The sequence below is a fragment of the Castor canadensis genome, chromosome 2 (assembly GCF_047511655.1).
Source record: "Castor canadensis chromosome 2, mCasCan1.hap1v2, whole genome shotgun sequence".
NCBI lineage: Eukaryota > Metazoa > Chordata > Mammalia > Rodentia > Castoridae > Castor > Castor canadensis.
In genome coordinates, this window is record NC_133387.1 from 95,376,660 (window position 1) to 96,265,352 (window position 888,693).

General features: G+C 38.7%; 4 protein-coding genes, 1 long non-coding RNA gene, 2 other non-coding genes and 1 pseudogene across 28 annotated transcripts; 4 read left to right on the top strand and 4 right to left on the bottom strand.

The window, feature by feature from the left end:
- Positions 1-35,995: 35,995 nt before the first annotated feature.
- Positions 35,996-70,744, bottom strand: LOC109675852 (uncharacterized). 3 transcript variants are annotated; one of them, XR_012445280.1, is made up of 10 exons: positions 70,450-70,744; positions 50,480-50,579; positions 49,623-49,771; positions 49,345-49,467; positions 47,690-47,734; positions 46,975-47,018; positions 45,494-45,583; positions 40,973-41,106; positions 39,991-40,048; positions 35,996-38,623 (listed from the first exon to the last, which is right to left on the bottom strand). It is a non-coding gene; the product is annotated as an uncharacterized lncRNA (long non-coding RNA). The 3 variants fall into 3 exon arrangements; XR_012445278.1 differs by having other exon boundaries at positions 49,623-50,579; XR_012445279.1 differs by lacking the exon at positions 39,991-40,048 and having other exon boundaries at positions 49,623-50,579.
- A 147,765-nt stretch (positions 70,745-218,509) lies between these two features.
- Positions 218,510-699,648, bottom strand: Bbs9 (Bardet-Biedl syndrome 9). 15 transcript variants are annotated; one of them, XM_074065326.1, is made up of 24 exons: positions 698,989-699,029; positions 679,638-679,733; positions 676,177-676,261; positions 672,132-672,196; positions 654,470-654,583; positions 587,708-587,882; positions 571,497-571,581; positions 570,465-570,648; positions 569,673-569,802; positions 500,638-500,816; positions 491,675-491,751; positions 488,592-488,645; positions 483,453-483,555; positions 481,845-481,949; positions 470,142-470,156; positions 465,679-465,819; positions 460,368-460,442; positions 458,069-458,164; positions 444,607-444,779; positions 439,169-439,321; positions 320,363-320,545; positions 300,269-300,491; positions 219,403-219,513; positions 218,510-219,200 (listed from the first exon to the last, which is right to left on the bottom strand). In XM_074065326.1, exons 4-24 carry the CDS (start codon positions 672,184-672,186, stop codon positions 219,169-219,171), a joined length of 2,463 nt encoding a protein of 820 aa, XP_073921427.1. In that variant the 5' UTR covers positions 672,187-672,196; positions 676,177-676,261; positions 679,638-679,733; positions 698,989-699,029; the 3' UTR covers positions 218,510-219,168. The 15 variants fall into 15 exon arrangements, with proteins under 15 accessions (XP_073921427.1, XP_073921424.1, XP_073921425.1 ...); XM_074065314.1 differs by having other exon boundaries at positions 218,512-219,200; positions 679,638-679,760; positions 698,989-699,595; XM_074065312.1 differs by lacking the exon at positions 698,989-699,029 and adding an exon at positions 699,624-699,648 and having other exon boundaries at positions 218,514-219,200; positions 676,177-676,327; positions 679,638-679,760.
- LOC141416851 (nascent polypeptide-associated complex subunit alpha-like) lies at positions 658,543-661,621 on the top strand (annotated as a pseudogene).
- On the top strand, positions 689,182-689,288 carry LOC141420972 (U6 spliceosomal RNA). The gene has a single exon (XR_012445681.1). It is a non-coding gene; the product is annotated as a U6 spliceosomal RNA (small nuclear RNA).
- Positions 699,649-716,189: 16,541 nt separating the features above from the next.
- Rp9 (RP9 pre-mRNA splicing factor) lies at positions 716,190-730,227 on the top strand. Of its 3 annotated transcripts, XM_074065337.1 has the most exons (7): positions 716,190-716,448; positions 721,922-721,952; positions 723,833-723,962; positions 726,181-726,196; positions 727,817-727,871; positions 728,753-728,814; positions 729,582-730,227. In XM_074065337.1, exons 1-7 carry the CDS (start codon positions 716,297-716,299, stop codon positions 729,778-729,780), a joined length of 645 nt encoding a protein of 214 aa, XP_073921438.1. In that variant the 5' UTR covers positions 716,190-716,296; the 3' UTR covers positions 729,781-730,227. The 3 variants fall into 3 exon arrangements, with proteins under 3 accessions (XP_073921438.1, XP_073921439.1, XP_073921437.1); XM_074065336.1 differs by lacking the exon at positions 727,817-727,871 and having other exon boundaries at positions 716,198-716,448; positions 726,181-726,272; XM_074065338.1 differs by lacking the exons at positions 721,922-721,952; positions 726,181-726,196; positions 727,817-727,871 and having other exon boundaries at positions 716,191-716,448.
- Positions 730,228-766,566: 36,339 nt separating this feature from the next.
- On the top strand, positions 766,567-823,786 carry Nt5c3a (5'-nucleotidase, cytosolic IIIA). Of its 4 annotated transcripts, none has more exons than XM_074065329.1 (10): positions 766,703-766,823; positions 807,098-807,146; positions 814,420-814,518; positions 815,696-815,765; positions 817,204-817,250; positions 817,952-818,037; positions 819,840-819,929; positions 821,359-821,521; positions 822,434-822,634; positions 823,115-823,786. In XM_074065329.1, exons 2-10 carry the CDS (start codon positions 807,117-807,119, stop codon positions 823,214-823,216), a joined length of 888 nt encoding a protein of 295 aa, XP_073921430.1. In that variant the 5' UTR covers positions 766,703-766,823; positions 807,098-807,116; the 3' UTR covers positions 823,217-823,786. The 4 variants fall into 4 exon arrangements, with proteins under 4 accessions (XP_073921431.1, XP_073921430.1, XP_073921429.1 ...); XM_074065328.1 differs by lacking the exon at positions 766,703-766,823 and adding an exon at positions 803,675-803,765; XM_074065330.1 differs by lacking the exon at positions 807,098-807,146 and having other exon boundaries at positions 766,567-766,823.
- Positions 815,874-815,946, bottom strand: Trnav-cac (transfer RNA valine (anticodon CAC)). The gene has a single exon. It is a non-coding gene; the product is annotated as a tRNA-Val (tRNA).
- Positions 823,787-827,188: 3,402 nt separating the features above from the next.
- Positions 827,189-872,147, bottom strand: Fkbp9 (FKBP prolyl isomerase 9). The gene is made up of 10 exons (XM_074065327.1): positions 871,795-872,147; positions 858,522-858,667; positions 857,938-858,127; positions 856,895-857,040; positions 852,908-853,097; positions 846,486-846,631; positions 840,968-841,154; positions 833,139-833,284; positions 830,629-830,792; positions 827,189-828,519 (listed from the first exon to the last, which is right to left on the bottom strand). The coding sequence occupies exons 1-10, from the start codon at positions 872,019-872,021 to the stop codon at positions 828,343-828,345; spliced, it is 1,719 nt and encodes a 572-aa protein (XP_073921428.1). The 5' UTR covers positions 872,022-872,147; the 3' UTR covers positions 827,189-828,342.
- Positions 872,148-888,693: the final 16,546 nt, after the last annotated feature.

Sequence of the window (888,693 nt, forward strand, 5' to 3'; positions counted from 1 at the left end):
AGGGTCCTGTCAAACCTAGAGGTCACACATGAGAAGACAGTCCTGTCTTCATTTAGAAATGGCCTGAAAACACCCTATGGTATGTTCTGAAGAACCACCAAGACACCCCTAAAGAAGGCTATGCACTCAGTCCTTTAATAAGCTCAGAACATTTTCTGCAAGTCCATAAGTAGCAGGAGTAGGGAAAGAGCTGTGCCATTATTGGCTGCGTAGGAAAGAAGTGCTTTACAGACAAGTTAGTTGATTTAAGCAGAGGCAAGGAATAGCCTTAGAGATACTAAATAGAAAGCACTTTTCAGTGACAACTGTGACTACTGTGTGGCCAGCCCAGTGAAAGACGCTCCTCTTGCTAATTCTCTTTAAAACTCCACAGGCAGGTAAAGACTAGCACCACCAAGGAATTAATGTGATTTTTAAGTCAAGATGGGGTGGTACTCACAGCATAGCTTAGGAAGATAAAAGAGTTCTACCTTTGATATAATTGCAAACTAACTAGCTCAATTTTCCCATTTCAAGAAATGGATTGACGGAGTGCTGGAGTACACCGTAATCTCAGCTACTCGGAATAGAGTGCTGGAGGATTTCAGCTCAAGGCCAGCCTGGACAAAAAGTCAGTGACATCCCTATCTCAACTGACAATCTGGGCATGGTGGCATGACCTGTGATCCCAGTTATGTGGGAGGACTAGGTAAGAGGATCACAATCTGAGGCTGGCCCTGGACAAAAATTTAAGACCTTATCTGAAGCAAAAAAGGTTGAAGGTGTGCCTAAAGTGGAAGAACTCCTGCCTAGCAAGTGCAAGGCCCTAAGTTCAAATCCCAGTACTTCCCTCCAAAAGAAAAAGAAATGAGTATGTACCAAGCCCACCACTTACCTCTCTTCAGATACATCCCACATTCCTGATAGTTATACTTACAACTTAACAAAAAGTAAAGATTAACAATAATGGCATAACAAACTATTATGTCAAAGAATAAACTATTTTGTCAAACTTAAAAAGGCTTTTACTCTCCTTCGAAGGAATTCTCTTAAACATACTGTTCACTATGTGCTAAGCAGAGACTTGCAATCCAAGGTGAGATGTAAGGAATGGGTAAACACCTCACAGCTCTGTCCTCTTACCTTGCAGCGTGGAGGCTGAAGTCACACTAGACTCCCAAAGACAGACTGGTGCCAGGAGAACTGGTGGTAATAATTCCAGTTCAATGCTGGTTGGCCGTTTCACCTATGCTAGACAGCATGTTAAACTTGTAAACATGTTAACGCAAGTAAAACAATTGCTAAGGTATAATCCTCACCTTAAGAACTTCTGGTCATCTCTGGTCATCTTTCACCATAATTCACACGACTAATGACTTTGACATCCCTGATCACAATACTCAGTTATTCCTAATTCACATTCTGAAACTGTGCCTCCACTGCTTTCTCTCTCTCTCTCTCTCTCTCTCTCTTTTGCTCTCATGTATTTAATGTTTAAATGAGGAGAGTAAAGCAAATGTATCTCACTCATTAAAAGCAACTTAGCAATGATTTTAGATTTCTTTAACTCTGAATAAAGATATTTGAAAATCTTTGTTCATTATTATTAGTAAAGAGTGACTTGCAATCCCTTCTTATGTTGATACCAGTGTGATAGTCATCACAGGAGTCTGAGAGTCTCTGGTCTTGTGGCAACTGAGGCTCAAGTTCAGGTTCTATATCCCACATGATTCCAGAAGGCACCATTTATAAAGTCTGGGATGTGAATAAAGTCCCTGGAGTTGTGAAATGCGAGGCTCTTGCCTAGGCTGGACTTTACAAGCAGTTTAGACCCTCCTGCAAACCTACATTGACCGGGCTAGGCTCCACCCACAGCCTTCCCTCTTGCCAAACTAGATGAACCATTTTCTATGACAGGGTTCCTAACCTGATGTCTCTCTCTGTGGGAAGAGGAGAAAAGCTGGCAAGCTGGTCTTCACGAACCTGGGATCTTTAGTATAGAGGATGATCCATGGAGCAGACAGGTTAACTAATTGTGAGAGATGTGTCCTATAGGACGTATCCTGTAATGAACATAAAACAGGTTCTCCAAATCAGAAATGACTCTACTGCAGAATGCTTGCAAAATCCTAATGGTTTTTGGAGCCCTGGAAGCCTTGAGGTGGGGTCAGTTCCAGAGGACTGAAGTAGCTCCATCCCTGCTTTAGTGACTGTAAGTAACCTGGGCAAAACCTGGCTCTGTGAGGATACCACCAACTCCCTCCATAAATACACCCAGATGTTTTGGCCCCACTCCTTGACATGCCCTCAGCGGTGTTTCCATAAGGAAAAAGGGCTGTTTGAAGTTCATGCTCCTCCCTGCCTGAGAAATCATCCCAGCCATCATGGCTGCTTCCATTTTTCCTGATAAGCTGCTCCAAAGTTATTTCAGGATGGAAGAGGCAGAAAGATGGATTAGCTCTGTCAACGGGCAGTCCTGAAGTCCTGCCATTCAGTGAGCAAAGAAACATGTGCCTGCCATGGGCGGCTGATAAGGGAAGTGGCCACAGGATAAACTTCAGATCAGCCAGCTGACAAAGCTCAAACGCAGCCTTTGAAAAAACCCAACCACCCCCAAGTCTCTGCTTGGTGAAGGCAAAGACTGTGGGCTTTGTTCTGTTACCAGGTTGTTGCCATCAGCAGGAAGCTTGCAACTCTGAGCTGTTGCTGCCTTTTGCAGAGACAAGGGACCCCAAAGTGTGTCTTATCAGATGTTTGCTTGTAGGAAACCAGAAGCACGATTGCCACAAAATGGTCTTTCACCTCTAATGCTGCCCCTCTCTATCCCTGGTCCCCATTCACTCATTTTAAGAAACAGGCCAGGATCATTAAGTTAGGGACTTCCTAATACATACTTCAAAACTGGATAACAACTAGCACCTGTTGGAGAGTTTAGTGTGCACTTCATAAGAATAGTAAATTTTACATGCATTGCCTCATTGAATGTTCACAACAGTGATGTGATAGGCACGACATTTTATGGTACAGCAGCTGAGATGCAGTGAGGAAAAGCACCTTGCCTAAGGTCATGAAGCAGGTAGGTGACAGTTCTGGGGGCTGATGGCCAGCCAGGTGGTTTTGATTCCAAGGTTATCCCTCTACTATATGTGCACTACTGTCTCCTTGCCCTTTCTTTGGGAAAGAGGTCATATTGAGCAAAGCTTCCTAGATTGTGAAGACTTTGGAATTCCTTGCCTGGATTATGAGCTTAGAGAGTGCAATCAAATTATAACCATGACACTAACAATAACCATGACTCCCTTCAGAAGTCCCTTGGGTCTGGTGCTTGTCCCCTTTCAAAGGATTGTCCACTTTGCTCCTTGCTATCTTATCTTGGCTCATCGAGCCATATTTTACTTTTCTCTGGCTTCTGCAAAGATCCCCTTGCAGCTCTCCCCAGCTAGATAAGCCTTCAAGGGTTCTTTCTTCTTGCCATTAGTCACAATTTCCTAATGTTGAGCCACTGCCAGGAAGACAGAGGAAACAGCTCCAAGTGCAAATGATTAGCTTGTGTGTGGGGTTTTGACGGGCTTCTAGTTACTTACAAAGGCAAACATGCAGCTGGCTCAAGGGCAGCGCCATGTCAATTTCCATCACTGAAAAAATGTCTCGGTAACAAGTTGCTTCAAAACAATTAGTCCTTTAACTTCTGTGGGGATAACCAGGCAGATATCTGAAGCCAGAGAACAAGGGTTCACAGCCTGTGGCCCACTGGGGCTCCCATAGTGTGGAGTGCTGTTTTCTACAAAGTACTGATGCTCTTTAATCAATTATCCACCATACAGAGACTTACAAATGAAACAGGCTGCTCTAGTACCACTTCGCTAACAAATATTCCTCTCCTTATAATGCAAGGTCCAGAGCCAGAAGGCAAAACTGCACTGAAAAACCTAATGAAACTATTATCAAAAAGAACAGTTTTGAATCATTTAAGTACATTTCTCTAGTGGCTGTTATTTTTAACAGGCATGGAAACACTATAGTTTTAAGAGCTTTCTCTTTATCTCTCTGATAATAGATGCATTATTTCTGTATGCAATCATTCAATGAAAATTTCACTGAACCCCCACCATGCACATGTACAATAGGGATGCTAAATGAGCCTGGCTGAGGAGTTCACTGTCCCAAGAGAGTTTCACACATTGTATCAAGAAGGACTAGCTGGGGTCTGGTGCAGTAAAAAACAATACCAACATCTCATTGATCAAAACTAGCAAGGATTCTTACTCACCAAGTAGTGACATCTTTAACATTGCCAATCACCATGCTAGAAGAAAAAAAGTACCTCAAGAGTCTTGCATAGGAAATTAAATGTTCCATCCTAGAAATGACACTCGTGTCTTCCGCTCTCAGTGGATTGTCCAGAACTAGTCATGGCTCCAGTCAACTGTAAAGAGACTAAGACTCTACTTTATATCCAATTTGGGGAAGATCCAGAAGCACCCTGCTGAATGTCACACACATGTTAGCAGATAATGATGACACAATTTGAAAAGTGCTATAATAGAGACATGGAAAGAAGAGAAAGGGATAAACTAACAAATGTTGTGGAGTAATTACAAATGGTTCACATCAAAGGTGGTACTTGAGTTTAGTCTTGAAGGATGAAAAGGTGTTTTTTTCCTGGGGAGCAAGGATACGAATGAAGGCAGGAAACAGAAACACAACTTTCATTTGAAGGAATGGAGGAAAACCCAGCTAAGCTGAAATACCAAGTCTGGGAGGGTCAGCCTGACAGGGGACCAATTGTGAAGAGTGTTTGACTTTCTTAGGGAGTTTGACTTCGCTCTGTAGATAACACAGAGAAAAGAGGTTGTGCTCCAAGGGAGAGTCTCACAGAGAACATCAGGAGGGTGGATGTTTTCCAGGAAGATAACATGGTGGAGGAGCTGGAATAGAGAGGGAGACCAGTTTAGGAGCTGCGGCTGTAATCCAGAAAGATAGTGAGCCCAACTCAGGTGCTGCAAGGAGTCTGAGATTTAAGAGGCATTTCTGAGGAAGAAGTGGTAAGCTCTAACATGGAAGCTGATGACAAGGGAAACCCTCAAGACCACTTCAAGGCTGTTGGTTTAAGAAAGGAGGTAAGTGTTCAAGCTGTCCAAAAGACAGGGATTACAGTGAGAGGATGCAGAGATTTCAGACAGGAAGAATATGCGCTCAGGTGTGGACTTGCTGAATTTCAGATGCCCATGGAGATTCAGCAGGAGATACCCCTGGGAAGACAGAGCTCAGGAGACTAAATTCTTTAGTGATATGATTTGAGGATTGATGTAATTTGGGTTAAGTATACATACTTAGCTGCTAAATCCTATTCATAGTTACATTACTTCATAGAGGAAGTTGAAGGGACAAATGAAAACATAGAATAGTGTTCTGAAGCAAAACTTTGTTAGTCTCAACATTTAAAAAGCAAAGAATTGAGGAAGATCTCATCCATCCAAATGCCTTGGGAAAATTACCTACAAAATGTAAGTTATTATCTAACCCCCATTGAATCAAAGAGTTCTTGCCTATGGAAATGTTGGTTATTAGGAGAAGCAGATGTATATATTTCAGTCAGAACTGATTTACTGTTTAACCCAAGGAAAGAATTTTGTAACTGAACTTTTAATGACAATTACAAGTAATCAATGCTATTTTTAAGTGACTAATCAAGTGTTCAGGGTTTCAGCAAATTTGGGTGGCCATCCATAGGAATTTTCATTAAGCTGGGATTTTTTTCCTTTAATTTTTAATTAAATTGGCCTAAGTCAGCAATCAAGGTTTCCACATTACTATGTAATGTATAGGGCAGTGAGTAGAGTGGGCTTCCAGCTCTAAAAAACATCATTCAGAAGACTGGAGGGAGAAATCTGAACGCTCATTGTCAGCCTTCCAAGAGATAAACAAAGCATTATAAGTCATTCTGAGGCACCAGGATCAGGGCTTTTAAATAAATCATATTAATATGTGAATAAGACAAGCATTATTCTCGTCTTTCAAAATTTAATAGATCTCTTGTTTCTGCCAAGTACGAAGGTGACTCCTCGGCTGTGCAGCAGGGGAATACATCCCAGACATTCTGGTCTTGCCTTTCACGTGCATGTTCGAAGTCACTAACCCTGACTCATGGGGCCATTCTTCTTCTGTCCAGAAAGATGAGGCAGTTTCTGAGGCAAGTTCTATCCTACAGCAAAAGAGACAACCACCACCACAACAAAACAATTTCTTCTGGGATATAGCCAATCCAGGGATTGGAAACAATCTACCTGACATTTCTAGAAATTGAGAGCAGACAACAAACAGCTTAGAGTCTGAGAGGCTGATTCTAAATCTGATTTTTTTCCCCTAAACCCAGAGGACTGAGAAGGGGTTTAAGTTTGCAACCTGACACAAAATTATACTGTATTCTTTGCATTTAAAAAATTAGACATATTTTGCTCTTGTTTGCTAGTCTAAGTTCTGAAAAGCAATGGTTTTGAAACTTTTGAGGCCTGAGACTTATTAAGAAATATCACGTAAACAGGAGTTTCATGAAACAATGTTTGACCTCACAACAAGTAACCCAACCTCATATTTCCAGTGTGTTCTATTTTATTTCACTTAAAAATGTATGCTTGTATCCTAAATGATTCCTAACAACTAATAGATTTTGACCCACAGTCTTACAAATACTATGATAGAATATTTCTTCCCAAAATATACATTTTAAATCTACATTGAAAAAAGCAAATGACATTGGTAACACTTGATGTTCTCACAAGGCGGTGGTACTATTGAGATCTGGGCTAGTCCATTCAGGACTGAATGAATCTGCTGGGCAGATTCCAATGGGCCTCAACTCTGAAGCCATCTGATGCTTTTTATTGAGACAGGGTCTCACTATGTAGCTCATGCTGGCCTTGAACCACAATCCTCCTGCTTTAGTCTCTCAAGTGCCATAACAACTCAACCAAATTATTATCACCAGCATTTTTACCAACTGACCTTTACCTTCCCAAACAAGTTCCCTCTCTTATTTGAGTTAACTTTACGCTACAAGCTCTTGACTTTGATGATTGTACATCAGTATTATCCAGTGAACCTTGGAGGAGGATGAGAATGTTCTGATTCTACATTTTTCAATATGGTGGCCACTAGCCACATGTAACTAGTGACCACTTGAAATATGGCTAGTACACTAAGGGATTGAATTTTGTTTCGTTCATTGTTTAAACTTAAATTGCCACATGTGGTTAGTAGTTCCCATACTGAACAGTGCCAACTCTGGATAAACTATTAACATTTTTTTTTTCATTTCTTCAGCATATACCTTTCTTCTTACTGCTTGTGATTAATTGTATTGGCATTGCACTCTTTATACTTGGTCTGATTTATTCCTTTTGTTTTCATTGCTAGGGGTTGAATCCAGATCCTCCCACATGCCAGGCAAGTGCCCCACCTCTGACCTATACCCCTAGCCCTGACTCATTCCTTAAAATCATGTGTACTGATAAAGATTTGACTCATGCATACATACAACACTTCATTTTCTTGCCACTTTCATTTTTTAAATGACTTGTCCCTTTTTTTGGTAATGATTTCATCTTCCTGGGCCTTTCAACATCTCCATTTCTGTATGATGCTTCTTTTAATTAAAAAAAAAACAAAGAATTAATGATAGACTCAGTAAGCATGCTATAGACAGTTGAACAAGAGGTGGCCATGGCTGGAGTGGACAATTCCAATGCCATTTGTTGGTGTTGAGCAGAGTAGAATTGCTTTAGCTCTGCATTGCAGCCTTTTTGCATTTGTAAATTATAAGTGTACATATTTTGCACCTGAAATTAGAGAATGTATAAGTAGACTAACTCCTCTACTTGAACAGAGAAATATGTTAGGAAATAGAAAAGATTTTGAAGAAAGTCACTTTCTGCCTTCTAAGGAGCTTTTTGTTGAGAAAGGAAAAAAAAAGCAGAGTCAGAAGCAACCTCCCTGTGAGGCAGACTCATAGATGACACTGTGGAGAAGGCATGCTATTACTTAAGCAAGTATTAGAGAAAGAAGAGTTAGGAGTTGGGAATGGAGACAGAGAGGCCTTCATAGAAGAGATACTCCATATGTTAGATCTTCCAGATTGGCAGATGTAAATATTTAGGGACATGAAAGGACAATACATGCTAGAGAAGAGTTACAGAAGGTTACAGAACATGGAAATGAGACATATTCAAAAACAGTTTCTAGAGTCTCAATTTCTGATGTGTCTAATGGGATCTACAAAGATGTACTCATGAACAAATACTTAATTTGGACACCAAGATGAAAACAATTGGTTAGAAGAAAGTAAGACTAGAGCAGGGAGACTGGCTCTTGGAAGGATATGGTAATCCAATGGTTTAAGTGATAGGATGGAAAACTATGGCCCACAGGCTAAACCAGACCAGAAACTCATGTTATAAATAGGTTTGATTGGAACACAGACATGTCTCCTCATTTATATATTGTTTAGGGTTACTTTCATGCTACAGAGGCAGAGTTGAAGAATTACAACAAAGACAGTGTGACATGCCAAACCTAAAAATATTTGTTATCTGGCTCTTTCAAGAAAAAAAAAATTGCTGACTTCTGGCATAAGTGACAGTGGTGAGAGTGGTGAGAGTGGAAAGGTGAAAGTATACTGTGGACCATGGTGGTACAATGCACAATTCAGAGGCAGATGGTTCCTTGTAATGGCAGGTTGGAGTCAAGGTATTTTTAGGATATTTAGCCTGGAAGACCCAAAGGAAAGCAATTCTGTTAACCAGAATAGGGGTGAGAGGGTGACAGGCTAGGAAACAAGGTAAAGAGCCATGTGTTGGACATGTTGTGCTTGGGGCACCTGTGGTACAACATGTGAAGATGGATGTGCCCAGCTCTAGAGCAAAGGAGAGAGGACTGTCAAGGAGACAGGTGGTTTGGGAGCTAAATGCTTAGAATTAAGAGATGACAAGCAGATGGCCCAATGAGAGAGGAGAGGAAAGAACAGGAGCTCTGGAAGGAATGTCAATTAAAGCATCAGATTAGAAAACAAAAGCAGTGATGAGTTCAGCAGAACGTAGAGTGATACTGTGGCATCACAGAAATAACGGATATCGAAACTCCTAAGGGACAGAAGATGGGCAGCAGAGTGCAAGGTCACCCTAACAGTCAAACAAAATGAGGGAAGTTTCAAGTTGGCTGAGTATGATCCGAGTATAATTGTTGAGTTTTGGGACAGATTCCATGGAACAAACAGGAGGAGAAGACATTGTGTCAGCAAGTAAAGACTCATCTTTTGGGCTCTTTAGCTATTGAAGAAATGTAAGGACCAGCTGGTAGCTGGAAAGGGAGGCAGGTTGAAGGAGGGTTTTCCTGAGGAGCAGGGAGCTGTGGGTAGGCTTATTTTATACACTTATCAATAGACTCTGGCATGAGGATAGTTCTCAGACTTTAGACAATTTAGAAATTGTTCAGATGATTTTATTTTCTTCTTTCAAAGCAGATCTCATAACCACACTCTGAAAAGTGATGCTCCTGGCACACAAAGGTAAGCCCAGTGGAATGCTCCCTCCAACTCAGCCTTTAAATCTTAAGTCTTTTAAAAGAAAGCTAGTGCTTTTTAAGGTCTAAGTTTACAAACAAGCTTCATATTCTTTGAATTCCATACACATAAAAAAGCCCTGATAAATCTGAAATTTTAAGGAAAGAGTCAAAGCTGGAGTCTTCGGTTTCCTCAAGCAGATTCTCCCTCTCTGCAGCCCAGAAAGTTTGCCCTATATTCAATTTTTGGTGCCCATAGTTCCAGCCTTCAGGAGCATGCCTCTTGTTCTGGTGTTGCCTACAAACCCTCAATTTAATACTCAATTAGTTTAAGAGGCAGTGGAATAGAAATTTAGGGTTCTAGTCCAGGTTTGGAGTCAAGTCGTAGTTTTAAAACAATGGTTCTCCACCAAGGCCTATTTTGCTTCCAGGGGCCATTTGGCAGTGTCTGGAGACATTTTGGTGATCACAGTTATTTGTGTGTGAGGGGAGAGATACTGGCACCTAGCAGACAGAAGTCAAGGGTGATGCTAACCACCCAGTAATATACAGAACACCCCCCAACAAAGATTTATCTGGCCGCAGATGTCAATACTTCTATCCAGTCTGCTCTGAGCCATCTGCTCTATTGGAAAAGGTATTATGGTTAATTCACATTAAAATAGTAAATGTTGATATTAGATTAACTCATCTGTTTTGCTGGTGGAGATGAGTGACCTTCACAATTGCAGGCAAATTTCATTCTCCACTTTCTTTTTTCAAAAAAAAAATCTATTTAATTAGAAAAGAAGGGAGTGGGAATCCTCTACTTAGTTCAGAAAATCACCCATTGCCAACCACAAAGGGTAATTAATGTATGGCATATTGGTTTAAGGTTAAGTATATAACTACATTAGCCTAATCATACTAAGGATTTGGGGGGGACTGTCCAAATCCCCCCAAAATTGTATTCTTATATATAAATGGAATGTACAGAATCCAATATACAAATAAAACAAAATATACAATGTTCTTTTAATATAAATTATGCCCAACCAACTGACTTTTCACAAAATACTTTCATTGGTTTTTGCTATTCATTTATCCATAGACTGCCCATGACAGTAACTGACAAATGAGTATGATATTGACATGAATATTGGCTGATTTTGTTCATGTTAGCAAGCAAAACCATGAAAACATACATCAGAATTTCACTCACTTGAACAGGAGGGAGGAACAGATCCTGTCTGAGGGAAGGTTGATACCATTGGGAGGGGGAAGGAGGTGGGGCATGGAAGGGTGAATATGGTGCAAATACTGTGTACAAATGTATGTAGATGGAAAAATGATACCTATTGAAACTATTCTAGGAATGGGTGAGAGGGAGATAAAGGACAATGATGGAGGGGATGAATTCAAATATATTTGACATATTGTAAAAACATTTGTAAATGCCACAATGTACGCCTATCCAGCACATCAACACAAAAAAATCACAGAAAAAAAATAATGTGAGTTTGTTGAATTAGATAATACTGAAAGGATATGTCCTCAATTTTTACACTATTTACAATGTATCAGTCTCATAACAACACTTTTTAGAGTTTAATCTGCAGTGTATATGTTCTTCTATCACTTCCTCATGTCCAGACAGTAAAAAATATCAAGACATCATTTATAACGATTGCCCACTTCCGTGGCAAACACTTTCATCACCGCTGATTTCAAGCCACCAGTATGATATCACTGAACGTGGAATTGGGGAGAGAGGAGCAGTGGAATACCATTAAATAGCATCACTGTCTTATAAATATAATATTTGTGAATCATGTCAAAAACATAGAGAGTAGGAAAACAAACCTGCAAGTGATGAGTTTTGTGTAAGTTTTATCTTTGTTTTCAGTGTAATTCATTTCATGGTAAGCTCACTTAATTTAATTTTTAATAACAGCTATGTTTAACAAGCAGCCTGTAAAATTCCTGATAATTTGACAATCGGCTCCCACAAGCCAGTACAAGCCAACTCCAGCACGTTGTTGATTGGGAGAGAGGTTTCCTCATTCTCTCTTAAAGTGTGAATAAGTAAGTCTATAGGTCCAGTTTCCACCGGCAGCCATCACAAACAGAAAAAGATCCAGCCTTTGGCCAAGGCCAGAGATAAAAAAGAAAATGAAGAGGAAAAGCTTCAGTCCTGAGACATCTCTCAGTTAGTGATCAAACTGCCAGAACCCACTGACTTGCACAGACAAAATAACACACTCCCATCCCTCAAACCAGCCTAAGCCACAGCTTATGGTATTTGTAACCAAAAGCATTCCAATAAATATAACTTTTTAAAGGAAAAAAACGGCTTCATGGAGCAATCACCTCTAGTTGTATAAGTTTAGTCCTTTGAAATAGGGAAGAATGGTTTTAGATCTAACCATTAGGAACCCAAGAGACACTCGGCTTATTTCAATTAAAATGTTAGTGACTGAATTGTGGTCCCTCCGCCCAAAATTTGTGTATTGAAGCCCTAACACCCAATATGACTATATTCATAGGTAGGGTGTTTAAAAAGAAATTAAGGTTAAATTAGGTCATAAGGATGGGACCCTAGTCCAATGTGAATGACGTCCTTCATCAGAAGAGATGTCAGAGGAAAGGTCATGTGAGGAAGGCTGCCATTTCTAAGCCCAGGAGAAGGGTCTCAGGAGAAACCAACCTTCGCTGACTCCTTGATTGTAGACTTCCAGCTTTCTGCACTGAAAAAATAAATTTCTGTTCTTTAAGTCACTTAGGGCCTGGTGTTTTGTTATGGTGACTGGAATAGACCAATACAAAAGGAGTGTTGAACAAATAGATGAGTATCCTTAAAATAAGATAGTCCACACATGTACATTAATCTTCTATTATTCAGCATTTATTTACTTTCGTGATTCTAGGAATATGATTTCACTGAAACTCTGACAATTCAATTTAAATTTTGTTAAGGAAAAGAAGAAAACAGAAAAACAACATCTCTGCCATGAAAAACATAAAGAAAAATATCTTCTTCTTAAGTCCTTCCATATTTCTAATTTCTGATTTGTTTTTGGTTTGTTTTAAACGCAGAGTGATGAACCCAGAGGAGACCTGGGAACTATACACAAAACAGGAAATATGGCCAAAGAAAGGGGTGGCTTTCGTCTCCTGTGAAAGTAAAGCTATGTTTGTTGATACATATGGGAAAAATCAGGCCCAATTATACATTCTGATTCTGCACTGAGGCTGCAGCCTTCCCACAGGGCTTTTCTTTCTTTCTATAGACATACCATTACTGTCTACTGGAGTGCTGAGCTCTGTCACCCACAAGACCACTCTCAAGGAGACGGGCCTCTCCAGAGGTACCTCCACCACTGTCAGCACAGGGAAGCTGGAATCCCAAGGAAGAAGACCTTGATAGGGCCAGAGAAGCCCTGAGTAAAGCTGGTAGTAGAAAGAGTCACACCCAGCTTCTAGCAGGTGTGAACACCACCATCTGCACCCTCTGTAGCCTGTGGCGAGCCCTTGAAATTGGGGATGTCCTGATAGCACACTAGCTGCTTACTTCACATGGACTTTAGGTTGACAATAGCCTTCTTTGCTCATCTCCTGCTCAAAATCAGGGACAGCTGAATTTGGAGGGTGGACCCTATCGGGGTGTTAGAAGATCTGCCTCTGGACCTGCTGTCTGCTAACTTACCATATGTCCTCAGACAAATTTATACCCCACTAAGACCTCAGTCCTCTCATTTGTGGGACCAAAAAACTAAGGGGCTCTCAGGGTGCCCTCCAGCTGAGACCATCTCCTGTGTTCCACTATGGTAGGGACTAGCCACATGTGGCTGCTTAAATTTAAGTGAATAAAATAAAATTTAAATTTTAGCTCTTCAGTCTCACTAATCATAGGTCAAGATCTATATGTGATCCAGGCAAGGTGGCTCACAGCTACCCTGCCAGCTACTCGGAAGGTGGAGATCAGGGGGCTCATGGTTTGAGGCCAGCCTGGGCAAAAAGCTCGCAATCAACAATGCTGGGAGTGGTGAGCACACTTGTCATCCCAGCTTTGTGGAAGCATAAACAGAGGATTGCAGGGCATAAATGTGAGATCCTGTCTCAAAAAATAACCAAAACCAGCAGGGCTAGGGCCATGGCTCAAGTGGCTATACCTACCTAGCAAATGCCCTGAGTTCAAACCCCAGTACTGAAAAAATAAAGGGAGGATATATGTGGCCAGTGGCTACCTTGCTGGATGACCCAGACAAGGTATACCTCTATCACTGCACTAAGACCTGCTGAACAGTGTGAGGCTCGTGCTCTGAGTCTGTCTGTAAGCATGAATGGCCTCATAACAAAGGCCTCCAGATGAAGAACACACTTTCAGATTTCTAATGCACTCAATACAATCTCACATTCAACCATCCCCAGTAGATTAAAGAATTCAAGTATGTTATATTTGATATATTGTAAGAACTTTTGTAAATAGCACAATGTACCCCCAACGCAACAATAAAAAATTAAATTAAATAAAAAATAGATATTTTTATGTCTCCTTTATCAGATGAAGATATTAAGTCAAAGAGTAGACGACTTGCTTTAAGGTCATGCTACTAAAGACTACATGTAGTTTCCACACCCAGAGCTCTCTCTAACACACAGCACTCGAACACGCAGTTATGTATGGCCTGGCCAAAGCCATCAACCTGTGGCAGTATAGGAACTCAGACCCAGAGATTAAGAGTTGACCTGGAGACCCTGTGTCTTGCTTTAGGTCTTAGCTTGGTACACCCTAGCTTTGTGATCATGGATAAGTTACTTAATGTCTCTGGTCTCCGTTCCCCTTGTATATCAAATGGGGGTGACACAGCCTCCACTGCTTTTGAGAATTGCTCAAGTAAATGCAAGTGTTGTGTGTGCATCACACATAACAACTGGTCACTAAACTATCATGATCATTGAACTCTATTCTACCCCAGGCCTTTGCATTTCTCTCTTCCCAAATGGACTCACTGTCAGCCCTGTGGCCTTGCCTCCAGCTTGCTAAGGAGCACAGCTCTCTTACAGATGGACCACAACTCCCTTTTGGAAACCTACTGAGTCATTTGTCCTCATAATCTCCTGGGCCCATGAGATCCCTGGATTAATGACAAGTTGTTCAGGAAGAGCTCTCCCAGGGCCGTGTTAACTGCTTGGCACTGTGCCATGAGAAAATGGCTTTCCTCCCTATAATTTTTCTACACCTTTTTGGTGCTGGGAACCTCCTGTGCCTACCCCCGGGAAGGCCTGACCCAGGTACCTTCACTGCACGTGGGGGACGGGGGCGAGATCTGGCAGCCTAACTGCAAGGCTCTCTGCCCAAGCTGTATCTCTCTTCTGTAAAAAGGCCCAGCAGACACATGCGGCCCCCTGTTAGGTTTTTCCTTCCCTGTCCCCCACAGTGGAAGAGCAATATTTATACTTCAGCACAGGGCCCAGGTCAAGCTGAAGCTGGTTCACAAGAGAGTGACAGGATGCTGTCCCAGAGAAGAGCAGAGCTGAGCAGAGCTGACTGAGGTGTTCACATCCTGCCATTGGCTCAGAAACCGTGGGAATCTCCTGGCCCTCTTCACTTCTCCAAGGGCCAGGAACAGGACTGGGGTCAGACCCTAAGTCTGAAGTGTTTTAGCTCTTGCCCATAGCTGTTGAACATCCATGGCATCCAAGGTGCCCCATGAATCATTTACAGGCCCCATGTGTGGATCCTCACTTCCATGAAACCCCAACCAGAGTCAAATCACACCCATGGAGCAGAGGTAGCCAGCCACTCACACACTCAGTTGTTCACTCATTCATTCAATAATGCTTTACTGAGCATATGGTCTCGGGAATGATTCCAAGACAAGTAAAACCCAGTTCTTTTATGCAACAACCTGAGAGTCCAGTGGCAGGACCCAATCAGGACAAAAGACAAATCAGATGATCTTAAAGTAAGTGTAGACACTGAGGCCCAAACGAGGGTTAAGGGCTGCACAGAGGACCGGAGTCCTTTTCCAGGGGGTGACATCTGAGCTGGGTCCCAGTTGCTAAATGAGAACTTAGAGGTGCTGGGGTGTAGGCAGTGTTGTGATCTAATCAGAGCACACATTTTCAAGCGATTTTGCTGTTGCTTCTTGAATAATTCAGAGTATGTACTTGGGGAGAAGGATGGGAGCAAGATGGTTAGTTAGAGGACTGTTGCAAAGTTCAAGGCAACAATGAAAGGCTTGTTGCCTCAAGCCCTGGGCAGTGTCTGGAATATAGTAGACTACACCTAGGGATGGAAGGAAACTCTCTTCTCTGGAATCAAAGGGAAAGTGCTTTGGAGAATAATACAGGATCAAGCCACACCTGAATAAAGGGGGTACCTGAAAAATGATCCCATACCCAAGCCTTGCTCTGAGGACTCAGCACAAGAGATACAGAAAGACAGGTATGGAAAAGCTGGGCCAGCACAATAGATGTCATTCTTCCCCAGAGGTCATCAAGAAATGCTGTTGTCTTACAGAAGACCCTCTTTTGTCTCAACCCTCTTCTGTATGTGATGAGCAGTGTCCTTTTAGAGGAAACCATCTCTGCAGGCCTGATTCCTTTCTTTGAAAGCATAATAATACTCAAGAATGATAGCAATGTAAATCACTGGCATCATTAGGCAGAATCTCAGTGAATTAAAATCACTTACATCAGGGTAAGATTAGGTCAGCTGCTTGAAGGGAGCCAGCATGCTGGGGTGTGCTGACTTTCAGCCTTCAAAAGCAAATATTGTCAGAGCCTCAGGAGGCAGGCTCAGCAGCAAGGATAGTCAGGCCCCCCTGATAAGATTGTCCTGGTCTGCAAAGGACTAAATTACCTTGCTGCTTAGTACCTTTCATTATCCATCTCACAGAGACAAATTACCCTGGAATCATTGATAGAAAGGCAAGGTCTGCCCCATGAGTCAAGGCTGCTTCTGCTCACAACACAAGTGGGAAAGAGGTAACAGCACAGAAAGTCCAAGAAGTTGCCTTGTGAGGAAAATTGCATTCAAATCACCAAGTGACACCAGGAAGGTCTAAATCCTAAAAGCAAAACAGAGCCATTAAGTCTTAAGTCTAGGGGAAAGCCTGAGAGATTCTGGTGCTTGACACAAATAACAGGAAAAATATGACAGATGTGCAGTCGTGGCATAAATCATGAACAAAAACACAATTATAAGACTCCAGAGGAACAGGAGGAGGGGTGACTTGAGTATGAATATTGATAAGTACTGAGTACAATTTTCCCTGCTGAGAGGCAAGCAATTTGTAACCAAGTTTGTTTTAGGATGTCAGGAGTGACTTGCCCTGAGAAACTATAACAGGTTCTATTTTTTTTTGCACTTAAAATATAGTAAAAATTTCTCCTGGAGAAACTGGGAGTTGGTTCCTTCTGAAGATAGAGTGTCCTCCAGTCTCAGTGACCATGAGAGTCAGAAGAGGAATGAGCTAGATGAGAAACTAAAGACCCCCATTTGCATCTAAACCACTTGTTCCATTTCCCCTTTTGCCCCCTTCATTCCTGAGGAAGTCTTTTGATTTGTCTGACTTGTGTATCACCACTTTGGCCATTTTTTATGCCATCTCTCCTAAGGGAGTAAAGGAACACCTGATAGGTGAAGTAACATTCCTCAATGCTCTGGGTTCAAATCCTACTTCCAATATTTATTAACTGGATAATCTCAGAAAAGTTGTTTAATAATTCTGTTCCCTCTTTCTTTCTGAGTAAACCAGAAATAATGGTAAAGTAGTAGAGAAAATTGGATCATCTGTATAAACCACTTGGCTATCAATATTTGCAGAATTAATTTAAGAATGGAGTAAAGCCTGGTGCCAGTCTTGTCTCATGCCTGTAATCCTAGCTACTCAAGAGGCAGAGATCAGAAGGATCATGGTTTGAAGCCAGCCCCAGGCAAATAGTTCTTGAGACCCTATCTCAAAAAATACCCAACCAAAACAGGGCTGGCACGGTGCCTCAAGTGGTAGAGTGCCTGCCTAGCAAGCGTGACTCCTTGAGTTCAAACCCCAGGACTGCCAAAAAAAAAAAAAAAAGGAATGAAGATGGGGAAATGGAAAGCAAGGAACAAAGGTTTTGCTATAATTTGGATCTGGAATGTCCTCCAAAGCCCATGTGTTAAAGGGTTGGTGCATAATTTGACACTATTGAAAGTTGGTGGGAACATTAAGAGATGGGGTTGAGTGGGAGGTCTTCAGGTCATTGGGTGCATGACCTTGAAGAAAATAGCTGGACCTTGGCCTCTTCGTCTTTCTCTTTTGCATCCCAGTCATGGAGTAAATGGTTTTCTTTGTCATAAGCTCCCTCCATGATGTGCTGACCTCAACCATGAGCCTAAAAGTAATAGGTCCTCCTGATCATGGACTGAAATCCCCAAAACTGTGTGCCAAAATAAACCTTTTTCTTTATAAATTGATCATCTCAGAAATTTGTTACGGTAATGGGAAGCTGACCACCACATGTCTGTGTCTGACATAATATATAAGCTCGAACACCTGGATGATCATGTGTCAACCTAATAAATAATAGCAACCATCCTATGGCAACACATTTTCCTTTGGGGAAAAATATTTTCATATTTAAAAAATTAACTTGAGAAAATGCCTTAAGGTGAATGCAAAAATAGTGACCAAGAGGGTTAGCTATCACAATTGCCAAAATTGAGGCAGGTGACCCAAAGTGGTCTGGAGAAAAGGCAGAAGAATCTAGAAATCTACACTTGCAGCCTTGGAGTGTGTTTGTTTCCTACAACATGGTGAGGAAAACTCTTGGCCCCGCATATGGAGCTTAAAAGTAAGAATTTTGAAGCACAGAGGCCTTCTCAGGAAAACAGAGGTCCAGAATAGAAAGAAAAGGGCTAAAGAGTCACTTTATTATGTTACTATACTACATAATTCCCAAATGTTTTTCATATCACAACAGCTTAATGAAGTAGGCATCCCCATTGTGCAGATGAAGGGGTTGAGGAGCCGAAACGGGCCAAACATCATGCCACCAGCAGAGTGGAAAAGCTGATTTATGTTCCCAGTTGTCTGACTTCTAACCAGAGAATCCAAGCATCCGTGGTCAATGGTGGAGGCACACAGTGGGAGAGAGATACCAGATAATCTGCTGGGCCCATTAACAAGCCATTCTTTCATTCATGACAGACAGGAATGATGACAGTGAAGGGCCTTTATTCTTTCCCTTACCGGGTCTTCCCTGCCCCCATGTTGCACAGCTCCGCTCAGGCACGTTTCTGGGAGGAAATTTGAGGTATCACTGCCCCATAATGTCAAGCTGCCAGGCAGGAAAGGAAAGCCAGTTTTAACAATGCATCTCGTTTTTCACCTAATTAGTACCAACACACTTAAGGATGTTAAGAGGAAAGTCTAAATTGTCAGCTGCTGGCAAGCACAGACCCTTCAGTGTAAATCCATCCTGAATGGGGGCAGGGGTATTCCCCAGTGGAAGGCTGTTGTTCTTGGCTGGTTGATTGACAAAATACGGTCCCTTCTCTTTTACATCTATGGTTTTGGAAGAGTCTGGCACCGTTGTACATAGGCTGACCTCCCTTCCAGCACCCAAGGAACCTGGCTCTGAAGTATTGAAGCGACAGGGCCACCCCTTCTTCTGCCCAGGGAATAGAAGCTGCCTTATATCAACTGTCCACCACTATGGACTCTCCCTTCTCTCTATTTACAAAATGAAAACAGATGAATTCAATCAAACATAAGCCCCCCGAATTACAGCTTCCTTTATACCTTGTGGTAAAGGAGTTTATACATAATTGGCACATGATTTTCTCCAGTGGTTTCAAGTTGTTCCCAAACGTAAAAAGGAACCTTTCAGTTTGGGAAGGGGATGGTTTTGTTTCAAACCAATCCATCATGCCTCTGAAGGCAGAGGCGGGTTGGCTGAGAGAAACCAGGAAAGCAGCCGGCGGGTCATGACCTCAGCAGCTGTCCCTGGGCCCACATGGGCAAGCAACAGGTCAGCAAGAAGAGAGGCCAGAACCCTGTTTCAGCAGTCATCGGGGTTCTAAGGAGTGATACTGTACCTCAGTTGGTATTGAAAGCTATGGATTATTTGAAGTATTCCCTCATTCTTAGTAGTACAGGCTGTTATTGCACCAGGAGATGATGAGAGGTGAGTCCTTCCTTCTTTCAGGTCAAGGTCAACCAACACCCAAAGACTGCCATTTACAGACTTTGCAAATCAAAAGCACCAACAAATGCCAATTTCCATAATTGTCTGGCACCAAAAAGCAACCTAGTCACTGTTCAGCTATGCTTCCGCAAATCTTTAATGAAATCCAACATAGAAAACGAGGAAAGACCACTTTATATTTGGCTTTTAAAAACTGGATTTGGAGCCTGAGAGGTTTTCCTAAATTCCTATTAGCAAAGGTGATAGGTTAATATGTTTTCAAGGCTTCATCCAAATGGGGTGCCTAGATAATGATCCTATTACATTAAGGTAAACAAAAAGGCAATTGTGCTCACTCCTGGATTAGAAGGCGTCTTAAAATTTCTTTCAAATTTATTTTCCACTATTCAGCAAGCCCAAAAGGGAAATGTTCAACTTCAGCTTTGTTAGAGAGGATTATTTACATGTTGTAGAAACAAACATTCACTAGGGCATTAAAGATTCATTTAGGAATTTTGCTCAGATCATTGGCCTTGCTGTGGCTCATCCTGCAAACCCTTCTAAGACAAGACAGATACTGTGAGGGTGGAGAGATGTGATACCTTTATCGCCATTGTAGGGGTCATGGCCAGCACTCCTATAACAGAAGACCAGTTAACAAAAGAAAATGCACAACACATTTATTTAATCAAAGTCTTACATGATGGAGAAGGCTTCAGGAATAAAGACACAGAGATTCAGGAAAACTGTCTATTTTTATGTGTAGGTTCAGTGAAAATGGGCAGTCATGCAGAAATGAATCTAGACCACAGGAGCTGCCTTAATGGTAATAAGTAAGGGGAAAATCCAACAAGACCTATCCATTTCAGATTCTTCTTGTCCTCTCCATGTAGTATTCTTTCTTCCATGGTATAGAACAGAACTCCTTCTGGGATGAAGATCTTCTGATGTCCATTGTCAGACAAGGTAGGTCAGAGAATTTCTTTATGACCACCTCCTATACAAAAAAGCACTGAGAGGTCAGTGTAATATAGCTAGCCATCTTTAGGGAGAAGGGTTCTAGTTTCGATAACACACAGTGGGGAGACAGCTCTTGTCTCTGACTAGTTTTACAGGAGAACAAAGGTTGGGAGATGGAAAAGGGGAGAAGGTCAGGCAGATCTTGTTTCTGAGGCTGCTTCTGAGGCTTCCAGTTTATCCTTTCACAGTACTCAGCATGCTGAATTGCTATACTTTGGGGTATCATTTTTCTGGACCCCGACAACACAGATTTGGGGCAATAGAATATCTGCCACATTCCATTATTTCTATTTTGGAACGAAGGGATCCTTGTTAGCCAGAAAGTCTGAACGGATTGTGACCCAGGATCAAGACCTCAAACGTGACCCTTAAGGTACTTCACTAGTTTGGTTCCTATCTTATCTTCCTCCCAGACAGTGGGAGCTGGGAGCTTAGGTGCCCAGAGGAGATCACATGGAGGGAACCCAGGACCAAGTGTAGATTAGGTGGTAGAAGCTAAAGAATGCGGGGTCTGGGTCTTGGCATATCTCAGGGGAAGATCACTGAAATCAAAGCCTAGACCATCCACTCAATGGGTTGGTGAGAAGGGATCACTGGTGGCACAGCAACGGCTTGGAGAATGTGAGGTGTCCTCTAAGAAGGGCTGCTGAGACCACTATTCCTGGGACCTATGGAACCCAGCCTCTAAGAAGATCCCAAACCCCCTGCCTTCTGGTATCCCACCCTCATGCAATCCCTCACTGTGAGCATAGACTGAACTTAGTGACTGGCTTTTAGCCAGTACACTATGGTAAAAATGATGGGATGCTATTTCCCAGAAGTTGTTTCTGTCAAAGAAAAAACAGCCAAATAGAAATGAGAGCAGTGAAGGAAGATTTTATTCAGGAACTCTTTCAACGGGGGAAGAGAGACCTCAGCATAGAACTAGACTCCACTCAACTACAATAAGGAGAGTGAGGGTTTCTAAGCAGGGAGTGGGTGGGGTTAGGCATAGGAAATTACTGAGAGGAAACAAGGGATAAGGGGGTCTGGCTAACAGACTCAGAGGAATTCTTCTTCAAACTAGAATAAACAGGCCAAGTTTCTAGCCCAAGGTCAGTGCCTTGAGTGTTTTAAGGAGCCTGAATAGAGTAAGGTCAAAGAGAAAGTCTTGTCGTTACAGAGAGATGAGGCTTTCTGTCTTGTATACTCTTTCTTATGCTACGATCTGCTTGCTCTGATAGAATTCAGGTCCCATGCTATTAAGAGAGGTCCCTATAGAGAGGAACCAGAAAGCAAAAGATTGAGGAAGGCCCCCAGATAAGAGGAAGCAAGGAACTGCATTCTGCCAACAACCATGTGACAAAGCTGGACAGTGAACCCTCTTTCAGCCTTTGAATGAGAACACCACCCAGATGACATCTTCATAGCACCTTGTGAAACACCTCCAGACAGAAACATCCATCTAGGCCACTCCTACTCTCACAGAACCTGTGAGGCAATAAATGCTTTTGTTTTGTTTTGTTTTTAACTGCTAAATTTTTTGAGTACTTTATTACACAGTATATCTTAAAAAAAAAAAGCTAATACAAAACTTTTGTAATGCCAGGTGAGAGACAGTCATGAAAGATACTCATGGTCCCTTGACTTGATCTTTATAGCCTCTGAGGCACCCAGGGTGCTGCCTTAGTAGTCCTGGAGGGGCCGCGGAATCTAACAAAAAAGAATGCAGCTGTAACTCATGGTTAGCAACACAGCAAACTCTAGCTGCCACAATGATGATGGCATCTTTATGAGACAAAAGGCACAGACTCCACTTTAGAGAAAGGAAAGACTACCACAGAATTCTCTCCAGATAAGTTTTATGACTAAAGAGAACAGAATCCGTGTCCAGGATAATAGCAACCAAATGGAAGAAAGCCTTAGAGTTTACAAAGTGTTTTATGTCTGTGATGTCATCTAAGCCTCACAAATACCCTGCAGGTTTCTTTTTGGACTTTGAGATATCACTGAAAGGATTTGTAGAAGAACACACTCTCCTACACACCCAACTCAGGCAGATGGTCCTGCTCTACTTGGGAAGGAAACTGATGCTTTGTCTAGATATAAGACTTCAGGTGAGGAAGTCAGGGGCTACATTCCTGGCCAACCAGATCAGTCAAGTTAAGCCTGGCCAGCACAGAGAAATGTTGCAGGTAGATCAACCACATGTGTGCCACAGAGTAGAGACTATCTCCAATCTGCAAAGATTAAATTTGCAGAGCTAGTCCAAGTTGGCACAGCCAGGACATGGTACATATGGAAATTGGGAGCCAGTTCTACATCACATCCTATGGAATTCCATGTCCCAAGTCGGGTCGTTGACTATTTAGTATGCACATCTAACTTTGGACCTGTCTCAGGCTGCCCTAGTCATTTTCTTTAGGCTTCTGCAGGGAAAAAATGAACAGAGAAAATATAAGAATATAGCAAAGAGGCTTCACAGTCAGAATTACCTTACACCCTCTGATACAAAAGATCAAAATGAACAGCAAAACCTCACTCCCAGTCAATGCTGTAGCTTCCCCATTTTGTCCCTCAAACCCAATCAGTTCCAATCACCATTTGTTCTTATATATAGGAGACGATCTGTACTTTCCCCTGATCTCTGCTCTGCCTTCATATAGGTGACAGCCTTTTTCACCTTGACTAACCAGTAACCTCATCCTAGGAACTGTGCATAAAGGTGGGTTTGTGCTTTGTTCTGAGTCAACTTGTCAAACCCCAGATCTGACCCCAAACTCTGCTTCTTTCAAACTACTCAGTGCCATCCATATGTTGCAGGATGAATCTCATTTCTCAAATAGCATAAAGGTCCTCCACGGGTGGCCTATTAAATAATTAATAGTCATAAATTTCACTTTCTTTCTCAAATATGGGGACATAACCAAACTTTGCTCAAACTGACTGATTGCTATTTCCAAATAAAAATTCCTTTTGTGCTATGGAAATCAGAAGACTATGGCACAGACATGAAAGCAGGATGTCCTGGAGCCCATGAGACAGACACTCAGGGACAAATTAGGCCCCAGCTTACAGGATCAGGGCCACGGCCACCAGGGTACTATTCAGAACATACAGCAGACACAAGCTTCATTTTCTCTTCCTTGAATAAAAATGTGCCTGATGCTTCACCTATAATGAAAATATTCTACAAGCTGTAAAAAACAAAAGTAACGGCACACTTCATAGGCATGCATAACCATGAAATAATTGTACTTCTCAGTTGGTTGATGTCACCCACCCCCCAAACCAAGTGTTATAATGTGTGCTTTGTTGTGTGGTGGTTCCCCAAAATATTATTCATGGAAGGTTTACAATAACAAAGCATTACCATAATAAATATTGGTCACAGAGTCTTCTTTGGAAGACAAGCCTGAAAGCCTTACTTTTATCCCCTACCCTTGATTTAAGATTAAATTTCACTGTTTTAATCTGAGATTTGAAATCCCAACAACTTTAAACTTTGAAACTAATACCCTTTTTTGGAAAGAAGAATGAGATCAGAATTGTAAGAAGGAGTGATCAAAATGACATGAAGCAAATCAGATGACTTGTGGGTAAGAGGCTTTCTTCAGTTCAGCTGTCGAGGTAACACTGAAGTGTCTTATCTCCCTCAAAGCCAGTGTCCCAGGCCTAGCAAGCCAAAATTGTTTAAAGAAAAAACAAAGGCACAAATGTCTTCTTAGGAAATTCACATTTTAAGTGCTACTTAAGCCCCAGCTGGGACCAGTCAGAAATGGAAAATCCAGGGTGGTGGGAGGCAAATGAAAGAAGTAATTATTTATAGGAAGGATCAAATCTTACATGTAAAAAGAAAGAACTCTAAAGAGACTGGGGCTGTTTAATTATTCAACCCTATTACTCTATCAAATATTCCTTGAAGTAATTGGATCAGGATTTAGATCTTAGAAATTTAGTTATTACACATAATTTTGTTGGAAGAGCATTAGAATACCTTGATTGAAAAGAGAGCCTAGTTTTTAAAAAATCCCTTTATAATGAAGTAATGGTAAGCCTCTTGAGGGGTCACTCAGGATCATTTAAAATGGGTCATGCAGCAGAGGAAAATCTCAGTTCACCACCTTGGTAGCTAAACTAAAGTTGCTGGGCACGGAAAGTGAGCTGGAACTCCACGTGTCCCTTACAAAAAAGTGTTCAGAGAGCATTTGCCCACCATTACCTCTCTTCATAAGGACAATATTATGTCCCTACATAGTGAGTTCCTAACCCCAGTTCTTCATCCTTCCTTTGCTCTGGCTTCATCTTGACAGTGTACACTTCTCCACCTCCTTCAACAATGGTCCAATCAGAGAAGCAGAATCATACTGAGGGACAGAGTGAGTTTCTTACAGGGATTAGACCTCATGTGACCTTGAAGTAGGTAAAGCAGTTCATTTAAAGGAGTTATTCTTGAAGCTAACAGAAGTGATGTATAAAAGCTAGATGTGAAGTGGGGAAGAGGATGCCAAACTGGAGCCCACAAGGCCATGCTGGATCCCGTATGGATGCTAAGTGCCACCAAGCCTCCAACATTCATGCAACTAGCTGCAAGAAAAGCTGGTGCGGCTCTCCTTGGAGCAGCCCACAGATCCATGCATGATTGGGAGAGGCTGAAGAAGGACATTTCATGAGAGCTAGATGAACTAAAAGTGGTTCTGCCCCACACCAGTAAAGTGAGCCAGCAGTGAACTCCAGCAATCACAGACAGGAACATGGATCCACTTCCACATTGCAAATCTTGTGCAAATTTCTCTTGTGGCCAAACCTACTCCACACCCATGCCGGGAAGGGCATTCTTAAAAACATGGTCCCGGCTTAGCTGAGCCTCCACACTGCATCCTGACTGAGTTCAGCCATGTGACTTGCCATGGCCAATGGCGTGTGGGCAGAGGTGACAGTGCACCAATTCTATGTCCAGAAATTAAGAGATCTTAACCACCTCTATCATCTTGGGCAGAACAGAAGTGAGAAAGAAAGGCCATCCCAATCTCAGCAGCTACAGCTTAAAGCAAAGAACCCCAGCCAAGCCCAGAATAGATGGGTTAAACCATGGCCACTGCAGACTACTGAGCAACAATAAACAGTTGTTGGGGGTCACTGAGTTTGAGGAAGTAACTGATACAGACTGACCTTCATTTTGATGATTAAGGACCCATCTACCTACCAATCACTTTCATGACCCCCATTTCCTACAACGTACCTGGCGCCTACCGCCCACAAGTACACAGCCATGGAGCAAGACAGACTGAAACTCTCTAACAGTAATTCAACCCACTCTCCTAATTCTAGGACACCCCTTTTTAATAACAGTTGGAGTGCACGTGCATAAATTCAACATGAAATGCCATCCACAGGGGCAATAATACAAAACTTTGAGGGAAACAGTTGAAGAAACACACAAGTTCTTCATAAAATCTTATTGAAGATCATGAGTACATGGAAAGATGCAGTGTTCCTACGTGGGAAAACGGCATTGACAAAAGGCCAGTACTCCACATTAAATTACAAATGTCATGTAATTCCACTGAAAATCCCAGTGGGAGTTTTAGGTGGACCAAGCTTGGTAACATTATTAAGAAAAAGAAATTGCTTGAGAATAGTCAAGAAATAGCTTTCAGAGATAACTGAAGCTTTGTTAGAATCTGATGGTTAAAGGCCTTCTGGCCCAAAGGATACCATGAAGTCTTCACCTTTGGAAGCTTCAGGGACCTCCACATCTTTGCCAAGAAATTTTGCATAGAGACCCAATGAAAGCTAATGAGATAAACACACACACACACACACACACACATGCACAGTAAAATAAATGTCTCTGTCTTTTTTCATGTGTGTGTGTGTGTGTGTGTGTGTGTGTGTGTGTGTCCATTCAGATTTCTTATTTTAGCCATGCTTTTCCATTCTTTGAGCTACTTCAAAAGTCTGGGAGTTGGATTTGTCCCTGAGCAACAAAGAACAAAAAGAGGCAACCAGAGGCTTCCAAATTTCACCCCCTCCATACCCCTTTCCCATGGTGCTGTCAACCCTTTGCTTGTGATTTAGACTTAAAACAGCCTGCTGCCCAGACCGGCAGGGAATGAGTGATGTCAAAAGTTTCAAGTTTTATGATGAACAGAGCTGAGATTAGTTAGGTTGGTGTTTAAGACAAAGGCTCCACCAGCACTCAAAAGCCTTCTGTTTTCAACCACAAAAGCCCTAAGTGTCAAAGAACTCACATGCAGTCACTAACACTGAGCTGTGGGTTTTCCTGACTGCTGGACTGTTCTTTATGAAGTAGCATCAACCACAGCCTCTTGAGTCAAAGGCTTACTATGATAAAATTCTAAGATTCGGGAGAGAGCTCAAGCAGCAAATTCAGCTTAGCCAACAACTCATCCACACTGCTTCTGTGGCTCAGAGGACATTCTGGCAAAGAGTTGGCCCAGAAGGTCTGTAGCCAGGGTGGGCTGGACATAGAGCTAGATCTACAGGCAGGCTGTGTAGGGTGGAATGCATCTTGGCCAGGGAAAGGGAGAGGGTTCCTTAGTAAACACCTTGAGTTTAAAATTCCTCCTGTACACAGCATGTCACTGAGCAAGTGGCTTGGTCTGTCACAGACTCGACTTTCCATCTGTAGAATGATAGTGGCTCTTGCCATGATGAAGACAGAACAGAACATGTGCAAATGTGGGAGAGGGAAAGAGGTATGGAAGGTCTGAGGAGGAAGGGAAGGAGGGAGGAGACTAGGTAGCTGGGCCCAGCTTTTGGGTGATATGCTGTGTGCCACCATGAAAAGTGGGGACTTCATCAACTTAAGAGGGGATTTCTACCATGGAAGGTTATAAAGTAGGGGCAATCCTCAGTCAGATAACATCAATTTCTTATGCCACATTTCCCTCCTTAATTTGAAACTTTCAAATTTAGGGAAAGCAAAGGAAGGAGGGCTAAGAAGCAGACAGACCTCAGATTCCCCTTGACCACTATGCCACAGATCCTGTGCTGTGTGCAACTTGACCTTCCCACTACAGCCTGGCCATGCCATGTCTGGTGGTCAGGCTGTTTCATCAAGGACTCCTATCCGTTTTCCCGGAGCTCTTTCCAGCATCATAAGAAAATATTTTCCCCTGGGATTCTACTAAATATCATGTCTAATTTAACACTAAATACATTTCCATAGGAAAAGGAGTCAAATGAGCAAGCCTCTCCTATATCACTAATTCCTCTCTCTCTCCCTCTCAGTAGAAGTGCACAGGGAGGTGAGGAAAAAGACTTCATCATTACTAATTTTTTTTCCATCATCAACCCTGAATTTCTTTCTGTCTCTCTGGGTCAGAACAGATGAGATTGTGCCCAAAGAAGACTAACTTATTTATCTTGAAAGTATGAATTAGCTCCAATCATCACAATGCCAGTTATATCCAAGTACCTCTGCTTTTCCTTAACATTTTAGTTTTTTCAGCTGCTCATTTAAATTTTAGTGGGGAATGGGAGTTTAAAAGTTAAGGAGAGATTTAGTTTTGTTGTTGATCTGGACCCTCACCTCCTCTTCTGACTTCTTCCTTATTGGGGGACCTGAAGTGACTCTGGATAGAATCAGATGGTGGGAAGATGCCTGGTTAGGGACCAAGACCTGGCCTCTGCAGCAGCTTGCCACCACACTCCCATATGGAACCAAAATCTCTCATAGGAGAATTCCCACATCAATAGGATCTGGAAACAGCTTCCACATCTGTAGGATAAAGGAATGAAGAGATTATCACAAGGTCACTTCCCTCTCTGACTGCAATGATTGCAAGATTCTAACTCAGACTTGCCTTTTGTTTTGGAATCATGTAAGTTTGATTTAAAATTATTTATAGAAACCTCCTGTGTTATATGCACTAGCACAATGCTACTCAAAGTATGATCAGAGATCCAGGCAGGTCTGAAAAGTGTTACCAGTCTCGGTGGAGATAAGTAGGTTAAGTTGACAGTAAGCATTTAGATATGTGACATGACTACAGCATCCAAGCAGTGAGTAGTGATCTCATTTGGTTGCATGTGGCAAAATCTGTGTCCTGTGATGGGCAATGAGACCACATATGAGATGGAAATTTTTGAAAGAATCAAGTGCTCCAACCAGGTAATAAAGGTCAACATGAACAATCATGTTGATAGTTTTTTCCCTGATATGATGGGATGAGAATGGATTCTTCTTCCCAGGAACCTATAACCCCAGCCTTACCATCAGAAATACATTATGTAAGTTCTAACAATGGGGCATTCTACAAGATGCTTGACCAGCTTTCCTCCAAATTTCAAAGTCATCAAAAATGAGTGTGAGAAATGGTCACAGCCAAGAGAAGCTAGGGAGTAAATGTACTTAAAAATTAAAAGAAAAATAAACAAACAAATAAATATACTGGTCCTTACCACAGTTAATTTAAGAACTATCTATCATATACTCATGTATCTAATTCTCACAAAATTCCTGGGAGGTATGGAGAGTAAGCAGTATGGTAGCATTTTTTGGATTTTATAAATAAGGAAAACAAATCAAATGGTATTTGGTGAGTTATGAAAGAATAAGATCCAAGTTCAGTTTCTTAACTTCTGTTCTTTCTCTTACTTTTCCAAGAAAAGAGGCATTCATCCAAGCTTATACTATTTTTCTGATTATAAAAATAAAATATTCTTAGTTTAAAAATAGAAATTATACACAAAAAAGATTCTTCTTTTAAAAAATTTCCCAATGTAGAATAGTTATTAACCGCCATATCTTCTTTTTTTTTCCCTGAGCACTTACCATTCTTAAGAATAAAGAGTGGGGGCTGGGGAAGGCAGAAGGGGAGATGGAGCTGGGAGAAGAGGGCCACCCAACAGAAGATCAAGAGAAGGGGCCATGGTGGAGGGATGCATCTGGAAAGGCGAGGAGAGGAAGAATGGGAGCTTTAAGGGTGGAACAGATGATGAAGCTTTGCCTAGACCCAAGCATGATCTGTTTGTAGACAAATAAGACGGTACTAATTGAGCTGGAGGGACTGAAAATGCTGGATGGCAACCAAGAATCTGGAGAAGAGTGCAGCCTTAGAACAAAGAAAGGACTGGACTCTTCACAATCAAAATGAAACAAAGAGGAAGAGTGGAACTACAAAAGACACAGCTTATGTCAAATGACCTCAATGGGTTTTGGTTAAGTAGGATTTGAGATCGTTTGTGCCTGAGATGAGGACAAGAATATAAGATTTGCAAGAATATAATCAGAGGTATACTAAGTATGAAACAACGACTATAGGAATTTAGCCAGAGAATATATAAGAACTGATAAGAGAAGTTTCTAGAAAAATCAAGGCTAGAGATATATCCTTTCTCAGCAGGTCAGTGAAACAATGGCTACCCTTGAACAAACTGAACTTGGAGTTGGTACACTTTCAACCACAGGATAGTAACACAATAGAGAAAGCCCAGTAGTCACCAGTCTGTTCTCCCAAGCCTGGAACTATCTCCTTCACCTGAAAAGGATGGATTCAACATTCCCCACACCCAGACTGAGTGGCACCTGCTGTCATTAGCCATGGCAGAGAAGTGCCTACCACCCAAACTCTTGTGGTGTAATATGCCAATGAGGGTCCTGAGGTCACAAAGGAAAGCAGAGCCCATTACAAAAAGAAGAAGAAAATCACAGTAAGAGCTAAGTATTGTCTTCTCTTGGAATCTACAGGGCACTGGAACCAGGACTCCCACAGATGCTAAAGTCTGGGCTCGAGCCCCTTATATAAGATGATACAGAATTCACATATAACCACACATCCTCCTGCACACTTTGACTCATCTCTAGATTACTCATAATGCCTTATACAATGTAAATGCCATGTAAATAGTTGCTATACTCTATTTTTCAGAGATCAATGATGAGAAAAGGTATTTATACATGCTCAGTATAGACATAATTTTTTTAAAAATTTTTTTGCCCTGTATAGCTATCCTTATCTCAACCAGCAAAACCCCTTGTTCCTTCCTATTATTGCTTATACTCTCTCTACAACAAAATTAGAGATAAGGGCAAAATAGTTTCTGCTGGGTATTGAGGGGGGGGGAGAGGGAGAGGGTGGAGTGGGTGGTAAGGGAGGGGGTGGGGGCAGGGGGGAGAAATGAACCAAGCCTTGTATGCACATATGAATAATAAAAGAAAAATGAAAAAAAAATTTTTTTTGATCATAATTGGTTGAATGTTCTGATGCAGAACCTATGGACATGGAGGGCTGAACTGTACATCCGAAGACAGAGTAGAGCAGGTCAGCAGGCTTTATGGCTGTATCCTCAAGTGCCAGGAGGAGGGGAAGGAAGGAGGGCAAAAGAAGAGGGAGGTGGGGAGGAAGAAGATGATGAAAGTACATTATATTTTTAAAAGAAGAGCTAGGCGGAGGGAATATCCTGATAGGTCTAGTAGTCTGCTAGTTTTCAGATTGGCATACTTTCCTCCCTTCCTTAGAAACAAGCCTCAATTTTGCTGGGGACAACAACATGCCTAGTTAAAAGTTTATACTTGCAAGCCTCCTTTGCAGATGGAATGGCATGTGACATTATTCGAGTTAAATTACGTAAGCTGAAGTTGTTGAATGATGTTTCCAGAAGAAGACCCTTAAAATGTAGGGATGGGAGTAAGGGAGAATGGGGTCACTGCCTGCTCCTTCTTTTAGTGACCTAGAACATCAAGGAGATTCCAGAGAGTTGGTCCATGGTTCAGAAAGCCAAGAGATTAGGCCAGGAATCTGGGTCCTGACATCCTTAGCCCCAGCCCCATGATCACTGCTATGTGCCTCCTCACCTAGGAAAAATAGAACCAGTGATTTGTTTGGGACTCTGCTTTGGGGAGCTCTTTCTCCCAGCTGATTATAATTCCTAATTCATATAATAGATGACATTCCATTTGAATCATTACTTTAGAGGTAAGGGGTCAGATATTTGCTTGAACGAGAGCCTCATGTAGCAACTATCCCTTGAAAGAAATTATTGTGTAGGACCCAGGTTTTTGTTTGTTTGGGGGTGTCTGTCTTTACCATAAAGCCAGCTGACTTCCATGCCCCATGTATGAGTTGAGAAGCATGAAGCAGTCCAACTGGTTTTATTAGTTTGCCTTGGGCTTTAGTCTAAAAAGGTTTCTTGCTGAGTTGATTTCACCCCCGATAACTTCCTTTACACTCCACTTCCTAATCGAAAAAGGCCCACATCAGGGGTAGAGGAACAGAGCCTGATCCTTTCCCAGCCCTCTCCTGGGGCTCCTTAGCTCTTTACTACACCGCTGGGCTGGCTTAGCAAAAGCAATTTGATGTCCAGAATTTCCTGGCAGCCTGCCACAGCTCTGTCTGCCTCATCAGAAAACTCCAATCAGGGAGTCTGTGGCTAAGGGGAGTCAGCTCACTGGTGGTGTTACCACGCTTTGTTCTTGTGTTGATGTGCTCTGTGCTCAGAATGGTTTTGTTCTTTTTGAGAACTGAAAGCTGACATGATATGGGAAAGTGAAACGTGCTCCCCAAATTCTAGTATATGCCCGCCCTCCCAGGTGAAACTCTCTAAGTCATTAACCTTTCGGTAAATCTCCTCAGAGAAGGGCTTTTTGTATTGGATTCCAAGAGCTACCATTCCCAAAGCCTTGATTTAAAACTGTTGTTCCCTGCAATGTAACTGCTCCCAACTAAACCAAATGAGGAAAGCCAATACGTAAAATCAATAAAACAGTTACTCTGATTAAAGTAGAGGCATAGTGGGGTTGGAGATTATGAAGGGGAGACAGTTGAGAGCATCTCTAGATTAGCCATAACTGACTCCCAAAGGAGTCCCCATAGAGACCCCTGGGATTCTAAGGAACACAGTGTGGAAACCACTTTGCAGTAAGCCTAGAGTGTCAAGAAAATATTCCATCATTAAGACAAGCAAGCTAAAGAGAACTCTAATCCAGAATGCTGGGGACTCTTGATGAAAACAGTCTATTTGAAAACCTTTCTATTTAAAAAAAGTTTTAATTGACAGATAAAATCATATTGATCAGATACAATAAGATGTTATAAAATATATATACATTATGATCCATTCCCAAATAATACTGATTGTGTTCAAGTCTCTTGCATTTTGTTTATATTTATTTTCTTTCTTTTTTCTCCATCATTATTAAGGTATAATTGACAAATGAAAATTGTATGTATTTATGCTGTACGAAATGATTTTTGAAATATGTACATATTGTGGAATGATTGTCAAGCCAATTAACATCTCCATCACCTCACAGTTACCTTTGTAAATATGGAAGTATGTTAAAAAAATAATTGAAGACCTATTCTTGTAGCAAATTTCAGGTGCCTATCTGATACAGTATTATTTTCTACAGTCACCGTGATGTGCATTAGATCTCTAAAGTGTATTCATCCTGTGTAACTAAAATTTTGTACTTTTTGATAGAGATCTCATGTCCTTCAACTCCTAGTCCCCAGCAACCACCCTACCACTCTCTGCTTCCATGAGTTTGACTTACTTCGATTTCACATATAAGTGAGTTCATGCATTTTATTTTATATAAATGGTTTACTTCCCTTAGAATAATGTCCTTCAAGTCCATCCACATTGTTGCAAATAATAGAATTTTCTTCTTTTTTCCTTCCTTTTAACACTGAATGAATAGTATTCCCTTATGCATACATAGCATATTTTCTATATCCATGAATCTAGTGATAGACACCTGGGCTAATTCCTTATCTTGACTATCATGAATAGTACTGCAACAAGCACAAGAGTGCAGATATCTGTGAGATACTGATCTCATGTCCTTTGGAAATATATGCAGAAATGGGACTGCTAGATCATATAGTACTGTATTTTTTACCTTCATACTGTTTTCCATAATGACTGCCACCAATCTACATTCTAACCATCAGTGAACAAGAATTCCCTTTTCTCCACATCCTCATCAACACTTGTTATCTTTTGTTGGTTGGGCTTATTTTAAATGACCTTGAAAGTGTATATATTTGCCCAGCCTAAATGGACTTGCATCATTACCTTGGCTCTCTAGCATTTTCTAAGTTGCAAAGTAATGCGCCCAGTAGATGGACAAGTGACCATATTACCTGACCAACACACAGTGATTCAGAGCTAAGGACTGAGTTAGGGAACACATTCCTATCCTGTGATGTCTAGGCATAATCACTGATATCCCCCCCACCCATGCTAAATTACATTTTCTTTATGTGTTCTAATGTTTTGCTTTTCTACAATATCTGTGTATGGACAATTTTCTCAGATCTCTTTATGTCAACTTGACTGGACTGAGCGATGATGAGGAAATAGTAAAGAATATTTCTGGGTGTGTCTGTGAGGGTATCTCCAGAGACTTTTGACATATGGGACAGCAGCTGGGGGGTTAAGACCTGTCGTTAATGTGTGCAGCACAATCCAATAGGAAAAAGGGGAAGCCAGTTGTATGCAAGCTTCATTCTTACTGAGTGTGTGTGTCTGTTGCTGCTGCCATCACCTGTGGATGACAGACTCCAGCTTCTTCAACCTTTCAACACAAAGTCAGTCCAGTGATTCTCTACAGAGCTTCTAGGCCTTCATCCACAGACTGGGGCTGCATCAGTGGTCCCCTTTGTTCTGACACTTCCACTTTCCTGGGCTGAGCAGCCAACAGGTTCCCTGGCTTTCCAGACTGCAGACAGACATTGTGGGACTCCAGCCTCCAAATGTGTAAACCAATCTAAATAAATACCATTTATGACATAATATCTATATGCTATTGGTTCCATTCCTGTCAACCTGTTGAAACCTAACTAATAAAGTAACTCTTTTCCACATACTACAAGCCTTCACAGGCAGACACACCTAATCAGGCAAAAATCTCAGCTTCAACAGAAACTCAGTTTTCTAATCAGAAAAATGGAAGAATAATACCATGTATTTCCAAGAGTAGCCCTGAAGATCAACTGAAATTACTTCCCATGCAAGCACTTGGCACAGTGCCCAACACATCCTGGAATTCTACTTAAGATGTTATTTTCCTCTGTCCTTCCACTTGTTTTCCAAGAGAGCATAGATGAAAGTGCTCTGAATAATTTAGAAAACTCAAAGCAGGTGCTTAGCACTTATAGGCTCAAGACCATCGGTGACGCTCTACATTGTGACACTCTGGAACTTCTGAGATCAGCCTACTTGGTTCCCTTCATTTTAACATGTGTTAGCATTTCTCCTTTGGTTTGTCTTTTATCAATTGCCAGGCCTGTGAGAGGGGACCTTCCACACCTACAATGTGTGCATCTTTGTTCTGACTCTACACTACAGTCTTCCATTTTATTCTGGGAGAGCTGCCTCCTTAAAAAGGGTTTCCTTTGAATGCTGGATGAAGAGGGCACAAGCTTGCAATCCTAGTTACTGGGGAGGCTGAGATGGAGAAAACCATGGATTGGGGTCAACCAAGGTAGAAGAGTTTGTAAGACCCCATCTCAACTCATGGCTGGGTGTGGTGGTATGCACGTGTCATCCTAGCCAAGTGGGGAAGCACAAATAGGAGGATAAATCAAGACCTTATCTCCAAAACAACCAACTCAAAAAGAGCCACTGGCAAAGTGTCTCAGGTGGCAGAATACCTACCTGCATGAGGCCCCGAGTTCACCTCCCAGTACTGAAAAAAACCAATTAATTAATTTTTAAAATGGGGGAGCAAGGAAACCTTAATTTCATACTGTGATTTGAATCCATTTTATGACAGAGAGGTAGAGATGGGGATCCCAAGTGCATCATATTTAACATGAAGCCATTTCCACTCAGGCTATACCTTAGCCATTGTGAAATTGCATCACAAATCTTCAAATCACTCTAATAGTTAGAAGCTATATTGTACTCAGTTTTCTATTTTAATTGACTAAATGGGTGTGTGTGCACATATATGTATGTGTGTGTAGGTATAGGTACACACACACTTATGTGAGTTCACCAAAACTTTGGTGATATCTGGTAGAAGGAAACTCCCAACCACTGCCTTCCCTCCAGTTCCATCTTACTTTTCACTGTTCTTCATCTGCCTCTTGCCAAAAACCAGAGGTACCAGTGAGAAGAGAATTAAGGTATTTTGATTCCTCTTATAAGCCAGGCTCAGTGCTAGACACTTGATCCTACTTGAACCCACCCAATTGCCCTTAAGGTCAAGTATTATTGTTGCCATTTTAAGGTAAAGACACCAGAGTCAAGTACTACAAAGGCCACCATCGGAGCCCTCAGAATATGGAACAATGGGACTCACTTTTGTCTCCAGACCACAGTTCCTCACCCATTCTGGGGACTAGCTCAGGAAGGTTCTGCTCAGTAGGCACAGTGAGATACTAGTGTATGGTGCTGATGAGTGAGTCCAGGCTGAAGAGAGAAAGGCCTTTGTCATGAGGGCAAAGCCATTGTCTGGGTTTCCTAAGTGATAGGTTGCAGAGAAAGATGGGAAGAGAAAGACCTGGGCTTGAATTCCTACCCTGCCAGTTACAAGTTATGTCATTTTGAGCATCTTATGAGCACTTTGCACCTCCATTTTCCATCTGAAACAAATGGAGGTAACAGCATTTATCTCAGACCATCACAAGTATTAAATGAAAGAACACATGTGAAACTTCCCAGCACAGATCTTGGCATACAACGGATGCTCCATAAATGTTTGTTTCTTTATTCCCTTCCCCCAATTCCAATGCATGCACAGACTCCCTTTATAAGGTGATAGGTTTGTATTAAGTATCACTTCCCTCCCCCCACCATGTTCACAATCTCAATGACTTGATGAAATGGAGCAGTATCTAGAAATGACAATTCTTAAGAATTTAGAATAATGAAATAAGAATATGATACAGTGGAATTACTGTCTTCATTTCACATTTTTTTCTTCCTTGTAATTGAAACCATTTTCAAGTTTTATTTAGTACAAAATTAATTTCACATTTTCATCAAGGAGCTCGTGTGGATCTCAGGGTGATTCAGATTTTCCGATACAGAAATTCATAGCATTCATTACTGGTGTTTTTCAAGACAAAAGAGTTTATGCCAGAAGAGACCATTTCAGTCCTGCTGTATGAGCAAAATAAAAAACTTTTCATGGCACTGTTAAATTCAGGACTACAGTAACGTTTTGTAAGAGAGCTGATTAAAAAAAAATTTTTTTTCAAACCTAGATGAGTTACTCAGGCCCAACTTTCAAGTTTCCTAAATAAAAAACACAACTTGATTTACTTTAGGAACAAACTAGTTTCCTCTTGAACTGAGCTTAGAGCTGACTCTGGACTCACTTGTCAAGGAGAAATGCACATTAAGTCAACATGTGTGGGTGAAGTTCTGGCCACGGACTCCAGGAAAGTTGGCATCTCAAGCCTCAGACTGGCACAGGCCACATGGGGCCATTCCATGGCTGGCACAAAGGAAGAGCCATGCTGTATGGCGTGGGAATGAGGACCCCTCGAGGCTGGGCTCTATCCCAGGCAAAGAGAAGCAGAAGGATTGCTTTGGGGACCTGGCCTACCAATTTAGAGGGCAACTCAGGCTTTGAATCTCCAGAACACCACCAGCCGCACTGGGGCGGTGAGCCGGGTACAGCGGCCACAGAAAGGCAAAGGGGTGCCTTCTAGAATGCCCTGCAAGTACATTGCACCAGAGTCCACCAGATCTGACCTTGAGACTTTTTGTGTGACCCTCTTGATGCTGAAATCAAACCGTCATCTTCCCTGGCTCTGCCCTAAGCCCAGAGAGCCCCTTATCCAGGATGCAGTCAATCTCCTATTCCCTTGCTCTTGGGAGAGGTGACATTACTTTCCTGGCTTAGTGCTCCTAGTTCATGGTTCTCCTTTTTTCTCCCCCTATAGTTCAGGAGTTTTCACTACATTCACAGTAGTAGCCATCACCACTATCTAATTCTAGAACATTTTCATCACCCCATAAGAAACCCTGTACCCAGTAAGCACTCTCTCCACATTCCCTGCTGCCCCCACCCCCTACTCCCAGCCCTTGAAGCCACTATCCTGCTTCTTTCTCTGTGTATCTGCTAATGTTGGATGAATGGTGCCCCTTACAGAGCACTTTTGTCCTTGGTCAATATCTGAGAAATGATGGTCAAAGGATGGTACAAGTCATTTCAAAATCCCCACGTGTCCTCAGCAAAGTGTTAAATAGCCCTCAGATAGCTGGGTTTTGCTCTGTTACTTCATTTCCTAAAATCTATCCATTACATTGCAACAAACCCAAACTCTTGACTAATCAGAACATACATGCATGTGACTAAGTATGTCCCTCAAATGTATGGATGTTCTGGTTTCACAGCAGGGAAATTCTCCTTGACTCACTATTACAAGGCCTTGCTACTGTCAAGTAAGAGGAAATACGCCAATACTAGTTTCCAGGCAGAAGGAAGAACTCTTGATTGTAGCCTGGCACAGCAGAAGAAGCACCACTTGATTTGGGCCAAGTTGCCCCTGCCTCTGGGTCTCATGGAATTTGTTCCCCTCTGGATCTAATATCTGAGCTTACAGAAGTACAGGATGGGGGTTGTCATCCATCGATCTGTCTGAGGCCTCCTGGCAACACTTGGGGAGCACAGTACAGTTTTGTAGAATTATGTTCAAAGGTCAACTCTACTTGTTAAGATTCTTAAGGTGTCTGTTTCATTTAAATCAAGTTTTGTGTTTGTACATGTGTGTTTTTTAAGGGAAAATGGAATCTACTGAGAGAACAATTCCACATAAATTAGAAACACGTGCAGGTGTTCAGTAGGTCAGCTTTGTAAAGACGTGTTATTATATCTTGTGTTTATAGGAACTGTATTCACAGACAAGGCCGCCATATGCATTTTATGATTCTCTGATGCCCAGGTTCACCAATCCTCCTCAATCCTGATGTATTGTTTAAATGCAAAAACTCTTTTTTCACTCTGTGAGATAGAATAAAGAAAGAAAAACATCATATTATAATTTAAAGAGCTCTAGCTTAGCTAAACAATGAGTACACTCATGAAACAGTTCATTGTGTTGTCACATTTGACAACAAAAAGTGGAACAGACATTGGTGAAGACCACATTACTTTAAAGTAGCTTTGGCCTGTTTTGCTTAGATTTTAATAGCGCTGCCCACAGAGGGGCCAATTTCCTGTGTGAATATGAGAAAGATTTAGAGACAAGATTAATACTGTTCATAGGACTTTCTGCATTTAAAATTAAATGCATAAAACCGCATTTCATGTGCTGTTTACAATTATTGCTTCCTCTTCTTGCTTCCCAAAACTGCTAAATCTTTAATACCAATATATGACAGAGGAAAGTAAGAATAAGATAGAAAACCAACACTTATTGACTGTCTTATCATCTCTAAAGGTTTTGATCTATTTGATTTTATCTTAATGCTTTACGACGATCAGGTCAGGCAGATATTATCTCCATCTTACAGATGGGAAAGCTGAGGGCACATAGATTTAATAACTTATATTGAAGTCTGACATAACCATATAACATTTGGTATTAGACTAGAAGTTTCCAAACAGGGTGGGAGGAGCCCTCAGTGGGGGGCCTGGCAATCCTGCTTTTATTACAAACTTTGCCACTTTCTTGTAGTGTAGTGGGAGTGCCAAGAATTCCCTGGGCTTCTCTTTGCTCCTGCCCCATTTGCCTCTTGTGGGTATCATCACCATCAAATAAGGGAGTAAATGCCGGGAACTGGGGAAGACTATGAAATTCAAAAGTAAAGTGTTTGGGACTGGAGGTGTAGCTCAAGCAGTAGAGCACCTGCTTAGCTAGCAAGCACAAAACCCTGAGTTCAAACCCCAGTCCCACCAAAACAAAAAAATCTAACTCCCTCAAAGATAAAGTATTTGTATCATATGATTTAATGATCTCTAGACATCTTCAAATGGCATTCTAATCCACTGAACTGTGAGAAGAATTTACTCAACCTAAACATTTCATTTGACCTTAAAATTAGGAAAATACATAGACATATTGATAATAGAAGGTGCATAATTTTTCAATAAATTTACAGATATTAGGCATGGATACCCTCATTTTTTTCAACATGATCAGAAAAGTTTGAAGAGCACAAAAAAACAATAGAGCACACAATAAACAATAGAAATCCAAAACATGAATTATTATAAGCAGGTGGCTACAGGTGCAAAATGAAACTACTACTGGGCACTGGTAGCTCACACCTGCAATCCCAGCTACTCAGTGGCAGAGATCAGGAGGATCGAGGTTCAAAGCCAGCCCAGGTAAATAGTTTGCGAGACCCTATCTTGAAAATACCCACCACAAAAAAGGGCTGGCGGTGTGGCTCCAGGTGTAGGCCCTGAGTTCAAGCCCCAGTACTGCAATAAAAAAGAAACTACCAATTGAGTAATTAATTCAGTGCTACTACACTAATAACTTGTCAAATAGTTGTTTTCCTTCCTCAAACATCCCAGCATAATGAAAAGACCATATAAGTCACTTCTTTTTTCTTCAAATGGAGTTCAATTGCATAGTTGAAGTATTCACTATCTCCAGTTCATAACACTTTGCTATCATTAGTCCAAGTAGGGTGGAATTTAATTTCATTCAAACATTTGCATATTGTGTGATTCATTCATTCATTCAGTTATAACACCATGAATACCTCAGGACCAAGGTCTCTGCTCGAGAACTTGAATGGCATTTACCCATGTTTACGTCTTATTACCCTCTACTATCCTTTCTCTTATCCCCACCAAGAAGTCATCAGCATCCAGAGTTCATGATTATCTCTCCTTTGCTTTAAAAAGTTTAACTCTCTGTATATATGCTTAAATAATACAGTTCAGTTTTTGCTTGTTTCTGAACTTTATAATTGAAGTATAACATTCTAGAAAGTTTTGGGACTTCTTTTCACTTAATATTCAGTTGAATACCATTCACGTTGTTGTACACCAACACACTGCTGTGTAATATTCTATTGTGTGGTTGCACAATAAGCTCATTGTTTTCCTGAGGATGACATTTGGACTATTTCTTTGCAATTAAGCCCAATACTGTCTTGAACATTCTTATGCATATATGACTCTTGGTATTCCTTATAAGAATTGTCTGAGAAAACACAGAGAACTGGAAAATTTGGGTAAGGAGATCCATTTAAGATAGGGAAAGAGGCTTGTGGAGGTTCAGTAAGCTCTCCATAGCCCATGTAGGGTTGGGTTTGGGCACAAATCTGACTTCAGAGACCATGTTCTTTCTACTGAACCATAAAGACCATACCAGGAAGTACAGAAGGAACCCACCAGTGCTGTACGGCCTTTTGAATTGCCAGGACAGAGTTTCCATGGGAATTTCTCATTTTCTGTGCAATCTTGGAATAGTTAGTCTTACAGCATTGCACAACACAGTGATGGAAAATGTCACCTGACTTCTTTATCTGTTAAACGAACATTAAGAATAGTTATTTGACCAAACTCTGCTATTGTTCCTTCATCTATCATACAACAGCATTACTTACCAATGGAAAAGCATGTCCCCAAATGCCACAGCAGGACTGTCAAAGTTACAGTTGTAAATTATTCTTCTAAAAGCAGCAAAGCTGACCTCTTTCTTAACACTCAGCTATTTTAATCTACAAATTGTTTAGCTCACAGCATTTCTTTTTCCCAAGACTTCAACAGTATAGCAGCTATTTCATTTCCTTTTGCATTTCCCCAGGTGATCAGAAAGTAGCACTCTTCTGAAGCAGGCCACATTTATATTTTCAATAAATGGATTAAGAGAGTAAGTTTCATAAACCCACTAGACATATTCTCTCACTTAAGGGACCCAAACACTGAAGCAAAATTGTAGGAATATAAGTAATTTCAAGAGTTTACATAACAAAGACAGTTGTACCTCTGTGGTCTATCATTTTGAAAAAACAAAAACCAAAAAAGTCCGAGAGCAATATACCTGCCAACCACAAGCAGGATTTCCTTCAAGACCTAAGTAAAGATTGTGTCCCCAACAAACTATCCCTGATAGTCCTTATTTGTGTTGCTCAATCCCATTCTCAACACTGGCAGATGACACTCAGACTATATTATTAATTTCCAGGTTAGGCACTGTCTGTTTTTTTAAGTTGTTTATACATTTATTCATATGTGTGTACATCATTTCGGCCATCTCTCCCCCTGCATTAGAAGAAATTAGGATTTCTCCTATTCTTTTGTGAATGCCTGCATTCATCCTTCTATCCCGCCATCCATGCAGCAGACCTCTTCAGAGCAACATGAAGACTCCCAACACCTTGCTCGATGCCCCCGAGAAGGCAAAGCTGAGAGATATACTTATAATTTGAACTCAAAATGAACAGGAGCTGACTCAGTAGAGATAAGAAAAAAAAATGCAGCAGAATGTTCACGGTGGTTGTCTTAATTATGTAATAAGTTCTTCTGTTTCTTTTACTCAGTTTTGTATAGCTTTAATAAGAGTTATGTATTTCGTTTATATCAGAGAGGAAAGCTATTTTAAACAAACTCTTATCACTAAATTGAAAGGCCAAAGTCAAATTTACAGAACAAAGAACAGATAGGAAAGTAGTAAACAAGCCCTCAGATAGGACTCAAAAGCCTGAATTTGAGCTGAGACTTTGCCCTTTGCTATGTGAACTCTGCGAAGTTTGGTGGCCTTGGCTATAAATTGAAGATGAGAATATTTCCTCCATAGGGTAGTTCTGAGGACTGTAGGAGACAATGTGACTGAAAATGCTTTCTGGGGGTTAAGTAATGAAAGGTGTTACTCTTGATATGAATTGGGTCTGATTTCAAATTGAAGGTGCTGGATAGTCAGGTCTATTGTAGACACCACTCAGGATTTTATAGGCTTATACCCACACAAGTGGTTTAAAAATTTGCTTCTCCCCACCCTGCAGTTGTCACAATTTGCTCAAGATGAGTGAGTGCTTAAAAAAACATCTTGCCAATTCAAGTACTCTTTCTATTCACAATTAAGATGCAGGCATTGGGGACCACAGGGGCAGTGGCTTGGCAAATCCCCTGGGCTCATGTTTCTTTCATCTTCTTCTGGGCTAGAATGAAATTACAAAGATCTATTTGATTGTATTTTCTCAAGTCAGGGAAACTACAGGAAGCAAGCTGATTTATTTATCTTACTCTGTCTATGCCGAAGGTAAGAAGAGATGGTAAACTTTGGTTTAGAGGCAAAAAAATTAACCTCTACTATGATCAAGCCTGGACTTCCTAATACTCTACATTATCCTTCTTCAATTTCCTTCATACTTTTGGGATTCACTGTGCCTCTAACAAAATACTGAGTGGAATATTCACTCTACTCATCACTCACCTAGCAGTGGAACAGACCCTTCTCAGAATATCCTGACACAGCATTTCCCCTGGTTCTAAATTTCTCTGTACCAAGCAAAAGAAACAGTTTTTCAAAATGTATTGACAAAGGTTGCTTAAAGTTAAAACTGGTCCAAGAAGTCTCAGTAAATCACAAGGCACAGGGCATCTCCACCTCTTCTGAACCTCAAGACTCCAGTCTCCCCCTCCCCTCCCCACTTCATTAAATGGAAAGATAGCAGCTGTTGGAGGTCAGATTACTCTGGGCCGAAATCCTGGCTCCCCTGCTTATGAGGTTTATGGGCTTAGGTAAGGCAGTTGGCTTCTTGAAGGCCCAGTTTCTATGTAGAAGAACACCTAACCTGCAAGGGCTATTGTGAGGATTAAAGAGAAAGCAGGAAAGCACCAAGCACCATGCCTGGCACGTAATCAGGCTCAATAAATACTTGTTTCTGCCCCAACCCCAACCCCCACCCCCCTTCCTGGCCTATTTAGTGCCATGTCTTGATCGTACATTCATCACAAATTCCTGGACCAGTGGCACATCGGATGTTCCAAGCATTCAGACGTAATAAATAAATCCTGGCCCCTTTAGCAGACCACCTACAGCTGCCTGACACAGACACCCTAGGAGGAGAGCAGCTGCCAGACAAAGGGACAAGGGACAGGCCTCCATCTGCACCTCTACCCTCTTGCCTCCAGTACCGAGGGCAGCCATGGTCATCCCCCCACACCAAGGGGACTCCAGGGAGGGATTTCAGTGTTCAGATGACAGATCAGCCGTGCTCTCTGACCCAGATTAGAGTTCACCCACTTGTGTCACCAGCAAACGATGTTAATTCACTCCCAGGAGACCGTAAGAAACACTTGGGTCAGTAACATGCGTAATCTGGCTGAGTTTTGCACCAAGCCTTCGTAAGGCTGTAGGTTCCACTAATATTTCACTGGCCTATCCATCTCACTCTGTCTGTGGGAGCCAGGCTGCAAATTCAGCACTCTTGTGTCCCTCAGACAGTTGGGGGAGGGAGAGGTGAGGAGGATGCAGAAGACTCCAGGGACGAGAAGAAAGGAAAATACACAGAGAACCTAACTCAGGGCTTTTCGGAGTGTGGCTCCCAGTCCACCAGCCTACGCATTACCCCAGAGCTTGCTAAGAATACAAATTGCCAGGGCCAATGGGGTCCCAGTGAGTCAGCCCTGTGGTGGGGTCGCATGCTGTTTTCACAAGCCCTCATGCAAATCCCAGCCATGCTATGGTTTGAGAACCACTGACCTGGCTGAACAATGTTTTTGTAAACAGAAAGTCTAAATTTGATGGGAAAAGCAAAGGCCAAAGGAAGGATGCTTGTGTTAGGAACCTTCAGTGTCAATTCCAACTCCAATGAAAACTTTTCTAAGCCTCAATTTCCTTGTGTGTGAAATAGGGGCAGTTTGTCCTCTCCCTCAGAGCTAGGGATGACTTATACACTCTCTGGATAGCCTACGTTTATAAGCTTGGACTTTTCTCCATTACACCACACAGCTCATTCCCCATGTAGACATTATTTAGGCTCTCCTCACATTAGAGCCATATAATTCTTTGGGAGGACTGACTGTCCTGTACATTTTAGGAGACTTAGCAGCATCTCTGGCCTCTACCCACTAGTGATCTATACCTGCTCCTGGCTGTGACAACCAAAAATGTCTCTAGACATTGCCAAACTTCCCTGCAGGGCTAGGAAGCCAAAGCATCAGATTCAGTTAGACATAAGAGTCATATGCCAGACTCCCCACCAACCAGATCTCTGACCTCAGGCATGCCTAGTGACCTAGCTGACTTCAGTTTCCTCACCTGCAGAATGGTGAATACACCATCTACCTCCCAGGAGTGAGGTAAGATTAAAGAGCTAGCATAAGTAAGACACTCAATAAATTTATACTCCATGGTGAAAATCTGATCTTTCTGTGCTTCTGATTGACTGCTAAGAGGCAGAGGGAAGGCTGACTGCTCTTAAATTACAAGGTAAGGGACAGCCAGAGTCATGAAATAAAATAAAGGCAAGCAGAGGTCACAGAGAGAGGCTGAGTCTTCACACCCTGCTGAGCTCGTCATATAGCACCCCCCCCAAATAAGGAAAAGGACACGAACAGACAACCTTTTTGACAAGTCATGTGACATGTGACCGTCCATGTTCCCATTATGAAGCTTGAAGCCAGTCACTAACGGAGCATCATGTGTTGCTCACATCAGCATGGCCAACTGGAGCACAGTGAAGAAAAAGGAATGGCTAAGAGCTTCTGGTTCTCATAGACCTGAGTTCACATCCTAGCTCTGCACACATTGGCTCTGTGAGCTTGGCCAAAGAGCTTAAGCTCTCTCAGCCTCAATTTTCATATTGATAAAATGAGGAGACAAATGGCAGCTACCTCTTAGGACCTTTGCAAAGCTTGACATGAGATCATATGTGTGCAACACTTAGCATAGTGCTGGAAACTTACCATAATATTGCTGTGCTGCGGTCTTTTCAATGCCATCATATTTGGCTAGGCTTGAGTCAGCAGGCATGATAAAACTGGAAACATCGTCTCCTGAACATGATCACAAAAATTGCATCAGTATGAAAAACTGATTCAGCATTTCACACGCCATGATTTGGTCCTTTAAATACCATTATGAATTTAGGAGCCACCCAGAGAGGACAATTTCCACCTAGCCCTAAAAGATTAATCACAATACAGCTTTAAAGGAACAAACTTCTCAATAACCCCAGGACATATGTTTGAGGATATAGTCTTCTTAAACTCAACAATAGGCTAGAATCTCTCTAGGACAAGAAGGAGGCTCCTCTATCCATACTATCATTTACTGGCCATTTAAAATAATGTAGCTCAGTGTTACCTATACTGCTCACTTTATCCAAACGACCACCATTTGAGGAAGGTTCTACTATAGCTCCATGTTACATGTGAAGCAACTGAGGCATAGAGAACTACTTGTATCTATTCTACCTCAGGCAGACAGGACTGATACAATTCCGGTTTTAAATTTTATAACCAATTATGTCGCCTACTTCACCATCTAATATTTTCCACAGTCAGAATTATCTTCCTCTATACATTAAGCTCCTAGTTGCTCTGAAACCTAATTTAGGGAGGTGAAAGGAAGTGGCCTAAAGTCAGGGTCGTGGACTGGATTTATCATCTTCTCCAAACATCTTTGCATCCAGGACAGACACAGCTCCGGGGAAGGAAAAGAAAGTTTCAAGGATGTAGAGGTGTCCCTATTCTCTCTACCAGGATGGAGCTCCCATCCTGGATGTGGCTGAATAGCGGTTACATCCCACCTTCAATCAGCGCCCTTCTGGGGAACCAAATGAAGTCCTTCCTTCCTTTTTGAAGGTCACCCAATTTTACTCATTTCCACATTCTTTGGTTTCTGAATATCAACTGATCATAAATTTAATGCCTCTGGACTCTGTCCATTTATTTTGGATCTGCGGAGATTGTGCCGTCAACCTCTGGACCGTTTGATGGTTCTCCAGATAGAATTGTACTTAGAACTCCTCTCAGATTCTCTAAAAGCTAGAAAGAGTTAGAGGCACATCATTAGGAAGCTGTATAGACAAGGACAGAGTGTGGGGGGTGATTAGGTGACTGCTGGATTGGTTTATATGCAAAGGCGGACTGGAAATTGCTTTTGCCATAAAACTTTCACTTCTAAGCTTAATCCAGTAGGAAAATTCTTCCCTGTGTCAGAGGAAGAAACCAAACAATAAGCATGCTTTGCGACCGGACTCACAAATTTTCATTTTTAAGATGTTCTGCGCCATTGGCCCTTGAGTCATAGTGCTTGCTCGGCAGTGGGAATTAATGTAGAGGAATTGAGAGTCATGACCTATATTAATCCTCAGTCTAGTAATGCTCCAATTCATGTTGGAACTGACTTTGTCTCTAAGGCCTGAAACAGCATTTGATCTCACCATTTTTCCCTCTGTTGGACACATCTGCACGTCTGAGTTCCAGGCTAAATGGAAATGAACAAAAGTCAAATCTTACAGCCGGAAAACCTGTTTATTTTAATTGATGGTCTTAAAGTTTGCATCTGGGAGGAAGTGTGTTCTAATTGCTAAAATTGTGAGTGATTCCTAACGTCGTGGGTTCTAGTCGTTTTTCCTCTTGCCAATTAATCATATAAGGTCTTTGGTGATTTCATTTAAACTAAAAGTGACCTATTTTCCCAGTGAACACCAAGACCCTAGAACTATTCATGTGCAAGTAAACATCTAAAACGAAGAATTAAATTCTGGGCAAGGAGTTTGAGTTATGATCAAACCTGATGAAGAAAGAGACTCAAGTAGGGATTGCTTTTAGAAAGGTAGCATCACCAGCCTGGTATTTGCAAGGTGCTGGTTAAAAAAATTAATGATTTGATTCTCAAACTTGGTTTGCAGTTGCACATATCTCCACACAAAAGGCCAGAATGCATACTGGCAAACAACTTACATTCCTTCAAAAACCCAAAAGAATCTATGTATTTATCCTGGATAAGAGTCTACAGGTAGGCTGGGGGCATAGCTGAAGTGATAGAGCACTTGCCTAGCAAGCGTGAGGCCCTTAGTTCAAACCCCAGTATGGCCAATAAATATGGCATATTATGTAAAACACAAAATTCCTTCAGTGAGAAACACAACTCACCTGGCAACACTTATATCCTGAGCAGAAGTTCTGATAGGTCATCTTCTATTAAATGAAAAGGCAAAAATGAATTTTTAGTATTAATTGGAATTTGTTTGTCAGGCCAAAGCATTTAAAATATGGGGACTATGAGGAAAAAGCATAATAAAGTGGGTTCTTGATGGAGGTGTTTGTTAAACTATTGGTGATTGGTTTGTTTTGAGGAGGGTCAGAGAAGTGGGGTAAAGATCTGAAGTGGGGTAAAGACCTAAATTGGGGGTGAAAAGAGTACATAATTTCAATCAGGAAGAAATGACTCAAGGGCCCTATTATGCAACATGGTGACTATCATTTATAATGACATACGGTATTCTCTTTTTTGTTGTTTGTTTGTTTTTTGCTTTTTAAGACAGGGTGTGGCTGTGTAGCTCAAACCGGCTTTAAACACTCACTCCTCCTGCATCGGCCACCTGAATGCTGGGATTACAAGTAGGCCCTACCATGCTGGATTCAGTATATTGGATTCTTGAAAATTACTAAGAGTAGATTTTAAATGCTCCTACCACCAAGACAGGAAAAGTCAGCAATGTAATGCATATGTTAATCAACTCAGTTTAGTTATTCCAGATGTATACACGTTTCAAAACATTATACAGTTTCATTTTGTCAACTACAAGCAACTTAAAAAGGAAAAAAAAAATTAAAGTAAGACTGAAAAAAGGAAATAGAGTCACCAGGAAGTAACCCTCAAAGGTTTTACACACTGAGTGCAGTAATAGGTCACAGCCTAGTGCCTACAAATGTTTTTGTTTTGATCATTTTTTTAGGCTTTGCTCACTTTCACTTCTCCAACAAAGAAAATGGAAAATAATTGTTCTCTAACTAGGAGGCGTTTGGGTGAGGTGCACCAGGTACTACCAAGGTAAAGTGCGTTTGACTGATAAGAATATGAGCGCCGACGTGCTGGTTGACCACAACGAGGATGTGTCCAGAGTAGCAACTGGGAGCTATTCTTTTGAACAAAATGCGAATAATACACACAAGCACAGTTCTGCCTGCAGATGGACTATTTCTCCTAGAAACTTGAGGAGGAGCCAAGCAAACACACAGCCAGTGTCCTGCCAGCCTCCCCAGTAGCACACCTGGCAGACATCATTAATCAAGCGGAGACTCTTGCCCAATAAGAGAGCTTGGCCCATGTGCTGCCATCCTCCCCACAGCACACATGGCAGACACCATCAATCAGCTAGCCATCTTGCCCAATAAGAGTCTTTCTCAACCTTGCGTTCCAGGCATTGCTACTAATCAGCCGAGTTTGGCAGAAATCCTGTTTGCCTACCCAGCCTTAAGACAAAGGTGTCACATAAATTTAAGACAATCAGTCTTAGAAACAGTGAGGCAAAGGAGAAAGAGCACAGTACAGAGTCACATAAAGTGTAAATCTCAACTCTGTCACTCAACTAGCTATGTGTGTTTGGCCAAGTGACTTAGCCTCTCTGGGTCTTGGTTTTGCTGTCTCTTAAACAAGGATTATATAAGCCAATAAGATTTCTAAGGATTAAGTAAAGTAACATATCCACACTAGGCAGCACTGTGCCTGGAATTTAGTATATGTTTAACAAATGTTAATTCTTACTCCCTCCCGTATTAGTCATAAAAGGAGTTGTGTATCTTACCTGAAACTCCAAATTCTCTCTTCTGTACCTCCTCCCAGTCTCCCCAGTTGTGGCTCTTCAGTTGGTGTGTGTACTGAATTCCTCAGATAAGTCAAATTGTAAGAAGAAGTGTTGGTGAACTCTCTTGTGAATTTTAGGACAAGTGGAGAAGTTAATTACAGACTGAGAAATGCCTCATCCATGCACACAAACAGTCCCCAACTTAGGATGGTTTCATTTATAAGTTTTCAACCTTACCATGGTGCAAACAAATGGCAATAAGTAGAAACCATACTTACAATTTTGAATTTGGACTGTTCCAGGGCTACAGAGATGTGGCAGATCCTCCCTCAGGTGCAGCAGTGAACCTCAGCTCCCAGGCAGCCCCAAGAGCTCAAGAGAGACATCTGACATGGTACGGGGTACTGTGTTGCTGACTGGGTGTTCCCTGGGTTAGGTGGATTAAATGCATTTTTGACTTATAACATTTTCAATTTGCCATGGGTTTATCAGGCTGTAATTCCATGGTAAGTCAAAGAGAATGTTTGACACTATATAACCTGTGCCACCAATTGGACAGTTAAACCTATGGAAACCTATTCACATATCACCAAAGCAAAGTGAAGAAAGACAATTAGGGGGCAGCGCTGAGTAGATCCACCATACCCCAGGACACTTCTTGCCAAATGCTTCACTCCAGGTCCTGTGACAATAGGATCATTTGCTCAGCAATCAGCTGCAACCCACAATCTTTCTGTGCTTCCTTCCTCTGGAACAAATAGGGCTTGATCTCTGCACTCCCTGTGACCCGATTCCAGTGCAGATACCAGCTCACGCTGAATCTGCAAGTTTAAAAAACTAGAGAATTGACAAAAAGAGATGGCTACTACCTTGATTTCTTTCCAAACAGCAACCCAGCTATTTCTAGTGGGCAGTCACAAGCCTCGAGTGTCATTCTGACCAATGCTGAGATTAAGCCCATGAGTGATTTGACTGGAGCCTTTGTGGGAGATGAGAATCATGCAGCATAGCAGTGTTTACAGGTTTACAGATCTGCCTGGGGCACCCGACGCCCTTGACTATGATTTATTGTTACAGGACAGAGATTATCTCAGACTGGGCTGGAAATGGATCCTGGCTGAGTTATTTTACTCACCGGATGCGATGTGTGAGAGTCGATGGCCTTGTTTCTCAATTTGTCAGTTGTAAAGGGAGTCCCTGAGGCTCAATTTCAGACCCAGTGTTGTTTATATAGTCTGGCAAAAATACATCACATGTGGCAAAATATTACAAATTCATTTTTATGCTGATGATATGGCTCACGCATAAGAGCAGCTAGTTAATGTGCTTGTCTTTGTATTTGAAATTGCAGCTAAGTTTGTCATGGCACAAAGGGCCTTTTGTGTTTTGAACCAGAAAGAAGAGAAAGTATATGACAGTTTTCAGAAGGGCTAATGAAGGGTTTGATCTGGCTCGGCTGCCATCTGTGAAAGAGTCCTATTATAGCAGTTATGGTCATTATAAAAACATGACATCTGAAGGTATCTGGCAGGATTTTTCATATTATTAGTAGTATTATTATTAGTATTATTATTTGGAACACTATGGGAAATGGCTTCCCATTTTCTTGCTTGCCTTTAGGTGGTGGGAAAAGAATAAATGGAACGATGGCTTCCATCTGGTATTTTATTCAAATGCCCTGCGCCAGTCACACGGGATGACGATTTAGCACATATATTAAATACAAAGGGTACACTATGTTTAAAATGTGGAGCTTGTTTTCAACAATCTCTGTATAAATCAACTCACCATAAGTCACAACAAATTGCTTTACACTCTCTCTTTGAAGAATCTTGAGCAGGAAAACCCTCAACATACTTTAAGGAATGTAGAAATACCCCCATAGGGGCAGAAGCTGCATTTCTGAACACAGAACTTGAGAGTGCATATTTGTCAAGAAAGAGCAGTGCCTTTTAAATAAGATGTCATGCTCTATGACACTACAAAAGTTCAAAGAAAAAAAAAGCAAACAAAATCGCAACTTGCTCAGGAATTTAGTGTATTTAAAATGAACATTTACCAAAAGGGAAAGGAAAAGGATGGAGTTGTTTCATACTTATTTCAGATTTTTTCTTACAATATCCCATCTTCCCCCACACCAAAAGATAACCAGTGGCTGCCTGGCCACGGGTAATTTGGATTTAATTGTGTTTGCTTAAGCTATACATTCCATTCCCAAACCATAAAAATGAACCCTAGAAATTGCAAGTTTGAAAACTCTAGAGTCTGTGTCCTCAGAAGAAGATTCCCAGGAAAGTTTTATTGCAACCTGTGTTTACCTTTGGGATCTTTCTCATACACACTGCCTGATTTAGAAGGAGGCATAAAAAAATGCAAGGATGTAAACATGGGCCTTCAAGGAGCAGCATCAAAGCAAGGACTAGCAGAGGCCTATACGAGAAAGCAGAAGGGATCCCAAAAGCCTTTACTTTCATTGTTTCCATGTGTTTGCTTTACAAACATTTACTGAGCACCTACTGTATACTGAGGAGGGAAAGCATAGTGACAAGGACACAGGCTCAAATCAAATAAGCCTGTGTTCCATAGATGACTTCATAACTTTCTAAATGGTGGATGACTTGGGCAATTATTCGACCCTTTGTGCCAGGCACAGAGTAGGTGGCTGCTATGATTTGGTTGTGTCTTCCAAAGCTCACCTGTCAGTAACAACTCCCAATGATATCCTATCTGTCTTGTAAAGGCAAGTCTGCCTCTTTTGCACTTTTACTCCACCCTCCACCTTCCCTTTCTGCCTTCCACCATGGGGTGATGAAGCATGAAGGCTCTTGCCACGTGCACAGCCATATTCTCGGAATTCCCAACCTTCACAACCATATGCCAAACAAGATTTCCCCAGAGGAAGGCTGTCATCAAAAAAATGAACTGAGACAGAGGTCAATGAAGAGTTTTCAAAGAAATATATGGCTAAGTTTTTGTTTCTTGATCTAAAATGTGGCTGTTGGGACATACCCGGCAGAGTTGTTGAGGACATGAATAGGAAACAAGTGGATAGTGTTTTGTTGTTGTTACTGTTTCTCCATTGGTAGTCAGTGGGTTCCCGACCTTTGGTCTCAGGGAGACAGCAGACAAGCAAATCAAGTATTCTGCACTTGAAAAACAAACCAAATCAGGTATGGAAAGCATATGGTGGCAAGATTGAAAAAAAAAGATTCCCAGAAGAAATAACTCTTTAGCTAAGTCTTATAGGTCTGGTAAAACCTAGTCAGGCCAAAGAAGAGAGGCAAAGGGATTAGAAAGGTACAAATGCAAAGAGGTTCAACTACGCTGTATTGAAGAACTTTTGTAACCCCCAGTACAATAAGAAGAAGAAGAAGAAGAAGAAGGAGGTATGAAGCAAGGGTTACTCTGACAGGTGGCCCTGGGGACAGGGATAGAGAATGGGCTGGCAGAGATGAGACACAGTCATTCATCCTGCATCTCTTGGCTATGCCCCGAAGCCTGCAGCATGCCCTGACAGCTGTGAGCTGGGCAGAGCATGCCAGACCACTTAGGTTTTTAAATCCAAACCAGATGCCAATGATGGAGACACAAGTAAGGAGGACTTTTAAACAGGAGCACTTGCTACCACCATCCATGCTGGGCAGTGGGGAGGTACCAGGCTCCAGCCTTCACAGAAGCCACCAGGAAATCTTCAAGAGCCACCAAGAAACTTATTATTGTCCTAAAGGACACAACTCCAGAGGCCTCCTCAAGTCTTAGAGTTGTAATATTTTCAGTGTAAGTCTTAGTTCTGAATTCTTGAGCTTAATAGCTAATCCTATTGATTTTACACTTTAGCTTTCCATCTCTGAACCTTTTATATTTCACCTCTTCCATTTTGTGCTTTAACCTTTTATCTTACTAGCACCATGCTTTTTATCTTTTATTTCAAATACCACTCATTTTATCTCATGTACCTTATCATACAAAGATTTAAAATTTTATTTTTAACTAACACTTTATTCCTTTCCTTTGATATTTTTTTTTCGTGGTCTTACTGGCAATGTTTGGTTTTAGTCTCCTTACAACTTGCTAGTTTCCTTTTATTTTAAAATAATTTCTTCTTCTTTTTCTCTCATTTTTCCTCCACATTTTCCCCCTGCTTTTTCTCCTATTTGATTCTGTTTAGGTTTGTTTTTTTAATGTCCAGGAAGACAAATGCTGATAGAGAAGGAGGCATGGTGAGAGGACACCTCACAGACAGAGACTGTGAACAGACAAACAGGCATCCTCCCCCATTCCCTCCCCCCAGCCCCCACCCCGTGGCTCTGCAGAGTCCTCAGCCCTTCCTACCCCTGCTGTCTCTGAAGCCACCCCTAAAGCACAACCTAAAGGCCCTTCCCCCACCTACCACCTTATGCCCACCAGCTCCACCAAGAAATGGCTTGGATAGTCCTTTCAGAACAGATGCAAGAAGAGAGAGACTTGTCTGCAGGGAATAATGGGTTCACTTTTTCCTCCGGGGCTGCAGCTCTGTAACATAGTACACAAAAGTTATATGCATTAAGTTGTTTTCTTTCTGATATCATATCTACCAGGCCTTATAGGAATTTTGCATGTTTAGAGTCCAATGAGTGTGTGTATGTGTGTGTGTGTGTGTGAGAGAGACAGAGAGAGAGAGAGATATTGAGAGAGACTTACCAGAGACTGCTGTGCCTCTGGTGGAAGGTTTTACACATTGTTGGATCTTGCACAGACTCTCACAGAACCTCAAACACTGAAACCCACGCAGCTGGGTTTCCCTAGTAAATGTTCTCAGGAAGAAAGAAGTAGGTAAGACTGAGCCTCTCCACTCTTTGTTGTCTTACAAATGAGAATAGAATGTGATTCCAAGAAGAATGGAGTCTCTGAACATCATTTCATCAGTTCTCAAGATTAGGCCACTAGGTATGAGAGTGCTGTAGATAGCTGTTTAAAAGGCAGATTTCACAAACAAACCCCAGAGATTCTAAGTCTATGTGATGAAGTCCAGGACTAAACGCTTAGACCTTATATCCAGGAGACTTTGATGGAGGTGGTCCATGGACTGAGCCCACATGGACAAGATCTTTGTATATGTTTCTTCCTTCAGAGGTCTGATGGCTCCCTTTGAGGAATCCCACTAATCTTCCCGAAAATGGCTCTTGTCTCACTATTGTACAACCTAAACACAGCCCCAACCCAGCCCAAGAAAGATACTTCTGACTCTTTTCTAAGAAGACTTCCAACAGCCTCACCTTGCCAATGCCACACTCAGCAGAGTGCTGAAATGCTCCCCGTGAGCCCCACTCACCAGGAAGCACTGCCCTGGCAAGGAAGTAGTCAAGCTCCACCTTTGATTCTGGTTTGTCAAACCTGGGGTGAGCTGCTCCACCTGGCAAAACTGCAGCAATGACAGCGAGACACATGAGAACACAGTGCTGCAGACAGAGGGAGGCTTTTCTGGAGATCAGCCAGTTCCTGGGTGAGGGCCTGTGATGTTGGATGCTTTTGTTTGATTGCTGATTTCTCTGTTGTTGTTCTGGTTGATTTTAAAGACTTGAGAGACTAGGGTGTGCTTGAGCCCTGAGGGGGATACATGAGAGGAAAGACTAAGATGAAGGAGAATGAAGACTACCCTGAAAAAGGCCCCAAAAGAACAGTGGAGGTGGATGCGAGCCCATGTCCTCCATTGTGGAAGGAAGAAAGAAATGGAGGATGAGGGTGAGAGTTTGGGATCAGCAGCAGGTTCCAACTAGTAACTCAACTTGGAGACTGAAATTGAGGATAAGTTACAGTGGAACCAAGGTTGCATGGGGGAGTAGTCCCCCCCATTCAAGGTTTCACTTTCTGTAGTTTTTGTGGTCTGAAAACATTAAATAGAAAATCCAGAAATACACAATTCACGAGTTTTAAATTGCATACCATTCTGAGTAACCCAAGGAGATCATGCCTCATCCTGTCCGGTCCTGCCCAGGATGTGAGTCATCAGTTTGTTCACTGTATCCATGCTGCATATGCTACTCACCCATTTTAGTCTCTTAATAGCCATCTCTGTTATCATACTGTCACAGTACCATAGTACCTGCATGTAGGTTTCTGTATTATCTGTGGTTTCAGACATCCACTGGGGGCCTTGGAATGCAACTCTGTGGATAATAAGTGACTGCCATCTAAGGACAATGCAATTGCAATAGTGGAATAAAGAAAAGTGTGTGCTCTAGGAAATGAAGAAAGTTTACTGCACCCCATTGAGATCCCAGTTAACACCATTATTCCAGAATGTATAATGCTAGAAATTCACACAACTGTGCAAACTTACTCTGGTGATTCTCAGACTCCAGGAGGAGGCGAATGTTTGGCTAATTCAGAGTTAGTTTTACTAATTCCATTTTGCAAAGCTAAGAAAGCATATGAACTTATTGTATATGGGAAGGAGTAGTTTCATGAATTCCAGACCTAACAATAAGGAAATAAAGGGCCATAATCGATGCTGAGGAAATATGCATGCAAGGGAGCTGGTCAAAGACCCAGTCAACTCTAAGAATAACTGGAAAAGGGAGGACTGCAAAGCATACAAGGCCAAGTTAGACAGTGAGATACTTGTATTCTAGGGAGAGGTTCTTGGAGATGACAAGTAAGAAGTGACCATGGGAGTCAGCTGCTGAGGGAAAGATAATGTTGAAGAACCTTGAAAGACATTCAATGAGTAAGCAGATAGAGTAACCTACATGGAAATGTCTACCACAAACTGTTATGGAGGTGGTGGCATTGAATTATAATACGAGCCATCCTTCTGGGGAGTGTTCACAGGGTGGCACAATGCCTGTCTCCTTTGATAGGTGAACCACAATTTGTTGGTTCCCTATTTTCTCATTTTTTGGATATTAGAACAAATACAGCAGACACCTTTGTAGCTACATCTTTGGACACACCCATGATTACTTCCTTCAGTGAATTTCCTAGAGAGAGTCTTCCTCAAGGCAGTGCATGTCTTGATGTGTTTTTATTTTGCCAAGCTGCCATGCAAGGAGGCTACGTCAACTCAGTAATGTAAGAAGCGCCAGTTTCTACACACCCTCTCATGCATGAAGTGTTAATGATTCTTTGGAATTAAGTCTTTACAATCTTTGCCAATCTGATAACTGGAAAGTGCTCAAAATGTTCTCATTTGCATGTGTGGACCTCTGTGATGTCAAACATCTTCTTGCTCAGATGTACTCCTGGCCCCCTTCACCTCTTCCCAAACTGCTTTTCTCAACCTGAACTTTGGAGTTTTGCCCTGAACACACAAAGAAAAGTCCACCAGGTGCACTGGCTCCAGGCCTGTAATGCCAGAACGCAGGAGGCTGAGTTAGGAGGATGACGTGTTCTAGGCCAACATGGGCTAAATAGAGAGACCCTATCTCAAAAGGAAAAAGATAAAGAAGAGTCCCATAAAAATGTGTGCCTATACTCATAGTCGCTGTAAGAATGTTGTGGAAGGTTTGGGTCATGACAAAAAATAATGTCTTTTTCCCAGGTCCCATTTTGGCTCTAGCAGTGCTATTTCTGAATATGCAACCTATCTTTATCTTCTTTGCACTGTGGAGTGTGTAATTGATGGATATCCTCTTCACTGTGACTTTTTGTGCATAGCCCTTCATCTTGGCTCCTCCATATCTTTCCAGCACTTACTTTTCTCTTTGTTATATTTTCTTTAACTATTTCTAATTCAATTCCACATTGCTTTAGGCATTTGTACAATGCAAGGTGTAAATGAATACAATATGGCAGGTGATGGGTTGATTGTGGCTTGTTATGGTGGATGTGACCCAGTGTGGAGCAGTTGCTTCTGCTGGGCCAGGTGGGGCTCTCCAGAGTGTCTCATGTCAGTCACATTATGCCACACAGTGAAAATGATGACAGCATTCTGAGTCATTCAGATAAATAGAGGATCTTCCTCAGAGCCAGAAGAGACTGCTGAAAACCTCCAAGCCCATTATCTCAGAACACCCATAATCCACTGGTGATACCTAAGTTGAAAAACACTGCTGTGTTAGTCCATTTTGTGCTGCTGCATCAAAATGCCTGAGTCTGGGTAAACCTACTTACTTATAAAGTAAGTAGGTTTATTTGACCCACAGTTCTGGTGGCTGTCAGGTACAAACAGCATGGCACCAGCCATGAGCAATAACAGAAGTATATAGGGTAGGCTTGCTTTATAACAACTCACCCTCATGAGAACTAAGGCCTGACAGACTCAACTCACACCACAAAACCATCATTAATTCACTCAGGAGGTATAGTCCCCTTGCTAATGACCTCCCACTAGGCCTCACCTCTTAAAGGTTCCACCACTAAAGCTCCCAGCCCATGAATCTTTGCTGGAAAAAAACACATCCAGACCATTGCAACTGAGCTAGTAGAACAAAAATACTTTATAAAAAGCGCCAGGAGCAGGCTCACACTTGCAACTCCAGGTACTTAGGAAGTAGAGATCAGGGGATCACAATTTGAGGCTGGGCAAAAATTTAGTGAGACCCCATCTCAACCAATTAAAGCTGAGCATGGTGGCATGCACCTGTCATCCCAGCCATTTGGGAAGTATAAATAGGAGCTTCATGGTCCAGGCCAGCATGGGGGAAAAAAACAAAACATAAGACCCTATGCGAAAAATAACTAAAGCAAAAATTGCTGACAACATGGCTCAAGTACTAGAACACCTGCCTAGCAGGCATGAAGCCCTGAGTTCAAATCCCCATACCACCAAAGAAAGGAACTCTTTCCTGGCTTATGCTGTCATTTTCCCTTGAAGAAATGTGTGATGTTTGTCCATATATATTGCAAGGGAAGTGAGAACTATTTTCCAATACAGAAGCAATATACAGCACTGTTCCTCTGGTCCTTCCTGGAAAGTGTGTCTCCTACATACCTCTTCCCACTTTGTGGTCAGACTTCTTTAAGTAGTCACAACTGCAGAGCCTGAAGTTGCTCGTGGAGACCCGGATTCTCTGGGTCTTTGTATCCTGGGACAGCTCCTGGGTGTCCCCTCCTCTCTGCTGCAGGTTCCATGGACTCCACTTGCCTCCCTCTGTTTCTTCTCAGGAGTATCTGCCACCTTCAGCAAGTCTCATGTCTCTTCCCTCTGCTTTCCCACCAAGACTAGGATCTGAAGAAGACTCAAGCCCCTCAACTCAGTGTTTGTCCTCTCTCGTGGTGGCAGAGATGACTGCAATGTCCTGCACACACTGCACATGCCTTTCCCAGCATGGAGGTGAGACACAGGGCCAGGGCTCACCTCTGGAGTCACTTCTGGGCCCAAGGAGCTCAGAACATGTGTGTCTTCCTCACTTTCTCTCTTCCCTTGTCTGCCAGCTAATCACACCAGAGTGACCTTGAAATCCTGTCCAGAAGATGGCAAGGTCACTCAGAGGAAGATAAAGCTGGCAACTCCCCACCTCCAGCTCTAAATTGTGATGTAGTAGAGAAATACATCTTCATAGCTTGAGATTGCCAAGATGTAGGGGGCTGTTTGTTAATGCAGCTTGCATATACTAGCTAATTCATTCATTATTCTTTCTGTGTACAAAGAAAAAGCAGGCCCTTCTAGCTTTTCCATTTTAAGCTTATTACCAACACCAGGTTAACACAGATATGGGGTTTTAGGGCAGTGGAGTCAGGGTCTTGCTGTCTAGCCCAGGCAAACTTGAGATCTACCTGCCTCAGCCTTCTGATACCGGGATTATAGTCCTAAACCACCATGTCAGGCCTACAAATTTTTGTTTTTTTAAAGGGCAGGGGAGGATTAGAAATTATCAAATTCTCCCAACAATGTTTCTGAAATGATAGTTTATGGAACAGTAGTTCCCCAGGAAGCACATAGTAAAATGTAGAAAAGGGGGTTTTGTATCTTCCTAACAAAGAGTGCAGAGTTAATGGAAACAGGCTTCCTCACTGCAGGACTTCTCAGAGCCTTTAATGTATAGTTGTACATTGTCACTCTCCACAAGGGGGCTCTGTTGAACAGATTTGTCTCAGCCCCTGAAAGAGAAGAGCAAATTGAACAGAATCTGAACTGGCTCCTTTCTAATGTGGGATTTGGACCTCTGAGTACCTTGAAATGCAGAAATCTTATTCTCCTGGGATCCTATCCTAGCAATCCCTCCTGAGGCCCCCACCCAGCAAAGGCCCCAGGGCAGGGCTGACTTTCGTACCATCTTCACCATCACACTACGTGCAACCCCCGAGGGTTTGGCAGTGCCACCTCCTCCAGTGAAAGCAACAGGCCCTCCCACTTGGGAACCATGATGGCCTCTGCCCAACAGGGCAGCAAAGGAGATCCATCCCCTGCTTCACCTAGCCAGCCAAAAAATAGCAAGATGCACCCATGTGTGGTGCTAAGGGAAAGACAAAGGAAGGACCATACGGAGCTAGAATGACAGAATGGGGGAAGCCACACCAGCGAGGCAAGTGTTGGGGGGGGTGTGCATGAAAGTCCAGATGGGGCCAAGAGGCATGGTTATCCTAATTCCGTGCAAAGCTGTTGCTGCCTGCAAAGCCTCCTGGCAGATGCAGTCAGTTTTGCATCGACTTCTGAAGGGAAGTTGTCTAAATTTGCTGCGAATCACATCCGGCTGAAGGTGGTAAAGCTATGGTCTTCATGCCTCCGCCCCAGCTCCAAAGTGCTTCCCTGCCCTACCTAAAACTTCAGATCTGCTTCCTGAGGACCGCGTCCCAGCACAGGATGCTGTGTCCCAGCGCACAGGGCTGCTGGTCAGACGCTTCAAGATGAACTGAGAGGAGGCTGAGGCTGTAGCTCTGGGGTAGAGCACGTGCTTAACGTGTGAGGCCCTGGGTTCAGTCCTTAGCACTGTAGTAAATAAAAGCAGGAAATGTGCCTTTAAGTTTAAATCTCTTTTTGGAAGACTGCTAGTGCTGAAGCAGAAGGAGCCAATGTCATCGTAAGAAAGGAAGCAGACTAAGGCCTGGCCTGATTGTCACTCACCTGTGAGTGACACCTTTCCCTAAAAATATTGACTCCGTGGAACACGACAACCCCTGAGGGGGAAAAAAATGAACGGAACCCTGTTCTCCTCTTTTAGGACATTAATGGAGTGAAAATACCAGCTGATTGCAGGAACTACCCACAGCCAGCACCCTGGACTTCTAAGTCCTTGTCTTTGTGTACTAAATGTCTAGCTGAAACCACAGTCCTTGTCTCTATGGACACCAAAGCCCAGGCATTCCTGCCCCCCACACTCCCTGAATGCAAGCAGCCCTCAGTATCAGCACCAGTCATGAGCACCGTCTCTGCCCAGTCTAACCAGGCCCAGAGCTGCTCTGGCCTGCAATAGGTGAGAAAACTCACCTATTCCCTGTTTCCCACAGTACTGGACACTTGGAGCTCAACAGACACCTGTGCAATGAGTGAAAAGAAATTGAAATGCATGAGGCCACACCCTGGTGAGCTCTGACACGAACCACACAGTCCACCTGCACTCTTGGGCTTACCTTTGGTTCCCTCACTGTATCTTCTAGTTGTTGAATTAAGGGACTGGACACAGTGACTCATGCCTATAATCCTAGTTACCCAGAAGGCAGAGACTGAGAGGATCATAGTCCAGCCTGGCCTAGGCATAAATTGAGAGCTTATCTCAAAAATAACCAGAGAAAGAAAGGGAAAGGGACATGGTTCTAATGGTAGAGCAACCAAGTGTGAGGCCCTGAGTTCAAACCCCAGTACCACTCACACACACACACACACACACACACACACACACACACACACGGGATGGTAAAGGGAATTCAAAGGGGAGGTTGCCATTCATACAATGCTTTCAATCACATTTTGTGGTTTGAACACTGTAACCCTCTGAAGAAAGTACGCACGCAGTATCTCAGAGATTCCCACACTTCTGTCCAAGTCCTTGCTCCACCTCCTAAATTCTGTCATATCCTTTGGAGTTATTCTTTATGTTTTTCTTAAACTGACTCACATGTTTTAACAAATTTATTTTGAAAGAAAAACCTATATAATTCTCATCAATAGAGAACTGACATCATTGGTCTTTACAAGAGGCACCCCTGTAAGAAAATTCACTGAAAATCAAACAATGTTAAATTTCAAAGCCAAAGAGTCTGGCCTGTGGCCTGTGGCTGAAGGTAGGCTCTTTTGTCCCTTGGAAAGTGGGCTCTCTTGTTCCCACTCCTCCCACCTTGAGAGTGAGAGGGCTTGGCCCACACACTCAGGCTTTCCAAAGTTCCCAAGGGCTTAGTTCACTCACAAGGGATCAGTATCAACCCTTCTCCCTCTCCAAATGTCAGCCTCTTCCCAGGCCCTGGTCCCAAACACTGCTCTCCAACTATCGTCCAGTCACCAGTCACCAATCACCGGGGAGGAAACTCCACATCAGTCCTTCTTCACAGGTCTCAGCAGAGCCCAGGCCTCACTTACACACAAGCGCTTATGAGTTCCTGCTACTATACATAGAAAAGGCAAGAAACTGGGGCATTGGGAAGACATGGGGCCACATTTCCAACATTTCCTCTGTAATTCTAGCTAGAAACTACTGCCTGACAAGGTTTGGAGCCTTCAGTCCATTCACATTTTGTTTAAAAATGAGATCGTCACATCCATTGGAATGACTATTTCATATATATTTAAAACCCAACAGAAAACAACAAGTGTTGGTGTAGACATAGAGAAATTGCCCTGGGAATGTAAAATGGTCTAGCTGCCATGAAAAACAGTGTAGAGGATCCTCAAAAATTTAGACAAAGAATTACCATTCGATCCACCAATTTCATTTCTGGGCATATACACAAAGCAATTAAAATCAGGATCTCAAAATGATATTTGTGCACCCATGATCAGACCATCATTCATAATAGCCAAAAGGTGTAAAACAACTCAAATGCCCCTAGATAAGAAAATTATCATATACTCATACAATGGACTATCATTCAGATTTAAACAGGAATAAAATTCTGATACGTTCTATATCTTGGATGAACCTTGAAGACATTATGAAAAGTGAAAGAAGCCAGACACAAAATAGCAAGCATTGTATGATTCCATTTACATGAGATACTTGGAGTAGTCAAACTTATAAAGACAAAAAGTAGATTGGCTGTGGTAGGGGAAAATGAGAAATGATTATTTGGTAGCATATAGTTTAAGTTTGGGTTGATTTAAAAAAGTCTAGAGATGGATAGCTATGATAGTTGTGCAATAATGTGACTATATTTAATGGACAAAATAGTGAGTTTTGTGTTATATACATATATACTTATAAATATATAATATACCTATACACATAATATATTAATATATAACATATGTATTTATATAAATATAAGGTGTATATTTTTGTCACCAAGATCAGCAATTAAGCATTAGAAAGGCATTAAAGTCATTTTTTACAAATTGAGGCTTTCTATTTGGCCAAATTAGAATTGACATTGAACTGGTAAGCAGGCAAATTTCTTAGTACGGGATTCAATATTCTGGAAGGTCACATTCCAATATCTCCAAAGCCACCACTAATATGTTTATCAAATTTTGGGGAAACTCTAATTTCTTATATACTTACTGCACAGATGAAGACAATGAATCCCAGACATAACAGCAGTAATAAATGGTCCCTAAGTCCCATATGGCAGATAGCTTGACATGTGTCATTCTGCTTCTTGACTTGGTGTGGGTCTCATTAACTGAGGCTATTCCTCTGCCTCCTCCCTCTTTCTTCTCCACTGGTATCCTAGAAACTGAACTTTTTATTTTTCTTTCTCACTGCTTTTATTTTTTTTAGAGCAGTTTTAGGTTCTACAGAGAAATTGAGCAGAAAGTACCAAGATTTTTCTCCCTCAAAATAAATTTGTTAACATATGTGAGTCAAGACCAGGGTGTCAGTGGCTCACACCTAGAATCCTATCTACTCAGGAGGCAGAGATCAGGAGGATCTTGGTTTGAAACCAACCTGGGCAAATAGTTCTCCAGACCCTATTCTGAAAAAAACCTTCACAAAAAAGGGCTGGTGGAGTGACTCAAAGTGTAGGCCCTGAGTTCAAGCCCAAGTACTGAAAAAAAATGTGAGTCAATTTAAGATAAACACTAAGAATAACTCAAAAGATATGGTAGAAAATGGGTACTTTCTCCTTGGGCCTGGATGTGCTACCCATATAACCTCCCCTCCCTCAAGTTCCCCATTTTTAGTGTCTTGCATTAGTGTGGTGCATTTGCAGCACGTGGTGACTGAATCTGATACAATATGATGATACCCCTAGTTTGTGCTCCTTGTGTTTTACAACTCTTGCTGTGGTTTTGATAAATGACTTGTACCCACGACTGCTGAATCATCCAGGATACTTCTATCACCCTCAAAATCTCATTTGCTTCTTTTTCCACCCACGTTTACAAATTTCCTAAGTTCTGACCATGCGCTTTTTCTCTTCTTACTCTCTTCTCTGCCCTGGGCTACCACTTCCATCCCCACTTTATCAGAGATTATTTCCATCCTGACAACTCTCCAAGATAAATCCCTGCCAGCCCACAGCACAGCTCCACTCGGCTGGTGGAAGAAAGCCCACTGTGTTCCTTGCACACTGGCCCTGGCCACCTATTTCTCTCAATGACAGTCATTCTCCTAGTTACACTGTTACCCTGGAGTCAACTTTGACTCTTCTCTCCTTATCCTTTGAGGCAGAGGCCTTGAAAGGGGGGAGGAGAGCAGTGACAAGTTGGAGCCATCCTTGCAAAGAGCTCAGACTCTCTGGCTGCAGGGATCTATCTTCAAGTCCTCTGACCCATGCAAGGTGAATGGCAAAAATAATGACCTGGTGAGCCATCAGCCACTTTCACAGAAGAAGTGCTTCTTTGTAGTCAACCCAAGAAAGCTCTCTCTCTCTCTTTTTTCACATCAAACAGGTCTTCCCCTCCTGCCCGCTCTGCTGCCTTTGATGTTTCTCTTCTCTGACCTAGGTCTTGGCGCTGGTGGGAAGAAAGTCAGGATGAGACCAGATTTGCTCATCTCCAAGAGAATGACGGAGTTTATTCTCTGAGGTCAAAGCTCAAAGAATTCATTATAGGTCTCTTGTGAATGCAAAATAATGATTGTAATAAAAAATGTACAAAGCTAAGTAAGGACCCATTGTTTGTCCTCAACTAGCTCACCGAAGAGTTGGGAGAAGCCCTCCTAATGAAAATTCAGTGTGGTGTCTTAAAATAGAAGGTGGAGAAGATAATGGAGTGTCTGGGATTAGGATTGTGTCCAAGTGTATGTACAGGAAACTGACAACAGTGACATTGCCAAATGGGACTCATTTTCTCTCAAATAGCAAGAAGTGCAGACCTACAAACACTCCAGGGAGCCCCCAGACCCACCCTCCTTCTACCATTCCCCTCTGCCATTCCTTGCTGGTGGATCTCATCTTCATGCCTATGAGATGATTGCTTAGACATCCAAATGCCAAATTTGAGTCCAATACACGAAAAGCAGAGAGGGATGGAAGGTAGAAGGCGTGTACCAAGTGAGGCTGTTCCTTTTAACCAGGAAAATAAAAGTGCTCCTGGAAGCTCACACGGTAGACTTACCCTTACATCTCACAGTTAGAATGGTATCTTGGGGACTCCCTGAGTGAGCCTTTCTGAAGTGGCCACGTTGCTGTTCTGAACAAAATTTGAGATCAGTAAGGAAGCACATTTGGGACAGAACAGCCACCATGTCTCTATCAGCTCTACAGAGAGGCCTGCCTGGAAAGGCACTGAAGCAGCACCAACAACTAGCTCTGACGTGCCAACCACTGTAAAAGCCAAGCCACCTGCCCATACCAGCCTTCAGACTGCTGAGCTCCTCATCTGTCACCTGATTGTAGCCTGGTGAGAAAGTCTCAGCAAGAGCCACCTGGAGTTTTTAGTCTATCCAACCTGGCAGAAAGTACAAGAGAACTCTTCAGAGTTTCTTCTTTTAGGGCACTAGCCCTGTTCACGTGGGCTCCAACCTTATGACTCACCTCCCAAAGACTTCACCTCCTAATTCTGTCACACTGAGGGTTAGGATTTCGATGTATGAATTTTAGGGGAACACAAATATTTAGACAACAGTAAACCCTAACTTTAACAGTGTGAGATTTACAAATGATTATTGGTGTTTTAATTAAGTTTGGAGGTCATTTGTTATACAGCAATGGATAACTAATACAGAAAATGAGAAAAAAGACCTGGAAGGAATCTGGATTGGGCAATGAGCTCTGCCTACCACAATGAGGAACACTTAATCTTCTTTCAGAGGTAGAGAGCAGATCAATCTTTGCAGAGTAAATAACTCCTTATAAGGTGTTCAGGAATAAGTGGTTTGCCAGGCCTAGGAGGAAGGCAGGTGGAGAAATTCTTCCAGATAGGAGAATTCATTCACAGCTCACTGATTGACTGGCAGGGAAACAGGAAGAAACACTACTTGTTTTAGCCTTTTGGTGACATCAGCAGAGGTTGGAGGAAGAGAAGAAATTGGAGGTCTATAAGAGCTAGTACACAGGGGCCTAAAGAACTCTTTCAATTTTTTGTTGTTTGTTTGTTTTTGCTTTGGTGATACTGGGGTTTGAACTCAGGGCCTTGCACTTGCTAAGAAAGCACTCCACCACTTAAGCCACTCTACCAGACCTTTTTGTTTCAGTTATTTTTCACATAAAGATGCACTCTTTTGCCCTGACTGATCTCAGACCATGATCCTCCTAACTCTGCCTCTGTAAAGTAGCTGGGATTACAGGCATGACCCATTTTGCCTGACCAAGCCCTTGACATTCTTGATAAGAATGTTGATGTCAAAAACAAAAAAAGAATGAAGAGCCATCAAAGGTTTTCAAGAGGAAGAGTCATGATCAGACATGTTTTTAAAAGATCTCATTGGCAGTAACGAGGAACATAAGCTAGACAGAGAAAAGATCACTTATACAATTAGAGGCACGGCATTTGGCAGCCTTTTTCAGCAATCGTAGAGCTTTCTTCAAGGCCTGAAAACAACAGGGTATGTCCTTATATGCAACATACAAATGGTGTATCATGGGCAGAGCATTCCTGCCTGGCTGGGGACATGGGGCTCGGCCTAAGTCATACTCTGCTACTTGGGCAGTGCCTTACCATGAGGGTCCCTCTGATCCCCAGAGCCCCACCTGCAAAACGCCAGTGTTAATAAAGTCTACACAGAGCCATGGTGAACCCCAAAAGTAGCCTATGTAAAGACCTTACACCACACAAGGCAGCCAATAGAGGATGGGCGTGCGTTTCTTTGAATAATCTACTTCTACCTTCGTAACCATTCAGTGAGTAGGACGCATGTTTTGTCACGTTATGAGTACATTATTATAATCCAGAAGAAACTGAGGATCTGACATGTGCGGATTATTGCATGCATCGAGGTGAATAAGTCACTTCAGTCCCCGAAGGGTCTATGTTTAGTGGGGAAACAGATCCTGACCAGATGATAAGCCTACCTTCGAGGGTCAGCAGCCTTCCCTAAGGAACACTGACAAGGAAATAGTCTGTCACAGACTGACAGGAAGGAGGATGGAAGGCCCCAAAGTTATAATGAGGGCACCCTTGAATCAGGTTTTGAAGGATGAGTAGAAGCTCACCAGAAAGAAAGGACACAGAGCCCAAGGGGATTCACATGAGCAAAGCCAAGGAGCACAGATAAATAGGCTGTTTGAGGAAGCTAGAGAATTTTGGCATTGCAAGGGTGCATAGTAAAGGAATGACAAGGTAAACTGAAGCCTTGATGTCTTGCAGCAGAGGGAGAGTGGCTTCATTTTGTAGGCATTGGGTAGCACCAGAGACGTTTTCAAGCACCGAGCTCACCACTAGGCTTTGGAAGAGGTGCCTGCTGTGGGCTACTCTCTGCCACCTCAGATCTTGTCTTACTGCAGTCCTGGGGTCATTCACACTGAGCTCCCACGGGAAATGCAGACTGTCCATTTTACTGGGGATGGAGTCTGTCCCTTGGTGAGCCCATTGGAGTCACATATCAGACATAATACGAGTAAATTACATGATCAGGAGACATTTAATCTGGACCAAATCCATTTGGTCATGAGGATGATTTATCAGAAAACAAACCCACTGCCAAGATAAGGGAAGGGACGGCTCCTGGAGGTGATTTACACAACCAGCAGAGCATTTCCGTCATCCTGTCTCTCGCTTGAGCCAGCACTGCTCGCTGTCCACTTCCCTGCCCCCTCCTCCATCCCTAGGACTATCTGGAAGAGGAACCTCATCTTTCAGACAACAGCACCACAGGAACTGCACCAATCAACAAGAAAGGTATTGGGGGATCACAGAAGTTGCCACGAGTCCCCCAGCAGGTACCAATGTGATTTGCAGCCTGCACAGTGGCCACATCTAGGAGCCAGCCCGGGTGCTCCATGGGGACCCTGGGCGCCACTAGGACTGAAGAAATTGTTTATCACCTGCAGCTTTCAGGCCTAGAAAACATGGCTCCCATGGTTCAAGGAACACCCTGACTAACTATTATTGTGCCCCAGCATTTACTGCCCTTCTTGGCAGCCTCTGGGTTCTGACTCTAGGCCACAACCATGCCCTGGAGGAGGAAGTACCTGCCACCCATCTCCACATCCCATCCAGCCTCTCAGGTGACATTGCCTCTGGTCAAGGGGCACACCAATCACCCTGGCAACAGACAGATCGCCCCACTGCCCAGGAGACACAAGACTCTTGGGGCAAGACCTCATGTTGTTTTGTAACATAAGCACTTCCCACCCAGGCCACATAAGTCAAGGAGGGTTTGATTGTGAAGGCCAGAGTCTCTATCAAACTGTTATTGTAGCCTCCCGTTCTTCCTCCTGATTACTCCATGGGACATGATCTACAGAGCTCAGTGATAAACCTTCTGGCACCCAATTTATAGGCAAACAATTCCCGTCTCTTTTCAGGCACTTATCTTCTCTGGCCGTCAAAGAAAAACTATATATAGTGTCTCTCTGGCGTCTAATCCTTTTTTTTTTTTTTTTTTTGACACAAGGGAGGCATCACAGTTTTATGTTGGGGAAAGAAGCAAAGTTTAGCTTCTTCCTGTACCCTAACAAATGGCCATGTGCCAAGGTGAAGCAGGCTAGCCAGGCAGGGCTGCTTGGAGAAGGAAAAGGCAGGAGGAAAGTGTGGGAAAGACTGGGGACAATGTCCTTACGTGACCTGTTGGTGATGGTCCTGACCCATAAACCAGACATGAGGAAAGCAGCATTGGTGGTGAGAAGTCAAATGGCACCAAGAAGAGTCACCAGCAGGAGTCCTTTACAAACTCTTCTTCCCAGGACTCAGTGCCGTAGTAATGCCACAGGAAGTCTGTGCAGGGTTTTATCTACACAGCATTTTCAAAACATTTAGTGGCATTCCCGTCATAATCCCAGAAGGCAGTTGAGATAAGAGCAGCTCTTGTTTCTGGATGAGAAAATAGACATTATATGCTCTTGCATGGGTAAGAAAGGCAGGCATAGAAAGCCCAGGTTTTCTGATGGCAGTGTTTATTCACCTGAGGTCAACTCAGTTGCACCCCCCAACATAGTCACCCTCACTCATGCACACACACCTAACACTACGTGTACTCAAGTAGGAGGAAACAGAAAAAAGTGGCCAATCTTTCTTTACAGCATTCTTTGTCATATTGTCTATGTGTCAATGCAATTAACTATCAGTAGGAAAATACTCATTGCACTTTTGAAGCAAAGCCAAAGTTAATTAGAAGTTAGTAAAAGAAGCTTTCCCTTAATTGATTTAATTGTTTTCTATGCTACACTTTTGGAGGAAAAAGAAAGAAAGAAAATCCCCAAATCACAAGTTGATAAAAGGGCTTTATTAAGGTTATGTCAGAGTACTCAGCTCAAAGCCCAAACCTCTTTTCTGGGCTTTCTTGCATTTTCTGTAATGCAAGACCTGAGAAAACATGTCCCATTTGCTGCATTTTGCCTACTGAAAAAGAAAAGATATGCACTTGAGGCAAAACTGCATCAAGAATTAAATACAAGCCAGGTGCCAGTAGCTCATGCCTGTAATCCTAAACTACTCAGGAGGCAGAGATCAGGAGGATTGAGGTTCAAAGCCAGCCCTAGGCAAATAGTTCTGTGAAACCCTATCTCAAAAATACCCAACCCAAAAAAGGGCTGGTGGAGTGGTTCAAGTGGTAAGAGTGCCTACCTAGCAAGTGTGAGGCCCTGAGTTCAAACACCAATACTGTCAAAAAACAAATAAATAAATAAAAGGGGTTTTGGTGACCACAAACTTTAAAAAACAGAGCCCCCCCCTCCCCATTTCCAAAGTGTTCTAGTTAACTAAGGGATTTCTCTACAAGACTTTAGGAAGCTTTGAAAATACTTCTAGAACAGAGTGGATGGTTGCTCACTGTAAAATAGCACCTGCTTTAGCTTTAAATGAATTTTTAAGGATGAGACCCATTTTTTAATCCCAAATCATAGATCAAATTCTTCTACCAGAAATGCTATGACAACAAAATGCTCCACTCAAACTTCTCATCTTGGCCTTATTCCTTTCTAACAGGGCTTCTTTAAGGGTGGCACTTCTTGAATAAGAACTGTTTTAGAAAGCTGTGTGTGGAGTAGGTCCAGGAGAGAGAGGTTTTCCAAGCAAAGAAAACTGGAGGCAAATTGCAGTTCCTTTTGTCAGATGGAAGGCAAAGCCACATGAGGCTCAGGAGTGTGTAAAGAAAACTGCTTCACTCAAAACAGGAAGAGAGGACAAAGCCTTGACCCTCACAAGCAAGGGAGTTGGAGGTGAGGTTGGCCCTCGGAGCAGAGGACACAGGCCACATTCTGCTGTTGGTAGCTTGTGGTCTCAGAGGACCAGCCTATCTGCACACAACGAAGACTACAGAGCCCAGAAGTTATTGCACGTCTGTCTGACAGTGTGGTTCAGGCAGGAGTTCAAAGTGAAAGTGACACCTGAAGGGAGACTTGATGGGGTTTTCCAGGTGGAGAAGGGTTGGGGACACTCCAGTTTGAAGGAATAACTTGAGTAAAATTAAGGCGATTGGAATGGATAGAATGATGGCCCCCAAAACAGTGTGCCTATATCCTAGCCCCTAGAACCTATGAATATGGCCTTACCTGGAAAAGGTGTCTTTGAAGATGTCACTGAGTTATGGATCTTGAGATAAGATCATCCTGGATAAATCCAATGACAAATGTCACATGGAGAACAGGCGAGGGCCATGTAAAGATGGAGGAGCCAGCAGAGCCTGAACAATTCAAGGAAGGCTCCTCCCCTAGAGCCTTTAATGGGAATGTGGCCTCACCACATAAATTTCTGTTGTTTTAGGCCTCCCACTTTGTAATAATTCATTGTAGCAGACACAAGACACTAACAGAGCCACAAAAGGAGCACCATTCCTGGGTCCGTTATCCCCAGATCCATTCCCCTACCCTTTCCTGTCTGGTCTGTGACAGGGGTAGATAATGTAGGCTGTGCTTCCCAGATTCCCCTGGGCTCCAGCTGGGCTCAGCCAATGAGAGGCTGTGCAGGGAGACTAAGGGTGGGAGGAAGGGAGCAGCTAGGCATTTCTTTGCTCCTGCAGTGGCATTGCTGACCATATCTGTGTCTCCCTCATGGATCATTGTAATTCCAAGTTCCCCTGGGTCATCCCAGCACCACCACTACCTCTACATTCAAGTGCAAAGTTCCCCACTTCTGGGAATGGTGACAAATATGATTATAGCACAGCATGATAGGGGAAGGAAGGGAGACAAGTCTAGAGAAGGAGGTGATGAGCGATTGGGATGGACTGTTCCCCCAAACACTGAAGGACACCTGGGCAAGGTTTGGGGGTTCCTGTAGCATTGCAGAACATCAACAGAAACCATAAGCTCTTGTCCCAGACTTGACATTGACTGGTATCCAGTTTGATCACCATGAAAGCTTATAGGGACTATATTAGTTTTTTATGTCTGTATAACAAAGACTAACTCCAAACTGTTTGGTTAAAACCGTTGAAATTTATTTTCTCACAGTTTTGGAGGTCAGAAGTCTGAGCTCAGGGTGCAGACGTCTTGCAAGGTAGAGCTGTTTTCTTCCAAGGCCTCACTCCTTGGCTTGTAGATGGATATCTTCTCCCTGTGTCTTCCCATGGTCTCTTCTCTGTGCCTGCCTTTGTCTCAATTTCCTCTCCTTGTAAGAACACTAGTTATATTGGATTAAAGCCCATCCTAATGAAATTGGTTAACCTTAATTACCACCTCTAAAACTCTGTCTCCAAATACAGTCATATTCCAAGGTATTAGGAATTAGGACTTCACAACCAAATTCTGAAGAACACAATTTAGTGAATAACAGGAACTCGAGGGTCAAGGGTAGACTGAGGGATAGTGAAAATCATGACATGTCCGATGGGAATCAGATATACCCAGCAGGTGTTCAGTAACCACTGATGGTGCCCAATGAACTCAGGAGACCTGATCAAGGTTACAAAGTGCTGTGTGGAAGCAAAATACACGGCAGAGCAAGGGAAAATGGAAAGGAAAGGAAGATGTCTATGAGCCAAATGGATGGACTAGACTAGCTTCTGAGAACACATGAGACACCCTCAGGACTTGCAGAAGACTGGAGCTGAGGATCCAGTTTCTGGGAAAGAAGAATAGGCAAAAGAAAGGTTTGCATTGTTCATGTGACTGTGTGTGCCTGCAAACTGAAGAAATCTATAAGGCAAAAGTCTGCACATTTTGGAAAGAATGTGCACCCCTTTTTTTGGAAAGAACCCTCCCCATCACAACACAAACATACGGAGATGATGTCTGGTCTCCTTTACACTGTATCCCTGTGGAGGTAAAAGCAAAAAATTTGGGCATGCAGACAGCCATTGCAATAAAGGGCAAATCCAAGGGAGGTGGCTGGAACCTGACTGGGACTTGCTTCAGGCAACTGTTCTGTTGCTTGCAGGCCACATGCAGCCAGCAGAAGCTTGAGGGCTGTACGCCTGTATCCCAGGGAGCCATATACACGTGCTTCTGCAGATGAGCCACGATTTATTAATGTGAGGCTTGGTGGGGTGCACCGCAATAAACTGTACTTCGTGAAATTTATAAACTGAGATAGCACTAGTGAGTGGTCCTGTGAATTGTAATTCTCTGGACCTGACAAATGAACTGCTTTGAGCAGCGACAGCTTCAGCAGAGTGAGAGAAATAAATCAGCCAGCAGAGCTGCGATAATAGAGCAAGCAGTTTTATTGGCCTACGGATCTGGAGAAATGTTGATTAAGTCAGATTTGGAACCCACCCCCTAACAGTTGTTTTACAAGTTGCTTTATCCCAGAGACCTCCAAGGCCTCCCTGTATGACCACAGTCTCCCAGGAAAAATGGGGAGTGAGGTACACTGTGTTTGGGTAAGAAACAAACAAACAAAAAAAAACCCAAGTTTTTTAAGGTCCTGGAAAAAGGTGTGTTTGACCATTCAAGGAGGTTCGTATGTGCCAAGGTATGTATTAGAGGAACATTTTATGGAAGGCTTTCTACAACGTTGATAACCTCTTAGTTTCCTTGGAGCAAAGAGCTGAAAATACATTGATTCGGGACCCATTATATAAGACTATACCTAGAATAAATGGGACCAATCAGAGGTCAGCTTCTGAACTCACCAAATTTTGGTTTGCTTGGCAAGCTAAGAGTAAAACCAAGAATGCAGTGGGTAACCTCTAAACAGCAGACACCAGAACAAACTGCTTTTAATTATATTTATTTGCTATCATATAACTAGTGCCCTAATTACACTGTTCGTTGAAGCAGGTCCCCAAATGACTTCATTTTCAGAAACAAGTTTCAGCAAGTAGTTAGATATTTTTAAATGTAGCTTTCAAATTCAGGACTTACCTTCCAATTGATCCAGATTTCCAGGCAGGAGCTATTAAATTCAGGTTTCTTTGCAAGAACCCAGAAGGGATAGCAACTTCAGGGAAGGGACCAGTAAGGAAACTAACACACAAGAACCCAGAAGGGATAGCAACTTCAGGGAAGGGACCAGTAAGGAAACTAACACTGGTTAGCCTTCCCTGCACCAGGTAGAACACTCAGGGTCTCACAACAATCCAGAAGCTAGGATTATCTCATTTTAACAAAGAGACTAAGCTCAGAGAGGTTGGTTACCCTGCTAAAGTCACAAAGTAGTGTCTGGAAAAGGCAGGCATTAAGTAACCATTCAAGTCATGTCCTTTTCAGTATATCATGTAACCTTCTAAAATTGAAGGCCCTAGAATCTTCCAGTAGAAAGAAATGTCTGCATGGTCCTAGCTTCTCTCTTTCTACCTGAAGATACAAGGCTAATCAGGTCCGAACTAGCTCACTCACTGCCTGCTTTATTCCTCTCCATTTCTATGGAAGAAACCCCCACCTCCTTCTCTAGTCAGGAGGCACAAGAAACCCAGTTTGTCCTACTCATTGGCCAGAGCCACCATACTTCATCAGGAATTGCAGACATTTGCAGTCCTCCTCATGCCCCCTTGAAGCAGAGCTTGTGGGGGTCCAAGGGGGAGTTTCCAGTTTCAGGAGCTGGCTGCCCTGAGATGGAGAAAGGCAAGTCACAGCAGTGCTGCAGTGCAGACCCGAGCAATTTGTTGCAGCCACAGGAAACTTCTGAAATGTCTTTCCCAGAAGTTCTGGCTCCACCAGGAGCTGGAGCGTGTTTGTGTGGCAGCAGCGCTCAGTGCTATTTAGGCTCCCTGCAGCCACCAGAGCAAGAACTTGGGGGTGGGGGTCAGGCATGTAAACCACAGCAAGGAAATCTGACTTCAAAAAAACACAGATCCCAATGTCCATTTCCCAAGCACAAGCACACTATGTCTAGGCTGATCACCAAGATTCCTGTCTCCTGAGGTAGAGGCTGGTGGCGTTGCTTGTGTTTTGGGGGATGGGGGGATCCTAGCTCTCCAATCTGCGACTCACTCTCACAACTCACCTGAGCTGTCACCATGGGCTCCTGAGTGTTCACTAATCAGTCCAGGGCTTTTTGCCAAATTTCCCCCATCACGTTACTCCAACTCAGAAATCTTCCTTCCTTCTTCCTAGTCTAGAGCATCATATGATTCACAACACGAATCTTCACTTGGGGGAGCCAATAAAGTATGGATTGTGAATCAGTCAGTCGGGGATGGGTGCATGCTTCTGCACTTCCAACAAGTTCTCAGCTCCAAGAATGCTAGTTGTCCTCGGATCACAGTGAGAATGGCAAAGGCAAATAGTTATATTTCAGAGTCCTAAGGCCAGCATTGAAAACTCTGGGATCCATCCCCAGATGACCTTTCTAAGGTCCCTTGTCTCCTCCCTCCCTGGGCTGGTTCTTGGCAGACTTGCTCCACCAGTCAGCCCCAGGTACACCTGAACCCTAACTCACCACACAGTTTCCCTTCCTGCAAGCCTTGCACTCTTTCCCAACCTTCAAATCCCTCCTCCATGCCAGTCCCAGGCTTCCCAGAAAATCCATTGTCTTCTTCATGGGAAAAGCTGCATCCAAAGTGTGGCACACAAAGGGGACAAACCCTGCATTCTCAGGAAGTGTCAAATCCAAGGAGTGTTTGGGAGACAAAGACAGACCTGGACCACCTTCATGAAGTGAGCCTGGGAGCTGCCTGCACTGGCCAGGACCACTGCTCTCCAACTGGAAGCCCTGCTCTGTGATGGAAAGGCATTTGGTAGCCTTTAGGGGACCCAGTGCTCATGCAGTGAATACCTGTCTGAGAGCAGCTGGCTGGTGCAGGTAGAGTTTCAGTTTCCTGCTTCACCTGATGAAGACAAATGCCAGCTAATGAAAAGTGGATCCTGTACTTGATACTTTATATACAGTCCTGATGCTTAACTGCAAAATGACTGAATGGCTCTCAGTCATCCTTTGTTTCCATTTAAATATTCAGAAGCTCCCATCCTGACAAAGCTCTCTAGGATAGGCTCTCCTTAACTTTCCTGTTTTATTCCAGACAATGAAACTCTGGTCAAGGAGCCTCTCTGAGCCTGGTATCTCACCAGCTGTGGCAATCATTGGAAATGGGATAAAAAAAAATTCCCAGCTTATCTGCCCCTCTGTTGTTTTGCAAAGGAGGGTGTGGCGTTATCAGTTGCAGTGGGGTTTGGGGGAGGTGTGGGCTTTGCAGAGTTCCCTGGATTTTCTCTTCCCCAGCTTTGCAGGAAATGGGTAACCGGATCTTAGAATTCCTGGATGTGAAGAGATAACATTGACTATAGGCAACTCTGTTTACTGATAAAAAATAATATATAGTTTTCAAATAGTCCTGCAATGAGTCATTTCTAAGTAGTCAGAAATCCATTTCCTGCAATTATTCTTTGAGACTTGAATTAATTTTATAAAATCACTCCCGCCAGTAAGGTAGTCAGTCCTGTTGAATGCACATAGAATTAGCATCATGTCTAAAATGTCACAACCTAGTCTTCGGGGACCCATCAGATATGAATTCAAGTCCAGAGCATATTCTCTCATAAGAAATGTGTTTTGCTTCGAGCTTCTCATCCTGAAAGTAGCAAAACTCAGCTGATGCTGTGCAAAGGTTAGACAAAAATCTATCAGCAAGTTTCCAGGATGCCAGAGCACTAGCTGTTAATCCATCCTCCTCTTTAGCAAAAAGCAAACATCACAGGTCACTGATGAGTGGCGCCAACCCCTAATGTAAACACCCATCAAAGCTGAAGGGTCATGAAGAAAAAAAAAAATCAAGAGACCTGGATGCTAGTCTTGTTACTCTGCCACTCCTCAGCTTTGTAACTGAGCAGATCTTGTAAACAATCTGAACCTCAGCTTCCTTATCTGTAAAAGGGGGATAAGGGCTGCCCCACCCACCTTGCAGGATGACAGTCAAATCAGATCATCCTTCAGCACAAAGAGATCAGCACCTTGTGATTGGCAGATGGTGGTTTCTGCTGCTTCTGAGGCTCAACAAAGCAGTTCTGCCTCTGCTTATCCATTTACCTTGCAAAGCTAAAAGTGGGAGGAAGGAAGGCAATGGCATTTTATAAGTACCAGACTCTTGTCCACCTTTGCATGCGATTATTTATATCCCTCCCCTGGGCTTCCCTCATTCAGTACCCAAATTCTCCACTGCTATCTCTTCATCCCTCTGGGTAACAGAATTGGTTCATTCTAGTTAATTTAGATAATTTATCTTCCCCACCCTCAGGAGGCCATCTTTGTGTTTCTAAGGGTAGATTACTGTTTATCTTCTCCAAAAGATGGAGAAAGAGACAAAAGTGTTGGAGAAGGGAGCCTGCAAAGGATTCTAGAGCCTTCTTCAGGACTGGAGGGGGATGTAGAAGTTTTACCACCCTGGCAACCCTTTGGGGAGGTGCCAGGTCACAGCTGTGACAAAGCTTTGCCAAGACATGGTAGCGCACACTAGTAGTGACCATATGACAAGAGACCTAAAGAGCCCTACCTGAATCATCTGGATGGATGTTCCCAGAAAGTGGGAGAAAGAGGGTATTTGGGGAGGGGGCGGTTCTGAGTCTGAATTTCCCACCACCCTGGCAGGATGACTATAATAACATATCAAATTTAATTTAAAGTAATAAAAGAAATGTGACATTTCTTATGCCCTACCATGTGGTGTAGAATTCACATGCCTGATATCTTTCTGGGACATTCTGCCAGATAACTCTGCTTTCTTTGGATGCTTCAGAGTTTGGAAGAAACATTTCTAAAGATCAGCACAAGCTCTTTCTGAAATTACCTTCCGTTCCCACCCCCAGTGAGAATTTACCCCAGGAAATACCAACCCAGCAAATATTTCCTCTATAACCCAAAACTCCAGCCACGACACCCCTCCACACAGCACCCTCAGCACTTCTCAGCAAACCTTGAATAGAAAAAAATGTTTTATCTTTCTGATATCCCAAAAGGGGCATACCATAAACACACTAAAACGTAAATACAAAACTTTATGATTTGCAAATGCAGTCCATGGTTACCAGGCAAGCACTAATGTTGAGCCACTCTACCAAAGAATTCTCACAATTTTGGAAATAGAGGTGGTGTTGTAAAATAACCTGAAAAAATTAAAAGCCAGAAGTGATAACTAACATGTAAAAGATATCAAGCCATTAAATGGCAGAGCTACAATTAGAATCCAACTCAGCTCAGTGGCCTACTGTGTGCTTGCCTAGTATGTGTGGAAGCCCTGGGTTTCATCTCCAGTCCCAGGAAAAAAATTGCATCCAATTTTGTGTTGTATTTTACTGCACTACAAAATCTTAACTACCTGGTGTTCTTTAGCAGCCTTCTCTCTGTGTGTGTGTGTGTAATGAAAGGCTCGGCTGCTGAATGAAGAACAGAGAGCACAGATTTAAGAATGTAACCACTGCTGTATTTTCTTAACTCTAGAAGGAGAAACGGTAAGTTCCAGTGGCTGAACTGTGCCCACTGGCTGACTTAATGTGATAATCAGGGTGGGGGCCCTGGTGACAGGCTATGATGTATTGACTGTTGTTCTGAACTTCGATGTTCCTTGGAATTTGTCAAAACTTCACTTCAACACTTCAAAAAGTGCCATGGCATCATCTGTCCCGCTCTCTGTCTTTAGGCGCAAATGGCAGGGGAGTAGCTGCCACCATCTTAAGGTCAACACTGGGTCAGAAAGTGGCAGGCCTTTTCCGAGGACTGCAGGAGCTGTTTGAGCTTACCACCTCACCATTAGCTGTCTGTCACTGAGTGAAAGGGGACTGCATAGCCCTTGCCTCTCAGCTCAGTGTCAGGTTTCTGAACAAAGGAACCCTCTCCCACTGCCCTTACCATGAGGCTAACCTCAGGCAGGAAAGGGGAGCAGGGGTCCTATGGGAGGAGGGACAGCTGAGCTCATCGCCTCAGGCATGCTCCTTCTTGGGGTTGTTGGGCACCAGCAGCCACTGGGTCAGGAACCCGTCTCTGCCATCATGCAGCCATGGCACACAAGGCAGCAGCGCAGGAAGGCATGCTGACGCTTAGGCTCCATGGCCTGATGAGTCACCCAGGGGCTGGCCAGCTGGAAGGCAGCACTGTTTCCCAAGCTGGTCTGGGCAGCCTGAAGATTTTGGAACAATACTGGCCCCCAGCACTGGGAATCTAGAGGCTTCTCAGAGCAGCTAATCTCTCAAGAGTCACAATGTCTTAAGGCAAGGAATGCCGACCTTGAGAGCAACAGGGTAGAGGTTGGGAGTAGTTTGCCCAGAGCCCACCATGCTTTTGTGCTATTGAGTTGCCTTAGGGTGACCTCTAGATGGGACTGGATCTATCAAACAAGGTCTCAAATGGGTCCCTGTGACATTGGCAGCATTGTTTTCATCCTTCCAGCACAAGATGGCAATCCCCTCTATGAAGATGCCAACTCCCAATCAAACAAACAAACAAAAAGCCACATGACTTAGCCTATTCCAGTGGCTATAACAAAATACCATAAACCAAGTAGATTATAAACAGCAGAAACTTACTTCTCACAGTTCTGGAAGCTGGGAAGTTCAATAACAAAGCTCCAGCAGATTCTGTGCCTGGTGAGGGCACCTTTTTGCTGCATCAGCACTTGGTAGGAGGGGTGAGCTAGTCCTCTGAGAGTTTTACCAGGGCAGTAATCCCATTCATGAAGGCTTTGTCTTTGCTACATAAACACTTTCCCTCAACCCTAGCTCCTATGCCATCACTTTGGGTGTTAAGATTTCAACAGAAGAATTTTTGCAAAAAACAAATTTGCAAAGACACTTTGCACTATATAGTCCCCAAATCTTACCATGAGATTTGCAATGTCCTAGCTTACAGAGTGTTTTCAAGAGTTAACGTTATCATGTGTGTTGAAATGTTTAAGTACATAGTAAGTACTCAACAGATGTTAATTCCTCCCCTTTTTCCCTGGACCCACTATCGTTTCCTCCAAAATAGTGAACACTATTTTGCAAAAATGAAAGCTTAGGAAAGATGACATTGTTAACCCTAGCAAAGGTGTTCTAGAGAAAGCAGGCAGCTGCTCAGACTACTGTTGGGGCAGACCACTTCCAGTCCTTGAGCAGGGGACAGAAAAGGGTGCTGGCCCTCTATGGAGGGTAACAGTCACTACAACTTGTGGAGACAAAGATTTCAACTGTGAGGCTTGGAGGGTCCCAGTGAAGGTCTACAGAGGAGGCAGGATCAGGCTAGAGAAGGCATCAATTTCCCTTCGATTTCAGTTTGAAGAAGCAGCTTCTTTGGCCCAGAAATAGGCACATTTTACTGCAAACCAACAATTTCTGACAGAGAAGTGGCTTGAAGGGTCACTTGGGCTTAACTACTGGGAAATAATTCCAGAAAGGGGCCACAGACATCGAGACAGTTTGGCTCCCTGTGCTGAAAAGGTGACGTCAGCCATGCAGATAAATTCCAAAGAATCTATCACCCCTCAAACAATGTTTTACTAGCTTGTAAAATGTTCCTGAGCTCATTCCATCCTGACAACTTCTGGGGGCTGTCCAGGGCATCCTGGAAAATTACAGCAAGAGGGTATCTGTCCAATTTTTCCTCACCCAGTGCCTAATTTCTTTTAAACTTAGACTAATTTCTTTCTAGTCTATGAATCACTGTTACGTGGGAAAAGTTGCTTCAGTACTAATGTTGAAGGCTGTGCAGAAGAGCATGGAAAAATGACCAGACTCTAGGTTTTGATTGGAAAACCTGCCAGAGTTGGATAATGACCATAGCATTGAAATGCTTACAGTCTTCCCTTCTGTGTTCTCACTAAGTCATTTGTCAAGATCTGGTATGGGTACCTTTGTATCCATGAATTTAAAAGCTGAGATACAAGTATAATCTGCTTATGGGTATTCAGTAAAACAGCTGTTGAATTAGTACCAAAGGTAGACCTTGTCACCATCATTGCAAGAGACAAAGTAAGATTCACGAGGTCAAACAAAAGCGGAAACAGAAGGGTCCAAAGAAAGCAGAAGTTAACTTATCTACGAAGTCCACCCCAACCCTCCCATGTCCTTTGGGGGGGGTAGTTCTTTGAGAGAACAAAGATTTCCATTGGGCAGAGAGAGCCAATCAAACTCAAGAGAACACATGCTATCAGTCACGATTCGTTTATAGAGAATTCAATCTACTTTGACAAAAAGCACTTGAAAACATAAAACGTCTCACTCGTTGCCGACAACAAAGCTGAGTGCAGTCTTATTATTGCCATTTTCCAGACAAGGAACCAGATGCTTGGAGAAGGTAGCTTGCCCGATGTCATACAGCTAATAAGTAGTAAAACCAGACCACCCAGCAACCCTACTCTTTGCATCCAAGTCCAGTGCTCTTTGCCCTAAGTTTCAGAAGCTCTTACATAGATGAGTTAACCAGAGCTTGTATCATTGGACAACAAAGGAAATATTTGTCAAAAGGACCCTAAACATGCACCAAAAGGGGAACTGAGTTTAAAGGAATGTTTGCTCAAAACCTCCCCAAACTACTCACGCAAGATGCAAATGGCAGAGGGTAGGAATGGCCCAAGTGCCAGCTCTGGCCAGTCTCATGTTCACATCAGTGTGGGCTCAGGTGTCCCTTAGAACCTTGCATCCCAAAGCCTCCCAGGGAAGCCCTGGTTACTTCAGGCCTCCTAGATATGGGGATCTGGTTCAAAGGGGTACAAACATGGGCCCCACATTCTCCCGGGAGCATTCAGTGCGACCCAGACTCCTACTGTCTGTCACTCACAGAGCTGGGCCTCAGGAGGTGAAATGGGGACAAGAGAACACCCCCAGGTGTTGACTCCAGCTTAGGCACAGCCCTCGGAGCCCCAGCCACAGCAAAATGACTTGTTCTGGCCAACACAATCATAAGCCCAGAAGATCACACCCCAGGCTAAAAGGCGGAAAACCAGTAGGCAAGGAAACCATGTTGTCATCCAAGGACAATAAAGTTTATGTATTCCCAGATGTGGATCCTCCCACTTAATCAAAGCTGGGGCCCATTCCAGTGAAAAGAGCTTTTCTCCAGCATAATGGGAAGTCAGCTTCTTAAGGGCTAAATTTAGACTTCACCCACAGGGGAAGGGCCCAGTTCTCTGGGGTTGTCGGTAGAATAAGCAAAGAGCTCAGTGTCCTTGGCTGTGGCCAGCCCCACAGCCAAGCCAGCAGGAATCTGAAATGTTCCTAGGGCAGGAGTATGGACCATGCAGTCCAAGGGCTGGTCTGTACCCCAAGCTTGATCGTGTCTTGGAGGATATGCAGCTTTGATCTCTCTGCTGGTGTGTCTGCTCTATCCTCTGACTCCAGCAGGGAGCAGCTACTCAATACCCACTACTCCAAAGAGCAGGGTTCAAAGTCACAGAAGATACAAAGTACGCTGAAGGCCTCTGTTTCCAAGAGTACACTAGGGAGACCTGGGGGGTACATCATAGAGAGCACATGCTTGGCAAAATGACCCAATTTATATAATGCATAGGATGATATGGTTCCAAAGAAGGTGAAATAAATTTTCTACAGTTGCATAGGGCTTCAGTGGGAAAGTTGGGGGCTCTTCTGGGGTTGGCACCTTTCTTTCTTCTAGAGTCTACAGTGTCCTCTATGTCAACACTTTTTCTAAGTGGCCCAAAGGCCAGAGTGACCAAATATTGAGAGGTTTGTACTGTCTTAGGAGAAAATAAGTGTGGTCCCTACCAAAGGGACTTGGGCTACAAGGCACGACATTGAACAAGAATACTAGGAGACGGCTGATCAGAAGTAGACAAAGGGTGGCTTCCTGTGTTTCCTTCCAGAATAAATAAATACAAGTGTTTGTAAGTTGCCGTGTGTATTTCATCTTAATGATTAAAGAAAATTGGACCCAGCAGGTAGGAACTGTTGCCCTCTACTGGATGGAATGTCACAAGAACACCATTACTGCATACCCGGCAGTGGCTTAGAATGCTTTTTATCCTTCCAAGGTGCAGATGATCATTATGGTAGTGGGATGAGATGGTAGATGGAGAAGGGAGAGGGAAAGGAAGAAAAAGAAGATAACTAGAACAAGGAGGGAACTTCTTTACATTTATATAGATAATGACTTAGGGTCTTACAAAGTGCAATCACACAAATTGAATCACTTGAGTTTTCTAATTATCTGCAAGAGAGGTGCTATTGCAAATGAGATGACTTTGACAAAGAAGTTAAAACACTTGTCTACAGATTCAGAGCAAGTGAGGGACACAAATGAGATTCTGACTCTGGCTCTCTAAATTCAGACCCTGGAATCACTTCTCTCTACTTTCGCTCTCTACTTATTTGGGTTGCCCAAGCCTTTGGGAAGAGCTTTTAGAGTCTCTAATGTATTGAAGACCTAATTCACTCATGCATTCATTCGCAAATATCTATGATGCACCTGTTCCACATCTGGCCCTCAAATTATAAACAAGGGACTAGAAGAGAGCAAGGCGATGTCCAGCTCCTTACAGAGCTCTCTTGGGGCAGTGACAAGCAAGAGAGCAAGTGAAGAAGATCATGTTTTTCTACAGTGATACGTGATTGGAAGACAATAAAATAAGGTAAAGATGTATAATGGCCCCCAAATAAGAGTGAATTTGGCAAGTGATAAATTATTATGGTTAGAATTTTCAGAAAGGTGACCTCTAAAGAAAACACCAGCCTTGATTTTCCATGCAAATCTGAAAATCATTGGTAGATCTCAGAAGGGTGACCTGGGAGAGGTCATTTGCCTAGACACTCCTTTGGGAAGCCTCTGAAGTCTACCAGTCAGAAAGGGGTCCCCTAGTGACAAAGACAACAACGATTACATCTCAAAGATTAAGAGAGCTCATTTCCAAGACATCTGTGTGACTGTTAGTCCTTTAAACTTATTCAACCTGTTATGTGATTTGAGCAACTTTATTGATAAGGCCCCAAACCTGAAAACCACCGAGTGTCCTTCAATAGCTGAATGGTAATACAAATTGTGAATTGCTACCGAGCTACAAAAAGGAACAGACTATTGATTCAGGCAGCAACTTGGGAGGGTACCAAGGACATTACACTGTGTTTTACAAAAGGCCATTCTCAAGAGCTATACACTGCACAATTCCATTGTTATAACATTTTTGAAAGGATAGCATTGTAGAGATGGAGGTCATGGAACTTGTTGCCTGTGGATAGAAAAGAAGAGGAGGATGTGGCAACTACAAGGTGACTCCCTCGTGGGGATAGAACAGTTCTGGAATTTGGTGGCACTTACATGAATCTATGCACATGATAAGACATAATAGAATTACATACAAAAGAACACAAAAATGAGTGCATACAAAAACTGGTGAAATATGAATGTGTTCTGTAATTACTTGATGGTTTTGAGCCAATCAATGTTCTTACTTCCTAGATAAAGGATCACAGTGATGGACTCACAAGACCTCTCTATATTATTGTTACAACTTACCGATATATTGTAACTTATCATTACAACTAGAGTTATTTCTAAATAAAAAGAAAGGAGACAAAGATGAAGGAAGAGGAAAAGAAGGGGAAAAAAAGAAGGTGACACTCTTGGAACTACCAAGCTAACTCACCACTTAGCAGGCTCTGCCATTGACCTTAAAGAGGAGAACTCTGGGATCCTGGGCTTTAGAGGCTTGTATTAGAGACAAATAATTTAACAATGACAAGGACATTATATGAGTATAAAGCAGTTGCTATATAGTTGTAAGAAATAAAGAAGGAAGACACTAGGATCCTGGTAAATACGGAGTTTTCAGATCAGATACAATGTTCTGCATGGAAAACTCACTCCACCAGCACAAGACCTAGCAGCCCCATGGGGGGCCAGGGTGAACACCAGGCAAGGGTCAATCTATCACCTTTATTTTTGTCAGTTTGTAGTGTACAGAGCCAGGCAGCAACAACCCCCTCCCAAGCAATCAGGACTCTGGTGCTGATGTTGCTGGGATGCAAAAGGATTCTTGTGGCTGGAGTAGCAGCTGCTTCCAGAGCTGGGGACACAGCAGAAAGAGCCTAGGAAGGGCATGGCTTCTGCACTTTGGAGAGCACCTCAGAAAGCACTTGGAAGGGCTGGACTGCTGCTGCACATGTGGGCAGGCCATTGTTATAGGAACTCAGTCAACTCTGAAGATAAGCATTTCTGTTCTAAAGGGAGGAATGGATATGAGGTGTGTCCCCGGTCTATTCCAGCTCTCATATCCTGTATTTCCATGAGTCATCTAAACTAATCTGTTTGCAGTGATTCAACATCCACTGTGATCTTTGCTCTCAGTTTCCTGACAGCCAAAGTGAAATCACCTATTTTTTGTGCCAAGGATTTGACACTCATCATGGACAGCTTGCATTATTGACAATAGTTTTATCTGAGTCTCTTGTCCTACCACTAAATTTCAAGTTTCTCCTGAAGCGATAATTAATTGTTATTGGTAACCCATGGTGCCTTTCACATGACAGGTAGAATTGCAGGGTTGAATTGACCAGAAGTTAATGGTTAAAAAAAAGTTCCAGTTGAAAATATTGATAGATTTCACTATTTGACTATATAAAAAGTTAAAAGTTCTGCATGGCAAAAAAATCACCACAAAACCAAAAACTTAATGGCACATTGGGAAACATATATGCAAAATATGTAGAAGAAAAAGACAATAGAGCAAGCATGAATAAGCAATGAAAAAGACCAAACAACAAATGCCTAATGAGTATAAAGAAAGATATTCAGTCCTATTACTCAGCAAACACAAGATGAAATGTTAGGTTTTGGTTTGTATTTTGTTTCAATCAGCAAACATGAAAATGAATAAGAGTATTCAATGCTGGTGATGATGTAGAGAAATGGACATTCTCAGACCCTGCTAGAGGGACCATAGATGATGATGGTGGAGATGCAGTAACACTTGATAGTACTTAACAAAGGCCTTTAAAATGTGCCCGGGTAGTGCATCTCTTAAGTATTTGTTTTAAAAAGGACAATAATCAAGGAACAGGAAAACATACACAGAATAGTCATTGCAGAGTGTATATTTGGAAGCAGGCTAAATTGTCCTGTCAATAAAGAGGAATAGATAAACAGCAGTGTGGAGTTTTGGTTTTGTTTTGTGGTTCTGGGGATGGAACCCAGGACCTCACACACACAAGGCAAGTGCTCTACTGCTGATCTACACCCCCACTTCAACAGCAGTGTTTTTATTCCAATCTCTAAAGTTCACCAAAGTCGAAAGACCAAATTAGAAAAGGGCGTGCATAATACAATAGCATTTGTGTGAACTTGAAAATCACAAACACTATTACCTTGTCCACTCTGTATTGTTCATAGTCATGCACCCGGAATTTTTTTTTAATGACCATAAATGACCCTTGTCAGTTTAAAAATTCTGTAAACTGTTTGAGCAAGAGAGATGAGATTGGACAGGAGTACAAATGGGGCTTTGACTGGGTCTATATTTTGTTTCTTTAAAAAAAATGGATTAAATGAGAAAATGCATGTAAGGGTCTTGCCATAGTATCTGGCTTAATCAATGGAAATACCAATTAGCTACACAATGTAGCTAAGTATAGTGTAAAAGGAGGTCTTTGAATTTCATGGAGAAAAATCCAGAGTAAACACAAGACTTGAGAGTGAGCACAGATAAAAGGAAGAATGTATGCAGAGATGTTTCCAAGTGCCAGGAATTGCAGTGGCTTTACATTTGAAATTATTTTATTGGGTCCATTTCCCTAACTGGGAAACTGAAGATCAACTGGATTATGTAATTTGGACAAAACTGTGTCTCTAAGTAGAAGACCTAGGACAGGAATCTCTGCTCGTTCAATGTCAAGTCTCAGGTTCTTTACATTGGATCACCCTGAGTCTAGAAGTGAAGAAATAAAGGAAGTTTCTGCACAGATGGTGACAAGGTTTGCAAAGGAAGTCAAGGTGACAAGAGCCTGGAATGGATTTGCCAATGGATTTCCTGCTTGCCTATTCTCAGAAGCTATCCCATGACTGGGGACCAGACCATTGACTTGTAAAACAAATGGTGCTGCTCACCAAAGTGAAGGTGAGTGAGTAGGAAATCGATAGCCAATCCCAGCACCCACTGCAGAATCAGCAAGATTTCCAGCAGCACTCTCAGTCCCACAGTGTCAGGGGGCGCCCTGGTTTCTTGGATGGATGACAAATAGATAACAACCACATAGCATGCAAAAACAAAGCCCAGACTTGGGACTTTTGGGGGAACGTGTGATTTGTGAAGTTTTCATTTTTCCTTACTAACACGATTGCCAAGACAGTAAGTATGAGTGCTGGGAAAGGGAGAGACAGTGCTATTGCTCTTGTAGATAAAACAATCGTTTAGCTAGAAACCGCCAGAGAAACAAGTGAAGAGCCAGGAGAGTGGAGCGTTACATATGTTGTAATGATCAACTAAACAGCTCCAGGCCAACTAAACTGAGAGGAGACTGTGTCTAACACCCAAGTGAAATAAGCCCTCTTAGGGAAGAGATGAACATAACACTGCGACGTGCCCTTGAACTTGTAGTCCTTAGTGTATGAACAGGAGTCCTAGGGATGAGCCCGAGGGAGCCTTACAGCTGTCTAGCATCAAGGATGAGCAGGAACGAAGGAGGCTTGGGTTAATAGAGGGGGGATAAAGAAGTAAGAAGGAACCCAGGCATTAGCAGGATCCTAGAATCAACAAGAAAGAATTCACAATGCTAAAAATCCTCCAAGGCTGGAACAATCTTCAAAGTTCAAAAAAAAAAAAAATCCAATAACTGTAGTAGGTTGAATAATGCCCCCTCCTCAAAGAAGAACTGTTTTTTAACAAAAGAGTTCTGAGCCCCAATCCAGAACCTAATCCTAATACAGGAAAGAGACAGAGAGAGAAATAGGAGCATGCAAATGTGATTAAATTAAAGATCTTGAGATGGGAAAATTATCCCAGATCATTGCCTATATCCTAATAAGAGGGAGGCAGAGGGAAGTTTGACCATAGCAGAGAAAGGGGCAAAGTGATCAGAGAGGAAGAGACTGGAGAGTGCAGCCACAAGTTATGGGATGCCAGAAGCCACCCAAGCTTGTGGGGAGAGGCCAGAGGCTCGAGAAGGAGGGTGGCCCTGCTGCTACCTTGACTTCCATCCAGTCCTGCTGATTTTGAATCTCTGGTCTCCAGAGTCTTGAGAGAATAAACTTCTGTTGTTTGGAGCTGCCAAGTTTATGGTAATTTGTTATAGAAAAGATAAAAAATGAATATAATAACCAATAATTAATTTTGAGAAACTTCTGGTAAGTAATTCCGAAACTGTGAAATTATAGTTTAAGCTGCCTTTATAAGTAAAAAGTTGTAAACCTCCTGGAATGTCCATCAGGAGCAGTTTAAACAAATTATGATTTTTTTTTATTAACTGGACACTATGCAAGGATTAAGAAGGAAAAGGTAGCAAATGTACTGGTATGGCCAGTAATACCATATGTCTATAATGTACCTCCATTAAGGAAAAAAACAACAAGGGCTGGTGGAGTGGCTCAAGTGGTACAGTACCTACCTAGCAAGCATGAGTTCAAAAAAAAAAAAAAAAGCCATATAATAATATTTTTAGATTTAAATTTTGACCCATTTGAAATTCAACCTGGTGTATGGCATGAGGTATAAATCTCTCTCTTTCCGCTAGTCTACCAGTTTTATGATCTGTTCTGACACCTTCATTGAGTGGGGCATTTTTCTTCTACTGATTTCACATATACTAAATTCCCATGTATTTAGGTTTATTTTTGTACTTTTCATTTCGTTCCATTGGTTTGTCTGCTTATGCATACATCAGTACCATATTATCGCTGTTATTAATTACTTAAAATATAATTCAATGTCTCATAAGACACATATCCCATTTGTTTTTTCTAGGATTTTCCTGATATTCTGTTTGACAGTTACCTCACTATTTTGTTTAAAGTCCTGCTGGCTATTTTTGTTGTAATCGTGGTAGCTTTATAGTTTGTGAATATTGCCATTTTTGTGATACTTTCTTCCTAACCAAAAATTGGTATGAGTCCTCTTTGTTCAAGAGTGTGTGTTTTCATATGAATAATAAAAGAAAAAGGAAAAAAAAAAAGAGTGTGTGTGTTGCAGTGGGGGAGGGGGTGTACAAGCTCTCTTCAGAAGTTATTGTAAAATTTTGCATACCTACTATGGTTTGGATAAGTGTTCTCCAAAGGCTTGGTCTGCATTCTGTATGGCTACTGGGGGGTGGTAGAAGCTGTAGGAAGTGAGACATCATGAAAAGAACTTAGGTGGTTGAAGGGAATATTGAGACCCTGGCCCCTTCCTTTCTGCTTCCCAGCCACCCTGAGGGAAGCAGCTTTGAACTACCACCTGCTCCTGCCATAATGTACAACTGCATTACCACAGGCCCAAAGACAATGGCCAAGCAGCCAGGGACCAGAGCCTCTCAAACTGTGGGCAAAAATAAACCTTTCCTCCAAGCGAGTTGATTATCTCTGGCTTCTTAACACAGTGATAGAAAGCTGACTGACACAACACCTTAATGAAGTTTACTTCTAAGTATTTTCTCTCTTTTATTGCTATTAAATATACGATTTTTCCCCATTACACTTTCTGATTATGACTTTAAATATTTTTACTCTTTGCACTCTGATATATTACTGAATTTTCTCATTTTTTAACTGTTTTTCAGGGGATGCTAGAGGATTTGCAGGCATACAATAGCAATAGGTGTATTTCCTCTTCCAATTTTGTAGCTATAAATTTTCTCTTATTTGATGCCATTAGTTTGTACCTCCAGTAAAATAATAAAAAAAATAGTGGCATCTATAAAATATTCTTTACTCTGGAAGGAATGCTTTTAGCTTTAAGTATGACTTATATGGTATTTGAGCTTGAGATAGATGGCAATGATATATCTGACTATTATTAGCATTTTGAGTATTTTAGCAAGAATGGACATGAGATTATGTCAAATGATCTTTCATTATCTATGAAAATAAAGTTTTATTAAATTAATATAAGTTAATTTATCAGTTTCTTAATGTTGAACCAACTTGCATGCCTAGGATACTTGTGTACATTATTATTGTTTCAATGTGCTGCTGAATCATGTTCGAATTGAGGATTTTAAGATAAATATTCATAAGGAGGATAGCTGATTGTTTTTGCAATCTTAAGATTTTGGCATTAATGTAGTGCACTTTCTAAAATTATAAGTTCTAATTGTAAAAATTGGAAGTTTTCCCTCTTTCTCTACTTTCTGTGTTTTTCTGTGCGATGGAATTGCTTTATTATTTAATGTGCTAGAATTCCCTGCGAAATCCCTTGGGACTGGTGTTTTGGGGGAGATATCTCTTTGACAACTCTATTTCTTCTGTAGAAATATATTGGTCTGAATCTTCTTTCTTTTCTGGGGTCAATTTTGGAAAGTTACATTTTCCTGAAAGATTGTCCATTTCATCCAAACGTGAAATTTATTTGCATAGCATTGAATAAAACTGACTTTTGTAATTTTTTTTTAATTTCTTCTATTTCCCTTATCATCCTTTAGCATTTCACATTTTTATAGAAAAATAGGACCATTCTTTTCTTTAACTTCAGACTGGAAAATGTAAGCTTTTCTAACTATGGCACAGCATCTGAAGCCATAAAAAGAAACCGATAAATTTTACCATATTTTAAAAAAAAGCTCTGAAAAGCTTGATTATAAGCAAAGTCAAAGGTTAGATAACAAGTGGGAGAAATACTTTCAAGTCACATAATAAATCAAGACTAATATTCTTGCATATGTATTACAAAAGCATTTGTCAATAAATTAAAAAAAAAAACCTAATCCAGTGGAGAAGTTAGCAAAGTATATGCTTATGTACTTCAGAAAAAAAGAAACACATGACGCTGGGACTTAGGTGCTCACCTCATTCACAGGAGGTATGAACATTAAAACAAAGCTGAGACCATTTTTAAACACACACAGCCACCTCTCTGTGGGGGACTGGTTCCATGGAACCAAATCCGAGGATGGTCTGTTCTCTTAGGTAAGTGGGGTGGTGTGTGGGTATAACCCACATAATCCTCCAGATTCTTGAAATCATCTCTAGCTTACTTATAATATCCATCTAGTACAATGCAAATGCTATGGAAATAGATGTTATTCTGTAGTGTTTAAGAAATCATGAGAAGAAGAAAGTCTGTAAGCTTTCAGATGCAACCACTGTAGGTCTAACTATACACAGTACAGGATTGGTTGTGCCCATGGATATGGGACCCTCAGATACAGAAGGTGACTGTATGAACAAAAATGTTCATGTTCGATCATGTGCTCTTTGTGAGATGGGCTGGGGAAAACGGTCTTCTATATTGCAGGTGGAAGCAAAATTTCATATAATATCTGCGGAGGGAAACTTGAGACTATCCATCAAAGAGGAAAGCACTTTGACCTTCCACCTGCAGAAACATAAGCTACATTTCTGGCCAGCTGGGACTGACAGCCAAATGCAGCTTCTCACACCAGCTCTGCTTACAGAGAGCTCCATAAACTCTCACCGGATGGGGACAGTTTGCACACAATGGAGGACAGGAGCTGCAACATGACGGACAAAATCACACTTGCTGATATTGGCCAGAATATTTCTCACAGCTGTTTCTCTTTCCTGGCTTTGACAAGGAAGGATCTCGTGTGGTTCAACAGACCTGGCCATATGATGTCAACAATACAACACCTTGGGGTCTTCAAACAATGAAAAGCCACAAATGAGAAGTGTATTCCCACCACTAATTACTTTAAGATGTGACAGGAATTCAAGTCGTTCTCTCCCTTCCCCACTTTTTACTTCAGGCCACACTGTTCATATTGTTACCCAGAAGTGATACCCTAATTTTTTAAAATTTTGTTGTTGACACCTTTCCCTTCACTTCAAATTTATGCACAATGCAAGAGAAGGCCTTTGGTCAAAGGAGCCTTACCTGCCTTAGGGCACTTGGCTAACCTGCACATACTGTGTTCTTCACCTTTCCGTAATTCTGTGATCTCAGAAGCAATATGAACAGGGTCACGAACTTTCTTTACCAAAACTAGTCACAATCCTAACATTAGATATCTTGTTCCTCATCCTACCATCCTCCCCACCCCACCAAAATCAGTGCTGCCTTCCCTCTCCTCTCTCTGCTATGGGAATAAGGGATAACCAAGGCAGGCAGTGTTCCGAGGGTTAACTCTTTCTCCCACGTAGTGGAGCATTTTGCTGACCTAGTGTGAGATGGGTTGGACCAAATTTGACTAACAGGAAAGAAGGAAGGAGAACAGGACTTAACAAACAAAGCATTAAAAAGGAAAGGAGAGAGAGGAGTGCACAGCAGGAAATAATTATTTGGGCAGTCGTTCACTTTGTTTAGGGGCTGGCCTGGATGAACATTCACCAGGTTGCTGTGCTGTGTCTCTGGTTTCTCCTCAGCACCCTGTCTGGTCTAATTAGTGACAAGCCTGGTTCTGTGGACTGGAGAAATCCGCACTTGGGTTGTATGTCAGAGGAATGCACACAAATGTCACTGTGTGGAGCTGGCATCAGCATCTTCTGGTGCAACCTGGAGTGGTCGACTAGAGTGAAACCAATAGCCTAAATACCAACAGAAGTGGTTTACAAAAATAACTTGCTGACCATCCCATCTGCCTCTGATTAAGCATGTTAAATGGTTCCATTCAAGTTAACGTTTCTAATATATAGATACACACAAATACACAAAACCACATATTTTTATCAAATGTTTGCATTTGAAACATTCCCTTCCCCACGGAACTCAGGCTCTTTCTTCTCACCCTCCACTTCTTCCTCAGCACATTTACACTGAATATGCGGATTCTGAATGAAAACTCAGATCGCCCAATTAGAGAAAAGTAAACCCCTTTAATCTGTAAAAGTTTTATAGTGTGGTCTCAGGAAAGTCAGCCAAGGATGGAATTGTGCAACAGAGGGGGTCTTGGGGAGTCACGGCTTACCAGATTCCTTTATTCACCATGAGAAGATCCACTGAACTCACTTTAAAGTCACATAAATTAGAATCTAAGAAGGTGACATGTCACAGATAAATAAATATGAAAGTAAAATATGTCAACACATGTTGAATTCTTATGAAGCTAAATACTTCTCAATAAATCGCTGCAATTACCCCCCCAAGAGGTAGATATTTTATTACTACCCTTATTTAACAAATGTGGAAAGTGAAACAGAGTGGTTGAGTAACTTGCCCAAAGTCACCCAGCCAGGAAGTACAGGAAGCCTGGGTTGGGATCTGGATCAAAACGACTCCAGGTTATGCTCCTCCCTCATACACAGTACAAACAAGAGCAGGATCCAATAGGAGCCCAGAGCAAGGAACAAGTCCTGGAGCAGACAGGGTAGGATTCACCCACTTTGAGGGAGTCCTTTGCCTTGCCTTCCCCTGGCTCCTGACACACAGCAGGTTCCTGGCCTGGCTGTCCCACACCACCCGCCCTCACCTGTGGGCTGCCTCTGTGGCCCCTGGGGAGGGACAAGAAGCAGCTTGGGATGCAAGCTCTGCGAATGAATGTATCCTACAGGGCAAGGCCCGCAGTGCCTTGCTCCCCGCGCAGGGTCCGCGGTCCCTGGTGATGGGGAAGGCAGGGAAGGTGGCACAGGACCAAGGCCAGTGCTCCCTGGGCTTGCTGCTGATGAGTTGAAGCTCGCCGGTGTGAGCGGCTTGCCCGGGGCAGGAGGCAGCGCCAGGCGACACGAGGACGTGAGCCGGACCCTGCCTCCCAAGCCCTCGCTCGCCAGCCCGGCCAGCAGCCCCAAAGGCCACTCGGTATGGATTTTAAGGGTGCATTCGCTCGAGACCCTGCGCTACCGATTGCCAGGAAGTTGTCGTCATAGTTACAACGCGTGGCCCCTGGAGGGGAAGGGGTGGAGGCTAGGGACCCGCGGGACAGAGAAAGCCCAGTGCAAGCCGCCAGGTGTGAGCTCCGGGTCTGCCATCGGGGCTGAGCGACAGACGAGAGCTTCCAGAGCCTGAGGTGCGGGACGGGAAATGGGAGCAAAGCAGCTGAAAGCCGTGTCTAATATTTCCGTCTACCTGCTTTACTGAATAAGTGTCATTAACTCAAGCGTCTAGGAATGGGACTGATGATGTGTGAGCGGAAGCCCCCGCAGTGCCACCCCCCACACCCCCCATCCTTGCAGACTGTCTCTGCTGAGAGCCATCAATGGAAGCCACTAGTGCTTGTCACTTCCCGAGGCCGTTCCTGCCTCCCAGGCCCAGCCTCCCTCAGCCCCTGCTTGGACCTCATTAGGGAGAAGAAGAGATGAGGGGGCCTGGGGGGGGGGCGGTCATCTCCTCTCTAGGAAAATACCCCCAAATCAACCACTTCACTCACTCGTCGCTGCTGATGCTTCCCTTAGAGTTCTTCCTGAAATAATAGCTCCATACCACTGTGAGCTCTGCAGCCAGAAGCAACGCGCAGCCCTTGCTACAAGCGAGAGAAAAGTCTGAAAACTCAGTGATACACGACTTTAGTGTTTTGGTTGACGGATGTGCCATGGGCTCCGAGTATTTTCCACTTCCTCTTTCTCCTTTTTCCAGGGATTTCAAAGGACTTTATTAAACCTATCAATATCTAAATAAGAGTTGTGGGTTTAAAAAAAAAAGGTGAATTTTTTTAACAAGTACACTAGAAAGTATATGCATCCAAATGAGAACTGTTCTCTTCAAAGTAGACTCTGGTATAGGAGTTAGACTTATTCCAATAAAGTGTGTGTTTGCACACACACTGCAAACATGCACAGACGCACAGCCAGTTATCTGTCTGCGCGTGAAGAGCTTTTGTGATGGCACCCAGCAGAAGACTGTCACTGTATCTCTCATGGCGGCATACTATGATTTGTGGGAAAAGAGGTTGAGTGCCCTTTCTGATATCTTTTTTTTCCACATAGGCCAATTGGAGAAGTAATGCACATGGTCTCTAACTTAGGATGATCTGGTTATAATTTTTGACTTTATGATGGTGGAAAAATTAGCCATGCATCCTTCCACTTTTCACTTTCCAGAGACTACCAAACAAATTAGGTAAGATGTATAATGCTTTATTATAAAACAGGCTTTGTGCTAGATGATTTTGTCCCACTATGGGCTAATGGCATATGCGTTTTAAGGTAGACTAAGTTAAGCTATGATGTTTGGTGGAATGTATATTAAATGCATTTTGGACTTCATGATTTTCAACTTGCAATGATGGGATGTAACCCATTGTAAGTGGGGGAGGAGCACTGGTATTTGAGGGCCCAAGTGAGATTGCTCTCAATGTTCATTTTCCTGGCATGTCAGTGGACTCTACAGGCTGACCACAGCTGGGCAGCAATAGACAATTAGTTTAGACTAGAACCAGGCAGCACTGCTAAGTGGATACTAGGAACATCTTAGAACCTCAGAAGACGTTTTCTCATGGGCCAACGAGGTCAATTAGCAGCTATCCCACCTACCTCACAAAGCCATCTAAAGTGAACTTCATAAGGTAGCTTCCAAATGTGTCTTCAGAAGTCACTTGTTCTGGAGTCCCATGTCCAAAACAGATCAAAGCAGAGCTGTCCCAGCTTGAGGGTCCAGGAAGGAAGCAGCCCTGAATGCAAACCCAGGAGCTTGGGCCCTTTCCACCCTCAGCAGTGCCTGAAGCACCTTTGAGTCCCTTTCCTCCCCCTACACAGAGCCCAGCATTCAGACATCTAAGCCAGCTCTAGAAAAGCTCTTTGTAAACTGTAGAGCCCAGAATAAACACCAGTCTGTTCTCCCTAGATTTGCTCTAACAGCCACAGGGCCTGTCACTTGCAGACATCTATGGCTACTGCTAAGATAATATCATTTCCAAACACTCATCTACTGAAGTTAACCCTGGCCCTGACCTCTAGCAATTTACTGTCCACAAGGGGATTCCTTATTCTGATAATCACTACTAGTAGGCAGAATTCTAAAGATGTTCCCAAGATTCTTATCTCCTTGTCTAACACTAATCCAGGTACTGCCATGAGAAGACTTTGCAGATGGAATTAAGGTTAGTAGTCAGCAGGCTTTAAAATAGGGAGATTATCTTGGATTATCCAGGTAGCCTGATGTGATCAATTGGGCCCTGTAATGCAGAAGAGGAAGGGGGAGTTAGGGAGATAGGGCCAGAACGTCAAGCAAAGGACCAATGAGCTAAAGAGGACCTCAGAGAGATTTGAAACATGAGAAGGATTCAGCCCACCATAGCTGGCTTTGGATGGTGGGGCACAAATTAAGGAACGCTGGTGTGACCTCTAGAAACTGAACATGACCCTCATTGTCAGTCAGGAAGAAAATGGGGACCTTAGTCCTACAATTACACAGATCTGAATTTTGAATGAGTTTAGAAGCAAATTCTTCCCCACGCCTCCAGTAAAGCATGCGGCCCTGTGCATACCTTGATTTTAGCTTGGGACTAGCAACAGATTTCTGACCTACAGAGCTTTGAGGTAATAGATGGGTACAATTTGAAATTACTAATTGGTAGTAGTTCATTATGGCAGCAATAGAAACCTAATATAACCACCGCACTGTTTCTCTGCAATCTTCAGCCTTCCAGAGAAACCAGGTCATTGCTCCATTTTAAAATATCTTGTTTCAGTCCATCTCATTTGGCAACCACATGGGGCACATGGGTGCATGTGCCAGCATGGACTTGAGGGGAGGAAGCACCCAGGATGGGAGTGGAAAAGACATTCCCAGGAACTGGCTTGGTTACAGCTTGTCATTAGAATCATGTGAGGAGCTCTGACAAATCCCCATTCTCAGGTCCCACCTTAGGCCAATTACACAGAAATCTCAGAAGAATGTATCTTAATGTATTTTAAACCTCCCCAGGTGATTCTGGGAAAGCCAAGCTTGGGAACAACTGGTCTCTGAGATAGTTAAACCTGGAGAGAGAGGAAACTTTGACTAGTTGGCAGAAGATTTTATCTGCCAGTCAAACTTGTAGAAAATACTCAAGAACAAAAACTTCTGCTCGTGCGTTGGTAGGTTGGTCTGTTGGAGTTTGTTGTTGATGAGGATTACTCAACACAGAAAGATACAGACATTATATGTCTTGAAAATTGTCTTACCTCCCAGAACTTAGCAGAAGACCTGGCTCATGGTGAGCCTATGTAGTTGGTGCTCAGTGTGTTTAGTGAACGATCTTGACTTTGCACTGATGCTCAGTTCTCCTTAGAGGAGTGTGAATACCTTGTGTTTCCTGATGAGAAAGAGCCTGGCATCTGTACTGGGCAAAGACCTCCTGCTCACCTTTGCAGGGAGCCCTTTTTAAATTTTATTTCAACATTTTTACATTTACTCACATATGTATACATGTGGTTTGGGCCACCTTCCACCACCCCACCCCACCCCACTTCTGAGCGGAACCTGTTCCTCCCTCTTGCTCTCAGGGAGCCCTTTAGAAGTACATGGAAGGACTTGTTCAGAGAGGAGGAGGAGGGTGGAGTGGAAAGGCTGTCTTCTGTCACAACACTTTTCCTTAATCCAAAGTATGAATGCCAACAGGGTTAGAACCCTTATAGAGGGTTTCTTTCCAGTGGGCAGCAGTGCTACAGTCACAATGGACTTGATAGTCCTACAATTTGGGCTAATGGCTCATTTTCTGACATTTGGTAAATTTTCAGAGAGGGCTTTAGAATCTTCAGTGGTTTTATGCTTATTTATTTATTTATTTATGGCACTGAGGAAGTGCTGTACCACTTGAGCCATATCTCCAGCCCTTTTATTTTGTATTTTGAGACAGGAGCTCACTAACTTTACCCAGGAGTGACCTCAAACTCAGGATCCTCTTGCCTCCATCTCCCAAGAGTCTGGGATCACAGGTGTGAACCACCATGCCCAGCTGGTTTTGTGCATTCTTAACATGCAAAGACAGTGTGTCAGGGAGGGAGGCTTGTCTTTCTGGTGGTATAATCTGTTGTCTAAGTCCTATAGGATACACTTACCACCTAAGGTGTGAGGGCTTGGATGCTAGGTGGTTTCAGGGTGACTGATCACTTCCTAGGTTCTTCACTCCATCCTTGGGTCTTTTCAACTCCTCACAAGTTGACACATTGACCTGCATTCTCCATTGACTAGAAAGCTTTTCCCACATTCCAAACACCTGGGAATCATTTTTCCTGTGTGGCTTCTTCAGTAGTGACACTAGTCAAAAGCTCTGACATGAGATTTTTCCCTCATTGCAGCCTTGCAAGGTTTCCCTCTCAGATGGATTCATTTGCAATCAATTTACAGCTGAAGCTTTTCTCCCCACAGCAGCCCAGTAGCTCTCACTGTCTTGTGAGCTCACACACTGACTGCATTTTGAGATGATTTGAAAGTGTTCATTATTATCTCAAGTGCCCTGCTGCCTATGTCTGAATCTGCTTTTTTTGACCCACAGCTTGGGAAAGCACCATTAGCATTTTGACCACAGGTTGGCACAACAGCCTTCTCCATGAAACATTTTCTGAATGCACAAATGGTACTTTGTCCAGACCTTTCCTTGCTGCTGTTCCCTGGCCAAGGAAGCTTGAGCTAAAATTATTCAGCTGCTGCTGTTGAGAACCTGTACCTTTGCAGATTCTCAGCAAATCCCTTCTAAGAGCCAGTGAGCTGAAAGGGAGATGCAGACACGAGAAAGCAGTGTCTAGGGAAGGGAGGCTGAATATCAAAATTGTGCAACTAAAAGGTTTTTACAGTTAATGCGGCTCTTTCCCACTATGAAAGGCTACCTTTAAAAGCCGCCATTTCCTTTGCATTAACTAAAAATGGACACATCTGTTGAAAGAAATGGGGTGGGAGAAGACGCTAGCTATTATGATGGTCAGGGGAAGTGTGTGTGTGCATAAACCACTGAAGAAAGTGCAAAGAGAGGCGAGTCTGGTGGAAATACTGCCAGGGAGTTACTGTCAATTATTACTTATACAGCACCATAAATGCTCAGCCGTCAAAGTCAATGGCCATCCGACTTAGCTGCTACCTAAGTGCTTCCAACGCAAGACCTCAAGACGATGACTCCCCTACTTAATATTTAACCAGATGCCTCCGTTTTTGAAAGTGTAGTTTGCTCTTTATGAAGGAGGCTGACTTGCAACTTCAGTGATAAATGAGCTGATGGGGATAGAAAATCCTCTTTTGTTCTTTCGACTTCACTGTCTGTTTCCACCATGTTGGCCAACAGCCTTTTCCTACACATTTGACTTGCCCCTTATATTGCTGTTATTTGTTAACATCCTGACAAAAAAAGCAAAGGTGACTGCTGTGATCTGTGTAATGGAGATGTGCCAATCCAGGCAGGAAGGTGTCACACACTCAGCCCCAAGTCATGCAAACCAGAGGAAGGGACCAACCAGAACTTGGCTATTTTGGTTGTTTTGTTTTGTTTTGAATTGTACATTTATTTTTTTTCTTTTATTCATATGTGCATACAATGTTTGGGTCATTTCTTCCCCCTTCCCCCAGCCCCCTCCCTTGCATACCCCTCCCCCTCCCTCTCTCCCCCTACTACCCCCTCGCTACCAGGCAGAAACTATTTTGCCCTTATCTCTAATTTTGTTGAAGAGAGAGTATAAGCAATAATAGGAAGGACCAAGGGTTTTTGCTAGTTGAGATAAGGATAGCTATACAGGGATTTGACTCGCATTGCTTTCCTGTACATGTGTGTTACCTTCTAAATTAATTCTTCTCGAACTAACCTTTTCTCTAATTCCCGGTCCCCTTCTCCTATTGGCCTCTGTCACTTTAAAGTATCTGCTTTAGTTTCTCTGTGTTGAGGGCAACAAATGCTAGCTAGTTTTTTGGGTGTCTTACCTATCCTCATACCTCCCTTGTGTGCTCTCGCTTTATCATGTGATCAAAGTCCAATCCCATTGTTGTGTTTACCCTTGATCTAATGTCTGCATATGAGGGAGAACAAATTATTTTTGGTCTTTTGGGAACCTGGCTATTTTGTTTAGGTCTTCATTTTGTGATGGAGTGGAAAGGCCATGATATTTGAACTGCTGATGTCCTTGAGAAAGTGCCAGGTGCCAGTGGCTCACGGCTGTAATCTTTCAGGAGGCAGAGATCAGGAGGATTGTGTTTCAAAGCCAGCCCAGGCAAATAGTTCATGAGACCCTATCTCAAAAAAACCCTTCACAAAAAAGTGTTGGTGGAGTGGCACAAGGTAGGCCCTGAGTTTAAACCCCAGTACCACAAAAAAAAAAAAAGAAATACCCAGTTGGCCAAGTTGCCAATTCTACTCAATGCACTAGGAGGTGCTAGGTGCAGGTACCTATTTACCCTAGGACACCTGACTTTCCTCCTCTCTGCCTTGAGTGCACCCCTCTCTGCTATGAGTGTCTCAGGTACTTCCCTTGCTAGCTGTGTCTTTCACCTCTGGGCCTCCTCCAGCCCCTGGAAGTCTTCTGTCAGCTGTCCCAGCTGCTGCTAACCACACTCATGTGTTCCATAGCATCTTCTCAGAGCTGGCTGAAACGGCCATAGATCAATCAGCACAGTGACCAACAGGCACACAGTAAGGGATCACCATGAGCCTCTGGAGCTCACTTGCCAGACACCCGTATCCCCCTCTGTGACATGAAGAATTTGCCCTCCTCATGCCTTTATTGTGGCTTCCATCTATGTGGGTGGCAAGTCTCTGAACAGCTCTGTGCTACTGCCCCTGGAGGGGGATGCCTGGAAGTAGCCAGTCCCCAATCCCCAAAAGGCCCAATATTATTCCAGTTCTGTTATTGTTTCAGCCTGACTGTCGAGATCTTTCTCCCATGTCTCTCACACATCATTTCCTCCCATGCCAATATATCTGAAATGAAAAAAACTTAAGGACATAAGACAGCCTTAGAACAAGACAGCAATATCCCCAAGAAGGAAGACTATGTGTCCTGTTGTTCTTGGTTTACTTTAATCTCTCCTTTGGGTCTCCTTAATACATCCCAAGCTCCTAAAGGGAAAATAAGAGAGACAGAGAAGGCTTGAACAATGAAGCATTTCTCTGTTGCGCTCCCCCCCTCTCCAACTCCGCCTCCCTAGACCCTATAAGGCCAAGAATGACTCCCAAGCTTCATGAAATTTCATATATAATATTGAGGGCGATATCAGAACAACTTCATGGGCCATACAGATAGCATCTGCACAGGCTCCTGAGGGAGACAGGACCACAGAGCAGCCCCTTGTGCTGGGGACTGTATCAGAGGGTCCCATTATCTGCAGGAGAGACGTGGATTGAAACAACTCCAGTCGAGAATGCAGAAAGCCACACCATTTACGTGAAATATATGGTGTTGGGCCCACCACACAGCCGACTGGCTTTGATCTTGGTGAACTCTTGAATCATGTGTGACTAAAGAATTCTTTACAAAGAATTATTTCAGCTCTCTGAGTTAACAAAAAGCCAACCTACACAATTTATGGGAGCAAGAGACCAGCATTAGAGGGGGGCGGGGAAAAGTCATAAAAATAATCCCCAGGAGCTTTTAATGTGACAGTCCTCATGGTCTGTGTGGATCTCTAACCCCACATTTTTCAGTCAGATTTATTGAATTTTATTGCAATTCATTCTTCTCAGCACTGGCGTTTGTGAGGACAATTGTAAGGAGGAAAAAAAAATGTGTTTGAGACAAAATGAGCCAAATTGCCAAGATAAAATCAAGGGAGCAAGTCCCCTAATTATTGGGTAGTGATCAGCCTCATTTGTGTCACATCACGAAGTCAGCATCCCTTCAGCACTGCCATGGTCACATTGTGGAAAGATCAATGGATTATGACCCATCCAGCAAGACTCCACAGTCAACTTGCCATCTTTATGGCGTGGGATGTTCTGTCTCTCCACCTACTTCATAGTGGATGGACAATACATTCTCAGAGGGAAAGAACTGTGAGGAACATGGCAGAAGGAGGGGGGAGAAGAATGACCACTTCAAAGCAGAAAGTGTGGCTCTCCAAAAGTAGATGCTGTCCACACATGTTGGTGTGGTATTTATTACAGAGCCATCTCCCAGAGAGTGTGTCAGAGGATACATAGGAAGACAGAAATGCACCAAATAGGTGATGAAATGAGTCCTCTCAGATGTGGGAAGCCATTTCTCTCCCAAGCTAGGCATCATTCACTCTCATTTATTCTTCTCTTTCAAGAAGAGATTAAATGCTCAATGATCTCTGAGCATTCTTCATTCTTTTCACTGTGGTAACAATAAATCTAAATCCTTTTGCTGGTCATCTCTCTCAATAGGAAACACTTCATCCACAGATTACCCTCTGGGTAGTGAGAGGGATAGTGGTATTTAGATAACTTTTCTATGGCAGAGAGGCACCCAGTGCAAAGCTTGGAAACTTGGTCTCAGTGTTGTGCCACTTTGGTTGAAGTCCTCTTCCTTGTCAGCTTTCCCCCTTCTGGCTGGGAACTAACTGGGAACTGTGCACTTGGATTTATCCTCTAAGCTTCAAGTTCATTGTGAGAATAATGCTAGCATCTCTCTCTCTTGCGTTTGATAAGAACCAAATGATAAATTTCCTAATATGACTTCCGTAAGCACGGTGCCTTAGAAAAGAGATTGCAGGTTAGGTCTTTTCAACTTGATTTTAAGAGGCTTTCAAGTTTGAGGAGGAACAAGCTATTTAAAAACAAAACAACTGGAGTGCCAAGACTAGGGTGCAGTCCAATGGTAGAGCACTTGCCTAGCCTGTGTGAGGTCCTGAGTGCCATCTCTAGCACCACAGAAAAACAAAACCAATGACATCCACTTATTGCTCCCACAGAGTTTTCAATTTAACAGATTCCCAATAGCTATTATTTTGTATGTACCTATGTGTGGACACTATGTCAGAGAACTTAGTATACATTACTGAATTTTCATTCTCAGAAGAAACAGATGGAGACCACCATCTTGTAGCTTTGAACAGTGTTCAGTGATATCATGTAATTAGCTCATAGTTTCAGAGAAAGGAAGTGTCAGACCTTGCACTTAAAGTCCTTTTTTTCTTATTCCAAGCCCAATACTCATTCTAGAAATCACATTCATTTTCAGCTTGCTTCTTATTAGGTCATATACAAAGTTCAAATTATGAAACCAGAGTTTTAAACCCCAGGCCCAACTACAGGGGTTCCACATGTCAGATTTGGCCTCTCACCCCAACACGTCAAATAGAAAGACAGTGATGGTAAAAGGCAGAGAAAGGAGGTTTATTACACGGCCTGGGCAACCAGCCACAAGAAGAGACAAAGTAGCCATCTTTAAGCACAGACATGAGTTTTTTGTTTAAATAGGAAAAGAATTAGGGCAGGGGGTGAGAGAGATGCATAGTCAAACTGTCCCTGTCACAGGCATGACCTGCTTATCCTATCTTAGTCTTGGTTTGGGGAGGGGTTCTGGACAACTGGTTATGCTGTCATCACTTGACTGGAGCACCCTGGTCAGCAAGTCATTGCTGCCTGGTAGGTGGTCTGTTCTGAGGAGGCTCTCCTGTTCCTTTCCTTAGGTGAAGTTTCCTTTGACCCTCCTTATAAAGGTGTCATCATGGCTCCGTCCTGTCCTTCCTGGATTCCAAAGTGGCTAAAAGAAGGAGAAAAGCCTGGCATCTTTCTCTCCACTTTTTGTATCTGTTTTCAGAATGCTTTTAGTTAATTTGAGGGCCTAATTTGAGTGCTTTTCAGCAAAATCAGTTTCAATATGTTACAATTATAGGATGTATAGTCTTTATTAATACAAATAGCTTATCACATTATAAAACAAAAAGTAGAATCAGTAAAGTCTGTCCCTTAGATAAATACACATTCCTTTGTCAATGAGGGAAAGTAAATCATCCACTTTTGGGTAACCAGAAATAATTAAGCGTGGAAGTAAATAATACTGATCTTTAAGGGTTGAAATTCAGAGAAAAACTAAAAAAAAATAAGTAAGGGAGTTAAGATCAGACCATGATTTTAAACTTGCAAGAAAATAAAGTGAGGGTTTGGGGTTTATTTGAGTTTTTTGGGACATTTGAAAAGGAAATCCACAAAAATACCTTCTCGCCTTAAAAATAACCCATCAATAACTTTCAAATTCTTTTCACTGCTGGTTAAAAGTAAGTACAATTAAGGTGCCTTGAGGGCTGTTTCTTTTTCTTCCCTGTCCAACATTCCACAAAATAAAAGAAAGTTAATCTGTGAGTTCTTACCCTCCTCAATTGCCATTTTTAGAAGACAAAGGGTCCCATGTTGGGCCACATTGATGTGTTTGGGGAAAGTCTCAAGTTCCCTCCACAGCACAGCACAGAAGACAGTGAACAGTTGTGATAGAATGGAAGACATTTTAACAAGCTTGGTTCCTCTACTTGAAGCCTGATAGCAGAGTTTGGCAGTGTATTAGTTTACTAAGGCTGCTGTAATGGAAGACCCCAGCAGCTGAAGCACCCCAGAAATGTGTTGTCTCACCATTCTGGAGGCTGGAAATCTGAGATCAAGGTATCAGTAGGGTTGACATCTTCTGAGGACTCTCAGAGAAGATTATGTTCCAGGCCTCTCTCCTGGACAGATAGGTTGCTTTCCTTTCTCTGTGTCTCTTATGTTAACTTCCCTCTATGACTATCTGTGCCCAAATTTCACCTTTTATGAGGATAACAGACATGTTGGATTAGGAGCCCATCCTACATCATTGTGACCTCAACTAATTACATCTGCAACAGCCCTATTTCCAAATAAATTCATTTTTGGAGTAAGGATTTCAACATACAATTTGGAGGAAGGAGAGAAATAATTCACCCCATAAGAGGGGGTTATGGATCTGAAATTTTGCCTGGAAAAGGCTGGGCTAGCCCCTGAAAGGATGAGTATTAGCCAAATAATATCCTGTCCATTAGCACAATCCCTAAAAGCATTATGTAAACGTAGGAGTATGTGTCATCTCTGTAATCTCCCTGCAAATTATTTACCCCAAGTAAAAAGATTCCCAAACCAGTGAGTGAGTCATGAGTTACAAAATGGTACTCTGACACCAAAGATGCCTAACTTGTTCTTATTGAGACTCTAACACTCCAAACTAAAAGGAGGAAGAAACAAGAGCGGAGATGAGAAATCAGTAAAATATCATTCAAATGCACTGTTCTGTTTGAGTCACAATCCCCCACTCAATAAGAAAGACAAATGTTTCCCACTTCGGGCTTAGTCTATCAAATCCATTCAAAGCATTTGCATCAGCTCTGCTGTGGATACATCCCACTCCTCCTACTAAAGATGAATTGTCATCCTGCCCGTGGCCTCCTCAGCATCCTGTGTTCCTTTAGTATAGTTATTTCCCATTTGCTAATGTGTACCCTTCAAGAGACTAAAATTCTTGAGGAAAGAGATAATGTTTAATTGTGAAAGCCATGGTACAAGGAAGAGTACAGTAAACATTTGTTAAAAGAAAAGAGTTCTGTAAGCATTTGTTCAATAAAAATTGGCCAAATTTACAAGGTAAAATCTCTTAATGCAAGTGTCTGTGAACACGGAGCTCTCTCTACTGAACAGAGAAGCACAGCCATCCTCTCTTTTTTCTGAGGAGACCATAGTGGCTCAGAAACGATCTGGAGCTACTGTGAGAATGCTGCTCACTGTGCAGTCCACTGTGGCTATTTACACAGGTCCTTTGCTGAGACGTGCGCAAGTGACTTCTCAGAGATCACAAACCAGAGCTGTACCTTTGTGAAGATGGAAAGATTACTGCAAATAATTCTGAGCCTCTTTTGATCAAAGGTATTAAGTCTTGATTTTTGTCTTCCTTTATCTTGAACTATCTTTGCTTAGTCTCTGCATAAAACTGTTAGTAAAACAGTATGTCTTTTTGCAATAGTTTATCTGCCATGAGAATTTCTCTGTGGCATTTACTGCTATTTTATTTGGGCACATTTCATTTCTCCCAAAAGGACTACATTAGCAGGCATCAGGAAATCTTAGAAATGTGTTTACGCTAAAACACTCTTGAAATTGAATCTTCAAGATGGCCCAGGTCTAATGGGACTGTGAGTTTATTAATGCAATCTTTTTTCCTCTGAATTTGCTTTTGTGAAACTAAACTCTCTCCCAAACTGAGATTGGGTTGGGAAGCAGCAAACAAACTTAGGTTAAGGCCTTATCAACTCCTCTAAAAGATGCCAAGACTCCACTTGGGCTCTTATCTCTGAGCTAGCTCAGCATATGACCGAACTTTTGGCAGCTCCAAATGAACTGCCTTCCAAAATGCCGTCTTCCACATCTTCCTGAACTACCTATGCATTCAAGTTCAAGCACTCAATAAGAAGTACAGGGAGGTTTCCCAGGACCCCAAGATGACATGATTCGGCTACATAGTCCAAGTTAGTCCTGGTTTGACAACATCCTTCAGACTACACAAGAAAAGAAACATTGCTTTCTTTTTCCATAGCATTTTTGTTCAAAAAACTTGAAGCATCTAAAAATATTTCGAACACCTCATCTACTTGATTCTGTGTTTGCATTGTCCTGGAACTGTGCTATTTAGCCTTTACCTTGGGAGAAGAAAAGTCAGCTATTAACATACTGGTCTATTGCAACACAGATAAACACCAACTCCTGAAACTATTCTGAGCCCTTAAGAAGATAGGAAAGCTGCCTATTTGTTTATAATAAATGCACAAAGAAATGGAATGAATCTACCGGTCTGTAGTTGTAAATAATCCTTGATTGGAGGATAGACCTGATTTTTATCAGCTCTCTGTGGACAATGGAGGACAGACTATGTCAAGAGTAGATGATGAAGAGCAGAGCCCTCGGCACTGTCACCACCCCACCTGCCCATGGAGCCCTAACTTTTAGTACCACTACTATGAGCTCTACAAACCACTCTTCCTGAGCCAGGATCTACCCAGGGAGAAGAGCTGTTCTGTTGTTTCTCTTTCTGAGCAAAACAGTTCACCCTGAAAGGATATCGAGATAGCGGTGAGATTGCAGTTGCAACGTGGCTCCTCCATGGGCTATGAGGAAGGTGACTCATGCTCCTTTACACATTGTAACCCAGAGACAGATGAAAAAATTCTCCCTTGTGAGACAAAGTTGTGGGTACCTTCAGCCAAATGCAACACAATGGATAAAAACTGCAAAATCTTTCCATGGCTTTCCTTGCTCTGTAGGGGAGGTAAGCCTTGCCCTGATTTCAGCATTCTGGAGTCCTGTCCATCTGTCCATCACAGCCTTATCCTTTGCCCCTAGCCACTCCATTTCCCCTAAGCTTTGTGCTGTCAGATGCACTTCCCCTCACCCCATCCCTGCTCTCCCCAACCTTGCTACTCATCGTTATACGTTACCCCTTCATCACTGCCACCTCCTCAAACACTATACTTCATTCTCTCTTTTTAAAACCTGGCTCATATTGAAAGACTTTCATTCCATCTATTTTCTTTTTGCACATTAGAAATTGGACTCAGAGACCTTATTACCATCACTCGCAGCCTGAATCATTACAGCTGAGGTCAATTGTGTTGAGTGTGTTCGTGAATTCCCTCCTTTAACATTTTCCTTCCCAATAAGTAACACCAGGGCCAACTTTTTCCCAGATAAGATCCTCCCTGATGGGCTTCTGTATTTGCTCTAACCTTTTGAAGCTAGAAAGAACAGCTGGAAATGCATTGGGTCTAAGGAATTTTGATGAGTGTCAGTAAGTGGAGTTATCAGTTCTTCTCAGCCTCTGGGCTATAAGCAGTGATCAAAGAATCTAGGGGTGAGAGACTGTGTGAGGACCACACTCTGTATACTCAGCTGAGTAGGGGCTGACTGAGGAAGAAGATTGGGAATTTCATGATAGAAAAAAAAGTCTTCAAAAAAATGGGTTGGTGGAAACTTAGTACCTTCTAATTCAATAAACTCTAAAATAAATCAAAACTTAAAAGTAATCAATTAATGGGTACTGATCAAAGCACAAGCATCTCAAACTATTCCGGCCCCTTGGGAAGACAGGGAAACTATCATTCATTTTGTATCTATAGCATAAAGAAGGGACTCCAGATAGATGCTCAAAGAGAGATGGAATGAATGAACATACGTATCTATTGTTATAGATAATAGATCTTTTAATCCTTGATTTTGACAGACATGATTTCTATCAATTCACTAACAATTTCAAAAATAAAGGAAACTTCCATTATTGGTTTTCTGTTGCTGTGATAACAAGTTATTACAAATTTAGTAGCTTAAAACACTTCAGTTTATTATCATCCAATTCTGGAGGTCAGAAGTCCAAAATTAGTTTCACCAGGTTAAAAACCAACTTATCCATAGAACTATGTTCTTTGTGGAGGTTTTGGGAGACAATTTCCCTGCCTTCTCCAGCTTCTAGAGGCTGCTCACATTCCTTGGCTCATGGTCCCTTCCTTCATATTCAAATCTCATCACTCCAACCTCTGCTTCCATTCTTACATCTTCTGTCTCTGACTCTGACCCTCCTGTTTCTTTCTTATGACTGCATTGGGCCCACTTAGGAAATCCAAATTCATCTCCCATCTCAACACCCTTGGGGTACCATGTTCACAGATCTGGGGATTAGGATGTAGTCATCTTTGAGGAGGGGTACATTATTCAGGCTACCACTTCCATGTAAAACATAAGTTCATTCTCTCACAGCTCTGCTGAAAAAATTTCCAACTCTGTCCATATGCTTCAGGAGAAAGTTCAAGAACACACAGAAACCTTCAAGAACTCACTCTGCCTACTTCTCTAGTAGTTCAAAGCTGCTGTTAAGAGCACAGACTCAAAGTCCAGAAACTTTGAGTTTTTAAGAACTATGAAATCTTGGACAGGTTATTTTGCTTTTCAACATTTTTGCTTTCTCATCTCAAAATGGGAAAAATGATCATATATCTCAAAGAATTATTGATGAAAACTAAATGAGATTAAAAACATATAAATATGGCCTAAGTTCCTAGAACCTTTGAGTTCCTATCACCTAAAAATATTGTAAAGAAATATTTTTATTTCTATTACTTTATTTAGGTCAGCAACTGTTTGTCAGGCACTCTTCTACTATATGCCACGTACTCTTCTACTCTGGAGATACATCAGTGAAAAAGTGAATGGATTTCCACTCTGTGGAGTTCACATTGAGATTGGAGATACATATGCAAGAAATGAATAAAAAGAATAGTAATTGGTAGGTCAAATTAAAGGGTGATGCACATTCTAGAAAAATATACAAGAGCAAGGTAAGGGATCTTGGGATGCCAGGTGGGAGGACATGGTGCAATTTCCAATAGTGGAGAAGGAATTCAGTATAGTCCTCACTCAGTAGGTGACCAGGAGTGGGGTCTGAAAGAAGTAAGCTGGTCAACATTCTAGGAAGAGAGGAGAGTGAGTGCAAAGCCCCTAAGGCAGGACCATGGTGTGTCAAAGGAATAGCAAGAGGGCCTGTGTCTTGATGACCAAGGAGGAGTGTAGGTCAGTCCAGGTAGGGAATGATATTTACATCAGCTCTTTGGAAAGTTGTACGAATCCCAAAGCCCATGTGTGACACAGTAGAGAGATTTTGGCTTTGGCTTTGTTTGGAATGGGGAACCACAACAGGGTTTTGAGCAAAGGAGTAACACAATTTGACTGAGTTCTGAAAGCATCTCTTGACAGCTGGGTGGGGAATACACACACACACTCTCTCTCTCACACACACACACACACACTCAATGCTAGAGGTGGGGAGACAATGCTAAAGGTGCATGGCCATAATGCAGAGAGGCATCATAATACCTCACTCCAGGGTGGTAGCAGGGAAGAAATTGAGAAGGGCTCAGGTTGCAGATATATTTTGAAGATGGAGCTAATGGAATTGTGTTATGGAGTGGGTCTGAGGTGTGAGGGAACACAGTAGTTAGTCACAAACACTCTTATTCTACAGTGTGTAAATCTCAAAGACATCATGCAAAGTGAGGAAGTTACATATCTTGTAATTCTATTTATAGGTAATGCCCACAACAGGACACAGCTACAGAAAGTAGACTGCTCTTCCTGGGAGCTGGAAAGACAAAGGGACCAGGGAATGACTGCTCTTGAGAACAGGGATGATTACTGTTGGGGTGATGAGAATGTTCTAGAGAGAATGGTGACATTCACACAGCATTGTGAATTTACCAAATGCCACTGAATTATACAACTTAAAATGGTTAAGTGACCAATTTCATCTCAATAACTCATCTTCTGACTGAGCAACTGGAAGAATAGAGTGGTTACCCACTGATGCGGGGGAGGCTGTGGTTGGGGAAGGTTGGCAAGGGAAGCTAACACTTTAGTTTTGAACATTTTGAGTCTGAAGGGCCCATTCGGTACCCAAATAGGAATGTTGAGAAGACAGTTTGGTTTTGGAAGAGTATTTAGGTTAGAATGTCTACATTTAAGAGTTATTAGCATAACCAATAGGAATTGTCTCAGTCCAATTTCTAACTTAGTCCATTTTGTGCTGCTATAACAAAATACCTGAGACTGGGAAATTTATTGAGCAGAAATTATTTTCTCACAGATCTGGAGGTTTGGAATACATGATCGAGGCACTCTCAGCTTCAGTTGTCTGATAAGGGCTGCTCTCTGCTTCAAAAATGGCACCTTGTTGTGGCTTCTTCCTGTGGAGAGAACACTGTTTCTTCACATGGTGGAAGGCCATAAGACTGAATGAAATCACCGAGGCGTGACAGTAGATAGAGAGGACCCAGAATTAGCCTTTGGAAGCTCTGAAGTTAAAAACTTAAGGAGAAAAATAGGAAAAAGCCAAGGAGATGGAACAGGAATAAAATCAAGAGAAACTATTGGTATTTTCACTCATTCTCTCAAGTTCACCTTCTTGATCATATCACTGTCATGATATATCATATGAGGATTCCTACATGCTGTTCTCTGTAACTAGAATGTTCTTTCTCCTTTCTCAACTGGTTAAACTGATGGATATCCTTCAAAACTAAGCTCAAATGCCCCCACCACTTTTAAGAAGTCTACCCTTCTCCTCTAGTCTGATGTTGTTGGCTAACTTTAATGTTGCTCTGATGAAGAACCTGATAAGAACAACTCAAAGAAGGAAGAATTAATTTTGGCTCATGGTTTTGAGGATCTAGTCCATGGATGCTTGGCCCCATGAGTTTGGAAAGAACATCATGGCGGTGCGAGCATGTGGAAGAGGAGGTTGATCACCTCATGGTGGACAGGAAGCAGAGTCAGGAAGGGACCCAGGACCAGGTACAATCTTTACAGGCATGTCCCCTAGAACTTACTTTTTCTAGCTAGTCCCCTCCTCCCTAAGTTTCCACCACTTCCCCAAATAGTGCCACCAGCTGGAGACCAAGCATTCAATACATGATGTGGGAGATGTTTTGTAATTCAGACCTTAAGAACTGCCCCTCCTGTGTATTCCATCAGCCAAAATATGGCTTACTTGCCACATCTCTTACCCTGCTGAACAGTAAATCCAGCTTACATGCCAGCTGCTCCAGAAAGACTCAAAAACAAGGGAATGCTCTAAAATCAGGAACCAGACAAGGATGCCCACTATCTCCACTCCTATTCAACATAGTACTGGAATTCCTAGCCAGAGCAATTAGGCAAGAAGAAGGAATAAAAGGAATACAAATAGGTAAAGAAACTGTCAAAATATCCCTATTTGCAGACGACATGATCCTATACCTTAAAGACCCAAAAAACTCTACTCAGAAGCTTCTAGACATCATCAATAGCTATAGCAAGGTAGCAGGATACAAAATCAACATAGAAAAATCATTAGCATTTCTATACACTAACAATGAGCAAACTGAAAGAGAATGTATGAAAACAATTCCATTTACAATAGCTTCAAAAAAAATCAAATACCTAGGTGTAAACCTAACAAAAGATGTGAAAGACCTCTACAAGGAAAACTATACACTTCTGAAGAAAGAGATTGAGGAAGACTATAGAAAGTGGAGAGATCTCCCATGCTCATGGATTGGTAGAATCAACATAGTAAAAATGTCGATACTCCCAAAAGTAATCTACATGTTTAATGCAATTCCCATCAAAATTCCAATGACATTCATTCATTAAAGAGATTGAAAAATCTACTGTGAAATTTATATGGAAACACAAGAGGCCACAAATAGCCAAGGCAATACTCAGTCAAAAGAACAATGCAGGAGGTATCACAATACCTGACTTCAAACTATATTACAAAGCAATAACAATAAAAACAGCATGGTACTGGCACAAAAACAGACATGAAGACCAGTGGAACAGAATAGAGGACCCAGATATGAAGCCACACAACTATAACCAACTTGTCTTTGACAAAGGAGCTAAAAATATACGATGGAGAAATAGCAGCCTCTTCAACAAAAACTACTGGGAAAACTGGTTAGCAGTCTGCAAAAAACTGAAACTAGATCCATGTATATCACCCTGTACCAAGATTAACTCAAAATAGATCAAGGATCTTAATATCAGACCACAAACTCTTAAGTTGAAACAGGAAAGAGTAGGAAATACTCTGGAGTTAGTAGGTATAGGGAAGAACTTTCTCAATGAAACCCCAGCAGCACAGCAACTAAGAGATAGCATAGATAAATGGGACCTCATAAAGCTAAAAAGCTTCTGTTCATCAAAAGAAATGGTCTCTAAACTGAAGAGAACACCCACAGAGTGGGAGAAAATATTTGCCAGCTACACATCAGACAAAGGACTGATAACCAGAATATATAGGGAACTTAAAAAACTAAATTCTCCCTAAACTAATGAACCAATAAAGAAATGGGCAAGTGAACTAAACAGAACTTTCTCAAAAGAAGAAATTCAAATGGCCAGAAAACACATGAAAAAATGCTCACCATCTCTAGCAATAAAGGAAATGCAAATTAAAACCACGCTAAGATTCCACCTCACCCCTGTTAGAATAGCCATCATCAGCAACACCACCAACAACAGGTGTTGGCGAGGATGCGGGGAAAAAGGAATCCTCTTACACTGTTGGTGGGAATGTAGACTAGTACAACCACTCTGGAAAAAAATTTGGAGGCTACTTAAAAAGCTAGACATGGATCTACCATTTGATCCAGCAATACCACTCTTGGGGATATACCCAAAAGACTGTGACACAGGTTACTCCAGAGGCACCTGCACACCCATGTTTATTGCGGCACTATTCACAATAGCCAAGTTATGGAAACAGCCAAGATGCCCCACCACTGACGAATGGATTAAGAAAATGTGGTATCTATACACAATGGAATTCTATGCAGCCATGAAGAAGAACGTAATGTTATCATTCGCTGGTAAATGGATGGAATTGGAGAACATCATTCTGAGTGAGGTTAGCCTGGCCCAAAAGACCAAAAATCGTATGTTCTCCCTCATATGTGGACATTAGATCAAGGGCAAACACAACAAGGGGATTGGATTATGAGCACATGATAAAAGCGAGAGCACACAAGGAAGGGGTGAGGATAGGTAAGACACCTAAAAAACTAGCTAGCATTTGTTGCCCTTAACGCAGAGAAACTAAAGCAGATACCTTAAAGCAACTGAGGCCAATAGGAAAAGGGGAACAGGTACTAGAGAAAAAGTGAGATCAAAAAGAATTAACCTAGAAGGTAACACCCACGCACAGGAAATCAATGTGAGTCAATGCCCTGTATAGCTATCCTTATCTCAACCAGCAAAAACCCTTGTTCCTTCCTGTTATTGCTTATACTCTCTCTACAACAAAATTAGAAATAAGGGCAAAATAGTTTCTGCTGGTTATTGAGGGAGGGGAGAGGGAGGGGGCGGAGTGGGTGGTAAGGGAGGAGGTGGGGGCAGGGGGGAGAAATGAACCAAGCCTTGTATGCACATATGAATAATAAAAGAAAAATAAAAAAAATAGAAAAACAAGGGAATGTCATAATGGCATGCTTACACAAAGTCCAGCCTTTGACACTTACAGAGTGCCTGAAGAATATTCACTGAGTGAAAGACAGATACAGAAATGCCTTACTTCACTCAGTAGAAATGTCCCAAAGTTAAATGTACATCAAAGTGCTTAGGAATTTTTTATATTCATAATCCTGTGTTAAATGAACTGGGTGGGAATGCTACTTAAATCAACTCAGTGGAAAGTTATTTTATAAAGAAAAGAATTCTATTATACCACACCAAAAAAATAAAAAAAAACCCTCCACGTCAACTGTAATTGCAAGCTTAGCTTTTAATACACACATACCATTCTAGTAAGATGAATTCGGGGATCTGTTTTGATATTACATTTTTACATATATTTTTAAGTATACTGATAAATGTCTATTTTCAGATGTCTGGGGTAAGATTTAAATTTTAAACAATCACCAGAACATTTACAAAGTTTCCCATCTTTAAAATGAGGAAATGGGACCAGCACACGTTGTAATGTTTCCAATGGATGTAAACTATCAAACAAAGAATAGTTAAAATTGTACACATGCATTTTAATGAGAATGAAAATATCCGTGTTAAAGTCTTTGAGTTAAAAAAAAGAAGAAGAGGAACACCTTTCAGGAATTTTTTATCAGGTGAGGAAAATTCTCTCTCAACTTTAAGAAGTTTTGTAATCTTATTAAGAGAAATATAAACTCTGACTCCACCATGATGCTTAGAAAAAGTAATTCCATATACTTATTAAATTAGAACAGGTAATTATGTCAGCGGCCAAACATGCAGAAAATAAAGACAAACTAAAACAAAGTCACCTCCTGATCTCTCCTTTTCCCTTCAGGTTAATCTTTGACCATGAGAGAAGATTCCACACCAGGAAAAGTGAGTGACTTTCATAACCAGGCAGGGATTCTGCTATGGGAGGGAAAATAAAACAACAGTGGAAAATTGACACCAAATCCTTTTAAGCAGTGCCCTGGCAACACCTAGGACTTCTCTCATGTCTCACACAGTCCCTACCTTTCAGGCCTGGACTCCTTTCTTATTTTTCTACCTTTCACGACTGACCAGTGCTTGACAAAGGAAAAGCAATTTAGCCACTCAAGGTCTTTCACATATGTGGGCTACCAGCAGAGTTCAGTTCCATGCAGAATTTGAGAATATTCTGAACTTCTCTCAGTCTCTTGAGATTTACCAAATGTCTTTCAGTGTGGAAAGGGAAGTCAAGTCCAAGGCCTTGGCGAAATGTTAAAGTACTACTTCACTGCTTACTGAGTAGCATTCAGGCTAGTTTTTCTCAATATCAACTCCATCATCCTGCCAGGCTATAAGAAAGAGGTTTAATGGGAACAAAGGCGGAACGCCTTGTCAGACCAAACTCATCCCTTCCCACCCCTGAACACTTGCTCAGGTTCTGGATCACATGCACCACACACAGCAGCTGGAGTGCCCAGTTGCACTGCCACTACAGGAACAATTTGTCCATGTCAATCTCAGGACTAAATGCAGAAAACTGCTGTAGCCAGCCCACTCACAAACACACTTCTCCCGAGCACCAACATGCGACATGATGTCATCCTCTCAGAACAACTATTGCCCAGGACTTGCAAAGAATGTCAACTTCACGTATTGTGGTGATCTGTGAGAGACCGGCTTGTGCACCTCAGGACACACCTGAGGAATTTTCCCCTTAATGTTGAAAACTGGCTTGGTTAATTCTTCATGACCAACACGTTTTATTGGATTTCAGGCTCTAAGTCTGATGGTTATTCTTAACATCAACAACGATTAATTTTCTTGTCAGGAATATTTCTTTTTCCTATACAACATGCATAGAAACAATGAGCAAAATATACAGCATTCAGGAAAACGTCATTTTAATCACTCACTTCTTAGGCCAGAACATAGGCTCTGAGATGTGCTAACATGTCAGGATGGGACTCCAACGCTGTGTAGTCACACATGTTTGTAGCATGTAAATCGAGCTGTCCCATTTTGGGAGATTTCCAGAGTTAAACTAGCCATCCTGATGAATTGAGTCTAATTTTAGGACTTCAAGATACTATTCTTACTTTCTCCTGCAGCCCCTGCAGGAGAAAAAAAAAAATCACTCTTTTCTAAAACTGAGTTTTCAGTGCATGTAACTTCCTCAGCAAGAAGCAGAACAGAAACATCTTATAAAATTATTCCTTCAACTTATTAGCATGTGAGATTAACTCAGTGTCTGGCAAAGGTTAGGCCATACTTTTTAGTTAATAAATTAATACCATACTGACTTCAGTCAGCCTGGAAAGCCTAAGAGCTTATGTATGAGGCGTCACAGGAATGCAGCTATACAGCAAATTTCTCATTCAATTGTGGAGATTGAAGGAAGGATCTAGGTTTTGTGTGTCTTTTCAATCCCCACCAGACCTCCACTAGCTGCAAACGATTCTGGTATTGGGCAGGAGGCAATGTCTTATCTCCAACATGTTATGACCAATGAATTAGCTAAGAATCTCACTACATTTATTTTAAGTCGGTGTGACATTTATTTCCGTATACAAAAGTTGTGGAGAAAAAAAGCAAAACAATAAAAACAAGAGCAACAGAAATAAATAACAAATAGAAATAAATACCAAATTCGTATATATACATATGTATGTACACATACATGCGTGTGTGTGTGTATGTATTCATATACAGTGAGAGAGTGTGAGTGTGAATGTGTGTGTGAGTGTGTATACCGTGGGTTGAACCAGGGCCCGCTTAAGCCTCAGCCCCAGCCCTTTTACTTTTTAGTTAGTTTTTTTTATAGGGCCTCTCACTTTTGCCTAGGCTGGCCTCGGACCACAGTCCTTCTACCTCCACCTTCTGAGTAGTGGGGATCACAGACATGTACCACCTTGTCTACCCTATATATAATAATTTTTACTTAACTCTTTTTCATTTTGCTCCAAAATAATAAAATAGCATTTCCCTCAAAATTTTGTTCATTTCTACTGCTGTTTCTTCCCTTTAGCCTCAAACTTATTGCAAGAGAAAAAAATAGCTTCAGGGTTCAGCCACTTTGATAACTTCATGTTCAGGAGCTGAATTAAAGCAGTAAGAGGCACAGGTCAGAAAAAAACAATTGCAACACTTCTTTGAGCAATCCAAAAATGATTGTCGTGTTCATGGCTGGTTGTCTTAGAGAAATAACCACAGCAGATACTATTTCTAAAATAAAGGGAGTAGATGATGGCTGGGGATATAGCTCGGTGACACAGCACTTGTCTAGCAGGTGCAGGCACAAAAGACAAAGAAAAGAAAAGGATAGGAAGGAAGTAGTCTTTTTCTAATTTTTCCAGAAATTTTTTTTCTTTCAGCATACCACTCGAAATTCAAAATCCAATACAAATTATGTCAATGTAAATGCAACTGTAAAGTCATTATTCTTTTTATAACTACAAAACACAAGTGCACTACACAGTTCAGTTATCCAGTGGTGTGGGCTCTGGAGATCCTCCCTGCAGCTCCCCTAGCAGCCCGGGACCTGGTCACTATTGAACATCGAATATATGATGTAAGAATAAATCAGATACATAGTAATTATCATGCTTTATTTCATGCATTTCTTCTATGTCTAAATCCATTTCCCACCTAGTGTGAATTGTATTGTACACTCATCACAGACCAGAGCAGACTGCACCTCACTCTCATTTTTGTTCCTAGTACCTAATATAGTGTCATAATAATAATAATAATAGGCCCTTGATAAATATGTGATAAATAATATCTGATATGTTGATAAATGAGTAAATTTAAAAAGTAATTCAATTAATGCTAAATAAAACAATTCCTGAAACTCCTTTCTAGACTACCTTCAGAACCATTTTTGAAAGGCATCCAAGACAATGTTTCCCATTGCCTCACCATGACACCTCGTGTAGAAATTAAAATGACAGCCCATGTCTTTTTTCACAAAACATGATTGTAAGATTTCTACAATAGGACACATCATAAAAGGTTGAAAATACCCAAAAGACCATGCCCAGGATCTGAGCACAGCCTGACACTAGAATCCACCTTCCCAAGGGAAGAACCATGACAGAGGCCACATTAATTTCATTGATTTTTATCATCATTTTATAGATACACTTCATGGAAGACAACATTTGCCATTATTCTGACATAAGCTAAACTTGACAATGGCCAAGTCACACTATCCTCTTCATGGAAAATATAAGCAAAGCCACAAACGCTAATGCAGCAACTCATGTGACACTCAGGTCAGCCTGCCTCAGATTCTAAGGTAAGACAAAGAACTTACTGGTGACTTGTCCATCCCCTTTTGTGAACAATCTAGTTAGGAAATCACATTGACCTTAGCAGCAGAGTTTTAATGTTAAGCTAGCATTCCCTGTATGCCTCAAACCAGGGGTTATGTCTCAATTCCATCGCAGCCCTTGGCAGAAACACCTTCTCAGGGAATTCAGGAATAGACAAACCTAGCTCACAGCTAAGAAAAAAGTCCCCTTTGTGGTACCAGTCTAAGCATAGGATTTTCATAGAACATGACAGCTGTTTTCATAGAGAATTATACAGAGAGGTCATAGAGAAGCATAGTGGAATGTAACCTAATAGACCACATTAATGTATATTTTGTGTGTATAATATATACAAGCATATTAGATTAGCGTATAATCTAATATGCTAATGGCAGAGGTCAGACTGAAACTGCTAAGAGAAAGAAACTGGCTTCCTAGGAAAATCCAATGTAAAATCAGTCAAAGATGGCAGAATGTAAGCACCCCTCTCCCACACACACACACCATGTGCAAGTATGAAGACCCACACTTAACACACATTCTGAGAAGGCTGTACCTGACTCATGTGGAAGATACCTTTACATCTTCATGAAGTGAGTACCCTTTGAATATTTTTTTTGATGGTACTGGGGTTTAAACCCAGGGCCAGGGCCCTGTACTTGCTAGGCAGGTGCTCTACCACTTGAGCCATACCTCCAGCATTTGTTTCTCTGGTTATTTTTGAGAGACAGTCTCACTTTTTGCCTAGGCTGGCCTGGACCAAGATCCTCTTATTTTATACTACCCACCCTAGCTGGGAGGACAGCATCCACCACGATACCCACCATTTTTCCATTGAGATGGAGTCTCAGGCTAGCCTAGAACCTCAGTCCTCCCAATCTCAGCATCCCAAGTAGCTCAGAATGACAAGGGCACAGCACTGTACCCAGCAGTTGGTTGAGATGAGTTATGAACTTTTTTGCCTGGGTTAGTCTTGAACCTCAATCCTTCTGATCTCACTCTCCCAAGTAGCTAAAATTACAGGCATGAGCTACTGATGCCCGGCTAACCCCTTGACTTATTATTATTATTTTTACTTTTAGTGGGACCGGTGTTTGAACTCAGGGCTTCACATTTGCGAAGCAAGCACTCTACCACTTGTGTCACACCTCTCGTTCATTTTACTCTGGTTATTTTGAAGATAGGATCTTGTGAACTATTTGCCCAGGGTAGCCTCGAATCACAATTCTGATCTCACCAATCCCATGACTTTTTAAGAAGTTCCTATCTAGGGGTTGAAAGAACTGTGACTCACATTTCTGGAGTGTCAGAGTCTTTACTGGGCAGTCCATGAATACTCCATCATTTTCACTTTCTATACACTATTTCCTGCCTCTGTAATCTTTGCTTATGCGAAGAATAACATTGAATAGTCTTTTACTTCCTCTTCACAAAAGTAGCTCCTATTCTTTCAATATCTGGTACTCAAATCACAGGCATCTCCCTTGGGAGAACATTTCCCAACATACTTTTCTCCCCAGGGCTGGACTGGCTGCTTACCATTGCATTCCCATAATGAGTCTCTCTCCCTTCCCATAATGCATCTCTCTGTCCCAGCATGGAGCCACTGTAGACCCCAATGACCCCAATGATCTACTCTGTCTTGCCACCCTGCTTAGATGTTATCGTGAATTCTTGCTTAGCCACCTTTGCATCAACAAGTGTCATGCCTGACACTTCAAAAAAGTTCAAGAAATATTTGCTCAATAAATGAATGAATGAATGAATGAATGAATGAACTTCTTCATTCTTAAGTGAATCACCAACCATTTTATCAACACCTCTTAGATTATTTTCCCCATCTGATGAGAGAGGACACCGAGATTGCAAGACTGTTTCACTTGCCCAAGTTCACATGGTTAATAAGACACAGAGTCTTATTAACCTGTCTGGAATAATTTGAAAGCCAATTATTTTTTTTTGCACCAGATAAAGAGATTGGAAGCCACACTAAAGAGAGTTAACCCTTCTAAATTATCATAGGAGCATGAAGTGCTGACCTCCAACAAGAGAGAGACGCCTTCAGTGAAAGGCCCTTGAACCAGGAGGCTCTGCTGACCTCATCACCATTTCTCCTCCCAGAAATATGTGGTGTCTTTGGCTAACATTTGATGCTTATAATATAAGTCAGTAGCACAATTTCAAAATCCCATGAAGATCAAAACCAACCATTGTGAAAAGAAGAAAGAGGGTTCCTTTAATGTTCAGGTGTTCATTTGTATAGCCACAGAGACAAAGGTTCCATTGCTGGTGCATTCTGATGTAAAAGTCACCCACTGTTCATGTTTTAAGATGGAGTAGCTAAAGGCATTTCTATCTCATTTTCCTCTCAAAGACCATCCCCAACAGTAAGTAGAAGGAAAACAGTACCATGGATTCCATCTTCACTAGCATTATGAGACATCTTTAACCTCAAAATCTAATGTATAAACATGGAAAGAGAATGGCCCCAACAGGTGCAGGAGCGTTGGTCAAGCAAGTGTCTCTAGATGGCGCTATGGTAACTCACAGTTGACTTCCCCTGTGGAACTCCAGAAACTTTTAGACATTGGAAACCCCAAGAGGGTGAGAGTGAGGATGGAGGCTAAAAACAGAGATGACTGAAACATAGGTTAGAATTGGTTATAGGTCTAGGCACTCCCATTACCTACAATGACCCTTTCCCCCTGGAGACAAGCAGTATGGTCTCTGGAGAAAGGGAACTTGAAAGGTCCCTGAAACAAGGTCCAAACTCAATAGGACATTAGAATAAATACTGGACAGAGGAACCCCAGGGTTCCCTTTCATACCTGCCTCCAAGTATCAGCAGCCCTCATGCAGGAAACTGGGGGATTCTACCATCAAACTGAAAAGATCTGTGGATACTGGCAAGCCAGTCATCAATGCAAAGGCCAGTTTACAACTGGGTCCCACAACAGGAAAGCAACACCCATTCACATTTACCCTGGGCTTTTTAGTAGCCTAATTTTTACATATAAAAAGGTAGCCAATGATCACTGGGCATTTAAGAAAAGCCTTTAAGAGGAACAAACAAAAGGGAACTCAAAGATTCTCTTACAGATCTGCTGAAGGAAAGGGCTTTTAAGGAAATTATGAAACAAGAACAGTTTGTTATGAAAGGGAACAGGAGAAGAAGAAAAAGTTCTTGAATATTAAAAAGATTTTTAGTCACCAAAAAGTTAAAATATCAAGTCAAAGAAATAAGAGTAGAAAAAAATCAAAAGGCTACATAATAGGAATGAAAAGATAATATTAAGAATTTACTCAGGAAGTTTAATTTCCGAAGTCGGTAATTTCAGAGAAAGAGAGAGAAGGGAGGGGAAGAAAAGAGAGGAAGAGAGGAGAAGAAAGGAAGGGAGGGGAAGGGAGGGGAGGAGGAGGAGAGGAGAGGAGAAAGGAAGAAAAGAGATTCTGACAGAAAATTGTTGGCAATAATGGCGCCGATAGGTTTTGGTTCTTACTGCACCCTTAAGCTTCTGTTTTCCTGGGTCACAGTCCTGCCTCCCAGGGTCACAGTCCTGCCTCAGGTCTAGCTTGAATCCTCCTTCTGCCCCAACCTCCAATCAGCATGAACCATAAGATCCTAACCAATCAGATCATGCCGAGTCTCACTGAGGGGTATTTAAGCCCCTGCCCCTCTCTCCCTCTCTCTCTTGGCTCTCTCTGCTCTCTCTCTCTCCCACCTGGCAATAAAGAATCTCTTGGCCAGAACACTCCTCTCCACGTGGTCACTTTGGGGTCCACATTTCCTTACAAAAATTACCAAAGAATAAAGTAAAAAAAAATTTCTGAGACTCCAGATCAGACGGGAAAGGTGCAACAAGTGTCCATCACAATAAATAAAGAAATATTATCATGAATTTTCTAGGACACTAACAAAGAGAAGATTTTTAAAGCTTCCAGAAAAGAAAAAGATTAGGTATAAAGGACTATCAAGTGATAGTAGAGTGGCTCAAGCAGTAAGAGCACTTGCCTACCAAGCATGAGGCCCTGAGTTAAACTCTGGTGTCACCAAAAACAGAAAGAAAAAATATAAGAAAGAACTGGAAAACAGAATGACTATAGACATACTAATACTAGAGGCAATTCCAAGCATGAAGATGCTGAGTGAGACAATTTCTCAAGAATTTTTTTTATCTAGAAAAACCTTTAATCAAGTGTAAGAAAAAAAATACAGATAATTTAAGACATGCAAAGTCTCAAAAATGTTGTACCCATTTTTTTGTCAAGATGTTGCCAGAGGATGCATTTTAGCAAGATAAGGGAATACCTTAAGAGTGAGAGAATTGGAATCCAGAAAAGAGATGATAGGACAACAGTCAGGAGTGGGGCAGAGACACCCCAGGATAACAGCCAGGCACTGGGTCCAGAAGTGACAGTCTTCTTTGGAGCAGAAAAGAAAATAGTTATTAACAGCAGAAAAAGCAACAAGAACCATGACTTGGCTCAGCTGATATGGGTGTCTGTGTATCATTACATATGATTTAACCAAAGTTCTGATATCTTTGCACCCAGTGCCAGGTTCTGTAGGATGAAACATGAGTACCAGTCACCAGGAGCCCACAGTGAGATGCCTAGGGAGAATGTAAGCTGTAACCTTGATCTTCCTTGGCTTGATTATACTTCCTCTAACTAGGCTCACCAACCATCCTTTGCTAAGTTCACAAGGAAATCAATGACTTTTAGAACTCAATTGGCTGTATACGTGGATTATTTCTGCCAACACAAATAGTTTCATTAAGTATAAAAATATCAGACATGCTGAACAGAAGACAATTTGTAAGAATTATGCCCTACCAATCCTCAAATCTTAAGGTTTATTTCAATTTGCTATGCTTTTTTGTTACACTTTTTTGGCATGCTATCAAACTCTTTGAGCTTCTAAAAATATTGAGAGCAATGCTTTGTCCATTTTGATCTAGTCACTTCACAAACATCTACTTTCATCCTCATTCACCATCTTGCGAAACAGGAGATTATAACTACCCCTGAACTAATGTTTTAAAAGCATTTTTATTAGCATTTAATTAGTTGTACAGGGTTTTCATTGTGACATTTACACATGTGGCTTACGATGTACCTTGCTTAGATTCACTCCTCCATCATTCTCTCATCCTCTCTCCCCCCTTCCTGAAACAATTTCACTGGATTTCATTGATCTTTTTTCATGCAGGTGAAAGTGCATCATCCATAGTTACCCTTCTTCACCCTCTCAGATGACCCTCCCCACCCCACATACACACTGGTACCCATCGTCCATCAGGACCTGTTTCACTTCATTTTTAAAGTGTATTCTCACTGTTCAAAAGGGTACCGCTGTGGTATTGCACACATGAAAATATTGTACTTAAATCAGATTAACCCCTTTGTTACTCTCTTTCCCTTCCCCTCATCTCCTGTCATTCAACAGCTTTCAGTGCATTTCCTTATTCCATCTTCCTACACAAATGCAATGAGTTTTGATATTATTCACTCTCTGTCATTCTCTTTTCCTCTTCCTCCTCCTAGTCCCATCAAACAGTACCACTATTCAAACATGTAGTGTATATATATACATATATAAAATCATGAATGATATATATATATCATATATATATATATATATATATATATATATATATATATATATGTTTATCTTTTAGGTCTTTTAGGTCTACCTTCCACATATGGGAGAAAACATGGGACCTTTGTCGGGCTGGTGAATGGCTCAAGTGTAGAGTACTTGCCCTAGTAAGTGTGAGGCCCTGGGTTCATAGCCCAGCATTGCTACCTCCCCCTTTAAAAAAAAAATTCTCATCTGCCTCATCAACTTCCTCTAAGAAAGTGTGGATTAGTACTCAAAAACAAACAAACAAACAAAAAAAAAAACGCATGGGACCTTTGTATTTCTAAGCCTGGTTAACTTCACTTACTATGATGACCTCCATTTCCATCCATTTTCCTGCAAAGGACATAATTTCATTCTTTATGACTGAATAACACTTCATTGTATTTATATACAACATTTTCTTAATTCATTAATCCCTGAATTAATTTTTTTAAGTTGGTTGAAATAACAAATTGGTCAAATGATTAAGTAAAAACGAACATTTCCAGACACAATATTTTATATGCATTAGGTGTTTCTGTACACCATTAAGCAGTATTGGTAGGTCTTAGGAGTATGTATATATTTTTGCAGGTTTTTAATTTAGAGAACAACTCAAAATTTTATGTGTGTTCTCGCATTTTGTCCATTTGGGGTTTTATATATTTTATTTAGTTTTAGTTTCTGACTGTTATGTCTAGCAAAAACTTTTATGAGTTTTTAATTTTTATCTCCAGTATTAAGTGAATTGATTGAAAGTAAAGTAGCCAAAATTTTCTTGATTTTGATCAGTAATTAGTATATCAATGATGATTCTGCATCCCAGAAGTATTTATGTGTAGTTATAATTTTTAACTTCAATTCATTTTTCTTTAGGTAACTCACCATTTTCTAAGTACTTTGACTTTTTAGAAAACTTAATGCATCTTCCAGCTTAACACATGCCAACTTTATATAGAAAGAACTGCACTACCTACGTGAACATTAATGAACTTGGGAGGAGGCATACCAATGTCCCCTGTATGCTCAAATAATGAAAAACTGTCTAGACAAATACTGGCAGCTTTTAATTATGAATCCCCCTTTTTATTTCTATTTTCATGCACCTTCTTTAAGAGTAGGATTCATTATTAAATACAATATTTTGCTAAGTGTTTTTGAGGTGCTAATAAAACATAATTAACACTGGGGTTTGAACTCAGGGCCTCATGCTTGCTAGGGAGGTGCTCTACCACTTGAGCAATTCAATCAGCCTTTCTTGTGTTGGGCATTTTCAAGACAGGGTCTCATGAACTATTTCCCTGGGCTGGCTTTGAACCGCGATCCTCCTGATCTCTACCTCCTCAGTAACTAGGATTACAATTGTAAGCCACCAGTACAAATGTGAGCCACCAGCACCCAGCTCTACACTGAGGTTTTAAAAATAACCTATTAGTGACCGTCTCAGGAATATGCCACAAAAATTGTGCACAAAAATAAAAGCTACAAACTTTGCAAGAAATAATGACAAAAGAGGCAAATATAGGCTCTACTTTTGCTGATTTTTCTAGAGTTCTTCTGGCTTTATTTTACCTTTCATTCTAATATCATTGTCACAAATGGCTAAACATAAAATAGAAATAATAATAATTTTTTTAAATAATTATTATTTAAATAATAATAATTTTTTCAAAAGCTGAGTGCCTGTGGCTCACACCTACAATCCTAACTACTTGGGAGGCTGAGGTTGGGAGGATCTGTGGCTCAAGGCCAGTCAGGCAGGGAGTTTGAGAGACCTCATCTCAACCAGTAGCTGGAAATGATGAGACATGCCTGTCATCTCACTTGAGAGGTTGAGATTGGAAGGATCCTGGTTCTAACCCAGTCCAAGCAAAGAAGTTTGTAAGACCCCCATATGAATGGAAAAAAGCAACTACGTGTGGTGGCGCACAATGGGAATGAAGCACAAATAGGAGAGTCGTGGCCCAGGCTGGCCTGAGCAGAGAGCAAGACCCTATCTTCAAAACCACAGCAAAAAGAGCTGGAGATGTGGCTCAAACAGTAGAGCGCCTGCCTCAAAAGCACGAATCCCTGAGTTCAAACTCCAGTACCACCAAAACAAAAAAACCTCAAAAGCTAAACCCAACCAGTCAAGGTGGCTCACCCCTCTAATCTTCACTACTGAGAAGGTAGAAAACGGATGTTTGTAGTTCAAGACCAGCCCAGGTAAGTTAGCGAGATCCTGTCCCTGTCTCAACCCATAGCTGGATATGGTGGTGTGTACCTGTGGTTCCAGTTATGCAGTTAATAGGTGGATCCTGTTCCAGACATGCCCCTGGCAAAAATGCAAGACCCCATCTGAAAAATAACTAAAGCAAAATAGGGCTGGGGGTGTAGCTCAAGTTGTGGAGTGAAATTGTGGAGTGTCTGTCTAGCAAACATGAGGCCCTGAGTTCAAACTCTAGTACTGCTACCACACACAGAAAAATGTTGGTAAACCAGCTGGACTTGTAGCTCAGTGGTAGTGTTGCAGGACTCTCAAGCTCAGGTACGGGACACTGAGGCAATTAGCAGGAAGCAATGTTTATTCTGCCGACACAGACTCAGCGGACTTGTGTCCAAAGGTTGAGCCCCGAAAACAAAGGGGTCTCACCTTACATACCCCTGCAAGCAGGTCACAGAAGCAAAAGGCAAAGCTCAACCCACATATGGCTGCATGTGACTTCATTGGCTATTTCATTCCCCCAGTGATAGGTGACCTTCATGTTTTGGTTCTTTAAGTTTTATCTCTCTGCTTTGCCATCTCTTCCCCTTGCCTCACTATCAGAACACAGCCTGCCTGTTTCTTTTCTGGCCCTCCTCCTTGCTACAGTAAAGCACTTGCCTATATGCAGAAGGCCTGGGGTTCCATCCCCAGTACTGAGAAAAGACCAAAAAAATGCAAAACCATCCTAGAAGTCTCAAAGTAAAGATATCTTTAAAACAAGTGCTCTTTTTTTTAAAAGAAAAAAAAACAAGCATTTTTTAAGGAACATTAAAAGTTGCAAATAGCTAATAAGAACAACTGGAATTTGCAGGAGAAAAATTGGTTTCTGTTAGCGCTGAGGAAGCAGATGGGAGAGGTTGAGGGGCCTGCCAGACATCACACACAGCCAGTGTGGGGCAAAACTGGCCAGTGCACCCCGTTGCCATGGCTCTCCCAGACAGCCTTTGTCTCTAGCCCTGTTTTGTCTGGCTTTGTCCTCTTTACAGCTGATTACCAAGGGTTGTCAACTGAAAGTAAAGGGGAAATCTCCTGGCTAGGTATTTCATTTTCCTTTAGCACATTTAAAAGTTGTTTGCTATGAGGGAGGAAATCTAGATGAATTAAGATTAATCATTAAGGTTTAACTATTCTGGCAAATATGACCCTAAAAAGCACACTGGATTCTCAATAATGCCCTTCTTTGAGGCAAAGATGAGACACAAGACAGGAGCCAGTGGGACAATTATCTTTGTGTATACATGGTTCAAAACTGGAAAGGGAGTATCTTTATCAAAAACCTCCAGGCTGCTTCCAAGTTTCTTGGACTGTTTTTTTGTGTTGTTTTGTTTTTGGTGGTACTGACTGGGATTTGAACTCAGGACTTCTTACTTGCTAGGCAGGCCCTCCACCAGCCCTGTCTTATGTTGGGTATTTTCAAGATAGGGTCTTTGGAACAATTTTCCTGGGCTGGCTTAGAACCTTGATCCTCCTGATCTCTCACTCTCTAGTAGCAAAGATTACAAGTGTGAGCCACTGGCAGCTGGCCAAATTTCTTGGACTTCTTGATCCATTAAATCAGAAAGATCTTCAAACCGATCATGTATTTTAATCTGAACTTGTTTATTTCCCTAATATTCTAGCTATCTAAAGGATGTGAATACAAAATAGAATATTCAGTGCATGCTTTTCAGAGAGATGAAACCCTGAACTAAAATGGATGTGGCCAGATTAGCTAGTTAAATAAAAATTGAAATATTTTCTGTATCAGTCGGTTTTTGGACACTCTGACAAAATACCTGAGATAATCAACTTAATAAGTAGGAAAGGTTTATTTTGGCTCATGGTTTCAGTCCATGGCCACTGGGCCCTGTTGCTTTGGGCCTGTGGAGGTCCAGAACATCATGGCAGGGAGTGCGTGCTAGAGGGGACCTGTTCACCTTATGTCAGTCAAGAAGCAAGGAGAGACTAGAAGGGGCCAGGATTCCAATATCCCCTTTAAGGGGCTGTCCCCAGTGATGTAACTTCCTTCCTCTAGTCCTAACTTCTTAAAGTTTTCTCTTCCCAATATTGCTACAGGCAAGGAACCAGGTCTTCAACATACAGGCCTTTGGGGGCATTTAAGATATATACTATATCAATTTCTTTCATTCTTCCTTTTTCTCCTTTAACAAAAAAAACTGAAAAACTAAGTTTGTTTCTAAAACTAGTGAAAAAAAAAAAACCCACTTGGAAACTCACTATTACCTGATCAGTGAGATCATCCTTAAGTTATCACTAATAAACATTTAAAGGAGAGGGAGGTATACGGGAGTGAATTCATATCAACCTCATTGTACTCCTTGCAACCATCCTGTGTAAAGGGCATTCTCTACGCATTTTATAGATGAGATGGGGAAACTGAGGATCAAGGAAATTAAATAATTTGTTCAAGGTCACACAGGTAGTAAATGTCTACTTCAAAGTCCTGTGACACCTCCCCTTTCTGTTCAGCACAAAGCACAGCCTCCCCAGAAGGGAAAGTTTCTCAAACGTCTTCTTAAGGTTTCTGGAAAACGATTAGGGCTGGGATGAGGCACGTTAAAAGCAGTGAATGAAGATTCAGCGATCTCAACAACTCAGCAGGGTTTGTTTGAGGTGACCCACTAAGTGGGAGGAAACTGAGGAGCCAGGCCTACTTCCCACCTGAAACCCATCTCAGGTGATGGATTGCTGCATTACCTCTGGGCAGCTTTCAACATTAAACAAACTCAGCCATCTCCCACAAATCACCTGCCTTCTCCCCTGCACCAGAGAAAAAGCCTTCAGTGTGGATTTTCTTACTGCTTTGCTTTGCCTGATTCTGGAAGCTTCCTTCCTCTAGTCTTAACTCTCCATAGTGAAAACTTACTGCCCCAGATGTTAGGGCACTCCGACTGAGGTTTAGGAATTGTCCTTGGGCCTCCAGTTCCTTGTTTGCTGCATGTTTTGAAACAGACAGGCACAAGGCATTTCGTTTGTGCCAAAAAACTTAATGAAAAACTTGTTTCTTGTTTAATCTGTGGGCAATTTGTGGAGTCATTCTTAAGATGATCATAAAACAACTGGAAAGGGTCATTTATTCTAACGGAAAAGGAGAGAATAGGACAGACAGAAAAACCAGCAGATGGAAGGGTTGTACTATCTTATTAACAGTATTACGATTACTTTCCCCTCAAGGAGGTAGAATAAAGAATGACAGAAACTGTTGAGGAGGTGACAGGAGTTTAAGAAGCCAGTTACCTTTCATCTTTCTTTCAGCCATGGTGGTACTTCTCACCCTTCTGTTTTTAACTGGCAGAGTGTGCAGGGGAAACCCACCCCTGTCACTGGCATTGTCCTTGGGGAACTCCCATTCCAAGCCTCCAGGCATCAGATGGCTCTGTCTTGTGAGTCCTCCCACCCTCAGGGAATATCGTTCACTTGGGTCAGTCTGTGCTCTTACGTTTTGCAGAATTAAGAGTCCCCTGCAGCATGAAAAGTGCACATTTGTGTCCTGGTCCTCTTCGTAAAATCGATCAGATTTAGCTCTGAAAATATAATTCAAGGGCAGTTAACTTCAACAAGACAGAGGAACTGAATACGATATTCCAGGATCAAAGAACAATTCTTATGTCCCCTGAAATGAATTACAGACTATATTCCTATGGCTGTGTATTTGTGACGTGCAGGGCATTTTGCCTTACCATGCTGCACTGTCCAAAATCACTGCATCACTGTTTCTTATAAAATCAGTCTAAGTCCCAATATAGCAAATTAATGGATAATTTTTAAACCCACACATGTGTCAAAGACACAGAGATTCACGTGGAATCTCCCAGAGACTCTGACTCAATGACTCTCCCAGGGTGGCGAAGGGGCATAGGTGCACCTGCCCAGGAGGAAGACTTCTGCTGCCCTCTGGCACAGCAGACTCAGAGAGGAGTTTGACTGCTCCCAACACAGAGAAATGGTAAAGGTTTAATGTGATAATTGCACATTGAATATACGCACTGAAACCTCACATTGTACCCCACAAATATGTACAATTATCCTGTGTCAGTTCATTGTTTTTATTTTTTTTAAGAGAAAAGATAAGGCTAAGAGGGGTGGCTCATACCTGAAATCCCAGATATTCAGAGAGGGCGAATGGGAGGATTGCAGATAGAGGCCAGCCCAGGCAAAAAGTTAGCAAGTTCCTATCTCAACCAATAAGCCCAGGCACAGTGGTTCATGCGTATAACCTTAGCTAAGAAGGGGAGGCATAGAGTCTGAGGCCAACCCTGGGTGAAAACTTAAGATTCTATCTGAAAAATAGCTAAAACAAAAAAGGGCTGACAGTGTGACTCAAGTGGTAGAGCACCTGTCTAGCAAACATGAGGCCCTGAGTTCAAACCCCAGTACCACCAAAAAATAAATAAATAAAAATAAGTAAAGATAAAGAACCCTCTTCCAATGTAGTAAACTATGGTTCAATCAATTTGGGGATCAGAAAATGCAGCCATTCCATCCAGAATGCCAGCTGAAACTCTACACTTCTATAGGACCTTGGTAGCTCAAGCACAAACTGCTAAGATGATCCCAACAGGAACAGAGCAGCTGTTTCTACTTCTCTGCCAACAGGAAGCGCAGAACTCAGTGCTCGTCCCTGCCCCTGGAGACCACCAGGCCTCGAGTGGATGTCCAGCTCGAAGGTCAGGCATAAGGCTTGGTTCAGAGCAACAGATACAGCAAAGAGATCACATGCTTGGCTGTTACCCCTTCAGAGTGGGTTCAGGCACGCAGTGGGCATGGGTAGAAAGAGCTATGTCTATTGATGCAAAGATGTGAGTCTGTAGAAAGACAGCCAGCTCCTCACTCATGCAACCTTTTGTTCACCTGGCCTGGGACCCCCAGCTGAGAAAGACTCCCAGAGCCACTGCTCCATAGCAGTAGACGCTCAGCGCTCTCTCCTCTCTCCTCTCTCCTTTCTCTCCCTCTCCCTCTTTCCTTTGATATAATAGGCAAAAGAAAGGAGACCCAACACATATGTCATCAATCAAGTAACATCAAACAGGGAAGTCTCGTTTCCTACTCACCTTGCTTTGTCACAGTTAAAAGTCTGTAATGCATTTCAAATCTGTAACAAACATGTTCTACATAAACTAAACATGTTTACCATTAATCCAGAATAGTAAATAACTAGTCACTAGGAAGTAGTGGGAAAGAGGCAGACCCTTTGAATTCTGGCTGTGGATGTAAGCAAGAATTCACAGGTATCTCCAGACACCTGCTTCCTCTGCCTCGTCCACTGTCTTTCCAGCTCTCCAGCATGTCCACTTGCTCTACAAAAACTTGGGAGACATTTTCCAGACTCCGAGAAGTCCTTGGCAATCAACTTGATGTTCTGATTCGGGAGAGAGTGAGGAGTGATAACGAATACTTCTAAGCCAGAAAAGAGAGTTCCCAAAGAGGTCTGTGAAGGACTTTTGGAAACAATGAGGTCAAATGAAGACTCCGTCCCCTGTGGGATTCCAGCAATCCAGCTAGGGAACTGCTTGTTCCCACCTGACTCTGCAGGGCACTGGAAGTATCTGATACTTCACTTTAACATTTTGTTCTAATTGGAGTTTTTAAAAATACTTACATTAAAATATTATTTATCTTTTTTTTTTCAGTGTTGGAGATTAAACCCAAAACCTTGTGCATTGCGTACTAGGTAAGCTCTCTACCTCTTGAGCTAAACTCCAGTCTTTTTTTGAAATTTTGTTTTTGAAACAGCAAGACCTTTGCCACTGCTGACCTTGACCTCCAATCCTCCTGCCTCCTTTTCCTGAGTAGCTGGGATTATAGACATGAACCACCACGCTCAATCCTAATATATTATTTATCTTGATTATTGAGTTTTGTGATGTCCTCCATATATCTTGCTTCCAAGGCAAGTGCCTCACTTAGTCTTGGTCTTATGGCCTTTCGTTGAATATTTGTCAATCCCTGATGAGGACACAGAGGGGGCGGAGAGATTATCCTTTTAGTGAGAAATAAAATCAGTAGCCACTAAGAATAAGTGTGAAGGGAAGGCAAATCAAAAAGGAAATGTAGCATGTGCCTTGACATCAGCACAATGTCATGGTTAAGAGTGTTAGCTGAGCCAAAGAGGAATGAGGAGGAGTCTCTCCCATTACTTCTGAGGTAGTCAGCTTGGTTTTAACCACATTGAAAAAGCAGCAGTCCGTGTGCAGCGAGGACTCATGGCAACTGGAGCAGCCTGTAGCCGAGTCAAGTGTGGCACAATTGCAGGTGACTGCTGCTTTGTCATGTGAGCCCAGTGTGCTACCCTACAGAAGATCTAACTATGCACTCCATCTGATTTCCATGAGTTCTACAGGCTCTAGAGTCAGGGACATGACTCTTTGCCATATTCCTGAAAATAAATGCTTGCTTTATGAATGAATGAATGAATGAATGAATGCATGTGTTAGTGGATGGATGAGTAGATGGGTAGGGGGTGAATGGGTGGATGGATGGATGGATTAATGAGTGAGTGATTAGGATGCACAGACAGTGTAGACAGAGGCTGTGGGCACTAATCTCACCTTGAGTGACCTTGAGGAACCCTTTGAAGCCCAGTTTCTTCATCTATAAAATGGAGAGGAGAATGATAACTATTTCACAAGGTTTATGAAAGGGATCAAATGACAAAACATTCCTGAAAGCATCTCATAAAGTGTAAGAATGTAGTTTAACAAAAGATTGCATTAGTTTAAGCAATTCTGAGAAAAATGTTATATGGTCTTGAGGGTATTTTTGGAGAAGGAAAAACTCTTTGGAGCCAAAATAAAAACAGCAAGGGAAGGTCATGAATGATTAAGGGAGGTGAGTGTCTGCTACTGTCTATGAAAAACAGAAATCAAAACATAATTCCCTGAAAACAGAAAAATGGAGCTTTTAAGTATTGAAAAAATGATGGCAACAGACCAGGGTCATCATTCCTGCATAATGCTGAGTATGTTTCAGATTATGGACCTCGTTTACTCAGGGCATAGTCAGAATCCCCCAAAGCCGTCATTTTCTATTTTGAATGCTTTTCCAAATATGTAATATTCAAAATAAATGGTTAGATGCCACACACAAGAAAAGAGAGCACTCGTGTTTTTAATAGCTTATGAAATGCAGCCAGGGGTCTGCTGGTTGGGGTTGAAAGGAAGCAGCCCATAAACAACTCCATCAAGCGTGACAGAGCATGCTGGAGCTAAGTTCACACAAAGAAAATTCTTCCAGAGCTCCAAAAGCCTGGGTTCCTCAAACAAGATCACATGCTACTGGTACCATGGAAGGCAGGTCCTTCGAGAAAGCCACAACGATACCTTGAGGCCCTAGTCTGAGGATCGAGAGGTGTGAGGTTTAAGATTTATAAGCAATGTGGGATATATTTAATGCCTGTCTCTAAAATTGTTTGATAAAAATCTCTCTGACAGTTTCATAAAGTTAAGGTTTCAATGGAAGCTAACTATGGAGGGAGATAACATCGATGTGATTTTATTTGGCCCAGTTGAGTGCACATAGGAAAGAAATATGTATCCTTTAGGGAAGGGAGGAGGAGCAGTTCTTTTAGGTTCCTTCTAGTGCTTGGAATTCTCTCTCATAGTGGTATAGAAATGTCTGGGGATGTAACCCTGTGGAAGAGCACTTGCCTAGTATGCACAGGGCCCTTGGTTCGATTCCCCACCACACCCCCAAGAAAAGTGGCTGTAACATCTACTCAAATAAGTTATTAGATTTCCTAATCAGAGCTAATGTAGTACATTCAGGTCGGTAAAGAGAACATAAAACTAAGATCTGTATTCGACTCTTAATCCATTCCATCACTGCCTATATGTGTCCAAGTCCTTCACCAGCTGTCTACCTTAGCCTTCAACTTGGATAAACAGGAGCCATTGTTCTTATCCCCTGGAATGACTTCACCTGACTTACTAATGGTTTCTGGCTCTTCTCTATCCTCAGAGTCACATGGAAGCTGCCTTATCTCTCTTACATGATCCCACCCTGGGACTGCAGTTAGTTGGTACAATGGGACTGAAGCTGGAGGAATGAGTCCCTGCAAACTGTGAATCAGATATAAGAAAGATCTATTTCCTGCCACTTGAACAGGAAGCAGGGAAGATATTCTGTAAGAAAGAGCAGACAAGTGCCCAGGAGGAGGCAGAGAGGGCAAAGATACAAGCATTCTTTGTGTCCCAATTGCAGATTCCCCTCCTGGAGGCCAAAGGCTTCCCAGTTGTTGGAACTCATGATGTTCCCCAGACATGAAATCAATAAATCCACCAGTTTGAACATAGCTGTTTGGTTCAGGTTGGGTTTTTATAATTGTAGCCTACAGTGTCCAACTAACATGCCCTTGTAAAATAAACCCAAAGTGAATTAGACACTGCTTAAAAAGCCTATCCCCCTGTTCCCACCACCACCACCACCACCTCTCTTCTTTTGTTTCCTGAGTAAATTAGATTTACAGATTGGAAGACTGGACAAAACCATAGAGAACATTGGATCCCATCCTTCAGCTCACAGAGATAGAGCCAGAGCAGTCAAATAGCTCACTGGAAACCACCTTGTTTACTGGGGCAGGGTCACAAATGCTTTCTGTCAGAGCCTCAGCATCTTAGGCATGAGTCTTAGAGGTTTGCTATTCTCTCTACCTCTTTCTTCCTCTTTGGATAACTCTTGCTTCAGTGTGGCCTGAAAGTGTACTGGAAGAAATCAGATCTAGGAATTTAAGAGATTGGGATATAAATCTTGTGCTGCAAGTCCAGACACCAGACACCACAGAAAATATGTCTGCTTTAGTGTGATGGTATCAGACTGCCTGAGTTCAAACTCTGCTGGATCACTTACTAGCTAAGTGACCTTAGAAAGTTAGTCAAACTCCTTTAACTACAGTTTCTTCATCCTCCACCTATCTCATGGGGTTTATTCCTGGCACACCACCACATAGATTCGGCTGTTACTTTCACTAAAGGACAGACAAAGAGAAAGGAGCCACTTAGCAGACCCCTCAGCCTCATTGGCTGAACTTCATCAACAATATCTACTGTCAAGTGTGAGAGGAGCCGAAGCCACTGCTGCCCTAGAAGAAAAGAGACTCACTGGAGATTAGGGAAGACTTAAATAGCCACCTGTGCGACAGTCACAACACTTCCAACTGCCCCAAACAGACATATGCTATTATGGGCTTTGTCCCACTTTCTGACTTCTTGTTCTGATGTCCCCCCTCCAGGTGACTGTCGTACCTGTTCACACCCTGGAGTCAAATACTTTTCTGTGGGTGTTCAGAAATATTTCCCTTACTTCACAGCATTGATATTTGAACTATGTAAGAAATTTTGCTACCTTTTCACCCATCCCTCACGTCTTCATTTCTAGCCTCAAACGAAAGCTCCCAGCCACTTCTTTTCTCACTGACATTGACAGAGAAAGCAATTTAGCCAAGCGGATATTTATTTAAGTGACTGGGCGTTGATTTAAATGCCAGTGATAAATTTGTCGCTCTTGCTCTCAGGACTGTTATTCTTGGTAATGTAATTGTCATGGATCATAACGACAAGACAAAGCTCAGCTTCAGCCACTGCCTGTTGCAAGAGGATGGAATGTGGAGGGCTGCTTTGACTCAGGAGCATTTCCTGAAGGACAGAGGACAATAGACCCCTCTCAATATGAAAACACGTCTTGGAGTCTGGTGGAAGCATGGGTCTGTTAAGGAGTCATAAGACTGTGCATCTTTCTTTTGTGGCACTAGGTGACATTTAATTAATGATATTTGATGGCACCCCACCATCTCTAGAACAACTTTGCACAAACCCACCACTTTCTCACCTGTGGCTTTGCATAAGCTCTTTCCTCTCGCTAAAATCTTTTTCTTTTCTCATTTACTGTACTAAGACTCAACTTAACATTCTTCAAGAGTCAAACTCTTACCTTTTGGAAAGTTCCCCAAGGAGGGGATCCCTGCACAGTGTTCACAAGCCCATGCCAGGGGTCCCCCACTGTTACTGGTGGGAGAACATCCCAGTGTCTGTTGTCTTTATTAATTCAGGGACCACAAACGATTCACCACTGCATACCAGATGGTCAATGGATATGACAGAATGAATGATTGTATCCATTTGTGAATCAGTGCATGAATCATTGCTTATGAAAAAAAAGATAATATCTTATCACCAGACAAGCTGGGCATTCTGTCATGTGCCAGCTCAGATGAAAGTCCCCACTGGATTTGTGCAGGCCAGAGCAATTACACAGGAGGAAAAATCATCTCCACTTTTTTTTGGCAGTACTGGGTGTTGAACTCAGGGCCTTGTCCTTGGAAGGTAGGTGCTCTACCACGTAAGCCACTCTGCCAGCCCACCTCATCTCTACTTTTGCAAAGCATTTGTCCTACAAACAATCTGAGATAACACATTTTCTATATTGTCTTTTTCTTGTTTCTTGTTCCCAAACAATGTGCAAAAAACCAGTATGCTACTTACCTCAGGTTCACTTACTTCTGCTCACTCACCTACCCATAAAAATCTTTGATCCTTACCTAGTAGGCACTAAAGAAAATTATAGAGCCCCACTCCCTAGAAAATACAACATCACATGGGGAATAAGCCATAGGAGCAAAGAGGAAAAATTAAACTACCATTGTGAAGGTCATATTTCTTTATTAATCAATTAACTATTTTAAAATTAAAAAGCCCAGCATGCATAATTGTCTACATTCTATGAAGGCACAAATAAAAGCCAGGTACTGTGGCACATGCCTGTAATCCCAGCACTCAGGAGGTAGCAATAGAAGGATAGGTAGGCTACATAGCAAAACCCTGTTTAATAAAACAAAAAACAACAAATGAACTAACTTTTCCAAGACCTGGCATCCAGTAAGCTGCAAAGCCAAGATGCTAAAGTAATTGACCTGATAGCCCTGTCTCTCCTTGCAATCCATGCTACACCTCCATAGTCGGAGGTCTAGACTTCATTGCATCCCAGGTCTTTGCAGTCCATCTTTAGTTACAGAAAATAGTGCTGCACCCTCCACCCTGCTCAGGGCATGACTGAGAGAGAATGAACCTGCATTTGTGGAATGCAGACCTAGTAATAATAATAATAACAATAATAATATAACATGATCATACAAAGGAGACTGCTGGGGGGAATCAATGGGGGGAGAAAAGGAGACTGTGATGAGAGAAGTAAGAGCAAAGTACATATTATGTATTTATGAAAACAGCATAATAAAACCCAATAAAAAGTGTTAGATGGGGGAGAGGGAGGGAAGTTAAGAAAGAGTAATTGAGGGCGTGAACTTGATCAACATACATTATGCAAGTATGGAAATGTCACAGTGAAAACTCTTTCACAATTAATATATGCTAATTAAAAAGAGAGAGCGAGGGAGAAAGAATGAGCCCGCATACCAGCACATAGCAGCTCTTTAAACTACAGTCCCCACAGTGGATGTCACATTTACATCTTCCTGCACTACACAAGACCCTCGTCACTTCAGTTGTGACACCAAGGGGTGTCATAGAAGGACTTCTGCTTGAAGGAATCAAACAGGGGACACTACAGAACAGCAAGTGGAGAGAGTTCTTTGGAAGGTCTTTCAGAATGCTGTACGAATTTTCCTACACTCTTCCTGATTTCAAAGTGCTGGGCAGACAAATTTCTGCTCAATTTCCAGAAGACACCCTGCAGGCACTATGAAAGAGTTAAGTGGTCTTGGGCACAGCTTCCCTCCAAAATTTCCCTTTGAAAGGGAGGTAAAATAATGAACTGAGTTGAAAGGGGTGGAAGGAGGCAAGTGAGTAAAGTGTTTTGAAGCAAAATATGTAAAGTGCATAATTTTATCTATCATGCACAATTTTATGAGAAGCTATTCCAACTGTATTATTATTTATTAGATTAACTTTCAGTGGGCTGGTGGTGATGGGGAACTAGGGAAGAGCTTAGAGCTGCCTTCCTTTTCTTTCTTCTTCTTCTTTTTTTCTTTATGTCAGTACTGGGGTTTGAACTCAGGACCTCACACTTGCTACACAGGCACTATACCACTCAAGCCATACCTCCAGCTCAGCGCTATCTTCCTTACCCAAAAGACGAGAGCTTACTATGCCTGGAGAAAGAAATGTCTGCCTCATCTTCATCATAGAACTCTGTGAGGATTCAATGACTTTGCACACACAGGCTGAGACACAGTAAGTGCTCAATTATTTTTTTTAATTTTTTTTTTATTACTCATATGTGCATACAATGCTTGGGTCACTTCTCCCCCCTCCCCCACCCCCTCCCTTACCACCCACTCCACCCCCACTGTCTCTCCCCCACCCCCTCAATACCCAGCAGAAACTATTTGCCCTTATCTCTAATTTTGTTGTAGAGAGAGTATAAGCAATAATAGGAAGGAAGAAGGGTTTTTGCTGGTTAGATAAGGATAGCTATGCAGGGAGGTGACTCGCATTAATTTCCTATGTGTGTGTGTTACCTACTAGGTTAATTCTTTTTGATCTAACCTTTTCTCTAGTTCCTGGTCCCCTTCTCCTATTGGCCTCAGTTGCTTTTAAGGTATCTGCTTTAGTTTCTCTGTGTTGAGGGCAACAAATGCTATCTAATTTTTTAGGTGTCTTACCTATCCTCATATCTCCCTTGTGTGCTCTCACTTTTATCATGTGATCAAAGTCCAATCACCTTGTTGTGTTTGCCCTTGATCTAATGTCCGCATATGAGGGAGGACTTACAATTTTTGGTCTTTTGTGTCAGGCTAACCTCACTCAGAATGATGTTCTCCAGTTCCATGCATTTACCAGCGAATGATAACATTTCATTCTTTTTTCATGGCTGCATAAAATTCCATTTTGTATAGATACCACATTTTCTTAATCAATTCATCAGTGCTGGGGCATCTTGGCTATTTCCATAACTTGGCTATTGTGAATAGTGCCACAATAAACATGGGTGTGCAGGTGCCTCTGGAGTAACCTGTGTCACAGTCTTTTGGGTATATCCCCAAGAGTGGTATTGCTGGATCAAATGGTAGATCAATGTTTAGCATTTTAAGTAGCCTCCAAGTTTTTTTCCAGAGTGGTTGTACTAGTCTACATTCCCACCAACAGTGTAAGAGGGTTCCTTTCTCCCCCGGCATCCTCGCCAACACCTGTTGTTGGTGGTGTTGCTGATGATGGCTATTCTAACAGGGGTGAGGTGGAATCTTAGCGTGGTTTTAATTTGCATTTCCTTTATTGCTAGAGATGGTGAGCATTTTTTCATGTGTTTTTTGGCCATTTGAATTTCTTCTTTTGAGAAACTTCTATTTAGCTCACTTGCCCATTTCTTTATTGGTTCATTAGTTTAGGGAGAATTTAGTTTTTTAAGTTCCCTATATATTCTGGTTATCAGTCCTTTGTCTGATGTATAGTTGGCAAATATTTTCTCCCACTCTGTGGGTGTTCTCTTTAGTTTAGAGACCATTTCTTTTGATGAACAGAAGCTTTTTAGCTTTATGAGGTCCCATTTATCTATGCTATCTCATAGTTGCTGTGCTGCTGGGGTTCCATTGAGAAAGTTCTTACCTATACCTACTAACTCCAGAGTATTTCCTATTCTTTCTTGTATCAACTTAAGAGTTTGGGGTCTGATATTAAGATCCTTGATCCATTTTGAGTTAATCTTGGTATAGGGTGATATACATGGATCTAGTTGCAGTTTTTTGCAGACGGCTAACCAGTTTTCCCACCAGTTTTTGTTGAAGAGGCTGCTCTTTCTCCATCGTATATTTTTAGCTCCTTTGTCAAAGACAAGTTGCTTATAGTTGTGTGGCTTCATATCTGGGTCCTCTATTCTGTTCCACTGGTCTTCATGTCTGTTTTTGTGCCAGTACCATTGCTTTGTAATATAGTTTGAAGTCAGGTATTGTGATACCTCCTGCATTGTTCTTTTGACTGAGTATTGCCTTGGCTATTCGTGGCCTCTTGTGTTTCCATATAAATTTCACGGTAGATTTTTCAATCTCTTTTAATGAATGTCATTGGAATTTTGATGGGAATTGCATTAAACATGTAGATTACTTTTGGGAGTATAGACATTTTTACTATGTTGATTCTACCAATCCATGAGCATGGGAGATCTCTCCACTTTCTATAGTCTTCCCAATCTCTTTCTTCAGGAGTTTATAGTTTTCCTTATAGAGGTTGTTCACATCTTTTGTTAGGTTACACCTAGGTATTTGATTTTTTTTGAGGCTATTGTAAATGGAATTGTTTTCATGTATTCTTTTTCAGCTTGCTCATTGTTAGTGTATAGAAATGCTAATGATTTTTCTATGTTGATTTTATATCCTGCTACCTTGCTATAGCTATTGATGATGTCTAGAAGCTTCTGAGTAGAGGTTTTTGGGTCTTTAAGGTATAGGATCATGTCGTCTGCAAATAGGGATATTTTGACAGTTTCTTTACCTATTTGTATTCCTTTTATTCCTTCTTCTTGCCTAATTGCTCTGGCTAGGAATTCCAGTACTATGTTGAATAGGAGTGGAGATAGTGGGCATCCTTGTCTGGTTCCTGATTTTAGAGGGAATGGTTTCAGTTTTTCTCCATTAAGTATAATGCTGGCTGTAGGTTTGTCATATATAGCTTTTATAATGTTGAGGTACTTTCCTTCTATTCCTAGTTTTCTTAGAGCTTTTATCATGAAATGGTGTTGGATCTTATCAAAGGCTTTTTCTGCATCTATTGAGATGATCAAGTGATTCTTGTCTTTGCTTCTGTTAATGTGGTTTATGACGCTTATTGATTTTCATATGTTGAACCACCCCTGCATCCCTGGAATGAAGCCTACCTGGTTGTGGTGAATAATCTCTTTGTTGTGTTGTTGAATTTTGTTTGCCATTATTTTGTTGAGGACTTTTGCACCAATGCTCACTAAGGAGATCAGCCTATAGTTCCTCTTTTTGCCTTGTTTGGGGATAAGTGTAATACTGGCTTCATAAAATGTGTTAGGCAGTTTTCCTTCCCTTTCTATTTTGTGGAACAGTTTAAGGCGATTTGGTAGCAGTTCTACTTTAAAGGTCTGATAGAATTTAGCAGAGAATCCATCAGGTCCTGGACTTTAATTTTTTGGGAGACTCTTGATTGCTGCTTCAATTTCATTTTGTGTTATAGGTCTATTCAGGTGATTAATTTCCTCTTGGTTCAGTTTTAGATGATCATATGTGTCTAGAAATCTGTCCATCTCTTTAAGATTTTCAAATTTATTTGAATATAGGTTCTCAAAGTAGTCTCTGATGATTTCCTGGACTTCCATGGTGTTTGTTTTATCTACCCTTTTGCATTCCTGATTCTACTAATTTGGGTTTTTTCTCTCCTCATTTTAGTTAGGTTTGCCTGGGATCTGTCAATCTTGTTTACTTTTTCAAAGAACCAACTTTTTGTTTCATTAATTCTTTTTATGGTTTTTTTGGTTTCTATTTCGTTGATTTCAGCTCTTATTTTTATTATTTCTCTCCTTTTATTTGTTTTGGGATTTGCTTGTTCTTGTTTTTCTAGGAGTTTGAGATGTATCATTAGGTCATTGATTTGGGATCTTTCAGTCTTTTTATATATGCACTCATGGCTGTAAACTTTCCTCTCAGGACTGCCTTTGCTGTGTCTCATAGGTTCCGGTAGGTTGTGTTTTCATTTTCATTGACTTCCAGGAACTTTTTAATTTCCTCTTTTATTTCATCAATGACCTATTGTTCCTAAAGTAATGAGTTATTCAGTTTCCAGGTGTTTGCATGTTTTTTGTCTTTACTTTTGTTGTTGAGTTCCAGTTTTTTTGGATTGTGATCAGACAGTATGCATGGTATAAATTCTATTTTCTTATATTTGCTGAGGCTTGCTTTGTGCCTAGGATATGATCTATCTTGGAGAAGGTTCCATGGGCTGCTGAGAAGAATGTATATTGTGTAGAAGTTGGATGAAATGTTCTGTAGACATCCACTAGGTCCATTTGATCTATTGCATATTTTAGATCTTGGATTTCTTTATTGATTTTTTGTTTGGATGACCCATCTATTGATGATAATGGGGTGTTAAAGTCTTCCACAACCACTGTGTTGGAGTTAATATATGCTTTTAGGTCTTTCAGGGTATGTTTGATGAAATTGGGTGCGTTGACATTGGGTGCATATAGTTGATAATTGTTATTTCCTTTTGGTCTATTTCCCCTTCAGTATGGAATGTCCTTCTTTATCTCATTTGATCAATGTAGGTTTGAAGTCTACTTTGTCAGAGATAAGTATTGCTACTCCTGCCTTTTTTCGGGGGCCATTGGCTTGGTAAATCTTCTTCCAGCCTTTCATCCTAAGCCTATGTTTATTTCTGTCAGTGAGATGGGTTTCCCGTAAGCAACAAATTGTTGGATCTTCCTTTTTTATTTTTTTTAATTTTTATTGTTTTATTATTCATATGTGCATACAATGCTTGGGTCATTTCTCCCCCCTGCCCCCACCTCCTCCCTTACCACCCACTCTGCCCCCTGTTCCCCCCCACCCCCTCCATAACCAGTTGAAACTATTTTGCCCTTATCTCTAATTTTGTTGAAGAGAGAGTATAAGCAATAATAGAAAGGAACCAGGGTTTTTGCTAGTTGAGGTAAGGATAGCTATACAGGGAGTTGACTCGCATTGATTTCCTATGCATGTGTGTTACCTTCTAAATTAATTCTTCTCAAACTAACCTTTTCTCTAGTTCCTGGTCCCCTTCTCCTATTGGCCTCAGTTGCTTTTAATTTATCTGCTTTAGTTTCTCTGCGTTGAGGGCAACAAATGCTAGCTAATGTTTTAGGTGTCTTACCTATCCTCATCCCTCCCTTGTGTGCTCTTGCTTTTATCATGTGATCAAAGTCCAATCCCCTTGTTGTGTTTGCCCTTGATCTAATGTCCACATATGAGGGAGAACATACTATTTTTGGTCTTTTGGGCCAGGCTAACCTCACTCAGAATGATGTTCTCCAATTCCATCCATTTACCAGCGAATGATAACATTTCATTCTTCATGGCTGCATAGAATTCCATTGTGTACAGATACCACATTTTCTTAATCCATTCATCAGTGCTGGGGCATCTTGGCTGTTTCCATAACTTGGCTATTGTGAATAGTGCCACAATAAACATGGGTGTGCAGGCGCCTCTGGAGTAACCTGTGTCACAGTATTTTGGGTATATCCCCAAGAGTGGTATTGCTGGATCAAATGGTAGATCAATGTTTAGCTTTTTAAGTAGCCTCCAAATTTTTTCCAGAGTGGTTGTACTAGTTTATATTCCCACCAGCAGTGTAAGAGGGTTCCTTTTTCCCCGAATCCTCTGGATTTTCCTTTTGAATCCATTTCATCACACAGTGCCTTTTGATGGGTGAATTAAGTCTGATAACATTAAGTGTTAGTACTGATAGGTATGTGGTGATTCCTGTCATTTAGTTGTCTTAGTTGTTTGAAGGTTTGATTGTGAGTACCTAAGTTGAGGTTACTCTCTACTGTCTTGCTTTTTCTTTTCCTGTGGTTTGGTGCTGCCTGTCTTTTCATGGTTAAGTTGGGTTTCACTTTCTGTGTGCAGAATCCCTTGAAGAATCTTTTGTAGTGGTGGCTTTGTGGTCACATATTGTTTTAGTTTCTGCTTATCATGGAAGACTTGTATTGCTCCATCTATTTTGAATGATAATTTTGCTGGGTAGAGTATCCTGGGGTTGAAGTTATTTTCATTCAGTGCCCGGAAGATCTCACCCCATGCTCTTCTTGCTTTTAATGTTTCTGTTGAGAAGTCTACTGTGATTTTGATGGGTTTACCTTTGTATGTTATTTGTTTTTTCTCTCTTACAGCCTTCAATATTCTTTCCCTAGTTTCTGAACTTGTTGTTTTAATGATGATATGTCGTGGGGTAGTTCTATTTTGATCTGGTCTGTTTTGTGTCCTGGAGGCCTCTTGCATCTGAATGGGAATAGCTTTGTCTATTTTGGGAAATTTTCTGTTATTATTTTGTTGAATATATTGTGCATTCCCTTCGCTTGTACCTCTTCTCCGTCTTCGATGCCCATGATTCTCAGGTTTGGTCTTTTGATGGAGTCGGTGAATTGTTGCATTGTCTTTTCACAGGTCTTGAGTTGTTTAACTAATAGTTCTTTGGTTTTTTCCTTTAATTCCCATTTCATCTTCGAGTTCTGAGATTCTGCCTTCTGTTTGTTCTATTCTGCTGGATTGGCCTTTCGTTTTGTTTTGCAATTCTGTTTCGTTCTTTTTTCTGAGATTTTCTATATCCTGGGTTGTTTCCTCTTTAATGTTGTCTATTTTTGTCCTGAGTTCATTTATCTCTTTATTAATCTGTACTTTGTTTCACCTTGGTGTTTATACAGTGCTTCTATGGTTTCCTATATTTCTTCTTTTGCTTTTTCAAATTCTCTATTTTTGTTGTCTTGGAATTTCTTGAGTGTCTCCTGTACATTTTGGTTGACCATACCCAGTATCATCTCTATAAAATTCTTATTGATTACCTGTAGTATGTCTTCTTTTAGATTGTTCTTGTGGGCTTCATTGGGTTCTTTGGCATAGTTTATCTTCATTTTGTTGGATCTGGATCTGAGTATCTGTTTTCTTCATTTCCCTCTGGTTCCTGTACTAATTTTTTGCTGTGGGGAAACTGGTTTCCCTGTTTTTTCTGTCTTCCTGTCATTGCCCTCAGAGTTGTTATTGTCCCTGTACTGTGTGCAATTAAGTATTTTCTAGCTTGTAATAATAGCACTGGAGATATTTAGAATGGAAGGGTAAGAGGAGATGGAAAGCAAAGAAGTTAAAGGAAAAGGGAAAAACAAATAAACAAGTAGAAAAAAACAAAACAAAGAAACAAACAAAAAAGTTTCAAAGATATAAACATGGAGAGACACTGTACTAATCAACTGTAAGCTTGTGGTCTGCATCTTCCCAAGCTGTCTGGGTGCTGTCATCTGGCAGCATTGCGGGAGCCCTCATGGTTTCTCCATTTAATGTGAAGTGGAGATGCTCTGCACAGGGTGGAGTTGTGGAGGAGTCAAAGTTTTGGCTCTTCCCAGTGGTTTTTCCTGTAAGGTGTATCTCCAGCGTCTCTCCAAGATTTTACTTTAGGAGGCGCGCTTTCTGCTTCCTCCCTCTAGCTACCATCTTGGAATCTAAGTGCTCAATTAGTGGTGGCTACCTATTCACACTAAATTCAGTTGAAACTACTTACTACTCCCCTTTCTCTATCACAGAGTTGTTTCAAAAGCTTTTTCTCTAACACCTATGAAAAGGATAGATTACCAAGCCTTAGTTTGAAGTTCAGCTGACATTTTATATTTACTAAATATTTATACCTTACAAAGGATCAAAAAGAATTTGAGGTGGTTCTCAATAAAAGACAAAAGTATAAATAGATCCACGAAGCCCTTATACAAGCCCTGTCACAAGGGTGACAGGAAAAGGAAAGAGGGACAATAACACAGCCTTGGAGCAGCACTTCTCATACTAGGCAGGACTCACTTGGGATCTTATTAAGATGCAGTTTTCTCCTTATGAGGTACCAGAGTGGAGCCTGAGATTCTGTCTTTCTAACAAGACCCCTCTCCTCTCCTCCCACCAGTGAAGCAATTACTGTGATCAAGAGTACTTTGTGTAGCAGAGTTGGGGAAAGCTAATGAAAGAGAGCTCAGAGCTATTAATTTATACACCAGATAAATCTTTCTATAAAATGCATTATGGATTCTAATACAGAAATTCATTCTAATACCTTTTTGGGAGGGGGGAGTTGAGTATCGAACCCAGGCCCTCACACAGGGTAGGTAAGCACTCTACCCCTGAGCTACCCCCCCACACTCCCAGCCCCTCTAATTAAACTTTTTAATTAGCAGAAAACTCTTACTCTATTGGTGTGGGTATCACATGGTCCTCCCTTCTGGACCGATGCTTGCTACTTCTCGGCTTCTCCCTCCTCCTCTGGGGTCTTTTGGACCTGACACTGTGAACAAGAAATTCAACTAGCCCTTCAAGCCTCTTTCTAAATGATTTCAAGGAAGAAGTGCAGGCGGCACAGATACTGGAAATGCATGATGTAACCTTTTACATTCAGAGAAAGGGCCGTCCCCATCTCAAGCCATATTTCACCTAGTGACGTAGACATATTTGAAACTGGAAAACATCCAAAGAAAATATGGAATCCAATAGATTTCTGAAGTCATGGCCTTTGCCTTCTGTGGTTCACATTACCTGCCTGTGCCTAACTGGGCCCTTCCTTTCTCAAGTCCAATACTTGCCAGTGTGAACTCCTCCTTGGGCTCTCAAGGAAGGCCTGGGTTGTGGGAAATCTATAAAGCACTTAACGGTTGCCGAGAGCTTCCCGGGAGTCGGGCTGTATGCTAAAAGCTGTACCAGATCGCCTCATTAAGTCACCATGAGGACTTACAGATGAGGAAGTTCAAAAAGATGAAGTGTGTTACGAGGTCACACATCTAGTAGATGTTTTAACAGGGATTCAAATCAAAGTCTGTCTAACCCAGGGTTTCTCAACCTCTGGCAAAATGCCACTGGGCATTTTAGACCAGATAATTCTTTGTTATTGCTGGAAAGAGCTATGTCTTGTGCTCTGTGGATATCAAAATGCATCCCTACTCTCTATCCACTGGACAACCTGAGTAATCTCTCATGATAGTTGTGACAATCAAAATGTCTCCAGATGTTACAAAATGTCCCCTCAGGGACAAAATTATCCCTGAGACTGTTCCAACCCAAAGCCTGAGCTCCAAATAAGCAAAGCTAGGCATTCTTTTTTATACTTTTCAAAGATCAGAACTGTTACAGGCTGAATTTTGTGTCTTTCCCAATTCATGTGGTGACACCCTAGCTGTTCCCATTGCCTCAAAATGGGACTGTATTTGGAGATAGGGCTTTGAAAAAGGTAGGCAGTAAAAATGAAGTCACTGATCTGACAGGTGTTCCTATAAAAGTGAAGAAATTTGGACAGAGACACTAAGGAATTTGAACAGTTTGCATACACAGAGGAAAAGCACAGGAGGACAGCGAGGAAGCCCAGGAGAGGGGCCTTGGGCCTTGGAAGAAACCTTTCCGGCTGACACTGTGATCTGACTTGAGTTTGCCAGAGCTGTTGGACAAACTTGTGTGGTTTAAGCTACCAAGTCTGCAGTGTTTTGTTGCGGGAGCCCTAGAGAACTAAAGCAGCTCCCCCAAAAAAGCCACACTGAGTTGCCTCTGCCTTGACTCTCCCATTTGATTAGAAAGTATCAGAATCAATTCACTCCCTAACATTAAATCTTATTTGTGCCCTTATCTTTTCTGTGCTTTTATTATTTTTTAATTTATTTTTTGGCAGCACTGGGGTTTGAACTCAAGACCTCATGCTTGTTAGGCAGGTATTCTTAACGTTTGAACCACTCCACCAGCTTTACGTGTCTTTAATGAGAAGCAATGGATTCTCTATTTTCTCAAGTCTTCTCACTTGAAAACTCAGCAGAGTGGGCTGGAGGTGTGGCTCAAGTGGTAGAGAGCCTGTCTAGAAAGTGCAAGGCCCTGAGTTCAAACCCTAGTAACACAAAAAAAGAGGGGGGCATTGTGACCTTTTCTTGCTTATTTTATATAATTGCTGTGTTCAAATCAGGTAAGTGGAAAACCACACAAAACAAACAGTATGATCCATTTTAAAACGGAGTAATATGCTGACCACTGATTCTTATCTCATCCCTTCGCCCATCTAATGTGCAACCTCAAGTGAGTAATGTGCCCTCAGGAGGCCTCAGTGTAGACCCACACATGAGGCGGGGTCTGAACCCACCTGTGGGTGAAACATGTTCCTGGCGGGATGGTTTAATAATGGCTATTTATTTCACTTGAGATCTGATCCTCTCATTAAACCAGAATGTTGAGGGTTTAAATCCTTACTCTTAACCATCATGATGACATCAAGAATCAAATTTAAATTGCACTGTGGCATAGATGGTAATTTGGTAATCTGGATCAAGTAACTTAAATGGTCATTTTTGGGGGGCCAGTTAGCTCAATTCTGGGAATCCACTTTTTAAGAAAATAATCAAGAGATACTCAAGGATTTGTGTAAAAGACTGTTTATTACAGCATTATTATAGAAGTAGAAACACTAGGGAGTGTGAATATAATCCCTAGTAAGAAAAATGCTCCTATAAATTATTATACCACCAAAAGATAGGATATCACATAGTCATGAGAAAACATATTTTTCAAAAAATACTTAATGACAGAGAAAGTATCATGCTATGGTCTGGATCTCAAGTGCCCCTTAAAGACAGATGTGTTGAAGATTTGTTCCCTGGAGTGGCACTGTTGGGAGGCTGTGGAAATTCTAAAGAGGTGGAGTCCAGCGGAAGGTCTCAAATGGGACTGAAGGACCCTGGCATCTTCCTTCTGTTTTGCTTCTTGGCCAGGAAGTGAGTGGTTTTGCTACAGTACATGTTCCCTACCAAAAGCCTAAAAGCAATGATTCTGCTTGATCATGAGTTAAAGCCTCTAAAATCCTAAGCCAAAATAAACCTTTTCTCCTTACTAATCCCAAGTATCTGTTACAGTAACATGAAGCTGACCAACACATATCATGATCTATGTTAAATAAAAGAATACATAGAGAAGGATAGAAACTTTATACCAGGCAGACACAGGCACACACACTAGAAAATGATCACAACAAACTTGGATCAGTTCTAACAATTATGACCATTTATAGCACATTTTGGTATTTTTTATATTATCCATACTAAGGTTTTCTGCCACATACAAAGATTGATTTTATCATCCAATGGGGAAAAGCATTATTGTAAGGAACTACTGAGGACAGAAAGACAATACATTTGGGGAAAAGACAATACATTTGGGGAAAAGCATCTTGCCTGTGGGACACCAACAAGGGGTCATCAGGGCTTCAGGAGAGGGCTGGAGACAGTTGCAGGTGTCTCCTGTCATCAACAAACCACTCTTCAATGAGAAAAAGAACCAATCTCCCCCGTTCAGTATCTGATGGGCTTTCCCTATCTTATCTGCAAAACTCACATTCTGCATTTGGAGGATACAGGAGTAGAAGAAACATAAATGACAGAAGTGGTGGAATGAAACCAAACCTTTGGGTGCCTCACTCCACCAGCCTCTTCCAAAGCCCAGGAATGAGCTCCATGGCTGTGTGTCTCTGTCCAAATGGTCACTACCTCTCCAAATTGGCAGAAGTGAAGAATTTTAACCCCAATCAGTTATGACCACAGGGGTTTCCACTCTGACTTCCATCCATCACACTTCTCACAGGTGGCAATGCAGTGGCTGTGATGTTTGGGGGACCCATCTAGACACTGGCACTATCCATATTTTGGACTAGACATGGCTTTGTATTCGAGCAATCCTGTGGATTGTAAGGTGTTTAAGCAACACCCTGAGATCTGCACACTGGATTCCAGAAGTACACCACCAACACTACTCAGTCACAATAACCAAAAATGTTTCCAGACCTTTCCAAAAAATCATGGGGAGGAAGAGAAGAAAATCTCCCCTGGTTGAAAAGCATTGGCCTCAGGGAATTTGAGCTCAGGGGAAATTGAGCTGGGATACAGTACATTCAGTGTGAGGCCAGTGGAGCACAGTTTATGGTCCACAGTAACATCCATGCATGGAAAGTATCCAGCTGTCCTGGTAGGAATGGCTGCCAGGAAAACTTCCACAGGTCTCTGCTGATTCATCCCTTGCAATATGATGGCTAGAGGGGTTGAAGTAAGTGGATAGTGGAGGAGAAACAAGGTTTAAAATGTGTGAAGCCAGAAGCTACCCTGCACAAAGTTTAGCGGGTTTCAGTCCTTATCAACACTGATCAAAATAAAAGTTCTAATATGCAGCACGTAAAGTGTAAATACACTCAACAGGGATATTTCATTTGTTTTTGTGTGGACTCAATAGAAACTATTCTGATATTCCAGTTGTAACCAAAACTTGTGTGTGTGTGTGTGTGTGTGTGTGTGTGTATGGTTCTGGCAATTGTGCTCTGCCACTTGAGCCACACCCCCAAACCTTTTGCTTTTAGTGTTTTCTTGGGTTTTTTGTTTGGTTTTTTCTTTTGAGGTAAGGTCTCATGTTTTACCCAGGCAGCCTTAGGTTGTGATACTCCTACCTTCAACTCCTGAGTAAGGACCATTACAGGCATGAGCCACCATGATCAGCAAAGCATTTTCAAAGCATAGGAAAATCAGCATTTCATTTGGTACATACTGACTAGAAGTCATGAACAGACTCTGATTTCTTCATACCCCATGCAATGAGAAACTTGACTCATATGAACACAAAAAGGGATTTTACATTTTCTTCCCTTTTTGATGATTGACATGAAATTACTGGGAGGGAAGAAGTTAACATAAAACTTATGATGCTGGAGTAAAACAAGGAGAGTCATGACAAGCTGTTTGACAAGTGCCATCAGTACAAAGAACAGTTAAGATTCCTCACAAGAACACTTGGGGAGCCCTGAAACAATTTTTTTTTTTTTGGCAGTACTGGGGTTTAAACTCAGGGTCTCATGCTTACTAGGCAGGCGCTCTACCACTCATGCCATGCCGCCAGCCCTTTTATGTGTTGGATGTTTTCGAGATAAGGTCTTATGAACTATTTGCTGGGTCTGATTTGGGGTCCTCCTGATCTCTGCCTCCTGAGTCACCTCCTAGGATTACAGGCATGAGCCACCAGCACCCAGCTAACCCTGAAACAAATTTGATAGAGTTAAGTTTAACGATTCTAAAATAATTACTTATAGTAACTAGGAAACTTTTTTAAAAAAAATCAATAACAAAAACAAAGTTCAACTGGTCAATCATACCACAAAAACCAAAATATCTTATTCTCTCCATGAGTGGTATTACACAAATGGTCAGATGAAGTGGCAAAGATATAGCTCAAAAGCATAGGGTAAAACTGCTAATGAGGTCAGGTATGTAGCTGTTAATAAAAATATTTCATTATTCTAGAGGTTGTAGTGTTGTGACACTTGTTGGGATTTTCCCCTAATATATTTTTAATTCATAATTTTGGGTCTTTTCTGTCTTATGGGAGCTCCCCAAATTGCATAAGCTCCAGGCCTCATCATCCTCGGGACTGCCCCTAAAGGGTGCTCACCCCAGCGAGGCTCTGGGTCACGACCCTCTGGGTATGCTCGTAATCTTCTAGTGAAGTGTAGCCCAATATTATCCCTTTACAATAAGTCTAATTTATTGGAACATGTAATCTTTCTCCAAAACAGATCAAGAGCTCTGAGATTCAATTTAGAGATGCCCAAGTCTGCATCATGTAGGAAAGCCCTGCTATGCTCCAATAAACACAAAGAAGTGCTCAACAGCCTCAGTCATCAGGGGAATGCAAATCCAAACTTCACTGAGATTCCATCTTACCCCAGTGAGCATCAAGAAAATGAACAACAAATATTGGTGAGGATGTGGGGAAAAGGAACCCTCATACACTGTTGGTGGGAATGTAAGCTAGTGCAGCCACTGTGGAAATCAGTTTGGAGGTTCCTCAAAAAACTAAAAATAGAACTGCCATGGGATTCTACTGTACCACTCCTGGGCATATTCCCAAAGGAATGTAAGTCAGCACACAATAGAGACTCCTGCACACCCATGCTCATTGTAGCACTATTGACAATAGCCAAGCTATAGATTTAGCATAGGTGCCCATCAACAGATGAATGTATAGAGAAAGTGTAATACACACACACACACACACACACACACACACACACATAGTGGAATGTTATTCAGCCATAAAAAAGAATGCAATTATGTTGTTTTCAAGGAAATAGATGGAACTGGAAATCATCACATTAAGCAAAGCAAACCAGATTCAGAAAGGCAAATACCACATGTTCTGTCTCATATGTGGAATCTTGATCTAAAAAATAATCCCCAAAGGACATGAACATAAAAGGGGGAGTATTTGTAGAGTGGATCAGCAGGAGATGGGAGGAGGAAAGGGGGGAGAATATGATTGAGGTATATTGTATGCACCTATGAAAAGGTCATAATGAAACTTGTTTAAAATTTTTTCAAGAAAATTACAAAAGGAGGAATTGGAGAGGGAGGATAAGAAAGCGTAATGGGATGAATACGATCAAAATATATTAGATGCATGTCAGGAGATATCATAATAAAACCCCTTACTTTTACAATTAATATGTGCTAGCAAAATAATTCTATAAAGAAGAAGCCTCTGCCAACTTTTTTGACAGGACCGCAGAGTCCATGTATTAGCGACATGGTACCAGAGGGCAGAAGCCACGCCCACCTCAGTGCCCTGCAGCGGGGTCAGGGCTCTCAGGAAAAGCAGCTAACATGTCTGAGCACCTAGCCAATCAGCCTGAACTCAGCAGATCCATCCCATTAGCTTCTGTTTTCTCAGTGTAAAAGATCTGTTAGGCAAATTATCCAATGAATAGGACAAAATAAATACATTCAGTTTAGAAGCGGCCCACTGAGCAAACAACAACTCAGACCATTCACACTGATAGAAGAGTACATTTGTACCGACACACACACACACATATGTATATAGCGTCCATTTGTAACAGGACACATATAGGGACACATATAGGGAGGAGATCTTTAGCTTTGGAAGCTTTCAGAGAGAGCCCACCAGCCTGCTGTATTTTCCAAAAAGTACCAGGACTGTGTGCACACGCATAGTGCCTGTGAGTGCTCAAGGAGTAACTGAGTGAAGGGACTGTACCACACTTCCTTGCTTTCTGGAAGTGAAGAGTAATTATGAATAGCCATATGCCTTGTTCAGCAACTCCCGCTTCAAAAGGGAAGCCTATTGCTCAGAAATCTATAAGGGCACAGAAATGAGTAGGCTATTGAAAGGAACCAATGGTGTATCCCAGTGGCTAGTATGCACGCACCTCATAGCACCAACAGAGCACAAGGTGAATCCTCTTAGAACCAAAAGGCAATAAAAAGCTAGTGAGCCCCACCAGGGCCTATTTCTTTATCTTAAAGACTAAAGATCAGGCCATCCAAAGATTCAGCCTGTAGAGGTTGTAGTCAGTTCTAAGGATTTCCCGTTTCTCCTCGGTGCCTGCATTTCTACACAGCTGACTGTTAAGACCATTAGCAAAGTAGAGTAGCTGTCCTACACAGTGCGATTTATAAAAGTCACTTCAATCTCAACTCTGATTTTTATTGCATAGCGGGACCATTTCCTTCCTTCTCTTTTGAAAATGTACACCTCTAACACCATATTCCACAGGAAAAAGTTTCCTACAGCCAACTTTACAGAAACATTTATTAAAAAGAATTCTAGAGAGCACGCCAAGATCCTTTCCTCACCAACGACTGGTTTTGTATTAGGTAGATCTGAATCGAGATGCGGCATTGCTAGATTCTCTCCTCTTACCCTCTATGAGTTTTTGTTTACATGTTAATTCCCATCTTTAAATATGTATTTTCTGACCCTTGACGAGGAATCAAGGGCAAGAAGACGTTCTTTAAGGAGACAGGGTGACACAGGCTGAGGATCTGCGATGTTTGATTTCTGTCCTTGAAGTAGCTAAAACTCAGGGTACATCTTACCCCCGTATTCCTTCCACCTACTGACCAAAAGGCAGTTAGACTATTTACTGATTAATTACCTGTCACTTAAAATAACAATGGTTTTCCTACTAAGTCATCAGACTACTAACCCTAATTTGTGTTCTATTGGAATAGGATTACAGGATTTTGCTTCTTTCATATATATGTGTCAAGATCATATATAGGTGATAGCAACCTAGTTTTCCAAGTAAATTAAATTTGAAACCAGACCACTGGTAGGGGGGAGGAATAGCACTGAGCTTCAATTATATTTTAATGACTTCCACAACAAACCTCAGTGTCTGTTTTGGCAAAGACTGTCTCATAACTTTATTGAGAAAAACAAGTTCGAGATGCCAAAACATTTTTAGCAAGATCTTTATTGCTTTGTAATTTAAAATAATAGGGAAAAATACCCCAAATAAGAGTCTGCAATGAAGCTGAATTCAAATTCAAATTCTTCTAGCAGATTCTAGAATCTGTTAGAAGAAAAGTAATTAAATGGTGTTGACTCAAATTCCAAGTTCTTACACTGGCGTGCATTTTCTTATGATGGGAAACCCTACTCCATGTTGAGTGTTTGTAGTAAGGAGACACATCTGGACTCTGACAGGAAGACTGCCCATACTGGAGCCTCGAATGAACTGGTATCAGATCTGAAGAACACTAGATCCAAGTTAGGAGAGTTGCTGGTACCACCAGCATTTCTTGGCCACAAGCTATCAGCCCATGACTTTAACCCTTAATGTTGTCAGACCTAACACTTCAGTCATGTCCCCATGAGCTTTCCTGAGGTAAAGCAAAACTGGGGAGAAGATAAAATTTGAGGCTGAATTGGTTACACTGCCCCACAACAGTTGCAGGCTCTGCAGCCAGAAGTGGATACACCACCTTACCAAGTGTCACATCCTGAGGCCTAGGGCAGCAGGGAGCGACCAGCTCTGCCTGTCTGTGGCAGAGCTGGAATTGCGATGCAGGACTCTGTAACTCACATCTTCCATGAAGCTTTGCCATATCGTTCCACCTTGAAATTCACCAGTCCTACCATGTAACCCTTATGCCTGACCACTATTCACACCTGCAGCTTTGGTTTACATTGAAACTCTGCTTGCCTTCCACAGTGACTCTCAGCAGCCAGACCTATTCCTTCTATCCATCCCTAAGCTTGCTAGTCTTTAAAGTGAGTGCCAAAGGAGGGAGATAATGATGTTAATTGAGTCTCCTAATTTCTCCCCATGAAGTTATGAAGTGGCTTGATGGAGCTAATTTATCAAAAAGTCTGTGTTGGTGGGCGGGGGTGGGGCACTGCTCCATTGAAGCTCCTGAATCTTCTGCTGATGAGGCCTTTGAACTTCTGCCTACACAGAGCCTGTAAATCAGTGTCATTTACCATGTGCATCGAGATAATTGGAACAATAAAGATGAAGTGGATGCAAAATATCTGCATTTCATGAACAGCAGCTCTTTTTATGAGTGTACCAACAGGAAAGAAAATTAGACCACCTACACTCCTGCCCCATAAAACCATCCTGTCCTCTTCTCACCACCATTTCATTTTCTTCACCAAAAGGCGCGCACCCCCACACACTCACACACGTGCACGCTTCCAATCAAAATCACCATTCTGAATGGAAATGATGAGGAAGTTATACTAATGATAATACACAGGAAGAAAATTGAACACAAATGTTTCTATTTTCCTATTTCCTTGGGGTTATAAAAGTTTAAGCACACAAAAATTGGAAGTTTTTAAAACTCCGATTACTGTAAAGCTAGGCTGTGCTGAAGGAAAGAACAAAAGTGTTCATATTTAAAGCCACTTAACCTGTTATATAGCCAGGAAAGAATGTCATTCTTAAAAATTAAATACCCCTAAAACAAATGAGTTAGGAAGGTACTCATGTTCAAAAACACAGTTTTATTAATTTTGAACATCATTTTGAATGTCCAAGGCTGGTCTCAACTCCAGTTATGGCTATGGTTTGAACTCTCCTGCAGGATCTCATACTGCATTTAACTGCCACCATTGTCATATGGGGAAGAGTAGGACTTTAAGAGGACTAGGACTCAGACCTCCTGGCATGCCTGTAGTCTAGCACTCTGGAGGATGATGCAGGAGGATCGTGAGTTCTGTCTTAATGACCAAACAAAAACCAGTTGACTATGTCTGCCCACATGAACAGATTACTACCATTTCTTTGGAAGTAGGTTAGTTATCTCAGAAGTGGCTTTGTTACAAAAGTGATTCATATTCATTCTCTCTCTCTCTTTCTCTCTCTGTTCTCTTTCATCATGTAATGTCCTCTGCCATGGGATGACAGAGCAAGAAAGCCCTTGCCTCAAACCTCAGTTCTATCAAAAAAAAAAAAAAAAAGAAAAGAAAGAATGAAGGAAAGAAAGGAAGCCTCCAAAAACTTCAAGAAATAAATTTCTTTTCTTCCTAAATTTCCATGTCTGTGGTACTCTGTTATGGCAGCAGAAAACCCACTAAGACAGTCATCCTGTGCAGCCACAGGGCCCCAGGAATCATTCTCCCTGAGGTAAGCCTTCGTCAGGGGGTAAAACAGTGTTGGGCACTACTCAAAAGCATTTCTGAATTAATTAAAAACACTCCCACATCAACCACCAGGTCTCTCTTACATTTAACCTTAGCAACTAACTGTTGGGGCTCAGACCCCAATACCTCAATGTAATTTACCTTGGATGCTGAGTACTTTAAACTGAAGAACACCAGAAAGGCATCAGAAGCAAGGTCTTTCTTTCTCCTGCCCTCTGGTCTCCCACTCCTCTTTCTCCCCATTAGGGTTTGAATATGAAGTGTCCCCCAAAAGGCTCATGTGTTGAAGGTTTGGTCCCCAGGTGGTGCATTATAATTATTGACAGGTGATCAAATCATGAGGGTGATAACTTTATCAATATATTAATCCACTCATGAACTCAGCTGTGCGGGCTATTGGGAGGTGAGGCCAAGTTGGAGAAATTAGGTCACTGAGGGTGTACTTTTGAAGGGTGTAACTGTCCCTGGCCCCTTCCTGTCACTCTTCTGCTACCTGGCCACCAGAAGGAAAGCAGTTCTGCTTCCCTATACCCTCTCCACCACAATGTTCTGTCACAACAGGCCCACAGTGAGGGGCTAAGTGACCATGGTTTGAAACTGAAAACATGACCTAAAATAAATCTGTTCCTCTCAGGTATTTGTCACAGCAACATGAGGCTGACTTACCCCTTCCACAAGGTGATTCATAGAAAGCAGAAGTCTCTCTGCTCCAAGGCAGGTCGTAGAAACTAGAACACCTTCCCCTCCAAACCAGAGAAAACTCTCTCTCCCTATCCCTTCTTCCTTGAATATCCTCATTCCTCAGGGCTCCTGCCCCAGACCCGCAGTAAAGAATGCTATAGGAAGAGGCCCAGAAGAATCTGAACACAAGGCCTTGCTAGGTTTCCTCTCCTGTCATCTATTACTACTAAATCAGGTCCCCTGTTCCCTCACATTTCTACATGGCTGTCCATGCTTTGTCAGATCTGAGTGTGAAAGTCCACAGCCTTCCCTGGGTGTTTGTTTGTTTTCTGGAGGCTCCTATGTCATGTAACACTTCAATTAAATAAACTTGTTAATGATTTTTCTTGTTGATCTGTCTTTGGCTGCAGTGCCTGGCACCACCTTTATTGCAGGGAGGAAAGATATGACCCCTATCCACCCCTGCACGACTCACTAGGAGAACGTTCATCTGGCCAGAACCTCTGGAGTCTTCTGCTCAAACTGCCTAGGTATCGAGATGCCTCCTCGTCTAGGCTCTCAAACTTGGTCTTCCCACAGAGGGGCACACTAAGCAACCTTTGCACAGATGACCAGTTTAAGTCAATAATAAAGTAGAAGAAAAATCAAAAAGCAAGAAAATCACAAACTTTCTCTTCTCTCTCCTATTAAATATTCGAACAAAACTAGCAACTCTAGCAACCTTGGGTATCAGTTTTCCATCAAAGCATGAATGCTAGCATATCAGATTGCGGTGGTTTTTATTAAGAAACTTGAGATTTTAAAAGTATTCAAACAACACCCAGAGGTAGGCTTCAGGGATCAGAAGACCCTTCTGTCTTTAGGGATCTTTATAAAATAGGAACGTTATAAAATGTTGAGAACACAGTGGTCCTCAGCATGAATTTGCCAATTCAAACATGGACCAGATCACCAAAAGAAATTCATAATTCAGTTCAATTTCATGATCATCTCATGGAGCATAGTGACAGACATTATGCTAGAGAAAAGGGAATCAAAAAATGACTGAGACATGAGACAACCCAGCACAGCAAAGTGATGGGACACACAGTCAGATAGGGAGGGCTGGGGTCTGCCCCAGAGGCTTCCTTGGTGCCTACCTGGCACCTCTCAGGGCCCATACCTTGCCACAGCCTATAAGCAAAGCACCAAAATGAAGTCATATTAGCAAAGTGGAGCCACCAAGCTGAGGAAGACTTGATGACATGTTTATCAGTGGTAAACATGAGGAAAAGAGGCATCTTTTCCAAAGGGGGCATCTTGATGTAGCTCTAGAGACCAGTCTATGAGACCAAGCACAGCCCCTGCTCCACACACCCAACCACTATTTAAAGAGGAGCAGGGGTGGAAATTAGGGAGGCCAAGCAATCATCTCCTCAGAGGTCTATCTCAAGGGGGTTTTCAAATCATTATTGAGGCTAAGATTGAAAGTAAACTGCACATTTAGCTGTTTTCTTCTCTCCTACTCCTTACAAGAATAGAGACCCCAAGACAGATAGAGATCAAAAGATAGCTGAAGACAGAAACTATTTTCTCTGGTGCAGCAGAGTGGTAGCAGCCCACCCCCCAACAAAGAGAGAATGGCAGTGATGATCCTGCATTGCTGACCCCAGGTTCATGTCCAGGTAAAGCCGAAGATTGACAATGCCAGATGTCTTTTCAATAAACCTTGCGTTTGCTTTCCTCTTAACTCCTGGTCCAGCATCTTCAGTTATTGACTTCGCCTGGACCTGAACTCAGGCTCAGTGATTCAGTATTAGAGAGGATATGTCAGGCTTGGACAACAAAAGGAACCATGACATGGAGCTGGAAATATGAACATCCCCTTCGGAAATTTATGAGATTTTTGACAGGCCTGCATAGGTGAGTTTAAGAAGAACCTCAAAGATCAGATCATTTTGGAGACTTAGAATTCTCTGGATATGGAGTTTAAACCTCATTTTTATAGCTTTAAATTTAAATCTGATTTCACTAGCAGTGTTTTTTTTTCTAAATTAAATTAAATTAAAAAATAATCAAAGGCCAGGCATGGTGATACATTCCTTTAACCCCAGTTACACAGGTTACACAGGAAGTATAGGTAAGAGGATTGCAGTCCAGGCCAACCCCAGGGCAAAAATGCAAGACCCTATACAAAAAATAAAACAAGAGGGCTGGATGTGTGGCTCAAGAGGCAGAGCAGCTGCCTAGCAAGCCCAAGGCCCTAAGTTCAACACCACTGCAGGGGGGAAAGGTCAAAATTTCAAATCATAATTACATAAATGTCAGCATTCAGTTTTGGGATCTCGCTCTTTATTGAGAAATGCACTAACAATTTCATTACTGACAGAGGGAAGAGAGATCCAGGGAAAAAATAAATCTTGTGGACAAGAAGAACGGAATTCATTCTGTGCATGTTCATGTGAAAAAGGATGAAAATGAGCAAAATCATAAAAAGAAACACACATTATGGCTGTGCCACGCCAAGGATGGCAGGCTCCTACTTTCCACTGGACTGTAAACTGTCTGAGAGAAACCAAAAATAAAAACAAATACATGTCTGCGTTGAATTTCAGCACCTCCAGTTTCACAACTGGCCTTTCTGCTTGGGATATTTATGACTTTGAATTTTTTTACACTGAGTTAGCAGGGTTTCCCTCTTTTTATCTTGGTACAAAAGCAGCCATGTCTTTCCCCATTGTATAGCATGGAGGTCCTCATGACCTCATTGGGAAAGGGGGCTGTGGTCACAAAGTCCCTGTTGTCCCTCTACTCAACAGAGGTCAATAGGGTGCTCCCCTTCCCCACCTGCCCTTCCTCCACAGAGGATGAGGTGACATCAGCATTGAGTGGTATCAGCTGTGAGGCAATTGAGTCCACCAAGTCATCCCTCGGTGTCCTTGGGGGTTGGTGCCAGGACCCCTTAAATAGCAAATCTGAGAGTGCTCAGTTCTTCATAGAAACTGCAGCAGTATTTGCACAGAACTGAGGCACACACCGTCCTATCACCATCTCCAGATGACTTGTAACTCCTGATATGAGGTGAATGCCCTGTCCTTAGCTGTTTTCTTTAAGGAATCGTGACAATGAAAAAAATCTGCATATGTTCAGAACAGATGCAATCTTTTTACAATGTTTTAATCTGTGGTTGACTCCACACATGCACAGCCGAGGATGCCGAGGGCCCTCTGTGTTTCCATCGTCGAGGTCTACCATGTTGGGCTATGCAACATGGGAAAGGGACTTTGTCCTCCAGGATAATGGGCAGGTACAGCTAATCCTCCCTCACTCAAAACTACAGGAAATTCCAATTTAAACTGGGATTTTGGCAGTTGAGTCTGGCTTTGTTTGCAAGGCAGAGGTGTGGTGCTACCACCACACGGTCAGCGTGGGCTTTTGTGTCATGAGGGCTTGTGGACATGCAGAGTGACCTGCATGCCACAGTGTTTTATGTCCTTTTTCCTCTGCCTGAAATGACCCACCCACTTACCTCCCACAAAATTCCTGCACAGTCTTCAAAAGCCAGCCCACCACTACCGGCCAGCTTCCTCTGACTTCACAAGGAGGCACCATGACCACTCCCACCCAGGCACACATCACAGCTCGTTGAACCCATCTGTTAGGAAGTTGCACTGGGGTTCGTGACAACCTTGAGGACAAAAGGTAGATTCTAGGACATCTTTTGCAAATAGTCAGTACTCAATAAATGCCAGCTGAGTGTGACAGATCCTAACAGAAGGCCAATAAGACAGTGGGTGGAGCTCTCTTAGGAGACAAGCAAACTGTCTCAAAGGATCTGCTTTGCAGTGAGCTTTGTTAAGTAGTAGGACAAACGCCTACGTGAAATTCAGGTCAATGATTATTAACTGATAGGTGCTAATGAGTGGCTAGTGGTGGGGGAGAATATTAATGAAACAATACTCAGAAATTAATAAATAGGGTCCCCAAATTAACTCAGTAACTGATCAACCCTGCCACAATAAGTTATGCCTGGAAGGCATGAATGAGGCAGAAGATTCAGTCTGCTTATCTTAGACTGGTCCTGAGTGATGCTCCGGTCCCCAGAGCATGGCTCAAACCCACAGGTATAAGAGCTCCCTGCAGTGAACCAAAGGCACTAGGGCCGCCTGAGCATCTGTGTGTCAACCCACTCCACGTTGACTCCCACACTCATGGTCTGAAAGCCTCCTCAAGAGAAGAAAGCGACCTCCCTGCTGTGAACTTGAACCTTGAGCTTGTTGCAAATGTGCATTTCAATGGCAAAAGTGTGATCTTTCCAACAAATGGTGTTGGAGAAACTGCTAATCTGTATAGAAAAATAGTGTGTACATTGACCCCTTAACTGAAGCCACACACAAAAAATCAATTCCAAATGGTGTTTAGATCCAAATACAGAACATAAAGCAATTGCTCTTTCGGAAGAAAACACAGAACAGTAGTTTGATAACTTGAAGTAAGAAAATGGTTTCTTAACAGAGCACAAGCATTAATTTTTCCCTTAGGCAATCTGTGTGCATTAATGTGTAACTAAATACACATAAATGGTTTATATATAAATGTATATATGTACACACATATGTATAGGAATATGTTAAAAATAACAACTTGTGTTTCAAAAGACACTATCAAGAAAATGAAACTCAAGTCATAGAATGAATAAAGATATTATGACAAAGATATTATGATATATCTGATAAAGGACTCACAAGAATAAAGAACTCTCATAAACCAATAAAAACATGACAACTTGACAATAATACGGATGAAGGACTTGAACAGATACTTCATAAAAGGGAGGGAAAATACAATAATAAACGTGTAAAGGTGTGCAGTGGCATTAGTTACTGGTGTGTGCGTGTGTGTGTGTGTGTGTGTGTGTGTGTGAAAACTAAAACCACAGGAGATACCACTGTGTATCTGGTAGGGTTCAGATCACACAATCCCAAAATAGGATATTTCGGCATTTGAGAAAACAACAAAAGCAGGAAATTCTCTCTGACTGTGTCCCTGGTCTCCCTTGAGGCAGGCCATAAAAGAATTCTCTCACCTTCTTTTAACCTATGACCAGAGACCTCTTTCCTGTGCCCATGGGAAAAGAGCGAAGACAGAGAGGCAGAAGCATCTGAACCAACAGCCCCTGGTGACACCGCACACAGTTTACTGCCAGTACCCTACCCTTTGGTCCTCCAGGCACACTTCCACATGACTCTCCATAAACACACACACATTTTCCTGTTGGGTTTTTTGTTTGTTTGTTTTAATCTTTATTCTGAGGGCTCCCGTGCCACACAAAACTTCTTTTTACAAAAATTTTCCTGCCAAGCATGGTGGCTCACTCCTGTAATCGTAGCTACTCAGGAGGTAGAGATCAAAGTTTGAGGCCAGCCCAAGGAAAAAGTTTACAAGATTCCACCTCAACAAATGAAAAGCTGGGCATGGTTGAATACACCTGTCATCCCAGCCACACAGGATGCATAAAGAGGAGGATTGTGGTCCAGATCATCCTGGGCACAAATGTGAGACCCTATTTGAAAAATAACGGAAGCAAACAGGACTAGGGACATGGCTCAAGTGGTAGAGTGCCTGCTTAGCAAGCCCACTGCCCTGGGCTCAAATCCCAGTCCCACCAAACACAACTAACCAACTAACGAAGTTTGCCATGCTTCTCCCTTGTTGTGCATTGTTACAGGGGTCTCAGCCATATGAACTTTTTCTCCTCCCCCAGGTGCATGTGAATGCTAGTGATTTAGGGAGAAAGAAAGATCTTCCACCCGGCTTCGATTCTCCAGCTGGGCCCTGCACGTGAGAGCACACAGGCAGATTAGCCGAGAAAAGCTGGTACTGAGCTTGCCCTGGGAGCAGCCAGCGAGAGGCACCCAGGGGGCCAGAGATAAAGCAAAGAGGGTTGGGAGACTGGCCAGGAGGAGTGTGGTGAACAAATGCTGTTTACGAAGTGTGCTGGTTGTGCTTTCTCAGTCAACGAGAGCTGTTCAGAGCGCTCCTCTTCCTGGCATAGGGGAGGGAGACAACTCTACAGTGGAAATTTCCTTCATAACAGGAATCATTTTCCTTAGCAACTGGAAAACTGCTGTGCTCTTTTGAGAGTTTTCCTGCATCTTCTGATTCTCAATAATAATCCATGTGCCGAAGAGGCCTATGGGGGGGCATAACTGGCATCCCTCAGGAAGGAAGTGGAACAACCTGAGCTCTGACACTCCACCAATGGGACCAAAACTTGGTACAGGCGATTTGGAAAACTGGCAACATCTGATGACGCCTAGCACGTGCATATCCACCTTGTGACCCCGGAATGCCACTCCTCTGCACCCCAGCGTGCGTACACACAAATGCTCACCACAAGACATCCACGAGAAGGTTAGTGGCACAGAATGTCCTAGCCAAGAACCGGAAACTATTCCAATGTCTCTCAGTGGCGGAGTAGGTAAGCGTATCACATTTGGGCTATCAAATCCCACATGGCAAACAGGATCCGGGTAGGACAAATCTCACTAACCTGTGCTGGGAATGAAAAGCCAGGCCTGGAAGAGTCAATTCTGTGTGATTCGATGCATACGAGGTTCAAAATCGAGTGAAAGTGATCTACGGTGGTAGAAGTCAGAAGGTCAGAGGCCTTGCAGGGTGTGGGGAGTGGGAGGGAGATGCGGAAGTCGTAGGTTCTGCTTCTCATCTGAGTGCTGGATTCGTGTGTGTCCCCGTAGGTTGCAATTCATCCAGGTGACTGCGTGTGATTCGCGCACCTTTTGTGTGTGTAGTTTACTTCAATAAAAAGCATACTTGAAAAAGAAATGTCTTTAAGCAAACCCACCTATCTGACAGACACTCAGGCCTTAGCATTCCACAGCTAACACTCTTCCATTCCAACTGTGTCGCCAGGCTGGACTTCTCCCATAAAGCCACTCTGCTGTATGATTATAATGGACTTCTGCATTTATGTGGCGCCTTTCCTCTGTTGAGATCAAAGGACTTCTGCATAATAAAAGATAGCATATCGAATACCGCATATCAAACGCAGTTAGGTCCGAGGGAATAAAGGAGAAACGTTGAACTCAGGGACATTTAATCTAGGAAGCTTAGAGACGTAAAAGAAGTCATAAAAACCGTACGTTAAAAACAATCATAAACATCACCTATTAAGCATTCATTTGTGTGAAGTAAAAAGCCCGCTTTTCCTGAGGTTGCTTTCTTATTCTTGACAAGGGAAGGACAGAGAGCAGCCGAGGTTTTCAATTTAGGACTGAGACTCCTAGGCACCACATGGTAAGCTCTCTCTGGAGCCAGCTTGGCACCTCACCGCAGTAAAACAGAACAACTAAATAAACTCTCTGTGCTGCTGTTTAAAGCACTTTCATATGTGCTTTAAGACATAAACTCACTAGCCCTGACAACTAATTAAATGGGCCTTTTTCATATTTGTGAAATAAATATTCCATTGATCTATCTCTCCCAGGCATACAGAATTATATACACTGCTTTTTATGTCTTATGTTGACATGCACTAAATGTATTTTTCCTAAAATCACTCGGAGAATGTGTGTACAATGAGGAATTTTTCACTGACCTAAGGTCACTTTCCAAACTTGTATGTGGTAACATTTTGGCTTGGCCAGTGACCCCAAGAGATATTTCTATTAGCCTAACAAGGGACGCCCTTAGCTTGGTGCATTGCAGCACAGCTGTCCAGACATCTCTGTAATCTCCACACATGTGGAGGGAAGAAAAGGAAAACAGTTTGCCTTGAGTCATTGAAATAATCCATGTTCAGTGAATGGAGGGCGTGAGTAGAGAGTCACATAAAAATAAAAGCAAGCGGTGTTTTAATTTCGTGTCTGCATTCCTTGTGAAGGATGAAGATGGTCAATGATAATGCAAGGGGGAGGGGAAAACTGGCCATAAACATTTGGCAAGAACTTGAAATGGATAACCTCATTAAAGTCTCACAACCCTATTAACTTAGTAGTTTATTATCTCCATTTTATAGATTCAAAAGTGGAGGCTTTTTTTTTTTTAATGGTTCACTAAGTTGTGTGAGGTCACATTACAGAATAAGTGATGAAGCCAGGATGTATTCCCAGGCAATGGGATTCCAGAGGTTGTGCCACAAATCATGGAAATAGGTGGAAGGGAAGCCAGGGGTAAGGTTTCGTGTTCAGAGAGTACCTTGCCATTCTCTGTGGATCCATGTTTTCCAAGGATTTCTCTGGCAGAAGCTCCTCTTGTAACCTGCAACAAGAGACAAAGACCTGCTAGCCTAAGTCAAAATGGGCCACAAGTCCCATGTTCCCACATTGAGCCTGAAAGGGTCACCAGGAATCACGGCACACTTGCGGTTATGCTTTGACACAGCACGTGTAAGCTGTGCATTCCTGCTCTTTTGTAGGTTTCTGACATATTTTTTAGCCTAACAGCATTTACAAAGGATTCCCTGGAAGGTAAACTCGCACTCCTTGAAATCTTATGGGAGAATTCTGATTTCCTTCCTAGGCAGAAGCAAATGATTCATGTCTAACAAGGGTGTTGCTAACTTGTTCAATAGGGGACCAGTCTTTGGGGGAAAAAAAACAAGAGCTAGGAGATTTTCATCTGAACAGAAGGTCATTTTAAAATTCAATTTAGTGACACCCTTGTGGGCTTTCCCTGGCACCTAAAATATATAGACTAACAATTAGGAACAGCTGGTTGTCTTGACTGGAACCGCTCTATTTAAATAGCTCCAAGATTACACCCTTGGCCTTTGCTTCTTTATGTTCCTTGGAAATAAACTACTGTGGGTGCCCAGATGCATCCAGACAATGGAAGGAGTGATTTATGTGTCAGACCTGACCACATCCGAAGCTGCGAGCCTCAGCCATGTCTCTGGCTCAATCATCACCACCCAGGCAACAGGGAGAGAACTGACTGATAAACCCTGGGAGTCACCTGCACAGAAATTACCACAAGATGGGAGCTCTTTTTCATGCCCTGGGATTCTGAGACACACTGAACACCTAACTTAATTATCAAGTTTTTTTCAATCTGATAATCCTGTGTGTTTATTTTTGGTATGTTCCAAGTGAAGTCCAAAACAGTTAATGACATTCCTTTAGAATATGGGATTGATGTGTTTGAACTGGGCATTTAAAAAAACATTTCAGTTTTTTTCACATTTGGGAAATTTTACCCAGTTTTATTTTTCTTTGGAATCATTGTTCTACAAAGATTTAATATGTGTCTATTCTCGGCCAAGTACTCATTCCTCGAGGTGGCCTGGGCCACTTTGGCATAAATTTGTTCATGGCTTTCCTTTTCCAGTGTAAATCTGCAATAGCAAAAAAGTAATAAAAATACAGCACAGCACATCCAGCACTGGCAAAAGATTATGGCCCCATTGACAAATCCTGATCACATCTACAGGACAATAAAGGAAATGGGGAAATTAAAGTGATATTAAGTTAACAAGAAACAAAACTGAATAGGCCTGTGATGACAAATTAGGCACAACGAAAGATGGAAAGGAAATAAAACTCAGAAGGAAAAGTGCTCTGTGTTCTGATTCTTGCCCTGAATATTCCAGAACACCTACAGAGCAAAAGATGAGCAAACGATACCACTCCTACATGGAGCAAAACTAGGGGATGCAGGATAAGTCAAACTTCGAAAAATGACCAAATTTGGAAGTGGTTCAGAGAAGAGGAAAGGTAAGAGGAGGGCTAGGTGTGGGAAACAGAAAATAACTCCAGAAAGAGAGTGGGAAATACTCAACATAGGGGTGGGGCAGCAGGTTTGTACTCTGGTTACTGAGGACCAGAGAGGAAAGAGCACCAGATTAGCAGGATATATACATGTATATTGGGATTGAACTGGACATTTAAAGATATTATATATATTTTATATATCTTGAAACAGGGTCTCACTAGGTAGCCCATGCTGGCCTCAAACCTATGATCCTTTTGCATCTGCCTCTCAAGTGCTAGGATTATAGGTGTGTGCCACCGTGCCTGGCACTCCTGCAAGGATCGTGAAAGTCTGGGAATGTTGGGAAGGTATCTGCTTTGCAGGGGGCAGGGGTGACCTGGAAAGGACAGCCTTGTGAGACTTAATGGTGAAGAAAAACAGGGAAGAACTGCAAATTAAGAGGACTGCAAAAACAAGAGAATCACAAAATCACTAGCTCCAAAGGGGGCAATTTTTAAAGAACCTGAACTTGATAAACGGTAGAAAAAGAAGGTCTTGAGTTAAGAAACCTCCTCTAGTATCCTAACCTTGCCCCTCTGTCTTCATATGACAGTCATTGCTGGTCCAGGGAAAGAAGCCATCTCCAAATGAAAAGTAAACAGCACACCGTCCATACGACTGTAAGAAGAAACAGAAGCCAGCGTGGGGTGCACACCCTTAATCCCAGCTCTCAAAAGGCGAGGCCAGCCCGGGCTACATAGCCAGACCCTGTCTAAAAACATGAAAGAAGGAAACAGTTTGCAAAAACTGACATGTCTTATTAGAAGAATATTCTTCCTCCCCAAACAATAATAATGTTGGTGCCAACGTCAATAACCCAACCTTAATTAAATAAGAAGCATTTGGAGGTATGACGGGGGCATACCACGACACCATGATTCAGAACTGTAACACATCATGTGATAGTTTTGCCAAAAATATTTCATCTGAATTGAACCATTCAGACAGAGACAAATTCAAGTCAAGGACCATTTTACACAAATAGGTTGAACACAAAGAAAAGTCAGTATCTTTTTCTGTTGTTTTGTAAAATGAGGATAGAAAGACTATTCCAGATTAAAGTAAATAAAAGAGGTAAGATGATCAAATACCGTAGACGGTTATTGATTATGCATGGATTTTTAAAATTATAAAATTATTGGAACTGTTGAGGAAGTCTGAGTTTGATTATAATTAGATCACATTCCTTCATTGGTGTTTAATTTTGTGAGGAGAATAATGGTTTGGGGTTCCACAGGAGAATATCTTCATTTTTTAGGTAGTACGTGACGAATTAATTACTTTGAGGTGAAATAAGATGCCTATAACTTTCAGTGATTCTGGGAGGTAAGAAATGTGGCAAAATGTTAGCAATCAGTGTTCATCTTGGCACTTTTCAAATGGAAACTCCACAGCATGTCTGTGTACACCTCATGACACTGCTGTATGGAGTAAGTGACCATTATTTTGTGGGGACTAAACAATAGATTATTGAAAAAATATTTTGAATATTTGGCCCAAGAGATTAATTATTGAATCTGAGTCCATGCTTTCCCACAATCTCTCTGCCCTCTTGTCAGATTAGTGTGGCCACTCCAGACCCTTGAATCTAGGGACAAAGGAACAAGAACATCACTGCATTGGACCCACTGTGCCTCTTCCAAACTCTGAAAATTATTTGTAATACTAGAATAATCAAATCTGAGTAGTTAACATGTCCTTATGCTTCTCTTCCCCTATTTCAGACCTGACCACAGAATGCCACGCTACAGATTTTGTCACTGACATGTTCATGTACCTTCAGGAAGAAGTGAGAATCAATAGGCTGTGGTGTGGCTCAAGTGGTAGAGAACCTGCCTAGAAAGTACAAGACCCTGGGCTCAAACCCCAGTAACACCAAAAAGAAAAAAAGAAGAAACTAACAAAAACAGTACATCTCTATACAAGTACATCTGTCAAGAGAAGGGTGCCAACAATTTTTTAAAGAGAAGAAATGTCAGTTTTTAAAAAAAGATTCTGACATACACACTGATTTAACCTATTTGACAATTAAAACAGATAGTCAAGTGCTTCTGAAATGGATCAGGGTGCCCCCAACAGGCAGTGTCTTGTATTGCAGAAGTGAGTAATGAGTCAGACTCCATTGCCAGTCCCAATGACCTCTAGAAAGTTCCCCTAGTGTTCTTCTTACCTCTCTGACCACCATTTTTAAAATTATAAACTTACCGATTTTTCAAAACTTTTAAAAATTAAAATAATTTTAATCTCTCAAGGAATGAAACAAAAAACATGTATGAGAATAATCCATCTCAGTATAATTTAAAACCTTGGCAGTCTCTGTCTGTTGGTACTGGGGTTTGAACTCAGAGCCTCATGCTTGCTAGGCAGGTGCTCTATCACTTAAGCCATATCCCCAGCCCGTTTTTGCTTTAGTTATTTTTCACATAGGGTCTCATATTTTTTTGTCTGGATCTGACCTCACACAGAGGTCTTCCTACCTATACCCATCTGCATAGCTGAGATTAGAGGCATGCCCACCACCACACACAGTTTGTTGATTGAGATGAGGTTTCACTAACTTTTTCCACAGACTGGTCTGGAACCATGATCCTCTCTAGTCTCTACTTCCTAAATAGTTGGGATTACAGGCACGAGCCACCATGCTCAGCCCTGTGGTAGTCTCTTTTCACGTAGCGGTTCTGAGCTCAGTGAGTCATAGGTGGAGCCAAGCAATATACACAAACTCCAAAGAGAATACAGGTCTTTTCTACCACAGGGCCTGTTAAGCCAAGCATGGCAGGGTTCCTGAAGGCAGCATTAAACCTGGGCACAGTCTTAGTCTCCATTCCTCCATGGGCACAAGTCTCAAGCACTTCAAACACATCACTAGTTTCCCAGTGACTTCCAAGTCTCCAGAGAGTGGGGAAATATTAAATTAGAGGATAACAGAGGTGAGGACATGGGAGAGAAGTTCCAGAATTCACCTCAGGAAAGACTCCAGCTGGAGTGAAAACTGCTCGTCTCTAGCCCCACCCATTGCAAGGAGAAGCAGCACACCCAGAAGCAAAGACTTCGTCTCTGAGACACTGGCCTCTGAGGGATAGAGGTAAATCAGACAGTCGCCCCCCTATGCCAGCAAGATATCTTTTCCCACAGAACACAACATGGATCCTCCATGCAAGCTGACCCTTCCCTATGCTCCCAAATATGGGAAAAGAAAGGAAAGTCTCCTGAAAACGTCACATTATCCATTCCTTGCCTCTGGCACAGACAGAACTAAAGCCGTCTTGGAATTAGCACATGTACTCTAAACTCGAAAAAGTCCATCGAAGGAAAAGGATCCCTCCTAGCCACGAAAATCCTAAAGACAGACACAGAGTTTTTATCAGTTCTTGATAGAAATGAATGACACTTCTCATGGGGTTCCTCCCTGTCAGCCTGCATCCACTGGAGCCAGCCATCATTCCCAACGCAGAGGGCTTTGTTCAAGTGGGCACTCACCATTCCTTCATCGTTTCCTCATGGGCAGGGCAGTCATCATGCAGACACCTGTTCCTAAGTGAATCAGGCAGGCATGACCAAGTATTCACACACAGCAGATGCCATATGAAATTGATTCTAATATCCCTGTCACCAGTGTAGGACTCAGAATGGGGCTGCCCTGAGGATGGGTGACTGGAAGGGAACATGACATTGTTCTCCATCTTGACCTGGACTCTGATGACCCACATGTGTTTGCTTTGTGATGATTCACTGAGCTATAATGGCTGTGATGTTTTATACTTCTTTATATGAGAATTATTACAGTTAATGAACTGTTAATAAAATCTTTGCAAAACGCAAATCATGCCACCTACTGCCTAGTGGCTTAACAGTCACAGGCTCCTTACCACCCTCACCATCAGATTGAAAAAATTATCTTGGCAGTACTGGGGTTTGAACTCAGGGCCTTGTGCTTGCCAAGCAGGCACTGAACCACTTGAGCCAAGCCCCCAGCCCAGATAACACCCTTTACCTGTCCTATTGCTCAGGATCACTGTGGAAAAGAATGAAGACAGCACTGGAACGTGAAGTCATAGACAGCTGGAGGGAAAGTCTTTCAACCAAAGAGCTTTGTCCACCATTTTGCAAACCTGCCTGTATCCACGTGTTGCACTCACAGTCATAAATGGAGACAAAGCAGGAGGAATACATGATTTGCACACCGTTACACCACACTTGGAACCTCCTATTGCCCAACCCTACTCTATCTAGCCCATGATCCCACGATAGATTATTTTGCAACTAATTACTTGCAGATGTGAAATCGTTGAGTGTTATGAAAATAGCAGAATGAGCCCTGGAATGGCCAGTGCTGAGCCTGAAGTGGACAATATAACAAAATCACTGCTATTCTCGGCTCAGTGCCTTGTTTTGTGGCTCTCAGTTCTGTCTCCTGGTATTCTTCTGGGAGAGAAGTAAAAACTATATTGAGCTCATTAGCAAATCCAGACCATCTTCTCCTTTTTAACTGCTCACACCCTCCATACCAGAAACTGAAGATACAACTTCGGCCCCTCCGTTATTTTCAAGCCGGTTTCAGTTTCAGTCAATTGGAAAAAGGAAAAATTCTTCAAGAAAAGTGAGGCAAGGAGGCATTGAGTCTCAAGTTCTCTCAAAATAGAAGGGAACAGAAGGAAAATAATGAAGCTGTTTGAAGTAGTAAGTCAGAGGATGGAAACCCAATGGGAGCTGATGGGATGGGTTCTCTCTCTGTCTTTCTGTCTGTCTTCCTCTTTCTGTCTCTCTCTCCATCTCTCACTGTCCCAGCAACATATTTACTCAACGTTAGCAGTTGCTACCACAGAACGGTACCGTTACTGCTTTAAGTAATCATTAAAGAGAAGAGATTTCTGTAAAATTTCAGGGATATTGCACAGAGCTGAAAAACACATGCCTCACAGTTGGAAAAGGACTCAAGATCCCCCCCAGGGTGGAATCCATGGGACAACTACTAACCCATGTGCAGACCTGGTTTAGAGAAGTCAAAACTCAGTGACAGAAATCTATAGATCATGAATTCCCTAGTTCTGAACTGGCAAGTAAGGCCCCAGTTGGCAGATATATGTCTATAAGTAATATTTAAAGCCAAATACATTGGTACAATACATTTCTGAGAACAGCTCTGTCACCTTAACACATTACAAACCATATGACTTGCAAATAAGTACCCTACAATGGAAAAGTGACCCCAGAAACAAGAGCATGACAAGAAATGACTCCAGATTAACAGGAAACAATTATTTGTAACTTGGATTTTATTTACAGGGAAAACATTATTCATTGAAAATTACTAACCAAGAACACTCTCTATAAGATTAGTCAGAAGATAGCTTCTAGAAAAACTCCAAATCCCATACCCAAAAGAGGAAAATATGGGTACAAGAAAAAACAGTAAATAAATGGATAAACTCACAGGTAAATCTAAAAAGGTACTGATAATATATCTATCCTTTAGGCTTTTGTCAGGAAATTATACCCAATTAGAAGGATACATTTAAAAATACTTTTAGATTTTTTTTCCAATAAAATATTTTATCATTTTTTTTCCTTTTATTCATATGTGCATAAAATGTTTGGGTCATTTCTCTCCCCTTCCCCCCACCCCCTTCTTTTCTCCCCCACCCCCTCACTACCAGGCAGAAACTATTTTGCCCTTATCTCTAATTTTGTTGAAGAGAGAATATAAGCAATAATAGGAAGGAACAAGTGTTTTTGCTAGTTGAGCAGAGGATAGCTATACAGGGAGTTGACTCACATTGATTTCCTGTGCGTGTGTGTTACCTTCTAGGTTAATTCTTTTTGATCTAACCTTTTCTCTAGTTCCTGGTTCCCGTCTCCTATTGGCCTCAGTTGCTTTAAACTATCTGCTTTAGTTTCTCTGCGTTAAGGGCAAAAAATGCTATCTAGTTTTTTGAGTGTCTTACCTATCCTCATATCTCCCTTGTGTGCTCTCACATTATCATGTGCTCAAAGTCCAATCCCCTTGTTGTGTTTCCCTTGATCTAATGTCCGCATATGAGGGAGAACATACGAGTTTTGGTCTTTTGGGCCAGGATAACCTCACTCAGAATGATGTTCTCCAATTCCATCCATTTACCAGCGAATGATAACATTTCGTTCTTCTTCCTGGCTGCATAAAATTCCATTGTGTATAAATACCACATTTTCTTAATCCATTCATCAGTGGTGGGGCATCTTGGTTGTTTCCATAACTTGGCTATTGTGAATAGTGCTGTAATAAACATGGGTGTGCAGGTGCCTCTGGAGTAACCTGTGTCACATTCTTTTGGGTATATCCCCAAGAGTAGTATTGCTGAACCATATAGTAGATCTATGTTTAGATTTTTAAGGAGCCTCCAAATTTTTTTTCAGAGTGGTTGTACTAGTTTACATTCCCACCATCAGTGTAAGAAGGTTCATTTTTCCCGCATCCTCGGCAACACCTGTTGTTAGTGGTGTTGCTAATGATGGCTATTCAAACAGGGGTGAGGTGGAATCTTAGCGTGGTTTTAATTTGCATTTCCTTTATTGCTAGAGATGGTGAGCATTTTTTCATGTGTTTTTTGGCCATTTGAATTTCTTCTTTTGAGAAAGTTCTGTTTAGTTCACTTGCCCGTTTCTTTATTGATTCATTAATTTTGGAAGAATTTAGTTTTTTGAGTTCCTGATATATTCTCGTTATCAGTCCTTTGATGTGTAGCTGGCAAATATTTTCTCCCACTCTGTGGGTGTTCTCTTCAGTTTACAGGCCATTTCTTTTGTTCAGCAGAAGCTTTTTAGTTTTATGAAGTCCCATTTATCTATGCTATCTCTTAGTTGCTGTGCTGCTGGGGTTCCATTAAGAAAGTACTTGCCTATAAATATTAATTCCAAAGTATTTCCTACTCTTTCCTGTACCAACTTTAGAGTTTGGGGTCTGATATTAAGATCCTTGATCCATTTTGAGTTAATATTGGCATAGGGTGATATACATGCATCTAGTTTCAGTTTTTTGCAGACTGCTAACCAGTTTTCCCAGCAGTTTTTGTTGAAGAGGCTGTCTTTTCTCCATAGTATATTTTTAGCATCTTTGTCAAAGATAAGTTGGTTATAGTTGTGTGGATTCATATCCAGGTCCTCTACTCTGTTCCACTTGTCTTCATGTCTGTTTTTGTGCCAGTACCATGCTGTTTTTATTATTATTGCTTTGTAATATAGTTTGAAGTCAGGTATTGTGATACCTCCAGCATTGTTCTTTTGACTGAGTATTGCCTTGGCTATTCGTGGCCTCTTGTGTTTCCATATAAATTTAACAGTAGATTTTTCAATCTCTTTAATGAATGTCATTGGAATTTTGATGGGAATTGCATTAAACATGTAGATTACTTTTGGGAGTATCGACATTTTTACTATGTTGATTCTACCAACCCATGAGCATGGGAGATCTCTCCACTTTCTATAGTCTTCCTCAATCTCTTTCTTCAGAAGTGTATAGTTTTCCTTGTAGAGGTCTTTCACATCTTTTGTTAGGTTTACACCTAGGTATTTGATTTTTTTTGAGGCTATTGTAAATGGAATTGTTTTCATACATTCTTTTTCAGTTTGCTCATTGTTAGTGTATAGAAATGCTAATGATTTTTCTATATTGATTTTATATACTGCTACCTTGCTATAGCTATTGATGATGTCTAGAAGCTTCTGAGTAGAGTTTTTTGGGTCTTTAAGGTATAGGATCATGTCGTCTGCAAATAGGGATATTTTGACAGTTTCTTTACCTATTTGTATTCCTTTTATTCCTTCTTCTTGCCTAATTGCTCTGGCTAGGAATTCCAGTACTATGTTGAATAGGAGTGCAGATAGTGGGCATCCTTGTCTGGTTCCTGATTTTAGAGGGAATGGTTTTAGTTTTTCTCCATTAAGTATAATGCTGGCTGTAGGTTTGTCATATATAGCTTTTATAATGTTGAGGAACTTTCCTTCTATTTCTAGTTTTCTTAGAGCTTTTATCATGAAATGATGTTGGATCTTATCAAAGGCTTTTTCTGCATCTATTGAGATGATCAAGTGGTTTTTGTCTTTGTTTCTGTTAATGTGGTTTATTACGTTTATTGATTTTCATATGTTGAACCACCCCTGCATCCCTGGGATGAAGCCTACTTGGTCGTGGTGAATAATCTTTTTGATGTGTTGCTGAATTCGGTTTGCCATTATTTTGTCGAGGATTTTTGCATCAATGTTCATTAAGGAGATCGGCCTATAGTTCTCCTTTTTGGAGGTGTCTTTGCCTGGTTTTGGGATAAGTGTAATACTGGCTTCATAAAATGTGTTTGGCAGTTTTCCTTCCCTTTCTATTTTGTGGAACAGCTTAAGGAGGGTTGGTGTCAGTTCTTCTTTAAAGGTCTGATAGAATTCAGCAGAGAATCCATCAGGTCCTGGACTTTTCTTTTTTGAGAGACTTGATTGTTGCTTCAATTTCATTTTGTGTTATAGATCTATTCAGGTGATTAATGTCCTCTTGGTTCAGTTTTGAATGATCATAAGTATCTAGAAATCTGTCCATTTCTTCAAGATTTTCAAATTTATTTGAATATAGGTTCTCAAAGTAGTCTCTGATGATTTCCTGGACTTCCATGATGTTTGTTGTTATCTCCCCTTTTGCATTCCTGATTCTACTAATTTGGGTTTTTTCTCTCCTCATTTTAGTCAGGTTTGCCAGGGGTATATCGATCTTGTTTATTTTTTCAAAGAACCAACTTTTTGTTTCATTAATTCTGTGTGTGGTTTTTTTCGTTTCTATTTCATTGATTTCAGCTCTTATTTTTATTATTTCTCTCCTATTTGTTTTAGGATTTGCTTGTTCTTGTTTTTCTAGGAGTTTGAGATGTATCATTAGGTCATTGATTTGAGATCTTTCAGTCTTTTTAATATATGCAGTCATGGCTATAAACTTTCTTCTCAGGACTGCCTTTGCTGTGTCCCATAGGTTCCTGGTAGGTTGGGTTTTCATTTTCATTGACTTCCAGGAACCTTTTAATTTCCTCTTTTGTTTCATCAATGACTTATTGTTCATTAAGCAATGAGTTATTCAGTTTCCAGCTGTTTGCATGTTTTTTTGTCTTTAGTTTTGTTGTTGAGTTCTAGTTTTATTGCATTGTGATCAGATAGGATGCATGGTATTATTTCTATTTTCTTATATTTGCTGAGGCTTGCTTTGTGCCCTAGGATATGATCTATTTTGGAGAAGGTTCTGTGAGCTGCTGAGGAGAATATATATTGTGTAGAAGTTGGATGAAATGTTCTGTAGACAGCAGCTAGATCCATATGATCTATGGTATGTTCTAGATCTTGGATATCTTTATTGATTTTTTGTTTGGATGACCTATTTATTTATGATAGTGGGGTGTTAAAGTCTCCCACTACCACTGTGTTGGTGTTAATATATGCTTTTAGGTCTTTCAGGGTATGTTTGATGAAATTGGGAGCATTGACATTGGGTGCATACAGATTGATGATTATTATTTCCTTTTGGTCTATTTCCCCTTTTATTAGTATGGAATGTCCTTCTTTATCTCGTTTGATCAATGTAGGTTTGAAGTCTACTTTGTCAGAGATAAGTATTGCTACTCCTGCCTGTTTTGGGGGGCCATTGGCTTGGTAAATCTTCTTCAAGTCTTTCATCCTAAGCCTATGTTTATTTCTATCAATGAAATGGGTCTCCTGTAAGCAACAAATTGTTGAATCTTCCTTCTTAATCCATTTTATCAAATGGTGACTTTTGATGGGGGAATTAAGTCTGGTAACATTATTTGTTAGTATTGACAGGTATGTGGTGATTCCTGTCATTTAGTTGTCTTAGTTGTTTGAAGGTTTGATTTTTGTGTACTAAGTTGAGGTTACTCTCTACTTTCTTACTTTTTCTTTTCCTGTAGTTTGGTGCTGCCTGCCCTTTCATGGTTATGTTGGGTTTCACTTTCTGTGTACAGAATCCCTTGAAGAATCTTTTATAGTGGCTTTGTGGTCATATATTGTTTTAGCTTCTGCTTATCATAGAAGACTTTTCTTGTGTCATCTATTTTGAATGATAGTTTTGCTGGGTAGAGTATCCTGGGGTTGAAGTTATTTTCATTCTGTGCCTGGAAGACCTCACCCCAAGCTCTTCTTGCTTTTAATGTTTCTGTTGAGAAGTCTGCTGTGATTTACCTTTGTATGTTATTTGTTTTTTCTCTCTTACAGCCTTCAATATTCTTTCTCTAGTCTCTGTACTTGTTGTTTTAATGATAATATGTCATGGGGTAGTTCTATTTTGGTCAGGTCTGTTTGGAGTTCTGGAGGTTTGTTGTACCTGTATGGGCATAGTTTTCTCTAGATTTGGGAAATTTTCTGTAATTATTTTGTTGAATATGTTACGCATTCCTTTTTCTTGCTCCTCTTTTTCTTCTTCAATGCCCATGATTTTCAGGTTTGGTCTTTTGATGGAGTCAGTAAATTCTTGCATTTTCTTTTCACAGGTCTTGAGTCATTTAACTAATAGTTCTTCAGTTTTTCCTTTTATTACCATTTCAACTTCGAGTTGAGATTCTGTCTTCTGCTTGTTCTAGTCTGCTGGATTGGCCTTCCATTTTGTTTTTCAAAAAAACACTTTTAGATTGAGTGCAGTAGCAATAGCCTATAATCTCTAGAGGCAGAGACCATGATGAGTACAGTTTAACCCAGTAGAGGCAAAAAGTTCAGGAGACCCCCATCTTTACAATGGCTGGGCACAGCTGAGCACACCTGTCACCCCAACTATGTGCAGAAGCACAAATAGGAAGACCATGGTCCAGGCTGGCCTGGGCATAAAGCAAGATCCTATCTGAAAAATAACCCATCTAAGAAAGGCTGACAGAGTGGCTCAAATGGTACAGCACCTGCCTCCAAGCATGAGGCCTTGAGTTCAATCCCCAGTACTGCCACAAAGAAAAGATACTTTTAGTATCAGCATCAAGCTTTCCTTTGTTTTTGATTACCATCTGAAAAAATTTTATCAATCACCCAAATTTTATAAAATTTTGCTATAAAATAATCCAAATTAGTGACCTGATCACTCTTGAGGCAGATTGACATTTGTTATTCTCTTATATATGGCTGAAATTTTCCATAGTAAAAATATTACAAATCATCTATTGAAAGACATACAGACTTGTGGGAAATGCCCATGTCAATATTTAAAAGAAGTATTGTAAAACAAAATATTCAGAAAGACTAAAAATGAACAGCTAGGCAATAGTATATCAGGTAAAAGCTTTCAAAACAGAAGTAGGTATAACAATTTTAGTGTCACAAAAAGCAAACATATTAAACAAGATGAGGTACAAAACCTTTCTATAAATCTTTATATACCTAAACAGTGACATGTGAAAAATATTTAGAATAATAATGAAATATTAACAGCCCCAATGTCATAGTCTAATCTCTCACAAATCAACAGATCATGCTGGGACAACATAAGTTAGAATCTACAAAGTATCTACAATAAATGATGATGTAATGGTCCTCAAGGAAAAAATATCCATAAATTATAAAATTAAAAAAAATCATACAGGGCTCATTCCTTGATTATAGTGTAATGAGCCAGAAAGTAACTTGCAAAAGATTTCTTTTCAAAAATCCCTTTCATTTAGAAAATATTTAATACTTGCTTTTAAATGACTTGGATACAAGAGGAAAACAAACCTGTAACTCCTAACTTCTTTCATTGCAGCATATTAAAAAGTTGTAGAACCAAACAAATTAGTAGTCAAGAAAATTTGATCTTCTTAACTATATATGTTAGAAATTAAGATATACTGAAGTGGTGGGGCACTTGCTTCACAAGTGCGAAGACCTGACTTCAAACCCCAGTACTGCCCAAAAAATCAAAATACACTGAATATAAAGTAAGAAATCATTCATTCAGCTCAAAGAAGGTAGAAAAAGTTAAAAATAAACCTAAAGATAAGAAATAAATGTCATCTTATTCCAGTATCTCTTTATTTCAGCATGCTCTCTCTTTTGAGTGCTTTATTTTGGAAACCATGTTTTTGTTTTGTTTCTTTGTTTTTAACCAATTATTGGTGTCTTCTACTTTTTCTAAAAATTTCTTTCAGAATCTATATTAGAGAATTATTTTAATCTTCAAGTTACTGTTCTCTTTCCCTCGTGTAGCAGGGAGGTTTCCTCATCAGGTTACATTGGAGTTTTTAAATTTGTTTCTACCCTATCTAGGGAGAAGTATATCAAAACTCAATATTTTCCAGCTCTTAGCAATATGGCCACATTTGCAGATTGCCCTCTTGGGTTCTAGTCACATCTGTTGACAAGAGGATATGAATGTCTCCTGCCCAATTAAATGTGAGCACTCACCAAGTATGGCTGTGCTGTGATGAGGTAGAACTAGGGACTCCCTCTACTGCTGAGACTCTGACCTGGAGATGGAATACTTGATGTGTGGCATCTCCAGAATCTACTCCTGGCCTCAATGTGGGCATCACGACAAGCAATTGTGACGAGCCAGCACTCAACCAGACACAGTTGTCCAAGAAGTGCATGGTGTGTTCAGAATTGTCACAGAAGATGGAACCTAATTTTCTGCCCTGCTCCAAGACAGCAGAATGTCTGAAAGCTCCTGTCTTTGGCCCCTCCCCAGCCAGGACTCTGGCATTGCTTCTGCCTCAGTTTCTGTAGCAACCTTTCCTCCCTAGAGCCCCTTCTCTTCAGAAAAATTCCCCTTGAGGAGATTCCAAGATGGCGGCTAGAGGGAGGAAGCAGAAAGCGAGCCTCCTATAGTGAAATCTTGGAGAGATGCTGGAGACACACCTTGCAGGCAAAGCTACCGAGAAGAGGCAAAACTTTGACCCCTCCACACCTCCTGCCGGGGCAGAGCATCTCCACTTCACGTTAAACAGAGAAATCAGGAGGGCCCCCAGGCCACCAGTTGCCCGCACCCAGATGGCTTGGGAAGACACGGACAAGGTGAGCTTAGCGGTACCGCGGTACTCCCACAGACAACCCTGGGCCAGAGCAGCATAGTCCCCTGGACAGACTGACCTCCACCCAGGGAAAAAAGAGAAACTAAGTAATAAGCAGGAAAGAGGGTGGGGCACACTAAGCGCCAAAGATTGGGGGAAGGGAATCCTTCCCAGGACTGTAAATAAACAAGCCGGGTGGGCAGGAGAGGCTCCAGCGGGAGCAGGGGTGCATGCCCAGCAACCAGGAGCGGGAAAGCTTGTGAGAGTGGCGGAGGGAGGAAAAACTCCACAGGATGGGGGGGAAGAACCACTTCCCATGTGAACTGTAAATAAACATGCAGGCCTGAGAAAGTGGGTACAGTGTCACCTCCCCAGTGTTCTTGGAAAGGGGAAAGCTAGTAGCAGTGGCTCTACACAGGAGAACTATAAGTAAACAAAGCCTGCAGGGCCAGGTGAGTGCTAAGCTCACCCCTGAGATCTGCATAAATAATGCCTCCAGCAACAGCAGGCTGACAGCAGCAGGCAGGCAAGCCACAGCTGCAGATAGCCATATCCAGAACTGTCTCCAGACTCTTTTTTTTTTTTCTCTCGCCCTACCTTTGATGAGAAAACAACCGAACTACACCTGCATGCTGAAAAACTTACTAAAACTATATTGCATTTGAACTTGGGACACTCTGTGGGGTTTTTTTTTGTGTGCAGTTTTGTTCTACTTTATGTGTCCCCTTTGATGAGACAAGTACAGAACAACATCTGAGGCACCATCTCCAGGATTGGAGACTGAGACAGACACCCAAATTATTAAGACTGAAACTTCATTGCATTTGAACTTGGTTTTTTTTTTCCTATTTTTCATTTTGTTTTATTTTATTTATATATATCTATATATTTCTTTCATTTACTTATTTTTTATTTTTATTCTTATCTTTATTCTTTTTATTTTTTATTTTCTTTTTTTTTTTTTTCATTTTTCTTTTATTATTCATATGTGCATACAAGGCTTGGTTTATTTCTCCCCCCTGCCCCCACCCCCTCCCTTACCACCCACTCCACCCCCTCCCGCTCCCCCCCTCAATACCCAGCAGAAACTATTTTGCCCTTATCTCTAATTTTGTTGAAGAGAGAGTATAAGCAATAATAGGAAGGAACAAGGGGTTTTGCTGGTTGAGATAAGGATAGCTATACAGGGCATTGACTCACATTGATTTCCTGTACGTGGGTGTTACCTTCTAGGTTAATTCTTTTTCATCTAACCTTTTCTCCAGTTCCTGGTCCCCTTTTCCTATTGGCCTCAGTTGCTTTAAGGTATCTGCTTTAGTTTCTCTGCATTAAGGGCAACAAATGCTAGCTAGTTTTTTAGGTGTCTTACCTATCCTCACCCCTCCCTTGTGTGCTCTCAATTTTATCATGTGCTCATAGTCCATTCCCCTTGTTGTGTTTGCCCTTGATCTAATGTCCACATATGAGGGAGAACATACGATTTTTGGTCTTTTGAGCCAGGCTAACCTCACTCAGAATGATGTTCTCCAATTCCATCCATTTACCAGCGAATGATAACATTTCGTTCTTCTTCATGGCTGCATAAAATTCCATTGTGTATAGATACCACATTTTCTTAATCCATTCGTCAGTGCTGGGGCATCTTGGCTGTTTCCATAACTTGGCTATTGTGAATAGTGCCGCAATAAACATGGATGTGCAGGTGCCTCTGGAGTAACAGTCTTTTGGGTATATCCCCAAGAGTGGTATTGCTGGATCAAATGGTAGATCGATGTCCAGCTTTTTAAGTAGCCTCCAAATTTTTTTCCAGAGTGGTTGTACTAGTCTACATTCCCACCAACACTGTAAAAGGGTTCCTTTTTCCCCGCATCCTCGCCAACACCTGTTGGTGGTGGTGTTGCTGATGATGGCTATTCTAACAGGGGTGAGGTGGAATCTTAGTGTGGTTTTAATTTGCATTTCCTTTATTGCTAGAGATGGTGAGCATTTTTTCATGTGTTTTCTGGCCATTTGAATTTCTTCTTTTGAGAAAGTTCTGTTTAGTTCACATGCCCATTTCTTTATTGGTTCATTAGTTTTGGGAGAATTTAGTTTTTTAAGTTCCCTGTATATTCTGGTTATCAGTCCTTTGTCTGATGTATAGTTGGCAAATATTTTCTCCCACTCTGTGGGTGTTCTCTTCAGTTTACAGACCATTTCTTTTGATGAACAGAAGCTTTTTAGTTTTATGAGGTCCCATTTATCTATGCTATCTCTTAGTTGCTGTGCTGCTGGGGTTTCATTGAGAAAGTTCTTACCTATACCTACTAACTCCAGAGTATTTCCTACTCTTTCTTGTATCAACTTAAGAGTTTGGGGTCTGATATTAAGATCCTTGATACATTTTGAGTTAATCTTGGTATAGGGTGATATACATGGATCTAGTTTCAGTTTTTTGCAGACTGCTAACCAGTTTTCCCAGCAGTTTTTGTTGAAGAGGCTGCTATTTCTCCATCGTATATTTTTAGCTCCTTTGTCAAAGATAAGTTGCTTATAGTTGTGTGGCTTCATATCTGGATCCTCTATTCTGTTCCACTGGTCTTCATGTCTGTTTTTGTGCCAGTACCATGCTGTTTTTATTATTATTGCTTTGTAATATAGTTTGAAGTCAGGTATTGTGATACCTCCTGCATTGTTCTTTTGACTGAGTATTGCCTTGGCTATTCGTGGCCTCTTGTGTTTCCATATAAATTTCACAGTAGATTTTTCAATCTCTTTGATGAATGTCATTGGAATTTTGATGGGAATTGCATTAAACATGTAGATTACTTTTGGGAGTATCGACATTTTTACTATGTTGATTCTACCAATCCATGAGCATGGGAGATCTCTCCACTTTCTATAGTCTTCCTCAATCTCTTTCTTCAGAAGTGTATAGTTTTCCTTGTAGAGGTCTTTCACGTCTTTTGTTAGGTTTACACCTAGGTATTTGATTTTTTTTGAGGCTATTGTAAATGGAATTGTTTTCATACATTCTTTTTCCATTTGCTCATTGTTAGTGTATAGAAATGCTAATGATTTTTCTATGTTGATTTTATATCCTGCTACCTTGCTATAGCTATTGATGATGGCTAGAAGCTTCTGAGTAGAGTTTTTTGGGTCTTTAAGGTATAGGATCATGTCGTCTGCAAATAGGGATATTTTGACAGTTTCTTTACCTATTTGTATTCCTTTTATTCCTTCTTCTTGCCTAATTGCTCTGGCTAGGAATTCCAGTACTATGTTGAATAGGAGTGGAGATAGTGGGCATCCTTGTCTGGTTCCTGATTTTAGAGGGAATGGTTTTAATTTTTCTCCGTTAAGTATAATGCTGGCTGTAGGTTTGTCATATATAGCTTTTATAATGTTGAGGAACTTTCCTTCTATTCCTAGTTTTCTTAGAGCTTTTATCATGAAATGATGTTGGATCTTATCAAAGGCTTTTTCTGCATCTATTGAGATGATCAAGTGGTTTTTGTCTTTGCTTCTGTTAATGTGGTTTATTACGTTTATTGATTTTCATATGTTGAACCACCCCTGCATCCCTGGGATGAAGCCTACCTGGTCGTGGTGAATAATCTTTTTGATGTGTTGCTGAATTCGATTTGCCATTATTTTGTTGAGGATTTTTGCATCAATGTTCATTAAGGAGATTGGCCTATAGTTCTCCTTTTTGGAGGTGTCTTTGCCTGGTTTTGGGATCAGTGTAATAGTGGCTTCATAAAATGTGTTTGGCAGTTTTCCTTCCCTTTCTATTTCGTGGAACAGTTTAAGGAGGGTTGGTATCAGTTCTTCTTTAAAGGTCTGATAGAATTCAGCAGAGAATCCATCAGGTCCTGGACTTTTCTTTTTGGGGAGACTCTTGATTGCTGCTTCAATTTCATTTTGTGTTATAGGTCTATTCAGGTGATTAATTTCCTCTTGGTTCAGTTTTGGATGATCATATGTATCTAGAAATCTGTCCATTTCTTTTAGATTTTCAAATTTATTTGAATATAGGTTCTCAAAGTAGTCTCTGATGATTTCCTGGACTTCCATGGTGTTTGTTGTTATCTCCCCTTTTGCATTCCTGATTCTACTAATTTGGGTTTTTTCTCTCCTCATTTTAGTCAGGTTTGCCAGGGGTCTATCGATCTTGTTTATTTTTTCAAAGAACCAACTTTTTGTTTCATTAATTCTTTGTATGGTTTTTTTGGTTTCTATTTCATTGATTTCAGCTCTTATTTTTATTATTTCTCTCCTTCTATTTGTTTTGGGATTTGCTTGTTCTTGTTTTTCTAGGAGTTTGAGATGTATCATTAGGTCATTGATTTGGGATCTTTCAATCTTTTTAATATATGCACTCATGGCTATAAACTTTCCTCTCAAGACTGCCTTAGCTGTGTCCCATAGGTTCTGGTAGGTTGTGTTTTCATTTTCATTGACTTCTAGGAACTTTTAAATTTCCTCTTTTATTGCATCGATGATCCATTCTTCATTAAGTAATGAGTTATTTAGTTTCCAGCTGTTTGCATGTTTTTTGTCTTTACTTTTGTTGTTGAGTTCTACTTTTACTGCATTGTGGTCAGATAGTATGCATGGTATTATTTCTATTTTCTTATATTTGCTGAGGCTTGCTTTGTGCCGTAGGATATGATCTATTTTGGAGAAGGTTCCATGGGCTGCTGAGAAGAATGTATATTGTGTAGAGGTTGGATGAAATGTTCTGTAGACATCTACTAGGTCCACTTGATCTATTGCATATTTTAGATCTTGGATTTCTTTATTGAGTTTTTGTTTGGATGACCTATCTATTGATGATAATGGAGTGTTAAAGTCTCCCACAACCACTGTGTTGGCGTTTATATATGCTTTTTTATTTTTATTCTTATCTTTATTCTTTTTATTTTTTATTTTCAATCCTCTCTCTGTCTCTCTAAGGCCTGTTCAGCTTACTGTCAATTAGTACACTAACACTCCTTGTTTATACCTTTGAAACTTTCTTGTCTAAAACCTTGTTCTGTTTTCTCCCTCTTGTCTGTGTATTTGTTTTCCCCATTTCTTTAACTTCTTGCTTTCCATCTCAGCTCACCCTTCCTTTCTAAATATCACCATTGTTATTATTACAAGCTAGAATTGCACACAGTACAGGGACAGTAACAACACCAAGGACAATGATGGGAAGACAGAAAAAACAGGGAAACCAGTTTCCCCACAGCAAAAAATTAGTACAGGAACCAGAGGGGAATGAAGAAAACAGATACTCAGATCCAGACTCCAACAAAATGAAGATAAACTATGCCAAAGAACCCAATGAAGCCCACAAGAACAATCTAAAAGAAGACATACTACAGGTAATCAATGAGAATTTTATAGAGATGATACTGGGTATGGTCAACCAAAATGTACAGGAGACACTCAAGAAATTCTAGGACAACAAAAATAGAGAATTTGAAGAAGCAAAAGAAGAAATAAAGGAAACCATAGAAGCACTGTATAAACACCAAAGTGAAACACAGAACACAATTAATAAACAGATAAATGAACTCAGGACAAAAATAGACAACGTTAAAGAGGAAACCACCCAGGATATGGAAAACCTCAGAAAAAACATCAAAACAGAACTGCAAAACAACACAGAAGGCCAATCCAGCAGAATAGAACAAACAGAAGACAGAATCTCAGAACTTGAAAATGAAATGGCAATTAAAGGAAAAACTGAAGAACTATTAGTTAAACAACTCAAGACCTGTGAAAAGACAATGCAAGAACTCACCGACTCCATCAAAAGACCAAACTTGAAAATCATGGGCATCGAAGAAGGAGAAGAGGTGCAAGCGAAGGGAATGTGTAATATATTAAACAAAATAATAACGGAAAATTTCCCAAATCTAAAGAAAGATATTCCCATACAGATGCAAGAGGCCTCCAGGACATCAAACAGACCAGTTCAAAATAGAACTACCCCACGATATATCATCACTAAAACAACAAGTTCAGAAACTAGGGAAAGAATTTTGAAGGCTGTAAGAGAGAAAAAAACAAGTAACATACAAAGGTAAACCCATCAAAATCACAGCAGACTTCTCAACACAAACATTAAAAGCAAGAAGAGCGTGGGGTGAGATCTTCCAGCTACTGAATGAAAATAACTTCAACCCCAGGATACTCTACCCAGCAAAACTATCATTCAAAATAGATGGAGCAATACAAGTCTTCCATGATAAGCAGAAACTAAAACAATATGTGACCACAAAGCCACCATTACAAAAGATTCTTCAAGGGATTCTGCACACAGAAAGCGAAACCCAACTTAACCATGAAAAGACATGCAGCACCAAACCACAGGAAAAGAAAAAAGCAAGGCAGTAGAGAGTAATCTCAACTTAGATACACACAATGAAACCTTCAAACAACTAAGACAACTAAATGACAGGAATCACCACATACCTTTCAGTACTAACGCTTACTGTTAACGGACTTATTCACCCATCAAAAGGCACCGCTTGACGAAATGGATTAAAAAGGAAGATCCAACAATTTGTTGCTTACAGGAGACCCATTGACCGACAGAAATAAGCATAGGCTTAGGATGAAAGGCTAGAAGAAGATTTACCAAGCCAATGGCCCCCAGAAACAAGCAGGAGTAGCAATACTTATCTCTGATAAAGTAGACTTCAAACCTACATTGATCAAATGAGATAAAGAAGGACATTCCATACTAATAAAAGGGGAAATAGACCAAAAGGAAATAATAATCATCAATCTGTATGCACCCAATGTCAATGCACCCAATTTCATCAAACATACCCTGAAAGACCTAAAAGCATATATAAACGCCAACACAGTGGTTGTGGGAGACTTTAACACCCCATTATCATCAATAGATAGGTCATCCAAACAAAAAATCAATAAAGATATCCAAGTTCTAAAATATACAATAGATCAAATGGTCCTACTTGGTGTCTACAGAACATTTCATCCAACTTCAACACAATATACATTCTTCTCAGCAGCCCATGGAACCTTCTCCAAAATAGATCATATCCTAGGGTACAAAGTAAGCCTCAGCAAATATAAGAAAATAGAAATTATGCTGTACATACTGTCTGATCACAATCCAAAAAAACTGGAACTCAACAACAAAAGTAAAGACAAAAAACATGCAAACAGCTGGAAACTAAATAACTCATTACTTAATGAACAATGGATCATCAATGAAATAAAAGAGGAAATTAAAAAGTTCTTGGAAGTCAATAAAAATGAAAACACAAACTACCAGACCTATGGAACACAGCAAACGCAGTCCTGAGAGGAAAGTTTATAGCCATGAGTGCAATATATTATAAAGACTGAAAGATCCTAAATCAATGACCTGATGATACATCTCAAACTCCTAGAAAAACAAGAACAAACAAATCCCAAAATAAATAGAAGGAGAGAAATAATAAAAATAAGAGCTGAAATCAATGAAATAGAAACCAAAAAAACCATACAAACAATTAATTAAACAAAAAGTTGGTTCTTTGAAAAAATAAACAAGATCAATAGACCCCTGGCAAACCTGACTAAAATGAGGAGAGAAAAAACCCAAATTAGTAGAATCAGGACTACAAAAGGGGAGATAACAACAAACACCATGGAAGTCCAGGAAATCATCAGAGACTACTTCAAGAGCCTATATTCAAGTAAATTTGAAAATCTTAAAGAAATGGAAAGATTTCTAGATACATATGATCATCCAAAACTGAACCAAGAGGAAATTAATCACCTGAATAGATCTATAACACAAAATGAAATTGAAAGAGCAATAAAGAGTCTCCCCAAAAATTAAAGTCCAGGACCTGATGGATTCTCTGCTGAATTCTATCAGACCTTTAAAGAAGAACCGATACCAACCCTCCTTAAACTGTTCCACGAAATAGAAAGGGAAGGAAAACTGCCAAACACCTTTTATGAAGCCAGTATTACACTTATCCCAAAACCAGGCAAAGACACCTCCAAAAAGGAGAACTATAGGCCAATCTCCTTAATGAACATTGATGCAAAAATCCTCAACAAAATAATGGCAAATCGAATTCAGCAACACATCAAAAAGATTATTCACCACGACCAGGTAGGCTTCATCCCAGGGATGCAGGGGTAGTTCAACATATGAAAATCAATAAACGTAATAAACCACATTAACAGAAGCAAAGACAAAAACCACTTGATCATCTCAATAGATGCAGAAAAAGCCTTTGATAAGATCCAACACCACTTCAAGACAAAAACTCTACGAAAACTAGAAATAGAAGGAAAGTACCTCAACATTATAAAAGCTATATATGAGAAACCTACAGCCAGCATTATTCTTAACAGTGAAAAACTGAAAGCATTCCCTCTAAAATCAGGAACTAGACAAGGATGCCCACTATCTCCACTCCTATTCAACATAGTACTGGAATTCCTAGCCAGAGCAATTAGGCAAGAAGAAGGAATAAAAGGAATACAAATAGGTAAAGAAACTGTCAAAATATCCCTATTTGCAGGCGACATGATCCTATACCTTAAAGACCCAAAAAACTCTACTCAGAAGCTTCTAGACATCATCAATAGCTACAGCAAGGTAGCAGGATATAAAATCAACATAGAAAAATCATTAGCATTTCTGTACACTAACAATGAACAAACTGAAAAAGAATATATGAAAACAATTCCATTTACAATGGCCTCAAAAAAATCAAATACCTAGGTGTAAACCTAACAAAAGATGTGAAAGACCTCTACAAGGAAAACTATAAACTTCTGAAGAAAGATTGAGGAAGACTATAGAAAGTGAAGAGATCTCCCATGCTCATGGGTTGGTAGAATCAACATAGTAAAAATGTCTATACTCCCAAAAGTAATCTACATGTTTAATGCAATTCCCATCAAAATTCCAATGACATTCATTAAAGAGATTGAAAAATCTACTGTGAAATTTATATGGAAACACAAGAGGCCACGAATAGCCAAGGCAATACTCAGTCAAAAGAACAATGCAGGAGATATCACCATACCTGACTTCAAACTATATTACAAAGCAATAATGATAAAAACAGCATGGTACTGGCACAAAAACAGACATGAAGACCAGTGGAACAGAATAGAGGACCCAGATATGAAGCCACACAACTATAACCAACTTGTCTTTGACAAAGGAGCTAAAAATATACAATGGAGAAAGAGCAGCCTCTTCAACAAAAACTGAAGGGAAAACTGGTTAGCAGTCTGCAAAAAACTGAAACTAGATCCATGTATATCACCCTATACCAATATTAACTCAAAATGGATCAAGGATCTTAATATCAGACTACAAACTCTGAAGTTGATTCAGGAAAGAGTAGGAAATATTCTGGAGTTAGTAGGTACAGGTAAGAACTTTCTCAATGAAACCCCAGCAGCACAGCAACTAAGAGATAGCATAGATAAATGGGACCTCATAAAACTAAAAAGCTTCTGTTCATCAAAAGAAATGGTCTCTAAACTGAAGAGAACACCCACAGAGTGGGAGAAAATATTTGCCAGCTACACATCAGACAAAGGACTGATAACCAGAATATATAGGGAACTTAAAAAACTAAATTCTCCCAAAACTAATGAACCAATAAAGAAATGAGCAAGTGAACTAAACAGAACTTTCTCAAAAGAAGAAAATCAAATGGCCAAAAAACACATGGAAAAAATGCTCACCATCTCTAGCAATAAAGGAAATGCAAATTAAAACCACACTAAGATTCCACCTCACCCCTGTTAGAATAGCCATCATTAGCAACACCACCAACAACAGGTGCTGGCGAGGATGCGGGGGGAAAAAGGAACCCTCTTACACTTTTGGTGGGAATGTAAACTAGTACAACCACTCTGGAAAAAAATTTGGAGGCTACTTAAAACGCTAAACATTGATCTACCATTTGATCCAGCAATACCACTCTTGGGGATATACCCAAAAGACTGTGACACAGGTTACTCCAGAGGCACCTGCACACTCATGTTTATTGCAGCAGTATTCACAATATCCAAGTTATGGAAACAGCCAAGATGCCCCACCACTGATGAATGGATTAAGAAAATGTAGTATCTATACACAATGGAATTTTATGCAGCCATGAAGAAGAACGAAATGTTATCATTTGCTGGTAAATGGATGGAATTGGAGAACATCATTCTGAGTGAGGTTATCCTGGCCCAAAAGACCAAAACTCGTATGTTCTCCCTCATAGGTGGACATTAGATCAAGGGCAAACACAACAAGGGGATTGGACTTTGAGCACATGATAAAAGCGAGAGCACACAAGGGAGGGGTGAGGATAGGTAAGACACCTAAAACATTAGCTAGCATTTGTTGCTCTCAACGCAGAGAAACTAAAGCAGATACCTTAAAAGCAACTGAGGCCAATAGGAAAAGGGGACCAGGAACTACAGAAAAGAGATCAAAAAGAATTAACCTAGAAGGTAACACGTACGCACAGGAAATTAATGTGAGTCAACTCCCTGTATAGCTATCCTTATCTCAACCAGCAAAGACCCTTGTTCCTTCCTATTATTTCTTATACTCTCTCTTCAACAAAATTAGAGATAAGGGCAAAATAGTTTCTGCTGGGTATTGAGGGGGTGGGGGGAGAAGGAGGGGCGGAGTGGGTGGTAAGGGAGGGGGTGTGGGCAGGGGGAAGAAATGACCCAAGCCTTGTATGTGCATATGAATAATAAAACAATTAAAAAGAAAGAAAAAGAAAAAAAAATTCCCCTTCCCCCAGCTTAGAGGAGGAGATAACATATTTTGTGGACTTTTAAATTATTATTGCAACCTTCCAGACCTTTTGGATACCCTCAGTGACCCAAGCTGGGTCATAACCTGCAATGGAGGGCTAATAATCAACCTTTAATTTCTGGCAGGTTTCTAGTTATCCTTATGTTGACTTGAACTCTATCTCACATGATCTAAAATTAAATTACCATTGTCTTTGCTCATTAAAAAACAAAGTGTCTTTATCATAGTTGCCCACTACTTACACTTTGAGCATTGAACACCAAAAACTGCATGCTGAACAATAATCTTACAATGAATTTAATTTCCTGCTTATTTCCTGAGCGTCATTTGTTAAAGTAGATCCTTCAAAGAAAAACACCCTTTTAGACTCTCCTGTATTTGGATTCTTAGTAGTGACTTGAAGAAATCCATCTCAGGAAAAGAAGGCATTAGAGTCAGGCAGAGCAAACAGGAATTTTCCAGAAAGAGGTAATAGAAATGCAACACAGCTCTTAAAGCAAAGTGAGGGGGACCTGTTGGAGGGGCTCACAGAACAGAGGCTCTGGCTGTCTGGACAGAGCTGGCTCTTGGGACTTGGGAGATGGAATACGGTGTCCAGGCCTAGCAGAACTCTCGCCAGGCCCCAAGTTGACTTGGCTCAGCCCTGACCTTGTCAGCATACAAATTTTCTCCACACAGCAGGATGAGGCCCCCATGATATTTCTAACTTCACAAACCAAAGTCATCTCATGGAACTTGACTTTGGGGCCCATATATGGCTGAGATATTATGAGGTCCCATGCTGGGAATCTCTTCTCATCCCAGTGTCTAGACTCAAGGCCTGTGAGCAGGGAGGGACAGAGTGGGAGTAAAGGCAAACAGAGGATCCAGCTTCACAGCTGCCACACATCAGTATGACATTGTTCATAGGTAAGTCACCCTTCAGAATCCACAGGGCATTGGTTTTAAGGACTCTCTTGATACCAAATCCAAGAATGCTCAACTGCCTGATATAAAATTGTACTTTCATGCAATTTCATGCTGAACGTGTACAGCCTTCTGTATACTTTAAATCATCCTAAGTTACTCATAATACCTAACACAGTGTAAATAGTGTAGATAGTTATTATATAGTATTGTTTTGGAAATAATCACAAGAAAAAGTCTGTCCGTGACACAGTTTTTTTCAGATAGTTTTGATCCATTGTTGGTTGAATTCATGAATGTGAAATCCACAGAAACAGAAGGCTGACATCATTGCAGCCTCTAATTCTGGGCGCAGGATCAAATTGGGGGTGAGGAGAGGACACTGGGTATCTGATGACTTGGAAGAAAGAGTCATAAGTGAGAAGACAGTAATGATGAGGGACCCAAGGACCCCAAAGGAGAATTTGACCATCTCTACACTTTCCTGTGGAGCAACTCTGTCCCCTAAATCCAAAAGGCAGGAGTAGCCATTGAACACATTTGTAACTGTTTCTGGCATGCACAGTGGGTATGGGAGGGGAGGACCTACCCACCCCCAACACTGAAGACTGAACTCATGTCACAGCCTTTGCTTCAAGTGATCATTGAGCCCAAGTATGGAGCCATGTCAACTTAGCCTGACAGGCTTTGAATTCTGATTGGGTCCTGCCAAGCTTCTCTGAACATCCTAAGTATAATGGATTAACTGCAGCTATTTCCTACAAGTGTGCACTGGGCAGAGCTCCCACCCTGGGTAACAGGACCAGTGGAAGACTTAGGGAGCACCAGATAGGGCATCAGGGAAAATTTGGAACTGCTCACTATTGACTGGCAAATATGCAAAGTACTTCACAATTACTCTTCTTTTCAATCCTCAAAATACCACAAGCAAGGCAAGAGTCTGTGCTCAGAGAGATTGGTATTGTGGCCTACAGAGTGGCTCTATGCAGAGACAGAGCTGTTGGCCACTCGCCCTTGCACTGCACATGCCTAGACAGCACTCTCAAGTATGGTGGGGTCTTGTCCTCTGATTGGCAGTCCTCCAGCACAAGTTCTTCAGCTCCCTGCATGTGCTCACCATCCCACTGACACTACAGCACTTTGGGGCCAGGCGGGCAATGTTCTGTTCTTGGATCGCCACCTAAGTGAGACTAAAACCACTGGGAACCCAGGAAAGGCTGAGTCTAGCCTGTTTCTGCTACTGATTCCCCCCAAAAGTTTTTGATGTTGATTCTGAACCTGTGGAGCTGGACAAACCCCTGTTTTCATAGTCAGAGGGGGCTGGCAGAGTAGACAGAGCAGGGAGGCAAACAGTTTCCAGAACCAAGTGACAAACCTCACCTCACACACAGGAAGGTGGTCTCTAGGCAGTAAGTCCTCCTGTCATTGACCTCAAAGCTGCATTTCCAAAGATAATTATATGAACACAGTTCTTACATGACTTTTCCTCAGAACTTATGGAGGGATCCAGAAAGGAACTACAAGTATTCAGTTACTACTTCAAGAGGAAGCTATTCCAGAGATTAAGGAAAGGTACTAGTAAAACACATAAAGATAGTATTTTGATATTTACCCAGTAGACATCTCCTCTCTTAGTCCCATCCCAGTGCTTTTTCAAACCTAACAAAATAATAACTTCACAATACAAATGAATTGTTCCTGAGAAATAAGCCTTCAAAATCTGTCAGCTGAGTAATAAAAAATGTGCCTCCCCCCAAAAAATATGTGTCAGGTTTCTTGAAAGAAAAGATGGTTGTGCGCTTTTAAAAAGTTTTAAGTCTCCTCTTCGAATCCTTTTCAAAACAAAATAAAAGCAAACTATGTAGAACTGGTTTCTAGTAAAACCAGAGACTACATTCGCGCTTCACCTTATGGGAAAAACCAATGAAATCAGAAGTGACAGGTGAAAAGAGGAATCTCACATAAGGACAACACCTCCATGAGAGGCACAGGACTGGCTTTCAAGGATTAAACGTGAGCAAGTGGCTTCCTCAGTACAAACTGTTTTACTCCACAGGCCTTTTTTGGTTGGTTTAATCCTGCTTTGGACCAGCTGATTGGGTTCCACAAAGCTTTAGAACAGGTTAGACTGCCCACCACTCACCCGGCCAGAGGGTTTTCCTGATCCCTTGTCATAGACCAAAGAATTCTTCCTTAAGGCTAAAATATTGTCAGAACAGCCTCCGGGCAGCCCTCTCATTCAGATTCATCCCAAAGAGAACACAGAGAAGCCCAACATGTGCTTTGACATGCGTCTGCACTTCCTTCCAGTTTCACTTTCTAATAAACAGTGGTAGAGTATAGACGTGTGTCCTCCTTAAAAGCTGTATCCACTAAGCCAGCACACCTAAATAATTAGCTCCCTTTATCTTCATGAACCAATGGTGGGATGGAAGGGGAAGGGGGTTTGGAGTAGGGATTGAGCAGTGGTCATTTTGAAGTCAAATACTGAAACTCAGTGCACCATTGTGAGAAGCGACAAGAGATGAACATATGTCACTGGGAGGGTATTTGAAAAAGAGAGAATTTCCTAGTAGAAGAGCAGAACTTTCTACTAAATAGTCAAAGCCCAAGAACTTGGACTAATGAATAATAAGATGAATTTCAAAATAATCCATGGAGGAAGTAGACATATGTAGGCCGGCAGAGATGCATTTAGTGTAGGAAGACAAAGTAGGAAGAATGGAAAGAGGGAGAGTAGGCAGCACCTTCTGACCAGCAGTCAAGTGCTGGGAGCTAAAAGCTCAGTGGATGATCTTCAACCCAGGGATACTGATGTCTCCTAACTGGGCTAGAGGTTTCCAGTTCAGAACTGGTCACCTAGACGTATGGTCAACCAGCAACTTTCCAACCACCCAAGATGGAGCAAAGGGTCAGAGTTGGTCTTACAATCAAAGGGTCTTGTGTCTCTCCCCTTCTCCTCCTCCTCCTTCTCCACCCCTCTTCCTCCACATCTCTTCCTCTACCCCTCTTCCTTTTCTTCTCCCCCTTCCACTTCTCCTCCTCCTCCTTCTTTTTCTCCTCCTCTTCCTCCTTCTTCATGGTACTTCATTACTAAGCAGACACTTTTTCACTTGGGCCACACTGCCAGTCCTCTTCAGCCTTTTTGCTTTAGTTATTTTTTTAATAGGGTCTCACATTTATACCTGGCTCTGCCTGTATTTCCATCTTCCTACTTATACTTCCTTCATAGCAGGGGTGATAGGTGCATATAACCATGCCCAGCTTTTATCGGTTGAAATGGGGGTCTCACTATCTTTTTGTCCAAGCTGTGTTTGAACCACCACCTTTCCAGTCTCTACTCTGAGTAGCTAGAATTACAGGCAGGTGCTACCTTGCCCAGTAAGGGTCTGTTCTTTGTGGACTTTTTGAAGGTATTCTTCCTGGCTATAGATTTACAAAAACCAGGCACTTTCTATTCTTGGACTCAATTAATGGGGCAGTATATCTCATTTAACAGCTAAAAGAGAAGGGAGGGTGATGGAAGGAAGTCAGATCTGTTCAATCTTGAAGTGTTAATTCAATTCCTTGCTCTTCTAGTGATTTTTTTTAGCCTTAGTTCCTGTTCCTATGTCAGTTCCTGGACCCAGCATATTCTTACATGTCTTCTACTTTCCCTGTCACCTTACCCTAGCTGTCCTACCACTCACGAACCCAGAGGCAAGTCAAGCTGAATTGGAAGAACAAGCCACCATGGGCAGCCACATGCAGGAATGGTCCCTTTGAGGAGGCAGGGCTGATGCCCACTGAATGAAAAGGAGAAATTCTGCCAACAAGGCTCTTCTCAAAGGTAGCCCTTGGGCCTGCCGGTGGGTGAAGAAGACCAGGGGCTCTGCATGTCATAGTTGCTAACCTTGCTCATTTCACAAAGCAAAACTAATGTCAAAAACATTCGCTTTATGCTTCTGAAATAAGTGGAAAGTAGCTTTTGCCATCTTCTCCATAGATCAGCAGAACCTTCAATATGAACGGTTCTCAAGAATGTTCCTGTTGCTTCTTGGGAGTAACGGCTGAGGAAAGGCATTACTGGTTACCCAAACGAGGACCATTCACTAAGTGCCAAGAGACACCAACAACAGGATGGAGCCAGCCCTCAACGGGACAGTAAAGGAAATACTAAAGAAAACCCACTTACTTACTGAGCCCCTTACCCCTTCTCCTATGCCATATTTCATTACACTCCTGGCACACCAGTCTGGCCAGCAAACAATTTTTTCTCTACAGTTTCCAGCCTAATTTGTAGGCAAATCTCTCCTTTCCCTCAACATGAAACGCAATACCTTTCTGTGATGAGAGGGAATTTGTTCCATTCTATGCACCAATTAGGGGCTGTGATTCTTCATCCTGGTTCCCATGCTGCTCACTGAAACATCCCCAGAAGGGAACAGCCTCCTGCTCCAGCATCCTTTTAAATAATCCCCATCATCGGAGCACCAAGCTGGGAAGGGTGACGAGAATCAGGTTGGCACCCGTAGTGTGGAGTAAGTCATGGTTGAATTCTTCTGTACAAACCACATGCTCCCACACCGCGTCCAGTGTTTCCTTACCATCTGAAATTACACCATGCTGGGATTTGGTTTGAATTAAAAGGGAAGGGTCTTTTGGAGGAAAAGGGCCCCTGACTTGGTGCTGGATGAGTTGGGGCCACCCGCTGGGAAAGTCTCTGAAAATTAGCCTCTTGCATGTGGCCAAGTTGCTTCCATTCATGCTCAGCAAACCAAGCTGCACAACCAGGCCCGACCTCTCTGCCCCAGATCGCCGTCTCTCTACTTGATGTCAGAGCCTCAGGATGCAAAAACCAACAAGGCATGGGTTCAGAGGGAGGGGCCTCCACTCTGGGAGAGGGGAGGCTGCCACAGGGATCACTGTGGCTGCCTTGAGGGATGAGGAGCTGGGAGAGGGTGGCAGAGAGAAGGAAGAGCACAGGGCATTGATTGTTACTGGGGCGACAATTGCCACAGTCTTTCACAGGATGGCCTGGCTGCCTCTCTCTCTTACTTTAGCCTGACCTTACCATGGTTGCCTCCCTCCCTGTGGAACAGCTACATGCCTTCTCTCCTGTCTGGTAAGCTACTACCCCATCACTCTCGTTCCAACTCTTCCTGTATGGCTTGGGTCATGGTCACTTACTTCCTCCATGAAGCATTCCAACAAGATAAAGGCCTCACATTTTGGCAGGGGGGCTAAGCCACCCCCCATGATTTGCCTCTATGCACTCATCAGAGCAGGCATGTTGCAGCTGTCTGTGGAATTCTTTGAATAAAGTCTTTTCCCTTCACTTGGTAGTCACTAAGTGAGCACAGGACAGGGTTTCTTTTGGACTTACTATCTGTATTAGTCAGCCTTGCTGTGACCAAATACCTGACAGAACAACTTAAAAAAGGAAAGATTTGTTTGGCTCATGGTTTCAAGGGTTCAGTCCATGATTGCTTGACCCCACGTGCTTGGGCTGAACATCATGGCGGCAGAAGCATATGTAGAAGGAGGCTGTTCACCTCGTGCCAGCCAGGAAGCAGAGATGGAGAGACAGGAAGAGGTCAAGGACAAGATAAGTAACTAACACATCACTACACATAATACCTGGTACACAGCAGACGATAAATGTTTGTGGGTGAATGACTGGATGACTGGAAGATGGTGGAAGACAGGAGACCACACATATGGGAAGTGTGGCTGGAGAAAAGGGTGTGAGGGTGGCGTGTGCCTGGAGAAGTCAGAAGAAGAGATCTCTCAAAGGAACTTGGGTCCACTGAGGATGAGAACGTGAATTTCATGATGAAATCTGTGGGCTCTGCTGAAAAGTCTTGAGCAGGGCACTGACAACCTGACAGACCTAACTTACAGAAGACTCCAAGTATTTAGGGCCTTGGAGAACTAGCAAAGAGCTGATCCCTATGTGACACAGGGATGAAAGCCACAATGGTTGAGTAATGCAATTGAGTTTCCTCAGCAGGCAGTAAATACAATTTGCTGTGAACCATAATTAGATATGAGTTTGCTTTTTTACTCCAAAAAATCTCCCCAGAAGAATCAATTATGCTGATTAAAAAAAAACAGCAGTTGAGTTGGTATACTTTACAGTTCTCTTACCTACCTTGCTCACCCCATTTGTCTTTTGCTCTGTTTCAATTTGAATGAAATCCTCCATCTATGTGCAAAGTAGATGGCTTTACTTAGTTACACGGCTTGAAGCAATTTGCCCATAGATGTGTTTGGCTGTATCACTCCTGTGCATTTTAATCATTATTTGGAAAGAGGTTTTGAGATATAATTAAAAGCAGCTAATCGCATCAAAAATTCAAATGGAAAGTTTTATAAACCTGTAGCACATTGTAGGAAAAAATGTAAATAGCAATAATGTGTGAGCTACGCTGGTTTCTACAAACAAGGATCTGAAGAGCATAAATTGATTGAAATATAAACTGTAGAAGAGAGAATGCTCAAACCTGCAGTGAGCCCTGTAAAGTCTTCCAAATATTTACACAGCAATAAATACAGAAGAGTTTTTAGACTTGTAACCACAGTAGCAAGTGTAATTGTCAAAGTTTAATTTGTTGATAATGTAAGAAAGATTGTATTTATTTAAGGGTGACTCATTGAATACACGGTTTCACAGAAACGTAATTTTAACATTAAGTAAGGACAAGTCACTGTGATGGCTTGGCATGTGAAGTAGAAGTACCTTGTTTCTGATAAAGTTTCATGACTGAGTTTTAAAATCTGTGAAGAGAAAAGAAGCACATCAACACTATTTGATCTTTGGCTGTGTGGAGCATTGGACCAAAACCTTTCTGGTTTTTATTTTAGTTAAGACCCATAAGCACAAATGGCATTTTACATCTGCTGAGCAAGGAGGTTCAGAAAGGGCCAGGCACTGCCTGAGGTCACACAGCAAACAAGGGGCAGTGTCAACTTTGCCACCTAAGTCTCTCCTTAAGTCCCTGTACCTTTTTAAATTTTACTCAGAATTTTTTTAAAAAATTACAAAGTATATACAGCTTGATTCCGGAGTCAATTCCTAAATGATCACTTACCCATGTGTATTTTAGCACAAGCCAACCAAGGGCCCACAGCAGGATTTAAGAGTAATTATGTAAATGACACCCTGGGTTCGAAAACCAACTCCTTCATGCACCCAAAATGTGCATTCTTGCTTGTGGTTGTGCCCCTGTGCAGCCTCTGATACACTTAGACCAAAGGTCAGTGCTTATTTTACTCTTTGTGTACAGGTTCTGTGCAACAGGATGCACAACCAAGCAGTGGATGGGAACCTGGGTCAGGACAATAGCTTAATTCAACCGGAGCTTGCCTTCCCTGCCTCCCGGCCTTCTTCCCAGCCCCAAGCACAGGGGGGCTCGTCCCTGACCCCGCACGCTGGGGACACCATCGGGAGCGCCTCTTTGCTACATTTACTTATTTTAATAGCTGTGTTGGAGATTCTGTTGTCTTTGAATAAGGACGTTTTTCCTATTCCCTTATAATTCCTGTGCCTCCCCCTGACCCCCCGCCCTTGGGCCTTACTGTATGTACTGGGCAGGCTCTGCAGTGCTGTGCAGAATAGAAATGGTGAGAGAAGACACATTTTTGCCTGATGCTCAGTCTTCCGGTCTTACTGAGCACATTGAGGACGACTTCTCTATTCGTAGTTTGCTGAGAGTTTTCATTTTTATTTTTTGAGACAGTCTCCCTGTGCAGTCCAGGCTAGCCTTGAACTCTCGATGCTCCAACTGCACCATCTCAAGTGCTGGGACAATAAGCATGTACCACCATACCTAGCTGAGAATTTTTGTTGTTGCTGTTTTTTTTTTTTTAATTTTATTTTTATTTTTTGCAGTAGTAGGCTTTAAATTCAAGGCCTCGAGCTCGCTAGGCAGGTGTTCTAGCACTTGAGCATTGCCTTAATGCTTTTAGGTTATTTGGATTGCAATCCTCCTACCTACACTCCAGGCAGAGCTGAGATCACAGGTATGCACTACTGCACATGGCTTGTTTGTTAAGACGGGGTCTAACTAACTTTTTGTCTGGGCTGGCCTCAAACCATGATCCTCCTAATCTCTACCTGCTGAGTTGCTGGGATTACAGGCATGAGCCGACATGCCTGGCCTTGCTGAAAGTTTTTAACCAATAATGAACACTAAATTTTATCAAATGTTAATGGCTACATCTCTTGATAATTGATAATTATATTGTTTTCTCCTACAAACTTGCATTCTAGGGCTATACCAACTTCTTTGTGATGTATTATCTTTTATATATTGCTGGATTCTATTTGGTAATGTCTTGGTCAAGATTCCACATCTATATTCATGAGAAGTACTGGTCTCTAGTAGTCTTTAATGTTTTTTTTTTTTCTGTTCTTGTTTTGTGTGCTTGTTTTAAATAATATTTTTGTCTGCTTTGGTTCAAGATGATATTGTCTTAAAGAAACAGATGGGCTAAATGGCTCATTGCCTATGTTCCCAGCTACCCAGGAGATGGCGATCAAGAGATCAAGGTTCAAGGCCAGCTCAGGCAAAAAGTGAGACCCGCCATCTCAACCAATAAAGCTGCTATGTGAAAGGAATAAATAATGGGATCAAAGTCCAGGCTGCCTGGGCAAAAACACAAGACCCTACTCAAAAAATAACTACAGCGGCCTGAGACCCTCTCTCCAAAGTAATCAGAGCAAACTTGACTAGAGATGTGGTTCAAGTGTTAGAGCACCTGCTTTGCAAGTGTGAAGCCAGTTCAAACCCAATCCCACACAAAATAAATAAATTAATAAAAAAAAAAGGGCTAGGGTCATGGCTCAAGTGATAGAGGGTGTGCCTAGCAAGCACAGGCCAGCTCAAAACACAGTGCTACCAGGAAAAGGAAAAAGTTGGAAATGATTTCCACCACCTGTTTTCTGAGTTTGATAGAATTTACCAGTGAATTCACCATTTGAGAAGGTTTTTAATTATAAGCTCATTTCAAAATAGATATTGGGCTGTTCAGATTTTCCTGTTACTCTTCTGTCAAATTTTGAAATTTATAACTGTCAAGGAATTTGTCTATATACTTAGACTATAAGATGTATTGGCATAGGCTGTTCACCATTTTTCCTCAGTACCTCTATACCTCTATAGACACTATCTATAGAGTAGTCAAGACTCTCCTTTTATTCTTGAAATTGACAGTTTGTATCTGTTGTCCTTTTTCTTTTTTAATTATTTTTTATTTCTTATTTTTTGAGACAGGGTCTTATTACTTAGCCAGCACTGGCCTTGAACTCATGGTGATCCTCCTGCCCCGGCATCCCCAATGCTGGGATTATAGACATGTGCCACCATGCCAGGGTCTCCTTTTTTTTTGATTAGTCATTTTTCATCTTATTTAACTTTTCAAAAAGAATAGCTTTGGTTTCAGTGGCTTCTTTATAATTTTCCATTACTTTATGTCATCAATTTTTATGCATCATTACTGTCTTCCTTTTTTTCCACTTTATGTTTAACTTACTTTTCTTCCTCTAGTTATTTAAGTGGAAGTTTAGATTGCTGAGTTTTAGACCTTTCTACTTTTCTAATATGAGCACTTCAAGCTATAATTTTCTCTGTATGCACGGTATTAGACTTACTTCAAAATTATGGTGCCATGTTTTCATTATCATTGAACTTGTGATTTCTTCTTTGGCCCAAGTGCTATTTAGAAATATGTTGTCTAGGTTCTAAATACAAAGGCTTATCTTTTTATTACTGATTTCTGATTTACTTTGGTTGTCATGAGAGAACATATTCTGTATTCTTAATACTGCAACATTTCCTGGGACTTATTTTATAGCCAAGCATATGGTCTAACCAGTGAATGTCCATGGCCACTTTAAAATAATGTATATCGTATCATGCTAGATGTGTTCCATAGTTGTTACTTGGGCTGATGGGATGTCTGTGTCTTCTGTATCCTTATAAATATTCTGTCTGTTCTCTCAATCCATTACTGACAGTGATCTGATAAAATTTCTAAGTGTGGTTACAGATTTGCCTATGTTTCTTTTAGTACTGTTGGGTTTTTTTCTTCATAAATTTTGACATTCTGTTTAGATATCTCCTCAAAGAAGATTGTTAGGTCTTTTTTTTTTCCTTTCAGTGCTGGGGATTTGAACCCAGGGCCTCATGCAAGTTAGGCAAGTGTTCTACCAATGAGCTCTAGCCCTTGCTATGTACTCTTAATCAGATCCCTTTCTGGCATTAAATGTCCCTCTTTAGCTCTTGCCGCAGTCCAGCTGCAGCAGGGACGCCAACGCTGGCCTTGAGTGCTTGAGCGGGGAATAATGACATGAACTCGGGGTTGTGCCAGGCAGTAATGGTGTAGTTTATTTTCTCAAGAGTGTATTTAAGCAGTGTAGACAAACAGGAAGGAGTACATGGCAGTCCCCAGGTTTCCCTTGACCTCTGTACTGTGATTAGCTATCATGTTGTTATGGCTACAAGCCCAAGTGCAGAACATCATGTTCTCGGGATGGATCTTCCTGGTCCCATGCAGAGAGAGAACAGGGGAGTTCAGCAACTATCCTTTTGGACTGTTGCAATCTCTCTTAGGGCTGTTGCACAAAAGCTACTGTGACTCTGCTCTTTTCCAAGAGGCTTTGGGGGTCCTGAGGGTTTCCCACATCTCCCCCTTTTTTATTTTTTATGAAAAAAGCATTTAGAAATTTTTCTTTTTTGCAGTGGTTAGTTTCTCGAGTGATTAGTTTTTTTAGCCATATAATACTAAGTAGACCCAAAAGCATGAGTCCACCTATACTTATTAGTCCTTTAAGTCCAAAATTAAACCAATGACTAGGATTAAGTTTGTCTAGCTAACTCTGCATAGAGTCTAGGGAGATAGAAGAGAGATGGGCAGCTTGTAGGTCAAGAATATCTTTAGTCTGGATGTGTATGGTTGAATTTTGAGTCCAAGCTCCCTGAATATAATGTTGTATCAAAGTCCAGTTGTGGTAAGTGCCTTTCCATTGAGCAGTGGTAATGCAGATGTGACGATACTGGGAATCACAGGTGATCTGTATGTATTGGACTACTCCAACGAGCATTTCTTCCATAAGGTTCAATTCTCCCTGTAGTTTGACGATCCCTTTTTGAAGGTCCCTGTTAAGGTCATTTTGAGAATGCAATATGGTAGAAACGTTTTTGGTGAGAGTATTTACATAATGAGCTGTTTGAACTTGCTGGGTTAATGCCACTGAAGCAGTGTTTGTGCTGGCCGTGAGAGTTGTAAGAGAGAAAATTCCAAAGATGAGAGCACCTAAAAATCTCTTGGGGCAATGAATCTGTTCCAGGGCTAGATGTAGTAATGCCAACCCATTGTCACCAGTCCAAGTATGGTTTAAGGTAACTGGTAACCAAGCAAAGGGAGGATGGTGCATGATCAAAAAGGAGAGGTAACTGAGGAATCAATGCAAGCACATAAGGTACAGTTTTTACATTGTATATGTCCTAGCATCTGGCTTGCAGTAACAGAAAAATTTAGATTACCAATAAGAAAGGTCTGACACAATTGGTAGAAAAGTTGAGTGGATGGTTAGAATTAGAGGAATCCAAGAGAAGGTTAGATTATTAGGAAAAACAGTGACCTTGCAGGAGGAGAGGTTCTAAGGTTTCAAAGAACCGAGGAGTGTATCCAAGGTGGCGTACACTTGAGAGTGATATTGAATAACAGCGTGGCAGAGGGTGGGACCATGCCACATTTTGGGTCTAGATCCAGAGTTAATATCAGAGAACTGTTGAGGGTAAACTGATTTAGAGGGATTAGATTCATTCTAAGTAGGGAGAAGGGTCCAAGACATAAAAGGCACCCGAGGATGTATAGGTGAAGGGTAAAGTCCTATGCAAGTTGTCCAAGGCACATGATCAATACCGAGGCCTTGTGCATAAGTCTGCACCTTAGGGCAGTGGGGGAGAAATGGAGGTGGTGTAGGGGGTCTAGTCCACAGGGACGACTGTGGAGAGTAGGAGCCCTACTCCAGTAGAATTGTCCCAAGTACATCTATAATTTAATTGAGCCTGCAGACAAGGTATGGGGCAAGTCAAATTAATATCTCTAGGGGGACAGAAGCACATAGGGTGTCCTACAAAGGAACCACCACATTGAGATAAGTGTAGCTGTTCAGAGATGTTATAACCATCAGGCAAAGATCTGCCTCCTAAGGCGTGAGAAGCATTGTTCCAAAATACAGGCAATGGTTCTCCCCAAACTTTGGGACAAAAGATTGGAGGATGAGGCACAAATGACTAGTGTGTATAATTTTCCCCGCTTTGGCCCCTGGGAATTAATGGTAAGGACAGCCAACAGACAGACAAGAAGCATCTCAGGCTTAGTAATATCATGTCCAGTAGCCACACACCAGCATTTAGCTTGGGTGACCAATCCTTTAAGGGCCCCCCAGGTCACTGGAGGGGGTGGGTCCTTATTCTTCTTTTTCATGGTCAGTCATCTAGCTGAAGTCTTTTTGTGGGTCCTGTCAATGGCTGTGACTGGTTTGATGCATCAAAAAGGCAGCCATCTTGGTCATTGTTCATGCTCTGGAAAGACACATGCATACCCTTGACCTGTAGTTAGTAAAGGGTCAGGTCCCTGCCATATGTTTGTCTCTAAATTCTTCCAAAGAACACGCACAGGTGGGCAGGTGTTCCATACATGGAAGTACTTTTCCATAGATGTAATGCCTTGATCGTCAGGTGAGAAAAAAATGTAAAGTTAATAGGATGAGATGTAATTGGCTATGTGGAGACCTGGGGGTGAATGCCCCCTTTTTTATTTTAAAAAGTTGGTTTTTGATCCTTTGATGTTGGCGTTCTACAATGGCTTCACCTTGAGGATTGTAAGAAATCCCAGTATTGTGACTAATGTCCCATAATTTACAGAATTCTTGCAATTTTTTACTTGTATAGGTGGCACTGTTGTCTGTCTTTATGGACTTTGGAATTCCAAAAGTTGCAAAAGCACCAAGCAGGTGACCAAGGGCATGTTTGGCAGTTTCCCCTGTGTGGGCTGAGGCAAAGAGGACACCAGAGTATGTGTCCACTGTCACAGGAACATATTTTAAGGTGCCAAATTGGGGAATATGAGTTTGCCAGATATGATTTGCTTTAAGACCATGAGGGCTGATGCCAGTATTAGGGCCCAAAGGTAGAAGAGTACTGCAGGTGGGGCAGGCCCTAGTAATATGTTTGCACTGGTCTCGAGTCAAGGTTGGGAATTGTTTGTGTAACATGTTAGCACTCTGGTGTAGTAAAGAGTGGCTTTGTAAGGCCTGTTGAAAAATGGAAGAAGGATTTTGAGAGTTCTCAACAGCAGTGAAGGAGATGAGCTGGTCTACTGCTTGATTTCCTTTGGCCATAGGGCCAGGCAGGCCTGTATGTGAACAGATATGAGTAACAAAGAATGGAGAAGTACAAGCCTGAATGACCAATTGAGCCCATGTGAGTAACTGAAAAATGGTAGAATTAGGATCTTCTTTTAGTCTAGCTGTTTTAGTAGAGTTAATGGCTTTAACTACATATTGGGAGTCTGAAACTATATTGACTGGACCAGGGAGAGCTCGCAGTGCCACAAGAACCACTAAGATTTCAGCAGGTGGTGCAGTTGCTCCTGGAATTGCAATGTTTATTTGTTCTGTACATGTCCCTGAGGGGGAGTAAATGATATAACTGGCTCTCCCTTTACTGGTGCCATCAGTGTATACCATGATTGTATTGGCTAGGGGTTTGGTGGCTGACATATGAGGCAGAATCCAGGCCTGAGAAATTAAAAATTTTATGGTCAGGTCTTTGGGATAGTGATTGTCAAATTCTCCTGAGTAAATACTAATTGCAATTTGCCATAAATAGTTTTGTTGATAAAGATCATCTATCTGAATAATGGTGAAGGGAGTGACTATGAGTGATGAATCATTGCCAGACAATTGTTTGCATCTTTGCCTTTCCTTCATAATTAGATATATTACCTCTTGTATATAGGGAGTAATAGTCCTAGGGGGTGTGTTAAGGATAAAGAGCATCTCTATCATTTTATTTGGCCACTGTATAATAGCCCCTGTTGGAGTAGTTGGAGTACCCCATATGAGTAGCTGGAGGGGCTGACTGGGGTCTATCCTGTTGATGAAACTATGTTGAAGTGTGGTTTCAACAAGTTGTATAGCTCTTGTGCTTCTGAAGTTGATTTTGTTAATGAATTTAATTGTGAGTCACCTTTTAATAGTTCAAACACAGGTTTTAAAGAGTCTGAGGGGATCTTAAGAAAAGGCCGAATCCAATTAATGTTTCCTAATAGTGTCTGTAATTCATTTAATGTCATAACCTCTTTTATGTCTAATTTTAGTTTAGGAGGTTTGACTATATTATCAGCTATAGTGTGTCCCAGATATTTGAATGGTGGACAGAGCTGTGTTTTGTCAGGAGCTATACTTAAACCTTCCTTGGCTAGGCATCTTTCTAAGTCTCTGAGGGCCTGTTGTAATAGTGTAAATGAGGGATGAACCATTAAAAGATCATCCACATAATGAAAACATTTAATTTGTGGCCATTTTTTAAAGAAGGGTATAAGAGTGGCATGGACATAGGCCTGACATATGGTGGGACTGTTTTTCATGCCTTGAGGTAATACTTTCCATTATTGTTGAGCTGGTTTTTCATTATTAGTGGATGACAATGTAAAGGAAAATTTTTCCTTATCAATGTCGTGTAAAAGGATAGTAAAAAAAACAATCTTTTAAATCTATAATTCTAATTGTAAATCCTGCAGCAATCATGGTGGGATAAGGGAGGCCAGGTTGTAAAACTCCATGGTGGACTGGAGGTGTGGCTCAAGTGGTAGAGTGCCTGCTTTGTACTTGCAATGTGCAAACCCCTGAGTTCAAACCCCAAGCCCACCAAAAAAAAAAGGAAAAAAAAAAAAAAACTCCATGGTTTGCATGGCTTTATTAATGGCTTGAAGGTCATGGATTAATCTATATTTTCCTTTGGTCTTTTTTTCTATTACAAAAATAGAACTATTCCATGGACCATTGGAAGGCTCCACATGTCCAGCTTTTACTTGTTGTTGTACCAAAATATGAGCCTGTTGTAATTTTTGTTCCAAAAGTGGCCACTGATTAACCCATAGAGGTTCATTGATCAACCATTTAAATGGTATAGCTATGGGTTGGGACTTCATATCAGTGGTCCCTAGGAGGGGGGGTGATTACAGGAATAACCAAGGCCACAGTGACAGGAGAACATTGGGAAAGGGCCTCCCCCAAGGCCTCGTGACTGTCCTATCTTCTTGAGCCTGGGAAAGAGCCTCCTCCCAAGGCTGAGCTTTGTGCATGGTAAGAGTCATGAGCAATTGTTGCATGATGTCTCTCCCCCATGAGCACAATTGTTGCCCTGTAATTAGGAAAGGTTGAAAAGTCCCTGAATTGCCTTCTTCATCCTCCCATTGGAGTACCTCTGCACTTGGCTAATTGTGGTCCCCTTACTCCTTGTATTGTGGTTCCTCTTTTTTTTTCCCCCAATGTTTAGGCCATAATGATTGAGGGATAACACTCTGATCTGCTCCTGTGTCTAAAAGACCTCAAAAAGCTATTCCCCAAATATAGATAGTAGCTAAGGGCCTTTGCTCCAAAATGGGTTGAGTCCAATATATTTGAGGAGAGGTCTCAGATGGTAAAGGCAAAAATATTGCAATCTTGGCATCCTTCTCTAATCCTAACCATTGCCTAGAGCTAGAAACATAGACTATTGTTGGAGACTTGGATTGCAACATAGTATAATAAGGATGCACAGTTAGTCCTTGAAGAAGATACTTTTCATTCCCCATGATTATTCCTGTTAATTCTTTTACAGAGTTATAGAAATGACATGTCACTGGGACTGGTATATTACCTGGAGAGATGGTTAATGCCTCTAAGACCAGGAGATTAAATCCTGAACTCCAGGAGTTTTCCCATTGGATATAGGAAATTGTTAATACCCAAGGCTAACACAAGCTTGGGCTAACTGCTTGTAGTCCCATGGTGTACAAATTTTTTGACTCAGATTTTCCAATAGAGTAAGAGTATAGGGACCATTAGATCTATTCTCCCTGACTGAATCTCTAAATCTTCTAAGTACCTCAAGAGACATGGGCTCATGCTGTCATTGTCCCTGAGGCCCCAGGATGACTGGAAGGACCAGAGGGTCCTCAGAAGATGAAAGAGCCAGAGGCAGAGGAGAAGGGTCATTATTCCCATCCTCCAATAAGAGTTGCCTGAAAGCTGTTTCTAGGGAAATGTCTTCATTTTCCTCTCTCCTTTTTGTCCTTGCCTTAGGAATGTCACGGGTCTGAGGATCAATCTGAAATGGGGCCAATGATGGGTAAAGGCCAGCATAAGATGATGCAGAACCTCCATAGAGGAAAACTTAAATTTTACATGTTTTTGTTGGGGAGGCTTTTCCTCCTCATTATCCTTCTTATTGTTTTCCGGAAGACTTGATTCATGAGCCTCTTTAGAAGGATCTGCTAGAGGTCCCAACCAATAATGAAGAGAGGACCACATGCCAAAAAGTGAATAGGAATATTTTCCCCTCTTTGGTGAGCTCTTTTTACATTTTCTCCTATGTGCTTCCAGCTATTAGGATCCAAAGTTCCATGTTCAGGAAACCAAGGATTAAATTGGGTAACTGTCGCTAGAAAATCTTAAATTTGTCCCTGGGTGTAAGATAAACCCTTGCTTTTTTAGCAAACAGCATAGTAGCTGTAAGAAATGCCTATGTTCTGAGCTCAGTGAGTTCCCCATTCTGTCCCCCAACTTACAGTTCATGACACTTTGGGTTGGGGTTCCACAGCAAGCCGGTCCCTCCTTGAATTACACTGCCAAGATGTTCAGAGCAGATCTGAGTCATGGCACCACTTGCTGCAGTCCAGCTGCTGCAGAGGCACCAACTCTGGCCTTGGGTGCTCGAGCAGCGAATGACACAAACTCGGGGTTGTGCCGGGCAGCAATGGCGTACTTTATTTTCTGAAGAGTGTATTTAAGCAGTGCAGAAAAGCAGGAAGGAGTACATGGCAGTCTCCAGGTTTCCCTTGATCTCTATACTAGGATTGGCTGTCATGTTGCTATGGCTACAAGCCCAAGTGCAGAACATCATGTTCTTGGGACTGGGTCTTCCTGGTCCCACACAAAGAGAGAACAGGGGAGTTCAGCAACTGTCCTCTTGGACTGTTGCAATCTGTCTTAGGGCTGTTGCACAAAAGCTACAGTGACTCCGCTCTTTTCTAAGAGGATTTGGGGGTCCTGAGAGTTTCCCACAAGCTCTGGTAATATTTGCTTTGAAGTCTATTATTTTTAATCTTTTCCTGCCTTTTGGAGTAGTTGAAAATTTCTTACCATTCTATTTTATACACTATACCTATTGGTTTGGTTTTCTAGTGGTTGTTTTGGGTTTTACAATATAATACCTTAAGTACATCACAGTCTACCTTAAAATGTTATAATGTCACTTTATATATAATGTAAGAAGCTTACATTAGTGTGTTTTTAATTTCCTTTCTATCCTTCGTACTATTATATGTTTTATTTCTACATTTGCAACAAATTCCAAACATGTTTTTCCTACAAACAACCCAGTTCCTTTTAAATAAATAAATGAGGAATAAGCCTATATATTTATCATTTCTGGTATTTTTCATTCCTTTGCATAGATCTGGGCTTCCATAAGGAATAATTTTCCCTCCACCCAAAGAACTTTTTAAGTATTTATTTTAATGCAGATATGCTAGCAATACACAAACTTTCTTAGTTTTTTGGCCTGAAATTTTCTTATCTGAATTTTGTTTCTGAGGGATATCTTCAGTGGACATTGTATTCTTGAGTGTGTGTGTGTGTGTGTATGTGTGTGTGTGTGTGTGTGTGTGTGTGTGATTTTTTTTTTTTTTTTTAGATAGGGTCTCACAAACTATTTGCCTGGGCTGGCTTCGAATCACGATACTCCTGATCTCTGCCTTCTCAGTAGCTAGGATTATAGGCATGAGCCACCAGGTGGATATAGAATTCTTGGTTGACAGTTTATCCTTCCAGCACATTAAAGATGCTGTTCAATTGTCTTCTGTCTTGCATTGTTTCTAATGGAAAGTCAGCAGTTCTCCTGTCTTTGTTTTCTTATACTAAATGTGTCTTTTAAACTGGTTGATTTGTTAAAGATTTCCTCTTCATCAGTGTTTTTTTTTTTTAAAGCAAATGGACTCTTTCTCTATGAAAGAAGATATATATGATCTTTTCTCTTGGCATTTGTTGAACTTCTTGGATTCATGAGCATTATAGTTTTCATAAAAATTTGAAATATTTTGTACACTATTCTAATGTTTTTTCAACTCACATCTCTGTCCTAACATCCACCCTTTACAGCTCCTTCCTTCTAGAACTTAAATTACATGAACAGAGTCCTGGATATTTTCACCCAGGTCATGAAGCTCTGTTTATTATTCAGACCTTTCTTTTTTAAAGTTCATTACTCTTGTTTTTTGCAGTGTCTGATTGGCTGATAAGCCCACCCAGTGTGTTCTATCTCATATATTCTCTTTCTACTGTCTTCCCTTTCATCATTCTGTGTTTCATCTAAACCCTTGAGATCATTTATGATACTTAAAGATCTTGTTTGCTAATTTCATTATCTGTTATTTCTGGATCTGCTTCTATTGGCTGATTTTTTTCTTCTAGTTCTGGAACACAATTTTTCTGCTACTGCTATGTGATTTTGTTACACATCTAATATTTAGGAAATTGAATGCTTGTTATTGTGATTGTTACTTTTTAGAATGTCTGGATTGTGTCAGCACCTTTGAAGTGTTGAGTTTTGTTTTGTAAGTCAGTTAAAGTACTTGAAGATAAACTAGATTCTTTTGAGGCTTGTTCTAATCTTCCTTAAGGTTTGAATAAGATAGCTTTTAACCATAGTTTAGAGACTTTGCTGAATCTTCTGAGTGATCAACAAGGTCTCCTCACTCTGGTAGGTTGATACTTAAATACACCTCTCAGGTCCATTTTAGCTCTGGGAACTGAGAAGCTTATAACTCTCTTTTAGTTGTTCTCTCCTCTGTAGTTTTGTTGGCCTGTGGTGTTTCATCTTAAGAAAGTACTGTTAACTGAAACACACCTATGTGTATTTCTAAACCTCTTTTCTGTGTTGCATTTGCTCTTTCTCTCATCTCTCTCAGCAGTTATAGGGCTCAACTCATGTTTCCCATCACTCAGGTATCACAGTCCTAAACTTACTATTGCCAAGTGTCTGATAACTGTTGTTTAATATATTTTGCAAACTTTTCAAGTTGTTTATAATGGCAGATCAGTCTGATAATTAGTGTGTAATGACCACAGCTTAAGAAACAAAATAGATGTCTATTTCTTCCTTCTCAATCTAATGTTTTGAGTAGTGTTAGCAACTTCTGATCAATATGTTTCTTTACATTTAAAGTGGATTTCTTGTAGGCATCACATAGTTAGGTCTTGCTTTTAGATCCACTCTAACAATCTCAGCCTTCAATTTTCTGTTTGGGAAGTTTCTATTGACAAATCCTCAAGCTCAGAGATTCTTTTCTCAGTCACATTTAGCCCATCAAAATCATCTTCATTTTTGTGTTTTTTGATCATTAACATTTTTTATTCTTTTTTAGAATTTCCTCACTGTTTACATTCACCATCTGTTCATGCATTCTGTATAATTTATCTGTTAGCCTTCAGCATATTAATCATAGTTCGTTTGTCAGAAGATAAGTCCCAATATCTGTGCTATATCTGAGCCTGGTTCTGACGCTTGCTCTGTTTCTTCATGCTGTTTTTCACATTTTAGTATGCCTTGAAATTTTTTTGATAACCAGATATGATATGCTGTATAAAAGAACTAAGCAAAATAGGCCTTTAGTAACATGTTTATTGAGGGGGCCATGCAGGAAGCATTGCATGGTCCTAGATAGGTTCCCTATGTTCTAGTGAACCTGAGGCTCTTCACTTGAACTTCACAGGTGCTTCTCTGATTCCCATCTCCACCCTCTTAGGTGGAGATAGGATGTCCACCCTCTTAGGTGGGATAGGTTGGCTGTGTAGGCTGATACTGAGTATTCCCCTTCTGGAGATGGAAGGTTAAAGGAAGCCGAGGTTAGACTTCTCCTTTCCCCATGCGGAACACTAGAGTGGGTTGGAGTTGGGTATTTCCTTTCCTCCAGATTGCTTAGACACTGATAAAATGCCAGTAGGTTAGACTGTAGAAAAGTTTCTATTTAGGACAGGCCTTTTTAAAAAAGAACAGAATGTTCTGGTATGTTTTAAAATGATTCCTCCCCTTGACCTCCATTGAAAGCATGTGGGATTTTTCTCCAATATTCATTGTGAGAATCTGGTGGAGCTCCTGGATGTAAAACTCACAAGTGTGGGGGTTCCCTTATAAATAGCTTCCCTAAAGTTTTTTTAAACACTTAGACTTGTCCACGGTGAGCCTCCAGCAATTTGTCAATTTCATTTAAGGTCTTCCTGCCCTGTTGCTAGTTTCTATGGAGGTTTCTGCTACAGGATGCTATGAGTCTCTATATTTGCCTGTTTGTCCAATTCAGGGGCAGCCATTTGCCCTGTGACTTTACTTACATGATGATTTAAGAAGCATTGTTGCTTTTTCAGCTTGTTTTGCTTTTCACTTATTTAGACAGTGATGTCCAAGGTTCTTTTATGTGGGGCTGGACACTGAAAGTACAGATGGATAATATAAACAGGATGGGTAACAGGAACTAGGATGAATGTTGGTAAGTTTCACCTGTAAAGACACGTGACTCTAATGAGTTTTCTAATCACAAGGTTTTAACTTCTGATAAAATTACTTTAAAGATTACAGGATTATTCGACTTTTTTGCTTCTTTTTGGGTGTGTTTAAGTTGCATTTTAAAGGAATTGAACATTTCATTGAAGTTTTCCACATTTATTGGCATAAAGTTGTTCAACCAAGAATTTGCAAAAACCATCAACGTGAAAGCTGGCTTTGGCACCTCTTGGGACTTCAGCTTTCATCCTCCTTATGATAGCTTGACATATCCTAAGAAGGTACATTATTTCATTTTTCTAGCAGTTTAGTTGTGTTGGCCAGTAGAGTTTTTCTTTGTAGCCATAGTGCCTACTACAAAACACTTAATTTTGCAGTTGAATGAATAAATGGGTAAGTAAATCTCCATTCTATGCAAAAGGAAAAAAATGACTGAGTGACTGATCCAGATCAGAGAGTACATTTTCAGGACTAGAACTGAGGCCACCTGACTCTTACTCACAAGATCTTTTCTCTACAGCATTATTTCTGTTTTAATAAATGAGTAGCTGTCTGGACCAGATGGAGATGAGAAGTAATTCCAAGCATAGAAAAAGCTTGGAAAAATATCTAGAGGAGGAGTTACCTTAATAATGAAGCAAACAAGTTTCTTAGCAAGTGAGCTTTGACAGGATGAAGGAATGGACTATATGACAGAAGATAAGGGAGATGACTTGAGTTAATGTCACTGTGAGGATCAATTCTTACATGCAAATGATGAGAGGGACTCAAATGTAGTACTAAGACAACCAGACATGAGAGGAGGTGATGAAACTGGAGGACAGCCTGGGGAAAAGTACATCACTGTTACTGGGATGGAAAAGGAGGACTAGATCCAGATGGCACTGATTTTAGAAGCAGACAATTGAAGTACATGTATGTGTTTTATTATTTGTTATTGACATTTTGGAGAAAAGTTGAAAATAATTCCCAATTCTCTCATCCTCTATCCATCCAATGTGTGAATAAAGCGTAGAGACTATTTAATGCTTTCTTTCAGAATTATTTGTTGATTAGTGCTTTTTTCTTTTGTAAACTTTTGTAAGCTGCTAAGTGTAAAAGATGAGTATTATACTTTCCCCAAGGAATGAGTAACTACTTAATTTTTATCCCAAATGACAGTAAAATAAGAGCTTCAGTTTTCTCACTTGTGACTAAAGAACTAAAAAGATTCCCTAATTTTAGTCCTTAAATAAATAAATTTACCTAAGTGCAGAAAATACATTACAGACCTGTTTCACCAAATGGCAAGTGACTTGAGTCTAGGTTCAACTAATAATGTTTTGAGAAGATAATGTTTCTAGAGGTTTTTTTTTTCACATGAAAGGATTTGGTTCCAGTGGCTTCTCATATTTAGATGATCTCAATATTCCTTTGGGGTACCTGGCACATAGAAATGACTTTGTAGGTGACACCATGAGCATCTCTCTAGAACTGGTACCATATAGGATAAGTATGACTATTATGGCCAGTTAAACAGAAATTAAACAAATTAATACCACTTTAAAACCTCTTCACTCTCACCAATCTGATGATGCTGGAGCAGGCTGGGCCCTCTTAAATTTTAGTCTGCTGTGTACTTCTCTATCTAAAATAGACCCTCTAGTTTAGATCAAAAACTGACTCAATTCTTTTTGGGACAACTCATGAATAGTTTCTAAGAAGCAAGAATTAGTAGTACTGTCCCTGAATCTACAGGGAAAAAACATCTCTTCACAGAATAAGAACAATAAATGAGAGAGTTGTTGCTCTCCTGGTCCATAAAGATTTAATGAAATCTCTAAAGGAATAATTACAACAAGTGAAAAGTGAAAGTGAACTTTCATTTAAGTCCAAAGCTATGTTAAGGCTCACACTAGAATTACTTGGAGGTACTTAGAGTATAAAGGAATTTTGAATACTTCCTTACAAAATGAGTCCTTTTCACCTATTTCTCACCCCATATTCCAAAAAAGGAGAATTTAAAAAAAAAAAAAAACTTCTTTAATGTGTATCTCTCAATCTCTCTCTTTCTCACATACATGGTCATATGTTTTTATAATTTTAATCAAAGGTGAAGACTACTGTTTCTTCTGCTGTTTTCCCCTTGTATTGGGCATGAGAGGGACTATGGACCTGGGGACCTGGACAAATATTCATTGAGTTAGGGATGCATTTAATTTGGGTTAATAGGATTATATTTATGTGGCTTGAACCAGCTCTGAATATGGTTAAATTATTGCTGGCTGTTCTGCTGTAGGAAGGAATTCCAGAAATTCCACTACTGCCCATTCCTTTTCCTCACTTAGTGTCATGAAAGAAAGTACAAGGCAAAAAGCTGTCTCACTAGATGGGCATGTTCTGTGGTACTTGGTACCAGAAATGTAAGCATGGTGGAGATAAAACATGGTTTGAAACATATAAAATCTGATGTTTTTTACATCAGATGTGAAAAGAATAAGCAAAAGAGTCTAGTTTCATGGATACCAAGTCAAAGCAAAGTTTTTGCATAGCAGCAGTGCAGTTGATAATTCAGAGTATATAATGATAAACCCATATGAAATCAGTAAAATTTATTTTACCAATATGCAAAATTTCAAAACAATTTTGATTCACAGCAATCTTAATTCATAAAGATGAGATGATAAATTTCAAATAGAAATAATAAATAGACTCTTAGCCTAGTAATCCAGCTAATATAAAGAGTGAACCATGTGAACACATGGGAAAAAATATTTTGATGTCATGCTGCTTTGACAGAAAATACTGGTTGTGGTAAAGATAACTTCAATGAGGACTTTGATAACCAAACTAGCTAATCAGAGTTGTCAATTCCATGACTATTTAAAACTTGCCACTGCACAACAAAAATTGAATAGCACTGAAATCTTAACAGTATAGGTAAGAAAGAAGTTTAGTAGGGGATTTCCTAAATCTGACAATAATCCTAAAAACCTACATGATATTACTAATAGTGAGTTGCAAAGCAGAAAGAAATGCTGCAAATTATCATTAATTTAAAAAAATGTTTGGTCAGTAATGCCAGAGAAAAATTAAACTATCTTTTAATTCACTATATAGGAAATGAAATTACAAAATTGTTGATATTAAAAGGATGAATAAGAAATATGTAATAAAACAATGTCGACATAGTAAAAGGTGTATTAGGTAATATAAATATATTTTTATGTGGGTTTTGTGAGAATTATAGCAATTGTCAGTTTTTACAAATGTGTAGTTTATTATTATTTTCTGGTTCTAAATAAATATTCAGTTTTGAATGAATATTCAATGCTGTATTAGATTTTTTTATACTTATTCTTTAAAGTTTGAGCCCTATATTCAAATCAGTAAGTCACCAAAGTACTCTTGAAAAAAAAACATAAAATGTTTAATTTTTAAGAATCAGATTTTCCTTTAAGATGAAATTTAAGTAAATATAGTAGGATAGTTCTACTCAGAGCAGTCTCTTCTCAGCATAACCTGCAAAGCTACATTGCGAAGGTTAGATCTCAGCTGATTTCTAAGTTTCTCTGTTTTTCTACAAACAAGTTTTCTACTTGTTGACCTCTTCTAGGAGGTAACTTGTAAAATTGATCTGTTGATACCATGAATATTTACTAAATAGTGGAAATAACAGGTGTGTCCAAGGAGCTTAAAAACCTCAAGGAAAAGAAAATACAACTTCTGAACTATAACAAGTGACAGGTAAAACCTGAGTGAACTCCTGTGGCTAGAGGTACATTTGACCCCAAAACGGCCTCCCCTTTTCACAAGCCAGTGCCTTGAGAGGCTGGGATCAAAACACTCTGAGAACTGGAGAAACAGGATGCAGACTCCACTGACATACTTCCACTGAGTTGGGTTAGAACCCTGGGATGGGAACATGTTCAGCCACGATTAAAGGGCTGGTAAGGGAGTGGCCCAGGATATTTACAGCAATGCTAAGGAGCCTTCTGGGAAAAGCCAATCATACTAAAGTAGAATCACAAGGGTGTCCCAAGCATCACAGTGAAGGAGATTTGGGATGCTGTGTTTGTCACGTGGGTAGTTCTTCCTTTGGGGAAGGAGTGATAATAAAGAACAGGTAAACCTAGGAGGCATTTCACATAAAACTATGAGAGACAGGAATGCAGAAGGGAACACAGCTTCATGGCAAATGTAACCCAATGCATCACCATGGAGGACAAGAGCAAAGCTTGCCACAGCATAGAACCCAACAGCCTTGACAGGACCTTGGACCAGCATGGAGAAGCAGAAAAGGCCCTTAGAACCTCTTAGGCTTGGATTGGAGGCAGAAACCACAAAGAAAAAGGTAAATAGATCTGACTACTTAAAATTTAGAAGACTTCTATTTAAAAACAACAGAAATAAAATGAAAAGACAAGTGAAAAACAGAAAATGTCTACATTATATTTGATTAGCCAAAGATTAATAACATTTCTACATAAAAAGCTATGGTAAATCAAGAGATAATTGTCACCAGTAAAAAAAAAAGACAAAAAAACCTTGAACATACAATGCACTAGAAAAGATATAAAAGGCCAATAAACATTTTTAAAATGTACAACACACTAGAAATCAAAGAAATGCAGTTATCTCGTATTAAAGGCCTCAGCTTTAAAATGTACTTTTAAAAAATAGTTTTAGTAATAATCCGTCTGTACTAAAATCCTTGTCCTCCTATACACTAAGTGTGGGTTGTAGATAAATAATTTCCTCTGTAATTTGCTCTCATTTGTAAAAAGAGATGTGCTTTACATAGTGCTGTTGTGAAGAGTGAACAGAATGCTGCATACAAAGTGCCGTACCCAGCACCGTGCCCAGTAAGAATTTAATGAATGTTTTCCATTTTATTAACAGTTATTCTGACAGATTGAGTAAAAATAGGATTCTTTGGCTAATCAGAAACCTGGATCATCTTACTTCCAGTTTTGTGGGTTAGTCCAAGATTATGTATACACACACACACACACACACACACACACACACAAAAGAGGCAGTGGACAGCTGTCATTAAACACTGAAATACTAGTGTCAAAATAATGTGAACAGTTTCAATAATTATGTCACTCCAAAGTATAACATCATCTTAGCTCCGTTATTTGTCTGATAGTGGAAAGATTTTATGTGTGTTTTTGAAATCATGAGGCTAAAATCAGGGGTCAAAGAGGGTTATGAAACTTAAATCCAGGAACTCCTTTATCAAAAGATACCTTTATGTATGAGTTGAATTATTTCTTCCTTTTTAGAAATTTTATTTTAAATTAGATAATGTTAGCACATGCAGAGTCTCGCACCTGTAATCCAGCTACTTGGCAGGCTGAGATTGGGAAAATTGTAAATTGAGGTCAGCCTGAACCAAAAAAGTTTGCAAGACTCCATCTCAGTGGAAAAAAGCTAGGTGTGATGGTACATGCTGTCATCCCAGAGACAAGTGGAAGCTTAAAATAGGAGGATCACAGTCCTGGCCAGCCTGGGCAAACAGCAGGACCTTATCTCAAAAATAACCAGAGCAAAAAAAAAAAGGGGTTGGGGGTGGCTGTTGGCATGGCTCAAGAGGTAGGTATACCATCTGCCTAGCAAGAATGAAGTCCTGGGTCCAAACTCCAGTACAGCCAAAAAAAAGTCAGAAAGGTCAATTAGTAACTTCTTTGAGCTGTCAGTTAAAAATATGAAAGGTAAGAAATTACATTTTTCCTATATTTTAAAAATTAAATTAAAAAATTTAACTGATACACAGAAACACAAAAATTGTACACATTCAGCCCCTGATCAGCTGACTCCATGGCTTTTGGGACTGTGTCAAGGCAGCACACCATGGCAAGGAGCACATGCAAGGGAAGCTTGTTTACCTCACTGCTGGGAAGAGAAAGAAGGAGGAAAAAAGAAAGGGGCTTGGGTCTCAGTATCTCTTTCAAGGGTATGCTCCCAATGACCTAACTTCCTCTCACTAGGCCCCACCTCTTAAAGGTTCTATCACTTCCCAATAGCACCACAGGCCTTTAACACATGAATGGGTCTTTCGGGGACATTTAAAATCCAAACCATGACATCAAGTAAGTGTGTTAATAGGCTTACAGTGCTGGTAATGATGTCCACAAAAACACTTCCTTCCTTATTGTATATTTACACATATACTTGTCAACACAAAAACTCTTGGTACTAATCATCACAACAAAAGCCACTTTAAACTCCCCATGGAGAGATAGGAAGCCTTTTGAATTTACATTGGTAGTTATGGATAGTATTTTAAAAAGGAAAATAATGGAGAAGGACTGAAAGATAGAAATCACTCCAATCACGCACATGTAAAGTAATCTTTACACATCAAACCATATGCTTCAGTTTTCTATCATGAGAAATAGAATCAAAAGTGAAGGGAAAGAATTGGGGAAATAGATGAAGAGAAAGATTGGTCAAAGCAGATGAACAGAGAAAGGGAGAAAGTGAGTTAAAGAAAGACAATTAGAAGGACAGTGGACAAGACACAAAAAAAGACAAGAAGAGGAAGGAGAATAGAGATGCGCACATGGTTACATGAATAGTATAAAAAGCATCTTTGGGAACCAAATAATAATAAAAAAAGACATAACACAGAAACACATTTGTAAGACCAAGCATGGTGGCTCACACCTGTAATGCCAGCACTCAGGAGGCTGAGGCAGGAGGATCTGGAGTTTGAGGCCAGCCTGGGCTATACAGAGAGACTCCTAAATGGAGATGTTAAAGATGATCAGAAGTGTGGTGACACACAAACAATGTGATCTTTGTACTGGTCCTCACATGCTGGGTGAAACCCACCCACAGGCTAGAATTAGCTCTACCCCTATGCTTGACAATTATAACTGTTACATCTTCTGCTGTATCTCCTAAAAAGGGGGTGCTAGAAATAATAAATAATAAAAATACTGCTGCAGGTTTTTGACACTTCACATATGGAAAACCCCCAAACCACCTTCCCCTGAGAGGCATTCTTTAACACACATATTTTTATTTAAATCAATCAGTTTTGCAGTTGCTATTTTTGCTTAGGCAAAAAGCTCTAGTTATTTAAATGTATTCAATTTTTATGGTAATAAAGTATCTTTTTATAATCTGAATTTTAAAAATATATTATCCATTAGGAAATAAAAAGGGTGTTATACTATCTGCCTTGAAAATATTTGAACATTTTCATATTATACTAGGAAACTTGTCCTCTTGCACTTTTAGCATAATAGAACAAATTAAATGAAAGTTCTCCAGTGGATGTTTATTTATAAAATAACCACATTCAAGTCTTACTGTGAAGTAGCAACTTTTCAATTCCTTTCAAAAATAATGTAAAGAAATCACTTATGGAGCCCTCTGATTATAAATCAAGTACAAGTCATTGATGACAATGTGATGCTTTATTAAACTCGACACATTGACTATACAAGAATTCTGTGAAAAAAATGGCGAATCAAATTGTTTTGAATCTGGATCTGTGCATTGTAAACTCTGTCCCCAATCTATGTCATCTCATTGTATCCTGTGACTATGAGCATACAGATGACCAAAGGTAGCAATATCCTTTCCCAGCAAGAAAAGACAAATCTTGTCTTTCAGCTGACTTGTCTGTGGTATTCCAAGTCCTCCTAGCAAAATAGAAAGCCAATTCCCATCGCCACATTGTGTGACCTCCAGGGGTGAGCTTTACGCAGCACCTGGGCCAGCCCTACATCTGTGCTGGACATGAGGTCCACACATGCCGGCCTCTGGAAAGGCATCTTCTTCTCAAGCAGAGAACTCTCCTCAGACTATTCCAAGACTCCTTGGAGGGCCAAAACGTCTGTAAAAAAGAAAGGGGGCGGGGTTAATCTAAATAAGGACAGAAATCCACAAATGATCCAATAGGCCATGCCAATGCTAAGGGGAAGAATAAAGAAGTTGTAAAATGAGTAGTTTTGCAAAACGCTCTCCAGTGTAGCAAAAACTGACCAGTGTGTCAATGTTCCCAACATATTACTTGTAAAGCCCATCCGTTCTCTTACCAGGCCTGGCTGACTCTTCCATGAAGAACCTGTGCTTGGTGAACAGTTCTGAGGAGTCTTGTTCTACTGATCGTTCCTCTAGGTCTGATTCTGGGATTGGAGCACAGCCACCTATGTTAAAAAACAAACAATATTTTAAGTAATGTATAAGAAAATCTCTCTCTTATGCAGCAACCACAGAGTAGGAACATACCAAACATAAGGATAATAAAATGGTATGACAACAGTCTTCAAGAGTGGACCAAGGGCAGGAGTAATGGCTCAAGTGTAGAGTGCCTGCCTACCAAGTGTGAGGCCCTGAGTTCAAACTCCAGCACCACCACCAAAAAAAAAGAATGGACCAAAAAGAATTATCTTAAACATTTCTCTTTGGCAAAAATACTGGGAATGAGTTATTGCCCCAAAGACATGTTAGAGTGATTAGAAAGTGGAAGCAACAGCAATATTGTTATCTTTAAAATTATCTTTTTTTTTTTTGGTGGTATGGAAGTTTGAACTCAGGGTCTCACACTTGCTAGGCAAGCACTCTTCCACTCTAGCCATGCTTCTAGTGCTAAAATTACCATTTTTGAAAATCAGAAAGGCCAAAACCTAGACCCTGTGTCATGTCCATAATGTAATGACCTCTAGGCATGAATTTCCTTTAATGCAAAGCATTGGATTGGATACCATGAGAGAAAACAAGTACATGGTACCAGGCAGAAAGCACTTCCTTGGGCAGAGGGGGACTGCTGGTGTTTGGAGGTGGTGCGTAGGGTAGGTTTCCCTGGAATTCTGTCCTCTCCCCAAGTCCCACACCACACAGCAGACACCAGCACTTTATAACTCAACAGCAAAGCCGCCAACTGCACTGTGGGACATTTCAACCCTAAGTGACTTGCGGATGAGTTGGCAGGGCACTTTTGAAAGATCTTATTCACCAAAATCTTATATGGGAAACTCAAAATCAGGTGAGAGTTTCCTGACAACATCTGCAACTTGATCTGACTAATTGGCCATCATGTCCTGGAAACGTACAACATGTTGTCTACCATACGTGTTTTTTCCAAAGCCATTCTTTCTGTTAATGAAGTGTGATTTCTTTTCTGAGGCTTCACACACACCATATCCAAAGCGTCAATGCTCAACTTTGGCTTTATGTGTGAGAAGGTTTCCGAAGCTAATGGCATTCTGAGGAAAGGCAGGGTGTCAGCAGCACTAACTGGAAACCACATCATTCAGATGAGAGGGAAGTGGCCAGATCTCAGGGCTGAAGGAAACTGCACTTTACCACCCATCCCTCTATATCTCTGAGAAAGAAATCTATAACGAAGGAAACTGGAGAGAAAGGCATCTCCACACTCATAAAACAAGAATCAGAGATCTCCAAGAGGAAGTGTTGGAATTATCCATCAATGTGATAGCACTGGCCCAAATGGCAAGGGCCCCACCTGGAAGTTCTGAAAACCAGGCTTATTTCCAAAGTCTGTAGATCATGGCAAAAAGAAGTACCATCATGCACTTTACAAGTGCTAAAACTGTCTGCATTATCTGCCCACAGTTAATTCCCACACACCACGCCGTGAAACAGACATTATCATTATCATTTTAAGGGCAGGAAAACTAAGGCCTTGTGAGGTACAGTAACTTGCCAAGGTCACACTGGTCTGTGGGGCTGGGACTTTTGGAGAAACCCAAGAAATAGCCCCTTTCTTCTGCCTTACTCTCATCCAACTGAGAAAAAAAAGGAAAGATGGTGGTAAGTACGGGTGAGGTTCAAGAGTGCCTGTAAGACCAACGATAGGAAGAGTAGAAAGAAGGGACATGTTCCCTGCTGAACAGAGCCCTACCCCAGGGAAAAAGGCAGAAGAAGATCTGGTTTCTCATTCTAGACTCACAAATCATATCAAGTGACATCTCCATTCCTGAGACACAATGGGGCAGGAAGAGAGAGAGTTCAGGAGTGCTGCAGTCATATAGCTAACCTTCATGTACAAGCAAACTTCAGGAGTGCGGCAGAGATATCGCCTGCCAATATATGGGAAAGAGTGCCCATGTCTGCCACCTATGTGGGGGAGAGGCAGGTCTCCAATGATGAATTACTGTTAACCTTGGATTCCAGGTGGACCAGTATGGGGCAAGACAAAAGAAGACTTAAAGGGCACTTCCTAGTTCTTTATTACGTAGACACAGGGGAAAAGTCAGTTGCTTCAGGCAGTCAACAGCTAATACAATTTTTTCTCTTTGGCATGGCCTGAGTATAGGGGGATGACAAACTACTGTGCCCCCTATCTATCTCCAGGTGCTGTTCTGGGCTGCGATTGTGTGTACCTCCTCAGGCTCCAGCAGAGCCTCCCACTTGCAGTCCATATCTACCACATGGATGACCAGTCATTTGCCTCAGCAATGAACTCCCTGTACCTACACACAGTGAGACTGCCAACAACAGGCCCAGAGTCCCTGCCACTTCCAGGCTGACAGGGACAGTGGGGTGTGGGCTCTGGCCTCCTGTCCAAGGGGAAATGAGAGAAAGGAAGATGCTGGGTAGAGAATTCCCCTCCTGCCTCTCCCCAGGACAACCTCTGCATGACAGTTTCTCTCTACAGATCTCCAGAAGTACTGTGCACCAAGTGGATATGGCTTCCAAGTCTCTTAATGGCTCTTTGAGAGAAGTGGTCATCTGTGTAAGTCTGTAAACTCTGCATTATCGCACACATTCCCTTGCTTGCTTCCTTTTGTACTTATTCCCCATACTTGGGTTTGTGCTTTCCAAATAAATCACCATCACTTTAATCCTTGCAAAAACTGATTGGTACAGAAGTAGTTTTACAAAACAAGGCTTCCAGATGAAAATCTGAAGTTAGACTGGCCATCTGTTTCTAAGAACAAGGGGCTCCACGGCCAGTGCTAAGGGAGGTAGTAACAAGCCCTAGAATGCACTTGCTTAAGCCTTTGTCCAAGGTTAACTGGGATGATGTGTCTGTAGAGGTGAACATGTTGGGAGATACAGTTGCTGAGACATAGAAGTATTTATAACTACAAGGATTCCAGACCAGTGTGGCTGCTCCTGATGACTAGATACTTTGCAAAAAAGAAAATGGCAGGCTCAGCGAAGTTGACAGGCAACAGAAGGCAAACTCCATGACCAAGGTCATGGTACAAGCAGCATGGGGATCACCTGTGAAGTACTTAGAAACACAGAATGTCAGGTCCTACTGTACACCTACTGAATTCAAATCTGCCAAGGATAAATGAGTATCTGGTGAGATTTTTGCTAGGAAAAATATATGTGCACACACACATATTTGTTAAAAAATATAAGAGCAAGCAATAAAAAAAAAAAAAAAAAAAGAAAAAGAAAACATAAAACTTCCAAACTAACAGAGATGCTCTGAAGCCTATCTGTGGAAGTGGAGTCTGGGTCCCATGGACGCCAGATGAAGTACCCTTGGCTTAGAGCCCATCCTGTAAAAGGAGAAGGGGAAAAACACCAGCAGCTGGATGGACTCATCCAAACACAAATGGTGTGTGCAATACACAGGAGCCAAGAGTCAGGCACGAGCAGGAACTTGGGGGGCTTACTGACCTAGAAATCAGGCAAGAGCCTCTCGGAGGGCAGGGGCTAAAAGTAGACCTACTGAGTACTAGTATTTTCCATGTTCACTCACTCGGCTCTCAAACAGCCATGCTAATGAGGGCTCCTGATCATTTCACAATTGTGAACGTGGTGAAAGTAATTTCTTTTTCTTCTGCTGTCCTTCCTCCTATAATTTCTTCTCCAAAGTTTCCCCAGGCCATTTTGTGCTTTCTTACCTCAGGGAAGTTTAGAATGGGGCTCAATCAAAAGTAGCCTGGAAAAAAAAGACACTCTGACTTATGATGGTTTGGCTCTATGGTGGTACCTAAGCAGCAGGGATTCAGTAGAACCCATACTTAGAATTTTGAGTTTGCATCTTTTCCCAGACTAGCAATGTGAGTATGATCCACTCCCTGGCATGGGCAGAGGAAAGTGCTGCAGCTTCTAGTCAGCCACATGATCGCCAAGGAAAGAACCAACGCTGCACATTGAGCCATGTTACTAAACGGCGAGCTCTTGGAGGTTAGATGGATTAAATGCATTCTCCATTCATATTTTCAACTTACAGTGGGCTCACTGGGCTGTAACTCAATCACAAGTCATCTCAATTTTCCTTCCTAGCCTTGGTTTTCCATAGCCAGGACTCTTTGGAGAGATGGGACTGAGTGTCATTTGGGATAGGGGCCGAGTATAGCTCAGAGGGTGAGAGACGACTGGGCTCTGGGGAGCAGAGGCAGCAGGCCAAGGCAATTGAGGATGTAGCCACGGGGCACTGGGAAGCTTAGCACCAGGAGACCCAGCTTCAGCCACAAACATCCATGGAGGTGTCTGCTGTGGGCTTAGGCAATGAGGCTACTGGCAGTCACTGTGTCCCATTTCCTGAGTCCGACATACAAGCGTCCAGGGTGGGGACTGGGGTGGGGCAGGTGGGCAATAATAACCAAGATTCAACTTTCCACCTTCTTGCTATTAAAGAAAATATTATTTTGACATTTCTTGCATCCCTGACTTTACTTTACAGACTGTCAGCCCTGCCTGAATGTCTCAATTTATTAAATGAACCTGAAAGATGATGTCATTTGCCTAAGGTCATACAGCAAATCTATACGCCCCTGCAGTCCAGCTCTCTGAACTATAGCAACGTTTCTCAAAAGGACCCACTTTTCAAGTTTCCTATCTATCTAAAGCAATATTTTTATAAAATATAATAAAAGTGAATAAAAGGAATTACTGGAAAATGAAATGAATAAGATATTGGCTCTTGTCTTTTCGTATTAGATTCAATAGTTGTAACATCTTTTGCATTTCAACATTTTACTTTCAATTTCAGGTGACAAAAAAAATATTGCAACCAGATGCTGGTCTTTGGGGCATACTGTAAGAAGTGTTAACTACAAAACATGGTCTACCTTAATTAACGCAATATATAGAATTGGGATTAAAGAGAATAACATACCAAACTCTTAGTAACCTAAGGTTCAAACAGCCAGTGAACTCCTTTTGGCAAAACTTGGACTTCTCACAACTCACTTCTACTCTTCTACTCCAATCTCTAGCTCTCCTGTTGCCATCCTGTCAGAACAGTCCCTCCCTGACCAGCACAGGAGTCCAGACTCCCCCTCTGCTGCTCATGCTGCAGCCAGAGGGGACCCACCTCTGCCTCCCACTTCTGGTTCTCTAATAAGGTGAACTCTTCCTGAAGAAATCTGGCATCCCAGTCAGACGCACTTTCACAGGGGAATGATGTTTTAACTGCTAGTTTTATTAGAGAGTCCTATTATATGTAGGTCATTGCTTAAAAAACTTTTCTGGACTAATCTGGAAACCTAACCCTCTAAAAATTTTAAAACATGAAAACTTAAAACATGAAGCATGTATTATGAGTTGTAAACAATCAGCATAAAAGCATTTGGAGCAAAACTATAAACTGAAATCTATACCAGTAACATTAAAAAGAATGTCTCTGAGGTACTTCACTGCACTGCCTGTAACAAATTCTGTACATGACCATGGGTATTAATTAAACCTTATTGTAAAAGTCTGCCATTTGCAATTGCTAACAGATTAATACATATAGAAAGCTACCATCTAGTCAGAAAAATTAATAGAAAATTTTACCTAAAATTCTGAACAAACAGGAGTTCCCCCTATGTTTATAAAGATAATACAACTCTACAATTTTTGTTAAGGGATTCCAGGCTATTCTCAAACCTGTTCCAAAGGAAATTATAAAAGGTTTGCACTTTCTTCTCACTAAGTGGAACATATTTTATCAACAAGAGAATTACACTAAGGAATTTCTATCCATTGTCAGAAAAAGAAAAAAACAAAAAAACAACAATAAATTGAACTCAAGCTCTCTCTGAAGTTTGCTATTGTAGAGTTAACTGAAAGAGGTACAGAGTTGAAAGGTTAAGATTGGAGGTCAGGCAGAAACTAATGTGACTGTCATCTAGAATACTGGAGATCAAAACCCGAATGCAAGGTAAGCAGTGTTATGCTGGTAAATGTGTAACAGCTAGCTTTCCAAGAAAAAAAAAAGTAAAGCCCTAATCTATAGTGTTTGCCCATTTCCGTGGCACAAATACTCCCATCGTGGCCAACTTCAAGGACCAACATGACATCACCAAATATGAAGCTTGGTGGAGTTACACAGTAGCACGGTATTATATAGTATTTTCACTGTAGAGTCCACAGATATAAATAATCTCAAGCACACAGATCATAGTAAAACAGTAAAATAATTAGGAAGCAAGAGCTTTGCATGTATATTATCTTTGCTTTTAAGATAATTTATTGGGTAAGCTTACATAATCTATTTTTTAATACTGGCAGTATTTAACAACTAAGTCACAAAATCCCTAAAAAATTCAACAATTACCACTCATTAGCCAGTGCAAACCAGCTGCAACACTCAAGGTGGAGAGGGTGTAAGGGGCTGAAAGTTATGCTTTGAAGCCTGGATTCAAACCATGGTTCCCACCTACTAGCTAAGTGACCCTCTTGAACGAATCATTTCAATGAAATCAGTCTCAGTTTCCTTACCTATAAAACAGAGTTGTTGGCAACCCTACTTCACAAGGGAGAACCAGACGAATGGGTATAGTGCCTGGCACATGGAAACATACTGCGTTCTGTTTATTTTCAGGTCAAAATCAGGAATACCAGAATACCAGAAGATGAAGTCCCTTGGGTGGAGGTCTAGAAAGGCAGGGGTCACACAAACTGACAGAATCAGGGCCTACAACACAGCTATGGGCAAAGAGGGGAATGTCTGCAAACCTTACCATGTGGCCACCAGGGAGCTGGCTGCTATACCTCACTCAAACTCTGCATGCTTTCTCTCCTGACACTTTACCTGCCTAATTCTGTTAGGTTCTACCCCAGATGAATCCAGGTAGCCAACCTGCCTCACTACTTACTTTGTAACTTAGCCTAAACTAGATGCTGGTCAGATAGTAAATATTTTTTAGGCTCTGTAGGCCATCTGGTCTCTGGTGCCACTACTCAATTTTGCCACTGTTGTGAAAAGCAGACACAGTCAATGGTAAATGTGAATGAGTGTTGGCTGTGTTCCAATAAAACTTTATTTACCAAAACAGGTGGTGAGCCAGACTTGGACCATGGGCATTAGTTCGCCAATTCTGGCCTAACAAGGCCAAGGGAAAGCTGTTCTGCATACTCTAATTCAGGGTTCTCAGAGGCACTGAACACTGCCAAATATCTTATCTTACCACTAGAATATCTTAGAGTGTAACTGCAAGAAGTTTAAAAATATTATTGTTTGCCCTACTGCAACAAATATTCTTTTTAGTTTGGGCAGTGATTAACTTTTTTTCCCATAATGGGTATTACTTTTTAGAACACCTTTATTGTACAGAAAAATTTAACAGACAGTACAGAGAATTCTCATATATCCTCTGCAATTTCCTTACTGACACCTTTCATTAGTGTGGTAAATTCATTACATTAATGAGCTAATGTTAATGCATTATTATTAACTAAATCCACAGTTCATTCAGATTTCCTTCATTTCTACCTAACCTCCATTTTCTACTTCAGGATGTGTTCCAGAATACCACATGACATTGGCTGTCTGCCTTCTTTGTCTTCTCTTAGTTGTGTGACCATTTCTCAGACTTTTCTTGTTTCTGATGGCCTTGGCAGTTTTGAGGAGTACTGGTCAAGATGGTCAAGATGCTGAAGGATGTCCTTTTATTGGAATTTGTCTGATAGTTTTCTTATAATTATATGGGGGAAATATTTCTTAAAGGGGGTTTCTTTTCATAATCTCTTAAGGTTTTCAATATTTTAGGATGGTTTCCAGGTGTTTCTTTCTTCCTCTATCAAAAGTGAAACCAAGCAGGCAATAAACAAAGAGGCTACTGATGGGAAAGGAGGCAAAGTACAAGGCTAGAGGATAGACTGTAAAGTTCAAGTTATCACAGGGACAGAGCTGGCTGGATCCAACTATAGGACTTGGTGCAGGCAATCAGTTGTCCCTGTAAAAAGGGGTCACCATGAGACAAACTCAGAAGACAGGCAAACTATTCTTGGGGTGTATTTGAAGACTGCTGGTTTGTTTACTTGCAACAGTGACTTCACAATCAACTGGATGTATAAGTAAGAGTGTGAGAAGAAAACCTTTTTTTCCTTCTTTATTTAAAAGGAATCATGCTGAGCACAATGGCTCACACCTGTAATTCCAGTTACTCAGGATGAAGACTGGGGTTTGTAGCCAGCCAAAGCAAAAAGTTAGAAAGACCCTGACTTCAATAAACAAGCCAGGCACCACAGTACAAGCCTGTAATCCCAGCTACATGGGAGGCCATAGATAGGAAGAGTATAGTCCAGACCACTCCCAGGCAAAAACATGAGACCCTATCTGAAAAATAACTAAAGCGAGAAAAGGGCTGGGGGTGTGGCTCAAGTGGTAGAGTGCCTGTCTAGTAAATACAAGGCCTTGAGCTCAACTCCCAGTATTGTCCAAGGGGGTTAAATAAAAAGAATCAGGCAAGGAGATACTTTTAGAGAATTGCAAATGACCACAGAACCTGTTTGGACTTGCCAGCCAAAGAATTTTCATGGCCTGAATTAAAAATAGCAGAAACCTCAGTAATAAACACCAATAAAATTTTTTTTAAATCAGGGTTTACTTGGTGGATAAACTATTTTTTGAGGTTAACATTCAGATTTCATTTCAAAGCTTTATAATCATGTTAAGGATGGGGAACGGGAGCTTTGCAAAGAACACCACAGTCCTGAATATGGAGGGCTTCCCTCAGAGACTCTTGGTCACTCATTTGGAAAATATTCATTTTCTCTCTGTGTGAGTGTTCATACATGTACATTCAAGTACTTTAGAGCGCCCCCCATCCATGGTTTCACTTGTGTGACTTCAGTTACCTGAGGTCAATCACAGTCCAAAAATACTAAATGGAAAATTCCAAAAATAAATCATTCAAATTTTAAATTGTGCACCATTCTGAATAGCATGATAAAAATCTCACATCATCCTGCTCCAACCTGAATCATCCCTTTGTCCACTGTATCTATGCTGTATATGGTACCCACTAGTTAGTCACTCAAGAGCCTTCTTAGATATCAGATTGACTATGGCAGTATTGCAGAATTTGTGTTCAAGTAACACTTTTTATACTTAATAATGGCCCCAAAACTCAAGAGGAATGATGCTGGCGATTTGAATATGGCAAAGAGAAGGCATAAAGTGCTTCCTAAAAAAAGAAAGATGAAACTGTCAACTTAATAAGGAAAGAAAAAACTTATGCTGAGGTTGCTATGATCTATAACAAGAACTAACCTTCTACTCATGACATTGTGAAGAAAAAGCAATTGATGCTAGCTTTCCTATTGTTCTTTAAATTGCAAAAACCACGCCACATAGTAAATGCTTAGTTACAGTGTTTAGTACTGTATGTGCTTTAAGGTATCCACAGGGGCCTTGGAATGGAGGGAATTACTGTGTGTAGACATATTTTCTTGATAGTTTTCTACTCTGTTCATTTTTCTAGTTGTTCCCAATATATTTTTCCTAAATCTTGGAGAATGTAAGTTATAAAAAGCCAGGCATCCTACTGCATACTCATGTAGCAATTTTAGCTGAGTATTTAGGAAACTTTTTGGAAAAATGGAAGAATGGAAAGAAGGGAGTAGGTAGGAGAAAGAGGAAGACAGAGGTGAAAAGAGGAAGGGAAAAGAGGAATCACCAGTTTATTTTATTTTTCTGTATATATACTCCTACATAAGACATGTGAGGTGACTTACTGAAGGTGTAGATGACAAAATGTTAAACCACTCAAAACATATTAGCTGCTAGAAAAATGCAAACCAGCATAGGAGGAATAGCTAGGAAGAATTATGGATAAACACAGATAAGAACTTATGCATGGGCTACAGTAGAGAGAAAATGCAGAAGGCTCTGGAGAGAACATTGTCTGTGCATCCTTGGATCCACTCTCCAAAACCTCTCTTCTGCAGGCCAAAGGGCCCACTCTGTCCCTTACTTGGACTTAACATTTTCTTAAGAGCACAGCATAATTGATAAAGCTCTGCTTGCTGGAATATTTTTGAGTAACGATGTGTGTGTGTGTGTGCACATATGCATGCATGATGACTGTGTTCTGTGCTTGAGGGCCAGTTTGGGGGGCCAACATTTCTATGAATTTGGGTTTTCAAAGGTACTCACTGAGCAGATGCTTTCCAGAAAAACTCACATACAAGAGATGGTTAATAAACACAGCAGGCATAGACCTCATCAAACATACCTTAGAAGTAATGTCCTTGGAAATATACTATTTTGTTTCATTTCTTTTTACCATGGCAAGGTCAATCAGGTTGCTATCATAGGATGCCACTATTCATTTTTGTTTTTTGAGACAGGGTCTCGCTGTGTAGTCCAAGCTGGCTAGAACTTGCTGTATAGTGTGGGCTACCACCAAACTTGCAATCCTCCTGCCTCAGCCTCTCAAGTGCCAAGATCACAGGTGTGTGACACTGTACCCAACTTGACACTGCTACTTTTAATGTGAAGCTTGAGGACACACATCCATCTCTTTCTCATCTCCATTTCCATTCTACCCTTCACTGTGTATAATATGGAAACACACCACCCTTAACCTGGCATTTAAACTCAGGAAAGCAGAAGAAAATGCTTTTCTATATAGTCTCTGGTCTGTAGCTCTATGATATATTTGATTTTCTGTGTTCTTATTACATATATCCTATAACTTTTCTTTCTCCCTGTATTTGCAGAAACCATACTGATCATCACTGGCAGCAGCAACAATCATGGTTAGACACAGAGAGGTGGTGAAGGTCACCCTAGTGTGTGCCCAATATGAACCCTGTGGAATGTACGGAGACCAATTCTGCTACCTAATAACCTACTTTGATCCCCCCCACACAGTGAGAACTTAAGACATGTTCAAGACTAAGCATGTACCCTATGTTTGAAAATATTTCCATTTCACACCTCACAGCAGAGACTAAGTAAGTGAATAAAAGAGAGTCTAATACATTTTAAGAGGTCTAGCATATGTCTCAACAAGTTTTAAAATCCCTATAAAGGCTGAACACTCAGTCCCTCAGGGTGAAAGGGCTCCAGTCAGAGAGTCTGGATTTAAGAGAGCAGGGTGCTCCTGGAATAAAGATGTTTCCACAACTTGAATAACAATAGGTATCCAAGGATTCTGCTAGCTTGACCACTGGTTAGAATTCAGGTTCACTTGGTAGAACAGCTTCAGAAGTTGCAGGAAAATAGCCATTTTCATCCATCGATAATTATGTAAACAGAATGTACCAAGCAGAAAAAGAGTCCTATTTACAAAAAAAGCAAGCACAGTCCATAAATCCTAGAGATTGGAAGAGATCCAGGTTAAGAATTTCTCCAGATGTCAGTCTGTAAACAGGGCTTCATAAAGTGAATTCCCCGATTAATTGTTGGCAGGAGTGGTCTCTACACTGTGTTGGTGTATCATGACCCCCTACCATATGTAGGTGCATGGCTGTCTGGCCCTATAGATTGTTGATCAGTTTTGATACAACAGGATTCAAGGAAAATAAGCTGGGGTCAACACAAGTTCTGATATGGCAAGAAGGTGCTGTAAAATTATTGCTCAGGAACTTGGAGCTCTGTTCACTGAAGGAAATGAGAACTTGCCCATTTATTTGCGTTACATCTGTTTTTCTAACACATTTAGTTCTTAACCTGGAGCACTTGGAAAGACACACACCCAGTAAGAACATAAACATGGAAACTTAAAAAAAACCTGTCTACTATTTTTTTAAAGTCTCCAATCACAATGTTTTCACACATGTTAAAAGGCCATTAGATTCTCCAAACAGGAATACAAAAGTATTGTCCAGCCATTGTGAGAAAGGGGGCAAGAACAGAAAGTTAGTATTTGCTTTTTCTTGCCAGCCATCAATTTCTGGAGCACTCTGCCAGGAAATACAAGATCTACTGACTTTCAGCTAGATCTTTTCTGAACTGATAAGTACAGTGCTTTCTAGTTCGAAAAGAAGGCAGTTATGGGTTTCAATTTCCATTTTGTTTCTAAATCCCAAGGAAACCCAATGTACAACTGGAAAGAGACATAATTTTAAGACATTTCCATTTCAAATACTTTCCTAACTCCCTCTTCAGAGACCAGCGTTCTCTCAAAGTACACATGCACAAATAAAACATTATAGCCACAGTTTAGAAAGAAAGGAAGCCAATAGTTCTGCAATAATAATTTCTTAAAAAAAATGAAATGAAATAGTAAAAGCATAACTCTACTTTGCCTGGACACCACATAATAAGAGAGCTAGTGTTCTTCACAGCTTCCCTCTTGCATCAAGTGGCTATTAATTCCCCAGTGATCCTGGCAACATTTCTTCAACTCGAGTTTCTTTCCACAACCCAATTAAAAGTCATAATCTTGACTAAATTATGTTGTTTTTAATAACGGCAAAGTTTAGGTGGTGATTATGAAACCGAGAGTTCAGCTGGGTCACTGGCTTGCAAACAGGTTGAGGGAAAAGAGAAAAGAACACAAGAGCTCTGGAGAGTGAGCATTGCATCATTATCTTTCACATATGATGAGGAAACTGAATAAACACTCAGGACTCATTCCAAGGCAACTCCATTATTAGTGATACATTAGTATGATAGCCCATCAAACAGTGTCATGTTTTACAGAAAAGGGAAATGTACACAGGGTGACAAACTGGATCAGTGACCATAGAAAGGGACATTCTGAAAGGGGGTATGGCATGAGTCTGGGCCTTGCTTTATTTTTTTCTTTATTTATCTGTCTACAGGGTCTTTCTATGTAGCCTAGACTGCCTCAAACTCACAATCCTCCTGCCTTAGCCTCCAAGTGCTGGTATTACAGGCAAGTGCCACCATGTCTGAGTCCCTTTCTTTAAGATACATATGTCATTTACTTTCTGAGAAATAAGGATTAAAGTAGTTAATGCTTGTAAGGGGTTTATCACAGTACTTGGCATAGAGCAGACTCCCTGATAAATGTTAACTATTGTTTTCAGTATTAACTCGAGCTTACGTTACTCATTTCCACTAAAGCAAACTGCATGTTAAACTGCAAGCCAGAGGACAGCATGCATTGTATGTGACTTTCTAAAAAGTGCTCAGGCAAAAGTTGAGGTCAGAGCAAGCAGACTAGTAGCAGAAGGCTTATGGTTAGACCCAGTGGCCAACAGCAAAATTGTCAATGAGGCATTAAAAATAATTCAAATTACTTTTAAGAGGAAATCACTGATATTCTATTACCATTGACAACCATTCTTCTGAGATTGCAATTTGAATTTTAAATGATGACCACAACAACAGTGATGGTGGTGGTGGTGGTGGTGGTGATGGTCAGGGAACACAATGGCATTTGGAGTTCCTATTTTCCAGCAGCACCATTACTACTGAGAAATGCAGCCACAAGATACCATGACATAAATGGATGAAACACTAAGATAGGAGGGCAAAACAGTGGTAGGTTTGCTTTCTCATGGGAAACTGAAATGGCCAGCAGATGAACCTTAAAAGAGGAAGTCTGCTGACCTAGTGTTACTAAACATAGGAGGCAGCCAAGGAACAGAGAAATAGAGCAATGCATTTAAATGTATGCCTTGAAGGAAGCAAACACCAATTATTTTTATATGACTTTAATTCTCCCAGTGAATATTTTATGGGTGTTGGCAAGTCCTTCTGGAAAAGGAAGGGATTATTAATGAGGGATTCAGTAGCAACTGCTCACTAGTGCTCTAAGAAATAATACTTAACAAAGAATAATTTAGTTCACACCTCATCTCTAGATATATAGGAATTTTAAGAATCCTTTCAAAAAACAGTAAAATATTATATCTACACATGTGATCCTTTCTATTTGAGTTTCCAGATGATTCTATAGCCTGTATGATAAACAAATACACTTCCCACAGGAAAATAAGCACATTGAGCAAAGGAGTTACTTTTTCCCTCTCTTATGTAAAGAGTGGGCACTTAATCCATTCTTGTTGACTTCAAAAGGAATGCATGCAACTTGAGGAAATATAGTCCTAAGAAAAAGTCATCACTGAAGAATGTTCCACCACATCATTCCAGGACTGTGGGCTGGGCACAGCCGCTAATGTAAGGCTAGTAAATCTGAAAAATGGCCAACCATCTTTGTATTCTCTTATTTCTCAAAAAAACTACGTCATTTGCTCTAGCGTATTCTTATACTGTATAAAATAGTCTCTCCAGCTAACAGCTGGCTCTGGAGCTAACAGAATTTTAATCCCAGCTCTGCCACTATTAGTTTTTTCTTTTTTTTTTTTTTAAAGCAATTTAAGCTTTCTCTACCTTAATTTCCTTGTTTGTAAAGTGCAGGTAATTGTTCCTAGCAATTGTACAGATTAAATGAGTTAACTGGTGAGCACTTCTAGTAGTAACCGGGCTCATAATGATATAGAAGTGTTCTAACTTAAAAAACAAAACAAAAACAAGTATTCTAACTTTATCATCATCACTATAATCTTTGCCTAGGTTCCCAAATTTTCCTAACCTAAGCCTGAGATTCTCATGTAAGATGAGGTGGGGAGCCAAAGGGAGGAAGGACTGTCAGTTTTAGAAAGATGGAAAGCAACTGTTAAAGCCATCTGACATCCAGGAAATCAAACTGCAGCCCGGGCCGGCTGTGAACTCCTGATCCTCCTGCTTCTGCCTCCTAAGTGCTAAGATTACAGCTGTGCACCACCACACCTGACTAATTTACCAATAAAAGCTGGGTGTGATAGCGCAAATTTGTCATCTGAGCTACATGGGAAGTGTAAATAGGAGGATCAAAAATAATCTCTTCAAAAATAACCAAAGCAGAAAGGGCTAAGAGTATGGCTTAGATGGTAGAGCACCTATCTACCAAGCATGAGGCCATGAGTTCAAACCCCAGTACTGCTAAAAATATAAAGATCACAATGACCTCCACATTTCACATCTCCACATTGCTAAATCTACTGTACCGTCTCAGCTCTCAACTTCCTTGGCTTATTAGCATTTGGCATGGCTGATCATTTTGTTGTACTTAAAAACTCTTTTTTGTGTGTGCATCATTTCTAGGATAGTATATTTTACTGATTCTCCTCCTACCCCGCCCCATGCTCTTTTGCTGGTTCCTTCGTTTTTTTTCCAAACCCCCAGAGAGTATTCAACATTCAGTCTTTTGTCTCATCTCATTCGTAGACTTATTCCCTTGGTGACCTTATTCACTCTCATCGCTTTCAATAATATCTTCATGGTGGAAACTCTTAATTTTATGATTCCAAACCAGATTTCTAAAATTGCAGGCTTTTATAGTCAACTACCTACTCAATATCTCTACTTGGATATCTAACAACATCTCAAACTCAACATGTCCCAAACTTTACTCTTGATCTCCCTCACAAACCTGTCCACCCCAAAGCTTTTCCCATCTCAACTCTATCTTTCTAGTTGCTCAAGCCAAAACTCTTAAAGTCATTCTGGTCTCCCTGCTTCTCACACATCATGTCCACTCAGTTATGAAATCTACTGTCTATACATATTAAATATATTCAGAATCAGACCCTTTTCCCACACCTACTTCCACTTTGGTACAATTCACTACCATCTTTTATCTGAATTACTGCTAAATTAGTTATCTGAATAACCCTTAAACTGGACTGTCTATTTCTATGGCTGACCACCTCCACTCCCAGTCTATTGTCAAAACAGCAGCCAGGTATACTTTGAAAATTAAGGTCATGTTATTCCTCTATTCAAAATGATCTCCACATTTCATTCAGAGAAAAAGCAAATGTCTGCTACAGGCTGAGTTTGATCTGACCCCTCTAACCTTATCACCTACCATGCTGCCTTGTTGGTCTTAGAACATGCCAGGCACATTCCTGCCTTAGGGATGGCATGCTGGCCATTCCTTTACCCAGAATAGTGACCACTCTGATCACTACATGGATAAAACACTAACCTTCTTCAAAGTTGTTGTTCAAAAGTTGCCTTCCAAACACAGCCTAACTTGACCACTCAATTTAAAATTTTAACTGAATAAGCTCCCACTTTCTGACACACATTTTCTTTTTGTAGCACTTTCTACTTTTTAATAGTAACACATTACTTTCTGACATACTATGTGCTTTAGTTATTTATCATGATTCTCAGTTATTGTTTTCTCCTGCAAGAATAAGAACTCCAAAATGTCAGAGTTCTTGGCTTATTTTGCTTACTTCTATAACCCAAGCCTGAGAATAGTATTTGGCACACAACAGACACACAATAATTACTGATTGACTTGAGTGAAAAATGAATGAATTTAGCCTAAAAGAGGAAGCAATGGAAACCAAGACTAATTTTGTTTTTGTATATTATCTGAAATTTCCACTGGGGGGTTAGAAGCAATTACAACAAGATATATTATAGAACCTCTTATTCCTACTGCCAAGCCTACCTGGTTGCTCTGTAAACCAAGAAAGATGCTCAAGAAGTTATTTGCTTTAGCAGAAACATCTTTAAGAAACAAATCTTTCTGGGTAACAACACATGGAGAATTCATGAGACTGAGTAGGTGAGATAACCAAATGTCCAGCTTAGAAAAGAAATAAGATCCCAGCAGTAATTTTTACAGGAGTTAAAGTTAAAAAGAACTAACAGAGCACTTGTAATTCTAGTTCTTGATAATAGTTATTTGTGGATAAAGGCACTACAAAGAAAGATACAAAGACATCTGTCTGTGCCTGGGAAATTTCTCAAAATGAATGAAAAAGGATCCATCTTATTTCCACTGGGGCATCAAGTTATGGCCTGGAACAGTTTATTTTTCCCAGGCTCCTTCAAATCTCAACGTGTTTTTAAAAGCAAGCCCAATGAAAGATTAGATAAACAACTGGACAATATTTTTTACACTCTGGTAACATAAACATTTCAAATTCCTCCCTAACTCCTTACCACCATAAATCTCTAATTCCAGAGAAGGTGAAATATCCTCAAAGTTTAAACATTACTCGAATTATTCACATTTACCTCCATTTCCATCGTACACTTTTTTGGCAATAAAAAGCCAGGTTTCATCCAAACTATGGTACTATGACTCCTTTCCAATTGTAAAACAACTTGGACTTACCCCAGTTCTACTTCCTTTGAAGAAGGAACATAGCAGCCCTTCTCAACAGTTTCATTTCTCTTCTTTCTTACCTTCTATACATCCTGCACTGCCCTTTTTCAAACCAACCTTTAAACACACAGAAAAGAAACATGGAGCTGTCTGCCTACAATTTAACTATGAAAACAACTTCAAAGTGGTGTCAAACACAAAAGAGATAGGTTGAAATAGTTGGTAAAGCAAGAAAACATCAGGAGAGGAGAGCTCTCTGACTGAGGGAAGGAAATACAGAATAAGAGCTCCCTGGAGAAGCACCTATATGGGAAAGTGTTCCCATACAGGAGGAAGAAAAAAAAAAAGAAAGAAAATGGAGGTAATGGGGATCATCAGTCAGATCCCCATACAACCCACATGTTGGTAAGTTTCACAGTGAAAGGATGGTGGCCAGGAGAGAAGAAAAAATACTGTGTTATATGGAGCCATTCAGTTTTTATTATATTCCATAGTTTATGAAACAATTTCCTTTGACCTTGGTCCTTACAAATTTGAGTGGTAGAGTTAGGTAAGAATGTACACTCTGACTCCTTAGAAAATTCACACACCCAAGCTAGCTCCTGGGCATGTTACTTTAATACCTTTAAGTCTCCACTTCTTCACTTGAAAAATGGAAATATCTTCCTAACAAATGATTTTGAAAAGCAAATGAGATGTTATAGAAAGCATCAAAGACAAAGTCATGCTCAGTAACTGACAATTATAATAACAAATGATAACATTGTTTAAACCAAGGTTAGACCTAATGACCCTGTTGAGAAAAGAAGCTGGGTCTCCCATGCAGTGAGTATTTTCCACCAAAGTACAGGTGAGTGGATTAAACACAGAAAGCATAACTGAGGGATCCCAAAAGAAGTACAGATAGATAAGGTGAAAATGTACATACAGTATAAATAATATAGACAACTACAGATCCTGACAACAGGTCATGAGGGGTCAAAAACGGGGTATGTATTACAACATAAAAAGAAAGAACCTAACAACTTACATGTGATAGTTGAATAATAATTACATTAGTACCAGTAGTTATGTGCTAGGCATAGTGCTACATACATGTTTCCTCATTTAACAGTGACCCCAAATGGTAGCTATTAGTCTCATTTTACAGAGGAATAAAACTAGGCTCTACCATAATCAAATGACTGCTCAAAGTCACACACAGAGTGTGTGGGAGAATTTGAATTAAAATCTGGTACATGATGATTCCAAAATTCAAATCCTAAACTATTCAACAATCTTACTTTTCCTTGTTAGAAAGAAAAGATACTAGCAATGGAATTATGAATTACTGCTCAATAAATAAGAGTTTTAAACTGGTAAAAATAAGATAATTGTGTATGCCCCAAATCCTTAACACCTACTCCATCTCTAGTTTAAAAAAAATTTACTGAGGTTAGGAAAATGATCAAGGTTTCATTTCAGTATAAAAAAAAAAAAAGCAATTAGCACAGGAACAACTTAAAGAGAAGCCAGTGAATATAAAGCTTTAGACCATCTAAAACACTGTTTTATAAGAATAATTTAGATGTGATGAATGCTTCTACACAAATAAATTACAAAGGTGAGGAAGTGGCTCATTGAAGTAGATAGGATTTATAATTAAAGCTAAGTGAAATAATACAATAGAAGCTAACACATTTAATCATTACATTACATTAAGACAAACTCCATCTTCTAAAAGTTCAGAAATTTTAAAGGTGTTCATAGAAGATAAAATTTAATTACAACAAAAAATAAAAGAAAATTTATTTAAAGGATGATCATAGGAGGGTGTCCATGGACATAGGAGGATGGCAATTAGAAGTTTCCCATGTGACTCCAAGAATGCAAAGAGTCAGGGTAACAAAGTAGAGACTATGCTCCAAGGACAGAAAGAGCACTGGAAATCAAGAAAGAGGTAACAGGGAAGCTAAAAAGCATGGAGAACAGAAAGGTAATGCAGAGAAAAGTAGAAAACAGTCCACATAACCAACATTGGTACCCTAAGGGGAGGGAAACCAAAAGTTACAACCACAAGTACTGGGGATTGAGCTCTCAAGAAAAGGCTCTTTGTCAGGCTCCAGTGGCTCAGACCTGTAATCCTAACTACACAGGAGGCAGAGATCAGGAAGATTGCAGTTTGAAGCCAGCCTAGGCAAATAGTTTGTGAGACCCTTTCTTGAAAAAAAAAACTCAAAAAAGGGCTGGTGGAGTGGCTTAAGGTGAAGGCCCTGAGTTTAAGCCCCAGTACTGCAAAAAAAAAAAAAAAAGAAAAGAAAAGAAAAAGAAAGAAAAGGCTCCTTACTAGGACGACCACTCTATATAAAATTAGAAGACATATCCATTCTAATGCACATGCAAATCACACCACAGAAACACAAGAAATATCAAAAAGCAAAGCAACATAACTCCTCCAAAAGTCCATATTCTTTTAACAACTGACTCCAAAGATACTAAAATGGGTTGAAATCCAGACAAAGAACTCAGAAGTCTAGTTTTTCAAATGATTGATGACTTCAAAGAGGATTTAAATAAACAGATAAATGAAGGAAGTTAATTCAAGATTTGGATGAGAAATTCAACAACTTGGATAAGAAACTTGGCAAAGAGTTTCTGAAAAAAAATCAGAAATATTGGAAATGAAGGAAGAATAACCAGGGGTTGAAGACAAAGTTGAGGAATGATTTCATTCAGATAGCAATAGAGAAAAAAAATGCACTTATGACCATAACTTGCAAGAATTCTGGAACACAATTAAGAGACCAAACCTACAAACTTGTGGTACAGAAGAGGGAACTGAGATACACAAAAAAAGCACACAAAATGTATTCAGCAAAATTTTAACAGAAAATTTAGCAAATCAAGGGAAAGAATGAACAACCAAGTATGGGATGAACTCCAACTCGACTTGACCAGAAAAGAAACTGTCCACATCATATTATAGTTTAAAATGGTAAGAGTGTAGAACAAAGAATACTGAAAGCTGCAAGAGAGAAGTACCAAGTTACTTAAAAAGGCAAACCTTTTAAGAATAACAGTATATCTCTCAGCAGAAAACCTAAAGGCCAGGAGAACATGTGTTTCAAGCCTTGAAACAAAATAACTGCCAACCAAGATTACTATATCCACCAAAATTAGCCTTTAAAATCAGAGGAGAAATAAACATTTTTCATGATAAGCATAAAACAAAGCAATTTATGACAACTAAGTCATCAGTGCAGAAGATACTTAGAAGAGGAAGTAAGATATTCACAAGCACAGGATCACAGGAAAGAGTAAATATCACTAAAAGAATGCACAACTGAAAATGAGCAAAGAACCAGACATTATTAACTTAGTAAGTCAGCATGCTGTCTGCATGAAACTCACCTCATTGATCGGGATGGAAAGTGAAAGGATGGAAAATGAAATTCTAAGCAAATGGAACCCAAAAGCAAGCAGAAGTAGCTATATTCAGATCTTTCAAATCAGACTTCAAGCCACAGTTAGTCAGAAGAGATAAAGACAGTTAATACATATTACTAAAGAGAACAATCCAACTAAAAGATATAATGATTGTAAATATGCACCAAAAGTTGGTACGCCCAATTTCATAAAATAGACTACTGGACATAAAGGTACAGATAGGTACAGATACAATAATAGTGAATGATTTTAATACCTCTCTCCCCTCAATAGATAAGATGATCCAGAACCCCACCAAAAAAATCGACAAAGAAACTTCAGAGTTAAACTGCACCATCAAATAGACATATGCAGAATATTCCTCTGACAGCAAAATGCACATTCTTCTCAGCAGCTTATGTAACGTTCTCCAAAACAGATCACATTTAGGCCATAAAGCAAGTCATTACAAATACCAAAAAAATTGAAATTTTTTTTATATCTTATCAAATCATAAAAGAATAAAATTAGAAATCAATAGCAAAAGATATTACATGAACTACTCAAAATCATGGAGATTGAACAATACACTTTTGAATGATTAGTGGGTCACTGAAGCAATCAGGGGGAAATTAAAAAATTCCTAGAATGCTGGGCCCAAGTGGCTCATACCTGTAATCCTAGCTACTCACATGATAAAGCGAGAGCACACAAGGGAGGTATGAGGATAGGTAAGACACCCAAAAAACTAGATAGCATTTGTTGCCCTCAATGCAGAGAAACTAATGCAGATACTTTAGAGTGACAGAGGCCAATAGGAGAAGGGGACCAGGAACTAGAGAACAGGTTAGTTCGAGAAGAGTTAACTCAGAAGGTAACACACATGTACAGGAAAGCAATGCAAGTCAACTCCCTGTATAGCTATCCTTATCTCAACTAACAAAAACCCTTGGTCCTTCCTACTATTGCTTATATTCTCTCTTCAACAAAATTAGAGATAAGGGCAAAATAGTTTCTGCCTGGTAGCGAGGGGTTAGGGAGGGAGAAGAAGGTGGGGGGAGGGCTAAGGGAGGGGGTAGGGGGCAGAGGGGAGAAATGACCCAAATATTGTATGCACATATGAATAAAATTTTAAAAAAAGGAGGCAGAGATCAGGAGGATTGTGGTTCGAAGCCAGACCAAGACAAATAGTTGACAAGAGCCTATCTCGAAAAACCTCTTCACAAAAAAAGGGCTGGTGGAGTGGCTCAAGGTGTAGGGTCTGAATTCAAGCCCCAGTACTGCAAAAAAAAAAATTCCTAGAATGAAAAAAATTTAAAACATCATTTACAAAAACCTTTAGGATACAACGAAGACAGTTTTAAGAGGGACATTTATAATGAAGGCCATGAATGTCTACATTAAAAAAAATCAGAAAGCTGGAGGTATGGCTCAAATGGTAGAGCTCATGCCTCACAAGTGTTGAGCCCCAAGTTTAAATACCAGTACTCCCAAAAGAATGAGAAATCTCAAATCATGACCTAATGATACACCTCAAGGTCTTAAAAAAAAAAAAAAACCAAGAAGCCAAACCCTCAAATTATAAGACATAAAGAAATTATAATAAAGATCAGGAAAGACGTCAATGAAATGGAGAATAAAAGAAAAATAGAATTAATTCTTTGTAAAGTTAAACAAAATTTACAAACCCTTAGCTAAACTAACCAAAAGAAAAAAACAGAAGGCTCCAGTTACCAAAATTAGCAATGAAAAAGACAATATTACAATAATATCACTGAAGTCCAGAGGATCATTAGGAATATTTTGGAAACTTAAATTACAATGAATTGGAAAATCTAGAAGAAATTTATGCGTTTCTAAACACAGATGACCGACCAAAATTAAACCAAGAGAATATAAACAGTCTAAACCAATCTATAACAATGAAATTAAGACAGTAATAAAAATGTCTACCAGAATTAGGAATGCAAAAGGGGAGATAACAACAAACACCATGGAAGTCCAGGAAATCATCAGAACTACTTTGAGAACCTATATTCAAATAAATTTGAAAATCTAAAAGAAATGGACAGATTTCTAGATACATATGATCATCCAAAACTGAACCAAGAGGAAATTAATCACCTGAATAGACCTATAACACAAAATGAAATTGAAGCAGCAATCAAGAGTCTCCCCAAAAAGAAAAGTCCAGGACCTGATGGATTCTCTGCTGAATTCTATCAGACCTTTAAAGAAGAACTGATACCAACCCTCCTTAAACTGTTCCATGAAATAGAAAGGGAAGGAAAACTGCCAAACACATTTTATGAAGCCACTATTACACTTATCCCAAAACCAGGCAAAGACACCTCCAAAAAGGAGAACTATAGGCCAATCTCCCTAATGAACATTGATGCAAAAATCCTCAACAAAATAATGGCAAATCGAATTCAGCAACACATCAAAAAGATTATTCACCACGACCAGGTAGGCTTCATCCCAGGGATGCAGGGGTGGTTCAACATACGAAAATCAATAAACATAATAAACCACATTAACAGAAGCAAAGACAAAAACCACTTGATCATCTCAATACATGCAGAAAAAGCCTTTGATAAGATCCAAAATCATTTCATGATAAAAGCTCTAAGAAAATTAGGAATAGAAGGAAAGTAACTCAACATTATAAAAGCTATATATGACAAACATACAGCCAGCATTATTCTTAATGGAGAAAAACTGAAACCATTCCCTCTAAAATCAGGAACCAGACAAGGATGCCCACCATCTCCACTCCTATTCAACATAGTACTGGAATTCCTAGCCAGAGCAATTAGGCAAGAAGAAGGAATAAAAGGAATACAAATAGGTAAAGAAACTGTCAAAATATCCCTATTTCCAGACGACATGATCCTATACCTTAAAGACCCAAAAAACTCAACTCAGAAGCTTCTAGACATCATCAATAGCTACAGCAAGGTAGCAGGATATAAAATCAACATAGAAAAAACATTAGCATTTCTACACACTAACAATGAGCAAACTGAAAAAAAAATAAGAAAACAATTCCATTTACAATAGCCTCAAAAAAAATCAAATACCTAGGTGTAACCTAACAAAAGATGTGAACAACCTCTACAAGGAAAACTATAAACTTCTGAAGAAAGAGATTGAGGAAGACTATTGAAAGTGGAGAGATCTCCCATGCTCATGGATTGGTAGAATCAACATAGTAAAAATGTCTATGCTCCCAAAAGTAATCTACATGTTTAATGCAATTCCCATCAAAATTCCAATGACATCATTAAAGAGATTGAAACATCTATCGTGAAATTTATATGGAAACACAAGAGGCCATGAATAGCCAAGGCAATACTCAGTCAAAAGAACAATGCAGGAGGTATCACAATACCTGACTTCAAACTATATTACAAAGCAATAACAATAAAAACAGCATGGTACTGGCACAAAAACAGACATGAAGACCAGTGGAACAGAATAGAGGATCCAGATATGAAGCCACACAACTATGAGCAACTTATCTTTGATAAAGGAGCTAAAAATATACGATGGAGAAATAGCAGCCTCTTCAACAAAAACTGCTGGGAAAACTGGTTAGCAGTCTGCAAAAAACTGAAACTAGATCCATGTATATCACCCTATACCAAGATTAACTCAAAATGGATCAAGGATCTTAATATCAGACCCCAAACTCTTAAGTTGATACAAGAAAGAATAGGAAATACTCTGGAGTTAGTAGGTATAGGTAAGAACTTTCTCAATGAAACCCCAGCAGCACAGCAACTAAGAGATAGCATAGATAAATGGGACCTCATAAAACTAAAAAGCTTCTGTTCATCAAAAGAAATGGTCTGTAAACTGAAGAGAACACCCACAGAGTGGGAGAAAATATTTGCCAACTATACATCAGACAAAGGACTGATAACCAGAATATACAGGGAACTTAAAAAACTAAATTCTCCCAAAACTAATGAACCAATAAAGAAATGGGCATGTGAACTAAACAGAACTTTCTCAAAAGAAGAAATTCAAATGGCCAGAAAACACATGAAAAAATGCTCACCATCTCTAGCAATAAAGGAAATGCAAATTAAAACCACACTAAGATTCCACCTCACCCCTGTTAGAATAGCCATCATCAGCAACACCACCAACAACAGGTGTTGGCGAGGATGCGGGGAAAAAGGAACCCTCTTACACTGTTGGTGGGAATGTAAACTAGTACAACCACTCTGGAAAAAAATTTGGAGGCTACTTAAAAAGCTGGACATCGATCTACCATTTGATCCAGCAATACCACTCTTGGGGATATACCCAAAAGACTGTTACTCCAGAGGCACCTGCACATCCATGTTTATTGCGGCACTATTCACAATAGCCAAGTTATGGAAACAGCCAAGATGCCCCACCACTGACGAATGGATTAAGAAAATGTGGTATCTATACACAATGGAATTCTATGCAGCCATGAAGAAGAACGAAATGTTATCATTCGCTGGTAAATGGATGGAACTGGAGAACATCATTCTGAGTGAGGTTAGCCTGGCCCAAAAGACCAAAAATCGTATGTTCTCCCTCATATGTGGACATTAGATTAAGGGCAAACACAACAAGGGGACTGGACTATGAGCACATGATAAACGCGAGAGCACACAAGGGAGGGGTGAGGATAGGTAAGACACCTAAAAAACTAGCTAGCATTTGTTGCCCTTAATGCAGAGAAACTAAAGCAGATACCTTAAAAGCAACTGAGGCCAATAGGAAAAGGGGAACGGGTACTAGAGAAAAGGTTAGATCAAAAAGAATTAACCTAGAAGGTAACACCCATGCACAGGAAATCAATGTGAGTCAATGCCCTGTATAGCTATCCTTATCTCAACCAGCAAAACCCCTTGTTCCTTCCTATTAATGCTTATACTGTCTCTACAACAAAATTAGAGATAAGGGGAAAATAGTTTCTGCTGGGTATTGGGGGGGGGAGCGGGAGGGGGTGGAGTGGGTGGTAAGGGAGGGGGTGGGGGCAGGGGGGAGAAATGAACCAAGCCTTGTATGCACATATGAATAATAAAAGAAAAAAAAATGTCTACCAACAAAAAGTCAGGATTAATACATTCACTGCTGAATTCTATCAGACCTTTAAAGAAGAACTAACACCAATGCTCCTCAAATTGTTCCATAAAATACAAAGGGAAGGAATGCATCCAAATTCATTCAATAAAATCAGTATTACCATGATACCAAAAACCAGATACAGACACAACAACACAAAAGAAAACTACAGACCAATTTCCTAGATGAACATAAATACAGAAATCCTCAGTAAAATATTTGCAAACCAAATTCAGTAAGTTTAATACACCATGATCAAGTGGTTTTACCATTCCAGGGATGCAGGGATGGTTCAATGCAAATCAATGAATATAATAGAATCAAAGACAAAGGTCACATGATCATCCCAATAGATGCAGAAAAAGTCTTTAACAAAACTCAACATCCCTTCATGACAAAATCCCTAATGCAACTAGGAACAGAATGACTATACCTCAACATTATAAAGGCTATATATGACAAACCTATAGCCAACATTATACTGAATGGGGGAAACAGAAAGCATTTCTCTACAATCAGTAATGAGACAAAGGTGTCTACTTTCTTCATTTTCAATACAGTGCTTGAAATCTAAGAGCAAGAAAGTGAGAGATAGAATAAAAGTGATCCACCAGGAAAGAAAGAAGTCAAATTTACCTAACAACATGATTTTACATTTTTATACTCCTGTTTTTTTAAAATTTGTATATAGTAAGGGAGCTATGTATAATATTTCCATACACGCATACAATGAACTTTGATCATATTCATTCCTCCATTACTCCCTCTTATCCCCCTTCACTTAAAAGACCCTAAATATTTCAGCAGAAAACTCTTAGATCTCATAAACACTTTCAGCAAACATAATAGGATACAAAGTTAACATTAAAAAATCAGTAGTTTCTCTATACACTAATAATGAACATGATGAAAAAGAAATCAGGAAACAATCCCACTCGCAATAGCCTAAAAAAATACCTACAAATAAACCTAACCACGGAAGTGAAAGAACAATATGAAAACTATAAGACACTAAAGAAAGGCAATAAAGAGGACATTTGAAGATGGAAAGACCTTTTGTGTTCATGGGTCAGCAGAATTAATATTGTGAAAAATGGAGAAATTACCAAAAGCAATCTACAGATTCATTACAATCCTCATAAAAATTCTAATGACATTCTTCACAGAAATACACAAAATAATCCTAATATCCATATGAAAGCACAAAAGACTCTGAGTAGTCAAAGCAATTTTGAGCAAAACCAGCTGGAGGTATCACAATACCAGACTCTAAATTACTACAGAGAAATAGACAAAAACAGCATGGTACTGGCACTAAATAAAACAAACATGTAAACCAATGTAATGAAAGAGAACCCAGAAATAAGCCCACACAGTTATAGGCACCGGATTCCAAAAACATAAATCAGAAAAAGATAGCCTCTTCAATCAATGGTACTGGAAAAACTGGATATCACATGTAGAAGACTAAAACTAGATCCCTATTTCTCACCCTGGGCAAAAATCAATTAAAAATGTATCAAAGACCTTAACGTAACACCTGAAATTTTGAAGCCACTAGAGGAAAACATGGGAAATCACTTCAAAATACCAGTATAAGCAAAGACTTTCTGAATAGGACTCTTAATAGTTCAGGAAACAATAGCAAGAATCTATAAATGTGATTACATCAACTTAAAAGTCTCTGCACAGTAAAGTAAACAAGAGACAGCCTACAGAACAGGAGAAAATATTTGCCAGCTTTTATCCGACAGAGTTCCAATATCCAGAGTATATGAAGAACTCAAAAACTAAACACCAAAAGAACGAACGTAATCAATAAATAGGCAAGTAAACTGAACAGATAGTTCTTGAAAGAAGTACAAACGGCCAATAAATACATGAAAAAGTGTTCAACATCTATAGCTATCAGGGAAATGCAAATCAAAAATACACTGAGCCAGGTACTGGTGGGTCACGCCTGTAATCATAGCTACTCAGGAGGCAGAGATCAGGAGGATCGCAGTTTGAAGCCAACCTGGGCAAACAGTTCCACGAGACCCTATCTTGAAAAGAAGCCCATCACAAAAAAGGGCTGATGGAGTGGCTCAAAGTGTAGGCCCTGAGTTCAAACCCCAGTACTGAAAAAACAAACAAAAAAACCAAACTACATTGAGATTCCATCTCACCTCAGCCAGACTGACTACAATCAAGATTTTAAAAATGCTAGTGAGGATGTGGGGGAAAAACAACTCTTATACACTGTTGGTGGAAATGTAGCTTAGTTTGACAAGTATGGAAATCAGTATGGAGGTTCCTCAAAAAACTAAAAATATAATTCTCATGTGATGCAGAGACACTCTTGGACATATACCCAAAGAATCAAAGGTAGCATACAGTAAGACACACCTACACATGCATGTTTATTGTAGCACTACTCATAACAGCTAAGTTATTTAATCAGCCTCCATGCCCTTCATCTGGTAAATGGATAAAGAAAAAATATATATACAACCGAGTATTATCTAACCATAGAGAAGAATGAAATTATGTCATTTGCAGGAAAATGGGAGGAACTGGATATTATCATGTGAAACAAAACAAGTCAGACTGAGAAAGCCAAACATTGCATGCTTTCTCTCATATGCAGAATTTAGATAGACAGCTAGAAAGAAAGAAAGAGAGAGAGCAATAAAGATAGAAAGAAAAAGAGAAAGATAGAAAGAGAGAAATAAAGAAACAGACAAGGAAGGACTTGTTAAGGGGAACTATTTGGGAAGAGGAAGGGGACTAGGTGGAAGGAGGGACAAGAGAGGTTAATAAGGATGGTGAATATGATCAAAATACATTTTATACATACATGAAAAAGTCACAATGAAATCCATTATTTTACTCAATTAATATATGCTAATAAGAAAAGACAACTGAAAGCAAAAAATGATGATAGGGAAGGAAACTTAGGTACCTTTCTCAAGATGCTGGAAAGTGGTAGGATATTTAACAATTATATGAAGGTCTGTTTTCCAAAGTTAGCATAATGTCTATGAGTGTACTCAAGGGCAATTACATATAAGGAAATATATTTATGGATATAGATAGATAGAGATAGATATATACACACACATATATATGCATATATCTGCAAATATCCACATGAAGACATTAGTAAGTCAATTTCAGTATTATACTTTTAAAAGTATAATGTATAATAAAATAGGAATGCAAAATAATTCAATTAGTCTAATTCCTTAAATAAATATTTCCAAAGGAAATTTCAATACAGCATAATATTCATCACCCAATTGTGATTAAAAAAAACCTAGTGAACTAGGAATAACTATCTGAAATAGGCAACATAAACACTGTTAGTAAAACATATGAGAATACTCAGTCAAGTTAAAGATGATATTAGACAGCTATCACTACTAGCTGTCTAAACATTGTTCTAGAAATTCAAGGCAGTGTAATAAGAAAAAAAGGGAGAAAGGTATACAATAGAAAGAAGGTAAAGTGATAATAATTTCTAGATTGTCTGATTGCATGTCTAAAAATTTCCTTAGAACATGTAGGAGGTTACAATTTGTACATAAAATATATGGCATTGAGGGTGGAGCTCAGTGGTACAGTGCATGCTTAGCCTGTGCAAGGCCCTTGGATTGATCCTCAGCACCACACACATCACACACAAATACATAAATATGTATGTATATAATGAATATTTACCTCTGTATTAAAAAGATATACCTACAAAACATTATGGGGCATTATTATATTGAAAAAGATACCCATCAGTTGCAGGCATGGGTGGTTCATGCCTTTAATTTTGGCACTTAGGAGACTGAAGCAGGAGGATCTTGAGTTTGAGACATTGTGGATTACATAGAAAGTCCCTGTCTCAAACAAACAAAAAAGATACCCATAAATTTTTGTAGAAACAATAAATTAACGAGGGGAAAGAAAACTAAAAAAGAAATGCTGGTGCCTGCAGGATGAAAATTAAAGTTTGTAGACAGCTATAAAAGATTTGAATAAATGGAAAAACATACTAAGACTCAATTAACTTCAAATTTTAATACAATTCCATAAATCCCCCTGAAGGATGCTTTACACTTGATGGTATTAGCTCCTAGAAAACAGTAAGTATTTGAGAAGAACCAAGAAGTAGTAAATAAAATAATAAGGGTAGGTGATTTCTACCACTTATTTTAAAAGATATTATGCAATTACGATAATTATAACAGCACTGGTATTGGTGGCAGAACAGATGACTATAGAGAGAAGTGGAATAGCACAGAAATACTAGTAGGAGGCTCATTTATCTAAAAAATATTTAGTATATTCTAAAAGTATAGTTCAAATTAATGGGGAAATTGTATGTTATGCAGTAAATTGTGCTGAATTTTTTTGTAAAATATTTGAAAAAGAAAACTAGATACGTTAAGTTAATTTCATTTGTCTTAAATAGTTCATTATAAAAATATAAGAAGTAAGGAAAATCCCCCAAATATTTGGAATCAGTGGGAGAAAAGATGAATGCACCAAAAAATCCAAACAAATTGCCTTAAGCAAAATTTAAAGCAAAACCAAAACCTCACAAAATACACTTGTAATACATATTAAAGATTAAGGATTGTTTCTTATAGGTACACAGTACAATAATACAAGCTGATATTCTGATTTTTTTAAAAATGGGAAAGCATGACAAAGTAATTCACAGAAGGAAAAGTATAAAAGCTTAATAAAGAATAGGAATAATGTAAATTATAACAAATTGCCCAAAAAAAGACCAAAAAGCTTTTTTTTTTTTTTTTTTTAATTTAACCCTACTAGTAACCACAGATGCACAATTAAAATTCTGGTTCCTGCTTTTGGTATTAACAAAGATGAAGACAAAGATGACAAAGATGAAGACTAATGTCAAAGAGGTCACAAAACAGTCCCTGGTGAACTTCTGAATCAAGAACTTCCTGGAGGAAAAGCCAGAGCAGAAGCAGGTTGTTTGATTCCATGCATTGCTCTCAGGCAACAAGCAAAGTGGGTAGAATATCCTCATACAGATATTGGACATAGCAGTGTTCTGAATAAAACAAAATGAAACTACCCAATTAGGGTTACAATATCCACACATTTAGATCTTGCAGTTGGTCTCTTGAACAAATTCTGTTTTTTTTTATTGTTTTTATATTTATTCATATGTGTATACATTGTTTGGGTCACCTCTCCCCCCTTGCCCCTTCCCCTCTGCCTCCACTCCCCTCGCTTGGTTTTGTACACTCCTTTGCTCTTTTTTAAATTGTGTCCTCTGCCAGGAATGTTCTCCCCTCCACTAATGCATGTTCTTTAAGAATTATTTTAAAGAATAATAAGAATTATGATAAATAATTATAGAAATAATAATATTGTCAACAAAGGCTAACATTTATCAAGTGCTTTTAAAAGGTAAGTGCTATTCTAAATGAGATACATATGATAACATTTAATTCTGGTAACAATCCTACAAGATGTTATTATTATCTGCCACAGATGAGAAAACTGAGGCACAGAGACATTAAATAACTCACCCCAGGTCACAAAGCCAGTTAGTCCTATAGTTAATGATACAATCCCAACTATGGCCCCAAGTCCACATTCATAGCATTTGACCTCTCTAGGTCACCTCCTCTGTAAAGTTTCCTTCAGCCCAAAGGCCTAAGTTAGGCTCTAGTTCCTGATAAGAGTACATTACACCTGCTTGGCATCTTTAGTTGTAAATCTCCTGGTCCAGAATTTCCTATGCTGAGGATTTTTATCATACTCTGGTTCGTAGCTCCAATAATTAAGCATAATCATTGGGAGAAAATGGCTTTTAGTACATGCTAATCCAATAAATAAAAAAAAAAACTATATGCATGAGAAAATTAGAGATCAAATGAGAAGTCTAGACATAGGGAGAGCCAAATACAAAGGAAAGACAGATGATAAATAGACTTTTTTGTCTATAAATTATCTATCTATCTATCTATCTATCTATCTATCTATCTATCTAATGGATATGAGCTGATGTCACAGTATCATCCAAAAGACCAAAAAAGCAACACAAAATACAAACAAACAAAAAGAAGAAGAAAGGAAGACAGGAAAAACACTAAGCAACCCCCACTTGTTAGTTGCTTTACTAAGTGCTTTCATGTTAAGATCTGTCACATAAGTAGGCAAAAAAGAGATTCCCTACTGGGATGTCTGAAGGACCCTCTGAATTCCATAAAACTAGTTTGAGGAAAAAATAGATCTCTGTTTTCAATGACATGCAAGCCAAACAGGAGATAACAGTGTAATGAGACCGGATGGTACACCTAAGATGGTTGAAAAAAAAAGAGAAAGAGAGAGAGAGAGAGAGAGAGAGAGAGAGAGAGAGAGAGAGAGAAATAAAGGAGAGTAGATGGTCAGGCTACTGCATTACTTAGTTCTTGTCCAATAGTCCTGTTTCAAAGGCTGATACCTCTGGCAGGAGGCAGGAAAAGATGTGATATGGAGCTCCCGCCAACTGAACAGGCAGCACCATGGCAATCATAATGGGACCTGTTTAACAAGGCAGCATGAGGATGAGAAGAATGTTTGCCAAGTTTAAATTAAGAAAAGTCTTTAATCACTCAAACCTTTATATTTTCTTTAAGTCCACATAAATACACATTATACCAGGTCAGCTCTTTAAGGGCTCTAAAATGTTCCTTACTAAATGTTTATGAATTGAATGCAATTAAAATGGGCAGCAGGTCAGGTGAATAGCAAAAGAACCTAAAGGATAAAGGTACATAGAAATGGTGACCATAAAACCTGATCTTTTCATATTATATTCACACACACACATACACACATGTACAAACACAAGTCATGTGTCATATAATGACATTTCTGTCAATGGCAAACCACATATACAATGGTGGTCCTATAAGATGTGGCCTTGTGACATCACAGCCATGTTAGTTTGTGTAAGTCCACTGTGTGATATCTGCACAATGACAAAATCACCTGACACATTCTCAGAACATACCCTCATTGTTAAGTAACACATGACTATGTGTGTATACAAACATACATATATATATGTATACACACATATATAAAGTTTTATAGAAATAAGGTATAACTAAGAAAAGGGGACAGTGACCACATCACTCTTCTACTTAAAAGTCTTCAATGGCTCCACTTAGCATTTCACAATAAAGACTACAGTTCCCACAATCCATCAGCCTTCATGCCAGGCTCCTCTCAGGGGCCCCAGCCACTCACTGCAGTCCCACTGGTCTGCTCATGTTCCTGGGATTCACTCCACAGTCCCATACTCCTGTGCCTTGCACACTTGTATGCACTCTGCCTGGAATCCCTTGCACTTTCTTGATTTGACTACTCTTCCTCTTCCCAAATCCATTCAAATATCCATAGACTTTCCCTAACTCCTGGCCCTTCCAAGTGCTTGAATCAAAGACTTTGGAACAATATTTCTCAAAGCGAAAAAGAGCTGGTGGCCGGTGCAAAACCCCCAAATTAAAAAAGACAAGCCATGATTTCACATTAAGTCTTATGAAAAAAAGAAAATAAAAAGAACAAGCACATATTCTACAAAGGCTTTCTGGAAGGCTCCAGGTGAGGAACAATGGGGAGGAGAAAATGAAGAGCAAAAGGGAATGAAACTACAAAAGAAGCCAGAAGAGTGCCTTAATCTATTAAGAAACTGACAGTGAATTACTCTGGAAATTGTGTGCATTTAAGTTTATGTGACTGAGAAACAAACTGAGGCAGTATATGCTGTATGTCTTATGACTTTTACTTTCTAAACCCCCTGTAAAGATGAAATGAGATCATATAAATGACTTGGGAAAGGTTAGAATATCATGTAAATATTAGTGGTTGTCATCATTCTGGAAGCAGTAAAGGCTTTTGCCACTAACCTCCAAGATAAACCCTCTTGGCAGGTGATACTTCTAACCTGCATGAAAACAAAATGGGCCATTTATCAGCTGGGCCCTGTTTGTTACTACTGATGGCTGTTCAGGTAAGGAGAGCTGCATAAGTAACTGCAGGCCTTCCCACACAACAATCGCTTCTTTATTTGATGTCTATTTGTCAGGCAGAGATACAGCTAGACAAGCCATAAAACAAACCTCTGTTTTTACAGGAATAAGTTTAGGTTGAGGTAAAGTGGCTTTTTATGTACAAGAAAATGGGCTTAATGTGCCAGGGCCATAATGTTTATAGACACAAATTAAAAACTGGGGACATACAGTGACCTTCCATTTTGCCAGTGAGAAGAACTTACTCTGCTATCATTTAATTCTACTAGAAAAACTAGTTATTTTTCAACTAATGTGTTTTTACAGTCTTTTTCCCAAAATGAATACAAAATGTGTTGGCTCAAAATGGTCACTTCAGAACTAAAGGAATGGTTCTTTTGTTTTTCTCCCTCTCTCTCCTTCTCTCCTTCTCTCTCTCATACACACACACACACACAAACTTTCAGCAAATGGTGGCAAACATTTTCTCTGGAGGCCATAACACAACTTGGTATAGCTACTCACCAAAGTTAAAAACAATCCTTACTTTCCCCAAAGTATAAGGACCGAACACTGTGGTTCACAATGCAGACAGGGTTAAACCTTTAGCTCTCCAAGTTACTGAATCATGGGTCTCAGTGATATTCATGGGAACCCACGTATATAAAACTGAAAAAGTCCAAAATTATTTTAGCATCCCAGATGAATCCATCACCCTATATATGTTCAAACTGGAATGATTTCTGTTGTATCCCCTTCAGCTATTTCTGGAAGAGACAAATGAATAACTCCCATCTGCCAGTTTGATCTGTACAAATTTTCCCCTCAGTGAAATTATCCTTTAACAACCTCCCAGGACACTCTCTGATTCAGCCTCTTGTAGGATTCTTTGATGTTTTCCCTGGTCTCTTATGAGCAGCATATGGGTAGCCATCACTTAAAAAAGAAAAACAAAGTCTCATAAGGGAACATAAGAAATAGCAATCATTTTGCATAAAAATAAGCAATCTTACTTCTTGATTGCTACCTAGCTCTTTTGACCCAACTTCCATAAACTTACTTCTAAAGTGGCTACAATCATATTATATAAAATAAGCACACATGTTAGAAACATGTCCATTTCTTCCACTGTCTCTGCTAGACAATGCCTCATGGTTATCTATCTGCACTGAAGTGATCATCCAGTAGACCTGCTGACATCTAGCAGGATGGATGGACTGAGCTTCATAACTGAGGTTGCCAGTTCCATCATGGAGTCAGAGTCCCAGCTCTAGATCCAGCCCCACAACCGAATGGCCTTAGGCAAATTATCCAATCAGTGGAAGCCTTGTTTAATCATCTACAAAGTGCAGAGAAGAGAGTCCCTGTCTTGTAAGATTTTTGAAATCTGTTTAAGGATATGCTACGCATACAAAAAGTGTCAGTAAGTGACACTTTTAGTAGCAGAAATTTTTAGTAACAAAAGATTGATAAAAACATATCATAATTAAATAAAGCTCTGTTTCTGGTGTTCCAGTTATGAGTACTCACAAACAAAAGGCTGTTTTTATTAAAAATGCGCTAGTCATGAATCTAACTCCATAGATTTCCTCTTTGGTGTTGTTCTGTCCCTACTGAATCTAGCTCATCCAGCTGGATATAAACTGATTAGTTTTAAATTTTTAGAGAAATATTTGCCTTAGACTTAAAGAGGCGGAGGGAATTGAGTAATCCTCTAATCTGTCTTGAAAAGCTTGGCTGACATTTCATTTTTTCACCATCATCAAGGGTACTGGGCAGCTCACTAACACTCTATTGAAATGGATTCTGAAGTCTGGTTGTTGTCAGGTCATCTCATAATTTAACTTCTCTTCATCTGATCATTAAAATGACAGGTAATATCCCAGTCACTGTTGAAACTCTTTTATGTTTGAGACTCAAATTGATGGAAAACAAACCTCAGTGCCTCAAGACAGGCTGTGATACACACTGAGGCTAATCCTTCCAAAGAGTGAAAAAAATATGCTCAAACTTTTAAACAAATTTTCCTTTGCATGACACAAATAAATAAGACCAACTTGAGATGGTAAATGGCTTGATTACCTTAAGAACTGGAAATACTGGGAAACGAGACAAACACATTGTCCTGCTCCATCTCAGACAGAAGAGGGTCTTTTGTACTGGCTCTTTTTCAGCTCATAATGAAGTGTTCAGAGGAGGCCCCCAAAGGACAAGCTAAGTTCCAACTTAAACACTGGAAAGGATGGCCTCTAAAAAAATTTCCCACTTTTATAAGGGATTTCAAAGAGGAATGCCCAATATTGAGATTTTTAAGCTGTCAGGACTTAGGGCCAAAGAGCAAGCTTTAGTCTTCTGAATGTAGAGAAATAGAAAGCCCTGCAGACTTGTGGGAAAGTGAAGCCTGGAAAAGGCAGCAGCCCAAAGCTGGGCTGGATCTCTCCTTGGCACATTGAGGATTTTCAAGTTCCGGCACTTTTAATGTATACTACCTGCAGGCTCTGGTGCTTCATCTACTGTCCTTACATAGGCTTTGCTTTGTTAAATATATTCTGTGACCAGATAGAAGACTACATTCACCATTTCCCTTTGTCCTAGAGATATAGGAACTATGAAAGCCTGTGTACTGATAAGGGGTGGATATTAAGAGCTCACCAGTCTCAGAAAGGGCTGTGACCATGACTGCTTTCTAAAAGGTATTACAACCTGAAAGCAAATGTTCCAACCTGAAACCTGTTAATGTTTTGTGCAGGCTATGACACAGAGATTGTGCAAGGTCAGTGGTAACACATTCTATTTCCTATGTCTTTTCTGGTCTGTCTTCCAGAACTTGCCAAAACTAGACTTTAATTATTTAGTAAAGTTCTCCACTAAGATAAAAGAAACACACAGAGATGTGCACAAATGGTCGTAAAGAGCCTGCAAAAGCAGATGACTCCTATAAAAGAAAGAGGCAATCCTGACATTGCCCTGCTCCTCCTTAAGGCACAGCTGTGCAATCCTTGCTATTTCTGAGATCTGGAAGTCTTACCACATGAGAGCTGTCCTGCCTACAGGGTTCTGCTCTGCAACCTTGAGCAGGTTGCTTATAACTTCCATGCCTCACTTTTCTCTATGCAGTGGTGGTTATCACTTCCCTCCTTATTTCAGAGCTGATGTGAAAATCAGATTGATTAACTCTGGGGAAGGCACTATACTATAACACAAAATTATTGCAAATAATAAAAATTAAACCAAAATGATCAGGGCAAAGATATGCCAGAATCTTAGCAAAAGGACACATCTTTAAGACTTTGTAAATATGGAAGAATTACTTCATGCAAAGGTGACTGAATTCAGGACAGTCACTCTCATTTTCCCTCTAAAAAGTTGAAAAGAATACAGGGCCAACCAACAGTTATAGCATCAATTCTTCTCTGTCCTTCTTCCTTGGGAGAAATTGGAATATGTATTTTTTTAAATCGTTTCATTTTTAAGAATGACAAATATTTACCAGCCTGATGTTCTGAAGTTCAGAGTGGTTAATCATTCTATCACCAGTCCTGTTCAAGTCAGATAAGACTGCATAATGGCAGAAGCCAGATAAGAATCCAACTCGTGAATAAAGAGGTCATTTCTTTTTATACTAAAGAACTCAAGCTATAACTTTGAGAAATGTTGAGGCATTTAAAGTGTGAATATTTTAAATTTGAAAATAATGAACTGCCAAAAGAAAAAAAAGTTTAAAAATGTCATTTCAAACTTTCTTTTAAAAGTCTTTCCATTCCTCCAAAGCATAACCTCTTTATGACTCTCTCTCTCTCTATATATATATATACACACACACATATATATACATATGCATATATACAAATGTACATATATACATATGTATAGTTATATAGAGTTATAAAACTATATGTAACAAATATATAATATATATTTAGCAAATACATATATATATATATATATATATATATATATATACATATAAAACATATACATGTACATATGACTTCCAGTACAATTGTTGTATTCATTCTTCCCTATATCAGAAATTAACAGGATAATCTACATGGTCCCAGAGGATCTCTGGCCTTGCCACAAGAAATGGCAGGAGAAAAAAAACCCATAAGCCATCAAACACCTTCCTGCCTGTGTTGCCAACACAGGCAACACAGGCAACACAGGACCTCTAAACAAGCATGTGGCCTTAACAGGTTACATAGCATCTCTGAGCATTATTTTCTTCATCTGGAATTGCATCTACCTCATTGGGTGGTTGTAAGGCATAAATGCTTTGCATGTGTTGTGCGTAGAAAAGTGGCTGGCATATAGAAAGCACTTAACAAGAACATGCTTCACGCATCGACATGAGGTTAGTAAGCTATGAAGGTCCAAGGTTGCAGCAAAAATTGGAGCTAAAAGGTAAAATTTGAAATAAGTTCTTTTACTTCTTCTTTGTATAATTAGTGTTTGAGGAGAGTTTTTTCTAACTCCATGGCAAATTTGGACACTTATAAAAGAAAAGCTGATGGGAAAAAGTGGGACAAGCATGTGACAGGTACTTGGTGATCTGGGTCTAGGAGCAGCGCCCTGCTGACAGCTCTGTGTTACCAGGCAGGCCTCTGGGCCCAGGGCCTCAGCTACACAATGGGGGAGTTGAAACAGATGGTCTTCAAGGTCCCACTCTACTTCAGTGTTCTACCAGAGAACCACAGGAAGGCAAGGCATCACCCACTAGCAAATGCTACTAACTGAAAGCCTCCAGTTAGGGGCAGAAAGCCCTGTACCTGTGAAGTGGGAGCAGCCACATTGCCACCCTCCGGTACTTAGCAGTTAATGTTCCAGAGTTGACTTTCTTCTATTCCTTAGCTAGCTGCATCTTGACTATTTATCAACTCTACCAGAGGGCAGATGGGTAAGGAAGAACAAATCAATCACTAATGCCATTACTAAGAATCTTTGATAATATCTCACTGAATAAATAGACAAAATCAAGTTTTAGAAAATAATTATCAGTATCTCCAAATATATATATACACAAAAGTAATAAATAGCACTATTTACAAGTGCAAGATAGTGAAACCTACTTAAATATCCAAAATAGGAGAGTGGTTGAATAAACTGTGGTATATTCACAGATTGGAGAATTATAAAGCTAAGAAAAGAACAAAAAAACATTCTATGAACTGCTAGGGAATAATTTCCATGTAACAATATTACATGAAAAATCAAAATGCAAAACAGTGTATTTGGTTTGGTATAATTTTTAAAATACTACGTAACCTAGAGAATAAAGGAGCTGCAAAACAGACCTTGAGTTCTTTGTAATATATGTTTCTGACCACTGAAAGGACTGAGGAAGCAATAATTCCTCAATAGCTATGATCACATTTACTTAATACTCAAATTTTTTTTTTATGGCACTGGGGTTTGAACTCAGGGCTTTCCATTGTTACACAAGACCTATACCACACCTCTAGCCCTTTCTGCTTCAGTTATTTTCTAGGTAGGGTCTCATGTTTTTGCCCAGGCTGGCCTGGACCACAATCCTCCTACCTCTGCCTCCCACTTATCTGGGATTACAGTGTGAAACCACCATACCTGGCTTATTGGCTGAGATGGGGGTCTTGCTAACTTTTTGCCTTGGCTGGCATCCAACTGCAATCCTCCCAATCTCTGCTTCTTGAGTAGTTAGAATTACAGGTATGAGCTACTATATCCTGCCTATTTCTTAATAATATTCTCCATTAAAAGCAATCAGGGAATATAAAATGGTACAATTACTTTGGAAAATTGTTTGACAATTTCTTATAAAATTAAAAATATTCCTACTTAGTGAGCTAACATTTTCAGTTCTAGAGATTTACAGAAGATGAAAACATATTTCCACAAGTCTTAAATGTGAGGGTCATTGCAGGTTTATTTATACTAGCCCCAAACTAGGAACAAGTCAAATGCCCAACAGCAGGAGAATGGATGAACAAATTGTGGTACATTTTTACAATGAAACACTACTGAGCAATAAGAAGGAATGAATGACTGATATACCCAAGAATATGGATGAGTCTCAAAAGCATTGTAGTGAGAAGAAAAAAGGCCCGGCACAAAAAAGAATATAGTATGTGGTTCATTTACAAAGTACAAAACAGTAGTCAACACTAATATGAAACCTGAATCATGCCTACTCAAGTATGGGAGGCAGGAGCCTGGAAAGGGCAAGAGGGGATTTTTAAGTTGAGTGAAATGTTCTAGACCATGATTGACAGTTGTCACAGAAGTGAAAGCTACTGTCAAAGTTCAGCACACTACTTGTAAGATCTGGGCAACCTATTGTCCATAACATATCTTAACACAGGAGGTGACATGTGTGATGATTATGAAACATGACTGAAATGTACGACGTAGTCCTGAGCAAATGGAGAGCATACCATGCTCTTGGATACACAGTTTCGATGTCATAAACATGTCATTTCTCCCTATGTTAATTTATCAAATACCTATATTCCCCCCCCATAAAATCATATCAGGGGTTCTCTCTCCCCAATCTGGAGCTTATGAGGTTGGTCATAAAGTTTATTAAGAATAGTAAACAAGCAATAATATAAATAAGTAAACTTTAACTCTGGAAAGGCCATAGGGGAAGGGACTAGCCCTACAAGATGTAAAAACATAAGATTAGAAGTGTAATATTGGCACCCAAACAGATGGACTAATGTAACAAAATAGAAGAAAAAGAAATATGCCAAAGTGCAGGTGGAAGCGGAGTGTACTTTAGTGGCATCTCAAATTACAAAGTGATCAGAGTTATGTAACAACGAGACTATGTAAGTATTGAAGAAAATATAAAATATAACTTCCTCTATAATCTTGAATTTAGGACATTTTTCTAGTTATAACTCAAAATTTAAAAATTAATATGGCAAACATTAAATAATCATTTCAGATACAGAAGATTCACTTAATATGTTTAACCATCTGTTCGTGAAAAAACTTTTAGCAAAGTTGGAATAAAAGGGCTTTTCCCTAATCTGTCCTTCCATTTTCTTCTTTTTCTCTTGCCTCTTTTAAAATTAGTTTTCTCTCTCTGTTTATCTCTTTCTATTCTATTCTCCCATTTTATTCTCTTAGTAGTTTCCTTAAAAATTACAAAACGTGCTGGGTGCTGGTGGCTCACGCTTACTTAGGAGGCTGAGAATAGGAGGATCACGGTTGGAGGCCAGGCAAATTATTTGCAAGATCCCTATCTCCAAAATAACCAGAGCAAAATGGACTGGAGGTATGGCTCAAATAGTAGAGTGCCTGCTTAGCAGTGTAAAGTGCTGTGTTTAAACCCCAGTCCCACAAAAAAAAAAAAAACCCTCAACACACACACACACAAAAGGGCTGGCAAAGTGCCTCAAGTAGTTGAGCACCCCCTCCAGCAAGTGTGAGGCCCTGAGTTCAAACCCTCAACCAAAACCCACAAAACGTATCCAGCACTTATAAAAATTAAAATTTAACCAATATTCCAATGGCCTTACCCTAGTATTTAAATTTGTTTTAAACAGGAGATCCCACAGTAAGTATATTACTCTTTTTTATAATATTGATTTTATTTGAAGCAATTTTAGACTCAGAAAGCTGAAAAAAATAGTACAATGGGTTCCTACATACCCTTTTCCTATATAGTGTCTTATAAAATCTCAGAACTGTGATCAAAACCAGGAAAATAGCCTTTGCATAATATGAGGGTATAATGCAAGTCAATCTGCAGACTGTTAAAACTTTACCAGTTTTCCCATTAAAGTTACTTCTCTGCTCTAGAATCTGATCTGGAATTCCACATTGCACTTAGTTGTTCCTCACAGTCTTTCACAGACCTTGACGCATTTGAAGCACACTGATGTGCTAGTTTCTGGAAAGTTTTCCAATTTGGTTTTGTCTGATGCTTCCTCATGATTAGATTGAGGTTGTGTGTTCTTGTCAGTGCCACAGAAGTGATGTGTGTGCACTTCTTACTACATCATATCTGGTGGTATATGATGTTACAATGTTTTATTACTAGTACTGTCAACTGTGATTATTTAGTCAAGGAAATGCCTACCAGGTTTCTCTTCTGCAAGGCAGTATTTTCCCCTTTATAATAAACAACTAGGCTAGGGGAATACTTTGAAATATAGACGTATCTTGTTTCTCCTCAAACTTTCTCCATCTGATTTTAGCATCTACTGCTGGGTTTTGCTTGCAATAATTACTATTGTGAGGTTTGCCTAATAGTGATTTTGTATTTCTCTTATTCCTTCTTTATTTACTATAAGGAAAAGCTGTCTCTTCTCTTCTGTTTATTTATAGCAGCATGGATTCATGGATATTTATTTATTCTATAGGTTATAATCCAATACCATCAATGCTTTTTTTGGTACTCAAATTCTTCCAGCTTTGCCTGCTGGGGACTCCTGGTGACTGGCTTCTATGTCCTTTGAACATGCTTGCAGCCTTCTGGAGCTACTAGCTATGCCAGGCTCATCTTGTGTTTTCCCACCTCTGCTCTGGCATCAACCACTTCTCAAGGAGTCCTGGCTCATATATTTTAAGTACTTAGATGTTGTAAGTTTGTCTTGTAATGGAAGTGCTGTTAATGTTAATCTTTAATGTAAAAATCCCTTGCATTTGGATGTCCTTTGACTCTTAAAAAGGTTTTTTTTTTCACACATAGGACAATATTTATGACAGAGAAAGAAAAGCAGAACATAGAACCCAAACGTGTATTACCTATATAAGTAGCCTAATTCCCTTTATGAGAGATGGTAATTAGAAATCAAAATCTGGGCACTAGGTAGGCTCATTATTGCTAGTATGTCTTTGCTCCCAGGCCCTATAAGAGAGAGAAAATACCTATATATCTGTATAGATACCTACAGATATGGAGTTACAAAGACATCTAAACAGATACAGAGATTAAAAACCATGAGTTCATACTAATGCCTCTGATTTCTAGTTTCCCCTTCCATAATTCTAACTTCTTGCATCAGTTTCTGAGAATGTTGAACTTAGGCACTTAGGCAAGCATAAAGCAGTTTCAGAACTGTTCACCCAAACCCATAAGTATACATGAACTTGAATGCTCTATTTGTGTATACTTCTTTTTTTCCGCAGCCTCACAATATCCAGTTAAAAGACTCAGGTTAGTGCTTTTCTCCCCACTTCCTTCAGTGTGGATGTTATTAATTCACGATAGTTAGGCTCAACTGTTAGTTTTGTATTCTAGTTTGGGCTCCCCTTCATCCTGGTTTTGTTTATCAATTTATTTTGGAGAGTAGACATGCAAAACAATACTGTAGTTTTAGGAATCAAAGCAATACACAAAAAGTTTTTCAGAAAGGGCTGCTCCCTTCTAATTCCTGCTATCCTGTTCCTATCTTCTCTCTTCTTTCCATGCCTTTGTCACTCACTCCCTGTAGGTAACTGATCTCTTCAGTTTCTGACTTATCCTCCCAGTACTTCTTTTGTACAAACGGGTAGACACACATTTATTTTCTTATATTCTTTCCTTCTTACTCAAAGGGATGCATACCATAATACTATTCTGCATTTTCCTATTTCACTCAGCAGTACATATGGCTAACATGTTTTGAAGTTAAGCTATCTTATGAAATTAGGACAGAGACTCTGAAACTAGGGGGAAATATAATATGTGACAAACCACTATGATCACAGTCATTCAGACCTCCAATTCAAGAAGTCTTTTTTTTTTTCAATACTGGGGTTTGAACTAAGGGCTTCATACCTGCTAAGGCAGGTGCTCTACCACTTGAGCCACACCCTGAGCCCCCAAGGAATAATTTTCAAGGCCTTATATTCCACTATATTCCTGGAACTACTAAATAAGTTTCAGCAATGGATAGATCCATCTCTAAACTTAAACAGCTTATAATCAAGAGGGGAAAGTTGAGAGTCAAAAGATAAATCTAAACACTGGGGTAAGTCTACGATAAGGGTAAATGACAGGGATCCATAGAAACACAGATTTTGATTGGTGGGTGTAAGGAAGTGGGAATGTCAGCAAGAGCTTCCCTCTGGTGGAGGGATCATGTAAACTGAGAAATGAAGTCAATAAGGGATTAGCTAGACAAAAGTACTAAGGCAGGAAGAAGCAGGAACTTCAGAAAGAGAACCATCTACAAGTGTTTAAAGAGAAAATTCAGGCAAGGCATGGTGGTGCATGCCTATAATCCTAGCTACTCAGGAGGCAGAAATAAAGAGGATCAAGGTTTGAGGCCACCCTGGGCTAAATCTCTCAAGGCCCCATCTCAACCAATAAAAGTTGGGTGTGATAATTCACCTCTGTCATTCTAGCTACACAGGAAGCAAAAATAGAAGGATCATGATCCAGGATCAGCCCAGGCATAAATGTAAGACCCTATCTCAAAATAACCAAAGCAAAAGATGCTGGGTGTGACTCAAGTGGTAGAGCACCTGCTTAGCAAGCACAAGACCTTGAGTTCAAACCATAGTACTGCCAAAATATTAAATAAATAAATAGAAAATTCAGCTTGTTCAAGTCATGGAATAATGAGAGACAAGGCTACAAAAGAAAGCCATGATGATTTCATGACGTTATGAAAGGCCTCTTACCATAGTAGGAAATTGGGACAGTCCTCGAGAAAATGGGAACCACTGAAGAAAGATTTTAAGTCATGGGGGTTCTTTCTACATGTTGTAAAATACAGAAAATGTATCAATGAAGAAATACTAGAGAAAGAGAAAACAGGCTACTTAAACAAAGCCAATGTAGCAACACTGGTGATCTGGACTAGGCCAGTGGCAGTGGGCCTAGAGGGAGACATTGAAGATAGGAGATTTTATGGGGCAATCTGATTCTAGCCTGAACACCTAATTAGAGTTCAGCACTAATCCTGAGATAAAAAATACAAAGAGACGTAGGCTCAAGTAGGGTAGGATGTGGCAGATGGTGGTATCAGTTTCTGAAAATGTTGAACTTACGGCGCTTATGTCCCAGCTAAGGGGAGAGAGCAAATAAGAGGTTGGATATATGGATCTAGAGTTTGGGAGTGACAGATATGGTGAAGATCCAAGTCTGGAAGCTGTCAACATAAAGAAAGTTACTAATGACAGGAATTAAAATCACTCAGCAAGTAAGAAGAGAGCCCAGGTCAGAAACTGAAGGAATACCAGCTTATCAAGCTAAGCAGAAAAGAGAGGCCCAACAAGAAGCTGAGGAAGATCAGCCAAAGAGATGAGCCACAGAACCAGGGAAAAAGAACATTCAGGGAGGTGGGAATGGTGGGCAGGACCAGTGCTGCGCCGAGGTTAAGAAAGATAACAAGGTAGGTGAATTCACAAAGTCTTGATTCTGAAAGAAGAAAGAAATGGCAGCAGCTATGAAATAGGAGCATTAAAAGAGGGAGAGACGCAGCCAAGTGTGAATGCTGCTGGGAGAACAAACGTGTTTACATCTCAGCTCAAATAAAGAGCACAGTATCACCAGATGGAATAAAAAAGCATTAAGTTAGAGCCTCAGGTAGGTTCACCCAGTATTTAATAGAGAGCGGACTGGATGTGATTTGGGGATTCCTTAAGTAATGCTCATCTAATTAGATCTACTTCCACATGACATCAGGCTTCCACTCTGAAGGAGAACAGAATCCAAGTACCCTTCCTGTCTCCTTTTCCTTTTATGGGCCTCATTATCTCACTGAACCACCACAGGAAAGGAACTTACAACCTGGGGAAATTTAGTTCCTCATTATACAGTTATTTTTCTTATGTTTTTACACTGTGGCTGTTTATACTCTTAACATAAAGGATCTAATATTTGTTCTTATAATTTTCTTTGGAAAAATGTATCTAATTTGTTGAATGCACATTCTTGTTCAATGAATCTTAAGCCAATCTAGAGTCTTTTATTGAAGGTTTTATCGTTATATTAATAACACATGTGTCTTATAACTTTTGGGCAAAAATATACTGTTTACATAGAGTAATGGCTCACTAATTCTCCTCATTAAAAAAAAGCACTCTGATAATAACCAGAACTATAAAAATAGCAAACAAGTGTTTAAATTTGAAAGGTAGTAATTCCCTTATCTCCACCTTCCAAATCATAGACACTACTTTGAAACAAACAACAAATTTTCAGGCCAGATGGTCCTTACTATATATGTTTGGTTCTCTTCATTAAAAGGAAATTTTAGGCTGTTAAAATTTACTATCTTCCAAGAAATAAACAACTCACAATCAGAATTTTAAAATATATGTATCATATATACATATATGATACATATATTATACATTATGCAATATATAGTTTGAAGGATCTCACATTGTAATAAATACATGTAAGTTTAAACTTAGCAAAAGTGCAGACATCTTTTTTTAAAAATCATATTACTGATTGTCTCTAGCACTTCTTGATCACCAACCAAACACTATGCCAAATCCTGATAATGAGAAACATTCCTTCCCATCTGTACATACCAACATTGAGTCTATGAATATGTGAATGTGTGAAGCATGGGGTAGGGTCTGTGACCCATAAGGCAGAAATCAACAGGATCTATGTCTAATGGAAACAAAGCTAAATAGACATTTGGAGATAAAACTGATCCAGATGTTATCTGCAGACCACATTCCCTCTGTTTTTTATCCAACAGTAAATAAGTAATTTGAATCAGACCCTGGGACATAGCCCTTCCACTTCCGACTTTATACCTGTATAAAATAAGTGTTCTGTTACTGTTGTCTAAGAGGTGTCCTGATTGATTTATAGCCATATTTTATAGTCACACTTATAACAAGTACTTTCTTCTGAGGAGCTAACAGATTTCATGTTCTATATTGATCTGGGCTTTGCTTTTGACTCACTTGGATGTTGGCTATTATGCAAGTCTCCGAGTCAGACCTGAAGATAGGCTGTTCAAATTTGAGTGATGATATGTATGTCTTCTCCTTCACTGGCAAAAGAAAACCCACAATCTGGCAGCTCTGAACTAAATAGAGAATTTAAAACAAGCTCTGTGCCTATAATCCTAGCAACTTGGAAGGCTAAAATTGGATGATCAAAGTTCAAAGTCAGCCTGGGTTAAAAAAAGTTTGTGAGACCCTATCTCAATGGGAAAAACTCTGGGTGATGCAGTGTATGCCTCTCATCCCAGTCACAGCAGGAAGCATAAGGCAGGAGCATTATGGTGTAGGCCAAGTGAGACCCTGTCTCAAAATAACCAGAGCAAAATAAAGGGCTGGAAATAAGGTTCAAGCAGTAAAGCACCTGCCTAGCAAACTTGAAGCCCTGAGTTTAAACCCTAGTACTGCCAAAAAAATTAATTCTGTGCTGTCTTCATGCATTATTTTTTAAAAAGGGGGGAAAGGCCAGGAAACTCAGAGAAATAAATTCTTAAATAACATTATTTTGTTTATTTCAACAAACTTAGTGAGGAGGAAGTCACTACCTGGCACCAATATATTTTCTGCCAACTCACAAATGTTCTAGCTGGTATTCAGCACCTTATTTCTCTGAAAGCCATATCTTCCTGAAATTCCACTAAGCAACTTATGCGACAGGATTAGCCTCCCTCATACCAAGTAGACAAATACAGAAATGGCTCAGAAACAAGGGCTTAAGGTAAAAAAGTGTAGAAAGCAGGGCAAGTCAGTAAAAAAAGAAGGCATTATACATGGAAACATGTCAAACACTGTAAAAGAAGGGCATATGACAATTATGGTTTACTGAGCACATACTCTGCACCAGATACTGGCTCAAAGTATGTTGTATGTTATCTTTCTTAATATTTCAATGTCCTTATGAAGAAGGCATTATGATCACTGGAGAAATTACACTGGAGCAAATGATACCTAGTAAGTAAGTAGTCTATATTTAAATAGGTTCACCCAATACCAATCCTTCAGCTATATTTTCACTTCCCCATCTATGTTATCTCATTTACTACATTTATACAAATATTTCCTTTTGATGCTATATGTATATCATAGTTCTGTAGGCAGGGATTCTTAAGTGTTAGTTCCAAAAAATTAGAACATATCATTCTGTACCTCAAAAAGAGAGATTATCTCCCAGCAATGAGTTCAGTTTTTGGAGGAACAGGCTGGATCTGCTTTCAATCTCAAATGCTTGGTAAGGCAACACAGAAATATTTGTGAGATTGTTATTCTCATCATAGAATGAGAACGTGTAACATTTTCACCTCTTTTCCAGAAGAAATTGATCAGGGCTTTAAAGTAACAGCCAAGAATTTCTTTTATGTAATCTTCCATGGCAGTTTCAGAACATCTGACGCAAAAAGGAATAAATCACTTTCCTTCATAATGATCACAATAAAAGAAAAAGCCATCGTGTATTGAGCATTTCCCACAGGCCATGTTCTGTATAATGTCTTCTGTGCATTGTGTCAATCAACCCTCACAACACTTCCATATTATTAGATCAGGAGGCTAAGGCTTAGACTTGCTCTAAGTCACAGGGCAAGTCAAGTGGTAGGCTAGGATACCAATCCAGGTAAGTTTGCCTCCAACATTCATGTTCCTAAAACACAACATATTTTCTCCATCTCCAACTAATTATTTATTATATTTAGATGCCTTCCAATGTCAGACGTGCAAGAGAAATCATAGGTGAGAGTTATAAATACGGCTTTAGTGGGGGCCATGGGTGAGTAGTGTAAGAATACATCTATAATGGACAAATTGTATTAGTCAGTTATGTAACCTAGATCAAAAAAGTAGCAAAAAAGTAGCTCTCTCTCTTTCACACACACACACACACACACACACACACACACACAGTACATTGGTCAATAAACAGGCATAGGAGATGGCTCAAAAGAAGACAATCTTCACCTCTAAAGCAAGAGTCAAAAAAAAAAATGAAATATTTTTAATTGATGAATTCCAGACAAGATTTTTTAATCTTCCAAAGTTAAGATGAATAAAGCATAAGTTTCAGTAAGTATTTGGTCTTATTGGCACCAACAATCCAAGATTTGAAGTTTAAGCTAACTGCTTCTCAGATACTGCAGTCCTGCAAGAAGGCCCACAGTAAACACTATTCACACAAGTTCTCACTCCCCATCTCATGACTCTGCTTTAGCACCAAATGAAGATTGGCACAGATATTTTGTTGCACTCCTATTCAGACATTCCTTCCCATCACCATCACTTAGTACGTACTGTGGCTAAACTGACCTATGCCTGCAACTCAACAGGCATGGAGGACTGGGATAATCACATAAGAATCAATTTTATATTCACAGAATAAAAAAGTTGCTTTTAAAGTACCAGAAAAGAGGCCAAAAATACATACCATTTCTTTGTCAGGAAAAGCACCACACTGTCTCCATTTTAAGAGAGAGAAAATAGTTATATAGTAGGTCATAAAAATGTTATCTAAATTCAATCTCCTAATCAAATGTCTTGATTTCAGATCAGAATGGGTTAAGAAGTGGCTCCAATAGAATGGTTATTTTCAATGTAAATTTTACTTTTTGTGTTTGTGGGGATTGCAAACTCTTTTAAAAGCAGTCTCTTAGAGTGATGGCCCTGGGGTGACAATGAACTGAATGAAATAACTGTTACAAATCTCAACAATAAACCCATTTGCAAATTGCAGATTCCAGTGGTCTTGATCTTATTTTAAAGTTGAAGTGAAATGCATAGAGGTCTTATTAAACTCGGGCATAAATCTAGGTGAGTACCTACACAGATTCTTACAAATTCTTTATCTGATTATTATACAGACTTACCATTTGGACTCAAGAGATGACTCAGCAAATCTGGAGTACCGTTTTGAGAGCATTTTTGAGTAACATGGCTAGATGCATTGCAAATTGCCTAGGCTTTAGTAATATAAATTTTAAAATATACTCTATAATAATAATTACACTTATACTGGTATGGTTATCACTTGTACTTTTCATTGCATCAATACGTCATCAAAATGGGTATTTCTTAGCTTTGTAGAAAAATACTAAGAATGATCTTTTCCTTTTCTATGCCTTCTGTCAGTACATTTTTAGGACATTAGCTTTTTAGGTTCTTGTACATTAGATGTTTCAAGGTAAATCTAGGTCTGGGGCTATATCACACCATAGGTACTTGACTTAGTGAAAGTCAGTTAATTTAATTTGGGGGAATTCAGAATTGTGCCCTGTGTGCAGATTAAAACTTTGGTCAAATGGTACATTTTCTGAGAAGCAGGCAAAATGAATATTTCATTTTCTTTTGAGTAGCTATTTTAATACAGACTAGGTTTAGGACTGTGTCTGATATACACTAATGAGAACCAATCTTTCAATAGTATGTCTGAAGTGTATGGTCCCTGATACTTGCTGCATTAAGGGCAAAGAAAGCTTTAAAATGCAGTCTCAAGGAAATAGCAGTCTCGAGGGGTAAAAGGAAAAACGAGGCCACTTAGCACTAGAAAACAAAAGCTGCTGGGGGAAGTCAGGCATTCTCCATCACAAATAGTAGTGGGTAGGCACTGCCATGTGAATATTTGTCTTTTATTTCCACTGAAGTCAGGACAAGAGGAAATGAGTTTAAGTGCAACAAGAGGAATTAAAGAAACATTTAGGGGGAGAAAAACCTTCCTGATGAGAAGGCTGGTGATAATAGAACTTGTAATTGAGAGGCCATGGATACCTATTCCTAGAGATGTTTAAGAATAAATATCTATCTTTCTAGGGTGGTTTTAGAGAATGGGCTACGGTATTAGAATGTAGACTTCGAGACTTACCTTCCAGTGCTAAAACACTACTGCTTTATTAACAGTTTCCTTGGTGCAGCTGCTGAAGCTTAGATTCAGGGCAGAGGGTGGAGGGGGGCAGGCAGCAAGCAGCAGCATTATCTTATTTTGACCTTCCTTGGATAAAAGCAATTCTCTCCTGAACCACAGCCTACATCCAGGTGTGGCTAATCTTATAATAGTTAATGACTGCATCTCATGAGAATTTCACAAAGTTACAGCAAGTTTGAACCATGCTCCTTCATTAAATAAAAGGATTATAAAAATGTTTTCATTTAGAAAGGGAAGCAGTCAAATTGTTTGTAATGTGATGGGAAAACTGAAGTAAGTTTCATTGTTTGTTCCTACCTGGAATCATCCAGTATGATACCTAGGCTTGTTTGCAGAAGATCTCCTTGTTTGACATAATGCTAGAACCAGGAAAGAGATACACGACACCACATACACCCAACCATTTAACGCCAAGCATCTTCTTCCATGGGCAGACGCTGTGCTAAGAACTAGTGGCACCAACGGCAAGAAACATAATCCTAAATCCTCAAGGAGCTCACAGCAGTGTGGGGTTATGAGAAATTGATCTCTGTAATACAATGCAATCCTAGAAACAGTGTGCTGGGGAAACAGGAGCAAATCTATGACTCAGGCAGAGAGGGATGCTGGGAGTTGAGGAGAGGCAGGAATGGCCTTAGAAAACAGTGGAGTTGCAAAGGACTGTGGGAGTCAGCCAGCTATAGTAGGAAGATGGGATTCCTAGGGAGAAGAGCAATATGCCTAGGGACAAGGGAGACCTGAGGACAAGTGGAGAACATGGTTCCTTCTGGAAGTTGCAGATAGATGAGACTGAGAACAGCATGAGTTGCTGGTGTCAAGTGAAGTAAAGGGATTCATATGACATGGCAGATAACCGGGAGTTAGTTGGGGGGCAATGAAGGACTTTTAGTTCTGGAGGGACATGATCAGACCTCCTGAGTCTCTACCGGTCACACAAAATAAGGAAACTAAGCTGGCAGCATACTTGGCTGAGATTTCTCAGTACCTGGTTAGTGGCTGGGTCAGGTGAGCATCTGAGTAATTACGAAGCTGTTCAATCTCATCTGCTCAAGCCACAATCCTATTTGTATTGGGCTAAGTGGATGTCTAAAACTGCAGCCAGGCAAACCTGCTGGCTTATCTTGCCTCTGTGCCTGAAGCTAAATGATGAGATCAAAACAATGTGGGCAACTCTGGGCATTTATTTCTTAAAGAAGAAGAAGAAGAAGATTTAAAAAAAAAAATCCTCATGGTTGATTAACTTTATTCTTGAAGGGCAGCTTGTATCCCAACATCAAGAATTGAAAAACACAATGTCAGGAGTTACTGAGTTCTACTTTATCATCATCAAATTTCCTGTGGTTTCAGAGCAATTATCACAGTGCTTTACCCATCAGCTGTGCAGTGTTTATTCCTGATCTCCTACAGACACAAAAATGTTTAGGAAATTGACTACAAAGATTAGTGTGGCCATTGGGGACAATTCCTCTTGCTGACGATCATTTTCACCAAAAGCAGGAGTAGCATTATGAATCATCTGTGACCACTTATGCTTAAGCTGAATACATTAAAATTTAATGGTTTCAACACAAGAAGCCAGTCATAAGTCTGTACATCAAAGTACTAATGTGTTGGGCCTAATTGTACTTAGACGAAGTCAGTCAGGAATTCATGGCAGCTCTAAATATATTTTGCTGTGAAATGAAAATTATAAACCTCTAATCACAAGCGAGGTTTCTTTTTCAAAATTCATTATTCATGCTTTCATTCTCTTTAAATTATTCATTTTCTCAAATGTTATTGCTGCAGCCTTTTAAACTTTTTGACTTCTCCACTTTCAAGTGATAAATGCCTGAGGATTGAAGCCCATGTTACAGGCCTCTGTAAATAATAAAATGCTTTTCAACATACTGCTGGCTCCTGCTCACAATTATTCTGGACCATGAATGCAGACTGGCTATTAAAGGTTAAGACTGTCACCTTTCATTTGGTGTGAGAGATAAAAAGTTTGTAACAACAACAACAGAAAGACTTGTTTTAAGAAGTTTCATTTCTAATTAGACCTATACAGACCTACATTTTGAAACAAGGCCCCTGCCCACCTTCCAATGCCATCTCATGTCACTGTCCCCAAACACATCATCTTCCTTTTCTACTTTCTTTGAATCCTTTGCCTAGCCTGTTCCCTCTCTCTGGAATGTCCCTCTCTCCCTCCACTCTCATCCCTAACTTCACCAAGTATATCTTCCCATTTTTCCAGCCTCACCTCACATGTGCCCTTTCCCCCAAGAATGGGTTCTTAAAGTACCTCCTCCCCCTGCCATTTACTCTTTATACCCCCACCTCAGCTCACGGTCTTCATATCACTTATCACAATTAATAATGATCTTTTTTTGTTATTTGTGTACTGTTGCCCTTCCCCACTAGGATGGATACCTTCTTATGGAAGAGCCTTTGTCTACTTGTTCACCATTGCACACACTGGTTCTAGTATGGTAAATAGCACACAGTACTCAATAAGCATTTGTATAACCAATGAAATTTTAATACCAAGAGATAATGATTAAAATGTATTTTAGCCCTGAGTCACCTCTTCAGTTATCTAAGTTCAATTTGCCCCCAGCTGACTCCAGTTCTTTCCATGAATTGGCTTCATGAGCCACCAAAGGGTTCTACCCCAGCAACTTACAAAGCCACAGGCCATAACCTGGAACATGGGATATTGAGGATAGAGGGATATAGATCACATATTCTCAATAATATAAAGATTCTGAGATCCTAACAGTTAGAGGTAAAGAAAAAAATTGAGGTTCAGAGAGGTCAAGTGTAAAACCACCCGCTTCTCTTTCAGCATCCTGCAATCTATGGAAAATGTCTCCTGCTATCTGTAGGTTTGCTGGAGAGCAGAGAGCCTAAAGCAGCCTGGAGCATTACCAACTGTGTGGACTCAGAAATGCCACAAATCCCCGTGTGGCCTAGATTCAGACTGAGCCCTACTCTTGGGTAAGAGGACCCACTTTGCACAGGATCACCCCTTTGTTGTCATGGTCCACCATCAATTACTGTCTTAGTCACTTAAGCCTCTGACCACAAATCACTAACCAGACCATTTTGTCCAAAGGACTGAAGCTAAATGCAAAAGGAATGGAACTAAATGGCTCAAGTTAATAGAGGATATGACTATGAGTTACTGAAATACACTTTCTCAATAAAAATCAAAGTCTGGTACCTTTGAGCATTTTACTTTCTCAAATTAAGTGATGGTTCTGGCTGGCACACAATGTATTACTACAATGAGGAAACCTTAGATTCAGATATTAAATATGAATTAATGATGATGGACTTTTAAGTAATTCAAAAAGCTACTTAAATGGAAACTGAGCACATAATTACTAGATACTCTTGGCAAATAAAAATGAAAAACAGCAAAAGATCTTCAGATAAGCGGTTCAATTAAGCACCTAGGGATTATTGAAAGATGATTTTATAGGTATTCAAGACAGGGTTATCATAGTATTTTTTGGAGTAGTAATAAGTTCTTCACAACATTTCTTTGAAATGTTATTATTGGCATTTGTAGGAGACCTACAGCCAGGGAACGGAAAGGTAACTAGTCTTGTTATAAAATCCATGCCTAAAATGACAAGGGTTCAGAAAAACAGTATTTAAGTAAATACTTGCTGAATAAATGATGAGCCAGATAAAGACTAGAGAAACTGAAAAGCTTAAATTTCAACTCCCAGTCCCACATACAATCCTTAAGGCCTTCTTGTGGACTGGCTGTACTGCTCATTACTCATTAAAATAAGATTTTGGAAAGCCTCCTGAAGTCGTTCAAACTGCCCTTTTGTACCTTAGGTGGCTAATGTGGCAATATAATTTACAGAGGATACATTATGTCAGACCTTACAGCAGTTGTCATGTTCTCAAATGCCCACCAAAGACTCCAGCAAATTGACACCTCTAAAGTCATTTTCCTGGCACCTTAAGATGAATTCAGTGCCAGGTCTTCAAATGTGAATAGCTCATATGTCATCCCATTATGCCACCTGGATTCTGACCAGCACACCTTTAAAATAGATTTATTTAGGCTATAAACTTACAGGACAGTGCCTCTGTCTTCAAATATATTACATTTAAACAGCTGGGAAAATAAAATTCTGATTTTCCAATGCTGAAATCTCTGAGGCTAATTTGAGAAACTGTATAAAGAGGGCTATCAAAAGACTCAAACTTAGATGATGTTTTATACTGTACTAAGGAAAAAACTCACAAGAAGCAAAATTTTAGAATGGGAAAACTCTGAAGAGTCCATCATCCTTGTTTCACTTGAGGTCCACTTCACACAATGAGCAGTAGGGGTTTCATGATTTTTGATTAGAAAATAGAGATAGAGGACATATTCTGCTAAGATACTGGGTTATTAATTTGCTTTCTGTTAATAAACTTGCTCAATCCTGATGGTCCTCAAAGATACTTGTTGCTAATGAATTTTTGTAGATTATGAATTAACCCCAAATTAAGCTGTTCTCAAGGAAATCACTTAGTGATACTGGTAATCCAAATAATGTACTACTACAGAGTATTGTGCTCTGCCAGGTGTTGTCAGGTGTATAAACAAAAATAGTAATCATGTATTTTGTATGTGCATAGATTTTATGTCCTTACTTAGAGCACACAGCAATTAGAGAGATAGATAGTGTAATGCTGTCAAAGGGAAGTGGTGACAGTAAGTATTAGGTTGAAGCATATGAAAGTACTAGCATTATTTGATCTCTAGGAGTTAGAATGGTCAGCAAAGACCTGAATATTCAGGGATGACTTCTTGCAGGAAAAGTAGACATGACATAAGTAATCAAATTCAGCATGGACAAAATTGAACTCATTATCTATCTCCTTCAAACTTTGTCTTCTATCATAACACCTTCTTGATGACTAACAGACCAGCCAACTGGAACCAGCAATCCAGGAGCTCTCCAGGAGCTCTCCTCTACACCTCTCCCCCCTCAATCCTATCTCCAATCAACTACCAAACCTGATTTATCTCCTGAAAAAGCTCCCACACTAATCTTCTTCTCTTAATCTTCATCACTGCTTCCCAAGTCCGAGCCTCCATCATCTTTACTCTACAGTATTTACCTTATTCTGTAACTGAATATCTATATGATTATTTAATGAACTGAAAAAAAAATAGGCTCCAGGATGGCAGAGATCATATCTCTATTGCTCACCATTATCTTTCCATTGTCTGCTACAGTATCTGGAATGTAGGGAAGGAATAAGTAAGAAAGGTGGTCTAACTGGAACTAAGAGCTTAAGATACAGGCATGCATGAGGTCCTGGATTTGATTACCAGCACCACAACAATAAATAAATGAGTAAAAAGGAATGGGAGAAGGCACAAGTAAACCAGATTATAAAGAGCCTGGACTTAAAAATGAGAAGCTGAGGATTGTTCTGGTTAGGAAGTTTGGGATAATTCCATTTGTGTCCCTCTGAAGATATCATGCTTCTATTTGCTATTTCTGTACAATAAAAAAAAAGTTTAGCAATACGCACATGAAACTTTACTTCCATTAAGGATAAGGAATGAATATATAAAAGAAGAAATGTTGCAAAATGTACAAGAAGCTCAGGGAGAAGTATGTCACTACTTTCTCTGTCTCCATCTGCTGATCTGGGAAATCCTCCCTTCTTTTCACTTCCATTTGGCTACTTTCTCACAGTTTTCCCCTTATTCATTCCTTGGCTATTTCTCCTCAACTTCAGCTGTAGGTTCTTGCCCTTCTACTTGATCTCTAGAAGCTGGGCTGACCCTTAGCTTAGATTAAATCCCTTTTCTTTCCTCTCCCCATATAATTGAATCCATTCAGTTTCAAGTAACATAAATAGGCTGCCATCTCCTTAGAGTCTGTCTGAAACCCAGGCTTTTACAGTGCATCCGATCTACTTGACATCTACAAGTAGGTGCTGCCTAGGCCTTTCAGATGAAAGACAGCCAAAATGAGCCTTTGATTCTGCAGTTCCTCTCATCCTACGTAGACACACACTGTTCTTCCCTCAGATCTCCCCATTTTGCCAACAGCACTGCTGTCCAATCTGAAACTGCACTGCAGGTAGTATGCCAGGAGTCATCTCTGCTTCCTCCAATGATCTCACCCTTAAATGCAATCCATTGCCAAGTTCCATTTGTTTTAGCCTCAAAATCATGCTTTAGATCTTTCTATCTCTAATGCTACAATCCCAGTCTCTCATCCACACCTCTGCAATACTCTCTGTAGTTGTCCCTGTTTTCACTCTACCTTTTTTTCGCAAAACATTTCCCACATAGCAGCCATAGTAATTTTTTAAAGCATCGGTCAGATCATGTAATTTTCCTACTTGAAACTAATTGGTGGGTTCAATGGATAACTGTTCAATGGATAACTCTCATTTAAACTTCTTATTGTGGAATCTAAGGAGTAGTACATGATCTAACTCTTCCCAAGAACTCTCTTCCTAATTAAGAAATATTAATTTCTTAATGTGAGGTGAAGGGTGAAAAGTTAAAAAGTAAGGGGATGGTATTACAAGCTGAAGGACCAGAATTTAAAGGTTTGGAAGGGAGAAAGGGCTTGGAGTATTCAAAAGGTATGTGGCCTCTCTGGCTTGACCTTAATGAGGAAGAGTTGCTAAGCAGTTAGATCATGTGTATTCTTACATTGCATGGTAGTCTCTACTGTGACATCTGCCAACTCTGTTTATTTCACTGCACGTAAAACAAGCTGCAGTTCTCTTGTTTAGTTGTATGATTGTTTATTATCTAACTCCTCTGTGAGAATGTAAACTTCGTGAGGATAGAAATACTCTCCCTTGTTAATCATCATATCCCAATGCCTAGCACACACAGTGGCATTTAAAAAATAACTATCAAATGAAAAAAAAAACTATTCTATTTATGACTAAATCTTCTCCCCTTTTAAAGACCTTATATGTGTTAATTTTGTTTTTAATATTGTCCCCTGGGCCAAAAGAGGAATTGTTTACAGATGCTGTTATTTAACTTCATCCCAAATTTCTGTTTAAGAGGCCACAGTATAATTGGTACAATTTGTAAGTCTGGTGGGGAATAAAAAGAAGACAGTTACTATGATAACATTAAGAGTCAGGGAGCATTAAAGAAGCAGAGGAGAACTGAGCAAAGTTTAGACATGGGAAAGAGACAGCAGAAAACAACTGTTTGGCAGGTCAAGTGAGATGAATATGAAGCTGCAAAGTCCCTGAGAACACATAAAATCAAACGGTGCGATTCACTGACCAATTGTCTTTGGGATATCCATTACACGGCAGACAATGAGCTGGGCTTAAGGCAGCAAGAGATACAAGGATGGTACCCCTCCTCATAAAATTTAGAGTGTAATGGGAAATATCTGATAACACACAGTGAAGATACAATTATGAATTATACTTTAGCTACAAAGAAGAAGTTCAAGAGACCACGAGAGAAATTAAAAGGGGTTACAGAAGGTTTTTTTAATAGGAAAGTGGCCTATCAACAGAGCTCTGAGAATAGCTATATTAGCTACTGGGTGCATGTGTGTGGGTGTGGTAGAGGTGGGGTAGGATGCTGTTTGGGAGTGGATAGAAGACAATATTTAATCACATGCAAAGACCAAAGGCAGAAGAAAGCCTGGTGGGTGGAAATGGAGACTTGTGCAGTTAAAGCACAGGGGACAGAGGGACAGAGGAGGAATTACTGAAGAAGTGGAAGGGGAGATTCAGGAGAGCAGAGACCTGTAGGCCAAAGTAGTAAGTCTAAATGTGAGCCTAATACTAAGTGTGTCTTCTGAGAAAGAACAGAAATGAACTGATAGGAAGTGAAATTTGCTCTGGACAATCTTGAGTTTCATGGTACAGGGCAAGTGAGGTCTTTTGTAGAAGTTGGGTACAGATTTGATGTTAAGCAAAATGACAGGGATTAACTCCGCTGGAAATGAGATAGAAAATCACTAACAAACAAGTAAGTAAAACTATAAGTAGGAGAACGCATGACAAGAGGCAGGGCCATGTGGGTCAGTTTAATGATTAATTTTAGCAACAATTTCATGCTGCAGGTAAATTCAAGAAAAGCCAAAGATTTGGCTAGGAATTGGTAGAACAGAGGGGAGAAACCCACGGATTCCAAAAATACAGCATAACAGGCTGGTTGGGAGGCAGATAAGAGGTGGAAGGGGTGTATTGGAAGGTGAGTAGGGAAGAGTAGAGAACTGAGAAACTGGAAGGGAGGAGACAATGGTCAGGTAAGTGACTCAATTCAAGTCCATTCCACAGGATCCATTGGGTGTCTTCTGTGTTTCATGTGCATTCAATTCTAGAGATGTAGATGGCAAAGTCTCTGCCCTCAGAGATGTCACACTCTAGTAAGATGATATCAAGAGACAGTAGACACATGTAATAGTGGCTGACGACAAGATACAAAACTCAAAGATATGATAAAATAATATGAAAACTGTTTTGTGGCACAAAATATTTTAATACACTGAAGATATTTTATCTAAATTATTTATTAGGCAAACTCAAGAATTTCTTTGGTTTCTCTTCTGAAAACTCAAATATATTCCTTGACCAGAAAACCTGAAAAACTACAGTGCCCCGACAATAGTAATAAACTAATCTAAAGATTATATAGTCAAACGTAAAAATATTTTAATGTTTGACATAAGGAACCTGTCTCAAATAATAAAATATGCCACTCTCTCATTTCACTAAATAAAGAAAAAGAGAAAGATGCTTCCTAAGAAAGGTGTAGGCACAAATGGTTCATACCCAGAAACGGTTACCCTCCTCTTGATTTATTTTTCTGCATTTCACTGTCAGAAAATTGTTTGCATATATATCGAGCCCCCACCCCTGCCAGAATGCAGGCAGCATGAGGGCAGGAGTTGTGTTTGGTTCACCAGTGTGCCCCTATACCTAGAACCATGTCTATGACACAGTAAGCACTCACTGAATTTCACCCTGGGGTCTCAGTCTTGGCTTGGAATATGATATGATTTTCAATGGAAATAAGGAATAACATATATAACTTATAGCTTTTTGTATGACTAAACACATTAAGTTTAAAAAATTATCACAGGCTGGTATTTATATTATGTTGAAGTGAAAGCTTTATCTCTTAAAAAAGGCTAAAACATCAGGCAAGTTATTTGTACAAGTACACAGTCACTTAACTGACTAAAGGCTCTGTGTTTTGTAAGCACTGAAACCCTGTCAGACTTCTGCACCTGAGCCTTTACAACCTGCTACTGCCTTTGCTTAGAACTATAGTGGTAGTATTGGGGAGCTTGGCATGCCTTGCCATGGTGCTCATGAGGACAGTATACTTGCTTATTTACAATTGTAGTCACATCCAAGATTATTTTTAACAAATGCCGAAAATAGCTTAGTGCAACCAACATGTAAGCACCTGTACTAAATAAAAACCATTCTACTGGTATTAGCATAAATCATGGCTTCTGAAAGCTAGAGAATGACATCACTGTTTCTTGGTAACATTTTCCACATGACCTTGTCGGATGGCTCAGAAAACAGACTTAAAAGGGATACAAAAATTCTGGCTAACCAAAATGTTTTTAAATAAAAATTAAACATTAAAAATAAAAAGCTAAATAAAAAAGATATATTGTAGAGAGGAACACAACAAAAGATGTTTGCTTCTTAGAACAGGGTATTTATATGCACTGAGAACCACCCAAAATGAGAATAATTGTTATCCACACTGTACATAGTTCATAAGGGTATGACTAGTCCAACAACGTATTGAAATAAACAAATTACAATGTTATTTTAAGTGTATTAAGAAAAGGCATTGTAAGAGTGCAGCATGGACCTGGCTTCTTTCAACATGAAAGACAGTCATCTTTGTTCATGATTGAGCAGGGTTACAAGTAGAATAACCAGTTGTATTGACCAGAATTAAATGTGACCATAGGAATGGCCACATTGTTTGGTCTACCCCATATTGATTATGTATACCCCATCAATAACTTTTCCTATTTCACATATTTAACATGTGTAAGTGAAAATAGAAAATAAGTCTAATGACTGTGTCACATAAGTAACTAGTTGATGAACTGCTTTTAAGCAATAAAAATACATTATCCAGTCATCCTAAAAGTCTAAAGGAAAATGAAAAATATAGTACAACTTTAATAATATTCATGAATTTACAGTGAAGGTGGAGAGACAGATTCACCTTATTGTTGAAAGTCAAATTCCTCAGAGAGATTAAAGAAATTGTGAGAATAAGGTAAAGGGAAGAAAACAGTAAGTCTATTTATTGTAAGTTTGAGGTGAACCTACATCCTTGACTATCAAAGATAGATCCTCTGATGTAGCAAAAGTTGGAGTTAAGAGTTAAGGAGACATGACCAAGTAGGCTTCATCCCAGGGATGCAGGGGTGGTTCAACATACGAAAATCAATAAACATAATAAACCACATTAACAGAAGCAAAGACAAAAACCACTTGATCATCTCAATACATGCAGAAAAAGCCTTTGATAAGATCCAACATCATTTCATGATAAAAGCTCTAAGAAAATTAGGAATAGAAGGAAAGTAACTCAACATTATAAAAGCTATATATGACAAACTTACAGCCAGTATTATTCTTAATGGAGAAAAACTGAAACCATTCCCTCTAAAATCAGGAACCAGACAAGGATGCCCACCATCTCCACTCCTATTCAACATAGTACTGGAATTCCTAGCCAGAGCAATTAGGCAAGAAGAAGGAATAAAAGGAATACAAATAGGTAAAGAAACTGTCAAAATATCCCTATTTCCAGACGACATGATCCTATACCTTAAAGACCCAAAAAACTCAACTCAGAAGCTTCTAGACATCATCAATAGCTACAGCAAGGTAGCAGGATATAAAATCAACATAGAAAAAACATTAGCATTTCTATACACTAACAATGAGCAAACTGAAAAAGAATATATGAAAACAATTCCATTTACAATAGCCTCAAAAAAAATCAAATACCTAGGTGTAACCTAACAAAAGATGTGAACAACCTCTACAAGGAAAACTATAAACTTCTGAAGAAAGAGATTGAGGAAGACTATTGAAAGTGGAGAGATCTCCCATGCTCATGGATTGGTAGAATCAACATAGTAAAAATGTCTATACTCCCAAAAGTAATCTACATGTTTAATGCAATTCCCATCAAAATTCCAATGACATCATTAAAGAGATTGAAACATCTATCGTGAAATTTATATGGAAACACAAGAGGCCACGAATAGCCAAGGCAATACTCAGTCAAAAGAACAATGCTGGAGGTATCACGATACCTGACTTCAAACTATATAACAAAGCAATAACAATAAAAACAGCATGGTACTGGCACAAAAACAGACATGAAGACCAGTGGAACAGAACAGAGGACCCAGATATATGAAGCCGCACAACTATAACCAACTTGTCTTTGACAAAGGAGCTAAAAATATACAATGGAGAAATAGCAGCCTCTTCAACAAAAACTGCTGGGAAAACTGGTTAGCCGTCTGCAAAAAACTGAAACTAGATCCATGTATATCACCATATACCAAATTTAACTCAAAATGGATCAAGGATCTTAATATCAGACCACAAACTCTAAAGTTGATACAGGAAAGAGTAGGAAATACTCTGGAGTTAGTAGGTATAGGGAAGAACTTTCTCAGTGGAACCCCAGCAGCACTGCAACTAAGAGATAGCATAGATAAATGGGACCTCATAAAACTAAAAAGCTTCTGTTCATCAAAAGAAGTGGTCTCTAAACTGAAGAGAACACCCACAGAGTGGGAGAAAATATTTGCCAATTATACATCAGACAAAGGACTGATAACCAGAATATACAGGGAACTTAAAAAACTAAATTCTCCCAAAACTAATGAACCAATAAAGAAATGGGCAAATGAACTAAACAGAACAACTTTCTCAAAAGAAGAAATTCAAATGGCCAGAAAACACATGAAAAAATTCTCACCATCTCTAGCAATAAAGGAAATGCAAAATAAAACCATACTAAGATTCCACCTCATCCCTGTTAGAATAGCCATCATTAGCAACACCACCAACAACAGGTGTTGGCGAGGATGCGGGGGAAAAAGGAACCCTCTTACACTGTTGGTGGGAATGTAAACTAGTACAACCACTCTGGAAAAAAATTTGGAGGCTACTTAAAACGCTAAACATTGATCTACCATTTGATCTAGCAATACCACTCTTGGGGATATACCCAAAAGACTGTGACACAGGTTACTCCAGAGGCACCTGCACACCCATGTTTATTGCAGCACTATTCACAATAGCCAAGTTATGGAAACAGCCAAGATGCCCCACCACTGACGAATGGATTAAGAAAATGTGGTATCTATACACAATGGAATTTTATGCAGCCATGAAGAAGAACGAAATGTTATCATTCGCTGGTAAATGGATAGCATTGGAGAACATCATTCTGAGTGAGGTTAGCCTGGCCCAAAAGACCAAAAATCGTATGTTCTCCCTCATATGCGGAGATTAGATCAAGGGCAAACACAACAATGGGATTGGACTTTGAGCACATGATAAAAGCCAGAGCACACAAGGGAGGGGTGAGGATAGATAAGACACCTAAAAAATTAGCTAGCATTTGTTGCCCTTAACACAGAGAAACTAAAGCAGATACCTTAAAAGCAACTGAGGCCAATAGGAAAAGGGGACAAGGAACTAGAGAAAAGGTTAGTTAAAAAAGAATTAACCTAGAAGGTAATACACATGCAAAGGAAATTAATGTGAGTCAACACCCTGTATAGCTATCCTTATCTTAACCAGGAACACTTGTTCCTTCCTATTATTGCTTATACTCTCTCTTCAACAAAATTAGAGATAAGGGCAAAATAGTTTATGCTGGGTATTGATGGGGTGGGGTGAAGAGGGAGGGGGCAGAGTGGGTGGTAAGGGAGGGGGTGGGGGCAGGGGGGGAGAAATGACCCAAGCCTTGTATGTACATATGAATAATAAAACAATAAAAAAAGAGTTAAGGAGAAGAAAATAAGAAAAAAAGTTACATGCTTATAGTTAATCAGTAGAAATCCCTTCATAATTTTGCTTATATTGCCAGCAACTGTTGGAATAAATGTCAAATATTTTATTTCCATATTTGAAAACAAAGAAGCCCAAAAGTAAGTAGAAATGTGAGGAAAGTTATTTTTGATATGTTACAAAGCCTTAAAGATAACTATCTTCCTGAGGGATACTCCAGTGTGATCAAGGTACTCTTTTTTTTGTCTAAGTTATACAATTTTAAGAACACTGAAAATTGCACAGAGCTAGGGTTGCCATTGTAATATTTCATATGAGAGTAGGCCAAAAAAAAAGATAACTTACATTTATAGCTGGGTGAGAGTAAAACTGGGCATTTTACAGATTTGTCCATATGACCCTATAGGATCATATGACATGAGTAAATAAATAGGAATGGTGCTGTTCTTTAAAACTCATTTAATTTATCCCCCTGTTTTTAGGCAGGGTTTTTCCCAAATTTTCTTTAGACTGTTGAGTAGTCACATTAGTATAAACAGCTGTGGGAAGGAAATTCCTTAAACTCCCCTGGTATTCTATTCCTGTATTAATAACCTTACTTCCAAGAAGCTGGTCTTTGGACATCACGTTGTAATTAGTTACTGGCCAATGTGTCTATCAACAAGTATTTGCTAAGTACACACAGAAAGAATGTTATTCTATTAGGTCTTTGATGGTAGACCTTCTCCTACAGTTCCTCCTAATTGCTTCTCCTGTCAAATCCAGCTCTAATCCTAGATTCTAAATATTCTTTCACTAATCTTCGGTTCATCTCAAGATGCACTCCATTACAATGGGTAAGAATGTGCATCCTATTCATAAGTGAATACTTCCTTTACTTAGTTGATTTAATTTGATTTTTGAAATAATGGTCTTTCAAAACAAGGAGGTATTATCTCATTTTTTTAAGTGATAAAGCTGTGCTTCCAAAACAATAAGCAGCTTGTCCTTTCTACAGTGGTTATTTAAATCAACTTTAACTTATCACCTCACAATTCACTCCTTCTTGTTCTTTCACAAATTATTATAAAACTTTACTTCTCTAATGCCTGTGTCTGGATTTCATTACACTTTCCTCTTTTTAAACATCCACATATCCCCAACATATATCAGGTTCTCACTTTTTCTCTTTTCAAACGCCTGCCTATTTTCTTGATTATTCCTTCTGCTTCCCCAAGACTTCCCATGTCACATAAACACTGGATTTTAGCACTCTTACCTTGCTATACCACCTGACCTTAAAATGTCTCAAATGTGTTTTGTAAAGCGAAGAAATCAAAACTCCCAACAATAGCTTACTTTCTCATCCACTAGCCTTCCTATACTGTTTCTTCCCCTTTCAGATAGATTCTTCCTCCCCAGTGGAGTGGCTCAAGTGGTAGAGCACCTGTCTAATAAGCATGAGGCCCTGAGTTCAAATCCCAGTTACCCCTCCCCCCAAAAAACCCAAAAAACCAACAGCTAACAGACAGATTCTTCCTGACCTTCTATGGTCTTCAATAGTACTGACACCCTTGAAATTCACCTCTCTGTAGTGTCTTCTTGTCCCCAAAGATAGCTCTGTAGCTAAATCTCAAATTCTAGGCTCCTCACAGTCCATGGTTTCATTTCCTCATAGAGTTCTGTCAGTTGCAAGGTAGAAATGATAACCTCTGACCTGAGGATATCAGAATCTAGTTGCCTAGCTACAATCTCACCCTTGGCTAAAGTGATCTCAGATACAGATGTTGATAGAGATCCTTTCTTGGATGCATCTTTATGATCTCAAACCCATTGTGATTGAAATGAAGCACATTATCCATACAAACAAAATTCACTCACCACCTCAGCCCATTCCATTAGCAGTTCTAAAACATTGGGTGGACTATCCACATTATTCCTTATTTTTCATACTTCCCTCCATCCTGAATATCCCCATCACATTAGTATTTCTAAAACACTGCTTCTGCAGGTCACTTAAACTCACAGACTTACTGTAGCTCCTACTACAACACACATCATTCTGTACCTCTATTGTCCAGTCTCTTAAGGTTTGTATATCCTCTGCTGCTTACTGACCTGCCAACTGACCTTCTAATCGGAACTGTGACCAGCTTACCTACAGACTCGGATCTTGTTCAGACCACTAACTCCATCTACAGTATCTGCCACCATCCTTTCCAGAAAGCTAAAACTTTCTTCAGGGTTTATCCTCTTTCTAAAAACCTTCACTGATTCATTCCAAAAATATATGGTAGACCCAGTATTGACACCGTACTATAGTTATATAAGATGTAACCATTACAGGAAATAGATAAAGGACACACAGGACTCTGTGTAGTATTTTTATATCTCCCTATGACACTATAATTATTTCAAAATAAAAAGTTTAAAAATGTACGGTAAGAGCCAGGCACTGGTGGTTCACACCTACAATCCTAACTGCTCTAGAGGTCGAGATCAGGAGGATCACCGTTTGAGGCCAGCCTGCGCAGAGAATCTCCACTTCATGTTAAACGGAGAAACCAGGAGGGCCCCCAGGCCACCAGTTGCCCGCGCCCAGATGGCTTGGGAAGACACTGACAAGGTGAGCTAAGCGGTACGCAATACTTCCACAGACAACCCTGGACCAGAGCAGCATAGCCCCCTGGACACACCAACCCCCACCCGGGGGAAAAAAAGAGAAACTGAGTAATAAGCAATAAGAACAATAAAGACACATGGTAAATAGGGTGGGGCACCCTGAGCTCTGAAGAGGCGCGGAGGGAGTCCTTCCCGGAACTGTAAACAAACCGGGCCTGGCTGGAGAGGCTCCAGTGGGATCCGGGCGGGTGCCAAGCAACCAGGAGCGAGAAAGCTTGTGAGAGTGGTGGAGGGAGGAAAACTCCACAGGAGAGGGGGGAAGACCCACCTCCCACGTGAGCTGTAAACAAACATGCCGGCCAGAAGGAGCAGCAGCACCACCCAGCAATCAGGAGCAGGAAAGCTTGTAAAAGCAGCGGTGGGAGGTAAACTACACAGGAGAGGGGAGAAGACCCACTTCCCACGTGAACTGTAAAAAAACAGGCAGGCCTGAGAAAGCAGGTGCAGTGTCACCTCCACCAGTGTGCTTGGAAAGGAGAAAGCTTGTAGCAGCAGCTTGCACACAGGACTCTGAGTAAACAAAGCCTGTGGGGCCAGTGAGTGCTAAGCTCACCCCAGAGATCTGCATAAATAACGCCTCCAGCAACAGCAGGATGACAGCAGCGGACAGGAAAGCCACAGCTGCAGATAGCCACTCACAGACCTGTCTCCAGACTCTTTTTTTTTTCTCTCTCCCTGCCTTTCATGAAAAAACAACTGAACTAAACCTGCATGCTGAAAAACTTACTAAAACTGTATGGTGTTTGAACTTGGGACACATGGTGGGCTATTTTTTTTTTATGTGTGCAGTTTTGTTCTACTTTACGTGTCCCCTTTGATGAGAAAACTACAGAACAACATCTGAGGCACTATCTCCAGGATTGCAGGCTGAGGGACGAACACCAAAATTATTAAGGCTGAAATTTCATTGCATTTGAACTTGGAGGTTTTTATTTTTTATTTTATTTTGTTTTATTTTATTTAATATATATATATATTTTTTCTTTCATTCACTTATTTTTTAAATTTTTATTCTTATCTTTACCCTTTCTATTTTTTATTTTAAATCCTCTGTCTCTCTAATGCCTTTTCAGCTTACAGTTGATTAGTAAACTGTCTCTCCCTGTTTATATCTTTGAAACTTTTTTCTTTGTTTCTTTGTTTTGTTTTTTTTCTACTTGATTATTTGTTTTTTCCTTTTCCTTTAACTTCTTAGCTTTCCATCCCCTCTCCCCTTTCCATTCTAAATATCACTAGTGCTATTATTACAAGTCAGGAAATACTTAATTGCACACAGTACAGGGACAATAACAACACCAAGGGTAATGAGGGGAAGACAGAAAAAACAGAGAAATCAGTTTCCCCACAGCAAAAAATTAGTACAGGAACCAGAGGGAAATGAAGAAAACAGATACTCAGATCTAGACTCCAACAAAATGAAGATAAACTATGCCAAAGAACGCAAGAATAATTTAAAAGAAGACATACTACAGGTACTCAATGAGAACTTTAGAGATGATGCTGGATATGGTCAACCAAAATGTACAGGAGACATTCAAGAAATTCTAAGACAACAAAAATAGAAAATTTGAAAAAGCAAAAGAAGAAATAAAAGAAACCATAGAAGCACTGTATAAACACCAAAGTGAAACAGAGAACATGATTAATAAGGAGATAAATGAACTCAGGACAAATAGACAACATTAAAGAGGAAACAACCCAGGATATGGAAAACCTCAGAAAAAAGAACGAAACAGAACTGCAAAACAAAACGGAAGGCCAATCCAGCAGAATAGAAGAAACAGAAGACAAAATCTCAGAACAAGAAAATGAAATGGTAATTAAAGGAAAAACTGAAGAACTATTAGTTCAACAACTCAAGACCTGTGAAAACAAAATGCAAGAACTCACCAACTCCCATCAAAAGACCAAACTTGAGAATCATGGACATCGAAGAAGGAGAAGAGGTGCAAGCGAAGGGAATGTGTAATACATTCAACAAAATAACAGAAAATTTCCCAAATCTAGAGAAAGTTATTCCCATACAGATGCAAGAGGCCTCCAGGACATCAAATAGACCAGATCAAAATAGAACTACCCCATGACATATCATCATTAAAACAACAAGTACAGAAAATAGGGAAAGAATATCGAAGGCTGTAAGAGAGAAAAAACAAATAACATACAAAGGTAAACCCATCAAAATCACAGTAGACTTCTCAACAGAAACATTAAAAGCAAGAAAAGCGTGGGGTGAGATCTTCCAGCCACTGAATGAAAATAACTTCAACCCAAGGATACTCTACCCAGCAAAACTATCATTCAAAATAGATGGAGCAATACAAGTCTTCCATGATAAGCAGAAACTAAAACAATACGTGACCACAAAGCCACCATTCAAAAAGATTCTTCAAGGGATTCTGCACAAAGAAAGTGAAACCCAATATAACCATGAAAGGACAGGCAGCACCAAACTACAGGAAAAGAAAAAGCAAGAAAGTAGAGAGTAAGGTCAACTTAGGTACACACAATCAAACCTTCAAACAACTAAGATAACTAAATGACAGAAATCACCACATACCCATCAGTACTAACACTTAATGTTAACGGACTTAATTCACCCATCAAAAGGCACCGCTTGACAAAATGGATTAAAAAGGAAGATCCAACAATTTGTTGCTTACAGGAGACCCATCTTACCGACAGAAATAAGCATAGGCTTAGGATGAAAGGCTGAAGAAGATTTACAAAGCCATGGCCCCCGAAAACAGGCAGGAGTAGCAATACTTATCTCTGACAAAGTAGACGTCAAACCTACATTGATCAAAAGAGATAAAGAAGGACATTCCATACTAATGAAAGGGGAAATAGACCAAAAGGATATAATAATCAACCTGTATGCACCCAATGTCAACGCACCCAATTTCATCAAACATACCCTGAAAGACCTAAAAGCATATATTAACTCCAACACAGTGGTTGTGGGAGACGTTAACACCCCATTATCATTAATAGATAGGTCATTCAAACAAAAAGTCAATAAAGAAATCCAAAACCTAAAATATACAATAGATCCAATGGGCCTACTTAATGTCTACAGAACATTTCATCCAAGTTCTACACAATATACATTCTTCTCAACAGCCCATGGAACCTTCTCCAAGATAGATCATATCCTAGGGCGCAAAGCAAGCCTCAGCAAATATGAGAAAATAGAAATTATACTGTGCATACTATCTGATCACAGTGCAATAAAACTAGAACTCAACAACAAAAGTAAAGACAAAAAACATGCAAACAGCTGGAAACTAAATAACCCATTACTTAATGAACAATGGATCACTGATGAAATAAAAGAGGGAATTAAAAAGTTCTGGAAGTCAATGAAAATGAAAACACAACCTACCAGAACCTATGGGACAAAGCAAAGGCAGTCCTGAGAGGAAAGTTTACAGATATGAGCACATATATTAAAAAGACTGAACGATCCCAAATCAATGACCTAATGATACATCTCAAACTCCTAGAAAAACAAGAACAAGCAAATCCCAAAATAAATAGAAGAGAAATAATAAAAATAAGAGCTGAAATCAATGAAATAGAAAGCAAAAAAAACCATACAAAGAATTAATGAAACAAAAAGTTGGTTCTTTGAAAAAATAAACAAGATCGATAGATCCCTGGCAAACCTGACTAAAATGAGGAGAGAAAAAACCCAAATCAGTAAAATCAGGAATGCAAAAGGGGAGATAACAACAAACACCATGGAAGTCCAGGAAATCATCAGAGACTACTTCGAGAACCTATATTCAAGTAAATTAGAAAATCTTAAAGAAATGGACAGATTTCTAGACACATATGATCATCCAAAGTGAACCAAGAGGAAATTGATCACCTAATAGATCTATAACACAAAATGAAATTGAACCAGCAATCAAGAGTCTCCCAAAAAAGAAAAGTCCAGGGCCTGATGGATTCTCTGCTGAATTCTATCAGACCTTTAAAGAGGAACTGATACCAACTCTCCGTAAACTGTTCCACGAAACATAAAGGGAAGGAAAACTGCCTAACACATTTTATGAAGCCACTATTACACTTATCCCAAAACCAGGCAAAGACACCTCCAAAAAGGAGAACTTTAGGCCAATCTCTTTAATGAACATTGATGCAAAAATCCTCAACAAAATAAAGGCAAACTGAATTCAACAACACATCAAAAAGATTATTCACCACGACCAAGTAGGCTTCATCCCAGGAATCCAGGGGTGGTTCAACATACGAAAATCAATAAACATAATAAACCACATTAACAGAAACAAAGACAAAAACCACTTGATCATCTCAATACATGCAGAAAAAGCCTTTGATAAGATCCAACACCATTTCATGATTAAAAGTTCTAAGAAAACTAGGAATAGAAGGAAATTACCTCAACATTATAAAAGCTATACATGACAAACCTACAGCCAGCATTATACCTAATGAAGAAAAACTGAAACCATTCCCTCTAAAATCAGGAACCAGACAAGGATGCCCACTATCTCCACTCCTATTCAACATAGTGCTGGAATTCCTAGCCAGAGCAATTAGGCAAGAAGAAGGAATAATAGGAATACAAATAGGTAAAGAAACTGTCAAAATATCCCTATTTGCAGACGACATGAACCTATACCTTAAAGATCCAAAAAACGCTACTCATCCAAAAAACGCTACTCAGAAGCTCCTAGACACCATCAATAGCTATAGCGAGGTAGCAGGATATAAAATCCACATAGAAAAATCATTAGCATTTCTATACACTAATAATGAACAAACTGAAAAAGAATATATGAAAACAATTCCATTTACAATAACCTCAAAAAAAATCAAATACCTAGGTGTAAACCTAACAAAAGATGTGAACAACCTCTACAAGGAAAACTATAACTTCTGAAGAAAGAGATTGAGGAAGACTATAGAGAGTGGAGAGATCTCCCATGCTCATGGATTGGTAGAATCAACATAGTAAAAATGTCTATACTCCCAAAAGTAATCTACATGTTTAATGCAATTCCCATCAAAATTCCAATGACATTCATTAAAGAGATTGAAAAAGCTACTGTTAAATTTGTGTGGAAACATAAGCAGCCTCTTCAACAAAAACTGCTGGGAAAACTGGTTAGCCGTCTGCAAAAAACTGAAACTAGATCCATGTATATCACTGTATACCAAATTTAACTCAAAATGGATCAAGGATCTTAATATCAGACCACAAACTCTAAAGTTGATACAGGAAAGAGTAGGACATACTCTGGAATAAGTAGGTATAGGGAAGAACTTTCTCAGTGGAACCCCAGCAGCACAGCAACTAAGAGATAGCATAGATAAATGGGACTTCATAAAACTAAAAAGCTTCTGTTCATCAAAATAAATGGTCTCTAAACTAAAGAGACCACACACGGAGTGGGAGAAAATACTTGCCAGCTATGCATCAAAGGACTGATAACCAGAATATATAGGGAACTTAAAAAACTAAATTCTCCTAAAAGTAATGAACCTATAAAGAAATGGGCAAGTGAACTAAACAGAACTTTCTCAAAAGAAATTCAAATGGCCAAAAAACACATGAAAAAATGCTCACCATCTCTAGCAATAAGGAAATGCAAATTAAAACCACACTATGATTCCACCTCACCCCTGTTAGAATAGCCATCACTAGCAACACCATGAACAACAGGTGTTGGCAAGGATGCGGGGAAAAAGGAACCCTCATACACTGTTGGTGGGAATGTAAACTAGTACAACCACTCTGGAAAAAAATTTGGAGGCTACTTAAAACGCTAAACATTGATCTTCCAATGATCCAGCAATACCACTCTTGGGGATATACCCAAAAGACTGTGACACAGGTTACTCCAGAGGCACCTGCACACCCATGTTTATTGCAGCACTATGCACAATAGCCAAGTTATGGAAACAGCCCAGATGCCCCACTACTGATGAATGGATCAAGAAAATGTGGTATTTATACACAATGGAATTTTATGCAGCCATGAAGAAGAACGAAATGTTATCATTCACTGGTAAATGGATGGAATTGAAGAACATCATTCTGAGTGAGGTTAGCCTGGCTCAAAAGACCAAAAATCGCATGTTCTCCCTCATATGCGGAGATTAGATCAAGGGCAAACATAACAAGTGGAATGGACTTTGAGCACATGATAAAAGCAAGAGCATACAAGGGAGAGGTGAGGATAGGTAAGACACCTAAAAATTAGCTAGCATTTGTTGCCCTCAACGCAGAGAAACTAAAGCAGATACCTTAAAAGCAACTGAGGCCAACAGGAGAAGGGGACCAGGAACTAGAGAAAAGGTTAGTTAAAAAAGAATTAACCTAGAAGGTAACACGTACGCACAGGAAATTAATGTGAGTCAACTCCCTGTATAGCTATCCTTATCTCAACTAGCAAAAACCATTGTTCCTTCCTATTATTGCTTATACTCTCTCTTCAACAAAATTAGAGACAAGGGCAAATAGTTTCTGCCTGGCATCGAGGGGGTAGGGGGGAGAGGGAGGGGGTGGTGTGGGTGGTAAGGGAGGGGGTGGGGGCATGGGGGAGAAATGACCCAAGCATTGTATGCACATATGAATAATAAAACAATAAAAATTTTAAAAAAAGAAAACATTATGGAGCCTCTTCAAAAAGTAAAAATAGAACTGCCATATTATCCAGCAATACCACTCCTAGGGATGTACCCAAAGGAATTTAAGTCAGGTTACAACAAAGACACCTGTACATATACATGTTTATTGTACACACAATAGCCAAGTTACAGAAACAGTCAAGATGCCTCATAACTGATGAATGGATTAAGAAAATGTGGTATTTATACACAATGGAATTTTTTTCAGCCATAAAGAAGAATGAAATTTTGTCATTTCCAGATAAATGGATAGAACTGAGAACGTCATCTTAAGTAAAGTTAGCCAGGTTCAGAAAGTCAAAGTCCACATGTTTTTCCTCATATGTGGAATACAGGCCCAATACAAATACAGGCAATAATATATATATTTATATATATACACAAATATATAGAGTATGTACCCTAAAGTGGGACTGGTAGCGGAGACCAAGGGAAGAAAAGAAAGAAAGAAAAACAGGTCACACTAAGGAGAGGGCACTAAAAAGGGGAAGTAAAAGAAGGAAGTAAAGAAGATGAACATGGTTGATGTACTTTCTATAGAAGAATGAATACAGAATATTTAAACCTGTTGAAATCACCTTAAGAAGGAGACTAAGGTAGAAAGAAGACAAATGAGGAGATGAACCAATTCAGGATTATAACACATACATACATGGAAATGTCATAATGCAATTTCCTGTAAATCTATCTTAAACAGGAAGGTAAAACAGGTCCTGTCTGGGGTTTGGAACCAGTGAGAAGGGAGAGGATGTAAGAAAAGGGTGAAGGAGGGTGAACGTGGTGGAAATATTGTGTACTCAGGTATGAAAAATGGAAAAAGGAGACCTGTTGAAACTATTCTAAGAAGGGGGAAAGGGGATAAAGGAGAACAATGGAGGGACTAAATCTAATTAAGATATATTGTAAGCACTTTTGTAAATTTTACAATGTACACCCAGTACAACAATAATATGATAATAAAAATAAAATTAAAATTTGAAAACAGAAGCCACAAAGATTAAAAACCATGGGACAGGAACAGTTATCAATATTAAAGAAAGAAGCCAGGGAATGAGAATGCTCTAAGGAAGCAATGGTCTCCTTGTGAAATGCCTAGAAGTCATAAAGTGGTCTTAGGCAAAGGGTTTGCCAGATTGACGGGTAAAACATTGCTCAGAGATGAGCAACGTGCATGCCTTGCCCATGCTCAGAGATGCAGAGAAGGGAAGGAGGCAGGATCCATAACAAGCTGACAAGCCTGTGAAACCTTGTGTTAGTTTATCAGAACTGAGAAACAAAGAAGCCACACAAACACATTGCCATTGCCCTTTAATACTCATTTCCTTTTGAGAAAAAAATTAATTTTCCTCATTTGTGAAAACTGGCTCTTGATGTCTCCTTACCACCATTTCTGATATAATTTTCTTATTGGTATTTTCTATCACTATGTCTTCTTACAAAATATACACAATATTTGTAGAAAATATGCACAAAATGTATAAAAGTAAGAGAAGGGATCCACAGTATACCTGTAACTCCACCTCCCAGGGGTAACTGCCACTAATAGAAACCTTGGTTTTTACCCTTCTGGACCAGATTTTGAGAAGTATATGACTGAAGCTCAGATTTTTTGTTTGTCTTTGTTGACTTATTCAGAAAAACCTATCCTGCTTCTGTATGTGTGTAGCTACCTCTATTTCTTCTGTGCTTTTGTGATTTTTCCCTTTTTCTTTTTTTTTTTTTTAGTTACTGGGGTTTGAACTCAGGGACAACACCCTGAGCCACTCTCCCAGCCCTTCTTTTGATGAGTTTTTTTTTCAAGATAAGGGCTCGTGAACTATTTGCCCGGGCTGGCTTCAAACCACGATCCTCCTGATCTCTGCCTCCTGAGTTACAGAAACAATCTTTTTGGCTGAAATGTATGAACATGCAGTATGAGCTAGAATGTATTTCTTTTCTCCAAATGGTTGGCCAGTTCCCAACACCATTTTATACTAATTCATCTTGCCCTCTCTCCATTTCTCTGAAATGCTATTTAGTGCTGTGGTCAGAGTTAGGGTTCTCATACTCTCAATTCTTACATATATAATTGGGGGAAGGGAGACAGATCCTTCTACTTAACGAAGTTTTAATTATAACAGCTGCTGTAGTCAAAGAAGCAAAAGCATAATACAAAAGCATAACACTCAAAGACTAATCGACCACTTATAAAAATTAGTCTCTATGCAAATATCCTTCTGCATTTAACACTAGATAACCTCTGCATGCTATCAACATTTTACTAGTTAGTCCCTCACTGACTATTAGAAATTGCTGCCAATACAACATAAGTTGGCTGTTGAGGGAAACTACAAATGCAGATAAAGTATTAATGGGAACTGTTCCTGTCACATAGTAGGCAGTGACTGGTGAAAATGTGGCAGTCAATCCTGGTAATAATGCAAAAAGAAAACTGCATAACAGATGTTTCTAAAGAAAATGAATGCAAAACAAAGGATTAAGAGAGATCCCTAGGAAAATGAGAACATGGAACTTTTTTTTGTCCTAAAGAGTACCCTGCTTATAAAGGTGATTGTAAAGTCAAATTTGAGCCCCAAACAAAATAGAAATTTCACTCAATCCTTCCTTTGTTGTCTCCCAAAATAGTACATGCCTATTATAATAGGCATAACCTAAAATTTGGCAAATATAACATAAAATAGACTTACCGTTAATTTTATTTTTACTACCTTCTTAAACATTTCATGGTCGATTTCATTTTCCCAATACCATGAAACGTTGGTGTCAGTTTCAGGTAGTCTTTTTCTGATAGGGATTAGAGTCAAACCTGACACACTTTAATAAATTCTGAAGATTCTAATTTGGTTTAAGCTTTTCTTATGATTGTAACAATGCCATTCACTGCTGTTTTATAATAAAATTCTTAAAAGAAAATTTTATATTCTTTTTATAAGTTTCCTGTCTAATCAAATATCTTCTAGTTGAACTCTAGAATCTTTTGATAAATTCTCCTTTGTACCTTTGGGATTTTACGTTAGTATTTCTTATTAATGTAAGCTCACATTTAGTAAGAATTTGTTGTATCAGGCACTTGCTAAGCATTTTCTGTGTGCTACTATATTTAATTTGGCCAATTCCATTATAAACTACCATCATTATTCCTATTTATAGCTGAGGAAAAAAAGAATTAGATAGGCTAAAAAACGTGTTCCATATCATAAAACAGGTAAAAGGCCAAGCTAGCCTTGGAACATGTGTACTTCAGATGTCAAAGTTCACTTCACATTAGTATTTCCCCATTTTGGAACTCATTTTTTTCCCTTATTTTAAATGTACAGTTAAAGTGTTGTATTCTCTGTAGGAAAAACAGGTTCAGAAGTTACTTAGTAATTTTCCCAAAGTCTTCCCTATGTGGAATTTATCTAAATTCCCTTCACAAAAAATTTTCAAACTTATAAAAATTCATAGTGTCAGTCCAACAGTTAAATCAGACAAATATAAACACAAACACCAAGTGTTGTATCAAGCATCTCAGTGAGACCATGGAGAATTTAATCTAAATTCCATTGAAATGGGTCATTTGGAAGTACCTTAAAACAACATCAAATCCTAAAAGCAAAAAGGTCATTAACTCAAGTGTAAATTACTAAAAAGTGAGAGATTTAAATATATCCAAGAGGATAGAATTAAATACCTTATTCAGATTTGTACTCTGAATTCAGATTTATACTCTATATTTTCTCCCATTCATTTAATATAATACAGATGCATTGAAATATTAATTCCTAGGTGGTCCATATCACATCTCAAAATAATACAGTTTCTGATCCATATCCATGAAAAGGCTCATCTTACTTATCAAACTTTCTTTGCTTCCTCCACCATCGCCCAGATTCCTTTTGGACCAAATATCTGGCAGTGCCAAAGAAAACACAGCTGAGGCTGTGACCCATTGTAACTTCTGACTCATGTGATCACATGAAGGAAATATTCACTATAGCACCCAATCAAGCCGTCTTTTAAGCCCTCTCTCTTTGCCCAGCTTGCTCTGCCTGCTCTGCAAGTTGAGAAGGCATCACTTACCCATACCACTTCTTCGTGGGCAAAACATCACCTAGATACAATTAAGTTGAAAACAAAAAACATAAAGAGATGACTTAAAAAGTTCCCATGATGAGGTTAAAATGATTAACCTTCAAACATCATGAATTAGGCCCACCTATGCATGCATTAAGTGGTACATGTGTACTTGAGAGATTTGAGTCTTTGTTATAACTGGAATTATCAGAATATTGCCCTAGACATTGAAGTCATAAAAGGAATCCTCCAACAAACCAAGGCAAACCTCTTGGCCTCAATCACCTGAAGGGACAAAGCAAATATATCACGTGTATGAGAAGACCAGCTATACCACTAAAGCATTCACATTACATTTTCTTAAAAAACACCACTCTGGAGTAGGGGAAAGAGGGAGGGGGCGGGGGAGAAATGGCCCAAACAATGTATGCACATATGAATAAGTGAGTTAAAAAAAAAGGAAAGTAAAAAAACCAAAAAAAAACCTACTCTGGTGGCCCTCTGACTCTCTAGGACTAAAATGGATAGAGCTGAGGTTAGAAAAACAAAACAAAACAAAACAAAACAAAAAACAGTATTAATGAAAGAGAGTTCTCTATAAGCCATAATCCTCAAGCAGAAAGATATGAATAGCAGAAGTTTGATGGTTCTGCAATAAAAAAATTTGCCCAGAAAAGGTTAAGAGAAAGCTTGATAAGACAGTTAAAAAAGGCAAGCAGGATGAATGTGGAGGAGACTTTCAAACTCTGGACCCCAGGGAAGATGTTGTCATCATGGCCTTCACTGAAGCAAAGAGAGGGCACATCCAAGGTGCCGGGCTTGTAAAGTCACAGGCTAGAAAAGACCAAGGGGTTCTTATTCAGAGATGTGTATTCATCTGCAATTCAATAGGGAACATGTAAAATTACACAATTTAACACTAACCACTTAGTCACTTCACCTTCTCAGACCTTCATTACCTCAGCTGTTAAGTGAGGGAGGTGGACCAGATGATTTCTAAGTTCTCATCCAGATCCTAAAAAAAGATCAGGTCTGTGGAAAATGCCTGAACGCTTATGTGGTCAGTAATCCACTTCTTTCTAATATGCCACCATATCTTCACATATTCAGATACAACTATTACAACTAAACTAGCATTGTAAATTTTACAATTACAGAATGGAAGCAGAAGTAACTCCTGATATTTCTTATTATTTCTGTGATAATGGTATTGTGTCAACTAGGGAAAAAATAAAAATTAAGCACAAAGCAAATATATGATGAACCTTTCATTTTTAATAGAAAATAGACTATATGAAGCTATTTCTTGGCCTTTTCCACTGACACTGCTAGGCCACTTTAAGTGAAAAGAAGGCTAGATCAAGAATAGCTTACATAGGAGGAGGCTCTGGTAGAACTACATTTGTGTCATCGTGGTCTGTGTGGTCTAGAGGGAAGCACAGTGGGCTAGGAAATTTGGATTCTAGGCCTAACCCTTCCAGTAACCATGTAATTCTGGGCAAGATATTTCACTTTTCCTGCCCATTTTCTATTTGTAAAATAGCAATAATTCTACATGTGTCTTCTACCTCAAAAATGCACTAAGTACAAGGATAAAGTATGTGAAATTTTTGAGTTCTAAGGAGGAAAAGTATTATAGGCAGCATGGCAATGATAAAGACACACTGATACAATTTATAAAACTTACAATCTTAATCAGGTGAAGGCAAGGGGGAGGGATAGTCACTGGACCTCAGAGTTGCAAAGTAGATCATCAATAGGTAAAAGCAAACAGGATGACTATGACAGTGAGATATAAACACACAGCCTCAATGTCCCACTGAAAAGAATTCAACTAGACAGGCAGGAAAGGCACATGCCTCATTCACAGAGCTATGAACAAACACATTTTCCATTTTCTTCCTTTTAATTATTTCTCCCTCCCTTCCTTCTTCTCTTCCCCTTTCTCTGACCCTTCCTTCCACACATTCAAAATTTTTGCATTGAAGGCTTAAATTTTCTGAGTCCTAGATACGAACAAAGTCTTTGAGCTGCTCAGTCATTTAAATGAAAACTACTTAAGTTCCATAATCAATATTTGTGATTAAGGGAGCATAGGCCCACAGCATGCAAAGGACCAATGGACCCCTAATGGCTGCTCCCAAAGAGGCAGAGAGATGCCCTGGCTGTCATAGCCTGAAGTGACAGGGGACCAGCCACTGAGGTAGGCCTTGTCCACCTCTCTTCAGAGTTTCTCTTTCATATACTTGTCCTTTCCCCTCAAGCCTCCTTTGTTTTTCCTGTGGGCAGGCAGTGGGGAGAGAGCCATACACTAAGTGCCAATTATAGTGAAGCCTTTTCATTCACTATCTTATTAAGCCTTACTATCTATTTCTTAGGAAAATATTCCTGTAACAGTGGACAGAAGACAGACTTGTGGAGGACTTGTTAGGAGGATGTTACCAGGACAAGATGAAGAGGGACTACATAAAGGCAAACAATATCAGCACTGTCAGTTGGTGGAAAAGTATTTCTATTCTAAAGGGCCAGATAAGTATTCTTCTGGAGTAAAGCTGAGTTCTGCATGTAGTTAAGGTAAAAAATATTTCCAATCGTAGAATATAGACTCCCTGGACTCCAAAACAGCTACTTTCATACTCCTAAATTTAGAGGCTGAATTATATGTGTGTGTCTGTGTGTATAATTTGCAGTAGAAATTATTTTAAATTATAAGTAAGTTATATCATAAATTATAAACTTACATACATAATTATAGATAGGTAAACAGACAGGCATATAACAATACTAACACCTATAGTTTTGTCAGTGTGGCTCTATTCCAAGCATTGTGCTAGGTGCTTTACAAACATATAAGGCCCTGGCAACAAGGCAAACATTATCTTTCCATTCTGGAGGGAGAAGCTGGGTCTAGAAAGTTAAGTAACATACCCGGGGTCATATAAGTAGTAAGGGATAGAGGCAGGATCCAAACACTGGTCTGTCTGCCTCTGGAGTCTGTGCTTATTAGATTATGCTATGCTGTCTCCATGTTTATCATTTTAAGATTTAGCTTGCATTCCACTTTGCTTCTAGGAATGCTGACTGAGGGAAAAAGGAAGGCAACAACAAGAGCATTAACATGAGGGCAGGGAGTAGACAGAGGCATATTAGAAGAAAGAAGAGAAAACCACACCACTTCTCTAACATTGGCCCTAGCTTTAGGAGGAAACAGATGCTACAACTGCCATATTTCACAAGTTCACTTGTATCATACTCCTTGATGCTGCCACAGAGAGGTTAAGAATAGGAAAGTAGGACTTCCGCTTCTAAGGTACCCAAGTGCAATGCATTGACTGTTCAGACCCCTAACCGTGGGAAGGGCAGACCTAGATGCCACGACTCTCACTGACAACCCATTTGTGGGCAAGGTTGGATCTCATTCTCCATTGTGGCTAATAGGTGCCTTAGCTCTAAAGCCTGCTCACAGCTCTTGATCCTGGGTCTTCCCCTTTGTTTCATCCCCTTATTCCAATGACCACAGTCCAAGCAAACAGCAGCAGTGACCTGACTCATCTGGATTACATTAGTTCTTTGCATCATGCTATTTACATTCATGAAATATGGTATCGCAAAATCACATTTAGTAAAACTTTTCCTTAAAAACAAATTTATTTTCTAATCCTCTTTTTATTGGTTAGAAGCAAAACAAAATGGATCATATATTTGAAAGAAGAGAGAAGAAAAAAGACATACCTCTCTAGACATGTCTAGCAAGCAAATACCCCAAGAATACTTATCAAGTGTTTACCCTGGGATATCAGAGGGGAAATGTGAAAGTTATTTTCTTGGCTACCATCACTTTAATATGAAACTTAAACTCAAAATACAACCACAGGCACATTCCTTTAATTTAGAGAAAGTAAAATTGTGCTTAGGGAGGGAGCATAGACAGAGCTCTTACCTGGCATAACTATGGTCTGTGGGGCTGCTGCATCAGTACTCAAGCAGAGACGGACACCTTTGGCTAATCTATCACAGAGCAGAGTGATGTGTTTCTTCAGTCGACTCGTGTCTTTGGGCATGTTCAGTTGGCTGCTAAGGTTCAAAGCCTGCTCCTTTGAACTCTTCGACAGGCATGTCTTCAATAGGTGAGCAATGGCAGCATCCACAGTTTCTTCCCAGCCCTATATGAAAAAGCCAATTAGGAATTTATGCAATGATGACAACGAGCAAAGTGGGCACTTTACTTCAACCAGGTTATGCAGAAGATTGAGTGTTCATGTTCAAGCATCGGAAAAGAACATGGTGTCTTCCATACTCCAAACCAAGATGGTTTTGAATTCTATCTCTGTCAGCTGTTTGACCTTGACCAAGTTAACTAATTCCTCTTGGCTTATCCTCCAATGGTTGGGATGATTAAACGAGATGGTTTATGAGAAGCATTTAGCTCTGTGGCAGGTACCGAGTAAAAGGTAAAATTAAGGTTATTAATCTCTGGTGCAAGTCTGTTTGGTGATCTGGTGGTGAACCTGCTGGATCATAATTTGTTCTGCTTGTACCTCTGCTGAGGAGGAACTGGCCCACATAGGGAGGACCACTGGATACCTCAGGGACAACTGCAGTAGAGGGAAGATCCTGGTGTCTCCATGGCTGGTGGCTGGGGCCATTGCCTTGGAGCTGTAGGCAAAATCAAAGGAGCTGATTCAAAAAGGATTTTGGAGATGTAAGGGATGATCTAGTCCCAATTCACTATCAAGTGACAATAAGTGACACAAAGCAAAGAAATGGGCCATTTTCCCCACTTCTGTTGAGAACAGTGTGGCACTAGGAGCCTTCACTAAGTGCTATTCTATCCTCAATCTTGCACTTGAGTCACCTTGCAAATATTCAAATTAGATGTTGTTACTCTTAAGCCTCAAAACCTGAATCTAAATATTTAGTTTAGCATATAAAGCACTTTGCTTCAGCTCCTGTTCTATGGTACTCTCTTCCCATCCCCCCCACCCACATTCTCCCTCTGGCTCAGGCCTCTGCATCTGCTCAGCTCTCCTGCTACAGTGCTCTACCTCTACTGTTTACCTGGCCAACAGTGACTTTTGACAACTGAGGAACTGCCTTCCAAGGATGGCATTCATAGGCCCTCTCTGGAGCCCTTAGAGCTACTGCTACTCAGTTCCATCACAGCACTCTTTACCCTGAGTTGTGGTTGCTGTTTGCAGGTCCAGTTCCCCACTGGAGTTTCGAAAGTTCTCCACATCCCTGCACTGTGCTTAGTAAGCTGCCAAGAAATGCATTTGCTGGACAGAGACATGAGCTATAGAGCCAGGATCCTAGAGTTAAGAGGTCTTTGGAGATCTTTAAGGGATTTTCCCAAGATCCTTTATACAATAGCAATCATCTGCCTAGACATGGTAGCCTTCAAGATCCAAAATTATAAACTTTTTGAGGCAGTTCAGTTCCAGCAGAAAGCTATTCCTTTTCCAAATCAAATTTGCACCAGTGGCCCTTCTCTTCTACATGACATCCCTCTATATCGTGAAGACAGTAATTCTGTACCTTCTCCAGAATAAACATCCCAATTCCTCAAGTTCTTCCTTATACAAATATGATTTCAAGTTTTCTCTCCATCCTAACCACTTTTCTTTGAATGGGCTCCAATTCCAAAAATTTAGGCAGCTAAGTAGAGAGCCCCAAACTGACCTTAGTATACAAGGTTAGGGCTGGAAGTATAGGGTAGGACACTGCCCACCCTCCCATTTTCTAGGAATTCTGTCCTCGGTAGCCTCTGCTCTCTTGGCAGCTGCACCGTCCCCTTGATTCTCAATGAGTGCAGATACCTACTGCCCAGGTCCCTTCTAGGCTTCCCTTCTAGGCTTATGCAGTTGTTTCTTTAGACCAAAGTACAGACTATATATATCCACTAGAGAATGTCCCACTGATTTCCATGATTGGTTAATCAGGAATTTTGACTCTATTGACCCATAATAGATGTCACTAGGCAAATTAGGAAAGAAATAAATGGTTTTTCAATAAACTTGAAAATTCAAACTGTTAAAACAGCTTCTTGCCTCAAACCACTAAAACATAATAAATCACTGTTTGCTACAAAGATCTCTCTGTTATAAAAAATCTAGACAAATGTCTAAAACTTGACTTTGTATTTCAATAATAATGGGAAGAGGTAAAAAAAAAAATCCAGTGTCACCAGAAAAAAAACAAATTTCCAAGTTGCTTTTAGAGCCTTTGATGAAGACCTCTGGAATGGAGGAAGCAAAGATCCCTTGAGTATAAGTTGGCGTTTGTATGCTCTGGTCATTTCAGCATTAAAAGTTTTTACTCTTTTATAGACTATTCATCTAAGCAAGCTACTGTGTTCATAAATAGATTACAGTAGCTTATTAGATAATTTAAGTAGGTATGGCATTTTATCAACACAGAAGTACCATGTCATATTTAGGTATTTGGCAGGGATAGTTCTTTAATATAATGAGGCATCATGCCAATACGTCAGAAAGATTACTACTAAAATACAGTAAATATTTGGAGGGTCTGAATTGCTACAAAATTCAAACACGATAATAAAAGGGAATGTTTATGAGACAAAAGAAGAGCCTGTAAGATGAGAGTTTTGCTACACAAAAAAGCAATGCCATTATTCACTGATCACACATACAGCATTTGTAACCTAATCAAATGTGAAACAAAACTATGTGGAAACTGGAATCTCAAGTGTGAGAAGTACCTTAAAGGTAAGCTATTTTAATCATCTTTTTGGTGTTTGAGTGCATCACCTTTAATAAAAGCCCTATAACTAAGCATGCACATGTGCCCACGTGCATGCACGCACACCTAATCTTTATTCTTTAAGGCTGCATATCTATCATATTAATACTCTGCCTCATGCTGCAAGAGTGAAAGAAAATTTTAATGCGGGGAACATATCAATCACATGTCTGGAAGGGAACTATGTGCCCTTCAATGAGAATGAGTGTTTGTTTTAGTTTTATCCCACTCAGCCCTGTGTATTGATTTTAGAAAACAATAGTGAGTGTGAAGTAAAAAGATGGAAGGAAGAAAGGGAGGGAAGGAAGAAGGGAGGAGAGAACTTAAATGTCCATGTTATTCTAGTTTACCTTCTTTATAGCCCTTGTCAGTATTAGAAATTAACTTATTCACTGGGTTTGGGGGAGTGAGGTTATTTTGTGTAGTTTAGTTTTGATAATTGGGTTTTTCTTTTGTTCCCAAATCCTTGGCTCTACCCCACTGTGAAAATGCTGTTTTTGTCATAGTTTTCTATCTGAACTCCTGCCTTCCGAGCCTGCTTACAGTGTCACTGTGCCTGACTGGGCTTTCTGGATCCTGCCAGATGTCCTCCAAGGAACTGGACTCTGTGGCCATGGCCTGCCATCTGACTTCTCCAATGCCAAGCTGCCTTACATGCCTATTCCTCAACATAGCTACCTGGGTTCTGGCTCCTAGGTTTTACCTGCCTGTGCAAAAGTTTCTGCACTCTGCGCAGGTCCTAAATGCATTTGAATATCAGCATGATGTTGAGATGCCCTGATTCATGAGCCAGCTCTTTAATTCCAAAGCCCTATCTTTGCCTAGTCTAGCTGTCCTGAATGAAGTCATCTGAGCTATGCTCTTTGTTATTCAAAAATTAGAGAGCCATGGCTGAGTTTCTGATTGCTTCTGATGACTCTGCTAGTCTCTACTGGTCACTATGCCTACTACCAGTACCAAATAAGTGGCTTATCAGAAACAGAAGCAGAGGGTCTGACCAAGTTTGTAAAGTTAATTCCTTAGGATATCAACCAAAACAAGCAAAGAAAAAAAATAAAAGAACTCCCATGCCACCTGTGAATTAAAATAGATGAATTGAAGAGGGTTGCCCCAGGAATTCTGGGTTCTGATTTAATCTCATTCAACTCCATTGCCCCTTCATTTTGTGTTCTTGGACAACTCACTTAACCTTTCTGGGGTATATGTGAGGTCTCCATAAAGTAGGAGTAACACTATAAATTTACTATGCCAATCTTTCATGATGGGAGAGGGAGTAACATACTCTGAAATCTTAAGTGGAAGACAATACAGAATAAGCAAATGTAGTTAATCCTATTTTTTAAAAAAAATCAGAAAATAGAAGTAAACACTGAAATCCATTGTGCAAAGCAACATCCTTAAACTCTTTTCAAATAAATTACAAACTACTGCAAGCTTGTATCTGTAATAGAAACGCTACCACATCCTTAACTGTAACAGTGTAGGGGAACCACAAAATACCACTATAGCATTTATTGCTAAGTGTGCACAGTTAACTCTAAGGCACAGAGAAAGAAAAGGAGATCCATCTCAAGAAACACATGGCCATTATGTGACTGTGGCCTAGGTTTCAGCTGAGGAGAACAGACACATATAATGCCCGACTTGCTTTATAAATGGGAAGCAAAACAACCTTTATATCATATTCACGTATTTTAAAAATATTTTATTATAGGAAAATAAATTTCCTCTTGAATAGATGTAAAGGATTCATAATGAAAGGTTTTTGGTATTTATAAGTGATCCAAAGAACCTGATGGTTATTATTTTGTATCATATTATATTGTATCAGGCTGTACTTGGCCAAGATAGCAAAGAATAATTGAATGAAGGGACATTCTGAACCTAAGTTCAAATAAAAACTTGTACCTTAGTTGTAAATTACGTATCTTTAAAGGTATGAGACTTTCCAGGATTTACCTAGGTTTAGATTATTTCCAAAGAAATAGATTGCATTTAGTGACTCTTCTTGTCATGAAAAGAGGGCTCAGAATATTGAGCTCATCATCCTTAAAAAATAAAACAGCTCTTTGAACCTAAAACATATAATAAAAATGAAACCAAGTTATATGGTCTATGGCATCTCAATGAGTTTGAAATCATATTCATTGGTTTTTATAAAAATAAAACTTGAAAAAACGAGCTTTAACTGTTTAAACTCATCAGTAATAAAATGAAGCTGATTCCACATGTAAACCACTCACTCTATTCTACCCCCCAAGGTCATTTCTTTTTTATTTTAAATTGACCTATTTGGCTTTTGAAGCTCTGGTTTTGCTATGATACAAAAGCTTTAAAACTCTAAGCTTTCAACCAAAAGTAGACCAAAGTGCAGGCTTACCTACCCTGCTTTGTGAAAACTCAAGCACACTGTTTCCTATTGGATAAGAATCTAAAATCTCTTTGTTTTGGTTTTGATTTCCATTTTTGAGACAGGATCTCACTATATAGTCCAGGGTGCCATCAAACTCACTATGTAGCCCAGGCTGGCCTCCAATCAGTGACCCTCTTGCCTCAGCCTACCAGATGCTGGGATTATAGACCTATGCCAACACACTGAACTTCTAAAACTGCTTTAACAAACAAAAGCTTAATAATCTTTATAGAGTTAAACTGCAGTACAAGCAGATAGCACAAGGTTGCCTCAAACCAATCTACTGTGAATCCTTTTGTCCTTTAGCTTATAGTTTTCAAGAAATTTGCATTTGACCTATACCCCTACCCTTACCCCAAGGCTTTAGATAGAGGTATACAAAGTAAACACCTGATCTTGGATGGCCATAATCAGTTTTAAAAAATAAGACAAACTGTAATGCTGTCAGATGGAGCCAATCACATGGACTAAAGCATTAAAGTTTGCTTCAGGCAAAACTTTCCAGTCACATGTACTATTCAAATGCAATGTGGAGAACACACATAAGATTGCTGTTGTATTGATGGACTGTATTGTGTTAAAGTATGAAAAATTGTTGTAATAAGAATTATTAGCTAATGTGTGTTAGGACTAAGAAACCAAGCCAGAGAATGACAGGCCGAGATGCAAATGAGTCAACCCCCAAGGCGGCTGGCTCGATATGCAAATAAGCCAACCCTAAGGTGGTCAGGCCGATAACACTAACTATGAGGTCACCACCAAGCATAAAAACCCAAGCCTCACTACCACTCATCACTCGCCTCCCTAACGCCGAAGACCATGCTGTCAGTGCCCGCCTCAAAGCTCTGACATAGAGGCAGCCGCCGCTTGAGAGCACCGCCCCTTCTCCCGAGGACCAGGTGTCACCTGCGGACCCGAGATCGACCTGCAATTAAGATCGGCTGTAAGGATTCCCCAGAGCTCAGCTGGACACCCCTTATCAGCTAAGAAGGTGTCACACGGTGAGTGAGGCTTGGAGAAGGCCTGAGTAAGTTCTTGGTGGGCTAGGGTAGAAGAGGACAGGACATTAGGATCCGTGTGAGAGTGCTGTGTGTATTTGTTTGAATTAAATCCTGTTCTCTGAGGTAAGAGTCTCCTGAGTACTGCTTACTCGTACTCAACTGGCAATGAACCATAAGTGCTTGCAACACACAATTTAAAAAAATTAAGACTAGAAAAATCAAGATTCCAGAGTAAAGCTGTGTCTGGTGATGGTAGATTGCATCATTTGGGACAATTTTCCCCCTGAAAACAACTAGAAATATAAAAATCACTTCTTCAAAGACACAGGAAGCCAATAAGGTAGTAAAACATTTGCAGGTCAACATTCAAGGGATGATGGAGGCCAGAAGGGTGATCCCAGAGACTGAGGCTGCTGCTCCTCCGAGGTCATGGCTGTGTGCTGTGACACACCACACAGAGCCTTCATATTTGCACCAATGTATGCTATCCCTACTTATATAGACTTGTACTTGCTTGTATATATCCAAGAATGAGGCAGCACAGGCATCAGAAAGTACATTGGATTGGAGAGCAGATCTAGGCTTCCAACTTAAGTTTGATTTCTCTAGGGAAGTTATTTTAATTCTTTGGGTCTCAGTAGCCTCGTCAGTAAAAATAAAAACAAGAAATTCAGATAATATATTTCCCTTGCCAGGTTCTTGTTAATATTTAATAAGACATATTTAGCAATTATAGGTAGTTAATTCCATGGTGTGATTCTTGTGAGGGTCTTTGTTGAAAGCTTATCCTTTCTGTGCAGGTTCACTTGATTCACAACAGTAGCAGAAATAAATGCAATTAAGAATAAAAAAGCACTAGTTGCTTTGTGTACTACAAAATGTGCTAAGATTTTACAAATAGCATTTCAGTTAATTCTATCTACTCCCCTATGAGGTAGGTATTAATGTCCAAATGAGGCACTAGATGTTAGTTATTAAGTACTAGTTATTAAGAGGAGATGCTATAGGTTAGGAGTGGTGGCACTCACTTATAATCATGGCTGTTTGGGAGATGGAGACAGGAGATACTGGTTCAAGGCCAGTCCAGGCAAAGTTAGTGTGAAAAACAATCTAAAAGCGAAAAGAACAGAGGTGTAGCTTAAGTGGTAGAGCACTTGTGCCTAGCCTGTGTGAGACACTGAGTTAAATCCCCAATACTACAAAAAAAAAAAAAAAGGAAAAGAAAGAGGAACTGTAATGGGATTCAGGGCTTTAAGTCCCATGTCCTTGACCATTGCTACTGAGCTCTTCAATCCCATTTCTCTACGTGTGTCTTGCAATCTTCTGTCTCTTTAGGCTCCTTTAATTATACTATACTATACTACACTACACTATAGTATATCATACTATACTCCTGCTAGAAAATTTATAGCCAGAATTAACATAATTAACAACATGTAGGATCAAAATTTCAATCAGCTTCTTTATCCATGTATATAACTTACATATGATTAAGTGAGACCTACTGCATGGTCAAAAGGCCAGTGATCGGTGCCAGTTTGTTGAGTCAAATTTTAGGAGTTCACCAAAGCTGTAAATGGCCTTAGACACCAAGGCTCCTGAAAACTAACAACAGTCAGACTCAACTCTGGTAAGTCTCAATTATCAATGCTCACCACAGGAACTCATTATTGAAAATACTTACTTGGAGCAATCAAATCACAGGAAGCATGGGTTCGCAGACTCAAGTCCCCACATACCTAACAGGCTCCTAGGAAACTCAGTGACATCTAGAACAAGAGAAGAACCCTGGGAGAAAATCCCAATGCTGCATTCTAAAAAATGTCAACAAACAAGGAATGACAAACTGAAAAAGAAATTCCAAAAATACATGAGACCACAGATTTAAGAGTAAAGCAAGAAGTGATCCTTTTCCTTTTGTTTTTCTCTCCTCCCTTTAATTAGCTTGGATTTTTCAGGACCACCCAGAAGCTTCACTATTTTAAGATGTGGCTACCTACTTTTTTTTTTTAAATCAGAGTTACCAACGGATTCAAAACAACTACAGGAAGCTCTACATACTAGACTTCTATTTCTATTTTCTTCAAATAGAATTCAAATCTGGAGGAAAAGTATCTGGAATAGTAACCAAAATGACTGAGCTCATATCATTCAATGTTAGTGTCATTTCTCATGGCAACCAAGCTAAAATGAGGATAAAGTAACAGTTTAAATCTCAAGTGATATGTTTATTTGTATATTGATCCTAATTTTAAATGTCTTTTTCCATTAACTAAGGCACCAATTTGAGCCTAAATAGTCATTAATTTATTTAAAAGGTAATTATTTAGAGCCAACTAGTATAAGACATTACACTAAATACTGTGTAGTTAAAAAAAAAGAAAGGTGACTCAGATATGGATCCTACTCTCAAGTACCTTACATTCATTGATAATATAAAAACCTTAATAATATAATGATATAGAAAATAAAATGTATCACGATACATTTGTATCTCGATTAATGTGTCAAGATACATTTATCTGTGGTACAGATAAAGTGCTTTAGGAATGATTTTTTTTAAGCTCTCATACCCTAGGTCTCTTTGTAGAATAACATCAAGAACTATTTGTCAGTTAAAAGTCATTCAAGACAGAAAGGTCTTTACTAGGTCTAACCCAATAAGGTACCATCTATCAGTTTTGTGCAAAAATCAATTACATAGTTTGAGTTTGTTTGTTATATGAAGCAAACCACAGTTGATTAAATTTGTCAGCATTTTCTAACATAGAATCCAGCTCAGATATACATAAATACAAAATACAAAGCTATACTTATCTTTGTTAAAGTGGTCAAATTGGAAAAGATTAAAATTCCATATAATTATCTGGGCCAAAGCTTCTCTAGAGAGTTGGAGCATTCATTTTTGTGAGGTCCCTGAGTTTGAGTTCCAATCTTGCCTCTATTATTTTCTAGATGTGTGACTTTGGGCATCTTTCTCCATCTGAAAATTGGAACTAATAGTCCTGGCACAAGAAATATGAGCACCAATAGTTTACTTGAGAATGGATCTAAGAAGTGCCAATAGAAAATGGGGAGGTGAAGTGGGGACAGGAGAGAACTCACTAAAGGCGGTTGAGCAGGTACCACTGTAGGTACCTGGTATTCAATCCTGCTGGACAACTCTGGGAAATGGCATCTATCTCAAACCTTTTTTGCCACAAGGCTGAAGGAGTGGGTTATTACTCTACCTAATCTTATCAGCTCAGCAGAGCATGGTGGCTACACAGCCTCTGCCCAATGGGAAAAGTCCTCAGGCAAAGAACCTCTTGCTGGTGTTCAGCCAGAAGAAGCTTTCAGGAGTGGTGAGAAGTGAAGAGATAAGGGTGGGGCATGCATAGCACTGCTACATTCTCCTACTACAAAGGGACCTAGTGAGGATTAAACAAGGTAACATATGAAAAGTCACTGGTTGCTGTCTAGTACATATTAATGCTTAATAAAAGTTAATATTCTTATATTCCTTTAAATCATGTGAGGCAAGCTATCTTGTGTAGGTATATGTTTTATTCCTTTCCTTTTTTTTTTTATAAAACAGGAAAACATTCTAATTATAGAAGCACATCAGACTTGAATCAGAGGTTGCTAAAACCTATATAGAAGTGTTTATGACCCTGAATTTAGAACCAATGGGTTAGAAAGCAACTAACCATCACCAGTAAACCACAGAAATTAGATTTTGTGTCCTAGGAAGTTGGCAAGTCTTACCACTCCAAATGCAAAAAGTGAGGAGCTCTAAATTTAGAGTCCATAACTATGTTATATAATCTACTAGATTAAAAATGATAGCAACAGAGACTAAACCTTCATTACTTCTCACAGTTTACTTGTGGCTTTCTCTTCAAAAATCAACAACTGGTAAGATTTTTCCTATTTATATGAAATGTGCTTCTGGTCAAAGATGCCTGCTCCAAGATGGAAAATCAAGACCTTGTCTTGTTCTATAATTTCTTGCTCCAAAATCAAACCACTCACAAATTCCCTCTTAATAAAACACTATAATTATAGCTCTTTTACTCTGTGCTTATGTTTCATCAATTCTAGGACTCCCCCTACCCCCACAAGACACACACATTTCCACATTTTAACATCTCTGAAGTAGGAATGTATCTGATTCTTAGGGCATCTAAAAGCTCCTGGTTTTCAGTCTCCACTCATGCCACAGTTGTCGTTGCCTTTGTATACACAGCCTTTATCTTAGCTGTATATGTTATGTCACTTCCAGTGGCATATGTGCAATGTTCATGCTACCCTGTTGAATTAACTGCCACTTAAAAATCTTTAAAATTACACTATGACTTGTCATTGATCCAAAAATTTATTATGTGCACAGAAAGGTATGAAAATAGAGCAGCTGGAAGTATGAACTTGAAATTAATGAAGTAAGCATTCATGAGTAAAGAATGACAGCAATTCTTTATTTTCTTGGAAAGCAAAAGCTAAGTACCTCCCAGGATGTAAAACAAGAAGATATCCATACACAGAAGAAACTGTGTTGTATATGGCTTGTTACTATGATACACTGCATATATTACCATGCTATGACAAGTGATATGTCCTAAGTTAGCAAAATTGCCCAATTTCTGGAATAGATGTGATTCATTAATGTACCATGCAGGACTACTAATAGAACAATAAATGTCAATTTGCCTAGAATGTTCTGCTGACTTTGGACAGGAGCTGCCTAACTTTCAGCAACAAATGATTCAAGTGAGGTTAAATCAAAAAGGAAAATTGTCAGGACTGGATACCAGAGATTCAGAAAACAAGTCATGTAGGCAACAGTCAGTGGCACAGACTTTTCTTAAGACTCAGCAACACTCCATGGTACACAGGACAATGCTATGTAGAAAAACACAGAGCACAATGACTACGATTTAGAGAATCAAACCTCAAATGTGAAGAAGTTTCAGGAATACCTGAATCAATGTATGTTGCTTATATGTTTCTTCTTATTTAGGTACAAGCATATTGTATGATAAAATTTATGTCTAAATAAGTCTCAATGAGCTCTTTCAAAGTTATTTAATATTTTTAAGTGATAAAAAACATTACACTGCTACTTTAATTGGTAGGGGTTTGTTTCTGTTTTTTCTAACTGGTCAATAAATTAATGCCCAGAACTTAAGTATTGACATCTTATTGTTGAAATATAGTAGTAATTATCACTACCAACTCTTGGGTGCCTGTCATGTGCCAGGAACCACACTTGGCATTTTGTGTACATTATCTCAATTAGTGCTCCCCAAACCACAACAGGTATATATAAAGGGTGTCCTCATGAAACCCACACACTTTTGAAAAGCTTCCAAATGGGGGTCACGGTTGTTTTTGTTGTATTGTTTTGTGGGAGTTTGTGATATTGAGGCTGGAACCCAGGGCAACCCACTTGCTAATAAACACATATTCCACCACCTCCAGCTCTGGTTAATATTTGATATAGCTTTCAAAACAAGGAGCATACAAAATGGAGGTAGGATGCTTCCTTTCCAAAAAATGATTTAAAAAAACTGTATAGTTATTGGAAGAGCATATGTAATTATGTGAGACGCTATGAAAATAAGAGGAGTGTCAAGCAATCCCTAGATGATTACTTAGCTAAAACTGTGGGCTTACTTGCTTTAATTCTGTGGGAATGTAAAAGACTCTGCCCTTATAATTTATTAGAAATATAAAACAGGAACACATGACAATTTTAATGTCTATAATGAGAGCTAAATTGTGTCATACCCCCAGGTGAAATTCACAAGAGAATGAAAGCCAGAATAAAAGGCAGGAAATGAAAATTGATCTGCCTCTTAAAGAGGAGGGGCAAACAGGGAACACTATTTGAAGTGAAGCAAAAAGAACTACTAGCCCTGGTTGGATAGAAGTTGCATATCCATGGAAACTCTGCTTTCTCCGAATGATGGAGAGAAGCTGAGGAATCAGAGAAAAGGAGTTTTAGAAATGAGATATGGTAGAGCCAAGTTACTAAAGGTCCTACATGGCTGACATCAGAGTTCAAACTATACACAGGGATCAAAAAATCCATGGGAAGTGTGAAAGCAGATGCAAGACAGTCTTGCAGAAATGCTTACCACTATAGAAACATGGGCAGAAAGGCTGTTTTGGATGCTACCACAGGAACCCAGGTGGAAAAACAAGGGCCTGAGCCAAGGGGGTTTCCCAGAAACATTTCCAAATGAGCACAGAGAGGCCAGGGTGATGAATAAACATGGAGCTGCAGAGACATGGAACTGTGTGGAAACAAGGCACAGAGGACATTTAGCTTACAGGAAAGGTACCTATTTCCATATATATTCTAAAAGAATGAATTCCCTCATAAATGTCAAAATCATTTCTTTGTAATATTTAAGCTCAAACTAGGTTAGGCAGAGAAATCTTAAGGAAAACAATTTAATATAAACACATTCCTAGCTAGGAATCAAATTGGCAAGCATTAAGAGGAGGAGGATCACTATCTTCCTCAGAATGGTTGCTTGAGTTTTACTTATTTAGTTACTTATATTTAAATCTCTTATTTCAGCAAAGATTTGAAAGGACAAAACAGGGAGAGTGATGCTTCATTCATTTATTTAGTCTTATTTTTAAATGTACAAATAATATCAAATGTGTACACTGAAGCAATATTTCATATTTTATATATATGAGGAAAGTTCTAAAATTATGCATCAGAACTTGTGCATTGTATTCTGCTTGGCTCCTATTTTCTGGTGGATTTCAATTATTTCAGTTTTTAAAACAACAAGACTGTCATCAGAAATGCCCTAAGATATGATATATTCAACTCCGGTGAGGAAAAATATTATATAATTACAATGATACTAGTTGCATCTAACTAGCAACAACACAGGTCATATGGCCATGATGAACATAAAACAAATTATTCCATATTTATCTTGCTGGCCAAGATCATGGGAATTACCAAAATATTTACTTTCTACACTATGTTCCCATAGACAGTTGTAATTGTGATGATACTTGAACCATCTTAAAGGCAGACTTAATACTGACACCAGACTTCCTCCTCTTGTTTGCCTTTTAAGATGTGGTCATGAATAATGGAAATGATTAGCCATCTCGGTCATTACTCAATCCAGACAGCAGGCACAATGGCCCTTACATCAAATGTGATCTGTGACGTAGAAGCCTTTAAACCTTGTAAGTGAGCCTTGATAAGTCCCTCTGCACAATAGAATTTCCTATTATAAACATCTGCTTTCTCACATGAACCATGCTGAACATGTTAAAAATAAGTTTCTCTTTCCATATCGGTTTGTAAAAGGAATAATTAATCAAAACATAAGGCTGACAGTCCAAATATACTTCCCCAACTGATGTAAATTTCCATCTTAGCTTTCCCAGGGAGTTTTAAAGTTCAGTTCTAGGGAAGGTAACTATTAAGACCTTAAGAACACAATAAAGCTTTTCTTTTTCAAGTGATAGATAATATCTACTGAAGATATTGAATGCACTTTGAAAGAAAAGAAAAAGTCAAGTAAAATGCTATGCATTGTGCCAATATTCCTTGCATCTCCAGGATTCTGTGTAATCAGGTCCCTGAAACAGTGCATGATTGCTATTTTCATTGTAGTCCTCTGGATTCAAGTAAATACAAACGAACATTAGAACAGAAGTCTGACACAGCCCACTTGGAAATACAGATACTGTTTCTCCTTGCTTTCTTGCCATCCACTGGATGAACAATCTTAGTCATCTAAGCTGTTTCCTAGGCTAATGAGAAGCAGATCTGAACAGAGGTCAGGAAGGACAAAGAGGATTCATTCACACACCTACCCTAAATGAAATGACTACCTAGAATGCTATAATCAAAAGGATTCAGAGGCCATGTGCAAGTTCAACGGGAAAGAATTCATGATGATTACAATGTTAAGCAAGGCCATATGAAGGGTATATTAGTCAGCTTTCTGTCACTGTGACAAAATAATCAACTGAGATAATCAATTTATAAAGAAAGGTTTATTTTGGCTCACAGTTTCAGAGATTTCAGCTCATGATCACTTGATCCTGTTGCCTTTGGGCCTGTAGAGAGGTAGTACATCATGATGAGAACACATGGTAAAGGAAATACTCACCTCCTAACAGCCAGAAAGAGAAAAAAAAAAAAAAAGAGGACAGAGCTGGGGATCTCAATATCCCATTCAAGGACCACCCCCCATCCCCAGTGACCTAACTTCTTTCTATTAGGCCCTGCCTCCTAAAGGTTCCACCATTTTCCAATAGTGTCACAGGTTAGCAACCACGCCTTCAACACATGGACCTTTGGAGGACATTAATTCAAACCATAGCAAAGGAGGAATAGCAACTTCTGTGCCAGTTTCTTGCCTCCCCATTACATAAGTGCATAAATATCACTAGAGAAATTTCTTGTTCCTGAGTGTCTGAGTATTGCACACATGACCAAGTTGATCCTAGGATACCAGAAATAAGGCATGCCATTGCAAACACCATGGCAGAATTTGTTGTCAGAATCCTGCCCTACTTTCATTGATTAATTAGAATGTGCTAATGTTAACCCAACTGATAAAACTCCTTTTCTTTTGCTGACAAATAGCGCTATTCAATAGAACTTTCTGCAGTGACAGAAATGTTCTATCTGGGTTGGCCAACGTGGTAACTACTCATCATACATGGCTTCTGAGAAGGTGAAGTACAACCAATAAAGTTCCGCTTTTAATCTTATTTAACTTCATTTAAATTTTATATGGTAAGTAGCTACTTTATTGGACGGAACAGAATCAGAATGCTTGCTTGCCATGTTGAAGTAAAACCACAAAGGGTAAAGCTCTTAAGTCTGTTGAGTTTATGAAAGTATGACTAAAATACTACCTACAAGTAGTGTGTGTGCCTAAAATACTGCCTACAAGTAGTAGATGATCAATAAATATTCATTGAATGAATAAATGACTACATTAGAGATTTATCTTACTAGGCCAATTCTGAAGAGTGTAAGGTTTTGTAGTGTTTGGCTTCTGTGCAACATTATGGGTGAAAGATGTGTGAAATACCACAATTAAACCAGCTCAGACTCAAACCGTTAACACAGCCCTCACATGTCCTAGTAGATACACTATCTCTTATAAAACTTCAAATAGATAATGGGTCAGGAGAGGTTTTTAAATTGTGAACTGGGAATTCAAATACTCTGAAAATCCCTCAGCTCTTAAGCCTGAAAGGTATGAAAATAACTCACTTAAAAATTGTCCTATCATGGGCTAGGAGTATAGCTCAGTTGGTAGAGTGTGTACTTAGCATTTATGAGGACCTGGGTTCAATACTTAGTAACCCCCCCACCCCCACAAAAAAAAAAAGAGGGAGAAATGCTCTATCAGATATTGTAATAAAACATTATTTGGGGCTGAACAGCATCATCATGGGAAGATGGTAGTGACAACTTTAAATTGCCAAATCCACTGATGGAACTGAGTTTAAGAGCTCTTTTAGGAGATAGCAAGGTAATGTTTTTTCTTAGAGTGAAAAGAAAGTCCTACAAAAGCACATCTGGTATATATAAGTTTCATCACCTTAAAAAATACATATAATAGTCTATAATATCAGCATGTATTTGCCCAAATAAAGTACCAAGAAGTGACAAAAATGAAAAAGAATTATTAAAGAGATAGATCAAAGAAAACAATGATGAATTCTGTTCCAAATGCAGTGGTATTTTAAACAAAATACTGATGGTATAGTGCAAAGAGCATTATATTTCATTAGCAATATTAAATTCTAAATATTTTTACTTTGTGAACCTGATGCTATTAGGGAGACAATATTCCAGAGTTTACTGTTGCATTTAGCCTGCCCTTTGACACATGCCATATAAGTAACAACGCAGCAAATCATTATGCAGAGTGATTTGAAATGCAAATAAAGTAATTTCTGAGCATTTTCTTTGACCTCTCAATACTTGTGGGGACAAGTAACCTTGAGCTGAGAGCATCTTCTGAAAATGTTGTCCACATGTCTCAAGTTCTCTCCCTCACACATATAACTCTGCCATGTACCCTCGACCAAACCATCTAAATTACATTCAGATTTTTGTGGTATCATAATAACTTCAATATGGGATATATTTTTGACATTCTGGTAAGAGACTCCTTTCTTCACTGCCTCACCCTCCTTCCAAGTTATTTCAGGTTTGCATATTTCATTTTCGCATCTCAGTGGGATACACATCACATAGCATTTATTTGTGAGGTCCAAACGCATAATGTGGGGGACTGTGAACTAGCATGTCAAAACCACATACTGTATGCGTATGTCTTAAAGAATGAAGAAAGATTCCTTTTTTCTCAGGACATATAAGCTGTCTCAACAGAATAAGTCCAAAGTGAATACCACAACCTAATTAAAGATGAAGAGCATAACAAGCAGTATTAAAATGTCTTTTTTGATTCATTCTTTTCCAAGTTATGTTTTTATCAAATGTCTTGTCTCATTAATGACTCCAGTAGACATAACAAGTATGCACACCTTCTAATCTCACCAAATTCAGAAAAGGATTGAAAGAATTTTCTTTTGCATGCTTTGGGAGATATGACAACATTGTATGCTGACACAGGCAGGGTGGAAAGGGCTCTGAGGAGAAACCAAGTCCATTCTCCTGCCTACAGGGACAGACTTACATAGTCCCAGACAACGCTCTACAGAGGAAATACAAAGTCTCTCTCGGGAGTCATTTCCTGCATTTAGGACTTTTACTTCCACAAAGTTCTTCCAGGTTTCAGGCAGGCAGCTTCCTTAGCAAAGGAGTTGAGCAGTCACACAGGTCCCCATGTTCAGGAGGGCCTCCTGCCGGGTTTAATGTTTTGTTGTCAACATCTTGAAAATTTAACAATTTTACCTTTGAACTTATGTTTTGTAAGTGAAGTCTGACGAGGCAGTGAAGCTCTTGTATGAGAGGGTACAGTATGCATGCCCTTCTCTCTTTCTGCCCCATTCATACACAGCCCAGTAAGCACTGACGTGCCATGACCACAGAATGACAGGGAAGGTCTGTTAGGTTTGGAGTGAGTGGGGATACTGACAGGCCTGAGAGGCTTTCCTTTCCAATTAGAATGTGTTTCAAATGAAGAAGACAGCAGAATTCAAAGACACACTAATGACTGAGAAAGTCCACTATCTTTCTTATTCCTGTTACTTCCGGTAGTATCTCCACCACTTACACTGAAAATAACCCAGACGGAAAGGGAAAGACAGAGCAGCTCAGAGTTCCTTTTCCTTTCAGTTCTTCCTCATCAATAAGCTGAAAGTAGATAGCGCTGGTGGAGGGGCACATAGCAAGAAGTGAAATGAGATGGGAAGCCTCATGCAGCAATTCCACAGGTCAGTAAGAACAAAATATATTTGCATATACAAACTACAAAATACAAACTGAGAATTTCCTTGATTCTGCATGAGTTTAATGCCCTCATAATTGCATTTCAATATGGCACTACACATTATAAAGATCAGTGGTAAAATTCATACTTACAACTTAAATTTTTAAGTTTTCTTTACTTAGGAGGGCATTAGATAGCAAAAACAAACAAACAAAACCCATGACCAGTCAAGAGAGAAACTACAGAAAGAAAAAAGCTTTATTTTTAGTACTGTAGATCTCCCCCCTTATCCATGTTCGAAAACCTTGAGTGGGTGTCTTTTCTATATACACACATGATGATAAAGTACAATTTATGAATGGGCATAGTAAGAGATCAACAATAATAATGAAAAAGAGAACAATTATAATACATTATAATAAAACTTATGTGAATATGGTCTCTCTCTCTCTCTCAAGACAAATAATATTTTTGCATTGCGGTTGACCAGAGGTAACAGAAATTGCAGAAAGTGAAACCAAGGGTAGGGTTTTAATCCCACTTCAGCAGTTTTCCCCCCTGACTTTTGGATAAGGGGTCTACACTATTCTTTGCAGCATGCCCCACAAATTATGAAACTGGTCCTGCCCTGTTTCCACCATCTACATCTGTTCTGCCAGGTCACTTGGTTAGCCCTCACCATTTTCTCCATTCACCTACCCAACACCCAACAAATACTGACTATGCTGAACTCAGTCCTTGTACCATATACTGTGGATATGAACAGGAGTAAGGTATTATTCTTCTCCTCATGTGTATCAGAGAGATAGACAAATAACCTTAAAAAGGTAGAAATACCCACCCACCTTGCATTTTTAGTGAGGGCTGAAAATAATACTCATAAAATGTACAGATCACTTCCAATAATGCTTGCTAACCTTCAGCACTTAATTAAGACATCTCACTTAATTCTGATCACAACTTCTTGGGTAGGACCTATTACTATTGCCATCTTATAGCTGCACAAGGAGAGATTTAGAACAGCTAAGGAACTGGGCCATGGTGATTTTTTTTCATCTAGTGGTGGAACCAGGAACTAAGATCATATAAGCCTTTCTGACTATAAGATCTGAGTTTAAAAATAACAGCTATTATTCTTATAAACATAATCCCAATCATTACACTCTTTATTTTCCATTGTTGCAATGTAAATGTCTTCATTTTTAGTTTCTCAAAGATCAATTTTAGTTGTAATTGTATGTTATTAGTATCGTTTGCCATTAAAATGTGTATTCAAGTTTTTTCTAATTTATTAGTATTTTATTTTATAGGTCATAAATGATATCTTTTTCTGTTTTAAAAAATATTTGGTTCAGCTGACAAACCTGTGATTTTCAAAATCACATTCATGACTTTGTTCATTAAAATATGGCATACTATTTTAAAACATGCTTTGGAAGCAGACAGACCAGAGTCCAAATCCTGGCTCTTCTGCCACTACTTTTGGAAGAATAGTTAACTCAGCGCCTAAATTTTCCCATATGTAAAATGGGATGTAAACAGTACCTTAACTATCTCACAGGGCCATGTCTAAGTGTGAGATCATTCTTAGGAAATAATTAAAACAGTGCCTTGTAAGCCCTTGAAAAATGTTGTTTTAGTACTATTAATTTTTTGTGCCATGTTTCCATATTTAGGTTTGAAAATGATTTTGAAACAATTTTTCCCTTGCAATGATTTCCTCCAGTCCAAAACACTAAATTCAAAGGTCTCTAATATCCCAGATGTACATTATTTTTTGTAAATAAAAGCATACAAAAGGTCACCCAGAATGGCACCTGCTGGTCATATATACCTTTCTGAATCAAGTAATCTGAGATGTTTTTATTGAAATAATCCTCCAGTGAAAAATCAAAAATACCACCCCACTTTTCCACCTTTTTATTATAAACTGTCTGTTCCAGGGTCAGAGGTAAAAAAGTTTATGAGCTATTATTTAAAAACTCTATCAATGAACTATTACTGTCATTTTTAGCAAGACTATCTCACTTTCCTCTAACCTTTGAAGTGACACTTAAATTTAAGAATGCTGAGCAAAATAAAATGGCTGAACTGCTTTCTCTGGCAGAAAAGGAAAGGATTAGCTAATCTGAAGGCTTACTGCCATCACTCAGGTCATCAAATGACTGTTTCCCTGGCTTCTAAGTGATTGAAGAGCACATTAAAAAATGGGCTGGATAAAACATAAAAATGGACTGTATGTCTATTTTTAAAACAGCTTTAGAATGAAAGGCCTTCAAATAACACTTCTATTGCGGATTAAAGAAAAGGAAAGCAGCATTTTCGTAAAAAAAAAAAAAAAAAACCCAAGAAACAAAATCAAGCATCCATCTGATGCCTTAGAAAACATAGACATCCATGTGCTACATTCCCAAAACCAGTCTCTTTCCAATAAGGCTGGTTGTTCCCACTACAGGCTTATGTGTCCTTACCAATTCTTGTGTGTCTTCCTGTAGTGGCAAAAATGCTGCTTCCAGAATAGCAATCTGGTCAACACTCAGCTTCTGCCACAGCCCGATCAGCAGAATCACCAGATGGGTGGCACTTTTCAGCCTGGTGAATGACTGGAACAGATTGTCTTGGTTTTCCTCAATTGCATCTGCTAGAGCGATTACCTGTAGAAATTAGAAACTTCAGTTAGGGATAATTTCACAATGCTTGAGCCCTCAACAAGTTACATTTGGCACACTTTTGTTTTTATTTAAAACACTTCATGAGCTTTGTCCTCCACAAACACAAGCTATGTTGAGTAATAAAAGAGTTATCATTCATCTGCTTACTTCCTTCATAAAGGAATGTCCAAAGTAATTTGAAATCCATATGGCCAGGGGATGAAAATATCCACGAAATCAACTAAATGGGGACATTGTTCAATATCTGTTTCACTGCTGGTTAACCCTCTTCAATATATGGTATTATAAATAACCTCTAATAAAGCTATTATAGTCTTTATTAATGGCTATGGAGACTGATCAATGAAAATAATCTTATCAGAATCAACTGGATTTGCTTCATAGTTCAAAATAACTTCATCACACCTTTTTCAGAAAATAACTATTGATCTCTGATATTAGCCTTCATATAATATGGTGTTAGAATAGCCAATATTTCTTTACTATATTAAAAAGGCAGATAAAACTCAAACATTTGATCAAGCACCACCTGTCAGGGTCCTGAAAGAGGAAAAAAAAAAAAAAACTGAGGATGTGTTAGTTTTACAATGCCAAATCTACTTAAGATAAAAATTGGCAGGACTGAGTAGAATTTATTTTTTACCCTTCTGAATAATCTTATGGAAAAAGGAACTAAAGCAAAATTTTGATGGAACATCCAAAGCTGCCCATTGATATTTTCTTTTATTATTTTATATTATGTCTTGGTGAATTTTGTGCTCATTAAAAGTAATAAACTGACTGCTCCAGAGGCTCAAGGCATCTGAGAGTCCCCAGAACAGGAATAGTAAAACCCAGGGCAAGGAGCTCCTTTCTAGTAAAGTTCAGCTTGAGGGACTAGAGCTCAGATGAGATTCAGAAACCTGGTGCAGACTGTCCATTTGGTGATATTTCATGGTTATTGACACTGGCCCAAAGGACTTGTTAAAAAAATCATCATTCTAAGCAGTAGAGGCTACAGCTGTGTGGTCTCTCAAATTCCATGTGGGGAGAGAGAACTGTAAAGAGATAGTCCTCAGAGTGTCTGGTAGACACTGAAAAAGACATGTGAATTAGAGAAAGGCAGTGCAATGGAGATCCTTCCCCAAACACGGTACAGACCAGGATTCTTTGCCCCTTGGCTGAGGGCTTGCGGGAGTTATAAAAGGCAATTGCAGTTCACATTCAGCTTTCTAGAGAACCATGAGAGTTTGAACCAAGACCAGAACCACATAAAGAGCATGACTTATTATGTGCCTAGTACTGTGCTTTCCATCAGCATTCAAAAGAAACACATGAGCTCTTGAAGCCCACAAGGATCTTAGAATTTGTTGGAAAGAACACATACATACACAACCAATTAGTGGGAAGAAACATTACTATAATAATGTCCTAATTGCACAGAACAGAAAGTAAGTGTGAAAGAAGTTAGCAAAAGGATGAATTACCATGGGCCAGAGTTAATATCCCCAGGGCCTCTTTTACTCAAATGGGGCTTGGAACTCATCCCTTCCCCATTACTTCAAGAAACCCCCTTGAAGAGATGGGGAAAGGCCACTTTCCTTAAACCAAAACACCTGGACTCATGTTTCCTCCACTCCTACCATGATTACAACTGACTCCTGTTCAAGTCTAAGTTTATACTCTTTTTTCTTCCTGTGAATGTTAACAATTAAGCCTCAGTGGTGGTGGGGACCCATCATATTGACACAGATGCTTAGTGTCAAAAGTCTAACTCATACAAAGATCAAGGTCATAAATACCTACTGAGTGCCAGGCATATGCAAGAATTTTTGGGAAGCACTAGTGAATTCAATAGTGTGACAAGACCTAATCGCTACCTTTAAAGAGTTCATAATAGAAAAAAGAAAATAGGTCAAGGAGGCTAATACTGACCATATAAGGAAGACCCTTTACACTGTAAAGGAGAATTCCATTAATATTATGACTATTACCTTAATGACAATCCCTCCAATTAGTTGAACATAGCTGGTATGCCACACATTCTGCTCTGTGCCATGCAGGTATCAGTGTCTTCAGTCTTCATACTGCTATAGCCACTTAATTGGTACCATGTCTCTTTTACATGTGAGGTGAGGACTCTGAGACTCAGCTAATATAAGGAATTTGTCCAGTACTGTCTGTAAACAAGGCATGCAAGTTATGCCCACACTAAGCAGGGCTTATGCTTGCTTTAATGCTCTGTTGCCTCTGTGTTGGAAGTGTTAATAATTTTATTTTTGAACTTATGTTTTGTAATTGAAGTCGATGGGTCAAATGAAAAGAGCAGAGGAGATATGTGCACTCACTGTATGAGTTAAATGCTCTTATTCTTGCATTTAAAACTGCCATTGACAATATAAAGGTTAATGGTAAAATTCGTGTTAAATAAAATTTAAATTTTTCCTCATTTGGAATGATATTAAATGAAAAATTTTAAAAGATCATTGGAAATTGTAAAACAGAGACCACTGAAGAAAGGAAGGAGCTTTTTATTTTAGTGGCTATTTGAACAGCCTGTTCTTCTTGCCTTATAACAAGAACTCCTCATTTTCATTTTGTACTAGGATATGAAAATCATCTAGCCCAACAGTACACCTAGTAAATGAATGACTAGGATTCACTCTCTGGAATCTGTCTTACTCCAGGCCTCCTTGAGACTGTAAACATTGAACCATGGGCATACTAAGAACTGGGCATGAAGGCTTTAGGAAGGAGAAGATAGAGGGAGAAGCAGTGGCATGCTAGAGGATGTGATTAGTTCCTCCTAGCTCAGGAGAAAGAACCAACAGTGCAATTTTCAGGAATTTTGTGAGTCAGTTGTTAAACATGACCACTACTAAAAATTAGATTACATATACTAAAAAAAGAAAAAGTAACACCTACTCAAAACTCACTACTTCCTGTTATTATGTAGTCTTGAGGTTATTTATGCCTATTGTGTCTGTGTTTTATGAACACTTTACAATGGTGGGCTATTGCTCATTTTCTTCCTAACTCTGCATGAAGAGGCCTCACATTGGCAGCCTGAAATCAGCCAACAGAAATATTATAACATAGAAATCAACAAATGTTAGAGTCAGGCTCCTCACCCTACCCCACCAGAGAGATTGCTGTCAAATATTTACCTCTAAAAAGGTACCTGAAAAATGCCTACTTACTGAGTAAGGTGGCATTAAAGGGAAGGGCAGAACTTAAACAAAGCAGAAAAATAGATGCTGGTTGTTTGGGGAAGAGCAAACATTCAGATTAGGGAAGGCTTTGAAGACACTAAAAAGGTAAGCTGGGCAACTGCCAGCTTAAGTGAAGGCACTTAGCTCTGCAGGTCCTGGGGAGCCAGAGTATTTTGAGTATCGGTGTTACCTGATGGAGGGTGCACTTCAAGTGACTATGGAATAACAACAAATGTTTGGAGCATTTGCTGGGACTTCAGTGAAGCTTCTACGCACATTCCTCCCTATCAAGGGAAAAGTCTTAATGAGTGTAACAGCATGTCAGTTTGTGGACCCACTCAACTTGCTAAACACAGCTGGGATAGAAGAATGACTTCTCAGTGAGGCAACAGCCCGAGCCACAGGATCTTTCCTGAGCAAGGCCCCAAATACATCAATCCGGGAGAAGCATTGTCTCTCTTAAGTTTCAGTCTTACTGGATATATTTCTGTGCCATTGTGGAAACACAGTCTGCTATCCCCAAATGGTCACAGGAATTGGAATGAAAGGGAATAAACAACAACCGATGTAAATTGCCCCCAAGGAAAATCTTCCTGACCTACTGGCCAGCATGAAATACTAAACAGATCTCCATGTTCTCAATTTAGTTTTACACATAACAGCCAAGTTTACTTTGCTCTCCACAAGAGCCAAATGAATTCAGCAGAATTAGCATAGTAAAAAGAGATGGAAAAATTAGACCCATCGAGATCCAGATCTGTGTGAGCAAGGCCTTGAAGATCTCACAGCTCACCTGGAACTGAGAAATGAGGCCAACCAGCTGCTAGGACTTAAATTGGAGGGAGAGTGACTTTTTCATGGCTCATCACTGGCTGAGCAAGTTGCGTGCTTCCTGGTATTCAACAGAACTGCAGAAAGGAAAGGCTGTAGGAAACAATACATGCTAACAATTTCAAGCACAATGTGTTGATGGCCTTTGTTTTGCTTTTTCAAATTGAAGGTTTCCAAATAAAATGGAGACCCCAAAGGACATCTCTGTCCAACTGCCATATCAGTTGATGCCAAAGTAATGAGGCAGAGGCCAGGGAGCTGCTTATAAGAAAACGCTCAACTCATAAAGTGAGTGTGAAATTAATCCCAAATACTTCCAGCTGCCAAGATATGCTCTAAAATTGGTTACAGGAAAGCAGCAGCAGAAAAGTGAGTAGACATGAATCAGACTATGTGAGCACGGACATGTACCACTTCTTCACCTAAAGTTACTGTCCAACCTGCCTCTGAAGCTCATGGGTGGCATACAGAATCCCATTGCATTGCTTTTTAGGTGCCATTTTCTGAAGACTGACTGTGAGCCAGCATTGTGCTTGTACTATTACATTCAGATTATCATCCAGTCCTCTTGAAAACTCTCTGAGGTAGGAATTATTAACTCCCTCCACCCCCACTTCCGGACAAGAAAACAGAAGCATAGACCATCTAAACACACTGGCTATGGTCATGAGCAGGGCAGAGAAGTGCCAGAATTCCAATCTTATCTTCTGATTTCCCACTGAGGTCTTTTTCTTCTGTACAGATATGCAAATGTACAGTGATTCCTATACAATCGTTCAGTGGATTTAATATCTTGATAATCAAACAATGATACTAAGGAAAAACACTACTCATATATTACATCCATAGACATGTACTTTAAGTTTTCCCATACTGGGGCTTTTAACAAGTGTCAAGCCAAGCTGGCTGGTTTCCATCCAAAGGTGATTGGTATTACCCAAAGTCACAGTATAAAGGACATTAGTTAATGCTTTCTAAGGATGGGAAGTTTTTTTCTCTTAACAAAGAGAATTTTATTACCTTCTACATAGTTCAAAAGATGAAGACTTCAGATAAAGTAGCTCTTTTCTAGGCCTGCTCCTTTAGTGAGGCTGCTTTTTTTCTTTTTTTTTAGGGGACGATTCACTTATTTTTCTATAAATCTCACATTATAATCTTTTCAATGATCTGAGCAAGTTGGTGTTCTTTAACAACTGTCATCATTTATTGAGGCATTTCTAGGAACCAGGCACTGTGCTAAACTCTTACAAGGATTATCCCACTTAATTCTCTAAATAATCCTAACGGGCAGATACTATTATTGTCCCCACCTTAAAAATAAGAAAGAGAACTATAGAAAGGGCCAAACAGTAAGCAGCAGAGCCTGAATTCATACTCAGGCAATTTGACCCAAAAAACATCACCAAGAAACACTGCCTTCATTAATTTTTGCCTGCGTATCAGCCTCATCACAGGCAATATGTAGAACAAATTCTGTCAGGAGCTCCCCAGTGAGAGGTTTCAGTGTTGCTGACCTTCCAATAGCCCATACAAATTAGGAGGGATTTACTTTAATAAAGGCTGGCATGGATGAACAAGTTGAGTAAATGGAGCTCCTACAACATGCGTGCATTTACAAATCCCCTAGGGAAAAATGCAATATGCCATGCTGGAAAAGGCAATGGCCTTAGAGCCAAGGAGACAGGGTTTCTCATGCTGTTTTGCTAGCAAACAACTTGATGCCAGTGTTTAACTTACTTCCCTATTCTGACAACACTTTCATCGTCTTTAGATGTCAGAAACATGATCTTGACCATCCAACATAGCAGTAAGTATGTGATTCAAAACATTGTAGATTAGTTTTGGATGATATGTTGTTCTGACCTATCCATGCCACTTCTTCCCCTCTATTTGCACATGTTAGGTTTCTCATTTTATGTTTGTTGACTTGGAGTTTTTAAGCTATATAATTTATAGCAAGAATATTTTTTCTTTGGTTAATTCATAGGATCATGAGAATTAGATGAGGGGTTAAAAATAGATAATGGCAAGTGTTGACAAGGATGTAGAAAAATTGCTGGTAGGAATGTAGTAAGGTACAGTCATTTTGGGAATAGCCTGGCAGTTTCTCAAAACATTAAGTTACTACATGAGCCAGCAATCCTGTTTCTAGGTATCTGCCCCCCCAAAATAAAAATATATATCCACTCAGAAATTCATTCGTGAATTGTTAGTCAGCTTGCCACTACTATAACAACTGCCGAGATAATCACCTTATAAAGAGAAAAGATTTTGACTTACAGTGTTGGAAGTGTCAATCTATGGTCAGGTGGTCTTATTTCTTTCAGTTGGTGGTGGTACATTAGGGCAGGAACTCTTGGTAGAGTAAAACCATTCACCTCATATCCAGGAAGCCAAAAAGATAAAGAGGAAGGGGCCAGAGTCCTATTATACTCTTCAAGGACACACCCCCAATGACCTGAAGACCAGCCTTCAAAAGTTTCTACCACCTTCCAATGGCAACAAGTCAGAGACCAAGCACATGGGTCTTTGAGGAACACTCCAGATCCAAACTACAGTATGACTGTTTACAGAAGCATTTAAAATAGAAAGTATAAACAACTCAATGCTTACCAACTGATGCAAGAATAAACAGAACATGGTATATCCATACAATGGAAAACTGTTCAACTATAAAAAGAAATAAGGTATTTATATGCTAAACAGGGATGAATCTTGAAAACACTGTGCTAAGTGAAAGAAGATCATCACAAACAACCACAGGTTGCATGACTGCATTTATATGAAATGTCCAGAAGAGGCAAATCTATAAACACAAAAGCAGTTTAGTAGTTGCTTAAGGCTAGGGGTAGGTGGTAGAAGGATAGGGAATGGGAAGTGACACCTAATAACTATGGGTTTTGTTGTATTTTTTTAGGGAGGATGAGATGTTCAAACCTAAACAATAGGGAGAGTGGCACAACCTTATGAACACAGCAAGAATTCTCAAATTTATGTACTTTGAATGAATTTTATGTACTTTGAATTTAAGACTGTTAAAATAAGAGACAAAAAGTACTTTGAAAGTATATTTCATGGAAGATAGATAAAATAACATAAGTAAAGCACTTTTACTTAGGCAACAATTTTGATATATAAATGGCTATCCCATATTATAACTAGGGCTTAATGACATTGACAATGACACAATAATCATGTGACTTTCTGTCAGCTCTAAGCAGAATACCACAATGCTACACACTAGCTATATGACCTTTGGCTAGTTACTTTACCTCCATCAGACTTAGTTTTCTCACCTATAAAGTTATAATAGGATTTACTTAGTTCTAATTCATTTGGTTCCTGGTTACTATTTAATATTCCCCCTATAATTAAGGATTCATTTCAAATTAGTTAGAACAGGTAAACTCTTCTTTTTATTTGAAAAAGGAGGTCCTACTTGAGGCACACTACCAAGTGGGGCAGGACAGCTGATTACCCTTCCTGTTCCATGTTCTGCCTCTGCTCACTCACTAGGACAGTGTTCATTTTATAGCTAAATTTAGTAAGTTTCAAAGTAAAAAGTCATGAGACCCTGTATCAAATATATTACTAAAAGCTATGTAAATTACACATGTTCAATTCCTTCATTCTACTCCTTTAGCACTTCCATTAAAACATGCTCACATACACGCATGCCTTTGCCTGGCATGGCCTGTTCTCTAGGAATCCTCTGAGTCTTGTTACTCAGAGAACTCTTTTTTATATTATCGAAAAGCTAGGAAATTGGGTGATTTAAATGTTTCTACAGTGAACTATGCAAAAGCAGAGGTAAAATAACATTCATGCTCAAAAAGCTCCACAATATCAGCATAATAAGAGTGACTGATGCTCCCAACATGCTACAGTTGTCCGGTACCAGGTACACAGAAATGTCCTACAAATTCTAGATGAACTGATGAGCCTCAACTCAACTAAAAATCCACACAACTCGGAGCCCTAAGGCCAAACTGCCTTTCTAATCCTAGACACACTGAATCAATGTCAGGCTCCCAATTTGAGTGGAACCCAAGTGATGTCACATGGAAACAACAGACCTACCTCAATATATCTGTCATCTACTTAAAAACAACTGCTCCATTTCACCTTTAGTCAGAACTGCCTAACACCAAACTTTAGACAGCTCTAATGGCTGCTGAAATGGATTTATTATTCAGATGGTAGCCCTCTGGTTAGAAAGATACACTTTCAGTCTAGGAGAGATTTGGAAGCCAGCAGGAAATAGTGCATACTTCCCTTTCAATGCTGTTATTTGTGATGGCATTTGCTCCAGACTCCAACATGGCAAAGACCTCGCAATAAGGAAAAAGAAAAAGGTTACTAGATCTAATCCTTTACTTTGGCTGAAAAGAACCAATTTGCATCCAAAAGAATTGTTCTTTTACCAGAAGAAAAATGAAAGAAGTCTCAAAAGGAAAAAAGAAAGGGCATGGAGGTGGTTTAAATGCCAGACAAGCATATTAGAAGTGTTTTGGTAGCAAGCTTATAACTAACTCTCCACCTATATGGATTGTACCTATATGCTGAGCTTCTACTTAGATAAAAGAGAACCCTGTGGCTTTTATTTTGAAGGCATTGCAAAAATCTAATTTTTAGCACATTTGGTACTATGTTAATTTATATAAACAGGATAGGGCCTGGATTGCCTTCTAGTATACCTCAATGGAAATAAACCTTGAAATTTCCCCCATTAACATGCATTTAGCTTAAATCTTTAAAAAAAAAATCTGGGGTCAGAATACATTTTTCACTCTGGTACTCTTTCAGGTAGCTAATAAGACATTTTTCACAAAAGCAAAAAGTAGAAACAAATGTCTAACAACTGATGAATGGATAAATAGAATGTGGTATATCTATACAATGAAACACTAATTGGCAATAAAAAGCAATGGAATATTTATATATGTATATCTATAAAACATTGATGAATCTTGAAAACAATATGCTAAGTGAAAGGATACAGTCAAAAAGATCACATATGCTATGTTTCCATTGATATGAAATGTCCAAAACACGCTATTCCACACACAGAAAGTAGATTGGTGGCTGCTGGGGAGGTTTGGGGAAGTGGGGAGGAGCTACTAGTGGATATGAGATTTCTCTTTTAAGGGTACATAAATGTTCTAAAATTGATAGTGGTGATAGTCACACAATTGTGAATATAATTAAAAAATCCACTGAATTGTATGTATGCTCTAAGGGTATGAACTGTATGGTGCCTGGATTATATCTTAATAATGCACATAGAGTGTTTTAAGGTGGAGTGGAAAGCAAAAGTTTGAAAATAATGATACTAATAACAATAAATAAATTCACCTGTCTAAAAAAAATAAGACAACAGAAAAATGTTTGCATTCAGTAAAAAGCTTTGGGCACACAACTTACATCTTCATAATAAAAGACCTGCTCCTGGCTAAAACCACCTGATGCTCTGAAATATCCAGGTATCATCATTGTGACTCTTGGAAGTCATGATGGTTTTTCTAGTCTACAATTTTCCCTGTCACGAATCTACACTTGCCAAACGCCTTGAGAATTCACATAAAACTAGTTTTAGAAAAACAAATTATTCTTGAGAAATTTCTTTATACTATATACTATAGAACCCTTTTTTCTTTTCCAATGTTCTGCCCAGAAGAATGTAAAAGGTAGGTAGTGCTGGGATATAAACTCTGGCCGGGACTTTTAAAATATGTACCATTGATACATAAAAATGTTAAATGGGAGAAACAATAAATCATTTACAAGTGACATTGAGACAAATTTTTCTATTTCTGCAAAGTTTATTCACTAAATAGACATGTAACTTTATCAGCTGAAAGGAAACTAACTTTAGTGCTTGGCTAATATAAAGCTAAAAATACAACTGATCTCAAGCCTGATTACTATTTTTACCTCCCCCCAGCCCCCTGGCTGACCAAATTTTTACCCCTTCTCATAAAATTATCTACCTATAGCCAAGTGAAACCCAAATTTAAAAAAATAATTAATGGAATCAAGTTGTAAAAAGAAGGAATGTTCTCTGGACTGTGGTTGTTCATTGAAGAGGCTGCTATTAAGGCTGGAATCTACAGTTGGCAATGTCAGAGATCATTTTACAAGCCCTAGAGAATGCCACAGTGATCATTCTCCAAAAACAACATCCACAAGGTCTGGTCTGAGCAGTTTCTAACTTTAGAGTGTTTCAGTCCACATTCCTAATCGGCAGACATGTCAGTGATTATGAGCCACCCACACAGCCTGAGGTGCCATCTCCAGTGAAGTGAAACGGTAGACAGAAGGACAGTTGTCCCTAAAGCATTCTTTTACCTGAGGCAGTCCAGGTGGAGACACATGATTACATGTGGTCAATTGTGGCACACTGGTGATCCCCCTTATAACAGCAAAAAAGAGAACCTGGAGACCCAACAGGGCTGGAGATACTACTGATCACTTCCTTGCTTCCAGAGTTGAAAGTGACATTGTCATAATAAAGTGAAACTGTTGTTTTCTTCTATAAATCTTCTTTTACAACATCTAGTTTTTCATAGGGTCTATTTCTCTTGAATATTTGTGGGGTTTATGCTTTTGCTTTTTTAGGTAAATGACATTGCAATACTCCTACTATCTGGTATTACTTTGAAAAGACATGTACAGGTCTATATTGCTAGACCACATGGAAATAAACAAAAGGCAATTGAGTGGGGCTGCCTGGTCTTACATAGAGTGTAACTAGGATAAACTGTGGTATTTCTGTAGTCATAGGCTGTTGGAACATTAGAATTGGAAGAGGCCTTGCTGAAGATATGTTGTGCTTGGTTTCTACTGAACTATAAACTCCTCCAGGCCAGATACTGCCTTACTATTTTCTGTTCCCACCCACAGTCTCTGGCTCACAGCAGGCTTTCAATGTTTGTTATATTGGGGTAAATTAAAAATTCTGATGACTCAGTAGCATAAGAGTATCCACAAAAATAGTAATTTATAGGAGCCCTATGTGGGAAAGGGAAGTCCATTCCTACATTCCAGGAGAGCAAGACCAAGACATACCATTTTCAAAAAGTTTTTGTAGGGCTGGAGGTGTGGCTCAAGTGGTAGAGCACCTGCTTTGTAATCATGAAGTCCTGAGTTCAAACCCCAGTCCCAACAAAAAAAAATTGTATAGTATCAAAAAGTTTTTGTAGGTTCTGCTATTTTTTAGGGTTACAATAGGTTATAAATACCTAAGCTCTACATTCTTACCTTCTACATGTATTGCATTATAACAGGTTCCCAAATTCATTCAAGTCTACTGCTAAGTTAATGTGACAAGTGTTATGATATCTACAATTAACTTTAAAATACCTCCTCATAGGTAGAGTAACATGAGGTGAGAATATGAGTTAATTTAGGCTACATTCAACAGAAAAATTGCTCAGCTTCCTCATTGATGACATTTGGGGCCAGATAATTCTTTGTTGTGGGTCTATCCCAGTACTGCAGGACATTTAGCAGCATCCCTGGACCCTACATATTACATGTCACTAGCATTCTCTACATTAGTTGTGACAACCAAAAATGTTTCTAGACACTGTCAAATGTCTCTTTGGGAACTAAACTACTGGTGGTTTAATCCTGAGAGGGTCCCTTTACTTCTTCAACTATCATTTTTCTCCTAGGTAAAAGAGAAGTACTTGGCATGAAGATCAAATGAGATACAACAGAAAGTGTGCTTATCACAATATCTAGCACATTAATATTATTATTCACAAGTCCTTGGCCAACCACCCAATCAACACGTTCTTTATTAAAAGAAAAAATTTTTTTAAAATCACATACCCAAAGACAATAATAACATCTCCCTTTGATATTTTCAGTATCTCCTCAAGGGATTCATTTTACACATAAAATATATACATTACTTATAAAAGTATGTAGCATAATCCCCATATACTCCCTGTATGTCCTTTTGTATTGTGTATATCGTATTTAGAATTATTTAATACTTTTAAACTCTGTGAAGGCCAGAACTAGATTTTGTCATGTCTACTAGTATGCCCCCAGCATACTACTAGTATAAAGCCTCAGACATAGTAGGGCTCAACAAGTACCTGTTCAACTGAACTGAATTAAATTTTTTCTGGTAATTCTGGAAGAGTAGTATACTGGCTTCATATTACCACCAGAATCTCTCAGAAGTGGAGTTAAAGGGCTAGTGGAGTGGCTCAAGTGGTAGAGTGCATGCCTAGCAAGCATGAGGCCTTGAGTTCAAACCCTAGTACAGAAAATCCAGAATAACAGTTGTAAGATACCAGCAAAAAGCTCATTTCCTTGATTCTACAATGTATTTTGTTTGTCAGGTATTCCCACAACATACATGTTAGGTGTGTATTGTTACCTCTTTGCTCATTTGATGTGGTACTTTTATCTTTTAAAGAGATTGAAAAATCAATAATGTATCTAACATTAACTTAAAAAGTTAACATTAGAACCCATTAAATATATTTTTGCTTGAAATTTTGTTTGGAGTTATACCACCCAAGGCCAAGCTCTTCATCCAGTTTCCAGGAGAAACTGTTCTAAGAGCACTCCCTGGATATTCCCTAAGGGGCAATCTCTCTATTTTCATAGAGGTCCCCCCAAACTCCTCCATACTTCCCATGGGGACATAGAATACTCATGCTTGCCTTCACTTCCGCTGAAGAGGAAGATAGCCTTGAAACAGGGCCATAAAACACGGTAAACTATCAACCAAAAGCTGTAACCTTGGACAAAACTGTGAGAGAGCCATGCAAAAGTTCAGGACTGAGATGAAAGGCACCATGCAGAGATAAGCACCCATTCCTGCCTTTCTTTGTCTCCACTTGTAAATAAACTTTCCTAAGCAGGTCTCCCCTGCTGTTCTTATCTAAACAACACTAGGTCCCTAGCTCACTACCAGCCCAATTAACCTAAACGATCTAACTCACTGGTTAGGACACCATAACCTGAGCACATCTTTGTAACCTGATGCCCTGCACTACCTTTTCAATATCTTGTGAATAATTTGTTCAGGGCTCAGACACAGGTACACGTCTGAGCCCATTGGCGTAAAAATAAAATCTGAGTTCTCCACTCCTGAGTGTCACTTGTTTCTCCTCTGACTACACTGTCACATCACCGCAAAGATTTTGCTTACTTTTAAAATTTAATTCTGGCTTCTTATTATTTCCATGAAAGAAAAACTATGAGTTTAGGAAGGTAATTAAATCCATTTCCTATTACTAGAGGCCAAAATTGATTTACCCTAGGAAAAATAAAATATATGTTTATTCAATGTATTCAAGAAATATCAACTGAGCAACTACTAGTGTGATGTGCTCTGCAGATTCTAACGGAGGAATAAAACACTCAGAGGGAACCTAAACGAGTGAAATGAATATCAGTAGAGTAAATAAATCAATAAATATCCACGAGATAGCAACATTTTTTACAGTTATGAAATATTTTAAGGACTATCTTCAATGTGATCTTGAACTAAAAAACTAGCCAAAAAAATAGAGATCTACATGTTTCTCTTTTTTTATTAGGGTATATTAATTATATAAAAGGGTTTCATTATGGTATTTCCATGCTATATATAATGTAGTTTGATCAAATTCACTCTGTTAAAAATTGTTCTAGAAAGAGTAATACATATATTTCTAATATAAACTAGAATTAATTTTTTTTAAAAAGGGACCCAAGATAGTTTTGGTGTTGGCATCAATAGTCTAATTTACAGTTTCTCCGTTAAAACAAAACACACAAAACCAAAAACAAAACAGGCAGAAAAACAAAAAGGGAAAAGAAAAAAGAATCAGATTGATCTGTTTATTCCTCAGCAAAGAAAAAAGACCTAGCATCCCAAGAAAGTAAATGTGGTACATATAAAACTGAGATCTTTTCTTGAAATGTCTAAACTTGAATTTCACTGGATGAGAGGGCCCCTCCAAGCCAAGTTTTCCTTTAAACAGCTGAAATATACCACATGATAATGAGAACGTCTAATAAGAGACATGAGTTACAAGATAATTTTGAAAACAACTCACTTTCTACCTAACTAAATCAACTGTCAATTCAAATCAGAATCCTCTAATAAAATCCATCTATGAGAAATCAGAATTCATTTTCATACACAAACAAAAGAAAGGTTATCCTCACACCAGTGACTGATTCACATAGCAACAAATGCTTGAATTTTTGGTATTAATACCCGAAACTGAGGTAAAGGGTTGAATTTGGATAAAAGAATAGCTATCACACCATGTGTCCAGGGAAGTTTTTAGTCTAGGGAGAGAATGCCATCTTGGTACTTCAGGAGTTCATGTCTAATTACGGCTTCACCAGTGAACCCTGAGGAAGTAGTCATTGCTTCAGCTCTCTAGAGTCTTATCCTGTAGCCATAATTTTAATTCCACTAAGAACACCTTAGAAAGCAGTGTTTAGCAATCTTCAGAAAGTTATGATTTTATGACTAAAAAAACAAGATGGGGAAAAATTATACAGGTCATTGGGGACTGACTTCCAGGATGTCAGAAATCCATTCTGGCAGGAATTTCAGAATGATAGCTGAGCAGTCATACTGAGTTATAGAGGCTCAAGATATTTGTATTGCTTCTCTAGTTTTAGAATAGTCATTTGACTAAACAGAGAATAGGAAGGTCTTGGTCATTAATGCAACTTAGATATGTTTTTTTAAATATCTAAGTTTTTTTTTAAATATCTAAGTTTCCCTTGTACTTACTGGAGAAAACTCAGAACCAATTTTAGCAACAAGAAGTTAACATCAGATTCAGTAAGAAAAAAAAAAAAAAAAAGCAAATTCTCTAGACCAGTTTTCTACTAGTTGACTCTTTTCTCAATTTAATTTAATTTCCTCTAAGAAGAAAACTCTTATTAGGAATAGCCACCAAAAATATTTTCCATAAAGTTTTAGATTAATGGTTTTTAAACACTATCAGTATAGAAATTCCAAGTGGTTCTTTTGATTTTAAGATATTTATTATGGGATCACAGACACAAATCTGTTATCAATCACTGCTAAGGTTCTACTAAAAACTAAGCAAACTCTAATTCTTGTTATGAAAACCACTTTTCTAGTGGTTTGGAGAATTCTTTTCCTCTGGAGAAAAATAAACTCTAAAATTAATGAGACTAAGAGAAGATGAGTTTGGCAATCACAGAATACAAATTTCAGAGCTAGATCATAAGACATTTCCTACATCACACACGGTTATTTATTTACACCTGTCTCCATTCCCTGGGTTCTTTGAAAACAAGGAAAATGTCCTCACTTACAGCAAGCAATACTCTGGAATTCAGTACAGTGGCCTGAATTCAACTGACTGAATTTGAAAAGATCTTCAAAATCATCTAATCCAAGTCTTTTATTTTTTATGCAAAAAAAAATTCTAAGACCCAGAGAGGTTTGGTCACTTGCCCAAAATCACAAAGGAGTTTAGTACAAGATCCAGGTTAATCCCTCCCATCCACATTTTCCTTTCTCTCGTCACTTATTCACAACTTCATTTTAGGAGGAAAAAACACAAAATGCTAAGGTAGGGGTGGGCCAGTTAAAAAAGGAATTACATTCAGAACATCAGGCCTGAGCTTTTGTTCCTATGTCACAAAGAATTTAAAAAATGATACTCCGTACTTACAAGGCACAAACAAGGAGAGTAGAGTGAACCTATTCCAAGGGTACCGGGAGATGATGGCACAGAAAGGGAAAAAAGATGCAGCATAAAAAGATTGGTATGAGGAGCCTATTGAAGATGGCTGAAGAGGAGAATATGCAGCTGGTAGGGGAAGGTCTCTCTGTAAGGCAGAATCACTATCTGCCATTGTTCAGATTTTGCATTTGCTCTGAAACTTAATATCTTCATATCATAGTTTTATAATTTGCAAAGCTGATTTCATAAATACTTTGATGATTATTTTCCCCATGATCACCATATGGGGAGGATAGGATGTTATCCTTCCATTAAAAGAGACAAGAATGGCTCAACTCTTACCATGTCTCAGGTTGAGCGTGACGGCTGACAACAACTCAGTTGAGGAAGGGCAGAGAGCCAGACATGTATCCTGGCCATTCACACTAGACTCACTGGGATGAGGCTCAGGGAATGAAAGGGAAAATAAACGACCCAGACCTTTTCTCCAGTAGCAGAAACCTGCCTAAAAGTTGCCTGTACAGTGTAAAGTACACAGGCATCAACATGTGAGTCTATGTTCTGATGTTTTACTTCAGGCAAATCATTGTACTTATAGATAACTTTTTTTCTAATGTAAAAAGTAGCAAAGTAACACCAACTTGTCTCACAGCATTATTGTGAGGGCCAATTAAAATAATATATAGGGTAAATTTTAGTGAACTATGAGATACAATATAAGTGTTATCATTGCACTGAAATAGTAAGAGATTTAACATATCTAAATATTCTCCATTAATATTCTCCAAACTGAGGCTTAATGTTCAACTAATTTATAGGAAAAAACTATAAAATCAGTAGCTTATCTGAAAAAAATAGCATCTGGAAAAAATTACAGTTTAAGAAATGGGGAAACCAATGAATTACAATGAGTCTATCTTTAAAACAAGGAATGATATTTAAGAGTAAGATTTGTTACAGTATATGGGGTATAAAGACATTCAATAGTCACAAATTAAGGATCAAAGGATTTTCAATATCAAAATATTTTATAGGGAGAACTTTTGTTGTCTGTAACACTGGCATTGAATTTCATTTTACAAAATAAAATATCATCACTGGCTCAGGACAACACATGGTGAAGACATAGAGTAAGACACTACCTAACAAATCACCATCTCAATTTGTGCTGAATAGAGACATTAGTGGCTAGAACAATGAAGCACATGTCCTTTGCTGGTGACAGCACCAGTGAGTATCGCTTGTCTCCAGCAGCTGGAAAGAATTAGTGGAAAAGGCTTCTCCTGAAAATTCCCCTTTCACCTGAATAGCCAACAGGGCCACTGTTGAACAGGCTTGCTGCTCAAAGAATCTTGGGAGTTTTCAGCATCTATCAAAATGACAATAGCAATATGAAGAAGAAGATGACTTCTAATTTGAATCAGGGAAGAACAGGATCTTGCCTTTGGCCCCCAAACTTTGGCTGAATTAACCGATGCTTTCAAATCCACAGGCAAAAGTTAGGTGGGATCTCTGAATATGTAAAAACATGAAATGACCCTAGAGTGATTCTCAATGGGATCCCCAAAGGCAATGAAAACAGAATTAGACTTAAACAAATCTCACTTCTCTCTGGCTTTTTCTCTGAATCACAACTGACATGAGCCGATAGATTCTCCAACTGCTGGCTTCCTCACTTGCAGCACTGCCTCTCTCCCAGGGGCTTCCTCTGGGGCTGCTGCTGACTGCTACATCCACCAAAGGCTGGAGGCCATTAATGGCCCACTTGAATATTGTGAATTTGAAAAGCTGTGACAGTACCTTTATTCCAAGACAGCTCCTGACTGTAAACTGAAAAACAAATTAAGTCTACCGGGTTTAGACTGAGGAAAAAAATCCGTGTCAGACTGAACTTTGGCAGGGAGTCTTGCACAATAAGGTTAAATTATGTCCCTGAATTTTGGAAAAGACAGAGACTGCTTTAGTTGTTCCCCCTACTCCCACTCCCTGAAAGAACATAAAAAAGATTAATTTCTGAAGTTAGGAAATCAGGCTTCAACCCACCATTGTGTGGTCATAAGAATTACACCCAACTACTCATGAGTCATCAGACACTGGATTGAATCAGTCAATGAATTCATCTTTTTCCTCTTTGACAGAGGTGACTGGCTATCTACATTGAGAAAAGAACTGGCAAAATGAATAATTTGGGTAAAGTGAGCAGATGGCCTTCACACCTAATCAACTATTTAATTTTGGATCTGACTGTATCAGATAATTTGACTGTATGTTCCCACTCCTGGCAACATTATTCACTAATCACACAATGTCTACCTTATAAAGACCCAGGAGAAAAATTCTTCTTGGACCTCAGTATTAGGAAAAGTCAATCTGTTACCAAAAACCAAACAACAGTAACAAAAAACATAAAAGCAAACAACAACAAAAAAAGAAAAAAAAAATCATGTGTCTTCTGTATCTTAAGAACATTAAGAATTTTTTAAATGGTTGTAATTCCAAGTTTGTACTAATTGGAAATTCCTATCTGTGGCTCATGTCCAGTAATGTAGAAATATTATATATGAAATTTTTTTTCTTTTATTTGGACTTTTAAAACCAAGCTTGTCAAGAAACATATTTTAAGGTTTTTTTGTAGTTTTTCCCCTGGTTACTACTGCACTGACTGTACAGATTAACAAGTATAACTTCTTGCAAAATTTAAGTGGCTCATGACAGGCTGATCACAATATAAAGGACCTCAATTTAGTTGAATTTATATTAGCAAGTATTTTGGTCTCAACTCATTAAGTCACATTGCAAACTTTTTCTCTTCATCACCTTAATACTAATGACAAATACTCCTTGACCATTAACTACTTTTCTGACACTTTACCTCAAAAAGAAAATTCTTATCTTTGAAAATTTTTTTTGGCAGCCCTAGAGTTTGAACTCAGGGCCTCACATTTGCTAAGTAGGCACGCTTACCACTTGAGCCATTCCACCAGCCCCCTATCTTTGAAATTTTAAGGGTAACATTTAGTAAAAGTGTCAAGATAAAACTGGTGGCCAGGCACAGTTGCTCATGCCTATAATCCCAGTTACTCAGAAGGTGCAAATCAGGAGGATCGTGGTTTCAAGCCAGCCCTTGCAAAAAGTTAGCAAGACCCTATCTCAACCAACAAGCTGAGTAATCTGTAATCCCAGCTATAAGGCTAGTAGAAGAATCGTGTTCTAAGAGCAGCCCTGGACAAAAATAATAAGACCCTATCCAAAAAATAACTAAAGCAAAAATGAGTTGGGGGTGTGGCTCAACTGGAAGAGTGCTTGCCTAACAAGCACAAGACCCTGAGTTCAAATCCCAGTTCTTCTCCCCTCCCCCCCAAAAAAAACCCAACAAAAATGATTAAACTATCATCTGTTGAAGAAAGGCAAATATTACATGATACTGAATTCAGTGGTAAACTTCACACTCTTTCCCATACATAATCTTGACGGGATTAATAAATGAAGGCTGGAGTTATTAGAAAAGACTCACTGAAAGTTGGAAAATCTGAATCCATTCTATTGAAGGAACAGAGTAATTCCAGGCAAGGTGCATATGCCAGTGAAGGCACTGAGGTAATAATGACTGCGTGGCCAATGAAAAAATGCAAAAGTCATAGAACAGAAAGTTCTGGAAAATTTATTTATGGCAGGACTTAATGAAAAGCACAAGACTTCAGTTTAAAGATTCCTCTTTTCCATCATGGGCCAGGTCAAGTGGAGGGTAGTAAGCCAATATGGAGGGTAACTGCTTCTTTTTAAAGAAGATGTAAGTTAGATGTCCTGTTGCTGTGACAGAACGCCTGAGAGAAAATACTTATTTTGGCTCACGGTATCATAGAGCTCAGTCCATGGTTGCTTGACTTCCTGAGCTTGGGCAGGACATCATCATGGTTCAAGAGTGGTAGAGGAGGTTCTGTATCTCATGGTGGGGGTGAGTAGGAGGAAAGGAGAGACAGACAGAGAGAGAGAGAGCAAGAACCAGATATGACCATCAAAGGAACCCTCAGTTAGGCCCCATCTTTTAAAATTCCCACCATCTCTCAAAATAGCTCTGCCAGCTACAGACCAAATATTCACCACATGATCCTAGGGGTAGGGTGGATTTCATATTCAAATCACGGCATACAATATAAAATTTTTCTGCTCAGGTCAAGGACCAAATTATTGTAAGACAGGCTACCAATTATCAAATATGTCAGTCTATTTTTAAGCTATTTTCTGGAAGAAAATAAATGTGTTTATTCTTTATTTAAAATTTGTTTAAAGTTTATGACCTATTCAAGCTATGAAATTAAAATGTAAAAGTGCTCTCCTTTTTATTTCTAGCCTAGATCTGGTTTACTAATCTATTCCTAAAATAGGAATAACTAATATACTTTCATTCAAAGGAATTAAGTAAATACCATTTATATTCCAGAATAGTTCGGGAAGAAAGTGGTAAGGTATGCATGGCCCAAACAGGAGGCCCTGACCCTCTGAAAATCACAGACCCACCAGTCCTTTTCTGCCAAAATCTACAGAACCTGGGAAGACACAGGTTTAATACCATATCATTTCAGTTGAGCTGGAAATAGGTGGTTGCTAGCATAGTTTCAGCAGACAAATTTAAGGCTGACTAACTCTTAAACTGAAAGAAATGTTGTCTAAAATTAGTAATTAGGGTAGGGAAAAGACCAACATAATTAGAAGTTCTGAAACTTACTACTAAACATAATATTTTCAGGATATCCCTTTTTGTCTAGATTATACAACTGTATTTCCTCTTTTGAGCCATCCTTCATGGCATCTCACCTATGTTAGTAGTTAAGCTTAAAAAGCAGGCAACCACAGCATTAGGAAACAGAGACTTTTAAAATCTGGATTAAAAAAGAAGTACCAATCACAGTGGGATACATGATCAAGCATGATGGGTGTTTTCTTTATCCATGGCAACACAGTTGTCGACAAACAGGGAAACCTTCCCTCTGCCACTCAGAAAGCACCTGAACTTGACTGAAATTTCTATAGCTCTTGCTTTCTCAGTCTCTAAATAAATGAAAGCAAATCACATATGCATGCTAGCTTTCTTCGAGATAGGGGAAAATTAAGTAGACATTTCACTTTTTAAAGACTGTTGAATTCTGTGATAGAAAAAAAAATCACAGTTTAGTATCAGCTTCTGCTTACCTCAATCTTTGCTTTACCTGACCTGGCTCACAATTAATGACTAGTTCAGCTGCTACTTTACATATTTACCTAATTAGTTGAAGAGGTTGGTCAATTTTCCCATGAAAAAAAATGTCCCAAACTACATGGTACATGTTTCTCCCAACTTTGCTATCAACAGTGCCAACTAGATGCTAAACCCTAACATAACTTAACTCACAATTACACTTTTGTCCCTTTCATTAAGTAAGACTTCCAGTCCTTTCAATTCTGCCTTCGACATTATCTGCCCATATTTATTTTTTCCTCTCCATTCCAACCAACACTGTCCCCACAAGCCATCTCTAGGTTACTAAAATGGACTTCAGTTGAATCAAAAAAGATAAGAGAAAGTCATTTAGATTATATGCTACCTTGCCAGTATTAATATTTTGGGAAACATCTTCTCAGACAATTCTCTCTAGACTAGCCATATAGACAGAGATAGATATGGAAATATGTTTCTATGAATGCAATGGTATTTTAGATGCTTTGCAGGCTGCTAATTTCACACAACATTGTACAGTAAATACCATACCACACAATTTAATTCTAAAAAGTATACTTCTACCCTATTTTACAGAGAAATACATGCTGAAATTATGTCTGACCTATGCCATAGTAATTAATAATTTAGGAATTTAACAACAATATTCTAAGTCATACCAATCTTTCCTATCTCACCCTCTTCATCAAAACTAATTTGGCCCACTCACCATCTTATCAGACTCCACAAGTTGTCCCATTCCATATGTTAACTCGTATTCCTAGCTCCTCTCTAACCTGTACCCTTCCTTCAAGACTAAATACAAGTCCTGCCTCTCCATTCATGCATGCACTATTCATTATTTCAACACATATTTCCTATCAACCCACCTACACACCAGTGATAAAGATTCAGAGTTGAACAGTACATACACAGCCCTGCCCCAAGCAACATACCAACTAATGGTCAAGAATGACAACTAAGTAACTGATAACACAAGAATATGATGAACGTTAGGTCAAGATCTATGAAAGAGACGCATGTGGTACCTACCCATAAGGAGAACTTTCTCTGTGAAGTTTTGACAAGACACAGTGGCTCATGGTGCCAACTTCCAGAGCACAATTCCTCTGCCATTTTTCCTAACTCTGCTACTCATCCCAAACTTTGTCTGCACTCTCTGATGCTGCAATTTATTTTGGAGTACATATGCTTTCTCCCCATTGAAATGGTTAACTTCCTTACCAATGAAGACCTTGCTTTATCCTTTTTTTGTGTTCCTAGAAATTAGTACAGAGCCTTGTACAACACAAGTAACAGTTTACTGTTACTGCTACGAGTCTTGCTAACACTGGGAAAAAGGATGTTGGCTACAACTAGTAAATACATGCTTCTAATAAGAACTCAGAAACTTTAAGAAAAAATCATTTACAGTTATTCTTCATATTTCTAAGTTATTCCCACTTACTGGAAGTCTCAATGAGACTCCCCTCTCTCCTGAACACTGCTATATGGAACAATACTGTGATTCCTCCTGTTGAGGTTAGCAGTGTTCAGCTAATAGTCAACAAGCTTGATCCTCAAAGATCTGCAATCCCTCAAAAAAGACACAACTGCCTGTTGCATTCTAAAGCCCGACAGGTTTGCTTGCTAATATTGACTTCAAGAATGTCAGTTATTCGTAGGAAAAGGATGGGAAAGAATCATTATCAAATAGAAATATGTTTGAGAAAACAAGAATACTGTATATAGATAGCTCCAAAAAACACCAATGTAAACTTTACTTCTCGTCTATTTGAAAGAACAAATTATACTGACCTCTTTGAAAACATATCAAGAAATGTAAATGAAGGTTCACAAGTAGTCACTAAACAAAATATCTGGCTCTAATGAACTATGTTGTGATTTATGTAGAACGAAAGGAAATAAAACCTGGGACCACCTCTCAAATAAAATAAAAAATTCATATAAATTGCTAACAAATGTTCCTGAATGTTTTGACGAGGCCAAAGCTTCTGATAAAAAAAAAAATCTTTCATTCTGACATAAAATTATATCTAGTGGAATTCTTTGTGCTCCCCTTGATGAATATCTGAAATTTCTTTTTTTCTAGTTGGTGTCTACTCCACTGCACCTTGCATGGCAAGAGAGGTACTCCACACACAGTGTAAAAAGTACCAGCACCATGCCAATCACACAGTCAGAAAACTAGAGTGCCCCCAACTGCTTCCCAAGTTAATAATAAAAGTACAAATATTGGAGTGTTCTAAAAACCCAAGCTTTTCTTTTAGCTTAGAGCTTTGTAACCTGGACCCCAGAATGGGCTTCAGGGGTTGCTAAACCTGCCCCCGCAACTGAAACTGACATTTTGCATGTTTCTATGAACTTTTCAGAGGAAAGAGCCCAAAGTTTTCAGAGTCCCACTAGAGTGTCTGACATCAAGGAAGGTTCATAGTTATAGTTTAATATTCCCCTTTCATCACCTCCATCATATTTAATGGCCCACATCCATTATTATTTCACAGATCTGGAATTCCTACCTACTGACTTGAAGCAAGGGTGCAAGACTCTCTTCATTTCTGATGTCCCAACCCTCACAAAGCTCCCCTTGAGCCCTGCTTCACGGCCCCATCCCACCCAGCCTCATCCTTAAGTAGTACCAGGTGAGGACCCCGGGCCAGTCCCCCCGGCTGGCTTGGTTCTTTCTGTGACACATTCCCCCAGAAAGTGTTGCAAGCACTCTCACAGCCCTGGGAGCTGGAGTGTCAGGGCATTTAAGGCAGCTGAGTTCCCTGCCACACTCTACCTCACGCTGCTTATGGGATGCTCCTAGGCTGTAAAGTGGATTCTAACACTAATCTCTCTTTAAACTTACACAATGGTAATTAATGTTAAAATTCACAAAATGTGAGCACAATCTTAAGTGAATAAAGTAAACGTTGTTCTTCCTCCCTTTTATCATTTCAACTTTAATTTGGGACAATTTATTTGACCAACTTAACAGATAACTGAAAACATTTTTAGGAACTGAACAGAACATAGTGACCAAACAAAATTACACATCTCACACTAAATGATTCCATGTTCTTGGATCCCTTAGAAGAAATTTAAGACTAGTGAATGAATGACTAGTAATACAAATAAGAAAAAAAGTCACAGTGTTGAGTAGAAGACATTTTACTTTTTACAACCGTTTTTACAATTAACAATTCATGCTTAATATTTCCTGTTTGTGTTTCCAGTTTTCTATGAAGACTTCTTTAAAAAAAAAAACTCAACAAACAAAAACAAAACAGAAGAAAATATAACCTGTGACATTTCAAGTGATACTTCCTCCTCATCCATGACATCTGTGTTATAGGCACCTGAGTTTATTTACCTCAGGTCACACAGCTTTGGTGAATTAGTGGGCATTATTATGGAAGCCCACTGCTTCCATTCCAGGTTACAATGCTCGTGGAACAATGTCCTGAAGGTGAAAAACCTAATACTATAGTACTTGCTTATTCACATTGTTTCAGACACTGCCTGAATAACACAGCAAGTATGCTGAGCCCGTACCTGCCACTAGCCAATTAAATCTGTGTAATTGGGAGAATCTTTCTAACTTTTTCTTAAAATTGAAGTCTTCATATTCAGAAAAGATTTTGGAAAAAATAACAGCCTCTTCGGTTGTGGTGGTGCACACCTAGAATCCCAGCTACTTGGGAGGTGGAAAGGGACTGAAGCAACGTTTGAAGCCAGCCCGTGCAAAAAATTAGCAAGAACACCATCTCAATCAATAAACTGGGCATGATGGTACTCTTCTGCAATTCCAGCTACTTCGGAGGAATAGGTAGGAGGATTGTGGTCTGAGGCTGGCCCCAGGCAAAAATATAAGATCCTATTCAAGAAAAAAAATAACAGCCTGTATTTGTGATATTAAACTGTGCATGTGTGTATTAATTTATATGCCTTTAAAGCAATCAGATGCATGATGTTAAATAAAATTTATAGGAGGCCATTGGTTTGGACAGTGCTCCTGAACTAGCTCTAATAGCTCAAACCAAAATGGAGTAACTAATACTAAAGGTTCATGCGAACAAGCTAATCATTTATCTGATCTTCAAAAACATTGAGAGGGAGGGAGGAAGAGAGAGGGAGGGAGGAAGAGAGGGAGGGAGGAAGAGAGGGAGGGAGGGAAAGAGAAAGAGAGAGAGGTTTGAATCGGATTTGAGTAATATCCAAACAGAACAGTTTTAGCAGCTGGATAAAATTCCTTCTGCTTTAACCTTCAACTTTGAAAAAACCTGTGTGCTTTTTGTTTGGTTGTTTTCCTCTTCTGTCTACATAGCCACCCTCCTTGGCTCAGTTGATGTATCTTATAGAATGAGGCATTTCCCAATTCTAGTATTGCATAAAAGCTAATTAAGAGCTCTTAAACCAATTTGTTATACTTCTGTCTTTGACAATGGTAAACAAATTAGAAGGAAAAAAAAGCATTTCAGGGAGCATATATTCAAATGGGTTTTTTTTTTCCCCTTTGATGTACTTTCATCTGTATTCCATATAGAAATCCATTCTTAGGGCCTATCATTCTTCAAAGTGATGGCCTGACTCAATCAGTTGTTGTAAGGACATACATAATGACAACGGAATGGCAGCTTATATATTGGGTGCTCTTTACATATCAAGCCCTCTTCAAAGCGCTTTAGTGCATTACTCATTTAATCCTCCTATCGATCCCTTTAAGATCTAACAGGTACTATTAGTACCACCATCCTCTGGATGAAAAAAATGGAGGCACTGAGAAGTTAGTTATTTGCTCAAGGCCACAAAGCTGGCAAGTAGAAGGGCTTGAAACTGGGCAGCTCAACAGAGACTTAGTGCCTTTTGTCACTGGGCTGTATAGCCCTTTAGGCTCTTGTGGCTAATTATGGAAACTATTATTCTTGCCAGTTATTAGTTCAGGAAACCATAAGGCTACTGGGATCTACATGATGGAAGACAAATGTTGTTGGAGATGAAGAGGGGCATTAAGGGAAACACTACTTATCTTTAAGGAACATAAACACAAAAGGATATACTCTATTTTTTCCTCTGCATATTTTACTGTCTGGATGTGATATTGGAACTACAGCAGCCATTTTGCAAGCATGAGGAAAGCCTGATAAAGAGCTCCAAAGATAAGGGACCCTAAGACATGGAAAGAATCTGGTATCCATATGTTAATGTTTTCACAATGAGGCTATATTACTTGAGTAATTAGGAAAAAAAAGTAAAATTAAGATTCAAAAGACTAGATAAAAAACAGGAGGGGGGGAGGCCAAACTCAAATAACCACAGGAGGTTTTAATTACCTTAAGTCTATGTTTTAGTACATGTATGTTTGGATCCATAATCCATACAAACTCTAAAGTAAAACAATTCTGGTTTGAAGCAAATTAAATTTTTCCTCCACCAATTGCAAAGACTAACTATTTCCTTTTCCATTGCAAGTGGAGCAACTTAAACTAACAGGCCACATTTGCAGAAATATAATCAAAGTTTTACCACAGGGAGTGCTCGGCACAAGCTCACTACACTTGCAGTCACTTTCACTAAGAAATCATCGCAACTACAGGGACCACAACTTGGATTTTAATCAATTTGAATTTATGATGTACCAAATGCAAATGGATATTTAAAATCTTCAATGTGTGAACAACCTCATTTCCCACAGAAAATAGTGCAGCTCAGCATTTATTTACATAATACATAATGCAGCTGGCATTGTGCTTGGTTCTAGAGACAAAACCAAATAGGTCATGAGTCCCTATCTTTGAATAGCATCTGTCTGGTGGGGAAAATGATAAATGTACACAGAGAATTTTAAGAAAAGGAATCATAGTACAGAAGTTTGCAGTGTTATGGAAACACCAAGAAAGGACAGATAATCTAGTTAGGATCAAAGTCATGAATAAGAAAATATTATGGAAATTATAATTTACCATACAAATACAAAGAGTTTAGAAGCTACACTTGGAAAAACTGGTATCTAAAAATGTTGCAAACAAAGGACCACAAAGCTTGTGTGTCTAATTAATTTGGATAAAATTATTTAAAATACATCAGTCTGTGGCAACATACTTGGTTTATAAATCACTATCTTTCCTAAGAGTTCACTGCACTTGGAGATTTATCTTCATAAAATTCTAAATATACATTTGGTAGGGAAGACTCTAACATTCAAGACTAACATTCTAAGGCTGGCCCAACTTTTGTGAATGACAAAAGTCTTCCCAAATGCAAAGAAGGAACCATCCCTGAGCTAGAGCTCAGCAGGGCCACCCTGGGTCTACATGGCCAGTTTAGGGAATGACACAAGATAGGGTCCAAAACCCTACAGAACCAATACCCAACCAAGTCACCATGAAGAACAGTTCTGGGATGAATCATTTCATTACATGCTTGGCCAAGTGGAAAAGCAGTTTGCTGTGTGGTTGTGGTCAATGACACTATGACAATGTTTATTATGTGTTAAGTTCCACAAACATAAAGTTTATATGTCCTCTACAAGAGAAAAGCAAGGATGGTTTAGAGAATGGGGCTAATGCTACTGTACATTAGGACTGAGGAACTACAGGACAAGATACCATTGGGTCCAAATGGCTCACACAATTAAGTATGCCGTTATCTTTTAGTACAGAATCTGTTGATGTATCCTGCAGTTACCTCTTTGCTAAGGAATCTCTTAAGCAGTTAACCAACACCAGACCTGCTGGGAACAGTTTGTTCATAGAATCTACCTAACCTCCACATTATCTAATATCATGCCTTCATCTGATTAGATCTGAGAGGTCACCCAGCTTCAAGTTTACTTATTACATTTGGCTCATTTACTAGAATTAGATCCAGAATCTTCTTTGGGAGATATTTTCTCAAGTATTGCACAAGAAATCATTTTTTTTTCTGGAAAATGATCCTACTTATGAATTTTTGTCTTGCTATTATCTACTATAATATCAAAAAATAAATAAAATCCTCCATGATCAAGGCCTAGGCCTTTATCCAAGATTCTCATCTGCTCCTGTCTATTTCTTTTCCCTCAAAACTTAATAAACTCACCTGGACATCTTTACAGTGCTTTAGATATACTTATTGTCTCTGAAGGAATAAAAACATCATTTCTCTAAAAGATTCATTATTTAACACTGAGCAATCACTCCTAACTCTTTTGCCTACTTCCCTCATTCTCAGCTGGAGCCTAAAGAGAGATGAATAAATGTCCCTGTAGAAGTCGCTCTGTGAGTCAAAAGACCCTAGAGGGAAAATGGGTTTTGCCCTAAGAAATAACTAGGAGAACAATCCCTAGTGGGTAATTTTAGGCACTTGTGGTCAGAGGCAATGTGGCCTGGTGGAAGTCCTCAGTCTGAGCCACCATCACCAGTCTGCTCTACCAGCTGTGCAAAACCCTAACTTCCCATAAAATCAGCTTCACTGACCTGGTGGTAGATCATGGTTTTGAAAATTCCACTTTAACTGGAAATTTTTCTAAAATGGTTCTGTAGTTCTGGTTTGCTGACAACCAAAATGTCCAAATTTGGCAAGAAACCCTGTCGCCCAGCTGCCTCTGATTTATTGTCCCTGGGCACAGTCTCCAGCTTGGCTGCTGGGCTTCCCAGCCAGCATGGCCATTGCCTCCATGGGATGTGGCATGGTGGGAAGCAGTGTGGAGAAGGAAGGAGATCTGGGGCCAGTTCTGCTTCTGTCACTAATGAGAATACCCTTAAACTTCCAGGCCTTGGCTTTTGCATCTCTAACACCCTTTTAGCTCTAGTCAGTTATTCCACCAGCAGTTACCGAACACCATCTGTGTAACAAGGGATGTAAGTACAAACCCCACTCTCAGGGATTTCATAGTCCAACAATTCTCTGATCCTATACACAGCCAACTTGCCATCTTTTATGCTAAGAAAAGAAATGCAGCTGATAAATCCAAATTCTAACATCTCTTTGGCCAACTTTTTAAAAACTTCTTTTCCACCAACTTCTATACAAGCCAATAGGTAGAACAAATGAAAGGTCATCATTTCTAGCTTTCTTCCTTGTCCCACTTCCTTATCCATTTAAAAATTAAGTAAAAGAGGACAAAATGGGAGAAACACGAAACTTGAATAAGTCAATAATTAGGTAGTCACTGGAACAAGAAAAAGATGTCCAAATTGATGCCGGAAGAAAAACACACTTTTTTGTAAAACCAGCTAAAATGTTTGATTATTCCACATGTGAAGATGTCACAGTGAAAAATGGTTAATGAATGATCCACAAGATAATGACAATCTTTGTGACATGATGACATTATAGAATCTTCTAAGAATCATAGTGATGAGTCACTATCATGGTGATATCAATAGTTATGGATTGATATCTGCCAACTCTTGAAAAGCCTACTCAAAACTCACCATCACCATCTCCTCACTTGAGGACACTAGACCTGATTGGTGTCTTTCTGTATGCCCATTAATTAGCTGTTCAGATCTCCAAAGAATACAGCTGGTCCAAGGATTCTCTTGCATTATTCATACATTGTGTGGCACTTCTTTTCTACAGCAGACTCTAAATCTTTGCAAAGCAGGAGCTTATCCAGGCCAGTGGTGAATACACACTCATTACTATTTTGTATCTCCCTTGGCTTCATGCCTTCCAAAGTCTCTTAAACTAAGACAGAATCCCATACATTTCAATTCGCAAAGATGGAATTTGCCATTTAGCACCAGAATCACATATATCCATAGGGGAAAAGTGCTTGCTTTTTCCATGGAAAATGAGAAAACATGATTATATGAGAGCAATAAATAGTTGTATACAAGAGAAAAAGTAGATTTTAGGGAGAGAGTCTAAATATCAATGGAATGGGAATGTCATAGAAAATTTAGAAGTGATTTTTTAAGAAAAAAAAAAAACCTAGGTCCTAATTTCCCATGATAGAAACAATCAGTTGAGTGACTTGTATCAAATCATTTATCCAGGAATATAAAAAAAAAAAGATGCTGGTATTCACTCTACACAAAAATCAAGGAAGCTACCATTAAAATAACTGTGAAGTTCTGAGAAAAACGAAGTTCATGTAATTCTAATTATTATGATAGAGCAAGGTAGTATCACCACTGGGTTCATGAGGACCTGCTGGTCGGGGCATGGATTGGGGGGCTGAGCTAGGTCCTCAGTTTCATGATGCATAAGACATAGCTCTTTGCTCACAATTTATATTCCAGTACCAAGTTCAGCAAAGGCTTTCTCAGAACAAATCCAATCCAGTACACCATGTCTGCTACGTAAAAATACAGGGGCTTTAAATGTGCTTATTAGTGTATACTCTTAAGAAAAAAGAAGTTATTATTGTAAGAAATTCAAGACAATAGCCTGCAGGTTTGAGTTACAAACCTTGGTTACACGCTTTCAGGAACAAAGAGCCAAGAAGCTTTTCTTTATTTCTCTTCGTTAGAAGCTGGGAAAACTGTGAAGTGAAGTGTCTGGTCCAAAAATGTTATTCTTTTGGCTTTGCTTAGTTTTGCAAAAACAAAGAATTTCAAATAAACTACATTATCTTTTTGAGTTCACTTAACCCTCTGAATGTTCTCCCAGTTTGTCAATCATTTCAAGTTTGCATTTTAGTTAAAAACTCTCACCCCTTATTAATTTTTCTACTATTTCCCATTTAATTCGGTAATGACATTCCTTCTGTTTATAACGAAATAGGATCTTTATAACTAGCCAAATAAAAATTGATATAGACTGTAAAAATGGATGGAAAAGTACAATCCAAGACTTTATCCAAAAAAATTCAGAATACCTGCATATACTGTATGTACTAATGGGCCTCTTAGCTAAGGGAGTAAAAAACACAAATTAGTTTTCACATCCTAGATAAGGGCAGTCAATCTTTTATCACATTCCACTTGGTACAGATAAAATTCTCATCCATTCCATATTATGGTAGTTTTGAAAATGATGCATTCCCCAGTCCCTCTATGCTATCTTAGATTCCATCTATGAATCTATGGATGGGGTGAAAAGCCATGCTGATACTACTTATCAATACACAGTCAATCCAGTCTACTGTGACAGTGGTTATTAATACAACCACCACAAAAACACATGGCTTCTCAAAAAAGTATGGTGCAAATATTGTGTATACATGTATGAAAATGTAAAAATGGTGCCTGTTGAAACTATTCCAGGAATGGGGGTAGAGGGATAAATGAGAATGGTGGAGGAAGTGAATTCAAATATGATATATTTGATACATTTTAAGAACTTTTATAAATGCCACAATGTACTCCCAGCACAACAATAAATAAATTCATTAATAGATAAAGAGTGGTCTCTGGATGCAGATCAGAAATTAAGAACTCAAGTGTTAATCACTTTGTAATGGGGTCAGCCTTCATTGTAAATTACAAAATGAATGTATTAACAGTTTTCAGAATACTGAAAAATATTTGGACTTGAGACAACTTGATTCAACTCATTATGTCCATTAATGCTAACAGCCTTTCCCCTTCCTTTATCTACCCACTTTATGTACTCCCTGACCTCCATTTCATCTTCTTACTCCCACTATTTTCTATCATATCAGAGTGCATCTTCCTTTGTTACATTTTCCTTTAAAAATGAGTAATGAACAGGTAGATCACAGAGCATTTAACTGAGGTTTCACAATTATCAGCAAAGTGACAGACAAAATCTTCTTCAAGGTAACCATGCATTCTTCTGCTAGGAGTTAAGACAACTTAGGGAGTTATTACAAATTCAGAGTTCAGGCTCAAGACTGGGTTGATTATCTATCACTTGCTTCTTCCCCATTAATAGAAACTGTTTCATTTTCTCTTCACCATTGTTTCATCTAGATACTCTGACTGCTAGAATCTTAGAATTTCTGCACATCACAAGATTCACCTCATTTATTATTTTTCAGCACAAGAAATGTCTTCTTATTCACTGCTGACTCTAGTAGTAATTTAATTACTACCATCTACGGGTATTATGCATTTGCATATAAACAAAAGAACCCCCACCCTGAAGTCTAGCTTAATATAGTAAACAGATTAACTTCAACATGTCCTAGATTTTATTTATTGATTGAATTGCCTAAATACTGGAAAATAGAGCAAGTTTCTCAGCAGCTAGGAGTTAAGATCTATAAGAGATGAGTAGGTTTGGGTTTGAGAGCAACACTTGGTTTTAGACATGGTGAATTTAGTCTAGGATGTAATTTTCACTATGATTAAAAGACCGGACTAATCATGACAGTGATTTGGAATAGGGAACTTGCTATATCAAAAAAGTCACAGCTATTGCTCTGTGTCAACAGAAGTCAGAAATCTCAAAATGGCTTAAGATTACATTAAATTCCTATGAACATGGTGATATAACTTGATGCAAATTAGATGTCATCCCTGTGACCTATAACTCAAAAAGAAATCTATAAAATGACTACAGTCACTACAATAAAGGATCAATATTTTAAACAATGACAAATAGTCATGCTTTAAAAAGAGAAGTGGGAATGAAGGGAAAATACTGAATTCTGCATGAACAATGTGGCATTCTAAGCTACTACTCAACAAGAACTTTTATATATGTAGGAAAATTCTATGATAAATCCTAATTCAGGACAGTAGCCTACACATTATATCAACAGAGGAATTAAAAGGCAATTACAATAGTGCAGGTGGGGTGGCCCATTTGCTCCACAGCACAGATGGATTATTCATTAAAGAGGGCATGGGAGAGAAAAGGCCACACAATTAGGTTCAAGAAATATACAGATGAAATAGTATGCTCATTTGTTTAAACTAGGAATAGGAAAGCACAAATGAAGTTAATGATCTTGTCCAGTCCTGTAGAAATTACAAAGGAAATATAACACAGGGCCTATAATGACTTTTAAGTAGAGCAGGAAGGTGATATAAACAAAGGAGAAAGCATACCACTCTGACTCTAGTAAACAAACTAAAATGAAAGGAGGTGTTTTGCTGACTTAAGTAATTAGGTAAGCAGACAATCTACAGATACTATATGGAATGCTTCTAGAAAACCATCTAATCAGAATCAAGCAGGAGGCATACAGCAAATGTCTTTAAAGACATCTTCAATCACAGCCTCTACTCTCACTGAAAAAGTAACCCCTATTCTCTTAAGAATCATCATCCCTTGAATGGTTGTCATTCAACGGTTGTTATAACGAGGAGTTTGATTGTTATAGTAGAAGTGAGTGAGTATGTGGGGAGGAGGGGCTTATAAGGGATAAGGGTCTTGATACCTGGGAAGCTGTACGAGAGTTGTTTTTAACCTTAACCTCTGCTAGCACAGCCCACCCATGCTCTCCACTGAGGCAGGTCACCTGACAGGTCCACATTCAGGACACGTTGCCTGGGTCAAGTTTGTGCCCACTGGGCTTCCCCTTGGTCTCTAATTATATTTGATCAGCATTTGGCATTGTCTCATTTCTTCCTGGTTATGAAATTACTCTTTAACTGCCATTTATCCTTCTATTTCTTTTTAGTACTTTTGTGACTTTTAGGAAACTAACACATGATGCCATATCTTACTCTCATTATGTAATCAACTAGTGCGTTCAATTAGTGTGTTTCACGATTACTCCATTTAGTAATGGAGTAATGTTGGAAACAACCTAAATGTCTGAAAATGGATGAATAAAGAAAATGTGATGTGCATACACATTACCTCCCTCCCCCCCACACACACACTGGAATATTATTCAACTTTAAAAAAAAAAAAGAAGGAAGTCCATCCATTTGCAATAGTGTGGATGAAACTGGAAGACATTATGCTAAGTGAAACAAGCCAGACACTGAAAGACAGATACAGATACATACACATGGAATCTAAAAACAGAGTAAAATGGTGGGTGCCAAGGGCTAGCAGGAGGGAGAAATGGGGAAATGTTAGTCAAGGGTACAAAGGTTTAGTTATATGAAATGAATAAGGTCTGAAGATTTAGGTACAGACAATGGCTGCAGTTAATAATGCTGTATTGTATACTTGAAATTTGCTAAGAAAAGCTGAGCATGTTGTACACACCTGCAATCCCAGCACTCAGGAGGCTGAAACAGGAGGATTCCGAGTTTGAAGTCAACCTGAGCTACATAAAGAGAGTTCTAGGCAAATGAAGAGAAGGGAAGTGAAGGAAGGAGGAAAGAAGAAAGAAAGAAATTTGCTAAAAGATGATCTTAAGTGTTCTCACAACATATAAAAAATCTTAACTGTGAGGTGATAGATATGTTAAATAGCTTATTGAAATAATCCCTTAAAAACATATACACATACTAAAATACCATGTTGAAACTTTAATATTTACTATTTTTAGATGTCAAGTATACCTCATAAAAGCTGAAAGAAAAAGACTGCCATTATTCCTAATTAAATGATCTTCCTTAATATATGTCAACTTGATTTACTTTTACAGTTTATGCAATAAAGTAAGAAATGAAGTCATTATTGTCATGGCCAGAGAGGGTGATTTTTAGGTCACTAGTCCAGTCAACAGTGAGCAGGATGGCAAGAATATATTAATAGTGATAGTGACTAACATTCATTGAACATTTTTAATGTGCTATGCACTATGCAAAGTACTTTATGCATAGCAACTAGATTAATCCTCACCACAACCTATAAGTCTACAGATGAGAAAACTGAAGGACAGACAGTAAAGAACAAGAACACACAGAAAGTGAAAATCAGGATTCAAATTCAGACAGGTCTTAAAAAGGGATTCATAACTGAAAACTAATCATTTTGGATAGAATAAAAATGTCATGGAATTAACATTTGTGGAGGGTTTATTTTATCTTTTAGGTACAAAACACATTAAGAGAAGGCAGGATCCTTCACTTTATTTATGGAAGTACATTGGGCACAATAACATTCCTATTCTCCCAGCTGTTCCTCTAAAAGTGCACAAGTCACAGAGGCTTCCCCACCCCACCTCACGCCACTCCACCTCAGGGAGAGAATCACATTGGGGAGGGTTTTCATAATGATCATACAATGATATGCCTCCTGGAAACATTAATGGAAAACATCTCAATAAAGAAGAAACAATGAAATTTATTTTTTTCCACCAGATTTGTGCTTTCTGGCACTAAATACATGATGTCTGAAGCAGAATTACATGAGTAACCACAGGTCCCATCTCTATATCGAGTTGCCACTAAACAACTGGAAGCCACACAGAAACTTTGGTTTTTATACAAGAACTGAAAAAAACTATAAAAGAACATCATAATTAGCAAATTGTAAAGTCTGGTTAACTGGCACATGCCAGGAGTGACACCTGGGGTAGTAAGGAAAGCAAAAAATAGATGAAGAATGAGTTTCTAAGCTCAGTTTTCTCATCTGTAAAGTGTGAGTAATAAAGGCTATATAATGGACTCATTATAAGAATTTGATAAAATTAAGCAAAATTTGGTTATTGTGCTTTCTAATATCAAATGTAAATTAAATATACAATAAAAAAACTGAGAATGAAATCACTAGCATTCCACATTTATAACCTGTGTGAGAAAACACCAATGTAATCTCCTATTTTTAATATGGAAAAAATTGTCAAACAGATGTTATTATTTTGCAATTGGATTATCTAAATGGAAGTCTTTAAAAATTCTGAGGAAAAATTATGGTTCAAAGAAAATTATTCCTCACACCTCCCAAAGAATCATCTATGTAACTATGAAGAAGTTTTTCAATTTCATGTCCATTTCATATTTATCATTCTCATTCCATGTACTTTGAAGAAAGCAGGTAAATCATCATCATCATCATCATCATCATTATTATTGTTATTATTATTTAACAGAAGAGGAAGCCTAATCTGGGGATAAAATGGAAAAGGAGAGAATAAATCTCAAAACTTCTGGTCCATATTCCTTACTGTTTTACATTATCCCCATCACTAAGAAATAATTCCCTTATTTTCTTGAGGATACTTGTTGATTTAGTTTGACCTAGATTTTCTGATAATGATAGCTACCTGTACATCATCTTATCAAGTATTTTGACCTTTTAAACGATCCTATTAGCCAAAGCATTTGCCAAATTTATGACTTCTATGAAACATGTCACAAATTTGAATATATTAAAAATGGAGTGACTTTAATTTAACAAAACAACAAGAACTGTCACTTAAAAGCATAACATACATTTAAAGATTAGTAATCTAAAAATAGCATGTACAAGATTTGTCAACTTCACTGAAAAAACAAGCAACATAATCTAGAAAAACACATTATGTAAAAGTTTTCATATACCCACATATAACATAAATGTCAACTCACAGAATTTCAGAGGGCTAGGTTTATAGATCAAATTTTAGGGTTTTTTTTTATGATATTAGGGATCAAACCCTGGGCCTTGGAGATGCTAAGCAAGTGCTCCACCCACGAGCCACCTCCATAGCCCCCAAATTTAAAATTTTGAACTTAAATCTTTCTGTAAATTAATTGGCATCTTTCATTGGTAATATTTCATGGTTCTCCTATAAATTAGGCTTTTCTACATTGGTACACAGAATAACTTAAAAGCCTAAAATGCTTTAAAAACATTTTAACTTTGTTTATATCTGGTTGTAATAGTCCTATTGTACTAACTGAAGCTTGTTCCAGCATAGAGGAATTTGATTAACTTTATTTCAAACAAAAATAAGAGCTTTAGGGCAGTGGTAAAAGTATGTCATGGCCCACAGAGATACTGTATAAGTTCAGTTTAGAAACACAGAATTTCTAGAATTAAAAAGCATTATTGTAACATGGAAATTCTTTGGAATCCATTTCTTCCCCTGATCTGAACAACAGCTCATGCAGCCTATGAGGTGGGAAGAAATGGGCTACATTTTCTAGTCTTAAGAAAGTTTTATGGAAACTCTATGAAACCTAAGAGAGTAAGGAGCAATTAGCAGTAAATTATACCTAAAGAACTTAATTGAACTGAGCAATGAAGCACACACAGGCAAGTATTTTTTGCTTTCACAAAGTTTCTAACTAGAAGTGGAACTACAGAGCAAGGTGCAGGCATCCCCATGTTGGGCAGCAAATGCACCAACTCTCTTTGCTATTTCATTTCTGAACACATAATGGTAGCATAATCTGTTGCAAAGGGAAAAATCTAAGCAATTGCAAGCTTATGTTTTGGTCTACATGATGTCAAGCAACCAGTTTGGTTTTGTCGATTAACTGATCACTGATCAGCTAAACAATGTAACCTCAATCCTCTGGCCAGTGTCACACCAGGAAAACCTGGGCACACTACTCCCTTTAAGAAATCTTGGGAGCCTTGAAGTGGCAAGTGCCTGTAATCCCAGCTACTCAGGAGGCGGAGGTAGGAAGATCCTGATGCAAGGCCAGCCTAAGCAAATTTAGAGAACCTGAAAAAAATAATAATTAAGAAAATAAAAAGCAAAAGGACTGAAGTGTGGCTCAAGTGGTACTGCACTTGCCTGGCAAACGCAAGGCTCTGAGTTCAATATCCAGTACCCCCGCACACCCCATGCACACACACAAACCATGAAAGAAATCTTGGGAAATCCTAACAAACTACAAATCCACTACTCTTTACCCAGGCTCTCCAGGTCTCCTTATTTTTGCCTATCACACACAAGCCCATACCCTTCTATCACCATTTATTTAATCCTGGCTTGTCCCTACAGTCTGAAGTCTTAAAGGTTAAAATGATTTTGTAGTTGAATACTTACTTGGACTTTCTTTAAAATTTCCTAATAAAGAACATTTTAAAGTAAGTGGACAGAGCCTGGACTTCCTGAGTGTTTCTTGAACCAAACCCAGAAAAGAGCAATGCTACTGTGTAAGAAGAGCTGCCCATTTAATATGTGTCCCTTCGCTCTTCATGGAGAAGCTCATTCTGACTTTTCTGAGTAATATCTTTCATTTGTGTGCCACAGGTTTTGAAGAACCCACGCAGAATCTTTAAATGTTTTTCCTGAGTATGTGCCTAAGCACAGATTTTTTTAAAAAGTTAATCTGAAAGCAAGCAGAAGCTCATCACCACTTTTTTGTCAGTGTCAGAAAGAATGTGAACAGTTTCAAGTTGAACTACTGAATTTTCCAAGTCAATCTACTGTAATAATTTTTACTGTCAGCCCATAGTATTTTCAGATAAGGGTAGCCAGCTATGGGAGAATATTTCTCACAGCTAATATTTGTGGCAACCTAGTGCTAAATTTACTATGTGCCATCTTCCAGCACCAAGCTTCAATAGGACTTTGCTTATATGGCTTCATTTCCACACTGACATGATATTTCTCAGCAAAAACCTTTATAGAGTTCCTTAATCAAGAAATGATTGCAAGAAAATCCTAAATGACTTTAAATGCAATTGTAAAACATAAAAGACAATTACAACCAAAGATCCAAATTGGGAATATTTTATATATTTGATAGATTGAAGACAGTTCACAATAGGAGAAGGTACACAGCCAAGTATTATCCCAATAAAATGTCCTCATGTGATCAAACTAAAGATTTTCAAATTTTTATTTATATTATTTACAATTAACCTAGCATACCTACCTCTAAGGAAAAAATTATGTTTTCATGTCCGAATACCCTAAACATAAAAAACAGAGAAATTAAAATGGCTTTTGATATGGAAAGAATTAGCTCTAACAGCACTTAGAAAATATTTATGTTCTATTATTGCCCATTCATTCAATAAATTTATATATGGAAGAGACAGCATCAGGTGCTAGGGATATTCCTATGAACCAGACAAATTTGCTTCCTGCACTCATGAAGGTTCCTGTCAGTATGGAGAATTTACTACCAATTCAGTTCAACAAGTATTTATTAAGAATCTGTAATAAACAAGCACTGTGTTGACTTATTTGAGGATAGGAAAAAGCTAACACAGGATCCCTGTCTCCCTTTCTGTTTTTGGAAATAAAGTTTACATAAATGAAGTACTTAGAAAACAACACAAACTGTTGGTTGCTCAAAATAAAAAACCACCGAATTCGCACACTATTTCTCAGTCTAACTGGTAATGAGATAGGCTGTGTGATGTTACAAGAGAAGAGAGCAACCTAAAAGACTATCTTTTTAGGCAAACCTTCAAAACTCCAGCAACATGGCAAGGAAGAAAAAAATTATCTTTCTATATCATGGGAACATTTTCAAATGCATATCTCTATTTTTCCCCTATTCAGAACAAATAAATTATTTATTACCTCCTTAACTAAATCAAGGGCTATTGAGCACACAGTATAAGTTTTGGTTTGATTTTCTTTTGTTTTGTTTAAGTCATGTAGCAAGTACATAACTGTGTCTGAACATTTAAATTGGCATTTGCTGAATTCAGGGGATAGCTAGCTAATTGTTTTAGAGCAGAAGAGTAGAAATTAAAAGCAAAGAATCTTTTTTCACAGTCTTACAAACTCTCCTCAGAGGAACATGGGAATTAATCCAAAGACTTTTTTAAAGCAGTTTCAGGAACAAAATGGTAGATATGTTAAAGAATAATTTTATTTTTAATAGCAAAATCAAAGCATCTAGGAAAGTATATTTCCAAATCAAGTATTTTGATTTAGATAACAGACATAAAGTTAGAAATAATTTTTAAAAAATTGTTCCACTTCTGTGGAAAACAGTTTGGCTATTTCTCAAAAAGTTAAACAGAGCTGTCATACGACCTTACAACACTGCTCCAAGACATATGTCCAAAATAACTGAAAATGGGTACTCAGATACATGCACATACATGTTCATAGCACCACTATTCACCAAAAGGCAAAAGGTGAAAGCAGCCTAAATATCTGTCAATGGATGAATTAAGCAAAATGTGGAAATGTCACACAATGGGACATTATTCAGCCTCAAAACTGACAAAGTATTCATACATGCTACAAAGTGAATGAACCTCCTGCACATTATGTTAAGTAGAAGAAATCAAACACAAAGGTCATATATTGTATAATAACATTTATATGAAATATATAGAACAGACAAATCTATGAAGACAGGACACAGATAGGTGGTTGTCAGGATCTGAGAGAAAAGTTTTACTTTAAAAGGATGGAAATGTTTGGAACTAGACAAACGTGGTGATCACACAACACTGTAGAATATACTAAAATGCCAATGCATTCTTCACTTCAAAATGGTTAATTTTATATTATATGAATTTTACTTCAATAAATCAATTTTTAAATGTTATATGACCAAAAGTTGTAATGACACCTAGGACAGTGATGTTCACAAAAATGCAGGTATTAGCCAGGCGCTGGTGGCTCACACCTGTAGTTCTAGCTACTTGGGAGACTAAAATAGGGAGGATCACGGTTCCAGACCACTTGTGGCAAAAAAGTTCACATGACCCCATCTCACCCAATGGCTGAGTGTGGTGGTTCGCATTCATCATCCCAGCTACCTGAAAGGCTGAGATCAGAAGGACTGCAGCCAACCCCAGGACAGGAGAAAAGAAAAAGATACTGACAACTCTAAGTTTAAAAGTGATCCCAAACAGACCCTGAATATGAAAAAATTTTAAGGGCTGGTGGAGTGTTAAGGGTGCCTGCCTAGCAAGTGTGAGGCCCTGAGTTCAAAGTCCAGGACCATCAAAAAAAAAAAAAAAACCTTGAAATTTTTGTTTTGTTTGTATGTTTTCATTACATGTATTTTCAGTGCTTAAGGAGATCTCTTAGTACAAAAATAAATATTTAAATTATAAGAAAAAAAACTTGTCTTAAAACAAAAAATTATATTTACTTATTCCTGAGATGTTTTAAAAATCAACGATGTGCCAGGTACCATTGGTTCACACCTATAATCCTAGCTACTTGAGAGGCTGAGATTGGGAGGCTCATGTTTGAGGCTAGCCCAGGCAAATAATTCTTGAGACTCCATCTCCAAAATAACCAGAGAAAAATGGATTGGAGGTGTGAGCTCCTGCTTGTCAAGCTCAAAGCTCTGAGTTCAAATCCCAGTCCTCCCCTCAAAAAAAATCAATGATGCCACATAAAGAGAAAATCTTGACAGTTTATACAGATCAATCATGGGTATAGAAGACAATTTTTGAAATAAACAAACCAGTTACAGACAAAAGTAAAAAAATTTTCTAGAAATCATTATGAATTAAAACATTTAGAAGAATTTAAACTTTAAATTTCTATGACGTGAACATTGATTAATTAAAGACTATACAATAAACTCAATCCCAGTAAAACTCTGCCAGCAAAGTTCACCATTACACAGATTTTTACACACTTCAGATCATCTGTCTATAAACAAGGCATAACTAAGTGCCTTTCAGCTGTAAGGACGTTATCGAATAAAAACAAATAAAATCCTGTCTGATAAAAGTGTTCAATAACAAGGTTCCCTTAAAGCAACAGTAGCTGCAAACACCATCAGCATGTTATAAAAGAAAGATATTTCAGAAATCACATTATTACAGATTGCACTTAGCTTATAAGATGCCACTTTCAAATATTACTACTATTGGAGTAAATGTGAATGTCCCACATAAACTCAACTACAGAAAAATCATTTTTTAAAAGTACATTTATTTATATGACAAAGACTAAGACTTAAAAATAAAGCAAGTTTAGGTTTTGGGGTTTTAAAAAACTAAGTGCCGATAAGCTCACTTAATGCACATCTAATACTGCTCTTTAATGAAAGGAACTGCGGCTCTTTGGAAAACCGGCTGAGGCAAGAAATACACAAGATGACCTCAAAGCACCTGTTACTGCCAAAAAGCAAGGAAGTGTCAAAACCAAAACACAAGCATTTCAGTACTTTCACTGCCTTGAGTGGGATAGTCTAGAGTATCTGCTGTCTGTTTGCAGACAGGCCAGTTTTTCTAAAGCCTTTTAATTTCCCCATCTAGAGCAGAGTTTCTCAACACTTCGGACATTTTGGGCCTGACTGTCCTGTGCATTGGAGGAAATTTTGCAGCAGCCCTGGCCTCACCCACCATCTTCTCCCTCTTCCCCAGTTGTGATGATGAAAAATGTCTTCAGATACTGTTGTATGTCTTGGAGTGAAGGTCCTAAACTACCTACTCCCAATTCAGAACCATTTTTCCAGAGAAACTTCCAAAATAAGGGAAAGGACTTGGTTTTGTCTTCCTGTTCATCTCTTCTCTTTTCCCTCAACAATCAACAAGACCCTCTTAATAGCTATTTTAACACTGTTCTCCTGACCCAACTTCATTATTTCCATTGTGCTAATGAGCAAGAAGAGCTGCAGTGTATGACACACTTCACAAAAGCTGTCTTTCAAGGATACTGGGTTGAAAAGCAATTTAATTAAAGACAGGGACAGTGGCCTGCCAGTTAAACAGAGAAGCACGAAATGAGGGTGCTACAGTGCCTAGAATCCATCTCCCTGCTGCAAGTGAAAAAGCTCACTGAGCCAGAGTCCTGAAAGAACTGCCATTGTGTATTGGGTTATGAACGTGAGAAATGGTCACCTGTTTCAGTGAATCACTCTCCTGTAACATTTGAAAGGAAGTGCAAGTAGCTGCCCCCTGGGGAAACACCTGTGTAGGAACAAGGACATTTGATTAACAGAGACCAGCTTCTTTACAGCCTGTGCCAAATTGAGCATCACTCACTTGGCTTCTGCCATAACTTGATTCTAATCCTGTGTTCTAGACAATGAGCTCCAATCTTCAGTTTCTTTATTTTAGCTAAAAGCTGAGAGGTATTTTCCACAAAGAAATGGGCACAGAACCATCAATATAAACACTCTGAAAGATGGTAAGGTAATTCCAAGAATTATTAAACCGGACTAGAACGTGAAGTGCAAGTCTAATTCTATATACTGATATCATCTCTCAAGGAAGAATCTTATGGATAAATGAACAAATAGCTACACTGAACCATGTTCCAAGGGCCATGTTCTTAAAATAGTAAAAGAAACCAGTTCTCTCTTTTTACTATTTTTTCTCATCCACAGAAATCATCTTCAAACATGTGTTCCCTTCACCTTTTCCTCAGCTGAATTTTACATTTCTTCTTTGGTAAAGAGAGACACAGTTTAGCCAAGAGATTCTCTGGAATGAGTACTCCTCAAAACAACAACAATGAAAACAGTTCAGGTTTATCCAGGCCAGACAATTGTCTCTTTTACAAGCATACCTGAAACCTCCATTTAGATTGACTTGCACTGGCCTCACAACAGAACTAGCTAAGTCAGAGCAAAAGAGAAGAAATGGAAAGCCTGGACTCCTTTTCTCTCATTCTGCCACTGGCTGTGTTATTTTGACATGTCACTTAACCTCTATGGACTTTTACTGATCTATAAATGGCAACTATTTGGCAAACAATAGGGGAATTTATGGAAAGGACATTTAAGAGCATTGACTAAAAGTCATTAAATAAAATTAAATCATATCTCTAAATAGAGATATTGGGGTCTTTAACACTCCTTTCAGGCACAATTTTACTACATTTTTCCAGAGATAAATACTTCAGGCTTCCAGACAAATTAATGTGAAGTTCAAAATTACCAATTAGCTATGGAAAATGCAAAAGACTGTTTACCCTCAGATACATGCTTTCTGTGAATTCAGTGAAACATTTTAAGCACAAAAAATTCTATCTTATTTCATCAACAAATTTCAGAAGGCGTCTGATCTTTAAATGTACGGGAATGAATATGGCGACATCTCTCATGGAGTAACTGTCATGGAAGTGTTTCCTAAAACATAATGTCAGCCAAGCCTTTTTCTTTGGCTCCCATAAAGTCTTAAAATCTTGCCTGATGGCCCTGACACTAGCCCATCGGTTTCTCAAAGTATATCAATATTAAAAGACTAGTTTTGTGGAGGCAAAGCTTTGCATCAGCATAAGCTAATTTGTTTTATTCTAGACATTCCTCTTGTACCTGAGGAAACTATGTGGCCTCTTTCCACTAATGCTCAGTATTATAAAGCTAATTGCTTCTGTGATTCATTAATCAGTGTGCCCTGCATTTTCCAGAAAGATGATCCTCTCTATAAACAATGTCTGAAGAGTTTCACAGAAGCCATGGAAGAGAGCAAAAGGAAAAAATCCTAATCTCTCTCCCAAAGCACTGGCTTTAGAATAGTCTGGAGTGCACGGATGGCTCCCTGGTAGGAGGTGCAAACACATTCTCTTCCCTGCACCATGGAAACAAGAGTCTTAGGCCTACTCACTGCTCATCCCACTTAATTAAGAGCATGACTGTTTATTCTACAGACATACTCTATTTAGGAAATCTATCTTGTAATCAGAATCAGTTAGAAAAAGTTAACCAGTAATCCTTCTATTTAGGGCTTTTCTGTCTGTTCTATTTTAAATTGTAAACTTTTTGGAGCTTACATTTTCCCACTTTTTAATCAAAGCTCTACCTGACACTCCACCAGGAGATATGAGACATTATTAAGTAGAATCCAACATTTATGCTTTTGTCACCCATGATGGCAAACCTAAACATTCCACTTTATCTGGAAGAGCTATTTATTTACCCATATCCAAGATACAGAAAACAAATACTTCAGGGAAGAAAGGAAAAAAACAAACAAACAAATAAAAAAACCAAGGGAAATTGTGGTTTGGATTCAGATTTTGTTTTTTAAACTCAAAAACAAAGAACCATCAAACCTACCTAGAACATAGTAAAACAGTCTTCTAATTACCATATACCATACATATCAGAATAATCTAGATTAGTACAGATACAAGTTTAAGAGGAAAGACTCCGAAACAAAGAAACCATCTAATTTATCATGTATCATTCCTGCATTCATAATTACAGTGACACAACTGAATTTTGTAAATAGTACTTTTTAAGTTAAATGCATATTTTCCTTTGATATGAAATAAACTTCAGTGCCTATGTTCAAATTGAAGCCTATGGAAAATGTAAAAATTACAGGATTTCAAATTAGCACTTTAAAGATTTACTACTCCCAATCACTCCAAGATACCTTATCCCTGTGTATTACAATGAAAGATATTTGCTATATCTCTGATTTAAAAAAATATTGTTTTCCAAAGTATGAGAGAGAGAGAGAAAAAAGTTTCATCCATCACTTGCTTCTGCTTTGATGGTAAGTTTTTCCCCAGTACAATAATTTCATTATCCCTACATATTCCAAATATTTCTGAAATTGTTATTATATATAAATGGCAGACATGTTGACTTGGTACTAATTAAATAAACAATTTCCTCTTTTTAAAATATTGTAGCAAAATATGTAGACCCAAATAAGCAACCATTTGTGATTAACAGCTCTGTTAAAATAGAACACAAAAGAGGCCAACACAGATTTTGTTCACAATACTCTGTGGCTTTAATCGCAGGTTGTTTGGAGCACCAATTCAGACAAGGACAAGAAAGAAAGGGGGGAGGGGGAGAGGGGGAGAGGGGGAGAGAGAGAGAGAGAGAGAGAGAGAGAGAGAGAGAGAAACCCCTCAAGCCCCTAATCATCTCAATGCATGGGGGTGCTTTCATGATGGTTTTCAACAATCTCTAATGCCATGGTAGCCTATCAATTATTGCTCTAAGGATCATTTTGGCAAAATATAGCCTAGGAAAAAGAAGATTAATGAGATAGGACATGAAGGTAATACTTAAGGTAGAAAAAAAATTTTTTTAAATAGTGGGGATAACTTGACAAGAATTTCTTTCCGGTTTAACAAACCGACTTTTTTTAAGGTATGGTTAGATTATCTGGTCAGAGGCAGATTTCACCTGGAGAAATTTATCAAGAAAATTATGGAGGGCGACAGAGGGCCAGGATCTCTCTCTGGTGTGATCAGAAATTAGAAGGCCTCCTGATAGTTGAGGCAGCTACAGAGGCTGTGCATGTGTTTTCCACATACTGTATACATGAAGAACAGGTGTCTGAGGAAGTCAAGTCACTGGCCGAGGCCCTGTAATTAGGGAGTGTCACAGCCAGGGACATTTGTGCACCTGGACACTTAAAGTCAATAAAGGCAGCTGGCATTTAGTGAATTCTTGGCTTACATCATCTCAATAAACCTGCCTAATTTGATCACCTGGATCTATTTCTCTTATCTTCCCTTTATGGAAGAAAAGTGTGCCATAGGGGAATTGCCATTTGCAGGTGGTCTTACATCCAATCAGTACTGCCCTTCCACCAGGAAGAAGAGGCTTTGCCTCCAGCCCCACGCTTCCAAAGGCCAGAGAGGGGACTTTCTCTGGCCAAACCCCTCCCCATGGGGAGAGCAATCCATAAACCCCCAACTATGTACCTTCCTCATCTAAACATGATCTGATTAGCTCAGAATTCTTTGCCTAAATTGCCCCAAGCCCACTTCCAAGTCCTCTTCCTCAAATCTTTCTGGGATGACTCTACTCTAAAATTCATATGAAATCTCAAAGAACCCAAAAGAGAGAAAGCCATCCTGAAAAAAGAAGAACAAAGTTGGAAACCTCACACTTCATGATTTCAAAACACATTACAAATCTATACTAACCAAAACAGTAATGGTACTGGCATAAAGTCAGACAAAGAGAGCAATAGAACAGAATTAAAGACACTAGAAATAAACTCATATATACATGGTGAAATGACTTTGGCAAGGGTACCAAGACTGAACGTGGAAGAAAGGATGGACTCTTCAGAAAATGGTGTTGGGGAAACTGAATATCCACATGCAAAAGAAAAAAACTGGACCCTTATCTTACACCACATACAAGGATCAACTCAAAACAAATGGAAGACTTAGACATAAGACCTAAAACTATAAAACTCCTAGAAGAAAATGTATAGGAAACACATCAGAACATTGGCCTTGGCAATGACTTCCTGGACATGACACCAAAGACACAGACAACAGAAGCAAAAATGGTCAAGAGGACTACAGCCAACCAAACAGGTTCTACACAACAAAGGAAACAACCCAGAGAGTGAAAAGATAACTCCCCAGACTGGGAGGAAAATACCTCCACATCATGTATATGATAACTCAATAACAAAAATAATAAATAACCCAATTAAAAAATGGACAAAGGATTTGAGTAGACATTTCTCCAAAGAAGAACCTAAACAGCCAGAAATCATATGAAAAGATGCTCAACATCAAAGAAATGAAAATCAAATACATGCCCATAAATCCCAGCTATTCAGGAGGTGATGCTCAGGAAGATGGTTGTTTGAGGCAAAAAATTAGTGAGACCCCCAAAATGATGTATCTACTATAACTGGGACAAATGCCATCAAAAGTCAGTATCTGCGTGATTAAAAATCACAGACAGTCTCTAACACACACACAACCCATAGCAGCTTTCTTAGATCACTAACCTAACTATTCCACAGACAGCAAGGAAATACTTAACAACTCAATGGTAAATTTCTCTAAAACACTAAATATTTCTAAGAGAAAATTAAGAAGATATTTACAGTAAAAGTCTTTTGGGAAACATATAACTAAATTTCTAACAAGCATTTAAATCAGGTCTATAATTTCTACATGCAAATGTCAGGATAATATTCAAAGTCACCTCAAGCCATGACTAGTGACAACACAGATTATTGTTAGTATGTCATTAGTACTGCAAATGCTGATGGTAGTGTGATGTGTTTTCTGAAACCCAGGACTGTCTTCTAGAGTGTGCTGCCTTGTGAGGCACCCACTGTGATTGTTTCCCTGTCACATCAATAATTAATTGGGGGTCAGCCTCTTCTTGCAATATCAGTCTGTGGCCATCTGGCCTAGAAGTGAGGGGAGAACACTGTCAACCAGGAAGAAAATGGAACATTCTGGTTTGTCTCTTCTTGCACATCTTTAGCAATCTTTGTTTTTGTATTGCTTCCTCCATGATAATGTGTAAGAAATACAGTTCTGAAAACATTTGCATGGTCTCTGGATGGATGCTTCTATGGCTTTTTGGTCTTTCATAATGTGACATGCTTCTTTGCTCATGTTACAAACTCATTGGTTTCTTTCCTGCCTATGGTTGCCCCTGCCCCAACCATTAAACCTCTTGGAAGCAGGGCTTGCCACCTTCAGCCAATCTAGGCAGAGATGAGCCAAGCAGTCAACTCAGCCTGAATCTGTTCTCCACATGTGCAGACTTTGTCCAGATACCAGCTGAAGGCCTCTGAGGGACTCAACACTAGATCCAGGCTGGGGACTAGTACGTTTCAGACCCAGGGAGTAGAAGGGCAAACACCCTTAGTCATATCACTAGTGCTGCTCATACACTGAACAGCAGGAGAGGAAGAGGCTCAACCTGGAAAATGGGATCTCATCTTTGAATGAATAAGAGGAACACATACAAGACAATGAAGAAAGTAGGAATTAAGCCCCTTTTTCATTTAATCACTTTCTGTCTTTCCCAACTTTAAATAAAGCTTAAATGAAGGCCTGAATACTCTTTGCAATAATCTCATTATCAACTATGATCATGGCCCTGAGCAAATATCCAGTCAATACCTCATGTTTACCTGGATTTACATTTGGCAAGATGACATTTATGGTACCTTACATTGTAAGGAAACATCAAACTCTTTCAAGAAAACAGATTCAATATTTAATCTTATTCTTAATTATTGTTAATTAACAATTAAAAATCAATTTATTATTTTCTATCACAATGTTAATCAAATGGTAGTACTATAGACTCAGAAGTGTCCCTCACACAGGTTACTCCAGAGGCACCTGCACACCCATGTTTATTGCGGCACTATTCACAATAGCCAAGTTATGGAAACAGCCAAGATGCCCCACCACTGACAAATGGATTAAGAAAATGTGGTATCTATACACAATGGAATTTTATGCAGCCATGAAGAAGAACGAAATGTTATCATTTGCTGGTAAATGGATGGAATTGGAGAACATCATTCTGAGTGAGGTTAGCCTGGCCCAAAAGACCAAAAATCGTATGTTCTCCCTCATACGTGGACATTAGATCAAGGGCAAACACAACAATGGGATTGGACTTTGAGCACATGATAAAAGCGAGAGCACACAAGGGAGGGGTGAGGATAGGTAAGACACTTAGAAAATTAGCTAGCATTTGTTGCCCTTAATGCAGAGAAACTAAAGCAGATACCTTAAAAGCAACTGAGGCCAACAGGAAAAGGGGACCAGGAACTAGAGAAAAGGTGAGATCAAAAAGAATTAACCTAGAAGGTAACACACATGCACAGGAAATTAATGTGAGTCAACTCCCTGTATAGCTATCCTTATCTCAACCAGCAAAAACCCTTGTTCCTTCCTATTATTGCTTATACTCTCTCTACAACAAAATTAGAAATAAGGGCAAAATAGTTTCTGCTGGGTATTGAGGGGTTGGGGGGGAGGGAGGGGGCAGAGTGGGTGGTAAGGGAGGGGGTGGGGGCAGGGGGGAGAAATGACCCAAGCCTTGTATGCACATATGAATAATAAAATTTTAAAAATAATAAAAATAAAATTAAACATAAAAAAAAAGAAGTGTCCCTCATGTTAGAAACAGAAGCACAGGAACTATTGGCACATGAAAGTTACTCTTTGCTTAACAGAACTGCATTCTCTGGTCTCCTTTATTCACAAGTATTGTGAATACATCTCTATGATAACAAGGGGCTGTAGCTGTTGCTGCTGTATTCAAGAAGTCTAGCTCTCATACAAAATTAATTTAAATTTTCACTTTTCATTCTTAATTTATTACTTGAAAGAGTGATAATAATTATACATGAATGGCCCCAAAATATATTAATACCATTTAGAGGGTATTAATAGCTTCAACAAAATGATGAATAATTTAGTAAATACAGAACATTCCAACTGTATGAGAACAATACAAATTTTTTATCCCTTGATATTTCAATCTGGTCACTGAAGCCTTTTTACCAAACTAGACATCAACAAACAAGTAGTTTGCTAAGTATACACTTAACATGTTATACCAACATTTCTAATATGAATGTAATACATACATTCCCAAAGAACTTTACAGTCTGCAAATCTAAAAATTACAGGATTGGGGCAGTCCATTCAAAATGTATATGATTCCTTAATTAGAGCAGTAACTAAAATGCTAAATTCTAATAGGAATATTAGCCTAGTTTAGTCTCTACTGGCTTTGAACCCAGTGGTCAATCAGTCAATGCTTAAAACCCTGAAAACCCAGGTTCATCCTTCCAGCTACAAGACATAGGTCCTTCTATGAATTCATTCCCAGCAGACATCACTTCTATCAAAATTAATAATCTGACCTAGAGATCTTCTTTCATATAGCCTTGTTCCTATTCTCCTTCTCCTTCCTCCCACTTCTTACTAACACAAACATACACATAATTTTTGTAAACACCAGGACAGATGCACTCTGCACTCTCAGTTTCCCCAGATAGATACACACTGTGGGAAATACAGCCATTTTGGAAGCATCTAAACCAGTCAATAATGGTCCTAAAGTAGGACTTTCTGCAAGATTTTCAATTTATCTCTTACAGTCTTCACAGATTGGTAAGCTTGGACTCTAGTTGTGAGAAAGCTTGAAGCATGTTGTAGAGGAGTACTGTACTGGGCTTCTACTCTCCATCAGTGAGGCTCCAAGGCCTGGCCTAGAGCTCCTGGGAGAAAAGGCAGTTAGCTTGACCTCCCATCATGAGATGTTCTGGGCTCTTAACATCACTAAGCCTTAACCCTGGCATAAAACCAAGCCAGCACTCATTTAATACATGTGCTCTTGGAGCCAAGACATCTGTGAGTTATAATGACAAGCAAGTACAAAGGACTGTTTACATCTCACTTTAGTGTAATGTGAACATTTCTGTGGCAAATCAAGTTTCTATAATGACTAATCCTTGCTTAAGGATTTATTGTATTTCCAATTAAAGCCTTTAGTAATGTACAACAAATTTATATGAACTGATTATGCTATTCACCACAGCAATTCCAGAAGTGTTCTGAAGACAGTAGCTAGACATGTTGAAAATAGGAGAAATTTAAAATAACCTGTATCATGTAAAATAATTCCACCATATTTGACTACTTTCAAATAACTTATTTTATTTTTAGCTCTCTAAATATAGTATTTTCCAAAAAATGACGATGAAGAAAACAGTTTTAGGCTAAAACAGAATGATCCTCCTCTCTTAAGATCTATGATGCAGAATGATTTGGATTTGAGGAAGCGCTTCTCTCAGTTCCCATCTAAAGGCAGCAGCAGAAGTGGCTATCTCTACTTGGTGGTCCTAGTGAGACACAGATGTGCAAGGTCATAAGGCTGACCCAATGCATTATACCATGAGTACCACCCTTCAAATGGAAAAGCTGAAATTTTGGTCAGGGTTGCCTTAGGGGGAAAGAAGAGGAAGGCAATTATCTTTCAAACCTGAGGAGGTAATGGCGCAGGTCATTCCAGAGGTCAGAGGACCAATTCAAACAGCTCATCAATTCAAACACCTTCTCTGGTTTTTTAAAAACACTCTACTTATAGTGAGCACAGTTGGGGCTCTTTGTTTCTATAACTCATAAACCGCTGCTGATGACTTCTTTTCTCAGCATTCTTGTTATTGTTTAAATTCATCTCAAATAAAGTCACTTTTACAAAGTTATAATCCATGGTCACACAAAAAGGGGTCTGGTGTAACATGTGACTGCTTTTGGCTTGATTATAGGTTCATGCTAACAGGACTTTGAGCCAGCCTAGACTACTTATAGGCCAAAATGGAAAATCAATAAATTGTTTTCATCATTTTTTAAATGATGAAAAGTATATGTTTTTGTGTAATATGGCTCCCAAAGTCAAGTAAAATGTCAAATCTGTTTGTAGAAATAGATTCCTTTACATTGAACATTACTCTTACCTATAGTTCTATATTGTGTTAATAAAAGAATGTAAAAATTGGTATATTATTTTTGGAAGACAAATAATTTTTAAATCATACAGTCCACAGGGAGGAATAATAGAGGGGTTTCCAGGGTGGGAGTGAAGGGCATGGAAGACAGGATATGTGGATTGTGAAGAATCCCAGTGACAAAACTACACAAGCCAAGGCATGGCATATGCAGGAAGACATTTTCCATATTTCTCCTTGAGAACCAGCAGACATAATGACAAGCTCCATCTCTCTTTCGATTAAGGCCAAATTAAGAAATTCTGGTGATTGGTTCTTTGAAAAAATAAACAAGATCGATAGACCCCTGGCAAACCTGACTAAAATGAGGAGAGAAAAAACCCAAATTAGTAGAATCAGGAATGCAAAAGGGGAGATAACAACAAACACCATGGAAGTCCAGGAAATCATCAGAGACTACTTTGAGAACCTATATTCAAATAAATTTGAAAATCTAAAAGAAATGGACAGATTTCTAGATACATATGATCATCCAAAACTGAACCAAGAGGAAATTAATCACCTGAATAGACCTATAACACAAAATGAAATTGAAGCAGCAATCAAGAGTCTCCCCAAAAAGAAAAGTCCAGGACCTGATGGATTCTCTGCTGAATTCTATCAGACCTTTAAAGAAGAACTGATACCAACCCTCCTTAAACTGTTCCATGAAATAGAAAGGGAAGGAAAACTGCCAAACACATTTTATGAAGCCACTATTACACTTATCCCAAAACCAGGCAAAGACACCTCCAAAAAGGAGAACTATAGGCCAATCTCCTTAATGAACATTGATGCAAAAATCCTCAACAAAATAATGGCAAATCGAATTCAGCAACACATCAAAAAGATTATTCACCACGACCAGGTAGGCTTCATCCCAGGGATGCAGGGGTGGTTCAACATACGAAAATCAATAAACGTAATAAACCACATTAACAGAAGCAAAGACAAAAAACACTTGATCATCTCAATAGATGCAGAAAAAGCCTTTGATAAGATCCAACATCATTTCATGATAAAAGCTCTAAGAAAACTAGGAATAGAAGGAAAGTTCCTCAACATTATAAAAGCTATATATGACAAACCTACAGCCAGCATTATACTTAACGGAGAAAAATTAAAACCATTCCCTCTAAAATCAGGAACCAGACAAGGATGCCCACTATCTCCACTCCTATTCAACATAATACTGGAATTCCTAGCCAGAGCAATTAGGCAAGAAGAAGGAATAAAAGGAATACAAATAGGTAAAGAAACTGTCAAAATATCCCTATTTGCAGATGACATGATCCTATACCTTAAAGACCCAAAAAACTCTACTCAGAAGCTTCTAGACATCATCAATAGCTATAGCAAGGTAGCAGGATATAAAATCAACATAGAAAATTCATTAGCATTTCTATACACTAACAATGAGCAAACGGAAAAAGAATGTATGAAAACAATTCCATTTACAATAGCCTCAAACAAAATCAAATACCTAGGTGTAAACCTAACAAAAGATGTGAAAGACCTCTACAAGGAAAACTATACACTTCTGAAGAAAGAGATTGAGGAAGACTATAGAAAGTGGAGAGATCTCCCATGCTCATGGATTGGTAGAATCAACATAGTAAAAATGTCTATACTCCCAAAAGTAATCTACATGTTTAATGCAATTCCCATCAAAATTCCAATGACATTCATCAAAGAGATTGAAAAATCTACTGTTAAATTTATATGGAAACACAAGAGGCCACGAATAGCCAAGGCAATACTCAGTCAAAAGAACAATGCAGGAGGTATCACAATACCTGACTTCAAACTATATTACAAAGCAATAATAATAAAAACAGCATGGTACTGGCACAAAAACAGACATGAAGACCAGTGGAACAGAATAGAGGATCCAGATATGAAGCCACACAACTATAAGCAACTTATCTTTGACAAAGGAGCTAAAAATATACGATGGAGAAATAGCAGCCTCTTCAACAAAAACTGCTGGGAAAACTGGTTAGCAGTCTGCAAAAAACTGAAACTAGATCCATGTATATCACCCTATACCAAGATTAACTCAAAATGGATCAAGGATCTTAATATCAGACCCCAAACTCTTAAGTTGATACAAGAAAGAGTAGGAAATACTCTGGAGTTAGTAGGTATAGGTAAGAACTTTCTCAATGAAACCCCAGCAGCACAGCAACTAAGAGATAGCATAGATAAATGGGACCTCATAAAACTAAAAAGCTTCTGTTCATCAAAAGAAATGGTCTCTAAACTGAAGAGAACACCCACAGAGTGGGAGAAAATATTTGCCAACTATACATCAGACAAAGGACTGATAACCAGAATATACAGGGAACTTAAAAAACTAAATTCTCCCAAAACTAATGAACCAATAAAGAAATGGGCATGTGAACTAAACAGAACTTTCTCAAAAGAAGAAATTCAAATGGCCAGAAAACACATGAAAAAATGCTCACCATCTCTAGCAATAAAGGAAATGCAAATTAAAACCACACTAAGATTCCACCTCACCCCTGTTAGAATAGCCATCATCAGCAACACCACCAACAACAGGTGTTGGCGAGGATGCGGGGAAAAAGGAACCCTCTTACACTGTTGGTGGGAATGTAGACTAGTACAACCACTCTGGAAAAAAATTTGGAGGCTACTTAAAAAGCTGGACATCGATCTACCACTTGATCCAGCAATACCACTCTTGGGGATATACCCAAAAGACTGTTACTCCAGAGGCACCTGCACATCCATGTTTATTGCGGCACTATTCACAATAGCCAAGTTATGGAAACAGCCAAGATGCCCCACCACTGACGAATGGATTAAGAAAATGTGGTATCTATACACAATGGAATTTTATGCAGCCATGAAGAAGAACGAAATGTTATCATTCGCTGGTAAATGGATGGAACTGGAGAACATCATTCTGAGTGAGGTTAGCCTGGCTCAAAAGACCAAAAATCGTATGTTCTCCCTCATATGTGGACATTAGATCAAGGGCAAACACAACAAGGGGAATGGACTATGAGCACATGATAAAAGCGAGAGCACACAAGGGAGGGGTGAGGATAGATAAGACACCTAAAAAACTAGCTAGCATTTGTTGCCCTTAATGCAGAGAAACTAAAGCAGATACCTTAAAGCAACTGAGGCCAATAGGAAAAGGGGACCAGGAACTAGAGAAAAGGTTAGATTAAAAAGAATTAACCTAGAAGGTAACACCCATGCACAGGAAATCAATGTGAGTCAATGCCCTGTATAGCTATCCTTATCTCAACCAGCAAAACCCCTTGTTCCTTCCTATTATTGCTTATACTCTCTCTACAACAAAATTAGAGATAAGGGCAAAATAGTTTCTGCTGGGTATTGAGGGGGGGAGCGGGAGGGGGTGGAGTGGGTGGTAAGGGAGGGGGTGGGGGCAGGGGGGAGAAATAAACCAAGCCTTGTATGCACATATGAATAATAAAAGAAAAATGAAAAAAAAAAAAAAAGAAATTCTGGTGAACCATTACAGATGGAGGGGTTTGTTTATTATGGTATTTGGTTTAAAACAAGTTCCATTTTTACCAAAATAAATCTCTAATTCATAAATTCTTAATATTGTCAGTTCTACCACAAAGTAATCACAATTTTTCACAGAAGTTAGTACATGATATACCCATTTATCCATACACAGGTGTAACTGGAGAATACGAGACCAATTCCATAAGCCAGTCATTAAAAAAATTCGATTAATTTTTCATATATGACATAGAAGAAGCCAAACATACTTTATGTTTCCAAGAGACTTCCTTAGTCTTCAAAAGCTATTTCTTAGGAATACTTTTTTTTAATTCTGAGTGTGAGGCAGATTAAGATGGGGAGAGACTAGGACTGTTATAACTTAACCTATTTTAGATGGAACATTTTTTTCTCTCTTTCCCTGAATCTCTCAATTCCCCCCAAAAATTTAATAGTTGTCAAGGCACCTTTCAATATAATACATTCATGTGTTTTGCCTGGATTCTCCCACAAGGTAAACAAAGACTCTGGGTGTCTTCTGACCAAGGACCACACGAGACCACAACAAATGTATTGACACAGTGTGAAAACTGGACAGGGGCCAATCCAGGTAAAAGCAGCTTATAACTCTAACCAGACCTGGGTTAACTAAAGAAATCCGATAAATAGAAAGTTAATGAGACAAGCATAAATGATGACATTATCCTTAATGTATATCCTTTGAGAGATAACAATTCTCAAACTCAGTGTATTTACAGTACAGCTTCCCATCATCACTTGATTTGTGAGGTGCTACTTTTTCCTTCCCAAGAAAAAGTAATAATTTATCAGACAAAAATAGACTCACTTCCATTTTAATCAATGGTAATATTTTAGTTTGCTAAAGTTTCCTAGACTACAAATTAAATAATTTGATAAAATGTGCCCAAAGTATTTAAAAAAATACATGCCTCTGATACTTTCTTGAGAATTTGTTTTAAAAGTTTATAGTTGTATTCCACATATAGCTTAAATATCAAACACCACACTGCTCTTTTCCTATGTTTTATATTACAGACTGAATTATGCAAACTATCCTTATCTTAATCTCTTTCTGTTCTTTGAGGAACATAATACAATAATTAGTATCAAGGGCTTTTATACCAAGAGTTCATGGATTCAATTGTCAAACTGACTGAATACAGAAATTTCTTAGAAGTATATGCCAGGATGGTGGAAAACATTCTTGCAATCTTTGAGTTGAGATAGCCTAAAAAAAAATTCTTTTAACACATTAAAAACTTTCTGTGTCCTACAAAAGATGAGTTAAACTCTTCATAATGGATTCTTAGGAAATAAATCAAAAGGATAATGAGTAAAATAAAAGTCATCAAAGTGCACATTAGTTCCAATTAAGTGGACTAATAACCATGTGAACATTAACCATCTGGTGTAACAGAGATATTAGCAATATAAGTGCAAGTTTTCACACTTCAGGCTGTATGAGCCAGAATTCAAGCTCTCAAAAAGAACACTCTAAAGAAATACATGTAATTTATATACCAGTAATCCAAAATACAATTAAATGACTAATTATTAAGTTTCCACAAGCTATTATTGCAATTTTCATTTGGTGAGTAGGCCCATCAAACCACTGTTTCCCTATCATGAACTTTTTGAAACCAATCTGGTATCCTGCCTCAGTTTGCACCTTGCTCCCTCTGAGTCCTATGCATATGGTTTCCAGAATTTATAAGGTTTTTCCTTCTTTTTGCCAATTTGCAGACCATCTTTGTTTCAAAACAAATTTCAAGCACTCACCTATAGGGGACATTCTTGGATTAGCTCCATTCTAGCTATTTTTTTAAGGTGTTTTTTTTTGGGGGGGGTCTTTTTTTTTTTTTTGGCTTTTCTTTTTTGGTGCTGGGATCAAACCCAGGGCCTCGTGCAGCTAGGTAAGTGCTCTACCACCGAGCTGCACACCAGCTCCATTCTACATATTTTAACGATGCTTTTCCCTCTGTTCACAACAATGGAATGTTCTACTTGTACTATGATAATCTATGTCTACTTGATTATTGTTTTCAGACCTAGTATTTTTCCATTTAAACATTGTTCTGCCTTTATTATTTTTGTTGAAATATGAAGTACAGATTCTAAATGTTTAATTCAGTAAGCTTTGACAAATGTAGACACTTACGTAACTAATAGTGACTCAAGACAAGGAATGTTCCCATCACCCTAGAAAAGTTCCTTCCTTATTTTTTCCAGTTACTCTCCCTCCCCCTCTAAAAGCAACCATTCTTTTGACTTTGATTCCTACAGACCATGTCCATTTATTAAATTATAAATGATATCACAGTCATATTATAAATACCTTGCACTACGTAATTAATACTTTAAATGTATTTTTATTTTCAAATTTCATCTACTTCTCTGCTCCCAAATTCTTATCCATTATAGTTCAGTCTATTAGTTGATCTAATGGTCTAAGAAATAGCCCATTGGACCAATAGATGTGCTAACACAAAAGATCACATTTCTTGACTATGTAACACAGATAACCTGGTCTTTGAAAATACTACTAACTATTCTAAACTCTGTAACAAGTCCTAAAGTCTTAACTCATATTTCCATGGCAAATAACCTATATCATCACAATCAATCCTCAATAGACTTTTGAAGCACACAGTAATATTCTTCATTTACAAATGAAGAAAAGATTCAAATAGTAATTGAATTGCTCAAAACCACCCTACAGATTAAGTAGTGGTATGAGCATTTGATTTTTTTTTGTTGTTTTGTTTTCATTCCACTATCCCGGGTTGCATGGATACAAATAGATGACTTGTGATGAATTCAAGTTCCTTGCTTATTCTCTGAAAATTTGTATGGGCACTGTTAAAGTCCAAAGTTACTGCTGTGTCAAAGCCTTCCAGTTTCTCACTGCAGCTAGATAAGAAAACACTAACTGTCAGATTTGAGTGATTTTACTTTATTGTACTTCCCTCAAATCTCTTGGGTTCATATGACCCTGACCTACATCATTCAATGGTATGATGGGTCCTGGGGTTTTTCCATATTCAAGAATTTTCCTTGTCTCTCTGACATCATTTTAAATAATGTTTTGTAATTCAGTAGGTTTTTAGGTGCTTTTTTTTTTTTTTGGTGATACTAGGGTTTGAATCTTTAACATCTAATGTTTGTTGGGCAGGCGCTGTACCATTTAAACTACTCCACCAGCTATTTTTGCATTGGCTATTTTTGGAATAGGGTCTCACTTTATGTCCAGGCTGGCCTGGACCTTGATCCTCCTATCTGTTCCTCCCTACATAGCTGGAATGGCAGGTGCCTATCACTATTCTCACCTTTTATTCATTGAGATGGAGGTCTCACAAATTTTTTGCCTGGGCTAGCCTCAAACTGCAATCCTCACAATCTCTACCTCCCAAGTAGCTAGGATTCCAGGTGTGAGTCACCTGGACACTAATATCTAATGACACTAATATCTAATATGCATATGGCACTGTATAGTTTACAGTGTACTGTCAAATACATTAAATTGCACAATGCTATGAGATCTTTTATTATTGCCATCCTTCAATGGTTTACAACTTTTATGAGTCTTTTCCAAGTTCAAGAACTTTTACGTGTTTTGACAAGATCACATAGCTAGAAATCTAGTTAAACCTTCTTTTGTGATGCCACCAGAAAACATTACCAAATGTCCCCTGGTATACCATGTACTATTATAGATAAACACCTCATGCAAAATCTAAATGCCTTGCTTACCTCACAACCAATTCCTTGTGCCTTACTTCAAGTACCAGAAAAAAAAAATTAGAGAGGAAGCTCCTTAAAGAAAGAAGTTAAGTGAGTATGGGCACAGTCTTATAAAGACTGAAACAGCCTGAAATAGTGAAACCAGGAGAGAATATGTGGAAATGTACAAGATTATGAACAGCAGGGATAAGAACAAGCATTTCCCTCAAAATAATGTAAGAAAATGGAGTTCTGTGAAACTAAGACAAATACATTTGATACAAGCAAAAACTGGTAAGAGCTCACACAGATAATCACTCAAAAGTCAAAACACCACACTCTAGACCACTCAAGAGAAAATTCTTTTTTATGTTCATTTCTTGGTTTTTTGTAGTACTGAGTTTTAAAATCAGGCCTTGCACATATTAGGTTAAGTAAGTGCTCCACCAATTGAGCCATGCCCCCAGCATTTTGTTATTGTTGTTTTAGTTATTTTTCAGGTAGGGTCTCACACTTTTTGCCTGGACTGGTCTTAGACCACAGTCCTCCTACCACTTCTCATAGCTGGAATTACAGACACATGCCACCACGCCCAGCTTGTTTTTGAGATGGGGGGTTCATTACATTTTTTCCCAAACTGGCCTAGAACCATGATCTTCCCAATCTCTGCCTCCCAAGTGGCTGGGATTACAGGTGTGAATCACCATGTCCTACCCAAGAAAAAATTCTTATAAGAAAAATGGATTCAAAGTATGTGAACAGCAGGGTTATGTGAGTGTCAGTAAGAGGTGAAATGTTCCTTCCCAGCTGGTCCGGGGGGAAACTAAGGCCAGGCCTAGCATGTCCTGAGCTGGCCCTAATCCTTAGGGCTGGATGAACCACAAAGATGACTTACGGGTACAAGTATTTTGGTTCTTTGTACATAAAGACAAAATTTGAAAGGTCTGTTTTCATTCTTGGTGACTTATCTACCAAGTACCAATAGCGTGATCAAAATCCTGTGGGCACCTACCAAATGTTATGAGCTAGGGTCATAAGAAACTGACCATAACTTAATGAACTGACTGTTTCAATGGAAGTAGGAAACAGCAGTGTGGTAGAAAATGTACCCATTTGAGACATGAATAATATCCTCCGTGCATTTTTTTCTGCCACATAGCATTTTTTGAGATCGCTTTAAATGTTGACACATGTAGCCCTCCCTGGCTTGTTCATTTTCACTGCTCTCCAAGTATCACCTCCGTTGGTATTCCTACCAGTCACGTATAGGTAGCTTTCATTGCTCCATATACATGCCAGCACTTCACCTTATCAGACCTCTTCTTCTTTTCTTTCATTTTAATATGTATAAAATGGAATTTCAATGTGGATTTTTAAGTTTACATTTCTTTTATTTCTACTATGTTTTGGATGCTTATGTTTTCTCTTTGGGGATTTTCTACACAAACCCATTTGCCTCATTTTTCCACTAGATTTTTCTTACTTATGTAGGGTTCTTTGCATACTCTTTTGTTGGTAGAATGAGTAAAAATATCTTCTCTTAATTTTGTTTATAGTTTCCTCCAATGTACAAAAATTATATTTTGATTTAATCAAATTTATCAAATTCTTATTTTAAGACTTAGCTATGTTTTCTGAAACTGGTTTAGAAAGGCCCTGAGGTTATAAACATATGCTTGATTCTTTGCTTAGAAAAGCTATGCCTTTTCCATTTAGGTATTTAATTCACTTAGAATTTATTTTTATTTATGGTGTGAGATAAGGATCCAATTGTTATTTTTATTTGAAGATAACTGATTGGTGTACTTCTGTGGTGTTTTAAAATAAAAACAACATAATATATTTAGTGTGGTACTAAAGAACCATAATGAGTTTTTGTATTTTATTGCCAGTAGATTAGAATTGTTAAAGAGAGCCTGTGTCTTTCTTATTTCTGTATTTCAGAACCTAACCCTACATCCAAAAAAATATTTACTGGATAATTTATTTGCTAAAGTATAAAAGTTGTTTCTGAAGATACACTGAAAACACACGAACACTGTTCTCTAAGAAGGTCTCGTTTCTTGTAATATTCAATGTAGATCAATCTGTGTTTCCTGCTAAAGAATTTATTTGAAATGAAAAGTAATTTTCCCAAAGAACCTGGAAGTAATTCTGACAGGTACCATTCTGATGTTTCCCTGAATATCCACTAAAAATACCTTAAAGCTAACCTGATATATCACTTTCCTTTTTCAATGAATAATCTCAAGTCACTGTTTGGAAAGAAGACAGGCCTGGGAGGGGAGGTCAGCTGGATGGTCTTTTACAAAGAGCAAACCTCACTCTGTTTCTAGCGAGGTTAATGCCAAGGCAAGTGTCAGTTTGTAAGTCAATTTACCTCCACAGAAATAACCTTGAATTGGATGGTTTCTAATTATCCTTCTAGACAAGGCTTAAACGTTTGAGATCAGCCTAAAGCAGAAACAAGATTGTAATGGACAGAGATTTCAGAAGGCAGGTCAAAAGCTACAGGCTGTTTCGTTTTCCTTTGTTTGATCCCTGAATCAAATGTTGAATTTCCTCACACATGTACAAATCTTACCACCAAAGTGCATGTTAAATAAATCATGTCATAGTTACAAGTCAAATTACACAGAAATAATCTCAGACCACTAATGTTTTATAATTGAATGCTTTATATAATATTCCATGATTAATTAAGAGAGTTCAAGATAATCTGGAAAACATTTATCTTGTATTTATTCACAATGAGGATACCTCCCCTAGTAAAGAAGACAGGTCCCTTCCCCATAAGCAGCTCCCAACTTTGTCAACAGTACAGGTGTCTAATGAAATGATGGCAATACAATGTCATAAATTCTATATGGTCAGGATGGATGGAGCTAAAAGGCTGTGATGGCAAAGAGAATTGCCACCTTCACTGGGAGTTAAGCCATGGAGTAGAAAGAGTCTTGACAAATAAATACATCTTAAATAAGGTTTGGACTTGGAAAAACAAGTTTTTATTTATTATAATGGCAAATCTTAATTATACAATCTTTAGAAAAGTAACATTCTGAGCAATGCTCATATGGAGTTAGAAGATTTAAAATTGGGACACTGATCAATCAAAGGACTATTACATCAATCATTAATAATAACAAAGTAAAATTTTTAACCTATGGGTATCTTTCTTCAAGTATACTATAGTATACTTACTCCATAGTACAAAATATATGATCTAAACTCACATCAATAGCAATATCAAGGGCCTATGTTTTTGCCAGATGGTTTCCACAGCTATAGGACCCAGGGAATAGATGGTAGATAATGGCAAACTAACAATTCTGGCTTAATTGAGCTAGTCCAAACTGTGATGACTCCAGCTTCAGTGTAGAATCTCTCAGAACCTCTCAGTCAGCTGAGGCTGACTTATCTAGAAACTGTATTTGCATAGCACTTTATATAAACTCTATGTATCAGAGAATAGGGGAGGGCTGCTGAAGGTCATGGAAGAACTAAAGCCACTACCCTCAAATGAACACTTGGTACTACCTCTGGCCTAAAGAATGCATCAATAACTCTTCAAAGTACCTTGCCTCACTGTGATAAGTAGCTAAACCATAAATTCTGAGCACTCAAGTTTTCACACATCAGAAGGGACCAGACACTCAATGTCATAAGAAAACACACCAAATCCTCTTAGGAACAACTTAATAACTTTTATGGAAAACATGTCCCCATAATGAACATGCTCTGCTATTTTCATAACTATGATTCACCTGGAAGTGGATCAAACTGGTTCCAACAGTTGCAAACAGGTTTTTGCCACTCCACATACTAAGCTTTGTGTTTAATTCAATATCTATTGGTGTGTCTGCATTGCAAGGAAAGGACAAAAACATTTTTGAAGGCAATTACTTTTGAATGCTGCATGCTTAATGGATTTGGTTCCTTTCAAGAGTCTTCAGTCTACCCTAACCTTCCACATATTTTACATAATGGATTTGGTTCCTTTCAAGAGTCTTCAGTCTACCCTAACCTTCCACATATTTTACATAAAGGGACAAGAAAGGAACCAACTTTTATTAAGGATCTTCTAAAAATGTAGTATTTCATTTACCATTAAATCTTGAGGCAATATCATCTGTCATTAACAGATGAAAAACTTAGAAAGTATCAGAAACCTGAAAGAATCACACTGCCAGTAAATTTCATAGAATTTTTAGTGACTTCAAGTATTGTGTGCTTCCTTCCCTTCACCATCAGGAACCTATTGATGCAGTACCTAAAGAGAGGTGCTCAAGAAGGAAGAGAATCAATCATATGATCTCAAAATGCAATTTTGATTATGCCTAAGATTTAAGGGTATTTTATAATGCAGCTAAGATATGGACTGATCCCATCAGCTTGAACAGAGAATAAAAATCACTATTTGTTTCATGGAGTCTTTAAAGAGGAGGTGAGATTTCCTAATATTCCTTACAATGTCTGTGACAGATGGCTAAGATAAATTAATGAAGTCACAACATTAAAATCATTAGTTGTTTCACATAGTCTTTTAAGAGGAGGTGAAATTTCATAATATTTCTTAAAATGTCCTGTGATAGAATGCTAAAATGAAGTAATGGAGTCACAGCACTGCAATTAAAACACTCCCTTTGAATATAGTACTTTTTGCGTATTTTACAAAGTCAAAGGTTCAAAATTACATTAAATTCAAATCATATTATGTCATGGCCATCATTTTAAACTCCATTACTTAAGATTCAATAAGTTAAAAAGCAGGTATGTTATTTCAAATGTAACTTGTTTTGATTAGATTACCTGGACTTTCTACTAATTTTGCCATAATTATAAATTTTAAAACTAGGTCACTAAAGGGTTTTGTGAATAAGGTAAAAACATGGGTACGGCTCAATAAAATCTCAGTTATATTTATGAAGCAGCAGACAGCAACTCTCACTCTCCCACAGCAGACTTACAGAGCTCCTGTTACCTGTCTGAATGCTCAGACCCACACCATTCCCCCACTTATACACTTAGATTCAGGATCTAGCAATTTAAGTCATCAAAAATAACATGCTAACAAAAGTGGGTCCACCAAAATGTCAGGCAGTTTTTAGCATTACGAACCTATCCAATGAGTTGCTTTGCTTATTTTAACAATCTAATGAATCTATTTGAATGAATACAACTAAAATGATAGCTACACAAAAATGACTAGAGCAACACAAGCCAAAACAGGAAGATAATATTTTTTACAACCAAACAGAAGATAATGGTATGGTGTTTTTGTAAAGCTGTATGGTAATGTGTATTTTTTAAATGTTTCCATTCTTTGGCCCAATAATTTTATTTCTGGAAATCTATCCTAAGGAAATAGAGTTGTCACTAAAAATGTGTAAACATGGGTGCACATTATTATTGATAAACAGCCTCAGAAAAATGTGAAAACTAAGAATGGCTGAAAATGATAAAATATTATGAACAATTATATATATATATATAAACAAGATTTTAGAAATGTAATATAGTGACATGTGTATGATATAATGTAAGAAATCAGTATTCAAAGCTGTATGTGCAACATAAACTTTATTTTCTAAGAAAAAAATATTTAAAACACCAGAAGACATTACAGGTGGTTTATTTTCCTCCTTATACACTTCCACTTTTTCTGCATTCCAAATTTCTCAAATTTGAACAATAATTATTTGTAAGATACAGAATTATTTTAAAGATAATGCTTACATAGACCTCAGATCAATTTATTTCATTACAGTTGACATCAACAAAATAAAAGGATCTACTCTACAAAAGAAGCCTTTCCTACAAACGTGAAACAAATGCAAAACAGAAGAAGCTGCTCTAGAGAGCTTTTGACATAATTGTATCTCTTTAGGCTGAATACTAATGCTGCTTGCACTAATGGAATGAAACCAGAATGGCATGAATAATACATTACTTGCCCCAATCAATGGTCAAATGTTACAAGCTGATGGAAAACAAATACTCAGAGTAAAAACAGAGAGAGAAATTTCAAATGCAAGTACAAAACAGCAATCCATCTACTATCTATTGGATCAGGGTGTGGGAGGATTGCTGCAACTGTGCCAAAAGAATGCAAAATCAGGAACAACTGTTGAGTTCTCACTGCCAAACTATTCTATTAACAATGTGTTGGAGGAAGGGCATACTGCCGACGACTGTGGTTGAGGGTAAATTATTGATAAATATACATGTGTTTTCATGTGACTCTGCATACCCATCAAAAGAATGAGATGCTAGGAAATGCAAAATTTTGGTCCCCACCATCTTTGCAATCAGTACAAAATTATATGTATTATGTTAAAACTCAAAACAGAAATAAAGCAGATATAAAAGAGTTAATTAAAGCCCACATTATCCATAGCCCTAAATCAAGGTTCTGTTAGAATATGGCACTGGAGGAAATGATTCACAGTTTTTAGCCTCTAGGTAAAGTGGCTAGGTGATTGATGAAACATGCCTCAAGAAATACATAAACCCTCTTATTCACATATATGTCAGTTCCTTTTCAACTGAAGTCCTGAATTACAGAACAGATCAGAGCCTCAGAAGAGAATGAGAGAGAGAGGATACTTACTAGCACGTAAAAGGCTCCTTGACCTGAAAATCCTACAGGGGAAAACTCATAGGGCATAATGTTTCATATATGATAAAACATGGAAAAATATCTTAGAAAAAGGAAAAGCATGCTTTCTTAAAACCTTGCTTAGGGATGCTCATAGTAACTCTCCAATAGGCTTAATCTTAAAAATATATAATATACATACTATATATGTATATAAAATATAATTTTTAGTTTATCATCTTCTCTTTTGAGTAATAACATATGTAAATTTATTTCTCTGGACCACTTCATCTGTTAAATTCTTCTTATAAAACAACAAAGAAAAGACAGAGTTGGCAGAGTGGCTTAAGCCAGTAAGAGTGCCTGCCTTGCAAGCATGAGGCCCTGAGTTCAAAACACAATGCTGCCCAAAAAAAAAAAGAAAAAAGTTATAATGATTTAATACTTTAGTAAAATGGTCAAAAAAGAACACCTGGAGTTGGTAATATCATCTACTTTTCTATGGCCTCTTTTAAGTTTATCATAAAAGATGATTTATAAAATCACATTATACTGAAATTTTACTGCAAAGTAAGGATTTCTGAGAGTAATTTGAGAAAATTCTGACACAAGTGTTTGATAACTAGAATGAGTTTTGGGGACAACTGTAAAATACTTTTCTTTGATCTTTCCAAGAGCAAAAGTAAAAGGCTCTTGACTACCAAGTGGTGCTTGATTTGCTCTTCTCTTTTACAGGACTAATTCCTTAAAAACACACAAAAAGACCAGTTACAAAGCATCACAGAATATTTGCCAATTGTCCACCATACATCAGGAGTAATTTATACTAAACATAGAGCTCTGCTCCTATCTTAGTCCATTTGGGCTTCTATGGTATTGCTCACCCAGGTACCAAGAACTTGCACATTGTACCATTTTTTTAATCAACTTGACATTTTGCAGGAAAGGCACCTTCCTGCTGGGTCACAAGCTAACAGAGACTCTGAACAAGTTTCCTTTCTCATGGAGAAACTGGTCTCAGAAAGCAAAGCTCTCAAGTAGAGAAATACCATGGGGAGAACAGAGTATGTAAGATTCCTTGCAGCATTACAGATCCTAGATCCAGCCCTCATTCCTTGCCTATGTGGGTTCACCTATGTGAAAATTTAGTGACGGCACCTGTTGATCAACTTGCAAAATAATGAAAAGTTTAAAAAGCTATGTGTTTGTAAATCTTCCTAGTTAACAGGTAAAATCACTCTCCTCAACCGCCACTGCAAAACTACTGTGTCAAAAGTAAATCAAAATTGAAATTGTAGCTGGCAGTGTAGCCCAGTGGTTGAGCAATTGCCTAGCATGTACAAAGCCCTGGGTTTGACCTCTAGCACCATTATGGAAAAAAAAAAGATGATGATGATGAAGTCTTTTGGATTGACTGCTCTACTGCAGTTATGTAACCACCTAAAACTGAAATTATAAACCAGGTGTGGAGATGCACACCTGTAATCCCAGAACTTGGAAAGTGAAGGTAAGAAGATTGTGAGTTTGAGGTCCGCCTGGGCTACAAAGTGAGTTCCAGGACAGGCTGGGCTATAGAACCTGTCTCAAAAACAATCAAGTATTTGTAATATCATTAAAATAATAACGATAGGCACTAATCAGCCATCTGCCTTCAAGGTATTATGCTATTTAATCTTACAGATAAAACTTAAATTTTTTTGAAAAACCTGAAAAGTGTGTGTAGATAGCCCCACTTTAAAATAGCAGAAATGGAGGCTCAAGAGAGAGAAATAAAAGGTGGACTCCTAGTGAAGGTTTAATTATCTCCAAGCCTATGTTATTTCTACCAAGCCACACCACACTTACACGTGGCAAAGCTGTGCTCTAATACAAATTCATAGCCTTAAATGGTTTCAGCAGTTCTAGAAGGTTAAACATAAATGATACAAACTTTCAAAGACTGAGAAAGAAACAGAGCAAATCATAGCAAGCAGACAAAAACTACTCAAACAAAGGGATGGAGAGGCAATATAAGATAAGGAAAGAAAAGGATCTATCATCAAGAAGAGTGCCATTTAAAGTGTATATGCCCGTGTGTTACTGTGTGCTTCTAGGCATCTTTAGAAAGCTAACAGTTGCTCCACAAAGAAAAAAAGTACTCAGAGTTAAGTTTGGGCAATATGGGGCTAACAGGTTGTCTCCAGCATTTCTCACAGTCTTTGGTATGCTGTCAGTGTACTGTTAGTGTCAAAAAGATGCACTATTTGACCACAGAATCATTTCACAGAGTATACTCTTTAAAATGCATCAATGTGGAAAAAGGCACAAAGCTAACACCTATGTCAAAAAGTCTCTAACAAGCAGCACAATGAAAAAAATCAACTGAAACCCACTATAATACTCTGTAGAGACTAAACAACTCTGTATGAACCACAAGAAAACTACCAGTTTTTAGAAATCAGTATATTAAGTACTATTCTTTGTTAGAACTCCCACTGAAATGGTACCAAGGAAAGCAAAGTGTATTTCATTGTTTTTCACTTGATATTGGGAGGACAAGATAGTGTTGTAATTTTCCATCCCCAGCTGGATTTCATTTAGATGAGGAATGTGGACTGTACAAAGCCAAGTCAATCATGTTCTTCAGTTTGTAAGGGTAGAAGAAGAGAAGAATAATTCTCTCCTGGTTATTTTTAAAATGTCATAAATATCCCTTTACTTTGGACTACATTAAATTCTGGAAACCCTTAAAACTCTGAGGTGTGAAAAAAGGATATGTGGTAATCAATTTTATCTGTATTGGAACTATCAATAAGGGAGGGACTACCCTGGCAACAAAACACTTTTAAAAGCACAATGAAATATTTAAAACTATTTGAGCTCAACATATTGACTCAATGGGCGAGAACAGCCTAGAATCACACCTGTCAAAAATCAGAAGAACAAATATGACTGAACTCTACCCTACTATCTACTTCAGTATTTCACTTGTACACAGTAGGCTGACTACACATCCTGCCTTTCTTTGATAGTCTGGGATCATATTCATTGTCCTGGTGCAATTATGAATACTGTCCCCCTATCCCCCTCCAAAAACATCTCATTTAGACGGTTAACTACATAGTCACCCTAAGCTCAAGCCAAACAATATTATCTTCATAAACCTTCAATTTTAGGAAAGGGAGTAGAAGGAATCCAATATTAAAGTCATTATTCATACTTGTATTTAAATCATTACTCTGCTAATTATGTGATCTGGAGAGATCCCTTCCTCTCTGATCATCAATTACCTCAGGCATAAAATATTGATATTAATAGTAATTAGTTCAAGATTGATATAAAGATTAAATAAGAAAATATTCTATGCTTAGCATAGTAAAACTGATGCTTAGTAGCACTCTGCAAACACCAGCAAGGAATAATATAAAACCGTATCTCAGAGCCCCAGTTTCTTCACAGATAAATTTGAGAGTAGTAATATCAAAATGCTGAGTAACATGGATGATTACATTAGAAAACCCCTGTGAGAAGTCTAGCAGAGTACTAGTTATACAATATATACTCAATAATAAATAATTCCTTCCTTTCCCTAAATCTATAAGAGTTTTAATAATAATGATCTACCACCATTTGGTGTTCCATTATATAATGAAATTCTACACCAGGAAAAATAAAGTTTGGAAAAGAACAACAGGAAAATATAATTAGTGTCTAGAGAATAAAACCTAAAAGGAAAACTATAAGAACTGAGATTAACTGACTCACAGGCATAAACTTGTAAAGAGATTCAAAATTTCAGAATGTTTAGAAGGTGCCTGAATTTGCAACCATGTGTTGTTGACTCTGAATTATTTTCCATTCTTCATAGCTTTTCCCCAGTCACTCCACCATTATACCTCCCTAGTCTATCTGACCTGAAGTAGATCTATCTAAAAAATTTGAAGAAATAAACCTGTATCTCCAAAGACAGATTTTAGTATTTCCCAATTACAAGAATTATGAAAGGATTGGAGGTGTGACTCAAATGATAAGAGCTCCTGCCTAGCAAGTGTGAAGCCCTGAGTTCAAACTCCAGTACCATCATCAACAAATAAGCAAACAAAAATTATGAAGGTCTTAAGATTTTAGTTTACTTGCAAGCTAACAAGTTAATCTACCGTAGTTTGGTGGATGTTTGCACAAGATTCAAGAGTCCTGGATCAAAGGCAAAAAAATTTTTACTATTCATAGCAACAACAATAGCCAGAACATTAGCATTTGTGCTAGTTTCCTGAGGTCACAGCCCAACAGTGATCTAAAAAAGGGCTACATAGGCACATGCAGTGAGTTATGTTATAGGAGTAGAACCCTGAGCTCAGGGAACCTGTACTTTTTATAACAGTCAGCAACAAAGCTTGAACTTTGTTCTAGAAGGAATGATTTTGTGTCTATAATATTAGACAGTAAACAACCTACCCTCTACTTTTGCATTGGAGAATTATCACTATCATCCAATGCAAGAATGCTGTAACGTATCATTGGAAAAGAGCGTCTAGAACAAAGACAGCCAGTGCCTCTGCTCACAAGATCCACAGAAACAACTGATAACAACCATGCAGAACTGTCTTCCAATACTAACACCTGTCAGATGTGCTCCCATCCTTGCACCCCACCCCATTCCTCCATACACAAAGTATTCTGTGTTTAGATAAATTAGCAAAATAGTAAGTACAGGGTTTTTTGTTTTGTTTTTTTAATTTCTTTAGAACAGAACTTCTCAGAGCCTTTAATAACCAATGTGACTTAGTGACTCTCCAACAGGATGATATAGAATGCAGTGTTTCAAAACCCATTTTTCACAAAACACCTATTCATATCTCCCACAGGAATATTCTTTGGATCACAGTTTGGGAAATCTGGGGAGAGTTTATACCATGTGCCCAGCACCATTACTCTCCCTTGTACAAGGTTAGCTAATATTTTCCCATTCGTTTCCTAAGCTCCAAATTCCACAGGGAAGTGTTTACATAAAGAAGTGCTTTAATTATTAATGCAAAAAAACCTTAGTGTCTCTCTGTGCAAAAGAACCCTTAAAAATAATTGAGATAATGTAGGTAACAAACAGCACTGGCTGGCACATAGTAAGTGCTCAAAAATAGCAGTTATATAAGTATTAGCCACTTTTATTATGGTGCATTTACAGGACCCTCTTTGTTGTAACACACTGAATTCCTATTATAAGTATGCTGGTGTAGCTGTAGTAACATCGGTCATGACTGGTGATGTTTCCTTCTTGAATTCTCTCGTACATTTTCCTACATGCGATGTTTCCATTCTCCTAATGCCAATATTTTACTCCACAAACTGGACCTTGTAAACCTCTACATTTATTTTAGTCTAAATTTGATAAATGTTACTCAAAGCCACTCTTCCTTTCAATTTCTTTTACCATAAAAAATTAGACCTGCACTTGTTTAGAAGAATTAGTTCAAAGTTTCTATGATTGTGCTTTCTTCAGTTTCTCCCCCTTAGCAGAGCTGCCATTGAAAGGTCAACTTGGATCTCACAAGCAAGTGACAAAAGACACTGGCATGGTTATCTGAGGCTTGACACTAAAATAAAATTCAGTGAGACCCAGTTGATACTTCAACATGAAGGCAATGTCAAGTTAGCTTGATAAGGTCCCAAAAGAGTTTTCTTAATCCTTCACTTCCTCTAACCCCTTCCTGACAGTGCCCTCAGTTTCTGAGCCTTTGGAAGAGGGGAGACCTGGCAGGCAAGCTGGCATTGATTTCTATAAGACATCTACCACCTGTCCAGGCTGTCTCTCAAAAGTATGTCTCTTTGTATTATCATCATTCTTTGAATTAATTAACAATAACGCAGTGGAAAAAGTGAGGTTAGATAGAGAGAAAACAACTGAATTTATAACCAGACTCTTAAGTTTAGACAGAGATAGGGAAGGGAGGAGAACTTCTCCAATTATTCTAAAAGGTAGATAACAGAATGGTATGGAAATCAAGACAATCTAGTACTCTTCTATGTGTTTACCACATGGCAGAATGTCCTTGAATATGTGCTTTTCATCCTCATCACTCAGTTTACTGTCTGTGAACTGGGATGTAGTATCTTCTCCTTTATTTCATAGGTTAGAGGAGAGATCAATGAACAGATAAAATATTAACTTTTATCCGATAACACACTATTTTTTTATTTTTTCTATAAAATGATGGTGAATATTCGCTTGCATATCTGCTACTCTCAAAGTGATCAAATCTCTTACGTCAAGTTATAAACTGGAACTTCTATTACCCTGGTGTTCTAGATCTTTCTTAAGTAGCAACTGAGCAAGAATGTACAATCAGATTTCCAAAATTTTAAAAAATAAATGTTATAATTATATGGGCATCAGTGAGAAGGAAAATAAGGAGAAGAAACTTCCAAGTAAGAAACTTTAGTACTATGTAGTCTCTATAAAAAATTTTTTATAAAGTCATGTTAAAACCTCTGCCTAAAACCTTATTATGTGTACCATTTGTTTTTAAATAACTATTTCTGATAACGGAAACTTAACAAAAAAACAGTTCTAAGACGTTCTCTTACTAGTATAGTTTTGATAAGTTACAGAGAGAAAGTTGCCAGGCATTTTCCTGGACCTCTCATCAGAATCACCAGTGAACCTTTTAAAAAAAAAAATCCCTTCTCCCTTTAAATTCACTGAATCCAGGGTGGAGTTCTTAAGTGCTCCCCTCTAGGTTGAACCCAAAGCGAATGTTAGAACTACTAAACATTAAGTGTATGCATTTCAAGCAGCATCTAAGCTGGCAGCAGAAAACTTCTCTGAGAGAGAGACAGAAATCCATTCTTTTGAAATGATAAGCCAAGGAGTCTTCCTGTACAACTCCATATATAGCCTTGCTGAACCTACTTCAAGCACAGAAATGAAAAGACAGAATTTGCAAAAATAAAATAAAATAAAGGGATATACATATGCATAAAGCATGTGTGTACTTATAGCTAGAAAATGATGAGAAAATCAAAATCATCACTAGTTAATGTCAAGTCTAAGAAAGACTGCTGCTGGTGGCTGTAGCAAAAAAAAATATGCCACTGAATAGCTGAAAATTCAAAAACCATGGCCTTTATACCAAGTCAAGAAATAAATTCTAAGTTTTATAAATTTTGCTGAACTTTTCCGTTATTTTATTTGCTTTACTTCAAAGAGTGATCCTTTTTCACTTCGCCCAAGAAAGAGCCTATTTACACTTGTGCTTGCCCCCTGGTGGCTTCTTACCCCAATTACAAGGTTTAGAGGAAAGTTTACATTAAAGCCTGAAAGATTTCAAGTTTCATTTCTGAAGTGTAAACAGAAAAAAATTTGGTCTGTGAAGGAGTTGGTAGATTCATTCTTGTAAAGTCAACCATTTCCGGGCCTTTAATTTATTTTCTAGGACATCTGCAAATTTTGAAGTTTATCAAATTTGAACTGTATTGCTAAAACAATACAAGATATTTTTATGCTTTTTTTCCCCTATACTTGTATATTCTTTATTCACTGTATAAAAATTACTAATCTTAGGTTCCTGTCAGAAGCAGGGTATGCCCAGCCATGGGCTGTTACTCTGCATCCCTCATCCCTACATACACACACACACACACACACACACACACACAATGCTCCATAGGCCAAGGTTCCTCCTGCCCCCAGTAGTGGAGGCAGATGTCTTATGAAGCAAAATCAGGTCCACACTTACACTTCTGTTGCCAATCTCATGGCACAGAAAGACCTCCTAAAGCCTCAACCCCTTGAAGGTAGGTTCAGTAATCTAACATGGCTACAACTTCCTGCTTTATTGACCTCCTAGCTCCTGAATCAACAAACATGTGAATCCAGGCACTCACTCTCTGTTATCCTGTCCCAGCCCAGCTGAGAAATGGGCTCTCTTCTGACTGGAGGGTCTTTGACTTGGTCAGCCCAAGTGATCTACCAGTCAGGATTCCTTCAGGGACATTCATGTGCCACACACAATCCAAAAAGATATGCTCAAATACAAATGGAGTACTTAGAATTTATTAATTATATATATTTTAAAACCTAATAGTACTGTTTCTCTGGCAATCAGCTGTTGAAAGCCAAATACAATATCTTATGCTTCTTTTCTTAAATAATCATATTATAAATATAACAGATTATTATTCTTTTAAAGCAGGGAGTTGACCAGCCGCTGGTGGCTCACATCTACAATCCTGTCTACTTGGGAAGTTGGGATTGGTAATATCACAGTTCAAGGCCTGTCAGGGAAAATAGTTCACAAGACCCTATCTCCAAAATAACCAAAACAAAATGGACTGGAGGTATGGCTCAAGCAGTAGAGCTACTGCGTTGCAAGTGCAAAGCCCTGAGTTCAAACCTTAGTCACATACACACATACACACACACAAAGCAGGAATTTACATAGGCTAATCAAAAGTAATCAAATTTTGTTATATAGAAAGTAAGAAAAGTTGAACAACTATTTTTCTATTTAGCCAATCTTTTTAAAAACACCAAGCATATTTTAGGTATGAAATATCACTCTATCACTCTCTAAAAATGGGCTAGGAGTTAGAAAGAGATGCTTGTTAAAGTAAATCACCAACAGAAAGAAAAATCAGCTAATCTGCAATGGTAAATGTTTATTCCTTGTGGTACACATCAAATATACAGTGGTCTGCATCAGAATAATATTTATTCACAAAGTGAAATGAATTACTTACATGTCACTGTGAAGCAGTAGGCCACATTTTTTTTTCAAAAGGCGGAAACACAGCTTACAAACATTATTGAAACTAGCAGCAAAAGTATATTTATTAAAACCTATACTTACTAAAACCTTATATATGATTTATATTAATAAGAAAAATGCTTTCTAAACACTATGCAACATATGATCACATTTAAAAATATTTCTGTTTCTTACTTATATTTATATACAATACCACAGATTCTCAAATCTGGTAGGATATATATTAAGCTTAAATATAAATGTGGAGGTATGATTCAAGCAGTTATGAGGCCCTGAGTTCAGACCCCAATACTATATATATATGATTTCTTTCAAGGTGTTGGGATTTAAGTAAGTTTTATTTCCTCTCATTATTCATCTGTATTTTCTAATAAAGAATTCTGACATTTAGTACTTGATTTTAAGAGGTATTTAAAACAAAAGAAAGTACAGACATGCGATGCTAAATTTCACATGCTATCTGGAGCTACTACCAAGTTCCTTTTTAAAGAAAACTGTGTGCTGTGTGAGAGATAGCTTATTTGAGGTCTTCCTGAAAGAGCGCAATGGCTCACAGAACATTCTTCCAGATCTCTAAAGTTTTCATCAATTTTTAAATCTGAAATTCCTTTCTGTCTCCACATTCTAGTCTCAGGGAAGACAAGAGTACGCTTTCCAATAACTAGCTTTTGCTGCACTCTGCTGGAACATTCCCTCAGGCTCTGCATGAAATGATCAATAAAATCTGCCTATTCTTTGCTACATCTGGCAAAAATGCTCTCATGGAGGTTTATGCATTTCTATGGATAATTAAAAATATGTTTATCTAATAAAAGAGATCAAGTTTCCACATATATACACTAAGTATCATCATGCTCACATATCAATAAATAACAATACATGCAATCACTGATTATGATATAGTACAGAAAGTATTCTTAAATGTTGTAGGTTTTCTATAATGCTCTCAGAGCTAAAGTTCTTCTCATCTCTTCTAAACAATTTCAAAGATCTTTAACCATGTACAAGTTGCTATAAATTCCCTGCATGCACCTAACTGGACTCACTTAAGGAGAATCATTTTAAAAAAAAATCCTCACCAAATTAGAGCAGGTTATTTTGCAGTTCCTTGGGAAATAGCCATATGACTTACACCTGTTTTATCTAACTACCAATTAGTCAGTTTTTACTCTTTTACTTCCTCCCTCCCAAACACACCTGCAGTCAACATTCAGTACGACGCTTTCGGTGAAAAGTAAATCAATTTGCATTGACCCAAGATTCCACAAAACAGACTCTGGAGAGACCTCAGTAACACAGATGCAATGGAAAAGAATCACACCAGCTTGTTTCAAAAAATCTTCCAAGGGCAGTCAGGAAAAACTTTCACCTTAGCCCTGTCTTGGGAGTTAGAAACACAGATGTTGGCAAGGATCCCAGCATACACAAAATACTTCTCAATTTTTACTAATACCTGCTAAAATTATGTTTTGGCCTCTTTGCCTGGAAAGAAAAGTCTGGAATGACCCCTTCTTTTGACTTTATAATCTGCATAAATCTCTCAAAGAGAGTTCACAGTGAAGCTTTTGGAACATTTCTTTCGTAAAAAGGAAAAAGAAAAGCAGCAGCCTCCTCACAACATCTCCCTCTCTATGGATTTCTCTGCCACATATCAAACTAGATAGGGGTCTACAGGCCACAGAACAAAAGCAATTTCAGTGGTCTCAGCATGGATCCCTCCTCAAATCTTCCACCTACATTGTCATAAGCCAACTGCATACTAGCGACTCCATGTGTCTGCTGCTGGGCCAGCAGCAAGCCCAAACCTCATTGCCAAAACAGCCAGGGTCTTGTTTTGCATAAATGCCTTTCTTCAAGACAACAGAGTACATTGTACAAAAGACACTGACCTAGCAAAGAGAAAAGAATCATACTGATTAAGCACTTAGAAGCACCAGCCCTTCAAACACATTTTCTCAGGCAATTATTCAATGCCCCTAAGATGGTAAACCATCCTGTTGTACAGAAGAGTAACTGAGGCCCTGAGAGCTTCAATAATCTGCCCCAATGTCACAAAGGTGGGCAGCAGTGAAGTCAGAGTCGAAACCTACATTTATCTGACCCCCAAATCCCTGTCAAGCCCATCTACCTGCCACAGAAACACTGGTTCTTGTCCCATTTCAGCTGTGAATTGACGGAGGATTTGGGGCAGTTCCCTGACTATTTGAGGCTCCTTTTCATTCTTCCATTAAGTGAGGTAACTGAGGTCATTAAATGAGGTCATTTCCAAGACTTCTTTAAACACAAAAATCTACTATTCTCAGGATCTGCTCAAACCTTTCTTCCACATGCTCTCCAATTTTTTTCTTTGATATGACAAAAGGGTATAAATTCTCTAAGTTAAACTAATTCCAAGGTAATCAGAAGCTTTGTGTGTCAGTCTCTAGTACTGAGAATAAAGTTTGCAACTGTCTGTAATACTCTCACTGAATCTGATGATTTTTAATGGAATAGACCAGTTATCAAATAAAAAATAGACTAAATAAAGCATCAAATGCTATTAAAGTGCTTGGCATGTTTCAGAAAATTTTATTCCCTAAAGTTATTTATTATCTATTCACAAGTTTGAAAAAACTTTAAAAATTAATATATTTGGAATCAAATAAGGAGAGAGGGTTTTGCCATACTGACACCATTAGGACATGGTTGTACAACATTTTGTTTATACTTATCATAATCTATAAGCATATCTATATAAGTGTAAAAATATATAATTAGATAAGAATCTAATTAGAAAATTACTACCTTTCAAAAGAAAATGGTTTAATACTTTTAAACAAGCTCCTCATTTCCATCAATTACTTGGTTGGCCTTCACCAAAGCATAGTTATTTCAAAAAAAAGAAAATAACCCCTTTTAAATATGCTCCTCAATCAAAGGTACATTTCATTTCATTATTGATGTACTATTTTAATTAAAACTCCAAGTTCACATTTTATTTTTTAAGTAACAGATATTTCCATTAACTAGCACAGTTAACCCACTGTCACAATTCTCCTGAAATAACGTGTATGATGCAGAATAATTAAGGTAGCAAGGGCAAAAGGTTACTTAAGACTTTACCACTGTGTGAGCTTAAATTATAAGCTTTAAATAAGATGTAAGACCAATGCACATGAAAAAAAGTGCAACTGTAATGGAATGCAGAACAAATTAACTTTTTAACATTTAATGCTACCCAATGCATAATGGGATTTTGCTAAATGCTACAGGGGCAAAAAATACATGTAAGTAACACTGCAAAGTATGCTTGTTAACTACTTTAGATTGAAGGTATTATTGGCCTACTAAATGCTGAGAGAATGGACACACTGTAACATGAAAGACTCTGGGTTTGGTCATCTGATTTGCATGTTTAGTTTGCTGATCCTTCTTAGGAGGGGAAAAGATCAAAAACCTTCAAAATGTTTTGTCAGCCTGTTACCAGAAATTTGGCTCCGCACTTCTCTAGGCTATGAAAGGCTTCTCCTGAAGGCTTACCATCTCCCCTCTTACCTTCTTCCTTAAATCTATGAAGTCAGCCATAAAGGTGCTTTCTGGATGTTTTCAAACTCAGCTCTCTCCATTAGCGCAGAGCTGCCACCCCATGTCCTGCTGACCTAGGGAGCCTGCAATTCAATCTGGGCCCCATGCTTGTAAAGCAATAACCATAGGGAATGGGGCCAGCCTTTGTTTTCATCCAATTAATTGAGTGAAATGGTTTCCACTGTGAAAAGACCCTCATGACCTAACTCTAAAACTTGGCAAAAAAAGGGACTGGAACATCAGTCTAAACTTCAGAATTGCATTGCAAAAAGCCACCATGCCAGACACTGGCCACACACCCAGTGTCCCAAGACAGACAGCTCTTTGATAGTCACTTCTTGTTTCTCATCACCAGGGGTGAAAATATATCTATCAATCTTCTGTTGACTAAAAGCCTTTTCAAAGAAAAAGCACACTCTGTCCTGACCACAGTGTCAAAATCTCAAAGGCCATATTAGAATCAGCAAGGAATGAACACATGTCCATTAACACAAGTTTATAAACCAAGACCTGCTTAAGCATACAGAGGAACCAATCTCATGCTACTTTCAAAAGCACTAAAAACTAATCTAAATTTCCTCCAAAGATGTCAGGGGCTATATTCATTCATACATTTCTGTAAATTTTCATGTACCTGCCATGTGCTAGGCACTGTGCTTGGTCAAGTGAACCCTGAGTAAAGGAAAGAGTCCAAACTGAAAAGGTGAACACAGCAGATCAGCAGAAACCTTATTGTTTTCATCTCTCTTCATTACGTGCTCTATTTTCTGTTCTTCAATAGTTTGGTAAACTCTTCAAAGAAAGTGGCTGAAGGAAAGACTGGTCATTAGAAAGAGAAATATCACTAAGACTTTTCTTTCCAGAAGTTGAATAGCCAGGAAAAAAAATTCTGCTTTTTTACAGTTAACATTCTGATAAACAGGGTAACTTTTGCCTTAAGAGTCTATATAGAACCTTAGAATCTTTCTCAACTCAGTACTTCTAGCCAGTCACCACCAATTGTTCAGAATTGACATAGAAGATGAAAATTATTTGCCGGTGTAATCTTAAATTGCATATAATGAAAGAGATTCTATGCCCAAGAAAAGACTGGACTACATCCCTAAGGTCTGTTGCAATGCCATGAATCTAGAAATATGAAATCCTAAAAAGAGGAAGTATCTGACTTGAATTACAACATTCCCAAAGTGTTTATTAGTAGGGTATTTAAGTCCATAGATGGAATTTCTCCCAGAGAGACAATGCTATAAATTGTGTTTATTTCACAAATCATTCCTCAAAAGACTCTTTTAGTCCATAATGTGCCAAAATGAAACTGAAGTAGTATACGTTTGAAATGAGAAACTAGTAGAAAATAATAGACTTTGGGGGGGTTAGTATATTATTCACAATAAAAGTTTAAAACAGCTTTGTGGACTAGACCCAAAACCTAACAACTACTGTTAAAAGGTTGTATCTCTTGTAGCTCTTGGAGTGCATATCTCATTTCCCTGACTAGACTTGAAATTCTTGGCAGAGAGCAATCACTTCAAGCATATTTTGTACCCCTCTCTGACTCCTCTGCACAATATAACTAGTAAATATTCATTGAGCAAGTGTAGATACATCAAATATTTTCCTAAAAGAAATCCAGAAGCATCAGAGAAGCAAATGTCTATACTATTTTCTATCCATATAAAAGGAAAAAAGAACAACAGCGCTTCAGTGTCATTTTTTGATCCCTAAAAGAACACCACTGGCTACCTCTTTTACCACCTCCATCTGACAGGACATAGCAATCTACAACTGTGAGTGCTTCCAAACAATAGATCGGAATAACTTGAACAACTCCATTAGATTGTAAACTCCGTAATGATGAGGACTATGCCTGCCTTGTGCATTGTTGAGGCCTCAATGATCTGGCAGAGTAGCCATCATTATGCATCACGGATAAGCAGTCTTGAAAAGAGCAGGCTTTCAAATAACATTTGTTGAACTGGGTGTGGGGCACACACCTATAATTCAACCACGTGGGAGACTGAGGCAAGAGGAACATGAGTTTAAAGCCAGCCTGTGCTACATAGCAAGAACCTATCTCAAAAAAAATTTTTTTAAAAATAACATTTGTTGGATGAATGAATGAATGAATAATTGTATTATAATCTTTAGATGATTACTCTTAACAGGCCTCTGATCTGTATCAGTCAGTGTAGTGTCCTGAACCTGAAAATATAATATATAACTTTTCAGTCTACAATTATATTTTTAAATTTTTATAAATATAGATAAAAGAACAATTTGCCTTTCCTTATAGCTAAGTAATAAGAGAGAAAAGGACAGCAAAAAAACTTGATGATAGAAGGTAACTGACTCTCAGGGTCAAGAGACAATAACACTGGTACAGACTACCAAGCAGAAGTCAGGACCCATGTGAGGGGCAATAGGATATCACCATGACAGAATGCAGGATATGTGTTGCCAGGACCTCTGGTTTTTCAAAAGAAAAATTATTAAGTCTTCTGGTTTTCAGTTTTGTCAAACTAATAAATATTTTAATTAAAAAAACACTGTATGAGCCAGTTCTAATAATTTTGTTTTGTTTTGGGCAGTGATAAGGATCAAACCAAGAGGGCCTTGCACATCTAAGCAAGCACTCTACTACTGAGTTACATCCCCAGGTCCCAATTCTAATGCTAGATCAAGAACATGCCATGTTCCAACTTGGCAGGACACGGTAGCACCCAACAAGCTGTGACCCCAGCACTTGGGAGGCTGAAGCAAGAACTTGATCACAAGCTCAAGGCTAGACTGGGCTACATAGTAAGACCCTCAAAAAATAAAAATAAAAGAAGGGAGGGGAGGAAGGAAAGGAAGGAAGGAAGGAAGGAGGGAGGGAGGGAGGGAGGGATGGAGGAAGGAAGGAGAATAACAAGGAAGAAGAGGAAGAGGAGGAAGAAGAAGAGGAAGAAGAGGAGAAGGGTTACAACAGGAGTCTGAGCTAGAGAGACTCAAAAAGCAAAATTGCAAACATTAGGATAACTAGGGCAGCGGTTTTCAAACTTTCTAAAAATTTAAATCATAAATTATACCCAGTACTTACAATTAAAAAAAAATACTGAGTACTCAGGTTAAAGGCTGGCCTCTCACCCTTTATCCTGATGGCCCAAGAGGCTCCTCAAGAGTTCCTGAATTCCACTGAGGCCCATTTTGGAAAACCAGTAACTTCAGTGGCAGACTTCTTGGGATAGGAGGAAAGAGGCAGAGTCTGGGGCAAATCTAATATTGAGATGTACTTAGAGTCACAATCTGAAGTAAAAACATGTCTTATAAAATTTTCCACCATAATGTGCTATGATTAAGAGCCAAAGGCAGGAAGGAAATAAGTAACAATACAAGCTGAAAACTATAGTTTTCTCCATATTCCTTGAGTTCCCGAAAGCATGTGTAGAGAATATTTCACTACAAAGCCTCAAGACAAGCTAGAGGAAAGTTCTTAAAAACTGGGAGTTGAACTAAGCACATCATGTCCACATTAAACATTACACCTGAAAGAGGAGCTAGTGTCAACAACGAACAAGACCAAGGCCTAACCACACTACAAATTCACATTCAAAGTACAAGATACCAATTTCATCCATAAAACCAGCAAAGTTTTTTTTGTTTTTTTAATAATAATCCCCAATGTTGCCAGAGAGTTGAGCAATAGATTTTCTTATGTGCTGCCAGAGGGAGGGGAAGCTGACATAGCCTTTCTGAAAGGAAGCATGTATTACAAGCCTTTACACATGGCCTTTAGGCCAACGAGTCTACATCTGGAAATTTATTCTAGGGAAACGGTCGTGAATGTACTAAGTTTTACCCCTAAAGATGCTCACTGCAGCATCATTTATAGTAAAAAGGTTGTCAAGGCTATCAAATTATCCAACACTAGAAAACTAATTAAATCAATTTTGACATAGCTGCACTACATAGCATTAAATAAGATGGCATACAATATTTAAAATGACATGAAAATATAACTGAGATGAAATTAAAAGAAAAATAGGTTTCCAGACACATTTTATATGATGATCTCAATTTTAATGTAATGCATATATATGTAAATATATAAATATACATATATGTAAATATACATAAAGAGATAAAGAATGTTCACAAGAGATTATGGCTATTTACACTTTGTGTTTTGCATTTGTCTGAATTCTACAAGTTTTACACATTGATAATATTTAATATAATTCTTTAAATTTTTTCCAAAAAGTTACATAAAATAAAATATCTGTGATTGTCTTAAAAGGGGTCTTTTTAAAAAATTTTGCCTGGTGGGTTGTACTTACACACATTTTACCACATAATTAAGTCAAAAGTCAATTACTGCTTATCCCTGAAGAAAAGCAATGGAGATATTTGTAGGATGGAAGCAGTCAGGAAAATTTCCACTAATTGATCTAAATTTCCAGAGATGACAGGCTGCAAGGCACACATGTGCTGCTTCCATCCCAGTCCACTCTAGGAAGGTGGATATTGTATTTAGTTTTTAATTTATAGAAAGCCAATGACCAGCTCGTCTGTGGTGACTTGTGCCAGTGTTCCACACAGAACTGTCACTCTTTCAACTGCTCTGAATGGTCCTCCAAGACAGAAAAATATTCTTTTGGCAATTCCTGGAAAGTGCTCTGAAGACTGATGTTGTACTTAGTAATGAAGATACTGTCATGGAATGATTAAAGAATCACCCTTGAATTTTCAATGCTGCTTGATGGCAATAATGACTCATAAAATTGCAACAATCAAGAATAAAACCTTAAAAATATTCTTATTCTTCAATTTTGTCATTATTATAGAAAATAATCTATTATTTAAAGAAAATAGTCTTTTAATGTTAGAAAATGAAAAACATTGAAACAGCCCATCTATATATGAACACAATATAATGTAGTGTACTGTAAGCTATTGAATATTAGGGGAGCATGGTGATAGAGAATGCATAAGTAATAGGGGAAGTCATGATATATACAGGCCCAAAGTACTAAGGTCAAACCTCCTTGTACCATCAATATAAACTTAAAAAAAAATGACAGGTAGGATGATAAAACAGATCTTTTCCTGGGGTAGACACCAGTGGAAGAGTGTGGGCATATGGAAAGGGTGAATAAGGGAGAATATGGTGGATGTACTTTGTATTCACACATGAAAACAGAACAATGAAACCTGCTGAAATGGTTCTAGGAAGGTGGGGAGGGAGGAGAGGGAGAATGGTGGAGAGGGTATATCTAAGATATATTATAAGCACATATATAAATATCATAATGTATCCCCTATACAACTATTACATGCTAATAAAATTTTTTAAAAATAAAAAAGAATTTTTTATTAAGAACAAAACAAAGTATGACAAAGGATGGCCAAAACAAAGAAGAAAAAAGTTTTAAGTCTTTTCTTTTCCCCCCTTTTCTGGTTTTTTGAGACAGTGTCTTACTATGTCGCCCAAGCTAGTCTAGAACTGCCAATCCTCCTGTCTCAGCTTCCTGAATGCTGATATTACAGGCATGTGCCAGCTTTCAATTTAAGTCTTAATAAGAGAATGGTTAAGTATGATCCTTCATGGTCCCAACAGATTCACCACTTAACAATGATGAATGTTAAAATGGTTGAATAGAAGTTTTTTGGGCACCAAGAGTTTTAGGAATGCCTGGCTCTCTACATCTTTATTATTGAAACTACATTTTATGACAAGTAATTGATTGGGAGCTAACTGAACTATCTTTTAACTCATCACCTAGTGTTGACTATGAGGTCCTCCAAAATACTAATTTATAGTAAAAAACAAGTTGACTATTTTTCTAGGTTGAGTATCCAATTATTATATAGCACTAACCATTAAATTATAACAAGCATTATAATCAACAACTTTCAAAATCTTATGGAAAATAACTTTATTTGAGAAAGATGAAATATTTATAAAATTGTTTCTGGTCCAGTGATTCAAGTTCCTGAAAAATATGCTTTTAAAAAGAACTGTAAACCTAATTGAGATATAGCAAGTAAGTTACACCTCAAATGATATAAAGCATACATTTTGTAAATGCTTGTGACTAAACACAAGCACAAAGGATCACAAAAACAGAGTCCTGAAAAAAACCTGACAGTTAAAACACAATGACAGTGATGGGGCTCAACTCCAGTAGAAATACTAAAGCAGGCATGCAAAGTAAGGTATGCATCTCATTAGCAAAATAATATCCTGGTCCCAGTGAAAACTACTGGCAGAAATAGAAGCATAGCTCCAAAGTTCCCAGGAATCATCAACTGTACCTTAAAACATGCATTGAACACCACACCAGGCTCTGCTAGGCACTGGGACATAACAGTGAGCAATGCCTAGGTCTGGCAGTTAATCCTACCCTGGAGACAGAATTAAAACCCACTTCAACTAAAATGCACAGCGCTTACCTGCTAAACAGTTTGGGGCCTAGGAAGAAAAATGACATGAAAGCATGGCTGTGAGTGTTTTCTAACAAAACAGGTACTAGTACAAAAATAAAATACATTCAAATAATCTATTGCTGAACTACAGAGCTCCTATTAGTCACTGTTAATATTAATCAAAATGATTTTCAGACATTTTAATTCAAAAATTATATTATCTATGTATATGTTCATATTTTGCTTAAGAAGCACCATTTAATTTTCAAATATTTAAGTGATTATTCTCAATGGCAAAAGACTACAGTAACTTTTCTTTACAATTATTGTCTATATAAGAAAGCCATGCTCCTTGAGGCTGAAACCATATTATAAACACCTTTACACTCCTTCCAACTCTACATGTACTAATTACTCAACAAATAATTAATAAAGCAATCACTTAAATCTCTTATTCACTGAATATAAATGATCAAATGACTACTGTTTCTAAGAGACTTTTTCCCTACTAACCTCAAGTACATTTTGACATATCACATTGAAAAATCTGTAGATTGAGTAACACTATCAAGACTCAAAAACCACTCAAAAAAATCTTCATGAAATACATTTCCTAAAATGAATCCAAAGAAGTTAAATTAAATACACAAATAAAATTATATCAAAAGAAATGAGAAATATACTATTTTTGTGTTGTTTCTAGAAATGTAACCAAAATTTCAGTTTAAATTTAAGTCGAAAGGAAAAATAATGTGGCTTATCTCAAGAAAACACTTTCATAAAGTTTTTACACTAGTTCTGCAAAACATGAAAGTTGCATCAGTCTTTAGTGAGCCTGACAATATGGTCTGTGAACAAGCAACAGCATTGAAATCTTGTCAGGAAATATTTAAAATATTAAAAACTATGTCAACCCTTGTTCTGCTCATGACTAAACTTGATACAATCAAGAAAAATTAGTTTCGGATGTGGGATACTTCAGGGATTTGAAGTAGTTGGCTAAATAGGAAGCTAAATCCAATTACTTTTCTCAAGATTTGGCATCTTTAACTGAAAACCAATATTCCAATTAACATTAGACAAATATCCAAGCTTATCCACATGTTCCAGGCATCCTTTCTGGCTAACAAGTAGACTACGTTTCAGTATTTAATTATTCCCATATGCATATATAGGGTCTGTATTATACAAGAGGTATACACACACACACAAACACATACAGGAAAATTTAAAGTTCTTTTGTGGTCAACTTCTGCATATGCACAGCCCAAATTTAACGTCTATATAATTTTACCTTTTTTTTCAAAATTAAAAAACATGCCAACACAAATCTTCTTTTTTAATATGTGATGTTTCAAACTACACAAATGGTATTAATGTCAAAGGCTCTCATTAAATCACCCCACCTCTACCCCTAAATTACAAACAACAAAAACCCATCATCAAATATTGCCCTTAGCTTGCCTGAAGCTTAACGGCAATCCAGATATTCTAAGCCAAATTATTTATCTACATGGCACCCTTAACTTCAAAGGAAAGTTTTGAAGCAAGAGTCGTATCAATGAGAAAAGACTTAACTTACTGACAATCAACAGAAGCTCTTCAGAAAGGCAAGAAATCCTCAAGAGTGGGAGATGTGGTGAGCACAACATATACGCCTATGGTTCTGGGTTGTTAAGCCTTACGTATCTTGTGTCACCTAAATCAGTATTGAATTTTCTATGACTGGTGTGTAATTTAACACAGCATATAATTTTTCTTACCAGGACTTTTGGAATAAGTGATATTTATTTATTCTGAACCAGAAAAGAACATGGTTACAGTGTTGTGCATAGTATTTAGGTTTGGAAATTACTCTGTCTATTTTCTGAGGGAGACTTTTGTAATTAAAGGTATGTATGTATATATATGGATGTTTGTGAAGGTAGTTACATTCAGTAAAATATCAGTTATATAGATCTCCATTCTTGGGTAATGTCATTCATCCAAAATAATAAGAATTATGGGGGAATATTAGAGCGAATAAGGAAAAAACAAGACTGAACTTATTTATGAACAGATTCATAAATAAAGTCCATACCCTAAAACCAATTCATATAAAGCACTAATAAGAAATGTAGGCCCCTGCTCAGTACTCTCTATTCTTCATCTGCATGTTTTTGTATTTGTTTGTTTATTTTGACAGTACTGGGGTTTGAACTTAGGGCCTCATGCTTGCGAGACAGGTGCTCTACCACTTGAGCCATCAACCAGCAGCACTCACTATTCTCAAGGGTAATCTTGGAGGGATAGAGACAAAGGCCAATATTAAAACTGAATAAAAAAGAAAGAAAGAAATGGAACTATGTCCCATGTTTATGGATTCAAAGACTTAATATTGAACTCAGTGCTTTATAGTTGCAAAGCAAGTGCTCTATCACTTGAGCCACACCTCCAGTCCATTTTGCTCTAGTTATTTTTGAGATAGAGTTTCATGAACTATTGATTTGGCTGGCCTTGAACCACATCTTCCTGATATCACCCACCCCGGTAGCTAGAATTATAGGTAAGAGCCACTGGCACCCAGATTTTTAACTATAAATTATATAAAACTGGATAGAGAAATGAAGAAAGCAGAGAAAAGTGTATAAAAGGAAGTACACACTTTTCAAAGTGTTCAAGAGAAGGGTTAATATTTAAGAGGAATAATAAACCTCATCCTTTCAGATAAGGAAAGCAGGAGAGCTGGAAATGGAGGTAGATAAGTTTCTAAAAATGCTAGTAAGACACAATGAGGGAGACTATCTGAAAGTTTCAATCTTCCTGACAAGGTAAGATAACGTTCTCTCCTGGGAGTGAGAGGGAGGAGTTGAGTAGTGGACTTGAAGTTTTTACTAACAAATGAGAGAAATCAAAAAGATGACTGACCAAGGACCAACTAGGATATTAAGCAAATGAGCCTAGAGGCATGAATTTCAAGTGGCAGCTAGCAGAGACAGCATTGCGATAAGGCTGAGCTTCCTAAAGTAGAGGAAGGCACAGAACAAGGGGCTCAAGACTGCAGGTATGAAATGATCATTACTAGACTGGTATGTAATGGGACCCTGCAATTCCACTCCTAACCATCTGCCAAATGGAAACAAAACCTATATCCATAAAAAGACATGTGCATGAACATTATTCATGTATTGGTCTAAAATGGAAACAATCCAGTTGCTATGACTGTGTGGGATGATAAAAGCAAGCTAATGAATATACTCATCGCCTAGATTTAACATTTTTGTAATCAGAACACTTGGAAGTGGACAAATTTAAATGAACTACTAAATTACAATGCTCACCATGCTTGTGTAATTTATCTCAAAAAAAGAGAAAATTAAAACACATCCCTCCTTTCTGAGGCTTTGTACCCTTTGATTATCATCACCTCATTCCCCTGCCCTTCTCCCAGTCTCTGATAACTGCTCTTCTTACTTGGCTTTGAGGAGTTCCATTGTTTTCAATTCCACATAAAGTGAGAATATGCAGTATTTGTCTTTCTGTGTCTCGCTTATTTCATTAAGCACTAATAATGTTCTCCAGTTCTATCCATATTGTCACAAATGACAGAATTTTTTCCTTTTTAAAGTCTAAGGGGTATTCCACTGTATACCATATTTTTTCAATCCCTTCATCCCTTGGTGGACAATTAGCTTGATCTATCAAGAGAAAAGGCTAATTTGACTGGCACATAGTTTCTGTAAAAATAAGAGTTAAGATTAGAAGGAGCTCAGTAGTCATGCACCAATGGCTCATGTTTGTAATCCTAGCTACTTGTGAGGCTGAAATTGGGAAGAATCCAGGCATAGTTCATGAAACACCATCTCGAAAATTACCAGAGAAAAACTGACTCAAGGTTTGGCTCAAGTAGTAAAGCACCTGCTTTGCAAGCTTAAAGCAAGTACAAAGCCCTGAGGTCAAACCCTAATCCCACAAAAAAAAAAAAAAATTAGAAGGAACTGGGCATGATTCTTTCAAACCTTTAAATATCATAGTGAGAAGTCTCCAATTACTCTTATAGACAACAGGGATCCTATGACCGTCTTGGGATAGGAGGATATAAAAACTAGAGGTAAGTAATTCATAAGATTAATGTGTCAACAAGCAGTTGACACATTTGACAACACAGACCAGGACTTGTGGGACTCCTTTAGACGATGGCTTCTACTTATCAAGGATGAATCCTCTTATAAACTTTCACCATGAATCACAAAGATGGGATGAAAGATGGAAGAATATGGCCCATGAAAAATATATCACTTCCACAGAGTATGACTCTAGTCCATCATTCTAAATGGGGAATTAACAAAAAATATTAACTGACATCCAGAAGCCAAAGGGCAGGGAGGCAGAGTCAATAACTGGGTAGAAGGAAGTTGGCTTTCCCTAAAAATCTAATATCCTTCTATAACAGATTTGGAAATTGGCCGGGTTCACCTGGCTCACATCTGTAATCCTAGCTACTTGGGAGGCTCAGTTCGAGAGGACTGCAATTCAAGGCCAACCTGGCAAATACTTCACAAGACCCCATCTCCAAAGTAAGCAGAGAAAAATAGACTGGAGTGTGGCATGGATCAAGTGGTAGAATGCCTACTTTGCAAGCATGAAGCCCTGAGTTTAATTCCATTCTCACCAAAAAAAAAAAAAAAAAAGGAAATCATATAAAAGGGAACTTAAAAACAAAAATGCAGGTGTCATGACAGGGAGCCCACTAAAGTTGGACATTGGATAGCCGCTGACTTCACCATATAACATTTTATTAATGATTCTCAGATGGTATGAAAATATACTTAAGTCAATTTAAAATCTAATGTCCAAAGTGGAATTCTTTTAATTACATTAAATCGCTTTTGCCTCCTACTACCTTGTTCCTGTATATGTATACTGGCCCTAATGAAATATCTTTTTTAAAATGCATCATCTCAATTTATCCTCGGTTACTTTTTGGTACTTTCAGACAACACACTGAGCACTGTTAGAACTCCATATATTAACATACAGAGAAAACATATCAGGACTGATACAACTTTTCGGTTGTACAAAGATATTATAAAGACAGCACATTTTTTTGTTGTTCCAAAAGACAACAAAATAATCTCACTAGGAAACTGGTTTTGTGTTTCTGTATTTAAAGGGAGGGGAAAAAATGTGAGAAAGGAAAGGAGGAGGAGGGGAAGGCTGTGAAAGTTTTAAGGGTACAACCCTTATAAATAATCATTAACTACAATTCAAACTATTCAGAACTTCATTTTCAGAAAACTGATACAAAAGGAATAATTGTGCTAGATGGGATTAACCAGGGAGATAGATAACATAAATGAAAGAAAGCCTCATACAATTACAGATAATTGGAGGCCACTTTTATATTTTTCTCTCATCACTGACACAAAAAAGATAAGATTTTCATTTCCTTATAATGGGCCCATTAATAGTTTAATTGTAATAGCAGAAACATCTAGCTTCTGAGTGTATCTCAAAGAACTAAATTTTTTTTAAAAAGATCAAACAAGTGGAAGGAAATTTTAGCAGAATAGGGTATCCCTGATTACTGCTGGCTTAGAATGCTTTATTTTAGACAGAAATTTATCAAATTTCTGAATCTGATAAGCTTATCAAGATAAACTCCTAATATTAAATTTACAATCTAGGCTAACATTACTAGAAAGCGGAAAACTCAAATACTAATTTAACAACATGAAGATAAAGAAACATGTATTCAATTTATAAAAAGCATTCATGCCCCAGGGAAATAAAACATACCAGATGGTTATTAAAAATAGAAGGTTTTTATATATGCTAATAGGTCTGTTCTCCCCTTGATGTATGTATCACCCCCATTAACATCAATTAGCATTACAAATACCTAAATCTACTTTGGACTAACATATATTGTCTGAAACTAATTCAATCTCACAAAATCCTGTAACTTAGATCACTATCATTATAGACTACCCACCAAATAAATGCCCACTGGCCAGCAACCACAACCCTGTCAAGGGTTTGCAATTAGATCACCCTAAATTCATTTTCATTTATTTATTTATTTATTGGTGGTACTGGGGTTCGTGGTTTTATTTATTTATTTATTTATTTACTGGTGGTACTGGGGTTTCAACTCAGGGCTTCACAGTTGGTAGGCAGGCATTCTACTACTTGAGCTATTCTGCCAGCCCAAGGATTGGTTTTTATTTTATTATTACTTTTTTTATTTTATTTATATATTTTTTTATTTTTATTATTATTTTTTAATGACCTTGAATTGATGACAAGAAAAGATCCAAGTCCCTTGCCATAACCATTATGCAGGTATAATAAATACTTATTGAGAATTTGACTAAATAAACACTTTGCATGATGCTGCTTGGACAGGTCCTAAGGGCCCAAAGACAACTTGAAAAGGGTAAGTTCAGAGACGTGGAGTGACACATCCAAAGTCAAAGAAACAGAAAGAGGTTGGACCAGGCCCAAATCTACTGACACAAAATTTGACAACTTTTTCTAACAAGTAACACCTGAGGGCATGGTTTATATGAACAATGGTTATTGGTGATTTACTGACTACTCAAGAGAGCTATCCAACTGTCTGCTATTCACATCTAGTGAGTGAAAATCACTAGGGCAGTTATAGTCTGTTTGTGAACAAGAATTTAAAAGGAATAAAGGTACAACACTGATGAAAAGAGACATCACAATATAAAATGGTGAGTTGGCAAGTCTCTGTGCTTAGCACATCACTGTCCAATAGAGCACACAGTAGCCACACAAGGCTACTCAGCAACTGACATACATGACAAGTATAAAATAAACCAGGTTTTGAAGACTTACTATGAAATGTAAGATAATTTCATTAATGATGTTTATTTCATTGTATGTTGAAATATTTTGAATATATAGGGTTAGATAAAACACATTGTTAAAATTACACTTATTTCATTCTACTTTTGATGTGGCATCTAGAATATTAAAAATTACTTAAGTGGCTCACATTTGTGCCACTTAAATTTCAATTGGGTAGCACTGGCCTAAAACCTATAGCCACACAGATATTGAATACATCAGTTACATAACAAACACACTCTAGAAACTACAACCCAGGTTGTATTCTGACCCTGATGAAGAATAATTTAAATTATCATGAAGGAGCTTATACTTCCCTACTTTGACTGAGAGACTAGTGAGGGTCAGAAACAGCAGGGAAACACCCATTCTTATTGATATGTTCATTCTAAGACCATTCAGTTATCGACTTGTTCACTTCTGAGTAAATGGGGATAAGCTAACTGTGACATGAAATAATAAGCAAAAGCTCTAAACATTATGAGACCAAAGAAATATGCTTAACATTATACACAGCAAGAGGAAATCGCTCCCTCAGAAAATACCAATGGAGAGATTCCAAGATGGTGGCTAGAGGTAGGAAGCAGAAAGCGACCCTCCTATAGTGAAATCTTGGAGAGATGCTGAAGACACACTTTGCAGGCATAATCAAGGAGAAAAGGCATAACTTTGACCCCTCCACACCTCCAGCCGGTGCAGAGAATCTCCACTTCACATTAAACGGAGAAACGAGGAGGGCCCCCGGGGCCGCCAGTGGCCGGCGCCCATGCGGCTTGGGAAGACGCGGACCAGGTGAGCTTCGCGGTACCACAGTATCCCCACAGACAAGCCTGGGCCAGAGCAGCATAGCCCCCTGGACAGACTGACCTCCACCAGGGAAAAAAGAGAAACTTATTTTTTATTTTTTTTATCTTTGATTTTCAATCCTCTCTCTCTCTAATGTCTGTTCAGCTTACTGTCTATTAGTACACTAACACTCCCTGTTTATACCTTTGAAACTCTCTTGTCTGATACCTTGTTCTGCTTTCTCCCTCTTGACATTATTTGTTTTCCCCTTTTCTTTAACTTCTTGCTTTCCCTCTCAGCTCACTCTTCCATTCTCAATATTACCATTGTTATTATTACAAGCTAAAAAATACTTAATTGCACACAGTACAGGGACAGTAACAACACCAAGGACAATGACGGGAAGACAGAAAAAACAGGGAAACCAGTTTCCCCACAGCAAAAAATTAGTACAGGAACCAGAGGGGAATGAAGAAAACAGAAACTCAGATCCAGACTCCAACAAAATGAAGATAAACTATGACAAAGGACCCAATGAAGCCTACAAGAATAATTTAAAAGAAGACATACCACAAGTACTCAATGAGAATTTTATAGAGATGACACTGGATAGGGTCAACCAAAATGTACAGGAGACACTCAAGAAATTCCAAGACAATAAAAATAGAGAATTTGAAAAAGCAAAAGAAGAAATAAAGGAAACTATAGAAGCACTGTATAAACACCAAAGTGAAAGACAGAACACAATGAATAAATGGATAAATGAACAGAGGACAAAAATAGACAACATTAAAGAAGAAAACTGCCAGGATATGGAAAACCTCAGAAAAAAGAACAAAACAGAACTGCAAAACAAAACAGAAGGCCAATCCAGCAGAATAAAACAAACAGAAGACAGAATCTCAGAACTTGAAGATGAAATGGTAATTAAAGGAAAAACCGAAGAACTATTAATTAAACAACTCAAGACCTGTGAAAAGAAAATGCAAGAACTCACTGACTCCATCAAAAGACCAAACTTGAGAATCATGGGCATCGAAGGAGGAGAAGAGGTGCAAGCGAAGGGAATGCGTAATATATTCAACAAAATAATAACGGAAAATTTCCCAAATCTAGAGAAAGATATTCCCATACAGATGCAAGAGGCCTCCAGGACACCAAACAGACCAGATCAAAATAGAACTACTCCACGACATATCATCATTAAAACAACAAGTTCAGAAACTAAGGAAAGAATATTGAAGGCTGTAAGAGAGAAAAAACAAGTAACATACAAAGGTAAACCCATCAAAATCACAGCAGACTTCTCAACAGAACATTAAAAGCAAGAAGAGCGTGGGGTGAGATCTTCCGGGCACTGAATGAAAATAACTTCAACCCCAGGATATTCTACCCAGCAAAACTATCATTCAAAATAGATGGAGCAATAAAAGTCTTCCATGATAAGCAGAAACTAAAACAATATGTGACCACAAAGCCACCATTACAAAAGATTCTGCAAAGGATCCTGCACACAGAAAGTGACACAAAACTTAACCATGAAAAGGCAGGCAGCACAAAACCACTGGATAAGAAAAAGCAAGACAGTAGAGAGTAACATCAAGTTAGGTACACACAATCAAACCTTCAAACAACTAAGACAACTAAATGACAGGAATCACCACATACCTATCAGTACTAATGCTTAATGTTAATGGACTTAATTCACCCATCAAAAGACACCGTTTGACAAAATGGATTAAAAAAGAAGATCCAACAATTTGTTGCTTACAGGAGACTCATCTCACCGACAGAAATAAGCATATGCTTAGGATGAAAGGCTGGAAGAAGATTTACCAAGCCAATGGCCCCCGAAACAAGCAGGAGTAGCAATACTTATCTCTGACAAAGTAGACTTCAAACCTACATCGATCAAACGAGATACAGAAGGACATTACATACTAATAAAAGGGGAAATAGACCAAAAGGAAATAATAATCATCAATCTGTACGCACCCAATGTCAACACACCCAATTTCATCAAACATACCCTGAAAAACCTAAAAGCATATATAAACATCAACACAGTGGTTGTGGGAGACTTTAACACTCCATTATCATCAATAGATAGGTCATCCAAACAAAAACTCAATAAAGAAATCCAAGATCTAAAATATGCAATAGATCAAGTGGACCTAGTAGATGTCTACAGAACATTTCATCCAACCTCTACACAATATACATTCTTCTCAGCAGCCCATGGAACCTTCTCCAAAATAGATCATATCCTAGGGCACAAAGCAAGCCTCAGCAAATATAAGAAAAAAGAAATAATACCGTGCATACTATCTGACCACAATGCAGTAAAAAGTAGAACTCAACAACAAAAGTAAAGACAAAAAACATACAAACAGCTGGAAACTAAATAACTCATTACTTAATGAAGAATGGATCATCGATGCAATAAAAGAGGAAATTAAAAAGCTCCTAGAAGTCAATGAAAATGAAAACACAACCTACCGGAACCTATGGGACACAGCTAAGGCAGTCTTGAGAGGAAAGTTTATAGCCATGAGTGCATATATTAAAAAGATTGAAAGATCCCAAATCAATGACCTAATGATACATCTCAAACTCCTAGAAAAACAAAAACAAGCAAATCCCAAAACAAATAGAAGGAGAGAAATAATAAAAATAAGAGCTGAAATCAACGAAATAGAAACCAAAAAAACCATACGAAGAATTAATGAAACAAAAAGTTGGTTCTTTGAAAAAATAAACAAGATCGATAGACCCCTGGCAAACCTGACTAAAATGAGGAGAGAAAAAACCCAAATTCGTAGAATTAGAAATGCAAAAGGGGAGGTAACAACACACACCATGGAAGTCCAGGAAATCATCAGACACTACTTTGAGAACCTATATTCAAATAAATTTGAAAATCTAAAAGAAATGGAAAGATTTCTAGATACATATGATCACCGAAAACTGAACCAACAGGAAATTAATCACCTGCATAGATCTATAACACAAAATGAAATTGAAGCAGCAATCAAGAGTCTCCCCAAAAAGAAAAGTCCAGGACCAGATGGATTCTCTGCTGAATTCTATCAGACCTTTAAAGAAGAACTGATACCAACCCTCCTTAAACTGTTCCATGAAATAGAAAGGGAAGGAAAACTACCAAACACATTTTATGAAGCCAGTATTACACTTATCCCAAAACCAGGCAAAGACACCTCCAAAAAGGAGAACTATAGGCCAATCTCCTTAATGAACATTGATGCAAAAATCCTCAACAAAATAATGGCAAACCGAATTCAACAACACATCAAAAAGATTATTCACCACGACCAAGTAGGCTTCATCCCAGTGATGCAGGGGTGGTTCAATATACGAAAATCAATAAACGTAATAAACCACATTAACAGAAGCAAAGACAAAAAACACTTGATCATCTCAATAGATGCAGAAAAAGCCTTTGATAAGATCCAACATCATTTCATGATGAAAGCTCTAAGAAAACTAGGAATAGAAGGAAAGTTCTTCAACATTATAAAAGCTATATATGACAAACCTACAGCCAGCATTATACTTAACGGAGAAAAACTGAAACCATTCCCTCTAAAATCAGGAACCAGACAAGGATGCCCACTATCTCCACTCCTATTCAACATAGTACTGGAATTCCTAGCCAGAGCAATTAGGCAAGAAGAAGGAATAAAAGGAATACAAATAGGTAAAGAAACTGTCAAAATATCCCTATTTGCAGACGACATGATCCTATACCTTAAAGACCCAAAAAACACCACTCAGAAGCTTCTAGACATCATCAATAGCTATAGCAAGGTAGCAGGATATAAAATCAACATAGAAAAATCATTAGCATTTCTATACACTAACAATGAGCAAACAGAAGAAGAATGAATGAAAACAATCCCATTTACAATAGCCTCAAACAAAATCAAATACCTAGGTGTAAACCTAACAAAAGATGTGAAAGACCTCTACAAGGAAAACTATACACTTCTGAAGAAAGAGATTGAGGAAGACTATAGAAAGTGGAGAGATCTCCCATGCTCATGGATTGGTAGAATCAACATAGTAAAAATGTCAATACTCCCCAAAGTAATCTACATGTTTAATGCAATTCTCATCAAAATTCCAATGACATTCACTAAAGAGATTGAAAAATCTACTGTTAAATTTATATGGAAACACAAGAGGCCACGAATAGCCAAGGCAATACTCAGTCAAAAGAACAATGCAGGAGGTATCACAATACCTGACTTCAAACTATATTACAAAGCAATAACAATAAAAACAGCATGGTACTGGCACAAAAACAGACAGGAAGACCAGTGGAACAGAATAGAGGATCCAGATATGAAGCCACACAACTATAAGCAACTTATCATTGACAAAGGAGCTAAAAATATACGATGGAGAAATAGCAGCCTCTTCAACAAAAACTGCTGGGAAAACTGGTTAGCAGTCTGCAAAAAACTGAAACTAGATCCATGTATATCACCCTATACCAAGATTAACTCAAAATGGATCAAGGATCTTAATATAAGACCACAAACTCTTAATTTGATACAAGAAAGAGTAGGAAATACTCTGGAGTTAGTAGGTATAGGTAAGAACTTTCTCAATAAAACCCCAGAAGCACAGCAACTAAGAGATAGCATAGATAAATGGGACCTCATAAAACTAAAAAGCTTCTGTTCATCAAAAGAAATGGTCTCTAAACTGAAAAGAACACCCACAGAGTGGGAGAAAATATTTGCCAACTATACATCAGACAAAGGACTGATAACCAGAATATACAGGGAACTTAAAAACTAAATTCTCCCAAAACTAATGAACCAATAAAGAAATGGGCATGTGAACTAAACAGAACTTTCTCAAAAGAAGAAATTCAAATGGCCAGAAAACACATGAAAAAATGCTCACCATCTCTAGCAATAAAGGAAATGCAAATTAAAAACCACGCTAAGATTCCACCTCACCCCTGTTAGAATAGCCATCATCAGCAACACCACCAACAACAGGTGTTGGCGAGGATGCAGGGAAAAAGGAACCCTCTTACACTGTTGGTGGGAATGTAGACTAGTACAACCACTCTGGAAAAAAATTTGGAGGCTACTTAAAAAGCTGGACATCGGTCTACCATTTGATCCAGCAATACCACTCTTGGGGATATACCCAAAAGACTGTTACTCCAGAGGCACCTGCACATCCATGTTTATTGCGGCACTATTCACAATAGCCAAGTTATGGAAACAGCCAAGATGCCCCAGCACTGACAAATGGATTAAGAAAATGTGGTATCTATACACAATGGAATTTTATGCAGCCATGAAGAAGAACGTAATGTTATCATTCGCTGGTAAATGGATGGAATTGGAGAACATCATTCTGAGTGAGGTTAGCCTGGCCCAAAAGACCAAAAATCGTATGTTCTCCCTCATATGTGGACATTAGATCAAGGGCAAACACAACAAGGGGATTGGACTTTGAGCACATGATAAAAGCGAGAGCACACAAGGGAGGGGGGAGGATAGGTAAGACACCTAAAAAACTAGCTAGCATTTGTTGCCCTTAACGCAGAGAAACTAAAGCAGATACCTTAAAAGCAACTGAGGCCAATAGGAAAAGTGGAATCAGTACTAGAGAAAAGGTGAGATCAAAAAGAATTAACCTAGAAGGTAACACACACACACAGGAAATCAATGTGAGTCAATGCCCTGTATAGCTATCCTTTTCTCAACCAGCAAAAACCCTTCTTCCTTCCTATTATTGCTTATACTCTCTCTACAACAAAATTAGAAATAAGGGCAAAATAGTTCCTGCTGGGTATTGAGGGGGGGGAGAGGGAGGGGGCGGAGTGGGTGGTAAGGTTGGGGTTGGGGGCAGGGGGGAGAAATGACCCAAGCCTTGTATGCACATATGAATAATAAAAGAAAAATGAAAAAAAAAAAGGAATTACCAATGAATAGTAGGAGTCTGTGACCACATCCCCCTTTTCAAAAAGTTATTATTTGTGATATTATGTGTGGTAAAATATATCTAATAGGCCAGGTGCATTGGTACATACCTGTAATCCTTAGCACTTGGGAAGCTGAAGTAGGAAAATCATGAGTTCAAGGTCAGTCTTGGTTACAGAGTGAGTTTAAGGCCAGCCTAGGGTACAGTGAGACTTGACCTCAAAAAAACACACATTATATAAAATTTGCCATCTCAACTATTTTATTTGGCAGTACTGGAGTTTGAACTCAGGTCTTCATGCTTGTGAAGCAGTTACTCAGCCACTTGACACTTTCAGCCCACCATGTTAACTACTTCTAAGTGTAAAGTACAATGGTACTTTACTACAACAATGTGAAAATACTAATTTCACATTTTTGTGGAAAACTTACTTCTATGCCCATAAAACTATGATCAAGTAACTGTTTAAGAATTTTAAGTCATCTAAAACAAACATATACCATTTCCAATTTTTTATTCCTTCCAAGTACTTGCATATATATCTACTATAGGCATATCTATTTCATCATTTGTAACTTACCATATATTATTTAATAGTTTACACTAGTTTTTATTGTGTATTTAATTTTTATTCATGTATTCACATGTGCATACATTGTTTTACACTAGTTTTTAAAGTAATGAAATAACATGATATGAAATGATATTATATCAAATAATAGCATTAGGGGCTAAAGGAATAGCTCAGTGGTAGAGTGCTTGCCTAGCATGCTTGAGGCCCTGTGTTCAATTCCCAGCACAGAAAAATTACTTTAAAAAGTGAACAGCTATCCCTTCTCTCTATTTACTAATGTTCACTTCTCCTTTTGACCTGAATTCCTCTCTCTCACTGCCTCTTCTACCCATGTTCAAATGATCATCAAATAGTAGCACTAAACTATGCCTAATCATTTCCAAGGTAACACTGGTAATCAATACTGAAATTTCTTGCAAAAGAAATTAATATTGCAAATGAACTTGGTGAATGTAGTTTTCCTTTGTGAACTATTTTTATAACTAAATATCTAAGAATAAAACTATAGGGTTAAAACATAAAGCTCAATTTTTATTGCCATCTGATTCTTTCTCTTTTTTTCTTTTTTTTTTTTTCACTTAACATTCCCATTCATCCCCAAATGTATGGTCACAAATTCCTGTTCCTTCCTTTCTCACCTGTCTATTCTATTACCATTAGAGGGAGAACGTCCTTCAGCTCATAAGTAATCACACAGAAAATAAGCCTAGCAACAGCATCAAACCCCCAATAGCTATGCTTGAGTCTATCAGAAGGTTGCTCACTTTCCTTGCCAATGGCAATGAGAGAAGTGGGTCTCAGAATGTTTCATCATGTATCCCCTTGTGTTATCAGCCACAATCAGGCTCATTTAAAAAGTCATGGACCAAAAAGCTCTTAGACTTCTATGTGACTTAAAATGATCATTCACATCAATGCCATACAAATAATCAGAGTAGAAGGAAGTTCTAAGTACAGAAAAAGAAACAAATAGCAAACCCCCAAAACCACAGGATCTGTTTAAAATTATACCTAATACAATCTGTTTCACAGAAGAGAAAAACTAGCCATGTGCCTTTCTAAAACATTAATGACTATCAGTCATTACATCACACATATGTCATCTGACACAAACTTTTAGATCAGGAAACATTTCCCCTTTGCTGCAACAGAGAGTTTAGTGTTCAAATGGGAAAAAAAAATCTCAGCACACATAAAAGCACCAAAACATAAGCCAAACCATAATTTCCCCTATTTCAATTTACTCAACCAGTCTTGCTTTGACTAACAAGTGTATGTGAAAATTTTATAACATGAAAGAGAACTTATTTTCCAAAGTGCAACTCTTACTGCCAAGTGCAATAAGAATTAGCATTCAATAGCAAAGAAACTGAACTGTAGGAGTTAACACATTAATAAAATACCCTCCTCCTCTGATACTCAAGTTTCACTTAGATCAGGCTTTGGGGAACTATCCAGAAGATTTCTGTTACTGATATGTCTATACACAATTAATATTTTAGTTCATCATGCTTACATACATATGTGCAGCATGAATATGTACAAACAATTTACACACATCTCCTTTTTCTTTAGCCTGACCGTATTTTTTTCTAAAGAAAACCTAGGATGTCTACATCCCACATGGCAGTGATTAAAATAAAAATGTCACATGATGTATTAAAGCATGGACTTTAGAGTACATTGCCTGATATTTGTATCCCACTGAGAAACTTTCTTAACCCTGCTCAGAGCCTTGGGTTCTTCATCCATAAACCAGCAATACTAATGCCACATTCACGACATATCTGTAATAAAGGAAATTTACTTCAGACTGAAAATATGCTGAATAAGCATGAATGTTACCTCTTTTCCCTCCCTTTGTCTCTTAGCACCTCCAAAAATACATTCAGGTGAGTGAGAAGGCAATATTCCAGTATTACAAATGAGGAAATTTAGGTTTCTAGAAAAAAAAATCTCAATATGCTTATTCTCTTTCAACATTATGCCTCTAAAGTTAGAAGCTAAGGTAGAACTTCTTTCAAAAAGGAAGATTTTCCTTCAAATTCTCAATACAACCTACGGAAATTATGCTTAGAAATTGGAAATCTTTATTCACTGGGAGTCAGAGCCTTTCCCCTGTGGGTATCATGACATACTTTTCTCAGAGTGATATTCCTGGGCCCTGTCCTTCGTTCAGCCATAGACCAACCTCAATAAGAGGTGCTTTGTAGATGCACCAGTGGAGAGTGAGGTGCTAATACCTACTATGTAGGAAAGGAATGATAATAAAAGATTGGAATATGGGTTTGGAGGTTCCTGTTACAGGATGTAAGAAAAGACTTGCAAATGAAAAATAGGAGAAAAAACTGATTGGCTGACTCCCTTTGTGCATCAAAACTCTTCAACTATTGATGGTATTTGTTGAAGACAGTATCCATCCATTGAAAAGCTACAGGGCCAGAGAGCATCAACTGAAGGATGCTATTTCTAAGTGAGATTACCATTCATGGGTGGTTACTTCACTGCGGTTAACCAGAATGCACATCTCAAAAAGAAGCATAAGCTACCCAGTGAATGTATCACTGATGTCCACTGCAGCTCCTTTCTTCACCTTGCTGGAAAGCCACAGGTGAGTTGGAGTTCGGGTAAAAATACCTGTTTTGCATTTCAACCCTACACTGTATTGGACTCCCAGTTGTCTTACTCTACTAATCAGAAATCAGTATCCTAATGGGGCCAGAACTACATTATTTGAGGTGACCAATGCAAAATAAAAATACAGGGTCCTTTGTTAAATACACATTAAGTATTTCAGGATGGCTACTGCAGAGCATTAAACCAAGCACAAGGCTTGGTATAACTATGTATGTCACACACACATGAAAACTGCCCTATATACAGGTAGGATGAGAACTTACAAGGAGATTGAACAATACATGACATCAAAAAGAAGCACATTGCTGTAAGACAACATGCAAGCACATGGCAAGGATTTAACAGTCTACCAGCCTGAAAACAGCACAGACACAGTTCACTGAGAACAACTCCCAACAAAGCCTAATTATTTTTATGATAAAGCATCTTCAGAGTCCTTAAGACCATGACTGTAAAACTTTAATGATAAGAAACAGGTTCTGGTAGGGGGTAGGTATTGATGAAAAGGGGAGGGTGAATGCGGGGGGTAAAAACGGGTTAATAAAATCAACATATTTATATACTTGTATGAAAATAAAACAAGGAAACTTGTTGAAATCATTTTAAGTAGGAAAGAGGGGAATGAGGGAGGTACAGGTAACCTAACCAAAGCACACTGAAGCATGTATGGGAATGTCATACTGAAATACCCTTGTATAATTAATATACGCCAATAAAATGTTTTTTTAAAAAAAATACATAATTTTTTAAGACTTTAATTACAAGAAACATAAGTTTCAAGGGCTTCAGGTATAACTCAGTGGTACAATGCTAGCCTAGTATGCATGAAGTCTTGGGTATAACCTCCAGCAGTGCAAGAAAATCACATGTAGTAAAACTGCTAAATGGTACAGGTAGCATTTCAGGTCAGTGGAACAGACTACACAATAAACAGGGGCTAAGACATCCTAGACCACCATTTTTGGAAAGAAGATTAGATTCCCACTAAATTACATAATAAATTCCTGATGGACCTAGAAAGTATATAGAAAGAATGACAGTACAGCCAGACACAGTGGTTCATACCTGTGATCCCAGCACTAGGAAGGCAGAGGCAGGAGGATCACAAGTTCTAAGCAGCCTAAGATATATAATGAGAACCTGTCTCAAAACAAGTGATAATATAAAATATTACAATACATCTTGGGGTGTAGTTCAAGTGGTAGAGTGCTTGCCTAGCAAGCATAAGGCCCTGAGTTTAAACCCCAGTATCAACAAAAACAAAATAAAATAAATTATAAATTGATATCCATATACTCTTGAGAAGGAGGTCCTAGACAGAGAAATCTAAAGGAAAAAAGATGAACTGAGTTTACTATACAAATTTTTTTTTAGATTATACATGTCAAAAATACATTACACCAGGCACCAGTATAATCCTAGATACTCAGGAGGCAGAGATTGGAGAATCTCAGTTCAAAGTCATCCTGGGCAAATAGTTCAAGAGGCCCTATTAAAAAACAACCCATCGAGAATTCCAAGATGGCGGCTAGAGGCAGGAAGCAGAAAGCGACCCTCCTATAGTGAAATCTTGTAGAGATGCCAGAGACACACTTTGCAGGCCTAATCACTGAGAAAAGGCATAACTTTGACCCCTCCACACCTTCTGCCGGCACAGAGAATCTCCAGTTCACGTTAAACGGAGAACCGAGGAGGCCTCCGGGCCGCCAGTGGCCGGCGCCCATACGGCTTGGGAAGACGCGGACCAGGTGAGCTTCGAGGTACCGCGGTTCCCCCACAGACAAGCCTGGGCCAGAGCAGCATAGCCCCCTGGACAGATTGACCTCCACCCGGGAAAAAAAGAGAAACTGAGTACTAAGCAATAAGAACAGTTAAGACACGCTGGAAAGAGGGTGGGGCGCCCTGAGCGCTGAAAATTGGGGGAAAGGACTCCTTCCCGGGACTGTAAATAAACAAGCCAGGCAGGCCGGAGAGACTCTGGCGGGAGCGGGGCGCGCCAGCAACCAGGAGCAGGGACGCTTGTGAGGGGAGGGAAGACCCACTTCCCACGTGAACTGTAAATAAACACGCAGGCCTGACAACGCGGGGCAGTGTCACCTTTCCCAGTGCTTGGAAAGGGGAAAGCCTGTAGCAGAGGCCCCCGCACAGGAGAACTCTGAGCAAACAAAGCCTGTGGGACCAGGTGAGTGCTAGCTCACCCCAGAGATCTGCATAAATAACACCGCCAGCTACAGGCTGAGAGCAGCAGGCAGGCAAGCCACAGTTGCAGATACCACTCTCAGAACTGCCTCCAGATGCTTTTTTTTCTTTTTCTCCCTACCTTTGATGAGAGAACAACCGAATTACACCTGCAGGCCGAAAAACTTACTGAAACTGTATTGCATTTGAACCGGGGACACTTGGTGGGGCTTTTTTTTTTTTTTCTTCTGTGTGTGTGTGAGTGTAGTTTTGTTCTACTTTATGCATCCCCTTTGATGAGACAACTACAGAACAACATCTGAGGCACCAACTCCAGGACTGGACATTGAGACGGACATCCAAATTATTAAGACTGAAATTGCATTGCATATAAACTTGGAAGTTTTTTGGGTTTTTTTTTTTTAATTTTATATTTTCCATTTTATTTTAATTCATTTTTATATATAGATATTACTTTCATATACTTATTTTTTATTTTTTTATCTTTGATTTTCAATCCTCTGTCTCTCTATTGTCTGTTCAGCTTACTGTCGATTAGTACACTAACACTCCCTGTTTATACCTTTGAAACTCTCTTGTCTGATACCTTGTTCTGCTTTCTCCCTCTTGTCTGTATATTTGTTTTCCCCTTTTCTTTAACTTCTTGCTTTCCATCTCAGCTCACTCTTCCATTCTCAATATTACCATTGCTATTATTACAAGCTAGAAAATACTTAATTACACACAGTACAGGGACAGTAACAACACCAAGGACAATGACAGGAAGACAGAAAAAACAAGGAAACCAGTTTCACCACAGCAAAAAATTAGTACAGGAACCAGAGAGGAATGAAGAGAACAGAAACTCAGATCCAGACTCCAACAAAATGAAGATAAACTGTGCCAAAGGACCCAGTGAAGCCCACAAGAATAATTTAAAAGAAGATATACTACAAGTACTCAATGAGAATTTTATAGAGATGATACTGGATAGGGTCAACCAAAATGTACAGGAGACACTCAAGAAATTCCAAGACAATAAAAATAGAGAATTTGAAAAAGCAAAAGAAGAAATAAAGGAAACTATAGAAGCACTGTATAAACACCAAAGTGAAAGAGAGAACACAATGAATAAACGGATAAATGAACTGAGGACAAAAATAGACAACAATAAAGAAGAAAACAGCCAGGATATGGAAAACCTCAGAAAAAAGAATGAAACAGAACTGCAAAACAAAACAGAAGGCCAATCCAGCAGAATAGAACAAACAGAAGACAGAATCTCAGAACTTGAAGATAAAATGGTAATTAAAGGAAAAACTGAAGAACTATTAATTAAACAACTCAAGACCTGTGAAAAGAAAATGCAAGAACTCACTGACTCCATCAAAAGACCAAACTTGAGAATCATGGGCATCGAAGAAGGAGAAGAGGTGCAAGCGAAGGGAATGCGTAATATATTCAACAAAATAATAACGGAAAATTTCCCAAATCTAAAGAAAGATATTCCCATACAAATGCAAGAGGCCTCCAGGACACCAAACAGACCAGATCAAAATAGAACTACTCCACGACATATCATCATTAAAACAACAAGTTCAGAAACTAGGGAAAGAATATTGAAGGCTGTAAGAGAGAAAAAACAAGTAACATACAAAGGTAAACCCATCAAAATCGCAGCAGACTTCTCAACAGAAACATTAAAAGCAAGAAGAGCGTGGGGTGAGATCTTCCGGGCACTGAATGAAAATAACTTCAACCCCAGGATACTCTACCCAGCAAAGCTATCATTCAAAATAGATGGAGCAATAAAAGTCTTCCATGATAAGCAGAAACTAAAACAATATGTGACGACAAAGCCACCATTACAAAAGATTCTGCAAGTGATCCTGCACACAGAAAGTGACACCCAACTTAACCATGAAAAGGCAGGCAGCACCAAACCACAGGATAAGAAAAAGCAAGACAGTAGAGAGTAACATCAAGTTAGGTACACACAAACCTTCAAACAACTAAGATAACTAAATGGCAGGAATCACCACATACCTATCAGTACTAACACTTAATGTTAATGGACTTAATTCACCCATCAAAAGACACCGTTTGACAAAATGGATTAAAAAAGAAGATCCAACAATTTGTTGCTTACAGGAGACTCATCTCACCGACAGAAATAAGCATATGCTTAGGATGAAAGGCTGGAAGAAGATTTACCAAGCCAATGGCTCCCGAAAACAAGCAGGAGTAGCAATACTTATATCTTACAAAGTAGACTTCAAACCTACGTTGATCAAACGAGATACAGAAGGACATTACATACTAATAAAAGGGGAAATAGACCAAAAGGAAATAATAATCATCAATCTGTACGCACCCAATGTCAACGCACCCAATTTCATCAAACATACCCTGAAAGACCTAAAAGCATATATAAACATCAACACAGTGGTTGTGGGAGACTTTAACACTCCATTATCATCAATAGATAGGTCATCCAAACAAAAACTCAATAAAGAAATCCAAGATCTAAAATATGCAATAGATCAAGTGGACCTAGTAGATGTCTACAGAACATTTCATCCAACCTCTACACAATATACATTCTTCTCAGCAGCCCATGGAACCTTCTCCAAAATAGATCATATCCTAGGGCACAAAGCAAGCCTCAGCAAATATAAGAAAAAAGAAATAATACCATGCATACTATCTGACCACAATGCAGTAAAAGTAGAACTCAACAACAAAAGTAAAGACAAAAAACATACAAACAGCTGGAAACTAAATAACTCATTACTTAATGAAGAATGGATCATTGATGCAATAAAAGAGGAAATTAAAAAGTTCCTAGAAGTCAATGAAAATGAAAACACAACCTACCGGAACCTATGGGACACAGCTAAGGCAGTCTTGAGAGGAAAGTTTATAGCCATGAGTGCATATATTAAAAAGATTGAAAGATCCCAAATCAATGACCTAATGATACATCTCAAACTCCTAGAAAAACAAGAACAAGCACATCCCAAAACAAATAGAAGGAGAGAAATAATAAAAATAAGAGCTGAAATCAACGAAATAGAAACCAAAAAAACCATACAAAGAATTAATGAAACAAAAAGTTGGTTCTTTGAAAAAATAAACAAGATCGATAGACCCCTGGCAAACCTGACTAAAATGAGGAGAGAAAAAACCCAAATTAGTAGAATTAGGAATACAAAAGGGGAGATAACAACAAACACCATGGAAGTCCAGGAAATCATCAGAGACTACTTTGAGAACCTATATTCAAATAAATTTGAAAATCTAAAAGAAATGGACAGATTTCTAGATACATATGACCATCCAAAACTGAACCAAGAGGAAATTAATCACCTGAATAGACCTATAACACAAAATGAAATTGAAGCAGCAATCAAGAGTCTCCCCAAAAAGAAAAGTCCAGGACCTGATGGATTCTCTGCTGAATTCTATCAGACCTTTAAAGAAGAACTGATACCAACCCTCCTTAAACTGTTCCACGAAATAGAAAGGGAAGGAAAACTGCCAAACACATTTTATGAAGCCAGTATTACACTTATCCCAAAACCAGGCAAAGACACCTCCAAAAAGGAGAACTATAGGCCAATCTCCTTAATGAACATTGATGCAGAAATCCTCAACAAAATAATGGCAAATCGAATTCAGCAACACATCAAAAAGATTATTCACCACGACCAGGTAGGCTTCATCCCAGGGATGCAGGGGTGGTTCAACATATGAAAATCAATAAACGTAATAAACCACATTAACAGAAGCAAAGACAAAAAACACTTGATCATCTCAATAGATGCAGAAAAAGCCTTTGATAAGATCCAACATCATTTCATGATAAAAGCTCTAAGAAAACAAGGAATAGAAGGAAAGTTCCTCAACATTATAAAAGCTATATATGACAAACCTACAGCCAGCATTATACTTAACGGAGAAAAATTAAAACCATTCCCTCTAAAATCAGGAACCAGACAAGGATGCCCACTATCTCCACTCCTATTCAACATAGTACTGGAATTCCTAGCCAGAGCAATTAGGCAAGAAGAAGGAATAAAAGGAATACAAATAGGTAAAGAAACTGTCAAAATATCCCTATTTGCAGACGACATGATCCTATACCTTAAAGACCCAAAAAACTCTACTCAGAAGCTTCTAGACATCATCAATAGCTATAGCAAGGTAGCATGATATAAAATCAACACAGAAAAATCATTAGCATTTCTATACACTAACAATGAGCAAACAGAAAAAGAATGTATGAAAACAATTCCATTTACAATAGCCTCAAAAAAAATCAAATACCTAGGTGTAAACCTAACAAAACATGTGAAAGACCTCTACAAGGAAAACTATAAACTTCTGAAGAAAGACATTGAGGACGATTATACAAAGTGAAGAGATCTCCCAGGCTCATGGATTGGTAGAATCAACATAGTAAAAATGTCAATACTTCCCAAAGTAATCTACATGTTTAATGCAATTCCCATCAAAATTCCAATGACATTCATTAAAGAGACTGAAAAATCTACTGTGAAATTTATATGGAAACACAAGAGGTCACGAATAGCCAAGGCAATACTCAGTCAAAAGAACAATGCTGGAGGTATCACAATACCTGACTTCAAACTATATTACAAAGCAATAACAATAAAAACAGCATGGTACTGGCACAAAAACAGACAGGAAGGCGAGTGGAACAGAATAGAGGATCCAGATATGAAGCCACACAACTATGAGCAACTTAACTTTGACAAAGGAGCTAAAAATATACGATGGAGAAATAGCAGCCTCTTCAACAAAAACTGCTAGGAAAACTGGTTAGCAGTCTGCAAAAAACTGAAACTAGATCCATGTATATCACCCTATACCAAGATTAACTCAAAATGGATCAAGGATCTTAATATCAGACCCCAAACTCTTAAGTTGATACAAGAAAGAGTAGGAAATACTCTGGAGTTAGTAGGTATAGGTAAGAACTTTCTCAATGAAACCCCAGCAGCACAGCAACTAAGGGATAGCATAGATAAATGGGACCTCATAAAACTAAAAAGCTTCTGTTCATCAAAAGAAATGGTCTCTAAACTAAAGAGAACACCCACAGAGTGGGAGAAAATATTTGCCAATTATACATCAGACAAAGGACTGATAACCAGAATATACAGGGAACTTAAAAAACTAAATTCTCCCCAAACTAATGAACCAATAAAGAAATGGGCATGTGAACTAAACAGAACTTTCTCAAAAGAAGAAATTCAAATGGCCAGAAAACACATGAAAAAATGCTCACCATCTCTAGCAATAAAGGAAATGCAAATTAAAACCACACTAAGATTCCACCTCACCCCTGTTAGAATAGCCATTATCAGCAACACCACCAACAACAGGTGTTGGCGAGGATGCGGGGAAAAAGGAACCCTCTTACACTGTTGGTGGGAATGTAGACTAGTACAACCACTCTGGAAAAAAATTTGGAGGCTACTTAAAAAGCTGGACATCGATCTACCATTTGATCCAGCAATACCACTCTTGGGGATATACCCAAAAGACTGTTACTCCAGAGGCACCTGCACATCCATGTTTATTGCGGCACTATTCACAATAGCCAAGTTATGGAAACAGTCAAGATGCCCCAGCACTGACGAATGGATTAAGAAAATGTGGTATCTGTACACAATGGAATTTTATGCAGCCATGAAGAAGAACGTAATGTTATCATTCGCTGGTAAATGGATGGAATTGGAGAACATCATTCTGAGTGAGGTTAGCCTGGCCCAAAAGACCAAAAATCGTATGTTCTCCCTCATATGTGGACATTAGATCAAGGGCAAACACAACAATGGGATTGGACTATGAGCACATGATAAAAGCAAGAGCACACAAGGGGCGGGGTGAGGATAGGTAAGACACCTACAAAACTAGCTAGCATTTGTTGCCCTTAATGCAGAGAAACTAAAGCAGATACCTTAAAGCAACTGAGGCCAATAGGAAAAGGGGACCAGGAACTAGAGAAAAGGTTAGATCAAAAAGAATTAACCTAGAAGGTAACACCCACGCACAGGAAATCAATGTGAGTCAATGCCCTGTATAGCTATCCTTATCTCAACCAGCAAAACCCCTTGTTCCTTCCTATTATTGCTTATACTCTCTCTACAACAAAATTAGAGATAAGGGCAAAATAGTTTCTGCTGGGTATTGGGGGGGGGGGCGGGAGGGGGTGGAGTGGGTGGTAAGGGAGGGGGTGCGGGCAGTGGGGAGAAATGAACCAAGCCTTGTATGCACATATGAATAATAAAAGAAAAAGGAAAAAAAAAAACAACCCATCATTATACTTAATGGAAAAAAACTGAAACCATTCCCTCTAAAATCAGGAACCAGACAAGGTTGCCCACTATCTCCACTCCTATTCAACATAGTACTGGAATTCCTAGCCAGAGCAATAAGGCAAGAAGAAGGAATAAATGAAATAAAAACAAAATATCCCTACTTGCAGACAACATGATCCTACAACTTAAAGATCCAAGAAACTCTACTCAGCAGCTTCTAGACATCATCAATAGCTACAGCAAGATAGCAGGATATAAAGTCAACATAAAAAATTCATTAGCATTTCTATACATTAATAATGAACAAACTGAAAAAGAATATATGAAAACAATTCCATTTGCAATAGCTTCAAAGAAAATCAAATACCTAGGTGTAAACCTAACAAAAGATGTGAATGACCTCTACAAGGAAAACTATAAACTTCTGAAGAAAGACATTGAGGACGATTATACAAAGTGGAGAGATCTCCAATGCTCATGGATTGGTAGAATCAACATAGTAAAAATGTCTGTACTCCGAAAAGTAATCTACATGTTTAATGCAATTCCCGTCAAAATTCCAATGACATTCATTAAAGAGACTGAAAAATCTACCATTAAATTTATATGGAAACACAAGAGGCCATGAATAGCCAAGGCAATACTCAGTCAAAAGAATAACGCTGGAGGTATCACGATACCCGACTTCAAACTATCTTACAAAGCAATAACAATAAAAACAGAATGGTACAGGCACAAAAACAGACATGAAAACCAATGGAACAGAATAGAGGACCCAGATATGAAGCCACAAAACTATAACCAACTTGTCTTTGACAAAGTCCCTAAAAATATACAATAGAAAAAGCAGCCTCTTCAACAAAAACTGCTGGGAAAACTGGTTAGCAGTCTGCAAAAAACTGAAACTAGATCCATGTATATCACCCTATACCAATATTAACTCAAAATGGATCAAGGATCTTAATATCAGACCACAAACTCTAAAGTTGATACAGGAAAGAGTAGGAAATACTCTGGAATTAGTAGGTATAGGGAAGAACTTTCTCAATGGAACCCCAGCAGCTCAGCAACTAAGAGATAGCATACATAAATGAGACCTCATAAAACTAAAAACCTTCTGCTCAACAAAAGAAATGGTCTCTAAACTGAAGAGAACACCCACAGAGTGGGAGAAAATATTTGCCAGCTACACATCAGACAAAGGACTGATAACCAGAATATACAGGGAACTTAAAAAACTAAATTCTCCTAAAACTAATGAACCAATAAAGAAATGGGCAAGTGAACTAAACAGAACTCTCTCAAAAGAAGAACTTCAAATGGCCAGAAAACACATGAAAAAATGCTCACCATCTCTTGCAATAAAGGAAATGCAAATTAAAACCACACTAAGATTCCACCTCACCCCTGTTAGAATAGCCATCATTAGCAACACCACCAACAACAGGTGTTGGCGAGGATGCGGGAAAAAAGGAACCCTCTTACACTGTTGGTGGGAATGTAAACTAGTACAACCACTCTGGAAAAAAAATTTGAAGGCTACTTAAAAAGCTAAACATTGATCTACCATTTGACCCAGCAATACCACTCTTGGAGATATACCCAAAAGATTGTGACACAGGTTACTCCAGAGGCACCTGCACACCCATGTTTATTGCAGCACTATTCACAATAGCCAAGTTATGGAAACATCCAAGATGCCCCATCACTGACGAATGGATTAAGAAAATGTGCTATCTATACACAATGGAATTTTATGCAGCCATGAAGAAGAACGAAATGTTATCATTCGCTGGTAAATGGATGGAATTGGAGAACATCATTCTGAGTGAGGTTAGCCTGGCCCAAAAGACCAAAAATCGTATGTTCTCCCTCATATGTGGACATTAGATCAAGGGCAAACACAACAATGGGATTGGACTTTCAGCACATGATAAAAGCGAGAGCACACAAGGGAGGGGGGAGGATAGGTAAGACACCTTAAAAAATTAGCTAGCATTTGTTGCCCTTAACGCAGAGAAACTAAAGCAGATACCTTAAAAGCAACTGAGGCCAATAGGAAAAGGGGACCAGGAACTAGAGAAAAGGTTAGATCAAAAAGAATTAACTTAGAAGGTAACACACACGCACAGGAAATTAATGTGAGTCAATGCCCTGTATAGCTATTCTTATCTCAACCAGCAAAAACCCTTGTTCCTTTCTATTATTGCTTATACTCTCTCTACAACAAAATTAGAAATAAGGGCAAAATAGTTTCTTCTGGGTATTGAGGGGGTGGGGGAGAGAGGGAGGGGGCGGAGTGAGTGGTAAGGGAGGGGTGGGGGCAGGGGGGAGAAATGACCCAAGCCTTGTATGCACGTATGAATAATAAAATAAAAAAAAATGTACAGCACATTAATAGAAGCAAAGACAAAGACCACTTGATCATCTCAATTGATGCAGAAAAAGCTTTTGATAAGATCCAATACCACTTCAAGATAAAAGCTCTAAGAAAACTAGGAATAGAAGGAAAGTACTTCAACATTGTAAAGGCTATATATGACAAACCTACAGACAACATCATATTAATGATGAAAAACTAAAACCATGTCACCTAAAATCAAGAAGGAGACAAGGGTGCCCACTGGATCCCCACTCCTATTCTGCTGGAATTCCTAGGCAGACTAATTAGGCAAGAAGAAGAAATAAAAGGAATACAAATGTGTAAAGAAACTGTCAAAACATCCCTATTTGCATACGATATGATCCTATACCTTAAAGACCCCAAAAATTCTACTGAAAAGCTCCTAGTCACCATCAACAGCAAAAGCAAGGTAGTAGGATATAAAATCAACATAGAAAAATCATTAGCATTTCTATACGCAATAATGAACAAACTGAGAAAGAATATATGGAAACAATTCCATTTACAATAGCCTCAAAAAAATCAAATACCTAGGTGTAAACCTAACAAAGATGTGAATGACCTCTACAAGGAAAACTATAAACTTCTGAAGAAAGAGATTGAGGAAGACTATAGAAAGTGGAGAGATCTCCCATGCTCATGGATTGGTAGAATCAACATAGTAAAAATGGCTATACTCCCCAAAGTAATCTACATGTTTAATGCAATTCCCATCAAAATCCCAATGACATTCATCACAGAGATTGAATAATCTACCCTAAAGTTCATTTGGAAACACAAGGGACCATGAGTAGCCAGGGTAATACTCAGCAAAAAGAGCAATGCTGGAGGTATCACAATACTGACTTCAAACTATATTACAAAGCAATAGCAATAAAAACAGCATGGTACAGGCACAAAAACAGACATGAAGACCAGTGGAACAGAATAGAGGACCTGGATATGAAGCCACACAGCCATGCCCACCTTATTTTTGACAAAGGTGCCAAAAACATATGATGGAGAAAAGACAGCCCCTTCAACAAATGCTGCTGGGAGAAGTGGTAATCTTCCTGCAAAAAACTGAAACTAAATCTATGTTTATCACCTTGTACTAGTATCAACTCAAAGTAAATTAAGAATCTTAATAGAAGACCCAAAACCTTGCAGTTAGTACAGGAAAGAGCAGGGAATATTCTGGAAGCAAGAGGTACAGGCAAGGACTTCCTCAACAGATCCCTAACAGCCCAGCAACTAAGAGAAAGGATGGACAAATGGGATTTCATAAAATTAAAAAGCTTCTGCACAACAAAAGAAATGGTTTCTAAACTGAAGAAATCACCCACAGAGTGGGAGAAAATATTTGATAGCAATATATCAGGCAAACGATTGATAACCAGAATGTAGGAAGTTCAAAAAGCTAAACTCCCCCAAAATTAATGAACCAATAAAGAAGTTGGAAACTTAACTAGACAGAACTTTTTCAAGGGATGAATTCCAAATGGCAAAAAACAACATGAAAAAATGCTCACCATCTCTGGCCATAAAGGAAATGCAAATCAAAACCACACTAAGATTCTACCTCACCCCTGTTAGAACACCACCAACAACAGCTGTTGGTAAGGATATGGGGAAAAAGGAACCCTTGTACACTGCTGGTGGGAATGCAAGCTAGTGCAACCACTCTGGAAAACAATATGGAGGCTTCTTAAAAATCTAAACATAGATCTGCCATATGAGATCTATGAGTCATGAGTGCCAGCAATCCCACTCTTGGGCATATACCCAAAAGACTGTGACACAGGTTACTCCAGAGGCACCTGCACCCCCATGTTTATTGCAGCACTATTCACAAAAGCCAAGTTATGGAAACAGCCAAGATGCCCCACTACTGACAAATGGATCGAGAAAATGTGTTATTTATACACAATGGAAAATTACTCCGACATGAAGAAGAATGAAATCTTATTATTTGCAAATAAATGGATGGAATTGGAAAACATCATCTTGAGCGAGATTAGCCAGTCTCAGAAGACCAAAAATCATATGTTCTACCTCATGTGCAGACTTTAGATTTAGGGCAAATGCAGTAGTGCTGTTGGACTTGGGTCACATGCTAAGGGGAGAGCACATACAGGAGGAATGGGAATAGGCAGGAAACACAAAACTTGAAAGTGTTTGATGTCCCCACTGCAGAGGAGCTAATATAGTAACCTTAATCAATATGGGAAGGTGACTGGGAAGTAGTGAAGAGGTCAGATAGAGATGAATCAATTTGGGTTGCAATACACTTGCACATGTAAGCAATGATAAGAATCTCTCTATCGCTACCCTATCTCAGCTAGCAAAAATGTTTTGTCTTTTTTATTATTGTTTGTGTCTACTCTTCAATAAAATTGGAGAAAAGGGCAGAACAGGTTCTGCCTGGAAGCGAGGGGAGTGCGGGGGACAGCAAAGGGGCAGGGGGAAGGCGGGGTGAAATGGTCCCAACAATGTATGCACATATGAATAAATGAATAAAGAAAAAAATTTTTTCATGCTTCTAGACATATATTTATACTGAAAAAGGCCCAATTAATTCTCATCCTACATAGAATATGGAGTTCAAACTCAAAACAAGGTCCCACCTGCACAGAGGCATTTCAACAAATGATTTTTTCACATTTAACTACAGCATGCAGAGTCCCATAAGAAAGAAGAAATTTTCTCAGCCAAGAATTTGCAGCTATAAAACCTTGCTGACTATGTCAGTTTTCTGAGTCCTCCAATTAGGTTATTTAGGAATAAAGAAATTTCCGCTTTTTAGTGGCTCTGAACATTTTAGAATAATCAATGATTCATGAGTCTGGACTGAAAGAATGCTCTGTTGCTTTATTCTTTGTAGGGACACCCTTATAAAGACAAGAGTTTCAAGAAATTATCTTCATGAGTGACAACAAAGCATTAAATCAGAGAACAAACATATGCCAAGACATGAATCATACTAAGAACACAGTGGCGGATACGACAAAATAAGTCCATCCTTTAGGGAGTTTACACTCTAGCTCTGCTTTTATTTTCAAATAAGTAAGCAAGCTTCTTTAGATGCCTGGTAATAAATGAAGAGAATGTGAATGTTTCCCAGCAAGCTCAGAGTGCTTTCCTGACACTCCTGATACAGTCAACAAGGCACTGAGATGAACAGAAGGGCTCAGAGAAAAGCTGAACACTCCTTGTGCATGAGAAAAAAAGGGCTCCAAACAGGTAACAGGCTGAATTTTAAACTAATATATCAGGGGTAATACTTTTTCAATCTAGTAACAGGGCTGGGACTTTAGCTCAAGCAGTAGAGCACTTGCCTAGAAAGCATGAGGACCTAGGTTCAATCCCCTGTACAAAAAAAAAAAAAAAAACTAGTAATGATCATGCAAAGGAGTCCTGCCATGGAGAGTAAAACGGGGCCCTAGCCTAACTTGTTATTTCATGGACTTGTCTAATTCACCAAGCAAATCATGTTCCATATCCAGACACAGTACAAAGATAAGACACAGTGTGTCCCACCTATAATCACAGCTACTAAGGAGGCAAAATCATAAAGATCATAGTTCAAAGGCAGCTGACACAAAAAGTTAGCAAGACTCCCATCTCAACTAACAAGTCGGCATAGTGGTGCATGCCTGTTATTCCAGGAGGGGGTGCAGATAGATAGGAAGATAAAAATTTGAGGCCTGCCCCAAGCAAACATAAGACCCTATCCAAAAAATATCTGAAGTATAAAAAGGCTGACTGAAGTGGTAGAGCAGTTGCCTAGGAAGTATGAAGCCCTGAGTTCATATCTGAGTGCAAACAACAACAACAAAAAGAAACAGAAGATACTGATAATGACATTTGTGATTTGCCTGTGTGACAGTAAATTTATGTAAAAGAGAGTCTTCCTCAGAATTAGACTACCATTCAGATTTTCCTTTCATAAACTGGTTTATCCATACTACAGAATGTCTATCATATAGAATACCATGTAACCAATACAAATATAGAAGTAGATCTATGAGTTAGTATGGAAAGATCTCTGGTACAGATCTTAGGAAAAGAAGAGAGGTACACTAATGCGAGAGAGGTAGTCTTCATGGGTTGCTTAACGTCACAAAACAACATTTCACTGCTACCTACATTTTAAAGAGAAAATGCCTGAGAAGACACAAAACAGATCAGCGTGGTTACATTTCTTGGAAGACAAGGGAACATGGAGAATTTAGCACTATGTATAATGTCATTTTCTTTGGGAAATTAAAAATTAACTGAAAAATAATTAAAATACACTTCTATGCTCAAGAAACTACCTGAACAACCAACACCTCACTATAATTTAACATAAATATATAATAAAATTTAAAGGCAAAGTGTATTAAAATTGAGTCAAATTCCTTAAGTATTTATATTTTTCCTTCAAAAGCTTGTTCTTTTTGTTAATCTATAAAGAATGAGGACTTAAAAATGTACATTCAAGTGAAAATCAATGGTTTTAGTCATCTTGTGTCTAATATTGCAAATCATAGAAAACCCCAATATTGAGGTTAAGCAGAAAAAATTAAAAACTTAGCACTTAAGGAATAAAAAGAGAACAGAAGTCTTCCTATATAAAAAATTGGGAAAGAATTACATTAAACTCTCATTGATCCCTTAAATGTACCTATACAAATGTATCTACAAAATGATAGAGTACAGCTAAAAATAAGGCTGAGCATATTTTTACCTCCAAATAGGGCAGGTATGGCAGGAGGCTTAAGAATGAGATAGACAAGTGATCAAAGAAACATGAGAAAGGAGGAGGGGGGAAAAAAGGAAATGAAAAGCAAACCAAAGTAGTGTACTAAAGAGAGCAGAGCTGTGGAACAGAAAAGGGTATTAGTGCCTTCTGCCCAAAGAGTTAAATAATTACTCAAGCATGACGGAAATTGGCGTCTGTATTTGTAGAATAATTTTATAAACCATTGGTACATATGTTATGGGATAAAATCTTTGTAACACCTTAGTATCAAACCCAATTTCTAGAAAGAAATGAAAGTTCTGAGAGGTTGAGGAATTTGGGAAAAGGCACAGCTCATAACAGAAGTAAGGTCTTTTACTTCCAAGTCCAGTGTTCTTTCCAGGATCCCACTGCTGCTATAGACGGCTCTGAAATTTGCTACTAATTTTCAAACAACTATGAAAATTGCCAAAAAGCAAATGTGTTATCAATATAATAATACATAAACATACTAAGTTCATGTATTATTTTACGAGTTTATGTGTTATATAGCAGTAAGTTCCTCCTCTTACTTAAAAGGAGGAAAATACCTGGACAATACCTGATTTGTCCTTTCAAAATCAGGGGGAGGGAAGTAGGGAGAAGCAGCACAAGGGAGTCTTGTGGTGAAGCGGCTGTTTGGTATCTGCAGTATGCTGGTGGATATATTACCTAAGTGTATAATAAAGTTATAGAGAACTTAATACATACATTCATGCAAATGAGTACAAATAGGTCTGTGTTTGAACAATGTAAATAACCTGCTAACGACATTATGCTATAGTTTTATAAAATGCTACCACTGGTGGAAAGGTGGCATGGGATATTTCTACAGTGCCTATTATAACAGCATAGGAATATCTGGTTATGGAAATTTTTAAAAATTCAGTCTTAAAAATCAAAATATTTATGCCAGGAGCAATGATTTTAAAACAAGATAATGGTGTTGTATAGAAATGTGGGAAGACACAATGTACTCAAAGTCTTCAATAAAATCATGAAAGACTTGATTAGAGTGGAACCCCTACAGGCCTTATTCGTGAAATTAAAATTTTAAAACATCATTATTCCAAGTGAGAGATGATTACTTTGAAAAGTTTTGGGAGATACAATGCCTTAAGAGTGAGAGCATTTCACTTTAGCCATGTAAATGATAAACCACAGGTAGAAGGAAAGGAAGAGGAAGCAGAAAAAAAGAGGACAAAAGAAAATCTTTTTGAATTAGAACTCTGAACTAGGCTGCTTAAGAATTCCATCTCAAAATACCAACTGAGTCATGGCTCACATCTGTAATCCCAACTACTCAGAAGGCAGAGATTTGGAGGATCAAGATTGTAGGCCAGCCAGAACAAAAAGTTAGCAAGACCCCATCTCTATCTGTGAACAGGACATGGTCAACAAGCTGATGGTGCACATTTGCAAAATCAGCTACATGGGCTGCCATAGGTAGGAGGATCGTGGTTTGACATCTGCTCCAGGTAAAAACATGAAATCCTACCTGAAAAATAACTTAAGCATAAAAGGGCTGTGTGCCTAGCTCAAGTGGTAGAGAACCTGGTACAAGCACAAGGCCCTGAGTTCAAACCCCAATACCACCACCAAAAAAAAAAAAAAAATCAACCAATATAATACTGGAAGAATAATGCAGATGCTTGGGAAAATTACTATAGAATTATGGTGACAGTGATGAAATGCACCAAGAATGTTCTAATAATAAACCCAATCACAATAAGCAGGAAAGAAATGGCCTATCATGGTATTCTGGTACTTCAGTCTAACGCAAGGGAGTACCGGGAAACTATCACTAACATCATACTGACCTGCTTGTAAGTTCCATCTAGCAAGGTGTCCAGGTGTTGAAGAGGGGCAGGTGTTTTATCTTTGAATCTTGTTAATAGCCGGCGTTGGATGGCTCGGAATTGTACAGCTCTTTCAGATAAGAGTTCTTCTAATTTTTCACCATTTATCCTCAGCTACAATGAAGAATTTCTTAAAGTGAGGTTATACAGGAACAACAAAACATGGCAGGCAATGGCAATAAAAGTTTGAAAAGTACTAATGAACAAATTTAAACAATTTTCAGTTATGAGAATTAAAACAATGTGGCATTTGGTACAAGAACACATAAGTAATAGTGTGGAATAGATCAAATAGAAATTTAGTAAAGGTGACCCAGTATCACTGGTGGAAAGATTGATTTGATAAATGTTTTGTTATAACAAATTACATAGGAAAAATTACATTCCTTACAGCAAACTCAATTACAGAGGGAACAAAAGTTTATAGATATAAAAGCACTAGAAAAAATATAATCCTTTTCTATAATCTCAGCCTATGAAAGGTCTTTATTTTGAGTCAAAAGCCAAAAGCCACATACACACAAAACTGATAAATTGCTAACTTAGAAATTTAATTCTACATACGTAAAAATTTATAAGCAAAGTGAGAAGACAAACAGCAAACTACAAGAGGTAAATGCAATAATCACAGGGATGACAAAAAGTTAGGTCCATAATCTCTAGAAAGAATTTTTCAATCACTATGACCAGGACCACAACTTAACAGAAATCAGTAAGAAAAAGAGCAGTAATACAGTAGGAAAATGGGCAACGTTTTACATAAAGTATTAAACATACAGTCTTTAATTAGCAATCCCACATCTATGAATTTATCCTAGAAATAATGCTTGGTAAAAATAATGTACATATAAGCATGTTCATAACATGACTGTTCTACTGTTACTATACTGAGATATTAACGATCAAATTCCCCTCAATAAGAAAATTGGTTAAATAAACAAGACTACTCTGAAAGGTAGGGCTGATATGCAAGCTACCCAAAGGTACATTAAATGAAACAAAATAAAAGATACAGAATAATCTGTATCATGTGATACTATCCATGTATACATGTTTCTTCCATAAAGTTCTATGTTAGCATAGTTGTGACTATGTAGAATAGTTCTAGAAAGGTCCACAATAAAATAGACACCAAAAGTTTTCTCAAGGGTCTGGTGGAGTGGCTCAAGTGGTAAGAGCACCTCAAAAGAGGAGGGGGAGCCTAAGACTGAGAATGAAAAATTACTCTCCATTGTAGCCCATCTCATAACTATTAAATTTAATATTAATAAAACGAAAGCTAGCCAAAGTCAGAGCAGAATGAACACCCATGAGATCAGAAGAGATCTCATGGCTGCGCCATCTTTCCCCAGACAGCCTAACAGTTCAAGCCTGCCATGAGCTCTCTTTGTGAACGGCATTTTTCCTAACATTTTGGTGCAGTGACTCAGATAGGGTGCGCTCCCAGCACTGACCTTGCTCTCCCAGCTCCCCCATCCTGCCGTCACTCTCTCTCTCTAAACTCCCATTCCCTTCCTCTGGGATTTGAGCTGCCTTGCTGGAACCCCCATCCTAGAAGATGCCCTCATCGCTCACAGGAAATTTCCTCCACGCCAGTGCACCTCCAATCACCATCCACCACCACCGGTCAATCCTCCCTCAAGGTCCTCTCTCAGTGAGTCCTCCTCGCACACAGAGCCATGATCTCACCTTCTCATTTCCTCAAAATCCTAGCACTAGGTCTTGGCTCACTCTCATCCCTGGGGACCAGGTCCCCTAGGACTGTGGGCCTCCAGTGACGGAGACAGGAGACGCCCCTTCCAGGAGTCCCAACTCTACTCTCTCCTGAAGAAGCGATATCTTTGGGACGCCCATCATATCCTCTCCTCAGTTCAGGCCTCACCATGGGAGCTGTACCGTCCCAAATTCCCTCAGACTCCCCATCAGAATGTCTCCTGGCCAAGCTTTGCCCCTTCGCCTCACACCTGATCTTAAGCCCTAAAAGCTCATTTTTCTCTGTAATCAGGCCTGGCCCCAATATCCATTAGACAATGCCTCCAAAAGGCCACTTTATGGTACTTTGGACCCCAATATTTTAAGGGATTTATACAATTTCTGTGAGCATGCTAGTAAATGGAAGGAAATAACCTACATCCAATCCTTTTCCTATCTCCGCACCAATCCCTCCCTCTGTACTTCCTGTTCCCCTGCACAGGTTCTATTAGCCTCTAAACCAGCCTCTAAACCGACCAAATCCTCTCCCAAACCTCCTCCTTCCCCATGTAAGCAGACTTCTTGCGCTGCTTGCCCTGCCTGTCTCTTCCTGAGGGACTTTCCCGTCATGGTGTCAAGCCAGCCACTCCTTGCCAACTCTGGCATCAATGTGATTCCGGCTCTGGGGGAGCTCATGTTCCTTCCCTGTGGGCTGAGACCAAGCCTGGGGTTTATTCAGTTACGCCTCATGCTACATTGAGGTAGTCCTGATTGATATGGCACCTAATGACTGCTTCTCTTTTCCCCCCATCTAATACCCCTTCGGCCTGAGACAGTGACCCGAGATTGGAGGTTTCATGTTACTGAAAGTGTTCCAGTACCAGTCAATGGGAGCGACCTAGAGGCACAGGTGATCACTAATCCCTCAGACGTGTGTCATGCCTCCATGCTCTGCCTTCCCCTCCCTTACCTAAGATGTCAGGACACCTTTTCTGCTCCCTCCATGGTCTTACCATGGGTCCTTTGTCTCTGCCTTCCCCTCCCTGGGCTTCCTGGGACTCTGGCCTCCCATGAAAAACTTGTAGCATGGTACCTTATGACTTAAGTTATTCCCACTAGTTTGTCAGCACCATCAGTCTAAAGCAACTTTAAATCAACTGTTAGGCACCAGTGAAGGCAGAAGGGCTTGCAAAAAAAAAAAAATATGTGGCTACCACACTCACACCCTAACTCCACTCCCACAAGAGGAGGAGGGAAAACAAACAGGCACACTCCAGCTCCTGGGCACAGCGGAATGCCAGCCATATCTACGAGAATCCATAGAGAGGACCCAACACACATCCTAGGCCACCAGCTGCACATGGTGGTGGCTGCAGACCACTGCCACTTCCCCTAGAATAAATGCGCGCAGGCACAAGTACACAGGAAGGTGGGAGGGGCAACAGGCCGCAGGATCCGTCCTAGCAGACAGGGTTGCTTGTCCCAGGTGTATGTGTGTGGGGGGAGGAGGTGAGGTGCCTTGCACAAGCCCAGCTCCCAGCCCTACCTCATGCCTCAGGCCCCCGGATCCACCCCTTGTAAGCCAATTGTTAGCTCAAGGTTATAGTCCCAGAAAAAAAAGAGAGATCTCATGTGAACTGCTAATTCAGCCTTATAAACCTATAAGCTAGTTCTGAAACAAATACCCTAATCAAAATGTCCAGAAATCAAACATATTATATGATACATTTCTGGCATCAAACTAAGCTTCTTATCTTTACAATGCATATATTCCCCAGATACTTTATAAGAATTATATATAATATAAAACTTGGAATTTTATTAACTTCTTTTAATTAATCCTAATTTTAGAAGCATCAAGTAGCTAACTAAACCTAGTAATACTCTCTTGAGGGGATAAAAAAACCTTTCATTACCAAAAATTAATCAATAAAATGGATTTTGATAACTAAAAGTTTAAAATTCAATAGCCTAATTATCAATAACTCACTTAACTGAAACAAATAAAGAAAAAAGATAGACATTCTCAACACTCAGATACCAAGTAGGTTGTTCTTTCCATGAATGTGTAACCAAGTTACAGTGATTCAAATGTCTCCCATGTCAGAATTTAACATTAAACAAACACTTATGGATCCCAGGGCCAAGAATTGTTCGAGACATTAGGAATTATAGCAATGAATAAAACAGACAAAGCTGCATGCCTTGCTTCAATGTTCAAAATCTTCTTAATGGCTGAAAACTAACAGTGGGGACAGAGAGCAAAGGAACAATGATCATACCCAATTTAATATGTGTGACAAATGAAAGGGCTTGTACTTCATCTTATTCCCTAAGTCCCTCCCTAGAAAGGAAACAGTCCTGATGTAGAAACTCCAAGGAGTTCCTAGCCAGCAAATAAGAAGGGAAAACTATGTCAAACTTATTAGTCAAGAGTTTAAAATATTCTCTATTTTAAATATTACAAACATGTAATTAATGTAGTCTTTCATAAACCATTAGACCCCAATTTGGCACAGTGAAGCAATAATAACTTAAAATATATCCTAGAGGAATGCAAAGATTCTCAATCCTTAAAATACCTAAATACACTCCTTTGAACTGTCAATTTTGGTGCCATGCCTGTCAAATACATACTGACTTAGAAAATTCTATCATCATCGATGAAGGAAAACCCAAATAAATTCAAGTTACTTGATAATGACATGGTTATTCATAATTGGATTGCATACACCTAAAATTTGCTTTACATTCACACTGTGCTAAAAGAACTTTTGATATGTGAAGTTAATGATCATACCCTTTGAATACACAAAGGGTAACTGATGAGTTACATGACTGATCACCTCATCTTCTCTCTGTCTTTCTTTGTGTGTGTGTGTGTGTGTCTTGATTCCTTAAAAATTAGTCACTTCAGCAACCAGTTCTTACTTGAATGATGCTCAAAATTATTTCAAAATTCCCCTTTTGTGTTGCCTCTTAGAGACTCTATAAGTAAATGGAGCCTGGTGGTGACTTTAATATATCTAATTTTTAAAGTAATGACTGTCATTCTCTAATCTATTCACAAAACATGACTATTTCCAAATATCGAATTAATCTTCAAAGGATGAGATTCTCAAGAGAACCTAATACAGATTCTGAAGGACCTGACAAAGAAGAAATGTAAAAATATTCAGAGCAACAAAGTCACGGTCAGATCTCATTGATTTAGACATTTAATTATTCAGCATTTACTAAACACTCATTAAGGCAGGTAGCAGAGAATATTTTTAGTTAATGCTCATTTAGGTGCATAAGCTATGGTCTGCTTGTTAAAAAAAAAAAAAAGAAAAATCACTTTATAATCACACCTCATTTATGGCCTGCTAGGATTAGTTAGCCAAATGGCTGCCGATAAACTCAAATAGTTTTAACACTAGGTTATTGGGGTCAAGGGTTAAATCCTCATATGGGAGAATTAAATCAGCTCTGCTTCAAGGCCAGACCACATGCTTAGCTACAGGCAACCACTCTGTATATGTCTGCAACTGATCACAATTGGGCAAGAGGGCAAGAACAAATTCACAAAATCCACATCCATGTAAGAATTACAATTCAAGAGCATATGATCTACAACACCTACACTAGAATTCACACTTCTAAAGCATATATTGCTCTTTCATACTTTAATGACTATAGGTGATGTGGATCACAATTATACACACCTCAAAATGATGATCAATCAGCTCAAAATATTCTTGAAGGGGCATACATCCAGAAAAAGAACATGAGAAATCTTTGATTCCCTGTTTTCCAAAATATTCCTTAAGGCGGAGAATAAGCTCATTTGTTATGAGCCAAAGATCTTCAAACTGTTCACTCTGAATGCGATAACGTTCTAAAGGCGAAAAATAATTGAGAAAAAAAATGCTCATTAATATATAATTATTAGTTTAAAGATAAAGATTCCCTTTTAGTAATACAGATACGATTTCTACTCACTTTACATAAAATGCTTCTGCTTTGTTGCTATTTTCTGAATTAACCATTTTAAAATTTGAAATCTAATCCCCTTTTTTCTTTTTTTTTTCTTTTTGACAGTATTGAGGTTTGAACTCAGAGCCTAGTGCCTGCCAAGCAGGTGCTCTACCATTTGAGCCACTCCCTAGCCTCAAATCTAATTCCAAAGGTACATGGTCATAGCTGTAAGCTCAGAATGGTTCTTTTTACCATGTGGCCAACACTTAGTACAAGAAGAACACCCGAATTGTGGTCCTTTAAAAAAAATCTTTACTTAAAAGGTAAGACAAGGGACCATTGGAAAAAGCACAATCTAGCATTATTAAATTCAGAATATTGATGTGAAATAAAATTTATTCTATAGAAGGTCCCATATTATAGCTACTATAGACATAAATCCCTTTAAGCATAAAGTATAGTATTTTTCTAATAGTTCTCTAACTGGAAAAGAGATTTTACAGTCAGATGCTTCCCTAGACATAAATCTTATTTCCTTCTATTGCCTGCAACCCCAACACCAAAAGAACAAGGTTCCTGTGTATTCTTCACAATGATGATGATAGCAACAGTGGTGGCGACAAAAGCATATATAATAAGAGCTATTGTTTGTTGGGCACTAACTGTGCACCAAGCACCATGGCTACAACAGCCCTTTTTATAAAAAGGAAAACAAAAGCACAGAGGATTTTAGTGACTTGCCAAGGATCACAAAGCAAATTAAATGTCAGAGCTACAATTCAGTCTATATTCTTCCTACTTGTGTAAATCCCACCTATACTTCAGGACAAAATGTTAATCTCAACTATCCCCAAGAAAGCTTGATTTACCACCTATAGAAGCCTAATAAGCACTACGCTCTGTTTTATGTTCTCTCTCATTTAAACTTCAACCATCTTGTGGGGGAAATAATATTATGCCTATTTTACAGAAAAATAAATCTAGTCACATAAGAGTTTAACCAATTTGCAAGGTCATCTATCTAGTTACAGAGTAGGATTTGGAATTCTAATAATTTAAAAAATTAGCCATTAATCTTAACCACCTCACAACATTACAGCTCTCTGAATTTATATAGAGACTCAATATATCTAACCATTCACTAGGAATTAACTACATATGCATTCTTGTTCCGCTTTCAAGATGATTATATTCAGTGCCTTCAAAGGGATTACACACTTTTTGAGATCAATCCCCTATTCTATTTCACCATTCATTGAGCATTTATATTATGCATGATATCATAAAGAAATAATATTGGGAATACAAAGATGAACTCAGTCTTTTTGTTTACAAAGTCTAAGGACAAGCTCGGGTAACAAGATACACAGACATGTCAAATATTTCTTTATGTTCCCCCTTGGTATCCTGGCTAGGACTTTACCATCAAATTCAAGAAGATATGTCCTCTGATTTCACAAGTCATTCTTTTTGTCAAGTATATATGGAATAAAATATACTGGGTGTGCCTGCCACAGTTCATGAAAACACTCTAGTCTTCTCTATTGCCATCCCATCATCTTTCCTTAACTTCCACCACATTGCCTTCACCCTAATCTTATTCTAGATACTGGATTATGCTCATAATACTAATCATAGTTCTTCCTCATTTCTCCCCATCAAAAATATGAGGACCAAGGTCACACATAACAGCTTTTATTTTTCTTTGTAAATGTTATTAATGCTTTAGAGACCGCAGAGTTGTGGAGGCATAGGGACAGAAAGGTAGAAGGGAGAATGATGATAATAAAGCATAGTATCAGAATCCTCTATATCTACTTTTATCAGAGTTAATTCTGGGATCCAACAGAGTAAACCCAGACTAGCATTTATTCATTCTTTCACTCATTTACATAACTCTATGCAAGATGCTGGGGATAAAATCAAGACAATGTCTTCATCCTTCAAGAGTTCCCAAGAGAGTTGGAAAGATGGCATGATGACCTAGGAGGAAACACTGCTTCTGCTACAGTGATGCCAGGACTTCCCCCAGAGGAAAGACTATCATTTTCAAGTATGGGAAATCCTGTCACAGAGAAGAAGATTTAGATAATAGCAACGGTAGAACTCAAAATAAGAAGTGTATAGTCACAGATGCTCAAAGAGTTAGCTGCCTCAGGAGAAATGGGAACTTTTTCATGCTGTTTCTAGGTAGCTTTAAAATTCTGATCTCCTTGGTTTTAGCACATTCTTGAATGTCTCCCTGTTAATTGTAGAAGAAAGAATGGAAGGAAGAAGGGGTAAATCATGAAGTACAGAAGGAGTCTGTCCCTCCATCTACCCTGGGACAGATATCTGGTTCTGGCTCAGTGCTGCCTCCACATCCTAGGCATTTGTCCTGCCCAGGGCAAATGTTTGGCCTCTGGCCCAGGGATGGGCCCAAGATCCTGTCTTTCTGGGTACCTATTCATCCTGTGGCAGGTATATTCCCCAACCTGAGGCCCTCTCTGGACCCAGTCAATGCCCTAGGCTTCCCTAGGGAAGAATCTTAGCTTGGCCAGTTACATCTCTTTTTGCAGCTTTGTGATCCCCAGAACACTGGCTCATGCCCTGGCCTGAGAGGACAGCAAGATATGTAGTGGCTCTCAGAGTCACACAGCCAGATGTGGAGGTGGCAGGCCGGGGTCTGCCTGCTCAAGGACATTATTGCACTGCCACCACAATCATCCTCACTACAAATAGTATGATGATGAGCATACTGTTCTCCAAAGTGGCCCACACCAACACCACAGGGTCACTCAATGTGAAGTCCAGGCAGGGGCCCATGTCCTCCTGGTACACTTTCTCAGGAAGGAACAGGTCTGACCCAGGGTGGGTAATTGCTTCCCAGTCTGGAACGCTACCAATAGGGTCATGTCTACGTCCTCATTCTGGGTGATGGCAGACACCATCACCCAGGGGGACACACAGTCAGGGAGAAGACAGTATAATGCTCTTATGCTAGGAAGGGCCCTTGGTAAGGACCAGCCTTGATGGAGCTTGCAGCTGGGAGAGGTCAGTATAATAATGATGATGAGTGTCTTCAAGCCTGATGCCTCCAATTGCAGCATATCCAGCTTACTCATGTCTTAGCTGCTTTTCTGATGCCACCTACTTCATATTGGCATCTTACATCTTGTGAGCTTCCTCAGACAGGTTTGCCATCAGCTACTCTAGTTCCTACCCCAGCTGCTCTTGCACCTCAAACAGTCCTGCACAGTCCTTATTCTTCAGATACAGCTCTTTCTGGGCTTTGTGCAGCTCCTTCAAGAGACCAAGCCTTCTTTCAACTCTCCATGGAGGTCCTATCAAGAGCATTGCAGAAGAGCTGTCCCAGGATTCAAAGGGCTAAACAAAATCCTTCACTATTCTCAAAGTCTAACATTTCTGCTTAATGTGCTCCTTTCCTTTTACATACATTACCTTTAATAAAATACTTAAAATGGTGCCTGACAAATTAAGCATTCAGTAAAGGTTACTTATTAGCACAATTGTTGCCATTATTTTCCCTAGTATATTATAAACAGAAAGCACAGGAGTTTCATTATAAATTTCTTTAGACTCACATAGCATTTAGCTAATCAAGTAACTCTCATACAGCAGACAATATGAAACAAAGTTTCTTTAGTAGAATGTATTTTCATTAGCAGAATTTGCTGGTATTTCAAATATCACTATAAATTATTACAGAAACAGTACAGTGCAAATATTTAAAAATAATTTCAATATTCACACCCTAAAACAAATTTAAATAAGCTTCCACATGCAAGTAGAAAAAACTGTTACATATTAAGTGAAATAAAAGTACATAGGAAGTTACTGTATTAAACTATAATTTTTCAATAAAAATTTGTCAGAATATCTTAAAAGATACACATAAACAACTGGGATTATTATGGCATACTTAAAAGAGCAATATTATCTGGTCCCAGATATTAAAAAAAAAATGTGTATTTAAATTTCAAGGTACCTGAGTGAAGAGAAGAGAAAACCAGAAGGGTATATGTGAGAAAAGCATCCTAGCCAGTGGAACTTGAGGTACAAAGGCCAGGAGGCAGGAATGCACTTTTAGGAACACTAAGGACAGCATGCCCAAAACTAGATATTATACCAGTTTCTGCTAAATTGCAAGAAAATATGGGAACAAGGCACATTCATTTATGTTCAGGCAAGCCTGTCAACCAAAAATTAGTTTGAAAATTTATCCGTTTATCACTGGAGAAAACATAGGCAGGATTTCAGCAAAACAACAATAGTACTTGCAAGCCTAGTATGATAGGGGCTGAACTGTTAATGGATAAACCCAATTAGCACCTACCCTGATGTCTAATCAGAAGTGCTGGCCTCAGTCCCTAAGCACAGATTACACTGAGCATGTATGTCTATGCAGGAAGGCAGCAGTGTTGAGGACTGGCCAAGAGAGGCAGCAGTGCCCCATGCTCCTCCCAGAAGAAGTCAAACCTCTTACCTCAGCTGCCTACTCCCGGAAGACAACAAAATCTAATCTGACAAAAGGAAAATTGGGAAAAATGTAAACTTTTCTCTTCTTTCATAAAGAACTGAGTATCTGAACAGAGGGCTACAGATGCATCTTCATTTCCCATATTGAGCAAAGAATTCCCCTATTTGAAACATAAAAATAACAGAAAAGTCATGTGTAGTCCAATCAAAAGAGACAAACCAGAGGAATGAAATTCCTGTTATGAAAGAGAAGTAACAAAAGACTATCTTTAGTTTACTACTTCAATAAGATCCAAGTTAATACTACCAAAACATTATTAGATGATGAGTGGTAGGAACACGGTGGTGAACAATATATACATGGTTTTGGTTCTCCTCTTTGTGAAAAGAGCAGAAATAAACAAGTAAAAAACAATGGAGAAGCTATGACAGGACAATGATACAAGTAAAAAGGATGTTGTGATAAAGACTCATGGGTATTCTTTCTCAAGATTCTGTGGTCAGGGAAGGCCTCACGGAGAGGACCACATCTAGAGTAGTACTAAGAGCAATAATGATGAAATACTACCAGCAGCTAAAATTTACTCACCACTTAAGTATGCCAGGAAATTATTACGATTCATACATAATATTACTGTATGATTTTATTGCCATTTTATAGATAGTTAAGAAATTTTTACAAAGTCATTCAGATAAACTGTAAGCTAGAGTTAGGTTCCAGAGTTCACATTCTTAACCATTCTATACAGAAAGCTTGATCCTTAAGATAAGGAATGGAATAAATCAAGTCCTCATGGCAGAAAATGTCAAACACATACCAAGAACTGAAAGATCTCCAGGGTGAAGAAGAGAGTAGCCCAAGATGACAATGGATAGTAGGCGAGGGGCCAAACATACATGGAGATCTATAAGGCTTGGGAAAGAGTTTGGATATTAAGCCAGACATGATGGTGCATGCCTTTAATCCCAGCACTCGGGAGGCTGAGGCAGAAGGGATACAAGTTGGAGGCCAGCATGGGATATATAATGAGACCCTGTCTAAAAAAAAACCTCTGAAAAATAAAATAAATAAATAAATAAACAGGGTGGATATTATTATAACTGCAGAGGATTTTAAGTGGGAGGGTAGCATGATTAGGATTTGTGAGTGCCTGTTTTCTTTGTTTGTTTTTATTACAAGGGCTGCCAGATAAAAAATTATTTAGCAAGTACAAGAATGAGTTTACAATTAGGATTTTAAAACATGGTCCAAGTGACAGTGGTGCCACACAGGATAATTAAGTGCATCATGCTAAGAAGGACACCGTACTTTCTCAAGTCTTATTCTCGGAGTAAACCTTAATGTCCAGTAAAATTTTAAATCAGTACCTTTAGTAAAAATAAATTATCCTCAATTTCTTCATCTACACAAAGGGCAAAATAAAATGCCCCATAAGGTTGTTACAGAGATTAAATATAGTACCACATAGCAAAGAATCACCCAAATGCAATTTATCTTTATACCATTAAATTTTAGAGCAAGCAAAATTATATGCTCAAAAATGCTGTTGAAATATAAAACTATTTAATACAAAATGTGTAGAGTAAAACAGTGAAAAATTAAAAATCAATGAAAAACCTAAACATAAGTAAAATTCTAGCTACTTAATAAGTAGTCTAGTGTGACCAACTATAATATATTCATACCACCAAATAATACAAATGAAAAATCATAATAAACATTTAAGCAGATTTGACATGTTCTGTAACTTTACTGTTTGGGATTTTTTTTTTTCTTATCTGTATCAACATAAGCAGGGGAAAAAAGAAAATTAAATTTTTTTGCAATGAAAAATTAGAATAGAGATTCAAAAAGATAAATAATACTAAGTTCTTTTTTCAGATTACCAAAAATCAACACAAATCGATGAGTTAAAGATTTATAAGGCATTATTTTGATTATTAAACCTTTTCTCAGTGTTAGTACTCCAAGATGGTTAACATTTTCCCTTGGAGACTTTCCAGATTACATGTTTCATGGAAAGGAGAAATGAAAATTTCTATTTATAATAAAACATAAAAGGCTATATTTTTAAATACATCCTTAAAATGCTAGTAATCAAAAGAGCTGCCAAAATGAACATTCAAATTGTTTATCTCTTTTTCCTTTGCATCTTATAATAGCAGCCCAGTGGAAATTGAAAGTTCCAAATAAATAAATTTGGATGATCAGAGACCAGTCCATTGCCATTCTACACATGGAGAAAATAATATATTTAATTAAGCGGGGTACAATAATGCATCATGTCAGTCTCTACTCATATCAAAACATGAAGATCATCAACATAAACAATGTCTATATTCATGTCATAAACAATGCATCTATATAATTTATGCTACCTGGAAATTTTAAGATGTAAGATGGAAAAGTAAATGAATGCTTTTTATTTTTTTTTTTTTTTTTTTTTTCATTTTTCTTTTATTATTCATATGTGCATACAAGGCTTGGTTCATTTCTCCCCCCTGCCCCCACCCCCTCCCTTACCACCCACTCCACCCCCTCCCGCTCCCCCCCTCAATACCCAGCAGAAACTATTTTGCCCTTATCTCTAATTTTGTTGTAGAGAGAGTATAAGCAATAATAGGAAGGAACAAGGGGTTTTGCTGGTTGAGATAAGGATAGCTATACAGGGCATTGACTCACATTGATTTCCTGTGTGTGGGTGTTACCTTCTAGGTTAATTCTTTTTGATCTAACCTTTTCTCTAGTTCCTGGTCCCCTTTTCCTATTGGCCTCAGTTGCTTTAGGGTATCTGCTTTAGTTTCTCTGCGTTAAGGGCAACAAATGCTAGCTAGTTTTTTAGGTGTCTTACCTATCCTCACCCCTCCCTTGTGTGCTCTCGCTTTTATCATGTGCTCATAGTCCAATCCCCTTGTTGTGTTTGCCCTTGATCTAATGTCCACATATGAGGGAGAACAAATGAATGCTTTTTAAACCCAGAAGTTGGAGGAAATAATACAAATAGTTTCAGTAGATAAAAATTTAGTATTCTAAATAATAATCTCTTCACTTTTAGCAGAAACTATGGAGATTTATCTGCACTTACATTTCAAAAGCTAGAGTTCCTTTTTTAAAGCTAGATTTTTATATAATTACATTATCCCTTGATAATACTGCTAAGAAATTACTACAATAAATATCCACATTAATATACTGATGAATCACCAGATACTTTGAATTGTTCACAGAAGCATGAGGTAGGCATCAGGTGATTTTAAACTGGATCATCACAAACATTAAATGTCTCTAAACTTCCTGGCTTTATTAAAGGAGTATCATAGAGCAAGGCACTGAAAATTCACTGATCTCTAAAAACTCCATGCTTTATCAAACATTTGGAGAACCCTTTTCCTCCTCCTGGAATGCCCTTCATCTAAGCCTCCTAATTCATTCCTCAAGTTGCTTTACAAATAAAATCTCCTATGGAGACTCCTTTTGGGATCCAACAGTACTTAAAGCTTGCTTCTGTAATATCAAATATTCTATTATTGGTTCTCTTTACCTCTTTGTCTCTCCCATTATCAGTCCAGAAGGTCACAAGAGTCACAGTAGTCTTTCTTTATCTAATAGATCTGCTGGGTAACAAAAGAACAAAGATATACCCCACCAAAATGAAGTAAAACAAGACCCTCCTGTCCCTTGTTCTGAAGAAATTTTGACTAACACAGTTCAAGATTACAAATCTTGAAAAAACATCTTAAAGGGCAAAAAGAAAGCTTTTTGCTAAATTCAACCATTCTTCACATATATGACTATAATTCTTCCACTAAACCTGAAAGCAAAACCATTAAAAGGATAAGGACATTTAAATTTGATCTTATTCAATTTATTCACTCTCTAACATGTTAAAAAAAATTCCAGGATATTAAAAAGTCCAATGTATTAGTTCTCTTTTCTATTTTTCAAATGCCTATCTGAGACAATGCAACTTTGCTATTTATAATTGAAGGATAATATTTTGTAGCAGTGAGAATATAGATCTAATCAGCATTTTTTTGTTGTTGTTGTTGATTAACAATCTAGAAGGATACAGAATTCTAAGCTGAAAATCATTCACCTTCCATCTTGGAGGAAATTTTCCCATTGTCCTACAGCAATCAGTGATTTTTGTTTTTCTTTGAGACTATGTCGCCCAAGGTTAGCCTGAATTCATGATCCTCATGCCTCCTGTCTCCACACTCAGCACAACTAGAGATTTTGATGACAAGGTAAATGCTATTGTGATTATTTCTCTTGAGTAGTTTGTTTCTTCCTTTCTAATCTTTAAAGATATATTCCTGATGCTTAGTGCTCTAAAATTTCACAGTGATCTATGTAGGAGTGTTTCTTTTTCCCATTCATTGGGCTAAACATCAAATAGACCTTTTCAATATCCACAGCTGTGATATCTGATTTCCTTGCCTCTATCTTGGAAACCCATTTCCCCAGGGTTACACCTTGTTTTATAAATCTGTCATTATAAGAATCTGTAGTCTGTCTAAACTTTTGATGTGAACAACCAATCCATTCTCTGGCCACACATTTTGTTTGTCTAATTGATTGCTCTATATCTCCTACTGCAAACTTATCAAGATTTTTCTTTCATTCAGTCCATTAATTTTTCACCACATATCAATTTTCTCTAATCTTTACATCTTTCTTTATCAGCTTAGATTTTAAAGTCAGTCATTTTAGTCAGTCTCATAAAAGGATTATATCTGAAATTCTGTTTAAAAACTGAAACCTACTTTAGATACTTCTATGCCAATAAACAAATCACTTCCAGGAAAAAACAAATCACTTCCAGGGAAAATCACCTAATATGGATGACCAGTTTCACTTCAAAATTCACAATCTAAACTTCAAAGGAAAAGTCAACAGTGCCTGTTCTCATCATAAATCTCTTGCTTGTTCTCCAAGACAGCAATGTCATACCATTTTTTTTTTCAAATTTAGACATCAACAAAGCTCACTTATCTTTTCACCAACACATATGCAAAATCTCCCTAGATATACATCCAATCCCTCCTCTCACAGAGGAGTTGTCAAAGTGTATCCCTTGGCCTGGATGCAACTCAGTGGTAGAACATACCCTTGGCATGTGCAAGGCACCGGGTTCAGTCTCTAAAATAAGAAAAAAAAGTGCATCCCCTCAATCCCTCCTCCTGGGCGCTGCCTCATCCTTTCTCTCTTTAATGATTTGATTGCTTTATGATTTACATCTTTTTCCTGATCAACCTCTAACAATAAACTCAATCATTTCAACTAAATGTTCTCATTTCAAGATTTCTCATTTCAAGACAAACCTTCCAACTCATTTATCTTCTGGATTATGAATGCCTGAATTTGGTTGCCTAATCTTTACTGAAAATACTAGATACTGAAAATTTGCAGCACTAGATCCTCTAAATTGTATCCTTGGTAGTTGTAGTTTAGACTGCACTGATCTGGTCTCACACAGAATGGTGTTTAGTAAACTGAGTTTTATCATTATGCTTTAAAGCTCTATGAAATTTTTCCAATAAATTATGATGATATAAATATACTCACTATAATTATAAAATACAAACTATGCAGACATTATTGAAGGCATTTTCTTCATGAATATTTATAGATTTCATCAGAGAATGAGCAACAGTGAAAGCCGCACAATTCTTAAACAAATCATTTCATTTGATATTCTGAACACACAAAAAATTGGAACTAAAATGTTTTCTTAGTCTTTATAGCTGCTAGCATCTTCTTAATTACACAATGTGCATTTCTGTTATTCTTACCTTTATTAATTTCCTGCCTTTATTTCCTCTATTGCCATCAATTATTTATTTTTATCTTTTTATATTTTGCATATTTTTAAAACTCTTTTAAGTCCTTTAAAACATAAAAGGAACAATGCAAGGCACAAATAGAGATAAGGATAAAAATAGAAATATAGAGGAAAGATCAAGAAAAGTCAAAGATAGAAAGGAACAGGAAAGGTGAGTTAGCAAAGTGGTAGTGTTTGCTGTCCACAGGAACAAGTCACTAAGTGACTCTAGCTGACTCTAGCTCTTAGGAAAGCCACATAGGAAGGACTTATACATATTTAGGCAATATCACATTTCTTCTGAAATTCCACTATGCTGAATCACTCAAAATTATACACTTCCATGTAAAAATATTTATAATAATGATTATAAAAATAACTGACTCATAAATGTAAGACTGAAAATAATTTTCAGAAATTTTGCTAGTGTAAAACATTTTCCCAAATATTTTTATCCTAAGTGCTTTGTTTTTTCAAAATTCACATAAAATAAACTTTAATTACACTGACGTACTACTCTACTTTCTGAAAACAAAAACCTATTCAATTCCCAGAGACTATGATTTGATATCTGAGATAATGAGCTACCCTCACTTTTCTCTTGTCTGCTTTGATTGATCTACAATGAATCAGGAAATTGAACAAAGATTACCATACAGCACAGTTGAAGTCTTCATTGATCATCAAGCAGGTTACAAAAGGAAATGAATATGTGGAACCTATAGAAAATACTAAGAGTCAAGGACAACTCTATATGGCTTATGAATCACTCAACTGTTTAATGTGGAAGAAATATGGGGTTCTTTCCATGTGTAGGATTTTTCTGTCTGTCCAAATTTCATGACTAGAACTAACACTGTATGCTTCTCACAAAAAGGAAAAAATATCAGACACAAGTTGGGCACATGTTACTTCATTCCTTTCTGATACATCATAGAGAACACCAGCATCTGCCTTAGCCCTAGAAGACTGTTTCATACGTGCCCTCTTCATTACTAAAGGCATTTCCTTGATAGGAGTCTATGCTATTAAAGCTAAAAAACACAAAGGAATCAAGTGGCTGCTCCTCAGGTTTCAGTTTATTTAGCTCACTTGATCCCTTGCTTAGAAGGAGCCTCCTGTTCCATTAATTTATCTATCCACACAGTGGCTCTGTCAAGGCACTGCCATAAGCTCAGCTAAACTGAACAATTCAGTTATATACCCAAATACCTGATGAAATATAAATAATAGTAAGCAGCCTTGGACAACATCACTGCTGTAAGAGCTACTTTTACTAAAAAATAAATAAACAAAAAGTATAATGCTTTAGGATATGAATATCCTCATTTGCACAAACAAGAAATCTTTGTGTTAGTAAATGGCCACAATGGCATCATTCCCTGAAGTCAAAAAGATGTGTACATTTTCCCAAAGAAATAGTGGGGACAACTTTTTAATTTAACTAAGGAAAATAGTTTAAATAAGAGAAATGCATCAAAATAAATCCACCATCCAAATAAAGAGCAAAGCTAACCAAAGCAAAATGGTGCCATATACCTCTAATTAACAATGCTATATTGTCCACTTAAAATTTTTTTAAGAGGGTAGAACTCATATTAAGTGACTTTTTTTCTTTTAGTGGTACTAGGGATTTGACTCAGGGCCTCCTGCTTGCTAGTCAGGTACTCTACCATTTGAGCCACAATGTTCTTACCACAATAAAATAATTTTTAAATGGTGCCAATGTAAAGAAGACTCCAATCATAACAGAGCATAAAAACCATGAACAGTATGGAATCTTATTATTGTTCTCAGAATTAATTGCTTATTTTTGTGCCTTATTCTAGAATATTTACTAGTATCCAGGTTTATTTCATTAGTTACCAACCTACATATTCTACAAGTTGTTATGATCTAAGCCACAGAAACATAGTTATAGTTTTATAACAGAAAGTATGTTCCTATTAATGACTCTCTGTCAAAAACAGATGTCCTTATTTCTTATTATTATAAATAACCAATGATAATTGCAAATGTGTACAGTAGAAAGCATAAATAGCATTGCAAAACCTACAAATTAGTTTTTGGTTTGTTCACTTGTTTTTGTTTTTTGCAGTGATGGAGATTAAAAGGAAGGCTTCACAAATGCTAGGCAAACACCATACCTGTAAGCCACACCCCCAACCACAAAACGGCAGATTATTTTTAAAAATCAGCACACAGACACACACACACACACACACACACACTTTCCCAATTTGAATATGTCAAACACTTCTTAATGTCTTATTTTATTTCCATGAACTGAGTTCAATAGCTTCAGTATACTACATACATCAGACATCAGTTTTATACTTACTTTCAACCATTATTCTCATGTAAAATAACTAAGAAAATAAAACATTTAAATTTGAAATTCAAATTTGACTACCTATGAAGATTAGTCTCAGCAAAAGTTATTAACGTCCATCTTATCTTTGCCAATGTCCAATGAGAGATATAAAAATAAGTACAAAAAGAAAAGGTTGGGCTTGGTGGTACATTTCTATAATCCCAGCACTTGGGAGGCTAAAACAGGGCTATGTAGTGGAGACCCTGTCTCAAAACAACAACAAAACAATATATACAAAAAGATAACCAATACTATTTTCTGAGCTGTTCTAAAAAGCATAGTTCATCTTGTACCTATCTGAACAGCTTGATTCTTTCCATTCTTGTTTCAAACCTCCCTCATCTCCAAAACCAAAGGTACATATCTCTAACAAACGTAAGCCTATCTTCATCTCTGTTGCATCCTACACACCTAATGCGGTGACTCAACATCACCTCACCCTCTGCAGGAATCCTTGACGGAAGAGTGCTTCGTGCTGCAGTGTCATCAGTAGAAAATTTCAAAAACAGAAATAACATAGTTTTAACTTACGAGAGGTTTTGGAAGCAAGAAGAGTAACTTGGGAACCTCCTATGAATCGAAAACCCATTACATTCACCTGGTCATCATCTGACTGATTGGCAAAACCTAAAAAGAACAGAAAAAAAATCATATTACACAATCACAAAGAAAAATTAACACTTGCTGTTTAAAACAGAAAGCTTAGTTGATGAGTTTTTCTGGCCCTAATCATTTTTAAAGTCCATGTGGGATGTGGAATAATTTCATTTCCTTTCTTCTGTGGTTCTTTCCAGGTCTGAAGCATAACATGCACAAGATGAACCTCAAATACAATGTCACACCCAAGAGCAAGGAAGCTATCAGTGACCACCATGGTTCTGTGAGAAGGGCTTGAGAGCAAACTTAAAAGATCTGATTATCATTATTGTCCAAAAATGAACAAAAATATTTGGTAGCAAAATAGGTAATAAATGCAGTGAAACATCAAATATATGTAAGAGACTGTACTTACATAGATATTAAACGTAAATGAAAACAAACAGTCACTATTGGAAGATCCTAGAAAATCAACTCCGTTAATTTTAAATACAGATTTTCCTTGAATTATAATGGGATTACATCCCAATCAACCCCAAATGTAATTGAAATTATCATAAATCAAAAATGTAATTTAATACATCTAACTTACCAAACATCACTGCCTTACCTACCTTTAGTGTGCTCAGAATACATACACTAGACTATGGCTTGGAAAAATTCTAACACAGAACCAATTTTATAACAAAGTGTTGATTATCTCATGTAATTTGCTGAATATCTGTATCCAAAAAATCTCAGAAACACAATGCACTGGAGTGTATTGGTTGTTTGCCCTCATGAGTACATGGTTGAGTAGCAGATAGCAAGTAAACTTGCTATCTGCCCAACAAAACAAGAGAGTATCAGATGACAAATCCCTAGGCATGGAAAAGATCAAAATTCAAAGTATGTTTTCTTACTGAATGTATATCACTTTACCACCATCATGAAATAAAAAAAAATCATAGATCAATCCATCATAAGTTAGGACCATCTGTATTTTAAAAATTATTAATAAAGAAAAATAACCAAGCAATTTTTTCTGACAACCCTACTCACCCTGCACAATTTTAAAAAAATACTTGTTAAAAGTTTTTTTTTCTGTAGAGAAATATGCTACATAAAAATTGAAGAAAACATGAAAGAAATAGGATATTATAATTTTTAGCCTCTAAGGAACTAATGGATCAAAGCATCATATGAAAACAGACATATATTACCACTGATAATAAGTATATATTACCACCGATAAGGAATGACGGCCAAAATAATCAAGCCTGTCTCTACTAGATACAGATCCAACTAGAAGTTATAGGAAATATGGCAAACAGAAGAAAATACTAAGTACCATCACAGGCATTAAAGGACTATCACCAAGATGTTGGAGTAGGAAATGCCAGCCTTTATACCGCTACAAAAAAAAAACATTGATAGGTAGGTAGGTAAGTAGGTAGATGATAGATAGATAGATAAATAAAAAGATAGACAGATAGTCATAAGCCAAAATAACCCTAAAAGAGCTCAAGAGCCCATTTAAGAATCTGCAGCAACATAGAAAGAATAGCTAGTGAAAAATCAACATATGCGATGCCTATATATAGCTAGGAAAAAAGAAGAAACGTGAGGAGTTATTGCTGTCAGTCATTCAGTTTGAATTTGGTACCAAGTGGCCTACTGCAGAAGATAATGACATCTTTTGCCACTAAGATAACGAACAACTATTCCTGTGGCAGAAATCCAGAGAGGGAGACATGGCTATCCACTCCTCTATTCAAGATGCAATCATTGTCACCCCTAGCTAGGACCAGAGCTGCCATCTCTTACAACCCACAGGTCACTCCTGAACCCCTGAGCTACAGTCACTCTACAAGTATGCATACTCCAGACACATGTTCTGTGGCTGGACTATGGCTGCCTATGTCTTAGACACCTGGAGCCACTGCCTTGAGGAGTTCCAGGTCCAGGAGCCAAGGTCCAAGTGCCCACATTCCAGGCACCACCTCAGTCACTACAGAGTGCTTGTACCCTGGAGTCTCAGTAATCTCAGTAACTCTGTATATACCCATGATCTAATACCTGACTGTCCAGCTGCTTCACAAACACTAGAAATTCACATACCATAACCAATGTGGCAGTGGGGGCACTGACACCAAGGCTAACATTGTCACTGCAACCCTGGGCACCAGTGCCACAATCTACCCTACTCATGCTTTGGACATGACTTTGTGGTCACTGTAAGGGCGCCACTCACCAGACACCAAGCCACTGTGAGTGGATCCACAAGCCAGACCTAGTGCTGAGAAGGATTCTCTCAGCCATGATTTCCCTGGTGGAAGAAAAAAAGGATTAGCAGGCATCTAGAAGCTATTGACACCAAAGACTCTCAACAACCTTCAACACTGCTGACAATATTTGCAATAACACTCACCAACACCAACCTCAAGTGACAGAGCTGCACAGAGACTATATTACATTGATATGTCCTTACCAGAGCCAATAGCACTATACTCTCCCATATGGGAAAGTATTTCTCTACCAAAACCAACACATAGTCAGAAAGATAAGATTGCTCCACAAAACGTAGAGACATTAACATGAGGCAACAAGGAACATAAAAGACAAAGGAAATGTCGTTGTCAAAAGAATATAATAATTTCCAAGAAGCTGATCCCCAGGAAATTGAGCTCTACAAGTTGCCTAACAAATAATTTGAAATTATTTTCATGACACTAAGTGAGTGTCAAGAAAATGAAGAGAAAAAATTGATCAAAGCCAAGAAAATAAATGAACAAAATGACAAATTTAACAGAGATACTGAAATTTTAAAAAAGATTTGGAGTTAAAATACAATGAATAAAATGAAAAATTCAACAAAGAGCATCAAAATCAGAAATGATCAAGAAGAATCTGTAAACTTCAAAAGTTTATTTGAAAATGTACAGTAAGACCAAAAAGAATGAAAAGAAATAAAGAAATCCTATATAATTTAGGGGACAGCACCAAGAAAGCTAATATAAACAGTATAGGAATTAAAGAGAGAAACAAATAGAAAGTTAATTTAAAGAAAGACTAGCAGAAAACATGAAGAAAGGTATAAATATCCAAATACGAGAAGTTTATAACATCTGAAGCAGAAAAAGTGGGGGTTATGAAATAAAAGCACATACTCTTATTTGCAATGAAAGTTAACTTGTTAATTTAAAATATGATTTTTTTGTACATCTCATAAAAACCACAAGGCAAAAACTTGTGGTAAGCACACAAAAGATAGAAAGTATCTATCTTTTTCAAGCATACCACTTGAAAAAAAACTTAACTAATCACAAAGGGATATACCAATAGAGGAAGAAAGGAACAAAGGATCTACAAAACAATCAGAAAGCAATTGGGAAATGGCAGTAGTAAGTCCTTAACACTAGCCAAAAGATTGACTATGGATTAAATTGTCCAAGTAAAAGACACTAATTAAAAGACCAAACAATAAATAGATAGATAGATAGATAGATAGATAGATAGATAGATAGAGTTGGATACATCAAAATGAAAGTGGGAAAAGATATATTCCATGCAAATGAAAACAAAAACAAACAGGCTTAATGATATGTATCAGGTAAAAACATTAAAAAGAGACAAAGAACATCAGTATGTAATGATAACAGGGTCAAATCATTGGAGGATATAATAATGTAAATATATATGTATTCAACACTGGAAAAACCTAGTGATAAATAACAAATTTTAATAGAAATAAAAAAAGGAAATAGACTGCAACACAATAGTAGGCAACTTTAATGCACCACTTTTAACAAAGACAGATCAAGCAGGCAGAAAAATCAAAGGAAATATTGGACTTGAACTATGCATTAGACCAAATGGACCAAATGCACACATAAAAGACATTCCACTAAACTGAAGTAGAATACATAATCTTCTAAAGGGCACATGGAGGGCTAGGATGTAGCTCGGTGGTACAGTGCTTGCCTAGCATGCGTGAGGCCCTGGGTTCAATCCCAGCACCAAAAAAAAAGAAAAGACAAAAAAAAAAAATAAAGGGCACATGGAATATTCTCTAGGATAAATCATGTTAAATCACAAAACAAGCCTTAATAAATATAAGATTAAATTATATCCAATATACTTTCCAACTGCAATGCTATAAAACTACAAATATTTAATAGTAGGAGTTCTTGGACTACTTGCAAATACACAGAAATTAAACATGATTCTGAATAACAAATGGGTCAAAGGAGAATATAAAAGGGAAAATTTAAAATATCCTAAGATAAACAAAAATTAAACACAGTATAACAAAACTTATGTGATTCAACAAAAGCAGTCCTAAGAATATTTATAGCAATAAGTGTTTACATCAAAAAAGAAGAAAGAAAAATCTAAATAAACAGCCTAACTTTATACCACAAGGCATTAAGAGAGAAGAATAAACTAAGCACAAAGTTAGTAGAAAGAAGGAAATAATAAAGATCAAAGGAATATGGGAAATAGAGACTAAAAACAACAGAAGATCCATGAAATTGAGGTGATTTCCTCATAAGATAAACAAAATTGACAAACTCTTAACTAGACTAAGAAAAAAAGGGGGAGAGGGAAGAGCCAAATAAATAAGAGGAGAAATTAAAACTGATAAAACAGAAATACAAAGGATCACAAGAGATGACTATAAATAATTATACAACAATTTGGATATCCTAGAAGAAATGGTTACAATTCTAAAACTTGTAACCTATCAAGAGTTAATCACAGAGAAATAGAAAGTCTAAATGACCAAGACAAGTGAGGAAACTGAATGAGTACTTAAAAGTGCCCTACCAAAAAAAACTCCAGGACCTAATGGTTTCACTTCTTAATTCTACCAAACATTTGAAGAACAATAAATATCAACCCTCCTCAAACCCTTCCAAAAAAATTAAAGAGGAAGGAACAGTTCTAAACTTTTTACAGGAGACAGCTTTACTTTGATACCAAAGCCAAACTAGCAAACTATACTAAAACAAAAATACAGCACAATATCCCTGCTGAACAGAGATGTAAAAAATCTCAACAAAACACTAGCAAACAGTATTGAGCAGTATATTAAAAGGATCCTTCACAATGATCAAGTGAAATTTATCCTGGGTATGCACATCAATAGATATAACACACCAAATTAATAAATGAAGGATAAAAATTATATGATCATCTCAACAGATGCCAAAAATATTCCACAAAATTCAACATTCTGTCATGATAAAAAAAAAAAAACTTTCAACAAATTCTGTGCAGAAGGAATATCCTTCAACCCAACAAAAGCCATCTATCAAAAGCCCACAGATAATAACATCCTCACTGCTAAAAAGCTGAAAGTTTTTTCTCTAAGAGCAGGAATACGATAAGGATGCCCACGCTCACCACAACCATTCAGCAATACTAGAACCCTTAGCCAGAGCAGTTAGGCAATACAAAGAAAGAAATGGCACCTACACTGGAAAGAAGGAAGTACAGCTATCTCTATTTGTAGATGACATGATGATCATATATACACAAAACACTAACCCCTCTACGAAAAAAAATTGCTAGAACTAATAAATTCAGTAAGTTGCAGGATGTCAGCTCAACAAACAAAATCAGTACACTAAAAATGAACTATTTGAAAAGTATACAATCTTTTGGGGACAGATAAATGTTTTGAAAACATAAATTTAACAAGATTAGGAAAAAGTAATCAAACAGAAGTAAATATTGCTGGATGGCAGAATGACTAATAGCTACCTTTCTGAAAGTTATCCATACTTCCTAAATTTCACATTTCTTTTGTAGTAAGTAAAATTTAAATCATTTTAAATGTACTTATATTTGCTCACAAAAAAGAATTGGAATAAATAGAAAGAGATGTAAATTAAAAGTTATTTTATCTCTTCTCTAAGAAGCTCATTAATTTGCTTCTTTCAGTTAAAAAATAGAAGATTTACAACAGTAAATATCTGATATCAACATATTAAAGCTTTATTTATATACATATAAATATAAAAGTGATGTGATACTTATTTTTTAAACAATTACATGATAAAAACAGGTTCAATATAAACACAAATAGAGGAATTCAAAAAGTGATATATCATATATATTGAGTTTAGGGGAAATGTCTTTCAAATTTTTGTCACTGAATCCTAAAGCAAGTAGGAAGCCACTGAGAATGTATCTATGATACCAAACCAACCAAGGCTAAATCAGTAGGAAAATGGATGAGTTACCTAAGCTATTCTTAGTATGGCCTGTCCAATTCATATCTTAAGAGAGCACCTACCTGGTCAAAGGCATGCATTTTATTCAATTTCTAATTTGGTTTCCTCTATCTACAACAAAGACCAACTTCTCAGAAGGCAACTGCTTAAACATTTTCAAATATACCAATGAATTAGTTGTTCAACATAACAGGGTAGTATATGCCATCCAAGAAACTAAGAAATTAATGTAAAATGCTGTAAAAGTACTAATTTCTTCCTTTTTATAATCCAAATTTGTTAAGCAAGAAGGGAAATGAAGAAGAAGGAAGAGGAGAAAAAGAAGGGAGAGAAGGGGAAAGAAAAGAAAACTGCAAACAACATACACAAATTCAATTCAAATTAAGACTTGAATAATGGTAATAAAGAGCATTTAATTTTGGAGACTTTTCAGATTACATATAAATAAGCATGTCAAATTAATGAAAATTAAATTTAAAGCACATTGAGTAATAAAATAAAAGTTGACTTACCATAAATCTCTAAACCTTGTGGGAAATATTCCTTGTATTCTAAATCCTATCCACAATTGCAAGGGTGAAGGTGTATCTGATAGACAACAGTGCTGATTTTTAATGAAGGCCTTGAAAAGGTGACCTAATCCTCGGATTTTTGTCTCTAATTTCACCCATTACCAAGAAAGTTGATGGATATAGCAAATTAGAGGAAACTTGATTACTAAAAATGTTTTAATCCAGTCAAAACCTCTGTTTTTCTAAGCAACTCAGAAAGAAAACTGACACCTGGAGAAAACCTCATCTTCACAAATTACCCCAAATGGACACTGTGATACTCAGAGCCATAGAACGAACATCTGCTTCTTCCAACCACGGTCGACGGCAGAGCCACAAAAAATACCTACTTAGGAAACTACTGTTCAGAGGTATAAGAATATACCTTTAAAAGGTATATATGCAAAAGTCTATGGTAAAGATGAATGATATCCTTAGAAAAGGGAATTATATCCAAAAATGATTAATAAATATTTTCATTCGAGTCAAAAAAAAACTGACCTAAAAAAGAATCATTTGATGTTTTAATTTCTGAATACTAAAACAAAATAATGATTATAATTTTAATCAAACTTAAAAGGTATACCTTAGTACCCTGTTGATATAAGCTACTCACCTTTGAACAAGCAATCAGGAGGGAAAAATACTTGAGGCATTTTAATAGCCTCACTTAACAATTATCTGATAATTACCCCATCATTACCTACGATGAAGGATTCCATTTGAAATTTTTGATTTCTGATATTAAAGCATGTTACTTCAAAAGTCCTACCTGGAAAGAGACTGAGTAGACTGACTGGAGATTTATTGGTATCAATAGTTAATTTGTGGACTGCAGATTTTGAAGGCTGATCTGGTAGGCAGATTAATGTCAGGGGAAGTCTAAATTTACACTGGATAACTCGAGGAATTCCTAAAATAAAAGAGAGAAATGTAGATCCATAGTATGACAAATAATTTGGCAAAGAATAATCTGTAGTTTGAATAGTGACATAGACTTATTTATAAGCTTGTTGCTTACCCTTTTTCATATTTTTTATTGGGTCAAAAAATAAACTCTTAAAAGAATATAAGTAATGAAGTCTGTCTTTCAGTAGTATCATGTTTAAATTAGGACATTTGAACACTATTAAAATCATTATAATTTCTTACTGTTAATTACTGAAGCAAGTCTTTAAAATTTTTCTGAACTAGCCTTAATCCAAGACTATCAGTGAAAATGAGCAAAGAATAGGCAGTTTGTATCAATAAGACTCTACATGATCATATCCCCAAATTTACCAACTGAAACCATTCTTTTTTACTCATGGGAGATTCAAATTATATTAATAATTTTCAATAAACTATGAGCTTGAGAACAGAATTTGGTATTAACTAACTGCATCCAACTATGTGTTAAAATTACTATGCTATGGTAAAGTAAGTACAAGAAATACAAGACAACCTTAGGAAAATTGGTTAGGGTAAGTCACATATTCACAATAAAGAAGGAAAATCCTGATTCCCTCAGAAACAGAGAAATGGACAGAAATACAAGTTTATTTAGGACTAAAAAAACCAGAATTTGCTCTACTGAAGTTCTAAGCACATCATGTCCATTTTCCAGACTGATATTATGAATATTACTTTCATATATGAATTAAATTTTTCTGAAACCATCTGCCATCACATATCACTGTGACATTTTGAAAAGTTTACATAGTCATTCAGTTGTCACATATTTTCAATACTCATCCATACACGCTAAAATAGGTAACTGAATAAAATAACAAAGAAGAGTTTCAATCAGAATTTAAATTTTTCAAAGGATTCTTTTCCATATTTATAGAAAAAGAAACTGAAACCAAATTGGGCTCTGTACTTACAAATCTAGATAAGATAAAAGATAAAATATACAACTCTGTATCTTAACATACTGCTTAGTACCATACAGAAATGGAAAACTCAAAATGTTCTACTCTACTTTGTAGACTTGTGCATCAATTTATTTATTTCTGTATAGTGGAGTCGGTCACAAACTTAAAAACAGCAAGAGCAGAAGCAGTTAAAATATAGAGTCATGATTCCAAAGCAGGATCCCTGGAATTAGAAATACATTTTGTTAATGATAATGGGAATTGTGTGGCTTACTACACATTCAGGCCAGAAGTGCACTTTTCGGCACTACTTATTCACAAGTATACTAGTGAGAGATCATCAACAATTGTGAGCATTTTGATATATGAGGTAATTAAATGCTTTTACAGAGCATGTGGAGAATATCTGTCATTCTCTTCAACATAATCTATTATCCATAAAATTTTACCTAGATCATTTTCTGCTCATAACCAACAGATGTTAAAATCACTTCTAGAATCCTAGATTCAAATTATAACTGGTGTTTCCTAGGAAAAATCCCAGGGTATTATTTCCTGACATTCTCTAAGGTTTCTATAGGCATATGTATTTGTACTTTATAGTGATGACATGTTTTGAATGAAAATATTTGGGTAACATGATCTAAGATAACAATGACAACTATCAATTTTATCACATGCAAAAAAAATACACTTTTCCAACTTTAAGGAAATTTCCATATATGAAATATAACTCTAAATTACAAAAATGAGCCCATTGAATATACTTTGGCTACAGTAAAAAATATATATAGTATTGATTAATAAATACAGTCCAGCAAAAACAAGGAACAAAACCCTGCTTCCATGTCTTTAATTTTAAATGAACAGTACAACAAAAATATGCTTCAACTTCTGACAATTCTATTTACACACAAGGAAAGCTATCTCCTACATACTTTCAAACCAAACTCTGAGCTAATTTGTTCAAAAAAATAGCCACAAATATGCCTCTAAAACTATATCTTAGCTTCTAATCACTTAGACCAGGTACTGACTAAACTCACGATAAAAATAAATTAAATATGATCACCAACATTGGCTTTATACTACTAGGTCTATATATTTGAACATAATTACTCTAAATCCCTAAGAACCAAGAGTTAAATAAACTGGTGATAGATGAAGTTTTCAGAAATGAAAACAAAGAGATTACAAACACTAATAAACCTAAGAAGGGAAATACATTATAACTCAATTCACAGTTCAGTGAGGTCAGTTAATGACAATATCACACAGTTGTTAAGATTTGCAGAACCTCTCCAGAATTTCTTTTCACCCTTGGAACTGTAAACCTGTTTCACAGGACATTTGGAAAACATTACTTTGAAAAATGATGAGACTCATACTTAATAAAATGATTATGGCTATTTTTTAAAATTATGGCAGCTTGAAAAGTTTACCATAAGGGAAAAAAAGAAAATGAAACCCTTTAGAAATCAAATTAAGAAAACCATGCCTTTAGGAGAAAAATTAGAATGTCACTGTTGTAATACTTCTCATCAAATTAAATCCAAACATTTCAAAACACAATCTCTATTGTTTAGACATAGGGCTTATCAAAGGCAAATTTCTATCAGAATTTATACTTTCTTGAGGAACTTGAAGTATAAATTTGACTTCTAATTACTCTTTATGCTATAACTGAATCAAAGAACCAGAAGCCAAAGAATCATAAAGGAAAATATGGGTGTGTGGGTGGATGGGTGGGTGGATAGGCATGTGACTGTAATAAAGGAGGAAAGAATTACAAGCATTTAAAGACTTTTCAAAGGTTGCTCATATAACAGCTTTCAATCTAGTTGAAAGAGTCTAATTAGGCCTAACTTGACCTACTATTCATGATATGTAGCTTATATACTTGGCAAAAAGTGTCTATATCTGGCTTATTCTACTGATAGCTAAGCTTAGAGAAGAGAAACCTTTTTATTTTATTCTGATATTGGCCTAGACATTCACCAGTCTGGCTTTGTTCTTCGGGGTTTTGTCTACCAAATATAATCACCTCTCCCTTAAACACTTCCTGTAACCTACTAGAGGAAATGGATAGTTGCAACTACTGTGGTACAATTAATCATAAAATTATTTAACACTCAAAAGAAAAAATTCACATCAAATCCTCTCTTGACATAACAATTTTCCAGGAGGAAAATTTTAATTACATCTGGCATACCCAAGAACACAGTATCACTATCAAACAGGAAGCCAAAATATGCATTAAAAAGAAAAAAGAACATATATATCCGTGTGTGTATATACATATATGTGTATATACATATGTATGTGTGCTTTTCAGAGTGGGAAAGTTACATAATCTATATAATACCTTAGAACTCTTTCCAGTGGCCCATTAGAGTAATTTCTTACTGAAAACAAGGAACCCCAAAGCAGTAGCAATGTCTGGTAGCCAGAACTTCCTTGATCCCTTCCTGTTATGTCTGGCTACATACTGTGCTTCATCTGCAGTCATGTTTTACACTGCCATGTCATGCAACTTTAATGCAGAAATAATGGAGACTAACTCTTATGGGACAACATAAAACCTAGTTTGCTTCTCTTTTTCCATATATAAAGCAGAACTACTTATCTGCAATACAGACTGAACAGATCAGGATAATAAAATGGATCAGTCTTTGAAATATGAAGCCTTGTGTGTAAGTAAGATCTAAGTGACAACATATTATTTTCTTACCTACTATATGCAGTCTAATATTTCAACCCTACTCCCTAAAACTTAATCACAATTTTAAAACATATCAGAAGAAACTACTAAAAACAGCTTTACCTGGGAAATAAAACATTAACTCTTCAATTAATTGTGACTTTTTTCTTATTGTTTATGCAGAATTCATACATAGAGAAAAATCTATACTTCAATAACCTTTACTGATTCTTTTAAACTTACATAAATCACTTAAATAATTTTATAGTATTTATAGAATTGAATCCAAAATCTTATCCATTAAATATAATCTTGAGAATGTAAATATTCATTATTAGTACCAGGTTATTTTGATGACCTAAATTCTACTTTGACAAGTAAATTTTGTGCTAAGCTAAATATGTACTTCTCTTAAGACATCCCTCATATATACATTATCCTTCAGATATTATGATGACATATGCTAAAACTGTTGGCATCACCAAAACTGTAAATAAATATTGCTATAGATATTATTTCTTAAGTGCTTTATAGTCTTCTAATCATCCTACAGAAAACTGCATACTTAAATCAGAAGTTTATGCAAAAGATGATTCATAGTATAATACACATTTAATTCACCAACCAAACATCAGAATTGAAATTCATTTTTTTTTCTAAATCATCTTTTTCACTTACCATCAGGATTTCGATCTATCAGAAGCAAAAAACAAAAGGATAAGGGAAAGAATGCAATGATTATCCGTGGAAAATTAAACACAAATTTAATGCAGTTACTTAAAATATGATTTAAATTTTGAAAGTTATCACAAATAGCATAAATGCACTCCAATCAAATACAGATCTCCATATTTGTAGAGTACAACATGAAAAAGTAAAATCCAACAATGTATTCACACTTACATTCTGAGACATCCACAAGAGTATGTTACTTCAGTGTAAATGTGGTAAAGAGGAAAAGATATATGATCTAACCAAACAGGAAAAAAAAAAACTCCATATATAAATGACATGCAAAGTATTAAATAAAAATAAAAACTGAGTGAAAGGCCAAAAACAGAATTCTAGTTACTCTTCATTAAAATAATTTTAATAGATACTACTATGAAGTATAATGTTCATGGGTTTTGGGACTAACCTTGATATTCTTTTGTTTTACATAGATTTTTACATATTTTGATTTATTAGCTTGTAATAGTTGTACAAGAGGAGTTCATTGTGACATTTACATATGTGCTTACAATATGTCTTAATTAAATTCACTCCTTCCATCATTCTCCCTCATCCCCCCTCCACCCATTCTTGGAACAATTTCAACAAGTTTCATTGTTCTGTTTTCATTCATAAGTATTCATAATATGATCTTCTGAATTTCATTGGTGTCTGTTGTAATAAAATCATCTCTGATTTTATTAATTTGGGTCTTCTTTCTTCTTTTGGTTAATTTCACTAAAGATGTATTGATCTTGTTCATTTTTTTAATTTTTTGTCTGGATGTTCTGTCCACTGATGAAAATGAGATACGCTACTATTATGTCTGGACCTATCTGTTCCTTTATGCTCAAAAGTGTCTTATGAACTTGGGGCCACCAATGTTCAGAGCATATATACTCATAATTATTATATCATTTTGCTGGCTGGTTCCCTTTATTAGTACATGGTGATCATTTTTAATTTTTGCATAAAATTTCTGTCTAAGAAATAGCTAACTCCTGTTTGCTTTCAATTTCCATATGCCAGTTACACCTTTTTCCAACCTTTCACTTTTAGTTTGTGTCTATGGTTGTGACATGTGTTTCTAGTAGACAACAGATTGTTGGATCTTGTTGGATCTTTTTGATACAATCATTAGATCTGTGTCTTTTGATTGCAGAGTTTAATCCATTATGATTGAGAGGTATTTCTAATTCCTGTGTTTCTATTGCTTTTTTTTCAGGTTGAGTATCATTTTGATTGATCTTTACTTTACTTTTGGCATTGTTTGTCTTCAGGTTTTGCTGGCTTACTGAGTTGTTCATGCTTGCTATTTTCCAATCTCACATGGGTTCATCAATTCCCCTTTGGAGTTTTATTCTTTACTGACCTCTTGTGTTTGTAATTATTTTTCTTCCTCTTCTGTGTGAATTATTCCATTGAATATATTTTCTAATGCAGGCTTGGTGGATATGAACTACTTTAGCTTAACTGTATCCTAGAAGGTACTTATTTGTCCATTTAGATTGAAGAACAGCTTTGCTGACTACAGAATTATTGGATGGCAGTTATTTTCTCTCAGAGCTTGAATTATGTTGCTTCCTGTTTTCCTGGATTTTAGGGTTTGTGCTGAGAGATCTGAGGTGATATTCATGTGTTTACTTTATATAAAGCTGAAATTTGTCTATTGTAGTTTAAAGTATCTTTTATTTGTTCACTAGTTTTGGCATTTTAATTACATGGGTTTGTTCTTTTCTGGTTATGTCTACTTGGAGTTCAAAATGGCTCTCCAACATGTGTGTCTATATCATTACAAAGAGTTGTGACATACGCTAGTATGATTTCATTGACTAGGTTTCTCATGTCTTTAATTTGTATTTCAGCTCCTTCTTCCACTCCATGAATTCTTAGGATTGGTCTTTCAATCATATCCCAGAGTTCTTATATGTTGTAATCATAAGTATTTATTTTTTGTGATAGTTTCCAAGCAATACCTCCTCAATCTTATCCTCTATCTCTGATAGTATTTCTTCTGTTTGATCTTGTCTACTGATAATACTATCCAAGGTGGTTTTTATCGTATTTGCAGTTTTCACTTCTAACATTTCTACTTGATTATTTTTCATAATTTCTATTAACTTCCTGAATTTCTCTTCCATGTTGCTGACTTCCTTGTCAAGATCTTGGATTGATTTCCAAACTTCATTTATCTACTTATTTGAATTCTCTTTGATGTTACTGATCATTTTTAGCAGTACACTTCTGAATTCTCTCTCTCTCAGACATTTTGACCAATTCATTATCTTTGGTTTAAGATGTTGAGTTGTGGTGGGGTTTCAGAGAGAAGACATTGCATTGGTTTTTCATATTTAAATTTCTATGCTGTGATTTGTACATCTGTTCATCTAAGTTTCTCTTTACCATCCTTGTAAAAGTGACAACATACTGTAGTAACATGGTTAACAATTCAGCAATAAATCAAGTATTTGAACAAAAAAGAAACAATTGGAATACTTATATGTCTCCCCACTAATGTTTTACTGGAGCAACACTCTTGTTGCTAGAGGGATGATATGGGAGCTTAACACTGGCTGAAAGAATTGGAAACTGAGTATGAAGGGGAGGGGAGTAGGAAGATAGAAATAGGGGCATCTTATTCACTGGATCTGATGTACAGTTTCTACTTCTCTGCCATTTTGCCACTCCATACCTACCTACATTAATTTTTAAGGATAGTTTTTATGTTTGTAAATACTAATCATACAAAGGTATTTCATTGAATGTGTCCATACATGCATATAATGTCCTTGAAGAAAATTTACCACATTACTCTTTCTTATCCATCCTCCCATTTTTTTAACATTAATTTTTAATCTACATTCAGCAGACTACCATATAACCTTTCCAGTTTAGCAATAATTTATAAATTTTAAATTCTATCTATTGAAAAGCGCAATAGCCAAAAATGGTATACTGGTATATGCAACCATAAGCTGACAGGCTGATTTTAAGGCTTTTTTTCTTTTTATCATTAGTGCATATTAATTGTACAAAGTACTTTCATTTTGATAATTCCCTATGTACACATAATATACTTTGATCAAACTCGCCCCTCTATTACTTCCTTATATTCTTTCCTCATCTTTTAAAAGCAACCATTAACAGATTTCATTATTCTTTTTTCATAGAACATAAAGTTCTTTGATTATACTCACCCACCTTTACCCTCTCTTTACATCCTCCTCCCTGCCACGGGTCTCCCTCTTCCCCGACACACACACAAAAAATTCTCATTTTATATCATGCCTTTCATGGGGGAATTTTTAGGTGTAGATACCACACATGTCAAAGAACAGGTAATACTTGTCTTTCTCAGCCTTGCTTATTTCACTTAATAAGATGATCTACCCATTTTTGTGCAAATAACATCATTTATATTTGCAACAATAGTGTATAAAAGTTCCTCCCTCCTTCCTTTTCCCCACCTCCTGCATCATTGCCAGCATTTGTTGTTGTTTGTTTTCTTGATATCAACCACTCTAACTGGGGTGAGATGGAATCTCAGCGATACTTTGGTTTGTATTTCCTTTATGGCTCAAGATGTTGACCATTTGTTCATGTATTTATAAGTCATTTATAATTCTTTTGAAAATTATCTGTTCACTTAATTTGCCTATTTGTGAATTGTATTATGTATTCTTTCTGTTTGAACTCTTTGTATATTCTGGACATTAATCCCTAATCTGAAAAATCACTGGTAAAGATTTTTCTCAATTCTGTGGATTCTGTTTTCATTCTGGTAATTGTTTATTAGCATACATTACAAATAGGGGAATTACATGGTGATAATTCCAAACACATACACAGTGTACCTTGAACTTGCTCACTTTCTCCATTATATTTCCATTCTCACCCTCGACTCTCCTCCCTTTTTCACACGGTGTTTGATGGGTTTCATTATGTTATGTTCTTATGTATATATGTAGCCTACTTCAATCCTCTTTGCCATTCAATAGCCTTTTACTTCCTTCTCCCCTCAATAGTTCCCCAACAATTCTGATAATTGCTTACTTTGATATGTGGAAGCCTTTTAATTTGATAAAAATCCCATTTGTCAATTCTTGCTCTTATTTCCTAAACAACTAGAAACCTATTCAGAAAGACATTACCTATGCCTATATCTTCCAGTGTTTTCCTGTAGTAATTTCAAAGTTTCAAATATTACATTAAGATATTTGATACATTTTGAATTGGTTTTTATACAGGGTGAGATATAGGGACATAGTTTCAGTCTTCTACATAGGCTATCCAGTTTTTGCAATGCCATTTGCTGAAGGGACTTTTTCCCAGTATGTATTTTGGTACCTTTGTTGAAATATCACATGAATGTAGCTATATGGGCTTGTTTCTTGATCTTCTATTCTATTCCATCGGTCTACATGTCTGTTTTTATGCCATCACTATGCTTTTTTGATACTATATTTTGAAGTCAGGTATTGTATTACCACCATCATTTTTCGCTTTGCTAAGGATCACTTTAGCTATTTGGGATTGATAGCAATTCCATATGAACTGCATTGACTATAACTGCTTTAGGTACTATAACAATTTTCACAATATTAATTCTGCCAATCCATGAACATGGAAGTTGTTTCCCTCTTCCAGTGTCTTCTTCAAATATTTATTGACTGTACAGGTATTAACCTCCTTGGTTATATTTACTTATATGTATTTAATTTTTCAAGGTTATTCCAAGTAGGATTCTTTATCTGATTTCTTTCTCAAATTGTTTGTTATTGTTATTGTTATTATTGTTATTTTTGCATATCAATTTGCTATCTCTATTTTCCCAAAAGTGTTTATCAGATCTAAGAGCTTTTTGATAGAGTCTTTGGGGACTTCTAAGTATGATAACTTACCTGTGAATATGGGTAATTTGACTGCTTCCTTTCCTATTTGTATCCCTTTTATTATTTCTCTTGCCTTACTGCTCTTGCTAAGAATTCTGGCAATATATTGAATATGAATGGAGACAGAAAACATACTTGTCTCGTTTCTGACTTTAGAGGAACTAGTTTCAGGTTTTCCTAATTTGTGTTGGCCATAAGTTTATCACCTATAGCCTGTTATCATTTTGAGGTACATTCCTTCTATCCGTAGTTTGTTCAGGACTTTCATCATAAAGGGATGTTTCATTTTGTAAAATGATTTTTCTGTATCTACTGAGACAATTGTGTGATTTTTGTACTTTATTTTGTTTATGTGCTGCAAAATGTTTATTGATTTATCTATATTAAACCATCCTTGCATTCCTGGAATTACAGCAACTTGATTATAGTGTATGATCTCTTAGGTGGGTTGTTGAACTTAGTTACTGAAGTTTCTTTGCCTCTGTTTTCATCAAGGAAACTGGTATACAATTTTCTTTTTCTATTGTGTCCTTAACTGGTTTTGGACATACTGGCTTCATACAATATGTTTGGTAGCATCCCTTCTTTTTCTATTTTTTAGGAATAGTTTCAGGAGCACTGGGGTTATTCTCCTTTAAAGGCCAGTAAAATTCAGCAGTGACTCCATCCAGTCCTGGGCTTCTCTTTTTTTGGGAGACACTTTATTACTGATTCATTTTCATTGCTACTTAAGGATTTGTTTAGGTACTTTATATCCTCCTGGTTCAAATTTTGCAGGTCATACACATCAAGGAATTTTTCCATATCTTCTAGATTTTTCCCATTTATTGGAATATAGGCTTTTGAAATATTTCTAATGATTGTGATTTTACAATTTTTTTTTTGGCAGTACTGGGTTTGAACACAGGTCCTCGTCTTGCTAGACAAGCACTCTACATTGGAGCCATAGCCACCTGCCCTGTTTTGCTTTAGGCATTTCTTAGGTAGGGTCTTATATTTTTGCTCAAGCCAGCCTCAGACCAAGACCTTCCTATGACTTCCTGTGCAGCTGGATGAGCTACATGCACCACCAACAGCTATCTTATTTATTCAGATGACATCTTGCTGAGTTTTGCCTAGGCTGGTCTCAAGCTAAAATCCTCTCAGGACCTGCCTCGAGTCACTAGGATGGCAGGAGTGTTCCCACATACCCAGTCGCTAATTATATAAATTTTTACTGTATTTAAAGCATACTTTCTATTTTGTTTTAGAAATTTCCCCATTTTAAATTTATCTCCAAACAATATCACTACTTTTCCTTGAAAAATTCATGAAAGAATTCTTTAAAATCAAGCAGTAGTTTCTATGACTGTATATTTAATAGTGTAACAATTAATGTGTAATAATGTCTATGATTAATGATAAATCATCTAGAGATCTTGATCAAATATTTCTCACATCTTTATTTCACAACTCAAAATGGAAATACCATTGAAAACCTCAATATTCTTCTCAGAATTTGCCAACCAGAAGATTCATCATTCTTTAATCACTCAAGAAGTTTTCATTTCTTTATAAAATCAACCTTATCAAAGCTATTTAAATGCAAAAATATGTACAGAACCTCAAATTTTGAAAACAGGGTAAATGGTTAAAGTGGTCGCTTCTGGTGAAAATAAAATTTTCAACTAACTTAGAGAAGAAATACATCATAAATCACATGAAATAAATTTCTAAAAATTACACTTAAGTTATAAAAACGATACCTGAGTATAAAGAATTATCAATGAATAAACAATAAAATTCAACTAGACAAAGAAATATTACAATTATGAGAAACACTACCAAATAAATAAATGTGTATAAATAGCAACAAAGATGAAGAAGCCATTTTTTAGAACTTTTAAACCTACAAAAACTATACAGAAATATTTTTAAAACACAAATATAATGTTGCTACACTACCCTATTACTAGTTATACCATGTCAAAGGTCTTTCTTATTATCTCTTATGTCTTATCTTCAACAAAATTGGAGAAGTGCACCCAATTTCAGTGCACTCATTGCATCAAACATACACTAATGGACTTAAAAGCACATACAGACAACAAGTGGTACTGGGAGAATTTAATACCCCTCTATCACCAATACATAGGTCATATAAACAAAAAAATCAACAAAGAAATCCAAGAACTAAATGACACCATAGATCAAATGCACCTAATAGATATCTACAAAATATTTCATCCAACAACAGCATTCTTCTCAGCATCCCATGGAACTTTCTCCAAAATTGATATCTTAGAGCACAAAGCAAGACTTGGCAAGTATAAGGACATAGAAATAACCCCCTGCATTCTGTCTGATCACAATGCAATAAAACTAAAATTCAACAACAAAAAAACAGCAGGAAATATACAAATAACACATTGCTCAATATCAATGGGTCATAGAAGAACTAAGAGAGGAAATCAAAAGGTTCCTGGAAGTTAATGAAAATGAAAACACCACTAAGCATACATTATGAGACATAGTAAAGGCAGCCCTAAGAGTAAAGTTTAAAGCCATGAGTGCTATAAACTTAAAAGGACAGAAAAAATCTCAAATAAATGACCTGATGTTACATCTCAAACTCCTAGAAAAACAAGAATAAGCTAAACCAAAATCAAGCAGAAGGACAGAAATAATAAAAATAAGACCAAAATTAATGAAATCGAGAACAAAAAAAACAAACAAAGAACCAATGAAACAAAAAGCTGCTTCTTTGAAGAAATAAATAAGATCGACAATCTCCTGGCAAATCTGACTAAATTGAGGAGGGAAAAAAAAAAAAAACCCACGTAAACAGACCTATAGCATATAATGAAATTGAAGCAGCAATAAAGATTCTGCCAAAATAAAAAACTTGAGGACGTGACAGATTTTCTACTGAATTCTACCAGACTTTTAAAGAACTAATACCAACATTCCTTAAACTTTTCCATGAAATAGAAAGGGAAAAAACACTCTCTAACTCATTTTATGAAGCCAGTATTACACTCACCCCAAAACCTGACAAAGACACATCCAAAAAGAAGAACTACAGCCAATCTCCTTAATAACATTAATACAAAAATCCTCAATAAAATAATGGCAAACTGAATCCAACAACATATCAGAATGATCACTCACCATGACCAAGTCAGTTTCATACCAGGGATGCAGGGATGTATCAATATACACAAATCAAAAATGTAATACAGCACATTAATAGAAGCAAAGACAAAAACCACATGGTTATCTCAATAGATGCACAAAAAGCCTTTGATAAGATTCAACACCATTTCATGATAAAAACTCTAAGAAAACTAGGAATAGAAGGAATGTACCTCAAAATTATAGAGGCTATATATGATAAACCTATATGACAAATGGGGAAAAACTGAAACCATTTTGCTTCAAGTCAGGAACAAGACAAGGATGCCCACTCTCCTCACTTCTATTCATCATAGTCCTGGAATCCATAGCCAGAGCAATTAGGCAAGAAGAAGAAATAAAAGGAATACAAATAGGTAAAGAAATAGTCAAAGTATCTCTATCTGCACACAACATGACCCTATACCTCAAAGACCCAAAACACACCACCCAAAAACTCCTAGACACCATAAACAGTTTCAGCAATGTAGCAGGATACAAAATTAACTTACAAAGTAGCCTTTCTGTACGTCACTGATGAACAAATTAAGAAAGAATATAGGAAAACAATTCTATTTACAAGCCTCAAAAAAAAAAAAATCAAATGCCTAGGAATAAACTTAACAAAGGATGGAAATGACCTTTACAGGAGAACTAGAAAACACTGAAGAACAACACTGAAGAAGACAGAAGGAGGAAAGATCTCCCATGCTCATGGATTGGCAGAATCAACACAGTAAAAATGGCTATACTACCAAAAACAATCTACCTGTTCAACACAATTCCAACCAAAATCCCAATGACATTCATCACAGAGATTGAAACATCTACCCTAAAGTTCATTTGGAAACACAAAAGACCTTGAATAGCCAAGGAAATACTAAGCAAAAAGAGCAATGCTGGAGGTATCACAATACCCGACTTCAAACTATATTACAAAGCAGTAGCTATAAAAAACAGCATGGTACTGCAACAAAAACAGACATGAAGAAAATGCTATCATTCGCTGGTAAATGGATGGAATTGGAGAACATCATTCTGAGTGAGGTTAGCCTGGCCCAAAAGACCAAAAATCGTATGTTCTCCCTCATATGTGGACATTAGATCAAGGGCAAACACAACAATGGGATTGGACTTTGAGCACATGATAAAAGCGAGAGCGCACAAGAGAGGGGTGAGGATAGGTAAGACACCTAAAAAACTACCTAGCATTTGTTGCTCTTAACGCAGAGAAACTAAAGCAGATACCTTAAAAGCAACTGAGGCCAATAGGAAAAGGGGACCAGGAACTAGAGAAAAGGGCAGATCAAAAAGAATTAACCTAGAAGGTAACACACACACACAGGAAATCAATGTGAGTCAATGCCCTGTATAGCTATCCTTATCTCAACCAACAAAAACCCTTGTTCCTTCCTATTATTGCTTATACTCTCTCTACAACAAAATTAGAAATAAGGGCAAAATAGTTTCTGCTGGGTATTGAGGGGGTGGGGGGAGAGGGAGGGGGCGGAGTGGATGGTAAGAGAGGGGGTGGGGCCAGGGGGGAGAAATGACCCAAGCCTTGTATGCACATATGAATAATAAAAAAAAAAAATAGAAAAAAAAAAAAGACCAGTGGGAACAGAATAGAGAACCAGATATGAACAAACACGGGTATGCCGACCTGATTTTTGACAAACACACCAAAAACATATGATGTAGAAAAGACAGCCTCTTCAACAAATGTTGCTGGGAAAAGTGGTTATCTGCCTACAGAAAACTGAAACTAGATCCATGTCTATCACCCTGTACTAGTATCAGCTCAAAGTAGATTAAGAACCTTAATAAAAGACCCAAAACCTTGCAGTTAGTACACGAAAGAGCAGGGAATACTCCAGAAGCAATAGGTATAGGCAAGGACTTTCTCAGTAGAACTCCAGCAGCCCAGCAACTAAGAGAAAGGATGGACAAATGGGATTAATGAAATTAAAAGCCTCTGCACAATTAAAAAAAAAAAAAACTGGTCCCTAAATTGAAGAGACCACCCACAGACTGGGAGAAAATATTTCCTAGCTATACATCAGATAAAGGACTGATAACCAGAATATACAGAGAGCACAAAAAACTAAACTCCCCAAAAATCAATGAACCATAAATAAGTGGGCAACTGAACTAAACAGAACTTTTTCAAAGAAGTCCAAATGGCCAAAAAACACATGAAAAAATGCTCACCATCTCTGGTCATCAAGGAAATGCAAATCAAAACCACACTAAGATTCCACCTCATTCCTGTTAGAATAGTTATCATCAAAAACAACAAACGTTGGCGAGGATGTGGGGAAAAAGGAATCCTCATACACTGCTAGTGGGAGTGTAAGCTAGTACAACCACTTTGGAAAACAATATGGAGGCTTCTTAGAAAACTGCCATATGATCCAGCAATACCACTCCTAAGGATATACCCAAAGGAATGTGACTCAGGTTATTCCAAATGCAACTGCACACCCATGTTTATTGCAGCACTATTCACAATAGCGAAGTTATGTTAACAGCAAAGATACCCCACTGTTGATGAATGGATTAAGAAAATGTGGTATTTATATTCAATGGAATTTTATTCAGCCACAAAGAAGAATGAAATTTTGTCATTTGCAAGTAAGTGGATGGAACTGGAGAACATCATCTTAAGCAAAGTTAGCCAGGCTAAGAAGGCCAAAAATCGCATGTTCTCCCTCATATGTGCATTACAGACCTAAAACAAATGCAGTGATATTATTGGACATAGGTCACACACTAAGGGAAGAACATGCCTGGGAAGAATAGGGAAAGGGAAGGAAATCTAAAGCTTTAATGTGATTGATGTGCTCATGTAGAGGAGTGAATATAGTAATCTTAAACTGGCAGAGGCCACCATGGGAAGGGGACTAGGAAGTAGTGAAGAGGTCTGGTAGAGATGAACCCATGTGGATTTCAATACACGTGTGCATGGAAGCAATGCTAGGAATCTCTCTGTATAGCTATCTTTATCTCAAACTAGCGAAAATGCTATGTCTTTCTTATTATCTCTTATGTCTTATCTTCAACAAAATTGGAGAACAAGAGAGCGGAACTGTTTCTGCCCAGAAGCGGGGGAGGGGAGGGAGTTGGCCCAAACAATGTATACACACGTGAGTAAATGTAAAAACAATAAAATAAAAATAAATAAAAAAGATACTATGGAGTTTTTAGTCATTAAAACAGTATCTAAACTTGCATAGAGCCTTAGTGTTAGAATAACCAATAATGTACCTTCATTTTATTTTTTTACTAATTCATACTGACCTCTTCTTTTGTACAAATGATTGAAGCCTTACCTAAATAGCATTTTTCCAGTAGGAATAAAAATATATAAGGTATCCGATAAACTGAAGAGAGAGAACCACACATCCTATATGGAAATCAGCTAAATAGACTTACCATTAACTACCCATGATGCATTAAAGTAACTAGAATATATAATTTTATTTAACAGTAGAAAAGAACATTTGCATTTAATTATATTTCACAATGTATTTTCCCATCTTAAACACATCATCCTTTAATGCTTAACTCTAATTATTTAAAGGAATAATTAGGCTTTTACATTTATGAGCCACTGAATGTTTACCTGTTGATTTGGAATAAGAAACAACAGCATTTCCTTCCAATTCAGATGGTGTGTAATTTCTTTTCAGATAAACAGAAAAGGCTACTGTGCTGGTCATCTCTGGTTCTATAAGAAATATAAAAGTAACAAATTACACAATGGGAGGCAATTGTTATTAACAGCTAAAATGTATTAAGCACTCCCTACATGCCAGGTACTGTCATAAGCACTTTAATTGGAGTAACTCATATAATCTTCCTACAACCCTACAAGGTAGGTACCATTATTGTCTTTATTTTGTATGTGTGAGAAAACTAAAATATAGAGAGATTAAGAAGACTGTTGTGCAAGGTCACACAAGCTAACATTAGATGTAGGCACTGATTCTGGAATGTGGTATCTAGCATTCTACACCATTGCTCCTCTTTACCCAGAACAGGAAGAGAAATGGATACACAAAAGGGCACGAGAGTTTAGAGTCAAAATAATACTTTGTCATATCTAGAACAGTCTGCAGGAGAGAAATTCAGAAGCGGATTGGATATGGATACAAGAGTAGCAACTTCATAGACTGTGCACGCCCTTCTATGTAATATCTTTTTCCTCTAACCTATTTTAAAATAGATTAGAGATTTTTAACTAGAAAAATAAATTTTTCAGAATGTGATAAAAAGACAAATTGGAAGTATTATAAAAATAATTAGAAAAGAAACTGAGAATCCAGGGTTGGGCATCACCTACAAGGTTAATTCACTCAATCATTCACTTACTTATACAATCGATGAATATTTACTGAGTTTCCACTAGCTGCCAGGCACTCAGTAAATAGTTGGTTAAACAGAAGCAAAAAAGAGAAAAATGTTCTTGACCTCTTGAACAAGATAGAAAAGCCTTGACTGAAGAGCTACCATACAAAAAGACTTAACGGTAACTCAGAGGTCATTTTAACAAAAATAATGGTAACTTGGATGTAAGTGATTGGGAGTGACAGATTCTATATAAACAAATCTTACTAACCATTACCATTTATGACAATTCTTCTAGACATTATTATAGATAATTTATATAGATTCATTTGCAATTCAATCCTCAAAACAACCATGAAATATATGCAGAAATAATCTCGTTTTGCAATTAAAATAATTGAGCCTCCACATGATTACGATATTAGTTTGCCACTCAAACTCAAGTCAAACTCCAAAGCCAATATTCTTTCTTCAAATGTTACTGATTCAATAAATGGGAAAACACTAATAAAGAAAGCTTTCCAGAACTTGAGAACCTGAGCCAGGAGGATTGCAAATTCAAGGCCAGCCTAGGCTACATAGTAGGACCCTGTCTCAAAAAACATAAAAAAAGAAAGCTTTGCAAATTAAAATATTTACTTATAATAATAGGCCCAACTACTTGAAAAAACTTAAATATCTGTAATCTGAAAAAATAACTGATTGAATGTCCATGCTTGATACTTGGTGGGAAAACTAAGCAAAACAACACAATTATTGATTTCAGACAGATCTGTCTCACTATTTAAATAGATAAAAAACATGGAATGAAACAAGAACTAATACTGTTTTTTAAAAAAAACCTTACACCATGATAGACTATAAGCTAAAACAAAAACCTTACCAATAAATTCAAAGATGAACTGATCACAAGTCAACACTAAGGGTGGTTGCACATAGACTGATAATTTGGCTTTCTGCAATACCACTCGATTCTTCAGTGTAACCTAAGGGAACAGGAATTGGTATTAATATAAAGTCACATTTTATCCAAATTGACAGTATCACAACCACTTAAAATCACTAGCACATAATTGGGAAAACTGGGAACAATGAGTAATTGCAAAACAGAACATGGAACATAAGTATTAGATTAAAATGTTCTATCCAACAGAAACTAAGCAAAGGAGTTGGACAGATTTTTCTCCCAAGAAGATAAAAAGATGAGCAATATACAGATGAAAAAGCAAATACAAACCAAACCCACAAATATATATTACTAAGCACACATTAAAATGGTTACAATCAAATGGACAGCAGTTGTTAGTATGATGTGGAGGAACTGGAACTCTCATATACTGCAAGTAGGAATGAAAAGTGGTACATGAAAAGTGGCACTGAAGAAATGTTTGGCAATTCTTAAAAAGTTAAACATAAATGTACCATACTACCTCATAATTCCACACCAAAAGAAATGAAAACAAATGCCCACTCAAAGCCTTGAACAAATGTTTGTAGTAATGTTATTCATAACAGCCAAAGTGTAGAAACAATCCAAATGTGCATCATGATGAGTAGATAAACAAAATGTGGTATATGTATACAATGGAAAAAAAAGAAATAAAGTATTGGCTTATGCTAGACTACAGATGAACCTTGACAATCATTATGCTAAGTGAAAGAAGCCAGTCACAAAGAATCACATATTATATAATTCTATTTACATGAAATGTACAGAATAAGCAACTCTACAGAAAAACAAGATAGATTAGCAGTTGCTTCAAAATGAGAGGGATGAGAAATGACAACTAATTGATGTTTCTTTGAAGGGGAAAAATGTTCTAAAATTAAATTGTAGGGTGGTTGCCCGATTCTGTAAAGAATCATTGAGGTGAGTGAGTTGTCTAGTATGGAAATGATATCTCAATAAAGGTGTTTAAAATGTCCTATCAAAGAAAAGGGAAATCTTTCCTCATGGCTATTAAATAACTATATCATGAAATTAAGTGTGTTAATTCTTTTTTCACATGTAGTTATACTATCATTAATTATTCATCTTATCTAGTATTTTTTTACAGAAGTCAGTTATCCTCCTATGATTTCCTTAATTAGGTGGATTTACACTAGTCTAGATATTAGTGAAAAGCACTGCATTTTCATCCAGGGCTTATCATAAAAATGTATAATGTAACTAATTATAGGAAATATCAAAAAATACCAAAATTAACTACTGCATTTCTAACGTGGCTATATTTCCAAACTGGTGCTCTTGGTTGGTGATGCTAAGAAAATCCTTTACTCCAATAAGAATGAATTTCTAAGAACTGGGATAACATCTGCCTGGGATACAGTGTGGGTTTAAGTACAGAAAGCCACAATTTCTCTCACTCTTCCTGAGGAGAAAGATCAGTAAAAACCATCAGACCAAAGAATCTTTACTAAAAGTATCTTTTCAAGCTACCAAAGAGAAGTTTAAAGGCCTGGCTTCCACTAGCATGTTCTCTCTTTGGATTTGGTCTATTAAAAGTTCCAGCCTCTTTGAAAAGTCTCTGTTAGATGATTTCATAGCACTTGGCAGACACACAGTCACCAGTCTAAGTAGGGTAACTACATAAACTGAGTCAGAACCTCGATGGACAGGACCAAGTATTGGTATTTTTAGAGCTCCCAAATTATTCTTACCAGGAATCACTAGTCAATTGAGAGCCACTATTCTATGTGCTACCTTTGTTATGGAGAAGTTAAGTCTACTTATTAGACTGTATTATACAAGTCTGACACATTATTATTTATTGATGTAATGCAAGGATATTCTTATTTTTAAGAAAGGTAGTTGTGAATTTTTTCTTAAGTAAAAGGCATGTATTATCTATCACTTAATTATACATACATATTAATATAATACATAAAAAATATACAATTGACTTACAAACATTACATACATATAATTAAAGCCAGTAAATGTCTTGTGTTAATTTTAAGGGATGTGAGTATTATATACAGCTTAAAAATAAATTACACAACATTTTGACCTGTAAAATAAAAATTTTAAAAGAGAATTACTGATGCAAACAAATATGGTAAAGATAGCAAGTGAACAATGAGTTCTTGATGTTTACTTTATAAGCCCTGTTAATACATAAGGGAATTGGCATACCACAAACAAAACATCCTCAATGATGCCTGAACATTGTAAACAACAAAATACCTTTCTAATAAAACCCTGATGGTAATTCTTACAAGAAGAAACTACAAGTGCCACAGACAACCTTCTTTCAAGTAGATAGCTAGTCCATTAAATAAAAAGGACCAACTTAAGAACTTTTCTATTAATAATAATATAATAATAACAATGTTAGTCTATATAGATGTACACACACATATATATATAAACAGCCATAGCAGTTTTCTATATTCATGAAACCATGCTAATAAATTATTATGTGCATTATCTCATTCAATCTTCACAACAGCGTGAAGTAAGTACTATCACACACATTCGACAAAAGACAAAACTGTAGTTCAAAGCTCAGTCACTTGTTCAAGGCCACTTTTACAGAAGTAAAAGAATAACAATATAATTCCAGTTTGTCAGAATCCAGAGTCCATGCCTTTAACCAGTAGCAGCTAAATCACAAAATAACTTCACAAATGAAAAAAGGTTCTTCGTTTTATAGTTCGAAAACAAGGTTCAGAGAAGGTTAAAAAAAAAAAATGCCCAAAGTCACTGAGAGCTGGAGAGTTGAAAACTATAATCTGGAACATTTTCTGAGAGTCAGTTTTTTTAAGTGAAAATGAAAACTCCTCAGAGTAAGAATAAATTTGGGAAAAAAAAAACAAAAAACAGACATTCTGACCCTGCCTGGCATAATGATGTCTACTTAGACAATAATCACACAATTTTACATTGTTACAAGAAGGGTGTGCATTTGCTTTAGGTGCACAATCATGATAGCTCCCATATATAGATTTACTGACTTCAAAACAATGGGCTAAGTACTTTAAAAAACACAAATCAAAGAGATGTGAGAAAAATAACTTACAGTATAAAAGAATAGTTGTGTCTGAGCCAAAGAGAGTTAAAGACTTGGCTAAATCATAAACTTCATATTTAAAGACTAAAATAATTATAGAATATTAAGGAAAAATATAAAATGTTAGTACAAGAATTTTTCATGCTATATTCTGCTTCTAATGAAATGAAATATAATACTTAGGAAATATAATAATAAATTTTTATCCTAGATGTACAAATATGATTCCAAAGGCCAGGTATGAACAACTACTCTGCCTTGGTGCCTGGAATAGCTGGTTACACATCATGCACACATACTCAAGGAAGCCATATCTTCATTCATTTGGAACAGATGGAAAATTTTTCTCAATTAACAGGATTTATTATGATGGAAATTTCCATGGTTATATGTCTTGGCTGCTGTTATTATAAAGGGCCAAAAGGAGAGATTTATAGCAGAAACTTGTAAAGAAACTGTCAGAAAGGATCAGGAACTCATTGTGTCTGCTGTGTGAGTTCAACCTATTGTGTACAACTCTTGTATGTTACATTGCTTCTGGTGCTTTTATAATGACAATGAGAAACAGAGTTGGGACACAGGCATTCTCAAGTATAGGAAATAAATTTCACTAATGGTGGAGAATACTCCTGGAATGTCATGCCATCATTTTAAGGTGGCTAGTAAACATTAAAGGCAAAGAACTGCGAGAGAGACAAAGGCAACTTACATCAACAACTCCTGGTGACTGGATTGGGAAAAAGAGAATGGCAAAAGCAATGTTATCTGGTTTCGGTATAAGACTTCTTTTTGCAATTTACAGTGTGCTCCTGAATTACTACATGTATGAGTCTGAACAACATAATGGCATAGGTATAAAACAGGTTTCCCCACACAAAAGTACAGATCATTCCTGGAACTCTGCAGTTATTTTTATTTTTCTTAAATGTTTGACTTCTTACCACTAATGCCCTTTCAGACCCAGAAGTGTTAATGAGATGCAGCCTTTGATTGGGTGGGGGAAGGGAAACTGGGGAAAGACCACCCTTGTTCCCAGTGGCAAGAATCCAAAAAAAATTAGCTTAGGAAACCATTATAAGATTGGGCTCCCCTTCAACACTGACCAAAGATATCCACACTTGGGCCACCCGCTGGTCCAGGGTAAGCGAACACAATTAGTAAAGCCTAGTACCCTGTTAAGTTCCTCCAAGGACAGCAACCCATAATCTAAAAAAACATAAAGACTTCTCCAAATTTTGACTAAGTGAATTGCCAAAATCTACAACTTTTCCTGGCTTCCAAAGGTCTAGGCAGTGATAAATATTTTCAGCTTAATAATGTGCTGACTGATTACCACACTTTAATCTGAATGCTTTAAGAGAGCTCTACATTTCAGCTTCAGCTCTAAAATTCAACAATGAGAGGACTAAAAATCTTAACCAAAACCACATCCTTCATATTCTGTTTTTCCAAGACTATCAATTTGTCACTGCTCTACTTTGTGGCTTCTTCATTTAATATTTTCATGCTATAAATATAACCATTTAAAGCTAATGTTATGGCAGATAAATGACTACGAATTCTTTTAAAACACATACAATCACACATAAAAGAAAGATATTGTTACCATTCACGTACTTTTCCAATATCATGCCACAGTTTACTTATAAATAATTGCTATAGTCACCTAGTTGCTCTATTATGAATGGTGATGACATAATTCCTTTAGCAGATTTAAAATTCCAGTTTTATTACTAGAAAAAACCTGGATCATGCTACACATGTAAATAAGGGTAGAAAGAAGTCATAATAACTGTTTAGGTTATATACATATTTCTAGAAATGGAATTATCAGTTTTATATTTGTAGGTAACAAGAAAGGTTTCTAGTCACTACCCACGGCTAAAACTTACAAATTTGAAATGTTTATTTTATATTTCTATAAGCTACTTACAGGAAAACAATAGTGACAGATGTAATGAAATATGTAATATTATATGCACATTAAAGTCTAAAAACTGGTACAATACCTTCACGGTGATGGAAGGGACAAGGTCACTTCCAACTTCAACATCAGTGGCTTGCTGTAAGCACAGAATTGAGAAGAGAAAGAAGAACGATTTCAATATTACCTGGCATGAGTAAATACAATGAGTATAATATATACTTGTCACCATCAAATAGGAAACTAACTATAAAGAATTTATCACTCTAACAACAGACTAAAAGAGTTGATGTGACTTTTTGGACTTCTTCATGTGGAAAGTCATGAGGTAATATTCAAAAACCCATCACTCAGAAAAAGAAAGAGAGGTCACATATTCTATCAAATCATTCTATTTCCAAATTTATTTAAATGTTTTAAGTACTGATTCCATTAACTTGTCCCTTATATATTGGAAGAATTCCTGTATCTTCCAAAAAGGTATGCCTTATTCAGATTAGTAACATGTATGTAAGACATGTGTCTAAAGATATAATAAGTAGCCTTAAACCGAGAAAGTAAAAAAATGGAATTTTATTTTTTTACTAGTGCATATCATAAAACTAATTCAATAGGCCTCTCATCAGCTTGAGATACCTTGTCCTACCTCTTAAAGAAATTATAGAATAATACAATAAGGCAACTATTTCCTTGTAATTTGGCATACTGAGAGTAGTATATCATGGGAAAAAATGTGCAATCTATGATAGAATAAGATCAATAGGTAACATATTTTCTAGTAATACCCACAATTAAGATTATGATGTCGGTATCCAACAAATCAATCAGATTCACCACTTTTTCCATTGAAACATTTGTAACTAAGAAAAACTAAGCCACTTCTAAGCAATGGAGACAACTATGGTGCCATAGGCATCAGCAGAATCAAGAGTTGAGAGACTCCTATTCTAGTTACAGCTCTATAGGGAATCATATTTGAACTATGATCCACTCAGTCAGAAAGATGACTGAGATAGCAATATTTGTCTCCTTTACAAAAGACTCCATTCCAACATAAATTACATTTCTATTTTTAAGATGTGTGCTTTCATAATACTGATGCAAAATTAAATACTAATTCAGACTTTGGCTCCAGTACTATACCACCCAAAATCCAGGAAATGTTTCACATTTAGCTATCCACAGACCTAGAAGAGTAACCAACATCTGTTTCCTGCCTTATTTAATCCACATCTACACACCTAGATATTTCAAGGATAGTAGCCCTTTAGAAATATAAGATTATAGTCAGAGAAAAATGGCTATAAGAAGATACCATGGCCTTATAGCCACATAAATTATCAGGCTAATGTTTTCCAGTGGAATGAATATGATACTTTTAAGAAATCTCTGAAGAAGGAAAAAAATAGTAGCACAGGGAAAACAAAGCTGGAAAGAGACACCTAGTTAAAAAGAAACAGCACTCAAGGTTGCCCATAGGGAAATATATATTACATTATAATACTACTACACTGTCTGTAGACCTTTTCCTACAAGGATCAAAAGGTCCCAAAGAACAGAAAGGGAATCCTTCACTCCAAATAGCCTATGCTTAAGAGAATAGAGAAAAAATTATATAAGTTGTCCAAAGGAAAAAAAGAGTCATTTCCAGCAAGAAAATGTATAAGCAGAAATGTTCCATTCAGGTTACACCCTTCAGATAGAGTGAGAAATGGTGTGTGCCAAATGACCAATGTTGAAAACAGTGCGACTACTATGTATCTCAGCTCAGTGAATGTTTTTTTCATATATGGTCCTGCTCTTTTTTTAAGTATACCCAGTTTGCTATATCACAGCAATGTTAACAGGATTTTTAGCACAAGTTGAGTTGGCTGTTTATACCAAGATTAATCTTTGAAGACTCATGACAACTACTGATTAGATTAATGCTCTGGTACTTAAATATCAAAGACATTTCCCAGGAGGTCTTATACAATGATAGCAACTACAAATATGATAAAGTGAAGAAAGTCCAATCACTTCTCTAAATTGATCATCTTTTGGCAGAGGCACAGATAAACTTAACAGATTTTACCCCAACCTCATGCAATGGGAAATAATCCATTACACCCAAACAAGTATTTACAGAACACTAAACAGAGATGGAGTAATATAACCAAGCCCTTTCATCCTTCCTGTTTCTCAGTTTTATTGATTCAGAATAAACAGATATTGAGTAGCCATTAGAAGGTAAGCCCTAAGGATACAGCAATGGTGGTGATGATGATGCCGGAAGAAGCAAAATGTAATTTAATAATGACTATCATAACAATTCAACAGAATACATTTTATTATCTCTATTTTATAGATGAGAAAACAGACTAGAAAATTAAGTGCCTTGTGTGGGTCACCCAAATATAACTGAAGGGAAAAATAATTTCTAGACCAACTATCTGTATTTTTTGGTGTGTGCAAGGTGGTACTGGAGTTTGAACTCAGGGACTCACACTTGCCAGGCAAGCACTATAACACTTGAGCCACACACAACCCTTTCTTGCTTTCATTATTTTTAAGGTACGGTCTCTCATAGGACTGATCTCAGACCACGATCCTCCTTTTCCCTCACATGCAGCTGGGATCACAGACATGTACCACCATGCCTGGCTTAGGTTGAAATGGGATCTCAGTAACTTTTTGTACAGACTGGCCTACAACTGGGATTCTCCCAATATCTACCTCCCAAGTAGTTGGGATTATAGCCGGGACACTCAGCATAAAATATCTGTCCTCTTAATCTACTACCATAATGTATTAAAGACTGTAAGTCATCAAACTCTGTCTGAGCTAGGCCATTCACAAATGTTATCTCATTGAACCGTCAACAAAACTCTTGTGGGGTAGATATGATTCATCTGAATTAGAATTATTTCACTACTTTGGTACTGAGAAAGTTGTTTTTAAAAATAAAGTAGATTCAGAACAAGGGCAAGAACCTTTTCTACTATTCCTCCTCACTCTGCTCACATTTTTTAAAAAATATAATCCTACCTAAGAAGCTGCTTACTAGCACTAAGACAGGAATGTTTTTATTCAGATGGTAACAGAGCCTAAAATTTGTTATTTTCCCTGAAGTTTCTAGTGGAAGACCTAGAGCTTCGATCCCAATTCGAAATATGTAAATACACCTACAGACACTGAATCAAAGTTAGGAGACACTATAGCAGAAACTTCCAAGTCATCTTCTTTCTCAGTCATGGGCCAAATACCTGTAATTTAAAAAAGAGAGAGAGAGAGAGATTTAATTATAAAATAAAATCTGCTATATATAGTTTTATTTAAAGTTTGTCTACAACACATTAAAAGTCCCCATGAGTTAAAAAAAATTAATGCCTTACATTATTAGAAACCCAATGCTAATTATTGCCACTATAATACTGGAAAGAAAAATAATTTTTCTCTATAAAGCTATCAAGTAAGATCTGAACCACTAACTAACTAGTACTAGGAATTTTAAGGTCCTCTCCTTGACTATTAGTGAAAGCCCCAATTAGTACAAGGGCAAGTCGGTCATAACTATCAACATACAAAATGTATAGATCCTGTGATTTAATAATTTCACTCCCATGAATTTACCAAATACTCAGACATGCTGTTAGCAGTCACTTAAAATATTAATAATGACTGAAGTATCTACATATCTATTAATAGGGAAATGGTTAAATAAAACATGGTATATTCATACTATACAGTGGTCCAACAAATAAGAGTGCCAGAAATCTTTAAACACTGATATAAAAAGAAATCAAAGACATACCCACTAATTTTCAAGAAGATGTAGTAATCTAATATGCATAAATCTGTGTAACAACAAGTACATAATCCTGAATATTTTCCAGAAGAATACACAAAACTCTTCATAAGGACTGCCTTCAAAAAATGAAGCTAGGACTTGAGGTCAAAGGGAGAGCTACCTCTGATTGTTTATCTTTTTGTACCATCTGAAATATTTTTACCATATACACTGCTATGGTTTAGATGGGGTTTGAGTGTGTTCCCCAAAGGTTCAGAGGGGAAGCTGGGACTCCAGTGTTGTGATGTTAAGGAGCAGGGGGAACGTTAAGAGGCAGAGTCTAGTAGGAAGCTGTTAAGTCATTGAAAGCACTGCTCTTTAAAGGAATTGATATAGTTCTCATGGAATGCTGATTAGTTCTTACAAGAGGGATGTTATTAAAAGGGCAAGAAAGAGGGGTACCAGTGGCTCATTCCTATAATCCTAGCTACTTGGGAGGCTGAGATTGGAAGGATTGCAGTTTGACGCAGCCTGAACAAACAGTTTGCAAGACCCCCATCTCCAAAATAACCAGAGAAAAATGGACTAGAGATGTGGCACAATCTGTAGAGCATCTGCTTTGCAATGTGAAGTCCTAAGTTCAAACCCCAGTCCCACCCAAACAAAACTAGGGGGACAGGCTTCTCCCTTCTCTCTGACTTCCTGTCTTACTCTCTCTTGCACTCTTGCCCCCGTATATCCTCCTGTCACCTGCTATAAGGTCCTTACTAGAAGCAAGCCAGTGCTGACCTCATGCCCTTGGACCTCTAGAACTGTGACCTAAATAAACCTCTTTTCTTTATAAAGAAACTAGCTTCAGGTATTTTCCTACAGAAACACAAAATGGACTAACATATACATGTTATTTTCATAATTTTAAATCACAGAGATCTTAAATAACAAATAAAATTATATTTACTCTCACATACTTGTATACACACATTTTATGTATGTATAAAAACATCTTTTTAACAATAAATGAGTGATGCTATGGAAACAGCCAAGATGCCCCACTACTGATAAATGGATTAAGAAAATGTGGTATTTATATACAATGGAATTTTATTCAGCCACAACGAAAAATAAAATTTTGTCATTTGCAGGCAAATGGATGGAACTAGAGAACACCATCTTAAGCCATGATCAGAAAGCCAAAGGTTGCTTGTTTTCTCTCATATGAGGAATATAGACCTACACAAATATAAGCAATATTTTGAAAGAGAGGTCATACTAACGGGAAGTCCCATATGAGAGAGGTAGAATAAAAGAAGGAAGTTAAGAAGGTGAATATGGTTGATATACTTTCTATACAAGAATGAATGGAGAATTTTTAAGCCTGTTGAAATCACCATAAGAAGGGGACTAAGGTAGAAAGGAGAAAAACAGAGGAGATGAACCGGTTTCGGTTGTAATCTGTCTGTCTGTCTGTCTATCTATCTATATATCTATATCTATCTAAATCTAGCTATCTATTTCCTTCTCTGTGTATATAGATGGAAATGTCATCTATCTATCTATCTATCTATCTATCTATATCTAAATCTAGCTGTCTATTTCCTTCTCTGTGTATATAGATGGAAATGTCAAAACGAAACACCCTGTAAAGCTATCTTAAACAAATAAAAATGTCTTTTAAAAAAAAAATGGAGAACAAGAAGGTAAAACAGGTCCTGTCTGGGGGTTAGAACAAGTAGGAGGGAGAGGATATAAGGAAAGGATGCAGGAGGATGAGTAAGATAGAAGCATTATGTACTCATGTATGAGAATAGATAAAGGAGACTTGTTAAAGCTATTCCAGGAATGGGGGAAGGAAGATAAAGGAGAATAATGGAGGGGGTGAATTCAACTATGATCAATTGTAGGAAGTTTTGTAAATATCACAATGTACCCCAGTATGATAATAATGATATTAAAAGAAAATTAAAAGAAAACAAAATTTAAAAAACTCATTTGCTTCCCTCCTCCCCCCCAAAAAACAATAAATGAGTCATGTACATACATGCATGCATGCACGCGTGCACATGCGCGTGGATACACACACACATCTAATAAATGCCTACTCAACATTTATTCTTCCCTCCTCCATCTTTGTGACAAACCCCTATTTTTGTTGAGGTATTCAGTTACATCTTAGAGAACTCTCCTCTCCTGGGCTCCAGAGCTGAATCTAATCATGGTGATTCCACTCCACTGACCATTTGTTGTTTTAGGCATGAACATGGCTCTTTATTCTGGCAAATGGGAGGCAAGGGAAATTGGAGTCGGGGAGTGCATGCATATGCTTTCTCCCCAATAAAAGACAGACTTTGGAGAAATCATCCTCTTCTTCACTGGAAACCATATCTGCACACACTACCTAGAACGTCTGAGGTCACCCTGTACCCCTGAGAAAATCATCCCCACACATGAGGACAGATAACTGAAAACATGGAAAGCACTTGGAAGATGTCTCTCAAAAAAAGGAATTATCCCCAACTGCTGCCCACCAATACTGCAAAATTTGGAAAGGGAATTTCTAAGCCTAGTGACAATACAAAAGGCTATTTATTACCCATCTAATAACTATTCTTCAAATCTGTACTAAAAGGAGCCCAATTTTATTCTGAGCAACAAAGCACTCAGTAAAAAGACTTAATTCCCCATCCTGTTCTGCAGTTCAGGGTGTGGCTTCCAGGAAAGCACATACAGGGAGCTGACTCAGCTGCAGATACAAAGGCAGAAGTTCCAACAGATGACTCTGGGACAGACGAAATCATGATTACTGATGACAATGGAACTGCCAAGCCAACCCCAGGACTGCCCACGACTGGGCAGGCTTCTTTTATATGAGAAAAAAAAAAATGAAGCTCTACCTTGTTTAAGCTGCCTTATTTGGGAATTCTGTTATATGCAGACAGACACAACCCTATGTTAACAAATCACCAAGTTCAAATGTTTCCAGTACTTCTAGTAGCATCAACTTTAGTGACACCAAACATTTCACATAGGGCGCAGGCTCCTTTATGTGCCCACATCTTCTGCTATCTCCTTCCAGAAAACACAGCTGTGTGGGGGCCTAGTGTAAGCACCTGGTGCTTTGCGCTCACTCCAGAATCAGATCATAATCAACTGTTTAAATTATGAGGAAATTCTAGCTCTGAAATCCCCTACTATCAGACATTGTTGACTACTGATAACAAAAATGCTTGGCAAGATTCATACTAATGAGTTAAATACGAATAGCTTCAGAATCCATGAGCCATACAAAAATTATTACTATAATTTCATGTTTACAACATACATTCCTCATATTACTTAAACACATAAAGTCAGCTTCAAACACACTTTTATTATAGTAGATAATATATACCATGTGTACAAAAAAATCTCTTTAAATTGGCTTTAAGTTTTGCTGCAACTCTTCCTTTGAAAACTTTTTAAAGCTTTAAGTATGGAATGTAACCCACAAGATTCTGAACTTTCTTTTGCAAGTTGAAGCCACTGTACTAAAATGAGTGGCATTAAAATGAATAATGAGGTCATCAAAAAGTTCAGAGTTTTAACTTTCCATACTGTACAATGAAATAATTTGGTACATTTATAGAACTACAAATATTTCAATAAACAAACATACAAAAGTTTTATAAGGGTACAGAATACTAATCTTTCTTCCATATCTAAAAATAAAATATTTTAAAAGATTTTCTTCTCAAAAAGTTTCTCTTTTGCTAATAAAACCAAATAATGGTCACATAAATAGAACAGGAAACTTCAAACACTGAGTAAAATTTGAGATTATGTAAATATTGAATTTTGCTCTCACGTCGGTGGATACATTCCTAGCTTAATTAGCAGTTATTTCAAGATATACAAAAGGTCACAGGTAATGACAAGCAAAAAAGCCTAATTCTCACTCAAGGGCATCACTATGACCACCAACAAATAACTCAGCTGTGAGGAATCGTCTAAGAAATTTCATACATAATTAATGTTCATCAAATTTCCATTAGCATATTGCTTATGAAAAGAACAAAATCAAAAGATGCAAACTTTGGAGTGAAAACAACATTATTCAATGGTCTTTAGAAATTTCTTACTTCATAAATACTCCACTCTTCCCCAACTAAATCTTTAGTGAAAATGAAACTTGTAATTCCATTAAGACCGATGATACTGGTATCTAATATTGAAAAATATATAGTGCAGTATGACACATCCAATTTTAATCTTTTTCTACGTGAAATAAATCACGTAGAAAAGTGCTGACAACAACTCAGTTTTAAAGTAATTGGAGGGTGAGATTCCAAAATGGTGGCTAGAGGGAAGAAGCTGAAAGCACGCCTCCTAAAGTAAAATCTTGGAGAGACGCTGGAGATACACCTTACAAGAAAAACCACGAGAAGAGGCAAAATTTTAACCCCTCCACACCTCCAGCCTGCGCATAGCATCCCCACTTCACATTAAATGGAGAAACCAGGAGGGCTCCAGCGTCGCAGCCAGACACCAGTGCCCAGACTGCTTGGGAAGAAGCAGACCACAAGGTGAGCTAAGCAGCACGCAGTACTCCCAGACAACCCTGGGCCAGATCAGCATAGCCCTCCTGGAGAGACTGACCCGCACCCAGGGAAAAAAGAAAAGAAACTGAATAATAAGCAGTAACAACAAAAAAGACACATAGCAAAGAGGGCGGGGGGGGGGCCCAAGCGCCGAAGAAGGGAGGAGGGGCAATCCCTCACAGAACTGTAATGAGGAGAGAAAAAACCCAAATAAGTCAAATCAGGAATGCAAAAGGGGAGATAACAACAAAAACCATGGAAGTCCAGGAAATCATCAGAGAGCACTTTGAGAATGTATATTCAAACAAATTCGAAAATCTTAAAGAAATAGACAGATTTCTACATACATATGATCATCCAAAATTGAACCAAGAGAATATTAATCACCTGAATAGATCTATAACACAAAATGAAATTGAAGCAGCAACAAGAGTCTCCCAAAAAAGAAAAGTCCAGGACCTGATGGATTCTCTCAATAGACGCAGAAAAACCCTTTGATAAGATCCAACACTATTTCATGATAAAAGCTCTAAGAAAATTAGGAATAGAAGGAAAGTACCTCAACATTATAAAAGCTATATATGACAAACCTACAGCCAGCATTATACTTAACAGAGATTGGTACAATCAACATAGTAAAAATGTCTGTACTCCCAAAAGTAATCTACATGTTTAATGCAATTCCCATCAAAATTTCAATGACATTCATTAAAGAGATCAAAAAATCTACCATTAAATTTATATGGAAACACAAGAGGCCATGAATAGCCAAGGCAATACTCAGTCATAAGAACAATGTGGCAGGTATCACAATACCCAACTTCAAACCATATTACAAAGCAATAACAATAAAAACAGCATGGTACTGGCACAAAAACAGACATGAAGACAAGTAGAAAAGAATAGAGGAACCAGATATGAAGCCACACAACTATAACCAACTTGTCTTTGACAAAGGCGCTAAAAATATATGATGGAGAAAAGACAGCCTCTTCAACAAAAACTATTGGGAAAACTGGTTAGCAGTCTGCAAAAAACTGAAACTAGATCCATGTATATCACCCTCTACCAATATTAACTCAAAATGGATCAAGGATCTTAATATCAGACCCCAAACTCTAAACTTGGTACAGGAAAGAGTAGGAAATACTCTGGAATTAATAGGTATAGGCAAGAACTTTCTCAACGAAACCCCAGCAGCACAGCAACTAAGAGATAGCATAGATAAATGGGACTTCATAAAACTAAAAAGCTTCTGCTCAACAAAAGAAATGGTCTCTAAACTGAAGAGAACACCCACAGAGTGGGAGAAAATATTTGCCAGCTACACATCAGACAAAGGACTTATAACCAGAATATATCAGGAATTCAAAAAAGTAAATTCTCCCAAAATTAATGAACCAATAAAGAATGGGCAAGTGAACTAAACAGAACTTTCTCAAAAGAAGAAATTCAAATGGCCAAAAAACACATGGAAAAATGCTCACCATCTCTAGCAATAAAGGAAATGCAAATTAAAACCACACTAAGATTCCACCTCAACCCTGTTAGAACAGCCATCATTAGCAACACCAGGAACAACAGGTGTTGGTGAGGATGTGGGGAAAAAAGAACCCTCTTATACTGCTGGTGGGAATGTAAACTAGTACAACCACTCTGGAAAAAAATTTGGAGGCTACTTAAAAAGCTAAACATTGATCTACCATATGATCCAGCAATACCACTCTTGGGGATATACCCAAAAGACTATGACACAGATTACTCCAGAGGCACCTGCACACCCATGTTTATTGCAGCACTATTCACAATAGCCAAGTTATGGAAACAACCAAGATGCCCTATCACTGAGGAATGGATTAAGAAAATGTGGTATTTATACACAATGGAATTTTATGCAGCCATGAAGAAGAACGAAATGTTATCCCTCGTTGGTAAATGGATGGACTTGGAGAACATCATTCTGAGTGAGGCTAGCCTGGCACAAAAGACCAAAAATCGTATGTTCTCCCTCATATGCGGACATTAGATCAAGGGCAAACACAACAATGGGATTGGACTTTGATCACATGATAAAGCGAGAGCACACAAGGGAGGGGTGAGGATAGGTAAGACACCTAAAAACTTAGCTAGCATTTGTTGCCCTCAACGCAAAGAAACTAAAGCAGATACTTTAAAGCAACTGAAGCCAATAGGAGAAGGGGACCAGGAACTAGAGAAAAGGTTAGTTTGAGAAGAATTAACCTAGAAGGTAACACACATGCACAGGAAATCAATGTGAGTCAACTCCCTGTATAGCTATCCTTATCTCAACTAGCAAAAACCCTTGTTCCTTCCTATTATTGCTTATACTCTCTCTTCAACAAAATTAGAGATAAGGGCAAAATAGTTTCTGCCGGGTAGTGAGGGGGTAGGGGGGGAGAGGGAGGGGGCGGTGGGATATGGGAGGGGTGGGGGAAGGGGGGAGAAATGACCCAAACATTGTATGCACATATGAATAAAATAAAAATTTAAAAAGAATTAAGTAAAAATAAAAAAATTAAGTAATTGGAGGTACTTTTAAAGACCTGAGTTTCACTGGTTTACTTTCAAAACTTTCTAAATGAAAGTGTGAAGCCAAAACATAACAACTCCATTTTTAATACTCATATTTTTAAATATATAATCTCAATTTCTTAGAACCAGAGGAATATAATCTTGGTAATACAGACTCAAAAGTACACAAATCTAGGAAGTGATTTGACCAGGGCTAAGATCAGCTCTGTGGTTTTGGTGGCTTTAATGCTGCGCTTCTTTTATTATTCCTACTTGTTTCAACATTTCTTTTATGTGAACATAGTCCACATTTTTTCTCATTAAAAAAATACTTGTACCTGACTCTGAAAGGGAAACTTAAAGTAATGCTTTTCACATGTCCAACTCAAACTGCAAGGTTGGTATTTTGTTTCTTTTTTTAATTTAAAAAAATTATACCCTTGTGAATCCCAAAGTAAGATAATACTGAGTTATTCAAAACTTAGGAAATGAAAATATCACCATTCTCTGAACCATTAGAAATCAGCATAGCACAGGCTACACTCCATTTGAATGGCAAATTAACTCAAACTATAAAGTATATCACCAAGCTGCAAATTACTACATTTTAGTAACAAAGTGGTAAGTCATGTACTAATTTGGTTTCTTTTAAAAGAAGCAACAAATATTTTTTCAGGGATATTATACATAAATAAATGACCACCCTGTCATGTAAATACTGTGTACACATGTACGTAGTAAATGGAAAAATGATACCTGATGAAAATATTCCAGGAATAGGAGGGGGAATGATGAAAGGAGAATGATGGAGGGGATGAATTCAACTATGATACAGATGGAATACTGTAAGAACTTTTGTAAATGCCACAATGTACCCCCAGCACAACAAAATAAATAAGTAAATAAATAATCACTCTAATGTTCTTCTCGAGGCCTAAAACCACTAACCCAAAGAAGGACTGCTTGTTTCACTGGAGCTAAAAACACAAAACCAATAACAAAGACCTTTAGTAGCACTATCCCTGAAGCACATTAACAAAAGCATTACCTTAAATAAGGCATAGTTTTCAGAAGCTATAACATACAAAATGAGCACAAAGACCTTGTATGCTAAAGAGCCACATTGCCTTACAATGTCTTTAATAAAGTATGGGGAAGAAAATTAACTAATATATACAAAACAATATCAAAAGACAAGAAAACATGAATTTTATAATGCAATACTAAAATTAAATAAAAAGTTGCAAATGAAATACCTTGTGATTTAAAATCTTTTATGACTTTCTGAAGTTCTTTCAATTCAACATCAAGTTCATCATAGTTTAGTTCTCTAGATTCAATTATTGGTGCTTGGAACAGAGAAGGGTCTGTCCCCAGGTATGAACACTGTAAGTGGCCATCATCACTGAGAGTGACTATCACTCCCTTTAAATCACTACAAGAAAGAAGACAGAATGAGACACAGTTATATTTCAGTACAGTCTGTCTTGACACACTATAGCTGTACTCAATAAAGCTTCTACATGCCATTAATAACCATCTGTTTGCAAAGCTTTACTTCAAAGACGCAATGCAAACGTATCAAACACCATTTATACTTACAGACATCCTCCAATGACAACATTCATTACAGGAGGGAGGGGAAAACCTTTTAAATTATCATAATAGCCACATGGTGACCTAACTATATGGCAAATCCTGCTCTCTAGTACAGATTTTAAGCCTCACTCCAGGTGCCACTTGGTGGATACACACTCAGCATGTGAACTGTACTTTTGAAGTACAAACGGTCAAGAGATGGAGCTTGGCTTCTAACTGGATGAAGATAAGGAATGAGGCACAGGAGCAGGTCAGGACATTCAAGGGGCTAGAAGAGCAAAGATGGTTGGAGAACTCATAGGAGATCTTGAGCGAAAATGTGCACCCTGCCCTTTTCCCACCCTTTTCCCTTTTATTACCCTTGGGACTAACATTTACCCTCTCACCTATCATAGCTTCCTTCACACATACTCCTATTCAAGTACCTCTGACCCTTGATCCTGGACTTCCCACCTCCAGAACCATAAGCCAAACAATTTTCTCTTCTTTATAAATACCTAGTCTCTGGTATTCTGTTATAGCAGCATAAAATAGATGAAGACACTCTTGGTGTACTTCACTCCACCTTTTCTTAGGCTGCCTTATCTGTCTTTTACTCTAGAAACTAGATATAATATATAAATTATGGGTAATTTTGACATGTCATTTTACAAAATAAAAGCTGCAACTTTTCTCAGTTTACTATGAAAAGTAACTGAGAGAAATACTATGCTTGCCTCCTTAGTTTACACAAACACACAAAAAATTCAACATTTGTCATAAGTCATTTGGAGTTAATAAATAATGCCTTTGTTTGGTTTTTGCTATGTATTCTATAGTGGGTTTTGACTTAAAAAATTTTTTTTGACCCTGTTCTTAAGGTTATTGCCAAACATGATAAAAACTGAGAGAGAAAAAAATGGAAAAATGTCAATATTCATTTGAAGAAGAGAAAAGTAAATGAAGAATGTAAAAATCTAGGCTTGTTCAGAATAAATCAAACAATTTCAAGTTCTCCAACTCTGGATCATCTCAAGGGGTCATCTTGTTAACATTAGAGCTCAGCTGAGTTGAGAATACATATTGCCATTGTTCAATGTGTTCTATAATGTGACCACCAGCATCCACTTCACCACCTGGTTTCAACACAACATTGTTGTTCACACCTTCTCTAGGGCCCAGGTATAGTCAGTGCCATGGAACCCTGTGATGTGGTTTCAGAGAAATAAAACCTAGATTCTTGTCACTGATTCAACAGCTAAAGAACTAGACTAAGATCAGAGGACCTGAGCTTTAGCTCTATCAAGCCAAGTCAATTTGGGAAGTCCTCCTAAACATCTTTTCTCTCTAAAATTAAATGACACTTGATAATCCTCAAAACTCTGCAAGCTGAAGAACTGCTTCTATCTCTGCCTCAGGAATTAAATTTGTTTCCTAAAATAAAGTGTGAAAACCCCTTGGTGCCTCTGGGCTTGCAAGTTTCTTTGCAGGCAAGTAAAGCCACCAAGTGGCCAAAGACATCCAAACTTCCAGCTCTGAGCAGCTCATTCCCAGAGGGCAAAGTCTCCACTCCTCTGGGCTGTGACATAGTCTGTTCCCCACTCCACCCAGCCCCATACAGGTCTAGGAACCCAATGAGTTCTCAACAACCTCTAGGATGTTAAAAGGCACATCTCTGGCTGTCTTCTCAGAGAACATAGGAAATGGTCATTATTTAAATTCAAACTCACTTTTCCATTTTTATTCTCATCCTTTAAGTAGCCTACAAAGTAGGAAAGCTGGTATGACCCAAAACAAGTATCCTTCCATATCCAAATTTATTAGGTCTTTAAATTGGACAGTTTATTACTAATCAGTTTTATTCCACTGGTTTAGACAGTAAATAATAATTTAGATATGAGGGATTAATCTATAAAATTACCTGAACCTATGCAGTTTCTGAGTTCAGACAAGCAGAGTTTGGGTAACAAGGGATATGCATTTTTTTTTAATACTCCTGAATGGTGTTTGAGGTGTCCAAATCAAGGAAAGAGGATCTAGGGTCTTCTATCACTAAAAGAACTTACCTAAATGTCATCAGTATATCTTGAGAGTTAAAGTAATTATAGAACTTAAGCAATTTACTTTTCTCTTATCAATGGTATCTGAACCACTGGATATAATTTAAATCAAATAACAGAAATCTACGCTGTAGATGAATTCATGTGACATGATATTTTTTGTTTCCAAGTAATGTTAAATCATGCTCTAAAACCTCTGGCATAAATCAGTGGAATGTCTACATACTTAATCTTTGGTGGGAAGGAAGGACTGGGGTTTAAACTCAGGGCTTCAAGTGAATTTCTGTATAAAACACCTGTAATAGACAAAGACTTTGACTCAGGACTGTAGAACTAATAAATAAATAATCTTATCACTTGACATCTTTATGCAAAGGACAAGTTTTTAATATATATGTTGTTCCTAAAGGTGAGCCCAATTTCAAGAGAAAAAAAAATCAACCAAGATGTTTAAAACAATTTCTACTTAATAAAAATTTTATTTAACAATATCGTCCATGTAGATTGCTAGGTAATAGTCTCTGAATGATAGAATTTTATGATGGAAGGAGCCATCAATTAAATGTAGAATAGTGTACCCATTACTTCCACCTTAAGAGCAGACTTAAAATTGACAAAATTATTTCTGGTTCTTGAAGCGTATCAGCTAACCCAACACACCAGAAAAATGGATATGAAAAATTAAGGTCAGAAATGTGATATTCCTGGGATACATCAATACTTGGTGATTTTAGCAACGGGGCATAAAATTAAACAACAGAGTTTGCTCAGGAATCTGAAAGTAATTGTTTCATCGTTCAGTAAACAGATCATTGCCTTAACAATACATTAAAACAAAATTCCAGATGAATTTTAAAACTGAAATTTAAAAATATGAAACTACAACAATATTTATCTTCCTTTGGGATGGGAAGAACTTTTGCTGGAAGAAAGCAGTAGAGGATACTACAAAGGAAAAGATCTCTAAATGAAACCACATAAAAATTTTTAACTTGTTATATGCTTAAGAAAACAATAGTAAGAAAAACAAAAGACAAGCTTGGAAATCATTGGAAACTCATATAAATTGAAACATAAGACGTTGTTGAAATTCCACTATTTTTGACCTAATAAAATAAGTTTATATGTTGAAAATAATATGCAAAAAAAACTCTTAAAAGTCAATAAAAATAAGATTATATCCCAACAGAAAAAGGTCGAGCAACACATACAGACTATTCACATATAAGAATAAGACAATTAAGGGCCAAGCGTGACGTAGCATGCCTGTAATCACAGCCACAGAAAGGTAGGAATGGGAGAACCAAAGTTCAAGACTGGCTCAGGCAAAAGACCATATATCAAAAAATAAGCCATTGTGGTGATGCACGCTTGAAATCCTAGCTTTGTGGGAGCTAGAGGTAGGGAGAACATGGTCAAGGCTGACTCCTCAGCAAAAATGCAAAACAATGTCAAAAAAATACAGCAAAAAGGGCTGGGATGTAGCTCAAGTGGTAGAGTACTTCCTTAGCAAGCACCAGGCCCTGAGTTCAAACCCCAGTACTACCAAAACATAAAGACAATATAGTCAATAAATAGATGGAGAAAATTCAAAAAAAATGTACTTTTAGATTATTTTTAAAGCTGTTTTACAAGGATCTGGTGGCTCATACTTGTAATTCTAGCTACTTAGGAGGCAGAGATCAAGAGGATCACAGTTCAACACCAGACCAGGCAAATAGTTAGCTAGACCCTATCTTGATAATAACCAACACAAAAAAAGGGCTGGCAAAGCCTCTGCCTAGCAAGCATGAGGCCCTGAGTTCAAACCCCAGTATTGCCACAGGGGGGGGAAAATACTATTTCTTATTAATACCTCGAAAATACCCAAAAATACCTAGCAAAAAATTGTATTTACTAATGAATCCTAGCTCTTAGAGAAGGTGCATGAAGATAGAAACTTTCATATACTTTAGTGGGAATGCAACTTTGTTAAAATCCTGTTAGAGAACATTTTAGAAATATATACCAAAAGTCTTTAAAATGTCCATATCATTTTACAGAGTATTTTATTACTGTAGTTGATTGGGAAAATCAGAAAAAAACTCAAATGATAAGGGAAAAATACATTTAAAACCATGGTTATATCAACAAGAGAATATTACCTAGCCATTAAAAAGCATGTTTGGGGCTGGGGATATAGCTCCATCGTGGAGCTACTTGCCTAGAATGTGGGAGGCTCTGGGCTCAATCCTTGGCACTAGAAAAAAAAACCAAGCCTGTGTGAAGTATTTGCTGTATGAAAAGTAGCAAAAAAGAAATCCAGAGTATAAAACCTATTAATACTGAACATGTGTTTAATTCTAAGTTTATAAAACGTGTATAAAACACAGGTTAGGGAATAAAACCTAACAGCTAAAAGAATGGCAATTATATCTAGCCAGTGAAATCATGAGCTAATTTTTTTTGTCTCACATTTACAAAATAAATTTAGAGAAAAACTATTTCTTTTAAGGAAAATGTTCCATTGCCAGAGACAGAGTCTGATTCAGCCAAGAGATTAAATATCTGTGGAATTCAAAACATTTATCTAATCTCTTTTTCTGACAAGGCCAATCTACAAAAGAACAACCTGAAAGTACATGAAGAATTATTCACAATAGATTAAAAAAAAATGAACACTTTCATTTGCTACTACAATGAAAAAAATGACTAATCATTTGTAAAACAAAATGAATATGCACCAAATCCATTTCTTTTCCTGTCATTTTATGCAGTCAGACAGGGTCAGGACATGTAGACTTTCTCAGCCCGAAAGGACTGCACACAGTCACTTGAACAGATTTTGATTTGGTCCGTCATCATTCAAGCCATGTTTATTGAGCATCTCCTATACAACAGAAGGTACAAAGCAAATTAGACATGGTACTAGCCATAAAAAACAACTTCGGTCTAACCACGTGTGGCAGTGCAACCTTTAATCACAGCACTTGGGAAGGTGAGGCAGATGGATGGTGAGTTTAAGACTTGCCTGGCCTACATAGTGAGTTAGAAGTAAAACTCTGTCTCAAAAAAAATTTTTTTTAATTTAAACTTTGGTTTAATTGGAAAGGAAAAAGTTTTTGAATTTTACATAGCAATTGCAACAAAATTGTGGCAGATGCTATCACATGGTAGCAAGAAAGTGTGGTGCCCTTGCATGAAAGAGCTCTTCACCTAATAGAGAACACAAAGCTGAACTACAAGTGGATTCTCAAAGATGATAAAGAATGGAGAGTCTAAAGGCAGATGATAGTCCTGGTGAAATCAATTGGTCTCATGACTTCAAATGTCTCTTTGTGCCAGCTCTCACATTTATACCTCCAACCAGACCTCTATCCCAAAGTCCAGACACATGCACGAGCCTTTGGGGGCCAAACCATATCCAAACCAAAGCCCATTCCATCAGCAAATATTGCCAGTCCTACTTTTAAAATATGTCCAGATTCCAAACACTATACACCAAGTCCACTAGGGCATGCCTAGAACAAACAGCCTTCTATCTTCCCCCAAATAACTGCCACTAACCAGTCTCTCTGCTTCTATCCTAGCACCTACTATGGTAATTTTGAACATGTCAGAATGTTCATTTTGGTTTGCATCAGTCCAGAGGTTCCACTGGCACTCATGATAAAGCTCAAGCCCCTACAAGAATCCTAAGGCCCCACACAATATGCCCCCACCTCACTAACATTTCCTATTGTTTCCCACCACACTCACTCTTCTCCAGCTATAGCTACATAGAAGTTGTCCAAGCCTTCGGTGCAGCACTGAAAAAGAGAAACACGGAAAGTGTTTAGAACCATCAGTAGGGATCCGGCACTGCTGCAACACTCCAGCATGTGATCAGTGAAATTCATTGCATTGACAGGGTATGGGCTGGTCCAGATATTGTTGAGTCAAGTGTGGGAAGGGACATATGTCATATACTGCCTACTAACTGTACACAGGAGGAACATCTATGGGTCTACAGAGGACTGGTAAAGTCAAAAACTAAACCCTTCACATCAGATTCTCAAGACTGCTACTCAGCTCACTCTCACACTGGTGCTCAACACCTAGTAGGAAGTTGGGGCATTTCTTTTGGCTCCTTTCTCTGCCTGTCACTCATATTCTTTTACCAGGTGACTTAATGAATAGCTCCCTCTCTTACTTCAGGTCATAGCTTCAAAGTAACTTACTCAGTGAGGTCTTATCTGCCATACTATCTAAAAAGAACACCATTCCCACACCCCCTCTACCCTATCACTTTCTTCTCCTCTAATTCTTCATGTTTTTCCATAGCACTAGTACAATATACTACATTATTTGTTTGCTGGTTATTTATTTCTCATAGCATTAGAATATAAGCCCTATAAGGGCAGGGGATTTATTCACTTTTGAATGCCTAGAATAGTGCCTAGAATCTAGTTGGAATTCAGTAAACATTTGTTAATTGAATGAATAAGTGGCTGAAGGAGACAGTTCACCAACAGTAGTATTCTTTTTCATAGCACAATTTCAAAAACACCAGGTACAATAATGGGGCACAAATGCAAAAGAGAGACAGTTCGGGGGAGGATTAGCTAGAAGGGGTAAACAAAAAGTAAGGATACTGAGGAATGATGAGGATTGAAGTATCACACACAGACACACACACACAGACAGCATAACGAAATCCAGCAAACACTGTTTGAAGAGGAGGTTAGAAGGGAGGAGGGATAAGTAAATATAAGAGAGAGATAGATTGTTCAAAGTACACTATACATATCTATGGAATTATCACAATGTATCCCCTCATACTATCAATGTATGCTAATTAAAAGTACAATAATTTTTTTAAATGTTTTTTAAAAAACCAGGTACACCATGGTCTCCAGATAGCTATGCTTTTGGTTAAAGGGAGACCACAGCTTGCCTTAACCTCAAAGAACACTTATGAAGCACCTACTAAGTCCAGACTAACAGGCTGAAGGCAAAACAATTGTGATACCTGTCACTGTGAGAAAACAGGTTGAGTTCAGTTGACCTATCTGTCCAAGCAGGTATCCTCCATTAGGAATAAGTCCATATGCTTGCCTCTCAAAATTTGACATTAGGTCAGATAAGCTGACACTTCTAAGTCTTTATTCAATATTTCTTAAATGCCTATAATAACCAAGTATTGTGCTAAGCAATGAAGATTTATATAGTTGAACAAAACATGTACTGAATCCCTGCCCATTGTAGACCTAAACACTAATTGTACAACTATTTTTCTTTATTTTATCATTAAAAACATTTATTTACAGGTGTATACATTGTTTGTGCTACCTCCCCTATCCTCTTGCCCCACCGCCCCCCTCACCCTGCTTCTGGGCAAAACCTGTACCACCCTCTTGTTCTCAGATTCTGTTGAAGAGAAAACATAGGAGATAATAAAAAAAGACATAGCATTTTTGCTAGTTTGAGATAAAGATAGCTATACAGACAGATTCCTAGCATGGCTTCCATGCACTTGTGTATTGAAACCCACATTAGTTCATCTCTGCCAGACCTCTTCACTACTTCCTGGTCCCCTTCCGACAGTGATTCCTGCCAGTTTAAAATTACTACATTTGCTCCTCTATAGTGAGCACATCAACCACATTCAAGTTTTAGGTTTCCTTCCCTTTCCCTATTCCTACCATGTACATTTGTTTTAGGTCTATAATCCTCAGAGGAGGGAGAACATACAAGTTTTGGCATTCTGAGCCTAGCTAACTTCGCTTAAGATGTCCTCCAGTTCCATCCATTTACCTGCAAATGACAAAACTTCATTCTTCGTTGTGGCTGAGCAACATTCCACTATGTATAAATACCACATTTTCTTGATCATTCAATGGTAGAGGGGCATCCTGGCTGTTACCATAACTTGGCTATTGTGAATAGTGATGCAATAAACATGTGTGTACAAGTGCCTTTGTAATGATCTGAGTTGCATTCCTTTGGGTATATCCCTAGGAGTGGTATTGCTGGATCATATAGCAGATCTGTTTATTTCTGAAGAAGCCTCCATATTGTCTTCCAAAGTGATTGTACTGTTTTACATTCTCACCAGTACTGTATGAGGGTTCCTTTTTCCCAGTATCCTCACCAACATTTGTTTTTGGTGGTGTTCTTGATGCTATTCTACAGGAATGAAGTGAAATCTTAGCATGGTTTTGATTTGCATTTCCTTTACGGCCAGAGATGGTGAGCATTTTTTCATGTTGTTTTGGCCATTTGGACTTCTTCCTTTGAAAAAGTTGTTTAGTTCAGTTGCCTACTTCTTTATTGGTTCATTAATTTTGGGGGAGTTTAGTTTTTTTGAGCTTCCTATATTCTGGTTATCAGTCCTTCATCTGATGTATAGCTATCAAATATTTTCTCTCACTCTGTGGGTGGTCTCTTCAGTTTAGAGACCATTTCTTTTGTTATGTAGAAGCTTTTAAATTTAATGGAGTCCCATTTGTCCATCCTTTCTCTTAGTTACTGGGCTGCTGGAGTTCTACTGAGGAAGTCCTTGCCTATACCTATTGCTTCCAGGGTATTCCCTGCTCTTTCGTGCACTAACTGCAAGGTTTTGCGTCTTTTGTTAAGGTTCTTAATCTACTTTGAGCTGATACTAGTACAGGGTGAAAGGCATGGATCTAGTTTCAGTTTTCTACAGGCAGATAACCATTTTTCCCAGCAACATTTGTTGAAGAGGCTGTCTTTTCTCCATCATATGTTTTTGGCACCTTTATCAGAAATAAGGTGGGCATAGCTGTGTGGATTCATATCCAGGTCCTCTATTCTGTTCCATTGATCTTCATGTCTGTTTTTGTGCCAGAACCATGCTGTTTTTATTGCTATTGCTTTATAATATAGTTTGAAGTCAGGTATTGTGATACCTCCAGCATTGCTCTTTTTACTGAGTGTTGCCTTGGCTATTTGCAGACTCTTGTGTTTCCAAATGAACTTTAGGGTAGATGTTTCAATCTCTGTGATGAATGTCATTGGGATTTTGATGAGAATTGCATTGAACATGTGGATTGTTTTTGGTAGTATAGCCATTTTTACTATGTTGATTCTGCCAATCTATGAGCATGGGAGATCTTTCCACCTTCTGTAGCCTTCTTTGATCTCTTTCTTCAGTGGTTCGTAGTTCTCCTTGTAGGGGATATTTACATCCTTCATTAAGAGACCATTAACATCCTTTGTTAAGTTTATTACTAGGAATTTGATTTTTTTTGAGACTATTGTAAATGGAATTGTTTTCCTGTATTCTTTCTCAGTTTGCTCATTATTGGTATGTACAAAGGCTACTGAATATTTTAAGTTGATTTTGTATACTGCTATATTGCTGAAGCTGTACATGACGCATAGAAGTTTTGGGGTGGAGTTTTTTGGGGTCATTGAGGTATAGGATCATGGGGTTTGCAAATAGAAATACTTTGAGTATTTCCTTACCTATTTGCATTCCTTTTACTTATTCTTGTTGCCTATTGCTCGGTCTGGGAATTCCAGGACTATGTTGAATAGGAGTGGAGAGAGTAGGCACCCTTGTCTCATTCCTTAATTAATTCATGTCTTAATTACTCTTTAAATCATATCTCTTTTTTTTTTAATTTTATTATTAGTATGTGCATACAAGGCTTGGGTCATTTCTCCCCACAGCCCCTCCTTTACCACCCACTACGCCCCCTACCTCACCCCTCCCACCCCCCAGAATACCCAGCAGAAACTATTTTGCCCTTATTTCTAATTTTGTTGAAGAGACAATATAAGCAATAATAGGAAGGAACAAGGGTTTTCGCTGCTTGAGATAAGGATAGCTATACAGGGCATTGACTCACATTGATTTCCTGTGCGTGGGTGTTACCTTCTAGGTTAATTCTTTTTGATCTGACCTTTTCTCTAGTTCCTGGTCCCCTTTTCCTATTGGCCTCAGTTGCTTTTAAGGTATCTGCTTTAGTTTCTCTGCGTTAAGGGCAACAAATACTAACTAGTTTTTTAGATGTCTTACCTATCCTCACCCCTCCCTTGTGTGCTCTCGCTTTTATCATGTGCTCAAAGTCCAATCCCATTGTTGTGTTTGCCCTTGATCTAATGTCCACATATGAGGGAGAACATACGATTTTTGGTCTTTTGGGCCAGGCTAACCTCACTCAGAATGATGTTCTCCAAGTCTATCCATTTACCAGCAAATGATAACATTTCGTTCTTCTTCATGGCTGCATAAAATACCATTGTGTATAGATAGCACATTTTCTTCATCCATTCCTCAGTGCTGGGGAATCGTGGCTGTTTCCATAACTTGGCTATTGTGAATAGTGCCGCAATAAACATGGGTGTGCAGGTGCCTCTGGAGTAACTTGTATCACAGTCTTTTGGGTATATCCCCAAGAGTGGTATTGAAGGATCAAATGGTAGATCAATGTCTAGCTTTTTAAGTAGCCTCCAAATTTTTTTCCAGAGTGGTTGTACTAGTTTACATTCCCACCAACAGTGTAAGAGGGTTCCTTTTTCCCTGCATCCTCGCCAACACCTGTTGTTGGTGGTGTTGCTGATGATGGCTATTCTAACAGGGGTGAGGTGGAATCTTAGCGTGGTTTTAATTTGCATTTCCTTTATTGCTAGAGATGGTGAGCATTTTTTCATGTGTTTTCTGGCCATTTGAATTTCTTCTTTTGAGAAAGTTCTGTTTAGTTCACTTGCCCATTTCTTTATTGGTTCATTAGTTTTGGGAGAATTTAGTTTTTTAAGTTCCCTATATATTCTGGTTATCACTCCTTTGTCTGATGTATAGTTGGCAAATATTTTCTCCCACTCTGTGGGTGTTCTCTTCAGTTTAGACACCATTTCTTTTGATGAACAGAAGCTTTTTAGTTTTATGAGGTCCCATTTATCTATGCTATCTCTTAGTTGCTGTGCTGCTGGGGTTTTGTTGAGAAAGTTCTTGCCTATACCTATTAATTCCAGAGTATTTCCTACTCTTTCCTGTACCAAGTTTAGAGTTTGTGGTCTGATATTAAGATCCTTGATCCATTTTGAGTTAATATTGGTATAGGGTGATATACATGGATCTAGTTTCAGTTTTTCACAGGATGCTAACCAGTTTTCCCAGCAGATTTGTTGAAGAGGCTGCTAGTTCTCCATTGTATATTTTTAGCTCCTTTGTCAAAGACAAGTTGGTTATAGTTGTGTGGCTTCATATCTGGGTCCTCTATTCTGTTCCACTGGTCTTCATGTCTGTTTTTGTGCCAGTACCATGCTGTTTTTATTGCTACTGCTTTGTAATATAGTTTGAAGTCAGTTATCGTGAAACCTCCTGCATTATTCTTTTGACTGAGTATTGCCTTGGCTATTCGTGGCTTCCTGTGTTTCCATATAAATTTCACGGTAGATTTTTCGATCTCTTTAATGAATGTCATTGGAATTTTGATGGGAATTGCATTAAACATGTAGATTACTTTAGGGATTATCGACATTTTTACTATGTTGATTCTACCAATCCATGAGCATAGGAGATCTCTCCATTTTCTATAGTCTTCCTCAATCTCTTTCTTCAGAAGTGTATAGTTTTCCTTGTAGAGGTCTTTCACATGTTTTGTTAGGTTTACATCTAGGTATTTGTTTTTTTTTTTTTAGGCTATTGTAAATGGAATTGTTTTCATATATTATTTTTCAGTTTGCTCATTGTTAGTGTATAGAAATGCTAATGATTTTTCTATGTTGATTTTATATCCTGCTACCTTGCTATAGCTATTGATGATGTCTAGAAGCTTCTGAGTAGAGTTTTTTGGGTCTTTAAGGAATAGGATCATGTCGTCTGCAAATAGGGACATTTTGACAGTTTCTTTACCTATTTGTATTCCTTTTATTCCTTCTTCTTGCCTAATTGCTCTGGCTAGGAATTCCAGTATTATGTTGAATAGGAGTGGAGATAGTGGGCATCCTTGTCTGGGTCCTGATTTTAGACGGAATGGTTTCAGTTTTTCTCCGTTAAGTATAATGCTGGCTGTAGGTTTCTCATATATAGCTTTTATAATGTTGAGGTACTTTCCTTCTATTCCTAGTTTTCTTAGAGCTTTTATCATGAAATGATGTTGGATCTTATCAAAGGCTGTTTCTGCATCTATTGAGATGAACAAGTGGTTTTTGTCTTTGCTTCTGTTAATGTGGTTTATTACGTTTATTGATTTTCGTATGTTGAACCACCCCTGCATCCCTGGGATGAAGCCTACTTGATCGTGGTGAATAATCGTTTTGATGTGTTGTTGAAATCGGTTTGCCATTACTTTGTTGAAGATTTTTGCGTCAATGTTCCTTAAGAAGATTGGCCTATAGTTCTCCTTTTTGGAGGTGTCTTTGCCTGGTTTTTGGATAAGTGTAATATTGGCTTCATAAAATGTGTTTGGCAGTTTTCCTTCCCTTTCTATTTCATGGAACAGAAATAGAGGGTTGGTGTCAGTTCTTCTTTAAAGGTCTGATAGAATTCAGCAGAGAATCCATCAGGTCCTGGACTTTTCTTTTTGGGGAGACTCTTGATTGCTGCTTCAATTTCATTTTGTGTTACAGATCTATTCAGGTGACTAATTTCGTCTTGGTTCAGTTTTGGATGATCATATGTATCTAAAAATCTGTCCATTTCATTAAAATTTTCAAATTTATTTGAATAAAGGTTCTCAAAGTAGTCTCTGACAATTTCCTGGACTTCCATGGTGTTTGTTGTTATCTCCCCTTTTGCATTCCTGATTCTACTAATTTGGGTTTTTTCTCTCCTCATTTTAGTCAGGTTTGCCAGGGGTCTATCTATCTTGTTTATTTTTTCAAAGAACCAACTTGCATTTTCTTTTCACAGGTCTTGAGTTGTTTAATTAATAGTTCTTCGGTTTTTCCTGTAATTACCATTTCATCTTCAAGTTCTGAGATTCTGTCTTCTGTTTGTTCTGTTCTGCTGGACTGGCCTTCCGTTTTGTTTTGCAGTTCTGTTTCGTTCTTTTTTCTGAGGTTTTCCATATCCTGGCTGTTTTCCTCTTTATGTTGTCTATTTTTGACCTGAGGTCATTTTTCTGTTTATCCATCGTGTTCTCTCTTTCACTTTGATGTTTATACAGTGCTTCTATGGTTTCCTTTATTTCTTCTTTTGTTTTTTCAAATTCTCTATTTTTGTTGTCTTGGAATTTCTTGAGTGTCTCCTGTACATTTTGGTTGTCCCTATGCAGTATCATCTCTATAAAATTCTCATTGAGTACCTGTAGTATGTCTTCTTTTAAATGATTCTTGTGGGCTTCATTGGGTCCTTTGGCATAGTTTATCTTCATTTTGTTGGAGTCTGGATCTGAGTACCTGTTTTCTTCATTCCCCTCTGGTTCCTGTACTAATTTTTTGCTGTGGGGAAACTGGTTTCCCTGTTTTTTCTGTCTTCCCATCATTGTCTTTGGTGTTGTTACTGTCCCTGTACTGTGTGCAATTAAGTATTTTTTAGCTTGTAATAATAACAATGGTAATATTTAGAATGGAAGGATGAGCTGAGATGGAAAGCAAGAAGTTAAAGAAATGGGAAAAACAAATACACAGACTGGAGGGAGAAAACAGAACAATGTGTCAGACAAGAAGATTTCAAAGGTATAAACAGGGAGCTTTAGTGTACTAATCGACAGTAAGCTGAACAGACATTAGAGAGACAGAGAGAGGATTGAAAATCAAAAATAAAAAAAAAGGTAAGAATAAAAATAAAAATAAGTAAATGAAAGAAAAATCTATTTATAAAAATGTATTAAAATAAAATGAAACAATAGAAAATTTAAAAAAAACAAAAAACCTCCAAGTTCAAATGCAGTGAAGTCACAGTCTCCAGTCCTGGAGATGGTGCCTCAGATGTTGTTCTGTAGTTGTCTCATCAAAGGGGACGCATAAAGAAGAACAAAACTACACACACACACACACACGCACAAAAATAACCCCACCAAGTGTCCCAAGTTCAAATGCAATACAGTTTCAGTAAGTTTTTCAGCTTGCAGGTGTAATTCGGTTGTTCTCTCATCAAAGGTAGGGAGACAAAGAAAAAAAAAAAAAAAAGAAGTTCTGAGAATGGTTTCTGCAACTGTGGCTTGCCTGCCTGCTGTTGTCAGCCTGCTGTTGCTGAAGGCATTATTTATGCAGATCTCTGGGGTGAGCTTAGCACTCACCTGGACCCACAGGCTTTGTTGCTCAGATTTCTCCTGTGCGTGAGCCTCTGATACAAGCTTTCCCCTTTCCAAGCACTGGGAAAGGTGACACTGCACCCGCGTTCTCAGACCTGCGTGTTTATTTACAGTTCATGTGGGAGGTGGGTCTTTCCCCATCTCCTGTGCAGTACTCCTCCCACTGCAACTTTCACAAGCTTTCCTGCTCCTGGTTACTGGGAGGTGCTGCTGCTCCTGTCGGCCGCCATGTTTATATACAGTTTACGTGGGAAGTGGGTCTTCCCTCCTCTCCTGTGGAGTTTTCCTCCCTCCGCCACTCTCACAAGCTTTCCCGCTCCTGATTGCTGGGCACGCGCCCCCGCTCCCGCCAGAGGCTCTCCGTCCCACCCAGCTTTTTTATTTACAGTCCCGGGAAGGATTCCCTTCCCCCAATCTTCAGCGCTCAGGGCACCCCACCCTCTTTACTGTGTGTCTTTATTGTTCTTATTGCTTATTACTCAGTTTCTCTTTTTTCCTGGGGTGGAGGTCAGTCTGTCCAGGGGGCTATGCTGCTCTGGCCCAGGCTTGTCTGTGGGAGTACCACAGTATCATGAAGCTCACTTGGTCCGCATCTTCCCAAGCCGTCTGGGCACCGGCGACTGGTGGCCCAGGGGCCCTCCTTGTTTCTCCGTTTAACGTGAACTGGAGATTCTCTGTGCTGGCAGAAGGTGTGGAGGGGTCAAAGTTATGCCTTTTCTCAGTGATTAGGCCTGCAAAGTGTGTCTCCGGCATCTCTACAAGATTTCACTATAGGAGGCTCGCTTTCTGCTTCCTCCCTCTAGCCGCCATCTTGGAATCCTATATCTCTCTTTTATTGGTGTCCTTTGTTTCATTATATTTGTTCAAGTTCTCTCTGAGTTCCTTTGTTTCTGTGTCATCTCATATTCTTTATTTTTGGTGTCTTGAAATTTCTTGACTGTATCTTGTACATTCTAGTTAACCATGTCTAGCATCTTCTCCATGAATTTCTCAGAGATTTCTTCCAAGATTTCTTCTTCAAGGGTTTTTTTGTGGGCATACAAGCAGTAGCTGTGATGTGGTCTCACCAGGTGATTGGCTTATGAATAGTATTTGGTCCTTCTGTCCACAAGGTTATTTGAAATTGGGAGGTGAGATAAAACTGCCAGCTCCTGCAGGGTAGTCAGAGCTGTTGTTTTCACCAGGTGGCAGCTGCGATGCCCTTTAGCTGCAGCTCTTTTTGGTCAGCTCCTCCCCCTGCAAGGTGGGCAATTCAGTTCTGAATGCTCCACTCTGTCCCAGAGATCTACTCTGGCATCCACCACCTGCCCTGCTTTGGGAGCTTGGCCTATCACCCTGCCCCTGCACTCAGCATTTGCGCATTTACCCACATTAGTTCACTGAGCATTCAGTGCTGAGAGTTCGGCTCCTTGCCCCACCCCTGTTTTCCTGGGGTAGGTTCAGTGTTCCACCACCACCTACACTGTCAGTGTTCGATTACAGTTAGCTGTTTATGGTTTTCAGTTTTCCTGGGGGGGTTGGTGTTCAGTCTTCCCAGGGGCTGTACTGGGTTATGTTTCTGGGAGAGTGGGTAGGGGAGTTGCATGTGGTGCATGATGCTTACCTCTTTTTTCTGCAGTTTCACACAAGCATCTTTGGAGCCAGCTAGCCAGGAGAAATGGCTCCATTTTCAGTGCAGCACAGGGTAGGAATGCTTTCCATGGGCTGGGGTCCACGATGTCACAGAGTTTGATTCTGACTGATGCTCTGTCTTCTGTCAAGTGTAGGACCAATGTCTCAAGGAGGTTTCTCATGTTACAGAGCTTAGGATTTCTGATTCACTACTCTAGCCACCATTTTGGGTCTCTCCCTTTTTGTACTTTTCACTGTACAGTTATTTAATGTCATTTAGTAGGTTCTGCATAAGAATAGACAGATTAAATACATTAAATATGGATCTTGAAGGAACTTGACATGGATGGTGGGAAGAGGGCATTAAAGGACAAGCACTATGATTAGAAAAGACCTCATTGTCTGACAGACTGATATTTAAGCCAAAATATAAAGAGTGAATAGAGAGTTGAGGGGAAGAAGAGAAGAGTGACAAGAAGTCAAAATACTACCAAAAGCTGTACAACAGAAAAGATCTACATAATGTAAAGGTTTCAAGGCAAGACGTACATGAAACATCCAGGGAACTAAAAAGCACAGACTGTCTGGACCTAAGAAATTAAATCATGCAGACTCTTGAGTCTCCAGTAAATTTTAAATTTTATCCTCAAGCAATGGGAAATACCCATGGGTTTTAGATATAGAAATCAGGAATGACATAAACAGTCTCATTTTTAACTATGTGAAGACTACAATGTGAAACGACCACTGTGGGGGTCAAGAGGATATCTCAGGGGTAGACTGAGTACACAGTCCTGGGTTCAATCCCCAACACTAAAAAGGGGAGTCTTTTAGTGACCACCTTGAGTGAATTAATACAGTATATCCAGGAAAAGAAAGATGGAGGCCCAGGCAAGGGCCCAGGTCTCTGAAAGTGCCTTTCCATATCAGTATTACTATTCTTAATATACTTTGCACCCAAAGCTCATCCTGGCAGCAAGGGACCATTAAAGCCAAGCCACAGGAGTGGTTAATTAGTAGCTATCTGCAGAGAAAACTGTTCAGAGACAAACAGCTTAAAGAAAAATCACTCAAAAAACAAAGTGGAGGTTGCCATAGTCCAAATGAAGTCCCTGTGCTAATCCTTCCAAAGGTGTCTGGAAGGTTGTGAAGAAATGGTTCAAAAACATGGTTATCTGATGCTAAAGCCCATGCATGTCTACCTTCCAACTAGGCAAGAACTTGCACCCTTGCCTTTCTATCACCTATTATTTTTATAGCTTCCTTCTTCTTATTGGACTTTATATTATTAATGTTTTAACAGAGTTTGTTTCCTCTCATCTCCAGGCTGTAAAATGATACAACTCAAGGGCTGGCTCTACTAAAGTCTGAGTGTAGTTCCTCCTCCTCCTCAAACAAAACTACCTCAGGTTACAATCTTCTGCAAGGGTTCCGTGGATCATCTGTGACTTGAGATCTCAGCTGTTCCCACTAACAGATAGAAAGGACAAGAAACTCCTCACTCAGGCCTACGAAGAAAGAAGCAAAGGTTGACTTTGACTTCCCATTCCGTAACATATTTTAGGGTCTTCAGTCCATGAGGGGGTATTATAGGTAGCAGTTAAACATAAGTAATGGGAGCCAGACACCAGTGGCTCATGCCTATAATCCTAACTAATTGGTATGTTGAGATTAAGAAGATTACAGTTCCAGGCCAGCCTGGGCAAATAGTTCTTAAGACCCCCTTCTCCAAAATACCAGAGAGAAATGGACTGGAGGTGTGGCTTAAGCCATAGAGCACCTGCCTTGCAAACACAAAGCCCTTAGTTCAAATCCCAGTCCTAACAAACAAACAAACAAACAAATCCACAAGCAATGGGGATATACAAAGAGAACCTTAAATCCAAAAATCACTTGCTGAGTGCATATTTCCTAAGAGCCCTCTTCTCTCTCTCATAGCCTACTTGCTCACATGCTACAAAGCTAAGCTTTGCTAGGCTTCTGGCTCCAATTCCTTGTGAAACACATGGAAAACCAACAATATGACTGACAAGAAAAAAAACTGGTGAGAACCAGTCAAAAATAGTTGCAGTATGGCCAGATTTTCCTGAAGATTAACCATTTTCTGGAATACATGTGCATCATTTATGGCCCCATGAATCTGATCCAAAGTACAGAAAAAAAGCTCTGCCTAATAGGCTCCTTTGATCAAGATGTCTTTTGTCCATTATCATGTCATTATAATCTCACTACACTTTTAAATTTTTTCTATGGGAATTAGGAATGTTAGTGGTGTAAATAAAAGCTTAACTTGAATGCTAAGAACAGTCTGTTCTTTAGTGGTTACTTCTGAAACCTGAATTAACGCATGTGACTCATGCACAAGGATATGATGTCAATGCAACTCTGAAGGTGATTCACACTCAAGTTTTCAACTCTCTAATGCACAGATGTTTTGAACCTCCATACTGCAGCAGGAAAACACAATACATAACTGAACACAGTGCACCATTCTCCCCCTCATCTTCCTTGTGTCTCAGCTGGCATGTGCATGGACTACACATTCTTCTTGCACAGACCTCATGATCAGTGTGAATTCTGCTCATCTCCTCAACCATGCCTTCATCTTCTATTAAAAGTAAAGTCATATTTTATTATGATTATTATTGGGGTTTTGTTCATTTGATGTTTTCTGTTTTGTCTTGTTTAGTGTTTTGGTACTCTTGTTATAAACTTGTATAAATTGTAAGTTATTTGACTCAAGACAGTCTATTTTTAAAAACCCTCTTATTCCTAATATGCAATTTACCACATTATAACATTTATGCTTATTAATATTTGTGCCTATGAATTTGTAGAGTAGATACAAAGAAGATCAAGACTAGAGAACATGAGAGAACAAAAGCACAAAATGAGAAAAGTTGAGATTATGTAGGAGAAAGAACAAGAAGCCTAGATGCAACATGAGGAGGATTAAAAGAAGAATGAGATTATTGGGAGAAAAGCTATCAAAGATCTTAAACTTTATATAATTGTGGAATCAACAGAGGTATTGAGATAGTGAGTGGTGTTGAGTAGTAATATGCTTTAAAACCATGTACCCTTAAAAACTCAACATGGTAAAAAAAAAAAAAATGTCCTTTCCTCACCAAAGTCATCTGTAGAAACAAATACAATCCAAATCACAATCCCAGCAGGCCTTTTTTTTTTTTTTCATAACAACTGACATGCTGATTCCCACAATTTCTATGGAAATGCAAAAAAAAAAAAAAAATACTAGTATAGCAACCAAAAGAATAACAGAGGTGAAGGGCTTTCAAAGTTGTCCTCAAGACACACTGTAAACCCACAGTGATCAAGATAGTGTGGTGTTGAGATGAGGAGAAAGAGATCATCAAACTAGAATAGGAACAAGTGCACACTACTATGGCCAAGTGATTTTCAACAAAGATGCCAAAGCAATTCAAAAGGAAAAGGAATAACTGATATCCACATGGAAAAAAACAAAGTTCACAGTACATACAAAAACTAATTTGAAGAGGATCATTGGCCTAAACATAAGAGCAAAATCTACAAAACCTTTTAATGAAAACATGATACAATATCTTTATAACCTAAAATAAAGAAAGATTTCTTAGGATATTGAAAGAAAAAAGCCATAAAAGAAAAATGATAAATTAGAACTTTATCAAGTTTCACAACTTCTACCTATCAAAAGACATAAATAAAATGGGCAAGCCAAAGACTTGGAGAAATAGTTGCAAAAGAAATGTTTGACAAAGGACTTGTGTCATTTGTATAGAAAGAACTACAGTAACTTAAAAATACTTTTTTAACCTAACAAAAGACATGAATTCACATTTCATAAAATAACATATAAAAATAGCCAATAAGCCATGAAAAAAAAAGCTTAACATCTTTTGTCATGAGAAAAATGGCAAATGAAAATCGTACCTAACTACAATACACTAGGGTATACAAATTAAAAGGCTCAGCAGCACTAAATGCTGGAGAGGATGTAGAGCAACTGGAGCACTCATGCATCACTGCTAAACATGTAATATTATTTAGCTAATTTGCAAAGGATTTGGCAGCTTCTTATAAAATATATCAACTCTTTAACCCAACAAATCAGCTATTTATTTATGCAAGATAAATGCAATCATATGTCCACAAAAACATTTATATAGAAGAGATTTAAGATTAAAGAGACTGAAGAGATTTAGTATAATCATTAAATGAAACACTACTTAGCAATAAAAAATCATAAGACACTATTACATACAAAAACACAGATGAATGTTAAAAATCTTATGCTTAAGAACTGGGCACAGTGGCTCATGCCTGCAATCCCAGCTACTGAGGAGGCAAAAGCAAAGGAGGATCATGGTTTGAGACCAACCTGGGGAGAAAGTTAGGGAGACTCCCATCTCAACCAACAAGCTGGGCATGTTGGCTAATACATGTAATCCCAGCTATTCAGGAGACCCTAGATAGGCCAGTCCTAGGCAAAAACATGAAATCCTATCCAAATAATAACTAAAGTAAAAAGGACTGGAGGTAAGGTTCAAATGGGATAGCAACTGCCTAGCAAGTGCAAGGCTCTGACTTCAAATCCAACTAGGTAGATAGGTAGGTAGATAATAGACATTTTTATTATTTTATATACATTTACTTATATATATATATAATGGTAAGCAAAATGAGACAGTAAAACACCTATGTCATGATTTAATTTATATGAAGATCTGAATAGACAACATAGATTTACTATAGAAAAAATATGAATAGTAGTTACCTAGGAGCAGGGTAAAGGGAGATTATTAACTGGAAAAGGACAAAAGGAAACATTCTATAGAAATGTTCTAAAACTTGAGCGAGGTGATGCTAACAAATTCACCCATTTGTGAAACTGCATGGTTAAGGTTTGTAACTTTCAAGGTATGTAAATCTCACCTCATCAAAAAGCAATTTTAAAAAGTAGGATAGGCACATCCGATTGTTGATGATTATCAAATCCAGTACTATGTACTTGAAAGTTCATTATACACTCTACTTACTGCATTGTGACTGCCATCTACCAAGCCAGACTGCCAAACAGCACTTTCTCCTTTTATTTTTTTGTCTTTTTTCTTTTTCCTTTTTTCCCTTCTCTCCCCAAAGAGAAAAACCTCAACAAAAATATTGAAGAAGAGTTTTGAAAGTGCCTAGGTTACCCTGGACCCACCAAGATTCATGGATGTGGAACCTTTGACTGCTACCTACAAACTGGGCTGCCAACCCCCAAAACTACTGAGAGAAACTACAATCCATTCAGGTAGACAGCCACACCATCCACCCTGGAGGAAACCTCTTAGTCCCGTGAAACTTTGCGGGCACTGATTGCACCCCTCCCAGACAAAGCTGTTGACCTAATAAACAGAGAGGAATCATCTGCCTTGCCAGGAGGGGGCAGGACAGTTCACCCCCACAACTCTCTTTACAAAGTGCTGAGCTGTACAAAGACAAAGGCCACATGTTTTCTCTCATAGATGGAAGATAGATCCAAAAGATAAAGATATACACAAAAACAAGCATGATCATATACAAACTCATATGTGGAAAATGTTTGTAATAGTGAAACTACTCTATGGAACTCAGGGAAAGAGGGAAAGGAAAAGGGAATGATAAAGCATCAGTAATATTGTAAAACACAACATCTGTGAACATAAAGGATATAAGAATGTATACTGAAGGCTACTGAAAAATGTGGGAGTGGAAGGTAGAGGGGAAAGGGACAGTAATGGAAGAGGTTTAACAGACCTAAACAAAATCTACCCACAGGAGGGATTCATTGAGAAATCCCTTTGAACATCAACTTAAATATTAATAACAAAAGATAGGACTATAAAATAGGTACAGTGTATGGGAGGGAGGGTGAATGAAGGAGATTAAGGTGATAATTTCATATTTTTTATTATAATTTATTATATAATTTACATAAATTATATAAGTTATTATATAACTCATTATATAATTTCAAATATAATTTCATCAAATGGCTGATGAGATTCATATACCTATATGAAACAGAGCAAAGAAACCTCTTGCATTGCTTTATAGGGTGGGGAAGGGGTTAACAGGGAGAGATTATGAGGGTGATTTAACTAATGTGTAATATAAGCCTAATCAGAATTGTCACTATGAATCTCCTTCCTATAACAAATATATTATTCTAATTAAAAAAAAAAAGTGCTGAGCTGATTGAACCTGTGAGACCTGAGGTGCCTCAGTCTGCACAGCATGGGGAAAATAACAACACATTACATCACCTTGGAGAAACAGGTAGCAAGCTGAAACTAACAACTTTCTCAAAGAAGAGCATTCAATCAAACACCTCAACTCTAGCTCCCAGGCTTCCCTGTGAGCAGAGGGGCTGGCCATTGATCACACATCAGCTCCTCAGGGGAGCACGTCAGAAAACTTGCTTACTCAAACAAGTTGACCCTGACTGCCCACCCACCCCCCAAGAAGAGCCTGAGCTTAAATATATTGTGTGGAATCACCCAAAACCTATCCAGTAGAGAGGGGCATCATCAATTGCCTCAGGCCAGCACCCAGATGAGAAATTGGAGGGAAGCACCCAGTGTACTCATTGAACTTAAAGGAAACCCAGTCCTCTTCAAAGACTAAGGAAGAAATTTGGACAATAAATATATATTTTTTTAATTTTTAACTTTTCTCCTTTTCCCATCCTGTTGAAATTTTAATATGCTTAGCCCTCTCTTATTCCATTTTTTTCTCTCCCTCCACTTTTTTTACTTCTTTTGCCTTCCATCCCTCTCCTAATCCTTCTCTCCTCCCCCTCCTTTTCATCCCACTGTCCCTATCTCCTCCACACTAACAACTCACCAACTAGTCTATCATACCAACTTTACATATTATTGCCATCTTTTTTATCTCTCTGTGTTCCTGACAATAGCACCCTCCTCCACATGACTGAACTACACGTTTACATACATTAGGACTTTATTACTCTGTAGCCCCCACAACACATACTTCTCCCCTTCTCTCCACACTCTTTTATCCTAATCATTTTTATTACTTAAATATTAACCTCTATGCAAACAGGTGTAATTTCCCCAATACCCACTGTTTATTGATAATACAGCTAAGAGTATTATATATTATGTAAATAAATGGCTTGGCATTGAATCTGTTAAGTTGTTATTGTTACATTATACCTCCAAGTCAGTGAACACAAACATTACAATAACATAGCTAACAAATAAGGTAGCTAGAGCACAGAAATTAAGTAAAAGGAGATAACAAATAGGTCATTAAAACCCCCAAACAAGTAATCAGCAATACATGAGGAAACCTGAAAATAGAAACAAGGGGCATAAAAGAAGACAGGGAAATATGACTTCTCAAAAAGTTAACAATCATACAATAGAGGATTTAATAAACAGTAAAGAGGAAGAATCCTCAGTTGATGAGGTCAGAAAAATGATAAGAATATTTAAGGAGTTTAAAGGGCACATAGAAATACAACTCAATGAATCCCAAATGAATGTGGATAAAAAGCTTGAAAAAAATCACAGAAACAACGAAATGAACTCAAAGAGGATTTAAACAAGCATGAACAAGACGAAGGGAAGGGAATGGAAGGGGAGGGGAGAGGAGGGGAGGGAGAGGAGGGAGAGAGACGAGAGAGAGAGAGAGAGAGAGAGAGAGAGAGAGACGAGAGAGAGAGAGAGAGAGAAGAGGAGAGGAGAGAGAGAGAGAGAAATGAAATAAAGATGGTAATACAAGATGTGAAAGAAGAGCTTAACAAAGACATGGAAATTCTCAAGAAAAAAAATCAAACAGAAACTCTGGAAATAAAAATTTCCTTTAGTGAAATAAAAAATACAGTTGAAAGCCACTCCAGCAGACTGGAACAAGTGGAAGAAAGAATTTCAGGGTTTGAAGACAAAATAGATATGCAAGAAAAAAATAAATAAATAAGAATACTTAGGCAAAAGACTGGAGAGTTATGAAAGGAACATGCAAGAACTCTGAAACTTCATCAAAACACCAAATCCATGCTTCATGGGCATTGATGAAGGAGAAGAGGCTCAAACTAAAGATATAGGAAACAAAATCAACAAAGGAATAGCAGAAAACATCCCAAATCTCAAGAAAGAAATATCCATCCAGGTGCAGGAAGTCTTAGGATACCAAACAGACATGACCAAAACAGAATTTGTCCACAGCATATTAAAGTTAAAACAATTAGCACAGAGAACATGAAAAGAATATTGAAGGCTATAAGAGAGAAAAATCAAATAACATTTAAAGATGAACCCATCAAAATAATAGCAGATTTTTCAACAAAAACCTTAAAAGCAAGAAGGGCATGGAGTGAGGTATTTCTTTTTTTTTCCAAGGAAGAGATAGATATTTATTTTATGATAATATTGGGAAAGGGAAAGTTGGACTCAAAATGACTTTCACTGTGAGTGAGGTATTTCAAGCACTGAAAGAAAACAATTTCAATCATAGAATATTCTACCCACCAAAGTTATCATTCAAAACTGAAGTAAAATTAAAACCTTCCATGATAAACAGAAACTAAAACAATATGTGACCACTAAACCAGCACTTCCACATGATACTCTAAGGAATCTTACACACAGAAGATGAAAATTCTCTTGCTTTAAGCCAACAAGTTCACTGTAATTTGTTAAAGCAGTGCCAAGAAAACAATAATAAGCCATCCAAGAGCAGAATCAGAAATTAAATCCAGCCTGAAGTTAACAATCCACAGAATCATAACCTAGTAAGTAGCTGGTATAAGCTACTACTTAAGTGTCAGGATGATTTCTTACACAGTAAGAAATCATTGTAATGGACACAATCTGGCAAATGCCCACTCCTCTTAAAAATACTTCTCACAAAGACAATGTCATTACCTTAAGATAAAAGAGACCACCTCTATATTTTATGAACATGATAAAACCAAACATAATGTTTCCATAATACACTTATATCAGTGCAATGTTGTGCATGTTTGTCACTTTTCTGCAGGCTGTGTCAATCAATACCTGTAGACTAACAAGTAAATATTTAGTTGCCCATAACAGTTAAAAAGGAACGCCTGAGATTAATATAGAGTATAACCAATTTAATTTACAGTTATCTAATATCCCTTTCTTATTCCTTCAGATCATCAAATAAGACAATGGCAAAAGCAATGAATTTCAATAGAGTATGCAGGGGGTAGTTCTAATCAGACACTAAGCCTTAAATGTTTTATAAATGCCAAGAAAGCAAGTATACAAAGATACCTTCTCCCAAGGAAAAGAATGATGACTGTTTTAAAGTGTTAATTCAAGGTAAGGGATCTTTCTAAGAGACAACTAGATGTTGAAGTTCCTGATTCATACAAGAAGATATGCCTCCAGGCCAAACTTCCAATGTATTAACCCCTTTCTGGAAATAAGTCAGTCATTAAGCAAATTACTCATGTATTTTTTAGCAGGTATATGCTGAAGAGTTACTTTATAGTTCTTAGAAACAACTACCCTTTGTTGCTCCTTTCCTGCATAACCATCTCTCAGGCAAAGCTTACTATGAGTATATTTTGATATACACAGCTCATACACAATAGAAAAGTTTTGGATCCAGGAAGAACCAAGCCTAGAATCTAAGTTTCCTGATTCACAGTGAGGTATTTTTCTAATGCTGACTTCCCAGGAATAGAAATATTAAATGATTTTAAAGTACGATTTAAGGTTTGTGTAAAAGGCATTCAGTTACTATTACTCTCCACCCTTATCCTGAATAACCAAGAGCTGTATTACTTAAAGGGAAAGACACGGTAATTAGAATGTTCAGGAAATGGGCAAGCAAAAATGAGGGAGCAATGGCCAGCTTCCAAACATATCAAAGTAGCACAAGCTCTACAAAAGTAAGTTGTCCGGGCAAATTGCCGAAATTACAGAGGTTACTGGAGGGAAACTGAACAAAATATCTTTTGGAGTAAAGAAATTCCTTTGCATCAAGAATTTAAGGTTTGGCCAACTCTTTTAAATCTCTTATTAGACTTACTAGAAAATCAACACAAGCACTATTAAATCTGATGAATTATATTTACAGAATAAACAAGTAAATTTCTAACTAGAAAAAGAAAATGATGTAACTTTTAGAAATGGTTATTTTGTACTCTAGAAACAAAATGTATTTAAGAAGATTTTATTCAACTATACCTTCTTTCATTATGGAAAAATGCTATGTTGAAGCACCATGCTAAAGATGAAGACAGGCAAGCTGCACTGTATATTTCTCTCAAGAATTTATGGTAAGAGATGCGGAATGTTAGCAAGGGGGACTACAGAAACAAACATGAAGCCAGGCATAATCCCAAAATTTGGAAGGACTGGAAGTTCAAGGCCAGCCTAGTCTACACAATGAGACACTTTGTGAAAAAAAGTGTTGAACATCAAAATCAAATAGTGACATTCATCAAAGAGATTGAAAAATCTACTGTTAAATTTATATGGAAACACAAGAGGCCACGAATAGCCAAGGCAATACTCAGTCAAAAGAACAATGCAGGAGGTATCACCATACCTGACTTCAAACTATATTACAAAGCAATAACAATAAAAACAGCATGGTACTGGCACAAAAACAGACATGAAGACGAGTAGAACAGAATAGAGGACCCACAACTATAACCAACTTGACTTTGACAAAGTTGCTAAAAATATACGATGGAGAAAAGACAGCCTCTTCAACAAAAACTGCCAAGAAAACTGCTTAGCAGTCTGCAAAAAACTAAAACTAGATCCATGTATATCACTCTATACCAATATTAACTCAAAATGGATTAAGGATCTTAATATCAGACCACAAACTCTAAACTTGGTACAGGAAAGAGTAGGAAATACTCTGGAATTAATAGGTATAGGCAAGAACTTTCTCAATGGAACCCCAGCAGCACAGCAACTAAGAGATAGCATAGATAAATGGGACTTCATAAAACTAAAAAGCTTCAGCTCAACAAAAGAAATGGTCTCTAAACTGAAGAGAACATCCACAGAGTGGGAGAAAATATTCACCAGCTACACATTAGACAAAGGACTGATAACCAGAATATATAGGGAACTTAAAAAACTAAATTCTCCCAAAATTAATGAACCAATAAAGAAATGGGCAAGTGAACTAAACAGAACTTTCTCAAAAGAAGAAATTCAAATGGCCAAAAAACACATGGAAAAATGCTCACCATCTCTAGCAATAAAGGAAATGCAAATTAAAACCACACTAAGATTCCACCTCACCCCTGTACAGCTATCCTTATCTCAACTAGCAAAAACCCTTTGTCCTTCCTGTTATTGCTTATACTCTCTTTTCAACAAAATTAGAGATAAGGGCAAAATAGTTTCTGCCTGGTAGCAAGGGGGTAGGGGAGAGAGGAAGGGGGTAGGGATAAGGGAGGGGGTGGGAGAGAGGGGAAATAATGACCCAAACATTGTACGCACATATAAATAAAAGAAAATAAATAAATAAATAAAAATAAATCTACCACAAAAAAAAAATCAGATCGTGACAGAAGGAAGCACATCATAGAGAAGGCAAACAGAAACTGAATGAAAGCAAGAGTAGAGCATTTAAGAAAGAGTTCTCCATGAAATACACACACACACACACACACACACACACACACATACACACACACCCCCCCCACAGAGTGCTGAACATTCAAAGAAAGTATTTTTACTAAAGCCAGAACACATTCATTCAATAAATATCTACTGAATATGAAGGATGAGCCAGACACAGTTCTAGAGTAAGAAGATCAATGAAGAAATCACACAAAAATCTCTGTTCTCCCAACCTAAGAAGGAGAGGGTACAGAGTGAGAGATAGGGATATAGTTTCAGTTCTCTTTATGTAGATAACCAGTTTTCCCAGCAAAAGAAATAAGTATATAGTATATTCGAAGGCAACGGGTTCTATGGAGAAAAAATAAACAGGAGAGGTAAGAAGAAAGAGTAACAAGTAGGCTGAATGTGATCAAAGTATACTATATTCATTTATGGAAATATCACAATGAAACTCCAACATTATACAATTAAAATGTGGCAATAAAAATGTAGGGTTAGGGTTGGGGCTATGGCTCAAATGGTAGAGTACCCGCCTAGCAAGCTGGAGGCCCTGAGTTCAAACCATGGTGCATATATTGTTTTTTTCTTTTTCTCCATACATATTAAGCATTTAAATCAAAATTCAAATTGGGCTAGACATGGTGGTGAACATCTATAATCCCAGAACTAGGAAGGCTGAGGCAAAAGGACCACGATGTTGCAACCAGCTTGGGCTAAACAATAAGATCCTATCTAAAAAACAAAAGAAAATTGAATATAGGAGGACAGGTACAATTTGCATGGGTGTTAAGGCTGGGGAATTTACCCTGGAAAACTGTAATAGCACAAACATAAGCATTAAAACAAATGTATCTCTATCAGCAAGAAGTATAAAGTTTCTCCCAAGAGGAGGAGATAGAAAACTGGTTAGTGATGAAAAATCCAGAGGATACAATAAAAGGCTTTAAATGTCCAAAAAAACAATGGGAAAATCACTGAAAGACCACAATGAAGAAAAAAGCATCTTAATCCTCCTCAATTTCTTTCTTTAAGAGGCAGTAACTCAATACTTTTAATGTTCTTCTTAACATACATTAATAGTACAAGGGAGTTTCATTGCAATTATTCCACAGATTCACACAGTGTATTTTGAACAACTTTACTCTATTATTCTTTTACTCTCCCTCTTTCCAACCCCGCTTTCAAACAGTATTTGGTGAGTTTCACGATGCTACCTTCATATGTGTAACATACTCTGATCCTCATCACCTCGAAATACCTTCTCCTTTCCTTCACCCCTGCGACTATTACTCCCAGAAAGTCATCTCTTTACACTCATGTCATATCATCATAATTATCATGATTGTAATCATCATAGTTATCAGCAGAGGCAGCAGTATTTTAGGTCTATATTTCACCTATGAGCAAAAACATGATATTGGGCTTTTTGAGCTTGGCTTCTCTCACTTAACATGATGATCTCCAAATGGCATAATTTCATTCTTCTTCATGGCTATATAAAACTTCATTATGCATATATAGTGCTTTTACACTATTTTCCAGCTGTTGGGCAACTAGGTTGATTCCACCACTTAGCAATTGAGAATAGTGCTATGATAAAGACTGGAATACAAAGATCTCTTCTATGCTTTGGATATATGCCCAAGAGTGGGATAGTAGGGTTATGACCCTACTAGTAGTTCTATTTTTAGTTTTTTGATGAACCTCCACATTGATTTCTATAGTGACTGCACTAGTTTACATTCCCACCAACAGTGTATGACAACTCATTTTTCCCTCACATCCTTGCCACCATTTGTTGTTCTTGTTTTTTAATGATTGACAATGTGACTGGGGTGAGATGGAATCTCAGTATAGTTTTGATTTGCATTTCCTTTATGGCTAAATATGTTGAACATTTTTTTCATGCATTTAATTAGCATTTGTACGTCTTCTGAAATGTCTGGTCCAATTCATTTGCCCACTTATTAACTGGATTCTTTCTTCTTTTACTGTTTAATTTTTGGAGTTCTTTACAAATTCTGGATATTAATACTTTGTCTATTGAACGACTGACAAAGGTTTTCTCTCATTGTGGGCTGCCTCTTCACTCTAGTAATTGTTTTCTTTGATGTATAGAAGCTTTTTAATTTGATGCAATCACATTTACCAATTTTAACTCATTTCCTGGGCAATGGGAGTCATATTCAGAAAACAGTTGCTTATGTCATTATCTTCCAGTAGTTTCCCTATGTCTTCCTATAGTAGTTTCACACTTTCAGAGGTTACATTAAGATCTTTGTTTTTTTTTTTTTTTTTTTTTTTTTTTTTTTTTTTTTTTTTTCATTTTTCTTTTATTATTCATATGTGCATACAAGGCTTGGTTCATTTCTCCCCCCTGCCCCCACCCCCTCCCTTACCACCCACTCCACCCCCTCCCGCTCCCCCCCTCAATACCCAGCAGAAACTATTTTGCCCTTATCTCTAATTTTGTTGTAGAGAGAGTATAAGCAATAATAGGAAGGAACAAGGGGTTTTGCTGGTTGAGATAAGGATAGCTATACAGGGCATTGACTCACATTGATTTCCTGTGTGTGGGTGTTACCTTCTAGGTTAATTCTTTTTGATCTAACCTTTTCTCTAGTTCCTGGTCCCCTTTTCCTATTGGCCTCAGTTGCTTTAAGGTATCTGCTTTAGTTTCTCTGCGTTAAGGGCAACAAATGCTAGCTAGTTTTTTAGGTGTCTTACCTATCCTCACCCCTCCCTTGTGTGCTCTCGCTTTTATCATGTGCTCATAGTCCAATCCCCTTGTTGTGTTTGCCCTTGATCTAATGTCCACATATGAGGGAGAACATACGATTTTTGGTCTTTTGAGCCAGGCTAACCTCACTCAGAATGATGTTCTCCAATTCCATCCATTTACCAGCGAATGATAACATTTCGTTCTTCTTCATGGCTGCATAAAATTCCATTGTGTATAGATACCACATTTTCTTAATCCATTCGTCAGTGCTGGGACATCTTGGCTGTTTCCATAACTTGGCTATTGTGAATAGTGCTGCAATAAACATGGATGTGCAGGTGCCTCTGGAGTAACAGTCTTTTGGGTATATCCCCAAGAGTGGTATTGCTGGATCAAATGGTAGATCGATGTCCATCTTTTTAAGTAGCCTCCAAATTTTTTTCCAGAGTGGTTGTACTAGTCTACATTCCCACCAACAGTGTAAAAGGGTTCCTTTTTCCCCACATCCTCGCCAACACCTGTTGTTGGTGGTGTTGCTGATGATGGCTATTCTAACAGGGGTGAGGTGGAATCTTAGTGTGGTTTTAATTTGCATTTCCTTTATTGCTAGAGATGGTGAGCATTTTTTCATGTGTTTTCTGGCCATTTGAATTTCTTCTTTTGAGAAAGTTCTGTTTAGTTCACATGCCCATTTCTTTATTGGTTCATTAGTTTTGGGAGAATTTAGTTTTTTAAGTTCCCTGTATATTCTGGTTATCAGTCCTTTGTCTGATGTATAATTGGCAAATATTTTCTCCCACTCTGTGGGTGTTCTCTTCAGTTTAGAGACCATTTCTTTTGATGAACAGAAGCTTTTTAGTTTTATGAGGTCCCATTTATCTATGCTATCTCTTAGTTGCTGTGCTGCTGGGGTTTCATTGAGAAAGTTTTTACCTATACCTACTAACTCCAGAGTATTTCCTACTCTTTCTTGTATCAACTTAAGAGTTTGGGGTCTGATATTAAGATCCTTGATCCATTTTGAGTTAATCTTGGTATAGGGTGATATACATGGATCTAGTTTCAGTTTTTTGCAGACTGCTAACCAGTTTTCCCAGCAGTTTTTGTTGAAGAGGCTGCTATTTCTCCATCGTATATTTTTAGCTCCTTTGTCAAAGATAAGTTGCTCATAGTTGTGTGGCTTCATATCTGGATCCTCTATTCTGTTCCACTGGTCTTCATGTCTGTTTTTGTGCCAGTACCATGCTGTTTTTATTGTTATTGCTTTGTAATATAGTTTGAAGTCAGGTATTGTGATACCTCCTGCATTGTTCTTTTGACTGAGTATTGCCTTGGCTATTCGTGGCCTCTTGTGTTTCCATATAAATTTCACAGTAGATTTTTCAATCTCTTTAATGAATGTCATTGGAATTTTGATGGGAATTGCATTAAACATGTAGATTACTTTGGGGAGTATCGACATTTTTACTATGTTGATTCTACCAATCCATGAGCATGGGAGATCTCTCCACTTTCTATAGTCTTCCTCAATCTCTTTCTTCAGAAGTGTATAGTTTTCCTTGTAGAGGTCTTTCACATCTTTTGTTAGGTTTACACCTAGGTATTTGATTTTTTTTGAGGCTATTGTAAATGGAATTGTTTTCATACATTCTTTTTCCGTTTGCTCATTGTTAGTGTATAGAAATGCTAATGATTTTTCTATGTTGATTTTATATCCTGCTACTTTGCTATAGCTATTGATGATGTCTAGAAGCTTCTGAGTAGAGTTTTTTGGGTCTTTAAGGTATAGGATCATGTCGTCTGCAAATAGGGATATTTTGACAGTTTCTTTACCTATTTGTATTCCTTTTATTCCTTCTTCTTGCCTAATTGCTCTGGCTAGGAATTCCAGTACTATGTTGAATAGGAGTGGAGATAGTGGGCATCCTTGTCTGGTTCCTGATTTTAGAGGGAACGGTTTTAATTTTTCTCCGTTAAGTATAATACTGGCTGTAGGTTTGTCATATATAGCTTTTATAATGTTGAGGAACTTTCCTTCTATTCCTAGTTTTCTTAGAGCTTTTATCATGAAATGATGTTGGATCTTATCAAAGGCTTTTTCTGCGTCTATTGAGATGATCAAGTGGTTTTTGTCTTTGCTTCTGTTAATGTGGTTTATTACGTTTATTGATTTTCGTATGTTGAACCACCCCTGCATCCCTGGGATGAAGCCTACCTGGTCGTGGTGGATAATCTTTTTGATGTGTTGCTGAATTCGGTTTGCCATTATTTTGTTGAGGATTTTTGCATCAATGTTCATTAAGGAGATTGGCCTATAGTTCTCCTTTTTGGAGGTGTCTTTGCCTGGTTTTGGGATAAGTGTAATAGTGGCTTCATAAAATGTGTTTGGCAGTTTTCCTTCCCTTTCTATTTCATGGAACAGTTTAAGGAGGGTTGGTATCAGTTCTTCTTTAAAGGTCTGATAGAATTCAGCAGAGAATCCATCAGGTCCTGGACTTTTCTTTTTGGGGAGACTCTTGATTGCTGCTTCAATTTCATTTTGTGTTATAGGTCTATTCAGGTGATTAATTTCCTCTTGGTTCAGTTTTGGATGATCATATGTATCTAGAAATCTGTCCATTTCTTTTAGATTTTCAAATTTATTTGAATATAGGTTCTCAAAGTAGTCTCTGATGATTTCCTGGATTTCCATGGTGTTTGTTGTTATCTCCCCTTTTGCATTCCTGATTCTACTAATTTGGGTTTTTTCTCTCCTCATTTTAGTCAGGTTTGCCAGGGGTCTATCGATCTTGTTTATTTTTTCAAAGAACCAACTTTTTGTTTCATTAATTCTTTGTATGGTTTTTTTGGTTTCTATTTCGTTGATTTCAGCTCTTATTTTTATTATTTCTCTCCTTCTATTTGTTTTGGGATTTGCTTGTTCTTGTTTTTCTAGGAGTTTGAGATGTATCATTAGGTCATTGATTTGGGATCTTTCAATCTTTTTAATATATGCACTCATGGCTATAAACTTTCCTCTCAAGACTGCCTTAGCTGTGTCCCATAGGTTCCGGTAGGTTGTGTTTTCATTTTCATTGACTTCTAGGAACTTTTTAATTTCCTCTTTTATTGCATCGATGATCCATTCTTCATTAAGTAATGAGTTATTTAGTTTCCAGCTGTTTGCATGTTTTTTGTCTTTACTTTTGTTGTTGAGTTCTACTTTTACTGCATTGTGGTCAGATAGTATGCACGGTATTATTTCTATTTTCTTATATTTGCTGAGGCTTGCTTTGTGCCCTAAGATATGATCTATTTTGGAGAAGGTTCCATGGGCTGCTGAGAAGAATGTATATTGTGTAGAGGTTGGATGAAATGTTCTATAGACATCTACTAGGTCCACTTGATCTATTGCATATTTTAGATCTTGGATTTCTTTATTGAGTTTTTGTTTGGATGACCTATCTATTGATGATAATGGAGTGTTAAAGTCTCCCACAACCACTGTGTTGGCGTTTATATATGCTTTTAGGTCTTTTAGGGTATGTTTGATGAAATTGGGTGCGTTGACATTGGGTACGTACAGATTGATGATTATTATTTCCTTTTGGTCTATTTCCCCTTTTATTAGTATGGAATGTCCTTCTTTGTCTCGTTTGATCAATGTAGGTTTGAAGTCTACTTTGTCAGAGATAAGTATTGCTACTCCTGCTTGTTTTCGGGGGCCATTAGCTTGGTAAATCTTCTTCCAGCCTTTCATCCTAAGCATATGCTTATTTCTGTCGGTGAGATGAGTCTCCTGTAAGCAACAAATTGTTGGATCTTCTTTTTTAATCCATTTTGTCAAACGGTGTCTTTTGATGGGTGAATTAAGTCCATTGACATTAAGTGTTAGTACTGATAGGTATGTGGTGATTCCTGCCATTTAGTTATCTTAGTTGTTTGAAGGTTTGATTGTGTGTACCTAACTTGATGTTACTCTCTACTGTCTTGCTTTTTCTTATCCTGTGGTTTGGTGCTGCCTGCCTTTTCATGGTTAAGTTGGGTGTCACTTTCTGTGTGCAGGATCCCTTGCAGAATCTTTTGTAATGGTGGCTTTGTGGTCACATATTGTTTTAGTTTCTGCTTATCATGGAAGACTTTTATTGCTCCATCTATTTTGAATGATAGCTTTGCTGGGTAGAGTATCCTGGGGTTGAAGTTATTTTCATTCAGTGCCCGGAAGATCTCACCCCACGCTCTTCTTGCTTTTAATGTTTCTGTTGAGAAGTCTGCTGTGATTTTGATGGGTTTACCTTTGTATGTTACTTGTTTTTTCTCTCTTGCAGCCTTCAATATTCTTTCCTTAGTTTCTGAACTTGTTGTTTTAATGATGATATGTCGTGGAGTAGTTCTATTTTGATCTGGTCTGTTTGGTGTCCTGGAGGCCTCTTGCATTTGTATGGGAATATCTTTCTCTAGATTTGGGAAATTTTCCGTTATTATTTTGTTGAATATATTACGCATTCCCTTCGCTTGCACCTCTTCTCCTTCTTCGATGCCCATGATTCTCAAGTTTGGTCTTTTGATGGAGTCGGTGAGTTCTTGCATTTTCTTTTCACAGGTCTTGAGTTGTTTAATTAATAGTTCTTCGGTTTTTCCTTTAATTACCATTTCATCTTCAAGTTCTGAGATTCTGTCTTCTGTTTGTTCTATTCTGCTGGATTGGCTTTCCGTTTTGTTTTGCAGTTCTGTTTCGTTCTTTTTTCTGAGGTTTTCCATATCCTGGCTGTTTTCTTCTTTATTGTTGTCTATTTTTGTCCTGAGTTCATTTATCCATTTATTCATTGTGTTCTCTCTTTCACTTTGGTGTTTATACAGTGCTTCTATGGTTTCCTTTATTTCTTCTTTTGCTTTTTCAAATTCTCTATTTTTATTGTCTTGGAATTTCTTGAGTGTCTCCTGTACATTTTGGTTGACCCTATCCAGTATCATCTCTATAAAATTCTCATTGAGTACTTGTAGTATGTCTTCTTTTAAATTATTCTTGTAGGCTTCATTGGGTCCTTTGGCATAGTTTATCTTCATTTTGTTGGAGTCTGGCTCTGAGTTTCTGTTCTCTTCATTCCCCTCTGGTTCCTGTACTAATTTTTTGCTGTGGGGAAACTGGTTTCCTTGTTTTTTCTGTCTTCCTGTCATTGTCCTTGGTGTTGTTACTGTCCCTGTACTGTGTGTAATTAAGTATTTTCTAGCTTGTAATAATAACAATGGTAATATTGAGAACGGAAGAGTGAGCTGAGATGGAAAGCAAGAAGTTAAAGAAAAGGGGAAAACAAATATACAGACAAGAGGGAGAAAGCAGAACAAGGTATCAGACAAGAGAGTTTCAAAGGTATAAACAGGGAGTGTTAGTGTACTAATCGACAGTAAGCTGAACAGACAATAGAGAGACAGAGAGAGGATTGAAAATCAAAGATAAAAAAATAAAAAATAAGTATATGAAAGTAATATCTATTTATAAAAATGAATTAAAATAAAATGGAAAATAGGAAATTAAAAAAAAAAAAAACCAAAAAACTTCCAAGTTTATATGCAATGCAATTTCAGTCTTAATAATTTGGATGTCCGTCTTAATCTCCAGTCCTGGAGTTGGTGCCTCAGATGTTGTTCTGTAGTTGTCTCATCAAAGGGGATGCATAAAGTAGAACAAAACTACACTCACACACACACAGAAGAAAAAATAAAAAAGCCCCACCAAGTGTCCCCAGTTCAAATGCAATAGTTTCAGTAAGTTTTTCGGCTTGCAGGTGTAATTCGGTTGTTCTCTCATCAAAGGTAGGGAGAAAAAGAAAAAAAAGCGTCTGGAGGCAGTTCTGAGAGTGGTATCTGCAACTGTGGCTTGCCTGCCTGCTGCTCTCAGCCTGTAGCTGGTGGCGTTATTTATGCAGATCTCTGGGGTGAGCTTAGCACTCACCTGGTCCCACAGGCTTTGTTTGCTCAGAGTTCTCCTGTGCGGGGGAGGGGGGCCTCTGCTACAGGCTTTTCCCTTTCCAAGCACTGGGAAAGGCGACACTGCCCCGCGTTGTCAGGCCTGCGTGTTTATTTACAGTTCACGTGGGAAGTGGGTCTTCCCTCCTCTCACAAGCGTCCCCGCTCCTGGTTGCTGGCGCGCCCCGCTCCCGCCAGAGCCTCTCCGGCCCGCCCGGCTCGTTTATTTACAGTCCCGGGAAGGATTCCCTTCCCCCAATCTTCAGCGCTCAGGGCGCCCCACCCTCTTTCCAGCGTGTCTTAACTGTTCTTATTGCTTAGTACTCAGTTTCTCTTTTTTTCCCGGGTGGAGGTCAGTCTGTCCAGGGGGCTATGCTGCTCTGGCCCAGGCTTGTCTGTGGGGGAACCGCGGTACCGCAAAGCTCACCTGGTCCGCGTCTTCCCAAGCCGTATGGGCGCCGGCCACTGGCGGCCCCGGGGGCCTCCTCGGTTCTCCGTTTAACGTGAAGTGGAGATTCTCTGCACCGGCTGGAGATGTGGAGGAGTCAAAGTTATGCCTTTTCTCGGTGATTATGCCTGCAAAGTGTGTCTCCAGCGTCTCTCCAAGATTTCACTATAGGAGGCTCGCTTTCTGCTTCCTACCTCTAGCCGCCATCTTGGAATCTCTCTTCACATTAAGATCTTTGATCTATTTGAGTTGATTTGTTTTACAGGGTGAGAGATAGGGGTTTAGTTTCAGTCTTCTACATGCAGATAACCAATTTTCCCAAAACTGATTGTTGAAGAGGCTATTTTTTCTCTAAGTAATGTTTTTGGCTCCTTTATCAAAAAGCAGATGGCTGTAGCTGTGTGGGGTTCCCTCACATGCCCAGGTTTTCTCTTCTGTTCTATTAGTCTGTTCTGATGCCAGTACTATGCTGTTTTTGCTACCTTTGGCTCTATAGAATAATTTGAAGTCCAGTATTAGGATATTTCCAGCATTGCTCTTTTTTATCAGGATTACTTTTGTGATTCAGGGTTTCTAATGTTTCCATATGGATTTTAGGATTGATTTTTCTATTTCTGTAAAATAATGACAATGTGATTATGATGAGAATTACACTGAATCTGTAGATTGCTATCACTAGTATGTCCATTTTCACAATATTAATTCAGCCAATCCATGAACTTGTTTTCCAGTGTCTTCTTCAATATTTTTCTTCAAAATTTTATAATTTTCATTGTGGAGGTATTTCATATCCGAAGTTTATTCCTAAGCATTTTATTTTTTAGAGGCTATTGTGAATGGAATTGTTTTCCTAATTTCTTCTCAGAGAGTTCATTGCTGTTATATAAAAAAGCTACTGGCTTCTGTAAGTTAATTTTACATCCTGATACATTGCCAAAAGTGTTTATCAGATCTAAGAGGCTTTTTGGTGGAATATTTAGGGTCTTCTAAGGATAGGATCATGTCATTCACAAACATTGATAATTTGACTTCTTCCTTCCCAAGTAGAACCCTTTTTTTCTCTTTCTGCATTGCTCTGGCTAGCAAAATTCCAGTACTATATTAAATAAGAATGGGGAGAAGGGACACCCTTGTCTCTTTCCCAACTTTAGAAGAAATTATTTCAGTTTTTCCCCATTTAGTATGAATTTGGCTACAGGGTTGTCATATATAGCATTTATTATTTTAAGGTACATTACTTCTATTCCTAGTTTCTTCAGAGCTTTTATCCTAAAGCTCTGAAGCTTTAGGATATACTGAATTATGTCAAAGGATTTTTCAGTATCAGTTGAGGTTGATCATGTGACTTTTGTCCTTGATTCTGTTTATGTGCTGTATTATATGTATTGATTTATGTATGTTGAGCTATCCATGCATCCCTGTAGTGAAGCCAACTTGATCATGTTGTATGATCTTTTTAATGTTATTGAATTTGGTTTGTAAATATTTTATTGAGACTTTTTGCTTCTATGTTCATTAAAGAGTCTATAGTTCTCTTTTGATTTTGGAATGAATGTGATATTGACTTCACAAAATGAGATTGGTAGGATTCCTTCCTTTCAATGTCATGGAAAAGTCTGAGGAGTATGGGTATTAGTTCTTTCATGGCCTAGTAGAATTCAGTAGTGAATCCATCAGGTTCTGGTCTTTTCTTTTTTGGGAGATTCCTCAATATTGTTTCAATTTCATTGCTTATTACAGATTTATTGAAGTAGTTTATAACCTATTGGTTCAATTTTGGTAGGTCAAATGCATCTAGAAATTTACCCATTTCTTCTAGCTTTTTCAGTTTATTTGAATGTAGATTTTCAAAGTATTCCCTTACAATTAAGCTGGATTTCATTGCAATTTGTCATGACAACACTTTTCATCTCTAATTTTATTAATTTGGGTCTTTTTCCTTCTCCGGTTAGTCAGATTGGATAAGAGTTTATCAGTCTTATTTATCTTTTCAAAGAGAAACACTGGTGTTCATTGGCTTCTTTTTTTTTTTTTTTTCAAGTACTGGGGTTTGAACTGAAGGTTTCATGCTTGCTCGGCAGGCATTCTATCACTTGAGTCAAGCCTCCAGCCCCATTTCAGTGATCCTTTGTATGGTTTGTTGTTGTTGTTGTTGTTGTTGTTGTTTGGGGGGGTTGTCTCTATTTCATTAAATCTGCCCTAATCCCTATTATTTCTTTCTGCCTGGTAATTTGGGGTTTGTCTTCTTACTTTTCTAGGAGCTTGAGGTACATCACTAGGCTATTTTTTTTTAGATCAATCTAGTTTCTCTGTTTGTTTTGTTTGTTTTGTTTTTTTATGTAAGAACTCATAGCTATTACACCTTTCTTCTTAGCACCTCCTTTGTTGTATCCCAAAGATGCAGGTAAGCTGTGTTTTCATTTTCATTACATTCTAGGAACATTTAGTTTTCCCTACATATTTCATCAATGACCCTCTGGTCATTCAACATGTGTTGCTCAGTCTCGATGATCTCTAATTCTATTCCATTTTGGTCTGATAGGATTCAGTGAGTTATTTAAATTTTCTAATCTTTGCTAATACTTACTTCGTGTCCTAAAATATGATCTATTTAAGAGAACATTCCATGGACTGTTTAAAAGAATGTGTATTGTGCAGTTGCTGTATGAATACTCTATAGATGTCTGTTAAGTTCATTTGGTCTATAAGGTCATTTAATTCTTAAGTTTCTTTGTTGATTTTTTTGGAGTGGAGATCTACTGGTAAAAGTGGGGTACTGAAGTCTCCCAGCATCATTGTGTTGGGGTCTATCTATACCAACATTTAGTGCATGTATGTCAACAACTGTCATTTCCTCTTGATAGATTGATCCTTTATTAATATGAAGTCACCTTCTTTGTCTCTTATGACTAATTTTGGCTTGAAGCATACTTTATCAGATATAAGTAAAGCTACTCCTGCCTGCTTTCAGGGTCCATTTGCTTGGAAGATCTTTTCCCAATTTTCACCCTAAGCCAATGTTTGTTTCGGTCAGTGAGATACACATGTTGTAGGCAACAAATGGTCAGATCTTGCTTTTTAGTTCAGCCCACCATTCTGTATCTTTTGACTGGAGAATTGAAACCATTAACATTCAGTGTTAATATTGAAAGGGGTGTAATACTTTCTGTTATTTGGTCTGGATATTTTTGGAGATGAGTTTTTATGAACTATTTGCCCAGGCTGGACTAAGACCACATCCTCCTGATCTCAGCCTCTAAAGAAGCTAGGATTATAGGAGTGAGCCATCGCTTTGCTTCTGCCTGAGCCTCAGGCAATGGGACACACTCCTGGCCAGGGAAAGTGGGGCCTCTGACTAGGGAATTCCACATAGCTTGAACTTCTCTGCAGGACTGCATCACACCTTCACCAACTTCTCAACTACCTCTAATGGTTATCTCCTATCCGACACCATTGCAGGGTATCCCAAGACTCCTGAGTTGTGAGTGTTCCTTGTTTTTAGGCCTCCTGAGTATCTTGGTCTCAAACAATAGGCACTTTCTCAAGATGGTGTCTTGCTACCACCTCTGAGGTAAGGAGAGCAACAGAATGGCTTTCTTCACTAAGCTAGATTTCTATACTAGAGCAGCCATTGCCTCACAAACCCCACACTGGAATTAATGCTTGTAGAAGGGGGTGAGCATATTTTGTAGCTCAATTGCCAGTCTGTCACCAGGACTGTCTGTCTTAACTTGTTGATGGCATCATCAGTTTCCCTTCCCCTTCCTGGGAAGCCAAGAACAGGATTGTTTGCTGCTTTTTTCTGATGCCTCAGTTTCTCCATGCTTGTCCAATATCCTGCCACTGCTTTCATGATTCCCAAAGCCTTTTCTCTCTTCAAAAAATAGTCTCTGCTATGTTACCTGACTATTCTCATTCACAGATTCAAAAAACACAGACACTTCTAATCCACCATTTGCCCCTGCCTCTCCAGTTCTCCTCAATTTCTACATGGTATTGAAAGTATTGATCATGCCCCTATCATTTATTTTTCAATAAGCATTCACTGTCGCTACATGGCACTGTGTTAAAATGGTATTTTTAAAATAACACTGTATCATATAATAATGCCATAAAGGTAGGTATGGCTCATCTCCACTCCTAAGGAAGAAAAATGCCTATATCCCCCCTCATTTTAAGACAAGACCTCACTATTTAGCCCAGGCTGGCCTCAAATTCATAATCCTCCTGGCATCCAGAGTTCTGAGATTGCCTACCTCCCATTCTACCAACACAATACACTATATGCTAACTAATATAATGAATGAACCAAGTACAGTGATAACATTAAAAAGGCCATTATAAAATGTTAGTCTTGTGAAACTAAGAAAGACTCCATGGAGGATTTGAAAAAGAAATAAAATTTAAACAAAGAAAGATATTTCAGGTAGGGAATGAGCAAGAAAGGAGGCTTAAAATAACACAACTGTCTGTCACTGCAAATGCATTATGGCTAAAACACTGTCAAGAAAACTCTTTTTGCATAATCCTTAATTCAACAAAAATGTAAATGTCTCTCAGCCACTTTATTCTTTTTTTCAAAATTAAAAGTTTTTAATATGCCATATGTGGGAAAGTATATCTCATAAAATTTAGTTATATTTATTGAGATGAGGAATATCAGTGAGAAAAAATAATAGCCAACTATTTTTCAGCCACTGAAATGTTTATACACATCTTTAAGGAGAACAATCAAGGCAGCTTTCTAAAAGTAAGCGAAGTAGGTATGTAAGGAGAATGTAGAGTAAGAAATAAGGCTACAAATACCAAAGGACCAGACCATGACAGATCTTAAACACTGTAGGGACCCTCTTTAGGCAAGGCAGTAATAGGTACTATTTTAGAAATGCAACCTTCTTTAAAATGAAAATCTGATCACATCTCTCCCTGGATGAGAAACCAATGGTTTCCCACTTGAACACCAAAATCATTTAAACAAGGCTGGGATCAGCCCCAAGTTCATCTTACCATATCATCTAGGCATCTCTCCCATCCCACTCCTCGCCCCCAACATCCTTATCCTCCCAACCACATTGGTCCTCTTCCAACAGTTCTTTTAAATAGTCATTCTGTGTGCCCATCTGGTACCTGGCATGTTCTTCATACCTCTTTATCTCTAGTTCAGCCTGCTCATCCCTCAGATTTCAACTCGAATATCAAAAATGTTCCCCTAACTTCATATTCTAGGTCAGATGCACATTATGTGCTCCCAAAGTGCCAAGTACTATTCTTTCATAGTATTCTTCACTTTGAGTAATGACATATTTGTGCAATGTTGTATTTAATCTCAGCCTCCCCCACTGCAAGTTCCATGAATTCAGTTACCGTAACTTCTTTGCTCATAAATACATCCCCAAGATCTAGCGCAGTGCCAGGCATAAAGATATGAAAAAGCACTTTCTAGATTAATTAGATGAAAAAAGTCAAGTAAGACCTTGTTGTGGGGGCTGTCCCATGCATTTGGTGTGTTTAGCAGCATCTGTCAGTAACAACGATCCCTCCCCTAGTTCTGACAACCAAACTGTCCCCAACACTGCCAAATGTCCCTCAGGGAAAAGGGGTTGAACTCAGAGCCTCACTCTTGAGCCACTCTGTCGAGTTCCATTTTAAATAGGAATTTTCAACCCCCTGTGCTTGTCTAATGTTGCTCTAAACAATTTAAGATCCTGTTACTGTTTAAAAAATGCACATTAAAATGAACCCATGATCCAAGAAGAGAAATGAAACTCAAAAGCTTTGTTTTAAAAAAACAAAAACTCATTTATTTTCCCCCATATGTGTGTAGCTGGTATCTCCAAACAGATCATGAGTCAGGCACAAAGTCTTATGTCTCTCACAGAAATCCTATCAGGATTAAAAACACAATAAATAGTCTACTTTTAAAACATATCTCATAAAGTAGTAATTTGGACTTGCATTTTCAAGATTCCATGAGAGATCTTCTATCTCTTAAAACTGCCACAATAATTTAAGAATATTGTCAACTGATTGAGCTAGAGAATCATTATAACACAAAGCTCAGAGTAGAATTGGGATGGGAGATGCTTTCCTATAGCTTTATATACATAAAATACCAAGTATCAGATTTTAGTATTTAATCTTTTGATTAGATACCTTAGGAATGATAATTCTTCAGCACAATCCAGTTAAAATAAAGAATTTCAGAAATTCACTGGTGTCAATCTTCTCATCTATTTCACCCTTCTCTGAAAATTTAGGCTAATCTTGAAAAATGAACCTACAAATTTTCTTTCCCAATGCCCTTTGGGGCAGTCTGCCCATTAATTCTGGTCTTACTTTTTCTTTGTAGAGCAGAAGGACCAAAAACCATCCTTCCTAACTTAATTCCATGTTTCTCAGGGGATTCTGAGGACCCTTTCTTGCTGTGTTCCCAACTATGTGGCCTCTGGGAGAAACACAGTTGCCCAACTGCCTACAGGGCTGAAAACACCAATCCAACATCATCTTGCCTACTTACCTTTTACCAGGCAGAATGTATTCACTTGTGCATCTTCAATATCCACCTACCTCTATACACATACACTCCAATGGGCATGTTGCCACTTCATTTCCACCTGACTTTTGACTTATTTCTCATTCAGCAACCAAGGCTACTTTACAGACATGCTAACAGTAGCTTTCAAACTGTTTTATGACTTTTCATTTTTGGAAAATAAGAAGTGCCAATATTGCAACAAAATACAAAACAATTTGAACAGGACCAGAAGGCTTCATTATAATCACCAGGCACTGGTAATTCATACCTACAACCCTGCCTACTAGGGAAGCTGAAATCAGGAGGATGGTGGTTCGAGGCCAGTCCAGGCAAATAGTTCATGAGACCCCCATCGCCAAAACAACCAGAGAAAAATGGACTGGAGATGGAACTCAAGTGGTAGAGTGCCTGCTATGCAAGCATGAAGCTTACAAAGCTGAATTCAAACTGCAGTCCTACCAAAAAAAAAAAAAAAACTGATGGAAAGGCTCAATTGGTAGAGTGCCTGAGTTTAAACCCTACTACTTCTGTAAATAAATAAATAAATAAATAAATAATGCAATGTAATAAAATAAAACTTCTATGGAAATAAAAATGAGTTAGAATAGCCAAAATAATTTTGGGGCAGGCAGAGTGGCTCAAGTAGTACAGCACCTGCCTACCAAGCATGAGACCCTGAGTTCAAACCCCAGTACTGAAAAAAAAGGGGGGGACTACCAAAACAAAAAAAGGCTTTATTATAGCATAATTCTGTCTGCCTTTTCTAGACTGCTATAAAACTTACTTATTTGTGATCAGATTTAGCAATAAACAAATCATCTAGACTTACTTGAACTTGGTCTGGGAAAGTAATACTTTGAGTTATAGAACACTTTCAATGTATATCAGTCCCTAAAACTGAGGAATCACTAAAAACAAAAAAAGTACTACCTAAGACTAAGATTGTGCTCCTACATAGAACAGTCAATTTTTAAAATACATTTCTTTACTAATAAGAATTTTTTGATTCTAGATGGCTTGATGTAAGCCACAAGTAGTAATAGACCACATTAGGCAACAATCTTCTAAGCAGAGAATGAGAATAGCCTATTTTGTGGTTATTGATGTTGCCATCACTTAAAATCAAATAAATATAAACTAAAAAAAGGGGAAAAAATCCTAATTTTGTTACTATATGCACACAGCTAAGTGATATTTTAAAGGCGAATAAAGATTACAAGTTGAAAGATGAAAATTATACTTCACTGCATTTACTAATGAACTGTTTGTCATTCTATCATATTGTTGTATAGTTTTGCTTTTTTTAATTGTGACGTATAAGACAACAATCTTGCATTTAATAGCTTTTAGGAAAGTGTCCTCACAGATACTGCATGCATACGTTGTTCCTGAAAATATCATTATTTCACTCAATAAATTACTTGTAAATTTGCCATCTCAATTACTTGCCAATATATTTTATTCTATGCAATTTCTATAATATCTCATAGAGTCATAGGAATATGGAATTTGAGGGGGCATTTCCATGCTTAAAATATGAAACAAATTACTCTGGTATCTAAAATAACCTAACTGTGAAAGCAATTCATACACACATGTGGTAATAATTTGCAAAAGCTATCTTTTATTGGATTCTAGGTAATAATAATGGCATATGCTTTTCTTACAAAACAAATTTTTCACAACATACCTTTTAAGAAGTCAAAATGCCTCGGATACTTTCCATCACACAATATCAATCTAATAACTCAAATATCTGCCTTACAGAATTTAGTATACAAAGTTTTTCAGATTATTATCAAAAGAAAACAGTACATTATTTTTACTCCAATACAGTTCAGTGATTATAAAATTACATATTTTAATTCACATAATTTTTCTTTTTTCTTGTGTTCTTTTTCTATGCTTTTTTTCCTGAATAAGAGGACTAACTATGAAAGACTGCAGTGATGCTAATATAAAATAAATTTGGTGAACAAAAGGAAAATGCTTCAGTAGCATGATAGGCTTCACAATAAATTGATTAGATATTCATTAGATAAAATAATGTCTTTTACAATAACAATCTTTTACCATTTTCAAGATCCTTAACTTTGTAGAATGTTTTCCAAATTGATATAATGCCTTCCATTAAAATCTATTTCCTAGTTGGGCATGATTGTACACACCTGTAATCCCAGCATTCAGGAGGCTAAGAAAGGAAAATCAGAAATTCAAGGCCAACCTGAGTTACATGGCCCTTTTTTAAGACCTTGTCTTTAAAAAATTATCACTTTAAAATGCATTATGTCAAACACAAGAGAATGTCAACAAATTTATATATTATACTATAATACGCAATAAATCTCTTAACAATATCCTTCTTTTTACATTTTTTATTTTTGTGCTGGGTGGGGGTACACTGTAGCATTTACAAAAGTTCTTGCAATATATCAAATATATCATACTTGAATTCACCCCCACCACTCTGCTTTATCCACCCCTGTCCGCATCCCTGGAAGTTTCAAGAGGTTTCATAAACAGAGAAAAGTCTACCTTTTCCTTCTTTCCCATACCTGGCACAGATAAGAGATTCTTGTTAGATTCTCTTTAAGCTTTCCTTACTGACTTCCTCCTGCATTACTGTCACTCTTCTATTAAGAATCAATATCACTAATGAATATGTAAAAGTACCTTGCTCTCATTACCTATTATGGTTTTTTATCATTTTCTTTAAAAAAATTTAGCACTCCAATTGTTTTGATCTCCTTTTTCAAGTTCTTTAGGAAGAAGTAAGTTGTGAATAAATTCATAACCTTAAGCCTATCATAGTAAAACTGCTGGAAATCAAAGTTACAAAAATGCTTGACAGCAGCCAGAAAAGGACAGTCTATGTTGAAAGAAGTAGCAATTAGAATAAAATACTAATTTCTCAATAGTATCAATAGAAGCCAGATGACCTGACTTTGATAGTTGCAAAGTGCTGAAAGAATATACTTGCAAATCTGGAATTCTATACCCAGCAAAAATAGCCTTCAAAAATGAACACAAGTTAAAGAAATAATTTCAAACAAAGAAAAACTGAAATATTTACTTACCTGTGGATCCATACTGAAAAAAACAGCTAAGGGTGAGGCAGGAGGATTGCAGAGTTCAAGGCCAGCCTGGGCAACTTATGAGACCCTGTCTCTGAAAAAAAAAAGGGGGGGGGGGGAATAGCTCAGTGGTAGAACTCCTGTCTAGCATGCATATGGGTTAAATCCTCAATTCTCGGGGGAAAGAAAGAGAAAGAGATAGAAACAGAGACACAGAAAGAGAACAAAAGGAAGGAAAAAGAAAAGAAAGAAAATGCAGTTTTTAGGGATCTCAAGTAGAAGCTTAAAGATTTAGGAAGAAGAATAATGAGAAAGGTAAAAATGTAGATATATCTACATGTTATTAAATGTTCCAATCTCATTACTATTTCATGAACAGCTACCTAGGATAGGAGTAGTATTGACAGTTATTTATATTTTAAAGAAGAAAAAAAACAGGAAAGGTTTATCCAAAGTTAATTTGTTCAAAATCTTAAATGCAATCCTAGCAACTGCAAAGAAAATTCTTAGTCTATATTCTCTCTACGATAATTAGGAAGACAAAGTAAAAAATTAAGAATAAAAAGAAGCAGATCAAATGATTAAAGACAAAAGTAGAAAATCCTGGCTTTGCTGATGCTTTGACATTAAGAAAATATTTTCTCACTAATACGGCTGTGAACTGGATATTTTGTTTTTCCTGCAAACCTTCCATCTGTTTCCAATTAGCTCTAGGCCAGAAAAGTCTGACCACTATATCCAAAGGTCTCTTTTCCTCTAGCTTCCAGTTGAGTATAGACAATGAGGATTATTGGCAAGGCACTAGAGAAAAAGAGGAAAGTGGGGTCCAGGTATTCATTTGCTCAGCCTGCTTCCTGCTGTGACCAAGGCTCCTTGTGTCCCTCAACCTAAGGCAATGGCTCCTGTCAGACAGCCCTTTCCTAAAGCTACAGCTATTCTCTTAGGATCCAATAACAAACCACTTCTCTTGCTCCTTCAGATAGAAATGATAACAGATCCCACTGTTGTTACATCAAGATGATTTACCATCCCTCTGTAGTGTCTCTTACCCTTGTCCATACCAGTCTTAATTAACCCCATTTGAATGTGCCATCTACTTGCAACCAAGACCCTGCATGCCAATTTATGACATGAATGGCAATAAAAAATACGAATAGAAACTAATAACTCAGATGCTAAAGTAGAAACAACTAGACCTGCTAATAAAACTGTGACCTTGAAAAGTTTGCTAACATCTCTAAGCCTTTCTTAGCTCATACATAAAATTAAAAAAAAAAATAGCAGCACCTGCTTCAAAAATTGTTTAGTATTTTCAGTACATATTTTTATTAAGTGACACAATAATTGTACATATTTATGTGGTACAAAATGATGTTTTAATACATGCATACAGTATGTAATGATAATTGGTTAACTGGCATATCCATCACCTCAAACATTTATTACTTCTTTGTTTTAGGACTATTCAAAATTCTACAAGCTATTTTGAAACATAATAATTACTGCCAACAACAGTTACCCTACTGTGCTATACAAAACATTAAAGCTTATTCCTCCTATCCATAGTGAATTATTTAATATAAAAATCTTAGCCCAGTGCCTGGTAAAAAGTAAAGGCTTAATAAATACCGAATTATTATTATCATCTTCATTGTTATTGATTAATACTATGTACTTCATGGGTATAGTAGAAAATTAACCACATAACTGTGATCAAAATATTTAAATAAATATGTCCATCCCACTCCAGCTTTTTATTTTGGCTGCTACTTAACAAATCAAGTTTCATACCAGAAAACCTTATCAAAAGGCAAACTATGTCTTTTACAATACTTTACTTTGCCTACCACAAGATTAAAATGCAACTAGTGTGCTTAATTTTTCTGCCTATGTAAGTAAGCATCTCATGTTTTAGAAGAGAGCATTAACACAGTAAGTAGTTCTGCGCCAGTTCAACGTTACTGGAAAACATAGCAGCGTAAATTAGCTCAATCTTATTTCAGCTGGCTGAGGGCTAAAGTAAATTCTAACTGGGTCAAGTCAAAGTAAATCATCTCAGTACATCCTATACTTAAGTTAATTGCCCTAAGCCTCCACCCACAAAAGGGATACATTAGCTAGAAATCAAACATGCACTTCTGATCAGAAATACTCAAAACTATGAGTAGTAATTTGAAAACTAAAACCAAGAACAGATGAAAGAGAAGACAGACCATCAAAACACAGTATCCATCCTTCAATTTTAATGTTATGGCTAAAAGACTTAGTATGCATGCGACTGTGAGTTAAAAGACCAAGTATAGCCAGCAATAGTAAAGCTGAGTGTACGACGGCTAGATTGGTTGCATGTCCTCTGAAAACAACTGCAGCTGCTGCCTGTAGGGTCTGCATAATAACAACATTTGGCAGCACCAAACAGATAACCATCTTCCAAATTTTCTCTGAGTGAAAAATAGTATTAACAAAATAAAAGACTGCTGACTGCTATTTAAACAATCAACCAAAATATGTTTCCCAGATTGGTTGTGGTATTGATTCAATGGGTGGAAAGAGAAAAGCATGAGGTGTTCCTTTGTACCACATCAATGTACCAGTATAGCCTGGCCTCCATGTGGATTGCAGTCCAGGTTCTTGATCTTAAAGGCTGCCTTCCTGAATCAAATCCCTCTAAGAAACACAATTTCCAACTCCCCCTGATTTGAACTGTTTGAACTTGATGCAATCCAGTAAACAAAGGAAGTTGAAATAGAACTCTACACACGTGAGCTATAAATGATGTCGCTAATTAAATGACCCATTGCATAAGTTTTACCAGGAAATACCTAACTCTTTATTTGGTTCTCCTACTTGGGCCCAGTCTTCTTAAGAACAATATCATATATGTATTTGTGTAAGGTATTTGATTCCATAACTGTAGTTAAAGGCTCTCAAAGGAAAATAATTATCGAAAAGCAAACCAATTGGCAAATGCACTGAAATTAGTTATAATGATAGCTAAAATGTGTGTAAGTACTAGTTGCCAGATACTCTTAGGTGCGTGCCTTGACTTATTCAATTCCATAACAACACCATGAGGTAGCCAACTGTTATTAGACCCATTTTACAAAAATTGGAGGTGGAGGCACAGACACCTTAAATACCCTGCCCACAGTCTCACAGTTAATGAGTACCTAGTGAGCCTATGGGTCATAATCCTCTTTAACCATTAATGATATTCTCACATGGCTTTTAAAAATATTCCTGAACCATGGTATCACTGAAGTGACTAAGGCACGTCTATAGCTTTGTCTCTTCTATTACTTCTACTTATTCTTAAGTTAATAATTCAAAGTCTAGATTTACAAGCCAATAATAGAACTGAGCATATATATGCTAGAAGGTTGCAATAAAATTTCTACCCAGTGAAATTTCAAAAGGTTCATTAGGTAAAACTCTAGAGAACTGAGAAACTGTCTTTAATAACTATTTATAAGGCTCATAACAACTTAAGAAGCTTTCAAAAAGATGATGGTATTTATAGCTAAAAAAATTAATTATGTCCTATGTTCACTTTTTAAAGAGAAATATCCTTTCATAATTCTTAATACACAGTTTTATCAGCCCAACTTGAATTATCAAAAGCTGCTTTGTAGCTTTTTCTATTCTAAACAATATACTCAACTAACTTCTAGAAGTCAGTTGAATCATTAAATACAATTTTATACATGTGTGTACATATATACATATATGTATAATAATTATTTATTCTACAAAAAGGTAGAAAGTACATATCTAAGAATGGATCTACTCCTCCTCCTATTCTTGAATCTGCTATTGCTCTCAGATTACCATATTTCCCACCTATAACTGGCAAAATGCATCCACCAGCTATAGATTCTAAATCCTATAAGCCATCCACTGCTAAAGACTGATCAATAGTTACAATTTCTCAGAGAAATTTTTCTTTATATTCTTTAGTCATAGAGAAACTGGCATTTTGTTCTTCAAACCACATTCCCGACAGCATGTTCTACCTGTCTTCAGAACACAGCTATTTATTCATTAAATAGATTTTCACACTAAAACGAAGCTGATGCCTACTCAGTAAGGGAAGTAAGTTCATAAGAGCAAATGTGTAGAGAAAAATCAACCATGTGAGATACCCGTGAAATTTAAGATAATTCACAACAGGTCATCTCCCGAAGTCATAGTTTCATTTCTACATGTTCTTTTACTCTGGCTTGTTTTCTAAGGCTTACATCCCAGAAAATCAGAATGTTTTTGCTTTCATGTCCACAATCACTCTTTTAAAGGTCTTTTCTATATGAGAGACAGAACTGTATTTCCACTGAATTTTTCCTTTTTACTCTGCAACTCTTGAAGACAACCAGGCACAGAAAGACAAAAACTCTCCTTTGAAGAGTAAATGTTACTGGCACTTGGTCATATTTTTTTTTCTGCCGTTTGTAACAAAAGTATTAAGCCCTAAGAATCAAGATACACTATTGAATTCTATTTAGTTTCCTATCCTAAACAAACCACAACTGGAGATGCCAAATTAATTCTGAACCTATTTGCTTCAGGGCACCTGCAGAAGCCACAGGTCTTTAATCTTCACCTACCAACAGTGTTTACTCACCTCTGTTGGAAAGAGAGGCAAGTCTAGGAAGTCAGAGGTTAATCAATGGAGGAGAAAAGTGGGGTAGAATCTCTTAAGATGACAGAAGAAAGTAATGAACCCTGCAAGTGTTTTCCCTGGCAAGCTGAGAGAACTGCCAAGTCAGTCAAAGGTCCATTTTTATTGGGACCCATTTTAACTAAAGGTCCCATTTTTTTCCTTTAGGTTACCACAATCTCAGTGAAGCAGGTAATCATTCCCTGACTTAAAGAATTTCCAAATTACAAACCCAAATTGACAGCATGATAAATAATGTAATTTGTAAATATTTGTTATCAAATGTAATCTATTCACAAATTAAAATCTAATGATTTTATACATATGATATATAATATAAAATGTACTGTAAAACAGTAAGCTCTATAACTTAAAATTACTAATCAAGTCCAAGACAGATTCAGAAAACTATATCAGAAGTCAATAATGAATAAAAAATTCAATTGTAAGATATTCTGAACTATTGTTTCAACAGTCTGGATTAGACAGCTGTCAGTATAACAATTAAAATACACTGCAGTGTATTTCCAGATAAACTTTTCTTCACTTAACTCCCTACTATAGCTATGTATAATTCTCATAGCTTTTATTCAAGGACAGAATTATCTAAAATGGAAAGTCACTCTGTTCCAAATTGTGGAACAATTATTTATTCCACAAAATAAAATAACAATAGACTACTTTAATTAGCATGTATTAACTGTATAAAATAATTGGTTCCATTATGACATTTTCATATATGTATCTAATGCACTGCAATTGTATTTGCTTCCCTATTACCCCCCCATCTTCCCTCCCCCTCCTGTAGTCTCCTTCTTCTTCCCAAATATACTCTTTTTTAAAACTTATACAGTGGAATAGAAAAACCTCTGCAGAAATTCAAAAAGATTGGAGAAAACTGAAATGTCATTATGACATGAAAGAACTAAAGTTAAAATTTAGATATCACATAAAATTTTGTGTGATTTTTTTTAATTTCCTACTTCTGTCCACCTTAATACTTTTCAAATAATTGATCACTTGGCTCCATAGTCTGAAGTCTCTGGTTATCAAGTTTAAAAATGCTTTCAGCATTTTCCCATTTCAAATCTAAAATTAAATACCAAAACTTGTGAAAATCAGGAAATTCTCTATTATGGTTAAGAATTTTACTTTTTTTATTGTTGTTGTTTAAGACATGTAGCCCAAGAGTGCTGGGATTAAAGGTATGCACCATCAATGGCAATTTATATCGCTCTTGTTCTCTAATATTATGAGTAAACAAAAACAAATTCCTCTGGATTTATGCCTCTTTGAATTTAATTTTAGATCCAACACCATTTAAGTAAAAAGTCTGAAACTGCTTGCCTTAATCACAGACATCTGTGAAATTATGTAATGTCTATATATCCTTTAGTCAACAATTACATTTCAAGTGTTCAATATCCCACTAGGTGGTACCAACTAAAGAAAAGCTCCTAAATAAAATATACAAATAAAAGATCATACTGGTCTCATTCTAACAGTAAATATAATATTAAATTAATTGCATGGGGGGATAGTACTAAGTTAATTCCATGCGGAGACATTATTAAGTTAATTCCATGGGGGAGGGGAAGTAAAGGAGAATGATGGAGAGGGTAAATTCAAGTATGATATATTTGTTACACTATAAGAACTTTTGTAAATGCCACAATGTAAATAAGTAAGGTAAAAAATAAAGATAAAATAACCAGGCCAAAAGTATTATTACAAATGAAACAATGTACATGGATAGAAAGTAGATTATTATTTCTCTGTGGGCAGAACAAAGAGGAATGGCTAAAGGGAGAACTAACAAAAAGTATGTTGCAGAGGCGGTAGATAGGTTCATTTCCACTTTAAATATGTGAAGTTCTTATGTTAATTATATACCAATAATGGTATCAGATGGATCTGTCTAAACTTCAAAGAATTAATCTAATTTATGAAATAAGGTTGTATAGTTTCTGTACTACAAATATGGAAAGTAGCTTTACTGATATTAGTCTACCTAACTAATAATAATTACAATCCTAAGGGAACAGTGTTAATGAAGGGACACATTTTGTTCATTGTTTCTTGAATTGCACTGTGAAGTTAATGGGATATAACTATTTCAAACATTAATGGTGGAAAAATAAACTCTTCCTAACATGTTCCATTATAAGACATTTCTCTCTTTATCAGAATATGGAAATGACATTTTTAAATAAGAGAAATTAGTATAAAAGTCTTTGCAAAGTATAAAGTACCACACACTTCCAGTGTATCATTTCAGTGTATGGATAATAGGGTCTTATGTAGTATTTCCTAAATTATGTTGACAACCCTTTTCTTAAGACAAAAAAAAAATTTTTGGAGTTAGATATATATATGAAAACTGCTGTACTACATGCTCTATATTTAAGATTTGAATGCCCATTCACAAGTCTCTGAGTAGTTCTATAGAAAAGAAAATATTTGAATGTTTCATCTACCTTTCTTATATCTTTCCATATTAAGTAAACTATTGCCGGGTAAATGGTTGGATTTCAAAACAAATCAGCTGTATACTGCTTGTATGAAAAAAAACCAGTTAATTCCAACTACAGCAATATCTACTTAGGAAAGAAGAGACTATTTGAAAAAGCATTAGACAAAATTAACTGATCATCAAGAAAACAATTTGTAATGATGCACAGAATACCACAGCCTAGCTTACTATTTTGATTATGTAAGTTTACCTAGATGAACACTAAAAGCAACCATTTGAATTTCTAGATGAATTAAAAAATGAAATTTGGCTTCGTGAATATGAATTTATTTTTAATGTTTATCATGTTTAGACTTTTTAATACACAAGCATGACTATGAGTACATAAAAGCTTCTAAATGTGATTTATTTAGTAAGAATATAACTCTAAGATATCACATTAAAGAATACTACTTACAGCTTGGGTATCTAGCAGCTAAAAGGGTCAACTACATTACCAAAAGAGAGAGCACAGATGCTGTCTGTTAATAATACCCACTACCTTAATTCAACATTACCTCCAGCCAAGGCCCCTTGTCCCTCCCCTTTCCCATAAGCCACCCCATCCCATCAACTGTGAGGATGAAGAAACGTACGTATGTACGTACATACATACATACATACATACATACACACAGTATGGAGATAGATGGATGACAGATACACAGATATAGATAGAAAGGTGTGGGGTGTAAGGGAATATGCTGCTCTAATAAAAGATTCCAGATGGAAAGATATTTTAGATAAAAACTTATCACTACCAATTGGTCAGATCAAATTTAAACTGCATAAATTATCTTCTTGTAGTATATTCTAACAAAGTATATACTAACCTAAGATTCACAGGACTATGTTTCTATGTTGTAGGTTCTAGGCTAGGCTAAACCAGGGGGTCTTTAAAACACCCCCACATTGTGGAAGTGTGACTTCTGCTAAGAAATCAAGTAACATGAAAATATTTCTAGCAGATTAAAGCCACACATAAAATCTTGTTCAGATCTCTACATACAGGAAAAAACTAAGTCTCTCAAAAGCAGAAGGTAATGAAGAATTTTTTTAAAACACGAGGGCATAGTAGCACATACCTATAATCCTAGCACTTGGGAGGGTGAGGAAGAAGGAATGTGAATTCAAGGCCAGCCTGGACTACGTAATGAGACTCTGTCTCAAAAAAACAAAAAACAAAACAAAGACATTGGGGAAATTGAATACATTATCCATTAATAATAACAATAATTTTAAAAATAATAAAAATCTCTATGGTCTACAGAATAGATTCTGTTTATTGACTAAAAGAGACACTACTATTTAGACAAACAAGCAAAAAAATGGAAAGAAAGCATAGGTAGCATAGTATATTTAGCCTTATATAACCTAAAATATACTCAGTTGTATTATAAATTTTATATACTTACACTTTGTACTAGATGAAACTGTATTAACTTCAAGAAACACTATTTCTTAAAAGGAATACAAATAGGTAAAGAAACTGTCAAAATATCCTTATTTGCAGACGATATGATCCTATACTTTAAAGACCCAAAAAACTCTACCCAAAAACTCACAGACACCATAAACAGCTACAGTAAGGTGGCAGGATACAAAATTAACCTACAAAAATCATTAGCTTTTCTATACACCAACAATGAACAAACTGAGAAGGAACACATGGAAACAATTCCATTTACAATAGCCTCAAAAAAAATCAAATACCTATGAGTAAATTTAACAAAGGATGTGAATGACCTCTACAAGGAGAACTACAAACTCCTGAAGAAAGAGATCGAGGAAGACTACAGAAGATGGAAAGGCCTCCCTCCCATGCTCATGGATCGGTAGAATCAACATAGTAAAAATGGCTATACTAGCAAAAGCAATTTACATGTTTGATGCAATTCCCATCAAAATCCCAATGACTTTCATCACAGAGACTGAAAAATCTACCCTAAAGTTCATTTGGAAACACAGGAGACAATGAATAGCCAAGGCAATACTCAGCAAAAAGAGCAATGCTCTTCAAAATATATTACAAAGCAATAGCAATAAAAACAGCATGGTACTGGCACAAAAACAGACATGAAGACCAGTGGAACAGAATAGAGGACACAGATAAGAGTCCACACAACTATGCCCACCTCATTTTTGACAAAGGTGCCAAAAATATACGATGGAGAAAAGACAGCCTCTTCAACAAATGTTGCTGGGAAAAGTGGTTACCCGTCTGTAAGAAACTGAAACTAGATCCATGTCTATCACCCTGTACTAGTATCAACTCAAATGGATCAAGGACCTTTATATCAGACCTGAAACTCTGAAGTTACTAAAGGAAGGACCAGCAAACACTCTGGAACTAACAGGTATAGGCAAGGACTTCCTCAATAGAATCCCAGCAACTAAGAGAAAGGATGGACAAATGGGACTTCATAAAGTTAAAAGGCTTCTGCACAACAAAAGAAATGGTCTCTAAACTGAAGAGAACATCCACAGAGCAGGACAAAATATTTGCCAGCTCTACATCAGACAAGGGACTGATAACCAGAACATACAGGGAACTTAAGAAATTAAACTCTTCTAAAATCAATGAACCAATCAAGAAATGGGCAACTGAATTAAATAGAACTTTTTCAAAAGAAGAAATTCAAATGGCCAAAAAACACATGAAAAAAATGCTCACCATCTCTGGCCATAAAAGAAATGCAAATCAAAACCACACTAAGATTCCACCTCACCCCTGTTAGAATAGCCATCATCCAAAACACCACAAGTGCTGGCGAGGATGTGGGAAAAAGGAACCCTAATCCACTGTTGGTGGGAATGCAAGCTGGTGCAACCACTCTGGAAAAAAATTTGAAGACTTCTTAAAAATCTAAACATAGACCTGCCATATGATCCAGCAATCCCATAACTGGGGACATACCAAAAGGAATGCAACACAGGTTGCTCCAGAGGCACCTGCACACCCATGGTTATTGCAGCACTATTCACAATAGCCAAGTTATGGAAACAGCCAAGATGCCCCATTACTGATGAATGGATCAAGAAAGTGTGGTATTTGTACACGATGGAATTCTACTCAGCCATGAAGAAAAATGAAATCTTATCATTTGCAGGTAAATGGGTGGAACTGGAGAACATCATTCTGAGCGAGGTCAGCCAGGCTCAGAAGACCAAAAATCGTATGTTCTCCCTCATATGCGGACTTTAGATCTATGGCAAATGCAGCAATGTGGTTGGACTTGGATCACAAGAAAAGGGGAGAGCACATACAGGAGATATAGGAATAGGTAGAAAACCCAAAACATGAAAGCGTTTGATGTCCCCACTCCAGAGGAACTAATGCAGAAACCTTAAAACGACAGGTTGTCACGAGCAGGGGATCAGGAACCAATGTAAAGATCAGTTAGAGTTGAATCAACATGTACACATGAAAGCAATAGTAGGAATCTTTCTGTATAGCTATCCTTAACTCAACTAGCAAAAATGCTTTGTCTTTCTTATTATGCTTATGTCTTTTCTTCAACAAAATCAGTCACAAGGGCAGAACAGGACCTGCCTGAAACTGAGGATGGGAGTGGGGGGAAGGGTGGGAGGGGGGGCAGGGTGGAGAAATGACCCAAACAATATATGCACATGTGAATTAATGAACAAAAAAAATTTAACGGGGTGGGGGCAGGGAGGAGAAATGACCCAAGCCTTGTATGTACATATAAGTTAAAAAAAATTTTTTTTAAATAAAAAAAATTTTTTAAATAAGAAATAAAAAAAGAAACATTATTTCTGACAGCAGTGGCCTACACAGCACTGGGGAGGCTGAGACAAAACAATCAGGAGTTCAAGGCCAGCCTGAGCTACAAAGCAAAACCCTGTCTCAAAAAACAAAAGGCTGGGGATGTAATTCAGTTACAGAGTGCTTGTATGTGCAAGGCCCTGAGTTAGACCCCCAGCACACCAAACACACCAAACACACCAAAAAAAAATTAATAGAAACAATGAAATTCTGAGTTATGACACTGTTCAGTGCCTGGGTAGAAATCTATACATACTCTAACAAGTGTTCATTTATCAACTCTCTTATTATATTTATAGATCCTTTTTTCTGTGACTATGAGTCCTCTGCTTCTCTATGTCACCATTAAACTCTGAAGCTTTTCCCAAAAAGCATCAATGATTTCTACTTTTTTTTGCTATAACTCTTTCTTTTTATCTTCTTGTAATAACATATTTCAAGGGCCACTGCTAATATGTATGTGTACAAGTTTGATAAAAATATAAAATATTGTCACAAGAAATATACTAGTGAAAAAACTTTTAACATAGTCCATTAGAAGATAATCAAATCTTATTTTCTGAAAGTGGTATAAGAAATTCCATACAAAATACTGGACTCATTACTACTGACATAAAGTCAATGCAATAAAAACATGATTCTTTTGAAATTCCTTTCTACATCCCAAAATAACATACAGGTATATTTATCAACATAGTAAATATTAATTATGCATAATAAGAAATTCAAATTCCAATCATGGTCTTTATTAAATATGGATCATATATTCTCCATGGCACATTCATCTATGGCTAGTAAAATATTTCACCTAAAGAAAAAAATGTATCACAATTAAACCCCCATCATCCATAGGAGAGAAGATAGCCTTACTGAGACTAAATATTTCCACAAAATTGAAAAGCCTTGTATTAGGCAATACTTTTAATATATAACAACTGCAAATGCTTTATGATCAGAAAAATTTTAACAAGCCAAACAAAATGTTAAGGATCTGAAATAGCACACCTTTGACTCTTCTTCTAAATGAGTCTCTCTAAAATATTCCAGACCATTCCTTCACTAATTTCTCCATCATTCATTCACACAACCAACATTCATTGGACACCAACTCACAGATAGTTATGAAGAAACTGAGTAAGGGTCATCCTTATATGAAAGGAAGAAAGGCCAATTCTCTAAGCCAGTTCCCTGGGAAAACCTCAGCTGTGATGGTGGTTCTTCCACAAAGACTTAAAACAGGAGTGGCCCTGAGGATTAGGACCATAGTACCTAAAACCATAAGACTCCAGTCCCAGCTACTCCAATCCAGAACAATCCTAGATAACACAAATGCCTTATTTCCATGCTACATCATTTGCTGTGTAAACCCCATCTAACACTGCTATTCAGTTTAGCTTGCTTTTAAGAAACCAAACCTTGTAGAACTGGGCTTCTTTGGGCTAGGGAATTTTGCTATGAGCTAGAGGTATATGAATATCACTTGGATGGTTCAAATAATTTCAGAATGAGATTTGGCAAACTCAATGTACTACATTAATTCATTTTAATAACTCAAAAGGCAAAATAAGACAAGTGGATTTCCTGAACTCAAATGTGACATGCATGATCTTGAAAGATTTTTTTCAAAATTATTATGAATTTTCACGAAATATATATAAACTAAAAGAAAGATATATATATTTGAGGGATATAATGCAAGAAAGGTAACAAAATTCTCCCTAAAACAATATATATGATTGTAATCATTATTTATGATTACTCTAAAGTATATGAGCATTTAAAAGGAGGCAAAACTTGCATTGACAAAAATTATTCTGACTTTAACAAAACTTTAACTTTTCTTAAGAGACCAGTTTTGTGACAATAAGTAATTAAGAAATAGAAAAGGAAAAGAAAGGTAAAATGAATAATTAGTCCAGAATTACATAATGATTACCATTTTGTTCATTATGAATAAAGAATTTAATATTTAAATTCTATGCTGGTAAACACAAATTCTATTTTAGAAAAGCACCAAAACAGAAATCAATAGCACTTATGAGGTCTGCCATTAGACAGGTACCAATAAATAGCAAATATTTTATAATATTACATATTATTTAATGAAAATTTTATTTTGATTATACCCCAATTTTAAATCTTTTAAGCTACAAAAAATGGTATACTTAGTGAACTAAAATTAGCAAAAATAACTACTACATTTTTCTTCAAAGTAATTGTGGGTAGAAATACACATTTCCATTTCTGGCAAAGATTTAACAATCTAGAAAAAACAGAAAGAATAATACAAGTGCATAGGTTTAATGGATCACCTATAACAGTATTCCTTACTTAAAAGGTAATTCACTTCAATGATACATAAAAATATCCTAATGTTTAATTCTGAGTCATGAAAATTTCTTTGCCACTCAAATAAAGAAGAATCTGTTCTAATCTTAACAATGTGTCATTCGTACATTATGCCACATGCATCAAAAAGTGAGAATTAAAAAAAAAAAAAGGAAATCTTTCAACTGTAATTTTGAGTCTTGTAATTATCTTTCCATAAAACTGTATAACGACTTCTGAATTTTGCCATTTTTACATAGTAATGTGCTAGTGTCCATAGTAGCTGCTGTGACGTCAGTCACACTAAAGAACAGATGGGTTGAAGGGAGAACAAAGCATTTCTAGAAGCCATAGAAACTGAAAAGGCAGTGAGATACTTTTTGACTCCATTCCTCTATTGCGGCCAATGTGACTGTGTTTTAATACCTCATATATTCCATTCATCTTTAAACACTCTGGATAGTGCTCCCTCAGAAAGTGTACCTGCTCACTCACACATGAATCCCATGCTGCATTCACACTGTATCGGCACGTCTGAGGCCTGGGAAAGTGGAGGGCTTTTCTAACTATGGCCCTTAACAAATACATTTGTTTGCTCCATTGAAAGTTTATAAAAAGGGAATGTAAATGTTTTAGTTTCTAAATGTTCAAAGTTATTGCGAAATTCACTCCTAAATGCAAATTGTATACAATCCAAATCAGAATAATTTTCCTTCCAAGAAAATTTTTAAATGTTCACTTAGTATGATTTGTACTTACTCACTTAAAATATAAGGCAACAAGGCTAGGCATGATGGCTCATGCATGTAATCCCAGGTACTCAGGAGGCAGAGATCAGAGATCAGGAGGATCACAGTTTGAGGCCAGCCCAAGCAAAAAGTGAGCAAGACTCCATCTCAACTGATAGCTGGATATGAGAGCATGCAAGTGTCATCTAAGCTACACAGAGAAGCACAACTAGGTGGATCACAGTCCAGGCTGGTCCAGGGAAAAACACAAGATCCTATCCCAAAAGTAACAAAAGCAAAAAGGTAAGTAGGGGCATGGCCTGAGGAGGTAGAGTTCCAACCTGACTTCAAACCCCCGGTACCAAAAACAGCAGCAAATGAAGGCAAGAAAATGAGAGAAATTTGTTCTGGAAATAAATATAAATGAAATATAAAAGGTACATTTCTGAAATGCTGCATCCAAAAGCAACAGGTACTATTTTTTATTACATTTTGACCACTGAAATACTACTAAATACTACTAAATTTCTAATTTATAAATCATAACTTTTCCTTTAAATAAAATTGTTTTCTATAACATTGTTCTTCTTGTTAAAATATTTAATAATTTCTCTTTCATTTTAAATTTATTCCCAATTATTTATGCTTAAATCTAATACACTTAAAGTACTTTAGATTTAAATAAAAGACCATTGGCAGAATCATTAGTTGTCTAAAGAGTTGAGCTGATGTTGGAATACCTGAGACTTTCTAAAAGATATTTAAAGACTGCATCCAGACCCATCCACCCCTCAGTTCTACACTCCAAAAGTAGTAATTTTTATTTTAGGCTTCTACTTTCTAGGTTTTCAGATGTTTGCTATTACAACTTTAAATAAGATACTTCTTGCCAGATAGAACACTGAGTAGCTCTAATATGAAAGGAAAGGCACTATGTGAAATAAGGGAAAGGAATGAGAGTTTTGGGGTAGAAACAAAAAAAGTTGGAAATTCTAGGAGTATAGTGGACTAAATACTCTGAAAGGCTCTACCACAATCTTAACCTGCCGGCCATAGTGGTACACACTTATAATGCCAATATTCAGGAAGCTGAGGCACGAGGATCTCAAGGTCAAGGCCACTTGTTTACATGTTTATTTGAACGTAAGCATGATATTTGACCTCTCTATGCCCCAGTTTCAGCATGTTTAGAATAAGAATGGGAATAATTATAATAGTAACTGTTTTTGAAAGAATTAAATTTGCTAATATGTACAAAGCACTCAGAGTATTACCTGGCATATAAATTAGCTATCATCATATGAACTTCTAAAATGTGTTATGATGAAATAACATGTTTCTAATTAGCTAATAAAATATATGTTCATAAAACATCTTCATATTACATATGACATGCTAAATACCCATTAATATTAAAAATCCTCTCTCTCTAAAACATTTGAACATTAAAGATACTTTTTACCAAATTTTTCTCTTTTTTTGGCGGTACTGATATTTGAACTCAGGCCTGACACTTGCTAAGCGGGTACTCTACCACTTGAGCCAAACCACAGCCCTTTTTGCTTGAGTTATTTTTCAGATGGGTTTCATGCTTTTTGGCCAGATCAGCCTCTGACCATGATCCTCTTATCTCCACCTGCCACGTTGCTAGGATTTAAGGCACGAGCCACCTGACCTAGCCCCAAATCTTTCTTCACTAAGCAAAGTTTTTATCTAGACAAGGGTTATCAAGAACATAGCTGGCTGGCAGAGTGGCTCAAGTAATAGAATGCCTCCCTAGCAAGCATGAGGCCCTGAGTTCAAACCACAATACCACCACACACACAAACACACACACACACACACACACACACACACACACACGAAAGATTAGAACATAGATTCTAATTAGAACATAATTCATTGAGTTACATTATTCTACATTAATGAATCAGTCTTCAAAAATGGCATGCTGTCAAGCTTCTACTTAAAACAAAATACTCCAACTTTCAATTAGTACAGCTTTCTGCTATGGTTTTAAATTATAAATTCAAAACAAATTATATGAGTGTCTTCCCCTTTTATCATATCAGTAAAGAATTAAGCAACTTTCTTTTCATTATATGCTTATTTTAAATAGTAAATTGCATTTTACTGTACAGATTCAGTGGATTTCTTCTACCTATAATGTGACTAGTCCTCCAACTCCTAGCCAGAGTAACTGCACCTTGCAGTAAGCCTCTACTAAGTTGTTCTGTGTGCCAGACTGCAACACAAGCCCTCCTTCCTGCAGCTGGACGGTGTCTGCCAAGGTCAGCAAGACCCCTGACAAGAGTAAAGCTGGAACATGCATAAACATGTAATTTTCTCAGAATCTGTGTCCTATATTTGAACTTCTGCTGCTTTTGACCTTAGGTGGTACTCTATTCTAGATTTCTGTAGATTTGGCCATGTGAAAGCAGACTTTGGTAAGAGGGTTTTAGTGGCTTCTGTGGGCTCAAGAAAGTCTGAACTCTTCTAGAGTGACCAGGCTAGGTTAAAAACAGTCTCCCCCACCCCTGGTCTCCACTGTTCTGAAGTAAATCCTATTAAAACTCATCTTAAAGATTCAAGTTGGATATTGCACTCTATTATGTTATTTATACTTTTTAATTTGTTAATGACTCAGATTTGCACTCTAAAGCTAGTTCTGAGACATAGGTCATACACGAGTTTACAGAATAAAGAAACTAAATCCATGCAAAATTCTAAAGTTTAAAGTTCTAAGTTCTTCTTCAAAGACCTTAGCAATCCAAAAAAAAAAAAAAAAAAAATCACTCTTTTCCCTTTACTATTCTCCATTAGGCAACTAAGAAAACATAATCTTTTTCTTCTGGGAAATAGAGACTACAAAAAAGTAAATTCATTTTATCTTTGAAACCAGGGAATCAAATTCTATTTATCAGGAGAGCTCACTATTTGAAGTAAGAAGATGTAAAATTACATGAAGTTCCCATGAAAGACAAAAACAGTAACCAACCTGATATAATGCTCTCCAGGACCAAAGAGCCAAGAAACTACATGTCAAGTGAAAGACAAAATCGTTCATAACTTAGTGAAAAGCAAAACACTTTTCCTGCTGGACAATACTCTCCTGAACAACTGACTCCCCCATACCTGTTATGGGTTAAACAATCAGGAACTCAAAACACACAGGTCTTTTCCTATCAACATAGATTATTGAGCTGACAGAGTGGCTCAAGTGGTAGAGAGCCTGCCCAGCAAGCCTAACAAGCCTCACAAGTATAAGGCCCTGAGTTCAAGCTGCAGTACCACCAAAAAAAAAAAAAAAAAAACCCAGATTATTGTCTTTGAGACTGAATTTCAGCCTAAAAAGATGTTCACATCCTCAATGATACCATGACTAAAAAGATTATTCAGTGGAAATATGTGGTAATAAGTAGAATTCTACTGTTAAAACATTTTACTTATAAAACAGAAAATCATAAATCCAACTAGTATTCCATTATCCATGGCGATACAATTTTTCTAACATCTCTGGCAGGCAAATTAAACAGATTTAGTATGGAATGTAATAAAATCAAATGATCTGGAACTGTAATTACTATTGTATTCTTCATGAGAATAGAAGATGACATATTTTACATTATTACATAAAAAACAAAATGATAATGAAAACATGAGGCCAAGCAGAAGACTTCTAACTTTCACAAGGAGAATTTTGCAGGAGTTATAACCCCAACTAACAAATAACAATAAAGATATGGCTTTTAGTTTGTATGACTAATACAAGTGTTTTCCATGTGAACAAAAAACATTTATCAATATAACCATGCAATAGTTAGTGAAAAGTCATGATAGACCATATGCCAATCATGTGCTTAGACACATGGCTACAGAGCCATTACAAGCGCAGTTCTTCTGCTTTTCCACTCTAATCAATCACTATAAAATCTAGAAATAATCTCATTAAAAATCATTAAATCATTTCATTGTGTGTGAGATCACACAAAATACATGCATGAAGTTAGTGATGGCCATCAAAAACAATGCAACTCATCTTATCCACCAAAATTTTTCAATGGGATCAAAAGAAACACTTGTGCACATCAGTTACGAAGGTACCAATAAGAAGAAGAAAAATATATACTAAATATGGCATAGTTCTCTTTTACCATCCTCCAAAACTCCTTGCACTGAGTTATAGTCTATTGTGTGGCATTAGTAGGCACACCAGGTCACAAACTGAAACCCCTTTTTCTGTGGAGACCCATAAAAACCAGGGATTTTCTTGCCCTACCTAGCATTTCTGATTATAAACTTGAGTTAAAATCTTTTCCCATTTAAGTCATATACTAGGATTCTTAAAAACTGATTTATCACTGTTAATAAAGAAATTATTTCATCTACCAAATAGATCAAAAGGCAAATCAGAACAAGACGAGAAAATAATAAACAAGTAAAATGTGGGAAAGAACTTGCTTTCTTAGTAAAAACCTAATGATGGAAACAATGAAATTCAGTGTGCTTAAACACAGCAAAATGAGCTAAGTTAAACTTAATTACAATTCCAAAAGCATCAGTTATAACCAAAAAACAATTATAAAGAAAATCACCAAGAGAATATAAATACTACATTATGGTGTGGAGGGAGAAAGTCAGGAAAGTAATGATGGTAATGTCAAATTTCATGTAACTATGTAAATTCTTTTACTGAACTGTAATTTGGCCATAATGAACACCATTCAGAGACCAAACAATGCTAGGCAGAGAGCACAATGGATATCCAATTTAACTTGCTGTGGAAAAGCAAGAGTTCAGCAATCACTCTAGATAACCACAGTATATCTTTCTAAAAGTGTTCACTTTTTTAATTTAAGAAAACTACACCCCTCACTTGCTAGCTTGAACAGAAAGTGTTTTTGGAAATTAACAGGTTAGTCCTGGAAAAAAAAAACAACTTATCCAAAGAATCTCTAAATTTAGTACTATACCAGTCTAATTCCAAACCATATCTTTCTCTTTAATACTATGATCCTAAAGTGCTTCTGAAATGTTGAATTCAATATATAACATCAGTTTTCAGTACAATCTCTCCAAGAGAGATTGTTTCCATGTAGAAACAGAAATAGACAAAGATACAGGCATAAAAATCACTAAAAAGAGAGAGGAAGAGGGACAAGGGGAAGAGCAAAGATAGAAAAGCAACCCCATAAGTTATAAATCCGAAATTTACAAGGAATTTAGACTAAGTATCAAGTGGATGAAGCCAAGGATCCAACTTCTGCTCAAGACACTCTAGCACCATTTCATAGACACCACCTGATCAAAAGGTAGGAAGATATCTCATTCTTTTTCCTAATCCCAGTCCCCCCACCAAGAAAAAAATGTGGTTCAGAGCCCCAGGTTCTGTATGAACCAAAAAACTGGCAATATTGTTACCAATCCATAATTGAACGAACACAATTTATCCAAACTCACCTGAACATTTCCCACCACTAGCACTGTGGAAAAAAAAAACCTTGAAATTTCAAATATTCTAATAAATTTAGTTTTAAAGACATGATACTCTTCCTCTATGAATCTGTTTTTTTCATATTTAAAAAAGGGTTATCAAAAGGTATTTCTAGCTACTCTTTACCCTGAGACATAAAGACAAACCAAAATGACTTTGAAGTATTTACCTACCATATACCTTTTGTTCAGCTTTCTGGTTGGTTATTCAGTATGATGTACAAACACAGAAAAAGGGTATTTACAAAATAATTGTAAATGTGATAGAAATTTAGAGAAGGAGAAGACATTAGGGCAGGAAAATTAATGTGAGTTGAACTAGGATTCAAAGATACAGGAGGGCTGGTAGAGTAGTTCAACTCGTAGTATACCTGTCTAGCAAGTACATGGCCCTGATTTCAAACTCAAACACACATACACACAAGAAGAAGAAGAAAAAAAAAAAGCACCCTCTGTTCAAGAACACTGTGTCAATGAAAACTAAAGAATAAATTTTTAAGTGACTATTGTGGACATAGTCTGTGAAGAAAAACACTGAAGTACTAGACCAAATTGTTTGTGCTAAAAAATGAGCTGCAATAAGATTTTAAAGCACTATGGCTATCCACTGCCAGCTGAAGTTTGTAAAGGTTTTCATTACTTTGAACTTTCAATCAAAAGGACTTCCACTTTTACATATATTTGATATCTCTAGAGAAAATAATGTGGCCAATAAATGATGATCTTATTTGCCATTTGGAAAAGTGACCACAACAGAGGTAAGATGCTCAGCCAGTCTTCATATTGCTACTTCACATAATGAAAAGGAAGAGTAACATCCTCTAACCTGTGTATTGGTATCATATTCTTACAGTCTAACCCACCAAACATGAAATAATTAAACCAAAAATGCTATCTAATCAAGAATGAATTTAATAATAAAAGAAGGAAGCACAGACTTAGAATTAATGTATAATAAACGAGGTAGAAAGGACTAGGGCTGCCAAGTAGCTGGAAATGGAAAGAAAGAAAGCACCTAGTTCCTGTGCAAAATGCTGTTATTAAGTATAACTGGATCAACTTGGTCCAAATCCAGTATTTCTTATTCATTGAAAAAAATATTAAAATAGCAGCAATTTCCTTTATAAATAAACACATTTAGCCAAGAAAGTTTCTACCAAAATTATTCAATACTAAATTTGATAAAAAGCGGGAGGGACATTATTTCAGTTTATAATTTCAAATAATAACTACTAAATATTAATATGTTACAGCTAAGTTAGTAAATATTTTTTAATTCTAATAGAAATTATAATGAAATTGCTTACAAAAATCTAATCTTATCCTGTTAAAGCATATTTAAAACAAGAAAATCTTAAATTGAATAATCTGTATTTATTTTATATATTAATCATGGAAAATACTAATGGCCGTACTTGCATTTAATTGTTTATATATTGTGATCTTTAAAAAGCTATGAGAAATAGGAAGCTTCCCTCACAGATGCAGTGTGACATACTGCTTTTGAACATAGGCATCATAATGCATACTATATGGAAATTTAAGTTTTTACTCACAATAATCTCAGCTATTACTGAAACCTCAATTTTTAAGCTGCATGTAAAGCAGAAACTATTAACTAGCAATATATATCATCTGTGAAGAAGCCATATCTTTGCACTTCCCTGAGTAAAGTGACTCTTGAAAGTCTTGTACATAATGTGTATGCAAAGTATTTCAAGAAAATACTCTCAATAAATTCTTCCCATCATTCTCCTATACCCAAAATATGCACAAAAAACACAATGACTTTTAAGTATAGAAAGGTAATGGCTCCTAAATAGCATGGATATTATAAACCAAGATGAGCAACATATCCACCAGTGTAGATCTGTCTTCTTGCATGTGTATTGTCACTGGTGGGGCCAAAGAGAAAGCTCTGTGATGGATAGATGGACTGCTATAAGAATTACTCTCCCAGAAGAGAAATATCTGACAATGCCCTAGTGGCAAAGAGTTTTTCCTGTTCTAAATCCTACTAAGTAAACATGATGGTCTTCTCTCACAAAACATAAGGAAGCAGCTTCATTCAGAAATATTCAGTGTTTTCAAAACACTTTCCATTTTTCTAGCCTGTAGGCTTTAGATTAACCATTAGTACAAACATGAACGTCTCTCCTTGTGCTTCAATATTATTATACACCCAAGCCCTTATTTGGGGGATCAGTCATCCTCATCAGATACTACAGGTGCCACTGAAGAACTCTACATATGTATAATACAATATTAAATAACTCAAACTGAATAGATCTGGGAATTTATGACGCTTTAGAGAAAGTTGTGTTTTCTATACATTGGCTGAGATTTTTCAGTTCCTAAACATAAAATGAGGTGCTAAAGAGTTTTTCAGGATCTTCCCTTTTATACCAATGACCTTGAAAAATTACACACAGAGAAATAAAATCTCATTTCTCTAACTTTTGACAAATTTTGGAAAGCAGCTCTGCTCACCCCTATACCACCAATGACTGCTATGTAAATTTAATGATTTTAGTTTTCATTTTAAATGCAAAATTGTCTTATTTAAAATCTAAACTGCTTAACACACATGACTACTACTAGCCTATTCTGAATCACTTGATATAATAAGATCTCTATCAAGTTTGAACATTATGAGGAAGTGTAATATTCCAACATCCTATCAATAAATGGTCTTGAGTGAAAACCATCAAATGCTAGAAATCATTTTTATTATAAAGAAAATAATCTTATCAGGCAAACCATTTTCTTGGTATCCTCAAGACTTTTCATCTCTAATTTATAAGGGATATCTTTTTAGAAATACTAAAAATGAAAATGATTAGTGATACAAATGAAGGCAATTTCATATCTTTCTTTTCCAACAAAAGGTATATTTTAAATTATTTCTACTAGTAACATTACACTACAATGTCAAACATAATTTTTTAGTAAATTAGTTGCCATTATTCACAAAGATCCTTTAATGAAACTGCATTAAATTAAATCACTTACTGCAAACAGCCCACTCTTAGTGCCACAGGAATATGGGGAAGTTGAGTGGCCCACTTCAGTGCCACATCCTGATAAATATGCAACATGCTTTTATGGTTTCCAATCAAAGTATTTACTGTTCCTTCAGAAACTGCAGGTTGAAGATACAAAAAGAGAATAGTAAGAAAACAGGCATTTGTAAAACTGTATATGCTATCTCTTTCAGAGGATCTGTGACACAAGCTAATTCTAGTATCTTGATTTTTAATACACAAAGGTTTTAGACAAGATTAGGCACGTTTAGGGTGGTATGGCTGTAGATATATTTTAAACAATAAAGTATTATTGTTCAGCTTCAAGATACCAGTAGCAAAAGCAAAACAAATCATTTTACAAACTGAGAAACTTTAGATAGCAGACAACATTTTTGCATTTCATCAATAGAACATGTAGCATATTCAAGTAAATGATTTACTGAGAGTTCATGGTTCACAATGGATAAGCCATTCTGTTTATAAAAGTGTCTGATGTTCTCTAGAAGCATCTTCAACAGTCACATCATGAAAGCATTAATCTATGCTGGAGGCCAATTCTACAAGTGACTTTACGCAAAGTAAAATGAGTGACAAAACCAAAAGTGTGCTTTATATTAAACTTGTATTCAAATTTTGAAAGTTAAAATTTCCATTACATGCTCAGCATGAAGCTATTTTCCTAGATGTTTAAAATATGAATATGAATGTGATTTTTTTTTCATATCTCCAGCACAGCCTTAACATATGGAAAAAAATAAAAGAAAACCTTTCTACGCACCTGAACAATATGGGAGAAAAGAACTTGGGCTACAATCAAGCTTCTTCATGAATCGAATTTGTCCATTATCCTTAAGGCAAAAAAAGTTTCTCTCACCAAGAACAAAAACGGAGGATGCTGACTGATGGAAAGAGACAATACGTATGTCAAGGGCTTGCTCTCCGATATTTAGAGTCCAATCCACCTGCAAAGCAAAACCCAAGACCCATTTAGTTGCTAAAAAGAGACCATTAAAGCCATTTTCATATCAATGCAAATTCAGAAACTGCTTTACCTCAAAACAGAAAAAAAAAATTGGCTAACTTCTTCACTTACATAAATCTAGCTTTGTTTATTTGTTATCACCATATCCATCCAGCAGGTTTTTCCCCATCTCTTACCAGATGATATTAGAAAATATTCACGAAAAAGGTATCTGCTTCTCTAAAAACCTTCCCTAAGACAGCTGTTGTGGGGGAGGGAGGGATGAGGAAAGGCTGGTCAATGAGTACTAAGTTACAGTTAGATAAGAGTAAGAAGGTCTAATGTGCTATTGCACAGCAGAGTGACTATAAATAATAATGTATTGTATACTCAAAAAGCTGCAAGAGGATTTTGAATGCTCTCACCTAAAGAAACAATAAATGTCTCAGGAGACAGATTTGTTTAAGCTGATTTAAACATACACAAAGTACACATGTATCAAAATGTTACTTGGTACTGCATTAATATCTATGATTTGTATGTATCAGCAAAAAATTATTTTTTAAAAAAAAGCTATTGTGTTTACTTTGCAAACCAATACAGAATTCTAAGGTCATTGAAACAACTATCCATAAAAAGAGAAATGACTAAAATAAACTTTTTTCTTTTCTTTTTTTTTTTTTTTTTTTTTTTTTTGGTGGTACTGGGGTTTGAACTCAGGGCCTTGCACTTGCCAGGCAGGGTCTCTACCACTTGGCCACACCTCCAGCCCTAAGGAATTCTTATTCTTAACAAAGATAACTAGAAGTAGCATTCCTGAAATTTTTAGGTATTAAGAGAAGATCTTACAGTTAATCTTTTTCCAGAACCAAGTTTTTGATGTTCAGTCTCCTGCCTTTTATCTGCATCTGTTGCAAAAGCAAGTACTTGGTACCTGTACAAAAGAGGTAGAAAAAGTAAAAGTGACTGTAATTTTAAAGGCATAATTATTTTAAACTTTAGAAGAATATAATGGGTGAACATTATGAATGGCTTTTCTTTAGTTTTAAAAACTGTAAATTTTGACACTGAATTCTCATTAAATTATATCATAAGAGATTATATAAAACTGTAATGATAAAAGAAATTATAATCACATGTCCCAATTATTCAATATTGGGAAAACAACTCTACTGCCAAAGTCCTTTCATTAGAATTTCATGTTACAAAGAACACACAAGAAAGACTTAGCACCTAGATAGCAAATGCACAGAAAATTTTAAATAATGCAAAGCAGTCAGATAAGGTAGATGTTACTAATACGTAAATCTATGGAACCAAGAACTAAATATAATCTCAAACTAAACTACTTACTTGCTGTGAGTGCATTTTGGCAAATTAAACCCTCTGTCACTTAACTTCCTATCTATACAATGAAAGTAAAAATATCTAACTTAATTATTGTGAAAAGAACTTTAAAAACAAATTATTGGCCATATGTGGTGAAATACACCTACAATTCCAACAACTCAAGAGCAAAGATCAGCAGAATCGTAGTTAAAGGCCAGCTCCAACAAAATGTTAGCAAGACCGTATCTCAACCAACAAGCAGGCATGGTGTTTCATCTGTAATCCCAATTATGTCAAAGGCATAGGTAGGAGGATCATAGTCCAAGGCCAGCCCCAAGCAAAAATGTGAACCTCTATCCAAATAATAACTAAAGTAAGGACTGGAGACAAGGCTCAAAGGGCAGAGCACCTGCCTAGCAAGCACAAAGCCTTCAGTTCAAACACAAGTACCACAAAAATAAATACTGAAAAGTACCTAGTACTGTATCTGATGTATACAGGTGAGTATTCTTTATATGAAATGCTTAGGACCAGAACTGTTTTAGATTTCAGAGGGTTGTTTGTTTGTTTGTTTGTTTGGATTCTGAGATATTTGCAGACATTCCCAATTGAACACCCCTAGGCACACATTCCCAATTGAACACCCCTAATCCAAAAATCCAAAATGCTCTAAAATCCAAACCTTCTTGACCAGGATGTCAGTGCTCAAAAAGGTTGAGATATCAGAGCATTTCAGATTAGGGCATTAGATACCCAGTTAATAATTAATAAACTGACAAAGAGACCGATACAAATTCACACGGAGAGAAACAGATCAGCCACTCATCTGGTGTGTTATGCATTCTCAGTAATGGATGTTATGGACATCCTGGCCTTCTAAAACTGTTTTGCAGTTGTTTCAAAAGTAATACTTAGCTCAAACCATGCTCTAACATAATTTATAAACATCATTCAATCTAGAAATGATTAAGTTAACCAATAAAGTTTAAATTCCTTCATTTCCCATTAATTAGTGGTATATTTTCAGAATAATAATCCTACTCTAAACGAAGACTCTTCAGGCAAACGTATTTCTTCCCCTCCTGTTAAATCAAAACTTCTCGCATCATTCCTCCCTAGCAAAGAGAGAAATGTAAAAAATACATATATTCAGGCACTTCACATTGTCTGTGAGAAGCACCACTGAGAGTGTGAAGCGCAGGCACATAAATACATGAAGATAATAGCACTAAAGGTGCCATCTACTCAACATCATATGCTGCTCTGCTTTGAACATTCAAATGTCCCCTCCCCCTCAAAAAAGGGGATGTTACAAACTGAATGCCTATTGCAACAGGGTCAGCAGGTACAGGCTAATGAATGAATTCATGCTAACTACTAAATAAAGGACTTGAGTCTGAAAGGCCTTCTCTTACGCTCATGCATGCTCTCTGTCCTTACACCAAGAGACAATGCATTAAGAAGGCCCTCACCACATGCCAGACTCTTTTTTTTATTATTCATTTATTCACATGTGCATACATTGTTTGGGCCATTTCTCCATCCTCCCCCCGCCCCCACACACCCCCTCCTCTCACCGCCCCCCTTCCAGGCAGAACCTGTTCTGCCCTTCTCTCTAATTTTGTTGAAGAGAAGACATAAGCAATAATAAGAAAAACAAAACATTTTTACTAGTTGAGATAAGGATAGCTACACAGAGAGATTCCTAGCATTGCTTCCATGTACAAATGTGTTACATCCCAAGTTGATTCATCTCTAACTGATCTTTTCACTAGTTCCTGATCCCCTTTCTCATATTGATCTCCGTCGCTTTAAGGTTTCTGTATTAGTTCCTCTGCAGTGGGGGCATCAAACACTTTTATGTTTTAGGTGTCTCACCTATCCCCATACCTCCCTATATGCTCTCCCCTTATCATGTGACCCAAATCTAACAACATTGCTATATTTGCCCTAGACCTAAAATACACATATGATTTTTGGTCTTCTGAGCCTGGCTAACCTCACTGAGAATGATGTTCTCCAGTTCCATCCATTTACTTATGAATGATAAGATTTCATTCTTCTTCATGGCTGCATAAAATTCCATTGTGTATAAATACCACATTTTCTTGATCCATTCGTCAGTAGTGGGGCATCTTGGCTGTTTCCATAACTTGGCTATTGTGAATAGTGCTGCAATGACCATGAGTGTGCAGGTGCCTCTGGAGAAAGCTGGGTCACATTCCTTGGGGTATATCCCTAGGAGTTGGATTGCTGGAACTTATGGCAGGTCTATGTTTACATTTTTAAGAAGCCTCCATATTTTTTCCAAAGTGGTTACATTAGCTTGCATTCCCACCAGCAGTGTACGAGGGTTCCTTTTTCCCCACATCCTCACCAACACATGTTGTTGGTGGTGTTTCTGATGATGGCTATTCTAACAGGAGTGAGGTGGAATTTTAGTGTGATTTTGATTTGCATTTCCTTTATGGCCAGAGATGGTGAGCATTCTTTCATGTGTTTTTTGACCATATGAATTTATTCTTTTGAGAAAGATCTGTTTAGTTCAGTTGCCCCATTTCTTTATTGGTTCATTGATTTTGGGAGAGCTTAGTTTTTTCAGCTCCCTATAAATTCTGGTTATCAGTTCTTTGTCTGATGTAGAGCTGGCAAATATTTTGTCCTGCTCTGTGGGTGGTCTCTTCAGTTTAGAGACCATTTCTTTTGTTGTGCAGAAGCTTTTTAATTTTATGAAGTCCCATTTGTCCATCCTTTCTCTTAGCTTCTGAGCTACTGGGGCTCTATTGAGGTAGTCCTTGCCTGTACCTATTACTTCGAGAGTGTTTACTGCTCCTTCCTGTACTAACTTTAGAGTTTCAGGTCTGATATTTAGGTCCTTGATCCATTTTGAGTCGATACTAGTACAGGGTGATAGACATGGATCTAGTTTCAGTTTTTTGCAGATGGATAACCACTTTTCCCATCAACATTTGTTCAAGAGTCTGTCTTTTGTCAAAAATAAGGTGGGCATAGTTGTGTGGCTTCATATCCAGGTCCTCTATTCTGTTCCACTGGTCTTCATGTCTGTTTTTGTGCCAGTATCATGCTGTTTTTTATTGCTATGGCTCTGTAGTATAGTTTGAAGTGGGGTATTGTGATACCTCCAGCATTGCTCTTTTTGCTGAGTATTGCCTTGGCTATTTGTGGTCTTTTGTATTTCCAAACAAACTTTGGAGTAGATTTTTCAATCTCTGTGATATCATTGGGATTTTGATGGGAATTGCATTAAACATGTAGATTGCTTTTGGTAGTATAGCCATTTTTACTATGTTGATTCTACCAATCCATGAGCACAGGAAATCTCTCCACATTCTGTAGTCTTCCTCGATCTCTTTCTTCAGGGGTTAGTTCTCCTTGTAGAGGTCTTTCACGTCCTTTGTTATGTTTACTCCTAGGTATTTGATTTTTTTTGAGGCTATTATAAATGGAATTGTTTTCATATATTCCTTCTCAGTTTGTTCGTTGTTGGTGTATAGAAAAGATAATGATTTTTGTAAGTTGATTTTGTATACTGCCACCTTGCTATAGCTGTTGATGATGTCTAGGAGTTTTTCGGTAGAGTTTTTTGGGTCTTTAAGGTATAGGATCATATCGTTTGCAAACTGGGATGTTTTGACAGTTTCTTTACTTATTTGTATTCCTTTTATTTCTTCTTTCTTGTCTAATTGCTCTGGCTAGGAATTCCAGTACTATGTTGAGTAGGGGTCGTTCCTGACTTTAGGGGAATGGTTTGGTTTTCACCATTAATATGATGTTGGCTGTAGGTCTGTCATATATAGCCTTTACAATGTTGAGGTGCTTTCCCTCTATTCCTAGTTTTCTTAGAGTTTATATCTTGAAGTGGTGTTGGATCTTATCAAAGGCTTTTTCTGAATCTATTGAGATGATCAAGTGGTTTTTGTCTTTGCTTCTGTTAACGTGGTTTATTACGTTTATTGATTTTTGCATGCTGAACCACCCCTGCATCCCTGGGATGAAGCCGACTTGGTCGTGGTGAATGTTCTTTCTAATGTGTTGCTGAATTCGGTTTGCCATTATTTTATTGAGGATTTTTGCATCAATGTTCATTAAGGGGATGGGCTATAGTTCTTTTTGGAGGTGTCTTTGTATGGTTTTGTGATGAGTGTAATACTGGATTCATAGAATGAGTTAGGCAGTGTTCCTTTCCATTCTATTTCGTGGAACGGTTTAAGGAGGGTTGGTATTAGCTCTTTTTTAAAGGTCTGATAAAATTTAGCAGAGACTCCATCAGGTCCTGGACTTGTCTTCTTGGGGAGAAGTTTTATTGCTGCTTCAATTTCATTTTGTGTTATAATCTATTTAGGTAGTTAATATCCTCTTGGTTCCATTTTGGATGGTTATAAGTATCTAGAAATCTGTCCATTTCTTCAAGATTTTCAAATTTATTAGACTATAGGTTCTCAAAGTAGTCTCTGATGATTTCCTGGATTTCCATGGTATTTGTTGTTATCTCCCCTTTTGCATTTCTGATTTTACTGATTTGGGTATTTTCTCTCCTTATTTTAGTCAGGTTTGCCAAGCGTCTGTCAATTTGATTTATTTTTTCAAAGAACCAACTTTTTGTTTCATTGATTCTTTGTATGGTTTTTGTTTGTTTGTTTCAATTTCATTGATTTCGGCCCTTATTTTTATTATTTCTCTCCTTCTGCTTGTTTGGGGATTTGCTTGTTCTTGTTTTTCTAGGAGTTTGAGATGAAGCATTAGGTCATTGATTTGACATCTTTCTGTCCTTTTAATATATGCATTCATGGCTATATACTTTCCTCTTAGGACTGCCTTTGCTGTGTCCCATAGGTTCCAGTAGGTTGTGTTTTCATTGTCATTAACTTCCAGGGACTTTTTAATTTCCTCTTTTATTTCATCAATGACCCATTGATCATTGAGCAATGTGTTGTTCAGCTTCCAACTGTTTATATGTTTTTTACTGTTGTTTTTGTTGTTGATTTTTAGTTTTAATGCATTGTGATCAGATAGAATACATGGAATTACTTCTATTTTCTTATATTTGCTGAGGCTTGCTTTGTGCCCTAAGATACAATAAATTTTGGACAAGGTTCCATTGCCTGCTGAGAGGAATGTATATTGTGCAGAAGTTGGATGAAATATTCTGTAGACATCAGCTAGGTCCATTTGATCTACGGTGTGATTTAGATCTAGGATTTCATTATTGATTATTTGTTTGGATGACCTATCTATTGGTGATGGGGGGTATTAAAGTCTCCCACTACCACTGTGTTGGAGTTTTTATATGTTTTTAGGTCCTTCAGAGTATGTCTGATGAAATTGGGTGCATTGACGTTGGGTGCATATAGGTTGATAACTGTTATTTCCTTTTGGTGTATTTCCCCTTTTATTAGTATGGAATGTCCTTCTTTGACTCACTATTCACACCACAAAACTCTCACTCAGCCTTAAACTAGACTATTTCTCATTACTATTCATGCCAGTAGCACTATTCCTACCATGGTCCATCATAGAATTTTCCTTATGATATATATACACTCTGACCCCAATATCAATCGATTTCTTAAATATCTACTATTTTTCCTTATCACTATATTAATCCTAGTTACAGCAAACAATCTATTTCAACTTTTCATCAGATGGGAAGGAGTAGGCATTATATCATTTCTCCTTATCGGATGATGATACGGATGCACTGACACTAACACTTCCACACTACAAGCAATCGTATATAACTGAATTGGAGACATTGGATTCATCCTATCAATAGCATGATGTTTAATCTATTCCAATTGAGACCTGCAACAACTATTTATAGACCCTAAACTAACAACCATCCCCCTGCTAGGCTTACTATTAGCCACCACAGGAAAATCAGCCCAATTTGGACTTCACCCTTGACTCCCTTCAGCCATAGAAGGCCCAACACCAGTATCAGCCCTACTCCACTCAAGCACAATAGTTGTAGCAGGAATCTTCCTTCTAATCCGATTCCACCCCCTACGAGTGTCCAACCAACTAATTCTATCAACCATATTATGCCTAGGAGCTATCACAACCTTCTTTACAGCAATCTGTGCCCTAACACAAAACAATATAAAAAAAATTATTGCATTCTCAATCTCCAGTCAATTAGGCCTAATTATAGTCACCCTTGGAATCAACCAACCTTACCTGTCCTTCCTTCATATCTGTAACCACACATTCTTTAAAGCAATACTATTTACATGCTCAGGATCTATTATCCACAGCCTCAATGACAAACAGGACATTCGCAAAATACGTGGATTAGCCAAAGCCATACCATTTACAACTTCCTCCGTAATAGCAGGAAGCCTAGCACTCACAGGCATACCCTTCCTAACAGGATTTTACTCTAAAGTCCTCATCATTGAGTTTGCCAACACATCGTACACCAATGCCTGAGCCCTACTAATTACACTCATTGTAACTTCCCTTACAGCTGTATACAGCACACGAATTATCTTTTTCGCCCTCCTAGGATGGCCCCGATTTTCCCCATATATTAACATCAATGAAAATAACCCACAACTTATAAACTCCATCAAACGACTACTTGCAGAAAGCATTTTTGCTGAGTTTATTATCTCAAACAATATTATCCCCATAAATACTCCTAATCTCACCATACCCCTATACTTAAAACTCATAGCTCTAGGAGTTACTATCCTAGGATTTACAATTGCAATAGAACTTAACAACCTAACCTACAACCTAAAACTAAGCTCAAACGCCAACACCAAATTATTTTCCACTATACTTGGAGTCTTCCCAGCCATCATACACTGCACTACACCTGAAAGCACACTCACACTAAGCCAAAAAACAGCATCAACCCTCCTAGACACAATCTGGATAGAAAAAAACCACACCCAAATTAATAGCAAATATCCAAGTTGAAGCTTCTACCACTGTATCTAACCAAAAAGAAATAATCAAACTATACTTCCTATCCTTCCTGCTATCTACAACCCTAGCATTAGCGATCATCATCTAATTAACTATGAGTAATCTCAAGAGTAATAAAAATACTAACAAAGATCAACCAGCCAATACTATTAACCTACTCCCATAAATATAAACAGCCGCAACACCTATAACATCCTTATTAATATAATCCATCTCCTCACCACTATAAACTACCCAGTTGCTTGTATTATAAATACCACCCAACATCTCCACTTCATCATTCTTTACTTAAAAAATCAAAAAAACTAACTCTACAAGCAAACCTAATATTAAAGCACCCCAAATCACTGCATTCGAACCCCCACATCTCAGGATAATCTTCAATAGCCATTGCCGTAGTATAATCAAAAACTACATTATTCCGCCCAAATAAACCAAAAACACCATTAAACCTAAAAAAGAACCACCAAAATTTAAGACTAACCCACAACCAACTCCACCACTAATAATCAACCCAAAACCACCATAAATAGGAGAAGGCTTTGAAGAAAATCCCACAAAACCTAACACAAACATAACACTGAACAAATACATAGAATATGTCATAATTTCCACATGGACTCAAACCAACAACATGAAAAATCATCACTGTAATTCAACTACAGAAACCCCTAATGACAAACATCCAAAAAACCCATCCATTAATAAAAATTATTAACCACTCATTTATTGATCTTCCAACACCATTCAACATCTCAGCATGATGAAACTTCAGCTCCCTATTAGGAATATGTCTAATTCTACAAATCGCAACAGGATTATTCTTAGCAATACACTACACATCAGATACTACGACAGCATTCTCATCAGTCACACATATCTGCCAAGACGTAAACTACGGCTGACTTATCCGATATCCTCATGCCAATGGAGCATCCATATTCTTTATCTGCCTATTTATACATGTAGGATGAGATTACGTTTGATCAGTGTAAATTTGAAGTCTACTTTGTCCAAGATAAGTATTGTTACTCCTGGCTGTTTTCTGGGCCATTGGCTTGGTAAATCTTCCAGCCTTTCACTCCCAGCCAGTGCTTGTTTCTGTCGATGAGATGGATCTCCTGTAGGCAACAGATTGTTGGATCTTCCTTTTTAAGCCAGTTTGCCAATTGGTGTCTTTTGATGGGGGAATTAAGTCCATTAATGTTTAGTATTAGTATTGATAGGTATGTGGTGATCCCTGTCATTTAGCTGTCTTTGTTGTTTAAGTGTTTGATTGTGTATAGCTGATTCAGTGTTACGCTCTACTTTCTTGCCTTTTCTTCTCCTGTGGTTTGGTATTACCTGCCCTTTGATGGTTTTGTTTGCTTTCACTTTCTGGGTGCAGAATTTCTTGGATAATCTTTTGTAGTGGGGGCTGGGTGGTCATATATTGTTTTAGTTTCTGCTTATCATGGAAGACTTTTATTGCTCCATCTATTTTGAATGATAGATTTGCTGGGTAGAGTATCCTAAGTTTGTAGTTATTTTCATTTAGTGCCTGTAAGACCTCACTCCATTCTCTTCTTGCTTTGAAGGTTTCCATGGAGAACTGTGCTGTGATTTTGATGGGTTTATCTTTGTATGTTATTTCTTTTTTCTCTCTCACAGACTTCAATATTCTTTCACTATTCTCTGTGCTTGTTGTTTTAATGATAATATGTCATGGGGTAGTTCTATTTTGGTCAAATCTGTTTGATGTCCTGGAGGCTTCCTATATCTGAATGGGCATAGTTTTCTCTAGATTTGGGAAATTTTCTGTTATTATTTTGTTGACTATATTACGAATTCCTTTTGCTTGCACCTATTCTCCTTCTTCAATGCCCATGATTCTCAGGTTTGGTCTTTTGATGGAGTCAGTGAGTTCTTGCATATTCCTTTCACACAGCTTGAGTAATAGCTCTTCAGTTTTTCCTTTAATTTCCATTTTATCTTCAAGTTCTGAGATTCAGTCTTCTGTTTGTTCTAGTCTACTCGAGTGGCCCTCCATTGTGTTTTGCATTTCTGTTTCATTCTTTTTTCTGAGGTTTTCCATATCATGGGTCACTTCACCTTTAATATTGTCTATTTTCATCCTTAATTTATTTATCTCTCTATTTATGGTGTTGTCTGTCTCACTTTGGTGTTTATTTGGGGCTCCTATGAGTTAATTTATTTGTTTTTGCACCTTCTCATATTCTTTATTTTTGTTGTCTTTGAATTTCGTGCCTCCTGTACATTTTGGTTGACCATGTCTAGTAACATCTCCAAGAAATTCTCAGTGATTTTTTGCAGGATTTCTTCTTTCAGGTTGTACTTCTGGGATTCGTTGGGTTCCTTGGTATAGCTTAACTTTATTTTGTTGGAGTCTGGAACTGGGTATCTGTTTTCTTCATTTCCCTCTGAATCCTGCACTAATTCATTTTGGGGGGGAGAATGGTTTTCATCCCTTTTTCATCTTCTCATCATTCCACTTGGTGCTGTTTCTGCCCCTGGTCCACATCTCCCAAGAGGATTTGGAGCTGACGTCTGGCAGCATGGGAGCCCTCCTGTTTCCTCAGTGTAACGTGGTGTGGAGAACCTTTGTATGGGCTGGGGGATTCAGGGTTTCAGAGTTTTGCTTTTTCTTGGTGGTTTTTTTCTGCCAAGTGTGGCTCCAGAGTCTCAGCAAAATGTTTGATTTACTGAGCTCACGCTGTCTGCTTCCTCCCTCTAGTCGCCATCTTGGATTCGTTCTCCATGCCAGACTCTTGATCTTGGACTTCCCAGACTTTAGCACTACAAAAAATAAATCTCTGTTCTTTATAAATTACTCCAGTCTCAGATATGCTGTTATAGTGGCACAAAATAGACTAAGACATACGCCAACTGTAAAACCATCCTATCTCAATCAGGAATGATTCATTCACAAAGAAACCTCCAATTTCAGCAGGATGCCAGAATGACTATAAATTAAATTAGACTTTACAAGCCATCGAAACTGATGACATATTTATAATAACATAAAAAAATCAGGCTTATAGTCAGCACAAAAGCTCAAGGTACATGAACTTCATTCATTCCATAAATATACAGAAGGGAACTATTTCAGGTATTAGCAATGGAGAAAGCTACTACATGATCTGTACTCCTCAGGAGCTTCCAAATCTGTTGTTAGGATTCAGATATAGACATAGAAGACATGAGCACAGTACCAATGGAAGCTGGTGGTGGAAACAAGTACCCAGATTGCAGGAGATACAATCTTGGAATAGGTTCAGGATAAATGGCTAGGTTTCAAAGAATGAGTAAAAATTTAACATGTTAGCAAAGAGGGAAAGTCATTATGGCAAGGCAAACAGCACATGTAAAGGCATGCAGCCGTAAAACAGACATGAAAGGCCAGGGCAGGGGATTAGCAGCGGTGCATGTCAAGGAGGAATGAGTCATGGGAAATGAAACAAAAAAGGTAGGAGGGAGAAGATCTCAGTCTTTTCAAAACATGCTAAAAAAATTCCATAGGAAACTGTAGCAAATGTCTCTATACCATCTGAGTCTGACATTCAATATCCAGTTTCCAAAAGTACCAAACAATTAGACCTCACATTCCAACCTCCAAGTAGGGATTATTTTCCTATCACAGCTCATAGTATCAGAATAGTATGCAACAATAACTAGAATGTCAGAGCTGGTCCTGCTATAGATTTAACCTCAGGCAATTAATTGCATAGGTGATTTCTATCCAGTAGGCACCACCCTACCAGAGGATGAAAGGGATACTAATAAGATTGTTGCAAAAATCCAAAGTTCCTTAAGTTATTTTCAGTTTCTTATATAACTACAAAGAGTTACTACTTCATCTGAGGAGTAAGTGAGACCCTAAAGTGGCCTTGTTAACATGAAAACAACAGGCAGAAACACAGCCAAAACTGACTCCTGATTTTCAAATCCAGACCATTTCTCTTCGTAGAAGGCAAATCGGAAGAGTATGTTATTACTTAAATGTAACTGACAGTAAATTTAGATGATGACAAACTTACAATAGCATCTATTTTATGGTTCTTCCTTAACTCCTCTTAACTGTGACCAGCAATGTACATGAAAATCTATTTTCAAAACCAAACAGCTCCAGGCAGACTTGGAAAGTCTGAAATAAGAAAACACTTGGATCTTTTTTTTTATTACCACTCAAGTGTTTAGTGATGTAAGTAAAGAAAAAATTCCCTTTTTGAGATGGCTGAAAGAATACTCAGGCTCAATGCAATAAGATTTTATGAAACAGTGTCAGACATGTTTCTCAGAGCAGGAAGGTGCTAATCACAAATACAACAAGTCCAGGTGAATAGTGGACTTTTTGACCCAGTAACCACAAAGGCTTAACCAGTCCCATGGAGTACCAATGACAACTGCAACCATATAATTGAGTGCTCGTCCATATCACATCATTAAAAACTGCAGCAAGAAACTAAAATAAAGATTGACATGTTGCACAGTACAAAAGCAAACCCTCTAAAATCATTCGTTTTCATATGAAACACAGTTAACACCTCAAAGGGTACCAGGCAATTTTGGAACCTTAATAAAAGTTCTGGAGAACTTTACTAGAAATGAAAACTCTGGATATAGAGCATTATTATGTTCATTTCTGCTATAGCTCAAATATTCTTGATTATGCCAGGAAGAATCATCTTCAATGAAAAATGCCAATAACAAAACAAAAGCTTTCTTCCCCCCCCACCCCCTTTTGGTTGCTTATTAATATTATCATTGTAATGAAAGTACACTGTGAAACTTACAAAAGTTCTTAGAATATAATAATTGAATTCTCACCTCTATCATTCTCCTTTATCCTCTCTCCCCCAACTCCTGGCATAGTTTCAACAGGTCTCATTTCACTTCTTCATAAACTTCTTATTAAACATCTACACTATGCACAGTAGATTACTAGGCACTTCAGGGGTACAAAATTCCTGCCATTGCAGAGCACAGTGCACAATCAAGGAGAAAAACCAACAAACAAATATTTAATATCAGTGACATCAGAAAGCACTGAAAGGCTTAAGGGAATCATTGAAAAACTACTCCATGAATTGAAAATATGTTGTATATGGCTAAGTCAAGGAAGAACTGAAGGGAAGCAGAGAGAAGGAAGGAACAACAATTCAGACATAGGAGACAGCATGATCCTAAGAGAAGAGAATAGCCTTTGACATATATGGAGAACATAAATATCCAATTTACTACAGCTGAAGCCTGGTGAAAAATGCAACCTTCTCTTTTAAAATAGTTAATTCAATCCAACATTCACTTTAAATACTTATTCAAAGTCTATTAATTATTTTAAGATGCATTAGATGGAACTGTAAGAGTGTTGGGGGAGATGTATAGCAGAGACAGGGAGAGAAAATAAAATTCACAGCTGGTATGCTTCTTCTAGAGCCTTCTACATTGAGTTCTTATTTAGGAGTCCCATGGCTCAGGCTCCTCAGCATCCTGTGAAAAGCTCTGCTGTAGCCTGTCACAATGCACTGAAATAGTGAATTGACCTACTGCCTCTCATACTGGCTTGAATACTGCTTGAGGACAAAAGACAGGTCATTTTTGACTTTACAGTTCCAGGACCTCACAGTGTAGAGCACAGAGAAGGTTCTTGAAAATGTTTCCTAATTGAATGACTGAATAAATAAACTGAATTATTCAATCAGTGAATAGATATTTAAGATATATTAGGCTGTTGGGGACGTGATAATACTCTGGAACATTTCAGTATAATACAAAAGGCATTCCCTGATGTAGAGCAAAAATCAATATTTCGGCAATAATACATCGAGGAGGTGATAAAAGGATAGCTGAATCAGTTACCTTTAAAAATTCCTTCCACATCTGAAATACCACATCACACAGATAAAATGGGGCTGGATTATAAAGACCACTGAATGTCAATATAGTCACTATTTGGCATCCAAGAAGAATTGGTTCCAGGACACAGCCACTCCCATGGACACCAAAATCTGCAAATTCTCAAACCCCTTACATAAAGTAGCATAGTATTTGCAAATAAACTACACACTGTATACTTTTTTTTTTTCATTGAAGGACCAGGAATCAAAGCCAGAGCCTTATACATGCTAGGCTGCATCCCCAACACCTCCCATATAGTTTAAATACTCCCTAAATTGCCTACAATTTGCCTAAGATAAGGTAAGTGCTATGTAAATAATTATTGTACCATATTATTTGTGAAATATTACAAGAAAAAAGTCTGCATGTGTTCAGAACAGATACAATTATCTTTCAAATATTTTCAACCTATTGGTTGAATCCACAAATGTGGCCCATAATAAAGAAGGCCAACTACATAAACAAATTTGGATTTTTTCATGGGAAATGAAATTTATTCCAGCTTCAAGAGGTGATTTAAAAAGACAGATAAATCAAGAGTTGTGGTACACCTGTAATTTTGGCAATGAGGAGGCAGAGGTGGGAGGATCACTTGAGCATAGGCATTAAAGACCAGCCTTGGCTACACAACAAGACCCCTTCTTCAAACAATTTAAAAATTAAAGGATATACACAAGAAATACCTTTCAAAGACTATACATTAGCTAGAGAGAAATATAAGAATAGAACCCCAGGTGAAAAGATAAAGGCCTGAACCAATGAAAATAAGAAGCAATGGCTGAATAAGAGAAGTAACGGTAGAATGGGCAGAGTTTACTGACTAAATAATTTAGACAGGCAAAGGAAAGGAAAAAAATAATAAAATATACAAAGTTTAGATGAGAGAATAGTGCTCTCTTATCAAAGTTTGGCCAAGATAACTATGGTACCAAAGCTTTTTCGCTAGCCACACCCCACCCCCCAAAAAATGGCAAACAATTCTCACTTAACATGTGTCCCTGAATTAGGAAATGGAAAAAATAATAATAATAATAATAATAATCAACATGTGATCTTGAATTAGAGTCACTTGGAGTACCCATGTATTGATTTGTAGACTTGCCTACAAACCTGTGGAATCAAAATTCAGGGGACCAGAATCTAGAGATCTGTAAATGTGCATTTATGACAGGCTGCCCAAAGCACTTACTAGTTTCTATCTGAATATAACTGAGCTGAGTTGAAAGTAATTAAAAATCAGTACCAAAATGAACTATGCGTTAAAAGTCCATTCTAATAAATGATTACATTCTATTAATTGACTGTAGGTAGACTTAATGAAGCACAAAAAGAACAAACCTTTAGTTTTCATATTTTCTCCCATCCTAAGTTGCACCAGTGATTATCATTTAACTTAATCTATTAAATGTAAAAGAGGATATGAGTATGACATAGAACTTAATGCTAAAAACTCTCAATTGTCACATATCTCGTACATTTTTACCATTAAAAAAGAAACTCATAAAGGATTAAAGTATGCATTTTTAGTCCTAGAGATGAAGAGAAATTTAAGAGATTGGTATGCTGGAGAGTTACCACATTTAAAACAATGTGGGATTCTGTGAGATTAAATTCACACATTAAGGAAACTATACATTGCTTCCTCATCTAGTCACTCCTGGAGTTATTGCCAAACTAATTCCTATGCACATACTTCAAACAGTAAGTAATGGAGCATTCAAATCTTTGTATTGTGACCCTACGTTAGCACTACTTGGCAGGAGGTGAGGCACAGAACTGGGTGGAAAGCTGAAAAGCAGAGCTCCTCAATATTGCTTAAATTTTGGTTAAGAGCCATAGGAGCTACAGAAAGAATGACATGATGATTTACTACTTCCATCAACTTCTGCTTAGTCACAAACAATTGCTTATTTTCAGAATTTTAAACCCTACATGCCTTGGCCTTCATTTGTAAAAGGAAGACTGCCTCTTAGGAAGGGAAAAGTGTATTAATTTTCTATATATACATATTGAAATTTGGAGACAAAAATTTTACAGCTGTCACCCAGTGAATTTACATTTTCATTTCACCTTCGGGGGAAAAAAAAAATCATGCAGCCAAAAAGAAACACTACAATGATGTGCTCTTTAGATGCATAAAGCTCTATGCTGTCACAAAGATAACAATAAAGACAGTAAAGATAATGAAGCCCTCCTGAATCTATTCATTTTCCCAGCATAGATTTCTACTTTCTTTTCCCCATTATCTCTACCAAAATAAATAAATAAATAAAACCTTAACTTCTACTGAAAATTTACCTGGTAGAGAAGAAAATCTTTTCTTCTAAAAAACAATTCACCAAGATAAATAAGAACTTCTAGCAAAAAGTATTATCTGTTTTCATAACATCATTTTCATACTTTACTTTTCACTATGAATCATTCTGTTAAAAAATGAACTGGCCTTGAACAGCCAGTTCAAGGCTAGTGTGGGCTACACAGTGAGACCCTGTTTCCAAAAAACATAAGTGAACACTCATAACAATGCTTGTATTTCTTGCCATTATTTTTCCAATGTCATATGCATTCTTTTTTGTTATAAAACCATTCCATACATGCATCTTCATATCTGCCTTTTTTAGCTCAGCATTGTACTTTATTATATATTGTATCAGTGAACAGCCAAAATTATACTACTGAACATTTTCTATGGAGTGGCAAGTTCACATATATTTAATCTTTGTAACAACAAGGCTGTTCTGAGTCATCACAATTTCATTTTATCAAAGAAACCAGTATTTTTTTCATCTGTAACATTCAAACTCATTGTGGAAAATAATTAATCTGCAAGAAACACACCGAAAAAATCATGCTTCCAAAGATTTAACATACAAACTTACTTATAACTTTCCACTTGTCGGCAAGAGGAGACAGTAATGAAGGAATCTGTACGGGAACTGTACGCAAGAGGACCAGGCAGAAGGGAACCAGGGAGAAATCTCCCAAAAGCAAAGCTTTCCTGCTCAAACACCATCAGCATCCCATCCACAGACTGGATGCAGATTAAATCTCGACCTAAAAAAGAATTACAAGAAATTAGAAACCGATTCTTTTCGGGAGTATAATGCTTTAATTTATCACTATCCATCAGGAATATGTCATTGTTATTTTCCTCCACTGGACAACCCCATGATACGTTAAATTTTAAGTTACAAACCAATGAAGCTATCAGATTACTGATACTTCCCAATTTTTATATTCAAAAAATGTCTATAATTTTAAGTACATTTATTTTTATTCACTATATGCTAAAATCTCCTAGCTCAAGATAACCCCTAAGAACAATCATGATTCTTTGTTAGATACTATATTTTCCAAATTCAGAAATATAATAAAAACTGTTCTTCATGGAACTACTTCTCTTCTTCACCATATGTCAGTCTCATAATTTCAGATGACTTAGATACTAAACACAGCAGTCAACAATATCAAAATACATTGCATCTGTGCAGGTAAAGAATAATGGGGGGGTGGAAGGGAAGAGGTAAGGGAGAGTAATGGAAGGGGGTGAACTGACCAAAGTAAAGTATATTCACAGTGCGGATACATTGAGAAATCCCTCTGAACATTGACTTTGGAATTAATAATGAAAGACAGGACTATAAAACAGGTACAGTGGCAGGGAGGTACCTGGGGGAGAGGGGAGGATGAATGGAGGAGATTAAGGTAATGAAATATGGTTGGTGGACTTCATATACATATATGAAATAGAACAATGAAACCACTTGCAAAATTGTTTAAGTAGGGTGGGGAGGAGATTCAGGGCAGACAGATGGTGGGATCAATCTAACTAATGTATAGTGTAAGGCTATTTGGAATTGTCACAATGAGTCCCCCTGTGTACATCAAATATATCTAATAACAATGAGAAAAAAAACTTTAAGGAATCATAGCAGATTTTCTTAAGTGTGATCATAAAGTTGTAATAATGTAAGAGAATATTCTTACTGGAAGATAAGTGCTAAAATAAAGTATTCACAGGTGAAATGATACAAGGTCTATAACTTACCTTCAAAAACTACCCTAAAAAATGTGTATACTTAGATACATACATACATACATTTATAGCTGCTAGCTCTACATGTGAAAATATGGGTGTTCATGTTACTTTTTCAATACATTTTTTGTAGAAAACTAAGTGTTTAAATACATATTTTTATATATGAAACACTTATGCAATGACCTTGACTTATGGTAGAAGAAATTACAGTAACCAAAACATATAGGTATCTGTATTAATGAAGACTGTGAGTTTAGAGCATGTATACTTGCAAACAGAAGTACCAACAAAATTTGTATTAATTTTAATATGTGGTTATTAATGAACCAGAAATCTTCAGTCTCTCAAAGACCTTAAAGAAGTGGTCCTGAAAATATGGCTCCCCTGACTTTTGGGAAAAATATCAGAGAGGCAGACACTTTCCCCATCAGATGCTGTGAATAACAATGCTAGATAACAATGAAGAGTCTTCTCACAGAAGAGCAAAAGAGAGGAAGAGCACTGAAAACCATAAAAGAGGAACAATACAGCTGAAAAATACAGCAAAACAGAAAAGTGACAGAGTAAATTAAGAAATAGTTTGCAACTCCAGCCCCAGCTGGGGAAGGAGGAAGCCAAAGCCTTCACCTCGAGAACCATGGACAAGATTGGTGCCAAAAGCAAAACAGTTTTGAAATAACATCTCCTGAGTGTACTCATAACCACCATAAACAAGGAAGTATTTGGCCAGGGGGCAAAAGGAGCAGCAGCTGGCTGCTGAGGCCAAGGCATTCAGTTCCCAACCCAGAGCAAGGAAGCTGCACAGCTCACAACCTCAACAGAAATGCCACCTGGGCCTGGTGAGAAGTGACTGTCCACAAAAGAGCACCAGAGTGTGGTACATCCAAAACAAAGCAGTGGTGGGGCCAAGAGTGGCAGCATCTACCATGGCAAGAGCAACAACAGCAGAGGCTTAAGGACTAGGCCCAGTGCAAGGTTTCTAATGTGGCAGAGACACAGTGAGCTGCCTTGCTGCACTTCCAATCCCACTGCAGAGAAAACCACCAGAGAGTACATTTAACAAAAGTCTGCCTCTCAAACATAACAACAGACTGCCAATAGTGGGGAGCTTGAGAGAGGGAAAAGTTACAAGTTAAGAGGGGATGGTGTGAGACTGGCAAGTAGAGGACCCAAACTCCAGAAACCTTCACCAGAGAGTTCATTTAGATCTCCAAATACTCCCCCTCCCCACCCTCTGGGGAAGAAACAAAAGGCTGTCAACAGACACCATTCCAGGGGCAGGTATCCAATCAGACTGCTGTCAGAGGAATGAAAGACTTGGACACTGGTGGGGTGGCAGGGAGCAGGACAAGGCTTGCTCAGAAGAGCCTTAGAAAATTCTGAATTTTTATGTTAAGTGTTTTTTGTCACTGTAAAGTTTGAGATGTACAGATTTTTTTTTTTTACTTGTTTGCACTTTCTTTTTCTGTATATTCTGGGCAATTGTGCATTCTCTCTCCCCCATTTTCTCTTTAGTCCTGCCTTTCCCCAATTCCCCTTCCCTGTATTCATCATATGAGAGCCCCAAAACCTGACTTTCAATATTCAATTTAAAACCATTTCTTCTTCTCCCCTTTCCTGTTGCCCTCCCTTATTTATACTTTCCATCTGTATACAATCAGAACAGCTCTCTAGCTCATATTGTCTCCTTTCTCTGTTTACCCACACATAATCCTCCTTTATTACCAACACTTTAAATAGTTAAATAGGTTGCCAGATTATTTCTGCAGTTTTGTTATACTTATGCTCACTTGTCTGCCTGTTAATTTTCTCCTTTTTTCTTCCCACTCTGTCCCTCATCTTAATATCAATTAGATCTCTTCTACCAATCCCAGTCTGCTTTTTCATTAAGCTGTTCCATTAGCTCAGCCACCACCACTTTCTGCCACATAAAACTGCATACATCATATTATTCACTAGAGTTATGCCACCTATCTACGTCCCATTATTACCCCTATTATCTTCAATCTTCCAGGATCACAAAAGATTCAGCTTTGCTCCAATGGACATGTAAAGATACTGGAGTGGTAGGAGTAATTGATTTTCTTGAGGGACTGCTATACTATCAAGGCTGCAGCTTAGCAACTGATAGCTTCAGCAGCTAACTTCCTCTTCCTATGTGGAACAGGAGGTGGCACCCAGCACCGTGAGTTCCAAAGCTGAAGGTATGACTACTGAGCCACACACCCATCATCTAGAGATAAGAAAACACACCACAACTCAACCACTACCCAGTCCTAATTAAGTGTCAGAAATCCCCCAACTAAATGACCCAAGAGATTGGAACCTTCAACCAAAAACCACCCCAGATGTGGAAATCTTAACATAGAAACATAAAACATCAGGCAACAGCACTCCCTCAAAAGCTAACTTCACAACTAAAGACTAAACAATAGTGAAGAGGAAGAAATATCAATCATTGAATTCAAAAAATAATACTAAGAATGATCAATAAGCTCAAAAAGGAGACATATAAAGACAGTGAATGAACTCAAGAAGATCTAACTAAACTACAAACTAATCACAAAGAGAATAAATAGATGAATGAAATAAGACAATGCAGGATGTGGAAGAGGAAATCAAGATATCAGCAAATTAAAATGAAAAGCCCAATATCACAAACAAAAACCTCAGTTAAAAGTTTGGCTAACAAAGTAGAGCAAGTTGACAGTACAGTATCAGAAATGAAAGACAAAGTAGAAAAATTAGATCAAAGAAAGACCATGAGAAAAATACTACAAAAATAAGAATGGAACATGGAAGACCTCTGCAACATCATCAAAAGACCAAACCTAAAGATCATGGGTGTAGAAGAAAGATAAATACAAACTAAAGGCACAGACACCTCATATAATAACATAATATCTGAAAACATCCCCAATCTTAAGAGAGGGACATCCTTAGACAGGAAGCTTTCAGAACACCAAACCAGCAGGATCAGAAAAGAAACACCCCCAGAAATATTATAATTAAAACACTCAATATACAAAACAAAGAAAGAATACTGAAAGCTGCAAAAGAGAAGTGACAGGTCACATATAAAGATACAACACAAATTCTAAATACAAGGAGGACAGGGAAAAAAAATTTCAGAACCTAAAAGAATCATGGCCAATCTAGACTACTCTATCCAGCAAAACTATTCTTCCTAATTGAAGGAGAAAAGAAACAAACAAAAAGTAAAGGAATGCATGACCACCAAACCAGTACTGTAGAAAATACTTAAAGGAATCTTGTACACTGATAAAGAAGTTAAGACTCAGCCAGGAAAATGCAAAAATAGATCCAACTATGTAGATAAGCAAACAAAGAATCAGGAAAAAGTAAGCATCAGGGGAAACAAACAACAAATGACTAGAAATACAACATACCTCTCACTATTAACACTGAATGCTATTGTCCTCAATTCTCCCAATGAAAAGACATAGAACAGAAAGTTGGATTAAAAAGCAAGCTCTCACCATTTGTTGCTTATAAGAAACAAATCTTACTAACAAAAACAAACATTTCATTAGAGTGAAAGGGTAGCAAAAGATCTTCCAAGCAAATGGACCATGAAAACAGAATAGTAGCTATACTCATCTAACCAAACAAACTTCAGAACAAAATTAGTCAGCACAGACAATGAAAGTCATTTCATGTAATACAGTACATTAATAGAAGCAAAGACAAAAACCACTTGATCATCTCAATAGATGCAGAAAAAGCCTTCGACAAAATCCAACACAACTTCATGATAAAAGCTCTATGAAAACTAGGAATAGAAGGAATGTATCTCAACATTGTAAAGGCTATATATGACAAACCTACACCCAACATCATACTTAACAGTGAAAACCTGAAACCATTCCCCCTAAAATCAGGAATAAGACAAGGGTGCCCACTATCCCCACTCCTATCAACATAGTACTGGAATTTCTAGCCAGAGCAATTAGGCAAAAAGAAGAAATAAAAGGACTACAAGTAGGTAAAGAAACTGTCAAAATATTTTTATTTGCAGACGATATGATCATATACCATAAAGACCCAAAAACTCTACCCAAATACCACATCTTGCCACAGCAAGGTGGCAGGATACAAAATAAACTTACAAAAATCATTAGCTTTTCTATACACCAACAATGAACAAACTGAGAAGGAATATATGGAAACAATTCCATTCAAAATAGCCTCAGAAAAAAACCAAATACCTAGGAGTAAATTTAACAAAGGATGTGAATGAACTCTACAAGGAGAATTACAAACTCCTGAAGAAACAGATCAAGGAAGACTACAGAAGATGGAAAGATCTCCTGTGCTCATGGATCAGTAGAATCAACATAGTAAGAGTGGCTATACTACCGAAAGCAGTCTACATGTTTAATGCAATTCCCATCAAAATCCCAATGACTTTCATCACAGAAATGGAAAAATCTACCCTAAAGTTCATCTGGAAATACAGGAGACCACAAATAGCCAATGCAATACTCAGCAAAAAGAGCAATGCTGGAGGTATCACAATATCCGACTTCAAAATATATTACAAAGAAATAGCAATAAAAACAGCATGGTACTGGCACAAAAACAGACATGAAGACCAGTGGAACAGAATAGAGGACCCAGATATGAATCCACACAACTAGAACCAACTTGTCTTTGACAAATGAGCTAAAAATATACGATGGAGAAAAGACAGCCTCTTCAACAAATGTTGCTGGGAAAAGTGGTTACCCGTCTATAAGAAACTGAAACTAGATCCATGTCTATCACCCTGTACTAGTATCAACTCAAAATGGATCAAGGACCTAAATATCAGACCTGAAACTCTAAAGTTAGTACAGGAAGGAGCAGGAAACACTCTCGAAGTAATAGGTACAGGAAAGGACTACCTCAACAGAACCCCAGCAGCCCAGCAACTAAGAGAAAGGATGGACAAATGGGACTTCATAAAATTAAAAGGCTTCTGCACAACAAAAGAAATGGTCTCTAAACTGAAGAGAACACCCACAGAGTGGGAGAAAATATTTGCCAGCTCTACATCAGACAAAGAACTGATAACTGGAATATATAGGGAACTCAAGAAACTAAACTCTCCTAAAATCAATGAACCAATTAAGAAATGGGCAACTGAACTAAACAGTACTTTCTCAAAAGAAGAAATTCAAATGACCAAAAAACACACGAAAACATGCTCACCATCTTTAGCCATTAAGGAAATGCAAATCAAAACCAAAGTAAGATTCCACCTCACCCCTGTTAGAATAGCCATCATCAAAAACACCACCACCAACAGGTGTTGGCGAGGTGTGGGGGAAAAGGAACCCTAATCCACTGCTGGTGGGAATGCAAGCTGCTGCAACCACTCTGGAAAAAAATTTGGAGGCTTCTTAAAAATCTAAACACAGACCTGCCATATGATCCAGCAATCCCGCTCCTGGAGATATACCCAAAGAAATACAACACAGATTACTCCAGAGGCACCTGCACACCCATGTTTATTGCGGTGCTATTCACATTAGCCAAGAAAATGTGGTACTTGTACACTGGAATTTTACTCAGCCATGAAGAAGAATGAAATCTTATCATTTGCAGGTAAATGGACAGAACTGGATAACATCATTCTGAGCGAGGTTAGCCAGGCTCAGAAGACCAAAATTCGTATGTTCTCCCTCATATGCAGACTTTCAATCTAGGGCAAATGCAGCAATGCGGTTGGACTTGCATCACATGACAAGGGGAGATTTAGGAATAGGTAGAAAACCCAAAACATGAAAGTTTTTGATGTCCCCACTCCAGAGGAACTAATACAGAAACCTTAAAGAGACAGAGGTTATCACGAGAAGGGGATCAGGAACCAGTGTAAAGATCAGTTAGAGATGAATCAACATGGGTTGAAACACATGTGTACACGAAATCAATGCTAGGAATATTTCTGTATAGCTATCCTTAATTCAACTAGCAAAAACACTTTGTCTTACTTATTATGCTTCCATGTTTTCTTCAACAAAATTAGAGACAAGGGCAGAACAGGTTCTGCCTGGAAGGGGGCGGGAGGGGGTAGGGGGGAGAAATGACCCAAACAATGTATGCACATGTGAATAAGTAATTTTAAAAAATAGACACAAAAGATCAAATGTGCTTAATAGACATTTACAGGGTATTTTATCTACATATCTCACAATACACATTCTTCTTAGCCTCACATGGAACTAGATCATATTCTAGGACAAAGCAAGTCTTACTAGATAGAAGAAAACTGAAGTAAATCCCTGTATCATATATAATCAGAATGGAATAAAATTGAAACTAAACAACAAAAGAAACTACAGAAAATATTCAAAGACATGGAGTCTGAACAGTACATTGTTGAAAGACAAGTGCATATTTGAAGAAACAAGGAGAAAAATCAACAAGTTTCTATAGTCTAATAAAAATGAAAATACAACGTACAAGGACCTACAGGTTACAGCAAATGCAGTGCTAAGTAAGGAGAACGTTTATAGCTATGCGTGACTACTTTAAAAGAACAGAGAGATCTCAAATAAATAACCTAATGATGCAACTTAAGCTCTTATAAAAACAAGAACAACTGAACCCAAAACTAGCAGATGAAGAGAAATAATAAAAATTGAGATGAGATCAATGAAATTGAGACCCAAAAAACATACAAAGTGTTAACAAAACAAAAAGTTGGTTCTTTGAAAGATAAATACGACTGATAAACTCTTAAACATTTGGAGTAGAAGGGGGGAAAGGACCCAAATGAACAAAAATAAAGATGAAAAATGGAATATCCAACAAATATCAATGAAATCCAGAGGATCATTAGGGAATACTTTGGAAACTTGTATTCAAATAAGCTGGAAAATCTACAAGAAATGGATAAATTTCCAGGCACATTTAGTCGACCAAATTGAATCAAAAGGATATAAACCATCTAAACAGATCTATAACAAGCAACAAGACTGAAGCAGAAATAAAGAATCTCCCAACAAAGAACAGCCTAGGACCTGGGGGATTCACTGCCAAAATCTACCAGACCTTTAAAGAAGAACAAATACCAATACTCCTCAAACTTTTTCATGGAATATTCAAAGAAGGAACACTCATTCTAATAAGCCAATATTACATTCGTTCCAAAACCCAACAGAGATGTAACAAAAAAAAGAGAACTGTAAGCCAGTATCTTTAATGAATATAGATGAAAAATTCTCAGTAAAACACTGGCAAACTGAATTCAACAAAATAACAAGGAGACCATACAGGATACCAAGTCAGTTTCATTACAGGGATTCAGGGATGGCTCAAAACACACGAATCAATAAAAATAATACAGCATATAAACAGAAGCAAGGACAAAAATCACATGATCCTCTCAATAGATGCAGAAAAAGCCTGTGACAAAATTCAACATGCTTTCATGATAAAAGCACTGAAGAAACTAGGTAAAGAAGGAATGTACCTCAACATAATAATGGCTATGTATAAGAAACTTATAGCCAACATTATACTAAATGGGGAAAAACTAAAAAACATTTGCACTAAAGTCAGGAATAAGACAAGTGTGCCCACTTTCCCCACTCTTATTCAATATAATTTTAGAATTCCTAACCAAAGCAATAAGGGGAAGAAATAAAAAGGATTCAAATAAGGAAATAATAAGTCAAATTATCCCTGTTTGAACATGATATGATCTTATACCTAAGACCCTAAAAAACATATACCAACAAGGAACAGAGATATATCAGGAAAGCAATCCCACTTACAATAGCCTCAAAAAAATACATAGGAATAAATTTAACAAAGAAAGTGAAAGACCTCTTCAATGAAAACTATGAATCACTAAAGAAAAACAGAAGAAGATATCAGAAGATGAAAAGATCTACCATGCTCATGAATTGACAGAATCAATATGGTGACAATGGCTATACTATCAGACGCAATCTACATGTTCAATGCAATCCCTATCAAAATTTCAGTGTCATTCTTCACAGAGAGATAAAAATCAATCCTAAAGTTCATGTGGAAGCACAAGAGACCTCAAAGAGTCAAAGCAATTCTAAACAAAAATAGTGATACTGGAAGTATCACAATACCTGACACCAAACTACACTATAGAGCCAAAGCAATAAAAACAAGGTATCAGCACAAAAAAACAGACATGAAGATCAATAGAACAAAACAGAAGAATTAGACATAAATCTATACAGCTACAACCATCTCATTTTTGACAAGGAAGCCCAAAACATACATTAAAAATAGCCTCTTCAACAAATGGTTCTTGGAAAATTGTGTATCCTCATGCAGAAGACTAAAACTAGATCCCTGTCTTTCACCCTTGAGTAATATCAATTCAAAGTGGATCAGAGACCTTAATGTAAGACCTGAAACTTTGAAACTGCTACAAAAGAGCAGTTACAAAAGTGCTAGGAAAGAGTAGGAGAAATTCTGGAACATGCAGACATAGGCAATGATTTCCTGAATAGAACTCCAATAGCTCAGCAATTAAGAGAAAGGACTGAAGTCAAGCACCAGAGGCTTATGCCTGTAATCATAGCTATTTGGGAGGCTGAGATGAGCAGAATCATGGTCTGAGGCTAATTTGGGCAAATAATTCATGAGACCCCCATTTCCAAAGTAACCAGAGTAAAATGGACTAGGGGTGTAGTTCAAGTGGCAGAGCACCTGCCAGCTAGCAATTGTGACGCTCTAACTTTAAACCCCAGCCTCACCGAAAGAGACAGAGAAATTTAACAAACAGGACTACCTACATCAAACTAAAAAGCTTCTCTGCTGCAAAGGAAATAGTCACTAGACTTAAAAGATAGCCTACAGAATGGGAGAAAACCTTCGCCAGTTATTGATCTAATAACAGATTAATAACCAGAATCTACAGGAGGCTCAAAAAACTAAACTCCCAAAGAATCAGCAGCCTAATGAAGAAATGGGCACATGAACTACATAGACAATTTTCAAAGGAAGAAGTACAAGTGGCCAATAAATATATGAAGAAGTAATCAACTTCCATGGACATAAAGAAATGCAAATCAAAATTACATTAAGATTTCTTCTTATCCAGTTAGAATCGCCATCATCAAGAACACAACAACAAACATTGACAGGGATGTAGCAAAACAGGAATCCTTAGATACTGTTGGTGGGAATGTAAATTAGTATAAGCATCATGTGGAGTAGTATGGTGATTCTTTTTAAAAAACTAAAAACAGAACTTCTATATGACTCAGTAATACCAGTCCTGAGCACATTACCAAAGGAATGTAAGTTAGGATATAATAGAGACACCTGTATGCTCATGTATATTGCAGCACTATTCACAATAGCCAAGCTATGGAAACAGCACAGATGCCCTACAACTGATGAATGGTATAAGAAAATGTGGTATAGATACACAATGGAGTATTATTCAGCCATAAAGAATGAAATTATGGTGTTTGCAGGCAAATGGATGGAACTGGAGAACATCATATTAAGTGAAGGAAGGAGGTTCAGAAAGACAAAGGTCACATGTTTTCTCCCATATGTGGTAGATCCAAAGACAAATGTATATACAAATGCAAACATCATCATACACACACTTATATAGAGACTATGTTTCGCAATAGTGATACTGTTTGATGGGACTTGGGAGGAGACAGAGGAAAAGAAAATTACAGAGAATGAACAATATCAAATATATAGCATCTGTGTAGGAAGATGGAATAACAAAATGCACTGAAAGCTGTTGAATAATAGTAGGGTAGAGGAGAAGGTAAGGAAGAGTAATAAAGGGAGTTAATCTGACTAAAGTGCAGTATATTCACAGGTGAAATACCATCATGAACCCCCTTTGAATAATGAATATGGGTTTAGAAAGGAAGAACAGGACTGCAAGACAGGTCTTGTTAGGGAGCAGATATTAGTGAGAGGAGATAAAAGTGAAATGAGGGTTAAGGTTAGGTGAATATGGTTGATGCACTTTATAAACACTTACATGAAATAGAAGAATAAAACCTGGTGTAATTATTTTAAGTGGAGAGAGGAACATTAAGAGAGAGATGGTGCGGGTGAACCTAACCAAGGCATACTGTAACCATACATGGAAATGTCAAAATGAATCCCCCTCTGTACAACTAATATATGTTAATAAAAATGTTTTTAAAAAGTAGCCCCTCACCAGCAGCATCAGCATCAAGGAACTTCTTAAAAATATAAATTCCAGGATCCTACTTTAGACCTATTGAATCAGAAATTTTGGTGATAGGAACAAGTTACTCAAGGTTTTAACAAACAGTGGACACTCTTAAATACATGCTAAAATTTCTGCACTATTGCCTTAGCATGACAGGATAAAGAACCAGGAATTGATGAAAACTTGAACCTAGTACCCTTGACACCATGAACATAGCTTAAAGGATTTGGGGGATTTTTTTTTTTTCTTCTTACTTTCCTTAGCAACATAGAGGAAAGTACACAATGAAGTCCATGAAATCCAAGTGGGCTCCAAGTGGGAGTCAGATAATATGGGTTTGAGTTCAATTCCATCAATTATCAGCTGTAAGCTTGGGCCCAAGTTTCCATATCTGCAAGACAGTGTACCTACCTCAGGAACTTGTTGGGAGAATTAAAATAATATACGGAAACTGAAGCCAGCAGTGGTAAATCCTCAATCATATTATTATTTTTATAATTACTCTCAAGGTCTCACACTACAATTTTCCAAACACATTATGATAATACATTGTTTTGCTTATATTATTTCTGTCTCAAAAAAATCCTTTTGTTTTTCTTTTCCTGGCATAGAGAACTTTTGCTAGCTTCCTCCTAGTCAACCATTCTCTTTTCCCATACTTAGACATTAAGTTTGGGTGAGACCAACCTCATTCTAAGTTTGAGGGTAGGCTTTGACTTATTTAAAACAAATTAGTATCCCACTGGATACTAATCATGGTTAGCTATAGGAGAGGTATAATTTACAGCAAATTAGAGAAACCAAATCCTTAAATTGAGCTGGATCTACAGAAAAAGATACAATTCCAAGGAAAGTAATTTTTGAGGGTGATAAGGTTGAATTACACAGGCCATTTGGCTTTTCTAAGGCCACAGATAAGAAAGAGTCATGGAGGGAGAAATGACCCAAGCATTGTATGTACATATGAATGAATGAATGAATGAGTGAATGAATAAATAAATAGAAAGAGTCATGGAGGTGGGTTCCAGTGGCTCACACCTATAATCCTAGCTACTCAGGAAGCAGAGATCAGGAGGATCACAGTTCAAAGCCAACCCCGGGCAAATAGTTCATGAAACCCTATCTTGAAGATAACTAACACAAAACAGGGCTGGCAGAGTGGCTCAAGTGGTAGAGCACCTGCCTAGCAAATGTGATGTCCTCAGTTCCAACCCCAGTACCACCAAAAAATAAATTTTAAAAAATGGAAAGCATTCTTTGAGTTACTGCATCAAGCCTTATCTAGAGCCATATCTACCACTGAACTTTGCAGGCAATAAATTCCCATCAATATTGAAGACACTCTGAGTTGGTCTCTGTCTCTGAATCAAGTCCACCAACCTTGATGTTTACTTAGAGAGACATCATAAGTTGAGGCTCATGATTTCTTATAAATCTCTGTTTTCCTTTCAGCCATGCTCTTCTGTGATCCCAAAGTCCCATCCTTACTTTCACCATAGAACAACATTATCTATTGAAATGGGCCCCTTTTTGTATTTCTCATTTACCCTAAACTCAGAAAGCCGAAACCCTATCTTACTCATCTTTGTAAATTCAGCAACTACAAAATGCCTGGCATATAGGAGATAAATTAATAAATGTCTGTAGAGCTGAGGTAAGTTAGGCAAAATAATTTATTCATCTTCAATTCCTATTGGCTGAAATTTTATGCTATGTGTTTCACACACTGCATTGAAGTATTTGAAAAATGCTTTATTTATTACAATCTTGGCTACTGATATTTAGAAAAATGTAGTGTTCGATCCAAAACATTACTCAAAAATAAATAAACAATTCCTTCAAATCACTGCTTTGGAAACCACCTCAGAACACATACCAGAGGCTCCTCTTACAAATAATGGGAATAGAAAGAACAGTTCAGAAAATCCAAGAACGTTTTGTAGGTTTATAGGACACAGCCAACAGGAAACCTTCATATAAGTGATGGGATTTCAGGAGCTATTTTAATGACCTAGACATGAATCATACTCAAAGGCTTCTTATCACAATCTTGGTATTTCATTAGAAGCTGTAAGAAATACCAAATAGCAACATTAACTATTACTACATTTATTGAGCACCTGTCAAAATTCCAGCCTTGTGCTAAATCCTTGCCAGCATTTTAATTATTATCTTCAGTAACTCTAAAAATGGGCAATAATATCATTTTATACATAAGAAGACTAAAATTCATAGAGCTTAATGTCAAAGAACCAGAAAGTAACAAAACTAGTACTCAAGTCAGGATCTACCTAGTTCCCTAAATCTCTAGAAGGCAAAACTTATATCCATGCTAAATCTAAATGATGTAAAACAGACTAAATGCTACAGAAAATAGGGGCTTCATTATAGTGAATTTTCTAGGAAAATTTTCATGATAGAGGTCAGATATATCCCAGATTGCAAAGGATGGGCAGTGAGAAGAGGGATCAAAGGTAAAGTAGAGGGAAATTCTGGAACAGAAAAGAAACACAGTAGAAAAAGACTCAAACAGCTGGTTGTGGTGGCACATGCCTGCAATTTCATCACTCAGGAAGCTGAAGCAGAAGGATCATGAATTTGACACCACTGTACTGTTTTCTAAAACCTATCTCAAAAAAAGAAAAAGAGAAAGAGAAACAGAGGAGGGAAGGGGAGAGGAGGGGAGGGGACAATAGATCAAGTTTGACCATCAAAGCATGAAAAAACAAAAGCATCAAATTGGAAAGGTGATAATATCCCAATGATGCTTCCTGAAAATTCATCTCTAAACTATATGGGAATAAAATTAAATATTTCTGAAATATTTTGATGATTTTTCAAAGTAGAAATAATTAGGAAGGTTGAACACTTCATCAGAATTTAGACAGTTATTCCCTAAATCTTCAGCACAAGAAAAATACCTTGTGATTTGAAATATTATTTGTAAGATCTGGAAAGAAATTGAAAATCTATCAAGTCCACTTTGGAAATCAATATTTTTCATTTTCAAAGGCAAAGAAAAATTTTGTGCCTGTGGGGATGGAGGATAGGAGCAAGAAAGTTTCATTATGGCAGCCTCATTAAATGAATATTTGGCAAACAGTGTTCCTCATTTCCTGGTGTTAAGATATCTTGTAGTCTAAGCTTTAACATGATGCACAAATCACTTGTTAATTACATATTGGACTGAATGCTAGATTAGCTGACTAGACATAATTACTAAATTATAGACTATTCACTAAAAGGTATGCAGAGTTGGGGGGCATGGCCCGAAGTTCCTTCTCTTTTTTTCCTTATCTTTTATTTTTTATTACTATATATAACTTGTACAAAGGGGTTTCACTGTTATGTATCCATATAATGTATTTTCATCAAATTCTTCTCATCCCCTTTTTTAAACAATTTTAACAAGTTTCATTATCCTATTTTCATACATATGTTTGACATATTTCAATCATATTCACCACTTTCCCACCCTCTCATTTCACCCTCTTTCCTCAAACAGTCCCCATTTTATACTCATGTGATTCATTTAGGACAGGCAGTACTAGTGTTTGAACTCAGGGCCTCTTGCTTGCTAGACAGGTGCTCTACTACTTGAACCACTCCACCAGCCCTGTTTTGCATCGGGTATTTTCAAGATAGGGTCTCTTAAACTATTTGCTTGAGCTGGCTTTGAACTACAATCTTCTAATCTCTACCTCCTAAGTAGCTAGGATTACAGGTGAGAGCCACCAGCACCTTGCATGTCATTCATTTTTTAAGGTCTAGATTCCACATATGAATAAGAACAGCAATGTTTGTCTTTTTCAGTCTGGCTTACTTCACTTAACATGATGGTTTCCAGTTCCATCTGTTTTCATGCAAACAACATAATTTCATTCTTCTTTATTGCTAAATAATACTGCATTGTGTATATAAACATTCTCTTTATCCATCAGATGATGGGCACCTAGGCTGATTCCATAGTTTAGCTATTGTGAATTGTGCTGCTGTAACATGGGTGTGCAGGAATCTCCATTGTATGCAGACTTATATTCCTTCAGATATATGCACGGGAGTGGTATAGCAGGATCATATAGTAGTTTTATTTTTAGTTCCTTGAGGAGCTTCCATACTGATTCCCATAGTAGCTGTACTAATTTACATTCCTTCTACCACAACCACCAGCACAAATGCTTAGCATTTGTTGCTGCTGATGACAAACATTCTGACTGCAGTGAAATGGAATCTCAATATCCTCTGATTTGCCCCAGAAGTTGTTCCCACCATACATGACACAGAGCATTTTCCATCATTCACACTATGGCAGCAGGGGTCCCATGAAGGGTACTCCTAAACGACATTGCTTCCATTTCTCTGCTGTCTTTCTCTTCCTGTGGAATCTATGCAGCAGAGTAAGTGGAATGGTATGCATGAAAGAAAACTACCATTACTCAGCATGCTACATGTTTTCTGAATCTCTCTGTGCTTATAATTCTCTTGTATATTAAGTAAAAATACAAGTGAAGAAATGCAAACTTGACCTGTGGCCATGCATATATTGCAGTTCAGCATGCAGCTGTCAAAAATACTTGGTATTTCTCCAAGTCTGAAAAACACATGAAAAACAGCTGTATAGGTAGTCAAAAAAGGCAGACAGGAAACATCAAGAGACTGATACATGGGAACAGAAGAGTCCAAAAGTCTGTGCAACTTCCGCTCTTTTTATGTGCATGGAAAAAATTTTGTTGCTATTGCTACAGAAAAACTGAGACACTAACTAATTCATTAATCTTTAGCACAAACCTAACTCAAAAAATGATGAAATGTGTTTTCTAGGGACAAAGACATAAATATGTTCAGAGTAAGATTCCAGTAGATACTGCCTTAAAAACAACTAGTAGACAGATGTCTAGAGTTTGCAGGGTTGTAAATATGCCATTGAATATCATTTTTGTACATTTCACTCATATCATCATACAAATAAAACTAATACCACTTTTAGATACACACTATCTGACGTTTAATAGTTAATAATTGGTAATTAGCTGAATGAAGGAATAAATAGCTTTTTTATTACACTTGAATTTTTTATTTAAACACTCTACAAGTAATTTGTGTCTAATAACTAAATATCCAATTAGATTCTAATTTTAAATCCTTAGCCATAAATAAATTTTAAAACCCCAAGCAAACAGAGGAAATCAACAAATAAAATACATGTGTTAAGCTAAATAGAAATATTTAAAATTATATATAAGAAAAAAATACACAAATTCTCAACCACTATTCAAGTGTTACCTCAGTAAATTACTTCATGAGACTAATTATTTTAAGACTCAAGAAAATAAAATTGGGTCTACATACTAACTCTTCCTATGAACTTGTTTTGACATTTTAATGTGTCTCATTTTAATAGCAAACTTTACTAGCTTTACAAAGACCACTACTGTGTGTTTTGTCAAGCTATTTATCACAGTCTTTTCCCCTAAACTGTGAACAAGGTTAATAACATATTATAAAGAAATTACAAGCATTCATTATTTGTGATAGATTCAATATGAATGCAATGTTAGAGTTTTTAAAGGACCTCAATGTTATATTATCACTTGCATCCATGAAATATTGGTGGAACTATTTTCTCAGATACAAGGATCATGAAAGTTTTAATAACATTCTCCATTCAACAAACTACAAGAACATCCATTATATACTTAGTATATGCTATGAGAAACATAGTTGCTACCCCAAAAGAGTCCAGTGAATATAACAGTTAATTAAATAGTACAACAATGTAAGAACAGAGAAATGAAAATAATTTAAAAGGCTATGAGAGCATGATTAACAGTATCTATAAGAATCAGGAAAAGCTTCAGAACAAAGATAGCACCTGTGTCTTGCAAACTGAGAATCTGTCAGGCAATCAAAGAAGTAAAAGCAGATGGAAAAGCAGGCACAAAAACATGGATTATGAAAGAGCCAGGTCTGTAGGGTGTCAAAAAAAGTGGGCATTGAGTAGAGGGAGAAACTGCTGATAAAGATAACATGCTTATCAGAAGTAAGGATAAAGCTACAACTCAAAGTCAGGTTCACTGCATCCTGATTTTAGTCCTGGGAACTCTCAGTTTCCTCATCTGCAAAGTAGTCACATAAAGCAAATCTTCCATGATACTGCTGTAAGGATTAAATATAAGAAAAATGTACATTACCTAGTACGAAATACTTATTACTATTGCTAAATTACTCTCTTCCTTGAAGATCAAATTATGTAAAAAAAGTTAAAGGCAGGTGGGGGGAATTCCTTTACAGAAAAAAAAGAGCATAAGTGCACACACACAAAGAAATTCATCACCATTGCCAAAGCAAAGGGTTTTAAGACTTTAATAAGTAGGGGAAAGCACTCAGAAATTCAGAACTTAGATCTATATGAACTGCTGGCTGTTCAAGATGATTTTTCTGCCTGTTTTAAGTTTACTTTCCTGAAAATAGCCATTTCCCTAACATAGTAACAAATGAAATCACTTAAGAAGTATATTATGAGTGTGTCAGAACTCTATTTGGGAATGGGAGATTAGCTGTCTCTGCCTCTGCACCTTCACCATCAGAACACGCACATGTTCATATTCATTCTCTCTCTCTCTCTCTCTCTCTCTCTCTCTCTCTCTCTCTCTCTCTCAGTCTCTGTCTTCAAATACAAAATCTTATTACAAACTCTACAACCTATCAGGGAACATAAATTAACAACCCAGTACAGTATCTGGGACATGGTAGAAATATCTGCCATCTTAATGCCAAACATAGCACACTTAACAATCAAACCAACTTCCCTTAGCACCTAAACTTATCTGTATCACTGATACAAGAAAATTTAGTCATTAAATATCACTTCTTAAGTATGAAAAGGCAGAAAAGACCTCAAAGGAAAAATAGAACAAAAAGGGACTAAGAAGTTGGAAATAGTTCTCTTCAACAATTTCTATCTTTATTTGGTAAAGTACTAGATACCTGGGCTCTTTAATTTCACTGGCTTGTAAAATTTCAGAAAACACTGGGGGACATCATAACCTTGGCAACCTTAACTGTCTAATTTTTCTTTAAAAGACAGACTTTCATCACCAAAATTTTCTCAAAAGGCAATACATGTAAGTAGGAAGTAAAAAAAAATGTCAACACTAAATATAGCCTTTTAACTAAACAAATTTTAGATTTATGAAAAACTCACTACACAAACAACTTTTTTCATTATTTTAAGACCATTCAAAACTTTTAAGAGTGGACAGCAATTTAGAACCACTATTATATCCCAACACTAACCACATTTAAAGAATTCTCTGTGCCAGCACTTGGGAACTACTTTTACAAAGAACTCAGAAAATAAACACAGAAAGCTTTTTCCTTCCAAGAACAAAGGGGAAAACTAGTTCCAAATCCTACTTAGACCTAGGTGAGGAAACAAGCATTTTCCACAAATATGTTGGCTCTTCACAAACATTATTGTCAGACTTCTGAAATCAAAACGTGAGGCAAAGGCTCCCTCTGCTGACAAGTAGACAAGAATCAAATTCTACCAAGCAGCAATTGACTTGTTTTTTGAGAGTCTCGCTATATAGCCCAGGATGGCCTCAAAATCACAATTCTCCTGCCTTAGCTTCCCAAGTGCTGGGATTATGGGCATGTACTACCATATCAAGCTAGCAAATGACTTTTTTTTTAAATCTTCTCAAGCCTAGCACTAGTGCCTCATGCCTTTAATCCTAGCTACTTAGAAAGCAGATCACAATTCAAAACCAGCCTGGGCAAATAATGTAAAATATCCTATCTCAAAAATACCTGACACAAAAAAGGGCCAGTAGAGTAGCTCAAGTGGTAGAGTGCCTGCCTAGCAAGCATGAAACCCTGAGTTCAAACCCCAGTACTGCCAAAAGAGAAAAAACATCTCAATACTGATTGCATATTGCATGGACTTCTACAATTCTCTATCAAAGACTCATTGTCTTTAAACACTAGAATATTATTGCATTGAATATAAATGTGAAACATATACAACAGCTATCACTCCTAGTATATTCCACTGAATCTTTCAAAACCAGCTTTCAACTGTTTTGGCTTCTGTTCTATGTTCTAAAGGTTAACTGAGCCACAAGGTCAAACAAAGAGATTATTAAACAAGGAAGGATAAAGAACTGAGACAGGTTTTAAGAGGTTATGAGTGACAGACACAAAGATAGCAATCTATGAATGCACTGATGGCCTTATTTCATAGAAGACCAAAGAAATTAATAAAACAAAATTAAAGACTTCAAAATTAACAAATATAGTTGTTTAACAAGTGCTGGCCCATGCGTTATTACCACATCCAAACCTGGCAATCATTCTATACATTACGAAGGTCCTCATTTGACTGTGGAGACCCTGAGGCTCAGGAAAATGCTATCATTTGTTAAAGAACACACAGCTGGTAAACAGCAGGGTGGAACTCAGGACCCTACCTCCTAATCTCTATCCTGTTTCTCCAACTACATGCTCTGTGTCTTGTGGACACCTTAGTGACATCTCTTCCTGATTCCAAACATGATGTGGCTGTCATCACAGCTGCATGTGTCTGCTTGTACATAACACTGGATTTAAATACACCATGTTAAATATTTTACTGTGACAGTTGCTCACTTAATTCTGTTAATTGCTTGGAAAGATAAATAACATTAAACAAAATATAAAGTAAGTACAAGAGGAGGGTAACATAACATAACATGCCATTGGAATATAAATGAAAAGGAGCTTTCAGGTTTTTTTTAACATAACCAGAATGTATTTGAGCTGGGCATGTAGCTCAGTGGTAGAGTGCTTACTGGCATACATGAGGCCAGATCCCAGCAACACCAAAAAAATAAAATAAAAAGATTAGCAATATTAACATAGAACTAATCAAATGAATTACGATGTAAATGTATGCATAAGGCATTCTACACCATTGAAAATGGGGCACAAGAGTACAAAGTTTAAGCTTAAAAGTAAGGTTTGGTGATGTACCATATGGCACAGTGACCAGTTAATAATAATGTATTTTATATTCCTGGCACTAAGGCAGGGGGATATCAAATTTGAAGCCAGACTGGGCTATATACTGAGTTGCAGGCCAGTCCAGACTACATAGTAAGACTCTATATCAAAAAAAAAAAATGTTATAAGAAATAGATTTTTAACCAGGTGTGTGGTGAAGCATGCCTGCAATCCCAGCATGCAGAAGCCTGAGGCAGGAGGACCACAATTTGGAGGCCACCCTGGGCTACACAGTAGCTCTGTCTCAGTGCTCCCTACCCGCCCCAAAAAAGGAATAGATTTTTATTTTTACAATAATAGGGATCAAGCCAGACACCAGCGGCTCAGGCCTAAAATCCTAGCAACTAAGGAAGCAGAGATCAGGAGGATCAAGGTGAGAAGCTAGCCTGGGCAAATAGTTCATGAGACCCTATCTGAAGGTGTAGGTACCGAGTTCAAGCCCCAGTACCACAAAATAAAATAAAATAGGGATCAAACCCAGGACTCTGCACATGCTAGGTAAGTGCTCTACCACTGATCTATAACCCCAGCAAATAGATTTTTAACATTCTCACCACAAAAACAATTAGTGGTGAAGTGATGGATATGTTAATTAGCTTGATTTAATCTTTCTACAATGTATATATAAATCAAAGCAACACGTTGTAGCCCATAAGTATAGACAAATATAATATTTGTCAATTTTAAAATAAATATATAAATAAATAAGTAAATAAATGCAATCCTATTATCATATGGAATAAATAAGATAAACATTTTTTAAGGACTAGTTAGATTTATATTTACTGACATGGAAAGTAGCCACACTGTATTTATAAGGAAAAAAGCCAGTAATGAGAAATATAACCCATTCTGTTTCAAGTATATCCGTGTGTATAAATGAATATATAAAATTCTGAATTAATAATTATAATTAGTCATAAAATTTAAGTATCTGCTATTGTAACTACTTTGTTTTCACTTAACTATATTCTGATTTATAAATACCACAGTAGTAGTGTAGTAATGAAAAATACTTCATAAAGTAGTCTCACCACACAAAAGGAGCTATATATCTAAAGTCATGAATATATAAATACAAGCCAGTTCCTAGTAACACAAAGTGAACAAATAAAAGGATTATTTACATAATTTTGTGCATGTGTAGGTGTGCATGTGTGGCCACGGAGAAAATAGCCAAGTATTTCAGATAAAGGTTATTGGTGTGAACTGCAAAGGTAATCACCTCCGCTCCCCCTTCACTTTCTGAATGTGTACACACAATCTAGGTTACTTTTACATGTCAATGCATAAATATTTCCATCTTCAGTCATATGTATAACTTTACAAGTCCAGTTTTGCCCAACAAAATAGTTGCCAGGAAAGTCGAAAACTTATTTTAACATCCTTCCAACAGAAGCTGCTACATTTTAATACACTTTTATAAAAACCATAAAACAGCATTATAACAGAAAAGAATGCCACAAAACTATTAAAATGACAGCTTTTAACCTTTTTAATGTACAATGAGCAATCAACAGCTTTCTTAAAACCTGAGGCCCCAATATACTGTAAGTTTATAAGAGAAAACTCCACTCCCAAGTTCAAAATTCTCATTGCTTAAAAGTAAGAAATTCCCTAGTGAAACACTGGGTTCTGGTTTTAATTAGAAGCAAATGTGCTAAGATTGCCACCTCCTGCTGAAGAAAAAGGCAAGTCCTTCGTGACCTAACTCAGATGGACTTTCAAAACACCAGATTTGAATCTATCCTAAAGACTAAGAAAGAGAAAGAAATATATATTCTCATGTAGAAAGTCAAATCAGGAGTCTTAACCATTACTATTACTTAAACTATTCAGTGCTACCAAATGCAGTATTCTCATTCCCACAAAGTAAAGTATAAAGCACACACTTCTTTTATTCCATTTCTGAGATAACAAGTAAAATCCCTTTCCTGATGGCACATTCACATCTGAAAATCAGTAAGAACTCTAATAAAATGCTAAAATATACTTTTATACATGAAATTCAAATATATCAGCAATGTCAAATTCAAGGAGAAAACATAAAACCACTAGTTTTATTAACTTCATTCACAAAAATTTCTCAAACAATTAACAATTAAGGTTGAAATATCACTATTTCCCAAAAACTTTATTTTTCTCTATTCCCTGAGGTTACCATTACGACATCTAAACCATCTGTGTTTATATACACACCCATATATACACATGTATATATACATTTATACACATGCGCACATATATAGATATATAAACACACATACAAATAAAGGAATAAATTTGTTCTCTTTCAAGTTAAGTCCAACTTTATGGTCTAGCTTTCTCATCCAAAGAATGAGAAAAATACCCACTTTGCAAGTGTAAGAATTCAGGTGAGGGAGTAAAAAGTTTTTTAACGCAAAATGAGTAAGTGCTGGAGAGCTAATGTACATCAATGTAAACACAGTTTAAAATACTGTATTGTATACTTGAAATTTGCTAAGAGAATAGATCTTTAAAAAGAAAGGAAGGAAGAGATGAAGGAAGTAAATACTAATTATGTGAGGTGCTATATATGTTAATTAACTTAATTGTGGTAAATATTTCACAATGTATACATATATCAAACAATCAAGTTTGCACAGTTTAAATGTACACAATCTGTAATTGCCAGCAATACCTCAATAAGGCTGGAGTTAAAAAGAAATAAATGGAAGTATATGAAGGCCATCTGGCACACTTCCAGACACATAACTCGTAAGAAACAAAAAGGTTTTCCTAGCCTTTGGAAAAAAAAATAGAAATCACAAAGTGAATAACCTTTATTAAAAGACATTTTTTTTTTTTGGCAGTACTAGAGGTTGAAGACAGGGCCTCATGCTTGAACCACACCCCTAGTCTTTTTGTCTTTTTAGTTTTTCAGATAGTGTCCTGGGACCTTGATCCTCCTATCTCTTCCTCACAAATTGATAGGATTATAGGCATTGCTATCATGCCGGGCAAAGAGTCTTTAATATAAGAAAAAGATATGACTGCAATTGTCTTGTGTTTTCCTTTTTAAATCAAATATATTCTTCAGCTAAACTATTTTAACACTTCTTTACTGACTTCACATTGTGGGATACCAGTTAAATGACACCAGAAGCTTTCACTTTTAAAAAAAAATTTTTTTTAAGGAGCTGCATAGCTCAGTGGTAGGATTCTTGCTTATCATGTGTGAGACCCACTACAAAACAAAAAAAAAAGCAGCAAGCACAAGGCTGTGAGTTTAAACCCCAGTACTGTCCAAAAAGAAACAAAGTTTGGTCTAGCAAAAATATAAATGAATATATGAAACATTATATCCTTCCTCCTTTATAGTACGTCCTCATATTTTAATAGATATCATTTAAAATAAATTCTAAGAAGAAATTCAGCAAAAAAAGTTAATAAACAAAAGCCTCCCTCTACTAGGTAAGTTTCTAAATAAATTATAATTTATAATCTGTGGTGGTGAAAGCACTCAGGAGGCTGAAGGCTCAAGTTTAAGGCTAGTCTGGCCTGCAAAGGGAGCAAGACTCTATCTCAAAAAAAAAAAAAATTAAGTGTATTTATAGCCTGTTTACATTTTGCTAAGTCTTTGAAATCAGTCAAAGTTACAAAGGTATATTCTAAGAGAAAATAAACTAACATTTCAGTGTCATCAACAGTCACCCAAAATATCAGTGCCAAGATTCAGATTGAACCTGTAAGATTAAAGATTACTTCAGTTTTCTAGAAATGGCTCATTTCCCAATCCCCTCTTTTCTCCAACACAGCATGCATCATTTTCAGAAATTTCTAGTGGTTAAATTCTGCTAAAAGTTTAAGACAATGAACAAATGCTCCTCATTACAAAATTCAATAATTATAATAGAATTATGGGTTTCACATATAAAGTTCTGAAAGCATTTCTAAACAGATGAGTTGTTTCAGAGTTACAACTTTCCTTAAGTCTGACTACACCAAAATACATGCATTTTCAATTATATAGCAAAGACTATGGCTTCTGTTCAAATCTAGATTTTACTGTTTATAAAATTAAAAACAGATACACATACATATAGATGTATATACATATATAAACACATATACTTAGGCCATAAATTATGGATGAACAGTTGAAAAGTTTAATGTATTATATAAGAAATTAAACTTATGAGGAAATTAATTTCTATCTCTAAAATGGATAATTCATTCAAACAAGCCTTCCCTAATACCCAGATAGTTCTTGTACATGCTATCATATTTATTTATAAAATACTGATGAGCTCTAGCACCTTTACTTTATTTTTCACTTTTTGGGTGCTGGTGAATGAACCCAGGGCTTGTGCATGCTAAGTACATGCCATACCACTGAACAATACTCCCAGTCCCAATACTTTATTTTTTTAATAATGTACTGTTTATAATCATTCTTCACCATTTTTAACCCAAGAATGGAGTATTTCATTTTAATCTACATTGTCTCTAAGTGGTCACCAAATCATACTGAACTTTCATCAATACTTACATCTAAATTTTAGTGTAAGAGATTATTGTAATTATTCTTATTTTATTTTAACATTTATTTTTAATGGATTCAACTGAATAAAGATTGAAGGTTTTAAAGATTATAAACAAACTATATATTATACTATCATTCAACACAGCTTTTTGAAGTTTATTCATTTATATTTGGCACTATATATTTTCTTTAAATTGTGACAAAATGTACACAAAATTTACCATTTTCATCATTTTTAATGTACAGTTCTATGGCATGAAGTATTTCACACTGTTCTACAATTATTGTCATATCCATCTCCAGACTTTTTCACCTTTCCCAACAAAAATGTTACCCATTAAACACTACTCCCCATCCTCCCTCCACCAGTCCCTGGAAACCAACATGCAGTTTTCTGTCTCTAGGCATTTGACATATAAGAATCACATACAAGAAGAATCATGCTGGGCATGCCTGTCCAACATGAGCGAGACCCTGGGTTTGATCCACAGTATTACAAAAAGAAAATAAGGAAGAAGAATCATATAATACTTGTCCTTTTGTGACTGGTTTACTTCACTTAGCATCATATCTCCAAAGTTCATCTACACTGCAGCATACGTGAACACTTCATTCTCTTCATGCCTAAGACTGCATTGTACATATACAACACATTTTGTGTATCCATTCACCTGCCAGATTACTTGGGGTGCTTCCACCTCTGGCCATTGTGAATAAGGCTACTATGAACACAGATACACAAACATCTGTTCAAAGACCTACTTTCGCTTCTTTTGGGTATATATCCAGATGTGGAACTGCTGGATCATATGCTACTTCTATTTAATTTTTTATCCTTTTGAATATTTATTTATTCTTAATAATATAAATACATATTTTGCATGGTCCTTCCATCCTTTTTTTTTCTGCATAATAGTAGAAATGGGAAAAGAGATCTCTCCATCCAGCAGTACTTATCTAATGCTTATTTTTTTTTAAAAGACTAGCGAGCTGTAACAGTAAGATCATAAAAATGACTAATAGGAAAGAATCTTCTGGCAAACATATTCATATATATACCCAGTATATATGTGTATACAAACATGTATATGCAGGAATAATGAAGATAAGTAAAATTTGTTTCTGTACCATAATTGAAAGTATCAATATGAATTATGAATATTTAATTTTTAAAAGTTATCTAAAATTATTTTCTAACTTTAACCACCAAAACAATCCAGAGGTACATTCATAGAGCAAAGAAAGGAGAATGCTTGGTTCTTGCTATTTTTGTGTTATTATAAGTTCGTGAATTTAAATATTTGATACATCACAATTTAGTACTGATAAAAATTATAAGTGGAAATACATCAAATATTTAAATCAATTAATTTATAAGAATATGAAAACAACAAAAACTGCAACATCATCTTTGAAGGATGCTGGAGAACCAACCCTGTATTTTTAAAAAAAGAGCATCAAACATTTATTCTACCTTTACTCTATGAACATACCTCTGGGAAACCAAATAGGTGACAAAGGGAGTTGTCTTTGTTTGCATGTATTTCAGCTAACACAAAGTAAAGGAATGATAATATCAGGCTATTACTGTTTTACAATCCCTAACAAAATAACGGGATGGGGTCTCACAAACTACTTGCCCAGGCTGGCCTCTAATCGAGATCCTCCCAGTCTCAGTCTCCCAAGTAGTTAGGATTACAGGTGCAAGGCACCTGGTGCCCAGCTTTTTTTTTTTTTTAAGTTTATGGTGGTACTAACATTTGAATTCTGGACTACTCAAGCCATGTCCCAGCCCAACATGGTTTTTTTTAAGCAACTAAAACTTAGTGTTATAACATTACTTTGCTATTTAATTTTATTTAATTTGCAAATTAAACCTAAGGGAAGTTTTTGCTCTAAGAAAACTTTTGAAAACTTAAAAATGCAGCTGCACAGTGGCTCATGCCTACACTCCCAGCTACAATGGAGGCAGAGGTCAGGAGGATGGCTGTTCTAGGCCTGCAGGGGGAGGGGGGGTAATCTGAGTTAGTGAGACCTCCCCATTATGACCAATAAAGGATGGGTATGGTGGTGTGCATTATAAATAATAAATGTTACATAACAGAATTTTTAAAACACAAATCTGAATTATCACAAAACTATTCAAAAAGTAATTACTGTAATTACCACATTTAAACACACTAAGACTTATTTAAGGAAATATGAAAGAAGAGAAAAAAATAATTTTAAATATGCCTCAGAACAACAAACACCATAGAAGTCCAGGAAATCATCAGAGACTACTTCGAGAACCTATATTCAAATAAATTCGAAAATCTTAAAGAAATGGACAGATTTCTAGATACATATGATCATCCAAAACTGAACCAAGAGGAAATTAATCACCTGAATAGATCTATAACATAAAATGAAATTGAAGCAGCAATCAAGAGTCTCCCAAAAAAGAAAAGTCCAGGACCTGATGGATTCTCTGCTGAATTCTATCAGACCTTTAAAGAAGAACTGATACTCCTTAACCTGTTCCACGAAATAGAAAGGGAAGGAAAACCGCCAAACACATTTTATGAAGCCAGTATTACACTTATCCCAAAACCAGGCAAAGACACCTCCAAAAAGGAGAACTATAGGCCAATCTCCTTAATGAACATTGATACAAAAATCCTCAATAAAATAATGGCAAACAGAATTCAACAACACATCAAAAAGATCATTCCCCACAACCAAGTAGCTTCATCCCAGGAGTGCAGGGGTGGTTCAACATATGAAAATCAATAAACGTAATAAACCACATTAACAGAAGCAAACACAAAAACCACTTGATCATCGCAATAAATGCAGAAAAAGCCTTTGATAAGATCCAACACCATTTCATGATAAAAGCTCTAAGAAAACTAGGAATAGAAGGAAAGTACCTCAACATTATAAAAGCTATATATGACAAACCAGCAGCCAGCATTACACTTAACGGAGAAAACCTGAAAGCATTCCCTCTAAAATCGGGAACGAGACAAGGACGCCCACTATCTTCACTCCTATTCAACATAGTACTGGAATTCCTAGCCAGAGCAATTAGGCAAGAAGAAGGAATAAAAGGAATATAAATAGGTAAAGAAACTGTCAAAATATTCCTATTTGCAGACGACATGATCCTATACCTTAAAGACCCAAAAAAGTCAACTCAAAAGCTCCTAGACATCATCAATAGCTACAGCAAGGTAGCAGGATATAAAATCAACATGGAAAAATCATTAGCATTTCTATACACTAACAATGAACAAACTGAAAAAGAAATATGAAAACAATTCCATCTACAATAGCCTCAAAAAAAATCAAATACCTAGGTGTAAACCTAACAAAAGATGTGAACAACCTCTACAAGGAAAACTATAAACTTCTGAAGAAAGAGAATGAGGAAGACTATAGAAAGTGGAGAGATCTCCCAGGCTCATGGATTGGTAGAATCAACATAGTAAAAATGTCAATACTCCCAAAAATAATCTACATGTTTAATGCAATTCCCATCAAAATTCCAATGACATTCATTAAAGAGATCGAAAAATCTACCGTGAAATTTATATGGAAACACAAGAGGCCATGAATAGCCAAGGCAATACTCAGTCAAAAGAACAATGCTGGAGGTATCACCATACCTGACTTCAAACTATATTACAAAGCAATAACAATAAAAACAGCATGGTACTGGCACAAAAACAGACATGAAGACCAGTGGAACAGAATAGAGGACCCAGATATGAAGCCACACAACTATAACCAACTTGTCTTTGACAAAGAAGCTAAAAATATACACATCAGACAAAGGACTGATAACCAGAATATATAGGGAACTTAAAAAACTAAATTCTCCCAAAACTAATGAACCAATAAGCAAATGGGCAAGTGAACTAAACAGAACTTTCTCAAAAGAAAAAATTCAAATGGCCAAAAAACACATGAAAAAAATGCTCAGCATCTCTAGCAATAAAGGAAATGCAAATTAAAACCACACTAAGATTCCACCTCACCCCTGTTAGAATAGCCATCATTAGCAACACCACGAACAACAGGTATTGGCGAGGATGCAGGGAAAAAGGAACCCTCTTACACTGTTGGTGGGAATGTAAACTAGTACAACCACTCTGGAAAAAAATTTGGAGGCTACTTAAAACACTAAACATTGATCTACCATTTGATCCAGCAATACCACTCTTGGGGATATACCCAAAAGACTGTGACACAGGTTACTCCAGAGGCACCTGCACACCCATGTTTATTGCGGCACTATTCACAATAGCCAAGTTATGGAAACAGCCAAGATACCCCACCACTGACAAATGGATCAAGAAAATGTGGTATCTATACACAATGGAATTTTATGCAGCCATGAAGAAGAACAAAATGTTATCATTCATTGCTGAATGGATGGAATTGGAGAACATCATTCTGAGCGAGGTTAGCCTGGCCCAATAGACCAAAAATTGTATGTTCTCCCTCATATGTGGACATTAGATAAAGGGCAAACACAACAATGGGATTGGACTTTGAGCACATGATAAAAGCGAGAGCACACAAGGGAGTGGGGAGGATAGGTAAGACACCTAAAAAACTAGCTAGCATTTGTTGCCCTTAACACAGAGAAACTAAAGCGTATACCTTAAAAGCAACTGAGGCCAATAGGAAAAGGGGACCAGGAACTAGAGAAAAGGTGAGATCAAAAAGAATTAACCTAGAAGGTAACACACACACACAGGAAATTAATGTGAGTCAATGCCCTGTATAGCTATCCGTATCTCAACCAGGAACACTTGTTCCTTCCCATTATTGCTTATACTCTCTCTTCAACAAAAGTAGAGATAAGGGCAAAATAGTTTCTGCTGGGTATTGAGGGGTTGGGGGGGAGGGGGAGGGGGTAGAGTGGGTGGTAAGGGAGGGGGTGGGGGCAGGGGGGAGAAATGACCCAAGCCTTGTATGCACATATGAATAATAAAACAATAAAAAATTTAAAAAAATAAAAAATAAACAAATATGCCTCAGGCAACATTAAATCCATGTTAACAGATAAAATTTGCCACATACCTCAATGAAGAACAGCAACTCTGGCAAGGTTTGTATGCTGGTTAAAATGTTCTAGCAGGTTACATGCAGTTTAAAAATTTACTTTAGTATATGAACAGTGTAAACCTTTTCTTTAGTTATATGAATTGGCCTGGAATATCTAAATTTATTCCAGAATTACAGTTCTGTACAATTTCTATCAACAAAGTGGGCAACTTAAAAGCAAGAGGATTTTAAACAAGAATATAATTTCCCATAATAGAAAGCTGTTTCTTCTAATTTTTTTTCTTCTTGTTAAAATTAAATGCCCAGGAGAAAAGATATTTTAATTCTAGATTGAATTATCTTTAAAATCAATGCTTTTTGCATGGAGTTCATAGTACTCAGTGATTTCCATCTCATACATAGGTTTTTTTTAAGTCTAAATATATAATTAGCATATTCATTCAATCCAGACACTGATTACTTGTTGTATGTCTGGAAATGAGCTATGGACTAGAGATTATGAACATGAATAAAATAAATACAGCCCCTAGTCTCAAAAAAGAAATATTAAGGTTCAGAAATAGTAAAACAAATCATTACACCATAACTTAATACATGTGATAATTAAAGGTAAGGTATAAAAAAATTCTGTAGTTTAGGGCTGGTGGAGTGGCTCAAGAGGTAAGAGTGTCTGTTTAACAAGTGTGAGGCCCTAGGTTCAAATCCCAGTGCTGCAAAAAAAAAAAAATTCTGTAGGTATAAACAAGCAGAAACAACCAACATAGCAGCACTTCACAGAATAAATTCTGGCTATGTCTGATAAGCCATCAGTTGATAAAAGCAATCTGATCAGATCAGGTTTTTTGCACGTGCAAAAAAAGTGCTAAACTTCTAAGAGCTGCTTTAGATCATTCTCTTACACTTTATGAAAGGTACATGTCTTTAATTTGGTTGTTGTAAAACAAATTTCCATAAACCATGACTTTTTTCCCCTTATCCTGAGCCAAGTGAAATTTTATAGCTTGTATTTTAAAGGTGAACTCAGAGTGTTTCATTTTATTATTATTACTCCATGTAAATTTCAGAATTAAGAGAGGTGACAGCATTTGTTTAATACCACACAGTATAAGATTAAATGTGAGTAAATACATGAATGGATAATGTGTACTGGCAATAATGTATGTATAAAGGAATATATCACATAGAACACATTTCTTTACTAATGAAGTCATACATGTCTACTCAAGAATCAGTTCTCTTCATATTTCATAAACATAAATATGCTCAAAACAGTAAATCTAGACTTTAAATTTATGAGCACAACTGTGTACTGTATTTTTCCTGTTTCAGACATAGATATCATCCAAAAACTTTCTGACATCCTTTTTTTAACTGTCATGGCTTGCTGAATCAAAACAACCAAATTTGAAATTCAAGGGTTGGGGGTGTGGCTCAAGTGGTAGAGTGCCTATCTAGCAAGCACAAGGCCCTGAGTTCAAACCCAAGTACCAACAACCAAAGGAAAAAAAAAAGAAAGAAAGAAAAGGGAACAAGGAAAGGAAAAAAAAAAGAGCTCAAAGATTAACTCATCTTTCTGAGCATGAAATGCTGAACAACACCTGGCCTTATCAGGCCCCTATGGATGTACTGTTCACCAAAGAAATTTCTGATCTCAACAAGTGACCCATTCGCCTGAATGAAGACAATGAGCAGAGACCTCTCTTGATCTTGACTACATTGTGAATGGTAGCCAGTTTCTTTCCATATCCCTACCATTTGTCAACCTAGAGCCTCTTCATTTTCCTTCCTAGGAGACTAAGCTGTACATTGACCCTCTGCAGGTTTCTTTTCTAGAGTCTTTCACAACTGTCCATCGCATTTGAGCAATACCAACATTTTCTGGAATGTTGACCTTCTGTTTGCTGACAATGGTTTTCATTCTTGCAGCAGATTCTACAAAGCTCATGTTGGTTTCTTGTATTGGCTTCTCTCATTGGGGCTCTGCCACTTGCATGTATTTACCTTGTAACTCTAACAGCACTGAGGAACGGCTTTCATGGTAAACCTAACTAAAAGCCCTGTGTAACCATTTCTGAGTATTCCCATCTCCCAGTGCCATATGTGGTTCATAAGCTCTGACTTGGCATGTTCAGTTACTGCACACTATAAAAATAATACCCTGAATTTACAAAAATGGCTTTTGTAGCAGGAGCTTAAGCCACTTCTAAATAACAGTTCATTACTGACAATGAGAGGATCAGGCAAATATACAACCATATTTAGAGGGAAACCCAAAAAATGTACTTTGTATGGGCAAAGTCAGTCAACAGCAAAACAAGGGTTCATACTGAGAAATTTCAGCCTGAAGTTGTGTTTTCCAACCTATACTGCATTTGCTCAAAGGACAAAAGGACAATGATTCCAGGTCTTCAGTCAGTAAGCACTCAATTTATACACAGTTGTGATTAAGTATTTATAAAAGGAACAAAGTTAAAACTTTTCTTTTGTGTGTGTGTGTGTTGGGGGGGCAGTACTGGAGTTTGTACTTGGGGCCTCACACTTGCTAGGCAGGTGAACTAACCACTTGTCATGCCTCCAGTCCTTTTTGGCAGTGGTTATTTTTTGGACAGTCTTGAATTGTTGCACAGGGCTGACCTCAGATGGAGAGCCTCCTATCTACACCCCCCAAGTAGCTGGGATTCCAGGTGCACACCACTACACCCAGGTTTTTTATTGGTTGAGACAGGAGGTCTCACTTTTTGCCCATGCTAATCTCAAACCTTGATCTTCCCAATCTTTACCTCTGGAGTAGCAGAGATTACTGGTATGAACCACTGCACCTAGCCTTTTCCTTATTAAACTATTCCAATGTATCCTTCTCTGTAATATTTGAGGTTAATTCTAAATTTTTTTGTTTTTATTAGGGAGTTTGGTCCTTAGTATATTAAGTATAATGATTTTTAAACCTACTACAAATAGAATAAATTAAAATTGTACAAAAGCTTTTTATTTCCTTTGACCATGTGCTTTCAATGTGTAAGCAGTGAATAGTGGTTTTTTTTATGTTTTGCTGTTTAAAATATAGACTTCCAAAAACTCGGCCAGAAATGTCCATTTCAAAAGGCTACTCCAGCCAGTTGGCTTTGTCAGTGACATATGTACAAAGTGCAAATGTAACTCCCGGTCATTTTCTGCAGGTCAGATGGAATCACTTAGTGTACTCAACATGGTTTCTAGTCCACGCTTGAGAGAATTGTCGTTCAGCTAGCAAGTGTTTCTTTTAAATATCAAACCAGCTTCTGTTGTTTGAACATTAGTGTTAACTCAGCATGGCTGGAGTATATGTGCATGCTGAGAATTACTAACACTGTTCTGTGCCAAAACACAATTAGAATATGCATGCATTTCTATGAACTTTGTATGGAGACCATGTAAAATCTATGTGGCCACCAAGTAATGTTTGAGAGGCTAAAATCTTTTAATGTTAATCACTTCCTTTGCTCTTGAAGTTTCCTTAAGCCAAAAACATGATGCTATAGATATAATCAAATAGATAAAAGTTCACCCAAAACTGTGACCATATCACAAAACCTCTTGTTGATATTGTAGCTGACTAATAGGTTTGTTATGTGATTGCCTTTATACTCCCCATAGACTTCTTTTTTGTAAGAACTTTGTTCACTATTAAAAGACAATTCATATGCTATGCATGGTAGCACACTCATAATCCCAGCATTCAGGAGGTTGAGGCAAGAGCATCTTGAGTTCAAGACGAGCCTGAACCACACATCAAGTTCCAGACTAGCCTGAGCTATGTACATAGCCTTTCTACAAAAGGAAGGAAGGGAGGGAGGGAGGGATATACAATTTATTCTAACCCCAGTGGTTTGTTACACTGAACAGAATATATACCTATACTTTTCTTGTATGGAAAAGAACAACTTTTCTTTGCATAGACACACAATAATCTCTTTCCATGGCAAACACAGAACATAAAGTTCAAGTCTGTTTTCTGCAAGGATAAAACTGTAGCCTAGGTTTAGAAACCAAAAATTTGTGCATCCATCATCAGTTAAAAAACTCCTACTAATGGAAGAACCATTGGTTTTTAATGTCAGTGTTTAAAACAGGGTTATTCTTATTAAAAGCAGAAGTCTAGTTGTCACTATACTAGCCAAAAGCACAGCACGTACATTATGAGATTATATATTTAATAAGACCACAGAAGGCCCTGTGGTCAAGTGTCAAGAAGTATATATTGCCTTGTAAGATATCATAGTTCAAAGTCACTAAACAAAGCCTTTGATCCTAAGGCACGAGTGAGGAAACTAGTAACAATGAACTACATACAGCAATAACAACCCTTTCTCTACCTGATGCAAGAATCAGCACTCAAATCTTTCCTTTAACTTTAGTTTCCTAAAGCATGAAATTTGTTAGATAGAAGAAAAGAAACAGTTCAAATCTGAAATATCCTATTATATATAATACATAGTATATATACTGTGTCCTATATATATATACACACATATATATGACATACATATATAACAATAAGATGGTTCTAAAACTTCTTTCTTGTGTGTATGTGGTGCTAGAGATGGAACCAAGGGCTTTAGGCATACTAAGCAAGTGCTCTACCACTGAGTCTACCACTCAGCCTCAAGCCTCTCTTCACATCCAGATTCTATAATCTCTTCTTGGTTCTTCTTGTCAGTTTCAACAAATGTGAGAGAAGAATGCAAAGTTAATTCCTCTAACTAAATAGGTGAGTGGAAGGGTGAAGCAAATTGGGACTCTTTAGGGTACTTAAGGACACTTTATTTATGTATTCATATATGAATACAAGAATATGGACCTAGGACTGGGCATGGTGGCACATGTCTGTAAGACCAGCTACTTGGGAGGCAAAGATAAGAGGATTGCAGTTCAAGACCAATACAAATAAAGTTAGCAAGAATACATCTCAACCAATAAAGCTGGGCACGGAAGAGGTAGTGGGATCATGATCTGAGGCCAGCCTGGGCAAAAGCAAGGCCCTATCTGAAAAATAAACTAAAGCAATAGGGGCCAAGGGCATGGCTCAAGGGGTGAAGTGACTGCCTACCAAGTGCAAGGTCCTAAGTTCAAACCCTAGTACCGCCAAAAAAAAAAAAAAAAAAAGTATATGGATCTAGGCAGTAATAAATGTACTCTGAATGGTTTTTTGTTTTTAAGAATAAGTTTCTATTTACACCCTTTTATTTAATCCCCAAATGTCAAAAAAGGATTGGAAAGCTATACACATACACTTAATTAGCCAGTGATGACCTCAAACATACCAACATAACTTTGTTAGGACTATTGAGCTGGGTAACCCCAAACCCTGAAAGTAGTTTTATTACCTCCTATGGAGCATGTCTACCAATTTTGCACCCCTCAGAATTTGTATATACAGAAGTAAATGAAATGGCAGAGGAAGGCAACACATCAGAGAAAAAAGGCTATGGAAAGTCAAGAAATAGGAAAGCAGTAGAAAAGCTGAATTTGAAAATACATAATTTAAAATCACTGTGTCAAACTATTTATTATTAATGCAACTTAAAAAAACAGTCTTTCTAAATAGCTGCATAATTCCATGGAAAGGAAAATCATTTCTCAAAGTGATCATCAAAAACGAATTTTATTTTGTAATTCTGATGTTATTTTCATCTTAAACCCATGCTATATTGAACATCTGCTATATATTGACTTAATGTTTCTATTTTTTCTGCTATCTTATGAGTTAAAGAGGATCTCAAAGGTCTGAATAAAATTTGTTCTTTCTTTATTTTTCCAAGTAAAGACACTGTAAATAGAGCAAAATCAAAGACATAGCATATTCTTATTTACATGGAATCCACAAACACAGAACTGATCCTGTATTCACTCCACCTAAAGGAAGGGGAGGGGACAGGAGGGGAGGAATGGAAAGTGGCAAGGGCAACGGCAAGGAAAGGGAAAAGGGAAGAGGCAAGGGCAGGGAAGGGAGGAATGGAGGGAGAGAGGGAGGGAGGAAGGAAGGAAGGTAAGTGAACTTTTAGATGTTATTCCCTCAACTATATCCTGGAATGAAGAGACATAAGAAGGACAGGTGTGATATTTACTTTCTGCAACAAAGCCATGAGTTGGAACAGCATAGACAGCCAGAAGCAAAAGCTCAGGTTTGAGCTCTGCCATAGCCAACCTACAATTTGTTTATAATGTGAGCAAGAAAAATTCATCTATTTAAAGACACTGAGGAGATTCCAAGATGGCGGATAGAGGGAGTAAGCAGAAAGCGTGCCTCCTAAAATAAAACCTTGGAGAGATGCTGGAGATACACCTTACATGAAAAACCACTGAGAAGAGGCAAAACTTTGACTTCTCCACACCTCCAGCCTGCGCATAGCATCCCCACTTCACATTAAACAGAGAAACTAGGAGGGCTCCCATGGCCCCGCCAGACAGCAGCACCCAGATGGCTTGGAAAGACTTAGACCACAAGGTGAGCAAAGCGGCACACGGTACTCCCACAGACAACCTTCAGCCAGATCTGCATAGCTCACTGGACAGACCGACCCCCACCCAGGGAAAAAAGAAAAAAAAAACTGAAAAATAAGCAATAACAACAAAAAAAGACACGTAGCAAAGAGGGTGGCATGCCCTGAGCACCAAAGAAGGAGTAGGAGAATCCCTCACAGAACTGTAAATAAACAAGCTGGCCAGAGAAGGCAGGGGTGGCAGCACACGTCCAGCAATCAGGAGCGGGAAAGCTTGTAAAAGTGGCAATGGGAGGAAAACTCCACAGGAGAGGGGGGGAAGACCCACTCCCCATGTGAACTGTAAATAAACATGCAGGCCTGAGAAAGCAGGTGCAGCGTCACCTCCCCCAGTGTGCTTGGAAAGGGGAAAATCTTGTAACAGTGGCAGTTGCACCCAGGAGAAATCTAAGTAAACAAGGCCTGCAGGCCTAGGTGAGTGTTAAGCTCACTCCTGAGATCTGCATAAATAAAGCCTCCAGCAACAGCAGACTGACAACAGCAGGCAGGTGAGCCACAGCCTCAGATACCATTCACAGAACTGTCTCCAGATTCTTTTTTTTCCTCCCTTCCTTTCATGAGGCAACAACTGAACTACACCTGCAAGCTGAAAAACTTACTGAAACTCTATCGCATTTGAACTTTGGACACTTAGTGGTGGTTTTTTTGTTTTGAGTTGCTTTGTTTTGGTTTTTTTGTTGTTGTTTTTTTCCCCTTTGATGAGACAACAACAGAACTACTTCTGAGACACCATTTCCAGGATTGGAGGCTGAGAGACTAACACCAAAATAATTAAGACTGAACCTTCATTGCATTTGAAGTTGGAGATTTTTTTTTCATTTATTTTTTTTTCAGTCCTCTCTCCATCTCTCTGCTGCCAGTTCAGCTTACTGTTGATTAGTACACTATGTCTCCCTCTTTATATCTTTGAAACTTTTTTTGTTTGTGTCTTTGTTTTGCTTTTTCTATTTGTTTGTTTTTCCCTTTTTCTTTAACTTCTTTGCTTTCAATCTCCTCTCAAACTTCGATTCGAAATATCACCATTGTTATTTTTACAAGCTAGAAAATACTTAATTGCACACAGTAGAGGGACAATAACAATACCAAAGGCAATGATGAGAAGACAGAAAAAACAGGGAAACCAGTTTCCCCACAGCAAAAAATTAGTACAGGAACCACAGGGAAATTAAAAAAACAGATACTCAGATCCAGACTCCAACAAAATGAAGAAAACTATGCCAAAGAACCCAATGAAGCCCACAAGAATAATCTAAAAGAAGACATACTACAGGTAATCAATGAGAATTTTATACAGATGATACTAGATATGGTCAACCAAAATGTACAGGAGACACTCAAGAAAATCCAAGACAACAAAAATAGAGAATTTGAGAAAGCACAAGAAGAAATAAAAGAAACCATAGAAGCACTGTATAAACACCAAAGTGAAACAAAGAACACGATTAATAAAGAGATAAATGAACTCAGGACAAAAATAGACAACATTAAAGAGGAAATGACTCAGGATATGGAAAACCTCAGAAAAAAAAACGAAACAGAATTGCAAGACAAAATGGAAGGCCAATGCAACAAAATAGAACAAACAGAACACAGAATCTCAGAACTCAAAGATGAAATGGTAATTAAAGGAAAAACCAAAGAACTATTAGTTTTTTTTTTATTTTTTTTTTTTAAGGGTAAAGTACTTCATTTATTCATACTAACATTTTTCATTCAAATATCAGGACTATAAATTTCAAAATTCCTTCTGTAGGAGGAATTCTGGTTCTCAATGACATAGAGGATGATAGAATTAGAATATTCCATAAATACATATTTTCTTTATCTACACTGCATACACAACATTCTCAGAATAATTATACTAACACTATCACAACACATCAGTTATGATTACTTAAAGCAGTGAATGTGTTTTTCACGTCCATTCTTCTTTCTTTATATAGAGTTGTACAACTGCACTGTCAGGGAACCCAACCATAACATACAATGCTCTCTGCCTCACAGAACCTCCTTTCATTTTAACTCTGGAGGGAGCAATGTTCTCTAGTCACACAGTTGGTAAGTGATGGAGATCACATTGAAATCTAGGGCCAGGCATGGTGGCTCCTGATCTCCAGGCAGAGATCAGGAGAATCAAGGTTTGAAGCCAGCCCACAAATAGTTTGTGAGACTCTCTCTTGAAAAACTTCATCACAAAAAGGGCTGGTGGAATACCTCAAGGTGTAGGTCCTGAGTTCAAACCCCAGTACTACAAAAAAAAAAAAAATATATATATATATATACACACACACACACACACAGATGTGTATATCTCTGTACATATATACATATGCATACATATCTCTGTGTATGTATATATATATGTATATACATATATATACACACACACACATATCCAGGGCTGGTGGAGTGGCCCAAGTGGCAGAGCACCCGCCCAGAAAGTGTGAGGCCCTAAGTTAATCCATATGGCTGTGTCTTGAGCCATTTATGTTGTATGACCCATGTTTTCCAGTTAACTCCTCAGATACAGATCAGGGGAACAATGTTCTCCAGGTCCCTTGTATGCTGATAACAGCTTGTTCCTTTTATGGTTAAAAGTCATTTCGCTGGATATGAATTTCTTGGCTTCCACTTGCTTTCTTTGAATATTTTAAATATGCTGTTTAGTTTTCTTCTGGCATGAAGCACAACTACTGAAGGGTCTGAGGACAATCTAATTGTTACCCTTTATGCAGCGCTTAGGTTTTTAGTCAAATCCCCAAATGATGTTTTCCTTTTTCTTCTAAATCTAGTAGTTTTTCTAGAACCCAGCTTGTTAATCACTCAAAATTAATATTCTTAAGTAAAGTGTGTGCCTTTCATTATATATTTCAAAGAACTATTAGTTAAACAACTCAAGACCTGTGAAAAAGAAAATGCAAGAACTCACTGACTCCATCAAAAGACCAAACCTGAGAATCATGTGCATTAAAGAAGGAGAACAGGTGCAAGCAAAGGGAATGCGTAATATGTTCAACAAAATAATAACAGAAAATTTCCCAAATCTAGAGAAATCTATTCCCATTCAGATGCAAAAGGCCTCCAGAATACCAAACAGACCAGACCAAAATAGATCTCCGCCACAGCATATTATCATTAGAACAACAAATACAGACACCCAAGAAAGAATGCTGAAGGCAGTAAGAGAGAAAAAACACATAACATACAAAGGTAAACCCATCAAAATCACAGCAGACTTCTCAACAGAAACATTAAAAGCAAGAAAAGCTTCAACCCCACGATACTCTACCCAGCAAAACTATCATTCAAAATAGATGGAGCAATAAAAGTCTTCCATGATAAGCAGAAACTGAAACAATATGTGACCAGAAAGCTACCACTACAAAAGATTCTTCAAGGGATTCTGCACACAGAAAGTGAAACCCAACATAACCATGAAAAGGCAGGCAGCACCAAACCACAGGAAAAGAAAAAACAAGAAAGTAGAGAGTAACCACAACTTAGGTACACACAACCAAACCTTCAAACAACGAAGACAACTAATTGACAGGAATCGCCACGTGACTATCACTACTAACACTTAATGTTAATGGACTTAATTCCACCATCAAAAGGTAATGTATGACGAAGTGAATTAAAAAGGAAGATCCAACAATTTGTTGCTTACAGGTGACCCATCTGACTGACAGAAATAAGTATATGGGCTTAGGATGACAGGATGGAAGAAGATTTACCAAGCCAATGGCCCCCAAAAACAGGCAGGAGTAGCAATACTTATCTCTGACAAAGTAGACTTCAAACCTACATTGATCAAATGAGATAAAGAAGGATATTCCATACTAATAAAAGGGGAAATAGACGAAAAGGAAATAATAATTATCAACCTATATTTACCCAATGTCAATGCACCCACTTTCAACAAACATACACTGAAGGACCTAAAAGCATATATTAACTCCAACACAGTGTTCGTGGGAGACTTTAACACCCCATTATCATCAATAGATAGGTCATCCAAACAAAAAATCAGTAAAGAAATCCTAGATCTAAAATATATAATAGATGAAGTGGACCTAGTTAATGTCTACAGAAAATTTCATCCAACTTCTACACAATTATATTCTTCTCAGCAGCCCACAGAACCTTCTCCAAAACAGATCATATCCTAGGGCACAAAGCAAGCCTCACCAAATATAAGAAAACAGAAATGATACCATGCATTCTATCTGATCACAATGCAATAAAACTAGAACTCAACAACAAAAATAAAGGCAAAAAACATGCAAACAGCTGGAAACTAAATAACTCATTGTTTAATGAACAATGAGTCACTGATAAAATAAAAGAGTAAATTAAAAAATTCCTGGAAGTCAATGAAAATGAAAACACAACCTACCAGAAATCATAGGACACAGCAAAGGCAGTCCTGAGAGGAAAGTTTATAGCCATGAGTGCAAATATTAAAAAGACTGAAAGATCACAAATCAATGATCTAATGATACATCTCAAACTCCTAGAAAAACAAGAACAAGCAAATCCCAAAACAAAAAGAAGGAGAGAAATAATAAAAATAAGTGCTGAAATCAATTAAGTAGAAACCAAAAAAACCATACAAAGAATTAATGAAACAAAAAGTTGATTCTTTGAAAAAATAAACAAGATTGACAGACCCCTGGCAAACCCGACTAAAAGGAGGAGAGAAAAAACCCAAATTAGTAGAATCAGGAATGCAAAACGGGAGATAACAACAAACACCATCGAAGTCCAGGAAATCATCAGAGAGTACGTTGAGAACCTATATTCAAATAAATTTGAAAATCTTAAAGAAATGGACAGATTTCTAGATACATATGATCATCCAAAACTGAACCAAGAGGATATTAATCACCTGAATAGATCTATAACACAAAATGAAATTGAAGCAGCAATCAAGAGTCTCCCCACAAAGAAAAGTCCAGGACCTGATGGATTCTCTGCTGAATTCTATCAGACCTTTAAAGAAGAACTGACACCAACCCTCCTTATACTGTTCCACGAAATAGAAAAGGAAGGAAAACTGCCTAGCACATTTTATGAAGCCACTTATACTTACCCTAAAACGAAGCAAAGACACCTCTAAAAAGGAGAACTATAGGCCAATCTCCTTAATGAACATTGATGCAAAAATACTCAACAATATAATGGCAAACAGAATTCAACAACACATCAAAAAGATTATTCACGAAGACCAAGTAGGCTTCATCCCAGGAATGCAGGGGTGGTTCAACATATGAAAATCAATAAATGTAATAAACCACATTAACAGAAGCAAAGACAAAAACCACTTGATCACCTCAATAGATGCAGAAAAAGTCTTTGATAAGACGCAACACCATTTCATGATAAAAGCTCTAAGAAAAATAGGACTAGAAGGAAAGTACCTCAACATTATAAAAGCTATATATGACAAACCTACAGCCAGCATTATACTTAATGGAGAAAAACTGAAACCATTCCCTCTAAAATCAGGAACCAGACAAGGTTGCCCACTATCTCCACTCCTATTCAACATAGTACTGGAATTCCTAGCCAGAGCAATTAGGCAAGAAGAAGGAATAAAAGAAACACAAATAAGGTAAAGAAACTGTCAAAATATCCCTATTGGCAGAGGACGTGATCATATACCTTACAGACCCAAAAAACTCTACTCAGAAGCTTCTAGACATCATCAATAGCTACAGCAAGGTAGCAGGATATAAAATCAACATAGAAAAATCATTAGAATTTCTATATACTAATAATGAACGAACTGAAAAACAATATATGAAAACAATTCCATTTACAATAGCCTCAAAAAAAGTCAAATACCTAGGTGTAAACCTAACAAAAGATGTGAACAACCTCTACAAGGAAAACTGTAAACTTCTGAAGGAAGAGATTGAGGAAGACTATAGAAAGTGGAGAGATCTCCCATGCTCATGGATTGGTAGAATCAACATAGTAAAAATGTCGATACTCCCAAAAGTAATCTACATGTTTAATGAAATTCCCATCAAAATTTCAATGACATTCATTAAAGAGATTGAAAAATCCACCGTTAAATTTATATGGAAACACAAGAGGCCACGAATAGCCAAGGCAATACTCAGTCAAAAGAACAATGCTGGAGGTATCACCATACCTGACTTCAAACTATATTAAAAGCAATAACAATAAAAACAGCATGGTTCTGGCACAAAAACAGACATGAAGACCAGTGGAACAGAACAGAGGACCCAGATATGAAGCCACACAACTATAAGCAACTTATCTTTGACAAAGGAGCTAAAAATATACGATGGAGAAATAGCAGCCTCTTCAACAAAAACTGCTGAGAAAACTGATTAGCAGTCTGCAAAAAACTGAAACTAGATCCATGTATATCACCCTATACCAAATTTAACTCAAAATGGATCAAGGATCTTAATATCAGACCACAAACTCTAAAGTTGATACAGGAAAGAGTAGGAAATACTCTGGAGTTAGTAGGTATAGGTAAGAACTTTCTCAATGAAACCCCAGCAGCACAGCAACTAAGAGATAGCATAGATAAATGGGACCTCATAAAACTAAAAAGCTTCTGTTCATCAAAAGAAATGGTCTCTAAACTGAAGAGAACACCCACAGAGTGGGAGAAAATATTTGCCAACTATACATCAGACAAAGGACTGATAACCAGAATATATAGGGAACTTAAAAAACTAAATTCTCCCAAAACTAATGAACCAATAAAGAAATGAGCAAGTGAACTAAACAGAACTTTCTCAAAAGAAGAAATTCAAATGGCCAAAAAACACATGAAAAAATGCTCACCATCTCTAGCAATAAAGGAAATGCAAATTAAAACCATACTAAGATTCCACCTCACCCCTGTTAGAATAGCCATCATTAGCAACACCACCAACAACAGGTATTGGCAAGGATGCAGGGAAAAAGGAACCCTCTTACACTGTTGGTGGGAATGTAAACTAGTACAACCACTCTGGAAAAAAATTTGGAGGCTACTTAAAACACTAAACATTGATCTACCATTTGATCCAGCAATACCACTCTTGGGGATATACCCAAAAGACTGTGACACAGGTTACTCCAGAGGCACCTGCACACCCATGTTTATTGCAGCACTATTCACAATAGCCAAGTTATGGAAACAGCCACGATGCCCCAGCACTGACGAATGGATTAAGAAAATGTGGTATCTATACATAATGGAATTTTATGCAGTCATGAAGCTAGGGTACCACCACCACCAAACCTGTGGTTCCTATATAAGAATTATCTGGGTTACTTTATAAATGTAGATTCCTAGGCTGTAACCTAAAGTTCCTAAAACTGAATTTCCAGAAGTGAGACCATAAAACAATGCTTTTAGTAGGCCTTCCCTACTTTTCTGTGTAAAGAAAAGTCTTTATGCACTGAAGTTTAAGAATGACTGTTCTTGGGCTAGCAGAGTGCCTCAAGTGGTAGAGTACCTGCCTCACAAGTGTGAGATCCTGAATTTAAACCCCAGTACTACCAAAAAAAAAAGAGAGAGAGAGAGAGAGACAGACAGAAAATAACTATTCTTAGAACTAGAGGTGTGGCTCAAGTAGTAGAGGCTCTGAGTTCAAACCCCAGTACCACCAAAAAAAAAAAAAAAACTATTCTTAAACCAGGGTTGGAGGTGTAGCTCAGTGGGAAAGCAAATGCCTAGCATGTACAACTCCTGGGTTCAATCCCCAGGACCATCAAAAAAAAAAAAAGAACCACTATTCTACAGCAGTATTTCTCAAAGGTATGGTTCACCAGATCAGTAGTAGGAGTATCAGCTAGGAACTTGTTATAAACGCAAATTATTGAACCCCACCCAAGGGAGGGGTGAGGATAGGTAAAACACCTAAAAAACTAGCTAGCATTTGTTGCCCTTAACGCAGAGAAACTAAAGCAGATACCTTAAAGCAACTGAGGCCAATAGGAAAAGGGGAACAGGTACTAGAGAAAAGGTTAGATCAAAAAGAATTAACCTAGAAGGTAACACCCACGCACAGGAAATCAATGTGAGTCAATGCCCTGAATAGCTATCCTTATCTCAACCAGCAAAAACCCTTGTTCCTTCCTATTATTGCTTATACTCTCTCTACAACAAAATTAGAGATAAGGGCAAAATAGTTCCTGCTGGGTATTGAGGGTGGGGAGAGGAAGGAGGCGGAGTGGGTGGTAAGGGAGGGGGTGGGGGAATGGGGGAGAAATGACCCAAGCCTTGTATGCACATATGAATAATAAAAGAAAAATGAAAAAAAAAAAAAAGACCAGTTTGGGCTACACAGTAAGAACCTGTTTTAAGAAAGAAGAGGAGTTGGGTGCCAGTGGCTCACACCTGTAATCCTAGCTACTTGGGAGACTGAGATCAAGAAGACTGCGGTTCCAGGCCAGCCCAGCAAATACTTCACAAGATACCATCTCCAAAATAACCAGAGCAAAATGGACTGGAAGTGTGGCTCAAGTGGTAGAAAGCCTGCTTTGCAAGCACAAACCTCCGAGTTCAAACCCCAGTCTCACCCAAAAAAAGGAAAAGAGAGGAAAGAAGAGGAGAGAAACACTAAAGGTAGTAATAAATGATTTGGGAAAGTAGAGCAGAAAGTGGGGAGACTGAGGCCTCCACAAGCTTGTATGTACTATTTGACTTTTTCTCAAAGTAATTATTTTTAATGTTCCTGTGATCTTTCAAGTTTTAAAGTAAATGGTCTATTTTTCAAAACATAACAATATCTCTTGCTAATGTATTTCTAATATCTCTCTCCTTCTAATATCTCATCTTCTAGAAGTTTCATTCTTGATTTTCTAACAGCCATGCAGTGGAATGAACCATATTGAAAGGTATCTTTCTTTAAATTCTCCCACTATATTTAAAATCTGCATAAATGTGTGTGGTATGTAATCATTTTTAAGCAGGAAAGAGAGGAGAGGCAAGTGAGAAAGTACGTACACACACACACACACACACACACACAGATTGTTGAAAGCCAAAAGGTAGAGGACTGACTTCTACACCTCTAGCTTGCATCAGTAACTGTGTAATAAATACAAAGAGCTCAACTATTCTATAATAAGCAATATATAAATCCCAAAACTCTACCATGATATATTAGCCTTTAAAAGCCAGAAAAACATACCTATTGCCAGTTAATCTTGAAATGGGGAAATTTATAGGAAATATATTTTAGGCATATTAGAGCTCCCTAATTTTAGTATCCTCATTAACTGAGCAACCCATTAGGCTGAGGGCTACTAACCTATACTGTTTGTCAAGCTTACATTTATTCCAAAATAATTAATATACATTGATTTCCCAGCAGATAATCTATTCTACATATTGACATCAAAACAATATGGCTTTCAGGAAGCTGGATAGGAAAAGCAAAGAAAGAATAAAGGATGAATGATGGAGCCAATTTCCTAAGTTTCAAAAGAATTTGTCATCAAGTTTCAAAAAGAAAAGAACCATTGATTGGGTTCCCAAATTATATTATGTGTTGATCAGTTCAAGAACAACCTAATACTGCTATGAAAACCACAGAATAACAGAATTTTGAATAATTTTTCACTGAAAGGCAAAAGTTAAACATCATATTCCTTAAGAGAACTAGCAACAGTAGACATATTAATAGTGCTAGGCACTGTTCCTAATATATCAGGACCCACATTAAAACCACTGCTGAAGTCTAGAAATGGTCATAACAAATCTTTCAACCTTACAGCATAAAAGTAGGTTGATAATTTCTTTGTCTAACACCTAATAAAATTCATTCTTTCAAAATTGTGGAAAAGTTAAGCACAGTCCTCCCTTATTATAAAGTTTCCTGTTACAAGGTTGCATGGTTTACACATATGTTACACTTTATTATTGAAAAAAAGGCCTCCTCATAACACCCTCTTTGTTGTAACACTCAATTTACTTAGCCTCCAGGCTAGATATATAATGAAAGTAAAATGAATTCAGACAGATCGCTGAGGGAGGGAAAGAGCTAGTTTCTTTTTTAGTAGTCTTTCTAAAGTCTTTTTTCCTTCCTTGTAGCTTTTCATCATCTCAACATTTTGTTCCCACTTAACATTTTCCTTTCTTTTTTACATATTTCCTTCCATAAACGAGAAATGACAGGTTGTTAAAACCAGTTTGTACTACCTTGGAAACAAGAAATTTTAATATACAACTGCCTTCCAAAACTGTAGAAACTTCATCTTTATAACAATGAACTATATTAGGACTTAGTCAACCAGCTGCAAAAAGCCATATGAATATTAATTTTCTATCCACTTATTTTATGTTCACAGTCCCCTAAAATCATGAATATAACTTTCCAAATTAGATTTAGAAATACCTCTTAGTTATTGTTTCCATATTAAATAGCACTGTCTCCATTTTAGCAAAGATCTGGAAATGCTGATTTTAAAGATTCTTTGCTATTGTTGTTGTTACTGTTTTGGTGGGACTGGGGTTGAACTCAGGACTTCACACTTAAAAGCAGGTACTCTACTACTTGAGCCTGCTTTTAAAGATTCTTATTCACAAACTTCAATGGAATGAAATTTGACTTAAAAAATCCTACTCATTTTTAATTTAGGTAGAAATACAGTTCAAATATTAATATAATATAGACAGATTTATTCTGATATGCCAAGATTAACCATTTTTTATATTCTAAATTAGCCAGAAGTGACAAATCATGTACTATATATACTGAAGGCATAAATTTTATGGTTTTAAAGTTCAAGAGCGAAACACATATAATATTCTTTCACATAAAGCACTCCTACTAATATTGGAACTCTACTCTCAAGGTCTTTGGGTGACAACATTTAATAATGGTGAAAGGATTGGAATTGGGATAGCGACAGTAGCTTTATTCATATTTGCCCCCAAACTAGAAATCACTCTGAAGCCAATCAAGATTACCTAAAGATAATTTCATATATAACCCTCAGAATACTAACATTCTTTTGTTTTGGTTTGCAGTGCTGAGAATCAAACCCAGAGTCTTGGGCATGCTAGAAAAGGGTTTTATCACTGAGTCATACCCCAGCCCACTAATGTACTTTTATCTGAGTCAGGGTCTCACTATGAAGCCCAGGCTGGTCTGAAACTCACCATCCTCATGTCTCAGCCTCCTGAGTGCTGGATTACAGACATGTACCACCATACCTGACCATAAAATCCCATTAACATGGTAGTAGTCACACAAACATTCGTTTTTCATATTAAGAACTAAGAAGTATCTCTACTTTGTGCTTTAGAATTTAAATCTGCAAGTAAGAATCTCCATGTAGAATGGAAAAAGGTTACTGAATCAACTTTTTTATACCTAATTAACTTATTTAGTACATTTTCCATTCCATAGTATCAGGAGGATGGATTTCAACTTTCCTTTTACCTACATCAGACCAGTTGATAACCAAAACTATGAGAACAGATGACATAAATCATTTGCTCATGGCACACTTCACTTCATCAGAACCACCTGACTAGATCAGCCAAAATAATTTGTGTAAAGCTGCATTACCCTCCAATTTTTCATTCTTTTCTTCTTTGATCTCGCCAAAAAATTTACCCCAATTTCACGAATAATGAGAGGATAATGGATACCTTAGGTTCTTTACATCTGCTAGCTATGAACTGCTTTCGTGTGGGCACATCTTACGGCTCTAGATTTTTTGTTTTCACTTTAATCTTTATTGAATATACTTTTTCTGGGGGGAGGGTAGGACTTGGTGTGAACTCAGGGCTTCATGCTTGCAAAGCGACCCTCTACCACTTGAACCACACCTCTAGTCCATTTTGCTCTGGTTATTTTGGAGATGAGGTCTCGCAAAATATTGGCCCTTGCTGGCCTTGAACCATGCATGATCTTCCCAAGTAGCCAGGATTACAAGCATGAACCACAGGTGCCTGACTGAAGATACTTTACATGTGCTCTGTTCTGATGTTATAGATAAAGCAGTCTTAATTTCAAATTGCAATCCTTTATGGAGGGAAGTTTCACCAAAGCAAACAACTTATTTTCAAAAACTTCTAGCCAAGATGGTGTACATACCTATAATCCCAGCACTCAGGAGGCTGAGGTAAGAAGATTTCAAGTTTCATGTCAGCCTGAGCAATACAGTGAACTCCAGGCCAGCCTTGGCTATACAGTGAGACCCTGCTTCAAAAAAAGAAGGGGAAGGAGGGGAAGCTGAAGGAGGAACAGGAAAAAGAGAAAGAAGGAGGAGGAGGGGGAAGAGAAACAACAGGGGGAGAGGGAGATGGAAAAGAAGCAACAGGGGGAGAGGGAGGGAGAAGAAGATGAAGAAGAAAGAAGAAGGAAGAAGAGGAGGAAGAAAATCATCCACAACCCACCTTGATGTGATTCTTCTGAACATTCTGGATCATAAGTGTAACAACCACTTAAGCATCTGTTTGATACCAATCACACTTGATTTTTGACTGAAGCAGCAGTGATGCTGTTTCAACATCTAAAGGGATCACATCTCTGAATCTGATCCCTTTAATTCAAGCAATCTAATTTGCATGTACAATATCGAATTTCTGTTCTATTAAAGTTTCTAGAATAGCAGCATAGATTTTTCATGGTATTCACATATCCTTTTTTTCTCAGTATAACAGTGGAATTATTTGAATTGAGTTCAAGAGACTTGTTTGTATCAGCAGTAGCATCCCAGTAGTTCCCAAAAATGTGACAATCAGCTCTCAGACACAATATTGTTCAGAATCTGAATTCTGTTCCAAAGCCTTAGCTCCACAGAGCTGTTTCAAGTCCTGCTGTGAGGCTGCAGTCTGCAATTGTCACTGCTTCCTGCTTTCTGGTAACTGGCTGCTACCCCAGTTACCAGTTCCTCCATTTCACAGGCCTGAATCAATTTAAGAGAGACTGGGAGAAGGACTGCTCATTTCTCATGGCAATGCGTTTTTAGATGAGCTTCTTAAACTGTTGACTGTTAAAGCCCTCTTTTTGTTTGTTTTGGTTTGGTTGGTTGGTTGGTTGTTTTTCATGGTACTGGGGTTTAAATTCAGGGCCTCATGCTTTCTAGGCAAGGACTCATCACTTGAGCCACTTCACCAGACCTGTTTTGTTTTTATAGATAGGCTCTCACTGCATACCCAAGGCTGGCCTTAAACTCCTGATTCTCCTGCCTCATGTCCCCGAGTGCTAGGATTACAGACTTAAGCCACCAGGCCCAGTTATTAAAACCTTGTATATCACACTGTCATTTAAATAAAGTAGATTGTGGCTATCATTCACCTTCTCAATTGAATAAAATATGTAATAGCAGAGTTATCCCAGTGTTTAAAAGGATAGATACCATAATGAACCATAGATATGGATCACAAATTATTGTCAAATCCTAACAAATTTTTTTTCTCATTTTTGAGACAATGTATTGCTATATAGTCCAGGCTAATCTCAAACTCATGATCTTCCTGCCTCCAACTACCAATAACTGGGATTACAAGTGTGTTCTACCACTTTTGGCTTACCACTTTTTTTTTTTTTTTTTTTTTTTTAGTATGGGGACTGACATAGGGTCTCAAAAGCTCTACTACCTAAGCTATGTCCCAATCATTGGCTTACCGCATTTTTTTCAAGGCAAGTCTCACTAAATTACTCAGGCTGGCCTCAAACTCTCAATCCTCCTGCCTGTCTCCAAAGTAGCTGGGATTACAGGCACACCAAGAAACTTTATTCCTTTCAGTCTTTCCCCCCAACAGCAATAGAGGGCAAGGAGGTATGTAATCACTAAATTTCCACTGAATATACAGAGAATCAGAATATACCTTTCAAAAAAAATAACATCTTTAAATATCTGTAAAAATGAATTTTAATACCACAGGGAACTCTATAACTTTCCCAGGAACTAAAGGTTTTTATACAGTATAGTATACACAAAGACACTATTTTTAAAGTAACATTGTTTTATGGGTTTGGGACCAAAGGTTTTATAAATGAATGCTGTCTATATGAGAAAACCCAGTACAGGATGAGAGTTGATCCCATTTTCCCCTTGATCTTCTGACTTCTCACTGTGGATACATAAAGGATCTTAAAAACAAATGAGGGAAGTTCTGCAATGTTATAAAACACCTATCCTTTACTGTCTAGCAAGAAAAGAAGCCAGTATACCACAGAGATTATTCTCAAACAGTCCAACCATATATATTAGAAAAGGGGGAGCCATATGGTTCACTGGTAAGACAAGGGCTATCAAAACATTATCCATTAATTCCCTAAAGGGAAAACTAGCATTAATCTTTTATTAGCACTAACACCCCTCACACAAAAAAGCAAGGCTGTGTTCTGGTTGTTCTTTCACCGCAGCTGAGTGTATCAGTTCACTCTCTGGATAGCAATCAAAGAATCCAGACAGCACTGAGAATCACAGCCTCTCAGCAACCGCATGTGGCCACTACACAAGCTCTTGGCAGATGAGAAAAAGACTCCAGTTTGGACAAATAGAAGTTATTTGAAGGCTGAGGATCTGATTGTCTAAGGTTGCATCAAAATGAGGCAAATGGCAACATATGACTTATCCTTCAGTGCACTATTTTCTTTGGCCAGGCCTTCATCCAAAGAATTCAAGAATTTTTATTTATGTGACAATATAATCCCATACAAGCTTATAGAAGTCATTTTATGATTAAAAAATTTTTCCACCATGTTCAAATATATTATTGGTAAAATTCTATTCACTCCCTTTACTGACAATTACAGTTCAAACATACTAAACCTCTTATATACAGTATTTTTCTTTCCACCTTGGTCACAAATGTGGGACTACTGTGCTGTCAGACCTCTCTAACCTACACCATGCTGTGTTGTGTCTACATTCTGAGGTAAAACTCTCCTTGATAAAAATTCTACTTTTCTAAAGTTCCATTTGACTTAAAATAATGCAAGTAGAATAACTGGAAGCATTAAAGGAAATGAGCTTTCACAAAGCACAGAGAGAAGACAGCGAAGTGTTAAAAAAGCAGTGAAATGTCCTTTATACCAAATATTAAAGAATTTACACAACTGTCATGTTTTCATTTGTGAGCACTATCACAAATACTCAGTAGTTCTGAATATCATAGTTTATGCTAAAAAAATTCATTTTAAAAGATAATGTACAGAAACATAGCAGCAAGGAGATGAGAGTTTATTCATAGAAGAAAGCTGAACTTACATGAATGCTGCATAACTTATGTACTGAAAAATAATTTTAGTATAGGTCAACTCAGGAAGCACCCACTTTATCAGTATGAGAGACAGTGACTATCCTAACCCATTCACTGTGGTAGGAGTTCAACATATGATGGCATGGCACTGGGATATCTACTCTGAAAAGTACCTCCAAAAGCCTGACATGCAGAACATCAGCCATTATGGTTTGTATATGAAATGTCTCCTAAAGACTCTGTGTTGAAAGTTTGGCCACCAGCTGGTGGTGCTACTTTAGAAAATGGTAGAAACGTTAGGTGATGGGGCCTAGGTGGAGGATGAAGGTCACTGGAGGCATGCCTTTGAGGGCATATCCTGTTCCCTGCTGCTTTCTGTGTGTCTCTGCTTCCTGTCCACCATGAAGTGAGCTGTTTTGCTCTACCCCAGGGTGCCTACCATGATGTTCAGCCTCATCTCAGGTTCACAGCAATGAGCCAGTCAGTCATGGACCAAAACTTTTGAAACTGTGAGCCAACTTTTCCTCCTTTAAGTCGTTCTTCTCAGGTATTTGTCATAGCAATGAAAAGTCTGCTAACATATCACCCTTGCCAGATCAATGGCTATATTGGTTCAGTCATTCAACAAATATTTATTTAGCATCAACTATGTGCCAACAACTAGAAAACACTACATACACAGTAGTGAAACAAAAAACGTGGTCTTTCCAGGCATAGTTGCTCACACTAGTCATCCTAGCTATTTGGAAGGCTGAGATTGGAAATATCAAAGTTCAAGGCCAGCCCAGGCAAACAGTTTGTGAGATCTCATCTCCAAAATAACCAGAGAAAAATGGACTGAAGGTATGGCTCAAGTGGTAGAGTGCCAGCTTTGCAAGCATGAAGCCCTGAGTTCAAACCCCAGTCACACTAAAAGGAAAAAAAAAGAAAAGAAAAACATGATCTCTGCCTTCAGTTTATAAAACTCTCCCTTCTCTCTCATCTCTCAGAGTATATACAGACCCTCCCTCTATCTAGCAAGACAATTACATAAGAGGTAAGATATTAGAAAGATCATGAACTGTGGAATTAGATAGCTTTGTATTCAAATCCTCACTAGACCTGGGTGTGATTTACAGCAAGACTTTACCTTCTCTAAACTCTGGTTTGTCAGTCTGAAAATGAAAATTAACAGCACATAAGAGAAAACAACACAACCTATAGAAGACAATAGATAGAATGTCTCCATATCATCTTCTCTATAAATATATACAAAAATTCCTGCTACAAAATCAAACTCCAGAAAACAGAAACATAAAAACTCTGCATGGGAATACAACTTCAAAGCTTAGAAGATATAGAACAAATTGTACAGAAAAGGAACAATTTGACCACATCAAAACACAATTTAAAAGCCAAGAACAATCTGGAAAAACAAGATATTCAAATGAAATACAATGAAATTAACCTGTACTAAACAAATAGTTCACATAATAGAAACAAAAGATTACCTTCTGGGATTCTATCAGAATCATCCAAATTAAACTGTTTAATTCGCAAGAATTTTTATGATGAACATCCGTTTTTCAAATCCAGACTTGGGTTTAGTTTCAAAAGACCCTTTCAAATATGTTGCAGATTAAACAAATAAATCAGTAAATAACAAGGAATAGCAAACATGAGCCAGCAGAAATGAAGCTAAGGAAAGGTACAGCTTCATGCCATAACCTGAAAAACAGTGGCCATCAGGCAGTTGCTTGTGAGGATCATCAGGACTGCATGTGGTATAATGTGTGAAGCTGCTAACTCCAAACTTCACACATGCAGGATAAGTGGTGAGATTATGAGTAAATAAAATTCTACAACTCTCACTAAAACTTCCAAATTTAGAGGAAGGCAGTTCCAGAAGTGATGTAGACAGGGTGGGAAAATGGAAATGCCCATAATACCGGAAGTTCTAGCTTCACCACAGACCCATCCTGCCACCAAAAAAAAAAAAAAAAAAACCCACAAATTTTACCATGCTAGTATTTTTCTACAAAAAGAAAAGAGCAGGAAAGGATACAGACTATAAAAAATAGCATTTGAGGAGAAAACAGGCTAGAGGAGGAGCTGCCACATGAAGCCTCACACACTAACAATGGGCAAAAAAAAAAGGCTGGGAGGTAGAAATAGTTTCTGGGGAGAAACAGTCAAATGGGAGAACAAGTGGAATGAACTCGAGAAAACAAGATATTCACAAAGTCTGAGAGTATCTTCCCCCATCTTCCAAGATAATAGGTTACAGGTCATCCAGGTTCTATGAACTTCTGTTTAAAAATCATCCAGGTAGTGTGAACTTCACACAATTCAGATTATATGAGATTTGAAAAACTGCAGCAGAGAGGACTGAAATCAGATTCTCCAGTAAGGCTGCCACAGCCACAGATAACCTCTCCACCTCCCATGGCTTCTCCACTCCCCCACACACAGGTGACAAGCCAAGACACTGAACAAGATCCAGTCTTCAAATCAGTATGTCAGGAAAGAAAACAAATTCATCTCTGATCAGGTGGGAAAGAAACCAAGGAAAATTCACCAACACCATAAAAAAGCAGACTACCTAAGACAGAATTGGCCAGACTAAGCCTGAGCAAGGTAAACAGATTTGCCTGGCAAGCCCACAAAGTGCAGAAAAAAGGCAGGAAGAGAGGAATGGAGGATGACAATAATACAAAAGACAGATGGGGGAAGCACAGAACCAAGAATCAAATGAAAACATTTCACACTGCTGAGCAATTTAATTAAAATATGAATTAAATAAAGCAAGCACACACCAAAATAAGAGAGGCTGAAAAACTAAAACTGCATAATGAAAACCAAAACAATATCTAACACACATAACACATGCACAGCTTGTCTGGGTGTGTGTGTTGCAAAATTATAGCAGCTAAGGACTGATGTGTTAATAAAGGAAACATGGTTGTAGTAACATCTACCAAGTTTCAAATGGCATGTGGGTCATATGGCCAGTGGATCACAAGAGCCCTAATCATATATTATGGACAGATGTAAAGCAGATCTAAAATGACTGTCAGAGGCTACTAGCTATTCTCTGAAAGTCTCTCAAATTTCATGTGTTGAAGCTTAATCCCCATTATGGTGGCATTATGAGGACATTTGGGAAGACTAAGTTACTAAGGCTCTGCCTGCATGACTAGATTAGTGCCTTTATAAAAGGACTAGAGGGAAGCAGCTTAGGCCCTTCGCTTTTCTGTTCTTCACCACATAAGGACATCTACCATACTATCACTAAGAAATAAGTGATAGTACACCACTACATACTGAATCTGTTGGCACTTTGATCATGAACTTCCTAGCCTCTAGAACTATGAGAAACGAAAGACAGTTCTTTATCAATTACTCAGTCTCAGGTATTTTGTTTTAGCAGTACAAACAGACAAACACAGAACTATATATCAAGAAATCTCAAATTTCATAAAACAAGTCATTTACAAGCATTATTTCAAAATACAGAATGAAAAAAAGAACCTGAAAGGCAAAGTAGCAAGAATAGGCAGAGTGCTGACAAGGTCAGAATGATGTCACATACACTCCCCCTTCATACATATAGATACCATTCCAAAGACCCTGAGCTAAAATTGGGGCACACTTTATGTATAGTTCAAGAGGGCTTTCCTAGATTATAAGGGCTAAGGGTATGACTCATGTGGTAACATGCCTTCCTAGCAAGACTAAGTAAGGCCCTGAATTCAAATTCCAGTACCACCAAAAGAAAGAAAAATAAATAATAGAAAATGGTCATATCAAGCTCAATATGTTTTAAATATTCCCTTGAGAATACGATTACTTTCATAATAAAAATATATGCATTTTGTCCTGGTATGTTGGTACACACCTATAATTCCAGCACTCAGGAGACTAAGACTAGAGGATCATGAGTTTGAGGCCAGCCTAGGCTACATAGTGAGTTCCAGGCCAGACAGGGTTACATAGTAAGAACATCTCAAAAGCCAAAAAAAATATATATATATATGTATATTTTGGTGTGAGGAATTCTGGAAGTGAGGAAGAGATAAAGTGAAAATCATGCTCAACTTATTTTGCAAGTTTCAACTATTGAAAAAGAATTTGGGACATGATCCCAAATTTAAAATATGTATGCAAACCAGAACTAATATCATTATCTAGCAAGTACAAGGCCCTGAGTTCAACCTCCAGTGCCATCAAAAGAAATAAAAGTAAAAAGGAGTCAGAACTAAAAACATGACAAAGGTTGGGGATGTAACTCAGTAGCAGAGCTCTTACCTAGCATGTGTGAGCCCCTGGGTTCCATCACCAAGAGAGAAAAGGAGGGACAGAGGGAGGGACAGAGGGACGGACAGAGAAAGGAAGGAAGTCAGACAAAAGCTGGAGGTATAGGTCAAGTGGTCAAGCACCTGCCTAGCAAGCACAAGGCCCTAAGTTCAAACCCCATACCACCAAAACAAAAAACAAATGGGACTGCAAAGCACTGAACTGAACTGAATTATAGCAACTTTTTCAATCTGAACACATCACAGGACAGCACATGTCCTTTCACTGTTTTGCCCCTGAGTTCTCCAGTTCATATGCACCTCTCCAACACATTCTGCTGTCCTCTCCTAACAGATCTAAAACAGTGCCCCATGGAGGGTCTAAGAGAGAGAGAATTCAAATGTTCCCATGGACCTTTCCAGTCTTTTGGCCACCCAAATCCCATTCCATTCTCTTTTGTTAATATCATATTAACTAGGCCCTGTGTTGTTTACTTCTTCAAGCAAGCTGACTGTTAACCCAAAGCTAGCAGATGCCAACTGCAGTTTTTTATATCAATTGCTTTAAATATGGCAAAAACAGCATTTTTGTAGCCATTTGGACTTTTCCTGCTCTGCACACTCCACATATCTGCCAGTCATAACTAAGGCAACCCCAGGACTGTAGAGAGAGAGTCGCTGCTACCACTAGAAACACTCTGAGCCAGAGACAGCCCATCTTGCTCCTGAGCACTATCACCTACACAAGTAACCCCACCTCATTGCCCACCTCCCTATGTTGGTGACAGGAATCCTCCCTCACCTTCTAAGAGGGAATTTTCCTCTTACATGCAACCCTGACAATATAGCCGCCAAATAAAGCTCTCTGCATTCCACTATCATTTCATACTCATGTCTTCTTTCCTTGATCAGCTCTAAGATCCTCACCACAGCTAATTACTCACATTTAAATCTTTTTTTTTAACTTTTTTGGGGGGTGCTTGAGAGAGTCTCCCTATGTAGCCCAGGCTGGCCTGGAACTTTCAATCCTCCTGCCTCAGCCTCTGAGTGCTGGAATTACAGATGTGCACCACCATGCCCAGACTCTAACATATTTTTAATCATTTCAAACCTAATACCTAGTACATTTCCAAATATAACTGGCTTGTCTGTGCTTATGCAATTCACTCAATTTTGAGACCATCAATTTGTCAAGAGCATAAAAAGCAAGCATAAAGTAACATTTTAACAAAAACCCAGAGTCACATGTTCCTTCAAAAATACAGATTAGGAGCTGAATATGATGAAGCACACCTGTAATCCTAGCACTCGAGAGACTGAAGTAGGATGATGATGAGTTCAAAGATAGCCTAGACTATAGAGCAAATTGAAGGCTAGCCTAAGCTACAGAGCAAGATCCTGTCTCAAAAAACAAAAAAGGAAAAAACAGCTGATTATGTTTAAACTTTTAAAAAACATAAATTTTTAACTTCAAACATATCTCCCCTGCAATAACATTATTTATTTATGTATTTATTTATTTATATCATTCAGACTATACATTTTTAAGCTTTAATTTTTTTTGGATTTCCTTCACAACAAAAAAATGAAACTGAAAATGTAAATATATGACCCAGAAGTTACTTAACATATTTTCCATAACCTATGAAGAATCAAATTTACACACTTAAGAGTAGCCAAACCAACCATGCTCCTCTCTGACAAAAAAAAGGATTTTTCTGAATTGGGAAGGAGGTAAATTCACTGGAAGCCCAGAGAGGGAGAGTGTATAGTGTGGGTAATAGCACAAGCTTCCAGACGCAGATGGGCTGGGTTAGAATTCTTCCTTTGCCACTTCTTCCTATCGCTGAAGCAATTTTTTCAACCCAGAAAGCACTCAGAAGACTACCAGGTACAGGATAAGCACTGGGGAAGGAGGGGCACAGTGTGCCTCTAGAGACCTGCCACCTGCATCACCTGAAATGCTGTCAGGAGTCCAAGTCGGCTCCAGTTTCAGAAGTGGAAGAGCCAGACACTGCAGTTCTATCACCATCTTCTTATGATTTGAATGCAAGTTTAAGTTTGACAAGCATGGCCAGAAAGCACTTATACATTATATACTATGAAATGGCTTTATTATAATGAGTTTTTTTAAACACTCTGTCACTTTATTACTTTTTTGTAACTTGAATAAATAACTTTTTTTTTTTAAGTGAAAGGCAAAGCATTATTTGGGGCTCAAAATTTCCCCGTTAGTGATTTCTTACTATACCCTATTCAAAGACAGTACCAACTAAGAAAGTAGTAGAGGACTGCCATCTAGTGTGCCTCATTCTGATACACATGCAAAACAGACCCACGTTTGTTTAAAAGGATTCCAGGTTTCATTTTTGTCAATTCCTTTTTTGAAGCCCTAACTTTCCTTTTTTTTTTTTTTTTTAACATTCTCAATAGTATATGACAGTTATACAAGGGGTTTCACTGTCTAAGTTTCCTTTTTTACACTCTCATTGACTCTACAAACTTTTAAAATTACAAGAATTACTCACTTCCTCCCAGGAAGGCCCAAATTAAACATACTACAGACATCAGACTTAGAAAATGAATTCTTTTGAAATATGCATACCTTGAGAATGACTTTTATTTTCTTGTATTTTTGTAACTCATTTATATAGTATTCAAGGCAAAATCTACTTTAATATTAAGAAAAAAATATTTAACAGAGAATGATGGATGAATGGGGATGATTCAACTATAATAATCTGTAATAACTTGTATAAATGTCACAGAGTATCCCCAGAACAACAATAAAAATAAAGAAAAATTATTTTATAATCATCTGACTTAATAATTTCTACATTCTATGCTATAGAAATAATCAGAAATATAGGTAAAGTTTTATGTATAAAGACACTTCAGCAAAGAAAACTTAATTTTAATAGCTTCATAAAACACCCTAATTCAACGCATCAAAACTTAGTCATTCTCCTCTATCATTCAATTAGGTCACCTCTAATTTGTCATGCTACAAATAAACACATCTACATATATACAGAAGGAAGGTAAAGAGTACAGGAAGAAGAGGAAAATAAATAAATATACATGCAAAGTCATGCAGTTTTCCATCCATACTTTGGATCATTTCCAAATTTGTATTCCCATAAATTATATGATGGCATACAAAATCATTTTCATGGTTCTTAATCACCAGAATATTGTATAAGAGTATTTTGAAAAGAGTATTGTATTTTTATATGACGATGAGTAATGACTGAGAGTACAGATTCTTTGGTCACCTCTCTGACATCAGGTATGGCCAATTTTAACAGCTTTATTAAGTAAAACACGTCAGAATGGTGGCCTAGGGTTTTTCATGTACTTTTAAAATGTAGGTATAATTTGAGAGGTAAGAGAAGAAAAGTATCAGACAGGCACAAAGTTTCCTATTCTTTTCAAAACTAGTAACAATTATTGTTTGTAGGACAGGAAAATAACTTTTCCTCATCCATCCTGGGTTCATACCTGAAGTCCCTCAACAAAAGAGAGATTCACAGGAGAAAAACATACAATTTAATAAAACTTTTACATGACAGAAAGCCTTCACAGGAAATAAAGACCTGAAGAAACAACTTAACCTATGAATTGTTAGGCTAGGGTAGATGAAGAAACAGATGGTCATGGAAATGTGAAAGCACAAAGGGGATATGATTTAATGTTCATCAACAAGGCAACTCAGCAAGGCCTGCTTATTCAGATTCTTCTCTGTGACCCTTCATTTTCAGAGATAAGTATATTAGGGTATTCCTCCCCTTCATGTATAAGGAGCATACCTCTTGTGAGAATCTTACGACCTGCTTCATGGGAAAGTCTGAGTAATCATCCTTCTTCTACAGTATTCTTCAATATGTCAAGGTCCTGTGTGTATGTATATGTGTGTGTGTGCATGCGTGCTGCAAACTGAACTCTTGCACATGCTAAGCACACACTCAATACTGAGCCACATCCTAGCCCCAAGGTCATGGCTTCTAGGATACTATGTCCTGAACCCCATCACAATGCCTTGGAAGCCCTTTATAAAACCCAGTAAAGATGTTATTACACAAAGGTAAAGAATTCCTTTATTTTAACAGGGTTAACTTGATCTGATAATGAAATAAAAAGCATTATATAATCTATGTAAGTAACATTTGACATGTGATCTAAAGAATTGTCATGATGTTAACAAAAAATTCTTACTTTTAATTAGTCATAGTCCTTTTTTTCATACAGTAATTTTTTGGACTCCAGACAAATAGGATCTAGCAATTTACTTTTGGGGATCTGGAAAGCAAATAAAAAATAGGTAATTAAACAAGGGAGGCTAGGTTTGCCAATAGTGACAGCCATTAAAAAAAGAACAGTTCTAAAAGCTGAAGACAGGAGGAAGAACTTTACTAGCAAAAGCTGTCCCCTAAACTAAATGCTAGCTCTCTCCTCTCTTAATCTAACTATACACATTTCCCATATTCCTCAATCTAAGCATTCCTGTTACTCAAGTAATTCTGCAATCTAGCCATATATTTTGTTTCACATTATGATTGTCAATAAATATGTCCAAATTCATCTACTGTCTTTACCTCTATATATGAAACAAATGACTTCACAGAAGTGAAGGGTACTTCCAAAATGAAGTCATTTTCTCACGTAATTAAAGAAAAATCTAATATAGGTAAAATCCGTAATGTAACAGTTAAACAAAAGGCTCATAAAAACATAAACCCAAAAAGAGCTAAAATATCATAAAATTCCTAACCATATGTTCTTGCAGGTGCCACATGCACACATATGTGCCAGAAACAGTCATGAAATCACAGGGTATCACTACATGACTTCCTGTCCTAAACCCAGCAGTAGTGAGAGAGGCTGTAAATAAAACTTCTTGCTTAAACAGCAACAGTGTACACAAGAAAGCACCAAGACCTGAAGAAGTTCTGGGCGTGGGCAGGAACACTACAGGTAGCCCTTTTGCTAACTAGAAAAAGAAACACCCAAGTGGGAGGAACCCAGTTTCCCTGAACCAGTAGAGTCAGCCCTACCCATTAGTGGATTCCACATCAGTACATTCAAACAATCACATACAGAGAATATTCAGAAAAAAAAAAAAAAAAAGTTGCTTCTGTACTAAACACATACAGGCATACAGGCTTTTTTTCTGGTCGTTATTCCCTAAACATTTTATATTGTATGAGGTATTATAAGTCATCTAGAGATGATTTAAAGTATACAGAGAAAGCCATGAACATTTATGACATGTGGTACACGTCTGTAATCCCAGCACCCAGGAGGTAGAGGTAGGAGGATTGCGAGTTCAAAGCCAACCTGTGCTACATTGCCAGAACCTCTATAAATAAATAAACAAACAAATAAAGTACACAGAGGATCCCTGTGGGTTATATGAAAACACTACCTATTTTATACGAGGAGTTTGGCCATCTGCAGATTTTGGCTGGAGGGGAGTGACATCTCCTTCCAAAGCCCAAGGATACAAAGGATGATTGTACTGGTAAAGGTGGTAACTTTTTAAAATATAGAAAAGGCATCTCTTTCTCTAAAGTATATTCGTCAAGTCACAGAACATGGCTTGATAAACAGGATCAATTCCCCATTTGTCCCCTCTTTCAGCTGCTCTTGCGCAGAATCAGCCCTCAAGAACTCTCTGTTCACAGCAGACTTCTCAACAGAAACATTAAAAGCAAGAAGAGCGTGGGGTGAGATCTTCCGGGCACTGAATGAAAATAACTTCAACCCCGGGATACTCTACCCAGCAAAGCTATCATTCAAAATAGATGGAGCAATAAAAGTCTTCCATGATAAGCAGAAACTAAAACAATATGTGACCACAAAGCCACCATTACAAAAGATTCTGCAAGGGATCCTGCACACAGAAAGTGACACCCAACTTAACCATGAAAAGGCAGGCAGCACAAAACCACAGGATAAGAAAAAGCAAGACAGTAGAGAGTAACATCAAGTTAGGTACACACAATCAAACCTTCAAACAACTAAGACAACTAAATGGTAGGAATCACCACATACCTATCAGTACTAATGCTTAATGTTAATGGACTTAATTCACCCATCAAAAGACACCGTTTGACAAAATGGATTAAAAAAGTAGATCCAACAATTTGTTGCTTACAGGAGACTCATCTCACTGACAGAAATAAGCATATGCTTAGGATGAAAGGCTGGAAGAAGATTTACCAAGCCAATGGCCCCCGAAAACAAGCAGGAGCAGCAATACTTATCTCTGACAAAGTAGACTTCAAACCTACATTGATCAAACGAGATACAGAAGGACATTCCATACTAATAAAAGGGGAAATAGACCAAAAGGAAATAATAATCATCAATCTGTACGCACCCAATGTCAACGCACCCAATTTCATCAAACATACCCTGAAAGACCTAAAAGCATATATAAACGCCAACACAGTGGTTGTGGGAGACTTTAACACTCCATTATCATCAATAGATAGGTCATCCAAACAAAAACTCAATAAAGAAATCCAAGATCTAAAATATGCAATAGATCAAGTGAACCTAGTAGATGTCTACAGAACATTTCATCCAACCTCTACACAATATAAATTCTTCTCAGCAGCCCATGGAACCTTCTCCAAAATAGATCATATCCTAGGGCACAAAGCAAGCCTCAGCAAATATAAGAAAATAGAAATAATACCGTGCATACTATCTGACCACAATGCAGTAAAATTAGAACTCAACAACAAAAGTAAAGACAAAAAACATGCAAACAGCTGGAAACTAAATAACTCATTACTTAATGAAGAGTGGATCATCGATGCAATAAAAGAGGAAATTAAAAAGTTCCTGGAAGTCAATGAAAATGAAAACACAACCTACTGGAACCTATGGGACACAGCGAAGGCAGTCTTGAGAGGAAAGTTTATAGCCATGAGTGCATATATTAAAAAGATTGAAAGATCCCAAATCAATGACCTAATGATACATCTCAAACTCCTAGAAAAACAAGAACAAGAAAATCCCAAAACAAATAGAAGGAGAGAAATAATAAAAATAAGAGCTGAAATCAATGAAATAGAAACCAAAAAAACCATACAAAGAATTAATGAAACAAAAACTTGTTTCTTTGAAAAAATAAACAAGATCGATAGACCCCAGGCAAATCTGACTAAAATGAGGAGAGAAAAAACCCAATTTAGTAAAATCAGGAATGCAAAAGGGGAGATAACAACAAACACCATGGAAGTCCAGGAAATCATCAGAGACTACTTTGAGAACCTATATTCAAATAAATTTGAATATCTAAAAGAAATGGACAGATTTCTAGATACATATGATCATCCAAAACTGAACCAACAGGAAATTAATCACCTGAATAGACCTATAACACAAAAGGAAATTGAAGCAGCAATCAAGAATCTCCCGAAAAAGAAAAGTCCAGGACCTGATGGATTCTCTGCTGAATTCTATCAGACCTTTAAAGAAGAACTGATACCAACCCTCCTTAAACTGTTCCATGAAATAGAAAGGGAAGGAAAACTGCCAAACACATTTTATGAAGCCAGTATTACACTTATCCCAAAACCAGGCAAAGACACCTCCAAAAAGGAGAACTATAGGCCAATCTCCTTAATGAACATTGATGCAAAAATCCTCAACAAAATAATGGCAAACCAAATTCAACAGCACATCAAAAAGATTATTCACCACGACCAAGTAGGCTTCATCCCAGGGATGCAGGGGTGGTTCAACATACGAAAATCAATAAACGTAATAAACCACATTAACAGAAGCAAAGACAAAAAACACTTGATCATCGCAATAGATGCAGAAAAAGCCTTTGATAAGATCCAACATCATTTCATGATAAAAGCTCTAAGAAAACTAGGAATAGAAGGAAAGTTCCTCAACATTATAAAAGCTATATATGACAAACCTACAGCCATCATTATACTTAACAGAGAAAAATTAAAACCATTCCCTCTAAAATCAGGAACCAGACAAGGATGCACACTATCTCCACTCCTATTCAACACAGTACTGGAATTCCTAGCCAGAGCAATCAGGCAAGAAGAAGGAATAAAAGGAATACAAATAGGTAAAGAAACTGTCAAAATATCCCTATTTGCAGACGACATGATCCTATACCTTAAAGACCCAAAAAACTCTACTCAGAAGCTTCTAGACATCATCAACAGCTATAGCAAGGTAGCAGGATATAAAATCAACATAGAAAAATCATTAGCATTTCTATACACTAACAATGAGCAAATGAAAAAAGAATGTATGAAAACAATTCCATTTACAATAGCCTCAAACAAAATCAAATACCTAGGTGTAAACCTAACAAAAGATATGAAAGACCTCTACAAGGAAAACTATACACTTCTGAAGAAAGAGATTGAGGAAGACTATAGAAAGTGGACAGATCTCCCATGCTCATGGATTGGTAGAATCAACATAGTAAAAATGTCAATACTCCCAAAAGTAATCTACATGTTTAATGCAATTCCCATCAAAATTCCAATGACATTCATTAAAGAGATTGAAAAAGCTACTGTTAAATTTATATGGAAACACAAGAGGCCACGAATAGCCAAGGCAATACTCAGTCAAAAGAACAATGCAGGAGGTATCACAATACCTGACTTCAAACTATATTACAAAGCAGTAGCAATAAAAACAGCATGGTACTGGAACAAAAACAGACAGGAAGATCAGTGGAACAGAATAGAGGATCCAGATATGAACCACACAACTATAAGCAACTTATCTTTGACAAAGGGGCTAAAAATATACGATGGAGAAATAGCAGACTCTTCAACAAAAACTGAAGGGAAAACTGGTTAGCAGTCTGCAAAAAACTGAAACTAGATCCATGTATATCACCCTATACCAAGATTAACTCAAAATGGATCAAGGATCTTAATATCAGACCCCAGACTCTTAAGTTGATACAAGAAAGAGTAGGAAATACTCTGGAGTTAGTAGGTATAGGTAAGAACTTTCTCAATGAAACCCCAGCAGCACAGCAACTAAGAGATAGCATAGATAAATGGGACCTCATAAAACTAAAAAGCTTCTGTTCATCAAAAGAAATGGTCTCTAAACTGAAGAGAACACCCACAGAGTGGGAGAAAATATTTGCCAACTATACATCAGACAAAGGACTGATAACCAGAATATACAGGGAACTTAAAAAACTAAATTCTCCCAAAACTAATGAACCAATAAAGAAATGGGCACGTGAACTAAACAGAACTTTCTCAAAAGAAGAAATTCAAATGGCCAGAAAACACATGAAAAAATGCTCACCATCTCTAGCAATAAAGGAAATGCAAATTAAAACCACGCTAAGATTCCACCTCACCCCTGTTAGAATAGCCATCATCAGCAACACCACCAACAACAGGTGTTGGCGAGGATGCAGGGAAAAAGGAACCCTCTTACACTGTTGGTGGGAATGTAGACTAGTACAACCACTCTGGAAAAAAATTTGGAGGCTACTTAAAAAGCTGGACATTGATCTACCATTTGATCCAGCAATACCACTCTTGGGGATATATCCAAAAGACTGTTACTCCAGAGGCACCTGCACATCCATGTTTATTGCGGCACTATTCACAATAGCCAAGTTATAGAAACAGCCAAGATGCCCCAACACTGACGAATGGATTAAGAAAATGTGGTATCTATACACAATGGAATTTTATGCAGCCATGAAGAAGAACAAAATGTTATCATTCGCTGGTAAATGGATGGAATTGGAGAACATCATTCTGAATGAGGTTAGCCTGGCCCAAAAGACCAAAAATCGTATGTTCTCCCTCATATGTGGACATTAGATCAAGGGCAAACACAACAAGGGGATTGGACTATGAGCACATGATAAAAGCGAGAGCACACAAGGGAGGGGTGAGGATAGGTAAAACACCTAAAAAACTAGCTAGCATTTGTTGCCCTTAACGCAGAGAAACTAAAGCAGATACCTTAAAGCAACTGAGGCCAATAGGAAAAGGGAAACAGGTACTAGAGAAAAGGTTAGTTCAAGAAGAATTAACCTAGAAGGTAACACCCACGCACAGGAAATCAATGTGAGTCAATGCCCTGTATAGCTATCCTTATCTCAACCAGCAAAAACCCTTCTTCCTTCCTATTATTGCTTATACTTCTCTACAACAAAATTAGAAATAAGGGCAAAATAGTTTCTGCTGGGTATTGAGGGGGGGAGAGAGGGAGGGGGTGGAGTGGGTGGTAAGGGAGGGGGTGGGGGCAGGGGGGAGAAATGACCCAAGCCTTGTATGCACATATGAATAATAAAAGAAAAATGAAAAAAAAAAAAAAAAAGAACTCTCTATAGCAGCTCTAAAGATGGGGAAGACAGACAGAGAGGCCTACAGCTCCAGGTATAGCAGGGATTGTCAATGAGGTCAATCCTTTATTCCACTGAAAGAGGTATGCACAGTTCTACCACCAAAAAAAGTTCACTTTCAGTCAGCTTATAAAAGACAAAAATCTATAGAAAAGATTATTTAAAAATAACTCTGTCAACCATATAAAAATGCTGGTGGTATGAATATCAATTATACTCATTGTTTAAAGTTTTCTTTTTTATTATTTTTATTAGTATTTAGATACAAATTTTTCACTAAAGTATCTATTTGAATGCACTCGGAGATTCAGACCACATAATCCTCCACTTTCATACCAGATATTCTAAATGTACAATTTGAAATAACATGCTCATGATTAAACGTAAATTACCTTTGACACCACCAAATGATCCATAAGTCATATTGCAGGCTGTTCGCTGAAGATTATGTTCATACATTAGTGTGATCTGATATTGGTTCCCATGTTCCACGTTACCCAAGGTTCCTAATGGGGGGTGGGGGAATATAAGAATTACTTTGTCTTTGTTTACAATAATTTCTTCTCATCCTCTATACCAATTCTAATTCCATTTTAGTGAAATTTAAAATGACAAAGAACTAAAACATTATGATCAATTAGCACATGATAACACATAAAGCCAGCACAATTAAAAACCATTTAAATCTCAGCTACATTACAAGATTAGATGAAATTTCACGCTGGGGAATATTTTATTATCAATTTGTATTAGACATGCCTGACCAAAGTGTAATTACTGAAATAACAAAGCCTCTAATTTCAGTTCTGAAATTAATGAGGTTAAATTCCTTGCATTTATAAACAATAACAGAGCAATGACTCAATGTCTAAGGAAAAAATCCCAATACTTTAAAGCAATTGTTTTGCTGAAGCAACTCTGAAAACACTCTATGTCCTTAAGTATTCTAGTTGAATAGGATGAAATGCTGAGGTTCTCTCAGCAAGTGAATAGGACAATGTTTTTTATCTGAAGTGTACCAAGAATAATCTCCTTCAAAACAAAGAAAAATACTACTGCATTTTATAGACCATGCACACTATTGTCATTTTCTAGTTCTTTCAAGAAGATAAAAAATTCTTTACCTGGCTTACAAGAAGAGTTACAGTTAGAGCTACCTACCAGGGATCAGGCAAAAGCATTAGGATTAAAAGATGTGTGGGGTGGGGGGAGGATTCAGAAAGCAACATTTCCACAAAGAAACATCTCTGTCATTTATTCATTCAAAATGCAAAAGCTAAAGAAAAACCTCAAATTATTGTAAAGCAAATGATAGTCCCCCAACTAGGTAGTAGCCAACCATTAAAACAATCTACATCTTGGCATAGAGGTACAGGTCCATAATTCCAGCACTCAGGAGGCTGGGGCAAAAGAATCTCAAGTTCAAGCTCACCTGGACTGCACAGTGAGACCCCGGTTCAAGTAAATAAATAAATAAATACAACCTAAATACATATGTATATAGCATATATTTATATATAATTATGTATTTGTTTTCAGTTTTTGGTTTTTTTGGTGGGTTTTTGTTGTTGTTACTATTGTTGGTTTTGGTCCAGAAGGATTTGTCAACATAAACTGAGGCTATAAAAACATTTTTTAAGATGTGAAAGAAATCTACAAGGAAAACTACACACTTCTGAAGAAAGAGATTGAGGAAGACTATAGAAAGTGGACAGATCTCCCATGCTCATGGATTGGTAGAATCAACATAGTAAAAATGTCAATACTCCCAAAAGTAATCTACATGTTTAATGCAATTCCCATCAAAATTCCAATGACATTCATTAAAGAGATTGAAAAAGCTACTGTTAAATTTATATGGAAACACAAGAGGCCACGAATAGCCAAGGCAATACTCAGTCAAAAGAACAATGCAGGAGGTATCACAATACCTGACTTCAAACTATATTACAAAGCAATAACAATAAAAACAGCATGGTACTGGCACAAAAACAGACATGAAGACCAGTGGAACAGAATAGAGGATCCAGATATGAAGCCACAAAACTATAAGCAACTTATCTTTGACAAAGGAGCTAAAAATATACGATGGAGAAATAGCAGACTCTTCAACAAAAACTGAAGAGAAAACTGGTTAGCAGTCTGCAAAAAACTGAAACTAGATCCATGTATATCACCCTATACCAAGATTAACTCAAAATGGATCAAGGATCTTAATATCAGACCCCAGACTCTTAAGTTGATACAAGAAAGAGTAGGAAATACTCTGGAGTTAGTAGGTATAGGTAAGAACTTTCTCAATGAAACCCCAGCAGCACAGCAACTAAGAGATAGCATAGATAAATGGGACCTCATAAAACTAAAAAGCTTCTGTTCATCAAAAGAAATGGTCTCTAAACTGAAGAGAACACCCACAGAGTGGGAGAAAATATTTGCCAACTATACATCAGACAAAGGACTGATAACCAGAATATACAGGGAACTTAAAAAACTAAATTCTCCCAAAACTAATGAACCAATAAAGAAATGGGCACGTGAACTAAACAGAACTTTCTCAAAAGAAGAAATTCAAATGGCCAGAAAACACATGAAAAAATGCTCACCATCTCTAGCAATAAAGGAAATGCAAATTAAAACCACGCTAAGATTCCACCTCACCCCTGTTAGAATAGCCATCATCAAGCAACACCACCAACAACAGGTGTTGGCGAGGATGCGGGGAAAAAGGAACCCTCTTACACTGTTGGTGGGAATGTAGACTAGTACAACCACTCTGGAAAAAAATTTGGAGGCTACTTAAAAAGCTGGACATTGATCTACCATTTGATCCAGCAATACCACTCTTGGGGATATATCCAAAAGACTGTTACTCCAGAGGCACCTGCACATCCATGTTTATTGCGGCACTATTCACAATAGCCAAGTTATAGAAACAGCCAAGATGCCCCAGCACTGACGAATGGATTAAGAAAATGTGGTATCTGTACACAATGGAATTTTATGCAGCCATGAAGAAGAACAAAATGTTATCATTCGCTGGTAAATGGATGGAATTGGAGAACATCATTCTGAGTGAGGTTAGCCTGGCCCAAAAGACCAAAAATCGTATGTTCTCCCTCATATGTGGACATTAGATCAAGGGCAAACACAACAAGGGGATTGGACTATGAGCACATGATAAAAGCGAGAGCACACAAGGGAGGGGTGAGGATAGGTAAGACACCTAAAAAACTAGCTAGCATTTGTTGCCCTTAACGCAGAGAAACTAAAGCAGATACCTTAAAAGCAACTGAGGCCAATAGGAAAAGGGGAACAGGTACTAGAGAAAAGGTTAGATCAAAAAGAATTAACCTAGAAGGTAACACCCACGCACAGGAAATCAATGAGTCAATGCCCTGTATAGCTATCCTTATCTCAACCAGCAAAAACCCTTGTTCCTTCCTATTATTGCTTATACTCTCTCTACAACAAAATTAGAAATAAGGGCAAAATAGTTTCTGCTGGGTATTGAGGGGGGGAGAGAGGGAGGGGGTGGAGTGGGTGGTAAGGGAGGGGGTGGGGGCAGGGGGGAGAAATGACCCAAGCCTTGTATGCACATATGAATAATAAAAGAAAAATGAAAAAAAAAAACATTTTTATCCATTTTAGAATGAAAGCACATTACATTTTTTTTAAGAAACTGAAGAAATTTCCCCAAAATTACACAGCTGATAAAAGACATAATACTCAAAGTGAGATGGGGTAAGTAGGCAGAAAAGGAAAAATAAATCAAAGGGAACCAAAGAACAGGTGCAGTGCCATTTTCTGGGTACATTTTAGCAAACAATCCTGTTGGTATGGTTGACTTACTCATTAACACAGTTGATCGACCTCTTGGAACACTGGTTAACAGCCCCCAGCAAGAACTTTCCCAGACCTAATGGGTACCCAGAAGGATTATCTGCATCTCATTATAGTTGTAGTCTATGTTAGGTCCCTGGCATTCTTGGGGTGGGTGGAAGGACCCAAGGCTACACCTTAAAACCAGACCCCCTGATTTATGACTGCTTGTTTCTCCCTGCTTGATTGTTTCTCGGCTTGCAAAACAACTCAGGAACTTCCAGTTACTCAACTAGCCAGGCATGTTGACCTGTTCCATGTGGTGATCACTGATAATCAGAGACCAGAGACTCTCTCCCTCCCCCATGGCTTGGCCCCTCCTATGAAGTCCACTACCCATTTCAGCCAAGCCGCCTCACTCTGAACTTGACAAGAGTGATGGCCCTGCAGTCTGGACCAATAAACCACACATGTGGTATGGTCTTTATTTGGCAGTACCTTACAGTGTAACCATGCACTACCCTCATATCACTATTTTAGCTCTGAAGGCACCTTATTAAATAAAACCACTCACTCCCTGTCCTCCCGTTCCTGGAAAAGACCTCCCCTTTCTAAGAAGTTCATGTAACCTTTTCCAAAGTGTAACATGTCATTCAGGGTAACTTGAACCCATATTCCAGGGCCACAGTCACTCATTTTTTGGCTCAAAATAAACTAGTTTCTTATTTCTTTAAAGCAAAGATGGCATTTTATGTTAATAGTAGTGTGTACCTGTAGTCCCAGTTACTCAAGAGGCTCAAGCAGGAGGATGACTTGAGCCCAAGAGTTCAAAACCAGCCTGGGCAACATAGCAAGGACTTGTTTCTTTTAAAAAATAAAAAGACATTGGACACCCATGGCTCATACCTGTAATCCCTGCTACATAGGAAGCAGAAATCAGAAGGATCTCGGTTCAAGGCCAGCCCAGGTAAATAGTTCACAAGACCCTATCTCAAAAATACCCATCACAAAAAAAAGGCTGGTGGAGTGGTTCAAGGTGTAGACCCTGAGTTCAAGCCTCAGTACCACAAAAATAAATAAATAAATAAATAGACAAAGAAGGGGGAAGAAAATATACCATTTCCACTGAAGAGTACAATATGCCACCCAAAAAAAGGCCTCTTTAGCATTTGAATTATTTTGAGCTAAAGGCCATTGAGAACCAGCAGAAAAGTTCTAAAAATAGGGCAATTTCCTTTCTATAAAGTAAACTGATATTTATCAAGAAAATCTGCATTGGGTTGGGGGCATGGCACAATTGGCAGAACCCCTGCCTAGCAAGTGCAAGGCCCTGAGTTTAAAACCCAGTACCACCAAAAAGAAAAGAAAAGAAAATCTCCATTTCCTCTCCTATACCAGGAAGAAGAGGACTCATCAACTCTTATCTAGCACCTCTTGTTTACCTACTTTTTCTGGTCAATTTCCCAGCCCAGAAGCCTCAAATCCATTTTCCTTTGTTTAGTTTATACGCTGTTTAAGCTCAAGTGGGGTTTTTTTTTTGGTTTTCTTGTTGTTGCTGCTGCTGCTACTGAGAGGACAAAAAAGAGAGCTATAACCCAAGTACAGGCACTTTCTGAGCAATGTGCAAAGTGACACACAGAAAGTCCTGTTTCCCAGAAAACGCATGGATATTCAAAACCTTTCCTAGAAGCAATGTTAGGAATCTCCCTGAATAGCTATCCTTATCTCAACTAGCAAAAACGCTTTGTCCTTCTTATTATTGCTTATACTCTCTCTTCAACAAAATTAGAGATAAGGGCAGAACAGTTTCTGCCTGGAAGTGAGGGGGTGGAGTGGAAAGGGAGAGGATGGGGGCGGGGGAGAGTAAGGGGAGAGAAATGACTCAAATATTGTATGCACATATGAATAAACAAAAAAAAAATACTTTTCCTAGAAATGGCATGAATATTCAAACCCCTCACCATAAAATGAAATGCATGTCTTTTTCCATCACTGCTCTGCCTATGGAGTAGCTCACTGTACTTCTTTTCTGTACTAAACTTCCCCTTTACTTTCACTTCACCCTTTTGGATCAGTCATGTTAGATAGTCCCATGTGTATATATGAATGCACATGTTAATGAACTTCTGTTTTTCTTATTAATACATCTTTGGCAGAGGGCCCTCGATGAAGAACCTAAGATGAGTAGAGGAAAAGACTTTTTCCTCCCCTACATCTTTCACCTTTCACAGCATGGCATTCTCTCTTTCTTTGGAAGATGAGGGTTATGTTAAATTAAAATTAAACTTGACCTAGAAGTGCCTCCATATCTTAAGTTCCTATGAAACAAAGTACAACCTAACTCTATACATAAGAAAACTGAAAATCTAACTTAGGAGTAGTCTCCACCAATCACAACAGCCAAGCTTCAGCCACTGACAGGTGCCCAACTGATTAGACCATGTTCAAATAAGGCAAAGGATGAACTGTAACCAATCAAGCTGCTTCTGTACAGCACTTCCATTTTTCTGCCCATAAATGCTGCCTGCCCAAGTTGTGAGGATGAACACTCTGAATCTCTTCTGGGTCTAAGAACTGCCCAATTCCTAAATCATTCTTTCCTCAATTAAGCTTTGTAGAATTCAATCCATCTAAAGTTTTCTTTTAACAGTTGAAAGAGGAAAAACTAACAGGGAAGGATTATCAGAGGAGAATCACTTCCATGCTCCTAAAAATGGTAACAATGGATTTCATACACCAATGGTATAAAAAAACAAGAAAGATTCAAACTTGGCAGCTAGCTATGATAGAGCAGATAGCTTTCTGGAAGTAACCCAGTGAGGTGTCAGGAATCTTGGGTAATCACAACTAAATGTGGCACACTGAGAAAGGAGAAAAAAAACTCACTAAATAAGTCACCATATTATCCTAAGGAGAGTTCTAGCCTCCAGGAAATCAGAAGAAGAAGCTCCAAGAGGCACTTGGTTTCTCCCTACAGAACCCATAAATGGAATTCTGCACCAATAACCAAATCAATGCCTCTGAATAAGAAGACTTCTTATACCTGCCTGCTAGCCTAAAGGCAGACAGAAACATTAAGAATTCACATGGCTTCTTTCTGACACCATCTGCCACCATCTTGTTCTGCAGTCACTGCACAAAATACCAAGTGAAGCCACAGAAACCACCTCTACTAAAAAGAAAGAGATGCAACAGCCCCAGGCTGAGACAGAGTCTGGAACTGAATCCAAAACGAGTACCAATACCAGAGCTCAAGGAAAAGGTTCTACACAAGCAACCACAGCTGAAATTGATAAAAATCCACTCTAAACCAAAACAAACAAAGTGAAAAGAAGACTATGTCCAAACTGGGTCTTCCACATGTTACATGGCTTACTAGAGTCATTATCTGGAAGTCATCATAAAACCAGATGTCTACAAGGGCTCAGCTCAGAAATCTACATAGTTTTTAGGTAAGCAAAGATTGAGGATTTATCTCAGCAAGCAGTTAGCAGATGCTGACATATTCAAAGTTCAAGATAAAGCTGTCTCAAACATTCAAGAAAACACACAGACTCCAACTGTGCAAGAGGAGAATAAATAGGAAGAGATTGATGAAGTGGGTATGGAAGTTAAGGTCATAGAATTGGTCATGTCACAAGCAAATGTTGTGGAGAACAAAGGCAGTCCCAGTCCTAAATAACGGTAATGATATTTTAAATGTTACTATGGAATTAACAATGTAACTGTTTGAAACATTTGGTGTGTTTCAAGAGGGTAAGTACAGCTTGGTTTGAAATTCATGGCTTCTATCATTAATAAAGTAATGTCTTCTCATTGGTTGAAAAACACTCACACCAGTGAATGAATGCAGGATTCGGTGATCAACATTTAAACAAACTTGGCATGAAACCATACTAGGTCTCTAAACACCCTGATAAACATTTAAATTTCAAGTAATGGCACTTTAAAACTGAACTATGCAACTGTGGAGATTAAAACAATTTACTTTCCTTAGATAAGTACTTTAGAAAAAAAAATAGACAGTATTTAAGAATCTAAAATTTCTGGCCATTTTTTCCTAAAAGAGCACCAATGACATAAATATTAAAATTACTTAGACTTCTCAAGAAAAAACTTACATAGATTTCACCCTTAGATATACAGAGTGAACATTTTACTTTTTTATTTTTTTTAAAAGTCCTGCAGGACAAACTGAGGGTCTCACTTGGAGGCAAGTGTTCTACCATTGAGCTATACCCTCAGCCTCCAGACTGAATATACTAAGTATATCTGACTACTGGCTTGATAAGGCTAAAGTTAATAATACAGTTTTAAAAGTTAGTAAATGAATAGCCAGGCTCAGAGACTCAAGTCTATGATCCCATCTATTGGGAAGGTGGAGATCATGAGTATCACAATTCAAAGCCAGCCAAGGGCAAAAAGTTAGCAAAACCCCATTTTAACCAATAAACCAGGTATTGTGGTACATACCTGTAATCCCAACCATGTGGGAGGCAATAGGTAGAAGAATCATGAGGCTAGCCCTAGGCAAAAATGCACAATCCTTCCTGAACAACTAACTAAAAGCAAAATAAATAAATATATATATGTATGTAATATATATATATATATATATATATATATATACACACATATATATGCTATTCGACTTATAAAAATTTACCCAGAAATTCAAAGGTTGAAGAAAGAAATCAGAGGCAGTCTTACAACAGTCTTCAAAAAGAATTAACCTAGAAGGTAACACCCACACACAGGAAATCAATGTGAGTCAATGCCCTGTATAGCTATCCTTATCTCAACCAGCAAAACCCCTTGTTCCTTCCTATTATTGCTTATACTCTCTCTACAACAAAATTAGAGATAAGGGCAAAATAGTTTCTGCTGGGTATTGAGGGGGGGAGCGGGAGGGGGTGGATTGGGTGGTAAGGGAGGGGGTGGGGGCAGGGGGGAGAAATGAACCAAGCCTTGTATGCACATATGAATAATAAAAGAAAAATGAAAAAAAAAAATAAATAAATAAAATAAAATGCAATCTTAGATAATTGCTGAGCAATCTAAAGATGTTCAATGAACTAAAAGCCATTATAGAGTAAGTAAAGGTTCACTGTGTTAAATAGCAAAATTAGATATATTAACTCATCAAAAGTAAAGAGTCACCTTTTTTTTTTTGCCCTTCTCATGGCAATCATTAAAAATCTACAAATATCTTTCTCTACTTGTAGTGTAAAAAGACTTTTAAAAAATTCTATAAGTAAGTCAGATGCATAGTAAATGCTTGTTGTAAAGTATACGATTTTTGGAAAACAATATTTAAGAGAATATAATCAATCTGGCTTAAGCTCACAGAAGTGTGAGCATTTACTCAGAAACTGAAGGCCCACAGAAAGGAATCTGAGCTGGGCGTGCTAGCTGACATCCATAATTCCAGTGCTGGGGAGGCTAAGGCAGGAAGAATGCAAGTTCAAGGCCAGCCTGGGCTACATATCAACACCGGAAGGAGGGAAAGAAGAGAGAAAGGCAAGAAAGAAGGGAAGGAAGGGGAGGGGAGAAAGGAATCTGCAATGCCATGTGATGCTTTATCTTTATTAGATATTCTATCTTCAGGTTAGCAACACTCTGCTATTTCTCTACATTAAGCAAATATTTAATGAAATTTCACCCACCAAGAATGGTTGTTTCCCAATGTTTATTGCGGCACTATTCACAATAGCCAAGTTATGGAAACAGCCAAGATGCCCCACCACTGACGAATGGATTAAGAAAATGTGGTATCTATACACAATGGAATTTTATGCAGCCATGAAGAAAACGAAATGTTATCATTCGCTGGTAAATGGATGGAATTGGAGAACATCATTCTGAGTGAGGTTAGCCTGGCACAAAAGGCCAAAAATCGTATGTTCTCCCTCATATGTGGACATTAGATCAAGGGCAAACACAACAAGGACATTGGACTTTGAGCACATAATAAAAGCGACAGCACACAAGGGAGGGGTGAGGATAGGTAAGACACCTAAAAAATTAGCTAGCATTTGTTGCCCTCAACGCAGAAAAACTAAAGCAGATACCTTAAAAGCAACTGAGGCCAACAGAAGGGAACCAGGAACTAGAGAAAAGGATAGATCAAGAAGAATTAACCTAGAAGGTAACACACATGCACAGGAAATCAATGTGAGTCAATGCCCTGTATATCTATCCTTATCTCAACCAGCAAAAACCCTTGTTCCTTCCTATTATTGCTTATACTCTCTCTACAACAAAATTAGAAATAAGGGCAAAATAGTTTCTGCTGGTTATCGAGGGGGTGGGGGGACAGGGAGGGGGCGGGGTGGGTGGTAAGGGTGGGTGGTAAGGGAGGGGGTGGAGGCAGGGGGGAGAAATGACCCAAGCATTGTATGCACATATGAATAATAATAAATAAATAAATAAACAAATAAAAAGAATGGTTGTTTCATATATCCAATATTACCTCAAATTCTTTTCAGAAGCACTGTATAAAAACATGCACAAGGCCCTGGGCTCACTGAAGAATGAAAATAGGGGAAGGGGGGCAGTGGAGGGGAGAGGAGTGAAGGGGAGGGGAGAGGAAGAGAGGAGAGGGGAAGAAGGGGAGAAGAGAGGAGAGGAGAGGAGAAGAGAGGAGAGGAGAAGAGAGGAGAGGAGAAGAGAGGAGAGGAGAGGAGAGGAAAGGGAGGGGAGGGGAGGGGAGGAGAGGAAAAGTTATGGAGGGAGCAGTTGGGGAAAAGGATGTCAAATGCAGCTAACACTTTCATCTGCTAGCACCAGTGGTTCTGCCTAAACTGGAAATGTTTGTACTTCCCCTGCTACAGTGAAAGCTAAATAAAAGTTCAGTCTGGGACCTCAAGAAACTTTTAAGAGAACAAAAACATTAATTTCCCATGCATTTCAATTTAAGCCAAGCCAGAAAAATACATAAATTGTCAACCTATGAATACCATAAGGCTAAAGAAATAAGAGATGGAAGGGAAGTGAGGTGGGGCATAAGAGAACGTAGTTTGGACAACTCCTGGTCTACTGAGAACAGAAAGCAAAGGAACAACATAGAGGGAGGAAGCAGAAAGCAAGCCTCCTATAGTGAAATCTTGGAGACGCTGGAGACACACTTTCCAGGCATAATCACTGAGAAGAGGCATAACTTTGACCTCTCCACACCTCCAGCTGGGGCAGAGAATCTCCACTTCACGTTAAACGGAGAAACAAGGAGGGCCCCCGGGCCGCCAGTCGCCCGCACCCAGACGGCTTGGGAAGACACGGACCAGGTGAGCTTCACGGTACCACAGTATCCCCACAGACAAGCCTGGGCCAGAGCAGCATAGCCCCCTGGACAGACTGACCTCCACCCGGGGAAAAAAGAGAAACTGACTAATAAGAATAAGAACAATAAAGGCACTTGGGAAAGAGGGTGGGGCACACTGAGCACTGAAGATTGGGGGAAGGGAATCCTTCCCGGGACTGTAAATAAACAAGCCAGGCAGGCCGGAGAGGCTCTGGCGGGAGCGGGGGGCGTGCACCCAGCAACCAGGAGCGGGAAAGCTGGTGAGAGTGGCGGAGGGAGGAAAACTCCACAGGAGAGGAGGGAAGACCCACTTCCCACGTGAGCTGTAAACAAACATGGCGGCTGGCAGGAGCAGCAGCACCGCCCAGTAATCAGGAGCAGGAAAGTTTGTGTAAGTGGCAGTGGGAGGAAAACTCCACAGGAGAGGGGGGAAGACCCACCTCCCACATGAACTGTAATAAATATGCAGGCCTGACAACGTGGGTGCAGTGTCACCTTTCCCAGTGTGCTTGGAAAGGGGAAAGCTTGTAGCAGAGGCTCCCGCAAAGGAGAACTCTGAACAAACAAACCCTTCGGGGCTAGGTGAGTGCTAAGCTCACCCCAGAGATCTGCATAAATAACGCAGCCAGCAACAGCAGGCTGACAGCAGTGGGCAGGCAAGCCATAGCTACAGATACCACCCTCAGAACTGTCTCCAGACTCTTTTTTTTTTCTCCCTACCCTTGATGGGAGAACAACCGAATTACACCTGCAAGCTGAAAAACTTACTGAAACTGTATTGCATTTGAACCTGGGACACTTGGTGGGGTTTGTGTGTGTGTGTGTGTGTGTGTGTGTGTGTGTGTGTGTGTGTAGTTTTGTTCTACTTTATGCGTCCGCTTTGATGAGACAACTACAGAACAACATCTAAGGCACCATCTCCAGGATTGGAGACTGAGATGGACACCCAAATTATTAAGACTGAAACGTCATTTCATTTGAACTTGGAGGTTTGTTGGTTCTTTGGTTTTTTGGGTTTTTTTGTTTTGTTTTGTTTTTTAAATTTTCTATTTTCCATTTTATTTTCATTCATTTTTATATATAGATATTTCTTTCATTTACTTATTTTTTATTTTTATTCTTTTTATTTTTTTATTTTTGATTTTCATCCTCTGTCTCTCTAATGTCTGTTCAGCTTACTGTCAATTAATACACTAACACTCCCTGTTTATACCTTTGAAACTTTCTTGTCTAAAACCTTGTTCTGTTTTCTCCCTCTTGTCTGTGTATTTGTTTTCCGCTTTTCTTTAACTTCTTGCTTTCCATCTCAGCTCACCCTTCCATTCTAAATATTACCATTATTATTATTACAAGCTAGAAAATACTTAATTGCACACAGTTCAGGGACAGTAACAACACCAAAGACAATGAAGGGAAGACAGAAAAAACAGGGAAACTGTTTTCCCAGACTCAGATCCAGACTCCAACAAAATGAAGATAAACTATGCCAAAGGACCCAATGAAGCCCACAAGAACACTCTGAAAGAAGAAATCCTGCAAGTAATCAATGAGAATTTTATAGAGATGATACTGGATATGGTCAACCAAAATGTACAGGAGACACTTAAGAAATTCCAAGACAACAAAAATAGAGAATTTGAGAAAGCACAAGAAGAAATAAAAGAAACCATAGAAGCACTGTATAAACACCAAAGTGAAACAAAGAACACGATTAATGAAGAGATAAATGAACTCAGGATGAAAATAGACAATATTAAAGAGGAAGTGACTCAGTATATGGAAAACCTCAGAACAAAGAACGAAACAAAAATGCAAAACAAAATGGAATGCCAATCCAGAGAATAGAATAAGCAGAAGACAGAATCTCAGAACTCAAAGATCAAATGGTAATAAAAGGAAAAACCGAAGAACTGCTAGTTAAACAACTCAAGACATGTGAAAAGAAAATGCAAGAATTTACTGACTCCATCAAAAGACCAAACCTGAGAATCACAGGCATTGAAGAAGGAGAAGAGGTGCAACCAAAGGGAATGCATAATATACTCAACAAAATAAATACAGAAAATTTCACAAATCTAGAGAAATCTATGCCCATATAAGAGCAAGAAGCCTCCAGAACACCAAACAGACCTGACCAAAATAGAACTACCTCACAGCATATTATCAATAAAACAACAAGTACAGAGACGTGAGAAAAGAATATTAACGGCTGTACGAGAGAAAAAACAAAAGTAAACCCATCAAAACCACACCAGACTTCTCAACAGAAACATTCAAAGCAAGAAGAGCTTGAGGTGAGGTCTTCTGGGCACTAAATGAAAATAACTTCAACCCTAGGATACTCTACCCAGCAAAACTATCATTCAGAATAGATGGAGCAAAAAAATCTTCCATGAAAAGAAGAAACTAAAATAATATATGATCACAAAGCCATCACTACAAAAGATTCTTCAAGGGATTCTGCACGCAGAAAGTGAAACCCAACATAACCATGAAAGGGCAGGCAGTACCAAACTACAGGAAAAGAAAAACCAAGAAAGTAGAGAGTAACATTGATTTAGGTACACATAATCAAACCTTCAAACAACTAAGATGACTAAATGACAGGAATCACCACATACCTATCAGTATTAACACTTACTGTTAATGGACTTAATTCCCCCATCAAAAGGCACCATTTGACGAATTGGATTAAAAAGGAGGACCCAACAATTTGTTGCTTACAGAAGACTCATCTCACCGATAGAAGTAAGCATAGGCTTAGGATAAAAGGCTGGAAGAAGATTTACCAAGCCAATCGCCCCAGAAAAAAGGTAGGAATAGCAATACTTATCTCTGACAAAGTAGACTTCAAACCTACATTGATCAAACAAGATAAAGAAGGACATTCCATACTAATAAAAGGGGAAATAGACCAAGAGGAAATAATAATTATCAATCTATATCCACCCAATGTCAACGCACCCAATTTCATCAAACATACCCTGAAGGACCTAAAAGCATATATTAACTCCAACACAGTGTTTGTGGGAGACTTTAACACCCCATTATCATTAATAGATAGGTCATTCAAACAAAAAATCAATAAAGAAATCCTAGATCTAAAATATACCATAGATCAAATGGACCTAGTTGATGCCTACAGAACATTTCATCCAACTTCTACACAATATACATTCTTCTCAGCAGCCCACGGAACCTTCTCCAAAATAGATCATATCCTAGGGCACAAAGCAAGCCTCAGCAAATATAAGAAAACAGAAATTATACCATGCATTCTATCTGATCACAATGCAATAAAACTAGAACTCAACAACAAAAATAAAGACAAAAAACATGCAAACAGCTGGAAACTGAACAACTCATTGCTTAATGAACAATGGGTCATTGATGAAAAAAAACAGATAATTAAAAGGTTCCTGGAAGCCAATTAAAATGAAAACACAACCTACCGGAACCTATGGGACACAGCAAAGGCAGACCTGAGAGGAAAGTTTATAGCCATGAGTGCATATATTAAAAAGACTGAAAGAAAGATCTCAAATCAATGACCTAATAATACATCTCAAACTCCTAGAAAAACAAGAACAAGAAACTCCCAAAACAAGTAGAAATTAGAAATAATAAAAATAAGAGCTGAAATCAATGAAATAGAAACCAAAAAAACCATACAAAGAATTAATGAAACAAAAAGTTGTTTCTTTGAAAAAATAAACAAGATCGACAGACCCCTGGCAAACCTGACTAAAATGAGGAGAGAAAAAACCCAATTTAGTAAAATCAGGAATGCAAAAGGGGAGATAACAACAAACACCAGGGAAGTTCAGGAAATCATCAGAGACTACTTTGAGAACCTATATTCAAATGAATTAGAAAATCTTAAAAAAATGAACAGATTTCTAGATACTTATTATCATCCAAAACTGAACCAAGAGGATATTAATCACCTGAATAGACTTATAACACAAAATGAAATTGAAGCAGCAATCAAGAGTCTCCCCAAAAAGAATAGTCCAGGACCTGATGGATTCTCTGATGAATTCTATCAGACCTTCAAAGAAGAACTGATACCAACCCTCCTTAAAATGTTCCATGAAATAGAAAGGGAAGGAAAACTGCCTAACATATTTTATGAAGCCAGTATTACACTTGTCCCAAAACCAGGCAAAGACACCTCCAAAAAGGAGAACTATAGGCCAATCTCCTTAATGAACATTGATGCAAAAATCTTCAATAAAATAATGGCAAACTGAACTCAACAACACATCAAAAAGATCATTCCCAACAACCAAGTAGCTTCATCCCAGGAATGCAGGGGTGGTTCAACATATGAAAATCAATAAACCACATTAACAGAAGCAAAGACAAAAACCACTTGGTCATCTCAATAGATGCAGAAAAAGCCTTTGATGAGATGCAACACCATTTCATGATAAAAGCTCTAAGAAAACTAGAAATAGAAGGAAAGTACCTCAACATTATAAAAGCTATATATGACAAACCTACAGTCAGAATTATTCTTAACGGATAATGCTTAATGCTTTCTCCTGAAAGCATTCCCTCTAAAATCAGGAACCAGACAAGGATGCCCACTATCTCCACTCCTATTCAACATAGTACTGGAATTCCTAGCCAGAGCAATTAGGCAAGAAGGAATAAAAGGAATACAAATAGGTAAAGAAATTGTCAAAATATCCCTATTTGCAGACGATATGATCCTATACCTTAAAGACCCAAAAAACTACTCAAAAGCTCCTAGACAGCATCAACAGCTATAGCAAGGTAGCAGGATATAAAATCAACATAGAAAAATCATTAACATTTCTACACACTAATAATGAACAGAGAAAGAATATATGAAAACAATTCCATTTACAATAGCCTCAAAAAAAATTAAATACCTAGGTGTAAACCTAACAAAGGATGTGAATGACCTCTACAAGGAAAACTATAAACTTCTGAAGAAAGAGATTGAGGAAGACTATAGAAAGTGGACAGATCTCCCATGTTCATGGATTGGTAGAATCAACATAGTAAAAATGTCGATACTCCCAAAAGTAATATACATGTTTAATGCAATTCCCATCAAAATTCCAATGACATTCATCAAAGAGACTGAAAAATCTACCGTTAAATTTACATGGGAACACAAGAGGCCACAAACAGCCAAGGCAATACTCAGTCAAAAGAACAATGCAGGAGGTATCACGATACCTGACTTCAAACTATATTACAAAGCAATAACAATAAAAACAGCATGATACTGGCACAAAAACAGACATGAAGACCAGTGGAACAGAATAGAGGACCCAGATATGAAGCCACACAACTATAACGAACTTATCCTTAACAAAGGGGCTAAAAAGATAAGATGGAGAAAAGACAGCCTCTTCAACAAAAAAAAACTGCTGGGAAAACTGGTTAGCAGTCTGCAAAAATCTGAAACTAGATCCATGTTTATCACCCTATACCAATATTAACTCAAAATGGATCAAGGATCTTAATACCAGACCCCAAACTCTAAAGTTGGTACAGGAAACAGTAGGAAATACTTTGGAACTAATAGGTACAGGCAAGGACTTTCTCAATGGAATCCCAGCAGCACAGCAACTAAGAGATAGCATAGATAAATGGGACTTCATAAAACTAAAAAACTTCTAATCAACAAAAGAAATGGTCTCTAAACTGAAGAGACCACCCACAGAATGGGAGAAAATATTTGCCAGCTACACATCAGACAAAGGACTGATAACCAGAATATACAGGGAAATCAAAAAACTAAATTCTCCCAAAATTAATGAACCAATAAACAAATGGGCAAGTGAACTAAACAGAACTTTCTCAAAAGAAGAAATTCAAATGGCAAAAAAACACATGAAAAAATGCTCACCATCTCTAGCAATAAAGGAAATGCAAATTAAAACCACACTAAGATTCCACCTCACCCCTGTTAAAATAGCCATCATTAGCAACACCACTAACAACAGGTGTTGGCGAGGATGCAGGGAAAAAGGAACCCTCTTACACTGTTGGTGGGAATGTAAACCAGTACAACCACTCTGGAAAAAAATTTGGAGGCTTCTTAAAAATCTAAACATAGATCTACCATATGATCCAGCAATACCACTCTTGGGGATATACCCAAAAGACTGTGACATAGGTTACTCCAGAGGCACCTGCACACCCATGTTTATTGCAGCACTATTCACAATAGCCAAGTTATGGAAATAACCAAGATGCCCCACTACTGACGAGTGGATTAAGAAAATGTGGTATTTATACACAATGGAATTTTATGCAGCCATGAAGAAGAATGAAATGATATCATTCACAAGTAAATGGATGGAACTTGAGAACACTATTCTGAGTGAGGTTATCCTGGCCCAAAAGACCAAAAATTGTATGTTCTCCCTCATATGTGGACATTAGATCAAGGACAAATACAACAAGGGGATTGGACTTTGTTCACATGATAAAGTGAGAGCACACAAAGGAGGTATGAGGATAGGTAAGACACCCAAAACCTAGATAGCATTTGTTGCCCTCAACACAGAGAAACTAATGCAGATACTTCAAAGTGACAGAGGCCAATAGGAGAAGGGGACCAGGAACTAGAGAAAAGGTTAGTTTGAGAAGAATTAATTTAGAAGGTAACACACATGTACAGGAAAGCAATGCAAGTCAACTCCCTGTATAGCTATCCTTATCTCAACTAGCAAAAACCCTTGTTCCTTCCTATTATTGCTTATACTTTCTCTTCAACAAAATTAGATATAAGGGCAAAATAGTTTCTGCCTGGAAGTGAGGGGGGGGGGGAGTGGGGGGCAAGAAATGACCGAAACATTGTATGTACATATGAATAAAATTTAAAAAAAAAGAGAAGCAGACTTGGAAAAAAAGAAGAAAACCACCTTGTAATATAAAATGTTCCTTACCTGAGACAGCATAGACACAAAGTTTTCTAGAATGCAACACAGCCAAATGAAGCATTTCAGTACCTCTGAAAAAATGGGGAGAAATTTTAAAGTTTTTAAATATTATTCAGATATAACCAGTTAAAAAATAATTTCAAAAAGATCTCGTAACTATAACTACTATAAGTAAACAAAACAATGCATTAAATAACATTCTAAGTGAAATAAATGTAATAACAAGACAATTTGACAATCCCACAAGCTCAAACACTCTGTCTCACTAGGTGTATGCCTAGAATCCCACGGACTCAGGAAGCTGAGCAGAAGGATTGAGGCCAGCCAAGGCTACATACTGAGAACCTGTCTAAAGGACAGGAGAAGAAAGAAGAAAGGAAGGGAGGTAGGGAGGGAGCGAGGGAGGGAGGAAAGGAAGGAGGAAAGAAGGTAAAGAAAGGAAAGGAGGAAAAAGAAAAAAATACTCTGCCACAAGATCTGCCTTCAAATTGAAACCAAGCGAGCCTCCAATCAAGAGTCAGACCTGAGTACTCAACTCTCTCATAATAACTTGTCCCAAGTTCTGTTCCTGGCTCAGTGACTAATTCACCTGTGACTCTGGGCAAGCACTTAATCTCCCTGAGCCTATTTCCCCTTCTGGAAAATAAGAGGTTTCAATTAAATAAATTAATCATATGAAAGTGCCTTAGAAAGTAAAAGCACCACAAAATGCTAATCATTATTAGTAAATGCAATCAACATATCACTTCCAGATTTGAAATTTTATTAAAAGTGTTGAAAACATTTCAGTTGGATTAAATCTCAAATAGAAATAAAATGCCAATATTCCCACTACAGTTCCCAGCCCATGTCATGTGGTTTCCAGAGACAGGAACATGGCACAGCATAGAAATCCTGAATTCACAGTCTTCAAGGGTCAAGCTAATGGACATTAATGAGTAAAGAGTGTAAATGGCTGAGATTAACTGGAAACTAGGGCCAGACTAATGGAGGTGGCTACTACTTGGTTCTGGGCTTATAGCCAGATTTCCACATTTTTCAAGAAAAGTCAGAAAGAAGGGATGTTATGTGAGACCTGGTTCTTAAGGGGTGGCAGCACTTTTAAATTTAAAACACTGCAGGCCCACATGGGCAAGCAGGACTCCAGTGTACAAACTCTGTTGCAGACTGTGTTCTAAACTACAAGAACTGTGATTAAAGTCTGAAGACTTGGATTGGGATTCTGACTATATATACCTTATTTTATGTGTGATTAATTGTTTTAAATAGTAACTGCAAAACATGGGTACAACGGATATATAATTCCTTTCATTCACTTTACTACAAAACGCAAATAACACACAAGCATTCTATGATTAATAGTGCCTTCAGATCGTTTTTATGTACCCTGGATACTCAAAATGATTTTTCCATCGTGCTTCAGAAAAGACCAGGATGTCATGATAAAACAGTGCAGAGTAGAGTCAAAGACCTGGATCTGAATCTTGGCTATGTGACCTTATGCTCTGAGATCATTCCCTTATCTCTAAATATAGATCATAGCTGCCTTACAGATAGAATTATTGAGACACTATTTATAAAGCTTTGCCTCGAACAGTATCCACATCATAATGTTAACCTCTTCTCCTTCCAACAAGTGATCACAAAGATGAGAACTGCATATAAAGACTCCCCTACAGGAATGTGTTGATCATGTTTCACTTTTTAAAAAATGGAAAGATGGTGACACACACCTGTAATCCTAGCCCTCAGAAGACTAAGGCAGGAGGGTCTCAAGTCTGAGGCCAGCCTGTGCTGTAGCAGTGAGACCCAATCTCAAAAACATTAATAAATAAAATAACAATAAATAATAAAATGAAATGGTACATATGTGTTTTTGAGGCAAGAATTCTTTTATCTCCTTACTTTATAAATCCATCACATCCAACACTGAGTAGGTTTGCAGTAGGTACCTAATCTAAACTACTTTTAGATGGAATATTTACCAACCACATAAGTCACAAAATATCCTGATCTAGACTGTCACCATGTGTAAGTCTCTTCTCATGTGCTGACCTAATGCATTCAAGATGCAGGTCCACAACAGAATGAAACATATGGCTAGAAAAGAGTTAACACCCAGGAATGGTTGTCTGATTTTTAAGCAGGAGTCAGAACTCTGGTGAAATGGCAACTGGGACCAATAAATTATGATAAGCAAATGGAATAAACCAAAACCCAGAGCTTAAGATATTAACTAGATATAAGAGGGCAAAAGGAGACTTAAAAAGAAGAGGTAAACCAAGTCTACCTGCATGATAACTTTCACAATACTTTCTTTAACTTCTCATTCAATTAGTGCATATCAAGTATATAAAAAAACGGTGATTTTCACCAGGTGCCAGTGGCTCACACCTATAATCCTAGCTACTCAGGAGGTAGAGATCAGGAGGATCAGGGTTTGAAGTCAGCCCAGGTGAGACCCTATCTCGAAAAAACCCTTCACAAAAAAAGGCTGGTAGAGAGGCTCAAGGTGTGAGCCTTGAGTTCAAGCCCCAGTACCACAAAAAAAAAAAAAAAACAAAATAGTGAGTTTAATTATGACATTTTCATACATATATATCAGGCACTGTGACCATATTTAACCCCCTTCATTACCCACATTTATTCCCGCTCCATGATCAGACTTGTACCTTCCTATTCACAATACTTTTAAAAGATTTAAAAACAGGCTTATCATGCATGATAACACATACCTATAATCTCAGCACTTGGAAAGCTGAGGCAGGAGGATTGAAAGTTTGAGGCCAGTCTGGACTACACAGCAAATTCCAGGCCAGGCCACTGGGCTACACAGCAAGACCTTGTCTCCCAAAAGAAAAGAAAAAAAAAAAAGGTACCAGGTATGGTGGTACACACCAGTAACCTCAGCAACTCAGGAGGCAGAGATCAGAAGAATCCTGATTGGAAGACATCCTAGGCAAAAAATTAGTGAGACCCCCTATCTCAACAAACAAGCTGGGCATGTGGTACATGCCTATAACCCAGCTGCTCAGGAGGCATAGGCAGAAGGCTCACAGTCCAAGGCCAGCCAGGACAAAAGTGAGACCCTGCCTGAAAAATAACTGAAGGAAAAGAGGGCAGGAAGCATGCCTCAAGTGGTAGAGCACCTACCTGCCTTGTGCTTGCTAAGTACTTTGAAACAAATTTGTACTATGGAAAAGACTTACTTTATGGATTAACTTGACTTTTTTCAAGATAGGACCCTTTCTATCCCAAATAAGACATTCATTTTAAAACCTCAAAGTTATGAGCCAAAAAGTAATGATTATCTGCCACTTTGTCTAATTATTTAAATATACATGACCTGAACAATTTGTTCTTTAAGTACGTAAATACTACCTATTTCTTTATTTGGTTATCTTTTTAAAGCTCTCACATTTTTTTCATTAATCCTCTAATATGTCAGACATATTAGAGACACAGGTCTCAAATTAGCTGGGCACTGGTGCTCACATCTATAATCCTAGCTACCTGGGAGGCTGAAATTGGGAGGATCATGGTTAAAGGCCAGCCTGACAAATAGTTCGCAAGACACCATCTCCAAAATAACCAGAGGAAAACGGACTAGAGGTGTGGCTCAAGTGGTAGAGGGCCTGCTTTTCAAGTTCCTGCTTTACCAGTGCAAAGCCCTGAGTTCACAAACCTAGTCCCACCAAAAACAAAAAGTTCTCAAAAGAAAAAGGGGAGGGAGAGAGGGTGGAGGAGAGGGGCAGGGGGGAGAAATGACCCAAACAATGTATGCACACATGAATAAAAGATTTTTAAAAAAGGGGGGAGGGGGAGTCTTAAACTATTCTATCTCAAATGTACAAATTTCTACATAAAAATCGTTCAGTACCTAAGAAAACTCTGCATGACAACATACAGGTATATATAAACATATGTATATAAATATATATATGTATATTTCATGGATAATCTTCTTTGAAGAATCCACAAAATTAATACAATAGAGAATGACATATCTACCAAGTAAGACAATATACCAGAATTAGTGAGCTGTACTTACGAAACAAACTTTCCTACTTCCACTTGAAGTATTGGATCTCGTAGATGCACTTCTAGAAGCAAATCTTCAGCTTGGGCTTCATCTCCTGTTTTTACAGGATGGGGGTTAAAGATTCTTAGGTAGCCCATAAAGCTACCCACAATTATTTTATCTGTAGAGAGATTTTTTTTAAAAGATATAGGAAGAAACAAACATTAGCAAATATCTTTGTGAATAAACTTTCTAATGTCTAAAAGAGAAATTTAAATTTTAAAAAGAATCCAGTCTTGCTTCACATACAAAGCCCATTCTGCCAGTAGCAGATACAATTAAAGTGAACCTATTTGAATTACATACAGCTTTTCAAAAATAGCTTTACATCACCAGTATTCAAGTATACTAACAAACTACATTTTTTCCTAAGCCTTGATTAGTATCAGTCATAATTAACCCAATCAAAATAAGTCTTTTTTACAAAAGGGCTAATAAAAGTTTGTAAACTAATTTTATCATAGAAAATTAACTTTACAACTGGTCTCAACTGCTAAAACACGGTATTAAAAAAGGATTTTGAAGCCTCACTAGAGTGCCCTGATTAATAGTGTGTAGTCTTAAGTGCCAGAGGGGGAAGTAACAGGATGTGTATTGGGGATTAAGTTGTGTCCCCGAAAAAGATATGTTGGAGTCCTAGTCCCAGGTGCCTGTGTATATGATCTTATTTGCACGCAGGGTCTTTGCAGATGTAATCAAGTTAAAATAAGGACACAGTCAATTAGGTATGCAATAGTATTAACTGAATAGTGAACTTTAACAAGAGAAAACAGAGACATAGTGAGTAGTCCAAATGTCATGTTAAGACACAAAGAAGCTGAGCATGGTTGCACACATTCTGCAATCCCAAAAATCAGGAGGTAGTGGCAGGATGATTCAGAATTCAAGGTCAGCCTGGGCTATACAGTGAAGACCAATTTTAGCTAAATAATGAGACTCTGGACAGGCACCAGTGGCTCACACCTGGAATTATGACTACTTTAGAGGTTGAAATTGGGAGGACCAGTTTGAGAACAGCCCAGACAAAAATTTTGCAAAACCTAATCTCCAAAATAAGCAGAGCAAAATGGACTAGAGGTGTGGCTCAAGTGGTAAAGCGCCTGCTTTTTGAGTGCTTGCTTTGCAAGTATGAAGCCCTGAGTCCAAACCCCACTCCCACCAAAAAAAAACTAGTGAGACTCTGTCCCTGTGAAACACACAGGGAGATGATGTCCCTGTGACATGACAATAGTGGCAGAGACTGGAGTGATGCATTTATAAGCAAAACAGTTCCTGGGTCTACTGGAAGCTACAAGAGGCAAGGAAGGATCTGGGAGGCTTCAGAAGTAGCATGGTCCTGCCAACAATTTAATTTCAGACTGTTAGCCCAGAATTGTATACATTTTTATTATTTTAAGCCACATGAGTCTATAATACTTTGATGTAGTAGTAGTAGGAAACTTATGTCCATCCACTTAAAAGTAGTTCTATATATTCATTTATTGATAGCTTACTATGTACCAGGTAATAGTCTAAGTAATTTACGTGTACTGCCTCATTAAAACCTCACAATAAGCAGTGTGCTGTGGCTCACACCTATAATCCTAGCTACTTAGGAGGTAGAGATCAGAAGGATCACACAGTTCAAGTTCACCCCAGACTTTAAGAGACCCCATTTCAACCAATAAAAAAGCTGGGCATGGTGGCACATCTGTCATCCCAACTACATAGGAAGCATAAATAGAAGGATCTGGGTCCAGGCTGGCCGAGGCAAAAATGTGAGGCCCTAATCGAAAAATAAATAAACCAAAAAGGGCAGGGGGCATGGCTCAAGTGGTAGAGCACCTGCCTAGCAAGCCATGAACTCAAATCCCAGTACCACCACCCCCCCCAAAAAAAAAAAAAAACTCATAATAATCCTACAAGCAAAGTACTCTTGTGGGAACTTCAATCCTAAAAGAAGACACATAGGTCATTAGGAATCTGGTGCTAGATGATCTGATTGCAGTCCTCCATCATTCCCATCCCTATCAAAGCTTGGCCAGATGAACTCTGACTGCACTTGGGATACTCACTCAATCTCCTTAAATTTACCATAGTTTCCCATCAATTGTGGCAAGAAAAAAACAGTTAATTGCTGTAGAAATGAGCATCAGAGAATAAACTGTAGGCACAAATAACCCCTTTAGGACATTTGGAATTCGTTCTGGGGCTCAGTCAGGGCACAAAGCAGTAAGACTTCCATTCATATTCTAAATGGGGTTAAATAACATCATGCACAATAGCAGAACAGATAATCACGTTATCACTTCTAGTCACCTGGGACCTTGTGCCCTTTGCCAGTGAAACTCTAGTGGACTGGACAGCTGCTGTCACAGGCCAACTGAACAGGAAGGAGTGTCAATCATATAGAAGATGGCTTCTTGTAAGGGCACAAGATAATTTAAAACAAGAGAATGATAGATTCAAAATTCTCATATTAGGATAAAGAATAAGACTAAGGGTTTCTGTCAGAATAGGCTGAATATGTAACCCTAAACTTGGGAGAATGAGATTTGAAGGACAGACGCTCTAGGCCAGCCTCAGCAAAAGTTCAAGAGACCCCATATCAACCAATAAAAAGGTAGGTGTGGTGGACTGTAGTGTGGTTTAAACACAGAAAGTCCTGCTTGATAAGCAGGAGCTACCACTGAGTCACACCCCACTCCACCCCACCCCACCCAATTTTTTAAATTTGCTTTATTTATTTTTTTGATGAAGTCTCCAGTTTTTTGCCAGGGTCTCAGACTACAATCCTCCTACCTATGCCTCTCATATACCTGGAATTACAGATGTGCACCACCACACCTGGCTCAATTTTTTTTTTTTTTTACACAGTGTCTCATTATGTAGTCCAGGATGGCCTCAAACTTGAGATCTTCCTGCCTCAACCTCCTGAGAACTGGGATTATAGGCCTGCACCAGCACACCTAGCTTATATGTATGATTTTTGAACAATCTGCAGGACTGTTACAGTAAATAGATCTCAAGTAAACACTCTCACAGATTAAGCTATGATCAATTAATTAATTAATTAATATGGGATACCCCTAGGAATTAAATGAATAGGAAGACACTAAATAAAAAGCCATTAAGGCCTTTTTCTTTCTTCTGTTTTCTTTCTTTTTTTTTTTTTTCCTGAGTAATATTCAATTTAAGAAAGCACAACAATGGCCAGGTATGGTGGCACATACCTGTGATCCCAGCCATAGCATAGGTAGGAAGATCGAGTTTCAAAACTGGCCCAGGGGAAAAAGTGCAAGACACTTTCTGAAGAAGAACTAAAGCAAAAAGGGCTGGGGGTGTGACTCAAGTGGTAGAGAGATTACCTAGCATGTGTGAAGCCCTGGGTTTAAAACCCAGCACTGTAAAAATAAATTAATTAAATAAATGTATGGCTGTAAGTTGCTTACCTTGTCCATTTCCACTGTTGTCAACATCAGCCAAACACAAACAGCCTTGATCAAATTCTTCTTTTTCTCCCAGAACAGTAGACCACCAATCACGGGCTTTAAATAAAGACATTTTCTTTCACTCTAAAAAGAGAGCATTTGTTTATAATAAAAATCTACTTCATGTGATGAACTAATCATATCTTAAGTCATAGCAAATTAAACTTGGATTCCTTTGGGAATAATGATTCTGTATTAATTTTACCTTTTTATATTTTTTTTTTCAGTGAAAGTGGGGTTTAAACTCAGGGCTTCAAACTTACAATGCAAGTACTTGACAACTTGAGCCACACCTCCAGTCCATTTTGCTCTGGTTATTCTGGAAATGGGGATCTCAAGAAGTATTTGCCTAGACTGACTTCGAACCGCAATCCTCCCCATCTCAGCCTCCCAAGTATCTAGGATTACAGGCATGAGCCACCAGTGCCCAGCTACCTTTTTGTATTTTGTACACATATATGAAACCACAAATCCAAATGGTGAGAAACATCAATTTGTTGGTTTAACTCTATCTTCTGAGACATTTAAGAAAGAACTATATATATGAAGCATCTTACAATTTATTTAGCATTCACGTTATAACATAGAGATGATTTGTAGTATACAGGACGGTATACATGTGCAGGATGACATTCATGTGAGCAGTTGATACGCAAATACCATGCCCCTTTATATAAGAAACTTAAAGTTGGGTGTGGTGGTACATTTCTATAATCCCAGCAGCTGTTAAGTAAAAGCAGGAGAATTCCAAGTTTGAAGTCAACCAGGGCTACACAGCAAGACCTTGTCTTAGAAAAAAAGAGAGAGAGAGAAGATGACTTGTGTTTTATAGTTAGAGGTATACTACGGAGTTATTCCTAAAAGTTGTTCTACTTGAGATATACAGCAAATCAAATATTTAATCTAAATATTAAAGTAGCCATGATTGCCTATCTTATTCTGGATAAATACTTTACTATTATCAATTTTTTTTTTGGTGGGAGTCAACTTTGAACTCAGGGCTTCGCACTTGCAAAGCAAGCACTCTACCACTTGAGTCTTATCTCCAGTTCTAATTTTTTAACCCACTATTTTGGTATCCAACAGGGATCCTGGGATCATTTCCCCTGAAGATACTAAGGGCTATCTATATATCAAAATTAAAGTGCATTTAATGTAAAGTCTAGTGACATCCAAATAAGATCTATAGTTTAATTTTAGTATTGGACTAATGTCAATTTAATGGTTTTGATCATTTGTACTGCTAACTTTGGGAAGCCACTATTTCTGCATCTTTTATGTGAAATTTTATATTTGAATAAAATTATTTCAAAATGACAAATTTAAAACAACAAGCATCATGGGAGGGGATTCCAAGATGGCGGCTAGAGGTAGGAAGCAGAAAGCGAGCCTCCTATAGTGAAATCTTGGAGAGACGCTGGAGACACACTTTGCAGGCATAATCACCGAGAAAAGGCATAACTTTGACTCCTCCACATCTCCAGCCGGCGCAGAGAATCTCCACTTCACGTTAAACGGAGAACCGAGGAGGCCCCCCGGGGCCGCCAGTGGCCGGCGCCCGTACGGCTTGGGAAGACGCAGACCAGGTGAGCTTCGCGGTACCGCGGTTCCCCCACAGACAAGCCTGGGCCAGAGCAGCATAGCCCCCTGGACAGACTGACCTCCACCCGGGAAAAAAAGAGAAACTGAGTACTAAGCAATAAGAACAGTTAAGACACGCTGGAAAGAGGGTGGGGCGCCCTGAGCGCTGAAGATTGGGGGAAGGGAATCCTTCCCGGGACTGTAAAGAAACGAGCCGGGCGGGCCGGAGAGGCTCTGGCGGGAGCGGGGCGCGCCAGCAACCAGGAGCAGGGACGCTTGTGAGAGGAGGGAAGACCCACTTCCCACGTGAACTGTAAATAAACACGCAGGCCTGACAACGCGGGGCAGTGTCGCCTTTCCCAGTGCTTGGAAAGGGAAAAGCCTGTAGCAGAGGCCCCCCTCCCCCGCACAGGAGAACTCTGAGCAAACAAAGCCTGTGGGACCAGGTGAGTGCTAAGCTCACCCCAGAGATCTGCATAAATAACGCCACCAGCTACAGGCTGAGAGCAGCAGGCAGGCAAGCCACAGTTGCAGATACCACTCTCAGAACTGCCTCCAGACGCTTTTTTTTCTTTTTCTCCCTACCTTTGATGAGAGAACAACCGAATTACACCTGGAAGCCGAAAAACTTACTGAAACTATTGCATTTGAACTGGGGACACTTGGTGGGGCTTTTTTTTTATTTTTTCTTCTGTGTGTGTGTGAGTGTAGTTTTGTTCTACTTTATGCATCCCCTTTGATGAGACAACTACAGAACAACATCTGAGGCACCAACTCCAGGACTGGAGATTAAGACGGACATCCAAATTATTAAGACTGAAATTGCATTGCATATAAACTTGGAAGTTTTTTGGTTTTTTTTTTTTTTTAATTTCCTATTTTCCATTTTATTTTAATTCATTTTTATAAATAGATATTATTTTCATATACTTATTTTTTATTTTTTTTATCTTTGATTTTCAATCCTCTCTCTGTCTCTCTATTGTCTGTTCAGCTTACTGTCGATTAGTACACTAACACTCCCTGTTTATACCTTTGAAACTCTCTTGTCTGATACCTTGTTCTGCTTTCTCCCTCTTGTCTGTATATTTGTTTTCCCCTTTTCTTTAACTTCTTGCTTTCCATCTCAGCTCACTCTTCCGTTCTCAATATTACCATTGTTATTATTACAAGCTAGAAAATACTTAATTACACACAGTACAGGGACAGTAACAACACCAAGGACAATGACAGGAAGACAGAAAAAACAAGGAAACCAGTTTCCCCACAGCAAAAAATTAGTACAGGAACCAGAGGGGAATGAAGAGAACAGAAACTCAGATCCAGACTCCAACAAAATGAAGATAAACTATGCCAAAGGACCCAATGAAGCCTACAAGAATAATTTAAAAGAAGACATACTACAAGTACTCAATGAGAATTTTATAGAGATGATACTGGATAGGGTCAACCAAAATGTACAGGAGACACTCAAGAAATTCCAAGACAATAAAAATAGAGAATTTGAAAAAGCAAAAGAAGAAATAAAGGAAACCATAGAAGCACTGTATAAACACCAAAGTGAAAGAGAGAACACAATGAATAAATGGATAAATGAACTCAGGACAAAAATAGACAACAATAAAGAAGAAAAGAGCCAGGATATGGAAAACCTCAGAAAAAAGAACGAAACAGAACTGCAAAACAAAACGGAAAGCCAATCCAGCAGAATAGAACAAACAGAAGACAGAATCTCAGAACTTGAAGATGAAATGGTAATTAAAGGAAAAACCGAAGAACTATTAATTAAACAACTCAAGACCTGTGAAAAGAAAATGCAAGAACTCACTGACTCCATCAAAAGACCAAACTTGAGAATCATGGGCATCGAAGAAGGAGAAGAGGTGCAAGCGAAGGGAATGCGTAATATATTCAACAAAATAATAATGGAAAATTTCCCAAATCTAGAGAAAGATATTCCCATACAAATGCAAGAGGCCTCCAGGACACCAAACAGACCAGATCAAAATAGAACTACTCCACGACATATCATCATTAAAACAACAAGTTCAGAAACTAAGGAAAGAATATTGAAGGCTGCAAGAGAGAAAAAACAAGTAACATACAAAGGTAAACCCATCAAAATCACAGCAGACTTCTCAACAGAAACATTAAAAGCAAGAAGAGCGTGGGGTGAGATCTTCCGGGCACTGAATGAAAATAACTTCAACCCCAGGATACTCTACCCAGCAAAGCTATCATTCAAAATAGATGGAGCAATAAAAGTCTTCCATGATAAGCAGAAACTAAAACAATATGTGACCACAAAGCCACCATTACAAAAGATTCTGCAAGGGATCCTGCACACAGAAAGTGACACCCAACTTAACCATGAAAAGGCAGGCAGCACCAAACCACAGGATAAGAAAAAGCAAGACAGTAGAGAGTAACATCAAGTTAGGTACACACAATCAAACCTTCAAACAACTAAGATAACTAAATGGCAGGAATCACCACATACCTATCAGTACTAACACTTAATGTCAATGGACTTAATTCACCCATCAAAAGACACCGTTTGACAAAATGGATTAAAAAAGAAGATCCAACAATTTGTTGCTTACAGGAGACTCATCTCACCGACAGAAATAAGCATATGCTTAGGATGAAAGGCTGGAAGAAGATTTACCAAGCCAATGGCCCCCGAAAACAAGCAGGAGTAGCAATACTTATCTCTGACAAAGTAGACTTCAAACCTACATTGATCAAACGAGACAAAGAAGGACATTCCATACTAATAAAAGGGGAAATAGACCAAAAGGAAATAATAATCATCAATCTGTACGCACCCAATGACAACGCACCCAATTTCATCAAACATACCCTAAAAGACCTAAAAGCATATATAAACGCCAACACAGTGGTTGTGGGAGACTTTAACACTCCATTATCATCAATAGATAGGTCATCCAAACAAAAACTCAATAAAGAAATCCAAGATCTAAAATATGCAATAGATCAAGTGGACCTAGTAGATGTCTATAGAACACTTCATCCAACCTCTACACAATATACATTCTTCTCAGCAGCCCATGGAACCTTCTCCAAAATAGATCATATCCTAGGGCACAAAGCAAGCCTCAGCAAATATAAGAAAATAGAAATAATACCGTGCATACTATCTGACCACAATGCAGTAAAAGTAGAACTCAACAACAAAAGTAAAGACAAAAAACATGCAAACAGCTGGAAACTAAATAACTCATTACTTAATGAAGAATGGATCATCGATGCAATAAAAGAGGAAATTAAAAAGTTCCTAGAAGTCAATGAAAATGAAAACACAACCTACCGGAACCTATGGGACACAGCTAAGGCAGTCTTGAGAGGAAAGTTTATAGCCATGAGTGCATATATCAAAAAGATTGAAAGATCCCAAATCAATGACCTAATGATACATCTCAAACTCCTAGAAAAACAAGAACAAGCAAATCCCAAAACAAATAGAAGGAGAGAAATAATAAAAATAAGAGCTGAAATCAATGAAATAGAAACCAAAAAAACCATACAAAGAATTAATGAAACAAAAAGTTGGTTCTTTGAAAAAATAAACAAGATCGATAGACCCCTGGCAAACCTGACTAAAATGAGGAGAGAAAAAACCCAAATTAGTAGAATCAGGAATGCAAAAGGGGAGATAACAACAAACACCATGGAAATCCAGGAAATCATCAGAGACTACTTTGAGAACCTATATTCAAATAAATTTGAAAATCTAAAAGAAATGGACAGATTTCTAGATACATATGATCATCCAAAACTGAACCAAGAGGAAATTAATCACCTGAATAGACCTATAACACAAAATGAAATTGAAGCAGCAATCAAGAGTCTCCCCAAAAAGAAAAGTCCAGGACCTGATGGATTCTCTGCTGAATTCTATCAGACCTTTAAAGAAGAACTGATACCAACCCTCCTTAAACTGTTCCATGAAATAGAAAGGGAAGGAAAACTGCCAAACACATTTTATGAAGCCAGTATTACACTTATCCCAAAACCAGGCAAAGACACCTCCAAAAAGGAGAACTATAGGCCAATCTCCTTAATGAACATTGATGCAAAAATCCTCAACAAAATAATGGCAAACCGAATTCAGCAACACATCAAAAAGATTATCCACCACGACCAGGTAGGCTTCATCCCAGGGATGCAGGGGTGGTTCAACATACGAAAATCAATAAACGTAATAAACCACATTAACAGAAGCAAAGACAAAAACCACTTGATCATCTCAATAGACGCAGAAAAAGCCTTTGATAAGATCCAACATCATTTCATGATAAAAGCTCTAAGAAAACTAGGAATAGAAGGAAAGTTCCTCAACATTATAAAAGCTATATATGACAAACCTACAGCCAGCATTATACTTAACAGAGAAAAATTAAAACCGTTCCCTCTAAAATCAGGAACCAGACAAGGATGCCCACTATCTCCACTCCTATTCAACATAGTACTGGAATTCCTAGCCAGAGCAATTAGGCAAGAAGAAGGAATAAAAGGAATACAAATAGGTAAAGAAACTGTCAAAATATCCCTATTTGCAGACGACATGATCCTATACCTTAAAGACCCAAAAAACTCTACTCAGAAGCTTCTAGACATCATCAATAGCTATAGTAAAGTAGCAGGATATAAAATCAACATAGAAAAATCATTAGCATTTCTATACACTAACAATGAGCAAACTGAAAAAGAATGTATGAAAACAATTCCATTTACAATAGCCTCCAAAAAAATCAAATACCTAGGTGTAAACCTAACAAAAGATGTGAAAGACCTCTACAAGGAAAACTATACACTTCTGAAGAAAGAGATTGAGGAAGACTATAGAAAGTGGAGAGATCTCCCATGCTCATGGATTGGTAGAATCAACATAGTAAAAATGTCGATACTCCCCAAAGTAATCTACATGTTTAATGCAATTCCCATCAAAATTTCAATGACATTCATTAATGAGATTGAAAAATCTACTGTGAAATTTATATGGAAACACAAGAGGCCACGAATAGCCAAGGCAATACTCAGTCAAAAGAACAATGCAGGAGGTATCACAATACCTGACTTCAAACTATATTACAAAGCAATAACAATAAAAACAGCATGGTACTGGCACAAAAACAGACATGAAGACCAGTGGAACAGAATAGAGGATCCAGATATGAAGCCACACAACTATGAGCAACTTATCTTTGACAAAGGAGCTAAAAATATACGATGGAGAAATAGCAGCCTCTTCAACAAAAACTGCTGGGAAAACTGGTTAGCAGTCTGCAAAAAACTGAAACTAGATCCATGTATATCACCCTATACCAAATTTAACTCAAAATGGATCAAGGATCTTAATATCAGACCCCAAACTCTTAAGTTGATACAAGAAAGAGTAGGAAATACTCTGGAGTTAGTAGGTATAGGTAAAAACTTTCTCAATGAAACCCCAGCAGCACAGCAACTAAGAGATAGCATAGATAAATGGGACCTCATAAAACTAAAAAGCTTCTGTTCATCAAAAGAAATGGTCTCTAAACTGAAGAGAACACCCACAGAGTGGGAGAAAATATTTGCCAATTATACATCAGACAAAGGACTGATAACCAGAATATACAGGGAACTTAAAAAACTAAATTCTCCCAAAACTAATGAACCAATAAAGAAATGGGCATGTGAACTAAACAGAACTTTCTCAAAAGAAGAAATTCAAATGGCCAGAAAACACATGAAAAAATGCTCACCATCTCTAGCAATAAAGGAAATGCAAATTAAAACCACACTAAGATTCCACCTCACCCCTGTTAGAATAGCCATCATCAGCAACACCACCACCAACAGGTGTTGGCGAGGATGCGGGGAAAAAGGAACCCTTTTACACTGTTGGTGGGAATGTAGACTAGTACAACCACTCTGGAAAAAAATTTGGAGGCTACTTAAAAAGATGGACATCGATCTACCATTTGATCCAGCAATACCACTCTTGGGGATATACCCAAAAGACTGTTACTCCAGAGGCACCTGCACATCCATGTTTATTGCGGCACTATTCACAATAGCCAAGTTATGGAAACAGCCAAGATGCCCCAGCACTGACGAATGGATTAAGAAAATGTGGTATCTATACACAATGGAATTTTATGCAGCCATGAAGAAGAACGAAATGTTATCATTCGCTGGTAAATGGATGGAATTGGAGAACATCATTCTGAGTGAGGTTAGCCTGGCTCAAAAGACCAAAAATCGTATGTTCTCCCTCATATGTGGACATTAGATCAAGGGCAAACACAACAAGGGGATTGGACTATGAGCACATGATAAAAGCGAGAGCACACAAGGGAGGGGTGAGGATAGGTAAACACCTAAAAAACTAGCTAGCATTTGTTGCCCTTAACGCAGAGAAACTAAAGCAGATACCTTAAAGCAAATGAGGCCAATAGGAAAAGGGGACCAGGAACTAGAGAAAAGGTTAGATCAAAAAGAATTAACCTAGAAGGTAACACCCACACACAGGAAATCAATGTGAGTCAATGCCCTGTATAGCTATCCTTATCTCAACCAACAAAACCCCTTGTTCCTTCCTATTATTGCTTATACTCTCTCTACAACAAAATTAGAGATAAGGGCAAAATAGTTTCTGCTGGGTATTGAGGGGGGGAGCGGGAGGGGGCGGAGTGGGTGGTAAGGGAGGGGGTGGGGGCAGGGGGGAGAAATGAACCAAGCCTTGTATGCACATATGAATAATAAAAGAAAAATGAAAAAAAAATAAATAAATAAATAAATCCCATGCAATAGTAAAAAAAAAAAAAAAAAAACAAGCATCATGGAAAAAAAGGAAAAAAACTTCCATTCAAGGTCTACTCTTTATGCTAAGAAATTAATCAAAGACAGAATGTTAATAGAGGTGAAGGAAAATACATAGCAGGTAAATAAACTTATAATGAGTTCCAATGTATATGGGAGAGTTTCTGAAAAATATTTATGACAGTCATCACAATTAATAACATTATATAACCATACAAACTGCCATGCTGAAGGCATGGCTCAGTAGTAAAGTACCTGAACTCAAACTCCAGTACCACAAACAAAAGAAAAAAAGAAAAAGCCTGCCAAATGACTAAACTTCCACTCTGGTGGCAAGTACTGAAAAAAAATGTAGCAAACACTTTTAGTATAGTTTTATTGGATTTTTATGAGGAATTAATAGTATTTAATAAACCCCATATTCCCTCACTACATACTCCAGATGTAGGAAAATTGTAATATGCCATAGTATTAGATACCAGAATGAAGACAGATCATATTTTATATCCCATAGCAAAGTAATAGGTAAATCCTTGCTTGAATACAATTGATTAATTAGGAGGCCGTACAAGACACACCATGCAGTCATATTCATGGCTTTGGCTTATTACAACAAAAGGATACAAAGCTTAATCAGGACAGGAAAAGTCTAGAAGAAACCAAACATGGCTTCCAAGGTAGGACTGGGCTCTGGGTGTACTACAGAGGTCAGGAGAAAAGAAGGAATTTGCCAGACACTGAGGGGCATTCAATGAAATCAAAAGAGAGGCTGGCAGAGTGGCTCAAGTGGTAGAGCACCTGCCTAGCAAACATGAAGCTCTGAGTTCAAGCCCCAGTATCAAAAAACAAAAAAATGAGATTAAAGTAAAACCATCAGCCAGGCATCAGTAGCTCACGCCTGTAATCCTAGCTACTGGGAGGCTGAAAAAGGGAGAGTTGTGGTTCAAGGCCAGCCCGGGCAAATAGTTCATGAGGCCTCTAACTCGAAAATAAGCAGAGAAAAATGGACTAGAAGTGTGGCTCCAACAATAGAGTGCCTACTTTGCAAGCACAAAGCCCTAGTTCAAACCCCAGTCCCATATTAAAAAAAAGGAGAGTGCTCACTTCAGCAGCACATATACTAAAATTGGAACGATACAGAGAAGATTAGCAATGGCCCTGCACAAGGATGACAGGCAAATTCGTGAAGCATTCCATATTTTTTGCTACTTAAAAATCTAAACATTGATCTACCATATGATCCAGCAATACCACTCTTGGGGATATACCCAAAAGAATGTGACACAGGTTACTCCAGAGGCACTTGCACACCCATGTTTATTGCAGCACTATTCACAATAGCCAAGTTATGGAAACAGCCAAGATGCCCCACTATTGACAAATGGATCAAGAAAATGTGGTATTTATGTACAATGGAATTTTATGCAGCCATGAAGAAGAACGAAATGTTATCATTCGCTGGTAAATGGATGGAATTGGAGAACATCATTCTGAATGAGGTTAGCCTGGCCCAAAAGACCAAAAATCGTATGTTCTCCCTCATATGTGGACATTAGATCAAGGGCAAACACAACAAGGGGACTGGACTTTGAGTTCATGATAAAAGCGAGAGCACACAAGGGAGGAGTGAGGATAGGTAAGACACCTAAAAAATTAGCTAGCATTTGTTGCCCTCAATGCAGAGAAACTAAAGCAGATACGTTAAAAGCAACTGAAGCCAATAGGAGAAGGGGACCAGGAACTAGAGAAAAGGTTAGATCAAAAAGAATTAACCTAGAAGGTAACACACTTGCACAAGAAATTAATGTGAGTCAACTCCCTGTATAGCTATCCTTATCTCAACTAGCAAAAACCCTTGTTCCTTCCTATTATTGCTTATACTCTCTTCAACAAAATTACAGATAAGGGCAAAATAGTTTCTGCCGGGTATCGAGGGGGAGGTGGGGAGAGGGAGGGGGTGGAGTGGGTGGTAAGGGAGGGGGTGAGGGCAGGGGGGAGAAATGATCCAAGCATTGTATGCACATATGAATAATAAAACAATAAAAATGTTTTTAAAAATCTAAACATTGATCTACCATATGATCCAGCAATACCACTCTTGGGGATATACCCAAAAGAATGTGACACAGGTTACTCCAGAGGCACTTGCACACCCATGTTTATTGCAGCACTATTCACAATAGCCAAGTTATGGAAACAGCCAAGATGCCCCACCACCGACAAATGAATTAAGAAAATGTGGTATCTATACACAATGGAATTTTATGAAGCCATGAAGAAAACGAAATGTTATCATTTGCTGGTAAATGGATGGAATTGGAGAACATCATTCTGAGTGAGGTTAGCCTGGCCCAAAAGACCAAAAATCGTATGTTCTCCCTCATATGCGGACATTAGATCAAGGGCAAACACAACAAGGGGATTGGACTTTGATCACATGATAAAGCGAGAGCACACAAGGGAGGGGTGAGGATAGGTAAGACACCTAAAAAATTAGCTAGCATTTGTTGCCCTCAACGCAGAGAAACTAAAGCAGGTACTTTAAAGCAACTGAGGCCAATAGGAGAAGGGGACCAGGAACTAGAGAAAAAGTTAGTTCAAGAAGAATTAACTTAGAAGGTAACACGCATGCAGAGGAAATCAATGCAAGTCAACTCCCTATATAGCTATCCTTATCTCAACTAGCAAAAACCCTTGGTCCTTCCTATTATTGCTTATACTCTCTCTTCAACAAAATTAGATATAAGGGCAAAATAGTTTCTGCCGGGTAGAGAGGGGTAAGAGGGGGTAAGGGAGGAAGCGGTTGGGGCGGGGGAGAAGGGAGGGGGCGGGAGAAGGGGGAGAAATGACCCAAACATTGTATGCACATATGAGTAAAATAAAAATAAAAAAAAAAAAGGAGAAAGCAAGCCAGGAGTAATGTATTTGAAAAGAAGAGTGATTGGTGGAGTGGCTCCAGTGATAGACCACCTGGCTAACAAGCATGAGGCCCTGAGTCCAAACCCCAGTACCACCAAAAAAAAAAAGAAAGAAAAGAGAGAGTGAACAATTGCTATAATCAGGATGTTGAATGTTTCCCAAAAGCTCACATGTTAAAGGCTTGGTCCTTGAGATGGTACTTTGAGGGGTGGTAAAATCTTGAAGAAGTGGAACCTAGTCTGAGGTCTTTAGGTCACCAAGAACATGCCCCCAAAGGTAATTGTGGGTCACTGGCCCCTCCTCTTTCTCTTTTGCTTCCTGTCCTCCTGTCCACGAGAACTGTATTATGAGCAGTACCGTGAACTGCTACCATGATGTACTGCCTCGCCAAAGCCCAAAGCAACAGGGTTAACTGGTCATGAACTGGGACCTCCAAAACTGTGAGCCAAAATAAATCTTCTCTTCTCATAAGTTGATTATCTCAAGTATAGTATTACAGTGTTAGAAAGCAGACTAATAAAACAACTATATCAAATGCTGCTGAAATATTATAAAGGATGAAGATTTGGAGGCATAAACTACATTGGGATAGAAATTAATAGGAACCAACCAAAAAGTATGTGATCTTCTGCTTGTGTTCTCTATGAGCTATTTGAAAAGAGGAAACAGGAAAAGAAGAGCTACCCGGTAACACCCAAAGGGATCTTACTTTCACCTCATTTAGGCAGAAGAGAAAACTTGATGGGGCCTGCCTAGAATACATACTAAACATGAAGAGAAGGAAGAGTTTTTCTCTGTAATTCCATTGAATCCTATGCAAAACATCAAAATCTTTGATTTTATTCAAGCTAGAGCTTGAATAAAAACATATCTAAGTTTTTATTTTCCAAGATGGTGGATTACTGATAGACCCCTAAAACACCAAGCTCCCACAAGCCTGAAAAGTAACCTTAGGTTGGTGGCAGCAAGTCTGGCTAGTTTGCTAAATAAGAGTCACCAATATAAAAATATATAAAGAGGGTGTCAATACATAAGCAGACTCTATCTACAATGACGAATCTCTAAATAAGCCTTTTAAAGTGCAAGCCTGCCCCAGGCACCTGAGTGCCACCAATATCATGCCACACTGCACCTCAGGGTGCTGTATTTCTTTCTTTTTTTTTTTTTGTTTTTTTGTTGTTGTTGTTGATCTGGACCAGAGTAGCCTCCAGTTCACAAGAAGCCATCTGAAATGCTAAAAACTGACAAATTACAAAGCCTGCAAGAGCCTGGGGTGTCCAAGAAAAGGACTGTCCCTTTCCCTTTGGAGAAAGGAAACAATCATCACCCACCACCCACTGACTTGAGTCCTTCCAACATCAGAGAAAGTTGCCTACAATCTATGCAGGTGAGCTAGCCACTTTCAGTCCTGGGGGATACCACATAGTCTAGCTCACCTTGTGGGCATCTGAGATCATCCCTCCAGGAGACAGCTTCTGACCTAATAAACTGAGTGAAATATCTAGCTCTCCCTGGTAGAAAATGGGCACCATGACTTGAGGCTCAGCCCATGTACTTCTCTCTATAAAGAAAGCCAGCTATACAAAGAAAGAGAGCATGGTGCAGGCTAGAGAAGGCTAAGCATAGCCTATAGGAAATAATAACTTATTCAACCACCTCTGAGCAGCCTAGTAATGAGTTGAAACTGACTTCCTTCCCAGAGAAGAGCTTTTGGCTAAACAGCCTGAGCTATAGCTCCCAGACTTGCCCAGCAGGAGAAGCTAGCCCCCTTTTGCTCTCCGCTCAAGCCCCCTGTAACTACCTCAGAGAACCCTCCTCACCAAGCAAGCTGAACCTGACTGCCCCCACTAAAAGAAGACTGTGGCTAAACAGCCTAATAGGAGCCCCCCAAACCAACCAATTGGGGAAGGGCATTACCAATTGACACTCAGTCCAGCATATCTATCCTAAGAAGGGGCAGGGACCCAGAGAAAGCCCCTGTCTAAAGGGACACAGGCTTGCACAGCTAAGGAGGGACAGCATCTAGAGCAGACACATGGGAACTAAAGACTAAAACCTGAGGACCAGAAATTGGAGGGAAGCATCCAGTGTGCCCAGTGAACACAGAGTAAACCCTAGAGATAAAAAGCTTGAGAAGGCACAGAAACAACTTAATAAACTCAAAAAGAATACAAACATGTGAATGAAATCAAGGAAGACACACAAAAAAATAAAGCAATAAATGAAGACAATACAAGAAGTGAAGTAGGTGCATAATAAAAGACACAAAAAGTCTAAAAAAAGAAATAGAAACCCTGGAAGTGAAAAAGCTCCTTAAGGATTGGAGATGTGACTCAAGCAGTAAAGTACTTCCTTTGCAAGTACAAAGTCCTGAGTTCAAACCCCAGTGCCACCAAAAGAGAAAGAGAGAGAGAGAGAAAGAGAAAGAGAGAGAGAGAGAGAGAGCTTCTTAAGTCAGATAAAAAATACAGATCAAAGCCACTCCAGCAGACTGGAACAGATGGAAGACAAAATTTCAGGACTTGAAGATAAGATACGATGGAAAAAAAAACAGATAAAAACATAGAGAAAAGAAAGAATTATGAAAGGAATACATAAGAACTCTGTGACTCCATTAAAAGACCAAACATACAACTCATGGCCATTGCAGAAGGAAAAGAGCTGCAAACCAAAGGCATAGAATACATACTCAATAAAAGAATAGCACAAAAACTTCCCAAATCTCAAGAAAGAGATACCCATCCAGGTACAGGAGGCTTCTAGGACCCCAAACAGACATAATCAAAATAGAACCACCCCAAAGAATACTATAGTTAAAACAGAAAACACAGAGAACAAGGACAGAATACTGGAGGCTGTAAGGAAGAAAGGTCAAATAACCTAGAAAGGTAAGCCTATCAAAATAACAGCAGATCTCTCAACAGAACATTAAAAGCAAGAAGAGCATGGAAGCCGGGTGACAGTGGTTCACACCTGTAATCCTAGCTACTCAGGAAGTAGAGATCAAGAGGATCATGGTTCAAAGCCAACCCAGGCAAACAGTTCAGAGACCCTATCTTAAAAATACCCTTCACAAAAAAGGGCTGGTGGAGTGGCTCAAGGTGAAGGCCCTGAGTTCAAACCCCAGTATTGCAAAAAAAAAAAAAAAAAGAAAAAGAAAAAGCATGGAATGAAGTATTTTAAGTACTGAAAGCAAATACTTTCAAACCTAGAATACTCTTACAATTGAAGGAGAAATAAAAACCTTTCATGATACATAGAAACTAAAGCAATATGTATATATAAACCAGCATTCCAGAAGATAATCAAAGAAATTTTACATGCAGAAGAAAATGAACACATTGATGAAAGGATGGAAATAATTATATCCCAGGAGATGAGCAGATAAGCAATTTTAGAGTAACAAAGAATCAATTGCACACATATACATACACACCAATACAATACCATACCTCTCAAAATTAATACTGAAAGTTAATGGTCTCAACTTCCCCATCAAAAGACATAGACTGGCAAGCTGGATTAAAAAGGAAGACTTGACAATTTGTTGTTTACAAGAAACCCATCTCACTGACAGAAATAAGACACTGGCTTAGAGTGAAAGCATGGAAAAAGATTTTCCAAGTCCCCCAAAACAGGCAGTATACATACTCAACAAAATAATAGCAAAAAACTTCTCAAATATCAAGAAAGAGGCACCCATCCAAGTACAGGAGGCCTCTAGGACCCCAAACAGATACAATCAAAATAGCTATACTTATATCAAATAAAGTAGACCTGAAACCTAAGTTAGTCAGAAGACACAAAGAAGGTCAGTTCATAGAAATGAGATCAGGAGGATTGTGGTTTGAGGCCACGCCAGGCAAATAGTTCATGAGACCCCCCATCTCCAAAATATCCATAGCAAAGATTGACTGGAGGTGTGGTTCAAATAGTAGAGTGCCTGCTGTACAAGTGCAAAGCCCTGAGTTCAAACCCCAGTCCCACAAAAAAGAAAAAAAAGAAAGAACCATAGGTTAGCAAATTAAATTCAGGCTAGCAAAACTATTTGTCCCTTGCTCCTGGAAAGACAACCCACACCATCCAGAGAAAGAAAACTTAGACATAAGTTAAGACTTAGAGGCTGGGTGCTGGTGGCTCGTGCTTGTAATCACAGGTACTCAAGAGGAAGAGACCTGGAGAATTTTGGTTCAAAGCCAGCCTAGGCAAATAGTTCACAAGACCCTATTTCAAAAATGCCAACACAAAAGCAGGGTTGGCAGAGTGGTTCAAGTGGTAGAGCATCTGCCTAGCAAGCATGAGACTCAGAGTTCAAACTCCAGTACTACAAAAAAAAAAAAAAAAAAGCTTACATAAAATTTTAGTTCATAATTCAATTTCAGAAAGATATAGGCCTTGTCATTAAGATTAAGATAAATCATTGGGTTGGGGAGGACCAGTACTGACAGATTAGGAAGAAAGGTGGTAAATAACAATAATAACAGGTACATTTTTCAGTCTTCAAACGTGGCTTTTAGGTTACAAAAACAGACAAGTAAAAACTATTCCAAATAGCAAAAACTAAAATTTGTATAGCAGATTTTTATTTAACTTAGCTATCTCAAATTAAAGGTAAGAAACCTACTTACTGGTAGCTCACACCTGTAGTCCTAGCTACTCAGGAGGCAGAGATTAGGAGGATCACAGTTTGAAGTCAGCCTGGGCAAAATATAGTTCACGAGACCCTATCTCAAAAAACCCATCACAAAACAGAGCTGGTGGAATGGCATAAAATAAGAAACTAATGTCTGTATTTTCTTTATTATTAAGCACTGAAATTTCTTTTTTGTTGCTTTATTTTCAATGCTGGGGATCAAACCCAAGGCAATGTGCATGCTAGGCAAGCACTCTGCCACCGAGTTACATCCCTAGTTAGGTTTTGTATTTCATACTCTATTCATTACTGACTTCCAATTTCTCACTCATCTTTCTTTTTTTTTTATGGGAGATGGGTTGAGACTGAGTCTTCTATGTGTGCCCAGTTGGCCTGGAACTCTCTATTTACCCTAGGCTGGCCTCAAACTCCCGATTCTCCTGTCTCAGCCTCCCAAGTCCTGGGAACCTGGCTTAGTGATTTTTCTTTCCTTTGTTTTTTTGTTTGTTTGTTTGTTTTGGTGGTAGTGGGGTTTAAACTCAGGGCTTCATACTTGCAAAGCAGGCATTCTACCACTTGAGCCACACCTCCATGATTTTTCTTTAACCAAATGAAAAATTAAAGCCAAAAATAAAGTTTTCAATGACTATTATCTCCTTTCATTGTGAAGGAAAATAACAGCTAATATTTACTAATCATTTGCTAAATCCCAGGCAGTATTCTAAATCATCTGCAAGAATACTTTTTTTAATCTACAAAGTAAATGGTAGGCTCCATTATTTAGGTAACCCTGAATACAGACGTTAAGAAACCTGTCCAAGAGGTCACAACTAATAAGTGGTAGATGTGGCACCTAAACCCAGGCTGTCTACTCCCAAACCCTGCAGCTACTTGGGGTTGACTATAACAGCAATGGCTCTATTATTGCTATGAGTTCAAACTGCAAAAAAGTATATCATACACTTAATTAAATTGTTAAAGGATGTTTAGAAAACAATAATTTGAAGGTGTTAACAGATGCATTCCTATAAATAGGCACAAAAGATTAGTTTCTAAGTCCTTAGAATAATAAATGACAGATAATCTCTTTATCCCTAAACTCCAGAAATTCTCATCCACATTTACCACTTGACACTTTGCTTTTAGTTTTTGACATTTATTTACATGCATGCTATTTCCCACACTGAATTCATTTAGATTTAGGTTACATTGAAAGGGTGAGTGCTTTTAATACTTTATTGACCTAGTCATACAATGTGGAAGAACAGAAGAACGGCAATAGCAATGATAACCATAAGGAATGCTGTGGGAGAAACTTGGGGTTTACATGCAGATTCTGAAATTCAGAAGCTAAGTCCCTGAAGCTGATGGGTTTGTATTTGGAACTTTATTTCTCCAGGTTATGCTAGTGTCACATCAAATTTCAGGTCTTCCAGTCCAGGAAAGATGACAAATTCATGTAGTGAGAAGAATATGGCTTTGAAGACAATACTACAAGGATTCAGTGTTGGAACTGTCAATAACAGATACAAAAGGCATGCAGTAGGACAGATCTGTGTCGATTTCCTGACCCCATGTTCCAGCAATATTGACTTCAGGCAAGTCCCTCATCCTCTAGTCTCTCAACTTTTCTGGGTGGTGGAGAATAAAATGACCTAATACATGTGATTGCTCAGCCAATGCCCAACATAACAAGCACTCAATTAAGTATCAGGAGTAATCTAGTAATCTAACAATCTATTCTAGTAAGAGAATTACTAATGGTGGTGATGGTGGAGGAGTGTTCTGAGGAAAACAAAAATATTAATGCCAATTTGAACTCCTGGGCTATAAATTTAAATGGAACATCCAAAAGACTGATAGCAATATTTGTGTGTGTGTGTGTGTGTGTGTGTGTGTGTGTGTGTGTGTGTGAAGTCAGGCCTTGTGCATAACAAGCTCAGCTCTACCACTGAGCTATATTCACTTCCCCTGACAATAAACACTTTAAAAAATGTTACTAATCAGCAGAACTGTTTAATCAAAAACTTTAAAAAAATAGTTGAAGGGTTAGGAGTATGGCTCAGTGGCAGTGCTTGTGTTCAGCATGCTTGAGACTCTGGATTAAATCTCCAGCACAAAAAAATTTTCTTAAAACTATATTGGTACATATAAATACACATCTGCAAGTGTTTTGAGGGGTGAGACTTGCTACACACCTGAGGTATAAAACTTTAGATTAACACTATCTGATTTTTTTCCTGCAAGGACTATTACCATCAAGAAGCTGTCCACTGAGGACATTCCGTTTGAAATGTACTGAAGTTACACCTTCTGGTTTTTCTCTTTATTTTTCTTGCAATGCTTGAAATGTCTAACTATTAAAGAAGGCAGTTGGGAAGTGTTATGCATGTCGTTTTAAAAAGGTGTTCTTTTTATTTGACTGACATTTTACACTATGTAATAAAATTTCCACAAGGCATCTTGTGGGCCAAGTAAAAAAAAAAAAAAAAAAAAAAGAAGCTGTCCAACAAACCTAAATGTAAGCTGTAATTTAGGCACAATTATACATTAGGAAAAAAAACCCTTAAATTCTCACAAAAACCTTGTAACTTATTTTCAAATAAAGTCTCCTGTTTGTAGTTTCTTTTTTTGTGTGTGATTTCTTTTTTTTATTATTATTCATTTATTCACATTAGTTTTCCTAACTAATACTCCAGAAAAAAGATTTTAGCAATTATCCTCTTTACACGTTACCCACAAGTCAATCTTTCTCTGCATGCTGGCAGACTTAAGTTAAGAACCATAGTTTTCCCTCCAATAACTTTCAAGTTAGGTATGTGTGTTTACATGTAAAACATGATTTTATATTTAAAGTAAAAGTTAGATACCAAAAATATATATAAATTTCTCCAAGACATTGAAGTCAGATGCAGACCTTGATTGAGAAGAGAAGCTATAAAACCAGCTTAGTTAGTATAAACTGCTGTGGTCTGCAAAGAGCGAGGAAGAAACAGTAATCCTATTGCAAGAAGCATTAGGAAATATTAGTACATACATCCCACTTCAGTCACAGGATGAGAACTGCTTTGACGTGTTGCTCACAAGACCTGTTGAAATATCACAGAAGGAAGATGCTCGTGCACCACGTGACGTCTTCAACGAATCCTTAAAAATCACCCTTTAAAGATGTTCACAGGATCTCATACACTTTGTGCTACTAGTTTGTATGAATGCAAACATGCTTCCTAAGAAACTGATCGCCATAAATTCCCCCAAACCATTACATGGCATCAGAGGATGAGTCTTGTCCACAAAACAAAACATAGAAAGGGCATCGATGTGCCCCAGCTTTAATTCCAGACTTCTTACCTGATTCCAAGTCAAGGGAGCTCTGCCTCCCCTTGATGCAAACCCTCTATCCGCAGAGTTCCCTTAAAAATGCTTGACGAGGGTCCCAGTGATGGAGCAGAAGCAACAATAAGCACAGGGTGGGAGGAAAGCAACCCCTAACTTATCTGCTTCTCTCCTTCTCCTGCTGGAACCTGCTCCACGTGACGGGCAGAGCGCCCCGCCAAGCAGTACCACCAGCTGCAGAGTTGGAGCGAGTCCCCCAGGCGGCTCCCCTGCACTCCTGTCAGCCCCCGGAGACAAGCAGGGGAAGCCACATGGACCCCTTGGAAGGCGCTAGGCGAGCGAGGACCGCACGTCCCGCTGCTCACACGGAGGAGGAAACCATGGAGGCGCAGGTGAGTTGGACGTAGAAGAAAACGGACCGCCGGAGGAAGGGACACCTCCCGACTCCAACCCAACTCCAAACAACCGTCGCCTTGTTGTCATAGCACTTAAAACCGACGTGACTGCGCAAGTCAGACGCCACGCCGCGGAGCCTGCTGGGCCTTGTAGTTCGGAGTGGCCGAGGGGCGGGAGGCCCTGACGGCTCCTGACTTGGTCGTTATTGGAACCCGATTTCTCTCTGGGCGGGGATCGCCGGAACCTCTACCTACTCGTCCTTCTGCAGAGACATAATTAGCACAGCTTCCCTCACTGTCCAGCTTCAATTCCTCAGACCCAGGCTGTGCGGAAGTCCCGCCTCCCGCCCAGGGTGCGGACACAGGCCACGCCCTCCTGTGCCCTCCCTCTTCCTGCCGCTCGGCACTTGGAGGCGGGCCCTTCTCGGGGGCGGGGCCTGTCGCGCGGGGCAGGGCGGGGCGTCGGGGCTTCTCAGTGGCACGCGCGGCTCCTGTGTCTCTGCAGCTCGCTTGCAGCCGCGCGAGTGGCCTTTCGTTTTTCGGCCCGAGGAGCACGAGGGCCCTGTCCATGGACCGCGCGGCGGTGGCGAGGGTGGGTGCCGTAGCGAGCGCCAGCGTGTGCGCCCTGGTGGCGGGGGTGGTGCTGGCCCAGTACATATTCACCTTGAAGAGGAAGACGGGCCGCAAGACCACGGTGGAGCTTTAGAAGTTTCTGGCTTCGTTTCTTTTTTAAATTTCTTTTGGGGTTTTTATTTTCCTTGGGAGGAGGATTTAGGTGGAACTGACCTTTGAACTCAGGGCTTCCCGCTTGAAAAGCAGGTGCTCTGCTGCTTGAGCCATACCTCCAGTCCATTTTGCTGTGGTTATTTTGGAGATTGGGGGAGTGTCTCTTGAGCTATTGGCTGCGCAGGCCTCACAATCTCTCCCTACCAAGTAGCTAGAATTACAGGTGTGAGCCATGTGTGACTGACTGGCCTCTGTGGTAGGCTGGCCTTGAACTCGTGCATCAGCCTCCCCATGCTGGGATTAAAGCTTGTGTCACCATGCCTGGCTTTCAGTTTCCCGTTTTACACCACCAATCCATTCCCAGTAGAAAACGTAAGTGTTAAATTTTTGTTGTTTTTGTGGTGCTGGAATGAAACCCAGGGCCTCCTGCATGATATGCAAGTGTTCTGCCAATGAGCGAGCGCGCGCGCGCGCACACACACACACACACACACACACGTGACTACGTTTTAAAAAAAAAAAAACTTCATTTTTTATAACTTTGATATTAAATCATCACATTGATAATGAATAAAAATTGCTTGGTTTCCCAATAATAAGAACATAAGTAAATTATGATAGAATACAGTTCTACCCTAAAATTCAGTAATTAAAACATGTTTTACTTAAAAAAAAATGTTCAGGGCTGGAGGGTAGGTCAGTCATAGAACACTTACCTGGCATGTGGGAGTGGCTGTGCTCCATCCCCTGCACCACAAAAAAACAAAATGTTTGCAATATATTTACAGGTGAAAAAAGTTTTAAAACACCGCGTGTCGTTAAATAACATCTTTATAAGAATATGGAAAAATACTGGAAGGATTTTTTTTTTTTTTTTTTTAGTGGTACTGGGAATTGAGCTCAGGACCTTACACAACCCCTCTACCACTTGAGCCACTCTTGCAGCCTAATAAATTCACTCCCAGTAATAGGGATAGAGCTCAGTGGTAGAACACTTGTCTACTAGCATGGTTAGGACCATGTATTTTATTGTGTTGTGTTGTTTTGTTTGGGAGTTTTTTGACAGTACTGGGGCTTGAACTCAAAGCTTCACCCTTCGTAGGCAGGCATTCTTACCAGTTGAGCCACTCTGCCAGCCCAAGATTTTTTGTTGTTGTTTATTTAAGACAGAGTCTACCTGTGTAGCCCAGGCTGGCCTCCAACTTACAATCCTCTTGCCTCAGTGTCCCCAAGACTGGGATTACAAGCCTGAGCCACTACACCTGGTTAGAAAGAATTTTGTCGGGGAGGCAGGGAGCCAGTACTGGAGCTTGAACTTGGCTTCATGCTGCTAGGCAGGCACTCTACTATTTGAGTCGTGCCTCCAGTCCCCTAGAAGGAATTTTTACAGAAATATTAATGCTGCCTATGAAGCAGATGAGTGATTTAATTTTTCCTCTACATTTTTCATGTTCTCCAGTTTATCCTTACACTCAGAATAAAAGCTTTAAAAATAACAGAATGGAGTACTATATGAAATTTTTAAATCAAAATTAATTATATGTGTTGCAACCATCTAAGAAATGTAAATGTTTAAGAAAAATAATAAAAATTAAAAACACTGCAAACAGAAGTTTTTGTTGTTGGGACTGGGGTTTGAACTCAGGACTTCAAGCTTGCAAAGCAGGTGCTCACAAAGCAGGCACTGCTGCCTAGGTGGGCCTCAAACCCCATTGTTCCTGATCTCAGCCTCCCAAGTAGCTAGGATTATAGGCATGAGCCACTGGCGTCCAACTAACAAAGAAGCTTTGGAAGCTGAGATACAGATTTGTTCAGTGACTCTGGGATAGTGTGAAGAATTTTTTTCTGTTTTTGAGACTGGGTTTGACTATATTGCTCAGGCTGGTCTCAAATTCCTGGGCTCAAGGAAGCATCCTGTCTCAACCTCCCGAGTGGCTGGGACTATCACATGTGCCATTGCACCTAGCAGAACATTATTTGCTGGAAAAGCTAAGGTCAGTTCTCCTTTGTAACATGGAAAGCTCAACATTAGTGCCAAAATTCCTCTTTAGCAGTATGGTAATTTCCATCCTGTTTGCCCTCTGATTTTGCAGCTCCACCCCTTGAATCTGCATCTCACCTTATGACTTGCTTTGGCCCAATGAGACATCAATAGACATGATGTCACAAAAACCTTAAAAGATACTAGGCCTTGGGGCTTCTCCATTAGCAGCACTGTAACCACTTCCATGTGACTATCTTGGAGAAACCTACTGGGAGATGACAGAAATACTGTCAGATGATCTCTGTCACTCTACTAAACATGAAAGAGTGCACCCTAAAGCAACCAGCCTAAGCAGAACCACTAGCTCACAGCAGAGATAATCAAGCCACCCAAAGCAGAACTGTCTATCCAAACCCATGTTGTTTTTTTAACTCATGCATGTTAGAGGCATAGAGACTATATCCATAAGGATCATTTTGTTTAATGAGCCAAATGCTAAACATAATATGTGCTGGGCACTGTGCTAAGCATGTTCCATCATTTAATATTTAGGACATAGCTCTTAATCATTTTTTACCTTAACTCGTAGAACAAAATAATTTTGTAAAAAAATACTGCCTGGACTTACTTAATACTTTTCTTAATCCATTCATCAGTGGTGGGGCATCCTGGCTGTTTCCATAACTTGGCTATTGTGAATAGTGCCACAATAAACATGGGTGTGCAGGTGCCTCTGGAGTAACCTGTGTCACAGTCTTTTGGGTATATCCCCAAGAGTGGTATTGCTGGATCAAATGGTAGATCAATGTCCAGCTTTTTAAGTAGCCTCCAAATTTTTTTCCAGAGTGGTTTTACTAGTTTACATTCCCACCAACAGTGTAAGAGGGTTCCTTTTACCCTGAATCCTCGCCAACACCTGTTGTTGGTGGTGTTGCTGATGATGGCTATTCTAACAGGGGTGAGGTGGAATCTTAGCGTGGTTTTAATTTGCATTTCCTTTACTGCTAGAGATGGTGAGCATTTTTTCATGTGTTTTTTGGCCATTTGAATTTCTTCGTTTGAGAAAGTTCTGTTTAGTTCACGTGCCCATTTCTTTATTGGTTCATTAGTTTTGGGAGAATTTAGTTTTTTAAGTTCCCTGTATATTCTGGTTATCAGTCCTTTGTCTGATGTATAGTTGGCAAATATTTTCTCCCACTCTGTGGGTGTTCTCTTCAGTTTACAGACCATTTCTTTTGATGAACAGAAGCTTTTCAGTTTATGAGGTCCCATTTATCTATGCTATCTCTTAGTTGCTGTGCTGCTGGGGTTTCATTGAGAAAGTTCTTACCTATACCTACTAATTCCAGACTATTTATTACTCTTTCCTGTATCAACTTTAGAGTTTGTGGTCTGATATTAAGATCCTTGATCCATTTTGAGTTAATCTTGGTATAGGGTGATAAACATGGATCTAGTTTCAGTTTTTTGCAGACTGCCAACCAGTTTTCCCAGCAGTTTTTGTTGAAGAGGCTGCTATTTCTCCATCGTATATTTTTAGCTCCTTTGTCAAAGATAAGTTGCTTATAGCTTTGTGGCTTCATATCTGGATCCTCTATTCTGTTCCACTGGTCTTCATGTCTGCTTTTGTGCCAGTACCATGCTGTTTTTATTGCTACTGCTTTGTAATATAGTTTGAAGTCAGGTATTGTGATACCTCCTGCATTGTTCTTTTGACTGAGTATTGCCTTGGCTATTCGTGGCTTCCTGTGTTTCCATATAAATTTCACGGTAGATTTTTCGATCTCTTTAATGAATGTCATTGGAATTTTGATGGGAATTGCATTAAACATGTAGATTACTTTAGGGAGTATCGACATTTTTACTATGTTCATTCTACCAATCCATGAGCATGGGAGATCTCTCCACTTTCTATAGTCTTCCTCAATCTCTTTCTTCAAAAGTGTATAGTTTTCCTTGTAGAGGTCTTTCACATCTTTTGTTAGGTTTACACCTAGGTAATTGATTTTTTTTCAGGCTATTGTAAATGGAATTGTTTTCATGTATTCTTTTTCAGTTTGCTCATTATTAGTGTATAGAAATACTAATGATTTTTCTATGTTGATTTTATATCCTGCTACCTTCCTATAGCTATTGATGATGTCTAGAAGCTTCTGAGTAGAGTTTTTTGGGTCTTTAAGGTATAGGATCATGTCGTCTGCAAATAGGGATATTTTGACAGTTTCTGTACCTATTTGTATTCCTTTTATTCCTTCTTCTTGCCTTATTGCTTTGGCTAGGAATTCCAGTACTATGTTGAATAGGAGTGAAGATAGTGGGCATCCTTGTCTGCGTCCTGATTTTAGAGGGAATGGTTTTAATTTTTCTCCGTTAAGTATAATGCTGGCTGTAGGTTTGTCATATATAGCTTTTATAACGTTGAGGTACTTTCCTTCTATTCCTAGTTTTCTTAGAGCTTTTATCATGAAATGGTGTTGGATCTTATCAAAGGCTTTTTCTGCATCTATTGAGATGATCAAGTGGTTTTTGTCTTTGCTTCTGTTAATGTGGTTTATTACATTTATTGATTTTCGTATGTTGAACCACCCCTGCAGCCCTGGGATGAAGCCTACTTGGTCGTGGTGAATAACCTTTTTGATGTGTTGTTGAATTCGGTTTGCCATTATTTTGTTGAGGATTTTTGCGTCAATGTTCATTAAGGAGATTGGCCTATAGTTCTCCTTTTTGGAGGTGTCTTTGCCTGGTTTTGGGATAAGTGTAATACTGGCTTCATAAAATGTGTTAGGCGGTTTTCCTTCCCTTTCTATTTCATGGAACAGTTTAAGGAGGGTTGTATCAGTTCTTCTTTAAAGATCTGATAGAATTCAGCAGAGAATCCATCAGGTCCTGGACTATTCTTTTTGGGGAGATTCTTGATTGCTGCTTCAATTTCATTTTGTGTTATAGATCTATTCAGGTGATTAATTTCCTCTTGGTTCAGTTTTGGATGATCATATGTGTCTAGAAATCTGTCCATTTCATTAAAATTTTCAAATTTATTTGAATAAAGGTTCTCAAAGTAGTCTCTGACAATTTCCTGGACTTCCATGGTGTTTGTTGTTATCTCCCCTTTTGCATTCCTGATTTTACTAATTTGGGTTTGTTCTCTCCTCATTTTAGTCAGGTTTGCCAGGGGTCTATCGATCTTGTTTATTTTTTCAAAGAACCAACTTTTTGTTTCATTAATTCTTTGTATGGTTTTTTTCGTTTCTATTTCGTTGATTTCAGCTCTTATTTTTATTATTTCTCTCCTTCTATTTGTTTTGGGATGTGCTTGTTCTTGTTTTTCTAGGAGTTTGAGATGTATCATTAGGTCATTGATTTGGGATCTTTCAATCTTTTTAATATATGCACTCATGGCTATAAACTTTCCTCTCAGGACTGCCTTAGCTGTGTCCCATAGGTTCTAGTAGGTTGTGTTTTCATTTTCATTGACTTCCAGGTACTTTTTAATTTCCTCTTTTATTTCATCTATGATCCATTCTTCATTAAGTAATGAGTTATTTAGTTTCCAGCTGTTTGCATGTTTTTTGTCTTTACTTTTGTTGTTGAGTTCTAATTTTACTGCATTGTGATCAGATAGTATGCATGGTATAATTTCTATTTCCTTGTATTTTCTGAGACTTGCTTTGTGCCTAGGATATGATCTGTCTTGGAGAAGGTTCCATGGGCTGCTGAGAAGAATGTATATTGTGTAGAAGTTGGATGAAATGTTCTGTAGACATCTACTAGGTCCATTTGATCTATTGCATATTTTAGATCTTGGATTTCTTTATTGATTTTTTTGTTTGGATGACCTATCTATTGATGATAATGGGGTGTTAAATTCTCCCACAACCACCGTGTTGGTGTTTATATATGCTTTTAGGTCTTTCAGGGTATGTTTGATGAAATTGGGTGTGTTGACATTGGGTGCATACAGATTGATAATTATTATTTCCTTTTGGTCTATTTCCCCTTTTATTAGTATGAAATGTCCTTCTTTATCTCGTTTGATCAATGTAGGTTTGAAGTCTACTTTGTCAGAGGTAAGTATTGCTACTGCTGCCTGTTTTCGGGGGCCATTGGCTTGGTAAATCTTCTTCCAACCATTCATCCTTAGCCTATGCTTATTTCTATTGGTGAGATGGGTCTCCTGTAAGCAACAAATTGTTGGATCTTCCTTTTTAACCCATTTCGTTAAGCGGTGCCTTTTGATGTGGGAATTAAGTCCATTAACATTAAGCATTAGTACTGATAGGTATGTGGTGATTCCTGTCATTTAGTTGTCTTAGTTGTTTAAAGGTTTGATTCTGTGTATGTAAGTTGAGGTTACTCTCTACTTTCTTGCTTTTCTTTCCTGTGGTTTGGTGCTGCCTGTCTTTTCATGGTTAAGTTGGGTTTCACTTTCTGTATGCAGAACCCCTTGAAGAATCCTTTGTAGTTGTGGCTTTGTGGTCACATATTGTTTTAGTTTCTGCTTATCATGGAAGACTTTTATTGCTCCAACTATTTTGAATGATAGTTTTGCTGGGTAGAGTATCCTGGGGTTGAAGTTATTTTCATTCAGTGCCCGGAAGATCTCACCCCACGCTCTTCTTGCTTTTAATGTTTCTGTTGAGAAGTCTGCTGTGATTTTGATGAGTTTACCTTTGTATGTTACTTGTTTTTTCTCTCTTACAGCCTTCAATATTCTTTCCTTAGTTTCTGAACTTGTTGTTTTAATGATGATATGTCGTGGGGTAGTTCTATTTTGATCTGGTCTGTTTGGTGTCCTGGAGGCCTCTTGCATCTGTATGGGAATATCTTTCTCTAGATTTGGGAAATTTTCCGTTATTATTTTGTGAAATATATTATGCATTCCCTTCGCTTGCACCTCTTCTCCTTCTTCGATGCCCGTGATTCTCAAGTTTGGTCTTTTGATGGAGTCGGTGAGTTCTTGCATTTTCTTTTCACAGGTCTTGAGTTGTTTAATTAATAGTTCTTCAGTTTTTCCTTTAATTACCATTTCATCTTCAAGTTCTGAGATTCTGTCTTCTGTTTGTTCTATTCTGCTGGATTGGCCTTCGGTTTTGTTTTGCAGTTCTGTTTTGTTCTTTTTTCTGAGGTTTTCCATATCCTGGCTGTTTTCCTCTTTTATGTTGTCTATTTTTGTCCTGAGTTCATTTATCTGTTTATTCATCGTGTTCTCTCTTTCACTTTGATGTTTATACAGTGCTTCTATGGTTTCCTTTATTTCTTCTTTTGTTTTTTCAAATTCTCTATTTTTGTTGTCTTGGAATTTCTTGAGTGTCTCCTGTACATTTTGGTTGTCCCTATGCAGTATCATCTCTATAAAATTCTCATTGAGTACCTGTAGTATGTCTTCTTTTAAATTATTCTTGTAGGCTTCATTGGGTCCTTTGGCATAGTTTATCTTCATTTTGTTGGAGTCTGGATCTGAGTACCTGTTCTCTTCATTCCCCTCTGGTTCCTGTACTAATTTTTTGCTGTGGGGAAACTGGTTTCCCTGTTTTTTCTGTCTTCCCATCATTGTCTTTGGTGTTGTTACTGTCCCTGTACTGTGTGCAATTAAGTATTTTTTAGCTTGTAATAATAACAATGGTAATATTTAGAATGGAAGGGTGAGCTGAGATGGAAAGCAAGAAGTTAAAGAAATGGGGAAAACAAATACACAGACTGGAGGGAGAAAACAGAACAAGGTGTCAGACAAGAAGATTTCAAAGGTTTAAACAGGGAGCTTTAGTATACTAATCGACAGTAAGCTGAACAGACATTAGAGAGACAGAGAGAGGATTGAAAATCAAAAATAAAAAAATAAAGGTAAGAATAAAAATAAAAAATAAGTAAATAAAAAAATCTATTTATAAAAATGTATTAAAATAAAATGAAAAAACAGAAAATTTTAAAAAACCAAAAAACCTCCAAGTTCAAATGCAGTGAAGTCAGTCTCCAATCCTGGAGATGGTGCCTCAGATGTTGTTCTGTAGTTGTCTCATCAAAGGGGACGCATAAAGAAGAACAAAACTATAAACACAGGCACAAAAATAACCCCACCAAGTGTCCCAAGTTCAAATGCAATACAGTTTCAGTAAGTTTTTCAGCTTGCAGGTGTAATTCGGTTGTTCTCTCATCAAAGGTAGGGAGACAAAGAAAAAAAAAAAAGTCAAAAGTCTGGAGACAGTTCTGAGAATGGTTTCCACAACTGTGGCTTGCCTGCCCGCTATTGTCAGCCTGCTGTTGCTGGAGGCATTATTTATGCAGATCTCTGGGATGAGCTTAGCATTCACCTGGTCCCACAGGCTTTGTTTGCTCAGAGTTCTCCTTTGTGGGAGCCTCTGCTACAAGCTTTCCCCTTTCCAAGCACTGGGAAAGGTGACACTGCACCCGCGTTCTCAGTTCTGCGTGTTTATTTACAGTTCATGTGGGAGGTGGGTCTTTCCCCCTCTCCTGTGCAGTTTTCCTCCCACCTCCGCTTTCACAAGCTTTCCTGCTCCTGGTTACTGGGAGGTGCTGCTGCTCCTGCCAGCCGCCATGTTTGTTTACAGTTCACGTGGGAAGTGGGTCTTCCCTCCTCTCCTGTGGAGTTTTCCTCCCTCCACCACTCTCACCAGCTTTCCCACTCCTGGTTGCTGGGTGCACACTCCCGCTCCTGCTCCCGCCAGAGGCTCTCCAGCCCCTCCGGCTTGTTTATTTATAGTCCCGGGAAGGATTCCCTTCCCCCAATCTTCACTGCTCAGTGCGCCCCACCCTTTTTCCTGCATGTCTTTATTGTTCTTATTGCTTATTACTCAGTTTCTCTTTTTTCCCGGGTGGAGGTCAGTCTGTCCAGGGGGCTATGCTGCTCTGGCCCAGGCTTGTCTTTGGGAGTACCACACTGCGAAACTTACCTGGTCCGTGTCTTCCCAAGCCGTCTGGGCGCCAGTGACTGGCGGCCCGGGGGCTCCTCCTTGTTTCTCCGTTTAACGTGAGGTGGAGATGCTCTGCGCCGGCTGGAGGTGTGGAGGGGTCAAAGTTATGCCTTTTCTCAGTGATTATGCCTGCAAAGTGTGTCTCCAGCGTGTCTCCAAGATTTCACTCTAGGAGGCTCGCTTTCTGCTTCCTCCCTCTAGCCGCCATCTTGGAATCTCCCTGATATTTCTGCAATCTGTTCCTTTAGTTTTGTTTGAGAAGAGGTCTCACTATACTACCCAGGCTGGGCTAAAGTGATCCTCTGCCTCCATATGTGGTACCAGGCATATGCCACAGCACCAGCTTTCTATTCTTTTACATTGGATTTCTTTTTCAGTGCTGTGAATCAACTCAGGCTCTTGTGCATACTAGACAAGCGTTTTACCACTGAGTTATTCTCCCAGCCTGGTTTCATTTTTAAAGGTATTTCTGTCAATTCCTTCATTTGGTTTTACAATTCTCTAGTGACTTTCAACCCACAGTTTGAAAAACATGAATGCAGCACTTATCAGCCCCAAGAAGTGTTTCTAAATGAACTATCATGGAGGCAGGTTTGTCCCATCACTAGGTACGGAATATGTGTGGCATCCACACAGAGTGCCACCATATGGCAGAGAGATCTGTTTAAAATTCAAATCTGATAGTGACTCTCCTCTGTTTTCTTCTCAACCTACTTATATTTGAGATGCAGGTCTGTCACCAGGTCTGCCAGGCCTTGGAGAGCCTCCTCTCATTTGCCTCTTCAGCCTTATCTTATGACTCTGCCCCTTGTTCCCTAGGCTTCAGACCATACAGACTTTCTGTTTCTCTCATGCACAAAGCTTTTTTTCAAGGATCATTCCACCTTCTGGGATGCTTTCCTTTATTCTTTGTTCCAACAGTTCTTACTCATCCTTTAAACCTTTGCCTGGTCCCCTGGGATGACTTCCTGTGATGCCACTAGAATAGGTACTGCAGGTGTCCTTATAGAACTGATCATTGAAACATTATGTGGGTAATTGTTGGCAGGGCATTTTTCTTAACATAAGCCTCAAGAAGGCAATGACCTACTTGTTCCTTCCACTTAGAACAGTATCATTTACACAGCAGGTTTCAGGCTGGCAGAGTGGCTCAAGTGGTAGAGTGCCTGTCTAGCAAGTGTGAAGCCCTGAGTTCAAACCCCAGTACTGGCAAAAACAAAAGGTTTCTACACAGCAGGTCTCACGTCTTGTTTGATGAATGAAGGAATAAAGAATGAGTAAATGGAGGATAGAATATTTTTGACATTTTTATGAAAATCAGCTCCATTCCCTACTTTTATAACCTTAATGTTCTGGCCATCTGCAAGTTCCTCACAGTGAATTCCCCATGGTGCATTCCAGAGATAAACCTAAGTGTCACCCACCAACCAAACTGGGCCAGAATTATTCATCCCTCCTGAGAAGGCTTTGTTGCTAGGCAGTTTGCTGCCCAAAGAGTGGCTTCTTGCTCAGGACGTTTCACTAAGCAATCAGGAGCCAAGAAGACCTGCCTGGAAATCAGCCAAGCTCTGTGCAGTCTTACTGATAGCTGGGCTTAGACATAAGCAGGGACAGAGGCTACTGTTCAGATCTGTGAGCTGTCTAGAATACCAGCACCTGCACTATGGTTTGGATATAACAATTAAGTCATTAAGAGGAATTAACTCTCTCCCAAGACTGGATTAGTTAAATGAGACCAGGCTGTAATAAAGTGAGGCTGCCACTGAGTTTTTCCTTTTTCACACACACCCTCTTGCCCTTCTGCTTTTCCATCATGAGTTGAACAGCATGAGATCCTCCCCACATGCGGCCTAATGATCTCAGACTTCCAAGCCTCCAGAACTGTAAGCTGAAGTAAGAATCTTTTCTTTGTAAGTTGCACAGTCTCTCATTTATTCTATTATAGCCACAGAATGAACCACTATAACTCCCAACTCTCTACATATGACCTGTAGGTTTCCCTAGAGTCTAAAAAGGAAACCTAGAGACTGGAAGAGTAGCTCAGTGGTAGAGCACTTCAGCATGTGGTATTCCCTGGGTTGGATCCCCAACACCACAAAAAGAAAAAGAAGAAAAGCTTGTGCTTCTGTACAAGTTCCTCACACTAATCAATTGTGCCATTGGAGCTTTTTTCTTTTTTCTTTTTTTTTTGTAGTACTAGGGTTCAAACTCAGGGCCTACACCTTGAGCCACTCTACCAGCCCTTTTTTGTGATAGGTTTTTTTGAGATAGAGTCTTGTGAACTATTTGCCAGAGCTGGCTTCAAACCTTGATCCTCCTGATCAGCTAGGATTACAGGCATGAGCCACTGGTGCCCGGCTCTTTGTTGTGGTGATGGTTTGTTCTTTTGTTTGTTTGTTTTTTTGGGGTGGGGAAGAGTTGCAGTACTCAGGTTTGAACTCAGGGCTTCGAACTCAGGGTTTCACACAAACTAGGCAAAAGTTCTGCCATTTTAAACACAACAAGGGAATTGGACTTTGATATCTCACTTTGATAAAAGCGAGAGCACACAAGGGAGGGATGAGGATAGGTAAGACACGTAAAAAATTAGTTAACATTTGTTGCCCTTAATGCAGAGAAACTAAAGCAGATACCTTAAAAGCAACTGAGGCCAATAGGAAAAGGGGACCAGGAACTAGAGAAAAGGTTGGATCAAAAAGAATTTACCTAGAAGGTAACACACATGCACAGGAAATTAATGTGAGTCAACTCCCTATATAGCTATCCTTATCTCAACTGCAAAAACACTTGTTCCTTCCTATTATTGCTTATACTCTCTCTACAACAAAATTAGAGATAAGGGCATTGAGTATTAAGGCATTGGGTATTGAGGGGGTGGGGGGGAAAGGGAGGGGGCAGAGTGGGTGGTAAGGGAGGGGGTGGGGGCAGGGGGGAGAAATGACCCAAGCCTTGTATGCACATATGAATAATAAAACAATTTTTTAAAAAATGTTAAAAAAAAAAAAGAGTTCTGCCATTTGAGCCACACCTCCAGCCACTTTTGCTCTGGTTATTTGAAGATAGGGTCTCGCTTTTTGCCCAGACCAGCAGGGACTGTGATCCAACAATTTTACAATTATGACTGTGCATGCCACCATAACCAGCTTTTTTCCAGTAAGATGGGGTCTTGAAAACTTTTTTCCCCTGGTTGGCCTGGATTCATGATCCTCCCATTCTCAGCCTCACTCATAGTTTGGGACGACAGACATACCAGCATGCCCAGCTTTATTGGTTAAGATGGGGTTTTGCTAACTCTTTGCCCAAGCTGGCCTCAAACTGCAATGCTCCTGACCTCAGCCTCCTAAGTAGCTAGGATTTCAGACATGAGCCATTGCACCCTTGTGTTTCTTAATAGTGAAATATACCAACAGAATTTTTCCATTAGTATCAGGACATCTGAAAAGATTGATTTTAAAAACTGACTTTGTAGTCACACATTGTTTTGGGGAGTTCTCAGTCACTGACAACAGGATCCACTGTAGCAGGTTTAGACAAACACTAGCTCATTTAAAGGGACTAAAATGGTTCGTCAGGGTCAGGAGAAACACCCAGCCAGGTTGTGGAACTGTTCCAGAGAAACCACTGCTATTGCTGCCATCACTGCTACTGCTGCCACCACTGCCCCCAAGTCCCTGTGATATGAAAAATGTACACAGGAAACTTCACGAAGCTGCCCAGAACATCAAGACCCCTCCACCTCTTGCTTGCCAAAAGAGCCAACCTTGGCATGTAGCTGCTGCCTGCCGGTCTAGTGGGGGTCTTTGTGCTTTGTGAAACCTACTCTGCAGAAGCAGAGTTATGGTGGGCTGGGGGGCTCGGGGGGTGGAAAGGGCTGAATATTATTTCTACCTTTCCAACCTAGTTAAGTTAGAAGGTCACTGGAGAGTGGACATTTAAAATTTTCACATTCACTATTGTTGCCTTACATCTTATTACCTATTGTACCCTTTAAAATGATGAGGGATTAGTCTGTGAATACATTTATGTAGAAAGAAAAGATACTTAATTTTATTCTTTAAAATATTTTTGTCCATCAACTGAGGAGGCTGAGGCAAAAGAATCACAAGTTTCAGACCGCCTGGGATACATTGCTAGACCCTGTCTCAGAAAACCAAATTAATTAATTAATTTAATTTTAAAAATGTTAAAGCCAAAAACGGTGGTAAGACCTGTAGTCCCAGCTACTCTGGCAACTAAGGTGGGAGGATCACTTGAGCCCAAATATTTGAGGCTATCCTGTGCAGCTCTTGGCTCAAAAAAGAAAACTATCTTATTTTAAATAATACTATTTTTAGACTACAACCCTAATTATTTTGTTTTCTTTAATATATATTCTATTTCCCCCCAGTCTATGATATACATTGATACTTTTAGATTTTTATTTTCAGTGATCCATCCTGAGATGACAGGTACATACCACCTTAGAACAGGGAATTAAAAAACTGCTTTGCTGAGGAGCACTGACTCCTTACTTGGGCCCAGCAACTAACTAAAGGCAGGAAACAGATGATTACAATGTTTCTTTGTCATAAAAAAATGGAAGGAATAACTTGACAGTGGGGAAATTATAACAGGGACCACAAAAGAAAAAAAAAAAAAGCACACTTTTTTATAACCAGTTTGCCTGCTGGCCAGTTTACTCTGTTGATTAAACTAAATTTCTTTCCCTCTTCGTCTAATTGCTGGAAAACCCAGTAACAAAGATCAACTCCCTTTGTTGTCCAATTAGTCTAAGCAGCTCTCTACACCTTATCTCTCTCTGACCAGAGCAGTAAACCTGCCAGCCAAGACAGCTTCAGAGAAGTGGCCCCAGGCACTTGGAGAACCAAGGTCAGCAGTCATGGTGAACATGCATCTGGTCACACAGTCAAGCTGAGCCCCTGAACTCACCTTTTAAAGGCAGGCATTTTCTCTTAGAAGGGGGACGACAATGCTTTGAGACGCTAACTCTCCCTGGGCTCCTTTTCATCTGACAAATAATAAACCTTATTTCCTTTTTCTCAAAACCCTGCTTTTGTTATTTGTAAATTGTGAATTGGCATCGAGGCCAGGGGCCCAATTTTCTGCTAACAGCCACACCTAGTTGATGCTTTTAGATATTTGATCCCCACATATATGCTGTCATTCCACATTTTACTTAATATTTTATGTCAGTGATTGTTTGGACTATGGTATTTAATGGGTGCACACCATAACTTCAGGGAATGTTCCATTTTTGTTGTTGTTTTTCTTTTGTTTATTTGGGAGGTTTTTTAATTTATTTGGTTGATTTTTTTGAAACAAGGTCTTGCTATGTAACCCTGGTTAGCCTCAAACCTTCAAACTCACCATCCTCTGCCTCTCCCTCCCAAGTGCTGGGATTAGAGGTGTGGTAGCTCATATTTTCTTAATCGTTCCCCAAATGTTAGATGTGCCTTAATTCTAGTTTGCAAATGTTACAATAAATATCTTCTTGCAAATAGCTTCTGTCTTTTAGTTTATCCTGAATTGACAACATTCAATGGCAAAATACCATTATCTTTGTTCTGTAGGGGAGAAGAAGTAGTATCTTTCATTCATCCATTCATTGCAAGGTCATGGCCAACAGCCCCATAACAAAAGACAAATTGCCTGGTATGGTGGCACACACCACTAATCCCAGCACTAGGGAGGATGAGGCAGGGAGATTGTGAATTCAAGGCCAGCCTGGCAACACAGAAAGTTCTGGGCCAAATCTGGGCTACATAGGGAGACCCTGTCTCAAAAAGCAAAACAAAATATAAACCTGGATGAATCCTATTGTTATAAGCAGTGTTGTGGTTCAGAGCACATTACCCAGAAATAGGACCAGAATATGCTACCCTAAATAATACCTCTTACAAGGATTCAGTTTGACATGACTGCAGCCATCTTGAGGCATAACCCCTATGATTTCCCAAGCGTAACTGTGACAGATCAGCTTCCAGTTAAGATTTCTTTTGCTTTCCCTTCCTAGTTGTTTCCCTAATCTTCTAAGGACCCATTCCTTTTACATGGTTTTGTTTTTAACCCACATCCTATGGCATTTTTTTTTCTTTTTCTTTCGTTTTTTTGTTTGTTTGTTTTTGTTTTAGGGGGTCTTGTAGTGGGATTGGGGTTTTGAACTCAAGGCTTCCTGCTTGTGCCAGACACCAGTGGTGTAAGTCCTGAGTGCAAAACCCATACAGCAAAAAAAAAAAAAAAAAAGGAGGGGGTTCTTATTTGTAAAGCAGGTGCTGTACCTTTTGAGCCACACCTCCTGTCCATTTTGCAATGATTATTTTGGAGATAGGATCATGAACTATTTGCCCTGGCTGGGCTTTAACTGAGATCCTGCAGAACTCAGCCTCCCAATGTAGCTAGAATTACAGGCACTGCCACTAGCGCCTGGTAATTTCTTTCTTTCTTTTTTTTTTTCTGCGGTACTGGGGCTTGAACTCAGGGCCATCATCTTGAGCCACTCCATCAGCCTTTTTACTGAAGGGTTTGCTGAGATAGGGTCACAGGAACTATTTACCAGTTTGGCTTCCAATAAATCATCCTGATCTCTGCCTCTTGAGTAGCTAGGATTACAGCCTAGCCATTGCTGTCAGGCCTACCTGGAAATTTTTAAAGATTAAATCAACTCTTTATAAAGAATTAGGTTAATGATAGCAGATAATACATGTCGAGTATACATTAGCTTTTATTTTTTTGTTTGCAGCACCCAAAGTCTGGTAAGCACAATATACATTGTGTATGTTTTAATCCTAGACTACATGCTCTGGAAAACTGAAGAATTATCACGAAGAGTCTAACTTTCTTCCCAAATTGGATGAATCCTGGTGCTAGGACAGGTGGTGTACCATCTTTACTCCCAGCTCTCAGGCGACAGGAGCAGAAGGATCTCCAGTTTAACGCCAAGCCTGGGCCACATATGGATGAATCCTACCGTTATAAACTGTGTGTCTAACGGAGACAGGGACAGAGCGGCAGGGTGTGGGGGGTGAGGGGAGGGGGAAGGAATAGATAACGATTCACGTGACTTTCAAGGCAGCAGGTCTCAGAGGGGGCGTGGCTTAAGGCCCCGCGCACCAGGAAGTCATCGCAGGCTCCGCCCCCGCCTCGCTCCCGACGCCGCCAGGGGGCGCCCGCGGGCCTGACTGCGGGCAGCTTGGCTCCACACTTGGGCTTGGGGGCCCGCCGCGGGAAGGCGGGGGCCGGGCGGCCTCGGTTGGGACACCGGCCCCCGTCCGGGCGGCCGCGGTGCCGCGATGTCGTCCAGGCCGGAGCGCGACGACGCGGGGGTGGGGGGCGCGCGGCGGCCGCGGGAGTCGGCGGAGCAGGAGCGGCGGCGGCGCCGAGAGCAGAGGCGGCGGCGGCACGACGCGCAGCAGCTGCAGCAGCTCCAGCACCTGGAGTCCTTGTGAGTCCGCGGGGCGCGGGCGGCGTCGCGGGCTGGGCCTCGGGCCTCGGATCCCCGAGGACGGCGGGGCGCGGGTGGCCGGGCTCGGCGCGGGGACGGCGGCGCGGCTCTGGCTTTGGCCGCTGGGGGAGCCGAGGCCGTCGGCGGAGAGCCCGGGTCTCGCGGTCGGGGTCGCTCGGGGACCCCGGGGGGGCAGCGGACGGCGGCGCCGGCCTTGATCTCTGCGGCCCGGGCGCTGTCGCCGGGTGCGGAATCTGGGTGAGCAGGGCCTCAGGCCTCGGTTCCGGGCGACAGGAGGCGCCGGCCCGGTCCGGGAGCGCGGGGTCTCCACGACTTGGGGAGCCAGCGCAGGGGACGGACAGTGCCACGGATTGAATTGACATAGGAGGAAGCCCGAGGTGGACGTAAGACAGACCGAGAAGAAAAAAGCCACTTTAACTCATGCGACTCAGGACCAGGCGTGGGGCTGTGGCTTCTGGGGGACGGAGGGACACGTGGGAGGGAGGGGCCGGTTGAAAACGAGCTCCCCCGTGGGGACTGCAGGCAGCTGCCTCCATATGGTGACCCCCTTCCTAGTACAAAGTTCTCTGTAGAAAAGGGAGGGGTCTTACACCTTACTTTAGAGTAACCCTTCCGAAGACAGTGCTCTGTGTTGGCTGGAACTCAGTTTCTTTTGGCTCAGAGTAGTCATTATGTGGGGTGGCATATTTTGGGGTGAGGCATTAAAATCTCTTGCAGTTTAAACTGGGGGTCTGTCCTGACTCCAGCACAAACATCAGGATGTTACCAGATGAGGGGATTCTAGTTTCCACACAAAAGTCACAGGAACTTGAGAGCCACACATGAAAAGAATTAAAGGAGTCTCACAAGGTGGAAGTTTGAACACGGACTTATTGTATATAACAGAAAAAGTAGTGAGAAATGGAAAAAGGGAGAAACATTTCCTGCTCCCCAGGCAGGAAATGGAAGTAAAGACTCCAAATGGCAGATCTTATCTGCAGTGTTCATATTGGAGCTGGGGATACAGGTGGTCATGTCATCTAGCAACTCCTAATCATTAGACAGTGGTTCTGGGTGCTGTTTATTCTAAGTCACGGAAATTCCATGTGGCCTACCCAAACCATAGGGCCACAGGTGCGTTTCCAAACTTCCCTTTGCTAGACATGCCCGCCAGGATTTTTGTTTTTACTCATTCAAGGAGCTTTGCAGCATAATATCTCCAAGGAGAAGGCAGATGCAGATAGCCCCTTTATGGCTTCCTGTTCTTGCAACTTGGCATCTAAAAGGAAGTGATGGGAGGGGGCAAACTGCTCTGGCTTTTCAGTTTACTTCTTGCTTCTGATTTCTGAGTCTGGTGCTTTTTTTAAATATTATTTATCATATATAATTTCCCTATCTCCTCATCCTGCCTCAAGATAGGAGGTTAGAGCTGGGCGCTGGTAACTCATGCCTGTAATCCTAGCTACTCAGGAGGCAGAGATCAGGAGTACCCACTTTCAAAGCCATCCCAGGCAAAAAGTTCACAAGACCCTATCTTGAAAAACACTTCACAAAAAAATAGGGCTGGTGGAGTGGCTCAAAGTGAAGGCCCTGAGCTCAAGCCCCAGTACTGCAAAAAAAAAAAAAAATTAGATTAAGCCCTTTCTCTTGTTCTGACCCTTGCTTTTTCATAACATCCTGTTCTTGTTTTATCAATGAAATACACACGTTGGGGTTTTTTTGTTTGTTTCATTTTCTTTTGCTCTCTATTGCCAGTTGTTTTGTTTTGTTGGTGGGACTTGGGTCTGGGGTCTTGCAACCTATTTGTCAAGGGCTAGCCTTTATCCTCCCAATCTCAGCCACCCAAATAGGTAGGATTACAAACGTGAGCCACCAGCACCCACTGTTTCTTATGAAATTTTTTTGTTTGGTAGCACTGGCGTTTGAACTCAGAGCCTCTTGCTTGCTAGGCAGGTGCTCTGCCTCTTGAGCCAAGCTTGCTCCCAGTGTTTCTGGTTTCTTTTTGAGGTACTAGGACTTGAACTCAGAGCCTTCACCTTGAGCCACTCCACCAGCCCTGTTTTTGTGAAGAGTTTTTTGAGATCAGGTCTCAAAGAACTACTTGCCCCGGCTGGCTTCAAACCACAATCCTCCTGATGTCTGCCTCCTGAGTAGTCAGGATTGATTACAGGTGCGAGCCACCCCCAATGTTTCTTATTTGCCTTTTCTTTTTATTTCTGTCTTCCATTTGATGTTGGTTTGTTTTCCTTTCTCTAATGTCTCAGTGTCCTTGAGTGTACTCATATTTAAGACTGAGGCACCCTAGTATTCTTTTCAACAGGAGGCTGTCTGTGAGGGACAGAAAAAGAAAGTGTTCCTTTGTTGACTAGATAGCTTCACTTTAGAGAGGTCCCAGATGTCAGTAGGTGGAGACCTTTTCCTGGTTCTGCAGGTTCTCCATGGAAGAACCTTTAGTCCTCTGCATGGAGGCTGCGAATATATGACCAGCTACCAGGGGTCTGGAGTGGGAGGGGACTAAGCCTGTGGTCTCCTTGAAGGATCACACTGGCTCTTCCTGGCTGTAGGGAAAGAGCAGACTGGTAGCTTCAGTCCCTCCCTGTCCATACTCCCAACACCTATGTTCTGAATACTCTAACTTGCCTCCACCAAAGAAATCTGTTGTTAACTTTCCACTTGCCACGTTTGTTGATATCTTTCTTTAATATCTGCTTTCAGGATAACACGTGTGGCTTTTTCACTCACTTTTTTTTTTTCCTTTTTGTGATACTGGGGTTTGAATTCAGGGCCTTGTGCTTGCTAGGCAGATGCTCTACCACTGGAGCCATGCTCCCCTCCCTCCCCCCAGCCCATTCTGCTTTAGCTAAAGAGTCTTCATTTACACCTGGGCTGTCTGGACCTCTGTCCTATTTATGCTACCAGAATAACCCTGACCACCATGCCCAGCTTTTTTGGTTGAGATTGGATCTCACTCTCTTCCTTCTCTTCCTTCTCCAGCCTTACCGTTAACCAAGATCTTCCAGCTCTCTTACCTCCCAAGTAGCTGGGATTACAAATATGAGCCACTGACCTGGTCTTTTTGCTTTGTTTTGTTTTGTTTTGTTTTGAGACAGGTCTCACTATGTAGCCCACACTGACCTCGAACTCTTGACCTTGCTGCCTCAGCCAGCTCCCAAGTGCTGGGATTACAGGGTTATGCCACTGTCCTGTCTTTTAGTATTATTTTAAAAGCGCCTGGAGAGGAAGACAGATAGCATGTTAGTCACCCAGCCATGTTAAATCTGCATGGTGGATTTTTACAAATGTGTTTCAAGTTTCTGCTTCCCTGATGTGGTCTCCTCAGTTTTCACAGCAGTTTTTTCTTTTTGATCATAGACTACCGTGGTCCAGCTTCTGGGATGACAGGAAAGACTTTCTGGGTGTGTGTGCTGTTTTGTTTCTGTGTCATAGTCCAGTGGAGGCAGCTGTAAGAATGATTCCATAGAGTAGAGAGGGACTCTTCTTAAATCCCACCTCAATGCTGAAAAACACAAAAATAATTTAAACTACTTCACAAAATTAATATTTCTTAGCCACATTTGTAATCCCAGTATTTGGGAGACTGAGGCAGGAAGATTGTAAGTTTGGGCTACAAAGCAGAAAATGAAAAAATACAGATTGAGAAGATGTCCTCTTCTTACATAATTTATTCTTCTTATTTCTCAGACCTACTTATTAGAAATTCAGTGACTTCACAGTAAGGTTTCTCAGATGATACCAAATAATAGATTTTTACCAGTGTTTGTTTTTTTAGTTGTTGGTTTTTGTGTTTTGTTTTGTCATTGTTTTATCATTCCTGGGGGTTTTGATGCCAGGGCTTTAGGTCAGAGCACAAATGCTAAGCTGCACTGAACATATTCCAGTTTCTAATTATATTTAGTACTTAAATATTACGATAAACTTTGAGACATATTTTTTTCTTTTTTGTTAGCATACATTAATAGTATAAGGGAGGTTCATTGTGATAATGCCATTGATTCTCTGTATTCTTTTTTTTTTTTAATCTGATTGTATCTTTTTAAATGTGCCACATTAGTGAATTGGATAGCTAGAGTAATAAACATCTACCTTCTATCTTTAGACTTAAGAAACCAGTTGTAAAACAGACTTTTTAGGGAATACATTGCTAATAATAACACATTTCAAAATGAAATCCCTTTTCATCTTGGCAAGAACAGTTACATTTATTCATGTATTTGGACCTCAATTTAATTGGCCATATGTTGTTTATACAACTCTTAGGGATCAAAATGATGTGTTTATTGGATTTTTGGTTTTAAATGTTTTACTACCAAACTTGCTTCAGTCTGATGCATAAGGCATTGCATTAATGTCACTAATGAATTATTACCAGTGAACTGTATCGTCTTGCCAAATTATCCAGATTTCTGTTGTTTTGCTACATTAGTCCTATGTAATACCACAGCTTTCCTTTAGAAAATATTTTAAGCATCTGCTTTGGAAACAGCAAAACTAATCTAAGAAGCTAATTCTGTTCAGACTCAGTCCTTAACTATGTAACCTTCAGGGGACAGATCCTCCTGACCCTTAGAAAAGCTCTGGATTAGTGAGTCATGGGATGTCTCATAGATCGTCTGCTATGTTGTGTTCCTCTCCTTGACTCCCACATCTAATTTTTATTTTCTTTTGAAGGACCCATTAAACTGTGCATAAATGGAGAATCAGAATGAGGAAAACATACATCATTAATGTTTCTATCCTTTGCAGCCACTCTGAAGTGTTAACATGAGTCCTTCTCTGGCAGTTCAGAGGGGTAAAGCTCAGATCTGAGCTAACATCATTCATGTATTAACTCCTTGTGGAGGTGGTACAAATCTCTTGAAGAGCTGGAGAGCTGCTCTTTGAGTGCACAGTTGCACAGTACATGTGCTTCCTGCCTAGCCACTTGCGCAAAATGTACACTTTCATGGCCAACTTTCTGGGTTTCTACTAAGTGAGCCCATGAATGGAAATAAGGAAGCCCTGGTCAGTGTATGACTAGGTGCAGCTGAACACAGGCAAGGGAAGCTTTCTGCTCTGAAGGTGATTCCTGTGTTGGGCGCTTGGTGGCTCACACCTGTAATCCTAGCTACTTTGGGAAGCTAAAATAGGGAGGATCAGGGATCAAGGCCAGCCCTGGTAAATAGTTCGTGAGACCCCTATCTCCATAGAATAACAAGAACAAAATGGGCTGGAGGTGTGACTCAATTGATAGAGTGCAGGCTTTGTAAGCATGAACTCTTAGTTTCAAACCCCAGTCCCGTGGATGGATGGATGGACGACTGGCCAGACTCTTGGTCTGCAAACCAGATGTGAAATCTTATTGTTACTAAATCACTGACAAAAAGCCCTATATTTCTGGTTCACATTAATTTTGTGTGTTATGTTTCTATTAACATGGTTGATGAAGTTTTCCTTTTTGTTTTTTATTTTCTAGTTATGAAAGACCTCCACCTGGTCTTATCAAGGTAAGCATGAAGTTCATACTCTTGGTTGTTCCATTTACACACGTAGTGGACCCTTGGTATTCATGGGTATATGGTTCCAAGGACACCACCATTGAGTGAAAGACATTCACGTTCAGGATGCATAGAGTTCAGTGCTGTACTGCAGACGCTTGATTCATTTTTCCCACCACACTGCCAAACTTCTGCTAAAGACATGCTGCCTTTTAACAAGACTCAAATTGTTATTTTTTCACTTAAATTAAGCACATTCACTTTTATCTTGCTTATGGGCACCTTTTGCCTTTTGGGAGGCATATTTTTAAAAATTAGTGGCAGGGAAATGAAGATCACACAAAGATTTAAACACAAAGATGATAACACAGGATTGACTGAGAACTTCTCCACATCCACTGAGCTGTGTAACGGCATGCCAGGAATTTTTAATTGTTTTGTTTTTGAAATTTGCTTTTCGCTTTTTTTTTTTTTTTTTTTTGTGAGTGTACTTGGTCAAATCTGCATGTGATAAAATCTGGGCATAAGGTGGGCTTACTGTAATTGCTGGCTCAGTACTTTTTTTTTTTTTTTTTTTGTGGTACTGGGGCTTGAACTCAGGGTGTCAGGGCTTGTAGAGCAGGTGCTCTCCCACTTGAGCCACACCTCCAGTCCATTTTACTCTGGTGTTTTGGAGATGGGGTCTTACAAACTATTTGCCCAGGCTGGAGCTGCAGTCCTCCTGATCTTAGCTTCCCAAGAAGCTAGGATTATAGGCATGAGCCCAGCTCTGCCTCAGTAACATGTTAGGAAAAATGGCTGCATGAGATTTGTTGTTTCTTGTTTTTTGAGGAAGTGGCTTGCTATGCACCCCTGACTGACCTGGAACTCACAGTCCTCCTGTCTCAGCCTCCCAAATGCTTAGATTACAGCTGTGTACCACCACACCTGGCTTAACATGAGGATTTAAATCTACTGATGTGAGAACATTGTTTCTTCCTTGCAGATGTCAGTCAGGTCCTAATTTTGGGCTTTCTCACACGCCTGAGCTTTTGAGGAAATTGTATCAGCTGTGGTTCCCTCACTGGCCGCATGTTCTCAAAGGTCTGCCGCCCCGTTTGCCTTGTCAGCCTCACCCAGCCAGCTCCTCGGTACCCTGGACTCGGGTCTTGAGTGTCCTCAACTCAGAGCATCCTTGAAGGAGACCTAGAGCTCCTCCCCTCAGACCTCCTGAACTGGGACTGCTGCCCAGCTTTCTAGCCACCCAGTCTCAGAGTGTCACTGCCTGAGAGCAGCAGGCAAAGGGCAAAAGACTTGCTGTTTGGTAACTTTCAATTTAAAAAGACTTAAAACTCACTCTTCTGGTATAAACTTAATATTCGTAAAAGCTTTTAAATAATAAGAAAGTGAAGAAACGCTTTAATTGTAAATATAGTTAGTCAGGGGTGAAATGCCTTTCAGAGGCACAGCACCTGTCTGTGACTGTGACTGTGACAGTGGCCATATGGCCTTAGTGAGCTGTTTTAACAACACAATTTATGTCTCATGTTCCAGAAAACCTGGCTTACTTTAATTCTTACGCCTTGCCTGCTTCCACAAATTTTGAGATAGTGAAACCTTTTTTTGGTCATAGAGTGTAATAGAATGTGGCAGTCACAGATCATGCCTGTGTGAAGACAGACTTGTGTTTAACCAGTGCCTTTCCTCCAGTTGCAGCTGCATTGGTTTTCAGGCATCCTTCTCTTCTTGCTCACTAATGTAACTTCTTTCTCTCCAGTTTATGGGGGTGGCTGAGGGTGACCTTGTGTCCACAGTGCAGGAGAAAACCAGGCCTTGTGGGTTCCTCAGCAGGAAGGGGAGAATTCCAGTGATTTTTGCTATGTGATTTATACTCTGTTTCCTTTGTGTAGGAAGATGAGACTAAGCCAGAAGACTGTATACCAGATGTACCAGGCAATGAGCACGCCAGGGAATTTCTGGCTCATGCGCCAACTAAAGGACTATGGATGCCACTGGGGAAAGAAGTCAAAGTTATGCAGTGTGAGTGTGGAGAGTTTCAATAACAGTCTTGAAACATAGTCTGTTTTCTAATGCTATATCAAGATAACAGAGGGAAGGTTGCTCTAACCTTCAAAGAGATTTATTTGGCTCACAATTCCCAGAGAGCATGGCATCAGTATCCTGGCATCTTCCATACAGATGTAGAGAAGGAGAACTGGTTATGTGCAGAAGAAGCATGTGTGCAAGAGAGTGACTTCAAGCCAGGCACTAGTGGCTCATGCCTATAATTCTAACTACTTGAGAGGCCAGATCCGGAGGATCAAGTTTTGAGGCCAGCTCAGGCAAATAGTTTGCAAGAATCTATCTAAAAAAATACCCAGCACAAAAAAGGGTTGGTGAAACAGCTCATGTGGTAGAGTGCCTGCCTAGCAAGTGTGAGGCCCTAAGTTCAAACCCCCGTACTGCCAAAAAAGAATAAATAAATAAAAAGGGAGCCAGGTGCCATGGCTCACATTCATAATCCCAGGTATTTGGGAGGCAAAGATCAAGAGGATCGAGATTAACGGCCAGACCAGGTAAAAAGTCCTTAAGATCCCATCTCAACCAATGGCTGGGCATGGTGGCACACACCTGGCACCCCAGCTATGTGGAGAAATGCAAACAGGAGGCTCATAATCCAGGCTGGCCTAGGCATAAAGAAAGACCCTATCTCAAAAATCACTGACACAGGAAGGGCTGGCAGAGTGGCTCAGCACAAGGCCCAAGTTCAACCCCCCAGTGCTGCAGATAAATAAATAAGTGAATACATATATACATCTCTGTTTCCTTTTCATGATACGTTTTCTGTAGTTGCAGCACAGACTTCTAGGCTGATTTTACTTGTAATCTCTTCCTGTCCTTGTCAGTCCCAAATGCAGGCTTTCACCTAGCTTGCCATCCCTGTATAATCTGATTTACTTCAATTCTAGATGGGTCTGAGAGAATGAAAACAGGTGAGAGAAGCAGCAAGGATCTCACCATTCCTGCTTCACACACCAAACACCATTTGCTTTCCCACACCTTCTCGCCTAATGTCAAGTCCATATTTGTTAAAATTTCTCAAGGAATTTCCCGTTGTTGACCAGAAACACACACACACTCACTCCACCGTTATGTCTGCGCCTCATCAGAGCCTGTTTCTACTTATAATAATAAACCTGTTTAGATAGTACAGTTTCCTTGTTCTGCAGTAAAGTTATTCTAGAGTCCTGATGGTATTAACATTTTAACAGAACTTAAAATTTTGTTTACTTACAAATGGGGGATTGCTGGGTGTGGTAGCCCCAAGCCTGGATCCCAGCATGTAGGAGACTGAAGCAGCAGGATTATGAGTTTGAGGCCAGCCTGGGCTACATAGGAAGACCGTGTCTGAAAAAGAAAAAAGTGAGGGCTCTAAGGCCTGAATGGTGGTGTGCTCCTATTCTCCCAGCACGTGGGAGCTTGAGGCAGGAGGATCACTTGAGTCTGAGAGTTTTAAGACCAGCAACCTGGGCAACATAGCAAGACTCCATCTCAAGTGGGGAGTGGAGTGAGTATCCATACCTAATAATTAAGCCATTCTAGGAATGCTGAGATTACCCAGGGCTTTGAGCTTGCTAAGCATGTGCTCTACCACTGACCTGTACCCCCAGCGTCCAGAATCAAAGTCATTTGATGAATAGAAAAGACTACTCTCAAAGATACAGTGAGGATGTGAGGGTGATCTGGCTACGACATCTGTCACCCCATTGATTGCCAGGGTTGATTCGGCTGATCTGGCTGCTAGGCGGGTGTCCCCTTCCTCCCTCACTGCTCCATGTGCGTCCCACCCTATGCTGCGCGCTTAGTCGAAGAGGATGACCATCCCCGATAGAGGAGGACCATTCTTCGGTCAAGGGTATACAAATAGCTGTGCTCCCCTGCTAGAACCTCCAAACAAGCTCTCAAAGATACAGTGAGACACACTACAGATAAATTCACATTTTGTGGTACTTTTGCATTAAATTGCTTCATAAATATTTGATGATGGAATATTCATTCCTAAAGCTACAAGATTTAAAGGTGTTTGGGTAAGCAATTAGTTTATCTCTATTTTTGGGATCGTTCATGTTTCATCCGCCCACTGATTGCCTTTGCTTTTAGAATTGTCTAATGAAGACAAATTTTAATTTACTGAAACATCATCTTGATGAGATGAAACTTACCTTACAGAACTATTTCCCTTTTTCTTTGCTTTTAGGTTGGCGTTGCAAACGGTATGGTCACCGAACAGGCGACAAAGAATGCCCTTTCTTTATCAAAGGCAACCAAAAGTTAGAACAGTTCAGAGTAGTAAGTAAAACCTGCAGTGTCACCTTGACTTTATCAGAGACAGGCATATCAATGAGGCAGGGAGTCACCAGTGAAATGAATGTTCTGTAAAAATATTTCCCTGAAGCCTTTTGGCCACAGTATCAGATGTTATTTTATGTTATTATGTGATGCATTTATTTATGTTATTATGTTAGGCATTTATGTGATAGATTAGCTCTTTAACAAAAAACTAACTTCTGTTAAAATACTCTTTTATTTAGCTAGGCGTTGTGGCTACACAGGAGGCTGTAGCAAGAGGATCACAAGGCCAGCCTGGGCAACTTAGTGAGATATAGTCACCAAATAATTTTTTTTTTAATCTAGCTGTGGTAGCATACACTGTTAAACAGTGAGCTGAAGAGGATAAAGCATCTCAAGTTCAAGTGTGGCCTGAAGAGTAGGGAGATTAAGGGGTTTAGAGTATATATAGCTCAATGGTAGACTGTGCCTGCCTAGCACATGTAGGCCCTGGGTTCAGTCCCCCATATGGCTAAAAACAAATGCTCTTTACTCATACCTTAAGAATAGTAATTTTTTTTTAAAGCAGACTCCCTATTGACTTTTTATATGAAGTCATGTTTCATTACTAAAATGAGGGTTTTCATTTCCCAGGTTCATGTATTTTTAAGCAAAAATGCACATTTCCTCACTATATTTTTACAGACTCATGCCTTACAGGTATTAATTTATCACTCAGTAGCTTCTTCCGTGCACCTGTGTGAATGTACTGGTGGTGTTAGCATGTACCAGAATGGAGTCAGTAGTGCTAGGTGTGGTACTGTTCACTTGTAATCCCAGCATTCACGAGGCTGAGTCAGAATCCCGAATTTGAGGCCAGCCTGGGCTACAAAATAAAAACTTATCTCTAAAACAAAACAAAACAAAAAATCAAACATTCTCTAAAACCTCTGTATTTGTGGTGCTGGAGATCAAACCCAGGGCCTCGTGCACACTAAATAAGCACCCTACACCCATAGCCCTAGAATTTTGATTTACAAGAATACATAATGTTATGGGAAAATAGTCATAAAACCTAAGTGAAAAAGTTATGTGTATATACATCACATGATTCAAATTTTCATAAATTGCTGGATACTAAACAGAAGAAATACACTAAAGAGCAAACAGTAATTATCTCTGGTGATAATAGATTATTAAATTTGTTTGGTGGTGCTAGGGATTGCTCTCAGGAATTGGTAATGCTAGGCATGCCTTCTATTGAGCTATGTCTCCAGCCTTCAATACATTATTTGTATTAAACATTTAGTCATTTTTCTTCACTGTAATAAAATACTTGAGAAAACAGCTGAAAGGGATGAAAGATTTTCTTGGGCTCACAGTTTCAGAAGTTCCAGTCAATGGTCAGCTATTTCCACAAGCCATGTAGTTGGCTTGTTTGTGTGCATTGTGGGGGTGGGATTGAACCAGGGCCTGTGCATGCTGTGTAAATGCTGTACCGCTGACAGCCTTTGTTGTTGTCATTGTTTTCTTCTTTTGAGACTGCTTCTCACTGTGTCTCCCAGGTGGCCTCAAAATCTAGATCTTCCTGCCTCAGCTTCTGGAGACCTAGGATTACAGGCATGTACCACCACACCCTGCTATCTTTTTTATTTTTATAAATTTTTTATTAGGGAATATTCATTATTCAGGGAGGAGTCATAGTGTCAATTCCAATTAGACTTATATTGTACATTATATATATTGCGCCTATTGTCTTCCCGTCAGCCCCCTCCCCACCCTGCCTGCTATCTTTTTTAATTGAGATAATTCACTTACTCTATTTCTCCTACATGTATTCTTATATTTAAGTACTTAAAACCACTTTAAATTGTGTACATAATAAAAGAATACATTACCTTTATTAAATGAAATAAGCCTCAGTAAGTTTTTACCAAGTCTAATCTTGCCTCCCTTCCCAGAGGGGTCTGCAGCAAGGATTTGGTGCATGTATTTCCAGACATTTTTGGAGTTTGTAGCATGCATTATATGTACTCACGAATGGATCTTTCTTACACATCACTTCACAATTCAGTTTTTTTTAGTTAATGCTCTGCCTCTTGGTCAATGTTATCCACATAGACCAAAAAAAAAAAAAATTAACTTGAGTGCTTCTTCTGTACAAGAATCATGCCACTGTTCATTCGGTTATTTCCTCATAAAGAATACTTAATTATTTCCTATAGTTTTCTAACTGGAGTATTTTTGTAGTCTTAATTAGTTTATAGTGACAAGGTCCTTTAAATGGGGTGGAATATGTTGACTATAAGGCTACATCAAGCTGGGCATAGTGGTACACGCTTCTAATCCCAGCAAGGGGATGGAGGCCAGCCTGGGATGCATGAGACTCTTGTCTTTAAAAAAGAAAACAAGCTACATCAAATACTGGTTTCAATGACATAAGAAGTTCATTCTTGTTTAGCTAGCAACTAACCAAATCTTGACTTTCTCTGACTTTTAAGGCACATGAAGATCCTATGTATGACATCATTCGAGAGAATAAAAGACATGAAAAGGATATAAGGTGAGGTCTCCCTGCTGATAGCAATGTCCTCTTAAAGTCTTAAATTATATAACATTATAAACAACTATTCTAATACTAGTGGAATGATTTTGTAAACATGGTGCGTTAACTATGAATGATGGGGAAGATAGGACTCAGCAGTGAACAGGCCAGTGTTGGGAATGTGCAGGCAGCCCCACTCAGGTTTGCTTAAAGCACTGCACGGGACCTGCACTCTCATACCACTGGAGTTGTGAACAGCCCACCTTATGGTGTCTTGTAGTTTGTTTGTTTGTTGTTTTTGAGACAGGGCCTTGCCATGTAGCCCAGGCTGGCCTTGCACTTGCAATCTTCCTGCCTCAGCCTCCCTAAAAGCTGGAATTATAGGTGTGTGCCACTATGCCTGATGCTGGTATAATTTAGCCTGCCTTTAGTGTCATTGAAGAACTAACCTTTTGTTACAACTTAGACATGATTAAAGAGAGGGTATAAAAAACAGGAGAGTTTTTGTTTTTTCCAGCTGCCACATTGAATTGTAGTTCTTCAGGAAGTACATCACTATGAAATTGAGCAGTAGGGGAAAGTTTCAATAAATATGCATCCACTAGAGGTTGCATAATATGCAGAGGTATTTAGGACAAGGGAAAAATAAGTGTTGTTTTTAGTGAGGTGGTTATTCGTGACTTCCTCTCCCTCCCACCCCAATGCTGCTTTTAAATCATGTGCCTATTGAAACACACTGTTTTAAGTTTAAAATCGCAGTTCTTTAACCAGTCTTCTCTGTTTAGGATACAGCAATTAAAACGGTTACTGGAAGATTCCACCTCAGATGAGGATGGGAGCAGCTCTAGTTCTTCAGAATGTAGAGAGAAACACAAGAAAAAGAAGAAGAAAGAAAAGCATAAGAAAAGGAAGAAAGAAAAGAAAAAGAAAAAAAAACGGAAGCATAAATCTTCCAAGTCAAGTGAGAGTTCAGACTCACAATGACATGGACTTGACTTGTTCAACAGTTCTCAACAGTTCAGTTTGTTCTCAGAAATCAAACGCTGTGGCCAAAGAAAAGAGGGAGCTGCTATCAGAAAGTAACAGGACACAGACCAGAGGAGGACATCTGTCGTCACAGCTGTGCATCCTCCCCACCTTCCAGTGGAGCCAGTCCACAGCAGAGGGTTGTGTCTTCCTTCCCAGGTGCTAGCAGGGGATGTGGCTGATTCCAGGCAGGGGAGCTTCTTCAGTGTCCTCCTCCCTGCTGGTCACTTGAGTCTGATTCCTTAGAAAGGCCTCCTTCAGGGAGGTGGCTGAAAGGACTCTGAGGAGGCACTGACTGGCAGTGCCACAGCTTTTGCCCTCTGTGGTGGGGCGGCTCACTTCTCATGGACCTCAGGCTGGAGCCTTTTCTGTCGATGAGGATAATAAAAGTTCATTATTTTAAAATGTAGTTATTTATTCATGAGTAACGTGGGCATGAGGCCCACATTAAAAGCTACATAAGGTTTAACCATGAAAGCTCTTTTTCCATTCTACTAGTCTTACCAGTTTGTAGTGAAGTTAATGAACATACAGGGCTTTTTACCTACAGATGGTTTGCATGCCGACCTATAGGTTCTTTTTAAAGTCAATAGTATGGACTTGGAGGCATGGCTCAACCATTATAGAGTGCCTGCCTAGGAAGTGAGAAGCCCTGAGTTTAAACCCCAGCTGCCAAGAATAACAATTAACAATAATAATAATAATAATAATGATAGTAATGGTATGAAAATGACCATCCTATGTATGGATGGAGTACATATGGCCTCACTGCCCTTCAGTAGGTGTGTATTTGTATTCACCTGACATGAATTGCTGATTTGGGGAGAGCGGTTCCAGTAGCAATGAAAAAGTCTTGTGCAGTTATGTTGTATTAATGTGCCTGGATCTTCATGCTGGGAGTTCCAAGATTTATACAAAGGTTTTGATGCAGAAAACTTTACAGGGGAAGTACTAGACTGGGTCAGCTAGCCGCATCCCAGAATACATCGAACTCTTTCAGCCTCCTTTTTATTTGTTTGTGAGTTTGGGGTTCAAACTAAGAGCCTATACCTTGAGCCACTCCATCAGCCCTTTGTGATTTTTTTTTTCTTTCTGAGATAGGGTCTCAAGAACTATTTGCCAGGGCTGGCTTTGAACCTCGATCCTCCTGCTCTCTGCCTCCTGAGTAGCTAGGATTACAGGTGTGAGCCACCAGACTTGGCTCCATCTTCCTTTTGCATGAGCACAGCCCACCTGTGATGATCTCACAGCTTAGACTGGGCTGCGGCAGAGTTCAAGGAGGTGCCTACAACTGGAAGAGAGAGGTGCATTGTCTGCTGAGCCAAAATACAGCTGGATTCTGCTCAAAGGCAAATGTGGTCCATAGCCACCACAGACTTTGCTGTTCACTATTCATTGAAGGTTCCATAAACTCACTACTCCACTCCCTGCTTCTCTTGGGAGTGCATTAATCCTCTTTAAAGAACAGCCAGTCCAGGTGTATACCAGACCCTTCACATCACTCAGTGCTCCAATCTTGGCTTTGGAATAGTACCTTAGGACTACATGAGGTCCAGATTGGAATGGCCAAGAATTTGCAGTGATAATTTTTTTTTTCTCCAGTGTTTATCCAGTCTAGGCAAGTGCCCTCCCACCTAGCTATACTCTGGGGTTTGGTTTTTCAAAACCAAAGGCCAGCTGGGTCATTACCATCCACTTATCTTTGTCATCTCCTCAGCATCTATATTCAGATTGCTATGTAAAAACAAATAAGCCTGGGAAACCAGGTATTGTGGTCATGCCTATAATCCCACCCTCAACAAGGTGATGCTCCTGACAACAGCACTGATAAGTGTGTGCAGCAGAATATTGTAGGATCTCATCTTCACTTTATTGGGTTTTTGGTTTTTGTGGGTTTTTTTGCAGCACTGGGGTTTGAACTCAGGGCCTTGTACTTGCTAGGCAGGTGCTCCTCCATTTTAGCCACATCCCCAGCCCTTTGTGTTCACTTTAAACCATCATACATTCTTTGAAACAAAGGTAGGGAAGTTGTAGGCAAACCCATATTTGTACACAAAACCTAGGACCTAGATAGTCAATTTATGCAACCACTCATTTTTAGTAAATTGGACAGATGAAATCTGACTAGGTGCCAAAAAGGTTTTGGGGGAGGTACAGGACATCACAATTGTTTAAAGAAATGGTCATGGTTGGATTCACAGTATTATACTCAGGGAGAGAGAGAGAGCTCTCAGTCTTCCAGCTTACTACCCTAACAGCCTCTTGATAAAGCCGGCCCTGTGTCACTAACTTATTAGAAGAGGCATTCTATCTCATATATGTCATCATCTTTACTGTTCCCTTTCACTTCACTGTCTTGTAAGTGCTCAGGAAACAAGATTTTTGTCTTCAACCTGTTGTCTTTCAATTTGAAGCCAGGGCAAAGGCTTCCAGCTCCCTGCCTTTCAGTCTGAGCTGTTTTTCAAGTTCTCATCATTGTCCTCCTCAATTTCATATTCCGTGCCCATTTCTTCATCTTTATTGTGCTTCCTACTCTTGGTTATCTTTTTATTTGAGCACTTTCTGTTTCTCAGTGTCTCCCCAGGTACAAGAGTGCCAGGCAATGACTCTTTACTCAATGGTGAACACAGGTGTCATTCCATGTTCTTTCTCAGTGGCTCTATCACACTGGATTGCTTTAGTGACTTTTATTTGGGCTAGTCAAGCTTGGTAAGGAGGGGAACAGACACCCTCAGGAGAGGTCATGCATGATTATTTTTTCTTTTGCATTGCACTCAGGACAAGATAGTCACATTCAGTCCTGTAAACTGATTGCAAGGGAGAACAGTCACCCTACATCTACTTTAGAACTCTAGGCATGGGACTAGGGATGTAGCTCAGTATAGAACCACTTACCTAGCATTGCAAAGTCTCAGGAATCCTGGGTTCTGTCCCCAGCACAAACAAACAAAATCCAGGTCTTATACAGGTGCCAGCTGACTGCAGTTGTTCTAAACCAGTGCTTTTTGTTTGGTTTTTGTTTTTTTGTTTGCTTGCTTGTTTTTTATATGGACTCACCCTATGTTGCCCAGGCTGGGTTCAAACTCCCAGGCTCTGATGATCCTTCTGCCTCAGTCTTCTGAGTACCTGGAACTGTAGGCACAAATAAAAACTTTACATACCAACGATAATAGAACTAAAATATCTTAAGGCCTCCTGAAAAAAATTGCAAAGATAAAAAAAGAGTGTTTTAAGGCTGAAGTCTGTCCCCAAACATTTATATGTTGAAGTCAAATCCCTTCAAAATGTGACTATTTGGAGATCAGGGGTTTAATGAGATAACTAAGGTAACAAGAGGTCAAATGAATGAGACTTAATCTAATATGACTGATATCCTCATAACAAGGAGATTAGGGCCCAGACATACTGCAGACACAGGGAAGACCATGTGAGGACATAATGCGAAGGCAGCCATGTGCCAACCAAACGAGGCCTCAGTAGAAACCAATTCTGGGATAGTCTTCATGTTGTACTCCTATCCTGCAGAACTAAGAGAAGAATTAGCATTGTTAGCTACCCAGATGTGGGGTCATTATGGCAGCCCTTGAAAACTAATTCTTCTAGAAATAGAATAGGATGTTTGTTGGTTTTAGTACCATGATAAGAGAAAGGAAATAACTTTTATACCAACCAAATAAGACCAGCATAATTTCTACATTCTGGTGTGAGTGGCTTGTGTGTGTGTGTGTGTGTGTGTGTGTGTGTGTGTGTGTGTGTGTGTGTTACTGGGGTTTGAACTCAGGGCTTCATGCTTATTAGGCAAGCCACTCTGCCAGCCCAAGTGGCTTTTATTTAAAAAAAAAAGTCTTTGGTCTTCCTGTCTTTGGGTCTGTAGCCACCACCTGACTCATTACTTTCCTAATTGAAACTCTTCACTGACACTGGCCTCCCTCTCTCTTCACTGTTTAGTATCTTGGGAAATGTATACCCAGGATGGAGTCAAACTCTTTTTTTTTTTTTCCTCCCTCTATTGGGTTTGAACTCAGGGAGGGCCTTTATCTTGATGCTTGATAGGCAGGTACTCTTATCACTTGAGCCATGCCCCAGCTCAAATTCAAACTCTTTGCCCTTGCCCACCACCAGCCCCACCTCTTGACTCCTAAGGGACAGAGGACAGTGCCCTCTGCACCATCTCAACCAGGGGAGGACACCAGGATCTGGCCCTGGCCCTAGTGTTACTGGATTTGGGGCACCAAGTCAGGGGACCTAAAGTCTGTTGGTCTCATCAGAGAAAGTGCTGGGATCGCAGAAGTCCTTGACCTGAAAGGGCTCAGGAAAGGAATGAACAGACACAAAATTAAGAGGACTAGAAGGCTGATGACCAAACTGGCAAATTTTTTGTTTTTGCATTAGGCTGTATATGCAGTACAAAGCAGAAAGTATAACCAAATACCTTCAGGTTAATATTTCTTTTCTCTAGACAAAGGGAACCACTCCATGTTTCCTCAAAACCTCAGTGAGCAACATGGTACACCTGCAGTCCCTGACCTTGTCAGGATCCTGCTAAGCTGCAACGACCTTGTCAGATTGCAGCTTATGGGTCCCAACAGAAAGAACTCAAGGCCAGACAGAGGAGCTTAAGTGGGAGCAAATTTATTAATGTGAAGCAAAGAGAAAGTGAAAGTACACACTTCAGATGGGAGGGCGGCAGTTTAAGAAAGAGTGCTGTGGCATTGATGTCAAGTTTTGTTTGTTTTTTTGTGGGACTGGGCTTTGAACCCGGGAGGTGCTGTACTGCTTGAACCGTACCTCCAGTCTACTTTGCTCTGGTTATTTTTGGAGATGAGGTCTTACAAACTATTTTCCTGGGCTGGCCTTGAATCTCTATCCTCCTGATCTCAGCCTCTTAAGTAGCTAGAGTTACAGGTGTGAGCCACTGGTGCCCAGCAACCTCAAGCTTTTTGTTTTTTGTTTTTTGGGTTTTTTTGGTTTATTCACTTATTCATATGTGCATACATAGTTTGGGCCATCTCTTCCCCCTGTTCCCTGCCTCCCTTCTTTCCCCCCAAACCTCAAGCTTTTATTGGGATCTGTGGACATGGGGGTGGTCATTCCTAGAAAACTGGGTCTGTGTCATTAACTCCTGGAGAATGGGTTATACACCATTAACTCCTCCCATACATTCTGCAGGGAAGTCTTTGGCCTTGGTTGGTCAGACTGAGACTGTCATTTTCCATAGGGATACAGGGGCTGTAGGTCAGCAAGACCCTACTGTTCATCATGAGTTAAATGTTAATGTCAGTGGGCTAGGATGTGATTTTTCTTTTTAGAACTTCCAAGCCACTGTTATCAGCTTTCAAGTTTCCTAACTCCTGTGTCACTGGGCTTCTGCAGACCTCATCTCCCTCCCTCTATGATCCTCTTGCCCTCCTTAGGCCATCTTGCTGCCATTTCAACCTCTATAGTCACCACCTCCCCAAGACCCCTGGTCCTTGTTTGGGGAGATGACCTACTCTTTTCATGTGGCATCTGTTCCTAAATCTCAGCCCACTCAAAAGTGTGTCTTTCCTGAGTATCTGACACCTTACTCCATCCTGTGAAAAGAATGGGAGAAAGAGGGGCATTGAGAGAAAGATAGAGGGAGAAACAGAAAATCAGCAAGGGGGAAAAGATGAAAGGGCCCACAGAGTCAGCAAAATAGAGGGTGTAGAAGGCTCTGCAAAGAATTTCAGAAAGTTGTGGAGTAAGAAAATAGAAAATACAGAGAAAAAGTGGGATCTCCAGAGAGTTGAGGCAAAATAGGGAGAGGGGCCCTTGGTCAGAAAAGTGGGGACAATAATAGGTAAGGTGATTCAGACAGAGTGGGGCAGAGATAGGAGCTAGGGAAGCTGGGTGCAGGGACAGAAGTGGATGACAGGAGAGCAGAGGTAGAAACAATAGGAGTGAGTTTAGCCAGCTGGGAGTTCCAAAAAGGGGAGGCTGTGGGGGCTTTAAAAGTATTGTAGTTGAGTGTGGTGGCAGATGCCTATAATCCCAGCACTCAGGAGGCTGAGGCAAGAGGATTCTGAGTTTGGGGCTAGCCTGGGCTATGTAATGAGGCCATGAAGTAATAACAAGGGAGAGAAGTTCATTTTGAAATGACTGTGATTCTACTCTGACAGACTGTATGACTTCTGAGTTGATTATGGGGGCTTAGCCAGGGCATTTCATGGGATGAGTTTTTTTTCTGGGTAACAACTATGTGGCAGACTCCTTGGGAAGAAGATCTTGAACTTGGCTGGCAAGTCACTCTGATGCTAGTAGCCCCCGGAGGTTACAAATGGGCCCTGGGAGAAATAGGCATTGATTTTGGACAGGGCTTTGCCTACTCAGTGGCATTAGAGTACTATAAAACAACAGAAACAGAGGGTATTGTACCAATTCAAATCATTTTATCACATTTATTTTTCCTGTTTATTTTTGTCTGGTTGGTTGGTTTGTTTGAGACAGGTCTTGCTTCATAGCCCAGCCTGGCCTGGAATTCACTATGTAGCCCGGGCTGGCTTCAAACTTTTTTTTTTTTTTAATTGTTGAGTCCTTTGATAATATTTTCTTTGGATTTCATAATATTAGAACTGTCAAGTCATTGTTGTTTACAAAAATCCGCTTGCATATAGCTCTCAGCCCATGTTTGAGTCTAACAGAATTCAGAGTAGTTGTATGGCAGAATGCCTATCATGTGTGTGTATATACATGTATATATATATATAGTGTTTGTGTGTGTGCATGTGTAGTATACGCACACATAGACTTTTTTGATCTTTTCTCCTTTTTTTTTTTATTGTCCTGCTCAGCCTACTATGTGCTGGGACTATAGGTAGGTGCCCACACCTGGCTCATCTTGTCACATTTCTTCATACCAAGGAAGCTTGTAATGACCAACAATGGGCAGGTTCATATTGTAACCATCTGAAAAGTAGAAAGGGACAATAGAAATACTGGTAGTCTGAATTGTGGGAGGGAGGTTAGGAGGGAGGAGGTGTAGGCCGGAAGGGTTGACTGACATACCTTCACTGGTTTATGCTCACACTCCAGGTGAAGGCAGTGTCCCAGCTGGATAGGTTCTTGTTTCCCTGGTAGTTCTGGGAACAACTGGTGGGGGAGGATGTCGCTGTTGTTAAGCAATTCTTTCCTAAGGGGGAGGACTCTGATATGACAACTATGCTTTTCTTTTTTGACCATATCAGCTCAACTTCATTTTTTCCAGTGATGCGGTGGTCATAGGACCAGGGTTTCAGCTACAAGTGCCTGAAGCAGATGGTTCCCAAGCAAGAAACTGTAACTATGGTTTTAAATTTTTATGTTAGAATCCCAAAGGGGTGGGGGCATGGCTCAAGTGGGAGGTGCCTGCCTAGCAAGCAGGAGGACATGAGTTCAAACCCCAGTACTGCCACACACACCCACACACAAAAGAATCCCAAAGGGCTGATAAGGGTTTACTCACCTGGCAAAATTGAGGTCAACAGTGAAGACCTTGTGGTAAAAAACCCACTAGTTCTGTGCTTGTGTAAGTCAAGGGGAGAGAAATGGCTTTCCTCAACCTTTCTAGGTAAATCGACTGGTCTAGAAATTAAATTAACATAAAACGAGCTTAAAAAAAAAACAACCCTCCTTTTGTACTGGAGATAAAACTCAGGGCTTTGTGCGTGCTAGGTACACACTACCATAACGTGCTTAAAGCACCTTTACTGAAAAGCACTGACTCCTTACTTGAGCCCATGAGTTAACTAAAAACAGGAGAAAAACTTAGCACTTCTGTCTCCATTTTGTACCTGTTGTCTTTTGTTCTGAGCCATTGTCTTCTGAAGCCTCCTTGGAATCAAGGAAGGACAGAAATGATTGATAACGTCCTTATGACAATGGACTGAAACTACCCCTTAAGGAACAGTGGAGCTTTGCAGAACAAGCCACCCCTCAAATGAGGACAATTACCTGTAATGATGAGGTTGCACCATGGAACAGCAGTAATGATCTCTTGGGAACCAGATCACTCCCCTCAAGTGAAGCCAGTGAAAGCAACTTTCCAGAACCCTTAAAGACTGAGATAATGACCAGCCAGGCTACACCCGTGACTGGGTTAATTATGTTTAATTATGCATGCCTTTCACCCCCTGCCCTAATTCTTTGTCTATTTAAAGCTAAGCTTATGTCTTTACCCCGAAGGTGGCTAAAGATGGGCTGAGTGCTTACCTTGCCTCTTATGAAGTGCTCATAGGGGCCAGGTGATGGAACATTTTACCGGAGAGGCAGGAGGGGCTTGGAGCTTCCAGGGGCTTGGGACTTCCAGGCTTCTTATGGAAGAGTGAGGGGAGGAAATGTATGGTGAAAAAGGTTGCCTTGTTATGCAGTTTAAAGGCTCTTAGGCAATAATGAGGCAGGCTAGAAGATAGGAAAAGAAGTCACTGGGATTTTTGGGTACCATGTGACTTTTCCCAGTGCATTTCAGGTTAGACAGCCTCTCTTGACCCAATGCTATTTTTCATAGTTGTAAATTTCTTTTCAATTAAAAAAATCTTCAATTGTAAATCTCTTGTAGCTGTAAGATAGGAAGCCATGCCTCCATTACCTCTCAGGTAAAAGCATATCTCATACATTTAATTAAAATACCTGAGGGTTAGCATAAATGTATGCACAGAGTGCTCCATGTTGTATGGCAAGACCTTGTCAAACAAACCTGCCAACCACTCTAGCCCATCCCAAAGACCTTCCAGATTTTTCCTGACACTTGCCCTTGCAATTTATAAAAGCCCTTTGAAACAAAGACCTGCTATTTTCTTTGCCCTCTTCTATCCCAACTGGCGGGGACCATCACTGCTTTTGGCAGTGCCTTCCTCTCACCTTTGATAAATTTTATCACTCTCACTACATTTCTGCATCTTGCCTAGATTCTTCCCACCAGGGATGCTAGTACCTGAAATCTTCTGACCAGAGTTTTCCAGAGACTACTCATCTGGTAACCATGGGATTGTCTGGAGTAGTTCTTCCTCATAGTGACACAAAGAAAACTTCCCTTATAGATATAAGTTTATTTCCCAAGAAGCTTACTTTTCAGTGCTACTCTTGACTTCAGTAATTTCTCAAAATAATCAACATGCCAAAAAAGTATACTTTAGGGTGTATATTTGGTTTCTTTCAGTCACCTTTTGGGGTGGGGCATTCTCAGCCTCAACATAACCTTACCCTGTATTACTGAGAATGAATGAGGGGGAGGGAATTGCTAGACTAGTGTAGCTGCTGGCAGTCTAGAACAGCACAGTGGCCAAACCTAACATTCCTTCCAAACATAGAGAAGTATAAATGCAGAGGATAAAGAAAGAATAAATGTGTTACTGAAACACATTTGAGTCTTAGACCCAAGGCCCAAACTCCTGAGATTTCATGTGTCAGGTCTGGCCACCCACCCCTAAACACCAAATGAAGAGGCATGGTAAAGGCAGAGAAAGGAGATTTATTACATGGCTTGGGACATATTGCAGAGTAAGCACTCAGCTCATCTTTAGCCATCTCCAGGGGTACAGACATGAGCTTTAGGTTTAAACAGAAAAAGAACTGGTGGCAGGAGACAAAGGTATGCATAGTCAAACAGTTCCAGTCACAGGTGTGGATGTGACTGGCAGAGCAGTCTTGGTCAGGCAGGTGGTCTGGTCCAGTTTTGGGAAGTTATCTTCTGAAGGGAGTAATTTGGTTCCTGTTTGAGAGGACTACTCTCACTAGAATTGTTCTCACTGGGAAGGTAGCAGCTCCAGGTGGCTCTGGTTCCTTGTCATAAAGGTGTTATCAGTTCTGTCCTTTTTGGAATCCAAGGTGGTTGTAAAGCAACCTGCAAGAGAATGGCTTAGAGCAAAGACATACAAAATGGAGGCAGGTATGAGGCAGGTCTTTGCTATCAAAGTGTGTCACCATCTTAACTGCTTGCAGTTCTGGGTTCTTGTACTGGGTTCTTGTTCACTAAGCTCCATTTTCATGCCAAAATTACTACCTACCCCACCCCCAGATTCCAAGTGTAACAGTCAATTGAGAGCAGATTGTGCACCCAAGCTTGACCAATCTGAGTAAAGGGGCAGGACCCATGTGTCAAAAATAAAAAGGAGTACTAATTGCTCCTCGTGCTTGCTGTGCCAGTGTGCCTGTGCACTCTTCTGCAGAAGTAAATTTTGCCTTGCCAAGACAATTCTCCGTTTCTGTGTCTTCAATTGTGACCTCGGTGGTCTTCGAAAGTCATTTCTAACAATTTGGGGGCTCATCTGGGATAATTCCATGCAGTAGAGGTGCTCAGAGGCCCCTTTCCCTGAGGGAGAAGCATCCCTCCACCTCATTGCAGTGGCCTCAGGGTATTGGGAAACCTGGGTTCTTAGACTGGAAATACATTCTGGGCCTGAATCATCTTGGCAACTCAGGGGAAAAGGGCCTTAGCAGCACTGTGGTGACCAAGCAATTCCATGGATGGGCCAAGGTAAGAAGTGCCACCTATTGGCAAAATATTCCTTGGTGATTGGGGAGGACCTTGGGGATTGCATGAGAGTGAATGAAATGTGTCTGAGAATGGGGGTAAGTGTGGAGTCCCAATCCACAGTTCCACGGATATTCAGGTGACTACCTAGGGCTTATCAGCAGTCCGTGTGGACCTACTCAAGGGCTTATACTGACCAGCTTATTGCCAAGTAGCACCACCAACTGGATATATCATTCCGTGAGGGAATTGGTCAGAGATGGAAGAAGCATGTGGGATAGTGTGCAAGACACTCCAGGAAATTAGGGAGGTTGGGCATCTACCGGGCATTCTCACCAACCAGGTAGACCAGGATGGGGAACACTGCAAGTAAAAAGAACTCTAAGGAAGGTGAAACTAATCTAAATGGCATGTGGCTGAGGTTTGGAGCTGTTTTTCTGCTGGATTATTTTCCACCTAAGTCTAAGTGTCTAAATTTATCTAAACTCTCTACTAACAGTTAACCCCTTAAAGTCTTGCTTTCAAGATAGGACACTTTTCTCTCACAAACATGTCAAGACCAGGAGAGGGAACGAGTCATGTCTAGGTTGCTGCAGGCAGCAACCATGGGCTGACCCATTTGTTCTCTTGCTCAAGACACCAGGCAGTTGGGCTTATGGACCCATGATCTCAGCCTCATGTGCACACGGGCTGGAAGGACCAGAGAGGAAATTTCAATTTCCTGTCTAAGCTTTTCTTTTTCTCCTACAAATGCCCATGTGTTTAAAATTGGGACCTTAGTATTCCAAGTTGTTACATTAGCTAAAAGGCAACAAGGCAGCCCTCGTCTTGGATTCTGTTATGGATTCAATAAGGCATTTGGGGTTTTTCTATGATTACAAGGGGCTCCTTCCCTGAAATTAACCCTTGACGGGCTAATTCATTCTATCTTTTCCATGCTTACTAAGATAGTCAGATATCACCAATTTCATTGGAGATATAATCCCTTTTTCCTTGACTAACAGGCAGGTTCTGATTTGAAAAATTATTAGAGGTTATTTAAAAATCACCCTCTGGGGGTAAATCTGACGTCTTAAAAGAGGACATTTTAAATGAAGATCCCCACTCTTTGATCCTAGTCATGTGTCTCAATATGCCTAGTAAGGGGATCCTCTAGAGGATGGGAAGTCCAGGACCCAGCAATAAAGACTGGGGAGGTGCAATGATTAGAAAGGGATGCTGCCATTAAAATCATTGCAGGTTTAATTAATCATGCTCATTAAGGTGTAAGGAGTCCATTCTTAAGAGTATAGATTAATTGTTCCAAATAATGGGAACAGATATAGATATACACGGCTCCAGTTCTATCTTTTCTTCCGTCTGTCTTTTCTCTCCAGGCAAAAATTGAGACAGCATAGGAGGAAATGCAGTCCTGGCGATTCTCCCTTAGGATTTTAGGAGTACGGCTTACTGTGCTAAGAGCACTACTAAATGTGTAAAATTTTAAAAGGGAGAGATTAAAACAGTAATATTTGGGCAAACCTAACATTAAGATGCCTCAAAATTGGCTTTAAAAGACTCCAATTGCAACATTTGAGCCTCTTGTGTTACTTTTAAACTGATTTTGAGTTTCTGCAGTTTGTCTAACAGGGAAATTTGAATTCTACTTTGGTCTTTAGCAGGGAAGAGATGGTGCACATTAATGCAGGAGGTTTACAGAGAACTGTTACAATTTGTATGAAAATTAAAGGCCCTGAGCTCTTTGTGCTACCCTAAGGAAAATTCTGACTTACACATGATTTAAAAGGTTTTTCTGTGAGTGCACACTAGTTGTTTTTATACGTTTTTGTGTGTATGTCTATTAGTCTTGTGTGTATGATTGTTTGGGAATTCCAGGTCATCTATGTGTGCTTAAATTTACATTATGGCATGCCTAACTTAAAACTTTTCTTCCATATGTGTGTGTGTTTAAACAACTTTAAAATGATTCTTATTATAGAGTTAATATAAAGGAACTGCTGATTCTGTTCTTTCCTCTCCCTAAACTCTTCTGCTACTACTTTTTTAGAAAAACCAGGTTTTCAACTAGGTCTAACTAAAATATAGGCATTATTTTATGGACAGTAATCTTGATCTGTTTCATCCTGTCTTACATTCAACTCTCTTTCATAATTGGATGTGTCTTTAAGTTACTTGAATAGACAAGCAGTTTAAAATTGCCTTTCTTCATGGGTCTATATATTAAAAAAGAAAAAAGCAAGTTGAAAAGACAATTTTATTTAAATTTCAAATTCTTATAAAAGTTATTTTAAAATACAAGTTACAAAGTCAACAAGTGGAAAGGATATAAAAAGTATGTGTTTGGGGACAAGTTGAATGGAGGAAAGAGTGCTTTGGGTGAGAAAGAATTTTGTAAAGAAAGGTTTGTCCTAAAGATTGCTATAAATAAAGAGGAATAAAGACAAACCATCAGAAGGTTCAGAATGTTGTATAAAGGTCCTGAGTAAGTCTTAAAAGTGTATGATAGATGGAATTTATTAAAGTTTATGTGTGTAATTAAGTTGACTGTAACTTAAGAGTTCTCTAAGGGATTTTCTAAAGTCAAAATATTGTTTGTGGAACACATCAGGGTTTTGACTCTTTAGGAAACCGAGTCCTAACTAGATGTCTTTTCAGTGATTTTAATACATTTATTGTGCTAACAATGTGTGAGCTGTATGTGTAAATTTCATTTAAATTCTACACAAAGGTTTATGGGAGTTAAAGCTATAAAAGATTAAAGTGACCAACACTTGGTCAATAAAAAAAAAAAGGAATAATTCTATCTGGGGGCACTGTACTGTCTCCTTAAGCTTGTAAGAGACCTAAAAGCTTTGCTATATCTTACTCTAAAGGTAAAAACTTAAATTAACAGCCCTAGTAATCTGATAAGTCTTTGAAACTAAAAGGCAGGACATTGTATTCAAAAAGGAAAAAGCAATGCAGCCTATTGCTTCCGATAGGGAAGCAAATTTAACTTATTTTAGGGTAATAGGTACTCATGGCTGTGGAGTCATTCCTCTTCCCCTAATGGCCTATAAGTTTATCTCAGCTGTAAGAAAAGTATTTAAAAGAGCCATAGTTCAGGAAACATCATTTGCTTACAATAAAGGTGAAAGTTTCTTTATATTTGATCATGAGGCTAGTACTGTAGTTTTTTGCAATATAACCTTTGCTTATGGATCAGTTTCTCTGAAATTATATGCTCAGTGTTTCTTCAGCTCTATCATTCTTTTGGCAACAGAGACTGCTGGCCCAGACTCCACTACTCAAATTCCAGTGTATCTGCACGGGGACACTGTATCCTGATCTGGACATGGAGTGGAGAGAAACTCAAGCCATCCTGGAAGGGACCTTATCAGGTGTTACTCATTACCAAGACAGCAGTACATATTGCTGAGAAAGGACGGACCTACTACTCCCAAATAAAGCTAGTTCCCAAGGAGGAAAAATGGACTGTCTTCAAGTCCTGGTGACACAAAAGTAACCTTCAAGAGACTGTAATAAGGCTGTTACTTCTTTTCCATTTTGGAGACTGTCTGGTTATCATCAGTATCAATCAATCCTCTTCTCCTATAGCCATTGAATTTGATGCAAGTGTTATTGTTCTCCATGGGGATCTTGAGAATCAGTGATATATCCAGACTAGGGCTGAGACCATATGTATGTGTGCATACCCTGATCTGGCTGGTCAGAAGATAGTTATAAAGGTGGTCGTAGTTCATGTTTTGCATGGTCAATGATAGGCTGGATGACTACACCTGGGTCATATATCTCACTAAACTATGGAGCAACATGGGGAAAGGACAGATGGGGGAAGGAATTAAAGGACAAAATCCAACTTAAGAAAGTTATTCCCCCTCCCAATTGTCAGCCCCTCCAATGCAACCCCCATAGTCTGATCACAAACAATTCTCATTCTATGACCACAGGGCCATCTGTTTTAAGGCACTATGGGTTAGGAGCTGGTCTTATTAGGAACACTGATCCTGTAGGATCATTTCTCTTAGAATTGCTCAAAGAACCTGCTACCATAGCACCCTGTAATGCCCTGTCCCCAACACTATCCCCCAGCTCTGTCATAATCAGAGCAGGATAACCGTAGAGGAATTCAAAGATCTAAGACAGGCTAAACTGGTTATGAGGAAACAAATGCCTGGCTGAATTGGATTAAATATTCTCTCTGCACTTTAAACACATGCAATTGCTATGCATGTGTGACAGAAAGACCAAACCCCAAGTTGTCTCTTTCCCTCTGGGATGGACCACTGACACTGCTGGTATGGCATGCATGCTTGCCCTGTTCCAAGAAAGGATAGCCTGGGGCAATGGGTCTTGCAGGACCTTGTCACTACTGTTTCTTGCAATTAATGACCATGAGAGGCTAAAGCTGCCTTGGTCAATCAGACCCCCATCTCAAAGCTCTAACTTTGCTTCTTGCCTCTCTAGATGGTGGGGGGAGGGAGGGCTAGAGTTTTTGGGAAACGCATCCAGGTGCAATAAAGGCTGACCCTTTGAAGAGATGAGCAATAAATCTGCTCTGTCACCAGGCAGATGTTTGGTGGCATTGTGATGAACTTTTACTTGAGATTCTTCTGGTCAAATGGAGTGGGACTTGGACTCTAGTCCAATTGGCTATCCCTCTCACCCTGGCATTCTGGAAACCCAAACCTTCCCTAATGGAGGAAAGACAGAAATGAGATCTTGTTTCCCCTGGAGGGTCATTTGACTGCAGTGTTGCCATTGGGGGATCCATGAGGAGTCCCTGATGAATTTAAAGCAAGAAATCAAATAGCAGCAGGATTTAAATCAGCACTATTCTGGTGGTACACTATTAATAAGAATGTGGATTGGATTAACTACATCTATTATAACCAACAGAGATTTGTCAATAACACTAGGGATGCAGTGAAGGAAATTACAGAACAAGTAGGCCCCACCAGTAAGATGGCATGGGAAAACTGGAAGGCTCTAGACATGATTTTAGCAGAAAAGGAGGGGGGTATGTATCCTGTTGCACATTCATCCCCAAAAACACAGCTCCGGATGGTACCATAACCTAGGCTCTCCAAGGCCTGACAGCCCTGTCAAACAAACTGTCTAAAAACTCAGGGATAAATGACCCCCTTACTAACTGGCTAGAATAATGGTTTGGAAAACTGAAAGGAGTAATGACCTCAATCCTAACATCTTTCATTGTTGTATTTGGGGCAATGGCTTTAATTGGGTGTTATGTTACACCCTGTATACAGGAACTAATTCTTAGACTCATAGAAACCACCCTAACTAAGCAAACCCCCATATCATACCAATTGTTGTTGAGTACAGCAAAATAGTCAAACAATATTAAATGAGATTGAATAAAAGAATGAAAAATAAAAAGATGGAGGAACTGTGAGAGAAGCAGTCTTCTCTGTCAAAGTGTGTCACCATCTTAGCTGCTTGAAGTCTGGGTTCTTGTTCCAGGTTCTTGTTCATGTGGTCCCTATGGACCACATCAGGCTTCATGCTAATAAGATGATTTAAGAGAGGCCCCTCCACAGCTTCAGAAAGAGTCTATAATCCCAGCTACAGAGGAGGTTGAGATTGGGAGACTGATGATTCTTGGCCAGCCCTGGAAGAAAGTTAGCAAGATCACATCTCAACCAATAAACTGGGTGTGGTGGCCTGCACTTGACATCCCAGCTATGTGGGATTGTAAATAGGAGGATCTGGGTCCATCCTGGCATGGTCAAAAAGTGTGAAAACATACCGAGAAATAACGAAAGCAAAGGGCTAGAGGTGTGGCTCAAGTGGTACAGCACCTGCCTAGCAAGCATGAGGCCCTGAATTCAAACCCCAGCATTGCCAAAAAAAAGAAAGTCCAAACAAGTGATTAGAGGATTAAAACTTTCTGCCCTATCACCAAGCTCTGGTGAAAGAAAATGGTGAGGGAACAGAGATTGAATAATAAAAAAAAAAAACCACTTTAATCTCCAACTGTTTAACAAACACCTAATAAATATCAGCCCTTGTTGCTGTCTCCTTTTCATGAGTTGTTTTTTTTTTTTTTTGGTGTTACTGGAGTTTGTACTTGGGGCTTCACACTTGTTAGGCAGGTGCTCTATGCCTCCAGTCCTCATGGTTTTCCAAAACTGCCAACATTTAACAAAAAACTCAGGAGTCCTTCAATTTATAAACAGTTAAACAAACTGTGGTACATGCATTCAAAAAGGTGCGATACCTTTCTTCATCCAACATGGGGATCACAACTGACACTTCTATAACAAAAAACAGGATAACAAGAGAAAAGTAAATTTATTTAATCAAAATTTTACCAAAGCTTGAGGGTATAACTCATTGGTAAAGTGTATGGTTAGCATGCTCAATGACCTGTGTTCAATTCCCAGCAGCAAAAATGTTTTAGGTGACAGGGGAACCTACTCAAGTGAAGACCTAAAGACTTAGGGAAAACTAGTGAAGGACAGACTGCGGGAGGTCAAGGAGACACTTCTCCTCCCTAGGGAAGCATCTGAAAGGCATCTCCACCCTCAGGCAATGCAAAAAAGGCTATAAAACCCCACTCTCCACCCTGACCCGCGGAATCACCGGTTTCAGGGTCCCCCTGCATTCTCCAATATGCAGTCTTTCTCTTCTCTTCTCTACAAATAAAATCTTTCCAACCTCTGCTGTTAGAGTGTCTGTGCTTTCATTCTCAGAGCAGGCTCAAGAACCCTGAGCACCTGAAATTTCTGCGCATGTCATCCGTGCATCACTAGTTTCTCTCTCTCTCTCTCTTTCATCTGGGAAATCAAACTCAGGGTTGTACATATTAGGTAAGCACTCTACCAATGAACTACACCCTTAGCCCAAAACTCTATGTTTAGGGTTGAGACAGGAAATGGGCTTGAGAAGTAGAAACCAGAAACTCAGAAACAAAAATTGTATTAATGTTTAACCTGATTAGAAATGCACAGACACCATGTTACAGGATGGATATTCTCTGAAGCTCTGATCAGAAGACTCCTAGACACTGTGTCTCCAAGAGAAGTATTTAGATAAGATTTGCAAATGTAGTGAAAGTGATAGTAAAGGGGAAGGGAAGGCACCATTAAAAAAAGCAGCAGTAGACCCCAGCCAGGTAGGATAGAAGCACATAGTGGTCTTTGTTTCAAAAGGCTTTTATAAAGGGATGGCTTAAAGAGTGCCTGCTAGCATGCAGGAGGTCCTGAGTTGCAACCCCAGTACCACCAAACAAAAACAAAAACAAAACAAAAAGGGCCTTTATAAACTGAAAAGGCAAACATCAGGAAAAATCTGGGCAGTCTTTGCAGGAGGGCTAGGGTGATTGGCAGGTTTGATTGACAAGCTCTTGTCATGCAACATGGGACACTCTGTGCATGCACTTACATAACTCTTGGGTATTTTTATTACATGTATGAGACAATCAATATTCATGTTGTAAGCAAAGGGTTTTTACCTGAGAGGTAATAGACCATGGAATTCCCCCAAAGCCTGTCTTACAACTGCAAAGGATTTACAATTGAAAAGGGCTCTGCAAAGACTAAGGTTTTACAAATGAAAAGAAGTTCACAACTGGGAAGGATAACATTGGGTTGAGAGAGGAGTTTAGCATGAAATGCGCTGAAAAAAGCCACTCAGTGCCTTAAAGTCCTCATGGTTTCTCTCCTATTTACTAGCCTGACTCAACCATTTTCTTTTCTTTCTTTCCAGTTTTTATTTGCATATACTCATTGTAGAGGAGGGATTCATTGTGACAATTCTGAATAACCTCACCCTGTGCATTGGTTAGATCGCTCCCAGCATGTCCTGCCCTACCCTCTCTCAGCCCCACTTAAAGCATTTGCTAGAGGTTCCATCGTTCTATTTCACATATGTATGTGAAGCCCATCAACCATGTTCCCTCACCTTCATCTCCTGCTTTCATCCTCCCCTCTCCCACAAGTACCCTCCTCCACATTGTACTTGTTTTACAGTCCTGTCTTTCATTATTAATTCTCAAAGTCAATGAAAGCTGGGTGTTTCAATTCACCCCTGCTGTGACTATAGTTTACTTTGTGTTGGAATTTCCGGTGCTGAAAACAGACACATGAGAGACAGAAAATCTTGACAAGGCAATTTCTTTTAATGAAAAGGATGTAAGCATGTGCTCACTCTAGCTGAGCAGACACGTGAGCACAAAATGGCTGACCCGTGCCTCCTTATATCCCTGACACAGTCATACCTGCCTCTAACCCAGGATTTGTCCAGGTCAAAGGTTCACAGTCTTTCCCGATTGGCTAAAAGGCTTGGGGAATGGGTTAGGGCATGCAGTTTGGCAGGCAATGGAGTTGTACAGGAATCCAGAAGAAGAAGCAAGGACCCTTTAAATATGCAAGTCACCTAAGATGGCAACCTGAGGAATTTTTAAATAATCTAAGAGGGTAACAAATACTTTGATAGAAAAGATCATTTTTCTTACGCTTTGGTCAGTTCAACCCCCTCAGTTACTCTTCCTTATCCCTTCCCTCCCATCCTCCCATTCAATAGCTTTCAGTACATATCATTATGTCCTTTATCTATGCAGATGTAATGTATTTTAATATTGTTGACTATCATTCTCTTTTTCTTTCTGTTCCATAGTGTAGTTCCCTATTATAAATATGTTCTACATGTAAATGTATATAAGATCATGTTTGTTTTTGTATATATGCTTTTTTTTAGATCTATCTTTCACATATGAGAGAAAATATGTGGCCTTTGTCTTTCTGAACCTGGCTTACTTCACTTAACACAATGCCCTCAAATTCCATCCGTTTGCATTCAAACCACATAGTTTCATTCTTCTTTATGGCTGAACAAAACTCAATTGTATATATATACATATGTATCACAATTTCATAATCCATTTATCAGTTGCAAAGCATCTTGAGTATTTCCATGGCTTGGCTATTATGAATAGAGCTGCAATAAACATCAGTGTGCAATTGTCTCTATTGTATCCTGATTTATGTTCCTTCAGGTATATGCCCAAGAGTGGTATAACTGGATCATATGGCAGTTCTATTTTTAGTTTTTTAAGGAATCTCCATATCACTTTCCATAATGGTTGTAGTAATTTACATTCCTGCGAACAATGTATAAGGGTTCCTCTTTCGCTGCATCCTTACCAGCACGGCTATTGATTTTATTCTTGAAGATAGCCATTCTAACTGGGGTGAGATGAAATCTTAATGTAGTTTTAATTTGCATTTCTTTTATGGCAAGAGAAGTTGAGCACTTCTTCATGTATCTGTTCCTTTGAAAATTCCCTATTCACTTCATGTGCCCATTTCTTCATTGGGATATTGATTCTTTGGGGGTTGAGTTTTTTTAAGTTCCCTGTAGATTCTGGATATTAGTCCCTTATTGGATGAATAGTTGGCAAAGATTTCCTCCCATTCTGTGGGTTGTCTCTTGAGTCTAATGACTGATTCTTTTGCTGTAAAGAAGCTTTTTAGTTTGAAACAGTCCCCTTTCTCTTAATTGCTGAGACATTAAAGTTCTATTGAGAAAGTCATTGCCAATGCCTATATGTTCCAATGTATTTCCTATTGCCTCTTGTAGTTGTTTCAAAGTTTCAGGCCTTATATCAATGTCTTGATCCACTTTGAGTAGATATTGGTACAAGGTGAAAGAGATCTAGTTTCAGTCTTCTACATGTGGATATCCAGTTTTCTTAGCAACACTTATTGAAGAGGCTGTCTTTTTTCCATCATGTGTTTTGGGCTCCTGTGTCAAAAATTAGTTGGCTGTAGCTGCATGGATTTATGTCTGGGTCTTCTATTCCATTGGCCTTTTTGTCTATTTTTGTACCAATACTATGTTGTTTTTATTGTCATGTCTCTGTAGTATAGTTTGAATCAAGGACTGATACTTCCAGCATGGGACTTTTTGTTCAGAATTGCTTTGGATATTCGAGGTCTTTTGTGTTTCCATATGAACTTTAGGATTGATTTTTCTATGTCTATGATGAATGTTCTTAGAATTTTGATAGGGATTGTGTTGAATATGTAGATTGCTTTTGGTAGTATATCCATTTTCACAATATTGATTCTGATCTACAAGTATGGGAGATCTTTCCATCTTCTGTTGTCTTTGATTTCTCCCTTCAGTGATTAATAGTTTTCATTAAAAAGGTCTTTGATTTCCTTCATTAAATTTATTCCTTGGCATTTTTTTTTGAGGCTGCTGTAAATGGAACTCTTTCCTTGATTTCATTCTCAGTATGTTCATTGTTGGTGTGTTCAAAACTACTTATTTCTATACAATAATTTTGGATCCTACTACTTTGCCAAAAGTGTTTAAGATTTCTAAGAGTTTTTTGGTGAAGGTTTAGCATCTTTTAGGTATAAGATCATATCACCTGCAAATAGGGATAACTTGATCTCTTCATTCCCTATTTGAATCCCTTTTATTTCTTGCTTCTACCTTATTGCTCTGACTAGGAATTTTAAAACTATATTGAATGAGAGTGGGGACAGTGGATGCCCTTGTCTTATTCCTTACTTTAGTGGAAATGGTTTCAGTTGTTTTCCATTTAGTATAATGTTGGCTATAGGTTTGTTGTATATGACCTTTAATATGTTGAGTTACATTCCTTCTATTCCTCATCAGTGATTTCAATGTGAAAAGGTGTTGAATTTTGTCAAAGGCTTTTTCTGCATCTATTGAGAGGATCATGTGATTCTTGTCTTTGCTGCTATTTATATGCTGTATTACATTTATAGATTTGCATATGCTGAACCATCCTTGCATTCCTGGAATGAAACCAAATTGGTCATGGTGTATGATCTTTTTGATGTATTGTTGAATTTGGTCTGCCAGTATTTTGTTGTGAAATTTTGCATTTATATTCATTACAGACACTGGTTTATAATTCTCCTTTTTGTTGCATCTTTGTTTTTTGGGTTTTTTTGTTTGTTTTTTTGTGACACTGTTGTTTGAGCTCATCGCCTCCATCTTGAGCCACTCCATGAGCCCTTTTTTGTGAAGGGTTTTTTCAAGATAGGGTCTCATGAACTATTTTCCGAGGCTGGCTTTGAACCATGATCTCTGCCTCCTGAGTAGCTAGGATTATGGGTGTGAGCCGCTAGTGCCTGGCCTCTTTGTTGGGTTTTGAGATGAGTGTAATACTGGCTTTATAGAATGAGTTTGGTAGTGTTCCTTCCCTTTCTATTTCCTGAAAAAAAATTAGAAGTATTAGTATTAGTTTTACTTTAAAGGCCTGGTAGAATTCAGCCATGAATCCATTGGGTCTTGGGCTCTTCTTTCTTGGGAGACTTTTTATTAGCGCTACAATCTCATTGCTAGTTATAGATATATTTAAGCAATTAATAGCTTCTTAGTTCAATTTTGTTTGATTAAATGCATCTAGAAATTTTTTCATTTTGCCTAGATTTTCCAGTTTACTTGAATATAAGTTTTCAAAGTATTCCCTAGTGATCCTCTGGATAGCATTAGTATTTGTGATTATGTATCCTTTATCATCTTTAATGATAGTCAGGTTACCTAAGGGTGTATTTACCTTGTTAATCTTTTTGAAGAATCAACTTTTTGTTTCCTTGATTCTTTGTATAGTTTTTTGGTCTTGATCTCATTAATCTCAGCCCTGATCTTTATTATTCTCTCTGGCTGCTGGTTATGGGTTTGGTTTGTTTTTGTTTTTCTAGAAGCTTAAGCTGCATTATTAGGTTATTTGAGATCTCTCTCTCTCTCTCTCTCTCTAAAATATAGGTACTTATAGCTATAAACTTTCTACTTAGCACAGCGTTTACTGTGTTCCACAGGTTCTGGTAGGTTATGTTTTTGTTCTCATTAGATTCTAGAAACCTTTTGAATTCTTCCCATATTTCTTCAATTACTACTGGTCATTCTGCAGAGCATAGCTCAGCCTCCATGTATTTGAATATGTTCTGTGCATTCTTTTGTTGTTGAGTTCTAGTTTTATTCCATTGTGATATGATATGATATACAGGATTACTTTTATTTTCTTAAATTTGTTAAGACTTGCTTTGCATACTAAAATCTGATCTATTTTGAAGAAAGTTCCACGAGCTTCTGAGAAGAATGTGTATTGCTTGGTGGTTGGACAAAATACTCTGTAGATGTTTATTAAGTCCATTTTGTCTAGACTGTCTATTAATTCTGGTGTTTCTTTATTGATTTTTTTGCCTGGATGACATATGTATTGTTGACAGTGGGGTACTGAGGTCTCCCACTATCACTGTGTAGGGATCTATGTGTGCTTTTAAACTTTGTCTTTTTTTTAATTGGGTGCACCAATGTTTGGTTAAGAATTGTTATTATATTAAGAATTATTATTATTATTGAATAATAATATCATGAATTCCTTTAGTCTTTGTTTGTTGTGGAAGGTTTTCATTTCTCCTTCAATTAAGTATTAGTTTTACTAAACAGACTAGTCTAGGTTGACAGTTGTTTTCTTTTAGGGTCTGAAGTATATCTTTCCATGACCTCCTTGCATTTAGAGTGTATGTTGAAAAATCTGGTCTTATTCTAATGGATTTGCTTTATGTGCTTTTGCTACTTTCAGCATTCTTTCTTTGTTCTGTACATTGAGTGTTTTGATTATAATATGTCTGGGGATGTTTCTTTCCTGATCCTGATGGTTTTGTGTTCTGTAAGCCTCCTGTCCCTCCTTTCCTCAAAATTGGTGACATTTTCAGCTATTATGTTATTGAATAAGTTGTCTGTGCCTTTAGTTTGTATCTCTTCTTTTTCTATACTCTTGATTCATAGATTTGTTCTTTTGATGGTGTCCAGATGTCTTACATGTTCCATTCATATTTTCTTAGTATTTTTTTCATGGTCTTTGACTGCTTGATCGAATTCCTCTACTTTATCTTCTGCTTCTGACATTCTAATTTCAACTTGCTCCACTCTCTTAGCCAAACTTTTTTTTTTTTTTTTTTTTTTTACTTATTCATTATTTACTCTTCATTTATTTAGCAAACACTTACATGGAGTTTATATAGGCAAGACAGATACACTGCTAAGTGCTTTACAAATATTCATTAATTTAATATGCTTGACAAACCAATGAATAGTTATAATTATTCCCCATTATAATCATACTGAGATTATATCTTTATTGGTTATACAGCACACTTCGTGTTCTTTAAATACATAAGCCAAACTTTCAATTGAGGTTTTTATTTGGGATATTGAGCTATTCATTTCAAATTGGTTATTTTTCAGGATTTCTATATCTATTGATTTCTTCTTTCATATTGTGCATTGTCTTCTTAATTTCATTCATCTGTTTGAATTCTCTGAGTTCAGTTAGTTGTTTATTCATATCCCTTTTTGAGTTCAGTCACTAATTTATGTGCCTCTTCTGTGAGCTCATTGATCATTCTTACTATTATTTTTTAATTCAATATTTGGTATTTCCTCTTCTTCGCTATTGATTTAGTGGTGGAGTTGGCTTTTGAAGGACAGATGTTGCTTTGTTGCTTCATGTTTCTGTGTTGAGATTTGCTCAGCTGGGGTTGTTTTTGGTTGGAAGTTCTAATTCCCTATGTCCCTTTAGTTAGGGCTTTCTGAAAGATTGTGGAGGACTGTGTGGTGGTTGAGCTCTGGTATGTTTCCTTGTGTCTAGATGTGGATTAGTGGCTCAGTAGTTAACTCTTCAGTTCTTGTTCTCAAGATATTGAATGCTACCCCTGTTCCACAGGGCAAGGAGGTTTAGCTGCTGAAGCTGTCACAATTATTGAGCTATAGCCTTGAAATTACAGTAATCCCTAACAAGGATCAATTACTGCCATTGCTCCTGTATCATTAGCTGTATACTGGAACAAAGATGGATATTCATAGACATAGAAGATTAAAGGTAGAAGGAGTAGTAATGGGAAGGAGGTAAGCATGATATCTCTAGTAGATAACATGAGGTGAAAGATTTGTGGCAGAATGGAGTGGCAGCTGAGCTAATAGAAGGGTTAACTAGGAAGCAGACGGATATACAGAGGGGTTCAGTAATACTGAAATGGGTAAGAAAGGGAGGAAGGATAACAGAGAGTTGAACAGACAAATGTAGACACAACAAAACTGCAAAAATATCTGGAAACCTATTCATCTATTAAAAGTATTGGTAATGAAAGAGGATTGTGAGTGGGCAGATAAGAAAAGGGGAAATTAAGAGCTTGGGAGTCATTCTAGTTGTTGATAGGTGGAAGTATAAGTTGGAGAGAGTGATATAAAGGGGAGAAGAAGAACTGGTTTAAGGTTGCAACTGAAAGGTGGGTTACAGAGCTCTGCTATGATGACTATTGAGGTGTGGAAGCATGGAAGGTAGAACTAAAGAGGAAACTGGGGGGTAAGAATGCAAAACTGCTGTGGGAGTGTACAGAAAAAGAAGATACAGATAAATGAATAATAAATCTACATCACAGTCTTTTGGTATACTTTTAATATTGTTGGGCTGGGGGTACACTGTGACATCTACAAAAGTTCTTACAGTGTATCAGAGTTGAATTCACCCTCTCCATCCTTCTCCTTTATCCCTCCTACTCCCATTCCTGGACTAGTTCAACAGGTCTCATTTTTCTATTTACATACATGAGTGCCTATTATTTCCACCATGTTCACCCTCCTGTATCTTTTCATCACATTCTTAACAGTAGCATACACAAATTTTATGTATAAAATTGCAAATTTTCTAGTGTTCTTCTGAACAGTTGTTGATCCTTTTCCCTCCTTCATGTCTGAGTCTTTCAGTCCACTAGAATGGTGTTTGATGGTGGTGGTGGTGGGAGTTGGAGATCTAAGCATGGTCTCAGGAGTTTGTTCTGTCACCTTGCCAGTTTCATGCCATCACCTATTGTAGCTTTCCCTGCTCTCAGGCTTCCCAGTACTTACAGTCTGTAGTTATGCTCAGAGTCAGGTTTTTGTCAGATGGCCTCACCGATGGAAGTCTCAGGTGCCAGCAGCTTTTTGCTGGTAGGTTCTGTGGAGGCCTTCACTGCCAAGGGTGTGTGTTCACCTGGTCTTTGTTCAAAGATGCTCCACACAGTGTACCTCCACTTCTGCTCATTGGGTTCCAGCAGCTTTCCTCAGCAGGTCTCATGCTGGGCATGTCTCCTATTTGGGCACCATATGATTCCTATGGTGAAGATTTACAGCTTCCCCTCCCCCACTGGAGGGAGCCAGAGTAGAGCTGCAGGAATGGGCTTCTGGGATGGGGTCAGGGAGAGTGCAGACCTGCAAACCATTTCTTCACGTGTTTTGTTGCTTCTCTCTTTGTTGTCTTTTCTTTACACCTCACACTCTTGCACTGAGCAATAACAAGCAGTAAAAAAATGAAGTCCCTCCCCCACCCTCATCTTCACTTTAGATGGTTTTGTGTCCTAGGGATCATGCATGCATAGTTTCAACTCCTCATGTACTTCCTTTCTTTGATGTGGAAGATGGTCTTTAAAAGTCACAAGAAGCAGAAGTCTATGTTGCAAGGACTCAATTTACTTAATGTCTCCAAGCTGAGCTAGTAACTTCAAAACACTACGGCAGCAAGAATGATTGGGATATACCAGGTGTCTAGAGCAAAGAGGATCACTTTTCCCAAGGATTGTTTAATAGGACTCCCCTGCCCTTCTCTTTCCAGCATGTATCCACCTGCCAAATAAATTCATTTGCATTCTTCCTATGTGCCTGTGCTTTGCCTATGAGGTACATTTGTACTTTCTCCTTTACTTGCTGAATAAATCTCTACCAGTCTCTTACTCTACATCTTTTTCTGAAATTATTATTCTTTGCTCATAGACAAGGATCTAAGGGCCAAGATGAGGACCTCCACTTTCTCAGGAACCTCCCTGAGACTTTCAATGACCCCTGTGAAATCATCAATGAAGAACGAACAGCCATATAGCAATGTAATTGGACAAAAGGGATATGATCTAACAGTAATAGACTGAAATAGATTGAGAGGGAAACCCAGCAAGTCCATATTATTCTTGGCTTCTCTGTGTGGCATTCCTTTCTTCCAGGTATAGGACAGGAAACCTGTCACATGAGGGTCTTCAGGGACAATGGGAAAGGTCAGAAAGTGACCTTTCTAGGTTTGAAGTACTGGATTTTCCATGGCCCTCCTTAGGGAAGAAGAATTCTGTTTCTATGAATCACCTGGGAGAAATAGATACAGGAGACAGAAAGGCTTCAGAATGTGAGGAAGAGTGCAGAAGGTCAGAAAGACCTTTCTTCTAAAGGCCTTTCCAATTTCCTTCAGTTCAAAGTACTCAAAATATACCAAGGCAACATCCTTTGGGGTGTTGTGTTCTGAATCTTGAAATTTTATTGTGTGTAGGGGAGGGAAGACTTTCTACTACCTTCCAAGGGTTCAATAATTAAATTTTTTTCTTTTCTTTCTTTCTTTTTTCTTGGTGAGTCTAGGGTTTGAAGTCAGGGCTCCATGCTTGCAAACCAGGTGCTCTAGTGTTTGAGTCACACTTCCAGTCCAAAAACTGACAGCAGGCAGATTGACAGGAGACACAGTATATAAATTTATTTTATGCATGGGAGCATCACAATAAAGAAAAGTCAGTGCCCTAAACCCCAGTGAGATCTGGAAGCTTATATACCCTCTTCATAGCGGAGAATGGGGGAGGGTATAGGCAACTTGTGGAAAAGTGAATGATCTTGTGAAAAGATAAATGGGTCCTTAGAATAGATGATAACCTGTGACAATGTCTGTCTGAGTTAGTATGGATTCCAGTCTCCTCCAGTGTGATCCAATTTAATTCCTGGTTGATGAATTTCCCAGGGAGGGGATCTATAACAATTGAGTTCCTTTAGTCTGTCTTTGGGTAGACAAGGGGAGTTGGCAGAGAAACTCTGCCCATTTCCTCTGCTCCCCAAGTGTCCTCAGTTCAATGTAATCAGAATATTAAGGCAATATATTTTGGGGTGACATTTCTTGAACACCTCTGTATGGGATACAATTGAGCAATAGAAAAAATATCAAGTATTGAGTCTCACAATAACAGATGAATACAAAAGGCATTATGCTAAGAAGAAAAAAGAAGAGGAGGAGAAAGAAGAGGAGGGGGAAGGGGAGAAGGAGGAGGAAGAGGAGGGGGAGGAAGGGGAGGAGAAGGAGTAGGAGGAGGAGGGAGAAAGGGAAGAGGAGGAGGATGAGAAGGAGGAGGAGGAAAGGGAGGAGAAGGAGGAGGAGGAGGAAGAGGAAAGGGAGGAGAAAGAGAAGGAGGAGAAGGAGGAGAAGGAAGAAGAAGAAGAAGAAGAAGAAGAAGAAGAAGAAGAAGAAGGAGAAGAATTATTACATACTTCCATTTTTGTAACATTCTTACAATGGGAAAATAACACTGATGGAAAACAGAGCAGTGGCTCCAGCTGTTAAGGTTGGGGAGAAGGCATGACTATAAAGGGGTAATACAAGGGAATGTCATTGAGGTGATGGATCCTCAGCTTTTTTGTAAGTTTTGTTTTGTTTGTTTTTTGAGTCAGGGTCTCAATGTATACCCAGGCTGGCTTCAAACTCAAAATCCTCCTGCACAGCTTCACAAGTACTAGGATTACAGTTGTGTACCACCACACCTGGCATTTGTTTGTGTGTTTTCTTTTTGAGACTGTGTTTCACTTTGTAGCCCAGACTGGCCTGGACTTGTGATCTTCCTGCCTTGATCTCTTGAATGTTAGTACTACAGGCATGCACCACCACACCTGGATCAAATTATTTCAAAATGAAAAACTTTAGATACAGCACAGTGATAGAATGTTTGCCTACCACGTGTGAGGTCATGGGTTCAATTCCCAGCACTGAAAAAGGGAAAAAAACTGGGAAAGAAAAGAAGGGGAGGAAGGATGAAGAGAAGGAAGAAAGGAAGGAGGGAATGAAGGGAAAGGGAAAGGATGGGAAGAAGAAAGAAAAAAAGACAAAGAATACTCTCTGCAATGGGTTTTCTTTATGATATGAAGAAAAGAATTAGATAAAAATGGAGTGTTGGTTGAATGAAGAAAAATACAAACAGGTTAATAAATTTATAATGGATATTAACATATGTGGAGGAGTTTTTGAAAAAATACATCACTTATTATTGCTTATTACTTTATATAGCATACAAACTGGTAAATGACTATACTTCAAATTTTGCAGCATGTCTTAAAAAAATGTAACATATCTTGGCCAGGTATAATTGTACACGTTTGTAATCCCAGCTACACATAAGGTGGAAAAGGGAGGATCACAGTCCCAGACAAAAAGTGGGAGACCCTATCTGAAAAATAACTAAAACAGAAAGGGCTAGTAGTGTGGTTCAAGTGGTAGAGCACTTGCCTAGCAAGTGCAAGACCCTGAATTGAAACCAGAAAACAGAGAGAGAGAGAGAGAGACAGAGACAGAGGGAGAGAGAGAGAGAGAGAGAATTCAGCGCTCCTGTGTTCCTGGTCCAGATGTATTCCATAACATTCGAAGTAGATATAAAAGATCATAAATAATGAGGCCAATAGAAAAAGACAAATTAGAAATGAGGTAAACTTAAAAAAAGTAACAAGGCAAGATAGATAGAAAATTTTATTTAACTTGCTTTTATAGCTAAATTCTATTACATTACCAAACTACTGTTTTGGTATATTTTTAAGTTACTCTTGATTTCATTCAGGTACAAGAAACCAATTCCTTAACCTTATAAAAGAGTAAAATGGTAACATTTATTTATTTAAAAAATGTTTTACTGGCACCAGTGGTTCACACCTATAATCACAGATACTCAGGAGGCAGAGATCAGGAAGATAGCGATTCAAAACCAGCCTGGGCAAATAGTTCGTGAGATTCTAGCTAGGAAAAACCCTTCATAAAAAAGAGCTGGTGGAGTGGCTCAAGGTGTAGACCTTGAATTCAAACTCCAGTACCAAAAAAAAAATTTTTTTAAAAAAAAGGAAGTGGGTGGTGTAGCTCACAGCTGTAATCCCAGCTACTTTGGTGACTGATTGGGAAGATTGCTCTTCAAGGTCAGTCCAGCAGTTAGCAAGACTTCATCTCCATAAAAAAAAAGGTAGGCCTGTCATCCCAGCTTTAGGTGAGAAGTGTAAATAGGAGGATTGTAGTACAGGCCAGACTGGGCATAAACAGCAAGAATCTATTCCAAAAACATCTAAAGTAAAATGGGCTGGAAGCATGGCTCAAGCGGTAGAGCACCTGTCTAGCAAGTGTGAGACTGAGTTCAAACCCCCTACCATAAAACCAAAAAAAAAAAATGGGGGAAAGATATAATCCTTACCTTTTACCCCCCCACCATGCCATCCCTGGCATTATGTCAAGATACACCAATATATATTTTTCATTTATTCAATAACACTTATTGAATGCCTACTATATCCCAGGCGTAATTCTATTATGTATGTGTAGTAACTTTTAAAATTTAGGATCTTATTAGAGGTTAAGATACTGTTTGGAAATTTATGAAATGCTATAATACATTCTACTGCAATTTAAAAAAAAATAAACTGTGTTAAGAACAGTTAACATGAGCCCAAGAATAGTGTCAAATATCTGTAATCCAGGCACTCCAAAGGTGGAGGCAGGGGAATCATAAGTTTGAGGCCAGCCTGGAATTGTGATAGGGCTAGAAAGATTAAAATTATAGGTAAGGCTAAGGTCCATTGAGATGTCAACTTCAGAGCAGTTAACTGATGAAGATGGGAATATAGGAATATGTGGGGAAAGTACCTGCCAGGCTGAAGAGAGAGGCAATGCAAAGAAGACTGAGTTAGCAGCATGAGTGACATGTTTCCTTTCTTCTTTTTTGTTTTTCTGACGTTTCAAGAACAGCAGTGAGCACATGGTTACTGAAACAAACAGAATGAAGGACAGGGATGGCATCAGAGAGTTTAAGGAGAGGTATACTTCACTGAGTAGCCTTGAAGGTTGTTGTGAAAACTTTTGTATGTGTGTGTGTGTTACTGGAAATTGGATCCAGGGCCTCCTCACACATGCTAAGCAAGCACTCTACCATGGAGCTACATCCCTAGCCCTTTTTATTTTACTTTGAGACTCGGTCTTGCTAAATTGCCTAGGCTGGCTTTGAGCTTTCAATTCTCTTGCGTTCTCCTGAGGAGCGGGGATTACAGGTGTGTACCGCCATGTCTGGTCCACTGGAGGGTTTTGACCAAGGGTGCAACAAGATCTGATTTACTGTATAAATGATCACCCTGGCTATGTGTGTGAAGAACAGACTATAACAGAGAATGGCTAGATTACTGGTAAATAATGTAAAAGGCAACTGAATAATGTAGAAGAGATGAGGGTAGAATAGACCAACATGGCTGCAGTGGAGGTAATAAGAAGTGGTCAGATTCTGAATCTGACCAAAACATTTCTTGTTTTGGCTTTGAGACAGTGTCTCCACTATGTAGTCCAGGCTGGCCTTCAACTCCTGATTCTCCTGTCTCTGCTTCCTGAGTGCTGGGATTGCAGGCATGTCTGGATATAGTTTGGGTTGATGTGGTGTGTGTGTGTGTGTGTGTGTGTGTGTGTGTGTGTGTTTGTGTGTGTGAGAGAGCGGTCAAAGACAAGCAAGGTTTTTTACTTGCATAACTGGACAGATAGAATTCCACTAATGAAACAGAATGCAATGGGTGGCATTGGTTTGGAAGGAAGATAGAATGGGTCTGGCTTTGCACACATTAAATCTGGGATGTCTTTGAGACATCTAAGTAAAAGCTGTCAAATAAAAAGTTGAAAATGCCTGTCTGTAGTGCAGGATATTGTTCTGGAAAAGAGAGTCATCGGGATTTACTCAAAGTTATAAGACAGGAGGACACTCTGAAATACTGAGGCAGAGAGAAATGAACACATAGAAGGACTGTGCTCTGGAGTACTACAGAAGTCAAGAAGAATAGGAATGCTGCATCCAATGGAATCAAAGGAAAGCTAGGAGTGAGTTATTTGGAAGTGAAAAAAGTATGTCTAGAGAAAAGCAGTGACCAGCTATATCAAATGCTGCTAATAGATCATAAAGCATGACTAGGTGGAGATACTGTTACTGGAAAACCAGTCCCCTGGCATCAATGCCAATTCATAATTCACAGGCTTTTGAGGAAAAGGAAATAAGGTTTATTGTTTGTCAAATGAAGAATCAACCTCTCAAAGATCTGTCCTCCCACTTCTGAGAGAAAATGTCTGCTTTTAAAGGTGAGTTCAGGAGCTCAGCTTGACTGCGTGACCAGATGCATGTTTGCCATGGCTCTCCAGGTGTCCAGGGCCACTTCTCTGAAGCTATATGTCTTGGCTGACAAGTTTATTGATCTGGCAGTCAGAGAGAGATAAGGGGTAGATGACTGCCTGGTCTAATTGAAGAGTCAAGGGAGTTAACCTTGAACTCTCCAGCATGTAGACAAAGAGAAGAAAAGTACCAGTTTAATTAACAAGCAGAGTAAACTGACCCACGTGCAAGCTGGCTACACCAGTTTTTCCCTTTTGTAGTCCCAGTTACATTTTCCCCACTGTCCATTTATTCCTTCCATTTCTATGGCTAAGGGGCATTGCAATCATCTAACCGTTTCCTGCCTTTAGTTAATTCCTGGAGTGAGTGCTCCTCAGCAAAGCAGCTTTTAAGCCCCTGTTACAGCACAAGTTCCAGTTAAAGACATAGTCAAGCACAAAAGTTAGTGGACACAAGTGAAAAAAGTAAGTGATCCTCTGCTCACATGCTGCAGTAATCAGTTCAAAAGGCTCTCATAAAAAGAAAATTGGAAAGGAAGATCTGCTCCATACCCAAAGAAACCTCTCTTTTGCCTCATACAGCCACAAGAGGAAACTTCATGGGCCAGTGTGGATAACATACTAAACCACTGAGAAATGGGGCAAGAATTTTTCCCATCAATGCTTCTGAATGATACAAAACAAACCAAAAACCAAAACAAAAAGACCCCAAAAGGATAAGGGATATGGCACTGTGCATGGTAGCCCATGCCTGTAATCTCAGCATTAGGGAAGCTGAAGCAAGAAGATCACAAGTGTGAAGCCGGTCTGGGCTATAAAATAAGACCATGTTTAAAAAAAGAAAAAAAGTGGCTCACACCTGTAATCCTAGCTTCTCAGGAGTCTGGAGATCAGGAGGATTGAGGTTTGAAGCCAGCCTGGGTAAATATTTCCATAAGATCCTATCTCGAAAAAACCCATCACAAAAAAGGGTTGGTGGAGTGGCTCAAGGGGGAAGCTCTGAGTTCAAGTCCCAGTACCACACACACAAAAAAGAGATATTGCTTCATTTTGAATTTAAACAAAAGTAATTGCATTAGATAAAAACAACTATAATTGAAAGTAGACTGCTGGGAATGGCTCAGTGTTAGATGGCTTGCCTAGCATGTATGAGGCCTTGTGCTCAGTCCCCAGCACTGAAAGCAGAATAAAACCAAACTCAAATATCTTTTCTGGGGATGTAACTCATGGCATAGTACTTGATTAGCAGTACAAGGCCTTGGGTTCAATCCCTGGCATAGCCAAAAAACAAAACAAAACAAAAAAGAAAACATCTGTAATGTGACAAAAACCTTGAATACCTTTGTTAGTGAACAAATTCTTTCAAGTTGGTACAATGAAGAGAAAATTTCCATAACATGTAAAACTGTAAATGTTCTATACCAAACACTAATTTGCTGTTATGGACTTCCAATGTTAAATTGACGATCTATTTCTGAATGTAGACTCTTCAATGACCCTGTAAGAATTCAGGATGGTCAGAGCCTCACAGTGTCATCAGCTCACTCCTAGACGCAATGACAGAATGAAGGCTTCAAGCAAACATTATCTGATTAACATCATGATGCATAGGTTTGACAAAAATTGCAGCTTAGGACCTGGGCATTTGTGGCCATCACAGCACATACAAATCCTGAGTATGACGTAACCTTATTTGGCCTTGTATCCCACTCTGGGTGCTTTATCTGACCTGGTGGGGTGGGGAATTCCGTGGAGTGCAGAGAGTTGGTGGCACTTCTAACAATGGACCCTCAAAAGTAAGCACATCACATCAGACTATCAGACTGCTTCTTTCACCACAGCACCTGGATGTACTTGTATGCACCCATATTGGCTTACCTGACAGCTGCTGCCAGTGAAAAGGATGAATGTTTTTTGTTGTTATTATTGTTTTGCAGTGCTGAGAATTAAATCCAGACCTTCAGGTTTGCTCTACTACTGGACTATGTCCACAGGCCCAGGATGAATGTTTGCTTGTTTGTTTGTTTTTGTGTGTGTGGTGTTGGAGATTGAACTAAGAGCCCAGCAAGTGCTCTATCATTTGAGCCACATCCCTTGTCCTTTGCTTTTATTGTGTTTTTTAGATAGGGTCTTGAGTTAACTTTACCAGAGCTGGCCTCGATCCTCAATCCTCCTACTCTGCTTCCTGAGTTGCTGGGATTATAGGCATGAAACACTATACCTGGCCCCAGTTCTGGGGTTTGAACTCAGGGTTTCGGACTTGCAAAGTAGGCATTCTACTGCTTGAGCCCTATCTTCAGTCCACTTTGCTCTGGTTATTTTGGAGATGGGGTTTCGTAAATTATTTGCCTGGCTAGACTCAAACCACAATCCTCCTGATCCGAGCCTCCTTGTTAGCTAGGATTACAAGTGTGAATCACAAGTGCCTGCTGAATGCATACTTTTTTTTGTGGTACTGGGGCCTGAACTCTGGGCCTACACCTTGAGCCACTCTACCATCCCTTTTGTGTGATGGGTTTTTCGAGTTAGGGTCTCAAAAATTATTTACCTGGGCTGGTTTTGAACTGCAATCATTCTGATCTGTCTCCTGAGTAACTAGGATTACAGGTGTGAGAAACCAGCCCCTGGCTGAATGCATTCTTCTAATAGGGTACCCCCCTCCTTTTTCCTAGGACCTCTGCCAAATTACATTCCAGGACCTTGGGCTTGCTAAGCTTTGCTCTATTCCTGAGTTACACTCCCACCCATAATTACTTTTTCGTGAAAAAATGGCTAGAACATGTCTGTTGCTTCTCTTCTTGCTTCTCAGTATGGGAGAGCAAAGCCCAGAGGAGTTATGATTTTCCTAAACCACACAGCTAACAGATCTTTGCTTCTGCCTCCCTCTCCCTGGTCTCTAAACTCCCCATACCAGAGCAAAAATGAGGTAATACATAAGAACAGTTTATAATAAATTCCATTACATCAGATTCCTACAGATTTTTCCCTTTTATCCTAGGTGTTATGTTCCATTGTGAATAATAATTCATGAAAAGACAAAAATGGCTGGGAGTGTATCTCAGTGGTAGAGCACATGCTTATCATGCATGAAGTTCTAGATTCAATTTCTAATATGGTGCAGGTGCACACACACACACACACACACACACACACACACACGGACAGGGCCCTCGTGTTCCTCGGGCCGGAAAACGAAAGGCCACTAACATGGCTGCAAGCGAGCTACAGAAACATCTTAGGAAAAGCAGCAGTGCTGCATTTTGCCCTTGTCCCTTTCTGTAGCTGGGGCTGTGCAAACTCAGCCTGCAGATTATTAGGCATAGATGTGCTTATGTCAAGTTCTCATAGGCTTCTCATACTCCACTTCCCACAATTTCTTGCCAATTTTTCTCAAAGACCATAATAGGAACTTACATAAACTGTGTTGGCATCAGAGGACAAATCTTGTTCACAAAACAAAACATAGAACAGGCACTCATGCACCCAGAGTTTAATTCCAGATTTTTTTTTCATTAGATGCCAGATGTCTCACTTTTCTGGGAATTCTCTTCCTACATATTTCCCTATAAGAATGCCTGACAAGGGTCCCAGAAATGTGGCAGAGGGAGCAAGAACATAAGGCATAGAGGAAAGCAATTCTTAGTTTCGGAACACATCACCTCCAAATGTTATAGGAGATCAGAATATGCCACCCCAACTTAAGCTACTTCAATACCCAGCCAAAGCAGAAACAGTTCTTTTTACTATCCTTCAACTACTTAAAATAAAATTTAGGGCTGGGGATGTACATCAGTAGTAGAGTGTTTACCTGGCATGTACAAGGCCCTGGGTTTGATTTCTAGCTCTGCAAGAAAACAAGTTTAAAATTCTCTTTTGCGTAGAGGAAATTTACATCTCCAAGGAAATTTTCATTAGTAAAGGTATCTGTACCGGGAAGAGAGCCACATGAAGACAACTTTTATCATGAGAGATCTTCAGTGCTTCCTGCAGGTGTACATGGTAAATACTCTACCATGGAACCACACAATCGTCCCTCTCAAAGACTTTATCTGCACAAGGAATCTTTAGTCATCATACTTTTCTTTCCCCACCATAATTTGCTTCCATCACCTCTTAAAACAGTCAAATTTGTAGTCCCTTCAGTAGCCTATAGTGCTTCATAAGTCTTAATCACTCAGCCTTTTCTTTTATTCTTCTATTTTTTTTTCTATTTGACCACTTATTTGAGTCATATTTTTGTGGGACTGCCATTGCACACATATGTAAACTGTTTTTCTCCTATTAATCTGTCATATGTCAATTTATTTCTTGAACCAGCTAAAGAACCTACAAGGGTCGAAGGAAATAATTTTCCCTCCTTCACAACCATTCCCTCGTCTTCCTGCTGGAACCTGCTCCACGTGACGGGCAGAGCGCCCCGCCAAGCAGTACCACCAGCTGCAGAGTTGGAGCGAGTCCCCCAGGCGGCTCCCCTGCACTCCTGTCAGCCCCCGGAGACAAGCAGGGGAAGCCACATGGACCCCTTGGAAGGCGCTAGGCGAGCGAGGACCGCACGTCCCGCTGCTCACACGGAGGAGGAAACCATGGAGGCGCAGGTGAGTTGGACGTAGAAGAAAACGGACCGCCGGAGGAAGGGACACCTCCCGACTCCAACCCAACTCCAAACAACCGTCGCCTTGTTGTCATAGCACTTAAAACCGACGTGACTGCGCAAGTCAGACGCCACGCCGCGGAGCCTGCTGGGCCTTGTAGTTCGGAGTGGCCGAGGGGCGGGAGGCCCGGACGGCTCCTGACTTGGTCGTTATTGGAACCCGATTTCTCTCTGGGCGGGGATCGCCGGAACCTCTACCTACTCGTCCTTCTGCAGAGACATAATTAGCACAGCTTCCCTCACTGTCCAGCTTCAATTCCTCAGACCCAGGCTGTGCGGAAGTCCCGCCTCCCGCCCAGGGTGCGGACACAGGCCACGCCCTCCTGTGCCCTCCCTCTTCCTGCCGCTCGGCACTTGGAGGCGGGCCCTTCTCGGGGGCGGGGCCTGTCGCGCGGGGCAGGGCGGGGCGTCGGGGCTTCTCAGTGGCACGCGCGGCTCCTGTGTCTCTGCAGCTCGCTTGCAGCCGCGCGAGTGGCCTTTCGTTTTTCGGCCCGAGGAGCACGAGGGCCCTGTCCATGGACCGCGCGGCGGTGGCGAGGGTGGGTGCCGTAGCGAGCGCCAGCGTGTGCGCCCTGGTGGCGGGGATGGTGCTGGCCCAGTACATATTCACCTTGAAGAGGAAGACGGGCCGCAAGACCAAGATCATCGAGATGGTGAGTGCGGGGACTCCGCACCCCAGAGTGCGAAGGGACGAGCACCGCTGTCCGTCCCGCCTTGCCTGCCCACGTCGTGCCGCCGCTCGAGTGCGGAGGGGGAGCCAGGGGCACGGGGTTCAGGCCGTGGTTCTGAGACTTAGGCGCACACAGCGCCGGGGACCCGCCGCCCCGCGCCCTACGATCCCGCGGGCTCAGGGACAGGGCTGATGCCCGGCCGCCGCACTCGGTGGTGGCCCGTGGTCTTTGTTAGGTCTCCATTAGGAAGAGGAAGGCAAGAGTTAGGTGCTACGGAGATAAACTACTTGGTGCTGCAAAACCCGTTTCTCCAGAGATAACCTGCAGCTCCTGGGCAGGTTGCACCCTTTCTCCCCACACCCTATATCTCACCGTTGCAGCTAATCCGATTCAAATTCCCAGGGGGAGTTGTTTATACACTGGGGCTGCCGTGACTTACAATAAGAAAACATAGTATCTTAAGTGTTGTAAAAAATGCCACTCAAAGCAATGGCAAGTCAGAATAGTTTGTTTTGTATGTGAGTGTCATTCCTTCTTGTTTCACACTCCCAAGAAGTAGCTTTGTGATCTGTTTGAAATTTTCTTTGGGAATTTATTTCCAAGTTTATTAGAATAGTGTGTTTCAAGAATTCCATTTGAGGGGCATTGTAACTCTTTGTTCCGAAGTTAGGTGTGTTTAGTTTAGATTTGTTGTTTAATTAGATCCGACCTCCGCAAGACAAGTCTGGAGTGCGTAACCCTGAGTAAACTCCATGGAGTATGCTATACATGGAGACAGCTGGAATCAGATGTTTATGACAGAAATAAGTTGAGAATATTACTAACTTAGGTTAGACTATTTTGGAATAGGATCAGACTGCTGAGAGATGATTTCGTGTACATGGCGTAATATTGGGTATATTTTAAAGTAAAAAAAAAACTATCTTCCACATGTCTCGTATTCCTAGATTTTGAATTAAATTATTTTCAGTTATTATTATAACTTATTTTCTCTCTGTATACTCTCAGTAGCAAATATTTCTGTCTCAAAAGTTTCATTTTGTTCATGTTGCAGTCCTACTTAGAGAACTACAAGGGCTTTCTTTTGCCCCTAGCTCAAAATTTGTAATGAATATGTGGAAAAAACTAATGGCTGTCTTTCTGTATGTACTTAAGCTGTGGGTTGGTCTTTCACAAAATCCTAAGGAACAATTTGCTTTATTGAGAAAAGTAATGAAGACCCATCAAGAATGCAACTTGTTTGTACTGTAAAAATCAGCCCACCTTTACCTATATACATGGTACGTTATTTAAATTCAGACTGTAATATGTGTGTAGTCGGCTAGTAGCCTTTCAATAGAAAATGAGAAAAATGCTTTACGTTTTTAACTTTTGTAATTTTAATAGGCTGCTTCTTCATGTGGGAAAAGTCTTTGACTGGGAGACCCAAAATGTGGATTCTAATCCTGTTTCTTTCTCTTTTTAACAGCCATGTTTAGGGACCTGCTCTACCCATTCCCTACTCTCTTTCCTCAGAGAATCTGTATGCATGCATGGCCAGTCGACAGACATAACTATTCTGGTTAAAGCTAATGGAAACAGAGATAACTACCTAACCAACGTGGGCTAGGAAAACTGACCTCTGTGACTTTCTTAAAATGATGCATTGTCTCTTAGAAGTTTTTAGTTGAGAGACACAGGGAGTTGCTAGTGAGCCTGCAGTGGAAATGTCCAGTAGGGCAGAATCCTAAATATACAGAGGAAGCTAGGGGCTTGGGGAGTGGCTCTAGTGGCAAGTGAAAGGCTCTGAGTTGAAACCCTAGAACTGCCATAAAGCAAAAAAAAGTAGTTCATGCCTATAATCCTAGCTACTCAGGAGGTAGACATTAGGAGGATCTTGGTTGGATGCCAGCCCAGGCAAAAAGCAAAATACCCAACACAAAAAGAGGCTGGCAGAGTGCTGAAGTTGTAAAGCCCCCTGCCTGGCAAGCATGGAGCCCTGAGTTCAAACCCTAGCACCACCAAAAAAAAAGGTAGAGAGGAAGGAATATTCTAGCCTTCCCATATACTGAGGTAGCCAATCCAAAGATGCTGGAAATGTTTAACAGCAGAGGTAAGAGGTAAGAGGAGCCATTTAGTGAAGTTAGCTGTTTATTTCCTTCCAAATCGGATTATTCAACCTTTTGCATGTTCCCTGAGTCTAAGTGACAACTACCTTTACCTATTAATGGAGCTAGTTTGGGTAGATTTCTCTTTCTTGTACCCCCAATGTCTTTAGGATTACTAATTTATCATAGTCAAACAATTATTTAATTTTGAACAGTGAAGGAAACTTTTATTCTTAGTCAAGAGTTCAAGAAGTGGGAGATAAACTTGCAAATCAGCTTCTCTTCAAATACTATTTTTAGAATGGCTTCTTATTTTAGAACAGTATTAGATTTACAGAAATATTGAGCAAGTTAAGTATAGAGTTCTCATGTATTCCATACCCAGTTTATCCTATTATTAACATATTTGGCTGGTTCATGTGTTACAGTTAATGAACAAATATCAGTGCATTATTAAATGGTCATGCTTTCTTTAGTCAGAGTTCCTTGGTCCTTACCTAATGCCCTTCTCTGACATGGAGCCCCTTCAAGATACCACAGCATGCTTAGTCATCACATCTCCTTATCTTTTCCTCCCTCTCCCTCTTTGGTGCTGGGGATTGAACTTGGGCCTCTTGCACATGTGCTCTACCACTAGCTAACACCTCCAGTCCCCTTATCCTTGACTGACAGTTTTCACACTTGGCTTATTTATGTGCCTCACAGTTTTGAGTCTTTGTGGTCAGATATTTTGTAGAATGTCCCTCAATTGGATTTTATCTGAAGTTTTTCTAATGATTATGTAGGTTTTGGGGTTTTTTAAGGAAGACAACAGGCGAAGTGTTATTTTAATTACATATCAAGGATACATAGCATCAACTTGTGAGACTTTAACTTTGATCACCTGGCTGAGTTAGTGTTAGTTAGCTTTCTTCATTGTCAAGTTACTTCCCATCCACTCTTTTCATGCTGCATTCTTTGGAAGGAAGTCATGATGAGAAGACCACATTTAGAGTGGTGAGCTATACTCCACATCCTTGAGGGTGAACTTTCTATATAAATTTCCTAGAATTTCTCTGCACAGAAAATTTGTCTTCCCTCCACCCATTTAATTACTTATGTAGTCATTTTATATCAGCACAAACTCAGATTTTTTTTTTTATTTTGGGTTATAATTGAGGACCACTTTATTTTGTTGCTGATATTGTCCTGGTTTCGGGCATTGAGAGTTCTGTCTGTGGACTCTTATGTCCTTGTCATATCTCCATCAAATCAATAAACTTTTTCCAGCTGCAAATGAAATACTAGCTTCCCAGTAGATAATTTGGCAGGAATGAAAAGGGTTGAAATAGAGGTTTGGTGTTTGTTTTGCTTGTTTTGTGTGTGTGTGTGTGTGTTACTGGAGCTTGAACTCAGGGCCTCACACACTTGCTGAGCAGGCTCTCTACCTCTTGAGCCACTCTACCACTCCTTGTTGTGCTTGTTTTTGAGACAGGGTCTTGATACTGTAGCCCAGGCTGGCCTTGAATTTAGGATCCTCTTGCCTCAACTTCAGAGTGCTGGGATTACTGAGCTATACTACCATGTCTGCTCCCTCCTCCCCCTTTTTTTTTCCCCTTGAAACGGGGTCAGGCCTGTTTCAAACCCCTGTGTTGAAGTGATCCTCCCACCTTAGCCTCCTGTGGCGCTGAGATTATAGGCATGTACCACCTTGCCTGTCTTCCTGGCTTTAGAGCAGAGGTTTTGCAAATTATGGCCCATAGGCTATATCCCACTCACAGCCTTTTAGTATGGCCCTTGTATGCTAAAAGTTTATTTTTTAAAATTTAAATTTTTAAAAATATCAAAAGAATATAGTTTTGTGGCACCAGAAAATTACATGAAATTCAGGTTTCAGTAGTGCTTAGACTAGATTTATTGGAACTCAGTCATAGTTGTTCATGTGTACTGTCAGGGCCTGCTTTCCTGTAACAGCTTTAAAGTTGAATAGTTGAGACTGAGAGTGGATTGCTTCCTACTACTTCTTGGCACATTACAGATCCCAGTGGCTTGACTATAACTTGCCAACGTTTCAGGTACCATCCCTATCACGTATCTGTGTGGAAGCATTTTCAAAGGTGGAATATAAACTGGGTGTGATGACAAACATCTGTAACCCCAGCACTCAGGAGGCTGAGGCAGGAGGATTGTGAGTTTGAGGCCAGCTTGGGCTATAAAGTGAGATCCAAAAGAAAAGAAAGAAAAAGGATGACATATGTAAAACTCCTACCACAGATTAGCATTACACATGGACATCTGTTGTAATAACAGTGTCATCTAGCTCAGTGACAAATTCATGTGAATAGAACATAGAGGCAGTTGTATCTGAACAACAGTTTTGAAACTTATAATGCCCATAACCCTCATGTCCAGAACGCTCTTTCCCAGGATCAAGGAACCCAGGAGACTCATGTAAAAAGATTGCTTGTTGAGGATGCTGTCAGGTTGTCATGAAGGCTCTGGAGAGACTTAACCTCTTCAGTGACCTTAGTATTGTCAGATTCTATGTCTTTCTGCTCAAGATGTTGGTTAAAGCATTCTTTTAAGAGTTTACTGCATAACTCGTAAAACTAAGTCATCCTTTTATGTCCAGATGTTTCCCCCAAAGCTATTCCCAGAGTCTCAGGATAGTGCTGCTTGGAATTAACCAGTAAAGGGACTCTTAAGCCCAACAGGACAGGAGAGTGAACATGGGGTCTGGCCTAATGTATACCACCACATAAACACATTTTTAGTCTTCTGTTTTAGCTTTAAAATTCATTCAGTTTGCACTCTAACCGAGGGTTATCACAGCTATTTCCGGGGGTGGGGGGGTTGGTTTGAGATGGGGTCTGTCTATGTAATCTAGTCTGGCCTAGAACTTGTGATCCTCCTGCCTCAGTGTCCCAAGCATTGAGTTTACAGGTGAACACCACCATGCCCAGCTATTTGTTTTATTTTTATTTAATTTTATTTTTTGTGTTGCTAGACATAGAACCCATGGCTTCATATATGCCATGCAAGAACTCTACTACCACTGAGCAGTACCTCTAGCTTCTGTGTGTTTGTGTTTTAAACTGTTTTCTGTAAAGAAGAACTCTTAAGATGAGGTTAGTTTCCTAAGCAGGTATACCATATTTTCCCTTTGCCTAGCGTTACCTCCAGCATACCACTGGACACCCATGAAGGGCCTACTGAGAATGGGAACTCTGAGTCAAACTGATCTGGCCTCAAATTCTTGCTTTCCACTTATAAGTGGTGTGGCCTTGAACAAGCTATCTATCCTAATTAAGCCTTGAACAAATTATATCTTTTGAAAAGTTCTATCTCTCTAAGCCTTGGCTTATTTGCCATGTCAGTAAAATGGGGGAGACTGTCAACCGCTGAGTGGGTCCTTTGTCTCATGTAGGGTAGAAATCAGACACAGTAGTTCTGAAGTGAAAGTAGGGGAAAGTTTATTACAGAAAAGAAGTACAGGGGGCTACTCCATAGACAGGGTAACATAGGTATATACAGTCATTTATAGGAAAGACTTTGAATATACATGCCTTTTCTAGGAAAGGGGTCAAACTTCAGTGCATAGATGCCACTTTTCACAGTGCTCATCAGGTGCCTGTATTTGTGCTAATAGTTCCCCCCAGTAGAGATTTACTATGCTAATGCATGATAATAATTTGTAATGAGGCTTGGGTCAGATTTATCACCATCTTGATGGTTGCTGGTCTTAACCAGTCTGCCCACAGCTTACTGTTTTGTTTGCCTGTTTACATGTTGTTGCTATAGCCAGACCTGCCTATTTCCTATCTCGATACTATTGTTGAGTTATAGATATGAAATGAATTACTGCATGTAAAATATTTAATAATATCTGGTCCATAGTACTGCTTAACACATAGTAGCTGTAATTATATAAAGCACAGGTTATCAGTTCCTCTTATTTTCTGTTATCATCTTTTCTTATAAATATTTTGGACCATAATTGTTAAACCTTGTTTTGTTTTTTTTTTAATTTCTTTCATCTTTTCCTTCCTTCCTTCTTTCCTTCCTTCCTTCCTTCCTTCCTTCCTTCCTTCCTTCCTTCCTTCCTTCCTTCCTTCTTTCCTTCCTTCCTTCCTTCCTTCTTTGCTTCCTTCCCTCCCTCCCCTTCCTCCATCCCTTCCTCCCTCCCTCCCTCACTTCCTTCCTTCCTTTCCTTTTTTCCTTCCTTCCAGACTCACTATGTAGCCCGGGCTAGCCTTAAAATCACAATGTAGCCCAGGCTGGTATAGAACTTGTGATCTTCCTGCTTTAACTTCCCATGTGCTGGGATTACAGGTATATCCTACCATACCTTGTCTGCCTCTTTCTCATCTTTGCCTCCTAAGCCTTCATTGTAAAAATTCTACTTTTTTAACCACCCATTTAACTTTGTGCCTAATTCTTATGATTCTGTTTTTCATAATTATTCCCAGTAAGGATGATTTGCAGTTTTTGCGATTTTTGTTTTTTGGTAGGGAGGGAATGGGGTTGGTCCTGGGGCTTGAACTCAGAGCCTCACAGGCAATCCCTTTTCCAGTTGAGATATGCCCTCCAGCCCCAATTTGCAGTTTTTGTAAGCTGAAGCCAAAAAGGTAAAGGTTGCCAGATAGGTACATAAAAGTTTATACACATAAGGTAGAGTTTTGCGTGAATGAATTTGGTGTTTGGGGATAAATTATAAGATATAACTGAAAGCCTGAATTCATCCCTTCCCCCCGCTTCATGGATTCCTTCACTGTCAAGTCCAACCTCATCTCTTCTTACTCTCCTTAGTTTAACTCATCATTCCAATCCAGCATGCCTAAGCACAGAAGACCTGTTCAATCTGTGTTCTTTTCTATCATGAATGGCTACTGCCCTTTTGGTACAAAAATTTAGTAACAGAGCTTGAGCACCCATTGGGAATTTCCTGACAAAGAGAGACCTGGTCCTACATAGACGAAGGCTTCAGGCTTAGGGGAGGAGGCAAATGTAATTATGTATCTTTTCTATACCTTTTTTTATACTGAATGATACATAACAACTTGAGTGTGTTTTACTCCTTTGATTTTTATTCATGAACATTACTTTCATATTTTATTCTCAATAGAGAGCACTTACCAGCTTTCAAATTAATTTAGCCTAAATATAAAAGGATTAATTATACACTAGTATACTTTTAGAGACTTAGTAGGAACACAGAAACTTGCTTAGCAGGATCTTTCTCATTCTCTGAATTACTCAGTTATTCAGTAAACATGTTCTGGCTATGTCATAAGCTAAGTACCATATGCACCTGTGGAATTCACTTTCTACACGCTACAAAGACAATCTAATGTGATAAGTTTTTTGGGAAAAAAAGGTTTTATGAGATTTCAATTAATCAAAAATGTCATTGTTTGGAAGATATACCCTTAATTTATGTATCATTGAGGAAAATGCTGACCATTTTAGACTTTAATGGGTTTTAAGAAATAAATTTTAATGGGTTGACTGACATGTTTCATTGGTTGTAAGACATAATATTTTTAGAGATGTTAAAATGAGGGAAATATGTATTTTCAAAGAATAAATGAAACAAAAGACAGATACAATTCAGAGGGAGCTTGAATTAAAAAACAAAACAACAGTTCTTACAACTGAAAACTAACTGGGTGCCAGCGGCTCACATCTGTAATCCTAGCTGCTTGGGAAGATGAGATAGGGAGGATCAGACCAGGCAAATAGTTCTTTTCTTTTTCTTTTTGGTGGTACTGGAGTTTGAACTCAGCACTTGCTAGGTAGGCACTCTACCACTTGAGCCACTCCAGTCCACAAATAGTTCTTAAGACCTCCTCTCAGTGGAAAAAAGCTTGGTGTGGTGGCATGCACCCGTCATTCCAGCAACTGTGGGAAACAAAATAGGAGGATGAAGATCCTGGGTAAAAAGTAAGACCCTATTTCCAAAATAATCAGAGCAAAAAGGGATGGAGGAATGACTCAAGCAGCAGAATGCTACCTAGCAATCACAAAACCCTGAGTTGAAACTCCACTACCATCAAAAATTAAAAAAAAAATTAGCCCCTAAAAACTAATTATCAGTGATTAAAAACACAGTAGTAGGGCTGGGGATATAGCTCACACTTGCTTGGCATTCAACAGGCCTTGAATTTGATCCCTGCCATGATGGATAAAAAAGAGCAGCATTTTGTTTTGTTCTTTTCCTTTTTTGCCATGCTTGGGATTGAGTCCAGAGCCTTGCACATGGTAGGCAGATGCTCTACCACTGAGCTACCTCCTTAGCCAAGGAACTCTTATTTATTTACTTTTTTGGTGGTAGTGGAGCTTGAACTCAGGGCCTCCTGATGCTGGGGAGGTGCTCTACCATTTGAGCCACTCTTCCAGTTCTTTTTGCTTTAGTTCATTTTTCATATAGGGTCTCATGCTTTTTCCCAGGGTTGGCCTCAAATTTTGATCTTCTTTCTTACATCAACCTTCTGAGAAGCTGGGATTACAAGATGCACCACCATTCTCCAAATCGTGATCCCAGGTAGCTGAGATTACAGATTTGAGCTACTGCATTGGCTGAGAAACCTTTTTTTTTTTCTTTTTGTAGTGAAAGTGATAGGAAATTTTATTAGGAAAGGAATACACTTTTAAAAGACAAGTGGGTGAGAATGAGAATGACCTAAGGTACTCTTTAAATCACAAAAGTCAGTCCATTTCGTTTTCTTTCTTTTTTTGTTTTTTGTTTTTTGCTTTTTAAGAAAGGGTTTCACTATGCAGCTCATGCTGACTTGGAATTCACTGTGTAGCCCATGCTAGCCTAACACTTGTGATCCCCGTCTCTGCCTCCTGAGCAGAATCACAGGCATGCACTATCAGGCTCGGCCTAAGAGTAAGTTGTTTTAAAAATCAGTTTTGAGATGACATTTGGAAGTGGACATGGCTAGTAGTCACCATCATTTTAAGTTCTTCCCTTCTTAGATACTGTATGGCAGGCACAGTGGCCTCAAGCCTATAACCCCAGCACTTGGGAAGCAGAGGCAAGAGGATTGTGACTTTGAGACCAGCCTGAGCTGTACAGTGAGACCCCGTCATCAACAACAATAACAAAAAAGTTGCTGTGTCCTAGCCCTGTTCATAGTTGGGTAGACTTTGTTACTATTCATCCAATAAGTTTTGTCCAAGGATGACATGTCACTTCTGGGTTAATACAGTGCACTTGTGAACAGGTGTACAGTTGTCCCTATTCTTTCCTTGTGCTGGAGAAACCCCTGAAGCATGTTGAGATAGAGGTGACAGTGTCAAAGCAGCATGGAATATTGAGCCAATACGTGGAGGAAAGAGAGTCATCTGGATCTATATTAGACTTTGTGCCAATGAAGAAGAAACTTTTTATGTGTGCTAAGGATTGAAATTTTGTGGTGTTACTGCACTTCTGTCCACTGCTGGCTTGCTGTGTAGCTGGACTTGTTCACTACTCTGGGCTGTGGCTCACTGAGGTTGTTTCTTCCCTCCAGAGTTAATGGTACTTGATAATATGAAGTGGGAGACGAGGTCATAGTCAACTTCTCTTTCCTGCTATTCCTCTTTGGCCCATAAGCTCTTGCTTTGGACTGTTGGGTCTTTGATGCAGGGGGAAGGAGACTACATGGAGAAAATAAATAAGATAGTTCTTATTCAACAATTTGTGCCCTTGGACCTATGTGATTGTTTGTTTTTGTGATGCTGGTGGTAGAACACAAGATCTCACACATGTAAAGCACATGCTGTACCACTGAGGTACAGCTTCATGAAAGATACTTGAAGTCGATTGTCTTGTCCTTCACTGCATCCCTCATGTGGACAGTGCATTTCCTTTGGCAACCTGCTTATTCTCAGCCCTTAATTTAAAATAAGTTTTAAAATTTTAAGATTTATTTATTTACTTTTTTTTGCTGTGCTACGGATTGAACCTAGGGCCCTATACATGCTAGGCAAGCATTCTACCTCAAAGCTTCATTCCCAATCCTGGTGTTTACTATTCTTAAAACTCTCACTTTATCAACATTTAGAAAATTAGATGCATTTTGTCTGTAATGAGAACAAAAGTTATAAAGTGTTTCATTTTTTGGAAGCCATTTATATCAGTAGATCTCAAAATAAGTTTGAACTCATTTGAGAAGCTTGCCTTAAAATACACATGTCAAGCTGGGCACCGGTAGCTCATGCCTGTAATCCTAGCTACTTAGGAGGCTGAGATCAGGAGGATTGTAGTTCTAAGCCAGCCCTGGCAAATAGTTCCGAAAGACCCTATCTCGAAAAAAACTCATCACACTAAAAAGGGCTGGCAGAGTGGCTCAAGGTGAAGATCCTGAATTCAAACTATATATATATATATATATATATATATATATATATATATATATATATATATATATACACTCACACACATACATATATATATATATGTATACACATACTCACATGCACACACACTTATCAGATTCTTCTTTTACAACAGAGTGTGGGAACTGGATTGTATAATATGCTGAGGGCCTAATATGCATTTGACACCTTGCTTATGTCCGATAGAATGTGAAGAATGACAAAGTCTTCCAGAAATTAAGTAGAATTAATATAAAAGAAAGGACTAGGAGTGTGGCTCAGTGGTAGTGTGCTTGCCTAGCATGCATAAGGCCCTGAGTTCAGCTTTCAGCATTGAAAGAAAAAGAAAGAAAGAACTATACATATATATTTGTAAGGAAGAGACTAAGCTTCCTGGTTAGCAACAAGGTTATTGTCTACCTAGAAAATCCTAAGGAACCAATTGAAAACGTGTTCAAATTAGTAAATTCATTAAAGGTGACTATAAAGCTGATTGAAATATGAAAATCTGCTGAGCATGTGCTTGATGTGTTTGAGGCCCTGGGTTTAATTCCCATCAACCCCTCTCCCCCCCCCAAAAAAAAAGAACTCACAAAAATCCATATCACAGTATAATTTAGTTAGGCAAATGACATAAGCAAAACAATCATAATAGCAATGGTTAGTGCTTTTAGAGTATTTAATATGTTGTCTAAACTGTGGCCTAGTGCTTTGCGTGCTCTATGAGACAGGTACAATTAGTACCACAACCTATTCTGCCCACCCTTTTGCATTTACAGATACAGAAATGAGGCTCCCAAGAGTTTATGTAACCTGATCTTTTAGTGCCAGAGCCAGTGCTTGTATGTATGTATGTATGTATGTATGTACATACGTATGTTTGTATTCTGGTGCTGGGGATTGAATCCCAGGCCTTGCCCCATGCGTGTTCTACCGCTAGAGGGCCAGTACTCAATAGAAATAAGCAGGAAGTGCTGTGAATCTTAATCCTGCTCAGAACATACGTCATGCTACAGAATTGTGGAAGTTAAGCAAAGAGCCCTTAGTGAGTTAACATCTGTGGGCAGGAGGAGGAACATGAGTACAGGCATGGAACAAGTAGTAATGTGACTGCAAGAAGAATAGAGACACCTATATACCAATGTTCATCACAGCACTAGTCACAATAGCCAAGCTATGGAAACAACCCAGATGCCCTACAACTGATGAATGGATCAAGACAATGTGGTATATATACACAATGGAGTTTTACTCAGCCATAATGAGTAGTGACATGGTTTGAAGGTAAATGGATGCAATTGGAGGACATCATGTTAAGTGAAGTAAGGCAGGCTTAGAAAGACAAAGGCTGCATGTTTTCTCTCATATGTGGAAGGTAGATCTAAATGATAAACATATACACAAAAGCAAGCATGCTCATATACAAACTCAGATGTAGAACATATTTGTAGTAGTGAAACTACTCTATGGAACTTGGGGAAGGAGGGAAAAAAAATGATAGAGCATCCGTAATACCATAAAACATAACACCTGTGAAGGAAGATGATATAAGGATATATATTAGAAGCTTTTGAAAAATGGTCAGGGAAGGGATATGGGAGAATAATGGAAGGGATTGAATGGACCAAAGTAAAGTGTACTCACAGCGGGGATACATTGAGAAACCCCTTTGAACCTTGACTTAAATATTAATAACAAGACAGGAGTGTTAAATAGGTACAGTGGGGGGGGGAGGTAACTTGTGGGAGGGGGAGGGTGAATGAAGGAGATTAAGGTGAGGATATATGGTGGATGGACTTCATATACTTATATGAAATAGAACAATGAAACCTCTTGCAATTGCTTTAAGTGGGATAGGGAGGGGGTCGAGGGAGAGAGACAGTGGGGGTTGATCTAACCATTATAAGCCTATTTGAAATTGTCACAATGAATCACCCCTGTACAATGAATATATCTTAATAAAAATTTTTATTTAAAAGAAGGATATGTGTGGGGGGTTGGAGAGATAGGGAATGTGGATAAGGAAACCAAATTGTAGAGAAATCTCACAAAGCCATTTTAAAGATTTTACCCTTTATTTTGAAGGCAGCAAGGAGTCATAGAAGGTTTTTTTTTGTGTTTTTTTGGGTCCTGGGCATTGATCCTAACAAGAAAGGTTTTTAAACTGAATAGTTGCATAATCACAACTCTGTTCTTTGAAGATAATTTCTCCAAAGTGGGTTGTAAGGGGGGATCCTGAGAAGTCATGTAGGAGGATGTAACAGTATGCTTTGTGAAAGATGATTGAGGCCACTTAGCAGTAGGGATGGAAATAAGGAATCGAGATAAAATCAACACAACTTTGTGGCAGCAAAACTTTGTGACCTTGGGCAAATTATTTAACCTCTGAGTTTCCATTTTTTCATCTATTAAATTGGGAGATGATAATAGTACCTACTGCATAGGTTAATTGTGAAGGTTAAATGAGACAACAGTGCTTGGAACATAATTGCTGTGTTAGAGAGTTTATTTATAATTATTAAACAACAGGATTAATTACAGGGAGGATTGATTTTAAAGTTCTCAGGTAAACACTGATTCTGGCTATGTTATTAATGAAGATAGGGAAGAGAGTGAAGAAGGGCCGGTTCGAACAGCAACCAGGAGAGGAAGCAGGAAGTATGTGGACTAATAACCAAGCCAAAATGCCATGAATTAGTTAATACAGGTAAAGTGCTTAGAAAACTGTCTCGCCCGTGGTTACCAACGTATAGATTACTTCTTGTCACTATTAGCATTGAAAATGTTACCCTGGAACTGTGAAGATAAATTGTGTCTAGATATCTTCCCAAATGTCTAGCCTGCCAACAGTAGTATCAGATAGGTATGTTTCTCCTCCATGATTTCACAGCAGGAGGAAAACTTGGCAGTGGCAGCCTTGAAAGAGTGTTTTTTTTAGTAAGGAAAACAGAAAGCTGTCAGAGGCAGAATAACAGGAAATGCTTCGGGGATTGGGGGAGCAGCAGTGCCAGTTCCCTTCAAGGTCAGAATGGGACTGAGCTGCTATTCCAGCATTCACTGGAAAAGCAGTGAGGTGAAGAAAACTGGAAAGTGGCTTTTGAGTAGAGAAAATAGCTGTGTGGAGCCTAGATGATTACGTTTTGTTTTGTTTTGGAACAGTTGGCACATAAGCATGTTGGCTGGCAGAGAAGCAGTGAAAAGCCAATGATTAAAGATGTAAGAAGCCAGAAGAGAGAATAATCAGTTGATTATTCTCCTTGTGTTCCAGAGGAGACAAGAAAGCAAGGGTTGGAAAACACAGGCGGCCTTTTTGTTTTTCTTTGTGGTTTTTTTTGGAGAGAGGGTCTTACTATAGCCCAGTCTAGTCTGGAACTTGTAATCCTCCTACCTTCATCTCCTGAGTCCTGGGATTGCAGGTGTGCACCAGTACACCTGGCTCTTTATTCTAATTTTTTTTATTAGCAAGTTTCTTATTTTTCTCTAATAGAAAACTATCTCTCTTTTACTTCTTCATGTCCTTTATTAAATGTCCTCGAAATAGGGGCATCTATCCAATAAGTAAAACGTAGGCACAAACCGGAACAATTGCGTAGTTTAAAATTATCTGCTAAAGAGTAACAGTAGTAGGAAGTCATTTGGACAACAGGAGAGGGAGAGGGAACTGTCACTAGAACTTTATCAAGCAATTAGAATTGTCATTTCTAATTTTAAAATATTTCAACTATTTGTGCTTTATTCTCAGTATCAGCGATGACTCCCTAAATAGCTGGTGCTTTTTTCTCTTTTTTTAACTTACATTTTTCTTTTTAGTCAATAAACTGCTAGCAAAAACAGTTTCCCTTCTTCTACCTTTAAGATCACATCAGATACGCCCTGGGTACTATCAGGGGTCTCAGCACCATGGCTGAGTCTACATTTAGAACGGGGTGGGGGTGACAAGATTTAAACAACTGCTTCAGTAAGTCAGCACTATCATGTAGACTTTTTAAGTACCTGTATCTCGGCTTCTATCTAATTTATATCAGTGCTCAGATTTATGACCTTTTAGTACCTCTCTGGAACTTGTGATTTGTCTTGTGAAACTCTTGCTCTGAGCTTCTTTGGCATTTTCTGGTTTCTCATAATCTGTCAATGTCTACAGTATTTGGTGTTGTCTGTTGGGAGTGCTCCTTATGAGTCTGGATGGATACATATTTCCTTGCTTTTTTATTTATTTATTTTAGTTAGTTGCCCTTTACTGAGAGAAACAAACCCAGAAACAGTGGCTTCCAGAAACTATACAAATTTTATTTTTGTAATGGAATGAGAAGCCCAAAAAGCTACAGTGATAATTAGAGGGTACAACGATATTAAGGCAAAAGACTTCGAAATTTCCTTGGGGTTTTTCTGTTTTCTTGGTTGGTGCTGGGATTGAACCCAGGGCTGTACACATCCTAAGCATGTCGTTACCACTGAGCTACGCCCCAACCTGAAATTTTCTTGGTTTTTCTCATGGTCACAAGATGGCTGTCACTTACTGGCAGAAAGGAGGAAGCAGGAAAGAGAAAACCTATTTCAGTGAAGTAGAATTTTCTGCTCACATGTCATTGGAGAGAGCGGTGTTACATGGCCATCATAATGGAAGTAAAGCTGAGGAGTTGTTTTTTTGGTTGAGCACCTTGCCACGCTTCAACAAAACTGAGGTTCCATTATTAAGAAAGGGGTCTGTTAGTTAGCACTAGAGAACACAAGCTCAGAATGTTTTCCGTCTGTACCAAGAGTAAAGATAGATTCATTTAGAACTGAAATACCTAGTTTTTAAGTACTTCTTGAGACATGGCTACGGCCTCTATACATACTAGTGAGATTTGGAAGCTAGTCTTCTAATTATGTATCTTAGCTAGCTTCAAAGGTAGAGTCCTGGCCTGGAAATGTGGGAGTCTACCTTGGTGGTAGAGCTCTTGCCTAGCATGTGTGAGGTATTTGAGGGGTAATAATCTTGCTTGGCCCAGTTTGAATAAAATATATTGTAAGATAAAGGAAATATATTAAACTCTTCATATTGACCCAGGATATATCCAAAATCTTTTTTATTTTATTTTGTTTACTGAACTGGAGATTGAGCCCAGGCAAGTGCTTCTCCACTGAACTCCATCCCTAGCCTTCCGGGATCATCTTGAATCCTCAAATTTGCAAATATGGAAATGTTTGTAGCAGGCTTTATGACTTGGTTCTTTCAAAGTACATTTGTCAGTTTCCTGTGTATTATTCTCCTGCCACAAGCTAACCACATTTTCAACTTCAGTGAAAAGTTTGATCTCTTATCTACTGAGTTGTTTGCATGTTAGCTAGAGATAGCTACTTCCTGAAACAATTATAGTTTTATTATTTTTCTTACTTTTTCTATAAATTCATCTACATAACAGAGCCACTTTTGAACGAGTTACTAACATTTAAATTTTATCCAAAAACTTTTCTGACTAAAAGCCTTCATATCCTTAGGTCCTGTTTCTGTAGTTGGATTAGAGAATGAAGGATTAGGAATGGTTGATTAGGTTGGTATGATTTCCCTTAACAGAGCAGTGTTTTTCAACCTGCCTATGCTCATAAAAACTTGTTATATAAACCATGACAACTGGAGAAGGAGGGAACCTGATTTTGAAATAGAGGACCACATGCTAGTGTTTTACACCTATGGTTGTTGTAACAGCTTCATGTAGGAACTTGTTGGATATGCAAATTAGCTAGCCCCCTCCCAGAGACAAGCTGAATGAAACCCTGTGGGTGGGCCCAGCACTTTTTTTTGTGTGTGTGGTACTAGGATTTGAACTCAGGGCCTCATGCTTGCTAAGCAGGTGCTCTGCCACTTGAGCTACTCCACCAGCCCTTTGTGTTGAGTATTTTTGAGATAGGGTCTTGGTTTTGTTGCCCAGGCTGCCCCTCACCCCACCCCCAGTAGTTAGGGTTACAGGTGTAAGCCACTGGTGCTGGCTGTTTTTGTTTTTTGAGACAATCTTATTGTGTAACCCAGGCTGGCTTCCTCTTGCTTCAGCCTCCTCCTCTCCTTCAGGTTACAGGATTACAGTCATGTACTACCACAGCTGGGCAGCAGTGTGTTTCAACAAGCCCTCCAGGTGATTCTGATTCACAATAACATCCGAGAGCCACCATAGTAAACATTTCAAATTCTCAGCAAAATACGTTTTACATGCCACAAAACTTCCTGGCTACTTGCTCACAGTCAAAACTTGGGCTGCCAGACAATTGCTGTATGAAAGAGAAAGCAGAGTGATGATGTAGAAAAATGGATGCTTTGATTTACTCTATTGAAGTCAGCATATATTGGTAAATAAATCATGATACATTTGTATCATGAAATATTGTGCAGCTTATAAAAATAAAAAAGTATAAATCTGTATAAATTAACATTTTTTTAAAGTTCAAGAGTTAGTGACTAGGGGAACAAAAGCAATTTGCAGGGTATTTGTGTGTATGCACGTGTGTATGGTTATAATGTTCTCATTGTAGAGTTCTGGAAAATTGTACTAGAAGGGGTTTATACTTGTTAATGGTAATAGTGGACTTGGAAGAATGAAACTGTGAAGACAGACAGCAGCCTTTTCTTCCTTTAATATTTCCTACTGTTTGAAATATCATGAGCATGTTTTGTTGCTTTTTTTTTTTTTTTTGGTGGCACTGGTGTTTGAATTCGGCCTTACACTTGCTTGGCAGGCACTATTACTGCTTGAGCCACTCTGCCAGCTCTGTATTTTTTTTAAGATAAGGTCTTGCTAAGTTGCCGGGTCTGGCCCTGAACTCTCCATCCTCTTCCCCATCCTCCTGCTGCAGCCTCCTGAGTAGTTGGAATTACAGCTGGGATGTGGAATTACAGTATAGGTGTGTACCACCACACCTGGCTTTACTCTTTAAAAACCAGAGTTTTAAAAGCAACCAGATTTTTAAAGGTGTGTTAGGATCACATAGTAGGACATCTTTATAAGTGTATTTGTTAATTTGCTGAATAGGCTTTGTGTTTTTTAAAAATAAGTAACTAATAGAATCCAGATTTCATTTTAGGTCCATTAAACTGGTGGTTTACCTGAACAAGCATTATTAGAATCTGGAGGTAGGGAGCAAGAAATAAAATAAGCTTGGATTGAAGGTAATGAAGTCTTGTTCATAAATACATGAAAAAAATGTTCAACATTTTTAGCCATCAGGCAAATGCAAGTCAAAACTACTTTGAGATTCCATTTCACTCCATTTAGAATGACTTGTCATTAAGAAAACAAATAAATGCTGGTGGGAATGTAAATTAGCCTAGCTGCCATAAAAAATTAAAAATAGAACTCCCCTATGACTACTTCTGGGTATATGAACAAAAGCATGCACACCCATGTGTATCATTTTACTATTCACATTAGCTAAATTATAGAATCAACGCAGGTGCTTGTCAACAGATGAATGGATAAAGAAATGTGGTTATATATACACAATGGAGTTTCTTAGCCATTAAGAAGAATGGGAATTATGTCATTTGCAGGAAAATGAATGGCACAGGAGATCATCGTGTTAAGTGAAATAAGCCAGATTCAAAAAGACAAGGTCATGAAAGTAAAAAATCCAAGGTCATGGAAGTAACAAGGGAGGGACTACAAGGGAAAGGAAAAGAGATAAGGAAGAGGGGAGTGTATAAGAAAGAGTAATAAAGAGGGTGATAAAGTCTATTATATGCATGTATGGAAATACCATGATGAAATCCCTTATTCTGTACAATTGAATATATGCCAATAAAAAATTTAAAAGTAAAGGCAATGAAGTCTTTACCTGCTTGTGGGAGCAGCAGAGGAGAAGACAGAAGAGATTGTGGAGGTGAAATCTATAGGACTCTTTTTTTTTAAAGGTGGCTTTAGATTTGCAAAGTGTTTTAGTTTATCCTTAATTTTCATAGTAGTTTAAATGTTCACTGTATAATTTTATGCTAAATAATTTCCATATTTACCATTTTCATTTTTAAAGTAATTTAGTTAGCATGTTATTTTAAGTTACTAAATTAATATATATAAAATAATTTTTTTTTCAGTGTTGAGGATCAAACCAGGACCTTGAGCTACCACTGAGCTCTCCTAATTCTTATTTATTTATTTATTGTTTTGCGATAGGGTCTTCTAGCCCTACCACTTTCCCTGTTTTTCAATGCTGGGAATTCAACCTAGGGACTTGAGCATGCTAGGCAAGTGCTCTGCTGCTGAGCCACATCTCCAGCTGTTGAGGTAAGGGTTTGCTATGTAACCTGGTTTGGCCCCAAACTCGGATCCTCCCACCTCATCCTCCATAGTGCTGGGTTGGCTGGGATGTTGTGGGCTGTGTATGGTGGCTCAGGCCTGTAATTCCAGCTACTCTGGAGGCATTAAGTAGGAGGATCACTGTCCATCTGAGTCTGGCTGGGGCAAAAAGCAAAAGGCCCTATCTGAAAAATAACCCAAAGCATAAGGGTTGGGGGGCATAGCCCAAGTGATAGTGTGCCTGCCTAGCAAACTGGAGGCCCCGAGTTCAAATCGCCACTAACACCAAAAAATAAATTAAGCTGTGTAATTTATGTCTTCAGTCTAGCCATTTATTTGAAATTCAGTGTTAAAAACCTTACCCGACAGTTTTTAATGGCAGTCAGGGAAATCTATTCAGTTCAGTTTTTCTATCAGCAGGTGGCAGACTTTTCTTTCCATGGTACCAAGCTACTTTTCAAAATTACCTTTCTAGTGTTATGTTCTTTTCTTCCTTATAGTAACTCTGAGTTGCTCAAACCATTAATCTAAAAATAAGGTGTATCTTCTAGAATGAGGAAGATACAAAATTGTTCAGCAATTGATCAGGGGTTGCTTAATTTGTTTGGCAAGTTCCTCATAAGTAGGTGGAAGCAGACAGTGGTGCCTGCAAGATCCTTCCTGCTGCCATTGCATCTTCTCAGCCTCCTCACAGCATAGTCCTTTCTCTCATTTACCTTACTTCAAGAGCCCTACCAGTCAGGACTTAGATTGGGGAAAGGATGAAAAACACCATAATCTAAACCAGGTGTGGTGATGCACACCAGTACTCCCAGCTACTTGGGAGACTTGAGACAGGAGGAACACGTAAGCCTATGGGTTTTATGAATAGTCTGGACAGCATAAGGAGACACCATCTCAAAAATAAAGCAAAGAATCCTAAAATCAAAACCATCATATTCTATGAAGTCTTCCCCATGAACAAAGATCAGTTTGTCCATCTGTCTAGATTTCTAAGAAAATTAATGAGTAACAAAGATGAATCGAGAACCCCCAAGTTCTATAGCTTGTTGAAATGTTGCAAAATAGAAACTCACTGATGTTAGTTAGACTGGAACTAGAATTAGAAAGCAAACAAATTGATTCCTTTTGGTTAATTTTGAGGTCGTGTACTTATGATCATATTTGCTTTAATTCGTCCTTAACATAGCCTAGCTGGTGGTTATCATAATTTCTGTTAACTTGTATAAGAACCTTCTAGTAAGTAGAGTCAACAGCCTTCAATCTGATTCTGGGTCTCTAAAGCTTTTGGGTAAAGTTGCCTCCTTTGGGTAACTTTAGTAGTTGTGACTGTATATTTATTTTGATGGTAGTGATGTTTGAACTCAGTAGGCAAACATTCTACCACTTGACCCACACCACAAGGGTTTATTTTTATCTATCTATCTATCTATCTATCTATCTATCTATCTATTTTTGATGCTGGGGATGGAACCATAGACCCTGCACATGTTAGGCAAGAACTCTTACCACTGAGCTACATCCCTAGCATGGATCTTAATTTTTTTTTTTTAGTGGTGCTGGGGTCTGAACTCAGGGCCTCACACATGCTAGGCAGGTGCTCTACCACTTGAGCCACTCCACCAGCCCTTTTTGTGTGTGTGTGTTGGATATTTTTGAACTATTCACTCAGACTTACTTCAAACCATGATCCTCCTAATCCCTGCCTCCTGAGTAGCTAGAAATATAGGCACAAGCCACTAGCGCCCAGCAGATCTTAAAATTTTATGTCTCTCCAAGTGAGATACTCTATTTTGTTTTATGCACAACTGTCTTCCTTCCTCCCTTCCTTCTTTCCTTCCTTCCTTTCTCCTTCCCTCCTTCCCTTCCTCCCTTCCTTTCGTTTGCCCTCTATATCCATGGGTTGCACATCCTTGGAACAAAGGATTGAAAAAAAATTGCATCTGTACTGAACATGTAGACTTTTTTCTTGGCATTATGCCCTGAACAATACAACTGTTAAATAATATTTACATTACTTATAAGGTAAGTAATCTGGAGATGATTCAAAGTAACCGGAAGAGTTGGGGCCATGGCTTAAGTGGTAGAGCACCTGCCTAGCAAGTGTAGACCCTGACTTCAAATGCCAGTACTGAAAACAAACAAACAAAAACCGAGGAGGGTATACATATTTTATATGAAAATACTATGCCATTTTATATAAGGGGTTTGAACATCCTAAGATTTTAGTATTTGGGGAGATCTGGAACCAATTCCCTATGGATGCTGAGGTTCATCTCATCTATTTGTAGGAGGGGATTGATTTGTCACATGTTCCTAATTTTGGTAGGATAAGGAAAAATAGCATTCCATGATTATTGTGTGTTTAACCATTGTGGCTAATTTATTAATGAAATAGGGTACCTTCTTGAACAAGTGCTAATAATCCATGGTTTGAACACTAGACAGTTCTTTAAGGGAAGGAGGTTGTGTTTGGGAGTTTAGTAGTGGATGAGTCCTTGGTTTGAATCTCAGGTCAGCCATATTGTAATGGTTTATACTCAGGTGAAATACTTAACTTTTCTAAACATCAGTTTCACCTGATTCACCTACACTCCTGCCCTGTTTCCTTCAGAGTTTTATAGTAAGAATGTGTTACAGTATTCAGGAAAGAGAGGCAGGAGGATGGTGAGTTTGAGGCCATCCTGGGCTACATAGTGAAAACTGTCTCAAAAAAAAAGAAAAAACCTATTTATGTATATACATATATATATATTCTCTCTTACTGTTTGTATTTGATTTCACTTGGTGTTTTAAATAATTATTGTTTTGAAGAGCACAAACTGTAATCTTCTAAGTGCCTTCCAAGATTAAGTAAAAAAGAGATAATATACATAAAGTAGCAGACAATGTTTACCATATAGTAATTATTCAATAAGCAGTAATTCTGTTATTCTCTCTTGTTTTAACTTTCTTCTAGACATGATGTTCTCCTATACTAGGTTCAATTAAATAATACATTAAAATTTATATCTAAACAATTCTACATTTGAGCCATCAAATTTAGAGGTAAAGTAGAATGATTCATTATACCTTACATCTTTTAAAAATTATTTTCAAGATGGTGTCTTGCTCTGTTGCTCAAGCTGGCCTTGAACTTTGGATTCTCCTTACTCAGTGTCCTGAGTAGCTGGGATAAATTTGTCTTTTTTAAAGTTTAAAAAGGTGGCATGTTAGGGAGATGCTAGTGTTATTTCGAGCAGCAGTATTTAACTTGAGCACCTAGCACCCTGGAAAACCAGGCGTAGTCCTAGTGCCAGCCATACTAGCTGAAGGTGGTTAAAAAGATCCCCTCTTGCAGACTTGGCATATAATCATTTCACTTTGAGCTACTGAAATTTAATTTCGCTAAAATTGTATGGGAAGGGAGTTACTCTGAAGCATAAAGCTTCCATATATGTTACACTCACTGTGGAATCTCCTCTAATAACTCAGGTGGTCCACACTTAGGGATTTCCAGTCATGTGACTCAGGTTGGGTGGGTGGGGGTCTTGTCTTGGTTTTTGTTTTACTTTTTTTTGGGTGGTGCTGTACCCTTCTACGTGCTAGGAAAGCACTCCACTACTGACCTATCCTAGCCCTGGATTCATTTTCTTGATTTGCAAGGGCCCTTTAAAATCATAACAGTATATTGGAAATAGGTTTTTTGTTCTACTTTGTGTGTGTGGCTGGGGATTAAACCCAGGGTGTTGTGTATGCTAGGCAAGTGTTTTAACACTGAGCCACACCTCTTACCCTCACTTTTGAGCAGCCTAAATGAAAAGCTGAGTTTCAGATCTTTAAATGTCTCTAAAATAATGTAATAAACCTGTAGAATGTTTTATAGAGCTTAATTTGCACGACTCCTCAGTAACACATCATGACTTCAGTCTATAGCCACAGTAGAAGAAAATAGTGTATTGTTAATTAGTTTGTATAATTTACTGATTAGTTTCCCCTCCCAGTCATAGAATAAGGAGGATGGCTGTTACATAGAAAATTTAAAAAAAAGGTAGATTATTTTCGCTTTACTTTTATAAACATGACTTAAAATACTGAAAGAGAATGAAGAAAATACAGGCACCTGTGATTCTTTTATTCCTCTCTGATAACTTATTGGTTTTTTGACTGTATTTGATTTAGTCATGTTAACTATTTTATTATTCAATTTAGTTTGTTATTGGGCTATTTAAGCCTTTTTCATCTGTACTTATATGTGAAATTAGGTATGTTTGGTGTTTTTTCTTTTTGTTTTTTGAGACAGGTTCTCCAGGCTCTCAGTCCTCCTGTCTCAGCCTCCTGCATGCTGGGATTATAGCATGCACCACCATGTCTGATTCTATATTAACTTTTTTTCAAAGCATTTATTTATAGAGTATTTCTAGATTTACAGAAAAATTGCAATGATAGTACAGAATACCTATAATTATCCCCCACGTTATTAACATCTTACATTAATATAACACCACAATTAATGAGCCAGTATTATTGGTATATTATTAACTAAAGTATGTGGATTATCTAGACTTCCTTTAATTTAACTTAATGTCCTTTTTTTCTGCTTCAGGATCCCATATAGGATACCACATTACTTTTAATTTTCTTATTTCCTTAGGCTCTTCTTGTTTGAGTTTCTCAATCTTTCCTTCTTTGGATGACATGGATAGTTTTGAGGAGTACTAGTTAGATATGATGTACAATGGCCACTATTGGAATTTGTCTGTGTGTCCTCTCTCCCCACACATACCCCGCCTCGTTAGCCTGAGGCTAAAGGGTTTTTTTGGAGAAGATCTTGGAGGCCAATCTCACATTTATTAAATGTTTTTGTTTGGTTGGTTTAGGTTCAGGAGATTTCTAAAAATTTTTTATTGTATATATTAATTGTACAAAAACAAGGAGTTTCCTTGTGATATTTCTACATATATCGTGCTTTGATCATACCCACCCCCTCTATTACTTATTCTTTTTTTCTTTTTTTTTTAATTTTTATTTTATTCATATATGCATACAATGTTTGGGTAATTTCTCCCCCTTTCCCCCCCGCACCCACCCTTACCCCTTGCTACCCAGCAGAAACTATTTTGCCCTTATATCTAATTTTGTTGAAGAGAGAGTATAAGCAATAATAGGAAGGACCAAGGTATTTACTAGTTGAGATAAGGATAACTATACAGTTATTTCCTGTGCATGTGTGTTACCTTCTAAGTTAATTCTTCTTGAACTAACCTTTTCTCTAGTTCCTGGTTCCCTTCTCCTATTGGACTCAGTTGTTTTAAAGTATCTGCTTTAGTTTCTGTGTGTTGAGGGCAACAAATGCTATCTAGTTTTTCAGGTGTCTTACCTATCCTCACCCCTCTCTTGTGTGCTCTCGCTTTATCATGTTATCAAAGTCCAATCCCCTTGTTGTGTTTGCCCTCGATGTAATGTCCACATATGAGGGAGAACATACGATTTTTGGTCTTTTGGGCCAGGCTAACCTCACTCAGAATGATGTTCTTCAATTCCATCCTTTTACCAGCGAATGATAACATTTCGTTCTTCATGGCTGCATAAAATTCCATTGTGTATAGATACCACATTTTCTTAATCCATTCCTCAGTGCTGGGGAATCGTGGCTGTTTCCATAACTTGGCTATTGTGAATATTGCTGCAATAAACATGGGTGTGCAGGTGTCTCTGGAGTAACCTGTGTCACATTCTTTTGGGTACCAAAAGAATACCAAGAGTGGTATTGCTGGATCATATGGTAGATCAATGTTTAGCTTTTTAAGTAGCCTCCAAATATTTTTTCTTGAGTGGTTGTACTAGTTTACGTTCCCACCAGCAGTGTAAAAGGGTTCCTTTTTCCCCGCATCCTCGCCAACACCTGTTGTTAGTGGTGTTGCTAGTGATGGCTATTCTAACAGGGGTGAGGTGGAATTTTAGTGTGGTTTTAATTTGCATTTCCTTTATTGCTAGAGATGGTGAGCATTTTTTCATGTGTTTTTTGGCCATTTGAGTTTCTTCTTTTGAGAAAGTTCTGTTTAGTTCACTTACCCATTTCTTTATTGGTTCATTAATTCAGTTTTTTAAGTTCCCTATATATTCTGGTAATCAGTCCTTTGATGTGTAGCTGGCAAATATTTTCTCCCACTCTGTGGGTGGTCACTTCAGTTTAGAGACCATTTCTTTTGTTTAGCAGAAGCTTTTTAGTTTTATGAAGTCCCATTTATCTATGCTGTCTCTTAGTTGCTGTGCTGCTGGGGTTCCACTGAGAAAGTTCTTGCCTATACCTATTAATTCCAGAGTATTTCCTACTCTTTCCTGTACCAACTTTAGAGTTTGGGGTCTGATATTAAGATCTTCGATCCATTTTGAGTTAATATTGGTGTAGGGTGATATACATGGATCTAGTTTCAGTTTTTTGCAGACTGGTAACCAGTTTTCCCAGCAGTTTTTGTTGAAGAGGCTGTCTTTTTTCCATTGAATTTTTAGTGCCTTTGTCAAAGACAAGTTGGTTACAGTTGTGTGGCTTCATATCTGGGTCCTCTATTCTGTTCCACTGGTCTTCATGTCTATTTTTGTGCCAGTACCATGCTGTTTTTATTGTTATTGCTTTGTAATATAGTTTGAAGTCGGGTATCGTGATACCTCCAGCATTATTCTTTTGACTGAGTATTGCCTTGGCTATTCATGGCCTCTTGTGTTTCCATATAAATTTCACGGTAGATTTTTCAGTCTCTTTAATGAATGTCATTGGAATTTTGATGGGAATTACATTAAACATGTAGATTACTTTTGGGAGTATAGACATTTTTACTATGTTGATTCTACCAATCCATGAGCATGGGAGATCTCTCCACTTTCTGTAGTCATCCTCAATCTCTTTCTTCAGAAGTTTATAGTTTTCCTTGTAGAGGTCATTCACATCCTTTGTTAAGTTTACACCTAGGTATTTGATTTTTTTTTGAGGCTATTGTAAATGGAATTGTTTTCATATATTCTTTCTCAGTTTGTTCATTATTGCATATATAGAAATGCTAATGATTTTTCTATGTTGATTTTATATCCTGCTACCTTGCTATAGCTATTGATGGTGTCTAGGAGCTTCTGAGTAGAATTTTTGGGGTCTTTAAGGTATAGGATCATATCGTATGCAAATAGGGATATTTTGACAGTTTCTTTACCTATTTGTATTCCTTTATCCTTTTTCTTGCCTAATTGCTCGGCTAGGAATTCAGTACTCTGTTGAATAGGAGTAGAGATAGTGGGCATCCTTGTCTAGTTCCTGATTTTAGAGGGAATGGTTTCAGTTTTTCACAGTTAAGTATAATGCTGGCTGTAGGTTTGTCATATATAGCTTTTATAATGTTGAGGTACTTTCCTTCTATTCCTAGTTTTCTTAGAGGTTTTATCATGAAATGGTGTTGGATCTTAAAAAGGCTTTTTCTGCATCTATTGAGATGATCAAGTGGTTTTTGTCTTTGCTTCTGTTAATGTGGTTTATTATGCTTATTGATTTTCATATGTTGAACCACCCCTGCATTCCTGGGATGAAGCCTACTTGGTCATGGTGAATGATCTTTTTGATCTGTTGTTGAATTAGGTTTGCCATTATTTTATTGAGGATTTTTGTGTCAATGTTCATTAAGGAGATTGGCCTATAGTTCTCCTTTTTGGAGGTGTCTTTGCCTGGTTTTGGGATAAGTGTAATACTGGCTTCATAAAATGTGTTTGGCTGTTTTCCTTCCCTTTCTATTTCGTGGAACATTTTAAGGAGGGTTGGTGTCAGTTCTTCTTTAAAGGTCTGAAAGAATTCAGTAGGGAATCCATCAGGTCCTGGACTTTTCTTTTTGGGGAGACTCTTGATTGCTGCTTCAATTTCATTTTGTGTTATAGGTCTATTCAGGTGATTAATATCCTCTTGGTTCAGTTTTGGATGGTCATATGTATCTAGACATCTGTCCATTTCTTCTTAAGATTTTCAAATTTATTTGAATATAGGTTCTCGAAGTAGTCTCTGATGATTTCCTGGACTTCGATGGTGTTTGTTGTTATCTCCCCTTTTGCATTCCTGTTTCTACTTTGAGTTTTTTCTCTCCTCCTTTTAGTCAGGTTTGCCAGGAGTCTGGTGATCTTGTTTATGTTTTCAAAGAACCAACTTTTTGTTTCATTAATTCTTTGTGTGGTTTTTTTGGTTTGTATTTCATTGATTTCAGCTCTTATTTTTATTATTTCTCTCCTTCTATTTGTTTTGGGATTTTTTTCTTGTTTTTGTTTTTCTAGGAGTTTGAGATGTATCATTAGGTCATTGATTTGGGATCTTTCAGTTTTTTAAATATATGCCCTCATGGCTATAAACTTTCCTCTCAGGGCTGCCTTTGCTGTGTCCCATAGGTTCTGGTAGGTTGTGTTCATTTTCATTGATTTCCAGGAACTTTTTAATTTCCTCTTTTATTTCATCAATGACCCATTGTTCATTCAGCAATAAGTTATTCAGTTTCCAGCCGTTTGCATGTTTTTTGCCTTTATTTTTGTTGTTGAGTTCTAGTTTTATTGCATTGTGAGCAGATAGAATGCATGGTATAATTTCTATTTTCTTATATTTGCTGAGGCTTGCTTTGTGTCCTAGGATATGATGTATTTCGGAGAAGGTTCTGTGGGCTGCTGAGAAGAATGTTTATTGTGTAGAAGTTGGATGAAATGTTCTGTAGACATCAAGTAGGTCCATTTGATCTGTGCGATATTTTAGATCTAGGATTTCTTTATTGATTTTTTGTTTGGTTGACCTATCTATTGGTGATAATGGGGTGTTAAAGTCTCCCACAACCACTGTGTTGGAGTTAATATATGCTTTTAGGTCCTTCAGGGCATGTTTGATGAAATTGGGTTTGTTGACAGTGGGTGTATAGGTTGATAATTGTTATTTCCTTTTGGTCTGTTTCCCCTTTTATTAGTATGGAATGTCCTTCTTTATCTTGTTTGATCAATTTAGTTTTGAAGTCTACTTTGTCAGAGATAAGTATTGCTACTCCTGCCTGTTTTCGGGGGTCATTGGCTTGGTAAATCTTCTTCCAGCCCTTCATCCTCAGCCTGTGCTTACTTCTGTCGGTGAGATGGGTCTCCTGTAAGCAAAAAATTGTTGGATCTTCCTTTTTAATCCAGTTCACCAAACGGTGCCTTTTGATGGGGGAATTAAGTCCATTAACAGTAAGTGTTAATACTGATAGGTATGTGGTGATTCCTGTCATTTAGTTGTCTTAGTTGTTTGAAGGTTTGATTATGTGTACCTACTTTGAGGTTAGTCTCTACTTTCTTGGTTTTTCTTTTCTTGAAATTTGTTACTGCCTGCCCTTTCATGGTTATGTTGGGTTTCACTTTCTGTTTGCAGAATCCCTTGAAGAATCTTTTGTAGTGGTGGTTTGTGGTCACATATTGTTTTAGTTTCTGCTTATCATGGGAGACTTTTTTTGCTCCATCTATTTTGAATGATAGTTTTGCTGGGTAGAGTATTCTAGGGTTGAAGTTATTTTCATTCAGGGCCTGGAAGATCTCACCCCTAGCTCTTCTTGCTTTTAATGTTTCTGTTGAGAAGTCGGCTGTGATTTTGATAGGTTTACCTTTGTATGTTATTTGTTTTTTCTCTCTTACAGCCTTCAATATTCTTTCTCCGGTCTCTGTACTTGCGTTTTAATGATAATATGCCGTGGGGTAGTTCTATTTTGTTCTGGTGTGTTTGGTGTTCTGGAGGCCTCTTGCATCTGTATGGGAATAGCTTTCTCCAGATTTGTGTAATTTTCTGTTACCATTTTGTTGAATATATTACGCATTCCCTTCGCTTACACCTCTTCTCCTTCTTCAATGCCCATGATTCTCAGGTTTGGTCTTTTGATTGAGTCAGTGAGTTCTTGCATTTTCTTTTCACAGGTCTTGTGTTGTTTAACTAATAGTTCTTCAGTTTTTCCCTTAATTACCTTTTCATCTTTGGGTTCTGAGATTCTGTCTTCTGTTTTTTCTGTTCTGTTTGATTGGCCTTCCATTTTGTTTTGCAATTTTGTTTCATTTTTTTTCTGAGGTTTTCCATATCCTGAGTCGGTTCCTCTTTAATGTTGTCTATTTTCATCCTGAGTTCATTTATCTCTTCATTGATCGTGTTCTTTGTTTCACTTTGGTGTTTATACATTGCTTCTATGGTTTCTTTTATTTCTTCTTGTGCTTTCTCATATTCTCTATTTTTGTTTTCTTGGAATTTCTTGAGTGTCTCCTGTACATTTTGGTTGACCATGTCCAGTATCATCTCTATAAATTCTCATTTATTACCTGCAGGATTTCTTCTTTTAGATTATTCTTGTGAGCTTCATTGGGTTCTTTGGAATAGTTTATCTTCATTTGTTGCAGTCTGGTTCTTCATTTCCCTGTGGTTCCTGTACTAATTTTTTGCTGTGGGGAAACTGGTTTCCCTGTTTTTTCTGTCGTCATTGCCCTTGGTATTGTTACTGTCTCTGTACAAAATTATCCCTGTAGAAAATTAAGTATTTTGTAGCTTGTAATAGTAACAAAATATTTAGAATGATATTTAGAATGGAATGGTGAGAGGAGATGGAAAGGTAAAGAAAAAGGGAAAAACAAACAAGTAAAACAAAACAAAAACAAACAAAAAAGTTTCAAAGATATAAACAGGGAATGATAGTGTAGTAACACTGTGTGAAATTAAGTATTTTCTAGCTTGTAATAGTAACAATGGTGATATTTAGAATGGAAGGGTGAGAGGAGATGGAAAGCAAAGAAAGTAAAGAAAAGGAAAAATAAACAAGTAAAACAAAACAAAAACAAACAAGTTTCAAAGATGCAAACAGGGAGAGATAGTGTACTAACAGTACGCTAAATAGGCATTAGAGAGACAGGATTGTAAAGAATAAAATAAAATAAAATAATAATCTCCAAGTTCAAATGCAATAGTTTCAGTCTTAATAATTTTGGTGTTAGTCCCTCAGCCTCCAATCCTGGATATGAGGTTTCAGAAGTAGTTCTGTCGTTGTCTCATCAAAGGAGAAAAAAACCAAAAAAAAAAAAAAAAGCACAACAAAGTGTCCCATGTTCAAATGCAATACAGTTTCAGTAAGTTTTTCAGTATTCAAGTGTAGTTCGGTTGTTGTCTCATCAAAGGAAGAGAGAGAGGAAAAAAAAAGAGAATCTGGAGACAGTTCTGTGAATGGCTATCTGAGGCTGTGGCTCACCTCCTCGCTGCTGTCAACGTGCTGTTGCCGGAAGCTTTATTTAAGCAGATCTCAGGAGTGAGCTTAACACTCACCTAGGCCCGCAGGCTTTGTTTACTTAGTGTTCTCCTGGGGGGGAGTTGGCACCACACCCGCTTTTTCCGGCCTGCGTGTATATTTACAGTTCTTGTGGGAAGTGCATCTTCCCCCCTCTCCTGTGGAGTTTTCCTCCCACCACCACTTTTACAAGCTTTCCCACTCCTGGTTGCTGGGCAGGTGCCCCTGTTCCTGCCTTCTCTGGGTGGCTTGTTTATTTACAGTTCCGTGGGAGTCACCCCTCCCCTTCTTTGGTGCTCAGGGCGCCCCGCCCTCTTTGGTATGTGTCTTTTTTGTTGTTGTTTATTATTCAGTTTCTCTTTTTTCCCTGGGTGGGGGTCGGTCTGTCCAGGGGGCTATGCTGATCTGGCCCAGGGTTGTCTGTGGGAGTACTGTGTGCTGCTTAGCTCACCTTGTGGTCTGTGCCTTCACAAGTGGTCTGGGCGCTGGTTCTGGCAGCACAGGAGCCCTCCTGGTTTCTCCGTTTAATATGGGGTGGGAATGCTTCTCTCGGGCTGGGGGTGTGGAGGAGTCAAAGTTTTGCCTCTTCTCGTGGTTTTTCCTGTAAGGTGTGTCTCCAACGTCTCTCCAAGATTTTATTTTAGGAAGCATGCTTTCTGCTTCTGAGTCCATCTTGGAATCCTCTCTATTACTTATTCTTACCTCCTTTCTTTTTCCACCTTCCTCATAGTCTCCTTTACACTTTCATGACCTCGATTTCTTTTCCTAACTTCCGCAAATGAGAGAGAACATGTGCTATATGACTTTGTGCGATAAGCTTATTTCACTTAACATTATAATCTTTATTTCTATCCATTTTCCACCAGTGATATATTCATCTTTCCTTACGGATGAGTAAGGGCTCATTGTCTTTACCACAGTTTTCTTTATACCCTCATCCATTGATGGGTTGATTCCATATTTTGGCTATTGGGAATAGTGCTGCAGTACACATGGGTGTAGAGGTATCTCTGCAGTACGCTGACTTGCAGTGCTAGGCAAAGAAACCCAGGGTCTTGTGCAGGTAGGCAGCGCTCTATCTGAGTGAGGCAGACTCATTTTAACTTTTTAAATGTGTTTATCTGGCACAGCATTTTAAGGGAGGATAGTAAGTTAGGTCTCACTTTGTAGTCTCCATGTAGGTATACCAGTTACAATGTACCAATAATAAAGGAAGAGTTTGAAGTACCCACCCTTTCACCATTTTTATTTGCTATAACTTGTAGAAAAATAAACAATCATAAACAGTACTATTTCTTTTCAACAGACAGAAGACTAACTGTGATGTAGAAACAGTCCAGAATTAAGACAGAGTTTTTCATCTTGTTCCATTGTAGGCTCAGAGATCCAGCTATAATAAAATGGAAACAGTTTCAGTGCTAAGCATCTTGAAAGTATTGGAACATAGTGCCTTTGAAAGAAGATAGGAAAGACTTCATTTATGTTTCATCATGCATCTTCTTTTGTTGAACCTGATCTACGTATTGTAACACAAATGTCATTTCCTCAAAAAAAAAGTTTGAACTACAGAAGGTAGTGTTTTTTAACTAAAAAATGAAGATGCTTATTTGAGTTTCTGAAAATCAAGTTATTTGATCTAGATTTGAAGAAAAGTTTTAAAGCAGTCTATTAAAATGGGAACAGAGGGTGTCCTCCATATGCAGCAGTCAACTTCGGGAACACCTAGTACCTTTGCTAAGATTGTAAATGACAAACCCTTGTGAGAAAGTCCTCACTTGCCACTCATTTTCAAAAAATACAGTTGATTAATTAAACCATGTTCTTGTAAACATTTGTAGACTCTTGTTTCAGTTTTGTTTTGAACAGTCTCTACTGTTCACTGTTGCCTTCTTCAGGGAAGTTTGAAGCAGGAAGTCAAAACTTAGACTGGTTTTATGCATGGTTAAAAATTATCTTTCCATTTATATTGTGCAACATTTAGCAGTTTTGCAAGAGTCAATATAGAGAATGTCATATTCATATCTCACCTCCCAGTGAATTGTCTTCCTTATATGGTTTCAGTTTTTTGTGTAGGATGACTTTCTAGGGTATCATACATTCCTGATTGGAATGGCAATTGGATTATAAGAACCTACTTAAGAGTCAGTATTTCATTCTCAAATTGAATTATTGAGAAATGACTATATTTATTACAGTTTGTATGTGGGATTATGATATGCTCACATCCACCCGTTACCTTCCTGTCACAATATTAAAGATAAAAAAGCTCAGTAAGTTGTTAAGATTGAAATAGATTTGCTTTTCTGAGGGCTTCCCTCCTTCCCATCATTTGGAATTTCTGAAAAACTTTCTTTTGGAGACCTGGTATTTCTAGGTACCCCACACTGGGCACGAATTCTCGTTCCTTCTGACTGAGCCTCCCAAATGTTGGGAGTATAGGTGTGCCTCACTATGCCCAGCTCTGAAGTGATAATTTTAAGCATTGTAAGTTAGCAAATTTATTTCATACTTAGCAAATATGAAGTGATAATTTTTTGTATTATAAGTTGATTAGTTGACATTATCTAAAAAGCTTTAAGTATTTACTCAGAAACACAAATGGATATCACTTTCTCCATTGGTAAAGACATCCATACTTGTTAAAAAAAAAAAGCAAGACATCCAGTTGCAGTGTCATAATGGGAGAAGAATAATCTTCCAAAGATATGAGCCCTGTACAAAAAGTTCTGTGCTCTTGGGTGTATGAATTTCAGTCTAGTGTTTGCCATTAAGAATGTGTGAGTGGATTGTGTTTGTGTGACAGTGAATAAAATACTCCAAGGCAACCAGGGAGTCCTCCTGCACAGTTCAAAGTCCAGCCTGCTGCTGAAGGACCTGTCTTGATTACTTCTGCTTTCTTTCTAAATTATCCCTTCTCAAAAAAAAAAAAAAAAAAAGGAAAGAGAAAAAGCTATTTGAACAAAATAGTTTTTTGTTTGTATGGAAATGTCACAATGAAATCCCCATGTGATGAATATGTGCTTATAAAAAAATGTTTAAAAGAAAAAAAAGAAGTAAAGGGGTGATGGAGTGACCCAAGTGGTAGAACGCCTGCCTAGAAAGTGTGAGGCCCTGAGTTCAAACCCCACTAACACACACACACAGAGACTAAAAAAAAAAAACAAAACAAGTGTCCCTTTTCCTTTCCTGTAGCATATTTTCAAAACCTTCTTATACAAAGACTTCTCAAGCCCTATCCTGTGAGTGTGTAGCTATATTATTGCCTGGAGATAGCATGATATGGTTTAAAAAAAAAACAAGAAAAAGTTGCAGCTGTTGTACATAAATCACAAGAAATGTGACTTCTTCAGACATATTCAGATTTCATCTTCCTTATTGACTGCAAATGGGGTGTGTATTACCTTTCCCTTAATATTCTACTAATTAAATTAGACTGTCTGAAAGGGCGTATGCATGCACTTTTGACAATCAGCAGGAAAGCCCTGACAGATATTAGTCTGGTGCGTGGAGAAGGGAAACCCCACCATCCCACCCCTGCAACATAACGTTACTGGCCAGATTAAAAGGATGAAGAAGTCCCCTATAGGCAGGAAGTGACACCTTATTTCCTGCATTTGCTGTCCTTAGTATCAGACTAGCAGGACACATGACACCTGCCCTTAAAGCACCAGTGTGAGGGATGGGCCTGGAACTCACTGTGTAAACCATTGTGGGATTACAGGTGTACATCACCACAATGATGGTTATCTTTATATGATACTAACCAGTTTTCATTTCATGCCACCCAGTGTTTTGTAGTAGAGTAAGCTGGCTGATTTCCATGCTTCTGTCTGAAAAGTCGCTTCAAATAGTCTGTCCATGTGAGGTTCACTAGCTTTTTCTGACTGTGTAAAGGATTAGTGCTACTATGATGACATTTTTAACTCACCGTTTTATTTCCTAAGGAAATTATTTTTTTTATAAAATTCAGGACCAAAGTGGCCCATTAATCCATCGCTGATACTATGATATGTGTCCTATTTTAGACCTTCCTGTACTTATCTGAAGACTTCTGTTCCCACAATTAGACTCTGTTCAATTGTTATAACTGTTACAACTTTTTTCACTCAGCACTAGACCACATATAATGGTGTCTGTGAATTCTGATCTCGTGGACCGGTGCTGCTTAGTGGTTTGCAGACTTGGACCCTGATTCTGGAAACAGAGAGACCTGATTTTGGATCCATTTCTGCTACTACCAGCTACAAGCCTTATTAACTCACATGTAAAACTGATGATAGCACATGCCATCTAGACTTCTCACAAGTGTTATATGGGACAACGAATGTCATGTGCTTCGAATTTAGTAACTTTTAGCTAGTTAAAATAACCCTTTTTAAGAGAAGTATAGTTTTATATTTTATATATGCATCACAATTTATTCACTTCTCCAGAATTGTTTTGTTTTTCGGCCTTGCTGGGGATCAAATTCAGGGCTTGATCCTGCTGGGCAAACCCCCTATCTATTCTGTATTGATGATCATTTAGGTATTGGCATTTAGATTGTTTGTAGTTCCTAATATTATAAAACAATTCTGCTATCTACATTCTTGCAACTAAATCATTGTGTACTTATTACTTGTTTCCTTAGGATAAGTTACTAGATACAAAATTGGTATGTCCAAGGGAATGTATATTTCTAAGGCTTTTTTTTTTTTTGCAGTACTGGAGCTTGAACTCAGGGTCTACACCTTGAGCCACTCCACCAACTCTGTTTTATGATGGGTTTTTTGTGAGATAGGGTCTCGCAAATTATTTGCCTGGGGTGGCTTCGAACCACAATCTTCCCAATCCTTAAGTCTTTTAATAATAGATATTTCTAGACTGGAGCACGTTTGCTGCCTTTGAGCCCCATTACTAATGAGAGATAATGGGTTTTCCTCTAGAGGAATGTTTTGTTATGAATCTCTTAATTAAAATAAGATAGTAATGTCAGTAGTTTTATATTTAATAGATACCAAATTTAGATAATTTGTTTTAGTAGTCTTTTTAAAAAGCAGTTTTTGGTTTACTGGGGTTTGAACTTAGAGCCCTGCACTTGCTAGGCAAATGCTTTACCACTTGAGCCATGCCCTAGCCCTTTTTGCTTTAGTTATTTTTCAAATAGGATCTTGTGCTTTTTGCATGGGCCAGCCTCAGGCCATAATCATCATACTTTTGCATGTGTGTAGCAGGGATTGCAGTTATATACAACTACTTCCAGTTTGTTGGTTGAGATGGGGTTTTGCTAACTTTTTGCCTGGGCTGGTCTCAAACTGTGATCCTCCTGAATATCTGGGATTACAGGTGTGACTACCACACCCTGCTCTTCAAAAGCAGTTTAAAAGCTGGCATGGTGACACTACTTACAGTGCCAGCTACTCAGGACGCTGAGCAGGTAGGAGGATCACTTGAGCCCAGGTGTTCAAGGCAAGTCTGAACCCCATAATGATACCCCTTCTCACAAAACAGGCAAGTTGAAAAGTTGTGTTGTTTTTTTGTTTTTCCCCTGGGACTGGGGGGAGTTCAACAGGGCGTTGAACTTGGGGTTGCAGACTTGCTAGGCAGGCAGTCTACTTGAGCCACTTCACCAGCCCTTCTTTTTTCTGACAGTCAGTTGTTCTGGGATTTGAGCTCAAGGGTTTCTTGCTTGCTAGACAGGGTCTTTACTGCTTGAGCCAAGCCTGCAGGTCTTTGTTGTTTTTAATAAATAATACTACTTTACAAAGTTTGATTACTGAAGTATTGCCTGGGTTAGATTTCTCTGAGTGCAGTAGAGAGAGTGCTGATGTAAAAAAATTATTTACATCTGTGTAAGCTTAGCTGTGTTCCTGATGATAAAGCATCAGAGCTGGTCTTCTGACTTATCTGTCAGGTCCTGATACGGTTTTAGCATACTGCCACCCTGCTACCCAGTTTAAAAGCAAGACTGGTTTGTTTTCTTTACACAGTAAAAATAGCATTTTCTTTTACAGCAGTTTGACTGCTTAATTTCTAACAAAAAGGATGCTTTTTGTGGGTCTATCCCCTGCCCTTTTTTTTTTCTTTTTTGGTGTGAAGTCTTGTGTTGTTCAGGCTTGCTCACTCTGGACTCCAGTGACCCTCCTACCTCAGCCTCCTGAGTTAGCCAGGACTGTGGGTGCGTGCTGTTGTACCTGGCTCTTCCAGTGTTTTAGTTTTCATTGTCTTCAGTTTTTATGTCATGATCTTATAAAGTTTACAACAAATACAGGAAAATACAAGAAAAACATAAAACTCAGTTTGAATCCCACTGCCCTGCTATAATAACTGTTAGCATTCTATTGGCCATACTTCTATACATCATAGTCTTAAATGAGCTAATCTTTTATTTTTAGTTAGGAGTAAAATATACCTAATATAAAAGGTGCCATTTTAAACCCCGTTGAAGTATACAGTCTGGTGACACATTTACATCATTATGCAACCATCACCACCACCCACCTTCAGAACTTTTTCATCTTCCAAAACTGAAACTCTGTACACATTGAGCAATAGCTCCCTGTCCTTCCCCAGCTCTGCCAACCAGACCTAGCCATTTTTATTTTATATTGAAATACAGCATTTACATAGAAAACTGTACATAAGTATCACAAGCACTCTGGCACCTCAGAAGCCAGCATCAGGAAAGCAGTGCTTTCATGTGTAAAGATGGGGAGGTTCCTTACATTACACAGCTGTGCAGAGTCCCCTTCTCTTCGCCATGGAGTCTCAGTTGACTCCGCACACTGACTGGAGAGCAGCTGGGAGCTGGTGCTGGGGCTGATCATAGAGCAGCACTGTGCAGCTGTGCGTCACAGGACTGCTTTGCATAGGCTTCGTCAAGGCTTTGGAACCGCCCTCTGTGCACCTTGTGCTATATTAGTACTTCTCAGACAGGAAGAATTTTCTTCCTCTGGCGTAGCTTGGCCGGTTACCTTCGGGGTAAGTGTTTACAGTTCACGTGAACTTGTGAGTTTCTTGTGTTTAGTTTTATCTAATTCTTATTTGATTCTTTATCTTGTTGAAATTTTGGGCATTTAAAAATACAAATCAGGAAACAACAGTACAGCAATCCAGTGTAGTATAAAACTTCTTCATAGTCTGTAAAGGTATGAGTGTGTAAAACTTTCAAGTGTCATAAGCTCAAAAAAAGTATGCTTTATATATTCCGATTTTAAGAGTTTCTTGTTTGACTTGTATGTCAAGAGAAAGCAGAGTACTCGCAGAAGTTTTAAGATTCCAGGAGAGGGACAGCACTATATGTTTGAATTTTGTTGTTCCTCCAGTTACTATGTCTCTCAGTTCTGTCACTAGGATTAGGAACAGTTTATCATGACTGTTAACAAAGATTTATTGATTTTTAAATTTTGTGCTTTTGAACCTTCTCCAGGATATTACTGGGATTACACTGGTATATTTATGAATTGATAAAAGCTAGGTTACTGACATAACTTGTATATTGAGAACTAAGATTCAGACATGTAGGAAGGAGCTGGGGACATAGCTCAGTGGTAGAGCACTTGACTCATATGCAGAGGCCCTGGGTTCAATCCTCTGTACTGCCCCTCCCAAAAAAGTGAGCAACATCCTCAAAACAACAAACACAAAATTATAGTAGAACCTAAAACATTATGATTGTGTTAGATTTAAATACCTGAATTCTCTGTTTCATGTAGGATTTTTCGTTAATTCAGAAAAATTAGATCATGCACCAGATCATTTCTCTCAGCAGTTTGCTGGGCTTTATTGGCAACTTGTGTCAAAGCCCTGCATCTCTGGCTGTGGCTTGCTGCCTCTGCTGTTGTTCTACAGCAAAGTCAAGGACAGAAGAACTTAGTGCATTAAGAGTCATTAGTATAAATTAATTACTTAATTTCTAGGTGGCTTGGTTTACTCATTGAAAAATGCTATTTAAGCATGAGAATCAGTGAGGACAGGAGGATAGAGGAATAACTCTTCAGTTCTGAAACTGTTTATTTTTACAGGTATCTATAAGATTATGACTGTACTATTTTACCATTTAAGATAATTTTTCTAAGTGGCCTATTTTTAAAAACCAGCCTTTGAATTTCATTTTTTCCTCCTTCTCCCCACCCCTCTTTGCTATTCAGTTTCATTTTTGTTTTGTATCTATATCCAGAAAGTTTCACTTTCCAGCTTGTGATTTTTTTTTTTCATTTCTGAATTAAAAATCTAATTAGGGAGAACTATTTAAATATCTCAAGGAAATTATTACAGCCCTACAGAAAAAAATGACCTTATAGTTTGATTTTCTTGTGCTGGTCACCCTAAGAAAGTGACTTTTTCAAAAGCCCAAGCTTAAGACAAATAGTATATTGGTCATTGGAAAAGTGCAGTAAATAAAAATGGATTGATCATGGATATTTAAGACTATTGCTTATACCCTTTTCTAGATTATAGCAAGATACGCCTTTCTTATGTAAGACATAAACAGTTTACCACTCAAAATTTCATTATCTTATAGATGAAGTTTACATGTTTCTGCAAGTACCAAAATTAAATCAGTCACAACTTTTAAATCTATATTAATGAATTTAATCTTTTTCAGTTTCTTAGAAAAGCAGGCCTTTAAAAGTATTTAGTTTACATTCAGATACTTCAAGATTTGTCTTAAAGCAAGTAAATTTTTATGTAGACATTCCCATTTCCATTAATTGATTTGTAAATTATCTCTTAACAAACTGTAACTAAATTTTTCACTTACCAAAATTCGTGCTATTTAAGTGAAGTTCTTACCTCTTGCTTCAGTCTTTAGCCTTGAACTATATATTCCTTGTAATGAACACACATAGTAGAGACCTTAACCTCGTATTCAGAGCACACAAAATAATTATTTTGTAGTTGTTACAGTTTTCCTTGCTACCTTTAAAGATTTCATACTTTAAACCTTTAATAAAATTTCCTTTGAAGAGAGTTCATAGTTCAAGGGTACTATTTTCTATTTTTGAACACGTCTTCTGCACTTGATGTGTTTTTTCCAGCACCTCTTCTCTTGAAGCATCTGCAACAGATGACTATTGGCAAGCAAGCCAGACCTTTATATACACCAGGTATAGGCTTACAAGCCTATTGGTTAAAAATACTCTGCCCTAATGTTCGATGTCTTCTTTCAGATAATGCCAGAATGCTGACATTTATGCTTTGAGTGTTTACTCTTTTATAATACAGACTTCAGAGTGATTTTTGTAGGACTGTAGCTTTTCATGTGAGATCCTTTTTGAACAAGGAAAAATTCAGTCAGATTGCCAGTCAGCACTGGAAAGAATGAAAGCTCTTCAGTTGAAATTCATGGTGTCCATGAATTGTTAAAAGCTGGCTGTTATCAATTTCTAATCACTCCTTGTTTTTGTTTTATTTAAGGAATATTTGAAGAGATCATTAGAGATGATTATTCTTTTACTAACACTGCCTTTGTTTGTTTTTATGGTGCTGAGGGCTGAACCCAGGGCCTCTTGCATACTAGGCAAGCTCTCTGCCATTGAGCTACATCCCCAGCACCTAAGAAGCCCTTGCTAAATAGGATTTTTGTTGTAAAATTTTACTTCTCTGGAGTAAAGTAAAAGTAAAGTCATTAGGGAAAAAGGAAACTAGTAATTTTTCTAAGATTTATACTGCTAGAAAGAAAAAATGAAGAAGGATATTTTCCTTCCTTTGCTTTAATGAATATATATGAACTTCACATGAACCACTAAAATGCTCATTTCATTTGACAAACACTGTCAGATAACTCTTTTGTATCAGACAGTATGCTGGATTCAAACACAATCTTAACCATCTAATACCACAAAATGGAAGATTTTAATATAAGAAAAATGAAGGGGAAATTGGGCTTCTGTAAACTTTGTTTCTCCTCACTTCTCTTTTTATTCCTACATAGGTTCAACAGAGCTAACACATACTTTTCCCACAAACTTCATCCTAAAATGTAGATGAAATATATCCTTGCAGTAAATCTTGCTTTTGGAAATATGTGCTTCCATTTAACTCTGTATTCAAATCTTCTTAGCACCATATCAGTCTTTACAGGAGAGTTTGAAACTCTTCATACAGTATTTTCAAGTTATAACTTTGCTGGATAGAGTAAACCCTTTGCTGAATTTCTTAGCAATGATACATGCAGTAAGTTGTTACTTAAGTCATACCAAAAGTACCACTGCACTGTGTCATTTGCATACATGAAGAGTCTGAAATTTATGTATGTCATGTGTGCCTTTTTTTCTCTCTTGCTGTGACATCACCTGGGAAAAATCCAGAAGATTGGATAAGCAAGAAATGCAAGTGTCTGCTGTACATTTGAAAATGGTGGGTATTTAACTGTTTCCAGTTCCACTTACTAATAGTGAATTTTCACCACTTTTACCTATCTTGCTAACTAGATAATTTTGGGACTGAGACTTTATATACATCTTTCTTCACAACGCTTGACACACCATACAACTCAATAGCTTTTTGAATTAAATTTCAAATTATCACTAAATTTTTTGTTTGAAATATAATGTATGTTATGGTGCCTCTCAGCACAAAAAAGTGGCTACCCTATTCCTTTTTTTTTTTGAGACAAGCTCCCACTATTTATCCCAAACTGGCCTGGAATCTGGAACTCCAGATCTTCCTTCGTCATATCTGGCTTCTACCCTATTCCTTTTTATGCTAAATTTTCTCTACTCAACAACAACACACTTAAAACATACAGAATGCATTATGTTATCTTAGGTCTTTAATTTAAAAAAAGTTTTTTAAAAGTGCTTCTTATGTAGTACAGTTCATTATATTATATATACTAGGATGAAGTAGGAAAAAAATATGGGATTTACCGGGCACCAGTGGCTCACACCTGTAATCCTAGCTCTTTAGGAGACTAAGATTAAGAAGATCAGGGTTTGAGGGCAGCCTAGGTGAGATCAGCTAAGGCAGATAGTTCAAGATACCCCATCTGCAAAATAACCAGAGCAAAATGGACTGGAGGTGTAGCTTAAGCAGTAGAGTGCCTGTTTTGTAAGCGTGAAGCGCTGAGTTCAAACATGAGTCCAACCAAAAAAAAAAAACACAGGTTTTGGAATCAAAACTGGTTACAAGTCTCAACTCATTCCTTAATGCCTGTGATGCCCTTGATTTAAGGCAAGAGTCTCACCACTTAAGAAATGATGTGAACCAGGCATGGTGGAACACACTTGTAGTCCTACCTCTTGGGAGGCTGAGACAAAAGGATTATGATTTTGAGGCCAGCCTGGGCTACAATAGTGTGATCCTGTCTGAAAAAATAAAAGAAGAAATGGTTTGAAACCATCAACTTAATGTTGTTCTTATTCATATATGACGGAAAACAATCTGAAGTTCCTAGTAGCACAGTCAGCACTCAGTAAACCATAATCTTTATGTGTTAATTCTTTAACCATGAGAGTACACATTCATACATGTGGAAAAAATTACACCAGTTCTCCATTTTCATCATATACATTTATGACAATTTTTAAAATCCTCTTTTATTCTTTAAGTGATAAATAAAAATTGTTACATATTAATTGAGTATCATGTGTTGTTTTGATACCATGTATACAGGGTTGGGGTACCTGAGAAGTGTGAGGCCCTGAGTTCAAACCTCATTACTGTCAAAAAAAGAAAAGATACATATATACATTGTATAGTGTTGAGATCAGATGAAATATTATCTATCTCCTCTAAACATTTCTTTATGTTGAAAACATTCCGACTTCTTTCTTGTGACTTTTTGAAATAGGTAGTACATAATTGTTATCTGCAGTCATCCTGCTGTGCAGCACCACACCAGACCTGACTCAAAACCCTGTCTTAAAGAGCACAACTGCTCTATGATCTCATTCTTACTTTCTTTTTTCTGTTCTTATTATTGTTTCTCTTCCTGTTCTTTACTTTGTTCATCCTACTCTTTCTCTCCAGCCATTTCTGGTTTGAGACTGTAAATTAGAGCGTGATTTAACAAGCAAAAAATAGCTTTGTCACACTTAATGAATTACTTGCCCAGTTTATCTACCCTCAGCCAGTATATGATTGAAGGTGAAAACTGACTCAAAGTGATTATTAAACTTCCACTTAGCTGCTTTTGTTAGATTATAGCATATGAATTTGTTGTTTGTCTTGTTTTGTTTTGAGACAAGGACTCAGTCATTAGCCCTGCTAGCCTGGAGACTTTTTTTTTAATTTTCCTTTTGGCACTACTAGGGTTTGAACTCAGGCCCTTGCACTTGTCAGGCAGGTGCTCTACCCCTAGCCTCCTTGGGTTTGTTTTTCTAAAAATACTAATATTTTATATCAACAGCTTCTTAGAATGTTACTCTTCTTGCATTCTGACTCCAATTCTCTCCCTCGTCTTTTCACATACTCTCTTCGTGTGTAATTAAGAAACAGCTGTTTCTCTTTTTTTCCACATTAGATCGTGAATTTTGATTCCTCTCCAACCTTGGCATATCCAAATCCTGCTCCCGTCCAAGGCTTTGCTCAATCAGCTCTTCATCTTGTAGCCTCACAAAGAAGTGCTTTCTATTTTTCTGTTCCTTTTCTATTTTATCTGGACTTTTTTGACAATGTGTTATTTCCCTGGGTTCCTGTATTACAATCAATGTTAGAGAATATGCGTCTTAAATGTAAGATGTATATCTTATTAATACTTTCATATTTTTTACAGAGCTCTTTAGTGTGTTGTCTTACACTTAATAACTACTGAATGAATGAATGAAAGAATTTGGCCTTTTCTTCCTTGTTGTGGAGATAGGGGAGATGATTATCATTAAAATTTGTTAATGCATAATCTTCCAAATAAATTTTGGAATTATCTGTTTGCATGGGTAAATGTACCAGACTGAATAGGTATCTTTAAATCTCTACTTTTTAATGCAGTTAAACATAATGTATATATTCCTTTGTACTAGTGCAGTATTAAGGTCTAATGCTAGTACCAAATATGAATAATGGAAAACCAAGAAAGAATAATTTCCTGAGATTCTTAGGTTATTTAAACTAATTTTTATGTGTGCCATTTCCAGAACAAGTTCAGGATAATATTAAGGTAATGAAAAACATACTTAGGGGCTATGGATGTGGCTCAAGTGGTGGTGCTCCTACCTTCTAAAAGTTAAGGTCCTGAGTTCAAACCCCAGTCCTCCCCACAAAAAAATGTTAGATGAACACACACACACACACACACACACACACACACACACAGATATATATATATATAAAGCACAAGTAATTTATTTTGTCTTTGGTTAAATATGAATTATACTAACCCTGTGTTTATTTTGCTTAAGAATATTACATGCATTATTATAACTGGAATGCACATTTATGTTTATTAAGTCAGAATTACCATCTTAAAATCATAGCTCATAACATAATTAAGCATTGAGTTTGTCATAATTTTATCCTGGGAATTAGCATGATCACTTGGGGCATTATTAGTGTTTTGAGGATATCAAGAAGGGCCCAGAAATTTTATGACTATACATGCAGATACTCATTTTTATCTTGTCCTAATGTATCCTCAAGATACCAAATTATCAAATAATGCTGTTTCGATTGTGAGTAAAATGGTACAACTTTGAAATAAATTTATTTACAAGTCTTTGCTTTTTGAATATGGAAGTAGACTAATAATCAGGAGTTTGTTTCATCTGTACAAATACAAAATGAAGATCAGAGCCTCACCTGGTGGTGCACAACTGTAATCTCGGCATTTGATGGGGGAGGGGAAGGCCTAAGGCAGGGGGATGAGAGTTCAAGGCCAGCCTTGGCTATAGTGAGTTCAAGGCTGGCTTGGGCTACATAGACCCTGCCTCAAACAAAACAAAAACAAACCAGAATAAATGTATTTTAGGTGTTTCTTAGTCTTTAGTGTTGATTCAGTTTGGGCTTCTGTCAGCCTACACACCCCAATTCTTGTTAGGAAGGCTTTACTTCTTTCCTAACATCTTATATTATGGCCTTATTATAAAAGGATAGTTGCTTTCTTTTCAGCATAAATGGTGGAAAATTTTAGCCTCTTACTGTACCACTGGCAAATTGAAGTTTTCAGACAACTCAAAATAACTTGCCCTTCTGATTTGAAGTGTGATTATTTGCACACCACCAAAGCAGGTTAGTTATGATACAAGAAGAATTTCAAAAGAAAGGATTTGGGCAGGTAATGCGTGCGACCTTTTTCATATTCCTTGCACTTAATGTTCTGCTTCTTATGTTCATATTCCTGCTTCTTAACGTTCTGATACTCTCTGACATCTTTTGTACTATAGTCTAACTCTGTTTCTTAGCCTGTACAACATTTGAGTAAAACACCCAATATCTCAAGTTCCCGAGAAGCATTTCAGTGACTGTGTATGTGTGTTGCAGTAGAGGGGTAAAGACTGATGATCATTTTTATCTTTCTTTCTTCCTTTCCTGGGGATCAAACCCAGGGCCTTATGAATGCCAAGCAAGCACTCTATCACTGAGCCATACCTCTCTCTCTTGTATTTCTTATAACTGTCTTCCACCATGTTGTGTTCTCTGGAGAAAGTAGCTGCCCTTTCCTCTGTTACCGTTCTCTGTTCACTCCAGAGCTACTTGAGTATTCATTACTTATTTATCTGAAACATATGGTTGGATGTTGCCCAAGGCATAGCTACAAATGCCTCTAGCCTTTGGTTCTTGCCAAACAGCATTGTTAGTCTAGTAAAAACCAACCTTAAAAAATTCGAAGAACAAATTTCAGTTGCCTGAAATTTTTTCAATTTGATTATGATGCAGTGTTACGGAAAATACAGGCTGAAGATTCTCATCATTTGGGATAAAGGGAAGACAAACCATTTTATAATAAAACAATAATGTAAAATGTTGGGGAAGGAAGAGCAGAGTCTTCCTTGACAAGATTGGAGCCACTGAGCCATCTTGGTGCTATTCGTTGTCTATTATCTGAAACCTGACAGTGGGGTTTGCTTGAAGCAAAGTATCCTACTCACTACGGACAACTGAGATAAACTGTTAATTTTCTTGGTGAAAATAGAGTTGGTGGCACATCCTTTGTTCCTCTTATTGTACTGGGTTAGTTATTGAATCAAGCATATGCTCATTACTGTGCATGTGCTAGTTAAGGCCGAAGTAAGAACATAGTTACAGTTGTTAGGATATGAGCTTACTAGTTGAGGTATCTGTAAGGGATCCTCCAAAACAGCAGTGGTCCTTAAAACTGAGCAGGGAGGCAGTGTAAGTGCTACTCAGCTTCGGATCCCGAGCATGTAGCAGTAGTATCTGCACAAAGTACACATGTGGGAAGTATTTGTCAAATGAATGGATGGGTTAATGAGTGCAAAAAAGGAATGTAGGAATGAATGCCGAGTTGCCTTTCTCATCCATAGGAAAAAGATCACTGTAACATAAATATTTATATAACCCTTAATCCATTTTAAAACCTCTCTTGATACCCTTTGAAGTCTAGTTAGGTTAAAAGGACCTCTGCATCAGGGTTTGGTTTCATTGCTGGTGATCCTATCATCCTTTAAAAACATGACTCTCAACAATTAGTGTATAAGGGCTGGGGGCATAGCTCAGTGTGTAGAGCTCTTAACATCCTGTGTTTAATCCCCAGCATCTCTGGGATGTACGGTAGGTTCAGATCTTTAATTCATGAAAAAAAAATTTAATGTGAGCACTTCTCCTTCCTGTACACTTCTGTTATCTTCCAGTCTCTGGAAAACATTCTAGCCTTTTTCCAGTTTTTTCATTCTTATCCATATGTAGGAACAACTTGGTAGTCAGGTGCTCTTACCCCTTGAGGTAGGAACAACTTTGGGATCTGATAGACTTAACCTAATCAGAAATCTGTAAACACGCATGAAATATACTAATATTGGTAATAACAAACCCAGAGTTAAAGCATATAAAGACTATATAGTACAAACTAATACAGAACCATAATTTAAGGTATTGTTGTCTATATTTTGTAACTGACTATAAAATCCATATTTTCTCTTCCCAGTTGTCTTATACATGTGCTATAAGAGAGAGCACTGTGTTTCTTATACAGATAATTCCTCTGATCAGTTTCATTCTATTTCTGATAGGATAGGAACAAAAAAAACGGTGATGCATGCCTATAATCCCAGCACTCGGGAGGCAGAGGCAGGAGGATCTCAAGTTTGAGTCCAGCCTGGACTACATAGCAAGATCTTGTCTCAAAAAAATAACCAAAAATAAAAACAGAAAAATAAAGGTACCCAACATAAAATTATTGAGCAACCTTAAAGTCATCATAAACCACTCTAGTAGCAGCCCAAATCCAGGTGGTCTAATTTGAAATATCTTAAAATCTTAATAAAAAAGGAAAAAAGATCTTAGAGCAGTTTTTCCAACTTTAAGCGTCTGTAAAAAAAATTTGTGGAGAATGATTATTTATACTTCTTTTTTGCTCAGAGTGATTTAAAAATGTAAATATGAATACAAACTAAATCATTTTATCCTCAGACGCTCACATATCATATAATATGGTGTTGTGTTTGTATATAACCTTAAGCATATCCTTCCATGTGCTTCATTTTAAAATTTTAATTTACCTAATAAACTCATTAAAACAATTTTTGGAGATGGAGGGGTTTTCTCCCTATGTTGTCAAACTGGCCTCAAACTCCTGGACCTGAGTGACCCAGCCTTGGTTACAGGTGAGCCTATCTATGGGTGTGTGCCCGGGTCCCACCTTAAAATTACATCTTGAGCAAAAACGTTCTTGGGAAAAATAACTTTTATCACAAAAATTCAGGTGTCATTCAAGTATTATTCTCTGCTCAGTTCTGGAATTCTATTTTGATTGACAATTTTAAAAGTGTTTTTTGTAACTTTTTGGTAAGCCTGGATTTCTTGTGTAATTAGAATTGTGCTTTCTAATATGTAAGTGAATGACATATGTAGGGTTTCATTTTGTTTTGGGACAGGGTCTTTTTTAGATATAAGCAAAAATATAGATGGAATTGGTATATAATACATTCCTATTGAGATGGGGTCATTTTTGGTTTTTGTTTATTTATTTTTATTATTGTTGTACTGGGGGTACATTGTAACATTTACCAAAGTTCTTAAAATGTATCATAGTTGAATTCATCCCCTTCATCATTCTCCTTTATGAGACAGGATCTTGATAGGTAGGCCTGTCTGGTCTTCAACTGTAGATCCTCCTGCCTTAGCCTCCAGAGTGCTGGGATTATGGCTGTGCGCCACCATTGCTGGCATAGTTTTATTTTAATCTTCAAGATGGAGACCATTGATGTGCTTTAAACGTTTTTGCATGTTAAAGTAGTAATTTGATATGGTGGCTTGCATTTTTAAAATAATGCCTTAAGTTTTTTTTTTCCTTTTTCTTGAGACAGACTCACTTAATGTAACCCAGGCTAGCCTCAAACTCTATATCCTCTTGCCTCTGCTTCCTGAGTGCTGGGATTACAGGCATGCACCACCATGCCAAGCTATACGTATACGTCAGTATTTTTATATGTTTAAATAATACAAGCTTCTGTTGGTATTAGAGGAACTTGGGAAAAGGGTAATTAAAAATAGTTAATTTCTTTTTGTCTTGAAGATGCCAGAATTCCAGAAAAGTTCAGTTCGTATCAAGAACCCTGCAAGAGTGGAAGAAATTATCTGTGGTCTTATCAAAGGCGGAGCTGCCAAACTTCAGGTGACTAATTATCAAGACGTCTTTGTTATTAAGCTTTCTTTAACATTCTTGTAGACTTACTCATCTATTTTGATAAAATCTCAGTAAAGCACATTTAAGTAGACTTTTTTTTTTTGCCTTTGCTTTGGGAATGTAAAGTCTAAAAATTATATCTAGGATAGGTCTAAAACACACAGAAATTTGAAGCCTTGAAATAAACTTAGGTCTTCTGTCCCTCCTTCCCACTCTGGTCCCCTGCTCTTCCCTCTCCTCCCTTCCCTCCCTCTCTACGCACTATGCAGCTCAGGCTTACCTGGAACTCTTTGTGTAGTCCAGGGTGCCCTTCAATTCTCAATCCTCCTGCCTTAATCTCCCAAGTGCTAGAATTCTGTGCCACCATTCCTGTTAGGTTTTCTTGTCTTTTCTTCCTCCTCCATCCTTGCCTCTCTGCCTCTCTTTTCTCTTTTCTTTTTTTTGTTGTGCCTCAGATTAAACTCAGGGCCCGCCCCAAACTCACCTTTTCTTTAGTAGTAAGCACTAAGCTAACTGTTACCATGCACAAATGTTAAACTGTTTTAAGAATAACTTAAAACTATTCAGTTTGAAGTTCTTCCATATTTTAATTAGTCATTGTTCAAAATAAAATGTAACCTTATTAGGTTACATTTTAATTTTATTTATTCTTTTTTTAAGAATTTGAATATTCAGCCAAAAAATTATTCCTTTTTAAAAACGTTTCTTAAAAAATTATATTTAACCCAATCTCCTACCTTTTAAGAACTTTCAAACTGTTTTGATGTATGTCATGAATTGATTTAATTTACCTTGAATAACAGGATAACTAAGAACTTCATATGAGTTAATTACTTCTCCTGCATTTTTATAGTGAGCAAGTAGGTTGAAGTGATACGATGGTTTACCTCTGGAGAGAAGAGTAACCATGTACCCTACAATTGCAGATTCTCATACTAATTAGATTTTACTTGGTACTAAAGATAGCGCACATAAGATGACACTTTTAATTAAGGTTATTCCCAAGGTTTTATATATGAACTGCATTCGGAAATTCAATATAACATATGGGACGGGGCTGGGGACCAAGCACAGGTTCATGCCTCTAGGAAGATGTAATACATATTTGCATAGCAGAAGTTCTGGTTGGTTATGTTTACATAATTCCTTTTCCCTCTTCTTACAGATAATCACAGACTTTGATATGACATTAAGTAGATTTTCCTACAAAGGGAAAAGATGCCCAACATGTCATAGTAAGTGTGATACTCTCAAATAAATGACAGTAATTATTATATTTTAATATTTTTTTAATTTGTATTACCTGTGAGGTGACTGGGTTTTTTTTGTTTTTGTTTTTGTTTTGGCAGTGCTGGGGTTTGAACTCAGGGCCTCATGCTTGTGAGGCAGGTGCTCTACCACTTGAGCCACTCCACCAGCCAAGTGGTAGAATGTTGGGTATTTTCAAGATAGGGTCTCTTGAACTATTTGCCTAGGTTGACTTTGAATGGCAGTCTTCCTGATCTCTGCCTCTTGAGTAGCTAGAATTACAGGTGTGAGCCTCCAGCACCTGGCTGACTGGGTTTTTAAAACCTTTTGAATGTTGGAAGCAAAGAAACCTGCTTTTTCTTATTATATTTTGAGGGTTTGTTTTTATCCATGGTTATTTGGTTATTATCATGTATAATTTTGATAGCAAAGGGAATGGAGACTTAAAATGTTTTTCTCCAAATTAGTCTTTATTATTGAAGGATGTTTAAATGGATGATAAACTTTGGGTTAAGCTAAAGAAATGGCATTTATCAAAAACTTTAGGCTGGGGATATAGATCAGTCGTAGAGCACTTGCCCAGCTTGTGCAAAGCCCTGGGTTTGATCTTCAGCACCATCAAAAAGAGAGAGAGAGAGGGAGAGGGGAGAGGGAGAAAAAAGCCTTTTTTTTTTAAAAATAAATGTAGTAATATCTAACATCATCCTAAAATTATTTATAATGGAAGCAACCTCAACCCTGCAGACATGGTATAAATTAATTCTGAACTGCCCACATGCCAAAGACTCCACAACCATTATGAATGAAACTTACGGAGAGTTTCAATTGCATGGAAAAATACAGACCACATTGTGAAATGAAAATTGAAAATTACAGATTTGGTTGATCTCTTATCTCATTAATAATACATAAAACTTTTAAGACTAAAAGAAAATATACTAAAATATTAGTAATTTATTTTACAATGGTAAAATTACAATTTTTCTATTTTCCAGTTTTTACATTGTGTTGTCTTTTATTTAAAAAAAGTTGTATTTCTAAGATACATTTCTTGCACTGGTACAGTGCCTGCCTAGCAAGTGTGAGCTCTGAATTCAAACCCCAATACCGCCAAAAAAACAACAAAATAAAAAATGCATTTCTTGGATCCATTTTTTTTTAAATAAAATGAAATAATTAGTATACAATTTAGTATTTGAAGACCTTGAATTGCCTGGCTCTGTAGTGTAAGGAATCACTAAATTTCAGGTTTTGAAATCATCAGCTTCTCTGGCAAGGCCATGTAAATTACAGCACCGAGGCCAAAAGTTTCAGTCACCGTGTTGTAAGGTGACTTGGCTTTAAAATAAAAGGAGCAAGTTATTCATGGTAGTAGCATCAACCATAGTATTTTGTTTCAGTGCCTGTTTTGCTTTCTCTCTTTAGATATCATTGACAACTGTAAGTTTGTTACAGATGAATGTCGAAAAAAGGTAAACCCTACCCATAATGTATGGTTACACTACAGTGCCTTCATTGCACTTCATCAGGTTCATTTCACGTAAATAAGAATGGATACCAAGTGTTTATAGCCATATCTGGCACAAAATAAGCACTCAATAAATAACTGCGTTTATTGTATGAGTTACATGTTTTCAACATATCTTTAAGGAAACACTAACAATAGCCTTTCAACAACAAAACTTAGATATGAAACTTTTAAATGATTATTAAAATATTCTGGTGTCCTTACGTTAACTGGAGAATTAAAATACTTTGTGGTTTTATGTAGTTTTTGCTCCTTTCAATTGATCAGAATATTGCTTCAATACTTTGGGTAAATGTGTATCTTAACAGAGTTAGACTCACATTGTCAATCACGTTTAAGTACTTTTTTATGAGAACTAAAGTTGTTTTGTAGTGACAATCTCATTAATAGTTGCTTCTCCCAAATTGCTGACTTGAAAGTACTTTACAAAAGAAGGGCAGCTTTTTGCAAGTACACTTGTATGTAACCTAGGAGTAGCAAAGATTTCTTCAATCAGTTGTTATATTAGCCCAATTTAATCTTAGACCAATTTAACCTATAGAGCGGTTTATGGAAAACACTCATTTACATTGTTTTACTTTCTATAACAAGCAGATTAGTGACAAAACTGTATAATCTTCATGACTGAGTTACTGTCTTTTCTAGTTAGTGCAACTAAAGACACAGTATTATGATATTGAAGTTGATCCTGCTCTTACTGTAGAAGAGAAGTTTCCTTATATGGTAGAATGGTAAGTGTGTATCAAGTGATTGGAGCATTGAAGAGCTAATCAAACAATGCTGCAGTTAAATTGATGATTTATTTTCCCCCTGCATTACACATAAGCAGATCCATCAGTTATATAAGTTAAAGCACTAAAATACAACAAAATGAACTCTTATTTACTAATCACTCTATAGTCTAGGATTTAAGTTGAAATTCAGTAGGAATAAATTAAAAATCCTGTATTTAGTTGGGCACAAGTGGCTCACACCTGTAATCCTAGCTACTTGGGAGGCTGAGATCAGGAGGATTCCCCATTTGAGGCCAGCCCAAGCAAGTATTCTTGAGACCGTATCTTCAAAATAACCAGAGGAAAATTGGCTGGAGGTATGGCTCATTCTTTAGAGTGCCTGCCTTGCAAGTGCAAAGCCCTGAGTTCAGACCCCAGGTTTGAATAATTTTTTTTTAAGGTATATGAACAAGATCTGGCTTAATGTGCAAGGAAAGAGAATTAGGATTTTTTTGTTTGGTTTTGTTGGCAGTACTGGGGTTTGAACTCAGCTTTTGCACCTGCTAGGTAGGCACTCTCTTGCTTGAACCAGAGGGATGTGCAATCCAAGAATTAGGATTTAAAATGACTCTGAACACCAGGATCCAGCAGGGGCTACATTACAGAGAAACAGACCTCTGATGGTAGTTGTGTTCATCAAAGTGTACCATTCTAAGAAGACCTCCCTGAAAGCTTGTGTGGAGCCCCAAGACAATGTTATTATATCTTGGCAAACTTTGAGGAACAGAGGGTCCTCCAGGATGATCAGAGAAATCAGAGCCATCAAATTGAGGAACATTTCAAGGAGTAGAAAGTGCTGTGAGAGGGAACACTAAATTTTCAAGAGACCAGGAATACTTGATTTCATTAACCCATAGCTCACAAGGTGTACCTTGTACACTTTATCTGTGTTTTTGGTATTAAGTTTTGAAAAGACTTGTTCTACCTGAAACAGAAGTGGAGCTAGAAAAATTGATTTCTGCATGATAAAAGGAAGAACTATCTATCAACTAGAATTATCTAGCAATGGAATATGCTTCCCTTTGAGAATGAGCTCACCAACTGATAGAAAATGAGGCAGAAGGGCATCGTTGGGAGGTGTTGAGGTATTAGGTTCTAGCAGCTCCTTACAGTGAGAGACTGTAGTTATAAGTATTTTTTTTACCTAATTTACAAAGCAGGCCAAGCCATACACAGTTTTCCATTCTAAGGATTTTTCTCTTGCTCACTAGGTTTTAGAAGTTTATTTCATAAAGATATTTTAGAAGATATTTCATGAAAACTTTAAACTACAAATCAATAAAAAAAAATAAATAAAAAGACAGATTACAATCAGAGAAATGATTATGCTACCCTAGGTTGGATTGAGTTCTTGTCTGTAGATTGAGGAAAGCCATTGTTTTCATTACCTATTGACATATGTAAACTAAGCCTGAGTTTGGAAGAACTGGGAAATGCAGTAAGAACATGCACATCACACTTTGAGACACATTGGGATATCCATTCATTAGTGATGAACTTCATTCTCTAAGATTTAAATCCAAATATGATGAATGAAAGTCACTGTCTCATACTCAAGAATTCTTTGCAGCCCAGTGTGGTGGTGCACCGCTATAATCCCAGCACTCTGGAGACTAGACAGGAGTATCACTAGTTTAACACCAGCGTGGGCTACATAGTGAGACTTTGCCTCAAAAAACCACACACACACTGAAAAAAGAAATGTTTTGCAATAAAAATAATACTTTTAATATATGTGCTTTTTCATCCTTAAACTTCAGGTATACTAAATCACATGGTTTGCTTGTTGAACAAGGTATACCAAAAGCTAAACTTGGAGAGATTGTGGCAGAGTCTGACGTTATGCTCAAGTAAGTTTCTTGGTTTTGTTTGTTGTTGTTGTCATTGTCTATAGTGGTTATTGTCTACAGAATTGAACTACAGTAGACATTTGGTATCTGAGGTTATATGGTTCCAGAGAGACCGCCACTGAGGAAAAACCATGAATGCATCAAGTTTAAACACAGCTGACTAAAACAAAAGCAGGACTGACAGAGCTTCTCCGTATCAACTGAGCTGTGTAATGCATGCATGGGAATTTTTATTTTGGACACACTTGGTCAGAATTGTGTGTAGTAAATCTGCGAATAAGGCAGGCTTATTGTTCAATGTGTATTAAAACAAACAAACAAAAAAAACAAGCTGTAAGATAATACCATGCCATAAAATAAAAATTCCAAACTCTGCCACCTGTTACAAAGTGGGTGGTGGTTAGATTGGGTGTACATAAGGAATGACAGGTTAGATTGAGTGTAGGTATTACAGTCTGAGGAGATTTAAGTACTACTGTTTTTCCTTTACAGATAAATTTCAAGACTAACTTAGAAATTTATACAACCAAAACCATTCTGAAATTCTTTAGCAAAACACTTTTAAAAGACTTGAAATATGAAAGGAATATTTATAAGTTGGAAAGGATTTAGCTAAGTACCTTGTTTCTAAATTTATCTGAGTGTACTTTCTAAATTCTGACTTCTTTGAAAGCACATTTACCAGAAATGTGTCTTAGTATATAGTTAAAATACTTGTATTGTGTAATTATAATATATAAAGAGCTTTCAGTGAATTTTTAGCATTGTTTACCACCTGAAAATTTTCAACTCATTAGGCAAATATGATGATGCTACTTTTTTATTTTTTATTTGGATGTTAAAGTGATTACTTCTGTGGAGGAAACTGTTAAATTGTCAGAAAGTGTGTGAGGATGGCTAACTGAGTATTTTATTCATAAGCATTGACAAGCTTATTAACCTATAGTTGAAGAAGAGTAAAAATGGAAGACTGTTTTAAGTTCTTGGGAAGGGAGCTGGAAGGAATAGAAGGAAAACAGCTATGTTCTGTTGCTCTGCTTTTCTGACAATAGGGAGAGTAGATGAGCAGTCTGTCAGGCAGATGGTCTTCCAGCTCTCCCTAAATGGACTTTTCAAGGTATGGCTTAATCACTTGCTTTTAAATGGTGTAAACTGAGAACCATAGGCTTATTCTTGTAATTCAGTGTGAGTCTAAAAACATCTAGGTTGTACTATTAGAATTGACTAAAAGGAGGATAAAGAGTCAACTGTTGCTTGAAAAAATTTGTACTGTTAGTATAGACATCAGTAATCACCCTCTTGGGTAGTATTTTGAAATGAGAATCTTACTGAGCCATAGAACTAGGTAGGAATATTTTGCTTTTTACCTCCTAAATGAAAAGTAGATATATCTTGCTTTTTAACAATCATTTGAACCTCCACCCTGCAGGGAAGGATATGACAATTTCTTCGATAAGCTCCAACAGCACAGTATCCCTGTGTTCATATTTTCGGCTGGTATTGGTGATGTACTAGAAGAAGTTATCCGTCAAGCTGGAGTTTATTATCCAAATGTAAAAGTAGTGTCCAACTTCATGGATTTTGATGAAAATGTAAGAAAATCAAATAATTCATCAGATTTTTGTTTTGGGGTTTTTGTTGTTTGCTTTTTTTGAGATGGGATCTCTCTGTATAGCCCAGACTGGCCTTGTACCTGGAATTTTCTTGCCTAAGCCTCCCAAATGGCCACACCTGGCTCAGAATTATTTATGCAATATCTGAAAGCATTTTAATCATGTAAATTCATTTGTTCTCTCGTATTATTTGATACATATTCGTTAAGTTAGATGAAGTCAATAGGTATATTATGAAATGCCTCATCTTCCCTGTTATTTTAAAAAGTAATATACACTTCTTAAAGTTTTGTTCACAAGTTAATAGACTAATAGAGAACTTCTCTTAAAGTAATTTAATGCAGCAAGTTAAAGACTAAACATTCATAGGTAGGGAAAAAAGAAGTGAATTAGAGCTGACATTATTTGGATGAGTTTTCTCCTAATCATAACAGTATATTATGAAATACATAAAACAGAATCTTTTGATTAGGAACCAAATGAAAAGTAATAGTTGAATTCTCAGCTTATTGTGTTTTACCATTTAAAGTGATCACTTAGGGCTGGGCACCTATGGCTCACACCTGTAATTCTAGCGACTCAGGAGGCAGAGATCAGGAGGATTGTGGTTTGAAGCCAGCCTGGGCAAAGCATCCATCATAATAAAAGGGCTGGTGGAGTGGCTCAAGGTGTGGGCCCTGAGTTCAAGCCCCCTTACGGAAAAAATAAAAATAAAAAATAAAGTGATCACTTAAAAAATAAGTTACTTCCTGGAACCCTTATCTCTCATGGGTGTGATGTACTTACGTGCTTTGAGATCTCTAGTGTCAAAGATACATTTACAAATATGAATCTCTATAATGAGTAGAATTTGTAAAATCTATTATTTCTGAACACTTATAATTTTAATAGGGGGTTCTCAAAGGATTTAAAGGAGAACTGATTCATGTATTTAACAAACATGATGGTGCCTTGAAGAATACAGACTACTTCAGCCAACTAAAAGACAATAGCAACATAATTCTGCTGGGAGACTCCCAAGGAGACTTACGAATGGCAGATGGGGTAGCCAATGTTGAACACATTCTGAAAATTGGATATCTAAATGATAGAGTAAGTATATAGATCTACAATTTATTGTTCTTTTATGGAAAAAATTAGGATGAAACTTTGTAGGTAATGGTGGCTGAAGACAGGTGAGAAAGCAATTTTACCCTTTTACTTTGGTGGTAACTAAAAGAGTTGATCACACATGTGTGCTAAAAGTATTGGGAGAATGGAGATGTACATTCTGACAATGGCACTGGATGCTGGGTGCTCTCCCTGGTCATGAGAATCAAAATGTCTCTAGACCTTGCCAAATGTTCCTTGGACAGAATTGCCCCAATTGAAACCCATTGACTGGAAAGAAATCATTTTGGGAAAAAAATCTGCCATGTGGAAAACCCTGTCAGTGAGCCTTGAAAGTTTGACAATCTGTTTTTATTTGAAAAGTTTTATGAAATTGAATTTATTAACATTCCATAGATTTGTAGTTAATGAGATTAAATTATTTGCTTCTCACTACATGTTTTTGTTCTTCTGTTGATTTAGGTAGATGAGCTCTTAGAAAAATACATGGACTCTTATGATATTGTTTTAGTACAAGAGGAATCATTGGAGGTTGCCAACTCTATTTTACAGAAGATTCTATAAACAAGTTTTTCAAGAAGACTTCTCTCCTGCGAGTACAATTGATACAAGAACTGCTCATCTGTCTGTCTGGCTGAAAGACTCTTATTTATAATATATTCTTGCTCTTGAAATTTTCACTTTACATAAGTGAAGTATTTTTAGATATAAAAAAAATTTTCCCACCTCTCAAGACACTCCTCACCATATTTTTTAACTGGTTAAAAAAAACTGAAACCAAAATTAGAAAATAACTCCCTACTTTCCCAAGTTTAATGTTATCATGCAGTTTTTGAGGAGTCTTTTTACTCCAGGGAAGTTTGTAAAAGTTTTAAAAGAAGTTTTATGAAATGGTGAAATAAGGTGCATGATTTTAAGTTTGGCATTTTTGTAATTTGGGTGGATTATGATGAAGGTATCACTGTCTCTTAAAGTTGTGTTACAGTTGGTTATTTTGTCTAGGAAGAAAATCAGTATTGACTAGAAAATGCTGGCATTGTAGTATTTGAAAAAACTGTTGGTGTCCACATGTCACTAATAAAATGTTCTATATTAAAGCACTGATAATAAACATGAAATGAAAAGCCTTTTTAATTCTGCTATCAAGACTGTTTATTCAGCAAATATTTTTTTAAGTGCTGCCACTTCTTTATCTCTTTCTTTATTGTGTGATTGAGTTCTAATGTCCTTACATAGTGGCTATTTATTTTGAATAGTTTCACATTTTATGTACTGTAATTCTAAGCATGAAAAGATAATTGCAGGGAAAATTAAATCTGCCTGTTAGAAAATACTGAGCCTTGTGAAAATCACTTTCCCCCATTGAAAACATCAGGAAAAGAGAGGACTCTGTTGTTAGTGTTGGAAACCAAAGTGTGGCTGGGTCTTATGGTGACTGAAACTGAGTAATAAAAAGTTAGGAAGCAACCACATTTGACCCTGACTGTAACTAATCCTTGAACTTCAGATCCTGTAGGCAACTGAGTGGTTTGCTCATGGTGTCTGAGTTGTGATGTGTGCAAAGCATGTTCTCATTGGTTCTGGCCCTCCATTGTGAAGAGCAATCTCTAGTCCTAGGGGTGCCCATCCATTTTTCCTTTCATTGTAATAAAAAGGGTATTTCCAAATTCAAATCCAAAGATAAACTTGTGCTAGAGATGTGGCTCAATGTAAGAAAGCTTTCCTGGCATGACAGAGGCCCTGGGTTCCATCCCTAGCACTCCTCCTTCCCCCCACCCCAAATAAAAAGAAAGAAAAACAATCTGAGGCCGCAGGACCACCTGAGCCCACAAGTTTCAGACCAGCCTGGACAACAACAGTGAGACCCTGTGTCAAAACAAAAAAGAGTTGTAGACTAGAGGTACACAGCTCAGTCATGGAGTGCTCCCTCAGCCTGGTTCAATCCTTTCCAGCATTACCCATTATCACACTTTTAAAGTAAACTTGGACTAAAGCAGGTAAGCATGGGAGGATCAGAGCTACCTAGAAGGCTTCTTCACATAGAAAAGCAATTGGAAATCGCTTATCTAATGATAACACTTTACTTCCGGGATGCTGTTAGAGGGTATCATACTGGCTTTCTCCCAGAGAACTTTACGAGTGTCCATAAATAAACATACTGCATGGTATAAATGTAAAGAATACTGAAGCTAACACCTGCCTTTTTTTTTTTTTTCCTTGTGCTGGGGATCAAATCCAGGGCTTTGCACATGCCAGACGCACGCTCTACCAATATGCCATCACCACCTCAGCCTAAGACCTGCATTCTAACCACGGCTCAGTCCTGCTTAAGTCAGGTTCACACACCTGTAAAGCAAAAGCCTGGGAACATATATTCTCTACGACCCCTTCTCGTGCTCTTCTACTGGATGGTTCTTACCCTATTGTATCTCACTTCCACATGATGGTCCTGACATTTAGATTATTTATGTTCGAATTCAGCTTTTTTTTTTTTCTCAAGGCATTGGGATTTGAACTCAGGGCCTAACACTTGCTAAGCAGGCGCTCTTGTGCTCTTAATCATTTGAGCCGCTCCAAATGATTCTTGTGACAGGTCTTTAAACTGTTTGCCTGAGGCTGCTTTCAAACCTTGATACTCCTGAACTCTGCCTGCTGAGTAGCTAGGATTACAGGCTTGGGCTACCCGTGTCTGTCTCAAGTTCAGTTTTTCAAAGCAGTTTAGTGTAGCCATTAAGAAATGGACTGAAGTCATTAAGAATGAGAGTTGGAGTACATGGATTTCAATCTCCTTTCTACTAAAGTGTGTTAAACTAAGGGATGATGCAGAGACCATTGCTTCGGTCTACAGTCTTGCTGTCAGGACAACTAATGAAATCTTACTTCTTTTAAAAGAAAAACAAAAGACGTAAATTACCAACTAATCTGAGATCAAAACTCAATGGTCTTACCTAAAGAGTGCAAACTATTTTCATTTGCAAATTGCCTAGAGAGTAGTATCACTTGGAACCTCTAAAATATTATCTCACTTTGAATGACTTAATTCATATATAGAACCCAAAGTTCAAACTGTATAGGTCCGAAGTCAAGTGGTGTTAACTCAACACCTATCAACAGCTGTTCCAACCAGCAGGTCAAGGCTGCCTCAAGCAGTAACAGAAATGTGTAAGGTGTGATTAAAAGAAGTGCTGCATGGCATCTCCACCCTGTATTTGGCCCCTTAATTGGTACTCAGCCTTGGTGGCAGAGCTGTAAAGTACCATATGCAAACACAGGTAAGTGCTGCATCAGCAGCATAAAGAGGCCAGCCAAGCCACTTGCCCTTCCAGACAGTAATGCTGCTGACATGGCTGCGAATAACTGAATGGCCCCCTTATCCTCAGGAAGAATGGAAGGGCTCAGATGATACTCATCTCAACACACCAAACATGCCCTCAGATCCTTCAGTTCTACGATCCACACGTCTTCATTTCCCCAAAGAAACTGCTGCTGATTCTTCCAACCTGTCTCCACTACTGTAGAAAAGAGCCCGTGAAGACACTCAAATGGGGCCAAATAAAAATCCAGGATAGAGAATAAACGTATGGTTTATCCTCATGGGGACATGTGAAGATAATGAAGTGCTATAGGTCAAATACATTCTGAAGGGAAATTCATTTTAACAAGCAAGATTATTCCAGGCATGGTGGTATACCCCTGTAGTCCCAGCACTTGGGAGGTTGAGGCAGGACTGTGAGTTTGAGACCAACTTAGGCTACATAGACCATGTCTCAAAAGGAAAATATTATTTACCTATCTAATGCACTTAAGGAACTCCGTGAAATGAAAAACTGAGCAGCCGTGACAGGTGGAAGAGTGCTAAGGAACACTGGTGTCCAGGGCAGCAGTGGTCCAAAGGCTGTGAGCCTCTTCTTGGCTTTCCCAAACTTGCTTCTACATTGTTTTACAAACAATTATATGTGGATGTATATTTCATACATGTGCCAGTTTCCCTCCATTTGTTCCCACCATCTCAGATCCAGTCTGTTGTATTTCTCTGCACCCCAAGAGGTCAACCTGAGTACCCCAGTCCTTTCCCTCTGGCTTTGGATGGGGCACAGCTAATTGGAGCCAGTGTCAAGGTCAGGGTAGGACAGAGGATGGGGCATCTGTCCCTTACTCCTGACTTGCAGTGCCAGCCAGGACTCCGGGGGTGGCTACATTCCTACATAATCTCCCACCCAGCAGCTCTTCTGCCCTGCTGCTGCCTCCCCTTGACCTTCAGGCCCAGGTGTGGTGGCCTCCTATTGCTGAGCAACACTGTTGATACTGGTATGTCAACATCCTTTTGGTGTCCTGAACCCTGTGCACACCTCTGTAAACAGACCTCTCTCTAACTCCAGGACCCCATCGCCTGCTGGCTGACCTCCCACCCGGATCCCATACAATGCTCTCCTTCCAATAAATGCAATGCAGTTCTGCCCAGCCTTTGTTAAAGGCCTTGGGTGTATTCTCGGGGAATCCGCTCCATCTTCAAATAAATGCCATCAAAGCAGATGATAAAATTCAACATTTTATGTCAGAAAAGATCAGGATTCCAACATTTTTTCCATTGAAGGAGTGCACAGCATTTTCATGAACTACCTTAGGGCTACATCATAACAAAACAGTTTAAGTTAGTACAAAAACGTTTCAAAAGGAAAACATCGATTATTTCAGGGTAAGTGCCAACACCACTTGGGAACAGAGGACGTAGGGTAGCAAGGGGGACACACTACAAGATGCAGAACAGGCTGGCAGTCACTGCTTATCTACAACAGACAAGGATCCCTAGTTGTCCCCCAAACCACCTTCTCCAGGACACAAATGAATGGCAGGAGAATGTCACCTTCGTCTGTTGGGAAGACACTTCCAGCTCTGCCAAAGTGTGAAATTCTCTGCTGACTGAGCAGAAAGGTCACCACCCCCGAGGTGTATCTATCTAACCAGCAGGAATCGGGGTGGGAGAGCGCTCTATGGCACACAGTGATGACAGAAGAAAGAGCCAAGCAGGTAAGCCCACATGGCAAAGGCAGACTCAAATTCTCTATTCATTGTCTGAAACAACTTTTGTTGGGTCCATGAGTTTTTCTACAGGAGGCTCCTATTAACGTACAATTGGAGGATGGCTGTGGGGTAGGGCGTGATGATGTAGAAGAGGACAATGGGGGGATCTGTGTACAGGGGAAGGCGGGTGGCATCACCAGTGCTGAGAAAAGCCGCAGGTGTTGTGTGGGAGTCTTGCTGGGGCATGGGGCCCTTGGTCTCTCTTGCCCCTGTTGAGAACATTTTTAAGGCACCAGCAAATTAAAACCATTTGAATTTCTTTAGGTAGACAACTGGACACTTCTGTTCCCTCCAAGACGTTATAACTTTTACACAATGCTTTTTTCCTTTTATAACGAAATTTCCCGGAAGACTCAGAAATGGTGGGCAGCACAGCCTTTCCAACACTTCACACATTCCATCTAAAGCACTCCGCACAGATGCTATCCGCCTTGAGTTCTCACCGTGGACGTCCACCCACCCTGATGTACGCACCAGGTACCTTGCGACCCACCTACCACTGCTAATGATGCGTCTTCCTAGAGACCCTCACACCCTCACTGCATGTTCTGCCACAACAGGTGGCTTGGTGTCACGCACTCCCTGGCACCAACTGGCTCATGTCAGATTTAGAGTTCATCGTGCTTGGCCTCCTGGTCTTTGAGTTTAAATTCCTCAGCTGTGACCTTCCCATCTCCATTCCGGTCCTGGTTGGTGAACATATTTTTCACGATCATCTCAGCATCAAAGCCAGGAGCGAGTTTCCCTTTGCCAGAGGCCACCTGGGTGTGAATGTACTCTGAGAACTGGAGACAAAGGGGACAGGACAGATGTGAGATAGAGCAGCCAAGAATACAGAACCAGGTCCTAAAATACAGCCAAGTGTGATGGGGTCTAGAATTGGAGTCTGAGCTTCTCAAACAGAGAAGCTTTGCCTGAGAACCATGTGACTGGAATTCCTTTTCAGGTGCAAAACCCCTGGACTAAAGGACTCCGAGAGTCCTTAGGTTCCCGGTAGCCAACACACAGGAGCCATCAGAGCAATCCCTCCCCACCACTTCCGGCCCCATCATGCGTGCATGAGCAGGGCTGCATGTACACATTCACGCATTCATTCACACAGTAAAGATCTACTGACTGCCTACAGGTGCTGAATCCGTTCCAGACCCTTGGGAGTTTTTGGTGGCACTGAGGTTTTAACTCAGGGTCTCACGCTTGCTAGGCAGAGATACTCTTACCACTTGAGACACTCCACTAACCCTTTTATGAAATGGGTATTTTCAAGATAGGGTCTCCCAAACTATTTGCCCGGGCTGGCTATGAACCGCGATCCTCCTGATCTCTGCCTCCTGAGTAGTTAGGATTACAGGCATGGGCCACCAGCAGCCAGCTTAGACCTTTGGGATTTATCAAACACTAATAAAACAAATGCCCTGCCCTTGTAATGACTATTCTAGTGGAAAAGATGGACAATCAAACATGAATGCAACCAGGAAGTAAATTACGTATCAAGTTACAAAGTGGAATGCTCCAGAAAAAAATGAAAAAATGTGGTCAGGGTAAAACCTCAGGATCGGGGAAACTTGTGCAAAAGATTAAAGGAAGTGAGGCAGTGAGCCAAACAGTTATCTAGGGCAAGTGTATTCTGGGCAGAGATGGCAGCTTGTGCAAAGGCCCGGGGTAGAGGTATGCCTGGTGGCATGGTCGCAGGATGGCAGGAGGCACTGGTGAACACGTGGTGAAGAGCCTTTACAGGCCACATGGATGCCCGGGAGATGGGGGTTCTGCAGGGTCTGGGAGGTGACCATGACTACACTTCTGTTTGAGAATGACCAAGATGCCTGAGTGCTCTCCCCTGAGCAACTGGAAGGACAGATTTGCCACTGACCACCATGGAGGCTCAGGGGGAAGAGGCCTGAGCAGGAGGTGCCACTGAGGCAAAGGGCACCTGAAGACAGCACAGTGCCCTGGAAGCTAGGAAAAGCATCCCGCAGCAGATGGCCATACTGAAGTAAGGGGAGAGGAAGGACCAACAACAGGTTAGCAGTATGGAAGGCACTGGACATCATGACAAGGCCAGGGTCAGTGGTATAGTAGACAAAAGCCTAGTGGAGTGGATTTAAGACAGAATGGGAAGCTGGTGCAGTGGCGACTGCCTGTAGTCTCAGTGGGTCAGGAGGCTGAGATGGGAGGATCACATGAGCCCAGGATTTCGAGAGCAGCCTAGGCAACATAGTGAAGCCCCCATCTCTTAAAAAAACATAGTGTGGTGGTGCATGTCTGTAATTCCAGTACTTGGGAGGCTGAGGCAGGAGAACCTCGAGTTCAAGGTGAGACTCTGTCTCAAAAACAAAAAAAGAATGGAAAATACTAGTACGTTTGTGTGCTAACAGGAATGATCTAGGCGCTGTAGGAGGGAAAGGGGAGAAGGCTGGAGCATGTGCTTAACTAAGCAGACATGAAACAGGCAGAGGCTGGATCTACCCAGGGTGTGACGCACAAAGGACCAGTGCCCAAGTCCATGAAGGAACACAGGGCCCTGGCTCAATCCACTGGGGCTCTGGGTGACTATGGGTGAGTCACTTATCTTCTCTGCATGGTTCTTCTTCTGAAACATAGGACGATTACATGGCTGTTGTGAGTGTGAAAACACTGAGGCCTTGCAGACCTGCAGTGGGCCCCAGAGCAGGAACTGAACCCTGATCTGTGCTCTGCAATGAACCCTGAACCTCTCAGGCTCAGATTCTTCAGCTAAGCTTCAGTTCAGAGGGTGTGGGTAAAGCCCTAAGCACCAGCATTGCAAGAAACCCAGCATAGCATCCTCCTCACCCTAAGAAGGCCTCAGTGCAGAACGCCGCCACTCCATATGGCTGCCTGAGCAACCTCTGACCCACAGCCCTGCAAAGGCCAGTTACCTCTTCCAGGAAGACTTCTCCGTTGCCATCCTTGTCGATCTCTTCAAAGAGGTTTGGGGATACCTCGCCATTCCATATGAACATGTACCCCTCTGGCAGGCCAGCCACCAGCTCCAGCAGCTCGATGTCAAACACCAAGACAGCGCTGCCAGGTACTTCTCCATCTAACCAAGCATCAGGGTGGGATATGGGTTAGCCTGGTGGTCAAGCCTGCCCACCCGCTCCCCTCCCTGGCCCACGGCCACACCCTGGGCAGGCATTGCTTTAGAACACAAGGTGGAAGACATGACTACAGTAGTGACCACTTAATGGATTATGGGATCTGCTTAGAGAGAGGTAATCAGATTTTTTTTTATTTAAATAAAGGAATAAAATAAACCAGGTGCCAGTGGCTCACGCCTATAATCCTAGCTGCTTAGGAGGCAGAGATCAGGAGGATCGTGGTTCAAAGCCAGCCCAGGCAAGTAGTTCCACAAGACCCTATCTCAAAAACCTTTCACAAAAAAGTACCAGAGGAGTGGTTCAATGTGTAGGCCCTGAGTTCAAGCCCCAGTATCGCAAAAAAAAAAAAACAAAGGAATTAAGTAAGGTTGGTGGAGTGGCTTAAGTGGTGAAGTACCTGACTAGCAAGTGTGAGTTCAAGTCCCAGTACCACCAAAAAAAAAAAAAAAAAAAAAATTAAAGGGTAAAATAAACTAGATCCTTTACATTGCACATAGAAAAGACTGGTATTATTTCATGAAACCTGAGTTTTAATTTTAAATGTAAAATTAAATGCATATAAGGGCTGGAGGCAGTGGCAGAGCATCTGCTTAGTAAGCACAAGGCCCAGAGTTCAAACCCCAGTTCTACAAAAACAAAACAAAAATTAAATGCATAAATTGGATGTTTACATGTAATACAAATTAAGAGATAAATGTATTTCTTAGGCTAAGTGTAGTGGTGCCTGTAATCCCAGTACTCGGGTTTTTTTGTTGTTATTTTCCCCCTGGTACTCAAGTTTGAACTCAGAACCTTGTGCTTGCTAGGAAGGTGCTCTATCATTTGAGCCTCAACCCAACATTCCCAGCACTTGGGAGACTGAGTCAGGAGCACTGAAAGTTTGAGGTCATCTTAGCTACATACGGAAACCGTCTCAAAAAAAATCAGCAAAAAAAAAAATGTATTTCTTACTTTGTGTTTTGGTAAAGAAAAAAAATTTTTTGAAAACTACATTAAGGCTATAATGGTATACATATGTCTTTATGTATATGTATACATGGTATTTAAGGTATATGTGTATATGTATATGTTTTTGGGGTTTTTTTTTTTGCAGTGCTGGGGATCAAACCCAAAGCCTTGCATGTGCTGCCACTAGTTATATCCCCAGCCTCAATGATAGAACATGTGAATAAATTTAATAGCAGAGCTTTTAAAAATAACCATATTAGAGCTGGTAGAGTAGCTCAGGTGGTAAAGTGCCTGCCTACCAAGCATGAGTTCAAATCCCAGTACCATGGGAAAAAAAAAAGAATAACAGTATAACTGAAAACAATAATCTGAGCTTTGACTATAAACACCAATTCAAGATCGGTATCTATAGCATAGACTCAAAAGATGTAAGTATGTGAATATACAAATGTAGTATACATTATTCAAAATTATTATATATCACATATTTGCAAAATATTGATTTAGTTTGGTGCTGGGGATTGAGCCCAGGGCATGGTAAACATGGGCTTTACCACTGAGTTACACCCTCAGCCTCATTTCATGTATTACTTAGATTATATTTTACATATGGTGGATTATATGTTGTAGTTACTTGCATATCGTAGGAAAAGTCTTAAAGGAAACACATTTTTTTAAAAGGGTTTCTTCTGAGATTGGTGGGGGGAGTAGATAGAACTGCTTAAATTATTTAAAAAGTTGTAAAAAAAAAAAAAGAAAATCCATAGAAGTGCCAATCAACTTTCCCAAGTTGGCGCTTTCACCTCTAGCTCTGGCCAGCGTGAAGACACTGTGGGGAGCATTCCTGAATTCCTGGGAGAAGACATTCTCGGCGCGGTCATGCCGTGGAGCACAACCCTGTGAGGATGCAACAAAGCTACTTCCTCCAGAACCTGAAACTATCCTCTGCCAAAGGCCACTTTCTTGGCTGACTCAGGAGCAGTAAGGAGCTCACCCTTGGGGCTTCCACCTGTCCCAGGAAACTGCCTGGAGGAAGTGAGCCACTGACACCAGAGAAATCGCCTAGAGAGTTGCTCCAGGATCCTACCACATAAACCCACAGGCCCAGGGTTTTTTCCTGGAAACACACTCTTTCCCAAAATAGTAAGGGGTGTTAACATGGCCTGCCGAGTTCACAGGGGTCTTCAAGCAATGAGGCTAAAAACTTTAAAAAAAAAAACCAGAAGCACAGACCCTTTCGGTTTTAAGTGGAAGAAGCATATTGTGGTTCTCTCGAGGGCATCCAAAACCACAAAATTCAGATGGTGAGTGTGCCCAACACCCCTGAAGCCGTCGCTTACCCACACCAGCCTCGCCATAGCCCAGGTGGGGTGGAACAATCACTGTCCGTCTCTCCCCCACACACATTTCTCTGAGGCCCAGGTCCATTCCCAGCACCACCTGTCCAGATCCCAGCACGATATTGTAAGTTCTGCCTAAGCTCCACCTGCAGACGGGACAAAAGACACGGGCTCGTCACTGCGTCACTGGCCCTGCAGTGTTCTCGTGACAGGACCACGTCATGCCCAAGATGAGGAAATGTTACACAGACCCACTCTGGTGGCACGTTCTGTAAAGGAACCAGACCCGTCACCTTCCAAAGTAAGGTCATAAACATCAAGGAAGAACAGCAACCATATTCACCTTCTTTACTTCCTTCTTTTACCTCCCCCTCCATTGTATGCCCTCCCCTTAGCGTGACCCAGTTTTCATTTTTTGTCCTTCACTGTTTAGGCATCTGTTCATTGTGCAGTGGGATTTTTGCCTTGGTATATATCTGTAAATATACTGTGTTTAAGTGGATGGTTGATGCGCTTTCTATGAAAGGAAGAATACAGAATGTTTAAACCTATTAAAATCACCATAAGAAGGGGACTAAGGTAGAAAGAAGAAAAGTGGAGGGGATGAACCAATTCAGGATACAATACATATATACACAGAAATGTTATAGTGAAACTCCTTGCATAGCTATCTTAAACAAACAAAAATGTCTTTTTTCAAAAGTGGAGGACTGGAAGGTAAAACTGGTCCTGTCTGGGGGCTGGTACCAATGGGAGGGGGGAGGATATAAGGAAAGGGTGAATGAAGGTAACATGGTAGAAATAGTGTGTACTCATGTATTCCAAGAATGGGGAGAGGGAGATTAAAGAATGACAGAAGAAGCGGATTTAGCTAAGATACACTGTAAGTGTCACAATGCACCCCCCAGTACAACAACAATATAATTTTTTTTAATTTTTCAGAAAATCAAGGAAGATTATGGGACTGTTCTAGAGTAGAGGAGCACACTAGAGTGGCATCCTTTTGCTATAAATGACCTTAGAGGAACACTTGGTATGAATGAAGCGAGATCTGAGGACTAAAAGGTAGTACTCCACCTGTGTTAACTTCCTGATTTTTAATGGAAGGACTGAGTCACAGAGGACATTCTGAGAATGTCAGTGTTTGCAGCAAACGTAGTATCTGGAGTGTGGGACATCATGCTGACAACCTACTGTCTAGTGGTTCAGGGGTGGGTGAGCTCTTTGTATCTAGACACGCAATTTTTGGGCCCCTGGATTTTATATTCAGCAAGACCTGATTTGAATCCTGGTTCAAACTTATTTTGACCTGGGGAAATGTAATCTCTCAGTTTCTTTATCTATAAAATACAGATAAGAATAGCTATCTCATAGGGAAGTTCTAAATAGCCAATAAAAATAAAAATATGTGTGGCACAGGGGAGAGCAAAGAAAGGACTCAGTAAATTGATGGCCTTGGAGGGGGTGTAAGCATTAGTGCCTCTAATGTCTATATGCCATAAAAACCATGGGGAGTTTAGCTATCCTTGATGCCTGATCCCAGAGAACTTAGCTTTAAAAAAAAGTTGGCTCATCATTAAAACACCACCACCAACAGGTGTTGGCGAGGATGCGGGGAAAAAGGAACCCTCTTACACTGTTGGTGGGAATGTAGACTAGTACAACCACTCTGGAAAAAAATTTGGAGGTTACTTAAAAGCTAAACATTGATCTACCATTTGATCCAGCAATACCACTCTTGGGGATATACCCAAAAGACTGTGACACAAGTTACTCCAGAGGCACCTGCACACCCATGTTTATTGCGGCACTATTCACAATAGCCAAGTTATGGAAACAGCCAAGATGTCCCACCACTGACGAATGGATTAAGAAAATGTGGTATCTATACACAATGGAATTTTATGCAGCCATGAAGAAGAACGAAATATTATCATTCGCTGGTAAATGGATGGAATTGGAGAACATCATTCTGAGTGAGGTTAGCCTGCCCAAAAGACCAAAAATCGTATGTTCTCCCTCATATGCGGACATTAGATCAAGGGCAAACACAACAATGGGATTGGACTTTGAGCACATGATAAAAGCAAGAGCACACAAGGGAGGGGTGAGGATAGGTAAGACACCTAAAAAACTAGCTAGCATTTGTTGCCCTCAACGCAGAGAAACTAAAGCAGATACCTTAAAAGCAACTGAGGCCAATAGGAAAAGGGGACCAGGAACTAGAGAAAAGGTTAGATCAAGAAGAATTAATCCAGAAGGTAACACACATGCACAGGAAATCAATGCGAGTCAACTCCTTGTATAGCTATCCTTATCTCAACCAGCAAAACCCCTTGTTCCTTCCTATTATTGCTTATACTCTCTCTTCAACAAAATTAGAGATAAGGGCAAAATAGTTTCTGCCGGGGGTGGGGGGGAGAGGGAGGGGGCGGAGTGGGTGGTAAGGGAGGGGGTGGGGGCAGGGGGGAGAAATGACCCAAGCCTTGTATGCACATATGAATAATAAAATAATAAAAAAAAAGTCGGCTCTATCATCTCACTCATGACTAAAAACAAAACCTTTTTGCAATCTATGGTATTCCCTTTACCATCTAAAGACAAACACTGGCTACGTTCTTCACAAGGAGGAAGCATTTCTTAATACCTATCACCGCATGGTAACAGAATGGATGGAACATTCCCTTAGGGCCACCAATTCCTTTTAGGCCAGCCAGCCTCCTTTGGGCCCACACTATGGCTTCTCCCTGGTTCCTAGGGCCAGGATGGCTTTCTGGGAAAACCAAACCCAAATCAGTCTTGTGTTTGTCCTACCTGAGAGGAACTGAAACAAAGGCAAGGCTGGCCCAGGATGCCTTGGCCAGAGCCTAAGGAGGAATCACCCTTTATCCTGCTGGCTGTGACTCCTCCTGTCAGCAACACCAGAAGCCCTCACACTGCCTGTCTCCAGGGACAAACCCAAAAGTGTACTGGTCTCAAAGTCTTACTAGATCCCTCTTAGTTATCCAATAATGAATGTCTGTTCTTCCTCCCTAAGTCCGGTTTAAATACAAACACATAAAGAGAACACTCCAAGGAAATCATTTGTTTCTGTGTAGTCTCTGAAGACCCCACTAATTCTTTTTCCTCAGGTTCTTTTATTTTATTTTTACCACTCTAATTTCTAATTTTCCTCAGGTCCTTTTAGTTTATTGTTTATTTATTTGTGGGGAGCTAGTTTGTCTCTCAAACACCCTCCTCATTCTTTCTTGTGCCTGCAGGCTTCCCATTCCCCCCTGCAGGGCCTCCCACTCCCATCCACATCCCATCTCCTCAGAGCAGCTCCTTCTGCTCCTTGCCCTGATGAACAAGTGCTTGTACCAGTGTCTCCCCAGTCCTTGTCCCCACATGGGACTCAAGGTAGAGCTGGACAGGCAGGTGCCTGCCACCCTTCCCATTGCTCATTTGGAAGCTTACACCCAGAAGTTCACCTAAGTCACGTGTGCTATGAATGACTGTTGAATGTAAGCCTCCCACAAGAAGAAAGGGGCCTCTGTGAGAATACTGACTGCACCAAACATGTCAGGGACAGGAAGTCTGGTTCTCCTGACAGAGGAAGTATATCCTGACCCAATGAGAAGGAATTCCTGTGCTCATTTCCCACCACACTTCCTCTCTCCTCAGCTTGGGAGCACCCGATGGGAATATGAGCCAGGGCAACAAGAGCAGGCATTGACCTTGACTGTTCTAACCTGGGGGGGCCATGTGTGTGAGCTCATGTGGTCCACAAAACTACGCTGCTTCCCCAATGCGTCCAGAAACCTGCAGATGGGATTTCTCTGCAAGGATGATCACTGTAAGCAGGTCCGTGTGAATCTGGGCCCCAGAGACTACACACTTACCGATTCTAAAATGTGGATTTTGTTCACATTTTAACATTTCAGTAATTAGGATATATTTTAGAATGACAGTGAGTCGTTACTTCTGGCAGCACTTTTGCTTTCTTAGAGATACTTAAAACAATGTTTCTAATCTAAATTTTAGATTTAGTGAAATACATTATATGCACTAGTGTAAAGGATCTTGGAACCCCATACACAGAGGCCAAAGCTAGAAGGCAGAGGCAGGTGGGAAGACAAAGGTCCTCCACATTCAGAGCACACACAGCGGCACTTAATTACATGAATGGAGCAAACTTAGGCTTTTTTCTGAGGTTCTGGAATTTGGACTCAGGCCTTCAAATTTGTTAGGCAGGCACTCAACCACTTGAGCCACACTTCTCCAAACTTAGGAATCTAACTCAGGCTCAGGACAAAAATGGGGGAAAGGGTGGGGGAAAGGGGGGAGAAATAACCCAAACATTGTATGCACATATGAGTAAAAGAAATTAAAAAAAAAAAAGAACAAAAATGGATGTACATATACAGAAATATAAAGAAAGGCTGAAAATGTTTCTTTTGCAAAGAAAAGACTATTGTGTTTAACTTACTGATAGTGGAGAAGCAAAGCTCATTTTACATTCTATTTCATGTATTTTCAGATTTATATCAACGGATTCACATTTATAAAATGCTCCTTCTATGCTGTGTATACCATGGGCAAAATGCAAGGAATAAAAATATGAATAAACAACTCAGTATCCCAGGTATTCAGACCAATAACAGAAACAAAAATAACTCGATAGGATAGAAGACTGCAGTAGCAGGAGTAACTGATTCTTCCCAGGAATTAAGGGAACAATTTCAAGAAAAGGGAGAACATTTAAACCAGGGCAGAAGTTGTCCAGAAGGAAGAGTGCAGGCAGGTACAACTTGCACCACTGTATGGGGCAGCCCTGGACAAAAGAGGAAGACAGGCCCCATGAGAAGCAGAGATTGGTGAAGCAGAACAAAGCTGGCAAAGACAGCCTTACATTTATCCATGGTGAATTTTTAAAGACAATGGTTACATGAGGAGATCTGCTTTTCAGAAAGACAATTCCACGAGGTAAGACATGGTCTGGAAAGCCAGCCATAGTGGAACACACCTATAACCCAGTACCAAAGGTCTGAGGCAGGAGGATAATGAATTTGAGGCCAGCTGAGTCAATAAACATAAGACAGCACACAAACAGAATCAAGGACAAAAATTACATCATCATCTCAATAGATGCAGAGAATGACTTTCACAAAATCCAGAATCCTTTCATGATAAAAGCACTGAAGAAACTAGAAATAGAAACATGCTCAACATAACAAAGGCTACATACAACAAACCGGTAGCCAACATCATACTAAAATCTGAAATCATTTCCTTTGAAGTCTGGAAAGAGACAAGGGTATCCCCATTCTTATTCAATATAATGCTTGAAATCCTTGTCAGAGCAAAGGGGCAAGAGAGAGAAATGGAAGAAGTCAAATTATGTGTATTTGCAGATGATATGATCCTATACTTAAAAGACCCTAGATTCCATCAAAAATTTTTTAGATATGATAAATTCTCTTAACAAAGTAGCAGGATGCAAAATCAATATATGAAAATCAGTAGCTTTTCTATATACAAATAACCAACAGGATGAGAAAGAAATCAGGAAAACAATCCCATTCACAATAGGCTTTAAAAAAATTAAATACTTAAGAATAAACCTAAACAAGGAGTTGAAAGACCTCAACAATGAAAACTATAAAACCTTGAAAGGAACTGAAGAAGACACCAGATGCTAAGACTTCCAATGGTCTTGGATCAGCAGAATTAATGTTGTGAAAATGGCTATACTACTGAACGCAAACTATAGATTCAATGCAATTCCCATCAAAACCCAAATATCATTCACAGAAATAGAGCATAGCTCATGTGGTAGAGCACTTGCCTAATAAGCACAAGGTCCTGATTTTACACTCCAGTACTGCCAGAATAAACAGAAAAATCAATCCTAAAATTCATATGAAAATATAAAGACCCCAAAATAGCAAAAGTAATACAGAGCAAAAGAGCTGGAGGTATCACAATGCCAGACTTCAAATTATACTATAGCATTATGGCAATAAAAAAAAAGCATGGTACTGGCACAAAAATAGATACTTAGACTAAAAAAATAGGAGATCCAGAAATATATCCACCCAGTTACAGCCATCTTATTTGTGACAAAGGATACCAAAACATATGTTAAAGGCAGCCACTTCAACAAATAGTGTTGTGAAAACAGAATATCCACATGCAGAAGACTGAAACTAGACTCCTACCTCTCATCCTATACAAAAAATTAATTCCAAAATGGATTAAAGGGGACTGGAGGGGTGGCTTAAGTGGGAGAGCACATGGCTAGCAAGAATGAAACCCTGAGATCAAATCCCAGCTTAAAAAAATAATCAAAGATTTTAGTGTCAGACCTTTTGAAATGACTACAGGAAAACAGGGAAAATACTTGAAGATAAAGGCATAGACAATTGTCCATTTTCTAAACCGGACTCAAATTGCCCAGGAAGTAAGAGTAAGAAGTGACAAATGGAATTACATCAAATCAAAAAGCTTCTGCACATCAAGGGAAACAATTATCAGAATGAAGACAACCCAGAGAATGGGAAAAAATCCTTGCAAGTTATTCATCAGATAAGGGATTAATATGCAGAATATGTAAAGAGCTCAAACAAAATTAGACACCAAAAGAATAATCCAATTAATAAATGGTCAAATGGATTGAACAGACAGTTCTCTACAAGTGAAGTACAAATGACCAATAAATACATCAAGCAATGTTCCACACCTTTATCCATAAAGGAAGTGCAAATTAAAACGATAATGAGATTCTATTTCACCTGGTCAAATGGCAATTAACAAGAAAGCAAACAACAAATGCTGGTGAAGATGTGTGGGGTGGCGAGGGGAGGAACAAGGAACCCTCACACACTGTAGGTGGGAATGTAAACTAGTGCAACCACTATGGAAATCAGTACGGAGGTTCCTCAATAAACTAAAAATATACCTATCTTATGACCTCACCACACCACTCTTGGGGATATATCTGAAGGCGTGTAAATAAACATACAAGAAAAGCACCTGCACACCCATGTTTATTGCAGCACTATTTGCAATAGCCAAGCTATGGAATCAGTCTAGGTAACCAACAACTAATGGATGCATAAAAAATTGTGGGTTATAGACACAGTGGAGAGTTATTCAGCCATGGGCTTGAGGAGTGGCTCAGGTGGTAGAGGGCCTCCCTAGCAAGTATAAAGCCTTGGGTTCAAACCCCAGTACTGCCAAAAAAAGAAAAGAAAAAATAGAGTATTATTCAACCATAAAGAAGAATGCTGTTGTTTTGCTGGAAAATGGATGGAATTGGATATCATCATGTTGAGCAAGATAAACCAAGCTCAAAAGGCCAAATATCTTGTGTTTTCAAGAATCTAGACCTAAAATGTTAGTAACAACAACAATGGCAATGGGCATAGAAGGGGAACCATCTGGGGGAGGGGGAGTTAGTGGGAGGGAGGAGGAGGAGAGAGGGTAGTGGGGTTGAACATTATCACATATATACCTGTATATGAAGATGCATAATGAAACCCACTAAACACTGCTTGAAGAAAGGAGGGCTGCGGGTATAAAATAGAGGTTGTGAATTTGATCAAAGTATATTGTATGCATCTATGGAAATATGACAATTGTAGAATTAATATATGCTAACTTGGAAAAAGGCATGGAGCAGGGTGAGACTCTCAGGAGGAAATTCTTGGATAGTGTGTGTGAGCAGTGGGGAGGCATGGGTTATGAGGCTAGGGAGGCTTGGAGGAGACAGCTCCCAGGCGACAACATTTGAGAGTGTACTGGACAAAGTTCCACAGGCTGGCCCCTTCCGTTCCCCATGCCCTTACGTGGAGTCCAGCAGGGTCCCATCCAGAAGGGAGGCGTTGTAGTGATACTTGAGGTAATCGCCCTTCTTACTCAGCACAGAGCAGTCAGGGGGCTTGTAGTGGGAGGTGATGCTGATGGAGTCCGAGGGGTTGTGGAAGTCAATCACATGGATATCAAACACCAGCACAGCGGAGCCCGGGATGTTCCCTAAGGGACAGACAGAACGAATGAATGGATCCTGCAGGCTCCGGCACATGGTCGCCCCAGTATCACCAGGCATGTCCTGCAGCCCTACTGGGAGGAACCCTCATAGGTACGTAATCAAAAGAATTGAGAGTAGAGATGTGAACAACATTCAGAGCACCATTGTTCACAGCAGCCAAAAGGTGGAAACGATTGCTGGGTAGTCGGGTAAATAAATAAATGGATAAATAAAATGCAGTATAGACCTACAAGGGAACACTCATCCAATCATAAAAAGTAATGAAATTTTGATGCATGCTAAGCAAGGGAAGGACCTTGAAAACTATCACGAAGCTAGCACAGGACAAATACCATCTGATTCCGGAAGTACCTAGAATAGGCAATTCTGAAGAGCAGAAAGCAGGATGGTAGTTGCCTGGTAGTTGCTGGGGAGATTGTGGAGTTATTATGGAATGGGCTCAGTTTATGCCAGGGGATGATACAAGAGTTTTTGGTGTACATGGCAGTGACGGTTATCACAACATTGTGAACATGTTTAATGTCACTGAATGGTACAGTGAAGTACTGGCTATGGTTAGGGTGTGGTGGTGCTGTAATCCCAGCGCTTGGAAGGCTGAGGAAGGAGGATGTTGAGTTCAAGGTCAGCCTGGGTTACTTAGGAAGACCCTGTCTCAAAGAATAAAAACAAACAAAAAACTCATAAAGGGGCTGGTGGAGTGGCTCAAGTCATAGAGTGCCATCCTAGAAAGTGTGAGGCCCTGAGTTCAAATGCCAGTACAAAAAAAAAAAGTTCACAAAAGGCCAAACCCTCTTCCACTCAACCCTACTGGTAAACTTTGAGTTCCCCAGGAGACTCTCACCTGTGACCAGCACCAACATTTAAGAACCACTGGACTAGAGAGGGACCAGGCACTGGTATGTTTGAAAAAGTTTTCCAGGGTGTCTCGCAGACGACCAAGTTTAAGGATCACTACATTACAGGTTCTGCAAGTGAGTATCTGACCTTTCCCAAACATGGGACACAACTAGGCAGAGGCAGATCTACCAAATGTGACCAATGCAAATATAATAAATACCCTTCCATAGTGCTCATGGTGCAAACCCAACAGCCTCTGCCCTGCTTCCATCCCTGGGAGCTGCCACCAGCTTATCAAGCACTCTCTCTGTAACTAGCTTGGCTTCAGCTCCAAGAATGGCAGGCACAGTAGAGGGTTCTGATCAGCCGAGAGGCCAACTCACACCCACACTGCATTTAGCCTCAGGTTTGACAGTCTCCCAGGTGCCTGGTTAATTCTGAAGCACAAACACACATCCAGCAAGGGCATGAGCAAGGCTGCAAGCCCTGAGGGCAGGGAGTTACGTTTGTCTTGCTCTCTGATGAGTTCCACCACCACCCAGGACCTGGTTGTGAAGGCACTCCATGGATGTTTGGTGAACAAGCAGATGGGAGTTTCTGGGCCTGCAAATCAGAGAGCAGACCATAAACCCTAAGACTGGGCCTAGAGCAGCAGGCAGCCAGCAGGCCTCTTACCCCTCCATCTTGCTCTGACTTCCACAAAGCTACCTATCGATTAGGTGTAGAAATGAGTACCCACCAGCAAACAGTTGTGAATAATCCATCATTTCATGAAATGAAAAGGCCTCAACACCAGTCTCCTCTCAGAAAAAGCCCTTCACCAATGCAGAAGTAGTCACTTCATTTCCACACAAGAATGCCCCCCTCCAGAAGAGACACAGATGACAAGAAAGAAAGGCAGCCAGCTGCCTTGCCCAACAGGAACCTCTTCTGCTGCCTGTGGGTTTCTCAACAGCTCGGGATGTCTGGACTGAGTTCTCAGGTGCCCAAATATGGATAGCAACAAGTCACTGCCTAACGGAAACACATTCTTCCCATCTGTCTATGACTCGCCAGATCAGAAAGCCCTAGGTTCCTCACTAATTAGCCCTTGTGGCAAAGGACTCAATTTCTATGGGCCTCATAATTTTATCTAAACAATGAAGATGATAACACTTTGGATAACTGTTTCCAGGTCAAATGAGCTAGCATGCAGAAAGTCCCACACGTAGAATGGGCAAAACCGCACTGATTTTCTTCACCCTCCTTCCTAAGAGTGCTCAAAAGGCAATCTGGAAGTTGGGTGACAGCAAACCATCAGGGAAATGACACTTGTCCAATACTGCAGACAGAATGCATTCCCCACTTCTGTACCACATACACACCTAAGCTTCCTAATTTCAGGTCTGTCCTCATGGAATAGAGCAGACAGCAGGAAAAAAAACTCTTCCAGAAGGTCTACCCTTCTTCTACCAATCCTGCAAAGGAAAGGGGTACAACAAAATGAAATGCTGTCAGAAGTGGAGAGCTGTGGAGAGGCCACAAATAGTGTTATGTGCCTAGCCCTCTGGTATGTCGTGAGGAAGCCAGAAACTAGACAGACCTGACTCCCAACACCCACAGGGATCAGCAGCGGGGCATACGCAACCCTCACTAAAAGGCCCTGGGTGCTGATTAGTAGAGGGCAGAGCAGGACCTGCCCATGAGCACCTAGGTTTTCCACGCCAGGCGCCCTCTCCAACGCGTGATTCAGAATGAAGCAGTCTCATGCTCAGACAATCTACGAGCCTTGGGATGCCACACAGAGCCCCATGCCATTCTTCACAGAGCTCTGTCTCATACTTGATGGAGAGCCAAAAGGAGACAATAATTTAAGCAGATGGTTTCCATCAGTGCATTCTTTTCAGAGAAAGGACATATAACGAAACAAAAATAATAAGAAGGCATTTATCTGTTTTTATATGTATTTGGCCAGAAGTAGAAATTAATACAAAATCACAGCATGAAGACGCTAAACAAATGACATGAAGCAATGCCTAGCGTGTATTTCTTAAGCCATGATCTCTTATGTTGTGTAAGTCAGAAATTGAAGTCAGGGAAGAAATGTTTCTCTATAGCATACACTAGTTTCCAACCAACTTGATGCTTCTTAGGTCCTTGGGAGGAAGCCCTTGGGAAAATTCCCAAGATCCAAATGGTATAGCAGTAGAAATCAGAAAAGGTTAACAACAGCCAGTGAGACCAGCCAGAATTCTATCAGCAACAAGCATACAAACATGAAATAAAAACTGCACCAGCTATTCCTAAGGAAGTCTAAAATGACATAAGAGAAAACACTAAGAAAAAAAAAATATATATATATATATATATATTGTAGTCCTGGGGTTGAACTCAAGGCCTTATGCTTATCAGGCAGGCGCTCTACCACTTAAACCATGCCTGAACCCTTGTATATGTAGTTCTTTTTTTTGCAGTGCTGGGCCTTCACCTTGAGCCACTCCGCCAGCTCAATTTTTGTGAAGGGTTTTTTGAGACAGGGTCTTGTGCACTATTCGCCCGTACTGACTTTGAACCGTGATCCTCTTGATCTTTGCCTCCTGAGTAGCTAGGCTTACAGGAGTGAGACACCGGCACCTGTCTACTTTAGTTCTCTTTTGATAGGGTCTCAAGCTTTTTGCCTGGGGTTGGCCTTGAACCTCCATCCTCCTACCTATATCTCCTGTGTAGCTGGGGTTACAGGCATACACCACTACACCTGGCTGAAACATATGGCTTGAAATACTACGCAGTCATTAAAAGTGTCTGTTGGCATAGAACATTCTTTACAATGTATTTGTTATTTACAACAAATTGGGTAAGAAGAGAAATTACAAAACAATATGAATAGAAGATCCCATTTTTGTCAGTATTTTAGGGAAGGCAGACTTTTTTTTTTTTTTTTTTTGAGATAGGGTCTATGTAGCCAAGGCTGGCCTTGAACTTGAGATCCTCCTGCTTTAGCCTCCAAGTGCTGGAATTGCAGGCATGTACTACCACGCCCAGCTCATATATCTCTTTTAACCTACACATATAATCAAAAGTACAGAAGGATGTTCACTTAACAGTTACATTAGTTCTCTCCTACGGCTGTAAAAATTACCACCAATGTGAACTGGGGCTGAGGGGTGGCTCAGAGACAGACCACTTGCCTAGCATGTGTAAGACCTTGGGTTTGATTTCCTAATTCTCCTGTTTCTGGGGGCAGAGTGCAGTCGGGTATTGGCAGGACATGCTCCTTTGGGGGCCATCGGGAGCAATGTTCCCTCACTTTCCCAGCCTCCAGAGGCTGCCTGTGCTCCTTTCCTGTGCCTTTGCCTCCACCCTCTAAGTGAGTAGCTCTGTACTCTCCCTGGCTGGCTTCTCTCTTGAGGACCCCATGAATGTATTTTGAGGTCATTTAGAAAATCGTGAACGCCATCCTCACCTCACAAGCCTTAACTCACACACCAACAAAGACTTTTCATAAGGTGGTACAGGCACAGGTTCCAGCCGTTATGACATGGACATCTTTGGGGGTCAATATCCTACCTACTACATTAACTGCATTCATATTTGTGGGTGGTCATGAGACAGGCTAGAAAGAAGGGAAAGAAAATCATTGGGACTCAGGTGTCATGTGACCTTTCCTAGAGGCAGAGCTCTTTTCAATAGCAAATCCCTTGCTTGAAACATGAATATTGATCACACCTCATGCATGTAATTAAAATACCTAAGAGCTAGCTTAAGTGCATGCCCAGAGTAAATCAAGTCTGTCAGTCAGCCTAGTCCATCCTACAGGGACCGCCCAGATTTCCCACCCCCCTCACCTGGTAGGAAGCACACTGCAAACCTTATCTATAATAAACTTCATTATCTCCCTTACTACATCTCCATGTCTCGCCCAGATTCTTTCCACGTGGGATTCAGGAATCTAATCAGAGTTTCCAGAGATTGCCAGACACTACAACAATGAGACTATGGGAAATTTTTACTGTCTTTGCTTACCTGTATTTTCTTTTTTCTAAAGCCAACAGACATGATTTGTGCGACTTTTTAAAAGAAGTTTGCTCTTGGGGTGACAGAAATGTTCTAGGGCAGGGTTACGGTGATGGCCATACAACTCAAATTTACAATCATTGGACTGTATATGTAAATGGGTGAATTAAGTGGATGCAAAACAAAAAACAAAAGGGGTTTTGTACTTACTTCCAAACAGTTCAGCTAAAATAAATAAAGAGAGAAAATATTGCAAAATGTTGACCACCAGGGGCAACAAAGTGGAATTCACAAAATGCTTTCAACTTTTGTGTAGGTTTAAATATTTTCATAAGGAAAAGGAAAATGAGCAGGGGAAAGAAGGAGATGTAACAGAACGCTCTAGAAACTAAATCCACTCAGGCAATGAAGTCTTAAGCTGGATGTTAGCTCACTGTTTTGCCTCTCTAGAAGCAGCCGTGAATGAGGAAGCAGGGGATGCCCACCTCTTCCTTCCTCTCCATAGCCCAGGTGCGGGGGGACCACAATCCTTCTCCTCTCTCCGATGCAAACACCGAGTAAACCTTCATCCATCCCAGGAATCACGTAGCCCTGCCCAATGTACGTGTCAAAGGTGCGATTCCGCGAGTAGCTAGAAAGGAAGAGATCGAAGAAAGAGGTAACTTATGAGGGGCACGTGACAGATGTGGGAACCAGAAAGCAACAGGACCACAGATGCCTCCAGACCCTGAAATAGGAAAACCACAGACTCTGAAGCCGCAGCCAGGAAGCTTGCTCGTCTGCAGTGGTAAGCACGGGAGCAGGAACATGTTATAAATGCAACGTGTGTACGAGAAGCAACCACATAGAAATGGAGCTATTGTATACTTGGTGACCATGTCAAGTTCATGAAAAAAAAACATCAAGGGAAGCTCTTGTCAAAACTTAGAAAGAGTCACAGGGCAATAATCCCAGTTTCTTGAGTGAATAGCTGTGTGTGTGTGTGTGTGTGTGTGTGTGTGTGTGTGTGTGTGTGTGTGTGTGTGTGTGTGTGTGATGGAGCCTAGGACCGCACACATGCTAGGCAAGCACTTTACCACTAAGACAATTTTCAGCACCAGATATGACTATTCTGATTGCCAGAAAAGTACATCAAGAACAACTTAATTCTGCAGACTGTACCACAGCCAGATGGAGCATCTCAACTATACCTCTGCTCACCCAGCTACCTGGGCCTTCCCAGTGCCCTGGTATGACGCCCAGGTGCTTCTGCTGAGTGCAGGGATCCAGCCTATGTCCAAGTTGTCTACTGAGTCTGATTACTATGAATATAATGAAAGAAGAATTATTCCCCCAAAGCCAGGAGACCCCAGAATAAAAATTTTAGAATTCATATGACGATTTTACTACCAAACTCTGGACCACCTATTATCCACACTCCCTGTCATAAAACAGAGCTGGGGATGTAGATCAGGGGGAAAACTCTTGCCTCACATGTTGGAGGCCCATTCCATCCCTACACTGCAGAATAAAACAAAACAGTCTTGAAAGAGCCAGTCAGTTCCACCCTCATCATTAAAGGATTGCTGCCTTAAGGAAGTAGACCAGGAAGAAGGGAGGGCACCTCCTTCTCCACACTCAGCGATCACAAAGCCAAAGGGCTTAGGAGGTGACAGCATCGGGTGACCAGAAGTAGGAGTGGTCCATAACCCTCAGAGAAGACTGTAGAGAAGCACCTCACCCCCTGTGGAGAACAGCAGTCTTCAGAGCAGTGCCAAACCTCCTCCTGGCACTGGCCAGGAAAGGAAAGGAGGGGGCCTGGCTCTCACCTTCCCCAGGTTACCACCACTCCAGAAGGTACCTGGTGAACACCAGCAATATTCGGTCCACTGCTGGGCATTTAGGGAACAGAAGGTACCAACAAGATGGGGTCCTGATGAAGCGACACACAGGGAGAGGTAGCAGATGCCTGGGGTAGGGGGAAGCAGGTGAGATAATCAGTAAAGGTTCCAAGGGGCTGGGGAGAAAGTGGACACAGAAGGGTTTGGGACCCACAGTGGAAAGAGCACAGGGAGAAACCGCAGGGTGAGTCAGGAAGAGTCCCCAGAAGTGAGACTAGAGGAGCAGGGTACACCTGCACTGTGGTAAACCTGGAATAACTGAATGTCAAAGACTTGTTCTCCAGTGGGAAAGGTGAAGACTGTAAAGTTGTCCACGTCCATGCTCTCCAAACCAATTTATAAATTTTAAAGCAATTCCAATCAAAATCCCAGCGATGTGCATGTGTGTGTGGGGAGAGAAGAGTTAACTCATCAAAGTAATTGTAGGCATAACGTGTGGTGCATACCAGTAATCCCAGCACTTGGGACTCTGAGGTGGAGAGATAAGAGGTCAAGGCCAGCTTGGACTGCAAAGTTAGACCCTGTCTCAAAAAAAATAAATAAATAAATAAAAAGTAACTCTATAATTCATTTGGTGAAGGAAATAACTAAGAATACTGTTTTGAAGGTATAGTACATAGCTATCATTCACGTAAGAAATTAAAATAAACTGGGTGCCAATGGCTCACAACCATAATCCTAGATGCTCAGGAGGCAGAGATCAGGAGGATCAAGGTTCGAAGCCAGCCCAGGGAAAAAGTTTGTGAGACCTTATCTCGAAAAAAACCACTTAGTTTAAAAAAAAGGGCCGGGGAGTGGCTCGAGGTATAGGCCCTGAGCTCAAACCACAGTACCACAAAAAAAAAAAAAAAAAAAGAAAAGAAAAGAAATTAAAATAGGGGACTAGACAATATATATGTATTTCATTATGTATGTATGGAAGACCTGTAACCCAGGTTTAAAAGCTTCTTTTGCTGAGGAGCACTGACGCCTTACCTGGGTAACAGCAGCAAACTTATGAAATTAGTGACACTGGTTTTCTATAGAAAATGATTGAGGGACAAGGACAAGAGGAAAATTTGTCATTACATATTCTTTTTTATGTTTTCGGTGTTTTGAGACAGGGTCTCACAAATAGCTCAGTCTGGCATCCTGCTTCACCTCCCAAGAGCTGGGATGACAGGAATGTGCTACTCTGCCCAGTTGTTTTTTAAAACAGGTTCTTGCTATGTAGCCCAGGTTGGCCTTGAACTTGTGAGCCTCTTGCCTCAGACGTTTGTCACTATGTTCAACTTTCATTGTATTTCTTTTATGTTTTCAGGATTTTGAACTATACCAATGTATCACTGAATAGGAAAAAAATGGTATTTTAAAAAAGAAAGAGAAAACTATCATACAAATTAAAAAGCTATCACCATTAAAGGTGTGGTGCTAGCCAAGGAATAGAGAGATCAAGGGAGAGGATAAAAATTCTAGACAAAAAGTCAAAAATACATGTAATAATTTAGTTCATAAAAAAGTCACCTCTTAGATCAGTGAGGAAGACAGATGAGGAAAAACTAGCTAATCAACCACTTGGAGAAAAAAAAGAGATTTTTTTTTCCCTTCATTTTCATTAGGACATATATTTATTAGGATATATTCATTGTACGGGGGATTCACTTTGACAATTCTGGATAGCCTTACATTGTACATTGTTTAGATCACCCTCACCATCTCTCCCCCTTGATTCCCTCCCCACCCCACTTATAGCAATTGCAAGAGGTTTCTTTGTTCTATTTTGTATATGTATATGAAGTTCCCATTCACCCTCCTCCTTCCCACAAGTACCCCCCCACCCACACACACTGTACCTATTTACAGTCTTGTCTTTCATTAAGAGTGAGATAATTTGTCAATTGATACCACAAAAAATTCCAGATGGGGTTGGGCACCAATGGCTTGTGCCTGTAATCCTAGCTACTTAGGAGGTTGAGATTGGGAGGATAGTGGTTCCAGGCAAAAAATTCCATGAGACCCCAGTTCAACAGAAAAAAGCTGGATGTGGTGGTGTGTGCCTGTCACCCCAGCTATGACAGGAAGTGTAAAACAGGAGGATCAAGGTCCAGGCCAAACCCTATATCCCACAATAACCAGAGCAAAAAGGACTTAGCGGAATAGCTCAAGTGGTAGACTGCCTGCCGAGCAAATTCAAGGCCCTGAGTTCAAACTCTAGCATAATCAAAAAAAAAAAAAATCCAGCTGGATTAAAGATTTCAAGAGAAAAGCATCTATGAGCGTGAAGAGAGACTACCGAAGGTTGTTAGCATTGGTACCTTGGGGTGGAGACAATGAGGGGTTGATAGGAAGTTATTGCAATTTTCATTATACATCTTTGCATTGTTTCAATTATACAGTAAGAACATGCCACTTTGCAAAATAAAAATTCTAGTAAAGAATATTTTAAAGAGTAAGAAAATAAAACCATTAAGAGACTTATAGACATATAGAGAGGGGACAGATTTGTATCAAGTCACCAAACATAGAAACCACAAAGCGAAAGCCAATTATGTTTAACATAAAAAAAAAAAATTTAAAGGATAAAAAAAAAAAAAAGACAATAGCCAAGATGCAAACGCAAAGAAACAGAGCAAAATGCTTTCAACAATATACAATGATACATGGGTTAATATCTTTAATACACAGTTCAAGCCAATAAAAAGGGACACGTGACAATACCCTCAATATAAAAATGGACAAAGGTAACTAATAAAAAAGATACCTACATGAACATTTGAAAAAAATCTCAACCTCAATAATAACCAAAGAAATCCAATTAAAACCACAGGTACCATTTTTCTCCTGTAAATAAGAAAAGATTATTTTTAAATGGTACCCAGTGTCACTGAGTCTGTAGGGAATGGGACACTCTTAGACAGTGAGGGGGGTAAAACCTTGCCTAAGGGCAACTTGAGGGCATACATATATATATATGTATATATTTGGAAAGCTGTAAAAATGGGTATAACCTTTGACTAGAGAGTCTTCTAGAAATTTATCTCAAGGAAACAATCATATACTTTTAGATTTTAGCTACAAAAATAATTACTGCAACTCTATTTAAATGTCAAAAGGTAGAAAACAAAATAAGTGACAAACAATAGGGATTGATTGCCTAGAGATCAAGGCAAATCTAAAGACTGGAATGATATTATGTAGCTCTTAGGACAGGCTAGACCCCATAAAACTAAAAAGGAAAGCTGCTGAAAACCTAAGAAAACAGTGGCCCCATTATGTGTACAGACAGCCAGTGCACCCAGAAAAATGGGCTTGTTTTGTTTTGAGACAGGATCTTGCTGTATTGCCCAAGCTGGACCCCAAACTCTTAGGCTCAAGTGATCCTCCTGCCTCTCCTCCCAAGTAGCTGGGACTACAGGTACGTGTCATTGCACCTGGCTTGAAAATAGTCTGTTAATTGGAAATATAATTACAATAAATAAAGCACAGAACCAAGCTAAAAATGCAACAAGTAATAATATATACACACATTAAGAATTTTTTTAATAACACAAAAAGATTTTTTAAAATGCTGGCTGGACATTGGTGGTTCATGCCTCTAATCCTAGCCACTTGGGAGTCTGAGATCAGGAGGATCACAGTTCAAGGCCATCCTCAGCAAATAGTTTGTGAGACCCCATCTGCAGAGCAAAATGGACTGGAGGTGTGGCTCAAGCAGTAGAGTGCCTGCTTTGCAACATTAAGCCCTGAGTTCAAACCCCAGTTTCACCTAAAAACCCCCAAAAACCCAAAATGTTCAATAATAGGGGAATGGTTATATAAATATGTTAGATTCATCCAATGGGTCACTATAGCGATGGATAAAATGAATGAGTTTTCTCAGTGCATTAATATGTAAAAATTCCAAGGTTACAAAATATCAAGGAGAATCATATATATGATGTGTAATAAAGCATTAGCTATAGATAACATCTTCTATGAATTAAAGAAGCTAATGAACAAATTAGAAAATAATAAGGCAAAGTGCAGTGGCTCAGGCCTACAGTCCCAGCACTTGGGAGACTGAGGCAGGAGAACTGCGTGAGTCAAGCAGTTCAAGATCAGTCTGAGCAACATAGCAAGACACTACCTCAAAAAAAAAAAAAGCAAAAGTAAAAGAAATTAATAAAAAATGGTTAACTGTAGTGGTAGGAGGAAGGGCATCTGAAGTAGACAGGGATGGGTATATAGCATATCTTAATGCACACTTTGTTTTGATTTTGAACCATGTGACTACTGCTTTATCCAAAAAAAAAAAAAGGAATGAAATGAAAGAAGAGATCTTAGGAATAAGATGAATGAATTATTCAAAAGAAAAAATACTTGGAAAAACTCAGTGATGTTTTTGGATGAGCAAATCAACCAGAAGTCTATTTACTCAGAGAGACAGGGAGGTGGCTGTCACTACTTGTTTACAGGAAGCTGAAGGAGTGATTTCCAAAACACACATGCCACTCGAATGAGCAAGACATACTAGACACCTGCCACATGCACTGTGATGAACAAAATAAAGCAAATTGGGTGCAGTAATGAGCATCCACAGCACAAGAAAGGCATTCAACGCTTCTGACCCGTCCCCTCCTGCTGGCTAGCCCTTAACATTGACTTCCTCATCTCCTTAATCTAACCATCTCTGGAAAGATGCTAGAAGTTGAAGCACAGAGAAGTCTTATGCTGTCCAAACTCACACAGGGACCCAGGTCTCCGGGAAACAGATTGGCTCTTTGTCCGCTGTACCTCTTTAACCTCACTTCTGACAACTCTCCATCTTGGACCCCTTAATTGGGTTTGTATTTGGATGGAGGTATGGTGGAAATCTAGAGTGAGTCTCTTCTGCTTTCCTACAGACCTATCTAATTGGAGGGAACCGTTGTTACAGCCTAGGAAGAAATTTGGAATCAGAAAACAGAAGCCTGTATTGGAGATGAAAGTGTAAACCGGCACTGATAGAAGATTCAGCTCATGGTCCACCATGAGCTAGTTCTAGTGAACAGACTCAGTCATTGCCTTACCTGGAATCAAAGAGAGTGCCATCCAGAAGCGTGCCATTATAATGATACCTGAGGAAGTCCCCGCTCTGACTTCTCCGCTCACAGTTTTCAGGTACCAGCTTGTTCTCAATGGAAATGCTATCTTTGGGGTTATGGAGGTCCAACAATGCAACATCAAATACCAGGGATGCTTGGCCAGGAATGTCTTTCCCTAGAGTGAAATGGAGGAAGATGATTCAATTAGGACACAAAATTTAGGAAGTACTTTAACCACCACTCACACCCTCTGTGTTGGTGTTACTCATTCCTTAAAGATTTCAAGCCAAGGAAACAAATGTTTTTCCAAGTCTTGGGTGGTCCTCTACAGTCTAATTTTGGTGTCTCACCATGGAGTTCATCTATGGGCTGATGGGTACAATGTAAAGCCTGACTCATTCAGGAAAAGGAGCAAACTGATAGTGTGAAAAACAAAAGCTCAACGTGGGTGGTTCTGCACTCACATGCAAACCCAAAGATACATCTGTTAGGAGTTTCTATTTGTGTACGTGTACAAATGGAAATTACAGACATTTAAAGACCAAATTCCAAAGCTCATATATGGTCTGGAGAACACTATAGACTTGTTCTTTGAAATCAACAGCCAGTTTTTTAATTAGCATAAATTAATTGAACAAAGGGGTTTCATTGTGATATTTCCACACATGCATATAATGTACTTTGATCAAATTCACCCCATTACTTTTTTTAACCCCCCCTCTCCTTTTTAAAAGTTTTTAGTGAGTTTCATTGTAACAGCTATTTTTTTAAAGGCAAAATGGAAAATTTAATTCTTTATCCAAAACAAGATATAAATAAAATGAAAGTTAGCTAATACAGAAAAAAATGGCACCCACAACCTAAAATACAAATAGTCTTCAAGTCATTTCTGTATCACTTCTGCACGATATGGCTTCTCTTGGGTGTTCTAAGAGGGGACGCACTGAATACCATCCACCCTCCATATCCATAGGTTCCTCATCCATGGATTCAACCAACCCAATATGGAAAATTTTCAAAACAAAACAAAAAAAGTCTACACTGACATAACATGGCAATGCATACAGTATGACAATTATTTACATAGCATTTGCTCTATATTAGTTACTGTAAATAGTCTAAAATATACAGGAGAATGTGTGTGGGTTATATGCAAGTACTCCGCCATTTTTATATAAGGAACTTGAACATCTGAAGCTTTCAGGTTCCTCAAGGGATCCTGGAATCAATCTCCCACAGGTACTAAAAGACTACTGTGTCTGCACTAATTCTAATTAATGTATTTCTTTTAAAAAAAAATCTTCCGCCTCAGCTCTTCCACTTTGGTCAGCCTGGACAGTGAGTCAGTCGATGGTGTGTTTCCTTACCATCCACGGGGCGCACCTAGACCCACATGGTGTCGGTGCTCCCGAGGCCTCCTGTGCTCCCCGGACCTCCCCTCGGCCGGTGACCTTCCCGCATTCTCACCAGCAAGCAAAACTGCGCCCATCCCCGCCGCTGGGTCCGACCGAGGGGCCCCTCTGCATAAGTTGAATTAATTAATGTATTTCTTAACACTATGCTTCGATTTTGTCCACATGAAGTGAAAGTCACAGGTAAAACACATCACAGAGGGGCAAATTGGGAAAATTTTGGCAATTCTGACATCATATGGTAAAATTTCTACCTGATGCTCATAACCTTTAGACTGTCTAGTTCAAATCTCATTTCAGTTAGTGCCAGAGACTGCAGCTGGTAAGGCAGGGGGCAGGGGATTATTTGTGAACACAAATGGCCTAAGTGAGTAGACATTTCAGCAAAGGATAATTAATCCACGTGGCACTACAGGGCATGAGCTCTTTCTGCAAAGATCAACACTAACCAATAAATAACCCGAAATCTAGTAACCTGGGATAAAAGAAAGTTAACTGACAAGTGGGCTCCTCCATCATGCAAAGGTGGGGGTGACTTGGGTAAGTACTTAGGTGGTGGCATCCCAGGCCAGTGCTCCTCAGTCAAGCCATGCAGAACCCACCCCTTGCATGCCTTCCCTAGAGGATGATGAAATCTGGGGCAAGCAGGCTGCTGAGTCAGCCTCTGGAATGCAAGGTGTGGCCAGTCCCAGAAGAGGGTGTGTGCATGTGACAGAAGTGATCTTTTATACTTTATCTCTTCGCTAAAAATAAAAAAAACCAAAGCTTGTTTTTCTTTTGTGGTGGTGGGGATCGAACCCAGGGCCTTGTGCACACTACGCAAGCCCTTTACCACTGAGCTACATCCCAGTCCTAAAAAAAAAAGTCTTAAAAGTAACTCTGTGGTTTATATTTTTCAAATGTTAACATGCATTAACTGAATATTTTTACAGCTTTCCAGAGATATAATTCACATACCGCATAATTCATCCATTTAAAGATATACTTGGATAGCTGAGCATAGTATTCAAATTTAAAAAAGCATACTTTAAATTCAATAAGCTATTTAAATTATTTATTTATTTATTTTATGGTACTGGGGCTTGAACTTGGGGCCTTCACCTTGAGCCACTCTGCCAGCTCTATTTTTGTGAAGGGTTTTTCAAGATAGGGTCTTGTGCACTATTTGCCTGTACTGATTTTGAACTGCGAGCCTCCTGATCTCTGCCTCCTGAGTAGCTAGGATTGCAGGCGTGAGCCACAGGCACCTGGCTAATTATTTATTTAAAATAAATAAATAACAGTCTTCATATTAGGCGGGCATCTTGTTTTGTTATGTGGATGGCAGCCAAAGGATTTAGGGGTCGAGGTGAATAAACTCCCACTGGCCAAGGATGAGACAATCTGAACATCAAGAATAACTTGTATTTCAGGAGGGGAGAATTAAGACATATTTATGGTGATGTTTTCAAACTTCATTTCTTTTAGTAGGATACTACACCTACCCGCTCTCCCACCCTTCTTTGAAGAAACTATTTGTACTGTGGGAGGGAAGGATGGGGGGGGAGGAGGGAGGGAGGGAGGGAGGAAAAAGAAAAGAAAATGCAAATCTCAAGCATGCAAATATATAAAATGGAGGTAGATAAGGATCACCCAGGATTCCCTGTTCCTGTTCTACAGACCTAAGAGGCAGAAATAGCTGGGAAAAACATTATATTGGCTATTATAAGTGGGGTAGACTATCAACTTTTTTTTTTCTGTATTGGGATTTGAACTCAGGGCCTCACATTTGCTAAGCAGGCACACTACCATTTGAGCCATTCCACCAGCCTCACTATCAACTTCTTAAACAGTATCATATTCTCATTTCTACTCTTTACTCCATGTATACCTGCGGCTTGAATGCCCAGAGGTCTCTTATTGTGTCAGCCCTTCAGTATGATTAAATAGGCCTGAAATTCAAATACGAGTAGCTAAGAAATCCTATTTATCAGCCAATATTCTGTTTCTCTTCACAGGACACTAATTTTAATTAACGTATTTTCTAACATTATGCTTTGATGGAGTCCACATGGAGCTAATGTCATAGGCAAAACCTATCACAAAGGTATAAACCAGGAAAAATTTGGCAATTTTGACATCATGCAGCTAAATTTCTACTTTGATGTCTCCAACCTGTTGACTGCCTAAACCAAATCTCATTTCACAGAGAAGTCAGTGCCCAAGTCCACAACTGCTGAGGTTGGAACAGTGCTTACGTATGAATGCCAGGTACCACACTGAGTGAGTTTCAAACAGCAATTCTCTAGGACAGCACCGTCCAACAGGATGTTCTGCATTGTCTCAGTCAGTGGCCCTCAGCCAAATGAAATGTGGCAGTGTGACCAAGGAACCGAATTTCAATTTTCTCTAATTTTATCATTTTCACTTGAATGCAACAGCCACATGTAGCTAGCGGCTGCCATAGTGGACAGTACTGGTCTAGCCCAAAAGGCCTGGTGGGTTTCATGGGCTCACAATGGAATGAATCACAATAAAAATCAGGACTGATGAGAAAGGCTCTGAGAAGAGCAGAGCTTACCGTCTCCCTCCTCTCCGTAGGCCAGGAAAGGCGGGATGGTGATGATGCGCTTCTCCCCCACGCACATCCCCAGCAGCCCTTTATCCATCCCGGGAATCAGCCAGCCAATTCCCACATATGTGTCATAGGTCTTCATGCGGTTGTGACTGAAAACCAATGAGAAAGGGGAAAGGCTCATACCATGTGTTTCCAACCCATCCCTTGGGAAGGTCTTTGTTACTCAAATCTCAGGTTAAACATGGAGCTATGGCCATCCCCAGAGACAGGCATGTAGGGATCTTTGCTCCCAAACTCAGAGCAGAAATGCTCACGTTTATATCAGTGATTGATGAAAACAGGCCAGTTATTCCTCTCATCAAACAGCTCCCCAGTCTCTAGCTTAGCCCCATACCTGCCCACAGCTGCATTTTCCTATTCTGCCTCCATGGAAAAACTACAAAAATGAGCCAAAACACACATGTACCTACTAGGAAATATGGCTTTTCATTTAATGATGAGATCTTAAAACACTGTTAAATGAGATAAGCATTGATTTTAGATTTTTATAAAATGTACTAGATTTTGACCCTCGCATCATGAAGCATAAAACACTAACCAAACGTCTTAGGTAACAGCAAGGTGTAATGGCTACTTGGGAGGTGAAGATCAGGAGGATTTAGTTTTGAGGCCAGCCCTGGCAAAAATTATCTCAACAGATAAACTGGGCAGGGTGGTTTGCATCTGTAATCCCAGCTACTCAGGAAGGATCCAGGCCCAGAACTTCCCTAGGCAAAAAAATGCAAGACCCTATCTAAAAATTAATTGACGCATAAAAGGGCTCGGAACATAATTCAAGTTGGTAGAGTGCCTGTCTAGTAAGTGCAAGGCACTGAGTTCAAACCCCAATACCACAAAAAAATTTTAAAAAGTCTTACGTAGGGGAGATGGTACTGGTTAAAGGTCAGAAGAGTCCATTTCTGGTTTCCTCACGGGCATAGAATGCAGGCAAGCCACAAGGACTGAAGGGGCATTTCACAGATGCTGCCATGAACAGCAGGACTTACCTGGAATCAAACAGTGTCCCATCCAAGAATGTTCCATTGTAGTGGTACCTGACAAAATCAGACACCTGGATGGTCCGAGGGCAACTCAGGGGCTTGAAGTAAGTGTGAATCTGAACCTGGTCATCGGAATTCCAAATGTCCATCAGAAGTACATCAAAATGAAGCACCGAGTCTGGGGGGATCACACCAGCTTGAAATACAGAGAGTTCACAATGAGAAACTGCTGCCTTTTGAGCCAAATAAATACCTAGAATGCTGCCAATGTGAGTGGAAGCTGAAAGAGTTCAAGCCAGTCACTGGTCATTCCAAAATGAACTATTCTTTCTCTATCTTTCCTCCAAATGAAATTAAAATAACGGAGAAAAACCAAGATTCCCCTCTCTTGAAGCGTATCATTTGATATGCCCTTGTCAATGACACCGTCTTTCATCTCTGGAAGGGATAAACCCGAGATGGAAATTTTAGCTGGTTGTGTTCACTGCTTTAAATTTTCCCCAAGCAAAGCTTCCAAAAATTCTCCAGTCTGGTTGAACAAACAGCCTGCAAATGCTCTGGTTCTTTCTAAACACAGAACAAAAACTTACAAACTCCTTCATTTCCGTAGGCAAGTTTTGGGGGGATGGTCACGAAGCGCCTCTCATTTACACACATCCCGACCAGAGCTTGGTCCATCCCTGCAATCAGCTGGCCTTTCCCCACAAACACGTTGAAAGTGGAGTCTCTGTCATAGCTGATGATCGGAAGGCAGGGAGAGAGAAAGAAAAGTAGAATCAGCCCTTCTGTAAGTGAACCTGACCTCGGCAAAGAAACAAGCCTGCCAGGAGCTACTGACACAGACAGCGTCTTCGCTGGATGGTATTTCCAGAGTGGGAAGTTTTAGATTATCTTGAAGATGGCCAGCAAGTCTAGTTAGATCGGCACTGGCATAACTCTCTCCTGAAAAAAATGCATGTTAGGTTTATCTTGCAAAATAGGTATGTAGTCTTTTCACACATGTACAGAGTTTACTCCATTTTTCTATGTGATTGGTGCCTGAAAGCAACATCATGGATACACACACACACACACTGTCATCCAGGTAAGATAAAAAGGCAGCAGGTACGGCACAGCACATACCTCAACTCTTAGCCTTAGCTTTCCCTGCTGTAAAACAGGAGTGATAGTAATAGGTACTCCAGGATCTGCGCAACAACATGAAAAATGCTTAGGAAATGGAAGGGTTCTGCCAGAACCACAATTATCACAGGCAACGCAAAGAATAAGGAAGTCTTGAAATTGTTCCTATTTGTGTTGAAAGGCTGACAGGTAGTGACGGCCTTAAGATCAGTAGGATTGCATTTCTTGGCCAGCCCAAGTAAAAAAGTTTGCAAGACCCCATCTCAACAGGAAAAAGCTGGGTGTGGTGGTTCCCATCTGCATCCCAGAGACAATGAGAAGCATAAAATAGGAGGATTGTAGCCCAGGCCAGACTGGGCAAAAAGGAAGAGACTCTATCTGTAAAACAACTGAATCAAAACGGGCTGGGGGCGTGGCCCAAGCATTAGAGCACCTGCTTAGCAAGTATGAAACCCTGAGTTCAAACCCAGTTCCCTTGCCCAAAAAAAAGATTAGGTAGAAGAAGAAAAATAATGATATTACAGCTATGACCTATATATGCCTTTATCTTTTTCAATGTCAAATTCAGCAACAAAGAAAGATCTGCCTGCTAGAAAACTATTCTGGGTGCTGTGGAAGATACACAAAAGAAATCAAAGACAGAGAATTTGCCTACAAGTAAATACTTTGACTGGCAGGGAGAGCCACAATTTCAGATACTATATTTAAGAAAATGACTGCAGGCCAGGAGTGGTGGTTCACACCTATAATTCCAACTGTACAGGTGGCAAGATCGGGAGGATCACAATTCAAAGCCAGCCCAGGCTAAAAGTTAGCCAGACTCCATTTTAACCAACAAGCTGGGTTTGGTGGCATGACCCGTGATCCCTACTACTCTAGAGGTAGAGAAAAGAGGATCCTGGTCTGGGCTGGCCCTAGGGGGAAAAGGCAAGACCCTATCAGAAAAATAACTAAATTAAAAACGTGGGGGAAGCATGGCACAAAGGGTAGAGCCCCTGCCTGGCAAGCGCTAGACCCTGAGTTCAAACTCCAGTACCACACACACACACACACACACACAACTGCAAAAAAAAAAAAAATACAAGAAAGTAAATGAAATGTGACAGAAAAATAAATGAAAAGAAAACCACTGCAGAGCTTGATTTACAATAATGAACAGTAAAAATAATTTAGAAATTTGAGTGTGTGACTGTATTTAAGGCAAAACGTGCTAAAATGGTCAATGCCATTTTAAAACATAGATTTCTAATTACTGACAGGAGAGGATATACACAGTAAGAGTAAACTCTAGGTTACAGACCCATAGTATGAAATAATCCCATTCTCAATTAATATGTATGTATTTATATAGATAGGCAGATAGACAGAGACTCATTTTAGATAGCTGGAATATCCTCAAGGTAGTACATGAAAATATTATCAACAGTAATTTATGGGTAGAGGATTTTAGGTGACTGAATTTGTTTTCTCTTTAATTCTCTCTTATTATTCAAGACAGTCATGTAATTCCTGTACAATAAAAAGTTAAGAGCTGCTGGAATTTGCTTCATGAGGAGGTTCCACCTTTCATTTTGTAAACTTCTTTTTTTGTTAATAAATCATTTGGGCAGGCAGTGAAGTCCACTTTACCATTGAGTCAGACAAAGTAGCTTCCTCAGACCTGCGTCCCTTGCCCTCCCAGTTTACAGTCTATTTTAATAGCCTTCCTTTCTGCAAGGTCAGTGAACAGACAACAGCATTTCAAGTTCAGGACAAGCCAGAGGACAAAAGCACATGGTTAGCTTTACACCTCCACACTCTACCTCCTGGAATGCTAGCTCTTGAGTTTCACTTGGCTTGCACCTCACTGTGCCATGGAGCCATCATCACCCAGCAGAATTATAATAACGGACCAGAAAGCAAGGCTTTAAGAAGGCCCAGGTATGAACATGTGCACACAGCAGCAATGCATAGTAGAAAGCTACAAATATTTTCTTCAAGGGGCTAGGGATGTGGTGCAAATGGTAGAGCACCTGCCTAGCAAGTACAAGGCCCCGAGTTCAAACCTTAATACCACCAAAAAAAACACCCTCTTTTTTTCAGGGATGGGGATATAGCTCAGTAGTACAGTGCTTGCCTAACATGTCAAGGCCCTGGATCGGATCACCGGCACCACAAATACACACACATATTTCATCCACCCACTTTGAACATAGCTCCCAAATTTAAAGAAAGTTTTTAATTATTAATACTAGTTACAGAGCATTTATTATGTGTCAGGCCCTTCACATATGCTATCTCACTTAATCCTAATACAACATCTGAAGGTGGATGCTCTGACACTCAGGTTCCTTAAAGTTTAAAAAATTTCTCAAGCTCACAAAGTTAACTAAGTGACAAAAAAAAACAACAAAAACCCAAAAAACAGAACCCAGGATGGTCCGACTCTTAAGCTCCTGGCACTGGGCCTCCTAGACTGCATATAAGAATTGTTGATACTCATAGTATTAACTTCTTCATTTCATGATTGCCTAAGCACTTGAACAATAAAGCAGCAAAGTGTTTAAAAAAAAGTCTTTCTGAAAGAAAATGTACATGCTCACATACGTAAGTAACTACCAATCTAAGACCAGTCTTATCTCCTGCTTAAAAGGCTGGCCATCTGGAAAAGTAAAGTTGTTCTAGGCAAATTTTTGCTGATCACTGAAGCTGGCACACTCCTGTGCAGCATCAAGCCCAGAACTAGCCATGAAAATCATTACCTGACTCTGGAATAAGCATTTCTATAGCCTGCCAGGTGTCTAGCTCATTTACACCTCACACAGATGTGTCAGCCTGGGTCCTGCAGGAAACGCAGGACACACCCAAACTAGGCAATTCCAGGAAAGTTTAATAAGGGGGCTGTGCACAGCTGACATTGCACTCATTGGCGAAAAGCCTAATGTGTTTCCCCTGTGTTCACACCAAGGCAATGATGCCCACTTTGCCATTTCTATTCAACCCAGTCCTAGAACTCCTAGCCAGAGCAATTAAGCAAGAAAAAGAAATGGCAGGCATCCAGACTGGAGGGGAAGAAGAAAGCACATCTCTGCTCAAAGATGAACATTTATGTAGAAAATGCTGTAGAATCCACAAAAAAAAAACCCAAAAAACAAAAAAAACTGTTGGAATTAATCAATGAATCTGGCAAAGTTGCAGGATACAAAACTGACATGCAAAAATCCATTGTTTCAGTGAATAATCTGAAAAAGAATTTAAAAAATAACCCTACTTATAATAGCATCAAAAAGTTTATTTAGGGACTGGGTGTGGGTCAAGAGGTAGAGGGCCTGCCTAGCAATTCCTAGTACCTTGGGGAAAAAAGAAGAAAAAGTTTACTTAGGAATAAACTTAAACAAGAAGACAAAAGACTTACTGAAAACTAGAGGAACATTGCTCAAAGAAATTAGGAAGAATATGGACTGGAGGCATGGCTCAAATGGGAGAGCACCTGCTTTGCAAGCTCGAAGCCCTGAGTTCATACTGCAGTACCACCAAAAAAAAAAAAAAAAAAAAAAAGGGAAGACATACTGTGTTCATGGGTTTAAAGATGTAATACATAAGATATCCAGACTGGCAAAGTGGCTCAAGTGATAGAGCACCTGCCTAGCAAGCATGAGTCCCTGAGTTCAAACCCCAGTACCTCAAAAAGAAAAAAGTTTTCTGTAGTTTGCCAAGTGCTGGTGGCTCATGCCTATAATCCTAGCTACTTGGGAGGTGAGATCAGGAGGATCAAGATTTGAATTCAGCCTGGGCAAATAGTTCATTAGACCCTATCTAGAAAACACCCAACCCAAAAAAAAGGGCTGGTGGAATGGTTCAAGTGGTAGAGTACCTGCCTAGCAAGCATGAGGTCCTGAGTTCAAACTCCAATACCAAGAACAACAACAACAAAAGTCTACACTCCCCAAAGCAACCTACAAATTCAGTGTAATTCCTACCAAAATGCAGAAGTAGAAAAAAACCCTAAAATTCATATTAGAAAAGTTCTAAGGACTCAATAACCAATATAAAACTGAGGAAGAAGAACAAAGCTGGAGGCCTCACATTTCCTGATTCTGAAACACGTATCAAAATGATATGATACATACAGACCAATGGAACAGAATAAAGAGCCTAGAAATAAACCCTTGCATATATGGTCAAAGGATCTTTGACAAGGGCACCAACACTACATGATGGGGAAAGGTCTCATCAATAAATGGTGCCTGGAAATCTGGATATCCATGTGTGAAAGAATAAAGTTGGATCTTTGCCTTATACCATTATAACCAATCAAATAAAGACACAAACATATGACCAAAAACTATTAAACTTCTACAAGAAAAATAGAGGAGCCAGGCATGAGGATTTCAAGTTTAGGCCAGTCTGGGCTGTATATTGAGACTCTGTCTCAAAAAAGGAAACACAAGAAAATACAACATAGGGGAAAAGCTTCCTGACCTTGGATTTCATAATGGTTTCCTGGATGACACCAAAACCACAGGTAATGAAAGCAAAACAGACAAGTGGTACTGTGTAAAAACTAAAGCACATTAAGTCTACCTAAAAGTAGCTGAGACTTTTGGTTTAGAGACACAGCCATGGTGGCCCCACCGACAAGATTCAGAAAAGTAAAATACCTCTACCTCACTCTCCTCCCTTCCCCTATCTGCCAAAGGCAGGCAATGAGGGGTCCTTGACATGACCCACACCACGCAAGTGCGGTTCACACAGGTGACCATGCAAAACAAACAGCAGCAGAAGAGGTGGAGCAAGGGTTTAGAAAGGCACCTGGGAAGCAGTCAGCACTGGGGAGGCCCAGCTTACTGTTTTCCCCTGCTCAGTCACTGTTACAGATTCTTCCAGCATTGCTTCAGACACCGCTACCTTCCCTGCCCCCTGGATACTGGGAGGTGTCTGTTGTACCAACCAATGATGATCTTCAGAATTACCTACCAGGCATCACCCAGGCAAAGCAGCTCTCTAAAGTGTCTACATAAAAGAATACATTAACTTGGGCCACATTGTTTAAGGTAAATAGCTACCCTGGTGGCTCTGTTCTTAAACAGTAAATAATTCGGTCCCTTCTCTGAATGCAGGTTCAAACCTGCAGTGAGGAAGAATGTTCAAAAGAACAGATGGTGAACCAAGAGTGGTGGCACATGCTGGTAATTCCAGCACTCAGCAGGCTGAGGCAGGAGGATGGCGAGCTCAACGCTGGCCTAGGCTCCACAGTGACAGCCTGTTTTAAAGAAATCAAATAAATAAATAAATAAAAATAAACATAAAAAATAAATTTAAAGGAGCCTAGGTCAAGTGGTAGAGCACATGCCTAGCAAGTGTGGAGGCCCTGAGTTCAAACTCCAATACTGCCAAAAAAAAGACAGAGATTAGAAAAAAATAATTAAAGAAATATAAAAGAAAAGAATGAATGGCAAAGTGAATATATCCCCTCTTAAGCCTCTCAAAGCCCATTCCTTCTCCAAAAGGACTCAAAGAACTGGAAAGGTTCAGATCACGCCAGGGTCCAAAAAGAGCAGGAATGGAGGCCAATGTCCTGCAAGGGCAGCAACAAATTTTTGGAAGATAAAAAGTGAGCAGAGAAACAATGAATCTACAAGGAAAGGCACAGATCCAGACATGTGCAACAGGGGATATGGCCAAGGGTGTACTTGTAGACCTCTCAGAGTCTGGAGAGGCTGCAGACTGGTAGGTAGAAAGAAGGGCAGAAGGAACCCCAGACCACAAAAAGGGGCACTGATTCAGTCTGCATCCAGACCAGCCACAACCACACTGAAGCCCTTTCCCCACTCTTATCAACTGGGCAACTATAACTTTTTTCCTTTGGCAGCACAAGGGGTTGAACTCAGGGCTTTGCACTTGATAGGCAGGCACTCTACCACTTTTTTGCTTTATTTTTCAGACAGGGTCTCTTCCATTTAGTCCTGGCTGGCGTTGGCCCACAATCCTTTTATCTATACCTCCTGCAGAGATGGAATTACAGACATGTGTCACCAAGCCTATCTTATTTGTTGAGAAGCCTTGTTAACTTTTTGACTGGACTAGCCTTGTATGGTGATCCTCCTATCTCTGCCTCTTGAGTAACTTAGATTACAGGCGTACACCACTCACTGAGCCAGGCCTTTGGGCAACTATAATTTTGTTTTTAAGAGTAAACAAATTGATTTTAATCTGATATGATCCTTTGTAAATTCCACATGCTTGATTTCATGTAAGTGAAATAACTGTAGTAGTATTTCCACTTAAAACAAATTGACTTATTAGCAGTTGTAAGAAACAGTTTTTAGGGATGTATTAACCTGAAAGTTACAGGATACAGAGAGTTCCAAAGACCTAGTCCACAAACACCACAGCAATACATGTGAAGACCAAGATATTTGTGTTGGTTGGGTATTCCATGTAGATGCTACTTTAGGGCAAGGTCATATTAGGGCCAATGGGCTATATATGGCTCACTATTGTTTTGTATAAGGAAGAGGGTGCTCTCATTTTAAGCTTGAGAACTGTCTGACAAGTTTTTAAAACTCTGCAAATATGCTACTATTTGGTTAGGTAGTTAGTTAGTTAGTTAGTTGGTGCTGGGGATTGAACCCAGGACCTGGTGTGTGCTTAAGCACATGCTTTAACACTGAGCTACACCTTCAGCTTCTATCATTTGTTAAAAATAACTTGATTAGAAAGTTATTTGCAAAAACCGGTATACACTTACACTACTGCTTGCTGAGATCGTTCTTATCTCAGAGCCAGAGATAAAGGGAAAATGGACATCCCAGAGCAGAAAGAAAATTGTCCTTCAGTTCTGTTAGGGAACTGAAGCCCAGATAAGCTGGGAGAGGAAAAGTTGGGTTGCTCTAAATGCTAGTTTCAGATCCAGTTTTGACAATGAAAATCTGAAGACAGTATTTTTGAACATTTAAAAAGACTGCCTCATGCTTGTATTCCTAGCTACTTGGAAAGGCTGAGATAGGGAGAATCAAGGTTCAAAACAAGCCTAGGCAAATAGTTCGGTAGACCTCATCTCCAAAATAACCAAAGCAAAATGGACTGGTGGTATAGCTCAAGTGGTAAAGTGCTGCTTTGCTAGTACAAAGTCCTGAGTTCAAACCCCAGTCCCACCAAAAAAAAAAAGACTGCCCAATGTCACAGTGAAACCCCCTGTCCAACTAAAAGGAAACTAAAAAGTTTTCATTAAAATGAAAACTTTGAAAGGCAGTGCAAAATTGTGACATTGCTGTTAGGAATTTTTGTTTTTAAGCAAATTAAAATGTCAGGTTCATATAGATAATTCTTATTTCAACAAGTGCTTGGCCCGGTCAAATACAACCATATTAGTGTGAATGTGTACATGCCTGCAATGCCCCACCAAGAGAAAATCAAAAGTCCTACCCACAGTCTTTACAGGGGTGCTTGGGCAGCATGCCAACAGCTGAAGAAGGTGTGAGAAGGAAGTTAGGGGCTCAGCTCTTTCCCCAAAGTTAGCAGGAGCTCCCAGGGCTTGTGCCTCACCAGCAGCTTCTCAGCATTTCCCACCGGAAGACTCACACCTCACACTCAAAACACTGCTGGCCCAACTGAGCATGTCCTGATCAGTTACATTTCCCTCCTGCAGTTCACCCTGACACTCTCCCAAGTGTGGCCCAGCCACTGGCACTTCTCTATGGACCAGTCCTGCTGAAGGAGCAAACCTGGGCCTCAACTTAACCGTGTAGCTTAACCGTGTAGCTTAACCATGTAGCTTAACCGTGTAGTTAACCGTGTAGCTTAACCCCCACAGAGAGGCCACCAGACTCAAATGGAACCAATCAGATTCTCTCCTGAGTTTGGACATGAGACAGAGTCCAGTTAGTCAGTGTTTGTGCTGAATCTAAGAGGTCGTGTGCAGTATAGAAGCCTGGCTGGAGCTCTCGCTTTAGGGGCAGTGAGCCCCTCTGCAGCTGCTAAGTAAGATGAGGCAGTTACCTCAGCAGCTACTCAGGAGGGCTGCAGTTCAAGGCTAGTCTGCACAAAAAGTCTGTGAGACCCTGCCTGGATCAACTTGCTTCCCCCTCTGCACAAAAACCTTCAAGGCACCAGTCATGAACCCCCAGCTGGCCATCAGGAGCTCCTACGAATTGGATTCCCCACTCCTTTCCTGTTCTGTGTCCCCTGCCTCCTGACTCAAATATCAGGGCCTCTTGCTATAATGCCTCGAGCATTCATTATAAGTGCTCGTAAGGCCTTGGCCCACCCCATCAGTCTCTTAAACCCTCAAGGCTTACCCCAAGCCAACAGCTCCTCCCCCAAGCCTTCCTTCAGCAACCACAAGTCTCATTCATGTGGCTAGTAGAAGTCTCATGTCTGCAGTTCACATGGCACTCTCTGTGCCCTCACCAACTTCTACTTTGCTTATAACTTACAGTGTGTCTGTCCTCTTACTTGAATGTGAGCCCCACGAGGGCAGGGATTTCTGTCTGTTTTATTCACTGGAAGAGTAAGTACTCAATAAATACTTGAATGAATAAATGAATGACTAGATGAATGAATATGAAAAGTGAAGATAAACTCTATAGATGAATCTATAATTCTTTTACCACACAGTTTCTGAAAGTATGCTACTTGGACCAGCAGCATCAGTGAGAACTTAACCACAAATGCAAATTCCCAGAACCCCCATCCCAGAGCTACTGGACCAGAAGCAGGGACTCTGATGCGCATACAGTTTCTAACCACCGTGCCAAAGCAGCATAACTCCACATATCTGCAAAGCCGCACAACAGGCACACAGTAATACTTCTTGAATGCCTAGACCTCTAGGGTCTGCAGACAGGCCTGGAGGCTGCGAGTGAACCAATGAGCCACCATTGTGCCTGCATAATAACAGGAACACGTTAAACTTCACCGCCAGCAGGAAATCAGAGCACACAAAGTGACCAATCCCCTCACCCTCACAGCTAGGGAAGTGAAGAAGCTGAATCTGGGATGGCTGAGGAGGAGCCCCCTTGGGCACCTGCAGCCTGAAGCCTCCATCTGCTTGTCCCCAGAGCAGAGGTCCCAGGAACACATTCATGAGCCCACAGAGGCTCACAAATAAAACAAAGTCATGTCCAAGGGAGTGGGCAAGGGCCAAAGACCTGGGTCTCCTGGCAACTGTGAATGCCAATAAGCTAAAAGGCCCCAGTGCCAAGAAAGACACAAGCTCTGTGAAAAGAAAGACAGTGATTTGTGACTCCAGTCAGGTTGATGGGAGTCATTTTCTTCTGGGCAAAACCTGCAACTCAGCAGCCAAGACCCAAACTCCTAGATTTCTCCTGTCCCACGCACTTTGGGCAGGAATATCAAAGCCACATCCTAACATGTCATAAATTCCCAAAGGAATGTTAGTGTGTACTGCCCCGCTCCTCTATTTTCTACCCCTCAGCCACAGGGACCTTTGTAAAATGCAAGTCTGATGCCCTGGTCCCCAGGCATCCACAGCTTTCCATTGTCCTTAGACACAGTTCAAACTCTACAGCCAGGCAGAGAGATCCCCATCACAATCATATTATACCCCACAAATATCTACAATTCTATGTCAATTAAAAATTTAACAAGAAAGTCTTTTTTTTTTTTTTTAAAGAGGCTAGCTCAACCTTCCTCTCTGGCTTTTCTAACCTTTCCCTTTGTCTCCTCTGTCACTATCCCATTCCTACTCCAAGCTTAGACCATCCTGACCAAGTCTCACTTCCCCAACATAACCTGCCCTCCTCCACATTCTTCCCTCTACTGGCCACACATCTCCCAGGCCTGAACCCCTTAGCTAAATTTAAGTCTTCCTTAGGTCTTATCCCTGCAATCCCAGGCCTCCATCCTGACCACCCACCCCTTCTACACACATAACATATAGTTAAGTCTTCTGTGTTTCCCTGCCTTCTTCCACCGTATTTATGGGTAGACTGTAGGCCATAGATTATGGTCCTAAACTGCCTGGGTTAAAATTTCCACATGACAATCTAGTAGTTAGAAATCTTGGGCAAGTCATTTGAACTTTCTTAGCCCACTTTTCTTCATCTATAATGCGTTAGCTTCCTCACTGTCTGGTGAGGTTAAATGCATTATTTTGAGATTAAATGAATTATGTGAAGGCACAAGCTAAGAATGACATATGGACTCTATGAGAGTGATGAAATGGGTGTTTACTATTCTTACTGTGCTTACCACACCATGTGGTAACTGCCTAGGCTATCAACGGCAGGCTCAGGGAGGGACATTCTCCACTGGGACTAGTTTGTCTTGAGGCAGACATTGCATAAATGTTTGCTGTATGGAAGGTGATCTTTTTCCTGTCCTACACCGCCTCACGGTGGTGGCCATCCCTTCAGAGTAGAGCAAACTTGTTCTAGTGGGAATTGATTATGATCAGCTCAAGCAAGAAATTCTTCCCTATTTTGTAATGAAATGAACAAATGAAAGAAGATGTACACATGGCCAGTGAACACGGGGAAAGTGCTCAACAACATTCACTGTTAGGGAAATGCAGATTAAAACCATCAAGAGATACTACTACCTATCCATTGGGGTGACTATAACAAAAAAGACAATTACAAGTTTTAACAAGAACATGAAGAACAAGGAACACTGCTGGAGGGAATGTAAAACAGTGCTGCCATTGGGGAAAACAGTTTGGTAGTTCCCCAAAAAGTTAACCATAAATACCATATGACCCAGCAATTCCGCTCCTAGGAATTTCCAGAAGAAATGAAAATACTCCCACAAAATCTTGTACATGAACATTCATAACATCATAGTGGCCAAAAAGTGTAAAACAAGCCAAATGTCCATTGGATGGTGAATGGCTAAACAAAACATGGTATATCCATCTAACAGAATATTATAGGACTGGGGGTGTGGCTCAAGTGGTAGAGGCTTACCTAGCAAGTGCAAGGCCTTGAATTCAAACCCCAGTACCATTAATGACAAAAAACAGGACTGTAAAATAGGTACAGTGTGTGGGGGAGGGGGGTACTACTGGGAGAGGGGAGGGTGAATGAAGGAGATTGAGTTGGCAGTTGGCAGTATATAGTAGATGGACTTCATTTACCTATATGAAACAGAAGAAACCTCTTGCAATTGCTTTAGTGTGTGGGGAGAGCACTGAGAGGGAGAGACGATGGAGGCAATGTAATTGTCACTATGAATACCCCTTGCATGATGAATATATCCTAATAAAAATTATTTTAAAAAAACTGGTACCATCAAAAAAGTTCAAATAAAAAACTTTAACAGAATGTCATTTATGTAGCCATGAAGTAGAATGGAGTACTGATAAATGGGTGAAACTAAGTGAAAAAAGCTAGATACAAAGCCCCGAAAAGTGTGTGGCTCAATTTACATGAAATGTCTGGAATAGGTAAGTCCATGGAGAAAAGTGGATTAGTGGTTGCAGGAGCTGAGGGGGAGGCAAGTAGGAGGGTGGGAAGTGACTGTTATCCGGGTCCAACATTTCTTTTTGGAGTCATAGAAATGTTCTGGAATTAGATAGCCGGGACGTTTGCATAACTGGGAGTATACAAAAAGAAAGAAAGAAAACCCCACCAAATTGAACATTCTTAGAAAGTGAATTATATGGCATGGAAATTACATCTCAATAAAACTCTTTTTAAAAAAGCAGCAACTGAAACAACAGAATGACTAGGGCTGGCAATGTGCTTCAGTGGTGGAGTTCTCGCCTGGCGTGCAAAAGGCCCTTGGTTCGATCCTTATTTGGGGACAAAATAAGTAAACCATATAGATGACCACTTGCTATGTACCATATAGTAGGGTGTCTAGGTTGCTTTTATATATTCACTGTCTGGAATTTAAAAAAAAAAAAAAGGCAAGGGTAGTAGCCAGTATTTTATTGATGAATAAGCCCAGTACAGCCTCAGGCACATAGCGGAGGCTCAACAAACAGCTCTCTGCCTAGTCCAGTGATTCATTAGAGACGTGCTGGCACAGATGCAGTTTGTAACAAAAGCCTTGGGGAGGACAGCAGCCTGAAGCCGGAGAGAAGAGGCCTGATTAGCCCCACCATACACTGGAGACAAATCGGGGATCTAGGTTGTGATCTTCAGGCAGAGTTGAAGGAAGGAAATTTCCAGACTGGTGCAGCACCATGTAGCAAGGCTGAATGACTGCTCTGGACACTTTTGCTGAAGAGTTTTTGGAAAGCCGGAAGGGGAGGGCAGTAGAAACTACACAGACAGACTCCGCACTTGCATCGCCTAAATTCAGACCTGACTCCACGTTTACACAGTTTCTTAGCCTCAGTGGCCTCCTTCCCACCTCATAGGATTCTTCTAAGAGTTAAATGAGCTCATTCATCAATGTCTGTATTTCCATATATATGGAAAACAGAACCGCGCCTCGCACATAGTCAACAGTTCAATAAATGTTAGTGGCTGCAATTATCATCACCATCATCTGAAAATCATCGCTCAAGGGACCGTCCCAGTCAGAGGGAACAGTTAAAGAGGCTGCAGGCGAAGACCCACATGCACTCTTGGGGGGGGTCTAGTTGCGTGGCCATCTTACACAGTGTCACTGACTTGGGAGGAGAAGGAAGGCGGAATCTGTCCCAGGCCTTCTACGCAAGGTCCGATCCTGGACTCCCCTGGCGTCCGGGACTGACGCGGGAGGGGAGGGAAGGGGCGGGGGTCCCGGGGCGGGCTAGGGGAGGTCCGTCGGGAGGCAAAGGCCTGTCGGGAGAGCGGGCGCGCCTTGTACCTGGAGTCGAACTTGCGGCCGTCGGGGAAGGTGCCCACGTAGTGGTAGCGCACGAAGTCGCCGCTGCGCACAGTGCGCGGGCACTCTTCAGGCACGAAGCGCCGCTCGATCTGCAGTTCGGGGTCAGAGCCCAGACCCGCCACGGGCGCCGCCTGCCCGGTCACCCAAAGCAGCAGCAGGAGCAGTGGCGGCGGCAGCGGTCGCCAGCCCCGCGCCCCGAACGCCATCGGAGCAGCGAAAAGCGCAGCAAGGGCGCGCGTGGAGCTTGGGCTGCGTGAGTCGAGCCTCGGCGCGCGGCTGAGTCTGCAAACGTGGACGGGTGTTCGGACCTCCCCCGGCAGCTGCGCCCCTCTCCCCGCCCGCCTGGCCACGCTCCTGGCCACGCCCCCGGTCACGCTCCTCCTCCTCTACCACGCCCCGCCCCGCCGGGGACCTGTGGCCTCCAGACCCGAACCCGGTGGTTCCCGGCGGACTCGCTGCCCATTGTCCTGTCCCGCCGCCGTCTCCGCCCTCCCTGGAGACTCCGGGTTCAGAGCCAAGAGAAGCTTCTACGTGGCCCGGGATCCACTTTTCCCTGGCTACTCTGAAGAAGCGAAACTTTGAGAGTTTTTTTTGTTTGTTTGTTTGTTTAACTTATTTACAGGGCTGGAGTCCACATTGATAGAAACTGAAACCATCTTTCAGGAATTTTTTTAATACTTAAAGAAAGGGCTTGAAGGCGAGTATTGCGAGATCCTCCTCCCCTGACAGTAGCCCAGGTGAAAGGCGCTTATTTTGTTTTTATTTTATTTTATTTTATTTATTGGGTAGGGGAAGGAGTTACTGGGGTTTGAACTCAGGGCCTTTGCTTGCTATGCAGGAGGGCTACCGTTGGGGCTATGTCCCTAGCCCCAGAAGAAAATTTCAAGTTGCTAACAGAGAGTACACCAAGCTCTAGATGAATGCAGTGTGAACGAATACTAACCAACAAAACCGTAAGTGCCCACATTGTGACTATGAAGGCAGGACTTCATAATAGGGACCTCGATGCCTCGGGGAATTCATTAGAGCAGTTAAACGCCTCCTTAGCTTAGAACTGGCTGTTACAATTTATTAAAACCTTGCAATAATAAAAGTAAATCACCCAACCTTTCTCAACTGGATTTGGGAACCAGTTACCAAATAATCCAGACACTAACTGACAAAGATAACCAAAAAAGAGAACAAAACAAAACAAAAAAACTGGGCACCAATAATGTTTATAAATGCAAAAATGCTAAATAAAGCATGAGCAAACTGAACTCAACAGCTGTGCCCTGGTGACTCATGACTGTAATCCTAGCTATTTAGGAGGCAAAGATCAGGAAGATGGTGATTGGAAGCCAGCTCAGGCAAGTATTGGAGACTCTGTCTCCAGTAACCCATCACAAAAGCAGAGCAGGTGGAGTGCCTCAAACAGTAAGAGCGCCTGCCTAGCAAGTACGAGGACCTGGCTTCAAACCCCAGTGCCACCAAAAAAAAAAAACCCCAAAAAACCTGAACTCAACAGTAGATTAACAGAATAATACACTATTACATGGATTACCTGGATGACCTCAAGTAAATTAACAGTTTCAGTGTCATCTGTAAGATGAAGATAAAACATGATAATTACAAGATTATTAGAGATCTAATTATTAAATTCCAGTGTTCTAACAAGATGCCACAGGTAGCACTAAAGAAACATCCCTTTTTCCTATTAGAGCTTATTCTAATAATAAGACAATTCTGAGATGTTCTAAAGTAAATTACAGACAGAATGAAGGGAGGGAAGAGTTCAGAGAAATTCATATTAACTCACAGCTTCAACCTAAATCAACAAAAAAGGAAAAAATTACTCCACAATCCTTTCCTATATCCTGAAGATCAAGGCCATATCAAATCTGCTTTTAGGGTCAGCCAACCCAAGCAGCAGCAAAAAGTTTTCTTTGTGGTCAGGTGTGGTGACACCAGTCTGTAGTCCTAGCTACATGGGAAGCTGAGGCAGGAGGGTCACTTGAGCCCAGGAAGGATTGCCTAGCACAAATGAGGCCCTGGGTTCAATCCTCAGCAAACCACCCCCCCCCAAAAAAAAGAAAAGAAAAGAAATGAACCCACGTATTTATACCCATCTGCTTCTCCACAAAGGCAACAAAATCACACATTGAATAAAGGATAGTCTCCAAGAAATGGTGCTGGGAAACTGGATACCATATGCAGAAAAAAGAAATGACATCCATGCCTGTCATCATACACAAAAATCAACTCCAAATAGTTCAGATACTTGAATGTAAAACCTGAAACTATGAAACTTCTGGAATAAAACATAAGAGGAAACACTTTAGGACACTGGTTTAAGTGAGGATTCTTTGAATATGACCCCAAACACACAAAAGTAAAACTTGACAAATGAGATTCTATCAAGCTAAAAGTTTCTGTACAGTAAAGGAAATATTCAACGGAGGTGAGGACCTACCTTCAGAGTGGGAGAACATATTTACTTTTTTTTTCTATTTTTTTTTTATTATTGTTGTGCTGGGTGGGGGTACACTGTAGCCTTTACAAAGGTTCTTACAATGTATCAAATACATCATAATTAAATTCCCTCCCCCAATTCCTAGAACAGTTTCAACAGGTATCATTTTTACATTTACATACATGTGTATACATTATTTGCACCATATTCACCCTCCTACCCCTTTCCCTGCCATCTCCCCCCTCCCACTGGTGCCAACCCCCACCCAGGGAAGAACCTGTTCTGTCCTCCTGTTCTCAAATTTTGTAGAAGAAAAAACATAAAACTAATTAGAGAAACAAGGTGTTTTTGCTAGTTTAAAATAAAGATAGCTACACAGGGAGATTTCTTGTGTCGTTTCTATGCATATATGTATTATAACCCCAACTGGTTTATCTCTACCAGTCGTCTTCACTCCTCTCTAGTCCCCTTCCCGTGGTGGCCTTGGCCAGTTTAAGATTTCTATATTCATTCCTGTACAGTGAGCACATGAACCACATTCAAGTTTTTGGTTTCCTTCCCTTGCACTATCCCCCTTAGTGTGACCCGTGTCCCATAATACTGCTCCATTTGTTGTAGGTCTTTATAGCCAGGGATGGTGAGCATTTTTCCATGCATATGAAAGAGAACATGTGGCTTTTGGCCTTCTGAGCCATCAGATGAAGTTCTCCAGTTCCATCCATTTACCTGCGAATGACAAAACTTCATTCTTTTTTGTGACTGAGTAAAATTCCATTGTGTATAAATACCACATTTTCTTAATCCATTCGTCAGTAGTGGGGCTTCTTGGCTGTTTCCATAGCTTGGCTATTGTGAATAGTGCCACAATAAACATGGGTGTGCAGGTGCCTCTGGAGTAACCTGTGTCACAGTCTTTTGGGTATATCCCCAAGAGTGGTATTGCTGGATCATATGGCAGATCTATGTTTAGTTTTTTAAGAAGCCTCCATATTGTTTTCCATAGTGGTTGTACTAGCTTACATTCCTACCAGCAGTGTATGAGGGTCCTTTTTCAACTGTATCCTCAACATTAGTTGTTGTTGTTGGTATTCTAACAGGGGTGAGGTGGAATCTTAGCGTGGTTTTGATTTGCATTTCCTTTATGGCCAGGGATGGTGAACATTTTTTCATGCCTTTTTTTAGCCATTTGGACTTCTTCCTTTTAAAAAGCCCTGTTCATTTCATCTGCCCATTTCTTTATTAGGTCATTGATTTTTTTTTGGAATTTAGTTTTTTGAGCTCCCTGTATATTCTGGTTATCAGTCCATTGTCTGATGTATATAGCTAGCAAAGATTTTTCTCCCGTTCTATGGGTGGCCTCTTCAATTTAGAGACCATTTCTTTTGTTGTGCAGAAGCTCTTTACTTTCATGTAGGCCCATTTGTCCATCCTTTCTCTTAGTTGCTGAGCCGCTTGAGTTCTACTGAGAAAGTCCTTGCCTATGCCTATTGCTTTTAGTGTATTTTCTGCTCTTTCCTGTACTAGCTTCAAGGTTTTAGGTCTGATATTAAGGTCCTTAATCCACTTTGAGTTGATGCTTGTACAGGGTGACAAACATGGATTTAGTTTCAGTTTTCTGCAGGCAGATATCCAGTTTTCCCAGCAACTATTGAAGAGGCTGTCTTTTCTCCATCATATGTTTTTGACACCTTTGTCAAGAACTAGGTGGGTATAGCTATGTGGATTCATTTCCAGGTCCTCTGTTCTGTTCCACTGGTCTTCATATCTGTTTTTGTGCCAGTACCATGCTGTTTTTATTGCTATAGCTCTGTAGTATGGCTTGAAGTAAGGTATTGTGATAGCTCCAGTGTTGCTCTTTTTGCTTAGTATTGCCTTGGCTATTCCAGATCTTTTGTGTTTCCAAATGAACTTTAGGGTAGATTTTTCAATCTCCAGGATGAATGTCATTGGGATTTTGATGGGAATTTTATTGAACATGTAGAATGCTTTTAGTAGTATAGCCATTTTTACTATGCTGATTCTACCAATACACAAGCATGGGAAATCTTTCCACCTTTTGTAGTCTTCTTTGATTTCTTTCTTCATTGATTTGTAGTTTTCCTTGTAGAGGTCACTCACATCCTTAGTTAAGTTTATTCCTAGGTATTTGATTCTTTTTTTGAAGCTATTGTAAATGGAATTGTTTCCCTACATTCTGTCTAAGTCTGTTTATTGCTGGTGCATAGAAAGTCTACTGATTTTTGTAAACTGATTTTGTATCCTGCTACTTTGCTGAAGCTGTTTATTGGGTCTAGGAGTTTGGGAGTGGAGTTTTTGTTTTGTTTTTTGGTTTTTTTTGGTCTTTTAGGTATAAGATCATGTCATTTGTGAATAGGGACAGTTTGACTACTTTTTTTTGGCAGCACTGGGACTTGAACTCAGCGCCTCACACTTGCTAGGCAGGCGCTCTATCACTTGAGCCACTCCACCAGTCCTTCGACTACTTCATTACCTATTTGTATTCCTTTTATTTCTTCTTCTTGCCTCTGGCTAGGAATTCCAGGACTATGTTGAATAGGAGTGGGGAGAGTGAGCACTCTTGTCTCATTCCTGATTTTAGGGGGAATGGTTTCAGTTTTTCTCCATTAAATATGATGTTGGCTGTAGGTTTGTCATATATAGCCTTTATAATGTTGAGGTACATTCCTTCTATTCCTAATTTTATCATGAAATGGTGTTGAATCTTATTGAAGGCTTTTTCTGCATCTTTTGAGATGATCAAGTGTTTTTTGTCTTTGCTTCTGTAAATATGCTGTATTACATTTAATGATATGAATATGTTGAACCATCCCTGCATTCCTGGGATGAAGCCGACTTGGTTATGGTGAATGATCTTTCTGATGTGTTGTTGGATTTGGTTTGCCATTATTTTATTGAGGATTTTTGCATCAATGTTCATTAAGGAGATTGGCCTATAGTTCTCCTTTTTGGAGGTGTCTTTGCCTGGCTTTGGGATAAGTGTAATACTGGCTTCATAAAATGTATTAGGAAGTTTTCCTTCCCTTTCTATTTTTAATTTGATTACTATTTCGTAGAACAGTTTAAGGAGGGTTGGTATCAGTTCTTCTTTAAAGAGCTGATAGAATTCAGCAGAGAATCCATCAGGTCCTGGACTTTTCTTTTTGGGGAGACTCTTGATTGCTGCTTCAATTTCATTTTACATTATAGATCTATTCAGGTGATTAATATCCTCTTGGTTCAGTTTTGGATGGTCATATGTATCTAGACATCTGTCCATTTCTTCTTAAGATTTTCAAATTTATTTGAATATAGGTTCTCGAAGTAGTCTCTGATGATTTCCTGGACTTCGATGGTGTTTGTTGTTATCTCCCCTTTTGCATACCTGTTTCTACTTTGAGTTTTTTCTCTCCTCCTTTTAGTCAGGTTTGCCAGGAGTCTGGTGATCTTGTTTATGTTTTCAAAGAACCAACTTTTTGTTTCATTAATTCTTTGTATGGTTTTTTTGGTTTCTATTTTGTTGATTTCAGCTCTTATTTTTATTATTTCTCTGCTTCTATTTGTTTTGGGATTTGCTTGTTCTATATATGTGTGTGTGTGTGTGTGTATATGTGTATATCTGTGTGTGTGTATACACACACACACACACACACACACACACACACACACACACACATATATGTATGTATTGGTTTTTGACACAGGGTCTTGCTATGTAGCTTAGGCTGGTGTCAGTCTCCTGAGTGCTAGGATTACAGGCATGTGCCACAATGCCTAGCTAAAAAATAAATTTTTTAAGAAAGAAGGAAAGGCATTGGAATTTAAAAAAAGGGAAATGAGAGAGAAAGATGGTCAGAAGAGAAAAACAGAAGATGAGAATCAGTAGGAGAACAGAAAGCCAAGTACCAAAGAATGTGGCAAAATCAGAAAGAAAGACATAAAAGCAACACTGAAAAGATCTGAGGCCAGCAGGGGGGTCACAGAAACATGGAGGAGAAGAGAGATCTGAAAACAGATTGGAATGAAGGAAAGTCTTAAAACTAGGTTCCATCCCATACCCCTCGTTATACACAGAAACTTGAAACATCAATAGTAAGATCAAATACAATCTGCTAAGTGAGATTAGCAGTAATCTGGAGGCTACGGAAGCTGGTAACTTTAGCCTAGCACATGGAGCAGGGCCAGATGAGTATTAACAAAAGCATCCCCCATCAGCCCATCTGAATCAACCTGACCCAGCGGGAAGTTGGGGAAATTTGTTTACAGCAGCTTCCTATCCCTTTCCCTCCCCAAGAGTTTCCAAGAGGTTCTCCTACCCCCACTATTGACAATACACCTGAATTTACCTTGTGGTTTGATAAAAAAAACCTGGACTAGAAATCACATCATCTTGGTTGTAGGGCCAACCCTGCCCCCTAACCTCTGAGTTTCAATTTCCTTATGGTGTATGGTCTATAGTGTTTCTGTAAGGATCAACTGAAGCAATATACGTGTATGTGTTGGGGGGGGCGGGCAGGGGAGGGTGATCAGCCCTACATAAATGTGAGGATTCATACTTATCTATAAGTAATAGAAGACCCAACTCAAAATTACTTAAACAATAAAGAAATGTCTCCCAGAATAAAAAGTCTAGATGGGCAGCAGGTCCAGAACTGATTAATGAAATGTCTGTATAGCACCCTTAAGCGTCTAGGGGTCTCTTCTCCTCTGCCACCCTCGGGGCTGGCTGATGCCCCACCTGTGTGCCCCAGATCCAGCTACCACATGCAAGTAGCACCATCTGAGGCAGAAAGGGGATCTTCTATCTTCCCAAGGCCCACCTTTCCCTGAAAGCCTTCCCCTATCCCTCCCACAGACCTCCCCTCATGTGTTATTGGCTAAATTTGTCTCACACACTTTGCTAAATCCATCAGTGGAAGGGGAATAGAATTACTATGATTAATCTAAGACAAATCAAAATCCCCTCTAGAGAAGAATAAAGGACACTCCACTCTAACCAGTTTCCTGGTTAGAAGTAGATAACCACCTAAGATTCATTAGAGAACTGTTGGCAAGAGAGAGGACAATGACAATTGGCTAGCAACTAGCCATGTTTGCCCTAGATGACCAATTAGGTATCTCCCCTTGCTCCCTCCATATTGCTTACCTCCAAGTCTCAAATAAAGCATTTTGTGAGCTGAGGATGTAGCTCAGTGGTAGAGCACCTGCCACTATGCACAAGGCCCTGGGTTCACTCCCCAGCACCATGAAGGAAGGAAGGATATTCTTTACCATTTTGACTCTTATCCTATTCATTACCAGCTGTAACCAATGGTTAGAATTTTTTTTTTTTTTTTTGCATACTGGGGCTTGAATTCAGGGCCTTGTACTTGCTAGTCAGGTGCTCTACCACTTAAGTCACTCTGCCAGCCCTTTGTGTGTGTGTGTGTGTGTGTTGAGTATTTTCAAAGTAGGGTCTTATGAACTATTTGCCCCGGAGATGGCTTTGAATCTCGATCCTCCTAAACTCTGCCTCCTGAGTAGCTGTGATTGCAGGAGTGAGCTACCAGTGCCCAGCTTAGAATTAATTTTAACTAGTGTTTTTGGTGCATTTGTACAGGGCTTCTCAAATGTTTCTACTGTGCTACAGAGGAGTGTGAGTACAACCTCCAGGAGTATACTCCTGGAGGAGTGAATTCTTTGAAGTCTGGTATTTTGGGTAGATAAAAGGAAGATTATTGCATTATAGACTCTAATCAGACTTTTTTTTCCCTTTAAAGATAGAGTTCTGCTATGTAACCCAGGCCTCCTGGTTAAGTTTCCCAAGTGCTAGGATTACCAGCATGTATCACTTGCTGATATGTCCTTATTGTACAGTAAGTTATGATCTTTCCCTTTTTACTATTTTTTATTCCTTCATCTCCCCAGTGAGAATAAGAGCAAAGAAAAATACATTTTTGGAGCAAAATAATGGCATCATTGTTATGCTGTTAAAGGTGATTGATATAAGCAGAAGAAATTCCAGTCTTTTTTGGTTGCTCTATTCATTCTGAAAGACCTAAAATCTGTCCAGCAACACAGATTAAGGATCAGCTCCAGGAGATTCCAAGATGGCGGCTAGAGCCGGCGCAGAGAATCTCCACTTCACGTTAAACGGAGAACCGAGGAGGCCCCCGGGGCCGCTAGTGGCCGGCGCCCATACGGCTTGGGAAGACGCGGACCAGGTGAGCTTCGCGGTACCGCGGTTCCCCCACAGACAAGCCTGGGCCAGAGCAGCATAGCCCCCTGGACAGACTGACCTCCACCCGGGAAAAAAAGAGAAACTGAGTACTAAGCAATAAGAACAGTTAAGACGCTGGAAAGAGGGTGGGGCGCCCTGAGCGCTGAAGATTGGGGGAAGGGAATCCTTCCCGGGACTGGAAATAAACGAGCCGGGCGGGCCGGAGAGGCTCTGGAGGGAGCGGGGCGCGCCAGCAACCAGGAGCGGGGACGCTTGTGAGAGGAGGGAAGACCCACTTCCCACGTGAACTGTAAATAAACACGCAGGCCTGACAACGCGGGGCAGTGTCGCCTTTCCCAGTGCTTGGAAAGGGAAAAGCCTGTGGCAGAGGCCCCCCTCCCCCGCACAGGAGAACTCTGAGCAAACAAAGCCTGTGGGACCAGGTGAGTGCTAAGCTCACCCCAGAGATCTGCATAAATAACGCCGCCAGCTACAGGCTCAGAGCAGCAGGCAGGCGAGTCACAGTTGCAGATACCACTCTCAGAACTGCCTCCAGACGCTTTTTTTTCTTTTTCTCCCTACCTTTGATGAGAGAACAACCGAATTACACCTGCAAGCCGAAAAACTTACTGAAACTATTGCATTTGAACTGGGGACACTTGGTGGGGCTTTTTTTTTTTATTTTTTCTTCTGTGTGTGTGTGAGTGTAGTTTTGTTCTACTTTATGCGTCCCCTTTGATGAGACAACTACAGAACAACATCTGAGGCACCAACTCCAGGACTGGAGATTAAGACGGACATCCAAATTATTAAGACTGAAATTGCATTGCATATAAACTTGGAAGTTTTTTGGTTTTTTTTTTTTTTTTTTTAATTTCCTATTTTCCATTTTATTTTAATTCATTTTTATAAATAGATATTACTTTCATATACTTATTTTTTATTTTTTTATCTTTGATTTTCAATCCTCTCTCTGTCTCTCTATTGTCTGTTCAGCTTACTGTCGATTAGTACACTAACACTCACTGTTTATACCTTTGAAACTCTCTTGTCTGATACCTTGTTCTGCTTTCTCCCTCTTGTCTGTATATTTGTTTTCCCCTTTTCTTTAACTTCTTGCTTTCCATCTCAGCTCACTCTTCCGTTCTCAATATTACCATTGTTATTATTACAAGCTAGAAAATACTTAATTACACACAGTACAGGTACAGTAACAACACCAAGGACAATGACAGGAAGACAGAAAAAACAAGGAAACCAGTTTCCCCACAGCAAAAAATTAGTACAGGAACCAGAGGGGAATGAAGAGAACAGAAACTCAGAGCCAGACTCCAACAAAATGAAGATAAACTATGCCAAAGGACCCAATGAAGCCTACAAGAATAATTTAAAAGAAGACATACTACAAGTACTCAATGAGAATTTTATAGAGATGATACTGGATAGGGTCAACCAAAATGTACAGGAGACACTCAAGAAATTCCAAGACAATAAAAATAGAGAATTTGAAAAAGCAAAAGAAGAAATAAAGGAAACCATAGAAGCACTGTATAAACACCAAAGTGAAAGAGAGAACACAATGAATAAATGGATAAATGAACTCAGGACAAAAATAGACAACAATAAAGAAGAAAACAGCCAGGATATGGAAAACCTCAGAAAAAAGAACGAAACAGAACTGCAAAACAAAACGGAAAGCCAATCCAGCAGAATAGAACAAACAGAAGACAGAATCTCAGAACTTGAAGATGAAATGGTAATTAAAGGAAAAACCGAAGAACTATTAATTAAACAACTCAAGACCTGTGAAAAGAAAATGCAAGAACTCACCGACTCCATCAAAAGACCAAACTTGAGAATCATGGGCATCGAAGAAGGAGAAGAGGTGCAAGCGAAGGGAATGCGTAATATATTCAACAAAATAATAACGGAAAATTTCCCAAATCTAGAGAAAGATATTCCCATACAAATGCAAGAGGCCTCCAGGACACCAAACAGACCAGATCAAAATAGAACTACTCCACGACATATCATCATTAAAACAACAAGTTCAGAAACTAAGGAAAGAATATTGAAGGCTGCAAGAGAGAAAAAACAAGTAACATACAAAGGTAAACCCATCAAAATCACAGCAGACTTCTCAACAGAAACATTAAAAGCAAGAAGAGCGTGGGGTGAGATCTTCCGGGCACTGAATGAAAATAACTTCAACCCCAGGATACTCTACCCAGCAAAGCTATCATTCAAAATAGATGGAGCAATAAAAGTCTTCCATGATAAGCAGAAACTAAAACAATATGTGACCACAAAGCCACCATTACAAAAGATTCTGCAAGGGATCCTGCACACAGAAAGTGACACCCAACTTAACCATGAAAAGGCAGGCAGCACCAAACCACAGGATAAGAAAAAGCAAGACAGTAGAGAGTAACATCAAGTTAGGTACACACAATCAAACCTTCAAACAACTAAGATAACTAAATGGCAGGAATCACCACATACCTATCAGTACTAACACTTAATGTCAATGGACTTAATTCACCCATCAAAAGACACCGTTTGACAAAATGGATTAAAAAAGAAGATCCAACAATTTGTTGCTTACAGGAGACTCATCTCACCGACAGAAATAAGCATATGCTTAGGATGAAAGGCTGGAAGAAGATTTACCAAGCTAATGGCCACCGAAAACAAGCAGGAGTAGCAATACTTATCTCTGACAAAGTAGACTTCAAACCTACATTGATCAAACGAGACAAAGAAGGACATTCCATACTAATAAAAGGGGAAATAGACCAAAAGGAAATAATAATCATCAATCTGTACGCACCCAATGTCAACGCACCCAATTTCATCAAACATACCCTAAAAGACCTAAAAGCATATATAAACGCCAACACTGTGGTTGTGGGAGACTTTAACACTCCATTATCATCAATAGATAGGTCATCCAAACAAAAACTCAATAAAGAAATCCAAGATCTAAAATATGCAATAGATCAAGTGGACCTAGTAGATGTCTATAGAACATTTCATCCAACCTCTACACAATATACATTCTTCTCAGCAGCCCATGGAACCTTCTCCAAAATAGATCATATCCTAGGGCACAAAGCAAGCCTCAGCAAATATAAGAAAATAGAAATAATACCGTGCATACTATCTGACCACAATGCAGTAAAAGTAGAACTCAACAACAAAAGTAAAGACAAAAAACATGCAAACAGCTGGAAACTAAATAACTCATTACTTAATGAAGAATGGATCATCGATGCAATAAAAGAGGAAATTAAAAAGTTCCTAGAAGTCAATGAAAATGAAAACACAACCTACCGGAACCTATGGGACACAGCTAAGGCAGTCTTGAGAGGAAAGTTTATAGCCATGAGTGCATATATTAAAAAGATTGAAAGATCCCAAATCAATGACCTAATGATACATCTCAAACTCCTAGAAAAACAAGAACAAGCAAATCCCAAAACAAATAGAAGGAGAGAAATAATAAAAATAAGAGCTGAAATCAACGAAATAGAAACCAAAAAAACCATACAAAGAATTAATGAAACAAAAAGTTGGTTCTTTGAAAAAATAAACAAGATCGATAGACCCCTGGCAAACCTGACTAAAATGAGGAGAGAAAAAACCCAAATTAGTAGAATCAGGAATGCAAAAGGGGAGATAACAACAAACACCATGGAAATCCAGGAAATCATCAAAGACTACTTTGAGAACCTATATTCAAATAAATTTGAAAATCTAAAAGAAATGGACAGATTTCTAGATACATATGATCATCCAAAACTGAACCAAGAGGAAATTAATCACCTGAATAGACCTATAACACAAAATGAAATTGAAGCAGCAATCAAGAGTCTCCCCAAAAAGAAAAGTCCAGGACCTGATGGATTCTCTGCTGAATTCTATCAGACCTTTAAAGAAGAACTGATACCAACCCTCCTTAAACTGTTCCATGAAATAGAAAGGGAAGGAAAACTGCCAAACACATTTTATGAAGCCACTATTACACTTATCCCAAAACCAGGCAAAGACACCTCCAAAAAGGAGAACTATAGGCCAATCTCCTTAATGAACATTGATGCAAAAATCCTCAACAAAATAATGGCAAATCGAATTCAGCAACACATCAAAAAGATTATTCACCACGACCAGGTAGGCTTCATCCCAGGGATGCAGGGGTGGTTCAACATACGAAAATCAATAAACGTAATAAACCACATTAACAGAAGCAAAGACAAAAACCACTTGATCATCTCAATAGACGCAGAAAAAGCCTTTGATAAGATCCAACATCATTTCATGATAAAAGCTCTAAGAAAACTAGGAATAGAAGGAAAGTTCCTCAACATTATAAAAGCTATATATGACAAACCTACAGCCAGCATTATACTTAACGGAGAAAAATTAAAACCGTTCCCTCTAAAATCAGGAACCAGACAAGGATGCCCACTATCTCCACTCCTATTCAACATAGTACTGGAATTCCTAGCCAGAGCAATTAGGCAAGAAGAAGGAATAAAAGGAATACAAATAGGTAAAGAAACTGTCAAAATATCCCTATTTGCAGACGACATGATCCTATACCTTAAAGACCCAAAAAACTCTACTCAGAAGCTTCTAGACATCATCAATAGCTATAGCAAAGTAGCAGGATATAAAATCAACATAGAAAAATCATTAGCATTTCTATACACTAACAATGAGCAAACTGAAAAAGAATGTATGAAAACAATTCCATTTACAATAGCCTCAAAAAAAATCAAATACCTAGGTGTAAACCTAACAAAAGATGTGAAAGACCTCCACAAGGAAAACTATACACTTCTGAAGAAAGAGATTGAGGAAGACTATAGAAAGTGGAGAGATCTCCCATGCTCATGGATTGGTAGAATCAACATAGTAAAAATGTCGATACTCCCCAAAGTAATCTACATGTTTAATGCAATTCCCATCAAAATTCCAATGACATTCATTAAAGAGATTGAAAAATCTACTGTGAAATTTATATGGAAACACAAGAGGCCACGAATAGCCAAGGCAATACTCAGTCAAAAGAACAATGCAGGAGGTATCACAATACCTGACTTCAAACTATATTACAAAGCAATAACAATAAAAACAGCATGGTACTGGCACAAAAACAGACATGAAGACCAGTGGAACAGAATAGAGGATCCAGATATGAAGCCACACAACTATGAGCAACTTATCTTTGACAAAGGAGCTAAAAATATACGATGGAGAAATAGCAGCCTCTTCAACAAAAACTGCTGGGAAAACTGGTTAGCAGTCTGCAAAAAACTGAAACTAGATCCATGTATATCACCCTATACCAAGATTAACTCAAAATGGATCAAGGATCTTAATATCAGACCCCAAACTCTTAAGTTGATACAAGAAAGAGTAGGAAATACTCTGGAGTTAGTAGGTATAGGTAAAAACTTTCTCAATGAAACCCCAGCAGCACAGCAACTAAGAGATAGCATAGATAAATGGGACCTCATAAAACTAAAAAGCTTCTGTTCATCAAAAGAAATGGTCTCTAAACTGAAGAGAACACCCACAGAGTGGGAGAAAATATTTGCCAATTATACATCAGACAAAGGACTGATAACCAGAATATACAGGGAACTTAAAAAACTAAATTCTCCCAAAACTAATGAACCAATAAAGAAATGGGCATGTGAACTAAACAGAACTTTCTCAAAAGAAGAAATTCAAATGGCCAGAAAACACATGAAAAAATGCTCACCATCTCTAGCAATAAAGGAAATGCAAATTAAAACCACACTAAGATTCCACCTCACCCCTGTTAGAATAGCCATCATCAGCAACACCACCAACAACAGGTGTTGGCGAGGATGTGGGGAAAAAGGAACCCTTTTACACTGTTGGTGGGAATGTAGACTAGTACAACCACTCTGGAAAAAAATTTGGAGGCTACTTAAAAAGATGGACATCGATCTACCATTTGATCCAGCAATACCACTCTTGGGGATATACCCAAAAGACTGTTACTCCAGAGGCACCTGCACATCCATGTTTATTGCGGCACTATTCACAATAGCCAAGTTATGGAAACAGCCAAGATGTCCCAGCACTGACGAATGGATTAAGAAAATGTGGTATCTATACACAATGGAATTTTATGCAGCCATGAAGAAGAACGAAATGTTATCATTCGCTGGTAAATGGATGGAATTGGAGAACATCATTCTGAGTGAGGTTAGCCTGGCTCAAAAGACCAAAAATCGTATGTTCTCCCTCATATGTGGACATTAGATCAAGGGCAAACACAACAAGGGGATTGGACTATGAGCACATGATAAAAGCGAGAGCACACAAGGGAGGGGTGAGGATAGGTAAGACACCTAAAAAACTAGCTAGCATTTGTTGCCCTTAACGCAGAGAAACTAAAACAGATACCTTAAAGCAACTGAGGCCAATAGGAAAAGGGGACCAGGAACTAGAGAAAAGGTTAGATCAAAAAGAATTAACCTAGAAGGTAACACCCACACACAGGAAATCAATGTGAGTCAATGCCCTGTATAGCTATCCTTATCTCAACCAGCAAAACCCCTTGTTCCTTCCTATTATTGCTTATACTCTCTCTACAACAAAATTAGAGATAAGGGCAAAATAGTTTCTGCTGGGTATTGAGGGGGGGAGCGGGAGGGGGTGGATTGGGTGGTAAGGGAGGGGGTGGGGGCAGGGGGGAGAAATGAACCAAGCCTTGTATGCACATATGAATAATAAAAGAAAAATGAAAAAAAAAAAAAAAAAAAAAAAAAAAAAGGATCAGCTCCAGCTGACCCACTATGACTGGGCCAAGACCAAGGTCATTTGGCTGGCTTCAAGAATGAATCTGGGCTAGCTCTACAGCTCGGGATAAAGCATTAGCTTAGCATGATTGAAGTCCTAGGTTCAATTCCTGGCGTCACACACACACACACACACACACACTCACACATACACATACATCACACACAGGCCACTCATATGTACACACCACACTCACACCACACATATGCACACCCCACACACACATACACCCACCCACGATCTTTGCCAAGCGTTACTTATATTCTCTCTCTCTGTGGAAATGAACTGTACCCATGTTACCGATCAGCTGGCTGGAGTCCCTCTGCTCTACCTAGGTAGAAAAGGAACTGTGGGTAGGTGAGTAGAAGCGCTTCCAGGGGTGGCAGACCCAGTCCTTTGCATGTCTAAGGCCTAGGGCCTAGGCTGACAGGCCCAGAAGCCTCTGACTCCAAACCCTGAGGGCTAGAGGCCTAGCACTCCAAGTTTTAGAAGCCAGAGACTTACAGCTCTCGGCACCTGGGTTAGAGGCTCACTGCTCTTGGCTTTAGCAATCAGTGGCCCCAGCACTTGGCAGCTATTATAGAACTCAGCTTCAAGTAGCATTTAGCGTTATAGCTGTTGGCTCTTCAGGCTTGGCAGCTCTCGGCCATCGAGCAGGTCATATGGTTCCTCATCTTCAGCCCTCACAGCCCTTATTGTTTCTGATTCTTCTGCTCCCTGTCATTTCTACTTTGGCTCCTCTCTAGAACTTCAGCTGCCTTTTCATTGCTACTGTCACTGCTGCCACTGCTGCTGCCTTTGCTGCCACTACAGATCTATTGCTGTGTCTGCTGCCCTCTTTGTGGGTAGCTTAGCCTGCTGTACTCATGAAAAAGAACAAAAAGTAGGGAAAAACAAAAATTCAAAAAGCTGGCATGGTGGTTCATGCCTGTAATTCCAGTTACTTAGCAGGCTAAGATCAGGAGGATCGTGGTTCAAGTTCAGCCCAGGCAAAAAGTTAGTGAGACACCATCTCCACCAACATGGCATGGTGGTATATATCTGTCATCCCAACTATGTAGGAGGATTGCTATCCTAAGCTGGCCACAGGCAAAAACTCAAGCTCTTATGTGAATAATAACTAAAGCAAAAATGCGAAGGGTGTGGCTCAAGTCGTAGAGTACTTGCCTGCCAAGTGTGAGGACCTGAGTTCAAATCCCAGTATGATGTAGCTCAGTGGTAGAGCACCTGCCACTATGACTAAGAAAAAATACACTCACTTGGGCAATGGTGGCTGATGCTTGTAATCCTAGCTACTCAGGAGGCAGAGACCAGGAGGATCAAGGTTCAAAGGCAGCCCAGGCAAATAGTTCGTGAGACCCTATCTCAAAAATACCCAACACAAAAAAAG

Bases quoted from the DNA above. Each gene is read 5' to 3' on its own strand.
- Bbs9 (XM_074065312.1), bottom strand. From the start codon at position 679,749: ATGTCTTTATTTAAAGCCCGTGATTGGTGGTCTACTGTTCTGGGAGAA. The intron at 488,646-491,674 runs GTAGGTGTATTT...CTGTGCTTACAG, and splicing joins CTAACTTTGATTCAGTGTCT to CAAGCCACTGATGTTGAAGT. The intron at 219,514-300,268 runs GTAAGAGCTCTG...TTTTTAACATAG, and splicing joins ACAGACCATAGTTATGCCAG to GTGGCTGTGCTCCAATCCCA.
- Rp9 (XM_074065336.1), top strand. From the start codon at position 716,297: ATGTCGTCCAGGCCGGAGCGCGACGACGCGGGGGTGGGGGGCGCGCGG. The intron at 721,953-723,832 runs GTAAGCATGAAG...TCCTTTGTGTAG, and splicing joins CTCCACCTGGTCTTATCAAG to GAAGATGAGACTAAGCCAGA. The intron at 726,273-728,752 runs GTAAGTAAAACC...CTGACTTTTAAG, and splicing joins AGTTAGAACAGTTCAGAGTA to GCACATGAAGATCCTATGTA.
- Nt5c3a (XM_074065330.1), top strand. From the start codon at position 766,686: ATGGACCGCGCGGCGGTGGCGAGGGTGGGTGCCGTAGCGAGCGCCAGC. The intron at 814,519-815,695 runs GTGACTAATTAT...CTCTTCTTACAG, and splicing joins GCGGAGCTGCCAAACTTCAG to ATAATCACAGACTTTGATAT. The intron at 821,522-822,433 runs GTAAGAAAATCA...TAATTTTAATAG, and splicing joins TCATGGATTTTGATGAAAAT to GGGGTTCTCAAAGGATTTAA.
- Fkbp9 (XM_074065327.1), bottom strand. From the start codon at position 872,021: ATGGCGTTCGGGGCGCGGGGCTGGCGACCGCTGCCGCCGCCACTGCTC. The intron at 858,128-858,521 runs GTAAGTTTTTGT...CTGTATTTCAAG, and splicing joins CTACGGAAATGAAGGAGTTT to CTGGTGTGATCCCCCCAGAC. The intron at 846,632-852,907 runs GTAAGGCAATGA...CTTCCTTTCTAG, and splicing joins GGCACTCTCTTTGATTCCAG to CTACTCGCGGAATCGCACCT.